A 1,117,108-nucleotide genomic window follows, 5' to 3' on the forward strand; every position below is an offset into this window, starting at 1 on the left:
GCTGGAATTACAGACATGAGCCACCATTATCATTTATTGGTGTTGAGAACATTTCAACTACTCTCTTCCAGCTGTTTTGAAATATACAATATATTCTTGTTAATTATAGTCATCCTACTTTAATATTGAACACTGGAACTCACTCCTTCTACCTATCTGTATGTTTGTACTTACTAACCAACCTCTCTTCACTTCCTCCTCCATTCCCAGCCTCTGGTAACCATCATTCTATTCTGTACCTCCATAAAATCAACTTTTTAAGTTCCTACATGTAAGTGAGATCGTATGGTATTTGCCTTTCTGTGCCTGGCTTATTTTACTTCACGTAATGACCTCCAGTTCCATCCATGTTGCTGGAAAGGATTTCATTATTTTTGTCTGAATAGTATTAATAAAATAATATGAATTCCTAAATTTCAACAACATTTGATGTGTGTGAGTGTTTGTTTCAACACTTGCTCCTTAACAAAACCCAAATTTAGGAAATACAGTGTATAATTGGATCATGGTAATTGAACAGCAAATAGAAGTATGGATACCAAAGCACAAGGCCTTTCCTTATTCTTTACCAGAAATTTAGAACTAAAAAGCCTCAGGGTGAATAGACTTTGTTCTTCTCCTCTTTAAAGGGTCTGACAATTTTGTTTCATCCATCCACTTTGCTCCTGATTCTCAGTCATTTTATCCTGGGGGAGAGAAGGAGGTGGGCAATCTCTGAGCACTGGGAAAATCAGAAAGATTAAACTTCAGACTGAAACCAAAATTTCGAGAAGTAAATATTCCTCCCCTCCCCTCCCCTCCCCTCCCCTCCCTCTCCTCTCTTCAAGACAGGGTCTCACTCTGTCATGCAGGCCAGTGTGTAGTGGTACGATCTCAGCTCACTGCAACCTCTGCCTCTCAGGCTCAAGCAATTCTCCTGCCTCAGCCTCCCTAGTAGCTGAGATTACAGGCGTGAGCTACAAGGCCCAGCTAATTTTTATATTTTTAGTAAAGATGAGGTTTCACCATGTTGGCCAGGCTGGTCTTGAATTCCTGACCTCAAATGATCCACCCACCTTGGCCTCTCATAGTGCTGGTATTACAGGTGTGAGCCACTGTCCCCAGCCAGAAGTAAATGTTTTTCACTCTGCCCAACTCCAATTCAGTGTGGACTGTGTTCTAAAAGAATTTTGGAGGGAAATTTCTCAGGCTTAGAACTAGAAACGGAAAGCCATGTGAACTCATGCAGGATGGAAAACTGAGGCTTGAACTTCTGCACTTTGCCACACCCCAACTGGTATGCTGATAGCAGCCTGGAAGTGGACAACTCCCTATAGCTCATTTCAGTCTCTCACCTATCATCTAAGTTAGGCTAATGAGCAAAGGCACAGACCATCCTCTGTTGGACAGCTGGGGGTCAAAATCACAGGAAGTGACAGAGTGTCCTGTCCACAGCTCTTTAGTTGAAGCCTGTCTCGGTTCTCTCTTTCTTTAAATAGGATGGGACAGTGAAAATGGTAATCTTGGACAAAATGAGTAGCAGTTACATTATTGATGCTTGATTCTGACTTGGTTTCAGGGTTTTAATGATCTAAAAAGAAAAAAAATCAATGCAACAATGGAGTAGTTTAATTCAGCTTGTGTTTACTGAGTCTGTTTTCACTACAGAGGAGTAAGTTAGGGGGCCAGACCTGTCCATGTGTCCATCTGGAAGGCCCACAGGATAGATGAGACCTGGGCTATATCCCAGCCCAGACCTCAGGACAGGGCAGATAAATTGGGGTTCTTTCCAGTCCATATTTGTACCCCTGAGCACAAGGAACTGGATGTTGGGCCAGGTTTAAAGTTGCGGTTTTAGTCAAGGGTGACTTCTGGTCTGATGACAATAGCATCTTGAGCTGACCTCTCTTGTGATACTTTCGTTTTGCAAATCTCTTTTTACTTCTTTGGCTCCTCCACCAGACTGTAAGCTCCTACGGAGAAAGGTTTGTATATGTAATAATCACTGTCCTACCCATATGACATAGCAAATACTATGTGCTCAGAAAATATTTGTTAAACGTATGAACTGAATAATATAAATGCTTAGGACATTGAGCATCCACTTAGTCCAGGAGTCCATCATCATTTACTGTAGAACCCTTAGAGAAGGCTAGAATGACCCACAGATGTACCAGAAGAAAACATGCCCTGGGGTGGAAACAAGGAGGACAAGAAGAAGCAAGTCTTCCAATCTGAGGGGAAGGGAGAAGGGAAAAGAATGAGCAGGGGTTAATGCTGGGTCCCAGCAGGTGGTGCTACAGTAATAGATCACTCCATTTTTTAAATTGTCAAATTGAATTAAACTGAAGTAAACTGAGTTGCAAGAATTTGACATACTGAAGAAGTATCCTGAATAGTTCAAACTAAAGTAAAATTCTCCTTCATTCTCCCTCTCAATTAAATTAAAATTCTCTCATTATCCTTCCCACCAGCCTGGGATCCTGTACCCCTGAGGACATCCAGGAAGGACCCTGGAAGCTACTCTGAATGTGAAAACCAGGTTTATTGGGTCTTTCTCCCTAAACGTTCCTGGGATCCTCCAAAAATCATCTGACAGCCTAGAGATTTTGACCAGAGCCTTCAAATCCTGGCAATGTCAAGGGGACATTCTAGCAGGAGGCTTATAAAATGAGTATTCCCTACAATAAGGTATGATGACTGAGGACTGACTAAATTAACTAGGGTCTATACATGATGTGAAATACTGCGCAGTCTTCAAAAATCACGTAGACTGTATGGCACAGAGAAATATGCAGTCTGTGGTTCTATGGTTTAGTAAAACAGAGCAGGTTATAGTGCAGTGTGATCCCATTTATTTTCTTTGAGATGAAGTCTCACTCTGTCACACAGGCTGGAGTGCAGTAGCATGATCTCGGCTCACTGCAGTCTCTGCCTTTTGGGTTCAAGCAATTCTCCTGCCTGAGCCTCCTAAGTAGCTAGAATTACAGGCATGTGCCACCATCCCCTAACTTTTGTGTTTTTAGTAGAGACGGGAGTTTCACCATGTTAGCCAGGCTGGTCTTGAACTCCTGACCTAGGTGATCTGCCCACCTCAGCCTCCCATAAGTGCTAGGACGACAGGTGTGAGCCACCATGCCCCGCCAAATGATCCTCTTTTTAAAAAAAGAAGATATGCTGTACATGCACTGCAAAAAAAGAAAAATAGAAAGAAAAGAGAAAGAAGCTGTACATTTATAATGATATTTCCAGGAGAACATTAAAAAAATAATTTTCAAAATATTCTTTATAAAACAAATACATAAATAAATGGCTGTCGCTCATTGCTCGGTATATACATATAATTCTAATGGGCTATAATTAGTTGTAGATTATTACAGAATAGGGCCGGAAGCAGTGACTCACACCTGTAATCCCAGCACTTTGGGAGGCTAGGAGGGGGGATCACCTGAGGTTAGGAGTTCAAGACCAGCCTGACCAACATGGTGAAACCTCATCTCTACTAAAAATACAAAAATCAGTCAGGCGTGCTGGCAGACGCCTGTAATCCCAGCTACTCAGGAGGCTGAGGCAGGAGAATTGCTTGAACCCAGGAGGCGGAGGTTGCAGTGAGCCAAGATCGCACCATTGCGATCTCCAGCCTGGGCAAACAGAGCGAGACTCTTTCTAAAAAAAAAAAGATAGAACAAAACTACAGTTAATTATAGCAATTGTGATGGTGATGCATGAGGTGCTTTGTGAGTACCCTGTGCTTCTGAGCTCATAAGAACAACAAATAGAAAATTTATTTTCTTTTAAATTAGATGTTAAAAGAGGTAACCTGCTAAAGGCAACCAAAAACTGTCAGAGTCAGTTCATCGTCTGTGGTACAGCAGGCGTGGGTGGCAGGGAGGTCAGTCTTGGCACACTCAGACTTCAAGGAACCCGAGATTATTGGAGGGGACACTGTAATAGGCAATGAGCCCCCTTTTAACAGCCACTAATGGGCACATCTGGCTCCTTAGGCTGGCTCCTTTGGATCTGAGCAGTCTGCCTTCCACCTATGCGTCTCTTTAATGGTGCATTTGACATCTCTTGTCCCCTCTATTAAATCAGGACTGGAAAAGAATTTTGCCAGCTGATCCAATTTTATTGAGATTGAGTCCAGCAAATACTGCAGCAGGATGAGGCCTGGCTGCTTTAAATCTCTCTCTCTCTCTCTTTCTCTTTGGAAAAATCCAATTAGCCCTTATCCCTCCACATTTCTGACAAGGGGGTCAGCAAATTGTTTAGGTCAGAAAGGAAGCACCTTATTACAATGCCATGAAGACACTAAATAAAATTTAGTCTGGGACAAAGGGAACACATGGCTATTGCTCAATATGCAATGTTCTCTTAATAATTCTTTCATCCATTCAGAAGATACTTATTGAGAACCACCTAGGTGCTAAATGCACTTTGCTAAGCTCTCAGGACAAAGAAATGGTGGCTCATGCCTGTAATCCAAGCCCTTTGGAGGCCAAGGTGGGTGGATCATCTGAGGTTGGGAGTTCAAGACCAGACTGACCAACATGGTGAAACCCCGTCTTTATTAAAAAAAAAAAAAAAGAAAAGAAATGAACATGATGCACTCTTCACTCTGATCTAGTGGAGAAGACATAGTTAAACAAATGATTACAATGCAGCGTTACAAGGGCTATGAGAAAGTTACATTGGACGCTATGAAAAAACAGAAGAGGGGCACCTAGCTCTCTGTGGTTACCAAGCTTTTTAGTGTTGGGAGTGTGAGCAAAAGCTTCCAGGTGAGTCATGAAGGCTGAGACTGATAAGCAGACAAGAGAGGAGGAAAGCATTTTGGGCTAGGAACAGCAGGTGCAGGAGCACAGAGGCACACAGCAGCATGACACTTGCCGGAACAAACATGGGTGCAACCCCTGCTTATACCCCTCAACAAGGAAGAAAGAGATCATACAGTCCACGACCAAATAGTTAGACTGTTAGTCACTTTGTCACACGCATGGACTATAAAAGAAAGTAAATACAGTCCTTTACTTTGGGTTCCCATGGCATATTCTGAGTCATATAAAATCCTCAGGGAAATAGATTTTCAGGAGCAGCTCCTCTTCCTAGTTCATTCACCCTACCAGTTCCTCTAACTAGCACCAAGATTTAGTATCAACTTTCACGGTGGCTGTGTGGTCAGCACTTTGTATAAACAAGGGCAGGAGAGTCATCTCTCCTCTGGGCTCTCTCTGCTTCCTCTCCCCTTCTCCATTTCTTTGGCCCATTTAAACTTTTTCATTCTCTCCACTCCCAGCTCTGCTCAGTATCCTCCTCCTCCTCCTCCTCCTTTTTTCTTCCTCTTTCTTCTCTTCCCTTTCCCCTTCCTTTTCCTTCCCCCCTTCTTTTTTTTTGTTTAGAGATAGAGTCTCTCTCTTTTGTCCAGGCTGGGGTTCAGTGGCACCATCATAGCTCACTATAGCCTTGAACTTCTGGGCTCAAGCAGTCCTCCCGCCTCAGCCTCCCAAGTAGCTAGGACTACAGACAGATGCCAGCACATCTGGTTAACTTTCTGTACAAATGGGGTTACCATATGTTGCCCAGTCTGGGCTGAAATTCCTGGCCTCAAGTGATCCTCTCACCTCAGCCTCCTAAAGTGCTGGGATTATAGGCATGAACCACTGCACCTGGCCTCTTGTGTTTGGTCTTAGGTAGATTTTAAGTCACGCAATTTCATCCACTGCTGCTGCTGGACTGGGTCAGGAGTTTCAAATCAAGTAGGTGGGGGGATAGGGCCCATCAACTGGCCTTAGGGTCAAATATCTGAACAAGATCATCAGGCCTTTCATGTGGTCTACTTTAGCCACCTGATAACTTATTATATTGAAAGAAAATCTGTCAGCTTCTCTGCCTTAGAGAGCATTCTCAGCTTGGTGATGTGCAAACCATGGGGCCTGGGGAAGGTTAAAGAGAAAGAGAATCTCTACTACTAAATGGAATGAACCATCACGAGGTATGAGACTGGAGAAATAAGCAGGGATCACATTTTGAAGGAGTTTGCATATCCTGAGAAGGAACTTGAACTACACAGTGATTTTCCACCAGAGCTGGAGAAGAGGGGTAAACCCCCTTCATGTCTTCAAGCCCTATTGATGTAGACCTCTGCTCTGATGGGAGCAAGTTATAGCCCTCAGGTGCTGAGTTGCTTGCTATAGGAGACAAAAAGTTGTAAGCAGGAAATTCACACAAGGAGATATTTTGTTTTTGAAAAATCTTTCTGGCAGCAGTGTGGGAGAAGGATCTGAGACTTAGCAAGCCTCTGGGCATGAGAAACTGGGACAAGGACACTGGTTAGAAGGCAGTTGTAGGTGCCAGTTGCTGAGAGTTTGAAGGGAGGCAAGGTTACTGTGGCTGAAGGGCAAACACCAGATCAAAGAGGTATTTATAAATAAAGGCAAAGTCAATAGCATTTGGTGGCTAATTATAGGTAGGAAGCTGGATCCCATGCTGTGCATTCATATAGATTCCCGTATTTTCCATGTTGTAGTTTTTCATCTCACGATGTTGGAATTTTTTGTTAAAGCCTTCTCCATGACAGCTGAAACCATGTGAATCTTGTTCACAGCTATGCTCCCAGGACAAAGCACACTGCCTGAATAGATACAAGTCTTTTTTTTTTTTTTTGAGTTGGAGTCTTGCTCTGTTGCCCAGGCTAGAGTGCAATGGCATGGTCTCGGCTCACTGCAACCTCTACCTCCCAGGTTCAAGTGATTCTCCTGCCTCAGCCTCCTGAGTAGCTAGGATCACAGGTGCCTACCACCATGCGTGGCTAAGTTTTGTATTCTTAGTACAGATGGGGTTTCACCACGTTGGCCAGGCTGGTTTTGAACTCCTGACCTCGTGATCCGCCCACCTTGGCCTCCCAAAGGCATGAGCCACCGCACCCGGCCAGATACAAGTCTTTTAAAAAGATTAGCTAAATGTATAAACAAACATATGAATATATGACATAAAGAATGACCTGCACAGAGAAGGCCTTAGTGACGGGTGGTTAGGGAAGTTACCAACTAAAGGAGGAAGTCAAGGAGGAAAAGGAGATTTGATATAAAAATTGCAGTTTCATTTTTGTCATGCTGGGTTTGAGGTATATATGGGGTCACCAGGGAAAATATTCAGCTGCAACTGAGGATCGGGGAGAGTTTTGGTCTGGTATGCTAGATGAGGAGGTTGCCAGTGGACAGTCATAGCACAGGTACAGGTATACAGAGTAAAGCAAAGAAGACAAATGACAAAGAAGTTATTTCTAACCAGACAGCTGGTGAGTTATTCTGGTTTTGTCACTATTTTATTTCTATTGAGTTATAATTCACATGCCATAAAATTCACCCTTCTTTTTTCTTTTTAGAGACAGAGTCTCCAGCCCAGGCTGGAGTACAGTGGCACAGTCATAGCTCACTGCAGCTTTGATCTTCGGGGCTCAAGGGATCCACCCACCTCAGCCTCATGAGTATGCAAAACTAGAGGTGCACACTACCACACCTAGCTAATTAGTTCACAGAGATGAAGTTTTGCTACGTTAACCAGGCTGGTCTCAAACACCTGATGTCAAGAGATCCTCCTGCTTTGGCCTAAAGTGTTAGGATTACAGACATGAGCCACTATGCCCAGCCAAAATCCACCATTTTTAAAGTGTCTAATTAAGCGGTTTTTGGTATAATTAGGTTTTACAATGGTCATTATTATCTAATTCCAGAACATTTTCATCATCCTCAAAGGAAACCCCACATCCATTAGCAGTCACTCTGCATTCCCTGTTCCCCCAGCTCCTGGCAAGCACTAATTATCTTTCTGTATCTACGGATTTGCCCATTCTGCCTATTTCATACACATGGAATCATACAATACGTGGCTTTTGTGTCTGTCTTTTTCCGCTTAGCATAACGTTTTCAAGGTTCATCCATGTTGTAGTATATGTCCATACTTTATTCAGAAGTCTGGTCTTTAACTTTTAGCAAAAGTCTTTGCATTCCCATCCCTGACTTAGAAGGCTCTCCCAGACCTTTAGAGTACATCTTTCAAAATCCAAATAGAGGAATGTCTCTTTATTAATCCATAGAATTTAGAAAATCTTTATGCTGAAAGGAGCCATAGAAAACATCCTCAGCTACTCCCTGAAGGTGTCCCTGACTAGTCTGGCTACAGGAAACTCTTTTCTGACTCCTAGGACACTCACTGTGTAGGCTATGCAATTAAATGCCTAGTTCTGTAAATTTGCACTGTGTCTGACTTCTCAGAGTGAAAACTTCTGGGGGCAGAGGGTAAGAGGTATCGCATGCTGTATTTTTCCTTTGTTGTTTGCAATACTTAGCATACTATTGTATGGAACTCTTACCTATAAGCAAACAAAAACCAAAATGGCACTTAATCCTTCTAATTGCAAAAAGGTTTCCAGGAACATTATTACTTCATTTCTTAAAAGGGTTGACGGTTTCTTTCTTAGACTCTGTAATAGATGACTCTTGGATTAACTGCTCAATTCACAACAATTATTCTCCATTTTCTGAAAATTGGTCCTCTTTTCTCCTCATCCCAGGCTGATATTTAGCTAGGATGCCCTAGTCCAGCTCTGGGACCAGTGGATTGTTAATGGCTTGTCTCCATTCTCAATGGTCCTGTCCATACCATACCAACTGTTAAAATGGTCAAAATCCCTCCTATGCCACCAACCACATAGTAATACCAATAGGATCCCAGCCTTGTCTCAATTAGATTGTCCAAGTTAGGGTACCTGACCCAAGCTTTGCCAATTATATCCCCTTCATGAGGAATTCGGATTAGGTTCATGTTTGCTATGTGATATTTTGAACAACAACCACAACAAAAAGTAAACTCAGGATATGCTGGCAGCATGCTAACTGGAAAACCAGGTGAAGCTTGTCTCAGCAGATGACAGAGAGAAGAGAGTGAAATAGTCCTAAAGAGAAGAGCAACCACAAGAGATGAATCTAAAGTCTTAGGGGCATTCAAGCCCCTGCTTCCATTCATTCGGGCAATCTGGATGCATCTTTGTTCTTGACTTCCATTACATACCCATGTATCTTTATGTGTTGAGCTAATATATTGGGGTACCAATGTTCTTGTTTATTGGGGACAAAGAATCAGAAAGAAGAAGAGCTATTTGTTTTATTCTTTCTCCCTCACTGACCCCTCTGACCATTTCACCAACTCCCAAACCCTTTCACCTAGACTGATGTTCCCCTGGTATAAATCTTTATAGTTATAGCAGTTGTTAAATACTTTGAATATCATCCTTTCTCAACCTTTGACCCCTGCACCTGCACACACCCTACCTTACATGCTCCTCCCAGCACAATGAGATGGAAGAACAGAATTAGATCTTGTTTGAGCCAAAGAAAATTTACTAATGTCCCATTCCTTGCACACTAGCGTTTCTAATAAATATCTCTTTTGATCTTTAGCTAGCTCGAGTTTCTGTTGCCAATAACCAAGAGTTAAAAGCACCCAGAATGCTTTTAATACAGGCATAAGGATTTTTAAAAATAGAGTGAGAAAAGATGTTAGAAGTCACTTTGTCATTTGACAGATGAGGAAACTAAGATCCAGAAAGCTAAAGAACCTGGTCTGATAGCACACAGATGTGTCGAGTGAAGAAGGAATCGCTTCTTATATTCACTCTAGGGGCCTCTCCCTTCAGTACTCCCTCCTTCTTAGTTTCTCACCCCCAGCATCATGAAAATAGGGAAGATTCTTGCATTATTTAATGGCAAATATGAATTGGTGCTTGTACTATTTACCCTGATTATTGTCACTAGTAAGGAGAGTATAACTGCATTTTAGGAGTGTGTGTGATTTCTTTGAATCAAATCTTGTCGAATTTTTAGGAGATTTTTACCGTGGCTGAGAAGCGGGAATTTCTACATGCCATGGCATAGTGGTTTAATTTGGTAATTGTTAAATAAAGACAACATTGAACTGGATAGGACACATTAAGAGGATTTTCTGCTCTTTGTTTTGTTATTACCAAGCCCTCTGACCATCTCTACCTAATAACCCCAACTTATTGTGACATACCCAGCAACTATCTCCTCTTTGCCTTATAGTTTCCACTGCCACTTAGCCCATCCTCTGTCCTAGTCTAAACTTGGCAAAGGAGAAAGAAGAAACCTAGACCGTCTTGAGTCATCAAGGAGGTACTGTATCACTGGTTGTGAAATTGTTCTTTCATGGCTGAGTCCCAAATAGGCTACAGATAGCATGTGTCTTGCCAGGCACACTAAATGCCCAATGTCTAGCCAGATGCTTTGGGCATGCCAAGGTGAAACATGATCACAGTCTGTAGGCACTCCCTACGTCTGCCAGGATAGAGCACCTCTCATCTAAGAGCCTATTCTAAAACTCCAAACTGGATGATCTCAGGAAGTTTAATCGATCCTTCCAAGGCAAGAACTCTTTGACCCAACCTGAGTCACGACTGTCGATGCACCGACAGATACATCATTTAAATCTTCTCTGTGTGTTTATGCAAAATATACTTTTGACTTCTGAGTCCCTTTTATTCAGAATCTTATGGCTTTGTCTATGTTATTTAATTTTCTTTTTCTTTTATGAGATAGGATCTTACTCTGTCGTCCATGCTGGAGTGCAGTAGCATGATCATGGCTGATGGCAGCCTCAACTTCCTGGGCTCAAGCTACCCCACCTCAGCTTCCCGAATAGCTGGGACTCTGGGACTACAGGCACATGCCACCATGCCCAACTAATTTTTTTTTTTTTTTTGTAGAGATGAGGTTTGCCACATTGCCCAGGCTGGTCTTGAACTCCTGAGCTAAAGGAATCCACCTGCCTTGGAATCCCAAAGTGCTGGGATTAAGGCATGAACCACTGTGCCTGGCCATATATTTTTCATTTGCCACCAAAATAATTGTTTCTAGCTAAATAACCGTTGTTTATTCCAGGCTATATACTTCTTAAAGGCAAATACTATCAGTTATTTTTGTATACAGCCCAGAATGCTGCCAGGATAGCAGTATTTAAGAATCCATTAAAGGCCAGGTGCAGTGGCTCATGCCTATAATTCCAGCACTTTGGGAGAGGAAGGCGGGTGGATCACCTGAGGTCAGGAGTTCAAGACCAGCCTGGCTAACATTGAGGGAAGGTGTTCTCTTTCCAGGGTCCACAAGGGTCATAGTTTTAAGGGCAAGAACTTCCTAGCACCATGCCCCCCTCCCATTTCTCTCCATCCGGGAGATTTAATGATTTATGTTTATTTTATTTTATTTTATTTTTTAATTATAAAGATGGGGTTTCACCATGTTAGTCAGGCTGGTCTTGAACTCCCAACCTCAGGTGATCCTCCCGCCTTGGCCTCCAAAGTGTTTGGATTACAGGCGTGAGCCACCGCGCCCGGCCATGATTTGTGTTTAAATTTCACGGGTGCAGAAAGAAACTAAAAGTCAGTCACTCCAGTGGAAGTTCTAAGGAACTCCTTTCATTGGCCTGGGGTCTTAGAAAAGGTGAGGGTTCCTCCCAGGTTAAAAGTCCCTTTCTTCCACACCCCTTTGGATTCCATGTTTGGGTCCCCTTCCACGAACACTCCCTTCGTAGAAGCTGTTTTCTCTCTCCTGGATTTTTCCTCTGGAATCCCCTTCCACACTGTCTCGTGGAAGCCTGTCTTCCCCTCCTAAACTCCATCTCTCTCTATTACCTAACACTCTTGTGGAAGCTGCTTTCCTCTTCTGGGTTCCATCTTTCTGGATTCTCTCTCTCAGTGTGAGAGTTAGCTGTTTCTTTCTCTCTCCTTCTCCTGTTTCTTTCTCTTTAAATAAATCACTTTCTACAAACACTTTTGAGTCCGGCATTTACTGCACACTGCACTGTGGTCCCCTCTCTCATTCTTGAGAGGGCAGGAGACCAAGAACCTGGAGAAATGTCCTCTCAGGGGAACTGAGGGCACCCTGAACCCCTGAACCCCAATATTAGAACATGGTGAAACCCCCTTTCTACTAAAAATACAAAAAATTAGCCAAGCATGGTGGTGCATGCCTATAATCCCAGTTACTTGGGAGGCTGAGGCAGAAGTGCTTGAACCTGGGAGGCAGACGTTGCAGTAAGCCAAGATCATGCCATTGCACTCCAGCTTGGGCTAAAAGAGCAAAATTCCACCTCAAAAAGAAAGAAAGGAAGAAAGAAAGAATCCATTAAAATCTTGCATATAACTACTTCATTATCATCCTTCAATTTAATTTGGCAAAACCATATTGACTCCCTTCTGTAGTACATATTTGTTGTTGCCTGGCACATTTTTCTTTAGAAACACATCCTCCCTCATACTGCAGCACTGACAATCACATCCCCTGGCTTATGGGGAGGGAATAGACCCAGGCTGGCCAAGCACTGTTTCTTATCCCCTTGGCCACAGGGATGGAAATATAACACAAACTGGACCATTTGGTGTTTTCTCCAGGACTGACAGGAATCATTAGTAAAGAAATACAATTTTTTTCTGCATTATCTGCTCAGTGAGGACCACAGAAACTCAATGCTGCCATGGCGTGCAGACCACCATTTTGAGAGACATTGTCTGAGAATTAAGCCATGGACCCAGTTCTGGTCCATGCGACTTAAAGAAAATCTGCTAGTCATGGCTCTGGAAAAACATCTGTTAGTAAAGGAGACAGTCTATGGTCCCTTCTATTTTCTCCTCCGTCATGAATTGAAAGCAAATGTTAAGATTGCAGCCCTGTGTACAATAGCGAAGACCTGGAACCAACCCAAATGCCTATCAATGATAGACTGGGCAAAGAAAATGTAGTATATGTACACCATGGAATACTACGTAGCCATAAAAAACAATGAATTCGTGTCCTCTGTAGGGACTTAGATGAATCTGGAAACCATCATTCTCAGCAAACTGACACAGGAACAGAAAGCCAAACACCGCATGTTCTCACTCATAGGTGGGTACTGAACAAAGAGAATACATGGACTCAGGGAGAGGAGCATCACAGACTGGGGGCAGTTGGGGGGATAGGGGAGAGACAGCAGGGGGTGGGGAGGGAGGGGAGGCTGGGGAGGGATAACATGGGGAGAAATGCCAGATATAGTATCCACCTAAAGTAAAATAAATAAAAAATAAAATAGGCCAGGCGTGGTGACTCAAGCCTGTAATCCCAGCACTTTGGGAGTCCAAGACGGGCGGATCATGAGGTAAAGAGATCGAGACCATGCTGGCCAACATGGTGAAACCCTGTCTCTACTAAAAATACAAAAATTAACTGGGCATGGTGGCGTGCACCTGTAGTCCCAGCTACTTGGGAGGCTGAGGCAGGAGAGTTGCTTGAACCTAGGAGGCGGAGGTTGCAGTGAGCCAAGATTGTGCCACTGCACTCCAGCCTGGTGCCTGGCGACAGAGTGAGACTGTCTCAAAAAAAAAAAAAAAAAAAAAAGATTGGATTTGAAACAGTTTTCTTGAGACCGCTCGGGAGAGACCAAGAGAATCACAGAGATGTCAGTCCTGATATCTTCAAGCTACCCAAACAATAACCAGCAATTACTTGCTGTAAATAAGGATTGGCAAACCAAACCCCTCATGGCAAATCTCTTTATATGCCTCAGGGGCATACCTGAGCAGGCTAGCACTGAGAGTGGAGACACTAAGCCAGGGCATCCTCTGCTCCTTCTTTCCCTTCTGCTCCCAGCACTTGCCCCCCAGGCCAGTAGGCAGGTATGCACTGCAGTGCCCAGGGCCCAGCTGGTTGCCACTAACACATTGAGGCCTCCATTGTTGATAGCTGTTGGGCTCTGAGTGCTGGAATCTCACTCCAGGAGTTGGTGACCCTGCAAGCCGCCTTGCCTCTGGGTAGCTGCCCAAATGGATGTGGCTGGGCTCTCCAGGAGTAGAGAAGAGTGCACGGGACACTGGATGTTACCGGGGTGGAGAGTGAAATTGACCATGGAGGGTTGGCAATATTTATTACATACCTGCCTGGCCAGGCCTCTCCTTGGGCTGATAAGTTCTTTCTTCCAAGAGTGTCTCCAGCAGAAAGCAACTGGATGCAAAGCATGCCCACCTCAAGCAAATGGCGTGGGGAGGACTTGTATTTTGTTATGTAAGTGCCTAAACAATATCTTCAGTTTTGCCACTTAGCCTGCAAAGTATAAAATGTTTACTCTCTGGTTATAGAAAAAGGCTATCAACCCTTGCTCTAGGCAATACCTGTTATGGCAAAAGAAAAACCTCTTCTTTTCCCTCCCTCCCTCCCTCCTTTCTTCCTTCCTTCTTCCCTGTTTCTTCCTTTCTTCTGTCTTTCCTTTCTTCTTTTCTCTCTTTCCTGTATTAGGTTGATCTTGCATTGCTATAAAGAAATATGGCCAGGCACAGTGGCTCACACTTGTAATCCCACCACTTTGGGAGACCTAGGTGGGCAGATCACCTGAGGTCAGGAGCTCAAGACCAGCCTGGCCAACATTGTGAAACCCCATCTCTACTAAAAAAAAAAAAATAGCCTGGTGTGTTGGCAGGCACCTGTAATCCCACCTACTCAGGAGGCTGAGGCAGAAGAGTTGTTTGAACCCAGAAGGTGGAGGTTGCAGTGAGCAGAGATTGTGCCATTGAACTCCAGCCTGGGTGACACAGTGAGATTCCATCTCAAAACAAAAAATAAGAAAAATAAAAAGAAAGAAAGAAACAGAAGGAAGGAAGAAAGAAAGGAAAGAAAGAAGGGAGGGAGGGAGAGAGAGAGGGAGAGAAAGAAAGAAAGGAAGGAAGGAGGAAGGAAGGAGGGAAGAAAGAAAGAAAGAAGAAAGAAAGAAAGGGAAAGAAAGAAAGAAAGAAGAAAGAAAGAAAGAAAGAAAGAAAGACCTGAGGCTGGGCGTAGTGGCTCACGTCCGAAATCCCAGCACTTTGGGAGGCCTAGGTGGGCAGATCACTTGAGGCCGGGAGTAGGAGAACAGCCTTACCAACATGAAGAAACCCTGTCCCTACTAAAATACAAAAAAATTTAGTCAGGCATGGTGTTGTGTGCCTGTAGTCACAGCTACTCAGGAGGCTGAGGCAGGAGAATTGCTTGAACCTAGAAGGCGGAGGTTGCAGTGAGCTGAGATTGCACCACTGCGCTCCAGCCTGGGGAACAGAGCGAGGCTCTGTCTCAAAAAGAAGAAAAGAAAGAAATACTTGAGACTAGGTAATTTTTAAAGAAAAGAGGTTCAATTGGCTCATGTTTTTGCAGACTTTACTGGAAGCATGGTGCTAGCATCTGCTTGGCTTCTAGGGAGGCCTCAGGAAGCTCATAATCATGGCGGGAAGGCAAAGCAGGAGCAGGCAGGTCACAGGGCAGAGCAAGAGAGAGAGTGGTTGGCGGAAGGTACCACATACCTTTAAACAACCAAATTTCACAAGAATTCACTGTCACAAAGAGAACACCAAGCCATGAAGGATCCACCCCCATAATCAAAACACCTGCCACCAGGCACTACCTCCAACATAGGGGATTACAATTCAACATGAGATTTGGACGGGACAAATATCCAAACAATAGCAAATATTTTGGTCAACTTTTTTTGTAGTTTGTATCCAAAAGCATTCCTAACTTATATTAATAAGTGAGACTTCAATAGCCAAAGATGCTTCAGGGAGAGAATTTTTGGCACAAAGCACAGCCTGAACAGGAATACAGAAAGAGGGAGCCTAGGCACCATGTATGAGGAGAGCAAGACCTCTAGTGTGGCTTGAGGACAAGGTTAGTACGGCCAAGTAACTGAAAACACCGTTTTTTTTTTTTGAGACGGAGTTTCGCTCTTGTTACCCAGGCTGGAGTGCAATGGCGCGATCTTGTCTCACCGCAACCTCCACCTCCTGGGTTCAGGCAATTCTCCTGCCTCAGCCTCCTGAGTAGCTGGGACTACAGGCACGCGCCACCATGCCCAGCTAATTTTTTTTTGTATTTTTAGTAGAGACGGGGTTTCACCATGTTGACCAGGATGGTCTTGATCTGTTGACCTCATGATCTACCCACCTCGGCCTCCCAAAGTGCTGGGATTACAGGCGTGAGCCACCGCACCTGGCCCGAAAACACTTTTTAAAAATTGCAGGGCATAGGCCGGATGCGGCAACTCACACCTGTAATCCCAGCACTTTGGAAGGCCGAGGCAGGCAGATCACCTGAGGTCAGGAGTTGGAGATCAGCTTGGCCAACATAGCCATAGCCCATCTCTACTAAAAGTATAAAAATTAGCTAGGCATGGTGGCAATTCTCCTGCCTCAGTCTCCAGCTACTCGGGAGACTGAGGCATGAGAATTGCTTGAACCCAGGAGGTGGAGGTTGCAGTGAGCTGAGATTGTGCTACTGTACTCCAGCCTGGGTGACAGAGTGAGACTCTGTTTCAAAAAAAAAAAAACTTGCAGATCATGCCCATTGGTTGGCCGTGAAATCAATTTAGTGATCTGGAACCAGCATTTTTTCGTTTTGTTATCTACATAAATTTTTAATAGCTTTATTTATAGTAGCACCAAAGTGGAAACAACCCAAATGTCCTTCAACTGGGAAACAGTTAAACAAACTGTGTTACATCCATGTCATGGAATACTCAACAATGAAAAAGAATGAATCACTGATACAGGTAACAACTTGAATGGATCTCTAGGGAATCAAGTTGAGCAAAAAAAGAAAAAAAAAGAGCAACCTTAAAAGGTTACTTACTGGCCGGGTGTGGTGGCTCACGCCTGTAATCCCAGCACTTTGGGAGGCCGAGGCAGGTGGATTACCCGAGGGTCAGGAGTTCAAGTCCAGCCTGGCCAACATGGTGAAACTCTGTCTCTACTCATGCCTGTAATCCCAGCTACTCAGGAGGCTGAGCAGGAGAATCACTTGAACCCAGGAGGCAGAGGTCGCAGTGAGCGGAGATCCTGCCATTACACTCCAGCCTGGGTGTCACAGTGAGGCTCTGTCTCAAAAAAAAAAAATATTACCTACTGAATGGTTCGTTTTCACAATATTATTGAAATAGCAAAATTATACAAATGAAGAACAGATTAGTGCAGTGGTCCCCAACTTTTTGGCACCAGGGAGACAATTTTTCCATGGATGGGGAGTAAGGGTATGGTTTCAAGATGAAACTATTTCATCTCAGATAATCAGGCATTAGCCTCTCATTAGAATCCTGCAACCTAGATCCCTAGTATCCACAGTTCACAATAGGGTTCCACTCCTATGAGAATCTAATGCAGTGGCTGATTGACAGAAGGCGGAGCTCAGGAAGTGATGCTTGCTCACCTGCCACTCACCTCCTGCTGTGCAGCCTGGTATTGGTCTGTGGCCAGAGGCTGGGGACTCCTAGATTAGTAGATGCCAAAGGTTAGGGGAAGAGGAAGAGCAGGATGTGGCTGTGGTTTTAAAACAGCAGCATGAGAAATCTCCAGGAGGAAACTTTTCCATATCTGACTGTGGTGGTAGTCATATAATTCTACACCTATGGTAAACTGTATGGAACTAAATGTGCACACACACACACACACAACAATGCATGTAAAACTGGTGAAATTTGAACAAGATGAAGGGATTGTATCAACATCAACTTCCTGGTTGTAATATGGTACTATAGTTATGCAAGATGTCACATTGAGGGAAACTGGTGAAGGGTATGGGAGATTTCTCTGTATTTCTCACAATTGTGAGTCTACAGGTATCTAAAATTAAAAAGTTAAAAAATATATGAAACACAACATGGTAGCTGGAGGTTGGCAAGGCCGGTGAGAAAAGGATACAAGATGTTACTGAAAGTTAGAGGAATGTGTTCATAACAGAGATTGAGAGTGCTGAGAATATGAATGTGCAGCAAGCCAACCCCTTTCAACTGAAACTTGTTATATCAACACTACTGCAAACTTCCTTTTTTACTCACTTAATTCTATTTCGAGTGTCTAAAGATCTGCTATATTTTAGGTAACTTGACAGAACATTTTCTACTGGCTTCCCTTGAATTAAATTTTAAAAAATGAGTTCTTCTTGGGGGAAACTTTGAATGTATAAGTATTTAGATTTATGATGAAAATGCTACTTACTTCATTTCCTGTTCATATATGTAAAAGACAAGAAAAGACTTTTCTTACAATATTCAATATGTCACTAAACAACTGATTCTTATAATTAAGGACAGAAGGAGGCCATGTGTGGTGGCTCATGCCTGTAATACCAGCACTTTGGGAGGCAGAGGTGGGTGGATCATGAGGTCAGGAATTCAAAACCAGCCTGGCCAATATAGTGAAACCCTGTTTCTACTAAAAATACAAAAATTAGCTGGGCAAAGTGGTGCACGCCTGCAGTCCCAGCTGCTCAGGAGGCTGAGGCAAGAGAATTGTTTGAACCCAGGAGGCAGAGGTTGCAATGAGCTAAGACCTGAGATCACACCACTGTACTCCAACCTGGGTGACAGAGTGAGACTCTTGTCTCAAAAAAAAAAAAAAAATTTTTTTAGTTGACATAGCTGGAAAGAATGTGAAGTTATTTAAAAGAACCAAGCAAAATGAGCCACAGGACACCAAATCTTCAGTGACAGTATGACAACTTATTCCTATTACTGCCAGGTCTCTCCCTTTCTCCATGAGTTTGCCCTCATTCATTTCTACACAGAGGCCCTGTGAATGTGGTGGTAAAGACAGCGCCCATTAGTCTGGGATTCGCTTCCTTCCCCGGCTTAGTAAGCCTCAAGAATGTTATCCAGAATCTGGACATCAATCCCTGTAATGACTCTGAGAGGCCCCGCTTTGGTGACATGCCCATTCCTTGTTCTGAATCTTTTACAAGATTTCAGTAGAGTGCCTTTGGCTGGGAGCTACCAATATCCATTTAAAAATGGTTTAAATAACGAGGAAGATATAATATTTTACTTACAAGAGGTTCTGAGGTTAATACAGTGACTTAATAACATCAGGGGCCCTGGTAGTCTTCTCTGCTGTTCTCTTAACTTTCCCTTCAGGGGCAAGATGGCTGCTGTATATCCCAGAATCATCTCAAATAGCAAAGTCCAGGGCAGGAAGAAGCAAGTCCTTGACTTGCATCCATATTAAGGGTGAGGAACGTGTCTCAGGAAATATCATTTTAAATTTTATGGGTTAGGATGGCATCATATACACATGTTGGCATAGCCTGTCATTGGTGAGGCAAATTGGATAAAATATGACTAGCTTGAACCAATCAACCCTATACTCCCTAAAGTTGGAGAGGTGCCCTTAAAATACATGGGTTCCCAATATCTGAAACATAATTAGTATCCTAACAGAAAGAACATAGAGAAAAATGATCAGTGTGTACGCAACTAACATATCTTCCAGGCAATGAGAATGGGACATTGTATTTGTTTCCTATTGCTGCATAAAAATGTATCACTGACGCCTGGCGCGGTGGCTCATGCCTATAATCCCAGCACTTTGGGAGGCTGAGGTGGGTGGATCAGCTGAGATCAGGAGTTGGAGATCAGCCTGACCAACATGGAGAAACCCCATCTCTACTAAAAATACAAAATTAGCTGGGCGTGGTGGTGCATGCCCATAATCCCAGCTACTGGGGAGGCTGAGGCAGGAGAATCGCTTAAACTCAGGAGGCGGAGGTTGCGCCACTGCACTCCAGTCTAGGCAACAAGAGCAAAATTCTGCCTCAAATAATAATAATAATAAAATAAAAAAATGTATCACTGACTTAGTGACTTAAAACAAGATGCATTTATTTTTTATTTTTTATTATCTTTGTTTTTCTATATTTGGGGGGTACAGGTGCAGGTTTCCTTTATACATCTATTGGACAGTGGTGAAGTCTGGGCTTTTAGTGTTTCCATCACCTAAATAATGCACATTGTAACCAAGAGGTAATTTTTCAACCCAAGATGCATTTCTTATCTCACAGCTTCCACAGGTCAGGAATACAGCTCCTGGCCCAGGTTACCTGGATTTTCTGCAAGGCTGAAATCAAGGGCTTGGCCAATGCTGGGTTTTTACCTGGAGGCTCAGTTGCAAACTCAGTTGCAAACCTCAGCACACTGAGGTTGTTGACAGAATTTATTTCTTTGCGGCTGTAGGGCTGAGGTCTGTGGATGCCTGCTGGCTACTGGCTGGAGGCTGCCTTCACCTCATAGATGCTGCCCACTGTTCTTTGTCAGGTGGGCATTCCCCAACATGGCTACTTATTTCATCAGAACAGCAAATAAAGTCTCCAGAGCAAGTCTCCTAGCAAGATGGATCTCACGTAATGTAATGTAATTATGCAAGTGACATCCTCTCAGCTTTACCATAGTCTTTTACATGAAAGGAAGTTATAGTTTCTACCCACACTTAAGGAGAGAGGGTCAGACGAAGGCATGAACGCCAGGACGTAGGGATCCTGTGGGGGTCACCCTAGCATCTATCTGCCGCATACACTATGAGTAGCCAGGCCTGGGTCACATACTCAGCTCAGTTACCAGAAGAAGGAAGATGAAAAAGCTTTCTGGGAAATTAAAAATATAACTGCTTCAGTTCACATAAAAATGAAAGAGACATTCTGAATATATAATTGCCGTGACTTGGCAGCCATTGAGTATGGTGTAGGGAAGGGAGGAAATAAAGATGACTCAGGTCCTCAAAGCCAGTCAGTGGCTGGAAAGGGGACAATGCTATTACTGAATTTGAGGACTTAAGCAGAACAAGAGAGAAGGGAAGAAGATGGAGATTTATCTGAAGTTCTCATAGGAAATTATGGAGTTGCCTACCTGGAGCTCAGGACAGAAGCTGAGACATAGATTGGAACATAATCTACCTAGAAGTAGAGGGCATTTATAGCTGTGGGAATGGATGGCACATTTGTGGTATGCAGCAGTAGGCAAGCATTTCCTCCTATGTGCCTGCTCAAAGCCTTTCAAATTGCCACTGAAACTCCTTAAGCTTACAACATCTTTCATGGTTTAGCTCTTGCTTACCTCTCTAGATTCTTGAAGGACCTTCTCCCTAGAACGCTGTTACACTCCTCACAAGTCTCCAAAAATGCCATGTGCTATTTTCTCTAAGCCTTTGCTTACTATTTCTCACTACATGAAACATTCTTCACCCCTCTCCTTATCACTGCCTGGCTATGTGTCTTTTGGGTCTCCATGTAGATCATACACTCTGGAAAGCCTTCCATGACACCAACTTAGATTGTCCCTTCTGTAGGCTTTAACAGCACGTGGTACAGCCCCTTTCTGTAGTTCCAATGGCACTGTATTGTCATTACCTACTCACTTTTCTCTTATGAAACTATAAGCTTCTTGCAGGTAGGGATGACCAACATGGAGAAACCCCGTCTCTACTAAAAATGCAAAATTAGCTGGGTGTGGTGGTGCATGCCTGTAATCTCAGCTACTCGGGAGGCTGAGGCAGGAGAATCACTTGAACCTGGAGGCAGAGGTTGCGGTGAGCCAAGATTGCACCATTGAACTCCAGCCTGGGCAACAAGAGTGAAATTCTGTCTCAAAAAACAAACAAACAAAAAATAACAACAACAACAAAAAACACCCATGTTGTGACAAGAGTACAGCAGGGAGTCAAATTCAACAAGAGGGCTGGGGTGAGTGACCACCAGGATGGGGCTGGAACATTTGGCAATCAGGAAACCACAGGTGACTTACATAATGGCCATTTAGAAGAGCAGCAAGGGCCAAAGGCATTGAGGGCCAAGCTTCCCGGAAACTTGGCAACAATGAAAAGAGAAAAGGGACATCAGTATTCAACTGTTTAAATGTGTCTCCCCAACCACAAAGTGGGCTCCTTAAAGCAGGGGGTCCCCAACCCCTGGGCCATGGACCGGTACTGGTCTGTAACCTGTTAGGAGCTGGGCTGCACAACAGGAGGTGAGTGGCAGGTGAGTGAGCAAAGCTTCATATGTATTTACAGCCACTCCCCATCTCTTGCCTTACTGCCTGAGCTCCACCTCCTGCTAGATCAGCAGCAGCATTATATTCTCATAGAAGCACCATCCCATTATAAACTGTGCATGTGAGGGAACTCTCCTTATAAGAATCTAATGCCTGATGATCTGTCACTGTCTCCTGTCACCCCCAAATAGGACCATCTAGTTGCATCAAAACAAGCTGAGGGCTCCCACTGATTCTACAGTATGGTGAGTTGTATAATTATTTCATTATATATTACAATGTAATAATAATAGAAATAAAGTGCACAATAAATTGCTTGAATCAACCCCAAGCCCTCCCTTCACCCTAGCCCCTGAAAAAATTTTCTTCCACAAAATGAGCTCCTGGTGCCAGAAAAGGTTGGGGACTGCTTCGTTAAAGGAACAGGAAGGCTTTATTCATTTTTGTCTCCAGCCTAGGAAAGGGCCTTGCTCATAGTGTTCATCTCAAAATATTTGTTAAATTAATGAATGAATGATTAATTGCATGAGCAAAAGATGAAAAACTCTATCCCAGGAAGAAGTTAAGGTAGAGAAAGAACAGTAGAGGCAGGTTAGATTCAAACATGTTTCTAGAGCAGGTGGAAAGAGGTTGAAAATCAATGAAAATGTTGATGATGAAGCAATGTTCCCTGTGAGGTTCAAATTCTAGGAAAAAGCTTTAGATAAAAAATTTCAATTTTCCTTCCCCCAAAGCAAGACAGAGAGAGAAAAAAAAGTATGGCCTTGGGAGAGTCTGGGGTAGAGAGGAGGAAAACCAAAAGCATTCTTGTCAGTTTCCTCAGTCTACACTGTAAAAAAGTAAAGGTTCTCAGCTGGGCGCGGTGGCTCACGCCTGTAATTCCAGCATTTTGGGAGGCCGAGGCAGGCGGATCACCGGAGGTCAGGAGTTCAAGACCAGCCTGGCTAACATGGTGAAACCATGTTTCTACTAAAAATACAAAAAAATTAGCCAGGTGTGGTGGCACATGCCTGTAATCCCAGCTACTTGGGAAGCTGAGGCAGGAGAATCGCTTGAACCCGGGAAGTGGAGGTTGCAGTGAGCTGTGATGGCACCATTGCACTCTAGCTTGGGCAACAAGAGTGAAATGCCATCTCAAAAAAAGAAAAAAGTAAAGGTTCTCATTTCTACAACTCTGTCAAGTGTACGCTGACCTGATATTTTAATTCACGCCTCATCCGCACAGTGCCAAGCATAGAATAAATGCTAAAATCAATGTATAAACTCACTGTGTTGAATTGAATGAAATCAAATTATCTTTTAGAAAAATTTGACCGTAGCCTACAGAAGGGGCAGCCACCTATAAAGCCTAATTTGGTGGCTTGCCAGGACTTTGGTAGGTGCTGTGGGAAGACGGAGGAAGCAGTACAATGTGCACGTTATCTGCTCTAAAGAAAGTCTTTGCTGGGCAAACACCTCCTTATTTTCCTTTTTCAATGCAAGCTTACACCCTGTTTCTTCGGAACACCTGGGCTTGGGCAGTGATTATTAGGTTGAGTGCTTGTAATAAATAGCAGGTATGTCTTGGAAAATTATAGGCTGTGAGGTCTCAGAGGTTAGCAATCAGAAGAGATTTACTAAGCCTTCTCTGACCGTTTCCAGAGATATCCTTCTTAGCAGATCGACTCAGCCAGCAGTGCCACTTGTGGAATTGGTGGCAAGGCTGGTCACACTGCCTCTGTCCACATGTCATTCTGTCCACTCCCTAAGGGTCCCTGACACCAACCAAGAGAGTGAAGCCTCAGCCTGCTGGGGATGCCTCCAGCTGCAGAAGGCAGCCTGACCTTGAAATTGAGCAGGCTTTAAATTCCTGGCCTCACAGAATAAGATAACAGGAAGATGGATGATTGCTGATTAGAACACTGTGACCTGAAAAAATTAAGTAATCCACAGTGAAAACTCATCCCCCTGTCTGTGTTTAGTCTCTGACAGGAATAAGGATAAAATAAATGGATGGGATAAAGAGTGGGGTAGGGAATGGGGTGGTGGCATCAGGGGGCCCCCTTTGGCCACCAGTAGGTACCTTTATTGATGTGTTCTTTTGAGAAGGAACAAAGAAAAGGGACTGGAATAAAAAAGAAGGAAATCCTGTCATTGTGGCATAGATAAGCCTGGAGGACATTATATTAAGTGAAATACACCAAGCACAGAAAGACAAATACTGCATGATCTCCATCATGTGGGAGATAAAATAAATTTTTTGAACCCATGGAAGTAGAGAGTAGAATTGTGAGTATTAGAGGCTGGGAAGGGTGGATGAGGAAGGGGAGGAGGGTGAGAGTTCTGGTGCTTTGCAGCAGCACTGTAGGGAGAATGTGGGTAACTATAATTTACTGTATATTCTCAAAAAGCTACAAGATGATTTTGAATGTTCACAACACAAAGAAATGGTATTTGAAGCGATATGCTAATTACTCTGATTTGATCATTACTCACTGTATACACATATTGAAATAGCACTCCGTATCCCATCAATATGTACAATTAAGAGAATGGAGTGTAATTCCACCTCTTTGTGGTAGTGGGGGGCCAGGAGGAGGCTGGGATAGGCAGGGAAGCAAGGAACTGACTTGCTCACCTCCAGGGATTTCAGATCTTCCTGTTTGTATAAGCAGGTGGTTTATTTCTAAATAAGCTATTTTGGATTCTTACTTTGCATAGAGAAAAGTTTCTATGTTTTCTGCAGAAGCCCCGGCAGAGGCCTCTGGGAGGAAAGTTTGGTGATGAAGTCAGCCAGAATGAGGTTTTTGATATATGACACTTTTGCCTAATTTCAAGCAATATATCTTCTGCTCCCTTTACCCCTTCCACTTCCTCAGCTCCACCAGCCACATGGTTTTTCTTTTCATCTAACAGGTGTACATGAATCAAGTGGATCTCTATGGTAGCGTGTCTAGTATTCTAACAAGGGCCAGCCCCAGGAAAAACTGCAGCAGTTGAAGTTCAGCTTCTCCTCTTCCTCCCTTCTCCACCAGCTCTGTAGCGCAATCTAGTTGTCAAGGAAACCAGCAAATTTGTGGTTTAAGGTGTGAGCTTTCTCACAGTGTGTTTTCATCCTAATAGTAGGCCTATTACATTTTGCTTTTCTGTACATTTTCTCATTTGGCCAGCAACCCTGCGAATAAAACACTAGTGGGCATTATCTTCCAGAAGGTATTTTGGACCACTTATGAAATGAACTGTCATCTTCTGAGAGCTTGCTACCTTCCAGTAGCCTTACATACCTCAACTAATCATCATAACCACTGTGAAGCTGATACTTTTATCCCTAGTTTCCAGAGGAGAAAGCTAGGTATACGTAACTTGGCCATCACACAGCTAACTAGGGGCAAGGGGCAAAATCAGGATTAAGGCCTAGGTCTGACCATGTCCAAATCCTATGCTCTTATCTCTTTCACTATCCTGCCTGTGCAGAAGGCAGGATGGGGTTAGTATACCTCTTTTCTTTTTCTTTCCCTTTCTCCTTTCCTTTCCTTCCTTCCTTTCTTTTCTTTCTTTCCTTTCTTTTCTCTTTTTTTCTCTCTTTCTTTCTCTCCTTCCTTCCCTCCTTCCCTTTTTCTTCCTTCCTTCCCTTCCTTCCTCCCCCTTCCTTCCTTTCTTTCTTTTTCTTTCTTTCTTTTCTTTTTTCCTTCCTTCCTTCTTCTCTTCCCTTCCCCTTCCTTCCTTCCTTCATCCCCCCCTTCTTTTTTCCTTCCTTCCCTCCTTCCCTCCTCCCTTCTTTCTTTCTTTCTTCTTTCTTTTTTTTGACAGGGTCTCACTCTGTTGCCCAGGCTGGAGTGCAGTGGCTCAATCCTAGCTCACTGGAGCCTTGACCTCTTTTGTTCAAGCAATCCTCCCACCTCAGCCTCCTGAGTGGTGGGGATTACAGGTATACAGCACCATACCCGGCTAATTTTTGTATTTTTTTTTTTAGAGATGGGGTATTGCTATGTCACCCAGGCTGCTCTTAAACTCCTGGGCTCAAGCAATTCCCTCATCTTGGCCTCCCAAAGTGCCGGGATTGCAGGTGTGAGCTGCTGTACTTGGCCATATGCCTGTTTTCTAAAGATCTTTTTCTCTTTTAAAATGGAGTTCGGAGAACTATTTCATAGAACTCCCAGTGGCAGCGTTGGGGCTAGAGCCCCTTTAATAGATGATGACAGAAGAAAAAATCCTACTCCTGATTGGGCCACGATGTAGGCTTCTAGGCACACTAATAGGCAATGTAAAAACCTTCCTGTACCTCTCAAATCATGTAGTCAGCACCTGACTCTTACTTCATAAATTGACTCCAAATGAAATGAAGACTCTCCTAAACCACCTGCAATATGGCTTCCTCCCCTGCTACTCCATGAAATGGCTCCCCTCCACATCGTCTGTGACCTCCTGGCTGAATCGTTTTTACTTCATATTTGTGCTGTCTTGGCCTCTCTGCAGTGTTTCATTGCTTATTGAAACTTTTTTCTGCCTTGATTTCAGGGCAGCAGCCTGTCCTGGTTTTACTGCTACTTTTGTGGCTTCTCCTCAGCTTTTTCTCAAAGGCTTAGGTTTCTCTGACTACATTGGTCATGGTTCAGATGCAGGTTCTGCCTTCGCTAGTTTAAGCCAAAAGGATTATTGCAAGGTATTAATTGGCTTACAGAATCGGTGGGAGAGCTGAAGAAGTGGATTTGAGACTGAATTACTAGGAACAAAGTCACACTCAGAAGAGTTGCCAGGGGAGTTGCTGCTTCTGCCGCAATTAGGGAGTATCACTTGAGCTAGCAAACTCACTATCTAGAGTTGCTGTGCTCCTTAGAATAGATGCTTCCTGCCCCACCCACCTTGCCCTATCCCCCATTTATTCAACTCTGAAATTGGAGTCTTATATCAGTGTGTCTAATCGTTACAACCTAAATCACATCCTTAGAAACCCTAGCTGGAGGAATCTAAAAAATGTAGTATTTGGCTTTCCAATTTTGCAGTATGGGAAGGCATACTCAAAGGAGATTTAAATAGACATTGAGTTACCCAGTCATTTAGATTTTATTTTTTCCTGTTGTAATACATCAATAACAGATAACATTCACATGCATTACTCTCTTGACTTAAATTCTGATGCAGTTTTCTAAAATTTGGCTGGAAAGTAAAGCAGAGACCACAGACTACTCAGGGAAGGGGTATTATATTCATAGAAATATATTATAGGGCCGGGCGCGGTGGCTCACGCCTGTAATCCCAGCACTTTGGGAGGCCGAGGCTGGTGGATCACGAGGTCAAGAGATCGAGACCATCCTGGTCAACGTGGTGAAACCCTGTCTCTACTAAAATGCAAAAAATTAGCTGGGCATGGTGGCGCGTGCCTGTAATCCGCCATGGAGGCAGAGGTTGCGGTGAGCCAAGATCGCGCCATTGCACTCCAGCCTGGGTAACAAGAGCGAAACTCCGTCTCAAAAAAAAAAAACAAAACAACATATTATAAACATGTAAGTAAGTAAAATATTCATTTAATGATATAGATGTCCTATGAATGTTTTCTTCCTTTATATTTTTTCTCCTTTTTAAACTAAAAATGTAATTATTGGGAAAAATAAAGATAAATTGGAAATAAATATAAAGAAGCACTACAATATTTTAATCTCCATTGGTATTAGAGGTTATATAGCATTCTTCTCTAAGAGCTAGGACAAAGATAAGCTGGGATGTGAGTTATATGTGCTATTTCCTTCAGCTCTGCCATGAACTCCATTCAAAATAATATTTAAAAGCAAGTAGCTGAGCTGGGCGTGGTGGCTCATGCCTGTGATCTCAACACTTTGGGAGGCAGAGGCGGGCGGATCACCTGAGGTCAGGAGTCCAAGACCAGCCTGACCAACATGAAGAAACCCTGTCTCCACTAAAAATACAAAATTAGCTGGGCATGGTGGCGCATGCCTGTAATCCCAGCTACTCAGGAGGCTGAGGCAGGAGAACTGCTTGAACCTGGGAGGCGGAGGTTGTGGTGAGCCAAGATCACGTCATTGCACTCCAGCCTGGGCAACAAGAGTGAAACTCCATCTCAAAAAAAAAAAAAAAAAAAAAGCAGGTAGCTGAGTGTGCTGTTATTAAAGGCACAGCCTGGCACCTATTTTAATTTACGAAAAGCAAGTCATTCACAATTTTAATTCTTTATTATTTTCCAATTTTAAATGCAATGTATATAGAAACAGTCCCACGTATGGGTGTGATTACCACTACCTCGCCATGCTGCATGCAAATCTGATTACATCATGCCTTGCTAAATAGCTTTCAGAGGTTCCACACCCCATTGAGATAAAGAGGAAGTTCCTTCAACTAGCATTTCACACCCTGCGTGAACTGGCCATTGCTTCAGCTAACTGCCATGTCTCCATATCCATACTCCATTCCAGCCGAAGCAAACCAATGACAAGCTTTCCAATGCACCATGCTCTCTTCTGTCTCTGGCTCTTTGGAAGTACTACTCCTTCTAGAGAGATTATCTTTCTCCCACTCTTGCCTTCTGAAAACTCTAAGAATACCCCCAAGATACAGTTTATGTGTCACCTTCTCCTAGAAACTCTGCCTGAAATCAATCTCAGCCCACCCAACTCCCAGGCTGAATTAGGTGCCCTCTCCACGCCACCCTCCCCTCACCTGTCTCTTTGTCCAAGACTCCTTCAGCACCCTCAGCCACAGCACACTATTGTTAACTGTCTATTTACATATCGGTTCTTCCCATTAACTGCTTTGATTTTAAAAGTTGGAGGTTGATTTTACATAAACGTATTACTCCAAAATAGTAGTGCCTAAACAAATATTTGTAAAATGAATGAGTAATTGACAAATGAACAAATTAATGAATAAAAATGTTGGCTTCTCTAGTACACAATCTATATATGCTTTATGCAATTTATAAGACTATTCATTTGCCAATAAAGACCAAAAATGATTTTGCATCCTATTGCAGACATCTAAGTGTGTATTAGGTTAGCTAAAATTTTGGCATCAAAGACCAGGTGCTCATGCCTGTAATCCTAGCACTTTGAGAGGCAAGGCAGGTGGATCACTGAAGTCAGGAGTTTGAGACCAGCCTGGCCAACATGGTGAAACATTGTCTCTACTAAAAATACAAAAATTAGCCAGGAGTGATAGCGCATGCTTGTAATCCCAGCTACTTAAGAGGCTGAGATGGGAGGATCACTTGAACCTGGGAAGTGGAGGTTGCAGTGAGCTGAGATCTGGCATTGCACTCCAGCCTGGGAGACAGAGTGAGACTCTGCCTCAAAAATTAAATAAATAAAATTTTGGCATCAGAATTTCAGGAAATGAGAGCTAGTTAGGCAAGAAGACTAAATAAGTGGTCTTTAACTGGAGCTTATCCAGTGGTCCATGAACTTGCTGAAAAAATATGCAAAATTATGTTTATGTGTATACATAAAGGCTTATGTATATACATTATGTATATAGGGCAGGTTGACAAGCGTTCTTTCAAAGGAAGAGTGGAGCCAAGCATGGTGGCTCATGCCTGCCAGCACTTTGGGAGGCCAAGGCGGGGGGATCATCTGCGGTCAGGAGTTCGAGACCAGCCTGACTAACATGGAGAAACCCCATCTCTACTAAAAATACAAAATTAGCCAGGCATGGTGGCACATGCCTGTAATCCCAGCTTTGTGGTGGCACATGCCTGTAATCTCAGCTACTTGGAAGGCTGAGGCAGGAGAATCACTTGAACCCGGGAGGCAGAGGTTGCAGTGAACTGAGATCTCGCCATTGCACTCCAGCCTAGGCAACAAGAGTGAAACTCCGTCTCAAAAGAAAAAAAAAAGGAAGAATGGAAAGCAGCCAGATCTATTGCAGACAAAGCACCATGGGAACACTTTAATAAACAATGAGGAGACTGAGAATGGGGTGGGAGATAGAATGAGATAGCAGCTGCAAAGAAGGAGCAATTCAAACATTTAAATTTATTATTAGGTTCTCACTTGGTGAAGTGTGCCACTGTCAAATATAGCATTAAAAATATATTTACCAATTCAAGTGTGACAGGCTCAAATTTTACCCTCCCCCCAAGCCCCACTCTATTAAGGAGTCTGTGTCTGCCTGCCCTTCGTGTGCTGTTTATTATAAGGGAAGGAGAATTGAAAAGTGCAGAGAAAGACAAACTTCCTTTACACACAAAAAATTAGTTGCATATATACTTGTGAAGAAAAGGTAGAAGAAAGGGGCTTTTAGGGTTTTCCCAGCAGTAAATAAGAGAGATTCAGAGAGCAGCAGCTTGGATGGAGGGAACGCAGGAATGAAGTGTCCAGGTAGGATTTTTCGAAGTATAATTTTTTATTATTAAATGTGATAAAACTTCCTTTTCACGAGGCTTCATAAAGACATAAATTATTTTTCAAGGTCTTGGGAGGCAGATTCATGTTTCTGATTTGTGTGGGTTCCACATGGCAACAGGTCTCAAAGCAGAGGCACACAGGCCTTGATTTATTTGTTGGGGTTACACCTGCCTGTTCTGCTGCGGGGCAGCCTGGAGTCCACACCCACACTCACCTATTTTTATCTGGGTTGGGTAGGTTACAGGGAGGTAAGAAGCCAACTGACCCCTTATCAGTAATTTCATTAACCAAGCCACTCCCAGGTTTTTATTTGTTGTGTGGGAGGTCTGGATAGTCAAGTGGGGAAACTTCCCCAGGACAAGCTACTACATCTCTGGACAAAGGAACACAAAAGGTATTACCATTTTCTCCTGAGCAATTGTTTTTAAATGGCTCTATTTCTCTTACTATTAAAATACAATTTAAAAACCGTTTGTAGGGGACACTGTGGTGAGCTGCCCAGATCCAGGTCCTTGTCTCAGGCCTGAAGCATTCATTCTTCAACCTACCCAACCCAGACCAAATCTGCTGGAAGAGCTGATGGTTGCCAGCTCCCAGCTAAGCCCCTTTTCTTGCAGTTATCCTCCTATGAAGATAGCAACTTCATCCAAGGTTACTTCCCCCTCCCAGAGCAGCCCCCATTCAATGACTGGGCAACATACCCAACTTGGGGACAACTCTTCAGGGTCATCCCAGTTCCAGAGACCCATGTGGTGCAAGAAAGCAGACGCTGAAGCTGGTCCTCCACCAACTGGCTGGAAAGAAGGAAAAGAAAATCTAGGGACCCCAATTCACTATGCCAAAAGAAAAAAAAATTCAGCTGAAAGCTGCGTCATGGAAGAAACTGCCTTCCCTTTTGTTCCTAAGCAGATAACTACAAATAAAAGACTAAATATCTCCATAGGAAATATTTAAATAAAAGTTTAAATACATCTACTCTATGTTCACCTTATATAAAGTGCCGATTTACTGAGCACAACGTGAAGACATCATTGACCATCCCCCTGCCTGCTCCTTTTCCCTTGCAACATGCAGATTACCATACCCTCCTTCTTTCTCCTCCAGCCCACTTGCCCTCTGTAAATACTGAAGACCTCAAATTCATCTTTGGAGAAAGGCACAGACCGCATGTCCTTAACTGTGGCAAAATAAACTTCTGAACTGATGGAGCCCTGTCTCAGATACTTTCTGGTTGACAGATTCATCACAGTTGTTTGGTAGAGCATGAAAAAGCCTTGCACACAGTAGCAGAGTGATTGCTAACACTTTCTAGAAGGGCATACCTTTGGAAGGGAATGCACTGGCTGGGGCGATGGAACCAGTATTTGAGAAGCAGGAGGAAATTTGCAATTATAAGGACAGTAGGATCAGATGACTGTTGCTAAGGGCAAAAGATGTTCTGGAGAAAGACAAAGAAAGTCTGAGGGTGATTAACCAGCAATTAAATCAGCTAAACAGAAAAGTCAGAGGGCTTCCTTGTCGGTACAATGGGAGACTCTCATCTCCTATAGCTAGAGGACAGACAAGGTTGAAGATCAGGCTCAGCACTGAAGCAAAAAAGTAGCAAGGTTCCAAAACAAGACTGAATTCTCAGCAGCTAAAGGAGGAAAAGGACTATAGGAGCTGCCGCACTTGGTCAGTCTGCACCAGCAGAGCTGTAAGAGATTGAGGCAGGAGAATAGGGTCTGGAGACAGGGAACTTCAGGCCAGTTTGTACTGACTTCCCAAGAGAGAAAACACCTAAGTTTGAGGGCAGGAAATCTAAGGCCAATTCATGCTGACTTCCAAAAGTGGGATCAAAAGGAAAACACCTGGGGTGGAGGGCAGGACACCTACAGCCAATTAACACAAACTTGCCGAGGCTAAACCAAAACAGAAAAACTCCATCTCCCCACTCCCAGTACAAAGGATCAAAGGCTACTCTCCCTGCAATCCTCCCGCTTCCACCACATCCCAGATGGAAAGGGAGAGTGCCTTGGATTAGCCGCAGGCTGAGCACTGGCCATCCCTTTTATCTTCAAAGGGCCCCAATTCGCCTTTTCTTTTTTCTTTCTTTCTTTTTTTTTTTTTTTTGAGACGGAGCCTCTCACTGTTGCCCGGGCTGGAGTGCAGTGGCTGATCTCAGCTCACTGCAACCTCTGCCTTCCAGGTTCATGCGATTCTCCTGCCTCAGCACCCCCAGTAGCTGGGATTATAGGCACCTGCCACCATGCCCAGCTAATTTTTGTATTTTCAGTAGAGACGCAGTTTGGCCAGACTGGCCTCAAACTCCTGACCTCAAGTGATCCACCCACCTCAGCCTCCCAAAGTGCTGGGATTACAGGCGTGAGCCACCGCGCCCGGTCCTTACAGTGTATATCCTAAAGCAATAAACCTAATGTGGTGTGGTGTCCCTAACAGGTAGAACACATGGTTTTGAAAACCAAGGGGTAGGAGCAGGAATGGCCCTGCTTACCCACACCACCAGGTGCCCACTTGGAGAATGTTTGTGCTCTGTCCCTACAAATCTGGGCCCTGTGAGTTAGAGATTTTGGCTCCCTGGAAGAGGATGTTCCACCAGGGTACACAGCAAGAGTCCCATTCAGTTTCAAGTGTCGTCTGTTGCCCAGTTATTTTAGGGCCTTCCTGCCAAGAAATGGGCAGTTCTGAAGGGGTAACTGGTTTTAATTTTCTGGAGGAGGTAGCCCTGTTGCTATAAAATGGGGACACAGTAGAATATTTCAAACCCCAGGTGATCTACTTGGTACTCCCTTGCAGCAGCCAGAGGCTGAGGAGGGCAAGGTGATCAGGAGCTCAGGCCCCTGAGGGATAAGGGTCTGAATCATACCACCCAGGAAAGCCACAGGGTGAGGGGACTCTATCATAGGTAGAAGACGGAGATCATGAATACAAGCACATCTCATTTTATTGCACTTAGCTTTATTGCACTTTGCAGATACTGTGTTTTTTTACAAATTGAGTGTTTGTGGCAATCTGGTGTCCAGCAAGTCTATCAGCTCTATTTTTCCAATAGCATGTGTTCATTTCATGTCACATTTTAGTAATTCTTGCGATTTTTCAAACTTTTTTATTATCATTATATCTTTTGTGGTGATCTATGATCAGCGATCTTTCATGTTACTATTTTTTTATTTTTATTTTTTGAGATGAAGTCTCACTCTTGTTGCCCAGACTAGAGTGCAGTGGTACGATCTCAGCTCACTGCAAACTCCACCTCCTGGGTTCAAGTGATTCTCCTGCCTCAGCCTCGCCAGTAGCTGGGATTACAGGTGCCCGCCATCAGACCTGGCTAATTTTTGTATTTTTAGTAGAAAGGGGGTTTTGCCATGTTGGCCAGGCTGGTCTCGCACACTTGACCTCAGGTGATCCACCTGCTTCGGCCTCCTAAAGTGCTGGGATTACAGGCGTGAGCCACCACACCCAGCCTGGTGTTAATACTGCAACCGCTTTGGGGTGCCATGAACTATGCTCATATAAGACGATGAATTTAATTGGTAAATGTTGTATATGTTCTGACTGCTCTACTTACTGGCTGCTCTGCATCTCTCTGCCTCTGGTTAGGCCTTCCTATTCCTTGAGACACAATATTGAAATTAGACCAATCAATAACCCTACAATGGCCTCTTAGTGTTGAACTGAAAGGAAGTGTTGCACATCTCCCACTTTACAGCAAAAGCTAGAAATTAAGTTTAGTGAGTAAGACATATTCAGAGCTGAGGTGAGCAGAAAGCTGGGCCTTTTGCACTAAACAGCCAAGTTGTGAATACAAACGAAAAGCTGTTGAAGGAAATGAGAAATTCTACTCGGGTGAACACATGAATAATAAGAAAGTGAAATAACCTTATTGCTGATCTGGAGAAAGTTTGAGTGGTCTGGATAGAAGATCAAACCAACTACAACATTTCTTCAAGCCAAAGCCTCATCCAGAGCAAGGCCCTAACTCTTTTTAATTCTGTGAAAACTGAGAGGTGAAGAAGATTCAGGAGAAAAATTTTAAGCTAGCAGAGGTTGATGCATGACGTTTAAGGAAAAAAAAGCCATCTCCATAACTTCAAAGTGCAAGGTAAAGTAGCAACTGTTAATATATTTAGAAGCTGCAGCAAGTTATCCAGATCTAGCTAAGATCATTGATGGTGGTGGCTACACTAAACAATACGTTTTCAGTGTAGATAAAACAGCCTTCTATTGGAAGAAGATGCCATCCAGGACTTTAATAGCTAGAGAGAGGTCAGTGCCTGACTTCAAACTTCAAAGGACAGGCTAACTCTCTTATTAATGGATAATACAACCAGTGACTTATAGTTGAAGCCAGGCCATTTTGAAAATCCAAACGCCCTCAGAATTATGCAAAATCTACTCTGCATTTGTTCTATAAATGGAAAAACAAAGCTGAGATGACAGCACTTATGTTTACGGCATGGTTTACTGAATATTTTAAGCCAACCGTTGAGATCTGCTCAGAACAAAGAATTCCTAGTGGAAAGCACACTCAATTTGGAGTCAGTGGAAGTAGCCTCAAGTTGGGCTGACATCAGTTACCATCTGTATTTTTTTTTTTTTTGAGATGGAGTCTCACTCTGTCACCCAGGCTGGAGTGAAGTGGCTCAGTCTTAACTCACTGCAACCTCTACCTCCCGGGTTCAAGCGATTCTCCTGCCTCAACCTCCCGAGTAGCTGGGATTACAGGCACCTGCTACCACATCCAGCTGATCTCTGTATTTTTAGGGGAGACAGGGTTTCACCATGTTGGCTAGGCTGGTCTCGAACTCCTGACCTCAGGTGATCCACCTGCCCTTGCCTCCCAAAGTTCTGGGATTACTGTCGTGAGCCACTGCGCCTGGCCCCATCTGTGTTATTTTGAAAATGTTTTATATCACTAAAGATTTGAGACACCTCAAGTAGGACAGACCCTATTTTAATTCCTTTTTTTTTTTTTGTAAAGAGGGTTGGAAATGACATAGAGAAAACATACAGACTGGTCAGAATGATTTCAGTCCTCCTTTATGCCCTACAAAATGCTGTGTCAAGCTGTACCCAGCAAAATCCATGTTACTTCTGCTCTCTACCTGAAAGTTGGAGCCTTTAACTCTCTGGGTTGTCCAGGGAACTGGAGCCGACCAGCACAGTTCACTTAGTCTTGGGCAGACAGTGTTTGGTGACAGAGAAAAGTTATTGGGTATCTAAAGCAGACACTTGGCTGGCAGAACTGAGAACTAGGCTGAGGGGAGGTGTTCTGACCTAAAAAATATATTCTGTTCCATGGTCTCAAAAAATTTGAGACATAGGGCTTATGAACATTAACACCAGATGACCTTAGCAGACACTGTGTAAATGATGGTTATTTTAACCTATTTATGGTGGCATTATTGGTTTTTCTTTGATTTTTCAAAACACTATTTGTCAAGATTACTAAGCTAAGTGCTGGGGACATGAAGGTGAATAACAGTTCCTGCTCTCCAGGATGATCATAATTTAATAATAGAGACAGCCACTTGAAAGATTTTAACTACAATATATCATTATAACTATAAAACAGTGTGATAACCACTGCTATAAAAATGGCTTTCTTGGCCTGGCGCGGTGGCTCACACCTGTAATCCCATGACTTTGGGAGGCCAAGGCAGGCGGATCACAAGGTGGTCAGGAAATTGAGACCATCTTGGCCAACATGGTGAAACCTCATCTCTACTAAAATACAAAAAATTAGCCGAGCATGTTGTTGCACGCCTGTAATCCCAGCTACTTGGAAAGCTAAGGCAGGAGAATCACTTGAACTCAGGAGGCGGAGATTGCAGTGACCCAAGATCACGCCACTGCACTCCGGCCTGGCAATAGAGAAAGACTCTGTCTCAAAGAAATAATTTAAAAAAGGCTTTCTTCTCTTGTTGTAAATTGTGTTTTAGATTTTTAGTGTTTTAAAGTATCTTGTATTCAATTTAAGCAAAAATTTAAAAGTAGAGACTTAAAAATTGGAAAAGAAGAGGCAAAAATTTTAGTACCTGCAAGTGACGTCGCTGCTATTTGACAACTATAAGAGAATCAGCTAAAAAACTATTATCAATGATAAGAGAATACAGCCTTAAGAAGGACTGGTGGATCCAGAGAAAGGAGGTCAGCAGAGAGGGTAGGCCTTTCAGGGAACCTGGAGTGTTGGACTCTCCCACTCCAGAAGGAGACAATTAGAAAGGGCAGAGTTATTGCAGGATGGCCTAAGCCCAGGAGGGGAATCTCCCAGGCTTGAGAAGAAAGACGCTTCCTCTGCCAGGCCCAGGGATAGGAGCAGAACATGCAGAGACTGAAGGGCCAGAGGGGAAGCATAAACCCAAGCTGAGTCAGACTCTACCAGGCTCTTTCTGTCAGATAAATCTAGAAGTAAGTTCCAAATATGTCTTGGAGTTGAAGTTTCCAGTCTGTATTGGTCTTCTTCCTGGTGGCCAGGGAGTTGGCTGAAGGGAATGGCTCAGGTCTGGAGCAACCAGAGGTAATGCCACACCAGACAGCACTACTAAGGCTTTACCCCATTTATGAGATACAAACTCAGAGCAGGTGGAGCAGGAGGTTGCATAGCGGTCTCTAAGAGAATGCTTAGCTTAGGCCAGGCGCAGTGGCTTACACTTGTAACCCCAGCATTTTGGGAGGCCAAGGTGGGCAGATCACCTGAGGTCAGGAGGTCAAGACCAGCCTGGCCAACATGGTGAAAACCTGTCTCTACTAAAAATACAAAAATTAGCTGGGTGTGGTGGCACGCGCCTGTAATCCTAGCTACTCAGGAGTCTGAGGCATGAGAATCACTTGAATCCAGGAGGTAGAGGTTGCAGTGAGCCGAGATTGTGCCACTGCACTCCAGCCTGGGCAACAGAGCGAGAATCTGTCTCAAAAAAAAAAAAAGAGAGAGCTTAGCTTGATAATTTCATCATTCTGTAGCTGATTCTGTGAGAATCTAGTAAGAACATACTCATAATTAAAGTCCATGGTCTTGCCATGGACTGACAGGTGAGAGGGAGAGATGTGAAAAGGAGTAGAGAGTACAGAAAGTCTGCAGTCCTGGTTAGAAAAAGTGCAAAGAAGGAAATAAAGGTAGAGGATCTTACAGGAGAGATGTGAGGCATGGTGGCTCAGACCACCAGCTTGGTCATCATACAAACTGGATTCTAGTCCCAGGCTACCTCTCACTGTTTATGTGTTTGTCCTTGAAGAAGCTCCATAACCTTCAGAGCTTGTTTCCTCTTTTGTAAAATGGAGACAAAGCAGTGTCTTCTGCATAGAAATTTCCCTCACGGATGAAAGGATATAAAGCATCTAAATGCTTGGCACAACCCCAGGCACAATAGTGTATGCTCAATAAATGCTAGAAATTTTTATTATTATCAATCCTCTTTCTTCGTCTTGAAAGTAGTGACATTGTGCAATAAAAGAACCTCAATGGGGCATTTGCTCTTTCACAAGCAGCAAATAACTATCAGACTACACTTCCAGGTGATGTCCACATTCCTTTTGGACATTGTCCTGAGATGCTGGTCCCAGCCAAAATCGAGGTGCGGGTGTTGACAGACCTTTTATTTCTCACTCTGTCTCTCTAACCTTGAAATCAGCCAGAGTTAAGGCATCTGTAGAGAAATGTACTTTCTGCTCTCATCAGAGGAAGAATTAACAAGCCATTTGGTATTGCAACCTTCTCAGTCAGAATGCTAGGACTGGCTTCTTGCCCTGTGCCTGAACTGTTGCCATCCATTTTAACTCCTTTTAAATTCTTTTTTTTTTTTTTTTTTTGAGACAGAGTCTTGCTCTGTCACCAGGTGCCAGGCTGGAGTGCAGTGGCGCGATCTGGGCTCACTGCCACCTCTACCTCCACCTCCTGGGTTCAAGCAATTCTCCTGCCTCAACCTCCCAAAGTAGCTGGGACTACAAGTGTGCACCACCGTGCCCAGCTAATTTTTGTATTTTTGTAGAGACGGAGTTTCACCATGTTGGCCAGGATGGTCTTAATCTCTTGACCTTTTGATCTTCCCGCCTTAGACTCCCAAAGTGCTGGGATTACAGGCATGAGCCACCACGCCCAGCCTTAAATTCTTAATAGTGGCTTCAATGACTGTGAGAGTTTGGGAGAGGATTGAATGGGGCAACTTTTTGAGGCTTGAATATGCACAAATAAATTAAGTGGCTATTTAACATTGGGCATGTTAATCTGTATTTGTAATATAACAGATAAGGTATATGCATTATTTAAAATTTCCTGTGGTTTCAATTTTGTATGATTGATGAGATGGTGGATGTATTTGCACTTGAATTAAATTAGAAATATTGGTCATCATCTGTCATGTAAACTTAATTTAAGCCTTCTCGATTTTATAATCAAGTATGCATTTAGCCCTCAAAGGCATGCCAAAGTCACTAAATTGTGCCTTTGCTCAACCAGGATGTTTAGCTTCCCTAGATAGTTCCACTTAAACTTCCTTATGAATGGCAGTTTTGCAATATGGTCTCTAAGTCATGGTGTTCACACCTTGGAAAATTCTATGACTTTCTCCCAATACTTTATTTATTTGAGTTGGAGTCTCACTCTGCCACTCTGGCTTGAGTGCGGTGGTACGATCTCGGCTCACTGTAATCTTCATCTCCTGGGTACCAGCGATTCTCCTGCCTTAGCCTCCCAAGTAGTGGGATTACAGGCATGCACTGCCATACCCAGCTAATTTTGTTTTGTTTTGTTTTGTTTTTGGAGACGGTGTTTCACTCTTGTTGCTCAGGCTGGAGTGCAATGGTGCGATCTCGGCTCACTGCAACCCCAACCTCCCAGGTTCAAGCAATTCTCCTGCCTCAGCCTCCCAAATAGCTGGGATTACAGGCATGCACCACCACACCTGGCTAATTTTTTGTACTTTTAGTAGAGACGGGGTTTCTCCATGTTGGTAAAGCTGGTCTTGAGCTCCTGACCTCAGGTGATCCTCCCACCTCTGCCTCCCAAAGTGCTGGGATTACAGATGTGAGCCACCGTGCCTGGCCTAATTTTTGTTTTTTTAATAGAGACAGGGTTTCACCATGTTGGCCAGGCTGATTTCAAACTCCTGGCCTCAAGTGATCCGCCCACCTTGGGTTTCCCAAAGTGCTGGGATTATAGGCATCAACTACTGTGCCTGGCCCCCAGTACTTTGAAAATAAATCTTTTTTGTGCTTAAGCTAGCTGGAGTTGGCTTCTGTTGCTTACTGCAGAGAATCCTGATTGACAAACATTTTCTGTGTATCAGTTTTCTCATGTAAAATGTGGGGACTATTAATTATATATTATTAAACTTTAACTGGGCATTAAAATGGTAAATGAGTAGTCTAAATATTTTTCTTGAACATAATTGCCAAGAAAATTATTTTACATTTAAAAATGAAATTAGACCACTTGCTTTTTTCTTCATTATTCCATTTTCTTTCGAAGACATATACAGGTATTAAAATAAGTAAAAAAAAGTTCTTGAGTGTGTTGGAAAGTATTTTTTGAAACAGCTGTAACATATCTCGGTGACAGAAATATTACAATACCTTGAAAACTATGGATGTTGAAATTTTTCTTAATGAAAGGTGTTATTTTTGAAAACAAAAAGTTTTAAGATTCTAGGAAGTATGATGAGATGAGATATAAGATATTCTTATTTAAGCACGTTACCGTAGACATATAAAGGACTTAGACACATGTCCACATCCAGCTGCAATAAATGGCAGGACCATGGACATGAGGGTCTTTGCCACATAGGTTTCCTCCACAGCAAAAAATACAGGCAACATTTTCATTTTTAAAAAATGCACAGACATTTATATTTCACATTGTCCTTTAATTCAACGTTGTTTTAGTATCAGCTTTATGTTTTACATGGAATAAGCATTTTTCTCACTCGATCAGGTTTGTATTTCAAAGAGAAACTTGAAAAGGACTAGATAAGATGAGGAAATATACGGAGACACCCAGTCACAGAGGCCAGTGGTAGACCCAGTGGCTGTCAGAGCCTCCATAATTAAAGGTTTGTGCTTAGTGGGCAGATGATGCTGTATCAGGCAGCGAGAGAAAAATGGCCACAATACTTGGGCAATAAACACACAACATAGTCTTGATTTTCTCCCTCTGTGTCCCTATTATCCATGTATGTAATGAAGATTGAATAATTGTTCCTTTTTTCATTTAGAAAGAAAAAATGTACTCATGCTTTAATTATCTCAAATACTTGATGATAAAAAAAAATAAAACAAACCCATGGTTCAGATTGTTCTGAAATTTCAAGGAAGTTTATGTTTGTGTTTCCACATTTTTCCAATTAAATATTATTTAGTGAATTCATGTGAGATTTTGTTATCTCATCTATGTCACTTATGGTTCAAACTGTAGAGTACATAGAGTTTAATATGGTGTAGCGATGGATATAAAAGAAGAAAAAAACCAGGATCCCTGCTTTCAAAGAGCCCTTAGAATCTCACGTATAGGGCCCGGCATGGTGCTCATGCCTGTAATCCCAGTACTTTGGGAGGCCAAGATGGGCAGATCACTTGAGACCAGGAGTTTGAGACCAGCCTGGCCAACATGGTGAAACACTGTCTCTACTAAAAACACAAAAATTAGCCAGGCCTGGTGGTGGTACACGCCTGTAATCTCAGCTACTCAGGAGGCTGAGGCATGAGAATTGCTTGAACTTGGGAGATGGATGTTGCAATAAGCTGAGGTCGCACCACTGCACTCCATCCTGTGCAACAGAGTGAGACCCTGTCCCAAACAAACAAACAAACAAATAAACTCAACTATGAGTAACTGCAAGAATCTGCTAGTTGATTTCCCTGAACACTGTCTCTGTTCTTTGCCCAGTTCACCATCCACTCTGCAGTTCATCTCCCACTGCTTTTATGATGTCTCATCACTATCGTCACTGGCTCCCCGTTTCTCTTAGGGCAGCTTTCAAGGCCCTCCACAATATGGCCTGAACCTACTTGTCTGATGTGATCTTCTACTACCCGGGAGAGTGAATCAGGCAGCCAGGCCAGTGTTTCAACTGTTCCCAGACCAGCAATCCAGGCTCTTTCTCATGCTGCTGGCCCCAACTCAGCATGCCCAGCCTCCTCCTTTCCATCTGTCCAGATCCCAGCCATCCTTCCTCTTCATTGAAACTTTCTCAATCCCTCCCTTATATGTCCATATCTTGCTTCTTATTTCCTTTTCCTTCTAGGCATTTTCACATTGCTATTTAACTGCTATAAGTGTGTACCCTTCCTTTCTTATTTATTAAACAAATGCTTAATGAACACTTACTGTCTGCCAGACGATGTGATTAGCACTTGATAGACAGCAGTGAACAAAACCAACCTTTGCTCTACCCTCATTCTATCCTTAAATGAGGCAGGATAAACTGTAAATAAGCAAGCATAAAGTAATTCCAGATGCTAAGGGGTACAAAGGTAAAACTAAAAATATTCACAAATTATGAGAGAATAACAGATGGAACCTAAATTAGATGGGTTAGTGGGTGAAGGCAGGGTGTGGTCAGGGAAGGTCTCTAAGGAAGTGACATTTAAAATGAAGAATGGATAGGAGTTAGGAAGTTGAGCAAATGATAGGAGGAAAAGTATTCTGAAGAGCAGCATCTGCAAAGATCCTTGGGTAGGAAGGAAGAAACTCAGTGAATTTGAGGAACTGAAAGAAGCCAGGGGAGGCAAAGGAAAGTGAAGAAAACTGAAGCCCCTTCTTACCAACTAGACCTTGAACTCCTTAGGATCAGGACCCCCATTTTATCTTTGTGAATCACACCTCACTCCCACCCTAAGTACTGAACACAGTACTTAACACATGGTACACCAATATTAAAGGATTTGACTACCTATTAATTCGTCATCCTACTAAGTCATCAAGAACGATGTAAGAAATTACAACACCCAGGTGCAGTGGCTCAAGCCTGTAATCCTAGTACTTTGAGAGGCTGAGGCAGGAGAATCACACTAGAACCAGGGAGGCAGAGGTTGCAATGAGCCAAGATCACGCCACTGCATTCCAGCCTGGGTGACAGAGCGAGATTTCATCTCAAAAAAAAAAGAAAAGACAAGAAAAGAAAAGAAAATTAGAACAAAGTATAAAGTAATACACAATCAAACAGAGCAGTTTTAAGACTCTGGTAAGTCCCACGCGTTTCTAATCTCAGAGGCTCTGTATCCCCCACATAGCACAAAATACGTTAAAATGAACCCATGTTTTACATCAAACACCATGTATATCACCACATAATCAGAGTAGAATTGAGTTGAGGTTAATTGATTTTCATCATGTTAAATCTGCGGACATTTAAAGATACATATATTGATTTTGATTTTGTAAGCTTTTTTTTTTTTAATGTCATTTTCCCCTCATCCCCAACAGTCTCAGACATTTTTATGGACCCTAGAAAGAACTGCAGGTCCAGGAACACTCATTATTTTGCAGAATGGGATGCTGCCTGATTCCAGATTTGCAAATAAGAGCCAATAAAAAAAAAAAGAACCGTAGGTCCTGAGCACTTTGCCTAATGGATACAAGGCCCAGCACTCAAGGGCTAACCTGGAAGGAGTGAACAACAAATACTAGAGCAATTCAGGGAAAGGAGGTATCAGTAAGAGCAGAAAAGCTTGCTTGTTGTATCTGTTAAACCGCTGATTTGCCTGGCCAGCAACCGCAGCTCCTAGCAAGCAGGCGGAGTAGAAGTACACTGCAGTCTGGGCATAACTTGGACCCCAAAGTTTCTCCAAGCAGAAACTAGTGGGATCAACTTAAAGGACTAGGAGCCTAGGTAAAAGTATCCATGCCTTCTTCCGCTCTCTTTTTTTTCCACTATGCCCCAGAACTGAGCAGATTTATATCTTTTTAAAGTTTGGAGTACACAAGAATGGACACTGTCAGATGTTATAAAGGCAAATGTCAAACCATTCAGAGAAAAATCATGGATCTGATTACATGGCCTGAGACACTAAACAGGAGAATGTCTCCAGAGAATAAGAGAACTGTCAAAAACTGAATACTGAGGATACAATGAACAATGGGGAAGGCAGGAAATTGAGAGCCGGAGAGACCCATCAGGCTGAAATGCAAACTCATTAGTCAACTCAGATTTGAAAAATGCCAAGTCGAGAAAAAGAGAATGTAGATGCAATGAAGGTGGCTTAGTCTGCCCAGGCTGCCATAACCAAATGCCATCGACTTTTGGATGACAAGGCACAGAAATTTGTTTTTTATAGTTCAGTAGGCTGGAAAGTCCAAGATCAAGGTGCTGGCAAGGCAGGTCTCATCCTGAGGCCTTTTCCCTTGGCTTATGGGAGGCTGCCATTGCTGTTTACTCACATGGCCTCCTGTTTGTATGCTGAGCTATGGGGGAGCGAACTCTCTAGTACCTCTTTTTTTTTTTGGATGGCGTCTTGCTCTGTCGCCAGGCTGGAGTGTAGTGGTGCAATCTTGGCTCACTGCCTCCACCTCCCGGGTTCAAGCGATTCTCCTGCCTCAGCCTCCTGAGTAGCTGGAACTACAGATGTGCGCCAGCTAACTTTTGTGTTTTTAGTAGAGACAGGGTTTCACTATGTTGGTCAGGATGGTCTCAATCTCTTGACCTCATGATCCGCCTGCCTCAGCCTCCCAAAGTGCTGGGATTATAGGTGCAAGCCACCGCGCCTGGCTGTCTGGTGCCTCTTCTTATGAGGGCACTGACTTCAGTGTGACAGTCCTGCTGTTAGACCTCATCTAATCCTAAGTACCTCCCAAAGTCCCATCTCCATATACCATCACACTGGGCATTAAAGTTCACTTCAACATATGAATTTTCAGTGGACACTATTCAGTGCATAGCAGAAGGGTAGACCTAAAAGAGGGACTTAAAAGAGGGACTTTCAGGACAGCTGTCAAAATGGATAAAACCAAGAATGAGCTGCTTGAGAAAAATAAGCACTTTTTTTTTTTTAAAGGCAATGTAATATTGCAGAAAATGTAGGAGCATTGGATATAGACAGACCTGGGCTGAATCCTGTTTATTAACTGTGTAGCCTTAGATAAGTTACTTAATATTGCTGAGCCTCAGTTTCCATAGCTGTCAAATGAACATTAAAACTATATCACATAGTTGTTGTAAGGATTAATGAGATAGAGGGTTTAAAGTACTGGCACAGAGAAAAGGCCTTATAAAGGTTTTGATGGTCCATGGAAGGCACAGGCGTGTTGCTGAGGGGTGAATGTGATACTGATGGGTGACAGAGGGAAGCTGGTTCATGCTGAAATGTGCTGGCTCATGAGTACCACTCCCATTGAGTAGGAGGTAGGACTGGGTGACTTCTCTAGTGCTTTCCAACTCTGAAATCCCATAAATCCCCGTATTTATGAGGAAGCAGTTCTGTTCATCTCATCTGCTTTGCTGTTACTATCCATTCGTGCTCTGCATTCTTACATATATTATCATATTCAATCTTTACTACAACCTGAAACCTAATAGTAACAATAATAGTGATTATTATTCCCATCTTACAAATAAGCAAACTGAAGTTCAAAGAACTGGATAACCTAGCGCAAGATCAGACCTCTGGAGAATGAAAGAATCTGGAACTTATTGGCTTCCACCTCTAAACACCAGCTTCCCTGCTCCAACTTTTCTAAAGTTGAATGTTCTTCACACAAACATCAGTAGGAAGACATTGAAGCACAAAATAAGTGGGGCATTGTACGAGAATGCCTGGCTTTCAATGAGCTTATGTCTCCAAGCTTGGACAAATTCCGGCTAGGGTACCAATAGAATTTATATATGAGAATACCGTTGGCAGCTTTTCAGGGACTGTGGGGCCAGGGAGAGGCGCCAGAAGACTGGCTGGGTACACACTGTTCCATTTTGTGAAAAGGGGAAGAAGGTTGATTCTGCAAGCCATAGATGCCAGTTCTCGGCAAAGTTCTTGAAGGGCATCCTATAAACATAAAAAAAGAGAATTCGTTGCTAGGCACCAGCAAGTTTTCACTGAGAAGAGATTGTTCCAGATGAACCTAACTTCCATTTCTCATAAGATAAAAGATCAGTATGGCTTTATTTAGACAATACATTTTGCTCATTTTCATGAACCAGTTGAAAAATCTATTTCAAAAAATTAATAGAAAATAAGACTGTTTCCATGAGAAATATAATTTTTTGGTTATTCATTTTAAAAACCTGATATAGCTATACATTTACACATGCTTATAAGAAATAATATAGAGGCCAGGCGCAGTGGCTCATGCCTGTAATCCTAGCACTTTGGAATGCCAAGTGCTGATCACAAGGCAGATCACTAGGTCAGATCAAGACCATTCTGGCCAACATGGTGAAACTTCCATCTCTACTAAAAATACAAAAATTAGGTGGTTGTGGTGGTGTGCACCTATAATCCCAGCTACTCCGATGGCTGAGGCAGGAGAATGGCAGAAATTGCAGTGAGCCAAGATTGCGCCACTGCACTCCAACCTGGTGACAGAGCGAGATTCTTGAAGAAAAAAAAAAAAAAAGAAAAAAAGAAAGAAGGAAGGAAAGAAAGAAAGAAAAAACAGAGAGATCTTCTGTACACTTAGCTCAGTATCCCCAGTGGTTATATTTTGTAAAACTGTAAAACTGTAGTATAATAGTACCATCAGGATATTGGCATTGACACACTCACTGATGTTATTCCAATTTCCCCAGTTTTACTTGCATTCATGTGTGTGTGTATACATATTATTATACATGTATTAAGTTTTATACAATTTTATCACGTATGTGGTGCTACCTATCCACGATTGCAGTCAAGGTACTAAAACAGCTCCAAATGAAGAATCTTTCTTAATGAAGGAGCTAGAACTTTAAACCTTGAAGGTGAAAAGAGGGAAATAATATTTCAAGTGAGAGAAGAGCAAAAAAAAAAAAAAAAAAATCAGAGGCAGGAACGAATGTTGGATATAGGGGAGAGGGCTTCGGCTCTATTAAAGGAAAGGATTGCTAAATTATAGACATAGTCATCTGGTCAGTTAGGTAAGATGCATAGCCACATAATAAATAGCCTTGAACATCAGGGACCATGCTACTTATATGTAAAAACAGTATACCACTTAACTCTTAGAAGGCATTTAGATATTCATCCCTGTGGCTAATGGTTCAAAGAGGCATCAATGTTAAGGCATTTGCTGTTCCTCTTGCATAGAGCACTCTTCTCCAGATACGCTTAGTCCAGCTCCATCTCACTATTCGGGTCTCAGCTTAAAGGTTGCCTCCAGGCTGGGCATGGTGGCTCACACCTGCCCAACACTTTGGGAGGTGGTGGTAGGAGATTGCTTGAGGCCGGAATTTTGAGACCAGCCTGGGCAACAGAGCAAGACCCCATCTCTACAAAAAAATCTAAAGTTAGCTGTGTGTGATGGCATGCACCTGTAGTCCTAGCTACTTGGGAAATTCAGGTGGGAGGATTGGTTGAAACCAGGAGTTCAAGGCTGCAGTAAGCTATGATTGTACCACCACACTCCAGCCTGGGTGACAGAGCAAGACCCTGTCTCAAAAAAAAAAAAGTCACCTCCACAGGGAAGCCTTCCCAGATCACCTATCCTACCTATCCTAGAGTGCTGCCTCTGTCTCAGTTCCCTGCTTTCTTTCTTTTCTTTCTTTCTTTTTTTTTTGAGATGGAGTTTTCTCTTGTCTTCGGGGTTGGAGTGCAATGGTGGCAATCTTGGCTCACCGCAACCTCTGACTCCCTGGCTCAAGCGATTCTCCTGCCTCAGCTTCCCGAGTAGCTGGGGTTAAAGCATGCACCACCATTCCAGCTAATTTTGTGTTTTCAGTAGAGTCAGGGTTTCTCCATATTGGTCAGGCTGGTCTTGAACTCCCGACCTCAGATAATCCATCTGCCTTGGCCTCCCAAAATACTGGGATTACAGGCGTGAGCCACAGCGCCCGGGCTTTTGTATTTTTTAGCAGAGACGGTGCTTCTCCATGTTGATCAGGCTGGTCTCGAGCTCCAGACCTCAGGTGATCTGCCCGCCTCAGCCTCCCAAAGTGCTGGGATTACAGGCATGAGCCACCGCACCCGGCGGCTTTATTTCTTCCATAGAACATATTATCATTTCTTAAAAAATCGTATGTATTTGTTTACTTGTTTATTATTTCTCTCCCCCACCCTCCCACTAGCAAGGAGTTAGAGCTGAGGAGGAGCAGAACCCCCACCCCCAAAGGCCTAAAGGGATCTGGCAGGTAGCAATTTGTGAATCTGGCTTGGTAAGGACTGTGTCTATGTGTCTAAAAATGATCTTTTGCTGATATGTGGCCCAGTGTTGACAAAAAGCATATTTTTTCCCAAAAGGCTGCAAATCCAGATTTTTATAAGCAATCTCCTAAAATTTAATGTTAGCAACAAATTTTATTTTATCTTTATTTATTTATTTATTTTGAGATGGAGTCTCACTCTGTTGCCCAGACTGGAATGCAGTGGTGCGATCTCGGCTCACTGCAATCTCCGCCTCCTGGGTTCAAGCGATTCTCCTGCCTCAGCCTCCTGAACAGCTGAGACTACAGGCACATCACGCCAGGCTGATTTTTTGTATTTTTAGTAGAAAGGCGGTTTCACCGTGTTAGCCAGGATGGTCTAGATCTCCTGACCTCATGATCCGCCCGCTTTGTCCTTCCAAAGTGCTGGGATCACAGGCATGAACCATTGTGCCCAGCAATTTTAAAAATTACAACAAAACAGGTACCCTGTCAGTCCACAAGCCATGAGCTTGCCATCTGGGTGTTCGGTGTCACAGGTGCCAATGGTCTCGCAGTCCACATCCTCCCTTACAGAGAAGGAAGGGGCTCTGGAGGCCACACAGCTGGCTGTAGAAGCAACAACTCAAGAAGCCTGCTGACAAAGCCAGAATAATCTTGTTAAAGTCGGATTTGAGCATTTATTTCTCTACCAGTCAAAATAGCAGCCAACTGCCCACACCAAGGACTATCAGATCTGTGAATTTTGTTTTATAATCACTCGGGGAAATCCTTACTGCAAGGAGAGGCAATGGAAAGCTGGAACATGTGGGTTTAAGGGTTCTGCTGTTGTTTCGTTTTTGTTTTTTAGACTGGATATTTTTTTCTTTCTTTCTCTCATTTCTTCCTTTCCCTTTACCTATCCCTGCAGATCAACTCCTTTTTGCAAGGATATGCTTTCAGCTAAGAGTCAGCTTGAAATAAGTTTGCTAAACCATTCATTTCAGGTGTTAATAGCAGCAAGTTCAGTAGTCCAGGTATCTAAGGTCCAAAAATGATAACCTGCAGTCATTCGTTACCTCCTCTGGGGGACATTTGCAGTTGAATATTCTTTTCATTTTCTTCTTCTTCTTTTTAAAAAGTTCCCGAGAGCTATAAATGCAGTTTACTATTCTCTAACTCTAAAGTCAACTTTCTGTCCTTGGAAGTGCAGGCCCCTCAACAACAGATGATGCGGAGACATCCTTCCGGTGTCCTGGGTAGTGACAGAGGGATCATCCCTGAGGTTATTAAAAGCGCCTGAGTATGGGGAGAAAGGAAACAATTGGTCAATCTGGGAAAAGGGGAGATGGGAGTTCCTCGAACCCTTTTTGAAACTTCTCTAAGCCATAAATGCTAGAAAGAGGGGTAGGGGAGGGGCAGGGAGACAAGCAAGCGGGGAGGAGGAGGAAGTGAAGGAGGCTTGGAGGAAGCTAGGGGAAGGGAGTTGAAGAAGGAGCAAGGTGGGGAGGTGGGGAGAGGGAGGGTGGCGAGTAGAGGCCCGGGGCCCGCGCGGTGGCTGCCGTGCGTCGCGCCCGGCTTTGCTCTGTGGCTGCAGTGCTGTCCGTCTGTCTGTCCATCTGTCCGTGGGTCGCCAGGCGGCCAGGGATGGAGGCTGTGCATCGGATGGGGGTGAACACCTGGCAGGCCCCCGACTCACAATGCCCTTGTCTGGTTGGGGGCGGGGAGCGGCACGGCCACCTCTTGGTCCCCGAACCTGAAGTTCAGGTTCCGCGAATGGAAACGCTTCTCCCAGATGAACCGGGAGTCAGGTAAGCGAGGTATTTGGGGTCAGTCCTCGGTTCCTCTGGGCTCAACAGATGGAAGTGCAGGCCTTGACATACCGAGGTTTTCCAGTTTAAGAACACACTTTTTTTTTTCTTCCGGATACAGAGTCTTGTTCTGTCGACCAGGCTGGAGTGCAGTGGCGCCATCTCAGCTCACTGCAACCTCCACCTCCCAGGTTCAAGCGATTCTCCTGCCTCAGCTTCCCGAGTAGCTGGGACTACAGATGCCTGCCGCGAGGCCCGGCTAATTTTTTGTGTTTTTAGTAGAGACAGGGTTTCTCCATGTTGGTCAGGCTGGCCTAGAACTCCCTCAGGTGATCCCCCCCACCTTGGCCTCCCAAAGTGCTGGGATTACAGGTGTGAGCCACCGCGCCCTGCCAAGAATACACTTTTTCCTTTAGAAATCGCAGGGAGGAAGGTAGCGGGGCAGGGTAGGGAGTGCGGGTGGAAAGCAAACCTGTGGGAGAATCTCCATTCGTAATTAGAGCAATTCGTAAAGGCAGCTTGGGGACCGGTCCCCGTGAGAGAAGCTCCAGACCTCAATGGGAAACATAGAGCTCTCAAACTGTCTTCATGTACTTGTTTTTTTTTTTTTAAAGATGGGGTTTCACTATGATGGCCAGGCTGGTCTTGAACTCCTGACCTCAGGCGATCCACCCAACTCGGCCTCATGTACTTGTTTTTTTAAGGTGTTTGGTGCGGGGTGGGGCGGGGCGGGGGGAGGGCGACGGTATTAGAGGAGGGCAGGTACCAAGATCCCTTATTTTTCTTCCTCTTTTCTCCAACCGATTAACAGATAGAAAGCAGCAGCAGGCCTTGTTCCTAGCAGACAGTGAGATGGAGAGGAAATCAGCCGGAGCCTCCCTTCCACCTCCGCCTCTCCTGGTGGTGTCCAGTGAGAGCAGTCTAGGACTGCTTGGAGGGACTTTAGTGGCTTTATGAAAAGGCCAGCCATCTAAGATGGTAACTTGAGTTAATAACTAAAGAGGGAACAAACGAACTCGTGGGGCACAGAGTTACGAGCCTGCTGAGGAGGCAGTATTACTAAAGTCTGATCATGAAGATGCCTTACATCAGAGGGAATCATAAGGCAAAGAAAGGAGAACAGAAACTCTCATTTCCTCTTGATCAGCGGTGGTGGTTGGCTAAGTTGTCATTTTCAAGTGGAAGATGCCAGAAAGTCCAGTAATAGAGTAATTTTTCAGACAGGTAGACAGGAAGTATACTATCACAATGAGACTACAGGAAGTCTTAAGGTGGCGGCAGTGACTCCCACCCAGATAGAATTTTAAGAAATGTGTTTAATTACTACGTGAAAAGATTTATGGACATCGTTCAAGTCCTAAGTGCCAGAGTATACAGTCCTGCCCATGTCAAGAATTTGCCATCAATAACAAGCACAGACTTTCCAGTTACAAACAGCTACCAAGAAAGAAATGACGTAGTACTGTGTATGCTTTCTCCAAGCTGCTGATCCAATAACCAACATATTTAATACCTATAATGGCTGTCTCACTTTATCTCCTGTGCCTATAATAATTTCTAGCACATTAAAAGGGTTCAGTAAACATTTGTGGAATGCATTGCTGAGTTCATAACATTTACCATATTGTGTTTATTTTACTACCTTAGAAACAATCTCTAAGATGACAAGTTATGGCCATCTTAGCAGGCATCCTGTGAGATCTGGTCTTTTGAATTAACTTGAAGATAAAATTACAGCAACTAAAGAACCTAGTTAGGATTAGGTGAGTCCAACATGCTTGTTTTATAAGGAGAACACTTGAGACACAGGAAGGGAAGGTAACCTTCCTAAGGTCGCACAGCCTATGGAGCTAGAATATACATGCATCTTCTGACTCCTAGCCCCACCTAGGATGGACACCAGCTCTTAGCAAAAGAGCAGCTCAAAAATCACATCACGATATTATGAAAGTAGATTTTCATTAAGTGAGAAACAGCAGGAAAGCACTGTAGTATGGAAGAGAGAGCACTGCAGTGGTGTGTCGAGAATGCTTTGCAGCCTCTTAGTTCTTGCATTAGGCAGCTGATTAGACATTCCAAGTGACTTGGCAATGCTAGAGCTCTGAGATCTAGAAATATTAAAAAATACTCAATGCTAATGTTAAAGTCTATTCTTCCTTGTGGTTTTTCTTTTTAAAAACTTTAAGGAATAATTTATCTTTTTTTTTTTTCACTCCTGCCAAGCAGGTCCTTCCTCATAATAAATTGAGATACGGAGTGAAATTTTTAACGAAAAGGCAGGAGCCTGACATTGAAAGAGGTCTTGCCTTTTTGTCTCAAAACAAAACAAAACACGAACCATCTTCATGTGCCTGCTTGTGGGGGACACCAGATGATCAGGGCAAGTAAAACTGGTGAAGCAGTTTGTTTTTTCAGGGCACTCTTTGAATTTAGTGTGTGGGAGGGACTTCCTGTAGAATTTTGCTAATTGTTTTTTTAGGGCACTCCTTGATTTTAGTGTGTGGGAGGGACCTTCTGTAGAATTTTGCCTGTGTATTTGCTTGGTGAAGAGAGTCAAAAGGCCAGGAAAAATGAAAAGTCCTTTAGAAGGGGTCATTCAGGAGAGGAAGTCTGTGTGAGGAAAAGAATGCAAACTGATATCCACACTAAGAATTAGTCTTACTTTCTCTGAGCTGTTTTATTTTGGCTCTTGTATTGCTGACTGATTCTGTAAGAACATGGATGGAAGATGCTGATATGTGGTTACACAGATATAATTTCATTCATAACCACAGCTAGTTCATAATAGAAGGCCTGATATTCATCAACTAACTCAACCCTGAGCTTCCACAGTTACCTAGGGGGAAATTTCACTGACCTTCATTGGGAAAGGCACACACACTCACACATCACTGTACTCAACTCAGTTTAAAGGCCCCCACCACCCTCAAAGCATGCTTCAAGCATCAGGCTCAGGGAGGGCTGCAATGTCTTGCACAAGCTGTCCTGCGAAGGAGAGCCATTGCTGCTGTGCTTGTGGCTAAGAGTGAAGAGGCTGAGCAGGTGGCTTCCCCAGCCCAGACCATGCAGGTCAAACTGAATCAAGTCATCCGCTATACTAGGGAACCAAAGCAGCTCATCTGCTCTCTGTTCATAGAGCCAGATGCCTGATCTCGTAGATAGAGCCCACAGGACTAGAGAGCTCTCCACATTGTCATATCTTCAGCAGGACCTCTGAGAGGGCAGACATCCCCAACAGCTGGAGGCAAACACCTTCCTGATGTCTTAGGAGACATTTTACTTCATATTTGAAAAGCTGGCCATACATCTTCAAAGGGAAGCCATCCATGTAAAATTGCCTCTGTCTGTGTCTTGGAAAGTAGCTATTGGGTTGCATTGCTGGCCTCCCTGGTGCCTTTGTGGCTTGTTGCCAAGTTCCTTGGGTTAGACAGATCTATTGCTGAGCATGCCTTCTTTGAGGGTGTGGACTCCATCTGCGCTATATCCTGGAAAACCAGCCTGACTTGGAGGAGGTGCTGAAAGATAGCACAGATAGAGAAGTTCTGGACCAAAGATGGCTTCCTAATGTGTGCTGGGGCTTCAGTGATCACATATTGAAGTGTCCTGCCCCAAAGGGCAGGAAAGTAACTATTGGAACTAGCATCAGTGCTTTTTCTGTTAGAATAAATTTGGAAATTTAATGAAGGGAATGGATTTATAACAAGGTGAACAAAAGAAAAAGGAACGTAGGATTTTAATTAAAAGATCCTTAAATGAATTGTGTTTCTTTCTTTCTTTTTTTTTTTAAAGACAAGGTCTTGCTCTGTTGCCTAGGCTGGAGTGCAGTGGTGTGATCATAACTCACTGTAAACTTGAATTCCTGGGCTCAAGTGACTTTCCCTCCTCAGCCTCCTGAGTAGTTCGGATCACAGGCATGTTCCACTACCCCTGGCTAATTAAACATTTATTTAGTTTAGAGACAGGGCATCTTGCTATGTTGCCCGTGCTAGTCTCAAACCCCTGGCCTCAAGTGTTCCCCCATCTCAGCCTCCCGAAGTGCTGGAATTACAGGCATGAGCCACTGCACTTGGCTCCTGTGTTTCATTCTGTCTCAGCTTTGAAGCATGGAATAGATAGGCCTCTGGATAAGGGCTTTTAATGATTGTGATTTGGCCTTAGCTAAAAAACGCCATGGCAGAGAGGCCTAAGTCTGTGCTTTTATTACCCTCAGTCTCTTCTGTTATTATTTATGTATTCAAAAAGCATTTGAAGGCCTACTTTTATGCCCAGGCATTATATGAAGTCCAGGATATTCCCTAGTAATAAAAATGCCCATCACCTTGGAAAACAGTATAGTGGTTCCACAAAAAATTAAAAGTAGTATGATCAGGAATCCACTTCTGCGTATATATTCAAAGGAACTGAAAACAGAATGTAAAGAGATACAGGCACTGCCGGGCGTGGTGGCTCACGCCTGTAATCCAAGCACTTTGGAGGCCAAGGCGGGTGGATCACCTGAGGTCGGGAGTTCAAGACCAGCCCGACCAACATGGTGAAACCCCATCTTTATAAAAAAAAAAAAAAAAAAAAAGAGATACAGGCACACCTATGTTCACAGCGGCATTACTCTCAGTAGCCAAGAGGTGGAAACAACCCAAATGTTCATTGTTGAATGAATGGGTAAACAAGATATGGTGTATACATACAATGGGATATATTATGTGGCCTTCCTATTATGAAGGAAATCCTGTCACTTGTTATCACATGGATGAATCTTGAGGACATTATGCTAAGTGAAATAAGCCAATTGCAAAAGAAAAAATACTGTATGATTCCAATAATATGAGGTACCTAAAGTTATCAAATTCCTATGTATGTATAGAAAGTGGAATGGCGATTACCAGGGGCCAGAGAGATCGGGCAAAGTTGTTGTTTAATGGTGCTATGATCTGAATGTGTGTGTCCCTTCAAAATTCATGGCGATGATATTAGGAGGTGGGCTCAAGGCAATGATATTAGGAGGTGGGGCTTTTTGGGAGGTGATTAGGTCAGCTGGTCAACTGTCTTCAGGGGCCTCTTGATGGTTGGCTCCACCATGATAGTGAGCAGGTGTCAGATCTCTGCTGGTGCCCAGAAGACCCCATATGGATCCCACTGTGGTGCCTGAGATGGTCCTACTATTTCCTGGCCTAGGAGCATGAGGGCTGAGGCCATTGATGGAAATTACAGATGAGTCTTGTTAAAGAGAAGCAGCACCAATCTCCTGTTAAAGAAAAAGATTTTATTTGAACCACTGCAGTATTGAAGAGAGACTTTAGTATAAACTGAGCTCATCTCCAACTAAGACAATGGTGAATGGGACATTTAAAGGTAGAACACAGAGGTAACTAAAAGGGGGTATGGGGAAGTGAAAAAAGGACAAAGAAAGTCTGGGAAAAATGGAAAATTACAGAAGGGGTGAGTGGAAAATTACTGAAAGCTCCTTGGCAAGGGGCGTTGGGACACAGTACATTTTGCAGTTTAGCAGCATTGTGTTTTTTTTGAGCAAAGACTTAGTACAGGGGCTGGGGCCACCTTTAGGGACTGCCATGGTTTGAATGTCTCCCCAAATTCATGTATTACAATTTCATCACCAATGTGATAGCACTGACAGGTGGGGCCTTCGGTGGTGATTAAGTCATGAAGGTGGAGCCCTCATAAATGGGATTAGTGACCTTATAAAAGGGCTGGAGATAACTAACCCCCTTTTGCTGTTCTGCTCTTCTGCCATGAGAGGATACAGCATTCTAGGCACCATCTTGGAAGCAAAGACAGAGGCCTTCACCAGACACTGAACCTGCTAATGCCTTGATCTTGGACTTCTCAGCCCCTAGAACTATGTGGAAATAAATTTCTGTTCTTTATAAATTACCTGGTCTCAAACATTTTGTTATATCAGCACAAACAGACTAAGACAGGAATGCAGCCTAACATAGGCAGAAGCCAGGCTGAAGTCTGGTCAAGTGTCTCAGCACAGAGTTTGGGCAAGTCCTTTGTGCTATGTGAAAGTTCACAGGTCACAACTCCTTCCTGATGCATAGCCTTCCTATTGGGGCAGTTAGCAGGCTGTGGGGCAGGAAGTTTAGAGGATTTGTCTTCTTTCTTTCCAACCCTAGTGGGTGATGGGAGGGTCAGGGTGGACCTCACTTAGCCAGGCTCAACTTGAAAGACCCTCCACCTATTTCTACCTTTGTTTCAGAGAGTGGCTGGTCTTACAGTGGGTGAGGGACAATGTTACTGAGAAAGGACTCTTAAGGATGCACCCACTGCTGCAGAATTTGCTGAGGTGATTGTTTTCATACTCCTTTGACTGCTGGAGCTCATCAGGGATGGTCCTGGAACAACAGATGCTGCTGTGGAGACTCCAAGATAGTTGAACTTGTTAATGTCCTAGGCCCCTGTGCTCTGCCACTGCTTTCCTCGAGCTAGAGCCTAAGGCAGCGAGGGATGGAACCAGAGAGCGGTTCTTTGGCTATCATTCACCCAGGCTGACCCATCCAGAGATCCCAGTCCTGTCCAGAGCCCAGTGAGACTGGCTGTCTCATGGGTCTGTCTCATGGCTGCCTCCTTGGCCAGCCACAGCCACCCTAATCTGCTGACGGGGAGGGATAAGTATGGACCTGTTGGTCTTGTCCTCTCTTGACGCAAACAGCAGGCTTCCTCTAAGTAAGCCACAGGTGGCTCTGCCCACACGTATCTGCCTCACTGCAGTGTACAAAGACTGTGCAAATATCTCACTGACATTCAGCTTTCTTCCTTACTTGCCTCCACCTCAATATGACTGTCAGCCAGTTCACCGCTGCTGGGTGAGCAGGTCTTGCATTCTGGCTGGCCAATGAGAAAATGGGCCCAGGGTGGGTCAGCTGCCCTCCAGGAGACTAGTTGCACCAATGTCTTTGTGAGAAAAATCCCTTGAGCTACAACTTAACAGAACAGATTTGTTCCCACAGCACAGTTGACAGAAATATCTTGCCAAGTTAGGCTTTCTCTGTTAAGACAGCACCACCCCACCCACAGCTATAAGCACATCTGATTTCTTTTGAAAAGAGAGGATTGTGGCTGGGCGTGGTGACTCACACCTGTAATCCCAGCACTTTGGGAGGCCGAGGCAGGTGGATCATCTGAGGTCAGGAGTTTGAGACCAGCCTGACCAACATGGTGAAACTCTGTCTGTACTTAAAAATACAAAATTAGCCAGGCGTGGTGGTGTATGCCTGCAATCCCAGACACTTGGGAGGCTGAGGGAGGAGAATCACCTGAACTCAGGAGGCAGAGGTTGCAGTGAGCCAAGTTTGCACCATTGCACTCCAGCCTGGGCAACGAGAGCAAAACTCCGTCTCAAAAAAAAAAAAAAAGAGAGAGAGAGAGAGAGGATTGTTACCACAAAGACCAGGGCTGGCTTTGGCAGGCCAGGGCTGGGTGTGAGGGAATGCTTGTGGGGCTCCATGCTTCAGCCTGGGACAAAGAGGTGGGAGGGATATGAAAACTCGGTGTCAGGAACTGCCACATCCCTCTCCTCTATCCTCTCAACCATGGCTCCCTGTCAAACCTCTCACAAAGTGAAAAAACATCAGGCTCAGGAATTGGTGACACTGATACTTCTGGGGCCTCAGAAAGTTTCTTTTCCCAGACACTGTCCCCAGTCTGTTTCCTTTGTCTTCCTGACAAAGCACTCCGTGGGCCACCTAGAAACTAGTTTAAGTGTCCCAGCTTAGAGCCAAAAAGCATAAAGTTTTCCAATTTTGGGGGGCCTGAAAGAGGGACCATGAATTCAGTGAAGTAAAAGAGGAAGGCTTGGAGGACTCACCGAACAAAAGGAAGCTGTATGAATGGAAACAAGAGGCCAAGAAATCAATTAAGATCTGAAGGTCTATATTCAGTGTTAATTCGACAGACCTTATTAAGGCCTACTCTATGTCAGGTGCTGGGCTAAGCGCTCAGGTTAAGAAGCAGAACAAGACATTGTTCACTAGAGTAAACAGGCATATAAACACCAATTGCAATATGATGAAAGAAGCGCCCAAGGAAAAATGTTAAAGCAAGAAGACTAGGTTGTTCCATCCCGCTGTCTTTTATAGGGATATGGTGCTGGTGGTGTCTGTGTGAGCAAAGGCAATTGGGAGCCCTCTACCACAACCCTTTCTCCTTCTTTCCCCTTCTCTCCTTCTAGCCTCTTCCTTTTGTTCTGTCTCTTCTTTCCCCCTCCTCTACTGCCATAAAATACCACCTGTGGGCACTCACAAATCCCATTAATAGAACAGAGTTAAATACAAGCATCCCCCCTCATCTGCAGTATTTCTTTTCTTGGTTTCAGATACTCAGTCAACTGTGGCTTGAAAATATTCAATGGCAAAGTCCAGAAATAATTCATAGTAAACTGTCCTTCATTTTGAGCAGTATGATGAAATCTCTTGCTGTTCCCCTGTGTTCTGCCTGGGAGGTGAATCATCCCTTTGCCCAGTGTATCTACCCGTATTAGTCACTTAGCAGGGTCTTAGCGATCACATCAGCTGTTGAGGTATTACAGTGCTGTGTTCAAATAACCCTGTTATAACAGGCAGATAGTTGAACGTGATCATGAAAGGGATCCCCTGGAGGAAGAAGCGCTGGAAAATGTAGCACCTTAGAGACTGCCTGAGACATGCATGCTAAATATGAGCAGAGAGGAGGGGAAATACCAAAAGGAATGTCCCCTCAAGGAGGGGACACTGAGAAATATTACTTTTTCAAGTATGCAGAAAGGAATACCCTGAAACACCCTTTAAGATGCCCAATAATCGTTCATTTTGTGGTTAAATTGTCAGAATGTAGCTAGCTACATGCTAACAGGAGGGGAAAAGGGCAAAAGGAGAATTCCTAAGAGACACACAGGCACCGCTATATGACCTTCCTGGAGTGGTGGTTATGAGACACATTGCCATTAGGTAGGATTCGTACTGATCACTGGGCCCCATGCATGCACATTAACCAACAGTAAGGGAGGGTCCCACAAGCCTGGGCGGGGAACTAGGTGGGAACAAAGGCAGAGACTTAAGACAGAAGCCAGGAAACTAGACAAAGACAAAGGCAGAGAATTGAGACAGAGGCCAGAACTTAAAAAGTCCAACATAATAAAAACTGCATCGAAGAACTCTTGGGCCTGTGCCCAGCCAGGTCAGCCCACTCTTCTCCTGCAGTGTACTTTTATTTCCATAATAAACCAGTTTTGCTTGCTTCACTAATTGGTCTCTTGGCTGAATTCTTTCTTCCAAGAAGACAAGAACCAAGGATCTCCACACTTCTTGATAACAACCCTTATTAAATTTAATACTGGACCAAAATGTAAGAGTGGTAATGCTGGTATATTATAATTTTCTATTTTTTTATTGGTTATTGTTGTTAATCTCTTACTGAGCCTAATCTATAAATTAAACTTTATCATGTGTATAGCAAGAAATGTGGTATATACAGGGTTTGGTACTATCTGCAATTTCAGGCATCCACTGCTGGTGTGGGAAGGTGTTGCTAACCCCATGTATTAGTCCAGTTTTTAGTTGCTATCAAGGAATACCTGAGACTGGGTAATTTATAAAGAAAAGAGGTTTAATCTGCTCATACATCTGCAGGTTGTACAAGCATGGCACAAATGTCCGCTTGGCTTCTGGGGAGGGCCTCAGGAAGCTTACAATCATGGCAGAAGGTGAAGCAGGAGCAGGTACATCACATGGCAAGAGTGGGAGCGGGAGAGCTAGGAGGTGCCACACACTTTAAACAACCAGATCGGAGCAAGAACTCACTTATCTCCAAAAGTATGGTGCTAAGACATTTGGTGAAGGGTCTGCCCTTTTGATCCAAGCACCTCCTACCAGGCCCCACCTCCAACAGTGGGGATTACACTTTTTTTTGAGACAGCGTCTCACTCTGTTGTCCAGGCTGGCGTACAGTGGTGCAATCTCGGCTCACCACAACCTCTGCCTCCTGCTTTCAAGTGATTCTCTTGCCTCAGCCTCCTGAGTAGCTGGGATTACAGGTGCGTGCCACCGCGACTGGCTAATTTTTGTATTTTTAGTAGAGACGGGGTTTCACCATGTTGGCCAGGCGGTCTCAAACTCCTGACTTCAAGTGATCCACCTGCCTTGGCATCCAAAAGTGCTGGGATTACAGGCATGAGCCACTGCACTGGCCTGGGGATTACTTTTCAATATGAGATTTGGAGGGGACAAACATCTAAACCATGTTGCCCCGTTCTTTTTTTTTTTTTTTTTTTTTTGAGACGGAGTTTTGCTCTTGTTACCCAGGCTGGAGTGCAATGGCATGATCTTGGCTCACCACAACCTCCGCCTCCTGGGTTCAAGCAATTCTCCTGCCTCAGCCTCCCGAGTAGCTGGGACTACAGGCGCACACCACCATGCCCAGCTAATTTTTGTATTTTTAGTAGAGACAGGGTTTCACCATGTTGACCAGGATGGTCTCGATCTCTTGACCTCGTGATCCACCCGCCTAGGCCTCCCAAAGTGCTAGGATTATAGGCATGAGCCACTGCGCCTGGCCCTTGTTCTAAGGAAACAGAACTTCCCTGTGGAAATGGGATGTCCAGCTCCTTAGTCCTCCACTGTGGGGAGGGCATTAATTATAATGTTAGATTATTATTTTGTGGACAGAACTTTCCTAATCAACAAGAAATCAAGTTTAATTCCTAAGATGTAAACCAGTCAGATAGAAATAACCCAACACAAATAAGAGAGGAAAGTATTTGGATGGTTTGGCATAATGTGTTTCTTTTGAATTTTAATTTTTATTTATAAAAGATAATAGCTTGAAACTATTATCAGTTTAAAACAGAAAATAGTTTGAAACTCATACTCACTATCCAGATTTTGTATATGTTAACATTTTGCTTCAATTTTTTAAAAAATAAAATATTTATATTCAACCAAAGACCTGCCCTTCTTTTGTCCCTCGTCTCGAAGTGGGTTTGTGTCATTCATCCCATGATTATCTGCATTCTCCTCCCAAATAATACAAAGACCTTAGATTTTCAACTTGGATTGGCTCTAGTCACTTGTCATGTTATCGTTGTCTAAAGCTGTGCTGTCTAATACAATAGCTACTAGCCATATGTGGCTATTTAAATTTAACTTAATCAGTGTTAGATTAAAATTAAAAAATACTTTCCTTAGTTGCATAGCCACATTTCAAATGCACAATAGTTTCATGTGGCTAATGGCTATCAGATTGAACAGAGCAGATACAGAACGTTTACATCATTGAAGAAAATACTGCGAGACAATCCTAGTTATTTCCATCTAGTTTTTAACTCCCTGCCTAATTAGTCATTATTATTAGTATTAATTTTTAGAGTCAAGACTCTCTTAGATTTACCTTTGTGTTTACCAGTTTATTTGCTTACCATTGTTTTTTGCATTTATAGGGATATAAAATATAAATCCTAAGCAAAGAACATTAAATCATTTTTCATAGTATATCTCCATTTCCCCCACTCTGCCATCTCATGAGCACTTTCCTCAGCTCCATCTCCTAGTTTATCTTTTTTCAAATAAGTATGCTCTGCTTTCAACTAGTCCATTAATTTTTTCTTTCAATAATGTATTTTTGAATTCTAAAAGTATGATTTGCTCAAATCTACTTTTCTTTCAGGGTCTCCTTCTGTCCTGAGTATTTCCCTATCTTTAAAAAACATTTCACTTTGAATATGTTAATTTTAGAGTGTAACTGATTTTTCTGGACCTCAGTTAAATAAACTATGAAATGGAGCTTTAGAATAAATGGCCTGTAAGGTGACTTCCAGCTCCGAAATTCTAGTATGTACTTTGACATTCATTTATTTTTTCAATAAATTTTGTTGGAGTACTTTGCATTTCCAAGTAATGAAGGTGACACCGAAGCATGCCAGTGAATAAAGAATGAATATTTCAAAAGCTACCTTTCACAGACCTCTACAGGCCCTGAGCCAACACCTTCAGTTTTCTCATACCCCCTTCCTGTATTAGCATAGAGAGAAACAGGTGGCTGACCAGATGGACAGAGGCCAGGAAAAATTTCCATCTGAGTTCCGTTTCAGAGCAGAGATATTTTTTGGAGGCTCATCAAAGAATCCAGTGAAAGGCTGGGGAAAAAGAGGTGAACATTAGATCTCTAAGCTCAGAGATTTTTGTTTTGATCCTTATAGCATATAAAATATAAAATTAGAATTTCAACAGTTTTTCTACACTCTCTAAAACCAACAGAATACAGTAGTGCTGGAGGAACAGTAACAAAGGCCTGTGTTTCTGTTTATCTAAAGATTCCTGAAGTTGACCCAGAAGAACATAGTAAGATGCTGGAAGGGAACTGGGGGTATGACCTGGGGTGAGGGATAGGAGAGGTGATTTTATTATATTTCTATGAAGGGCAAGTAATTGATCAATACAACCATTTCTGCACTTGTATCTCACAGTGCGTCACAAGCATCTTTCAGGTTTTGCTCCTGTGTTGTCGAATGTTCTGTGAGTAAAGGATACAATGAGATTCAGTTGTCCCAAACCCTGGCTTCTGTCGATCTTTCACACTGAGGGTGAATGCTGTGGATAGGAACAGTAGTTTCTTAGGCAAATAACATGGAACCAATTAAAAGAAATATTCAACTCATTTCAAGGAGCATTGACTCTCCAGCCCCCTTTCAAACCAGATGCAGTCATGATGCTTTTATAATTTTATTTATTTCCTTTGCTTAGGTTTTTAGAATAAACTTGATTACAGCATACTTTATGTACTTTCTCTTCTTTTATTTTTATTTTTATTTTTAAAGATGGGGTTTCACCATGATGGCCATGCTGGTCTTGAACTCCTGACCTCAGGTGATCCACTCACCTTGGCCTCCCAAAATGCTAGGATTACAGGTGTGAGCCACCACGCCCGGCCTGTACTTTCCCTTCTTGAGAAATACTTTGTATATGGTACTTTGATTTAAAATTCAACAAAATAAACTTTCCTTCCTCTTCTATACTGTCCCAGACAAAGTTTTGAAACTAAATGTCAAGGTTGAATTCTTCTTTTGACTACCGCTGTTTTGGGAGACTTGACTGTCTCTGAAATTTCTTTTCCTTTGTGTCAACTATAAAACAACTGTTCATTCTAACTAAAGATCTAAGTAAAGATCTTCAACATTTGTATGCTTTTTGTAAGTCCTTGAGACAGTGTGTCTAATTTATGCTACCTACATACAATTTTTATCCCTCTGTATTAGCCCATTTTCACACTGCTGATAAAGACATACCCAAGACAGGGTAATTTATAAAGAAAAAGAGGTTTAATGGACTCATAGTTCCATGTGGCTGGGAGGCCTCGCAATCATGGTGGAAGGTTAAAGGCACATCTTACATAGTGGCAGACAGGTGAGAAATGAGAACCAAGCGAAAACTGAAACCCCTTATAAAACCATCAGATTTTGTGAGACTTACTACTGCCAGAGTAGTATGGGGAAAACTTCCCCCATAATTCAGTTATCTCCCACCAGGTCCCTCCCACACACATGGGAATTATAAGAGCTACAATTCAAGATGAAATTTGGGTGGGGACACAGCCAAACCATATCATCCTCCTTTTCCCTCATTCCTGCTTCTATCCAAATAGCTTTTCTATCTGTCAGTTTTCTTTCTGAAATGTCTTGTCCTCATCCTTTCCTTGCAGATCCCTTTTTGAACACCTTTTCCTGGCCTCATTTCTTTCTTTCTTTCTTTTTATTAAAATAATTAATTCTACACATGCTCTGGCCAGATTAATGTTCCTAAAGCACAACTTTGATAGTCTTTACTTTGCTCAAAAGCCATCAATGGCTCTCTTTCTCCCACTAAATCAGGCACTGTGCACTTATTCTGCTGGCAGTGACCTCTAGAGCCAGGCCCAATGTACCCAGCTGCTTTTAGTCGTACCTTTACTGTGGACCCTTCATTCTAGTCACATTGGTATCTCCCAAGGGCTTGGCCATATCTGCCTTTACTTAAAATGCCACATCTCTCTAGAGGCAAGATCGCCCACTTTTTGATCCTCAAATCAAATACTTCCTCCTCTCATTAGCCTTCCCTCATCACTCCAGTGCAAATTTATATGTTATTTTTAATAAATATGATGCCTTATACTATGCCTATAGCATGTATTTTTAACTCAGTTAAAATATTTTAAAATATAAAATACCTATCCAAATAATATTGAAATAAATTCAACTCAGTCTAAAGGATCGGATTCTACATTTGAACTTTAACATATTCTTTTTTGTTGTTGTTTTTTGAGACAGAGTCTCACTCTGTCGCCCAAGCTGGAGTGCAGTGGCGCAGTCTTGGCTCATTGCAACTTCTGCCTCTCGGGTTCAAGTGATTCACCTGCTTCAGCCTTCTGAGTAGCTGGGGCTACAGGCGTGTGCCACCACGCCTGGCTAATTTTTTGTAGAGATGAGGTTTCGCCATGTTGGTCAGTCTGGTCTCAAACTTCTGACCTCAGGTGATCCACCTGCCTTGGCCTCTCAAAATGTTGAGATTATAGGCATAGCCACCGTGCCCAGCTCTCATTTGTTTTTAAATGCTATTTGATATAGTAATAAAGATCTGGGTTCAAATCCTATCCCTGCCCCTTGCTAGTACAGAATTCTGAGATCTTTTAAACTTTAGTTTTCTCACTTGTAAAATGAGGTTTAAAATTGACCACTTCACAAGGTGAGGTAAAAATTAAAGGAGACTTTATGGTTTATGAAGTGCTTAGCAAAGTGTCTGGCACATAGTACATGCTCAATGAATGGTTACTTTTTTTTTTTTTTTGAGACAGAGTCTTGCTCTGTCGTCCAGGCTGGAGTGTAATGGCATGATCTCAGCTCACTGCAACTTCCGCCTTCCGGGTTCAAGTGATTCTACTGCCTCAGCCTCCCAAGTAGCTGGGATTACAGGCATGCACCACCAGGCCTGGATAATTTTGTATTTTCAGTAGAGACGGGGTTTCTCCGTATTGGTCAGGCTGGTCTTGATCTCCCAATCTCAGGTGCTCTGCTTGCCTTGGCCTCCCAAAGTGCTAGGATTACAGGCATGAGCCACTGTGCCGGCCCTTTTTTATCTTTTAAAATGTGGCTACTGTAAAATTTGAATTATATATGTGTCTCGCATTATATTTCTATCGGGCAGCACTGATCTAAAAAAGTCTTTGTTCCAGGACAGAATTAGGTATATAGGTGCTTAATTAATATTTGATTGGTTGGTATGACTAAAGCTCTTCATCATTTTTAAAAACATTTATTTATTTATTCCCCTACAATACCAATATACATCATTTTGTTACATTAAGGGGACTGTATCTTTAAAAATGCATGCTTACAACAAATCTAGACAAATTTACAGAATGGAGTTATTATTACAGCATTTCATATGCTGTATTCATATTCACTCAATTTGTTTTTAGTAATTTCCTTCTGCAAATTTCTGTGGCTCTAAGCACTGAAGTAAAGCTCTTCGGAGCATTACTAAAGACTTGTACAATTAAGAATGGGGGCTGGACATGTTGGCTTACACCAAGGTGGGAGGATCATTTGAGGCCAGGAGTTTGAGACCATTCTGAGCAGCATAGTGAGAATCCATCTCTCAAAAAAAAAAAAAAAAAAAAAAAGAATGGGGATGACATCTCAGGGAATTAAGAAATCAGATTACCGAAATTAACCTTGGCAAATACCAATGAATTACTAATTGTTGGCAAGCCAACTGTGTTGTTATATTTAATGGGAAAATCAGGATCATTAATTTTCTTTGTCTGGCTCCTGGGTTTTCCTGTTCTTTTTAGCATATCTAACCAGGCCTCCAGGAAGCAACAGATGAGTGCAAAAGGGAGACAAGAAAGGTGATCAGGCTTTTAATTAATTAATTAATTAATTTATTTTTTGAGATGGAGCCTCACTCTTGTCACGAAGGCTGGAGTGCAATGGTGTGACCTTGGCTCAGTGCAACCTCTGTCTCCTGGGTTCAAGTGATTCTCCTGCCTCAGCCTTCTGAGTAGCTGAAATTACAGGTGCCTGCCACCATGACCAGGTAATTTTTTGTATTTTTGGTAGAGATGGGGTTTCTCCATGTTGGCCAGGCTGGTCTTAAACTCCAAGTGATCCACCCGCCTTGGTCTCCCAAAGTGTTGGGATTACAGGTGTGAGACACCGACCGCACCTGGCCAATCAGACTCTTTTAAAAGAGTTTTCTAAAAAAGTCTATTTGGTATTCCATAATGTTCCTTGAGCATGGAGTAAATGCATCTGATGGCTTCCAACACTGGCAGAAGCAGAGCCAAACAATAACCTGCCTATGTTATTTTTTTAGCCAATTGGACTTCCAGCAGAAAAAGGTCTCACTCACGGAAGTGTCCGGATTGGTTGTGTTGTAAGTTTTTTGGTGGAAGTGGGAAGGGGGCTTGAATTCAGTTGTCTCAATTGTTCAAGAATACACTACAGTGCTTCCCCCCTTCTCCTATCCCTTGACTCCTCTCCAACTACCATCCACCACCACTATCAATAGTTAACATTTATTTAATGCTTACTATATACCCGACACCTTTTTCAGTATTTTACATCTGTTGTGACTTCACTTGATACTTAAACCTTTATTTGAGCAAAATACTACTAACCTAATTTGAAAGGTGAAAAACTGAGACACAGAGTAAGATATATCTGTATATATTGCACAGATAATATACGGAGCAGCCAGAAAGAGTAACCAAATCTGCCTGTCTTGGTGCTTGAAACTCTAGCTGAACTTCGCACTATGGAACTACTAGTTTAGGGCAAGCCTGTGCCTGCAGATGATTCCTTGAGCTGCTGTGACACCTGGAGGCTTAGATTTTCTCACCTCCAAGCTTTGGTGGCTTCTGAGTAAATGTCAAAGGACTACTAATGAATTATGGCACTTTCCTGAATGCCTAAACAGGTTTTTAATCACAGGGTATTATTTGAAATGTTTTGCAACATATACTGTTCATTGGTTTGAACAAAGGTATATATAATTTCGTGTCAATAATATGTATTATGGATTTGTATTATGCCTTTGGGTATTTTTTGGGCCCTGTGGACATAGAAAAATGGAAGTATTACATCTATTTTGCAATCTCTTTGCAATCTTGTTTTCTTTCTACTATCATCCTGTATATTCTGCTCTCCAGGGAGCATCCTAGCATTTAGGTAGCCTTGGAGATGGGCTTGAGTCCATTAAAGTCTAGGGTGGAAAGAAAATTGAAACTGAGGAAAGTAGGAATGTGACCCAGTTTGGAAACTGTAGATATACTACTTTATTAGGTTATATGTGCTTTTTAATTTTGAATCAGGATAGAGGAGGGCCACGGGGTAAGCTCAGCTGGACTCTATATAAGATATGTACAAACGCCCTAATTACTCTGTAGCAACAACCTGATTGGTTTTGGGCAGTTCGGAGGTATGGGGGATGAAAAGGAAACACATTTCCTCTGCTTAAAGATTTCATGCCCTAATGAAAGAAGAGAGAAACACCAGTTAAATAGAGCTGTGTCCGTCATAGCTGAAGATGATGACATTAGGATGAATCAAGTCTTTATCAAAGACCATGGCATAATTTATTAAACAGAATTGTCTTTACATAGTTTCCAAATTTGCCATTAGCTCATGGAATGTTAGAGTAAATAGATTATCAGAGATAGAATTCTACTTCAGTTTCTTCATCTTATACTGTATATAAGGAACCAGCCCAGAAAAAAGTGGAGAATGAAAGATATGGTTTTCAGATTTCCACTCTTTCAGACTTTCCACTAAATGACTTCACTTCTTTTCTAGTTTGAACTAAGCTTCCTGGTTCTTTTAGTGTTAATTTCAAATTGTTTCCAGAGCAGAGTTTATCTCAGTACTGTGTCCAATAAATTCATAAGAGTTATGATCAAGTGATAAAAAGTCTTAAGTAAATCAGTAATTACTTCTTGCTATATAACTGCAAACAGGATCTTTATTCTAGATTTTTTTCTTTTTTTTGCCCATTAATATGCACAAAAGCAGGCAGTCAAATGACAGCCTTTTTGCTTTGGCTAAGGATAGATTTATCTGCCTACCAGGATGGCACAAAACATGTAATAACTACAAACTACGTAACTAGAAATACATATACCCACACAGATAGATGGCATATATATTTTGTTTAGGCAGATTATTCTTAGAATATTTATCAGTACATAGTGAGTCCTGAAGACTTTCAAACACAAGCTAATTAACAGTTGGCTGGAAAACAGTCTGTGGCAACCAAATAAATACTGAATCAAGAAAAAAAAAAAAAAACAGTTGGCTGAAATTTCAGATAACAAGTTATCAACTGTTATCTGGTGTTGGGCAATCTGGTATTTTAGCTTCTTGTTCAATAAAATTAAAAACACATGCTGGGGCAATGGGCATCCTCTTTACTGTGTAGAGTGGTTACATGGGTGTAAACATAGGTAAAAATTCATTGAGCTGAAGATTTATGCATTTTACTGTATATACATTATACCTCAAAATAAAACTAAAAAATAATAAAAACCCACCCACGACGGACTAAAAACAAACATATAAATTTGGACATGCAATGATCTTTTAATGATTACAACCATTTAACTATTGATTTTTAATCAAAGGCGGCATGAAACACTATTTTCCCCTTTGTGTTGATCATTCAGTAAGCTAAGTTACTTAAAAGGATCCTGTGATCTTTTTATAAGACCAGAAAGTCTTTAATTTACCCGTTACTAAGTAAGATGGAGTAGTAACGGTTTCTAGAATTTGTGTAACACACGCTGCGGTCTCTAAGGGGCGGGGTAAATACCGAATTTTTTCTTCACTTCATCATCCTCCGCGGCCTGATGTCTTTATGGGGTTCTTCAGGCAACGGTTATCGGACAGCAAATAGGTTAACTAAATACTCTTTCCCTAAGATGCTATAGTTCTATATTCTATCCTATAGATTCTCAAAATCCACTTTTCCACTAGGATGTCACTTGAGGGCAGTTCTGATTTGGATACATTTTAAAAATGATTTTTTTTTTATGTTTTCATCTCCCTGCGTTATAAACCACCATCCTCTGATGTTTAGTCTACTTTCAAGGGAAGTCCCACCGCTAGCCAGAATTTGGTCACTGCATCGGGTCAAAAGTTCTGCAGTTTGAAAACACCCTGCAAAATATCCGCGAAAGAGGGAGAACACCCCTAGAACTCAGCGCTTTCCTTTTCTCCAGGCCGTGCCCTCCAGCTACCCAATGACCGGCCCTGTGAACCTCCTCTCAGCCCTATTGGTTAGTTTGCTAGTCAGTGAGGAGGAGGTGGGAGGGGAGGAACCTAGAATCCCGGATGGTACGTTTCCCGCCACCGCGAGGAGCCCAGCGGAAACCCGGAGAAGAATAAGCTTTTGATTGGACAGTTACTATTCCGGCGTCAGAGAATTCAGCCAATCAAAATGTTTATATGCTCCCGGGGTCCCCGCCTCTTCCTCGAGGTAACCTTTGGTGGCGGGAAAAGTTCGGAAGTTTCGCGCGGGGGTGGAGTGATCCTGGGAACCTCCGCGCTGCTTTGGTGGAGGTAGTTCTTCGGCGGCGGGCATGGCAGGCACCGTGGTGCTGGACGATGTGGAACTGCGGGAGGCCCAGAGAGATTACCTGGACTTCCTGGATGATGAGGTGAGGGAGGCGCTGGCGCGCGGGCTCTAGCGCTCGGAGTCCCTGCGGACGCGGCCCGGCCAGGCCCGCCAGACCTGCAGACCTTGTGACTCCCCGGAGCCTGCTGGCCCGAACCTCCCACCCCAGTCTTGTAGTTCTCGCGCTGGACTTGCTAGTTTGTGTTCTATACGCGAACTCTTAGAAAGCGTTCCTTTAACTTTGTCCTGAGTACAAACGATGTTCCGGACGCGCGAAAGGCTACAGATTCCCATTAAGTTCAAGCAGAATGACAAAGCCCACCTCGGCCTTTTGCGCTTCACGCCCAGTTCTCTCTTGATTTGGGGAGATTGTGGACTAGGGAATGCTCTGGGGCTATAGTGATCAGCCGCATTGCAGGGTGCTCAGATTTTAGGGACTGACTTTTTACCTGGAGGAAAAGACTTCCTAATTCGGCTGCACTGTTTTTCAGTACCAAGATGCAGATAAAAAGTGTTATGTATGCAGGCTAAGGGGATTTCATGTGCAACCCAAGACTTAAAGCCATAAATGTTGAAAAACCATCTTGAAGGGTTGATGATATAACCAAATAGCTGAGATTCTCTATTTTAGGCAAGGAACCCTTGCCGTGTTACAGAAATGATCGGGAAAAATATTACTTCTGTACATAATTCTTAAATGAAAAGCCATTTCAATGTGAATATTAAGAGTCTGTTTAATTTACATTTTCATTGTGTACAAAATGTACAAATATATACACTTAACTTTGTATACTACATATAAATATAGATAGTATACATTGATATGTAGTATACATTGGTATACATGGTGAAATGTGTCAATGTATACTATATAGTGTATATACAGTGAAGCAAATTATACAATTATATACAGTGAAGCAAATTAACATATCCATCTATTCACATTGTTACCTTTTATGTTTACTTACATTTTAACAAAGTTTGCATTTATTGTCCTTTTAGACTTTTCATGAGCTCATTTTAATTCTTCACTAAAGACAGAAATGACAGCATGCAGAAAAGTTGTCCATGAGGATGGGAATAACAGCATGGACCTTGAGGAAGTCATTATAATTCTTACAGTCCCCTCTTAGGGTGTATTTCGAATCTGAAAATAGTGAATGAAAGGGAAACATTGATGAGCATATACTTGGGATTCTTTAGAAACATTTTGTTTTTGAATTTGTGACTATTGTGATATGTGGTGGCTGTTTTGCAGGAAGACCAGGGAATTTATCAGAGCAAAGTTCGGGAGCTGATCAGTGACAACCAGTACCGGCTGATTGTCAATGTGAATGACCTGCGCAGGAAAAACGAGAAGAGGGCTAACCGGTGAGTGGCAAGGGGATATACTGGTCCTCAATGAGAATGGCTCTCTTCCCTCATGGCCAGATTGGAACAGCCTCCCAGGAGAGGACTTGTATGAAACAGGATTGATCTAGAAGCCTTCATAGCTCACCTGCACCTATTATTTTTTCTTCCAAAAAGTAGGGTGGTTGGCATTTTCCTCCCAAATGCCCTCCTTCCAATGTTTAGCTGAATATGATTTTTATATATTTGATAAGTTGAATTAAAGTTGGTCCTTAGTTCTGGTGTTCTGCTGAGTCTTATAGGATGGCAGGAGAAAGCAGAAGCTGGATTTTCTCATTGTTCTTAATGATCCAAGAATATTTGCTGTTTTGAGAACATATTTTTTTTTATAGTTCTGCCCTGTCTGCCTAATTTTTCTTTCTCTTGTCCATGTACAGGCTCCTGAACAATGCCTTTGAGGAGCTGGTTGCCTTCCAGCGGGCCTTAAAGGATTTTGTGACTTCCATTGATGCTACCTATGCGAAGCAGTATGAGGAGTTCTACATAGGATTGGAAGGCAGCTTTGGCTCCAAGCACGTCTCCCCGCGGACTCTTACCTCTTGCTTCCTCAGCTGTGTGGTCTGTGTGGAGGGCATTGTTACTAAATGTAAGTGGATTAAAGGGGGCTATTAAGGAAATGAAGGTAGAATAGACTTAAGGAGATGGGGAAAGCAGGAAGGGCAAGGTAGATCTGGGTAGCTTGTGGCTTCAGAGAAGTGGAGCATTGGAATTATGTGGTAAAACTGAGAGGCTCAGTGCACAATGGTTAGGGGGATCTTGAGTAACCACTTGAGTTAGTAGAATGATGAATTCTGCTGAATGCTGGAGGAGTCTTGGTTCATGGCAATCTCTCATCTCAACCCCTAACTCCACCTATTAGTTGGGATTGGTAGTACTTAAAATTTTACATGGATATGGTGGTGGTCTATATATAAATAAAAAAGTGAATAAAAGGTAATATTGAAATAGGTTAACCCTGTCAAAAAAACACAGTGTTTGGAGTCATCATAGTCTTGCATAGGTTTGGGTCCCACCTGTGTCATTGTCTAGTTGGGTGACTTTATGCACATTTATCATTCCTAGGTTCTCTAGTTCGTCCCAAAGTCGTCCGCAGTGTCCACTACTGTCCTGCTACTAAGAAGACCATAGAGCGACGTTATTCTGATCTCACTACCCTGGTGGCCTTTCCCTCCAGCTCTGTCTATCCCACCAAGGTAGGGGGGATACATTGAGCCTTCTTGGGGGTTGGAGTCAAAGATTCCAAAGGCAAGAAATTGTGTAATATCTGAAGTCTTTTTTCTATAAAGGGTGAAAAATAAGGACTAATTCAAAGGAAAGATTGATTGCAGGCCAGAGTTTAATATGAAAATCTCACAATTCTTACTTGTTTATTTTTAAAGATGAGGTCCTCCTATGTTGCCTAGGCTGGGGTGCAGTGGCTGTTCACAGGTGTAATCATGGTGCACTAAATTCTCAAACTCCAGGCTCAAGTGATCTTCCCAAGTAGTTGGGATTACATGTATGTGCTACGACACCTGGCTTCCTAATTCTTATTTTTTTTTTTAGAGATAGGATCTCTGTCTCTCAGGCTGGAGTGCAGTGGTACGATTATAGGTCACTGCAGCCTCAAACTCCTGGACTCAAGGAATCCTCCCACTTTAGCCTCCTGAGTACCTGGGATTGTAGGCATGCACCACCACGCTAATTTTTTTCACTTTTTATAGATATGGGATCTCATTATGTTGCCCAGGCTAGGCTTGAAGTCCTGGCCTCAAGTAATCCTCCTGCTTGCATCTTCCAAAGTATTGAGATTATAGACATGAACCATCATGTCCAGCCACAGCTCTTTTTATTTTTTTAAGAAAACACTTGTTCACTTTAGAAAATTATGGAGTAGTCATCTACATAGATGTTTTAACAAAGTTATCATATAATTTTATGATCTGCTTTTTAAAAAGTAGAAAAATAATGATAGACTGTTAGGTAATCTTTACAAGTACTTTGTTGTGGGTTTGGGAGAAGGCTGGCATAGGAAAATGCTTTCTTTATTCTTAGTGTTCAGATTGATCTGGATTGAGGACAATGCAAGGCTTTCCTCAGGAGACCAAAGATCATTAATATTAATTACTTGATGTCTGAAATCATTCTATCAGAGAATTCCTCTCCTCCCCTCATTAAATTTTAATTGAGAACTACTGTATTCAAAGCACTGTTAAGCCCTATGGAGGACAAGGATATAAATTAGACCAGTCCTCATCATCAGTCTTCAAAGTGGTGGAGAAATGAAACATATAAACAAAAACAAGAATGAATATCTTAGAATTATACCTTAAACATACTTTAGCATCATTTAGTCTACCTCCAGATGAAATGCTGAGATCAGAGAAGTTAAATGATTCGCTTATGGTCCCAGTTATTGATGGCCTTAAGGACTGTGTCTCTTTAGTTTTTTTTTTTTTTTTTTTTTTTGAGATGAAGTCTAGCTTTTGTTGCCCAGGCTAGAGTGCAGTGGCCTGATCTTAGCTCATTGCAACCTCCGCTTCCTGTGTTCAAGCGATTCTTCCGCCTTAGACTCCTGAGTAGCTGGGATTGCAGGTGCCTGCCACCCCAGCTGGCTAATTTTTGTACTTTTAGTAGAGATAGGGGTTTCACCATGTTGGCCAGGCTGATCTCGAACTCTTGACCTCAGGTGATCCACCCACCCTTGGCCTCCCAAAGTGCTGGGATTACGGGCATGATCCACTGTACCCAGCCTGCCAGTTGTATTTTCTAAGTCATTCTGTTGTCTTTGGACCTTAAGGTCTCCACTTTTCTAGAATTTCCTCTTCAGGAAGTACTCGGGGAGTACTCCTCTGTTGATTACTGTGGCCAAGCTTCTTTGTTCAAAAGGTGAAATACATTGGATCAGATCTTCTGGAGGAGATTTAGGCTGGTGCTTAAGAACATGGGCTTTGGAGTTCACATTTGTGTCAAGTCCAGGCTCTGCTACTGAACTGTGTTATCGAACTTATTTCATCTCTCCTAGTATCCTGGTTTCCTTGTCCATGATGTGTGAAAAATACCTTCTTTATAAAGTTGTGATAATTAAATGAGATAATTTTGTGAAGTAATAGCACAGTGCCTGGCACATAGCAAGCACTCAATAAGTGACAACTGTGTTTTTAGAAAATTCAAATGTCAAGGAAGTAAAACTTTAATAGACATATAGGAAAGCTCACATAAGTATGGTTTGATGACGTTTTAGAAGCTGAGTATATCTGTGTAACCAGCATCCAAATGAGGAAATGAAGCATTAGCACTCAAAAGTCCCTCTTGAGAGCTCATGTTACCCAAGGGTAACCACTATTCTGATGTCTTAACAGCATAGATTACTTTTGCCTGTTTTTCTGTTTTATTTAAATACTCTTGTGTTGGGCTTCTTTTGCTCAACATTGTGTTTATGAGATTTATCCATGTTGCATTTAGGCGTGTTTCATACATTTTTATTGCTGTATAGTATTCATTTATGCAAATATACTGTGTTTATTTAACCATTATACTATTTATGGCATTTTAAAATTTTAAAATATTTGACTATTAGGTGTAATGCTGCTATGAGTATTACAGTGCATGATTTTGGGTGAATGTTTCTGTTGGGTATTACCTAGGAGTGAAAAAACTGCTTCAGAATCTAAGCATATATTCAGCTTTAAAGGGGAAATAAGAATCTTAATTTAGATGTTAATATAACCTAGTCCATTCAGACTAGGGGTTGCCCCTTCCATTCAACGATTTGTTACTAAAACAGGAACAGAAAAAGCTAGAGAAGGTGGCATTTTTAAGACAGGACTGAGATCACTCTATCCCTCTGTGTGTCTTTTTCTAGGATGAGGAGAACAATCCCCTTGAGACGGAATATGGCCTGTCTGTTTACAAGGATCACCAGACCATCACCATCCAAGAGATGCCAGAGAAGGCCCCAGCCGGCCAGCTCCCCCGCTCTGTGGATGTCATTCTGGATGATGACTTGGTGGATAAAGTGAAGCCTGGTGACCGAGTTCAGGTGGTGGGAACCTATCGTTGCCTTCCTGGAAAGAAGGGAGGCTACACCTCTGGGACCTTCAGGTAAAAGGTCTGCCTTAAAGTGTATGGAATGCTGTTGACAGCTTCCATTTCTGGTAATATCCTTTCTCCAGTTTGCTGTATTCCAGAGAGTTGTATCTGATAGGTGGAGCGCTCTCTCTGCCTGGGAGACAGGATACCTTCAATACATCTTTTCTGTCAGATAAAGCTGGTGATACTTACCGTCATATGCCAAAAATGAGACTTATCTGTGACAACGATTATAGCCTCATGGCTTTCCTGGGAGTTTCTCATGTAATTACACTTCGTCCCCAAACACAGTTCTGTCTGAAGCTCTGTGGGTCAATTTCAGAGGAGGGGCATGATCAGCATATTTGGGTCACAGACGGAACCAGTTGTTTAATTGACAACAGTTACACCAACTCTGATCTGCTGGTCTAGTTTGGTAGCCTAAAAAGGCTTACTCTTGCTGGGGGTACTACCTACTGATGTTAGGAATTGAATATAACAGGCTTTCTCTTTATTCTCTTTGTCCCAGGACTGTCCTGATTGCCTGTAATGTGAAGCAGATGAGCAAGGACGCTCAGCCTTCTTTCTCTGCTGAGGACATAGCCAAGATCAAGAAGTTCAGTAAAACCCGATCCAAGGTCTGGGCATTCTTTAGATATTTGAGGGTGGGAATGGATTTCTAAGAGTTGTGTTTTGTTGCATGGCTGTTTTTGTGCTAGATCAGAAGCAAGGGTTGAAGTTTTTTTCTCTGAAGTATTTGGTGTTTGCCGGGCGCGGTGGCTCACAACTGTAATCCCAGCACTTTGGGAGGCCGAGGTGGGTGGATCACGAGGTCAAGAGATCGAGACCATCCTGGTCAACATGGTGAAACCCCGTCTCTACTCAAAATACAAAAAATTAGCTGAGCATAGTGGCGCGTGCCTGTAATCCCAGCTACTCAGGAGGCTGAGGCAGGAGAATTGCCTGAACCCAGGAGGCGGAGGTTGCGGTGAGCTGAGATCGCGCCATTGCACTCCAGCCTGGGTAACAAGAGGGAAACTCTGTCTCAAAAAAAAAAATAATAATAATGAAGTATTTGGTGTTAGCTTCTTCTATTTTTGTCCCAATCAATAAGTGAAAGGGTGTTTTTGCTGTTTGTTCTTTAATAATTCTTTGTTATTAAACAGAATTTTAATACCTGCTATCTGTTGGGCTGCTAAATGAGCCTAATACAAATATTAGGATAGGAGTTAACTTATCAGTGTACCAATAAGTGTATTTATTACTGAAGACATTAGTGATGCATTACTAAAATTAGGCATTTTTTCTTTGTTTTAGTTCTCTAACTTGTTTTTCTTTTTAAAGATAGGATGTATATCCACATTTAGAATTGAACGACATATATGAATGTGTGATGATAAAGGTTACTGCTCAAGCATAGTACATTTTCTTATTAAACCTAAAATGTTTTGAACCTGGGGCTACTTTTTTTCCCTTGAATATTAAACCTCTAAACAGGTTTCGGAATCCAGGCTGCCTCTGTGCCTACTCTGATAATGGCCCGATAATGTGATTTGTCTTAGAGAAGAAGCTTTTGCAATTAGGAACAATGTACATGTTTATATATTTCTTCAAGTATTTTCTATAGGCCAAAGTATATAAAGTGGAGCTCCACAAAGTCCCATTGAATTTCACTAGGCTCGCCATTGGTTATTTCTCCTGTAGGATATCTTTGACCAGTTGGCCAGGTCATTGGCCCCTAGTATCCATGGGCATGACTATGTCAAGAAAGCAATCCTCTGCTTGCTCTTGGGAGGGGTGGAACGAGACCTAGAAAACGGCAGCCACATCCGTGGGGACATCAATATTCTTCTAATAGGTATGATGTTGGGGATTTGCTTTAGACTCTTGTTCTTTTGGAGTATGGTTGTAGGGACCTGTAATATGTAATATTGTATATTCTGTACTTATCAGTATTTCAGTGCTGTCAAAGGACAAAAGGCTAAAAAATGAATCTTTTTATTTTTAAACTGTGTCTGGAATTCCTGATTTATAGTATATAAAATATATTCTTCCATTAGTGGTAAAGGGAAAAGCGAAGCAAATATTTTTGAAAGCCAATTACTGTATGACTCTGTTGTGTCAAGAGCTGTGCTAGAAAGGCCGAACTTGCTGGGGTTGCTGGGGAGTTTTCTAGCGAGTCATCACTGCCCCCACCCTACAGGAGACCCATCGGTTGCCAAATCTCAGCTTCTGCGGTACGTGCTTTGCACTGCACCCCGGGCTATCCCCACCACTGGCCGGGGCTCCTCTGGAGTGGGTCTGACGGCTGCTGTCACCACAGACCAGGAAACAGGTAAGGGTGTAAGGGTCCTTGGCAAAGGCCCAGCAAAGAAACTGAGCATAGATCCATTGTGTGCCCTGGCCTGTGTTCTGAAGATACATTCAGGAGGTTATTTGGGGCATGATTGTAGAGGACTGAGTATTCAGCAATGATGGGTGATTTATTCAAGTCTTTGGTGTTCATCTATTTACAGGAATGTTTTTGATTTGAAAGGAGAAAAGCTTATCACATTAGAAAGGAAATAAAAATGAAGATTGTACTATTTTATGAACTAGAGGAAGGGATTTTGAGACCAGTGAAGAGAGAGCAGAGGTCTAGCTGGGATGTTACTTGAGGATGATGCCGATGAGAGAATCTATAAAGGAAATTTGTGAGAAGTTAGTTACTTAGGGGTCAAAGTGGGACAGAAAGATACTAATATTTAGGTTTGAGCTGAAAAGGTGACCCACCAGGGTTTCCTCTAAGTTTCTTGGAGCCAAGCCACCTTTGCTGCATTCTTATATGTAAAGTGAGAGATTCCTAGGAAGGAGATTCAACTCCCTTGCTTCTGGCCCCTATAACCTAGACTGTGGCACATGTTTACCTTCTCACTTCCCAGGGGAGCGCCGTCTGGAAGCGGGGGCCATGGTCCTGGCTGACCGAGGTGTGGTTTGCATTGATGAATTTGACAAAATGTCTGACATGGATCGCACAGCCATCCATGAAGTGATGGAGCAGGGTCGAGTGACCATCGCCAAGGCTGGCATCCATGCTCGGCTGAATGCCCGCTGCAGTGTTTTGGCAGCTGCCAACCCTGTCTACGGCAGGGTAAGTGGAATCAGGCCCCAGTCATTGTCCTCACCTTCATTTGGTTTTGCTGGGCCAAGAAGTGTATTCTAGATGACCCAGGGGAATAGTAGGCCAAAGACTAAAGTAAGGTCATTTTCTTGTTACGGTCCTTTGTTTAGAGCAGTGTTCCTCATGCAGTCCTGCACAGCAGAATCCCCTGGAAAGTTCCTTATTTTAAAGTAACTTCTTAACAATACAGTTAATCTATTTAATGTATTTAACAGTCCATTAAGTAAAAAGACTACATACACGTGGAGGGAGAATTTCTAAACAGAACGGAGATACAGTATGAAAACGAAAAGACTCACTTCTCTCCCCTCTCACTTTGCCAAGAGATAACAGCTTTGAAGTATTTCAGGAAACAAAAATTTAAGCATGTACCAGCAAATACACTATTTCCTTGTTAAGTATGATCTCTTTATCTTTATTTTTATCATGACCATGATGTGCCCAGATATAGTCTTTTTATATTTGTCTGTGCTTGGGGTTCGCTGAGTTTTGCTTTTAAAGAAATAGATTACTAGTATTCCATCATAGGGATTTTTTAAACTTGTCTCCATTTGATGGGTATTTAGTGGTTTCCTTTTTTTCTTCCTATTATGAATGAAGCTGTTGTGGCCATCCTTCATGTGTGTTTTGTTGTAGATTTGGGAATATATCTATGGTGTAAATACTTAGCAATGAAATTACTGGATGAAGAGTTAAATGCATTTTTGTTTTGGTAGAGATTGCAAAATTACCCTCTAAAGATTGTATCATAGTAATACTTCCATTAGTAAATGCTCATAAATGCTTTATATTTACCAACTCCTTTTATCCTCTCAGTAAGTACCTCACAATGTGTAGTTATCTTTTATTTACAGATGAGAAAATGGAGGTACAAAAGATTATGTAACTTGCTTAGGAGCCACAAACCTGAAAATGGCAGAGCCAGGATTTGAGCCCAGAGCTCATGCTGTGTCCTGGCAGTTTATAATCTCCTAGTGTATGGGAACATCTTGTTGCAATGGTGTTTTTTATATATACAGATGTGTGGTCCCCAGCTCAGAGTTTCTGAATTGAAATCTCTGAGTTGGGGCTCTTGGTAGCTATGGTTTAGAGAAGCTCTGCAGGTTGGTTATGTATGTGTAGACAAGGTTGAAAACCATATGTTTTAAAATTAATGATAGGGCTGGGTGCAGTGTCTCATGCTTGTAATCCTAGCACTTTGGGAGGCCAAGGTGGGAGGATCACTTGAGCCCAGGAGTTTGAGACCAACCTGGGCAATATGGTGAGACCTTGTCTTTAAAAGTAAAATAAAATAAAATAAAATAAATGATAATGTATGTTTATGTCATTCTGAAGAATGATTGGACAGTATAAGAAAAATGGCAGGACCTGAAATGTGAACATGGTCAAAGTCATTATTACCTAAAGGCTGTGAAGTGTATGTGGATGGGTAGGCATCAGTCCAGCAGGCCCAGAATTGAAAGGAGAGTATTGAGGTCCTTGAATCCTAAAGAAAAGCTCCCTTGATTAATTCTTCTTTTTTTTTTTTTTTTTGAGATGATCTCACCCTGTCATCCAAGCTGGAGTACAGTGGAGTGATCCTGGCTTACTGTACCCTCGACCTCCCTGGGCTTAGGTGATCCTTCCACCTCAGCCTCCCCAGTAGCTGGGACTACAGATGTTCACCTCCATGCCTGGCAATTTTTTTTTTTTTTTAAATTTTTGTAGGGACAGGGTTTTGCCATGTTGCCCAGGCTGGTCTCAAACTCCTGGGCTCAAGGAATCTACCTGCCTCAGCCTCCCAAAGTGCTGGGATCACGGGTGTGAGTGGCTGTGCCTGACCAGTTCCTAAGACGTTATGATTTATAGATCATTGGCCATTTTAGTTGAGGTTTTACCCATATCTTCTGAGTAAGGGACTCCAAAAAGTTCTAAGTGCTTCTAGCCTAACCAGGTTGCCCTGTCTTTAGGGAAAGGGATCATCTTTCAGAGTCAATCCTGCCTTGGGAATGAGAAGAGCAGAATAAGCCTTGGGAAGGAGGGTCCTGGTTTTGAGACCCACGCTCAGCCTGTTAGAGGTTACTGTGGTATAGGAAGTGCAGCTTCCTAGGGAGCTCAGTTAGAGAAAGGTTGCGGGTAGAAGAGATGATTTACCTTGTTCAATGACTTTAAAATTTCAGTCCTTTTTGTCTGTTTTGCTCTTTGAGGTCAAGCCTTCCATTCCCACTCCCAGAATCGCTGTAGCCTTGTTCTTTCTTCCTATTGATGTCATGTTCACTTCTGTTGTTCTCGCATTCCCCAGTATGACCAGTATAAGACTCCAATGGAGAACATTGGACTACAGGACTCACTGCTGTCTCGATTTGACTTGCTCTTCATCATGCTGGATCAGATGGATCCTGAGCAGGATCGGGAGATATCGGACCATGTCCTTCGGATGCACCGTTACAGAGCACCTGGGGAGCAAGATGGCGATGGTGAGGCCATGAGGATAGTAAGAGTAACTAATGGAAAGGGGCTAAACACATGGTAGTTTCTTGGACTCAGCCCAGGTGGTGGTAGGTGTTTTAGTGTTGGGGTTGATGTTGAAGAGCCCTTAACTGCTTAGCCACCCCCGCTTCTTGCTTACTGGAGGTTATCCTAAGGTGGGTCTTTTGTCGTTTTCTGGGTCTGGGAATAACTTTGAGCATCTCCTGTGGGCCAGGCAGTTCCACCATCTTTATTTGTGGGTTCCATGTGTCTGATTCTTTTTGGACCTTTTCTTTATGAATCTTGGTGTCTTCCCTTCTTGTGCTATGGAAGAAGCAATTTTCCCTGGGTTAAACTTTTTATTACTCTCCTTTCTCCTAACTGGGGTATACCAGCTATGCCCTTGGGTAGTGCTGTGGATATCCTGGCCACAGATGATCCCAACTTTAGCCAGGAGGATCAGCAGGACACCCAGATTTATGAGAAGCATGACAACCTTCTGCATGGGACCAAGAAGAAAAAGTGAGCATTCTCTTAACTCTTCCTCAAGGGTACATGCAATTTGTGTTATATTAGAACATGTGTATATCTAAGCTTAGCTAAGGCATTATATGCCCAGATCAAAGCCATGCCTGGAGTCATGACCATGTGGACCAATTTTCTTTTCCTGGGTCACCTTTATCCTGGTCAGTTGCCTTGTAAATGTTTGGGTGATTCTGATGGTGGTTGTGTGATGTCTTCTTATACATGAAAGATGGCACATGTCATGTAGCCATTTGTGATGAAGGGTTAGTAGACAGCAACCATTTGAGACTTTGTAGGTAGACTTGGGTGAAGGAGACATGTGATCAGGCGCTGAAAGCATGAAATGTGGGATCTTACACCTCTGTTTTTGGCCGTGATGCAGTAAGAAGCATAGCATAATCTTCAAAGCTGTTGGTTTAAGAAGTAGAATTTGGAGTCAGAAAACTTTATTTGAGTCCACTTTAGCTTCTCTGAGCCGTAGTTTTCCCACCTACAAAATAGAGCAAATAATACCTAAACTTTCTACCTAAACTACCTAACTCACAAATAATACCTAAAATAATTAAATAAAAATATGTGAAAGAGTCTTGCATATGTTCGATATAAATGGCAGTTATGATAATGGATTCTAGGCTTTGTCTGTTTTGACCCTGGGTTTTCTGAGAGGCAAAGCCACTAATCCAGGCAGGCGGTAAGGTGCGGCAGGGAGATGGAATTCATTGTGTGTGGCTCCAGGGAGAAGATGGTGAGTGCAGCATTCATGAAGAAGTACATCCATGTGGCCAAAATCATCAAGCCTGTCCTGACACAGGAGTCAGCCGCCTACATTGCAGAAGAGTATTCACGCCTGCGCAGCCAGGATAGCATGAGCTCGGACACCGCCAGGGTGAGTGCCCAGGGGAGCATGGGCCTGGGGTCCCTTCGGTATAAGGCTGGAGCAGGAGTCCCTGCCATCTGGGAGCTTTGAAAGCATTTTAACTTAGTGACTTTTTTTTCCTGATCTGAAGGGCTTCCTGTTACACAATTTTAGTCATTTCCTTTTACAAAGGAAAATGAAATAAGGACCCCAGAGATAACATGTATCTCATGAGTTCGAATGACATTGGCCTCCAGAAGCTGTGATTCATTCAGCAAGCATAGTGACTTCTGGGAAGTGACCTAGTCTCTCTTCTTACAAGCAATGTAAAATTAATAAGCACTCTTCTCAAAGAGCTCAGATCCAGGAGGGAGAAGCACAAAGGTAGACAGAAAGACATCCATACATATTTATAAATATATACCCCAGTGTGGTACTTACAAAGGAATCAGTGTGAGAGGCTATTTGAGTATAGATGAAGAAACTGTTAATTTTTCTTTTAGCTTCCCTTAGGGGTATGAATATCACGAGTATGATATTTGAATTGGACTTTGAAAAATTACTAGCAGTTAGGCAACCATGATGGTTATTCAAAGCAATTTCTAGTAACCTAACATAGCTGTCCTTGAATTTGTCTAAATCTTTCTTTTTGAGATAGCGTTTCGGTCTTTGTTGCTCTGGCTGTAGTGCAATGGCGTGATCTTGGCTCACCGCAACCTCCACCTCCTGGGTTCAAGCGATTCTCCTGCCTCAGCCTCCTGAGTAGCTGGGATTACAGGCATACACCACCATGCCTGGCTAATTTTGTGTTTTTGGTAGAGATGGGATTTCTCCATGTTGGTTAGGCTGGTCTCGAACTCCTGACTCCAGGTGATCCACCCGCCTCAGCCTCCCAAAGTGCTGAGATTACAGGCATGAGCTGCCGCGCCCGGCCCAAATTTGTCTAAATCTTTTAGGGGCTGTGTAGTTCGCATAGGATTTTACAGCAGAAAGATCCAAGTCCAGAACTCTTATTACGTGACATAGATGTAGACTCTTGGATTAGACTTGATCCCCGATTATCTACTCCAGCCTCATCCACTCTGTCTTCTCAAATGCTGGGACTTTCTCGCCCTGCCACTAGGCTGGAGTGCAGTGTGGCATGATCTTGGGTCACTGCAACCTCCACCTTCTGGGTTCCAGCTAGTCTGCCTCAGCCTCCTGGGTAGCTGGGATTACAGGCATGCGCCACTATGTCCGGCTAATTTTGTATTTTTAGTAGAGACGGGGTTTCACCATGTTGGCCAGGCTGGTATCGATCTCTGGTCTTGATCTCCTGACCTCGTGATCCGCCCGCCTTGACCTCCAAAGTGCTGGGATTACAGGTGTGAGCCATTATACCCAGCCGGGATTTTTAATATCCCCAGTGACAGCATGCTCTGAACATTACTGTTTTGAAATTTTAGAATATTTATTAAGCTTAAACCCCACGATTTTTACCTATGGGTGTTAGTCTTGTTTTTTGGAGGTTGTGTATCACCTGTCTTCCTCATTAAACAGGTTGCTTTCTTTTTAACTGTTCCTTTCCACATGCGAACTTCTGGTGTGTCACAGGCCCTCTCATTGAACCTAGAACTGAGCATCATACACTATTTTAGTTGTGATCTTAGTGTAGGGTCTGTAAGTCTCTCAATTTGGATTCTCTAGGTCTGCTAGTGCAGGCTAGGATTTCACCAGCATTTTAGGTGGTTCAAGAATTAGAACTTGTAATGGAGTGTATGACTTCCAAACTCTGGTAGCTTTCTAAATTATTACAGGATTTGATGAATGAATTTAAATGTGAATGCATTTATTTTTGAATGTCATTGTGGATATACATGGTAATTTAGGAAACTTGAAACAAGAAGTGACCAGGTTATGTCAGTGATGGGTCATATAATGGGAGACTGGGGAGGTATGCCAGAAGGAAGTAGTTTCGTGTCTGATCCCACCTCTGTAGCTAGCTTTTGGACTGTAGACAAATCCTTGCACCCCTCAGGTCAGCTTCCTTATCCATAAAATGAGAGGATTGGACACATCAGAATCACCTGAAACTTGTACACGTCTCCTCGTAAACACCGAGATTTCTGATTCATTCATTTCCAATTCATTCTGACTGATTAGGTCAATAACACCATTCAGACAATAGCATTTTAAAAGGTTAAAGCATCTTGGTTTGGTATTCACCGGTCCCTGTGAAAACCATTTGTTACAAATGTGTCTGAGTTCTCCTCCTCTGGACTGAGTTTACTCAATCGTTACATATTTGTCCTCAGATGACTTCTTTCCTTATCCCTCCTTTAGTGTGACTTTAGAAAATCGACTTGAAGGTCTTTGAGTCCTATTTCCTTCATGTATAAAACTTTCTCAAGTTATAAAGAGGGTAAAATGACAGAATGTATACAAAGGCAAACTTCCTGTTGCATTGCAGGCCTGCAGACACTGATTATTTTTCTCCCTTCTCCTTTCTACACTGTAGCCTTTTATCTTTCCAGTTGTAAGATACCTCATTTTCTTCCCTGTTCACTTTCTCCTCCTTCCTGCAGCACTCTTGGGTATATTTCCTTAATCATGTTTATCATCTTTCTGAATTTTACATGGCGTCTGTAGAGAATACAGAGCTCTGAATTCTCTGCTTGGGCCTCCTGGCGCTTTTCTGGTGGTGTCATTTCCCTTTCTATGCGGTAGGATTGATGGGTGTGCCCAAAGGATTCAGGATAAGCAATCTTCTCTTTTCTTCCCTAGACATCTCCAGTTACAGCCCGAACACTGGAAACTCTGATTCGACTTGCCACAGCCCATGCAAAGGCCCGCATGAGCAAGACTGTGGACCTACAGGATGCAGAGGAAGCTGTGGAGTTGGTCCAGTATGCTTACTTCAAGAAGGTGAGGATTCAGATGCCTGGGCATGAGAGGCTCTTCCGAAAATAAATCACAGTTGCATGGGCTTTCCAGCCTTCTGTGGCCGACAGCTACATTTGGATTGTCAACAGAAAGCAGTATTTGTCTTCTAATGTTCAGTCTGCCTCACTCTTTCCTCTGGAACACTCAGTGATTCTCAACCCTGACTACACCTGAGAATCAGAGGAAAGCTTTAAAATGCTGATTCCAGGGTTCCTAGAGGTTCTGGTTTAGTTCATGTCCTGTACTCCCCTACTTCCTTTGCATTTTAAAAAAGTAGGTGTTTTCAAAGGAGCTACCTCAGTAGTCAGTCTTCCTCGTCCCTCTGTACATTTCCCCTTGGTAGTCTCTTCAAATGTTCCATTGACACCTCAGAAACTCATGTTAAAAGTTGAACTCTCAAACTTACCTCTTATCCTATTTCCCTGTTTTTGTTTGTGACATTGCGTCTCTGTCATTTTAGATATCAAGCCTCAAAGCCTAGACTCCCTTTTCCTAGTTGCTGACTCCTGACCTAGTCTGGTGAATTTTAGCCTTTTGGGGTTGAGTTGTGGGTCTGATAAGCTCTTCCTTGCTTTTTGCTAGGTTAAAGTTGTCTTGGATTTCAATTAGACACGTGATTTATAAGGAAATGGATTGTTTTCCACTTAACCATTATGGGTTAGACATTTGATTCTTTATTCAGTAAACATTTATTGAGTACCTACTACATAAACAGCATTTAACATACTTCCAGCATTTTAAAAAGATGGGTATCAGTGTCTACTTCTGCCCCTGGTCCTGGGATTTAGGATCAAGAGGAGCTAGGTAAACCATTGGAAACATGGAAGTCATTCCTGCTGATGGTGCAGAAGGGACTCAGAGTTCTCTATGCAGCCCCCATGCATCAGTGACCCCTCTAGCTTACCCACACTTGCCTTGGTCCTAGGTTCTGGAGAAAGAGAAGAAACGTAAGAAGCGAAGTGAGGACGAATCAGAGACAGAAGATGAAGAAGAGAAAAGCCAAGAGGACCGGGAGCAGAAGAGGAAGAGGTAAGGTGGAGCAAAGCCATTGAGATTAAAAAGTTCACTTGGTGGCCAGGTGCGGTGGCTCCTGCCTATAATAATCCCAGCACTTTGGGAGGCCGAGGCAGGTGGGTCACTTGAGTCCAGGAGTTTGAGACCAGCCTGGGAATTATGGCAAAACTGTCCCTACAAAAAACACAAAAATTAGCCGGGCCTGGTGGTGCACACCTGTGGTCCCTGCTGCTCAGTAGGCTGGGGTTGGAGGATCACTTGAGCCTAGGAGGAAGAAGTTACAGTAAACTGGGATCATGCCACTGCACTCCAGCCTCTTCGACAGAGACCCCATCTTAAAAAAAAAAAGTTCTGGTGGCTGGGGAGAGGAGAGGAGGCTGGAGGGAAGTGCTCCTTATTGATGTCAGATCGTTCATGGAGGATGTGCCTAGACCTGCAGGGTTTGAGGATGAAGATAACCAGGGTAAAGGAGGGAGCGAGCGAGCCCTTCTTTTGTGCTTTTGACTCCTCTATTGCTAAAGAAATGCTAAACAGTAGAAGCAGCAACCCAGCCACTGAGGGTTTTGAATATATACTTCAGAATTCTAAGGGAAAAAACTCCATGGCTATGGTTGCATTTATAAAGGTGAGTGATGTGGAAAAAGAGCACTGGGAAGCAGTGCCTGTTTGTGTACTAGTCTGGGGACTTGGTCTTGTTTAGAACAGGCAGCGGTTTGCAAAGGTCTAAGCCTAGTGCTTCACTTTGTCTTAGGTGGTTCTGAGTCCTTTTCTCCATGGTTAGAGGACAAGATGGGGCTCCCTTGCCATTCTGTCTCCAAACTCTCTTTCTCTCTCTTAACTGCTGTGTGTGTTTTAGAAGGAAGACTAGCCAGCCAGATGCCAAAGATGGGGATTCATATGACCCCTATGACTTCAGTGACACAGAGGAGGAGATGCCTCAAGGTGAGTGAGCACCCCTTACTGATGAAAGAGGTTCTTCCTGTGCCTCCTGGACTTTTCCAGTTGCTCTGTGCACTTTATTTTCTTGTGGACTCTTTGTTTGGCTCCCTGCTTGGAGCCTCAGTCTAAGAGCTTTGTCCCAACACAGCTTCAGGGGAAACCCACAGTAAAAACTTTGGAAAAAGCTTTGCTCTATTGTGTACAGCTTCTTGATGAACTGTGCTGTTTTGTTACACCTGGTATAAGCATCTCAGATAATATGTATGTTCAGGGTCTCCTGCCTGACTCAATTCCTTCATCATCCAGTGAAGATTTCCCTTTATCCTAATTGTTCTGCCTGGCCCCATAAGAACCTTAGGAACTAGGAGTGTTCAGCAGGCTCAGTGAGGGATGGGGAGTGGAGATGATTTCTCTAGTGTTTGTGGAAACTGCTTCACCTTGCTGTCTTCCCCAACTCTACAACCGTCAACCCTCTGAAGTATACACTCCAAAGACGGCCGACTCGCAGGAGACCAAGGAATCCCAGAAAGTGGAGTTGAGTGAAACCAGGTGAGTAGAGAAATTACTCCTGCCCCTTCAAGAATTCTGTGTATCTCTGAGGAAGGGACTTTGTTCCCTTGGAGAGAGTGGGAAACTGCTGGTTATGGATAGAACTCAAAACTAGAGGCCTGCGGCTTTTAACATTTTATATTCTCATTTAATTTCAAACTTAATTGAAAAGTTACGAGAAAAGCATGAAGAACTTCTCGATGTCCTTTACCCAGAATCCTCAGTTGTTTAAATTTTACCATTTGCTTTATTAAAAATTCTCTCTCTCTGAGAATTTGAATTATGTCCTTGTGGGGTCAGGAAGAAATGTTTTACAGCAAGGACAAAACTTACGTCTTATTGCAGCCTCAGATTCTTCTTGGTGGGATAGATACATTTTGGCCATTTGTTTTTGAAATGAATTTTTACCACCAGGGTTTTAGAAAACATTTTTATCCATAAATTTTAAAAAAAGTTTAAAAAATTTTAAACCAAAGAAACTCCATAGCCAAGTTTTACCCTTTTTTCTTTTTATACCTTAAACACATAACACAATGTGTTTACTGAAGAAAATTTGAAAAGTGTTTAGAAAAAAATTTAAAATCAATTGTAACTCTATCCCCCAGAGACAACCATTGAACTGTATCTTAAGATGCTTCTTGAATTAGCTCATATAGATCTCACTCTTTTTTTTTTTTTTTTTTTTTTGGAGACAGGGTCTCACTGTGTTGCCCAGCCTGGAGTGCAGTGTTTATTTTTTAGTTTTTGTAGAGAGGGGGTCTTGCCATGTGGCGCAGGCTGGTCTTGGACTCCTGGCCTCAAACAGTCCTACCTGGGCCTCCCAAAGGGCTGGGATTATAGGCATAAGCCACTGGGCTTGTTTTTAATGACTGCAGGATTTCCATGGTATGGATGTATAAAAATTTAATGAAATTCTCTAATGATAGACATTGGGTTGTTCCCTGTTTACAGTAAAACAGTATTAAATTTATTAGTATGCACTCATGCAAGTATAGCTATAAGGTGAGTTCCTAGAAATGGGCTCCCTGGGCCAAAGGATATATGCTTTTATGACTTTAGTTAAGTGCTGCTAAATGGTTCCCCATTGATGCTGACCAGGTTACTATTTGAATGGGAATGCCAGTTTCCCACACACTAGTATAAGAGTTTAGCTTTAAAGGGGGCTCCTCAAGGGTAGCACTGCCATCAGGGGCACATTGTGTGTGAGAAAGAATATTGAGGGGGCACCTCTGCTGTATTAATACTACAGATTTTCCTAGCATAGCTCTTTCCTAAGAGCATTTGGGTTTGTTTACTCCTCCCCTCTTTCTTCTGTTTGGGGCAGGTTGAAGGCATTCAAGGTGGCTCTCTTGGATGTGTTCCGGGAAGCTCATGCGCAGTCAGTCGGCATGAATCGCCTCACAGAATCCATCAACCGGAACAGCGAAGAGCCCTTCTCTTCAGTTGAGATCCAGACTGCTCTGAGCAAGATGCAGGATGACAATCAGGTCATGGTGTCTGAGGGCATCGTCTTCCTCATCTGAGGAGGCCTCGTCTCTGAACTTGGGTTGTGCCATGAGTTTCTTCCATGTTTCCCACCCTCTCCCCGACCTAAGTCTTTGCCTCTACTCCCCTGACTAACAGTGTTGAATTGAAATGAAGGCAAGGAATGTTGGTGATAAAGCTGAGTCAGGACTCAGTAGACCCTTTGGGAATGGGTTGTGAAAGCTGCCATGGGGTGAGGAAAGAGGAGGCAGTGGGAAAGGGCGAGGACTGTTGCGTCTTCATTGGAAATGCACTGGCTCATACACCCTGCTTCCCAGTCCCACACAAACCCAACTGTTATTTTCTGTAAGTAACTTGACTTCTGAGTACTTTTGGGGGCACAACTCTTTTCTGTTGGCTGTTATTTTATTCTTTCCTCCAGAGCACTTTGGTCTAGACTAGGCTTTGGTGGTTCTAACTGGTGGAGAGAGGCTCTGAGGCAAGTCATGCAGGTCAAGAAAGCTTTCTTTGCAGTAGCACCAGTTAAGGTGAATATGTATTTTACCACAAAACAAACCCCATATGTGGATGAATATCCAGGATGTTGAATAAACGTAGACATTTTGTACACATGGTCTTAAGAGTCTGTTTTTTATACACATTGAGTTTTGTTTTCCTTGAGAGCAACCCGGCAGGGTTTGCTGCTCCCACATTTGCAGCAAACTACCACAAGGTGGCAGCAGCCTGCTGTGATCACTCTCTGGGAGTTCTGTCTTCTCTAGAGGTAGTTTTCTTCCTCAGCAGCACTAGCATTTATCAGTCAAAATTGATAGTGCAGACCAAACCCTGCCAATTTAAAATAGCTAAATGGCCATGGGAGGCCGGTGAGTAAAAGTTCAGGAGAAGAATCGCCCCTCTGCCTGGAACTTTTTGCCTGAATCTAAACTTACCCTTCATGAAGATAAAATACCTGGTAATGTCAGTTACCTCAGAATCCTGGGAGTTCTTGCCTATAATGAGATATTGTTACAGGATCCATTTTTTTTTTTTTTTTTTTTTTTTTGAGACAGGGTCTCGCTTTGTGCCCAGGCTATAGTGCAGAGTGGTACAATCATAGCCCATGGCAGCCTCGACCTTCTGGGCTCAAGGGATCCTCTCGCCTCAGCCATCTGAGTAGCTGGGACCATAAGCACGCACCATCATGGCCAGCTAGTAGAGATGAGGTCTCCGTTGCCCAGGCTGGCCTCAAACTCCTGGACTTAAGTGCTTCTCTTGTCTCTGCCTCCTAAAGTGTGAGATTATATGTGTGAGCCACTGTTCACAGCCTACAGGATGTAATTGAAACTGTCTGGGTGTCCACTCTTTGGGGTTGGTTATCCTGTTTGCACAGAAGCTTGTGATGGGGCAGGGCAGGACTTCTCTCCTAACATTGTACAGTTTGAGTAGCTTCTGAAAAAATTTTTGAAGTTACTTAAAAGAAAAAAAGAATTATGTAGCTTTTTGGGGGGCCTGGGTCACATGGACTGGAAGCTGCTTTCTGGTGGCAGATGTGGCTCTGAAGTTGTGCCAGTTCTTGGCTATAAGATTGCTGAGGTACTTTCTTCTCCCTTTTTGCTGAGGGGTGATCCTTTACCATGAGGCAGGAGATATTGTTTGGTTCATTATGACAAAGGGATTTTTTTCTTAAAGGGAATACAAAATTGTTGGGGAATTCTGTTCTATCTGTGATTCTTTTTTCCTCACAGATGTGAGATCCAAGTCCTATTGGAAGTAGTATAGAGAGCACAGTTTCAAAGGAGAGTGCAGTGGTAGCAGAAGGAGGAATTTGCCATTCACTGAGCATTGGCAATGAGTCCGAAGTTGTGCTAGGTACAGCAGTGGGCTGGTGATATGTCAATATGTTGGTGAAAATTTAAAAATATAAAGTATACAGCTGGGCACAGTGGCTCATGCCTGTAATTCAGCACTTTGGGAGGCTGAGGCAGGCGGATTGCTTGAGTCCAGGAATTTAAGGCCAGTCTGGGCAACATGGTGAGACCCTGTCTCTATAAAAAAAAATTACAATTATATACCAAGTGAAGGTACGCACAGTAAGAGCTATAGGAATCCAGGGAGGACCATGAGGATGTCAGGCCCTACATACAGCTATGAGGAATAGCTCTAGGAGTTTTTAAGGGTTCTTCTCAACTGATTTGTTTTAGAAGGGCAAACATTTTGTAATTGGGAGTCTTAGTCTATCCTTTGCCCCTGAGGAAACTGAGGCACCCAGTTGGAGTACGTGTGCACCTACCATTTCAATAATAGTTGTAATATCAGGTTTGTTTTGCTGACCATTTCATCACTCTTCAATCTAGCCAAAATAATAGAAGGTAGAAGACTGTATATAGCAGCCACAATACATGCTGTATTAAAATAGCATGACTCAACCTTTACATCGAGTTTTAAGAAACTTGCGTGTGTAGTTCCCAGCTTACGAGAACAGAAGAACTGGCAAGCCTTGCCAGGAGAGGTTCTTGTTCATTGACAGGCGGTCCACTGCAGAACCTGATGTGGGCTGTGGTGACCTGAAAGAGGATGCTTAGGTGGACTGACGTGTCTCGAGGCCAGTTATCCCCAAGGATATCACTGTTGCCACCCAGCAGAGATTGCAGTGGTGACCCAGATTCACCAGAGAAAAATCACTAAGTTATCTATGTGCCTCATTCCAAAAGGGAAGTCTGTTTACATTTAACAGACTTGTCATCAGAAATACTGTAGTTAAAATAATTTGGGGGAGCTTAGAGAAGTAAATTGTATCTTGAAAAATGGTACCTTATTCCTTAACTCTCCTGGATAAATGAAGTAGCAAAAAGAAAGGATGGTTTTCAAAAAGGACAGTTTGGTAAGGATTGCTGAGATTGAATCTCTTTTCTGCCATTTACCAAATAACTTCAGGTAAGTTTTGCACTGCTCTGTATTTCAGCTGTAAAATGGGGATGATTCCTGGCTTGTAGGATGCTTGTGAGACATAACTGGGAAAGCAGATGGCAGGTTCCTGCCTGGCGTATTACTACTTCATGGGAGTGGTTTTATCACTGCAAGTTCCAGAGCCCATTAAAACAAAGTGATTCATTTTGATAAATGTTTATGAAACATAATCCTTTCATCAAAACCATTTACAATTATTTCACCCTGGCTGCATTCCTGAACTTTCATCCCTTCCCTGCCTTTCCACTCCCTGATGGTTCCCAATTCCAGCCAGTGTGGCTCTGATGCAAGCCCTTCCCCTGGGGAGGACCCTCAGTGCTAGCCATGGCAATGCATTCCTCAGTTTTCTCCTGAGGACAGTGTTACCTCACAACAGGGCAGGTTGGTAGGTAGGAAGACATTGAGGGAGAAAAAGAGGAGAAAGGCTCACAGAATCCCATGACTCTGCCAGCCCTCTCTCTCTCATGTCTGCTGAGGAGATTTCAAACTATACCAGTTGTCCTAATGATTCTGAGCTTGTGAGGCAAGCTCTGCCCAGAGGGTTTGGTCAGTGGAATATGGCAAGCGCGGGAGTCACCTGTGCGCTGGCTGCCTCAGGTGCTCAGCCCTAACAACAGCTCTGTGCAAGCTCTTTCCCTTCCCTGCCATCCTTTCCCTTCCTCACTCCTCAAGAGCCAGGTGATACTACCTCTGCTGTACATGTAGGGAAGTGGGGAGGGTGGAGTGTTAAACTCTGGTTGCATAGAAAATATCACCTGAGAGCCAAAAGGTAGGGAGGGTGACATGATCCCTGCACTGGGAAGCAAAGGCATGGTCATCTGAGTTCCTTTTCTGATACTAGGTGCCAGAGTTAACATGACAAGCGAGGCTAACCACTTAGAGGAAAGTGCATGGTTTCTGTATCTGGAAAAGGAGGTGGCTGAACTAGGTGATTTCTAAGGTCCCTTCTAGTAATGCATGTGATTTTCTTTTCTTTCTTTTTGAAATTGAGACAGAGTCTTGCTCTGTAGCCCAGGCTGGAGTGCAGTGGTGCAAACATGGCTCACTGCAGCATTGACCTCTGGTCTCAAGTGATCTTCCCTCTTGAACCTCCTGAGTGACTGGGACCACAGGTGTATATCACTCTGCCTGGCTGATTTTTAATTTTTTTTGTAGAGACAGTGTTTCTCTGTGTTGCCCAGGCTGGTCTCGAACTCCTGGGCTCAAGTGAGCTTCCTGCCTCGGCCTCTCAAAGTTCATGAGCCACTGCGCCTGGCCATGATTTTCTTTACATTCGGTGTCAGTTCTGTTCTACCCACTAGATGTGTTAGCACTGGCACTACTTGATAAAACCTGGGTTGAACTGCTTGGAGAGGCAGGTCAGAATGGGTTATCTGTCACCATCTTAAATACGCCTTTTAGGGACTGTGATTTCTATGCTTCCTTATTTTGTGGGTAGTGTCCCAGGATGTTGCCGATTATTTTAAGAGATTTTTTTTGAATTTCTAGAAACACTTTTTTTTTTTTTTTTTTTTTTTTGACACAGAGTCTTGCTTTGTCGCCCAGGCTGGAGTGCAGTGGCACAATCTTGGTTCACTGCAAACTCTGCCTCCTGGGTTCAAGTGATCTCCTGCTTCAGCCTCCCAAGTAACTGGGATTACAGGTGCCTGCCATCATGCCTGGCTAATTTTTGTATTTTTAATAGGGATGGGGGTTTCACCATGTTGGCCAGGTTGGTCTTGAGCTCCTGACCTCAGGTGATCCTCCCTCTTTGGCCTCCCAAAGTGCTGGGATTACAGGTGTGAGCCACCACACCTGGCCATCCTAGAAACACTTCAGAACAAAATTAATTTTAACTCCATTTTAAATTCCTGAAAAATAAACCTGGTTTACTTTCTTTTTCAGGTCTGCTGCCTTAGTGATGTGTCTTGGATTCTGGCTGGTCCATTATTAACCAGCGTGTAATCCTAGCTCATTCTCTTCAGTCTTTTTGTGAATATTTTTACTATTAAGTTCTAAGTATTTTCCCACAGCCTGTAGCAGGATATTAGCCTCTGCTGAGATTTACCATTCTGATAATAGTTCTCCCAGCAGGTACTTTTTGTAGCAAGCTAAGCCTTCCTACCTTGAAGTACCACTATTTAACCTTGCAATAGAAAGGTCAGCTCCTGTAATCTTGTGTATGTGTGCTGCTTTTCTAGTAATTTCAGTGCATGAAGTCCTGAATAGGAACCATAATAAAACCTGAGAAAAGTCTCTAAAAACAAAAGTGTGTGGTTATTTTTTCCTTCTTTTTTTTAGAAACAGTCTTGCTCTGTCATCCAGGCTGGAGTGCAATGGTGCAAACATGGTTCACCACAACCTCAAACTCCTGGGCTTAAGCAGTCCTTCCACCTCAGCCTCCCAGGGAGGCTAATCTTGTTTCAGCCTGGCCTGATCTTGTTTCCATTAATCTTAATATGGGCCAAATGTGGTAGCTTATGCTTGTAATTCCAGCATTTTGGGAGTCCAAGGTGGGTGGATCACCTGAGGTCAGGAGTTCAAGACCACCAGCCTGACCAACATGGTGAATACAAAAAAAAATAAAACTACTCTACTAAATACAAAAAAAATTAGCTGGATGTGGTGGCACATGCTTGTAATCCTATCATCTACTTGGGAGGCTGAGGCAGGAGAATCACTTGAACCCAGGAGGTGGAGGTTGCCGTGAGCCGAGATTGCGCCATTGTACTCCAGCCTGGGTAATGAGTGGAACTCGATCTCAAAAAAAAAAACCTTCTTAATACAAAAATAAATGTGTATAAGATAATATGTAAAGGCTAAAAAGGGTTAAGAATAAAAAGCCCAAAGACTAATTTCATTTCTCATTTTCAGATTACAGGCAGAACTACTCAGGCATCTTGACCCCAAGTATCAGATATCACTTAGAAGGTGCTGCTTACTTTGTAAGTGTGGTCCTCTGACAATCCCCCAGCTTTTTCGGTACCAGGGACTGGTTTTGTAGAAGACAGTTTTTCCCGGTCCAAGGGTGAACGGGGGGCTGGAGAGTGAATGGTTTCCAGGTGAAACTGTTGCACCTCAGATCATCAGGCATTAGATTCTTATAAGGAGCACACAACCTAGATCTCTCGCACATGCAGTTCACAATAGGGTTCGAGCACCTATGAGAATCTAATGTCCCCATGATGACAGGAGGTGGAGCTCAGGGCGATTCATACTATAATCATTTCCCTCCTTTGTCAGCACATTGTTAAAGAGCTGATTGTGTTAGACCAGAGAAAAATGGCCCTGAGAGAGTTGGAGAGAGGGATCCCTTTATTTGTAGATAGAGTCTAGGGGAATCAAGAGGCGTGGGTCCAGTCCAGGCTTCTCCACCACTGGTTATCTGTAGGAAAGCCATTCAACCCCCATCATCAGCTGAGCAGGTTGGACCAGATTATTTTTAAAGACCTGTGTGGCTCCTGAAATCTATGATAGCTGCAGATATCAAAGATAAGATGTCTTACCTGACTTGATGGCTAAACTAATGGCTTGCCAGGTCTAGGGGTGGCCTATAAGGTATTAGAGATGTCACAGGATAATAAAGTTGGTAGTGGTATTCTCCTGAGCCGTTTAACGCAAATCTGCATGATCAACATAAATGTGCAATCTACAAGAAGCCTTCTCTTCTGCTTAAAGGCTGGGCTATGTGTAGCCAAGAACCTTATGAGTCTTTATTTTTTCCTTGGTGTCCTTTCTCATCCACCTTCCTTTGATACTACCCTGTCCCCAGTCCCACTCAGGGTCAAAGCATTAGAGAGAGCAGTGGAATGAGCCCTGCTAACTTAGGAGCTCCTGCCCTCTGCTCTGGAGCCCCGAGGGCAGATAGGGGAAGAGCAGGTAGGTTCCACATTTCCTTCTCAGGTACTTCCCTCTCTTCATTTTTTTCTCCTTTGCCCTTCATACGTCCTTCAAGCCCTTACCTCTGCAAAGATAAGAACTGTCCCTCACAGGAAACCCATTTCAACTGAAATTAGGGGAAACCTACAGCATTTCAACCGAAATTAGGGGAACCTGAGAATCAGTCTGAGTCAGATTTGTGCAGGAGTGAAAGTAACACATTTCTTAGAAGTGTGGTTGTTTCAATGCTCTCACTGTATCTGTTCTACCTCTTACTCTCTTCTCAATCTAGATGTTCATGGGAAACATATAGTTATGACACTTGGAATTTTTTGCATTTGGAGTCATACATTTGTTTTCCACAGAAGGAGGAAAAAATTGAAGAGGGCAGAAGATATATTACCCCACCCCATATACATGTCTGCACGTGCATGCACACACACACACACACCCCCACACACACCACTACTTCCAAGACTGAAATTGTATCTTTAAAGGAAATACCATTTTTTTTGTTTTTTTGCTGAATTTTCATAGGATCACAAAGTTGGAAGGGACCTTGGTGGTCCAATCCAAACAGCCCCTTAGTGCATAACTCTACTCTGGCACATCACTACCAGGTGTTCAATAAGCCATGGTGTTCTAGAGACAGTCCATTCTCTCTCCCTTTTGAAAAATTTCTAAATTTTTGAAAATAATATATGGTATATGTTTTCTCTAGAACATTCCCACTTTAATAATTTTGTTGACAACTTTGTGAGTAACTGATATATTAGAAATTGAAGGTAGCAAGAAATTATGTAGAAGAAGAAATAAACTCGTATTGACATCAAATTAAGTGAATAAATACAGCTTTGGGTAGAATAATTTGCTAGGGGTGTGAGAATGGTGGGAACGCAGAAAGGCAGAAAGAAGTCACAATTGTCTCCTTCAACAAGTTTAAGATCCAGAGAGCAGATTAGGAATAAACACTTTAAAATGTAAAAAGCCAAAGCACATACAAATGCCATTCAAGCAGACAGTTAAAAAGTTGTCTCTCAGTGTCTCTAGTTAATTGCTAAATAAAATGAAAGTATGATGAGAGTTTGGAAGAAGGAAAGACACTAGTGGGTTTTGGTTGGAGAACGTGGATGTTGAGGTGGGGTAGAACTCAAGTGAGTAGGACTAGAACGGTCATTCCAGGAACCAGACACTAGCCTGGAGAGGGTGACGACTCAGAAGTTCAAACTATTTTGTGGAGCAAAAGCAGAAAATTGAGTGTGCTACATGTGGAGGGTTTGGGAAAGAAATTTGCTTTAATAAATGAGGTTGGGGGGCAGGCCCCCACCCACCAACCCAAAACTCTGTTGGTTGTCAGTATGAAGATTGTGGGGAAAGGGCAGGAGCAAAAGTTGCTGATCCCAGGTTCATCAAGCTGAGGAGAAATTTCGGTGGGAGGAAGCCCGGAAAATGTGACAGCGTTTGACAGGTGCTCAGCTGGGCTTTCCCCAGGCATCGCATTCTGGCAGCGTGTTGATTAATTCCATCCGCCTCAACGCAGGAAATCAGCTTGGCTGCTGAGTAGGTGAAAGTCTGCACGGAACCCTCAAGAGCTGCCGCCGGCCCGCAGTTGCAAGGACAGGCCACGCCCACAGAGGCTGCTGCCAAATGTTGGCAAAGAATAGCCTCAGTTTCCTACTGTTCTCTTCATCCCGACGCTTGCCAATGAACCTTCCAAAGTAGGAAAATAGGGACAGTTCTTAGCTATGAGGGAGTGAAGCTCTGAGATTTAAGACTTATTTTTTAAAAAATCCCAGTAGCCTTTCAAGGATACTTGAGTCTCAATTTCTGTTTCAGAAAATGTAATGTGTGTTCCGTGAACCTTACCGCAATTTTATGGGAAGTTCATTCGGCACCTTCCCTAATGTTCCCTAACGAGGTACATCCCAGACTTTCATGTGATATGAATCGTTTAGGCATCTTATGAAAATGCAGCCTGATTGAGTAGGTTTGGGATGGGGGCTGGAGAGTCTCCAGTTTAAACAAGCTCCCAGGAACTAACAAGCTAGATGCTGCTATTCCCAGAACCAAACTTTGAGCAGTAAGATTCTCCTAGATTGCAGGATTGAGGGATAAGAAAGAGCCAAATTTCTCATTCCAAATCTTGCTCTATCCATATGTGCTGCCTCCCCTCTGGAGGCTGTTGTCCCCGCACATGTGTATATTTACCTAAGAAACTTTGCTCCATGTAGACGTCATAACCCTGTTTTGTATATAAAGAGGTTTACCTTAGACATGGAAATAATAGAAGAGAATTAAAGAATTAAAGCACAACATAGACACTGAAACAATTTAAATATGAGGCTCCCCACTCAGTTCCCTGGTCATCTCAGCTACTAGGAGTTTCTGGCTAGCAGCTCTCCTTATTTCTCTTTTCTCTAGGGTTAACTAATATTCCTATTATTATAATTATTTTGAAGACAAAGTCTTGCTCTTTCGCCCAGGCTGGAGAGCAGTGGCAGGATCATGGCTCACCGAAGCCCTGACCACCTAGGCTCAAGAGATTCTCCCTCCTCAGTAGCTGGGACTATAGGCACATGCCACCATGCCCAGCATTTTTTTAAAAAAATTTTTTTGTAGAGACAGGGGTCTCTCTGTTGCCCAGGCTGGTCTTGAACTCCTGGCCTCAGATGATCCTCCCACCTCAGCCTTCCAAAGTGCTGGGATTACAGGCATGAGCCGCTGTGCCTGACATTATTTTTTATGTGTAGCAATTTATCCTGGAATAGGCCCTATCTTTGCACTTCCAAAAAGGTGAGTTCTCTTCAAGACAGAAGTGCCATCTGGTCTGACATAAAATTCACAGCTCTCTTAGAAGGAGAAAACTGTTATGGCAAAAAAAATTTTTTGGTAGCACTTTAATTTTTCTTCCTCTCACTCAGCACAGAGACTGGTACAGAGTGAGTGTTTGATGTTTTTGCTAACAAATAGATAAAACTTGAATGCAAAAGCCTTCACAGGTCTACAGGATAGATTCAGAATTGAGAGGTCCCTCGTGCGATCTGGAACTTTGTCCAGTGACTTAAACAGCGTTCCACCCAGGATCCTCACACAGCACTCTGGGAAAACTCCTTTCCTACGTCTTTTTTTCTCCTTTTCTTCTTTCTCAGCTTTTGCTTCTGATCCCCTTCTTTCACTGCCCTCTCTCCCAGCTTGTTTTTCACCAGAAGATCAGAAATTGCATACTTAAAGAGAGAATGAATGAGAGACAACTATAGAGACAAGGGAAAGGAGGACTTCTGTGTTTTTTTATCTTTTGTTTACCAAAGCCCCAAGTAATTTCTACTCACACAAATATTGGCATATGAAGACCCCAGCACAGCTTTTTAATCTGACAAATAATTATTACTCTTTTTTTGAGATAGGGTCTTGCTTTGTTGCCCAGACGAGTGCAGTGGCACGATCACAGCTCACTGGAGCCTTGACCTCCTAGCTAAAGCGATCCTCTCATCTCAACCTCCTCAACCTCCTGAGTAGCTGGGACTACAGGGGCGCATCACCACAGACAGCTAATTTTTGTATTTTTCTGTAGAGACAAAGTCTCACCATGTTGCCCAGGCTGGTCTGAGGTCAAGCTATCCATTCACGTTGGCCTCCCAAAGTTCTGGGATTACAGGCGTGAGCTACCACACTCATACCTAATCATTACATTTAGAAAGAAGGGTTAGTTTCTATGAATTGTGATTTTGTGGAGATTCTAGGAAATGCATAATGGTTTTGAATATTTGACTCAGACAAATAGAAAACATTTAATTAGTAGGTTCAAAAAACTCTGAAACTGAAAATCTTTTGCATTAAAAGGGAAAAAAACCCAGGAATGATGTAGAGTTTGTGGGGTCTGTAGTTTTCTGCTTTTTGGGAGAGGCTTACTTCCCTTTTACTCTCTGGTCCCTGGCTCCACTTCTTGGAAGGTTTAAAAAATTTCTTTTTTCTCTCTGTAATCTCTTTGGCCACATCTGACATGGTGTTGGTGAATATAGCTTTCTTAGAGCTTTAGTTCTTGCTCCCCGATGGTTGAGGAGCTGAGAATTTGTTTCTGATTAATTGCTAGAGCTCTCTCAAAAACTTAGTAAACTTCTCATCTGAGTCAATTCTTTTTTTTTTTTTTTTTGAGATGGAGTTTTATGCAATTCTTTTTGAGGCATAATTCCTAGAATATTTCTATTTCTTTGTCTCTTCATTCCTATAACTCTCTCTTGATTTGACGGCAGATTACTAGACTATAGGTTTATACTTTTAATTGAGTCTTTTTATCCAATTAAAAAAGGTTTCCAGATGCTTCATTCTAATTCTTGCCCTTTAGTAATTTACTTGGTTGAAAGGTTTTATTTTGCATTTCTCCTTCAAAGGCATTTTGAATCTTATCTTTTACCCTTGAGGGATAGAAATAGTTATTTTTTATTTTTTAATTTTTTTGCACCTTTACAGGGCTCTGAATTTCTTTCCTTTTTTTTTGTTTGAGATGGAGGCTTGCTCTTGTTGCCCAGGCTGGAATGCAGTGCTGTGATCTTGGCTCACTGCAACCTTTGCCTCCAGGCTCAGGCTCAAGCGATTCTCCTGCTTCAGCCTCCGCAGTAGCTGGGATTACAGGCACCCACCGCCACGCCTGGCTAATTAGGGTTCTGAATTTCTGTACTCTCTCATTTCCTTTCATTTTTGTTTATCAACCTGCCAACTCTTTCCTGAGCTCAATTTTTTCAGGTGTTACCTTGCCAAATGCAGACAATAGTATCCAAACACACGCAACTAACATTCTGTTTTCTAATCTCTTTCTCTAGAACTTCAAGTTTATTAGGTACAAGAGCTGCCTCTCAAATTATTGCAGGCAGTGGATTAACTAAATGTGTTGCCATTGTAGAGCATGGATTATCATTTATCCAGCCTACAATTTTATTGCCATTATTGCATGTCACCTGACCACTGTTTCTTGGCTTTTTGTTAGGGTAGCTCTTCACTTCAAGGTATGAATTTCTGTAGCTAAAGATATACTGTCATGTTGCAGTAGCATATCTTGATTAGATGCACTTTTTTTCTTTTTGAGAGAGGGTTTCACTCTGTAACCCAGGCTGGAGTGCAGTAGCACAATCTCTGCTAACTGCATCCTCAACCTCCCAAGTAGCTGGGCTCAAGTGATCCTCTGGCCCCAGCCTCCCAAGTAGCTGGGACAACAGGTGTGCACCACTATACTCAGTTAATTTTTTTTTAAATAGAGATAGGGTTTTGCCATGTTGCCCAGGCTGGTCTTGAACTCTTGGCCTCAAATGATCTGCCTCGGCCTCCCAAAGTGTTGAGATTACTGGCGTGAGCCACCATGCCTGGCTAGATGTACCTTTTTAAAATGAGAATAAAACCTTTTAAAAGTTGGATTTGTAAAACTAAATGTGTGTCTTTATATTTTCATGATTCCCAGTAATCTCATGTTATTATCTTACTGGTTTATATGTGTGTGTTCACTTTTTCCCACAATTATTTTAACCTCATTAAGGTAGAAACTGTAATAGTATAGTCTATTACCTGTGATAGTAGCCCCAAGAAAATGTATCATGGCTCCAAGCACATATGAAGTCATGAAAACATCTTGCTGATTTGGATGTTTGATGAACTATAATATTTTGTCATATTTGAGGCTGTATGTAGCTCATTGCTGAGGCAACAGAGTCTTCTGGTACCTCTTTTTTGTGGGGCTCTTGGAATTGGCTGTAGTGGTCTAGCTGTCAGTGTATTGAATAATGGCTCCAATGCATTATTGAAACTATTAGAGCTGGTGTCAGCTTAGATCATGAGTGGTACAGAGCCAATCAGTGAAGGGTTCCACCATAGTCAGTGTGTGCCCATCAAATGTTCATTACTGTGTCCCTGGTGTTAGCACATGATTTACATTATAAGAAGTGCTCAGTGAATGTTAGATGAGATAAGGATCTGGATCTGTTGATTCAGTTTGAACTCAGTGATAGCCAGTTACTAGTTTGGCATCCTGATAAGACAGTTGTTTTTACCTCAAGGGGGAGAACTGTGACTAAATTTAGTAAAGGTCAGTGTGGCCTCCTGCTTACATGAAGAACCATTTTGTTTCCCGCACCCCCTGCAATCCAGCAAATCCTCTTGTACTAAATTAGGTACTCTTAGTTCCAACTGATTTATTCATTCTTTCTTTCAGGAGAGCTGGCATATTCTTCTATGCATTGAGGTATGGCACTGAAGGTATGGCGTTGAGGTATGGCATTGAAGAAAATGAGTGACTCAATCCACTCAATTTAGTACACACTTAAAGGCCTATTGCACATGTTGCTTTGGGAGCATGAGTGATATAAGCAAAGATGAAAACATGGCTCTTGATTTCATGGAGCTAGCTTCTCTGTGCACATGGAAGGTCACACCCGGGAGGCCTTGAAAATTCTCTGTAAGATGGGCTTAGGGTCTTCAGTTTGGCTAGAAGGAGTTGGCTAGGAGACTTGAGTCTGTCTTTGCATAGAAGACACTGTTTTTTTTTTTTTGAGAATATGTATTTGGAGAAGGAGGCTGGTAGAGATTATTGGGAGGCGGGTAAAGTTACCCAAATATATAAAGAACCCAGGGATCTCTCCTAAAACTTGTCTGTGAGGGAAACATACATAAAGTGTCAGCACAAGAGGTTGAGGAAGGGAACAATGCCTGAGAGGATAATTTGAGGAAGTCTTTGTGTAGAAGTTACATTTCTGGCTGTTCCTGAGAGAGGTGCAGAGGACTGCACAGGCATAGAGGGGAGTAGGGTGGGTGGAAGACCTATGATCACAGAATTTTGATCAGTTTTGGAGGGCCTTCCAAGGAACCTAAGAACCTTTATTTTCTTCGGGTGAAGAAAATGGTGAAGAGTTGTTCAAATGTGCTGAGCTAGAGGAAAATAACTTTGCCCTGCTAGAATGTGTCCTGCCTTGTGAAAAGATCATATGTAATTTTACCCAATCTTAATGGACATAAAATAAGTTACTATTTTTTGGGGGATGTCTGTGTATCTCTAGGGCACAATGCCTGACATGTAGAATGTGTTTAACAAATATTTGACAATTTGAACTGAACTGAGATGAATTAACTTTTTGCAGGTCATTTAAAATTACACGTCAGAGCATTTAAAGGTTTCTTTTTTTTTCTTCAAAAATTAGAAAAAACATTTATTGTTTCTTGTTAAAATACAGCGATCTCATGAGAAAAGAGTGCGCAAAAAGAGCCTTCCTACACCCTGGGCTTTCTCACTTATCCCAGCAGGCTGGGAGTGTCCTCGCTGCATAGGAGGAAAAGTTCTTCACCTACTTTTCGGAAATTAGGCACTCTACTCTAGTTTTACTTTTGATTACTTTCATATGTAAAAAAAAAAAACAAAGGCAAAACCCAACAGCTAATGGGTTATCTTTTCCTAGGCATATATGCCCAGTCCACTTGGACACAGACATGGACCTCAAGTCCACCTCCCCATGTGCAGCCCAGGATTAGGTGGCACCCTGGAAATCAAGTGCGTGCTCCTGGCTAGGGATTGAAGAACATCTCAGCTCCTGGTCAGCTGGTTGAAAACATGCAAAGTGCCTCCAGTGAGAAGCTAAGATTACCTCTTTAATGAGAAACACTTTGGGTGTGGTAGGGCCAGACGTTAACAGGCAGGCAGCATTCTTGCCACAGGTAGTATCTGGTCTAGAAGCTAATAGATCCCCAAATCCTCTTAAGGTCCCTTACATTGACAAGGGTGAATTCAAGTTTCAAAATGACACACCCAAGTTATACAAGGTAGAGGATGTCATTAAGACAATAGTCTCACCAAGTCCATAAGAGCTCTGATCCCACCATCTCCCTTCCCTCGCTCTCCAAGTCTGCTTAGTTCTGCCCACTACTCTTCCTTCTCAGCAACAGTTCCAGTATCCAGAAGTCTTGAGCAGCCTTCAGCCTCACAAGTTGGGTGTGGCCCAATTGAGAAACTTCATGGCAACATCAAGGCCAAGGAAACAGGCTGCATTTGCGGGGAAGGCTCAGGTCATCACTGCGTCAACAAGGATGTGCTTCCTTCGTCCCGTATCAGCTCCCTCAGCACATCTCCAGAACCATTAGGGTATTTCCCAGGAGGTTCAGTCTGGAAGGGAGACTTGAGCACATCTTGGGGGACTGCCACAGCCCAGTTGAAGATTCCTGCTGTGCTCCAGCCACCAGGATTCAAGGCACACTGAGCTCACTGACCCTCTTTCCCTCCGGAGTGAAAATTTTTTTTAAAATCATTCATATGTCATGAAATATATTCCACTAGCTGGGACATCTCACATAAGGGTAAGCACAGTCCCTTCGTAGATGCCTTGGATCCCAAACTCCTGGTACAGCTTCTTTGCATAGTTCGAGGTACCAGTGTACTTGATTTCCCCTGAAGAAGCCTGAAACGGTAACAAGCACTTGATTGGTTCTCCAGGGATCATGATGCCTGTGGTGAATGTACCAGATAACGTCCCAGCTGCAAATAGCGGGGGATAGCTGAGCATATCCTCTGGGTGTGTCTGTTGTAGTTTCTTCCCCAAACCAAACCCAGAGAAGCACACAGCAAACATGGAGGTGACCCTGATGATAGGGGCAACCATTTCCTAATACAGCTCCGTGGTGCCCTGTCTAAGAGTCATCGGGAGGCAGTCAAAGATCCCGAAGTACAGGGGAGGCTGTCCTGACAAACTCGGTGGCTATGTCTGCAGTTGGACCTTGGCAGTGTCCAGAGGGTGCCCCATGAATACCAGGCACATGCCACCAAAGCTGCTAGCCAGCAGGTTCTTGAGCGGGCTGATGGGCTTTGGCGGGTCAGCCATGGTCAGTCTGCCTGTCCCTCAGTCTGTTAGTTCCTGGGCTGTCCTGGCTCTACTGCCCCAGCTGCAGTGCCAGGGCTGCCAACCTTGCATTTAAAGGCTTCTACTTGCTAATTCATTTTGGTTAAAAAAAATCATTCTCAGAGATAGCCAAGGTAATGGGCATTTATGTGTTGTATGAATGTGATGTTATATATATATTTGTCCATGGTTCCTGGTTCATAACTCCCACAGCCCTCATTATATCCTAAGTGACAAAAATAATAAACATATCTTTTGTTAGGGGATTTGGCTTTTTTTTGGTCTTTGGTTCATGAAGCAGCTTCAGACAACTTCAGAGCAATAAAGGTGAAAAAGATAGTCTTTTATTGTAATGTTGGGGCACTTTAGGCCTAAGAAATAGGCCTCAGAGAAAAGAATCTCTCTCTGAACTTCTCCTGCCCACCTTTCACCTGCTCCTTTTTCTCCCCAAGGCCATAGAAACTGAAAATATCCTTTCATCGAACATCACCCACACACCTTTTGTCTTGGAGCTGGTCGTAAAGAAATTATTTGATATACCTTTTCTAATAGTAGGCCATGAGACCCTCAATTCAGGAAGGGTCCTCTCTTCTACCCAGGAGGAAGGAATGGTGATCAGGGATGCCAAGAAGAATCTGAACAGACAGGCCTTGCTGGGTTTCCTCATTCAACCTATTAATATCAGGTTATGCCCTTTTTATCCAATTACATTTATGCACGATTTTCCCTGTTTTTATCATGTCTGCCCAGTGAAGACTCCGTAAAAGGCCCAAGAGGATGAGCTATGAAGAGCCTTTGGACCACTGAACTTGTGGCAGCTCTAAGAAAGGTAAACAGTAACTCATCCCTGTGCTGGGAGGGTGGTGCACCCCAGATCCATGGGAATGAACAATTCTGTGCTTGGGGCCCTTTCAAACCTTGCCCTGTATATCTATTCATCTGGCTGTTAATTTGTATCCTTTAAAATATCCTTTACAATATGCTGGTGAATATAAATGAGTGTTTCCCTGAGTTTTGTGAGCTGTTCTAACAAATGAATCAAGCCTAATCAAACTCAAGGGGTTTGTGGGAACCTCAACTTGAGGCCAGTCGGTCAGAAGTTCCAGAGGCTTGAATTTGTGACTACTACTTAAAGCGGGAGCAGTTTTGTGGGACTGAGCCCTTAGCCTACGGAATCTGACTCTACCTACCTGGAGACAGTGTCAAAATTGAATTGGATTAGAAGATGCTCAGGTGGCGTTGGATGCAGAATTGATTGCTTGCTGGTTGTTGGAGAGAAATCCCCACATATTTGGTCACAGAAGTCTTTTGTATTACGGGTTGTGGAGTGAGAGCAGAGGAAAACAGTTTGTATTTTTCAACACAATTAATAGTGATTATTTATTAAGCACCAGTAGGGGTCTAACCATGGGGTTAAAAATAATTAATTCAGGGAGGTAACAAAACTACCAGGGGATATCATTTCTGAATCTTTCATTGATGTCATTCATTTCTTTGGTTTTGTTTTCCCATTCATAAAATGGAGCTAAAGATAGTCCTCTAGTTTAGTACCAAGGTTCCTCTAAGGATGAGATTTCTCCCATTTAAATCATGATACATATTGCATGACTATAAAGTAGAACATATGGTGCGTGACAAGGGTGTTGGCAATTTGTGGAAGAACAAAAAAGATTTGACAACAATTTCTAACTTGGTTCATCTCTGTAGTAAATTAGTTTAAAAATTGTGCTTTGATTTGTGGGCAATGGGGGTGGAAGTAGGGTAGGAGGAAATAAAAATTTAGTCCTTTTCCTGTCATCCCTTGCTTTAGGGTCCCCTTTGGTTCCCCTTCAGGAAATGGAATTAAAAAAAAAAAAAGCCCATGCATTCGTCAGTAACTCTGGGTCAACCACAACTTAAAGGCAGTAAGCAGGTCAGTCGAAACAGGGGCAGTGATTGCTATAAAACGAACAGGTACTCTCATTGATAGAACACAGGCATACACAGGAAGATACATTCACAGAAAGAGCTTCCGGTACAAAGCAAGCAACCAGCGCAAGATGTTAGTGAAGACCGTGCATGTCACAGCCATGGTGAGTAGCAGCAATCATTCTGGTTTAAGGTCAGTCATGCCTAGGATTTCAGGAAAGCAGATTTCTCAGGAATTAGGCTCCATTGGGTTCTTTTTGGAATTACTTCTTTAAAAACAGAGATGACTTTAATTTTGTCTCCTGTCTGATGGAGAAAAAGAAAAAAATAACTAGAAAAGTTATAATGGGATAAAAAAACACAGCTCCTCATCCGATGGCTTTTGTTCAGGTGGTGTTAGCATATGCAGTCCTTGGCATCACAGACAACCGGCATGTTCTCTCCTGCTTGTGGCCATCCATTGTAGAGTTAGGTTGGCCTAAAATTCTTATCTCATGGTGGAAGCTTAGCCAGCCCTTTAGGGGTTTTATATATATAGACCAAGGAAACTGGGGCCTCAAGAGGTTTAATGATTCCCCTGAGACTGCAGGAGTGCCCTGGATGGAAGAAGTGAAATCACCCAGTGTTGACTTTGGACAGCTCCTCGAGAAGGGAAATTTCCCATGTCTCTGATTGCTATTTACTTATTTATTTTGCGCCATCTCATTCTTCTTGGAGGAAAGAGAGATGTTAATGCAATGAAAATCTAGCCCCAGCAGGTCTGGTGGAATCTTGCCTGGAATTAGTCAGACAAGGCCTGGGAAGAATTTACTATAGAGGCACATGAAAACAGGGGTTAGGAAATACTGTATCGTATTATTGGCTTAGATAATTTCCTTTTTTTCTCTTTTTACAAGCCATACAACTTAAAAGAGTTTGAATATCATAAAACGTTCATGGCATGCAGCAATGATACATTTTATTTTATATTTATGTGTTATTTTAGAGATTACATGCAATGCAGCAAAGTGCTGTATTTAGAGGCATAGGCTTTGGTGTCAGGCAGACCTGGCTCCACTGCTTGCTAAATGTAGGATTTTGGGTAAGTTATTTAGCTTCTCTGTGCCTCAGTTTCCTCAACTATACAGTGGGGAATAACAATGGCATCTTTCTCATGGCATTTATTGGGAGGATTAATTAATATCCTTGAGAATAAATGAGTCTATACTCTGTACAGGCAGATTTGTATATGCTTAGTTTTTATTTAATTTGGCCATTCTAATGAGCAACACTGATAATGACAGGGAAAGCATTCAGTAAATGTTAACTATTCATAGTAATATTGTTGTTATTATCCTGGAAATTCTGATCAATCCACTGAAGTAGATGGGGATACTTTCCACTTTATACAGATGAACAAAAGCTCAATTGTTAAGTGATTTATTTAACATTGCTGGATACTGTAAGCACAAGAACTGGTACACCAATCTAAGCTTTCTGGCTCTAAGCACAGTGTGCTTCTCTTTGAATGGTTCAGAGGCAAGATTTCTGGATTTAAAGCCGTTGCATCGAAACAATTCTGTTGAGTAGCTTTGTGCTTCTTAGCTATTTCTATTTCTAGTTTCTTTGAAGAAATCTGTTGGGTTGTGAGCAAGAAACATAAGAGTGCAAGGAGCATTAAAATGGGATTAGAAGTTGAGAGGTGCGGGCAGATGGACATCCTCAGTAAGCAGTTGAGGCAAATTCTCATGGACCTAGAGGTTGGCCAGGTTCTGGTGCTCATTGGGACAACTCACATTGCAGGTGAGTACAGGGGGTGAGTGGTCAGGTTGCTCAGGTGGGCTCACATGAGAGTGAGGCGCAAAGCTAGGCTGAGAAGGTTGGTGTCCTGTTACAGCCCACCTTCACCTGGTGCTTTCCCTTGCCTCTATCCCCTCTTCTGCAGATTCCGAGTGATATCTGTTCATCTGCTTTATAGGTGGCATATAAGAATATTCAAGTCCGTACAATGCTCTGAATTTCTCTGAGAGGTGCTGTTTAAAATTATTCTTAAGAACAGCAGCAGCCTTATCAGAGCCCCTGCTCTGTATTACATAACCACTAAAATCTACAGTTCAGATCAAAAGCTTTATGGAGCAAATTGGAGTAATTTGCAGACATTATCTGATTTCCTGATAAAGAGCTATGTGACCTACAACACTTATTCACATCTAGTACAACTGTCACATTGCTTAAAATGTTTGGCTCTTCTAATGAGACAAAACTAAGATTAATGTTGATAATAATAAAAATGACCTTCAATGGCAATAGCACTGACTACTGACACCTAGGTCTGAGTCCCCAGACTGGTACTCATAGTCTGGTGAACTCAAATTATTTATTCTCTCTGGCACAGAACTCTTTCACCTGGCTAATTGGGATAAGTAACACTAGCTCTGTCTACCTCACTAGGTAGTTGTGAGAATCCAGTGTTTAAAGAGATGTAAAAGCATTTTCTAAAATAGTCTAAGAATATATAAGCAAATGTAATAATGATTTGTTAAAAGCATGGTAATTATTACTAAATCATATAACCCCAATGTATGTATTTAAAAGCTTTCATAATGAAAATTAATAGTGATTCAGTGAATTGACACAGAAGAGCAAAGAGAAAACACAAAGGGGGAATTTACTTAAGAACTCTAAAGATGTGATTGATAGGCTTGGGGAGTGATCTAAGACCCTCTAATGTAAGTTGGCATCTTTAAAAAAAAAAAAATCATAGCAGGCCAGGCACGGTGGCTCATGCTTGTAATCCCAGCACTTTGGGAGGCTGAGGTGGGCAGATCACTTGAGGTTAGGAGTTCAAGACCAGACTGGCCACATGGTGAAACCCTGTCTCTACTAAAAATACAAAAAATTAGCGGGTGTGGTGGTGCATGCATGTAGTCCCAGCTACTTGGAAGACTGAGGCAGGAGAATTGCTTGAACCTGGGAGACGAAGGTTGCGGTAAGCTGAGATCGCACCACTGCACTCCAGCCTGGGAGACAGAGCGAGACTCTGTCTCAAAAAAAAAAAAAAAAAAAAAAGGCCATAGCACTTTGTCAAGACAGTAGGTATATGAGCGTAAATTCCACATCTATCTATCTAGTCCACTGTGTAGACTGTATAACAATATAGAATTAGCAACAGTCATCTGTATGGATACTTATCATATGCTGCCAGTGTTCTTCATGGTTTATATGGATCATCTTATTTAATCTTCACGTTTTTTGTTGGAGGAAACAGAATCATAGCTTCTAAGAGTCCCAGAGTTGAGTTACAGACCCTGGACTTCTGACTCCGAAGCCCCTGCCTGAGCTACCACACAGTAGAGTCAAGAACTAGTTGAATGAATGAATGATTGTAGGGGGATGAAAGTTAATGATTGCTGATTAATCTGAAGGCAAATCACCGTCATTCTAACTTCTCTGGGTCAACCTTGCTTTCAACTTCTTTTTAGTATCCACTTCCTCAGTATGGCAAATGGACACTATGACCTTTTTGTTTACTCTTATTGTTTTTTGACTCTAGTACCTGCAAAATATGAAAAGGAGGGCCTTTGAAACCAATATGTCTAATCACCTTCTCTACCTTAACTCAGGGAAGGTGTGAGCCTGAACAACGTGAAGCCTAGAGAATAAAAGCAACGTAGCTTCATCTCTTCTTCTGTATTATGTTGAGAGTTGGTGCTGGGCCTTGCTAATCCCCAGTAAGGGTCAGTGGCGATGGTGGGTGAGCAAAGCATGGTCATGACAAAGGGAAGCTGGCAAGATTTTTAACTTTTCTTTTGATTAGGTCTTCAGTGCACTTTCATTCTTTGTGCATTCCGATAACACTGGTTAAACTGGTATTTCAATGTAAGTATAAAAAAAATGCTCCAGAGCTAAAGAGAAATAGTTTCCATATTCTCTGTTGTTGTGCATCATTAGTGCCCCAGTTTCTTTCAATTAGCATGGATAATTGGAACTTTGCTGTCATTGGTTTTGCATAATGTTTTTCTTAATGCAGTGAGCTTAACTATATAGTTCAACTTAACTGTATCATTTTGTTCATTCATTCACTCACCCACTCTTTCATTCATTCGAAAAGTGTTTATGGAACATGTGTAAAATACACGTTCTCCTGCAGGAACTTACAATCTAATGTGTGTAGATCTGACATGAACACAAATACTACATTTCCAGACAATTAAAAAATGCTGCTTGAGTGCTAGATGATCAAAGCTTTATAATTTAAGGATAATAAACACACTTCTGACTGAACCATTTTAGGGACTGTTCTTAGAGGAGATCACATCTGAGCCTGGCCTTAATGGAAGGGTAGCATTTTGACAGACAGAGGTGGGGCAGTGTATTCTAGGTGGAAGGGTGACTCAGATAAAGGATTTTGTGGGAGATTCATGGGATATAAAGTTGGAAATAAAAACAAGAGTTATCGTTTGTTAAGCCTTTATTTTTGTTATGCAGATTATACACGTTTTATATAGAACATTCTATTTAATCTCATTAATAGTTTCATAAAGTGAGCATTATTATCCAGTTGGAAAGAAGAGAGACTTAAAGGCTCAGCAAGGAAGCCAGGATAGGATTTTAGCCCAATCTCAGACCCTGGCATCTTTTTGTCTCACTGTTTGTTTAGAAGCTCTCAGACTATGGAGTGCTTCAATAACTAGCGAGGCTAATGAGTTTTGTTCTCAGTTTGGCACCTTGATACCTTTATGTGTGAGTGTTCCCATTTCCAGGTGAGGGACTGAGGTGCAAAGAGAAGCCCTGATCCCATAAAAGGACCAGGAATGTTGAGTTCCGCCAGAGCATGCATCTCTTGCTAGCAGGTGATGTGAGTCTCTGATTGCAGCCTCTTCTGTTTTTCAGGTGGAATACTTGCTGCTTTTGATATTGGGGCTTGCCTGTCTGAGAGAGGCAGCAGCTCAGAGAGTCCCCAAAGAAGGACAAACGTTTTTCCAAAAGCCCGAGAGTTGCCCATCTGTGCCAGAAGGTAGTCTGAAGCTTGACACGAGCATCATCAATGCAAACCAGCGTGTTCCCTTGTCACGTAACATCGAGCGCCGCTCCACCTCCCCCTGGAATTACACGTAAGTGCAAACGAGACTGATCTTCACATTCTTTGGAAAAATATGTTAACTTGTTCTAATAATAAAGTAGAAAATTTAGCATACATAGAAAAAATAAAGGAAAATCCTCTTAACAATGAAAATCTCACTACCTGGGAGCTCACGTCTTTCTTGTCTTGGGCTAGGTCCATCTTTGTGGTGACGGTCCTAATATTTTGCTTCCACATTCTCATACACTGTGCCTTTTTCTGCTTCATGCAGTTCTAGGATGGAATTCACAATTTTCCTGTGTTGGAGAAGAGGAAAGCAGATTGCATAATAATCTTCTTGAAAGCAGATTGCATAATAATCTCTGCATGAGGATAAATGGGAAACAGAAAAGTCAGTTTAAGGAGATTCACTCAGATAAGACATTATCCTTTAAGGAGTGGGAATGGGTGGAGGAGAAAAGCCATTTTGGGAAATGGAATGTTAGGTGGGGACCTTCAGGGTACAGTCTTGTAATTTTTGCCTTAAGATACAGGTTCTTGGAGCACCAAGCACCCCCACCCCATACTCTCCACACATAAGTGTAAAAACAGATTCCAGGGACAATTGAAGTGCTTCTGGGGTTGTCACATAGCGTCTCATGTGAGTGTGCTATGAGAAAAACTTGGGTGTGTAATGCCCCCTGCCTCAAACTGGGAAGATGTGGAGAGACCAAAGAATGACTTGGACAAGTCCAGCTTAGCAAGTGATCAGTTTATTAAGATTTACATATGGGGCACCCCAGGGTGGGACAGCTCTAGAAATCTGGCCTGGCTCCCATCTCTAAGCTGCTGTTAAGGGAATTTTCTGGCTCTTTGCCTACTGTGTATGTGCAATGGGACTGTTTTCCTTGGTAGGTTCTCAGACACTCTCTGAGATGTTTGGGTTCTCAGTGGCCTGCTTCTCAGCTGGGCACGGTGGCCTTGGCTCACTGCCCATCCTTCAGGGTTCAGGCAGTGGACACACATCCTTGAGTAACCTGGTGGGAGTCCTGTCACACTGCAAGTGGAGTGTGTACAATGGCAAACTGGCAGGATAAACTTTGCTGTCTTTACGCCTCCAGGCAGAGGGGCCTATTAAAGGAGAAATGGAGAGAAGCACTGAGATTCACAGACCCCTGGGGCTGTGGCTTTCCTTTTCAAGCAGCAGGCTCTGTAGACTGACTAGTATTGGAAGACCGACTAGTGATGTTCAATCTCCAGGCAGAAGATAAAGATTAATTGTAATAGGCCGGGTGCGGTGGCTCGTGTTTGTAATCCCAGCACTTTGGGAGGCTGAGGCGAGCGGATTGCTTGAGCTCAGGAGTTTGTGACCAGCCTGGGCAATACAGTGAAACACTGTCTTGACTAAAATACAAAAAATTAGTCAGCCATGGTGGCACGCACCTGTAGTCCTAGCTACTTGGGAGGCTGAGGCAGGAGAATTGCTTGAACCCAGGAGGTGGAGGTTGCAGTGAGCTGAGATAACGCCACAGCACTCCAGCCTGGGCAACAGAGCGAGACTCCATCTCTAAATAAATAAATAAAAAGAATAATCGTAATAATAATAATGCCAATAAAAGATCTAACATTAATTGAATCTTAACATTTGTACAGTGAGGTATTTTATATGTACTTGTATCACCGAGTATTCTCAACAGTCCCATGAGAAAATGGTATATGAAAATCCCCATCTGATAGTTGAGGAAACTGAGGCATGGGAAGGTAAGCAAATGCCAGCGGCTGGTGTATGCATCCAGGCTGTGTGGCTCCAGAGCCTGTGCCACAGCCCTGCAGAACTGCCGCCCTGCCGGTGAGCACCCAGTGCTGTGGGGCTCATTTGCTGTCTGTCTTCCTCCTGCATGCCTCACCGTCGTGCTTTGGTTTGCTCCTCCTGCAGCGTCACCTGGGACCCCAACCGGTACCCCTCGGAAGTTGTACAGGCCCAATGTAGGCACCTGGGCTGCGTCAATGCTCAAGGAAAGGAAGACATCTTCATGAATTCCGTTCCCATCCAGCAAGAGACCCTGGTCCTCCGGAGGAAGCACCAAGGCTGCTCTGTTTCTTTCCAGTTGGAGAAGCTGCTGGTGACCGTTGGCTGCACCTGCGTCAAACCTGTTATCCGCCATGTGCGCTGAGAGAGGCACCTCAACTCAACTGAAGAAGCTATAGCAATGCCACTCCTTACCCAGTGTTCTGCAACAAGCCCTATTGATCCCCAGTTCCCTCTACTTCACAGGACTCTTAATAAGACCTGCATGGATGGAAACACAAAATATTCACAATGTATGTGTGCATGTACATTTTATATTTGATACCGAAATGTTAGGAGACAAATTAATACATTCAGTGCTAATATAATAAAGTATTAATAATTGAAAAATACTTCAGGTGTTTGTTTCCAGTCCCAGCTTGTACTCACAGACCTTGTAGCCCTAAAGAGTTTGGAATTCTATATGCCTATCATTTGTTTTTCATATTTCCTCATAAGAGCACCGGTTTTAGAGTTGTTTTATTATTAATGGTGCTTGGAGGTTGGTTACATAGAGAGTTAAGGAAAATGGTGCAAACAGAACTGAGATTCCCTGGTGACACTTTACTGCTTCATCATCCCAGCTATGTTATTTTACAAACCAAATACTTATTGGCCACTGTGCTAGCCACTGGAGATACAAAGAAAAGTAAGAAATGCATATGGAAGGGCCACGTGTAGGGAGTGGCCATCCAAAGAGCCCCTGGTCATGAGGGCTGTGGTGGCCACTTTGCATCCTCCTCTCACTTCTGGGCTCTTTAGGGGTCACTGGTTGTCTTTTATCCATCTCTTACACATCTTAGGGGCACACAAGCTTCCAGATTCTGATCTCCATACCACTCTGAGAAAACTCAGTGGTCTGATGCCTCTGTTGCACACCACAGTTTCTCCTTTACTTCCACCATGCCACTAGCTCAGAGCACATCTGCATTGCTGCTGCCTCCCAGGTTCCAGAGAGAAAGCAGTTGTAAGTTCTCACTCCCACATAAGACTTGGCTTGAGGATGGACAGTTGGCAGCAGCCTGGCTCCCATTTAGAACTCTTTAGTCTGTTGGTAGGTGTGGAATGGGAGTGGCTGAGGAAGCTCTTTCTCTATCTCTTTGCTCCAGAATCTTGTGCTTAGGATATAAATACTGACTTTTGTACTTAAAATGTTCAGGTTCCTAAAATGTAAAATACCTTCCTCTCATAGCTATCAGCTTCACAATTGTGCTCTGAATCTTACAAGTTCATTTTGATGCTCAAATCTGTGTGATGAAAATTTTCTCTGTTCATTTTGGTGGTAAGAGCTATACCCTGGGGGTAGTGCATATAAAAAGCTCTCTGTCTGAGTAGTGGAGGAAGTATAAAGGAAATTTCAGGGGGAAAAGAATTGCACCACTGAGTGTATCAAGATACGATCTTGGCCCAGTGTGGTGACTCATGCCTGTAATCCCAACACTTTGGGAGGCCAGGGAGGGAGGATTGCTTGAGACCAGGAGTTCAAGACCAGTCTAGTCAACACAGAGAGACCCTATCTCTAACACACACACACACACACCCACACCCACCCACACACACACACACACACACACACACACAAAAGGTTAGCCAGGCATGGTGGTGCACATCTGTAGTCCTAGCTATAGCTACTTGGGAGACTAGGATGGGAGGATCGCCTGAGCCAGGAGTTGAAGGCTGCAGTGAAGTATGCTCTCATCATTGCACTCCAGCCTGGGTGACAGAGTAAGACTTTGCCTAAAAAAAAAAAAGACATTATTTTATATTTCATTACACATGTACACATGTACTTTTGAGGCAGTGTACCAAATACTATAATCAAGGTATGAAATATTAGGAAAATACAGGAAATTCCTGGGAAGTTTCAGAAACAAGATGACTTTTGCACTGAGATGAATATGAATTGGTTTGGAGGAAGATGTGGGAAAGGTATTCTAAGCAAATGTAACAGCATGAGCAAAGGCAAGAGGTACAAAAAAACCTGGTGTGTTGGGGGACAGAAAGTAGTTCTATGTGCTCAGGATAGTGTGGACATGGGGACACGGGTGGGGAATGCATAACAAATACTCCTTTAACAAATGAATGAATTCACATGGTAGTAGACAAAGAACAGTGGGCAAATGGGCCACTTGTGGATGGTTTTGTAAGCTCTGTTACAGGAATGACAGGGGTATAGCTATATTTCACAAGATAACTTTGGTGATAGAGTGCAAAAGGGATCAGAAATCTGAAGGCCAGTGAGAAGATCAGAGAGAAAGCAATTTCACTCTGACAGTACGTTCACATTTTTAGAACTGGATGAACCCTGATAGATCATCTGGTCAACCTTTCTCATTTGCAAATGTGGCCCACAGGAATTAGGTGACTTGCTCAAAGTCATTTGGCAGTTAGTAGTAGAAACAGGTTCACTGACTCCAAGTTCATGACTTTTGATATGGATTTTGCAACGACACTGTAGTGTGTCCAATAGAGACTCATTTCAGTCATTTCTCTATGTGGTCCTGGGAGAGAGTGCAGAATTACCTCCGCATCACACATCTCCAAATACACTGTATGTCGTGCTCTGGATCCTGGGGCCCTGAGTCACAGCTTCCCTTTATGGCTCCTGCACTGAGGGTTGGCTGTCGTTCAGGAAACTGCATGTCCTCTCCTGCTCACAAGGTGGCACGCTGTGTTCAGTTGTTCCCAGATTTCTCAGTATATGTTGAAAGGAAAGAAATGACTGCTTTAGGGGTAATTTGTTTTATTTGGCAACTGGAAGCCACTGCTAAGGCAGAATGAGTAGGCTATGTTCTTCTGTTCTGTGCTCAGCATTCTGTGAGAGCCTTTGTTTTTCCTGTAGGAGAAATGGCTGAAGTTAAGCAGTTCAGGTATTCAAATACAACGTTGCATCATAACATGTGGAGAGAGAAACCTTTCTTTCCACATGGAGACTTGAAAGCATAGAGCCTTTTCTTTTGACATCCGGTTCTTTTTTGTGAATACTTGGCTAAGGGGGAAAAAAACCCAACATATTCTTTCTCTGTCTGTTTCTCTCTTCCTCTCTTGTTCCCTACTTCCCCAAATTTGGATAAAAGTCACCTATATGTATAAAGCTCTGTGTGAGAAATTTTACTTGTAATTTACAGTGAGGAAAACAGAAGGTTGGTTTTTCTTCCCCCACTCCCTTCCATAAAAGAAGAGGTAGAAAAAAATGTGTGTAATATGTAGACAGCCCTTGGCTTTGAATCCTGGTTCTACCATTTTCTGCTTGTATGAATTTAGGCAATTTGGTCCTTCTGAGACTCAGCTTCTTCATATGTTAAATGCAAGATAATATCTATTTTAAAGAGTTTTGTGTAAAGCAATCGAAATAAAAAAATGTACATTATTTAATCCCATAACTGGGTAATGGTAGGCTTGGTAACTGGTAGTCATTATTTCAAGAGGCACAGAACTTACATTTCTCATTTTGCTTGGCCCAAAGAAACTCAGAACCCACTTTTATGTTTAAGTACCACAGTTTGCTGGCAGATTAGACATTCATAAGAGAAAAAAAAAATACCACAGTTATATTGTTGCTCATGGTTTTCACATTTGCTTTATTTAATTTCTATATACATATATTAATATAGTATATACAGTACAGATGTATATTAGTATATAGATCCTGTGTTTAAATTAGTTTTCTATCTATGAAAAGTTAAGAAAGCTATAGATTCAATTCATTAAAAAAATTCCACTTGGGCCCAAATGTCTGTCATATCCCCTCCAGTGGTATAAATTGGAATATAAACATTTTTAGCTCAATAAGTTTTAGGAGTGATACATGTTCAGCTAGATAAGTGTGGGCTTTAAAAATTGTGACCTGTTCCTGGCTCCCTGGTAGTTTAGTGGGTACTGATTTTGTTCAGTAGTGAAGAAGAACATATTTCAAAAACTAACAAAAAATAATCATGATTTGAGCATCAAGATGTTCTTGCCGGCAAAATGTTGATCTCTTAAATGGTACAGACATCATAGTAATATCAGAGAGCACAGCATAATGATTAAGTGTGTGGACGTTGGAGCCAGATGCTGGGTTAAAATGTCAGTTCTGGACCTTACTAGCTGTACTAGTTGCTAATGATTTGGGGCATGTTACTTTGCCCCTCTGTGCCTCTCTTTCCTCAAATGTAAAATAGAGATGATAATAGTGCCTACTTCATAAAGTTACTGAGGGGATAGAATAATAATCTATAAGGTACTTGGAATAGTTCCTGGCATGGTAGGTGTATTGTTCAGTGTATTATTAAGAAAGATAAAATCCATCTATTATTCTATCACAATAACAGATCACGTTAATATTTTTCTTTCTCTTCTGCTCATTTGCCTCACAGATATATATTTTATAAGGCTGTAACTGTAACATATGTGGAATTTGTATTTGGTAATTTTTACTTAACGTTATACTCTGTGTATTTCCAATGTTCCGTAAAGCATTCACAATGATTTTTAGTAGCTGCATAATTCTTTCAAGTTGATGAACCAGAATTTATTTAGTTATTTTATTTTTGGACCTTTAGCTTCAAAAATAAAAGAATAATTATTTATACTTAAAAAAATTAAATAATGCTTGTAACTGTTTTAATTACTTTTAAAATGATGAACTATGTAGTACAAACAGAAGAATGTACGTCTTTATATATGGATCATTGCCTTGCATATCAAAATTCTGTGTATGTATGTGTGTGTTTTCATATCTATAGCCAACCTTGGGGCAAGTTAGTTAATTTCTCTGAGTCTTAGTTTTCTCAACTATAAAGTGGGGTGATAATGTCGGTCTCATAGGATTGTAAAGTGGATTGAAATAAACAATACATGTAAAACATTTAGAGTAGTTCCCAGTTCCAACGAGCTGTTTTAGTCTTAGTGGTTATGCAGAGCCTGTGGATTAGTGTTCCCACCTTTACATTCTTATTTTCAAAGTCAAAGAAATCAATGCATTAGGAAACATGGGTTTATGAGTTGTTCTGGGGTTGCGGCTGTGAAAATATTCAGAGCCTTCTGATTCCACTGGCTTACCTCTGTGGTTTCGTTATCTGCTATCTATAGGTGACATACCACAGCCCCTTTGTATGGCCTGAGGCGAGGACCAGACCTTGTTTATAGTGGTGACAACACCAGAGGCCCTGTAACCATTTCCCACAACCACATTCTCATGGCTTTGACAGAACTCAGCTCTGGGAGGCGCAGCTCGGACGGGTTGTCGGAGTGAATGTCGGAGTGGGATCTGAGAGTGACTGTCCCCCTTGTAAGGGACACCATGCTCACGGAACAGTGCTTAGTATTCTTAAGATACTAATCCATTGGGTAAGAGTTCCCCAGGGTCCCAGGTATCTGCTGGTTTCACATTCCTGGGCTTCTCAATGTCTAAGGGAAAAAACACTCAGACTTTCCACAGACCACTTGTCAAATGCCTGTTTGTCTTCTGCGGTTACCTCAAACCCCGAGTGGGATCCATTAAGAAAGCAAGGTTTGTTTCTGCCTTTTGATGTTGCTTGTGTCTGCGTATGGGATGCCAAACTTCTGACTACTATATTTGAAAATACAGAAAAAATAGAATTAAATATAAAAGAAAACAGATCTTTTTGTTCGGATCTATGTTGCTGAGCTTTGTGAGATCTATTAAGGACTATCATTTGGGTTTAAGAATTGGAATAAATGCAGTTCTTGCCATATGGAAATGAGTTTTGCTGAGTGAAGCAATGATGTAATTACTCCTACTGTACGGTAGATTAATACCAAGGGATTCTCATGATTCTCATTAGTACTAGAATGCTTTGTGATGAAAGCTAACACTTGCTTACTGGTTACAATAGAATACACACTTCTAACTTCACATACATGCACTTAATTAATCATCATCATAACTCCGGGAGGTAGGAAATATTAAATAGGCTCATTGTACATACGAGAAAATTGAGGCACAGATTGAGATAGTATCTTTCTTAAGGTTATAATGGTGATATAGTGGTAGACTTCTGCATTTCACTCACCAAGCTCCATTGCCTTTTGTGGGAGATCCACCACAAATCACTTCCCTGTGTGAGAGGATCTGAATCATGGCATCTTTTCTGAGGATCACTTTTTCTGTGAATGGTCGGGGAGAGCAAGATAATTTCAATATTTGCTTAGTCACATAATTATGAAATTTTAAGCCTTTGGAAAGCCCATTAGAAAGCTAACCGATAGATCCTTGGGTCTGCCAGCTTCTATCAATATCTCAAATTATAATGGCCCTCATCTTGCTTGTCTATAGGAAGTGCAGTTCTTTACTAAGCCCTCTTCTTCAGGGTTTTCTGGGAATCTTTAAGCAACATCCTCATTTCCTCTAAACTTTTCCTGAAATTGTTCACCACCTTGACCAACTATCTGGTTTTAGACATCAATTCCTGTTCCACCAGTCACCTGCAGATAGAGGCCTGGTAACTTTTGTCAGGCTCCATGCTTCCCAAGCCTAGGTCATAAAAGTCTATGCACCTTCCACCTTATTCCCTTCAAATGTTCACTCTGGGGGAGTCAACTGCCATGCAAGAAGTCCAACTATCCTTTCCCTCCTGGAAAGGCCACTGGCAGGCTCTCTGGTTGGCAGTCTCACAGGAGCTCCCAGCCAACGGCCAGCACCCACTGCCAGCCATGAGAAGAAGCCATCTTGGACACCCAGCCTAGCTGAGATTTCAACTGATGAAGCTCCATCCAATATCTGAATGCAATCTCATGAGTAGAACCAGCTACATAATCTGTGGATTCCAGTGCAAAAAATTAAAATGTGGGGCCTATTGTTAAAAAAATAAAGTCTGTCAAGCAGAGCATTAAAACAACTATGGGGCCATTTTAAGTGCAGGGCCCTGTGCTACTCCTACACAGGCTACTTGCCTATGATGCTTGCCTGCTCACAAGATCTGAAGAGAATTGCCCAGCTAAACTCTTCCTGATTTTTGTGATCAAAATAAAATGGCTTTGGTTTTACATAATAAAATTTTGGGATGACTTATTACATGGCACTAGTAATTACGTCAGGTTCCAAGAACATTATTTTAGACTGCAATAGCCCAGTATTATTACATTTTCTTTTCTTTCTTCTTGTTTTAGAGACAAGGTCTTGCCCTATTGCCCAGGCTGGAATGCAGTGGCCCAATCACAGCCCACAGCAGCCTTGAACTCCTGGGCTCCAGCGATCTTTCTGTCTCAACCTGAGTAGATAGGACTACAGGTGTGCATCACCACACTGGGTTGATTCTTTATTTATTTTTGTAGAGAAAGGATCTTGCTATCTGGCTTAGGCCGGTCTTGAATTCCTGGCCTCGAGCATTCTTCCTAGCTTGGCGTCCCGAAGTGTTGGGATTACAGGCATGAGCCATCACACCTGGCCTACATTTTCTAAATGTTCACTTAGTTTCATATTTGTGTCTAAGGAAGCTGAATTATATCTAACCTAATTCTATTTTTCATTTTGTCATCCAGCAGGAGTTCAAAGTTGTGCCTTTATGTCTTTGCTGGATTTTTGGCTATCTCAACAACTAAAACAAAAAGCATGAAAATACACACCTCTATGATAGCCAGCAATGGTGCACAACAGCCCAAGAAATGCAACTCTGCCTACGTATATATGACCTTTTACATCACCTTTTACAAAGAGCAATTTAGTCCCCGGGAACCACAGCTTTTCAAGGGTCTCCACTTTACATTTGCATAGTTAAAGGGCCCACATACATGCACTTTTTTTTTTAGAAAAAAATAGAGAGCTTCAAGACACATTTTATGCAAGGCAGAAAAATGCTTACCTCTTGGAAAGGCAGATTTCAAATTTTACTATTTTCCCCAAGATACTGAATGAAAAACAAGCCCACACTACATAATTTATTCTGAAGTAAAATAGAGCTGAGCCTCTGGTTTCAGTTATTTATCAGAAGTCTATATTAACAAGCATTGCTGTGCTAATAGAATATGGGTGAATTGATGTTCATAATGACAACAACCTTAGATATTGTTCTCTATATAATCAAGACAATATTATGCTCTGTTGTGTTAGAGCCCCATGTGTATCTGATTTTCTTCTTTGACAATCTTTGCTGCATGATATGCTAGGCTGAAGAATGTTTCCCAAAGATATTTATGTCCTAATCTTTGGAACCTGTGAATGTTCCCTTATATGGCCAGAGAGACTTTGCAGATGTAATTAAATTAAGGACTTTGAGATGGGGAGAGTATGCTAAATTGTGCAGGTGGGCCCTGAATGTAATCACTAGACTCTGCCTGAGAGGGAGGCAGGGGGAGATTTGACTACAGAGACACAAGGCAATTGAGAACCGAAACAGGGTGCCACAGAGTTGGCTTTGAAGACGGAGGAGCGCACTGCAAGCCAAGGAATGCAAGGACTGCAGCTTTGGAAGCTGGAAAAGGCAAACCATCATTCTCTCCTAGAGCCTCCAGAGGGTGTAAAGTCTGGCTGACACCTTGATTTTGGCCCAGTGAAACTGTAAGAGAAATATGGGCCTTTGGAAGCCACCAACTTTGTGGTAATTTGTTAAAGTAGTGATAGAAAACTAATAGTATGCTTATGTGTATCTGATGTAGCTGAGTGTTTTCTTCTTCTTTGAAAAATCTTTCTTGCATGGGTAATTCTTCATCAAGTTGGAGATTTGATTAGCCTAAGCATTCTGTTTCCAGGCTGGAAGACCATTCACTCTAGCAATTATTAGGTATGTATGATCTACCCATTTGCAATCTCTATGTCAGTGTCTCCTTCTGCAAAGCAATAATTCGGGTTCATTGTGTGTAGGCCCCAATTCAATTCAATTCGTCTATTACAGACAATTTGCTTTCTCCAGTGGCCAGCCTAGGTAAACAACATCTTTGATAGCAGCAGCAGATCAAAGATGGGAAATGTGACTCACCCATGTGGTGAATTCTGAAAGGAGGCAGCAAGGATGCTGTTTCGGTTTGACTGCTGCATGCCCCGTGTGGGAGACAACGAAGAGCACTATGGGGACCAAAGTTGGCTTCTCACCATCTGACCCAAACAGGCAACTTCTTACAGTAACCCCAAGGGAAGGAAGTCAGTGTTGGTGGAACTTAAATGAGATGTCTGACCTACATTTCTAGCCTCCAAAATGACCCCCATTTTACTCGTAGTGGCTCAAGGTTAAATGCATAAAAGTTAACATTGCATGACAATCATATTTAAGATAAAGATTATTTGAAACCCATTGTCTTCACCAAACTTCTTGAATTTGATACATGAAAGGGCAGTAGGGTTGAGCGGGTAATTGTTCGTCTTTGCGGGTGTGCTGTTTCATGTCTTTAGGAAAATTCGCTTCCTCCGCTTCTGGTGCTCTCACTCTTTGTTCCCATCTTTGTATGGCTCCAGGAGTGTTAGCTATGGCTGTGTCTCAAACTTAGCAAAACAGACCATTTTTCTATGCGACGTGATTTATGAGGCACTGAGAGGAGACTCTCTCTAAAATACATTTTTGTGCTCTGCTGAAATACTCTCTTTAAAACATTACTTTTGAGGGCTTTTTGAAAGAATATGCACTTCTAGAAGGTTGACACATTAACCTGGTAAGGTAGATTCCATTTTCTAGATATCCTTTGAAAACCTCCTTTGAAGAATACAGCACCAGCCAAGCGCGGTGGCTCATGCCTGTAATCCCAGCACTTTGGGAGGCCGAGATGGGCGGATTATGATGTCAAGAGTTTGAGACTAGTCTGGTCAACATGGTGAAGTCCTGTCTCTACTAAAAGTACAAAAACTAGCTGAGCATGGTGGTGGGCACTTCTATTCCCAGCTACATGGAGGCTGAGGCAGGAGAATTGCTTGAACTTGGGAGGAAGAGGTTGCAGTGAGCTGAGACTTTGCCATTGCACTCCAGCCTGAACGACAGAGCAAGACTCTGCCCAAAAAAAAAAAAAAAAAGAATGCAGTAGCATGTCCCCCACTGGGGAGTCAAAGGTCAATATGGCACTGTTCTTTCTGTTGTGATATCGTGGTCAAGAGGGGAGACAGAAAAAAAGTTAGCAAATTCAACCCCTGTCAGCTGGGGTCATCATGTCATCATGTCTATTAAAATTCAGGCAATAATTGGTTCAAACCACCCAGTGCGCCCTCCCTCTACCTCTGGGGATACCTTAGGGAATCTTAGCATTCCTTTAGTGTGCTGGCTTCCTAAGGTGCTGCAGTCTTGACCTTCTGCCTTCGTGGTCCACCTCCTGCAAGATGGCACTGCTCTGAGCTGATGCAGGTGCTTTGCTGTGTGGGAAACGCATACTGGGCATTTGTGTGTGTGGTAGATGTCACCGGAGATGGAGAGTGACAGAGGAAGGTATTCAGCAGCACTGTGGCGTAATTAACTCCACACTTAATAGTAGGTATTCCTGTTTGTAAACATTCTTCAGCCACTATTGGCACTGAGGAATTCTCAGAGGTGAACACTTCTCCATGGGCTCCTTGCTTGTTTCCTGGTAGCTTTGCCCCTGACTCCATCTCTCCTCAGCTGTCACCTTGTCCCCCTTCCTGCTTACCACCTTCCATTTGCAGTACGGTTTAGCCTTTTGTTTCTCTCTTGTCTGCTAATGCAGGTCCTGGAGACTTTACCCCTTGCATCAAATACTGCCTTTCCAAGTATTTTGCAAACATTTCTACTGGGGGAAAAATAATGCCCCTCCCTGAGGGCAAAAGCAATTAGGTTGGTTATGGTTTTAAATAGAAATTTCTTTTTTTACATGGCTTCAAAAAACTGTTCCAGTACAGTGTGACAAATGTAACAATATAAATAGATATGCAGTACAGAGTCAGGATGAAAGAAAGTGACACTGAGTTGTTCTTCGATAGAGGGTAGGTCCTATACGGGTTGCCAGAGAAGGTGACATTGGTGTTTCATCTAAAGTATGAATGGGCTGGACGTGGTACCTTACGCCTGTAATCCTAGCACTTTGGGGGGCCGAGGCAGGTGGGTCACTTGAGGCTGGGAGTTCGAGACCTGCCTGGACAACATGATGAAACTCCATCTCTACTAAAGATACAAAAATTAGCTGAGTGTGGCGGCTGGCACCTTTAATCCCAGCTACTTGGGAGGCTGAGGCACAAGAATCACTTGAACCCAGGAAGTGGAGATTGTAGTAAGCTGAGATCATGCCACTGCACTCCAGCCTGGGAGACAGAGTGAGACTCTGTTTCAAAAATAAATAAAGAAATAAATAAATTAAATAAAGGATGAATAGAAGTTTACTAGGGAGATTGGGAGGCAGAGGGCTTTTTGGTTGGAAAGCACAGTATGTGCATGAGCATGGTGGCACAGAATGGCATCCTATGCTCAGAAAATATGAATGGTTGGCAAAGCAGAAGCATGAAGTACAGTGAGGGAGGCAGGAGAACATGGGACCAAAGAGACAAACAGGGATCAAAATGTGAAGGAACTTAGGCCTTTAAGAAATTTGGATTTCCTTCTCCAAATAATGGAGAGCTATTTCAAGGTTTTAGGCAAGGGAGTGACATGATCAATTTTGCATTTTAGGGAGCTCCCTCTGGTAACAGGGTGAGATTGGATAAGATTTGATCAGTTTGCTATGGTGTGGAGCTGCTATGGTTGAATGTTACGGCTAAAACTCAAGCAAGAAATAATGAAGTTCTGAAACATCAGTGGGACTGGTGGCTAGAGAAGGAATCAGTAGGATTTGGTAACTATTCATCTCTGATTGGGGTGGGGATGAGCAGAGGCTAAGAAGAGGGAGGAATTTGGGAAAACTTTCTGGGTCTGATGGGGCCAATGGGCGGATGCCTTGGCTCAAAACCAAGACAACACTATTTAAGGACAAGCATTTTCCAAGTAGAGAAGGCAATGAGTTTAGACATCAAATATGGTGCCTATGGGTAATTGGATATATTGATCCAGTTTCGTAGGAAGAAGCTGAAGGTAAAGGCCAGAAATAGAAGTTCTGGAGTCCTTGGGATAGTTGGTGATTGAGTCAATATAATCTGTGATTCAGAACCACAAACCGGGGAAAGATGGTATATTAGTCATGCACACCTTAATGTGAATTAGTTTTGCGAGGTGCTCTTTCTTTACTGCCAACTGAGATTATTCCACCATTAAAAGGAATTCTCTTTTGGGAAAAAAAAAGTAGAGAGACCTTGGATCTATAGTCCTTGATTTTGATGATGAAAGGTACCATGGAGGCATTGGATGTCTGTAGGATGAGGAAAAGAGAGACAGAAAGAAGAGGGTAGGACACCAAATAACATCTTTCTCAACTTCACAACTTTACCTGTGGCTTCTCTTGGGCAAGAAACCCTCCAAACAATCACTAGTATCTACAAAAAAGTCTTTATAAGTTATGATTCCTTTATTATTTATTCTCTCACTCATTCCTCTGGTTTTTCTGCAAGTTTCCAGGTGTACAGGCAATGCTGGTTTGGAAAATGACGGTTCCTGGCAAGGTTGGGATAAGATTCTCATGGGAGTGTGAAGGATAAATTATGTAGCAAGGGCTGAGTCCTCCCATCCATCAGGAGTTATTGCTGCTTCCGGTGTCTAGTGGGCAACCTGCAAGGTGACCGATTTTGTCACCTATTCAGCTTTTCTAGGATTTTCTCAGAGATATGTCAGCATACAAAAACCATTTTTATTGGAAGAACTCTGCACCAAGGCCATTGGTTCCTGTGGCAGCATCAAGACACTGGAACTACCTAGATCCTCAGCCAACAAGGGAGAAGAAAGCGCTCTCTTTTCATTGGGAGTTCACAGCTGAGCTGCACCTGGGCACATTCCCCATTATATAAGCAGAGTGTCTTTGCAGGAGGGAGATGAGGCTAACATTCAGAGGCAGAGGCAAGCAGAGATGAGAGATGGATGTAGACAGCGGGAGTCCTGGTAGGTGGTGAGTTCAGTTCTAGTTCCTGGGCCTTAGGTCCTGTAGCCCCTTCTCCTTCCCAGTCACTTGGGCCAATAAGTGTCATTTTGCTAAAGCTGATTTGAAGACAACTCCTTCAGGGATATTTTCTTGGGGAGAGGAAAAGGGGATCTCAGAGGAGACCGAGATGGAAGTAAATAACCAGAAGAGTGAAATGTTGGGGAAACCAAGAGTGGAGACGTTTTCCAAAAAATGATTAGAAGATGATGTTGCAGAGATCAATTTTAATTGCTTTACTGTCATGGAAGCCAAATACAAGGGCTTAGGAGGCAAGGAGAGGTGAGCAAGTGGAGGTGACAGGTTCTGACTGCTTGGTCATCACATCTGGCTGTGAGAGATGCAATCGTGGCTGCAGCAATTACCATAAAGATTGGGAATGGTGCTCTATGACAAAACACTGAGACTCAGCCATTGAAGAAAACAAGTATTTTATTTGGTTTTGGTGAAGGACCCAGCTGTCTTCTTCTACACAATGAGGTGACCATGGCAATGTAAGCACTGAGGATGTAGCTGTCAGAGTCTCCTGAGACCCAAGAAGACTTAGCATGCACATCCTTTCATAGCAGCATAGCCTAAAAGAATTGGGGCAGACAGGCTACCCTTGGTCCTCATGTCTTGAAGTGGGATGCTGCTTGATGTTGTGGGAGAGGTTGCTAAACAAAGACCAGGAGCATTATTCATTGGATCACTTTTCTTAAAACATTGTTGGTGGTGATCCACGTCTCAGTGCTAGATAAAGAGTTTTTGGGAAGTTTAACTTCTCAGCATCTTAGATGGATAAATCTCTTTTACAGCAGTAGGGTCCCACAGAGAAGAGGAGATAAAAGACACCAAGGAGAAAAGGAGATGAAAGATACCAAGGAGAAAAGGGAATCATGCATACTTTCAAGGAGGTGGCAGAGGGTGAGAGAGCAGACATGGGGAAGAGTGTTTCTGAGGCAGAAAGAAGGGTTGTGAACACGGAAAAGATGCGTGTTGGCCTTCAGCTCAGAAGGGTGCTCTGGGGAGCGAGAAGAGAGTAAGGGTGGGGTTGGGGTCTGGAAGAGAATGAAAAAAAATGGCAGAGTAGACATAGGGACAATTGGGGCAGATGTTCCTAAACTTATTCAAGTGACAGAACACCCAGGAATCATAGCCTTTTTGTGAGTTGCTGAGAGATATTGCTCAATTTAATACACATATCCATAACAGGATTTACCTCAGCCTTATAATCTATCTTATGTTTACATTGTTTAGACATGTTATGTTTACATGCAATAAAAACAATAATCAGTCAATCACATGCATTTGTCCATTAAAAATCACTCTGTAAGCTGAGACACAATACATATCTCTAAAATTTGTCATTTAATTGCTACTGATCTGAATAGAGATGAGAAAGTGGAAGAATAGTGTAGCTGAGTCATGACTATGCTTAAGATGGATGAACTTAATTTTCTTTTTCTTTCTGTGTTTTTGAGATAGGGTCTCATTTGGTCACCCAGGATGGAGTGCAGTGGTGCAACATAGCTCACAGTAACCTCAAACACCTGAGCTCAAGTGATTCTGCCACTTAAGCCTCCTCCCAAGTAGTTGGGGTTACAGAAGTGTGCCACCATACCTGGTTAATTTTTTAAACAAATATTTTGTAGATATGGGGAGGGGGTCTTGCTATGTTGTCCGGGTTATCAAACCCCTGGCCTCAAGCAATTCTCCTTCCTCAGCTTCCCAAAGCACTGGGACCCATTTTCTAATACGTGCTGCTTACACAAACATGAGTGATTAAGATAATCAATTCTTTAAGTCACATCTGAGTACTTAGCACATATGTGGACTCCTGTCTTACCTTAGTTCTCTTAGATGTAAAATGCTCAAAGCCCATTTCAAGGCATTTAAGGAGTAATCCAAAATGAACGCTTAGAAATGTCATGTAGGTGGAACAGCAGTTTCCTCATAGGACTTCCCTCCCTCCCTTCCTCCTTCCTTTCTTTCTTCTTTCCTTTTTCTGATTATTCTTTCTTGTTTAGAACTTATTTAGACTTGTTGATACAGAAGTGTTTGAAAACATTTAGAAAAATTGCAACTATAGTAAGAATTCAGGAGAATTACAAATCAAGTTATGAATGACTGTGGAATATTTCACTTTTTCCAAAAGTGGAGAAAAGTTTGTCCTGTTTAATTTTTCTTTAACCCTCATCTTAAGGCTGATGCTGAGGGTAGACAAAGTGTCTTAGAAGGAAGGAGAAGAGTCACCAAGGAGAATGGCTTTTCTCTCTGATGGTGCTTAATTCACCCATATTATGATTTAAGATAAGAATTTCTACTTGGCTGCAATGAAGAAAGCATATGCACCTTTTTTCCTTTTTTCTATCTAGAACTGAGAACAAGATTATGAGATTATTGTGGTGAGCATCACTATGGTGAGCCATCAGTTGATCAGGAGGCTGTAGACAGTTTGGTTAACCACACAGCTTGCTGAGAGAGAGGGTGGACTGAGGCAAGAGAGGCAGGGACTGGTGAAAGCAACTAAATGTGACATAGAGATAAAGTTTAAGTTATGTGGGACAATGAAGACATATGAATATTTACCCAACAACATCTATTCAAGGGCAAAACGCTGAAAGCAGATACTGTACTATGTACTCCATGTGTCATTTAAGAAACTTTGCAAATAATCTGAAGCCCTCAGTTAAAGAAATGTTAAGTGAATGCTTAAGGCGAGCTGCAGATATTGAACTTTCTGATAGAAAGAAAATATACAATTTATAAAATAAAGGTAGCCTACAAATATTTCTCTTTTTCTTTTTTGGAACTTGTCCTTGGGCAAAATTATATGCTCATCACTGATACGGTGCAATGGCAGACTGAATGTATGGTTCAAATATAAATACGACTTTTTTTTTACGATAGAGCTTTTGCTAAAATTTGGGCAGCAGGTAGTTTGAAGTTGGCATAATGCTTTTAAGATTCATTCATGTCATTATGTGCCAGTGGTTTGTTCTTTTACATTGTTGAATATACTCCATTGTATGGATATACTAAAACTGATTTATTCATACTCTAGTTAATGGGCATTTGGGTTGTCTTAAGTCTGCTTTCTTTTGCCATCACAGGAAATCACAGACTGGGTAATTTATAAAGAAAATACGTTTATTTCTTTCAGCTCTAGAGGCTGGGAAGTCTAAGGTTAAGAGGTTCTAGCTGGTAAGGGCCTTGTCGCAGCATAACATGGTGGGGGCATGCCATGGGGAAGGGTGAGAGTGTGTGTACCAGCTCAAGTTTCTCTTCCTCTTCTTCATTTTTCAAAACAGTTTTTACTAGACACTTTAATTCAAACATTTCTCATATAATGAAAACCATATTAGAAGCGTATTTTTATAGCAGTATAATATTTCAGTTTAAAAAAATTGACACATAATTATATGTATTTATAGGGTACAATATGCATTTCACACCTGGTCCCCAAAACTCATGTTCTTCCCACATGCAAAATACATTCACTTTATCCCTAGAGTCCCAAATTTTGTAACTTGTTCCAGCACCAAGTCGAAAGTCCAAACCCAAAGTCCAAAGTCATCTCAGAGTCAAGGCAAACCCCTTCCAGCTGTGAGCCTGTGAAATCAAACACATTATCTGCTTCTGAAATATAATAGTGGAACAGGCATGAGTAAATATTTCCATTCCAAAAGGGAGAGATAGGTAGGAAAAAAGGGGTAATAGGCCCCAAGCAAGTCTGAAATCCCAAAAGGGCAGACACTAAATCTCAAGACTGTAGAGTAATCTTACACTCCATGTGTTGCCTCCTGGACACGCTGGGGTTGGGGGTGAACCCTGAAAACCTCAAGAAGTCCTCTTCCTTTAGCTTTGTTGGGCTCAGCTCACACTTCGGCCCTTTCAGGTTGAAGTCTCATTCCTGCAGTTCTCCCAGACTGCCTTTGCACACTGGTAGTTTTACATTTCTGGGGTCTCAGTGGCAGTCCCATTCCCATGGCTTCCGCAGGCATTATCCTAGAAGGGCCTCTTCATGGCACTTTGTCCCTGTGGCAGGTTTCTGCCTGGGACCTCAGGCTGTGTATAAACCCTTTGGAATCTAGGTAGAGGCTGCCATGCCTCCATAGCTCTTGCATTCTGGGTGTGTGCAAAATTAGCATGATGTTCATGCCGCTAAGGCTTATCACTTGTGCCTTTCAGAGCTATGGAAGGAGCTGTATTTGGGCTTGCTTGAGACATGGCTAAGGAGGCTGTGGATTCTTGCACTGTAATGCCTGGAGCAGAGACCAAAGAGAGCTCTGGGCAGTAAGCCCATAGAGGGTACCCTGGGCCTGTCCCTTGAAATCATTCGGCCCTCCTGGGCCTCTGGGTTTGTGATGGAAGGGGAAGTCTTGAAGATCTCTGAAATATCTTCAGGGTCTTTCTTCCATTGTCTTGGCGACTCCTTCTGTCTGCACTAATCTTCTTAGAAAATGATCTCTGGGTCATATCCTTCATGCCCAGAACTGTTTTTTTTTTTTTTTTCTCTTTACATGGTCAGGATAAGAGTTTTCCAAACCTTTCTGCTTTGCTTCCCTTTTGATGATAAATTCCATCTTTAAATCATTTTCCTCTCTTGTAACTTAATGTAAGCTGTAAAAGTAGTCATGTAGCAGCTTGAATGCTTTACTGGTTAGTTGTTTCCTCCACTAGGTATCCTGATTCATTGCTTTTAAGTTCTGTATTATTCCACAAATCCCTTGGGTATGGACACAATCCAAATTCTTTTCCAGTTTATAACAAGAATGACATTTATTTTAGTTTCCAATATCTTGTTGCTTATTTTCATCTCAGACATCATCAGAAGAGCCTTTACTGTTTGTATTTTTTAAATTTTTCTTTTCTTTTTTTTTTTTTTTTTTTTTTTTTTTGAGATGGAGTTTCACTCTTGTGGCCAGGCTGGAGTGCAGTGACATGATTTTGACTCACTGCAATCTCTGCCTCCTGGGTTCAAGCAATTCTCCTGCCTCAGCCTTCTGAGTAGCTGGCGCTACAGGCATGCACAACCTTGCCCAGCTAATTTTGTATTTTTAGGAGAGATGGGGTATCTCCATGTTGGTCAGGCTGGTCTCAAATCCCCAACCTCAGGTGATCTACCTGCATCGGTCTCCCAGAGTTCTAGGATTATGGGTGTGAGCCATTGCGCCTGGCTACTGTTTATATTTCTATCAGCATTCTGGTCATGATCACCTAAGTGATCTCTAAGAAGTTCCAGACCTCCCCTCATCTTCTTGTCCTCTGAACCCCTGCCAAATTGCCCTTAATTCTCTGTTCTTGGCCACTGAGGCTTTTTCTAGCTTGCTTCTCCAACTTCTTCCAGCCTTTGCCCAATACCTAGTTCTAAAGCCAATTCTACATTTTCAGGCATCGTTACAGCAATGAGTCCACTCTTGGTATAAATTGTCTTGTCTTAGTCTGTTTTCTGTTGCTATAACAGAATATCACAGACTAGGTAATTTATAAAGAAAAGAAATATATTTCTTAAATGTCTGGAGGCTAGGAGGTCCTGGGTTGAGGAGCCGCATCTGGTGAAGGCCTGTTGCTGTATCATAACATGGAGGAGGACAACCGACGAGAGGCCAAGAGCAGGCTTGTCAACGTGGGTCTCTCGTCCTCTTCTTACAAAGCTACCAGTGCCATCACGGGGGCCCCATCCTGATGATGTTATCTAATGTTAGTTACCTCTCAATGGCTACCTCTTAAAGACTTGGAGGACTGGATGCCTCCAATAAACATGAATTTGGGAATTATGCTTCCAACACATAAAATTTGGGGGACATATTCAAATCACGGCAGATTGTTTACAATTTTTGGTTGTATGGCTAACAGTTTACATACAGGTCTTGTGTTAACTTACGTTTAATTTCTCTTGGATAAATACTTAAGAGTAGGATCACTGGGGCTTCTGTTAAGTGTATATTTAGTTGCCAAGTTATTTTCCAAAGTGACTTGTCAAAAGGCAAAATTACAACAAATGTAATTTAAAAATTTTTACTGGCTTTTATTTGTGATTCTAGATTGAAGAACATCTCATTCTATAAAATAGAGTGAGTACTATTATGAGCTGAGCAGAGGGGATTAGCTTTGTAGATAGAAAAGGGCTAAAGAGAATAGAAACAGAGAACAAAATGTGGATCGGTCACTTCAAAGTTATTTTCCTTTTAGGGTTAAAACAGAGGGACTTTCTTATTTTGTTGACTCAGGCTGATTGGAATCTTTTTTTTTTTTTTAAGGAAAACTGGCTTATTTCAAAGTTCAGCTTAATAATGCGGCACTTAGCACATGTGACTCCATTCCGGTTTGGACTGGTCTGCTGGGGCTTATGAGCCTAGTCCAAACTTTGTTTAACAGACTGTATCACTTTGCATTTCTGCCAGAAATGCATGAGGTTTTTAGTTGCTCTTATATCCTTGCCAAAACTTGGTATTGTCAGTTTTTAAATTTTGGTCAATCTAGTGGGTGTGTAAAGGTGTCTTAATGTACTTTTGAGTGTTACAATATAGAAATTTAAACATTCGTGACACCAAAGAGATCTGTCCTTCCATTTAGGTGTGACTGCTTGGGGCTTGCAGGTACAAGTGGCTAATCCCAGTTGCAAATCCATCTCAGATGATGCCTTTATCAGAAAAGTTGATTTTCCACCTGTCTTTTTCTGTCACCTTGTCTTGATCTTGTACCTATGAGCCTCTCTTCACAGAATATACAGTATTGTGCATGTGTCCCTTATGAGTAATCTGGTTCCAGTTTTATCCTTCCTTAGTGCTCAGCCCACCATTTGCCATTTTCTTATCTCCTAGTGGATTGGCATTCATCTTTGTTCTGAACCCACTCCAGGTGATGTTGGGTTTTACTGCCTTTCATATTCACGCCACAGTGTCTTGATCATAGTCATATATCGGAAACTTTGTTCAGTCATCACTGATAACTCCCATTCTACTACTGATTTGGTGCTGTTCACCATGCCCAGTGATTTTGATTGATCTACTCCCTTTTTAACAAATGTCTTGGGTCAGAAGTCTGAACCACAAAGTCCTGGACAGCTGAAGCCACATAAGAGAGACTGGAAGTAAATTTGAATTCTATGTTTATAAAGATAAGAGCTGAAGCCACAGATCTTGGGAACTCACCTACATTTAGGGTTCAAGACAAAGAAATGAAACCAATGCAGAGGCAGAAGAAATTAATAGGGAAGTGAGAAAGAGTGTCACAGTATCACAGAAACTAAGGCAAGACAGAGTTTTAGGGAAGAGAGAGTATTCAACTGGGTAAATGTTGCACAAAGGTTTAGAAGAACTGGGAAGATGCCACTGAAATTGAAATTGGGAAGTTATTAGACACTTGGGAAGTTCAGTTTCAGCAAAAGAGTAGAGTTAGAAGCCAGAATGTATAGAAATAGTTAATGAGAAAGTGGAGGGCGTAAGTACAGATGTGTTTTCAATAAGTGAGGAAGACATAAACATACCTTCATCTGAACCATCCTTTGTGCCTTCCAACAGAGTAAGAGGTGGACGTCTTTCTGTGCTCTTGATCCCATATGCCTTTGCCCAAAGACTCTCATTGCCTTGGACTTTCTCCTATATCTCCAACCTCTGACCATTTCCTCCTAGTTGATCAACATGCTCAAGAATTTTCAGTTTTCAAAAAACAAATATAAAAATAACTATGAATAACTCATAGGTTCCCATGGCCATTGCTCTATCTTCTTCCTTTTCTTAGCCAAGTTACCTGAAAAAGAGTCTTTTCTTGTGTTTTCTACTGCCTACTTTTCCATTAATTCCTCAGTCTGTTCTAATCTGCTTTTGTTCTCTACTACTCCAGAGAAGGCTTCTACCTTCTTCCTGTGAGGCTCAATGCCTTGCTTCACCATAGCTAACAGACGCTTTTCAGGTCACAACTTATTTGACATTTCTTGACATTTCGTTCAGATGACCACTTCCTTCTTGAAGTTCTCTATTTTGTTGGCTTTTCTCTCCAATGTTTTATTTGTGTACATCCTTGGTTGCTCTTTCTTTCATGGGCTCTTTTCTTCTTTTTGATCCTTAGACACAAGAGTTGTGCGGGGCTCAGTCTTTAGCTGTCAGATCCTTTCACTCTAATTTCACTTTAGGAGACACCAAGGAACTCATGGTTTAAGTCCATGCCATGCTTTGGATCCCATCTGCTTTTGCCCAAGAGACATTGTTGCCCTAAGATCCTCAGACCTCTGCTGAGTTTCAGGCTCATTTCTCCATTTTTCCACTGGACATCTCCATTTGGGTGTCCCACATATATCTCACAACATGCTCAAAGCTAATTCACTACTCTAATTGGCCCCAAACCTATCATTCTTCTTTCTTCCACTCCTTATCTTGTTGAAAGACATTGCCATCCACCCCCATTAGCCAAGTCAGAATCTAGGAGTCATCCTTGCCTCTTTCCACTCCTGCTTCCTTCTTCTCAATCACTCCATCAAGCCCTTAATGTTTGATTTTATCCTTAACATTTCTCAAATCCATCTCTTCTAGCCATTTTCACTGACACTACCATGCTCGTTACTCTCTCCTTCAGGAAAATCGTATCTTTTCAATTGGATTTATGCATCCAAGTTCATTCTTCAAACTTGTTCAGCAACTACCTATTCTATGCAGGGTAGTATTAAAGGGGGAATATCAGCCTCTAGTTAAGTGTTTTATTCTATTGTGGATACTTCCTCCTGACTGCTTCCTCAGTAAGCTTAACTGATCTTTCCTTCTTCCCACCTTACCCCACACCCCACACTGGTTATTCTGCACGTTATAAAATTCATCATTCTCCAGCCTGGTTTGGAGTCAGACACATTGATTAGAGAAGATTAAACTAGCTTATCCTCAATGAGCTGCAAATAGAGTGGAAAAATAAACAGTTAATGGTGACTAGATATGAGTCAAGTACCTCAACTCCTACAATCTTTAAAGTCTTCCCTGATAAACTCTTATCAATTTACATCCTTTGTCCTCAAGTTCTTATTTCCCTTCTTACCTGGCATACATCCCATGGCCAGTCATTACAAATACTCTTTTTGGACATGTTTTCAGCCCTTTACCTCTTTCAATCACTCTTTTTACATATGCTTTCAGTCCTTTACTGCTTTCACTTGGTCATAGTCAACTGGCAAACTCCCAACTCCAGTTGAATTCCAGTCTTCACTTATTCACTGCTTAAAACTGCAGTTGTATGTATGAAAAACATACAACCATGCTGACTGGTCTCACTTTAAATGTATGACCACTAACCTCAACTGGATCTGTAATGTCACCCAAACATCCATTGGCTCTCCTACTCTCCTACATGACTATTTTATATTTTCTCTTATCTCTTTATGCAAGTTATCAATTTGTTGTCTCTTATTTCCAGATATACTTGATTAATATACTCCTCAAATCTCCAATATTAATATACCCCTCAAACCTCCACCATCTTTACGTTCAGTAGATGGCCTTGCTTCTTATTTTATGCAGAAAGTAAAAGCAACCCAGAAGAGAATGTCTGGAAGTGCTATACATCTAAGCACATTTCTGGACCTGTTTACTCTCCTCTAACTCTGGATGACGTGACTGTAGTCAGCTAAAGATGACTTTTCCATTTGTTTGTGGGCTCCCCTCCCCTCATCCCTACTCAGGTTTCTTGCTTCAGAATTCTTTCCTACAAAGGTGTCTATGTAGTTGTTACCTAATTCACATTGCCACGGATTTTCCCAAAATGGTAGTGCCACTTTGCAATATGAAATTCACTGAATACAATTTAACATAGTATTATATCTTTGCATAATGCCATTATGGCCAATGCTACTTTATTCCGGAATTAATGATGTGTGTTCATTTTCTTCTTGATTAAAAATTAAGGTTATTGTGGTTTCTTTGATATCTCATTGCATATCCCCCAAACTAATAGCTGTAAATTCTTTTTATATAAAGCTACATGATCCAAATTTAAGATAAAAATATTTCAGTTGCATATTAAGAAGGAGATTTTGATTTTGTGTGTGTGTGGGGGTAATGAATCACACTGGATTGTAATATTTCTATATTTAAAGTGCTTAAAAAGTAGGCTTGATAATATTTTTGCATATGCATAGTATCACTTTCTCTTATTTTGTATCTTTTGTTAAAGAAATGGACTGGAAGACCATTCAAACTCTTCCAAGATGTTGATTCCATAATTATCCGGGAAAGTCAGCAAAGGCCCTACTCCTCCAGGAAGGCACTGGGCAGGCAAAATGAGTCAGTCTTCCTACCTTTGTCTTCCCAATAATTAACACAGGACCAAAGACACAGGTGTCTTCAGTAAATGTTTATGACTGAATCTTCATTACCATCATCACCATCATCATCACCATTATCCATATTTGACACACATCCGGGTGCGTGCAAACCACTGTGCATTGGTTACTCCTTTCAGGAACTCATGAGGGTAACCTGCCTTGGTGTTCCGGCATGAGGCATGTGAAGTATAGGTCACCTTTGATCTGCTTTTAACCACAGGCATATATTAATTTCCCTCAATCACCAAGAATGAGCTTCATGAGAACCAGCCTTGTCAGCTCTGCCCTCACCTGGTGAGAGTTGGTGTCTGAGGACATGGGGACTTCTGAGGATAAACGACCACCCTTGAAGTTTCTAGGCATCTCTTATGGGTGCTTAATACTCTACTTTCTGACTTGGTCTTTTTGTGACAGGCTCTGAGCTTCTGAACCTGGATTTTAAATGTGCCTACGTAAAGAAGCAAAAAAAGCACGCATCATGTCCCTGTCTACTCTCTCTTTCTCTGTTTTTCCTAAGCCTTCAATTCCTTTTCTGACTTCTCAGCTACTCTGAAATGTTTCCCAGGCACAGCTCAAATTCCTGTTTCTGGGTGAAGCTCTTTCCGACCATTCCATCCAACAGTGAAACGCCTTTCTCCTGAATATCCTTGACACAATCTGTCTCACTAATTTAGGCTATATATACCTGCTGTGGAACCACATGCTTTCTTTGCATGTATCTTATATCCCTGCTCCTGCTTTCCCCTCTGTGGTCTCTCTGAGGACAGGAACCACATCATTCATCCAGAGCCCCTACTATGGTGGTCTACTCAAAATAAGTGCTCAACATAATTAAAAATAAAAGTGATTGATCCATTTTGCGTTTGATCCATGGCTCTGAGGATGACAGTTGTGACATCTGAGAAAAAAGTAAACTGCATTTGGTCATTTGGGTTATTTGGGTTTGCTTTGAACAACCAAGGAAAGCTGTTTAGTTGGTCCAGTCAACTGTTCTCTGCTTATTTGCGCGCCCTCCACCACCACTGATGTTCTTAGATACCTGGATTTGGTTCCACTCCTTGTTGCCTGAGTCCACCTGTAAGCCTCTCTTATCACTTCGAGTCTCCTCATAGAACTCCCTACTAAGACACAAGAAAGTAAGATGTCTGAGGCTTGGATCCCAAGGATGGCTGCTCTCCATTAATGTTTGAGGAGGAGTTTTGCTGTTATTGTTGCAGAATGCAAAGCCTGAGGCTTGAAGTGTGAGAGTAGAAAACAACAAAAACAAGCACAGGAATTTCTCAGAAAATCTGTCATTCCTGTAGAATTTTTCTTCTACACAGTCCTCTTGAATTCCTTAGTGATTAAGCCTTGGAACTTGAAGGGGATGGCATATGCACCCTTTCAACCTCAATCTATTTAGCTCTGAGTAACTTGACTGGGAACTCTATATTGTAGACTTTGAATAAGAAAATAAAAAAAAATATTTATTGAGCTATTTCTCTATGGAAAGTATAACTGCCCCATGGTTCACCTTGTCCACTGCTTAGACAGAGCCTATTTATCAAGACAGGGGAACTGCAGTGAAGAAAGAGTAATTCACGTAGATCCAGCTGTGTAGGGGACCGGAGTTTTATTATTACTCAAATCAGTCTCCCAGGGCATGCTGGGAATCTGAGTTTTTAAAGATAATTTGGCAGGTGGGGGCTTGGGAAGTGGGGAGTGCTGATTGGCCAGGTTAGAGATGAAATCATAGGGAGTCGAAGTGAGGTTTTCTTGTTGTCCTCTGTTCCTGGTGGGAACACAGAACTGTTTGAACAAGATTACTGGTCTGGGTGGTGTCAGCTGATCCATCCAGTGAGCATCTGCAAAATATCTCAAGCACTGATCTTAGGTTTTACAATAGTGATGGTATCCCCAGGAGCAATTTGGGGAGGTTCAGACTCTTGCAGCCAGAGGCTGCATGACCCTTAAATCATAATTTCTAATTTGGTAGCTAACTTGTTAGTCCTAGAAAGGAAGACTGGTCCCAAGGCAACAAGGGGGTCTTTTTCAGGAAAGGACTATTATCAATTTTGTTTCAGAGTCAAACCATAAACTAATTTCCTTCCTAAGGTTAGTCCAACCTATGCCCAGGAATGAACAAGAACAGCTTAAAGATTAGAAGCAAGACAGAGTTGGGTAGGTCTGATCTCTTTCACTGTCATAATTTCTCCAGTTATAATTTTTGCAAAGGTGGTTTCAAAAGCAAGTAGGCTTGGCACTTGCTAAGTGTGTCTGAATGGGTTCATTTGATTGATTGGGTGATTGAGGCTGAGAGAGCTTAAGCAATTTATTCAAACTCACAGGGTTAAATAACAGATAGAGCTAGGATTTAAACCCAACTTTAGCCAGAACTGTTTTGTCCTTAAAGCCCTAGGGCACAGTGTTCAGGGTTTATAAGCTTTTCAGATCCTAAAACATGTTTGAAAAGTGGAAAAAGAAACTAATTGGATTCAAAAAGCCAAAGGAAGCCAACAGTTATCAAAATGAAGTTAAACTACATGCTTTTACAGAATCAAATATCATGTTAGCTAACTGCAATTTATTCAATTCAAATATTTATGAGTAATGCTTATCACTGGACGTTAGTGCATTTTTATGATTGGGTCAAATGTGCATGGGCCTTCAAAAGAGTGCCCAAGGCTTTGGAAAGCTGTAAAATGGATCTATTTATGCACCCCTACTTCTGGAGAAGCTGTATCTTTTGTCTTTTTTGATGAACTTTATCTCAAACAAGCAAGCCGGAATGAGGAGGAGAAGAAAAAGAAGGAGGAGGAGAGGAGGAGGAAGGGAAAGAAGAGGAGAGGAAGGAATGGTAGGCATTATCTGCTCTAGCGAGATGGCCTTGTTTCTTTTTTACTGCCATAAGCACCTAATATAAAACATGCACAGATTAAGCACCCAATGAATACTTGAAGGAATGAGAAAACTCATGAGATCAGCAAAAACCATTATTACATGGAATTTTTCAGTTCCTTGCACTGGTGTTTGATTAGGGCCAAATAGAAGGCAGCCACTATGGTGCAGGCTGACTTCCAAATGGGATGCAAATCCACGCAGTAGGGTAGAGGGGCCTTTGCGGCAGAAGGGAAAACCTACCCCAGCAGCAAGTTCAAATGTGAGGCAGCAGACGTTATCTCAGCTCTTGCTCAGTTTGGTCACCTTCTTCCTGTTCCTACTTCATCACTACAGTAGTGGCAACTCACACTTCCTCACTGGTCACTTTATGCATGGTATAGCCAGTTACTTAGCAAATACAATCCATAAACACAATAACAAGCCACATTTATTGAGCATTTTGTACACACTGGCACTATCACGTGATCTCAATTAATTCTCAAAATAAACTTACTTTTTTCCTGCTGCTATCTTCATTTTTATGATATGAAATAGAGGTGTAGAGACATCATATAATTTGCCTAAAGTCACAAATATACTAAAGCTGACATCAGATTTTGAACATCTCTGAAAAACTCAAAAGTGAGTTTATGTACTCACCATATGCTCTGCTGCCTCGAGTTTTTGGTGATTTAGAAAAGACTTCTTTGCTTTTCTAACTCTCTGGCTGCTGGTGTGTGTCCCACCATGGGAGTAATTCTAGTAATTCTAATACTTCTTAGTAATTCCTTCATGTCACTCTGGAAATGAAAACGTGTGAGCAGTAATGACACATTTAATGTCCACCACTCATGTCATAGTATCATCAAAAACCCTCCTGCAAGGCAGCTGAGGAAAAGATACAGAGAGAATAGAAAGCTAGATTTGATGAGCAGAAGTAAATAAGGGGATGCTTTTGGAATGAAGGAAGAGCCTCCATTTTTCTCACAGTTGTGTAAACCAGTTTGAATTTTAAATATTCTTTCCATTGCACACTAAATCATAGAATCTATCCTGAAAGTTTCAAACTTCGAAGTTTATACATCTTCATCTCAAGTTCTCCTCTTCCAGTGTGGCCCACAGACCCCTTTTATTTTTTTTATGAGACAGGGTCTCTCTGTCACCCAGACTGGAGTGCAGTGATGTGATCATAGCTCACTGTAGCCTCAAACTCCTGGGCTCAAGCTATACTCCTGCTTCAGTCTCCAGAGTAGCTGGGACTAAAGTTGTGCACCATTACACCTAGCTAATTTTTTATTTTTTGTAGAGATGGGGTCTCCCTATGTTGCCCAGGCTGGTCTCAAACTCCTGGCCTCAAGCAATCCTCCTGCCTTGGCCTCCCAAAGGGCTGGGATGACAAGCATAAGCCACTGTACCCGACCTCCACAGATTCCCTCATGTCTTGATGTATTTTCCCTTTGGAAATATGGCCACAGTTAGCAAGGTGAACTGCAGTTGACAGCCAGTTGACAAAATGCTGGGGAAAGGGATCATTGAGTGGGCCAAAAGAAGCCAGATTTCATCTCATTCACAATTGTATCCAGGGCAGACCTGCAGTGGGTCTGTAAGACAGGGCTTCTTGGTGGACATTTCGAGAGTCTTTCAGAGCCCAAAACATTGATAGTTAGGGAAAAAGGTCATCCTCCCACCGTGAAATCTAGCCAGGTGCACTGGGTTAACAGGTGAGGGTCTGAGCCATTTTACTTGGAGGTAAAGCAGCTGTGGAAATGCGGGAAGCAAGAATTTCCCTAGGTCTCGCGATTTCTTCAAGGTGGAGCCTTTGCTTTCCCTCCAGGAAATTAGCTCAGACTCTCTTGCTGGTAGCCTGGAATAAGTCTGCAGACATGGTCTTCCAACAATGCAGCCTGACGAGAAAGCCTGAGAGGAAGGCTGGTGAGGTCCATAACTCAGGAATCCGTGAAAGGTATGTATTGCTTTTTTTCATTTTTTGGTTTCAAAATTTATTAAAAAATTAAAAAAAAATTTATTTTTAAATTTTATGGATACATATAGGTGCATATATTTCTGGAGTATGCGAGATATTTTGATAGAGGCATGCAATGTGTAATAATCACATCATGGAGAATGGCGGGTATTCATCCCTTTAAGCATTTATCCTTTGTGTTATAAAAGTTCAAATTATACGCTTTTAGTTATTTGAAAATGTACAATTGAGTTATTATTGTCAATTGCCATCCTGTTATGCTATAAATAGTAGGTCTTATTTGTTCTTTTTGGGTTTTTTTGTACCCATTAAGCATCCCCACCGTCCCCCATCTCACCCTACTTCCCTTCCCAGCCTCTGGCAACCATCCTACTCTTTACATCCATGAGTTCCATTGTTTGGCCTTTTAGGTTCCACAAATAAGTGAGAACATGGTGTGCATTTCTTGATGTTGAAGACAGAGGGAGGGAGGCCATGAGGGTTAAATATGATAACTTAAGGAAGAAGGGCTTATAAGTGTGGGACTTCTGTATTTCATCTTTCCATTTGTCTTTTATGCTGCATTCATAGTGCTTTTAAACACAAGGGAAACTTGCTGGCAGAAAGGTCAGCCATAGAATAAGAGCTGGGGAAAAAAAGAGAAAGAAGGAACATGAGCCCGTGGGTTTCAAACGTTGCTGAGAGAAGAGTCAGGTGAGGACTGAGAAATAACCACAGATTTTGGCAATGTGATAGTCATTGGTGATGATGGTAGGAGCTGTTTTGAGGTATGACAGGGTGAAAGTTTGATTAGAGTGGGTGTAATAATATTGCAAAATTCTTCCCAATTTGGCCAGGTGGGGTGGCTCACACCTGTAATCCCAGCACTTTAGGAGGCCCAGGTGGGCAGATCACTTGAGGTCGGAGTTCGAGACCAGTCTGGCCAACGTGGTGAACCCCATTTCTACTAAAAATACAAAAATTAGCTGGGTGTGGTGGCATGTGCCTGTAATTGCAGCTGCTCAGGAAGCTGAGGCAGGAGAATCGCTTGAACTCAAGAGGCGGAGGTTGCAGTGAGCCGAGATTGTGGGCAAGACTCCAACTCAAAAAAAAAAAAAAAACTTTCCCAATTTGAGAGGTGGAAAATTGCTATTACTATCTGAGCATTTCAATTGATAATATTTTGATATTTAAAAGTTTCTGAACCCAATTTCCTCCTGTGTCCCCACCTCTGCCCTGCCACCATAACTTGCTTTTGATCCTGTTGGATTTATTTGTCACTCGAGACATCTCAAGGCTCAGGAAATGATGGACATGGGACAGTCATGATCTCAGTTAATCAATAATCCATTTGGATATTTTATGTCTCAAAGTAGACTTGTTGAGTCCTTCGACATGGATGGTGCTTTACAGTGATACAGAACACAGTATATGTGGCTCCAGATCTTTAATCCTGAGGTTCTGATATTGACAACACAAAAAAGATGAAAGCATATGTTTTAGCATTGCTTTGTGTGTATCTTTTTTTTTCTTATGAAGGTGAAATTTTGTGTTTAAAGTATTAGCTAGATTTTATAGTTTTCTTTCAGCTTGACTAGTAAAGTATCACTTTACTGTTTCTCTATTTGAGTATGCTGCCACCAGGGGATGCAATAGGCTATAGACATGGTGGCCTGTTTTTGTTTTCACTTTGTTTTTTGGACGGAGGTTTTAGGTTTCAGATGTTCATTCTATCTTAGAGCCATTTTCAAATAATCTCATTTTTTCCATTCATTGGAATGAAAATGAAAAAAACTTACTTAAGAATGAAAATAGGCTGGGAGCGGTGGCTTATGCCTGTAATTCCAGCATTTTGGGAGGGCAAGGCAGGCGGGTCATGAGGTCAAAAGATTGACACCATCCTGGCCAACATGGTGAAACCCTGTCTCTAGTAAAAAACACACAAAAAGATTAGCTGGGTGTGGTGGCGCATGCCTGTAGTCCTAGCTACTCAGGAGGCTGAGGCAGGAGAATTGGTTGAATCCCCGAGGAGGAGGTTACAGCGAGCCAAGATCGTGCCACTGTGCTCCAGCCTGGGTGGCAGTTTGAGACTCAGTCTCAAAAAAAAAAAGGAGTTATGCTCTTGTTGCCCAGGCTAGAATGCAATGACACAATCTTGGCTCACTGCAACCTTCACTTCCCAGGTTCAAGCGATTCTCCTGACTCAGTCTCCCCAGTAGCTGGGATTACAGGTGCCCACCACCATGCCCAGCTAATTTTTTGGATTTTTAGTAGAGATGGGGTTTCACCATGTTGGCCAGGATGGTCTCAAACTCTTGACCTCAGGTGATCCACCTGCTTAGGCCTTCCAAAGTGCTGGGATTACTGGCAGCACCAGGCCAACAACTGTTTTTAAAGCTGCCGATTTTTGGATCATGAACAATACTCCCCATTTTAAAAGAAATAGATGCTCATTTAAAATAAGAAATAAAGAAAAAGTAAAAATTGTCCATTCTTCCTGTTAGCATTTTACATATTTGTTTTCTGTTTTTTTTCAATGTATTATTTCAAATGCTATGAAAGTTTTATTCACAGTTTTGTCTTTCTCTTTATGTTTTAAATTATTTTGTTATGATAATTTTCTAGAAGTGTAATTACTGGGCCAAAAAACATGAACACTTTTAAGGCTCTTGAATTAAGTTATAAAATTGCTTTTCAGAATGTTGTATTCATTTATACTTATTAGCAGTGAATAATTGCTCAGTTTAGCACATTCTTGCCAATGCCGTTTACTATAGTTAAAAAATAAACTTTGCTAATTTGATAGACAAAAGATTGTTTCATGTGAGTTTGTTTATTAGTGATAATATTTCTCCATGTGTTTCTAAGACATTTTGATGTCTTATGTAAACTGTTTATTTGGATCTTTTGTTCTTTTAGCAGGTGTTCTTAATGTTTGTCTTATCAATTATCATGGACTTTTCATATTCATTTATTCATTCAACAAATACTCATTGAGCACCTGCTATGTGCCAGATACTGTTCTAGGCACCAGGGACACAGCATTGAACAAAGCAGACAAAAATTCCTGCCCGCACAGAGCTTTCATTCTAGTGGAGAGAGATAGACAAAAACAGAATAAATAAATTAAATAGATATGAGAAGGACATGAATGCTGCAGAGAAAAATAAATTGGGGCAGTTGGAAAGGGAGTGCCAGGGTGGCCAGCCAGAGGTAGCTTCCTGAGAAAATGACATTTGCAGAAATGAAGGGAGGGAGTTGTTCATCAGGCTGTCAGTGGAAGAGTGTACTGGGCAGAGGGAACAGCAAGGACAAAGAACAAAGGCTGTGAGATGGGATTGTGTTTAGTATTCAGGTTCATAGTTCATAGCCTAGATATTAATCACTTGCAGCATTTGTGACAAGTATTTTTTCAATTTGTCGTTGGCCTTTCTGTTTAATGTTTAACATACAGAAGATTTACAGTTTTGTGTAGCTAAATCTATTGTTCTTTTTCTCTGTGGTTTCTTCCCTAGCTTTAAAAAAACTTTTAAAGTATTTCATATATGCAAAACAATGAATGAAATATACAAGGATAATTAAAAAAATTAGAAAAACAGCAAGCCCAAACACCAGACACCACAGCACGCAGGTTAGGAAGTAAAACCTTACCAGAACCTTGAAGCCCTGGTGCCCCTTTTCTCTCCCTCTTTTTCCTCTAGGAGGAACCACTGCCCTGACTTTTGTGTCCCCCTTATCCTTGCTTTCCTTTATAATTGTATCACACTTATGTTTATATCCTTAAATGATATGTTGCTTAGTTTGAAGAACCAAATGGGCAAACACAAACCCAGCTGGTTAGTGGAGGGCAACTTCCCACTGTTAGAGGAGGCTCCCAGGAGCCAAGTTGCTTCCTTTATGTTGGTCATAGTCTGGCTTCAGCCTTTCTGAGATTTTACAAGAGCACTTTCTGGGGAGATAATGAGGAAGACTTGGGGAACCCTGAGGGCTATGGGGCAGGGCCAATGAAGAAGACCTGGCCAGCTGCCCCCAGAATCCAGTATAAAGTTGTATTTGGGATGCATCTGCTCTTCCAGGGACCTCCTTTTCCAGCTCCCCTACATCTATGAGATGAAAAGGAAACTGAGTTCTGGAATCCCCACATGGAGGAGACATGCCCACTGACTAGGAATACCTCACTTGAACTATTACATGAGTGAGAAACTTCTCTATGGGTCTGTCCTTCAGCTCTTTAGCCTACCTTCACTGAAAATGCAGGTTCTTGATTTCTACCAGAAACGGGGTCAAAGTGAGCAGAGTGTTTTGCATTTTCCGTTTCTGAGCCTACTTTACCTAATCTCCAGTTTTCAAAGATAGGTCCACACAGACATTTTGGTGGTTGAATGGGAAAGAAGTGCCTTTAATGAATCCAAGCAGTGGGGCAAGGAGAAGATAAGAGGAAATTCATCAGCTCATAACCAAGGGAAGCTAAGGACAAGTAAGAACCTTGGATAGACTTACCTGGACATTCTGTCCTCAGATTAAAAAAACCATTCCATGGCTTCAGGGGTGTTGCTCAAACATCCTTTAACATGTCTATTTCCTGAATCACATGCTGCGGTCTAGACTGGGTACTGTCTACTCCTGGTAAAGGAGCTGTTGCCCTGAGATCTCCTTTACCATCCTGGAGGGAAATTCCTTAGCCTCTTTCCTATGTTGACTCTGTTTCCTGTACTCCATATCTTCCTGTGTCTTGGTTTACTATCTTGTTTTGATGGAGTACTACATCCTCAAGTAGTTTAGTGAGAAAGGTTGTATGGGAGGCAAATTATTTGAGATCTTGCTTACTTGAAATGTCTTTTTTCTTCCTTCATAATACAGTTTCATCGTGTTTGGAGTTTTATGTTGGAAATAATTTTCTTTTGGAATATCGAGTACCTTTTTCCACTATGTTCTTTGTTCTAGGGTCACCGTTGAGAAATCTGAACGTTTTCTGATTCCTGGCCCTTTATACCTAATCTGTTCTTCTCCCAAGAAGCCTGTAGAATTTTCTGTTTGCCTTCAGTATTCTGAGGTTTCACCAAGATGTGGCTTGGTGTGTTTCATTTAGACAGTTGATGAGTCCTTCTCTGGCAACTCGTATTCTTCAGCTCTGGGGATTTTCTTTCATGTGTTTAGTTCCTGATTTCCTCTCCTCCAGTACTCACTGTTCTTTCTTTCTATTTTGATATACAGTAGTTCTTCCTGGATAGGACTCTTGATCTTTTCTCCCATATTTTAATCTTTCTGTTCTAATTTTTGCAAGATTTTCTCAACTTTCTCTTCTATTGACTGTTTCATTTCAGTTATGATATTTTTAATTTCCAAGAGAATCTTTTTTTTTTATCCTTGGCATTTCCCTTTTTAAAGTGCATCCTTTTTGATTTCAAGGATCTTCTCTATCTGAGGATATTAATTATATTTTTGAGGTTTTTTTCTTGCATATTTTCTATTTCCTCCTAATGCCCCCTTTTCTTCCCTCCTCTTCCCTCCCTTCCCTCCCCTTTCCTTCCCTTCTCTTTCTTTTTTGAGATGGTGTCTCACTTTGTTGCCCAGGCTGGAGTGCTGTGGCACAATCTCAGCTCACTACAACCTCTGCCTCCCAGGTTCAAGCAATTCTCCTGCCTCGGCCTCCTGAGTAGCTGGGACTACAGGTGCACACCACCATGCCTGTCTAGTTTTTGTATTTTTAGTGGAGACGGGTTGGGGGGCGTCTCACCATGTTGGCCAAGCTGGTCTTGAACTCCTGACCTCAGGTGATCCACCCGCCTCCACCTCCCCAAGTGCTGGGATTAGAGACATGAGCCACCGCATCTGGCCTCCTAATGCCCTTTTCTGTTTTTTTATTTTAGTATTTATCTTCATGTTCTATTTTCTCAGAGGCCTGCTCAAGATTAAAATAAAAGCTGATTGGAAGCTCAGTGTGTGTGGGGAAATTTGGGAATTCTGAGCTTCACTATGGGGTAATATGGGTGGACAATTTGTGGGGAGTCCCCTCTGAGTATATTTAGGCTTTTCTTTCAGAGATGATCAGATTCTTCACCCTTTTGCCAGAAGGAAAAGGTCTTGTTGTTAGAGTTCTGGAAACTGAGGAGTAAAGGGGCCTGAGGGTGGGATCATCCTTGACATGCAGAATCTACATGACCACTTGATCCTTCTGTTTTTGGTGGTCCCATACCCTCACCCCTGCTGGCAAACCCCAATCCAAAGACTCTCTGTTTTACCCTCTTCAGAGATAAACTGTAAATTTTCTGGTAGGATTGGGAGGAGCATTTGCCAAGGAGTGGGGTGCTGGAAAGAAAAGTTGGGGATTAAGTTGTTGCTCAAACAACTTTCACACTGGCTCTCGAAATCTCCCTCTTCCCCATGTATTCCCAGCTCCTGCTACGCAGGACCTGGTGTTGCTAGGGCCTTAGCCTTTGCAAGATTGGTGGCACGAAATGGATTGGTTCTTAGCTTCCTCTCTGCCAGTTTAGAATTTGTCTCTCTAAGCCAGTAATCACTTATGCTCTGCTTTCTACTTGTAAAATTGTGTTGCTATTTGTTGGACTGATTTTTTAAAAATCATTTTTTAAACCATAGTTTTAACGCAGTTCTATGGGAAGTAAAATTAGTTGTGTAATCCATACTGTTAACTTGGAAATCTCCTTATTTCTGTGAAGCTTATGGACTCATCTTTCATATAGATACTTGATATTTGATTGTATTTAAATTTTCAGTAGATAGGAATTTTGATATGCTTATTGTGTTTTGTTTTAAAAGTAACATGTATTTACTGTAAAAAATTTGAAAATATATTGAAGTATAAAGAAAATAAAAATTATAATTCTCATAATTTTTTTCAATTTTTATAATTTGTGGTTATTATTTTTAATTATTTTACTCTGTAATCTAGATGAAGTTCTTTTGGATGTATGATGTAAGGGAAAGCTATACTTTGATTTTATTCCTCTTCCAAATAGTTAACAGATAAAGAAATCCAAACCTAGTCACTAAATAATTCCCCATTTTACTGTTTTGTGATGACAGTTTATTTTTACTGTAATTTAGATTCTTCATATATACTCATGGTATATTCTGAGTTATTTAATTTGTTCATTGAGTTTTTCTATTCTCACATCTCATTATTTTTTTAAAGTGCCAGCTTTAGGCCGGGCACGGTGGCTCACTACTGTAATCCCAGCACTTTGGGAGGCCGAGGCAGGTGGATCATGAGGTCAAGAGATCGAGACCATCCTGGTCAACATGGTGAAACCCCGTCTCTACTAAAAAAATACAAAAAATTTAGCTGGGCATGGTGGTGCGTGCCTGTAATCCCAGCTACTCAGGAGGTTGAGGCAGGAGAATTGCCTGAACCCAGGAGGCGGAGGTTGCAGTGAGCTGAGATCGCGCCATTGCACTCCAGCCTGGGTAACAAGACCGAAACTCCGTCTCAAAAAAAAAAAAAAAAAACCGTTTCACTCCCTGAGGACAGAGCTCCAATGATTTAAATCTTCTCAGAAGAGTTTTAGAAATTTGCTACATTACCACATAAAGCCTTACCCATAAGAATTTGACTGGTATTGCATTAGACATAGAAACAAATTAGAAGCTTGGCATGGTGGGGTGTGCCTGTAGTCCCAGCTACTCAGGAGGATTGCTTGACACCAGAAGTTCTAGGCTGTAAGGAGCTGTGATTGTGATGTGAATAGCCACTGCATTCCAGCCTTGGAAACATAGCAAGACCCCATCTCTAAAAAAGAGTAAATAATTGTTTTCTTTTTTGTGCATGTAGTCTTGCCCTCTACGAACATTGTATTTCTGACCATTTATTCAAGTTATTTATAGTAATTCATCATTATTTCATAGTTCTCTCTACATACATCTCTCTCATATTTTAATAAGGCTATTTCTAGATATTTCAGGCTTTTGTTTTTTCATAATGGATGATAATTTTTTCATTATGTTTTTAGACATTCTTTTTTTTTTTTGACAGAGAGTCTCACTCTTGTTGCCCAGGCAGGAGTGCAATGGTGCGATCTCAGCTTACCGCAACCTCTGCCTCCCAGGTTCAAGTTATTCTCCTGCCTCAGCCTCCTGAGTAGCTGGGATTACAGGAGCCTGCCACCATGCCTGGCTAATTTTTTTGTATTTTTAATAGAGATGGGGTTTCACCATGTTGGCCAGGCTGGTCTCGAACTCTTGATCTCAGATGATCCACCTGCCTTGGCCTGCCAAAGTGCTGGGATTACAGGCATGAGCCACTGTGCCTGGCCTTAGACTTGTTATTACCACAATACAGGCAAATGATTTAAAAATATTCATTTTGTAGCTAGCCAATTTCTGAGCATTCTCTCTGGTCTTCTTCTTAATTTACTCATTTTTTTTTACTCATTGGGATAGACCCAATGTAATGATATTCTCTGCAAATAATAATTTTGTGTCTTTCTCTCCAATATTTGTTTCATTGCTAGGCAGGACTTCCACACAATATTAAGCAATAATAGTGTCTCTGTATTTTTAAATTTTTTTTTAGCTATATTTTGTTTTGAATTAAACATTTATAAGTTATTTTGTGCATAAATTTTATCAACATTTTTCATTACCAATCTAAATCTTATCAATATGATGTAACATTTCTTTCCCATTTAATGTTTCTAAATTTATGTTTTCTGATATTGATGTTATTCCTGATTTGTGCTAATATGCATTTGCTTAATATATTTCTTTGTCTATCCTTTTATTTTTAAACTTTCTATGTTGTTTTAAGGATAGTGTGGAATTAAGAAATTGGGATATTTCTTAATTTTTGAAAATCTAAAAATACTGTAGAGTTAGGAATAGGAATTCTAAATAGGACTGTGACTAAATAGGGACATTTCTTCACGGTATTTTTTGATTTTTAAGAATTAAGTGCTTAGGGCAGGCGTAGTGGCTCACGCCTGTAATCCCAGCACGATGGGAGGCTGAGGTGGGTGGATAATGAGGTCAGGAGTTTGAGACCAGCCTGACTGAACATGGTGAAACCCTGTCTCTACTAAAAATACAAAAATTACCGGGCATGGTGGTGTGTGCCTATAATTCCAGCTACTTTGGAGGCTGAGGCAGAAGAATCACTTGAACCTGGGAGGTGGAGGTTGCAGTGAGCTGAGATTGCACCACTCTGCTCCAGCCTGGGCAATAGAGTGAGACTCTCTTTCAAAAAAAGAAAAAAATATATAGGTGCTTAAATTTGAGACTCTGTTCTTTAAGAGGTGAATTAAAAATATTTACTTATATTGTCTCTTATTTATGTTTTCTGTGCTTTTTTCAGTTTGTTGTTTTGGAGCATTATTTGTTTTTTTAATATACTGTGTTAAGATTTATGGGAATTACAATTTGTTAAATATATATATCCTAACCTATATATATATATGGTTACCTTTAGATTTTTAGCCTATTTATCACATCAGGTCACTTTTAAATTGTCCACTTATCAAAGCCAAGAATGGAACAATAACTTGAATTTACTTCACTAAGGCAGAGTCATTTTGTATTTTTCTACCCTGTCACTCCTTTCATCCTCATTTTTTTTTTTTTGGTTTATTTTACTGAATCTTGGATTATAGACTTAGATGACGGTTATTATCTAGAATATGGGCTTAGATGATGGTAATATCTAAATTATAGATTAAATAATATTTAACCTATAACCTATAATTTAGATATTCTTTTTAGCAAAGATTTATTTAAGATTCATGTAAAAAAATTTATAACCATTATGTAGATATGTTTCAATGTAGACCCAGATTCAGTGCTCATAGAGGGTCCATGACTGATTCATCTTAAATTCTCAGCTTTGATTCATCTCTGTCAGAGTTGGGGAACTGGCTCACATAATTATGGAGGCTACAAAGTTCCATGATAAGCTATCTGAGAGCTGGAGACTCAGAGAAGCCTGAAGCATGGCTCAGTCCAAGTTCCAAAGCCTGAGAACCATGAGAGACAATGGTGTAACTCTCAGTGTGAGGCCAAGACCTAGGGGTTCAGTGGCGCAAGCCTTGGAGTCTGAATGAAGGCCAGAGAACATGGGATTCTTATGTCCAAGGGCAGGAGAAGATGGGTGTCCTCGCTCCAGAAGAGAGGGAGAGAGATAGAGAGTGTGTGTATGAGAGAAGAGAGAGAGAGAGATTGAGAAGGCAAGAGAGAAAATTTGCCTTTCTTTTGCTTTTTAATTTTATCAGCACCCTCAGCCAATTGGATGGTGCCTATCCACATTGGACGATGGTGGATCTTTCTTACTCAGTTCCATGATTTAGGTGCCACTGTCTTCTGGAAACACCTTCACAGACATACCCAGATGTAATGTTTGACAAGCTGTGTGAGTCTGTTCTCATGCTGCTATAAAGAACTATGTGAGACTGGGTGGTTTATAAGGAAAGATGTTGAATTGACTCACAGTTCTGCAAGGCTGGGGTGGCCTCAGGAAGCTTACAATCATGGTGGAAGGCTAAGGGGAAGCAGGCCATGTCTTACCTGCGGGCAGGAGAGAAAGAAGGCGAAGGGGAAACTGCCAAACACTGAAACCATCAGACCTCTTGAGAACACACTCACTATCATGAGAACACCGTCGGGGAAACCATCCCCGTGTTCCAATCACCTCCTACCAGGTTCCTCCCTCCACACGTGGGGATTACAATTTGAGATGAGATTTGGGTGAGGACACAGGACCAAACCGTCTCACCAGCTATTTGGATATCCCTTAATCCTGTCAAGTTGACACCTGAAACTAGCCATTGAACATAAGCAGAATTTAAGCTATTACATACATACAGAAAAATGCACAACTCATAAGTATACCATTCAGTAAAATATTACAAATTTATTATTCATTGGGTTGTCAAGGAAAACTTGCCTGAGCAGATGCTGCCTGACCTGTACGTCTTCCCCTTTAGTGCTTTGAAAATTTACTTCATTACCTCTCAGTGTTATGTAAAAAAGTCTGATGTCAATATAATTTTGGTTCCTGATTAGATATATTACATATTCCTTCTGGATATGAGTCTTGTATGTTCTTTATTTTTAGAATTAAAAAAAAATGGTTGAATATATTTTGGGTATAACCTTTTAAAGTTAATTTTGTCTAAATCTAGTTTTCAGATGCACTTAAATAAATTTCCAACCCAGGAATCACTTTTTCCCATTGAAACTTTCCTTATTGCCTCCTTAATTTATTCAGGTTTATTTTTTGAAATTTCTGTTTTTCACATAATTTTATCTCTGCTCTGCATCTTTGTTATCTAAGATCAATTTATATATATATATAATTTAAATAATATATAATATGTAATATAAAACATATATAGTATATAATATATAAAAATATTATTTAAAAATATATAAAATACATAGTATATATAAAATATATATTATATAAATATATAATATGTAATATATATTTTATGAAATATATAAGATATTGTATAAAATAATATATATTATATAATATAAAATATATATGCTATAATACAAAATGTCATATATTTCATAAAATGTATATTATATATTTTATAAAATATATAACATAAAATGTGTATTATATATTTTATAAAATATATAATATATTATAATGTACATTATATAAAATATATTGTATAATATGTAATATATTATATATAATATAACATGTAATGTATATTATATATAAAATATAATATATACAATATATATATTTTTAGACAGGGTCTTGCTCTGTCACTCAGGCTGGAGTGCAGTGGTACAATCTCAGCTCATTGCAACATCTGCCTCCCAGGTTCAAGAGATTTTGTGCCTCAGCCTCTGTAGTAGTTGGAATTACACACGTGTGCTACCACACATGAATAATTTCTGTATTTTTAGTAGAGGCGGTGTTTTACCATGTTGATTAGGCTGGTCTCAAACTCCTGGCCTCATGTGATCTTCTTGTCTTGGCTTCCCAAAGTGTTGGGATTACAGGTGTGAGCCACCGCACCCAGCCCCAATTTATATTTATCATTAATTTATTTCTTTGTTGATCTTCATCTGTATTCTGAGATAGCCTCTCAAGCGGCTTCTCCATCAATGGTTCCCAGAGACTGGTCTATGGATGGCTGCTGGAGATGATGCATCAAAATCAACTAGGAAACTTGTTAAGAATAGTTTCTCAAATTCCATCTCCAGAGATGTCTTTTTGCTTAATCTGATTTTTTAAAATGTGTTGATATTTTCATCAGCTTAATGTTGATGAGAAATGGGAAGACCAAGGTTATTCCAGGTAAGCAGGAAGCATAAGCAAAGTCCCAGACTGTGAGAATCGGTTAGGCATGGCATTGATACTGGTGGCAGGGAGGGAGGATGGTGGGTTGGAATACTGTGAGAGGTGGACTAGGCCAGGTCATAGAGTACCTTCTGTGTCACGCAAGAGAATTGGCACTTTATCTTATAGGTATGGGGGAGGTACTGAGGAGTAATTAGGGGATTAATGTGATGAGATTTACATTTTAGAGAGGACCTCTTGAAACATGGGGAGAGATGGAAGAGTGACAATCGCTGTGTAATTTCAAAACATGGGTGTGTAGCAGTTGGTTGTGAGGTATGTCACATGTGGGTTGTTTTATAGTGTGTTAATTGCCAAAGTTTGTAAAGGATCTTTTAAAAAAATTATTGTAGATTCAAGGTTATTTCTACAGTACTGCCACTGTTACTTGTACCCTGGACCTTTTTCCGCTACAAAGTGGCCATGTAACAGCTCAGCTCTTTGGAATTATGTGACTGTGGGGAGATGTCATGCATGAGCCTTCATTCATCATATGTGTGATGGCAGAAGTAATGCTATGCGTTACTTATGAAATCCCATTTCATTTTCTTTTCCAAGGACACACAGAAATATTTCATTTTCCAGTCTCCACTGGATTTAATTTGGGTCTGTGTGACTGAATTCTGGTCAGTAAGACTGGCCCTTAAACACTGCATATATACTTTTTAGCCTTCGCTTTTCTTTCATTGGCAACATGTTCAACAGAAATACAATGCTAGCCACATTTTAACTGTATATTTATTGTAAAGTCGTTTAAAAAAGTAAAAAGAGATAGGTGAATTTGTAATAAATTTGATATGTTTAACTGAACACATTTTAACATTTATCAATATAAAAATTAATAAAAGATATTTCACATTAAAAAAACTTATTTGAAATCTAGTATGTATTTTACACATAGCACAACTCAGCTGGTACTAGCCACATTCCTCATGCAAAATAGCTACAAATGCCTAGTGGCTCCTGTATTAGACATTGCAGTGCTAGATGGTGCTGTAGAAGTCAGAGCCTGTGTTAGTCTGGGTCTCCCGGTGACCAAGTAGAGCAAAGCTCCCTGATGATCCCTGTTGGGATTATAACATGCACAAGAAACAAATCTTTGTTTTTTTAGAATTTGTCTGTTGCAGAAGCTATTAATTACCTACTCTGACTAGACTCCTCTACAATTTGAGAGGTACTGAATTATTAAACATAAGAAGCAAGGCAGAGAGGCCAGTTAGTGTCATAATACAATGCAACTGTAATAGCAATCTTGGAGTTAGCGAGGAGGGGGAGGACGAGTGAGACATTGATGAAGAGTTGGTCATTGATTGGATGAGGGTAATGAGGGATGATGCCATTCCAGTAGATGATGCCATTCCAGTAGATATAAAAGCAGAAGGAGGAGCCAGTTTGGGAGTAAAGCTAGCGAGTTTAGTTGTGTCTCTGTTGATTTGGAGGTGTCTATGGACTACTGGTTCAATGTTCAGCTGAGAATTGACTGCTACCTGCCATGTCAGGTGCTGATGTTTCTGCTCTTGAGGGACCGTAAACTGGTTGAATAGGTGAAGCTGATACAGTCTTATGGTCAGTGATAAAGGATATGCACGGTGCTTTTGGAGGCCATAAGAAAGAGAGGGACTAATCTAGGATAACAGGCAGTGATGGGTCCAGGAGTCTCCTTAGAGATGAGACCTAAGTAGAGTTTTAAAGTGTGAGTGGAGCAATAGGGGTTGGGGAGAGTGGGGAAGACAGCGTGTGACCGGAGGGACAGCAAGGAAAAAGTGGCAAGGGCATTCACAGCAGAAGGACTGCAGAAGGGACAGGCATTGAGGCCAAGAACAGCATGGTGGTCAAGAACAGCACAAGAAGTTCACCACCCAACAGCATTGAGGCCAAGAACAGCATGGTGGCCAAGAACAGCACAAGAAGTTCGCCACGACTGGAGGGTCAAATGTCAAGGAGGAAGCACCCTGTGAGAGAGCGGGAGAGGGAGCAGGGCCAGATTGCTGGGGGGCGCTTTTTGTTATATTTGAATTTATGTCATAGGTACGGGGTGGAGGATGGATTGAGAGATGGGAACAATGGCAGCAAGAACAGGTGGAAGGTTGTAGCAATCATGGGGGAGAGAAATGAAACTAGATGCAGTCCTGAACCTGGGTAGTATGGTATTGGTGGGGAGAAGGGGGTTCATTGGAGAACTTTTGGAAGTGCAAATACAGTATTTGGTGATGTGTGGATGTTAGGAATGAGGGAGAGGAAGAGGAAAAAAGATTCAGGGAAGCCACATAGATTTCTAGCTTGGATGACTAGGTAGATGGTAGTGCTAACTGGGGAAAATGAAGAGAGAATAAAAGCAAAGCATATTGGGGAGGGGTGCATGGAAAGCAACTGCTTCTTCCCACCCCAGTGCGCCCCACCCCAAATATGGTGGGAAATAATGGTTTATTATTAGGTCTATATATTAGTGGGAAATATATGTCTAGTGGGAAATAGACATATATATTTTTTTGCAACCCCCTCTCCCAACAAAAACAAAAACAGTTTTTTCTTTTCATCACCACCTTTGAGGGGAAGTTCGAAAATGAGCAGCAGGTTTTTAGTGAGAAGCTTGAAAGCATAAAGGAACTATCCCTGGAAGCTGCCTGGAGATTTCCTGTAGGATGATGGTGACAGGGATGGTCACAGGAATCAAGATGTGAGCACAAAATGACACTGAGAGGAGGTGGCTGGAGAAGCTAACCTCTGGATGTCGAACCAAGAAAGAGGCGGAGAAAAGCCGTGGGCCTCTGGGTGGGCTGGAGCATGCTGGATGGAGCAGGACGGAGTGAAGAGGAAGGTCTTTCAAGAAGCAGGGAGGCTGTGGAGTGGCCTGAGAATTTCCAGAGGCCTTCAGAAGTAGGGCAAGATAGCACGCTGGGCGATGGGGGCGAAAATGGTTACGACGTGAAACTTGAAACTACTCTGGAATTGAATGTGATTGAGGTTTTATTTTACTTGGGCTGAACTTTTCTCATGCTTAAAGTTAATTCTGCCCCATCAGCTCCTTTCTGGGTTGTGGGGTGCCTTGATCAGATAGAAGCCAGGCCCTAGGAGTGTGGCTTGAGGAAGAGAAAAATGTTTGTCTGTTGATCACTGAGGGGCCTTAATCTCCAAAGGAAGCCTGAGTGCAAGGGAGAGACTGGACATTGTAGTCTGAAAACGGTGTATTTTCCCAGAACTTCTTGTATTTTGGGGAGAGTTTCATTTTCCCCATATGATCTTAGTAATGACATGCCATTCCTCAGGGCCATTATTTTATTTAATTAATTCCTTTCAAAATGCTTCTGTCTACAGCATTGGCTAACAGTATGAAAGCCTTGGTCATCAGTCTTGAAGGCCTGTGAAATCGAGAACTTGGAATTGGGTGGTTCCAGGTCATTGTTACTCAAAGGCATGCTTTGTTTTGCTTATAGGAGAATTTGTGTAACTCTTCCCAATAGAGAAGAGCTGAGTTTGCTAAAACACATTTAATGAGAATGAATAAAGAAACATTTTCTTACCAAACTTTATCATCACAGAGGGATTTTATTATAAGGGTTTAACAGAACAGAGAGTTAAGTTTCAAAATTTAAATTAATAAATATGAAAGTAGGTTTAGTCTTTCTTTTCAGCCATGTTTTAACTTTTAAAAGACAAAGAGGAGGAAATACTATATTCGTATGTTGTAAAGACTCAGAAAATTTCCACTACTATTTAATTCTATCTAGCATTTCCCTAGGCAGAACTGATAATCACACTTTTCCACCTTTTTTTAAAATAATTAAACATAAATAGGTCCTTAAATAGCTCAAATAAATAAAGGTTTTACCTTTTAAATAATAAAATTCCCAAGCCCAAAGTCTTGTTTCTTTAAAAAGACATACAAAATAAAGTAGATAATTCATTAAAATGGAATCTTATATCCCAAATTTATCTCCGGACATATTAAATACATAAATAACTTAAAGCCTTTAGAAAAGTATACAAGAAGCAAACTAGTACTTAGTCTAAACATTCCTTCTTGGAAAGAGGGAAAGATAATTCAGATCTCATCTCTTAGCCAAGCGTTACCTCTGAAGCTTCAATTGGATGAACTGCTGTAAGAACTCTAATCAGTTTAGTCAGAAATGGGGCTGTGTCTTTGAAGGATGGGGTTCCTGAGGGGCCAGGCCAGCTCTCCAGAAAGCCTAACTGCTTTGGGGAGTGTGGGATTTGAACCAAAGCTCTTAGGCCACATGGCGGATAATGGGGGTGACGCAGGTGCAGCCCACGGACACCAGCATCTTCTCCAGCCGGAAGGAGTTGGTGCAGTGCCGAGGCTCCCTGCGCAGGACCAGGATCTCTTGCTGGATGGGGACGGAGTTCATGTGGTAGTCCACGTTCCCATCAGCATTGACGCAGCCCAAGTGGCGGCACTTCGCCTCCCAGATCACAGAGGGATATCTCTCAGGGTCCTCATTGCGGCTGCAGAAGGGAGAAAAATCAGGAGGAAAGTGAATTTCTGGTAAAGTGGGAAAGAAATAAAACAGGAATACATGAAGAGAGGCAAGTTCACAGGGTGACAAACTATAGACATTGCAAATTCTTTAAGTGATGTTAGTTTGAAGAAGAACTTTGGGGACAATTTTGGATTTTTTTCAAGCACATGAATTGTTATAGAAAAGAAGACAATGATCAGTTTTTCCCCAATTTATTTGAAGAATGAATAAAATAAGGTAGACTGAGACCACAGAAAGAATTTAAGTTTGACACAAATGATAATTTTTTAGGGCATATTTGACAGACAGAAGAAGACCAAAGGAAGAGTAGACTTGGAATCATCTAGAATAAGATAGCTGTTATCTGACTTGATGTTAAGTGTCTTTAAAACCTTCTCTTCCCTCTCTTAGCTGTGTGAATGATTTGCTTTGACTTTTGAATTGATTTATTTTGATTCTTCTTAGTAATGGGAAGAGGAGAAGAAATCCTACAATCAGACCAATCTGTAGGCTCCACAGAACTGAGACTTATTTGTATAAAGTCAAATGATCAAAATACATTTTGTATTTAACCCTTGATGAGGTCTAAATACTGGGTATACTAAGGACACAGCAAGTACAGGTACCTTAGGAAGCAGATCAAGACTATGTAACACACAAAGGGGTAGAAATACCCCAGTGATACTTATTCCACTGGGATTCAAAAACAAAAATGTGCTAAAGAGAAAAAGCAAAAAAACCCTAATACTAATTATTTGCAATAAATCTTTCCAATGGTGGTGCTTGTTAAGAGAATAAAAACATTAATCCTGTTTGATAAATGTCTATTTTTTGAATAAATAAACAATAGATTTGGGGTCTCGAAAATGTTAGAATAATTAATTTGGGTTGGTTATTGGTGTCAGTGACAATTAGCTCTAACAGGATAGAGATTATTGGAGGCTGTCCTGTGCTTTGTTAAAGAAATCTGTAGAAAGTTTGAGAATCACTCCTCTGCACAGTGGTCCTTCCAGGTTTGACTGGTAATTCTAAATGAATAAAATCATCCTTAAGGAAATTTAACTGGCAGTTTGATGCATAAGAAGGATAAAGAATATAGCATTTTTGTCTGGAACGCTTACGTACTGGAGATTCCAAGGTGAGGAGGATCGGTTGTAGTAATCTGAGGGCCTTTTGGAATTGGTATTCCGGTTACGGATGTTCAGGTTGACCATCACAGTCCGGGGGAAGTTCTTGTCCTCAGCATTTGGGCATCCTGGGTTTTGCGGGCTTGCTATTCCTGCCTTCACTATGGCCTCCAGGCTCAGCAGCAGCAGCAGTGACTAGAATTGAATGGGAAAGGAGGGAGAAGTTGGAGATTGGATTACTATGTGGTTCTTTTTGACAAATTTAATTGTGATGATGATGCATTGCTAATGATAGAGAACATATCAGGACAATCTATACTACATTTTCAGATCAGTTAAAGAAAAATCTAGGTAGATGACCAATATAATGTTAACACTACGGCTTTTAAAGTTTTTTAAAAACCAGTTTCAACATTCTTCTTTTGACTTAGAAAAGACATGTTATCCATTGGCTGGCAATAATTTTAGTAAAAATGTCAAGTCATGCCATGTCCTCAGCCTATCAGCACATGCATCACTGTCAGGTCTGTGAAAGAATAATGACTTTGATTTTTGAGATAGCAGTGATATCCTGCACCATTGTTCTCAGTCCTACATTCTGTGAAACTCAATGTGCAGTCAAACATTCACATTGAAAGAAAGAGCTATAGAAAATCTATGTGGTATCAATAGTCATGCTACAAATGCCGTTGGTGCTGCTGGCAGACGTCCAACTAAAAACACGATCTCCTTCATGTTTTCTTAGGTATATTTTTCAGTTGGTCTAAATTTGACATGTATTGAGTCTATAATAAAATCAGATTTCAAAAAAGATATTTGAAGTTAAATATTAAAAAAATATAAACCCATTTATTGTAAAACACAGTTATACATATATCTAGTTAGAATACATAGTTTCGATGTATCGAGAATACGGTATGAGATAATGGAATCAAAGTCGCTGCTACGGCTTTCAAAATCTTAAGGATAGTGACCCATTTTAAAGAAAACGGATTAAAGAAAAATGCCGTGGGAGAATTATACTAAATCCTTTGTACTCAGGAAAAGAGACTTTCAATAAATTTTCTTTCTTACTGCACAGCACCATGTGACACTTCTTGTGTGGTTTAGCCCCAATATAGCTGTCTTTCAGTTTTAATCTTATCTTTCAAACTGCTGTGTATCAGTTCTTGAAAACGCTGCACAATGGCATAAATATCTACCAAACCTTTCATTTCCTATCCTATATATACAGTATTCCTGGATCTCCATAGTCAGAACCCAGCATTTCATGCCTAAGGTCTGGAAATATTATCTGGTCCAAATCAACAAGAGCATTGCACGTTAGTGCAAGACTCACCACCAATGAGGTCTTCCCAGGAGTCATCGTTGCTTCTTCCAATCAACTGGGGATGGATGAGTTTGTGCCTGCTATGAGATGGACAGAATATAGCACTATCACCTCTCTTTTTATAGGGCTTTTTGCCTTCTGTGGTCACTTACGTGACGTGTCGCAGTGGGTTCAGGGGTGACACCATTTTGGTTAAAATTTCCGCCCCAAATGAGGTCATAGAACCTCTTCTTCTGAAGGAAAATGGAAGGGTAGAAACTCACATTCCTAAAGACCATGTCCTCTCTTCATTCTTACTTGTTAGAAGCTGAACAAAGGTGATATGCTCTGGGTCTATATCATGTATTTATGAACATATATACAGCTGCCAGAAGAGCTATGCTCTATATTAATGGTTCATGGGGAAATAAAAGTTTGACATAACATGTAGGTCTTCTGGTGTCATGCACCTTGATTTTCCATTTGATCTTTCTTTTCCTCACAGATTCCTTGGCCAGGTGTTGTAGAGACAATTCCAGAAACTACTCAAGTTCCCATCATATAAATAAAAAAATGAATTAAATAACAATGACACGATATATCCTATTTAATTGAGTTCAACAACTCTCTTGTTGAGTATCTACTCTGCTCAAGGAATAAATAACTAGGTTCAAGAGACACGAGATTTACTGTTAAAGGCGTGTTCTAACTCTGCATGTTACTAAGCAACTTGGTGTTTTGAGGCTCCATCTCATGCAGTTCTTCCAAAGGAATAAGATGGAGAGGAGAGCGTGAGGGTAGGTGGCGGGGCAAAGTGAGGAGGGAATTGAAAATGGGGGTGGAGACTGGACACAGGTAATGAAGATGGAGAAAAGGAGGGCAGTGGTAAGTAGAGAGTCATGAGAACTAGAAGAGAGAGGAGACATGAGGCGGAATAACAAGGAAAGAGAGAAGGAGTTAGCTATTCTTTTCTCTCTACTCTAAATAAGATGAACTTGGACTCAGGTCCTTGAGAATAGTTCCTTCTCAGGAATACAGAGGACTAGGACGAGGAAGGGCCAGTGGATGTAGATGTGGCTGGCTAGATGTCACCCTACTCTGCCCCTACCCTCATTGAGGTGAATGATGCCTCTCAGATACTTAGCTGGTATCCCATATTCTACATGCTAACTCAGGGAGGCTGGCCAGTAGTTCCAACTCAATGTCTGGAGTGTAAGATAAGTTTGCTGGATCCTGGATCTGTTTGTCCTGAGATCCATTCCTCCCTGTCCTGCTCTGCTTGTAACTCAGAAGGCTGACCCTGGAGGCTACTTACTCAAACTCCCCCATGAGTTGGACTCAGCCAAAGGGGAACTGGGGGACAGGTGAGTAAAAGTGGAAAGTGGAAAAAGCCAGGAGCTTCGTTCCTCAGTCTCCCGGAGGACTGCTCCAATCCCTTTGTCCCTGCAGCCTTGGGATGGTAACAGCCTCTTGCTGATGGCAATCTCAACTACCAGTGTGACCAGTTCTCTGAGTCAAACTCCCTCTTTTGCAAATGCCTGAAGGAGCTTCTGTTTCCTGGCCAGATAAACCCTGATTGATGAATGAGGGAGACCATAAGCACTTGAATTTCAGTGGTAATGGTAGATATCCTTGATAGGTGAAGCAGATACAGATGGAAGAGGAAGTAGGATACAGCTTCAAGTGACTTCCTTGGTCCTGATGTTGGCATCACTGTCTACCTACTTTTCAAGAGAAGAGTCACTGTGAGCCCTCCTGCCCTTCCTCAACACATGACCAGGCAACAATCTTAGAAGCTGCAGTGTCTCTCACATCATCTTTTTACAGGTTTCCTCTAACTCAGACTCTCACCCACTTGGACGAGCTATGCCTGCTTTTCCCAATTGCTTCCCTCAGACCATCTTCGACATTCTTGCAATAATGATTCTCAAAGCATGGCTCTCATTGTGGCTTTTCTTCTGCCATTAGCTTGCATACAGAATAAAGTGTAAAAGCCTCTTAGCATTTGAATTATTTGAGTTTGTATAATTTCCTTTCTAGCCTTACCTCCCACCATGCCCCAGGACCTGGGCTGATGGGGTCCTGATTTTTCTCCAGGCCTTCTTTCAAAGCTTACTCACCCTTTTTAAGGTATTTTCTCTGAAATCCCTTCCCCATCCTCCGGTTATCAAAATGCTACTTGTCCTTCAAAATCCTGTTTAAATGTGTCTTCTAGGTCTGGAGATTTCTCTTGATTACCTCAGTTGGAATAAAAAGTTCCATCCATCACATACCTCTTTAATAACTTTTGTTTCATTTTGTAGTGTGTTTTATTTAGCTTTAAAAGCTATGGGTAAGACATATGTTTATTTCCATGTTTAGATTTTACTGTCAACCTTCAAGGCCAGTGTGTTCTTTATCTTTGTGACTCCTGTGGTGCCTAATGTGGCCCTTTATACAACATGGGTCTTCACAGACTGCTTTTGTGTTGCTTGTCCCTCTCTGATACAGGGCTGTTCATGCATATTTCTTGTGTATTGCATGCGTTTCATTTACATATTGACTTTCTTGTTTTAATTGTAGGTCATTTCTTGCTAGACTGCAAGGTATCTGAAGACAAGTAGTCTTATTGGTCTTTGTATCACTTAGCATAGTGTCTAGTAAATAGTAACTGTTCAACATTTTGATTGACAGTATGAATAATGCTATTTGAGAAGTTCAGAATTTTCTATATTATTCTTAGAACCCACCTGCATCCCAAAACCCTACTGAGTTGTCTAGTGCCTTGGCTCTGCATTCTGATGCTTTTGAATGCAGTGTGGTGAAGCTATAGCCTATGCTGGATCACCGTGGAGTGGAGGATTCCTTGTTGTTGCTTTCTGGCAAAAAAGAAGGGGAGGAGCATGTGCTTGCTGTCAATTATTTTGACTGAAGTTGAAGGGGGAGAAGCTAACTCTAGCTGTTTTCCTTAGTCTTGCCTCCTGTGCCTGTGTAATTCAGCCTGTGTGGTATGCTTTGAAATGCCAGCCCTTGCTTGAAAATAAGAATGGGAAAATAAGATGGATTTTCACAAAAGTGTAAAAATAATCATTTTGACATGGCGGTTGGAGCGGAGTGTGTCCAGCCTTGAGTATGGCTGATTTCGCAGATGTTTGCTTGAGCTGGAAGCTTGTGGCCCCTGAAAGAGCAGCTGGGAGTGTAAGAGTGTGTGCACAGTGGGGAGGGCTCTTCCTCTGCATTTGTCTGCAGAGGTAGCTGGCTCAGGTTTTGGTTCTGAGACTCTTGAGGTAGAGTGCAGGCTGGACCGGGCATTAGAGTGCCTAGAACACTGAATGAGAGGACACATTTGTTTTCTTTGTGAATCTGCCACTAACTACCCATGCCCTTAGGTACATCACCTCTTTGAGACTTAGTTTCCTGTCTTATAAAATGAGTTTTTGTACCAGCTAATCTTTTGATCATCTATGATTTTCTGGAGAAAGAATACAGTATAGAACAAATGGGAGTAGTAAATTAGGGATGATTACTTTGTTAGTGATTGTCTTCCAGGTTTATCAATCTTGCTTCTTTGAGGTCTTGAAACAGATCACCACAAGCAATGGGGAACTGCATGTGTTGAGTTGAGAGCTTCGATGGCTGGGGGCAAGCGTGCAATTGGAGACAGGGAAGGATTCCCAGCAGCCAAAGATGCATTTGAAGGGATAATAGTTATGAAACGTTTCTGCCCTTCTTGATTTAGAGAAATGATTTTCAAGCCTCCTTGAAATTATTAGGCCATTATACAGTATTTCTTTCTACTTGCAATAGAGAATAATGTAAGGGATGGAAAGAAAAAATTTTCCTTTTGTATCCTGGAGAGAGTATTTTTGAGTCTTTTGTCTCAATGTGATGGAAAATTAAAGCTTGCTGAAAGATAAAATAAATGAATTTTAATTTTGGCTTGAGTGGTAAGGTTACCATTGAGAGATTATTATATTTTAAATTTCTATTAGCCATTTAATTAAAAAGTAACAATGGTCTCAGTATAGGAGGAGGCATCATGCTATTGTTTCTGCTTTAAGTTAATGAAAGACAGTAGCTGTTCAGGAAGATTGGAGCCATTTTGTTTACTGCTGTTGCATATCACCAGGCAAGACTCCTCTCTTGATCTTTACTTAATATAGAGAGGATAATGAGTCACTGGAGAGAATTCTCTTGGATTTTAAATGTAGGGGCTGATACTTTGCAAATGGGCCAGCACACAAGGGGCAATGTTAAACAGACAAGTAAAAGGAAGACATGATGTTTAGAGAGGAGAAGATTTGCAACAGAGAGCCATCTGGAAGACCTTGGGGAGTTTATAAGGTCAGAATTTAATTAAGACTCAAATTTAGACCTGGTTTATCAAGCTCTAGATCATTGACCCCGAATAGTATTAATAGTATATCAATACTATTACATAGCATTAATAGTATATTATCAATACTGTACTATCAATACTATTACATACTAGAGGTTCACCTCTGAGGTTTTCAGTGTTGTCTTGCAAAACCCAGAACTTAATACATATATAATTAATGTGGTTTCTTAAATAGGAAATATCAATCCTGGTAGCAACCTGATAGCATCATTGTTCCTCTCTAGTATAACACTGTTTGTATTCACACGGCTGTGCTCCTGAGGGCCATCCTGAACAGTAGGTGATGGATGAGAACCCTTCAGGGGTGAGTACAGGCTTCATCCTGTACTGGAATCCCTGCTGGAGAAAATTCTCTTTTTATATGACATGATGAATTAAAGGCATGATTAACAATGAAGATGTTTTCATAGAGTAATTGTTAATGGGCTGGTGAGTGCGGAGAGATGGCAGGCAGAACCCTTTTTCAACATTTGGGTCTTGTTTCTTCACCACTGGTCATTCTGACTCTTGGTAGGTATTTTGCCCAGATGAGGACCATGTGTGCAGCTCCTTTGAGTGACTAGTTTTCTTTTTTCTACTGTTGGTTTTTGGTGTTTCCTCTATCTAGTGCACAGCAGGCTGTTTTTATCTGATGGAACTAGATCACAAAACTTCGGATATCTGTGAAAAACAAACCCAATCTGAATGGTCAAAAGAACATTGAACAGCCATTATTCATGTGAAGTGTTTGATAGAAAGTCATTCCGTGTCTGCTTACTTCCAAATAACGTGTAATGCCTTTATCGCCTGGGTAAATGGGGCTTGCCTTTAATACGTCCTCTTTGCTAGTCTCAAAACACTGAGATAATGACTGGAAGCTGTGTTAGAGACCAAGTCATGCAAGAAAGAAAATGTGTCACATCACGTCATCTTAAAACAATTGCAAACCATCAACAGTGTTTCCCCAATCCCTACATTAAAATCCACAATCAAGCATATAATGTGAAATGTCAATTTCTCCTTTGAGTAATAACTACTAACCTCATGGAAACCAAGCCTCTTCCTTAGGTGAGTTTATCATTAGTCTTTTACTGAAACACTGATTTAAAGTGGGTCAGAAAACTTTCCATTTTTTTTTCAAGCAGTACATGTAGAATTATACACCTATACGTTAGCAAGCACATGCAAATTTGTTTTATGGGTGGTCTTTCCTTTGGTAATGCTGACTTCATCCAATACTCTAAGAATTAAGGTCAGTAAGTGACTGAAGTTTTAAGTCTGAACGGATGTCTCTGAAAAGTAAGGTCTAAAATTGAACAAGCAAACCAAACCACATATTGTGGTTGGGTTATCAAGTTATCAGCTTTATTTTCTTTTCAGCAATTTTGAAGTTAAAATGATTTAGAGACAATCACAAAATATATTTAAAAGGAAGATACAGTATATGAACCTGGAATGAATTGCTAATTGGTTTTTTTAAAGGCAATATAGAGGATGTTATGGTGAGGTGGTAGCTTTGTGAATTGGAAATATGGAAAAATCAATACATAATGATTTATTTTCTTATCCCAAATGAATGATTCTTTTATTCTGAAATCCTCTAGGGAATTTAAGATAATTATAGCAAAAATTCAGGTAAGTAAAGTAGAAGTAGGAATATAAATCAGGCTCAGAGGACGTGGAAACAGAGACAAAAGTCAAGATCTAGGAAAAGAAAACCCAAAGTTATTGTCCGTAAGGGCCAGCATATTTACATTTGTCTCCAAGCTTCCTGGCAGCAAAAGAAAAAAGGAAAAATTCTCAATTACGTAAGTCTCATTTTCAGAAAGGAAGAAGCTAAAAAGGAGGTAGATTTTTTTCCTATCATCGCATTTTAAAATAAAATCTTTGACTGAGTCTTATAGATGGTCCAATATAGTATATTGGCTAAGGGCAATTTTTTTTTTTTTTTTTTTTTTTGCTTCAGACATTCCCATGATCATGTCCCAGTTTCACTTTAATAGCTGTGTGTCCTTGGGAAAATTATACCCATCTACATTTCAGTTTCCATATCTACAACATGAAAATAACAAGAGAACATGCCTTATAGGTAGTAAATGAAATAATACATGTGATCCGGCTTGTATACTCATGAATATTGATTCAATATTAATATTAACAGGACTGTCAGGGTATGAGAATCTCAGAGAAAACTTTTTGAGGAAAAGGAGACTTTGTGTCTGAGGGACACTAGTTATCTGCTCATTTGAACATCTACCCTGTGAGGAGGTAGGGAGATATCTTCAGGCTTCCACATGGCTTAAATGAAATAAATATTAATTAAACAAATGTTTCTTAAATACCTATTATGTGCCAGGTACTGTGCTGGACTCAGGATAGAGCAGGGCAAGCAAACAAAACTCTGTTTTTAAGAAACTGACATTCAGGGTAGTCTAGTCCTTGTTATTCATAGTTTGAGTTTACCAGACTATTTGTTTATAATGAATTAGGCTTCTCAGTTAGGAAACCTGGAAACCAGGGCCTTGGATAGCAGACACAGGCATTCTGGTTACTGGAAAGGAATAGTCCCTGCTACAAATTATGAAGTTATCTTCCTGATTTATATATTACTGTACCAACAATTAAGAAATTTCAAGGTTTACCATAGATTATATTAAATTTAATCCAGAACTGCTACTCTGTGTATATTTTAGATCTCTGTCTTTTTCTATCTAGCTACCTATTTACACACATATACATAAATGCAAAAGAAAGCAAGCATAATTAATCCATAATCCTAGTTGTTAGAAATAAGCTTCTGGAGTACACCTTCTGTTATCTTACAAAATTGGGATCATTTTAAGTGTATTGTTCTAGTAAATGTATTTTGTTTTACAAAATTGGGCCATATTATAATACTGTTTTGTAAGCTTTTTTCTTATCTTACAATATATTCTAAACACTTTTCCCTTTTTAAAAAACTGTGTATATGTCTGTGTGTGTTCGACACAGACTGATTACCTAACATCCTGAGAGATGAGCAATAGGTCACTTAACCAGTTGCCTACTGTTAAATATTTTGATTGCTCCCCAATTTTTATTTTAATGCTTAAGATAAATTGACAGATCTATGAAGCTTGTTAAACCTTCTAAGTAATGTTATTACAGAGGCAATAGTCATAAAAAGAGATATCAACAAAAATATTTACAAGACAAAGGCTAATGACTATGATAAAGAGTAGTTTGCCATATGGTAGGTACCAAAGATCAATGACATAAATACTCTTGTAAGCATCAAAGAGCAAGATTAAAAAAAAAATTATTCATGCTCTTATTCCATTTAATCGCTACAAAAATTCCTTAGGGATACTACTGTCCAAATATACAGGCAAGAAGACTAAGGTTTGGCAGGTTTCAGTGACTGGCCTGAAGTCATCCAGTAGGCAGGTGGTGGCCCTGTTTGGTCACAGATATTGCTGACTTTCAAGTCTATGGGTTTTTCCACTATGGTACACTGAAAATACTGACATTGAAAACCATTTAAACATTATTTTGCATCTTACTTTCTAATATTTTGAAGTCTCAAAAATTATCAAATTATCTTTGGTTTATCCATTTGGTGGTGTTACCTCTTTCATTGACGCTTGTCCATCATCTTTGCTTCAGTGACAACCCCACTCTGTCTAGTGCTAGCTTAGGTGATTTCCTGTGTCTAGACCACAAGAATCCCAACATATATTTATTTTGTAATCCCATCAAAGTAGAGATTTCCATAAAAAAATAAGGGAGGTGCAGAGAGAGGTGCATATATGTCTATGTTTTACTGAGGATCAAGGTAATAGGATTTGTGCTTAATTTCCTGGATGGATTAGAAGATCATTAAACTTTTTCTTCTCTTCTTTTTTTTCTTTTTCATAAAAAGGGAGTTGAAGGAAGCAGAATTTACATATGAGAATCACTGAGGAATCTTATATGATGGCTGTGAACAGATTGGTTTTCATTTTTTCTGAGTAACTAGGACATTATAGTCATAATGCATTTAGTTATGCATTTAGTTTTTGAAGAAAAACTTTGCAGTAGTCAGCATTTTAAATATTTGACCGGTATTAACTTGCTCCATGAACCCGATGCCATGCACCAAATGTTTAAAATGTTTAAAAATGTTTGGCTAGAGGCCAGGCGTGTTGGCTCACACCTATAATCTCAGCACTTTGGGAGGCTGAGGCAGGTGGATCAGGAGGTCAGGAGATGGAGACCATCCTGGCCAACATGGTGAAACCCCGTCTCTATTAAAAGACAAAAAATTAGCTGGGCATTGTGGTGCGCGCCTGTAGTCCCAGCTACTCAGGAGGCTGAGGCAGGGGAATCGCTTGAACCCGGGAGGTGGAGATTGTAGTGAGCTGAGATTGCACCACTGCACTCCAGCCTGGTGTCAGAGAGAGACTCCACCTCAAAAAAAAAAAAAGTTTGGCTAGAGATCAGGCCACTGCACTCCAGCCTGGGCAATAGAGTAAGACTCCATCTAAAAAAAAAAAAAAAATTGGCTAGAATTTAATTGTATGTATGTACCATAATTTATTTTGTCTCCTATTAATGCATTTTAAATTCATTCTAAATTATTTACTATTAATTAATAGAGTGATAAAAAATATATTAGTCAGATTTGTCCTTAAATATATACTACAGGATATATAAGGGTTTTTATATTATTGCCTATGTTTTGCTAAAGAATCTTGAAGATTGTATAGTTCCCTTCTTTGCCTGTAATAGAAACTCAATAGAGCTAGTTTAAGCACAAATGAGAAATTAATGATAAGGGTATAAAGATGCTCCAAAGACACAGGGCAGGAATTAAAGCAGGGATTCAGGAAGGCACTGGAACAAGAGCTAAAAACTAACAGGTGTCAAGGCAATTACTTTTTTAACCTCTCAAAATCCTTCTTTCCTGAACTGTATCATTCCCCTCTTTGCAGATTCCTATCATCTGTGTCTTTATACTTCTGGTTTTCCCAAGTTTACAGATTCTTAGGTCCCCTTTGATAGGCATTTCTCAATTCCCAGCCACATTTTCAGGAGAGTCTGATTGACTTGAGTCACGTGTCTAATAGGCAATGGTTGGACAAGATCGTGTAGTATACACAGGGATGCTGGGGGGCCTGTTCTCAAAGAAGAGGGGTGTGTGCTGGGCAGACATTCTAAAAGGTGTGCACTGTAAGTTAATTTTCTATGCAGCAGAGGAAAAATGTATGTAGATGGTATAGTTTCTTTCCTTTATACCATTGAATCTTGGCAAGAATGCCTCCAGCTCTGAGCACTATTATTTCTAATCAGTCTAAGTGTTATCATTGCTTCAATTTTATTTATTGCCTTATATTTCAATTATGTACACATGCAGATACAGCTTATATATAAGATGTATGTATATGTGTATTAAATAATCCATATATTTACTTTTTTGTGTATGTCTATATCTATAAATTTTTTGGTTCATCTCCACTTAAATTTATTAAGTTGTAATTCTTAGTATTGTGCAAAAACATAAATGATAGATGTATAGTGCATGTCTATTCTCTTTTCAGCATGCTTTCCCTGTCTGAAAAGGTTGGATGTAGACGTTTTGTCTGTCACCTTTAGAGATAGTTATGTGCTTTATATATGTCTATGCGGATCTTGCTGAACCTATGTGGTTTTTAAATGATTTTTTGGTAAGATATGCTGTATAAAGCATTGCAACCACATGTAGTGAGGTTGACACCTGAAAGTGAGAGATGAGGAGCAGGGCCCTATCTGGGCTAAACATAACATCTGTTGGAGATGATGAGTTAATAGCCATCAAGCAAGTGGTTGGCAGATCACTTGACACAGGTGAGAAACACACTCATCTGCCTTCATGCTTGTTGCTAGAATAGGCACTTCAGCTGAGTACCTGGTACACAAACAGGAAGGCTCTACAAGTGTTTTTGTTTGGGAGTCGGTTCATAGCAGATATATATTGCCCATTGGTTGTCCTAATTCGTCGAACATCCCCATTCATCCATTTATCCATCCATTCAACAATCTTATCTACCCATCTAATAAACATTTACTGAAGAATTACTTTTAAAAAAAGCAGCAGAAATATAGTTTTACAAGGATCACTGGCTTAGACACACCCAAGCTGTTCACAAATAGGAAAGCTTTGGAATTAAACGCACCTGGATTTACTCTGTTACCTACTAGCTACACGACCTTGGTACTTAATATTCTCTATGCCTCAAGCCCCTCATCTTTAAAATGGCAATAATTATAATAGCACTTACATCATAAATTTACTGTAAGGATTAGAGTAGATACTGTGTATAATGCTCTTTGGGCAGAATCATAAATATTGTGTATTATTATTGTTTTAATTAATTAATTAATTTTTGAGACAGAGTTTCACTCTTGTTGCCCAGGCTGGAGTGCAGTAGCATTATCTTGGCTCACTGCAACCTCTGCCTCCCAGGTTCAAGTGATTCTCCTGCCTCAGCCTCCTCAGTTGCTGGGATTATAGGGGTCCACTACCATACCTGGAAAATTTTTTGTGTTTTTAGTAGAGATGGGGTTTCACCATGTTGGCCAGGCTGATCTCGAACTCCTGACCTCAGGGGATCCACCCACCTCGGCCTCCCAAAGTTCTGGGATTACAGGCATGAGCCACATAATAATATGCCCAGCCTGTATTATTATTTATAAGCATCATCTACAATAATGAGTTCTGATGAAAGCTAAAAATTTTATGCATTGCAGAATATATAGAAAATAAGTTCTACCTGACCAAGCTGTCACTGTAAGTAGGAGATTGCTTCACATGGGGTGGATCCATGAAATAACAAGGCATTTGAAGAAAGAAAAATCCAGCTCATTAGAATGCCTTGCCTACTTGTTGACAAATATAACTTAGGTATATTCCATAATATCCAGATGGGCTGATTTTTCACTTTTCATCTGTAGCTTTGGGCAGCATGTCTACATGGCTTTAGACTCATGGACTTATAGAATGAAAGATAGAAATTGTTCTGAGAGCTTATCCAACTAATCTCCTCAGTGTTAGAAACTTGCTAAGCATTTATGCTTTATCTAAACACATTCAGTGAAAGAGTTGCTACAACTGCAGTGGAAATTTATCTTCATTTCTAATTGAACTCATTCCAGTTGTAAATCCAATTAATTTGTTTTGTTTCATCCTTAAGCAGTATCTTCCAAATCAACTAGGCCCAAAACTTTTTCATTATCTTTTCCTTTTCCCCTTCTACCTCCCTCTGAGTCTTGTCGCCAATTTCAATTTGCTGCTGAGTCCTGTTGATTCTCTATAATTCTGCCATGTAGTTGGAGAAGTTCTTTCTATCCTTGTTCAGATCCCCACTCCCTCATGCTTTTACCTTAGTCACCACATCCTGCTGTGGACTTTCCTGTTTCTAGACCCTTGTCCTTGCTGTCCATCTGGCTCCTCAAAACCATATCCATCTTTCTAAGCCATTGCTCTCCTCAAAGGTTTTCCTAAGTAAAATTATGATAGGATAGTTTGGACTTCTCAGTTTTACATCAAGGCCTCCCCATGTGATACTGCCCTTCTTGTCCAGCCTCGTCCTTTATAACTCCAGCTCTGCTTCTGTTCAGCTAGTTTTCTGTCTTTCAAAGTGCTCCCATTGTTTCTCCACATCTTTTCTCCTGTAAATTATTTCCTCAGAGAGTGGACAGTCCCTCTCCTTTTGACCTTTGTATGGCTAAATGATTTGAAAACTGTGATGATAAAGGCTTCAACTTTTGTTATTAGTCCATTGTAGGAGAGCAGAGTTGAGAGGATAGATTGATGACATGGGATTTGCAGCTATGAGGTATCTGTGCTTACACACGAGCTACGCACTGTGTGGTTTCCTTAGACCAGAACCTGGGAAAGATGGGAAGTTATGAGACAGGGGTTCTTAATGCGTTCAGACCCCTACTCCCTCATGGATCTCTAGAAAATCCATGAATGGGATTCCAAGGACCTGTGAACCTCCTAAAATCACATGCAAAGATTCATGTGTATGTGCATTTGTTTTCAGGGGGTGAATCCACAGTTCTCATTAAAAGACATAGCACATTTGGCAAACAGTTTTAATCAGGGATTTGGGGCTGGGTGCGGTGGCTCACACCTGTAATCCCAGTACTTTGGGAGGCCGAGGCGGGTGGATCACGAGGTCAAGAGATCGAGACCATCCTGGTCAACATGGTGAAACCCCGTCTCTACTAAAAATACAAAAAAAATTTAGCTGGGCACGGTGGTGCGTGCCTGTAATCCCAGCTACTCAGGAGGCTGAGGTAGGAGAATTGCCTGAACCTAGGAGGCGGAGGTTGCGGTGAGCCAAGATCGCGCAATTGCACTCCAGCCTGGGTAACGAGAGCAAAATTCCTTCTCAAAAAAAAAAAAAAAAATTAGGGATTTGGCCAAAAGAGTGTGGGAAGTTGGGACTGAGCCAGACCAACATGAAACTTGCCACCCCATGCTACACTGTGGTGATGGAGTCTTTGCTTAGATGCTGTGCTTGGGAAATTCAAGGTGAAGAAGCCAAGTCTCACTAAAGGCTGAGCCAAGCACTATCATAGGCCAGGAGAACACACACAAGACAATCCTAGAGCCCCTAGAGGGTCGGAGTCCCAAGATTTCTTAGGCCCAGATTGGAAAAGGACTTTTCCCACTGAGAGAGGCCAGAGATCAGGGAAACCACAGATTTGGCTGATTCAGGGCATTGATTTTGGGGGTAGGATGCAACTGTTGGGGAGAGGGAATGTGGAGCATCCTCGAAAGGACTAACCTCTTTTTTTTTTTTTTTTTTTTTTAAGAGAAAGAGAGAGAGAGAATAGGAAGGAGAAAAAAGGAAGAGAAAGAGAGAGAGAGAATGGGGAGGAGGGAGAAGGAAAAGAAAGAGGGAGAGAGATTGGGAGTATTGCTTTCTTGCCCAGGCTAGAATGCAATTTAGTAATGGGTATTGAAAACCTCTTTTATACTGATAATTATACTTAATGATGTAGTCAGGAAGGAATAAGGGAAGAAGATAACAAACAAACAGCCAACCAATATTTAATTTAAACCTATGAAATGCTATGCGATTACTGAGGAGTGATTTACTTCCAATTACATAGTCACCTTTGGAATAGGTGTGAGGTGGTAATGTATGTTTTGTGTATTTGAAGTGGAGACTTCTATAAATATTTATTAAGTTTACTTGTTCCGGGTCTGAGTTCAAGTTCTGAATATCCTTGTTAATTTTCTATCTCGTTGATCTATAGAATCGTTAGCTCTTCTTGTTGCATTGATCCTTTTGCCATTATGTAATGTCATTCCTCGCCTCTTTTGATCTTTGTTGCTTTAAAGTCTACTTTATCAGAGGCGAGAATTGCATCTCCTGCTTTTTGTTTATTAGTTTATTTTTACTCTCTGTTCAATTGGTAAATCTTCCTCCTTCTCTCTGAGTCTTTGTGTATTGTTGGATGTAAGATGGGCCCGGATGCAGCATACCGATGGGTTTTGGCTTTTTATCCAATTAAAATATATATTAGTTTAATACCGGCGTTTGATGCTAGCTGGCTGTTTTGCCCATTAGTTGATGTGAATTTTTTATTGTGTTAAAGTTATTTGCTTTTTGATATATTTTTGGAAAGGCTGATATTGGTTGTTCCTTTATATGTATAGTGCTTCTTTCAGAAGCTCTTGTAAAGCAGGCCTGGTGGTGGTGAACTCTCTAAGTACTTGTTTGTTCGCAAAAGATTTAATTTTTCCTTCTCACATAAAGCTTAGTTTGGCTGGATAGGAAATTCTGGGTTGAAAGTTCTTTTCTTTAAGGATGTTAAATATTGGTCCCCACTCTTTTCTGGCTTGTAGGGTTTCTGCTGAGAGATCTGCTGTAAGTCTGATAGGTTTCCCTTTATGGGTAACCTGACCTTTCTCTCTAGCTGCCCTTAGTATTTTCTCCTTCATTTCAACCCTAATAAATCTGGCGATTATGTGCCTTGGGGTTGGTCTTCTTGAAGAATATCTTTGTGGTGTTCTCTGTTTTACCTGGAGTTGAATATTACCCTGCCTTGCCAGGTTGGGAAAATTTTCCTGAATGATATCCTGAAGAGTATTTTCCAACTTGGATTCACTCTCTTCATCACATTCAGGTACACCTATCAAACGTAAATTAGGTCTTTTCACATAGTCCCATATTTCCTGGAGACTTTGCTCATTCCTTTTCATCCTTTTTTCTGCATCCTTGTCTTCTCGTTTCATTTCACTGAGCTGGTCCTTGACTTCTGATATCCTTCCTTCTGCTTGATCAATTCGACTGTTTAAACTGGTGCATGCTTCGCGAAGTTCTTGTGTTGTGTTTTTCAGCTCCATCAATTCACTTATATTCTTCTCTAAATTGTCCATTCTCGTTAACATTTCGTCAAACCTTTTTTCAAGGTTCTTAGTTTCTTTGCATTGGGTTAGAACAAGTTCTTTTAATTCACAGAAGTTTCTTATCACCCACGTTTTGAAACCTGCTTCTGTTATTGGAACACACGTGTAATCTATTAAGCCTTGTTCCGTTACTGATGAGGAATTGCGATCCCCTGTAGAGGGAGAGGCATTCTGATTTTGAGTATTCTCTACCTTTTTACGCTGGTTTCTTCCCTTCATTATATATTTGTCCGTCTGTCGTCTTTATAATTACCGACTTTCTAACTGGGTCTCTGACGTCCAACTTGTTGATTCCCTGCGCCGAAATCTGAGCAATCCACTGAGCCGGCCACAACAGCGGTGTTAAGATTGATGGTGCTTTTCCGCCCGGGAATATCCGGTCTCTGCACCAAGAACTGGCGTGCTAAGGCACCAGCAAAACCGCCACGCCGGCCACAAGAGTCGCCCTGGTGACCCGTGGAGCTCCTCCACTAGGAATCTCGTGGTCCGTGAGCAACTAATATTGGTCTGAAAGTGTGGCGTCCTCTCGTTCTTTGCGCTTTCACTGGGAGGTACGTGCCCGAGCTGCTAATCATCAGCCATCTTGGATCTCTCTCTCCAGGACTAACCTCTTTTTTAACAAGGCCACTCTAAAATAATTTCAGGCAGGGACCTCCTTGTAGATGAAAAGAGGTACAGGGACCTGTATGTCATCAGAACATGTTCTTGGTTAAGAAATTTGTGACTAGAATTTAGCTATCTAAGTTTCATATCTGTTATTGCCTATGTTCAGCTTTTTTGGTTTCGTATTTATTTATCTGAAGTTTTCCTTTCAGTACTTGATAAAGATGTTTTGAAGATGTGACTCTGAAGAAGAGGAAACTTAGGAAAGTGATAGGGTATAGGGGGAGGGTGATAGGGTCTATCTTAACCTGAACGATGGAAAGCAAGATGGTACAGCTGGTAGTGGGGAGAACTCCCTCTCTGCAGCTCTGACTGATGTTTGCCAGAAGGGGCTTTCACTTACAGCACTCCCATACCCAATCTCCATAGCCTATCTGTCCTGTGATCACATTCAAATCCATGGGGCTATATCTCTGCTGACCTTTGACTAATCTCTCACTCTTTCCTCCTGAGCTGTCCTCTTAACTAGGGACGAGGTTGGGAAGATTTCATCAAATAACCCTCACAATGCACTCCAGTTGAGGACACATATTGCGCATATCACTTGTTTAAAAAAGGGGGTTTTAACATTTATTTCCGTCTCTCTCTCTTTATAAGAGTGTTTATCTTTTCCAATAATATTCTAAGTTCTTTTAGGGTATTTGGAGTCAGATACATGGGTTGAAATCAAGGATCTTCTACAATCTAAGCTATTTAAAATAAACTATACAAACTTCCTAAACCATAGTTCTTCATCTTTAGTGAATTAATTGCTAATTGATAGGCATGTGATCAATTCACTATAGTCATTTAAAAATACTGGATACTGAGAATTGAGATTGATCATATCTAAGGGCAGAAAGATATATTTAAAAGCAAAGTAGTTAAAACAATGTAGCTTAAATTCCCATATGCTAAATATAATAAAAGTAGGGCTTTTAAATAAAGAGACACTTCAGAAATAAATGAATTCAAATTTAACTAAGTAGAATTCATTGGTAAATTAGATCCCGTATTACCACTATGAGGTATAAGAGGAGAATGTCTAATAGGTTTCAGGAAATTGAGTACAAATAAGTGCAAGAGGAGGAAGTTAATGGTATATGGTTTCTTTATTAAGAAGTATTATTAGGATTATTAAGGGAAGAAGGATCCATAGCCTATATCATCTGGCAGAACGATCAAATGTTGCTTAGTTAATAAAATAGGTTGATACTATAATTTAAACTGTTGGTTGCAGCTTGATAATCACTGAATGTTAGTAAAATAGATGGACTCTAAATAGTTAAGATTATTTTATGACCTGTTTTCTCTTTCTTTCTTTCTTTCTTTTTTTTTTTTTGAGACAGAGTCTTGTTCAGTAGCCCAGGCTGGAGTACAGTGGCATGATCTCGGCTCACTGCAACCTAGCCTTCTAGGTTCAAATGATTCTCATGCCTCAGACCCCCTAGGAGCTGGGACTACAAGTGTGTGCCACCATGCCTGCCTAATTTATATGTATCTATATATATTTTAGTACAGACAGAGTTTCATCATGTTGGCCAGGCTGGTCTCAAACTCCTGTCTTCAAGTGATATGCCTGCCTCGGCTTTCTAAAGTGCTAGGGTTATAGGTGTGAGGCACAGTGCCTGGCCTTTAAAATGACCTATTTTCTAAGAAAATAAAGTTTCAAGTTTACTAACAGAAACTATGCAAATGAAAAGAGATCATACCTTAGTAATGGGAAATCGACAAGATGAAAGATGTAAAAGTGTTGTATTTTCCCTACAAAAAGATTTTCTGACTGAAGTTAAAAATTTGACCATATAATCCATAGAATAAATTTAAAAAAATTGATGAAAAGTTAGCAGATGGCAAAGAAATGTAGTCTTAGAAGTATAAATCAAATAGCATGTAATGAGAAAGATATATTGAATAAGAAGAATATAATAACTTTGATTTTATATCTCAAACAACATGGCAATTAAAAAGATAGCCTGAAAAATGTATTGAAGCTAAATGTTGGAAATATAAGAAGGAATGAAATTGTAACTGAGAGGAAATCTTCACTGTTAGGATAATAAATATTTTATTTTTTTTATCTTTTGTAAAAATAATCTATTTTTAAATGTGAATTAATACAAATGGAAAGAAAAAATGGTCAGAAAATATAATATTTTTCAAAATTTTAAGGATCTTTTGAAAATGGATATAGTTGTGAGCTTTTTTCTTCAGATGTCTCTGATGTAGGAGTTTGCAGAATACCAGCATCTTGGCATTATTGAGGAAAAAATAATCCTCTTTCTTTCATGTGAACTTTAGGAGGCCTCAGATGCCCTTGGATACCTTTCAGGTATCTGAGCCCCAGGCCAACAGGTCCCAGAGGCTGTGGTTTACATGGCACATTCCTGGTCATTAGAATTAATACATGGTTCCATAATAAAAACTATCTTCTCGACTCTGGAACCCCCTTGGAAAGCCATACTCCAGCATTCTTAATCTCATGTAGCTGCAGATGAGTGAAGAGTTTGGTGGGAACCTGCTTGATTAAGTGGATCTTAGATTTGATGTTGTGATATGGTTTGGCTGTGTCTCACCCAAATCTCAACTTGAATTACATCTCCCAGAATTCCTACATGTTGTGGGAGGCACCTAGGGAAAAGTAATTGAATCATGGGAGCCGTTTTTTCCCGTGCTATTCTTGTGATAGTGAAAAATTCTCATCAGAGCTGATGGGTTTATCAGGGGTTTCTGCTTTTGCTTCTTCCTCATTTTTCTCTTGCCACTGCTATATAAGAAGTGCCTTTGTCTCCCACCATGATTCTGAGGCCTCCCTAGCCATGTGGAACTGTAAGTCCAATTAAACCTCTTTTTGTTCCTAGATTTGAGTATATCCTTATTAGCAACATGAAAAATAACTAATATAGTAAATTGGTACCAGTAGAGTGGGGTGTTGCTGAAAAGATACCAGAAAATATGGAAGCGACTTTGGAACTTGGTAACAGGCAGAGGTTGGAACAGTTTGGAGGGCTCAGAAGAAGTCAGGAAAATGTGGGAAAGTTTGGAACCTCCTAGAGACTTGTTGAATGGCTTTGACAAAAATGCTGATAGTAACATGAACAATGAGATCCAGGCTGAGGTGGTCTCAGATGGAGATGAGACACTTTTTGGGAACTGGAGTAAAGGTGACTCTTTTTATCAAAAAGACTGGCAGCCTTTTTCTCCTGCCCTAGAGATTTGTAGAACTTTGAACATGAGAGAGAGGATTTAGGGTATCTGGAGGAAGAAATTTCTAAGCAGCAATGCATTCAAGAGGTGACTTGGGTGCCGTTAAAAGCAATTTGTTTTAAAAGGAAAACAGCATAAAAGTTCAGAAAATTTGCAGCCTGATGATGCAGTAGAAAAGGAAAATCCATTTTTTTCTTCTTTTAGGAGAAATTCAAGCCAGCTGCAGGAATTTGCAAAAGTAGAAGGAGCCTAATGTTAATCCCCAAGACCATGGGGAAAATGTCTCCACGCCATGTCAGAGACCTTCAGGGCAGAGTTGCATGTCACTGCCCTGGAGGCCAAGGAGGAAAAAATGGTTTCATGGGCCAGGCCCAGGGTCCCCATGCTGTGTGCAGGCTAGGCATTTGGTGCCCTGTGTCCCAGCTGCTCTAGCCTAGATGAAAGGGGTCAAGGTACAACTTGGGCTGTTGCTTCAAAGGGTGGAAGCCCCAAGCCTTGGCAGCTTCCACATGGTGTTGAGCCTGAGGGTGAACAGAAGTCAAGAATTGAGGTTTGGGAACTTCTACCTAGATTTCAGAAGATGTATGAAAACACCTGGATGCTAAGGCAAAATTTTGCTGCAGGGGTGGGGCCCTCATGGAGAACCTCTGCTTGGCAGAGTGGAAGGGAAATATAGGGTTGGAGCCCCCACACGGAGTCCCTACTGGGGCACAACCTAGTGAAGCTGTGAGAAGAGGGCCACTGTTCTCCAGACCCCAGAATAGTAGATCTACTGGCAGGTTGCACCCTGCACTTGGAAAAGCCACAGATACTCAATACCAGCCTGTGAAAACAGCAAGGAGGGAGGCTGTACCTTGCAAAGCCACAGAAGCGGAGCTGCTCAAGACCATGGGAACCCACCTTTTGCATCAGTGTGAACTGGATGTCAGACCTGGAGTCAAAGGAGATCATTTTGGTGCTTTAAAATTTGACTTCCTCACTGGATTTCAGACTTGCCTGGGCCCTGTAAATCCCTTTGTTTTGGCCAATTTCTCCCATTTGGAATGTCTATATTTACCCAATACCTATAACTCCCATTGTATCTAGGAAGTAACTAGCTTGCGTTTGATCTTACAGGCTCATAGGCAGAAGGCACTTGCCTTGTCTCAGATGAAACTTTGGACTGTGGACCTTTGGGTTAATGCTGATATCAGTTAAGACTTTGAGGGACTGTTGGGAAGGCATGATTGGTTTTGAAATGTGAGGACATGAGATTTGGAGTGGCCAGGGTTGGAATGATATGATTTGGTTGTGTCCCTACCCAAATCTCAGCTTGAATTGTATCTCCCAGAATTCACATGTGTTATAGGAGGGACCAAGGGAGACATAATTGAATCATGGGGGCTGGTCTTGTGATAGTGAATAAGTCTCACGAGGTCTGATGGGTTTATCAGAGGTTTCTGTTTTTCTTCTTCCTCATTTTTCTCTTGCTGCTGCCATGTAAGACGTGACTTTCACATCCCACCATGATCTTGAGGCTTCCGCAGCCATATGGAACTGTTAAGTCCAATTAAACCTCTTTTTGTTCCCAGTTTTGGGTATGTCTTCATCAGCAGCATGAAAATAAACTAATACATGCTTTAACAGAGAGACTGAAGTGAGGTGTGGTTTGAGGAAAACTGATACAGTTCATTTTTCTTTAATGAGATTCACTTCATATTTGGGTGAGCTGAGACCCATCCAAGGGTCTCTGAGACTAGAGACTAGAGACTGATTAAGATCATGTAGGGGAGTGAAAACTTCTTGCTGCCTGCAGGGAAAGGAAACAGAATGTTTTTGTTTTTGTTCTTAATAATTTCAACTTTTATTTTAGATTCAGGGGATACACATGCAGGTTTATTACCTGGCCGTATTGTGTGATGCTGAAATTTGGGGTGTGATTGACTTTTTCACCCAAGTACTAAGCATAGGACCCAATAGGTTTTCAACCCTTGCCCTGCTCCCTTCCTCCTCCCTCTATTAGTCTCCAGTGTCTGTTGTTTCCATCTTTATGTCCACGTGTGTCCAGGGTTTAGCTCCCACTTATAAGTGAGAGGATGTAGTATTTGCTTTTTTATTCCTGTGTCAATTCACTTAGAATGATGGCCTCCAGCTGCATCCATGTTGCTGCAAATGACATAATTTTGTTCTTTTTTATGGCTGCGTAGTATTCCATGTGTATATGTACCACATTTTCTTTATCCAATCCACGGTTGATGGGCATCTAGGTTGATCCCATGTCTTTGCTATTGTGCATAGTACTGCAATAAACACATGAGTACATGTGTCTTTTTGGTAGAACCATTTATTTTCCTTTGGGTGTATATCTAGTAATGGGATTGCTGGGTTGAATGGTAGTTCTGTTTTAAGTTATTTGAAAAATCTCCAAACTGCTTTCCATAGTGGCTGAACTAATTTATACTCCCATCAACAATGTATAAGTGTTCCCGTTTCTCTGAAGCCTTGCCAGCATGCATGTCAGAAACACTACTCAGACAGCGTGGGTGACCCTATTCTAAGCTCTCTTCACACTCAGTATTTCTTCTTGCTACTTTGTACTACATTAAATAATTATCTGTCCAGCCCTTTCTTAAATGTCTCTTCTCCTGCTGGAATTTAGGCTCCCTAAATGTAGGCAATTGTTCAGTCTTGCTCCCATTGTCTCCTCAGCATTGACTCTGTGTCTTGTGAACAGTGTATGCACATTAAGTATTTGCTGGGTGGATGAATAAATGCTCTTGAGATTAGTGTTATCTTTTCAGTGGGTGTTGACTGGGGGCCAGGTTCAGATCTGCGCTTGGTCAGATAATGGGATGTGAGTGGGGAGGGGTGTGTGTAAACAACCAAGTGGATGGACTGTAGGTGGTGAATGAGTGTGCAGAACTTGTCTTTTCCAGAGAGTGAAGGCCCTGTGTTGGTCCTCCCACAGTCTGTCCACCCTCTTCCTCCCTGTCACAAAGGGCAAAGCCTTGATGTTATCTTGCTGAACCTATGAGCATGGACTGGCTTTTCTAGAACCTGGAGAGTGGACCCTGGTAGCTTGGTTTAATCATGAAACTTATAATATCAATGCATCTTAGGAAGCATCTAGCCCACTCTGAGTGAGGAAGCAGGTGTGAGGAAATTAAACAGCTTGGTCGAGGCTAAGGCAGGTATATGACAGGATGAGCTTCCTGCTGTCTTACTCCCTAGCCAGTTATCTTTTATCTGCTACACATGGATATTACCACTGAGCTAAGAAATCTTGAGCCGTTTTTTTTGTGTCTTGTTCTAGCTCAAGCAAATTACATATTCAAAGCACAAAGGCATGGCACCAAGAAGTATATGTGATGGGCCAAATCCTCTGTTTCAGGCTCTTTCCTGATGATAAGGTGACTCTCTGAATGTGACCTCCAGAGTTCCTTTAGATCAGCACTGTACAATAGAGATATAATGAGAGACATATATATAATTTCAAATTGTTTTAAAAGTAAAAAGAGACAGATGAAATTAATTTTAACAATATGTCTTATTTAACTAAATGTATCAAAAATGCTATCATTTCAACATACAATAACCTAAAAAATCATTCATAAGATAGTAGAAAAGACAACATATGCCACCACATGCATAAACACTAATTATGTGATGCAATGGTGATGCATCACATAATTAGTGTTCCCGGGATCATTCTCAGACCTGAGGACTTCAGAGAAATAACACTGGTTCTTTGGTGCTGTTTGATAGAATTAAAGATCTGTTTATTAGTTGGTCCTTATGCGACAGGTGTCTTGCCCTGTATCTGCAGGAAATGAACGTCCAAGAAAGACACAGAAGAGAATCTGAAGAAACAGGCCTTGCTGAGCTCCCCCTGTTTGTTACCGTTAAATCATACTCCTTTTTGTCCAATCACATTTCTCCACAACCAACCACTTCTTTCATCAGACTTAGCAAAAACATCCATAATTTTCCCTGGGTCTTTGGGTCTTCATTTCTGACGAATCATGTAGAACTTTGTTAAATTTGTTATATACATTTCTTTTGTTAATATTATAGGGATGTCATCCATGACATTTGTGGGAGTGAGAAAAAATATTACTTTTTCTCCCCTATGGAGTTAATAGTGAGGAAAGGAAATTGACTTTTTAACAGAACTTTACAAAGGTTTTAAAGGATGTTTTTATTTCAAAGGAGGAAACATTAGTCAAGTCATACCTAAACTGTCTTTCCTATTATCAACTGCTGTCATCTGGTGGCAAATTTGAGGAATAGCAGAAATCTTCTGCATTGAACAGTAATGTTCTCTTGATATTTGGCAAAATGGAATTCAGACTCTAGCTATGATTGGCTCTAGCATATGATTAAATTAAGATTCATATGATTAAATTAAGTTTCTTGACAGAGCTAGGATTTATTATAAACTAATGCTTTAGGTCATCTTTCTTCAGGTAATAACAATAACCAATATTTATTGAAACTGTGCTAAAGACCAGGATCTGTGTTAAATGCTTCACATGGATTATCTTATTTAGTGTTTATGAAACTTCTATGAGGTGAATGTCATTATTATCTTCTTTTTATCTCATTGAGACATTGAGTAACTTGAACAGATCACACCACTGATAGATGGTAGACTCAGAATTGTAACTCCAGATCTGATTCCTGTGTCTGTGCTCTTAACCACTGCTTTACAATGAACAACTAAGCTAAGAGAGCCAACAAGGATCATAAACTAGAAGTGGGAGATTTGGTTTTGAGTTTTGGCTCTAATGCTACCTAGCTAATAATACTTTCTTGTTTCAAGAGATTTACATTAGTCTGGCCTTGGTCATATTTCCCTTCTCTGGGTCCCATTTTCTCTTATATAAAATCATAGGATTGGACAGGATCATTGTTCTTCAAGCTTGGCTTTATAATGGGCTAGAGGTTTGACATACATGAGAGAGAGAGATGAGAAGGTAGTGGGTGTTTGGCTGGTGGGGATGAGAATCCTATCAATACCACCTCCTTTACTTCTTTTGCACGACTGTCTTCTAACTAAGGTTTTGGTTCTACAAATATTGTAACGACTAAAAGAGAATCTAGAAATAGTTGGGCCGAGCTCTTTGCAGGACTCTCAGAAATATGAGGTGGAGAGAATGTGCTTAAGCAACGGTAGGTAGAGAGAGTCACTAATACAGTGTTCTACTGATCTTCAGGATAGAAGCAGTAGAAACTCCATGTTATTTAAATGCATCTAGCCTTACATTTTGAAATACAGTCATTTCTATGGCATATTCATAATATACATTTATAATTTGCTTAAAATATTGCATTGTACTTTGTCCATGGAAAACACCTAAAAGGAAAGTGTTAGTCCATTTTCACACTGCTATAAAGAATTACCTGAGACTGAGTAATTTATAAAGAAAGAAGTTTAATTGACTCATAGTTCCTCAAAGGCTGAGGAAACCTCAGGAAACCTGTAGTCATGGCAGAAGGGTAAAGGGGAAATAAGGCATGACTTACATGGCAGTAGGAGAGAAAGAGAGAGTGAAGGGGGAATTGCCACACTTTTAAACCATTGGATCTCTTGAGAACTCACTATCATGAGAACAGCATAGGGGAAACTGCTCCCATAAGCCAATCACCTCCCACCAGCTCCCTTCCTCAACATGTGGGGATTACAATTTGAGATCAGATTTGGGTGGGGACACAGAGCCGAACCATATCATTCTGCCACAGCCCCTCCCAAATCTCATGTCCTTCTCACATTTCAAAATCAATCATGCCTTCCCAATGGTTGCCCAAAATTTTAATTCATTCCAGCATTAATCCAAAAGTCCAAGTCCAAAGTCTCATTGCAGACAAGGGAAGTCCCTTCCACCTATGAACCTGTAAAATCAAAAGCAACTTAGTTACTTCCAAGATATTTTAAAATTGTGGTACAGACATTGGGTAAATGCTCCCATCTCAAATGGGAAAAATTGCCCAAAACAAAGGGGCTACAGGCCCCATGCAAGTCTGAAAGCCATCAGGGCAGTCATTATATCTTAAAGCTCCAAAATAATCTCTTTTGATTTCATGTCTCACATCCAGGTCACACAGATCCAAGCCTTGGGCAGCTTCACCCCATGGCTCTGCAGGGAACAACTCCCATGGCTGCTTTCACAGTCTGGCGTTGAGTGTCTGAGGCTTTTCCAGGTGCATGGTGCAAGCTGTCAGTGGACCTACCATTCTGGCACGTAGAGGATGGTTACCCTCTTCTCACAGCTCCACTAGGCAGCACCCCAGTGAGGACTCTGTGTGGGAGATCCAATCCCACATTTCCCCTCTTCATTGCCCTGTAGAGGCTCTCCATGAGGGCTTTGCTCCTGTAGCAGACTTCTTCCTGGACATCCAGGCATTTTCATACATCTTTTGAAATCTAGGTGGAGGTTCCCAAACCTCAACTCATGGCTTCTGTGTATCCGTGGGTCCAACACCACATGGAAGCCACCAAGCCTTGGGGATTGCACCCTCTGAAGCCACTGCTCAAGCTTTACTTTGGTTCCTTTTAGCTGTGGCTGAAGCTGAAGCAGTTGGGACACAGGGCACCATGTCCCGAGGCTTCACAGAGCAGCAGAGCCCTGGGCCTGGCTCAACAAAAACCATTTTTTCCTTCTAGGTCTCTGAGCCTGTGATAGGAGGGGCTGCAATAAAGATCTCTGAAATGCCCTGGAGACATTTTCCCCATTATCTTGACTATTAACATTCAGCTCCTCATTACTTATGCAAATGTCTGCAGTTAGTTTGAATCTCTCCTCAGAAAATGGGTTTTTCTTTCCTACTGCATGATCAGGCTGCAAATTTTCCAAACTTTTTTTACTCTGCTTCCCTTCTAAACATAAATTCCAATTTGGGATCATCTCTTTGTGAATGCACATGACTATATGCTTTCAGAAAAAGCCAGGTTACCTCTTGAATGCATGGTTGCTTAGAAATTTCTTCTACCAGATATCCTAACTCATCTCTCTTAAGTTCAAAGTTCCACAGATCTCTAGAGCAGGGGCAAAATGCCACCAGTCTCTTTGCTAAAGCATAGCAAGAGTGACCTTTACTCCAGTTCCCAATAAGTTTCTCATCTCCATCTGAAACCACCTCAGCTTGAACTTCATTGTCAATATCACTATCAGCATTTTGCTCACAACCATTCAACAAGTCTCTAGGAAGTTCCAGACTTTCCCTTATCTGTCTACCTTCTTCTGAGCCCTCCAAACTGTTCCAACATCTGCCCATTACCCAGTTCTAAAGTCACTTCCACATTTTCAGGTATCTTTATAGCAATGCCCCATTTCTCCCAGTACCAATTTTCTGTATCAGTCATTTTTCACATTGCTATAAAGAACTATCTGAGACTGGATAATATAGAAAGAAAAGAGGTTTAATTTGCTCACAATTCCACATGGCTGATGAGGCCTCAGGAAACTTATAATCATGGCAGAAGGTGAAGGGGAAGCAAGGCACATCTTACATGGTGGCAGAGAGAGAGAGCGAGGGGGGAAGTGCCACACTTTTAAATAATCATATCTTATGAGAACTCACTCACTATCATGAGAACAGCCTTGGCAAAACGGCCCCCATGATCCAATCACCTCTCACCAAGTCCTTCGCTCAGTACATGGGGATTACAATTTGAGATGAGATTTGTGTGGGGACACAGAGCTGAACCATATCAGGAGGATATTTGTTTTATATTTGAAACAGGAGACATAGTGAGAGGCAGAACTTTGCTTTAGGATCTTTTAAATCTTTTATTTGGGGAGATAGGGTGGAGTGGTGGTTAATTCAGTAAAAGCAGTAAAGAAACAAAACAAATGGTTCAGTATTAGTCTTAATATTCCCAGTCATTTTTTTCCCTATCAAAATGCATTAATAGTTATAGATATATTTACATTTCATTTTATATTACTTCACTTATGCCATACTTTTGATAATTACTGGGCATATAGTCTTTGAAAGTTTTGGTCCTGGTTAGTAGGTTTTATCTTAAATGTTGAAATTTGTACCCATTCCTACCACAGTACATAGTGCATAGTAGATGTCCTGAACTAGTGAAGGAATATTATTGTCCTTGAGTGAGGAAACATTCTATATGGAAACTATTCAATTTCATTCTTTGGATTTTGAACTTGCTGAATATTCATTTGCTTATAAAATTATTTTTCATTTACTGCTTTCCCCCATTTTATAGATACAGAAATTGAGTCTAGGAAAATTACATTGTTTCAAAGTATTATTTATAAGTCATGCAGAGAGAATCAGAACCTAGGTTTCTTGATGACTCTGTGTTAGATTTCCAAAATCAATTTCCTAAAAGCTAATTCGTAATGATCAATATACCACATTTATTTAATTGTAACTATTCAGTTTTGGTGACCTGTTTTCATTATGGTTTCATAACAGCATGTTAAGGGATGTTAACTTTGCTCTTGCCTCTTGCCTACTGCTGCAGTTAGATATTGAAGGATAGAGGGCCATGGATGCCAAGGAGGGCACAGGGGTGGTAATGGGCTTCTTCATAGACAAAAGACTACTTATAAGAAAATTTCATTTTTAAGAGTACATTTAAAGTTCTTCATGAATGTATTATTTTACCCTCTTTTGTATCACAGAGTTGAGCTACTAATTCTCAATTTATTAAACATTAACATTGGTTGGCTCAAGGCGTCTTTTTCTTTCCTTCTCCCTCTCCCTCTTTTATCTCATTCCCACATCTTCTTCTCATCTTCAGCCACCTCATCCCAGGCAAGAATTAAAATGAGCTTAATATGTATGCTTTTGCTTGTGTGCCTTCTTGCGAAACTCATATTGTTTTGTGCACCTGTATTTTTTAAACCTACCCAAATGATATTGTTATAAGAGCCATCCAAATTGCTCCGTGAACACCCTGACCATTGTTTCTGACCCCATGGTGTGCATGCTGTGCATTTCAGCCAGCCCCTTTTTCAGGGATGGATATCAGTTTGCTGCCAATGACCCCTCTGCTTCTACCACAAATTAATATCCTTATACATGCCACTTACAGACTTGATAGGAACTTATTTAAGCTATATACATGGGAGTGGAAATTCTGAGTCATAAAGTCTGATCACACCTACTCTATGGAGATGTGTCAGAGCGCTCTTCAGTCTTTCTTCCCTCCATAAGTACACGATGGTTCTTATAGCCAGCTCTAGATGTTATGCAAATCTACTAGTCAAGTTGTATCTCACTGTTGTCTTCATCAGTATTTCTCTGATTACAACTAACTTTGAACATCTCTTTTTAGGCTTGTTAGCTTTTTGGATTTCTTCATTTTATCGCTGAATGGTAGGATTTACTTGTATATTATAAATATTAGTTGTTTAGACTTGCAGTACCTGTTTTATACTTTGAAAAGATCTCTGCATCAATGGTCTATTTGTTGGTGTTGGCATGGGTGTTCCTTATTGAACAGAAATTTGTAATTTTGATATAATCAAACTTATTCATATTTTTGTTTAATGGTTGGATATTTTAAGAGGTGCCTTTCCACTAGGCATTAAGGGTGTTCTTCCACATTTTCTTCTATTAACTTTAAAGCTTTGCTTTTCGCATTTAACTCTTTTCTCCACCTGGAGTTTACCTTTGTATGTGACGTTAGATGGGAATCTGGTTTCGTTGCTTTCCATAAAATAAGCCAATTTTCTCTACATCCTCTTCATAATACTGTTTTTTTTTTGCATTGACTTATGAGAATATTAAAAATCTTATATTAAGTTTTTATATATATATGGAATTGTCACTAAGCTCTCTAATATTTTTCATTAGTTTTTTGTTCTGTTTTTATGTTAATACTGCACTAAACTATGATTTTCTGGTAGGTTTTAATATCTAGTAGGGCAAGATACCTATCTTGTTTTATAGGTTGACTTAACCAGCTGTTGACAATTATCCTTTTATTAATTTCTGACTAAATGTAATTGGTCTGTTAAAAAAGTAGCTCAAATATAATTTCATTTGAGATTACGTTAAATGTACAGGTTAATGGAAATTATTGTCTACTATATGATACCAACCATCCAGTCCAAGTGTGAAGAATGCCTCTCGATGTATTCAGATCATTCTCTGTGTCCCTCATGGGGTTTAAAAGGTTTTTTCAAAGTTAACTTCTTATTTAAAGTACTGCATAGTTTTGGTACGACTCCTAATGGTATCTAATTTTCAAAACATATTTTGCAGTTGGTTATTGCTGATGTTAAAGAAATGTTGTTGCTTCTTTTTAATGCCTGATCTTGTATCCGTCCACTCTGCTGAATACTCTTTTTAATTTTTAAAATTTCTAATAGTTTATCTGTTGATTCTGTTGGTATTTATTTGTGGGATAGTCATACCATCTACAAACAATGATAGTTTCATCTGTTCCCTTCCAGTGTTTAGACCTCACTTCTTTTCTCCCCCACCCAATGTTGTTTGAGACTTCTAATTCCATGTTTGAAATAGGCGTGTGTGTGTGTGAGATTCTTTATCTTGTTCCTGATCTTAAAGCAAATGCATCAAAGTTTCTCTTTGAAGTGTTGTTTGGTGCTAATTTTTGGTGTATAACTTTTACCAACTTGAAATATTAACTTAGTTGTTAAGATTTTTTTTTTTTAATTGCATTTTAGGTTTTGGGGTACATGTGAAAAACATGCAAGGTTGTTGCATAGGTGCATACGTGGCAGTGTGATTTGCTGCCTTCCTCCCCTTCACCCATATCTGGCATTTCTCCCCATGCTATCCCTCCCCAAGAGTTTTTTAAAAGTTATAAATAGTTGGTGAAATTTATCAGATACCTTTTCTGCACCTATTGAAATAATCAGATGATTTTGCTCTTTTAATCTATTAGTATGGCAGATTACATTAACAGATTTAAAAAATGAACTATATTATTTCTTGAGGGAGGATGTCTTCTTGATCATGATATATTATTATTATTTTATTACTATTTGGATTTGATTAACAAGTATTCTACCCAGGACAAACACATTCATATTCAAAACTAAAAATGAGAGAAGAATTTTCTTGTTTGTATAGTTTGTAAATGATTTCAGAATGAAGATTACACTAGTCTCATAAAATGGGCTGGGTAGCATTTTCTCTTTTTCTATTTTCTGGACAATCTTTAAAGTGAGTATTAACTCTGTTTTGGTCACATTCACCTGTGGAGGCTTCTTGCTGGTTTTAGATTACCATTTATGTTCATTTAATATTCTTGTTTTATTATTGTATTCATCACGAAGACATTTATGAAAAAAACATATTAAGAAGAAGAATATGGTCCTTGGAAATTTTTATGGTCATTTGGCGTGCTGGCTACTACTGAATTGTCCTGCATCTTTTCTTGACAGTCCATTGAGGCATTTTTTTGGGTACATTTGGCACCATTTTGTAATTTTTTAAAAAATAAAAACAACTCTAAGACGTAGTCCTTTTTGATAAACCTTTGAAGCAAATAATTTCACTGATGACAGCACATGTTTTAGTAGCACTGATGTGTTAGTATGAGGTGGATGGTGAGATTTGCCACTTGGATTCCAGTGAGGGAACTGACCTATGAGACAGAAGCTCAAACTCTGATGGGCCTGACTCTTTGAAAAACTGTCTTTTGGCATGTCTCTATCTAACAACCCAATACAGATAATTCAGTAAGCAATAACATAAAGGCTGAAATGCTAAGCTACTTAGTTGGTTGAACTTTTTCATATTTCCTCCTTGCCTTGGCTGCCAGGAAGCCTATGGCTAGGACACAGCAGTGACCATTTTTTCCCAAGTTCTGGGTTCTTCTCTCACGTACCTATTTCAGACCATACTCTGATTCTCTGTTGTTAAGTGCTCTAAAATCTTTGAGAATATCTAAATCTCAAGTAACTGATTGTAGCATTTGATTTTGCCAGCTCATCATATCAGGATTAAATGAGATTGTGAATGAAATGAGAACCCTTAAAGCTGAGAGTCAGATGCGGGGTAGCCTGCTGGGATTCATTCACTTCCTAAATGCCTTACTTCTACACAACAGCCTCAGAGGGAGCACAAATTTCTGTTTCAGTTGAATTATAAATGAGTACATCACGGGCTTTTAGAGTCACTGATGAAGAGCCAAAACTGTAATACCAAGTATCTACAGTCTGTGTTCTTTGGGGGAAGTAGGAGTGGCATAAATGATGACAACACATGCTGGGTGAGTGTGGTGGAAATGCGGTGCTCTATAGAGGCCCCAACTCATAATCATGTCAGCTGTCACTCCCGGATGCTCTCGGTTTTTTCCTGGTCTGGTTTTATTTACCTCCCACTACTCCCCACCTAAAGCTGATGCAGAGGCGAGGTTTGCTGGCTCAGTTCTTCCACCATGTTAGCAGTTTGAAGCTTGGCAGCTCTGACTGGAAGGACTCAGTGACATTCTTGCAAATGATTGAAGAACTGGGCTAGGTGGGGTCCCTGGGAATGAGGGAACCAAGGCTCCCTCCTGGGGGTGATGCTCAGAGATTTGGTTCAGTCTGATGATACTGTGACTTGTTATGATGTACACAATGAAGGTGGGGCCTCCCAGGGAGACCCATAAAGATGAAGGCAGGGAGGGACGAAGAGAAGTGTAAGAGGAAAATAAGATAACAAAGAGAGATACCCGAAACTAGTAACACACAGAGATTTTTTTAGTGTTTACGCTCTCCATTGGGTTTTTGTTTTCTGAATGTTTGCTTCTTGATAATTCTTCAAATCAATTCTCCTTGTGACTCTTTGGAGTCCTTCTTCTTCATTGAAAAGCATTCTGTGGATTAAATAAAAAGATGCCACTTGCCGACACGCAACTAGTTTTTTTGAAGGTATACAATTCAGGAATGCAGTATTTGTTTCTTGTTCCACTATACTCTCCTCCACCCTCCTTTCTCCACTCTTTTGCACCCCCTCGCACACCCTCAAGCCTCAGCACACCCACTCCTTGCACACATGTGTGTGGTGATGAATAAAACACATTGATGAGCTTCAGTAGAGAGTGCTGGGAAGTGCCATTTGCCACTTGGAAAGGCCAGGAGCCAGAGGAATGTCTGTAATACAAGAAGCCTATTTTTAAAAGGACTCTCTTTCTCTTTCCTTCTCTAGGCTTTATTTCTTTACCCTACACATGCGTATGTGTGTGTGTGTGTCTGTCTGTTTGTGGGTGGGGTGAGTGTTGTCCACTGCCACAGGCAGGGAAGAGAGCTTTTCTTCATTGTAAATGAAAGTGCTTTATTCTGGTGGGTGCCCCTTGCTCTGTGGGACATTCCAGTTTGGATGAGTCAAGCAGAGGAGTGGGTCACTCTGGCCAACACATTTTATTGAGTGCCCTTGGTTAGGGAGGTTGAAGCTTAGGAAAAGCGGGTCAACAGGTGGTTGTTTTATTGGGGTGGCATTTTTCCAGTTCTCCAAGGTGCCCACAGTTGCTGCTTCTGGAAGAGGATGTGGAACGACGGGGTGGGGCGGGGAGCCATGAGGGCTGTCACATATGTGAAACAGCTGAGTCAAGCAGGGTCAAGCAGTTACAAGGGCATTGCTGTGAGCTTAGGCCACTGGGTGGAATCTCTCTGACCAGTAGTCCTTCTCCACAAAGTCTGCAAAGGCAGGAAATGTGCACATTACTTAGAGGATGCCACTGGTCAGAATTTGATAGCTCTCAAGGGCTGTCAAACATCACTGAAACCTGTTCCTTGAGGCACTTCCTGAGTACCTGTGGTTTTGTGTGTGATGACTGAAGGGATATTTTAAAAAGCCATTATGATGTGGCTACTGGTCTATTTCAATTGGAACTGAAAAAGGAGGCATGGGTCTTTAGCTCTTTTTATAAAAAGCAAGCTCAGGTAATCTGCCCACACTACCTTCAGTGCATGCCTCCTCCCCAACCAACCCCAGAGAGGCAGGTAGAAATTTGGGATTGGAGGAAGTTTGGGGATGGAGTGGGATCTGCAGTGCATTGAGGCTCAGAAAGAGGTAAATATGGCCATTTACATAACTTGGTAATAAGGAAAAGTTGAAAAGTTAGTGGTTTGTTTTTAAAAAGACATGAAATGGGTGTAAATGTCCAAATCATTGGGGTCAAACAGCTGTGTCAAAGTGACCATCATAAAATTTTAGATACTCGAGCTAATATGAGCAAAGAGAGAAGTAAAGAAACTTTAAGCAGCAACATTAAAGATACATGAAGTTTGTTTTTCTCTCACATGGATTTCTTCCCCCCTTTTGGAATTATGAGAAAACAGAAACTTCTGTCTTTTGGACTAACTGGAAGAAAAGCCTGTTGTGATGGTTAATGTGTGAATGTGACTGGGCTATGGAGTGCACAGATGTTTGATCAAGTGTTATTCTAGGTGTTTCTGAAAGAGATGAGATGAATGTTTAAATTGGTGGACTGAGGACAGCAGATTGCCCTCCATAATGTGGGTGGGCCTTATGCAGAAAGTTGAAGGCCCAAATAGACCAAAAAGTTGACCCTACCCTGAATAAGAGAGAATTCTTCCTGCTTGACTAACTTTGGGCTGGAATTACATCATTGGATCTCCTGGGTCTTCAGCTTCCTGCAGATTTTGAGACTTGTCAGCTTCCAAAGTTACATGAGTCAATTCCCTACAATAAATCTTTTTCTGTTTCTCTCCCTCTTTGTGTGTGTGTGTGTGTGTATACACATATATATGAATATGTACTTATATATTCATATATATTGGTTCTGTTTCTATCTATGGAATAATTTAAATTTTTTGTGAAGAAACTTTTAGGTTGGTGCAAAAGTAATTGTAACTGCAAAAACGCAATTACTTTTGCACCATCCTAATACCTGGGTATGGTCCCGAGAGTCAAGCTGCAGAATGTCAGGAAATATAGTACATTAGCTTCTGTATCTTGGAAGTGTGGTTTCATAAGCGTAATTTCTATTTATAATTCTTTTCTTCTATTAAGAGACCAAGAATTCCTGATATTTCAGTTGAAAACTCTTAAGTACTTGAGACCCACTTGTTGGCCTTCTATGAAGAAAGAATTGAAAATTATTTTAGGGTGGGTGAAAATGTAGCTATTCTTAGTTTCCCCAGAGGAAAATTCAAGAGGAAATGGGTTTACATAGCAGTAGGAGGGATTTACGGGAGGCATATAGGAGCATGTTCAGAAGCAAGGTTCTGTCAAGGATGTGCATGGATCGTGTTTCCTTGGCATAGAGGGTAGTCAGCAGGGTCCATATGGGGTCTTGGATGACATAGTGTCTGAGGTGGCCCCACCAACCCTTCTCTCAGCTCTCCCTGTCTGTAGGGATTTAGGGGGGCACTGAATGGTAATTTAGTGAATGGTGAGTTAGTGTAAAGCAGCCCTGGTTTTGAAAGAGCCATCAGGCTGAGGCATGGCCAGATGTGCAGCAAGGATGGTGATATCTGATTCACAGCAGGCTGCCAGACTTCTTGTCCCATAATGACCCGTGTTCTCTCCTTGCGTATTTTTATTATTTTAAATTTGGGTAGCACTGAAAGTTGGAAATCGGGGGTGGGGCCAGAGGACTACTATTTTACGTTATAACCTTTAAAAATTTAAACCTTGTACATGTATAGCTTTGGGAAAAATAAAAATATATAAAAATAAAAAGCCCTGTGGCTTTACATGCTAATTGAGCAAAATTTAGAAAATTCATGGAGGCCTTCATCCCAAAATCCATTGTCTAGCAATATTTACTGTTGGACTTTTGGTCTAGATTCTTCCATATTTTTCTCAACATATACATACATGTATTCTTCTTAAAAACAAAAATGTATTATGTTAGTTTGCTTTTGTGAGTTAACAATATGTCTTTAGAGTGCTCGCTTCGGCAGCACATATACTAAAATTGGAACGATACAGAGAAGATTAGCATGGCCCCTGCGCAAGGATGACACGCAAATTCGTGAAGCGTTCCATATTTTTAAAAATAAAATTTTTACCCTTCAAAGGACAAAATGTTAAAAAAAAAAAAAAAAAAAATATGTCTTTAGAGTAAACTCCAGAGTATGAAAGGGTATGTATTTGATTCTATATGAGTTAGTGCACTTTTGTTTGCAAAAGATATCATTTCAGTGTTAAGTGCCTTAGATAAAAAGGAATACAGACTATAGGAACTGGGCCTTGGGAACAACCATGTCCAGGATTGAAATACTTCCGGGACTCTGTATCTGTTCTCTCTTTGGTTTCTTTTTATGTAATTGGTTCATTCTTTCTTGCTGAGCACTATTGAGAAATACTGGGAATAGTTTTGAAGCTTCACATCTTTCTATTTTAGCTTTCCAAGGAAATACAGCTTTAATATTTACAGACCAATAATCTAAACTCCCATGAAAGGGCTCACTAGGATGGCTTAAGTTAGAGAAGGGTGCGTGGTTGTAAAAGGTTCTCATGGAAACACGGTGAATGGAAGGAGGGAGAGGTAATTTTAAGAAAAGTCAAGGGAGGGAGACTGAGCTGTTAACAGAGAAAGAGAAGATTGTGGGTAGAGAAGATAATAGCCTCCTTGATGCATATGTATTGATAAATGATGCTTTGAAGAGTATAGACCTGTATTCATGCCCAGCTATATATGAGCTGCCTGTTGGCTAGCAGCCTTGCCAGCCCTGGGAATTACCATCAGAAAGAAACACTTTGATGGACTGCACTAATGGGATTTTCTTGTTTGTCTGGATTTCTGCCAGTTAGATAGTGCCTGCACTATTTTCTGTCAACTCCTCCTGGGGAAGAGCTCCTTCAGCATGGGTGTGCTATCATCTTCTCCCTTCTAACACTCACCAGATATGGGGGCGGGGTCTATTTTGAAGGTGACCCAGCGTGACATTATGGGCTGCCTCTTACTGGCACAGGAATGATGATGATTCAGGATCACACATAAAGGGACACAGCAGCAGTTGCAAAACCACATGCCCCACTGGGTGGCCTAACCTAGATTTCTGCCCTGAAGAGGGGCTGTGGCAGGATGAGCAACCACAGCCCGTGGGCAGCAGGCCCCATTCTCTGATTCCTCTTGCTTTCTTACTGAAATGGAGAGTTCGGGCTTGTGGGACCTTTGAACATGGATATCAAGGTCATTCAAACTTACCAGAAAACATGTTTTCTTAAAGATTCTGTCTGTTTTTATAGTGGTGAGTGGGAGCAGGAATACATTTGCTTCCCTCTTGGTTTAAGGAAAATCAAACAGAAATGTGAATGGAAGTTGAATTCTCAACGAGTGAGTAAGAGGGGTCAGTATGATATTTTGACTTTGGAGACAGGCTAGAACTCCTTCCATCCTGTGGTCCTCAAAGATGTGTTGGGCAAAGACCCTTGAGGGCAAGCAGGTGGGTAGAAACTTGGATGGAAATGTTCACCCATGTTCTCCAACCCTTGCTAGAAGTGTGCTGGCTTGCTCCTCCCCTCCTCTCTCCTCCCTCCCCTCCCTCTCCTCCCTCCCCTCCCTCTCCTCCCTCCCCTCCCTCTCCGTCCCTTCCCTCCCTTCCCCTCCCCTCCCTCTCCATCCCTCTCCTCCCTTCCCCTCCCCTCCCTCTCCATCCCTCCCCTCCCTTCCCTTCCCCTCCCTTCCCCTCCCTTCCCCTCCCTCTCCTCCCTTCCCCTCCCTCCTCTCCCTTCCCCCCTCCCCTCCCTCCCCCTCCCTCCCCTCCCTTCCCCTTCCTTCCTCTCCCCTTCCCTTCCCTTCCCTCCCTCTTCCTTCCTTTTTTTATTCTGTTGTTTTTGAGAGAGGGCCTTATTCTATCACCCAGGCTGAAGTGCAGTGGTGCCATCGCAGCTCACTGCAGCCTCAAACTCCCGGGCTTAAGTGATCCTTCCACCTCAGCACCCCCATCCCCGTGCCTGGCTAATTTTTGGTATTTTTAGTAGAGATGGGGTTTTGCTCAGGCTGGTCTTGAACTCCTGAGCTCAAGTGATCCGCCAGCCTTGGCCTCCCAAAGTGCTGAAATTTATAGACATAAACCCGCATGCCTGGCCTGGATGGCTTCTATATAACAGAGAAAAAGAGATTATTTAGTCTTAGCCTTTTATGATCTTGTCCAGCTTTGTCAGGCATTTTAGCCATGAAATCCCAAATGTGAAAGTGACCCTTTCTTTATACTCCTATTACCTATACCTGGCATTGCTTATCTAATCTTTACCTACCTCTGCATTTCCAGACAGATAATATCCCTCCTGTTAAGTACAGCTAGTTTTTTGGCATATCATGTTTGTTTTCTGTTCTTCCAGGTGGCTTCCAGCTGACAGCTCTGTGACCGTGCTTCAAGATCACCCTGCGTCTACTCCCTGAGGCATATGCCTAGTTCTCAGGGAAGTTCCATCTTACCACTGACCTGGGAAGCAGAGAGAAGCTTGTCACCACCCTTCCCCCACACCTTACTGCTGCTTTGAACCAGTATGCTGCATGGAAAGAGATAAGTAGATAGAGTCGAACCCCAAATTACATGACCCGATAGTTTGTGCTTAAAATAAACAAAGAAGCTGATCTTTTAGTGAACAAGTTTTTATTGAACACCAATGTAATTTCAAGAACATTTCAGGTACATTGTCAAAAATAAAGACTCTTAAGAATGTATTATGTACCCAATAATGGTTTCAGGCCTTTACATGTATTTTCATTTTATTCTCATAAAACTCTATGAAGTAGATATTATTATCAATATTCCTATGCTACAGATGAGGAAACCCCGGTCCAGAGAGGTCAAACAACTTGACCAAGTGGCACAGCTGGAGAGTGGGGAGCTAGGACTTGAGCCCAGGTAATTTGTCCCCAGCACCTACAGCTGAGCTCCATTCTGTACTGCCCTTTGGAATACACACTCCATGGCCTTCACCCTCCTTGTACTACTCAGGATGACATGTGATCTCAACAGCACTCACAAAGGAAGGCTTTACACACAGGATATTTAGAATAGTAATATCAGTCTCATGTGTAAAGCATTTTTTTAAAAGTAAAGCATATTACATATTAGTCATATGTAATAGGATGAATGCATGTATGCTACATGCTAGTAGAATTAATAGTTGGAATATAAAAATACCCTATAATGAGCCTTTATTAATTTTTTGGGTTCTCCTATTTGTTTTTGAAATTTGGCCCTCTCCTTCCACATACAAGTGCCTGTGGACACAGCATGGTCTTTGTGCTGTTGCCATTTGCAACAGTAAAACAACAGCTGCCATTTCTTGAGGGCTTATATTTGGCCCTTTATAAACACTGTCTGTTTTAAACCTTACGGTCATTGAGGTTGGTATCATTGTCCCCATCACACAGATGAGTAAACTAAGACTTGTGCAATGGTAACTGAGCTGCAGAGAGGATATATCACAGCTAATAAATGAGAGGGGCAGCATTCAAACCCAGGTCTGCCTGAATGCACAGATGTGTGCCGGTAAGCTCTGTGTTCTCCTCTGAGGTCACTGCGGGGGGCTCTAGGCACTTATGCTGTCCCATTTGTGTCAGAATACAGCATGTGAACACACGTCTCTATAGAATTTAAAACCCAAATGTTTACTTATTACTATCTAAGTTCCAGACACACACAATAAAAGGTACAAATCTTAAAAGGCAGATTGGAAGGATAGGTCAGAATTCTCCCTTAGTAAAAGGTTGCAGTTATGAGAACTTAGCTCGCTGCAGCCTCCATCTCCTGGGCTCAAGTGATCTTGCTGCCTCAGCCTCCCAAGTAGCTAGGACTATAGGTGTGTACCACCATATCCAGCTAACTGGAAATTTTTTTTTTTTTTTTTGGTAGAAACAGCATCTTGCTATGTTGACCAGGCTGATCTGGAACTCCTGGCCTGAAGTGATCCCCTGTCTCAGCCTCCTCAGATGCTGGGATTTTAGGCATGAGGCACTGTGTCTGGTGTGACAGGTACTCTTATCCCCATTCTACATCAGGGAACTGAGAAATGCACATTGCTTTGTGAGTAGGTATCTTGGGCTGAATAGATCAATAGAGACTTGATGATACATAATGTGCTAGGCGTATTTGGTGGGATAGGTAAGAAGAATTATGCCTTGGAACAGCCATGCTCTGACTTGCCATTCAATTGGATCATGCCATATTTACATGTCTAATTTCTTTCCTTAGACTGTTAGCCCCTGGTAAGCAGGAGCCCTGTCTTCTGTGTCTCAGGCTCATCCCCTGGCTGGCTTAGGGTTGGCACAAACTCCATCCTCCAACTCTTCCTGACTGTGTGTCAAAAGCATGTGAGTGGCTGCGGCTGTGAGTGCAAAGACACAGAACACTGTGTGTTGAACATTAAAATCTTTCTCACTTTTGACTCCAGGACTCTTTTCTTCCTTCCTAGGGGCATGAGAGTATGGTGAAAAAAACAAAATTGTTTTCTCAAGGAAAGTTTTAGTAGGTAATTTCAGCCACAGGTGAATGTCTTCTGTTTTTCCAAGGATTGGGCATTGCCAGCCCTGCCGTAGCTGGTTGAAGGGGACCAAACCTCTCAGGAAGACGGACTTGGTTCCGTTTGACCAGCCAGAGCAAGGGGCATCTTTCTTCGGAGGTGACTGCAGCCTCTAGTGTGTAGGTACCTTGATGTGTCTCAAGCATCAGTTGTCCAAGCCTGGAATGCAGAAAGAAGCAGCATTAGCATCTGGAAAACGCCAGGAGCTTGCCTTGCCCAGAATGTCTTTGCACGATTTGTACATACATCTCATATGATTTCTACATACAAATGATACATAATTTGTATTTTGTGTTGCATGACTTCAATTTATTTTTTTCTTTCATCTTTATTATTTTTCAAATAGTAACATCATGAAAGACAAATATGACATGGAATTATAGATTATGGAAAATGACAGCATGCCATGCTTCTTCCTCTTCCCATTTTCCAAAAGAAATGTAACACTTTGGCATATATTCTTTGTTTATCATTTTTAAAACTTTATTTTTAATTCAGATATGATATAGTTATAAAAGAGTATTTATAATATGTAAGCGATGGTGCATAATGGTAAAACCAATACCCATGAACAACGATCTACTTTTTTTTTTTTTTGAGACAGAGTCTAGCTCTGTCGCTTAGGCTGGAGTGCAGAGGTGTGATCTGGCTTACTGCAACCTCTGTCTCCTGTTTCAAGCGATTCTCCTGCCTCAGCCTCCGGAGTAGTTGGGATTACAGGCGCCTGCCACTACTCCTAGCTATTTTTGTGTTTTTATTAGAGATGGGGTTTTTCCTTGTTGGTCTGGCTGGTCTCAAACTCCTGATCTCAGGTGATCTGCCCACCTCAGCCTTTCAAAGTGCTGTGATTTCAGCTGTGAGCCACCATGCCTGGCCCAACAATCTACCTTTTAAAAAGAACTATTTTTTTTAAACTGTTTTATACTGTTGCTTTCTTTGTACTGAATGCTTTTTCCAATTTTTTTCTTTATGTTTTCCCCCAGAGGTAACTATCACACTGAATTTATTTTTTCTTATAATTTTAATATTTTTCTTCATAGATTTTACCATTTGTGCATATATTTCCAAACACTATATATGCATATTTTAGTGTATAATGGCATCATATCATAGGTATTGCTCTGTGACTTGATATTTTCATTTAAAATGATATTTGCAAGATTCATCCATATTGATGTGGTAGCAGCAGTTTATTAATTTTCATTGCTTTACGGTTTCTACTATGTGAATATCCTATAATTTATTTATTCTCCCAGCCACAGACATTGAGGTTGTTTGGTTTAACAAGAGGGTAGCATTGACTAAACTGTTTGTCAAAGGAGGTGGGGAAATCTTTGATTCTTACAGGTTTTAAAGGACAATTCTGGATTTGTAGGTTGGTCTTGTAAAAGAATGGCAACACTCACCAGCCCCAAACATCTGGAAGCAGAGCCCAGAAATTAGTGCTGTAACCTGCCCTTTGGGTGATTCCGACGCAGCTAAAGTTTGAGAACCACTGAACTAACAGGAGTACCCACTGGTTTCTCTCTGTTTCTAGGGAGGTGTGAGCAGGGGGAGAGAGCTGACTAAGAAGAAGACACTCCCAGAAAGGTGGCCTGCCCTTCACAACGTATGGGAGCAGGTGGGAAAAGAGGTAGACAGAAAGGCTAGTTTGAATGATGCTAGAAAATTGTCCTTCTCCCTTGGGGCTAGGTGTTGTGGCCCTTTCATTTTCTCTTCCTGATGAGGACAAGTAAAATTAAGTGGAATGTGTGTGGCCTTGGAGTCACACTTATCTGGGATCAAACCCCACCAGTGCTTCTCTGGCTCTTTGGCTTTCAGGAAGTTACAGAACATCTTTTAACCTGAGTTTCTACATCTGTACAGCAGGAGAACATTGTATCTACTCTGCCCGCTTGTTGCAAGGCTTAATGACGATGAAGGAAAGGTGCACTGAGTCCCCAGGGGGCACAATGGACAGTGTCAGGGGTGTGGGAAAGTTCTAGAGACAATCCTGACGGCTTTGGAGGCCAAGAGTTTCACTCTCAACTCCAGCCTTGTCCTTCACATGTTTCCCTTCCTCAGCTGCAAGTGTTTGCATTTCATCATTGAAGTAGTTGAAACTGCTGGTCAGGAAAGACAGAATGAGTTTAACCAGCTAAGCTGACTGCTGCAAGATAGACTCCAGCTTGGGAGCTCTGTATGGAATAATCAAGATATCCCAGATATTGAAGCACTTAATGAGGCACGTAGAAATGGCAACAAGGTAAAAGCCCACAGTGATGGTGGTGGTGAGAAAGCAGGGCACCACAGAATGTGACTTGGTTCTAGAATGGTCTGGGCAGGGTTACATTGAGGCTTCTGTCTTGGCTTGAGTCCTCTCCTCCTTGGTGTGCGTCCTCCTGGCCCTATAGTCTTGGCATCTTACCTTCTCCCTCCTCCTGCCAGTGACATAGCTGTCTTGAAGCTGCTGCTTGCCAGCTCTTCCTCTGGCTAACCTCTGCTCCTTCTCCAGCTTTTCCTGGGGAGCAAGGGAGCAGGCAGATGTAAGGGCAGAGGGCAGCCTGGTGGTCTGAAATCGGGACTGAAAAGCACGTGTGTCCAGCTCGCCAGCCAGAATAATAAGCCTCTTTTTGTGCAGTTTCTTCAATTCTGCACACTTGCTCCCACCATCTCTCTCTTCTCTTCTTTACTCATGTCCTGCTTCGCCCCCAGCAGCACAGCCACCAATACAATATACCCCCAGTTTCTGAACAGAGGACATGAAATCAATCTCCAGGGTAGGAAAAGGAAGTATATCATTAGAACAGGTATGATTTAGGAAAGGGAAAGTGTCATCAGAAAGAAGCACAACCTTGAGCGATCTGCCTATTTTACAGACATGAAGACGAAAGTTTTTAAAATAAAGGACAGTAATTTTCATTGGAAAATATAATGTGCCATAATATGTCGATGTCAGAGACTTCATTTATTCAAAGCACCACTATCAAAAAGGCCAGGTTTCTTGACCTTAGTGTGTTGACATTTTGGGCTGGATATTTCTTTGCTGTGTTTTGGGTGGCGGGGTTTGTTCTGTGCATTGTAGGATGTTCAGCAGCATCCCTAGTCCCCACCTCCCAGATGCCAGGAACCCCTGAGTTGTGCCAATTGAGACTGTTTCTAGACATTGCCAAATGCCCCTGGGTAATGACATCATCTCCAGTTGAAGGACCACTAATCTAAAGTGAGAAGTCTCGGTGCTTAGTTTTATGGCAGACCCATCTCTAGCAATTTACCATGTCCTTCCAAGTTCCTTCCACCACCCCCCTCAAAGTATAGGTTTTATGTCCTTAAAGGCCATTAGACAATTCTCTGCTTTCTGGAAGAGGTGGGAGGCTTATGTCATGAGTGTTGCTGAGCCCAGTTGGTGCATAGGGAGCCTTGGCCCAGTGTTCTGGGTGCTGTCACCTCTGAGGGCAGGGGGCCTCTCATCGCCAGCTGCTCTGCACTCCTCTGCCATCTCTGTGCAAACATGGTTCATCCTCCCTTCTTCCTTCCCTTTCCTCCTCTCCCGTGTCCTTGTTCTGCTGCTGCTCAGTTTCATTTGACAGCCCTGTCTTGTGCATCTCTGCACGCTTCGGTCAAATCCTCTCAGGTTTCCTTTTGTGGTTTTGCTTAGGAACTCATGGTGTAAACTTAGTGTGGTACCAGACATAATCTCTCACACGCACTCACCCTAAAAACAAGGAGGTAGAACTGTGGGATGCAGGAGCCATCCTGGAACTGGGGTTTAAGTGAGGGACGGAGGCCCCTTTATCTTCCTCCCTTGTTCTGAAACTCTTTGTGGGGTGATGGCATGAGCCTTGGGTGACTGCAGCCTCCCCTCCTGCTCAGGGCTTCCCTCTGTAGGTTCAGCACTTTCTTGGTGTGGGTTCAAGCCCTTTGGAGTCAGAGCTGGGAACACAGAGGTTTAGGGAAGAGAGGAGAAAGGAACTAGCCTGTTAGCTGAGTGAATCGCTACTTTAGCATCTCAAGGCTTTTCCTCAAATAGCCTTGCAGAGTCCATTTGGGACAGGGTTGTGCTGCAAAGTGGAAAGGACAGCAGAGGAGAGTCAGGGGACTGTAACCCAGGATGAGTTGTTTTCTATGGTCTATGGTTTCCTGAACCTCACTCACAGCACCTGCCTCTGTACAACAAAAGCCCTGAGAAATGCCTGTGAAACACATGGCTTGAAAGAAATGATGATTCAGTTTGGTTGTGGAAACCTCTCATTTCAGGAGCTATATGACCAGAGGAAGGAGCTAGGAGGGTGAGGGCTGATTCTGTGAAAATCCTTTGGGGGAAAAACCTTTCCCCACCAGGCTGGCCTGAGTAGCCAAATCTGGGAGGCTGGTCACAGCAGGGGACTGTGGGACAGCAGTCAGTGTGTCTGAAACCTTGGGCTAAGCGAGGACACCTCAAGAAGGGGAGAAAGGGTATTCAGGAGGAGCTCAGATGGGATTCAAAGGATCTTGCTTCCATTTGCTGGCACAAAGCCCTGATGAGGAAGAAGGTCACCAAGCCCGTGCTCTGGGTGGTACCCTGGGATTAGCGAGGAGGCACTTGCCGAAACCACACACTTCCTTACATTCCATAGCAAAGTAATTCATATGGGGATATAAAGAAGCATGTGGCCTAGGGAAGCAGTGTTATCCAGAAGCAGCCTGCATCTCAGACGTGGGCCAGTTGTAGCATCTTTCCTCCTTGCCAAAGCAGGAAACGCTTAGCGGGAAGGGTCACTGGGATCTCAACTCATCCTAAATTCATGGCCCTCCCCCACCCCACCAAACCATCCTGAAATAAATCTGTTGCGAGGAATGGCAGTGCTGCTTGGGACCAAATCTTCCCCTGCTGTTTGTTCACAGGTAAATGGCATCAAGTATCCCAGCTTATTATCATGCAGCCACAGTCTATCCGATCCTTTATTATTACTACTACTAATTAATTCACTGCTGCTGCTTTTGTGCATTTTGATGTGATTCTTTTATAATGTTTGGGATCCAGTGAAGGGAAAATTAAAAATTTTCTGCATTCATGCAGAGAGCCACTCATGCTTAGAAGCACACCCAGCCCTCCTGTACTTCCTACTGTACGTCTGTCTGTCTTGGGTGCTTGTTGATGGCGGCAGCTGCCCATGCAGCATTCCAAGCATAAATTGTTCTTTGTGGGAAGGATCCTTTCGTCAGGCTTCTGCTCCCCCTAGCCCATCACCTGCCCCACAGTCTGTGAGGCCTGAGCTACAGAAGGGTGAGGGACATTGGCAGCTGTTGAGCCACTTGGGGTCTGGACGGCCACCCTGGCTGGAGGGAGATGGAGTTTTGAAATTCATGGTATCTGATTCTCTGCCAGAAAATGGGGAAAAGGATGCCAAAGGGAAGAGTTGGTCCCCCAAAAAGGTCTGAGGCTCACAGCACTGTCTGTGGTGGTTAAAAACATCTAATCCCAGTAATAAAAATAAGAGGTAACTTTTTATAAGTATGCTTTCTATAACAGGATCATTTCAGTGCTTTGCCTATGTGAGCTCCTTGAATCCTACCTACTCTATGAAATGTAGCAATTTTATCTGGTTTTACAGAGGAGGAAAATGAGGATTGTAAAAATGAATTAATTAACATATTTGTAAATGGTAATTCTTTTAAAAAAAAGCTAATCAGATTGGAGACACAGTTTTGGATTAACCCATGGAGAGAGGCTTAGAAAAAAAAATGTTGAGAAGGAAGGAAAGAAAATTCTATGAGTTTTTGACTTGGTGTACCTTTATCCTTTTGTGACTTTGTGTTTGGGGTGTTGGTGATGGAGGTAGCTTAGAAACCGTACTGTTTCTTAGGAAAATAGGAAAATGTCTCTGGCATGCCAGTCAAAATCTTTCAGGCTGATGTTGGGAATCATCCAATGGCTCGTTTAATCCCATCCAATGGTTATATAAGCTTCTGCTCTGAAAACACAGTTTCTCCCTTTGTCAAGTATGGGCTTCACAGAAGTGAGAGTTTGCAGCTACCCTTCCTCCTCTACGTTTGGGAACAGTGGACAACCAGAAGCGCTGTTTTCTCAGGGGCTGATAGCAGGGAGGCAGCTTGGTCACAAGAGGAAAGAGATGTGGTGGTGCCTTTGAGAAATTAAAATTTTTCATTTTTTTCACAGAACCAGGGAACTTAAGAGCTGAGTAAATGTCCATTTTATCTAGTTACACCTGTCAGATGGAGATCCTCCGTAAGTGTTTGGCATGTGAGTTGTGAGGAGTGAGGGTTTGCACCGATGAGAGGAACCATTGAGTTTTATGTTCAAAGAACTAGAAAGAGCCAGCTTTAAGACACTTGCTATCCATGAGCCAGACTGAACTTCATAAACTCATGTAAGAATACAAAAGAAAAAGATTTTCAGGGAAAATAGTTGAGATAGCCAAGAGATTACAAACTATCCCGTCAGACTGTCCCCAACATTTGGGTGTGAATTGTTTTGGCTTTGCCAAGTCTAACCTCGTAGGGTGAAAAGATTACTTAAAAGTTTACTGCAAAATCTGCAGGAGAAAAACAAATGTTAATAACCAATTACTTGACAATTCATGAGTCCAGGCAACTAAATTCTTATAAATTTAGAATTCAGAGAGATTTTTGAAAGTCAAGAGAAAGTTTGAAATGGGAATATCTGTGATGCAAGCCTTGTCTAAACCTTCCTCCCATTTTCCTGGACATCTAGCTTAAGATACAAGGAAGAAAAGTCATGAAACAGGTTGGAAAATGAAGAGAATGGTAGACTTGAAAGACAAACTACGACAAAACCAACATAGTTCAGACAAGACTAAATAATAGGAAAAAAAATCTAGGATGGAGAACATAAAGACACGTTCCTCTGTGCTTTGCATCTAGAAAAGAGCATCTCTATGGCAATTGGATGTGGGATTTTTCCAGGTTATTTATTTGGTTTCCTATCTACCCAAATCTTTTGACTTTAGTAGGTACTATTAATGGAAAGAATTGGGAGATGTGGTGTGTCACGTGGCCACTTGTGTGCTGGTGATATTGACCAAATCACCAGCTTTCTGTTCTCACTCCTATACCAAATCCCATGCCACTTATCTGTAAATAGCAGTGGTGTCCCCAGCTGCCCACCAAAGAATGGGTTGAAGATTAATGAGATAACACATAGGAATATCTTGAGTTTCTTAGGGGAATGGGCCAATGGCAATATAAAATGTCATTCAACATGTTATTGAAAACAAGATTTATTCCGCACCCCAGCCCTGCCTCATAATCAGACAACTTACATTACTAACATGTCCTTTCCCTTGTCCTGAGAAGCAAGCACCATTTAAAAGCATCCCAGACTTAAGTAACAGTTAAAAAGTAGCCTCAAAAGCAGGAACAGTAATAGTGGTTCTTTTTCAGTTCATTTTGCTGAGCAGGGCAGTGTTTGAACATAAATGGCTCAACATATTAAAAAGACAGGAGGATGCTCATTTCTCATTAACAGTCCTTAGAAAGCCTGTTGGGTAAAATTAAGGACAGGTTGAGACTGAGGGAAGACTGAGTTATACACAAACACAATGTTGTGCTGCAATCTTCAAGGTTATTGGCCATGGAGGAGTTCAGGGAGAAACAGCATGTTTTGGACATCTGTGACTTGAGCAAGCTACTTAACCTCTTTCAGTCTCAGTTTCCTCATCTGTAAACTGCGGCCAATAGTGCTTCCTCAATGGGAGGAATTAGATTTATGTAATGTGCCATGAGCATAGTATTTGAAGTCTAACAAATAGCCTCTATTACTATTATTAACATTATCTATTACTAATATACAATCAATATAATGAGCTTAATAATTATGTGTTATTATTAATATGCAATTAACATATTAATTAGTATTCATCAATGGAATCTACTTACTACATAGAAATGCTTCTATGTGATTTACTTTAAAGGGTTTCATTAACATGACAATTGTTTTTTATGTAAGGGATTATTCAAAGATACTTGAGAAAGCATAAATATTATCAGAAACATTCCTTTCACAATTTTGGTATGTTTTTAAAAATATTTAAAAATATTTTCATATGTGTTAAAAGGATTTGTTAAGGAAAGGTATTCATCAGTATCATTTCTGACAAGAATCTTTACAGGTTCTGAATGTCCAGGATGCCAGTCTTATTTTTAGGAGTTTTGTGAAAGGATATATGTGATGAGATGCTCAGACTGTCCCCTCACTGGCCACATGGCATTTTCCCTCTGATGTCAGATCTGACCTTAGTTTGTCTATCCTTTGCTGGTTAGGTTAGAAAACCAGGATTCTGTGCAGAACAATCACCTGTAGCTGCCTCTCTGAATTTCTAATACAGGCATCTTAGCTCTCCTTATTCCTTCTCTGCCCCTGGTGAAGCTTGGAAGTTTTAAACAACTGATACTAGTTTGCTAAAATATAATCAGAATTGCATACTTTTATGAGAATTAGAACCCTACTAGTGTCTGCAGAAGGCGTGGCTTGCACTGATGCACCCACTTCAAAGTCTGACGTCTTATGACATTAAGCACTGGTATCTATTCCTGGTGTTCTTGGTGGCTGTCCATGAAACAGAAGTGATGCTGCTGCTCACCAAGTAAAAGCCAAATTATTTGGGGCTTACCGTCATCTGGCTGAGGAGATCTGAAATAAAGTAGAGGTCCCTCCTTTTAAGGCAAGCATGGGGTAGTATGTTGGGGAAAGACCTTATTTTTCTTGGGGCTCAGCCTGAATGTCTTGCTATTTTTAAAGAACAGGCCAGTTCTGAATGTTTATTTGATCACAGGCATGAGTCCCATTTAACTTCCCAGGGACAGCCAAGAGCAGTGCCAGCTCCAAGAGCCCACCTTCTCTTCCTGCTGGCATCCTGCCACCTTCCCCAGAAGAGGTATCAGTGGCATTTCACCATCACAGTTGTCCTTACCCCGCTTCTTATCCACGAGAATTGAAGCTGGAACTTCAGGAGAGGGTAGGGCAAGGGGAGGAGAGGGAGCCAACATTATATTAAGCCACTTATTTAGAGGATTCATGCTTACAACAATCTTGTGAAAGGCATTTTATTATACAGGATAGAACTGTCTCAAGCAGGCTAAGTACTTTGGAGACAGAGTGGCTAAGAAACTTGCCAAAATCATTCAGCAAGTAAATGGCAGACTTTTGACTTGATGTTACTCTTTAACTCAAAACATACATTCGCTCTAATATGCTATATTAAACCTTGCCTGATTCTTGGTGTGTCTGAGGCACTTATTAAAATCCCTGCTCCCTGGTAGGGGAGCACTCTACTACAGAGCCATGGGATCAGAATCTCCAAGGTAATAGCTGGAGATCTACTTTTTAAGCAATCACTCCTAGGTGACTTCTATGTTCATCAGATTTAGGAAAGAACGGCTCTAGGACAGTTGCTTTCATGCATGAGGGAACATTAGAATCCCAAGTTTCTATGCAGATTCTTCTATGCCTGACTTGATCTGACAGGCAGTGAGATAAGTGACCTGGGTCAGGGCCCAGGAACCTGCATTTCTGCACACCACCATCCTCCCCACCCCTGCCATTTTAGTCTGTTACAAGTGGCCAGAAGACCTTGAAAAACATTGATCTAAAAACATGATCTAAAAACAAACAAGGAAAAGGGATATGGATTCTATAGTAATAAAATCATTAATCCTGGAAAGGACTCACTTCACAATAGTCCAAAGAAAATAACTTAGTTTGGATTAAAGGATGAATTTCTGCAAACATGGTGATAAATGGTTAGATCCAGAACAGGGTGATCCCTCTGTACAATATGAGTAGTCAACATCTTAGTGTCAGAAATGCCACAGCTGACCACTAATATCTTACCTTTCCAATATTCCCTAGGCTCAGTTTCCACCAGGAATATTCTTTTCCTTTCCCTATTTCACTAGTTAAAATTACTTTCTTTAAGGCTTAGTTCAAAAACCACTTTCTTCCCAAAATTTTCTCTCAATTCTCTTCCTCTTGTTAGTTCCTATGTCTGTAATTGGGCATGAATCACATCTTATCTTGCATCTAATTCCTCGTGTGCCTATTATGCATATATATCTCTTCTCCTAGAGGGCCAGCACTCTGACTGCTTCATGTTTGATTTCTCAACCACTTGCCAAAGGCCTTTGCACAGTAAGAGTCAAACGGATAAAGCTACCACCACTACCACCACCCTTACAGAACACTTTCAGTGTGCGGGTCCTGTTCTAAGCATTTTAACAAGTATATTAGAAATAGTTCTATTTTACAGATGGAGGGACTGAGGAACAGAGAGGTTGGTATTTTTTTGTTGTTGTTGAAAGGTCTCTTTTACAAGCTCTAGCTCTGTAGATGATCAGCATGTAAGGAGATCTGAATACTGTGGATTCCAGGAAGAGCTCCTTAAAAACTCTTAACCTTCTAATTAATTTAGTGCATCAGAATCACGTGGACAACTTGCTGAAACACAGGCTGCTGAGTCTCATCCCCAGAGTTTCTGATTCAGTAACTGGGGGTAGGAACTGAGAACGTTCATTTCTAGCATGTTCCCAGGTAATGCTGTTGTTGCTGATCTGGGGCCCACACTCTGAGAACCACTGCTCTAGGTCAGTGTTTCTGACACTCCACAGTTTGAGGGCAAAAAATTGGCCCTTATATTCTGAGCTTCCTAAAAGCAAAGAGATGAGGGAGAGGAATAGAAACCACACAGAAGTTAGGAAGGTGTGAACACTTTCCAAGGGCATGGTTGTAGGTGCTTTCCCTGATGAGAGTGCAGACAGGCAGTCAGCACTCCAAAGAGATGGAAACACTCTTGGAAGTCACTTGGTGTTTTTGGCTTGAGCAGTTGCTTGCCACCAGGAGTGATTTCCAAATTTTACCAGTAAGTCTTCTGTGAGTTTTGGTGAAGAATGAGTATAAAATGAGATGTGTGTTTTTCTTGAGAAGATAGCCCAGCAGAGAGTCCACTGACTCACTTAACTTTTTATCACATTTGCAGCAAGATCATAAAGATAATATAATACAATGTAATAATATAGAGTAATGATGAAGCTTTTAATTATAGCTCCCAAAGCTCTTACTTAAAAAGCTTTTTAAAATTTTTTTATCTGCACCTATTAAATTGAGTGAGGATTAAAATTGCTTAAGGTCCAGGGACCAAGTCAGGAGCATGGGGTTCTTGTCCTAGTTTTCCAAATAAATACATTGCTCAGGGACTTAATTTCTTAGTGAAATAGTTAAATTGTCTTAGTGGGGACACCTATGGGGTCATCCGAAAACTCATCCCCATTCAGAAATGGAATATTTGAGATAAATTGCATATTAAAAATAAATTCCTTTGAGTTGCTTGGAAAAAAATTCAATCGATATTCAAAATACTTTGCCAAGGCATTCAAAGGACAAGACACAAGTTCAAGGTCACATGCTGTCATGTTTTTATGCATCTCTCCTAACACTGGTAGCTCTTCTTTAGGTAAGTGACCAGCCCCTTTGGGGGATTACTTTGAAATCTCTCCCCTCTGGAGCTGCCCTTCATTGTCCCTCTGTCTTCCAGGCCCACCCTCCTACCCCTCTGCTTTACTTCAAGCCCCAGCACCCAGAAGCAAGTCCACTGTTCAATACTGGCCAACAAGTCATTCTCATGCACTGAGCCTGGGGGTGGGGGGCCTTTCTCTTATTCATTTCCCCATGCCTGGCTCTGCCTGTCGGATCTGGACTCCAGCTGTCCTCCCCCGCTGTCTGAGATGCAGAACTTGGAGCTTCACCTGCTTCGAGAGACGCTGCCTTGCTGGCTTCAGATGACAGAAGCAGATCGCCCGCAGGGCTTCCCAAAAATTCACAAAGAAAGAAAGACAGATGGGCAAGGCAGGAACGGCCAGAGGACTATTAGAGGAGAAAGCAGCGCGCCGGGAAAGCTCAGCACATACCTGGGGAAAAGTTGCAGGCGGGTCCCTCCTCCTCTCTGGGCTTCCTTCCCAGCAGGCTTCGGCCCCCACTGAGGTGTTTAGGATGTGGGCAGTTATTTACTTATTTATTTATTTTCCAGAGCTGGCAGTGTTGGCTCGCATTTCTATGCCTTCCTGTCAGAATTCTCTCAAGGAAACGGCAGCTGGTGAGCTCAGAAATGTCAGTCAGAATCTTGGCCTAGTTTGGGGACTTGAAGATTCTTACAGAAAGTTAAAAAGGTTTCTGGGCCAGTGTCTCCTTTGGGTTTTCCCTCTTTTGCTTCTCACCTTTTCCATCTTCTATTTTTTTTCATTTTACCCCAGTAGCTAGCTACTTAAATTGCCTGCTTCTGTCTTTCCGATGGTCCCCTCTTGGGTACGGCTGTGGCTCTTCTTCTGGCTCAGCCTAACAGCCTGGTGATTTTCTGAGCATTCATATCAGTACTTGGACATTCATTGCTTATTTCATCTTCTTACTTATTCCCTTTTCCCCTTTTCTCCCTCTCCTTTCACTCTTATCTTTGTAATCGCTATCCTTCTAGTCACACACAGAGAAATCATCTTCATCTGTCCTTTATATGCATTTCCTATCCTCACTGAATAGGCTGTCATTCCCCCATTTGTGCCCTGTCCCCCATTTCTCCACTTGGATCCTGTCCATATGTGACCTAGCTATAGCTCCTCTCCTCTCCTCTCCTCTCCTGTTCTCTCCTCTCTTCTCCTCTAACCTCCCCTCCTCTCCTCTCCTCTCCTCTAACCTCCCCTCTTCTCTTCTCTCCTCTCCTCTAACCTCCCCTCTTCTCCTCTCCTCTCCTCTCCTCTCCTCTAACCTCCCCCCTCCTCTTCTCCTCTCCTCTCCTCTCCTCTCCTCTCCTCTAACCTCCTCTCCTTTCCTCTCCTCTCCTCTCCTCTAACCTCCTCTCTTCTCCTCTCCTCTCCTCTAACTTCCCCTCTTCTCCTCTCCTCCTCGGGCAGTTTCACTCCCTGCCTTCTCTTGTTTCTGCTCTCCTAAGGGAGCCTCCTCCTTTTGTACTCTCCAGCCTTCTGCCCACCCCCAGCACACTCTCCCACCTGTTTGTGTCTTTTAAAAAGGGACTTGGTCCTGTCCATGCCTTCTGTCCACCTCAATCACCCCAGTGACGGGCCTCTGAAAGCTGTTAAATGACACCTCTTCAGCTGTCCCATTGCAAGGAGAAACGATCTCTGCTAAATCCTTTTTCAGATAGGCAAATCTATATTAATGCCCCTGTTGATGGAATATACTGAAATGATGCATGTGTTATTTTAAAGAGTAAGAACATTAATGTTTTCAAATGAATGAATCTCTATCTCTTGATATTGGGGTTCTTTTAGGTTGTATGAGTATAAACGACCTCAGATACAACTCTTCAAGCTTGTTCATAACTTATTTGGGCCATTTTTCAAGTGGGAGGTAGTTGTAGTGGAGTTATGGAAAACATGGGTAGTTTGGGGCTTGACTGGATGCTCGATAACATGTATTTAGTGACTGCCTGTCAAGTCACAGTGTACCATATTAAGCACTAGAAATAAGGTGTTTATGTTCTCTGCTCTTGAGAGACTTACAGGCTCTTTTGGGGATAAGACTTGAATTTGGGGGAAATACACGCACATACACATACACATATATAAAATATAATAATTACAGACGGATAAAATGGAAAATAAGCACTATTGGCATTCAGAAGCAGAGATTAGTAAGTAATAGGCCAGGTAGTAAAAGCTTTGTGGAGGAGATGGGTATCCGCTAGGTCCTGAATGATAGGGAGAGTTTATATATATATAGAGAGAGAGGGAGGAAAGGGCTTTCTCAGGTACGGGAACAGCTTGAGCAAAGACATAGAGGCAGGAATGAACAGAGTGTGATCAGGAAATACTGATTAACCTGTGGCTGGATCCAGCCTTTGTGAAGGGGTCAGCCTGGGGAAGGCCTCGAGCATAAAGAGGCAGCCATTCTGGGGAAGTATACTCACGGTAGGAGATGACAATTTTTTAAAGAGTTCCTTTACACTACACACTTATATTTAAAAAGAGTAGTGCTATTCTGTTTTGATATAGTTTCTGTAAATGCATAAGAATTTGGATGGTTTGATAATTATTATTTGAATAATCATGGTATGAAATTTGTTGCTATTGAATATTCAGAGAGAAATAGACATTTCTCTCCAATCCTCAGAATATTAAGTCTTTTTATTATTATTATTTTCTGGCATGTGTTACTGAAGGTCTGCTGTTATAAATGTAGAAAACTGGTAGCCCCACTCATTCGCAGTCCATCACCGGTTCTGTCTCCCTCACATAGTTGGCCTTAAAGTCTACTCAACATCACTTTTTCCACTTACTGAAAGCTTGATTCCACCTTGGCTGGATTGTGCATTTGTAATGGGTCTAGATACACCTTAACATGTCTTTATCCTGTTTAAATTTTTTTTTTAACAATTTCTTTTTATGTAAGTCTAGAATTCACAACACTGTAAACTTCTGGAGGTCAAGTTTATACTTATTTTGATTTATTCTCTTGTTTGCAGCACAATATGAGGACACAGTAGCCTCCCAATGAATGGTTGTTAAAATCGGATTGGATCGAAAGGGTCCTTAAAAGACTAAAACTCTATGACAGAATACAAAATAGAAACCCAACAGTCACGTTACTAATAGGAGGATAAAAATCTTCTGAATATTGTGTCAAGCCTTTAGTTCTTCTGAGATTTTTCTCAGGTCAAAAAAGGGAACTGATGTTAATTTAATAATTTATCTATATATAGGATTATACTTTAGGTTTTCAAGTCACAAATTCTTATGAGTCTCATGCACTATTTTAAGTGAGTAAGCCAAAGGTATTGATATTCAAATTTGGAAGATGAAGAATTAGAGATACACAGCAATGAGCGGACTTGCTGAGGGCCACATGGAAACAGATGAGGTCATCTATTGAAAAATATGGGATCAAATTCAAGCCTTAGGATTCCTCATTAAATCTTTTTTCACCTCAGCACATTTTAGGTGAGAAATTTTGACTTCCTGATAAAGAACTACTTTTGAGAACATGTGGTGTTTGTTCTCACTCATAGGTGGGTGTTGAACAAGGAGAACACATGGACACAGGGAGGGGAGCACTATACACGGGGGTCTGTTGGGGGGGAGGGGGGGACAGTGGGGGGGGTGGGGAGTTGGGGAGGGATAGCATGGGGAGAAATGCCAGATATAGGTGAAGGCGAGGGAGGCAGCAAATCATACTGCCACGCATGCACCTATGCAACAACCTTGCATGTTTTTCACATGTACCCCAAAACCTAAAATGCAATAAAAAAAAAAGAACTACTTTTGTGTTCTCTAAATTCTTATGTAAATCAGGTTGATTTTAAAATGATGCAATGTTTGGGAGTGAAAGTGAGGAGTGGGGTTTCTTCCTGAGATCTTTCCCAGTGAGATGATCTTTCCTATGGAAATCTCCAGAAGCCAGGAAAAAGGTTAAAATAGAGCTGGCCTGAGCAAGAAGAATTCTTCAGGACAATCTTACTTAGTTACTTACTCACTTAGTATGTTAGGAAACCAAAGCCCAATTTAGCAATGAGTCTTGCCCTTAGTCACAGAACCAGCATCTCCTGACTCCTAGGTAAGTGTGCTTTGTATTACACACAGGCATCATGATTGCCTCCTGTTTGGTCATGAGCCTCTTGAAGAGCCTTCTCTTCCCCAAGGCCACCACTGGGACAAGGTGATAGTAGTGAAGGGAGTACTCAGGCTGTCTTATTTGTGGCTGCAGGCCATCTCTTAGAGCTCTACAATAGTGAGCAGAAACTGGGTGAAAAAACCCCACAACTGTGGGAATGGGGGAATGCAGAAAACAAACTGTTCCATTTTAAAAACAGTTTTAATGCTTTATAGTGGGTTCAGCCACTGACTTTCATAAGGGTGATAGTAATAATACTGAAATCATGGGATGGTAATAATCCTTTCAGATGCTGCCAGAATTACATATTGCAGGCTTTAGATGCCAGTGGGCAGCTGCTTGGCTAAATGTGGCCCCCAGTTGTCAAGGAGAGACCCACTCCAATACAGTAGAAACAAACCAACAAGATTTGCAGGGCACAAACAAGGCAGAGCCCCTTTGAGGTGAAGGCTTCAATTTAGACACCATCTCTGCTTTTAAGGAATTAGCAATTTGAAAATGTGCTCAAAATGTCAAGTTTGATGTAGATACATGTATGGCTCCACGAACTGGCTTGTGTAGACCAGAGATAAACTCAAGTATCGTATGCCCTAGTTGATTATCCTGCCTCTAACCAAATGGTTGACAGCTGTCAGTGTTGTGGAGCTGGATACCCATGAAGATAGTGTCAGAAGTTAACTTCTGTTAACTTTTTTGTTTGCAAGATGGTTTAGTTTTCTTGAACTAGAAGACAGGATTTGCATTTACTGTGTAATTGCCAGAAGTTGTTGATTCTCACCTTAATGTCTTCTTCTAAAATCCAGAGGTAATAATAACCCAGTCACCTCTCTTACTAGGTTTGTTTGGAAGATTTAAATGCAACAGCTTCTTTGGTCTCTGTGTTGGTTGTTTTAGTTGTCCTTTGGGTGGGTAAGCAGTAAGTAGTGTGATGAAGTCACAGAGATGAGTTTGGGTTTCATGCAGGTAGATCCAGCAGTAGATGGAGTTTGAGGCATTTGCCCACAATTATACATTTTAAGGGGACATCCAGTCTGGGCTCCTCATTGTGTAGTAAGGAAATGGGGTCTTGGGAGTTAAAAATTTTTCCCCCATTGGCAGTCTTGGGATACGTTATGATGTTACAGAGTCTGCCAGGTTTTCCTCATGACCAAGTGAGGGCAAACGAGATAATGATTGTGAAAGTTATCCATCAGCAGCAGAATGCTACACAAATGTGAAGTGTTATTTTATTGAAATGTGTCCCCCAAAGCCTGTGATTGCAGAAAACTGACACTCTGGGTGATGGCAGAGCTGTGGGGTCTTGGACACCAGCTGTTCCCCAAGAGGTTTTCCCAGCTGCTGCTAAGGGCAACCCTGCGGTGGAGGAGTCCAGAAGTGGATATTCCGAGAGCACAGACTTCATATGGGATTGGGCCAAAGCAGGTCAAAGGCAAAACAGTTGAAACTATTTGGGAGACAGGTGGGGACAATGGAAAATTCATTTGGCTAAATGTGTGCTTAAACCAACACAAAAGTTATCCCAGTTGCTTGGTTTTGGAAAGCAGTGCTACAGTGTTTAAAAGCTCCCTCTTTTCCTCTCTCCCTTTCTTCCTTTCTCCCTTCCTTTCTCCTTTCGTTCTTTTTCTTATAAAAAAATTAACATTTGATGGTATATTTAGAATTTAAGAGAAACGGGGAAAGGTGATTTAACTCTCTTTAGGTTATGAAGAGATATTAATGAAAGTCATGTAATTTTTTCCCCTATGTAAAAGAGTAGAACATGTGATTTCAATGCAACAAAGGGATTTTAGTTAAATATAAGGGAAACTATGTTGTATCAGATCCCTGGTCTGAGACAGTTCCAAGCCGGGTGCTTTCATATATGTTTTTCATTCAACCCTTACAAAACTTCTCTTTGCCCCTAGTATATGCTAAACTTCAAGAAGAGGGGTGGTTCTCCCTGTCTCTCATATTCTACTGCAGCTTTCTACCTTCAAATTTTTATTTTAAAAAATATAGCCTATGTCTTGTTTGTATACTAGTTAAAATAATTTTTAAAAATGACACATCCCCTAACACATTTGAAAGTTTATATCTGAATTTTAAAATTATAATTATTTAAAGGACTTAATTTCTGGTGTGTTGTAAATATTGACATTTCAGTTCAAATGTTCTTTCATTCTTCCAAGTGTAGCCAATGAAATCTAATCCACAGCAATTTGACCCTCACTCTCTTTCATTAAAGGAAGATAAATGCAAGCTCTTTTAAACAGTTGGAAATTTGCAGTATTCCTTTTCCTTCTGGAACCTGTGTTATCCCATTTTATTTCTCATGACAAATTTTATCCTATTTATCACTCTATTGTAGACTTCAGCTGGTAAATGTATATACAAATTTGAAATTAAACTTCAGAAACTTTCTAATTAAAAATAAAAGTAAGCCTGGACAACATGGCGAGATGCCATCTCTACAGAAAAAATACAAAAATTAGCTGGGCATGGTAGTGCACACTTGTGGTTCCAGCTACTCAGGAGGCTGAGGTGGGAAGATCTCTTGAACCCAGGAGGCAGAGGTTTCAGTGAGCTCAGATCACACCACTGCACTCCAGCCTGGTGATAGAGGGAGACCCTATCTCAATCAATCAATCAATAAAATTGTTTTAATTTCTAGCAACTATAGATCTAAGTATTAAAATTTTTCATGTGGACTGAATTATCATTATCATTATTACTAGTACACAGTTACTCAAAATAGCAAAAATATGTTACAAATAATAATTCCTAAATATTAAAATTAACATTTATTGGAAATATATCTTATAAAATTGATAGTCTTTAAATTTTTCCATGAGTTCATATATCCAGAATGGATATTACTAATTGTTTGTGCGAAGGTTTGGCATTGACTCTATTCTTTTTCTCCATTTGCAGATGTGAGCACTGAGAGGGTTTGCTTTCACATAAATAAGAAGGTGGGAATGGAAGGAATTTTATTATGGCAATTTCACAAAATTCTTTTAACTATATCTGGGTTTTCTGCAGAAACCATGTAGTATTCTATTATCAAGATTATTATTAATGGTCCATCACTCATAACTTGATGAGGTTCTCCTTCAGTTTTGTTCAAGGTTAAGAAATGGAAATGATGCAACTTGTAGAAAAATGTGTTACCCACTCATGAGAGTATTTTCTTGGGAGAGGCATTCTGCCATGGGCCCTGAGTGTCATGGGCCCTGCACATTCTTGTTGAGTATGCCAAGAATGCAAGGCTCTTATTGCTTTTTACCAGGGACATTTCTCAGAGTAAGAAGCAATACTGAGATGAGTTTACGTCTCTCACCAGACCAAAAACAAACCAACAAACACCACCAGATTTGCTTCTGCTTGCTAGGAAAGTGGTGAATCTCTCAAGCTCAGTGTGATACAAACCCTGGGCTCTGGCTTAGGGTGAAAGGGGCTGCCTCGTGGAACCTCACGGGGCAGTCCGGGCTGCAGGCAGGTCTGCATGCAAGCAGGAGAGGGCGAGCAGGGAGTCAGGGAGGCGGTGGGAACATGGGAAACTGACATGAACAAACATCACGCTCATGCTTCTTCCTGTGTTGAGAATAATAAAGGTTGTAGTCTCTGAGCCAGGATTTCCATATCTTGTCCATGAAATCATAGACTGGTTTATTAGCTTGCAAGTGGCAAAAAATCCCAGACCCTTCACAGACCCTGACTTATTTATGTTTTTAATTTCTGGGAAGAATGCCAAGAAGACATTACCACAACTCACTGAATGATGGTTAATTGTACCAATTACTCTTTTACATGGAGATGTCCTGTTTACTATAATAAGTTCAAAGTGTTGGTAAAATTTAAATTTGTTATCTTCAATATACCTTTGTCAATATGACATTTTTGAAAATCACTTTAAAAATATTGTCATGTTCTTTAACTATATATTCATCTAAACTTGGAGCCACAGACTTAGTTTATTCAATTTTTGGGAATGTCTGATTGGCAAAGCTGATTCTTATTGGTCAAACCAATCAGCCAAAATAAATTTATTCAATGTCACTTATATGCCTTTATTTTTTCAATCCAAATAAACATGTTAGATGCCTTTTTGGGACATCCATTTCATTTCTGAAGAAAACAATGAATGGGTATGAGTTTCCTCACGCATCTCCTCAAAAACATGGAATTCAGTACTCTTAGCTTCATACCATTTTGCCATCTTAAAGGCAATAGCTAATGTTCTGGGCAAATTCAGAACATTTTGGCAACTCAAGTTTGTTCATGAATAAAATAGCATTTCATTCAGATGAAAAGAATGGGTCTGAAAAATGAAGCCTCTCCCATGCCTGGGCATTGAAGCAGCTCCATAGATGATAGATGTTCTTATTCACTCTTTCCAAAAAAAGCCCAAATCAACTCAAATGAAAGTAGGAAAATTTGAAAATAATTTCTCCAGTGCAAGACTAGAAAAGTCTTTGCATGCTATAATTTTTTTTTAACAGTAATGCATTTCCTTTGCTGTAATAGTGAACATAGATTATTAATTGGGAGAGATTAAAAATATCCCTGGATTCATTAATAGGTAAGGGAGATGTTTTGTCTACTGTAATTTTTGCCACAATCTGCCAACTGTCTTTTCAATGAGGCACCAATGTATCTGATTAGAGAATCCCTTTAATTGCAGAAATGCTGTTTCCTGAATTCTTGAATGGCATGTTTGCCTGCCTGCTGAGTATCTACCCCTTCATTTCCAATAGACATCTCAAACTCAGCATCTCTACAACTGAACTCCTAATCTTTAATTCTAAAATAACTTCATCTTCGGCCTTCCCAATCTCTGTTGATAGCAGCTTCATTCTTCCTGTTGTTCAGGTCAGTCATCCCTGACTCTTGTCTTCATCTTCACTCCAAACTCAATTTATCATAAAATCCTGTAGGCTCTCTTTCAAAATATATCCAGAATCTGATCATTCCCCACCACCTCCACCATATCTACCTTATCCTGAGGCACTGTCTTCTTCTCTTTGAATTACCGAAGTAGCCTCCCAACTCATAAGAAGGCAGAGCCCTGCTTCTGCCTGTCCTTCTCACAGTTTATCTTCAACAAATCAGCTGAAGTAATCATTTAAAAGCATAAGTCCAATAATACCTATTTTCTGCAGGACACCCTGCAGCATGCCCTTTTTACCCAGAATAAAAACACTTTCGTTACAATGGCCCATGTAATCTCCCACCCCATTCCCGGACCTCATCCCCTATTACTCTTCCCCTTTGCCCACTCGCCTCACCACATTGACTGGCCTCCTTGATGTTTCTTCTCCTGGCCAAAGGTATTTCCACGCTGGAGTTTTCACAATCACTGTTTCCTCTGCCTGAAAAGTTTTCCACAAATAGTCATATGGCTGACAACTTTACCTCCTTCAGGTTTTTGTTCAATTGTCTCTTTAATGGGCCTACTCTGGGAGTGCTATTGATGTTAAAAATTGCTACCCACATTCCTTGGCTTACACTCCTAATTCCCCTTTACTGTCTGTGGTAGGCAGCCTCTAAGATGGCCCCCAGTTCACTTCCAGATATTCACAGCCTTGTGTAATCCTTTCTCTTGGAGTAACTCATTTCTAACTAACAGATTATGGCAAAGTTGAGGGATGTCCCTCCCATGATTAGGTTACATGAGACTTTGACTTCTATTTTGCTGGCAGATTCTCTCTATACCTTCCCAACTTGCACTCTTTGATGAAACAAGTTGCCATGTGGGAGAAGCTCATGTCTCAAGGACCTGAGGGCCCCTCTGATCAGAAACCTGATAATCACAGGCTCTCAGTCCAACAACCCACAAGGAATTGTTGACTCAGTGTCAACAATCACTGAGTGAACTTAGTAGCAGATCTTTCCATAGTGGAGCTTTCAGATGAGACCACAAATCCTGGGCTGGCACTTCAATTGCAATCTTGTGAAAGACTGTGAAGCAGAGGATCTAATCAAATTGTGCCTGGATTTCTGACCCACAGAAACTGTGGACCAAAAAAATGTATGTTTTTTTGAGCCATTAAATTTTGGGGCAATTTGATATCCATAATAGATAACTAATACTTCCCTATGCTTTTCCCTGCTAGATTATAAACACCATAAGGGTAGAAATCTCTATTTTTGCCACTGATGTATCCTAATTACCCTGAATAGTGCTTGGAATTTAGTAGTCACTTATATTTGTTGGATGAATGAATTACTGAGTTAATGAGTGATACTCTTGGATGAATGAATTAATGAAGGAACTAATGTTGGATGAATGAATTATTTATTGGATGAATGAATTGATAAATCACTGAATTAATGAGTGATGCCCTTGGCATCTAGCATAATTATAGCCATCAACAGTGGATGAAGAATTATAACTTTTTCTACACTCATATAATACTTTCCATCTTTTGCAATGAATGTTGCTAATTTGTAATAGATTTTCCAAAGTCAGTTTTGGTAATTACATGAAAACATTAAAATTATTTACATTTTTGCCAGTCTCCTCAGTTTTCATTAACAAAAATTTAATCTGGATGTGTGAAAATAAAAGATATTGCAAGACAGTTTCATATGATTGTTTATATCTAATCTTATGTGACTTCTCTCAGGAGCCATGCCTATCTTAATAATAGAAAGAGATAGTCATTAATTTAAAATTGTCATCACTCCTGCTATCCTATTCTTCTGCATATCTAAATTTAGAACATCTAGTATTGGCTCAAATTCCCATTTCTAATGCCAGAGTTTGTAGTAACAGAAATATATCAAAGAAAGCAAAGACAGGCAGCTCTATTGTAGTTTCATTGCCTTGATTGAAGCAGGTTTTGCAGACCCCAACATTTCAAATTGCCCATATTTGGCACCCCAGAGTTTTTTTTTTTACACCTTGGGAAAATACGCCAAGGAAGAATCAGGAGGAATTAAAGGTATACATTTCTTTCTGTGCAGTGGAAAAAGTAGGGCTGTGACAGGAGAAATAGATATGGATAACCTCGTTGAAGTAGTGAGAAATGAATTTCAGCAGAGAGTATATATGGGAGCCAAGGATCTGGGAAGTGTTTGCTCTAGAACTGTCTGCATCCTTGTGCCAGTTAGAAGGTCTCTTTTTACTCCAGCTTTCAGACCTGGAGGCTAATCAACTGAAAAATGTTTGCTTGGGGTTGGGATGAAGGCAGAGAAGAGCTGAGGAAAAAAGCAACTGTTTTTGTGGCACTCTGGGCTGACTTCTTTCAAGTTAAAAACTTACATTATTATGGCATGGAGCTGAGTGAAGGTGTTTGTCATCCTGAGTCTATGATATTTGACAGTCACGGAGTCTATAGATTTAAACGTACTTGCATATAAAATGGTGAAATGAGCTTACTCCAGTGGAAAATGCCTAAGGGTACAAAAACAGGTAAACTGGAGAGACAGCCTTGTACATTTTTCAACCACAATGAAAAATCAACTTTATTCAGAGTATCAGGTTAAATTCCACCATTTTGAATTATAGTTGTTCCTTTCACAATGGAGCAATAGTTTTACATATCACTAATTCCATTTAGGAGACTTATCATACAAGAATTAATAGGCCACATTGCTCTCTTGCTCTTTATGTATTTTTTCTTTTTTTTGAGAGAGTCTTGCTATGTTGCTTAGGCTGGATTCCAACTCCTGGGCTCAAGGGATCCCAAGTAGCTGAGACTACAGGTGCATGCCACATTGCCCAGCTTATGTATGCGTTTTATTATATTAATATTTGGTGTATGTAAAATGTATAAAATTTAAATTTGTAGAATGATTGGGTCAGAGGGAGTGTTTAATTATATTGCACAGAAAGTAGTATGGCATCCATATTTCGATCTTTGATTCCCAAGGAAGTGCCAGTAGCATCTAGCAGAGGCCATTGGTAGCTGATGCACTTATTTGTGGACATATAAAGACTTCTCAGAGGAGTGTCAGACATTTTAACATGTTGAGGCGGGGCGGAAATTGTAGGAAGCTAAAGTTCCACTGAATATGTAGATGATAAGCGTAAGTTCCTGTGACATTTGGGTTGATGATGACACCCCATCTGTCACTACATTCTAATATATGTGGGGGACTGGGGACCAGTGGAAACTCAGGTTACATAAAAATCCCTTAGCTCTTGGTGAGCAGCAACTGGAGAAACCCCTTCCTTCTTCCCTACTAGATGTGTCTTGAGTTACTATCCCCAGTACCCTCCCCCTTTCAGAAAAGGCTAGGGCTGGGAACTATTCATTTCCAATAATTCTGGGTGAAGCAAGTCTTTTTGCCTTTTTTTTTTTTTTTAACCCAAAGCAAGAGTGAATCTTCTGTCTAAACTCTCTGATGGACACATCAAGACACATCACCAGTCTTCCTGGTAATCATTTGAAGGAGAAATGGGAGGGTGGTCCTCACATGGCAGCAGGAGAATGGTGAATGCAGGTTGCCTGGTGCCTGGCCTCCTTCCTAGGGCAGAAAGTGGTGCTCCCTCCCACCTGTTTCCCCAGTCTCACCCTGCCTTCCAAGCCCAAGACTGGCAGGTCACCTAGTTAATATTTACAACAAAAACCTGTTGAACAGTGGTAAATTCCTCCCCAAAGCACAAAAGCCATTCATGCTGAAACCCCCTCCTGAATTTCTTTTGGGCAGAAGACACTAGATGTATTATCTCAAATAATGCCTGATGAGATGGCAGTTCAGCTTCTTAGGGAAAATATTAGTATTTATGTCAGGAAAAGTAAAGTTCTGAGGAAGACCCTAGAATTTTAGGGCAAACCCCTTCTTAGTGGAGCACTAAGAAGGTCATTGGGTCCCAGATGCCAGTGTGAGTTTTGGACTCTTTGAACACAAACAGCTACAAGTCTGGCCATGAGGTGGGCCCACAGAATAGTTAAATATTCAGTGGAGGACGCAGTTCAAGCAGCTTCTGAGAAGGACCATCCTGTCAGCTCTCTTGTGACAGGAAATCAATCATTAACCTCTCCTAACCACACTGGAATAATGTTTTGGAATTTTGATGAAATGTGGTTTATGTGGGCAATAAGAGAAAGAACTAAGTAAATGTTTGACATTTAGCCTGTGCTCTGGAGAAGAAGAGGTGATGGAAGACTCTACTGAAAAAACTGTATTTTATTTTGATTTGTTTGATAAGAATGAAAGAACATGTCCCAGGGATACCCACATCCTTTTTTTTCCTGTGGGGAGTGTCCTAGCAGACCCTATGTGGGCATCCTTGTTTCTCCACTCTGCTAGGGGTCCTGAGGTGATTTCTAGGCTCAGGGGTTGTAAGTGTCTGGGGCATTAGTGGACAAATGAATATCTATTAGAGAACTTTTACCTATAGGATCATGCTTCCATATGGGCAATATCTGGAGAGTGGATAGATAAGGTTTCAGTGCACAGAAAGGATGATGGCTAAAATATAAATTTTATTCACTGATGTATCCTAAATAATTACAACAGTGTTTGCCAAATGAATGACTCTACTCACATCAGGAACAGCCTTCTAAGACTGGCCCAGCTTCTGGACACCTGGGTGCTTCACATAGTGGTTGCTTTCCTGATGCACTGCTTTTGCATCTTCTGGGCCATAGTTCATATATTTCATGACTCAGGGATGTGGCCCAGGTATCCAACCTCCAGTACAGTTCCAGTGCCCAGTCTCCATAATTCCCTCAAGTATGTCTCTTATCCCTCATCTTAGCCTTCTCACAAAAAAATGAACAAAATGTTGATTCTACTCTTTTATCCAAATTATAGCATTCCTTCTATTCTTAGGATAGCTATCCTGATCCATACATATATCTCCTCCAAAGGGGAGCTACCTTTACAGTTCTAAGATGAAGAAAAGGAAACAAAAACACAACTTTATAGTCTGTCAGGATTTTTGCTACAGGGCAAATCCATTATCTGCATGTAAAGTCTGACTGCTCACCTCTGGGCTCACACTCTGCATTGACTTTATAAAGGTTCTTAGGAAACCTAGATGCTATTTATGTGTATTTAATGGGATAGAAGAAGCAACAAAACTTCATTTCATAAGGGATAATAACTGGTCCAACATCAGCAAGGTTGTGTCATGGGTATATCACATGGTGGTACAATTGAGGAGCAGGAAGGTAGAGACAAAATGCTATTCCTTCTCCTTTGTCATTCATTCTTCATTCATTCAAAATTTATTGCACACTTATTCCATGCTAGGCACTGTTGCTAGAAGCTGGGGATGCAGTGGTGACATACAAACAAGGTCCTTGTCTTCTTGGAGCTTAGTATATTAGATAAGTTAGATCTTTCCTACTTATGCCATTGGACAACTGAAGAGAGAGGAAACGTAGACAGCTATAAGGCCTGTGGCAGTCTGGGAATTCTTCCACAGGAATCTCTAAATAGAAGGCTAGGAGCACTTGGATGCTAAATTAGCCTGATGTAATCCAGGTTGTATTAACTCCAGGAAAGACTTAACCTGACTCCAGGAAAATAATTAAGAATGATATGTAAATAAGTTTCTAATAAAATCTGGGAGTGAGTCAGAGTATGTTCCCTGACCCCTCGCCCCTTCAGGTTTACTGTTGCAACTGTTAAGCTGAACCAAGGAGAAAAATAGTCTTTGTATTTGCATGGTAGAAAATACAGACTACCTAAAAAAAAAACCAAACTACAAATTGGGAGAAAATATTTGCATTGTATATACTAGCAAAGAGTAATATATCTATAATATATAAAGAGCTCATAAAAATCATTAAATATAAAGTGAAATTATAATATCAAAACAGGTAAAGGTTATTGTATCTTCTGGGTCATGGTTCAACTTTATTGTGACTTAGAGATGTGGCTCAGGTCTCCCAACTTCAGTCCAGTTCCAGTGCTCTATCCTCTCATGCCTCCCCCGAGTCTGTCTCTCTTGTCTGTCTTTCCCAGCAGGAAACAATGACTTACTCAAAGGATCTTGGTGAAGAGTTTAATGAAGGAACAGTCTTTAGAGTTGTGGCCAGGTTGAGAGAATAAACAACAAAAATACTAGCAAAATCAGGAAGCCATTACCATGTCTAGGTCTACAGGCATCAGGGGAAGGAGTTGCTTATTGGAGCTTGGAGGAAGCTAGAGTTCTGGATGAGGAGACTTACTTCTTGGGTCTGAGCCTGAGTGGTGCAGTTCTTACAAGTCAGCCCCCATTGTACAGAACAAAGCATAAGTGAATACAGAATGGATGTGGTGGGGTTGGGAGCAAACAGAGGATAAGCAGGACAGTTATAAATAGAAATCCACAGTTTAAAACTAAGTATCTAATAAACATTCAATTCATTTAAAAGCTCCTCAACCTCACAAATAAGTACTAAATTGTAATTTTTAGAAATATTTTCTAAAAATTGTAATTTTAGAAATATTTCTAAAAATTTTAGAAATATTTAGGTTGGCAACATTGAAAAAAACAAGCATAATATTTAGTGTTGCTGAGGATGAGAAGAAATGAGAACTCTCACACATTATTGATAGCTTTCTGGAGAATAATTTGACATTAGTTATTTATGTTTAAAAATATTATTTAACCCAGCAATTTGGCTTCTAGAAGCAGCTTACTCAGCTTACACTGGGCAATAGTGGAATTTAACTAGTGGAATCGACTGCTGTTTTCAGGAGACACCGTCCCTGCCTTCCTGACATTTATAGTCTATAAGGGAAGAAAGGCATCTCTTATGATTTTTCATAATTTGTGTTTCAAAGATGTTGGTCAACAAATATTTACCATGTGCCAAAGCCTTCACGAGACATTAAGTTTAGAAAGAATGCTTGGCATGGTGGCTCACGCCTGTAAGCTCAGCACTTTGGGAGCCTAAGACAAGGAGGATTGCTTGAGCTCAGGAGTTCAAGACGAGCCTGGGCAACAGGCGAGACTGTGTCTCTACCAAATCAAAAAACAAAATTAGCAGGGCATGGTTGTGTGTGCTTGTATTCCCAGCTACTTGGGAGGCTGAGATGGGAGGATCATGTGAGCCCAGGAGGTTGAGGCTAGAGTGAGCCATCATTGTGCCACTGCACTCCAGCCTGGGTGATGGAGTCTCTCACTCTGTCTCCAAAAAAAAAAAAAAAATAAAAGTTAGAAAAAAGGTAAGCCTTGACCCTTCTCTTTGAGGGCTTCTAATCAAGTGGAAAGATGGTTATATAAACAGGTAATTTGAAAATTAAAGTGGTGAAGATGAAAGTAGCAGATACATTCATGGAATAATATGGGGATGAAGAGGAGGGGGAGTATCACTTAGCTTTGGGATATGGGGGAGATGTTCGTAGAGGAGTTAAAGTTTGATTTGATTTTTGTTTTGAGAGATAAGCAAGAGTCACCCAGGTTAAAAGGGGAAAAGGCACTCTATGAAGAAGAAAGAGCATGAGCAAAGTATGGGAGAAGGAAGCAGAATGGCATGCTGGGGGAAAGAAAATCAGCTTATAGAGTATTGCTTCTGCTAAGAGGAGTAACAGGCAGACTTAGCTTCCTGCCTGGAATAAAAAAAAACTCAGACGAAATATGTAAAACACAGTTTTAAAGAAACTGGACATCAGGGAATGGACAGTGGTCCTTGAGAATGACCTCTAAGATATCCCCAGATTGCTGTGTTGAGACAGCTTCCAGGTTATGGTGCAGGGAGGGGAACCAAGTAGAGTAGACTTCCTGAGTTAAGGTCAAAAAGCTAAGAGTTCTAGGAGACCAAGGTGGGTATATTTCACTGAAAATTATAAAACACAGCCTGGTGTGGTGGCTCACACCCATAATCCCAGCACTTTGGGAGGCCGAGATGGGTGGATCACCTCAGGTCAGGAGTTCAGTACCAGCCTGGCCAACATAATAAGGCCCTGTTTCTACTAAAAATACAAAAATTAGCTGGATGTGGTGGCGCACACTTGTAGTCCTAGCTATTTGGGAGACTGAGGCATGAGAATTGCTTGAATCCAGGAGGTGGAGGTTGTAGTGAGCTGAGATTGCACCACTGCACTCCATCCTGGGCACCAGAGTGTGACTCTGTCTCATTAATAAATAAATAAATATGTATATGTATAAAACACTGTTTAGAAAAACTAAAGGAGATGAAATAATGAAGAAATATACATTGTTCATGAGTTGGAAGACTCAGTGATGGTAAGATATGAGTTGATCTACAGATTTAATGTGATTTCAAACAAAATTCCTGCAAATGGATATTCCCAGTAGAAAAACAACAAGCTGATTCCAAAATTCACAAGGACTAAATCATAACAACTTTAAAATAGAACAAATTTGAAAGTCTAATACTACTACCTAACTTTAAGACTTATTATAAAGCCACAGTAATTGACACAGCCTGGCACTAGCATTAACATAGACAATGGAACAGAATAGAGAGTACAGAAATAAAATCATACATATATGAACAACTAATTTTTAGCAAAGGCGACAAGGAAATTTAGTAGAGAAAGAATAGTCTTTCAACAGTGGTGCTGAAACAACTGGATATGCATATGCTAAAATAAAAACAACTTTGATTCACGGTCTAATCAATAAAACTAACTCAAAATCAATGATAGACCTAAATGCAATACCTAAAACTATAAAATGTCTCGAATTAGACATAGAAAGAAATCTCTGTGGCCTAGGGTTATACAAAGATTTCTTACGTTTAATACCTTTTATGGGTCAAGCTTAGGTTTGATCCACACACACACACAAAAAGATAAATTAGGCTTCATCAAAATCAAAATCTTTTGTTGAGAGAGTAAAATAAAAGACAGACTGGGGAGAAATAGTTGTAGATATTTATGTTTCATAGAGAACTTCTATCCGGATTATATAAAGGACTCGCCAAAATTCAATAATAAAAAATAAACCATGTCTGTTCCCATAAAAAAAGGGACTGAAAGATTTGAGCAGACACTTTACCAAGGAAAATATATAGATGGTGAATAAGCACATGAAAATATGTTAAACTTATTGGTTGTTAAGGACAGTAGAATTAAAACCATAATGGGATACTGTTAGACTGATGAAAATAAAAAGAAGTGATCATACCAAGTGTGAGCATGTGGAGGAACTAGAATGCTCATATACCCCTGGTGGAAATGTATTGGTACAACTACTTTGGAAAACAGTTTGGTAGTTTCTTAAAAAGTTAAACATAAATTACTATATGATCCAGCCATTCTACTTCTAGATATTTATGCCACAAAATAAAGCACATATCCATACAGATAACTTGCATACACAAATATTCACAGTGCATTTATTTGTAAAAACCAAAAAAGCTGGAAACTACCAATTACCTATCAATAGGTGAATGGATAAATGAATTATGATATAGATACATGATAGACTACTCAGTAATAAATGGAATTAACTATTAACTGATATATGCATCAATATGGATGTGTATCAAAATAGTTATGCAGAGTGAAAGAATCCAGTCAGAAATAAATACTAGATAAATTATTTATTTTAAAACTAGAGCATGCAAATACATTTATAGTGACAGGCAGATGGGTGGTTGCTTGGGAAGATGAGTTGGGGAAGGCAGGAGGGAGATATTGCAAAGGGGCATGAGTAAGCCTTTGGGAGTGATAGATATTTTCACTATCTTGATAGTGGTGATGGCTTCATGGATGTATATATACGCCAAAACTTATCAAATGACACCTTTTAAATAAGTATAGCTTATTATATGCTAGTTATATTTCAGTAAAGCTAGTAAAGGTGGCTTAGTAAAGTGATGGAAGTTCAGACTGGGGAGATAGGCAAAGGCCAGGTTGTGAAGTGTCTTAGATATCTTTGACATGATGCTATACTGAATAGTTTGAATAATGGTCAGATTATGTTTTGCATAGCCCCTCTTGCAGTTATGCAGGGGGTGAATTTTAGGGTGGCAAGACTTGAAGTAGTGTGACCTATTATGAGGCCCTTGTGACATACCCCATGGAAGAGGATGAAGATCTGACCCAGGGCATGCCAGGGTTTCAGGGATGTGCACTGCAGAAGGAACACCACTGATTTAGAAAGAATGGGTAGACAGCAGTAGTCAAGGGAGTAGGGGTTTGAAGAAGTAAATAATCAAACTGTTTATTGAGTTTAAACATGAGTAAAGTATTAGTGCTTTTATTGGTTGTCATTGCTAAGTAACAATTTATCACAAACTTTCTGACTTAAAACAATTCACAATGATTATCTCACAGTTTATTACCTGACTGATCAAACACAATGTAACTGGGTTCTCTGTGCAGTCTCACAGGGCTGCAATCAAGTGTCTCCTGGTCTGCATTCTCATCCAGGGACTTGACAGGGGAAGAATCTGCTTCCAAGCTCAGTGAGTGTGTTTTTTTTTTTTTTTTTTTTTTCCTCACAATTCATTTCCCTGGAGCTGTATAGCTGGGAGTCCTGGCTTCTTACTGGCTGTCAGCTGTTGGCCCCCTTCATTTCCTACAGGCTGCTCACAGCTCCGTTCCACATGGCCCTCACCATAGGCAGTTCCCAACATAGCTGTTTGCTTCTTCAAATTCAGAAAGAGAATCTCTCACTTCTTTTGGCTAAGATGGATTCTTACATAATGCAGCGTAATCAAGGGAGTGACAGCCCACCATCTTTGCCATATTCTATTTAAGCTAAAACAAGTCACAGTTCATGCACATACTCAAGGGGAGGTGTTATATAAGTACATGGTGCAGTGGGGTCACCTTAGGATGTGTTGCCACATACTGTTAGATGCAGAGATTTCCAAGATTTGAGAAAGTGAGGCCAGTTAGGAGACAGCGATGGTGATTCAGGCAAAAGCTATTGGGTGTTAGAGGGAGGGTAATAGCTGTGGAGAAGGTGAGAGGTAACTGTGTTTGAGAGATAAGAAGAGGACTTCATAGACTTGGCTGTTGTAGGGGGTTGGAGGGGAGGAACAAGTTTAGGAAGATGTCCATTTGGCAGAAATATTATGAGGGTAGATTATGAGTTTAGTTTAAGCATATTGTGATGATATCTAGTAGGACACATGATAAATGGCTTGAATCATTTATTATGTGGGAGAGAATTTGGTTGAAGATGAAGTTTTGAACATCATCAGTGACATCTTTGCTTTACTTTATAAGGCAAGGAAGTTGGCTGGTCCTTTCTTCCACTCCCATATATCTGCATCACTGAATAAACAAATGTGTGGAGAACACTATGCCATGCTACTGAGTGGTATACGTCCATCTTCCCAGCTAATTTCTGACCTTATCTGTAGAAGGTCAGGGTTGACACTCTACACTGTTTGGATGGTAAGGGTAGAGGGGGAAAGACACATTAATCTTCCCCCTCCCCCTACTCAGAACATCTGCTGCCTTGTGATGGGAGTGGCTGGTAGCACACCTCCTAAACCCTGGCAGATATAGGAGGGCTGTATGGAGCTGAGCTGATGGCTGAAACCAAAGAAGCCCCAAACCTGTTGTCAAAGCAGCTGCATAAACCATAAATTGCTTGTAGAAGCAGACCCAGTGGTCGTCAAAGGGGAGGAAGTGAAATGGGAGCAGCTTTGGTTTCTTCATCCAGCTCAGAGCTCATAAGTGCAGGAATCCAGGTTCTTTCCTGAAGACGAAAATGCATGGCCGCATTTTCCTTTGGAGTCCCTTAGTCAGGATGAGGCAGACAAGCTTTATTGTACTGGTGGGTGGCTCTACCATGAGGCTGACTCTCATTCTCAAGGAAGCACTGAAAAAAGCCTCTGCTTTACAAAGTAAATAACAAGGCAGCCCTCTTCTGGGCCTTTCAGGGTTTCTTATCATGTTGATCTTTACGGCCTCATAAATGTCTTTTTATGGATGAGGGAAAGGGATCCTGTGAATTTGTCTGTTTCTTTTTTTTACCCTTACTGATTGATTGCAAGTTAAAAATTTGGCTTATCAAGTGGTCCTTTGCCCATCTCCAAGAGAGGGTAATACACCATATATAAATTGTGTGTTTTTGTGTGGATGGTGTGCATGTGTATTGAGAAGTGACTTATTAAGAAATTCAAATTTTAACCAGTGCTTTAGTTTACTTGATGTTGGTGAAGAGTGTTCAGTAAAAAATCATTAGAACCATGATGGGGACAGTAATCTTTTTTTTTTTTAAATTAATTTTATTGTGTGTATTTGAGATTTACAACATGATATTATGGAATACATGTAGATAGTAAGATTATGATAAACATATTTATCATCTCACATAGTTACATTATTTGTAAAATTAACTTATGTTACAAAAGTCCCCAATGGAATTTTATTAACTGTGGTTTTTAATGTTATACTTTAGATCTGTAGACTTATGCATCTGGACAGTAACCTTATATCTTACAAAATCCCTCCCTCCCTCCCTCCTTCCTTTCTTCCTTCCTTCCTTCCTTCCTTCCTTCCTCCATCATTCATCCAACAAACTTCTATTGCATAGCTTCTGTGTGCCCATTATTATACTAGGTGGTGTGGATATTGTAATGATTTAGAGGCATTCTCTGTCCTTAGGTGCTGTCTATCCTTGCTGGGTATTGAGAAGATCCCCCAAATTTAAAAGCAGGCTTGTTCTGTAAGCTAGTCAACAATAATCAGCTGCATGTAACTTTGGTGTCATTGCTGATGCACTCTTTTTATGGCATGCATTTGGAATTCTTTCCCAGCTGTGCAAATGGATTTGAGTTGATTCATTCACACCCTATCATCCAGCCTCCTGATGACTAAGGACAGTCTTTTCCCCAATGACTGGCCACAGCTGGAGGCACAATCTATGGTTCTGGAAGGTTAGAAACGTCAACTGGAATGCACCTTTGGGAACCTGGAATTAATTAGGACAAAGTCTGAACAGTGCAGTAGGATTACACCCCTTACTGAGTATCATTTCCTCTCTCTCCTGGAACTTTTCCATTGTAATACAAGCATGCTTCAAGATCATCACTAAAAACAACCACCAGCACCACAAAAACCTGCTGTAGCAAAGCTTCTTGAAAAAGTTGTCCATCATTTCTGTATCCACGCTTTCAACTTATTTGCACCTCTTCACAGATGGGCTTCTGTTCTTCCCTGCAGTGAAATTACACTGCAAGGTCACCAATGACTCTCAGATTGCCAGGCTCAACTATTGTTTTTCTGGTCTTGTACTGGCATTTCAGCTGCAGCATTCAACTTGCTGCATCTTCTCAGTTTCTTTTTCTTGGCTCTTTCTCTTTGCTTGGTTTGTAAATATTGGAGTGCCCAGGTGACTTCTTACACCTTTCTAGTTAGAATCTCTCCCTAGGTGATTCTACACAGCTCCAAAGCTTTACATAGTATCCACATGCAGGTGACTCCTGACTTATTTATCCTCAATCTTTCCATTCTATATCCAACTTCCCACCTGACTTCTCCATTTGGGAGTCTAAGAAGTACATCTAACTGAATATGGCCAAATCATACTATTTTATTCTCACCTCTACTTTATGTTCTTCCCTATCTCAGAAAACAACCCTCAGTAGCTCAGGCCCCATATTCATGGTGGTAGCATCTTTGATTGCTCTTTTTCTTCACACACTATACCCAGTCTTCCATCAAGTCCTCCAAAATAGCCTGCATATCTATCTCCTCCCATGTGTCACCACCTTATTCCATGCCACTGGCATTTTTTGACAGATCCATGACCATTCTTACTTCCCTGTAATCAATATACAGAATTAGCTATAATATTTAAAAAGCAGATTATTTTATTATAAATAATCTGATTATATGTTTTATTGTAAGTAATTTGATTATGACAAATTGGATTTTTAAAGAATGTATTTTATTGCACTTTAGGTTCTGGAGTACATGTGCAGAATATGCAGGATTGTTCCGTAGGTACATACAGGGCAATGTGGTTTGCTGCCTCCATCCCCCGTCACCTCTATCTGGCATTTCTCCCCATGTTATCCCTCCCCAACTCCCTACCCCCAGCTGTCCCTCCCTAGTCCCCCACAACAGACCCCAGTGGGTGATGCTTCCCTCCCTGTGTCCATGTGTTCTCATTGTTCAACACCCACCTATGAGTGAGAACATGTGGTGTTTGATTTTTTGTTCTTGTGTCAGTTTGCTGAGAATGATGGTTTCCAGGTTCATCCATATTCCTACAAAAGACATAAACTCATTGTTTTTTATGGCTGCATAGTATTCCATGGTGTCTATGTGCCACATTTTCCTTGCCCAGTCTATCATTGATGGGCATTTGGGTTGATTCCTGGTCTTTGCTATTGTAAACAGTGCTTCAATGAACATACATGTGCATGTGTCTTTATAATAGAATGATTTATAATCCTTTGGATATATACTCAGTAATGGGATTGCTGGGTTAAATGGAATTTCTGTTTCTAGGTCCTTGAGGAATCATCACACTGTCTTTCACAATGGTTGAACTAGTTTACACTCCCCCCAACAGTGTCAAAGTGTTCCTATTTCTCTACATCCTCTCCAGCATCTGTTGCCTCCAGATTTTTTAATGATTGCCATTCTAACTGGCATGAGATGGTATCTCAATGTGGTTTGAATTTGCATTTCTCTAATGACCAGTGATGATGAGCATTTTTTCATAAGTTTGTTGGCCTCATGTATGTCTTTTTTTGAAAAGTGTCTGTTCATATCCTTCACCCACTTTTGAATGGGTTTTTTTTTTCTTGTAAATCTGTTTTAGTTCTTTGTAGATTCTGGATATTAGCCCTTGGTCAGATGGGTAGACTGCAAAAATTTTTTCCTATTCTGTTGGTTGCTGGTTCACTCTAATGATTGTTTCTTTTGCTGTGCAGAAGCTCTGGAGTTTAATTAGATCTCATTTGTCTATTTTGGCTTTTGTTGCCAACGCTTTTGGTGTTTTAGTCATGAAGCCCTTGCCTATGCCTATGTCCTGAATGGTTTTGCCTAGGTTTTCTTCTAGGATTTTTATGGTGTTAGGTCTTATGTTTAAGCCTTTAATCTATCTGGAGTTAATTTTAGTGTAAGCTTTCAGGAAGGGGTCCAGTTTCTGCTTTCTGCATATGGCTAGCCAGTTTTCCCATCACCATTTATTAAACAGGGAATCCTTTCCCTATTGCTTGTTTTTGTCAGGTTTGTCAAAGATCAGATGGTTGTAGATGTGTGTCATTGCCTCCGAGGCCTCTGTTCTGTTCTATTGGTCTATATCTCTGTTTTGGTACCAGTACCATGCTGTTTTGATTACTGTAGGCTTGTAGTATAGTTTGAAGTCAGGTAGCGTGATGCCTCCAGCTTTGCTGTTTTTGCTTAGAATTGACTTGGCTATGTGGGCTCTCTTTTGGTTCCATATGAAGTTTTAGGTGTTTTTTTTCCAATTCTGTGAAGAGGATCATACATAGCTTGATGGGGTAGCATTGAATCTATAAATTACTTTGGGCAGTATGGCCATTTTCACAATATTGATTCTTCCTAACCATGAGCGTGGAATATCTTTCCATCTGTTTGTGTCCTCTCTTATTTCCTTGAGCAGTGGTTTGTAGTTCTCCTTGAAGAGGTCATTCACATCCTTTGTTAGTTGTATTCCTAGGTATTTTATTCTCTTTGTAGCCATTGTGAATGGTAGTTTGTTCTTGATTTGGCTCTCTTTAAGTCTGTTATTGGTGTATAGGAATGCTTGTGATTTCTGCAGTTGATTTTGTATCCTGAGATTTGCTGAAGTTGCTTACAAGTTTCAGGAGATTTTGGGCTGAGACAATAGGGTCTTCTAAATATACAATCATATTGTCTGCAAATAGAGACAATTTGACTTCCTCCTTTCCTAATTGAATACTGTTTATTTCTTTTTCTTTCCCAATTGCTCTGGCTAGAACATCTAATACTATTTTGAATAGGGGTGGTGAGAGAGGGCATCCTTGTCTAGTGCCACATTTCAAAGGGAATGCTTCCAGTTTTTGCCCATTCAGTATGATATTGGCTGTGGGTTTGTTGTAAATAGCTTTTACTATTTTGAGATACGGTCCATTGATACCTAGTTCATTGAGCATTTTTAGCATAAAGGGCTATTGAATTTTGTTGAAGGCCTTCTCTGCATCTATTGAGATAATCATGTGGTTTTCGTCTTTGGTTCTGTTTATGTGGTGAATTATGTTTATAGACTTGTGTATGTTGAACCAACCTTGCATCCCTGGGATGAAGCCTACTTGATTGTGATGGATAAGCTTTTTGATGTGCTGTTGCAATCAGTTTGCTAGTATTTTATTGAAGATTTTTGCATTTATGTTCATCATGGATATTGGCCTAAAGTTTTCTTTTCTTGCTGAGTCTTTACTGGGTTTTGGTATTAGGATGATGTTGGTCTCATAAAATGATTTGGGAATGATTTCCTCTTTTTGGATTGTTTGGAATACTTTCAGAAGGAGTGGTACCAGCTCCTCTTTGTATGTCTGGTAGGATTCAGCTGTGAACCCTCCTGTACCTGGGATCTTTTTAGTTGGTAGGTTATTAATTGCTGCCTCAACTTCAGCCCTTGTTATTGGCCTATTCAGGGTTTCAACTTCTTCCTGGTTTAGGCTTGGGAGGGTACAAGTGTCCAGGAATTTATCCATTTCTTTCAGGTTTACTGGTTTATGTACATAGAGTTGTTTGTGGTAATCTCTGATGGTAGTTTGTATTTCTGTGGAATCTGTAGTGATATCCCTTTATCATTTTTATTTCATCTATTTCATTCTCTCTTTTCTTTTTTATTAATCTGGCTAGTGGTCTGTCTATTTTGTTGATCTTTTCAAAAAAACAGCTCCTGGATTTATTGATTTTTTGAAGGTTTTTTTGTGTCTCTATCTACTTCAGTTCTGCCCTGATCTTAGTTATTTCTTGTCTTCTGCTAGCTTTTGAGTTTTTTGATCTTGCTCCTCTAACTCTTTCAATTTTGATGATAGGGTGTTGATTTTCGATCTTTCCTTACTTCTCTGGTTGGCATTTATTGCTATAAATTTTCCTCTAGACACTACTTTAAATATGTACCAGAGATTCTGGTATGTTGTGTCTTTGTTCTCTTTGGTTTTGAAGAACATCTTTATTTCTGCCTTCATTTCATTGTTTACCCAGCTAACATTCAAGAGCCAGTTGTTCAGTTTCCATGAAGTTGTGTGGTTCTGAATTAATTTCTTAATACTGAGTTCTAATTTGATTGCACTGTGGTCTTAGAGGCTGTTTGTTATGATTTCCATTCTTTTGCATTTGCTGAGGAATGATTTACTTCCAAATATGTGGTCAATTTTAGAGTAGGTGTGATGTGGTGCTGAGAAGAATATATATTCTGTGGATTTGGGGTGGAGAGTTCTGTAGATGTCTATTAGGCTTGCTTGGTCCAGATCTGAATTCAAGTCCTGGATATCCTTGTTAATTTTCTGTCTCATTGATCAGTCTAATATTGACAGTGGAGTGTTCAAGTCTCCCAATATTACTGTATGGGAGTCTAAGTCTCTTTGTAGGTCATTAAGAACTTGCTTTATGAATCTGGGTGCTCCTGTATTGGGTGCATATATATATATATTTAGAATAGTTAGCTCTTCTTGTTGCATTGATCCCTTTACCGTTATGTAATGCACTTCTTTGTCTTTTTTGATCTTTGTTGGTTTAAAGTCTGTATTCAGAGACTAGGATTGTAACCCCTGTTTTTTTTTTTTTTCGCTCTCTCTTTGCTTGATAGATCTTCCTCCATCCCTTTATTTTGAGCCTATTTGTGTCCTTGCATGTTAGATTGGCTTCCTGAATACAGCACACCGATGGGTTTTGACTTTTTGTCCAATTTGCCAGTCTGTGTCTTGATTGGGGCATTTAGTCCATTTACATTTAAGGTGAATATTGTTATGTGTGAATTTGATGCTGCCATTTTGGTGCTAGCTGGTTGTTTTGCCTGTTAGTTGATGCAGTTTCTTTATTGTGTTGATGCTCTTTACCATTTGGTATGTTTTTGGAGTGGCTGGTACTTGTTGTTCCTTTCTATATTTAGTGTTTCTTTTAGGAGTTCTTGTAAGGCAGGCCTGGTGGTGATGAAATCTCTTAGCAATTGCTTGTTCTTAAAGTATTTTCTCTCTCCTTCGCTTATAAAGCTTAGTTTGGCTGGATATGAAATTCTAGGTTGAAAGTTCTTTTCTTTAAGGTTGTTGAATATTAGCCCCCCCACTCTATTCTGGCTTGTAGGATTTCTGCTGAGAGATCTGCTGTGAGTCTGATGGGCTTCCCCTTGTGGGTAACCCCAACCTTTCTCTCTGGCTGCCCTTAGCATTTTTTCCTTCATTGCAACCCTGGTGAATCTGATGATTATATGCCTTGGGGTTGCTCTTCTTGCAGAATATCTTTGTGGTGTTCTCTGTATTTCCTGGATATGAATATTGGCCTGCCTTGCTAGGTTGGGGAAGTTCTCCTGGCTAATTTCCTAAAGAGTGTTTTCCAGTTTGGATTCATTTTCTTTGTCTCATTCAGGTACACCTATCAAATGTAGATTAGGTCTCTTCACATAATCCCATATTACTTGGAGGCTTTGTTAATTTTCTTTTACTCTTTTTTCTCTAATCTTACCTTCTTGTTTTATTTCATTGAGTTGATCTTCATTAATCTCTCATATCCTTTCTTCTGCTTGGTCAATTCAGCTATTGAAACTTATGTATGCTTTGCAAAGTTCTTGTGTTGTGTTTTTCAGCTCCATCAATTCATTTATATTCTTCTCTAAGCTGTTTATTCTCGTTAGCATTTCATCAAATCGTTTTTCAAGGTTCTTGGTGTCTTTGCATTGGGTTAAAACATGTTCTTTTAGCTCAGAGAAGTTTGTTATTACCCACTTTCTGAAGCCTGTTTCTGTCAGTTCATCAGACTCATTCTCCATCCAGCTTTGTTCCCTAGCTGGTGAGGAGTTGTGATTCTTTGGAGGAGGAGAAGCATTCTGGCTTTGGGTGTTTTCATCTTTTTTGTGCTGGTTTCTTCCCATCTTTGTGGATTTATCTATCTATCTGTGGTCTTTGTAGTTGGTGACTTTTGGAATGGGTCTCTGAGTGGATGTCCTTTTCATTGCTGATGAAGTTATGTCTTTCTGTTTTTTAGTTTTCCTTCTAACAGTCAGGCCACTCTGCTGTAGGACTGCTGGAGGTCCACTCCAGACCCTGTTTGCCTGGGGATCATCTGTGGAGGCTCAGAACAGTAAGAGGTGCTGCCAGTTTCTTCTTCTGTTATTTTTGTCCCAGAAGGATACCTGCTAGATGTCAGCCTGAGCTCTCCCTTATGAGGTGTGTCTTTGGATATACAGGGGTCGGGGAGCTGCTTGAGGAGGCAGTCTGTCCCTTATGGGAGCTCAAGTGCTGAACTGTGAGCTCCATTGCTCCGTTCAGAGCTGCTGGGCAGGTCTGTTGCTTAAGTCTGTTGCAGCGGAACTCATAACCGCTTTTTTTCCCCAGGTGCTCTGTCCTGGGAATGTGGGGCTTTATTTATAAGTTCTTGATGTGCTGCTGCCTTTTTTCAAAGATGTGCTGCCCAGCAAGGAGGTATCCTAGTCACAGTCTGCCAGCAGAGGTGTTGCTGAGCTGCCGTGGGCTCTGCCCAGCTGCTGTGTGAACTTCCTTGTGGTTTTGTTTATAGAGGTATAGTTATAACTGCCTCAGTAATGGCAGACTGCCTCTGTAGTGGTGGACTGCCTCAGTAATGGCAGATTGCCTTGGTAATGGCAGATTGCCCCTGTAATGGCAGACTGCCTCGCTAGTGGTGGACTGACTCGATAGTGGTGGACTGACTTGATAGTGGTAATGGCGGATGCCCTTCTCCCCACAAAGCTCGACCATCCAAGGTCCAGCTGTGCTTGCTGTGAAACTCTCAATCCAGAGCATTTCAGATTGCTGGTCATTGTGAGGGGTGGGACCCACTGAGCCAGATCACCTGGCTTTGTGTTTCAGTCCCCTTTTTTTAGCTGAATAGGTGGCTCTGTCTCTCAGGTGTTCCAGGCACCAGTCGGCCACCCTGATTTGTGTGAGTTTTTTTGTGGAGACCTGCTGCGCCAGCTGAAACAGACATGCTGGAAACTCATGGTGCTTTTCTGCCCTGGAATCTCCTGGTCTCTGGGCATAAAAACTTGTTTGGAAAGGTGGTGATCACTTACCCTCTGTGTTCTTGCTGGGAACTGCACTCCAGAGCTGTTCCTATTTGGCCATCTTGGATCTGTCCAGTGGATTTTTTATTATAAAGTTTTCTAATGGGTACCATTTTATTTATTTTATTAATTTTTTTGTTATGGTTTAAGTTCTGGGATACATGTGCAGAATGTGCAGGTTTGTTACATAGGTTTATGTGTGCCACTGTGGTTTGCTGCATTCATCAACTTATCATCTACATTAGGTATTTCTCCTAATGCTATCCCTCCCCTTCCCCCCACCACCTGACAGGCCCTGGTATGTGATGTTCCCCTCCCTGTGCCCATATGTTTTCATTGCTCAAATCCTACCTGTGAGTGAGAACATGTGGTGTTTGGTTTTCTGTTCCTGTGTTAGTTTGCTGAGAAAGATGGTTTCCAGCTTCATCCATGTCCCTGCAAAGGACATGAACTCATCCTTTTTTTATAGGTGCATAGTATTCCATGATGTATATGTGCCACATTTTCTTTATCCAGTCTAACATTGATGGGCATTTGAGTTTGTTCCAAGTCTTTGCTATTGTGAATGGTGCTGCAATAAACATACATGTGCATGTCTTTATAATAGAATGATTTATAATCCTTTGGGTATATACCCAGTAATGGGATTGCTGGATGAAATGGTATTTCTGGTTCTAGGTCCCTGAGGAATCGCCACACTGTCTTCTACAATGGTTGAAGTAATTTATACTCCCACTAATAGTATAAAATGTTCCTATTTCTCTACATCCTCTCCAACATCTGCTGTCTCCAGATTTTATAATGATTGCCATTCTAACTGGAGTGAGATGGTATCTCATTGTGGTTTTTATTTGCATTTCTCTAATGACCAGTGATGTTAAACTTTTTTTTCCATATGTTTGTTGGCCACATAAATGTCTTCTTCTGAAAAGTGTCTGTCCATATCCTTTGCCCACTTTTTGATGGGGTTGTTTTGTTTTTTTTTCTTGTAAATTTGTTTAAGTTCCTTGTAGATTCTGGATATTAGCCCTTTTTCAGATGGATAGATTGCAAAAATATTCTCCCATTCTGTAGGTTGCCTGTTCACTCTGATGATAGTTTCTTAGAAGCTCTTTAGTTTAATTAGATCCCACTTATCAATTTTGACTTTTGTTGCAATTGCTTCTGGTGTTTTAGTCATGAAGTACTTGCCCATGCCTATGTCCTGAATAGTATTACCTAGGTTTTCTCCTAGGTTTTTATGGTTTCAGGTCTTATATTTAAATCTTTAATCCATCTTGATTTAATTTTCTTATGAGGTGTAAGGAAGGGGTCCAGTTTCAGTTTTCTACATATGGTTAGCCAGTTTTCCCAACACCATTTATTAAATAGAAAATCTTTTCCCATTGCTTGTTTTTGTTAGGTTTGTCAAAGATCAGATGGTTCTAAAATGTGTGGTGTTATTTCTTAGGCCTCTGTTCTGTTTTTTTGGTCTATATATCTGTTTTGGTACCAGTACCTTGCTATTTTGGTTACTGTAGCCTTGTAGTATAGTTTGAAGTCAGGTAGTGTGGTGCCTCCAACTTTGTTCTTTTTGTTTAGGATTTACAATTTCATATGGAATTTTATTGAAATTTAATTTTCAATATAGCCTGTATAGCCTGTCTTGGCTATATGGGCTCTTTTTTGATTCCATATGAAATTTAAAGTAGTTTTTTCTAATTCTGTGAAGAAAGTCAATGGTAGCTAGGTGGAAATAATATTGAATCTATAAATTACTTTGAGCAGTATGGCCATTTTCATGATCTTGATTCTTCCTAACCATGAGCATGGAATAGTTTTCCTTTTGTTTGTGTCCTCTCTTATTTCCTTGAGCAGTGGTTTATAGTTCTTCTTAAAGAGGTCCTTCACATCCCTTGTAAGTTGTATTCCTAGGTATTTTATTCTCTTTGTAGCATTTGCAAATGGGAGTTTGGTCATGATTTGGCTCTCTGTTTTTTTATTATTGGTGTATAGGAATGTTTGTGATTTTTGCACATTGATTTTGTATCCTGAGACTTTGTTGAAGTTGCTTATCAGCTTAAAGAGTTTTGGGGCTGAGATGATGGGGTTTTCTGAATATACAATCATGTCATCTGCAAACAGAGATAATTTGACTTCCTATCTTCCTATTTGAATACACTTCATTTCATTCTCTTGCCTGATTGCCCTGGCCAGAACTTTCAATACCATGTTGACTAGGAGTGGTGAGAGAGGGCATTCTTGTCTTGTGCCGGTTTTCAAAGGGGATGCTTCTGGCTTTTGCCTATTCGATATGATATTGGCTGTGGGTTTGTCAGGAATAGCTCTTATTATTTGAGATATGTTCTATTGATACTAGTTTATTGAGCATTTTTAGCATGAAGAGGTGTTGAATTTTATTGAAGGCCTTTTCTGCATCTATTGAGATAATCATGTGGTTTTTGTCATTGGTTCTATTTATGTGATGGATTACATTTATTGATTTGCTTATTTTGAATCAACCTTGCATACCAGGGATGAGGCCAACTTGATCATGGTGGATAAGCTTTTTGATGTGCTGACGATTTTCCAGTATTTTATTAAGAATTTTCACATTGATGTTCATCAGGGATATTGACCTAAAATTTTCTTTTTTTGTTGTGTTTTGGTATCAGGATGTTGTTCTGCCAAGTTTTGGTATCAGGATGATGCTGGCCTCATAAAATGAGTTAGGGAGGAGTCCCTCTTTTTCTATTGTTGGGAATAATTTCAGAAGGAATGGTACCAGCTCCTCTTTGTACCTCTGGTAGAATTTGGCTGTGAATCATCTGGTCTGGGGCTTTTTTTTTTTAGTTGGTAGGCTCAATTTCAGAACTTGTTATTGGTCTGTTCAGGGATTTGACTTCTTCTTGGTTTAGTCTTGGGAGGGTGTATGTGTCCAGGAATGTATCCATTTCTTCTAAATTTTCTAGTTTATTTGCATAGAGGTGTTTATAGTATTCTGTGATGGTAGTTTGTATTTCTGTGGAATCAGAGGTGATCTCCCCTTTATCATTTTTTATTGTGTCTATTTGATTATTTTCTCTTCTTTATTAGACCAGCTGGTGGTCTGTGTTTCTTGTTAATCTTTTCAAAAAAACAGCTCCTGAATTCATTGACTTTTTGAAGGTTTTTTTGTGTTTCTATCTCCTTCTGTTCTGCTCTGATCTTAGTTCTTATCTTCTGCTAGCTTTTGAATTTGTTTGCTCTTGCTTCTCTCATTCTTTTAATTGTAATGTTATGGTGTAAATTTTAGATATTTCCCACTTTCTCCTTTGGGCATTTAGTGCTATAAATTTTTCTTTAAACACTGCTTTAGCTAAGTCTCAGAGATTCTGGTATGTTGTGTATTTGTTCTCATTAGTTTTAAAGAACTTATTTATTTCTGCCTTAATTTCATTATTTACCCAGTAGTCATTTAGGAGCAGGTTGTTCAGTTTCCATGTAGTTGTGCAGTTTTGAGTGAGTTTCTTAATCCTGAGTTCTAATTTGATTTCACTGTGGTCTGAGAGACTGTTTGTTATGATTTCCATTCTTTTACATTTGCTGAAGAGTGTTTTCCTTCCAATTATGTGGTCAATTTTAGAATAAGGGTGATGTGGTACTGAGAATAATGTATATCTGTTGATTTGGGGTGGAGAGTTCTGTAGATATCTATTAGGTTCACTTGGTTCAGAGCTGAGTTCAAGTCCTGAATATCCTTGTTAATTTTCTGTCTCATTGATCTGTCTAATATTGACAGTGAGGTATTAAAGTCTCCCACTATTACTGTGTGAAAGTCTAAGTCTCTTTGTAGGTCTCTAAGAACTTGCTGCATGAATCTGGGTGCTCCTGTATTGGGTGCATATATATATTTAGAATAGTTAGCTCTTCTTGTTGCATTGATCCCTTTACCGTTATGTAATGCCCTTCTTTGTCTTTTTTGATCTTGGTTGGTTTAAAGTCTGTATTATCAGAGACTAGGATTGTAACCCCTGTTTTTTTTTTGCTTTCCATTTTCTTGGTAAATATTCCTCCATTTCTTTATTTTGATCCCATGTGTGTCTTTGCATGTGAGATGGGTCTTCTGAATATAGCACACTGATAGGTCTTGACTCTATCCAATTTGCCAGTCTGTGCCATTTAGTTGGGTCATTTAGCCCATTTACATTTAAGGTTAATATTTTTATGTGTTAATTTGATTCTGTCATTATGATGCTAGCTGGTTATTTTTGGCCATTAGATGATGCAGTTTCTTCATAGTGTTGATGGTCTTTACATTTGGTTTGTTTTTACAGTGGCTTGTACTGGTTTTTGCTTTCCATATTTAGTGCTGCCTTCTTATAAGGCAAGCCTGGTGGTGACAAAATCCCTTAGCATTTTCTTGTCTGTCAAGGATTTTATTTCTCCTTCACTTATGAAGCTTATTTTGGCTGGATATAAAATTCTAGGTTGAAAATTCTTTTCTTTAAGAATGTTGAATATTGGCCCACCTCTCTTCTGGTTTGTAGGGTTTCTGCTGAGAGATCACTGTGAGTCCTATGGGCTTTCATTTGTGGGTAACTCAACCTTTCTTTCTGACTGCCCTTAACATTTTTCCTTCATTTCAACCTTGGTGAATCTGACAATTATGTGTCTTGGGATTACTGTTCTCAAGGAGTATCTTTGTGTTGTTCTCTGTATTTCCTGAATTTGAATGTTGGCCTGCCTTGCTAGATTGGGGAAGTTCTCCTGAATAATATTCTGAAGTGGATTTTCCAGCATGGTTCCATTCTTCCCATCACTTTTAGGTACACCAGTCAAACGTAGGTTGTCTTTTCACATAGTCCCATATTTCCTGGAGGCTTTCTTCATTCCTTTTCATTTTTTCCCCCTCTAATCTTGTCTTCATGCTTTTTTTCACTAAGCTGATCTTCAGTCTCTGATTTTCTTTCTTCCATTTGATCAATTCAGCTATTGATACTTGTGTATGCTTCATGAAGTTCTTGTACTGTGTTTTTCAGTTCCATTGCATCATTTATGTTCTTCTCTAAACTAGTTATTCCAGTTAGCAATTCCTCTAACCTTTTATCAAGGTTCTTATCTTCCTTGCATTGGGTTAGAACATGCTCCTTTAGCTTGGAGGAGTTTGTTATTACCCACCTTCTGAAGCCTACTTTTGTCAATTGGTCAAACTCATTCTCCATCCAGTTTTGTTACCTTGCTTGTGAGGAGTTATGATCCTTTGGAGGAGAAGAAGCGTTCTGGTTTTTGGAATTTTCAGTCTTTTTTTGTTCTGGTTTTTGGAATTTTCAGTCTTTTTTTGTGCTGGTTTTTCCTCTTTTTTGTGGATTTATCTACCTTTGGTCTTTGCTGTTGGTGACCTTTGGATGGAGTTTTTGTATGGTTGTCCTTTTTGTTGATGTTGATGTTGATGTTGATGCTATTGCTTTCTGTTTGTTAGTTTTCAAATAATTAGGCCACTCTTCTGGAGTATGCTGGGAGTCCACTCCAGATCCTGTTTGCCTGGGTATCATCAGCAGAGGCTGCAAAACAGCAAAGATTGCTGCTTGCTCCTTCCTCTGGAAGCTTTGTCCCAGAAGGGCACCAGCCAGATGCCTGCTGGAGCTCTCCTGCATGAGGTGTCTGTCAACCCCCTCCCAGTTAGGAGGCATGGGGGTCAGGGACCCACTTGAGGAGGCAGTCTGTCCCTTAGCAGAACTTGAGTACTGTGCTGGGAGATCCATTGCTCTCTTTAGAGCTGGCAGGTAGGAATGTTTAAGTCTGCTGAAGCTGAGCCCACACCCACCCCTTCCCCCAGGTGCTCTGTCACAGGGAGATGGGAGTTTTATCCATAAGCCCTTGACTGGGGCTGCTGCCTTTCTTTCAGAGATGCCTGACCTAGAGAGGAGGAATCTAGAAAGGTAATCTGGGTACCATGGCTTTGAGGTGCTGTGGTGGGTTCCACCCGGTCTGAACATCCTGGCAACTTTGTGTACAGTGCAAAGGGAAAACTGCCTACTGAAGCCCTGGTAATGGCAGACACCCCTCCCACAACTAAGCTTCAGCATCCCAGGTTGATTTCAGATTGCTATGCTGGCAGTGAGAATTTCAAGCCAGTGGATTTTAGCTTGCTGGGCTCCATGGGGCTAGGGTCCGCTGAGCAAGACCACTTGGCTCCCTGGCTTCAGCTCCCTTTCCAGGGGAGTGAATGGTTCTGTCTTGCTGGCATTTCAGGTGCTACTGTGGTATGAAAAAAAACTCCTGCAGCTAGCTTGGTGTCTGCCCAAATGGCCACTCAGTTTTGTGCTTGAAACCCAGGGCCCTAGTGGTGTAAGCACTGGAGGAAATCTCCTGGTCTATGGGTTGTGAAGACCATGGGAGAAGCAGAGTATCTGGGCTGGAATTCACTGCTCCTCATAGCACAGTCCCTCATGACTTCCCTTGGCTAGAGGAGGGAGTTCCCTGACCCCTTGTGCTTCCCTGGTGAGACAACGCCCTACCCTGCTTCTGCTTGCCCTCCATGATCTGCATCCATTGTCTAACCAGTGCCAATGAGATGAAACAGATACCTCAGTGGAAATGCAGAAATCACTTGCCTTCTGCGTTGGTCTCACTGGGAACTGCAGACCACAGCTGTTTCTACTAGGCTATCTTGTCCAGGAATAGGCATTATTTACTTTTATTTTTAATTTTTTTTTTGAGACAGTTTCACTCTGCTACCCAGGCTGGAGTGTAGTGGTAGGAACATTGCTCACTGCAGCCTCAACCTCCTGGGCCCAAGTGATCATCCTGCCTCAGCCTTCCGTGTAGCTGGGACCACAGGTCACCATTATGCCTGGCTAATTAATTTTTTTTTTACTGTAGAGATGAGGGTCTCACTTTCTTGGCCCAGACTGGTCTCAAACTCCTGGCCTAAAGCTTTTTAGTTAGAATCTCTCCCACCTCGGCCACCCAAAGTGCTGGGATTACAGACATGAGCCACCATGTCTGGCTAGTGTTCTCTTTTATTTAAAATAAAATATTAAAAAAAGCTTTGCCATGATCTCCTTTATAAACTGCATAGACCCTGCTGTCTTCTCTCATGTCAGCCCCTGCCACCACCCACAAATTCTTCTCCAGCCACACAGGCCTCCCTTCCATTCCAGAGATACTCCTGCCCATACCCATTTTACTCCCTCTGCACTTGTTCTTTTGTGTGGAATCTTCTGCCCCCAGATCTTCACAAGGCTATTTCCTTCTTTACATTTCAGTCTCAGCAAACACTGCCTTAGAATACCTTTCCCTGAATGTCTAAAAATGCTGAGCAACCTTGTTACCCCATCTCATCATTATAGGTTTTACTTTTTTATTGATAGTGTTTCTCAAGATCTGAGATTATCTTGTTCACTTTTTATTTACTGCATATTGCCTGTCTTCCCCCAGTAGGATGCGACCTGGGTGGGAATACAGACCTTGACTGTTTCACTTAATACTCAATCCCTAGTGCCTATGACAAATCCCCAGAGTGCACAGTGGGTAATCATAAGTCACTCCCTTGCTCATGACCCTTCTCTTCTTCCCATTTTATGCTGAGTAAAGGCCTTGTACTTTTGATGACCTAGAAGGTTCTGTATGCAACATCTGTACTACACCAGCCACTGACTCTGAGCTCATTTTCTTTCTTTCTTATTCTAGTCACCCTGGCCTGCTCACTAAATGTTGAACATGCCAAGCAGGTTCCTTTCTCAGGGTCTTTGCATTTGCCCTTTTGCTGGTAACTCACTCACCCCAGACATCTATGGGCTTGCTATTTAATTCTTTCATGGCTTTTTTGACTTCCCTATCACAAATTCTAGTTCCCATTTTGAGATGTCCTCTATTCTTTTCTTAATTTTTCTCCTTGGCACTTTGTACAGTCTAACATGTTATTTATTTTACTTACTCTTCTTGTTTACAATCTCTCTCTCCCACTAAACTGTAAGCTTCCTGAGGGCAGGACTTTTTGTCAGTTCTATTCACTGCAGAATTTCAGTGCTTGTGCCCTATGTACACATGGTAGTTCTCAGTAAATGTTTACTCATTTAGACAGATTCCAGGCCAGGTGCAGCAGCTTGCACCTGTAATCCACCTTGGAGGCCAAGGTGGGCAGATCCACTGAAGTCCAGGAATTTGAGACCAACCTGGGCAACATAATGAAACCCTGTCTCTGTCAAAAATTAGCTGGGCATGGTGGTATGCACCTGTGGTTCCAGCTACTCAGGAGGTTGAGGTGGAGGATGGTTTGAGTCCAGGAGGTGAAGGTTGCAGTGAGTCAAGATCTCATCACCACACTTTAGCCTGGGTAACAGAGCCAGACTCTCTCAAAAAAAAAAAAAAAAAAAAAAAAGGTAGATTCTGGCAGGCAGCTCCATTACAAATTCTGGACTTTATTGGAAAGGCATTGATCAATTTTGAAAAGTGCCAATTAGTTTTCCATTGAAAAAAGGTGGCTTTGGCGACTTGGATTGGTAGAATAAGTGTAGACATTGAGTGACAAGTTAGGGGGATCTTGCAGAAGTTTGAGGGAGACAGTAATAACCTAACTAGAGGTGTAGCACTGGGAATGGGAAAAGAGGGTATATTTGAAACAGTTAAGAGGCTAAATTGGTAAGACCTGGTGATTGATTAGAAGTGGGAAGCTACGTTGTGTCTATAACAAATCTTGTTTCTAGTACAAGTACCTATGTGAACAGTTTTTCTATTCCTGGGGACAGAAAATACTGGAGGAGGAAGAGATTTCAGGCAGAAGATCAAGGGCTCTAAGTCTTTGGATTTGCTGAGTTTTGGCTGTCTGAGAGATAGCCGAGTGGAAATACTGTGTTGGCAGTTGGATATTCAGGTCAGGAGCACAGAAGATTTGAGTCATCGGCACACAGATAGTAGGTGAAGCCATAGAAGTGAATGATAAACAAAAACTGGGACCAGATTGCACCTGTAAGACCAAAAATCACTGAACATTTTTACAGCTCCAATATGGCTATTTCCCCCTGGGAAGATTCATTTGCTATATTGAGTGTCATATTATAGTACTCAGTCTCGAGTTGGGGACTTCAAAGGTCAACCTCTTCCTTCCACTGAGTCCTGTCTGTCACCCTCCCATCAGGATTACTCTGGACACAATTGCAACCCTGTCATCAGACTCAGTTCTGTTTTCAGGTCTTTCTTCTGCATTACCCTAGATCCTGACCCATCTACCAACTGGCTATAAAGAAGGAGTGAGGGATGGTGACAGTCACCCAGTCCTGCTGCAGATTGGAGCATTTTTCTCCCTTTGTGGCTTTTGTGTGTGCCTGAGATCAGACCCTGTTATTCATTATTATGAGGGAACAAGGGGATAGATGGCTCAAGAATGAACGAGTGCAGGACTAATGGAAGTGTCTTAAATGGAAAGAAGATTTTGATATAGTTCTGTGAATACTTAGTCTTCTTGTTTTATCCTAAATCAGTTGTAGAAAATCATGCATTTATTTTTGGCTTTTTTCCTTTTTCTGTTTAAAATACTTTAAACAATTTCTTACATATTTGCTGTAAAAAGTTAGGTGTGGGAGGGTATAAGTGAAAAATATGAGTCCCCTTTCTTCCTCTTTATGTTTTTCTTTTCTCTTTTTAAACTGGTTTAATTGATTGTTCTGTTAAATTTTATTTTAAATTCAAATTTGTTGGGTTCAGTAACTTGGCATGATTCACTCTAATACCACTCAGGTTTCTTAGGAGCAGCTGTGTGAATGAATATGTTGCTTGTGCTGGGGTCTTCTATGCGGCTTCTCCAGGCAGCTTTTGACTCCAAAGCACCTGGGAGTGCAGTCAGATCTTTTAATTCTTGGGCAGGAGATGGCAGGCTCTGAGGACAAGCAGCTGCCACCCTTCAGGAGGAGAGGGAGCAGGTGGGGCAAGCTAGCAATGTGCCACCAAATCCCTTGCAAAATTTCCCCCTTCCTCAGCAGAGACTGCCAACCAGGCTGAATACCATGGGGAGATTTTTTCCACTGTGAACAACTGTCCCCAGGACTGAGCCGGGGATCACATTTCAGGAATCTCGTATTGCCCTTGAGAAGCCTCGAGGATGGCTGTGAAGTGCATGCAGGGCATCAGAAGGTTCCAAAGCGGGGTGATGAGTCACAAGGCCTTGGGCTGGGAGGGCGGTGGGAAGAGGGGACCAGAAACTTCCTGTGTTTTCTTCAACTGTGCATAGAAGTGAATGATGAGCATCATAACAACCCACACTTCTAAAAATTATGTTTCATTTAATCTTACCTTTCCTTTTAAACTTTTCTATTTCATTCCAATTTAGTTTCCAATCCAATTTGAAGTATAGTGTTATGAAATCTAATTTAAATTCAATAATTTATTTAAATTAATTGAGCACGTAATGATATTATTGTATTTATGTTCTTTCTTATACTCATTTGGCTCTGAAACATATTGTTAGTGTCATTCATTACCTTCATTTATTTCATTACCTTCATTCTCGGCACCATTCATCTCTATTTTTTGAATTACATCCGTTATGCAGGAATATATCCTCTTAGTACAATTTTCAAATAACACTAATCTCTTGCATTTGAGGGCACTTTATGTCTACAAAATGTATTGATAATTGTTCTCTCATCTAATCTTCAGAAGAAGCAGATCAATTGCCTCTTTCACCTGACTAAGGAAGAATCTGAAAGACAGAGAGATTGAGGGATTGCAGCTGTCAAACCAGGCTCTTTCTACCTCTCCAGAGTGGCTTTCCCTTCACCATGTGTACAGAGTGGAGGAGTATCTGAGCCCAAGAGGGGCCCATTGACAGTGGGATAGAGCAAAAGGAGGTCATTTACTAGAAGGTGTTCTCAGCTAATGGTGCATATCTGTAGATCTTTTGAAAGACCCTGGGAAAACAGCTCCAGCTGGAAGACTTTTCCAGAGCAAATATAGGACAAGGAGGTAGAGGAAGAGGGAGAAGGTGGTTTCCTGGAGGTGGGAGGACAGAAGGCAAATCTGGTCTAGTTTCCAATTTAGTTCAGTAACCTTCAATTCCTGTCAGAGGCTTGGTGTGGCTCCTGAGCCTGGCCCAGCCTCTTCGTAACAGCACTCCACCCAAATCAGGTGACTTTCTCAGATCTCATATCTGGGTGTGGGGAGTGATGGTGCATTGATTTGGGGTATGGTGATGGTGCATTGATTTGGTGACCAAGGAATGGACTGGGGTTCAAGGAAGCAGCCAGCTGGTGCTAAACAACACAGCACATAAAAAACAAACCTTGGGGAATGGTATACATATCTCACACCACAACTCTTCCTCCCTCACTCCCTCGTGCATTACCATCAAGGCAAAACAACCAGGTGGGACAGTTCCTCTCCATTTCCTCCCATTCCCTTCAAGTGCTACGTTACATGTCTGGAGTTATGCAAATCAGCACTTGGAACTCATTTCATCCATATCTCACCTGCATGAGTGTGTTTTTGGGGAGACTCTGGTGTAATGAGGGTAAAACTCAGAGAATGATCTGTTTCTGGGCTTTGTACTTTATTAAAGGGGGCCAGCCTCTCTGGACCCCATCCTTTGAGGTTTGGCGGGGTATTCATTATATTCTTCTGCTCCCTGTCTTTATATGTAAGTTACTAGAATTAACTCTCATGGCCCCTGAGATAGACAAATGGAGAAAACATCTTATTCTAAAAGCATGGTGTAAACTGAGGCCAGGTTTGTAAAAGGAGCCAATGCTAAGGCCACAAGAAAAATCACACACAATATGCCTTAGGATTTCCATTTATTCAGTGCCTCTGATAGGGAAGGAGGCCCATTTGAGGCAGTTAAGGTGCAATGGGCAAGCCACTGGGCTGGGTGCTGGATCTGCCTCTGCTCCCAGCCAGCTGTGGAATCTTGGGAAAGCTATCTTCTGCCTCTGGGCCACAGTTTCCTCATCATTAAAATGAGGGACTTAGATGAGGTGATTGATATGATAATATTAACATTTATAATCAATAGATTGATAATTCTGATATCCTTTGATGCAAATGTCAAGCTTCCCAGCCCACGAGATCAGCAAGACCGTGGAGCAGTGGGACGTCACTTTTCTGCTTTTAAACACCTTTGACTTTGTTTTGTTTTGCGACTCCCTTCAGATTCCTTTTCCCTCCCAGCCCCTGTTAGTGTTAATCTACGCAGCTACATCCTGTTCCTCTTCCAGACCTAACCCCCTTCATTCTGTTGTCCCAATATCTCCTGGGAGTGATTCTTCTCAGGGGTTACCTGGTGATTATTTGCCAGGATGCCTCAGTTTCCCCCACATGACTGAGAAGGACCATCTGAAGAGCAACATTGGAGTCTGCACACTTTTATACTATCACTTTTCTGTAGAGGACTTAAATATCTGGGGTTCCTCCAGCTCAAAGTCCCATGAGAAACAATGATGCCATTGCCTACTTCCTAGGATGTCTCTAAGCTCTTTCATTGGTTCTACATGCCAGAACTTTAGAGATCAAATCTGTCTGCTCCTAGCTCATCTCATAAGTTTTTTCATGAATAAAGGATGTGCTGGCATTCAAAAGAATGAACAGCATGGACCAGGTAGCTTGTTCTCCTGGAAATGGTTGAACTCTACCAGTCTACAGAAAAATCAATTTCTGAAAGCCCGTTTGGTGTTTGTAGAATATGTTGCTTCTCCCAGAAAACATATTGGGGCTTTCTGCATCCAAGTCTATAAATCAGAATTTCTTAAAGAATACTAAAAACACTAGATCCAAGTAAAACAATGGCTCTGTGATGAAATAAGTATTCGGGAAATACTTGAACAAACTTAAATAGGATTCCATTATGCAGGATTTCTCAGAGGCTTTAATAAGTCAGTATACTCTGCAAATTTTTAGGGAAGAGTATAACTTTTATCATTTTCTAAACTTATTTGACCACAGTCTTATTTTTTCATGGATTGCTCTTCTAAATTACTGAGTTGCACAGAATATACTTTTGAAGACTACCTCAAACAAAAGAAGTTACTCTAATGCTCTCTGTGAAGTGATTGGTGTGAACATATTTTGGATGATCATCTTTTCCTAATTAGTATTTGCTTACAGCAGTCTGGTTCTGTGTTCATCTTCAGGGGCTCAATATTTCCTCCTAGTGGGTCCAGTGAGATCCTGAGTTTTCTATGCAATTTTCCTAAACTTGGGAAGTGACCGTGGCAGTGTCTGCAAAATAAAATATTTTAAATCACAAAAAGATAATACTGTTAATGTACATGATGTCATTTCAAATCCCTTATGACACAGACAATTTACATTTGTTTTAAAGTGAAAAAAATAAATATAAAAATGAAGAAAAAAAACTCATATTACTGAATGATCAACCAACCCCATTTTGATGTGTACGTCCTTTCAGTTTCTTTCATCTACACAGTACATACAAGTTTATATTCCCCAAACTAAAAAAGATATTTTTTTTTGCCTTTTTTTGGGGGAACATTTTACTTGAGCCTCAGTTAAGAACCTGCTTCTTGGATGTTTTTGGTCATTTGAAGAGGGTAGGAGGAGAGAGAGGGTGAAATATTACAAGGATAATGCAGGAGCTAAGTAACCCACTATGTTTTATGAATAACTGCACCCATGTCTTCTAAAAGGAACACATGCAGTCCTAATGGCACCAAATGATAATCTTTCTTGGCTGTGGTAGATGCCTGTAGTAGCTGTAACAAAGTACTATGAACTTAGTGGATTAGAACAAGGTTGATTTATTCCATTACAGTTCTAGAGGACAGAAGTCCAAAATCAGTCTTACTGGACTAAAGTCAAGCTGTTGACAGGACTTGTTTCTTCTCGAGACTCTGAGGTGCAAATCTGTTTTCTTGTCTTTTTTGTTTGTTTGTTTTTTTAGCTTCTTGAGACGCCTGCATTCTCATGGCCCCTTTCCCATTCACATCAACCTCTTGCTTCCATGATCACAGTTTCTATGACTGACTCAAATCCTCCGCCCTCCTCTTCTGAGGACTCTGTGATTACATGGGGCCCACTGGATAACCCAGGAAAATCTCCCAGTCCCAACTTTGTCACATCAGCAAGGCCCCTTTTACCATGTAAGGTAACCTATTCACAAATTGTAGGGATTAGATGTACATATTTGGGAGGGCCATTATTTAGTCTCTACTCTGGCTTTTATTTATTCCTAAAGATTTTTAAGATGAAAACTAATTGTTCCTTTTCTGGGAGTCATAATCTCTAATGGACATGGGCTAATTTGGTAAACATGACAGTTTGTCAGATGGTGACAGAAAGGCAAATAGAGCCCACTTGGATCGCCTGCCTTGGCTGAAAGCTAGACTGCTGGGATGGACACAAAGAGCTTTGGCCATCTACTACACTGGGGGACAATTGGGCATTCTTGTCATGGTTCAGGGCCAGGTCTCAGAAGTTGTTGCGGACTGTTTTTTCCATTCTAAATTTGAGAACTTAGCACTTCAGAGTGTTCCCTCCATATCTCTGGCTTGGATATGTGCCCCCTTTGAAGTTCTGTACCAGTTGTTGTCTATAAATAAGACATGCCTAGTGCCATCAAAGCCCCAAGATGAAGGGCACAGCTCACTTACAAGAACACTGAAAGTGCAGGATGGTATTAGGGAGGAATCCTGGTTTCATTCTTCTTCCTCAACCTCTGCTCAATCCTCCCACCTCTGACTTAGTGTAAAGAATACATGAAGGCCCCAGAGAGAATAATCAAAGCTCTGTCACACTCAGAAGTCTCTTTTTTGCTTCCCTTTAATAAGAAGGAAGAAAAAAGAAACGAGCATTTGGATGTAAGCCCAGTAGCCCATATCAATTCAGACTGCCTGCACAGTGATGCCTCTTGGATGCCTCCCTGGGAGGTGGCACTAATGATAACGCCATTGATTGGGGTTTACTGTTGCTTATCCTTGACTCTACTATGCTAGGCTATCTCATCTCATCCTCATGACCACACCCTAGATTTGGGGCATGAGTTTCCACTTCACACATGGGGAACTGGGTTACAGAGAGGTTAATCAGTGCTTCTAATTTTTCATTTCTAGGCATACATGAATGATGGTCAGATTTAAACTTCATCCTGAGGTTAACTGAGAAATGTTCACAGCAGGTAATTGGCCTTGGTCTCCAACTGCCCCAGGTGCCAGCTAGCAGTGATGCTGAAGATGGCAAGACCTCAGCACACCTGTGACCCATTAATGGTTAAGTAACTTGTCCAAAACTACAAGACTAGTTGTAGATTTGAGGCCATGTTTGCCTGATTCTTGATTCCAGATTCTGTTCTCTGTCCCTAACCCTTTTTAAAATACTAGTTTCTCTGGAAGCATTTCAAACTAAAATTATCATCTTGCCTCTAAACCATCTTCTCTTCTTAGTTATCTTGCTGGCTCTATTAGGCTAGGTTCCCTAGGTCAGAGCCTGTGACAGGCATTCTTGGTCAAGGTGTTTATTAAGGAAATAGCTTCAGGAGATAATTTGTAAAGAGATTGAGCAGGGGAGGAAGCCAAGCAAAGATATGGTTTAGCTCAAGTCTAGCCTGAGCCTGATCCCTTGGGGAGCTCTAGAGAGTGAATGCACCAGAGAGTTGTTCCTCTTTGAGGCAAGGAGGCTGGCCTTTTGCCCTCCACAGCAGTCAGACCATGCCTTTGTGCTACTCTGGGGGAAGGATTAATCTTCCAGGTATTCCTGGACAAGGTGGCTCCCAGAGCTGAGAGTAATTCTTGGGAGTAGGGTGTGGCTGCAAGGGAACCCACACTCATAGCATCCAGGGGGTATGGACACCAGCCTGGTAAAGGGCATCTGACCTGGGCATCAACAGCCCCTGCCACATGATCCCAATCATCACACTGCCATTTATGCAGCTGCCCAAACTAGAAACCTTACTCATCTTCGATGTCTCTTTCTGTTACATTATACCATGGAGAGACTTCTCTTGATCTGTGCTAGAAATTCCTTTCAGAATTCTAGAAACGTGCTCTCTTCCATGCCTCTGGCTCCTGCTGGAATTGAGGCAATCATCGTTATTATATTCATGCATATATATCAAACTATTTTATCAGTCCATTTTCCTCAGACCATTCTTAAAGCCCTGCTATTTTCTGCCTTTGTTTTCCCCTCTACCAATCCATATAGTCCCCAGAGTTATCCTTTTGTGTCTGTTTATATCATTTGATGGCCTAAAATCATTGACAGCTTCCCAAAGCTAATAGGATAAAATAATGACTTCCACGGCATGGTCAGAAACACTCTTCATAAGTTGGCCCATCCCACCTGCCTGTCAGTGTCTCTCTCATTCTCCTTGTGCTTCTCAGAGAAATATGTTCATCCATTCTCAGACACCCACTGAGTTTTTGTTGATGAATTAATGAAAGAAGAGTGGTGGTTTTGTGACAAGGTTTACATTTCAGGTTAATATGGAGACATTTTCTATTTCTGAAGGATTGTCTAAAAACTCAGATACTGGGAGTGGGAACTCTGGTTTTAATTTCAGATCTGAACCATGCTACCAAGTGTGGACTCCAATGTCTCTTATGTTCCACTTGTTTTAACTTAAAAGAATCTAGTTAGTGTGTCTTATCTGATTAAGGTTTATTTGTTTGTTTGCCTTTGAAATCTGAGAAGGTCAGAGATTATTCTATAACGATCGGCCTTGCCACTTCTGAATCTGTCCAGGCTCTGCTCCCTACCCCACACTGAACTCATTTTGTTTGGCTTATTTTGGGGATGCATATTGGTGCATCAATGTCAAAATAAAAAAGATATGGAGCAATCAATTATTTCTTAAGGTGATCCTACTGGTCTTTACAGGAAATAAAATAAACAGCTAATTATAACTACAGCTATCTGCAGTCCTGCCCAGGAGTGGGTGGGGGTGGCTGAGAGAGAGAGGGGGAGTGAAGCTTAGAAAGGAGTGTGAGATGCTGCCTAAGGGTGAGTGTGTGTCCAGGGCCACGGGAGCAGTTGAAAGGCAGCATTACTCAGGAAGGGAAAACTGGGCTGAGGGAAACCAGCTCTGCATGGACAAGTCTGCAACCAGAGGCAGATAGACAAAGAGAACAGGTTTGGTAGACTGAGGAGGACAGATTCTGGAAAGCTTTAGCTGAGGGGGCATAGAGCCTCCGTCTTGGGTTTGGAGGGAGTTACTAAGGGCACCAAAGGAGGCCTGGATCAAATTGTACCTCTTAAAAAAAAAACAAACTAGATATCAACCTACTAGTTAGTCACAGCTGACTCTATCTAGGTAGTTGTGACTTTAGAAGAGTAGTCTGATGTTTTCTGGGTGCCACAATTTTTCCATCCGTGAAATGCTATGACAACACACAGGGCTGTGATAAGGATTACATGAGTTACTGTGTAAAAAAATGTCAAACTGAGAAAGCAAAACAAACACCCCGCTGCAAGAAAAACCCAACTATATTATTATAAGATGTGAAATTCTCATGCATAATGTCTCATACATAATGAATACAGCAGATGTGTTGCTATAATCTTGCTCATGATTTGTATGTTTGTCATCTGTTTATCTGTCCATCCATCTATCCATTATTGGCACCTGTAGTATACCAATTATGATATACCAACATTAAAAGGCTTATACAGCATATGGTGAGGCTGCGTGTACCACCTGGGAAGGCTGATTGCCACACACACAAGTCCTTGCAGGTGGCCGTACTCTCTTGGGCAAACGACCCAAGTCCGTGATGAAGCCCACTTCAGAAAGCCGATTCACCAGCACAAGGATTTCTATTGCTTAGGTGACTTCCTCATCAAATTCTAAGAGTCTACAGTGTTATTCTCCAATGTTCATTAGTTTGTGATATGAGGATCCTCTCCCTTTACACCTGCATCTGAGAGCCAGATTGTAATGAGAGGCTTGTTTGGTGGCATGGAATCAGAAGTCAGGGCTGGTGATGATAGGATTTGAATGTTTAAGGGCATCCAGCTTACATACCTAATGCGACCTTCTCCACAAATGGGTGGCAACTGGAGCAGCGTTAGACAGATCTACCCCTCACTAGCCAGGTGACCTTGGACACTTGATAACTTCTCTGTGCCTCATTTTCCCTTTGTGTAAAATGAGGATAATGGTAGAGACTACCTAATAGGGTAGTTGTAAGGAATAAATGAAGTAGTAAAACAGTTAACAGAGAGCTCAATAAAGGCTAGTAATTACTAATGATGAGTACTAAATGTCTGTCTTGAGTGTATACTGGTCCTATTCATTCACTTATTCATTCAGCAGATGTTTGCTGAGTACCTATTATGTGCCAGACTGTGAACAATATGGGTGCTGCCCTTACTGCTAGAGCCTATTCAGCCATACTTAATAAGTCTGAGGAGGGGCTTGATTCAATTTGGTGGTGGTGGTGAGTATCTGACACTTTTTTGCCCTTAGGTTTCAGTCTTAGCAGCCAAATGCGGGGCTGTTGCTTTCTATATATATATATATTTTTAAGGCAGGGTCTCACTCTATTGCCCAGGCTGGAGTGCAATGATGCAATCTTAGCTCACTGCAGCCTCCACCTTCTGGGCTCATGGGATCTTCCTGCCTCAGCCTCTCGAGTAGCTGGGACTAAAGGTGTGCACCACCATGCCCAGCTAATTGTATTTTGGGTAGAGGAGGGGTTTCATTATGTTGCCCAGGCTGGTCTCAAACTCCTGGCTCAAGCAGTCCACCTGTCTCAGCCTCCCAAAGTGTTAGGATTACAGGCGTGAGCCACTGCACCTGGCCTCTGTGGTTTTAAGTGAGTCTCAAGTCCATCCAGGTTCAGGGGGAGGGTGATATAGATCCCACCTTTCAGTGAGATAGTTGACAAAGAATTTGTGACTTTAATTAAAACCACTACACTCCCGCTCTTCACAAATAGTCTATCTGAATGGTTTTCTACACCATATGTGTAGCTTTGATCCATTACTTGTTGTTTTCATCATTTAGGTGTGAAGACAGTCTTATCTCTAGATTTTTGGAGTCCGCTTACTTTCATTGTTTATATGTCCCTCATATCAGGTATTGGACTTGATGCTGTTTTGTCAGCTGTGCAACATTTGCCAGAGAAGGGGCAAATGTTTCTTCCATTTTTTAAAACAGTTTTCTTTAAGATACAAAACTTGATAGGATCATAAAATTCTGCTGCTAAAACAAGTGTTCCACTGGGCTGCAGAAATGTATGACTTCAATGTCACTCATAATTTTAAAACTAAGTGTAAGATGTGCTTCAGAAATCTCAGTTGGGCTTCTGAACCTCAGATAGTAAGATGGTATCAAACTAGAAAAAAATTAATTGCTTTCGTGCTGCTGCTCCCTGCTGGTATGATTTATTTTAAATTCTGCTGAACCCTGGGAGAAGGAACTGTACTGCAATTCAGAAACTGACATATGTTGTTTTGCCCACATCTCTCACAGAGGCACTGAATTCAAAGAAAATGTTTCTGTGGTCTGGAAAACATCGGATATTGCAACAACTATTTTATCTGACATGGCAGAGATTTAGTTACTCCACTTCAATGAATTTTGTGAGCAACTGAAGTCTATAGCTTTGAGTGCCAAGTGTTTCAGAAAATGTTTAATTTCTCAGGAATAAGATCTGTCTAAAGCGTATTGAACTTATTTCCCTGCTTTCTTAGATGCAGGGTGATTAACCATCTGAGACTTTCCCTCTTTTAGCACTAAAAGTTTTGGGTCTTGGGAAAGCTCCCAGGCTCAGGCAGACTGGGACAACTGGTCACCTTATAGTGAAATGTGAACTTGATTTCATAGCTTTCTTTTAATTTTCTTATTATTTTTTGAGACAGGATCTCATTCTGTCACCCAGGCTAAAGTGCAGTGGTGCAATCTCGGCTCACTGCAGCCTCCTCTTGGGTTCAAGTGATTCTCCCACCTCACCTCCTGAGTTGCTGGGATTATACGTGTACAGCACCATGCTTGGCTAATGTTTTTGCATTTTTAGTAGATATGGGGTTTCACCATGTTGGCTAGGTTAGTCTCAAATGCCTGAGCTCAAGCAATCCACCCACCTCAGCCTCCCAAAGTGCTGGGATTACAGGTGTGAGCCACTGCGCCCAGCCTTAATTTTGTAGTTTTCTGATGACTGTATGTCACCACTATGAACTATTTATGCTGTAATTCAATGATGCCCTCGGGGCAGTTGCAGTGTATAACACTGGTGTCTCCAGACCACAGGATGTTAGAGTAGCCAGTTGGCTCTACTTGTCCCAGTAAGGAACTACCTGTATTTCAGTGCTACCCACAAAGGGCTTTGTAAGCTATTTGCACCTGTGCTACCCAATGGCCTTGTTGGTTTTCAGGACTTTTCATCATGTTTTCAAGACTTTTCAGCATGGAAGTCACCACTGTTTGGCTTCTGGATAAGAGGACTCATTGGTTCTCAAAATAAGATAATGAGCAAAAAGGACTTAGCACAGAGGCAATAATGATGAATTATTTTTGAGTAATTTTACTTAGTGGGAAAGAAAACTTGTCTTAAAAATTTAAATAATAAAACTTGTCTAAAGTACAGCTTAGACCTTCTGGTGGACCAGATGTATTTTCCCTTCAAATTTGAGCCTGCGTACTCATTATCTTAGGATCTAAATTTAATCAGAAATATGATATTAAACCACAGAGAATATAATTGCCTGAGTTTTATATCTCCATCAAGAAAGGAGACAGAGAAAATTTGAGAAGAAGGAAGGAGGAGGAGTTGGGTCAATCCCAGACAGGTAAAAGGGGAATTTCGTGGGGAAGATTCTGACACCGCAGAGAATATGAGGGTGGAGCTGGGCCACAGCTCCCTGGGATGAGCCTGCAGAAGAATAGGAAAGCCTGCTTCAGGGGCCCTCCTGCCTATTGAAGCTCTCACCTAAATGAAAGGGCCATGCCAGTGTTGTGCTCTCTGGATGACCCACCTGCCTTATGTCAGAAGTGCCTATAAATTGAAGAGAACAAAATAAAACAAAACAAAACAAGTTTGAGGAAAAAGAAAAAAAAAAAAAGCAAAAATGCATTGACCATTCTTAGTTTCCACTTAAGTCCTACATTTGACTTTTGTTGCCTTCATTCACTCCCAAATCCTTTTCCTCGGATGGCTTCCTAAGACATTCCTATCCATGTTACTGTGTACCTACTCTATATAAGGCACAGGGCAAAATGTTTTGGGATATGCAAAGATAAGATTTTTTTTTTTCCTTAAGAACCATACCATCCTGTTTGGGAATGATGTGTATAACTTCAATGTCGCCTGGCATCACCAGCCTATGCATACACTTGGGGGCGTATTTATAGTTGGACCCACATTTTCATGACTTTGAACTCTACCTTGGCCCCTGTGTGAACTTAGCTATCTCTTAGAGCTTATTTATTCTAGTTAGGGTCTCACCAGGACCTAGAGAGATGACATGTGTAGACTGAAAAATTAATAAAGAAATTATTTCTAATAAGTATGGCCAAGGTTTAGGAAGAGCAAGAAGGGATGGTGCAGTGTATGCAAGCTAGGAACAGTAGGAGCTGTTACCACCCTTAGGCCTGAAGAAGCAAAGACAGAAGGGGCACTAGAACCTGCAGAGAGAGTGAGAGAATGAGAGTGAGGGTGCTATATGGAAAGTCCCCTCTGTCAGAAACTGAGATCTAACAGGGATGGAAGTAGAGGAAAATACCCTTATCACATCTTGTCTCTCTGTCCCTTCCTCTGGGCTCCTGGTTGTAGCCTCCATTTGTGAAACCAACCAGATGCCAATGGGCAAGGGAGCCCATTGGTGCAGCCTATGCGGGTCACCCTCCGAGGACACACAGCACGGTGGAGAAGGGCAGAGAGCAGGTCTGGTGGGTTAAATGAAAGGTATCCAGTGTGCTTATTTCAGAGTTTCTTAGATGATTCTTGTTTTGTCCTTTCTCTTCTATTCTGGCATCCTTTGTTTCATATCCATAGCCTGTGAACCCTTCTAAAGAATCTTAACCATTGACACTGTTCCTGGGGCCACTAATGCAAAGTCCCAAGTCCCTATCAATAGTGTTCTCCTCCCACAGTGTTCCTGTGTTAGTCTGGGTCCTCTGAGAAGCAGATGCTAAAACAGCATGAGATGTGCAAGGATTTTATTAAGGCAGTGTCTGTGAGAGAAGATGGGATGGAACTGGAGAACACTGGGTGAGCTGCCAGCTGTCAGTGATCTTTCACTGACCACAGTGAAAGAGAGAGAGGTGGAAGCATCCTAGGTTGCCACATACACTAAGGAAGGTTCAGCAAGGTCATCAGGGAAGCTTTAAGCCAAAGTCACCGTTGGAGGAGTCCTGTGTCTCCTCTGGATGGGTCTGTCTTACTATCCCCGCCACACTCAGTCCCTGGCTGGGAGCAGCCTGTAGAAGCATGGCTTTGGTGATGAATTTTGCAGCAATGAATTTTGCAGCAAAGAAACTAGGCCCTTGATCAGTTATGCTTCCTGTAATTGGAGATCTGCAGGGTGCATTCTCATGGGCTCCCACAGTTTTCCAGGAATTCAAAGCACTGTTAGAATCCAAGAGAAAGGGGTCAGAGATTGACCTTCTCTCTTGACCTCCCTGAGTTTGCATCATAGGCCTGAATAACAATTTTTGTGCTGAGAATTTCATAAGCACTCATATGAATAGCTGCTTGTAGAGTATTGTCAATGTCTGTGGTGGACATGGCTACCCTCCTTGGAATAGCAGAGGAATGGCACTCAGGCTGCCTCCTGAGGAGCATTCTTAGAGACTTGAGCTCAAGGCTTTAGAATTTCTATGTGAAAAAGGCTTTGGAGTATAAAGGGCTTATATACCATGGAGTTCAAGTCTTTAGAATTTCTATGTGAAAAAAGCTTTGGAGTATAAGGGGCTTATATACCATGGAGCTCAGTTACAGGAATACTGGAAGCTCTCCAAAGCTTCATGTGGTATAGCCACTTCCTGTAGAGTCTGACAACATTTCCTTTTACACCTCGAGGCAAGAAATGACTCACTGTCCTTTATTTCTTTCACAGTATAGCTTGCTTGCCCACCACGAAATTCCTAGAACACAGAGCACAGAAACCAAAGTCCTGGGTGTCATTAGGATTCTTTTAGTCAACAGTAGAGAGGTGGCTGTCTCCTCATAAGAAAATTGGGGTGATTTTAGGTTGAGGCCTTGATAGCTAGGCTGCCAAAGATACTTATAAATATTCATTATAGGCTATTTAGCCAAGGATAGATGTGGCTCTAATTTATGGAAAACTTTTGCTGAAATAGCAAGAAATAAAACATAAGTCTTAGGAAACTTATCAGGAGACTCTACAACAATATAGTAAAATAATCTGATTATGTTTCTGTCTGTTCTGCTAGATGGTAAGCAGTTTGAAGGCAGAAATTGTGTCATGTTCTTTAAAAATATAACCGAATTATCTAAGTGATTCATGAAAATATTTTTTATAAAAATAAAAGTGACTAATAATGTTGAAATCTCCTTTGACTATCACCTCCAAACTAGTCTGCCTCCTCCTTCCCATTACCCACATGCCAGGCACACAAATGTGGTTCAAATGATGCTTGTTGATCTGCATGTCCAGAGTGGAAACAGAGTGAGGTTCAGCAGGCAGGCAGGTAACAGTGTGGTGGGGCAATTGACCCCCTACCTGTCCCAATCTGGCCGGGCACCCTCTCTCTGCACCACTGGCTGCAAGGCTACAAACATTTTTCAGCTTGTCACAGGTTACCAAACTGTGATATTCAGCAGAGTTGATGTAAACTTCCACACTTTCTGGAGGGTAGTTTTACTACGGGGTCATCAGAGTTGTGGCCGTATTTCCATGGCTTTAATCTGGTTTTTCTGCAGATACTTCTCCAAGTCTATTGCTGGTCCTTGAAGGTGGAGACTCAGGGCTAAAAATTTTCCCAGAATGACTTCTCTCTCAAAATAAGGGTGAGGATAGAAGATGAGAACATCTTCTGGTCAGGTATCGCCAGACAGAGATAAGCATAATCACGAATCGGGTGATGTAAATTGGAATAGGCAGTGGGACAGGAACAGAGAAGTCAGAAATGGACCAAGTAAGAAGGTGGTGTTGACCTTCCTAGGCCCACTGGTTCAACCCATGACGGAGGCCCATGGTCTGGGTAAGATTGGAGGGCGATGGGTAGAAGCCAAGGACTTCCTCTTGGTTAAAAAGGCAAGGTCAAGAGGGAGGATGAGGGGTAGAAAAATGAAGAGAATCAATCAGTCCTTTCTCAGCAAGACTTTGACCAAGTCACTTCCCTTCTCTACTTCTTTAGACCCATACCCCTACAGTGAGTATACGAACAATAGCCCATAACCTGGTATTTATGAGTTACTCTTCGGAGTGAAGAGTGAGAGAGCGCTCATGAATGGGGATCAGCCCTCTAGTGGTCCTTTCTCTTGGACCCTCTGTTCAATCACTAAGTTACGGGCAAATTCTTTCAATGTTGAATGCCTGTTTTTCTAATTGAGTGGACTTTTGCTTAAAATTCTTATCTGTGGTACATTCAGTAAGTGGAGAAAAATGTAAGACACTTTTTCTTTGGTCATTCCTAACGAGCCCTGAGGAAAAAGCCTGATTAGCTTGTGTTAATGATTAAACTTGCCCATGGTCAGGTCTGAACTTTTACTCTGGTACACGTTTGGCCGGGACACAAACGAGTTAGGTGAGTTATAGTCCAACATGAGTGAGCTACCTGCATGGTGGCTGCAGGCTGAGCTCTAACCAGATAACACGGCTATCCGTTTTTGGCAAAGAGAAATAAGATCACTTAGAAAGAAAAGATCATTTCTCCCTTGAGACACAAGGAGACAGAAACAGAAAAAAAAGGTACTGTTTGATCCAGAAAAGTCTCTGCTCTCTCTTTCCTAGGTGTTGTATCTCTTGTTAATGTTGTGGTGAACAAAAGGAAGAAATGGGAGATCTATAGAGATCTATGGTAGTGCCTTACGGCTTTGTCTCTCAGTGTCCCAAAGGAGAAGCTGAGAGGGAAGGAAGGAAGAAAGGAAGAGGGAGTGACAGCAGAGAGAGGAGAGAAGAGGAGAACAAGGACGTGACAAAATAAATGCACACCGCTCTCCTCTGTCGTTGAGAAGTTTGTACTTAAGAGAAATAAAGAGACACTGAATTTATTTTTAGGAAAAATTAGTGGATTGACTAATAGAAAATTATATTTATAATTGACATGAAAAAGATGCAGTTCTGAATGCAAGGTTTTCAGTATACCAATACGCGAATGTTTATTTCTGTTGTTCTAAGCTTGGGAGTAGGTGCTAAGAAGTAGTGCTAAAATCACAAAGCCAGATTGAAAATAGACTGTCTTGTGCTGAGTATATTTTTTCTGTGTAACAAGCAGATTAGATCTCGTGCTTTTGGACTAAGTAGCAAATGCTCTTGGGTACTTTTCTATGCAGTAGATGTATTATGGAAATTGAATGTTCATAAGTTGAATTCTACTTCAAATAGACATAAAAGTGTAGGGAATTTTGCAACAAAAAGGAACACTTGCCAAATCCACTTGAAAATACTAGAATTCCTTTTTTAAATCTAAGTGTTCTCCACACTTATCCTATCTGGTAATGACTTGGGGAGCAGGCATACAGATTATTTATTTGTTTTTCCAGGTCTTAGTACAGTGCTTAGCATGTAGTAGGCATACAATAAATGTTTGCAGTGTTGAATTAAATAGAAATGATTATATATTTTGAGCTATCTTAATCAGGACATGTCTGTAAGGTGAGTTTATTGCAAATTTTTTGCAGATTTTTTTCTTTCCCCTGAGGGTATATTGTGGCTTTTATATTTTCTGAAATGATATAATTACTTCTGCTAATCTCAGAGTTTTCTTAAAAATATAAATTAAATGGGCAGGCACAGTGTCTCAGGCCTGTAATCCTAGCACTTTGGGAGGCTGAGACTGGCAGATCACTTGAGGCCAGGAGTTCAAGACCAGCCTGGCTAACATGGTGAAAACCCATCTCTACAAAAAATACAAAATTTAGCCAGGCCTGGTGGTGCACACCTGTAATCCCAGCTACTCTGGAGGCTGAGGCATGAGAATCACTTGAACCTGGGAGGTGGAGGTTGCAGTGAACTGACATCATGCCAGTGCACTCCAACCTGAATGACAGAGTAAGACTCTGCCACACACACACAAAAGTGTGTGTGTGTGTGTAAGTATGTATATATGCTTTAAATATATTATTAAATATATTTATATACTTATATGTAATAAACATATAAATATTAAATATATATATTAAATTTGTATTAGAAGTATGTGTGAGTATTTAATTCTGTAATTTTCAAACTTTCAGAAAATTTCAGAGGCACTATTTTTAAGAGGATTTTGTCTATGCCGTCTCCCATGGGGTGCTGGAGAGCAGCTTAGCATTCTCCCTGGAACAGCCCTCAGGGTGCCAGGGCATGAGTTTTTCACCAGGCTTTCATGGACTCTACAGTCCCACGAGAGTGAAAGTTGTTCATCTCAGATTAGGTAAGCCCAGATTTAGGCTATTTAAATATGTATTCAACTCCAATGTACTCAGCCCTGTGTGGGACCGCCACACTTTCACACTAAGAAGGCTGTGGAAATAGAAGACTGGTTCTTGGGTCTCTCCAAGGAATGTGCCGTCTAGAAGAGGCGTTATGTGTGCCACATTATCTGGTCTAGGTTCTGCTGCATGGAAGCTAGATGTTCAGCGGGAATGGCCGAGGAAAGAATCCGTGGAGGAGGGGCTCCTGAGCAGCATTGCGAAGGAGCGCCAGGATCTCCTGAGGCCACGGAGAGAGTTGAGGGAATCCAGGAAGGGACCAGTAAGGGCCAAGGCAGTGGCTGATGTGTGGAAGGCTTGTCCGAGTGACGGTGAGAACGGTGTGGCTGCAGTGCAGGATTCAAACTGGAGAGCAGCGCAAGGGAAAGCTGGAATGGCAGCACAGGGCAAAGCAAACAGACCCCACCACAAACTAGAATTTTAGTATCTAGAATTCTTTTTTTAAAGAATTCAGCTTTTCTTCAATAATGAGTTAATGAAAGAGATTATTATTTTTTTATCCAGCTTAAAATAAGTTGGGAGACATATATTCAATAAGCTGGTGGGACGAGGAGGGCAGAGTGGGGGTGATTTTATGTAAGGTTCTTAGATAATCCTTTTCTCCTGAGCTTAGAAAGATGGTGGGTCCATCTGAAGACACTAAAGCCATGTTAACCTCGTATCCTTAATTTCCCAGGTTTCAGTAGAGCAAAATAATAGCATGTAAACAAAATGATATTTTTTTTACTTTATTTTTTATAAAGCACAAAAGCTATGCAGCTCCAATCAAAACTGAAAATGTTTTTAATGTCTGAGCAATCTTAAGAGTATTGATTTAAGTGGACAGGATGACTGCCTGGCTGATCTCTCTGATGAGTATTGAAGTACTGCTTTTGGCAGGTGAGTAGAATGTGTTGTGAAGGAGTTATAGATAAGAACACAATAGGTTACCTGAGAACTATTATTGACACTTAAAGTATTATTTTGGTTGCACACCATAAATAAATGCATTTTTTAACTTGCAAATCAAAAAATTGAATTAAAAATATTGTTTTTAGAGAAGGTGTTAAAGTATTTGCTTTTGGGTTTAAATTATCTGTTGAATATTTTTTTTTTTTCTGTTTAACAGTTGAGATTATGTACTAGAATATTATGACTATATACTTCAATTTTTAATGGCCGGTAAAGATTGCTGTTATAGTGCAGAGCTTTTAATAATAACTTATAATCTTTCTTTTATAATTCCTTTTGGGCTATGTGATGTAATTCTTTTTAGATTTTACTGCCCTACCTTTCCAAAGAGAATAACCTTTCATAATGATTAGAACACTTGTCTTATCTCAATCATCTGTTCAGTTTTCTCTGTGAATTTGGTTATTCTCTGTATGTTTTTATGGTATTTGTTTTTGGGCTTCTTTAGATAGAACTATCTAATCATCTTTGGAGGATGGTCTAGTCTGTTTGGGGGTGCCATAAGTGGTTGTGTTAATGTGACATGGTTCCCCACTACCCTCGGCTGTGAAATGCATCATGAGAGTAACTGTACATGGAAGTCCTGGGTTAGACACAGTTTCTGATAAGAAAACTACAAAGAATCCCATCAGTAACACTTTCCTTGCTTGTTACCTCACTGAGCAACTGAATGATAATTTGCCAACTTCCTTAAGTTGGCTTTCCCTTCATCAAGGCATGTCCAGGGACATCTTCAAAGATGGAGGGATTGATTAAGTCCCATGCTTAGCTGGTAATCTGTATAGGAGAATCAAATCTAGCCTAGCATGTAAATTCCATACTTCTTTTTAAAAATTTTTTATTTTTAATTTCTTTCTTTTTTTTTTAAAAAAAGAAATTCTGGCAATGATCCATACTTCACTCCCTCTCTAAGCAGCCTAGGCAAAAATCTAGGGAATTTTGTATTTATTTGGGAAGTCATTCTGATCTGATCATGAGGGGAAACTAGAGGACAGGATATTAAGCAGGAAAATTGAAATAAGAACAGCTATTAGGTTGGTGCAAAAGTAATCGTGGTTTTGCCATTAAAAGGAATGTAAAACCGCTACTACTTTTGCACTAACCTAATGGAAGTCTCTTTTTCCCTCCAGGACTGGAAATAAGCGGTGATCTTTACAGTGAAATACGGCCACCTGATTAAATAGTGGAAAAGAGAGCAGAGAGACATAGTGTGGGTTTGATTAGGACCCAAATATGTCCCAGAGGCTCTTCCCAAAGGAAGTAGAAATTCAGAATTGTCCTGATGAATGCAGGGTTTTTGAATGTCTAAGATGAAAGAAATTGGTCAAAATTTTTCTTAAAATGGGGCTTCTGATGATGTGTTCTCCATACCAGCAGCACTTGTTTAGAAATGTAAATTCCTGGGCCTGCCCCAGACCTACTGAACCAGAAACTCTGAGGGTGTGGCACAGCAACCTGTGCTTGATCAAGACTTTCTGGTGATTCTAATGCAGGTTAAATTTTGCTTTAAAATATTGGGGAAGCTAGTGGTTTTGAATCTGACCTTCAAAACCAATGTTTTTCTCACTTATTTACAGTACCTCACCTGAGTTTACATATTGAACCTGAAGAAGGTAGCCTTGCAGGGGGAACATGGATCACAGTCATTTTTGATGGTGAGTTGGGGTTTTACCAAGTGCACGTTTCTTATTAACCCACAATCCGAAAGAACGTGAGTCTTCTTTAGGTGTAAAAGTGTAAGGACACTTTTTAAGGACAGGTGTAAAAGTGGGCCTGAAGGCACATGGACAGACTGACCAACTTCTGTCTTTCTAGATACTGGCTTGTTAATGTCACAAAGCAAAGCACAGCATGCCATGACACATCTGTGTCCGCTTTCCTATTCCATACTGTGGGATGGGACTCTGGGATTTCTACATGAGACGATATAGAAGTGAGTAGCATAGCACTCAGCAATGCGTCTCCCAGAATCTTGGCTATCTTCCTTAAAGACAGTCCTCTACTTGGGAGCTTCTACACCATTGCTCACCATATCCATCCCCAGCAGAGTAAAGAGTAAATCTGAGGGCTGAAAAAATTCTTTTCTGGATTTAGGTGAATCTGAAGAGAGAAAACTCTTTCATAAAATCATAAATGAGAAAACTCCCTTATACAGAAGCTATGAGGAAATGAGGAGTATTAATTTAATCCTTGGGCGAATTTAATGTCTTACATTGCCCCCAGAATCTTAGCACAGTTTTACATTATCCTGTGTGGATGACAATTCTATTCAGCCTGAGATTTTTTTCCCTTGCATTAGGTTTGGAGTCGGGTGCTCTCTACCCCAACAATGGCTCTCAATTGGAGATATACCTTGTGAATGTGAGCATGGTGGTGCCTGCACTGCCAAGTATCCCCTGTGACGTCTTTCCTGTTTTCTTGGATTTCCCTGTAGTGACATGCCGGACCAGGTATACCTGTCGGGGAATAGGAAGACCAGACAGGATGAGGACTTTTTGCTTATTTCAGTAGCTTTTAGTGACATATTACAACAGCTCTTGCTGTGATTCAATTGCCAGCTAGAGTTTAAAAAAGTTTCATGTGAATATACTTTCTAAAAGGTCCCTATCCGGGATCTAGAGCCTAAGTGAGGGTATGGGGAGGAACTTTGAGATGTTCATAAGGAGAGACTGGATTGTGTTTCCATTTGTTTTTTTGCAAAGAGTTCTATGAGTATTAAGATTTTAATAAATGGTGCTGTTTTGCCATTGCAAATACTCATCTTTGGAATAGGCATAATTGCAATGATTGCACATAAAGCCCAAACTGAAACTGGTTAGTAAGGAAATTTGCTTTAGGCTCTGTTTGCTGAATTTGACATTACCTCTATTTAGAAAATATTTTTATAGGATTCCAGGAAATCTATTTTTCTACTCAAGTTTTTGTTGCCTTGTGAAGTTTAGACTAGTTCATGTTCGTTTTTATTTACTCATGCCTAAGTGCATAAAAATGGATGATTGGTTAAGGAAAAAAAAAAAAAAAAACCACTGTTATTTCCTTTCCTTTTCTGTTCTTTCTTTGAGGAAGTCTCCCTGTCTTCCATTTTTGGCTTTTGAAATCATCAACCATACTATAAATGCCACCTCTTCCCTGAACTTCCAACTAAGTGTTGTCTTTCCTTTTTTTTTTGAAAGGAGAAGGACAACTTGTAGTAATTCATCCACAGGGTATATGTGTGTGCACCTACACTTTTTTGTGCAATTCATCACCTCTGAAGAGATTTTTTTTCTTTTGGTAATTTACACAACAGTACAGCATGTATAGCCTTAATGACCCTGTGCCTCAGCCCTGAGTTTCTCATGACACTTATATGTCAGTGACTCACTTGTCAGATTCATCCTCACTGAATTAAGTGCTCTGAGGGCAGGGGATGTATTTAATCTCACCACTGTAATCCTCATGATGCATTGCTCAATACCTTATACGTAGAAGATGTTCAATAAATGCCCTTTGAGTTGAACTTTTTTATAGCACTACTATTGGTTTTAAAACTGGGTTATATATTTTTCCTTAGGTTTTATGGTACATTTGGGTATAGACTTTCTGCAAAGACTTGCCATGAAATAAGTCAAAGCTCTGGAGATTTACATGTCCTATCTCCTTTATCCCAATATACTAATGATTTTAGGATGCACCATTGATTTTATGTCATCTTTTTAAAGAAAAGAAATATTACCCTATTAAATATACTAATTGATTTGAAGACAATATCAGATTCAATTAACATTTAACTGTGAAACAATATACAGTTTATCATCAACAAAATACTGTCTTACTCATCGTTATCATAAAAACGCATAATTGTTTTCTTTAAAACAGCCATTGCAGCATCAAAAGCAGCACTTCACAATCAAAATATAATGTGAGCACAAATGTAATTTAAGGTTTTCTATTTAGCCACATGAAAAGGTCATCAAAAGAAATAAGTGAAATAAATTTTAATAATGTATTTTATTTAACTCAACATATCTAAAATATTATTTCAAAACGTAATCTATATAAATTAATAATGAGATACTTTGCATCTTTTTTGCATACCTTCAAAATTTAGTGTGTATGTTATAATCATGGCATATCTTAATTGGGATTACCTGTATTTCAAGTGCTTGATAAGTACATAGGACTAATGGCTAACACAGTGGACAATTCAGATCTAAATATTTATGGTCATACTCAAGATTTTGTTGGGAAGGTTTGGAGAGGAGGCACTTTCTAAATATAGCTTCTTTCTTATTCATCATATTCCTCCTCTTACAAAAATCAACATGGATGCCAGCCTCAGGTGGCAAAGAAGCCATTGTGATATTTGTAAAAAGAGGAGAGAAGATCCAGGACTCTCTGTTTTGATGGCTACATGAAGTGTTTATGGGCTGCTTGGACAATTATCAGAAAGAGCCTAGGATTCAAGGCCTACTTTGTCCTTAACCTTTGAAGTTCATACACATAAGTCTCTTAGTTTCTCTGAGATTTTTTAAAACATGGAGATGGGGAATAGGTTATTTATCAAAGTCTCTTTCAATTCTTCGTTGTTTTTGATTCATAAGGATTTCCACTTTCTGTCCTCAGATCTCTGCTGTCTGAAGCACACGAGGGTCTGTACTCCCTGGAAGCATACTTTGGGGGTCAGTTGATAAGCAGCCCATGTCCAGGACTACGAGAGAGGTGTACTTTCAAGGTAGGTTCTAAGGTTGGAGGAAGGTATGTTTACATAGTCTGAGGGTGTACTCGTGTTGTTGAAAGGCAAATTGTAAATGAGCCAGAGTGTCTGCTTGACTGGGTTAAAAAAATGGTGGATGGTAATGACAGTTTCTTAGATTCTCCTAACGAAAGATGAATGTTGAACACTTGTGTGTCAGCCTCTAGCAAAATGCTTTATGTACATTGTCTAATTCGATACTCACAATTTTATGAGATAGCTATTTACTGTTGTGTTTTTACAAATGAACAACCTGAGGCTCAGGGAGATTAAATAATTGGCCCATGTTGTCAGGTAGTAAATGGCAGAACCAAGATTTGAACCTGCGTCTGACTCTAAATTCTCTCCTAAACAGAAGCCCATAGAGGGGCCACCAAGATCACCTTTGCGGATCAGTGTTTCATTTTATAGCTTGGATCATGCTGAGTCTCAGCGTGGTGAAGACACTCAAGGACCCATATTCCTTGGTGAAGAGACCCAATTTCTACCTCTCCCCCTGCTTCCTGGTATATTTCTGCTAGTCTTTCCAATACTGAACTGAAAGGACATTTGCTGCTGGAATTCTCCTTCATGCTTAGGGAGATCAAAAAGGAAGGGGAGAGAGAGATGGAGAGAGAGAGTTTAGGAAGCCATGCCTGACTTATTTTACAGTCTTGATAACTGTACTGGGAGTTCGTTTATATTTGGTTGAGTCTAGTGTTCATTTTAGATTAGTTTTATATTAAAACAATCTCTGAAAAGGTGGGTCCTAGGTAGTTTGTAAAAGGCAGAGGTTTGGCAGTACTCCTGTGGATGTGGTTGCAATTCACATGGGGTACCTCTGTTTAAGAGCTGTTTCAAAACATACAATGTAGTCACTAATTAATGCTCCTTCAGAATAAGGCTTCATCTTGTAAATTCATCTCTCCTACGATCCACATTTCATATAGACTATTTGTTTTTAAAATTTGGAATTTGCTGTTGCTACAGGTTTAATAATTTGTGTCTTAATCCAAGAGAATCTTGTTTTCTGGAATTTTGCTTTTGCACATATGCAGCAGAAAAAAAAATCATTATATCATTCTTTCTTACTAAGAGCCGCACCACCACCTCTATCCTGTCTCAGGGAACGTAACAGAAAAGAGAAGGCCAAGCATGCTTCTTAATCACCATGATCCTTTTCACCCCAGATGGTAGTTTTCCTACTTATTAAAAGATTGGTTAGAGAGAGCGGGGGAAAGAAGAGAAATGCTTCCTAAAATTGCACATGAAAGAAAACAAGTCCATCAGTGGTTCAACTATGTTGATGAGTTGATGAAAAATCACCAGGGGATGCAGTTAATGAGAGGCATTCCAAGCTAAAGAAAACATGGCGTGTCTCTTTGTTTCGGGACTGGGACTGGGGGAACCATGAGTATTAAAAATTAATCTCATCTTGCCAGTCCACTGCAAAGAGCCTGCTGCGGGCACTGACAAGTTTGAATAACTCACAGAAGGTTGGTCACACAGCTGGTGGCTGTAGCTTTCTCATCCTAATCTGCCACATTTCCTCTCCCCTCTCTTGCTTCTACTGACCTCACTGGGGCCCGAGGAGCAGCATGCGGGAAGCTTGATTTGGAAGCCCATTAATTTTTCACTTTGTCATATCTCTAGCCTGGTGGGTGACCAGGGGCCTGTTTCTCTTAGAAATGTACTATGTTACGTTGTGTTAGCTCAGAGAGAATCAAAAGTGAAGACTTTTTTGAAGTTTAACCCCAAGCCTGGCTCACCACAATTTCAGGAGCTGGGAGGGAGAAATAAAGGAGTCACTCTATTTCCCACAGGAGTCCGGTCGCAGGATTACAGACTGAGCGGTAGCTCTTATATTTCAGGTTGAAATAGAGAGGTATGCTTCCTTATATGGTTTGGACTTGGTTGTTCCAGCTGCCTCAGCTTCTAAACATCTGTGAGATGGGTCAATAACCCCTACTCTGCTTCACTAGGCTCCTATGATATAGTCCAGTTGAAATAATGTTGGTACAAAGGCCTAGGGGCAGTGGTTGGCTGGGAAGCTGGGGTGGGGATTGAATGTTTGGCAGGTGTGTGCATAACTATATTAATCTTTATCTTTTGGTGAGATCAGAGCCAGCTCTCAATTTGTGAAGTCACAGCATTGTTATTTTGACCCCCTGATGGCACATATTTTCTGTGAACTATTTTCTAACTTTTTCCTTTAGAAAGTGAGGAAGCTAGCCTTCATGGCAGACTGTACAGCATACAGATCAATACTTAAAACCTACGCTTGGCAAGCCACCATCAGCTTTGTTGAAATGTCTGTTGATTCTCAATGTCTGATTAGGGCTGTTGATTAACAACCGAGTTATTCTTTGGTGATATTCTCTCTGGGAAGGTGGACTCCTGGGGTGCTGGAAGCAGACCAAACAAAACAATTTGCTGCTGTAATTTGTTTTGCAAATGGGAAGCAGTGTAGGTTGTGTGGACTGGTGGTAGTCTAGGCATCTAGAGGAGGTTGGGGGGCCGGGGAGACTAGGTCTGTTCCTAGGTGAGTCACTGGCTCACAGGTCAAGCCTTTGTCTGGCCGTTCCATCCTTAAGCTTTCCCATTTCTTCACACTGGCCCTGATGTGATTTTCTGATGGAGTAATGCACTAATCTTAGACTAACCCAGATGCCTACAGGTGAGATGGAGTTCCTGGGATTGCCTCATTCTCACCTGTCCTTCCAGGCAGTGTATCAGTCATCCCAGATTGGGCGACTCTATTGATGCACAAAGATTCGAATGCGAATACCAGTCTATTCGCAGAGACACAGCAGCGACTCAGTCAGGCATTGCCCCTGCTTTAGGAGCTTATGGTTAGCAGAGGGTGTGCTTTGGGGACAGGGGCATGGTAACATGATTTGGAATGCCACCTCCAGGCTTTTTCAGGCTCACACTGCTCCCATTGATGCTGCTTTCCTCCTTCTTGAAGCACAATGTTGCTCCCTATCCCTTGAATCTTTTGAGTCATTTCTCTCACAGCAGGTACCCTCCATTTCCCTAGTAAGCACCTCAGTTGTGTGCCTATCCAACTTCTCATTTTTTGTAGCTTCCTGATACATACCAAGGTGCTGGCTGATAATGATTTAAGTTTTCATCCAATTAAATAAGTGCATTCCTTTCTAGAAAAATCAAAATCTTAAAGGCCCCAAAACATCAGATTACAATAATGGAATTAAAAGACTGACATTCTGCATAAAAACCTGTCTACCTTTCCTTCTAATAAAACGTGTTCTTGGGTACGAAAGGTGGGCAAGTAGAAACGGGCTTGTCAAGGTTTGGACAGTGTGGTTCAAAATGGAGGGTTCTGTGACCTTAATAAAATCACCTCTACCTCATCTATAGTAGAGATATGATAATATCTGTCATTTCTGTTTCATAGAAATATAACGAGGATAAAAAGAGCTAGATAGATGTGAGGTTAACATGAGGAAAGGTAACCATTTATTACCTTCAAGTAATGCTGTCTGAGGAACACTTGTGCCTCCTGTGTTTGTGAATATTTTAATGACATGCTCCTTTGTGGTAATATTTTCTAAACAGTTTTCCAAGGCACAGACACCCATCGTTCACCAAGTTTATCCCTCAAGTGGAGTTCCAGGTAGGAAATATTCTATTAAAATAGGAATAATTGTGAATCTCTTTGCCAAAGCTTGTTGCAAACCTAGGTGAGAGGTTTTTATGAGTGGGAAAATTTAGTTTCTTCTTTGATGCTGTTCTGAAAATAAGAGTCAACCTCCGGTTCATTTTTTACCTTGCTTTGGTTTTACCTCTGGGCACTTTTGCTCTATTACTTCACTGAAAACAAAAGGAATCCAAACATGAAAAGAAAAAGAGGCCAGCAAAATCAAATGAGTTGATGGTGGAGACTGGAGGAAAGAGGAATTATCCTGCTTTTAACTTTATAATCATTCACATAATAATAAACCTTTATTAAACTCTTACAGTGTGCCAGGCTCCAGTCCAAGCTCTTCAGATATCTTCTAGATCCTCACAAAGACCGGATAATAGAAGAGCTATTCTTATTCTCATTTTGCAGATGAAGAAATGAGGTAGCAAAAGGTTAAGAAATTTGCCTAAAGTTATAGAGATAATAAATAATCACAGCTGAGATTTGAACCAGACAGCCAGATCCAGAGAGGCCCATATATCCACATTTTGTCATATTTTGAGTAGCATTGGTTGCCACTTGGTAGGCCATTAACTCTAGTCTTCATCTAGGGGTTTTGTTTATAAAGTTAGAGAACACACAGATATATTAAAGCCAGGAGGATAGAAAAGAAGATTATATAAAGCTGGGGGATTTACATAAAAGGAGAAGGGATTGCAACTGAGAAGTGGATTCAGGAATTGGTAAATCTGGCTTAAAACTAAGTAGTAAACACAACTAGGATTATATATAATTTGCTGTCTGATTCCTGCCAAATTCCTACCTTTATTTAAGGTTTTTCATTTGTTAGGGTTTCCAAAATGGCATGAATGTGCTAAAAAGTTGCTAAATTTTTATTATAATCGTGTCTAAATGCTTAGAAGGATCTTGTTGTTTTGATTGGCTCAATTGCTCAAGCATGTCAAAATGAAGATCTAAGTTACTGAAGAGCATTGTATATTTTCTGTGTTTGTGTGTATAGACACAGATTATGTGTGAGTGAATTTAAATTATATTCTGGAGAATGATGAATTTGGCATCCTCTTACTCCCGTGGGTTTTCTGCAGATCTGTTCCTTTCCATTTGTCTGAATAATCAGGATCTGATATTTTATGAAAAAGGGATGTGGTCTGTAAACATCACCTGAAGACATTTGGGTCCCTGCTGCTCTGGTGTTAGAAACTCCTGTTTAGATGGCAGACATCTTGTTAGGGTAAGGGATGAGGAAGGATGAGCCAGCCATTAGAGGTGTGAAATGGAATGTCAGCTGGCACCCAGATCTGCCAAGCCTGTTTCTCCCACTGAGCTGGAGTTCTGCTCTGTGTCTCTTCCACCTTCTGGGGGAAGGATTGGTGGCTGGCTGGGTTGGAGTGGTCCCCCTGGGCAGGATCCAGACGACTGCATCTTTGCAGTCACTTTCCAGATGATTACTCTCATTTCATTTGGGAAGCCTGCCCAGCGTAGCAGCCAGGGAGATGGGGGAAGTGGCAGGGACAAGAAGGACGATGCTTTCTGAGCAGTTGGATTTCTATATGTTGTTAGCAGTCTTTCACAACGACATGGAATCCCCCAGCACCGTGGTCTGGTGTGGCCATTTGTCAGCCTCTGTTGGCCATCTTTGTTTAGAAACAAAACAAAAACCCACAGAAATTCCTAATTTCTACAACCTTTCGTTAGTTTTTAAAATTGTGCCTGTCAAAGCTAGAAGTCATACCCACCAAGGCTAGGGAATCGATCAATTAGCCCTATTGAAATTATAATTATTCTCCCAGATTTTTTTTTTTTTAGTAGTAACAGGAAACTTGAGACTCCAGGTTTTGCCAACTCCATGACCTTTGTCTGTCATTAGGTCTTTCTACCCATGCGCCTATAAAATGGTAGCTGTAATGCCTTCTGAAAGGTTTCTGTTATTTTAGTGCAGTCATCCAATGACTGTAGATGAAAGTCACTTCTTATTAATAATACACAAGTGCAGTATGAAGGGAACATCTTTTTGGTCACATTCTTTGGTGGTCTTCAGTGTCCATAAAGAGTCTTCTGGATTTCATGACCTCATGAGTCCTTCAGTACCCTTTTCTCTTCCATTCCTTGAGGTTTATATCACTAACCAACATTCTCTCATCTCTAAACATTGTCTGTGATAGTAGAAGATTAAGTATACATGGTTAAATATTGTAATTATTTGGAAGGCACATACTTGGGATCACTGAGAACCCATCCGATTGTGTGATATGAGCCTGTTCATATCACATGTTCATTTTAGCAACTGTCCAGAGGAAAGTCTCATGAAGCCTGGGGCACCCCAAGGCACGTTGTTCTTAAATCTCATGTTGGGTAGATGGTCTCCACAGAGCCAAGAGAATGTAACAGGGCAGTATGTGGAAATGAGCCCTTCCTTTCTGAAACGTTTACACCTCCGGGACTGTGAAGAAGACCCATTATTCCTTCTATGTTCCACGTGTAGATGATTATGCCTGTGATTGAAATAATTGCTTATTTTAGCTTTTATATTGTGTAATATTGATCACTAAATCATACCGTTGACCTTACTGTTATACAATTTATTAAAAGTATTAATTTTCCGGGTCATGACCAGCTTTGCCATATTGGTTATACATAACCAAAAAGAAACACAGTTTTTATTATGCATTGAGAGTTGGAGCTAAGTCCATTAAATTAAAAAAAATTCTTATTCAAACAGGAAAACTAATACATGTATATGGCTGGATTATCACTGGAAGATTGGAAACTTTTGATTTTGATGCTGAGTACATTGATAGGTAAGCATGTGTTTGTTTTGTGTTTAACTAGTCACAGGCATGCTGCATGGCTTCCTGGGACCACCTTCCCTGATAGCAATAAATTGTAAGCAGTTGGCACAGAATTGCTATTTTCCTCTTTGCAGTTTACGGTCCCTCATGAGCTTGGCTTCAGCAAACTTTGTTAATGTAATTGCGACTGGTCAATTAAGTTTGTCCATTTATTTACTGACAACTAGTCATTCTGGGCTCAGTGTGAAATGAACTGTAATTGCATCTGTGGATTTTCTTTTTGAATTCTCACCCTTCCTTCCTTTGTTTCTCAGGCTGAAATAGATTCTTTATAAAATAATGTGTAAACCCAAAAGCCCATTATAACTTTCTTATTTGATTGTTATCCATTTGGGTATTTAGAAATTGTATTAGTGGGATCAGAGGAAAACATGGACACAGGTACTAAAAGCCATAGAGCTTTTAATGTTGTCTGGAAATGATTAGGATGTCAACATGACTTTCTTCACCAGAGATGTGGTGAAAGTGTTACTATTAAATCATCTACACTAGAGAGAGAGGAGAACAAGACAAAAAGTGTTGAAATTATTGAAATTTTTGAGTTTGTGGGAAGCTCTAAGCAACTGTAATCATTCAACAAATGAAGCAGTTATACTGAAGATTTATAAGGTAGAAGGAAAATAATCTTACTATATGCTCAGCTGCATAGCTTCTATACATGGTGTCTAATTTTTCCTTCACTCTGGATGGGTTGGGAGCACCTTCTTCTATTCTACTCCATTTGTCTGATTTTACCCTAGTTGAAGAGAACATGATCTGATTACTCTCAAGATTTACATTTCTGGCATTAAGCAGTAGTCAGCTTACCTTACAAGAAAATTACTCTTGTTGTGGGGGATAGAAACTCCTAGTATATCCTTGGCAATGTGCCTTATTTGCTAATTGGTCCCATCTCAGCCTTGGTTTGGGATACAGCCTGTGAAAGAGGGAATAAAGGCATAAATGCCATATTATAGAACCAATATAGCCAGTGTGGAGATGATGAAGGTTTTTTGGGGAGGAGGAAATATTTTCTGTTTAATGTGAAAGCATTAGCCATGAGGGCACCCCTACTCTCTGCTGAGAATTTGACTTAACATCCACTTGAGACACAGCCTTCAGCCACCTGCAGTGGTGTAGAATAATTCATAATCATGTTTACTCTGAGTTTTGTGAGCATTGCACAATTGTCCCTTGTCTTTCCTTTTTTTAATCCAGCCCAGTGATCTTGGAAGCTCAAGGAGACAAATGGGTTACTCCTTGCTCTCTTGTAAACAGGCAGACGGGAAGCTGGTGAGTGTCTTATTTATCTTGTAAGTTCTTCCACATGAATGTAACACACACTCTCTCTATCTTTCTCTCCCCACTCAACACATATCTGTTTTTTTTTAAATAGAAATCACACATAGCTATTGACTGCCTTATCTTTAGACTACTGAAAAAGACACAGGGATTGATTCAAAATGCATGTTGAAGTGGATGCCAAAAACCTTCCTTAAAAAAACATAGCTAATACTTGTTAGAGGCTTACTATAGACCAAACTCTGCTCTAATGCTTTACACTGAAGTCACCCAATAATCTTGGGAGTATGTACAGTTATTAGTCTCACGTTACAGATGAGGGATTTGAGACACAGAGAAGTTAAGTAACTTGTGCAAGGTCCCAAAATGAGCAAGTGGCAGACCTGGGATTTGACCCTTGTCTCACTAACCAGCCCCCAGAGTTCATGATTCTAACCACTATGCTTCAATGACTAGCCAAAGGTAAAAATAACTAAAAAATTTAGAAATAAGTTTCGCACACTCCAGTTCAAAGACTCAACATTTTGCTGGATTTTTGCTTCACTCTGGACAGGGTGGGTTGCCCTTCCTTAGAGGCCATTACAAGAATGACACTCTCTGGTTTCAGTTTTCCATACTGGTATATAGTAGAGCCAGATTCTACACTTGTGTTAGTCTTCCTTGTGTCTGCATTTTGTTAGCTCAGGATTATCCTTTCTGGGGCTCATATTTGATAACAGATTTTTTTTTAAATAAGTGTTTTGCTATACTTGTCATATGACACATTTGAAAAGAAAGGACCAAATGCTTAGGGTAATACTAGTTAGTACTAGGGCAAGTGCTTAGGGTATTACTAACTAGTATATATATAGGGTAATACTAACCAGTATTATCCTAAGCATTTGCCCTAATGAACTCATTATACCTTCAGTACCTACCATTTTCTCTGGCAAATTTGTGTTTTCTTTTGTTTTCGACTTTCCTGGTTAATGAGTCGGATCTTGTGGCAATGAGTTGTCTGTTAATTCTTACCTCAGTTTGTCTTTCCCTTAGTTATCCTGTTCAGGAGGACCACGGTCTTGGGACTCTGCAGTGCCATGTGGAAGGCAATTACATAGGTCTGTTAGAGAAGTAACATAATTTTAAAGTCTTATCCATTTCTTTCTCTGTATCCAGCACAAAAACAATTGTAAGATTGAGTCTCATGAGGATAATAATAATAATATCAACAATTACTATTTGTTGAGAACTCCCTGGAAAACACTACTATATGAAATAGCTCATATAGAAACTAATTTAATGGTCATATACACCTGTGAAGTTGATGGGATTATTTTGGTTTTGCAGGTGAGAAAATTGAAGCTAGTTACCAGTAGATCAATATTTAAATTATGCTCCATCTAACTCCAAGCCTGGGCTCTTCCCTGCTATGAAATACTACTTTTGCCCTTTTATTGCTGGAAGTCCAATTGTTAATGATGCTAAGCCTCTGAAGTGTTTTTTTTTTTTTTTTTTTTTTTTTGGCGGTTGGGGGAACTACTAAAGAAATTACAGGTTTGGGTGGTAATTTGGTGATATCGGAGTCTTTGGGCTTATGAAAGCAATGGCCTGGCCCAGAAGATTCACGCAGAGTCCGGAGTTAATATGTGTTTCTTTGTGTTACAGGCTCCCAGAATGTTAGCTTCTCAGTATTTAACAGAGGCAAGTAAGTAACTAGGAATAGAAATAGGCAAATTTGTCTTCATTTTATATTATCTCTCTCATCTTGCTTACTTTCTTTATCTATTTATGATGAAAAATTTTAAACATATACAAACAGAATAGTATAATGAGACCACATGTGCCTTTGTGACTTTTTTTACTTGAGTGAATAAAATTGTGTCCTCTTCTCTCATCTGTAGGCAATGTGTGTTTCAATATGGTGGCGGTGTAGAATTTTGGGAATTAAATCTTAAGTAATCTCAAAGTACTATAGGTTGAAAACTGTCACATGTATTTTCTGAGGAGCATGGCTTCATGAAATGCATTGTACCATCCAGCAAGTGCCTTCTTCAAGATGGAAGGGGTCCACATTTCATCACACTTTGAATTGATAAATTAGGATTCTGTATTTCTGAATCCTTACCTTACATTTTGCCCATATATAATTTGACAGGTGTTTCTGTTAAAAGTACAGGGTCTAATTGATAATAATTGCATTGTAATGACAGCAACACATTATATATAGCTCTACAGCCCAAAGTATGGAGATTGTATCTCTTTCTCATTTTGGAAAAAATAAAATTAATGTCTACCGAGTATTGACTATAGGCCAACTAAGGACTAGGCCTTTTCACACTTATTTCACTGAACGTTTGTGACACCCTATGAAGTAGGCATTATTCCCATCTGATAATTTTACGTATCAGAAAACAACTTTGTCTCATTGGTATTGTTCTCTAGTCATTCCAAAGGAGCTGCTATTTCAACTGTGCTAAGGATCAGTAGAGCTTAGTTCCCAATCTTCCTTTCAGGCAGCCGACCAAAAAAATGCAATCCCAGATCATATTTTCATTCAAAACAGAACTGTGTATTTTTCAAAGGTCAATGGTCCACAAGAAGGCGTGGCTGATCAGTGCTAAACAGGACCTTTTCCTGTACCAGACACACTCAGGTACTATTTCCCTTCACCATGGACTGCCTTCCCCTGTGCCTCACTCAACGTTGGTCCCTCCTTCCCTATCTTTTGGCCATTTCCTGATGACCGTTAACATTTGAAGCTCTCCCTACAATCAAAGATGGCATCTTGGTTTTCGTTGAGATTAAATTGCTCGTATCCATGTCAAGTTTAGTTAAGATATTAAAAAAGACTTGATAATAAGCTTCTATACAAAGTCTATGAATCTAAATTGAATAAAAGAAACAAGAGTCTTGCCTTATTCTATGTTCTGAAAGTAAAAGAAAAAAGATGACCCTTAAAAACTCTTATAGTACATCTTTCCAGTTACTTGAACATCCGTCTCTGAGCATTCATTCAACAATTTATGAATAACATTGATGTTAAGCTGTTCTGTTGCCATCTGATGCGTAAACCTTCACACTAAAAAAAAAATGTGAAAATTGGAAACTTGCATGGAATTGTGAACTCGATTTGGTAGTAGAAAGCTGACTACTAAAGAATACTTAGGTTCTAGAATGGAATACAGTCACACAGCCACTGAAGAAATGCCTGTGAGGAAGGTTCAGATTCCAGAAGCAATGAAAATCTACCTTTGTCAGAAGTGCAAGATAATTCACAGGTCATGGAGCAAATGTCATTTACTCTCCTGCAACAGCTGAATTTTGACCCTTATTTTTCCTTTCTTTAAACAGTGTAACTAGTCTGTTTGGGCTAAGTTTGAAGAAGCACTCAAGGTGGTGGTGATAGTGATAGCTGCTGCAGGAAGAATGTCAGACCCTTGCTAAGTGTCTTACATGCAATCTCAATATTTATTTCACTTAACTATGAGTTGGGGTAACATTAGCCCCATTTTACAGATGAGGAAACAGACTCAGATAAACAAAATATCTTGTCCAAAGCCAGAGGGATTAGTGCTGGAATGTGTAGTTCTAATTCCAAATCTTATGTCCATAGCCAATATGTGGTGGGAAGTACACTCTTCTTGCCACCCCACTCCAAGGTTTGTTGTGAGCCTGCCCATTGCTATCAAACCCTGGAATGATTGATGGGCTGACAGGTGTCTCTGACAACACAGCTCTTTTACAATTCCAGGGCCAATGTCTTCTTGGGATCAGGACTCACAGGCCAGAACTTCTTCATAGCAGAGGAGGCTGTATGAAGATGGGGTGTGGACAACTGCAAAGAGCCCTGGGCTGAGCTCCTCAGGGGCTGACATTCAATCACTAGTTGAGCACGGTTAAGCCTTTTAAGCTTTCTGAGCCTCAATTAAACATCTCTGAAATGGACAAAGTGGTGCTTATCCTTCTTATTCCAAAAGTGGCTTAAAGAGTTAGAGGAGCAAGAATCTTGTAATTCATCCAGTATTTCTCTTTCCTTCTCCTTTCCATATCCATTCGATCACCAATTTCTGCCAGTTTTTATCTCTTATTTATGATGTATCTGTACAGCAACTGCCTGTTTCTGGACCCCATCGCCTCTTGTGTTGCATGCTGCAGTGGTTTCTAGAGGCCCCAACTTGCCCTCTGCCTCCTCAAGCCCCTCCCTTTGCATTCTCTGCATCAAATCTGTCTGATGCAGGTTCCCTCCTGCTCACCATCCTCTGATGGCTTGCTATCCCCCACTGGAAATAGGCCAAACTTCTGATATCCTTGTTGTCTCTATCTCTCTAGCGCTCTCTCTCTCTCTTTCTCTCTCTCATATTCCAGCAACACTTACATGCACTGTGCAATTTCTTCTCTCCACACTCAGGCTATCTTTTGCTTTAAATGCCCTCTCCTTCTCCTCTTTGCTAGGCCACTTCTAATTCATCCTTTAAGACTCAGATTAGTGTCATCTCTAAACATTTTCTTCTATACCTCAATATTCCCATTGTACTCCTAAACTTCTCTGTTCTTTCATATACTCTCTAATTTCTCCAATCTAAGGTATTAAATGATAGTTTTGCATACCTGCCTTACAATGCTGATCTTCTCAAGGACAGGAACTGTTTTGTATTCATCTTTATGTCCCTAGTACCATATAATAGGTGCTCTGTGAATGTTGAAAAAAATTATCAATTATCTACAACTATGTTAAAAGTTTAAGAACTTTATAAATTGTTTTGTCTTTGATCTGTGTAATTTTAAATGCATAACAAAAGAAGGTGTTAATCTCTACATAAAACTGATACAAAATTCCAGTGCCTGTGGGGAAAAAAAAGGAATTATAAAATAGTTTAAAAGCAGGGGGTTATTATAATTAGGGGTGAATTTTGGTATTTGAGGGTAAGAGATCAATCTTTGCCCCCATATTTCTCCTCTGCTTTGTCTCATGGGCAAAAAGCATTATAAAATATCCTCATAAAATATCTATTTTTAGGTAGTAACCATTCATCATTAGCCTTTGTACCTTCAGTTTACACAAAATACAACTCCTCTTTTCCCTGGAGGGAATCAATCTTAGAAATGTCAAAGTTTGATCACAGGAGAGGAAAGCATGAGATAAAGCTAAATTCTGGGGACTATGTGTCATATTACTATAGGTAATTTCTTTTCTCTTTTTATTTTTTGACAGGGTCTCCCTCTGTCACCCAGGCTGGAGTGCAGTGGCATGATTTCTACTCACTGCAACCTCTGGGTTCAAGCAATTCTCCTGTCTCAGCCTCCTGAGTAGCTGGGATTACAGGGGCACACCATGACACCTGGCTAATTTTTGTATTTTTAATAGAGATGAAGTTTCACCATATTGGTCAGGTTAGTCTTGAACTCCTGACCTCAGGTGATCTACCCGCCTCAGCCTCCCAAAGTTCTGGGATTACAGGCATGAGCCACTGCACCAGCCACTGTAGGCAATTTCAAACAATTAGGAGTAGCATAAAAGAACTGGATATGAGGTATGAGGTGCATGTGGGGAAGGACCATTCAGTGTGGAGAAGAGTGGGAGAGTTGTAAAGACAGTGAAGTTCATTCTTCTGCTTAGAGTGAATCACGATTAATATAGGTGAACTGAAGCCTTTCCCAGTGTACCCAAAGTTGATGCCTCCTTGTGTTGTAATTTACTGTTCCCTGACTTGTCAATATTGTCCTTGAGGTCAGGAGACAGATTTTCTGAGAAAACATCATGATACCTAGGGACTTTAGCCAATACCATGAACAACTCCACATTTCCCCCTCCTTTCAAATATTGATCCTGGATGATACATATTTCTAGTCTTTTTCTTATTATGTGCATTTTAAAACAGTTATTACTAGAAAAAACTCAACTTGTTGCTGGACTTAGAAAGTTAAAGTAAGAAATTATTAATGTCTCCTATTATTATAGTATCTGGGTCATATTCTGGTCTATATTTGGAAGCTAATTTTTTTTCCCAAACTCTTGTAGAAATATCATCTGTGTTTCCAGAAACTGGGAGCCTTGGGGGAAGAACAGACATCACAATTACAGGAGACTTCTTTGACAGTTCCGCCCAGGTTACCATCGCAGGTAACTATCTTGAAATGGCTGAAAATAGTTCATAGTTTCAGCTGCTTTAGGAGATTATATATCTGTATAGCATGAGGGGTGCAGGAGGAAGCAAGCTTTGCTCCTTCTACCATGTTTGATAAGTCATGTGTTTGGTTGAGACCAGGTGGGATCTCAGTCCTGCAGTACATGGGTCACAGGAACAGGATGTCCTGTAGACACACTCACAATGCAGAGGCACTTCGCTCAGGCTCCCTTAGCTTGTGAGTGAAGAGGAAGAAAGAAATACAGCTGCTTCTTGACAAAGGTTTACTGTTACTAAAAACAGCCTCTCTCTTCACTCTTCCTTGTTAGCTATCTTGATATAGACAAGCAGAAATGGGTGAGCATTTGCTATGCAGATTACTCTGGAGTTGCCCCATATACCAACTTTGGCAAACCCTTTTGTGGACCTGTCTAGAACTTTTTGTTCTTCCTGGTCCTGTAGTTGATGGGATGCTTCTGTAGTTGGTGAACCAAGGATACAGGAGAGTGTCCTCACACTGTCATGTCACACTTACCTCCCACGCTCAGCCAAGTGGTTCAGTACGTCCCCAGTGAAGAACATTCCATTGCATGGCTTTCCTTCTGAATACTCCAAGCTGCCCTATGCTCTGCACTGTTTCTTTTCTCCTTCACTTGGGGTAACAACTTTTGTTATTCCATCTATATCCAGCCCTTTGCCTTAGAATAAGAGCCTGTCTACTTCAGTCTGGTTTTGCCATCACATCTTCCCACTGCCTCTTCTCTCTCTCTCTCTCTCTCTCTACACACACACACACACACACACACACTCTCACACATACACGTATATATACACATATCTGTATATGTATACCTGTACACATATACACACACATACATACATTTCTTTAATTCCCTTTAGGTATTCCATGTGATATTAGACATGTGTCTTCCAGGAAGATTGAGTGCACCACTCGGGCTCCAGGAAAAAATGCGAGGCTCACCTCCCCTCAGCCAGGTAAGGAAACCACCAGGGCTGTTCAACGAACTCTCTAGTTACAGCTTTAATCATGAGGGACTGGTGAGTAGAAATAAAAGTGAATTCTGATCTCATCTATTTGACTGGCTAACTCAGTGGGCCCTGGGTCCACAATACCATAGTCAAGGCTATCCTTTCAGGAAGGCTCTTAGCTTTATTCAGGTTTTTCGTGACATTGTACTTCTAGCCCCAGCCGGCTGTATGGCCAGTGGCAGCCAGAAGAGACCATGATCCAGAAAGCATAACTGCCCTCAAGATATTGTTACAGCTACTAGAGGAAACCCCCAAACTGCCCTCCTTCATTTGATGGGTCTGTTGCACATCCACTGGCTAAGAAGGCAGGAGCATTAGAGTCTGCTCTACTCAAAACAACAGCATTAGACAAGGCAGGAGAGTGGGGCACAATGGGATGCATTAAAATATGAATTTTCTCCCTTGTTGGCATCTGTCTGCTGCTTTGAAAAACAGGGATGTATTGTGATGCTGCCACTAGCTTATGCCTGAAGTAGGCAGAAATGGAGGCGGCAAGGGAGCTTTCAGCTGCCCTCTATTTAAAGTTTCCTACCCAACAGCAGCAAATCAAGAGCACAATACTGGAGCACTTTTCTGCTGAGCATTAGAACTGAAGGCTCAAGTTTAGTCAGGGATGAAGGGCGGTTGGTGTGTTACCCAGCTGGGAACCACAGGCTGCACATCTGTGCCCAAGGGGCTGACTTAATGGTTAAACTACAGGCGGTGAGAGTCAACTCTAGAGGCACAGTACCTACAAGGAAAGTTGCCCAGCAGGGGAAGAAACCTTTCTAAAGAAAGGCCATTCAGGTGTGAAAATGCATGCAGAGTTTTGGCTTGAGAATTCTCCAGCTCCCAGATCTGCAATTTTAACTCAGGGAAAGCTCCCATCCAAGGAAACAAAACTACTGAAACAAGTAGTCGGGATAATGTGTGTTTCCTGTCAGGAAATAGAGAGGCTGCTCCCTTTTTGAGTATTTATTTCCTGCTTTAGCTGCTTGGGTAGTGGTAGGATAATTTCCTGAATGCAGCTGGTTTTGACAGTTAGTAATGTCCTTTATGAAGGGCTTTTGAAGTTTCTTCCACAGAAGCCGGGCAAACTACTACGTAAACCAATTGTTCTCAACCAGGGGCAACGTTGCCCCTCAGGGGACAAGTAGCAACGTGTAGAAGCGTGTTTGGCTGTTAGACCGGAGGTGGTGGTGGTGATGGTGGCGGTGGTGATACTGACATCTAGTGGGCAGGGCCAGCAAGGCTGCTAGACATTCTGTAATGCATAGGGCACCCCCTCACAACAGTTACCAGCTGAAACAGTAGTGCTGGGGCTGAGAAATCCTGGTTTTGTTGAGAAATGCTGAGTGTATGATTGCTGAGAAATACTGAGTGTCTGATAAAATTATATTGTTTGCTAAGAAGAACGATGGCAAGGAAAACCTAGCTGTCCCCCCTACCCGCCAAGTGGAAAACTGCCTGGGGCATTCTAAAGTAGCAGAACAGTATATGTATATCATACACCGGTTAAAACAATAAGCACGGGATATGGGATCCGCCCCCGTGGCTCCCTCGTAGAGAATGCTTTCTGGTTTGTCCGTGATCAGTGGTAAGCAGGCATCAGCTGCCTACCTAGTTTGTCTTGGTTCTATGAGAAAACACAGAACACCTGCTGTTAATAATAATCCCCTGTTCGGAGAGAATAAATACGTGTGTCAGCATCTGCTTGAGGCTCTCAGCCTGGAATGCCGTCAGCCCCTGAGGCTCTCAGCTTGGAAGGCTGTTGGTCCCCAGATAGTCCCACTTTGCTGTTCTATCTGGGTGTCTGCTTCTTAATGCCTTCAGCACTGCCTGGGTGGGGTTCTCTACGGCTGAGCTGGACTCGGTATGGTTTGAAGTAATATTTTCAAAATCTGCTTTTATTTTTCTGTTTGTTCCTTATCCACCTCTCCCTTTTGGGAGTTATTGAGGAACAATAGTATTAGTGTAAAATAATAATTACCATAATTACCTTTATTGAGCATTTACTCTATTCCAAGCTCTTTGTGTATATGTTTTCCCTTAGTCCTAGTGTATTATTGCTATTTTATTACTGGTCCCATTTTGATGTATGAGAAAATGAAGATGCAAGGACATCAAGGAATTTGCTGAAAGCTACAAGTCTAGCTGTGATTCCGGAGCTTTTATATTCAACCTAAGTTAGTATTCAGTATTGATGGTCCCTGTGCCTTTGGCCTCGGGGTTTGCTTAATAAAAATACAAATTAATACAATATCATTTAAAATGTCACATAATAGCAGCATGCCACATATTTGGCTCTGTGCGCAGGTCCACAAATTGAGGTCATGGCACTTGAGAAACTTAAGGATTGCCAATGTTATAGGGAAAAAGGACTTTAGAGAATTGAATTTCCCCTCTGAACTGGGCCTTAAAAGGTATTGCAGTCCACTTCTGGCTTTAGGAAGCACAAAGCCAAGCCGTGTTTACAAGCACACAATCACATCGTCCTCCTTCTACTCAGCCTCAGCTTCTGTGTGCTCATTCACATTTTATCCAAGACTTGGTTCTCTTCTCTAGGTACTTTTGCTAAAAAGGCAAACTCCTACCCCAAGGAATGTGACTGCTTTCCAGAACATTTGTAGTTAATATTATCTACAGAATCTTTCATGTGACTACTCCATCTCACTCTAGATTGACTCACTTTTACAGGTAGCATCTGGGTCATCTTTCACCTTGTAATTTGAAATAGAGTAGTTCTCCAATTTGGGAAGTTGTGCCCTGTAATGTTTATGAGACCTACATGTCTTACAGGCAATCGAGGGCTTCTTTTTGAAGTTGGAGATGCTGTTGAGGGATTGGAACTGACAGAAGCCACCCCAGGGTACAGGTGGCAGATTGTCCCTAATGCCAGTTCTCCATTTGGGTTTTGGTCAAAGGAAGGACAACCTTTCAGGTATGTTGTAGCAAAAGTGGGAGTCCACCTCAAATGCATCTTTACTAACCTAGGTGAGGCTAGGAGACAGATACGGAAGGCATTGAGATTTCCAGGGAATTTATAACACCAGCCAATTCAACAACAACAGGGTTTGACAGTATTCTCAATCAGTGTTGAGGTCGTGCTAGTGCAGGGACAAATTTTGATGAACATGTAAAATTTATATTTTCCACAACTAAGTTTACAATCTGTTTTGGAGATGATTATCAGCTAGAACATTGAGCTAGAGTTGAGCAGGCCAGGAGACTTGAAAGACAGCAGGGTAAAACATGCTTTTTAGGTACATGGTTAAGAGGTAAAACTAATGTCTGGTTGATGCCAAAGAAAGATCCAAGAATTTGCTCTTTGGGTGTATGAGGGAGCAGAGTCTAGGCAGCATACTGCAGTAAGAACCTTCTAGTGCTGAAGGTCAACCCAATGGCCTTTGTATACAGGGAAAGCTCTTATGGGTTCTGTGAGACATTGTTTTCAGTACTAGTGATGGCGTTGCGATTATGATTTTCTTGTTTAATGGTGTGTAATTCCTTTAGTCTTTTTAATCCTTTTAAGGATGTAGCCAAAATTCCTATTATTCTAAAGTAAGCTTAAAAATCTAAAACCTTAAAAATTGCTTAGACACACAGTTTCCTTAGTGTGTTCTCAGTGTGTAGGTTGAGGGATGGGTCCTTTACCGAATGAGGGATCTCTTTTCCCTTTGAAATCCTTCTCAGAGGGGATGGCTGTGACTTCTGAGTGTGAATTTCAGCCAGTCTGTGACCTCTTCCAAATATTTTACCATTTTATTAGATTGGCACAAAAGTAATGGCAAAGACTACAGTTACTTTTGCACCAATCTAATAGATTTCAACTCAATTGCGTAATAGAAAGCTTCGGGATTTTTAGGCATTGAATAAGCCAAGTAGGGTTGGTAATCTGTGAACAGGAAAGTGTCTCTTGAAGCCTTGCTAACTAGGTACTTAATCACCAGTTTAGGATTTTAAAGTGGTAGTTAAAGCTGGATGCTATGGCTCAATTCTGCAATCCCATCTACTTAGGAGGCTGAAGTAAGAGGATTGCTTGAGTCTAGGAGTTTGAGAGCAGGCCCTGTCTCTAAAAAAAATAAAAAATAAAAAATTAGCCAGGGATGGTGGTGTGCACCTGTAGTCCCAGCTACTTGAGAGGCTGAAGTGAAGAATCCTTTGAACTCAGGAGTTAGGGGCTGCAGTGAGCCATGATCACACCACTGTACTCCAGCCTGGGCAACAGAGTGAGATCTTGTCTTTAAACAAAGAAACAAATAAACAAAAATGTGGGAGTTAATTTGTGGTCTATTGTAGCACCTAATAATTCATCTTTATCATAGTTTTTAATGACTAATAATGTTCAAAGAGAAATCTTTCAGCTACATTTGGTGTCTTTGGGAGTGTTAAGGAGTGAGTCGTACCACCCCAAAAGGCAAAATAACATTTTGACTTCTATAGTAGGTCTTGTAGGGTATGTCCCTTTAACTGCCATTTTGAGGAACCACAAGCCAGATAGTAACTAATTTTCCATTCCCTCTCTCATTGATCTCTTTAAAATCTAAATATTTTAAATTAAAAAGTTAGAATATTTATTTATATATTGGTAAGTTGATGTAATTATATTGATGAACCTTTAAATTGTTATTTTTGATAGTATTTTTAGGTTTAAAAATTCTATCAAAAATAAAGATAATGTGTATACATTAAAGCAAAATTTTAAAACGTGTTGATATTGATAATCTGAAGATTTAAAAAATTAGCATAATCAGATAATATTCTTGGTATTTATTTAGGCAGTCTAATCAGTTCCTTAACTGTATCTGCCTTTATTAGGTTGCTAGAATTTAAATATTAAAAATATGATATTTAAAAAAATACTTTATGAAATTGCCTGTAATCTTCTTCAAAGTTGCATTTTATTAGTTTTAATTTGAAATTGTTGACATTTTGAATTAACTCTTATCTGTGGATCATAATATTTTTAATTAGAAAAATATTCTCTGAAGGTGTTGAGGTATCTGGTTAGCTCAGAGCGAATTCTGATAAGCAATCTTGCTTTGTTTCTAATAATAAGAATAATATTTACTAGAGATTGAGCTTATACATGATTCAGGGCCTGCAATAGATGTGTTAGGCAGTTTTATCAGCTAAGCCTCCATATAGCTGTGTGCTGTGGCTACAACTTTCCCAAAGCTGACACAACAGCAAGGGGGTTTGTAGCCAGTGTAGAGATGTATTGGGCTGTTGAGACTAGGCTGGTGCTATAGCTCTTTCTAGAATATTATGGACAACCATGTGGCATAAGAATCAGGTTGTTTTTCTTATTACCATAAAAGAAGACAAAGTACAAGGGCAGTTATTTGTTAGTTCAGTGACTTGGGCCTTGGTTACCCTTGCTTGACTCTGTGTTCTTCCGCTTTACAGAGCACGGCTCAGTGGGTTCTTTGTGGCTCCAGAGACAAATAATTACACTTTCTGGATTCAGGCAGACAGCCAAGCTTCCTTGCATTTCAGCTGGTCAGAGGAACCAAGGACTAAGGTATTCACTGTCTTCTCATTTTCCTTTTCTCTGCTGCCAGTCTTATGAAGAAAGAAAGAATCCAAGTTAAGGCTCTCATGTTTTACAGATAGTTTTAACATGCCATTGGATGACCAGGAACTTTAATTGCTGAAAAAGAACTTGGTTGAATGTGAACCTACTGTTTATTGAGTGTTTACTGTAAGCCAAACATTATGCTACATCTTTCATAGACCTTGTCTCTAGTTTTCACTGCAGCTCTGCAAAATGTATGTATGTGTGTGTGTGTGTATATATATATATATGCATGCATATATATAATGTATGTGTGTGTTTGTGTGTATATACATACATATGTACATATGTATCTTTTCCACATGGGGAAATTAAGGCTTAGAAAGATTGTATGGGCCAATGGTGATGGCTCATGCCTGTAATCCTAGTGCTTTGGGAGGCTGAGGCAAGCGGATCACTTGAGCCCAGGAGATTGAGACCAGCCTGGGCAACATGATAAAACCCTGTCTCTATTAAAAATATAAAAATTAGCCAGGCTTGGTGGCATACGCCTATAGTCGCAACTACTCAATTTGCTGAGGCGGGAAGATCACCTGAGCATTTGGAGTCGTGGCTGCCACTGCACTCCAGTCTGGGAAACAGAGTGAGATCTTGTCTCAAGAAAAAAAAAAGAAAGAAAGATTGCGTGCCTAACTCACTTGGATAGCAGAAGGCACATTCAGGATTCAACCCCAAATTTACCTGACTCCTTAACTGGTGCCTTTTCCACTAATTTGGGGTGGAGATGTAGGCAGCTATATGTAGGAATTCCCCATGAACATTGAAGGATAAGAAAAGATGCCTTTAACAAGCAGCCAAAATGCACTTATGCCATTGACAAAGAATCACAATATTTTTCTCAAATTGTTAATATGTTTCTCTCAAATTGGTTTGCTAGTTGGTTGGAGAAATGTCATAGATTTTAATGTATCAACATTCCAGGTCTCTCGAAGGCTTAATACTACTTTCTCTATAGCATCATGTAATCCTAGGGTTTAGGGTGACAGTTCCTTCTCTAAATATGGCCCATCTGGTCTCATTTGAGTACTCTCAATTGAAAGAGAGAGAGAGAGAGAGAGAGAGAGAGAGAGAGCAAGCGCAAGAGAGAGTGAGCGTGCGTGCTAGAGAAGTATAAACAACCACAGGGCCCAGGTAACTGGCTTAATACATTAAAAGGCAGATCAGTTAAAAACCCTCTTGTTTGTAGCAGTTCAGACACTTAGTGTTTGAGAAAGAGATGCCTGGAAGCTTCATAGTGTTGATCATGATATGCTTTTTTGGGCACAGGTGAAACTGGCCTCCATCAGCGTTGGCACTGCTGACTGGTTTGACTCCTGGGAACAGAATAGGGATGAAGGGACCTGGCAGCAGAAGACTCCCAAGTTGGAGCTGTTGGGTGGAGCCAAGTACTACCTGGAAGCAGAGCATCATGGGATAGCCCCAAGCATGGGGATGAGGATTGGTGTCCAGATTCACAACACCTGGCTGAATCCTGATGTGGTCACCACTTACCTCCGGGAGAAGCACCAGATCCGAGCCCGAGCCCAGAGGCTTCCAGAAGTACAGGTCTGTGTCTCTTCCCAGTCCCTTGGAGTTGAACTCTGGAAGGAATAAAGTCTTGTCTAGCAGGAGCACTGACTGGGAGCCTGGGGACCTGAGGTGTCATTATAACCTTGCTGTCAAAGAAATGGGGTATCCAACAGCATTGTGAAGATGTCTACAAAAATGTAAAGTCTTATTACTGAGATTATCTTACTCATTGAGTTGGTTTTAGGAATTTAAGTTCCAAGTAAGTCTTCTTTTAGAAACTATTTCCCAGACTAGAGACAAGGTCCTCTAAACACACCCCCAACACATGTGTATGCATGCATGTGAACATATGCACATGAAATTCCATAATTTTTTGACTGATGCCGGTCCTATTTCCCTACAGGCTGTGTTTTCGAAGTTTGCTTTGAAAAGATCATGTCCTTTAGGTCTCTCAGTTGTGCCCCGTATTTTTGTTGAACAGTTTTTATGTATTATAGTTTTTGATCACTTTTTGGTGTATAAAGACAAGTCAATATGGACTTTGCCCTCTAAAGCTTACAGTCTAATAGTAAAACACGTACACAACCATAGAACAAAGTAGAAAGTAACAAGTGATTTAAGAAATTAAAAGCTGCATAGAACTTACTCCATAGCAAAAGTAGAATGTGCCCAACAGGGAATGTGTTGGAAGCAAAGCAGAGACTGGACAAGCCTCCAAGAGAGGGGGCATGCCATGGGGATGCCTCTGCCTGCTGGTCTACCCTTGGGAGAAAGCAATTGGTGAGAGGGACTGAAAGTGCAGCATTCAATGGCAACCATTACATCTCATACTTTCAATCAAGGGGCACAGACAAATAGGGAAGATTGACAGCTATAAGATTATTCCAACAAAATAATATCAGTATACACATGTGAGTAGCAGCCCTTGTGCTTCTGGGTCAGGTGGGTAGGGATTGGTATTGCTCTCTGGATTTGAGAGAATATAAGGTTATTCCAACCAAAGTTCTCATTAGGTGATGATGCTGTGTTCTTCAGAGATTTCTGAATGGTAGAGCATTGAAAAGTTAAAATAATAACAAAAAGGAAATAGCAAGCTGAGGAGATGTCCTGTGTTCTTAGATTGTCCCTCTGGCTTAATTAGCACCATCATTTAGTCTTGTCTCTCTTGGCTTTTTTAGGTGCTGAATGTGTCAGGCAGAGGAAACTTCTTCCTTACTTGGGACAATGTCTCTAGTCAGCCAATCCCTGCAAATGCCACAGCTCATCTGGTGGGAGACTTCTTCAAAAAATGAGGGATGGGGGTGGGAGAACTGGGGGTGGTCTTTATGCTCATGTTATAAATTCCTGGTATTTTCTTCTTTGTAATAGATTCAAACAACCATTGAGGAGTTACTTGCAGTCAAATGCAAACTGGAACCCCTTTCAGCTAACATCCTTCTCCGACTTGGATTTGAACAAGGTGCTGTCCCTGGTTTGACACATCCTGATTGTCTTTGTCGTCATTGTCTTCTTTCTTTCTATAAAATGAGATGAATTGTCTTCATCTCATTCTATAAAATTGTCTTCCTCTCCAAGATGCTAACAGAGTCAAACAAAAATATAAAATCTGGATTTGGATACTGAGTGGCTGAGGGAGTGGTACTGTGCATGGGAGGATGATGCTTGTGATGTTGGTGTCAATAGAAAGGAAAGGCGGCCGGGTATGGTGGCTGACGCCTGTAATCCCAGCACTTTGGGAGGCTGAGGTAGGCAGATCATGAGATTGGGAGTTCGAGACTAGCCTGGCTAACACGGTGAAACCCCATCTCTACTAAAAATATGAAAAATTAGCCAGGTGGCATGCATCTGTAGTACCAGCTGCTCGGGAGGCTGAGGCAGGAGAATTGCTTGAACTCAAGAGGTAGAGGTTGCAGTGAGCCGAGATCGCACCACTGCACTTCAGCGTGGTGACGGAATGAGACTCTGTCTCAAAAAAAAAAAGAAAGACATTCCTTCTGATTCCTTCTGAGCTGTGAGGTAGAATGCAGCACTCTCCCATACTCACCATGCCACACAGTGGGAAAAGGTCAAAGACGAAGACATAGGTGAGAAACATGCAAACATAGCCAAAACCATACTAATCTTCAGATTCCACTAAAGGAATTACTACTTAAGAAAGTAGTCTTAAGAAGTTCTTCAAATGTGAGGGTATGTTTTTAAAACTAAGTTGAACTAAATTCTAGTTTTTTTGAACGTCTCCTACATCTTGATATTCCTTGTCTTTTTGCTTCTCAATAGTTGTTCAAGTCCTGGTACACAGAGAAAATGCTAAAGGATTTTCAAGGCTTCGGGGAACACAGAATGAGTTTCTTACAGCTGGAGCCTTCAAACCAGGGGTGCTGACCACTCCTGCTGTGCCCAGCTCTCCCAGGGCTGAGAGTCCAATATCATAGTGAACAGGACAGCTCCTACAACAAAGAATTATACAGCCCCTAAAATGTTTATAGTGCCGAGGTTGAAAATTCCTGCTCTGAAGTCTCTTGTGCCAACAACTTTGCCCCTGAGCTAGAAACCAAGGATGCTGGGGAGTTAGAGTTGAAGAACTGAGTCTCAGAGAGGTTGAGTTACTTGCTCGAGGTTGCATGGGTAATTAGGTTAGAACAGGGGTTTTCTTAAGTGAGATACTCTAAAATCCTCATGCACATGTGTCAGGAAGCTCTATCTTGTTTAACATCTATGCCTGTCTTTCTATTTTATCTGAACTGCATCCAGGCCCAGAAGTTTCCAGCTCTGATGGGGACCTCACCAGTGGGACAGAGCCCTTCTGTGGCAGGTTCAGCCTCCGTCAGCCTCGACACCTTGTCCTAACTCCCTCGGCTGCCCAGAAGGGCTATCAGCTGGATCAGTATACACATGTGAGTAGCAGCCCTTGTGCTTCTGGGTCAGGTGGGTAGGGATTGGTATTGCTCTCTGGATTTGAGACTGAAAACACAGAAGCACAAAGGGGTGATTGCTGTGATCTACCCAAGGTGTTTCAGGCTGAGGTTCTAGGTCTCTCGACTGCTGTTTCAGGTATAAACAGACACCACTGGCCCCCACTTTTGTGTTGTTACCTGTAAATGCCTTTGTGTTAGCTGTGAGACCTGTGGAAGTTTTTATTTGCTACAATATTTACTCTGATCTCCAAGAGTACAGACTGTGTCATTGGACTATCTGGTTTTAAATCCTGAATCCACACCCAATGTGCCTTCCATGTCTGTCTTACGTACAGAATGCCTTCATTTACTCATCTGTAAAATGGATAGTAATGTGGTTTCTCTCTCAGGACTGTGGTATAGATTAAATGAGAGAATCTAGTAAAGTGCCTGCACAGTTAGGACCCAGTGAAGGCTAATTATTGTTACTCTAGTTGTTATTATGGATGGATTGAATGGACTGATGCCTTTCTCAAATACCTCTTACATTGTTTGATTTGATGGCTCCACCATCCTCGTAAAAGAAGTGCAGTTCACTTGCCCTTTGGGAACTGGAGTGAGTTTTGCTACAGTGGTAGAGCTCATGGCAGTAGTTTCTAGTCCTTTCCTAGTCGGGCTGCTATGGGATTTGGGGCTAAATGGTTCAGGCTTGAGTCCTCCCTTCTTCAGCCTCATCTCTCCTGCAGGGGCACCCAATGGAGGTGATTTTGCCCCCCAGGGAAGAGTTGGCAAGGTATGGAGACAGTTTTGGTTGTCCCAACTGGGAAAGTGCTATTGGCATCTGGTGGGTGGAGTCCAGGGGAGCTGATGAAGATCCTATAATGCACAGAACAGCCCCTACAATAAATAATTACCCAGCCCCTAAAATATTGATAGCTCTGAGGTTGAAAACTCCTGCTTTAAAGGTTTTTGTGCCAACAGCTTTGTCCCTAACTGAGTTAGAAGCCAAGGATGCTGGGGAGTTAGAGTTAAGAAACTGAAGCTCAGAGATGTTCGGTTACTTGCTTGAGGTTGCACAGGTAATTGGGTTAGAACAGGGGTTTTCTTAAGTGGGTACTCTAAAATCCTCACTGCCAAGCATAGTGCTAGGCATTTAAAAACTCCGTTTAATAACATGTTTTTGGCCCAAGAAAAAGTATTTACTGTATTTTCCCCAGCTTTATTTAGCTAGGTAAGTAACAATTTATTTGTCTCTGGCTACACTGGTAGGCTCCGGAGGGCAGGAACTGGGTTGACTCTCTCATAGTCTACGGCAGCGTTCTAGAGATGTGGGCTCCTCACTACATGTTGTTTGAATGATGGCTTCTTGCACTAATAGAACTGAAGGACTTATTTGGTGTCCATAGCTGTGTCTTGCATACAAAGGCCACACAAACAAGATCCTGAAGATGACTGTGTCCTTCACAATTGGCTTTCAAAACATGGTAAAGAACACCACCTGTGACTGGAGTCTCATGAGGACCAGCCCCAAGAGGTAGCTAATCGGTGGGGAGCCATGGTGGGAATTTGGTCAGCTGGGAGATTAACTCTCTTGGGGACAGTGAGGCACTAATGGTCTTATATTTGGGCCTTGTGTACTAATTTGGGGATTTGAATATATTTTATTTGACCAAAAAGTTAGACTCCAGAGCAGTTAATTGTTAAGAATATACTATTTCTGGCTGGGCGCGGTGGCTCACGCCTATAATCCCAGCACTTTGGGAGGCCGAGGCGGGTGGATCACGAGGTCAAGAGATCGAGACCATCCTGGTCAACATGGTGAAACCCTGTCTCTACTAAAAATACAAAAATTAGCTGGGCATGGTGGCGCACGCCTGTAGTCCCAGCTACTCGGGAGGCTGAGGCAGGAGAATTGCTTGAACTCAGGAGGCGGAGGTTGCGGTGAGCTGAGATCGCGCCATTGCACTTCAGCGTGGGTAACAGGAGCGAAACTCCGTCTCAAAAAAAAAAAAAAAAAAAAAAATACTATTTCCTACAGGGAGTGTGACATTTCTTGTAGGAATAGAATCGTAAAACAGCACAGTTGGGGGAAACCTTAGAGAACATTCTTTGACATGACAGATAGAGGGAATTTGGGGCCCCATGAATTTGTGATTCATCAAAATTCATTCAGCTAGTGATTCTGGAATAAAATTTAGCCATCTTGATCCCTTGATTCAGTGCTTCCCACATAATTCTCATGAATGAATCTGGTAATGTCCAGAAGTATCAATCTTCTCTGTGGTTACAGCCTAACATTATAATTTGCTTACGACACATAATTAAACTGTAATTTGAAAATGCTGCTGACAGTGCGTGCCATGGATGAATGATTGACTTAAAAGGTAACTCCTGGTGTTATCCAAGGCTGAGCTGAGCCCATCTTGGCTGGAGTGTTTGTACCTACGGCACCCGGGGCTGCTTGGGTGCAGGGGTTCATGGGGTCTCTCTCCTGGCTGCATAGCCCTCAGGCCCCTGCCCCAGGTTTGGGAAAATGAGCTCTAATGGGAGAGGACTGCAGGCACTTGCTGAGAGCCCAGTTCTACTCCACGCTGTTTTTCAGCTGGCAGTTCCGCTGCACTGACCTCTGGGAGACGTGTGTGCGTTGCTCTGGGGATCTCCAGCCCCCTCTGGCAAACTCCCCAGTGCTGGTTCATCAGATTGACCTGCTCCCACTGGCTCAGGAGACAGGCCTGTTCTATGTGGATGAAATTATTATTGCAGACACAAATTTAACAGGTAATCATCAAATTCTCTCTCCTCTACAAGCCTGTCAAATGCCTACCTCAAACTTTCCTGCTAGGGGTTACTGTTTTTTAATGAGGAAGAAGCAGGTGATCCTCCATTTTGCCTGCCTTGGCTCTAGAAAACAGAAGGGGCTGAGATTGTGTGCACTTGGTTCTATGTCTCTCTAGCTAGTCCCTCTTCTTCCCTGTTTTCCCCACTATCTGCTCTTGCTTCTGGTGTCTGTACTCCTACCACAGTTTTCCCTTTCTTGCTGGGGATACTTGGTTTCTTCATCTGTAAAATGGGTATAATAAGGACCCTACTTCATTAGATTACTGTGACGATTAACCAGAGTTTAATATAAAGCACTCCTTACCAGTCCTGTCCATAGAGGTGGCCAATAAATGTAAGCAATTATTGTTATCATTATTATTATCATTAGATGGCAGGATTTTCCCACCTCTCCATGAGTTAATATATCATACCAGCTGCTGGAAGGAACACAGCAGTGTCTGTCCCTGTAAATGGGCTAAGAGTCTGATGTACAACCTTCAAGATAGATGCAGTGAGAGTTGGAAGGTAATCATCTTCTTGAGAGAGAAGGCCTTGTCCTTTCTGTCTCCCCAGACTGTTGCTACTCATTATTTAGAGATAGCGCCTGCCTCTTTCTTCCTGAAGTCTCCCTTGACCTCTCTTGGGCACAGTCATCTCACCTGTCTCTTGCCCGCTAGTCAAGGATGAAATCCTCCTCTGAGGCCCTGCTGAGGTGGCCGTGTGTGATGTGCACCCACAGCCAACGCAGAACGGTGCAGTTTGCCCTCGGTGTCTTCAGGCTTCTGACTTTTGCTCATGTTTCCTTCTCTGTGAAATCCCTTGTGGCTTTGGGGGTCAGCTAGCCAACTTTTTATAGTTTCTTTCCCTTTCCAAGAAGAAAAAGATGATACCTTCATTTACATTTTGATTTAGAAAATGTACAACTTTTCGGTTTTGCCTACACATTGCAGTACTGAAGGCAGGGGAACTTGGGGATGGGTGGCAAGAGGCTCTTTATCAGCCTGGAAATTACATCATCTTCGATTCTCATCAAAATCCCATCTCTCCTCTGTTTCCGTAGTTTAAGTGTTTTGGGGACATCTGGGTCATTGCTTATTGTTCCAAACCTGTTCATGCTTTGGCACACTTAGAAAATGACACTATTCATGTGACATGCTGGGGTGACTGCCTGAATTTTTAGTGCCCAAGACAACTGGCTGGGGGTCTTTGGTGACCCCAAGTGTTGCCTCAATTTCCAGAAGGCTGAGAGAATCAATATTTCATACACTGGAGCCTGCTGGTTGGAAAACTCAGGACTGGAAAATAGGTGCCGTTCAGTTTTTCTTTTTTCTCCCGTGAATGCCATTCTGCCTCTCCAAACACTTGAAGCCAAGGATTCAGAACCTTTTCTCACTGCCCCCACCTCTTTGCCACCAAATTCTCTGTGTATCTGGAATCATCCAGGGATGAGGTGAGGTGGGAGCAGGAAGGGAGAGGGTGGAACGAGAGAAGATGGGGATGGCTTGCATGAAGCAGTCTGCCTCCCACTTTGTCACATTAACCCTGCTGGCAATGGCTTTGTTTTCAGGATTATTTAATGGCAACATAAACTACACATTTGGGCTCAATATTCATAGGTAATTGTATATCACTTATCTGATCTCAATTTTATACTTGATGATATCCCCCCACCTAATATCCTCTGTGAAACTTCTTTTTATCTCCCACTACCACGGGATAGTGGTAGCTTCCATTTATTTCTCATTTAGTTCTCAGAAGCCCACGAGTTTGTCCTATTATTTCCACCTGTGGATGAGGACATCAAGGCTAAAAGGAGTTGAATATTTTGCCCTAGTTCACACAGCAGGGGTGTGGAGGAGATCGGAATGTAGTGATCACTGACCCTCGAACTGAACCTTCGGTGACTCTACCCAGCTGAGCAAATAATCATTTGTTGACCACCTACTCTATGCCTAGCAGATGCTAAGCATCAAGCATGTGAAGAAGATTTTTTTATTTGAGACGGAGTCTCACTCTGTCCTCAGGCTGGTATGCAGTGGTGCGATCTTGGCTCACTGCAACCTCTGCCTCCTGGGTCCAAGTAATTCTCCTGCCTCAGTCTCCCAAGTAGCTGGGATTACAGGTGTGAACCGCCATGCCCAGGTAATTTTTGTAGTTTTAGTAGAGACAGGGTTTCACCATTTTGGCCACGATGAGCTCGATCTCTTGACCTCGTGATCCGCCCACCTCGGCCTCCCAAAGTGCTGGGATTACAGGTGTGAGCCACAGCACCTGGCCTTAAATCTTAAGTCTCACTAAACTCTCCTTGCCTTGCAGATTGCTATCAATCAAGCATGTCATAATCCCCACTTTAGAAATAAGAAAACTGAGTCTTACAGAGCATATGTGGATTAGCTGAGTGGGTATTCAATAGAAGTGAAAAAATCAGGATTTGACCAGTGGTCTCTCTTAAAGTGTGCACTCTTTCTGCACACGTGCTGGCCCCACACTGTGGACAGATAAACACCCAAGTACTCCCATGTGTGCCTCTGAGTTTAGTGCTCCTAAGAGGATCAGCTGAATATCTCTAGAGTTGCCAGGGCTGTGGGAAGGAAAGGAGGAAAGGGTGGCAGGCTACACTGCAATAGATTAACTGTGTAGGAGTGCCTCCAAGAGCATAGGGAGTGCTGGCTGGGGGCTTGTTGCACTTTTCTATGGAATCAATCTTCATCTCCTTAAATCAGGATCTTGCACTTTCCTTTTTGTACTAAACTGAATGGCAGATCCTCCTGCCTCCTCTCTGTGTGTTTTTTACGCAGAGAGGAGACAGGATAAGTAAAAATCTATGCTTTAGGTGCGTGCTGAGAGCTGAGTCTCTCACATCTCCAACTGGGATTTTCCACACAGCAAGTCTCCCATCTTGAGTCACTTGATAGTAATTGGATCACTGGTCTCTAGTTTCTCAAGCTGATTCTGGAACGGCTCGCCCAGGGGGGAATCTGGTGGAATCAGTCTCTGTGGTGGGATCCCCTCCGGTCTACAGTGTTACCTCCTGGCTGGCGGGGTGTGGCACAGAGCTCCCGCTCATCACTGCACGGTAAGGAGTGGTTTTTGTATATTCTTCTTAGGATTGCTTGTTGGCCTTGGGGGACACAGGGGAGACTTTTTATCAGGAAAAGCTACCTGTTTTGTTGCTTAAAGCAATGTTCTCAATCTTGAGAATGCAGCACCAGATTCACCTGGAAGTCTTGTTAAAATTACTGGCCTACTGTCAGAGTTTCTAATTCAGTGGGTTTGGGGAAAAACCTGAGAATTTGTATTTTTAATAAGTTCCTTGTTGGTGCTGATTCTTCTAGCCTGGGGACTACACTTGGAGAACGAATTCAGAGTCAGTTAGTTTAAAAATAGTGGCATTTGGTGTTATTCAGAGGTTCACATCACCCTTGTTCTTTTTTTTGTTGTTGTTCCCCTCATTGCATTCCTCATGTATTAATCTTGTTGAAATCCTTTGAAGTATCTAGAAAAGAAAAATAGCTATTTCTAAGAACTCACCACCAGATGGCACTAGAGCCCCATAAGCATTGCTTTGCAATAACCATTTCTAGCCACAGTTTACAAAGCAGTAACTAAAGATTAGGCTCCTTCTAAGCTTCTGGAGCACATGTATACTCTCATTTGTTCTTTTAATTTTTCACCTAAATCCCAGTGGAATGGGAATAATTGAGTGCTTTGCTTTTGATGTATGTATATGTATAGGTGTGTAGGGATATATATGTATATATATATATGCACACTGTACATATGTGTATATACATATATATCTAGATATACAGTCACCACATAACAATGTTTCTTTCAATGATGGACCAAATATATGACGGTGGTCCTATAAGATTATACTACCGTATTTTTACTGTACCTTTTCTGTGTTTAGATATATTTTGATACACAAATACGTACCATTGTGTTACAATTGCCTAGAGTATTCAGTACAGCTACAGGCTGTGCAGGGTTGTAGCCTAGGACCAACAGGCTATACCATACAGCCTAGGTGTGTGGTAGGCTGTACCGTCTAGGTTTGTGTAAGTAAGCTCTGTGATGATTGCACAATGATGAGATTGGCTAAGGATGCATTTCTTAAAATGTATCCTCACCATCAAGTGATACATAACTGTATAGGTTTCTTTCCCTCATCTTTTTCTACTATGTTCCAAAATGAGTTCTTGTATCTACAGCATGCTGCAATGGCTTATTAAAGGCAGGTCAGAAAGTTTGAACTTGTGCTTCACTTTCCTTGACTAAATATTTGTTTCATGGTTCTCTGGGCAGGAAAAGCAGTAAAACAATCCATTGAAAATGAAGGAGTGAGATATCTTTAGTGGCAGAAAGGAAGCCCACCATATTGGCAGGTTCTAAATGCCAACATTTTTGACTCTGAAATGATAGAGGTGAATTAAGTTACTCTGAAATAATTCTCACGTCGAGTGGTCCTGAAAACTCCCTTTCTGAATTTTCTCAGGTCCCTTAGCTCTTTCTGGAAGGCTCCAGCCTAAGCAAGACAGGACACCCTTCAGACAAGGTCCTCCTAGGTGCACACCCAACCCAGATGTTAATGCTTTGTTTCTGATGTGCAACAGCTCTGTGCCCGCTGAAGGAACAGAACAGGGATCTGAACTAGTCCTGGTGACGATCCAGAGACGACAGCAGATGAGTCCACCTCTAGGAGGACACTTTCGCATCCAGCTTCCTAATACAGTGATTTCTGGTAAGGGGGCGATTGGGGGTGCAACACTTCTCACGTATTTAAGGGCATTCCTGGGGGAACATCCTGCAAGGTGGTCAGGCAGGTGATAGTATTAAAAGTATTGCGCTTATTTTCCAGAGTCTGAAAGTGACATTCTTAAAATGAAAGATTTGGAAAGGGACTTACGATTAATACTACCCAACCTTTACATTTTGGAGATGTAGAAGATGTCTAGATGTACACATATGAGTGGGTCAGCTGAGTGGATCAGCTTCCTGGGACTATTGTAAGGAGTTACCACAAACTTGGTGACTTCAAACAGCAAAAATTGATTCTCTTTCAGTTCTGGGGGCCAGAAGTCCAAAATCAAGTTGTCAGCAGGGCCACATTCCTGTGGAAGGATTTGCTCCTGCCTCTTCTGGCTTCTGGTGGCGGCTGGCATGTCTTGGCTGTGGCCATATCATTCCAACTGCTGCCTCTGTGGTTAAGTTGCTTCTTCCTCTTCTATCTCAAAATGTTCCCTGCCTCTCTCTTAAAAGGATACCTATTATATAACAGTATTTAGGGATAATCTAGGACACCTGGGATAATCTAGGACAGATTTCTCCTCTTAAGACCCTTAGCCACATCTTTTGCCATATGCAGTTTATTCTTTTAAGTTAACATTCATATTTTCTGGGGATTAGGTTATTATACCATCTTTCAGGGGGTTCACCATTCAGCCAACTACATTGAGGCTTGCTGAGAGGTCATACCAATAGCTGATGATGGGTCCAGTTGTGAACCTGGGTATTTGATTCCTGGGTCAGTCCTCTTCTCTCTAGAGTTTTATAGGTCAAGACATATGGTAGCCATGGTCCTTCAGAGTTAAACTTAATGGTAACATCATATACTATGGAGGATTTTAGTGGTCCCAACAAATGTAGAAAGAACTTTCAGGTGCAGTTAGAGTAGTGTTTGTAAATCTTCAAGAATACACACAATGCACAAAGAACAAGGATTAGAAGTGATAATGATATGTTACTTATTTGGTAGAAACATGGGGAATCAAAAGCAAGGCTCAGTAGAACTTGGGAGGGGCTGTATAAAAGTTGGAACATGAGGCTGGGCGCCCTGGCTCACGCCTGTAATCCCAGCACTTTGGGAGGCTGAGGCAGATGGATCACAAGTTCAGGAGTTCAAGACCAGCCTGGCCAAGATGGTGAAACCCTGACTCTACTAAAAGTACACTCTTCAGTTTTTTGTTTTTTTTTTTTTTAATTACTGTAGGGAAAACACTGAGGAATGGTCAGAGCTCCTATCCTGATCTTTTCATCAAGGTGACTTTCCTAATAATATGGTTCAACTGTGAGTGTAGAAGTGGGAGGGAGGAGGAGAAAAAGAAAACTAGCATTAGAGGATATAGAAAAATAAAAGTACAATTGTTATAAATAATGCAGACTTCAAAAACAGAAAAGTCACAACCCAAACAAACCAAAATTTAAATGGTCAGAACTGGAAGCACAAAGAAAATGCCCTCTCCTGACTTGTGTTGTGGCAGTCTGAACGCCCCCAGAAAACTGTGCTAAAGAGTTAGAAAAACAAATGTACAATAAAAGTAAAATACAAACACAAAACAACAAAATTCCAGTAACTATTTTGGATTGCAAACTGTATAAATTTAATGTTCAATGTGATGAAATAACCATTTGGAAAATACAAAAAATTAGCTGGGCATGGCAGGTGCCTGTAATCCTAGGTACTCGGGAGGCTGAGGCAGAGAATTGCTTGAACCTGTGAGGTGGAGGTTGCAGTGAGTGGAGATCGCGCCACTGCACTCCAGCCTGGGTGACAAAGTGAAACTCTGTCTCAAAAAAAAGTTGGTACATGTCCCAAAAGTCTTTTGACTTCCCAAGCAGAAAGTCATTAGGCCTGCACAGGACCTTCTTAGGTGGGAGAAATGGAGTGGGGATTTTACCATAATAGGATGACTCAGGAGAAGTGGAAGATCCCTAGGTGTTGACTCTGGTAAATGGGGGAATAGACATCCACTGTGCCTTGCCTCTATGAGACCCATTACTGTGCTATTTATATTTGATTTTACTTCTCATGGATGACAGCTCCTCCGTATAGACTTTCTGCTACTGATTTCCATCACTGATGATCCTCAGATCACCGCCTGCAAAACAACAACAAGGAAGTTGGCCTTGGCCTGGCCTTTTGAATGATGATGGATCTGAAATTCTGTATAAATGTAGAAACATGTTTTGTAAAAGAATAAGAATTTTGTTCACAATTTGGAAACTCAGTGCTATTATATTAACCCTTCAGGGCAGTGTGGAATTTAAGAGAAACGCTCTTGAGTAGGTAGAAGGCAACCTGGGTTTTCATGTAAACCTGTCTTTCTGCGTTGGCAAGCTTCTGAATAGGGTTGAGTTTAATTTTCTTCATCCCTAAAGTAGGCATTAGGGTACCCAATGACCCACCTCACAGGGCTGCTGGGATCAGCTAATGAAATGGGAACTTCTGGTAGAGCTCAAAGCAAGCAGGGTTCAAACACAGAGAACTGTTATTCCTCTGTGGGGACATGGAATGGGGAAGCAGGTGGTTGGGCTTAAAGAAAATTCTAATAGAGAAACTGAAGTTAAATGCCAACATTCCTCAGCTGGGCTGGCCAAGTTTTTATGGGTGTCAGCTGCTGTACGCCTCCATCACTCCCTGTGAAAAGTGGCCAACTTTTCTCTGTTCACAGGGCCAGCTAAATTTTTCCAGGGAAAAATCTAATATTTAATTAGACTTTCAGGCATTACAAGGGTGTGTGGAGTTTACATTTTGAGTTGACAGTTGAGATGGTTTTATCTGACATGGCTGTGCTCTCTGATTGCTATGTGATATGGTATGAATGATAGTGTAATATAAAAAGTGGGTATTTTCTTGTCTTTACCTTGGAAAAAAATGGTTTAACTAGGGCTAGGGATTCTGCTGAAGCTCCATTTTGACAGAGAGATCTCCTGAAAATTTGATAGGCATCCTGGTATTTATTGTGTTATCCTTGATGATGAAACTATAAGGTGGATTAATTAGTGTCTGTGTTTTCGGTATCGAAACCTTTTCTCACAGATGTCCCTGTACACGTTTCTGCTCGTCACCTTCACCAGCTCTTACAGAATAATGCTGATGACTTCACATCCAGGTACCTCAATGCCAGTGACTTCACTGTGAAGGAGGATGTAAACAGCTGCTACGAACACGTATGGACCTTGTCCTGGTCCACTCAGATTGGGGATTTGCCCAATTTTATTAGGGTATGTATAGTATCCATTTTAATGGTATAGATTTGCTGCCCTGGAGAAATTCTGAAAAAAAAAAAAAAAAAAAAAAAGGAATCAGAATTATACAAATGGAAACTGTCATGAATTATTAATTTTTTTGGAATATTCAAGTAAGGGGATTCTATGATCTTTCTTTCTGAAAGTTTTCAACCCATATTTCGTATCTCATATCCCTGAAAAAGCAATTTAAACCCAACATCTCCCTTCCTAACTCAGTGTAGGTAGTGGAGTTGTTGGTCAGTGTCCACCATACAATAATTCTACATCTGTTATTGGATAATTTAAGCAGATGTGATTGACTTAGATGATTGCGGAAGCAGATGGCATAGCAGAAGGAAGTTTAGAAAAGAATTTGCTGTCTTTGTGTAATGACAAAACCAGATGCTCTTGCATATTTAGGGTTTTAAAAATAATCTAATGATCATCTAGCATTTGGTTATTATAAAATGAAGCCCAAGATGAAAGTTTTTCCTAGTTGTGTGGTGTTGTGGGTTATCTGGTTTTCAAAAGAAATTCTAGAAAGGAGATGGAGGAAGAATGGGAGACCTCACTCTTACTTTGTGGCACTGTTTCCGTCCACTTTATTTTAATGTTTTGGATTGCAAACATGTAAAATGGAAAAGCATGGAGAAGCAAAGTTTCTCAAGGCTTAGAGAGAAGATTGGTTTATTGTACCTCTTTTGGCAATCCACTTGCAAGTAAATATTTCTCTAATCTACTGAGGCTTTCCTTAGCTATTATTTACTGTTAGATTTCTATGTTTCAATTCTCTGTCACTCCATTTTCACTTTCTAGCTGTCTAATTATCTGAAACAATGTGAAAAGACCCTTTATTATTTGATTAGACAAGATTAGATTTCTGTTCCATGACAGAATTTACCAGAAATGTAACCATCTCAGGTCTCTGATGAAAACCTTACTGGAGTGAATCCTGCTGCAGCCACTCGTGTGGTGTATGATGGTGGAGTTTTTCTTGGACCCATATTTGGAGACATGTTGGCTACTGCCAACCAGCATAGTCAGGTGAGAGTGGATGGGTCTCCTTAAGTGCAAACTCTAGTTTCAAGTCTAACTCAGCTCTTCACTGATTTGTAACATGGACCAGTTGATTTAGCTCTTAGGGGTCATTTTGCCAGTGTGTAAAACAGGGGTACTTATGGCTGTCCTGTTTCTACCCTTACAAGATATGTACAGTTCTCCAAAAATATAAATGTCTTGTAACCACAATATTCTATTGTAATTATTGTTACTATTGTTATGGCAAAAAATTGAGAATCTCTATAGCTAAATATGATTTATTTTCACCTGGTGGTATCGAAAAGTAAATGCATGAAGTCATTCCTTTTGTCTTTAAAATGTCCTTTTATTTTTTCCTATCTTCCATATTCCTGTTATAGGTCATCTGCTTTTAATTTGAGAAAGTTTTAAAATATAAAACCAATTAAGAATAATATTGTTAACACCTGGGTACACAAACTGAAAATTGACATTGTCAACATTTTGATATATTTGTATTTATTATCTTTATGGAAAAAATGAAACAGTATAGATAAAATTGAAGTGTTCTTTATTGCACATGCCATTCCAATACCTCTTCCCTCAATAAGGAAATACTGCCATAAATAAAAACTGTGTGCTATTAATGCATTTTTATTCATTAGAGAATCAGCGGAGTCATATCTTTTTTACTTTTCTCATTTCCAAGTAGTTTTTGAGTTCTATTAGATTAACATTAGTTCCAGTGAAAGGGAAAGATATGTAGTCTCTTTTTAGGGATCTACCATTCTATGACAAAAGAGACCCAAAATAAAGTGTACAAATACACTCTAGTCTTTAGTTATATATTCATGTAGTGATGGTGGAAGGAACATTGCCAACTTTGTTTGTCTTTACTAGCAAATAAAGGGCTTGCCACATAAAGCGGGTGCCTGGTTGGAAATACAGAGTGGTAAGAAGTCCGTATTCAGTTTAAGTTTATGAAATTTACTTCTATATGACAGAGAGAAAATTTACTCAATATTTAGCCCATTTAATTACAGAAATGGGTTTCAGCATGTCCACCATCATTTTAAGAAATCTTCATGTGTTTTGAGCCATTCATTGCAATTTAAGATTAATTACTGGGAAAATAGAAGAAAAGGAATAAGAATAAGCAAATCATTCACACATTTCAGCTTGGGAAAGCTTCACAAATACTTCATGAATACCCTGGTAGATATGAAATACATTAAAGTGAAAAGAAATTTTGCCTCGTTTCAGGTGGTTGTGCGAGTGAATGATGTACCAGCTTATTGCTCGGGTTCCTGCTCTTTCCAGTACCTCCAAGCGTCAACTCCCTGGGTCCATTCTGTGTGGTACTCCATTGGTATGATTTATGCCTTGGCTCTGGGATGGGCATGAACCTGAGACTTGCAGTGATTTTGTTAGAGGCCAGGTAGCTGGTGATGGGAGGTGGGGCGGGATGGAAGATACATTTGCTCATTCAGTGGAGGTTGAGTGATGCAGCAGCAAGTGTGTGTTTTGGTCCATCTTAGGGATATGGTCATGATTTGAAGTGGGGACAAGTGGACTTTTGATGGCTAAAAATATTTTATTTTGAAATATTATGTTCTTTTGAGAAATTGAGCAGTGATGTCTTCTCGCTAGTTTGAGAAAATTTAAGATAGGAGCTGTGTACTACAATAATAAATACAGATATCCAATTTTTAAGTCAGCATTCAGCTCCTTGAATTTTGGGAGGGGAAGGGGGAAGAGAATTAACATCTGATGATAGAGAGACGTCTCTTAAATGAAGTACTATCACTGATAAATTGCTTTATTTTTTAAATTTCTTTCCTCCTTTAAGATGGTGACATCAATCTAATGGTTTCTATTACCGGAACTGGTTTCTCTGGTGACTCCCAGTTCTTGGAGGTTACAGTGAATAAAACAAATTGCAAAGTTATTTTCTCAAACCAGACCAATGTAGTCTGTCAGACAGACTTGCTACCTGTTGGAGTGCATCGGATCTTGATGTTGGTGAGACCCTCTGGTCTTGCCATCAGTGCCACTGGAGAAGACCTCTTCCTGAATGTGGAACCTAGACTGGATGCCGTGGAGCCTTCCAGAGCTGCAGAGACTGGTAATCTGGGGAGGGTCTCATAGTGCATCTGAAGCTAGCGTTCTTACTGATAGGAATCTAGTCCTGCTGTGTAATAAATTCCATATCCACTACGATTCACAGTCTTCTGTTTTCTAACGTAAGAATTTAAACGAGCAACAGACATTTGAGCCCTTACATGAACTCACTTGCCACAGAAAGGATTATTGTTTGGCTGGTGATGTCAGGCATAATTGGGTCCTACATAACTTTCGTACATGGGTTGATATTTCACAAGTTTGTGAACTGATGCACACTTGGATACATGGCTAGCATGCAAAACCAATTGCCATTTGAGCAGTGGGCAGTACAGAGGGTGGTAGGTCTTGTCAACAGAGCCTTATAGATTGGGTTAATTCTATGAAAAACCAAAGATTTCTCCATGACTTTCTGCTTTCTGAGGGACACAGCCAGTTAAAAACAACCCGTTGCAAGAATCTCAGGAATACTGATGCTTATGTATGCTAATGAATAAACATTAGAGCATTAAACCCTTTAATGATTTGGATTTTTGTCATGGTTTATTCTGGAGGTCAGAGGATTGCAGCTTAGAACATATTTAAAAGCAGTGTGGTTTGGCCACAAACTCATTCTTCAAAAAAAGACTTTTTTTCTGACCCTATTTTGCCTAGAAGAGTGAATTATGAGGGCTACCCACGTTTTTTCTGCACATAAAACAGAGCAAGCATAACTTGCACTTATTTCTCCATGATTTAAGGAAGGTCAGATGATATATGAGCTCAGAGTGAAAGATCATATTCTGTATTAACCCAGAATGATTGGTTTGAGTGTAGGGCATATTGTAGTTTTCTCTCTAGATTTATAAGGGGCTTTGATCTTTCAAAGTTACCTTTGCTGTTCAGGCCACACATGCCTTCTTTAGCTCCCTCCACTAGTCCGTAGACACTTTAAGGCAAACAGGTGACTCAGTCATTTCCGTTTACCCTAGACAAAGTGCTTTGCACAGGTAGGGTGGCTAACTTTCCCAGTTTGCTTGGGACTGACGGGGTTCCCAGGACACAGGACTCAGTTTTAAAACTGGGATGAAGAACTCTTAGTGCTAAAACTCGGTCTTAGGAATATTGGAATGAGTTGGTTACCCTATCAGAACATGCTGTTTAGTTAAGGGATTTCTAGGAGGACTGTACTTTATTTTAGCAAAAGATGGAAAACTCTGAGAAGGGATATGCCAAGCAGGTGCGAATTATCTTTTATTAAGACTATGGGGAAAGGGAGAGGGAGAGAGAGAGGCTCTAGCTGCTGCTTTCCTTATTACTGGATTTGAACTTTTTCTATTAATTCTTCCTTTGCCCTACCACTCTGGGTTAATCAGTACTCACTGAACACTGATTGGGCCATTCCCTACAGCCCTGTGGGAGGTGCTGAAGACCCTGGTCCTTAAAGTGTGGTCCTGGACCAGTAGTGTCTGTAAAACCCATGAGCTTCTTAGAGATGCAGAGTTTCAGGCTCCACCCCAGACCTTCTGAATCAATCTGCATTTTAACAGGTCTTCAGTTCATCTCTATGAAGAGTGTAGTTTGAGAAACGATGCTCTAGGAGATTTAAAGAGAACCAGGCTGGAGCCTACCAACAGGAAATTTACAGAATATTTGCATATGTGATGAATGAGGACAATAATGTGATAAATCACCACCTACCCATTTGCAGAAGCAAAACGCTTGAAAGGATTTTTCTGAGGAAAATCTTGGGTTTGCTTTGCATACTTTCTTCATGCATTTTTGTGATAAGATAGCATTGTCTTCTTTTAAGGTATGGACCCTTGTGTGGCCATAGTCTAAACTTTCAAGTGAGAGTGGCAAGATATCATCACCTCTTCAACTTTTAATTGTTACTGTCAACAATAATCATAATGACAATTTAGCTCATATGATATGCCAGGCATTATTAACGCTGGGGATACAGTAGATGAAAACAAAGGCTCTGTTCTTGGGGTGGTGATGGTAAATGTGTAGGATGAACATCAAGAAGGGAAAGGGATGAAGAGAGACAGAGTGAATGGTTGTGATGAGATGGTCATTGACATTGAAGAAATGACATGGGAAGCCTTAGAGAAGGGAGATACAGGTGAAGTGAAGGAATGAATTCTGGGAAAATCTTGGAGAAGACAGTTCAAGTCAGAAGGAACATCAAATGACAAAGTATCTTGAGTCAAAGTGAGCCTGGCTTGTTCTAAAAATGCCATGGAGGTTGCCATGGCTGGAGTAGATTGAGTGAGGGGAGACTGGTAGAAGAAGACCCAGAGCAGATTATATGACCTTGGGGGATATGAATGGCCCTCAGCTTGCTCAGCTTTTATTCTGAGTGAGATGGTGGCCATTGAGGATTTCAAGTGAAGTGACCTGATCTGACTTAGGCTGCTGTGTGAGAACTTACTGTAGGGAGGCAAAGATGAAACCAGCAAGACCAGTTAGGAGGGTATGACAGACATCCAAGGGAGAGAGAACGTTGGCTTGGCCTAGGGTAGTATATCTTAGAAGTAGGTAGAGATATATTATTTTCTTTACCCTGAGGATCTCTTTTTTAACTTAAAAAATTGAGATATAATTCCCATATCATAAAACTAATTTTTAAAAAGTGTAAACTCAGCAGTCTTCAATATATTCACAAAGTTGTATACCTTGCCACCATCTGATTCGACAATATTTTTGTCACTCTGGAGAGGAACCTGTATACATTAGTAGTAACTCACTGTTCCTCCCTCTTCCCAATCCATGGTAACCACAGATCTATTTTCTGTCTAAATGAATTTGCCTATTTTAGACATTGACTATAAACAAAATAATGCAATATGTGACCTTTTGCATTGGCTTCTCTACTTAGCATGATATTTTTAAGGTTCATGTTTGTTGTAACATGTATCAGTGCTTTATTCAGTTTTATGACTAAATAATATTACATGGTATGGATATGCCATATTTTGTTTTCCATTCATCTCATCATGTGCATTTGAATTGTTTCCACTTTTTGGTTATTATGAATAAGGCTGCTATGAATATTTGTATACAAGGATTTGTGTGAATACATGCTTTCAGTTCTTTTGGGTACATATCTAAAAATGGAATTGCTGAGTCAAGCATAAACTCCATGTTTAAGTTCTTGAAGAATTGCCAAACTGTTTCCAAAATGACTGCATAATTTTACATTCCTACTAGCAATATAAGAGGGTTCCAATATGTATTAGTTCATTCTTTCACTGCTATAAAGAACCACCTGAGACTGGAAAGTTTATAAAGAAAAGAGGTGTAGTTGACTCACAGTTCAGCCAGCTGTACAGGAGCCATGGCTGGGGAGGCCTCAGGAAACTTACAATCATGGCGGAAGATGAAAGGGAAGCAAGCACATCTTCACATGGCGACAGGAGAGAGCAAGCAAAGGGGGATGTGCTATGCACTTTTAAACAACTAGATTTTGTGAGAACTCACTCACTATCACAAGAATAGCAAGAGGGAAATCTGCCCCCATGATCCAATCACCTCCCACCAAGACCCTCCCCCAAAACATTGGGAATTTCAATTTGATATGAGATTTGGGTGAGGACACAGAGCCAGACCATATCACAATATTTCCACACCTTCATCAGTGCTTGTTATTATTATTATTATTTTTCACAGTAGCCATCTTAATGGGCATGAGGTGATACCTCATTGTGGTTTTCATTTTTCTAATGACTAATGACTAAATATGCTGAGTATCTTTTCATGTGCTTATTGGCAATTTATACATCTTTGTAGAAATGCTTATTCAAATCTTGCCAATTTGTAAATTGGGTTGTCATTTTATTGTTGAGGTGTAAGAGTTCTTAAAGTATTTTGCATACTAATCACTTATCAGATAAATAATTTGGAAATATTTTCTTTCCTTTTATGAGTTGCCTTTTCACTTTTTTCAAATAGTGTTATTTGAAGCACACACATTTTTAATTTTGGTGAAGTTCAGTTTATATTTGTTGTTATTGCTTGTACTTTTGGTGTTAATATTTAAGAAACTATTGCCTAATCCAATGTCAAAAAGATTTATGCCCATGTTTTCTTCTGAGTGTTTTATAGTTTTGGCTCTTATATGGGTACCTGATTCATTTTGAGTTAATTTTTATACATGGTATGAGGTAGGGGTCTGCATTAGTTTACTAGGGCTGCTGTAATCAGGTACCACAAACTGGCTGTCTTAAACAGCAAAAATTTATTGTCCCACAGTTCTAGGGGCCAGAAGTCTGAGATTAAGGTGTCAGGAGGGTTGGTTCCTTCTGAACCAAACTTTGAGGAAGGCTCTGTTCCATGTCTCTCTGTTAACTTCTTGTGTCTTACAGGCAGTCTTTGGTGTTCCTTAGCTTATAGAACACTGCCCCAATCTTTGCCTTCATCTTCACACAGTATTCTCTCTGTGTCTTGTTTGTGTCTAAATTTCCACCCTCTTCCCTTTTTTTTGAGACCGAGTCTCACTCTCACCCAGGCTGGAGTGCAATGGCACAATCTCGGCTCACTGCAACAAGCAATTCTCCTGCCTCAGCCTCCCAAGTTGCTGGGACTACAGGCAGGCACCACCATGCCTGGCTAATTTTTTGTATTTTTAGTAGAGATGGGGTTTCACCATGCCGGCCAGGCTGGTCTTGAACTTCTGACCTCGTGATCTGCCTGCCTCACCCTCCCAAAGTGCTGAGATTACAGGTGTGAGCCACTGCACCCAGCCCATATCTTCCTTTTTTTCATAAAGACACAAGTCATATTGGATTAGGGCCTTATCGTTTTTTAGTATGACCTCATCTTAACTTAACTAATTGCATCTGCTAAGATCCCATTTCTGAATAAGGTCACATTTGGAGTTATTGGGAGCTAGGGTAATAACATAAATTTTGGTGGGGATGTGGGAGACAGGGCCCAGCTTTATTATTTTGTATGTATGTAGTTGTCCTGTTTTGTACATGTGTGAAAATGTTAGTAGCATAATTTCTTAGAATTTGAGTTGTTGGGTCAAGAGGTTATATGCATTAAACATTTTGATAAATATCAAAATATTTTCTTTAGAGATTGTATGATTTATTACCTATGCAGCAATGCATATGAGTGTTTATTTACCACATTTTGCTAACATGGTGTGTTCCCAACCCTTTCAATATTTACCCATTTTATAGGAGAAAAAGAATATTTCATTGTAGTTTTAATTTGCATTGATTTTATTGAGAAATTGAATATCTTTTCATGTGTTTAAGGGCACTGTGTTTATTTTTCAGTGAAGTGTCTGTTTATTTCCTTAGCCTGTTTTTCCCAATGGGTTTACTGTTCTTTCTTACTGATTTTTAAGAGCATTTTATGTATTAAGAATACTTGCTCTTTATTATCATTTTTCTGTTTTCTATTTTGGCAATTCATAAATATTTTTAAATTTTACATAATAAAATATACGTTCCTTTTATGGCTTTAGGACTTGTATAATAGTATAGACTTCCAACTCTGAAATTATGTGAAAATAAAAATTCTGCCACTTTTCCTTCTAGTTAAAAAACTTCTCTTTTTTATGTTTAAATATTTGATAAATTGGGTATTTATTTTGGTGAAGCATATGAGGTAGAAATTCAGATTTAGTTTTTTCGGTGAAATTTACTCATTGTATTTACTGAATAAATAATCCATTTATTTTGCACTTATGCGAAATGTCACTTGTATCATACCCTATAGCCTCATATTGATCTGCGTTTCTTTTTGAACTATACTTTACCACATAGTTGATACCATAGGTATTGTATAAGATATTTTAATATCTGGCAGAAGACCTCTTTACACTTATTTTTGAAATTTTGTTTTCTGGCTATTCTTGTTTATTTTTCACTAAACTTAAGAATCAGCTTGTCTAATTACAAATTCTATTTATGTGTTTATTGAAATTGCATTGATGCTTTAATTTACAAAGATATGTCACTTTTATGGTGTTCACTCTTTCGATCCATTTATTTTCATTTTCTTATGTAAGTTTTAATCCATCCATTAAGTTCTTCAATAGCATTTCAAAGATTATTTTTCAATTATTTTTTATCTTCTTAAGTTAGTTTTTTTGTGAAGTTTGTTTCCAGATATTGTATCTGTTGTATCACGATTGTATATTGCTCTTAGTTACACATTTAACTTCAGGGTATTAGTCCACCAGAGTCATACTGTCCTCAAAGGTTTTCATCAGGTTTTGTAGATTCCCCTTTCTGTCCCCGACATGCCTGAAGATAATCTTGCTTCTGCACCCCTCCCCACCCTCAAGGGGTGCAAGGCTCTATTTGGTGGCCTCACTGCCTCTCTTGTATCACCATCTGGGGAGATGGCAGACCAGAATCATCATTATACATCAGCTAGATCAAAGGCTGCTTCTCCCCATGAAAACGTGTGCCATGATAGAACTGGAGCCAATTCTATTCTTGCTGACATCTGCAGGGAAGAATTGGGGGTTTCTGTGGTTGCTCTTTAGTGGTCAGTAGAGAAATTCTGATGGCAGTGGGTGGTGATGCCAGTCATTTCTGTATTTTCATAGTGACCTGAACCTAGTATGTGTAGTGTGAAATCACAAAGCTGGAAGAACTAACACTATTATTTAAAGATGAGGAAAATGCTGACCCTTCAGCTCAGGGACCATACTACAAAGACCTGCTTAAAGTGGCTGAGCAATCTGTGATCCTGACCCTGACTCTCAGCCACCGTTCCTTCTATGATGCTTCGTTACACTTGGTTTCTTAGGAAAAGAGTATGTTTTATAGGATTGCAGGAATAATATTTAAAATCTAGGGCAGAAAGAGTTTTCAGAGACTACTACCTGTCTGTTCTGACTCGTGGCACGATTGTGTCCCTATTTTACTCTTAAAGGTCTCCAGGATGCAGGGCTACCTCTCTCTGCTCTCCTGTCACTATTTCTCCCTTTCTATGTGATAGTTGATATATTTAACTCTAGTTTTGTCCTGCAGTTTGATCATTGCCTTTGTTTTGACTGAGGAGTTTTATATTTTAATTTCACTTTATCTATCTCGTGCATAATTAATTTTTGTCTGCCTGTATGATTGGTGATTCCATATGAATATGCTGTTTTTGTTACAGGAGGGCTCTGGGCCACCATCCGAGGCTCTAGTTTGGAAGGTGTTAGCCTGGTATTATTTGGATCTTACTCGTGTGCCATCAATGTCACTATAAGCAATTCAAGCAGAATTCAGTGCAAAGTTCCACCCAGGGTAAGTGGATTCCTTTGATATCTCTTTCTCTCTGGGTGGGTGTCTGCTATTAATATAACATTTTCAGTGAATCACTTCTTAGAACTAAATTAACTGATGTAAACTTCTTGTCATGATAGTATGCTTGTAGTGGTTATATTGTCTGTTTTGCTATGAAGTGGGAAACAAGCACTAATGGAGCTTGTAATTAACATCAATTAATTTATTTAAAAAGAAGGCAACCAGGCAGTTTTGGTCCATGCTCTCAGGCTTGTATATCTTGATATCTCTCTATTAAGCAAACAACAAAGTTTTCACTGGCAATTTTGTTTTCTAGCATGGATATAAATTGTAGAACTTAGAAACTTCTAGAATGTGTGATTCCTAAGAAATATCTTCCTATTCTTCATTGCTTCTTTTTCTCCTTAAAAACAAGTTCCTGAGTGCTTCCTTTCCTTTCAATTAGTGCTATATCATGGCCTATTAAGGGATTTGAGTCTGGGCCTTTCTCTGGTGCTGTTGGGGAAGAGTCACACTCACAACTGCTGTTGAACTTTCTATTCAGAGTTGACTTAAGCAGTATCAACATTCTTAGCACACCCCGACCCCACAATAAAGATCCCCTGCGAGATAAGGTTCAAAATATTCTTTGATCACTAGTCCTACGTTTTAATCTCATCTGGTTCCTTAAATATTATGAAAAGCTAGCTTTTATATGTAAACTACATTCAATTCCAATATGCGATTGTACTCTACTTTGTTTAACTATTCCCTATTACTGGACATTTAGATAATTTTTAAATATTCCTTACTGTAAACAACAGGACTTTAATCATCCTAATAACTATGTTTTGGGGTCACATTTATTTTCTCAGGATAAATTAATCTAAATTCTAAAGCTTTTGATATGTAGTATCCAGTTGTCTGAAATTCCCTTTCAAATTATACTCCCACCATCATTGTGCAAGTGTCCAATTTTTGGCATGTTGGCCAATACTGGGTTATTACTTTATTATTTCAATATATATTTACCATTTTAATGGGTAAGACATGTACTGCTTAACTTTTTTTTACCAGAGAAAATAAACTTTAATAAAAAGAAAATTTTATTTTTGATCCAAGTGATAGATGCATAGGTTAAAAGGAAAATAGTGAGTTATGCCCTCCTGCCCCTCTTCTCCGTTCTTCAAGTCCCCTTTCCTAAATCAACCAGTTTAATTCTTTTGAATATAGTTATAATACCATATTTAAACATGTTTATATTATTATAACTATTTAAATGATGCTGACAGAACCAGGCAATATATTTTTTCTTTTATAGTTCTTTGTTTTTTCCCCCTAGAGTTCATGTTTTATTTTCTAAACATGTCTTTCTCATAAGTAAAATCTACTGTTTCTAAAAAAAGGTTCCATTATATCAGTTATTCATTTTCCTTGAAGCTATCTCTGTTCTCCTGTTTCAATCTAGCCTAGTTGTTTTCTAGATTTATTCTACATATTTCATCCTAATACTTACTTTAATTGCATTATTGGGTAGAGTCACTGTTTCTTGGATTTCGTGTGTGTGTGTGTGTGTGTGTGTGTGTGTGTATATATCTTTAAATTATTATTTATTTTATAAGATAATAACCATAAGAAACATCCTATGAAAGAGTGTGTTGTAGGGAAATTTTCTGAGTTGTCACATGCCTGAAAGTACTCTTATACTTAATGAGTAGTTTAGCTAGGTATAGACATTTATTTGAAATTGCCATATTTTTGCAGAAACAATTGGTGTGTTAATTGCAAATCATTATTATTTACCCCTCAGAGCATGTCTTTATGCATCTAACACTGCACTTGCTTACTAGTCCAAGCACTTAGCACTCTGTGCATGGGGGGCAGCATGGGGAGGGTATGCAGGATTGGGAGGAAGGGAGAGACTTGGAAGTAGCAAATATACTCTTTAAAAACAACTTTCTTAAAATTAACTTTTTAAACTAATTCTGTATGGACTTCTCTTCCCTAAGTCAGTCCCACTTTAAAATAACACTGAGGTTTAATTTTTGAAATTGATTTTTCAGGGGAAAGATGGACACATTGTGAATGTGACTGTGATCAGAGGGGATTATTCTGCAGTTCTTCCCAGAGCATTTACATATGTCTCTTCCTTAAATCCAGTTATTGTGACTCTGAGCAGAAACACAAGCAACATAGCAGGTAAAATATGTGATACTGCAAGATATTTTTCTTCTTAGAGCATTGATCGTATAAAAAAGGCAATCAATGTCCTGCGAAATTTATTGTATTTTGAATTGAAGTTTTTTCCTGAAAACTAGGAGACTGCTGTTTTCCTCGTAGCCATCATCAAATCAATCTCCTGATACTGCTTTTCCATCTGTAAAATAGAACCATTGTACAGATGGGACCATTTCCATCATGAAAAGAATGTGGGAATTCAAAAGTTGCAATTCAAAATATATTTCTCAAGCATTTAGTATGTGTGAATAATGATAGCATAAGCATATAATGGACTTAATCCTTGCCACTAATTTATAGGATTATTAGTTTCAATTTACAGATAAGAAAATTAAGAAATAGAGAGAATAAGTAATTTGTCTAAGGTTTGAACACAGGTCATCTGTTTACATATACCAAGTACTTATCTACTTGTAGTTAACTGTAGAATACTGCTTTTTGACAGCAAGTTCTATTGTAGCAGTTATTTAATATGATTAGAGAATAGGATGTTCTGATTAACTAAGAATTCTTGTTTCTTTAGACATCCTATGTATAAAGAATGGATTAGTTAGCACCAACTACATGAAATAATTTTTCTTTGATGAATCAGAGGATATTACAGGTTAGAATTATAATAATTTATTATTATGTAATACCACAAAGATTTGGAAGAATAGCAAGTAACTTCCCTTTCTGGTGAACTGAATGCCAGATAACAGGGTTTGGGGTAGCCATATCTAAGGGTTTATTATAAAAAGACCATCATATTTCCCAAAGAAAAAGCCTGAACTCAATTTTTCTGGTACTATTTTCATTTTCCATAGTTCAAGAGTACATAAATAAAGAGAAGTGTCCTTTAGCTTCCAATATTATTCAGCTCAGATAGTGCGGAAGAAGAATTTGCTGCCTCAGGCAACTGAAGTGTGTAAAATTCCTCAGTGGTATAGATTCTTCCCAACGAGGTAGGAAAGGGAGGGGAGAGCTCAATGTTATATTCAGATTTCAGTGATTTTGGCTTTTAATAAAATTCCTTACCTGTAATGAAAAGAATAAATATGTTGTATCAGTACCTGAGAGGCATCTAGGATTAGCTTGACAATGGACCAAGAGCTCCAGAAGTTATGTTGGTGATATACACAATGCAGTGCATTCTTTTCAAAATTTATACTTGCATTTAAATCTTTCTACAAGCAGAATAAAGAAGAACATGTTACAAAATCCACAAAGTGTAGTAGCCTTATGGGAATGCCTCTTTTAAGTTGGAGCGTTACACATTTCCATCCAAGAGATGATGCTGATGATGACTGTGAGGCTGAGATGAAATGAAAATAAAAGCATAAGAGGGACCAAGGATCGGGGTGGTGATGAATTTGACGTGCAGGACCATTAGTGTTGGTTTTGCAGTCAGGAAAAATGGGATCTGCATGAATCCAAGCTCAACCACTTGTTATAAAGAATAACTTTCAAGAAATTAAATTTAACAGAATTTGTTTGAACAAAGAATAATGGTGACTCTTAGAACCAGAAGAGATTCAGAGAGCTGCACTATGCCACGTGGGCAGGCAGCATTTATAGATAGAAAATGGAAGTGAGGCCAGAAACAGCTTCATGGGTTACAGTTTTCTGTTTGCCTTATTAGAGCATGGTCTGATCATTTGGCAGCCTGTGATTCGCTGAGGCTCAGCTAGTTTGAGGCTTTTGGGTGATCACAAAGTTGAGTTGCAGTTCCGCATGTAGAGACTCAAGGTACAGAGATAGCCTTAGGCCACATTTAGTTTAACGTGCCATACTCCTTGGGAAAGATATTTAACTTCCTTTATCTTCAGTTTCTTCATTTCGTAGGTGAAAATAATTGTTTCAAGGTAATCATGAAAATAGGAGAAAAAGTAGGTAAAAGTACTCAGCCCAGGAATTGGCATAGAGTAAGTACCTCATAAATCTTTGTTGAAGTGAAGACCATCATTCTTCCAGATAGCAAATGCTTTATAAATGAGCTAAAGGTGGGCCCTGCCTGTTGGCCCTGTGTTGTTTTACTTCTTCATAGCATCACAGGATCCATTAGCTCAAAAGTCCCCCAATGCTAAATTCAAACTTTTACACATCTAGTTGTTTTCGATGTAGCCAAACTAAGCATATTTTTAGCCATTTAAATCTTCTTGCTTTGCATGCCCCATAAAACTGTGTGTATCAGTCAGCCATAGGTAAGAAAACCTGGGGCTATAAAATACCCTAAGCCACTGATGCCTTTGGAGCTCTCTGTCCCAGAGGTTACCTACCAGGCTGCTGAGTGACATCATCTGGACACAGAACCCCCGTCTCTCATCTTCCCACCCTCTCCCAGTTCCCTTGCCTTCCTCCCTTTCTGGATGGTGGTCCTATACCGTTGCCTCCGGAAGGTCTCATGCTGGGAGACTTCCTCCTCCTCTGTGAATCTGTCAAAATATCACCCAAATAATGCTTGTTTTCTGCTACTGCCACCTCACAGTCATGTCTTTTTCCTTGGTCAGCACTGAAAGTCCTTGTACTCACTGCACTGAAGCTTCAGACTTCCCAGTAGAGATTGGGAAGACATGCAGCCAAGAGAATGTGGAGTGAGGAAGAAAATGCAGTTAATTGAGGACCTTTTGTGTTCTGTATCATGCCAGATACTTTCCCAGGATATCTAACCTAATCCTTACAACAAGCCACATGGGATGGGCTTTATTAACCATGTTATTGGTGAAAAGTCCAAGGCTTTGGGAGCTGTAAGTAAATCACCCAAAGTCACAGAGGTAGTAAAATGGCACATCAAGGATCTGAATGCAGATTCATAGTCTTCCCACCATACCACATCGCTCTTTTTGACTTTTCTCTTTCAAGCAACCTCTTTCTTCTCCTCACCTAATTGGCTGTGGCATCCCATAGACACTGGCTCTGCAGTGGTCCTCAAATGATGCAGGCTAAAGGAGCTAGAGATGCTCTAGCCCAAGCCATGTCTCAGTGGCCACACTGGGACAAAGGAAAGGTAAAGACATTTATTTCCTCTTATGCTGTTACACCCTTGATTTGGTCCACTTCATTAAGACTAAAAATGTCTGCAGACTGGATTTCTCCCTCCCTGTCTTTTCAAGTTATCTTATAGACTGGAAGAATACTTTCAGTCATATCTTTTCTTTGCTTCGAAATCTTTGCGGTCACCACCATCCACTGAGTTAAGCAGACATCCCTCTGGCTTGGCTTTCTTGGTCTTTGGCCCTAGAGCTACCATCAACTTGACCTATCCCTACAACAAACCCCTACCTGTACCTTCCAGAAAGTCCCCCAATTCTCTTTTTTTCTTTCCAAGCCACTGGGTGATTAAGTGAGAAAGTTCTATGAAAGGCTTTGGATAAAACCGTGAAATTTCTAGAAATAAATGATAAGCCCCCTCTTCTCTAAGGGGGGCTTATCATTTATCTAAAGATAAATTTATCTAAAGATAAATCGAAACTTTCTTTTTGGATGTTTTTCAAACTCCAATTCAACTATCATCTTGCCCATTCAAACTTTCCTGATATGTTGATCTGATTTGAGCAATCCCAGTGCTTAATTTTTACCACTCTTACAGTATATGTATTTGCTGAAGCTATTTTGTCACCTAGTTAACTACTGTTGAGGCTTCTTTGAGGGCAGGGTCTTTGTTTAACTTGTTTTGTGCTCCTTGAAGCATCTATTATAGTACTTAATAAATATTTGAGTTAAAAGAAATTGCATTAAAGTGTTCATAGTGTACACATTTTAATAGAGTTGCTAATTAAACTAAAAAGGCATTGAAATGTAAGCCCAGAAGATTGGGCTCAGGCCTTGACTTTTTAAATTATTAATTATTGATAGTTATGAGGCTATGGCTGCTGAGCTCAGTTTCCTCAAATGCAAAATGCCAGTCATATTAATTGCCCCATATAAATCATCAGGATAGTATGTGGACCAAGTGGGATAACATACATGAGAGTACTCTGTCAGTTGTGAACTACTAAACTCATGTGTGGCATTACTGTAAGGTTCAGTGCACACTCATGATACAGCTTCAGATTTCTACCAGTAGAAAAGTGGAGGTTAAGAAACCAATATGTGGTGCTATTTGCTAGTTATGAAGACCGGTAACTGCAAACTGCTTGATTTGCCTTTGCATGTAAATAAGTTAATGCCTCTTTAATATAATTGTCCTGCCAATTTTTGTTTTTATACCATTGAGGTTATAGGCCGTATCGCTGATAAAAGAGTTGTTAGGCCAGGCAAGGTAGCTTACACCTGTAATCCCAGCACTTTGGGAGGTCGAGGTGGGCAGATTATTTGAGCCCAAGAGGTTGAGACCAGCTTGGGTAACATGACAAAACCCTGTCTCTACAAAAAAATACAAAAATTAGCTGGGTGTAGTGGCACATGCTTGTATTCCCAGCTAAGTTGGGAGGCTGAGGTGGGAGGATTGCTTGAGCCCAGTAGGTCGAGGCTGCAGTGAGCCAAGATTGCACCAACCACAGCACTCCAGCCTGGGTAACAGAATGAGACCTGTCTTAAAAAAAAGTTGTCAGAAGTTTCTCAAAAAATTTAGGTTTGTATCAAAACTCTTGGAGTATTATGTATAGGGCTGATTATGTGTTTAATCCAAAAAAACTGTTTTATAATTGAATAGGTGGTTGAGCCCACAAACTCACATCTCAGAGGCTAATGGACTTTTCTCAACACAGGCGGTGAAACTCTGGTCATTGGAGTGGCGTTGCTGGTGAACTATACGGATTTGGATGTGGAAGTCCACATCCAGGATGCCTTGGCTCCAGTTCACACGCAGGCAGCTTGGGGCCTGGAGGTGACACTGCCACCACTGCCAGCTGGCCTCCACAGAATTTCTGTCTCTATCAATGGGGTCAGCATTCGCTCACAAGGGTGAGGTGGCCATTGCATTAATTTTAGGTTTGTCTGATGGTCTAGCATTCAGCTAGGTAATTCTAGTTTTGAATTAGGTCTTTTCTTTTTCCCTCTGAAGTTAAGGGTTAAAGACATGAATATCATAACATTTGAACAAATCTTAGAGACCTTAGAGACAGTTTTCTCTTCTCCCCAAAATACATATGGCTCTTCTGGCTTACTCTTTCTTATCTCCATCAGCTATTTCCTGACCATCTCCCTATCTTCTATAGGGTCAATCTCCACATCCAGTACATCACAGAAGTTTTCAGCATTGAGCCTTGCTGTGGGTCCCTGCTGGGTGAGTGGCTCTTATGTATGTGACTGTTATTGAGTATCCAGAAATTCTATTCGCCGGATATTCAGATTTTGTTTCAGGATTAATTTGCCAGTGATGTCGGAGAGAGGGGAAACAGGAGAGAGACTTTACTCAGGCTCCAGGAACTGAGGGGTGTTTTTAAAAGGTGTCAAAACTTGATGATTCCTTTGCTCAGGAAATTAAGCATTTTTTTTTTTTATGACGAGATGTACCTGCTTTTTCTTTTTCTCCTTTTTTATTTTTTGGGATCGAGTTTCACTCTTGTTGTCCAGTCTGGAGTGCAACAGTGCCAGCTCGGCTCACTGCAACGTCTGCTTCCTGGGTTAAAGTGATTCTCTAGCTTCAGCCTCCCAAGTAACTGGGATTACAGGTATCTGCCATCATGCCTGGCTAATTTTTGTATTTTTAGTAGAGATGGAGTTTCACCATGTTGGCCAGGCTGGTCTCGAACTCCTGACCTTAAGTGATCTGCTCCTCTTGGCCTCCCAAAGTGCTAGAATTACAGGCATAAGCCACCGTGCCCGGCTGAGATGTGCCTGTTTTTCTAATGAAAAGAGGATGAAGCATCTGATGGGTGGGACTCTAGAGCGGATATGAGGAAAACAAGGGCAGCATGTCTTACATTCACAGTTTAGATGCTGTGTGTGCAAGGAGAGAGGGAATAAGTCTGTGGGTCTTCATTCCACAAGGGATACAGATGAAGGACTCAGAAATAATCAGAAATACACATGCTGATATGGGAGATGGAAGGACAAGACAAATAGAGCAATCTCTAAAACTATTTTCAGAAAAAATGGAACACGATATAGTGGCATGTGAATGATAACTGTGATCGTGTGTAAAATAGCACATTATCCTTTTTGAGTATAGTAAAATCCTCTTAAAAGCTGCGTTGCACAGTTTGGTTATGCTGTGGGTCATCTTGCTCCAATCCTATCCTGAAGATGGGGTTTGATCTTTGGTGCCCTCTCTGCTGGAGAGTAAGGCAGATTCTATGAAGGTAGCAGCAAATTCTCCAGCATAATTCAATGACTTTTAATATGTCTCTTGTATACATGGAATATAGAATATGTGGTACAATAAATAGAATATATTAGAATGTATAATTTATGGAATATTGGAATATTATATAGAGCAACATAGAAGATAGAAGATTTCAATGAATTTGACTTTTCATTAGTATATAAGTTGAATGTATACAGAACAATGTACAAATAGTCTATGTATGGCATACAGGATAATATGTCCAATAATGTAACACATAATAAGACTGAGAAACTTGATTTTTCATTAGTTTGTAAGTTGATTGAAGTGGGGCTTCTCGGATATACAAAGGTACTGGAAAAGTTTGTGTTAACGATGTCCTTCCTATATAACCATTTATATTATTTTACTGTTATATGAATTTGCCACGTCTGACTCCTGTCCAAATAATCACAAACATTGGTGGGGATGAGAAAAAATAATAGAGGTTTCATTAACACATGACCTATCTTCCGCTTAATTGCCCTGGGACTTTCATAGGTGCTGTGAGTTCTTAATTTAGAATATCAGCTGTAATATTTTGTTTTCTGTATTCATACCTTAGGAGGGACCATCCTCAGCATCTCAGGAATAGGCTTCAGTAGGGACCCAGCTTTGGTTCGGGTACTTGTGGGCAATCGGTCCTGTGATATTGTGAACTTAATGGAGGCGAGCATCTGGTGTGAAACCCCGCCAGCCCCCCAGATGCCCCATGCAGGCACTCCCACTGTCCCAGCTGCCGTGGAGGTCTGGGCTGGCAACAGGTCCTTCACTCTTGGTCCTTCACCAAGCTTGGTGGGGAACAGTTTCACCTTCATGTACGAAGCAGCGTCAACACCGCTTGTCACTGCCCTGCAAGCAGAAATCACAAATAGCAGCCTGCACCTGCATGTGGGAGGAAGTAACCTCTCCAACTCAGTCATCCTCCTGGGGAGGCTGAACTGCGATGTCGATACACAATCCTTCCAGAGCAACGCGAGCCTCTCTGGATGCTTCATCCCTCTTCACAGTCTGGAGGCGGACATCTATCCTCTCCAAGTACGTCACAAGCAGATGGGATTTGCTAATATGTCTGCGGTGCCTCAGCAATTTGCAGTGATGCCTCGGATAACGGCCATCGTCCCATCACAGGGCTCAGCATGTGGTGGGACCATACTTACTGTGAGGGGCTTGCTTCTTAACTCTAGAAGGAGATCAGTTCGGGTTGACCTGTCAGGTCCTTTTACTTGTGTGATTTTGAGTTTGGGAGACCGCACCATTCTCTGCCAGGTTAGCCTGGAGGGTGATCCCTTGCCTGGAGCTTCCTTCACCCTGAATGTCACAGTCCTGGTCAATGGGCTAACCAGTGAGTGTCAGGGCAATTGCACTTTCTTCATGCAGGAAGAGGCAAGTCCTGTTATGGACGCCTTGACCACAAATACCAGTGGGTCACTGACTACTGTGCTGATGAGGGGTCAGAGGTTAGGCACCACAGCTGATGAGCTGATGGTGTTTGTGGATGATCAACTTCCTTGCAATGTAACTTTTTTTAATGCAAGCCACGTGGCATGCCAGATGAGAGACTTGGCCCCAGGACTCCACTACCTGTCAGTTTTTTATGCAAGAAATGGATATGCTTGTACTGGTAATGTTTCCAGACACTTCTACATTACACCTCAAGTGTTTCATTATTTTCCTAAGAATTTCAGCATACATGGTGGAGGCCTCTTGACCATAGAGGGCACAGGCCTGAGAGGACAGAACACCACGTCTGTCTACCTTGACCAGCAGGCCTGCCTGATGGTGAACATCAGTGCTGAGCTCATCCGGTGCATTGTTCCCACAGGGAATGGCTCTGTTGCCCTGGAAATAGAAGTGGATGGACTTTTGTATCACATAGGAGTCATTGGTTACAGCAATGCCTTTACCCCAGAACTGCTCTCTATTTCTCAGAGGGATGACATCTTAACCTTTGCAGTGGCCCAGATCTCAGGAGCTGCAAACATTGACATTTTTATAGGGATGTCACTGTGCGTGGGTGTCTCTGGTAACCACACCGTTCTCCAGTGTGTGGTCCCTTCCCTTCCGGCTGGGGAGTACCACGTCAGAGCCTATGACTACATCAGAGGGTGGGCCTCATCTGTCCAGGCGTTCACCTCAAGAGTTATTATCACAGCTGTGACCAAGAACTTTGGTAAGTCAAGAAAGTTAGACAGTACACTTTCTTATGTAAATCAATTGGTAGCTCCTTTCACTTCTGGGAAGTAGAAAATTAACATGAATCTGCCTGATGGAAGGAAAGAGAAGCCCTCAGGCTTCTTACAATCCCAATTCCTTCCTGAGGCTTGTCTTGGTTATGCTCTGTTTATGAAGCTTTTTTTTTTTTAATCAGTGAAATTGCACATATTCTCTAAATGTTTGATTGTATTTTAATTTGATGCATTAACTGGATTTGTGTTTTAAATAACACCATTTGCAAGAGCTCATAATTTGGCCATTGAAGAACATAAATGCCTTCACCTAGTTTTAGACCCTATCTGCCAATTTGCATTGTTTAAAATTTATTAAATGTGATTAATTATTAATCATTTTATAATACTTCACAGGTGAAACTCATATTTCACCGATAATAAGCCAAATGCATAGAACAATTAAATGGGTTGAATTTTTTTCTCCCCTTAGATATACCAAAATTTGCCTAGCCTTTTCTTCCAGTGAAGAATAGATTTCAATTTCTGTTCACTTAAAGCCTTGTTGCACTTGAGATAGCTCAAATTTGGTTGTGATTTATAAAGTATAGAAAAAATTATAGAAACAGAATCTTAGACGGATGGAGTACTAACCAAATCATTTCCTAGAACAAATTTGGTCTTTGTTTGGTGGAACACCATGGGAACTGGGATTTGGCTCTAGTCTGTCACTAATTTAGCTAATTTACACTTGACTCTTCTAAGACTCAGCTTCCTTATTTGATAAAGGAGTTTGGGCTGGATGATCCCCAAATTCCCCTTTCTACTCCCTAAGGTTCCATATTTTTTATGATGGAAGAGCAGGGAAATAGGAAATGCTTCTTGAACAAAAAGCATTATTGTTGAGTTAGTCAGGTGGCTAAGTACCACCTAGACTCTGTATCTCAGTGTGAACTAGAAACGTGGACTAGTTTCACTCACACAAATCTCCCAAAATATGTACAGGTATTGCATCACTATAAACTGTAGCAGAAGGGGAAAAATCATCGAAATTTCTATCAATAGAAAAAATTGTTAAATGAATTGTAGCAAGGCCCTATAATGGAATTCTAGGTAGCTCTTGAAATGAACTGGATCCAGAGAGGTTTGAAAACATATCTATGCTATGCTTTTAAGCAGAAAAGCAAGTTCCAGAATAATATGGATAGAATAATCCTTTAAATCAGAAACATAGATGCTTAAAAATTCCAGAAGAAGCTATAAGAAACTCCATACCTGGATACCTCTGGGGAGGGAGACAGGTGGTTGGGGGAATATTTACTTTCATTTCATGGCTCTTTGAATAAAAGTTTGAAAACTATAAATAAGCATTAATTTTCTATATAAAAATTGTTACATTAAAAAAAACCACCTCTTTAACACAAAAAAATAGGGTGTTGAATGTGATCGGGATTGGACAGAACCGAGAACAGAGCCTAAGTGGAGAGGAAACTGAGGCCAGCAGGCACCTGAAGCCAGTTGTGTGGATTCTGAGGATATGAAAAGAAGGATGGGTAGGAAGGAAGCAAAGGTTTGAATTTTGAGTTACGTAAAGCAGGGAGATTTGCCTGCATGATCATGAACTTGTACATTTGTCTTTAAAGGCTGCCTGGGTGGAAGGCTGGTACATGTGTTTGGAGCAGGATTTTCTCCAGGGAATGTCTCAGCTGCTGTGTGTGGTGCTCCCTGCCGAGTCCTGGCTAATGCTACAGTGTCTGCCTTCAGCTGCTTGGTTCCGCCCCTGGATGGTGAGTAAAGATGTTACACACATACCTTTTAAAGCATATATATGGAAATGATATTCTTCGGTTAATTCTATTTTTGTGATTGATGCTGTACTGACTACTAATTTCTCTATGTGTTCCTAGGAAAATAATTTCTCTACTCCCCATCTAAAATGATAGAATCTGGGGCCACCTGTTACAATGATTCATAATAACTTTAGTAGGTCAGTGTTGAATGAATATTGAAAAACTTATCACCTGTGTTCTTAGCTGCAGTCTTAGGATGATGGAGGAAGTAATTCTGAATTCAGAATATTAGTTTCAATGACAGCTGTAGGAGTCATGGAGGAAACAAGCTCTTGGCTTTGTTCTGAGGTGAGGTTGCTGAAGACATCTGCTTTTAGAGGTACCAGTAAAGGGATGGAGGTTGTCAAGCTGGATATCACTTGAAAATTACCTTTGTGTGTAAAGTTTTCGATTTCTTATTATAGGCAAAAAAGCCAGCACTCATATCGTCTTCTCGTTCTGCAATAGTAACATAATTACTTCTTAGTAAAACACCACAATTGCTTACTACTTTAAGCTGCGTAGCCGTTATATAAATTGTGGTATAAGAATCCATGTCTTTGTGGGGAAAGGGATGAGAGAGGAAGTTGCAAAGCTTGGGGTTTTACAACACGTGGTAATACCCCACTGAGCTTCAGGGAAAACAAAAAGTCAAAGGGAAGAAATTACTATTATTATCACAGGACCTCACTGCATTTGAGATAGCTCACATGTAGCCAGCCAGGTGATTATCTTATTTGTATAATCATAGATCTTGTACCTGTGCACTTAACCATTTACATTTACACACCTCTTTTCTATGTCATATTTTAAGTTTTTATTCTTAATTTATTTGTCTGCAACTTGAATGTAGGCTAAAGATTTACAAAGTGATAAAAGCGCCACATCATCTGAGCTTGGACAAGAATTTTATGATGGATGCTATTATGATGGAAGTTTGTACTGTGTTGTCTTATACAAAGAGAGGGAGGAGGCAGAAAGGGTAAGAGGAGGAAGAAGGAGAGGAGAAAAAATTTTCGTTTAAAATACTAGAAAGTGAGTTTCCTATTATCATCATGTATATAAGCACAACACTGTGGAAGAGAGATAGATTCCACAATGGGAGATTTAAGATACAATAGAAGATTGAAGTTCAAGACATTGTCTTGATTTGTTTGATTTGTTTGATTCACGGCTCTACCTCCTCTGCTTGGAACAGTGTTGTGCAGGGTATGTGCAAAATGAATGCTTGATTAGGAATAAATGAAAGATTGGGAAACAGTGGAAACAGAAAGCTAAGACTGCACATTTCTAGGCTCTAATTTTTCACTAATACTGCTACATTTTTATAAAAAGCTTTCATATATACACTGCTCAAATTAATACACTTTAAAAAGCCCTGTGTTATTATTTCAAAACACTTAATTTCAACTAGCATAAGATAAAAATCAGTGAGGTTTTAGGGTCAGATAAATTGTGATATTTTAAGTTTTATAACTTCTAGGGGAAGAAGAATAAAAAAGTATTGTATTTAGAGAGATGTGATTAATTTTTAGAAAATAAACATTCCTTGATTTTTTAGAGGAAAATGAGTCGGAAACTGTAACTATTTATATGGCCACTAGGTGTCACCAAACACTCATTGATTGTGCAAGTCACACATTTACTGTAGAGAAATGCATAATTTGGCTAATTTTCCTTTCATAAAAAAGTCTTTTAAAAGACTTTTAATCACAGTATCTAAAGATTGAGAGGAACTTGTGGGAGCCAGCTCCACAGGTTTCTTACTTAAGATCCAAGACGGAGATTTGGGGATTCTGTTGAACCCGCTGAAACTGGATGAAGCACTTTTAGTATATGATAGTGTATTATTTTTTCCCCTAGGAAGTAGATATATAATGGACATCAAATTGCCAAAGGGGATATGTCTTAGACATTGTTAGAAACGACTACGATTTTCTCCATTTTCAGACAGGATTGACAACCAAGTTAGCCAAGAATCGGTTGTATTTTTAAGGATTTTTCAGAGGAGAATTTCCCAGCAGCAACCCTTACAAGTGTTTCACAGTTGCTCTTCTCAGAGAAATCTATCCTCTGCCTAACGGATCCTTCCCTACTCTACTTTTTTCAACCTTAATCAGCAGGTGGTTCCTTGGAAAGCTGAGTAATCTCAGTTCCTTTAAGGCAGCAGTTCTGGAAGCGTGCTTCCCTGCGCAGTAGCTGCAGGGGCCTCACCTGGGAGCTTGTTAGACATGTGAATTCTTGGGACCTGCTGAATCAGAGACTTTCCAAGTAAACATTTTAGTGTCTCTCTTCTCAGCCCTCTCTGAAATCCTATATTCTTTCCTAATTTGAAGCCCCAAACAAGGAAGCTCTTCTATTTAAGCAAGTTCTGGCCAAATTGGGTAGCATCATAAGATGCCTGTGTATTGTCTGATCCCGTATTTGTTTGTAAAATTATACTGCAGTCTTTCTGCTTAATAAGCTTTCTGTTACCTACTGTTATCCCAAGGGAGGGGTGTGTGTGTGTGTGTGTGTGTGTGTGTGTGCGTGCATGCGCACGTTTCTACCATGGCTGTGCACAGCTGGACTGTCCTCATATTTATATTTCTTTTTTCTTTTGTAGTTTACTACCTTACTCTTTTCATTTGTTCTTTTGTTTATATCTGTTAACTTCTCTCATTTACCAAGGTCACTTTGAATTCTGACCCGTGCTTTGAGTTTTTTCTTCAGTTTGACTTTGCACAATAGAGTGATGTTTCACATTCCAGGTTATAGATAATGACCCAGAACTCAAACTTTCCTAATTATTGTTTTGTTTGTGCCTATGCCACAGGACTAATAGGTTTTCTTTACATGAGTAGGGCAGGGGGACTTAAAGCAGGGGGCTCTACAAATGTGCTTTTGCTATTTTGGGGGTCACCCATTGTTACCATCCCCACAAACTGTACTTCTAACAATAGGAGAAATTTACTTTTTCTTATAATGAGTTCCAAAACATCCTGTTAGGTGAAACTAATACTTTGTGTTTGTTTAAAACAAGCAAAATCTTTGATCTTTGGTTTTCTTGTATTTATACCTTGAATTATACCACATGACATTTTCATGGAAACTTTAGCTTTTCCATGAGGCATGGAAAGCTAAAGTGATTAAGGTCACACAGCTATTTAGTGGCAGAACTTTGAGTAAAACCCATGGATTTTGATCCCCAGCCCTGGGTGATTTTCATAATTCAGCTTGTCAATTTGCATCTACTTAATCACCTTTAACGAATTCATTATTTTATAGGTGTGGAGCTTGTTTTTATTTGCCTTAGGGCTTACTAACTGGAAAGTTCTTACGTTTTGTCTGTTCACACAAGAGTCCTACTGTCAGTCATTTTTATTGCTCTAATTCATTCAAAACACATTCATAGCCAACCTCCTAGGTGCCAGGTGCTTTAGACTATAACAGCAACAATAATACTATTTGGGCATGATTGCATAACTACAAACCCTCTTTCCCATACTTATCTCATGTAGCCCTTGCTGCAGCATGGTAATGAGGTAAAGAAGCACGGGTCTAAGCCCATACGGTAATGAGGTAGGGAAGCACAGGTCTAAGCTCATGGCTCTTGATAACCTTTGTTGCATACCGACATGGGCAGGCTTGCTGCAGAGGAAGCAGGCTACAGAGATTTTTTTCTTTTTCCCTCATTATAAAGGTTTTCAGACAGAGCTGCTCCTAAACCATCTCATGTTGCTCTTTGTTCATCTTCTAGTTAAAGATCATTCCCAGTCTGCCTCATGATGCTTTTTGTATGTCTCATGACCCAGAGAAAAACAGCCCGAGAGTTAGTGTGCTTCCAATGCTTTCTTTTTATCTCTATAACATGTTAATTGTTATAATTATATGAAAATCAAGAAATCCATAAACTTATCCAAGTCAATAAGACAAATAACCTAATAGAAAAATGGGCAAATCACAGAAACGGGAATTTCATAGAAGAGAAAACATGAGTTAAAAAAATCGGTCAACTTGGCCAGGCATGGTGACTCACTCCTGTAATCCTAGCATTTTGGGAGGCCGAGGCAGGCTGATTGCCTGAGCTCGGGAATTCAAGATTAGCCTGGGCAACATGGTAAAACCCTGTCTCTACTAAAACACAAAAAATCAGCCAAGAGTGGTGGTGTGCACCTGTAGTCCCAGCTACTCATGAGGCTGAGGCAGGAAAATTGCTTAAATCAGGAAGGCAGAAGTTTCAGTGAGGTGAGATTGTGCCACTGCACTCCAGCCAGGGCAATAAAGTGAAACTGTCTCAAAAAATAAAAAAGGTCAACCTAAAAGTAATGATTGAAATGCAAATTAAGACCACAATAAAATGCCATTTTACACACCTGATTGGCAAAAATTTAGAGTCTGATAATTTCAAGTGTTTATATGGAATACTGGGAACTTATAAATATGGCTGGTAGGAATATAAAATGGCACAACTACTTTGGGAAACAGTATGGCACTATCTTGTAAAGTTGAATTTGTACCTACTCTTTGAATAAGAAACTTTCTTTATAGGCATGCACCCTAGACACAATTTTGTACATGTTTTTAGTAGCCAAAACTGGGAAATATCAAAAAGTTCATTGATAATAGATAAATATATCATGGTACTTTCATGCAATACAATATTGAACAGCAGTGAAAATGTATTAACAATAGTTTTATATATAGTAATATGGATAAATCTTGGAAATGTACTATGGAATGAAAAAAGCAGGTCCAAGAATGCTTTATCATGTATCATATTTTATAAACTTTAAAAAAATGGGTAAAACTCAATCTCTTGTTTAGGAATACAAACGTGTGTGATAAAACTATTTAAAAAGTGTCAAGTGGTTATTTCTCAGAATGAAGACGAAAAGGACAGAAGGGGAGAAACACAGATTTAAGCGTATTACAAGTATTTTAGATCTTACGTTGGCTGGGAGATTCACGAGTTTTTTTATGAAGATGATTTATATTTTACAAAATGATACTTGTATTTTTCTGTGTACATTACACATAATACATTTTTAAAAATTAAACTGATAATTTCATTTTCTTATTGGTCAAGGGAGGACACAGGAACTTCATTTGTGAAACTGACTGGAGGCCTTCAGTTCTTCCGTGGTTCTTTCCTAACGGTGACTGTTTCCTGCAGTGTCCTTGACTTTCCTGTGTGGCGTGAAGCACGAGGAGGACAGCTGTGAGGCTGCCAGACACACCTATGTGCAGTGTGATTTGACAGTTGCCGTGGGGACAGAGCGACTTCTCGAATCGTGGCCTTACCTCTACATTTGCGAGGAAAGTTCCCAATGCCTCTTTGTGCCAGATCATTGGGCAGAGTCAATGTTTCCATCATTCTCGGGCTTCTTTATCAGGTAACCCTACCTTTTCCCTCCCTGAACTTCCCCACAAATGGACCAATGGAGCCATCAGAGAGTGTAGGCTGGGTGGATGGGGGACTACAACTCTCTTGGAGGGCCCGTTGCATTGTGGATTCCAGCCAGCCTGCATATCAAAGCATCTCCTGTCTTTTTCAACTGTTCAAGAGAACATCTGAAAAATCTGCCCAGTAAACAGCTCGCTTTGTTCTTGCTTAGATTTTAATATTTATCTTCCGATCCAAAGCAACATCTGGTGAATGCCAATGGGGAAAAAGATTAGACGTTATGAAAAACAGAAGGCTTCCCCCCCACTTTCCTTTTTCTTTTCTTTCCAAACAGATTCACAAGTATGAAAAAAAGTTATAGAGAAATCCAGCAGATTGTACAATGTTTATTCAAAAGAAGGGGGGTTGCATAGGCGGAATTACTGTAGATCTAGGATTTAGAAGCCATAAGCTTATAAGGATTTTTTTTTAACTTAAAAAAAGAGCCTGACAAATAAATATCACAACTTTCCAAGTTAACTCCCCTTTTCCAAACAAATAAAAAAGAAGTGTGACCATGTTTGTAATTGTGGATTGCTTTCATCTCAGCAAGGAGTTCTTTTCCTACGCAGGGTGATGTCTCATGGCTGAACATTGTCCTGTAACCTTCTTTATTTCTTACCTAGATAGAGTGGCTACCTTTGATTATCTAATGAAGGCCCCTTTTCTTTTTTCTTTTCTTCTTCTTTTTTTTTTGAGACAGAGTCTTGTTCTGTCGCCAAGGCTGGAGTGCAATGGCACGATCTCGGCTCATTGCAGCCTCTGCCTCCCAGGTTCATGCTACGCTCATGCCTCAGCCTCCCAAGTAGCTGGAATTGCAGGTGTGTGCCACCACGCCTGGCTAATTTTTGTATTTTTAGTAGAGACAGGGTTTTCCCATGTTGGCCAAGCTGGTCTCAAACTCCTGAGCTCAAGCAATCTACCCACCTTGGCTTCCCAAAGTGCTAGGATTATAGGCATCAGCCACTGCGTCTCGCCTCTTTTCTTATTAAAATATGAAACTAAACAAGACCACTTCCCCACTATGAAAGAGATAACCAGATCTTTTCATGGCAGTCTGACTTTGTGATATCCTGAGACAGTTTGTGTTTTAGGGTGAATATGGCATCAGAAGTTTAGGTTTAGCTGCAGTAGAAGAGGAACTTCCTTGGCTGGTTGCTTTCTAAAAGGGCAAGAAGAACTCTGTTTAGGTCACACAGGAAATGGAGTACTGGGTATTGTACTCAGGTGAGACTGGATTTCAGAACTTACTGATGCTGGACACCAGGAAGTACATGTCAGTAGTTCCTGCCTCCATTGAATTCAGAGACTTCATCTGAATCTCCAGAACTCTTCCTTTGGAGTTCTTCCATGTTCTTCCTCTTCATTCTATGGGGCAGCTGAGGCAACTGAGCCTCAAACCCCATGAACGATTATACTTTTACCTATGAATATCATTTCAGTAGTGCTGGTGAATGTTCTGGCTATTGAAGTAGGGAAAAGTGGGTATGTTTTCTGGAGTAAGAATTACAATAAGTGCCCTATCATTTAAACAAACAAAGCTTAGTGAGGATGAGAGTCAGGGGAACTGGCAGTGGTCTTTGCTGCCAGCGGGAAGGTAAGGTAGTGTAATCTTCAGAGGACAATTTGCCAGTTCACGAGTAACCTTAAATTTTTTATACTCTGTAACCCAGCAATTTCTCTTCTAGGATTTTATTTTAAGAAAGCAGATAGAAATGTGTAATATTTACAAATAATCTTTAAAGTTTCAGATATCAAAAAATATTTGAAATGAAACAAGCTTTAGTAATAAAGAATGTATCAAAATGATATGATACTAAGTCACCTTTAAAAATCAGGATGCAGAATATTTAACCAGACAGGGAAATGTTTATAATATATTGAGAAGTGAAAATCATAGGTCTCAAAATAGCATATCAGTTTGATCCTACTGTTGTACATGGTACATATGTTTGTACACACATAGGTTACTAGAGAAAAGACTGTAAAGATGTGTCCGAGAATGTTAATGGTGCCTGTCTCTAAGTAGCTGGAGTACTGATCCTATTTTTTTTCTTCATTGAGTTTGTATGTGCTTTTCCAGGGAACACAATGCTATATCTCCCTGCCATCCATAATGACTATGGGGTTGGATGTCATCTGGCAAAGGGAGAAGTGTATCTGTGGCAAAAATCATGCCCTGTATGTTCATCCATCTATCCATCCATCCGTCCATCTGTCCATCCATCCATCCATCCATCCATGATCCATCCATCTATCCAGTATTGATCACGTCCCTACTCTGTTCTAGGTGTTGTGACAGGTGCTGGTGGCTCAGTGGTGGATGTCATGAAAGTCCCTGCCCTTGTGGGTGGAGAAGAAAGTCAGATGATAAACAGGATGGTCATGTGTTGTGTTAAGTGCTCTGAAGTGATAGAAAAATAAAGGGGGGCTACTTTAGAGAGTGTACTCAGAGGAGGCTTCTCTGAAGAAGTCTTTTATGTTAAGAAGAGAAGCAGGTGTCATTATGGAGGGTCAGACGGTGGCAGCAGCAAATGCAAAAGAACTGTTGAGTTTGATGACTGTTCAGAGGCCAGGAGGGTGGGAGTAGAGTGAGAAGGAGGAGAAGTGGCCCCTGATGAGCACGGAGCGATATGTGAGGCATTGAAGGCCAAAGTAGAGTTTGGATTCTCTTCTAAGTGAAGATTAAGTAACTTTCCAAAGTTACACACTCAAGCCACAGCAATGTTGGGACTGGAACGCAAGGCTTCTGACACGGTGTGCTTAGTGCAATGCTGTGCTGGCCGTCTCAGCGTGAGAGTCCTGGCGAGAGCCCTGGCTGAGCCGTATGGGTTCCAAGAGGTTTCAGAGCCACAGGAAGCAATTTCAGGGGAATTGAGGGAGAGATCCTGCAAAGTGTTTTCCCTCCCTATCCTAAGGATCACAGCCAAGATTACTTGCTTACTTTACGGTCTGATCAGATCAACTCAAGAACAATAGTTTTGGAGTCAGGAGTCTTAGATTCTAGAATAATTTTTGCCACCATTTTATCTAATTTTTTTTAAACCACATCCCCCGAAATATTTGTATGTGTGCAGAGTGTATGCATATATATCTGTATCTATATCTATACATATATTGATCTCTTTATATATGCTTATATTGCATATATATAGATCCTTATATTGCAGACATATAGGCTTACATTTATATTTAAATATGGCCAACTGTGCTTCTTAACTCATAGGATTATTGTGGAAGAAACCATGGAAGGGTAGCTAGCTATTTAGAAGCTTTGAAGTTTTGTAAATGTTAATCTATTTTGGATATCCTAGTGTCTCAGCTTATTTTGGTGATGGCTTTTTAATGAAAAAAATTTCTAGTAAGGTAGTTACAAATATGGAAAGAAGTGTGAGCTGAAGCTGGTAAACAAAATGTCCAAGCTAACAGAAAAAGGTTTAATTCTCTTCAGAGCAAGAATAACATGCTTAGCAAAGACAGTGTGTTTCTAACAGGCAAACAGAGGGCAGAGTGATTCAGCCCATTTTACTTGTACCTTTGCCAGTGAAGAGTCAGGAAAGGGCATAAGAAGGTTTACGAGGAGAGTGGAAGCCTGAGGCCAAGAAAGGCTGTAAAGGAAGTTGGTCACTACTTCCCTTGAGTTCAAGTCTGTAGTCTCAGATCATTCATAAACTGGGTACAAAAAACTTGCTCTTACGATTGAAGACCTACTGCTGGTAATGAACCATGAGAAGGGGTCACATAACAGAAGTGATGTGCAGATATTCTATGAACCTAACAAAAAAGGAGGAATTCTGGAAATTTAGACAACTAATCTTGATGTTATCCCTGACAAAATTCTAGAATGAACTATTCATCAGATGGTTTGTGAGCCTTCAGAATTGAAAGTAGCAACCTGGAAACAGATTCACGCGGAGTGTGGTGGTGTGGGAAACCAACTTAATTTCCTTTCTGATAGCTTTAGAAGTGACTTATGCTATAAATGTAGATGGAGACCTTCACAAACGATTGCAACAACTTCTCCACCCCCAGCAGCAAAAAAGGTTCTAGGTGCAAAGTTCAAAGTGGCTTGACGCAAGCCTCAAGTTGCTCTGAAGTGAAGTGTTTTAAAAGTCCACGTGAATTTTGCATTTGATTCCATCACATTTCCATATTGATCTAAATATAACATTAAATTTTAATTTAAAAGTTAAATTACCTTGCTTTTCCTTTCTGAATCCTGGTATATGACTGACGCTCCAGGAGCAAAGGCTGGATTCATCCTATGGCTTTGTCTACCCTGTGGACGATGGATCAGCTAATGGATTTATAGCTAGATCACAGGCTACAGATTCAAAACATATTTGAGCAATGGGTCTAAACCAGTGGGAGAAATGTGACGATGATAAATGTAAATTGTCACATTTACATTTTTAATAATAATGGTACACACTACTACCTCCAACAGCTATAAACGCAAGCTGCCTTTATTGGATTCTTATTGTGTGCCAGGTTCCATGCTAATCGACTTATCTGCTTCATCTCGCTCAATTTCTTCAACACCTCCACAAAATAGGTACTTGATAATTGGCAACTCCATTTTATAAATGTGGAAATCAAAGCTTAGCAAAGTAATGTCTTCAGTGTCACGTAGACGGTAACCATCCACCCTGGGATTCAGATCCAGCTCATCTGCTTCCGAGCCTAAGATTTACATGCCAGTGCTTCTCAGAAAATCATCTGAACAAACACAGCATGGTGAAATCCTCAGAAAACTGCATCTCTGAGACTTTGAGTTGACCACTAAGTATGAACACGGTGGCCTTCAAAATCAACACGGTATTAGGTGCCACGAGAAAGAGGCTCAGATAAAGGTGGACCATAGCCTCAGTGGCCAGCCCAAACAATCTGCCTTCGGATCTGGGTGGCCTGATGTTAACATATTGACAGTCTACATTAGTAGGTCTAGAGGACTCTGGGTTTAGAAGTCATGTCTTAGGTAGATACAGAGTGGAGAATATTTTAGCATGAAGAAGAGAATACAAAGTGGTGAGATGTACTAGTTATCCTGCTCATTATTTCTAGCAAATTCTGGGAAAAAACATTTTAAAATGGATTTGAAAAAAGATGCTAGGGTTTGACATGGTTTACAGTTTCTCAAGTGGCGACCTTTTTGCCCTTCTCTTCACCCTTCCTGGTCTTCCCATGGGATCAACCATCTTCCCGGCTGATGTTCAATCAGCATTTCAAAACTTGAGAGCACTGCTCTAGGAAACAGGACCATCTGGTTTCGACCTCAGAGCTATGGTAGTTCTGTGTTTGACTTTCTGAGACTCTCTTGATCTCTTTGGGTTACATTTTTTATACCTCTCTGAATTTATAGGCTGAAATGAGAGCATACATATGGAATTGTTGACAAATATAAAACATCATGCATTATTACTGATACTTTTTGAGTTAGTTGCAAAAAATGTCTATAGCCAGGATTATTCTTGAATAAATATCACACCTGTTGGGGACGACACCCTTCCCTACCCCTGCCCTCATCTTCTCTAGATGGCATATTTTTAGACTTTCTGTAATGCTACACTGCTGTTTTTTATTTTAAATCCAGTCTGGCTTCTCCCCTTAAAGCAAGAGGACTTTTAAAGCGAGTGGCTGGTAGTATAACTGGCACATATATCGAATCTCCTTAGTCTGGGCTGTTAAGTAAGTTTAATTAATTTACTAAGTTAATGTTCCACTGCTAGCAACAGAGCCTCATTGCCATCAGCTGGGGAGAGGGAATTGAAAGCCTAAATGAGCTCATTTTTTCACAGTTGGAATTAGGGACCAGTTAGCCAGTTGTGTGGGTTTTCCAATTTCTCCATCTGCCCTGGGGGGATTCAGGCAATTACTCCCCCAACACTAAGTATGAGTAAGAGCAGGAAGAGGGAAGGGAAAAGAAAAAAAACAACAACAAAAACTCTCCCCAATATTTGTTTCCCTTTTTGGAACTGGAAGTATTGTCCGTGCATTGCTTGTTAAGCTGCGCTCAGAGTTGCTTTTGCTAATGTTTTTAATAGATTCGGAAAAGAGAAAGGCCTCACTGAAAGATATTTACCACGTGCATTTTCATTGCAGGGTGTGCAGATAAAAGGAAAAACAAATAAACAATAAAAGAATGGAAACAAAATTACGGAAATTTGCAAAATTTGACAAATGGTGGCCTGTAGTTGCCACAAGCTAATGGCTTGCAATGATTAATAAGAGTAAAAATAATTGCATTTCATTAAGATTGATGACACCCCATTTAACCTCCCCTCTCGTTTCAGCCCTAAAGTGGAAAGAGATGAAGTTCTCATCTATAATAGCTCCTGTAACATTACCATGGAAACTGAGGCAGAGATGGAGTGTGAGACGCCCAATCAGCCAATTACCGTCAAGATTACTGAGATACGGAAACGCTGGGGCCAGAACACTCAGGTATAATCAAATCTTTTTTACAGACTGATTCAAACAGCTCAAATTAAATTTGTAATATTGTGTACATTAAAAAAACAATTTAGTCCAAATGGCAGCGATATATAATATTAAATGCGCTCAAACTTTGAGGAGCTGGTCTAATGCACAATATCTGAATTCATAGTTAACTCTGGTTAATCATATATTTTCTCAAAAATAAATGAGTACTGCCCAGGCTCTTTTAAAGCAAATTCTGAGCTGATAATCTCCTCGGCATTTTGTCCTGATTTCTGCGTGCATGTTTGAAAGGGACTCTCTGTGGTTTATTTCTTCACAAAATAAATGGCCTGTGATTTAACCAGACCCTACTGGAAGGCTTCCAAATTACTCAGCCGTCCTCAGGTTGGTGGGACAATAATGTCTGTAGGTCCCCCATTTGGTTCATCTCTGTGCCATGGGGGAGCAGAGTGGAAACTTCAGCTTCTCAGGGGATTACATGGACATCAGAAATGAAGAGGACCACAGGGTCATTAGGTCTAGCCTCTCTGCCTCAATTCATCCATTTTGAAATGGTCTAAACCACTCCCTCCAAGTGGCTCTTCTGAAAGTGTGTTTGCAAGTCCCCAGAGAGGAATTCCACAGCCTTCTCTGGGAATTCGTGAGAATTGCAATCAGAGGCTCAGGGCTCTTTGGAAATGGATCAGATAATCTTTTACAGCTCCCCAGGCTTCTCACGGCACACAGATAAAAAAATAATATTTATTGAGCATCTACTCCCTTAGGTGCCTTTCTCTTTATGAAAGCAATTCTCAGATTTTTCTCTTTTTGTCTCTTTTATTTGGAACAAACATTTATTGAGTGCCTATTATGTGGCACTCGCCATATCAGATTCTCTTGTGAATGCTGCTTCGGTCAAACCGTCCCAATCCAAAAGTAACTCTTCCTGGCTTCAAAATGTGTTTTTCTGTAAGGTTATATTGGTGCTAAAAATGTATGCAATGGCAAACAACCTTTTTTTCTGTCCTCCCTAAACTGTTCCGTGCCTACCTTCCCATCCTCCGGGTCCTCACTGTCCGCTCTGTGGCCTCTGCAGGCTTCTTCCTCACCTTGACCATCCCTTCAGGTGATAGCCCGGAGTTGTCACTTCTCGCTTCATTGTGTCCCCCACAAACAACTCTTCCTGTCAATTTACTGCCAGTTTTTATTCTCTCCAGGGCCACTGTCCCCAATGGCACTTCCACTTTATTCTGTGCCTTTTCTCAGCAGTCGGCTGTCAATGACATTTCAAAAGTGTATTGTAGTGCGCTGAGACTGCTGTGGGACACTGGGTGATCTTTAAGCCTCTCTGGGCCTCAGTTTCTGCTGGGTGCATAATAACCTGGTGTTAAGATGCTTAGGTGAGCAAATGCTTGTGAAAGAGAGGGAGAGGCAGGCTGACCTGGTGTTTAAATGCATGGACTTTGGAGCTAGACTGCTGGGGTCTTTTTTTTTTTCTTTTTCTTTTTTTTGAGTCAGAGTCTTGCTCTGTCACCAGGTGCCAGGCGCTAGGCTGGAGTGCAGTGGCGCAATCTTGGCTCACTGCAACCTCTGCCTCCCGGGTTCAAGCAATTCCCCTGCCTCAGCCTCCCGAGTAGCCGGGGCTACAGGTGCACGCCACCACACCTAGCTATTTTTTTGTATTTTTAGTAGAGACAGGGTTTCACCATGTTGGCCAGGATGGTCTTGATCTCTTGACCTCATGATCCACCCGCCTTGGCCTCCCAAAGACTGCTGGGGTTTTAATACATCACTTGCTTCCTGGGGGACTTCAGGCAAGTTCTTTAACCCCTTTGTACTTCAGTTTTCTCACTATAAAGTAGAGACAATAACAGTTCCCACTTCATAGGGTTGGTGTGAGCCACTGAGAGCTGCCTCTCACGCATGGTAAATGTCTAACGTTAGCTATTATTGGCAACGCTAGTTCACTAGTCATAGTGCTAGAAAATGATGTGAATTTATTTCTCTATAGTGCTTGCTGCTTTGACCAGATCATTTCACTTCTTAGATTTATTTAATTTCCCATCATCTCAAAGTCTAATTTTGAATTTTTTTGGCTTAAATTCCTCACTGATTCAAAAATCTTATGTAACATACATTTGAGTTCCAACCATGTTCAAGGTTCTCTATCATGTTCCGAAGGAGATTAAAAAAATAATATGGAAAGAGACCCCACCTTTAAGAGATATTTGGGAAGTGAGGCCTCGTCATTCAGACCAGCCAGCTCATTTCAGAGATGAGTTAACTGAGATTCATAACGAGAGGTGATTGATAAAGTCGCACAAGTAGTTATCCGGCCTCATAGCCCATGTGGCTATAGTCATTGTGGGAGAAGTAAATCATTTAATCTTCAGGAACCAGGTATGTGTGGTGAGGCTACTGCCAGTGTGTAGGGAACTCCAGGCCTGAGCGGGTAGAGGGGAGATAGGTACCACCGTTGTAGGTTTCAGATGTGATGTGTTACACTCAAGTGTTGGTGATAATGTCATAGTTTTGAACAATCTAGCAGGGCCCTATCAAGTAGCCAGGAGTACATGGGGGAACAATGACAGGGATTTATGGCAAACTCATCTGAACTTATGACTGAGTTTAGCTCCAATGGGACCCTAAAGAATTGAACAAGAGTCTCAGGCACACATCCTGTCACATGGACTGGATCAGTTTGGTGGAAGTTAGGAAATAACTATGGCTGGCACAAAGTGGCCTGGAGTCCAGAAAAACAAAATTCCATGTAATGGGAAAATTGTTAATTCTAAGTTTTTTTTTTTTTTTTTTTTTTTTTTTTGAGATGGAGACTCACCATGTTGCCCAGAGTGGAGTGGTGTGGAGTGCAGTGGCACGATCTCAGCTCGCTGCAACCTCTGCCTCCTGGTTTAAAGCAATTCTCCTGCCTCAGCCTCCCAAGTGACTGGGACTACAGGCGCACACCACCACACCTGGCTAATTTTGTATTTTTAGTAAAGATGGGGTTTCAGCATGTTGGCCAGGCTGGTCTCAAACTCCTGACCTCGTGATCCGCCCACCTTGGCCTCCCAAAGTGCTGGGATTACAGGCATGAGCCACTGAGTCTGGCCTAATTCTAGGTTCTACTCTTGTTGGGGTGGTTTGGTTTGATTTAGAAATTGGATATAATGAAGTTTATAGGTGGAGTGCTTATATCTAAGTGACTATATAATTTATACCTAAACTAGGATGCTTTTGAGTGCAAGACTGACAATGAATAATTATGCTGGAATAGTATGTCACCCTTGTTGGGGTATGTGATTACCCTACCTGGGCTTGTCATATATATGTGATGCATGGTTACCCTACCCATGTTGGGATGTACAATTTCCCTATCTTGGCCTGGGAAAAACATGCCACCAGTATTATGATGCATAGTTATCTGGGCCTGGGCCTGGGCCTGGGGAAGACCAGCACCAACAGGTGCTTAATCAGGACTGCAATCCAGGTACCCAATTCAAAATTCAAGAATTCCTTGTGTGAGAACCTTGGGACACTAGAAAAAAGAAACACTTGTACACTGCTGGTGGGAATGCAAGCTAGTACAACCACTATGGATAACAGTGTGGAGATTCCTTAAAGAACTAAAAGTAGAACTACCATTTGACCCAGCAATCTCATTATTGGGTATCTATCCAGAGGGAAAGAAGTTATATGAAAAAGATATACTTGCACATGCATGTTTATAGCAGTACAATTTGCAATTGTAAAAACATGAAATCAGCCCAAATGCCCATCAGTAAACGAATGGATAAAGAAACTGTGATATATATATATACACACACATACACATACAATGGAATACTACTCAGCCATAAAAAGAAACAAATTAATGGCATTTGCAGCAATCTGAATGTAACTGGAGACTATTATTCTAAGAGAAGTAACTCAGGAATGGAAAACCAAACATTGTATGTTCTCACTTATAAGAGCTGAGCTATGAGGATGCAAAGGCATAAGAATGATATAACGGACTTTGGGGACTCAGGGGAAAGGGTGAGAGGGGGGTGAGAGACAAAAGACTACAAACTGGGTTCAGTGTATACTGCTCCAGTGATGGGTGCACCCAAATCTCACAAATCATCACTAAAGAACTTACTCATGTAACCAAATATCATCTGTTTCCCCAAAACCTAAGGAAATAAAAAATTAAAAAGAATATCATTTGGTCAGGTGCAGTAGCTAATGCCTATAGTTTCAGCACTTTAGGAGGCTGAGGTGGGTGGATCACCTGAGGTCAGGAGTTCAGGACCAGACTGGTCAACATGATTTATATATAATATATATATAAATATATTTTATATAATATATATATATAAAAATATATGTCTCATATTTATATATAATTTTTTTTTCCTAGTGACCTAGATGGGAGGGTGTGAGGCAGTGTGGGAAGACTGATAAGATCAGTACTTTGTTAAAGGTTATAAAAGGGGTTCAACAACTGAATTTGAGGTCTTGATGTGTTTATAAGCTAGATGTTCCTTTATAAGCTAGATGTGTTTATAAGCTAGATGTTCCTTTCCATTGCTCCTTCCCATTGAAAGGGGTATTGTAAAGTTAGCAAAAAGCCACTCCCACTTGTTTTAGGGCCACCGGACTGCCTATTAGATTCTAAGAAGAATGGCAAGTTGTCCTCTTATCACAAGATAACTGGTTAATATGTTCCCTTTCAAGGTTGGCAATAAAAGTTTAAACAAAAAAAAAAAAAAAAAAGGTTATGTATGTTTTCCTATGGAAGGACTTTTGTGATCCTTCAATTCATGAATACATAATATGGATTTCTAAGGAGTGCCGTGGTGTGAACATTCATTTACTTAAACTTCTTTGCCTGTGGACCTCTTCATTCATGGAGTTTCTTTTGGGGCTGGCATCTGTCCTGCTGCCTTCACTCTGGGAAGTGTCATGTATACCATGCTCTTCCGCTCTCACAGAGTGGGGCTCTGAGGTGGGAAGGTCATCTTCAGATGGGGCAGCCAACTAAGCTCTATTAACGTCAGTGGCATTTGTGCTGTGCCATGAAGGACAGGGTTTAGGTATTCGGGATGCAGAGGAAAGGCATTTCTGGTGGGGGAACCAGCATGCACAAGACACTGAGAACCCACAGGAATAGCAAGGAGCATGGTGTGTGTGAAGGAATGGTGAGTTGTAGGTTTGGAAAGGGACTGGGATTGGATTGTGATCTAGAGGTAAGCATTTGGTCCTTTGATTCAGCAGGTGAGAAGTAATCCCCAAGCAGCGGGGCTTGATTAAAGGTGAGCTGTAGTCACATTAATCTGGCAGTGAGCTACAGATGACCTGATTAGTAAACCCATGAGAGCTAGAAGCATCTCAGCTAGGTGAGAGATAACTGGGGCAGGGAGATGGCAGAGGGTATGGAGGGGTGACACACTCAATAGTCAATACTTGATAACTTGTGTTGGACCAAGTGTTCAAATTTAGGGGAGATTAAATGGGGTAGGTAAGAAAAATTGTGTGCCAGCTTTTCAACAACCTTTTCAAAATTTTCAATGCTAAATATCTGTGCTCATGACTTCCAGGTTGGAATCCCTGATCCAGAATTCTCTCCTGCACTTTGTTTTTTATTTTATTGACTTATTTTTTTTTTGAGACAGGATCTTGCTCTTGTCACCCAGGCTGGAGTGCAATGGTATGATCATGGCTCACTGCAGCCTCAAACTCCTGGGCTCAAATAATTAATTCCCCTGCCTCATTCTCTGCAGTAGCTGGGACCAAAGGTGTGTTCCACCACACCCAGCTGATTTTTAATTTTTTCGTGTGGAGGCAAGGGTCTCACTATGTTCCACAGGTTGGTCTTGAATTCCCGGCCTCAAGCAATCCTCCCACCTTGGCCTAGCAAAGTGCTGGGATTATAGACCTGAGCCACTGTGTCTGACCTCTTCTGAATGTTAGGTTCTTGTACCTCACTGCCTACTGCCATTGTCACTTTGATACCAAAATGACACCTCAAGTTTAGCAGGTTCTAAACTGAACTCCTGATCTCTACTACTTTCTTCCCCATAATCCTCAACTGAGTTGGTGGCAACTCTGTACTTTTAGTGCCCAGGACATGGAGGCATCCTTGAGCTTCCAAAACTCACATCCAATCTATTAGGAAATTCTGTTGGCTCTACCTTCATTTGGCCACCTTGCAGCAGTTCTACCTCTGCTATCATCAGCAGCATCATCTCTTACTGTTTACTGCTAGGCCTCTCAGCCATCCTCTCTGCTTCCACCCCTGCCTCCGTTTGGTCTATTCTACTTATTAATAGAGCCACAATGATCCTTTCAAAATATGTCAGACTATTTCCCTCTTCTCCTCAAAAACCTTTCAGTGGCTCCCAGACTCTCATAAGAATATCCCGTCCTTATACTGACCTCAAGGGCCATTCCCTGCACCACTCACCTCTCACCCCAACATCCTCTCGGTTTCATCTCTCACTTCTCTCACCTTTGCCAGCTCTGTTATGGGTGCATTGATTTCTTGCTGTTCCTGCAACATGGCAAGGATGCTCCCACACTGAAGCCTTTGCATTTGCTCTTTCCTCTGCTTATAATTCTTTCCCCCTCCTTTTTCAAGTACAATCTCCCACTTGAACTTTTTGCTGAAATGTTACTTCCTCTATGAAGTCTACCCTTGCCACCCTGTTGAAAATGGCAACCCATTGTCACTGACCCCATATATCATGCTTTTACAGAGTTCATAACACCTGCTAACATACTACTTAAGATACTAATTTATTATGTTCATTGTTTGCTGTCTGACTCTTCTTGTTAGAATATGATCTCTAAGAAGACAGAAGATTTTCCTGCTCTGTTCCCTGGTGTGTCCCAAGAGCCCGAACCAACTATACTAACAAACAGAAATACATGCAGAAATGCAAATACAGAAAGTTTAAAAAGTCTTCCTATATGTCACTTCTTCAATCTTTTCTCCTGAAAATTACATCTGAAAGGAAATACACATGTACACATACGTGTATATATACCGATTTGCACACAAAGATGTTTATGTTATTTATATTGTTCAACTCATAATTTAAAAAGTATAGTAGAACACTATAACATGAGCTCCTTGAAAAGAGGGTCTTTCTTTTATCACTGCTGTTTTCCCAAGGCTTAGAACTAGGCCTAGTACATAGTACAGTACAATAAAGTTTTTATAGGTTTCAATTAAAATTATTAAGTGAATGAATGGACTTGTGATATGAATGAATACAACATGGTCATCACTTTAGTTTAGCACATGTAACATTTTCTTTTCCTTCAAAAGGCATTGATTATACCTACTAGGTATCACACACTGTGATTCAGTGAAACAAGAGAAAAGGTATTAGAAAACAAAGAAGAAAATCCTAAAGAGTGCTGGAAAACACAACAGGGTGCCCAAGACAATCAGAGGTTTTGAGGGATTTCTGAAGCACAAATAGCAGTTTGGGTTAGATGGGTAGAGAAACCACAGCAGAATAAATACAACCCAAAGCAAGTTTAGAGGAAATTAGAAAGAGTACAGCTACTCTTTTCAATGGAGCTCTGGGAGAAATTCCACAGGTAGGAGGCGACAGACATCAGGGAAATTAATGAGAACTGCGATATAGACATTTCCCTTCCATCTCTCTCTCCATTTCTTTTTCTCTGTCCCTGTGTAAATGCTTGGATCTGTGGCTCTCAGGAGGAAGTGTTAAGAGTGGCTTATAAAACAAAGAGGGAATATTTGGAGATAGGAGATGGATTCAATCCATTGCGGAAGTTAGGGCCGATGTTAATCCAAGACAAGCTTGGAAACTCCATGTCAGACTCAGAGAAAGGAAGAAAGGCAGCAGAAAGAAGCTTCTCTTCATTTCTGCCTCCAAATAAATTCCTCTACTTTGATTTTGCTCATCTAGATGTCTTACCTAGAAATTTCAGTTGTAGTAAGTTGAAGAGGTTTCTCTGAACATGTAATCTGTCTTATCAGTGGAAAAGAAAGTCTGAAATTATGCTACTCAAGTTCTCTGGGAAATGATTTTGACCTTAGAATTCTATACCCAGTAAAATACTGTTTGGAATAATAACTAAATAAAGACATATAAGCTATACAATATTTAGGAAGTTTCTCTCTTTTGTGCACCCTCTAAAAAGTAATGCACTTTGGTGAACTGTAAATAGATCCAAGAAAAAAGATTGTATGGGATTCAAGAAAGTGATGAATAAAGAACTTGGAAAGCAGCAAGAATAAGATAAAAATTGTTGATAATGTCATTGTGAAGCTTAATACAGTTGTTAAGAATAGATTCTTAACCAGACAGAAGCAGGAGCCTCCTGTTTCAAGTAAGTATAATAAAAGAACAAGAAACAGAGGCATAAGCTCCTTCTTTGATAAAATGAAAATACATTTGTAGCACAAACCTCATTGTATAAAGATGAAGAGTAAATGGGAGAATGGCAGATGACTTACCAGAGTGAAGGAAGGTCAAAATTAATTGCCTGAGAAGGGAAATTTAGATAAAAAGAAGACAATTTGCCCCATAGTACTCCAGAAAAACTTTAGATTTAGAGAATTTTAGGTACCAGAAAATGAGCATGAGGAAGAATGTTAAAACGAGGTGATGGTTTAATGTCTATATAAAGTAGCTCTATCCACAGGATACTATTCCTTGCTGGCCAAGTCAGACAACTATTTCTACACCACCGTCCAGGAAGCAGATGCATAATTTCTGGGCAAATTTAAGTGAGGCATTAATGATTAGACACAGGGACAAATAGGGATGGGAAATGCAACTGAAATCTGGAGGATAAATGAAAGATCTGCTTTCTCTTTAAAGAGAATCAGCCCATCCATTCCCCACTAAATTCTTTCTTCTGCCCAACTCCAGAATGCTGACAAACCAAATTCTACCCCTCCCAGAAAGAAGACTACATGATACTTCTCTGGAGAGATGAAACCAAAGTAAAGGTCCATAGCTATTGGCATTTGGAAGCCTTGTGAAGTCCCACTTACATTGATTACCTACTTGGATTTTATTGCAGTGCTATTAAATATAGATGGAAGACTTCTGGTTCTGGCCATGAGAAAGCAATGAGTTTCAGCCTTGTCCTTTTGTCATATACCACCACGTAAATATAAAAACTAGTCAAAGTATATTTCAGGCATTGGATAACAGACAGCACAAGGCTGTGATCCTTGAGCAAATGGAAACACACAAGGAATGTAGCTTTCTGTCTGAGATTAGAGTCCAGGGGAACCCAAAAAACTCTTCTTGGATTCTGTTTCTCTGTGCTCTCAGTTTCCAATCAGAGATTAGAATTCAGGGCTGCTAATATTGGTGGAATTTGCAGGGCATGATACCAGAGAGGAGAGAGCTGTGCAGAGAAAGAACTCTAGAAGTCTGCTGGGGTCCCTTGAGTCTTTTGCCAAATAGTTAACCAATCATGTAGTGTGTGCATTTCTGTGAGGTCTAGCAGACTATAGCTACTAGGAGGCTTGAAGTGAATATAGCCACTAAGATACTGGGAGTACTTTGGAACAGCACAGTACTAGATGATTTCAAATGCTGACTGGTTAGAGTGGAGAAACCCCACTCAGTACCAGGGTATTGAGTTGAGACCTCAGAAAGGCCACACTTTAGGAATAAAATATTCTATCCCTGGAGTTAAGCTACTCTAGATTCATTGAATGGATCCTGAAAACAGGACTTAACAAAATTAAACTGCTATTTCAGTAAATTTTTTTTTTTTAAGATAGAGTCTTGCTCTGTCACCCAGGCTAGAATGCAGTGGTATGATTTTGGCTCACCACAACCTTCGCCTCCCGAGTTCAAGCAATTTTCCTGCCTCATTCTTTTGAGTAGCTGGGATTACAGGCACCTACCACCATGCCCAGCTAATTTTTGTATTTTTTTTTTTTTTTTTTTTAGCAGAGATGAGTTTTCACCATCTAGGCCAGGCTGGTCATGAAATCCTGACCTCAGGTGATCCACCCGCCTCGGTCTCCCAAATTGCTGTGATTACAGGCATGAGCCACCTAGAGCAAAGCCTAACATCCTTTAAAGGAAGGAAGATAACAAAAGTTACTCCTTTAAAAACATGGCTTCCACAATATCCAGCATACAATCAAGAACCTGAGAAAAAAAGTGAAATATGCAATCAACTGAAACAGACCTATGGATGATAGAGATGTTGAAACTTAGTAGATAGGGAGTTTAAAACAACTGTTATAAGCATATTAAAGGTTTTAAAGGAAAAGACAGTTGCAACAAGAGAAGTTATAGGAAATCCCAGCAAAAAAATGAAAACTATTTCAAAAAATCAATAAAAATTATAGAATTGAAAGAAATAATATCTCTACTGAAAATTTCACTAGATAATATTAGATTGGACTTGCAGAAGATAAAATCAGTGAACTTGTAGACAAAACAATCAAATCTATCCAAACTGAAGAACAGAAAGAAAAGGGAAAACATGGATAGATAGTGACTCTGGGTCAATAACAAGTAGTGTAATGTTTGTGTAATTGGAGTAGCAGAAGGAAAAGAGAGGTAGAAGGTATAGAAAAATATCTAAATAAATAATGGCAAACATTTTCTAAATTTGGTGAAAACTACAAATTCACTCTTCTAAGAAGCTGAATGAATCCAAATTGGAAGCGACATAAAGAGAACCATTATTGGAGTTCTCAATAATGTTAAGATGTCAGTTCTTCCATATTAACATTTAAGTCAATGCAATTTCAATAAAACATCTCAATAGGTTTTTTTGGGTAGAAATTTCCAGTCTGATTCAAAAATTACGGAAATGCAATAAACTAAAACTATCTTGAAAAGAAAATTGGAGGACTTAAAGCTATGGTAATCAGTTGAGGTTCTAGGCAAGATCTTATATGAAAGATTTTCCTGATAACTGTATGCTTGAAAATTCTTGCTGTAGTGTCATGGAACCCAGGTGAAGGAAGAGTTTGAAGAAATGTGTGTTGAGAGTTATCAAAATGTACTATGATGAAGAGGTCCTTAGTGACATTTGAGGCCACAGCACAATATTGGTGGGGAGAAAAACCAGATTTTTTGGGGTTAAGGAGAACATGACTAGCAAGGAAATGCAGGTAACTGATATAGATCACAAGTAGGAAGGGAAAGAGGAGATACAGATAAATGTTGTAATTGAGCAGCTCCTTCTCATGTTCACAACTCACTGTCATTGGTGCTAGAGATCATTTTCTTGGTTAAAGGTACTTTGAAGCTGTGGTCTTTAAGTATGTTACTTGATTTGACAAGATCAAGACTCCACAGGTTTCTCATCTCATCTGTTTTTCTAGTGACTACAAAATAGCTCTCAGACAACCCTAATGTTTGGTTAAGTAACCACCATTTTTTTCCCAAAATATTTGTATTTTTAAATTCATTTACGGTCTTCAATGCATGTCTTCCATAGGAAGAGTTTCCTTTTCTTAAAGTTGAAGAATTTTTTTTCTTTTGGGAAGTCCCATAGTTCTTAATTATACTTGTTTTAAGAAATTTATCTTTTTTACACTTAAATCACATGTTTTACTGAAATATTTAATCTTTCAAATAGACATTACACTCTCTCAGTGTGAGCTTCATGTTGGATCCCTCTTTGATGAATGAATGGATGAAGGCATATATGTCCGTACTGGTTTATTGTTTAAAGGGCAAACCACACTGTTTATTTTCATCTCCACCTTTTTGTTCAAGTGGATTCTTCTAGGAAATTCATGCACTCCAGTGATGTGACAAATTTTATATTTTCTTTATAATATGCATAGCTATTTAGAGGCTAATTTGAAAATTCTTTTTATTTCCTAATTAATTTTGTTTCTCCTATTACAGAAATCCAAAAACAATTTTTCCCTTTTGTTTTCCCTCCCCTTCCCTCCCCTCCTCTCTTTCTCCTTCTCTCCCTTCCTTCTTTTTTTCCCCTTTTAGACCCACTTAGTGCGCATCTTCAGGGCTGTGTGTCTGCAGAGAGAGGTGCTGGGGAAAGCAGGGTTGAGCTAGCTATTAGATTAGGAAAAGGGGGTATAGAAACTTGACCATTGACCCCTGAGCTGGCTGTCCTGGAGGAAACTTACTGAGTCCCCTGTGCCTGTATTTTCTCTGTGAAATGAGGCTCTAAATGTATGAGAATTACCTACTGCAGTGGCGGCGGGGAGGAACTGGAGGGGCAGTTTCACATCTGAAAAGGCTTTGCCTTCTTAGGATAATTAGGCAGAATAGGATGCACAGTGAATGGGACCCCTGGGACCTCCCTGCTAATTCTAGCAATGTCCCTGTCTGACTACAACTGTTTAACAACTCATTAGCCTTTCAGTTGATCAGTACTAGCTGAGTTCCAGCTTTTGGAGGGAGAAAAACAGTACCTATAAATGCATAGTAGTAGGAGAAACCTCAAAGTTCAACAAAGGCATTATGATATAGTACTTATGAGCTTGGACTCGTAAAATCAAAGTGGATTTGAGACTGATCTTTCTACTTACTTGTTATATAACTTTGGGCAAATTTTCTTAACTTCACTGAGTCTGTTAATTCCTACCTTGTAGGGTTGTAAGAATTAAATGATGCATATAGAGCACTTGTCTCAGTGTCTCATTCATAGAAAGCTCTTGAAATGTGCCGGGGATTATTATTTTTGGTTAAATGCATAATGAGACTGTATAATTACAAAAGATAATCAATCTGTGAGTACTCTGCAAATTGTTATGCAAAGTTAAGGTGTCACAATTTATATCATTGTTTATGGTGGTGAAGTCATAACAAGAACTTGCTATGTGAAAGAGGCTTTGTCAATTATTTGAACTTAAGACTTTGTATACCTCTGTTTCTCACTGTTTTTTTTTCTTTTTTTTTAAAAAAAAGAAGGAATTTTTTTTCCTTTTTCCCTCAATTGCTCTGAAAACAGTTTTGAGAAAGCATTTTGCTATTGTGACTTCGTTCCTCCTATCTTTCTCTCAAGAGTATGACAAAAGATTTGAAAGAAAGTCCAGCTCTTCAGTTTGTACAATCTTCTTGCCCTAGGACATTATTACCAATGATTTTAGGTAACATGTTGTTACTGCTACTAATGTTTTGTTATTATTACAAATCGGTGCAAATATTACAATGCATTTTTATTTCATAGATATGGAATGGCAGGTCTGCTATATCTAATAATATGAAATAAACTGTTACCTTTAACTATTCGGCAATGACACAATTATAGTTCATGCTGAAAGCGTTTAGAATCATATGAATGGGTTTCTATATTCAATGTTAAAATAATTGAACTTTGAATTTCCCATTAAATATAATATTATAAAAAAGATTTAGGTACAGTCCCCTGGTGTGTTTGAAGCTCTGCACTCTGCAAACACATAAATAAAAATACATTCAATTGGGAAGAAAAAGGGGGAATTCAGGAAGTTAGCCTGAATGCAGCTTACATTCATCTGAACAAGTTAATTGTGCCTCTCTTGTTTCTCAGGGACTCTTTGTGTCAAATGAGTTTATGATATTAGCCTGCTCCTCTCATATCAAGGTATGTTACCAGTAATTGAGGCTGTGGTTTTGATGAGCCTTTGTCATATTTTGGCCCTCAAAAGTCCTTTTTTTTCTTTACAGTGTGTTTAAAGTTATTATAATATCACTGAGTAATTATTACATCACCATATAGGAGTTTGAATTATATCAGGCAAACTACTCTTAACTTTTATCTTAAAATAACAGTTACTAGGCTGGGCGCGGTGGCTCATGCCTGTAATCCCAGCACTTTGGGAGGCCGAGGCAGGTGGATCACGAGGTCAAGAGATCGTAGACCATCTTGGTCACCATGGTGAAACCCCGTCTCTACTAAATATACAAAAAATTAGCTGGGCATGGTGGTGTGTGCCTGTAATCCCAGCTACTCAGGAGGCTGAGGCAGGAGAATTGCCTGAACCCAGGAGGCGGAGGTTGCGGTGAGCCGAGATCGCGCCATTGCACTCCAGTCTGGGTAACAAGAGCGAAACTCCGTCTCAAAACAAAAAACAAAACAAAACAAAACAAAACAAACAAAAAAAACAGTTACTGTGCTCAGTGGAAAACAGTGAGTTTTTATTAGCCCTGTGAAAATGTCCCTATTGATGATAGGCGGAGGGTAGTCCCATTGGGACATGACATGATTCTTTCTTTCTAAAGTACAACTTTATAAATTCAAATTATTTTTATCTACATAAATACTGTGTAGAATTTTCTCAGTAAAACCATATATCATGGACTTATTTTGGTTTTGACTGTAGGAGTATAATGCTTAAATTTTTTTTTTTCTGAGCCTTTTCAAATACGAAACTTTAGCTATCCTGCAGAGAGGCCTGCTTGCTACGAAATTGCTATGGGTGGTGCAATGGCCTCACATGGGGATTCGTTGAATTCTACAGGGGAGGTGAGGCTTGGTAATTGAAGAACCAGAAGTGTTCAAATTAGTTTGCTTTCTGACTCATTGGGTGACATTGGATAACTCAGTTTTATAATCTCAAGTATCTATTTCCTGACCTATGACATGGAAAGATTTTTATGGAAGTCCTTAGTAACAGAATGTGAAAACTGTGATATGTGAATATGTTATTTTATCATATATTTAATTCTTCATGTGTGAAAAAAGCTTGGTTTTCCACAGATCCATTTCTAGAAGGAATAGTAGTAAACCACCATCTCCCTGAAGCCTGATGAAGAATTAAGGGCACCCAACTATGAATAGGTTCTCTTCCCAGGTATGAAGGGTCTCAGATCACAGTTGAATGGGTTTCAGTGGTGTAGATGATGTGGTGTGGTAATGGTGGTGGTTGTGGTATGTGTTGTGTATTTGTGTTGAGTAAGGAGTATAAGAGTTTCATCAGTGTTTGGATATGTGGTTCTATACTAGACATATTAAACATTTTTTATTTTGCTGAAAGCTCTAAGATGTTATCAGTTATGAGTCTAATGTGCATAGCATTTCTATTTGCAAAAACAAATAATCATCTCAGCCTTGAGATACAAAAGGCAATTCAGTCAATTTGGAGAACTTGGGTTTTCTCCTCAGGGTTGTCCTCTTTTTAAATCTCATTGATTCAGCCATAAATCTTCCCCTCCAAAGACCTTGCTTTTAGCCCCACTGCACTGAAGTCTGCTCTTACTTTAAAGAGCCACAGTAACTGCTCCTAACATGCACATCTCTGTTGGGAAATGTGGGGAACCTTGACCAGATAGCTGCAGAACAGCTGGAGCCTGGAGGGTGAAGAAATTTGGGTAAAGATGAATGGGCTATTCACATATTAAAAGTGTTATGGTAACTGACTTCATCAAATTGAAAATCAGCTCAGAAAAAAAGAAACTCCTGTGTCTCAGAGGGAGTTACAGGAGAAAAGAAAGGGAACCAGAGGGGAGAGGCAGGAGCATTGGGTGGAATGAAGAATATTGAACTGGGTTTAGATAAAGGTTGTTACTTGGAGATAGAAATGACCTTTATGGTATTACCGTATGTATGAGCAGATGTTAACTTGCATTGATTCTATAAAATGGTAGTTTCAGGGGTAGGCTTTTTCCACTTTCTGTTATTTTTCCACTGGTGCAGTCCAGCTTTGAGGGGACTTAACCCTTAGACCTCAGGCAGGTCTGAAAAGAGTGTGTAGGTACAACTCCTCTAAGAGTTTATTTTAGTTACTGTCTTCCTGAATTTCTTTGCTGGTAGGAGGGTTGGGCAAGACCTGTTCTGGTTCCTTGATTGTGCTTGGCTGAAGTTAGCTGGTGGTAGGCTAGTGGCAGGGTTGTTGATAGCCCAACAATGCTACAAGGCCCCTTTCTGGTTGTATCTCTCCATGGAGCCAACGTAAATGTGAATCAGCAGAAGAGTGTGCAGATGAGATGGTATTGTCCATAAAATATACATCAAGGGATCATTTCAGCTGCATCAGAAGAAAGGAAATTGTCTTTTTTAGGGCAGAAAGGAGAAAAGTGCATAGAAGTAGCCATTTAATGAGGGAATAAACTGCCCTGAAGAGTATATACACTAAAAACAGGAACAAAACCAAACAAAATAAATAACAAACAACAGGAAAGGTGTACCTTGATTGTATATGTTTACAAAGAAACCTCTGGCCTTTCTAGAATATGATAATCACTAAACTAGTTTACTCAGGTTTTCCCTTTGATGGGAGATGCAGAATAACTCAGAAGGAATATTTTGAAGAGTTTCCTTACTTCCAGTTAAGTGCTAGTAACCTCCTCAAATTAACAGATACTTAATTGAATTTTTAGACTCCTTTTCTCCTTTACCTAAGAGAGCTCATAGCAGCTCTGCAGTTATTCCCTCTGCGACATCCGTCTCCAGTATCCAATTCTTTATTTTGAGTTCGAGGAAGCACTTTCCTTCCTCAGCCTTTTAAAGTTAGATAGGGCCTTATGACTTGTGTAGAATGTGGGTAGAAACTGAATTTCTGGAGCTGGAATCTCTAGCCCTCTTTTCCTTTGCCATGTTGAATAAATAGCCTAGAGTGTGGGCTGAACATACGTCCTCAACATATGGAGGTTGGTTGTTCTGTCCAAGAGATTTGCCAATATCTGTAGTGGATGTTGTGTGAATAAGACATAAGCTTTTGTTCTATTGCTCCACTGAAAACTTGGGATTGTTTATTGCTACATGCAATCTAGTTGTGACTGATGACACCATTTTTAACAAGTGGCTCTTGCAGCCTTGGCAGACCCACTCTATTCCACATGGTATCTTTAAGTGGTTTTTCTGTGAGTCTACAGGGAATCATAACATTCTTGATGGGAAGTATGACAAGTTTAACTATGAGGTGGAACCATCAGGCAGAAAGTATCGACTGACGGGACTTAGTGAAGAAAAGTGGCTGGACATTTGATATCATTCAGCCTCTTTCCATCCTCTGGACTCCGACTCTCCTCCCATGAGGCGGAGAATATCTATGTGTAGAGATTAGTATAGAAAATAGAATATCTATAGAAAATAGATATTCTATATCTATTTTCATAGCTCTCTATGATCTATTTATAGATATCTTCCATACTTATGCTCTCTAATTTTTTTCTTTTTAAAATTTACTTAAAATTTTTGTTACAAAGACTTAAACCCCAAGGAAAAATGACTCAAATCATTTGATAAAGAGACTATGTTGCCTCACAGAACTGATGATAGAGATGGTATATTGGCTCACAGCACAGGAAAACTAAGGAGTCATAGGAATGGCTTAATCCAGCAGCTCAGGGCTCACTAATGAGATGGCTCTTTCCATGTCTCTGCCTGCCTTGCAGAGTGTTAGATTCAACCTAAGGCTGCTTTCTCTGTGGCCACAAGGTGGTTGTCAGTAGCTTCTAGGGCGACTTGCTTTCCTATTCATATCACATTAGAATGAAAGGGTCTTTCATGGGCACAGTTCAGTAGAAGGAAGTTTCTTCCCCAGAATCCCCCAACAAATGTGTCTGCATGACTCATTGATCCAACTTGAGTTGATTGACCAAACTTCCCTCTGCTCAGGGTGATGGACTTTGTTGATTGGTTTTGGCCAATTAATGATCACTGTGTGCTTATAGAATAGAACTAATCCCATCCCAAACACCTGGGTAAGAATATGGTAGCAGTGATGCCTGCAAGGTCAGTCTTGGATGCTGTTGATAAGTAGAAAGCTGGAGAATAGACACTGAGTAGTCAGCAAACACTTGTCCACAGTGACCTTGCTTTTCTCTTTATAGTTACACTAAAGCCGCTTTCTCTGATCCTCCTCACTTCTCCTTTTGCTAAATTAAATCCTTGCTGTTTCATGAGATTTTGAGGGTGAAAACAAGTCACCTTTTCTGTGTAAGAGAGTCAGGGAAATGAAAAGGAAACAAGAGTTTGATAAGTCTCCCTTAGAATTCAGTAGGAATGTCTGCTTTTAACAAACAACCAAATGAGAATGCATAATGACTGCATAAAACACACATATCTTCAGTGGCCTGCAGGACCTTAAAATCAGTTAGGTGTTTCTTTGGTGATGTGCGTCTTCCTGTTTCAGAATGACAGCAGCTGCTTTTATGATGTACCAGCTCCCAATGGGGATGGCTCATCACTCAGTTCTGTCTGTGCAAGACCACCCTCCTCTAATAACAAAGAAAAGAGCAATCTAGCGAAATAAATGGCCTGTTATAGTGTTTGCTTCTCATAATGGATCTTCCCAAATACTATACAAACATTAATTAAACTTCCCAGCTTCCCCATGTAATGAATATGTGTTTATACAGAGGGGAGTAGACGAGTCAACTGACCATGGCCCCTCCATGAATTAAAAAGACGGAGTCTCCACTGTTGGGGCTCACAGTCACCTGAAAACATTACCATTTAACTTTTTTTCCTTCCCAGAGGGGAAAGTATGCACAGCCAAGCAAAAGCAAATATATTTTGTTCTGTGTCTTCTTGGCACTGATTAATACGAGTTGGAAGGATACTGCCTGATAACTTTATTACGACGTGGAATGAATGGAACAATATGACCAGCAGAGCGGGCATGGTACTCCTGTGGCAGGAAGAGAAAGTCACCATTCTTTATTCCTTCCGAAACATTGTTTACAGATCACTCAGAGGGTTCCAGGCATTGTCTGAGTCCCTCCCAGGGATTTTCAGATGGTCTTTTTGAGAAATAACTAGAAACTAGGAAATTATGAAGGGCTTAGATAAACGTATGCATTAAATATCTAGAATGTTAGACCCAGTCCACCCCTTTGGACTTTGAAAAGGTTGCTTTAAGTCTATAGATGAGTAAAATACAACTGCTACCTTGTAGAATGTACTATTCAATATGGGAGATACAAAAGCCCAATAACTATGCTATAAACAAAATATAATAATGTGATACTAAAAGTATGTGTATTTTGATATGGAAAATCAGTGAAGGAAAAGAAATCTTCTGGGTGGAAAAATTACCTGGAAACTCCTTGGAGAGTGTGGGATTTTATCAGGGCCTAAAAGGATGGTCAGGATGTGGATGACAGAAGATAAGGAACAAAGGTGTACTAGCTACGAGACTAGTCATACAGAGTCCCAGAGATGGAAAAACATAATTTCTGTGATTTTATTTGGCTGGAGTGTAAAGTTTGAAAGAAAGTAATCAGGAAGGCAGTAACTAGAAACAAAGGTTGGAAAACATCATGCACAATCTTGAGTGCCAAACTAAGGAGTGTAGATCGAATTCAGGAGGAAAATAAAGCTGTTAGAGGCTTTATAAATTTTGTAGCCACCACTGCATCTCATAAAATGTTCCTCAGATCCCATATCAGAGTCAGAACTCTAGTCTTGCTGAGCTGTGGCCTGATGACAAGTGAGGTGAGTCCTAAAACATGCAGCTGCTGTTCTCTTGGCGCTCAGATGCAATTACATGAAGGGCAGTGCTTCCAATGGAAGTGAGAACATAAGGAAATGAGGTGTCTTAAGGCTGCAGGGGAAAGGATGAAGGATGCGTATTCTGAAGAATAGTACAGGGAAACACACAGAGTGACCTTCTGAGTGACTGGAGAGCATAACTGATTCTCATAGGATGTTTTAGATTCCTGGTAAATTATAGAGAGAGGCAGTCTGAGAGTGGGTGATCTACATCCTAATTCCAAGGCTTGGGTGTTACCTACCTGTATACTTGGAGGCAAGTCTCTGGGAAAACCTCATGGCAGGAGGAGGTGGCTCATGCCTATAATTCCAGTACTTTGGGAGACTGAAGCAGGCAGGTCACTTGTTCCCATGAGTTTGAGACCAGCCTGGGCAACATAGGGAGATCTCATCTCTACAAATAATGCAAAAAATTAGCTGGGCGTGGTAGTGTGTGCCTGTGTTCCTAGCTACTTGGGAATCTGAAGTGGGAGGATTGCCTCAGCCTGGGAGGTCGAGGCTGCAGTGAGCTGTGATTGCGCCACTGCACTGTACTTCAGCCTGGGTGACAGGGTAAGACTGTCTCAAGAAAACAAACAAACAACAACAACAACAAGCAACCCAAAAACAAAACCAAAAACCCCTCTGTTTCCCCATTTGTAATTGGAAAATTACATTTTCCGAATTATGATTTCCAAATCGGCATTTTCCAATGTGAGTTCTGTAGGCACTTAGTAAGGAAGCACGTCTCATTAGGAAAAGAAAAGTGTTCTGTAGTCAAGTAAGTTTGGGAAATGCTGCAGATTCGATTCTATGTCCAGTCATGCATTCAAAGCTTGGAGAGTCCTGCAGAAAGGAAGGCAATTTTACTCGGTTGAAACCAGTCTTTCCTAAATGTATTTGGTCATAAGAATCTTATGTTTTTTTCTTCTATACAACACCTATTGGTTTTCGGTGGAACACTTCAGGCAATTTTGGGCTAGGTCATTTTTAGCTCCCTTTTCACTTTCATATTCTCTGATTCTGTCTTACCTCTAAAGGTTTCTTTTCAGTCTAACATCTTGTACATTCAAGGATTTTTCTTCTCCAGTCAGGCTGAGTAAATTTTCCTCCCTAAACTGTAGGATTGACTATCATCCCCCAATTAACTTTCTGTCAGAGTTGAGGCAGAAAGTTCTTTAAAAGTGCTTATAAAAGTGCTTTGAGATCCTTTCAGGAAGGAGATCCCTAGTGGATTTGTCATATGACTTCATTAGACACCTTGCATGCTAAGGAGTGATCAACTTCAGCTTCCAGTTTGGCATCCTCATATTTCTAACTTATTCTATGAACTAGGAAAGAGCTGAGGGATTACTTTTTTTTTCTTCTCTTTTTTGCATCTGTATATAATGTAATTTAACCTAGCAAAAAAGACACTGATTGCCTGTCCCACAGGACTTAATTAACTCCCAGCTTCATGGTGCTCCATGGAAATAATAAGAAAAGTAAAAGTTCAAGTGTTCTGTACCTGTCCACTTCCACCTCTGGTGCATAATGAGACGTCAGGAGCAGTGACACTGATGAGATGTGTAAAAGATGCTGATTATAGAAGGCGGCAAGCTGCCTGCTCGGCTCCTGGGAGCTCTGGCCAGGCTGGAAGAATTGCCAACCCAGCAGGCAGCCTTTGCCTTCAGATTACAATTTCCAACATTCTCCCCACTCACCTCCCTGCCACCTGAGCAGTGGTTTTGTTAACCTTTAGCTCTGCCTTCTGCACCCTGGTCAGATGTTATGACAATTGTCATGGGGAAGATACCATGTTTATTAAGCTGCCTGTAGCAAATCCAGACTGGTAGTGCAAGATTCTACCAGCCAGCCCTCAGGGGAGCCCATTAAGAAATTGCAAGGCTAATAAAAATCATGCTGGATGAAATTGCAATCCTCTGGTGCCACTCCGTGATGGGTTGAATCTGGTTTTACATTTTAATGGGGGCAGGGACTGAAGGTTTGAACCAGGACCCTTGTACCAGCAATACTGAAAGTTGTACCTTCTTAACCCAGAGCTGGAATGGGGCAGCAGAAGGACAAGCTTGCTTCTCTCTTCGTGTGAATTTTCTGCACATTTGAGATAAGAATTTATTAGTGTGTCTGATAAGTTAATACTGCACTGCTCCTGGAAAAAAGCCTCGCTCTGCCATGTGGCATGAAATTTGGGCCACAGTTAGTCTTCCAGCCTCTCATTGAAGCCTTCAGTGCCCATGCCTGAGGGGAGACTGAGAAAGCAGGGATCTGGGTTCTTTTCTCTTGGTAAAATTGTTCTAAAATTTCCCTATACTGGTGGCTTTTCCACAAGGAAACTGTGTGGAAATTGGGAGAGCTGTGCCAGCATTTAAACTCGTCCTCATACTGCACACTTTCAAATCCAGGAACCACCGAATCCAGGAGTGATTCTTGATTTCTTTGCCTCATCCCTTCTGCTCACAGAATTCATAACTTCCCTTGGATAAATTGCTAATTTTCAAATATTAAAATGAAATAACCAACTATGTAATTGCTGTTTTGGGAAGATTGAGAAAAATGGAAAGAAAAACGTATTAGGGTACTCAGTACTCACTGTGATGCCATCTAGAGAAGCATATTCTGTATTTTATTGTAAAGAAATACTTCTACTACTAATAATAATGGAAAGAGGTCATGTTAATTAATGCTTACTTCTTGTCAGGAACTGTGTGAACCCCTTTACTTGAACTGCCCATTTAATCCTCAGAATGAAACTTTAAAGTGATGAGTATTATCATCTCCATTTTATAGGTTGATAACCGTTCAGAAATGCATGGCAGCTTGTCTCAGGACCCACAGCTGGAAAGTGGCAGAGCAGGGACTCAAATTGAGACGTAATGATTCTGGAGCCTATGCTCTTTGGCACTCCTGCCCCATCATCTTCAAGCTGGAGAGTTTAGAGATAGTAACTCCTGATTACAGTGTCTACAGGCATTGGTTGTAGAAGTAGAAGAATATGATGAAATAATTTAAAAAATGCTCTCTTAGAGTTAGGGTTAGGGTAAAAAGAAAAAAATAAAAAAAGAGAAAAAGAATGCCCTCTGTATGTTGAATGAATCAATCCGGAAGGTTCATAAGATTAATATTGGCAATGCTTGGAGTGATATATTTATTTCTATGTCTATGACTATATATTTAGCTATAAAGTCCATCATTAAGGTACAGTTTAAGATTTCTTTGTGAAATCTTAAGAAACCATCCCTTTCAACATCAGGGGAAATTGACTCTTCGTTACTGAGCTTTGGCACAACTGGAAGTACATCACAATTAGCCTATTTAAGGCAATATATTTATGGGGGCCTATTTTTATTTAACTTTTAAAATAATCAATTTTAAATATGTGACAATAGAGAGAATAGCATAATGAACCCGTGTACCCGTCATCCACCTTCAACAGCTATCAACTTATTTACTTTTGTTTTTTAAACTTTTAAGTGGAGATTATGTTATGTAGATTATCCTTTGAATAGAGGAATCTGCTAATGGGGATTTTAAGGGTGAAGCGTGAGGCATAGGGTTGATATTAAAAATCAGAGCACAATACACATAAACAAAATTTTCCTTTGAGTCCCTTTTATTTTGTCTTTCTTTTGTTTTTATCTTCCATTCCACTCTTATTTTAAGGTTTAAGTTCATAAGGCCTAAAACTTCCCAAGTGTATTTCCATTTTTAAACAGATTTCTCAGAGATCCAAATAAGTGAAGTTATAGTGGTAGAAAAAGTGGCAATGAAGGTGAGTTTTGTATATGGGGTTGTCCATGCTTGGCACAAAATTCCATTGTCTGAGCAACTAACTCTTCATTAACTTTAAGACTGTAAGTGGTAACTCAAATACATTGAACATTTATATTTGGCAGACAGATGGTATTTAAGTATTTTTTCTACCTTATTTTCATAGCACTCTGAGTAGGTAGTATTAGTTCCATTTTGCAGATAAGGAAAGGGATACTTCAAAAATGTTAGGAGACTTGCCCTAGGCCCTGTGGCTAGTAATGTCGGAGCCGTGAGTTTGAGATGTAGTCTGCCTAACTTTAAACTTTCTCTTAACCTTGATGCTGCCTGCTGAATAAGTTACAAAAAAAGCTAGTGAATGTTATGTTGTAGGTGGAGAGAGCGAGAGATGGGGAAAAAGTGGGATAGAATGGAAAATAAATGAGTTCATAAAAGAACCTCTGATAAAATCTCATATCCAGTGTGTAAGGTCTGTTCTCGCCGAGGATAAAACGAAGAAACTGAGGCCAGCACGAAAATAATCCAATGGAAAGGAATTTATTCAGGTCCTGGGTGAGGTTCTGTGGTCTGACAGGAGGGGCCAGAGAAGTTGCACGGACTCCTCTCAGACGTGGGGTTTTATACGGAGTGAGGGAGCTGGATTGGTTGTGGGAGAGCAGGACTGCTATTGGGTAAGTTACAAGCCTTTACCTAGGACTTGGCTTGTTGTTGGTTGGAATTACTCGGCTGCTATTGGTTGTTAAGACTCGGCTGCTATTGGTTGTTAAGAGGCTGGGGTTACTGCACCTTGTTTGCATACTGGGCTCTTTTAACGGAAGGTCAGGCTGTGCGAGCATGGGAGAAGGGAACAAGCCTGAGCATGTCTGAGCTTACCTGAGCTCGTCCGGGCTTGTCCGAGCTTTTGAAAAAAGGAGGGGAGGGGAGCGGGTGTGCGGCCACACTCCCGGCAAGGCAACGGCCTTACACAGTGAAATAAGAGCAATGCTACATGAGTTCACTTTAACTTCAAGGATATGACTATTTACTAAGGAACAAAAGTGTTTTGATTTTATCTTGATAATATTGGTACAAAGAGCAGAATTCTTTTTATAGCCCATAGTTACTTCCCTGGCCCTGAAATACGGAAGGGCTCTGAAACATGGGAGGGGCTTCATCCATTCCTGCCCTGATTTAGTATGAAAAGATGTCCACAGGAATAAAACAAAGAGATATGCCAAACAAGGAAAGCAAAAGGACTCAGGGAGCAGATATTATCAGTGTTGGGAGAGGCAACATCTGCACAAGGTTGTTAAGATGTAGCAAGTCAAGATGGCCACTGCAGTAACCACAGGCTATGTGAAGAGATAAATGGTTGACCCCAGCCTGTGTCAGGCTACGATTGATGCCACTATCAGCCCTAGTGCCTTCCCAATGATTTTTTAAAAAAAATCTTTGATAGAGTATGTTATCTAGTTACTGGCATGAGGGCAATAGCCTGGAGGGGTGCAGGAAAAGGGAAGAATAAAAGGTCACTCCAGGAGGACAATCTCTGTCGGACTAAATGAGAAGAAAAGGATCTAGCTTAAAAGGGAGGAAATAAATAAATAACAATAAAAGCAGCTGCTAGGTGCATGGATGGAATAGTGAAATTGCTGTTTCCCTCCCTCCCTTCCTCCCTTCCTCCCTTCCTCCCTTCCTCCCTTCCTCCCTTCCTCCCTTCCCTTCTTTCCTCCTTCCCCCTTTCCTCCCTTCCCCCTCTCCCTTGTTTCCTCCCTCCCTTTCTCCCTTCATTTTCTCTGATTTAAAAAAATTAAGATAAACCTTGAGTTATTACTGAGAATTCAGAAGATATAGCTATATATTCTTTGTTTTTCTCTTGAGGTATTTTAATGGTCTAATTGGGATCGTTAAGTCTTTTTGTTTAAATCTCTAGAAGTGGTGAAATCAAAGGCCTTTCTTAGCCCTCCTCTATGTAGGATACTGATGACTCAAGAGCGACAAATAATTTAAAACAGGCAAAACAAAATTTCTCTAGATAATGGGAAAATATGTCTTTATAATATGCCATTATTAACTTATTTGTGGTGAATGTGCAGGTTCAATTCTATGCTAACTCCCTAGTCTTCCTTTCTACACATATCCATATGCACAGAGACACCCCTGCAGATGTGCCTGCATGCGTAGTTTTTTCACATGTACCTATACCTATTTTTGGAAGGGTAGGAATAAAATTGCTTTTGCTCAGTATCACTTTACCAAAAGAATTGTATTTCATGATAATAGAAACTTTAGTTGGCTCCTTTTTAGCCTTGAAAAATGTTTTGCTGCAGAAAAAGCAAGAAAGGACTGAAACAGTATTTTTGTCTAAAAGAGTATGGCTTTAATTAGAATATGTTTTTTCTTTTTATTTAACCTGGAAAAATCTGTTTTTTTTTTTTTTTTCTTTCCTCATGAAGTTTTTGCAGGAGGTAAAATGTCAGTGCCAGGGCAGAGGCCCCGGAGAGTGGAGTGGATTCGTGGCATTAATACGCACCTTTGAGAAGGATCATATGGGATATAAAAATATCACTCCCAAAAGCAACTCTGGGAAGACCAGAGAAATATTTTTTAGGCAGATTTCAACTTTTTCTAAAGCAATAGACTTTAACAATGTGAAAAAAAGCTAGTGAATGCTATGTTGTTGGTTTTCTCTAGCTAGTGCTGTGCAGGGTCATCATTAGTTGGCACAAGTTAGAGGACTTGTCTTGGCACCCCTTCTTCTGTCAAAAGTACCAGAGTCGTGGAAAAACTGAGTCTCGATGCTGAAAGACTCAGGTCCTAGTCCCTAATAACACCAAGGTCCTGGGTCCTTGACCTAATTTCTCAGAGCCATCATTTCCCCTCAATGATGGCAATAGTGCTTAGCCATATTTTCCTGCAAGGTTTTTGAGTTTTAAATGGATCTACAGGTGTGAAGCCCTCTCTAAGTATGAAAGTGCATTCAACTCTTAGTTCTTTTGTCAGTGTGGACTCCAGTGGCATATGGTGGTGGTAGTTGGGTGTAACGTGGCCAAAGTGCTTGCATAGAAAACTGGAATGTGCTACTTGCAGAGCACAGCAGTAAAACAGTGGCTCTTGGAAATTTCCTTAGGATTGTTTAAAGTGGGAGCAAGGTGGGGGAGATGAAAAATATGTAGTATGTATTTTTTATACTTTTAACAGTTTCTAATTGGCAATACAAAATATATGCTGGATAACTTGATTTGCCAATAGAATTAATTAATATGGTTTGAGATATTAAATTTAAAATAAAAATTTATTTTGTCAAGAATTTGTCTTATGTATTGAGGCATAAATTACCTATAACAGAACATGCAAATCTTAAGTGTATAGCTTATTAACATATGTATATACTGCTAAGACTAGACTCAAAGTGAATACATAAGGCATTTTCATCACCAAAGAAAGTTGATTTTGTTTTCATTTCTCCTGTTTTTTCCATAAATGGTGATGTAACAACTAGATCTTAAGAAATATATCTTTTCCTTGTTTTAGTTTAAGGAAAAGATGAGGAAGGCAAAAAGTGAGCAATGATACTTACTAAACACCTGTTATATGTCAGGCACTGAGTTAGTCTTCAGGTACACTATTTAACTCATTAAGAATTCTCAAAAAAATCTCTATTTTACAGATAAGAGATTGAGCTTCAGAGAAATTAGGTGGCTATACCAAAGGTCATATAGCGACTATTCGGTAGAGTTAGGATTTGAATTTGTGTTGCTGCTTCCAGAGCCCATTTTATTCAACTACTAAAATAAAACAATTGCCAGGACTTAGAGACTTGAGGGTCTTCTGGAGAATCAGGAATACTGAAAGTTCACAGTTTCAGTTTCAGGAAAAAAAAAGGTCTTAGAAAAAGAACTTCTTCCTTGTGAAGGGAAAAAGCTGACTGGGCTCTCCTTTTGACTGGAGATTCAGTCTGATTTAACCTTTCTGTTTCTGAGGCTGTATTTTTCTCATCTCAGATTTATGAAACTTTTATTATTATTGAGGCAAGTTTTAAATATTGCTTAAGGGCACGTGCTGCTAAAGCCTGAAAACAGATCGTCAAAGCCTTGGTTCTACTACTTTCCAGCACTTTGTTTTTGGGCATGTTACTTTGCCTTTGCCTCTGCAGGTCTCAGTTTTCTCATCTGTAAATAGGGCTAAGAAGGTAGACTCTTGGAAGGTCATTGTGAAATTTAAACAGGTTATAGAAGTGAAGGTTTTTATGCAGTGCCTGACATCTAATAAATGCTCACTCAATGTTTATCATTTTTATTATTATTATCATTTTTCCCAGCCTCATACCTTCATCTTTGAGTATTTTAATTATTGTTCTCATTTTCATTTTGATATTTACCAAATCCAGATCAATTTATTTAATGTGTTACCAAAACGGGGGTATTGGAGTGAATGAGAAAACAACTGGCCTCTGAGACTGTGCCCTGCATGTGCCATGCCCCCAACCCTGGAGGGCTCTGTCAGCCTTGCTGGCTGGAGCTCTATCTTGATGCCCTCACATCCTATGTACTTACTGCTGTACCTACCATCGGCTATTATACTTGTTTCCTCCTAGACTATGTACCTGTCAGAGGTAGTCTGAGCACCTACAACTGTGCCTGGAGTTTAGTAGATGCTGCCACACTATTTGTTGGATGAAGGGCATTTCCAAATTTCATTTCTGGACAAAACTCCTGATGGTGTCATTTTGCCAGTTTTAAAGTTTCCTAACATCTCACTTTTCTATTTTCCTTAGGGAATGAGAAATACCACAGAAGTTAATTCTCTAGGCAGCTGAAGAATTTCCATCAAAATACCAAGCCATGTTTATTTTTGATATTGTCTTCTAAAACATATCAAAGGTTTTTCTGTCCTTTTACCTGAACATAGACGGTAGTATCAAATATTTTCTTGATGCTTCTGGATCATCAGCCCAAACTTCAGTTGTTTCACTTTTTAAAAAATAACTCTATCCCAGGTGGTGCTATTGAAATTACTAAATGGCCCATGACATTATTGATGTATTTTGTCCCTTCCTTTGCTGTCAGACTGACTCACATCTGGATGCTGTCAGTAGCCCCTACTTCCTTCTAATTGATCCTTCTGTTTTCTTCACCAACTGACAAGATAACAAAATTTTAACAGATATATTCAATTCTGAGTGTAGCCTTGAAAGATACATCTTGAAGAAATACGTGAGGTTTGGTGTATGGACACTGTGATCTATTCCTCACCTCTCCCCTTGATTTCTCATTAGTCATCTTCATGACTGAGATTGTGAGAGATCAGATAAGTACCTCTCCACAACAGGACTGAATATGGTGTTTCTATAATATTAGAGACAAATGCTATATATTACCTACATTTCTGTTTTTTTTTAACTCGTGATCATAACTACACAGATCCCCATAGCAAAATTATTTCTGTTAATCCCATTCATTTTTACCTTACATTCTCACTTTGCTACCTGGAAATATGCTGATTATAAATAAATTATTAATATGACCTCTACCATTTGTGAATTAATAACCATCACAAATATATTCTTATTCACAAATGGTTACATAAATTGTTTAAAAAATACTTTCCATCGTATAACTTCTAGAAATAAATAACTCATATAGCATGTGAGAAGACAGTATCAAAATATCACATGTATTCCATAAATACGTATAATTATTATATGTCAGTAAGAAAGAAGCCCTTCTAGTTTAGACAATATTCCTGTGTTTTATCATTTAAGGTAGCATATGCTTTATTTTATTTTATTTTATTTTTTGAGATGGAGTCTTGCTCTGTTGCTCAGGCTGGAGTGCAGTGGCATGATCTCTGTTGCCCAGGCTGGAGTGCAGTGGCATGATCTCAGTTTGCTGCAACCTCTGCCTCCCGGGTTCAAGTGATTCTCCTGCCTCCTAGGTAGCTGGGATTACAGGCACCTGCCAACATCCCCAGCTAATTTTTACATTTTTAGTAGAGACAGGGTTTCGCCACTTTGGCCAGGCTGGTTTTGAACTCCTGACCTCAAGTGATCCCCCTGCCGCCAACTCACAAAGTGCTGGGATTACAGGCATGAGCGACCACCACCGGCCTGCTTTCTTTTTATACATTCATTCATCTTAATTTTTTGGTTGTTATATATTTCTTAAACCATGCTCCATAAGCCCAGAAATTATTGTTTATTCACTATTGTATTTTTCATGCAAAATAGGTCAAAATAAAGATTCAACAGATATGTTGTTTTGCAATGAATATTTCAAGAAATCGATTTCTACAAATGGTACTGCAGCAGACATCTTCTACATTTATCTTTCCAAATATTTGAGAAAGTATATGAAACTCAGAGATAACCTTCAATTTGTATGTAGATTTTTCTAATTTTTTCACAGATCATGCATGTTGCAAAATAATATAGTTTGCCAGTTTATGCATTTCCATTAAAAAAGGAACATATGAAGATGTCACTTGTAATTTTAACATAAATGATAATCTAATAATTTTTGTTTTCTCTATGGAAAAATATAATGACAAAAACATCTTTGGCAAAGAATCCAGCTTTCTTGCTTTCGCCTTATTTTTTCTCTAGTTGTAATGACTGAGTTGTCTTCATTGATTTAGCATCATCCTTGGGCATTTTCTCCTTTGTATTGTAGGAGTAACCCTATCTTAATTTGGTGAATAAAAACCTTGAAATTATATGTTATTTCTAGTTCACAGATTCTGAACTTCCTTTTCTTTGTAACTGAGATTTCCTCTTCATTCCTTAGAGGCATTCCAGATTAGGTTATAATTTCTGCTTTTACTTTTACTTGGTCCAGGAATGCCTCAGGCAAAGGATACTCCTACATTCTCCAGCATTAACACTGGCTTCAGGGAAAGGGGAGCAGTTCTGAATTTCATACTGATATTGGCATCCAGGCATGTTCAAGGTCAAGAATCTGTACAGGATCACTGAACACAGACCATTGTTCATAGGACTGTGTCATGAGATTCAGAATAATGCTCCCTCTTTGTTTTAATAAATTATGGAGGTAGAAACTGACAACATGTAAATTTTGTGCAAGAGCAGGGTATGTGTGAGTATCCTTTTACTTCAAACTCAATCCCTCTTTTTCATTTTACTTCTTAAACAAGTCAGGATGCCTAAAGCCTTCCTTGTTGAGTAAAGCGAATAGCTTCCTTCTAGGCCTTTCTCATGGGGAAACTACTTGGTTAATAATGGATTCACTTTCATTCAATGAACCAAGATTTTAGCTAAGAAGAATCTGTGCAGTCTTCCCAGGTTTATTGATCTATTCACTGTGTTCTCTTTTGGGAAAGGATAATTTTAATGGCATTGCCAATAAAGAATATATGTTTTTATCTTGTCTTTCTAATGAGCGAATGCTAGAGCTGAAGTCTCTCTGTGGGCTTGTTTCCTTTTGCCTTGTGGCCTGCCCCTTTGCCATGACTCAGAGTTTTCAAATCTGTCCTTATAATCCGGGTTGCTATAGAGCAAAGAACTTCATTAACATTTTCCTGCTAGACTTGAAAACAATTAGAACAGTGTGACTAGAAAGAGTTAAAGAGGACCCCCCAGACCCTAAAACCAAACAGACATCACAGAACAGGGATAGCAGGTAAAGTGGTTGCTATAAACACTTTCTCTTGAAAGCTGTGCCTTTTCAATAAACACACTGTTAGGCCTTAGCAAAATATTTCCAGTTGCCTTCATGGGTGGTGCAGTGCTGGAAGCTGTTAGCTTGTGCTCAGTTAAATTTCAAACGTCAAAGCTCATTAATAGTGATTTTAGCCAAAGACAGCTTGTAAGGAGCTGTGCAAACTTAACTTCCTCAAATAAAATGAGAAGAAAGATGACCATTTAACATTGCTTTTCCTCCCCCTGCTTTCTTCACCTCCGCTTCGAGTTTGTTTTGGGTTTTATTGACAGTAGGTTTCAAGTTTATATTCCGCATTTCCCTTAATTTGCCTTGTCCTTTTATCTGCCCCCCACCCTTGGGAAATAGGCCTATTACAAAGGTGTTGCGATGTTTCTTTGAGTTTTAGGAGGAGTGTTTTGTCTGTTTGAAGCAGGCCTGGAGGAGTCTGTGAAAGTGTTAAGGCAGAAGGTTCGGCTTTTGAGAGAGAAACACACTGTGATATGATTATGTGCTCAGATGCTTTTCCAGCCTTGTCTCTGAATACAAATGTAAAAGGAGATTCCATTTACACAATAATGATGTTTCAAATTAAAATATCAATACAGGCAAGCTCCCTTATGTTTTGTAGTCTGGGCAGTTCTCTGTTGGTATATAGAAAATTAAATTTTTTAAGTATTTTGTTTAACTTAGTCTCATACTTGTGCATTATGAGTGTGGATTGGCCCGCTGTGTTAAATTCTCTGACGAATTGATTAATAATGGGGCTACCAATTACAAATTTGACATCGACTTGGCCTTGCTGTTGACTTTGGGTTTTGGTAACAGGACACTTCACTGTGCTTCCTTCCTGCATCTTGCAAAGGCTTCCTGGTCGGTGTAAGCAATGTCTGGGATTTCAGAATGTGTTGTGGGAGGCTCAGGGAGTCAGTGCAAAGGCCGCAGATGTGGTTAAGATGTGGATATTTTGGAGCCTCTCTAAAGGGCTCTGTACCACAGTGCCTTTGAAGAATTTGAGCTTGGGTTGCACAGAGGTTTTTGCAAGACTCAAATCAGAGTAGAGGTAGAGTGTAGTGGGAAAAGCATGCAGGTCGAATGTTTATCAGGGGATCTTGTATCAGAGGTTTCTTCTGAGGGTTTATAGTGAGTCCATTTTAGAGGCAGGCATGGGTTCCCAATAGGTTATAAGTGCTGTAGCTTTTTCCCATTTTTGATCAAAATATAGGAACTTAACTTTTTTTTTCCTCCAACAGTTTGTTTAGGCATCTTGAGAAGCTGACTGACATTGCTATGCTACTAAAGGCTGTTAATTATAAACATTCTACCATCTTGCTATTTAGAGGAATCTACTTTCTTTAAGTGGACTGCATTCAGTTATTGTTCATAATTTCAGTGATATTTGGGTCACAGATAAACGGTTTAATAATAGGGATCATATTGAGTAGGCTGTGCTGTTCAGAGTATCAAAGTTTGCATGATTTCTTTTAAAAGCCAAGTAATGAGATATTTCTCCAAGTAAGATCATAGTCTGGTAAATATTCCTACAACTACTGCCTTCTCACTTTCATTTTCTCTACCTTCTCTTGTAAACATCTAGATTTTGCCCTTCTAAGAAAAGATACAAGCCTGTCTCATTGTAATGCTTGGCTTGTGTGTTGGTTTCTTTTCAACAGTGAGCTTCCTGAGAGCAGGGAATTATGTTATTTATCATTTTATCCTCAGGGTCTAGCACAGTACCTGGCTCAATAAATGTTTATTAGTTGAATATAGCAAAACTTTATTAATTGATACATGAACAACATTGTAGGTAGAATATTTAACTTAAGAGAAAAATCAATTTTATGGACTCTAGCACATTATTTGCATGCAAATGGGGACTGCAAATTATAAATAAGTGCTATCAATTTATTGAAGCAGGTCTACAGGCATTCTGCTGGCAGACATGGTGCCAGGAGTTTGTTTGAGTTATACCTCAATGAATATTTTCTATAATAACACTAAATAGTTTTAACGGAGGACAAAGAAATTATAAAATTTCAGGCAAGAGAAGGCATTTTGGTGTCACTGAACCCCCCCCGTTTGCTGATTGCTTATTATATACTGGTAATAAATGGGTCTAATTCATTAATTTGATCTGATTAATTTGGCAAGTGCCCACTATGTACCAGGCAAGGTGCTAGTGACTTGTAATACACATGCGATTACCAGATAGTCCTTGTCCTTAAAACTCACACTCTGGCAAGGTGAAACATTGATGTAAATATGGAGCACAAAAGCAGGAGCACAGAGTGCAGGGCAGCCCTGAGGGAAGATAGCTTCTCCAGGGTCCAAGAAAATCATTCCGGGAAGATTTAAAATGAAGCCAGGCCTTGGAAAACAACTGGAGTGCTCAGGAGAGAAAAATCATGTACATACAAGTCGTGATATGTTAGGGGACACTATGGCTTTTGGTATAGCTTGAAGATGGCACATGATCCAGCAGAATTATGGGGAGAAGCCAGGGAGGGTGCTGGGAGACAACTTGTAGGGTAGAGAATTAGATGCTTATTTGAATTTGGACTTTGATTTCTAGGCACTGGAGTCAGCTCTTTTCTAAGCTCTACAATCTGTGTATTCTAAGCGTGTGTGTGTGGGAGGCAGGTCCGGTGGGTGACTGTATGTGTGGGTGACTGTGTGCCATGTGGAGAGGAGGAAGAGAGCGATAAGGAGAAGGACAGAGAGAGAATAAATGAGTGAGGTTAATTTTCCTAGGTGGAGAATATTAGGATGCAGAAGAGAATGAAAGGATGTGAGAGATTGGAAGCAGAGAGATCAGAATGGCTGTTGCAATCAATGGTCATCCATTTAACATTCATTCATTCACATAATAAGTACTTATTAAAAACCTACTATGTACCAAGTCCTGTGATAAACCCTAGATGCATAATTGATGTGCTCTCTGTCCTCATGGAGCCTACCGTCAAGAAGATCCAGGTGAGAGATGAGCAACTCTTAAACTAAGGCCTACGTGAGAAGGTACAGAAATCACCTGTCATCTTCAGACACACTCTATATGTTCTGTATGGTCTTTTCTTCTCTATGTAGCTGCATACATAGTTGCATACATAGAGAAGAAAAGAATGAACAAAGAGGCATTTATGAGGTCATGGACACAACTTGATTACCTATTGGACTTTGGAGATTAAGGACAGAACAAGTCAGGTGATTATAGTTTTAGAGTTTGGTAACTCTGTAAACTTGATATTGATGGCTAAGTGAGTAAGTTTGTGAGAAGAGGAAAATAATGAATGTCATTGTACACATATGGCTGAGTGCTCCATGTAACATACAAATGGAGATGTCCATTTAGAGTTTAGGAAAGAGTTGAGACACTCTCTCCTTTAGTTCAAACCTTTCAGTTAAGTTTGAGATACAGATTTGAAAGTTGTTATGAGGTGGGTGATAACAGAAGCCACAGGAGGTGACAATGTCCAGGAAGAATGTGCAGATGAGGAGGAAGCAGATGGATGCCTGGGACTGCCAGTGTTTGTGAGAGGAGCAGAGAAGCGGGCTGATCCCTACTTGTGTTCTAGACTGCCTCCTCTTCTCTTTGGTAGCACTTGATGTCAAAATGGCCCAATCTCGTTTCTGCATTTCTCTCAGTACATAAGCTTTTTAATCTTAAATAAAGAACCCCTAACTTCCCCTAACGCTTCTTTGACTTTATGGCCCCTTTTTTCATGTGATTGAGTCTCTTCGTCCCTCACAGCCCATGTTTGCTGAAAGCCTAGTGACATTGGCTGTTTCCTTTTCCTTACCTCTAGTCCAGCCCCTGCCAGCTCCTTGGCTTTGACATCCCCTCAACACTGAAATATCCCTGGCTGGGGTAGTCTTCAAAGATGATTTTGAAGTCTTTATCTCTTGACCTGTTTTGAACGTATTAATCTTGATGGGCTCTAATAATCTCTTAACTCCAATTCAGTCCAATATAATTTTGAAAGCCCCACATTTATCCAATTTTTAAAGATTTCTTCACCCCTAGATGGCTTGGAAACCTTGGTGTGGGGTGGGGTGGGGAATAACTATTTCCCTCTTCTCTCCATCTCTTTCCATCCTTCCTCTAGGAGTTGGCTCAAGGGGAGAGATGAGTAGGGCCAAAGGATACACCATGTGTGTCTTTGGTGCAGCTTCTATTTGAGGTGCTATCTGGGTGGGAAATGCACAGGTTCTCATCTTATGGGCTTTTATGTGGCTTCATCAGAAATCCTCCTGCTGGGGTCCTAAGCCTGCAACTCTCTCTGAATGGCTGGCCCATTTTTTTTGGAGGGGAGATGATGGCGAAGAGCTTTGCTTCTCCCTCACCAATCCAGTCTGCTTCTTGGGAAAGATCTCTTTAAATCCTATCAGCCTGTTCCCTTTGGTGGGATCTACATTTGCCTGTCTCTCCAGAGGTGGCATGCAGCTTGTCCTCAAACCAGTGCCCCCTCTTCCCTCTGCCACTTGGCACGGGCAGCTCCAGCCAGTCTCTTGTCTTTAGACTTCCCAGGTGGGAATCAAATACTAGTGTCTTTTCCATTAAGCTCTCCCATAGGTTCTCTTGCAGCTTCACTCATCTGGCTTAGGTAGAGTGAGAGTGGAAATAGAAAATACTACAACATACTAAATTTTGCAAGGTAGTTTGGGGAAAGGACTACAGCAGTATGTGCAAAGCCTGTGAAAGCAGTGAGAAGGGTGGGGGTAGCTCTGCTTTGGGGTGAGGGGACACTATCAAAAGCTGCTCAAAGAAAGAATGACCTGACTTTGAAAGAATGAGTTTGTCTGGCAGAACAGGGGTGAAAGTCTGTTCTAAATGAAGGTAATGGAGACAAGCTCTATGAATAAAGGCATAGGACATAAAGTAGTAGTGTGTCTGAAGACTACAGGTGATTTCTGTAAGTTTTCAGGTTGGGATTGGGGAGCAGGGGGGACAGGTGAACAGGGCTTGTAAGTACAGACATGCACACACACAAACAGGGTGTACAAACCCACACTTTGCAGAGCAACGAGGGAGGCATAGATGCTGAGGGTTGCCTTCTTTTCTGTTTTCTCATTCTTTTACCTGGGTTTAGGACGTTGAAAAAGTCACTTTACCTCTATGGGTTTCAGTGTCCTCATCTGAAAAAGGAGGGTGTTAGATGTTCTAAATTCTATTTCCCCAATTCCAAATAGGCCTTACAGAGAAGCACTGAAGAAACTGAGTAAGTTTAATTTTTTTTTTTTTTTTGAGACGGAGTTTCGCTCTTGATACCCAGGCTGGAGTGCAATGGCGCGATCTCGGCTCACCGCAACCTCCGCCTCCTGGGTTCAGGCAATTCTCCTGCCTCAGTCTCCTGAGTAGCTGGGATTACAGGCACGCGCCACCGTGCCCAGCTAATTTTTTGTATTGGTAGAGACGGGGTTTCACTATGTTGACCAGGATGGTCTCGATCTCTTGACCTCGTGATCCACCCGTCTCGGCCTCTCAAAGTGCTGGGATTACAGGCTTGAGCCACCGCGCCCGGCCGTAAGTTTAATTTTTTAATGTGAGGGTTTGATCTGTAGGATTATGGAACCCAAGAATATTGGTGATTTTATTAAATATGGAGAAACATCTTTTTTCAGTTTTTTTTTTTAAGATGGAGTCTTACTCTGTCACCAGGCTGGAGTGCAGTGGCACAATCTCAGCTCACTACAACCTCCCGGGTTCAAGCAATTCACCTGCCTCTGCCTCTCAAGTAGCTGGGACTGCAGGTGCATGGCACCATGCCTAGCTAATTTTTGCATTTTTGGTAGAGACAGGGATTCACCATGTTGGCCAAGATGGTCTCGATCTCTTGACCTCATGATCTGCCTGCCTTGGCCTCCCAAAGTGCTGGGATTACAGGCATGAGCCACTGCGCCTGGCCTTTCAGTTTTTAAAATTGTGGTAAAATATGTACACCATAAAATTTTACCATTTTAACTATTTTTAAGTGTACAGTTCAGCAGCATTCAGTACATTTAGATTATTGTGTAACCATCAAGAACATCCATCTCCAGGATGTTTTCTCTTCCCATACTGTAATCTGTTAAACAGTGACTCCCTATTGGGAGTGGTGATTTCCTAGATTTTGGTGCACCCATCACCCAAACAGTGTGCACCTTCCCCCAGCACCTGGCGACTACTGTTTCTATGAATTCGACTACTGGACACTTTATACAAGTGGAATTATACAATATCTGTTCTTTTGTGTTTGGTTTATTTCTTTTAGCATAACATTGTCCTTAAGATTTATCCATGTCGTATCATGTGTCAGAATCTCCTTCCTTTTTAAGGCTGAGTAAAATTTCATTGTATGTATGTATTACATTTCGTTTGTCCACTCCTGTGTCAATGGATGAGTTGCTTCCACCTTTTGGCTATTGTAAATAATGCTGCCTATGAGCATGGCTATGCACATATCTCTTTGAGACCCTGCTTTCAATTCTTTTGGGTATATACCTGGAATTGCTGAATTATAATCTATGTAATTTTTTGAGGAATTTTCCTACTATTTTCCACTATGACTACACCATTTTGCATTTCTACCAGCAATGTACAAGTTCTAATTTCTAATTTCTCAACATTTTCTTGCCAACAGTTTTTTTTCTTTTAAATTAGAGACAGGGTCTTGCTGTGTTGTCCTGGCTGGAGTGCTGTGGCTATTCACAGGCATGCTCCAACTACTCTCATGATCAGCACAGGAGTTGTGACCTGCTCTTTTTCTGGCCTGGGTTGGTTCATTCCTCCTGAGGCAATGGGGTGGTCCCTGCTCCAGAGAGGTCACCATATTGATGCTGAACTTAGTTCGGACATGCTTAGTGCATAGTGCAGTACTACAGCACAGAACTCCTGGATTCAAGCAATCCTTCTGCCCCAGCCTCCTGTGTAGCTGGGACTGCACTTGGATTTTTTTCCTCTGTTTTTTACTGATAGATGTCTTAATGGATGCAAAGTATTATCTTGTGGTTTTGAGGAACGTTTTCCTCATAATTAGCGATGTTGAACATCTTCATGTGCTCATTGGCCATTGTATATCTTCTTCGAAAAAATTTCCATTCAAGTCCTTTGCCCATTTAAAAAATCAGGTTTTGTTGTTATGGTTGTTGTTGAGCTATAGAAGTTCTTTGTATATTCTGGATATTAACCTCCTATCAGATAATTAGCAAATATTTTCTCCAACTCCCTGGGTTGCCTTTTCCCTCTATTGATGATTTCCTTTGATACACAAAATATTTTAATTTTGATGAAGTCCAATTGATTGATTGATTGATTGTACTATTTTTGGTGTCATATTCAAGAAATAATTGTCAAATACAATGTCATGAATGTTTATCCTATGTAAAAACAAAGAAACATCTTTTACATGAATTATAAATTAGCTTAAGTTCTACCTCTAAAATTCAATTCTCTTGCTTCATCTGCAAAATGTAATTAAGCTTCATTTATTTTATTTTTTCTGTTTTATTTTTAAATTTTATTTATTTAGTTTTCTGTTGTTTAAATAAGAGAAATCTATTTTCTCACAATTCTGGAGGCTGGAAATGTAACATCAAGGTGTTGGTAAGGTCTGTTTCTTCTGAACCTCTCTCCTTGGCTTGCAGATGGCTATCTCTTCTTGTATCTTCACATCGTCTTTCTTCTGTATCTGTGTTCTAATCTCCTTTTCTTTCTTTTATTTTTTATTTCAATAGTTTTTTGGGAAACAGGTGGTGTTTGGTTGCATGCATACATGCTTTAGTGGTGATTTCCTAGATTTTGGTGCACCCATTACCCAAATAGCGTGCACTGTATCCAATGTGTAGTCTTTTATCCCTCACCCCTCTTTTACCCTTTCCCCTGAGTCTCCAAAGTTCATTGTGTCATTCTTATGCCTTTGCGACCTCATAGCTTAGCTCCCACTTATGAGTGAGAACATACAATGTTTGATTTTCGATTCCTGAGTTACTTCACTTAGACTAATGGTGTCCAATTCCATCCAGGTTAAGCTTCATTTATTTTCTACGTTGACCTCCTATCCGCTAAACATACTTTCAGTGTCTTATTACCTTGGTTGCTTAGGGAATAGGGCAAGCTTTCAAGTCTATGCCTATTACATTGTCATTAAATATTCTCAAATTGTTCAAAAGGTTTAAAATAATTCTTTAAACTAAGGATGGTTTAGGTTTGCTTTGGTTTGCCCACATGAGGAGCTTAAAGACTTGCAGACAGGCTGAATATAATGGGAAAGAAAAGGAAATAAGAAGGTAAGTTAATTCTTTCTGGTTCATGGTGATTAATTAAAAAGTATTTATTTATTTTTTTCTTTCTCAATTTTCTATAACAAATGCACATGCGCACGCACACACACACACACACACACACACACACACACACAACTTTAGGTACAATCCAGGTAAGGGAAACTTCTTTTGTATGGGGGATATCAGAAGGTTATCAATAAGTAGGAAATGGTAGAATAATAGAAAGCTGTGCTATATGCTTGCCCCCTTTTTCGTGAGGTCTGTGATGTGATTCATCCATACTGGGATGAATAGTGATTGCTCTATCAAAAAAAAATTAAAAAAATCAAAAATCACTTTGATTTTGTGTTTGTCCTAACCTACCCTTATTCAATTCATTGAGTAATCTTTTATTAGTCATTGAGTTTCACATTTATAAAATGAGATATTGGAACAGATAGCTAAACTTTTATTAACCCTGAACTAACACAGATGCTTCTTGGGAGCCATATTCCTTCTAGTCGAGAAAATGTGAAAAGAAGAAATCTCTATTTTTTTCTTAAAGCAAAACAGAGCCACATGAATAATTAATCCTCAGCAAGTTGAAGTTGGGAGAATTCTGGAAAAAGGTATTTTGAACATGTGTCTTTAAGGTGTTGTGGCTTCTTGAGAAACCTTTAATATGGTTTATTGAGTTAATTCAGCCTTGAATCCCAAGGTAGTTGATTATTGCTGCTTTAAGTCTTGTTTCATGGGGGTCTTTGTGGCTTTTGGATTGCCAAAAGTATGAGGGGCTTCCTGGAAAAATATTATGCCTGTGGATTGCTTAGTTTTCGCCAAAGATCCTGAGTTTTCTGCCTTTGAGGACACATAAAAAGGGAATTTTGTATAAATGTATGTGTGTATGTTATATGCCCAAGTTTATACATTATGTGAATTGTATACAATGAATTCCAGGTGACTGTAAAGTAAATGATTAAAGTGCATTTTGCTATATGGAAGTTATATTGAGCTTTATGAATTTTTGGAAGGGCTTTGTACAATGTTTGCTTTCTGGAGTTTTCTCCAAAGAAGAGAATATGGCAAAAGAAATGCATATATTTTATTAATCTTCTTCATGAACAGCGAAAGCAATAAATTAGATGCATTTAAAAAAAAAAGCTTTATATTAATGTTTTGATATATTAAAAACCTGATAGTTGATTTTGGTATGTTTTATTTTTAATTGCTGGAGTATTTACGTTACCACCTGCTTGCTCACTGCTTCTTCCCATATTAATAACTGGCGTATAAATTTTCTGAAAAATAAAATGCAGATTTTTTTTTTTCTATCATGTCAAAGTGGCATGAGGTTTTGATCCTGACATGGAGGGTTCCTATCAGATTGCCCTTTCTGAAATCTCTGGATCTATTTCCTCTTTTGCCTGGACTGCTGTTACTGGTAGTTGGTGTTATTCAATTATCTCTACATTTTAACCTTGGTGTTTACCTCTAATGTTGCTCAAGTCAGTAAATGATTCATTGCACTTGGAACCAACAAACAGGGTTTGGCAGAAAAGGGACAATGTGTGGCGGATGTGTTTGGACTAAAGGGAACAATGCATTTGAAACTGGGCTCTAAGAGCTTAGAAATTCAATTATGTGTTCATGGAGACAAGGCTAGGTACCACGGTTCCTGGCTCAGAATGAGCACCCAGTGAATGTTCACAGAGATGAGGGTGATGGTTTTATTCAACAAAATCTGCCTGTACAAGGAAAGCGTCTGCATCACAGTGCACAAGTAAGTTTCTCGAATTTTAGGTATTTTAGATTTCATCTTCACCTCTGAAACATCTTTCTGTGTTTCCTCATTCTTTAGGTACAATTGATAATTTCATGGTATTAGCATTAACACAAACAACTTTGCATATTATCAAATACCAGGCAATACATGCATGAAAGCTTAAGAACACATGATGCTGCTTTGAGGATAAACAAATGAATTTCTTTTCCTCTCTAAAAAGTACATTAATATCTAACCTGAAGCTTAAAGAACAACGAAAAAGTTGTTTAGTGAAGGCTAGTGAAGATACCAGGTACAGAATGAGTTTCTCTTATTTCTGACCTTGGTTTTTCCCTGAAATACATTGCCTTATCTTTCTTTCTTTTTTAAAGTGAGAAATAAAAAAAGAAAATCCTTCTCTCAGGAAGCAATGCTAGTGGAAGAGTAGTGTTTTTCATACCATTTATATTCAAAATCATTCTCAGAAGTAGAGTCAGAATATGGGCCTTTAAAAATTCTTCATGTTGGGCTGGGTGTGGTTGGCTCACACGTGTAATTCCAGCGCTTTGGGAGGCTGAGCTGGATGGAAGGCTTGAGCTCAGGAACTTGGGACCAGCCCGGGAAACATGGCAAAACCTTGTCTCTACAGAAATATACAAAAATTAGCTGGGTGTGGTGGTGTGTGCCTGTAGTCCCAGCTACTCAGAAGGGTGGGGTAGGGTGGGAGGATTGCTTGAGCCCAGGAGATAGAGGCTTCAGTGAGTTGAGACTGCACCACTGCACTCCAGCCTGGGTGCAGAGTGAGACCCTGTCTCAAAAAACAACAAACAAGCAAAAAAACTTTATTATCTCCATAGGGACACATATCCTGGTTGTGTTCAGGATCAGAAAGACTTTTCATTTCTTCAGCCTAGAGAGAGAGTAACAGTGACTACATAGAAGCCGTTGTGGTATTTACTGTATATTTTTGGTAGTCATAATTCTTTCTGAGCAAAAGAAAGTTCTACATTAGGTCTTACTTTACATTTTGTGGCATCATAAATTGAAAAATTCCTTGTTGTATGTCCTGTGTAAGGAGAGTTTATGCAGTGAGAGAATGACCTGTCCTTCTGCCTAGCACTGGCACCCCACCATGATCTTGCTGTCATTTATGCTTTTGAGCAGTAACTTTAATAAAGAGGGAAAAACCTAAACATGTTCTCTGTGAAAATCGTTATCTCTAGAAGGTCCTTATGGTGGGATGTTAATTTTCTGTTTCTGCATAACAAATGACCACCATCTTAGTGGCCTAAAACAATGCCAATTTATTATCTGTGATCCTATAGATCAGAAGTCTGGGAACATGGAAAACCAAATAAAATATTTAGGAATATATTTTCTGAGGGGAAGAAAGAGGTGAAAGATCTCTACAAGGAAAATTACAAAACATTGGTGAAAGAAGTTGTGGATGACACAAACAAATGGAAAAATTCTCATGCTCATGGATTGAAAGCAATTTACAGATTCTATGGAATTTCTATCAAAATGCCAACATCATTTTTCACAGAGTTAGAAAAAGAATCCTAAAATTCATATGGAACCAAAAAAGTGCCCAACTAGCTAAAGCAATCCTAAGATAAAAGAACAAAGCTGGAGGTATCATAATACCTGACTTCAAATTATACCATAAGGCTATGGTAACCAAAACAGCATGGTACTAGTATTAAAATAGACACATAGATCAGTGGAATAGAATAGACAACCCAGAAATAAAGTCATATGCCTACAACCAACTAATCTTTGACAAAGCCAACAAAAACATACAGTGGGGAAAGGTCACCCTACTCAATAAGTGGTGCTGGGGAAATTGCACTGCCATATGCAGAAGAATGAAACTGGACCCTTATTTTTCACCTTATACAAAAATTAACTCAAGATGGATTGAAGGCTTAAATGTAATACTCAAACGTATAAAAATCCTAGAAGAAAAGCTAGGAAAAACTTTTTTGGATATGGGCCTAGGCAAAGAATTTATGACCAAGACCTCAGAAGCAAATGCAAGAAAACCAAAAATAGACAAATGGGACCTAGTAAAACTAAAAACCTTCTGCACAGCAAAATAAGTAATCAACAGAACGAACAGACAACCTGCAGAATAGTAGAAAATATTTGCAAACTATGCGTACAACAAAGGATTAATATCTAGTATCTTCAAGGAGCTCAAACAACTCAATAAAAACAAAAACCACCAAAATAACCCTATTAAAAAGTAGGCAAAGGAAAAGAACAGACATTTTTCAAAAGAAGACACACAAATGGCAAATAAGCATGTGAAAAAATACTCAAAATTAGTAATAATCAGAGAAGTGAAAGTTAAAACCACAGTGGGATACCATCTTATACCAGTCATAATGGCTCTTATTAAAAAGTCAACCTATAACAGATGTTGGTGAGGATGCTAAGAAAAGGGAGCATGTATATACTATTAGTGGGAATGTAAATTAGTACAACCTTTATGGAAAACAGCATGGTAATTTCTCAAAGAAATAAAAATGGAAGTACCATTTGATCTAGTAATCACACTACTGCATATCCACCCAAAGGAAAAGAAATTATTATTTCAAAAAGATACCTGCATTCATGTGTTTATCTCAACACTGTTCACAATAGCAAAGATAGGGAATCAACCTAAGTTTCCATTGACAAATGATTGGATAAAGAAAATCACACACACATATATACATTGGAATTCTACACATACATTGGAATTCTACTCAGCAATAAAAAAGAGTGAAATGGCTTTTGCAGCAACATGGATGGAACAATTATCTTAAGTGAAGTAACTCAGAAAGTCAAATTCCATATGTTCTCACTTATAAGTGGGAGCTCAATAATGTGTACACATGGATGTAGTGGAATAATAGATACTGGAGGCTTAAAAGGGCGGGAGGGTGGAAAGGAAGTGAGGGAAGAAAAATTACTTAATGGGTAAAATGTATACTCTTCAGGTGTTGATCACACTGAAAGCCCAGACTTTATCACTATGCAGTCTATCCATGTAGCAAAAACTGCACTTGTACCCCCTAAATCTTAATTGTTTTTTTAAATCTGGTCACAGAGTAGCTGGGTTCTCTGCTCAAGGTCTCTCAAGGCTGAAATCAAAGTGTCAACCTGGCTGTGTTCTCATCTGGAATTCAAGGTCTTCCTCCAAGCTCATTCAGGTTGTTAGTGAAAGTCATTTCCTTGTGAATATAGGATGTAGGTCTTCATTTTCTTGCTAGCTGTTGGCTGCAACCACTTTCAGCAATTAAAGGCTGTTCTTCGGTCCTAGCCTCATGGTCTCCTCCAAGCTACATGGCAGGTTACTCCTTCAAGGCCAGTGGGAGAATCTCTCTCTTAAGGACTCACCCAATTAGGTAAAGGCAGTCTCCCTTTTGAATAACTCAAAGTCAGCTGATCTCTTACTTTAATCATATCTGCATAATTCTATCATCATTACCATATAATCTAATCTAATCATGGGAGTGATAGCCCGTCATATTCACAGGCTCTGCTTCTGCTGAAGGGAAGAAGACTACATAGGGTATGTACACCAGCGGGTCAGAATCCTAGGACATCTCAGAATTCTGCTTCATACAAGTAGTATGTTTGAATTTGAGGATTTGAGAAGGTCACTAGACTCAGCCTTTGTGAAAGTGACCTTTCTCCTGCTGAGATTGTAGAAACCTATTCCATGTCTTCCTGGGCTCCATATATTTCCCTTAAGTGTGAGAAATGGACCTGGCCTGCATCTTTTTTGTTCCTGGAGACTTTACTGAAGCTAAGTGGGCTCTAGCTTCTTTAGAGGAGTTCAAGTCTGTGGTGGCCCCTAAGCAGTTTACCTGAGGTAATCCGAAGTCTTGGTAGAATACCCAGCCCTATATTCAGTATTAAAGCTGGGACATGCCTAATGTCAACAAGAAGACAGGGAGAAGGCTTGGCCTTATCTGGTTCTGATCAAATGTAAGGAATTTGTGTGGAAAAACCTTAGACCAAGAAATATGCCTAATCAGCTCTTTGCCCTCTGTGAGTTATATGCACAGCTCTTCCAAAAAGGCAAGAAAAGAAGAAAAGGTGGGGAACCGCCAAGGAGACCTAATTTGTTAGTGTTAATCGGAGACCTACCCATTCTCCTAACTGATTGTTTACTGCAAAATAGCTTGATGCTTCTTTAGCCTGGGAGCTAAATGTAATCAACTTTTGTTTGTTTCCCTAAAAAAAAATTTTTTTTTGCCCTTGAGGAGCTCATTATTTCTATTGTATGAAGATGGTAGCCCAAACATTAGTAGTAATTAGAGCAGATGGCAGTGAATACTTTTATTTTAAAATACACTGAAGCTTATAAGCTGGTTTTCATTCTCTGGGCTTTTTCCTTTTTCCTTTGCTACCACATATTCATTTTGCTTCCCTTCAGGTATAAAGAGAGGAAAGAAAGCAGAGGAAGAAAAAAAAGGGTTTCCTAGTATATGAAACTGAGGAGCTGTCAAACGTTCATAGCAGGGAAAGTAAGCTCCTGTGTATTCAATCACTGAAATTAAGTGTTTTCGAAGACGGTGCAGTCACGGGTCCATTGCATGGGGAAATAACATGTTGTAGTCCATCACTTAAAATGTTAACCTTGTCTCTTACTAGTGACTGGGAACACAAACACGTGCTCCATGCTCGCTGGTTAAATGGCAGTGTGTCAGCTCTGTGAAAAAGGCTAGCATGTATCTGTCAATCTTCTGATTTGGCCGTGTGTGTATATGTGTGTGTGTGTGTGTGTGTGTGTGTATTCATGTGCATGCATGCATGTGAGTGCGGGTTATTGTATACTGAACAATGGGAAGAATTGAATCAGCTTCCAGTACTTTAATGTACATCCTTCACTAAGATGTTTTTGTTTGCAGTCCATGGACTCTCAGGTATTATAATTACTCATTTTCCATTACAGAAAGTTCCATTTTGCACATGCTTTAATACTGATGTACTATAGATGTACTATACTGAGCATATTATAGGTACTATGCTGATAGTATGAAATGGAATATACCAGGGGTCCCCAAGCTTTTTCTATAAAAAGCCAGATAGTAAATATTTTAGGCTTTGTGGGCCATGTTGCCTCCGTCACAAACTGAAAGCATCCATAAACAATATGTAAATGAATTGTCATGTGCCTTGTGTCAATATCAAAAAAGTGGGTGGGCTATGTGCCAATATCAAAATAGTAGGTTGTGAACTGTAGTTTGCTTACCTTGTTATATGTTTTACTGAGTTATATATACTGAGTGTTTTACGTGATTCTTTTTTCTATGACATATGAAGAACTTGGTGTCTTCCCAGGTCTTTGTGCGGTGTTTCTTGTTGCATCAGTAGAAAGGCTATCTGACTGGATAGCGTTCCTTCTTTCAGGGCCAGTGTCTGTCCTTCTTGCTGCACCTGCAGTGCTCCAAGCACACTCCTTCTTCAAGGTCCTCCTTCGATAGCCTCTGGCTCATACTCTACTTCTCCACTCCAATCGCAATCCAATCCAAGCAGGGCTGTCCCTGATCACTCCATGTCAAATAGCTCTTCCCACCCTGGCACTTCTGATCCATTTCACCCTGTTTCTTTTTTTCTTCAGAGCACACTATTAGTTTTACATATTTGCCTGTTATCTCCCTAAAATAGAAGCTCCATGAGGTCAGGAATTTGTTTTGTGCTGGGTGTGTAGTGGGTACTCAATAAACATTTGTTGAAGGTAGGGATCCATCTACTGTGTAGTTCCTGGAGAGCAGTCGAAAAGAGTCTGTGATTGAGATGATACCTGTTAAGTGCACTCAGTAATGTTGGCTATTATTATTAATTAAACTTTAAGTGGAAAGAGCAATATCTACATTTTTTAGTTGTAAGTATGAAAGGAAAATAAATCTTGGGGTCTCCCAAATCTCTAAGCTAATGGGAGAAGTCAAGCTGGGAACTGCTTAGGGCAAACCTGCCTCCTGTTCTAGTCGAAGTTATCCCTCTGCTCACAGAGATAGATGCATGTCTGATTGTCTGCTTTGAAAAAGCTAATCAGAAACTTCAGAAATTGCAATCGTTTGTCTCTCATTTATCTGTGACCTGGAAACCCCCTCCCTGCTTCAAGTTGTCCTGGATAGAACCAAGGTACATCTTACATATATTGATTGATGTCTCATGTCTTCCTAAAATGTATAAAACCAAGCCGTGTCCCAACCACCTTGGACACGTGTCATCAGGACCTGCTGAGGCTATGTCACAGACATGCATCCTTAACCTTGGCAAAATAAACTTCCTAAATTAACTGAGACCCATCTCAGATATTCAGGTTCACATAAGGATTAGTGACACTGTAAGTAAAATGTATAGCCTTGTGTTTGCGGTATTAGAGACATTCAGTAATCAGTAGCTATCATTATCATTTTTTTTTCTCCCACAAGTGGAAAGGTCTTCAGACTTAAAATTCAGAAGAGATGCTATTAAAGGAGATTTGAAGATTCAAATAGAGGAAAGGATAAAGGAGGACTGTAAATTTGTCCTGCCTGCAGACTTTGATAATCCTCTGAAGCTTAAGAGTGCTAAGAACTTAGACATATGAAGCACTGAGGTGGTGTCAACGATCTTTGAGAAATAGCAGAGGATAGGAAGTGTATAGAACCGAGAGATAAGCCAATGAGTTTCCGATTTTCTAAAGATGAGAAATTGTCAATTTGAACTAGGCAGGAACCTCTGACAAAAAGCACTGTTGACATTTCTCTGAGTATTCCACGTGCTAGACAGTGCAGTGTGGAAGGACTTTCTCATGTTATCTTGTAATCATGAGGGGTTTATAAGCAACAAGAAAAGAAAGTGATCAGTTAGAGCTTGCATGAGGTCAGTAAGAATAAATTATGCCAAACTAATTCAATTTCCTTTTTGTTCCCTAAAGAGTTATTAGATTATAGGTTAGGGGCTCTATTCATAATCGTGGATTTGTAGATAGTTGACTTTTCTACACTGAGTATCTTTTGTTTTATAATCAGCTGAAATAATCTCAGCCTGTGTTACATTATCTGTTGTGTCCAGATTAAAACTAGAAAACGATGTTTAATGCACTTGATTTTCCCTGTAAGGCCATCTCCACCAGGTCAGCCATCCAGTTCTCTGAACTCCTTTAGCATCTTGGTTATGCCTTTAATTTTTAAATCAATCACACTTTAATTATCTGGCTATTTGTATTTTTTTCTAAATGACAATATAAGTACCTTAAGAACAAGGATGAGGTCACATTTATTTGGGAGAAATGCCCTAATATTAGCTCATACACAAAGGGTTTCAGATTTTAATTGGCCAATAGGTTTAATATCATCCAACATTATAATTCAACTATTAAAATAGCCAAGAGGATTAACTGGGAGAATAAATTGTTGTTCAATAAATGGTATGAAGATAATCAATTAGCTATTTGGTAGGAAAAAGCAAGGAATAAAAACAAGAAAAAAGTTTAAACTTTCCCAACATAAATTGTAAGTTAGTTGAGAAGTAACATGCAAATATAACACCCACCAATAAAGAAGGGCATATAAATGATATTTATGTCAGAAAGAAAGAGGATGTTCTATCTATAACGTAGTGAAAAATGTCACAAACAATAAATAAAATTGGTTTTGTAAAAATTAAAACATGTCAATGTAAAGAAGAAAATAAAATTAAACTATAGCTTCATATCACATTATTTCAGTTATTAGAGTATTTTAAATTATGGCATTATGATTATAAGTCCAAACAAGAGTTGACCATTTATTCATTCAAACATAGTTTTGGGGTAGCAAATAGATGCCAGGCATTGTTGTAGGTACTAGGGATACAGCAGAAAATCAAGACACCCTTGTGAAGCTTATATTCTATGAGGGCTTGACTGATTATAAACCAGTATACATTGTATTAAGTAGAGATGAATGCTTTGGAGAAAATAGAGAAGGATACAGAGTAGAGAAGATGGTTACAGGGACTTGTCTTTTCCTATTTCCAGGATTTGGATGCTGAGGAAGAAGGCATTCTGGTGAGGTGTCAGAACAGTTCTTTCTTGTCCTTGTCATCCAGGAGACACTGTGATTAGAGAGATTCCCATCCCCCACCTCCTCTGCCACCCCAGCTCAATGCATACGCTCACTAATAGGTCTTTGCTTTGCCGGGTGTTCCAACTTGCTGATCAATGACTTCTTTCAAGATAACTCTGGTGGTGTCGCAAGTACATTTAAGGTGACATGTAAGATTTGCAGACACTGCACATTCCCTGAAGTTCAGTGAAGTGCTGACATGCTGTAAGAAGAAAACAAATTGCATAAGCTTCCTAGCTGAGGCAGGAAAGTTTTTTTCTTGCCTTTTTTTGGGTTCATTTGGGGCTATATGCAAAGGCGAGGTCATATTCTGGGAAATTCTTATATCTATATTTCCATGTCTGCCCCCATATGCCTATTAGGAAATGATTTTCTTCATCTGCAGAATAAGAATGAGTGATGTGTTTATCCCAAAGAAGAACACTAAAGCTAAAGACTGAGCGTCTTGGGAACTATATAGGAAAGAGCTTATATTAGGTGGAAGTAAGTTGACACAGAACATGGCCTTCACCAAAAATATGCTGGTATCAACAGAGACATTCTCAAATATATTGACAAAATCTTTAATCAATGCTGTCGGAATTTTTTTCTCGATTGGATCAAAGTGACATGGATTGAAGGATGAAGATGTTGGAAGGGGAGCCATCCTCACTGTTTCATGGAACATTTCCCTGGGAGGGAATGATACCACTAGCTCTGTTAACTGTGAAAATGTAGGAGAGCTAAAATTCTTATGGCAACATGCATGTAATCATGGATTACACTGACAACTTGCAATCATAGAGATATACTGCTCTTCCACTTCCCCAGGTAGCTGTTAAGCAGTGGAGGCTGCATTAATTTTTAGATATTTTTAGTATTTAGTCATTATTTTGTGTAAAAGCATGAGTACATCAATAAACATTTATACATTTCAAGATATCTTTGTTATGCTAAGGGGAATTCAGGGCACAAAGAAGCTTAGATTTCTTGAAACTGAATGCTTATACATCTGTATTTATTTAAAATTGGTCACATTGACTAGAGAAACTTAGGGTGAAAGAAAACACTGGTGGAAGATTTTATGAGCTCAAATCTGAGTCTCAGGTTCCAGTTAAGTAGCACTCTTCATCATTTGGTATATATATGTTTAAATAGAGCTTGAGAACACGAAAAGGAATGTAAAAGTTTCAGAAGACCTAGGGGATACAGCATTTTTAGTCTTAGCACCTGTATGTTCACCTATTGTATTAGGAAGAGGTGTGTGTGTGTTTGTGTGTGACATCTGTAAAAGTATGTATGGCACCAGCAGGTATAAGATTAATTTAATAAATTATTCAAAAATGTTTATTGAGCAACTACTATGGGCTAGACACCTTTTGGGGGGGATATAACAATGACCAAAACTAAGTCCCTGCTTCATTTGAGTAACTTTAATAAGTGATAACCAAATATGTAAGGAATTGTATGATTTAATACTAGAATGAAGCATTATTAGGGGAGAAGGAATGATTGGGGGTGCCTTTTAAAAATAATGATGCAGGTAAGGAGGTGATACTTAAGCAGAGGCATCAATTAAGTAAGGGAGTGAGTTGTGCAGATCTTTTGGGAAAGAGCATCCCAGGAGAGGCCACAGTGAGGGAAAAACTTCAGGTGGGAGCCTCCTTTTTGTGACTCCAGTTTGCCTCCATCACTATGAACTTTGACACATCATTTAAACACTTTGAGCCTTTACTTTCTCCACTGGAAAGTGGAGATAACAACGTAGCACTCTTCATCATTTGGTATATGTTTAAATAGAGCTTGAGAACATGAAAAGGAATGTAAATGTTTCAGAAGACTTGGGGGATATAACAACCTTTCCACCTACTAGGTTGGAACCAAGTATAGCAATTTTTGAAGGTTGACAGGCCAGGCCAAGTATAGCACCTGGAAGGCAGCAAATGGCATAAGCAGGTGCTTCAGAGCAAGAAAGTCTCTAAAGCTTACTGAGAGCTAGATAACAGATATCTGTGCTAATCATAAAAATTTTTAAGTGTTCTCAAATTAACTAATGGATAATGCCATGAAATAGTCTCCCTTTGACCCACTTAGTAGCATCTAACTAATGTCTAGTTGTTCCAGATCATTTTACTGTGTGTGTCATGAGCCCTGGTTTTCTTTGTAGTTCTGTGACTGGGTTATGGATCTGACCACCAGGTTAATGTCTCAGAGTTATGCTGCTGAATTCTTCATATTTCTTATAGTTCATCTACACATCATCTTTTCTAGCTTGCTAGTCTTTGGGTGACCCTGGCCAAAGACATTAAGCTTTGGATGTTGGTTTGGAGAAAACTTTTTGGTTCCTTTAAAAGATATATCTCCTTCCCCTCCAGCCCGTGCCCTGAATTGATCCTTAAATTTTGATGCAGAAGTGTCATCTGAGAAGATCATTACAATTGTAGATCTCTGGGTCCCACTTCTTGAACTTTTGATTTCATAGGTATATGATGGCACTAGAGGAATCTGCATTTTATTAAGCTCTAAGGAACACTGACTAAAATAGCATCTGTAAGATGATGGGATAGGATTTTGCTAGAATCTTTTCCATTTATGGCCTTCTGGAAATTCAAGATTTTTCAAATGCCCTTTCATCATGGACTCCGAGCTGACGATATAGATAACCTGATTCACCCTGTTCTGCAGTGTACTTTACCGTCTCTGGTTTTTCCCACCTTCTTTCATTCCACTTTCCTTTGATTTGCGTCCTTTTCCTCTATCTGTATTCTACAGGAGTAAATTAAAGGGTTATAAGAATGTATTATATATGTAGCCTTATAAGAAGTACTGTTTATTATTTTACCAACCTAAAGCTAGTCCTATAGTGAAATCATCAAGAGTTAAAATTCTCTCCTACTTCTGTAGCCCACAGATAGTCACCATGGGGAACGTGGTTCCTGCAGTTCACAATGAGTCTCCTGTATAACCTGTTCTTTTTTCTGTGATACTGGAACTTGTTTTCACTGTGCCTTATTTCTTTCCATCTCTTAAATTGTGATGAGTCATAGACTTTTATTTCTTTGCAGATGTAGAAAATGAAAAAATCACAAAGCCTTCTCAGTGATTGTGCTGGGTTTGCAACTCAGGACTGTTGACCTTGGGGTTTGTATCCTCTTCTGGAAAGTGTAATGGCTCTTCTGGAAACACAGTTTTCCATTTGCTGTCTCAGAAATACTGTAGAGCACTATTCTCTGTGTAGGTGTAGTTGTCGATATTACAAACATGCCTTTCCTTCTAATGATCTTCTCCCATCTGTCTCTAACACATCACGAGAGGACCTTCCAGGTGGTTCATTTTTATAGGAACTTGGGCTTCACATTTGGTTGGAATCTGAATGGGAAGAAGACTGGAGAGAGAGGCTTACACATGTCATATGTATTACCTGGAAGAAGTCACCTTCTCTATTTTGATTTTATTATATTTATCATAATTATACTTCCACAATTTCACAAGGCATTTAGACATGTTCCCAGCCTCTTACATGAGCTGAATTCTGCTTTCTGTAATTTTTATGTCTCTATTTTAAAAAACATATGACATCAGAGTGACCATAAATTAAAGGAAAGCCAAAAGTTCTGAGAGACGGACTGAAGGCTGGGGTGGAGAGGGGGTGCTTCCTTTTCTGACGCCTTCTATCAGTACGGCTCCCTGCCCCTCACTCAGAAGTTCCAGGCTATTTACTTGTCATCCGAAGTCGGTCGGCATTCTGCCTATGCCTGCCTGGGCTTTGTTCAGCACTGATGCACCAGGCACAGGGGGAAAGGCAACAATAATATCAAAAAAGGCCGAGTGGGAGGGTAGATCTGAGCACTTGGGAAGAGGAATGTTCCTATAAAACAGGGACTCTTGGCAGTAGAGCCAGTGAAAAATGATACCAATTACATAAAGCAAAATGCCACCCATCAAGCAGAACATTTTAATTCTCCCTATTCCAGGCTATTTATGACTTTTTGTCCAAGATTCAATACATGTCTGTAAAAATAAATGGAATCAACCTCATCTGTTAGGTAGAATGGGGCTTGTGCTAGAGGGGAAAAAAAAAGGTAAGAAAACATTATCAGCATGTTATTGGAGAATTCCAGGGGCTGGGCACAGAAGAACTTCAAGTATAATTTTGCCTCTCATAGTTTTTTCTGTTTAGGTCAGTTGTATGAAGAAGAGGGAGGTAACCAATTTCATGAAGACATTTAAAAAATTTAAATGAATTTTACTTCATTTGAGAAGTTTCTGTTTTGATTCGGTACTTATACTATCCCACCTAAAACAATGAACGAACCAGCCAACGAACCAACAGACCAGCCAACCCACCAACCCGCCAACCCGCCAACCCAGCTCTCTCTCTTTCAGGGCAACTTTCCTTTACAGTTCTGCCGGAGGTGGTCCAGGACTCACAGCTGGTTTCCTGAAAGGCTGCCACAAGATGGCGACAACGTCACAGTGGAGAACGGCCAATTGTTTCTGCTGGACACGAATACAAGCATCCTTAACTTACTGCACGTTAAAGGTCTGTGGAGTTTGAAGATTGGTGACATTATTCTATGTAATCATATCACTTGTAGGAGGGAGGGAGGAGGGAAACTTTCTGGATAAGTTCCAGAACTTAGTTGACAATTTATCCTCAGACCAAACTGAAATTTTACAATGTAAAGGAAGAAGTGGTCAGAGGGTTCAAAGTGAAAGGCCTTTCTTTGGACTCTCATAATAAGCACACAGCTTGATTACTTTAATTTTTCAAAAACAAGAAGGTTAACAGTGTTCTCAAAGAATATACTTCTTTATTCCAGCACTTTTTAGTCACGCTTATCCAGGACAGCCCCCACAACATAGCAAAATGCCCTGAAATTGGTTAACGTTGCTGCCTTTGAAATACCCTGCCAAGAAAGCAATGTCTTCCTGCTTTTACCCTGTTGTGGTTTTGACTTCTTGGTCCCATGGAAAGTCATACAAGTAGGCTTTCTTATTGCAAAACCGGCTATATAGCTCTAGGGTTCAGGAAGTTGGAAGAGGCTGAGATTTCGAAGTCAGTTATTTCACCTCTTTGTGCATTTCTTTCCTTATCTGTTAAATGAGAATAAAAATCATGGCCTACTTTAGTGGCTGATAATAAGGAATAGTTATCAAAGTGCCTCTGTTCATTGGCAAATGAAAATTACTTGGGAGATATGATTAGTTATGGATATCTGTGAATCTCTGCACTAAAACACTGTTCTTTGCTACAAATATATTTAACATTTACACAAACATTTATTCTCATTAAAGAACATAGCTACATGAGGGGAAAAATAAAATATTTTAAAGAGGATAAACTAATGTAGTTTTAATACCTGTCTCTTTTAGACTCAATCAGGGTTTAGGCGTTTTGTCATTCTCTATTCTGGAAGCTATTTTTTTTTCTCTAGTATAGCAAGGAGAAGTTTTCAGTCAAATCAGTTAATTAGTGCCCTTTAGGGGATAAAATGGTCTGTCAGTTTGGGCTCTTGCCCTGTGTGTGTGTGTGTGTGTGTGTGTGTGTGTGTGTGTGTGTATGTGTGTATGTGTATGTAGCTACTGGCTGTGGCAATGCCACTAGAGACAGTTACCTACTACCTAAGGACCAGCAATGACAAAGGAATATTACAGATCTAAAGCCTCATTTCAGAGAAAAGGTGCTCTTGGCAAGCCGTTAGCCAAGGCTCTCCGCATATGAATCAAATTCTGCAGGAGGATGGGGTGCCCTTTAGGCATTCAAAGTTCTTGGTCTTATATTGCTACTACCATTTGGGAGAAGTTTCCCAGCTGAAAGTCTTGGATTACTAAGTCTCTGGATGTACTGCTACTTCCGGGTAAATGTTCATTCAGGAATAGTGTTGACAGGACCAGAGGCTGAAAACGGAGAAGAGGCATCAGAAGGAGAGAAAAGGGTAGGAGAAAGGCAGGATAAGTATAACATTCATTTGACTTCCCACTCTTAAAGATTTAAATATCTGAACAATCCCAATACTTGCCCCAACATGTTACCTTCCAATAGTGGTTTTTATTAGTATTTCTGGTTTAGGCAATATTTCACTCTCCTATTATTATTATTATTTATTTTTTTTTGAGACAGAGTTTTGCTCTTGTTACCCAGGCTGGAGTGCAATGGTGTGATCTTGGCTCACCGCAACCTCCGCCTCCCAGGTTCAGGCAATTCTCCTGCCTCAGCCTCCTGAGTAGCTGGGATTACAGGCACGCGCCACCATGCCCAGATAATTTTTTGTATTTTTAGTAGAGACGGGGTTTCACCATGTTGACAAGGATGGTCTCGATCTCTTGAGCTTGTGATCCACCCACCTCGGCCTCCCAAAGTGCTGGGATTACAGGCTTGAGCCACCGCACCCGGCCCACTCTCATATTATTTAGAATAAGTGAGTTAGATTTGGAAGGGCAAACTTGCATCCTGTGAAGAGGGACAGTAAGTCATCTGAAGGATCTCTTCTTTCTCTTGGGGAGGAAGAGTGGGTAGGAAGTAAGGCTAAGTAGTAGATTCCAGTTTCTGCACAAATAAGATACAGGAGTTGTTGGCAAAAACCAGAGCTGCCTAGAGTGAAACTCTGGGATTTTTATCATAGAGATAGGAGTCATAACTTCTAGAAAGAATTAGAACAAGGCAAGTGCACAGATCAAATTTTGTTCAACAGATAATTTGTGAATGCTTATTGAGTGGCCTAGAATCCCTGTGTGAGATATAAGAAAAAAATGAATGATACCAAATGGCAGTAACATGTAATATTACCAAAGAAAAAATAATTAGAAAGTAAATATAAAAACTAAAACTTCTGGTTCTAAAATAAGTGATGCAGGCAGTGAGGCAGAATGTATACTGGGGTAATCTGGGTGTCAAGAATATAAGATTAGAGTTGGAAAGTGCAGAGGAGGTGAAGGGCACATCATTTATGTCTGAGACATATTGTGAGCACATAGATATTAATATATACACAGAATCAAAGTTTGAGGAAATTCTCCACCTCACTTATTGGAATCGTATATATCTAGTGGCTCAGACCAAAAACCATGGAGGCATCCAAGACTTCTTCCTTTCTTTCACCTCCTGTGCCCACCCCATCAGTGAACCCTGTCAGCTGGATCTTCAGCATTTGTCCCATGTAGCAGCACTTCATTGGTACCAACCTAGTCTTAACCACCAGATTTTTTTGGCCTAGATCATCTTAAATTGCCTGTTATCTGGTTTCTCTGTTTCCAATTCCTTGTTTTTGTTAGTAGCAAGACCCTAATTTCGTTGGTGGCAACAACGTACTCAGCTGAAATGCTCTATTTCCTGAACAACTTTGTAGCTAGACATAGCTGTGTTGCTAAGGGCTTGCCGTGAGACAGAAGAAGTACCCTGCAGAACATCTGAGAAATTTCCAAAAGTAGAGATGATCCGGTAGGAAATATACCCTATTTTCCCTTCCTTCTTCTGCTTTCCCGTTTGCTGATATGTAAATGTGATAGCAACACTTTCAGCCACCATTTTGGACCAGATACTACTTGTTAATTAGAATGGAAAAGCAGAAGAGTAGGAGAAATCCAGGACTCTGATGACTCTGGAGTTGCCATGATAAGGCATTCAATTTCCCACCTCTGAAGTTGCTTTTTGTGATAGAAAAACAAGGCTTCCTGTGTTTAAGTCATTGATATTTGGCTTTTATGCTATATGCTAAATTAAACCCCCAACAGTTTATAGTCTATTTCCTTTAAAAATTTAAGTCAGATTTTATTACTTCTCTCCTAAAAATCTCCAGTGGCATCTCAACTCACTGGGAATCAAATCAAAAGTCCTTCCCATTGATTAACCTCTGATCTTTGTCGACCTTGTCTTCCTCATTCACTCTGCTCTAGCTCTTCTGTGAATACACCTGCCTCAGGACCTTTGGACCTTTGTGCATAATGTCTGTGGTCTGGAATGCTCTTCCAGATTCATATGGCTGGCTCATCTATTTCATTTGCTCTTTGAGAAAGTATCAACTATTCTGGAAAGATTTGCTGTCCATCATTTCTAAAATTACAGCTACTCCCAGGACTCTTTATCCTTCGATATTGCTTTACTTTTCTTCATAGTACTTATTATCACATGGTATATTATAAATTTACTTGCTTACTTATAGTCTGTCTCCTCTATTAGAATAAGCTCAAAAAAGGCAAAGGATTTGATCAATCTATTTACCGTTGTCTTTTCGGAGTCTAGAACAGTGCCTGACACATGACGAAGGCTCAAAAATTACGTATAGATTGTAGAAAGAATAGAGAAGTAAACAGGCCTGGGTGAAATTTAAGAAGTATATATTTTAAGCTCTTGCTCTCTTAAATACCACTTTTCTCAGCTAATTTACATTCATTGTCCTTAGTTGTTCTCACTGATCACACACACACCCACACGTATGTGTGTATAAATACACACATATACACATATATTCACATATACGTATATACACACACAATGTGTATATACACACACCTGTCTCTATATATGCATATTATGATAAGTTGTTAGGAATATAAAATCTGTTGGTAAGTTATATTTCTGTTTCTAAAAGGCATTTGGCAAAAATCTTCACTGGTGAAGAACTACAACTGTCAAATATCTGGTCCATGTAACATAGCTGTATACCTCTTTTAATGTCTTCCCTTGGTCTATAATATATGTGAAAGTACTTGAAAGATAATAAAGATGTCTTCAAACATATGAATAATCATAATCATCAACAACAACAGCAACTTACTCTCCAAATATCTGTTACTGCCTATCTTTTTCATATATATTCACAGTGTCATAAAAATAGTTGAGTGAAATTTTCTTTACTTTTTCTGATACCATTTGCAGGCTTAGATAAAGCCTGAGAAATTTCAAGGCAAAAAATAATTTCTTCAAAAGATTTTGACCAAAAAATATGAAGTATTATAGTGGAAGTACTTTCTCAGCCATTTCTGTATTACAAAGAATACATTCGACATGAAGTGTGTATGTTTTGAAGGGATTAGTGCTAAGTAACAGTGAAAGTAGATCACCTAAGAGCTACCTTTGGAACTACTTTATGAAGGTATTACATCCTCTGTATTATTTTTCCATTCATGGATACCAGCATCCTGATATGTAGAGGACTAGGCTCACACAACAGGAAAACCAGCACTTTATGGACCCTCAAGAGTCTTGAACTCTCTATGCCTTATTTATATTTTCAACTATAAAATAGAAATGACATTTTTTTCTTACACATATAACTTATATAGTAGAAGAGAGGATCATAATATTTTGGGGGGTAATTGAGAAGTGGCCCCAAAGTTCTGTGTCATTATTTATAAAGCTGTATGTACTGACTCCTGAACTTAAAAAATAATAGCAGATTCTTTTGTGACAGTGATAAGAGCTTCAGCTGCATTTATTATTTCACTTCAATTAGAAAAAGATCCAGAACTTTTGCCTATTTACTATCTCTACTTCTTCCCTCCTTTCTGCCCTCCCTCCCTTTTTAAAAAAAATTTGTTTTTAGGGGTACCATTAAACGAAAAAGAGAATTAACCCAATCAATTAATACTAATGAGCTGGGATGGAAATAGGCATATTGCCTTGATTTAGTTAATTATATTTTCATTCTTTTATGTTAAGATGCCCAACGGCCATAGGCATTGCTGAATTAAAATTTATTATTTTTATTCCAAGTAATTATGATGAGCCATAATCACAAAGAAGGCACGTTACCCTCTTGTCAGAGCATTCTGCATCCCGGGCAAGGATCTCGGGTTGTGATCTGTAGTTGGAAAAACATTCCTATTTCCTGAATGAAGCAATGAATCTCTTTCTGATCTGGTCATCAAGCAGCTTAATGTGAAGTGGTGTAACGATAATGATTAATAAAAGGGTCAATTGGGGAGAATGAACTCTCTCCTTGGTGTTGAGCTGTTAGGTTTAGGTACTGTTATCACACAACACAAAAGAAGGTAACTATGTGAAATCGTTTATATGCTAATTTGTTTGACTGTAGTAATTATTTCATTATATATGATACATATCTATTCACACACATACACACACACACACACACACGCGAACATCCTGTTGTTTGCCTTAACTATATACAATAAAAAAGGAAGACAGTTTGTAGTTTCTTACTACTCACAATGCCAGTGCTTTAAAGTGCCTGAGCAGAAACTTGTTTCCAGTCTCTGCTGCTGCTTAATAGCACACTGGTTTTCTTTAATGTGATTTTCTATTTCTTGGTCTACTGGCATATACCAAAGCAGTTAAATGCTTGGCAGTATTTCTTGCCACAAAGAAGTGAGCTTGAATCTGGCCTTCACTACTTCCCAGCTCTGTGACCTTGGGCAAGTTGCAGACCTTCTGCCAGTCTCAGGTTTTTCCTCACCAAGGTGATGCCTGATTATAATGACAGTAATAGTAACAGTGACAGCTAGCGTTTGTCATTGTTGCATGGCAATATCACAGTATTGCCTGTCTCATATGGACATTTTGAGTATTAAATGATGCAATATTTGTAAATCCTTTAGCATACAGCTTGGTGCAGGGTAAGAACTCAATTAATGTTAGTTGTGTTATTTTTGGACTGACAGAGATAACAGGAGATATGGCTGAATATCAGGCTTAAGTTACAATTTTACTTACAGATAGTGGCTGCTTCTATATACAAAGCAAACTGGATTACTGAAAGAATTAGCTGGGTAATAAAGACCCTGGATTGCTTTTGCCTCTGTTATCTTCAGAATGCATATTGAAGTGTTTTTCCTTCCATTGTGAGGGGCGGATGCAGAAATGGAAGTAGCAGAGTCTAACCATTTGTTTGCCTGCATTCTCCTTGTTCTTTGACTTCATAGAAGCATGTTTTTCTGGCGTAGCTTGGAACACGATTTCATTTTTTCTCAACTGTTTTTAAGTCCACAGTTTTGAGGACATTCAGATCTTTTTGAGTCCGTTATATCTGGGTTTCTATGGCATGGAAATGCATATTCTTGGTTTATTGAGATGAAGCATCTTCTTCTGACTCACTGTCGGGTTCATTGTAGAGTTTCTTCATCCTTGACAAGCCTTTGAGGATTTCAGAGTGAGGTATTAAGTGATGAACCTAGCACAGCCTCTTTTTTTTTTTTTTTAATCCCAGTGATTGTATACTTGGTTGCTTCTAGTTAGCACTAAGCCAGCCTCGGATTCAGTAGATGCATGCTTCAGATAATGCTTTCCAGTGCAGTGATCTAGAAATGCTATGACACACAACTTTCCTGAGACGTTACTTGTGATCTCTTTGTGCATCAAGCCTGTGTGAGTCACTTAGCATTTTATCCTGTGCCCATAGTTTCAAGACTTCATAGATACCAATTAGGATAAAAAAATCTGAAGGCAAGCAGTAATTTTGATAAAAATATGATATTCACCATTAATATTTTTTTTCTCTAACTGTAGAATATCTTGGTCAACATGAGAGGGTTTCGTGGACTGGTAACGTTGTTGCGAATTGGTAAATTCAAAATAATTTATCTGCAAGTTGGCTGTAAAAGAAGATGGACTGAATTGCCCTCATTGTAGTAAAAACATAGCTACCCTTCAAGCTAGAAGATGGGATGCTTCTGTGCAGACAACACAACAAGGTTGATTCTTGCAGTTTGGTCAGCAAACTGGAGCCTGACTTCAAATTTGAGGCAGTCACAGACTCTTTTACGGTTTTGGGTAAGGCTCTGGTCCTCAAATCAATGCACAAAATGGAAATAATGGTGATTCCCTTCCCTGTGTAGGGAGAAGATGTCTTGTATAAACCTCTACTGGATGTTAATGTTGTTTGTGTGTGCAACCCTGTGGAGGAAGAGCAGTATAGGAATTAGTAAATTTTCTTCCCATTTTTGGCGGACATAGTACTCCCTAAGGGGCTGGTCTGTGCCATCATCTGGAAGGGAAGCCTGATGAAGAAGTTAGCATCAGAACTAGCCCGAGCTTTTTGAAATCCACTCTTAACTCTTGGGTGTCTTTATGTGCTGGGCTTTTCTTGGTGACAAGTAGGTGTTACTTATTTTATGGGAGGGAGACTTTGCTGATATTCAAGGCTAAGTGGATTACTGATAGAATTTTTAATTAGTTAAAAACTTGAATTACTTTTATGTTAATTCTTTACAAATAGAATATCAAGGTGGATGTTCTCTTCCCTCTACCTTTTTCGAGGCTTATAAAGGTCTAGGCTGTAAGCTGAGGAAAGCAGGAGCCAGATCTGTTTTTGCTCACCTTTGTATTGCCAGCACCATTTTATCTCCAGGCATGCAACAGTTACTCAAATAATAGCTGAATGAATAAGCTAATAAATGAGTTTCTGACCTAAAGAGGCAGATTCATGTTTGTTGTGAATTTCTCTATAATCAGAGTCCTTCCTGGTACCCTCAAATGTTAGTGGATTAGTCCAGACAGTAACCAATTTCATTTACTATTTGTGTATCAGGAGATCAGAGACAAAGGCTTTTTAATGTGGGGGACACTTGGCTCTGAGACCCCTTATTTTTCCAGTCAGACAATGACTTACATTATTTACCTCCAGAGAACAGTCCCAGACACACTTGATTAGCCTTAAATGAAAGATAAGCCATTGCTATGAGAAAGGACATGCTTTCAATAGATGGGCACACAGACAGATAGATAGATATTAAACAATTTACAGTTTTATGTCTTGACAACTTGGATATTGTAACATGAAAAATGCTACTGAAAGGGACCAGTCCCTTCCTAGCACAGAAGCTATAATATTTTCAGTAATGAAAGATAAATGTTTCAAGCTTCCTTACTTAAAACCTTTCATTGGCTTTGCATTAGCCTGTTAAGTTCAAGTCCGAAATTAATATGGCTTATAGGGTCATGCAGGACTTGGTCTGTCTTTACTTCTCTATCTCATTTGTTCATTAGTGATCCCTATATCCTATTCATCCAGACTGAAGGTGGAGCTAGAAATTCGAAATTCTTTTGTATTTGGGATTCTTGTGCAGATAAAAATATGTTGGTGACTGAGCATTTCATTATTATAGTTTCTATACAGTATTGCTGGGGTCAGGTAAAGGTAGGAAGTATGGTATTCTCATTTTTTAAATTAATAAATACTATTAGAAAAGTATTGTTAGCTTTTATGTCAAATAGTATTATGCTATAGCCAAATCATTTGTATAATATGCAGAGAATAATTATATTTGGAACCTTTTGAAAAAACAGATTGCTTGGAAAAGTGTATCAAATTGCAGGCTGGTCAAAAATGGGATCGGGTCAGTGCTAATTGAATTTTGATAAAGAGAAAGAGGAAGATTATCTGAATGAACTTGGTGGCTAGGGGGATTTTTACATGCTTGGCATAGACTTTGGGGAAAAGATGATTTTTTTTGGTCTTTTCTGTTTCTCCTTAGAAATAGCTTTCTTTTTGGGAGGCCGAGATGGGTGGATCACGAGGTCAAGAGATTGAGACCATCCTGGTCAACATGGTGAAACCCCGTCTCTACTAAAAATATAAAAGTTAGCTAGGCATGGTGGTGCGTGCCTGTAATCCCAGCTACTCAGGAGGCTGAGGCAGGAGAATTGCTTGAACCCAGGAGACGGAGGTTGCGGTGAGCCAAGATCGCACCATTGCACTCCAGCCTGGGTAACAAGAGCGAAACTCTGTCTCAAAAAAAAAAAAAAAAAGAAATAGCTTTCTTCCAGAGATTTTAAGTGACTTTTTAGAAAGCCATGGAACAGCTGAAGGCCTTGAGCACTTAAATGCCAACAGCTTTCTTGATAAAATAAGTCATGGTTTTCTGGAGATAGAAAGGAAATCAAGGTTTAGTTAGGTAGTAATAGATAATAGTAACTATAATAACAAAGGCATTTATTTATATCTCAGTGTTTGAGTTCCTTTAAATATTTCTGTGTAGTTTCACTTCCACAGATATGTTTACACTTTGTAACTAGCACAGAGTTAATTCAATTATGAGGTTACCTTAGTGAGTTTCATATTTTGTAGAAAAAGTAAAGAGTTGAGTCATAGCCTTCATCTTCTCTTATAGTCATCTGTAAAGTGGGACAATTCACTAAAAACAGCACATTTCCATTCACCTGGAGGAGCAATTCGACTTCACCATGATCGTCAGGAACTGGAAACTATATTTTACATTTTTATTTCAGTACATAGCAGGGGGACTAGAAACTAATGGTAAATGTTGGTTGAGTGACTAAGGGAATTAATCTATAATTCCAGGCTTGTATTTTCTCAGCCTGTTTTAGATGATACCCAATATCACCAGCCTGTGGACACCTCGAGCAATCGCTTAATTTGCTGATAGTAGTGATTCTCAAAATGTAGCCCCCAATCAGCAGCATTGGCATTACCTGGAAACTTACACAAACTACAGATTTGCAATCTCCACAGTAAACCTGCTCTAGGAATGAAGTCCATTAGTCTGTGTTTTAAGACATCCAAGTGACTCTGATGCATGTTCAAGTTTGAGAACTACTAGCCTAAAACAATAAAGGGAACCCCATAGAATTGTCAGGACTAGAAGCCAATTAGCCTGGCCCAACTACTCATTTCCCAAAGGCAGTGAGGCCTTTTGCAAAGAACAGTGGAAACTTGGCTGGCCACATTGAATGGGCTTATCTTGAGCATAGCATTTTTAGTTGGATGCACGGGTCTCTATCCTGCCAGAGAAATCTGTGCTGATGAAAATGGTTTCTCCCAACTGCTATTGTTTGTGGCTCTGAGTCAGTGATTTTATTTCATACATACATACATATATATATATATATATATATTCTCTATATTGCCCATTTGACTGCAGTACCAGGCTAATTAAGGAATTAGTATGTGGCATCCATTCTGGGGGAGGTGTCTGATTCTTTTCCGGCATCCTGTGAATATTTTTGCAAACACTTTCTAGTTCATATTTTCTTTTTTTAATCAGGCAGAGACATTACAATTAAAATACCGTTAAAGTGATTCTGGCAAGTATTGCAATAAGCATGTTTTTTAATTAAAGGAAGAACAGGGGGATGCATAAGCAGTATCAGCTAAAGGGGAAAATTTCTTCTGATATCTATTTTAATTGAAATTTTGAAAAATGGGAGAAACAGCAGCAGCAGCAGCAGCCTCTGCTTCTGTGTGTGTGTGTGGCTCCATCCCAGGTTGCTAGGTTTAGGTATTCTGTGCTTGATTAATTAGTAGCCAGCCAGAGAGTCCATTCCCTTTGCCCCCAATCCTTAAAGCCTGATTTATGCCTCAAATCCCCCATGAATATGTGAGGGCTCAGGCATCTATTTCCTGAGCTGCTAGTGGATAGGATTATGGAGCGTGGACTAAGCTCTTGGGGGCTCTCGTTTGCCAGCCAAATTGATTTTCCGCCTCTCTGGCCGGGGACAAGCCCACCTCGAAGGCTTCCCAGGCTCTGCTCCAGTGGATCAGGCACAAGTCTAATCCGGATCTTGCCAACAAAGGAAGCTGTGTGCATCCCTGTCACAATGCAGGTTTCTTTGGGCTGTGGATGCCTTCTCTAAATGCTCCTCTCTCCTCCTCTTCCTCACCTTCTCCCGGCTCCCGCCCCCAGAACACCACAGTGCAGTAAGGTACAGGGATATACCCCAACTCTGCCCAGATCACTCAACCAGCTCTCCTTACCCATGCAGAGCAGGATCTGTCCATCTTGAATGCATGATTGTCTATAATTCTCCAGGGAAAGGGAATTCCATAGGCTTCCCCAACTATTCATCTGACTATTTAACAATTGAGAGGTAAGAAGTGATGGGCTGCTACATTTTTTAAGAAAAAATGGTGAATGAAGATTAATTAATGTAGCAAGTTAATAAGATAGTTTACATCTCAAAATTTAGGTAGTTCAAGCTTTGAGTAAATGAATTATCTAGCTTGGTGATACAGATTGATCTAATGAGTTGGGGTTCTCAAATCCCTCCCTGGTCTTACCTCTGTTAACCTCTCATGTTTCCTCTATTTAAAAGTAGAATCACTCTCTCTGGGTTTATTTTATCACCTGACATTCACGTCCTAACCTAGCACATGCTGGCTGTGCACCCTTTCTCTCTGGATCCTCCTAAAAATGGCATTAAGGGTTTGACACACTCATCTACCTCTTTCACAGTTCTTAAGGCTCTTCCGTGAGCCTGTGTCTCTACAACCTTCTGATCCTTCAAATTCACCTAATTCTTTGATCCACTCTCAAGAATCTTGCTGCTTCCTTTCCTTATTCTAGCCTTTAAATGTTGACGGCTGATAGTTATTTCCCTACCCCTACCCACCTAATCTTTCTTCTGTTCTTACTCTACATGTCCTCCCTGGGAGACCTCATTTGCTTTGATAATTTCAACTCCTCGTCTTCAACAAGTATCAAGTGATCATTTACCACATTCTCCATGTGCCAGGCACTGTTCCAGTGAACAGTGGACAAAACAGGCCAAAATCTTGCTTTCATGGCGTTTACTTCCAGAAGGAAAACAGTCAATAAACAAAATAAGCAAATTATATTTTTTGTTAAATTTGTTTTGTACCATGGAGAAAAATGCAGCAGGAGAGGCAGATAGGGACACATTGGAGGTGGTGGTTGGGAATATTTTCACACAGCGAGAGCAAAGGTTGTGACGCAAGGCAACAAAAGGGTCAGAGTTTCAGGAGTATTGAAACAAGGGGGAGAGCAGAGGCAGATTGGGCCAGAGAGAACCAACCCTGCAGGGTTTGATAGGCTTTGACTCTAAGTGTGATGGGATCTAATGAAGAATTTTGGCAGAGTGGTAACATGATATGGTTTACATGAAAGAAGCAGTGACAACACTGAGTGTTGTTTTGGGAATTGACCCTGAGGTAGAGGATAAGGGCAGAAACAGGGAGCTGAGTTTAGATGCTGTTACAATAATCCATGGGTAAGATGAGAGTGACTTCAACAGCAGAAGTAGATGTGGAGGTGGTAAATGGTTGGGTTATAGGGGATGTTTTGAAGGTGGAATGCATAAAATTTCCTGAAGTATTGATTATGCAATGGGAGACAATGAAATTTAACTCCATGGTTTTCAGACTTAGCAATTGCAAGGATGAAGTTACCATCCATGGAAATGGGAAGGACTGAGGGAAGATTCGTGGGGCAAGACAAGGAATTCATGGATATGCATAGTTGAGAAAGTATGAGACATCCAAGTAGAGATGTTGAATAGGCAGTTGGGTATGTGAATCTTGAGCTGAAGGCACAGGCTTGGAGATATAAATTTGGGAGTCATTGACAATTAGCATGCAATGGTGTTTAAAATCTTAATGCAAGATGAGACAACTGGCATGGTCTACAGAGACTGATAAGAAAAGTGTTTAGAGAGCTGTGGCTTGGGACTCACCAAGTGTCAGGGATTGGGATGATCAGGAGGAATCAGAGAGAGGAGGCTGAGAAGGGGATGCCTAAGAAGTAAGAGGAGAACCAGGTGGGTTTATACCCAACTTACTTAATTAGAAAAATCCCATGTGCTCACTGTCATTGAGTCAATAGGGAGCTTTCTTAGGATTTGCTAAAAATGAAGACATGAGGCTGGGTGTGGTGGCTCATGCCTGTAATCCCAGCACTTTGGGAGGCCGAGGCAGGCGGATCATGAGGTCAAGAGATCGAGACCATGCTGGCCAACACGGTGAAACCCTGTCTCTACTTAAAACACAAAAAAATTAGCCAGGTGTTTGGCACGCACCTGTGGTCCCAGCTACTTGGGAGACTGAGGTGGAAGAATCACTTGAACCCAGGAGACAGAGGTTGCAGTGAGCTAAGATTGCGCCACTGCACTCCAGTCTGGTGACAGAGCAAGACTCTATCTAAAAAAAAAAAAAAAAAAAAAAAAGACATGAAAATACATATCTGGTAAAGGAAAGACAGAGGTTCTAAATAGAAGAGTTTATTCTTCAGTTCTTTTATGAGTTACTAGCATTTTTGCATTTTATGAGGTTTTCTTTAGAGATTCAATACAATGTATAGAATATAGCACACAACGAACATTTGATAGAAGGATAGAAATATTGGATTTTTTAAATGGAAATGAGAAAATGAAAGAAAGAAAAATGATGAGGCTGGGCAAGTGAGGAGAGGGAGTTTTAGGAACAGAGTGACTAAGTGTGTCAAATGTTGGTCACTCAGGAAGGGTAAGGACTGAGCATTGAGCCTTAGATTCACCAATGTGGTTGCCATCTGTGACCTTGACAGGAACAGTTTTGCAGGGTGGTCAGGTAAAGGCCTGACCGGGAGGGATTCAAAAGTCAGTGATGAAAAAGAATTGAAGATGGTGAGTATAGCCACTCTTTTGAAGACTAGTACTCTATGGTAAAATGTTTATACCTTTTTTTTTTTCTGTAAGGGGGGAAAATAGAACTGTGTATTTGTTTTCTTAAAAAAAAAACCAACAAATTATTTTGTGGTTATTACAGAGGATGACTAATTGTTGGGTTAGCCAAAAGTAGGTTTTGATGTACTTTGCAAACATTAGCTAGCTGCTAAAAGTCTCTTTTACTTCCCTTTAAAAGAAACAAAAGAGAAGTTTAATGGAAAGAGGTGATTACATGTAAAAAGTTGTGTTCATTTATTTATTTTAGAGGGAAGTAACAATAATGATGGTTGATTGATTTTTATATAATTACCCAAGGTTACTTGTGGGACATAGTCAGCTTTCATGAAAGTCATACCAAGCAATTTAAGGGTCACAGCCAAAGGCTGATTTCAGCCTTGCTCTTTATTTCAGCATTTAGAAATGGGGTCAAGCTCTATAAAGTACAGAATAAAGTCCTCCCACCGCCCTCCCATACTCAAGTAACTATCCTTTAAAGCAGCCCATTGTATATTTATTTTAACCTAATAAAGTATGAGGATGAAAATCTAGGTGCCTTGGCACAGAGATAGATTAAGAATAAACTTTATATTCTTTCACACAAAGAAGGTTTTATTTGTTTATCTAATTATTTCAGGCAAAAATAGCTGAATTCCTTATCATACTTCCTTCTAAATGTACCTAGATTGTCTTACATTTGCCACTAATAAAGCAGTGTAGGCATGCTTTTTAGCAGGAGTTAATGATGTTCATATTAATTAATTAGTCCTGTTTATCACACTCCTGACAACACAAATAATTCATTTTCTTTGGTATGAGTTTTTCTCCCTTCATTAGCATCATTGTTAGTTCCTGTCAGTAAATGACGTTTCAAAATTTCTACCAATTTATTGCAGTGTATTTAATATTTTTCTTCATGGTAAAAGGGACCAAGCCCAGGTTTATATATTTTACCACTAATCCTTGTAATCTGTTTCAAATCCTTTTTGGAATAAGGCAAGGTATATCTTCATTAACAAAATTAAAACAAATCGTGTATAAACAAGCCATAGGCAAACTTTCTTAGGTTCACACATGTTTTTCCTTAAATGTAACTCTGAGAACAACCCTAATTAATTGAAAGCTACCAAGGAAGGTTTGTGGAAATGGATAGGATCTGAGCCTTTTGGTTGGGTGGTCCTGGGTTCTAATGCTTGGTTCTGCCTATTCTGGGCTGGAATAGGTATAAAGGCCTCTTAGCCACATGCTCTGTGAAATAAAGAATGTGATCTTTGTCTCATAGACTGGTTTTGAAGGTCATTTCAGACAATATATCTACAGATTTTGGCACATGGTAAGTGCTGAATAAACAGTGGTTTTCTTGTTTTCCCTGTAGTCCTATTCGAATTCCTGACCGTGCATCTCATATCTTGCTCAAGTGAAACTCAGTGATTACTGCAGCACAGGTGGTGTCAGGAAAACATAAGCCTCATGCCTCCATTAGTGTCCCATGCACATCTGACTGCATTCTTAAAGATGTAGACATCAAGTGTTCTAGAGTTGGAAGGAACCTCAGCAAACCCATGATCCTACCTTCTACTTTGTGGATGAAAACACAGACCACTGATAGGCACTGAATAGGAGAGATTTCGGTCCTGTATAATCTGAGCCCCAGCAATTGTATGGGACTTACTGAGGGTCATTCAGAGATCAGTAGTAGACTCAGGACGGGACCCTTGATTTCGTTCCCTGCCTTCACCACTTTCTCATCCAGGTCAGTTTAGATTTCCTGACTACTTACAATGTGGGAGTCCTGTCATGCAAATCCATTTTCTACCAGTCGAATATAATTATTTGGATGTTAACGACATGTGGCTGTGAGGAAAAAATTTTAGTTAACATAAAATGTGACCTGTAGGACAGGCCACGTTTCTTCCTTCTTGTTCTCAGTGGGATTCGTGATTATTACTGAATTTCTATGTAATGACAATGAAAGGAAAAATTAAAGTCAAAATGGGTAGGGAATCCTTTGGAAGTCTGGTAAGAGTGTGGTACTACTCTGGCATTGAGCCTGTGGGCTGACCTTGCTGCTTTACCTTAGAGTATGAAATATTATATATGACATATTTCAAAAGGGGCAGTAATGGAGAGATGTTAGATGCGGATGGTCTAGCAGTGCTCAGGTGGTAGGGCACTTGTAGAAATTGACAGGTTGTAGATCTAATCACCTGATGAGTTCGTCCTGCCAGCTGCACAGACAAAATCAATTCAGTGAGACTGTAGCATTGCATGCAGTAGAGAAAGCGTTTTATTGATGCAAGGCCATCCACACCACTTGGGGGATGGGATTATTACCCAAATCAGTCTCCCCGAAGGCTCAGCCATTAGGGGTTTTCAAACATAGTTTGTTGGGCAGGGGACTAGGGTATGGGGAATATTGTTTGGTTGGGGATGAAAGCTTAGGGGTATGGAAAATAGTCCTTGTGTGCTGAGTCTTGTCTTTAGGTAAGGGCCACAGGATGGGTTGAGTCTTGAGTCATGAATCTGAGTGAAGTCAGCTGGTGATCAGAAATACAAAAGTCTAAAAAAACTCAAAAGATTAATCTTAGTTTCTACAATATTGATGTTATCTACAGGAGTAATTGGAAAAGTTGCAAATCTTGTGACCTCTGGAACAATGGCTGGTTATAGTTTAAATATGCTAAACATCTTAGCAGAATTTTGGCCCCTCTTATAATCCTAATTTTGTGGCCTTTCTTTAGTTTTACAAAGATGGTTTAATTTTGGAAAGGGCTATTATCATCCTTGCTTTAAGGTTAGACTATAAACTAAATTCCTCCCTTGGTTAGCTTGGCCTACACCTAGAAATGAGTGAAGCCAGCCAGCCTGTCGGGCTAGGAGCAAGACGGACTAAGCCATGTTAGATTTTTTCTCACTGTCAGAATCTTTGCAAGGATGGTTTCATAGCAATAATGGAGGAAGTGAAGAAGGTAAGTGTGATCATAGCCACAGAGACCATTGCTTTAAGGGTTGAATAGGTATCAGACTTTAGACCAGGGATCTATAAGAAGTATTTCAATAAATCTCACCTTAATCTTCTGAGGGTGAAATTCTTACCATACCCATTTTGCAGTTGGAGAAATGGATGCCCAGGCAGGATGTGTTGTTCTAAATTGTGGCTGAAAGAAAACGGCCCTTGAAGGAGTCTGGTCCAAGCATACATCCCATGACTGTTACTGATGGCATATGGCTTGGACTTTAGAACTGAAGAAAAGAAAGTTTGAGGAAGAGAGCTGAGGAAAACTGAAGAAAAATTAGGGAAGAAGTGGACTCCATATTTGACTATTGAGTCAAACATTTATTGGTCACTGTCTCTGCACTAAGATGGAGGTAAAGAATTGTCAATGAAAAGACTCAAACTCTGTAAAATATTTGAAGAGATTAATTCTGAGCCAAATTTGAGCGGCCATGGCCTGGGGCACATTCTCAAGAGGTCTGTACATGTGCCCATGGTGGTAAGGCTACAGCTTTGTTTTATATGCTTTAGGGAGACATAAGACATCAATCAATACATATAAGATGTACACTGGTTTGCCTTGGAAAGGTGAGACAAGTAGGGGCAGGGGCTTCCAGGTCATAGATGGATTAAAAGATTTTCTGATTGGCAGCTTGGTGGAGTTAACTTATTAATTTATCTAAAGACCTGGAATCAACAGAATAGAGTGCTTGGGTTAAGATATGTGGTTGTGGAGCTCAAGGTTTTTATTATACAGATGAAGCCTCCAGGTAGCAGGCTTCGGAGAGGATAGATTGTAAATGTTTCTTAGCAGACTTAAAAAGGTTCCAGACTCCTAGTTAGCACTTTCCTGGATCAGGGTAAAGATCCAGAAAGGGAAGGGAATTCTCTACAGAATGTAGATTTTCCCCACAAAAGACAGCTTTGCAGGGCCATTCAGGACCTGCTATCTGTCATGTGATGCTATGCTAGAGTCAGGCTGGAATTTGGTGTCTTATTGCTACAGAGTCTGTTTTGTCAGTCGTAATGTCTTTGTTCTAATGTCAATGCTGGTTAGTTGTGTCTGAATTCCAAAGGGAGTAGGGTATAATGAGGCATATCTGACACTCCCTTCCCATCATGGCCTGAACTAGTTTTACAGTTTAACTTTGGAATGCCCTTGCCTAAGAGAAGGGGTCGATTCAGTTACCCTGGGACTTAACATTTTATTTTTGGTTTATACTGTAATGACTAGTTATTTTTGCCTTTTTCTTCTCTCCCTCTTGTTTCTCCAGTGTATGTTTAACTGTTTCCAGCTGTAATTTCTGGAAAGCAACAAAAACTCAACTCAATAACTTGGCACTCAGGATTTACCGCTACATAGCAGATGAAGAGTCTTTGCTCTCCACTGCCTCTCACCAAGACTCTTTTTATTATAATAGAATCTGGCTTTGGAGCTATTTTGGATACCTTGCTCTCTCTACATCCTTTGCCCCCACTTTGCTCATTGAGACACTGTGTGGACTTATAGATTAAGTGTAAGAACAACATCGTTTCTGAGAAAATGGAAGTATGTGTGTGTGTTTGTATATAAAGGAAATAGAGGTGCTTAAATCAGAATCTCTAAAAAGATGTGTCCATTTACTCATTCACTCAACAGTTAATTGTGTATTGAGTGCCAGCTTCAACCAGCCACTTTTCTAGATACCAAGAATTTAGAAGTGAACAAAACAGATAATTCCTCTCAGGAAGCATGCATTCTGGTGGAGAGAGGGCAGAAAATAAACCCATAAATATATAATATGCCTGATATCAAGTATTATAAAGAAAAAGACATTTAGGCAAGGGGCTAGGGTGTGCTATTTTATATAGGCTGGAGAGGGAAGGCCTTGGTGAGAAGTTAACATTTGAATAGAAACAAGGGAGAACGAGCCATGGGACTATCAGAACATTCTGATAATTCCGATAACATTCTAGATATTTCTGATATTTCTCATAATTCTTATTCATGGGAATATCAGAAGAATATTCCAGAGGGAAGAGCTCATGCATAGGCCCTCAGGCCTGTTTAAGAACTAACAGGCAGTCCAGTAAGTATGGAGTATATGCGTGAACAGGTGAGTTTTAGAAAATGATATTAGAGAGGTACTGGAGGTTGGGTAGTAAATCATGAGGGACCTTTTGTTGCCCGATATAAGGACTCTGACTTCTATTCTGAGTGAGATGGGAAACTATTGTTGGATTTAGAAAAGAGGACCTCTGGCGTGTCGGATATAAAGACACAACTCTGACTCCTTTGTTACAGGACGGAAGAGTCTAATCTGGTGCTTTTGCAAATGACTCGCAGGAGGAAGATGGACTTAATAGCTTATTGAAGTTAAAATGTTTATTCATATGGGATGCTTTAATTATTTTGACATTATTGAGAAAATTCTATGTAAAATATAAATATTCTGAATCCTTTTGAAGAAACATGTTATAAAGATGAAAATATCTTTTTAATTTTTAAATTATTTAATATCACAATACAAAATAATTCTATTGTTAACTAATACTGTTGTGTTACTGAAAATTTGGACATCAGAGCAAAGTGGTATATGTATCAGTTAAGGTTATCTGATTGCCAATAAGGGAACTCAACTTTTCTTTTAAAAATGATATTTATTGGGAAGGCGTTGGGTAACCTGCTAATCAATGGAAAACAGTCTGAAAAATCAGGAACAGAAATACATAGGAATCAAAGCATTTGATGCGAGTAGGGGGTGGTGGGACAGGTAGGGAGATTGGCAGGTGGGTGTCTCAGAAGCAGGTGTTCTTCTCTGGCTCTTTAGAATGCCACCACTGGAACTGAGTCTAAACATTTCCTACCTCTCTTCCCCTTTGCTCCATATTTCTCTTAATGCCTGAGTATGTGACTCCAGTCATGGTAGGATAAGATGTCTTGCTTGACAGTCCCACTCAGCAATAGTCAATGCGCAGAGCAATATCTCAAGGAAATTAGTGTCTGTTAACAAAAGAAAGTATAATGGATGCTGGTCAGCTAAAATGCTACAAATGCCACAGTGTTAGCCCCAGTTACATTTCCTTTCACTATAATTCTTACAATTTTGGCACATCTTCTTTTATCCATATTTCTTGTATATGTCCCAGTTTTTTTTTTAATTTAATTTTATGTGTTGTTAAATGGTAAAGTTGGTAGTCTTTTCATACATTATTTAACCATTCCTAAATTGCCCAACATTTAGATTATTGTTATGAAAATGTAATAAATAAAGCAGCAGAGAATAGTAATAGCTAATCTAAGCTGGCTGAATAATAGTACTTCCACTCCTGGATATCTGGTCTACCCTACTGTGCTTCTACAAGAGATAGAGCAAGATGAAATAAGCCTACATTCCAGCAGAAGTATTTAAATGAAGGGGATTTCATTAGGCATTGAAACTGACAAAACAGTAAGCCTTATTCTCCCAAGGACTGACAATTTTTTCTTTGTCCATTAGGGGGCAAGCTGATTTTCCTGGCCCCAGGACCCATCGAGCTCAGGGCGCATGCCATCCTTGTTTCTGACGGTGGAGAGCTCCGGATTGGATCCAAAGACAAGCCATTCCAAGGCAGAGCTCAGATCACACTCTATGGAAGTTCCCACTCAACTCCCTTCTTTCCCTATGGAGTCAAGTTCCTGGCTGTGAGGAATGGAACTCTTTCCCTGCATGGTGAGTGAGGCAATTGATCAGAGGAAATGAAGTAGAGCTGTGTCTAGCAATGGAAACTGATAAAATTATTTAAAAGTCTTTGATGATAGTTGCTGAGCCAACCAGGTCAGTTAGAGCATGGTACTGTTTCCTTAAATAGCAAGTATAACCGTTATGTTTTCGGTGGCAGATTATACTACAGTTCCCAATTATTTTCTCCCTTTCCTGTAAGAGGATTGTATAAACTTCCACCCACTGTTAGGTGACTTTCAGTGCCTTCTTGTGGGTGGACCACAGTTCCCAGCCCCTTTGCAAGAGCAGACTTAGCCTTGGAGTTGTCAGGGGAATGCGAGCAGAAATGGTAGACTACATGGCCAGGGGAAGGTTTTAAGACCTGTTATGATGCTTTAGCCATTTCGTTATCTTCCTGCCACTTGAGAATAGCCTGTCCCAGATAGGGGCAGTTCCTTCAGCTTAGAACCTGAATGAAGACAACACAGGGCAGTGCTGCAGCTGACCTACTGCTCTCATGTACTTGGGTGAGAAATAAGCCTCTGTCGTAAGCCACTGAGATTTGCGTTTGTAATTGCAGCATAACCTCGTGAAAACTGACTGATACAATTACTTAGCATGTACTGATATCTCTCGACATGCAGTAGTCTGGTATCCCAAATCAAATGCAGACAACCTCATTTAGTTATTGAACCTCTTCCTGTCTCCTCCCACCCCCTATCCCATGAACAGGGTTTAATTACAGTTCTGCTTAGAATCCTCTTACGGACAGGGGGCGTGTTTAAGGATTCCTAGGAGAAAACGGATTAGGCTACTGTGTGTTTCCGCTCCAACTTTATTTGCCTTCTGATCATCAAATTCCACTTTGCAAAATGGACGTTTTTTCCCCCTTGAGATTCAGGAAATTACTAAATGTGCCAGGATAATCCTTATTAACAACTGTAAAATGTCAGTATAAAAAAATGAGTAAGCATATTTCAGTGGGCGTTTATATGCTTTTGGTTGCATAGCATGAGCCAGAGGCAGATCAAAAATGTGGGCTCCAGATAGTGACTCCATCTCCAGAAAACATAATGTCTACATTGATATTTCTATATTGGCATCACAAAATAACCCACTTATCATAGGATAATTGCCCTAGATGTGGGCATGGAGCTGTGCCGAGGAGTCTGCCATTTTTCTCTGTCCAGACTCTGTGTCATACCAACCACAGACCCCAATCATTGTCTATCAAAAAGCACTCTCATTCCTCTTTTGGCTTGCTATAAGAGGAAGCAAGACCTTTCCCTTATGCCCACAGTGTTGACTGCAGGCTATCCAGTGTGCTACACACTGGGCATCAAATTTTGTGAGGTTAAAAATACTCTATAACTCATTGGACAGAAATTCAAAATGCTTACTCTATTGATTCTATCATCAACTTTCAAGAGACCCTTTCTCCTCCTATCTTCATCAGCAAGCGCCCACACTGATTTTGTAGCCCAGGATCTATTCCATGTCAGCCATGGTTTTCAAATATTTGCTCTAGCCCAATGGCCTCTTAAGCCACCAACCCAATGTGCTGCTTTTTACCACTAAAAAAAACGCAGCTAGGGAACAAGTTGGTATATATTTGTGGTTCAGCCAGCCCATAGATGGTCCAGAGGACCCTGAAGCTTAGGAGGAATCCTAAGCTTTGAGAACTACTGTCCTATATGATGCAGATAGCACAACTTTTACTGCAAATGGGAATTCAAATGAGGAAAAGTAAAAACTCTCCTAATTCTTTTATTCTGACTCTTTCATTCCAAGCTCATCTAATTCTCATGCTCTAGAGTGAAGAATCAGTGAGAGAGCTCATAAATGTACCTTTTGTGCCTGTATTTTAAATGTATCCTGTGTTTGTAAGCCTTTGTGATTAAGCAAATGTCAAGAAAATCCCTAATGCCATCGGTTATAGTCAATATGGGACAATTCAAGCAAAGTAAATGCCTCTAATATGTTTTGAAAATTCTGAAAGTTAAGAAAAAATGTTGCTACTCCAGCCATCTGATGTTACTGGATATTGAGAATGGGACCTTGTTTTTCTCTGCTTTCCTCATTTTCATCTCCTCCTTTCTCTTACTTTCCCCTCCCTCTCCTTTATTCTCCTTCTCCTTCCTCTCTCTTTCTCCCCGTTTCCCCATATTCCCAGATTAGGCCATTTTCAAAACTGTTTAAACATTCCCCAAAGCGTTTAAGACGGAGAACTGACTAGGATCTCACCTGAATCACAGAGCTTGCCCATTGAACACAGGCAAAGATCAAGCCATTTCCTGTCTGATGTGCTTCTGCAACATCTCATGCGTGTGAAAGAAATACTATGTAGAAAAGAACTCAGCCATTTAGGTGAGAGGGATTCCCTTCCTGATGTATCTGTCAGAGAATCACAGTCCCACTTGCAGCTCATCAATTCTCTCCTGTCACTTCTCCCTCACCACCTGAGGTCTCAGACAGATTTTCCCCTCCAGCATGGTGGTATATCATGGCTAAAATCATTACATAATTTCACTGGCCTTTTGCTAGGGCCAGAGGTGGGTCTGGTGACACCGGGGCTTTAGGAAAAAGCTAATTTTCTTTCACTGTCACGTATGCAAAATAGTGAGCAACTTGATTTACTGCTTTGCACCCAGGAAGTCCCTAATGACCCAGCATTCACTCAGCTTCCCAGGATAATGTAGTGAGGGTATTTACCAACTTTGGTGCACAGAAGACCCTTTTGGGGAGATTTTTGTAAATCTAGATTTTTGGACCCGGGAATGTACATGTGATGTGACTCAGGTGACCCATTGACTACACTAGGAGAAACACTGGTTCTAGTGGTTAAACGAATTGGAATCAGAAACGGGCCCAGTTCTGCCACATATCAACTTTGACCTTCAACAGATCTTTAAAAAATCTGAAAAACACAGTTCCACTTCATACACTTACTGCTTATGAAGTGCTCCGGAGTGTTGGGCACACAAAACACAGTGTTAGCTATTGCTCTTTTGATTATATATATATATTTTTTCCAAAAGCACTGAGTACCCAGTGCTGATTAGCACATGATTCTTTTAGGGGTGAGAAAATGTGGGGCATGATGGTGGTGGGGGTGTATGTCTCAAAATCTACCTAGAGATTTTTCTCCTTATTAATTTTCTTATCTATCTCTTTTCATCAGAATAACAGAAAAGTTTTAGCTTTGGAGATCATGTGGTAACAACATTCCCAGGCATCTTCTGTTCTCCTCCCACCATCCAGTCAACACCTTTAGATTTTAATCTCTCTTGGTGAAGCTGCTTCCCAGCCGTGGATAACCACCATTCCTGGGTGTGGTTACAATAAAGACTTCTTAGAAACTATTTGCATGGGTTCCAGTGTAGTCAGAAGCAGGGCACTGCCCTGCAAACGGGGCCCTTGGCAGACATTTGGTTTCTAATATTCAGCAGCATGTGGGCCAATGGATTCTAATTTAACTCCAGCTCAGGTCCTACGGAATCACACAAATGGTCTGCATGTCAGTCTAGTCGCTTTCCCACCTTCTGCCTCCATCTCATTCTTCATTATTGCCCTTGAAATCCTTCTGCTCCAGTTGATTTTTATCTTAGATTAAAATCACTAAGCAAACAGGCTTTGGTGTTCAGCTGTCACAAAGCAAGATGGAGTTGAAAGCACGTTTCATGTATTTCTTTGAATGTAGAAAAAAATACCACACCCTCATACACTCACATACAGACACCTGCACATACACACCCACACTCAGCACTGTCTTTTCTGTTTCTGTTTGTTTGGGAGTAGATGGGGACAGGTTCTGAGTTGCTGATGGAGTTCAGATGGTTTAGTAACTCTGTCAGCTGCTCACTTGGATGCGTTAATATGACTAAAGGGTCTCAGGATTCCTCCAGTGTGGCAGTCTGGGGTTTGGGTAGCTGTAGTCAATAAGGAAATTTCACTCTTGCCTTTTGCCTTCATCACTTTGTCTGCCAATCCAGGTTCACCATCCAAACTGAGTGCCAATCACTTGTCACTCTTCAAGGGGGTTGCTGTCAGCCTGGGCAACTTAAATTTTTGACAGTGTAATTACGGCTCTTGCTTCCACAGTGGGAATCTGAGCAGGATGGTGGAACTTTTATTGATTGTTCAGCAGGGAAATTTATCAATGTCTCTCACTTCATTTCCAGTTCCTCCCTGAGAAATTTGGCTGACAATTTCTTAGGAGAAAAACAGTCTCATGGCCTTGACTAGACTTCTGTCTTTGTCCTTTTCAAGAAATTACAAGATACAGGCATTAAATATAAATGGAAATTCCTGAGAAAAACCAGTATGTGGGGCATGATTGAAGAAAGCGTGAGTGTAGTTGCAAGGAACATAAGCATTTGGTAGGAATAAATAAAAAAAAGCAGTGGTCTAAATAAGCAAGCTTAGATATGGTTTGTTTTCCTTCTAAAAGTACCAAGTGTCTGCATGTAAATTCTATGATTTTTATGAGAACTGTGTTATGTGAACTATTTTGTAGTTGCTAGAGTATCAGTCTGTCTTTAAGCATGGTATAAAGTGCATGGAACAGGCGCTTGTGTGGGAGTATGTTTCCGGTCAGTGGTTTTCATATTGTGCTCCACAAAATCCAAATGTTTCCTGGAGGGGATTCGGGGGTTCCACAAACAATGAATATTGGAGGTCAAGAGATAAAGGTTTAAATTGCTCTAATAATTGATTTATTGCTTTTATCTCTGTTACATATTTGTATTCAAAGTAATAGTGCATTGGAAGACAGAGTTCCACTGTTGTTAAAATTGTGATTAAAAAACTTTACTAGGTCATTCTTTTAACTGTGGTATATGGATCCTTTTGAGGTGTCCTGGGCCGCTCTGCATGATTCCTATTTCCCCGTGACTGATTTAGCTCTGGGACATTTTCTATAAAGTCTGTTCTTTGATGTAGGATGAAACTTTCTAGAGCCCGTTTTCATGTCATAACAGTTTCTCTTATCCAACAATATATTTTTTAAATCTCTACTCTCTCGTCATCTGATTAAGAGTCTCCAGTGCTGTCTTCTCTTGTCCCACTCCTTACTTATTTCTTTTAGATCATAATTCCTCTCTTCTGTCTCTCATTCCCTTGGGATAGATACAAACCAGAGCTATGACATGGCATTTTTATATGTAGCTTTGTTACTGTTAAATTGTTTGGTTTTAGGGGACAGAAGTGCACTGCAAACAAACTTAGAACTAAGGATTTCTGAACTTTTGTAATCAAAATGCAAGATGGAGAGAAAGACAATGGCCTTAGTCATGACTGCTTTCAGGGGTCTGAATGTCTGCAGAACTCACCCCTCCGTCTCTTACCCCAGCTGTCTCTGCATGTATTGACTTCACTCTCTCCTACCCCTTATTGCCTTCTTCTATATGGTTATTGATATTTCCCGATTTCATGTGGACTTTAATTTTTTACTACCAAAGAAAGGAACTCCGTGTTCTTTTAAAAAAATAACCAGGGAAGGCCTCCCAAAGTCCTACCTAGCAGACTGTTACCTAGCAGACTAAGGACTGCACTTGGTGCCTGGGGGAAAGTGCACTGACTGTCCAAGCTCAGGTCACCTTTTCACTCCTTTACCAACTGTCAAGGCCAGGAATGCAAGGCCATGTAAAGAGATGCAGCTCTGCCTTGACCAGGGAGGCTAGGGCGGTGTGGGATATGTGTGTGTATGTATATGACTGTGCATGCATGTGTATGTTTGTATGTTTTTGTGCATGTGTATTTTGAGAAGCTGTTCACCAAAAGAGATGATGGCAACCAGATCCAGAAAGAAGAGATGCAGGGAAGACAAAACCATAGGTGTCCTCTGAGCGAGTTAAACTAAAACCTTTGGCTTTGACTTCTGTTTCAGTCTGAAATCTCAAGGTGACTGAAACTCATAAACAGAAATATTCAAATATAGTACAATATCGTTGTACAAACTCAACATGTAAAGTTAATGTATAAATACTTAGGCTGCATTTAGGCTGAATAAAACAAGTGTGTGAGATCAGGCAAACAAAAATCCTCATTAAGTTACTAGTAAGGATCCCACCAAATAGAAGAAGTTAAAAATATATATTATTGAAAACTTTTGCTGTGATTGAGCCCCAAATTTTAAAAATCTCAATGTTGCTCCCAATTTTAAAAGCTTTATCCCAAGGTCTTAGGAAATCTCATTTTCTGTGGATTTTTTTTTTTTTTCTTCTCGTGAACTGTGGATTTTCTCAATATTGAAGAGCTTCTCTGCTTTCTCCTAGCACTTATCACCACATGTGATTTCATGGGAAACTTGAGCTGATGTGGTGCGTAAATTTGCCACAGGGTTGTGCAAATGCAAGAGATGGATTTTTAGGGATGTTTGGTAGATGCAAACCTTCCAGACAGAAGTCTGACTCAGACTAGATGTTATTTTACTGTAGTCACTACCTTCATCTATATTCTGTTGGATCCCTTTTCTTGTCCTGTAACAAAACCTTGGGTACCAATGGCTTTCTAGTTGTTTTCAGATATTGAAAATACCAGCCCTAATTAATCTAGTTTAAAAGCTTAGTATCCTATTCATTTAATGTTCCCTTCCTCACCCTTAAAGCTTCAACTTGAGGCACTTGGGGTGGTAGGGCCTGCTCCCTCACTCTTCCTCTAATCCTTCTTATTTCATATTCTCAGTGTTGGGGCAGATGGAAGAGGTAAGGTAAGAAGTTTACCAAGCTTAGTACTTAACAGTGCACCTATATCCTCTGTTATGTGTTGCTTCCTCTCTGAATGTGTCTCCCTCCTAAGATGCCTGCATGAAATCACTGGAGTCTAGTGGGAGGCCTTTCCACTCCACAGTTTCCTAATGTGGAAGCCCCACCTGGGTTTGCAGTCCCCTTAGCATCCACCTTGGGGGTTGGTCTTAGGTGGAGTACTAGGAAGTTAGTTCTAGCTAAGCTATCTTCCCTAGAATTCAGCTATCCAGAGGAAACTTATAAATCCACATGAAAGATGTTCCACTTATCGCCCCTTTCTCTGCTCTGCTCTTTCTCTCTCTGTTTTCCCTGCTTAGATAGGCATGAGCAGCTGAGCAAATAGGCTGCATATGCAGACATTCAACCTGGGAAAAATAAGCTAGTCTCTCCTTCTTACAGGTCACTCTATGATTGATGCTTATGCAGCCCTCTTGCTTTGCTTAATAAGAGAGAAGTAGTTTCATGTCTTGTTCTATAGGAAGGAGAGGAAAGGCCAGGGTCAGCTCACCCAGGTTGATGGCTCATCCCCATCTCTCAGGATTCCTTTGAATCTCCTTGTTTTTGGTCATTCATAAATGATGAGGTGCACTCTGTTCCAGGGATTACAAAAATGGCAGAGTTAAATTGGCTTTCTTTTAATAATCCCCAAAAAGATGTTTCCTCCCTGTCTGTGGCTTCCCTATAATGTGGGGTGCTTATCATTTCCTGGTCCCATGCATGTGTCCTCCTGGTAGGTTCTGGAGGAGCAGAAGTCCCACTCAGCAACCTGTTATGTATGTAAAAAGGGTCCCCTAGAGGGATGTGGGGTTGCAGGGGAGAGCAACTGTTGTTTTATGGTTGTGGTGTGGCTTTGTTTTGTTGGTTTTTATTTAGGACTGGGAAGGAAGGAAGATTAGATAGAGGGGAGGAATGGAGAAAGGATGATGAGGAAAATTAAAAATGTATTTATTGCTTTTTATAATCTTAAATTTAAACAAGCTTTAATACGTGTTTGGGTTCTGGTAACTGGTGTGTTGTGGTAGATCATAATTACATAGTTGAGTTAACACCATCAAGTGTGGTCCTAGTGTACTTGAAACCCTAGTGTGGTAGGACACAGCCAGTGACTGATGAGTGGGCCTCCCTTTTGAGCAGATGAAGATCGACCCTTGGCTCTATGTCCTCTAAAATGTAACCAACACCAGCAACAAAAAATAAGATAAGGTTTTTTTTTCTTTTCTGTCGAACAATACTTCAAAAAAGTCTAAAATAACACTGTATAACCATTCTATTCACAGTGGTAGAAATGTATCGGCTAAAATCTCATTGATATGGACAAGAGTAACCTTGGAACAGTCTTTAAGAAAGGGTTCCTTAAATTAATAGTATAAACCACACTTTAGGGAACTTGTTTAAACACATTTAAGTGAACATGCTGTTTTTAAGATCTTTTAATTTTAGGGGTTTGCATGTAAATGTATACTGCTAATTAGAAATGAGTTCTAGCTATTCAATAATCCAAGTACAGCAGGAACCCCACTTAGAAACACATTGTAAGGTACTTGAAGTTTCTATATATACTTGAAAGTGTTGGCATTAGTCAAGTCTTTTTTTGGTTTAAAGTGACAGAAAACCCAATTCAAACAAAAAAAAAGAGCATTTATTACCTCATATAACTGAAAAAAACTTGAGGCACAGCTGAGTCCAGGTGCTCCAATGAAGTCATTAAGATTTTGTTTCTCTGCAACTCTTGATTCTGCTTTCCCCTCAGTTGGCTTCATTTTCAGTCAAACTCTGCCCTCATGGAGGCAGAAATGGGAGTCCTGTGGCTCCAGATGAAAGAGAACGCCTCTTTCCCAATGGCTGTTCCACCTCTGAGCAAATTTCAACATTTCCCCATCACCATTTCACATCTCTTCTGTTTCTTCCTTCTTAGCTTTTAATATTATTTAATGTATTATGTATGGTTTATTTACCACTTTTTTGTAGTTATCTTATTGCCTCTTCCAGAAGAATATATACATCATGAGGTGCAAGGATTTTCTTTTATTTTTTTAAATTTGCGTTGCCTAGAACAGTGCCTGGACTCATAATATGCTTTTAAAAATATTTTTTTGCTTGAATAAGTGAATGAAAAGCTTGAGAAAAAGCCTCGGGATTAACTTTGTCTCCATTTGATTTATAATCCATTAGAGAGAGAGAGAGAGGAAGAGAGAGAGAAAGAGGGAGGGAGAGAAACAGAGAGAGAGAGAAAAAAAGTAGATAGAGAGTCCGTCTAAAGGCGTAAGAACCAGGAGGACCCATGGTGTAAGTTGTAGTGTGAAAGTCAGCAAACTGGAGATCCAGGAAGAGCCTATGCTTCAGTCCAAGTGTGAAAACCAGATAAGACCAATGTCTCAGTTCAAGTTACTCCATACTTAGCCTTTTTGTTCTATTTAGGCCTTCAGCTGATTGGATAAGGCTCATCTACATTAAGGAAGGCAATTTTCTTTACTCAGTTTACTGATTCAAATGTTAATGACATCTAGAAATACCTACCTACATGCACACACACACACACAGAACAATTAACATTTGGCCAAAGGTCTGGATACCCTGTAGCCCAGTCAAGTTGATGCACAAAATTAACCATCACAGTCACTAAAGAAAACCTCATAACTGACTCTGTATCATATTTTAGACACACGAAGATTTAAAGCCTCTCAATTGACACAAAGCTTCTCAAGGGAAAGAAGCTAGCTCCAAGGTTCATCTTTTCCTTTAAGAATTTCTATAGTTTCCATTTTCCTGCTAGGATATGAGGATCTTTGCTGGCATTCTGCATCTTCTCTAGATGAGCTTGACTTTGCTCAGTCATGGAATATTCACTCACTCATCTTCCTCCAGGTAAGTGTGAAGAGCCTGGGTTCTGGAAGTAGACTGCTTGATCCAAATCCCATTTCTACCATGAACTAGCTAGTGGCCCTTGAAAAAACTCTTCAGTGTTTAGGTTCCCACATCTATAAAATGGACATTATTTTAAGACATTTCTCATATTTGTTATATGGTTTAAATGAAACATGTAAAGTACTTATCACAATGACAGATGTTGATCAACTACTCAATAAACATCAGTTATTATCATTGTTATTATGTGTCTACACTTTTGATTTGGTAAAGTTGCCCCATTATTAGTCTAAGGATGGGTCAGTGTTTACTGTTTTCCATTAATTTCTCAGCTAGAAACCTGGTTGTCATTCTTGAAACGTCCTTTATCATTCTTCTTATCATGTCCATCACCAAGTCTTGTTGATTTTAATTCTTGGATAACTTGTGAGCTCATGCACTTCTCTCTACCTCCATCACTGTCACCTTAGTCTGTGATACCTTCAACTTGTGCCTGGATTATTGTGTAAGCTTTTAAACTTACCTTCTACTTGTCACTTTTGTTCTTTCCAATTCATTCTTTGCCTTGGAGCCAAGGTGATCTTTTAAAAACACAAGTCTGTTTATATCATGCTGCTGCTGAAAACTCTTCAGTGGCTTTCCATTGTTTGTAACGTAAAGTCTGAAATTTCTACCATGGCTATTAGGTGCTATCTGAATTAGGTTCCTGCTTATACCTTCTGTCCTGATTTTCAGCTCTCCCTCTGTGTCATGCTCATGCTTCAGTAATAACCTTCTTTTAGGTTACTAAATGGTTAATGTGGTCTAGATTTTACATTTTTTACATTTTTGAGTACCACAAGAAACGCAACTTTGTTAAGTAAACGGAAAGCTACATAGGCAGAAGCATGTGATTTTTCCTTCAAAGAGAATTCTTCCATATGCATCATCAAAGCAATACTGTTAATAGTATTGCTTTCAGCCTGGTCATGGAAAAAGAGTATCATTGAATTGAGTATTATATTCAGTATTTGTCAAAATTGGATTTTACCTAGATCCTGGCACTTTGTAATTTTCAAAGCTGCTTCCCATTCTTTCCTCTCTTTTAACTCTCAGAACCACCCTGTGAAGTATGAAAGACTGGGATTGTTACTTTCATTTTAGAGACGATGAAACTGGAGCCTGGAAGGGAATATAACTAAAATTCATTCCATTTTCCTCATGGACTTAAGGTGCACATGGGCTCGCTTCTATTTTGTGTAAACATAGCTGGAATTTACTTGTGGCAGAAAGACAGAATATATCTCTTTCTGAAACAGTCTTCTCAATTTTAACTTTTCCAGCTTATTTTGAGATTCCAATTGGGGCTTCCTTGCTTATGGCTCCCTTTGTGGCATTCTTGGTAGAGGTTCAAAGAACTAGTTTCTTTCATACCTCATTTAACTTTTAGTACTTCTATGGAGTTTTCTGATCTTTGTGATGGCAAATCTACAGATATTTTATCTTATAGTTTCTGTCTTTGATTTTATGTTTATTAATTCTTTTTTGTGCAATGACCATATAAAAAAAATTTACCTATTTTTTTTTGGTGCTTTTATTGTTTCTTTTTCTTTTTTTCCACATTTGTGTCTGTCTTTAACTAGGATCAGCAAACTATGAGCAATGGACTAAGTCTGGTTCATTTCTTGTTTTTATACACAAAATTTAATTGGGGCACAGTCACACACATTTGTTTAGGTATTATCTATGACTGCTTTGCACTATAATGACAAAGTTCAGTCATTACGACAGAGATCACATGGTCTGCAAACTCAAAACTCTTTACTCTCTACCTGATTTTTTATAGAAAATGTTAGCAGACTCTTATTTTAATCAATCTAGAATTTATTCTGATATAGTTTATGTTATCTATCATTTTTCAAATGAATAGCCAATTTTTTCAGCATTATTTATTCAGCAATAGGCTGAAAAATGACTACCACATATGTGCATGCCCTACTCTTTGGAACCCATGAACATTACCTTAAAAATTTGGCAAAAAGGATTTTGTAGATATGATTAAAGATCTTGAAATGAGGAGTTTATCCTGGATCATCCATGTGGACCCCACATAATCACACTGGTCTTTATAAGAGAGATATGGGAAGAGTTAGAAGGTGATGTGATGATGTAGCAGAGATACGGGAAGAGTCAGAAGGTGATGTGATGATGTAGCAGAGATAGAAGTGATATGCTTTGAAGATGGAGGAAGGGGCCTCAAACCAAGGACTACAGGCAGCTATTAGATGCTGAAAAAGGCAAGGAAATGGTTTTTTCTCGCAGAGCCTCTAGGAAAAAGCATTCATGTCAACACCTTTATCCCAGTGAAACTAATTTCAGAATTCTGCCCTTCAGAATGTTAAGGTAATAAATTTGTATTGTTTTAGAAGACGTATTTTGTGGTAATTTAGTTACAGGAGCAATATACTAGGTACGTTTCTTGATATAGCAATGCCACTTTTGGGAATTTATCTTAAGGAGATAATCATAAGTATGCAAAGGACCTGAGTAGACATTACTTAAAAGACAACATACAAATGCCCAATAGGAATATGAACAGGTGCCCAACATCACTAATCATCAGGGAAATGCAAGTTAAAATTACAATGAGTTATCACCTCACACCAGTTAAAATGACTATTACCAAAAAGATAAAAGATAAGTGTTGGTGAGGAGGTGAAGAAAAGGGAATAAGGCCTTTACACTGTTGGTGAGAATGTAAATTAGTACAACCATTATGGAAAACAGTATAGAAGTTCCTCAAAAAATTAAAAGTAGAACTACCATATGATCCAGCAACCCCATTTCTGAATATATATAGAAAAGGAAGTGAAGTTAGTATGTTGAAGAGATATTGTACTCTCATGTTAATTGTAGCATTATTCACAATAGCTGAGATGTGGAATTAGCCTAAGTGTTCATCAATAGATGAATTAATAAAGAAAATGTGGTATACAATGGAATACAATTGAGCCTTGAAAAATAAGGAAATTCTGTCATTTGTGACAACATGGATGAACCTGGAGGACATATGCGAAATGAAAAAATTCAGGCACAGAAAGAAAAATACCACATGGTCTCACTTACATGTCCACATGTTTAAAGTTGAACTCATAGAGTCAGAGGAAGAATGGTAGTTGCCAGTGGCTGCGAGGAAGGGGGTTGAGGAATGGGGAGATGTTGGGCATAGGGTACAAAGTTTTTGTTAGCCAAAGTTAAATAAGTTCTGAAGATCTGTTGTATAGCATAGTGATTATAGTTAATATTAATATATTGTACACTTGAAAATTGCTGAGAGTAATCTTAAATGTTCTTACCACAGGACAATGATAAGTATGTGAAGTCATAGATATGTTAAGTAGCTTGACTTAATTTTGCCATAATGTATACATATATAAGAACATCATGTTGTACGCCAAAAATATATATAATTTTTATTTGTCAATTAAAAATAGTAAAAAAAGAATGCTCACTTATGCATTGCCTATGAGAGAAAAATATTGAAACAAATTAAATATGAAGAAATAAGGGATTAGAAAATAAAATATACATATTTAAATGAAATACTGTGATATCATCATGGTAACAAATAATATGTAATAGAGTTGAAAGGTGTTCCCACTCTATTAAGTAAAGAGAATTCATAAAATCGTATGTACAGAATTATAATTTTTTTGCTTAAATAGGAAATTTTGTCAATATATGAACATAAAAGAGTAATGATAGAAAAAATGTGTATTAATCTGTTGTATTAAGATCCTGAGTGGTTTTGTCTTTTTTTTTGCTTCTCTATAGTTTCATTTTAAACATTATACTTTTGTTGCTTTTCTCAAAAGAAATTATGTTACTAAAAATTAGCCCTTTTTCTCCTCACTGTCACCTCCACTCCAAATCATAAACAATAGTGATGATTATCAAAATGATTATTTGATCAAAAATACATCTGGATTTTTATCTATTTGGGGGGCAATGAACAGAAGTAGGGCAATGAACAGAAGTAGGTATTAAAGACATTTTATAGAAGGCTTTAACTCTAACCAAGTGGATTTTGCATCTCTTATTGAAGGATGTTTCACTGAGGTTTGAATGGTGTAAGAGGACGTTTGTGGAAGTGGCCTGACTCCTTACATGAGCTAGAAACAGGATCCCAGATGTTTCCTCTTATGTTACAATGTGCTATTTCCTGGGTATTTTAAGCTTTATTCTTTGATTCTTCTCACTTATTTTGAATCAAAGTAACAGCCATAAAGCTCCAACTGGGTAAAAACAAAAGTTAGCTTTTCTTTAATATCTATATAAAAGGCCATTAATGAAAGTATGGCTAATGGCACCTTTCAAATCTCACTCTTTAGTTAACCTTGGTTTAAACCCTTGTGCCAAAGGAATGGAAAGAGACTCATGTTCAAACCTGGAAAAAGACTTTGTGCCCAAGTCCATATATATATACACACACACACACACACAGACACACACACGCACGCACATATTTTTTATTGTGCTTTAACTTCTGGGATACATGTGCAGAACATGCAGGATTGTTGCATAGGTACCTACATGGCAATGTGGTTTGCTGCCTCCATCCCCCCATCACCTATATCTGGTATTTCTCCCCATGTTGTCCCTCCCCAACCTCCCTACCTCACCGCTGTCCCTCCCCTATTCCCCACTGACAGACCCCAGTGTGTGATGCTCCCCTCCCTGTGTCCATGTGTTCTCATTGTTCAACACCTGCCTGTGAGTGAGAACATGCAGTGTTTGATTTTCTGTTCTTGTGTCAGTTTGCTGAGAATGATGGTTTCGAGATTAATCCATGTCCCTACAAAGGACATGAACTCATCGTTTTTTATGACTGCATAGTATTCCATGGTGTATATGTGCCACAATTTCCTTGTCCAGTCTATCATGATGGGCATTTGGGATGGTTCCAGGTCTCTGCTATTGTAAACAGTGCCGCAATGAATATACATGTGCATGTGTCTTTATAATAGAATAATTTATAATCCTTTGGATATATACCCAGTAATGGGATTGTTGGGTGAAATAGAATTTCTATTTTTAGGTCCTTGAGGAATCACCACACTGTCTTCCACAATGGTGGAACTAATTTACGCTACCAGCAACAGTGTAAAAGTGTTCCTGTTTCTCCAGATCCTCTCCAACATCTGTTGTCTCCAGATTTTTTAATGATCATCATTCTAACTGGCATGAGATGATATCTCAATGTGGTTTTGATTTGCATTTCTCTAATGACCAGTGATGATGAGCATTTTTTCATGTGTGTTGGCCTCATAAATGTCTTCTTTTGAAAAGTGTCTGTTTGCCCACTTTTGAATGGGTTTGTTTGTTTTTTTCTTGTAAATCTGTTTTAGTTCTTTGTAGATTCTGGATATTAGCTCTTTGTCAGATGGGTAGATTGCAAAAATTTTTTCCCATTCTGTTGGTTGCTGGTTCACGCTAATGATTGTTTTTCTGTACAGAAGCTCTGAAGTTTAATTAGATCCAATTTGTCTATTTTGACTTTTGTTGCCAATGCTTTTGATATTTTAGTCATGAAGTCCTTGCCTATGCCTATGTCCCGAATGGTTTTGCCTAGGTTTTCTTCTGGGGTTTTTATGGCATTAGGTCTTATGTTTAAGTCTTTAATCCATCTGGAGTTAATTTGAGTGTAAGGTGTCAGGAAGGGGTCCGGTTTCTGCTTTCTGCACATGGCTAGCCAGTTTTCCCAACACCGTTTATGAAACAAGGAATCCTTTCTCCATTGCTTGTTTTTGTCAAAGATTAGATGGTTGTAGTTAATTTTAGGGTAAGGTGTCAGGAAGGAGTCCGGTTTCTGCTTTCTGCACATGGCTAGCCAGTTTTCCCAACACCATTTATTAAATAGGGAATCCTTTCCCCATTGCTTGTTTTTGTCAAAGATTAGATGGTTGTAGATGTGTGACATTGCCTCTGAGGCCTCTGTTCTGTTCCATTGGTCTATATCTCTGTTTTGGTACCAGTACCATGCTGTTTTGATTACTGTAGGCTTGTAGTATAGTTTGAAGTCAGGTAGCATGATGCCTCCAGCTTTGTTCTTTTTGCTTAGAATTGTCTTGGCTATGCAGGCTCCCTTTGGGTTCCATATGAAGTTTAAGGTGGTTTTTCCAGTTCTGTGAAGAGAGTTATAGGTAACTTGATGGGGATACTGTTGAATCTAAAAATTACTTTGGGCAGTATTGCCATTTTCACAATATTGATTCTTCCTAACCATGAGCTTGGAATGTTTTTCCATTTGCTTGTGTCCTCTTATTTCGTTGAGGAGTGGTTTGTAGTTCTCCTTGAAGAGGTCCTTTACATCCTTTGTTAGTTGTATTCCTAAGTATTTTATTCTCTTTGTAGCAATTGTGAATGGCAGTTTGCTCATGATTTGGCTCTCTTTAAGTCTGTTATTGGTGTATAGGAATGATTGTGATTTCTGCACATTGATTTTGTATCCTGAGACTTTGCTGAAGTTGTTTATCAGCTTAAGGATATTTTGGGCTGAGACAGTGGGGTCTTCTAAATATACAATCGTGTCACCTGCAAATAGAGATAATTTGACTTCCTCCTATCCTAATTGAATACCCTTTATTTCTTTTTCTTGCCTGATTGCTCTGGCTAGAACTTCCAATACTATGTTGAATAAGAGTGATGAGAGAGGGCATTCTTGTCTAGTGCCAGATTTCATTGGGAATGCTTCCAGTTTTTGCCCATTCAGTATGATTTTGGCTGTGAGTTTGTCATAAATAGCTTTTATTATTTTGAGGTACGTTTCATCAATACCTAGTTTCTTGAGAGTTTTTAGCATAGCTGTTGAATTTTGTCAAAGGCCTTCTCTGCATCTATTGAGATAATCATGTGGTTTTTGTCTTTGGTTCTGTTTATGTGGTGGGTTATGTTTATAGACTTGCATATGTTGAACCAGCCTTGCATCCCTGGGATGAAGCCTACTTGATCATGATGGATAAGCTTTTTGATGTGCTGTTGCAACTGGTTTGCCAGTATTTTATTGAAGATTTTTGCATCTACGTTCATCATGGATATTGGCCTGAAGTTTTCTTTTTTTGTTGAGTCTCTGCCAGATTTTGGTATCAGGATGATGATTCTCTCACAAAATGATTTGGGAAGGATTCCTTCTTTTTGGATTGTTTGGAATAGTTTCAGAAGGAGTGGTACCAGCTCCTCTTTGTATGTCTGGTAGAATTCGGCTGTGAATCCATCTGGACCTGGGCATTTTTTGGTTGGTAGGCTATTAATTGCTGCCTCATCTTCAGCCCTTGTTATTGGTCTATTCAGGGTTTTGACTTCTTCCTGGTTTAGGCTTGGGAGGGTGTCCAGGAGTTTATCCATTTATTCCAGGTTTACTAGTTTATGTGCATAGAGTTGTTTGTAGTAATCTCTGATGGTAGTTTGTATTTCTATGGAATCGATGGTGATATCCCCTTTTTTAGTTTGTATTTCTATGGAATCGGTGGTGATATCCCCTTTATCGAATTATATTGCATCTATTTGATTCTTCTCTCTTGTCTTTTATATTAATCTGGCTAGCGGTCTGTCTATTTTGTTGATCTTTTCAAAAAACCAGCTCTTGTATTTATTGATTTTTTTGAAGGTTTTTTTTTTGGTCTCTATCTCCTTCAATTCTGCTCTGATATTAGTTATTTCTTGTCATCTGCTAGCTTTTGAGTTTTTTTGATCTTGCTCCTCTAGCTCTTTCAGTATTGAAGATAGTGTCGATTTTAGATCTTTCCTTGCTTCTCATGTGGGCATTTATTGCTATAAATTTCCCTCTATACACTGCTTTAAATGTGTCCCAGAGATTCTAGTACATTGTATCTTCATTCTCGTTGGTTTCGAAGAACATCTTTATTTCTGCCTTCATTTCATTGCTTATCCAGTCAGCATTCAAGAACCAGTTGTTCAGTTTCCATGAAGTTGTGCAGTTCTGAGTTAGTTTCTTAATCCTGAGTTCTAATTTGATTGCACTGTGTTCTGAGAGACTGTTTGTTATGATTTCTGTTCTTTTGCATTTGCTGAGGAGTGATTTACTTCCAATTATGTGGTCAATTTTGGAGTAAGTGCAATGTAGTGTTGAGAAGAATGGGTATTCTGTTGAGAAGAATGGGATTTTGGGTGGAGAGTTCTGTAGATGTCTATTAGGTTTGCTTGGTCCAGATCTGAATTCAAGTCTTGGATACCCTTGTTAATTTTCTATCTCGTTGGTCTGTCTAATATTGACAATGGAATGTTGAAGTCTCCCACTATTATTGTATGGGAGTCTAAGTCTCTTTGTAGGTCGTTGAGAACTTGCTTTATGTATCTGGGTGCTCCTGGATTGGGTGCGTATATATTTAGGATCGTTAGCTCTTCTTTTTGCATTGATCCTTTTACCATTATGTAATGCCCATCTTTGTCTCTTTTGATCTTTGTTTTTTTAAAGTCTGTTTTATCAGAGACTAGGATTGCAACTCCTGCTTTTTTTTTTTCTTTCCATTTTCTTGATAAGTCTTTCTCTATCCCTTCATTTTGAGCCTATGTGTATCCTTGCATGTGAGATGGGATTCCTAGATACAGTACATTGAATTGATGGGTTTTGACTTTTTATCCAGTTTGCCAGTCTGTATCTTTTGATTGGGGCATTTAGCCATTGACATTTAAGGTTAATATTGTTATGTGTGAATTTGATTCTGTCATTTTGATGCTGGCTGGTTGTTTTGCCCATTAGTTGATGCAATTTCTTCATTGTGTTGATGTTCTTTACCATTTGGTATGTTTTTGGAGTGGCTGGTACTGGTTGTTCCTTTCTATGTTTAGTACTTCTTTCAGGAGCTCTTGTAAGGCAGGCCTGGTGGTGATGAAATCTCTGAGCAATTGCTTATTCGTAAAGGATTTTATTTCTCCTTCACTTATGAAGCTCAGTTTGGCTGGATATGAAATTCTAGGTTGAAAGTTGTTTTCTTTAAGGATGTTGAATTTTGGCCCCCACTCTCTTCTGACTTGTAGGGTTTCTGCCGAGAGATCCACTGTGAGTCTGATGGGCTTCCCTTTGTGGGTAACCTGACCTTTCTCTCTGGCTGCCTTTAGCATTTTTCCTTCATTTCAACCCTGGTGAATCTGATGATTATGTGCCTTGGGGTTGCTCTTCTTGAGGAATATCTTTGTGGTATTCTCTGTATTTCCTGGACTTGAATATTGGCCTGCCTTGCTAGGTTGGGGAAGTTCTCCTGGATAATATCCTGAAGAGTGTTTTCCAGCTTTGATTCATTCTCTCCATCACATTCAGCTACACCTATCAAATGTAGATTAGGTCTTTTCACATAATCCCATATTTCTTGGAGGCTTTGTTCATTTCTTTTCACTCTTTTTTCTCTAATCTTGCCTTCTCATTTTATTTCATTGAGTTGATCTTCAATCTCTGATATCCTTTCTTCTGCTTGGTCAGTTTGGCTATTGAAACTTGTATGTTTCATGAAGTTTTAATGTTGTGTTTTTCAGCTCTATCAGGTCATTTATATTCTTCTCTAAGCTGTTTATTCTTATTAGCATTTCATCAAACCTTTTTTCAGGGTTCTTAGTTTCTTTGCATTGGGTTAGAACATGTTCTTTAGCTCAGAGAAGTTTTTTATTACCCACCTTCTGAAGCCTGTTTCTGTCAGTTCATCACACTCATTCTCCATCCAGCTTTGTTCCCTTGTTGGTGAGGAGCTTGGAAGCAGAGAGGCATTCTGGTTTTGGGTGCTTTCATCATTTTTTCGCTGGTTTCTTCCCATCTTTGTGGATTTATCTACCTGTGGTCTTTGTGGTTGGTGACTTTTGGATGGGGTCTGTGAGTGGATGTTCTTTTTGTTGATGATGAAGTTATTTCTTTCAGTTTTTTAGTTTTCCTTCTAACAGTCAGGCCCCTCTGCTGTAAGACTGTTGGAGGTCCACTCCAGACCCTGCTTGCCTGGGAATTACCTGGTGCAGGTGCAGAACAGTAAGCATTGTTGCCAGTTTCTTCTTCTGTTATCTTCATCCCAGAGGGATCACCCCCAGATGTCAGCCTGAGCTCTCCTTTATGGGATGTCTCTTTGGATATATGGGGGTCAGGGAGCTGCTTGAGGAGACAGTCTGACCCTTATGGGGGCTCAAGTGCTGAGCTGTGAGCTCCATTGCTTCATTCAGAGCTGCTGGGCAGGTACATTTTAGTCTGCTGCAGTGGAATTCATAGTCACCTTTTTTTCCAGGTGCTCTGTCCAGGGAAGGTTGGGCTTTATTTATAAGTTCCTGATGTGCTGCTGCCTTTTTTCAGAGATGCCCTGCCCAGGGAGGAGGTAGCCTAGTCATAATCTGCCAGCAGAGGCATTGCTGAGCTGCCCTGGGCTCTGCCCAGCTGCTGTGTGAACTTCCTTGTGGTTTTGTTTATAGAGGTATAGTTAGAACTGCTTCAGTAATGGCAGTCTGCCTCAGTAATGGCAGACTGCCTCTGTAATGGTGGACTGCCTCAGTAATGGCAGATTGCCTTGGTAATGGCAGACTGCCCCTGTAATGGAGGACTGCCTTGGTAATAGCAGACACCCTTCCCTCCACAGAGCTGGACCATTCTGGGTCCAGCTGTGCTTGCCGTGAAACTCTCATTCCAGAGTGTTTCAGATTGCTGGTGTTTGTGAGGGTGGGACCCTCTGAGCCAGATTACCTGGCTTGCTGTTTCAGCCACCTGTTTTTCAGTTGAACAGGTGCCTCTGTCTCCCAGGCATTCCAGGGACCAGTTGAAATGGTCACTCAGATTTGTGTGAGTTTTTGTGCAGAGACCCACTGCACCGGCGTGCTGGAAACTCATGGCGCCTTTCAGTCTGGGAATCTCGTGGTCTGTGAGCAGTAATAACTTGTTTGGAAATGTGGTGATCACTCACCCTCTGCGTTGTTGCCACTGGGAACTGCACTCCAGAGCTGTTCCCATTTGGCCATCTTGGATCTGCTTCCCAAATACCAAATACTTTTTTCTCAACCCTCATGGTTAAATATCCAGGTAAGTCCTTAAAAGTCTATTTCCACAAAATCTCCTTGCTTTCTAATGCCAGTGGGAATATAGCATTTGGCCACTGAGTTTAAGATAAATCATGTAGGGAAGTAAGTCTGTTTCTAACCTGGGATGACAGGGGCATTTCTCTCTTCATTTGGGCTCTGCTATCTCAATTTCTTTTTTTTTTTTTTTTTATTGAATACTAGTAATAGGGCCCTCTCAGTCCTTCTTCCCTAAGGGTAGCTTCTGTTGCCCAAAGGTAGGCGCCTGCCACAGTGTATGTTCTGGGAGCAGGAAGAACCAGTACAGATGCAAGGTAAAGGAATCAGTAGCTGATGATTTTTCTCTAATTCCTTTTGTTACTTCTCACCTCCTGCTGCTGTTAGAGGCAGTAAATCCCCAGAGAATCCAGGCCAGATACTGGTGGGAGGAAGGAGAAAATGAAAAACAATGGAAGGGCAGAATTTCCCCATCTTTCTCTCTTTAAAGCTTATATTCTGCTACTATACATCCTACCTTCTACTGGCAGAGGGATGAAATGAACAGTGGGAAACATGGTTTGGGCACAGCAGGTACTGTGGGGCATCCAGACCTTAATAATAGCAGAAAAGAGCCATGGAATGGAGAGAAATGAGCCCCCAGTTGCATGCAGGATTAAGACTTTCTCTTTACTGCATTGTTTTGTCTCTTTATGGGTAAGCATACATCTTAGTCTGTTTGTGCTACTATAAAAAGGTACATGAGACTGGGTAATTTATAAACAGCAGAGATTTATTTCTGACAGTTCTGGAGGCCGAGAAGTCCAAAATCAAGGTGCAGGCTATCTGGCCATGTACTTACATGGTGGAAGTGTGGAAGGGGCAAAAGGCTCACATCCCTTTTATAAGGGTGCTAATCCCACCCATAAGGGATGACCTTATGACTTAATCACCTCCTAAGGTTCCCACCTTTTAATACTATCACTCTGATGATTAACTTTCAACAGAAGAATTTTTTGGGGACACATTCAGACCTCAGTAGTGGGTATCTTCATCTTTTGGTTTTCTTCCTTTTACTTCTCTTAGATTTCTCCTTATATAGTCAATCTTCATATGACAGCATTCCCATGGGGTTGGTCTCAAGTGCTTTTCATTTATAAATCTGTGCTTTCTCTCAAGTAATCCCAAGAGTTTCTATCTGTTAACCTCTATTAATATTTTTTTATGTATCTAGCCTCAGACCTCTCTTCTAAGCCCCAGACCCAACTTGTCACTTGGATATTTTCTTTAATACCTAAAATGTAACATTTGTAAAATGGCCATCTGAAGCTTAACATGTCTAAAAATGAATATTACTAGAACATGAACTACATGAGGGCAGGGGTTTTTGACTGTTCCGTCCACTACTGTATTTCCATACCTAAAGTGGGGCATAACACATAACACATAGTAGGCCCTCAATAAATATTTATTGAGTGCATTCTTTATTTCCCAAATGTCCCTGTTTATCTGCCAGCTTGCTTCAGTTATGGATGTGACACATTATTGACATCTTCTTCCTTACCCCTAGAACCAACCACCCAGGCCTTTTGATATTCCAAAATATATCTCAAATTTGTATTCTTCTCTCCAGATTCATTATCTAACTCTGATTCAAACCTTCAAAACTTTTGCCAGAGCTACTGTGTTAACCATCTACGTTATTGTAATAGCCTTCTACATAGACTTTCTACTTTCACTTTTCTGAAATTTGTTTCTCGTACAACAAGCAGGATGACCTTTAAAAATATAAACTTGTTCATATAACTACTTCAAATACAATTTGAGGTCTTTAAAACAGGGCAACAAAGTACTGCATTATTTTGCCTAGTCCTCATTCGTTTATGTGCTCTAGAGGTCTGATATTCATTTAGTTCCTTGAAAAACACATCAGGTTCTCTGTTTCCCCACTGACTGGCTCTTGGTTATCTTAGGACTTGACTCATTCTCCCCAGTACTATTAGTTCTATATGTGTACTATGGGCTTAAAACAGTTTCACAACAGTATGATTTCTTAGATGTCATCCAAAATATTCATTTGGTGGTTTCCAAATAATTTTTAGGATAAACTCTAAGTGCTTTGGGAGGGCCTGTGAGACACTTTTGGGTGGATCCTGCTTACCTCTTCAGAGTGAAGGGACAGTCATCACTAGGTGCCTATACCTTCTGTACACCTGTACTCTGGCCGTGCCACATATATAGCGGTTATTTGAATGTCCCACACCTTTGTATACATCATTGTTACCTAGGGTGCTCTGTCCATTTTGCCATCTGGCCCACTTTGGCTTGTCCTTAAGACCAAGCTCAGTTATCACCTCTTCTGGGAAGCATTCCTGGAAAGGACCACTCCCTTGGTGTGAGTGAAGTGCTCCATGTCTGCACACCACTGAGTGTCATTCTGCGCCTTGCACGGTGCACTTCTGATTTTTGTCTATTTCTTGTACTGGTCATGGGTCTGGGAGGAAAGAGACTCTGTTCTTTGTGTTTGTCTTCCTAGTGCTTGACAAATATTCATTCACACACAAGAAAGCATTCAATGTTTTGCTATGGTTAATGGTGACATTGCATCCTGAAATAAGGGGAAAATAATTTGTATATATTTGAAGACAATATTTCTATTTTTGGGGGGAGTTTTTTTGTATTTTCCTTCTGATGCAAACATTATTTTAATAAATTATCCTTTTCTTTCTCCCCTCTCTCTCTCTCTCTCTCTTTCTCTCTCTCTCTCTCTCTCCCCCTCTCCCCCTCCCCCCCCGCACCCCCCGCAAAATGATTTTGAAAGGCCCTGGCAGTTATTCTTAGAATCAAGATTTAAGTCCTACAAAATAAACAAACAGAGGACAATTAGTGATTTTAAAGTGTGTTAACCCACAAAGATTATTTTCTTTTTCTCCATGCCCATTTAGTAAGAATGGTTCTCTGAGACTGTGTAATTATGGATGAATGACATTGAAATGCTTGAACAATAATTTGTAGGAAATACAATTATGAGTAGAAGTCATTAGTGGGAGTAAATGAGTAGTTTGTTGGTTAACAGGTCAACATCGAAAGCCCAAAGTGATTAAACATAAAATTAAATTACAAGTTAAAAGCATAGTCCTTTTTCATTTAAGCATATTCATAAATTATTGAGCTTTTTAAACTGTAGTTTTATGTGTTTTTTGATTTGTGGTACAGAAAGGAAGGGAGCTACCCAACCTGGGTTTCAATAGTTCTATGAACAGAAATGACTCAGATTTAAAATGTGTGCAGTGCCTTCCTCATCAGAGAAGTCAGTTGGTCCACCTTGTATGACATTTAAATAACATTTATGAAGTAATGAGTATAATTTTTTGAACATCAAAGCTAATTGGGTACAGTTAATTTACAGCTATTTCCAGAGGCTACAAATTCCATTTACTTGTCTAGTTCTCTGGTCTTAGATTCAGAAGAACTAGTTTCAGAACTTTGTGCTGGTACCTATTACTATATAATCTTATCCTTAAAGAATCAGTTTCCTATCTGTACAATCTGTTAAATAACAAAAATATAAAACCAAACAGTTTTTCCTTGACAGTAAGTTAGCACTTTTTTCTGCTTTTTACATATTGAATATTATATACTTACTTGGGTGTATATCTAATGGGGGTTTACAAGTGATTGCCCAAAAGACAATGCTTAAAATAGCTAATTTAAACCACTATGAATTGAATGTTAATTGTGTGTCCAGTGCTGTTAGGAATTGCACTGTATAGAAAGGAGACATTAAAAAAAAAGGAGACATAAGGCAGTGGCACAGCAGTCATAGTGCCACCTGTAAGGTGGGGAGAGGAGACACAGGCACTGTAGTAATTTCAGGATGATTTAGTGCTGAGATACATTTAGGACTGACTATTGGTTACATAATTGAAGTCTCCCCAGGCTTCCCTGAGCCTGCTCAGCCTGTGGATATTTCAATAGTGATAAAAATTTTACTGTCTGCAACCCCCAACTCTCACAAAATCTTCACCCCTTTTTAGCATTTCTGCTTGCTTGTTATAGGTGTACTCACAATGTGTTTCCTGTGAGTTAATCTCTCTGCCATAGTCACCACGAGGCATCTTTCATGTTCTTTTTCTCCTACTTTCACTTCTTGGTCATTGTTCTCCATTCAGGAAGGTAGTGGGGACTCCCTTATCCCTGCCTCTACTGCTGGTACCTGCCATGAGAGTACTGAACACATGGGTTTGAGGGTGCAGGCTTTCATTTAAAACCCCAGGGTGTGAGAGTGTGCTGTGTCCCATGATGAAATGTGGCAACTCTCTCTATGCTGCTCAGAGTCCCACCTGATCAACTGGACACCAAGACATTGGGGTGCTTGTTTCTCCATCTCATTTGTGATTTTATGCATTCAGCATGTATTTATGGAACGTTTATTATATGCTAGACAATGTGAAAGGCATTGATGCTGTGGTGGTGAACAAACACAGGTATGGTTTCTGCTGTTGTGTTTAGTGGGGGAGACAAATTCTAAGTACAGAAATAGAGGCAAAATTGCAGTTGTGTTAAGTGTGAGAAAAAAGATAGCCATGGTGATATGACAGATTATGGTATAGGATTTGCCTGCTCAGCAAGTCTTGCAGGCTCCTCTCAAGATTAAACTCTAAAGAATGCAGCAGAGTGAGTGAGTGAGAGAATCTCATGGGGAGCAGCATCAGGTAACAAAGCCATCTGAAGAGTTCCTCCAAATCCTTCCCTCAGATTCAGTCATGGGTCCTTGTGGTCAGGAGAGAGGGCCTATATCTGAGATTTACCCCATATCTTCTCTGTCATCTTTTCTCCCCACCTGTTTCTTTGTGCAAACTTCTTCCCCCACACAAAGCAGCTCAAATAAATGGCCCAAAAACTACCCAGACATTCTTGGGCATATCTAAATTCCAGAGGTACATACAGATTTTGCTGAAGAAAGGATCTCATTGATCACTACAAGGTTATAGGAGGAAGTGAAGATCAAATATTTTCTGAAATTCATTGAAAAGACGGGGCTTGAATCGTGCTTTAAAAGGATAGATGAGGAGAAAGAAGCAAGGACACGGGTGGAAAAGACAAAATTGACAAAGGATTAGAGGCAGGATGACCATATTAAATGAGAAGTGGTAAAAAGACTGGGCTTCTTGTAACAGAATTTATTAAGAGATCAGAGACCATAAAGTGGTGTCACATTATGGAGAGTCTAAAGTTGAGCAGGAAATTTGAGACTTTGTTACTGTTGTAGGAAAATACTGCAGGTTAATGGACAAAGAAGAGATGTAGTTAAAATAACTTAGCAAAAAATTATTTTTAAAAAAGAAAGTAAGGAAAAGCTGTTTTAAAAAAGAAAACAGCTTAAAAGAATAAAAGCTGTTTGCAGAGGGTCTAGCTCAGATAATTATAAGATGATAGCTCATCCAAATGTCAATATCTACTATGTAGCTAGAAATACAAGGTCAACACTCATTAAACATCCAGACTTGATGTTTTAACCACACACATAAAGATGTTATTTTTGCAGTGAGAGAGAATAAGTCGTAAGATAGTTTTACTGTTTTCTAGAGGCCCTTTCAATATTTAAAAGGCTGTAACTGTTAATAGTTAAAAAAATGTACTTCAAAGATTCTCTGTGATTTTTCATCCATTCAGACTTGACCATTATTTACAGGAGTAATTAGTTGAGATAGACCTTTGTCATCTCCACTCTTGTTTCTGCCATCTGTAACTTGCAATGTTGATAGGCACATAGCAGGTGTTTGTTGCATGTTGACTGAGAATTGTGAACATTGATCACAGAGTCTGACAGCATTTTGTCTTTAAAAAACATTTTTCTATGCTTGGTAGAGATTTTTCTATGTAGACATTCAAGAACGTGTTATAAAAATTCACAAAGATATGCATATACTTATAAATAAATTTTATTTAATTTTATTGTTTCCAAAGGTTAAGATATACAAACAAAGAATAAAATTAAAATTATTTTCTTTTGGGATGATTTATGTCTTAATTTTCACCTGCCCTATAATTAGAAATTTTGAACTGTACATTTTTTTAAGATAAAATTATTGCCCAAGTAAACTTCAGAAATTACAACATTAACCCAGAGACCTTTGTAAGCCTAGAACAACATTATTGGTACAAATGCCTACACACAGAGAGACACATAAATAAAGAGGAAAGTTAAAAATAATTTGAAAATGATTTATTGTTGGCCACTTCTGTAGTTAGAGATTCAAGTATTATTACTTTACTTTGGTACAACAAGGGAGGACAGTAACTTGCTGTGGGCTAAGGTAAATTATGATCTATTGCAAAAGAGGAAGGAAATGTACTATGGAGAGAGGAAGGAGTTGGGAGTAAGCCATATGTTTTCTAAAGTATTCTGATAATGCCTTGAAAAAAATCTGTGTCTTGACCCTTGCTGGAAAAAAACAGAATAAACTGAGAGACAGATGACCTTGAATTTTTGATGAGTAAAGATTAGTATGCTGGTATAGGGATAGTCAGGTGGGTATGCTGGAGTGTAATATAAAGATATCCAGAATCACAAGTTCTCCTTCAACTTCACTTAGTAGACCTATGTTAGACAGATCTAGTTTTTAGAGTTTGAAGGGATCATTTAATACACCAAGACTTATGACAAGTATTAAGAGATAATTTTGATTTTCCCTTTTATTTATGTTATTTGTGAAGTCTTCATATTGGAAATTAGTTATGGAGGTCTACATCAGGAAGTCTAATAACCACTTGTTTTTATTTGGAATAAAAAAGAGGTGATAAAATTTTATCCTCAAACACAGTGTGACACAGAAAAGGAAGGGAAAAGAGTAACATACACTTAGAAGTGTATTGGTCTATTATGTGGTAAGATCCAAGCTAGATGTTTCATAGATATTATTTCATTGAATCTTTCTAAAACCCTATAATAGAACACCCTGCTACTTCTGTTTTTTACTGAGGAAACTGAAGCCCACTCATCAAGTTTATTACCCAAAGGAACAGGGTTAGAATATGACAAAACCGTGATTCGAATGTAAGTTTAATCTGACCACAATTCTTGTGCTTTTTACGCCTTGCTATTCTCTATTCTGGATTACTTTTATTGACCTCTTGTTACAGATAAAAAAACTAGTATCAAACAAAATAAAACAAAACTAACATAAAACAAATTGGTACTTATCTATCCTGAAACTTGCTTTTACATGTCTTATTTTATGGGATTCTTTGGCTAAATAACATCGCAGGGTTTTTAAGTTAATGTTTAAATTATCTGAACAACTTTTCCTTGGCTGCTTCAGGTTCACTACCAAAAGTAATTGTTACCCATCTTCGAGCAACTGCTCGTGCCCGAGACACAGTGTTGGCTTTAGAAGATGCTGTGGACTGGTACCCTGGGGATGAAGTTGTCATCATCAGTGGAACCAGTGTTGAAGGTGCCAAACCGATGGAAGAGATTGTCACTGTGGAAACTGTGCAGGATACAGACCTCTATCTTAAGTCACCTTTGAGGTACTGAGTGTCAGCTTGGCTAAGCTGACATGGAAGAAGATGAGATCTTAACTGTGTTGAGGTCTATTTGAAAGACCCCAAAACATTTGTATTAGAGTCTTTTAATGATATATTTCTTCTTCATTAAACAATGTTAGACATTTTGACAAGAAAATTAAAAAGCTTGAAATGTTTTAAAGATTTAGACTTTGTAAGTTAGTTAGTATTGTGCTTCTCTAGAACTTCTTCTGCCTTACACAAATGATCAGCATAGTTTCTAATTTTCATGCACTTGTGTCTATAGTTCACTATTTGGTATTTGAGTTTCTAAAGAAATATGAATAGATCCCCAAAGGAAGAATTAGGTTAATCTAGTGGTTTATTATTCCTAGTAACATTTGGAGTGATGTCCTCAGTTCTATCATCCTCTTTTTTTCCCCAGGTATTCTCACAACTTTACAGAGAATTGGGTGGCTGGAGAGCACCATATTTTAAAGGCCACCGTGGCTCTGCTCAGCAGGAGTATTACCATACAAGGAAATCTCACTAATGAGAGGGAGAAGCTGCTTGTTTCATGCCAGGAGGCCAATGCTCCAGAAGGTAGAAGAGTATTTTGTTGGAAAGTCCAATGAGCAAAAAGGAATATTCTTACTGTCCAATGATAGATGGCCTTGCTATGGTTGACCTCTTTTAAAATAGAATAAGCCCTTAACCTTTGGATGCCAATAATATTCTGTAGTTTTCAGAATGCTCTTGGTTAATTGTCATTTCATCCTCCTCCCTGCCCCACCATCCAACAACCTTGTAAAAAAGATAGACACAACACAAGAGAAATAATGCATTATTTATCTGGGGAAAATATTTCTGTTAAAGAACTAAATCTGAAGACTTGAATTACATTTCTCGATTTGATGTTATAATTCCAGTTCACTTCTAAGATTCTCAGTAAAACCATAATGCCAGAGTTACAGGCTCAGGCAGTGCATTCTTACTATTAGACTTGTAGGGCCCCCTCATCCCCTTTTCAGGGTTTGTTTTCTGAGTGAACTACCACATACTTTAGGTAAGTGGTGGAAAAAGTCAATTTATCTTCTAGTAGAATAGCAGGCACTGAATCACACTGATGTGCCTATTAAACATCTATTTCAGGGATGGTTAGTTTAGTAGGTTATGTTTTGGTTTCCCAGGCTGTAGATTATGAGGCTTTCACATGTTGTGAAGACATCATTTGTCAACTTTGGTCCAGGATGGTGTGGGTGTCAAGGATGACTTCCAGGCATGAGCTCTGGATAGATGATGAGGCTATTTACTGGGATGGGAAGAGGAGCAGTTTTGGGGTGGGAGAGTGGCGATTGTGAGTTTAATTTTGTACATGTCGTAACTGAGATGCCAGGCCAGCAACTGTAGAGATGTCTGGTAATGTGTGGACCCTGGAAGAACGGTCAAGGCTGGAGTTAAAGATTTAAGTTGTGTCTAAATATAGTGCATGGGAGTATAATGTTACCATGTGGTTGGGTGTGGGGAGCTGTTAGAAGTAGAGAGGGACTTTGCCCTCACCTCCCTCCCTACAAGACATCTACTCACAAATGTGTCTTTCTGAAAAGAATGTTTAGGTAACAATGGGTTCACTTCCATCAACTGGCAACTTTATCAATTCTGCAGAGTTGGGATCTAAATTCTATTCAAACTTTTTTGGTATTCTGAGATCATATTTTGCCAACCATTGCATTTGATCATGCTGCCAGTGAGACCATGCTTTTAGGTTTAAGCCATTATATATATGTTAGCTCCAAATGAACAACATTTTTGATTTAATTACAAATTGTAAATGTAACTACAGTAGTCTCAAAATAAGCCATTCCTTTTCTGTGTGGGACTGGAGTGTGGAACAAGGTGGTTGAATTTAATAATACCAGGTCTGGCCTTTTGAAAATGTTACGGATCACTGGCACAAATAATCAAATTGTGATAAGGCATACAAATATAAATATCTCTTCATTCACTTCTTCTCTGGGTGTTAGCAAATGACTGGATTGTGAAATTTACTGTGGTATGATGCAGTGTTTTATATTAATGGTGTTTCTTTGGATCGCTAGCATGAATAGTCTTTATTTTTCAGTTGGAGAGATGATTTCTTCTCCAGATCAGTCTGCACCACCAAATGCCATGTATCAACAGAAGGTGCCATGGATCCTGAGGTCACAACATTTTGGTAGCAATAGTAGTTGTATGCGTTAGGTCTAGGTAGTTTGCTGTCTTCCCTAGCATTCATAGTTGTGTGTGTTAGTTCAGGTGGTCGCTGTCCTCACTAGCATTTGTTACTGTCTATGCTAGGTTCAGGTTGCTGCTGTTCTCACTAGTGGCACAGTTGGAGAAGTAGGTGTTGGTGCAGGAGCTGTTCAGTTGTTTCTCTGGAGTCCCTTGACATTTCTGTAGTAGTGTTATTGCTAAGTCCCCAAACCATAAAACAGCACAGTAATGGGGAAACCTCATTGGACAGCTTAAGATTAAAAAGTGCTGTGATTACATTCAGTGCTCACGTCTTTCCTACAATTATCAACCACAAGAAGGCCATTTTATTGCAAATTTCCTCCAGAGGATCTTTTGGATTGAAATAAGCATCTATTTAGGTTGGGTCTGTGGGTTATAGTCTGACTCTGTGACAGTAATTAAGGTGATTGATTTGGGAGTTTCTGGAAAAAATAGAGTGAAGGCAACATTATGTCCTGGTTATCGGATCTTTTAATTAATAATGTACAGAGGAGAATCAAAGAAAAGGGGAAATAAGATTATTAAATGAAATAAGCAATAATGGTTTTTCCTTGGTGCAGACAGTACCTGTTAAACTGGGAGAGTTGTCTAGAAGCATGTTCTACATGCTTTAGGTTCTCTGGACTTTATTTTGTGTTTCAGGTCATTTGCAGCACTGTTTGTACTCCATGAGTGAGAAGACCCTGGGATCCAGGGATATGGGAGCCAGAGTCATCGTTCAGTCCTTCCCAGAAGAGCCCAGTCAGGTCCAGTTGAAGGGAGTGCAGTTTCGAGTCTTGGGGCAAGCCTTCCATAAGCATCTGAGCTCACTGATTCTGGTGGGCGCTATGAGAGGTAAGGGGATCCAGACCTAAGCCCTTCTCCTGTTTCTTTCTTCCATGTTTAAGGCATTACATGTAGGGGGCAGTGACAGATGATATGTGGGATTTGAGGGATTTAGAGATGGATAATTGTTATATTCTAGGTCTCTGGTTCCCAAACTTTAGTGTGCCTAAACAAATCACTTGTGGAGCTTATTAAAATTCACAGTTAGAAACCTTACCTCAACAAATTCTGGTCTAAGTTAGGTTTAGGAATGTGTATTTTATTTTATTTTATTTTATGAGACGGAGTCTCACATTGTCATCCGGGCTAAAGTGCAGTAGCATGATCTTGGCTCACTGCAACCTCTACCTCTCAGATTCAAGTGCTTCTTTTTCCTCAGCTTCCTGACTTGCTGGGATTACAGGTGCGAACCATTGTGCCTGGCTAATTTTTTTTGTATTTTTAGTAGAGATGAGGTTTCACCATGTTGGCCAGGTGGTCTCAGACTCCTGACCTCATGATCTGACCACTTTGGCCTTCCGAAGTGGTGGAATTACAGGCGTGAGCCACTGCACCCAGCCAGGAAAGTGTATTTTAAATAAACAAACCTTATGATTCTGGAACAGGCAGTCCAAAGAGTACATTTTGAGAACTATCACGCTAAGTGCAGCACAATTCGTGTTTTGAATTCTCTCTCTACCATTTACTAGCTTTGTAACTACAGGGGAAGTGGCATTAAATTATCAACACTGTGGAAGTCCAGGCACTTTTATGTAAAGTTGTCCTAACTCAGAGGAATCTTTTGCCTGGGGAAATGAGGAGGAATGGGCTGGAACCCAGGTGATTTTCCTGGGAATGAGGAACAGATATTTGTGCAGACCTTGGCCAGAAATGAAGATATAAGAAGGGAATAGGAAACATCAAAATCAGAATCAAAAAAAGAGAATATGACCCGGTGCACTGATAAATGTTCTAAAATCAAAGTTGAATGTAGGAACATCCAGGGCAAAAACTCATTATCAAAAACTGATATGCAGAGAATCACAGAATGAGGGTGCAGATGCCAAGTCATGAGGACAGCAGCTCCATTTCTGAGTGATCCTCCCTATTCACCAGCACTTTCAACACCCACACATTCAAGCTTTGTCTTCTTTAAAGAGGCAGTGCTCTGGGGGTTCAGAGGTTGATGCCTGACAAGACATCAGGGCATACTTTGTGGTTCAGGTGACCCTTGAGAGACACTAGGATTCTAACAGGTAATGGCAGAGTAATCCTTGAGGTCATTGACCGCAGGATTCTGACCAGCCAAAAGCAACATTTTCCATCATTTCAAATTATCTGCATGCTAAGGAAGTATATTTATTCTAATGCTTCCAATCTCTTTTTTATTTATTTGAGTCATTTTGGGGAATGGCTCCTCATATTGCCTCTCCCCTAGCGCTTTGGATCGATTAGTATCTTTATTCCCTTCTCTCTGGTTCTTTGCTCAGTTGTTTATAGTACTGCAGAATATTTGACATGGGCCAGTCCAGTAAAAAAGAGGGTAGCAGTCACAAATAAGTTATCAATTGAACATAATCAAAGCCCTTCCTTGATCAAATTTTACCTAACCTTCCTCTCCCACTTGTGTTCCAATCAGAGTAGCTGCACGTTTATCTATTTTATAGACATTTTATATTTTAGGTTTTATTTGGAAAAGAGTTCAGTGCTTAAAAAAGAAAAGTTTGAAGATTACTGCATTAATACATTATTGCCTATAAAGCTGTGTTAAAATGCAGAGGCTAGAAACTTTTGGAATGTTCTTCAAGGACTCTTTTATTGTTTAACACCCTGAAGCCCCTCATGTCCTATGTGGCCAATTACAATTACTCAGTGTGGAAGCTGCTTTTTGTGTAGCCCTTATGAGTGGAATACTGGGATTGGTGAAACTCTTAAAAGTATTGTGCAACATTTACCAATGTAACAAATCTGCACATTCTGCACATATATCCTAGGAACTTTAAATTAAATTAAAAATTTTTAAAAAGTGCTGTTCAAAGATCCCAATGCCTTCTTTTTTTTGGGTCAAATGGAATTTGAAGTTCTTGCCCATGCCTATGTCATGAATGGTATTGCCTAGGGTTTATTCTAGGGTTTTTATGATGTTAGGCCTCATGTTTAAATCTTTAATCCGTCTAGAGTTAATTTTTGTATATGATGTAAGGAAGGGATCCAGTTTCAGTTTTCTGCATATGACTAGTCAGTTTTCCCAACACCATTTAAATAGGAAATCCTTTTCCTATTGCTTGTTTTTGTCAGGTTTATCAAAGATCAGATGGTTGTAGTTGTGGGGCATTCTTTCTGAGGCCTCTGTTCTGTTCCATTGATCTATAGCTCTGTTTTGGTACCAGTACCATACTGTTTTGAGTACGGTAGCCTCGTAATATAGTTTGAAGTCAGGTACTATGATGCCTCCAGGTTTTTTTTTTTTTTTTTTTTTTTTTCTTAGTATTGTCTTGGCTGTGCAGGCTCTTTTTTGGTTCCACATGAAATTTAAGATGGTTTTTTCCAATTCTGTGAAGAAGGTCATTGGTAGCTTGATGGGGATAGCATTGAATGTATAAATTACTTTGGGCAGTATGGCCATTTTCACGATATTGATTCTTCCTAACCATGAGCATGGAATGTTTTTCCATATGTTTGTGTCCTCTCTTATTTCCTTGAGCAGTGGTTTGTAGTTCTCCTTGAAGAGGTCCTTCATATTCCTTGTTAATTGTATACCTAGGTTTTTTATTCTCTGTAGCAATTGTGAATGGGAGTTCACTCATGATTTGGCTCTCTGTTTGTCTATTATTGGTGTATAGAAATGCTTGCAATTTTTGCCATTGATTTCATATCCTGAGACTTGGCTGAAGTTGCTTATCAGTTTAAGGAGACTTGGGGCTGAGATGATGGGGTTTTCTAAATATACAATCATGTCATCTGCAAACAGGGACAATTTGATGTCCTCTCTTCCTATTTGAATACCCTTTATTTCTTTCTCTTGCTTAATGGCCCTAGCCAGAACTTCCAATATTCTGTTGAATAGGAGTGGTGAGAGAGGGCATCCTTGTCTGGTGCCAGAATTCAAAGGGAATGCTTTCAACTTTTGCCCATTCAGTATGATATTGGCTGTGGGTTTCTTATAAAGAGGTCTTATTTTATTTTGAGATACAATCCATTGATAACTAGTTTATTGAGTTTTTAGCATAAAGGGCTGTTGAATTTTGTTGAAGGCTTTCTCTGCATCTATTGAGATAATCATGTGGTTTTTGTCTTTTTTTTTTTTTTTTTTTTGAGGCGAAGTTTCGCTCGTTACCCAGGCTGGAGTGCAATGGCGCGATCACGGCTCACCGCAACCTCCGCCTCCTGGGTTCAGGCAATTCTCCTGCCTCAGCCTCCTGAGTAGCTGGGATTACAGGCACGCGCCACCATGCCCAGCTAATTTTTTGTATTAGTAGAGACGGGGTTTCACCATGTTGACCAGAACGGTCTCGATCTCTTGACCTCGTGATCCACCCGTCTCGGCCTCCCAAAGTGCTGGGATTACAGGCTTGAGCCACCGCGCCCGGCCTGGTTTTTGTCTTTGGTTCTGTTTATGTGATGGATTACATTTATAGATTTGCATTTATACATTTATAGATGAAACAGCCTTGCATCCCTGGGAAGAAGCCAACTTAATCGTGATGGATAGCTGTTGGATTCGGTTTGTCAAGATTTTTGCATCAATGTTCATTATGGATATTGGCATTAAATTTTCATTTTTAGTTGTGTCTCTGCCAGGTTTTGGTATCAGGATGATGTTGGTCTCATAAAATGAGTTAAGGGGGATTCCCTCTTTTTGTATTGTTTGGAATAGTTTCAGAAGGAATGGTACCAGCTCCTCTTTGTACCTCTGGTAGAATTTGGCTGTGAACTCATCTGGTCCTGGACTTTTCTTGATTGGTAGGCTATCAATTGTTGCCTCAACTTCAGCCCTTGTTATTGGTCTATTCAGGAATTCAGCTTCTTCCTGGTTTAGTATTGGGAGGGTGTAAGTGTCCAGGAATTTATCAGTTTCTTCTAGATTTACTAGTTTATTTGCATAGAGGTATTTGTGGTAATATCTGATGGTAGTTTGTATTTTTGTACAATTGTTGGTGATATCCCCTTTATCATTTTTTATTGCATCTATTTGAATCTTCTCTCTTTTCTTTTATATTAGTCTGGCTAGCAGTCGATCTATTTGTTTGATCTTTTTAGAAAACCCATCTTATGGATTTATTGATTTTTTGAAGAGTTTTTTGTGTCTCTATCTCCTTCAGTTCTTCTTTGATCTTAGTTATTTCTTGCCTTTTGCTAGCTTTTGAGTTTGTTTGAGCTCCTCTAGTTATTTTAATCATGATGTTAGGATGCCAATTTTATATCTTTCCTCACTTCTCTGGTGGGCATTTAGTGCTATAAATTTTCCTCTAGACACTGCTTTAAGTGTGTGCCAGAGATTCTAGTATGTTGTGTCTTCATTCTCATTGCTTTTGAAGAGCATCTTTATTTCTGCCTTCATTTCATTATTTATCCATTTGTCATTCAGGAGCAGGTATTTAGTTTCCATGTAGTTGTGTGGTCTTGAGTGAGTTTCTTAATCCTGAGTTCTAATTTTATTGCACTGTGGTCTGAGAGACTATTTGTTATGGTTTCCATTCTTTTGCATTTACTGAGGAGTGTTTTACTTCCAATTATGTAGTCAATTTGAGAATAAGTATGATACAGTGCTGAGAAGAATGTATATTCTGTGGTTTTGGGGTGGAGAGTTCCGTAGATGTCTATTAGGTCCACTTGGTCCAGATCTGAGTTTAAGTCCTGGATATCCTTGTTAATTTTCTGTCTGGTTGATCTGTCTAGTATTGACAGTCGGATGTTAAAGTCTCCCACTATTATTGTGTGGGAGCCTAAGTCTCTTTGTAGGTCATTAAGAACTTGCTTTATGTGCCTGGGTGCTCCTGTATTGGATGAATATATATATTTAGGATAGTTAGCTCTTCTTGTTGCATTAATCCCTTTACCATTATGAAATGCCCTTCTTTGTCTCTTTTGATCTTTGTTAGTTTAAACTGTTTTATCCGAGACTAGGATTGCAACCCCTGCTTGTTTTTGTTCTCCATCTGCTTGGTAAATCTTCCTTCATCCCTTTATTTTGAGCCTATGTGTATCCTTGCACGTGAGATGGGCCTCCTGAATACAGCACACCAATGGGTGTTGACTTTTTATCCAATTTGCCAGTCTGTGTCTTTTGATTGGGGCATTTAGCCCATTTACATTTAAGGTTAATATTGTTATGAGTGAATCTGATTCTGTCATTTTGATGCTAGCTGTTTGTTTTACCCATTGGTTGATGCAGTTTTGTCATAGTGTTGATGATCTTTAGTTTGGTATGTTTTTGAAGTGGCTTGTACTAGTTGTTCCTTTCCATGTTTAGTGCTTCTTTCAGGAGCTTTTGTAAGGCAGGCCTAGTAATGATGAACTCTCTCAGCAGTTGCTTGTCTGTAAAGGATTTTATTTCTCCTTTGCTTATGAAGCTTAGTTTGCCTGGATATGAAATTTTGGGTTGAAAATTATTTTTTTTTTTAGGATGTTGAATATTGGCCCCCACTCTCTTCTGGCTTGTAGGGTTTCTGCCAAGAGATTGCTGTGAGTCTGATGGGCTTCCTTTGTGGGTAACCTGACTTTTCTCTCTGTCTGCCCTTAGCATTTTTTCCTTCATTTCAACCCTGGTGAATCAGATGATTATGTGCCTTGGGGTTGCTCTTCTTGAGGAATACCTTTGTGGTGTTCTCTGTATTTCCTGTATTTGAATGTTGGCCTGCCTTGCTAGGTTGGGGAAAGTCTCCTGGATAATATCCTGAAGAGTGTTCTCCAATTTGGTTTCGTTCTCCCTATCACATTCAGGTACACTGATCAAACATAGATTGGGTCTTTTCACATAATCCCGTATGTCTTGGGGGCTTTGCTCATTTCTTTTCACTCTTTTTTTCTTGCCTTCTCACTTTATTTCATTGAGTTGATCTTCAATCTCTGATATCCTTTCTTCTGCTTGATCGAATTGGCTATTGAAACTTCTAAATGCATCATGAAGTTCTCATGCTGTGTTTTTCAACTCCATCATGTTGTTTCTGTTCTTCTCCACTCTGGTTATTCTTGTTAGCATTTCATCTAACCTATTTTCAAGGTTCTTACTTTCCTTGAATGGGTTAGAACATGCTCCTTTAGCTTGCAGAAGTTTGTTATTACCCACCTTGTGAAGCCTGCTTCTGTCAATTCATCACACTCATTCTCCATCGAGTTTTGTTCTCTTGCTGGTGAGGGGTTGTGATCCATTGGAGAAGAGGCATTTTGGCTTTTGGCAATTTTAGCCTTTTTGCGCTGGTTCCTTCCCATTTTCATGGATTTATCTGCCTTTGGTCTTTGAAGTTGGTGAGTTTTGCGTTGGGTTTCGGAGTGGATGTCCTTTTTGTTGATGTTGAAGTTGTTTCTTTCTGTTTGTTAGTTTTTCTTCTAACAGTCAGGCCCCTCTGCTGCAGGTTTACTGGAGTTTGTTGGAGGTCCACTCCAGACTATGCTTGCCCCAGAATAACCTGCGGGGGGCTGCAGAACAGCAAAGATTGCTGCCTGTTCCTTCCTTTGGTGGCTTCGTCCCAAAACAGTATCTGCAAGATGTCAGCCAGGCCTCTCCTGTATGATGTGTCTCCCAGTTAGGATACACAGGGGGTCAGGGAGCCACTGGAGGAGGCAGCCTGTCCCTTAATGGAGCTCAAGCACTGTGCTGGGGGATCCATTGCTTCCTTCAGGACTGCTGGGCAGGGACGTTTGAGTCTGCTGAAGCAGAACCCACAACTGCCCCTTTTCCCAGGAGCTCTGTTTCAGGAAGGTGGGGGCTTTGTAAGTCCCTGACAGGCTGCTGTCTTTTTTTTCTGAGATGACCTGCCCAGCAAGGAGGGAATCTACTTGACAGTCTGCCTGCAGAGGTCTCTCTGAGCTGCTGTGCTGGGCTCCGCCCAGCTGCTGTGTAAATTTCCAGGGGCTTTGTTTATGCAGGCAATGTTGAAACCACCTAATGGAGCCTCAGCAATGGCAGGCACCCCTCCCTCCACCAAGCTTGAACATCCCAGGTGGAGCTCAGGCTGCTGTGCTGGTTGCAAGAGTTTCAAGCCAGTGGATTTTAGCTTGGCGTTGTAGGCACCAGAGGGAGTCTCCTGGTCTGTGGGTTGTATAGACCATTCAAAAAGCACAGTATCTGAGCTGGAGTGCTGGAAAAGTCCCTAATGCCTTCCTTTGGCTGGGAGAGTGAGTTCTCTGGCCCCTTGTGCCTCTTGGGTGAGGCAGTGCCCCACCCTGCTTTGGCTTGTGGACTATTCCCACTGTCTAACTAGTGCCAATGAGATGAACCTGATACCTCAGTTGGAAATGTGGAGATCACTGGTCTTCTGGAGCACTCTCACTGGGAACTGCAGACTAGAGCTGTTCCTATTCAGCTATCTTGGCAGAAGTTGAATTTTTACTATTTTAATGTCAATTTCCTCCATCAGAATGCAAATACACAAATGCAGAGGTTACTTAGTTTTGTTCATCTTCACATTTCCAGCACAATGCAATGCACATATAAACAATGAAACATATAGTTTATATTCAGTAATTATGTATTCATTGACTCATCTAGGCCTCATAACCAGATTTGGGGATCATAGAATATACCTATGGAGCCCATATAATGATTTTCCTAATTGTCAATTTTTTTTAGCATAGTAGAGGATAGCTTCTTTTTTAGTTTTATAAACCTATCCAGTTCAAATGTGAGAGTCATGATCCTCAGGCCAACCTTTGGCCTTGCTTTCAGTTAGGAATAAGAGTCTCTGGCTATCTTGGACCAAGAATATTATTGCCTGATAAATTATAAATATAAATTCACAGCTTCAGTTTTCAAAGATTAGGGTTGGCCTATAAGCAGTTATCTTCACATTATCCGTAACTTCTCATCTGCTATATTGTGATGAGAGCTGATACCAAAGATGATGGACAGTTGGAAACCTTGACAGCTATGAGTTCTTTTATTGTTTAGACATATTTTGTCTTTCTCAGTCTGTTTGTTTTTTTCTAACCCTTGATTGTTGAGTTTTACCCTTTTTATTGTTGAGAGCTATTGTCTTGAGTTACCCATTTTCTTCATTAGATTGCTGCTTCTAACTTCCTATCTCCTGAGTTTCATTATTATATGGGAGAATGTCTTTAACTATAGTGTAGCTTGCTTTAAATATGGTCAACAGAATCTCAGGAGCCATTTCTAATTTTTACTTTACTTTTTCCTATTCAGAGTCTTTCATACAGGGCTGCACAGTGTGGAACTCCTTCAGTAGAGGCCTCAGCATGTGTAGGACCTCGGGCCTGAACGTGGACAGTAACTTATTCTACAATATTTTAGGTCATGCACTGCTGGTTGGTAAGTAAAACAAGTTTGTTTAATTTCTGCATTCTTGAACAGAACACAGTTTTTCACAATGAATTCTCCTCAAATTTCTAATTCCCAATTTATAAAAATATTGGCCTTGTGATTGTTAGAAAAGAAATACCTAATAGAGATGATGGGGCAATGGATGCAGCAAACCACCACCATGGCACGTGTATACCTATGTAACAAACTTGCACAATCTGCACGTGTACCTCAGAACTTAAAGTATAATAAATAAATTTTCAAAAACCAACAAACAACAAAACAAAACAAAAGAAGTTAAAAAAATAAAGAAATGGGCTATAGTAAAAAATTCTAAATTTAAATTTAGTCATCACTGAGTGGCTTGCTAAACTTCACCTATGGGACACTGATCTTTTAAAGGTTAGTTCCGGTTAATCAGTATAAAATGGGAAGTTTTAAAGTTTACTACCAGTAATTTTCACAATAATTCTAAGTCACATACATATGTCTTTGTATAGTCTTATAGATTGTCAAGCTTGGATGTTGACCAAGGATTTAAAAATCTGGAATTCTCTTCTTAATAGAATTCAAGCTCTTGTTGCTTGCTGAAGAAACCCATATTTCAGAATCTTCAACTCATCACCTGTATCTACTTGTGTTTCCTAACATTCATTCACCTTGCAGAACTCAAAATTATTCTTAAAAATCTCAAATTGCATCATATTACTTCTCTCTTTTGAGTTTCTTACTGCTTTTAAAATAGAATTCCAAACTCTTAACCAGACTTAAGAGATCCCGTCAGTGATTTTTTGTCTCTGTTAACCTCTGTAGAAAACCAACAGAGTTTGTTCTTTTTCTCTTCCTCTGTACTCTAGTGACACTAAAATATTTTATTTTAGTTCCTTCCAAAGAGCACACTTTTTCCTTTCTTGGGGTCTTTGCACAAGCTCTCTGGCTCTGTTCATGCCACTTACTCTCCTCCTGCAAGATCCCCTCTTCCAGACAAGTTCTTCTGTTTAAGCTCTCTAAGCACCAATCATTGCTTCTTGATTTAAAATGATATACCACATTTCTGGTCATCTGATTAATGTCTTTTTACCACCGAATTTCTTGAGGACATTGTCTCCTGAACACTTAGCATATTAACTAGTGCATTGTAGATCTATTAGTTGAAAGAAATGAATTAATTAAGGAACAAAAGGTCTCTAGTTTTATCAGAATAAAAAAGTAAATCAGAGGTTTTCACTGAAAGTGGGAATGTAACTGTATTTGTTAAATACTGTTTGATATTTAATTCTATAATGTCATCAGTGGGAAAATATATGTTTCATTTAAGAACAATCTGTTGAGATAACAGCTATAAAAATTCTATAAAAGTATGTGAGATGGAAACTGTCTAGTGAGAAAATACGAATCAGATACATTTGCTTTAAAACACACTCTAGCTCTAAAAGACAAAAAACTAAGGGCAACTGAGGTGATCAGGTGCAGAAAAATCTTTTGATTAGAAAAGGACAGCCATAGGGAAGTCAACTAACAGATGTAGGATTGACTTTGTTTTTTTCTATGTTTGTCCATGCAAGGGAAGAGGTGAGACATCAAAGAGAAATTGAGAGAGGTATCCTAACAGTATTACCTTAGCAGAAAACAATTATGCGGAATAGATATTAACTACACAAGGAAGAAAATCTGTAGGAGGAATTTAGCCTTTAGTGCTTGAATGTTTTGAATTATAAGCTTTTGACAGCTTTCTATTATAAGTGAGGGAATTAAAATTTTTGTTTATTAATGTGGTAAAGCACTCAATCTCACGCATAACAAGTGTGCCATCCCAGACCCAGGAAATGACACAAGAAAGCCGCTTTACTTAAAGACTTTGTAATGAAGAGTTCTTTGGGGCTGCTCTTTATTGACAGCACTTAAGTGACTGATTTCTCTATGTAGTATGGACCATGCTTTCTCTTCTATTCCAACCTCAGTGGTTTGGGTGTGAAGGTCCTAGGCATTATCCATCCTGTTCCTCCAGGACATTTCAGACCTTCTAAAGGAAGATGGGGGAATGCAGATAGCAGGTGGCAAGTTTGAACAGCTAGGAATGGGGTTGGTGTTGACACAGGATATGCGGCACTTAACAGTGGAGACAGTTCCACTTAGACCCCTCTTAAGAAGTAAAAGAAATCTGTTTTTCTATTCTTTTTATTTAAAATGAACTTCTGATTCCTGATACTCTAGAACTGAAGAGTTCATAAGATCTGTATCTCTTTCCCTGGTTTACAGATAAAAACACAAAAACAAAACAACACACACCCAAAGAAAAAGTAGTGTTGCAGCATCCCTTGTTTTCCGGAGTGGCCTAAAATATGCTCAAGTAACAGGGTCTTTTGTTCTTAGGGACATGCATGGAGATGAGATATATCTCTTGGGAGGCAATTCATGGAAGGAAAGATGGTAAATATGTAAACTAATTTTAAATCTATTACAGTGTATTTAAAATTGTCGTATATTTTATAGACAAGCCTGATGGCAAACTGTTAGGTCTCTTAAGTTTATTGAGCATTCTAAGTATTTTATAAATATATATACATATATATGAAATGCATTACGTGAACTCTGATGTGTATTAGTAGAATCAAGAATGTTGAGTTGTGTGAATTTTAATTATGTTTGTGGATCTCCTGGGTTTGTTTAAACATTAGACTGGTCAGGACATGGAAATATAATAAGGAACAACATAATCATCCGGGTTTCTGGTGCTGAGGGACTCTCCAATCCTGAAATGTTGACACCATCTGGCATCTATATCCGCAGTCCCACCAATGTTATAGAGGTAAGATCTTCAGCTCCACTAGGAAGGCCAGGACCAGGAGGGCATAAAGTTCATTCTAAATCAGGGTTGTCATGTTTTTTGGCTTCCCTGGGCCACATTGGAAGAAGAGTTGTCTTAGACCACACATAAAATGCACTTCTGATAACACTTATGATAGCTGATGAGCTAAAAAAAATTGTAAAAAAAATCTAAGGTGTTAAGAAAGTTGATGAATTTGTATTGGGCCACATTCAAAGCCATCTTGGGCCGTAGGTGACCTGTGAGCTACGGGTTGGACAAGCTTGCTCCAAAAGTTCGTTAAGGTGGTAGCATTAGTGGTGGTGTGGTATGAAATGTTTACTTGCTGCACATTAGTATCAAGAAATTAATTTATAATTTTGCATTAAACAAGTGCTTTAGGATAAATGTAAGTATTCCTCTCAGGATTCCTGGAAACAGTTTTTTGAAGCAATACATAATGGAGCAAACAAAGTAGATATTGATCATTTCCTGGTCATTTAGATAATGCAAACTAAAATATCTCCCTGAACTATCCACTGTGGGTGCTGATTTTTGTCTCTCTTGATTCCAATCCCCATTTCTTATTAAACCGTTACTATCTTACTATGTTAATGTGGCTGTATTTTGTCCTTTAAAAATGTTCAAAACTGAGTCATGAGGTGTATAAGGTCATGTCAGATTTTAGGAGGATGAAGTACACTTCAATGACCTTGATTTTTTAAATCCCATTATTTAGTATAACTTAACATTGGTTTCTCTTGGTAAATTTCTGTCTAAACATTTAAGAAATTAATTTTTCTGGGGACAGTTTAGCTGTAGACCTGTGAGTGAAGAAGTGCCTCAGTGTAGTGGCAGGCCATTTTGTTTCTCCTTTTCTAATTATTTTATTCCATGGATCATCTATGAAAGGAGTTAAGGGCCTCACTCTTCTAGGAAACTCCTCTGAGCATCCACTATGTCATGACAATTATACCGAGTTTCTGAGGAATTCAGAGGATGAGCTTTTTTCTCACTGATCATCTGTTTTTAATTATCTTCAGCTGAATAACCTCTAGTAAAAGTAGTGGTTATCTCTTCAACCTTCCTTAGAGTCTTAATTACGTTTCTTCCAAGCACAGCACTTACACACCATTTTAGGTGCCTAATGGGAGTGGCTAATATGCCAGGAAGCAAAGGAAGCAGAACTGCATGGACTGCAGGAACCCAGACTCCAGACCTAGGACAGCTGGAGCTGCATTTAACTTGTTGGCCACTATTGGCCAAAAATCCTAATGCTAATTAGGATTTTTCTTTGTTGTTTTTTTAAACTTTTAGTTTTAAAATAATTTCAGACTTACAAGAAGCTACATAAATAAAAGAGAATTCCTATGTGCTCTTTCTATGTCTGCAAGCTTTTGGGCTTAAGAAACCATGCTTTTCTGTATTTTTCTGGGCAGCATATTGTTGACTACATCAAATGCCTAGAGGAAAGTAAACCGTCAGGGTCGCCCAGCTCACCCTGCTGTGCTAAGCTGGAATGTCGTTGTCTCACTGGGTAGTATGTGGTCTGCTGGACAGGTGTGCTCGCCACTGGCTGACAGGAAGAAGGGCTGAGCTGGCTGCAGGTGCAGAGAACCAGAGGGTAATCTGAAAAGCTATGGGTTGCGTGAGCCTTTGCAAAATGGCCTGTAGAACAATATCCAGTCAGCAATAGAAAAATTGAGTCCACAACTAGCTACTTGCTCTCCCTCCAATGCTTTCCATTTCCCTTCATTTACCTTCTTACTCTGGTGTCCACTGAACAAAATTAGAAAGAAATACAATGCGTATGTTTTGAGAATGGAGTTTTAGGTTAAACTGGTAAAGTAGATTCATTAGGTATATTCCTGACATATTCATCCTTGGTGACCTTAAAGTTCAAATTCTCTTTTCATTAGATTTTAGACACTAGCACAATGTCTAAAACATGGTAGTTGCTCAAAAATGTATTTAATATAATGAATGAATGAATGAATGTAGGTATAAATCTATAACCAAATGATATGGGGGAAGAAAATAGGAAAGTAACGAACAAGTTCCAAAGTTCTAAAATCATTTTGATGGCTGAAAAAGAAGTTTAGTCAGTTGAAGCATTTAGATTCTGCTGGGCTGTCAGCATTAAATCTTGCAAAGCCTAGTCCAGTTTTTCAGTTGTGCCATTGGCTTTCTGTTATTCAGTGTTTTTTGTATTCTGTTGTCTGGGATGTGCCATTACTTAAAGACATAGGTGATGACTGGGCATATGTGAAAAAAACCTGTGTTCCCTAAGCTGATCTCAAACTCTTGGTCTAAAGTGATCTCCCGACTTTAGATTCCCAAAGTATTGGGATTACAGGTGTAAGCCACCAGGCTTGGCCAAATTAGTGTTTATTGTGTCCTGTATGGATGATATACAGAGTGCTTTGAAGAACATATTTTAGAAATATACCTTTATTCCAAAGGGATAATAAGGAGGCTTTCGCAATAAGAAGGTGTGTGTGTGTGTGTGTGCACGTATTTGGGTGTATGTGTACAATATGTGGAACATAAAGAGATCTGAGAGAAAACTGTGATTAATTAGGATTTTTCTTTGTTATTTTTAACTTTTAATTTTAAAATAATTTCAGACTTACGAGAAGCTGCATCAATAAAAGACAGTTCCTATGTGCCCTTCATCTAGCCTCCTCCAATGATAACATAACCATAACCATAGTCATGGAGCTGAATTAAGGCCAGGACATTGACATTGGTATGAGAGTATTAATTAAACAAATGCATTTATTTAGACTTGAAGAAGATGATCTAATCTTCATGTTTGGGTAACCACCTCTGAAAGCCTAAACTCTCTCTCCCCACATACCTGAGTCTGACCTTGAAATCTCTGACCAGGCAGGTAGGTAGGCAGGAAAAATGATTCTCAAGTCTGTGCAATGGTTTGTGGTTTTATATTATTCCCAAATTGCCCTGTCACAGAGCTGAGACCTAACTCTCAGTCACAATGTAAGGAATTCACCTGGGCTTGCAGTCAGTCACGTTTGCACTTCAACCCGGCATGGTGCAAATAAATTTCAAGTGTGATATTCCTTTTTAGTTTTTATAGCCACAGGTGATATGCTTGTTTTCCTGCCCAGACTACAGAGCTGAGGTGAGTCCAGGGCAGGTTCATTGAGAAGCAAAACCTGAGCTTTGTACCTTCTTGCCAGTGAGGACTCATGAGTGGTATGTGCTTGAGTCTTTAGGGGCCTGTGGCATTCCCTGGTATGCTTTTAAATAGGCCTTTGCCATGCTTTCCAAAAGCAAGTTGGTGGTAGTTCTTTCAAGCATCACCTGTAGCTTCCTAGAGCACTCCATGCCCAGGCTGTCTTCCCCGAGGAACTCCAGCACCGGAGTCGGACTCCTTTGATAGGAGCTCATTATCTGTCAAGAAGCTGCATCTTTCCAGAAGATATAACCTATGTGAACCTGTTTACATTCCCTCTGGCTGGGAAGTCTTTGCTCTCAGACAGCAAGGGACTGTTCACTTCCAGAGCTCAGAGTCCCCCATGTTTATGTAGGTGTTGGAAATTTCCTATGAGCAGACCCCTGTTCAGGATAGTCCGTGGAAAAACTCTGAAGAAGAGCCCTTTGGAGACATGCATTTAATTTAAGGAGAATTTGTTCTGGTTTGTGAATCAATTTTGTAAGGAATTCTGTGTTTAAAGGCCCAACTTCAGTTCTCAAGCTTTCCTTACTCAATAGGTAATGTATATTTAAGAGCTGCCTGAAGGGTTAACTCACTTTTTTTTTTCTAGTGACTATAGATGTACACCTCAAGGAGCTGGCTTACTTGGGCAGTTAATTTCTCTCTGGAATTTCTTTTGCTTGAATGTCCATAATACATTGACTTCTGCAAAGAATTGATTTCCACACAAAATTCCCTGCTTGCCTTAAACCCTTCCCCGCAAGCTGCCAGCTGCCTGCATAAATATGTGGTTTTTCCTCATGAATCATTTGTAGCATACACAATTGGAATTGAGAGTACGAAGGGCCAGGAAGCAATGTGATCTGACTGTTCAAGTGCTTTTTTTGTAAGAAAAGTAAGCCTTAACAGCTAACAGAGGAACAAAGTTGCCCACCTTTAAATGTGCTTGGAAAGTGTTCATATGCGATCACCCAGATGTGCCATAAATGCTAATGGCACTAGGGCAGATAATTCAACTAACCCATTTATTCGTGAAAAACACATGCTTTTTGAGCATCTGTGCTGGCAAAGGTGATGAATAAGGATGCAGTCCTTGTAATATATATTTTGAAATGTAAGAACCTTTTTTTTCCTCTTAAGATCTTGGTAATGAAATCACATTTTCTTGGTAATGAAATAGAGCTGTGTGGACAAGTGAGATGATCACTTTTAGCCTCCAGTCCACATTTCTCATTGTATACTTGCAGACAAGCTGGGTGTTTAAGAAGCCCCCTTCTCTGGCTCTGAGTTCTTATATACCTCTGACCTTTCCCAAGGCTCATGGGTATAGAGAGATACACCTAGGGGAGGTGGCGTTTCACTTCGCTGGGGAAGGTTTGTGTTGTGTAATTATGAGTGAGAACAACAGCTGTAGTATTTCTTTGTGTATCTACAAGGGCTGAAAAGATATATTGGGCACTTGTATTTGCCAGCTAATAGACAGTGATTCTTCTTGAGGCCAAGAAGCACGAGTGCATACTCTGTTTTCTAGCAAAAGAGAAAAATTGAGATAACTGATTTAATGCTAATAAATGTTTTTTTCTGGGAATACCTGATGCCATATCTGATTGTTTATATGATATGAATAGTTTCCTAGTAAAGACTATCAAAGCATTCTAAATGTAATTATGTTTTTGTGTTTAGGTTTGTCTTTTCATCAAAATTTGGAGATGGGATATTGAAAAATGGGCATGGGTCATTTTGCTAATATGTGACTCCAGTGTAGACTTATAGACCAAGGTTTCTCAATGATGATGATATTGACATTTTGGACTGGGTAATTCTTTGTTGTCGGGGCTATCCTCTGTATAACAGCATCCCTGGTGTCTATGCACTGAATACCAGTAGCCCTCTTCTCTCTTCTCCATCCTCCAAGTTGTTACAATAAAAAATGTGTCCAGACATTGTTAAATGTTCCCTAGGGAACAAAGTCATCCCTGATTGACAACCACCACTCTAGACTAGGCCACTGGAAGATCATTGAAGTCTTAGAAATGGTCCTCATTCTTTGAAGTCATGTTAGCCTCTTCAATTGTGATTCATCTTAATATTCAATGATATCCAAAAGTCACTTTTGATGAGTACCATGTGGTAGGTGGGACATGTGATTAGAATTCTAAGTGCTTTTAGGAAATTGAAGAATTGCTCAGACTCCAAAATAATGAAGGCAGGAGAGAGTGGGCCAATTAGTTCACAAAGGAACAAAACATCCTGTAACTAAATGAAAAATGAGGAAGGAATGGCTGTTTATTTACAAATACCCAGAGTAAGAGAACCTTTAGGACCCACAGTGCATAGAAGCCAGAGCTAAGTAAACAGCCTGGGGCGATTGTGTCAGCATGTGCTGGCCTCCCTGACTAGGTCCTGGCTGCTGCCTGCTGGTCAGGCTTCCAGTGTCAAGGTGAACTCTGGCCCTGACTTACACTTCCCCCAAAACTGAAGGCCTCCAGGGGTTGAGGCATTCGTTCTTTATCTTACACAAGGCAGGGATTTGAGCATTATTGGGTTAAGAGCAATCTGTTTCAGTTTTCTCCCCCATATTGTCTTTGCTTGGCTGAGTGTGTGTGTGTGTGTGTGTGTGTGTGTGTGTTCCTTGTGGAACATGTGGTACATTCAGGAAGGAATAGGGTCTTTAAGTTCTCTTCCTGTTGGGACTGCCACTATATCATGACTGCCAGTGGATTAGCCAGGTTCAGGGAGTTACCTTTAATAATATCTCAAGTTGTCCTTTCATTTGGAAATTAAGATCAATAGAAATATTAGTTTAGAATGACTGAAGCCATGGGATGAAATGAGTCTACTCAGTCTAAGGATAAAGTAACAGAGAACAGCTATAAGCAAAAAGGTATGGAGTTCTCACTCTCGATCCATCCTTACTGAGAATGTAGTGAAACTCCCTGAGCTGTGTGAAAGACCAGTGCAAGACCCTGTCCTTGGATAGGTCAGAACTTCCTCATTAAATTCTCTTGTCTGCATCCAGTCCATATCCCTACTGTCTGCATTGACAATAGATGACAATCGCAGATAATCTCAGTCTTTTCATCTGTCATTGCTCAAAATTCCTGTGTCAGAAGCCGGTCCTCATCAACATGTCTGAGCCTTGATAACACTGGATCTCCATAATGCTGAAATTTCAGAAACCCCGCCTCCTTAAATGTACTCTTCAAAATGTCATGTGTTCTTCCTGACTACTCTTGGGGAATGTCCCACACCCCTACCCATGTATCTTTCTGTGCACTTTAAGCTGTGCATGCTTTCTTCCCCATGTGGTGAGAATGAGAAGGATTTTATATTCTCTGGATTTGGGGTGTGGAAAGAGCAACTCCTTAACTAAATCTGACCTGCAAAATGCTCTCCAGGTTTGGAGAAACCAAACACTACCCCCAGTGTCTTACATTTTGATATATAGCAATATCAAATCCTACTTCTGGTGCCTTCAGGATTAATTCACTTTTTTTTTTTTTTGGTGACAATAGATGCACACCTTTAGGAGCTGGCATAGTTGGATAGTTAATTTCTCTCTGGAATTTCCCTTGCTTGAATGTCCATGATACATTGACTTCTGCAAAGGGTGTTGCTCAATATGCTGTCTCTACTATTGGGGAGGCCACAGCAAATGCCTCTTCTGCCCATGACCTGGTGACAAGACTCTGCTTTGTACTCCCTTGTTTACGTTTCTTCACTTACACCCTATTATTGGGCATCCTGCCTTTGGGTCCTACCTTCATTTCTCTACTCTAGTCTCTAACTTTTCCAGGCTTGGACTTGGATGGAGCTGACTCTGACAACTATTTGCTCTGTGACTTTGGGAAAGTTACTCAACATCTCTGAGCGTCAGTTTCTTTGCTATGAAATTGTAATAATAATACAAAACTTATAAAACTATTGTAAAAATAAATGATACTCTAGAATCCAGTGCCTAGACTGTAGTGCCTTCTCTATAGATTTTTCACTATGACTATTATTATTCTGCTCCAACATAGCTTAAAAAATAAGTACTTCTAAGGAAAAGAAAAAGTTCAACATAAATATAACTTGCACTGAGCTGGGCAATGTTTTTGCTGGGTATGTTAGATGAAGATTCTTAGATATTCTGATTTAGTAGCGGGGTCATGAGGAAAGGATGAGGGATGGTATCCTGATATTCTAGGTCTCTATCCACTTTCAGTTTTCAGCAGTCGCTTCCATTTGCAGTGGGTTTCCAAAGCAACTCATGGCAAAAAAAAAAAAAAAAAAAAAAAAATCGCCAGGAAATAGTTTTTCTCATGTCTTTCTCCTCTTTGAACATCTCCTAAGACCCTTAGTAACTCTTAGCATTACTCTCTCAATCACCTCTAGAGAAGTAGTTCTCAAAATGGGCTCAAAATATCACCTGCAGCAGACCTATCTGAGTACCCTGTGATGCCCAAGAATAGAGAATACTGTCCCTCATCCCTTCCTCATCACCTTACTACTAAATCAGAATATCTAAGAATCTTTGTCTAATATACCTCCAGGTGAAGGTTGCCGGATAAAATACAGCATATCCGGTCAAATTTAAATTTCAGATGGTGTTTGGGACATACTTATACTAAAATATTTTATTTTTATCTGAAACTGGAACTTCACTGGGCATTCTGTGTTTTTATTTGCTAAATATGACAACTCTACTAGGGTGCACACTAAAGCTTAAGAAACTGTTCCTAGGGGATGCTCACAGTGTGGTCCCCACTGAGACCCACATAGAGGGCTTCACTGAAGTATTGTTTTTTAAAGAAAGGCATTTAACGTCTTGTTGAGTGTCACAGTCCTTATGACTCCCCATTCCCTTTTCTGTGACCCTGCTGCCAGTGTTCAGGATGAGCTCTCAAAGCCCCATAGTTTGTGTTCCCTGGATTAAGTGACTTCTATGGAGGACACTCCAGGCATTCTTTGTCTCACACCAGCCAGGCCATGAAAAACCCCCAGGTGATCAGGGATGAATCATGTGGGAGCCTCAGAGACTACATCCATGTAGCACAAGCCTTACACCTGAGCAGCCTGTTCTTTAACTTCTGTTCTCTAGGAAGACATAGGCGTCTTGGCTTTGGACAGCCACTCAGGCTGAGAGAGGTCACATGAACACACAGGAATTAGTCCCACAACTTGATTGATTGGTCCTACATTTCTCCCACTAATAGCATCACTGCAGTGTAGCAGCCTGATGGGGCCTCTGATTTTTCTCAAAGTTCTTTCTCCCTGATGGTAAAGAGAAGGCTTGTGATTCTTGAGATGTGAGAGTGTGACACTGAGAGAACTCAGATGTGATTCAGGAAAGGAGAAATAGAAACTTACGTAGAGTAGCCAACATATCGTTTACATTGTTGTCTGTAGTTGAGGTTGCAAATTCAAATACTGCAGAGTCTAGGCAGGCATCATAAATGAGTGAAACAGGAAGGGTGAGGATTGTGGAAAAATGATCCATTACCAAGAAGGCAGGCCCTTCTTATCTTCAGCTGGCCAGTGGCTACCTGACAGGAATTTGGGCTTAGAAAAGCTGAAAATCTGAATTTTTGTATTAAGCCTATTGGTTCAAACACGTGGGAAACAAAAAAATGTGAACATTGAGTAGGCCAAAAAAAAAAAAAAAAAAAAAAAAAACATTTGTGTACAGTCTTAAACCTTTAGGAAGCTGATTTTCTATTCTGTCTTAACAATATATTACATATGGATAAACATATTGTAGGTACTCCATTGAATTTATAAAGAAAACCTCATTCTGTTCAGTTTGATCAGAATTAGATCCCCAAACTCATATGGTCCAATAGAGAGAAGTCAGATTTTGTATGAACACATAAAATACATTATTTAGATAGTAAGACCTATAAAGAAATATCAAGGTAACTTAATAGTGTAATCGGGACAAAAGCACTTTGAAGAGATTTGAGCTGTATTTGAACTCAGTCACTTTGTCTTGGAACTAAGGCATAACTGGTCCAATCATGTGGCCTTCAGCCCATAGACAAATCATTGATTTATTCAAAGAACCAGAGAGACATATTGTGTAGGCTTGACTTCAAGGTACACCTTTGCCTTGGAGAGCCACCATATACTCTTGAATTCACCAAAGAGTAGAATCTTAGATGTCATAAGTAAACTTCTCACTGTGGTATCTCAGAAGGAGGCTTGAACATGAGATACCAGTTATTAAGATGGGAAAATTGCATCTAGTTGATCTGGCTGGAGGAAGAAGAATGATAATATTTTTATTAGTTTATTCTCGCATTGCTATAAAGAAATACCTGAGGCTGTGTAACTTATAAAGAAAAGCGGTTTAATTGGCTCATGGTTCTTCAGGCCATACAGGAAACATGAAACATCAACTTCTGGGGAGGTCTCAGGTCTCAGGGAGTCTTTGTTCATGGCAGAAGGCAAAGCAGGAGCAGCATATTTCATGGCAGGAACAGAAGCAAGACGGGGTGGGAGCCACAAGGTGCTGTACACTTTTAAGTGACCAGATCTCATGAGAATTCACTCACTGTGGTGAGAACAGTACCGAGGCGGATGGTGCTAAACCACTCATGAAAAAGCAACCCCATGATCCAATCACCTCCCACCAGGCCCTACCTCCAATACTGGGTATTACAATTCAACATGAGATATAGGCAGAGGGGACAGATCCAAACCATATCAGTATTTTTGTTCCTGAAAGTAAAAAAAGAATAAATGAGTTTTTAATAAAATACTAATGTACTTTGACAGAAAGTGAATATAAAAGTGGGACGAGTACAAACAAGAGTCTTTCTTTTTAACAAACTTACCACACATGGGATATCTATTTTTTAACTCTCCTTAATTTCTGTAGGGGAACAGAGTGTGTGCTGCTGGCTATGGCTACTTTTTCCATCTTGTGACCAGCCAGACATCACGAGCTCCACTTCTTTCCTTCACTCAGAATATTGCACATTCTTGTACCAGGTAACTTTGGGGAAATTCGTCTACATTTTGGCTGTAAGTCTTATGATTTCGCATTTTTCTGTGGAATGCTCTTTTGGCATTTGTTTGAGATTTGATGATGCTCCTGTGTTAAGTGTTTTCTGAAACTGCTTTATTGGGATATAATTGACGTACAAAGAGCTGTTCATGTTTAATGTATACAACTTGACGAGTTTGGAGATAAGTATAACCCCTGAAACTATCATCACCATCTATGCCACAAACATATCTACCACCTCTAAAAGCTTTCCTCCAGCCCTCTTTATTTGAATTTTTATTACTATGAGAATATTTGACATAAAATCTGACCTCTTAGCAATTTTTTAAGTATAGAATACAGTATTGTTAATTTTGCTATAATCTATACTTCGGCATTTTGCTGTATGGTAGATCTCTAGGACTTATTTATTTTGCATAACTGAAACTTTGTACCCTTTGACTAATACTTCCCATTTTCCCCTCCTCCCGCCTCTGCCAACCACAATTCTACTCTCTGCTTACATAAGTTTGAATATTTTAGATTTCTCATTTAAGTGATATAATGTTTTGCTCCTCTGTGTCTGGCTTACTTCACCTAGCACAGTGCCCTACAGGTTTATCTGCTTTGCCACAAATGGCAGGATTTCCTTCTCTTTAAAGGCTGAATAATATTCCATTGAAAGTATATACCACATTTTCCCCAGCTATTAACCTATTGATGGACATCTTGGCTGCCTCTATGTCTTGGCTTTTGTGTGTAATTGTGTTAGCATTATTTTCTAGATCATAATAGTTTGATGGTAAAGAGAAGAGAGTCACTTGAAAAGGCAGAAGGACAGAATGTACCTTTTGTGACGAGAGAATTCAATAGAGAGAGCAATTAAACTTCCAGATATGCGGAGCCCTTTGGAGGCTAGTGGGTTTGGGCTCTGGAGTAATCTGCATTTTGTTGGGATTTGGGAGCAGGTCACAGAGGGTAAAAGTGGAAGGGCTGAGGGATGGGCAAGAGCAGTCATGGGGAGGGTCACAGTTTCTATCAACCTCCACTCTCCCTTGTCTGTTACTTTTATATTTTCCAACAAGAAAAAGTAAGAAGTTAGAAACATAAAACCTGGCTTAATTTCATTCTTTGTTTCACTTGTTAGGTGTGGTCTCTTTGTATACCCTAAATTTCAGCCACCTTGGAATAATGTCACTGGCACCACCCTGTTCCAGAACTTTACAGTTTGGGAAAGTGCAGGTGGTGCTCAGGTAATTTTTTTTTTTTGTTATTGTTAATTGTTTTTTAAATTAAAGCTGTCATTTGTTTTCTCACAGCAATTCATTATGCATATCTACTTACATGGGAATGACTCGCCCTTGAGGGGAGCGTTGCTGTGCTATCACAGTTTTAAAGAACCGATGGATCAAAGGTGCTTGTAGAGTAGTTGTTAAACAAATTCCTAGTCACTAATCCAGGGTTAGATCATTTTCTCCATTGTGCATTTTTGGCAACTGTAGTAGAGAACAAGAGTCATAGAGATTTATAACTAGGAGAGATCACAGAGGTTACCTATTCTTTCCATCCCTACTTAGAGATATAAATTAAGGCTTAGTAGCACAACCAAGTGCAGAATCTAGACTCCAGATGTTGGCATTTGATGTCCTGATATCCTGAATAATACATGCCCCAGTCTTAAAGAAAAGCACTGTTTGCCATTGGAACACAAACATTCTAGCTCAAGATACCATTCTTACTTTAGTCAATAAGCTAAATTTTCTATTTTTTTCTTAAGAGAGAAAAGAAGGTTAATATTTAATCATTTAATTTTCATTATCCCAGTGATTTTCTTATAAGGAAGCTTTGCATGTTCACTGTCAACAGCAGCATGTAAACGTTATCCAGGGCTACTCTTTGATGCTATGCAGTCAAAATTACGTACACTTTGTCTTTGTCTACAAATCTGGAGCATAAGAAATATAGATGAAGAAATATGTTTGTAGAGTCTCCAGGAAATAGAATACATATAATAATGTCACAATAAGGAAGTCAAAGATTTATTTCATATATCCAACAAAAGATAGAAAACAGTGGCTGAAGAAAGCCCACAAATATATAATTAGGGTAGCTAACAGGTGGAGTCCAAAATTTATTTAGTATTTTGTTCTCATTTAATTTTATAAAATGCTTCCCATGAGCACTATAAATATTATAGGGGTAACAAATCTAGTAGAAACATTTGTTAAGTGCCTTCTTATGCAGAGAAGCAGTTTATGCCTGCAGGGGCTTAAACTCTGTCTCCCTGCTCTTGAATAGGCTTATTCTAGAGGAAATAATCTAGTGAAATGAAAATATTAAAAGATGCTATTAAAGCCATTTTTTTTGAAGTTTTGCAATCTGAAATGTTAAACCTGTGAAGGAAAGAAAAATACAGAACTACAGCTTGAACTCTGTACATTCGAATTTAATCAATCAAAAAGTCCAAGTAAAAAAAATACTCTTGGAATTACACTTTTATAGGGATGAATAAGGGGGGAATTAAACAATGTAATAGCAGCAAATTTAAAAAGTAAACTTTCCTCTAACTATACCAAAAAAGAAAAATGCAGAGGATTTATCCTTCCCTATTTAAAAAGTTGCTACAAAGCAAAAGTAATCAAGCAGATTGTAAAAGTAATGTCTATCTTTGTGCCCATATACAAATTGATTACTTGATTACAAAAGTATTCAGTAATCAAGTAATCAATTTGTATATGGGCACAAAGATAGACATGTATGGAATAGACATCAATGGAATAGAAGTGAGAGTCCAGAGAAAACCCACACATCTATAAACAAGTAATTTTTGACAAAGGACTCTAAGACTATTCAATGTGGGAAATAATAGTCTTTTCAACAAGTGGTGCTTGTACAACTAGATAGTCACACACAAAAGAATTAGTATCCTACCTCATACTACTTACAAAAGTTAACTTAAAATAGGTCATTATGTACTAATAATAAATAAAATTAGCCAAAAAATTGGGCAAAGATGTAAACATAAGAGCAACTCTGTCTCCAGACCAGTGGTGTCTTAGTCCATTTTGTGCTGCTATAACAGAATAATAAAATTTGGGTAAATTATAATAAACAGAAATTTATTAGCTCATGATTCTGGAGGCTGGGAAGTCCAAGATGGAGAGGTCAGTGTCTTGCTGCATCAATCTATAGCAGAAGGGCAAAGAAAGCAAAGAAGGAGCAAGTGAAAGAACTCAGCCTCAAGTCCTTTTGTAATCAGCACTAATCCATTCATGACCTACACACCTCCTAACACTGTTACATCAGGGATTAAGTTTTCAACACATGCTTTTTGGTGGACAAGCATAAACCATAGCAAGTAGGAGGCTTACAACTCTACCGAGCTCATTTTGTTATTACATGACCCTGTTCAGGTTATCATAAACATATATGTACATAACTTATGTTGAAATTACAAACACTGAATCTGTAGACATGCCAAGCTACTTATTTCATATTTGCAATCTTCTGGCAATATGAGTTAATATATAATACATTGAAGAAAATGTTAAGCACTAGAGTTCTTGGGTGCTGTGTTTTTCTCTATTAACTTTGTGTGATTTGGCCAGTCCAAGTTTATTTTAGATATGTGGAGAATTCATACTGATCTTTTTAATGTATTGGTTATTATGAGGAGAAATGAAAAGTACAAAGGGGTGTTACCAAAGGAGACTCATTAGTGCTGACCTCACAGCAACTTTAGGATATCTGTATTGACATTGATGGACAAAAGGTGCTTTAATACAATATAGCATGCTTGTTTATACTTAATCAATAATTTTAAAAACTATAGGAAATCTGCAAGAAAAACCAAGTCTCAGATCTTTGCTGTAACATGCTGTATTTTATAGATTTTTAGAAGTAGCAATCTTCACCTGAAAAACTTCCAAGTTTATTCATGCAGAGATTTTGGAATTGACATCTTGGAAAGTGATGCAAATACTTCAGTTACTGACAGCTTATTACTTGGTCATTTTGCCCACAAGGTAAGTGCCTTAGTGTCGTTGTTGCAGGCTGTCCATCACAACAAAATTACATATGCTGGGCCCCCTGATGATCCAGGATATGCAGTTTTAATAGCATTCTTTAGTGAATCTTGTATTTAATTAGTAAAAGTTAAAGGAGCTTTTTATTTGTAATAGTAGTGATATTGATAATAAAACTCAAATATTCACGGGTTTTAATGTTATGAGTACATATAAATTCACAAAAGTCATGAGTGGCTTACAGAATTTTATTTGGTTGCAATTTAGAATTATTATTTATATAGAAAGAGGTCAAATCATGAAATACAAATTTGCCTAGTTTGTTAGATTAAGATTTTGTATGTGATTCACTAATACTTTCCTAAGTATGGATTTCTACATGATAAAAATCAGGCTCTAGATGACTTATCAGGATACAAGAATGCAGATGAGGCAGAGTACTTCCAGGTGGTAAGCACTAGTTTCCGAGGTGGGGGTGGAGGGTGGGAGGTGGTGGTGTGTTGGGGGGAGGGGGATGGGGTGGGGGTTGGTTCAGGGGTGTCATTGGTCTCTTAGACTTCAGATCTATAATGGATCCCCTAAGTTCTTGTGTTTATTAGAGCTACATTCATACTAGTCATCACATTGTTATGAAAATCATAGATTTCTTGAGAGCCAAGGAAAGAATATTCTCTTCAGTTTGTTCTTGAGTGCTTAGTCCAATAGAAATTTAAATGATAATTTTTTATTCTTATGCTTCCATTGAAGATTATTTCATAGCTGTAGATAAAAATATGAAGATTTTAAAGGCATTTTCTTGTTGAGCTACATTTTCCTGGGTTTAATTCTCAATTTTTCTTAGTAAAATCTCCTTTGAACTATCTTTTTCAGGAGATAAATACCTGGCAGCATTTATTTCCTCTAAAAGGACTACTACCTTGAGAGGTTATCTTCTTTGCAGACTGTGTAGTTTTCAAGAAAGGATGGTACCTAGATTTAGATTCTGTGATGCTGCAGACATCAAAGGTCCTTAACTTTTCCAGAAATAACCTTAGAGTATATATAAAACACAAAATTCCCATCAAACTGAGTAACTGTCTTGATAAATTAATGTTGCAGTATCTTAATTGATGTTAAATAGACATCATAATTAATGGGAGAGTGACATAAATTAAGATATAAATTATGACAAAAGGGTGCCTATCACGAGATAATCAAAAATAATCACACCCTTGGGGTATGATTCACTAGGAATGTAGTACAGCTAAGGGCCTTTCAGTCTCTTAACAAGTAAGTGCAGACAAGAGTCCCATGGTGGAAAATGTTAAACAGTTTTGTTCTAGGGGATGTCTAGATGCTGGTTAGTTATCCAGATCATAAAACCGCATAATTAAAGAGCCAACTATTACCTAAGAGATGAGCTGGTTAAAATTCTTGAATTTAGGGGGAAACGGAGGCTTGGAAAGTTGAATTGCCATTTAAGGTTCATGTCTAGTATTGTGGGACTAGGACCACCCTTATATCCTCCCTCTCCTGGTCAAATACTCTTCAATTGCACATGGAAAATGGCTTTGGCAATGGACATTTATTAGTGCCTGTACCAATGTTCCCTGAAGTGTTTTTCATGGAAGGCTAGCCCTTGGATAGAAGGGCTAGAAAAATAAGATTCTTTGGTTAATTATAATTATGCTGTGCTGTTTACTGTACCCTCTGTTTCCCAAAATCTCAAATCCAAAGATGTAACATACAACATAAGCATTAGATTGTATTGTGTCAGGGAATTTTGTTAAATAAGTGGATTTTAACTGCTCTTGTCACAAAAAAGTAACTGTGAGATGATAGATACATTAATTTGCTTCAGTATAACCATCATGTTGTAAACCTCAAATATACAAAATAAAATTCATTGAAAAAATATACTAAAGGCTCTGAGAAATTCTAGCATTAAAGTGAACAAGCAAAAAAATCTGTTAACCTTTACTTAGCACAGTATTTTTCAGATTTATTTGGGAACCACTATGTCGCCAGGTGTCAGTTAAAAAAAAAAAAAAAAAACAGCAAAAGAAAAAGAGGGTGCCTGACCTCTGTGGTTATGGGACTCTGATTTTAGCCTCTATCTTTTGTGCCTGCCATTCCTTTAGGAATTAAGACTTTTAAAGAATTTGGCCTGTCCATTGTTAGACTTTCCACTCACATGTAATTGATGGCATACAATTATCAGTGAGTCATATCCTAACATAAACATTACTTTCTGGAAGAACTTTTAACATTAGAAGGATTTTTTTTTTCCTTTAAACATATCTGTATATGTGTTGGTTCTTTCACAGACAATATTAACTTTGTATTGAGATGAATAATTTTCTGTAAGGATGGCTTGAATATACAAGAAAGAGATGTGCTATAGCATGATGATATATCCTAGTTTGGGTGGGTAATTTGTTTATACCTGTTGGCCCAGCATTCTGTCTAATTAACATACCCTTTCACACTAAAAAATGTCTGATTTTAATTTAAATTATGGTCACCCTACTTATCAAAGTATCTGTAGGATGGCTGTCTTTGTTGTTATTGTAATTAATTTGAGCAGATGATGCTGCTTTAAAAAATGTCTTATTCAGACAGATGCTGATGGAGTTGCTTTATTCTTCCTCCTGTTTCTCTAGGGTGATTTCCCATTTTCACTTGTGGATTTGTCTTCTTCAATTTAGACCCTTCATCTTTTTGTTTCCCTAAATTCTGTTGTAGGGCCCCTTTTCTTCTCAATATACTAGCTCTCCCTGGGAGAAATCTCATTTTCTCTAGTGGTTTCAATTACCATCCACATGCTGATGTCTCCCATATATTTGCATTTATTTCTACCATCTTATTGTGCACTTTGAGTTTGTAATCCATTTTTGGTTTCCGTTTTTTTTTTCTTCTTTTCTATTTTTATTTTTCTTGCATTGCATAATATCTTTTTACATTGACTCATTTGAAAGTTATCCATTCTGTTATGATTATTTCAGTTGTTGGCCTTAAATTTTTAATGTGCCTGCTTGTCTTAACAAAGTCTAAATCACATCAGCTCTGTTAAACTTTACGTAAGCAATGCCAGGACGTTAAACTCCTTTAGCTTCTTTCCTTACCCTCTCATCTTCTGTGTTACCTTTCTCTAGTATTTGTCCTACTTTTTAAGGTAAATGTTTCATGGAAATATAACATTTATAGAAAAACGTACACAAATCACAGGGGAATAGCTCAGTGGATTTTTACAAAGCAAACCAACCATGTATATGTATACAACTGAGAACAAGAAATAGAGCATTGCCAGAGCAAGATCCTGTCTCTAAAAAGTAAAAACTAATAATAAAGAAATGAACATTATCAGCTCCTCTAAAGCTTCCCTTCCTTATGTTCCCCATTCAACCCTACTCCATACTCCCTAGATAAAGGGGCAGCATTATTCAGCCTTCTATCGATATATATTAATTTCTTCTGTTTTTGAAGTTTGTGTAAATGAAATCCTAAAGCATGTAAATCTATCGTACCTGTCTTCTTTGATATAACATTCTATCTGTGAGATTCATTCATGTTTCTGTGTGTTACAGTTATTTCTTCTTCCAATCATTAGGTAGTATTCCATTTTGTGATTCCACCTCAATTTTTTTTTAAAGCTATGTAGTTACTGATGGATGTTAAATTGTTTTCATCATTTGTAAATTTGGTTATTTACAAATAATGATGCTATAAATATTATTCATATGCCTTCTGGTCTTCATGTGCATGCATTTCTGTTGAATACAAGCCAAGTTGTAAAACTGCTGAATCATCTGTAGCTTTAGTGGATAATGCCAAGCAACGATCCAGTGTTTATGCTTGCACCAGCAAGTATAAGAAAGGTTTCAAAGCTACGTCTTGAAAGCTCCCTTGAACAATTTCCTTCATGTCAGTCTAGTATTGGAACTCTTGTTTCTGATTCATACATCTTCCTCCTTTCTGGTTTAATTCCTCATTTTGTTTGAACATAACCAAAAGTAAAAAAAAAAAACGGAATGATGAAAGGTAAAAGTTCTGAGCTATATATGGAGACCCTTTTATCAGTAGGCTGTTGGTTATAAGATACCAGGTTGAAGTTCATTTTGCCTTGAAATGTTGAAGGCAATTATTTCATCATCTTCTAGCTCCTTCTGCTCTTAAGGTTGAATAGTTTTAAGATACTCAGATTCTGGGCCGGACGCAGTGGCTCATGCCTGTAATCCCAGCTCTTTGGGAGGCCAAGGCGTGCAACCTGAGGTCAGGAGTTAAAGCCTGGCCAACATGGTGAAACCCTTTCTCTAAATTTGCTGGACATGGTGGTATGTGCCTAGAGTCCCGGCAACTTGGGAGCTGAAGTAGGAGAATCACTTGAACCCAGGAAGCGGATGTTCAGAGAGCTGAAATCACACCATTGGTACTCCAACCTGGGCAACAGAATGAGACTCTGTCTCAAAAAAAAAAAAGGATACTCAGATTCCAGGTTTTTTATATGTAACCTTCTATTTTTTTCTTTCTGAAAGCTGTTAGGAATGTCTCTTTGTCCCTGGTGTTTTGCAATTTCAATATGATGCACTTTGCTGTGACTCTTTTTTCTAAACGGTGTGCTAGATATTGAGTGGGACTTTTCAGTCTGAAAAATTATATTCATCCTTCTGGACAGTTTTCTTCAATTATTTCTTTGATAATTCTTTCCCCTATATTTTCTTCTTTTCCCTAAAACTATGATTATTTAAATATTGGGCCTCCTGGAATGTTTTTCTCATCTTAATGTTCTCGCTGATTTTTCATCTCTTTGTCTTTTTGTTCTACTTTCTATGATATAGAATTTCATTTTTCTACTCTATGTTATTATTTTCTTAAAGTCATTTTTTAGGTTTCTCTGTTTCATGGATATAATATGCTTATTTCTCTGAGGCCATTAATTACAGTTTTTGTTTTCTTCTGATTTCTAGACTAGCTTTTTGTTTACTGGGTTTCTTTTCTGCTATTTGCTTATTGTTTCACTGTTTTTCATGTTGAGAGCTCTTGAAAAATTTCTAATAATCCTCAGTTGTAAGACTATTCTTCACAACTGAACAGCGAGGCACTAGCAACTCGATTGGATAGTGTTTGTCAAAGAGATTTTGTGGAAAATTATAAAAACATTTATTGTTTTTGTCTTTTCAGACTTAAAGTTCTTAAAATATATTAATATACTGCAAAGCTCCTTTTTATTATACAGTTCTATTAGCTTAAACACATGTACACATTTGTATAACTACCACCACCACAATCAAGACACAGAACGGTTGCATCTGCTCCAGTTCCTAGTTCCATCTTTGTAGCCACAGCTTCCTCTTATTAAACCACTGGGGATCACTAATCTATTCTGTATCACAATAGTTTTGCCTTTTCAACAGTCATATAAATGGAGTCATAAAGTATGTAACCTTTTGAGACTGGCTTCTTTCACTCCTGAATGCCATTGGGATTCATCTAACTTGTTCATCTATCAATATTACATTCCTTATGACTGATGAATGGTATTCCATTAGATCGATGTAACACAGTTTGTCTATCCATTCATTTGTTGAGGTGCATTTGACTTGTTTCTATATTTGGTGATTATAAATGGAACTGCTATAGACATTTGCATCAGATTTTTATATAAATGTAAGTTTTCATTTCTCTAAGGTAAATACCTAGGAGTTGAATTGCTAGGTCATATGATAAGAGCATATTTAACTTTATAAGAAACTGCCAAACTTTTCCACAGTGGCGGTCTCATTTTGCATTCCACTAGAAACATAGGAGAGTTTTAATTCTTTCTCCTCCTCATCAGCACTTGCTATTGTCACTCTACTTTTATTTATACATTATAATAGATGCATAGTATATTTTCCTGTGATCTTAATTTGTGTTTTTCTAGTGAATAATGATGTTGAACATTTTTTTCCTGTGCTTATTTGTTATCTGCATATTTTCTTTGCTGGATTATCTTTTGAAGGTTTTTTTTTTCTGATTTTTGAATTGTCTGTTTGCTTACTGTTGAAATTTAAGAATTCTTTCTATATTCTGGATATAGGTCCTTTGTCATTTATGTGATTAGCAAATATTTTCTGTTAGTTGACAGCTTGTTTTTTTAATCCTTGTTTTTATTCATGCATTATTAATTGTATTTTGTATCCAGTTTTCTTATTTTGCTTTCTTTATTTTTTTCTTTTAAATCACAGGGAAGCCTGTGTATGTCATCTGGGATTAAAACTCCTAAAAGATGGGAACTGATGGTGTCTAACACAATCTTTGTTAATTTTGATCTCATCAACTGTGTGGCCATTAGAACCTGTTCAGGCTGTTCCCGAGGACAAGGTAATTATTTGAATAGACAGAACAGATGATAAATAAGGCCAGTATTCAAGTCAGTGTAATAAATAGTGGCAAATACTTTGTGAATCATTATTTCTTTCAGTTATAAGATTGCATCAGTAGAAACTGTTGCTTAAATCTCCTAAAACAAATCCTGGAGGTTCTCCCAATGCAGCTTCTGCAGCTCCCTGTCCTCCTCCTATTGTGGTGCCTATCACATTCTATCATTATGGTCCTATGTCTCTGCTGGACTCTGACCTTCATAAAGGCAAAGATCATGTCTTTCTTGCTCAGAGTTTTATTACTAGTACCTGGCACAGAGCCAGGTGCCTAGGATGCAGTTCATTGATTAAATGAATGAATGGAGTTAGATGGGTAGGTCCCTGGGTATAAACTAACATGCATACAACCTTTCCTGAAAGAGCCAAAGTTTAGGTACTTAAGGTTTTCAACAGTCCATCACTTGATGTATGCACAAAGGGAACCATACGAATTCTTGCTCACTTTTTAACCACATCTCAGAGGTGGTAAGAAATAACTTGGAGCACTCATGGGCCAAGGTGGAAGAGGTAGAGAGTAATCTAGTTGATTTAATCATTGTAAACAGACAAACCAAGTAATTCAAGTGAATATGCTCTTGTGGTTTGAATCACCAATTTAGATAATTGTTTGTTTTTTTTTTAATTAAATGAATAATCAGTAAGCCTCCACTTGACTTTTTTTTTTTCCTATGTAGGCAGAATGAAAGATTTTTTTTTATTTGGGTGGCATCTGAGTTTAGGATTGTAGAAATAATAATGGAAATAAAAATGCCTCATAACAAGTGCTTGCAATCACAATTCCTTAATTCTTTAATATCATCACTATTTCATATAATTCATGAGACATTGAAAAACTCACACTACTTCTATGAGCTCTAATTCCTCTTCACGGAATAATATTGGCTAACCCCTCTCTTCAGTTGCTTAAAACTGTCTATTTCAGGCTGTGCTTAAAGACCTAGGGGGTGCAAATATGAAAAACACATAGTTTCTGTCCTCCAGGAACTCTTGACCTAGGCACAAAAATAAACGTCCAAGCCCATTATTGTAAGAGAGCATGATGAACGCAGTACTAGAGGACTCAACAAAGTCAGTGAAGGGGCCAAGGAAAGGGCTCAGGCAAGAGTTCATAGAATGTATTCCTGAGTAGCGTTTGGGAAGTTGAATAGAAGTTTGCAAGAAGGTATATGCAAAGAAGAATTTAAAGGAACAGTATACACAAAGAAATAGTATCCAAAAAGCAAGTTTGCTTGGGGAATCACATAGAAGTCCAATATGACTGAAATGTAGAGCTGCAGGTGGTTTGTGGTATTAAATGAAATACAGAAGTTGCAAGAAGTTGCAATTGTGTAACCTTTCATGCATGAATTAATTCACTGCATGTACTCTATTGGAACACAGAATGGAAACATTAAAGCCTCTCTTTGTATCTTATTTTATTTTCTTTTTTTGTATATTTTATAATGTACATAATACATTATGGTATGGTAGTATATGTACTGGGAGATGTGTACTCAATTTTCTTCTTTTAATGACATGGGTGTGTGAATTAGATCACTGCCATACTTTCTAGGCAATTGGACTGACAGTACCAGTGAATCACATGGGGGTAGTATTGGGGAAAGACTACCAAGAAGTGTGGTCCTAGAGCTAATACTTAGAAAGCGTATTACTAAAACTATTTGCCTAAGTGATTAATTAAGTTTTGCTGTTGAAGTAAATGTTTAAAGTATGAACCTCATAGTAAGAGGTATTGGAGGGTTTAGACTCACCATAGACGAATGGAAGCAGAAAGGTTGGAAGACTAAAGCATAGCATCCTTAGTGTTTAGTAAGTAATAAATTAATGTGTTCTGTTTCTATTTCCAACTAGACCAGAGTTTCTTACCTTTGGCGCTTTTGGCATTTTGGGCCAGATAATTCTTTGTTGTGGGGATTATTCTGTGCATCGTAGGATATTTAGCAGAATCTCTGGTTTCTACCCAGTACCTGCCAGTAGCACTGCCAACTCCCCAGTTGTGAGAGCCAAAAATGATTGAAAATAGCTCCATATGTCGCTTGGAAGGTAAAACCAACCCTGGTAGAAAAATAACTGCCCTACAATGTGAACTATGTACCACATCAAAGTAGGGCCAATGCTGCACTTATACCTCTTAGTATCTCTAGCATATACCAGAGCTTGGCATATAGTCAACACTCACTGTAAAGCACCCACAGAAAACAGCTTTTCTCTTGTATGAATAGGTGAATTGTAAAACTGGATAACTATGCAGTTTAAATCCTGAGACCGTTACTCCAGTGCATTTAGTTGCTATTTGTGCCATTGTGTAGTGATCTTTCTGTCTTCCAATTTATAGGTGGATTTACTGTGAAGACCAGCCAGTTGAAGTTTACAAACTCTTCAAACTTAGTGGCGTTTCCGTTTCCTCATGCAGCAATTTTGGAAGACTTGGATGGGTCTCTGTCTGGGAAAAATAGGAGTCACATTCTTGCTTCTATGGAAACCCTTTCAGCTTCTTGTTTGGTCAATGCAAGCTTTGGTCGGGCTGTCCACGGCAGTGCCTGTGGAGGAGATGTTCTTTTTCATCGTATGTCAATTGGTTTGTAAGTGGAGTTAACTATACTTTTTAGCATGCTGATGACCATGCATCTGTTATTCCTGCTGTTGAGGCTTATAGAAGGGAAATTGTTTTCTAGATTATTTGAAGTATTTAGCTCTACTGAAGTGAAATGGGAATAATTTTGACAGCTGCCGAATCATGAGTGTATAGTAGTTTGAAGCGGACTTAAATGGCAGTTAACTTGCAACATTCCTGGACCAGATCTCATAGCCTGTGACCTCTTCTTGACATTTTGGGCTAATAACTTCTTCTTAAAGAGACTTACAACCAACAGAGAGTTTGAAATATACTTAAATTAAAAGTATTATTTAAAAATTCTAATAATGTCCATTCTCATTTATATACATGTACTATTCCCAAGCTCTTTTTAAGTGTTCAGTATGCTCCGGGGAAGCAATTGCTGATACCTCCTATTACTTGCAAAGTTGCTTCACTTCAGTTCATTTTCCTTGTTAATTTCATGAACTATTGGATTTCTACAACACATTTCCTATTAATATTGGAGCAAGGACTTCTTGGTTATGCTACTCAAACTACCATTAAGTCAGCAGCGGGGCTGTTTATAATGCATAATAGGATTGCTCCTGCCCTCTTTAATTTCTGGGTAATGATTGCTGAGTGTCTGAGGTTCTTTTACTTATTCCAAATGCATTGTATATATTTAGCCACACTTCTTTTCTTCCTTTGTTTTAAGTGTCCTAACTCCATGAATATTAAGTCATGTAATTCAGTCAGACCACATTGGCCTCTTATTTGAACAGGTAAACTCCAGGGAGTGAGAATCATTGTGATTAGGACTGTACTGACTCTGTGTTTTGAATGCCTATGGAATAGTGCTTAGGCATTCTGGTTTGGAAGCCTTAGCAATGCACTGCTAGCACTGAATAGTCTGCAAATTTTTTATTTTTCCTTTCTATATTGTTCATTATTTTACCTAATGATAATGAGCCCAATTCCAATGAGTAAAATAGTAATATGTAGGGATATATTTTGATTTCTAATCATTTTGATTGTGTACAGCATGACTTTTTCTTTATTCTCAAGGATGCAGCCTGATTTTTATTATTTTAGTGTTTTTACCAAAGATGTTTTAAATGAGTGTTTCAAGAGTTATAAAAATTAGTGATTTATTTCTTACATGCATTTTATCAAATGAGGACAATAGATTTGTATAATTAAAAGGTACATTATGTGCTTCTATAATATTTATTTCTGCATGATCTTGGTAGTCCTTTATAATGCTTTACTTTGAGATCTACTAGTAGGCTGTCTCTTGGAGAGGCACTTGTCAGTAGAAGGCTCTGTAGAGCCTCAACCTTGTTTGAGCATTTGCTCTCTGAGATCTTTGGGACAGGATGTTAAGGTTCTTGCCTTGGCAGCAGGTCATGATCCCACCACTTAGGAACTGACAAGGTCGAGAAAAATATAATCCTGATGCTGTATTTTAAGTAGATTCGAAAGGGTCTGGCAGGATGAAAAACTTATCCTAGTTTTCCTGGATTTTTTCTTGTTTTAAAAAGGAAAATTCCATGTTCCAAAAACTTCCTCAGTCAACTGGGATGATTGGTCACTCTAATCCTTAGATTCTATTTAAAATGTTCAGGTTGACTCACAGGTCTATGGACAAGTACCCAACTGACCCTAATTAGCCACCTGGAAGTCTCAGCCTGCTTCCAGTTACAAGTCTCTTGGCCCTGATGTTCTCACCTCTAGGAGAGGCAGCTGAATTAGATGATCTCTAAGTCCTTGCTGCTCAAAGTGTTGTCCATGGACCAGCAGCAGCAGCACCAGGATTTTCTTAGAAATGCAGAATCTCAGACTGGGCCCCAGTTGTCCTGAATTACAGTGCCCAGGTGATTTATATTAAAGTCTGAGAGGCACTCCTCGAAGGTCCTTCTAATTTTATCTTTCTATGATTCTATCCCTAGCTATTTGCGCTCAGTGGCTTGATCTTTGTCCCAAAGCATTATAACCTCATTAGGAACATGTCAGAGCTAATGAGCAATTTGAATTCAGCATAGATACAAACTTTGCTGCATTTCATGGAGAAAGGATTAATTTGTTGTGCTATTTGCTCTGGGGCAAGCACCCTAAGAGTTGATTTACAAAGCTCTCACAGTCATGATCTTTTGGGGTTGCATGTTGATGGAGATCTAATATGGCATAAGCACCCTGCTGCCTTCACTTTCAACCCTTACCTCCCTCCCTCAGCAAGAGGTCCTGAGAGGGCAGGGAGTGAGGCTTTACATAGCTGCATAAACAAGACATCCTCTTCCCCCTTTGCTAATAACCAAGCTCTCAGAATGTGAGTTTTTCCTTGGTAGGCCCCCTGTCTGGTCCATTTTCACTATAAGTTCTGTGTTTGACATTGGCAACTTTCTATTCCTGTCCCTCACTACCTTAAATCTGAAGGTGCTTACCTTTCTGGCACTTCCTCCTTTAATGGTTCCTATGACTCAAAGCCAACAGCTGGGCTGACAGAAGTACTTAAATATTTGAAGTTGGCCACACAATTTAATATTTGGGTGAAGAAAAAACTGCCACTCTCTACAAGGCAGGGTCTAGTTTATGTTTTGTTAAAATGACAGCATACTTGGTCTGCATGAGTGCTACTTATATTGTTTTCTCTCTCATCAGCTCTAAAAACATGCTTTCTTTAGAAGCCACAGGTATTCTGGATAGTGTTCCTTTCCCAGCTTCTGTTTCTACCAACTTCCCTCTATAACCTCAGTGTTCCTGGTGAGACAGGGATGGTGTTAGTTCTGCCAGTGTAAGTCAGGACCTCATATCAGAAATACATGCCAGTGACTGTTTTTCTTCAGGGTCCTATAATGATAAAATGGCCCACATAGTTCTTGGATTTATATATCCCAAACTTTAGGTAAACGTTTTTGTGTGTGTATAGATATAATTACACGAAACAAGTATGATGTAATCAATAGGATTTTTTGTGCTATTTTTAGATCCCCCTAGTCCAAAGTGTGATGTGCCCTAAGAGTGAATTACCCACCATATATCTAAGACTTCATATAAAAAAAAGGATGCAAAATATATCAATGATTTGTTTATATTGATCATATTGAAATAATATTTTGGAAAGATTGGGCTGAATATATTACTAAAATTAATTTAACCTGATTATTTTAACCTTTTTAGTGTGGCTACTCTACTTGCCAAAATGGGATTTATGATTATTTTCTATAGGCCTGTTTCTGGATGCTCAGAATCGCACTGATGCAAATGCTGGGGTCTTAACTCGTTTTTGTACCTTATTTCCCACATTAATCACCTCCCAGCTCAATTTTCTCTCCATAAGAAATCCCTCTTGAGTCTTTCTACTTCTCCCTTTCCCCAAATCCTTCTCCAGTCTGGGCTGTCGTAACTTTTCACCTGTAGAATCACAGCAGCCTCTTAGCTTGCCCTTTTGTGGTGCTTAAATCTCTGAACTTTGTAAATGCAGATCTGATCTTGCCATCCATTTCCGTGCTTGAGACTTAAAGAATTCTCAGTGCTTTCCAAGGAAAGCCTGACATTCCTAATGTGTCTTGGAGCTTCCATGACCTGCTGTCTGCTTTGGGTTCCAGCATCGTCTCTCGGCACTTTATTCTACTTTTCCTGCATTCTGTCCCCTAGCTACATTCAACTTCTTTGTGCTGCTTTTCAATTCATAATATTCCGCTTCCATGAACTCAGCATAGAGTTGTTTTCTCTGCTAGGCTTCCCTGAGCATTCTGTGTAGGTTTTGATATCTCTGTTGTGTGCTAGCTTTTTATATTTGCTCTAATCAGTACTCATAGCACCTGCAAAGCTTTATAAATTGTCCATCTCTCCTCATAGATGGTAAAAAGGGCAAATAGGATTTTTCTTTGTTTGTATTATGATGCCCCAAACCATGTTTAACACATAGCAACTCAACACAATTAGTGTTGGGTAAATAAATATAAATAAAAAATAGTGGACTACCTCCAAATCTTCCTTTAGTTTCATATTGTCCATTTCTCTCCTAGGACATGTTCGTGAGGAGTCCACAGCATTCAGCTTTTCTTCAGAAGAACCAGGAGTAAAATGATATCCCCAGTCTTCTAAAATTCCTAGGAGTATCTAACATTTAAGAATGTTCTTTCATAATGTTCTCTGGGCTTTTACTTTTCTGGGGCAATCATTTGACTGGAAGATTTATTTTAATTGCTGATTCCTTCTCTATCCAACCCCACCCTACCCCCACTCAGCCATCAGTTTGCCTTTATTTGTAATTGTTTTCTTGGCCTGGTGGAATGGAAACATAAAACTGTGATAGAGTGGATGTGAGCTCAACTCTTATAATTATTATCTGGGAAATTTTTGTCATTGTTGTTTACAGCAATCTATAACTTCTTCACTTGTCAGAGACTCATTGAGGTATCAACAAACCAGACCTTAATTCTGTCTTCTATTTAGTGACTGTATTGAGTGTGAGGGAAATTAGAAGAGCTTGCAAGATTTTGTAGGTTGGCTGACCAATCCTTCTGAGTTTATATAGGATGCACATAAAATAGTCAGGACACATACACAGTACATGTTTGAAATTATTTTTCAGACTGAAGAATAGAGAAGTAATTAACAGTCCTTTGTGGGTACAGTCATATCCCCTCTACTTCCTAGGTATATTTTTTTTGGATAAGTTACTTTACCTCTTTTTGTTTTAGTCTTTTTAATCACTAAAATGGGTATAATGGTATTTATCTCTCAGGGTCATTGCTTGGCATGTATGTTGTAGGTACTCTTTAAGGAATATTTTACATTTGTGATTTACAAAACAATGCATAGGCATATTAGTAATTGGATAGATTAATGCAGAATTTTTTGTTTCTGAGAAACAAATGCCTGACAAGGGAATTAAGTTTTTTCAAATATAACTTAATCCAATTCCTGAAAAATAGGGACTAATTTATAGTAATCACATGACATTGTACTAGCCCAGCAAAACCTCCCAGGTGGTTGTAGAATCTGGGGTCAGTCGGGGCATAGGCTTCAATTCATTGTGCCCCAGTACCTTCTGTTTCTTCCTTCCCACCTCTCCTGGAAAATAAAAGGTTAATGTTCTTGTTGATCACCTTGATTCTCAGATCTTGCTTAATATCCTCTCCTGTAGTGCTTGCGTTCAGTTTTCACCTATGTAACCGCTCTTAATGTGTCAGTGTTCAAAGTATGAGGCACCCCCTGCCTCTGTGAATGCAAAAGTAAAGAAGAGTTCAAATGGAAATTTTGGCCTAGCTTTTCCTCTAATAACCGCCTAACTTTCCTTCCTAGGGATAAATAGGCATGACATCACTAATGGTATCTCTTCAGTCCTTAAAAAACAACCCTGTGAGACAAGAAAATTCAAAGATGTATTATCCTCTCTTGGCAGCAAAGGTTACAGAATTCAAATAGAAAAAGATCTAAAAATCATAATGGACCCCAAACTCAGGAATATCATCAACAATATTACATGGATATTAAGTTTTATGAATAATAAAAGGGTGCAGTGGTATGCCGGTAAATGTTTAACAACTAGCTCTCCAGAATAAAAAGCTCTGGTTTATTGCGTTTGTCTAATTCTATGGTGAAAATACTTTCACATGCCTTATTTCAAGCTTCCAACCTGATAGCAGTGAACATGAAGTTGGGAAGAAGGGTCAGTGATCAGCTCCTGCCAGCCAGTGTCAGTCATCCCCATCACAGCACCAGTATGCATATCTATATATGAACGGGAGACCAGGCTTCTTGGTCTAACTTCCTACCTGCTACATAAAATATTTTTCAATATCTCTGACAAGCAGTCGTTTACCTGTCTACCTTCTGGTTGTGTAGCTTCAATGGCAGTGCTCTCATGTTCTCAAGCAGCCATTCCAATTGGACTCAGCAAATCAAAAGTAGAGATGCAATGGTATGTGGTCACCCAAAGCAGTATAATGGGCATCTATTGCTTTTCTTCATGGTTTAAGATAGAATGGGAAAGAAATATTGTCCTAATATAACAGCAGATAACAATGTTGCAAAAACTGTAGATACTTCCTTAGAGGAGACATATTTAAGTGTTTCTGAATCCATAAGGCTGAGAATGGAAAAACCTAATGATACAATGATAATGAAATATTACGGAATGGTGGCAGGTCAGCAGATAGAATAGTGGTGCTGTGACAAGGACTGTTAAGAGCATGGTATGTTTTTAAAGGATGTGCATGCAAAACCATGCCACAGAAACCTGTTGGCTGTGCTTATAATTTTGACTTTTCTTTCCTTTTGTGCTGTAAAAGATGAGAATGACAGCAGCAAGCACAAATATTCAGAAGATGTTTGCAACACCATTTGGGGTTAGGTATTGTGGTGTGTCTGGCTTAGGAGATGGATAATTATAAAGGATTTATTTCAGTTGTTTCAAATCACTAGCATTTAGAGCTCAGTGCAATGCTTGTCTTTAATACACAAAGATATGCACTCTCAGAAAAAGTAAGCTAATGGTAAACAAAAACCCAGGAGTTAATATATGCTCTCATTGATATTGTTGATTGCCTAACAAATCCTTTGTGGGATTCAACAGTTCTTCACAGTACATGGGCACTAAGTTACATAACTGTTTAAGTAACTATTATGGTAAGTTGGTACTTTGACCAGGAAGTTTTTACCAAGTGATAGTGTTATATTTCTAATGGAACCTTTCCCTGAATTAAAAACAGGTTTGGCTGGGCATGGTGGCTCATGCCTGTAATCCCAGCACTTTGGGAGGGTGAGGCGGGTGGATCACCTGAGGTCTAGAGTTTGAGACCAGCCTGGTCAACATGGTGAAACCCCGTCTGTACTAAAAATACAAAAAATTAGCTGGGCATGGTGGCACCTGTAATCCCAGCTGCTCAGGAGTCTGAGGCAGGAGAGTTGCTTGAACCCAGGAGGCGGAGGTTGCAGTGAGCTGATTATGCCACTGCACTCCAGCCTAGGCAATAGGAGTGAAACTCCATCTCAAATAATAATAAAATAAAAAATAAAATAAATGAAACAAACAAATATTAAGGCAGCCCACAGAAAAGGGAAAACAACACGTAAGGCTTACAGCCCTTTTTTCTCTTTGATCATAGATAGGAGGAGCTGTTGCTGATGCAGAGTTAAGGGTTAACATTTAAAACAGACTGGTTGCCTCCTGATTTCTTGCACATAAAGCCATGAGAAGTTCAGGGAGAGACTTCTTCCCCTAGTAATGAAGCTCTCTGCTGCTAATGGCCCATGCAGACTCCCTTGGCTCCTCCAAATTAGAAATACTTTTGTGCTCCTTTGCTTCATTAACAGTAAAGAGAGGGAGATTGGTGGCTATTTAGGGCATGGGGAAATTGGTGGCTATTTAGGGCAAGTGAAAATTGTAGTAATTATGGTTGGTAAGTTCTCTTCATGGTGTTTTTTGACTCTTGATGTTCTTTTGGTGCTTTTCAGAAGAGCCAACCATGGTCAATTCTGGCATTTGGTCTAGGAGGACGGGAGATGATCTGACTGAATTTTTGGCCCCTGGTGATGGATAGTACGAGGCATCTTGCCTGATGAAAGACAGGTCTTTTGCATTTCGATTTGCTTTTCAGAATAGATAGCATATCTGAATGCTTACCATATGACCCTTTCTACTACCAGCTGTGATAAAAATGTTGTATATATGATAACCTCCTTCTCTACCTGTATCACACTATTAAAAGCTGGTGCTGCACATGAGTGCCTGTAAAATTGCATCCCTAATAAACCTTAGTTGAGAATCAAGGCTCTAAGAGAGTGCATGGAAAAGAAATAAGAAAGGATAATTTAGGCCCATAATCTCAGCACTTTTGGAGGCCAAGAGGGTGGATCACCTGAGGTCAAGAGTTCAAGACCAGCCTGGCTCACATGGTGAAACCCTGTGTCTACTAAAAATACAAAAATTAGCCAGGTGTGGTGGCGTGCTCCTGTAGTCCCATCTACTTAGGAGGCTGAGGCAGAAAAATCACTTGAACCCAGAAGGTGAAGGTTGCAGTGAGCCGAGATCGTGCCACTGCACTCTAGCCTGGGCGACAGAGTGAGACTCTGTCTCAAAAAAAAAAAGGTAATTTAGAACCACAGTGTGCTATGGTATATCTCTGGTTGACCAAGAAGTTTGCTTCAGATAATTGGATTCTGACTGGAAGGAAAGGAACATCAAAAGGAAGGTACAATGTTTCCAAAGACAAATGAAACCAAATGAATGCTACCATTTAGCAGTTTGACACTATATGAAGAGGGGCCATATTTGTTTGGGCCTTCAGAAACCAGAGAGGTAATCTGAAAAACGCTCCCTTCAATAATTGAAATTGTAATCTATAGAAACTGAGTCAGGGAAAATAACATCCTAAAAATTGGTCTATAAATGTGGTATTAATTGAAATTTCAGGAATAATTAAGTCTAGTCAAGGTGACAGGGAAATATCTACCAGGGAATATTTCTGGAAATATCTACCCAATTGTTTGTATCATCACATATTGAGGTAATTTTTTTTAAATGATCAAAGTGATATGCATGAGAAGATAGGTGAGGCAGGAGGAATTAAATGTGAACAGATGGATGCATTCAAATGGAGTTCTTCTGGTTTATAGTTAAGATAAAACTATTTTAAAAAGTGATTTAATTGAGAGCACTTGACTAGGATAGAAGAAACATGAGTTTTCAAGGAAATCATAACATTTTCCTAGACCAGAGATCATTATTAGTGCATATTGCTTGTACATGCCCAGGAGAGTTTTTCTGGTCACTAACTGTGTTTGTCCGCTTGGCAAATATCCTACTGATACGGGGTTGATTGTATCAAGCTCTAATAACTTAGGATCCCCCAGCTGCTGATTCTTTTGAAAATAAGTTTGCAAGAACTCTCTTGACCTTCATGTGGTTTTCTAGGTAGACTTCCAAGTTGGGGAGATACGTTACTGCATAACCATTTGGAGTGTTCTGGTGCATAAAACACTTGTTTATTTATTCAGAAAATATTTGGTTGACTCTCACTGTATGAAAGGCATTTTTATTTTTTATTGTAAATCATTAACCAAAAATTCTGATTTATCAATTAATCTCTTGTGGATTTAGGTCTTGTGATTCATTTTTCCAAGTCCATATATCTCAGTAAAAGCTGGAAGGATATACTTTTGGGAACCTGAAACTCTTAGAATCATTCTCTATACTCCAGGAAATTTAGATATTTCTAATGTATTTTATTTACTGACCACAGTACTTACTGTAGCCAATTTTGATATTTCTTAAGTTTTAACTTACCTCTTTTTATCGTATTTGTTTTACATTTACATCCCCGAAGCTTATTTTTATTTGCTAAATAGTTGGGCCAAATTGTTACTGGACAATATCCTGGGACTATGGGACTCATGGTTTCCATCAGGGGAAGAGAGAGCCATGTTGACTGCGGGCAAATGGCTGGAAATTTTAAGAAGGGCAATTTAACATTCTAAAGCTTTTCTAAAGATTATAATTTAAAACTAAAGTCCAGAAATAGAATGTTTTCTATTTGAAGATGTGAACACTGCGTAACTGAAAGAGGGGAGGGATAAAATGTCTTGGTGGGAATTCCTGCATTGGATTGGAAGATAGAACAGATGATCTTTGTGTTCATTCTGATTCTAAGAATATAGGTTGAGAATTGTCCATTAGTTCTAATTTAAATCCTGAAGGGGTGGGGTGGGGTGGGTTAGGGAGGGGTGGATAACAAACCTAAGTATCTAAAACCCTAAGAAAGGAAGAAATTTTCCCCTCCTCTGAGAATTGTAAAGGTTCTGTTAATGCTGCATAGGGAAATCTGAAAAAAGAGTAGTTCTTTCATTCCCAAATGCCCTGAGCATTTTTCATCCCTTTCATTTCATTAATTAATGAATGAAACAAATACATTTAATCTTGCAAGAAATATGTGTCAAGTACTACATTGTCAGGCTCAGTGATCTGTACCATGGAAGGGTTTTGGATATGTTTTTAAATGACCGAATATCCTGAATAAACCTCTAGACATTCAAATAAGTAGTGCAGAATGGTAAATCTAGCATATTTGAGGTTCTTTCTTAAAAGACATCTAAGTAGATATTGTTGGCCTTGGTGAGTGCTTTGTGTAGATTACCTTTATATTTCATAGTACCTATATGAGATCTATTCTATTGTTGCCTCCATTTTAAAAAGAAGTGAATCTAAATGTTAAAAAGGGTCTGAAATTTGCCCAGGTTTATACATCTACTGGGTGCTGATCTAGATTTCAGTTGATACCCATTTGGTTCCAGTGTCCAGACATGCAACACTAAAAAAAAAATGTTCCTTTTTATAATATTCCACTGACTTATAAATTGGCTTTAGATATACTCATGCCCCATCTCTCTGTGAAAACCCAATGTCCTCTTTTGTCTCATTTCCCTTACTTTGAGAATTTAATTATCTGCCTGCAGCAAAATGCCACAGTCAAAGATTTTCATGAAAACTAAACCAAAGGAGGAAGAACAGTCATAATGTGTATTGATTTTTTTTTCTGGCTTTTGCTTTATTTCTTTAGGTCCACTTTGACTATCTTTTAGGGTCTAATCATTGGCTAAATCTATGTTTTAATGAAGTCTTAAGAATCATTTTCTGGGATGGCTATATAGAATAAGTTGGGTAACTGGATTCACAAATTTCTAGTTCTATTATGGGATACATATTGCTTTTGCTCTACACTGCCTCAGTTTCCTCATTTGGTAAAATGCGGTTCTTCTAGAACAATTTACATTAGAAAATGTCACTGGCTGCTTTTGAAAAATCTCATCTATTCATTTTTCATTCATATGACAAACATGATTTGGGTGCCATTGTGTGCTGGGCCCTGTGCCAGGGCAGAGGATACCAATACGAAAGGGGAAAACACCTCTAACTTATGGATCTTATAGTCTATGTTTTTAAAAAAGCAAAGCCAAGAACACATAGGTACTGTAGTAGCAGTGACCACTAGGCATTACACAAGCCCGCAGAAGATGAGCAGGTTACCTCATTATGCCAGAGAAGGATGCTGAAGCCACTCCTGTGGAGCATTTGGAGCTGGCCTTCTGAGAGTCTCAGCACCTAGGTGCCTCAGGGGCCCAGGTCTCTGTCAGTTGTTCCTTATGTGAATGTCCAATTACCAATAATAATGTTTTCTGCTGCTGATAAATCTGGTCCAAGGCAAAATTCTGACTATAGACATTTCTTTGTTAAAATTATCGTATATAGTCCTGGCTCACACAAATTCATTAATGTGACATTTATTAGTGGCAGAGGTGGCAGTGAGCCAAGATCGCGCCATTGCACTTCAGCATGGGCAACAAAAGCAAAACTCTGTATCAAAAAAAAAAAAAAGATTTGAGAGTCACCACCTCCAGTTCACCAGGCCATTGTGATATGCAAATGATCCAGTAAACTTCCCACTGTGTTGTTTTTACTCACACAGTGACTGGTAAAACCTTCCTAGACATACAACTAAAGAGAGCCTAAGACATATGTGGAGAAAATAGAAAGATGATTGCAATTGACAGAAGAGGAATGCATTGGATTCAGAATGAGCAAATAATCTTGCAACTCATTTTTTTTTTCCTTTTAAAATCACTCTAGAGCAAATGCTCCTGAGGTTTCTTGTGATTTAACCATGACTGACAGCAGAAATAAAACAACCACTGTCAATTACGTACATGATACGTTGTCTAACCCTTATGGCTGGATGGCTCTGCTCTTGGACCAAGAGACCTACTCATTGCATTTTGAGAACCTGTGGATCAACAGATCTCTGCAGGTAACCCAATTCATTAGTTGATATGTCCCATTCTCATGGGTTCTTATCTTTCTTTGTTTGAGATTGAAAACAAATGGGTTGAAAGAGAAGCAGTTTATCTCGTCATTGAAAGTCTTGGCATATTCTAACGCTGTTAAAGAAAACTGCAGTAGCATTTTGACCAGATGAATATAAGCTAAATATGAGATTTGGTTGCTGTTTTAACTTGAAAATTTTAGAATCTGTTTACGTGTTATTGTGAATGTAGAATGGTTCCGCCTAAAAATTTGAACTTGTTAATACAATGAGAAACAACCTCTACAGATCTTATAGAATTGCATTTCTTTAAAAATTATTGGTTAATAGCCAATTTACCCTAGAGAGAAGTGTTTGTAGCCAGAGAAAATGCCTTACCAAAGCATTTCTACATTGCATACTGCCACCTTGTGGTCAAAGATTAACTTGCAAATAGGTCTGAGTCCCCAGGCTGGATTGGGTTAAGGGAGACAAATAACAGCAGTGAAGATAGAAATGGCCATGTGGTAACATGGCCTACTAGAAGCAGAGACGGTCGAAGGCTCCCATTGGAAATAAATAAATAAATAAAAACATAGTAAGCATGTGAAGCCTTCATTGACAATCAAGGTATCCAGGTTCACTCGTCAAAATTGACTAGAAGACTGGTGTGAACCACAGAGAGAAGGAAGAGCAGTGTGGGAAGGGGAACCCCGTCCCCCAGCCATGGAAAGCAGTAAGTGAGTGCACTACCCAGCCGTGAAAACTGCTTTTTCTACGGAATTGTGCAACCCACGGATAGGAAGATTCCACTCATGAGCCCACATCACCAGGGCCTGGTGTCCTAAGCCCAGAACATGCAGATTCTTACAGCCTCTCAGCTGGAATCTACTTAAGCCTACCGAACTCCCAGTGGGAGGGGCGACGAGAATCGGCTTCTGCTGCCTGCTGTCTAAGCCATTTGAGCTCCTTGGAGGAGAGGCAGCAGCCAGCACTGGGACCTGTAACTGCCTAACACGCTAAGCTCCCTGGATGGGGGAAGGGTGACACCCATTTCTATAGCTCTAGGCTGCACTTTTCCCCAGCTGGAGCCAGGGAGGCTGGACGGCTTTGTCCCAGTCTTGTCCCCACAGCCCAGCACACCGGCTATGGCAGTCTGCAGCCAGAATGCCTCTTCAGGCCTAACTCTGAACCATCCTTCCTCAGTGGGCAGGGCTTCCCCACAGGATCTCTGATAACTCCAGCCAGAGGCTCAGGGACAGAATTCAGATCTCCCTGGGCGTGAGCCCCTAGTGGGAGGGGGTAGTCTCTGTGGACCTTCAGACTTAGTCTCTACTCCTGGTAGTTCTGAGGAATCCAGGCAGCCCAGACAAGTGGATTGCCCCCGGTGAAACACACCCTCTCAACCCAGGGACAAAGTGCTTCGTTAAGTGTGTCCTGCTCCTTATGCCAGTGAACTGGGTGAACCCTCCAACAGGGGTTGTCAGACACTCTATAGAGGAGTGATCCTACTGGCATCAGGTTGGTGCCCCTTGAGGTCAGAGATCCCAGAAGAAGTAACAGGCACCCATCTTTGCTACTCTCCAGCCTCCTTGAGTGACATCTCCAGGCACAGGAGCAAATCAGATGAATATGGCCTGAAGTGAATCCCCAGCAAACGGCAGCAGCCCTGTGGAAGAGGGACCTGAAAGAAAAACAAACAAGCAGAAAGCGACAACAGCATCATCAGCATCATCATCAACAACAACAACAAAAAGGCCCCCACAAAAACCCCATCCAAGGATCAGCAGCCTCAAAGACCAAAACTAGACAAACTCAGAAAGATGAGAAAGAATCAATGAAAAAATGCTGAAAACCAAAAAGGCCAGAGTGCCTCCTCTCCAAATGATCACAGCATCTCTATGTCAAGGGCACAGAACTGGATGGAGGATAAGATGGATGAATTTGACAGAAGTAGGCTTCAGAAGATGGGTAATAAAAAGCTATGATGAACTAAAGGAGCATGTTCTAACCCAATCCAAAGAAGCTAAGAACCTTGAAAATGGTTAGAGGAATTGCTAACTAGAATATCCAGTTTAGAGAGGAACATAAACAATCTGATGGAGCCAAAAAACACAGCACAAGAATTTTGTGAAGCATATACAAGTATCAATAGCTGAATTAACCAAGTGGAAGAAAGGATATCAGAGTTTGAAGATCACCTCACTGAAATAAGACATGCAGATAAGAATAGAGAAAAAAAGAATGGAAAGGAATGAACAAGGCCTTCAAGAAACATGGGACTTCATAAAAAGACTGAACCTATGATTGATTGGAGTACCAGAAGGAGACAGGGAGAATGGAAAAAAACTGGAAAACATACTTCAGGATGTTTTCTAGGAGAACTTCCCCAACCTAGCAAGACAGGCCAACATGCAAATTCAGGAAATACAGAGAACACCATTAAGAGACTCTATGAGAAGTTCAACCCCAAGACACATAATCATCAGATTCTCCAAGGTCAAAATGAAGAAAACACTGTTAAAGGCAGCCAGAGAGCAAGGCCAACTCACTTAAAAAGGGAAGCCCATCAGACTAACAGCAGACTTCTCAGCAGAAACTCTACAAGCCAGTGGACATTGGGGGCCAATATTCAATGTTTTTAAAGAAAAGACTTTTCAACCCAGAATTTCATATCCAGCCAAATTAAGCTTCATAAGTGAAGGAGAAATAAAATTCTTTCCAGATAAGCAAATGCTGAGGGATTTCATTACCACCAGGCCTGCCCTACAAGAGCTCCTGAAAGAAGCACTAAATATGGAAAAAAAAAACTGGTACCAGCCACTACAAAAACACACCAAAGTATAAAGACCAATGACACTATGAAGAAACTGCATCAACTAGTGTGGAAAACAAGCAAATAGCATCATGATGACAGGATCAAATTCACATAACAATACTGACCTTAAGTGTAAATGGGCTAAATGCCCCAATTAAAAGACACAGACTGGTAAATTGGATAAGTAGTCAAGAACCCATCAGTGTGCTGAATCCAGGAGACCCATCTTATGTGCAAAGACACACACAGGCGCAAAATAAAGTGATGGAGGAAAACTTACCAAGCAAATGGAAAGAAAAAATAAAGCAGGGGTTGCAATCCTAGTCTCTGATAAAACAGACTTTAACCAACAAAGGTAAAAAAAAGACAAAGAAAGGCATTACATAATGGTGAAGGGAACAATTCAACGAGAAGAGCTAGCTATTCTAAATATACATGAACCCAATACAAGAGCACCCAAGTTCATAAAACAAGTTCTTAGACACCTACAAAGAGACTTAGGCTCCCACACAATAATAGTGGAAGACTTTAACACCCCAGTGTCAGTATTAGACAGATCAACAAGACAGAAAATTAACAAAGATATTCAGGACTTGAACTCAGCTCTGGATCAAGTGGACCTAGTAGACATCTACAGAACTCTCTACTCCAAATCAACAGAACGTACATTTTTCTGTGGCACTTATTCCAAAGTCTACCACATAATTGGAAGTAAAACATTCCTCAGCAAACGCAAAATAACTTAAATCATAACAAGCAGTCTCTCAGACCACAGTACAATCAAATTAGTACTCAGGGTCAAGAAACTCCCTCAAAACCACACGATTTCATGAAAATTAAACAACCTTCTCCTGAATGATTCCTGGGCAAATAATAAAATTAAGACAGAAATAAGGAAGTATTTTGAAACCAAAGAGGACAAAGAGACAATGAATCAGAATCTCTGGGACACAGCTAAAGCAGTGTTAAGAGGGAAATTTATAGCACTAAATACCCATATCAGAAAGCTAGAAAGATCTCAAATGAATACCCTAACATCACAATTAAGATCTAGAGAGACAAGAGCAAACTAATCCAAAAGCTAGCAGAAGACAATAAATAAGTAAAATCAGAGCAGAACTGACGGAGATAGAGACACGATAAACCCCCCAAAAAATCAATAAATCCAGGAACTGTTTTTTATAAATTAACATAATAAATAGACTGCTAGCTAGACTAATAAAGAAGAGAGAGAATAGACACAATAAAAAGTGATAAAAGGGATATCACCACTGACCTCACAGAAATAAAAACTGCCGCCAGAGAATACTGTAAACAGGTCTGTGCAAATAAACTAGAAAATCTAGAAGAAATGGACAAATTCCTGGACACAAACACTTTACCAAGACCAAACCAAGAAGAAGCTGAATCCCTGAATAGACCAATAACAAGCTCTGAAATTGAGGCAATAGTTAATAGCTTACCAACCAGAAAAAGCTGAGGACTAGATGAATTCACAGCCAAATTCTACCAGCAGTACAAAGAGGAGCTGGTACCATTCCTTCTGAAACTATTTCAAACAATTGGAAAGGAGGGACTTCTCTCTAACTCATTTTATGAAGCCAGTATCATCCTGCTACCAAAACTGGGAAGAGACACAATAAAAAAAGAAAATTTCAGGCCAATATTCCTGACGAACATCAATGTGAAAATCCTCAATAAAATATTGGCAAAACAAATCCAGCAACGTATCAAAAGACGTTTTCACCATGATCAAGTTGGCTTCATCCCTGGGATGCAAGACTGGTTTAACATACACAAATCGATAAACATAATCCATCACATAAACAGAACCAAAGACAAAAACCGCTTGATTATCTCAATAGATTCAGAAAAGGCCTTTGATAAAATTCAACATCCCTTCATGTTAAAAACTCTCAATAAACTAGGTATCGATGGAACAGCTCTCAAAATAATAAGAGCTATTTATGACAAACCCACAGTCAATATTGTATTGAATGGGCAAAAGCTAGAAGCATTCCCTTTGAAAACCAGTACGAGACAAGGATGCCCTCTCTCACCACTCCTATTCAACATAGTATTGGAAGTTGTGGCCAGGTAGTCAGGAAAGAGAAAGAAATAAAGGAAATTCAAATAAGAAGAGAGAAATTCAAGTTGTCTCTATTTGCAGATAACACGATTTTATATTTAGAAAACCCCGTCATCTCAGCTAAAAACCCTCTTGAACTGATAAGCAACTTCAGCAAAATCTCAGGATACAAAATCAATGTGCAACCACAAGCATTCCTTTACAACAACAATAGACAAGCAGAGAGCCAAATCATGAATGAACTCCTATTCATAATCACTACAAGGAGAATAAAATACATAGAAATATAGCTGACAAGCAATGTGAAGGACCTTTTCAAGGAGAACTACAAACCACTGCTCAAGGAAATAAGAGAGGACACAAACGAATGGAAAAATATTCCATGCTCTTGGATAGAAAGAATCAATATTGTGAAAATGGCCATACTGCCCAAAGTAATTTATAGATTCAATGCTATTCCCATCAAACTATAATTAACATTCTTCACAGAATTAGAAACAAACTCTTTTAAATTTCGCATGGAATCAAAGAAGACCCTGTATAGCCAAGACAATCCTAACAAAATAACAAAGCTGGAGGCATCATGCTACCTGACTTCAAATTATACTACAAGGCTACAGTAACCAAAACAGCATGGTACTGGTACCAAAACAGCCATATAGACCAATGGAGCAGAACAGAGACTTCAGAAATAACATCACTCATCTACAACCATCAGATCTTTGACAAACCTGACAAAAACAAGCAATGGGGAAAGGATCTTTTATTCAGTAAATGATCCTGGGAAAACTGCCTAGCCATATGCATAAAACTGAAACTGGACCCCTTTCTTATACCTTATACAAAAATCAACTCCAGATGGATTAAAGACTTACATGTAAAACCCAAAACCATAAAAACTCTAGAAGAAAACCTAGGCAATACCATTCACGACATGAGCATGGGTAAAGATTTCACAACGAAAATGCCAAAAGCAATTGCAACAAAAGTCAAAATTGACAAATGAGATCAAATTAAACTAATGAGCTTCTGCTTAGCAAAAAAAAACTATCATCAGAGTGAATAAGCAACCTACAGAATGGAAGAAAAATTTTGCTATTTACCCATCTGACAAAAGTCTAATATCCAGAATTTACAAGGAACTTAAACGTATTTACAAGAAAAAGACAATCCCATCAAAAAATGGGCAAAGGATATAAACAGACACTTCTCAAAAGAAGACATATATATGTCCAACATATGAAAAAAAGTTCAACATAACTGATCATCAGAAATTTGCAAACCAAAACCACAATGAGATACTATCTCATGCTTGTCAGAATGGCAATTATTAAAAAGTCAGGAAACAATAGATGTTGGCGAGGCTGTAGAGAAATGCGAATGCTTTTACACTGCTGGTGGGAATGTAAATTAATTCAACTGTTGTGGAAGATAGTGTGGCGATTCCTCAAGGATCTAATACCAGAAATACCATTTGACCCAGCAATCCCATTACTGGGTATATACCCAAAGGATTATAAATCATTATACTGTAAAGACACATGCACATGTATGTTTATTTCAGCACTATTTATAATAGCAAAGACATGGAACTAACCCAAATGCTCATCAATGATAGACTGGATAAAGAAAATGTGGTACAGATACATCTTGGAATACTATGCAGTCATAAAAATGAATGAGAGCTTGTCCTTTGCAGATACATGGATTAAACTGGAAGCCATTATCCTCAGAAAACTAACACAGGAACAGAAAACCAAACACCTCATGTTCTCATTCATAAGAGGGAGTTGAACATTGAGAACGCATGGACACAGAGGGGAACAACACATATCAGGGCCTGGTGGGGGTAGGAGGTGAGGGGAGGGAAGTTAGAGGATGGGTCAATAGGTGCAGCAAACCACCATGGTACACAGGTACCTACGTAACAAACTTGCACGTTTTGCACACGTATCCTGTTTTTTTTTTTAGAAGAAATAAAAAAAAATTTTTTAAATAAAAGAAATGTCCACATGGAAAGTGGGTACGTTTTTCCATATTTTTAAACAGCGATCCAGTGGAATTCCCTAAGCTTCTTTTCATGCTTTTAACATATATATTTCTTCCTATCTCATCATGCATATTCCCCCTAACAGTCATGAGAGTGTATCTTAGGGAGACGGAGCCGTGCCATGGTTATGAGGAATTCAGAACAGAATTGCTTTTGATCTTCTCACCATGCTTTCAGAAAGGATGCACACTTCTCTTCCCTTGCTTGAGATTCCTATGAGAGCATTCTGGAGAACTTTCATGCAGTGAAAACAGTAGGATGTGGCTCTGGAGGTGGATACCCTAGGTTTATATCCTGATGCAGCACTCTTCTGCTTTGTGATATGGGGCAAGCTACTGAGCCTCAGCCTGCCTGTTTCCTCAACTATAAAATGGGACAGTAAGAGTAATAATCGGGGTGGGGAGTCTTTCAAGGACTGAATGACTGGAATGAGTAGTGCCTGATTGCATAGTAAATGCTTCAACGTCGTTAGCTATTATTGTGATAAATGGATGACATGCCTATCACTGCCTGCCTCTTCAAGTCATGGGAAAAACTGGAAAGGCATTCTAGACCTGGCCTTGTCTCTTCTAGCTGTTCGACTTGAGGCAAGTCAGTTTACATGTCTTGGCCTTGGTTTTCTCCTCTGTTATTGAGCTTGTGAAACAAGATGAATCTTATGGCAGTTTTCAGTCTTCATAGTCTGATTTTGCAGCTCTAGTTATGAATTTTTTATGACATGGATTTAAATAGGCCCATTTCCCACAAGAAAAGTACAATCTGGGTCTGAACTGCGTGATTTCTAAGCTACCCCATCTGTGTTCTCTGTAGTTGTTTTGACAAGGGGGTGTGGTGGAGTGGGTGGAATCGGGGGGCTCCTTAATAATTGAGCACTATTGTGTTTTTCTTTCACTTCCAGTACTCGGCAACCTTTGACAACTTTGCTCCTGGTAATTACCTATGGCTGGTGCACACAGATTTGCCACCTTACCCTGACATCCTTCTAAAATGTGGGAGTCAAGTGGGTCTGTCTTTTCCATTTCTTCCATCGCCAGCTCAGAACCAAGGCTGTGACTGGTTCTTCAATAGCCAGTTGAGGCAACTCACCTATCTGGGTAAGTATCCAATTGGATGAATGTTTTAGGAGCACATAGTCAGAAATCACCAATCACCCTTGAATTCCAGACATTTGTGCTGTGAAGTATTGAGGATCTGAGTTGTGTGTTATGGTTGAGTGAGTGTGCTCTGAAGTCCAACTGCCTGGGTTTAAATCCCAGCTCCAATCCTCACCAGCTGGCATACACAGAGTCTCTCTAAGGCTCAGCTTCCTCCTGTAGAGAGAAGTATGACCAAAGGATCTACCTCAAAGGATAGGAAGTTTAATAAAGAATAGCATGTAAATGTCTTGAGCTGAGAGTCTAGCCCACAAAACATGCTTACTAGACATTAGTAGTTATTATTAATAATATCTTCAATTTATGTTAGGGCGTGTCATATTGGTTTGTAGTGAAACAACTGCACATGTAAAGATGGATGTTGTGCTTTAGTCCAGGAATTTGAGAGCAGCCAGGGCAGCAAAGCAAAACCCTCTCTCTACAAAAACAAAACAAAACAAAACAAGAGCTAGGCATGGTGGTACATATTTATGTCTCAGTTACTTAGGCAGCTGAGGTGGGAGGATAGCTTGAGTCCAGGAGGTTGAACCTGCAGTGATCCAGGAGCATGCCACTGCAGTTCAGCCTGGGCAACAGACTGAGACCCCATCTCAAAAATTAAAAAAAAAAAGAAAAAAAGAAAAAAATGCCTCGCTGATTATGACCATTGATATGAGGAACAGTAGAGAGTGCAAGGTAGAGGGTGTCAATGCAGAGAGAGGCTGAATTAAGACTGAAGTTTATGTTGAAGGCAAGAAGAAAAACCTTTGATGAGAATCTGAGGTCAGGAAGATGAGCAGCATGGAGGGCTGATATGAACACCAGGGGTGGACCATGTCTGTTTATGTCAAGATTAGCATGAGGATGAAGGAATCAGGAACCCTACTGTGACTGCAGAATCAGAGGTCAAAGGTTTTTTCTTATCTTCTTACTGTGCATGTTTCACAGGATCCCAGTGTGAGAGTCAGAACTATGCACTTTATTTGATTTCCTGGAGTTAATTTCATGTTCCTTTTCTATACCATGTCAGCATCGGTCACTCTGAGCACGATGGTACCTACTTGTTCCAATCTCAGCTCACTGTGAGGCCATTTCTTACAGTTGGGTGTGAAAAGGAGAATCTGGCTAAGTAGGTCTCAAGAACAACAATTTTGTTATAAATTGCTCTTAGTAGATCGGGTCAAATTCAGGGGATCTTATTAGCATAACAAGTTCTAGCCTTTGCCATAAGTCCAAGGTAGCGATGGCTTTAGAAGGTGAAACAATGGTCCTGAGTCCGTTCCTTGCCTCTCTCACTTGTGCCTAATCATAAGTCAAGTGAGTCTGACCTACAGGCGAGCTCCAGAACTGTTAAATTTTAATAGCATCAGAGAGGAGAGTCTGGTGCTCCCTTGGTATTTTTTTTATATCTTTGTCAAAAGGATTGTTGTATATTTTATTTGCACTGAATTGTACCATTCAAATTTTATTTCTGATTTGATCCATTCATAAATGTAACCTAAAACTATAAAAACTTAGGATGGACAGAGATTCCTGAGATTGTTTTACCACTTCAGCTGAATACAGTCATAAATAAGAGTAAATAGTTGTCATTAACTTTATGATTATTCACTTGATATGTATTCTGGAACAAAATTTTAATTTGAATTGCTCACTTTCCATTACTTAGCCTGCTTCCAAAGAGGCTGCCTTGTCCACAGGTCATATTCTGTTCATGAACTGCAAGATAATTTGAATACTCAAATAAGCTAAACATAATAGAAACCATTTATGATACAAAGAAAAAAAATCAAATCATGCAGCTATGGATTTTCTTCCCTTCTGATAGCATTATTGAATTAATAGCAAGTTATGCTATTATATAAACATATGGTGTAAATGCACATCTGTGTAAATAGCTGTGTGCATGTGCATGTGTGCTTATATGTACATGTACATCTGTATCTGTGCATATGTATGATGCAAATGAATGTCTTAATATAAAACATTTCTATTAGGTAGATAACCTTTATTAATTTTTAAAAATTATTTGTATTGGAATATCCTAGTATCTCCTCCTTTGAATATGAGCTGGAAAAGAAATAAGAAGTCGCAGAAGATTTGTTGAATGTTTGATAAACTTGGAGACTCTTGCTTCTTCAAGGGATTCCCAGTAGGAGCTTTTATGGTCATTGGTGCCACCTCTATCCTCTGAGTGTACAGAGTAGATAGCTGGCGTGATCCACTTCTATTCTCATTTCTGGGCTGTCACAGTGACGGTATGAGGACCCAGAAGGAACTGAGGCTCACCCTGCTCCTCCATGGCAGTGTGCCACATGACTAAAACTGTATTGTGCAAATTTAGTTGTAATTTTGGGTATTATCTGTGTAAAGTTTATAGCAAGGTGGTGATTAGACTTCCACATTTTCCATGTACCTGACTGCATTTCCCAGTGCCATAATGGTAGTTGCTGTTGCCGGTACCCAAGCAAGAGTCCAAGGAGTAGAGTTGCAGTTCTGTGCCATGCATTTTACATATTGATTAGATTGTTACTTTCACTTAACTGTCTATTTCAGACCACTTTCCCTTACAGAACCATGACTTAGATAATTTACATAAAACACACAATCTATGCAGATAGCAAAAGTTAAGACCACATAGTCTATGTGGACATTTTCCTGGTATGAAAAACATGGGAATGTGGTGTATACAGAAGTTTATTTTATTGTAGGGAAGCTGCTTGATCTCTTTCAGGGCCACAGAATCCCGTATTAGATTTTTTGGGGTGTGTGTGGTTCCTTTTTTGGCTGGCATTTCATTGAGAGTGCTGCTTCACTGACAATTGGCTGAATTTCATTCACTGGTTGCCCACTTCTAAGTGGGCCATCTTTTGTATTGTTTTACCACATCCCCCAGGATAGGAAGTTCTAGAAAAATCACAATTATCTTCATTTCCTCTCTTTGGCTGCTGCATGTGTGATTTAAGATACCTGACTCATCTTAGACCCAGCTGAGAGTGGAAAAAACCTGAACCCAGGCATTCTAGCTCCTGGCTGTGGATCTCTCCACTAGAGTGTGCTGCCCACTAAATAATCGTGGATCACTGACCAGAAAGGATGGTGGGGGTGCTAGGCAGGGTTGTGGGAGAACACGTCTCATGGATCCCCAGTGACAAAGAAAAAAATCCTATACATACAATATGTTTTGACCCTTGCATTTTTCTTTTCTACCAAGGCAAGTTTTGTCTTTGTTCAGCAAACAGTTTCACGGAGTGCAGTTTTTTTGGAAAGCTCATGGCCAGAGCTTGGGGCTTAGGGTTTTAATCAGTGGCTGGCTGGTTATTTTACCTGGGGCATGGCGTTATAATTGCTCCATGCCTCAATGGCTTTATTTACACAGCAAGGTTAAGAATACTTACTTGTCTTTTGGAACTGTGGCACAAAACAAGCAAACATATTCAAGGGTGGTTAGTGTGCTATGTTACTTTGTAAACATTTTCCTGATAGACTATTTCTCTAGAATTTTTCTTTCTTTATAGAAAATTAACAATATCATGTGTCATAAACTCAGTGTATATGTTATAACCTTTTTGAAAGGGTCTCCCTCTATTTTATTACATTTTTGTGAGACAACTGAGATTCACAATAATATGACATATATGATATATTGTTCCCGTGATTGAAATCTAATGCCACTTAAGTAATTGTTAGCCACAGAATAAGATAACCTTGCTCATTGAAAAATATCTGTTAGGGAGATTAGTTCACGTTGCCTTTCTAAAGCCACTGAGAGTTTTGCCCAAGGAGCTGCTTTCAAAACAGACCACAAGTAAAGTACTTATGTGCACTATCGTTTGTGTTAGGACCCCGCAGGAGCAATATTTGATGTGATAAACTATTATGAATATGATGAACTGTTATTGCGTGTCCCTACCATAGCTTCTATGCCATGCTTGGGAATGATATGACTGTAGAACAAGTGTTCTTTTATATTTGCAAAGTTGGGAGAAAAATCCAGCAAGCCCATTTTTCCCTTCACGCGATTTGATGCACTGACTGCTCATGTCTCTGCCTTACAAAGCCAGTTTCCCACTGCCTCTTTCCCTGCTGTTTTTTTCCAAGGATGTTTCAGTTCATGGTGAACTATTTTTATTTTTTAGTTACATTAACGCTATGAAATAATTAGTCAGCTAATTAATCTGGTTTACAAGCTTTGTAGGATTCTTCAGCTGTCAGTCAGGCCCAGGCCTGAGGCCTACATCAAGTCTCAGCTCTCTTGCCCATGTGATTCCCGTTGCCATGGCTACTGGCTACATCTGCTGACACCCCACTCTCTATTTATTGCTTAATTAAGAATTTCACGCTCAGCCCTTATCTGCCTCTAAGAACAAGCGCACACTGTTAAGAAATTCCAAATTTAGGCCCAGGCACAAGGAAAGCCTTTCTTATGGGCTTGGCTCTATGGAGCCTCTCTAACGATCCTCTCGGCATCCCAGCCGCCACCCTTCAATCAAAAATCATTAAATGGGGCAGGGATAATGAGCATGTAGCATATCAAAAGAAGGATGTTTGCTTGGTCCAAAGGAGGAAAAGCTGCTCAGCCCCATGCTTAGCTCCACTTCAAAGGGAGATGAGACCTCTCAACACTGGGGCCTGATAATGCCTCATTTGTTCTTGGCTTGACTTATGCAAAAGGTCTGGTATGTCAGAGTCCAATCTCACAGACATGGGTTTCCCCCACCTCTTGCCTCCACCTCCACCAGCCCCTTCCCTGGCCTTCCGCACGCTCCTGTGTCAGCACTTAGGCAGCTGGGTCCCCCAAAGCATCAGAGGGAGCGTATAATCACTGACTCTCCTCTCACAATGGCCACTTGTAGGGGGGTGGCCAGGAGGAGGTCTTCATCACAATAGCAACACAATTATTGCAGCTGCTAGGGAGGGCTATGCTTCTTCCTGTAGAAATAGAATAAGACTTGCCCAAAACAGGAGGAGAAGATTGGGGGGAGGCGGAGGGGAGGTTGAGAGGGGTGGAGAAAACAATCTTGAGTTGATTATTCATAATCTGACTCTTGGAAGCCCGATGCAGAGTCAGTGGGGTTCCAGCAGCTGCTCGCACACAGCCTTCTTCTAATAATTGTACATTCTGTCAGGGGTCAACTTACTTTTGACCCCGTCCTTTTATATTGGTAAAAGGCTCTTTAGGGCAAACTGTTGGGTTGTGGCAGGGTGCATTAAACACTCACAGCCCCTTCTCCTTGCTGGATCCCCCTCCCGACCAGCAGCCGGTGATAAATTCATATCAGATGCTGCGCCATTCACAGTTCCCCTCCTGAGTTCACACAGCCCTCACTCATACTGCAGAGATGCAGCCGAGCTGGGACATTGTGTGAGGCGGCAGCTGAGAAGGTCTGCCTGTGAAGCTCAGAGACTCCTGCGGCACCACCACCTTCTGATCTGAAAAAAGGACTTGTCTAGCCAGGCTGGCCAACACTTGTGTCCAAATGTCCTCCTCACCACAAATAAAGGGCAAGAGGGCTGTGTATGGAAAGGCAGATGGACTTCATTGTGTGTGCCAAGTTGCCTAGAAGAACTCAGGTCTCATCACGCAGATGGGTCAGAAAAGATGCTGTTAACTTGGGAGATCCTAAAAATCAGAATGCTTCCCTGGGTTTGAGGCTAGGCTCCTGATCCTGTCTAGCACTGCCCAGGTTTCCTTTCCTCAGTGCAACGAGGGCCCTGGAGCCAAGCAGGTTGCTTGCATCGATCTTCTCTTCTTTAGCTGGTCTAGAAGACTCCTTGCAAATCCTGGAGAAAGAATTCTTTTAGGATCTAAGGAGGAGAGAGGCGTCAACTGGCTCCCCTGATCTCTTGGGGAAGATTTTGTAGGCAGAGCAGAATCAGAATCTTTTTGCAACTCTGCAGCCATTTCCATGCTGAGGCTCTCTAAGGCAATCCATAGCATTCTAGTTAATAAATTAATTTACATTCTTATAGAAAACTCATTCCCAAAGATCCCCAAGGATTTTTACCAGTAATGTAGAGAATTGACTTCAGGAAATGTACTAACTTTTGTGGCAAAAATATAGATAACAGAACAGGGGCTGAAGATGTATAAAGGGATTTTGCCTCTTGGTTGGAAACAACTTCTCCAAAGGAAAAGGAAGGAAGGGAGGGAGAAAAGGAAGGAAGGAAAGGAGGAAGGAAGAAAGGAAGGGAGGGAGGGAAGAAGGGAAGGAGAAAAGGAGGAAAAGAAAGAAGGAGAGAAAGGAAAGGAAAGGAAAAGAAAGGAAGAATGAAAGGAAAAAGAGAAATGAAAGGGAAGGAAACTTAGAATCAAATACATCTTGATTTGATGTATTCCTAAAATACATTTTAGGAATCACTCAGGTTAAGGAGTTAATTCTCAACGCTGAGTTGCTAGCCTTAATTCACATAGGTCATAGGTGTTGCAACCAGTATTCAAACAGCTTTTCTGACTGTAGGTTCAATGCTTTTTCTAGTATGCCATCTTTACTTATTTTAAATCGGAGCTTACATACCTAACCTTATAAACCAACTCTTCTTCCTTCAATTTATAAGAAAAACAATACTTATTTAACACTGTAATCCTGAACTTTAGGTATTTTATTACCATTTTCATAATTTTGTCATATCCTTACATCTTTTGTCTGATTATTTAATATTTTTCTTAAATCAATTTCTATACTGTCTAACTTTTAAAATCTAACCTTTCTTATTATATCCATGAAGTCATGGGTTTAATATAAGTTGTTTTTTCTAAAATACATTACAATTTATAGATACTAAAATGAAACTTTTTATGCCTCTGAAATAACCGCTGTGCATTTTACATCTTGGGAATATGATGTGGTCTGTAAGGGTTTGGTATAATTGATGAAAAGTAAGAATTGTGAAATAAGGATCTTTTCCATCTGGGTCTCGCTCTTCACTTGCTAAGAACACCTGCTCCTGAGAACAAACAATATTTTGAGAGTATAGTATGAGAAAATTTGTTTAGTTCCTTACATTTGTGTTTCTTAAGGTTGCCTCGTGAGTAAACAGCTGAAATGCTCATTCCCAGGACCTTCCTGAGAGGTTTGGGCTCTGTAGGTCCATGGCAGGGTCTGGGAAATCACAAATACCTCCACAGAAGGATGAAAAACATTGCTCTGAGTCAGAATAACAATTGTTATTGTTCTCTGAGCTAATTAAGAAGGTTTAATTGAGCTAACTTTCAGGATTTTGGCTAAGGCAGACATATCTGTTGGTGTCTTGATCAAGTTCTTTTTCTTTTGTCCTTAAAAAAATTTTCTGTTTCATAAATGAATGATACTGGGATAATAGAAGACTCAGAGGTAATAACAGGATTTTCATATACTATTTCTGTGAGGGCCTTTAAAGGATCATGTTTTACGAGGGCCAAGTTGCCTTCCGTGGCTGTCTCTGAGGCTGAAATCAGACCAGAATGTCGTCCTGTAAATCAAGCTTTAGCTGCCATGAACTAACTGACAAGCAAGCGTTCTCTGTGGCTAAGCCAAAGAGGTCAGCTTCTGTGGAAAGAGGTCAAGTTCACTGAGCAGGACAGGAGAAACAGCAGGAGTATGCAGATTTGTGAGTCAGGACAGGGAAAAGATGTGGAGGAAACAGAGGAGGTAACAGAGAAGATGTGGATGAATTAGGTGAAAATGCAGAGAGAGCCAACAGCTGACTCAGGAAGACAGAGGTGGAGTTCTTGGGTCCAAGGCAGACAGAGACAGAAAGAGAAATCTTGAGTCAGGGTGGGATTGCATGACGTTTGCAGATACCAATTGCGGTTGCTATTTTATGTTCTCTCACTCTGTAATCAGTGGCTGACGCACTAGATAAATGTGGCCTGAGTGAGAGGTCCTGATATGTGCATAAACTAAAATGACAAAGTGAGAATGAGAATATGAATGAAAGAGTAAAATAGGGAAGGAGTCTATAACCTACTAAGATTCCATGTGTTTTTTATTTTTAAATAAATGGTTGCTTATTTATCCCTCTAAAATTTTAAGAGAGAATTAGACCTGCTTAGGGAGATAATTAATTAATTTTTCTCTTTCCTAGAGCCTTAAGTGAGGATAGAATTTGTCAGACACAACACATTACCCTGGTAGGCCCTAGTATCACATGTACTTTAGTAACTCTCTTTTCTCTTACTAGGAGCCATTTTCTTAGCACATTTTCTTCTTCATCCTAGATGTCTGTGTTTACAGCAAGTTTTGATCATATAACATTTGTCAGAAAAAATTGGCAATAATTGGCCCGAAGACTTTTTTTTTTCTTTTTGAGCATCAGATCTTCTTACAATCTGGGAAGGATCAACTACAACGGGGTTCCATTTATAAACATGCAAGATTAACCATTCTCATGTTACAAATACAAAATCAGAAATCATAAGCACTGAAAAACATGTACAATATCACAGCTTGTGTAAGGCTTTTAAACTCTTCCCAAGTCAATACCTTCATTCTCAAATGATTTTCATCTCTCTTTGTATTTATTCAAATTGAAAATGACACTTCACATTTACAGTTCTTTATAGAGTCAACACACTTAACAAACTTTAGCAGATCTGGTTTAGTTGCTTACAACTCTGTAATACTACAGCTCATCATGATTAGGTACAGCTGTGAAAAGAGTAGAAAGTAAAAGCATATTTCTTGAGCCTTGTTGACTGGCACCTGGAATCATGAGCATGCCATCATGACAGTATGGATAATAGTTAACATTTATTGTTCATGATGTGCCAGGCACTGTGCTAAGCATGTTCCATGAATTAGTCTATCTTTTCTATCCAATAGCTCTATGAGATAGATGGTATGATTATTCCCACTTTTAGATGAAATGAGTGAGGTTTAGAAATGGCAAATAACTTGTCTGTGGCCCATGCGTAGGAACCAGAAAAGCCAGCATTCAGATCCAGGCTGTTGGGCTTCAGCACCTACATTCTTCCTACCATTTACTGCTGTCTCTCATGACCATGACTGGGAAGAGATAGCCCTCTGACCCATACTCATCTGCCCCCAAAGGGACTTGGGACATGTAGAGGTAGTGGTATAGGAAATCAGACTTCTAATTTTTCCCGTTTTTGTTATCTTATCTCTGTCTGCTTTGATACTGAAACTACTTCTCTTCACTAACTGGCATTCACACACTCAGCGTTTATGAAGTTAGCAATAGATTTTCAATATACTTTTTAGTTTTGTCTGGTTTGGCAGGGGGTTATCCTGGAGATGGGGACCATTTTTGCATGTGTAGAGGTTTAAGAAAATCAGTGACCACTCAGCCCAGAAGCCATTGGTGCAATGTAGTGGAAAGAGCTACAGATATAAGATTAAACCTAGGATTTCTAAATTGGTCCATGAAAATGAAATATCTATATTTCTAGCCGTATCTGATAGCATAAGGTGCATGAGAAAAGTCTTTCTCTCAAATATTTGAAGACAAAGCCAGCTATTGATGTAACCTTAAATTATCAGTTGGTGCTCAATAAATATTTATTAAATTGAGAACAAGTTTGGGATGAATATCACAGGATGGACTTAGAAGCGCTTTTCAACTTTAGAGGATGCACAGATCAATGTGAACAGAAGTGGATGCGTTAGATCATATTTATAAAAAATGAGACCTTGACTGGTGGCTTTATTATTAGTATTAAGTTAGAAAGATGGGTGAAATAAGCAACAGAGTGAAGGAACAATTTAAGCAAAGTCTTGGAAGTGGTGATAATGGTAAAACATTTCAAGAGCATGCTGTCATTGCACCTAATCTCAAGATGTAGCAGTGTAAGGAGAAAGACATGAACTAGTGCTTTACATCCTTAGAAAAACTTTAAAATGGGAAGATGCCCAAAATAAGTTTAGAAGAATTGAAGAGCTCTCATCGTGAATCTCTTTGGGGATCATATTCTTTGTAATATTCTGAAGTTTTTGTTTTATTTTTATTTTTTTCCTGTTTTAGTTTTTTTCGAGACAGAGGCTTGTTCTGTCACCCAGGCTGAAATGCAGTGGCATGATCTTGGCTCACTGCAACCTCCGCACCAGCGGGTTCAAGCAATTCTCCTGCCTCAGCTTCCCTAGTAGCTGGGATTATAGGTGTGCATCACTATGCCCAACTAATTTTTGTATTTTTAGTAAAGATGGGATTCACCGTGATGGTCAGGCTGGTCTTAAACTCCTGACCTCAAGTGATCCACCCACCTTGGCCTCCGAAAGTGCTGGGATTACAGGCATGAGCCACAGTGCCCTGCTGCTTATGTTTTATAATTAGAAAGCATGATCCTGTTTATTTCATCTATGATGGAGGAAAGGGTTTAGGGTTCCAGGAGAACAAAAGTGGAGAGTATGAGTTTGACCAAGTCTTTGAGGCTGCAGCCTTGAGCAACATGGGGTCCTCCAGTGGTGGGAGGTGTGGCTTATGTGACAAACGATAAGGCAGAAAGGTAATTAACCAATAAGAGACAAGGTGTGACCGAAAAATGGAGTGTGCGCACCTGATTACTAATTAATCAGGCGTGAGAGCACCTTGTAGATGCATTCACTATTTAATTATAGCAGCCTCTCTTGGCAAAGGAGCATATGTTCCTAGCTTAATCTACTGGTTTATACTGACATCAAATTGTCATTATCAGAAAGAATCAGGCCTTTTGATTATTTCCACTAATTTATTGAACACTTAAAATTAATGAACCCCAGGTCTTTTAAATGTGCTCAGTTGGCTTAGAAGATGGGAGGAGGATAGGGGGCGGGGGAAAGGCTTCATTAAAAGGACAATTTGTTTGGATAAAGGTAAAGCAAATACATTTCATGGATGATCTGAACTCTATTGGTGAATTCTAAGAGCTGAGCCTACAAAATGATGGAGAAAAAATAGGATTTGAGGTGTATGCCCTGCTGGACACCACTGGCCTCCAGAGCATATATGGCTAAAGATTTTGTTTCTGTTTTTGTTTTTTCTAATTATTTATGCGCCAATTCTCTTGGAGACCTCATTGCAATTAAGTTTAATCAAATGAAAATGATCAAAATCAAATGTTGGAAATCAATTGTTAGATTAACTAACAAGGATTTCATTTTTTTTATTTTGAAAATTTAGGCAACTAGAATTTAACGTAAATCCTTTTTTCTCACATGTGACTATCTTTAATATTAAGATGATCTTTATATCACATGCAAGTTGTGGCTTTTGGTGTTTAGTTTCAGGTGAAGGCCGAGTTCAAGTAATTCTCCAGGTGAAAGAAGGCATGCCCCCAACTATTTCAGGTGAGTATTAACCCACCAAATAGAAGAGTCTAGTATAGCAGAATGTCCTCTAGTAATTCTACAAATTCCTTCTTGTCATATTGTTAATAAACAGGCAGATATCAGTCCTAAACCTTTTGTGTCTGATAACTCTCTATTGTATTGCCCTGTAACTAAAATATGTATCTGCATGGCAAAAAAGGATATAAAGGTGCATTTATTTTTCAAAACAAAGTAAGAATTGAAACATGTAAATAGGCACATTTCATAAATTATGGACCATATGTGCACATAGGACTCCAGAACTGCAGATGGGCTATTAGGCCCCCTCCAAATGGAAAGAAAAATTCAGGGTATCTCTAAACTTTAATTGTTCCTGGTAATTTCAGGAAATCAGGGTAAACAAACCCTCCTTGAAAGTCAGATGGTTCTGTGAAATCTTTCTAACTCAAAAAGTCAATTCTCAAAGACTAAATGTCTCCTAAGCACCTTCTGATGTGTTTCATTGTTTGTTTTTGTTTATCCTGAGTCAATTTAACTATGCATTTGCAGGAGGAATAAATATTTTCAAAGGCAGAAATTTCTTTTGATTTTTCAGTGGCACTTTTGTGCTATGTCAGAGCAGAGCCCATGCACATCAGAAAATGATCTCTTTTTTTCTATTTAAATTAATAGATAAATGAGGTAAGAGGACTGGACTAAAACTCTAAACGATAATCCAGATGGTTACTACTCCATTCTTATTGGACTATGAAGAATGTGATTCAAGATTGTTTTCAGAATGTTTTCTGAGCTGCCATCACACTTTGTTTTTTATGTTCCTTGTCCATCTTTCTTTGCCTTTAGATGGTTCAAAATGCCTTGTTTATTGAGTGGCTTTTATGCAAGGTGTGCCTTTTATGCAAGGGATAACATGATGGGCAAGATGGAATGGACTTTGACTTTATGGGGTCTTATGGTCTCTTGGGGATGTCAGTCAAATGACTAAGTAATCAATTAACACAGTTCTTTTAAAATAACTGTTATCATGGAAAAGTATAGTTGTCTCTTCTCTGAAAGTTTCTATGTTCAAATTCCCCAAGAAGAGATTTGATTGGTTGGGTCAGCCCCTATTCTGTAGAGGACATATCTGTTGGGGTAGCTCTCATGCCAGACCCCCTTCTGTGGATACTGGACCTCCTATGGATGGCCATTCTTAGTTCAACCATCTGTAGTCAGGGTGGTATGTCACTCAGCACATAGTATGAAGATTTCTGTGCTAAGGATTCTTTGGAAGGATGGTGTGGTGTCTAGCATTCAGAGCTTTATAGAAGGGGTCAGTTTAACTGGAGATGCTTCAATTACAACTGTCAGTTACAACCGCTGATAAATAGAAAGCCCATAATTCATAGAGTTGTGGATTTTAACAAAGGCAGGGACCTTACAGGCTATCTTATCCAGTTGCCTCATTTTACAAATGAGGATGCAAAGCCCAGATATTAAACTTAGTCATATCAATAGTCAATCATATGAGCCTAGATAAGAACTCAGGTGTCTCAACTCAGCCCAGTGTTCCTTCTGCTATACAATGTAGCCTCTAATGTGTTTAAATTGCCTTATTGAGCATAGATTAATTTATGAGTTATATTAAAATCTAGCCAGTTTTCCTAGCTCATATAGTTTGGGACAGAAAACTATTTCAAAACACAAAGAGTTACAGAATTAGTACAATATCATTCACTAGGAAGAAATTTTAAATAACACACTTCCAAAACATTGCCTGATTCTCACAGTATGTAGTATATGTGCTAATGCCAAAGTTTAAATATGTTTTTTTAACGAGTAGCTCTATGTAAAACAGTAAAATTATTGCAATATCATTTTTGCCAAAAATAAGAATGACTGAATTAACATATCTATCTGTGTTAATTCATTCATTCGACTGTTTGAATGGGTCAATCCAATGTTTGAATGAGTTAACCATCAATCTATGTGTTAATCCCTATGAGTATGTAATGCATATTCATACTAAGAGCACATATTGTCCATGGTCATATGAGAACATCCAGATCAGCAGGTATTCTTTTCCTAAATTTTCCCACAGACCTAAGTTTTTGTTTTTTTCTTTGATTTCCGATAATCAGGCAGCACTTCTCTTGTTTAGAGTTAACTAATCCCTTCCTGCATCTTCCAAACTTTCCCCTGTTAGTGAACAACTCATTGTCTTTTATACTTAACCTTTCTTTTCTTATTTGCTTCTTATGTTCAGTGCCTCCCAATTAAAAACAAAACAAATTTGTGGATACTAAATCCTCCCTTAGCAGATAGCTCTCCTGCAAACTTCTCAAAAGCCTCGTCTCCTCTTGAGGCAGAACCATGAAAACTTGGGCACATGAAAAACAAAGATGTGGAGGGCAACATTTGGCTCGTATATCAAGCTCAAGACCACGTCAAATCTTAGCTGCTTGTTGAGTGGCAAATTTTCATAGGGAAGCAATGAGAGGCCTCTTCAGGAATTTTGGTCCAGACCAAAATTCATGGGCTGCAGTTTTGAAACAAGTCTAATTTATCTAAAGATTCGGAAGACAGAGCAAAGGCTGTGGTTCTCAACTCTTAAGGCTGTCCATTCCTCAATGAGCTTTTTGGATGATCTGACCCAATGTCTTCCCTTTCTTAACTTCAGTGCATTCCTCAATCCACTGTAATATTGTTTCCGTCTCAACCATTCAACCAGGACCACTATCATCTGGATCACCCATACCCTGATTGCCAAGTTTAACAGTCACTTCTAATTCTCTCTCTTACTAGAGCTCTGCTATGAACAAGGTCACGTCTGCCCTCTGGAGATGCTCTGTTACTTAGGATTCCAAGACATTCCTCTCTTCTGATTCTCCCAGTAGATCTCTGACTGCTGCTTTTTTAACTCTTGTAGGCTTCTTTTTCTCTCCACAAATTTGATTGTCAATAATAGTCATATAGAATCCTGATATTAATTGTATAGAAATCTGATAACTCTAATAGGAGACTGTAACATGTTTTCTTATCCCTTAGTATTCTTATCTTAAGGCAGAATGGTATAGAATAATTAAATTTGGGCATAATAACATTCCTTCATTAGAATAGCTACCGTAAGATCTAATTTGTCCAACTAAAGACTGTGTTTGCCCTCTTATAAACAAGAGTAAAGATGACAAAAGTATAGAATCTGTGATATAATATTGAAGTAACTAAAGATTCCTAAAGCTTGGCCTGAGGTCTTAGAGAACAGTCATTGCCTATTTGAATTATCACCGGAAATGAGGCATCAGAGACATTTTATCTGGACTTTATGGTGCAAGCCAGGGGTCACCCTGACAAATACCCATACCCTACCCTCAACTGGGTATTTTGGATCTAATATTGGGAAGGAGGCAACATTGGGAGAAAACTTAGGAAGGTATTTCAGTATTGGAGTTTATGAAATATTTATAAAGCCTCTTACTGAGTGACCCTTATTCCAAGACATTGCCTTATTCCCAAGGTGTGTGGTATATTTTGCATTAATTAAATTGCCTATGGTTTCTGCTTGACCACAATCTATATACTTTTAGGTTATCCTGGGGCTCTAATTAAACCATGACTACTGAGGAATTGGGTCTGGTAGAAAAAATAACTAAGTGTTCCTCATATTTCTGACATCAGTCCCTTTCTCTTTTCACCTTAAAATCCTCTGGAGCTATTACAACCACCATCAGAGTTTCAAATACAGCTTCTAGGCCGATCATGCCAAATTCATCTTCGGGCTCAGAGCTCTTCCCATCCATCTAATTCATGTTCATCCACTGCTTGCCGTATAGCTTCATCTGGAGACCACAAAGATACCCCTAATTTCCTATTGCCCAAACTGCTTTCATCTACTTCTATCTAGTGGGCTGGAAGTCTCTAGCCCCTCCGTCTTTGTTATCTTCATACTCTGGCCTCTGGTTATTTTACCAACCTTGACATTTGCCTCTCTTCTAGCTATGTGGTTCAGCAACACCAAATTTCTTATCATTCTCCCACTTGGCTTCCCATTTTTTGCCTCGGCTCATGCTCCTCCTCCTGTCTGCAGTGCAAGCCTCTTGCCATACACTCATCACAACCTCCCCTTTACCTGAATAACTTCTAAGCCTTTAAAAGGCAGCTGAGATACTACCTCCCTCAGGAAGCTTCTCCTGGCACTGTCTTGCTTTCTTTCTTTATCAGGTACCATAAAAAGAACCCCCCTCAGTGTTCCTGTAGAGTTTCTATCCTGCTAATACTGACATAACACTATCAGCTCCTTAGAGGCAAGGGTGGCATTTTATTCCTTTTCGTATCCCCACTTTTTAAGGGCAGTTCTAATAGAGAAGGTGCTCACTATTTATGTTGTGAAATTAGCAAGTCATGGATGTGATCCCCTCCCTCCCCTCAAAAGAGGAGGGGGGCCTTTTCATTCTACCCTTTTGAGACAATTTCTACCCTTCTGTCTCTGTGCCAGTAATCATATCCCAGGAAAGAACAGGTAGATACAGTTCAGCATGGTGTTGTGCATGATGTAATATTGGACAATCTCCACTGGAAATTATTAGATTTACATTTCAAGTATGTGATGGTTGAAAAGAAAATGCCATTTGATCATCAAAGGCAGAATCAATAAAAACTGGTTGGAATGTATGATCTGTGTGTAAGTTGCTGCCCTGAGTTTTGAGATTATTACCCGGCCTTTAATATGTAGGAAGAGCTGTGGGAAGAACATAACCTTTGATTCAGTCATTCCATTGAGGAATGTATTTGAAGAAGATAATCAGGATTATTGAGAGATTTGCATAGAGAGAGTTAACACTACATTATTTACAATTAAATAGAAAGTGGAAAGAGCTTAAATGTCAGACATTAGGAATTAAGTAAATTATGGGGTTTTTAATATTGTGATATGTAGCCACTAAAATTATATTTACAAAGCATTTTAATAATATTATAAAATGCATAGGAAAATAGGCTAAGCTAAGCAAAATTAAAACTGGATGTAAAAAATAACAGGATTTGATATAATCTCAATTATGTAAAATTCTGAGAAATTTTGGAAGGAAACAGACATATAAGGTAGTTATTGCAAGGTAGTGAGATTGCAGGCAATTATTACCTTTATTTGCATTTTCTAAACATTTCATGGTAAGCATGTCATATTTATTATAAGGTAAAACACAAATATATGATAACAAAAGTGGGATTCTTTTCAGAACTGAGGGTAATCTAAGGATTGAATAATTACTTGCTTTTTAGCTGACAAATATTTGTATAGAAACTTATAAAATACTAAAAGGCAGCTTCTTTGGGGGTGAAAATACCACTAGCTTCCTAAAATAAGAATAAAATTTAGAAGTTATCACAATAAATTAGATTTTCAAAATGATTTTTGCTATTTTATTTTCTAGCTTCTACTTCTGCACCTGACTCAGCTTTAAAATGGTCCCTCCCTGAAACATGGCAAGGTGTTGAAGAAGGCTGGGGAGGATACAACAATACCATTCCAGGCCCTGGGGATGATGTTCTCATTTTACCCAGTGAGTAAAACAACCCAGGAGGTGAATCACTGACAGGCTGAACCCTGATTATGGCCAGATCTGATTGTGTTTCATTTCTATTGCACAACACAGTAAAGAGTATGGAAATAAGTAGGCACTTAGGTTATTTCATTCTTCCTCTTTTTGAGGGGGTTAATGTAGGAGAGGAATTTCATGGACCTGTGAAATCCCCAAAAATTAATCTAGCATGTCTTCATTAAAAGTGGAATAGTAATTGCCATGCTGAAAGGAGGTAAAAAATCCACTAACTGGTTAATTTTATTCACATGTCAGATAATGGATTTACAGGTTCTAGTATCCTTAAATTTGAAAGACAAAGAGGGTATGGAAGAGAACAATTTATTAATGCCTTCTGATAGTTTGCCTTTGTGAATTTCAAAATACAGGACTGAGGAAAAATGACAAGTTCTTCAGTTGCTATAAGTTTCCAAATTGCAAAGAAGAAGTAGGTTAATAAAATAGAATAATATCTATGTGTGTATCCATTCATCTCTCTGTCTAGACCTATCTTCCAGTACACACATATATTTTTAAAAAGATAATTCCTTAGATATACAGAAACACACAGCCATACATACAAAATTCTTCTTATTTAAAAGAGAGTTTTCAAAAGTTCCAGAATATCTCCCCAGCCTGAAAAGAAAATGTTTTTCATAGGATAATTATATTTTCCCCCAAAGACCTAATTACATTTATGGTTTAATTTGAACCTCTTAAGATAATAGTGAATGAGAGAAGATCCATAATGGAAGAACATTTAACCATCTGTGAAGTTATAATAATGATAATGTCAAACATTTACTGAGAACTAACAATGTGCCAGGAACTGTTCTCCATGTACTAACTAATTTAATCCTTATAATAACTTTATGAAATAAGTAATATTATTATCCCCATTTTTACAGATAGAGAAGCAGAGGCCCAGGGCAATTAAGTCACTTGTTCAGGGTCCCACAGTTTGCAATTTGACAGAGTAAAAATTTGAACCCATGCAGTCTTATTCCTAGTCCTCATTTGAACCAATAAAGCACATTCCCTTTCTAAAATGACTTAAGAGTAAAAAAAAAGAAGGTCACTGTGTTGTTTGCTCTATTTATGTGGCAGAACGAAGGAAGAATGAAACAAAATACACTGGCCACATTATCATTGGTGGTGTGTTTGTGTGACTGTGCCCAGAGACACGAGGGACAGGCATGAGTGGGCTGACCAGTACAAACGTCAATTATTATTATCATCCTGCTTTCCCATCAACCACCTCTCTTCAATGGAGGATGTAACTTTTTGAATAAACAAGCTCATGAGTCATTCCTATACAGAAAGGAAAAATCTGTTCTGTTTCAGCCATCTCTTTGATGAATCTAGCCAGCGGATTCGCCCTGAGCTATGGTTTTTCCCACTAAGCAAGCTGTTTCCTCCACCCCATGCAGGAAGCAAGAGACGCTTTTGAAGGTTGCCAAGCTTTTGGTATCCTTTGGAGTTTTTATGCCAAGCAAGGAGTGATCTTGGCCGTCTTGCTCGGCACTGCAGTTGACTGTGTCCGCGGTGTGCCGTGGGTGCCGCGAGCCCTGGCTTTCTCCACTATCCTTCATTCCTTTGTCTGTGGTCAGCTCATAAGATTATAGGATGGGCCTGACTTCTCTGTGAAACTGCTCTTAAATAGCACAAATCAATGCTGGGTGGGGGAAAGGAGGTGGAGCTCAGACATTGGATATAGAAAGGACTTTCCAGTTGGCCTTTCAGTGTTACTGAGAGAATCAGAAAAGTTAAGATTTTAAAAACATACAGTTATTGTTCATTATTTCTAGCTTTCACATGAAAAGACAGATGAGTGAAAAACAGATGTGTAATATATAAAAAATAAAATCCTTAGCTCCTTGCCCCTCTCCTGTTCTCTAATAACCCTTCTTCTGTCTCCAATAAATGTCCTGTGATTGATCAGCAGTTGAATCCATTGTGCTATTCAGTTTCAGGTCTTATGCGGGAGCTGCTCTGCCTTGCTATTCCCTTCTGATTTTTGACAGGCCTTTGCTGATATTTTGACCTCTGATAGGTCTCTGGATTGAATCTACCTTTGCTTTCTGCGTGTGGTTTTGCCTGTTTCTGAACTCTTCACCTTTTCCTGGCTCCCCTTGTTTCTTTCCTTCCTAGCTTTCTCTAAATCAAGTAAACTTGTCCACCTGACTCTGATACAAAGTAGACATTCAGTAAGCATTGTTTCTATGAAGTACGTGAACTCATTGCTCCCATTCATAATTCAATAGCAGAAATAAATCTTTGGGTTAGACATAGTTGAGACCTACCACTGTAAGATTTTACAGTCTGTGGAAAATAATGTCTTCTCCTTTGAACAGATTCCTAAGAATTATGAAATGATTTTTATGATGATAGTAATGATGATGATAGCAAATATAACTTGAGTGCTTGGTGTGTGACATGCACTGTAGTAAGTATTTTACAAGGATTTTTTTCATATAATTCTCCCAACTGCTTTATAAGTAGATTCTGTTATTATTTGTTTTTACAGATAAAAAATCTGGGATGCAGAGAGGGTAACTTGCTTAAGTTTTCCCAGCTAGCAAGTAAAGAAGCTAGGCAGGAAATCAGAGTTTAAATCAAGAGTTCTAACTCTTCATTTTATCTTTCTTTTTTCAAAAAACTTACTGTCAATACCTGCTCTGATATATCCAAATTAGGTTACATATGATACTGAATTTACGCTTCTCTGTTTACTGTCCACATTGTTCCCTTAACTTGAAATAAAACAAAAATAAAATCAAAACTACTATTTGTTGAGCATCTAATGTATGTCAGATATGCTACTTGAGGTATTTGATCTTATCACACATGCTTGAAAAAACTGGAGATACTTCGAAAAGAGGTATGCAATGCAATGAACCATTGCAATTAGAACCATTCTAATGCAATGAACCATTAGTAAAAGTATTTGCTTTGCATCTGGTAGCAAATGTAGTTTTAATTCAAATGAACACCTCTTTCCAGTTCAGTTTAGCAAATATTTACCAAACATTCACTGTGTTCAAGGAACAGTCCCAGGTGCTCATGATCTGGGAACACAAGTACCGTACAACTGTGACCTCAAACAGTGAGGAATTTAGCTGGGTTCATAAAACACATAATGCACAATAATACAACAAATAGCTATAATAAATACTGAATGTGTTTAGACTTATAGTGTCTCTGGGGTAGAGGTGGCTTCATGGAAGGAGAGGCATTTGAAGTGAATTTTGAAAGATGGCGTAAGAATTAGAGGGGCCATGATGAGACACAAGGGCATACTGGGGATCCTTCAAGATATAAGATGAGCTGTCGACTAGGATAAACCTGGGGTTCACATTTGGCTTCTGACATTTACAACAGTGTGACTTTGGACAAACTGTAAACCTTTCTGACCCTTATTTATAACATTAGGGCTATAATTAATATATCATAATGTTAAGAAAGATGAAACGAGATAACATCAGTGCACATGACCACAGCATAGAGTATTGTTGGTAATGGAATTACAGATGAAAGCTGTGATTTGTAATGTATCAGGTGTTCTTTTCCTTCATTTTTCCATCTGGCTGCCCCTCTTGGCCTCTGCTATTAGCAACGCTTTGTATTTGCTTTCCAATGGCTTATTATTTAATTTTCACAGCATCCTTGGGAGCTAAATAGGTAATAACTATTATTACAGTAAAAACCCATTTTTACATAATACGATTTTAATGGAACTGCTGATTTTACAAAATGAAAGTGACTGGTAAAAAAGATTTAAGTGATACTTTTGAACCTCTAATATAATTTTATGGTGTTTTGTGTATTTTAATTCATTAATAAAGAAAACATGTAGAACATTCCCATCATTATTCAAATAGAATAGCATAATTTTTCAATAAAATTCTTAGGGTAAATTGCCTATTTCCATTTTCTGGGAAATCAATTTTATGGAATGACCTCAGACCCATCCTATTCCATAAAAATAGGACTTTACTGTACTAATAAAAGATATCACTATCTTAAGTATGGTACCATTTTCCTTCAAGGCGTTCTGTCTTTATGGACATTGGATTTTGAAAGAGCTGTAAATTCTTCTCTGTGGTATTATATGGAGTAAGCGGAGGTAATCATTAAAAATTTGCTCTTGTAGTTTAGTTCATGATAACTTTGCTTCAACAAATAAGTATAGCTGACTGTCTTTGCTCTCTAAATATCGGAAGAATTGGCCTGAATGCATTCTCGATTTCTTAAATAGTAGGAACAAGTTATACCTTACTAGGAAAATCTCAAATCTTCATAAAGAATAGCTGGTCAAATGGTGAAAGGATCCCTCTAGTTTCTGCTCTCTGGCTTGTCCTAAACTGACCCGAGTGGATTTGTGTAAGATGCCTCCAGTGCTTTCTCAGGACTCTGTTTCGAAGGGTACAGATGTGATATCATGTAGCCTCCAGCATCTCTGTGTGTGTGTGTATGTGTGTGCATGGTAGAATTCACTGTTACATTTTCTATTTTACTTTGAACTGTCCTTATTTGAACACATGAATGGGAGAGTACTGTTTTTCTTTGATAATAGTTCTTCTGTTTGTTCTGATTTTTAATATTCAGTACCTTAAATGGCAGAGAGGCTTATCAACGTCATGTGATGTTCAAAGATGGCAATATTTAATGCACCACCTTGTTAAATTGCAAGACATCATAATAGGTTGGTGATACAAAGCAAGATAATCATAAATCAGAAGGTAATTTTTGAGGGGAGGAACTTCTATAAAATGTTGTGATTATAGAACTATCGGCTTCATTTGCCTTTTTCTTATCTGAGATTATATGTAATTCAGTATTATATACTGAATTATAGCAGAGATGTAGGTCTACAACAGCAATTAGAAACCAAGCAAATATTGGTGTATTTCTGTAGCTTGTGTAGTTCTCTAATTTGGTCTTGTACCATTTGGATGGGACAGAAAAGCACTAAAGGCCACCACCCCACTTATTCTGGATTAGGAAGTGGGAGGGAAAGAAATTTTTAGACTTGAATTACTGGGGTCCTTTTTGTGCTGTGTGGCATCAGAATGGTGACAGGTGGAGTGAGTGTTCTGAAACTCTATCATTATCTGGAAAACCACCCAGAAACCTAACAGCATAAAAAACACATTTTATTTTGCTTGCAATTTTGTGGGGAAGGGCGAAGCTGAGGTGTTCTAATTTGGGTTCTTCCGTGCGTTGTAGTTAGATAGTGGCTGGACTGTGGTCATTGAAAGGCTCACTTTGACTGCCTTTAGATGCCTTTAAGATGGCTCACTCATATAGCTGGGGCTTGATGCTGGTTATTAGCTGGGAGCTCAGGGCAATTAACTAAGAGGCCTCAGTTTCTCTCCTCACAGGTTTATTTGTGGGGCTGCTTGGGCTTCCTCACAACATGATGGCTAGATTCCAAGAAAGAGTAACCTAAGGAAGGGTGTTCCAAAAGTAAGTGGTCCAAGAGAACTGTGTGGAAGCCACATGCCTTCTGAGCTGGTCTGGCAAGCTCAGAATATCATGGCCATAAATTTCTTGGTCAAGAAAGGTCCTGAGCTCAGCCTAGATTTAGTAGAGGAAAATTAGGTTTCACCTCTCAATGGGAAGAATAGCTAAGAATTTGCAGCTGTCTTTAATCTACCTCTATGCATGTATTTATGAGTGTAAGTATATATGCATGTATGTAATTAAAAGCAGATGTACCTGACTTAATTCAAAAGGTGCTTTAGAGCCTGCTAAATTTGTGCTGTCTTTCCTGTCTGGGCAGACTTTATTTAGATTATGTTGGCTTGCATGAATCAGAAATTACAGAACACCAGGAGACAAACTGTTCAAAGGGTTTTAGTTTCTTTATTTTATTTTTACCTATAATGCTTAGTGTTAATTACACCACCTCTTCTCTGCCTGAAAGTGGTATTTGTCAACTCTCAAAACATAATTGGGCCCCCAATTTGGAATTGCTCACTTTGCAATGGGAATGGACGATAGTTGTTGGGCTGAAACTTGTGGTCAAATTTTTACATATGTGACCAAGAGCCTCTTCTTAGGAGAGAGGAATGTGGTGGGATGAGGGAAGACATGGAGGAAGCATATTTTGAGCATTTTCTTTCAGGGCAGACATTAAAGATCCAGGGAGATAACAGTTGAACTTTCCTTTGACCTTGTTTGGAAGGTGATCAGATAAGCTGTTCTTTACATTACTTTTGACCTAGAGACTTTAATCAACATTATTTTCAAATAAAAATAAATAAACAGAAAAATCTGAAGCCAGAGATGAAAAGATTTTTAGAAACTATTTCTCCTTCCTTTTAGGCATTGTTTTAGAGGGAATCCTACACCTTAGTAAACCTTACTTGAAGGGTGTTAAAGTCATGTCCTCATCACAAGAAGGAAGAACCAGGATTTCAGACTCCATAGAGCAGGTGTTCTCACCAACATCCCCAAGCAGTTTATTTTTGAAACACTGAATGTAAATGAACTTTCTATATATCAAATCATTTAAAAATAGACTATAGAAACTTACAATTTAAAGCAGTCTAAGTACAAAATGCTTTGCTATATGGAGTTCCTTAACGAACTGATTACCTAGGAATTTATTTGTTTTATTTTGAGGTGGATTTACTTATAAATATTAATATATATATACATTATAAACACATACAATTGTTGAGCTGGTAGGAAATGTAGTGGCTTTGTAATCCAATTAAAATGAGCCATGATAATGCAAGTGTTTTATAAATTATAAAATGCTATGAAATATATTAATACCATTGACTAAACTTACATGATGTTTTATACCAAAGCTGAGTGGAATCTTAGTCCCCATGCTTCAACTCAGAGTTTTAAATTGTCCCCTAAAATTAATTAGAGGGAATATTATTGCTTTATTTGTCTTGTTCCTAAAATAGGATTGAATTTTTAGACAAAACATTTGGAGGCTAGGGAGTTCCTTGTAGTTGCAATGACCATGATTCAAATGGATTCTCCCAAATGAACAGCAGCAGTCCCCTAAACTTTCTGACCAAGACCTGTGACACAGTGCTTTTGCCAGGGTGAGCAATTAGGAGTTGGAATTAAAAAGAATTTTTTCTTTACCTATAGATGTTTTTTGGTATGAAAATGAAATTTTGATTAAAATAACAGTACATTTCTTTCCTATGACAAAAGAAACATAAAACTTATAAATATATTGAAATTGGTTGGGACTCTTTCTAATCTCAATTTGTCCATCTCTGCTTGATTCAATCATGACATTTGTTTCTGGGCTAATTAGAATTCACTTAAGATCGTCTCTTGGGATCCAAAGTCATATAGGCCCTGACACTCTTTATGGCTTGCTAACTTGCTGGAACTAATTCGAGTTTTACTCTAATAGAGTGATTTTACAAACCTCTCCTTGTTTTCACTCACCTGAGAAATACATTCATTGTCATGGTCCATTAGCATTAGCATCATGAATCACAGTAATTTTCTAGGAGGGGCACACGTCCCTGCGATGTAAAGATCATGGGGTGGGGGTAATTAGCAAGCATGAGGTATATAAGAGACTGGGGTTTTATTTTGGTGCCTACTCCCACCTAGAGAATAACTACTTTTATGACTTCAAATATTCCACCTCAGTCTCCCAGAGGTGTGACCCTATTGGGCACCTTGTGTCATAGCCTGAGAGGATTCTAGCAGGTATTCCTGTAAAACATCTATGAGGCTTTCCTTCAGTTGCAATAGGTGTAATTTTTTTTTCTACTAGAGCAACTTCTTTCTCTAAAGTAACCTGTACAAACTTTCAGCTGCAGTTTACAACTATTTCTTAAAGAAACTATGCATCACTTTCCCTAGGATTTTAAGTATACTTTGTCCAATACAAATTACAAGCAATATAGTAGCAGTAAATGCAATGCTGGCTGCTGTGGAAACATATAATATGTATCCTAAACTTGATGGGAAAGCAGAATTGGTAGGGCTTAGCAGTTTATCAGTTGTAAAAAAATAAAGAAAAATGAGGCTGAGAAGATGACCAAAACTTTTGCACACAGGTGAATGGCTAGGGGTGCCATCAATAGAAATAAAAGGTTCGGGTAAAGGTGTAGGTTCAACAGGGAGGATAATAAATTCCATCATAGACCTATGCTCAGGTTGATATGCAGATGCCTAGGTGGTAACAGGAAATGTGGACCAGAAGACTGAAAAGAAGGTCAACTGAGAATCTGGATTGCGATTTGGTAATCCTCAGAAGAATTGACTAAGAAAGCCTTGAGGAGTGAATGGGGGTTAGGACCCACATGAGAACTATTGTAGAGAGATACAAGGAGTGGGTGGAAGTCAGCATCTTAGGGGGAATGCTAATTTTTTTTTTTTTTTGAGACGGAGTTTCGCTCTTGTTACCCAGGCTGGAGTGCAATGGCGCGATCTCAGCTCACCGCAACCTCTGCCTCCTGGGTTCAGGCAATTCTCCTGCCTCAACCTCCTGAGTAGCTGGGATTACAGACACGCGCCACCGTGCCCAGCTAATTTTTCATATTTTTAGTAGAGATGGGGTTTCACCATGTTGACCAGGATGGTCTGGATCTCTTGACCTCATGATCCACCCGCCTCGGCCTCCGGGAATGCTAATTTAAGTGGCAGGAAGAGATATCAGAGAAGGAGTAGTTATGAAATCAGAAGCAGGACAACAGAAGGCAAGGCAAGCAAGAAAGGAGCAATACCAAGATGATGGAGGTGGTTAACAGCAAATGTTCCAAGGAGTACAGGGAGGATGCTAATTTGGAAATTGCTTGAGGATAAACTATATCCTCTGTGCAGACTGCCACTAATCAGTGCTAAATCTAATGTAACATCTCTTGCTTGTTTTATAGTTTCATACATCTGGATTGGATCAGTGTCTTTAAGGATACCCATATCTTTGTTAAAATTAAAAGCAATTACTCCCAGTGAGCAGACTTTGAAGGTGGCAGCCAGGTTGTCCCTGGTCACTTTCTGGTGACAATACTGCCAAGTGTTCTAAATTAATAGGCTCAGGTAATAGGTTCAGTCCCACCAAACTGGTTAATGTGGATAGCTCAATCAGCTTGATTTGGAAATTAGAATAGGTTATGTCATTTAAGAAATCACTGTCAGCCAGGCATGGTGGCTCATGCCTGTAATCCCAGCACTTTGGGAGGCCGAGGCAGGTGGATCACTTGAGGTCAGGAGTTTGAGACCAGCCTGGCAAACATGGTGAAATCCCATCTCTACTAAAAATACAAAAATTAGCTGGGCATAGTGGCATGTGCCTGTAATCCCAGCTATTCAGGAGGCTGAGGTATGAGAATCTCTTGAACCCGGGAGGTGGAGGTTGCAGTGAGTTGAGATCATACCACTGCACTCCAGCCTGGGTGACAGAGACGCCATCTCAAATAAAAAAAAGAAAGGAAGAAAGAAAGAAAGAGAAAGAAATCACTGTCATTTCTTAAAGGTAGAGTATTACAAAAACATAATGCAATATGATATATATTTCATTTTAAAATTTGGGGGATTGTGTATAACTCTTAGAATGAGTTCAATTCTGGAGGTAAGAATTGAAGTCCACAGTATTTAAAACAGGCAACATTACTCTATCAGAGCTCATTGGTTAATTCCTTTCAGTTCAGGAATACTGACAGTGGCATCCATAGGTTTTAATATTTATTTGGGGGCATTGATATCAGGAACTAATGATTGGTAAAAAGAACAACCTGCTACTCTGATTTATCCAGGTCGGAGGGTTTCCTGGGACATAGGACTTTTAGAGATAAAACCTGGAAAGTCTGAGGCAAACCAGAATGAGTGGGTCACTCTACTAAGAAATCACCGGTAAAATTTGTACCAACCCCATATTCTATGATTTGCACTGCAACAAGTTTGCTGAGGGTTAATGAAAATTTCCCCTAATTTAAATGCATAAACATATTTTACCTAGTTTTATTGCCCCAAGAACTTTGTCTCATGGAATTAATATTCTTTGAGGAGTCTTACACTGGCATTTCTTACAAAAAGGGAGACCTGAGTGATTGCATATGTATTTTACCCCCCCTGGTTGGGATTGGGAAGTACAAGCCAAGCAAGGAACAGCTGCCCATGGGAGTTTTTAATGCAGAGCAGGGCTTTTTTTCACTTGTTCTAATTGAATTACTTCTTTTTCTCTTTATGGTCTGTTTTCCATGCAGATATTTTTGGAATGTAAAATTAAATAATTCATGATTTCCCAATCATGGTTGAGGTACAGTTGCTATTTCTTGAGTTGATTATACTCCCTTGAGGGAGCTTTTGGAGTCTCCTCATATGCAGAGGTTTGGAGATAAGAAGTTTGCTGAAGTGACAAGGTCTTTTATAGGTCCAGGCAGGCCAGCAGGAGCAGGAATAGCATAGCTGGCTTATTACTGACCCTTGGGTTACCACACTGTTAAGCAGTTCAAGGGTTGTTAACATTTTGTGTGTCCTAGATTCCTTTGGCAGTCTGGTAAAACCTAGACTCATTCTCAGAATATTTTTTTTGATACATAAAGTAGAATTATAAAAGAAATCAGATTGATATGGCTATCAAAATATTAAAATAAAAAGTGATTTATTATGCTTCTCTGTTAGAAGACTGAGTAACAGTACCTAGCACTGGTTCTAATAGGTATCATAATTTCAATGTCATTATTGCAGGAATTCTCCAAAAAGGGCTGCCATAAATTTTGTTCCTTGCTGTAAATGCTTTCTGCTCCTTATATGGAGACATGGGGGTCACTGCTCTCCTCTTGAATCTGGGCTGGCCTTTGTGACTAGCTGGACTGATAGACTGTATTAATAGAATAATGTTCTGGGATTTGAAGGCTAGGTCACAAGAACCCTTGCATTAGATGATCCTTTTGCCTAGAAGTTGCATTTGCTATTGGGGTATTGCCTTTTGGAATATGGTCCTTAGGCTATGGGAACCCAGATCACATGGAAAGGCCACTTTTGTAGCACTGCTTGGCAGCCCCAGATGGAGATAAGCTGTAGCCAGTAGCCAGTCTCAGCTTCCAACTATGTAAGTGATCTATCTTGATGTCCAGATCAGTTGAGCCCAATAGTGGGTCTTGCTGAGAATTATGAAATTTTCTTTCCTTTATCTGCAAGCACGTTAAAAATGTCCTATTTTATTTTTAGGTCAGTGTTACTCAGGATTTCTTATGTGTACTAAATAATGATTAATTAGAAGGGACATTCTATTGTTCAGTCCATTAAGAGTATATACATAAGTGCTGGAGGAGCTAATGGTCCAAATGCTATCCAAGAGAGCTAGAAGAGATGAAAACCCCTCTTCAAAGCCAAAATTGATTTACATTTATTCCATCATGCTTACCAATTACCTCTACCCCATGATCTTTACATCCCGGGGACGTGTGCCTCTCCTAGAAAATTACTATGATCCATGATGCTAACGCTAATGGACCATGACAATGAGCGTGTTTCTCAGGTGAGTGAAAACAAGGAGGGGTTTGTAAAAGCACTGTATACTGCTGTCTGCATAATGTGTGATGTGAAAACAGAGTTCAGAAATCATGCATTTATTAAGCAACTGTTTACTGGGTGCATAACTTATTATGTGTCACTTTGCCTCATGTTGGAGATAAAATGATGAGCAAAGCAGTTCCAAGACCCACCTGAAACTTACTGCCTAGTGGGGGAGATAGAAATGTAATTGCCTGTAGTTGAAAATGAATACGACTAACAAATATGCTATAGGAAGCATTCAGAGAGTGATGAAAGCATGTACTGTGGGGCCTGGACCTGGACTGGCATAGAAGTAAATTCAAAAAGCAACCATTTAGGTATTAGCTATTACGAATAAGACATTTACCCAGAATTTCTCAAAGTGTTTCTCCTGAAACTAGCTCCTTATAAGCATCATGTAGAAAAAAAAAATAAGTCAAACAAATTTGGAAAATTTTGGACTAAGCACAGATAAATATTGTTTTCTTGTTTCTGGTCTTTTCAAAGCCTTTTATATGACAATATGGGTTGTGTAACTTTCAGAGGGGGATATAGTACGAGCTGTTCTCAAGCATGTTTGATCATGTAACACTTCTATTCACAGAGCATCTTATCATGTTGAGGTTTCATGGAAACACTTTGAGTACAAAGAGTTCTCACACCTAATTTAGTACTCACACCATTCTGTGAGTTTTGATATCCAGATATTATGAATTAAGGGCTTAGGTATCCAGGTATTAGGAAGATTAAGTCTTCTGTGAATAATAACAAGCTGAAAATTATTATTTTTATTAAAATTATTATTATGGTATAAAGTTGATAGTTATGTAAATTTATATCTCTCTTACATAAAAATCTGTTCCATGGTGTCACAGACTTGGATGCCTTCTACTTTTTTGTCCTTCAGTGTTTTTTCTATTTCCAAAGTCACTGTGTGGCCCAGCAATATGCTGGAGCACCAGCCATTGCAGCCACATTCCAGGAAACAGAAAGGAGAAAGGATTCTGCTTATACATCTCACATGACACTTCTGTTTACATCTTAATGGTGTAAACTTAGGCAAAAGGTCACTTCTACCTGGAGGGGAAGGTGGGAAATGTAGTCTTTTGGCTAGGTGACAATCTATTCAGCTAAACATTGGAGTTCTTTTTACTAAGGAAGGATAGAATAAATACCAGGAAGCAGCTAATGGCCTCTGCCACATTATGTTTTTTCACATTTTACAGTTGATGGAAATGACCCCAAGAGGGCATGCCCAAGAAAGAGCTCAGAGATCACAGAGACAGTAGAGTCAAATCTGGGCCTCTAGATTCTTGAGTCTGTCTGGTTCATTACACTGTTCCTATTTAAACATATGGGAGGAATTAAAATAGAGCCTTTCAAAAGCTGTGTTATTAAGGATCATGGTGGTATACACAGATGACACCATTGCAAAGTCTATTTTAGGGAAAAATATGAATATATGTTTCCTAGAGGTGTATCCCCAGATTTGGAAATTAGTGGTATTTGATTAACAAACAATTGCAAGCAGTAAGTGACTGCCTTTTGTTTTGGCTGTATTATCCGGGCCAGTATTCTGTTTGTTGGGCTGCTGTGCACTCCAGGGCCTGCTCTGTGTCTAATGGCTTGTCCTTGCTTTTCTTCATTTGTAACATCAGCAATACTCTGTAAGCCCTGGATCTCGTTTGAAACCATCTGTTTGCCTCTTTATTTACGTGATAACGTCACCTGATTGCAATTTAGTGTCTGGATAAAAAACATTGCTCTTACCTAGATTGTGCTGGGTTTTTGTCTGGCTTAATGACAGACAACCCATCTGACTGCATTTTTCAGGCAGCGGTAGTGTGGGGAGAGACAGTGTCTGTAAAGCCCATGCATGGAGATGGTGAATGTTCTGCACTGAGCCCAGGCTGGCAGGGCTGTGGTCAGCAGAGCAAATGGCAGGTACTTCTCTGCTGTCTTCCAGCATATTATTGACACCAAGGGGGCCTCTTCATCTTTGTATTCCCTGTCTTCAGGGAAGTTCCAGAACAGTAGAAGTTCTTTGTATATTTGTTAGAGGAGTGAGCGAATAAGTGAATGAATGGATAGAGGCATGGTGGATTGAATGGAATGCCAATTAAATCCCAGCTGCTCTCATCTATTAACATTGATGACATAATTGGTGAACATGTGATGGATCAACAGGAATGATTGCTGAGTGAGGCTGAATGCCTTGGGGTGCTTGCTCTGGGGACATGACTGTAGTCCTGAATCAAAACTCTGAAATTGATACATCAGTCCCCTTCCCGCTCCCTTCAGTATTTCATAGGTTAGGAAGTAGTGTATGGCAGCTCCTTCTTTTTGAGAAATGTAGGGAGATGAATATCTGGAGCAGAGTTTCCTCCCATAGGTTGAGGTATTGATAATTCCAATCCTCACCACAATGGCATCTTTTTCTTACTAAATCCATGGAAAAGGGAAGTGGGCATGATCCTATGATGGCACAAATTTTGTGAATAGGGTTTAAATTTAGCAAGATCATCTCTAGCAAGGAAATAGAGGCACATACCTTAGATAGAATGGTTCCCAAATTGCTGATTTCTAAATCCTCCTAAAGAAAATTGGGAAAATCACCCCTTCAAACAAACAAACAACAAACAAAACCAAAAAACAAAACTCTGTCTCTAAGATCCCAGAATTCTGGTAACATGGGAAAGAACTCCTGAGGCCGAGGCTGTCCTAGAAGCCCCCTGACTCTCTTGTTCCTCAGATAAAACGTTCTACCTCTATCCCTGCCTTCATTCACCCCAGGTTGCTTTTCATGTACTACAAAGAGGATCAAGAACTTGGTTCATAATTTGTATTTTCCTTCACCCTCACATTGGCCCCAGGGAGCTGAGGGAAGGGTGTTTTAAAAGAAAAACCTTAGACAAATTAAATTTAACAGAGTTTAATTGAGCAAAAAACCATTTGCAAATCGGGCAGCCTCCTGAGCCACAGTAGGCTCAGAGAGACTCTCGTGCAGCCATGTGGTGGAAGATTTATGGACAGAAAAAAAGGAAGTGATATACAGAAAACAGGAGTGAGGTACAGAAATGGACAGATTGGTTACAGCTTAGCATTTACCTTATTTGAACACGATTTGATCAGTTGGCTGCCTTTGATTGGCTGAAACTTGGTGATTGGCACAAGAGTAGGTTACAGTCTGTTTACATAACCAGTTAGGTTACAATTCAGTATGTGCAGAGAAGCCTTTAAGCCAGACTTAAAATATGTAAGAAGGCAGCTTTAGGGAACTTGATTTAACAGGTGCAATCTCCCATCTAGCTCTACTGCCTCAGCCTCTTATCGGCTACACAGCCCACCACAGGTGTGTTACCTCACCGCGGTCCTTGATGACTCTCCTTATCTCTGTTCCTCTTCTTTTAGTTGATTTGGTTTAGTGAAAGTGTAGTGACATCTACATGCAAATGCACAGAACACAGACGCGTGGGGGTGTAGATCTGTCTTAGCTGTCTAAGTAAATAGGGGGCTTTCAACAAGGGTTTGAAAGATGACTCACTAAAGAGCAAATTGAAAATATCAAAACCTTTATTTTTCCTTATTTTTATTCTATTCCTTGGAAATTTTCTTTTTTGTATGTTTTATTATGTAGATAATATTTATTATATTAGTATTGCAGCACATATATGTAATTAGCAGTTTATCAATATGTTTATGAGGAAGTAAATCATATTGGGACATATGGCTAAAATTTTACCCTTCCAGAAAAGGAATATTTGGCATTTGCTTGAGTTTTAATATCATATTAGTGTTTATTTACTATAGCAAGCATCCTCTTTTAAAGATACATGTTAGTAAAATGAGTACTATGTATAGTATACTTTATCATATATATATACATATATATACATACGGTTTTACATAAGATTTAAAAACCAAGTGGCAAAATATAAAGTGAGAAATTTTACTTCAGGAACCAGAGCTAAGGCTAGACTATGAATTTGAAGTAATTTTTTTTTTCTTATTTTGTCGGAAATAGGTTAACCTTTCTAGAAACCTGAGAAACCTAACTTTCAAAATCAGCAGTCTTCGATATTTTCTGAGGCCTTGGTCTTGGATATCGATGTTGCATGATGTTTGGGGGGCTTTCTGAAGCTTTCAGAGTCAATTTCAAACGTATTTGTTTGGACTGCAGAGTCCTTTGTGATCTGGCCTCATCGTCCGCTGTTCTCCTGCGTGCTTAGTTGTTTAGTTACACTTACCTGCTCACTGTTCTCCGATGGAATCGACTATTTCGTTTTCCAGTTTTTTTTACTTGCTCTTGTTACTACCTGTGACTTTTTCCACTTCTCCTTTCTTTTTTTTCTCTCCCTCCCCCCCCAAACCTCTCTTTCAGCTTATTTCTTTTTGTCCTTTAACACTTAACTTGGTGTCACCTCTTCTAGAAAGTGTCCCTGAATCCTTGTTTGATGTAATTCTCCTTCCCTTTGGTTTCTATAACACCTTGGATATATTTCTGTCATATACCCTTATTCTGTAATTATTACTTACTTTTATGTCACCTTGAGAACAGAGGTAATATCTTATTTGACTGTTTATATCTCTAATGCAAATCAGAGGATTTGGCACATAGCAGAACTCGACAAACGCTAAATAAATGAGAGGCAATCACTAATGAGTCAGTCCCTACTAAAGTATTTCCAGAGATTTTGGAAACTAAAGGGTGAGATGTCACTGTGTCACTGTCATACTGAGAATCTTGGCAAACAAGGGATGGAAGGAGTGTGGTCATTCCCTAAGAACCTTAGCAACTGACAAGAAGCTGCTGATTTTCTCTAGAAGTCCTGGTGGTCTGCTGCAGAACCCAGTCTGGGAATCATTCTATATCAGCATTTATTTATTTAGAATCCCTGGGCCAGAAATGTACTCTCTGTAAGATGTGCTTCCCTGCAGGTAAGAAGATGCTCTATGTAAGGAGGGGGTGGGTTCATTCCTTTCCTTGATGGAGTTATCTGAACTCTAGTATTCCCAGTAGGCACCTCTCATTTCCGGTCTCCCCTGGTGAGCCGGTGGCCTTTCATTCAAGCTTCTCCACACAACTTGCCTCCTCCCTCCTCCCACACCTTCCACCTGAGCTGTTGATGGGCCTCCTGTGGCTCAGCACCTGAGGAACTGATGGGCCTGGTATGGCTTGCCAATCAGGAATTTAGAGCTCTCTGGGGATTTACTGCCTTCCCAGCCTGCAGGCCTCCTGTGGCTCAGCAGGAGGTACCTGACACACCTCCTGTGGTTTTAGCAAGTGAGCAGCTTGTGGATCTTCTGTTTGCTGTGAAACGGTTTCAGAGGTTACCTTTTCTCATTTGTATAGTGTGGATGCACCTGTTTTTGTTGGTTTTCTTCTTTGGTGAAACTATAAAAGAAAGAGTGCAAATGAGTAAACATTGATGCAGGCTTAGAGCTATGACACTGGCTACTGTGAGGAAGCCCAATTTTGCAGTTTGCAGTGCGACGCCTAAATCCCAGTATGGTGAGGAAATAATCTGTGACTGTGAGAGAATTGTAGAGTAATTCTTCTTGGCTCCTAGTGTATGTATCTGGCACTTAATGATATCTTGCAAGTCTGAATGAATTAAAAATGTTTCTAACACTTTTTAAATTAACTTATTCATCTGAAAGCCACTGAGGGAAGGCTTTAGGCAGGGCAAGCTGGCCCCTAGTTCAAGTGGAACAGGGAGGAAATAGTTAAAGGATTTTAAACTGCTAAAGGGGGCTTTTATGTTTTTCTGGGAAGGCAGCAGTTTGCATGGAAATCACAGCTTTTATACATTAAGTATGGTTATGAGTCTTTTCCCCAAAGCTGTGTGAGAAATGTGGACTTTTTTTCCCTCAAAGGAAATGGAGAGCCAGGACCAAAGACTGATGTAGCTTTATGCCTAGGTTTTTCAGGTAACAAAGAGAAGGGAAAGGCTGGTTGGTTCTTAGAAAATAGAAGATTTTATTAATAACATAGTTTTTGCCACCACATGCTTAGTACAAGCCTCACCCAGAGAGGAAAACTTTAACCACAATTCTTATAAGCTCTACTATTCCAGTATCTTTTCCTTTTCTATTCTATTTCTACAATCTCCTATCACAGTCAAGCCCAAATCACAGTGTATTAATAAGGACCATACCACAATTTCAGTTCCAAGTACCGCACTTACCTTTTCAAGATCCCAGGTTACTTGAATAATAATGGTCAGAAGTTAAAATCAGAATAATAGTGGTCAGAAGTTAAAATATATAAAATATTACCAGTAAAAAATAATGTAGGAAATAGAAGAGATATTCACATTTATTTATTTTTTTGAGCCAGAAAAAGGAATAAGTATATACATATAAGGCCATAGAAGGCTATGGCATATTGAGGAAACATCAGATCCTTCATTTAAAAATGGGAACAGCTATTACAGAGCATGGTGATAACAGTGGTACTAGCAACAATATACCCATTATTATAACATGAGTTCAATTTTTTAATGTTCCAGGCATGGTATTAAATATTTATTTTATCTCATCATAGCTTTGTGAATATGGTGTGACATTGGCACCATGTTTTACACACTAAGATATCAAGATTGAGAGCAGTTTTGATGACAAAAAGCCAAACTCTGCAAAATATTTGGAGGTTTATTGTGAGCCAAATGTTAGGACCATGTCCTGTGACATAGCCTCAGGAGGTCCTGAAAACATGTGCCCAAGGTGGTCGGGTTACAGCTTGGTTTTTATGTGTTAGGGAGACATAAGACATCAATGAATACATGTGAGGTATAATTGGTTTGGTCTGGAAAGGTGGGACAACTTGAAGCGGGGAAGAGGCTTATAGGTCATAGGTGGATTCAAAGGTTTTCTAATTGGCACTTGGTTGAAAGAGTTAAATTATTATCTAAAAATGTGGAATTAATAGAAGGAGTGTCTGGGTTAAAGTAAGATGTTGTAGAGACCAAGGTTCTTATTATGAAGATGAAGTCTTACAGGTGACTACCCTTAGAGGCAATAGATGGCAAATATTTCCTATTCAGACATTTAAAAGGTGTTAGACTCTCAGCTAATCTCTCCAGGATCTGAAAAAGATCTGGAAATGGAATAGGATTCTCTACAGAATGCAAATTTCCCCCATAAGAGACAGCTTTGTATACCCATTTTAAAATATGACAAATATATTTTGGGGTAAAATACTTTGATACTTTCAGGACCTGTTATCTGTCATGTGATGCTATACTAGAGTCAGGTTGTAATTTAGTATCTTATTGCTCCAAAACAGTCTGTTTGCCAGTGCTGGTATCTTTGTTTTAATGTTAATGCTGATCAGTTGTACCTAAATTCCAAAGGGAGGAAAGTATAATGAGGTACGTCTCATGACCACTCCTTCCCATCATGGCCTGAGCTAGTTTTTCAGGTTTCTTTGGAAACCCCTTGGTGGAGAGGAGGATCCATTCAGTTCAGAGAGTTGGAATTTTTATTGTCTTTTATTTTGGTTTCTTAACTTTATTTTGTTTCTTAAACTTTAGCATGGATAAAAATAAATGGAAATGTTTTAAAATTACTAGTGATCTATATTTTGAACCAAATCTGCAAGTGGTACTGAAGTAGAGTTTCTGTGGACCACGCTTTTGAAAAACCCTAGATTAGAGGATAAGTAATATTCCCTGGGTCCCACAGCTAGAAAGTGGCTGAGCAGGATGTAAATTTAGGTGTGTCTCATTCCTGCTGCTCTCTCCATACTGACCTTTGTGATGCTTTGTACCTGAATGAAGGTTCAATGATTACCTTTCTTGTCTCAGACATTTAATTCTATATCACTATCTGACATCTTTACAATTAGTATTAGGCTTCTGTAACTTTGTTCTTTAAAAAGTTTTAAATATAATACATATTTTTTCTGTTCATAATAATCAATATAAAGATATACAAAGCAAATATCCAAGGACCATTTAGTCCTTTCTTTTTGCCCTCCCCTGGATAACTGCTGTTCCCAGTTGAGATTGCATTTTTTTAATGTGTGTATTTTTTTTATATAATGTATAACTTTACAAACATTAATGAATTGAGGATTTTACTGCATATCAATTTCTTTCCTTAGCATTTTGAATGAATTCACTTTGGAATCCTCATAACACCTTGTGAGGCACTATTACCATGTGTCTTTATCAGGTACCCAGGAAGCTGAGAAATAGAGATCATAAAACTGATTGGTAGAGGAACAATATTTGGACCGAGTAGTTTGACTCTAGAACTCTTATATGCCATACTAAGATGTTCCTTAATTCAGCAACGAAAAACATATGCTCTAAGTATTCATATGTGACTTTCAAAAAAGTTAAGTATCTTCAAGATACTGTCTTGTCAGTAATGACAAATCTACTTCATCCTTTTAAATGACTGTATAGTTTCCCAGAGTAGGAATGTGGTATAATTTATTGAATTATCATCTTACTGATGAACACAAATCCCCACCCCGATCAAATTTTTCACTTTTATAAACAATACAACAACAAAATGCCTTATTGTACAAGTGGGAGAATTTTTTCAGGTCAGTTGATTTTAAAGTGAATTCATAGCCTGCCTACATCTGAGATCACCCAGGGTCCTTCTTTTAAAATGCAAAACATACTTTCAAGGAACACATAATCATCATATTATAAACTCTTTCAGAACCTGGAGAAAGATAGAAATCTTCTCAATTCATTCTTAAAGCTATAGGATTCATTATAAAAATTAGATAAAGGTATCACAAAGAAGAAAATTAAAGGCTAATTTCATTGATATCGAGAAGAAGTCTTAGCAAATCAAATGTACCTATGCTTCCAAAGAATCACAAATTATAGTTAAATAGGATTTAATCCCAGGAATGCAAAGATAGTTCTAGAACCTCAGAAACAAAACAAAACAAGACAAAAAAACCACTAACATAATTTTATCTTCAGTAAGACAAAATTAGAAGTCTCTCTCTCTTTTTCTCCAAGATTGCACTTTCTTTTTGTAATAATGAGGCACAATATTCAGTATATAAAGAACCAAGAATGACTACATAAGTTTTATTCTCTTTTTTCTCCTTGTCATGTGCAGTGCCAGCCTCTGCCTATACTACTCTGTCTCTTTATCTGAGTAAGGGCTTCTTAAATACTCATACTGTCCAAGGTTCTAGAGCACTTCAGGGCATTGGGGAAGTGTTGTATATTTTAGGGGGTTAAGTGTGAGTGAGCAGAGAAAACTATTTCTAGGGCAGGGGGGCAGAGAGAAAGATGGTATTAGTGGGTTGAAGAAGGAGGCGATGAACCAAAACAGAAATTAGTGCATTTTTCAGGTTCCCAATTACAAGTCTCAGAAAACTTGGGATACTGAGGGTAAAATGTCTCTGTTCTCTTATAGAAGCATCTAAAGTAAAGAAATTTGGAATATAAGCAGATGTCTAAAACAAGATTTTTGAAGGCATCTCATGTTTTTTGTTGTTTTCTTTTGGTGTAGAAAATATGCTTCTTCCTCTTGAATGTGGAACAGAGTATTTGTATCTTTTAGTTAAGGGCAAAAGTTAATAATCACAGTATGTTAAAATCATCTGCTTCCTATCAGAAGAAAAAGTGTTTACTTGGTAGTATCAAGTGGATTTTGTAGAGTGTTTTTCAAAGACCCGAAATCAAGTTTTTAAAAAGCATTTGATAAGTTTATATATGTTAATACTGAACAACAATTTATTATTCTAGAAATAGAGGAAATTTCTCTTAACTGGATAAAAAGTATTTACCAGAAGCCGTAGGGAATATTATAATCAACTGTGAAAGGTTAATTTCATTCCTATTAGTGTCAGGAAGAAAATGTGAATGACTACTCTTATTTCTATTACTGGAGGTGCCAGACAATGCAATAATACATGAAAAAAATATGGTAGAAGGTACAGCCACTTGAAAGAAGCAGAAAAACAATCACTGGTAAGCCTACATCGTTTTCTTTTTCTAGGAAAAAAAATAAGTAAAATGACTGGCAACAACACCAGCATGCAATAAACACTAGCATTCCTGTATAATAGCAATCACCAATTAGAAAATGTGATAGACAAAAGATTCCACTTTTGATAGAAAAAGACAAAATAACTAGATATAAAGAAGAAATTCATATGTCATATGAAGAAAAACCCCCTAAAAACCTTGCTAAATAGGTGGAATGCCATACAAATACAGGAAGTCACAATGATGCAGAGATTCTCCCCCACATGGATTTACAAATTCAAACAAGTCTAGTGAGAATTGCATTTAGATTTTAAAAAATTAGAATGTGAGAAGCTGATTCTAGTACTTTTAGTGAAAGCACATATACAACTGGCAAGGATTTGAAAAACAGATTAACTTGGGAGGGTTGGTCTAGATAAAGCTGATATGATATTGTCATAGGAAGAGGCAGGAGAGGAAACTGAATGAGACAAAATAGAGTCCAGAAAAAGACCCATGGATATAAGAGAATTTACTTGGTAATTAAGATGGCATTTTAAAACAGTGGGAAAAGACTACATTTCAGTAAATTATATTGGAATAGTTGCCTACCCATATGCTAGAAAAATCCTGTTGTGTTTTCAAGTCATGCCATGCCAGATGAACTAAAGAGTACTATATTAAATATAAAGGAATCAAAAGGAAATATAAGAAACTATTTTTGTATGCTTCTGAAATATTCTGTGCTTCTAAAGTGTGTATGGGAATATGCTCAAGCTAAATTTTCCATTTGCTTTATTTCCTATCTTTGAGTATTATTTCTTGGGATATTGAATTGATTATTCAGTATGTCTCTTTCATAGTTTTCTGATTTTCTTTGTGTTTATAATTCTTTGTTTGCCTTTCCATACATTCATATTTCAGGAGTTGCCTCTAGTGATTATGGACCAGCACAGTGGCAGTAGGGAGAACTTTCTAGAGAGTAGTGTAATCTATGCCAGATAATGGAGTTTGATTTTATCCTAATATTAATTTAGCAAGCAAAAATTGAAGTCAGAACAAATTGAAACATCATACTGAACTCTAATTCCAATGGCAGAGTCAAATTTTTCCTATATCCACAGACATTCAACAGTGTGAAGCATTTCACAAATATCCAAATGTAAAAGTAGCAAATATGAAGATAAAATGAAAAGGAAACATTACATATCAAAATGTAAATTAAGGGACAATTGAAAGAGAAAGTCAAAACCAGGTCAAATAAGAAGTCTGCACAGCTTACTCTCTTTCTCGTATTTCTTATATTGCTGTCAGCAGAAAAAAATTACATGTCTGATGAGGACTAAAAGACACACACACACACACACACACACACACACACGTGTATGTGTGTGTGTGAGCTTCTTTTTAAATTTTTATTTCAAATAAAATTATGACTAGTTTCTAATTTTAAACTATGTTTAAATTAAAACTATGACTAGTTTCTAATTTCAATTTTTAAAAATATTTTAAAGTAGTATATTTGCTTTGTTCAAAATTTAAAGAGAGAAAGATTGCTCATTGAAAATTCTCCCTTCACCCATGTCTTCCAGCCAGCCAGTTTTATTTCCTGAAAATGACAATGTTACTGGTTCCTTCTGGTATCTTTCCAAAGATATTCTATGCTGCATGTGCAAAAATTTAAAAAAGACACATTATGTTTATTTTTGTTCACTCCCTTTATATAAATACTACAAACTGTACACTGTGTGCCTTGCTTTAAAAGATATAATTATTCCATGTGATTATTCCATATTAGTACAGAAAGATATGATTATTTCATATCAGTACAAAATGTACTTTAATTTTTAAGAGATTTATTGTGATATAATTCACATACCATAAAAGTCATTCATTTGAAGTGTCCAATTCATGGTTTTCACAGAGGCGTGCAATTACTGCAATTAATTTTGGAGCATTTGATTACCCCCCAAACCCCACACCCTTTAGGCTATAACTTCCTAGTCTGCAGTCTTCCCAGCCACAGGCAACCATTAATCTACTTTCCATCTCTACAGATTTTCCTACTTGAGACATTTCATATAAAAGGAATCATGCAGTGAATTTTTTCACCCTGCACAATGTTCTCAAGTTTCATCCATGTTGTAGTATAAAACTGATCTCTATTTGAGAATGAATGAATGGCTACAAATAATTCATATGTAAAATACAGACTTGGCTTGATATATGGATGTCTAGATGCACATAGATTAATTTCATTATTTCATTTATTTATACCACAGCCACTCATTCTTATGTATTAGTTCTCATTAATTACTTTTAAAAGAATCCTGTTCAGATGGTATTAAGGTACTAAAATTTTTAAGGAGATATTAAGCCAAATGCTCATATAGATAGATATATTTATATACACAGAGTTTTATAGTAGAGATCATCCCTGATTTCTATTGGTTATTAGCAGATAGAGTCTAATGTTTACATGATATGATTTCGAGGTGAACTGAAAGTGTGTCCCAAGTTCACAGTCTTTTGCAGGGTATTTTAGGTATCCTTAGGTTCCTCTCAAAGGAGACAAGTGTATATAAATTGCAGCACCCTATCTTCTCTTTCTTTCCTCCGGTTGTAACAAAGTGTTTTACCTTGTCCCAAAGTTAATCCTGTCTGGTGTTCTCTGCATCTTATGCTGTTCTTCCTTTTCAGATATCTCAGTTCATACTTGTCTCCTTTCTCTTTCTTGTCTGAAGTCTTTCCCCTCTATATGACATCTCCTATCAGCAAACACATTTTATGAATGTGCCATATGATTTACAAAATTCCCTTGAATAAAAAAACTCCCTCATCTGTTTTTAGATAATGATTCTTCTCATTCTGTCTTCATGATTTTTGGAGAACATACACTTTCTAGTTGTGAAGCTATTGATGGTACTCGAACTCATAAAAACATTTTTATTCTTTCCCCAATGATCAGATCTATATGTCTAATTGTCCACTTGAAATTTGCACTGGGATGATGTACAGGTATCTTAAACTGAAACAACTCAGAGAGTATACTCTATTCCTGCCCTCTCCCTGCCAAGTCTGCCATTACCAGTGGCCAACTTGCTTTTCTTCCAGCTTTCACATTCCAGTACATGGCACCATCTTCTACTCCCAATTGTTTGGCTTGTTCTTGACACTTTAATCAATTCTGGCTATTCTGCTTCTTGAATATTACTTGAATGTGTGTTTTTAAATCTCCTCTCTCACCATCCTGATATATGCATCATGGCCTCTGGGGTGAACCACTAGAATGTCTATTAATTATTCTTCTCCTGCTATGCTTACCCTCATCTACTCCTCTTCTCCCCCACTGCAGCCAGAGCACTCTTAAAAATATGAGTTGGCTGTGTAATTTCCCTTTAGTGGCTTACTTTCATTCTGAAGATGAAAATTTCAAGAGAGAGATCCAAGATGGCTGATCACTAGCAGCTCGGGATTGTAGCTCCCAGTGAAAGCGCAGAGAACGAGAGGATGCTACACTTTCAGAAGAATTTTTGTTGCTCACAGACCAAGAGATTCCCAGTGGAGGAGCCCCACGGGTCACTAGGGTGACTCTTGTGGCCAGCGCGGCAGTTTTGCTGGCACCTCAGCGCGGCAGTTCTTGGTGCAGAGTTAGTGGGACTGGATCCCCTTTTGGCTGATGTTGTTTGGAGCTCCGGGAAGGCAGAGTCACCTATTCAGCTGATTGAAGGATGGACTTAAGAAGGGAGCCAGACCGGAGATTCCCGGGAAGAAAAGTACCATCAATCTTAACACCGCTGTTTTGGCTGGTGCAGTGGATTGCTCAGATTTTGGTGCTGGGAATCAACAAGTTGGACGTCCACTCAGAGACCTAATTAGAAAGTCGGTAATTACAAAGATGACAGATGGATAAATATATAATGAAGGGAAAAAGCCAGCCTAAAAAGGCAGAGAATACTCAAAATCAGAACGCCTCTCCCTCTACAGGGTATCACAGTTCCTCATCAGCAACAGAACAAGGCCTGATGGAGAACGAGTGCATTCCATTAACAGAAGTAGGTTTCAAAAGGTGGATGATAAGAAACTTCTGTGAATTAAAAGAACTTGTTCTAACCCAATGCAAAGAAACTAAGAACTTTGAAAAAAGGTTTGATGAAATGCTAATGAGAATAGACAGTTTAGAGAGGAATATAAGTGAATTAATGGAGCTGAAAAACACAACACGAGAACTTTGCGAAGTATGCACAAGTTTAAACAGTCGAATTGATCAAGCAGAAGAAAGGATATCAGAGGTCGAAGACCAACTTAATGAAATGAAACAAGAAGACAAGATTAGAGAAAAAAGGATAAAAAGGAATGATCAAAGTCTCCAAGAAAGGTGGGATTATGTGAAAAGACCTAATCTATGTTTGTTAGGTGTACCTGAATGTGATGAAGAGAATGAATCCAAGTTGGAAAATACTCTTCAGGATATCATTCAGGAAAACTTTCCCAACCTAGTAAGGCAGAGTAATATTCAACTCCAGGTAATACAGAGAACACCACAAAGATATTCCTCAAGAAAACCAACCCCAAGGCACATAATCGTCAGATTCATTAGGCTTGAAATGAAGGAGAAAATACTAAGGGCAGCCAGAGAGAAAGGTCAGGTTACCCACAAAGGGAAGCCTATCAGACTTACAGCAGATCTCTCAGCAGAAGCACTACAAGCCATAAAAGAGTGGGGGCCAATATTCAACATCCTTAAAGAAAAGAACTTTCAACCCAGAATTTCATATCCAGCCAAACTAAGCTTTATAAGCGAAGGAAAAATAAAATCTTTTGCAAACAAGCAAGTACTTAGAGATTTCACCACTACCAGGTCTGCTTTACAAGAGCTTCTGAAAGAAGCACTACACACATAAAGGAACAACGAGTATCAGCCTTTCCAAAAATATTCCAAAAATATATCAAAAAGTAAAGAGCATCAACACAATGAAAAATTTACACCAACTAATGGGCAAAACAGCCAGCTAGCATCAATTGGCAGTATTAAACTCATATATATTATTATTCAAATTGGATAAAAAGCCAAAACCCATCAGTATGCTGCATCCAGACCCATCTCACATGCAATGATACACAAAGACTCAAAACAAAGGGATTGAGGAAGATTTACCAACCAAACAGAGAGCAAAAATAAACAAATAAATAAAAATTAGGAGTTGCAATTCTCGCCTCTGATAAAATAGACTTTAAAGCAACAAAGATCAAAAGAGGCAAAGAAGGACATTACATAATAGTAAAAGGATCAATGCAACAAGACGGGCTAACGATTCTAAACATACACGCAACAAACACAGGAGCGCCCAGATATATAAGACAAGTTACTTATAAAGAGACTTAGACTCCCACACAATAATAGTGAGAGACTGTAACATCACATTGTCAATATTAGACAGATCAACGAGACAGAAAATTAACAAGAACATCCAGGACTTGAACTCAGACCCGGAACAAGTAAACTTAATAAACATTTATAGAACTCTCCACTTCAAATACACAAAACATACATTCTTATCAGTACCACATCACACCTATTCCAAAAGTCACTACATAATTGGAAGTAAATCACTCCTCAGTAATTGCATAGCATTTCATAGGTTTAAATGAAATATTGGTTGGCTGCTTGTTTGTTATTTTCTTCCCTTATTCCTTCCTGTCTCCATCTTTAAGCATAATTATTGGCATAAAAGAGGTTTTCAATACCCATTTCTAGACTGCATTCTAGCCTGGGCAATAAAGCAATACTATTCTCTCTCCCTCTTTCTCTTCCTTTTTCTTCCTCTCCTTCATTCTTTTCTTTCTTTCCTTCTTTCTAAAATAAATAAATAAAAAGAAAATTTCATGGTTTTTACATAGCCTCCAAAGTCCTTCCTGATCTGCTTTCTTGCCGACTTTTCCAGCCCCACCTCTTAACCCTCTCCTCCAGATTCAGTGGTGTGGGCATTCCTGCTGTTTTTCAGTCTTTTTTAAAAATATAATTTCAACCTTTCATTTAGATTCAGATGGTACATGTGCAGGTTTGTAACATGGAAATATTACATGATGCTGAGGTTTGGGATATGAATGAATCTCTTCACCCAGGTAATGAGCATAGCATCCAATAGGTAGTTTTTCAGCCCTTGCCTTCATCCCTTCTTCCCCTCTCTAGTAGCCTCCAGTGTCTGTTGTTTTCATTGTCCATGTGTACCCAACGCTTAGCTCCCACTTATCTGTGAGAACATGTCGAATTTGGTTTTCTGTTCTTGTGTTAATTTGTTTAGGATAATGGCCTCCAGCAGCACCTATTTTGCTGCAAAGAACATGATTTTGTTCTTTTTTATGACTGCATAGTGTTCCATGGTGTATATGTACCACAGTTTCCTTATCCAATCTACTATTGATGGGCAAATAGGTTGATTCCATGTCTTTGCTATTGAGAACAATGCTGTGATAAACCTACAAGTGCATGTGTCTTTTTGGTAGAATGCTTTCTTTTCCTTTGGATATATACCCAGTAATATGATTGCTCGTTTTAATGATAGTTCTGTTTTTAGTTCTTTGAGAATCATCAAACTTTTTTCCGTAGTGGCTGAACTAATTTGCATTCCTACCAACAGTGTATAAGCATTCCCTTCTCTTTGCAGTCTCGCCAGCATCTATAATTTTTTGACTTTTTAATAATACCTATTCTGACTGGTGTGAGATGGCGTATCATTGTGATTTTGATTTGCGTTTCTCATCTTTCAGTCTTATGGATGTATGGAGCTCTTTGCCACTTCTGACTTTTCATCTCTCCTGCCTTCTTTCTCTGGACCAACTCTACACCTGGATAACTGATGCTCGCTCTTTAGGTCTCAGCTGTTTCATCCTTGATCCCTTGCTATTACTCTCATAGCATCATGTGTTTTCCTTCTTACCAATTTGCAGAGTTTGTGCCTATGCAGTAATTTTTGCAATTGTGTATTAATGTTTTGTTTCCTCCATAGAATTTTAGATTTCATGAGGCCAGGAACTGTGTTTCTTTGCTCCACACAACAGTGAAGTGACAGGTATAGAGCAAGCACTCCAAGCTACTTGTTGGGCATATGAAGGCAATAGCTGATAATTGAATGCCTTTTATGTGCTAGGCACTGTAATACTTTTATATGTGGCATTTCACTTAATCTCTCCTATTACCCCCATAAAATATTATTTCTCTACTTAGTCATGTACAAGTGAGCAGAGCCTGGAGGGACTTGAGACACAGCTGAGAAATTACTGGAACTATAGAACTACTTAGACCCTTCATATGTGTGGACTGTTGGAGGGTGGGCATCAGTGGGATTCTGTTCATTTGGTAGTTATGAGCAAATGAGGTCAGTAGTTTCTCAGAGATAGATGGGCACTAGAAAGAAAGAAGAAACAGACATAGTCTTCTTCATTTTGGAATGTTGCCTGGGTTTTGCCATGATCATTTTGGTAGGTATCAGAAGCAAATTCTAAAAGGACTTCAGATCTAATTCTTTCTTCTTCCAAAACTCATTCCATCAATTTCATTAAAAAATTTACTTCTTGGACAAGCACAGTGGCTCATGCCTAAAATCCCAGCACTTTGGGAGGTTGAGGTGGGTGGATTATCTGAGGTCGGGAGTATGAGACTAGCCTGATCAACATGGTGAAACCCCATCTCTACTAATAATACAAAAAATCAGCCAGGCATGGTGGCACACACCTATAATCCCAGCTACTCAGGAAGCTGAGGCAGGAGAATCTCTTGAACCTGGGAGGCAGAGATTGCAGTGAGCTGAGGTTGCACCATTGCACTCCAGCCTGGGTGACAAGAGCAAAACTCTTGCCCATTCTGTTGGTTACCAATTCACTCTAATGACTGTTTCTTTTGTTGTGCAGAAGCTGTGGAGTTTGATTAGGTCCCATTTGTCTATTTTGGCTTTTGTTGCCAATGCTTTTGGTGTTTTGGTCATGAAGTCCTTGCCTACGCCTATGTCCTGAATGGTTTTGCCTAGGTTTTCTTCTAGGGTTTTTATGGTGTTAGGTCTTATGTTTAAGTCTTTAATCCATCAGGAGTTAATCATTTAAAAAAGAAATTACTTCTCTATGTAGAGAGGTAACTTGTTTTATTTGTGTTTGTTTATTTGGTATATATCACAGTGTCTGAAAAAGCACTTGATAGTATTTACTAAGAGAATGAATGGATGAATGAACAAATTTATTGGTCAGTGATAATACCTTTTCTTTAAATATCACTTTTCTCCTGGGGACTTCTAGTCATCTTGGATTAAAAAGAGGAATTAACTCTAAGGGCAAAGATTTCAGTATGCTTACCATGCAAAGATATTTTAAACTATTGGTACTTTTGACAGAGGCTGTAGAATCCGGATATTATTGTTAGAATACTTAGAATTGTGAATAAATATTCTAGGAACCTTCATAATCTCTGGGACAGTATTTGAATTCAAGTGGAACATAACATATTTTGAAAACCCCAAGGAAGAACTCTTTGCTTTGAATATATGTGATTTTCGGGAATTTACAAGAAGACTTTTAAGGGACTTAATTTTTTGGAACTTTCCAAAAAATATGGAAAATATTAAAAAAATTAGGAAAAATGAAAATTTCTACAGAAGTTGTTTTGTACTTTCTTTTCTTTCTTTATTTTTTTTATTGCATTTTAGGTTTTGGGGTACATGTGAATAACATGCAAGATTGTTGCATAGGTAAACACATGGCAGTGTGATTTGCTGCCTTCCTCCCCATCACCTATATCTGGCATTTCTCCTCATGCTATCTCTCCCCAACACCCCACCCCCCGCTGTCCCTCCCCTATTTCCCCCCAACAGACCCCAGTGTGTGATGCTCCCCTCCCTGTGTCTATGTGTTCTCATTGTTCAACACTCACCTATGAGTGAGAACATGCAGTGTTTGATTTTCTGTTCTTGTGTCAGTTTGCTGAGAATGATGGTTTCCAGTTTCATCCACGTCCCTACAAAGGACGTGAACTCATCATTTTGATGGCTGCATAGTATTCTGTGGTGTATATGTGCCACATTTCCCTGTCCAGTCTATCATCGATGGGCATTTGGGTTGGTTCCAGGTCTTTGCTATTGTTAACAGTGCTGCAATGAACATTCGTGTGCATGTGTCCTTATAGTAGAACAATTTAAAATCCTTTGGAGATATACCCAGTAATGGGATTGCTGGGTCAAATGGAATTTCTATTTCTAGGTCCTTGAGGAATCACCACACTGTCTTCCACAATGGTTGAACTAATTTACACACCAACCAACAGTGTAAAAGTGTTCCTATTTCTCCACATCTCCTCCAGCATCTGTTGTCTCCAGGTTTTTTAATGATCACCAGTCTAACTGGCATGAGATGGTATCTCAATGTAGTTTTGATTTGCATTTCTCTAATGACTAGTGATAATGAGCATTTTTTAAATATGTTTGTTGGCCTCATGGATGTCTTCTTTTGTAAAGTGTCTGTTCATATCCTTCACCCACTTTTGAATGGGCTTGTTTGTTTTTTTCTTGTAAATCTGTTTTAGTTCTTTGTAGATTCTGGATATCAGCCCTTTGTCAGATGGGTAGACTGCAAAAATTTTTGCCCATTCTGTTGGTTGCCAATTCACTCTAATGACTGTTTCTTTTGCTGTGCAGAAGCTGTGAAGTTTGATTAGGTCCCATTTGTCTATTTTGGCTTTTGTTGCCAATGCTTTCGGTGTTTTGGTCATGAAGTCCTTGCCCACGCCTATGTCCCGAATGGTTTTGCCTAGGTTTTCTTCTAGGGTTTTTATGGTATTAGGTCTTATGTTTAAGTCTTTAATCCATCTGGAGTTAATTTTAGTGTAAGGTGTCAGGAAGGGGTCCAGTTTCTGCTTTCTGCACATGGCTAGCCAGTTTTCCCAACACCATTTATGAAACAGGGAATCCTTTCCGCATTGCTTGTTTTTGTCAGGTTTGTCAAAGATAGGATGGTTGTACATGTGTTGTGTTGCCTCCGAGGCCTCTGTTCTGTTCCATTGGTCTATATCTCTGTTTTGGTACCAGTACCATGCTGTTTTGATTACTGTAGCCTTGTAGTATAGTTTGATGTCTGGTAGTGTGATGCCTCCTGCTTTGTTCTTTATGCTTAGAATTGACTTGGCTATGCGGGCTCTCTTTTGGTTCCATATGAAGTTTAAGGTGTTTTTTTCCAGTTCTGTGAAGAAGGTCATTGGTTGCTTGATGGGGATAGCATTGAATCTGTAAATTACTTTGGGGAGTATGGCCATTTTCACGATATTGATTCTTCCTAGCCATGAACATAGAATGTTTCTCCATTTGTTTGTGTCCTCTCTTATTTCGTTGAGGAGTGGTTTGTAGTTCTCCTTGAAGAGGTCCTTTATGTTCCTTGTTAGTTGTATTCCTAGGTATTTTATTCTCTTTGTAGCAATTGTGAATGGCAATTTGTTCTTGATTTGGCTCTCTTTAAGTCTGTTATTGGTGTATAGGAATGCTTGTGATTTTTGCACATTGATTTTGTATCCTGAGACTTTACTGAAGTTGCTTATCAGTTTCAGGAGATTTTGGGCTGAGACGATGGGGTCTTCTAGATGTACAATCATGTCGTCTGCAAATAGAGACAATTTGACTTCCTCCTTTCCTATTTGAATACCCTTTATTTCTTTTTCTTGCCTGATTGCTCTGGCTAGAACTTCCAATACTATATTGAATAGGAGTGGTGAGAGAGGGCATCCTTGTCTAGTGCCAGATTTCAAAGGGAATGCTTCCAGTTTTTGCCCGTTCAGTATGATATTGGCTGTTGGTTTGTCGTAAATAGCTTTTATTATTTTGAGATACGTTCCATCAATACCTAGTTTATTGGGAGTTTTTAGCATAAAGGGCTGTTGAATTTTGTCAAATGCCTTCTCTGCATCAATTGAGATAATCATGTGGTTTTTGTCTTTGGTTCTGTTTATGTGGTGAATTACATTTATAGACTTGCGTATGTTGAACCAGCCTTGCATCCCCGGGATGAATCCTACTTGATCATGGTGGATAAGCTTTTTGATGTGCTGTTGCAATCGGCTTGCCAGTATTTTATTGAAGATTTTTGCATCTATGTTCATCATGGATATTGGCCTGTAGTTTTCTTTTCTTGCTGAGTCTCTGCTGGGTTTTGGTATCAGGATGATGATGATCTCATAAAATGATATGGGAAGGACTCCCTCTTTTTGGATTGTTTGGAATAGTTTCAGAAGGAATAGTACCAGCTCCTCTTTGTATGTCTGGTAGAATTCAGCTGTGAACCCATCTGGACCTGGGCTTTTTTTGGGTGTTAGGCTCTTAATTGCTGCTTCAACTTCAGACCTTGTTATTGGTCTATTAAGGGTTTCGACTTCTTCCTAGTTTAGGCTTGGGAGGGTGCAAGTGTCCAGGAATTTATCCATATCTTCCAGGTTTACTAGTTTATATGCATAGAGTTGTTTGTAATAATCTCTAATGATGGTTTGTATTTCTGTGGAATCTGTGGTGATATCCCCTTTATCATTCTTTATTGCATCTATTTGATTATTCTCTCTTTTCTTTTTTATTAATCTGGCTTGTGGTCTATTTTGTTGATCTTTTTGAAAAACCAGCTCCTGGATTTATTGATTTTTTTGAAGGTTTTTTTGTGTCTCTGTCTCCTTCAGTTCTACTCTGATCTTAGTTATTTTTTGTCTTCTGCTAGGTTTTGAGTTTTTTAGATCTTGCTCCTCTAGCTCTTTCAATTTTGATGATAGGGTGTTGATTTTAGATCTCTCCTTTCTTCTCATGTGGGCATTTATTGCTATATATTTTCTCTAGACACTGCTTTAAATGTGTCCCAGAGATTCTGGTATGTTGTGTCTTCGTTCTTGTTGGTTTCAAAGAACATCTTTATTTCTGCCTTCATTTCATTGTTTATCCAGTTAACACTCAAGAGCCAGTTGTTCAGTTTCCATGAAGCTGTGTGGTTCTGAGTTAGTTTCTTGATTCTGAGTTCTAACTTGATTGCACTGTGGTCTGAGAGACTGTTTCTTATGACTTTCATTCTTTTGCATTTGCTGAGGAGTGATTTACTTCCAATTATGTGGTCAGTTTTAGAGTAGGTGCGATGTGGTGCTGAGAAGAATGTATATTCTGTGGATTTGGGGTGGAGAGTTCTGTGAATGTCCATTAGGTTTGCTTGTTCCAGGTCTGAGTTCAAGTCCTGGATATCCTTGTTAATTTTCTGTCTTGTTGTTCTGTCTAATACTGACAGTGGAGTGTTAAAGTCTCCCACTATTATTGTGTGGGAGTCTAAGTCTCTTTGTAAGTCATTAAGAACTTGCCTTATGTATCTGGGTGCTCTCGTATTGGGTGTGTATATATTTAGGATCGTTAGCTCTTCTTGTTGCATTGATCCTTTTACCATCATATCATGTCCTTCTTTGTCTTTTTTGATCTTTATTGGTTTAAAGTCTATTTTATCAGAGATGAGAATTGCAACTTCTGCTTTTTTTTGCTCTCCATTTGCTTGGTAAATCTTCTTCCATCCCTTTATTTTGAGCATTTGTGTATCCTTTCATGTGAGATAGATTTCCTGGATACAGCACACTGATGGGTTTTGGCTTTTTATCCAATTTGCCAGTCTGTATCTTTTGATTGGGGAATTTAGCCCATTTACATTTAGGGTTAATATTGTTATGTGTGAATTTGATCCTGCCATTTTGAAGCTAGCTGGCTGTTTTGTCCATTAGTTGATGCAATTTCTTCATTGTGTTGATTCTTTTTACCATTTGGTATGTTTTTGGAGTGGCTGGTACTGATTCTTCCTGTCTATGTTTAGTGCCTCCTTCAGGAGCTCTTGTAAAGCAGGCCTGGTGGTGATGAAATCTCTGAGTACTTGCTGGTTTGTAAAGGATTTTATTTTTCCTTCCCTTATTAAGCTTAGTTTGGCTGGATATGAAATCCTGGGTTGAAATTTCTTTTTCTTTAAGGATGTTGAATATTGGCCCCCACTCTCTTCTGGCTTGTAGGGTTTCTGCTGAGAGAGAGTCTGATGGGCTTCCCTTTGTGGATAACACAACCTTTCCCTCTGGCTACCTTTAGCATTTTCTCCTTCATTTCAACTCTGTTGAATCTGACGATTATGTGCCTTGGGGTTGCTCTTCTTGAGGAATAGCTTTGTGATGTTCTTTGTATTTCCTGGAGTTGAATATTGGCCTGCCTTGCTAGGTTGGGGAAGTTTTCCTGGATAATATCCTGAAGAGTATTTTCCAGTTTGGATTCATTCTCTCCATCACATTCAGGTGCACTTATCAAACATAAATTAGGTCTTTTCACGTAGTCACATATTTCTTGGATACTTTGTTCATTCCTTTTTACCCATTTTTCTCTAATCTTGCCTTCTCGTTTTATTTCATTGAGTTGATCTTCGACCTCTGATATCCTTTCTTTTGCTTGGTCATTTCGGTTGTTGAAACTTGTGTATGCTTCGCAAAGTTCTTGTTTTGTATTTTTCAACTCCATCAATTCACTTATATTCCTCTCTAAGTTGTTTATTCTTGTTAGCATTTCATCAGGTCTTTTTTTCAAGGTTCATAGTTTCTTTGCATTGGGTTAGAACATGTTCTTTTAGCTCACAGAAGTTTCTTATTACCCACCTTCTGAAGCCTGTTTCTGTCAATTCATCACACTCATTCTCCATCCAGCCTTGTTCCCTTACTGGTGAGGAGTTGTGATCCCTCGTAGGAGGAGAGGTGTTCTGGTTTCAGGTGTTTTAATCCTTTTTGCACTGGTTTCTTCCGATCTTTGTGGATTTATCCACCTGTCATCTTTGTAGTTGTTGACTTTCAGATTGGGTCTCTGAGTGGATGTCCAGTTTGTTGATGATGAAGTTGTTTCTTTCTGTTTCTTAGTTTTCCTTCTAATAGTCTGGCCCCTCTGCTGTAGGGCTGCTGAGGTCCACTCCAGGCCCTACTTGCCTGGGGATCACCTGAAGTGGCTGCAGAACAGTAAGGGTTGCTGCCAGTTTCTTCTTCTGCTATCTTTGTCTCAGAGGGATACCCACCAGATGTCAGTCTGAGCTCTCCTTTATGAGGTGACTCTTTGGATATACGGGGGTCAGGGAGCTGCTTGAGGAGACAGTCTGTCCTTTATAGGAGCTCAAGTGCTGAGCTATGAGCTCCATTGTTCATTCAGAGCTGCTGGGCAGGTATGTTTAAGTCTGCTGCAATAGAACTCATAAATCCGTCCCCCCTTTTTTTCTCAGGTGTTCTGTCCCGGGGAGTTAGGGCTTTATTTATGAGTTTCTGTTGTGCTGCTGCATTTTTTCAGGGCTGCCCTGCCCAGCGAGGAGGCAGTGTAATCACTGTCTGCCTGCAGAGGCTTTATTGAGCTGCTGTGGGCTCCGCCCATCTGCTGTGTGAACTTCCCTGCAGTCCTGTTTACACGGGGATAGTTAGAACTGCCTTGGCAATGGCGGCCCACCTCTATAATGGCAGACTCTCTCTGTAACGTCCCACTGCCTCAGCAATGGTAAACTACCTCTGTAGTGGTGGATTGTCTCGGTAATAGCAGATGCCCCTCCCCCACAGAGCTGGACCGTCCTGGGTTCAGCTGTGCTTGCTGTGAAACTGTCAATCCAGAGCATTTCCGATTGCTGTTTTTTTGTGGGGGTGGGACCAGCCTAGCCTTATCACCTGGCTCCCTGCCTCAGAGCCCCTTTTTTTTTTTTTTTTAGTTGAATGGTTGACTCCGTCTCCCAGGTGTTCCAGTCAGCTGTTGAAAAGGTGCCGGGATCTGCATGATTTCCCATGTGGTGACCCACTGCACCGGCTGAAACAGCTGTGCTGAGATTCATGGCGCTTTTTTGTCCGGCAATCTCCTGGCCTGGCTCCCTGTTTCAGTCCCCTTTTTAATCAGTTGAACGGGTGACTCCCAGGAGCTCCAATTGCTAGCTAAAACGGCACCTGGACCCGTGTATTTTGTTTGGAGAACTGCCACGCTGGGGTGCTGGCAAAACAGCCGTGCTGGCCAAAACAGCTGTGCTGGAAACCCATGGGGCTCCTCTGCCTAGGAATCTCCTGGTCTGTGGGCAATAAAAATCCATCTGGAAATGCAGCGTCCACTCACCCTCAGCTCTTTCACTGGGAGCTGCAATCCTGAGCGCTGGGCCATCTTGGATCCCTCCCTATTTTGTACTTTATAAAATATAAGGAGTACCACATATAGACTGGTTTGCTCAGAAAATATAAATTTTAGTACAACATATTAATATATAAAGTAGAGATTATTTACTAAATATTAGTCAGGCACTATATTTTAAAATCTCTTTTAAACATCAATTATGCATTTATGAAATCATATATATATATTTATATTTAAAAACAAGTAGGATACACACATATTATTTTTAAGATTTTAATAATCTTTTGGGTTTTTTTTTTCCTGCAGAAGAAACAATTGAGAACTTAAGAAAAAAGAGTTAATAACACTGAGGAAAATCAAAGAATCTCATAGTTTTTTGGACACATTACCCTGTCTGGTGTCAGGCAGAGATGAAAAGAGAAGATTTATTTTCAAAAAAGACCTGATGGGGAGAAATAAGCTTATTGTATACAATGTTTGATAGCTAGAACTTTGCCAAACAGCACCATTTAAGAGTGAATCACTTATTTCATAGATATTCATATTTTTCTATTCAGGGTAAAAGTATAAAATATATTTATTTACTAATAGTTGATCTCGTTATTCTTCTTAAGGAAACAAATCAGAACAGAAACCCACCTAGGAAAATAAGTTTGGTGCTTAGTTTGGCTTTAACACCAACTGCAACATGTAAAAATTTAATAATTGGATCACCTGAGAGTTGCCAGTTTATGCCTTTTCACATATTAAGCATTATTCGCTACAGGATTGGAGAAGGATTTTATCCCCAAACCTCATGTTGGAATTCATTAACAATGTATAGAGGTAATAGAATTATGTGGATAAAGCTAAACTGTAGCTTAACATTGGACCAGAAGTTTATCAAAATGCATATTGTTCCTTTTCAGGTCTTCTGGGGATTACAAAGTCTAGGTTTTTTGTTAGTTTGTTTGATTTTCGTTGTTGTTTTTGACTTGAGCCATCTGAGCAAGGTGACCACTATGGACCTTGGTTTAAATAGCAATGCCACGTCAACCACTTTGATTTCTTTGAAGTCTAATGAAGAGAACAGCAGCATAGCACCATCTCTAGATTTAAAACAATAATCATAAAGCCTGAGATGAGAGAAGGCACAGATTCTTTTCTATTTTTATGAAAACAGCAGCACCTTCTGGTATTTTCCTTTCAGAATTTGGGATACAGAGGACTGATCTGATACAGTTGGTAATTTTACTTAAAAACTTTCCTATTAAATAGATTCAAAATAATTTTGAAGAACAGATGGTATAGACTAGAGGAAGAAATAAACATTGTATGTTAAACATTTTATTGATCAATTAAAATATCATAATTTAAGATGTTTATTCTACTATGGGAATTATGCATGTCTGTATGTAATTGAAAAAGACACAGAATGTTTGTGGGGAGTGGGATGGAGATTTATTGTCCAAAGTTAAAATGAGACTTCGTATGAGGTGAGAGTGAGAAGAGCTATTCTCCTCTCCTCCTGTCTCATCCCCTTTTCTCTCTCTCTCTTTCTCCTCTTTCTGTTCTTTTTCTCTGTTTCTCTCTCTGACACACACACACACACACACACACACACACACACACACACACACATATAAAATCAGGCCAGCAGATGGTTGTTCTTCAAGGTGTTAGGAAACAGGCTTTTAGTCTTGAATCATGTGCCTCTGGCACTTTGAAACTGCCTGTTCTGCCTATTGTTAAGACCAGTTTGAAAAAAAAATGTTAGGCAGAGTAGAATAAAGAAACCACCTGTGTGGATTTGATGAAACAGGCAGACTATAAGGCTAGTAACTCTTTGAAAAGAGTTTAGTTATAGAAAGACTGCATCCTTATCTTCTAGCACATCTTTGTTCGGCTTTTTCTACAAGACCATAAACTCTAGAGAACTGAATACCATCATCTCAGTAAATTAGTCTACTTGACACTTATTTTCAATCACGTTAATCTTACATCCCTGCGAACCATTTATGTATAAGAGTTTTCATTCTATTTTAGGAATACTTTTCTTGTATCTATCATTAATCTTTATAAATTATGATAGATTGTTTAGATAAATCATTACATGCCCCCAAAGTTAAACAATACCACCAAAGAAAGAAAATATCACCAATCATTGTGTAAAATGTATATTTAAAGTAGTCACTTTGGAGCTAAAAATATTCTCTTTTTAAAAAGGAATATTAGATCATTAAATAGTGATTCAAATGGATTTAAAATTTACTTTCCCTTTGGTTCACACATTTAATAGAAAATATTGAGGCCAAGGCTGATGGTAGAAAAAAAACCTCATCAATTATGGAAGGTATAAGAAAATAACAAGCTTACAAATAGTCCTTGTATGTCATGCTTTGCCTGCCATGCCATTGCTCTCCCTCAGAAGTCTGAGCTGTGTCCAAAGTCAGCATAGGCTGCTTTCTTGACAATAGCAGGGTTGTAGTGGAAACTGTCTTCACCACCTAAGTTATGGGGCCTGATACAGTGAATACCATACAAGCAGTGGGTCTGCCTGCCCTAAATTATGCTTGTTCATGTGACCCCCTCATTATTCCCAGGATCTGTGCCCTTTGCCCTTGATCTCATTTCTACAGGATTTAGACAAGTGTCAGACCCTTGGAATGCTACACAATAGTGACCTTGATTCCCTAACTTTGCTGGGAAAAAAAGTGAGTTTAAACCTAATGTTGAACTTATGTGGAATTCTTTGTAGCTGCAGTAGTCAAATTGCTCTTGATACAAAAGAAGCCCCAGCCCTCTTTCAGAGACATCTGTCTTTCAGTCTGGCTCAGGTTTTCTGGTCTTGACGCTAGTTAATTTATTTGTAATAAAACACTGAGTCTTTTTTGTTGTTGCATTTGGTGTATGAAAAAATTCACCAAATTTCTCCTTATTGTTAACTTTCCAAATATTATTTTAAAAGATTTAGTGTTCTAATTGTAAAAATAGACCACTTTCAGGGGAAAAAAAAGACCAAAAAGCTAAAACACTGCTTGGCAAAACAGACTAGGATAAAGATGGTGGTGTTTAGTGCTTGATCGATGAACAAGTGGTTAGAGGGTGTAATTCGGAACCAAGAGGCACCACCCCATGGCTAGTCCTGAGCCCCTTTAGGGGGAAAAGCAGTCTTTAATTACATCTGGAACTCATTAATTCTTTTTGGAGCTCTTTCCAGATCAGCTCCCCCATCAGCCACCCATTGAGCAACAGAAATTCCAGATGGTTCCCTCCATATGCCAGTGCTCATTCTCTCAAGTAGGATAGATTGGTCACTGGCAGAATAGGGTGGAATATCTGTGGCCAAGGCAGGACAAAGTGGAAAGCACTGGACCACACTTAAATTAGAGGTGATCCATCACTTATATTATTAAGTGAGTTGTATAAATATTTCTGAGTTATTGCTCTGAAATGTTTTGAGTCATTTTATGGGCATGATGTTACTTCTAGAGAATGTGGCACATAGATGCCAGCTTTCCACTCCTGGAAAAAAGAGAAATCCTCTTCAAGTGTCATTGTAGCTGAGGATTGGTCAATTTAGACCTGCAGCTGATCTGCTCTGGAGGCTATATTAGAATGAATTCTTTTGCTCATGTAAGCAGCTGAAATCTTTATTATTGTGATACAAGGAGAATTCCTTTATAAAAATCTCTATATGGCATATGCTTATTTTAGCAGATTTTTATTATGATAGACTCCAGTTTGAAGCAGCTGGGAATAAAAACAGGGTTGACCCCCATATAATTAAAAAGTATGTCATCATTTCAAGTATATCACATTATTTATTTGTATATATACCTGTCATCATCTGATGGTTGGAAACATAACTTAGTTATCTTTGAATTCCTATCACCCATCAAGATTTGTCACATTATGGGAAAGGAAAGGAAGAAAAAGAAAAAGTGGAGAGATGAATCTAGAAAATTTCAAACTGAAAAGTGTGGCACCAAAAGAAATAAGACTGATGTTTATATTCTTTTCTTCATCTTATACTTTTTCTCTGATAACTTGAAATTTGTATATGCATACATGTGTGCTTATATGTGTGTGTGTGTTTGTGTGTATGTGTGGTGTTGATCATCTATTATGGCTAAATACTATTCTTCTAGGTCTTGAGAAAATAAAAGTGAGAAGAGCAGCTATGTTCCTGTTTGCAAGTTGTTATAATAGTCTCTCTGCAATGCATGGGAAATTTGTTGGTACATTTGGGGTTGGTAGGGCAATTAAAAGGAGACATTTCTTTTAAAAGGGGTATAATTTAAACTTTATGTACTTGTCATATTTTAGCTGAGAAATGCATTTAAAAGCACCTACTATCATACTTTTATGTGTATGTGTGAGTACTCTGTGGATGAGAGAAAGCATTTTTATGCTTTCAGCAATTTTATTGTTTTGTACAATCAGCTTTAATAGCCGAAAATTGGTTGAATGAGCTATAGGTTGGAACAGATAAAAACCAATTTGTATAAAACTCTTGTTTTGAGACAAGGAGAATGAAACCAATTTGGAAAACATATTTTAGGATATCATCCAGGAAAACTTCCCCAACCTAGGTAGACAAGCCAACATTCAAATTCAGGAAATGCAGAGAATCCCAGTAAGATACTCCATGAGAAGGTCATCCCCTAGACACATAATAATGAAATCCTCCAGGGTCAAAATGAAAGAAAAAATGTTAATGGAAGCCAGAGAGAAAGTCTAGGTGACATACAAAGGGAAGCCTATCAGCCAAACAGCAGACCTCTCAATGGAAACAGTATAAGCCAGAAGAGACTGGGGGCAAGTATTCAACATTCTTAAAGAAAAGAAATTCCAACCCAGAATTTCTTTTTCTTTCTTTCTTAATATTTATTTATTTATTTGTTTTGAGATGAATTCTTGTTCTGTCACCCAGGCTGGAGTGCAGTGGTGCGATCTTTGTTCACTGCAACCTCTGCCTCCTGGGTTCAAGCAACTCTTGTGCCTCTGCCTCCCAAATAGCTGGGATTACAGGTATGCATCACCATGCCTGGCTACTTTTTGTAGTTTTAGCAGAGATAGGGTTTTGCCCTGGCTGGTCTTGAACTCCTAACCTCAAGTGATCCACCTGCCTTGACCTTCCAAAGTTCTGGGATTATAGGCATGGGTCACTGCACCTGGCCTCCAACCTAGAATTTCATATCTGGCCAAGCTAAGCTTTATAAGTGAAAGAGAAATAAGATACTTTCCAGATAGGCAAATGCTGAGGGAATTTGGTACCACCAGATCTGCCTTACAAGATCTGAAGGATGTACTAACTATAAAAAAGAAAATCTGTTACCAGTCACTACAAAAACACACTGAAATACGCAGACCAGTGACACTATGGAGCAACCACATAAACAAGTCTGTAAAATAACTAGCTGGCATCATGATGACAGGATCAAATACATGTAATATCAATACTAACATTAAATATAAATAGGCTAAATGCCCCAATTAAAAGACACAGAGTCTTTTAAAGCTGGATAAAGAACTAAGACCCATCAGTATGCTGTCTTCAAGAGACCTAACTCACATGCAAAGATACACATAGGTTCAAAATAAAGGAATAAAGAAGAATTTACCAAGCAAAACAGAAAAAAAGGAGGGGTTGCAATCCTAGTTTCTGACAAATGGACTTTAAACCAACAAAAATAAAAAAAAGACAAAGAAAGACATTGTATTATGCTAAAGGGTTCCATTCAACCAGAAGAGCTAACTCTCCTAAATATATATACATCGAATACTGTAGCACCCATATTGATAAAGCAAGCTCTTAGAGGCCTTCAAAGAGACTTAGACTCCCATGCAATAACAGTGTGAGACTTTAACACCTCACTGACAATATTAGACAGATAATTGAGTCAGAAAATTAACAAAGATATTCAGGAAGAGAACTCAGCTCTGGCTAAATGGGGCTGATAGATATCTACAGAACTCTCCACCCCAAAACAAAAGAATATACATTCTTCTGATCACCACATAGCACTTACTTTAAAATTGGTCATGTAATTGGAAGTAAAGCACTCCCAGCAAATGCAAAAAACTGAAATTATAACAGTCTCTCAGACCATAGCATAATCAAATTAGAACTCAAGATTAAGAAATTTACTTGAGGCCAGGTGCAGTGGCTTACACCTGTAATCCCAGCACTTTGGGAGGCCAAGGTGGGTGCATCACGTGAGGTCAGGCGTTCAGGACCAGCCTGGCCAACATGGTGAAACCTCATCTCTACTAAAAATGCAAAAATTAGCAAGGTGTGGTAGAGGACAACTGTAATCCCAGCTACTTGGGAGGCTGAGGCAGGGGAATCACTTGAACCCAGGAGGTGGAAGTTTCAGTGAGCTGATATTGTGCCACTGCACTCTAGCCTGGGCAGCAGAGTGAGACTCTGTCAAAAAAAAAATCTATTCAAAACCACACAACAACATGGAAATGAATGACCTTCTCCTGAATGACTCTTGGGTAAATAATGAAATTAAGACAGAAATGAAACTGAAATCAAATTGAAACTAATGAGAACAAAGATACAGCATACCAAAATATCTGGGACACAACTAAACAACTAACTAAAATTAAGAAGGAAATTTATTGCACTAAAAGCTAGAAAGATCTCAAATTAACAACCTAACATTACAACTAAAAGAACTAGAGAACCTAGAGCAAACAAACCTCAAAGCTAGCAAAAGACAAAGGACATAGAGGCATGAAAAGCCATCAAAAAATCAAATCTAGAAGCTAGTTTTTTTTTAAACTAATTAAATAGACTGCTAGCTAGATTAATAAAGTAGAAAAGAGAGAAGATTTAAATAAACACAATCAGAAACAACAAGGGGGATATCACCACTGACCCCAGAGAAACACAAACCACCATCAGGGAATATTATAAACACCTCTTGCATACAAAGTAGAAAATTTAGAAGAAATGGATAAATACCTGGACACATATGCCCTCCCAAGACTGAACCAGGAAGAAATTGAATCCCTAAAGAGACCAATAATGAGTTCTAAAAATGAGACAGTAATGAATAGCCTACCAACCAAAGAAAGCCTAGGACCAGATGGATTCACAGCTGAATTCTACCAGAGTTACAAGGAAGAGCTGGTACTATTCCTACTGAAACTATTCCAAAGAATTAAAAAGGAAGGCTCCTCCCTATCTTATTTTATGAGGTTGGCATCATCCTGATACCAAAACCTGGCAGAGATGACAAACAGTAAATTCAGGCCAATATTCTTGATGAACACCGATGCAAAAATCCTTACCAAAATACTGTTAAGCTGAATCCAGCAGCACATCAAAAAACTTATCCAGCATGATCATTGCATCCCAGGGATGAAATGCAAGATTGGTTCAATATATGCAAATCAGTAAATATGATTCATCACATAAACAGAGCTAAAGACAAAAACCACATGATTATCTCAATAGATACAGAAAACATCTTTGATAAATTCAACATAACATTCAAATTAAAAACTCTCAAAAACTATGTATTGAAGGAATATACCTCAAAATAATAAAAGCCATATATGACAAACTCATGGGCAATATCCTATTGAATGGCAAAAGCCAGAAGCACTCCCCTTGAAAACTATCACAAGACAAGGATGCCCTCTCTCACCACTCATATTTAACATAGTAGTTCTGGAATGGAAATTCTGGCCAGGGCAATTAGGCAAGAGATGGAAATAAAGCATATTTAAATAGAAAGAGAGGAAGTCTAATTATCTTTGTTTGCAGATAACGTGATCCTATAGGTTGAAAACCCTATTGTCTCAGCACAAAAGCTTCTTAAGCTGATAAGCAACTTCAACAGTCTCAGGATACAAAATTAATGTGCAAAAGTCACTAACATTTCTATACACTAACAGTAGACAAGCCAAGAGCCAAATCACAAATGAACTCCCATTTACAATTGCCACAAGAATAAAATACCTATGAATATAGCTAACAAGGGAAGTGAAGGACATCTTCAAGGAGAACTACAAACCACTGCTCAAAGAAATCAGAGATGACACAAACAAATGGAAAAATATTCCATGCTAATGGATAGGAAGAATCAATATCATAAAAATAGTCATATCATCTAAAGCAATTTATAGATTCATTGCTATTCCCCTTAAACTACCATTAAGATTCTTCACAGAATTCAAAAAAAAATTTTAAGATTCATATAAACCAATAAAGAGCCCAAATAGCCAAGGCAATCCTAAGCAAAAAGAGAAAAACTGGAGATGTCACATAACCCAACTTTATACTGCAGGGCTACAGTAGCCAAACAGTATAACCAGACAGCATGGTACTGGTACAATAACAGACACATAGACCAATGGAACAGAAAGAGAACACAGAAATAAACCCATACACCTACAATCATCTGATCTTTGACAAACCTCACAAAACAAACAGTGGGGAAAGAATTTCCTCTTTAATTAATGATGCTGGGAGAACTGGCTAGTCATATTCAGAAAATTGAAACTAGGCCTCTTCCTTAAACCATATACAGAAATCAACTCAAGATGGAATAAAGACTTAAATGTAAAGCCAACAACTATAAAAACCATGGAAGAAAACCTTGGCAATACCATTCAGGACATAGGCACAGGCAAAGATTTCCATGACAAGGATGTCAAAAGCAATTGCAACAAAAGCAAAAAATTGACAAATGGGATATAATTAAACTAAAGAGCTTCTGCACAGCAAAAGAAACTATCAACAGGGTAATCAGACAACCTACAGAATGAGAGAAAATTTTTGCAATTTATGCGTCTGACAAAGGTCTAATATCCAGCGTCTATAAGGAACTTAAATTTACAAGAAAAAAAACAACCCGTTTAAAAAGCGGGCAAAGGACATGAACAGATATCTCTCCAAAGAAGACACACATGCAGCCAACAGACATATGAAAAAAAGCTTAATATCACTAATTATTAGAGAAATGTAAAAACATAATGAGATACCATCCTATACCAGTCAGAATGGCTATTATTAAAAAGTCAAAAAAAAAACAGATGCTGGTAAGGTTGTGGAGAAAAAGGAACATTTTTACACTGTTGGTGGGAGTAAATTAGTTCAACCATTGTGGAAGACAGTGTAGTAGTTCCTCAAAGACCTAGAGGCAGAAATACCATTTGACCTGTCAATCCCATTACTGGGTATATACCCAAAGCAATAGAAATCATTCTATTGTAAAGACACATGCACACATATGTTCATTGGACCACTATTCACAGTAGCAAAGACAAAGAATCAATCTAAATTCTCATCAGTGATAGACTGGATAAAGAAAATATAGTATATGATATAATGAAATACTATGCAGCCGTAAAAAGGAATGGGATCATGTCCTTTGCAGGGACATGGATGGAGCTGGAGGCCATCATCTTTAGCAACCTGACACAAGAACACAAAACCAAGTGCCGCATGTTCTTACTTGTAAGTTGGAGCTAAACAATGAGAACACATGGACACAAGGCAGGGAAAAACATACCCTGGGACCTGTTGGAGGCCAGGGGCTGGGAGGAGGAAGAGGATCAGGAAGAATAGCTAATCAATGCTGGGCATAATACCTAAACGATGGGATGATCTGTGCAGCAGGCCAAGTTTAACTGTGATAACAAACCTGCACATCCTGCCATGCATCCCTGAATTTAAAATAAAAGATAAAATAAGTAAATAGAGGCAAAAACCTCTTGTTTTTAAAGATGTTTGCTTCAAATAATTCTTAAAATCATAAACCCATAAAATGTATGCTAAACCTAGAACATTCTCTAGGTACTTTACTCTTTGAATGTTTTGAAAAGTGCCAGAGATGAGATTAAGATATGTATTTTTGTCTGTTTATCCTGATCATTCATTTTGTACCAGTCACCAATGAGCTTTTGAATTTAAGTTATGTAGGGCATTAAACTCAACAAATCTGGGCAACATTTATTTAATGTCTTTATCTTCAATATTGTAAAAGCACCAGGGACTTAAAAAGAAAAAGAATGGTCTCTTCACTTAAGGAAGAATGGGAGAGGAAGTCATAATCACACTGAGGACCAGCCCAGTGATAGTTACTCCCTCACTTACAATAATGTATGTATATATTTGAATAATGTGTCTCAATACTCTGATAGATGTAAGTACAGGGTGTCACTGGAGTGTGAAAGAGAGGTTGTTTCCTTAGGGGAAGTGGTAGAGCCAGTGAGGAGAGAATAGCTCCCTAGCAGAACTAATGCTTGCTTTGCATCCTGGTGGGATAGGACCATACTTTCAGAACCACTGCTCTACATCTAACTGAGGAAAAAGAGGAGGGAAAAGACATACAGAATTTATGGACCAGGCCTAGAGATGTCACACTTTAAATTTTCCCACATTTTATTGGCTACAACTCAGTCACATGGCTTCATCTACCTGCAAAGGAGGTGGAAACTGTAGTCTAACTGTGAACTTAGGAGAACGAGAGAAATGGTTGGTTTACAACCCTATAGTCTCTGCCACAGGGGGGCATGGCTGTTCGTATAATGAAGGAAGCAGGGAAGGGCTGGGAAAGACAACTCATTACAAGTTAATTTGCTTGGGCATGTCTTTAAGACAAGCAGGGTGCATTGTTTCCTAGAATGAGAAATGAGATTATATTAACAAAAGAGTTCCTTATAAATCTTTATGTTTGTTGGTGACTATGGTACTAGAAAGTTAAGCAGAAATCTATTTGATATCATTAATTAGTGTTGAATGACTGCTAAATTTCAGAAAGTAACACTTAATGCTTTGGCATACATGAAATACTGTTTTAAATAAGAATGTTGTATTTATATATTTCTCTGAAGTAAATTTCAGGTAAAATCTATGATTATTTATTCTGAAGTTATATGAAGACTGCTTTTATGGAAGGGGAAATAAAACATAATGATTTTGAATTGTGCAGTAAGCTCTATAAGCATGGCAAGCTAATGGACAATAGTAAAAATAATGATAATATCCAGCATTTATTAAGCATGCACCATGTACTTTGTCTTACAAAATGGGACTTGGGGGATTAAAGATAGCTTACCAGTATTGTATAAGCATTTTCAATCTATTAACTCATTTAACCCTCACAAAAAATCCTATGAACAAAACAGGTATTTTTAATATTATCCCCATTCCACAGATAACTGAGGCACAGAGAGTTAAAGTTATTTGCCTAGACAGCTAGTAAGTAGCAGAATTGATATTTACATCCAAATAGTCTGCCTTCAGAGGCCAATGTCATATCTACTATTGTGTACATCCCTGAAACTAGAGCCAAAATTGAAGAGACAGGAACAAAGGGTAGGAAGCTCACTCAGTCTGTGTGTTTCCACTGCAGTAGACTTGGGGCAGCTGTATGGTGCACAAGCAGTGCATTTTGTCCATGAACGTAGCGTGTTAAGCAATGGCAGCATTTGTTAATTGGAACTTATTTTCTTGTTCAGTGAGGCCTAGCCTTTGGCAGACTATTTGCTCTTCCAGTTGCTATACCTGTCCTGGTTTAGATAACACTGTATATAGCTCCCAAACTGTTGGGAGAACCCCAGAATAAAACACGTAATTCATGTTTTTGTGACATATCTGAGCAATTTCTTTTTCTTCCACAGACAGAACTGTCCTTGTGGATACAGATCTTCCATTCTTCAAAGGGCTGTATGTGATGGGGACCTTAGACTTCCCTGTGGACAGAAGCAATGTTCTGAGTGTGGCATGCATGGTCATTGCAGGTGGAGAGCTGAAAGTTGGTGAGTAAAGGCACAAGAATTGTGAGCATGTTGGGAATTATACTCTGTGAGAAGGGGCTCTGCGAAACAGATGGTATCATCAAGTATGTTGCTTAAGAGTTTTGGGAGGGCTAAAGCAGTAGTGAGCGTACTAGTAAAGTTAGTTTTTGGCAAGCTTTCCACGTGGCCAGAGGTGGCTTGTATTGGTTATTCTCTCATGCCCGTGCACTGTCATCAGGCTACGTTTCTAGTCTGCCTGCTGCTGCTCATTCCAGGGCATTTTTTAACCTCCTCCAGGCTACAGATCAATTCTTCCTTTAGTTTTCTTTTGTGTGTGTCAGAATATGCCTTTAACTCACTCTTTCAGAAGATATCATAGGATGGATTTGATATCATCTGATCAACTAACTCACAGTAAAATTTAAATCACTGTGTTAACATAATTTCCTGGGAAAACAGACTTGAAGGCAAAGCTTTGTGCTAGTACTTTACTGGGACAAATAATCCCAAAGAAGTGAGAGTGAAGGGAAAAGAAAAATAAGGAGGAAAAGCAGGGAAGGCAAATACAAGATAGCCATAGCTTTTCAAAGAAGCATGCTTGGCTTGCATGGTTACGTGGGGTATCTTGAGAGACGCCATTTAAGAACCACCGTATCTTGGGACAATACGGGGCAGGTAGTGAGGAGAAGCATCTTGCCTGGTCCATTCCACACCATTAACTCCTCTGTCTTTGTTATTTTTATGGCTCCCTGGGCAGCTATTGGAAGGACCAGAGACTCAGTAGGTGCTAGATGAGGCTCCCCTTGCTGGTGAGTGGAGCATGTTGTTGAGGCCCCAGGACAAGCAGAATGGAATGATCTGGGGTAGTGTATTAACCAGATTTGGCTTACTTAAATAAAAATACCTAAAATGTTATGGGTAGACTGTATACTTAGAACTGTTGTAAGCAATAAGTATAAATGCTGAAAAGACATGTACCCTGTCTCCAAAGGAACTACTTTGGAATTTTAGTAAGGCATTCTACTTGGGCCCCAGGAAGAAGATTAAAAGAGAATTCCTAGAAAAAAATCATATCATATTCCAAATAAATATATCTCTGGTGGTAAGGAAATATTTAGATATCATTGTTAGGTAGCATGAACATTTTAGAATCTCTGTTGGGAGAAAATTCTAGGTCTAATTACCTGCATAAAGCTTAAGTCACTGTAAGAAGATTTCTGAAAAAAATATGGTCAATCCTTTTCTTGAATACCTCCAGTGATAAAAAAAATCAAAACCTTTCAAGGTAACCTGTTCCCACTGTTTAAACTCCTATTAGAATTATTTTTGTTCTATTATGCTAAAGTCTACCTTCCTCCAATTTCTGTAGGTTCAGGTTCTTCCCCTTGAGCCATTCAGGACAAGTACCATACTTCCTTTAATTCTATAGCACTTCATTCATATCTTCTTGAATCTCTTCTTTTTTAGGTCATACAGTTTCTATTATTTTAACCATGGTTCATAGTTATTGCTGTTTTGAGTATTTTTTTAATCTATGGTACAAAAGTGGAAATGCAGAAATACAAATAGAATTATATGGTAGAAATGAAGTGATCACTCATATTTCCAAGTGCAAATATAACCACAATTAATATTTTGGTGTATTATCTCAAAATCATTTTTTTCTTACACATACACACACACATGCACATGTATATTTCAAAATGTAGGGTGTATACTTTGAATTTTTTGATCCTATATGCACAATGTAAGAATTTCCCCAACTCATTATATTTCAAAGGCCCAACTTTAATAATTTCACATCATATAATACATGGGAATATATAGATATACATGCATGTATAATAATGTAGCCATTTTTCTACAGTTAAGCATCTAAGTTATTTCAGATTTTTGTCCTTGTAACTCACTCTGCAATGAACATTCAATAATTAAATCATTATTCATATCATCATTTCCTTAGGATGGGCTTTTAAACATGAAATTAATGGGCCTAAGGATAAGAACATTTTGTAGGATTTTTAATACATGCTGCCAAATTGCTTTTCAGAAAAATTTTACAAATTTGTACACCCCATTTCCCATAGTTATGAGATTCCCTCCTTCTTGCTGGCATTGCCTCTAAACAAAACTTTGTTTTGTTTAATTCCTCTGAAAGCCAGGGAGAAAGAACCATTCTCAGGTGGGATCTGATTATTCTGAACAGAGTGAGAGGAGTATAGCAGTTAACAGAATAGGCTCTAAGTTAGATGGTGGAGGGACCAAATCTACCTTGGCCACCTGTTGGCTGTTTGACCTTAAGCAAGTCAACCTCCGGGCACTTCCATTTCTTCATCTGTAACATATGTAGGGTAATGACAGAACCTTCCTCAGAGGGATGTTAGCCATAAAGCTCATAGGAAGTTCTTGGTAGATAGTAGGTGTTCAATAAATGTTTATCAGCCAAGGCGACCACAGAAAATATTTGTCATATGCCTTGGACAGTTTGAAAGGATTTAAATAAAGGAATGATTCACAAAGATCCAAATAGGATGAGGCATACCCTAGGGCTAGTAAAACCAGTTATCCTTACTACCTCTTGCCATATAGAATTGAGAAAAGAATGTTACAGGAACCCAGAGATGAAGAGGGATGTCTAGAGATGGTTGTCAGACCATCCCAGAGGCATGCTCTTTGTATGGCTGGGATTCAACCAGTGCAAGGAGAGAACTACAGGAATAAACACTCTTCCGTCACTCTTTTGCTTCCCTACTGTCTTCTGCTTATGCTACCATTTGGCCACACCTGACTGGAAGTCAGAGTAAAGGAGAATTCATTGATTCAGTACACATAGGTCAGCCACATCCTGGGGCACTGGGTAGGGTGGAAAAGCACAGAGTTTGGAAATGGAGGTGTAAACAGAAGCTCTCCAGCACGGTCAGCCTCCAGCTATCAGAACAGATATGATTCTTCTGTTAATACAGCCAAATATTAAACTGACTTCTTTTTCCAGCCATGTCATGCCGTTAGTCCTGCCAACTACACTGTCGGCTCTAATTCCTGCTCTTTTTATTTGTGCTGCCACAAATACATATCTCTACATTGTACAGTTGTGTTGGGCTTATTTTGTTTTCCCTTGGGTTTTGTGGGAATCTAAGGGCATTACTTTTTACCTATCTCTTCATTTAATTATTTCAGTTCATCTTTCTACACTGCAGATATTCTCTTGAAGTCTGGTCTTTTCCTTGCAGATTACTATCAATTGCCCATTTGTTTAGCATTCTATAAAATCCTCATCCAATTAATTGAGAGATATTAAATAAAACTGAGCCCTGCTGTTGTTGCTGCAAAACTTATTTCCAGTTGATATCTTCTATTGCTAAGATTGGTCTCTTTTTTAGTAAGTTATATTTAGATTTCTAAGGTCACTCATTACTATAATACATAGCTTGCAGCCTGAAAAATTTGTACTTTGAAGGGAAGTGATACTGTGCCACTTTCCAGTTTTACTTTATACATTTCAAATCTCATTTAAAAATTTCTCCATTCCCAATTCTATTTTTTACCCATCACTGGATAGTGGTGTATTCTTTTTCTCCCTGTTTCATCCATGTGTTCCGGGCTTAAAGGTTGCATATTGGAACCCATCTGCCCAATCCTATGTATATTATGCCTGAAGGAAGACTTTCAACCCATCTGTCCAATTTTACCACACCGTAAAGAAATTCCAACATGAAACAGATAATAAGACTAGTTAGTAAACAAACTTAATAGATGTAGACATTGGCACAGAGTCCTGCCAGAGTATGTCTGCTATCTGATGCCATTTGATTTGAGTCCCAACATTATAGAATTATATTTTTTGGTGGTCCTGCTTTTTTTTTTTTTACGATGGAGTTTTGCTCTTGTTTCCCAGGCTGGAGTACAGTTGTATGATCTCAGCTCACTGCAACCTCCGCCTTCTGGTTTCAAGTGATTCTCTGGCCTCAGCCTTCCGAGTAGCTGGGATTACAGGCACCCGCCACCACGCCTGGTTAATTTTTGTATTTTTAGTAGAGATGGTGTTTCACCATGTTGGCCAGGCTGGTCTCGAACTCTTGACCTTGTGATCTGCCTGCCTCAGCCTCCCAAAGTGCTGAAATTACAGGCATGAGCCACTGCACCTGGCTGGTGGTCCTGCTTTTAAGGCAACTGGTGCTGGCAAAGGTATCAATAGACTTTTAATAGAGTTGAATCATAGAATGCTAGAATTAGAAAGGCAGCTCAAGATCAAAGCTTTGCTTAGAGGGTCACAGCTCAATTTCAAATGCCAAACTCAATTTCATTCCTTGTTCAGTGCTTGTCTCATTAGTCTGATAAAATGCTTGAGATAGGTTTAAAGTATTTCACATCATGTATGTCCATTCTTTCATTTACAATGCGTTTACTCAGTGTCTACCATGTACCAAGTACCATGGGGGATACTGGGTATATAGAAACAAATCATGAACCCGAACTTTCAAGAGGTGTCTCAATAAAATAGTGTGCCTAATGAGTAAAAACATGATTGGAAGGGTCATGCCTTCCAACGTAGAGGGAGCTTAAAGATAAAGGAAGAGATGTGAACAGGTACATATTTCATGAGCATTATATCTTCAGGAAACTATAGGGGATGGGAATGTCTGGATTGTAGGCTTTGTATAGAATCGTGGTAGTAGATGAAGCACCTTGGCCTGATATACTAGGCTAAAGAGTGTGGATTTTCCTATAAAGGCAGTGAGTAGTCACTGGATAGTTTTAAGCAAAGAAGTGACATGATTAAATTGGGTCTTAGAAAAATTAGTGCTAGAAGTGTAGAGAATGAACTTTAAAGGGACACAGTGAAAAGTGAGAAGCCTACTGAGATGTTTCAGAAAAGAAGTTGTAAGGGAGTGAACTAAGGTACAGGAGTTAAAGAGGAAAGAATGAATTAGAGAATTACTGAGGAGGTAAAAATCACTAGAACCTAGTGAACATTTTGATCTGAGGCAAGGAGGAGTTGTTTGGGGTACGTCATAGGTTTTGGGTTGGGAGATCTGGGCCAATGGGTGTGCCAAGAATGAGTTCCCTTTCCATCACTCGTTAGTTGAGTGGCCCTCGGCAAGTTATGTGAACTAGCTGTGTCTCAGTACCCTTATCTCAAAAGTAGAAATAACAGTACATAGTTAATAGAGTTTTAAAAAAATTAAATGAGTTAATATTTATTAAAGTGCTTGAACAATGTTGAGTATATGGCAAACTTTGTACAGTGGTTTAAGTACATAGACTCCTAAATCTTAAGCTTAGATTTCAATGAAAGATGTAAGTGATAATATCTAGAGGGCAAGCAGATTTATGAATAAAGAAACCAATGAGAGAGGTCAGCGCTAAATGTACATATTTGAGGATCATCAGCTCAAATGTTAAATTAAAGGTGTGAATAAAATTGACCAAACAGATTTTATGGATAGAGAAGAAAAAATGACCAAAGCTGAAATTTTGAGGAGCACTAGTCTTTGAAGGGTGGTAGAGGAAGCTGAGTTCAGGAACAGGAATGGAAAAGAAACAGTTCTATAGGTAGAAAGAAAATGAAATGACACAGAAATGATATCTTGAAACAAAGGAGGCAATTTACAAGAGGAGTGGTCAGTAATATGAGATACAGTGAAAATGGCAAAGAAAATAGGAAAGAAAATTGGCCATCTTATTCCAGCTTTTGCTTTTTATAATGGCTGATAATGTAGTTTTGACACAAATTGTTACTTTTCATGTAAAACAAATAAAAATGCAACACTTAACTGCTTCAGGAGTAATAACTTTTAATAAGCTCAATACCATTTATCTATTCTTTAACAACTTCATTTTTTTGGTTTTAGTATAGCCTGAGGTGTCATTGAACATACTGAATTTCAGGCTGAAAATGAATAGTTGTCCAGATTGAGTCATGGCATCAAACCTTTGTAGGATTGCTTTCATGAATAATTGATTTCCTTTTGAATGATGAAATGAATTGAATAGATACTAAGGAGAAAATAATTCCCCTGATGTGGTGATTTTCTAAAGTCTCATTTGTAGATTTGTCCCTTCCTCCTTTACCTCCTCCCCACCTCCCTCTTTCATTGAATGCCAACTCAGCACCAGGCATTGTTTCTGGTAGTTGAATATTTAGCAGTGAACAAGACATTCAGTAGTGAACAATTCCTGCTTGCATTATTTTGTTGGGGAAAACAGACAACTCACTAGTAAAATAAATGAGGAAGATAAGTTTAGCTGGCAATACATTCTCTGAAAGAAACTAAATAGGAAAATTAGTTGATGAGAGGTCCAGGTTGGTTGTTGGCCACCATGTGTTAGGTAGTTAGTAAAGACCTTTCTAACAAGTCAATGTGACATCAGTCTATAGAGACAAGAAGAGGCTAGATCTGCGAAGATTTGAACAAGAGCATTTCAGGTGGAGGGAGAGCTAGTGCAAAGGTCCTGAGGGAGAGCTGTGATTTGTGTGGTGGTTGTGAGGCAGAAAGACAGCCACTGTAGCTGGATAATAGTGAATAGTAGTAAGTTTATAGTGAACATCATGAGTTTCATGGGGTGGATTTTAAGATATGCAGTGTTGCTTTCTAAAACATTAAAGAACAAAATGAGTCCAAATTGTGCTGAAAATTGCTACTTATTGATAGTCTCTTGAATATGGCTTTAACAAGACAGAAATTAGCTTCATAAATACGGAAATTCCAGAGACATGAATTATGATTTTAGTTTAGTAACTCATTGTACAATTTCTGGAAAATTCCCCAATAGTAGATTCATAATCGTGATGTTGCAAATCTTTGTGATTGTTTGAATCATCTGTTTCGTTGTATTGGTAAGGAAACCGAAATCTAGAGAGATTATTAATTTGCTTTAAGGTCTCAGAGCTGATAAAAAAACAGGACCAGGACAAGTGGCTATTTTAGCTATCTTAAATATCATACTTCAAGCCTTTGCCCAAGGACTGCCTTTGCTATTTAATGACAAAAACTGCAATTACTTTTGCACCAACCTAATATGAAGCTTTTCCTGTCTCCATGCAGTAGATTTCAGTGTACCTTTTCTTCTGGTCCATTCTACTCATTCATGTTGCCATTACTGCATTCAGTAATGACATGGATAGCATGTTTTAATGACTGTCTTATCTCCATTAAATGATAGACTTCATCAGAACATTTTATAACCCTAGTACCTGTTGCATTGTAGAATTCTGATAATATGCTGTTATGACTAATAATGTATATATAAGTGATTGGGTGTATTTAGGTTTGTCTTTCAGCTCACTGCCTTTTTCTTGTAAAACATTCCATCTCCTTATATTTAAATGTCTACATCTGTGAGGAAGAAATTATGGTGTTAATGTTTAAATGACTACAATAACTTTATTCTCTATGTGAAAGGGACGAAGGAAGTATAAAAACAAATTTAAAAAGTTGATGTCTTGGCCGGGCGCGGTGGCTCAAGCCTATAATCCCAGCACTTTGGGAGGCCGAGGCGGGTGGATCACGAGGTCAAGAGATCGAGACCATCCTGGTCAACATGGTGAAACCCCGTCTCTACTAATACAAAAAAAATTAGCTGGGCACGGTGGCGCGTGCCTGTAATCTCAGCTACTCAGGAGGCTGAGGCAGGAGAATTGCCTGAACCCAGGAGGCGGAGGTTGCGGTGAGCCGAGATCGCGCCATTGCACTCCAGCCTGGGTATCAAGAGCGAAACTCCGTCTCAAAAAAAAAAAAAAAAAAAAAAAAAGTTGATGTCTTCTAAAAATTCAAAGTATTTTCATTTTAACAATCAGTTAGAACAGGAAAACTGACTTAAAAATATCCCCAACTCAAAGCTTGTTCAATAAGCATTTGTTTGTTGATGATTTAAATGTTTTTTTAAAACATGTAAATGTTTTGCCCAGGAATAGCTGTCTGAACCCATCCCTTTCATCAGCGTCTCCTCTTATATGAGACATTGTTCCCATGCTTTAACAAACATGTTCCTTGTTGTTTTAGATATCAATGCTGTTAACTTGTTATTGACCCAAACATTCAACTCAATAAAAACTGTCCTAATCCTGTACTTTTAAAACTGCAAATGAGAAATAGTCTTTTAATATTTTTTAGGAAGACTTCAGAGAGGGATTACCAATAATAATACATGTGTATTATTTATTATTAAAATAATACAAATATATAAATACTATAAAATAATAAATTTATATAATTTTATAAAATAATAGTAAATTTATATAATTTTATAACATTTATTTGTATTGTACAAATACATTTGTGAAACAAATATTCTGATGTATATTTAGAGCTTAATAGAACCCTCCTTGATCCCTAAGTCAACAAAATACGCCCCAACCATTGGTATCCCTGGGGACATAGCAGTTCATTGTTCCTTTGGCCTGTCACAACCAGGTCACATGATGCACTGTCTAGTTGCTTAGTAATTATACCAGGCACTCGGGCTTTTATCCTAAAACTTGTCACATACTGTTTTTCAGGGCTAGTGAAGGGGTATTTGTCAGTCCTGTCTCACATTTGTAGCCAGGAGCCTAAGGTCATCATTAGCACTTGCCTTTGATTGTCAGGAAATGAAGTACTAGGTATATGGAAGTTTCTTTCATTGCTTCCATGATTGGGACTTTCTCAATCCTAAAGAAGAAGAAAAATCCATACACAGTTTATTGCCTTTCAAACTGACAGTTCTGTAAGGCTCATTGGATGATTAAGTAATAAGAAGGAGACAAACCTGAGAAAAGTGTAGATTAAAACATATCCTCCAGCTTAAAGCCACAATACCCAGTAGTGAGACCCATTGAGCAGCCTGAATCTTGCCTGTGATGTTCATCTAAAAAAATATATTAAGTTAGAAAAAGTATGTCCTCCTTCAAATTTAACTATGATTAGAAAATGACACAAATACTCCCACATGCAATGTGTAAAATGTAAGTGTACATAGATATCTGTAAAATAGATGGTTTTGAGTTTATTTAGACTGACAGTTCTCTAATCAAACTAACAGTTGTTTGATAAAATAAAAAGGTGACATAAAAGGGATGTGACTTTTAAAGATGTTACTTATTTAACTAAAGGAGCAAAAGTGTAAAACTTTGCCCCTTAGAGGTATAGGAAACACTAAAACTCATTTCTTGCTTGGAGAGTCCCTAATAAGGCGGGCAGCCAACAGTTAAATAATACTTATTTCAAAATTATATTAAGAATAGAAAGATCTGTTTATTTTCTGATAGATACTAGTTCTCTCACATCACATTATCCTTAAATCCTTGTGTGTGTGTGTGTGTGTGTGTGTGTATGTGTGTATTTTTGATATATTTTTTAAAACCAAACACTAATACAAACAAAGATTCTTTGTCCTATTAGGACATCAGTTAGCCTTTACTAAAGGCATTTTCAGTAATCATCTTTCCTATTTTAATAATTTTGAGATCAGTCTTTCTTAAATTTTACTTTTAACTCATAAATCCATGTAATAGTAATATAACATTTCTTAGGGATGTATTTATTAAAATAATTATATAATAAATTTATAAATATTTAATTTGCATGAAAACCAAAATAATTTTAAGAAAACTAGTAAATAAATGAATGAGTGATTTGTTTTCTTAGAAAACTTACAGGAATGTTTCAATTTAAGATAAACTTTGTGTTTTCTGAAGTTCCTTAGGCTGGACATTGAAATTAATGATCAGTTAATATTTTTGCTTCTAAATGTCTAGTATCTAGCTAGTACTTTAAGAGTTAGATATTATGCTAGGAAGCGCTTGCCTTATTTTTAAAAATTTTCGAATTTAAAGGTTAATTTTGAATTTGTCATATCTCCATGGTTACTACTACTAGTTTTTTTACTACTATTATTAATACTGCTAAGAGGCAGTATTTTTTAAAAACATGTATTATATACAGGCACTGTGCCATTTACTATTAACATGGACTAAATCATTTAACTCTCACAAAAAATGGATGCTATTATTTGCCTATTTTATCTTTGAGGAAACTGAAGCTTAAAGAGATGAAGTAATTTGCTCAACTTTATGGAGGAAGTTTTAAGGATTTTTGTACATTTTGCAAGTAGTGAATAAAATATTTTCATGTTTATTAAAATTCCATTAATTGAAAAATTAAGAGGTCTCATTGATAATTAAAATTTGTCAGCCTGAATAAAATCCCTGTCTGAGAGGTTAGACATTATCATTTGATAATGCCTACTGATTTTTATAACCAATTTTCATTTTACTGAATGCAAGCCCCATTCTACCCTACATTTATTTTCAGATGATCAATTATATTGGGGAGAAGTGTTTTAGGAATAAGTGGGTCAAATGTACACTGGAAATTAAAAGCTAATTCAGAAAAAAAAAGTGTGCTGCAATTTACTTGGTTCAGTGCTATTTGCCACCTTGGGTATGATAGTAAGAAGGTCCTGGATGCTCTGGTCTGGAGAAAATGGCCATTGCAGGGCATGAGAAAAATAGTTATGCTCTGGGTAGAAGCTCAACTTCCAAGGTCATCACCATTTAACCCACTTCTGAGGACAATGGAAAAATGTACAAAATTTTTTTTGTTGTAATTTCTTTATCTTTCATGTGCAATTATAATATTTATAGAATTTTAAGATTAACTCAGATAAAAATACAAATTATATAAAAATACAATTTGTTACTTTGGATTCAGTGAATAGCACTTGGAAAATAGTATATTCGGAAGATGTGACTAAAATTTTGGCCAGTTTCCCCTCTTTTGATCAACAAAACTGATTGAAGAGTATTCTTGGAACATAGTCACAATGTATTTTTATTAATTGTGGAAAATGACACATATATAAAAATATTTTATAAAATAAAAAAATATATGCTTAATTAAACATTATAAATCTAGTCTACTGGATATGTATTGAGATCTCATTCTTGTTTTAATTTTTATTTATTATTTATAATAAAATTTATTATATTGAGCATATTAGGATATATTTATTATTTATTTGAGAGTATCGTGTGAAATAGCTGTTCTCTTTTTAATGATGAATGTATCTGTTTTATGTTGATTTATCAAAGTCATTTATATATTTTGGAATGTATTGTTTGTTCTTTTGTTGATTATATGTAGCACAAATGCCTTTTCCCATTCTCTGGCTTGCTTTTCTACTTTCTATCTTTCTTTTTATTACTTTTATTTATTTATTTATTTTGAGACAGTGTCTCACTCTGTCACCAGGCTGGAGTGCAGTGGCATGATCTTGGCTCACTGCAACCTCCTTGCCCTGTGTTCAAGTGATTCTCCTGCCTCAGCCTCCTGGCCTACAGGCACACACCACCACGCCCAGCTAATTTTTGTATTTTTAGTAGAGATGGAGTTTCATCATGTTGGCTAGAATGCTCAATCTCTTGACCTTGTGATCCACCCGCCTTGGCCTCCCAAATTGCTGGGATTACAGGTGTGAGCCACTGCACCCGGCTGCATTTTACTTTCTTAATGGTATTATTTGATATTGCAAAAATCTTTATTTTAATATAGCTTACTTTTGAAACATTTTTTTATTATGAATTGTAAATTTTGATTAAACTATGGTCAGAAAACAAATACTATATAATTCAAATTTTTAAAAATTTGTTAAACTGCTTTATTATCATCATATGATTTTTTTTAAAATGTCTTATGCATTCTTAAAAAGAATATGCGCTCGGATCCAAGATGGCCACTTAAGAGGAAGTCGGGATTGCAGCTCCGAGAGAAGGCGCAGAGGGTGAGTGGACGCCGCATTTCCAGACGGACTTTTACTGCCCACAGACCAGGAGATTCACAGGAGGAAAAGCCCCACGGGTCTCCAGCGCCGCTGGTTTGAGCGGAGTGGCCGCTCAGCCTACGCCCTGGAGCGGGGGGCAGTGGCTTCTTGCGCAGAGCGAGAGAGACAGAGTTCCCTCTGAGCCAGAAAGGGGAGCTGAAGCAGGGAGCCAAGCCAGGAGACCCCCGGGCAAGGGAGTGCCACGAATCTCAGAGCTGCTGCTTCGGCTGACGCAGCGGCACACAGGGCAGCGGATTTTAATTGCGCAGAGAAGCTCCCCGCATTCCCAGCGCCGCTGGTTGGACCGGAGCAGCCGCTCGGCCTGCACGGGGGGCGGGGAGCAGCGGCTCCTTGAACAAAGTGAACGAGACTGTGTCCCCTCTGGGCCAGCAAGGGGAACTGTGGCAAGGAGGCAAGCCAAGAGATTACAGGACAAAGAGGGCCCCTCTAGAAACACGGCTGAACCCGGGACGGTTCAGCTCTGTGGGGGAGGGGCGTCCTCCATCGGGAAACACCCTGCAGTTCCCGGGGCAATTTTCCGTAACCAAGACAACCCGCCACTACAGAGACTCCATCACTACAGGGGCGGGCCAGCATAGCGGAAGCAGTTCTAACTACACCCACAGGACTGCTGGGAAGCTCACACGGAAGCTGGGCGGAGCCCACAGCAGCTCAGCGAAGCCTCTGCAGGCTGAGTGTGACTAGACTGCCACCTTGTGGGCAGGGAAAACGGTAGCAACACAGCTGAAAAACATAAAGTGCTAAACCCCTGGGCCAGAACACCTGGGGAGAAGAAAAGGGGGTTTATGAGTTCAGCTGCTGCAGACTTAAAATTACCAAAATCAGAAAGACAGCAACTACAAAGTCAATAGGCGGATAAATCCACAAAGATGGGAAGAAACCAGCGCAAAAAGGATGAAAACACCCAAAACCAGAACACCTCTCCCCCTACAAGGCAGCATAACTCCTCACCAGCACGGGAACAAGACTGGCCGGAGAATGAGTGTGATGAAATGACAGAATCAGCTTTCAGAAAATGGATAATAAGAAACTTCTGTGAGCTAAAAGAACATGTTCTAACCCAATGCAAAGAAACTAAGAACCTTGAAAAAAGACTTGACGAAATGCTAACGAGAATGGACAACTTAGAGAGGAATATGAATGAATTGATGGAGCTGAAAAACACAACACGAGAACTTCGCGAAGCATGTACAAGTTTCAACAGCAGAATTGACCAAGCAGAAGAAAGGATATCAGAAGTTGAAGATCAACTCAATGAAATAAAACGAGAAGGGAAGATTAGAGAAAACAAGGTAAAAAGGAATGAACAGAGTCAACAAGAAATATGGGACTACGTGAAAAGACCTAATCTACGTTTGATAGGTGTACCTGAATGTGACGAAGAGAATGCATCCAAGCTGGAAAATACTCTTCAGGATATTATCCAGGAAAACTTCCCCAACCTAGCAAGGCAGGCCAAGATTCAAGTCCAAGAAATACAGAGAACACCACAAAGATATTCCTCTAGAAGAGCAACCCCAAGGCACATAATCATCAGATTCACCAGGGTTGAAATGAAGGAGAAAATACTAAGGGCAGCCAGAGAGAAAGGTCGGGTTACCCACAAAGGGAAGCCCATCAGACTCACAGCAGATCTCTCAGCAGAAACCCTACAGGCCAGAAGAGAGTGGGGGCCGATATTCAACATCCTTAAAGAAAAGAACTTTCAACCCAGAATTTCATATCCAGCCAAACTAAGCTTCATAAGTGAAGGAAAAATAAAATCCTTTGTGAACAAGCAAGTACTCACAGATTTCATCACCACCAGACCAGCTTTACAAGAGCTCCTGAAGGAGACACTACACATAGAAAAAAACAACCAGCACCAGCCACTCCAAAAACGCAAGAAATGGTAAAGAGCAGCAACACAATGAAGAATCTCCATCAACCAATGGGCAAAACAGCCAGCTAGCATCAAAATGACAGGACCAAACTCACACATAACAATATTAACCCTAAATGTAAATGGGCTAAATGCCCCAATCAAAAGACACAGACTGGCAAATTGGATAAAAAGCCAAAACCCATCAGTGTGCTGTATCCAGGAAACCCACCTCACATGCAAGGATACACAAAGGCTCAAAATAAAGGGATGGAGGAAGATTTACCAAGCAAATGGAGAGAAAAAAAAAGCAGGAGTTGCAATTCTCATATCTGATAAAATAGACTTTAAAGCAACAAAGATCAAAAGAGACAAAGAAGGACATTACATAATGGTAAAAGGATCAATACAACAAGAAGAGCTAACGATCCTAAATATATATGCACCTAATACAGGAGCACCCAGATACATAAGGCAAGTTCTTAAAGACTTACAAAGAGACATAGACTCCCACACATTAATACTGGGAGACTTCAACACACCGTTGTCAATATTAGACAGATCAACGAGACAGAAAATTAACAAGGATATCCAGGACTTGAACTCAGACCTGGAACAAGCAAACCTAATAGATATTTACAGAACTCTCCAGCCCAAATCCAGAGAATATACATTCTTCTCAGCACCACATCACACCTACTCTAAAATTGACCGCATAATTGGAAGTAAATCACTCCTCAGCAAATGCAAAAGAACAGAAACCATAACAAACAGTCTCTCAGACCACAGTGCAATCAAGTTAGAACTCAGAATTCAGAAGCCCACCCAGAACCGCACATCCTCATGGAAATTGAACAACTTTCTCCTGAATGTTGACTGGATAAACACTGAAATGAAGGCAGAAATAAAGATGTTCTTCGAAACCAACGAGAATGAAGACACCACATACCAGAATCTCTGGGACACATTTAAAGCAGTCTCTAGAGGAAAATATATAGCAATAAGTGCCCACATGAGAAGAAAGGAGAGAACTAAAATTGACACCCTATCATCAAAATTGAAAGAACTAGAGGAGCAAGATCAAAAAAACTCAAAACCTAGCAGAAGACAAGAAATAACTAAGATCAAAGCAGAAATGAAGGAGATAGAGACACGAAAAACCCTACAAAAAATCAATAAATCCAGGAGCTGGTTTTTTGAAAAGATCAACAAAATAGACAGACCACTAGCCAAACTAATAAAAAAGAAAAGAGAGAATAACCAAATAGATGCAATAAAAAATGATAAAGGGGATATCACCACAGATGCCACAGAAATTCAAACCATCATCAGAGATTATTACAAACAACTCTATGCACATAAATTAGAAAACCTGGAAGAAATGGATAAATTCCTGGACAGTAGTCTCCTCCCATGCCTAAACCAGGAAGAAGTCGAAACCCTGAATAGACCAATAACAAGGTCTGAAGTCGAGGCAGCAATTAAGAGCCTACCACCCAAAAAAAGCCCAGGCCCAGATGGTCTCACAGCCGAATTCTACCAGACATACAAAGAGGAACTGGTACCATTCCTACTGAAACTATTCCAAATAATCCAAAAAGAGGGAATCCTTCCCAAATCATTTTATGAGACCAACATCATCCTAATACCAAAACCCGGCAGAGACTCAACAAGAAAAGAAAACTACAGGCCAATATCCATGATGAACATAGATGCAAAAATCTTCAATAAAATACTGGCAAGCCGATTACAACAGCACATCAAAAAGCTTATCCACCATGATCAAGTAGGATTCATCCCGGGGATGCAAGGCTGGTTCAATATACGCAAGTCTATAAATGTAATTCACCACATAAACAGAACCAAAGACAAAAACCACATGATTATCTCAATTGATGCAGAGAAGGCCTTCGACAAAATTCAACAGCCCTTTATGCTAAAAACCCTCAATAAACTAGGTATCGATGGAACGTATCTCAAAATAATAAAAGCTATTTATGACAAACCGACAGCCAATATCATACTGAATGGGCAAAAACTGGAAGCATTCCCTTTGAAATCCGGCACTAGACAAGGATGCCCTCTCTCACCACTCCTATTCAGTATAGTACTGGAAGTTCTAGCCAGAGCAATCAGGCAAGAAAAAGAAATAAAGGGTATTCAATTAGGAAAGGAGGAAGTCAAATTGTCTCTATTTGCAGACGACATGATTGTATATCTAGAAGACCCTATCACCTCAGCCCAAAATCTCCTGAAACTGATAAGCAACTTCAGCAAAGTATCAGGATACAAAATCAATGTGCAAAAATCACAAGCATTCCTATACACCAATAACAGACTTAAAGAGAGCCAAATCAAGAACGAACTGCCATTCACAATTGCTACAAAGAGAATAAAATACCTAGGAATACAACTAACAAGGAACGTAAAGGACCTCTTCAAGGAGAACTACAAATCACTGCTCAACGAAATAAGAGAGGACACAAACAGATGGAGAAACATTCCATGTTCATGGTTAGGAAGAATTAATATCGTGAAAATGGCCATACTGCCCAAAGTAATTTACAGATTCAATGCTATCCCCATCAAGCTACCAATGACCTTCCTCACAGAACTGGAAAAAATCACCTTAAACTTCATATGGAACCAAAAGAGAGCCCGCATAGCCAAGTCAATTCTAAGCAAAAAGAACAAAGCAGGAGGCATCACACTACCGGACTTCAAACTCTACTACAAGGCTACAGTAATCAAAACAGCATGGTACTGGTACCAAAACAGAGATATAGACCAATGGAACAGAACAGAGACGTCGGAGGCGACACAACATATCTACAACCACCTGATCTTTGACAAACCTGAAAAAAACAATCAATGGGGAAAGGATTCCATGTTCAATAAGTGGTGTTGGGAAAACTGGCTAGCCATATGCAGAAAGCAGAAACTCGACCCCTTCCTGACACCTTACACTAAAATTGACTCCAGATGGATTAAAGACTTAAACATAAGACGTAACACCATAAAAACACTAGAAGGAAACCTAGGCAAAACCATTCAGGACATAGGCGTAGGCAAGGACTTTATGACCAAAACACCAAAAGCATTGGCAACAAAAGCCAAAATAGACAAATGGGACCTAATCAAACTCCACAGCTTTTGCACGGCAAAAGAAACAGTCAATAGAGTGAATCGGCAACCAACAGAATGGGAAAAAATTTTTGCAGCCTACCCGTCTGACAAAGGGCTGATATCCAGAATTTACAATGAACTAAAAAAGATTTACAAGAAAAAAACAAATAAGCCCATTCAAAAATGGGCGAAGGATATGAACAGATACTTTACAAAAGAAGACATACATGAGGCCAACAAACATATGAAAAAATGCTCATCATCACTGGTCATTAGAGAAATGCAAATCAAAACTACATTGAGATACCATCTCACGCCAGTTAGAATGGCGATCATTAAAAAATCTGGAGACAACAGATGCTGGAGAGGATGTGGAGAAATAGGAACACTTTTACACTGTTGGTGGGAGTGTAAATTAGTTCAACCACTGTGGAAAACAGTGTGGCGATTCCTCAAGGACCTAGAAATAGAAATTCCATTTGACCCAGCAATCCCATTACTGGGCATATATCCAAAGGATTATAAATCGTTCTACTATAAGGACACATGCACACGAATGTTCATTGCAGCACAGTTTACAATAGCAAAGACCTGGAACCAGCCCAAATGCCCATCGATGATAGACTGGACAGGAAAAATGTGGCACATATACACCATGGAATATTATGCAGCCATTAAAAAGGAGGAGTTCACATCCTTCGTAGGGACATGGATGAACCTGGAAAACATCATTCTCAGCAAACTGACACAAGAACACAAAATCAAACACCACATGTTCTCACTCATAGGCGGGTGTTGAACAAGGAGAACACATGGACACAGGGAGGGGAGCACTATACACGGGGGTCTGTTGGGGGGAGGGGGGATAGTGGGGGGGTGGGGAGTTGGGGAGGGATAGCATGGGGAGAAATGCCAGATATAGGTGAAGGGGAGGGAGGCAGCAAATCATACTGCCAGGTGTGCACCTGTGCAACAACCTTGCATGTTCTTCACATGTACCCCAAAACCTAAAATGCAATAAAAAAAAAAAAAAAAAGAATATGCATTCTTTGTGGGTCTAGTTTTACATCTATGCCTGTTATATCAAATACGCAAACTGCATTATTCAAAACTGCTGTATCATTACTGATTTTTTTTAGGAACAGTTGTGTTGGCTTTACTACAAGTATTAAAGGTATATCTATCTGTCCTTGTAGTTCTGTTGATTTTTGCATTAGATATTTTGAAGCTATAATGATAGGTACATAAATGCTTAAAAGCTGTAATTTACTGGTGAAGTGAGTCTTTTATTACTATGGGGTATTTCTCTTTATTCCAATTGTTTTCTCCAGGAGCGTTGGTAAACAATTACCAAGTTAAACATTTCTGGAATAAAATACCTTCAAATAAACTCAGCTGGTAGTACAAGGTTTCTTCTCGCAGCTCACTGAAAGAAGGAGGCAATCAAGTAAATGGCCTTTCTGGTATAGTTTTAGAAGTATTGCAGTAAAACATGGTATTCTGTGATAGCCCTTAGAAGGTGACTTAACCTAGACTTGATTGAAAAGGACATTTCCAGAAGAGGTGGTATCTGAACTGAGTTTGAAAGTATGTCTAAGAGTTGGCCGTGAGAAAAAGGGGAATGAAAGCAGAGGAGGGCAGAGGCAAGGAAGTATATAGTTGCTTGGGGACTTGTATGTTTCTGAGGAGAAAGGAAGGAGTTTTAAATGGACAAAAATGTTTCCTATTGTTTGCTATTTCAAGGTGTTTTTATATATTGGCAATTATAAATAAGTAACACTGCAGTGGAGAACTTCGAGCATTAATCTTTGTCCTTCTCCCCTACTAGTTATTTAGGACAAGTTGCTCAAAGAAGAATTACTTTAGCAAGGGGTACAGAACATTTTACACATAAAAGGGGGCATTTAATTCAAGATCATAGAAGGCTTTTAGAAATAAATTATGGTGAAACCTAGTTTTGAGGGATGAGTTGGAGTTAGGTAAGATGAAGGTAAAGCATATAAATGCTGGGAAATCTCATGAGCACAGTGGAGAGTGAGTTGTTCGAGGGAATGGTAAATAATTTCTTATGGGCTGGCTTGGTACAAGGTGTAGTGTGAGTCACGTTGATATAGTGGGCTTAAATGCAAACTAGGATTATACTTGATTCCATCAAAGAGCTTTAGTTAATAAAATAATAAAATGTCATTTTTTTCTTATTCTTATCTTTGGAAGTTCCTGGAATCCATTTGTACCAAATTCCCCAAATAATTATAATGATTATCTTTTGTATACCAGAACTTATTTTCTTCCATCTCTCCAGGTGATTTTAGCATCTGGAGCATGTTTTTTTCCCCTTCACTGCCCACCATCATACTAAGTAATGTCTGCTTCCCTTTACTTCTTTTCTGTTCCTCCATATCCACACGTCCTAGGATGGTACTTATTAAGTCTAAGGCCCAACTTCACCATTTAACAGCTGCATGATTCCTGACAAGCTACTTAACCTCTCTTTACCTCAGTTTCCTCATCACAGCCTCAACTGTATTCATTATAAAATTGTGAGAATTAAATTGTGCATGTGAAAACATCCAGAATGTCTTTGCAGCACAATGGCAATTATTTTCTCTCCCATTATGAATACACTAATTTGTTCAGGTTTAATATGCCTCTTGCTATAGTTTAGAGAAACTTTACAAAGGTAAACCAAGGATGAACTGCATATCCTGAGCATCTTCTGTCTCAGAGGCAGCTACCCTCATTTCGGGCAAAGTCCATATGCAGAGAGCATCTCACTTTTCTTTGATGGCTAGATTTGAGACGAAAATGAGGATCTCAGCCTTTAAAGCTTTCCATTTATCAGCTTTTACACATTCAAGAAGCACTTTATTTTAATGTTACAATAGCGTGTATTTCCTTCTGTTAGGTCACCTTTGCCTTCTTTCTGCGAGACTCTAGGCTCTTTCTTTTTCCCTCAGTTACAAAAAAGAAGCCAAACTCTGGCTATTTCAGATACCAAAAGATCACGGCAGGCTAACTAATTTTGCCCAGACTTTCTGCGAAATCTCCACATGTGCTACAGTATTGGGTTGCATAATTGATTTAATCTCTAATTTTAGAGGAACGCTGAACTCTTTTTGTGGGACTCTGCATACATTTCTCTAGGGCAAAAACTGTCCTACTTTTTTCTCTCTGGTATCTGTTTAGTGCTAGGCCATTTTGTTCCCCCAAGACTCTAAACTACCCTCCGTGAAATAAATGAAATCACAGTTGGAAAATGGCTTACTGGACAGACTTATAACCACAAGATAACAGCTACGCTATACACATTTACTTAACATTCTCATCCTCCCCTGCTTCCCTTCTTTCTGCTCTAGCACATCTTTATTTTCACTAAGATGATGCATCAGACTCTCAGCTGAGGAGTGGCATTTCTTACACAGATCAGCAATACACCTTTGCTTCTTACTGGAAATACATAGGCTTGCTCACCCATTGACCTACTATATGTCTGTAGGTAGGCTTACTTACCTCTCTGAATCTTGCTTTCAACAGAGTACTAGAGTAATAGCTGTGAAGGCTGAAATATAAAGATAGGTATGTAGTAAGCTTCAGACTTACCTTGTGCCTTTTGGCAAACCAGGTATATATGAAGTGTCAGCTGTGGGGAATGATTTTATGTTGCTCAAGGGACCAGCAACCAAAACGAAAACCATGGAATTATAAGTTTACTAGTTATTTCGCTTGTATTTAGCAATGTCATTTTTGGTTATCTTTTCGGGAATTTATAAACTGAAGAGTTACATTTGATAGCTGGTAGTTTTTATGAACGTATCTGATTTGGTATATAATTTGAGGACTACCTTTCCACCAGTTACTTCTTAAACAACTGGCTTTAATAACTTTAATATTTTTGTACTCTAAGACATATTTTGCAAAGAAACTAACCTTCCTTAGATCCATACTCACTAACGCTATTCTGACAAATTCCCTGAACAATTCTCATACCATAGAAGTATGAATTTTCATATCAAACTCCACTGCTAACATCAGTAAAATAGGTCAGAAACAATTCCAAATGCTGTCTGAGTATCATAGCCTTATGTCTTTATGAGTCTTTATGCTGTTAAAAGAATTTAGTTTTAGAAAATAACCTATTATCTATTAAATAAACCCTTATCATAAACAGACATTTGTTCAAATAGACTCTGTTACTTAATAGTTGGATCAATTTTGACAAGTCCCTTAGCCTCTAAGCCTCTTTATGTGCAAATATTTAAAACTGGGATAATAATTATACTGACTTCTCAGGTTTGTTGTGAGGAGTAAATGCTAAAATGCATATAAAGGAATTTGAAGGTTATCAAACCATAGACAGTGTATCAGGCAGGTTTTGCTATAATAATGGTGTATAACAAATAATTCCCAAATTTCAGTGGTTTACAACAAGAAATATTTATGTTAGATTTGGTTGGACTTGGCTCCAGCTTGTGTGTTCTATTCAGGTTTGCTCTTTATGTCTCTTCGTTCAGATACCAGAGGCTATTTAAGGAATTCTACATTCATGGTAGAGAACAGCAGTGAAAGAGATGGCAAAAAAACAAAACAAAACAAAACAAAACAACTTGCCAAGTCCCTTAAAGCATCAACTGAGAACTAATATTCCTATCACTTTCACCCAAATGTCATTGGCCAAAGCAAGTCATGTGACCAGGATAAATACTAGTAGATCAGGAACATTTACTCTGCCCTAATAAAGTAAGAAGGGTGAATATCTGCCAAACGGTACATCAGTCTCCTTCAAAGAAGTTTACTGAACCTTTTTTTCTACTCTTATTTCATCTACATGACCATTGACTCCTCCATATAGTCTACTTCACAGTATCTACATTGCATTCTTGAAATTATACCACAATTTCTCGCTCTCTTCCTTTTAATTTCAAATTGATTTGAATGATACACTTTTCTTTGTAAACAGGTACTTTAGAAAATCCCTTAGAAAAGGAACAAAAGCTTCTGATTCTCCTTAGAGCCTCAGAGGGAGTCTTCTGTGACCGTTTGAATGGATTTCATATTGACCCAGGAACAATTGGTAAGAGTATAATATAGATTTTATTAAAAATAAAATGCATGTGTGTGTATTGTGTGTTTGTGTCTGATGGAGAAATACCATTCACAGAACATGTGCTAAATTCCAAACACTCTTTTAGGTAATTTATATATATGATTTCACTTACCAGCTCTCTTGAGAGCAGTGTCCATTTTAGAGATGTAAAAACTAAGACTCAGAGATGATGAACGACAGGCATTAAAACACACAGCTTTATAGTGCCAGAATTTAGATTTATATCCAGATTAGTCAGACACCAAAGTTTAGACTAAGTCACTATTATCAACTATAAATACTACATGATTATTGATACATTTTACAACTAATAGATCTATAAATTGACAGGAAACATTCACAGTTTCTTTATTTGCTGTTGCCACAATACCAAATCTTATTTTAAATTGGTCTATGTAAAAGCACAGAAACTGGGACTGGTGTTGTATAATCTTATGTATATATATCCCCAATAACTCAGTTTTAAGGAATAAGAGAATGTTCATCAGATTTTAAGTGTTTTCTCACTTTTTCTATGTAGGCATTACTAATTTTGTAAGTAAAGAGGGATAACTCTTTGCATAAAGCCATTTTCTTTAAGAATATTCATATTTTTCTTTTAGTTTTTCTCTCTCATGTAATAGTTGAAATAAGTTCACTATATTCTTTCTTTCTCTCTTTCTTTTCCTTCCTTCCTTCCTTCCTTTCTTCTTTTCTTTCTTTTTTTTCTTTCTCTTTCCCTCCCTCCCTCCCTCCCTCCCTCCTTTCTTTCCTGCTTTCTTTCGACAAAGTTTTACTCTTACTGCCCAGGCTGGAGTGCAATGGCACAATCTTGGCTCACTGCAACCTCCACCTTCCAGGTACAAGCAATTCTCCTGTCTCAGTCTCTCGAGTAGCTGGGATTCCAGGCACGTGCCACCACACCTGGATAATTTTTTCTATTTTTAGTAGAGGCAGAGTTTCACCCTGTTGGTCAGGCTAGTCTGGAACTCCTGACCTCAGGTGATCCGCCCGTCTCGGCCTCCCAATATTATTCTTTTAGATATTGTATTCTTTTAGATATTTAAGCTATGTGACAATACAATATCTAAAAGAATAATAAATATGTTAGATATGTTATCATATTTATGCTATATGGCAATGCAATATCTAAAAGAATAATAAAGTATACTGAACTTATTTCAGCTATTATATGTGAGAAAAAAATAAAAGAAAAATATATGAACATTCTAAAGAAAATTTATTGTTAATTTCCTTGGATTTTCCTTTAGATACATTGCTATGTTGGAGGTTTTCAAATAAGCCACCTTATGTTGTGACAAAAGAGCAAGGACCATCCTTTCTGAGGTTTCTGAACGCTATGAGATGTAAATTTAATATTCATTAGCAGTCAATGACTCCCTCTCTGTATCTCAGTACTCAATAAAATGGAGACAATATTGTTAGGATAGTATGAAGTTTGTTTACTTAGTTCCATAATATATAACCATTGTCAGATAATACTTTGATGGCACTTTACAGTTTTCAAAGGGTTTTGTTCCATGTATGTTATTTATTTTATCTTTCTATTAAGAAGAGGCTCAAGAATATTTTAATTTTTCCAAGTTGACAAACTAGATGGATTATAATAAGAACATTTGATCTCCTTTTGCCTGTAGTATCCACTCTGTTCTGTAGAATGGTAACACTGGAACAAACTTTCTGTTAGGACTATCCACAGATGCCTGCTCTGATCCCCGATCCTGGACATACGGTCAAACTAGTGTCTCTGAAATTTTCTTTGATACTAAATTGAAATAAAGAATTATTTCTCTGCATGCTCAAATTTTTATAGTATCATAAGTAGATGACAAATTTAAATCCTATTAAATCATTTATAATCTTCTTGAAACAACTAAGAAATGGTGTCATTTTACAGTAAACTGTTGGTGATTGGAAATGACCAAAAAATCTGCTTTTCTGGTCAATTGAATTTTCTGTATAATTCAAATTTAAGGACATGAACTGCTTTTTGTTATAAACGTTTTGGTTGGAAATCTCTTTAAATTACTTCAGAATCCTTCTTAGCCTAGTTTACTTAACCTATAGTGAAAAAAGATGGATTTTTGTTTTGGATGATAATGTCTTATATAATATATAAATATTATTATGAAAGATTGGTTTCAGGACATGTCCTGAAAATGGGATTTTTAAAAATATCCATTTATCCTGATTTTAGTTTTATTCTCTTCTGACATTTTCATAGTTGGTATATGGAAAAAATATGAATGTTGATATAAACGGTTGGTTAAGTTTTAATTAATTGGGATTTTTTGGTGCATATCAGATGAAAACCCAAGGCATGTAATTTGTACCTTAGTGGTATTCTGCTTCTTTTATTTCTATGTTTTCTGATGAAAATTGTAAAATTTTTGGATTAATGACTTGCAATAAAATTGGGTTCACCAATCCAGGGATATGCAGACAATACATTTGGGTGCAGGAATAAAACATTAAAACTTTTATTCAAATATATATTGGTATATTCATATACATGTATATTTTTTTATCTAAAATAATATAAATATCTAAGTTATCTAAATAAAATATACATGTGCTTAGAGTACATAATCACGTTTTTTCTTTTACTGCTGAGATTCATAGTCAAAACATTCTTAAACCAGTAGAATATGAGGAATTATGCTTAATATGGTTGAAAATGGCAATAAAATGTATAAGAGGAAAGACTTGAAAAAATAAAACTGGGCTGTATCAAGCACGTTCCTGGTAAGACTTTAATTTGTGAGTCTGAAATAAACTGCATTTTGAAACAAAGGACTTAGTGATCTCTCCCTTGATATTTATAAGACAGTATATTAAATCCAGGCACTAAACATAAAGCTAATAGCTCCAAAACTCTATCCTAAGGAGATGAAGTTAACTTTGCTTCTTGGAGAACCTAGTCTTTAACAACAACAACAAAAAATATCAAAACCAGTTACCTTCCAAAAGAATTGCAAATGGTCTGGAGTCATGTAAGAGTGGAAAGGAGTACCTCTTTGACTTTAACTAGTCATTAGAGTGGTCTGTTTTCCACCTTTTAGATTATTATAATGTGATGTAGCATTCTTTTTTCTACCGCATTTGAGATTAAGTTTCATAACCATGTGAGATATATCTTAGTACTGTAAAATAGAGCATTTAAATAATGCTTTTGATAATATGGAAACTTCATGTAGAGATTCTATGTCACATGTTTTGCACAGCTGCCTCTAGAATGAGTTTTACTTACCTGGCTTTAATTTCTCTGAAGGATTTTTCTATCCAACTGTTACTTCTTTTATTTTCAGGGGTTTATGGGAAAGTTCAGCTTTACAGTGCTTATCCTAAAAACTCCTGGACACATCTTGGAGCTGACATTGCCTCAGGAAATGAGAGGTAAGAAATGAGAGTAACTTAGGGCTTTTATTTTTATTTTTTGGTTGTTTAATTTGCTTCTGCTTGAGATTTTGTTACAATATGAATTTAATTTTAGGTTAAACATTATAATTAAAGGATGAGTAAGTAGAAAAATAAGGAATTATAGGGATCTTAAAAAATATCTCTATAACATAATAGAAGGAGAACAAAACATGCAAAAGGTAGTAGAGGAACACAGTTTATTTCAGGAGAAAATTTTAGATAATACATAATTATTGCTGTCCATAAAATTTCAAAAAATATGAATTCTGTGAGATAAGAGATGAAGTATGAGGTGAGAATACAATGTCTAAGTTGAAAATGTAGCTTGTTAAGATATAGACAGAATTAACATAGAAGGGAGATGAAACATATGAAGAATATTGTGGAATTTAATAATGCATTGCAGGCAGTAAAGAACAGAATCACTGCTGTCTCAAACTGCATAGATAATGGGAAGACAAACTGATGGAGACCTGTCAGAACAGAGAAGATGTTCTAGGAAATAAAAATGACAAAAGATAAAGTGCTAGAAATAGAGATCAGAAAATTAAAAGCTATCTATGGGTAATATGTCCTTTTTAGTAAGAACCCAAATAACTACAACAGAAAGAATAATGAAAACTATAACTGCAATACACATAGAACACATGGGAGTAGATACATTTTATTAGAAAAGATTAATATCAGGGATGGCGATTGCTTCATTATATCATCTTCATAGTATAAGAAAAATAGAGTGAAAAAAAGTAAAGGCAAGGAACATAAAGCTTTCTAGCCTTAGCATTCACCTCCACACCATTACATGTGGGAAGATCGTGGTGCCACATCTATAAATATTTAAGGAAGAAAAATGTTGTGACCAAAGAATTGGACACACTGCTAAGATGTACATGTGAAAAATGGAAGAAAATTCAGTGTTCAAATAAAATCAAACTAAATTTGAAATTTGAGAACAGATATAAAATTTGAGAATAATATCAATAACTATGAAGCACTAAAAGAATTTAAATATGGTAGTGTAACTATGGTTATTAAAACAAAACAATTTTTTTGAGACACAGTCTCACTCTATTGCCCAGGCTGGAGTGCAATGGTGCAATCTTGGCTCACTGCAACCTCCACCTTGTCGGTTCAAGCAATTCTCCTGCCTCAGCCTCCCAAGTAGCTGAGATTACAGGCATATGCCATCATACCTGGCTAATTTTTGTATTTTTAATAGAGATGGGGTTTCACAATGTTGGTCAGGCTGGTCTTGAACTCCTGACCTCAGGTGATCTACCTGCCTTGGCCTCCCAAAATGGTGTGATTACAGACACGAGCCACTGCTCCCCACCTAAAACAAAACAAATTCTAGTAATTGTTCTTGTAAAAGAAATGGCAGAACGTTTGAAAAGTTAATGTATTAGGGTTCTGTTTATATGAAAAATACAAAATCAGTTGGTTATGTATATTTGTGTGTGTGTGTGTATCCTACCTGTTATATGTATATAAATTATACAATAGACATAGTAAATATTAATATGCATATGTGTATATATAAAGAGATGTATTTCAAGGAACATATTTACACAATTATGGGAGTGGGAGAGTTTAAAATCTGTAAGCAGGCCAGCACGTTGCAACGTATGAAGAAACTGGTTTGCAGTCTTAAGGCAGAATTTGTTCTTCCCCAAGGAAACCTCAGTTTTGCTTTTAAGGTCTTCCAATGGATTGATGAGGCCCACCCACATTATTGGGTGGCCTAATTTTTTAAAACTCAACTGACTGTGTTAACCACATCGACAAAATACTTTCACAGTAACACCTAGATTAATGTTTGATTGAATAACAGTGTATAATAGCTTAGCAAATACGAGACATAGATGTCTTCACCATTCAAAATCTCAGATAAAAATCTGGAACTATAGCCATAGAGGGTAAATATGACTTAATTTGTTTTATTAGATTTTTTAATAGCATATACTTTCCAAATTACCAGAGGGGAAAAAAATGAAAGAAACCATAAAATAAATAGTAAAATAAAAAAGAAGAAGAAAATGAAACGGTAAAGAATAAAAGCAACAAAAAGTATATTTAAAAAAACAGAAATAAGAAAGTAAGAATAAATTTGCCAGTTATAAAAATAAAATATTCGTTAAAAATGATACTATAGAGAAAAATTGGGTTAAAAGTCAAAATATAATTACAACATTTTTTTGTTACCAGAGGAAAATTTAAAACCAACTAGGAGAAATTTAAGGTTAAATATTGGATAAGAATAAATCATTGACATTTAAAACAAAATAAAAGAGTCTCAAAATTATTAACACAACAGGTAAAAATCAAAATCAAGGTTTCAAATTGGTTAAATATTTATACTGTGTATTAGTAAAGACTTCAATCTCAGTGAGACCCTAACAGTCAGAAAAGTTGTATAACAGGTAATCAAATGTAGAGATATAAAGCAAATCTCTGGGAAATACAAAGTGAAATTGACAGAAACAAAAATCAGAATCCAAGACATTTATTTATTCTTTCAGCTCCAAATCTTTTAATTAGGTTAAAAAAGGTAAAGATAATATGAAGAACATAAATAATATAATAAAGGCCATTTAAGTTATATATCAAACTACTCCTTGACCCTAAAAAGTATATATTCATAATTAAAACCTTAATAAATTTTAATAAGATGTGATCAAAATATAATAAACATGGAGATTAAAATAACGTATAAACCAACAATAATTTCTTATAGGAAAAAAGATATAATAAATTATTTTCGAAATAACTTTTATATCCAAGAAAACATCAAAGCTTTACAGAATAGCTGGGAAATAACAATGAGAGTATAGCATATGAGATATTATAAAATATACCATCACATTTAATGATTTTGTGATTGAATAAGCAAACTTTTCTTATTGACAGTTTTCATATGGACAGTGATTCTAAACAAAGAAAATTCTTCTAAACAAAGAATAACTGTCAATATGAGAAATTAGAAACAAAATAACCCATAAATTTAATTAACTCAATCAATTCAAGAAAAAGGCAGAAATTGGTGAGATAGAAAGTAGAAAATTAGTAAGATTAAATTTTCAAAAAGAAGTAGTGGTTTAATCTCTAATAACTTTAATCATACCAAGAAAACCACAATATATAAAATGAGAAATGATGATTCAAATGTAAGTGCAGAATAGGTTAAAGTTATAACATAAAAAACGTAAATCTATATAGTGTAACTTTAACATTTTTGAGAAAAATACTTTATCAAAAGCAATTTTTAGTGGTAATTTATAATTATCATAATTGGCTAGAGAAGAATAAAACAGAAAGAACCAGGAATAGTGAAAGTTATAAACTTATCAAAGATTTATCTCCGGAAATACATTTGGCTTACATAAATTTATACCATGTTCTTCCAATCGATTGAATATCAAACAATTCCTATGTTATATAATCTGTTCCCAGTTAATTTAAGGGAACAGGCATAAAATAATCTTTACACTTCTTTATAGCTATTAAAAACAACTCAAAACAAAGAAAATTGAGACAGCGTCCAAACAGAATATAAAAATCACAAATAAAAAAGCAACAAAGCATAAAATCACGTGCTATGATTTTGTGCTTTGTTGCTTTTTTATTTGTGGTTTAACAAGCAAGCTATGTTTGACCGTGATTCACTCAAGTAAACAAGGATAATTTGATATAAAATAATCCATTAATATAATTTACCTTAATACTGGATATAAAAGTTAAGAACGTGACCAATTTGACACAAAATGGAAATATATTTAATAAAATTCAGCAAACATTCTTGGAATAAAAAGTAAATAAAGACTACAAGGATACTTCTTTTAAATTAATGCTATTTATTTTGATGGTATAATCATTAGTTGAGAAATACTGCTTTAAATAATAATACAAAATAAACACTATAGCATTCCTCTCAAATGGCTTTGTATTTTATGAAAAAAACTGATATTAAATAATTATCGTTTATTACAACAATCATTAAATATTATTATTAAAGTTTTAGCCAATGTATTCAGGCAAGAAAAATACATTAGATCTAATTATTGAAAATAATCCAAACTATCTTTTTATGTGGTTTGTATAATTTATATTTTGTCCTATAAGACTAGAGAATTATCTGAAAAACTGTCAGTTGCCTTCAATAAATGCAGAAGTCAACAACTTTTTAATATACAAGTATTAAAATTTGAAATTATAATGTAAAATCTTGTTTAAAATTTCAACTGAAAATATCTAGAAGTAAACTTTAGAAAAATCACAGAATCTATAAAAACAAAAGTATAAAACACTATTCAGAGGCACAAAGGGAGTTTAGAATAAATGGTAATGCATAACAAAAATTTGATGGTTCTCTATTTTAAAGATGTCAAATCTCATACAACTTGAATCACAAATCAAATATATCCATTAGAATCTGACTCATTAAATTCTTTGGAACAATAAACCCTTGAAAATAGCCAAACATTAGTAGTTCTTTTTTTAAAAATGTATACCTCTAATATGAGTAATCTGTTATTGGCACCAAAACTAAAAAAAAAATACCAAGAAATAAATACATCATGTATTATTTTTAGAATTTCAATAAATTAGCATTTGAATTCAGTTGAAGACAGGCTGGAATAATTACTAAATGCTTTGGAAAAATATAAAATTAGATTCTCGCTTTATGTTTTACTCCAAATTATAGGTGTTTATTATATTATTAATATATTAATTACATATTAAAACAATTATGTTTTACTCTAAATTAAAAAACAAAATTTGAAGAAAATTTAAGTGAACATGTAATTTAAACTAGTAAAGCTTTCTGTGATCTTAATAAGCAAAACAATAGCCATAGCAAGAAATAATAGATTTGACAATATAACAAGGTCAGTATTTCTGCATGTCAATTACAAAATGTAATGACATATGATCAACCAGAAAATGTTTGCAACATACAATGGTAGAGATGGAGGACTAATATTTTTTATATCTGAAGAACATTTATATGTCAAGAATAAAAATAAAAATATGAATATACCAGAAACATATTTGAAAGGGTTTGAATATGTGAGCCATAAAAGAAGACATACATCTGGCTATTAAACATATGGAAAAAAATATTTTTCTTTACTAGAATTAAAGTAAATACTAATTAAAACAGTAATGGAATATCATTTTTAAAAGTTAAATTGGCAAATATGAAAAATAATGAATCCAAGTTGACAAAAGAGAGCAGAGGTTCACATTCACATAGGAATTAATATTACATATAGGCCTAGTTTTATAGATAACTAAATAAAAATATGTATGCATTATATGTAATAGGGAAATGTCTGGAAGGACGTACAACACAGCAGAGATCCCTGTTGGTGAGATGATAGGTAGCTATCTTATATCTTGATAGGTATGTTTTGGTGTGCTTTTCTCTATGTACAGAATTTCTTTGTAGAGTAGGTATTATGTTCATAGTTATTTAAAATTATTTATTTGGGCTAGGTGTGGTGGCTCACACCTGTAATCCCAGCACTTTGGAGGCCCGGTGGGTGGACCACCTGAGGTCAAAAGTTTGAGACCGGTCTGGCCAACATGGTGAAACCCCATCTCTACTAAAAATACAAAAATTAGCCAGACATGGTGGTGGACATCTGTAATTCCAGCTACTTGGGAGGCTGAGGCAGGAGAATCACTTGAACCTGGGAGACAGAGATTGCATTGAGCCAAGAGCACTCCACTGCACTCCAGCCTGGGTGACAAGAGTGAGACTCTATCTCAAAAAAAAAAAAACAAAATTATTTGACATGATTTCACAAATGTTTGTGTTTGTCAAACATCGAGCTATGATCTGGAGATTTAATCTTAAGTAAAAACTCACTCAGACGTTAATTAAATAGTAAATGTAATATTACATATATGATAAACTCTGTGAAGGGGCGGGCTATATATAGGATTCTGAAAACATGAATATGTCAACTTGAGGCATTTAGGGCAGTTAGAGAAGGCTTCCCTGAAGCACAGTTTCAGAGGTGCAATGGAAAGAAGAATGGGCATTAATTAAGCAAAGTAGGATATCTGTGGAAACAGTGTTCTACCCAGAGCAAACAGCATTCAAATATCTGAGGAATATTTACTATGTGCCAGGTTGGACTGTAAGCACTAGACATATAGAAGACATTGCAAATTAGAAGAGATTGCTGCCCTCTGGGAGCTCAGATCTTAGTAGAGAGAGAGACAATACCCAAACAAATACAGAAATATAAATGATATGGTTGCTGATTATAAAATATGCTGGTAAGGAAGTCAATAGGGTAGTATGATCAAAACTCGCTGGGGCAGAAAATGTGAAGGGTACAATTTTAGATTGAACAGACAGGGAAAGTCTATTTAGGGAGGAGAAATTTGAGCTGAGACCTGAAGGATAAGAGGGAGCCAGCTGGCCTGGGGTGGGGGTTGGGGGGAATCAAGGAGGTCACTATAGTTGGGGCAGAGTGAGCAGAGAGCAGCATTGTCTGATATGGCAAGTGCCAAGTCATACAGGACCTTGTTCAGGTATGAGAGGTCAAAGGGGAAATCACTGAAGGGTTTTATGCAGGAGAATGGTAGAATCTGATTTTTGTTTAACAAACTTCTCTGGCTGTGTAGATGATAGTTTATGGAAATAAGAGTAGAGCTGGGGTATCAGTTAGGAGGCCAGCTGAGGCCAGAAATCATGTAGCTGGGACTCTGCGAACAGTTGATCATGCTGATGACTGCATGTCGAGGCGAGGTAAGAGTGTTGCAGGTGTTTTGATGGAGCACACTGGTGAATGGTGGCAGCATGCACTGAGATGAGAAGACTGAGAGGGGAATAGGTTTGTCAGGATGGAAGGCAGCAGGAGCATGCGAAGTTGGAGACACCAAGAGTAGATATCAAGAAGAAAATTAGATGCATATCTACCAAGAATAGATATCAAAAAGAAAATTTAGGGCTTGGAGGCAGTCATCTTGGAAGTGAGTGATGTCATTATTGAAGAAGACATAGGTAGAAGAGATATTTGCAGCATGGGATTCAGATTGGGGCCACTCTAACCTTTTAGATATTGATAGAGGAGTCAGCACAGGTGATTGAGAAGCAGAGTGTGGAGAGGTGATTCTGTGGTGGGAGGGAGAATGGAGAACATGAGGTTCTGAAAGAATACCATGATGGTTGATGTGAGGAGTAGGTTTGACTATGACAGTGTTCCAAGGAGTTGTAAAGTGTCAGGGCCACATATATTGGCAATATCAAGAATTTTAGTTTTTGCCCTAACAGCATTGTGAAACTGTTGTAGGTTTTTAAGGGGGTAGTATGAATAGATGTAGCACTTATTATTATGCTTGTATGTCTAAAAATATTATAGGCAGAATGTAGACAGTAGGAGAGGTCTGAAGTAGATCCAGGGACACTCAGCAAGTGACAGTGTAACTTTTAGTCAGGGGCTGCAGGAGCAATGGAGAAGTGGGCAGATTTAGAGGCAGGAGATAAAATCTGTAAGACACATTGAGTATAAAATGCCCTCTTGGTTTCCGGTTTGTGTAGCTGGATAGTGGTGTCATTCACTAGAAAAGGCCTAGGTTTGGGGAAAAGATTATGAATTCAGATTTGGTCATGTAGAATTTAAAGTGCTTTTCTGATACTCAAAAGGATTTGCGAAGTAAGCATTTCTAACAAGGATCAATAAGAAACTTTAATTATAATTAAAAGGTTAGCAAGCTGGAATTTGGCAGGAACCATACGAATGGATTTTTCTTATAAGAATGTGTTAAAAACCTCATTCAGAGTCTGAGCTACAGGCTATTTTGAAAGGAACTCAATTTTATTAATTAAAACTATCCATAGTCATTAACTAGCTACCATTTATTTGGTTCTTATCATGTAAGCTTGTTATACGTCAGGCTTCTACTAAGCATTTTACATATATTATCTCATTTAAATCTTTCAATGCTATAAGTTAGGTATTATTATCTGCATTTTATGGATATAAAACTGAGGGATGTTCCAAGTTCATAAAGCTAGAAATTCCTGAGGCTGGATTTTTTTACCCTGGCGTGTCTGATTCCATTGCTTGTGTTCTACATATTACCAATATTGTAAACAAAATTTCTTAATATTAGTCCTGAGGAGGAGTAATTTAATGAGTTTATATGAATGATGTGCAATTAATGTAGTATATTCATTTTACAGATATTCTTTTTAAAACCTTTTTTAAAATGTTAAAAATGACTTCAGACTCAAAATAAGTTGCAAAAATAGTAGAATTTACATATACCCTTCACTCAGTGTTTTCTGATGACATCATCTTACATAACTATAGAACATTAGCAAACCTGGCAAGTTGGTATTGATACGGTATTAACTGAACTACAGACCTTATTCAGGCCGTTGTTTTAAACATGGGTCTACAATCTTAAAAGTCAATTCAGTAAATCTTTCTAATATATTGTGATATAAGCATATTTCAGTCAGGTTCTTTTGTGAATTTTCACCAACAGAATTAGTATATATATATGTATATGAACAATGGTAGTGTGAAAACTTCTGAGGAAAGGTTTCATGTTAACTTTATAAACTTATGTCTTACAAAATCAACCGAAGTAAGCTTAGCAAGATATTTTGAAGAAAAATTATTATTTTTTCTTCTGTGTTTTATCAATTTATCTCTAAATTACTCATTGTTGTTGCTTGCTTGAGTGACTTGTAAAGACTGATGAACAAAAGTGTTGAGGTTTTATTTAGATTGTAAATAAATCAAGACAAGTTAGATTTAAGCACAAAAAAATGTTTTTACCGATTACAAGTGTTACGTATATCTTTTTTTTTTTTTTCAAAATTAGTCCTATTTATTTATTTATTTTTTTTATTGCATTTTAGGTTTTGGGGTACATGTGAAAAACATGCAAGATTGTTGCATAGGTGCATACGTGGCAGTGTGATTTGCTGCCTTCCTCCCCTTCACCTATATTTGGCATTTCTCCCCATGCTCTCTCTCCCCAACTGCCCCCCCCAGCTGTCCCCCCCACTCCCCAACAAAAGACCCCAGTGTATAGTGCTCCCCTCCCTGTGTCCATGTGTTCCCATTGTTGAATACCCGTCTATAAGTGAGAACGTGTGATGTTTGATTTTGTGTTCTTGTGTCAGTTTGCTGAGAATGATGGTTTCCAGGTTTATCCATGTCCCTACAAAGGACGCGAACTCATCGTTTTTGATGGCTGCATAATATTCCATGGTGTATATGTGCCACATTTTTCCTGTCCAGTCTATCATCGATGGGCATTGGGTTGGTTCCAGGTCTTTGCTATTGTAAACTGTGCTGCAATGAACATTCGTGTGCATGTGTCCTTATAGTAGAACAATTTATAATCCTTTGGATATATACCCAGTAATGGGGTTGCTGGGTCAAATGGAATTTCTATTTCTAGGTCCTTGAGGAGTCGCCACACTGTCTTCCACAATGGTTGAACTAGTTTACACTCCCACCAACAGTGTAAAAGTGTTCCTATTTCTCCACAACCTCTCCAGCATCTGTTGTCTCCAGATTTTTTAATGATCGCCATTCTAACTGGTGTGAGATGGAATCTCAATGTAGTTTTGATTTGCATTTCTCTAATGACCAGTGATGATGAGCATTTTTTCATATGCTTGCTGGCCTCATGTATGTCTTCTTTTGTAAAGTATCTATTCATATCCTTCGCCCATTTTTGAATAGGCTTGTTGTTTTTTTCTTGTAAATCTGTTTTAGTTCGTTGTAAATTCTGGATATCAGCCCTTTGTCAGATGGGTAAGCTGCAAAAATTTTTTCCCATTCTGTTGGTTGCCGATTCACTCTATTGACTGTTTCTTTCACCGTGCAGAAGCTGTGGAGTTTGATTAGGTCCCATTTGTCTATTTTGGCTTTTGTTGCCAATGCTTTTGGTGTTTTGGTCATAAAGCCCTTGCCTACGCCTATGTCCTGAATGGTTTTGCCTAGGTTTCCTTCTAGGGTTTTTATGGTGTTAGGTCTTATGTTTAAGTCTTTAATCCATCTGGAGTCAATTTTAGTGTAAGGTGTCAGGAAGGGGTCGAGTTTCTGCTTTCTGCATATGGCTAGCCAGTTTTCCCAACACCACTTATTAAACAGGGAATCCTTTCCCCATTGCTTGTTTTTATCAGGTTTGTCAAAGATTGGATTGTTGCAGTTATATTGTGTCACCTCCGACGCCTCTGTTCTGATCTCTGTTTTGGTACCAGTACCATGCTGTTTTGATTACTGTAGCCTTGGAGTATAGTTTGATGTCCAGTAGTGTGATGCCTCCCGCTTTGTTCTTTTTGCTTAGAATTGACTTGGTTAGGCCTGGCGCGGTGGCTCAAGCCTGTAATCCCAGCACTTTGGGAGGCCGAGGCGGGTGGATCACGAGGTCAAGAGATCGAGACCATCCTGGTCAACATGGTGAAACCCCGTCTCTACTAATACAAAAAATTAGCTGGGCACGGTGGTGCGTGCCTGTAATCCCAGCTACTCAGGAGGCTGAGGCAGGAGAATTGCCTGAACCCAGGAGGCGGAGGTTGCGGTGAGCCGAGATCGCGCCATTGCACTCTAGCCTGGGTATCAAGAGCGAAACTCCGTCTCCAAAAAAAAAAAAAAAAAGAATTGACTTGGTTATGCAGGCTCTCTTTTGGTTCCATATGAAGTTTAAGGTGGTTTTTTCCAGTTCTATGAAGAAGGTCATTGGTAGCTTGATGGGGATAGCGTTGAATCTGTAAATTACTTTGGGCAGTATGGCCATTTTCACGATATTAATTCTTCCTAACCATGAACATGGAATGTTTCTCCATCTGTTTGTGTCCTCTCTTATTTCGCTGAGCAGTGGTTTGTAGTTCTTCTTGAAGAGGTCCTTTACGTTCCTTGTTAGTTGATTCCTAGGTATTTTATTCTCTTTGTAGCAATTGTGAATGGCAGTTCATTCTTGATTTGTCTCTCTTTAAGTCTGTTATTGGTGTATAGGAATGCTTGTGATTTTTGCACATTGATTTTGTATCCTGACTTTACTGAAGTTGCTTATCAGTTTCAGAAGATTTTGGGCTGAGATGATGGGGTCTTCTAGATATACAATCATGTCATCTGCAAATAGAGACAATTTGACTTCCTCCTTTCCTAATTGAATACTCTTTATTTCTTTTTCTTGCCTGATTGCTCTGGCTAGAACTTCCAATACTATATTGAATAGGAGTGGTGAGAGAGGGCATCCTTGTCTAGTGCCAGATTTCAAAGGGAATGCTTCCAGTTTTTGCCCGTTCAGTATGATATTGGCCGTTGATTTGTCGTAAATAGCTTTTATTATTTTGAGATACGTTCCATCGATACCTAGTTTATTGAGAGTTTTTAGCATAAAGGGCTGTTGAATTTTGTTGAAGGCCTTCTCTGCATCAATTGAGATAATCATGGGGTTTTTGTTTTTGGTTCTGTTTATGTGGTGAATTACATTTATAGACTTGCGTATATTGAACCAGCCTTGCGTCCCCGGGATGAATCCTACTTGATCATGGTGGATAAGCTTTTTGATGTGCTGTTGTAATCGGCTTGCCAGTATTTTATTGAAGATTTTTGCATCTATGTTCATCATGGATATTGACCTGTAGTTTTCTTGTTGAGTCTCTGCCAGGTTTTGGTATCAGGATGATGTTGGTCTCATAGAATGATTTGGGAAGGATTCCCTCTTTTTGGATTATTTGGAATAGTTTCCGTAGGAATGGTACCAGTTTCTCTTTGTATGTCTGGTAGAATTCAGCTGTGAACCCATCTGGACCTGGGCTTTTTTTGGGTGGCAGGCTCTTAATTGCTGCCTCGACTTCAGACCTTGTTATTGGTCTATTCAGGGTTTCAACTTCTTCCTGGTTTAGGCTTGGGAGAAGGCAACTGTCCAGGAATTTATCCATTTCTTCCAGGTTTTCTAGTTTATGTGCATAGAGTTGTTTGTAATAATCTCTGATGATGGATTGAATTTCTGTGGAATCTGTGGTGATATCCCCTTTGTCATTTTTTATTGCATCTATTTGGTTATTCTCTCTTTTCTTTTTTATTAATCTGGCTAGTTGTCTGTCTATTTTGTTGATCTTTTCAGAAAACCAGCTCCTGGATTTATTGATTTTTTGTAGGGTTTTTCGTGTCTCTATCTCCTTCAATTCTGCTTTGATCTTAGTTATTTCTTGTCTTCTGCTAGGTTTTGAGTTTTTTTGATCTTGCTCCTCTAGCTCTTTCAATTTTGATGATAGGGTGTCAATTTTAGATCTCTCCTTTCTTCTCATGTGGGCACTTATTGCTATATATTTTCCTCTAGAGACTGCTTTAAATGTGTCCCAGAGATTCTGGTATGTGGTGTCTTCGTTCTCTTTGGTTTTGAAGAACATCTTTATTTCTGCCTTCATTTCATTGTTTATCCAGTCAACATTCAGGAGAAAGTTGTTCATTTTCCATGAAGCTGTGCGGTTCTGGGTTGGTTTCTGAATTCTGAGTTCTAACTTGATTGCACTGTGGTCTGAGAGACTGTTTGTTATGGTTTCCGTTGTTTTGCATTTGCTGAGTAGTGATTTACTTCCAATTATGCGGTCAATTTTAGAGTAGGTGTGATGTGGTGCTGAGAAGAATGTATATTCTGTGGATTTGGGGTGGAGAGTTCTGTGAATGTCTCTTAGGTTTGCTTGTTCCAGGTCTGAGTTCAAGTCCTGGATATCCTTGTTAATTTTCTGTCTCGTTGATCTGTCTAATATTGACAATGATGTGGTGAAGTCTCCATTATTATTGTGTGGGAGTCTAAGTCTCTTTGTAAGTCTTTAAGTACTTGCCTTATGTATCTGGGTGCTCCTGTATTAGGTGCATATATATTTAGGATCGTTAGCTCTTCTTGTTGCATCGATCCTTTTACCATTATGTAATGTCTTTCTTTGTCTCTTTTGATCTTTGTTGCTTTAAAGTCTATTTTATCAGAGATGAGAATTGCAACTCCTGCTTTTTTTTGCTCTCCATTTGCTTGGTAAATCTTCTTCCATCCCCTTATTTTGATCCTTTGTGTATCCTTGCATGTGAGATGGATTTCCTGGATACAGCACACTGATGGGTTTTGGCTTTTTATCCAATTTGCCAGTCTGTGTCTTTTGATTGATGCATTTAATCCGTTTACATTTAGGGTTAATATTATTATGTTTGAATTTGATCCTGCCATTTTGATGCTAGCTGGCTCTTTTGCCCTTTGGTTGATGCAGATTCTTCATTGTGTTGCTGCTTTTTAACATTTCGTGTGTTTTTGGAGTGGCTGGTACTGGTTGTTCTTTTCTATGTGTAGTGCCTCCTTCAGGAGCTCTTGTAAAGCTGGTCTGGTGGTGATGAAATCTCTGAGTACTTGCTTGTTCACAAAGGATTTTATTTTTCCTTCACTTATGAAGCTTAGTTTGGCTGGATATGAAATTCTGGGTTGAAAGTTCTTTTCCTTAAGGATGTTGAATATCGGCCCCTACTCTCTTCTGGCTTGTAGGGTTTCTGCTGAGAGATCTGCCGTGAGTCTGATGGGCTTCCCTTTGTGGGTAACCCGACCTTTCTCTCTGGCTGCCCTTAGTATTTTCTCCTTCATTTCAACCCTGGTGAATCTGATGATTATGTGCCTTGGGGTTGCTCTTCTTGAGGAATATCTTTGTGGTGTTCTTTGTATTTCCTGGACTTGAATATTGGCCTGCTTTGCTAGGTTGGGGAAGTTTTCCTGGATAATATCCTGAAGAGTATTTTCCAGCTTGGATGCATTCTCTTCGTCACATTCAGGTACACCTATCAAATGTAGATTAGGTCTTTTCACATAGTCCCATATTTCTTGTTGACTCTGTTCATTCCTTTTTACCCTGTTTTCTCTAATCTTCCCTTTTCGTTTTATTTCATTGAGTTGATCTTTGACCTCTGATATCCTTTCTTCTGCTTGGTCAATTCGGCTGTTGAAACTTGTGCATGCTTCACGAAGTTCTCGTGTTGTGTTTTTCAGCTCCATCACTTCACTCATATTCCTCTCTAAGTTGTCCATTCTCGTTAGCATTTTGTCAAGTCTTTTTTCAAGATTCTTAGTTTCTTTGCATTGGGTTAGAACATGTTCTTTTAGCTCATGGAAGTTTCTTATTATCCATTTTCTGAAAGCTGGTTCTGTCATTTCATCACACTCATTCTCCATCCAGTCTTGTTCCCTTGCTGGTGAGGAGTTGTGATCCCTTGTAGGAGGAGAAGTGTTCTGGTTTCGGGTGTTTTCATCCTTTTTGCACTGGTTTCTTCCCATCTTTGTGGATTTATCCACCTGTTGACTTTGTAGTTGCTGTCTTTCTGATTTTGGTAATTTTAAGTCTGCAGCAGCAGAACTCATAAACCCTCTTTTGTTCCCCCCAGGTGTTCTGTCCCAGGGACTTAGGGCTTTATGATTTTCCGCTGTGTGGTTGCTGTTTTCCCTGCCCACAAGGTGGCAGCCTAGTCACGCTCAGCCTGCAGAGGCTTCACTGAGCTGCTTTGGGCTCCGCCCAGCTTCTGTGTGAACTTCCCTGCAGTCCTGTTTATATGGATGTAGTTAGAACTGCTTCCACTATGTTGGCCCACCCCTGTAGTGACGTAGTCTCTGTAGTGGCGGGTTGCCTTGGTAGATTGCCCTGAGAACTGCAGGGTGCCTCTGTAATGGAGGACGCTCCTCCTCTACAGAGCTGGACCGTCCTGGGTTCAGTTGTGTTTGCAGTGGTGCTTTTTTTTGCCTGGGAATCTCCTGGCTTGACTCCCTGTTTCAGCTCCCCTTGCTGGGTAAGAGGGGACACTGTCTCATCTGCTCTGCCTCCGGAGCCACTGCTTCGGCTGAAGCTGCGGCTCTGAGATTCTTGGTGCTGTCCTGGCTCCCCTTTTCAGCTCCCCTTGCTGGCTTAGAGGGGACTCAGTCTCTCTCACTCTGTATAGGGAGCTGCTGCCCCAGGGCGCAGGCCGAGCGGCTGTGCCGTTCAAACCAGCGGCGCTGGCGACCCATGGGGCTCCTCCGCATGTGAATCTCCTGGTCTGTGGGCAGTAAAAGTCCGTCTGGAAATGCGACGTCCACTCACCCTCTGCGCTTTCTCTCGGAGCTGCAATCCCGAGTTCCTCCTAACTGGCCATCTTGGATCATATATCACGTATATCTTTTAATGTGAGTCTTTGAAGGGTAGCCATGTGGTCTTTGAAGTTAAATGGTTACTTTGTCAACCAGTCTTATGATAAAGTGAGATTTTATCCTGGCCATTGGAAGATTTTAAAAAGGCAAGGACAGAGTCTGACTTATACATTAATCTGATTTATGATGGCTAGAGAATTGACTGTTGGTGGTGGTGATGGGGAAGAGACAAGAGTGGAAGTAGAGACACCAACTGTTAAAACCATTTACAGTTGTTAATGGCTATTGCCATTTTTTGGGTAATATATGATGATGGCTTAGATTAGGATGGTAGTGATGGAGGAGTAAAGATGTGGTTAAATATATGTTGAAGACAGAAGTAACACGACTTGCTGATGAACTAAGTATTGAGGAAAAGAGGAAGAGAAGAGTCAAGGATCGCTCTAAAATTTTTGATTTAAGCAAGTGGGTAAGGAGCAGTGCCATTTACTAAGAAGGGGAAAACAGGGAGAAGAGCTGGATTATGAGGAAACTTCCCCAAAATTCTTACTCTTTTCTTTTTTCTTACCTCATTAAATATTCAAGAAATATTTTAAGACATCCTGTCCCTTTGGCGTATTATTCTTTCTTTCCCAAGTGATTGACTTATTTTGTTTTATTTAATTGATGAGTAAAAATTTTATGTATTTATGGTATACAACATGATGTTTTGATACTAGTATTACATTGTGGAATGGCTGAATATAGGTAATTATCATATGTATTATTTCATATAGTTAACATTTTTTTGTTGTTGTTGTTGTAAGGATACTTCACATCCACACTCAGCATTTTTTTTCTTTTGAGACAGGGTTTCTCTCTTGTTGCCCAGGCTGGAGTACAATGGCATGATCTCAGCTCACTGCAACCTCCGCCTCCTGGATTCAAGTGATTCTCCTGCCTCAGCCTCCCAAGTATCTGGGATTACAGGCATACGCCACCACACCTGGCTAATTTTGTATTTTTAGTAGAGACGGGGTTTCTCCATGTTGGTCAGGCTGGTCTCGAACTCTCTACCTCAGGTGATCCTCTTGCCTTGGCCTCTCAAAGTGCTGGGATACAGGCGTGAGCCAGTGCGCCTGGCCACACGCTCAGCATTTTTAAAGAATACAATATATTAATAACTATAGTCATTATGTTGCACAATAGAGCTTTTGAACTTATTCCTTCTATGTAACTGAGATTTTGTATTCTTTCACCAACATCTGTTCAACCTTTGCTTCCCCCCACCACCAACCAAACCACCAGCCTCTGGTCACCTCCATTCTATTCTCTGCTTCTATGAGTTCCACTTTTTCAGATTCTACATGCAAGTGAGATTATGTGGTGTTTGTCTTCTTGGGTCTGGATCATTTCACTTAACACAGTGTCTTCCAGGTTCATCTATGTTTATGCAAATGACCATATTTTCTTCTTTTTAAAGGTTGAAGTGTATTTCAGAGTGTATGTATGTACTGCATTTTCTTTATCCATTCATTTGTCGATGGGCACCTAGGTTGATTCTATATTTTGGCTATTGAGAATAATGTTGCTGTGAATATGAGAATGTCAATATCTCAGACATGCTGATTTTATATCATTGGAATATATATCCAGAAGATGGATTGCTGGATCATACTCTATTTTTAATTTTTGAGGAACCTCCAAACTGTTTTCTATAATGGTTGTACTAATTTACATTTCTACCAACAGTATGCAAGGGTTATCTCCTCTCTCCTTCCTCACTAACCTTTGTTATCGTTCATTGATTTGGTAATTTTGACAGGTGTGAGGTGTCTGAAGTGATTTATTAACATAGTCTGTTATTTACAAGGAAGAAACTGTGAACTGAAGAAGAAATCAAGTCATTTGTTACCTTATCTTTTTCTCCAGGCTCTAAACCTTTAAGTTGAATGTGATAATTGATTATATCTATTCCTTTATCTCCTATGGTAAATTACTGATGTAGTCTTTGTATATATTTTGTTTGGAATATTTCTTTTTTCTTTCCCTTCTGCTACATTTACATTTCAGCAGTTCATACATGGCTTTCTATAACAACTTTTGTGCTAGCTCCTTAAATACCTAATAAATGAAATGAGTATCAGATGCAGCACTCTTGCATCTCCTTCTTGACTCTGTAACTTTCTACATATCCTTGTACATTTCATTACATCTGTCACAGGGCTTTGGGTCTCCCCAACTGTACAAATTTTCCCATCATCTGAACATAAGATATGGTTTTATAATTTATAATTTTAAGAAAAGCATAACACTAAGATGTCTAACATTTGTGTGTCCTGTTCCTCCAAGTGGCTTCTGTAGAGAAGGGATATATTTTTGTTATTGTTGATCTGGTATATGAGAGTCTGGTTCACAGCAGAACATAAATAAGAGCTTCAATAAAGGCCTGCTACATTGACTTGATGTGTATTTTCCGGAAATTAGAACTTACTGAGCTTCTTGGTTCAATGGCATATTATCTAACAAATGAGATAATCTTGAATTTAATTTCAAATACTACTAAAATTTATTTTGCTCATTTCTCAAACTTTATTATTATTATAGTAATTTAGTTTAAGTATTAGAATATAGAGTTGGTGGTCTTGTCCTTTCATTGGCAGGGGTACATGACCACATATGTAACCTCTAAAAGATGATTTTTTTCTGGTCCAATAAACTATTGGGTCCTATTCCCAGACTGACCACTATTTTCTGTTTGGGAAAAGGCATATGTTTGGAAGGTAGGTTGGAAATATATTCTGCAATGAAAAGGAGTTTGCACTTCTAGGGAAGACAGACAAATTCTAGTTATGTAGTTAGTTAAATGTGTAACTTTGAGTTAATTACTCTCTCTGAGCCTCAGTTTTATTTTCTTTAATATGCGAGTAATAATACATAGCTAATAGAATAGTTATAAGGATTGAGGGAATTAATGCACATAAAGTACTTAGCCCAGTTTCTGGACCAGTGTAAGCCTCAAGACAGGGTAGCTATTGAGGCAATTGGGATTCTTCAAATGGAAAGTACAAGTAAAAATAACCCTTCTCAAGCCATTGTGGAGACAATATCAAGCACTCCCTCTCCTCCTCTGCTTTTGTACTTCTTTATTTCAACCTCATGTTTTTCTACTGGAGAATAATTTTCCTCATTCTGTACGGTGCAAGTGAACTCAGATCTGTTTGGCATTTCCTAGCTTTACCACCAGTGAGGAAATTACTGATTCCCCCCAGTTTCATGTGAAAGTCCAGGAGAAGGATTTTGATGAATGAATGCAGGTTGGATCCTATCCCCAACCTTTGGTGAAGGGTTTGTGGGACTTTAACCTGCAGCTCTCACAGCTTTTAGTATAGTGGATGAAGAAAGCAGCTCTCAGATGAGGTGCGAGGGACTTCCTGGAATGAAGCAAAGGGGAAGTCAGGTAGACAAATAACTAGTATTGACTATAGCTATTGTTGTTGTCACTCACCATCTTTAACAGCATCATTATAGAATTTGATTTCTTTGCTATCAAGCATAGACTAATACAGTCTGAGACTCCTCATTACATTTTAAGGACACTAATAGAAAAATTTTAAACTGAAGTTAGAAAATAAAAAAAACTAAAAGTAGAGTTCAGAAGTCTGTGGCCATCCCTATTCCTGGGGTGTAGATGAGAGGGGGGATGTTTTATGATTTGTACACCAAGCCTGTGGTAATTATCATTAAGATCTTGCAAATGTTAAGTAAACAAATGCATTTAAGTTGTAGGTGTTTACACGTGAATGTCTTATACATTTTTGTAAAAACTTTTAAATCAAATTTTGAAGGATTTTTTAATTCTCTGTAGCAAGTATTATATTTTTGACTAGTAAATATTATTTTTCTCTGAAATAGGTCAAAAGTTATGCCAAAATGAAACCGTACTGATATTTTGTTTATATTTTCTTTTTTTTTTTGACAATAGGGTGTCGATTTTAGATCTCTCCTTGCTTCTCATTATATTTTCTTAAAGTTATCTTTAAAAAGACTTTCACAGTGATTATTCATAATTTCCTATGGTTTCCATTGAGTTACAATTATGTTGCAAAACAGTCTTTGAATTTTGAATTTTTTGTTTATTTATTGTCTGGGATATGTTTTTCTCAGAACAACAAGCAAGTCTCCCCTCTTCCCTGTAGCTTTAGGAGTCATATTAATCAGAGGCATAGAATATAGCTGAGATTTTGAGCTAGTCATTAAGCTAAGATTTCGTCATATGATTGAAGGGTAACCATAATGGTTGAAGACTGGAACTAGGAATAGTGGTTGTTGGAATTTAAGGAAAACTGACATTTGACTAGCAGAACCACTAGGCTATTGATACTGGGACCCCGATTTCCTCTGAAATACTGTTGCTATATGAACATAGGAGTGGAAGGAGCAATTCTCCTTTGACAGCTGTGTATGGTTCTCATGATGTATAAAACCCCAAAGGCTTCAGGAGTATAGAGGAAAGATACATTTTAATGAACTCATAAGGTCTGGGAAGCCATAACAAAAATGGTCAGATTAAGTTCATTCATGTTTTTAATATAAAGTTTGAACTAATAACTTTAATAATTCTTAGAACATTGTTAGGTGCTATGGAGTATGGAGTTTAGGTAGCTGGTTTTTTTTTTTTTTTTTTTTTTTTTGAGACAGGATCTCACTCTGTTGCCCAGGCTGCTGGAGTGCAGTGGCATGATCATAGCTCACTCCCATCTTCAAACTCTGGGGCTTAAATCATCCTCCCACCTCTGCTTCTCAAGTAGCTGGGACCACAGGTGTGTGCCATCACACCAGGCTTTTTTTTTTTTTTTCCACTTTTATAGAGATGGGATCACTCTTTTTTGTCCAGGCTGATCTCAAACTCCTGGGGTTAAATGATCTTCCTGCCTCGATCTCCCAAAGTACTGGAATTATAAGGCAAGAGCCACTGTACCTGGTCTTATATAGTGTTATTTTTATTAAATAACAATGAACAATGTAAAAGTTGAATGGTCACAGAAGGCAAGTGTACAAAATCAGTCACAAGGCAATAAATAGCATTTGTTATGTCAAATTGATGGTGGTACAGAAAGTGGGGAGGCTTTAGATGTTCAGTGGAAGGATATGTTGAAGGCATAGTGACATGTCCATTTTTGAGAATTAGAGACCTGAAGAGCAGAGTAGGGGAGAGTGAACTGATTCATCTGGCTGGAGCAGATGGCTTATATAAGGGAGTTAGAAAATGAAGCTTTATGGTTTTTAAAATTTGCATTAGGATTCACTCAGTGTTAGAGTTTTATGGATTTTGACAAATGCATAATCATATATATATACTCCATAATATTACACAGAATACTGCCCTAAAAAAATCTCCTGTGGATAAGTTTTAATCTCACAATCACATGGAACTTTTCAGAATATTATAGTGACCTATTATTTGAAGAGCTTTATTCAACAATATAAATAATAAAAATTATGTAGGTCAGGGGTCCCCAACCCCAGAGCCACAGACCTATATGGGTCCATAGCCTATCAGGAACCAGGCTGCAAAGCAGGAGGTGAGCAGTGGGCAAGGAACATTACTGCCTGAGCTCCACCTCCTGCCTGATCAGGGGTCATTAGATTTTCATAGGAATGCAAACCCTATTGTGAACTGTGCATGCAAGGGATCTAGGTTGCATGCTTCTTATGAGAATCTATTGCCTGATGATCTGAGGTGGAACAGTTTCATCCTGAATCCATGTCTTTCACAAAACTGGTCCCTGGTGCCAAGAAGGTTGGAGACTGCTGAGTAATACTGACTATGAAGTAAAGGATTAATTTCAATTATACAGCAGATTGACTTTTTTTCCCTAACTGCAGTATACTACCTGATAAGTTAGAAAATTTAGATTTAAGTGAAAGTCACTAATAATCCCACCATCCACAGATAGGCTAACATTTTAACATGCAGCCTTCTCATTTTCTGTGCGTGTATTTTTTTTTAATTTTATCAAATTTATATATATATACATATATTTTTTGTTGCACTTTAGGTTCTGAGGTACAGGTGCAGAACATGCAGGATTGTTGCATAGGTACATACATGGCAATGTGGTTTGCTGCCTCCATCCCCCCATCACCTATATTCTGGCATTTCTCCCCTTGTTATCCCTCCTCAACCTCCCTCCCCATCAACTGTCCCACCTCTATTCCCCCATATAGACCCCAGTGTGTCATGCTCCCCTCCCTGTGTCCATGAGTTCTCATTGTTCAACACCTGCCTATGAGTGAGAACATGCGGTGTTTGATTTTCTGTTCTTTTGTCAGTCTGCTGAGAATGATGTCTTCCAGATTCATCCATGTCCCCACAAAGGACATGAACTTGTCATTTTTTATGGCTGTATAGTATTCCATGGTGTATATGTGCCACATTTTCCTTGTCCAGTCTATCATCAATGGGCATTTGGGTTGGTTCCCTTTCTTTGCTATTGTAAACAGTGCCACAATGAACATATGTGTGTATGTGTCTTTGTAATAGAATGATTTATAATCCTTTGGACATATACCCAGTAATGGGATTGCTGGGTCAAATGGAATTTCTATTTCTAGGTCCTTGAAGAATCACCACACTGTCTTCCACAATGGTTGAACTAATTTACATTCCCATCAACAGTGTAAAAGTGTTCCTATTTCTTCACATCCTTTCCAGCATCTGTTGTCTTCAGATTTTTTAATAATCGATATTCTAACTGGTGTGAGATGGTATCTCAATGTGGTTTTGATTTGCATTTCTCTAATGACCAGTGGCGTTGAACGTTTTTTCATATGTTTGTTGGTCTCATATATGTCTTCTTTTAGAAAGTGTCTGTTCGTGTACTTTGCCCATTTTTGAATGGGTTTGTTTGTTTTTTCCTTGTAAATCTGTTTTAGTTCTTTGTAGATTCTGGATATTAGCCATTTGTCAGATGGGTAGATTGCAAAAATTTTTTCCCATTCTGTTGGTTGCCGGTTCACTCTAATGATTGTTTCTTTTGCTGTGCTGAAGTTCTGGAGTTTAATTAGGTCCCATTTGTCTATTTTGGTTTTTGTTGCCAATGTTTTTGGTGTTTTAGTCATGAAGTCCCTGCCTATGCCTATGTCCTGAATGCTTTTGTCTAGGTTTTCTTTAGGGTTTTTATGGTGTTAGATCTTATGTTTAAGTCATTAATCTATCTGGAGTGAATTTTAGTGTAAGTTGTCAGGAAGGGGTCCAGTTTCTGCTTTCTGCACATGGCTAGCCAGTTTTCCCAACACCATTTATGAAACAGGGAATCCTTTCCCCATTGCTTGTTTTTGTCAGGTTTGTCAAAGATCAGATGGTTGTAGATGTGTGGCATTGCCCCAAGGCCTCTGTTCTGTTCCATTGGTCTATATCTCTGTTTTTGTACCAGTACCATGCTGTTTTGATTACTGTAGCCTTGTAGTATAGTTTGAAGTCAGGTAGCCTCTGTTCTGTTCCATTGGTCTACATCTCTGTTTTGGTACCAGTACCATGCTGTTTTGACTCCTGTAGCCTTGTAGTATAGTTTGAAATCAGGTAGTGTGATACCTCCAGCTTTGTTCTTTTTGCTTAGAATTGTCTTGGCTATGCAGGCTCTCTTTTGGTTCCATATGAAGTTTAAAGTGGTTTTTTCCAGTTCTGTGAAGAAGGTCATAGGTAGCTTGATGGGGATAGTGTTGAATCTATAAATTACTTTGGGCAGTATGGCCATTTTCACAATATTGATTCTTCCTAACCATGAGCATGGAACGTTTTTCCATGTTTGTGTCTTCTCTTATTTCCTTGAGCAGTCATTTGTAGTTCTCCTTGAAGAGATCCTTTACATCCTTTGTTAGTTGTATTCCTAGATATTTTATTCTCTTTGTAGCAATTGTGAATGTCAGTTCGTTCTCAATTTGGCTCTCTTTAAGTCTGTTATTGGTGTATAGGAATGCTTGTGATTTCTGCACATTGATTTTGTGTCCTGAGAGTTTGTTGAAGTTGCTTATCAGTTTATGGAGATTTTGGGCTGAGATGATGGGGTCTTCGAAATCAATACATCATGAACAAAATTTATTGTAATTCATTGCTCTTCCACAAGGTACTTTAAAAATGACTATACAGTATTCTGTTGTATGAATCATAGACTTCTTATTTCATAGATTATGCAATGTAGTATTCTTTTTCTAATACAATTTAGCATCCGAAGAACTAAAAATGAGACAGGGAAAGTGAGATAATTTACTGGAAAAAACACTGGACTTAAATGGTAGTCTTCCTTTGTCCTAATTCAATCTCTGGCTCCATTTATTTATCTAGTCTTACATTTTGTTATTTAATCTATTTGGGACTTAGTTTCTCTGCCTTTCAAAGCTGGTGTTGCTTAAATAGTCTGTAACTGAGAGTTTTCTAGGAAGTCATAGCAAATCAGGAACAGAGTTAAGACTCTAAATTCCTTCATTAAAAGTTGCATCAACTGATAATAGTCTTTTTTCTTCTCTATGACTCTTTCTCTCTCCAACCTTAGGTACATAGATTTGAATTAATTCTAATCTTTGGTTTATTAGACTCATACATTATCTTATAAATAATCATGTTTAATTTATATTTCTTTTTGGGGGCTTAATACTACATATTAAATATCTGTTAATCTTTCACCCATACAGTAGACTTTTTAAAGATATGTGCTAGGCAAAATTTAAGTTATATATTTCAATACAAATGATATATGTTTTATTTATCTTTATGTCTCTAGCATCTAGTATAGTGTTTGGTGCATAAGATTTGCTCAGTCAATAGAGATTGCATGATCAAATGCCCTGCACAGTGACACTGTTGTCTCAATGAACATTTTCTGGTAAAGGAGACTCTTTATCAAAGCTTCCTAAACTTTGGGCATTAGCTAATGAGGCAGGAGATAAAATTTATGGTGTTGAAGTTGGTAGTGACTATGAAGAGAATAAAGCAGTCATATTCACTAGGAAAAGCTAGGCGGCAGTGAAAGACTGAACAGAAACTGCATTAAATGTGTGTTTTTAAGAACACCAAAAATGAACAAAACCCTCATTGTTTCATAATGCGACAAAAAAGAAGGGAGAAATTTCAAATATAGCACTTTTCAGATGAGGATAGGAAGCTGAGGAGTGAAGTGACTTCTCAAGATCACAGCTACTAAGTACAACTACAGTGTGACACCTCTACAAGTCATACTTATCTCTGTCTCACCATGAAGATGAGAGTTGTAATGCGTGAAGAAAAGTTGTCCAAAATGTCCAAAGTTGTCGAAAAATGGCATTATATTTCTTCGGAAAATTAGAGAAAAGATCTCTTCTGAAATGCTTTTATTATTGTTTTATTATTTAATCTATTCCCTAATTCAGAAGGAAGGTTGCTGTTATAGAAAGTGAAGTCTACATGTAGTTCTACATGTCTACCACATGTAGACAGGTATGCCAAACTCTGGAACTTTTATTGTTTTTTATTCCTTTGCCTTATTTCAGGGATCATGGAATATCTTTGCTGTCCCTGTAACATATACACTTGTAAGCCAGAAAAGTGACTCCATTAGCATTAAACTGTTTGCAAAAGCCTTTTTCCACTGTCATGTCTTATTTCTATTTCAGTTTCTCTGGTGGGATATGTTTGGCCACAGTGGATTTCCTTTTCTTGCTCTGGAGTTAATATATGATTTGTGCTGCACTGTTAGTATATCCACTGTTAGTATATCCATTTTTATGCTGTTACAGACTCATACTAGAGGATGCAGTGGATTGGCGCCCCCACGACAAAATTGTCCTTACCTCATCTTCTTATGAGCCTCATGAAACAGAGGTCCTCACTGTGAAAGAAGTCAAAGGCCATTATGTGAGGATCAATGAACGGCTCAAGCACCGACACATTGGTAAGCCTTTGGTTTGCTGGTTAAGGGACGTGAATGAGCCAGGAAGACCATGATTGGCAACCTGGTTGGGGACCTTGGATCTGACTTCCATTCAGAGGGGAAAAATAATGCCTTCCAGCTGCCCTAGACTCATGCTAGATGGCCTTATCTCTATTCCTTCATTGATTTTATTGTTTTATTTTAAAAGAATGCTTGGATGTTATACAAATACACACATACACATGGACTCACATTTTGCTTTGTATTTTTAATGGCAAATCTAAGAGCAGAGGATTAAGAATCTTGTTCAATGTCACTGGGCAGTTTTCTGACTAAAGCCAGAATAAAACTTATGGGCACTCTTTCCAGTTTATTTCCTGGCACATTGAGTTACAATCCCTTAGAATATAATAGTTACTGTAAATAATGATTTTATTTTCCATACTTAGAAATGTGTCCTTCCTGACGTGACGTACATTTATGTACTAACTACTACTATTACTATTACTGCAAAAATGAAAGAAAAAAGCCCAGACCTTTTTTTAAAGAAAGAAAGATACCAAATATTTTTATACATAATACACAGTTAAAATGTACTGCATGTAAATAATAAATCACAATAATCTTCCTGATTCAGTCTAATAAATCTAACCCAGGAGATATAGCTAATCAGTAATAAATTGTGGAAATAAAGGGGATGGAGAATGTCTTTTTGTCTCTGATATGTGAGAGGCAAATTCACGCTTTCACCAGGAATGTCTAAAGCTATGTCTAAATCATAGTTCCCAGGATGATTTCTTTTTTAATAAGTGGAAAAGAAAAAAAGAAATCTTCAGCAATGATTTCAGTAAGAGAGAAGGTGAAATGCAAATGGTAGACAGTGAAACACTAGCAAGATACTTAGTTCCCACTGCTATAGAAGCTGTTCAGGCGGTGATGAGTGAAAGATCCACCATGAGAAGATGCTGCTGCTGCTGCTGCCTGGTGCTGCTTCTCACTTTCCTTTTACTCTTATACATAGCTGCTTTTGCTCTGTCACTGCCTCAGTTGATCTGGGATTCCTCACTCTCATGAAAGAGGTCCATGGACAATGTACAACCCAACACTGGAGTTTCACACTGACCTATTTAAGGAGGGAGGTTGGGGACCCCACTAATTGGACAGGTTTGTCCTGACTTCTCTGAACCAGTGACCTGTCCCAGTACCCACAGCTATTAAGCAGAAATGAATTCTTGCTCAAACACTCTCACTCTGATCCCAAAGAGGGAAAAGTGAATGGGTTATTTTATTTCTCAGCTGACCTTTGTGGAGAATGCCCGAGGAAAAGCAGACCTTAATGTTGGTAGAACTTCCGAGGGGAAAGCATGTTTTCATTTCTCAGGTTTGCTGGGTCCCCAGCTAGTGATTTTTGAAATAGATTTTTAAAGTTTTTTTTTTCCCTCAACTCCTATTGCCCCAGGAAGTGTCCATGTCATGGAGGATGGCCGACACATTCATTTGGCTGCTGAAGTTGGGCTGTTGACCCGAAATATACAAATTCAGCCTGACATATCATGTAAGGGGAGACTACTTGTGGGGTCCTTCAGAAAGTCCAGCCAAGAAGAATTTTCAGGTAAATGAAATTTTAAGTAACTAGGCATTACCTGTTGGAGCCTATTCATCTGGGACACCCAGAAATCCCAACTGTGAGAATTTTCATTTATAAAACAAAATGTTCAAATGAGATAGTTCCTTTGTGCTTGGAGAAGCCATGAATTTTAAGTCCTAATCTGTGCTTAATTATCAGTGTGATGTTAAAATAATATACTAGCGATCAGCACATATGCACATTTTACCTCAAAGAAAACATCTTCAGCAGATGTGAAATTTCCTCTGCTTTGAAATTATAGATGATTTAATGACCACTTCAGTTTTATCTCTTTCCTGAATTTCTATTACTCTTTCCCAGTAGCATGCTATATCTGATGGCAGGCATTAGTTCATGCTATAAATTAATAGCATAAATTTAAATAAAAATGATTTCCATATTTTAGACTGCTTTAAGGATCAGTTCAATCTTTCTTGTTTCTTTCAAGTTTTAGCCCTTTTGGAAAGCTGCAAAATCATTTGATTAGGACCTCATTTCTTAAACTCGTGTTCCTTAAACATTATTCCAAAGTTCTTTCCTGATCAAATAGTTTGGCTGTCACTGTAGCTCCAACTTAGAAAATCATGGTATACAAGAATATATAAAGGCCTGGGGAAGGCTGAGAATAAAGGATCTAACCACTTCCAAATGTATTCAGTATGGAACACTCTTTGTTGACACAACTATTTCACCAGTTTTGTAAAGGGCAGTGTTTGGACCTTATATCAAACATTTAAGATTTCTAGTTAACATAACAAGCTCTGTCTCCATAAGCTGTAGCTCCACGGGTTCTTGTCAGTGGTGATTTCTGCTCCCTACCCAGGTGACATTTGGGAATATGTGGAGACATTTTTACTTGTCACAACTTGAGGGAGCTCTGGCATCTATGGGTAGGGCCAAACATCTGGCACGTGCAGGACAGCCACTCACAGGAAAGGAGTATCTGCCAGAAACATCAACAGTGTTGAGGTTGGGAACCCTGTTCCAGATGACGGAGACAAAGGCTGGGTTTTGATTTTGTAAAAAGAGACCATTCTAAGGTTGATGAAGATGGGGAATCAGGAAAGAGAGAGCAAGATAAGGCCCCAGTCAACTGAAACTACAGGGCAAGCTGGAGCATGGCCTCAGGAACAGGACAGAAGGCCAGTTCTTACAGCTGAGCACCAAGCCAGAGCAGAACCAGTGGCAAGACTGACCTGATCCTAAATCTCTGGCAAAGCTGATCCTTAAATCGTGTCTGGGGGAAGGGAAGCAGAAACTCTATTTTGTGCTTCCTACGTACCAGAAACGGTGCTGGTTTTCACACAGTAAAAATTATATCTTATTTAGTCCTAAAATCCTCATGAGAGAATTTTATATTCCTATTACGGGAAATAGAGTCTATAGTACATTCACCTATTTATTTATGTAGCTCCTTCATTAGCTTATAAACTCCTTGAGGTTACGAATAGGCCTTTCATCTGTTTTCCTAGTATGGTAACTGCTGTATATCAGGTGCTTAATAAATATAAGCGAAAAATATAAATGAAGAGTAAGGAAAGTCATTCAACTAGTAAGTGGTAGAATCAAGCCTGGCTCTTGTTAAATAAACTTTTAATTTTATAATAATTTTAGATTTATAGAAAAGCTGCAAAGATAGTATAGAGAGATGCTGTATACCTTTCGCTCAATTTTCTTCCATTAATAGCAGATGTAATACTAGTATATTTGTCAAAATGAAGACGATACCGTTAACATTGGTACATTACTATGAACTAAACTCAAGACATTCTTCAAATTTTACCAGTTTTTTCTTATTTCTGTTCCATAATTCAATTTAGGTTTATATACTGCATTAAAAACCCTTGCATTTTTCTGTAATATAGTCCAGAGCATGCATAAGATGGGATCTGCAGGTGTATGTCAGGGATGCCAGATGTAGGTAGTGATTTGTTATAGAGCAGAAAAGCAGGTCAAGACTTACGAGTTCTGCTTTTATATTGGAGGGCTCTATCATTCTTCTCTTCCTGAATGGTACCCAACAAGTTGTACTTAACTGGCTAGAATATTTTTTCAGTAGTGGATTTCTAAAGAAAAAATAGGAAAATAGTTTTGAACAAACTAATTGCATTATTCAGGCTGGCCACCACGCCTATAATCCCAGCACTTTGGGAGGCTGAAGTGGGCGGATCACTTGAGGTTAGGAGTTCAAAACCAGCTTGGCCAACATGGTGAAACCCTGTCTCTACTAATAATATAAAAATTAGCCAAGCATGGTGGCATACACCTGTAGTCCAAGTAACTTGGGAGACTGAAGTGGGAGGATAACTTGTACACTGGAGATGGAGGTTGCAGTGAGCTGAGATTGCGCCATGCGCTCCAGCCTGGCAACAGAGTGAGACTTTGTCTCAAAAAATTTTGCTTAATTCTTTAATTAAATGCTGAAGACATTTTAAGTCTTTACTGTTGATTAATTTTCAGTCATTGGTTAATGTGCACACAAGTTAAAAGACCTTGTAGAGTTTAAAACTATGAATCAAATCCATGCAAGTATAAGACATTAAAAAACCCAATAATTAAAATAATCTTGAGAGCTTCTGATAATTGAACACGTGGAGCTTCCTAGACTAAGGTAGTGGGCCTGGGGAGGGCATGGGAGCTGCATGCGCTTCCCTCATGCCGTGCCCTACACATCTCTTTATCTATCTCCCTTGAAATATCCTTTATAAAAAACCTTGGAAATAACAATAATACTGACATGTTGCCTTGAAAGAGATTCTAAAATCATCTCAAATGCTAAAAATAAGCTGCTTATTTATGGACTTATACCTGCATTTGGTGTTCTTTGTGCCAAAGTTCTATGGAGCAGGTTTGGCAGCCCTTTCAGCTATGTGCTATTGGTGAGGGGTATTGCCCAACAAATAGCTTTTGGGTGTTTTATTGTTCTGTGGCTATGTCCACACCATTTACCAATGCCTCCTCAATAGCATCCATTGAGATAGTTGGAATCTTGTTGTCTGACCACAAGGAGACATATAGGGTCTTTCCAGTAGCTTGTTCTTCTCACAAAGACTTGCTTCTTCATGGCAGCTGATTCGCAAGGGTTCTAGTTTCTCATCTCTGAAAAGGTAACAGAGAAATTGGACTTAGGCTGTACTATCTTTGAACCTTAAATACTATTATTGAAACAGTGAAATTGAAACTTCAAATGCATTGCTCCCTTCATTTTTAATGAGATCAATAACTTTATAGTTTACTTTCATTAGTACCTTAAAAAATGAAATAAAAGGAGCCAAATTTGTGACCTACATAGCAAAGGACACACAACTAATTATTGGCTGATAACTATAGCCCAGTTATCTGAATCATAATACAGAGTTGCTGCTTTTATACCACCAAGTCTTCCTCTCTTTCTAGGATGCCTGCGTGAGATCAATAGTGCAGCTTCTCATCCAAATGCTTAAGTTTAAGTCCTAGCTTGTTAGTTAACTTTTCTCTGCCTCAGTTTCCTTATGTATAAAATGGGGATAATAATTGCACCTACCTCATGGGATTTTTTTGAAAATTAAGAGTATACATAAATAAATGAATAAATATGAATTAGAACAGTGACTGCAAATAATGAGTATTATATGAGAGTTAAAGTTTTTAATTCACCTCATTATTATTTCATATTAATTCACCTGTATTCATGTTATTATTAATTTTACCAAGAGTATATATGCTGACTCATTGTGTTTTTAAATCAATCTACTGGCTGTATTTTATGGTGTTTTTTTTAAACAGTATCTATTTAATACAGTACAAATAAAATTACAAATGAGAGCAAATAATTCACTATTTTCTCCTGACATAAAGATATAGAAAATCTTACTATAAAAATGAAACAAAAGTGAATAAAGTGTAGCCAGGACAAAAATATGGAAAAGATTTTACAGGATCTTTAAAGTGATTTTAAAAGCATGTTATTGCTTCTACCATGTCTTAATCAGAAGCATGTATTGAATATCATGTTTCCAGACATCAGTTGGGCAGAAGGAAATTTTGCACTCCTATTCTTCTTCAGAAATGCTTAATATTCATTTGTGCAATGTGTTTGTAGGGATGACTGGCCTTCTTAAGTGCTGTCAGTGAGATGCTGAGAAGGAGTTTTGACATTAAGGTGAAGGGACAGAAATTCAGAATCTCTTTATTCTTACCTAATTCTTTGACTTGGCCCCAAGACAAATGCACAGAATCTTTAAACTTAGCCATGCCCATCTCCAAAGTTTGTCTCTTTCCTATTTCTCCTCTCATCTTTCCCCGTCCTATCAACAGACTCTTCGGACTGCACATGAAATTCAGGCATTAATGTGATACTTGTAATGATTCCTACATTTTTAGTTGAGAATCTATGATGTGAAATATAATGTTGGTGTTGAGAATAAAGTTACATTTTCATTAAGAATCTTCATATCTTAATGTCCTAAAATGGGCCATTCTTCAGCTTTTTGTGGGGAAGAAGAAACTACCTGATGACATGCATTTTATTTGTAGGTGTCCTTCAACTTCTTAACGTGGAAATTCGGAACTTTGGGTCGTCACTTTACTCATCTGTCGAATTCAGTAATGTGTCAACAGGATCCTGGATCATCTCATCTACTCTGCACCAGAGCTGTGGTGGGGGCATTCATGCAGCTGCTAGTCACGGAGTACGTTTGAATGACAATATCGTGTTTGGCACGGTTGGCCATGGCATCGATTTAGAGGGTCAGGCCTATTCTCTCACTAATAACCTTGTGGTTCTGATGACACAGCCAGCGTGGTCCAACATTTGGGTGGCAGGAATCAAAGTGAACCAAGTAAAGGACATCAACCTCCATGGCAACGTTGTGGCAGGATCAGAGAGACTTGGCTTTCACATCCGAGGCTACAAATGCTCCTCTTGTGAGGTGCTTTGGTCTGACAACGTGGCCCACTCAAGTCTTCATGGCCTTCATCTCTATAAGGAAAGTGGACTCGACAACTGTACCAGAACCTCTGGCTTCTTGGCTTTCAAGAACTTTGACTATGGTGCCATGTTACATGTAGAGAACAGTGTAGAGATAGAGAACATTACCCTGGTAGACAATACTATTGGTCTTTTGGCAGTAGTGTATGTATTTTCTGCTCCACAAAACTCCATTAAAAACGTGCAGATTGTGCTTAGGAATTCAGTCATTGTCGCCACCAGCTCTTCTTTTGACTGCCTTCAGGACAAAGTGAAGCCTCACTCGGCTAACTTGACATCATCAGATAGAGCTCCTTCCAATCCAAGGGGAGGTCGAATTGGTATTCTGTGGCCTGTATTCACCTCAGAACCAAATCAATGGCCTCAGGAGCCATGGCACAAAGTGAGGAATGACCGTTCGATTTCAGGAATCATGAAGCTTCAAGGTAGGATGTTTTATTTTATCTGGGCAATGCCATTTCATCCATCCATGCATAGAATGTTTAATAGCATTCTGAAATTTTATCAGCAAAAAGGTACATTGTAGTCTAGTGCTTGCTGTCCAACAAACAGCCTGCTGGGTATTGATAGCCACAATGGTAGTTTATAATTTCTTACAAAAGTAACTGCTGTATACACATTGAAGAGCTTTCACATCAACTATTTTTTTTAAATAAAAACATTTAAAATTTGAATATAATGAGATGGGATCTTACTATCTTGACAGGCTGGTCTCAAACTCCTGGCCTTAGCAATCCTCCCATCTCAGCCTCCCAAAGTGTTGGGATTACAGGCATTAGCTGCCATGCCTGGCCAACACAGCAGTTATTTAACTTGATTATATAAGAATTGTCTTGGGTAGGTGTTATTTTTCCTATTATAGAAGTGAGGAAATTGAAATGCAGAAGTTGTGTCTCATTCAAAGTTGCTCAGTAGTTGGTTGAGCAGCTAGGGTTAAAGTAAAACTTATGACACAATTTGCGGACTTCATCTTCTGTTAGATCTTTTGTACCATTGTGATCTCTCCCCTGTCACTTAGTCCATCGGAGAGTTGGTTTATCTTTCTGTAAAATGAATGGATTTTGATTAAGCCTCAAATGAAAAGCCTTCTTGCTCTTAAGGCTTTCATATATTGAAGTATTCTTCTCTGTTGCATACAATGTCCATGTATTGAAGAACTACAGATATTTTATATCAAGATTTATGTAAACTCCTAAAACTATCCTGGATAGCTTAAACTAACTTGGGATATACATTATTATAACAATGTTTAGTTGTGTATTTCATGTTTATGGCTGGTGGTTTACATTATATAAAGTTATGATATATATTTTTAAAATTTCAGATGTTACCTTTTCTGGTTTTGTGAAGAGTTGCTATAGTGATGACCTGGATGTCTGCATTCTACCAAATGCAGAAAACACTGGAATCATGCACCCAATAACAGCAGAGAGGACTAGGATGCTAAAGATGAAAGATAAAAACAAGTTCTACTTTTCTCCATTACAACCCAGGTATAATTTTTAGTATTTATAATAACCCATATTTATGAAGTACTTAGCAGTTCTTCAAATCCCTAAACATGTTTTTAAAAAGAATAAAATCATCAAAGAAATAGAAATGAGTCTTAGAATGGTAAGGTATATTAACTTAATGACTCCAATTCTTTACCCCTCCTATATTCATGCCTTGTGATATGTGATTTTTAAAATATCTTTCACTAAAGAGGCAGAGGCTATTTCTCTCCCCTTTAAATATGGACTCAGCCATGTGACTTTCTTTAGGTAACGAAAGGGACAGAAGTAATAAAGTGCAAGTTTTATTGTTTTGTCTTAATTAGAGAGAATTCTTTGGGATGTTTTCAATCTCGCTGGTCATAAATTGACCCTAATTCTTTACACTTCCTTGGAGTAAAGTGTCAGTGGTCTTCAGAAGGAGGCCTTGGGAGTCTTCTGTGCAGGGACTAGTAGATAGAAGATTATGTCTGCTGACAGGAATCTCTGAACTGAATGATGAGGTCTAGCAGATATTGGGATTCAGGGTGTAAAGACTGTTTTCTGACATATGATCTAAGAGTTTTATTCAAATATGTGAAAACTAGATAGTATTTTTTTTTCTTTTTTTTCTTTTTTGCCATGAAAGAGAGTAGAAAGTTAGAAGCAGGAATAATGAGTTACTTTTTCTTTCCTACAACACTGGGCAAACTCCTTTAGTTGATGGAAAAAAAAAAAAAACAACTAAAGAAACCACCCTAATTAGAGCATTCATGTGTTTGGCCTAGCACCAGTCTCTTTTTGATGCCCATTCCTGAATCATTATAGGTAGCTAAACATGATTAGGTAGGCAATTTGTGTTATTATGTCATTTTTAAAAATTTACTATGAATTTTCCTTATGTCCATGTCTTACCCTTGGGCTGAAATAGTTGTAAAGTTACATGTCTTTGTGCTGGAATAATGAGGTACCACAGACTGGATAATTTTTGAAGAACAGAAATTTATTTATTTTATTTTTTGAGATGGGGTCTTACTCTGTTGCCCAAGCTGAAATGCAATTGCACAATCATGGCTAACTGCAGCCTTGACCTCCTGGGCTCAAGTGATCCTCCTGCCTCAGCCTCCCAAAGTTTTCGGATTACAGGCATGAGCCACTGTACCTTGCCATAAATTTATTTCTTATAGTCCTGGAGGCTGGGGAGTCCAAGATCAAACACTGGCATAATTGGTGTCTGGTGAAGGTTTCTCTCTGCTTCCAAGATGGTGCCTTGGTGGTGCATCCTCCAGAAGGGAGAGCTGTGCTCTCACATGGGAGAAGAAATGGAAGGGCAAGAGAGCACTCTCTTCATCCTCAAGTCCTTTTATAAGGGCGTTATCTCATTCATGAGGGCTGAGTCCTCATGACTTTATCACCTCCCAAAGGCTACACTTCTTAATACTGTTCTATTAAGGATTAAGTTTCAAGATGAATTTTGAAAGGATCATCATTCAATCATAGTACTATGTGATATTAACATCTTAATCTTTGTACTGACAATACTCAATCTTTTTACTGAAAATTCTTGATATACAATAATTAGATTATTACTAATAGTATTTTAAAGTATTAGATTAGGGGAAATAAAATAAGTTCTCTATAACTCAATGTTATAATTATCTGTTAATTGTTTATGTAGCCCACTTGACTCTAAATTCTGAAAGTGCAGGTGCCATGTCCGTCTTTATCAACATTATGTTACCCAACCTGTGATTTGTAGGTTGAACAATAGATATTTGTTCAATGGGAATATCTATTTTTCTTTGTATATAGCATAAATATAATTGATATGTGTATAATAATAATTATACACATATCAATTTATTTTATAATTTATTATTTTGTAAAAATGAATATATACAAAACTCTGAAGTTTCTAAAAATAATTATAATATGTTCAGTAAAGAGAGTTAGGAACATTTTATTGTATCTTGCTTCTTGAAAAATCAGCAATCTATTTAAAGATTACATATTAAGATATCCAAAATATTTGATTAGTAAGAATGTCTTTCTTCTTGACCATATAACTGGGAAATAAATTATTTTATAAAGAGTTTTATTTTATATCTATGTGACACATTATCAATAATTAAAAAATCTGTTGAATTTATTTTATACAACATTAGCACTACCAATATATATTTTCTTCTTGCTGCTTATCATGAAATGAGAGAGTTGCTTTTTGACTGTCTTCACAGGAAAGATTTAGGAAAAGTAGTCTGCCCTGAGTTAGACTGTGCAAGTCCGAGAAAGTATCTCTTCAAGGATCTGGATGGGAGAGCCCTGGGTCTGCCTCCACCAGTTTCTGTATTTCCTAAAACAGAGGCAGAATGGACTGCATCCTTCTTCAATGCAGGTAAGCTATATCTGAACGCAATGCCTGTGGTAGAGGCAAGGGTGCTTGTGAAGTAGCTGGTTTTGCTGTGCTCATTGAGAATGAAATGTACTGGTGAATACCTAAATTCTAGAGTTGAAGTCTGTGCTAATCTGCTGCCAATTCACCTGTATTACAGGAATGCTAAGTCATTACGTGATCTCACAGCCTAACTGCTGTGCCTTCTGAGATTGCCTGTGTCTATGTCAAAAGTGCAGATTCTCAATGCCTAGCTCTGTGCACAGCTGGACGGACAATGCTCTCCCAGCTCGGGCACTTGGGCCTGAAGCAGTCATCATGCTCAGTGTTTCACAATGATCTGCCATGGAACCAGCTCCTTTGTCTTTGAGCTTACCTTTCTTTTCTGTCAGGACTTAAAGTGCTCGCTCAATGGTAGGGTAAATGTCATGTGGTTTGTCTCTTTTTCTCCATTTTCCAACGTCGTCCAAACAGGGCTGTGCTCCATACTTCTTCCTCTTCTTGCTTATGCAAACAAGCAAGCAAGAGTTTTTATGGCTGGACCCCTGGAGAGATCCTTGTCTTTTTATTTCCACTAACAAGGTGACTTGAAACTCCCATTTGAGTTCAGCCAGAACCTGCTGCAGTCAAACATAAAGAAGTTTTTCTGTTTTCTCCCTATCTCATTAGTTGATTTTTTTTTAATATTTCTTTTTTGATCTCCCTCGTCATTTTTAAGTTATGTATGTGTGACTGTCACAAGACTATGTCCTGAGACCTTTTCCTTCGTTCTCTAATTTTGCTCCCCAGGACCAAGACTGAAATACTATCAAATGCTGATGACTTCCAATTTATATCCTCAGCCTAGACTTGGCCCTGAAATTTGGTTTAGTATATAGCCAACTGACTTGACTTGGAAAGATCATAGACATCTCAGACTCAATATGCCTCAAAAAGATTCTTGATCTCTGCTGCCATCTACCTGCTTTTTGTCTAGCTGTCCCTACCTCAGTAATTGGTGCCACCATTCATGAGACTGTTTAAGTAAAAAACCTGAGAGTTGTCCTTTATTTTTCTGTTTCCTAACCCAAATTCTCAAACTTCTCATTTCCTCCACTACTACCATTCTCATCATTCCCTCTAATACTAGCCACCATCATCTCTCACTAGCCTCATCACTGGTCTTCTTTCTTCTACTCTTGTTCTCTCTAGTCTATTCTTTGCACGATGGCCAGTGATATTTTTAGCTTTCTAGTAACTTTCCACCCATTCAGAATGAAGTACCGACTACAAGCCTATTAGTCCTGTAGCCCCTGGTTCATGCCTGCCCTCCTACCTTCTCTCTTGTGACATGCCTTTTACTTACTCATCCTGGCCTCTTATGTTTCCTTTAACATGGTAATCATATCCCTATATCAGGGCCTTTGCACTGTTTTTTTCCTCTCCTGGAATATTTTATTCTCACTTCTTTGGGAGCTAGTTCCCTCTGTTCAAATAAGTGCCCTCAGAGAAGCCATCCTTGACCACCTATCTAAAATAATCAAGAGATCATTATTCTCTAGCTCTACCATGCTTGCTTTATTTTTTGTTAGAGTCCTGTTACCTAACATTATATTATAAATGTAATTGCTTACTTGTTAATGTACTGTTTGTCCTTTTAGAACACAAACTTCATGAGGGCAGGAATTTTTATTTTGCTCACTGATGTGTATTTGGGAGGAAACAAATTTTGGTTGACTGATCGAATGAATGGATTATAGGTAACCAGCCAGAATAATTTGCTGTTTCACATCATCCAAAAGCATGCAGAATGAACTGAGGCCTTCAAGTCATTGGTTTAATAATTCATCTGTAATATGAAAGCCTAAAATGCAGATGGTTCTAGGTATCTTTTTACTTGTTTTCACTTTTCTTTCATCTGAACTGCTGCTACAGTACAATGTTTGGCATTTGGAGCTGTTTCTACATGTAATTCTTTTAATTACCATGAAATTTCATGCTTGAATATTTATACTTTCTAATATTTATTTTATGTTTTACCATATGTTGAAGGCTTATCTCTGCAATAGAGTAACAAGCTGTGGGTACTACAGTATTGGTTTTAAAGTCAGTGCCAAGTGTATGGAAATGCTGAGTAAATGTTCATTTTGATATATTGATTGCATTTGTTGAATAGAACCAGCAAATACATTTTTGCACAGAAGAATGAAGTTGAGAGACACATTTATATTGAGAAAATATGTAGGTAGCACTAAAAAGAAAGGAGTGAAAGAAAAAAAGGTAAGTGGCTATCCTCCTATTTACCCCTAGATCTACTCAAATAGCGTTCTATCATAAGTTCTCTATTGTTTTAAGAATTATTCTACCATTACAGGTGTTTATGCTATGGGGAAAACATTCCGATATGTTAAAATAAACACCTTCCTAATTGTGAGACTTTTCTGGACTTGTGCTTTTGGCGAGGACCCCATTTCTGAGGAATCCATAAGGGATGTGTATTCCAGAGTATTTGATGAAAATTACATCTTATCCTAACAGAAGGGAATACAGACTGAAGATGGTGTCTTAGTTTGGGTTGTCCTGGAAGTAGACCCTGATACAAGGTTTAGAATCCACATAGTTTAATGGGGAGTGATCCCATAAAACACCAATAGGGAAGTGAAGAAGTATAATAGGAAAAGAAATAAAGCCAATAAGGGAAGTGTTGTCAAACTGGTTACCACTGTGGAAACTGAAGCTTAAATCTAATGGGGAACTGCAGAAGACCATGGGAACATCACCCCAAATGATCCCAGCCAAGCCACAGGGTAGCTCATGTATTTATACTTCAAATTCTGGCTCCTCTGTCTTTGAGCTTATCTTTCTTTTCTGTCAGGACTTTGGGGGATGCTTTGGGCACATTAACCCTCCAGCCCTTTGGCTTTCTCTGAACACAGGTTAACTGTGCTCTTCTTTGTGACCACCAAAAACACTTTCAGAAAGAAAAAAAGAGAGAGAGAGAAATGTTAATACTAAAGTTATCAAAAAGTAAAAAAAAAAAGCTTTTTCAGAAGGAAGTCATAGGTTTTTGCAGTAGCATCCTTTAGTGTGTGAAGGTAAGTGTCAAAAATACATGGGTGTGGCATCAAAAGCAACTGTTACAAATAGAAACTCTAAAATGTCAGTCAAATTCTCCATGTTTAAATCATAAGAATGTTCTTTTTAGGTGGTTGCTTACCAGGTGGTGTAATAGGCTGTTTAGGCACAAATATGTTCTTGCTGCTGGTTGCAATGCTAGAGCATTTGATTTTTCTCAGCTCTTTACCATGGCTGTCAAACACGATTCAATGGTAAAACTCCATGAGTAATATAATATTACACACAATTTACTATCAGTGTGTGGACAAGCATGTATGTGTGTGAGTGGCTAAATGTCTGTATAGAGGTATATATGACTGACTGCCTAAACTCCTGATGTTTTAAAGCTTTATAACATTTTAAATGAGGTTGCTGTAGGTACCAACTGCAAGGATTTCCACAGTGGAATCTGCTGTTTACTGCACTAAAAATACAATCTGTGTCCTCTTGCAATGAAAGAGACAGCACATAGTAAATGGTGCCTTCCGGGTGCTGACAGGATTGCAGTGTTTTTCTTTGACTTCCAAAGTATGAGTAAATCTCTCCTTCCCTAATGCAAATTTCTTTTCGCTTTTAAACCATTTTCTCTTAGCTACTTTCCAGTTCCTGTCTACAATCTGGCAGATGAAAAAAAGCACAGATTTAATCTTAGGATAATTAATGACTATTTTGTATTTTTTCTCTTCAAGACAAGAATCTATGATCATCTTCAGAAAACCAGAGAAAGCAATGCAGTTAAGGTGAAAATGGAGACCACTGGAACCAAATTTTATATTTATTCCAAATGTCATTGAGTTTAACACATCCTTATATCCTTTCCATATTTTTTAAACATCTCTCTTCAAGCCATTTGGAGTCTGTTGCCTTTGAGGTTTATTTTTAATTTGGAAAATAACAGATTTTTTTGCCCATGTAAGTTCATACAAAAACTACTCACCCAGACAGATATCCACAGGTCCCAGCATATTGTTGTATATTCTGGCATTAGGAGCAAAAACCATCCATGTGGATCAGCTCTGAGGAACACTGTGCCAATGGGTTTTGCTATCTGTGTAATGCAGGGTGTGTAGCCAGGGGAAAAGAGAGCTGTTAATTTTGTTTTATACTTATCTGTAAGTTTGTGTTTGCAGCCAACTTTGAAAAATGTATAACAATAGAGAGCAAGACAGCTCATGCCAAACAGGTGGTCTTCTGAGAACCATTTACATTTTGTTCTGGAAAGGATTTCTTTTGATTATAGAGGCATCTGATGATCTGAACATCCAAAATCATTTAGAAGAACAAAGCATTGAAATTAATGTCCCATTTAGGTAGAATTAGACAGATACCAGAGCTTTCCATTCTGGTTCCATACCCGGTTTCTGTCTGTCCCAGACTACAAATGGATGGCATCACCTCACAGCCCGGTTCACACATGTGGGGCACCAGAAGTGTCGGGAGGAGATAGAAGGAAATCAGAGATTCAGTTTCAACAGCATTTAGCAATTTCTCAGCCATGATGAAGAAAGCAGAAGGGAGGTAAAATGAAAGCTAGCATTGCATGAGCAGCTTTTGTATGTTACATGCTGAAGTTGGCATTTTCATTGATTTGGCAAGTGTATTTTGCCTACTTTCTGTCTACCAGAGCCTCTCTAAGCATGGAAACTATAGCAATGAACAAAATGACATTCCTGCTGCCATCAAGCTTATGTTCCAGTAGGGAGAGGTACCTAAACAAATAAAAGTTCCAGAGGTACATAAACAAATAAACAACATTCCAAATAAACAAAAAGAAAATTCTGGGAGTGGTGGCTTACACCTCTAATCCCAGCACTTTGGGAGGCTGAGGCAGGTGGATCACGCGAAGTTGAGAGTTGGAGACCAGCCTGGCCAAAGTGGCGAAAATTCGTCTCTACTGAAAATACAAAAATTAGCTGGGTGTGGTGGCGCACACCTGTGATCCCAGCTACTCAGGAGGCTGAGGCATGAAAATCCTTTGAACCCGGGAGGTGGGGGTTGCAGTGAGCCAAGATGACGCCACTGTACCCCAGCCTGGTTGACAGAGTAAGACCTGTCTGTCTTTCTCTCTCTCTCTCTCTCTCTATATATATATATATAATACACATACACACAATGTATTTATGTATATATGTGTATATACATACACACACACACACACATATACACATACACACAGATACATTCCAGGAGAGATGAGAAAGATGGAAAAAATACAGTAGTGTTTTGGGCTAGAAAGGTAGTTTGAGTTGTTCATGTGTGTGTGTTTGTGTGTGTGTGTGTGTGTGTCTTGTGTGCAGGAGAATTGCTGTTTGAAATAGTTGCATCTCAAATGAGACCTGAATGTGAAGTGAGGAGTGCCTGCTCTAAGCAGAGGGAGGAGCCTTCCAGGGAGAGGGAGGGAGGGAGCAGCCAGGGTACTGTGGTCTGACCAGGATTTCGGACCACATACACCTTCAGGGCAGGTGAGTTTCCCATTCTTCACCAAGAGAGAGAGTTACCTGTCTAGTGAGGGACTCTGAGACCTGAAAGGGCCTCAGCATGTGTGAGGGGTAGGTGAAAAGGAGACCATTGTGTGAAGTTTTTGAGAGGAAGAGTGGTTGCAGGTAGACAAGAGCCAGCCTCTTTCTTGGCCAGGGTAAAAAAGGTTTGGATTTTATTTCAATTTATTTATTTAGTGTACATTTCAGATGTACAAGATGATGCTCTTACACATAGTAAAATGACTACTATAGTGAAGCAAATGAACATATTCATCATCTCACATGGTTAACTTCCACTACTTTTTGTGGCAAGAGCACCTATAATCCTTAATATTAGCAAAAATCCTCACTATAACACAATAGTATTAACCTAGAATCTTCACGTTGTACATTAGATCTCCGGATTTATTCACCTTACATATCCTTACATATCTGCAACTCTGTGTCCTTTGACCAACATCTCCTCATTTCCTCTTACACCCCAATCCCTCTCTGGTAACCGCAGTTTTATTTTCTATTCCTATATATTGTGGGAAGGTTTAGGAAAGGTGGTGGTAGTATTTTCCTCACTCCTTGGAAAGATTGTGCTAGCTGTGTTGGAGTGTGCTAGCTGTCTGGGGGCGGGCAGTGCAGCCGTGAAGCTGTCCAGGCAGAAGGGGAGCAGGTGGGGTTTGCAGGTAGCTGCTCCATGCGTGTTGGCCCACAAACTTTTGGTTACCTGTCTACAGTGAGGTATTCACAGAAATTTACCATTTAGAAACATAGCAATTTAGCAGAGTAATTTTATGTCTGTTGAGTCTAATAAATAAAATGTGGGGCTTATAGTTTGTATATCCAATTTGTCTGATAATTTGTATTTTTTAAAAATATTAATCTTCAATGCACTGAAAATTTTAAAACAAAACTAAAACCACTCATTCTCCTGCCAGTATTTTTTCATGATGTGGTCAGGACACTAGCTCCTAAAACTGGCTTATCATTTGGGTCATCTAGGACATTAAACATCCATCGGCATGTAGGGAGATTTTAAATCAAAGGGTACAAGTAAAGTCCAGACCTTTGACTTAAACACACACACACACACACACATACACACACACATATGCGTGTGCATGCACGCACACACATTCTAAGTGATTCTGCTGTGCTAGGTTTAAGAATCACTACTATAGAGTTACATATTCCTTTTGAGGTAAATAAACAAGATATTAAGATAATATTTTTAATTTAATAAGTGGATAGTTTCAAATTCTCATCAATAATCAAGAATTAGCTCTCTGTGCCAAATACCAACAGATATAAATATACTTGCTTATAAACACTCTGAATATATTTCCACAAGAGAAAAGAACATTAGCTAAAAAGATGCAGGAATATTTCAAATCTTAATTATTTGAATAAAAAGAACATATTAAATCTTTTTGAAATAAATCAGTTTTCCTAAATGTGAGGCGACTGACCTCAAAATGTAACTTTCATAATACATCAGTGGCTAAAAATGGGTTTGATACCAAGTTTATTTTTTAAATGCCACATTGAATAGTTAGGTTAAAAATATAAATTCATGATAAGCTTTTCCCACACTTTCCTTGACATCATTTCCACCAAAGTACTGTGGTCTGACCAGGATTTCTGACCACATACACCTTCAGGGCAGGTGAGTTTCCCATTATTTACCATGAGAGAGTAGGGAACATTTTTCAAATTGTGTTACTTCTTGGACACTTCTCAACTTAAGAAAGTTATAAACCACCATGGAGACTTTAAAAGTGACTGGCCTCAAATCAAAAATAAAAGATTAGGTTGATAAAAAACAGAAAATAAAGCTGGCATTTGACTGTCAGCCCATCGAGTGATGAAGTGGTTTCTAACTGAATAATGGAGAAAGCTCAGGTATCGTGGTGATGTCCGCTCAGCTGCTTAACAGAGAGAGTGCCTAGCAGTTTCTCAACTTTTTGCTTCTAAATCTTGAAATGTGTCTTTTCTTTAAGCTTTCTAGGCTTCTCTTTCTTCCCATTTGTCCTGAGAATGACAGCAAGATGGTATTATAAAATGGGATATTGGAGAGGGTGGGAGAAAATGAGAGGACAGAATGGAGAGAGGAAACGGTTGTCAGAAAATTTGTCTGCCAATATCTGTGCTTGCAGAGGTCTTTTTCTTCTAGCTAGAGGGGAAAATACCATTCTCTTTTCCCAAGCAATTATAGGCCCCAAAGATTGAAACTTGGTATATAGCTCTTTAATCTCAGCAGATATTTATGGTTAAACATTAGACTTTTAGGATTCCAGATGTCAGGGTATTAAAATACAAAGGCACAGTGGAGTCTCAGAAAATATTAGACTCTTTGGGATATGTGGCTGCAAGGGATTTTAATCCTAAGCAGAGGGGGGATAAGGCTTCTAGTGGTACATTGTTAAGATCCAAAGAGTACCTTTCCTTCACCTTATTTTCTCACTCCCTCATGACTTACCTGGTCTCCAGGCAATGAATGGCATAACAATATTTGATTACAGTTTGAAATAGTCCATGCTGTGAGTTGGAATGATTTTTCATGTGTGATCTATAAAGGATGATGTGAACAGGCATGTGATCTGTGGGTACAGTTTTCTTTTCCTTTTCCTCAATATAGACATTTTATTATTGTGATTGTCTTGCTCCTCAAATCTTCCATTAACAATGACAGCATCTAACACTTGCTGAGTGTCCACCCATTCCTGGCTCTGTTCAGTGACTTTTCAGTAAGTTACCTCATTTAATGCCATCAACAGGATCTACTCTAAGAGATCGTCTTGTTGCCTCCATTATATAGATGTGGAAACTGATGTGGAGACATTAGGTAACTTGTCCAAGTCATAAAGCTAATTAACAGAAGGTTCAGACTGAACCGTGAGGTTTTTTTTTTTTTAAATTTTTATTTTTAGAAACAAGGTCTCACTGTTGCCCAGGCCAGAGTGCAGTGGTGCGATCATAGCTCACCTCAACCTCCAACTCCTGGGCTCAAGTGATCCTCCCACTTCAGCCTTCCAAGTAGCTGTGACTACAGGCACATGTCAACACATCTGACTAGTTAAAAATTTTTTTTTTTTTAGTAGAGATGAGGTCTCATTATATTGTCTAGGCTGGTCTTGGACTCCTGGGCTCAAGTAATCCTTCTACTTTGGCCTCTCAAAGTGCTGCAATTACGGGCATGAGTCACCACGCACAGCCCTGAACTGTATTTTTAAGACTATGTTGTACTACTCAGTATCCTCTATCCAAGTTTTCTTTCTTTCTTTATATTCTTCAGTGTTAACTGTTTTAGGTCTATCAGCTTTCTTCACATAAAAAGCTCTGTCCACACAGAACAAAGAAAACTGAGATCGTGCAATTATTCTAGCAATTATCCAAGCAAACTAGCAATAATAATAATTACTATTATCTAGTGCATTCCATGTGCCAGGCATTATGCTAAATAGTTTATAAATACTCTCATTTATCCTTACAACAACCTTAACATGAAGGGATCGTTATCCCCCTTCAGCATTTGGGAAAATAGAGGTTTGGAGAAGTTATCTAATTTTTCACAGTCCCATAGCTAAAATGTGCAGAACAAAGGTTTAAATCTATATTTGTCTGACTCCAAATCAGAGTTCATAACCACTTTTAGATAATTATCATTGTGTGGGCTCAAACACCTGGTAGGACTCTATACAGAGATGTATTTGATGAATCATTCACATATTTTTACTTTACTTGTAGCAAACATTTTTTTTGGAGCTTAAAAAGTAACTGTCAACTACTTTGACATTTTGAAGGGCAATGTTAACCACAAAAAAACTCATTTAGTTCCTCTTCTTCACACATAATATATAGACAGCTATCCCTAGATATCTATGTGGCATTGGTTCCAGGACCCTTTCAGATACCAAAATCCACAGATGCTCAAGTCTTATATAAAAAATGTGTAGTATTTGCATCTAACCTACATATATTCTCCCATATACTTTAAATCATCTGTAGATTACTTATAATCCCTAATAAGATGGCTGCATATCACTTCATTTGTGTGGATTCAACATAGTACTTGGCATGTGGCAAAATCAAAATCAAGTGAAACTTCTGTTTAGAACTTTGCGGAGATTTTTTCCCCCTCCACACATTTTTGATCTGCAGTTGGTCAAATCCACTGATGCAGAATTCAGGAATATGGAGGACCTTTGTGACCCTCCTTCACCCATTGCTCAGCTCTATTACAGCCCCTCTCATGGGCCACTGCCATAGTTTTACAAGTCTGCCTTCTCACCAGACTGTGAGTGCCTTCAAGGTAAACGTTTTTGAATTTCTACTATAATTTCTGGAACCTAATATATGCTTTGTTAATGTTTGCTGAATGAGGGAACAAATGTGAGTAAGAAAGTCAATAATTTAAGTTTAGTTTGCCAGTCAACTCTTCCACAAAGTACTTTATAGATTTAATTAATGCATAATTTGTTTTAGCATTTTCAAAGCATATTCCCCCATTTTCTAATTTCAGGAGAATGTAAAAAATGTGGTATATGGCTAAATAAATTTTGAAAACTCTGACTATTCCTATTTTGGAGAACACCATGTGTATTAAAATACTAAAGATTCTTGTAAGTTCTGCAATTAAATTTTTTTTTGGCTTTTTAAAAAAAATTGTACTTTAGGTTCTGGGGTACATGTGCAGATCATGCAGGATTGTTGCATATGTACACACATGGCATTATGGTTTGCTGCCTCCATCCCCCTGCCACCTACATCTGGCATTTCTCCTTATGTTATCGCTCCCTGACCTCCCCACCCCCCGCTGTCCCTCCCTTGCCCCCACCAACAGATCCCAGTATGTGATACTCCCCTTTCTGTGTCCCTGCGTTCTCATTGTTCATCACCCACCTATGAGTGAGAACATGTGGTGTTTGATTTTCTGTTCTTGTGTTAGTTTGCTGAGAATGATGGTTTACAGGTTCATCCATGTCCCTGAAAAGGACACGAACTCATCATTTTTTATGGCTGCATAGCATTCCATGGTGTATATGTGCCACATTTTCCTTGTCCAGTGTATCGACGATGGGCATTTGGGTTGGTTCCAGGTCTTTGCTATTGTAAACAGTGCCACTATGAATATATGTGTGCATGTGTCTTTATAATAGAATGATTTATAATCCTTTGGGTATATACCCAGTAATGGGACTGCTGGGTCAAATGGAATTTCTATTTCTAGGTTCTTGAGGAATTGCCACACTGTCTTCCACAATGGTTAAACTAGTTTACACTCCCACCAACAGTGTAAAAGTGTTCCTATTTCTCCACATCCTCTCCAGCATCTGTTGTCTCCAGATTTTTTAATGATCGCCATTCTAACTGGTGTGAGGTGGTATCTCAATGTGGTTTTGATTTGCATTTCTCTAATGACCAGTGATGATGAGCATTTTTTCATGTTTGTTGGCTGCATTTATGTCTTCTTTCAAAAAGTGTCTGTTCATATCCTTCTCCCACTTTAGGATGGGTTTGTTTGTTTTTTTCTTTTAAATCTGTTTTAGTTCTTTGTAGATTCTGGATATTAGCCCTTTGTCAGATGTGTAGATTGCAAAAACTTTTTCCCATTCTGTTGGTTGCTGGTTCACTCTAATGATTGTTTCTTTTGCCGTACAGAAGCTCTGGAGTTTAATTAGGTCCCATTTGTCTATTTTGGCTTTGGTGGCCAGTGCTTTTGGTGTTTTAGTCATGAAGTCCTTGCCTATGCCTACATCCTGAATGGTTTTGCCTAGGTTTTCTTCTAGGCTTTTTATGGTGTTAGGTCTTATGTTTAAGTCTTTAATCCATCTGGAGTTAATTTTAGCATAAGGTGTCAGGAAGGGGTCCAGTTTCTGCTTTCTGCACATGACTAGCCAGTTTTTCCAACACCATTTATTAAACAGGGAATCCTTTCCCCATTGCTTGTTTTTGTCAGATCTGTCAAAGATCAGATGGTTGTAGATGTGTGTTGTTGCCTCTGAGGCCTCTATTCTGTTCCATTGGTCTATATCTCTCTTTTGGTACCAGTATCATGATGTTTTGATTACTGTAGCCTTGTAGTATAGTTTGAAATCAGGTAGGGTGGTGCCTCCTGCTTTGTTCTTTATGCTTAGAATTGACTTGGCTATGTGGGCTCTCTTTTGGCTCCATGTGAAGTTTAAGGTGGTTTCTTCCAGTTCCGTTAAGAAGGTCATAAGTAGCTTGATGGGGATAGCACTGAATCTATAAATTACTTTGTGCAGTATGGCCATTTTCACAATATTGATTCTTCCTAACTATGAGCATGGAATGTTTCTCCATCTGTTTGTGTCCTCTCTTATTTCCTTGAGCAGTGGTTTGTAGCTCTCCTTGAAGAGGTCCTTTACATCCTTTGTTAGTTGTATTTTATTTTATTCTCTTTGTAGCAATTGTGAATGGGAGTTTGCTCATGATTTGGCTCTCTGTTAGTCTGTTACTGATGTATAGAAATGCTTGTGATTTTTGCACATTGATTTTGTATCCTGAGACTTTACTGAAGTTGCTTATCAGTTTCAGGAGATTTTGGGCTGAGATGATAGGGTCTTCTAAATATAGAATCATGTCATCTGCAAATAGAGACAATTTGACTTCCTCTTTTCCTAATTGAATACCTTTTATTTTTTTTTCTTGCCTGATTGCTCTGGCTAGAACTTCCAATACTGTATTAAATAGGAGTGGTGAGAGAGGTCATCCTTGTCTAGTGCCAGATTTCAAAGGGAATGCTTCCAGTTTTTTTCCAGTCAGTATGATATTGGCTGTAGGTTTGTCATAAACAGGTTTTATTGTTTTGAGATATGTTCCTTTGATACCTAGTTTATTGAGAGTTTTTAGCATAAAGTGCTGTTGAATTTTGTTGAAGGCCTTCTCTGCATCTATTGAGATAATCATGTGGTTTTTGTCTTTGGTTCTGTTTATTGGTGGATTATATTTATAGACTTGCATATGTTGAACCAGCCTTGCATCTCTGGAATGAATCCTACTTAATTGTGATGGATAAGCTTTTTGATGTGCTGTTGCAATCAGTTTGACAGTATTTTATTGAAGATTTTTGCATCAATGTTCATCATGGATATTGGCCTGATGTTTTCCTTTTTATTGAGTCTCTGCCAGGTTTTGGTATCAGGATGATGTTGGTCTCATAAAATGATTTAGGAAGGATTCCCTCCTTTTGTATTGTTTGGAATAGTTTCAGAAGGAATGGTACCAGCTCTTCTTTGTATGCCTGGGAGAATCCAGCTGTCAACCTGTCTGAACCTGGACCTTTTTGGTTGGTAGGCTGTTAATTGCTGTCTCAACTTCAGCCCTTGTTATTGGTCTATTCAAGGTTTCAACTTCTTCCAGGTTTAGGCTTGGGAGGATGCAAGTGTCCAAGAATTTATCCATTTCTTCCAGGTTTACTGGTTTATGTGCATAGAGTTGTTTGTAGTAATCTCTGATGGTAGTTTGTATTACTGTGGAATCAGTGGTGATATCCCCTTTATCACTTTTTATTGCATCTATTTGATTCTTCTCCCTTTTCTGTTAATCTGGCTAGTGGTCTGTCTAATTTTGTTGATCTTTTCAAAAAACCAACTCCTGGATTTATTGATTTTTTGAAGGGTTTTTTTGTATCTTTGTATCCTTCAGTTCTGCTCTGATCTTAGTTATTTCTTGTCTTCTTCTAGCTTTTGAGTTTTTTTTTTTATCTTGCTCCTCTAGGTCTTTCAATTTTGATGATTGGGTGGTGATTTTAGATCTTTCCTTGCTTTTCATGTAGGCATTTATTGCTACAAATTTCCCTCTAGACACTGCTTTAAATGTGTCCCAGAGATTCTGGCACATTGTGTCTTCATTCTTGTTGGTTTCAAAGAACAACTTTATTTCTGTCTTCATTTCATTATTTACCCAGTCAACATTAAAGAGCCAGTTGTTCAGTTTCCATGAAGCCGTGTGGTTCTGAGTTAGTTTCTGAATTCTGAGTTCTAATTTGATTGCCTTGTGGTCTGAGAGACTGTTTGTTGTGATTTCCATTCTTTTTCATTTGCTGAGGAGTAATTTACTTCCAATTATATGGTCAATTTTAGAGTAGGTGCAATGTGATACTGAAAAGAATGTATATTCTGTGGATTTGGGGTGAAGATTAGTGTAGATGTCTATTAGGTACGCTTGGTCCAGATCTGAGTTCAAGTCCTGGATATCCTTGTTAATTTTCTCTCTCATTGATCTGTCTAATATTGACAGTGGAGTGTTAAAGTCTCCCACTATTATTGTGTGGGAGTCTAAGTCTCTTTTTAGGTTGTTAAGAACTTGCTTTATGTAACTGGGTGCTCCTGTATCAGGTGCATATATATTTAGGATCATTAGCCCTTCTTGATGCATTGATCCTTTTACCATTATGTAATGCCCTTCTTTGTCTCTTTTGATATTTGTTGGCTTAAAGTCTATTTTATCAGAGACTAGGATTGCAACTCCTGCTTTTTTCTGAACTCCATTTGCTTGATAAATCTTCCTTTATCCCTTTATTTTGAGCCTATGTGTGTCCTTGCACATGAGATGGGCTTCCTGAATACAGCACACTGATGGGTTTTGACTTTTTATCCAATTTGCCAGTCTGTGTCTTTTGATTGGGGCATTTAGCCCGTTTACATTTAAGGTTAATATTGTTATGTGTGAATTTGATCCTACTATTTTGATGCTAGCTGGATGTTTTGCCCATTAGTTGATGCATTTTTTTTCATTGTGTCAATGGTTTTTACCATTTGGTATGTTTTTAGAGTGTCTAGTACTGGTTGTTCTTTTCCTTGTTTAGTGCTTATTTCAGGAGCTCTCGTAAGGCAGGCCTCGTGGTGGCAAAATCTCTCAGCAATTGCTTGTCCATAAAGGATTTTATTTCTCCTTCTCTTTTGAAGCTTAGTTAGGCTGGACATGAAATTCTAGGTTGAATGTTCTTTTCTTTAAGTATGTTGAATATTGGCCCCCACTCTCTTCTGGCTTGTAGGGTTTCTGCTGAGAGATCTGCTGTGGTGAGTCTGATGGGCTTCCCTTTGTGGGTAACCTGACCTTTCTCTCTGGCTGCCCTTAGCATTTTTTCCTTCCTTTCAACCTGGTGAATCTGACAATTATGTGCCTTGGTGTTGCTCTTCTTGAGGAATATCTTTGTGATATTCTCTGTATTTCCTGGACTTGAATGTTGGCCTGCCTTGCTAGGTTGGGGAAGTTCTCCTAGATATTATTCTGAAGAGTGTTTTCCAGCTTGGATTCATTCTCTCCGTCACATTCAGGTACACCTATCAAACGTAGATTAGGTCTTTTCACGTTATCCCATATTTCTTGGAGGCTTTGTTCATTTCTTTTCACTCTTTTTTCTCTATTATTACCTTCTCATTTTATTTCATTGAGTTGATCTTCAATCTCTGATATCCTTTCTTCTGCTTGGTCAATTTGGCTATTGAAACTTGTGTATGCTTTGTGAAGTTCTCATGCTGTGTTTTTCAGCTCCATTAAGTCATTTATATTCTTTTCTAAGCTGTTTATTCTAGTTAGCATCTCATCTAACCTTTTTGCTAGGTTCTTAGTTTCTTTGCATTGGGTTAGCACATGTTCTTTTAGCTCAGAGAAATTTGTTATTACCTACCTTCTGAAGCCTGTTTCTGTCAATTCCTCAGATTCATTCTCCATCCATTTTTGATCCCTAGCTGGTAAGGAGTTGTGATCCTTTGAAGGAGGAGAGGCATTCTGGTTTTGGGTGTTTTCATCCTTTTTGCACTGGCTTCTTCCCGTCTTAGTGGCTTTATCTACTTGTGGTGTTTATAGTTGGTGACTTTTGGGTGGGGTCTCTGAGTAGACGTCCTTTTTGTTGATGATGAAGTTATTTCTTTCTCTTTGTTAGTTTTCCTTCTAACAGGCTCCTCTGCTGTAGGACTGCTGGAGGTCCACTCCAGACCCTGCTTGCCTGGGGATCACCCACGTGGGCTGCAGAACAGTAAGGGTTGCTGCTAGTTTCTTCTTCTGTTATCTTCGTCCCAGAAGGCTACCTGCCAGATGTCGGCCTGTGCTCCCCTCTATGAGGTGTCTCTTTGGGTATAGGGGGGTCGGGGAGCTGCTTGAGGAGACAGTCTGTCCCTTATTGGAGCTCAGGTGCTGTGCTCAGAGCTCCATTTTTCCATGCAGAGATGCTGGGCAGGTACTTACTGCAGCAGAACTCATAACTGCATCTTTTCCCAGGTGCTCTGTCCTAGGAAGGTTGGCTTTATTTATAAGTTCCTGTCATGCTGCTGCCTTTTTTCATAGGTACCCTGCCCCGCACATAGTCTAGTCACAGTCTGCCAGCAGACGTGTTGCTGAGCTGCCACAGGCTCTGCCCATCTGCTATGTGAATTACCTCGGTAGTGGTGGTTGTCCTTCCCCCGACTGAGTTGGACTGTCCCAGGTCCAGCTGCACTTGCTGCAAAACTTCCAGTCCATAGTGTTTCAGATTGCTTGTTTTGTGGGGGTGGTACCCGCTGATCCAGATCGCCTGGCTCCATGTCTCTGCCCCCTCCCTTTCAGTTGAATGGGCGGCTCTGTCTCCCAGGCATTCCAAGTGCCAGTTGAAATGGCCATCCAGATTTGTGTGAGTTTCTGTGTGCCAACCCGGCACCAGCTGAAACCACCATACTGAAAACTCGTGGCACTTTTTGGCCTGGGAATCTCCTGGTCTGTGGGCAGTGAAAATTTGTTTGGAAATGTGGTGGGTACTCACCGTCTGCATTGTTCTTGCTGGGAACTGCACCCCAGAGCTGTTCCTATTTGGCTATCTTGAATCCTCCCATCAGCAATGAAATGTTTAAAAATATTGTTTAATTTTGTGTTACCTGGTATTTCCCAGGCTTTTTGAATAGAGAGTACCTGTTCATATTACACATTAGGGTCCCTTGGAATTAGTGTACTTCAGAACACATTTTGTGGAATATTGCCTATTAGTCTACAGGAATATGTGTTAGTTGTAAAGAAATCACAAGATTGTAGTGTCTTTGATTTGGATGGTCCCTTGAAGGTCAATCAGTTTTACTTCACATGCATACATGGCCTTTAACTTTCATTTTCCCAGGAAGTGGGAGTTCACACTCTTTTAAGGCTGCCAATATTATATTTTGAATAACTATTATTGCTAGGCTATTCCTTCTATGACTTCTACCCAGTGACCTAGTTTGCCTTTTGGTATGACAGAGTATAAGTCTTTCCATGTTACATACAAGTCTTTTTGTATTACAGCCTTTTACATATTCAAAGACAGTAAGACAGTGATTTTATAAGTCAAATAAGTCTTTTTCAAGCATAAGAATTCTAAATTCCTCCTATCAGCCAACATATGACATTTTTTAGTTCTTCACTTTTTAGACTGGCTTATATTTTTATTGTGGTAAAATACACATAAATATAAGATTTACCATCTTATCTGGGCATGGTGGCTCACACCTGTAATCCCAGCACTTTGGAAGGCTGAGGTGGGCGGATCACCTAAGGTCGGGGATTCAAGTCCAGCCTGACCAACATGGGGAAATCCCGTCTCTACTAAAAATACAAAAATAGCACACCTGTAATCCCAGTTACTCCAGAAGCTGAGGCAAGAGAATTGCTTGAACCTGGGAGGTGGAGGTAAGCCAAGATCACGCCGTTGAACTCCAGCCTGGACAAAAAAGAGCAGACGTATGCCTCAAAAAAAAAAAAAAAAAAAACTTAACCATTTTTAAGTATACAGTTCAGTGGTACTAAATACATTCATATTATTCTGCAACCATCATCACTACCTCACTTCTCCATAAGTCTTTACATCTCATAAACTGAAAGTCTAATGCCATTAAACAGTAACTTCCCATTCTTCCATACCCCATGTTCCGGAAAACCACCATTCCACTCACTGTTTCTATGCTTTTGACTACTCTAAATACCTCATGTAAGTAGAATTATACAATACTTTTTGAGATTGGCTTATTTCTTTTGGTGTAATGTTCTCAAGTTTCATCCATGTTGTAGCCTATTACAGAATTTCATTCCATTATATGGACTTACCACATTTTGCTTATCTATTCATCCACCCATGGATACCTGAATTGCTTTCATGTTTTAGCTATTGTAAATAATGCTGCTATGAATACGGTATACAAATATCTCTTAGAGATTCTACTTTCAGTTCTATTGGATGTATATCCAGAAGTGAAATAGCAGGATCATATGGTATTTCTATTTTTAACTTTTTGCAGAATCACCATATTGTTTCCCATAATAGCTGTACCATTTTACATTCCCACCAACAGTACACAGTGGTTCCAGTTTTTCCACATACTTGCCAACACTTATAATCTGTAATTTTCTTTTTTGATAGTAATCATTTTAATGTGTGTGAGATGATATATCATTGCAATTTTGATTTGCATTTCCCTAACGATTAGTAGTGTTGAACATCTTTTCATGGGGTGATTGTTAATTTGTATATCTTCTTTGAAGAAATGTTTATTCAAGTCTCTTACTAATTTTTGAATTGGGCTATTTGTTTTTTTGTTGTTGTTGCTGTTGTTGAGTTTTAGGAGCTCTGTATATGATCTGGATATTAATCCCTTATTAGACAGATGATTTACAAATATTTCCCCCACTACTGCAGGTTTCCTTTTCACTCTGTTGATAGTATTTTTTGATCCACAGGTTTTTGAAATTCTAATGAAGGACTGGTGTATTTAGTTTTCACTGATTTTTTCAAAATCTAGAAATAAGAACTGAGCATTACTTATTGAGAACAGTATTGCTCAATAAAAATATAATGCGCAAGTGTAATGTAATATTTTAGTATCCAGGCTAAAAGCAGTAAAAAGAAACAGATGAAATTAAATTTAATAATACATTTAATTTGCTTAATATATTTTAAAAATATTCATTTTAATATGTAATCAATGTAAAAGTTGAGCTATTTTGCACTCTATTAAAATTTATTGTGTTCTTTGCTGATGACATGTCAATTTATAAAATATGTTATTATCAAAAGTATTTGATCTGTGTGTATATTTTGTAAACTTTGCAATTGAAAAAGTAGAAACACATATAAACATTGTTTAAAATATACCTAAACATTTTCCAATAATGTTATCAGTTTTACATTTTAAATTATATTTAATTAAAATTATATGTAATTTAAAGCTTAGCTCCATAGCTGCATTAGTCACATTTCAAAGTCTAAAGAGCTACATGTAGCTGAATTCACCATATGAATATCTTTCTTCCTTTGTTCTGAGGGACACACATTAAAGAGAATTGATTTTTTTAATCTATGTACTAGACTCTATCCCTGTTAAATTACAATTTTATAAGTCAGTGGTCATCAGATGTAGCTTGGGTTTCTAGGATTAGAAATGAATCGCAGAATTAGAAACCATTCTAGAGAGCACCTAATTGGTTCTGGGCATATAATTTAGTCAATTAAAAAACAAAGCTTGGCCGGGCGCGGTGGCTCAAGCCTGTAATCCCAGCACTTTGGGAGGCCGAGGCGGGTGGATCACGAGGTCGAGAGATCGAGACCATCCTGGTCAACATTGTGAAACCCCGTCTCTATTAATACAAAAAAATTAGCTGGGCACGGTGGCGCGTGCCTGTAATCCCAGCTACTCAGGAGGCTGAGGCAGGAGAATTGCCTGAACCCAGGAGGCGGAGGTTGCGGTGAGCCGAGATCGCGCCATTGCACTCCAGCCTGGGTAACAAGAGCGAGACTCCGTCTCAAAAAAAAAAAAAACAAAGCTTGTCTAGTCTTGGATTACCTGCCATTTGCAGGAGGTATTATTTAAATACTCAGGCCTCCAAACCATTAAAGTTTTCTGAGACTGAGAATTTCACTACTCAAATTCACAATCCTTTATGAGAAATGTGTTCACATTTCTTTGTTTTGTTGTATGTTTGAAAAGCAGCAATATCAGTGTTCCACAAGAGGAGCTACTTTTGAATACCTATACTTAAATGAAATTACTTGACATTTTGCTATAATAATAAACTGGCTCTCTATTTTTGCTTTCTTTTTATTTTAGTTTATGTCTCCTTTTCCCCAATATTATTTCAAGGACTTCATTGACTAGTAAGCTGTGTTCCTAGTCTTCAAATTTTAATAATGGAGTAACCCTGCATTGCTGCTTTAATCCTTTGAGTACAATAGTATTGAAAAATTTAACAAAAATATTAGCCCGGTGTGGTGGCCCACACTTGTAGTACCAGCTACTTAGGAAGCTAAGGTTAGAGGATCACCTGAGCCCAAGAGGTCAAGGCTGCAGTGAGCCATGATTGTGCCACTGCAGTCCAGCCTAGGTAACAGAGACCCTGTTCTCTCCCTTCCACCTTCTCAAAAATTTAGAATGTAGAAGCTCAAACTTAAACTTATTTAATGCCTAAGATGAACTGATGAATGTTTGTCTGTTTTCAATTTCATTATTTTATATTTTCATTGTGTATGCATATATGCACATTTTAATGGAAGGGAATACTTGAGCAGTCCCTCCAATAAATAAAATGCTTGTGCCTTGCCAATAGATACCCAGCTCATAAACAAGTACTAAGCAAGTTCTCATCTCAATATTATGGGTCTGAAAGACATTTATCTAATTTACAGCTTTTTCTTTACGTATTTACAAATTCACAAGATATAAAAACTAATGTTAGTTTCTGACAATTGGAAGCAGTCATTAAAAATATTCTAGAAATAAACATGTTGATGGAACAAACTTTTTAAAGTCAGAAATAGATTCAGATGCATTTGACAATTTAATTTATAATGAAAATAGTATTTAAAATCATGAGAAAATAGAAATTATTCATATAACAATATTGAGGCATTTGACTTATCAAGAGAAAAAATTTAGAAATTTTTATCTTTTTTTCTTACAAGGATAAATTTTAAATGAACTAAAGATGAAAAACCCCATGGAATTACTGGAAAATATTGTTGAGGTTATTTAGAGTTACAGAGATAACTTCTCTGCATGAATCGGAATCTAGCAAACATATAGAAAGATTTAAAAACTTCAATATATAAGAATTAAAACTTCTTAAAGAATATTAAAAGCAAAACTAAAAAACTAGAAATAAATTTGCAACTCATCTAGCAAAGGTCTAATTTCTTTAATGTAAAAACAAGTTACTAACATTCAAGAACAAAAAGGAACAAACCAACTGAAAAAATATGCAAAGCATTCCAAGAAACATTTTATAGTCAAATGAAACAAATGTCAGTAAACATACAAAAAGCCATTTCTTTCCCTCATAAAGCACAGGTTAAGTGTTCTTGCACTGAGTCCAACTGCTTGGATTGTGTCCAGTAACCACATGTGTAACTGTAAACAAGTTGCTCATCTTCTTTAAGTCTCAGTTTTTAAATTTAGGACTTGGAGAATCTAATATTATATACTCAAATGATTATCATAAGGATTAAAAAAGATAAACCTAATAATGATGTCCACCCCTACTGAGGCAATAATGACCACTGCTACCATAATAATAATTTTCCCAGTCATATGAGCAATTATTAAAAGTGTGATAATTTGCAGTGTTGGGGAAAATGTGGAGAAAGGGTTTCTCAAATACCACTTTTCGTAGCTTTTTGTCATCTGGCTACCACCTAAAGGCCTGTACTTCTGACCTAGCAACTTCACTTTTAAGAAATTATCCTAGAGATTTTTGTTGAATGAATAAATGAAACAGTAAAACAGAAAATGAAAAAGATAAGATCTCAGAACTCTCACCCATCTGCTATCTCAGTCTTCAGTACCACTGCTCAGAGGGAAAAACTAGAAGATTGCCATTGAAAAAATTTGTATGTATAACTTAGTTTTTACAGTAAAAATAATGATAGTAGAACTCATTTATATGAAAAATGAGAATCCTGAAAAATGAGTTGGTTATTGTGTAAAGCATGTCAAGGAAAAGAATGCCAAACAAATGAAATTTTCCTAGACCTAGAAGCCAATCTTTCTACCACAGAATTAAGGGCTCTCAGTATGACTAAATTTCAATTTGCTTACCTTCCTCACAGAAGAAATATTAATAAAAACTGAATGTAAGTTCTTGAAAGGAATTGCCATGATGGAAAGGAGTTGGAAGAATTTTTTTTATGTGGCTATGAATAATAATATCTTCCCTTTTGGGTGATATTGGTAGGATGCAGCTTTTCTTGGGCACTGCCCATGTGGAAACCAGCCTATCCATATCTGTAGGCCATATTCTGTCTTTCTGTTTGAACATGTTACAGGCAAAGATCTTAGAGCTTTACAACTTTGTAGACAAAATGCATATAAAAAACTTGGCCCCAGGCCTGGCACAAGATAAGCACTAAATAACTGTTAGTGATGACTATTCCATTCCATTGCCACCACTGCCATCATTTATCATGATTCTGGTTGGAATGGAGATGAATATTTGAGCATAACATCCTGGTTTTTGTACAGGTTTCTATTGCTGTTATAACAAATTATGAACAATGTAGTGGCTTAAAACAACACCTAAGTATTATCTCACAGTTTTGTAGGTCAGAAGTCTGGTGAACTTGGCTGGTTTCTCTTCTTCAGATCTCTCATAGCCCAAATTGAGGTAATGGCAGGATTGTGTTTCTTTCTGGAGTTTCTGGAGATGATTCCACCTTCAATCTCGCTCAGGTTCTTGGCCAGATTTAGTTCCATGTAGTTGTGAGAACTGAGGTTGCGTAACCAGCATAAGGGTCCCACTGCTCACTACTTATGAAAAGAAGTCAAAATAAATAAGTTGTGATAAAAGGGAGCAAGATTTGCTTATTATCCATGCCTGCAGGGGAAAAGTAGAAAGCAATTCCACTCTTCAATTTGTGGAGGGAAAACAGAGGTTTTTAAAGGAATGATTTGGAATGCAGAAGAGACATGGGGGCTGGGAGGTGCCAGGTGGCATGACTTGCTCCAGTGGCTCCTCTCACACTGTTGTCCCATTTGACAAAGGGGCTGCTCCGGTCGTGGACCTCCCTATAAATTAGTCTCAATCAATTTTGTGGTCACTCTTTATCTGGGAGTGGGTTCCATCTTTAAGCAATCTTTGGTTGGAGAGAGAATTCCAGAGGTGCCTTGTCACTATCAGGATTGGACTCCTAAAGCATGTAAGAAAATATATAAACAGATAAGAGAGCATGGTACGTGCTTAACAAAGCATTTAGGTGAATACATGTGCATAAGGCATGGGTGTATCATACAGAAAAGGAAAGGGAACTGAGGTTCACAGCACATACTGAGGCTGTGTTTTAATTGGAGAAGTTACGTAGATGTGTTATGGGTTGTTAGACAGGCATAGAGTGGGGCAGGAGAGGGCTCTCCCCTACCCACTAGGAACGTTGAGTTGATGGTTTGGCAATTATCACACTGCCTCTCTAAAAGTGATAAATTGGCAGTGGGTGCTGGAAGTGACCATTTCCTGATGGTCCACACCTGTTGCACTAAAGTGTTAATTGACTGTAAACGCCAGGGAGAAGCAACTTCCTGGGCATGTGCATTAAGAGACAAAATGTCAGAGTATGACTTTCGGGGGCACACCAGCAGAAAACGGAAGAAAGCCTCAGATGGGCTTGCGTACAATTTCCTAAACATGCTGTGCATGCTCACCTCCCAAGGGTAAGGAGGGCAGCCCACCCTAAGGGAAAAATCATGGGAAGGGGGTTAAAGACTCCAGAAGGGGGTCACCCTATAAAGTCCTAGTACCACAGTTAACAGTTGAACACCAATCTTGTTTTCAGGTCACCCACTTGGATCTCTTTAAGCGTACTTTCCTTTCCTTCCTGTTCTAAAGCCTTTTTAAATATACTTCTACACCTGCTCTGAAACTTGCCTCTGTCTTTTTCTGCCTTATTTCCCTCACTCAAATTCTTTCATCTGAGGAGGAAGAAATTGAGGTTGCTGCAGACCTGCACCGATTTACTTCCACCAGTAACATATGCAGTTTGTCTCTAAATTATACCTTGAGACTGGGAGGGAGTAGATGAAAATAAGAAAAAAAAAGTTTAAAATGCAGTTTGAAGCTCAGCTGGTAAGCCAGATAGTTGTGGTCACTGAGTCCTTGCTCACTGTAGGGCAGGCTTCATGCTCAGCTTCTAGGGCTACCTGCGTTCTCTGACTTGTGCCTGTCTTCATCTTTAAAACCAGCAATAGCTAACTGTGTGCCTCTCATGCTTTGAATCTCTCCTGCCTTCTCCTTTACTACAACTCTCTAATTCTAGCCAGAGAAATTTCTCTCCTTCTGAGGTTTTCTGTCCAGGATAACCTTCCTACTTTAAGATCTATACACTTAATCACATCTTCAAAGTCCCTTTGCCATGTTCACATAATCAGGATTAGGGTATAAGCATCCTAGGGAGGCTATTATTCAGCACACTGCAGTTATTTGTAAGACCTTAGTGTTAGTTGAAGTAATAAAAGTCAGAAATTGGAATACTGATGCCATCTCTCCAAGATTTTTTCTCTTTCAAGAAAGAAATTAGACCTTACTTACCACGTTTTAGAGGTACTGTGGAAATGTGGAGAATTCCATCTCCACTCTGTAGGATAAACATCAGTTTTTGATTGAAAAATTACGAGGAAATGTCGACAGTTCATATGGGGCTGGCCCAGGAAGGTGGAGGGGTATGAAGGGTTAATGGGGACTTAGAGGGAGCAGAGGTCAGTTCATGCGGGGTATACCAAGAGATGTAAAAGCCTGATTAGGATGGCAAGGAAGAGGCAATTGAGGCCAGTTCCTGTGGGGCCAGGTTTGTCTTTGTCTTTGACATGATTATATAAAATTATAAATCTTCACTTGGTTCTTGTCTCATTTTTGTCACAAGTTGAAGCAAGACAGTTTTATTTTAATATGCACTTTATTTTACCGTATGTATTTTAAATATGATTGTTCACTGTAAACTATCTTTGATGTGTTTATTTACTATGGTATTGCTTCAAAATACAGACAGCATTGGCCTCATCTACCGATTGCCTCTGAGTTAATGGAACCAGAATTTAAGCATTAGAAACTCCTGTATGTCCAGTGCCTGATGATGCTTGGTGACATGGACGTGAACTTCTATAATAAAGAAAAGCAGCTCATTTTCCCTGGATCTCTCAGACACATCTATGGCCTACCCAAATAGCTGAGTATGAGCTTGCAAAAGCTTAGATGAGGGAGCACTGCATTTTGCAGCAATTAATTTTGCAGAGGAAGCAGTCTGTTTAAAGATGCCTGCAGCACTCACTAAAATGGGGGTTGTTTTTCAAGGCCACCAGAGTTGCATTTGGCTAAGGCTGGCTCATCAACAAAACAACGATGCTAAAATATGGCCTCCTGGGTTTTGCAAAAGAAGGGACTAGAAGGGCAATGAATTATGCTCACCTTCTAGAACTGGGTGAAGACTGTAATTGTTTAGCCCCCTAGCACAACCCTGCAAGGGTTAAAATGACAGAGATATTAGTTTGTGATGGCTAAAATTGTTGGTTTGAAGCTCTCGGCAATACACAGACTGTTATTTACCGGACTTGGTCGATTTACTTCTTAATGCAATAATGACCTGTGAAATGAAACGTGAGCTAGACAATTGTTCCTCATTGTTTCCAGTAAAACATCCTTTCATACCCCATTAAACCACCATTAATTCCATATGAGAGAGAGTCATGCACAAGCACCCGATGGTCTCTTTCTTTCTTTCTTGGACTTTCTTGCTCCCATACTTCTGTTTCCTTTTCTTCTTCTTTGCATTTCCTATTCTCTTTCTGTCAATTTTTCCAAATAAAATACGAACAGAATAGATTGCATGGTGAGGAATCCCTTTGAAGGACAGGCTGAAACACGTCTCTTCCAAAGTAGGGGCAAGGTTTCAATTGCTGAGCATCCACATGACTCTGTTTGCCTTGGATGTGAAAATAGCAAGAGCAACAGAAAAGTTTTTCAAAACAAGGAGCTATTGTTTAGTCCTGTTTAAAAAAGATCCAGATGCCTATTCCAGATACGTAGGTGTACATGGTCCCACACTGGGGATGCCAATCATGTCACACAGCCAAGCACCTTTGCTAGCCTGGGGCGAGGGTTCTTCTCACTGCAGGGACACACAAGGATCACAGAAAGCCCCCTCTGTTTTCCGGCAGCCTGACTCATTTTGAACAGCTTCTCCTCATTTCTGGACCTACTTTAACTTTTTTATTACTAAAGCCTCCATCCAAGAAGATCCAAGCCAAATGGCAGAAAGGTGCATTTGTAGTAGTGCCTCTCTCTGACCCTTTTCTTTCTACAACCTCACAGCTAGGAATTGTCCTAACTTCCTTCACTGCATGACTAAAATTTTTTGCTATCCAGTTCACCCTTTGCTGTTAGCATGATCACTGCATCACTTTAATTCCTGTTTCTGTGGTTGAATTGCCTTCTCTTTTACTGTAGTCAAATATCTCTAGGCCTCCTTCTTATAAGGACACTTGTGATTACATTTAGAGCCCAACTAGATAATCCATGATACACTCCTCACTCAAGATCCTTAACTTAATTATGTTTGCAAAGTCCTCTTTTCCATAAAAGATAACATTCATACTGATATTTAGGACATGGACATCTTAGAGTCATTCTTCAGACTAACAGACACAGTGATTACAAGATTTCAAGATATAGATAGATTAGATAGATGGATAGATAGATAGATATTAATAGTAGAGTGCAGATAATTTTTTCTCCCCCTCTGAAGGCTCTGGTCTGCTGAAATGAACTCACAATAAATAGATTATCAGGACAAATGGTATGCAAATTTATTAATATGTGTAAATGTGGGAGCCATACAAAATATCAAATTCAAAGAAAAACCAGATGATTGTGGTTTAAATACCCTCTTTATAGGAGAGGGTGAAATGAGGGGCTTTAGGCAGTTTTAGAGAAGTAGTAAATGATTTCCAGGGGGAGTAAATAGTCCCAAAGACTAGACAATTGTAAATTATTCCTGTTGAACACTGAATGGGACCTAAGGACAAGCAATAGTCTTTGGACAAGTTATGAGACAGTGAGGGGTGAAAGTACTCCATGAAATAGATTGTCTTATTATGCAGACACAGTCTCTCAGGTAATCTTTTGCAGCTGCCCTCAGAAGAACAGCTGAAAAATGTTTGTGGGCATGTGACAATTTTTAGTCTCTTCTCTTCTCTGGTGGTTAATCTGTCCTAATTAGTTGATGAGATTCCTAGACCGGGGATCTTAAGTCAATTGCATTTCTTTTGGAAGAAGTTTTCTTCAGTCAGATACCAGAGTGAATACCTTTCTACACTTGTTGGGGAGAGGGTAGAAATAAGAACAGCTTAGAAAGTCCTTGGTTCTGAGGCAGTTTCTAAGGCCTTTCAATTTCTTTTAATTCGAAAGTGCTCGGCGTGCCAAAGCACCATACCATACTTTGCGGCACCATTCTATGCACTCCAACACACACACACACACACACACACTCTCTCTGGAATTATATCTGGAAAGCCCAGATCTGGTGATTTAAGTTATGTTCTTTCACCTTTTGAGAGGGATGAAGGAGAAAGAGGAAAGAAAATATATTAAATCACTCTTGGTCACCCACAGACACTGATCCAAAATAACATTTCACCGTCAATTTTTATTTTAATCTTATTTTCACTTCCAGTTTTGGAGTTAGGTATGTTATCACACTTTGAAATTATCAACAATTTATTTTCCCACCTTTCTTAAAATTACTTTATTTACAGTGAATTGTTCAATAGTCAATAGTTTTATGGTATACACTCTGACATTGATCTATGTGACAGTATCCAGGTAATTAGAAAGGCCAGATTCCCCACATTCCCCAGTCCAAACAGGGTCATGCATGCTGGGAAATGAATAGTGTAGGAGGTTGAGCACTAACAAAGATTTTCTGTTCGTGACAAGGAGAAAGCTATTTAGACCGACCATATGTGTGCACTTGGAATTTGTTGAAAATGGGGCTCATCACCACACTCTTTCCTAGCTGTTTCCTTTATTTCCCATTTTGGAGCTGATATTACAGAGGTCACAGGAGCAAAAGGACTCCTTAGGATCATATAGCCCGTCACATCAGATTCTTACACTTGATCTTAGAGAAAAAACCGAGATGTGGTTCTGACCAGACTTTTATTTCCTTTTTCCAGCCAGTATATTTTTTCCCTGTTTTAGGATGCCTTTCAATAAAAAAGTATAGCTAGAGAAGAAATGAGTAATTAGTGAAGTAAGTACATGATTAATGAGTCATTTAAAACTTGCCTAATTTAAAAACAAAAAATGCAAACAAATGAGAATGACCTTTTATTGTTCACAGCAGACCTGTTTCTGTGATGGTTCTATGTTGCAGGAGGCTTTGCAGAGGTCCTGTGTTTTCTTCAGGGGATGCCTTCTCTACCATGGGAGGAAGTGAATCTTTCTTCTCACATAACCTTGGAACTTAGAGCTGATTCCATTCATTCATGTTACATTTTACTTAGAATGGTTAATTACGTTAGCATGTGGCTTTCCTCAATTAGATTATGTCCTCCTGGAGGGCAGGAAAGATTTATTATGTTAATTTTAGTTTAATTTAACCAATATATATTGATTCTCTATTACAATGTGGGAATAGTTGCTACTATTCCTATAGCTCCCATTTACTGGGTGCCTCTTACATGCCTGCATTGTGTCATGTGCTTTATGGATCTTTACAGTAACTTGGAAAATAAGCCTCCGGTTAATCAACCCTAAATATGATGAAACTGAGGCTCACAGAGTTTAGGGACTTTGCTTTTTTATATCAAGTGATATATATCAGGCTTTGTGTTCAAGTCTATCTGAATTCAGGGCCCATGCTTTTTCTTAATGCCCAACCTTTCCTGTATATAAGCTTTCTGGGGGAATTTAGACATAAGTGAGATGCAAACTGGAACCTCAAGGAGATAACAATTCAATAAGAGGGATAATCCAAGTAACCAACTACAATATAAGGCAATGTAAGATAAGCTCCTAGAAATGCATAAACTGTACTCTGAGAGCTCTAAGTTGGAGGGGTTTTGGCAGAAGGAGAAAAGGACCCTCCATACTGAGGGCAGGCATGAATAAAGAGCTTAGATATTACAAGTTGTGGGGTATTTTCATTTGGATGCAGTGTGGAAAGCATGCTGAGAAGGAAAGGAGGGTGGAGCCATATTTTTGGAGAGCCTTCAATGTCTGACTAAAGTATTTCCATTTACTTCAGTAACCACTGAGCAGGCTTTGAAGATTTCAGAGTAGAGGAGGAGTCTAGGAAGCTGGATTTTAGAAAGATGAATGAGGCAGCAGGAAGCAGGGTGAAGAATGGGTTGGAGCATGCACCGAATGGAAGGACTTGTTAAGACACTGTTTCAATTGTTCAAATTGAGAAGAAGTTGATTGAGGACTGGGAGGAGATTGATGGTGGCCAGAATGAAGAGGATGGTACAGATCAAAGAAATACAAAAGAGAGGAAATAGAGTTTGCTTACTCCTGACTTTGGGGACTGTGGAAAGGGTGTCAACAGTGACTCCATTGTCCATTGTCAGGATGTCTTTGGGAATGGAAGTTCCAATAGCAGATACGGGGAGCAGGAAAGAAGAGAATGGTTGCCTAAGCTTTGCCTTTAGTGAGATTGGGGTGCCCACTATATGGGAGAGGAGTCATTCAGATATTAAGCTGGTAAAATCTCTGGAATTAGAACTTCAAAGATAAATTGCAGCTAGACATAAATTATCTGGAATAAAGTGATAGGTGAAAGAATATGGTAGAGAAACTTTATTTATCTCTTCTTTACCAATTATATTGATATATTGTTATTACTGGTATATTAATATTATATTATTGATATATTAATCATATGATAATGTTGATATATTATTAATATACCAATAATAGTAATATACTAATAGTAGTGAGTTAATAATATTGGTAAAGAAGAAAGAAAACAAATGTGTTTATTATCAATAATATTGGTATGGTAAAGATAACCCATTTATGCTGGAGGGTGCAATTTTTTGAATTGCAAAATCAGACCTTGCCCATGACCTTGAGCAGTAGGATATAAATAACTCCCACTTGCCTAGTGTTCCAATAATAGAACGCTAGGCATAAATCGGTTAGGAAACAATCTGCAACAAAGATGGGGTGGGACCATCCACTGAGAGAAGACGCTGAGACATTTTTGTGGGCTGATGGAGGAAATAGGTACAGATACAATGTGATTTGAGGGATTGGTTCCCCCAGAGCCTTGCTGACCCTCAAATACTTCCCTTACCCATATTATCATTTCTTTTCTATCCTAAAATTGCTGCCTTTGCTGCCAGAGCTTTTCCTTCATAAAGTCAATGTGTACATTTACTCATTTATTAACTCATTTCTTCAACAGAATTTATTGGGCATTTACTGTATGCCAGGTATTGTAATAAAGTCTGCATGTACAAAGTGATATAATCTCTGCCCTCATTTCCTATTAGGGAGAGTCAACAAAAAGAGAGAAATTGTGTGTGTATATATATATACACATATATACACACACACACATACACACATGTATACATATACACAAATGTATAATTATAAGTATATATGAATAATATCCTAAATATGATAAATGCTATATAATGAAGAAAAAATAGGAGTGCCGTAAGTTCATCAAAATTTAGAATAGTGGTGGTGGGGCAATGAGGGTTGTCAAGGCAGGTGGCTCTTGGAAGTGACATTTAAACTGAAACCAAAGTTGAGTAAGAGTTGGCCATAAAAAAGTGTGGAGGGAAATGCCTTCCACTTCCACTCAAGACCGAGTGAGCAGTTTGTGTGGAAACCCCAAGTAAGAAAGAGCCTGGGCACTAGAGGAAAGCAGGCTCCAGGGACTGAACAATGGTGGCCACATGAATGCGCAGCCTGTGATGAGGCTGCACAAGTGGATGAGAGCCGGTTCCTGAGGAGTCCTGTGGGACCTTTGAAGAAAATGGGATTTTCCTTTTTTCTTTGCAGAGGAGACTGGTGTAATCTACTTCTAATTTTTAAAACTCTGGAAGGTTTGCAAGAGTGGGTAAGAGAGAGTGAATTAGCCATTATATCTCAGTGATCAATGGTGGTGATGTCGATTACTCTGGTAGTGGTGGAGCTTTTGTTAATTTTCTGAAAATTTGAAAATATTTAACACAAGATAGAATAGTATAATGGATAACAGAATTGATTAAGGATATTCTTGCTCTTTTGGGGTGTACCCTCCTTACCCTGCCTCCATGCACACACATATGAAAGCTTTCCTAATGGTTCCAATGCCAACTATATGTAATTAATTAGTACCTATCAAAGTTAAAGCATTCTTAAAAATATGCATAGTAAAATCTCTTTTAAGACTTTCTTTTTCATTCACAAAAGATTTATGAAGACATGCCATATATGTCAGGAACTGTATTAGGTGCTAGGGATAAAAAAATGGGAATAAAGAATGTGAATGATGCTGTTTCTGAAGAGCTGCCAGACCTTGCTTTCTTTATGAATTTTGCTAAGAGTATAATAAAGTTTTTGCTACTAGAAAGCAATGCCACTTATTGTACAGTATATAATATAATTTGTCCAATTATAGATTGGAAAATTAGATATTATATAAAGAGATAATATATTTGTAAGATAATTTGCAGCTTATAAAAAAAATATCACATTTTGAGTCTCACAAAACCTCTCCAAGTCAGTGTTTCTCAATGTGGGGAGAGGGTGTCAATGATTAATTTTGTTGTCAGGGGATTTTTGTTTGTCACAACTGGAGGGGTGCTACTGGCATGTAATAAGTAGAGATCATGGAGGCTGTAAAACATCCTACAATGCACAGTATAGCACCTTTCAACCAGTAATTATCAAGTAAAAAAAGTCAACAGTCAAGGGTGAGAAACCCTGTACTAAGTGATTTCCTTTTTGACCTATAAGAAAGTTTGCCTACCTGAGGTGAGAGGATTGCTGGAGTCCAGGAGGTCAAGGCTGCAGTGAGCCATGATCGTGCCACTGCACTCTAGCCTGGGCAACAGAGTGAGACCCTGTCTCAAGGAAAAAAAAAAAGATTGTCTAAAACATGACCTAACTATTACACCATACTACTTGTTTTAGAAGCTTTATTAGTTGATATTCAAACTAAATATATTTATATTGTATATGCATTTAAAATTGACTGTTTCTTGCATATTTTCATTGAGCTGTCATGTTAATTCATTAGTACCTGGAAATCCTAGCCAGCTAGAGTGTTCCCAAGCCTGCGTGGACTATATACCAAATGAAATAAAGCCATGAAATGTCAAAACAGCTTAGGTACAAAAAAGTATAACCCCTGTGCCATATTATAGGTACTTAAATGATAATTTCTTACAACATAAATGTGAAATAAACTCCAAAGACATGATTATTGCCTTTGTATTTCCCTTTGTCTTGATGCAGTATACTTGCACATATGATCACATCAAACTGCATTATCAAATTTAAATGTCATTTCCATGCTTTTTTATTTGATTATATCTCCAATTATAGTTGTTCCCATTTTATGTGAAAGAAACTGGAAATATCATAAATCACTTTCATTGAGACCAACTCTATTTATCTGTAGATCAGATAAAAATAGCACATGTTATTTAATGAATGTGAGATAGTATAGCAGTATGATCTCTCTGTGCTCCATTTCAGATCTCATCAGTAATATCCTGATTGCTTAAACTTGAAGTAGATATGATAAAAAGGAGTTCTAAATATTTCCATGTACCCTTTAGAAATTTTACCTCCTAAGCAACAATGACTTAACTTACATTTATAGGCTGTGACAATGTTTAGTGATTTAGTTGAAACATAAGACACATTTTCCCCATTTCCTTTTCCCAGAAGAAATCATCATGATAGAATAAGTATGCTTATGGTTTCTAGGACACAGGAGAATGCCACCTGTCACTGAGGGTATGCAGCAAATTGCACATGGTGAAAGAGCAGTCAGAGAAAGAATGTAAGATTGGCTTGTAGGCCTAGTAAACAGTGGTCCACATGGCACGATTTGAAGGGATTAGGGAAGTGCTTTTCCCCCTACAATGTCTAATCGGCTCACCTGCCCTCAGGCCTTAAGTTTGAACAGAAAAGATTGATCCATTGGGTATAATAAAAAATTGTTTTGTCTTGAGCAGACTATGATTAAAATGTCAGTGATCTGAGATGAAACAAAAGTTGTTAACCATTAGAATAAAACCATTTAGGAAGGTTTCCTTAGCCAAAGGTATCTATACTGGAATAATTTGTTGAGAGAAAGGCCTTTTGGAAATGAGGCGCATGTGGCAGATACTTGTGACGAGAGTCAAGGCAAAACAAAGTCTTCTCAGCTTGGCCTTCGCCTACATCGCTGGCTTTATTTCTTCAGAGACTTACCTCTCTGAACTCAGGCTACCTTCTTCTCTAACACTATTTCATGCCTTCATGACTGTGTCCCTTACACTCTCTTCCCAGTCTCCTTCTTTGCCCTGCCTGTTGAGGGATTACTTACTCAAAATACAATCATACGTTGCTTAACAATGGTGATATGTTCTGAGGAGTGTGTCATTAGATTATTTTGTCATTGTGTAAACATTACATAGAGTGTATTTAGACAAACCTAGATGGTGCAGCCTGCTCCAAACCTCAGCTACATGGTATAGCTATTGCTCCTGGGTTACAAACCTGCATGTTACTGTACTGAATACTATAGGCAACTGTAACGCAATGATATTTGTTTATCTAAGCATAGAACACAGTAAATATAGTATTACAAAATTATAGTATTTTAATCTTTTGGGACCACCATCATATATGCAGTCAATTGTTGGTTTATTTATTTTTATTTTTTATTTGAGACAGAGATTTGCTCTTGTACCCCAGACTAGAGTTCAGTGGCATGATCTTGACTCACTGCAACCTCCACCTCCTGAGTTTAAGAAATTCTCCTGTCTCAGCCTCCCAAGTAGCTGGGATAACAGGTGTGTGCCACCATGCCCAGTTGATTTTTGTATTTTTAGTAGAGACAGGGTTTCATCATGTTGGCCAGGCAGGTCTTGAGCTCCTGACCTCAAGTGTGATCCACCCACATTGGCCTCCCAAAGTGCTGGGTTACAGGCATGAGCCATTGCAGTCCATCGTTGACTGAAATGTCGTTATGTAGTGACTGTATTAATCAGGGCAAGGAAGAGAGTCACAACTCTAAGAACCTTAAGAAACACATAAATATTTGGCTTATGCCTCTGGGAAGGATACTGCAATCCCTAACACAGTTGAAGAAAGAGCTAGAAGAACCATGGCCTCGGACTACCAGCAATTAGTGTCAAGGATTCAATGCTATTGGCCTTCTCTCTTTCTCTTTTCTGCTTGCCTCTGGTCCTTATGACTCTTTGCCTTATTTCCTTTTGCTACCAAAGGGCTTTTCCTACATGCAATTGGTGGCAGGGGGATGGTACTGCCTCAGTAACCCTGGTTTAGTCATCTCAGGTGACAAAGAATTATTTTCTCCTGAGTTCTATACATCAGGCCCAGGGAAATATTGACAATTTCTCTTTGGTGTTATGCCCACTTCAGGACCAATCCCTGAGTCCAGTGGAGTAAGGGAAAATGATTGGCCAGAACTCAGTTATAGATCTACTCTTGTAGCCAGAGGTCAGGATCCATAACCAGAAGAAAGGGGAACAAAGACATGTGGGGCGGCCAAGCAGTAGCTGTACACCATGCAGGACTCCAATCAGCACTTAAGACCCACTGAGGGAGGGGCTCTGTGAAGCCTTTCCTGACCCTGAAGTGAGAATGGGCACCCCTTCCTGGTGCCTCTGCCTATCAATGAACCTGAGCCATTGTATTACATTTGTGTACTTACACAATTTTGAAAGCTTGCTAAAGTTGATGACGCTTTTCAAATATTTTCAGATAATTGATTTATCTCCCCTTAGCTCCTCCACCTAGATCGAGAGTGTGCTAATGACTCATATGAAGGACTGGGTTAAGCTAAATGAAAATTATTTTAATTTCACATCTCTCTTTTATTAGCACATCTAGGCAAAGCCAGTTTTATTGAGAGAACATTCTAGCTTTTGGTCTTCTGTTGGCCTTATTATACAAAAATACTTCCAACATTGCAAGTAAGATTGTTTTCTTAACAAATGAGACCTTAAAATACCTGTAGAAATAATCTGTTTTAGCACATGTGCCTTTAGTAACTTTTTAAAAATTTTAAAAATTGATTTTGAAGAATTCCACCTTTTAATAGTATAATGAAAACCCACGTAGCCAGTGTTCATTTCTAGAAGTAAAATTTTCCAAACTTGTGAAGACAATTCAAGTCCCTTTTGGATTTTTGGACTCCAGTTGAATTTCCTTCCCTGCCCTTTCTCAGATATAACTGTCTTGAATTTGGTGTTTCTCATTCCTATGCACTTCTTCTTTTTCTTCTTTATTGAATCTGGTTACAAAAAAATGAACAAAGAGCTCCTCTGTATAGATGAGTATCAGTGTCTGTGACATTTGTCACCCTACTCTGCATTTAAATATCTCTTTCTAGTAGGTGCTACATTTCTTCCCATGTCCTCCCAAGTGGTTGGCATTGACTGTTAACGTTGTTGAATAAATGACATGAAGATGCGGAATGGCAAAGCAGAAATGTGCTAAAAATGACCAAAACCCTGCTCCCAATTTTGTTAAAGGACATGGAGAAGCTCTAGTGTGTGTATCATGTTCTTTATCAGACCAGGTTGTTCTCAACATTTTGCCAATAAAGTAGCCTTTAATTTTAATTCTAAGCATACTAGGTATCTGAAAGAATATACATGAGTCACAAATCAAAATTGTCATGGCCTTTGACAGTGGTTCAATTTTAAATTCCTGCTTTCTCTGCATGTTAGAGGGAATTTGTGTTCTGAATTTTTCCTGCCTTTCAGGAAGAAGCATAATGAAGTAGAAGGAGAGTTGGGAGTACCTGATTCTCCCAGTTACTGGATCTGTAACCTTGGGCAAGTGATTTATGCTCCCTGAGCCCATTTCCTCATTGGAAAAATGGGCATAATAATAGCTGTTTGGCCTACTTTTCAGAGTTGCTTTTAGAAAAAAAAAGAGAGACAATTCCTAAACTATGGAAGACCATAAATATAAAGGAAATTAGCTTTGGTAAAGGCTCTTCTGTGTTACATCATAGGGTTAGGAAGGATGGAGATGCTTACTCTGCCAGAGTGGACTTTTTTTAGACTTGAGGCTCCATCTTAAGAATTCTAATTAATTATTTCCATATTTTAACATTGTGAAAATGATCTGGTATTCATGTGTTCAGACATATTCTTAGCCAGAACTTAGATGCTAAAACTTTACTTACTGACTCTGTAACAGATTGGTAAATGTGATTTTTTTTTCCTCTTATATTATAACTTCAGCAGAGGGTCCAAGATCTGAGAAGATCTGCGAACAAAATAATAGATGACAAAACATTCACCTTCTGAGGTGAGGTTCCAGAGTTCTGGCTCTGCCTACACGTCTTTTTACAGTGATGGAAATGTTCCATATTGGTTCTTTCCAGTATGGTAACCACCTAGCTGCAGGTAGGCATTGAGCATGTGAAATAGGACTAGTGAGGTTGAGGAACTGAATAATTTATTATATTTTGATTAACTAAAATTTAAATTTACATAACCATATATGGTAACTGGCTACTGTGCTGGACAGTGAGACTAAGACCACCTATACTGATCTTGCAAAGGAAGTGGTTAAAACTTAGTGTGGCTTCTGCTCATCTGGCCCATCATACACTTCCAGGGTATATAAGAGAAGGTGAGCATTTATTGGAAGATGGAAGAGGACTATTATGAGAATCGTCTGTAGACAATTCTTTATTTTTTGAGACAGTCTCACTCTGTCACCCAGGCTGGAGTGCAATGGCATAATCTCAGCTCATTGCAACCTCTGCCTCTTGGGTTCAAGCATTTGTCCTGCCTTAGCCTCCCTAGTAGCTGTGACTATAGGTGTGTACCACCATGCCCACCTAATTTTTGCATTTTTCGTAGAGGCAGGGTTTCACCGTGTTGGCTAGGCTGTTCTTGAACTCCTGACCTTGTGATCCACCTGCCTCAGCCTCCCAAGGTGCTGGGATTACAGGCGTGAGTCTCTGTCCCTGGCCAATTTTTTAAAAAATGTGTTATGAATTCTTCATCTCTTCTCTGATGAGGCAGAGCGAAGTGCTTGCCTTCATATCTCACAGCAACGAGTTTTTCTTTAAAGCAATACTAAGGAGGAGTTTACAGATAGACAGGAATTGCTGTCTGATACAATTCCTGAAGAAGGAGAGAGACTAGCTGAAGTGACTTGTGCTAAACAGGGTTCCACTTTTCTCGGCTTTCTGAGATACCTGGCCAACTGTAGACCAGATATGTGTCTGTTAGGGGAGTGTATCATGGGTCGTTTTAACAGAGATCCATACAAGAGGCGTGAGGTGACCTCAAGTAAAGGGTAGGACTTGGACACTAGAGTCTACTAAAGAAATCTTAAACAGCCAGAAGGAACAGGAATTGTCCATGCCAGGCAAGTAACTGCAGATCTTGAGTGTAAATCTCCGCAGAACCTGCAGGAGGGCCTGACTCCAAAAGGGGTCAGTTTCAGATAGCTTCAAAACTCAGGAAAAATAAAAGCTAGATATAAATCTGCAAAAATGAAAGCTAGATTATAAATATTCTGACTCAAGGCAGATCTTTTCTGTCTTATATTGCTCTTCCTTCTCTCAACTCCAAGCCCCATGCTCAACCCTCGAGAACCAGAGGCTTTCGTAGGGTGTGGAGGAGGAGGAGTCAAGGAAAATGATCCAAAGCCAACCAAACTTTTTTTTTCCCCATCACAGATTTTTCAGCCTGAGGCAGGCTCAGGCTGAGGGAAGGAAGAAATTTTCAAAAGGATTCGAGATTGCATAAGATTGGACTGGAATTTCTCATATTTGAAAGTATTCAAAAAAGTTATGTCATCTGCTTAGGGTTTTATCTAGGATCTGAGAAAAATCATTTGACAGTATGAGTTAAATAAGAATTGGTTAGAAAGACTAAATGTCCTTTCTTACACCTGTCGAGCACAGGTAATTCAGTAAATTGATTACAATAATATGAATAATTATACATTATTAATGACATGTAAATAATGATAGTGATGAATAGTTAACATTTATCAAGTGTTTACAATGTGCTAGACATTATTCTAATTATTTTATCTGTTTAAACCCTCAGCCGGAGATACATATGAAACTTATTTTTGTCTATATCTGATTTAGTTTAGAAAATTGAACCATAAAGCTTTGTCAGTCACATTGGAAGATCCAATTATGCCTTTGGAAAATCATTATCATCTAATATTTATTAAACACACATATCAAACATTTCGCATTCATTATTGCATCTACTACTTTAACAGTACTATGAAAATATTACTGATTTCATCCACACTTTAGAGGAGTAAATTGAGTTTCAGAGAAATGAAGTCAATTTGGCTGATCACAGGGCTAGACTGGGAACGCAGGGCTGTCAGGCATCGGTGCTTTGCCCTTTATCAATACCCTACATTGGAGGAAAGACAAGAATCAGGTGTTTTCTCTTTTTGAAAAAAAGTGCATTAATTACAATGAATAAGACATGTTTTGTTCAAGCAAAACAAAAAGTTGGTATATTTGAACATTGTAAACCACTTTGAGTACTGAATAAAAAATAATAAAATCAGTTTCTTCTTTTGACTTATCTTGATGATAAACTCCTTACTTTAGTGTGGATAAAAGGGTATGTAAGAAATGGTTTAAATTCACGGTCAACCTGTACTATTGCAGAAATACTAAAAACAAAAACAAAAGGAAGTCTTCATTTCTGACCCCCTTGAGTACTTCTGACCCTCTAAATCTTCTTCCTCTCTACTTTATTTCATTGTTGTTTTTAAAATGAACTCCAAAACCCAAGAGAGGGATAAGGCTCTTACCAAGAAGAAAAGGAAGAAGCTATGCTGTTACGGTTCAGTGTATTCTGAACTTTTGAAATTTGGGGGCTATTTATACTTCAAGACAAACAGAGATCATGTTAACAACAGCAGATGTTGCAAGGGAAGGATAGAGTTTATTATAGACTAGTCTGTGGAATCAGAAGCAATAGGTTCTTTTGGTGGAGTAAGTCAGGTGGGCAGCTACAACTTGACTAGAGAAAGCTCATTATTTTATTGTGACCTAGGCTGACAGCATAATGTGGTGCAATCTCTGTTGGTTATATGCACATGCAACTTTGCTACTCCTAGTACAATTTTTTTGGCTGTTCCAGGCATTATTTCCCAAACTGTGTAGGTTGCTCAAATGCAAAGAAAATACCTAACCATGTTGAAAGGGGTAGGAGATGCCTCATATTTGCAAATATGATTGGAAGCATTTATCTTCCTTTTCCCCCCACATCTTCTAAATATTAGCATTTAATAAAATACACATTTCTTTCATTTATTTTGAACTCCCTCCAAAGCCAGCAAATACCAGAACCTCAAATGTTTTGATAGGATAGGTTCTTTATTGGTTTGTTTTCTTTTCATTCTTTCTGTTTTTACTGTGTGATTCTTTTTCATTATAAATCCTTATGTTTCCAACTCAAGGAGCCTGACTAATCAGAAGGGCTTCCAGCAGAGGTAGACAAATATTCTCAACATGGTCCTGAGACCCTACAGATGCAGATAACTCTGCTATTCGCAGGAAATGAAGAAGTCAGGTCCATCGGAGACAGGGGATTTCCTCTTCAGATAAAATATGTTAGCTGTTGCATATTAGTTCCATAAAGCTCAGGGATAGAGACAAGATGATTTCAGCTAGTGAGGGAAATGGCCTCTTCTTATCCTGAATGCCACCGAAAGCAGAGCCTGGGACAAAGGCTTGCATATGGGTTATTTATTTGGGAGATGGTTCCAGGAAACAGGAGTGGGGGACTGTAGCAGTGAAACAAAGGAGGGAAGGCAACTCAGGATGCCTACAGGAAATGCTGATCTTGTGAGGCTTTCCCAGGATCCTTATGAAATATATCCCAACACTGCCCATGGGAAAAAGGGGAAGGCACAGGTTCGTGTCTCTGATTGGTTAAATTATCCCCAACATCAGCACTTCTTGGTTGCACATATATGAATGCTAAGTGGTTCATCGCATGCAATAGCATCAGAGAGGCCTGGGGCAGAAGGCAAGGCCCTATTAGCTTTCTCCTGCATGGAACTGGGAGCCTCATCAGTGGTTGAAGTGAAAAATGAGACCAAGAAGGCACATAAGAGGTATCTAATACAGCCTCCTAATGAAATGGTTATGAAAGGGTGGTTGTTTATAGTCAACTCAGAAAGATCTCAATTGAGGTCCCATCTGTAGCACATGCTAGCTGTGTATCTCTAGGCTAGTTATTTGCTCATTTTTGTAAATAGATGGTGCTTACCTCATCTGATTTTTGTGATGAGTAAAAACATTACCTAAGATTATTGCTTAATACATTGTATATATTCAATAAGTACTCAAATTTTATATTGCATATTGAGTGTATATTCAATATGTACTCAAATAATATAATTTGTCCTGAGTCTCAAACCAATGGTGGTAAAACACTATTTAGAGAAGTGAAAAGGAAATTAAAAGATGTAGAACTCATATCTTTCATTGGATAGGTAAAATTCATGTATAAATAAATACAATGTAGATTTTTGTTAGGTGAATCTGAGACATGAAGGTTCCAAAGTGATTTCAAAGTCATTAAAAATGGAATGGAATATAAATATTATATTTTATTATATTTAATTGTATTTACATTTATGGAAAAATGTTCAACCAGGACTATTGATGATTTCAAAGGAGGCTTATGCACTGAGGAATATTTGCCTCTTTTGTCATCCATATTTACATATATAAAATAAGAGCGTTGAGCCAGAAGATTCCCAAACTTTAATTCAATTCTATATCTGCAAATAATTCTTTTAAAATCATTCCTGCACATCAATTAACTAGAACATCTGTTTTGCCAGTTGTGTCAAAAGAAAAAAGAGTGACTAAATCATATATGGCAGGTACACACAAAAAAATTTACTATTTATTTATTCATTAAATGTAATTATATTGGCTGTTCCAAACTCAAGATGGTCTGATTTATAAAAGTTGGTTATTTGCAACATGTTTCACAGAATGACTATGTTAAAAATCATGGGAAAACTCTTAGGTCAGTGAACAAAAGTCTATTTCAATTGTGATGTTCCATAAACACGTTTTACTAATATTTTTCTGGATTTTGAACATTATGTGTTACAATAATTCTTTTTCCTATAGAAAGGGTGCTGCCTTTTGATACAAAGGTCACTATTATTTCTGCAACAGTGGTCTCTAGAAAGTCTCTCTTCCCAGGCAGTTGGACTTAAGAACTGTTTTCAAGTATCCTAACTTCCTCCAAAGGGAGATACTCTGAGAGGGAAAGGGAAAGCAGTAAATAATTTTGCTGGGATAACAAGAGTGAATCATCACTGCCCTGAAAAACATGGGGATGTGTGGTTGTCCTAGTCATACATCCCTAGAATTGTTTCCATGGCCTATTTCTGGACATCAGCAATATGGAAGCTGTCATTTGTTTTCATTTTTATTTTGGTTCATTCAACAAATGTTTACTGAGACACTACCAGGTACAACATACTTGGGATGTGGTGTGATAAAGGTGAACATGGTGCCTGACTTTGAAGAGCTCATAGTCTAGTGTGAAAATGAGACATTGAAAAACCTATTATAATATAAGGCATAAATGTGGTAACCGGGAAAGTTCAGGACATCAGTGGAGCATGTGACAGGAGAACTCATGCTTATGATCGAAGGCAGGAGTTAGCCAACTTTTCTGTAAAGGGTCAGATAGTAAATATTTAGTTTTTAAAGGCTACTGTTTTAGCCTAGAAGAGCCATAGATGGTCTTCATTTCTCCTTCTCTTGCTCTTTCTTCCCTTTCTCCTCCTGTTTCTTTTCCTCCTTTTCTTTTTTTTTTTTTTTAAATTTATTGATTATACTTTAAGTTCTGGGGTACATGTGCAGATCGTGCAGGTTTGTTACATAGGTATACATGTGCCATGGTGGTGGTTTGCTGCATTCATCGCCCCGTCATCTACATTAGGTATTTTTCCTAATGCTATCCTTTTTAAAAGTTTAAAACCATTCTTAGTTTGAGGGCTGTTTTACAATAGGCCATGGACAAATTGGTCCTATGGGCCATAGTTCGTCAGTATTTAATTTAGGAGATCAGGGAAAGCTTCTTGGAGAAAGTGATATGGAAGTTGAGATTTGAAAGACAAGTTATCATAGCATAGAAAGAGTTGTAGGAAGAAGTACATGAAATCCAACCTGTCTGGAGAATGGACCAAGATGATATTGGAACATGAAATCTCAGTTCCCAGAATATATAATAACCCATGTTAAGGAGTAAGGATTCTAAGGGAAGTGACACATTCATAAAAGATTTTAAATAAGGAAATACTATGATCAGACCTGCATATTTAAAAGAGTATTCTGACCGCATTGCAGAGAATAGGTTAAATAGGGCAAGAGAGAAAGCAGCAAGTTCAGTACAGCATAATGACACAGGAGATAATGAGGCAGCATTAAATGAGGATGATGACATGAAAAATACATGGATTCCAGTGAGATTTGTGAAGTGAAATGAGCTGGACTTCTTGACTGATTAGATGTAAGAGATGAGGAAAAGAAAGGAGAAGGCAGGGATGATTTTCAGGTTGCTCCTTAAACAATTGAGTGGTTGGTAGTGTCAGGTACTGGGAGAACCCTGCGGGAGAAGCAGATTTGAAGAATTCAGTTTTAGACATACTGAAAATGAGGTATATGCTAGTTATCCAAATGGTGATGCCCTGTAAGGAAGTAAATATGCAGTCTGTAGTTTATACAACAGGTCAAAGATTTGAGGATCACTCTGTAGATGGAACGGAGGCTCAGGGACAGAACAAAATTATGTGTGCAGAGTAAGAGCCCCCTAATGTTGAAGGAATGACTAGTCAAGGAGGATTTCACAAAGCATATTGAGAAAGAGTAAACAGACATATAGGAGGAATACAGGGTAATTTTAGAGCTACTAAATTCACAGAAAAAAAGCATTCCAAAGTGGGTGGGATGATACAGTATCAAATGCTGCAACTAGGGAAAACAAAATAAGTCTTGAGAAGAAATGATTGGATCTGATAATACAGACTTTATTGATAATCTTTTTATAAGCAGTTTCAGAGAAGTGGCATGACTAGAAGTCAGACAGAAATGGGTTGGGGTTAAGAGGGAGTCTGTAGAGATGGTGGGAGTAAAACATTTTATCAAGAAGTCTAGCAAGCATGAAAGGTTAGAGGAAAAAGAAGGACAGGGTGGTAGCTGGAGTTGGATATGAAAATGGGAAAGGGATCTGTTAAGATCCAGTAGGTCTTAGACATGTTTTAATGCTCATGAGGATAAGTCAGTAGACTTAAAGTAAAGGTACAGGAGCAGGATTACTTGAGAAATTGGGAGGATGTGGGTTTCAGAGTACAGGGGGAAGAAATCAAGTTTGCCAACGACACCAGCCTGTGCTCTCCTCACCTGGTATGGGATGCATCATACTGGAGATTCCTTGTTCACAATTGCAAAAAGTCATCCTTTAGGCTAGAGGGCCTTTTACAGGAATAGGAACATTAAATGAGACAAAAGAAAGCAGAAAGGATGAATGAAGATGCTGATTGATTTATTTTCAGATACTGTTTTTAGTTCAACATTCTTTCTTGGGCGACTCTTAAACTTTTAATTGGGAAGTCACTCCCCAGCATACTTAATGTTAATAAACTTATCAGATTGTCATAATAGCAATAACTTCTTATTTATTGATTATTATACATACACATGTTGATATGATACAATTCTTATATATTTAGCAATTCTTTTAAGTGAACATGTTTAGGTAATCACCACACAGATAATCAAATTTGAAAGGAAAAGGGTAGAAATCTGTGTATTAAAATGATATTTTTTTCAGTTTGCACAATGCTTGGCTAGCATATGAATCCTCAAATCCTTTGCAATAATTTTGAGAGTTCAACTTATAGGAACACTGCCACATCTCAGATCCTCAGAGCCAGGGTCTGAGCTCAACTTTAGAGAAAGGCAACATCACATATAAAAGCTAATGGTACTTCATTGGCATTCCAAAGAAATAAAGTAAAATTCAAAATATTTCAGAAGAGAATAAGATTCACACTTTTCTAGGCATTTCGTTACAAGAATTTGGCTTGCGATGGGACTGTAGGGAAAAGGCATTAATGGATAGATGATGAACTGGGACAGAGTTTAGGGATGGAAGTAGAGTATCGGTGATTGAATGGATACAAAATGGTTTCTGGCATTTACTGACCCCTCTTCCACTTGCTCCTTCTCCTTCTGCTGCTCCTCCTTTTCCCCTTTCACCTCCCTCTTTCATTAAACATGTTACCCATTTTTTACCATGGGAGAATTAGAGATGATACATATAAAGTTGTCCTTGACAGGGTTGGGAAAGGATGTTTAATTTGAAGCAGAAAGGAAGGGCCTACTTGGAGCTGCAGTATCTCTTAGACAGGTTGAAAGCATTATTTCCAGTTCCTTACATGCATAAAGGGCCATGTGTGGATTGTAGATACATAAAATGTAAATGATCTGCATTCAATATATAAGTCAACAACACTGTTCCTGTGGACCTATGATCAGAAGAAAGAGAAATTGGATTGGGGACAGTGGGAGACACGACAGGCAAAGGTACCAGTGAGCTGTTTCAATTGTGAAACAAATTTCAAGAGAGGAAAGTCACCTAGTAATCATGATCAGACTTTGATTTTCTTAAGTCCTTCCTTTAATTCTATGATTATAAATTTAGGGAAAATTATAAATGATCTCCATAAGTTTTACCCTGGGGTATTTAACATCTGTAAATGCTATCTGTATCACCTAATAGACTTAATTTTGATCCAAATTAGTATTGTTTATTAAATTGAATTTTTTTTCTTAAAAATTGATTCTCTGTGTATGATGCCTGTCTATATGTAAGGCATAAAGAATAACTTCAGCTAACCAGCACCCGTGAAGAATCACCATTGCCCTTCTCTACCCATGACCATGAAGCAGGCAAAGATTTTTTAAAATTTTTGTTTTTTGGCTTTTGCTTTATCACTTCCCCTTTCTACTTCAAGCATCTATCCCAACCTCATTTCTAGTTGTTACCAGATATTTACACTTTAATAGAAAAGTGCTGCCAGTAAAAAGCCTTAAAGGTCCAACTAAATGAATCTTTCTTAGTGGACTTTTAGATGGAAATGGGGCCCTATGGGAGAGATATTTTCCAGAGAAGAACAGTGATCAATCTATGCTGCTGGCATTGCAGGTGTATCATGGACTTCTGAGGAGTAGCTCTAACACAGGGTCTCTACTTGTGCAAACTATTTTTAAGGCTCTTTGACCCAGCATCCCCCTAGAGCTACTGTCATATCCTTCTTCATCTCTTTATAGTCAAATTTCTTAAAGAGGTCAGCCTGCATCGGCTCTTCCTTACCTCTTACTCAACCCCTCCTCACTATTAGGGGCTTTTCCCCTTATCACTTCACTGAAAGTGCATTGTCAAACATTAGCCATTGCTAAATTGACTGGTATTTTGTCCTTACTTTATGATCTCTGGGGAATTTGATGCCAAGTCCACTCTCTGGTTCTTAAAATCCCCTCCTCCTTTGACTTTTTTCAAGGCAATGCACTCTCCTGGTTCTTCCACCTCTCAATACTGGAGTAACTGAAAGGTGGAGCTGGGCTGGGAACATAATGTCCACCACAGCCCTCATTCTTTCATATGGACAATTGAGTCTTCTTAATTATTTTATTAAATGCTGTACTATACAAACAAATCTTCAAGCCTTCTTCTGACCTCATTAATGATCTCAGCCCTTTTAAAATAGGAATTTGGGAGCCACTCCTACCCCAGACATTGTCTCCTCTTCATATTCTCCTCTGAATCCTCTTCTACATATACCTCCAATGTTAGTATTCTCTAAAGTTTGTCTTTAACTGTCTTCCTTTTCCTCTTCATTTTTCTCCTCCTGATCTTATCAAAGCCCAGTCCCTCAACTATCAGGTCTGTGCCAAAGATCCCAAATTCCTATATCTATCTTAGTCTTACCCCTCATCCGTTACCCCCAGATCTGAATATCCAACTATTATACCTAGCCAACATCTCTGTTCTGCCTGTTGTAGAATGCCTTATTTTCAACAGTCCACCCTCCACCCAGTTTCCCAAATTAGTAGTCACCCTTGACTGCACCTCCCTCAGTTCCATCCTTCACTGAGTCACAAAGACTTGCAAAGTTCTTCTTAATAGCTTCCAAATCCATCCTTTCATCTTAATTTTCTTGCTACTGCTTTGGTGTGAGCTTTTATCTGAGCTATAGCAGTAAATATTGTTCTTTCTTTTACTAAACTAAATCTCTATAATTATACAGTCTACACAAAGATGTGCTCCTTTCTAAAATGTTAATCTGATTATGTAAGTGTCTGTATAAAACTTGTACTGATTTCCCTTTATCTTATAGAAGAAAATCTCAGATCATTAGTACAACATTTGATGTGCTTTGTAATCTAACCTCCATCACAAGACTCTGGTCTCCTTGTCAGGTACCACTCTCCTTCATGGTATAATAAAACCTGCTTGTTGCTTGAGACCTCTGTATCTTTGGGCAATATGTTATTCTGGTTCAGTCTTTGGTTTGATGCATGTCTATGCTTTATTTACCTATCTAGAAAATATATTGCATACTAGAAGAGATTTCAGAGTAAACTCCCTTTCTACAGGTGTTGATTGACTGAAGTTGTCAGAGGAAGGATAAAGAAAGGTAGAGGATATAGCTTTTCTCATCTCATTACTGCCTCCTGTCAGTACTGGTGTGGTTGGTGTGATCCATGAACTATCATGAACTATGACCTAAAATGTGGCAACATGCTGATTGATGATGTACTAAAGAATTTTGGAAACTTTCCCCTTTAAATATCAACTAGATGATGACTTCAGCATTTCCCTGTACTACACCAAAGGATGCATTTCCAAACTTTGGAAATGAACTAGGTACCCTTCAAATGGGGATCACTGGAGCAGAAATGTGAATGATCTGTATTCCCTCCAGAACAGTAGAGCATCTTGATTTGTGTTGATGTTTATTGCCAGATGAGCTTTCCAGGAATTAAAACACAAAAGGTGGATCATCTGCATCCTTTGGTGTAGTACAGGGAGATGCTGAAGTCATCATCTAGTTGATATTTGAAGAGAAAAGGTTCCAAAATTCTTTAGTATGTCATCAATCAGGCATGTTGCCACATTTTAGGTCATAGTTCATGACAGACCTTCTTGGGAGAGAAGAGACTTGAGACTTTGGTTTCCTTCTGAATTTAGATAATAAATATGTGACTTTGGTAGTTTATTGCCTACTGTATGGCACACTGGTTTGAAAGAAAATAATAAAATTATAGTTATTCTCCTCTTTCTTCTGGCTTGGAATTATATTGAATAATCTGGATTTTGTTTGTCTTTTGTCAGTCATCATCTTAGTTCTTGAAACTGCTAGGGGGAAATTCTTCATGAACTAGAGCCCTCAAATAACCAGAATCATAATTGCCAGGAGAAAAGAAAATGCAATGTGATAGACTTTGTAAAACCTAGAAATAAAATACTTCTTGACTGTATCCTTACAGTCCCTTCTGATTCAAGCAAATTACTGGAACACTCACCACTATGAAGCTATTAATATGTAATGAAAATAGATCAGAACCATCATTCAGAAGCAACAAAGGGATCCTCAATCAATTAAACACTCTGAAGGCCCAGCATTTTTATTACCAAGACCACGAGGGGAGGAATATGCATTTTTAGATAAGCCTTCAAACATATTTTCATAAATTCTTCATCTGTGTTTATGTAGCACTTTCTATAAATGTTTATGGAGCACTGTATACAGACATTTATTGCAACACACATTACATGCCATCATTGTGCTTTGTTTATTTGTCTTTTCCTCTTAAATTTTAGTGCTTTGAGGGCAGGGGTCCATTTACCTTTGTTTTCTTGTTATCTAGAAGTAATTACAGAAAAATTTGACATCTATTTAATTGAAGGTAACTGCAAGAAAATAAAATTGATTTCTGATAATTCTGAATCCCAGAGAAAATTTGGTATATTTGAATTCTCTATTCTTTTTTTTTCTTTTAACAGTACATTTATTAATTCATTTTTAAATTACTTATTTCTATAGGTTTTGGGGGAACAGTTGGTATTTGGTTACATTAGTAAGTTCTTCTAGAGGTGTTTTGTGAGATTTTGGTGCACTCATCACCTCAGAAGTATACACTGAACCCAATTTATACTCTTTTATCTCTCACCCGCCTCCTACCCTTTCCCCCGAGACCCCAAAGTCCACTGTATCATTCTTATGCCTTTGCATCCTCACAGCTTAGCTCCGACTTATGAATGAGATCATACTATGTTTGGTTTTCCATTCCTGAATTACTTCACTTAGAATAATAGTCTCCAATTCCATCCAGGTTGCTGCGAATGCCATTAATTCATTTCTTTTTATGGCTGAGTAGTATTCCATGGAGCATATATATATGCAAATAGCTTTTTTGTATGACTTCTCTATTCTTTATTGAGGTCTTATAAAACATGATAATTACTTCAGCTAATTTTATTGTTTGTGATATGATTAATCTGATATAATTTTTGAATTTTATCAATAAAAATGTGGAAATTAATTTTCTCTTTTAATAAGTATGTATATAATATTCTTGATTTTGCTTCTTGGCCACAAAGCCTGAAATTCTTACTCTCTGGTCTCTTACAGGAAGTTTGCTAACTTCTGCAATATAAAATACTCATATAAACTTACATAAAGTTGGAGAAATAATTAGTTTCTAAAAGTTTTTTCAATGCAATATTTAACACTAGCTTGGACATTGAAATCATGAATTCTGTGTCTCACCTATATCTATTTCTAATCCTTCTTTTGTATCTTGTTTTACTTTGCATAGGGCTGAATGAATAACAGGTGCTTAATGAACACTGATTGATTTATTTCTCTAGCTGCCCAGTTTTAGGAAAAGGTTTTGCTTTATCATTCTAGAATTTAATACTAAAAATTTAATGTAAACATGAGTATTTATAATGAGGATTATTTTAAATGACTTCCTCTACTGTGAGGAATATGCTCAGAAATAAATCTCAGAATCTTCAGACAGACTTAACTCTTTACCAAACATTAGAAGTTGGTGACATCTGTGAATGATTGACTAGTGGTGATGACTCAAGTAGCCTGAGATTCCTTGGAATCAATGTCAGGCCAAGTAGGCTAATTTTTTGGTTAATTCTAGTTTAATAATTTCAAATGCGGCATTACCAGTGATACTCACCATCAAAATTTTTCTTAAAAGGTCTCAAAATTAGAAAACTATGTAGCAAAGGAAATTACATGAGAAAAAATACAACCCAGAGTTAATGTTTTAGTTATTAAGATTTGTATCTTAATGAAACTTTCCTCTTTTTCTTTTTTTGGTTATAGGAAAGTCCATAATAATTTTAGTTGTTAAAGAGTGCATTTTCGGCTGCCTGAATAAGGTGGGTTCTATTGTAAATCCTGCCTAAATTTAGTTTGAATAAACCAGTCAAGAATTTAACCTTTGTTTGACAAACTAATTAGTTGGGGTTTAGAACCATCAGTTATGTAATGAAACTGTATGCAATCAATTAGGGTGAACTGATTATGTTCAGGTGGCTTCATTTCTGAAGAATCTTGTTAGCAGTTGAACTCTTTGAGTTATTTGCCTAACTCTTGAAAAACGACTTAGCCTTTTATATAAGCATGAGTTTTTTGTTTTTGTTTTCGTTTTTTTTTAATTCTCTGCAAATTTCACAGGCCTTTCAGGTAATGGGCTGCATTTTACCAAAGAAAGCAATGCCAAGTGCATACAGATAGAATGGTTTGGGCTTATTTTCCCTTCCTTGGTGAATCACAAGTTAGATATTAATCTCAGATTCCCCTTCTGGATAACCCAAATGAGGGGCTGGGGTGCAGTGAATTAGTAGTCTGAGTTGGGGAGAGATTTACTCCTTCAGGGGCTATTATCTTTTACTTGGAAGCTGCAGGTATGATCTCGAGGCAGTGACCCATCAATCCAGAGGAATTAGAAAATAAAAATCCTGGTATGAGCCTTAATAAGGAGTTGGAAAATTGTAAATCTGGACAAGAGAGAGAGCTTTCAGAGAAAGAAGATGGGGAGGAGATGGACTCTGGCGATGTGCAGTCAGAGAGGGGAATTGAATGTTAGCCATTGATGACATTCAAATACTGTCTCCATTTATCAAAAGAATTTTGATATTCTCATATTCTCCTTCTGTCTGCATTCTAGATTTGCTTTTTCCAGATCTTGGAGTCAAAGTTTCTTGTTCAGTTATTAAAATTTGTATTATATTTTAATTAGTTTCTAATTGTACCAATTTCTCAGAAACACTTGGTAATTTCATTGTTTGGTATGAAATCAGAATTATAACACAGTTAATGTTTTCTGTTTATGCTTCCTATGAGATGTACCTAGAATTGATCAAAAGAAGGCCAAGTTCTCTTAAAATATCTTTAGCTAATATACTCTATACACATCCTTAAAATGAAAAATTACTCAGGTAATTTATTATTACTGTTATTACATACATGCATATACCCTTCCCCCATATATATATATATATTTCAGAGGCCAAATTTGTTCTATTTAGTACTATTCCCAGCATAATAGCTCTCACCAAATATTTGTTGAATTAATGAGTGTGGTTCTGGTTCTTGTAATAGCCCAAAAAGCATGGAGCACATTTGATAGTTAGCACAGATACAAAAAGAAATAAACAAATCATTTATGGTGACTACAACTTCCTCTGACACATTATATAACCCAATTTTAGAAAATTTTACTGGTGGGAGTGTGAAAGTATACATACAGTCTGGAAAACAGTTTGCCAGTTACCTTTAAAGTTACACATATACTTAATATACACACTGGCAACCCTGGTCCAGGTTATTTACCTTAGAGAAATAAAAACTTACATTCAACAAAAATCTATAGAAGAATGAATGTTCATACTAGCTTTATTTGTGACAGTCAAAAACTGGAAACAACCCAGATGTCCTTCATCAAGAGTGTGGATAAGTAAACTATGGACTAGTGTTGATAAGTAAAAAGGGACAAACTATTGATACATGCAACACCTTAGATGATTCTCAGACATGCAGAGTGAGAGAAGCCAGTATGAAAAGGCTACATCCTGTATGTGGCAACTGTGTAACATTTTGGAAAAGGAAAAACTGTAGTGGCAGTAAAAGATCCATGGTGGGCAAAAATATGGGTGTGGTGAGGATATTACTGTAAGGGGTTGCCCAAGGGACTTTGGGAGATGAAGGAATTGTTTTTTTATATTGATTATGGTGGTAGTTGTATCAATCTATATACATTTGTTGAACTTCATAGGACTTTGCACCAAAGTAATAAAGTTTCTATATCAGAATTTAAAAAATAAACTAAAAATCTCTCAGATTTGGATACTTGTTTAACCAAATGAGACTTCCTTAGAGTCAAATAGAATCTTCTCTGGCACTCCATAGCTGGAGACCATGGGTTTTCAAAGCTATGATACAGTTGTCTGAGAGGTGGAAAGGTGGAAAAGTCAGCTACAGCATAATTTTTAAAAAAGAAATAAAGTAGTTATGATCAAAAAGGATATTTGGCTATAATTATTCAAAATGCAGAATTGTGAGATCTTGTTAAAACCCATCATTTTATTGTCCAGTTATGTGGACTTTCCCCCTCTGGCACTGATTCTTGCATTAATTAATATAATAGCATATGAAAGAAAGATTAGAAATGTGTTGTGTTAGACATAGACTTGCTTTAAGGGACATACATATTGATACACCAGGAAAATTTGGGCAATTTTCTTACTGCTGAGATTTTTTTCACTCACTCTGGAGTCCGGTGGAAACCACGTATTTATTAAATGATTGATGCTTGTGCTCCTTAGGAACCATGGGAATTACCATCCTAGATCAGATCATTAGTCTGCCTAGTCTAACATCTTGCTTCTGGCTTAGGTAATTATCTGATGCTTTTGAGGGACATTTAACTCTTTCTTGTAAAGCATTAGACCAGTGTTTCATGTAGTGTTAATCTCATTTTTGAAGTATAGATGAGAAACCCATGCTGATGATAAACATAACTAAATTCTTTTGTACTTTTAACATATAATTTTACTTTTACCATTTAAATGATTCTGGTTAGATCCCAAATAATTAAGAATGGTCTGATATACTTGATATAATTCTTAATTATTTGATTTTCTATTTTACAATGAGTCTGTATGAATGGAAACATAATTATCCTGTCTAGTCTAAGGGGTTTTATACCTCTAGAACCTCAACATTTTATAAGAAAAGCAAATCATCCTCTTCATAATTGTAATATGGCTGTTCAGAGCTGTTTAGTGGTCTCTGAGCTAATTATTTCCATATAATTGATAACTGATAACTCTTAACACAGTTACTTTATATCACTTTCTAACAGATGACTTGATTCCTTAAGAAAGGGGCAGTTTAATTGGTTAATATAATGTGATCCTTTCCTTACTTCCTATCTCCTAGGTATTTGTTGAATGTATTAAGCATTGTTTTAGTGCCAACAGCAATGTAGTTAGTGTTTCCAACTTCTTCTTTTTTTTTTTTTGAGACGGAGTCTCGCTCTTGTTACCCAGGCTGGAGTGCAATGGCGCGATCTCGGCTCACCGCAACCTCCGCCTCCTGGGTTCAGGCAATTCTCCTGCCTCAGCCTCCTGAGTAGCTGGGATTACAGGCACGCGCCACTGTGCCCAGCTAATTTTTTTGTATTAATAGAGACGGGGTTTCACAATGTTGACCAGGATGGTCTCGATCTCTCGACCTCGTGATCCACCCGCCTCGGCCTCCCAAAGTGCCAACTTCTTAATGAGAATTTTAAAAGAAAATAAATGCCAGATGGGAGACAAACCATTTTGCAAATGCCCAGGAGTTGAAATTTGGGCATCCTATTCAATGAGAATGTTTGCTGTTGTTGTTTATAGTCAGAGTTCCGGCTGAGGGGTTAAAATGGTAAGAAGGCAGCTATGCTACATGAGCAGTAAGAAACCCAAGGACAGGTTATGTTAACCATCCTTTTATAGCACTGACTTCTCAACTAGGATGATTTTTCCCTTCAGGGACATTTGGCAATGTCTGGAGATGCTTTCATTTGCCACAAGTGGGGACGTGGGGGTGTACTTATGGGCGTTTAGTGGATGGAGGCCAGGGAGGCTGCTAAATATCCTATGATATACAGAACAGCCTCCTACAACAATTTTCCAGTTCAATATCTCAAAAGTGCCAAGTTTGAGAACCCTCATTCTGAAGTGAGGAGAATGTGTTTTCAGCACTGAGCATAATGCTGTGAACACAGTAGGTGTAGAATATGTGTTGATGGGATTTTCCCAAGAGACTTCTTAAATCAGATTTGATTACAATTATTATTGTAATCAAAGTAATTGCACATAAATGCTAATCTAACACAAATTTCATGACATACACTACAATTACCCTACAACATGCTTGGTTAGGCACATGTACAAAGCAGCTTATTAAGAGGAAAATTACTAATGTCCTTTCTTATTTATTTATTTATTTGAGACGGAGTCTCAATCTGTTTCCTGGGCTGGAGTACTTGCCTCACTGCAACCTCTGGTTCAGCAATTCTCCTGCCTCAGCCTCCTGAGTAGCTGGAACAACAGATGTGTGCCGTCATGCCTGGGTAATTTTATATTTTTAGTAGAGATGGGGTTTCACCATATTGGCCAGGCTGGTTTTGAACTCTTGACCTCAAGTGATCTGCTTACCTCAACCTCCCAAAGTGCTAGGATTACAGGCATGAACCACCATGCCTGGCCCAATTAAGAGCATCCTTTTAAACCTGTAGGACTAAACATCATTTCTCTCTCTTCTTTCTTATAGTTAATTTTCAAGGATTGGTCATTATTATTATTATTATTTTTCATCTCCCACTATCAATGATTCACTTAGTTTCTGGAGCTCACATCCCATCAGCTGGGGCTCTATTCCCACACACAGTTCTCCCGGGTTATAGTCCCCTGTGTTTCACCTCTGATCTGGCTTGCTCATTCCCTCCTTAGCTGTTGATCCTATTAAACTTCATAGATTTTAGAGCAGGATATCCATTTGCTTTGTCTCTTTCTGAATTCTGAAAATAAACTCTTTATAATGAGAGAGAAGATAGTAGGGTAAGAGTTCTGGACCAGGAGATGATTACATAATAAGTCAGGGGAGAGTGCGCAGAAGGGATTGAGCTTCTCAGTCCTTGGTTGGGGACTTATGACAGCCACTTTCTGGATATTTGGACAGATTTTTGCTTAGTTGGGTGGTATTCATGATGGTGCTCATGAACTTTGCTCTGCTCCTTCTGAGAACTAACCTTCTAGAAGCTTCAGCCCCATTGTCTTCTTTCCAGTGATTATTGATACATTTACCAATTAAAGATCAGCTGCCATTCTCTGCTGACTTTGTGTCTGCCCATGGTTCCAAATCTTTAAAGCAGAACTGGCTTCAGAGTAGCCTTCCAACTGCCATGGGGTTGCAAACAATGAGAAGATCCTTTCCTAAAATCCACAACATTGCTTGAAACTTGGTGCTTTAGTTCCTTTCAATCTGCAACTAGAGACTTTTTTAATGTTCATATTTGTAAATGCAAACTGAGTGCTAGCTTCTTAGGACAAGTTTTTATTACAATTCAAATAAAGATAGCAGGTTCTTTCTTTTGAAGAAATAAAGTTTTTGGAGCCCTAGTATGGAAGTGGTTATTTTTCAGGAACCAAAAGGACCATCAAAGGCAAACATTTCCTACCTCAAAATTTCACTTTTGGCTTGTATCATTTTCCTCTGCTCTTCATATCCAAGGGTGCAACAGACACAAGATAGTAAAGGAGGGAAGAGAAGGAATTAAAAATTCCATTTAGAATCCACTGTTACATAAAGAATTTTGTCTACCTTTCAGCCTCTACAAAACTAGAAATTTATTGTTAATATATTTTCCAGAGATATTCACATATATCCATATTGTTATTATTTTAAACCAAGGATATAAGGCAGCCATCAGTCATCATTTTCACAACCTATAAAGTAACTTTCTCAGAATGTCAAGAGTATCAGTTTTTGAAAATCAGGTAAACACAACATTGTTTCAAGCTGAACAACTAGAGAAATGAATCCTAAGAATGTTAGTTAGATAAAAATGATGTCTTGATTACCACCAATTTAATAAACTATGAACTTAAAGATTTCTTCTTCTTACTCCCTCCTTCATCCTCCTCTTTTTCCTCTTCTCCTCCTACTCCTCTTCATTTTTCTTCTTCTCCTTCTTCTTCTCTGGCAAAGTGATATTTATGTTTCAGAAATAACAGTCTTAAGTGCTATGGAGAAGGGTTAGAGGGTTGAGATTGAGGTTGCATTATAAAGACAAGTTAAAAGCTTTAATTTATACTTGAGAATAACAAGATATGAAAGGATTTTGAGAAAATCCTTTGTTCATTAGATAATGTTTATTTAACAAGATGAGTGTTTTCAATGAGATTATACTGTGGATTTTATTGAAAAGACTTTAAGAAGTAAGGTCTCTGTTCTTTAAATCCTGCTGATTTAAAGAAATATTATTAAATACTTTTAAGTCCTTTTTTATTCAGCTTTGTCTACTTGCCATTGGTTATAATAGATTTAGAAACTTAAATCTTATTCCTTTATTCTTCATTTTTTGTTTTAAAATTTTGGCAGGATTGTTTTCTTTGTGCTTGTTGTTATTCAAAGATCCTAGTAGAATTTCCAATTTTTTTTTGTAGTCAGTGCCATTGGAAGAAACCATAGTATCATTGCCAGTGGGAAAGCTGTTAGCAAGGAAATCTCTGCAGTGACAATGTGGCAGTGCAGCTGTGTCATCTTCTGTGGGTCAGGAGTGATGTGACTGTACCACTCAGTTTGCTCAGCACAATCTAAGTATACACATGCTGTCCCAGTGTAATTGTAATACACTAACTCTTGATTTAAACAGCAAAATTTTGTGGTTACTCTTGACTTAGAAATCTATATGAAAGGCTGGGTGCTGTGGCTCACGCCTATAATCCTAGCACTTTGGGAGGCCGAGGTGGGCGGATCACTTGAGGTCAGGAGTTCAAAACCAGCCTGGCCAACATGGTGAAACCCTGTCTCTACCAAAAATACAAAAACAAAAACAAAAACAAACAAATAAACAAATAATAAAGACACATTAGCCAGGTGTGGTGTGGGTGCCTGTAATCTGAGCTACTTGGGAAGCTGAGGCAGGAGAATTACTTGAACTCGGGAGGTGGAGGTTGCAGTGAGCTGAGATCACACCACTGCACTCCAACCTGGGCAACAGAGCAAGACTCTATCTCTAAATAAGTAAATAAATAAATAAATAAATAAAATTAATTTTAAAAAAATCTATATGAAAGAGTGGAAGTGGTTGTAAGTGGTTCATTTTTTGCTGGTGTGGTGGAGTGTGGCTTGTGAGAAAGCTCAGTAAAATCAGATTATCCAGGATGAGACCAGAATGTAAGACTGAGAAAGAAAACATTTGCAGACATTGTTATAAACTAACAAGCCAAAAGGAGGTAGGAGGGAGAAAATTAAAAAATAAAAAGCATCATAACAGCAGGACTATTAATAATTAAGATGAAGCCAGGTGGCATGTTGGTGGTGATGAGAGAGGTGGGGATAGGGCACCTAGGACTCAGCACTCAATGTTACTTTAAGAAGCATAACTTATTATTTATACAGTACAAGAGTATAATGTAAAGGTCAAGGACAGGGACTTTGGAATCAGATTGCCTGGGTTCACTTTCTGCAAGCTACTTAAAAATGGAAAAGATGCTTAAGCTCTATATGCCTCATTTCCCTCATCTGTAAAATGGGAGTAATAGTAGGATCTGTGCTGTAGGGTTATTGTGGGAATTAAATGAGTTAATGCTTATACAGCACTTAAAACAGCGGTTGTCTCATTGTAAGCACTCAGTACATGTCATCTGGTATTATTATTGTGGTTGTTATTGTTTTCAATGAACAAAGGAGGTCATGGCTATACCACTGCCGTCCCATGTTTTTAGTGAAGCTGCCCATATTGTCTTCTGGAGGGAACCTTGTCCACCGAACCAGCGGGGCTGGATGGGTTTCCCGTCTCCATCACTTATTTGTTCTGCAAATTTCTGAACTTCTCTTTAATCTATCTCTACATCTTGACAGAGATAAAAATGACGTGGACTTTTCAGGTTTATCGTGATGATTAGATTTGCTACAGTCTTTGTAAACCACTTGGCAAGGTCCCAGGCACATGGTCAGTTCTAGGTAAATGTTAGAAGTTGTTCTAAAGGAATTTTTTTTTTTTGTATAAACGTGCATGTATAATAGGAATACATAAGCCATTTACTTTCTAGGTCTCAAGTCAAATCATTGTTAAGTAGTAGGTAATAAGTATATGGTTCACATTGAGGCATAGAGGGGCTATAAGAAAGTGTTATGTTTGAGCCATGTGTGAAATGCCTTTGTAGAGAGAAGTGGTTAAGAATACAGTTCTATTTTCAGGACAGATGATGATTTGGGGCCTATTAGTACATGAATCTCTCTCTCTCTCCCTCTCTATGTGTGTGTATACATGTGTGCTTGTGCAGGGGGCATATGTGTTGACAAAGCATATGTCAAAGCATATGACAAAGCATATTTGTGCTGACAAATAGCTGAACCCTGAAGAATGCCGCTTCATAAATGATTGGGTGAAAGAAAGCCACCAAAAGAGCAAAAAAAAAGAAAACAACAACAACAATAAATGCCACAGTTGAGGAGAAACAAAGAGAGAAATAAGGAGATAATAATGCCCCAGGAGTTAAAACCAAAGGACATTTCAAGAACAGCAATAAAACACGTTATAATTAAGTCAAAATGATTAAATCAGAAAATAAAGGCCTCTAATAGCATTACTGAGAATAGGGTTGGCAGAGTGACTGGGGCAAAATCTAGATTTCAGTGGATTGAGATTTATCAAAAACAAGAGAAAAATTAAACAGTAAATACTAAAATAAAACAAAATCATAAGAAAACTTATCTTTCCAAAGAGTTTGACAGTAAGTGTAAAAAGAGATAGGTGATATTTATCATATAGAAAACTTATGCATGTGTCAGTTGATGGGAAGAATTTTAAACATCTAAGAAATGGAAAAAAAATGTCATAACTTATGACATTCAAGGAGGAGTGGACTGGGACAAAAAAGGAAGAATAACCAGATGGGAGGCAGGTAAGGAAGAGTGAATATTTTTTAAAGTTTTTGGTAAAAGTGTCCTCAGATTTGTTTGAGAAGTCAGTGACTAAGTCATGGAGGTAGAAGAACAGCAAGAGCTAAAACTTTGAACAGATAAAAATGTTAACTAGAGTTGATTGGATGATGAGTTGATTATTACTGAAGGCTCAATTAAGATTGGATATACAGCATTTGTGATAGCACCAAATTACACAGAACTCAGCAACGTGTGTGTGTGTGTGGGTGGGTGTGAATTACATGATTTTTCTGCAGCATTCTTAAACTTTCCAGGAGCAAAAGTGATGGCAGTGGACACGTAGCTTTGCCAAGAACTGGGGATTTTCAATGTGGACATTGGAGAAGAATGAGGGATGAGAGATTGGGAGGAGTGAGAATACTGATTTGAGTATTAAGTGAATGATGAAGAAAGAAGTCACTGCTAGGTATGAAATGGGAGGGAGGCCAGAAAGGGCTGAACAACCAAAGACAAGAGTGAATGTGGAAAAGAAAGAGTTTTGGTTGGAGAGACAAGTTTTCTTGTTTAATATGTTAGAGATGGAGGGTTCTTAAGAAATGAAAAGAGCCAGGGTTTGCCATTAGATTGGGTAGTAGCTTGGTGATCTCTAAGTGATAAAATACTTTTGGTGGTGAATGTTGAAAGGCATATCAATGATAATTTACTTAATCTCATCCCACTTTTTCAAAACTTTTATTTTATGCTCAGGAGTACAAGTGCAGGTTTGTTACATAGGTAAACTTATGTCATGGGAGTTTGTTGTACAGATTATTTTATCACCCTGATATTAAGCCTAGTACCCATTAGTTATTTTTCTTTATCCTCTCCCTCCTTCCACCTTCCACCCTCCAAAAGGCCCCAGTGTCTGTTGTTCCCTTCTATGTGTCCATGTGTTCCCCTCATTTAGCTCCCACTTATAAGTGAGAACATGCAGTATTTGGTTTTCTTTACCCATGTTAATTTGCTAAGGATAAAGGCCTTCAGCTTCATCCATGTCCCTGCAAATGACATGATCTCATTCTTGTTTATGGCTACATAGTATTCCATGGTGTATATGTACCACATTTTCTTTATCCAAGCTATCATTACTGGGCATTTAGGTTGATTCTCTGTCTTTGCTACTCTGAATAGTGCCACAATGAATATAAGCATGCATGTGTCTTTATAATAGAATGATTTATATTCCTTTGGGTATATACTGAGTAATGAGATTGCAGAATTGAATGGTATTTCTGTCTTTAGGTTTTTGAGGAATCACCACACTGTCCTCCACAATGGCTGGATTAATTTACACTCCCACCAACAATATATAAGCATTTTTTTTTTCTCCACAACCTTGCCAGCTTCTGTCATTTTTTGACTTTTTAATAGTCATTTTGACTGGTGTTAGATGGTATCTCATTGTGGTTTTGATTTGCATTTCTCCAATGGTCAGTGATGGTGAGTTTTTTTTTAAAATATGATTGTGGGCTGCATGTATGTCTTTTCTCGAAAAGTATCTGTTTATGTCCTTTGCCCACATTTTAATGAGATTTTTTTTTTTCTTCTTGCAAATTTAAGTTTCTTATAGATGCTGGATATTAGACTTTTGTCGGAAGTATAGTTTGCAAAAACTTTCTCCCATTCTGTAGGTTGACGGTTTAATCTGTTGATATTTTTCTGTTGCTGTGCAGAAGTTCTTTATTTAATTAGATCCCATTTGTCAATTTTTGCTTTTGTTGCAATTGCTTTGATGTCTTTGTCACGAAATCTTTATCCATGCCTATGTCCTGAGTGATATTGCCTAGGTTTTCTTCTAGGGTTTTTACAGTTGTGGGTTTTATATTTAAGTCTTTAGTCCATCTTGAGTTAATTTTATATGATAAAAAAAGGGGTCCAGTTTAAATCTTCTGCCTATGGCTAGCCAGTTCTCCCAGCACCATTTATTAAATAGGGAATCCCTTCTGCATTGTTTGTTTTTGACAAGTTTATCAATAGTTGCAGTTGTGTGGTCTTATTTCTGTGTTCTCTATTTTGTTTCATTGGTCTATATGTCTTGTTCTTGTACCAGTTCCATGCTGTTTTGATTAGTATAGGCCTGTAGTTTAGTTTGAATTTGGATAGTACGATGCCTCCAGCCTTACTCTTTTTGCTTAGGATTATGTTGGCTATTCAATCTCTTTTTGGGTTCCAGGTAAATTTTAGAATAGTTTTCCCTAGTTCTGTAAAGAATTTCAATGGTAGTTTAATAGGAATAGCATTGAATCTATAAATTGCTTTGGGTAGTATGGCCATTTTAACAATACTGATTCTTTCTTCCATAAGCATGGAATGTTTTTCTATTGTTTGTGCCATCTCTGATTTCTTTGAGAAGTTGTTTGTAGTTATTGAAAAAATTCTTTCACCTCCATATTTAGCTGTATTCTTAGGTATTTTATTCTTTTTGTGGCAGTTGTGAATGGGAATTCATTTGTGATTTGGCTCTTGGCTTCTCTGTTGTTGATAGGAATGCTAGTAACTTTGCACCTTGATTTTGTATCCCAAGACTTTGCTGAAGTTATCAGTTTAAGAAGCTTTTGAGCTGAGACTATGGGGTTTTCAAGACATAGGATCATATCCTCTGCAAACCAGGATAGTTTGCCTTCTTCTCTTTTTATTTGGATGCTCTTTATTTCTTTCTCTTGCCTAATTGCCCTTGCCAGAACTTCCAATATTATTTTGGATAGGAGTGATTAGAGAGGGCATCCTTGTCTTGTGCCAGTTTTCAAGGGGAATGCTTCCAGCTTTTGCCATTCAGTATAATGTTGGCCATGGATTTGTCATATATGGCTCTTATTATTTTGAGGTATGTTCTTTCAATACTTAGTTTATTGAGAATTTTTAACATAAATGGCTGTTGAATTTTATAAAAAGCCTTTTCTGCATTGATTGACATAATCCTGTGGCTTTTGTCTTTAGTTTTGTTTATGTGATGAATCAAATTTCTTAATCTGCATATGTTGAATCAACCTTGCATCCTGAGGATGAAGCCTACTTGACTTTGATGGATGAGCTTTTTCATGTGCTGCTGGATTTGGTTTGCCAGTATTTTATTGAGGATTTTTGCATCGATGTTCATCAGGGATATTGGCCTGAAGTTTTCTTTTTTGTAGTATCTCTGCCAGGTTTTGGTATCAGGATGATGCTGACTTTATAGAATGCATTACTGGGGAGTCTCTCCTCAATTTTTTGGAATTGTTTCAGTAGAAATAGTACTAGCTTTTCTTTGTACATCTGGTAGAATTCAGCTGTGAATTTGACGGTTCTGGGCTTTTTATTTGGTGGTAGGCTATTTATTACTGACTCAATTTCAGAGGTAGTTACTGGTCTGTTCAGGGATTCAATTTCTTCCTGGTTTAGCCTTGGGAGGGTGTATGTGTCCAGGAATTTATCTTCTAGATTTTCTAGTTTATATACATAAACTAGAAAACATAAGCTAGAAAATAGTAGCGGTGTTCATAATATTCTCTGATAACATACAGTATTATTGCACACCTGTGGGGTCTGTGGTGATATCCCCCTTGTTGTTTCTGATTGTGTTTATTTGCATCTTCTCTCTTTTCTTCCTTATTAGTCTAGCTAGTGGTCTATCTATATTATTATTATTTTTCAATGAACAGCTCCTGGATTTGCTGATTTTTAAACTTTTTTTAAAATGTTTCTATCTCTTTCAGTTCAGCTCTGATCTTGGTTATTTCTTGTCTTCTGCTAGCTTGGAGATTTATTTGGTTCTCTAGTCGTCTTAGTTGTGATAGTAGGTTGAGATCTTTCTAAGTTTTTAATGGTGACTTTGAAGTCCTGAGAGTGAAGGCAACTTGTTTAAGAACAGCAAATTTTGAGACAACTGCTAATATAACCCAAGTCCTCTTTTCCCCAATATGGGGCTGTGTTTAATAAACAAAGGCATTGTATACTTGAATCAGTCAAGTACTGATTCATTCTGTGAAGGGGGAATACTGTATTATAAAATGGTTCTAGATTGTGCTTATAAATTAATAAGCTGATTTCTTTCTTTGTGCCTCATCAGATAAATTCATGGTGTCAAATACTAGCAGCCTACTGCCATCAATGACATGTACATCAGAGTGAAAATGTAATCCAGGTGACATATGACATAAAAAAGTCACATTGCCTAGCACCAGCCCTTGCTTAAGTCTAGTTAATTAGCAGTATTTTTTGGTTAATTCAAGTGGATGGATCCCAAGGCAGTACAATTTGTAGAATACAATCTGATACTGAGTATTAATTCACATGGTCTGAAAATATCAAAATAGTTTTAGGATCTCTTTGGAGATTGCAGTGTCAAATTTGAATTGATTTATTAACTCACAGATTCATCCTCTATTTGAGAAACATTAGTTTGATTACCAACACCAAGAGCATTATGTTATGACAAAAACATTGGACAGAGATGTCAAGAGACCAGTATTTAATTAATTCACTTTGTCTTTGGGCAAGTGGTAAATTGTATAAAACTCAGTTTTTTTAATCAGGCCAATGGAAATGCCACCTCTCATTTCTGCCTTTTTAAAGTTGTTGTGAAGGGCAAATGATTACAGATAACATGGTGGCAAAGTGTGTGGAATGGTGGCTATCATATGGCTTCAGACCTTGTTGGCCACTGGATAGATGGGTGTCTATGGTTACTTAACACCATGAGCTTAGCCATCTATTGAATAGAAATACAGGTATTGTCTTTCATGTTGTCAACCTTTATATATAATATATACAATATAGCTCTTACATAAAAGGATCTATTATTAACACATAATGGTGAAAGTATTATTAGTACTTAACATATTAAAATGTGCCATACAAATGCAACAGTTTTTATCTTTTATCATCTGATTTTTGTTGTAATCTTTCTCTGTGCTCTATCTTCATAGACTACTTTCTTCAGGCAATCTGATTAAATTCAAATACCTAACTAACTTGATGACCTAAAACCACATGATGACCTTCTTGCCTCATGTTTAATTCATTCTTCTCTGTGATGGAAAGGTACTGGAAATAGTATTGTCCATTTCTTCCCTGTTCCTGCTTTCCCCTTTTCTTCTCATTCACTTTTGACAATGGGATAACTTACATCCTCATTTTTTGGTGCCATTATTTTAGAAGGGCAAGAACATCAACTTTTCTGAAAACCAAGAGAAAGTGGAGTACCTGAGAAAATATAACTTTATATCTGGCACCTGAAAGACATGAAATATACAGTTCTTGCAAAATAATTTTAGAAAGTTGTCCTTGTAGATTTCAAACATACGAGTGAGTAGATCATGGTTTCAATTTGAATGTTCGATCTGAATCTGAGTGAATCAGGAAAATGCTAGAGTGAATCATGGAAAAAGAATGGACATGTTAAGTTTATTCGATTTAACACATATTACTGAGTCTACTTTTTGCCTGGTATTTTTCTGGCTAGTTGTAAAGTGTTAAAACTAGACAAATACCTTTGCTGTCATACAGCTTATTTTCTAAAGGAGAGACTAAGTAATATACATAATAAATAAGTAAATTCTCTACTACATTATACAGTTATAAGTGCTATAGACAAAAGAAAAAATGTAGAGCATCATAGAAGGCAATAAGAATGTGTGTCAGCATAGGCTGACCAAAGTAGGCCTCGCTGAGAAGGAGACAGAGAAGAAGGTGTGGGATTGAGCCACAGGAACACCTCGGAGAAAAATAGAGAGATCTGCCTTGGCAGAGTACCTGCAGTGTGTGAGGATTAGCAAGGAAGTCAGAGTGCCCTGAGCAGAGTGACCAAGAGGGGAATTAGCAGAAGACAAAGTCAGCGGTAAAGCGCCCTGGTTCTTTGGGAAGCAGTCCAGCTTTCGGTGTGGTTTTAAAGATTACCAACTCTAATCATTTAAATATAAAAAGCAGAAGAATGATCATCCTTCTTTACAAGGCGAACATGAATCAGTGGTTCAAAAAGCTTCTCATCTTAAATCTCTATGTAAGATTTAAATGCTGTCAGCCAAATATGCCATCCATCTAGGGCAACACTGTCAATTTTAGAGTAAATTATAGAATGAATTTTGTCATCCAGTGATCAGCACAGAGTGTTAGAAAAACTGTTATAGAAGCTTAAAAAGTATCAGATGTGGGCTGGGCACGTGGCTCAAGCCTGTAATCCCAGTATTTTGGGAGGCTGAGGTGGGTGGATCACAAGGTCAAGAGATTGAGACCATTCTGGCCAACATGGTGAAACCTCATCTCTACTAAAAATACAAAAATTAGCTGGGCATGGTGGCATGTGCCTGTAGTCCCAGCTACTCGGGAGGCTGAGGCAGGAGAATTGCTTGAACTGGGAGGCGGAGGTTGCAGTGAGCTGAGATTGTGCCACTGCATTCCAGCCTGGCACTTAGAGACAGAGTGAGACTCTGTCTCAAAAAAAAAAAAAAAAGTATCAGATGTGGTTGAGTGGAATGGAATTTAGATGGAGTTCTAGGTTAGACAGCAAGTAAGTTGTGCCTCAGTGCTGTTGAGCAAAGTGTTTGCAAAGGTGGTGTAACTGTGTTTTTCTGGCAGTGAGTTTTGCCAAGGCTCCAACATATATGTCTCCCACCCCTCACACCAGCAGACTGCTAACTTATAAAACCACTTTTTCTACCAAGTCCTAACATGGCCTGGTAATGGTTCCTGAGGCAGTACTTTGGCAACCACTGCCACAGGAAGGTAGCAATCCTCCTTAACTAAAACAAAGAAGTTGCTTTGGGAAAGAGTAAAGTGAAGTGCAAGGGAGAAACTGGCAAGGAGCCTTAGGTTATAAGTTGAATCATGTACCCATAGACTGAAGTAAATGTAGACTAGGACCTCTGGATGGTGAGATAACAAAAGCGACCAATCTCAGAAGCACTGGGATACAAGAGCAAAAATCTTCAGATTTTATAGAAGTAGTAAAAAATTCTCTTTTTTCTTCTTTCACCCTGTTTTATAATATGAGAACAAGTATGTTCTCAATGAAATTAACAGTGGGAAAATGTAAAACAAATAAGAGGAAATACTTCTACACCTAGCCTATAGTCAGCTCATAGACTTTTCTGTTGAGGAAGGTCAGGAAGTCACATGCTGAAGAGGAAAAGAAAAGAGAGGAAAATCTGGTTAATTTTCTGACCAATAATAACATTGTAATTATGCCCTAAGATAAGAATAATGAGGTTGAAGCTTTGGGGTATAAAATGATCGTCTCAGAGGACAGGAAGGAATTCTCCCACTCTTACCCCTAACAGTTTGAATGGCCTAAAGAATTGGCCAGATGCATGATCGGGTGTAATATTTTCCCAGGAGGCAGCTTCTATTAACCCAGAAAACTATTCTTGAAAGATCAGTGGCTAGTTTTATCTGGAAAATCCTGTATTTCATGGAAAATCAGCCTTGAATTCAAGCAAAAAGAATTTTATAGTTGGTGAAATGATACACTCCCCAATGAAGGATATGGTCTAGTTTTGCTTTTGACCCAGTATGTGAATTTCTCTAAACATAATATTCATAAAACTAACTTAGTGAATCATAATGGATGGAAATTGGCCTTTGACACAGAGCAAGTCCAATGGAAAGCACATGAACTGTCCCAAAGGAGTTATAAATATGCTCTTGCCCTTTTGCCAAGCTGTTTTTTCAAAGGTCAGACCAGCTCCTTGTAGCTTCTGACTTTGTTTCTTGGCATGCAGTGTGCTGCTTAAGTGCTTGCTTTTCAGACCTTAGTGAAGCTGTGAATTCTTAGCTATCTCTAAGAGCTTCTATATCAGTTTTAAGCTGGCCATCAAGTGAGGAATATCTAGCAGGGCAAAGCTTATCAACAATCATTTCTTAGCGAACTTCCAAGAACACAGAATGAAGGTAACAATGTCCTATAGATCTCCTTGGAGCTCTTTAAATGGTAGCTGGAGTGTAGGTCACAATGTCAGGTCGCTTGGATTTTTATCTTCCTATTGCTTCTAAACTAACTGGGACCTCAGCATTCTTTGTTCATTGCCTCTCTGTACTTACTTTTAAAATTTTCTTCATTTACATAAAACATGGATATTGCACGAGACAGAGTTACTAACTTCAGTTAACAAATGATCTCCAAATCTCAGTTGTTTAGCAATAGAAAAACTTTGTTTTACTCACGTCTCAGCCTGAAGAAGGTTGGGTGGCTCTCCTGGTAGCTGCCCTCCTGGTGGTGACTCAGGGAACCAGGCTGCTTAACATTTAGCTCTGTTATCTTGAAGTCCTTCAAGTCCAGCTTCAAGTTTAACTTTCTTATTTGGAAAATGGATGCAATAAAAACACACCTCTCAGTTTGCTGTGATAATTAAATAAAATAAGACATGAGACATGTTGGTTGAAAGACTTTCAGAATAGCTAGAACATGGTACACACTAAGGAAATGTTGGTATTTCTTCTCTCTTGCTTTGTGTATCAGGCACTGGTCTGAACATATGCTAGAGGAAGGATATATACAAAGGTGAATAAGGCTGGTATCTGTACTCAAGTTGCTCACAAGCTCATTGTCTCTAAAAAAGAAGGAAAATTTGTTTCTAAAAACATGACTGAGTAAGCTCCATGAAGGCAAGTACTGTGTCTCTCCTTTTATTTTTTAACCATTATAATCTCAAAGTCAAATGCATTATCAGGATAATGGCAAATGATCAATAAATAGTATAAAATCATTGATTAAAAATATCACAACTATACAGTGGAAGAGCTAGAAAATTACATTCTTTCTTGTTTTTACTCCCTATTGCTCACACTGCCCCTGGAATTTACCAAAATCTGATGTGATGGGATAAAACCTAGGGTTATATGATTTCCTGAGCCTGTACCATATGTCGTCCAAATTGAAAAGATGGTTTTGAAATATTTCTATATGTAGACTATAGTATACAGCTGCTTATAATTCTTTAATCTTGCATGTGGTTGAAAATAGGTAAAATTTTGCTTAATCAGGTATACTTTTGCATCCTGAGCTGATATATTGTGTTTGTTGTCTGATCAGCATCTGTAAATAACATTTTTCGGTATTTGTTCTTATAGTTCTAGCCACTACTTTGCCTCACAATTTGAATAAAGCCTTTGGTATAAGTAAGCCTTTCTGTCTCCCAGTGTTTAGTGTCCATTGTGTATCTCAGTAATCGAGTTACGTTTTCTGACTCAAAATTGGTCCTGAATTGTCCTTAAAATTTGCTCACCTTGCTGAATTATGATGCACCAGTTTTCAGGAGGTGTCATTGAACTTGAAGGATAACTTAGAAGTAATTTACCTGAAATCCTCTGGCCTAGGATCTTATTTGTAAGAACTCTAGCAAATTTATTTGTAAACATCTTAATAGTTGATTTGTTCAACTGACTAAATAGTATCTTGTTGATCTCACCATGTTTCTTATTCACTCTTTCTTCTGGATCCTATTTATTACTGCTAGTTAGCTGACTATTTGGGTGAAAGCCTCCTTTTTCAATATATTTTCCCCTGCCATGTCTCCCAGACATTAGTACAAATAACTTTAATGTATTCTCTCTGTATTAGATAAATATCCAGGTATATTGCTTTGTATGCTTGATAAGGAAACTGAGGTGCATGATAGCCTGTCTTTTGTTAACGTCACCAGGATTAGGGAGAAAATCAACTGGAATTGACACTTTGATCTAGTGTCTCTGTTCTTCAGATCACAGAGCTTCTATTGGTATGACTCCCCTCAGCTTTCCCTTCTTTGTCTGATACAAGGAATATTATGCTCTCATTATGGTGTCTATCACTTTCTGCATCCAAAAAGCAGAAGCAGAGGCAAGCTGTTCACTTAACTTTTCCTGTTTCTTTTTCCTCCAAAGGAGAAGACCTGGAGCAAAAGACATAGCAAAATGAACAAGCAAAGCCAGCTATGTGCATTTTTCACCCATGTTAAAGTAAAGCCCAAATACAAGAACTCATTCTCAGAGACTAGAGCATCCCAATTATGAGCTTATGAAAATATTTTTACCTAATTACTTCAGTAATCTTCTGTGTGCATTATATTAAGGAAATTTCATCCTTATATCACACTGGAAAAGAGGGCAAATCTGAAGACATTCATAGGACTAGTTTTGCAAAGAACTTTAACAGAGAATACTGATGCTCAGGTATTGGACAAAATGAATATTGTAATAAATTATGTAAAGAAAACTGTGTTTAGAGAGAAAATTATGTTATGTTTCTGTTTTCATCCTAAAAAAGAAGAGTTCTTTTTTAGGGGACAAAAGAAGAGTTCTCTTATGTTCTTTGTCCCCTTCCCTGAAGCAGGAGATAGTATATATCCTCTGAGGAAGAGATGCATATGAGAATATTATAGATGCTACAGTCGTCAGGGTACTGACATCCTAACCTAGTTTCCCTGATGCTGTATCCATCTCAATAGCTTAAAACAACAAAGGTTTATTTCTTCCTTGTTTGTACTTCTTGTCCATCTCTGGTTGGCAGGAACTCAAGCTGAAAGATCAGCTTGCATCTTATACTTTTCTGGTAACTGTCTCAAGAGAAAAACTCAGAATTTGTAGAACAGAGACTGGCAAACATGTTCTATAAAGGGCCAGGTGGCAAATATTTTTAACTTGGTAGGCCATACAGTTTCTGTCACAATTTCTCAACTCTGCTGTTGTAGTGCAAAGTAGCCATAGGCAATACATAAACAAATGTGTATGGCCGTATTCCAATAAAACTTTATTATAACAATAGCAAGTGGGCCTGGTTTGGCCTGTGGCTTGTAGTTCATCACCTCTTTCAATTAAATAGTATGGCCCAAAAGGGACACTTGTTACCTCTTCTAAATGGTTAATAACTAGTTAATGATCCTATTCAACAATAAGATACTGGGGAAATGCAAGGCTAGGCTTATATTCACACACATACAAGGAAAACAATGAAGAAATAGCTGAGTAGTTATTTTCGCAGATCTACAATGCTTGATTAAGGCTACTGGTCTTTTTAAGTTCCTCTATCCCCTTCAGTGTTCCTTTTAACTCAGAAAAACAGACTTTACAAGGTGACAGTATTTATTTGCTAGTTAAGGGGCAATAGAAGTTGTTGGTCAACCAAACAGGACATTGCGAAGGCCTGTGTTTATTCAGGGTTGGTGGCAATATCTGGCCTGAGACCAGGAGTTGTTCATTGCATTAAGTCTTCATGTTGGAAATCCTAAGGTAAGTTAGGAAATACATCCTAGATGCTAATTTTGGGAAAGGATTTGGAAGTAGTAAGGGAGGCATTTTATGAGATGGCATTCCACAGCAGTGAAATTGCCTGGGGGAAAATGTCGTTTTCTCATAGATCAATTTCTGAGAGGTTTCCTAGATACAGCAGTGCAGTCTATACATGGGGAGCAATGACAAGCTGGGGTTTTCCATTGATTTTACTAGAAATGAAGTTGCACTTAAACTTGCTTTATAGCAGAAGGATGCCACTTATGTATTTGGTTTTCTGTCCACCCCTAACCCCCAATTCGCAGCCAACCCATTTTTAACTGTGTATTTATTCTGTCTCCCTGCTGGTTCTTCATTATCTTATAAAGGCGTATGGTTTTTCATCCTCAGTTAACACCCTTTCAAGTTTTATTGGCATTGCTCTCAGAGAAAAACGTTAACAGTCCATTTGTCTTTACATAGTTTAATTTGTTATATTTGTAACTTTCACTATAGTCTGGAAGTTTAAATATGGTGAAATGTATATTCAAGTGAATTTGTTATTAATAAAAGTAAAGACACTAGGAATCTATTGTGTAGGTAGCAGACTGTCTATAATAGAAAATTTTTGTTCATGTTGATTACTGTCCATACCTTTTAAAATGTTTATGGCACTTTCTTGTATATTGTTACACGAGCAAAATACTTCAGTGAACCCGTTTTAATAATTAAATTAAAAAGCAAAACCAAATAGAACATATACCTGGATTAAGATTCATTAGTTTGTGATAACTCTTGACTTTTGCTCTCCTAGTCAGTGATACTTCTGTGGACTATGAGAAGATTCTAGAGGCAATGATTACTTGGCCACTTATGATAAAGTGCACCACCTTTAAAAGGGTGAAAATAACCTTCGTATGAGAAAAAATTTCAAGGTTGAGATGATATTTTTATTTCAAGTAGTGTTGTACTGTACCTTGAAATTAATTATAATGGTTTACATGAAGCTCCCATTATGATTTTTCCCAAAATGTTTTAAATTTTATTTCTGAGATTAGCTGCCAATATCAAGCCATCATGGAAAAAACTTCTAGTACTGCTAAAGAGACTATTTTCCAAATCTCTCTGTTTGGCCTAATAATAGTAATAATAATGATAATGATAATCATACATATTATTCAGATACTGTTCTAAGCATCTTAAAATTCATTTAATTGGCACAGCCACCTTATGAGCTTGATACTAAAGCATTATTCTTCCTACTTTCAAAGGAGAAAACTGAGGACAGTGAGGCCAAGTTACTTGCTTAAAATTACACAGGGAAACAACAGAGCTAGGACTTGAACCTAGGCAGTTTGCACCAGAATCCTGAGAATAATCACTGTACTATAACATCCTTCACAGCAGAGACAACAAGATTGGCATTAAGATGCCAGAGGAAAGGTGGAGAAATTGAAGGCATTACAAACAACCAATCCATATAATTGAGAAAAAATTATGAGGGGGTGTGTGTGTGTGTTTGTGTGTATATGTGTATGTGTGTTTGTGTGTGTGTGTGTATCTAAACTGACCACAAGTTACCAAAGTGTGTGTGTATCTAAACTGACCACAAGTTACCAAATACAGGCAACTTCATTTTACTGAGACACTCCAGAGACACAGGGAATATGCTAACTTCCTTTCCTTCAGCAACTTGTGTAGAGATTTTTTTATCCTTTAATAAAGGCAATGTGAAAGGAAAAGAAGCACTTGGAAGCTTCTGTTTGCTTTTAGCAGATAATTGGTGAGTTGGGTCATTATTACCAATTTTCCTCCTTTCCTCCCAAAACGTCCTGCTTTGGCATTTCTACTACAAGCTTCCGTGGAAATTCTTTCCTGTACTTGAGTTCCCATACATGACAGTCTTGCCTTGAAAAGATTAATATAAAATATCAGTCAAAGGCTTTGTATTCCCAGCCTAGATCTTTATCTCAGAATTAAAGGGGAGAAATTTACCTCCTGTGAGTCATGGGCACTGAAGAACTGGGAACATTCCCCTGGCAGAGAGAGTTGACAAAAAAAAAAAAAAGTCCTAGTGGATTTCAAGTTTATTTGACTAATTCTTTCACCACTTGTCAAACGAAACTACTTTTGTTTAGGTAACAAAACAAGCTGTTTCCTCTGCCATTTCTCCAGTGAGTAGTATAGGCACTTGTGGCGAACACACATTACTGCTAACTGTTATGATGTTTGCTGTCAAATTCATTTATTTATACAACTGCTGCAAAAAGCCTGAGGCCCATAAGCAGCCATGAAAGATTTCAGAGTCATGGTGTGGGGTCATGAGAGGGAAAAAAAGTCTCCACTGGTTATGAGAAAGGAACTGACACAGGAAATGTTCACATATGGCGCAGATTTATTGTGTCCGGGCCTTCCCATTCAAATCTCATTATAGCCACAGCTCAGAGCAGGGCATGGCACAGTCACATTCATTTTAGTTTTGGCACCCAGCAGAAATTACTGCTGCGGCTTCAAACTGAGGGCTGGAGAGGTGATAAGTTTATCATTCCGGGGAAAGAGTGTGCCAGGAATTATATCTGCAAAGAATACTGTTGGCTGCTCCTGCCTTTAAACTAACCCATGAACATCACATTGTTTAAAGCTGGCAGGCAAGGTTTGCTAGCAAACAAAACCAAAAAGCAAACAAACAAACAAAAAAACATTAAAAAAATAAGAAGGTGGAGAGAAGGTGTAGGGTGATGGTGGTGAGTATTATAAAAGAAATGAAGAGAAAGTTAAGAATAGATGAACAGGAAACTCATCTTAGATTTTCAGGCTGGGTTTTTTCCTGATTGGTGGAAAATATAGGTGCCCTACTCATAGACACATGTACACAGACACACACAGACATATATATGTACATATGTATGTGCATTTCTTTCTTGCTGATATTTTCTTAAAAACAGATTCTCATTTCTACCTTCTAGCATTTTCTTCACTTGCTACTGTCTCTTTCAACACCATTTATTATGAATGTTTGCACACTTCAGGTGCTGTTCCAGGATACTAGACAAACACTCACTGGTTTGAGATAAGGATAGAGCCAGAAAAGGCAAAATGAGAGTGAAAGGTAGCTTTGAAAATTCTCTTTTTAAAATTATAGGAATGTAACAGCATGTATTTGTTAACATATGTTTTTCTCTCACCCTGTACATACATCATCTAATTTAACCCTCTCCATCAACTTATAAACTGAGTACCATTTCCAACCCCTTTGACAGTGAAGAGAGCATAAGTAATGTGTCTGTGTTTTGCAGACACATTAGAAAGTGGCAGAGCCAGGATGCAATGCAAATCTCTCCACCTTGAAAATCTGATCTCTTACCAGCTAAGCTGTGCTTCCTGAGCGTGAATTTGCCTGGGCTGTTTTCAATGTAGTATTAAATAATAAAATCATAATTGAGACCATATTCATTGATGTTTGCGGGTGAAATCATATTACAACAAAATAACAAAAATACAAAAACACTTTCTAAGCCACTTTTTCAAGCAGTGTATAGATGATGACATTTTACCATAGTAAAATAATATAAAATAGTCTCTTGAATTTGTTTGAACAGATTCTATTAATGAAAGTAATTTTTTAATTATTTTAAAAAATTAAAAAGGAAAAGTAGTTGATTCAGAAGAAGGGTCTGTTGGGTATAGATCTGACCTCTCTCATATTTAGTCATATCATCACTTACTTTCATCTCTTGATCTTTTTTTAAATCAATGCAGCACTTCTACTAAAAGAGAACAAATATTTTGAGATAACCAAAAGAAAGAACTGACTGTAAAGACAGAAGGGCCTTTAACAGAAGGTCTTACAGACATTTCTTGCTTCATGCAGTAGCTGGTTTTATGTCATTTTCCATTTTTCTCATGTTAATTTGGAAGTGTGTCCTCATGGAAAATAGATGCAACTACAAAACTCTGGCAAGATTGCTCATAAAATCGTGACAGATCCTATGATCCGTAGTTCCTGAAGTCTACCAGTCCATTTTGTACCTGAAGATTCATATAATTCCTCATACAGCAGCTTCCTGTTCTTAGGTAGTATCTTCAGTTCTTTGGAGCTGTCTTCATCCTTGGGTGTATCATGGCTCCCAAGTGTTGAAAGCCACTTCACTACACCAGTAACTAGCTGTTATAGTGCTGTCCTCCGCATTGAAAATGGTGCCAGAGGTGACAATATAGTCTGACGTCCCACTGTCTAACAAACTGTGAAAGCCAATCTGAAAATGCATTAATTTTGAAGCTCCAGGACCTAAGCAGTGAATACATGTTGTACTTCTTCAATCTAATGAACTTTAAGTTTCTCTCATTACTTGTAATAATAACTATTATAATTGTACTTAGTTATAGTAATACCTGTCAGTGTGTATGTGTTCAAGCATATATATCTCTTTCATAATAATTAGAGCTACCATATTGTGGTCCCTTGATAGACTTTAAAGAATTATAATTCTAGACACCAGACTAGCAAAGGTGTGTTTCCTATCACCTATACTAAATCCATTCTGCTTAAGAACATCACTCTCAGCTAGGTGGGGTGGCTTACACCTGTAATCCCAGCACTTTGGGAGGCTGAGTGAGGTGGATCACGAAGTCAAAAGATTAAGACCATCCTGGCCAATATGGTGAAACCCCGTCTCTACTAAAAATACAAAAATTAGCTGGGTGTGGTGGCACACGCCCCTAATCCCAGCTACTTGGGAGGCTGAGGCAGGAGAATTGCTTGAATCAGAGGTTGCAGTGGGCCAAGATTGCGCCACTGCATTCCAACCTGGCAACAGAGTGAGACTCCATCTCAAAAAAAAAAAAAAAGATCACTCTCAATATGCCTTCACCTTATAAATATAACATACAACCAGTTTTTTGAAGTTTAAAAAATAATTTTTTATTTAGAATTTCCCATTCTAGAAAAGCAGGCTGTTTTTCTCTATTATTTCTAATATGACCAAAACATATTTTCTTGAATAATTCTTTTGAAGATCACAGTTACTCCTTTTATGTATTGAGGAGCACAGCTTTAAGATTTTGGAGTTTCACTCCTCATAGCCTGAGGGCCTGTGACAACACATATAAATGGGGATAAATTCAACCTGTCTTCACTTTATTTGATCTGGGACCATTTATATTTGTTAAATTAGAAATAATGAGGTATAAATGTTGTTTGACAGAAAAGAATTGTAAATGATTTCTTTTCATTTCTTGAAAATAAGAGAATGAGTATATATTTTGTTTTTGTCAAAATCTCATATACTTTACTCTACCATAAATTGTGAGATATATCACAAAATGCCTAAAAAAATTATTGAGGGAAATGGTGGTGTTAACCTCGAGGAAAAAAAACATTAATGTTGATGTATTTCATTCAATTTTAAACATATAAATTTTTCTTTTTTGTTGAAAACAGAAAGATGGAAGGATTGTATGTGCCTTTGAGTCACAACATTTATTTAAATTTTTTCTTTCCTTCAGATCCATTTTTCTAAATAAAGAATAGAAGTTTTTTTTTTCTTTTAATTTTTTTTTTCCCCTAGCAAAGACGACCCCTTTGGCATATTTTCTTTTCAAACGTGAAATGAGGTGGAAAATCCTCATTTCACGACAGGAAGGACAAATATTGACATAAAGTTAATATTTGTTAGAACCCTGGAAGCAAACCTGGGTTTACACACACACTCCCACATTTATACACTGCCTCTTTCCTCCTCCTCTGCCACCAGACAGACCAACTCACTGCCTTGGTTTCTAAGTCTGTAGTTTCCTGTCTAGGGAAAGGTGGACAGAGGATACTGAATGACTGGGATATTTTAGGAAGTTACACAAAGCAAGTGCTCATATGCACACATGCATGCACAAATACAACCTGCTTAATCTAATTTTCCCCACTTAGAGAAGAGCTTCTGGACTTTATCATGTTCTTGTCCATCGTGAATGCAATAGCATATGCCAAGCCAATATTCACTGGTCACTCAGCATTTATTAAGCCCTGTCCACCCTAGCCTTTTGGAGAGGAATGCCCTGGGGTGGCTGCCCCTGACAGGCTGTGTCACTTATCTATTCACATTGATTATGAAAGTCAGCTGTGGCCAGACCTAGCTTTTTTTCCTTCTTCTCTCAGCCCCTCTTACAAGCACCCCTGCCTGGATTTTCATGAGGAAATAATCAGATTAAGCCTTTCACGGTGAGTTCATATGGAGTTCTCTTTCTCCAGTGTGCTACTAACTGAATAAACGTGTTTAGTGGTAAATTGTAAATGACATTATGATTACCAAAGCCAGCATGGGTTTCATTTAAAAGTGATCAGAATTGCAGACCACAAAAATTGTGACTGGCAGATAGGCCATTTGGAGAAGTGGGAGAAAAGAAAAGACAAAAACAAGGGAGAAAGATAATCATTACTCAAAACTAAACCTCCCCCAAGTGAGAGAAGAAGGAAGAAAATGAATCCAGAGGAAGAAAAAATGGAACGCTCTGTAGAAGTGATGCTGGACTGTCACTGCAGGCTCCTGCTAGTAGCTGCTGGGGACTGAGCCCTGAGGTCTGTCACCCTCTTAAGTAAAGCCATAATTAAGAACTACCCTCATTTAGTGGCTCTGGAACCCTGCTTACATGTGCTTTATTTTTGCCTCACCCCAAAATTAAAATATGAGGGTTGATTAAAAATGCCATAGAAAAATGAATGGTAAGATACTGACAAACCACCCCATCTCTCTTAGTCATTAGTGAACTCTGACAAAATAAATAAATAAATAAATAAATATTATATATATTTTAATTATATTACATAAATTAAAAAATATATTTTATATAATATATATATTATTTTATAGGCACACCTTTCCATGTGTGCCTGTCAATAAATTGTGCAGAGAGAACTTCTAGTTATTACGGCCCCTCTCTCACAGGACAAATCATCACCCCTGAACCATAAGTCTAAACACAGGCCAAAAGGGAGTTATTTAGACAACATTTCATTTTGCCAAAGGGACAGCTAGAATCTTAGAAGTATGATTTTGTTCTTCTTCCTCTTCTTCCTCATTACTAAGTAATCATACTGAGTTAAAGTTGCTGTGACTCAACTGTTTTTATCTATGAACTATGGATAATCAAACTTGCTGTTAGAAAGTTTTAAGGAAAGGAAGTAGAGAATGAAGAAAAGAATTAAAGAAGGAAGAAGGAATGAAAGGATGAAGGAAGGACCACCAACCTTATGTCTTGTGGACATCTTTGTAGTGAAATCAAAGCTTCTTCTTTGCCATTCTAATCCGTATCCTAGACTGTCCGCCTTCCAAGCACCACACCTCTTAGTCTGTGGGCTTCTTAACAGATACATCTGTACCTACAGCTCTCCTAAACAATCATTATGTGTTAGCTGAAATGACCATGAGGTGACCACGATCCTGCCACATAAGATCTGCTTAAGCAGTATCCCAGATCCTTCCATTGACAAAAACTGAGAAACCCTTCAGGCTCCTCTGATAGTCCCTAATTTTTATACCGCTGTTAGTATGAGGATGCAATATGTTTTTCTTAATATCCTGGCTTGCCTCAGTCACTATGCACAAGTCTGCCACCCTCTATCTACCATCTCAAGAATACACATCTCCTTCCCAATCCATTCATGAGCTCACCCAACCTTTTACTCTGTTCCTCCAAAAGTTGTTTCTGATGCTGTGAGAAAGTTTGAAGTTGGTGTCAGCAAACTCTTCCTCATCTTCAAAGAACATTCTTTTCACTTGTTTACCTCAACTGGAACCTAGCTGTCTTCTAAAGATGCCACTCTTTTTAAAGCCGCTTTAAGCCACACTCTCAACGCTTGAGGTGTCTTTCATGTTTCCATGCTGTTCGCATGACCTATATAATATCCCTTAATAAAAACCCTGCTCCTCTGAAGCTGACTCCATCTGGCTGACTACCTGCTGTCCCTACTTCACGAATCTTATTGACATAATCGGCATGACTCTTTACTCCCTGAAGGCCGAAAATACTGGATCACTCTTCTCTTCTTCATCCTCTTTCGTGATTTTGTTAAGGTGGATAACTCATTCAAAACCTTGACTGCTGTGAAAATAAACAAAGACCATGCAAAGAACAGGCAATTGTTATTTATCTGAACTTGCTATAGCAAGAGAGTCAGCCACCATCACTTCAATCTTGTAGAGATGCAAAGGCACACAGAAAAGTAGGAAAACTTTATAGTAGAGAAAAGGGAAAGCTTCAGGTTAAAGCTTTGATTAATGCTGTTGGCAGGGGGAAGCTGGAGACAGGCAAACTAGAAATGGGGCATCCTATGTGCTTGGTTATAGATACATATTTGGCTTTCTCTAATTGGTTCTAAGTTGGAAACTGAGGCAAAAATTGGGGCATTATCAGGAAAAACAGGAAAGCTGACAGTTATTAATGAAGTGCTGCCTGTTTGGGGATGGTTGTTTCAGGGATTAGTATTGGTCTTCTAGAACTGGTTACTGCTGCTTGTGGGTCAGAGTTCTATTTTTCTATTTGGTCTAGACATTGTTGGTTTGTATATTATCTCTCATTGTTCATCTCATCTTCAACTCCTCAACTCCTCTCCGGAAGAATACCAGACACATAGAAGGCCTTCAGTAAATGTTAGATATTGTTGTTAGTATTTCCATCAGGTATGCTTTCTCCCCCACTGTACGTTACTACTCACTGACACAGTGATAACATTGAAATTGTCATGACCACTGACTTTCAAAATCATGAACTTAAGTACTCTACTTTCAAGGAATAATTCGGGTCTTTCTAACTCAGTTGTTCAGGAGCCCTTTCCTTGTGGCATTAAACCCATCACCATGTGCATTTTTCTAACATGAGTGCCTTCCCTTCATTTCCCTTCCTATGCAGCTGAAATGACTCTGACTCTGTTAAATATTGAGCTATGCTTCCTTATCATTAGTTCTTTGTATATACCTTTAATACCTGTGACTCTTTGTCCTTGGCATAGCCAGGTATGAACTCAGACTTGAATAAACTCAGACATTCTTTGTCCATTCCGTCTTACTGGGTATTGCCAAGGCATGTACTCATATATTCTCTATGATACAGGCAGACTGAACTTTCTGTGAAGATGATAAAGATTAGGTATCAGGGTCTTCACTTGCACGGGCCCCTTCCAAGGCTCCAAAACGAATCTCAGCTATGTGTTTGCATAGACCTGTGTTTTTGTAAAATTTTCAAAATTAAGATATTTTAACCAGAATTAGAATAATTATCTCTTTCTATTCTAAATATTCCTTCATCATAAGTGGTGTGGGGTTGGGTGACAGTGGACTAACTACAGCATTTTTGAAATCTAGCTAAGGGGACGTTGATTTGGACATGCATTTTGTTTGGGTTTAGTAGAGTGTGATTTGTGTGATTCCTAATCACATCTATGTAAAATTATTACTAGACATCTGTGTCAACTTACCCAGTGATGCAACACACAGGAGCTAGACCCTAGGTCACACTGTGTTATGAATATATCCTCAAGCATGAGGAGAAAGTGAAAAGGAGCAGAGAGGTAGGCTTGGGGTAACAGTGCAATAAAAGCTACTCTGTCAACATTTATTCAAGTATTACGGCTCATACATGAGAAAACCTTTCTAAGAGACTTCTCACATTTGACAAAAATTCTAAACATTTATACATACCCATAATGAGTTGTGAAGCTAAAAGAAATTCTTCTAAAGTATCAGTGAAATTATGGAAAATAAATGTAAAAGAAATTCTTCTAAAGTATCAATGAAATTATGGAAAATAAATGTCAATCATCCCAGCTATAGAAAAACTGAATTATCTTTCTATCTTCTTTATAAAAAATATGACAACATTGTTGTCATATGAGGAAGCAACACAACAGTCATAATAAAATACGGGAAAAATGATACAGAGGGTATCATGAGCTGGGTAGTATTAATAAACATATTACTTTTCCCTAGATTTTATCATGTTTGTGGTACTTATGAGGTTTTATAAACATAATTGTGTTGTGATTTTTTTTCTCATTTAAAATAATTCATTCCCACTCCAAATTTTGAATTCATAACTTTATACCTACTTTTATAGAATGGTTCCCTCACATTGTATAAGCATTAAAATAACAAAAAGACTGGGTCTGTACCTCTTTCACAATGACTGTTTTATACCATGTTCTCAATCCACAAACATTTGACTCAACTTGCTTGACCCTCTTCTCAGCCCCCAACACTCACCCTCATACTTGACTTTCTGTTGATGACCATGCTTGCCTCACACCTCTCAGCAGAGAGAGTGCCTTCAATCTCCCACCCTCCTCCACTTGCACTTAAACTCTCTGCCCTCCTTCTTGCTCCACGGGAGATGAAGTCTTTCAACCTATCCAATTTCCCATCTTTTTATTTTTTTAAAGGGCTATGGACCCCGGTTCTTCCTTAGCCTCTCAGAGAGCTTACTGTGTCAATCATCCACTTCCTCCAACATTAGTCTCTCTTTTTATGCATTCTCTTTTATCTACAGCACCTCAGCTTTCATCTAAACTCAACAATCTACCTTTTTGAAATGTGCATTTTAAGAGACTCTGAATTATAATATCTATGCATTAGCTGCTTCTCACAGTTTCATTGTGTCAGACTAGTTTACTCCAATAACATTAAAGATTGATTATTTTAAAAGAAACTACTTTTCGGCTCATGTAAAGCATGCCATTTCTACAGAATCCTTATTGTCAAAATTCTAACGTAGAAATTCCTACTGAAATAGGCTTGTACTATCAGAGATGACTAATGTTTGGTGGGATTATTTAATTTGTGGGAGTTTTGGGGGTCTGTTTTAACTTTCTTTATAAAATGAAATTTTTCTACTTATCTACAATAATGTGTCTGCTATACAGATTATTTTTCCCTTTGGTGGGTAAAGCTACTTGTATATAGCTTCATCTCTATAAAGAGTTTGGGGCAGTCACATCTCAATCATTATTCTCATACTACTATCAAAGAAACCTCAGCTCTGACTTCTGAGAAACAATGGGCTAGAAAAACAGTATATCTGTCACAAGCCTGCATAGCTTTAAAATATAATTTATTTGTTATTTATTACAGATTTTTTGTACAGTACTTTTCCTAGGGTAGAAAAAATTGTAAAGTTTATATTCTGGAGAAAAGATATCTTATTTGTTTTATGTTTTGTCAAGAAGATCTGAACCAAAAAAGTAAATAGTCTTTATTCTTATCTTGGATCAAAATGAGTATATTTTTCATTTTTTGGGAGTGTAGAAAGGAAAGCATGGTGAGAATATTTTATAATGACTAATATTTGATGAAACTTTTTATTTAAATAAGAAGATACTAATTATTAACTTTGTGAAAGTAATAGGGGTAAATCTCCAACCAGATATGAGAAGTTGAAATCCATGTGGTCCTTTCATAGCAAGGTATTCATACACAAAGGTTTAAAACATAAAAATAGGAGAAAATAGGAATAAAAATAATGAGTGTAATTGGCACTGCACTAATTTCTTTGCAATCAAGCAGGTTATTGGCTAAGTTTAAACAAGCAAATAACTAACACATAGTTGAGAAGCTTGGCATTTGATCGCTAGTTTTAGCACAGTGTTTAATAATAACAATATGGCAACTAGCTCCTTTTATTGAAGAGAGAGGAGCCATAGTAACAAAATCTTACTGCATGCACAAATAATCCAAATAAATGTTTATTCAATTCCTTACCACAATCTAAGGTTAGTAATTAAATTTACACAAAGTTCCAATGGGTCATGAACATTGGTGACTTCATTTTCTGTCATCTTTCTCCTGAGTTCCCTCATGGGCACTGGGCCTGACCTAAACTTGCCAGGGTGTGCAAGTGCTCTGCATCACACACTTTCAGCTGAGATTGTGCCCTCTCAGGCTCCAATCCTGCACCATTCAAACCCATCTCTTTTTTGTCTCTTTCTTTCCTTCTCAAGCTCCTGCCTTCTACCTAGGTAGTTTGTCATAGTCTTTTTCATCCAGTGTCATGACTGAATAGTGGAATGGGGAACTTTGGATCCTTAGGGGAGAAATGGCTTCGGTGACCAGCCTTTATGATGGATTGGCTTCTGGGTGGAATATGTAAAAATAAATAAATAAATAAGTAAAAACAACTGTATCACTGGACCTCTTTGAAGGACTACATCCTACTAATATAGCTCCTATATGTTATTACTCTAAAAAAATGTGAATTACATTCTAAATGGCCTATTTTTGTTATTTTGGCCTTGGAAGGTACCTGTCTTAAGGAATGGAGGTGTGCAAGAAAAACTCATGTTTCTCCATATGTATTTATTTGGTGAATAAATGAATTGTTCCAAAAATGCTTTATTACAACAGAACCTGTTGTGGACAAATCAACTATGTGATACAATAGCAGAAGCAAATTTATAGAAGTATAGTCAGCCATAATTTCAATCTTATGGATACATGTGAAATAGATGCATTATAGTATTGACCTAACATGTATTACGAATAAATTTAGAGGACAATACAATAATTTTTTGTGATATATTCAATTATTATTGTTATGCTGAGTTGACTTAAAATGTGTTTGTACTGTAGAGTAAGAGTCTAATAATTAGACACCTGGCAAGAACACATAAAGTGATTTGAAGAATAGGAATTTTGAAAAGGACATTACATATCAATCAGCTAATACATATTAAAAGCATCTACTGTGTTTGAGGTAGAATGTTGACCCTCCTGGTGATTTAGAGATGAGACACTGTCCCTGGCCTGAAGAAATAAATAACCCTTAAGAACACTGATGTCTACTAATATGTGATTAATCAAATTATATACAGTTAAATGGTAGCAGGGAATGATTGAGAATCATCAACAAAGGAAATGATCGTTTGATTTTAATTATTTATTCATAATTCTAACAGAAATGTACATCTGCAGAGGTCACTTTAAGACATTATATCTCCTAGATAAGAAGCAGGAAGAACAAAGCCAGAGATTCATAAAATTGGATGGAATGTGAGTGATTAATCAGTGACATCAACATGACTGAAAAAAATGTGTAGAAAGGATGGTTAGCTGCCAAGTTTAGAAAAGGAAAACCACTGTGATTCGAGGATTTTCCATGAGGAAATGTTACCTAACAATCTTATTTGGAAAAGATATAACTGTAGTAGAGATTGGTCTATGAGGATCCCAAAACAAAATTTCTAGGGCCAATAAGACCATGCAATTAATTCCCTTCACACTGGATCCATGCTTCTGAAGACAACTCTTGATTAACATTAGAGTTATCCTATTATATAATCATAGGGAAGAAGCACACTGTGAAAGTGACTATTACTTTAAATTTGATAATTAAATTTTTCTTTAATCATTTAGCATCCAATGTAATGAATCCAATTTTATTAAGAGACATAGAACAGGTCAAAATTTCTGTTTTATACTGTGTCAATTTTAAAGAAATTTGTCTACTTCATCTAAGTTGTTGAATATGTTGGCAAAAAATTCATTTGTAATAGTTTCTTATTTTTTATCTGCAGGATCTGTAATGGTAATTATTCTTTCATTCTTGAAATTGGTGATTTGTATTCCCTTTTTATGTTGAGTAGTCTATGAAAGGGTTAGTCAATTTTGTTGCCGTTTTCTGAGAACCACTTTCTTTGTTGTTTTATTTTGTTTTGTTCTTGTTTGTTTCTTTTCTACTTCACTGATTTCTGCTGTCATATTGATTATTTCCTTTCTTTGACTTTGCTGTGCTCTTTTTCTAAATTCCTTAAATTTTTTTTTTTTTTTTTTTTTTTTGTCATGCAGGTCTTTTATTTTTTTCCAGCTTTCATGAGGCTGGTTAGGATATATTATACAATGTGATGTTTTGATATACATACACATTGTGAATGCTAATTAATATATCCTTTACCTCTTAGTTACCTTTCTGCTTGTGTGTATGTGTGTGTGTGTTGAGAATATTTAAGAGCTACCTTCTTAGCAAATTTTAATTCTACCACGCAGTATTATTAACTACAGTCACCATGCTGTCCATTATATCTTTTTTCTAAAGTCTTAAGGTAGTACCATAGGGCATTTCTCTTAGACAATTCTTTGCTTATATAAGCATTTAACACTATAAATTCCCCCATAAAAGTACTGTTTTAACTTCATTCCATAATATTAATATAGTAAGATTATAATTATTATTGTTTTAAATATTTTATAATATTCCTTGTTACTTTTAATCATCCTTGTTTTTGCTGTTATCGTTGAAGAAGAAGTAATGAACCATGTGCCCTACTCCTGAAGCAACACTATAGTAGTTAAATTTAGTGACACCATGGACAGATTTAGCATAGATTTATAATTATATTATATGAATGGAAGGATATGGGAAAGTCTAGATTATACTCAAATCTAGTATTTCCTACATTAAAATAATTTGATTTTTTTTTCCACTTCTTAGGCTACTTTGATGCACTTGCACTAAGGCAAATTTTAAAAATCTAGAAAACAATACAGAACAATTTTGTGAATATAAATTTTAAATCAAAGAAATTCTTTGTTGGAAGATAAAATATCCCTGTGGTTTCAAAACAAGAACTATTCTGGGTTCACAGACGGAGTAATAGGAAATGTGAAAATAAGGAATAACGCGATTCTTTTAAATGTTTATATTAACCTTCACCGTCCTCAACTTGGGCTCTTGAATATCAACAACTTCCCAAGTTAATAATTTCTTCTTTCCCTCTTCTTTTATTTCTTTACTTTTTATGTTTAGGGAAAAATAGAGTATGAGAAAATTATATAGTTTGACATCTAAACTCTTTCACAATCTAGTCAGTCAGACACACCTCTTCAATTTTAATATGCCTCCAAAATTTCTCTGTTCCACCCATTCCCTCCATCTACCTCTTCTCCCACTCACTTAGATGTTACTACCCTTCTCTTGTACCCTATTTCTATTATGGAGCTATGATATTGTGGGATTATATATCCATATATATATCTGTATCTGTATCTATATCTATCTATATTATATATCTATATCTAAATCTACATAGATATAGATATATAATATATATATATAATTACACTCTCAGTATCTGGCACAATTAGATGTTCAATAAATATTTTATCAGATTATAGATGATGGTGAGAATGATGGATTACAAATCATGTAGATATATATCTACCTACATAGGTATATATATATCTACATATATAGATATATCCAGATATATAGATAGATATATCTAGATAGATAGATACAGATATAGATATAGATACAGATATCTATAGATATCTGCCTGGTTCCTGAGGCAGAGCTACCAAAATCAGTAGTGCTATGAGACTCTTCTGTTCGAATATTTGATCTTTGATTCTGGTTGCTGATTGGATCTTTGACTCTGGTTGCTAAGATGTTTGTAATTTCATGAGTGATAGAAACATCTGATACACAGTTCCTAAATCCCTTGGAATTTCCTGGGTGATAGGAATGTCTTTTTTTCTATTGAGCACATGGCCCAACTACTGGATAGCCTTAGGATGGGGCTGGTTGCCAGGGGAACCAACCATGTGACTAGAGGGTTGGAACTTTAAGCCTCATCTCCTCACCACCCCCATCCTAGGGGAAGGGAGAGGGTCTGAAGGTTGAGTCAGTCACCAACAACCAATAATTTAGTCAGTCATACTTACATAATGAAGCCTCCACGAAAGCTCAAAAGGACAGGATTGAGAGAGCTTTCAGGTGGCTGAACACATGGAAGTATCTGGAAGGTGAAACATGCAGAGAGGGCATGGAAGCTCCATGCCTCTTCCCACATGCCTTGTCCTATGCATCTCTTCCATCTGTCTGTTCATCTGTATCTTTTGTAATATCCTTTATAATAAGTGAGAAAACGTAAGTAAATGTTTCCCTGAGTTCTGTGAGCCTCTCTAGCAAATTAATTGAATTCAAGGAAGGCGTCGTGAGAGCCCTGATTTATAGCCAGTTGTTCAGAAGCACAGACCACAACCTGGGACTTGCAATTAGCATATGAAATGGAGGTGCTTTTGTAAGACTGAGCCCTTCCCTCCTGGAGTCTACACTAACTTTGTTTGTATCAGAATTGGGTTAAATTATATGACACCCAGTTTGTATCCACTGGAGAATTGGTTGTTGGTGTGGAGAAATACCTACGCATTTGGTGACCAGAGGTGAAGTATTTTGTGTTACATGGCCCTTGTTTTTTCCTCAGGGCCCCTTAATGATTATGATTATTTCATTGTCTTGATTCTTTTACTTCTTCAACTCCTTTTCTCAGTTATTATCTCCATTATTAATTTTAAATAACATATTATGTAACATATATTTTTAAAATATATTAAAGAACTATTATTGAATGTATTTATCTTTTTATATTTTGTCCCAGTCTTCCTTACACTTCCTTATACTCTCAGTATCTGGCACAATTAGATGTTTAATAAATATTTTATCAGATTATAGATGATGGGGAGAGTGATGGATTACAAATCATCTTTGAGAGATTGTAACTCATAAACTGCTTGTTTTGTTTCTTTTCTTTCATAGGTACATTTAGAGAAGAACAGAAATGTACATACCGATTTCTGATGCAGGGATTTATCTGCAAACAGACTGACCAAGTGGTCCTAGTTCTTGATAATGCTGATGCCACTTGGGCAAACCAGAAGTTATATCCAGTTGTATCTGTGACTAGTGGTTTTGTTGACATCTTTAGTAGTGTAAATGCCAATTTTCCCTGCTCTACCTCTGGGTCGGTGTATACTTTCTATTCTATCTTACCCACCCGGCAAATCACCAAGGTCTGCTTCATGGATCAAACTCCTCAAGTTTTACGTTTTTTTCTATTGGGGAACAAAAGTACCTCCAAGCTTCTCTTGGCTGTATTTTACCATGAACTCCAGAGCCCCCACGTCTTCTTAGGGGAAAGTTTTATTCCACCCACTCTGGTTCAGTCGACTTCCTTATTGCTGAATGAATCTACTGGTGCCAACTATTTCAGCATCATGGATAACCTCTTGTATGTTGTCCTACAAGGAGAGGAGCCCGTTGAAATACACTCAGGTGTTTCCATTCACTTGGCCCTCACTGTTATGGTTTCAGTCTTAGAAAAGGGCTGGGAAATAGTAATACTTGAAAGACTAAGTAATTTCTTACAGATTGGCCACAACCAAATCAGATTTATTCATGAGATGCCTGGCCATGAAGAGACCTTAAAGGCCATTGCTGACAGTAGAGCAAAAAGAAAGCGCAATTGCCCTACTGTGACTTGTGCTAGTCATTATAGAAGAGTCAGTCAGCGTAGACCTCTCATGATGGAAATGAACTCATACAGAGTTTCACAACCAACAACTGTGGAAACTATCTCAAAACTGATTGTCATCGAAATTGGTGATTTGCCAACAGTAAGGAGCAATGGAATGATTTCATCCTTATCAAGTAACAAATTACAGAATTTGGCTGATCAAGTCATCACTGCTCAACAGACTGGAATACTAGAGAATGTTCTGAATATGCCTATCGGGGCCTTACTAGTTACTCAGTCAAAGGGAGTCATTGGCTATGGGTAAGTACTAGTTATATTCACATCCAAATGAAGGCTGATTTCTTAGGTCCATATTGACATATGTTGCAAATGTCAATCTACTTACACTGAATCATATAACTCGTCTGCTTTTTCAGATAAGAATAAAAATTCAAAGAGTCACTTAAATTCTTAGTTTTTAGATTCTGTATTAAATTCATATTTTTCATGATTATTCTATTTCCAAGGTTGTAGAAAACATTATATTTTTATTCCTTAAAGTGAAAACATGTAGGAAGAGATTTTTTTGCAGCAATTTGTTTTTAGTTCATTTGTCCATTTATTTATTTATTTAATGAATTTAAGCAATGGACTAGGTTCTAGGGTTGCTAAGGTGAAATAGATATTATTCTGTTGCTACTGCTATGTCATTTTATTTGTGATAGTGTTAATAAGCTAGTAGTATTTAATGGGTAGTGATTACTTCTATACAACTGTCGCCAGTGGATGCAGAATTTGCTAGAACTTAAATAAAAAGCAAAACTAAAGAGAAAACCATAACTTCACAGTTGGAGAAATATTCAGCTAATGCATTTATTGTCTTTTTGTACACAGAGCGACATATCCAAATGAAAGTTTAGTTAGTGTTTTTGTGTTTATAATAGGGATAGATGTTCTTCTTTCCTGCTATACATTGATATAGAGAAGATTAAAAAAAAGTGCAAGCAAATGTTTCTGGATGTGATTGATCTTAAGGCCTTTGGGAATTGTTAACCTAAAATTAAAAAGTACTCATAGCTTATTATTATTCACAACTTAATCAATTTTGGATATTTTTGTTAACTACAAAACCTTCACCATGTTAGTGACATTATTATAATATTATGTATGGTGATATGAGAATTAGAATGCTCAAATAAATGACACTGATGTATCTTAGCTTATATTTAGGTATCTTTCTTTCAGCCCAATTTTATTTAGATCCCATTGAGTTCTTATAAGTATATTATAAGTATACATACAGGCATAATTTTTCTCTAGCAAGAAAGAGAGTCAGTTTATTGCTTAATTTTACTTAGATTTTACAGTACTGAGCTTTTTAATAGGTCATAATTCCAAAATGAGCGATTTTATATAAAAGAAGAGTCAGTGAATATATTATGCTTTTAACTAGAAACAGAAAAGTCAATGAGTAGAAGCAATAGAGGTACATCAGAGGAAAACCAGCAGAGAGTGGATCCAGCACAAGTTTAGGTATAGGCACACATATATGCAGGGCATGCCATTCTATGATGAGGAAGTGAAACAGCTTCAGGGGAAAGATCACTTTTATTTATCACCCACCATTTGTCATAGCCATCATGTTTTTTTACTTTTGACTCAGCTATTTCTGATTTAATAAGAAACAACTGAATGTTTATAATATCACATTGATTTTCTTTTGGAATATGTTCTATCCCCTATCTCTCTCTTTTTCTTTAGTATTTTAAAAGACATTTCCTGACATAAGAAAGACAAAGAGTAAATCTTCCAAAGATAAGGAAGGGCTGCTTCTTAAGTATAGCTTAACAAATCTCTCCAGAATGAGAAATACCATATCCTATGGCATTCAAGGAGTTTTAGTGACGTTTCCCATGTTTCCCAGTGTTGCACAGTATGGTATACACACACACACACACACACACACACACACACATACACACACACAGAGACACACACACACCCTGACACAGGTTCCAGGGCCAGCCTTGTTTCTTTCAGCTTTGATCACAGTCAGCTGGGTCTTCCATTGAACTCACTGGAGAGCTACTGACAAGCCAATGAATTGATCTTGAGCCAGCAGAAATGAGTCTAGAATGCAACCCTTGGAAAAGTACCAAGGATGTTCTCCCGTGGTTCGCTCTTGTTAATTTAATGGGGTTACGTGCATGTCAGCAAATTCAGGCCATATTGGACACATTTTTCTAAGAAAGTACTAGCTACTTTCAAAAGCTACCAACTTTGGGTTGGGTGTGATGACTCATGCCTGTAATCTCAGCACTTTGGGAGGTGGAGGTGGGCGGATAGCTTGAGTCCAGGAGTTTGAGACTGGCCTGGGAAACATGGTGAAATCCCATCTCTACAAAAATACAAAATTAGCTGGACGTGATGGCACATGACTGTTGGAAGGCTAGTTGGGAGGATTGTTTGAGCCTGGGAGACAGAGGTTGCAATGAACTGAGATCGTGCCATTGCATTCCAGCCTGGGCAACAGAGCCAGATCCTGTCTCAAAAAAAAAAAAAAAAAAAAAAAAAAAAATTAAAATAAATAAATAAATAAAAAATAAAGAAAAAAAGCTACCAACTCTGTTTTGTGGGAAGAAATGGAGTAGCTATCTACTTTTAAAGTAAATAATACACAGTGAATTTGTTTCTTCTTCTGGTCTTTATCCTCCTCTAGAGGCATCTGGATTCAAGCTTCCTCTGCTTAGCTAAGTTTCATCACCCTGTTTTCCAACTTCCAAAACTTTGTTGACCTCTGCTGTCATCTGTTGTCTCCTTGCTTGTTTTCTTTATTCTTGATTTAAACAATTTTCATTCGTTTTTATTTTTTAGATAATTTCAGTGGAGTTTATAGAGGGAGCAAAGATAAACACATGTTCAATATGCCCTTTTAAAATTAGAGGTTCCCCAGCAGAATTTTATTTCTGTTCACTGTCTTTTATCTGGATCCTGACAGGACACAATTTATATTGCTTGTTTTCCTTTCAGTAGAAACTTCACTTTGCTCCCTTGAATATCCTTTCCTCCTTTCTCTTCTCCCTCCCTCTCTCTTGCCTCATTCATTCCCATAATAAAAAAAAAGTCTAAATGATATTCTTTGCCATATGAAATTAAATATCTGTGTATCTCTTATAAAAGCTTGGCTATTAAAATGCCAAAGCTGTCTATATTTGGCAGAATTTCTAAAATGGCTTACCAAAATATGCCTCTCTAATACCCCAAACCTGTAAATATGATGAGTTAGCACTCTTATTATTATACTATGTTGTGTAGCACAGTTGATCTTAAGAGATGGAGAATATCTTGAATTATCAAGGTGGGCCCAATCAAAGACATGGGCCCCTAAAAAAAGGAAGAGCTTTCTCCAGCTATGGCAGAAGAGGAAGGCAAGAGAGATTCCAAATGTGAGGATTTGATGTGTAGGGGCTTTTAAGATGGAAGGAATCACATGAAAAGGAATCAGGTAGATTCTGTGAGCAGAGAGTGAATTTTAGCTGACAGCCAGTATAGAAATAGGGACTACAGGGACCTCAGTTCTTTTAGTTTTTAAGGTTTTTAAAAAAATTGCTGCCGGGCGCGGTGGCTCAAGCCTGTAATCCCAGCACTTTGGGAGGCCGAGGCGGGTGGATCACGAGGTCAATAGATCGAGACCATCCTGGTCAACATGGTGAAACCCCGTCTCTACTAAATATACAAAAAATTAGCTGGGCATAGTGGTGCGTGCCTGTAATCCCAGCTACTCAGGAGGCTGAGGCAGGAGAAATGCTTGAACCCAGGAGGCGGAGGTTGCGGTGAGCCGAGATCGCGCCATTGTACTCCAGCCTGGGTAACAAGAGCGAAACTCCGTCTCAAAAAAAAAAAAAAAAAATTTGCTTTAAGTTCTGGGATACATGTACAGAATGTGCAGGTTTGTTACACAGGTATACATGTATGGTGGTTTGCTGCACCTATCAATCAGTCATTAGATTTTAAGCCCTGCACACATTAGGTATTTGTCCTAATGCTTTCCCTCTCCTACCCGCCGACAGGCCCTGGTGTGTGATGTTCCCCTCCCTGTGTCCATGTGTTCTCATTGTTCAACTCCCACTTTTAAGTGAGAACATGTGGTGTTTGGTTTTCTGTTCTTGTGTCAGTTTGCTGAGAATGATGGCTTCTAGCTTCATCCATGTCTCTGCAAAGGACATGAACTCATCTTTTTTATGACTGCATAATATTCCATGGTGCATATGTGCCACAATTTCTTTATCCAGTCTATCATTGATGGGCATTTGGATTGGTTCCAAGTCTTTGCTGTTGTGAACAGTGCTGCAATAAACATACATGTGCATGTGTCTTTATAGCAGAATAATTTATAATCCTTTGAGTATATACCCAGTAATGGGATCACTGGGTCAAATGGTATTTCTGGTTCTAGATTCTTGAGGAATCACCACACTGTCTTCTACAATGGTTGAACTAATTTACACTCCCATCAACAGTGTAAAAGTGTTCCTATTTTGCTATAGCCTCATCAGCATCTGTCATTTCCTGACTTTTTAATTATCGCCATTCTGACAGGTATGAGATGGTACCTCACTGTGGTTTTGCAGGGACCTCAATTCTGTAGTAATAGGAAATGCATTCTTCCAACAACCTGTTTGGAAGTGAATTCTTCCTGAGATCCTCTACATAAGCAGCAAACCCAGCCAAGCCTGTCTGGACTCCTGGCCTATTCCCTGGAGATAACACATTTGCATTATTGTAAGCCACTGACTCTGGTAATTTGTTATACAGCAATAGAAACTAATACGCTATGTCACATAAAACTCTTTGCTTATGTCACTGCCTTGAACTTTGGGCTGTGAAAACAGTTACCATGAGGGTGAGCATGACACTGTGGGAGTGTGTATCTGTGTGTGTGTACATGCATATGTGTGCATACTTATCACATTCATGGCTTTTTAAAGTTCTCCCATTCTGCATAAGGAGCACCTTATTAGGCTGCTTTGGAATAGAGAAGAAAACTAGGAGAGCCAATAAGTGATACAAGTCTATTAACATTCAGTCACCTATAATATTTTCTCTTCTGCATCTTTTCCTCTTTATGTATCCTGGGCACCTGCTTTCTAGAAAACAGCTGTTTGGAGCATGAAAGAATAGAATCTTTCTATCAGCAAGGAAGTACGTTCTTTTCAAGATTGGCAGAACGTTCATCCTAGAGGAGATTCCTATATTGCTGGCTTGTCTCTTTTCTTCCCCATGACATAACCACAACTTTGCCATTAAAGAGTGTTTTTATATCATTTCTTCTTTTCATTACAGTACAAATTTACTACTTTGTTTAATTGGGTGGATGGCAAAATTTATTGTAATCTTATTTCATATTTGTGACCTTGTGGAAAAGTGAGATGTTCTACATAAGCAAGCTTTCTATGCAATTAAAAATTGTTCCTTTAATAACAAGCATTTTAAAAAGTCTTCAACTCTTAAATGTAAAAAAAAGACAAAGATTGAATAATACCCAGACTTATTAAATAGGAAATAATGTGGACCATTCACATTTGTTATGATGATTCATGGTCATCATTAAATCTATCATTTACTTCACAATCCTGTTTTTTCAGTGATGCCCTTGGGTGCTATTTTTCTTATACTGAATGGGCCAGACCACTAAATCTTTAATTCTTGTTCTTCAGTTTATTTTTTTCTGCTATTTTTCTCTGAACAGGATGTTAATTATAATCTATTGCTGCTGTTGACATATCCATATCCAGAAGTTTTATTTTCAAAATCAGACTACACTACGTTAAAATTAATTAAGAATTATTTGTTCACATGGTGAACTTATAGGTAAATATAATAGACCCTTCAAAGCTTACGTTTCAATTCTTTTTTATTCCCCAATGTTAACCAAACAACTATTACATTCAAAATATTATATGGCCCCTAGAACAATCTGGAGATCTGAAAATTGATGGATATGAAAAACAACATTTATTCAACTATTTAATGAGACGATGTTATGCTAAATCTCATTCCATATCTATTACAAATAAATCATTAATCATGTAGCTGCTTAACCATTAATCCAGTTTTTCATAACATTAACTTGAGTATAAAACTTTAATCTTTATATTTATTAGGTGGTCAAGGTTTTAACTTACAATTATATTCCCAAGTGTGCCTAAGCACATTGTAAATAACAATAAATTATCATTCACTATATCACATACAGTGAAATGTAGCCTGTTTTACTTTTCCATTATTCTAAAACTCTTGTGAAACCAATATCTTGTATTAAATCTCTTCCATTAGAAGGACCTTGAGTGATTTCTGTTTTCCTAACCAGACTTCTGACTGCTACAGCTCCCCAGGATCAACAGGAAATTTTGATTATTTTGCACATGATATTTAAAAATGCAGTTTTCATTCTCTTAGATAAAATAGTCATGCTAGATTTATTATAAAATACTGTTTTTACCAATTAAAATACTAAGGTTTTTGTCCCCTGATTTTTTGCTTATAATTGACTTTACTTATCTTTCATTGTCCTTATGTCCTGTTAAACCCATCTAGGCTTCCTTAGCAGCTAGTCAACTCTTAAGAGGTGTTTTTTCCCCTGAATTGTTGGAAGATGTACCGTGTTTATTCTGCGTCTTTATATACTTCTGATCCACTGCAACCTACACCTAGGGCTACTGAAATCTCATTTTTAAATGAATAATTCCACGGAATCACAAGAGTTTAATCAGAACAATCATAGAATAGAAGTAAGCACACTACTTGAGGAGTGATCCAGAATGTGAAGTTGGTCAGGCCAAAGTGAGTAGTAGTTTTTCAGAAGCAATTAGTGACCTAAGAACAGAGGGGATGCATAATGGGTACTGATTTGGCAAAGTGTTACTATAGCAACATGTACTGTGCGCTTACAATGTGCCATGCTTGGAACCACTGGACCACAGTGCCAGAAAAACTGTCAGATTGGCCGGGCGTGGTGGCTCATGCCTGTAATCCCAGCACTTTGGGAGGCCAAGGCAGGTGGATCATGAGATCAAGAGATTGAGACCATTCTGGCCAACATGATGAAACACCATCTCTGCTAAAAATATGAAAATTAGCTAGGCATGATGGCACATACCTGTAGTCCCAGTTACTTGAGAGGCTGAGGCAGGAGAATCGCTTGAACCTGGGAGGTGGAGGTTGCAGTGAGCTGAGATTGGGCCACTGCACTCCAGCCTGGGCAACAGATAGATAGAGACTCTGTCTCAAAACAAAATAAAACAACAACAACAACAACAACAACCCGTCAGATCATAAGACATTTCTTCCTTCTTAAGAGTTGACTATTTGCTGAGAAAGCCTAGATAGGTTTAACAGGGAGCATCATACCATGAAAGGTAAGTAATACTGTATCTATCAACTCAGAAAGATAACCAGAAAAGTCATTCTTGTCTGAAAAAATATATAGAAGGTTATTCTTGAGGGTGAGAGGTCATGGTGTTCTACATCTTTGCATCTTTTACAGTGCCTTGAACAATGTTTGTACACGGTAGAAGGGTTAACATATTTCTTAAACATATAGAAATATATTGATGTCATTTTTGTATTGTCCCAATATATTAACATAACAGATGTTAATATATTTGTTCATTCTTTAGAATTGACTGAAGAATTTACTTTATTTTCAGGGTACAAAATTGTCCAAAATCATTTTACAATTCAAGTCCCCTTGTGTCACATATAGAATATTCAACCTTATCTAGCCTATTTAAAACAAGAGAGATACAAAATACTCAGGACATCCTGAAACGTTCAATCAAAACATGAGGCTTTTTACAGAAACTCAGGCAGTAGTTTTGAGAAGAAGGTTGAAGAGAGAGTATCTCTGATTTCCACCCCAGCTTCACCTTACTCACCACAGTAGGTCTTGCTGAGAGCCAGTTTTCACTAACAAAATTTGTTTTCTGAGTTTTCCATGAAAATAGAAATAATTCCCTCTCCTACAGGGTAAACATTTCGAATCTGGTGGAATCAAAAAGCAAGAGTTGACATGAATAGGAGAATCTCTTAACTGGAAATTTTCTGTATTTTCTTGACTTTTCTCCTTTAGCCTGCATTTAAGCATTGTAGAAAAAAAATTCTTTCACATACCTAACTGGGTAGTGGAAGCTGTTAAATAATGGTAAAAACTGGGATGAATGGAGGGAACTTTTCTCCCCCATTTTTTAAAGTTTGGCTGTAGGTCCTTCTGCCTGCAGGCTACAGTCACATTAGCAGCTGGAAATTGGATAACGACAGCACAATGACAAATCCAGGTTGCTTGCAATAAGTTGCTAATCCCTTTGCTTTAATATTGGAGCAGCATGTAATGATGTTTGGACATCACTCCAGTTTACTGACGACCCCACTGGGGCCAGCAATAGAACCTTACAACTGTCTAACAAGGCGTCAGGTGACTCCCGTCGTCACAGCAACGGACACTGGAATCTAATCTTCCCTCCATCCCTTCTAGCACCCAATAACGCCTAGATTATATAAGTGGCCCATCATTGCTTGGTAACTTGAATCAATTAACGTTAATTCGCACAATGCTATGATGTATTGTGATCACTTTCATTTCAGGGAAGGGGGAGAAATTGCTATAAGTCACCTAAAATGAGGTTGTCTGTGGTGCTGAGGTATTAATTGGGTGTCCATATTAAATGCAAAAGGAGCCCCATCGTGAAAGGAAAGTGGATGAGTGACTCTCTTGGCTGCTATTGACCTATCAGAAGAAGACAGTGCCCTTTTCCTTTGCTTTTATCTATTACAGTTTTCCCTATTGCGTGTCAAGTTGATGTATTATAAAAAATTCATTTGGTGACCTTTCACCCCCTTAGCAGATTAAACAATTTCACTTCGATGGCATCATTAACAGGACCCTGCATTTAATGATGATTTCTCTAAAAGGCCACGGAGATTCGATTTTAAGCTAACAGATTTATTGCACTATTATAACATATCGTAAAAAACTGTACCACCTACGGTCAGGTTTTAGGACAGAAACTGTTTAAGAGTTTATGTGGAGCTTAAAGTGGTATTACCTTGGGATGTGATGCAGCAGCAAGTCTGTGACCTCCAGTGAGATGCTGTTTACATTTAACAAGAGATGTTTGCTCACAATAAACTTTAAAGTGTGTCAGGAATGGGTCTTTTAGTGGGTGTTCAGGCAGTTGGTTTCCCTCCCTTCATCTCTAGACATCAATGTACTTATGTCAGAGTCTTTGATGGGGTCTTTCAGTTTCTTTAACCAGACTGCTTGCCTGCATCCTAGCCCCCATCAGAATGAAATTAAGGAATAGGTTAGGGGAGAAATAGGATCTGATAACACTGTTAGAATTTTCTAATAACCTGGAACCCATAGAGGGATATAATTAATAACATGGATTTTTAAAATCTGATTTAAATTGTTCCCTTTAAAAGGGAAAGGAGCCGTAGCCACTCAGGCTAAGCAAACTAAGAAATGATGATTGGTCTAGTGTGTATTGAATTCCCAGGGCGTGATTCCAGTCAAAAAGCAAGGGTCTTAGCTGGTAGATGACTAAAGGGCTCCTTAGGACCACATATTTGCACTCTGCCCTCATTTCCTTGGATTCTCAGGGGAGAAGAAAATCACTTCCTATGGAAACTTCATATTTTGTAATCCATTGTATTTGCTCTTCCACTATTTCCTCTTTCAGAACAAATCTTCACTTTTTTCTGACATGCACCCTCCACGTTAAATAAATACTTTATCCTTTCCTCCTCATGTCGGAAAGGGGAGGTAGTTAGGAAATAGAAGAGTTGACTTACAAACATTAAATGGGAGAAAGCAAAGTAGGCTACTTTAAAAATAAATAAGTAAATAAAAGCCTCATTGGACCTGGCCCAGGTTATTGAGGATAACTCACCAAGGGATGCTCTTTGTCAGGATCCTGTATACGATATGTGATGTCCAGGTGTCTCCATTTAGGGTTGCCAAATATCTGTTGCATGCCTATAATATGTAATACACAATAGGCTTAATGGGACAATAGATGGATAATTTTATTTTAATGAAGGAGGGTCTGTCATCCAACATACCAAAACTCTGAGTGAAATACGTTTTTCACTGTCATGAATTATATAACTATTTTGTATCTGTTCCATTTTGTTGCTAAGTCACATCAGCACTTAATATGTTCAAAGGAAGTGAGAAGCAATATAGCTCATTGGTTAACCACTCTAGATCTTGGTCAACACTTACTACTTGTAGGATCTTTGGCAAGTTATTGAAGCCTTATTGGACCTCAGTTTCTTCACATATAAATAAGAGTACCTACCTCATAGTGTCATTTTAAAGATGCAATGAATTTACCCATGAACACTTTATCATGGTACTTGGAGTACAGTAAGTGCTCAGTAAGTATCAATTATAAGTATTATTCTCCTCAGGTGCTTCATGCCACTAAGGTAAATTAATTAATTAATGCTATTAATGGTTATTGAATCTATTTAGTACAACACACTTAGAGAATGTAAATATGGCTTGTTGTGAAGATTAAATGAGCTGTTCTGTGTAAAACAGTGGTGTACTGGAGTTTGCTGTTGTGCGTCTCTTCCCAGCTCTGCTCAGTGATGTTATCTTGGCATCTTGGAATTAGCTATGGTGGTAGTATTTATATCACGGAGTTGAAACACACTGGCAAAACAGGGTATTATTTGGGAAAGCTTATTTAATAGCTTACTATTGAACATGTCTGTGTCCTCTAATTTTAGTCTGATAAATTCTGTCACTGAGGCTTTTAGTTTTTGACTGATTTTAATAAATGGTGAAAAAAATATAAGCTCATAATTTGTGATTTTCCCTACCCCCAGTCCATTTTCATTATAGTGAAGAAAACATATCAAATACATACATAGTTAACCTTTGCTATAAAGTCATGTTCACTACACAATGTATTATTTTCTAGAGACACCGGCAAACAAAAATATTTTCACTGGTAATAAGGGATTGTGGAAGATTGCTACCACAGGGATGTGTGTAATCCTAAGGATGTATTCTGTTTGTTTTTATATCTGCCAGAAATACAAGCAGTTTTAAGACTGGGAACTTGATATATATTCGACCCTATGCACTTTCCGTCCTAGTCCAGCCTTCAGATGGAGAAGTGGGAAATAAGCTTCCAGTGCAGCCACAGCTGGTATTTTTGGATAAGCAGGTAACTTTTCACAGGTATCAATCGGTCTTCAGAGCTGAGTAGTAGGTAGCATTCAGCATAGGTTTTAGAGTTTGTCATCACTGATACACATTTACAGAGTGCCCACTGTGTGCAGTTTGTCACACTTAGAGCTTCTCACTACTTTCATCATTTTCCCTCCCCTTCACAGTCTGCCTTCCTTCTATTTTCTCTGAACATTCAGCATTTGATCAAGGGTAAAAATCAAATTCTGATACTTTTCTTCCCCCACCGAATTCTTAAAGTAGGTCTCTCACATCTTCTCTGAAATCTAGCCTTTACAAAGAAGAAGATCTATATCTGAAGAAGTTTTTCATGTGCTAGTGAAGGAATTTATGACATTATAGATACATTACAGTTTTATGTTGTTGTTGTTTTTTTAAATCTCTCTTATATGTGGTTAAGTAAAACAAGTTTCTGTGCTTAATTCTAATTTCAGGCTTTGTGTCCTGATTCTATTTTGTCTTTTCAATATTTACAAAATTCACAGGGAACTATGATTGTTGAATTGGCTTTCTCCTGTTTACAAATGCATCCCCTGGCATGTTTGCAGAGAGAAATCTGTGGCACTGAGGTCCACACTTGGAAACCTGTCAACTTTGATCTAGTCTGGCACTCACCCAGCTCACTCCTGTTTACTTCTCTTTACCTTTCCTTTTTATGACCCTTCAGCACATGGTGCCATTCTTTTCTATAAACATAGCTTTCCTTTCATCTCCTCACTGTCCTGTCCCGACTTATCTTGCAATAATTTTCTTACTCTTCTTTCAGTAGGTTAATTCTGATATATTCTTAACATGAGAAAGACAACTTTTTTTTATCACTTTCTTTTCTTTATTTCTACTGAATAAGTGCTTTATGAAAGCATACATCTAAACCATCTTCTTTTCTAACGTCACAAAATTCTCTTCTGAATTCAACTTTTTCTTCCTCCCTCCTCCTATTCCCATTTCTAGAATCGAAGAGTGGAGTCTCTGGGGCCCCCTTCAGAGCCATGGACAATTTCAGCTTCCCTGGAAGGGGCATCAGACTCAGTGTTAAAAGGTAGGTAAAGTATCTGTGACTTTCAGATGTCTATTATCACTTTATCAGCACAGAAAATGTTTGCAGCCATTAGGAATTCACAGCAAAATTGGTAATACTGAATTTCTTCAGTAATTTGAAAGGAAATGCTTTCATCCCTAGTCTACAGTGTCAGTGTCTGTGAAAAGGAAGATTAGGCTGGCAGCAAATCTTAAGTCACCACCGTTTCTCTCCCTTCCCTTTCACGATAAAGCAATGTTTTCAACATATTCATATCCTTAAAGTAGTGTAAAGAAAAGTGCATGGCATCTTTGGGTGGGTATCAAATCCTAGGTTTTCTATAGTCCACTCAGGGCTCCTATAACACACCCTTGTTTGGTACAGTATCATGGACTGGCCAGGGAGCAATTTACCAGGCGCAATGTGATTCCTTTAGGGAAATTGGAAAGACTTGCTCTCAGTGTTATGAAGAATAAATTGCTCAGAGTTAGTTTTTCTCCTTTCTATCTTTGTTTGCCTGTTTTACTTTCTGGTTCTTCCCAGCACCTCTGCCAGCTCCACTTACTTTCCTTGAAGCCTGTTTATATGAAAATCTATTTAAAATGCAGATTTTCATTTGGCCCAAGATGGTCTGGCTACATATCCTGCTGAAGGACCCAAGAACGTGCATTTTAGGGCCTGTCTAGAGATAAACAAGCAGGTATAACATGGTTTTTTTTTTTTTTTTTGAGACGGAGTTTCGCTCTTGATACCCAGGCTGGAGCGCAATGGCGCGATCTCGGCTCACCGCAATCTCCGCCTCCTGGGTTCAGGCAATTCTCCTGCCTCAGCCTCCTGAGTAGCTGGGATTACAGGCACGCGCCACCGTGCCCAGCTAATTTTTTGTATTAGTAGAGACGGGGTTTCACCATGTTGACCAGGATGGTCTCGATCTCTTGACCTCGTGATCCACCCGCCTCGGCCTCCCAAAGTGCTGGGATGACAGGCTTGAGCCACCGCGCCCGGCCATAACATGGTTTTTATGGTAAAAATAGTTTCTGAGTTCCAAATTGCTGTCTAACCCCCCTCACACACAAAACTGTTGAAACACAAACTACACAGAGGTACAAATTTTTTATTATTAAAGAGTTCAATCATTGTGTTTTTATGTTGTAAAATAGTACAGTATGTTATCCACAGAAAATATGTTAAGGAGAATGTGCTTGAAAAACAGAATTAAGGCAAAGGAGCCTCATGAGTTAGGGAGATACAGGGAAGAGGTAAAGTAACAGAGGACTTTGGGAACCATGGTGGGGAAGTTTGGGCTGCACTCTTAGTGACATGCAAAGCCACTGGAGGTTTTTTAAGCAGTCAGTTCCAAGGTCCGACTTGCATGTTTAGAGGACCACTCTGCTCTGTGGAGGATGGATTCGACAACGGCAAGAGTGAACCTCCTGAGCCAGTTGGAAAGTGATTGCAAAAGGCCAGGCAAGAGATGATGGAGATCACAAGTGGATCGATTCAGAATGTCTTTTAGAAGTTGGATCAACAGAATCTACTGGGAGTAAAGAAAACAAGGAGTTAAGGATGACTTTTAGGTTTTGATCTTGATATATTGGGTGGATATTGGTGTTATTTACTGAAATGTAGAAGACTGGATTGGGAGCAAAATGCAAGAGTTTTGTTAATGAGAAACAAAAAAAGGTAAGTACAACCTGGCTGCTGGGCCAAATTAAGACACAGGTCCTTTTGATTTCAGTTTTAAGGCAGCAAGAGCAGGAGGTTCTGTTTTACAGTTAATATAGTCTGTGTTCCAGGTGTCACAAGGGTTTCTTTTTTCTCTTACTCTGCCTCCCTTGACATACCCCATATATTATTAATCATGCATTTTACTAGGAGCCTTCTCCCTATTGTGTGTAGTCAATTTCCCAACACACAGATCTTGCCTGATAGCCTCAAACTCTTCATGCATAGGGGTTTCCTCTCTGCACAAGGGGCCTCATGATTATCATAGCACCTGAAATTCTTCCACTGCTCGTGGGTAGGATTGTGTATTTCCTTTTCATTGGAGGGAGTCCCGATCATGCACAATATCACAGTTCAATTCTGGGCGTCGCCTTGAGGTGAAGAGAAATTCATTTTATGTCAACCTGACATAATCTAGAATAGGAGGGTTCAGTGGAACATTCTAAAATCATCTCCTATATTTGGATAGGGAGCCAGAGATGACAACACTCTGAAAAAGTGGATCTGTTAAATTCCTTTAATCTTTCCCATTAGTTTCAATGGGAAAATTTAAAAAGTGTCCCAAGAATTCAAATGGAGCCATTGTGGAAGACAGTGTGGCAATTCCTCAAGGATCTAGAACTAGAAATACCATTGACCCAGCAATCTGATTACTAGTATATACCCAAAGGAATATAAATCATTCTATTATAAAGACACATGCACACGTATGTCTATTACAGCACTGTTCACAATAGCAAAGACTTGGAACCAAACCAAATGCCCATCAATGATAGACTGGATAAAGAAATTGTGGCATATATATACCATGGAATACTATGCAGCCACAAAAAACGATGAGATCATGTCCTTTGCAGGGACAGGGATGAAGCTGGAAACCATCATTCTCAGCAAACTGACACAAGAACAGAAGACCAAACACTGCATGTTCTCACTCATAAGTGGGAATTGAACAATGAGAACACATGGACCCGGGGAGGGAAACATCATACACTAGGGACTGTCAGGGGGTGGGAGGCTAGGGGAGGGATAGCATTAGAGGAAATACCTAATATAGATGACGGAATGATGGATGCAGCAAACCACTATGGCACATATATACATATGTAACAAACCTGCATGTTCTACATATGTACTCCAGAACTTAATGTATAATAAAAAATATGATTTTTAAGGTAGATGGAAAATATTCTTAGAATGGAAAGCATTCACTCCCTTCCCCACAACCTCTATGCCAGACAGTATTCAAAAATTCTTACAGGGTCTCAGTAAAAGAATGGAGCCAATGAGTGTATCTTGACTGCTTGAATTCAGAATTCTTACTGATCAAGAGCTAGGACTCAAGCAAATCTCTGTACTAAATATAGTGTTGCTATTTTAGATGAGAAAGACTTTATAAATGTTAGCTCAAATGTGCTTTGAAAATAATGTTTTCAGGCTGGGCGAGGTGGCTTATGCCTGTAATCCCAGCACTGTGGGAGGCTGAGGCAGGTGGATCCCTTGAGGTCAGGAGTTTGAGGCCAGCCTGGCCAATGTGGTGAAACCCCATCTCTACTAAAAATATAAAAATTAGCCAGGCATGGTGGATATGTGCCTGTAATCCCAGCTACTTGGGAAGCTGAGGCACAAGAATTGCTTAAACCCGGGAGTTGCAGGGAGCCAAGATGGCACCACTGCACTCCAGCCTGTGTGACAGAGCAAGACTCTGTCTCAAGAAAAAAATAAAAAAGAAAATAATGTTTTCAAAATATGGATACTATAAAAAGAGATATATATATAGTACTGGAAACCATCATTCTCAGCAAACTGACACAAGAACAGAAAACCAAACACCGCATGTTCTCACTCATAAGTGGGTGTTGAACAATAACACATGAACACAGGGAGGGGAACATCACACACTGGGGCCTGGGAGGTGGGGGGATAAGGGAGTAATAACAGGGGGTGGGGGATTGGGGAGGGATAGCATTAGGAGAAATACCTAACATAGATAATGGGGTAATGGATGCAGCAAACCACTACCAAGGCATGTGTATACCTATGTAACAATCCTGCATGATCTGCACATGTACCCCAGAACTTAAAGTACAATAAATAAATTTTTTTAAAAAAATTAAAAAGAGAGACAGTAACAGTTATTTGTTTTAAGCACAATTATCTATTATTACCATGATATTTACATATTATAATAGCAGAATAAGTAGGAAATCCTGTTAACTTTTGCAAATCTTTCTTTATAGAAGTGTGACTTCAAGCACTGGCTTTTTATGCAGCTAGTATTGTAATTATAACGATGCATCCTTTGAGATTTGCCAGTCACATATTGAATGGAAGTTTCATACCAATAAATCACTGAAAATTTTAAATTGATATGGTATGTATATATCTTTTGATAATTGGCCAAATGTCCTCATTCCTATGAGGATATTCGTATGAGGAAATTTTAGGATGTGCTCACCATTCTTTAAAAATTCAGTTTATCGGCCAGGCAGGGTGGCTCATGCCTGTAATCCCAGCACTTTGGGAAGCTGAGGAGGATGCATCATGAGGTCAAGAGATTGGGACCATCCTGGCCAACACAGTGAAACCCCATATATACTAAAAATACAAAAATTAGCTGGGCATGGTAGCATGCACTGTAGTCCCAGCTACTCCAGAGGCTGAGGCAGGATAATCACTTGAACCTGGAAAGTGGAGGTTGCAGTGAGTTGAGATCACGCCATTGCACTCCAGCCTGGCAACAGAGCCAGACTCCATCTCTAAATAAATAAATAAATAAATAAATAAATAAATAAATAAATAAATAAATAAATAAATAAATCAGCTTATTCAATTTCCTGTTCACCTCATGAATCAGCTAAGGCATTTCTGCTGGTTTTGTGTTGTCCAAAATGTTTCTTTCAGACTTGGAAATGACTCATGTGCCAGCTCAAACATCAGCCTACCTGCAAAACCACTGACTTCCAAGAATAGGCTATGACTTTATAGTTATTTCTCGCTCTACTATTGCTATGAGTCTAAACTCATTCAGATAGCTCCCATACAATATACAAAATGCTAAAATGGATAGGCATAAATCAATCATAGATGTGCCTCATCTTCTAATTGCATTTACTATTGGCCTAAGACCATTCCTATCACATGGTGCAAATCACCTACCTTTTCTGGTGATATTGTTCCTTCGTTTTTTGTTATTTGTCTCTGATGAAACATGTAAAATTGTTGCAATAAGCTCTCCAAGTTAATGAATACTCATTTGATGTTGTTTTTAATGAATTAATCTCAGATCTCAGTTTTTTTGTAATGTCACCATTTAATTTAGCTTATACATTTTGTTTCTGTCAAAGCTAACCTCATCAGTTCCAGAAAATGAAAGTATCCCCTTCTAAAAATTCTCTTAAGGAGGCAATTGACATCTCATGATTAAAAACTTCATAGCTCATTGTTCAACACCCGCCTATGAGTGAGAACATGTAGTGTTTGATTTTCTGTTCTGTGTCAGTTTGCTGAGAATGATGGACACAGGGAGGGGAGCATCACACACTGGGGTCTGCCGGGGGGAAATAAGGGAGGAACAGTGGGGGGTGGGGAGTCGGGGAGAGATAGCATGGGAGGAAATGCCAGATATAGGTGATGGGGAGGAAGGCAGCAAATCACACTGCCATGTGTGTACCTATGCAACAATCTTGCATGTTCTTCACATGTACCCCAAAACCTAAAATGCAATAAAAAAATTCTTTTTAAAAACTTCATAGCTTCAAAACCCTTACTTTTTAAAGCTTGCTTCATCTTATTGTTTTCTTCTGAGAACAATAAATTTTCTCAATCTCTTTTCAATTTGCCTTTTTGCTATTTTGACGTGTAATTTTTTTTACGCCATCTACTTACTTATTATGATGCCAAATGTTTTCCAGTGAGAACACATGGACACAGGGAAGGGAACAACACACACTGGGGCCTGTCAGCGATTGAGGGGAGACATAGGTGGAGGGAGAACATTAAGATAAATAGCTAATGCTTGTGGGGATTAATACCTAGGTGATGGGTTGATAGGTGCAGTAAACCACCATGGCGCACGTTTACCTATGTCACAAACCTGCACATTCTGTACATGTATCTCGGAATTTAAAATAAAATAAAATTAAAACAAAAAACAAAGCAAGACTCTAAATGTTTTCACCCTGTCCACAAAAATAATTTTCTACCAAACTTTGAGATCTTGCTCTCCTCAGTACCCTCTTCACATTCTCTTTATACAATCCGAATCTAAAGACCTAGGTAATGTTGCATATTTTGTCAGAATCTCCTCATAGACCCTCCAGACTTTCCCTTCCACTTATTCAGTCTGTCTTTTGTTCACTTTGTTGAAAGTAACACCTGTGTTGCTAACTTATATTTTTGCTCTTGGTCATTTTTTTTTATGTGGGCAGTTCAGTTTGAAACTTCTCGGGTTTAAAATCCCAAGGAATGAGGACAGCCCAGAATAGTCCTTTTATAAATTTGCAGACACAAGGCACATCATTAAAATAGTAAGAAAATGGAGCGAATTTATTCAAAGTTGGCCACTGTGAAGATGAAACGTTCAGAACTGCATTTTGAACTGCCTGTTTTGATGCTGTCATTCTGTTCATTTTTTCGTGCCATAGTGTTGTCATTTTGGTAGAGAACGTGCTTAGGATATGTAACAATCAGTAACCTTCTGATCTTAAAATAATACAGCAGCATAAAATATTAATTTTTAGCTTTTTTCATGTTCTAGTAATATCTACAACAGATACTCTCACATGACTACTGGAACTCATCTCCCCATCTTCTACTCCATACTTTACGCATATTCTATTCCTAACCCATGCTCCAAACCTTACCCACACTCATGCCTTACATTGCTCCTTCATACCTTATTCATACCTAGGACCCTACTTATACTCCATACCCTATGTATAGTCCATACCTACCTTTGTTTTGAGGTGGAGTGTGGCTCTGTTGCTCAGGCTGGAGTGCAGTTATATGATATTGACTTACTGCAACATCTGCCTCCAAGTTCAAGCAATTCTTCTGTCTTAGCCTCTCAAGTAGCTGGGATTACAGCTATTCACCACCATGCCTGACTAATTTTTCTATTTTTAGTAGAGACGGGGTTTTGCCATGTTGGCCAGGCTGGTCTTGAGCTCCTGACCTCAGGTGATCTTCCTGCCTTGGCCTCCCAAAGTGTTGGGATTATAGCTGTGAGTCACCATGCCTGGCCCCGACCTTGCCATACTTCATAGATTCCCATGCCCAGTACCTTACTCATATTCCATCCCTTACCCCTATTCCATAACTTACATATACTCCATGCCTTATCCACACTCCATACCTTATCCATAGTCTATACCTTACTCATATACTATACACATTCTCCAGACTCTTACCAATACTTCATATCTAACCCATAGTTCATACTTTACTTGCCACTCTTTGTGCATTATTCATACCCAGTACCTTACTCTTGCTCCCTGCCTTACCTATTCTCCATATGTTCTCGCATATCATACCATACTGAGACTTCATATTTTACTTTGTCCCACTCCTGACACTTATTGAACCTCATCTTTCATTATTTTTCTTTCAGCAACCTCAAGGATGTTATGCCCAATCAGCTTAGAATCATGTTGTGGCCATGCAAAGTGAATGAGGCATGAAACTGTTTACTCTTTTTATTATTTGTTTATTTTACTTTAGGTTCTGGGATACGTGTGCAGACGTGCAGGTTTGTTACATAGGTATACATGTGCTGTGATGGTTTGCTGCATCCATCAACCCATCATCTACATTGGGTATTTCTCCTAATGTTATCCCTCCCCTTGCTCTCCATCCCCGGACAGGCCCCAGTGTGTGATGTTCCCCTCCTTGTGCCCATATGGTCTCATTGTTCAACTCCCACTTATGAGTGAGAACATGCAGTGTTTGGTTTTCTATTCCTGTGTTAGTTTGCTGAGAATGATGGTTTCCAGCTTCATCCATGTTCCTGCAAAGGACAGGAACTCATTCTTTTTTATGGCTGCACAGTATTCCATGATGTATATATGCCACATTTTCTTTGTCCAGTCTATCATTGATAGGCATTTGGGTTGGTTCCAAGTCTTTGCTATTATGAATAGTATTGCAGTAAACATACATGTGCATGTGTCTTTATGGCAGAATGATTTGTAATCCTTTGGGTATATAGCCAGTGATGAGGTTGCTGGATCAAATGGAATTTCTGGTTCTGGGTCCTTGAGGAATCACCACACCGTCTTCCACAATGGTTGAACTAATTTACACTCCCACCAACAGTGTAAAAATGTTCCTATTTCTCCACATCCTCTCCAGCATCTGTCATTTCCTGACTTTTTAATGATTGCCATTCTAACTGACCTTGAGGTGAGATACCATTTACTCTTTTATTCTACTGACACCAAGACACACTCAAGCCAACTAGCCCACTTGGATCAGTATTGTCACTATTACATTTTTAAAGAGATCCTATGAGAATGTGTGAGGACTAGGCTGAGGGTGCCTTATATACACACATCTGTGTGTGTGTGTGTGTGTGTGTGTGTGAGAGAGAGTCATGAAGCAGGGAAGAAATCACATGTAGTTTTCTGTTTTTAGGATACCCATGTCACCAAAATATCCTATTTTATATAATTGAAAGTTTCTCTTAAAGCCATCATGAAATACTACTTTTTAACTTCAGAAAGAATGCACCAAAAGCATTTGGGATGGATTATCTAACTTACTATAAGTATTTCCTGGAGAAAAACAAAATAAAAACAACAAAACCATATCTACATATCGAGTCTAAATCTTTTGTTCTGCAATTTAACTTCATATTCTTTTTTCTTTAGTAGACCTTCCTCAGTGAAAAGGCAGTTTCTACCTATTACCGTAAAAAGTGAATTTATATACTCAATGGCAATTATTTATAAGTATTCAATATACTTTCACATTTATGGATCATAGTTGTACGAAAACTGCTTAATACTTTTAAAGATAACATCTCAACATTAATGATATAACAGTTTTGCTAGTATGCATAAGTAGGAATGAGTGGGATAGTTGCGGGATAATTTGGGCTGCAAAGATATTTTAGAAACTGTCTACCCTGCAGAAACTCATTCAGGTATCATTCCCTGGTAGTTGTGTAATCAATTCTAAAGTTGCTCAAGCCCAGCACCCCACCCCATCCCAAGTCTCCCAGCTAGTACATTGTTTATACCAGCTTGATCAGGGAGCCTGTCAATTGCATTTGTCTATGTCATCACAGCTATTCTGAAGATATGATGAACCCTGGAGTAATGTACTGTACTTGGCAGCAACTGCCTCAGCTTTTGGGCACATATGCTTCAAATTTGAGAATATCATAGATATACATGGGAATCTTTGTAGAGATCGCTAAGGCAAGCTGGTATTTAACGCAAAAGCAAACCCATTTAGAACTAAAGCACTTTCCATCAGGCAATTTGGCGGCTGTTGTACGAGGCCGACTCACTGTGCTCTACGGACACATTTCGATTAAATGCTGCTTTGTATTCTTCCAAAGATGGGAACAATAAGGACGTTTGTCAAAGGAAAAACTGCAGCAAACGATTTCATGTTGAACATCTGTACTCTGCAGTTCATTGTTTGGAAGAGTTTATTGACCATAATTTTGATGCATATAGGTTTTAAAGAGTATAAACTGCATTTATCTTGGGCTCCTATCATTTATTTGAGTCTTGGCTTATTTATTTTCATTTTTTGTGGGCATTTTATTTATTTTGGAACTCAGAAGAGATGAGTAAAAGATGTTTCTCAAAAAGGAAGTTTTAGTTAGCTCTGCAAAATTCATGAAGAAAGACAGTGTTTTCACAAAAGGATTAAGCAATCGAATTGAAAAATGTAACACTAAGCATATTCTATCTTTATGACACCTTTCAGCCTTAGAGATCTCAAACCAATTTATAAACTTTCAGACCACTTTCATAACCCTTTGTCCACCATGCCAATCATATTGACATTTCCAGAGTAAAGTCTAGCAGCTGTTAATTAGGAAAATAATTTAGGGATGGTGGAGTCAAAACATGATTAATGGCATCATGAATGTGATATTGAGTTAAGCTACCTTTTTAAATTTATAAATGGATGACCTACTGTTAGAAGATGCAGGCTTTTTTTTTTTTTTTTTCCAGAGAAGCCAAGGTCCAGGCGATTCAAGTTGCTAAATCAGAGTAGCTTTATCAGTCATGATTTGATAGATTGCCATGGTCCTGATCTCTTGACTCAACTCTGCTACCACATAAACTATAGATAATTTGAACAGAAGAAAGACAGACCATAGAAACTGACCACCTAGAAAGATAATAGAAATTCTTTCTTTATATAGTATACACTTAATAATAATATAGTCAATGTATTGTAGTGGTTAAAAATGTAAACTTTGAAATCAGGTAGATTTGGGCTGTAACCCCAGTAGCAAGTAATTTAGTCTTCATGAGCCTATTTCCTAAGTGCTAGAATATAGATAATAGCGTATTTTATAGGATTGTTGTGTAGTTTGTCGGCAATCACGTGTATAAAGAACAGTGTCTGGCATAGTCAGCTTTCAATATATGTTAACTGTTATTATTCTTTATTGGATCATTTGGTTCTAAGTCTTGACTAAGAAGAACCTGATGAATAACCTCTTTAAGTTCAGAAAAATTGTCCTTCATTGTCCAATTGCCTACAATCACAGAAGACATGAAGACATTGTTCTTGAACAGATAATGAACAGCTAATTTTCGTTTTGTGTTTCTTTGTAGGGTGCACCCAGGCAGAAACTCAAGATGGTTATGTTAACTTCTACAACTTGGCAGTCTTGATCTCTGGGTCAAACTGGCACTTTATTTTTACTGTCACTTCTCCTCCAGGTAATATTACACAGTGTGTTTTTATTCTCTGTTTTTTTTTTTTTTCTTTTTGAGAAAATAATCCTTGCTCCCTTTTAAGGGGAATAACTACTGTCATGAATAAGAAGTCATCATAGTTTAGAAAATAAATTCACTTGAGTGTATCATTAAGCTTGAGAAGAGCACATGTGGAAATAGAAACTTTAGGAGAATCCTGGTCAGCAAGAAACCAAATGTACATTTTCTTCTCCATGTTGAAGTTGACTTTCCGTGTTCTACCTGTTTTTTTCTTTTATTTACTTACATGACATTTGGTTGAGTATTAATAGGAGAGTGCTAATTTATAAGAAAGAGAGTCATGGGATATTAAGTATTATGAAATTTTAACTTTGGGTTCTTCCCTTATCAACCCCCTGCCAAATGGGGACAACACCCATCAACCTCCTGGCACTTTAGAACTATTAGTATAAGGGGTGTGTAAATTGCTTATTTGATCCAGTTCTTTTTGACAAAGCATGTAAAAAACCACCCTCTGATGTATTAAATGTGACTCTCATGAAAATATATAATGATCACTTGTCAACATGTTATTTAACTCACTAATGAGGAAATTAGAAGAAATAAGAAAACTAATTTAAAGAGCATTTGGGAGACAGTGATCATTTAGTCAGGGAAGAAATGCTGAAATAAGTTTACAATGGATACAGGGCAATAAAAGCGTAACCTTTGATATTACCTTGGCTACAGAAATCATTTGCATCCTTAACTGTATAAAAATTGTTTTCAGCCTGTCAATCTTCTACAAATTAACATGTTTGGGCCCTAATAAATAACAAATAGTAAGCCAAACAAATGTATGTTCAAGGGAACTTAATAAACCTTCAATGGGCCTTTTGAAAATGTTCCAGTATGACACTGATAAGATCTGTAATCATAATCATTTTTCCTTTAGCTCCAAGATTTGGATTTTTTTTTTAACAAAAAGACTATCTTCTGAGGTCAGATAATATTATTGTTCCCTGGCTATATGATCATTATCTCTTAAATGCTATTTAAACCAGTTTCATGTTCTTCCTGGTTTCCTCATTAGTGAGATAAATGACCTGTTGACAAGAGCTGGTTATGTATTTTCATGAGAGTCCTATTTATACTTCAGAGGATGATTGCTTAAATGCTTAACAAGCATGGCTTCACAATCATCCTCTGAAGAATGGAAAAGAAATAGAAAAAGAATAGAGCCACGTAAGCAATTTACACACACCTTGTGTGTCAAAGTGTCCTAATGTAAGTACAGGTTCATGAACAGACATGTGTAGTGTCCTTGACCATAGGATTCCCAATTCCCAGTGATTGTGCCATAAGCTTGAGTTTTTGAATGGATATGTTTTAAAGTGTAAGACAGGCAGGACTACACATTTTATTCTAGATTTGTCTGACATTTAAAAGACCTTTGTCCTTCAATTACATTACTAATTAATTAAGACTACCCAAATACATTATCAAGTTTAATTTAAGGAATAAGTTGTAAAACCAAATGAGAAATGTGTTGTAGACAGAAACTTCTTGGTAACTCCTGTGATTTTGAGCTGGTCTTGGTGTTCACACTTGGTAGACTACTGCTTTCTTGTAGTTTCTACTTAGAGCTTATAAAAATAATTAACTGAAGAATCATCTTGAAAGTTTTCCCTTAGTGTTTTCCACTAAATTATTCATAATTTTCAAGATCAAGTCTGTGAGACTCTTTCAGAATGAGATTTATCAAAGTTTAAGTTTGGAGAAAATAGATGGAGGATAAAAAGAAAGGAAAAATATTAAAGATCTGCATTTCCGTGACCCCTTATTGACATCATGCTGAGTAATGGCACACATCCAGAGAGTAACTCGTTTCCAAGTATATCAATTTCTAGTGCGAGAATGTTTGGGAAAGCAGTGTTTTTTCACACATTTTGGCCAATCAATGAAATTTCTTATTTCCAATAGGCCTCAAAATAATAGGTCTGATGAACATTGATTTATGTTATTGTTGATTCCTTGTGTGTGTGTGTGTGTGTGTGTGCGTGTGTGTGTTTTTTGTTATTTTTAGAGAGGGTCTTACTCTGTCACCCAGTACCCAGGCTGGAGTGCAGTGACTCACTGTAGTCTCAACCTCCCAGGCTCAAGCAGTCCTCCTACCTCAGCCTGCAAAATAGCTGGGAATACAGAAATGTGTGCCACCACACCCAGCTAATTTATTTTATTTGATTTTTTGGTAGATTTGGGGTCTTATCATGCTTCCCAGGCTGATATTAAACTCCTGGGCTCAAGCAGTCCTCCCTTCTTGGCCTCCCGAAGTACTGGCATTATAGGCATGAGCCCCTGTGCCTGGTCTGCTGTTTCATTCATTCATGAATCAAACAGAATTTGCAATCATTTTCACTATTTTCCCTCATCTCTCCAATATGTTAGAGAGAAGAACAAATTATTATTCCTATTTTAGAAATATAGAAAATAGATCCGACCAAGTGTTTATGGAATCCTCTTAAGTCTGATATATTATCAAATCCAGCTCATTTATCACTTCTGAACTTCCTGAGACACTATCAAGAGATAAGGGCTTCTGTAAGTTTGTAGTACTGATTTTGTGGCCAGCCTTTCCACATTCACTATCATTATCATGGTGTAGGCTGTGGATTTTCTGACTATTTCTTGGTGCCATGGGGTTCTCAGCAGGCCCTCAGGGGCTACTGGGCTGAGAAGAGATTAATGTAACCAGGTATCACTCCCCAAATCCCCCACCACCTCCACCACACATACACTTAGCCAGAGAAACTCTACCTGTGGTTGCCAATTCCTTGGCTGGAATATTCTTCCTCTAGACATTCATATGACTCACTCGGCTCATTCGGATTTCTTCTCAAATAATCTCCTCCTCAAAGAGTCCTCTTTTGGATCACTTAGTCTATACCATCCCCAATTCTTCCCCCACTTCCAACCATTCTGTCTTATGACCTCACTGTAGTTTTCTTTATGCACTTATCACTCCCTGGCTTTATAGCATCTACGTATTTATTTGTCTACTGTCTGTGTGCTGGACCCTCCCTTGAGACAAGTTCCAGAGGGACAGGGATTCTGCTTAGTTTGGTATTATATCCCAATGGTGTAGAAAAGCCTGGTGCATCATAGTTACAAATATTTGTTTATCAGTAAGTGAATTTATTGAGATTATTTTTAAGATTGAAGTTTTAAAAATGTTCTGCTGCTAAAATAATTGAAAACCAGTGATTTCCACCCTTGAATTTAGATAATTTCACCTGGTTTCCCTGACCTTAGGTTCTCTGTCATTTTTGTGTTCGACACAGAAATGGACTGACTATATTTTAAGTGGCTCATATCACTTCTCAGTTTAGAATCTTCTTTCTAGGCTGGGCAGTGTGGCTCATGCCTGTAATTCTGGTACTTTGGGAGGCTGAGGCTGAAAGATAGCTTGAGATCAGGAGTTTAAGACTAGCTTGGGCAACATAGCAATACCCCCCTTCTACAATAAATTAACAAAAAATTAGCCAGGCATGGTGGCACATGCCGGTAGTCTCAACCACCTGGCAGGCTGAAGCAGGAGGATCGTATGAGCCCAGGTGTTCAGGTCTACAGTGAGCTATAATTGTGCCACACATTGCACTCAAGTTTGGGTGATAGAGCCAGACCCTGTCTCTATTAAAAAAAAAAAAAATCTTTTCTTCTGTGATACCTCATGCCTTCAGAATGTTCTCTAGGGCCCTTTGCCTGATATTTAATGCTCATCAAAATTGGTCTCAAATTCTTCTAGCATTAAGTTACAGTATTTTTCTGCATAAGTTTCCTAAGTATCAATTGCTATTTTCTCCTCCGTCTTTGTTCATGTCTTTGCACAGCCTCCAAAGGCCCCTCAGATACTTCCTACTCCAGGATGCTTTCCCTAATCATATCAATGGAAAATAAGCGTTCAAAGCAATTGATTTCATTGGCATGTGTCACATTCTGATTTAACAAATATTTGTTATGTGTATCTTATTTCATTTACTAGCTTGTAAATATCTTAAGAATGGGATCAACTTGACCAAGTAAACAATTACTGAGCAATCATTGAAAAATGGATAAAAGTGTAAAGAATTTGTTTTCTACTTCTTTGAATCCCAAGTAAAATCTATTCCCCCATCTCTGGGCCTGATTGAGCTTATTTGGATGCCCATAAAAAGCAATTAGTTGATATCATATAAACTAAATATGGCTCAGATACAAGATGTATACAGAAGAGATTTTGTTATAGTAGCTTTGGGACCAAGTCAGCCAGAAGCAGAGATTGAAGATCTGACAGTGACTTCCAGTAAAATTGTCAGATTCAGCCCAGTGGAAACATAGCAACGAAAAACATGGTGTTTCTTGAGTATATAAAATAAAAACTCTTTTTGCCTGAGTTAAGTGGATGAAAGAAGAAATTTGAATTTTGCTTGTTTGTTTTGAATGAGATGCTTAAAAAATGCTTGCTGTAACTTTTCATAAGCAAGTTTTTTTTATTTTATTTTATTTTATTTTATTTTATTTTTTTTTTTTTTTATTGCATTTTAGGTTTTGGGGTACATGTGAAGAACATGCAAGGTTGTTGCACAGGTGCACACCTGGCAGTATGATTTGCTGCCTCCCTCCCCTTCACCTATATCTGGCATTTCTCCCCATGCTATCCCTCCCCAACTCCCCACCCCCCCCACTATCCCCCCTCCCCCCAACAGACCCCCGTGTATAGTGCTCCCCTCCCTGTGTCCATGTGTTCTCCTTGTTCAACACCCGCCTATGAGTGAGAACATGTGGTGTTTGATTTTGTGTTCTTGTGTCAGTTTGCTAAGAATGATGGTTTCCAGGTTCATCCATGTCCCTACGAAGGATGTGAACTCCTCCTTTTTAATAAACTTGTTTGTATTGAGATATGATTGCCACATGATAAACATATTTAAAGCATACCGTTGGATACATTTTGATGAATGTCTTCTCCCATGAAAGCCTCCTCATAATTAGGGTAATGAATATATTCATCAACCTCAAAATTAAAGACAAGTTTTAAAACAATTTATTTTTAACTATTTATTTTAAACAATTTATTTTTAAAATTAATGTACTATAAAATTAACATTTTTGTATGTGATTTTATTAATTCAAATCCATGTATAGATTCATATAACCATTCCCACAATCAGGATAAAGACTATTTCATCACCCCAAATATCTGTCCTCACATACATGTAGCCTTTCTCCACCATTCGCCTTTGGCAACCACTGATCAGTTCCTTATCTCTGTAGTTTTGTCTTTTCTAGAATGTTATATAAATGGAATCCTGCAAGTATGAACCATTCAGAGATGGACTTCTCTTACTCAGTATAATGCCTTTTATGTTCATTCTAGTTGTCACAGGTTATCATTGTGTGTTTGTTTCTTTTCCTTTTCCTTTCCTTTCTTTCTTTTTTGGCTGAGTACTTTTCCATTGTCTAGAAAAACCATAGTTTATCCATTCCCCTGCTGAAGGACATTTGGGTTGTTTCTGGGTTTCCCTATGTATAGAGCTGCAATAAACATTTGTGTATGGGTTTTTATGCAGACAGGTAACTTTCTTTTTTAGATTATTTTATGCCTCATTTCATATATAATAATGGGATGAGAAATTTTTCTGTTTACAACAAATGGGAGGAGTTTCAGATGGATTTTTAGAGAGTCAAACTCTCTCAATAGGAGGATGCCATCTTGCCCCATCATTCAGAGCTGGTGGTTCTATCTGCCATTGTTCTAGTCCTCCTTTTCCAGATAACATAACCCTTTTTTTTTTATTGCATTTTAGGTTTTGGGGTACATGTGAAGAACATGCAAGATTGTTGCATAGGTGCATACGTGGCAGTGTGATTTGCTGCCTTCCTCCCCTTCACCTATATGTGGCATTTCTCCCCATGCTATCTCTCCCCAACTCCCCACCCCCCGCTGTCCCTCCCCTATTTCCCCCCAACAGACCCCAGTGTATAGTGCTCCCCTCCCTGTGTCCATGTGTTCTCATTGTTCAACACCCGTCTATGAGTGAGAACATGCAGTGTTTGATTTTGTGGAGACGGTATGATGCTGCACTGTCCCTATGCCCCTGTACTGATGTGCTATATGGCATGTATTGAGTAGATACATGCATCGGAGCAAGTAATTTCACACATTCTGGAGCTGAGCATATTTTTGTTCTATTAGTGAAACATGAGTGAAAGAAGCTGAAATTTTACATTGGTATAGAAGGTAGGTTTGAAAATTAAAAGAGAGAATTGGAAGAATTCTCTATCGATAATTGACAGAATTGGAAATAACTATTATGTGTTATTGTTGGAATCTTGTGATTCTCTAGAAATAGAAATCTTGGATTTATAATTTATTTATTAAACTCAGTAAATATATATTGAACACCTACTATGTGCCAGATACTATTATAAATGTTTTATTCCATATTTTAATTATATTAGCATCTTACTAACATATTATTGAAACATCTTTTTTTTCCCCCCCATAGGAGTCAATTTTACAACTCGATCCAAGCCATTTGCTATCTTGCCTGTGACTAGGAAGGAGAAGTCAACCATCATCCTGGCTGCTTCCCTGTCCTCTGTGGTCTCGTGGCTGGCTCTGAGCTGTCTGGTGTGCTGTTGGCTTAAGAGAAGCAAAAGCAGAAGTATGTAGATTTTTGTATTTTGGAATAAAAGTTTCTGAAAAAATGCCATCATGCATAACATACTAGCGATTCATTTTCTTTCTCCAAAGACAAATTTTTGTGAGCTTCTCCAAAATATGAAATTGCACAAAGCCAAATTGTTCAATTACTACATTAGAGACAAGGATTACCTAATCTTAAGTAATAATAGCAATAATAATAAAAACTCATGTTTACTAAATACTCACCGCGGAACAGGTTCTGTGTCTTGTGGCAGCTTCTGCATTTGACCTATTGCAATGTATTGTTTCTGCTCAAGTATGTGAGGAAAACCCAGCCTCACTCAGATATATTATAGAAAAGGGATAGGTATTTTAATAGCCTTTATGGATAATTGTATTTTTTTCCTTATGTTTTTGGCCACATGTATGCCTTCTTTTAAGAAGTGTCTGTTCATGTCCTTTGCTTATTTTTTAAATGAGATTGTTTGCTTTTTTGATATTTGATTTAAGTTCTTACAGATTCTGGATATTAGAGCTTTGTCAGATGCATAGTTTGTGAATATTTTCTCTCATTCTGTTGGTTGTTTGTTTACTCTGTTCATAGTTTATTTTGCTGTGCAGAAGCTTTTTAGATTAATTGGGTCCCACTTGTCTATTTATGTTTTTGTTGCATTTGCTTTTGGAGATTTTATCATGAACTCTTTGCTAAGGCCTATGTCCAGAATTGTATTTCTTAGGTTCTCTTCCAGGGTTTTTATAGTTTTGGATCTTACATTTAAGTCTTTAATCTATTTTAAGTTGAATTTTGCACATAGTGAAAGGGTCAAGTTTCATTATCCTGCATATGGCTAGCCAGCTATCTCAGCACCATTTATTGACTAAAAGTACTTTCCCCATCACTTGTTATTGTTGGCTTTTTTGAAGATCAGATGGTTGTATGTGTGTGCCTTCATTTTCGAGTTCTCTAACCTGTTCCATTGGTCTATGTGTCTATTTTTTTTGCCAGTATCATTCTGTTTTGATTACTGTACCTTTGTAGTATAGTTTGAAGTCTAGTATACAATAAGATACCATGTCATACCAGTCAGAATGGCTATTAAAAAAGTCAAAACAATAACAGATATTGGAGAGGTTGTGGAGAAAAGGGAATGCTGATACACTGTTGGAATGTAAATTAGTTCAGCCACTATTCAAAGCAGTTTGGAGATTTCTCAAATAACTTAAAAGAGAAGTTTTCAACTCAGCAATCCCACTACTGGGCATATACCCAAAAGAATATAAATCATTCTACCAAAAAGACACATGCATTTGTATGTTTATTGCAGCACTATTCATAATAGCAAAGACATGGAACTAACCTAGATGCCCATCAACAGTGGACTGGATAAAGAAATTGTGTTACATATATACCATGGAATAGTATGCAGCCATGAAAAGAATGAAATCACATCTTTTGCAGCAACATGGATGCAGTTGGAGGCCAATAACCTAAGTGAATTAATGCAGGAAGAGAAAACCAAATACTACATGTTCTCTCTTATGAATGGGAGCTAAATAATGAGTACATGCTGGCATAAGGAGAGAAACAATAGACACTAGAACCTACTTGAGTGGGGAAGGTAGGAGGAGAGTAAGGGTTGAAAAAGTACCTATTGGGTACTGTGCTCACTACTTGGGTGATGAAATCACTTGTACACCAAATCCCAGTGATGTTCAATTTACCTGTAACAAACCTATACATGTACCCCCTGAACCTAAAATAAAAGTTGAAAAAGGAAAAAAAGGTCTACTTCCTCCTCCTTAAGTATCTCCTTTTCATGCCACAGTAGAGCATTATTTTGCTTTATATTACAAATTTTTTTGTTTATCCTCTGCCATCCAAACTAGAATAAAAGCTCTATGAGGGTAGAGATCAGATCTTTTATATTCATCCTAGTATTCCCAGAGCCTTGAACAGTGTCTGACATAAGGAATGTAAATATATTTTATATTAATACATTTATTAAATAAATGAATAGAAGATGAAGTATCTCTTCAACCAGGGATAGACTGAAGATATACAATTTTCAATTAAAAGTTCCCCTCATCTTGAGTTCTGTGGTATTGATATCATACTGTAGTTACACAGGTTGTTAACAACGGAGAAGGCTGGGTGAAGGTGCTTGAATCCTCCCTGTGTATTTCTTGACAACTGCCTGTGAACCAATACTCATTTCAAAATTAAAGGTTAAAAAAGTGTTAGTAATATTCTGTCATTAGCTAATCAGCTCTGTCCAACGGAAGTGTAACATGAGCCGCAAATGCAAGGCACATATGTAATTTTTTAGTAGCCATTTAACATAATATATCAAGAATATTATTTCAACATGCAATGAATATAAAAACATTAGGTAGTTTATATTTTTCTCAAAATTGAATGTGTACATTATACTTATAATACATCTCAATTTGAACTAGTAACATTTTAAGTGATGAGTAGCCACAGGTGGCTGCTACTTGTATCAGACAGGACAGTTTTATACCATAAAATTGATGGTCAGTATATAGGATTTGATGCCATTATTTCTTGAACTCTGAATATGTTATGTGCATTCTATTGCATGTATATGATAATTATGGGACAAGGGTACATACAAGGGAAACACCTAAATGTTGATGGTCTTACTTACAAATAAAAATGTTCTTTTTATCTGAACAAAAAATCCCTTCTTTTTTTCCATTAATACAGAAATGAAACCGGAAGAGATTCCTGAATCCCAGACTAATAATCAAAATAATCATATCCACATCTCATCCGAATGCCAAGAATCACAAGGGACCAAAAAAGAAGACACTGTGGTGGGAGAAGGTAAGCTCAGAGGGTGGAGATGATCCCCACAGGAGAGACCCACTGTGGTCGGACTGAGCCTCTCTCTCCTTCAGTTCTGTTTCTGAAGCAATTTAGTTTATAGACCTGTCTTAGTCTTTGTTACTTTCCTTCAGGGAAATTATACTCCAGCAGAAAAATACACAGGTCTGGCTGATTCACTCAGCTGTCCATCAGTTATTTGAATTGACATTTATATATATTTTTTAGTAGAAGATCATTGATTTAACATTTGAGTTCGTTACACAGAGGAAGGGGGAAACCAGAATATAGGCATATAATCTTTCCTTTAGCTATTGCAAAGCTGCCAATTTGGCAACATTATGAATTTGGGAAAGAAGAGTACAGTTGCCAAATGCCAACTATGCAAATTAGATTGAGTACAGAACCGTTGACAAATGAGTCAGCTTTGTTAAGCTGTGCTTTTGTTCAGTTGCACTTTTAGCAAAATGTATGATTTGCCAACATGGTGTGTTATGCCAGATGATATTACTTGTTATATTGTTAAATTGCCGTTAGAATTAGTGCTAAACAGAGAAAAGATAAGCAGTTGCCTGGGACGAATGCTTTGCTCTCGTCCTACAAAGAATGTTGCAAATAGGAAGACTGGGCAGAGTACAAGATGGCTTTGCCAAATGTGAGTATAATACATGAAATATATTCATATAATTTCCATGGGCCTGAAACATTTTAAAACGTGTACTCTAAAGAGTCAATTATCACATTTTCTACTTGAAAAGGCATACCAATCTTAGTGGTTCTGAATGTGTGTTTAAGCAAAAAATAATAGCAGTCCAATGTTATTCTCCCTTTAAGTAGCTAAGTGAGATCTTGCATGTGTGTTTTATATGCGTGTGTGTGTGCATGCATGAGCATGTGTGTTTATCAGTTTGTTTGTATATTTTTCCATAAAGGAAATAAACATGTGTTTTGTTTTGTTTTTAATTTTCCCAACATGTTAGCCACATTTTGGCTCCTAGACCTGCACCAAAAAATGGTAGAGGGTATGGGGTGTACATGGGAATGGTATTGAACAAAATAGAGAATGAGAGAAGGGGACAGGGATTATTTCAAGATTCCATCTAAGATTATTCTAATTTAGGTTTTTAGAAGCCTCTTGTCCATATTATTGCATGTAAACTCAGGACAGATGTTTGAATGCTGCCATCTGAATAGCTCTTAATATTTTGCTGCCATCTCCAGTGAATGGCAGGAGTGGTGCTAATCTCTCCCTTAATCTCATAGGGCAATCTATGTGAATCTCAGTGGCCCACTTAAATTAGCTACATTAAGCAGTCCACAGTGCCTGACTGTTTTATTAAGGAACTTTTTTAATGTGGTGGCTTATTAATAAATTATTAGGAATGAGACAGGGACAGGGCTCCTGTGGAAAAGTTTAGATTGATGAGAGGGGAGCATCAAAGAGGCCATTTTATTAGGACATCCAAATTAAAAATGGAAGGATGTGTTATCCGAATCCTCCTCTGGGGATCACAGCAGATGTGTTTCCTTATCTTCTAAGCTTTGTACAAATCTGAAGAGTATTGTTTTGAAGACAAATCATGAGGCATCTCCTCCTTTTCTTTGGAAATTATTACCAGCTGTGAAACACCTAATTATTGGTGGCTTTAAATAAATTTTGTTTTATTCTATTATTGCCATGGCACTTAAGTTTCCCTTTTTTATCTCTGTGTTTTTAGGCTTTTAACATTTGCAGATAAAGTGATTGGCTGTCACTTTCTTCAGCACTTTGCCTTCACAAAGCACTACCATAGCACTTAACATTATTGAACTGTTGGAACTGAGCATGATTACTAGATTCAGATTGTAGATTTACCACATTATAGTTTTTACCAAAAATTGCATGGATATAGTTGGGGTGCTAGAAATTTGTGGCGGGAGAAGAAGAGTAAAGTATACATCCCTCCTATTTTACTGTTGCCCGGGTTTTTGATATCCAGAGCCATCCAAGCCCTCTTTTAAAATCCATATCTGCTCACGTCACTCTGCTAATCATAAGATTTAATGAATTCTCATTGTCAGTTGGAGAATCAGGATAGTGTGACAGTTAGGAGCATGGAACCCAGAAGTCCAGCAGACTGGGTTTAAATATGACTCCCTGTTGACAGACTTCGTGGCCTCAAGTAAGAGGAACTAACTTCTCTCTGTGTCTTTCAGTGTCCTCATAAGTAGCATGGCCCTAATAATACTGGCCATTCTTATGCTTATTATACAGAGTAAGTGAATTAATGTCAGTAAAGAGCACAGAACAATTTCAGGCATACCATGTGTGCTATTTACGTGTTACTTATTATTGGTTTAGAAAATGTTATTTAAGATTCAAAGTCCTCTAAGCCTTGACTCTATCCAATATTTCTTACCTTATGTTGGGTTTCACCCTTTTGCCCTTGCTTACCCTCACCAAACCAACTCACCATCTCGGGATTAGTCTAACATCTCCCCTCATTTACTTGCAGTCTCTTCCGGTTGGATGGCTTTTCTTCACCTGTTAAAACCTGCTCAAGCTTTGAGCAGTAACTGAGCTGCATTTTTTTTTTTCAGAATGTTTATAACACAAAGGAATGATAAACGTTTGAGGTGATGAACATGTTCACTACCCTGATTTGATCATTATACATTGTATAAATGTATTGAAATATCACTCTGGGCCCGATGCAGTGGCTCACACCTGTAATCCCAGAACTTTGGGAGGCTGAGGGCTTCATCTCCCAGTAAATATTAAATAAGGATTGATTTATCTTCTGATGTTTATTTAGCATCTTATAAGGCTCCATCTGTATTGTTATAAAGAGATGATATCTAGTCCTCTGTCCTTTATGAATTTTCAATGTGGTTGGGATACAAGAGTAATATTTGGGGGAAAATTAGAGACCAATCCCAGGCAATACACAATTAAGTATAAGGCAGTCACAACAGTGTGTATTTAAGAATTTAAATATGGGAGAGAATGCTAAAGGACATAAAGAATACCATTGTCCTAAGTTACACATTTAGCCCCTCGAATTCATAAATCATGTCACACTGTTTCAAATCCCATTTGCAAAGGGCTTAGTTATCCAGTTTATATAAACTCAGGTTTGTAGAAATGCCAGGGAAAGAGTCCTGCTTTGCTCTGTCAGAACTCAGTTTTGTTTCACACCTTCTCACCTGTTTCCTTGTTCCTCTAAATTGGTTAGTAGCCCCTGAATCTTCTAGACTGAAGATATACAATCTTCAATTAAAAGTTCCCCTCATCTTGAGTTCTGTGGTATTGATATCATACTGTAGTTACACAGGTTGTTAACAATGGAGAAGGCTGGGTGAAGGTGCTTGAATCCTCCCTGTGTATTTCTTGACAACTGCCTGTGAACCAATACTCATTTCAAAATTAAAGGTTAAAAAAGTGTTAGTAATATTCTGTCATTAGCTAATCAGCTCTGTCCAACGGAAGTGTAACATGAGCCGCAAATGCAAGGCACATATGTAAATTTTTAGTAGCCATTTAACATAATATATCAAGAATATTATTTCAACATGCAATGAATATAAAAACATTAGGTAGTTTATATTTTTCTCAAAATTGAATGTGTACATTATACTTATAATACATCTCAATTTGAACTAGTAACATTTTAAGTGATGAGTAGCCACAGGTGGCTGCTACTTGTATCAGACAGGACAGTTTTATACCATAAAATTGATGGTCAGTCTATAGGATTTGATGCCATTATTTCTTGAACTCTGAGTATGTTATGTGCATTCTATTGCATGTATATGATAATTATGGGACAAGGGTACATACAAGGGAAACAACTAAATGTTGATGGTCTTACTTACAAATAAAAATGTTCTTTTTATCTGAACAAAAAAATCCCTTCTTTTTTTCCATTAATACAGAAATGAAACCTGAAGAGATTCCTGAATCCCAGACTAATAATCAAAATAATCATATCCACATCTCATCCAAATGCCAAGACAGAGTTATCTTTAACTCCTAGTTCTCCCTTTACCAGCCTGTCCTCTTGCTTGTCAAGTTTTATAGATTCTTTCTCTCCAGTGTCTGTTTTTTTCTCTCTCCTCCTCTATACTTCATTTCACAGGTATATCTTCAGTTCAGTTTTATTTTATACACTCCTTACAGGTGTCTACTCCTTCATCCCTATCTCTTTTCCCTCCAAGACAGTATTTCCTATGTACAACATAGGCTTCCTCACATCAAAATGTCTTTCTCTAACGTATCCACATATCAAAGTCTTGCTGCTATGGTTTGGCGGTGGCCTTACTCAAATCTCCTCTTTAATTGTAACTCCCACAATTCCCATGTCATGGGAAGGACCCAGTGGGAGGTGATTGAATTTTGGGGCTGATCTTTCCTGCGATATTCTTGTGACAATGAATGAGTCTTAAGAGATCTGATAGTTTTAAAAATGGAAGTTTCTCTGCACAAACTCTCTTTGCCTGCTGCCATCCAGGTAAGATGTGACTTGCTCCTCCTTGCGTTCCACCATGATTTTGAGGCCTCCCCAGCCAAGTGGAACTGTGAGTCCAGTTAAACCTCTTTCTTTTTAAAATTGCCCAGGCTTGGGTATGTCTTTATCAGCAGCATGAAAATGGACTAATACACTCCTACTGATTCCAGTCCATATCATATACTTTTTCTTTTTTTCAAATTTCCTTATCTAGAAGGAGTAGTTCCCTTCTCTCAACTTTTATAATACTTCTCACTTTCTTGTTTAATACCTTTTATATGTAATATAATTATTTGTGTTCATCTTATCCAGATCCTTTGGTATAAATTCTGTATCTTTTATGATCCCAATACCACTGTTACCACAGAGATTTAGGATATTATACCACCGATAACTATTACTGAGTGAATGATGAAGACCTGATGAAGTGAGTCCTTTTCTTTCCATTTTCATTTTCCAGAGACCCTTGGATTCCAGTAGTTATTACAATTGCTGGGAAAAAAAGACCTGCCCCTGCCCCTCTTCTAAAAGAAATGTATTAATAGAAATTTTATCCAGGTTCACCAACTGTGCAACAGGATGATGAATGCTCAATTTTGGGGGGTCCTAACAGTGGGCAAAGTATGACTTCTTGCTTCCAGATAATGCTTTCTGCTGGTTACTTTAGCTTCCTCTTCCAGTTTTCTTGCCACCACCTTTGTGTTTGCAGGATAGCCACAGCTGCTGATGACCTGAGTATTGCTTTATCCAAATTATGGACTAATCTTTGTCCACATCCACTTTTCTTTATGGAATCCATGCATCAAATGTTGGAAATGGAAAAGTGAAGTGTAAGAAAAGACTGGCTATTATGCACATGTGACTATGAACATCTACTTCAAAGATTTCTTATCTCTACCACCTTAGAGGTACACTGACTGTATATGGTGCATTTTGTAAATATAAAATATAAAGGACTGTCACTTTACCTTCTGTTAATATGAATGTATAAGAATGACAAGGAGAGGGGAGGACAGAGATAGCTTCATTTGGAAGCAAAGGAGCTGAGAACTAGAAATTGTCTCAAGTGCTCAGGAAAGCAAAACTATGTTTGAAAATTATGAATAAATAACATGTCCATGTCATATAATAAAAAATGAACATTTTCTACTTTAAGACATGAATAAAATATAGTAGTTGTCCCACAGGAAAATTTAAAAAATAATCAGGAATAACAGTATGCCCACTAAGAGCCTGGTATGGTGGTATACACCTGTATTTCCAACTATTCAGGAGACTGAGGTAGAAGGATTGCATGAGCCTAAGGGTTTGAGGCTGCAGTGAACTATGATTGTGCCTGTGAATATCTATTGCACTCCAACCTGGGCAACATAATGAAATCCTAGCCTCTCAAAAAATATTTTTTAAAGGATGAGGAGTTCCAATTCTGTTTTTAACCAAGATCCAATACCATAATTAATAATGGAATATTAGAGGAATTCATTTTCAAATATGGAAAAAACACCTAACTCATTCTTACCATAATTTTATAACATATATTTTGGAAACCTAAGAAACACAGCATATATAAAACAAAGTGGCCAGGTGTGGTAGCTCACGCCTGTAATCCCAGCACTTTGGGAGGCCGAAGTGGGCAGATCTCCTAAGGGCAGGAGTTCAAGACCAGCCTGGCCAACATGGTGAAACCCTGTCTCTACTAAAAATATAAAAAAGACATATATGAGGCCAACAAACATATGAAAAATGCTCATCATCACTGATCATTAGAGAAATGAAAATCAAAACCACATTAAGGTATCATCTCATGCCAGTTAGAATGGTGATCATTAAAAAATTGGGAGACAACAGATGCTGGAGAGGATGTGGAGAAATAGGAACACTCTTACACAATTGGTGGGAGTATAAATTAGTTCAACTATTGTGGAAGACAGTGTGGCAATTCCTCAAGGATCTAGAAATAGAAATTCCATTTGATCCAGTAATCCCATTACTGGGTATATAGCAAAAGGACTATAAATCATTCTCTTATAAAGACATATGCACACGTATTTCACTGCAGCCCTGTGTACAATAGCAAAGACCTGGAACCAACCCAAATGCCCATCAATGATAGACTAGACAAAGAAAATATGGCACATATACACCATGGAATACTATGCAGCCATAAAAAATGATGAGTTCGTGTCCTTTGTAGGGACTTGGATGAATCTAGAAACCATCATTCTCAGCAAACTGACACAAGAACAGAAAACCTAACACCTCATGTTCTCACTCATAGGTGGATGAGAACACATGGACTCAGGGAGAGAAGCATCACATACTGGGGGCAGTTGGGGGCTGCTAGGGGAGACAGCGGGTGGTGGGGAGGGTGGGGAGGGATAATATGGGGAGAAATGCCAGATATAGATGACGGGGGAATAGAGGCAGCAAACCACCTGGTTATTATGTATACACCTATGCAATAATGCTGCATGACCTGCACATGTACCACAGAACCTAAAGTAAAAAAAAATAAAAAATTAGCTGGCCCCAGTGGCATGTGCCTGTAGTCCCAGCTCCTTGGGAGGCTGAGGCTGGAGAATTGCTTGAACCCAAAAGATGGAGGTTGCAGTGAGCCAAGACCATGCCACTGCACTCCAGCCTGGGTGACAGAGGGATACTCCATCTCAAAAAATAAAAATAAAAATGATAAAAATAAAACAAATTAAGAGGACAGTGTTGGAAGTTATTTGCAGATGATATACTTTTTAAAGGATAACTTAAAAGATGCAACCTTTAACTACCATGATTTAAAAATATTTTGAATAACTTACTCAAATATAATGTCAGTCCAAAAAATATATAGGTCAATGGTAAATAGTTGAAAAAAATAAAAAAATGTACAATCAAGACCAAAGGATATACTGCCTTGAAAAAGTCTTAACCAGTGTTATGTTGAACCTATATAAAAATAAAGTATATTTTATTAAATAGTATAAAGAGAAGACTTGAATACATAGAGAATTATAATGTTTCCTAATTGGAATGCCTCCTAATCTAATTGATTGACTATTATTCCAAGTACCTCAGTTATTCTCAAGTAAATGGGATTAATGCAATTCCAATCATTCTTTGCAATATTGAATAGCATAAGATGGATTCCAAAGTTCATCAGAAAATATAGGTTAATGATACCAAGTCAATTTTTTTTTATTGTACTTTAAGCTCTGGGGTACATGTGCTCATCCTGCAGGATTGTTGCATAGGTACACATATGCTGTGATGGTTTGCTGTCTCCATTCCCCCTTCAACTACATCAGCAATTTCTCCTGGTATTATCCCTCCCTAATGCCTCTGCCCCCCCACTGTCCCTCCCCTCCCCATGGCCCCCCACCTTCTAGTCCATCCCAGTGTGAGATGTTCCCCTCCCTGTGCCCATGTGTTCTAATTGTTCATCATCTGCCTATGAGTGAAAACATGCGGTGTTTGGTTTTCAGTTCTTGTGTCAGTTTGCTGAAAATGATGGTTTCCAGATTCATCCATGTCCCTACAAAGGACACTAACTTGTTGTTTTTTATGACTGTATAGTATTCCATGGTGTTTATGTGCCACATTTTCTTTGTCCAGTCTATCATTGATGGGCATTTGGGTTGGTTCCAGGTCTTTGCTATTGTAAACAGTGCTATAATGAACATACGTGTGCATGTCTTTATAATAGAACAATTTATAATCCTTTGGATATATCCCCAGTAATGGGATTGCTGAGTCAAATGGAATTTCTATTTCTAGATCCTTGAGGAATTGCCATACTGTCTTCCATAATGGTTGAAGTAATTTATAATCCCGCCGACAGTGTAATAGCGTTTCTTTTTCTCTACATCCTCTCCAGCATCTGATTTTTTAATGATCGCCATTCTAACTGGTGTGAGATGGTATCTGAATGTGGTTTTGATTTGCATTTCTCTAATGACCAGTGATTATAAGCATTTTTTAATATGTTGACTGCATAAATGTCTTCTTTTGAAAAGTGTCTGTTCATATGCTTTGCCCCTTTTGAATGGGTTTGTTTTTTTCTTGTACATCTGCTCTAGTTCTTTGTAGATTCTGGATATTAGCCCTTTGTTAGATTGGTAGTTTGCAAAATTTTTTTCCCATTCTGTTGGTTGCCAGTTCACTCTAATGATTGTTTTTTTTTGTTGTGCTGAAACTCTTAAGTTTAATTAGATCCCATTTGTCTAGTTTGGCTTTTGTTGCCATTGTTTTTGGTGTTTTAGTCATGAAGTCCTTGCCTGTGCCTATGTCCTGAATGGTGTTGCCTAGGTTTTCTTCTAGGGTTTTTATGGTGTTAGTTCTTATGTTTAAATCCTTAATTCATCTGCAGTTAATTTTTGTGTAAGGAGTAAGAAAGCGGTCCAGTTTTAACTTCCTGCACATGGCTAGCCAGTTTTCCCAACACCATTTATTAAACAGGGAATCCTTTCTGCGTTCCTTGTTTTTGTCCGGTTTGTCAAAGATCAGATGGTTGTAGATGTGTGATGTTGCTTCTGAGGTCTCTGTTCTGTTCCATTGGTCTATATCTCTGTTTTAGTACCAGTACCATGATTTTTTGATTACTGTAGCCTTCTAGTATAGTTTGAAGTCAGGTAGCGTGATGCCTCCAGCTCTATTCTTTTTGCTTAGGGTTGTCTTGGCTATGCAGGCTCTCTTTTGGTTCCATATGAAGTTTAAGGTGGTTTTTTCCAGTTCTGTGAAAAAGGTCAATGGTAGCTTGATGGGGTAGCTTTGAATCTATAAATTACTTTGGGCAATATGGCCATTTTCATGATACTGATGCTTCCTAACCAAGAAACATGGAATGTTTTTCCATCTGTTTGTGTCCTCTCTTATTTCCTTGAGCAGTGGTTTGTAGGTCTCCTTGAAGAGGTCTTTTACATCCTTTGTTAGTTGTATTCCTAGATAATTTATTCCCTTTGCAGCAGTTGTGAATGGGAGTTCACTCATGATTTGGCTGTCTGTTGTTAGTATATAGGAATGCTTGTGATTTCTGCACATTGATTTTGTATCCTGAGACTGCAGAAGTTGCTTATCAGGTTAAGGAGGTTTCGGGCTGAGATGATGGGGTCTTTTAAATATACGATTATGTCACCTGCAAATAGAGACAATTTGACTTCCTCTTTTCCTAATTGAATATCCTTTATTTCTTTTTCTTGGCTGATTGCTCTGGCTAGAACTTCCAATATTATATTGAATAGCAGTGGTGAGAGAGGGCATCCTTGTCTAGTGCCAGTTTTCAAAGGGAATTCTTCCAGGTTTGCCCATTCCATATGATATTGGTTGTGGATTTGTCATAAATAGCTTTTATTATTTTGAAATACATTCCATTGATAACCTAGTTCATTGAGAGTTTTTAGCATAAAGGGTTGTTGAATTTTGTTGAAGGCCTTCTCTGCATCTATTGAGATAATCATGTGGTTTTTGTCTTGGTTCTGTTTATGTGATGGATTGTGTTTACAGATTTGCAGATGTTGAACCAGCCTTGCATCCCTAGGATGAAACCTACTTAAGTGTGATGGATAAGCTTTTTGATGTGCTCTTGCATTCAGTTTGCCAGTATTTTATTGAAGACTTTTGCATCAATGTTCATCATGGATACTGGCCTGAAGTTTTCTTTTTTAGTTGTGTCTCTGCCAGGTTTGGTATCAGGATGACGTTGGTCTCATAAAATGAGTCAAGGAGGATTCCCTCTTTTTGTATTGTTTGAAATAGTTTCAAAAGAAATAATACCAGCTCCTCTTCGTACATCTGGTAGAATTCGGCTGTGAAACCATTAATTTTTTAAAATAAATAGATTTTATGGTAGTGGAAACGGGTAGCCCTATCAGGGAAATAATATTTATGTCACTATTCTTAAGTTAATGTGATTCTGTTATAAGAATATATGGACGCATTATTGGAAATAGCCCTGATTAGGTAGATGTAGATATCATATATAGTTAGGTAGATGGATGTTAGATACAGAAATGAAATATATAATAAAAGAGAAAATAAAAGTAAATATAAAGGAAAACAGTTTATAAAAGGTTTAGTAAACTTGACTATTTAAAACATTTATCAGTCTAGATTCACATTTTATAAAATATAACAAAGGAAGTTCCATATGGATTAATGAGTTAAATTAGGTTTACTAAAACACATCAACTTCTAGAGTATCATAGAAACAATAAAATGCAGATTACTTATGATATAATGTGGGGCTACAGGCATTTTTCCTTTTTATTTTTCTCTAATTTTTATGCCTCCTCATTTGTCATGTATTGCTTATTAAAAAGAAATAATATTTTTTTACTTAAAGGAACAAATTCTCTAGACAAGACAGAAGCATTAGTATTTAACTATGGCGTATACATTCCCTAATATGTAGACAGGACTATTGCTCCTTACTGACAAATGAGAAATTCTTGTTGGTTGATCAGTTGCTCATCCCTCTGCTTCAGATCCTGTTTAGGTTCAAAGGTCCAGGCAATTATATTGGGCTTGCTATACTGATTCCAGATTATCCAAAACTGAATGTTGCACCTAGAACTAGGCTAAAAAATATGAATGAGGGGTAGGAGGTAGGTAGAGAGAGAGTGGGGAGATTCATTGTTCATAAGCTCATTGAGAAAGAAGCCAGTGACCGGTACCCACACAAATTTTAAAAGTCACAGGCACAGTGCATATGTGCCGCTTAAGAAAGTTGTGGAAGTTGAAAGAGGCTAAAGATAGCTGGAAAAGCTGTAGCTGACTATGGGTGGATCTGAAAGAACCCCAGAACCAGTGAGTCTTCCTTTCTGTAGAGAAGAGATATATGTTCTCCATATTGTACCCCATTTTCCCTAAAACTTGATCAAATCCACCAGTGGGATTCTAAGAGGCATGAGGAACAGTTTAAAATCCCATCTTTTCTTTTTAATTGGGACTCATCAACAAGGCAGAGGTGGAAAGGAGGCATGCCAATTCATATGTTTTGATGCTATCCTTCCTTCCCTAAAACCCAAACATTCAGCCGAATGCCTTAGGACACGTATCTGCTGTAAATTCATTTTTTATCTAATTTGTCTGAGATCTAAGCTTCCTGTGGAGGTCCGAGATCAAAGGATTTGATTCCTTCTGATGTCGGCGCTGACACATAATGTGTGCTGACTTAGTTCTGTCTATAACCTCACAGTGGGAGGCGGCCAGCCTCCCTGGGCACCTTTACACAGTGAACTTTCATTTCGGCTGGGGAGTCTGTCAGGTATGTTGCTGATTGGAGCTGCCATGTAAATAATTCATGGGAGAGTTTTAAATGTTTTGGGGTCTGCAGAGGAAAGCTATGCTTGTGTTAGTCTTTCATGAATAGATGCGGACTTAAAGAAGAAAGGGGAAAAGATTTCCAACGAAGGTCTCTCAAAAACAAGATAACAGTATCTTCAATGGATTGAAAATAGGCAACTTGCAGTGTTTGATTCCTCTTATGTGAAGTGCTATTGGTTTTACCAAGGGATTAAAATTCAAAGCCTTTTTTGCCTTTTTAAAGTTTGCTTCTACCTGACAATTTACTATTCTTGTTCTTTGGTTATTTGCTGATCCTGATAAACTATGTCTTTTCCACCTGGTGGGAGCAGTAATTATGGAGATGATGCCAAGCTCAGTGCTTGGCCAAGGGCTGGGCATAATGAGGGAGCAAGGCTGATGACACACAAAAATTTCTTCCTTGAAGGAACTCAGATTCCTAAGAGGAAGATGAAACTGTCACATAAGGAAAGGTGACCAATAATAGAAGCAGCTGTGCAGGTCAGATGAGAAACTCTAGACAACAAGTGTAGTTTGAGCTGTCAAGAAGCATTTCTGGAAGGAGCTGCAGGTCCCATAGGAAAACTAGGGTAACCTGAAAGTTCTTATAGCTCTAAGCAAGAGAATCATCCCATAGTTTGATGGCGGTAGAAGGTACATGCTAGACAAATGGACTGTGGAAAGGAGAGAGAAGATATGAATAACATGAGTTTATCATAATATTAATGGATGTGTCATGGAAATAATAGGAACAACATGATTATCTTATTTTACCGCTCTAAATCAAAAGCATTTTATATATACATATATATTTCTGTTATGTTATTACTTTCTCTCATCCTTACCTCATTTTCCAGATTAAATTGAAGTGGGAAATTGGTATTCTTTACCCCAATACTGTCTTTTATAGTATGAATCAGACGCGATTACTATCTCCTGACACAAACCAAGACAGCTCTCAAGAAACTCAGGAAAAAAATAACAAAAAGCCTAATAAGTTAGCATCTTCATTGCATACAAATGAGTGGTTAATATATTTTCTGGTGAGATATGAGAAAAGCTGGGACAGTAAATGTAATGAATGTAGATGACAGTATTACGCCCCCCAGGGTTAAGGCAGGTTCAACCTTTTTCTCACTGTAGGCATATGAATAATGACCTTTGCATGCATCATATACTACCATGCATGTACCCCACTGAACATTCTTAACTTTCCATTGCATTCTTTATCTTTACACAGTATTGTATGGTGCGTAGATTATCTGTTTATTTATATTGTACTCTTCTGAGTTGATGTTTAGTTCTGTTTAATAGAAAAATAAAATACAAATAAAATGTCGAGAAGAAAACAATTAAAACAACATTACTAAAATAAATATATTTTAGTAAATTGTGAAGTAGCACCTGAGAATAAATTAAAATTATACAACTAAAGCCCAAAGAGGCTGAAAGGATGAAAGTCACAAAGCCAGATAGCAGGAGAAGGGGAACTTGAGCCCTAATTTTGTGACTTGAGTCTCATGTGCCATCTCTCTTTCTACTATTATGCAAACATACATTTACACACTTATATAAATAGATGCTTATGTTCATATTATCTCTACAAGTATTTGTATTCATGTTTTTATAAAACCAAAGATATTTAAATTATGAATTTGGCATAAAAGCCTAACTATTAGATAAGACTGGTTTTTATGGTTCATATTTGTTAACACAGGTGTGAGTTGGCCCACTGGTAAGGCTTGACCATGGTCTGGTATTTGCATTGAAGCCTAGTACTTACAACGAAAAATCCTCATTCAATTGTCAATATAATAAAAGTGTTTTTTGAGGAAGCAGTATTACCAAATTTATATTACATATTTGGAATATCTAATAAATGATATTTGGAAATCAAAGAGCTGATATAATTAAAACTGTATTTGACAATTTCTTGTCAGAAATGCTAACTATGCAAAATGTGTAATTAACTGGTTGAAAACTAAATCTATTTATTCCCTACTTCTTTTCTCCCCAGATATGAGAATGAAAGCCATGCTGGGCAGGCTGAACCAGTGCCCCCACCAGTTGATGAACGGAGTGTCCAGAAGGAAAGTTAGCCGCCACAATGTCCAAGAGGAAGGGGCTGCTTTGCCTGCTCCTGCTACTACTACCAGCATCACATCCCATGGGCACACCTGTGCTCCAGGTGCTCCTGCTCGGCCGGTGTACCTTCAAGAGACTGGGAACTGGAAGGAGGCCCAAGAGCAGTTGCTCAGATACCAGCTGGCAGGCCAAGATCAGCTGCTGCTGCTATGCCCAGACCTCAGACAAGAGAGGCAGCATTTGCCAGGGCAGAGTCAGCTGAGTAAGAAAAGTGGCAACTTGGGGCTTTCCCAAGAGAAGAAAGCCTCCTGTGGGGCCACTGAGGCATTCTGCCTTCATTCAGTACACTCAGGAACTATTCAGGAGCAGCTGTGATCAGGAACGGTGTGGGCATTTGGCCTGAAAGGCAGAATATTCCAAATATTTCTGGATAATAAGCAGGGGAAGTGAGGACTGTTCTGCTGGAACAACTAAGAAGAGAGAATGTGGACTCTGAATCCCTTTTTCGACTTTAAGATGGAAAAGGGTTATATAAATGCGTATAGACTGAAAAATGTCTGATACATCTTTTGCAGCTATCACGATCCTAGTTCAATGCCAGGCAAATGATGGCACTTGTTAATTATTTACCAGTTTGTAACTTAAGCCTGATTTCAACAACTTAATAATGGCATAATACTGACTTATACCAGCAGAGATTATTATTAAGCAATCTCTGGGTTGACCACCCACAATGCTTTGAGCTTCTCTTACGGAAGGGATCGTGAAAAGGTCTGGTCAGCAACAGTTAATTCCATTCTGTTACAGAAAAGCATTTCTTTATCCTCTAGTAACATTTGAAGGGACAGTTCAACACCCTGCTCCCTGATCTGTCAGTGCTTACGTTCCAAACACAAGTCAACTTTCTGGCTTTTTACAAGAGGATTTTATTTCATGGTTTAAATTCAATCATTATTGGGAGCCTACAGTAGTGTGAGTATATCAAATTTGCACTTCATGAGTATTTACACATGAAAATTGATATTCTCATGGCCTTTGCTGAGAGTTTAGTTAAGGACAAAGATGTAAAAATACCAAGTTTGGGAAAGGAAATTGTCTATGGACCACTGTTGTATTTTTCAGTGATTCTCTGTTAGTAGCTGGGTCACATTTACAACTGGAAAAGAACTACATTGAGAGATCAGAGATAGCCAAGTGGCAAGTAGATGATCAGCTAACTGCTTTATCAAAGAACTGCTTTTTGGAGAAGATGATGCATAAAGCTGTGCAAGGAAGGAGAGGCGAGATTATGTCATGTGCAACTGCTCTAGGCTGTGCTGGGGGGTTAAATGGAGATCAGAACAAAGGTACACCTGGTATTGATACATTTGGTAAGGGTGTTAAAGGCAGTTTCACCAAATTCACACATTTGTATAGGGCCTATTTCTTTTCAAACTGAAGAATACTTTAAGCAGCCTGACTGTGTCCTTGGCTCTGGATCCAGAAGGCCTTTATGTTTCAAGCATGTAAAGAAAAGACGGCAGGAATGAGGAGAGCTTCCAAGAGATTGCTCTCAGCTTTTCCTGATAATCCTGAAAACCAGGATTTTCTAATCTCTACAGGGTTAAGGGGTTGTGCTGTGGTTGAGTTGGAACAGAGAAAGGAAACACACTCTTTCATTGCTGAATTCTAAATAATGATGCCCTGGAATTAGTTCTGTAGGAAGTACTGGCAGAAAGCTGTTTTGTCTGCAGGACATCAAGAGGGAGGTGTATATCATCCTACTATGAGTTGGCAGAAACGTTTTAACCTCTTCTTTAGGTGTCTGGTGAGTATCTCAGATCTTAAGGCTGTCCCTGAAAGGAGGTAGGTGGTTTTCTCTGTGGTCACTGTGTTGGATTTGCAAGAAAATATAAATAGATGTTAAGGTCAGTGCTCCCCAGGAGATTTTAATCCAGGCTATCTGTGTTCAGAGACAGATTTGCAGGACAATTGGTTAATACAAGTTTACTCTGGAAGTACAAGCTGGCTGCCTGCTGAGTAAGTCCTCTTATTTTGCTTGAGCACCAACAGAATTAAAAACATAAAAAACAAACAAAAAAATAGCTCGAATGACTTAGGAAGAACATGCCTCCCCTAGTTTAATTAGCCCCTGTTATAACCAGTTCTCTATCTTTTTTGTAGCTTCTCAGTCCGTGAAGTCATTTGCCTTTGCAATCTCTACTTTAGTACATGCCTTGGATCCTCAAAGAGCTGTAAGCTTCATGGAAAAAACCTTTCAGAAGTGAAGCCTTTTGAGGATTATGAAATGGTGGCAGTGTTAGTCCTGCTCTACCTCAGTTTACCTGCACATTCTTTCTTTCAATTCTGTGAATTCTTTCACCACTTTAAATTTTTTCCCAGGTATTTTTCCTGAGCTCTATACCATGTATTTAGCTGCCTAGTGAGAATTTCCAGCAGGTTATCCCATAGCTACTATGAAGTTAACACAGCCCTCAAACTTATTCCTCCTTGTGTTTTTTCTAACTCAATGAATGACATCACTGTACTCAGACCAGAAATCTAGAAGTCAGTCATGATTCTTGTTTCTATCTTGCCCTTCTCAGACTCAGTTGCCAGTTCTGTTATTTCTGCCCCCTTCTTTACCCTTCTCCCAATCCTTATTATCTTCTTATTCGCTATGTGTCACATGATGAATCTTTCTGGGAGGCAAGTTTTATCTTATTCCTCTGTTGAGGAGTAACCATAGTTAACTTACTAATTCCATCCCAGAAAACCTGCAATTCCTGAGGCCAGAACTGACTCTTTGGGCCTAAATAGCAGCCATAAATATCCCCAGTGACTTGCCAGGTTCTAGCATGTGACATGGAGTTTTGACATCTTGCTAAAATCCCTCAACCCATAGTTAAGCTAGTCCTCTTTCTCTTAAAGAAAATGACAGAACTGTGGAAACACTGAAAGCAAAGAGAGCAGCTCTGCGTTCATTCCTGTCTGGAGATGAGCCCATTTGAGCACCACTGTAGGCCAACCCTAAATTTATTCAGATTATTAACGTGGGTAACCCAGCAAATATTTCCCAACAGTGACCATCTATACCCTTTATCTAAATAAATATTGAGATGTGCTTTATTCCTGTGTTAGTTCAAAGAATCTCTTCTTGCCTCCCATTGTATTGATGGACTTCTTTCTCTCAAGAGATTGGTTAAGCTAATGGTCTAGAGAGTTCAAAAGTGTTTGAAGGTAATTTTAAGTATTCTCACCACAAACAATGCTATGTATGTGAGGTGATGCATATGTTAATTAGTTCAATGATCCATTCCACAATGTATACATATTTCATATCAAGTTGTATATGATAAATACATATAATTTTTATTTGTCAAATAATAAACATCTATAAATATTTATAGATCTCAAAATTAAGAGAAGTGTACATGGAGCTCTGGTTGTTTTGACCATCTCTCCATGCTTTTTGTTTGGGGAGGGGCACTTTTTTGGGTGGAGGGGGAGGGACTGTTTGGGGAAAGTACCTGACCAACAGAACTTCGTGTCTCTCCCAGAGTGAGAGACTCAGCTTATCTGATCAAGGTGGATTTGCCCTTCAATAGATTTGCCCTTGTTACTGCCCAATTAGACTACCAAGGACCAAGAAGACTTGAGTTTTCTGAGTGACCACCCCTTTCAACAGTTTAGTTGAATGACTCCCTTCCATCTAGCAGTCTAACTCCAAATATATGAAATTACTATACATTGAAATGCATGCAAACTATATGCAAAAATGAGTATGAGGAAATCAAATGTAAATCACATGCAAATATTATTCAATCAAGGTTCTATAAAATTGTACATGTCAATAACAGTAAAGAATTTTAATTAATTCTGTCATTTAAATTTGATGCATTTATTACATATTTTGCTTTCAGAAGTTATAATATATTCAATGTCAATTTTGAAAAAAACTATAAGCAGAAGAAATTAAACACTATTTAGTATAGAACCGTTGATTTCAACATACACTACAGCAGTGTGACTAATTACAGATATATTTGAGAGAGAAATCACATTTCTAGATGGTAATTTTTAAAAGAAATAAAATTTTTATAAACTTAAATGTGGATTCAGTGGCAGAATACAGGGATTTGGATGTTTACAAATATTATTCTAGTATTTATTCTTTTTACTTAGGGATTTCTTTGCTTGGAACAATTTAGAAAATTTATGTAATGCATTTGTAGGACTTTCTAGATTTTATTGGGATTCAAAGAATTAATTGTCTATACATTATCTCTTATCAGTCTCAAGGTAATCTTATCTATTATCACTTTACCTTTTATTTCAAAATTAGTAGCTATAACAAGGTGAAGGAAACACCCACTCTTCTCTCCATTTTATAAATAAAGAACAGTCAGTTGCCATAACTTTGTTATTGTCCAAAGCAAATTATAAAATTTGTTTGGACTATATTTTTTCCTTTTAACATTTCTTCAAATTAATGGTATATCATTTAGTAGAATGACTCACATAGAAAATTATTTAAGTTATGCTGTTATATAGTAAAAAAGTAAAGCAAATCACAAAAAAGTGTGTACAGCATGCTTTTACTATAGTTCGTTTATGTATAGAACAATTATGAAAAGATAGCCAAGATAATTTTGTAAGTAATAGTTACCTCTGGGGAATGGAGTAGAAAATATAGATTGATTTGCACTTCAAATTTTATATACTTTTGTATTGCAATACTCTTATAAATATAGTTACTGTCAAAATAAATTAAAAAAATAGTTTCTCCAAGTTATGATTGACCAGAGATTGGTCTCTTTAGATCTCAGCCATAGGAAATGCTTACAGAAAATGCTCTCAGTCTTGCAGAAATGCTTATAGAAAATGCTGTTCGTCCTTGAAGAAATAAAATAGATGCAGAGGAGAAGAAAAAGATTGTAGAGTGTGGAAGATGAATGGAAAGAGGAAAGAGGCCAAGGAGGGATAAAAGGAAAAGTAAGGGAAGTCTGTAGGTGAGGAAGAGAAGCTGCTATGGGTGGCAGTGGTTAGAGTGTGGCTGGATCTGCTATGCTACTATAGTGCCCCTGGGATATTATTCAAAGCACACCACTAAGGGTTCCATTTTGGGTGAAGGGCCTATAAGGAGAAATTATATATGGTTATGGCCTAAATATCACTCCTAAAATCCAGACATAAAAGAGTCTCCTTATCATACTCTTATGAAGGAGACACTGTGGAAGCAGATGCTTGCCCTAAGTCAACATGATACCCACAGCACTGAGACGTGCCCACCCAATAGGATGCCTCTCTTCCCCATGTTAGTGCCACCTTGTGTATTTCTTCCAGTCCAGCTCCACGAGAACTTATTCTAAGCCTATACCATGTGATGTTGATATTCAGTGCTGCCTAACATTTTGATCAACAAGGGACCACATGTGCAATGGTGGTCACATGAGATTATACCATATTTTTCCTGTATCTTTTCTATGATTAAATATGTGTAGATATATGAATACATACCATTGCGTTACAATTGACTATAGTATTTAGTTCAGTACCATGCTGTACAGCTTTGTACACTAGGAGCACTAGGCTATTTCATATAGCCTCAGTGTATAAGTAGGCTACACCATTTAGGTTTTTCTAAGTACACTCTATGATGTTTGCACAATGATGAAATCACCTAATGATGTATTTCTCAGAGTGTATCCCTGTCATTAAGCAATACATGTATGTGTAACCTTGAAAACAAAGGTCTGACTCTTGGTAGCAGCTATCACTGCATACTTTTTAGGGAGGTTCCAGAGATTCTGACTCCTGTAATAGAAACAGAAGTCAAGAGGCGTTGGGCTTTAATTTGCAAATAATAAATGTGGCCTGAGAGATAAGATTCTTCAAATTTTTTAAAGATTGTTGCATGAATAAATAATCCTAGGTGCTTATCTATAGTTTCGAGAACTCTAGAAGTGCTATAAATTTGGGCTATAAGTCTAATAATACCAAATATCAAGAGTTTCTCTCACCCACATATTTTTATTCTATTCTCAAGGATGTCACAGCTTCAATTATCCTCTCTTTCCAGCATCATTAATCTCTCCCCATCTACGGGTTTACTCTTGTGAGCATCAATATGGTTAAAAAGCTTCCACTATTAAGAAAAAAAAAAGGAAGAAAGAAAAAGAAAACTTGATTCAATAGGCTTCTTCGAATCTCTTTTCAGTTTTTTTATCTCTACTCCAGCAAATTTGTTTGAAAGACTTCTGTTCACACATTTTGTTACTTCCTTGGCTTTCATTCACTCTACCAACTACCTCAATGTATCATCTGTCTCCATCTCTCTCTCTCTCTCTCTTTCTCTTTCTGCCATATGAGGACATAGTGAGAAGTTGGCTGTTTGTGAACAAGGAAGAGGGCCCTCAGCAGGAACCAAATCTGCTGGCACCTTGATCTTGAGCTTTCCAGCCTCCAGAGCTATGAGAAATAAGTGTTTTTTTATTTAAGCTACTCAGTCTATGGTATATTGTTATAGTGGCCCGAAATGACTAAGACATTTTCTCATATCATCAATATTGCCTATGTTTTCCCGTATATTCTTGATAGTATATATTTTAAAGGTTTGGAAACAAGAAAGTGCATCTTTTTATTGTTTTTAATGCATTAAACTTAATATAATTTTACACTCCTGCTCCAATGCAGTCTCACCTATCCAATTTTTTATTGGATAATGGGGCTTGGTAATATCCATCACAAATTATATTAACAGCTGTTTCGAGTCATTCATTTAACATTTGTATTTCTTCTTTAAGAATGATTTTAATGTTTGTATTTTGTTTTATAACCAAATGTATAACAACTATTTGGATGTATCTTTATGTTGAATTTATTCTGTTACTAGAAAATCTTTTTTTATCATAGCTTATCAATTTATGACCCATTAATCACAGTTATATCTTAATATGTTGAAGTACATCTTCTAGTAATTTTTTTCAAGAAAGTTACATGGGATATATTATTTCTGAGCCCCTTTGTCATAAAAATGCTTCATACATGCACAAATAACAGCTGATTATAAAAGGTTTTAATCACAACCTTTACTTTGTAAAATTCTGAAAACATTATTCCAGTTTTTTCTAACTTTAGTGTTTTAGAAAAGGTGTTAGAAACCATTGTGAGTCATTTCTGTGGATAATTAGAAAATCATGCTGTCTTTTCCTGTTACTTTAAACGTTTGGGTAATTCTTTTTACAGATGCAGTTCTCTCCAGGTAATTCTATTACCCAGACTTCTTGCATACCAGGCAATAATAATGGCAAAAAGAGAGAAATAATATTTGTAATAAGAAAAGAAATATTCATAGGAAAGGAAAACTTAAGTAAGACTTAAGAGAAACAGAAGATATAAGTAGATAGAGAAGAAGACCTTTCAGGTAGGAGGAAATATATAAGTGTGACTAGAAGAGTTACTGATTCCCAGATCATGGATTCATCAGTGATGAATTGCTGTTGAGTACAGGAAATAAAAGGTGGAATGAATAATTAATAACCATTTTAACCGTGAAATTATATTTAAAAAATGGTGTGCGTAGTTTCAATCCAGATTGTGTCAGATAGAGGAATACCCACTGTAACTGAAGAGATGAGGGATTAGGAAAAAAAATCTACTTACTTGGAAAGCATTGCAAGTTTTATGAATATTTCAGCATCCTACTCTGTTGATATTTTTAAAGCATGGTTAAATGCTACTTCCCTAGTCTAATTTATACACTGGCAGATCATGGAGTAAATGGCCTCTAAATTCCCTTTTTTCTTGATATGTGGAATGAAACTTGCATCAGACATCTATGACACCCCAGCTGATACTATACCTTAAGAACTAGTGAATAGAAGGTTCTGTTCTAAATTCTGTGCTCTAGAGGGCTTCACTTTGACTTCACTCTACCCCTAGCTACATTTCTCACACAGACAGGGAATCCATGAAGTCAAGAGGATGTGCCCACTCACACACCATGCCCACTCCTTTAGGCCATCCATTACATGCCCAAAGCTGAATTGGCCTAAACAGCCCTGGACCCTGGACCTTGGAGAGGTTTTTTTTGTTGTTGTTTTGTTTTGTTTTGTTTGAGACAGAATCTTGCTCTGTCACCAGGCAGGAGTGCAGTGGTGTGATCTCTGGTCACTGCAAACTGCACCTCCCAGGTTCAAGTAATTCTCTTGCCTCAGCCTCCTGAGTGGCTGGGAATACAGGTTTGTGCAACCATGCCCAGCTAATTTTTTTTTTTTTTCTGAGATGGAGTCTTGCTTTGTTGCCCAGGCTGGAGTGCAGTGGTGCGATCTCAGCTCTGCCTCCCAGGTTCAAGTGATTCTTCTGCCTCAGCCTCCTGAGTAGCTGGGATTACAGGCACATGCCACCACGCCCAGCTAATTTTTGAATTTTTAGTAGAGACAGGGTTTCACCATGTTGGCCAGAATGGTCTCGGTCTCAACCTTGTGAGCCTCCTACCTCAGCCTCTCAAAAGGCTGTTGTTTTTCTTAGATTCCTCCTTTGCTTATTATACCAAATCAAGTGAAGGAAAAACCACTTTGAATAAGAATGTAGAAACATGCCACACTGTTGTTGGCATCAACAGAAAGTAATTATAACTACCTTTCTTATGAATAGAAAGTAATTATAACTTTTAATTCTCATTTTGTTCTTATGAAAGACACAGATTAAGACATTTACAAACATGTAACTCAAATATCTTCTGATTCTACAGGCCCTCCCCTGCTTAATAATATCTTAGTTCCCTTTGACAAATGATCATTATTTCTAAGGTTCAACAATAAACAGGCCCCAAATGGGATTCTATCTGAAATTCATAGTGATCTCCAGGCTTCTCAGAAGTCACCAGTTATGTTGGCCACAGCAACATGCCCTTCTACCTCCCCTGGGCTGGCATTCATGGATCACACATGGGACAATGTGATAGGCAGAATTTTAAGGTGATCCCATGATCTTAGCCACCTGGATGTTCCTCCCATGATTAAATAGCAAAGGGATACTGCAGATGAAATTAGGCTTACTAATTAGTTGACCTTAGGTGGGAGAATTATTTCGGTAGGCCTCACCACATCTCACGAATGTTTTAAAAGAAGAGAGGTTTTTTTTGTTGTTGTTTTGTTTTGTTTTGTTTTGTTTTCCAGCTGATTGCAGAAGAGGAAGTCAGAGGTATGTCAAACTTGGGAATGATTTCATGTGTTCTTGCTCCTTTGAAGATGGAGTAGGCCACTTGCCAGGAGAGCAGGTGGCCTCTCAGAACTAAGTGGCCCACAGAAGACAGCCAGTGTGGAAAAGGGAACTATGGTTCTATCTCTATAAGGAAATGAATTATGCCAACCACCTTTATAATGATGGAAACTGATTGTTCCCCAGAGGCTCCCAGTAAAAACCCAGACCAGCTAACATCTAGGTAACAGACTTATGAGACCCTAAGAACAAAATCCAGGTGAGCCTGCCCAGTCTTCTGACCTACAGGACTGAGATCTAATAAATGGGTGTTGTTTTAAGCCACTACAGTCGTGGTAATTTGTTACACAGAAGTGGAAAACAGGCATTTCTGATTTAGAGTGAAGTGTAAAATTATAGACACTAAGGAAAAAAAGGAGAGTTTAATCCTCTCCTCTTGCCTTTGCTTGGATGTATTCTGATCTCTTTTTCAGCTGACATGAAGCACTTCCAGTCCTTTATACACTTAAACCCCTCCTTCAATCCACAGATTCCCCTCCAAGCATGAATGCCCTTGTACACAGCTGGATCATGTCCACTCCTAGGTGCCTTCCCCAAGTTTCTCAGTGGTGCACCTGGTCCTTCCAGTTTGAAGGTGACCAACTGTCATGTCCCCCACACTCAATGGGTCTATTTCCATCATTGAAGCCACAAGACAAAAACAAGCTAGACTGTTCTCTCTTCTCTTTCCCCCTTTCTGTCTTCTCATTTCCTTGTCTGTTTCCCCAACTAGATTCTGACAAAAGTTATCTGCAGCATTCCCATCAGTTCCATGAGTGACAGGAGACTGGTGTCAAGTGAGAAAATGAAATGTAAATTTTATTAAACACCCCCTCTCATCTCTGCGTATCAATCCAGATTCCAGCCGAACATAGCAAATCAAATCCTGTCTATGCCAGGCCTCGGGGCACACGGAAAATCATTTCTCCTTAATACCATTCCCTTCTAGTAAAATATTTTTCTGTTTGGTAAATGAAAATTTTAAATGCAAACCCTGTTTTAATCCGAGTGAAAAGCATATCTTCAAAATGAACATTTGAATGAGGGAGCAGAAAAGAGAATAAGAAAGATTTGGGAGCAAAGGGGAAAGAGAAGGGAATGGGAAGATGAAATTGCATTTAGCTATGTCATGTGCAGTCTTGTCTGGTTGCTGTGCAGAGATGCATATCCATAGAATAAATGGCAACATTCTTTGAAAGCTTGGACCATTAGGACATTTATCTGCATGCTGTCCTGTCTCAGAGATAATAAAGATCTTAAATCTGATACATGGTCTTGAAATAGCATTAGAAATATAAATGCTTTATTCTGGGTGTGAATATATGCACAATTGCTGGCTTGTCTGGGGTTTTGATAAGCAGTGCCTGTGCATACAGCAAACCTTTATTTGGAGCTTTAACAATATGATTAACTTAAAAAGAAAAAAGTACATTTTAATTTCACATTGCAATGAAAATAAATTAAAATTTTAGCCAATAATTAAATTGACATTTACAATACCACTATAACTTAAAATATATACTCTATATTCTACTTCATTTAAATAAAAACTATAAATTCTGTCTTTCTTTAAAAAGGAGAAAATTTATCTAATCTTTTTTTTAATTTGCTCATTTTAAGTGGGTAAAATCATTTTTTAAATGACATTTTATCAGGAGGAATACATTTGCATTTCGACTTCTTGATTTGTCTGAGATTGAGGGTTTTCTGAGGACATGGGACTTTCCTTGCTAAACTAAAAAGCTCCAAAAAGTCCCATGTAAACAAGGGTGAATTAGTCACCCTAAAATACTAATTCCTTATATATTAATAAATTATTAATATCATAGACTACATATTTTTGTAAAATGGTCTTGAGCTAAATGAAGTTGTAGCTGTGCCTGAAAAGGATCTCCTTGATTTGGCCAAACTTGGCAGACACAATTCAGACTTTCAAAAGATGGGAGGCAGAACTCAGACGTTAGTATTGTTATTTCAGAAATGGTATTCTTATTCTCTCCTTTTCTTGATTGTGGTTAAGTTTTTTTGATTAAGTTCTAAAGAGCTTTGAATGCTGGTTTTAGAATTATATTTCACTGCATAAGAAAATAAGCATTCTTTTCTTTCTCTTCTAGTATCAGACTTCTATATCCGCATAATCTACTTCTAAAAAAATTAAACTTTCTTTGTAACTACTGTCCTATTCTTTGTTTGTTTTATAAGTTAGCAAATATCAAATGTAATTCCCATGTGATTAGGTAAGAATCTTCATATAAATATATTTGCTAGGTCACTAAAAACAACAACAACAATTCTTCATGATACGGTTGTAAGTAGTCAGTATATAAGAACCTGAGTTTTGCTTTTCAGATACTTAGGGATGTACTGAGAGAATAGAACTGTTATTTCATAAATAATTGTCTCTGGTTAAAAGACATAACCCAGTTTAGATGCATTTCTACAATTAAGGTCCAAAAATGTAAAAAAAAGTGTTAGGCTAAACAGTGCATTTACTTTCCGAAAGAGCTATAGCATTTCTCACCTAGCAGAGGTCTGTCCCTGAGATAGAAAGTATCGTATCTAGAATTTAGAGATAAAGTCATGCTTGTGCACAAGGAGACAGTTTATATGGTTGTAATGTAGACATTTTAACTTGAACAATTGTATTTGGGATTCATAATTCTTGATTGTTCAACTAGATATATTTTTCTTTTTTAACATTTTTCTATATTAGCTTTATTTCATGTCTATCCATTCACTCATCCCTCTATCCATTTATCAGTTCAGTTTATTGTTTTATTCATTTTACAGTGAATTACAGACATTGGTACAGGTCACTTCTAAACATTTCAGCACACATTTTATCATTTAGAGCTCAATATACATTCATGGTTTTTGTTTTTCTTTTCTTTTTTTTAAATTGACACATCATAATTGTACGTATTTATGGAGAGTATATCCTGAGGTTTGGATGTGTACAATGTATAATAAATAGAGCAGGTTAATTAGAGATTTTCATCATCTCAGAGATTCCTCATTTCTTTGCATTGGGAACATTCACCATCCTCCTTCTGGCTATATGTTACTGTTAGCTGTACTCCTCCTGCATTGCTGAACACTGGAACTTATTCCTCCTATCTGGCTGTAATTTTGTATCCTTTGACAAATCCTTCTCTAAACCTTTCTTCTCCCTTCCCAGACTCTAGTATTTTCTGTTATACTTTTTACTTCTATGAGATCAACAATTTTATAGCTTCCAAATGTGAGTGAGAACCTGCAGTGCTCAGATTTCTATTCCTGGTTGATTTCACTTAACAAAATGTCCTCTAGTTTCACTTATGTTGTCACGAATGACATGATTTTCCTCTTTTTTTTAATGGCTGAATAGTATTCCATGGTATATATATGCCACATTTTTTGATTCCATACTTGGGCTATTGTGAATTGTGCTGTAATAAATATGGAGGTGCAGATGTCTCTTCCTGATTTCCTTTCCTTTTCCCAGTGGTGGGATTGCTGGATCATATGGAGTTCTATTAGTGTTCTCCATAGTGGCTGCATTTGTTTACATAATTATTCTTTCTTTTTAGTATTTTTATATACTAATTAAAAATAGAGTACTTGGCTTAAGAATGTGTAAAAATTCCATGTGTAAAGAGTATAAAAGCAAGCCTATCTCAAGGCAAAATTATAGAATTATTAACATGTGCATTTGGGTTTCTTACTTTTTGCCTTTGTTTTTTTTTTTTTTTTGAGACAGAGTCTCGATCCGTCGCCAGGCTGAAGTGCAGTGGTGCAATCTCGGCTCACTGGCCTATCTTAATTCTTCTAACTTTACTGTCCAAATCTCAGGAACTCTGAGCAGCTCATTCCAGATATATCTCAAGCACTGTGCATATCCTATCTCTGTCCTTCCCTTTAAACTTACCTATCCAGTCACCTATTTCTTCTAGAATTTCTGGATAGTTTTATGGAATAATCCACACCGATGTTGTCATGTTAAATATATGACACCTTTTAGGAGTATTTTCATTTTAACATATTTCTCAATCCATAACTCAAAAGAATTTGTATTTAAAGATAGAGGTTATACCTGGTCCATGGTGTGGTAAGAATGGAGAGGTCCTCAAATAATGCACTGGTGTCCTCTTGCTGCTGTTGCCATAAACTTTATGGCTTAAAACAACACAAACTTAGTATCTTAAAATTTTAAAGGTCAGAAATCTAAAATCCGTTTCACTGGGCTAAAATACAAGTGGAGTCAAGGCTGGTTCTTTGCCCTTTTCAGCTTCTAGTAACTTCCTGTGTTTGTTGAACTGTGGCTCTCTCCTCTATCTTCAAAGGCATTATTCCAACAACTACTTTACTCCAACTTCTTGATTCATGTCTCCTACTGTTTTATTGATTTTTTTCTCTCTTATAAAGACCCTTTGAATACATTTAGGGTCTGCTTGGATAATCTTGGATAATATCCTCGTTTCAACAACCGTTAATCACATCTACTAGTTGCTTCGGCTATGTAAGGTGATATTCACAAGTTCTAAGGGTTTGGATGAGGACATATTAAAAGTGGCCATTTTTCAACCTACTGGAAATAATATCCTCTCTGGCTATTTATGTGTATGAGTAAGGTTGGAAAGGAAATCTATATTAATGACAAACCGTACCCATGAATGCAGCTGACCATATAATATAGAAAATAAGGGTGGAGTCCTCTATTATAATACTCCACTACTATCATATACCTGGTCCACGGTGTGGTGAGAATGGAGAGGTCCTAGAATGAATCTCTTCTGTCCATTCTTCTCTAAAGTCTCCTTTCAGTCCTGCTGAGATAGAGGCACAGGAATTTAAGTGATAGAACCACAGACACAAAGGTAAAAGTCCCTGGCCTGTTGGTTCTCAAGGCAAATGTGGTATGTTTTAAGTCTTAAAAATATGAGAGACCATTTGTCTTTTTCTGTATAAGTACAATTTTCCCTCTTGTCCTTCCATAATTAATGTCCTACATATGCTCTGAGCCTGAGACCAGGTCTACCTCTGGTCTCTCACAACCAGGTGAGCAAGGAAAACCTTGCCTGAGATTGTCTATGCTGCCTTTGCAATTATACAAGGCGATGAGTAGCTGCTAACACTTTACAGAATATGTCAGTTTCCTCAACTAGATTATAAATATATTGACACCAAGGACCATGTCTCCCATATCACTGGGTTTTCTACTTCATTCCTAATGTAGTGATGTAGTAACAGAGTGGATGTGAATGTTAAATGAGTGAGTATAAGAAAACATTGTTTTCCTGACTCAGACTTAAGGCAAGAATTGTGCTTTTAACATATTTGTAAACAAATATTTCTAAATACATATGATTTGCCTAGGCAATGAGAGGAAAGTAAGTACTCAGTAAATATTGTTGATTGACTGCTACCTTAAATCCAGTGGAAGGAAAATAATCCTGGGTTTCACTTTTTTGCTGGCATTAGCCAATTTATTTTTCCAGAATATTCTATCCCAAATGGTGGGTGTTTTAAGTGTCAAACAAGTTTAGGCACTCATATGACAAAGCAACAACAACAAAAACATTATTGACAAAAGAGAAGTAATTAAATTTGCTACATCCATATAACTAAATATTTTGATACACTAAAAGCTCTACTTTCAAATAAGAATTTCATACAAATTTTTTAACTTTAAGTGAAACATATAGGGTCCATATAGAGTGTGATCTCACCTAAATTTGTTTCTGTATTTATGTTAATATTTACATTAATATGTGTACTAATTAGCAGGCGTTATCTCTGACATATTTGATTTGTAATTTTTATTTTCTTATTTCTTTTTATATTATTCAGAATTTCAACACTTTAATATGCTGCCTTTTAATGAGAAAACAAAATCCAGTACATTATGTTTAAATGAGGACTAGAAACTCCAGACTTTTCACTGATAAATAAACATCCTCAGTGCTAACCCTGGAAATACTCGCCTGTGCAAATTCACTTCAAACTGGTGTGCTTGCCTTCCCCTACTGTGGACAAATCAGCTGCAGGGCATTGAGCTCAATCTGCAACCTGGAGAAAACTTGGGGAACATGCCAACCTTGATGAGGTCATAGAACCCAAGCCCCTTGGCAAGCTTCTCTTATTTCCTGCTTTTACTCCCGTTCATCATTGTCCTGCTTGTCTTAAGTTTGGATAAACATGGTCTGCTCATTGAAGTATAGTGAAGGAATTTTTCCACCGAATCAAATTGAGTAAACACTTCTTATTACTGCTTTCCCAACAGTTGCCTGGCTAGGAAGGGATAGAGGTATGTGTTAGTGTGCAGCCGACAGAGGATGGAAGTGGTAATAAACACGAGCATTGACTAGACCCAATATTAGTGAGGTGCTGGGAAGCCATCCTCGCTTTGGGCTGCCTGGAGGCAGTGGTGATCCCCTGCTTGTCCTATCTGTCAGTCTATTTGATCTCCAAATGAATTGCTTTTGATAACAGCTATATAAATGCAGAACTGATCCGCTGGGCCTTCTTAAATGAGACTCCTCGCTTTCATCTCCCAGTCATTTCAAAAAGCAGATAGACTTGTTAGAGGTTTTAATGCAATGATTTATGTTTTATCTTGCCTGGTTTGAGGCAGCATTTATTTAGCACTAAATTCTTCCCAAGTCTCTATGTGAGGGGAGAAACAGAGAGGGGAGAAATATTTGAACACACAACATTTGGGGTTTCTTTTTTAAAAAGTAAATTCAATAATATATGTTTTTCTGCTTTATTTTGTTTGGGAAAGGCAGTAAACTTTATTTTAAGGAAGGAAGGAGAAAAAGGAAAAAGTCACTGTACAAAACACTTCTATTCCACATCCTTGGCAAAACTGCAGAAACCCAGAAAGGAACAATATAAATTATCAAATTTTTAATAATTAAGGTACCCCCACACCAATGACTATCAGAAAATGAAATTACAATTAATTTAGTTAAAACAAAGAAAGATTTCTTATAGTTTTCATAAGTTGTTTGCCTTATCTATTAAAGAGTAATCTGTGGAAGTTTTAATTATTTCTGTCTTATACCTTTCTTTCTTTATAGCTCATTTTCTAACCTCTCTCTACTTTACTTCTTTCACATTGTATGAATGAAGAAAACTACTTTATTAAACAGAATGGAGCATCATTCACAATGTGCAAGATTTTTTATAAGAAGCTTTGATTATTTACCTTTCATATACTATAAAGTAAGTTTAAGAGGACATACCGAAGGGGGAAAGACACAACCTATTACAACTGGAGATGAAATGGAACTTAATTTCCCATTCGTTAGATAAATTACCCCAGGAAATAATTGTTATAAGAAGTGTAATGCAAGTTTTATATCAAACCAAACAATCTAAGTAAATTGGGACAACTTGTTATTTTAAATTATGATTTTCAAATCAAACAAATAATCAGCCCGAATCTGAATTTTTAAGTACTTATATTTGGTTAAAATGAGATTGTTCTCTCATGAACACCATAACAATTTATTCCAATGAATAAGACAAACTGCAATGATACATACTTTAAAGCAATATATAATGGAGCAGACAAAACAAAACCACACTGTATTTAATTCTTGACATCTCTATCTCTAGGAAAGGAAATTCATTTTTTGAGAGGTAAGAGGTTTTATAGTTCTTAAGTGTCGAGGCTAATTGAAGATAGGTTAATATTTTTTTTCCATGTGGTAGAAAAACATTTCTATCTTATGTAGGCATTTTGCTCAAATCCACTTTTAAATCAGAAGATAAAAGAAGGTTTTAAAATGCTTGAACATTTGGTTAAAGTGGTCTACTTGCAGTCAGCGTTGAATGCAACAGGTTGCAGCTGTTGGTGATATTTAGATTGCCCCTATGAATTTTTTTTTCTTGTAATTCCTTCAAAATGTTTATATAAACACTGAGGAACTTGTTTCTTGAAATAACATATACAAGTTAAAGAAAAATTGACATGTATATAGTTTTCTTTAAAAGGCATTCTATTAGAAACTGTAAAAATAATAACAATCATAGCTTGTAGTGATAAAAATATTTTTCAATGGGGAAAATATAGTAAAAAATAGTTTTCCATTTTTCAGATAAGCAAGGTTTTTATAGAGTTAACTAAAGGTCATACCGCTTAAAAACAAGATTAAGATGACTATGTCACTTAATATTCACTTTGCTGTCTTTCCAGTGGGGCATCAGATCATTTACACTATCTTATTAGAGTGTTATATATAGTCTTAAGAAAGTACATTATTTAAAAGTACAGCATCATTTTATATTCTGTAAAGAGAAATCATCATAAAATGAGTTTTAAAGCTTTGTAAATCCAATACCTAAACTGATCCACTGTGAACTCAAACCCACATAACAGATAAAGTTCCTATTATCAGTCCTTTACTATACAATGTGAGGTATTTTATAGCTATAATTGCTGTCAGCATTGTTATTCCTTTTTTGGTCTTGAGACTATTGAAGCTCAGAAATGTAAAGTGATTTGCCTGATATCATAAGACATATTAGAGTTAGCTCTGAGTTTGGAATAAATTTAGATCTTTGGCTTTAAGGTCATGAACCTTCAAATACAACAATGCTTTGGTTAAAGAGAACTCAAATTATTTTCAAGACTAGCTCCTCGGAAGTGGCTGGTGTAATGCTGATTCATTTTGTTCCACTGCAGAAAGGCCATGAATTTTTTGTAGCCTACCTGAAGCTGTAGAACCTCAGGCCTCTTAAACTGTCACTCTCATCCTTTTGATTTGTGTGCTCAACTCCCACATGATTCAAAATTTGTTTCTGGAAGAAAATTTCATGAATTTTCTTACCCAAATGTATTTCCAAAATGATATCAATTTGGGGCAAGATCATATCTCAACTAAAAAATATTTTACTCTTGCTTGAACTATACCAACTCTACAACATAATACCTACATACGGTCCGTTTATGTAGCGGCATATGTTTTCTATTTTACCTAAGCATATCGTTTTCCTTTCATTGAAGTTTTGAGATCATCGTTGTCTTGATTTGCCTTGATAAAGTTACACATAAGACTAGTCGACTTATACAACTGCAGGGAGCTTAAGTATTTTTTCCCATTTAATGTCCTTGGTTTAGAGAGAAGGAGTCAACTCTAAATAGATTAAATTATTAAATTCCACAAAGAGGCAAAGAGACAACTTAAAAATTCCCAATCAAGCCTTTTTACTTACCCTCTCACTTACCCTAATGGTGGCTTTCAAAAATCACTAGACTGCTCCCAAATTTTATATGGATTTTGGATATAAAGCTACTGATCTCCCTCCTCATTTTCATAAATTTGCCCTTTACACATATGCTTAGCTTAATATAGTTGGGTTAAGTCAGCTTTTGTGGTTAGATGGGGGGCTCTAGAGTCAGCTTTTGGGGTTTGAATCTTCACCACTTACCTACTTTTCAACCTTGAGTAAGTTGGTGTAATCTCTTTTATTCCTTCATTATTTACTTATTTATTTACATTAATGAATTGATGTATTTCAATAGGTTTTGGTGGAACAGGTGGTATTTGGTTGCATTAATACGTTCTTCAGTTGTAATTTTTGAGATTTTTGTGCACCCATGCCCCAAGCAGTGTAAACTGTACCCAATATATAGTCTTTGACTCCTCATCTGCTTTTGCATCCTTTCCCAAGTCCCCAAAATTTATCGAATCATTCTTAACACCTTGCATCCTCATACCTTAGTTCCAACCTATAAGTGAGAATGTCTGATGTTTGGTTTTCCATTCCTGAGTTACTTCACTTGGAATAATAGTCTCAAGTTTGATTCAGGTTGCTGCAAATGCCATTATTTCATTTCTTTTTATGGCTGAGTAGTATTCCATGGTGTATATATATCACAATTTCTTTACTTGTTGATTGATGGACATTTGGGCTCGTTCTATATTTTCGCAGTTGCGAATTGTGATGCTATAAACATGTGTGTGTAAGTATCTTTTTAATATAATAACTTTTTTTCCCTGTGGGTAGATATCCAGTTGTGGGATTGCTGGATCAAATGGTAGTTCTACTTTTAGTCCTTTAAGGAATCTCCACACTGCTTTCCATAGTGGTTGTACTAGTTTACATTCCCACCAGCAGTGTAAAAATGTTCCTTTTCACCACATCCAAGTCAACATTCATTATTGTTTGATTTTTTTTTTTATTATTATGACCATTCTTGCAGGGGTGAGGTGGTATTGCATTGTGGTTTTCTTTTGCATTTCCCTGGTAATTAGTGATGTTGAGCATTTTTTCATATGTTTGTTGGCCATTTGTATATCTTTGTTTGAGAATTGTCTATTCATGCCCTTAGCCCACTTTTTCATGGGATTACTTATTTTTTCTTGCTGATTTGTTTGAGCTCTTTGTAGATTCTGGATATTACTCCTTTGTTGCATATATAGATTGTCAAGATTTTTTTCCACTCTGTGGGTTGTCTGTTAATTCTGATGATTATTTCTTTTGCTGTATTTTGAGGATTTGTTTCAAGATTTACAGTTCCTTCTCTTGTAGTGCTGGCTTGGTAGTGGTGAATTCTCTCATCATTTGTCTATCTGAAAAATACTGCATGTTTCCATCATTTGTGAAGTTTAGTTTCACTGGATAAAAAATTATTGGTTGATATATTTTTTAAGGAGACTAAAGATAGGGCTGCAATTGCTTCTAGCTTGTAGTGTTTCTGCTGAAAAATCTGCTGCTAATCTGAGACGTTTTTCTTTATAGGTTACCTGATACTTTTGCTTAACAGCTCTGAAGATTCGTTCCTTCATCTTGACTTTAGATAACCTGATGACTTTGTGCCTAATTGATGATCCTTTTGCCATAAATTTCCCAGGTGTTCTTTGAGCTTCTTGTATTTGGATGTGTAGATCTCTAGCAAGGCTGGGAAGTTTTTCTTAATTATTCCCTGAAATGTGTTTTTCAAACTTTTAGATTTCTCTTCTTCCTCAAGAACACTCATTATTCTTAGGTTTGGTTCTAACATAATCACAAACTTTTTGGAGATTTTGTTCATTTTTATTATTCTTTTTTCTTTGTCTTTGTTGGATTGGGTTAATTCAAAAACCTTTTTTTTAAACATATCTGAAATTCTTTCTTCTACTTGGGAAATTCTACTACTGAGACTTTCCAGAGTATTTTGCATTTCTCTAAGTGTGTCCTTCATTTCTAGAAGCTGTGATTGTTTTTTATTTATGCTGTTTCACTGAAGACTCTTCCCTTCATATCTTGTATCTTTTTTAATCGTATTAAGTTGGACTTCACCTTTCTCTGGTGTCTTTTTGATTAGCTTAATAACAAACCTTCTGAATTATTTTTCTGGCAATTCAGAGATTTCTTCCTGGCTTGGATCCATTGCTGGTGGGCTAGTGTGATCTTCTGGAGTCATCAAAGAACCTTGTTTTGTTATATTACCAGAATTATTTTACTGGTTCTTTCTCATTTGGGTAGACTATGCCAGAGGAAAGATCAGGGCTCAAGAACTGTGGCTCAGATTCCTTTGTCCCACAGGGTGCTCCCTTGATGTAGTGCTCTCTCCCTTCCTCTAGGGATGTGGCTTCCTGAGATCTGAACTGCAGTGATTATTATGACTCTTCTGGATGTAGCCACCCCATGGAGCTCCTGGGCTCCAGGCTGGTACTGGGGAGTGTCTGCACAGAGTCCTGTGATGTGAACCATCTTCAGGTCTCTCAGCCATGGATACCAGCACCTGCTCCAGTGGAGGTGATAGGGGAGTGAAGTAGACTCTGTAGGGGTCCTTGGTTATGCTTTTGTTTATTGCACTAGTTTTTTGTTGGTTGGCCTCCAGCCAGGAGGTGGCACTTTCAAGAATGTGTCAGCTGTGGTATTATAGGGAGGATCAGGCAGTGGGTGGGGACCTAGAGTTCTCACGAGATTATGTCCTTTGTCTTCTACTACTAGAGTGGGTGGAGAAAGACCATCAGGTGGGGACAGAGTTAGGCATGCCTGAGCTCAGACATTCCTTGGGCCAGGCTTGCTATAGCTGCTGTGGGGGATGGGAGTGTGGTTCTCAGGCCAATGAAGTTATGTTTCTAGTAGATTATGGTTGCACCTGCTGTGTCATATAGGTCACCAGGGAAGTGGGGGAGATCCAGAAGTTACAGATCTCACTCAACTTCTATGCAGCCCCAAAGCCAGTCTCACTCCCACTGTGCTTCCCCCACCCCACCAAGAGCATCAAGTTTGTTTCCAGCCAGTGGGTAAAAAGGGTTGAAAACTTGTTCCAGGCTACCAGTCTCCCAGCTGAGAAACCAAGCAGGGATTTCAGGTTTTGAGCCTCCCTGCCTGCCTTGGCTTCTGAGCTGCGTCTGCACACTTGATTGGCCCACTCCCCCAGGTTCTATCCAGGAAGCTTCACGTTCAGTGGAAATTGTTACAAAGATCAGTTGGAAGTTTCCTTTTCCCGGTGGTCTTTTCCCAGTTCCTCTGGCAGACCTCCCCAAGAACTCATGGGAGACAAAGTCAGAAATGGCTTCCATGGAGACCAAGAGAGCCCATGGGTACTTCCTACTGCTTCTTCTATTCCTGTATTTTGCTTAGCTCTCTAAATTTGTCTCAGCTCCCGGTAAGGTCAAATCCTTCTCCTGTGATCTGGACCTTCAGGTTCCAAAGTGAGGGTGTGTGTTTGGGGACAGATGATTCCTCTTTCACATTTAGGGGACTCACAGTTTTTTGGCTGTATCCAGGGTCCTGCAGCAGCAATCCACTTATTTCAAAGTGTCCATGGATTTTCTTGGCTTTCTTGGTATGTTCCTGTGATAGTTTTTGGAGGAAAAGTTTGAGATGTGAGTTTCCACATGCTGCTCTGTCTTTCTGAGTGGGAGGTGCAAGTTAGTACTATCTATCTATCTACCATTTTATCTATCTCCTGTCTGCCATTTTTCACTTTCTTCTATTTACACATTTTTAATTGACAAGTAAAACTGTATATATTTATGGTGTACAGCATGAGGTTTTGATATATACATGCATTGTAGAATGACTAAATCAAGCTAATTAACATATGTATTACCTCACATACTTACCTCTTTTTGATGGTGAGAATGCTCAAAATCTACTCTCTTAGCAATTTTCAGTTATACAATATATCGTTGTCAACTGTAGGCACCACAATGTACAATATATCACTTAAACATATTCTTCCTGTATTAACTGAAATTTTTTGTCCCTTGACAAACATCTCCCCACTCTTCCAACCCCCCACCCTCTGTTGACTACCATTTTACTCTCTCTTTCTATGAGTTTGACTTTTTACACTCCACATGTACATGAGATCATATGATATTTGTCTTTCTGTACCTGGCTTATATTACTTAATGCCTTCCAAATTAATCTACATTTTCACAGATGACAAGATTTTCTTCTTTTTTTTCTTTTAAGGCTGAATAGTATCTAATCATGTATATATACCACATTTTCTTTATCCATTCATCTACTGATGGATACATAGGTTGATTTCATATCTTGGCTATTGTGAATAATGCTGTCATTATGATTTCTCCTCTGGTTGTAGCCACCTAGCTACATGGAAGTACAGATATCCTTTTGGCATACTGATTTTATTTCCTTTGGGTGTATACCCAGTATTGGGATTACTAGATCTTAACTTCTCTATGGTTTATTTTTTCTTTCTGTTCAATGGGCATTATAGTTGCCATTTATATTGAATTGTTTTAAGGTGAAACTAGTTAATTTACATAAAGGAATAAGAATGTGACTGAAGTCTGGTAACATTTAATAAATGATACTAATCATTACATCATTATAAACAATAAGGAAGACAATAGGAAACAGAATATAAATAAAAATGTGATTCAAGTTTGTCTTTCACTACCACATTTTTAAACTTTATGGGCTGGAGAATATCTTTCTCTTGTGAGTAGATGAAAACTTGGCTCACTACATTATTTTTCTATCCTTCTATAGATATTTGATACTTTTATGTTCACAAAAAAACACAGCCTTGATTCAGAAAATAAAAGTGTTCCATTCAAGTGATACCAGTCAACACTTAAACTTTATTGAAAAGTAAGACACTTCCCCACTTCTAGCTAGTTTTCATGGATGGACAGTTTGCCTTGGAAAACGGGAATATAGTTGGCTTCTGCTTTCTTATTTATTTACTTATTCTAATATTGACAAAAAGTGTATATATTTATGATGTTCAGTGTGACTTCTGCTTTCTTACTCTGCTTATCCTGTCTCCTTCTTAAGAGCTTCTGGGACCAAAGTGATATTTTTAAAAAAGGATAGAAAAGCACTTATTTGCCAAGTAACTGATATTATTGGAAGTTGACTTTTACTCTCCCTGAGCCCTCTTCTTGGCCACATTTATAAAGCTTATATTTGTGGTGCCTAGAGACAATTCTTCATGGGTCTTTTCTGTTTCTGAGCAACTTGTGAAGAAAGGCACTGACTACCTTTGTTCCAGACTATCTTTTCAAGGCTGCTTATATAGTGAATAGCCTTGGAAGATAGGTATAGTATCTTTTGTCAAAGAAAATAATAAGCATGTTTATTGTTTAGTTAAAAAAATGTAGGTTACTTGAACTCATAATTCCTCTTCTGTATACCAACTCATTGCTCATACACTGTCATCTGACCCTTTTTGCATTTACTGTGAGAAATGGGGCTTTAGTGTATGAACATGCTGATGCTCTGGATATTGCTACTGATATGACTAATAAATTCTTTGGTTTCTGACCCAAGAGTTTCATGTCTTCTGCTTGCATCCATAAAACTGTGAAAAACTAAAGTATTGGCCTGTAAAAGGGTAAAATCTCAGCTCCATCACAATTCTTTACAATGGAACTTTCTTTAGATCCTCAAAGTCTTCTTTGGGAAACATCTTCTAAGTTTTCCATCTTGTAGGCAATGCACTCCCTATTCTCTCTTCATTGCCTTATTTTCCATAGACCCATGCTATGCCTATTCTCCATGCTAAAAGTCTACTCACTTTTGAGAGCACTAAAAAGCTCCAAGCCAGCTCTCTCTTCTATGTGGCCAAAATCTGGCATATAGGAAATACTAATACATATCTTACCTTGTCAAACTTTGCAAGGCAAGTCAATCTTAATGTTGATACAAACCACTTTAGCTCTTCCAGAAATGAATCAGATACCAATCTTCCATGTTACTCTGAATGGCATATATTTCAAACTCTCCAAGTGGTTTCATAAAAGCTACTTTTATTGCTAGCAGCCTCATCCCTTTCTAAATTTGGCTTCATGAAATGATAATGGCTTTATCTAGGGAAAACTACTCAGATATCTCTCTCTTTCCTTTAATTTTCTCATAGGAGTTTTGCAAGAGATTCCTGGTAGAGGAGCCTCAGGGTCATAAAGCTGGCTATGACACATCTTATTTGTAAGTCTTGCACGTGAGTAAATGTCTCAAATTCACTTTAGGATCTTATATCTATCATATTCATATCAGGAGAAATTGAGGCAAGAGGGCTTCATTTAACAGAACCTACAACATTATTATAATCATTCAATTATTCAATGAATGTTAATCACTGTGTGGCTTCTAACTGTGTGTTCTCCTGCAGATTGGTACCAGACATGGTGCAATCATAGAAGTGTTCAGTGTTTGGCCAGAGGACCAAAAATAAAAGGGAGGCTCAGGGAACTAAAAAGTACTGGGAAATAGAAAATATGAGTTTAAACAGCAATCTTATAAAGCAGTTGTTCATGAACTCCAGGGTTCATACCAGATCTGGCCCTAATTAGCATAACTAAGCCTTTGAGAACTGAACACATACATGAGAATGATCTAATTGTGTTGCAAAAGCTTTGATAGCAGAACTGACATTGGGAACATAGCCCAAAGTAGGTACCTAACCTAATCTAACCAGGTCAATTGTTGCTAAAATAAAAATACCAATGTTCTCCATCAGGTTTATATGAGACTCAGAGTCTCATTAGGTAATTTTCAAAATGTCTAGGTTTCCAAAAAAATTATTAGCTTATAAAGAACCAATCACAACTTGTGTGAAGAAACAGAATCAACAGATACCAATAATGAGGTGACACACATACTTTAATTGCCTGAAAGACTTTAAATCAACTCTTGTAAAAGATTCAAATAAGAAATTGCAAACACTTGAATTAAATTAAAATTATAGATATCAGCAAAGACTAGAGATAAAAAGTAAGAACCAAATTGAAATCTTAGAACTGAAAAATACAGTAACCACAGTAAATTCCATTTGATGGGCTCAATAGCATAATGGAGATGGCAAAAGAAAAGAGTCAGTGAAGTTAAAGATAGATCAATACAGTCTAATCTAAACAATAAAGAGAAAACCACTGAAAAATAAACAGATCCTGACAAAATTATATGCTGTCTAGAGCAAACGCATTTCAAATATAATGATATACATTAGTAAGAAAATTATTGCAAAAAGATATGCAATGGAAACACTAATCAACATCAGACAAATAAGATTTCAGAGCAGAGAAAATTACCCAGGAAAAAGAAATACATTACATATTGACAAAAGTATTAATCAAGAATACATCGTAATCTTAAATGTGAATGTATCTTATGATAAATATTTAAAATGCATAAAGAAAAAACTGATAAACTGAAAAGATAGGTAAATCCACAATTATATTTAGAAACAGTGATTATTTCTCAGCAAAAGATAAAACTTGTAAACAGAAAATTGACAAGAGAAGTAACAAGAAAATCTCCACATACTTGGACATTAAACAGGATATATCTAAATAATCCATGAACCAAAGAGGACAATCTCAAAGAAAATTATAAAATGTTTTAAATGAAATGAAATAGAAAATATAACTTATTAAAACTTTTGGCCAGGCATGATGGCTCACACCTGTAATCCCAGCAATTTGGGAGGTTGAGGTGGGTGGATCACATGAGTTGGGAGTTCAAGACCAGCCTGACCCCACATGGAGAAACCCCATCTCTACTAAAAATACAAAATTATCCAGGTATGGTGGTGTAAGCCTGTAATCCCAACTACTTGGGAGGCTGAGGCAGGAGAATCACTTGAACCCAGGAGGCAGATGTTGCTGTGAGCCAAGATTGCACCACTGCACTACATCCTGGGCAGCAAAAGCTAAGCTCTGTCTCAAAAGAAAACAAAATTTTTTTGAGATACAGCTAAAGCAGTGCATACAGGGACATTTAAAGAGTTAAATGCTTGCATTAGGCAAAGTGTAGTAACCTATAATCTAAACTTCCATCTTAAGAAATTAGAAAAGAAAAAGTTATAAAGAAAATACTACAAGCAGCTCAAGGCATCTGGAACAATCGATCAATTCCTCCAAAAACATAGACTAATGGGTTAATTCTTTCAAATTTACAGACTACCAAAACTTACCCAAGATGAAACAGATAACCTAAATAGTCCTATAAAAATAAAATCTGTTGTTTAAAATCTGAATAAGAAATCTCCATGGCCAAATGTATCACTAGTAATTCTATAAAACATTTAAAGAAGAAATAATCATCCTAGACTAAACCTTTTAGAAAACAAGAGAAGGAAACACTTCCCAACTCATCTTATGAGACCAGCATTACATTGATACCAAAACCAGAGAAGGACATTATAAGAAAAGTACAGGTCAGCGTATTTCTGTACACTAGCAATGTACAGTTTGAAAGCAATGTTCTTCATGCATATAGATGTAGAAATCCTCAAGAATATATTAGCAAATACAGTGTAACAATATACATAAAACTACACTATAACCAAGTTTGGTTTGTTCTGGGAATGCAACACTAGTTAAGTATTCTACAACAGATCAACATAGTCGCCATATTAACAGTATAAGACAAACTATATGATTACATTAACTGATGCAGAAAAATCATTTTGTAACATATGACATTCAACTATTATATAAAGCTAGCATTAAACCAGAAAAAAAAAGAAACTTTCTCAACTTGATAAAGGATATCAACAAAAAACCATTAGGAAACATCATCCTTATTGATGAAAGAATCAGTGATTTTACCCCCTAATAGCAGGAACAAGGAAAACATCTCCATTCTTAAAACTTCTACTCAAAATAGTACTTGAATCTGAGCTGGTATAGTAAGACAAGAAAAAAAAAAGAATTACATACAGCTTGGAAACAAAGGAATAAACAAATTGTTTCTATACACAGGAACACGGTTTCCTGTGTAGTAAAACCAAGGGTAGTTTTACAAAATTACTAGAGGTTGTAGAATACAAGATTAGCACACAAATATCAATTATATTTCTATATACCAACAATGTTCAGTTTGAAAGCAAAATTTAACAAACACAATGTTATATATAGTAGATTCCACAAAAATAAATATCTAAGTATAATTTTAACATTGCATGTACAAAAGCTTTATGCTAAAAACTACAGAATGCTGATGAAAGTAATAAAAAGGACATAAATAATTGGAGGTAGGTAAGATGTTCTTGGTTTGAAACATTCATTATAATAAAGTGTCAATTCTCCACAAATTAATATATAGATTTATCACAATATCAGTCAAAATTCTGGAAGGATTTTGCATTGGTATAGACAAGATGATTCTTAAATTTTTATGGAAGAGCAAAATAAACAGAATGATTAAAACAATGAATAAAGTTGAATAAATCACATTGCTGTACTATAAAGCTACAGCAGTCAGGACAGTGTGCATTGCAAAAAGTAAGGCTACATAAATCAATGGAACAAATCAGTGAGTACAGAAATAAATCTACAGAATATAGCCATTTGTACTTGAAAACACAAAAGCAAATCAATTTAAAAATAATAATTTTTAGGTTAGTAAGACAGCAGAATAAAAGGAGCCTGACTTTTCTCCTTCCACAGATGCAACAATTAAACAGCTATACATCGAATAATTCCCTCTGAGAGAAATTCAGATGCTAGTTGAGAGACTCCAAACTACAACTGAGAAAAATCCACATTGAAACAGTAAAAAATAAAACAAAACAAAAAACAAACCAACTCTGCCCCCCGAGACACACTTCTACCACAAATACCAGCCCAGTCACAGTGCTTTACAATCTGTAGGGAACCCTTCATTTTTAGCTTCTCCCTGAAGAATGAAGGGTTTGAGACACACATATAGCACCCCAACTTTTACAACTCCCACTGGGGGGACTCCACAGCTCCCACCTAACTCTGAGAGTAAATGGGGCTTGGCATTTTTCAGTCCCCCAGGACTGAAAAGAACAAATAGGCAGTCTGCATTCTCCCAGGGCTCAGCACAGATGAACAGGCAATAGGTTTCAGGCCCCAGTTCCTCCTTGGAAGAGGTTTGACTGCACACATTTTCAGTCGCTATTTAAGGATTGGACTTTTAAGTAGATTGCATGTGGGAGTCGATGGAGTAGATAATTGTGAGAGCTCCAAGAGCCAGAACAGGTATTTGGTGCTTGGGTACTTCCTTCATCTCCTCCCCTATAGCTTGCTCCAATGATAAAAATACATTTAATTTCCAGCCCCTTTTTGGACAGTTTATCCACACAAGAAGCACTCCAACTTTTTACAGCTCTCATACAAAAGACTGGCTCTTAAATCACTTAGGAGTTAACAGAGCTCAGCATTTGTGAGTCTTCAGGAACATAAAGAACAAAAGTGGTTTTAAATGGAAACAGAAACACTATCAGTGGCTGTTTCCCCTAGTTCAGCGCAGAGGGTGCACGCAAAAACATAGAGTTCTCAGTTTCTCACTAGAAGAGATTTGACTGCCCACTAACACCTTAACTTTCCTAGCTGCTGACCATGAGTCAGGGTTTTAATTAGCCTACATTTAGGAGCTGAAAGGACAAGCAATTAGTAGTACTCTGGAAGCCTGAATGGGCACATAGGAACTTCTTATAGCTCCTCTCCCTGGTTCACTCTAGAGGTAGAATCAAGCCTCAAACTAACCTTCTTGTATTTGAGAGTTAAGAACCTGACATTCACTAGATACCTGGCAATAAAGAGCAAAGCAAATGGGCTGAAAGTGTATATGGTACAAGGTAAGGCTGCCCACTCTCACCACTTCTACTCAGCGTAGTAAAGAAGTACTAGCAAGATCAAACAGATAAGAAAAAGAAATAATCATCTAAATTGGAAGAAAATAAATTAAATTGTCTCTGTTTGCAGATGACACAATCTCATATGTAGAAAACCCTAAATCCTCCAAAAAATAAGTGTTATAACTAATGAACACATTCAATAAAGTTTCAGCATTCAAAAATCAACCTAAAAATATCAATTTTAGGCCGGGCACTGTGGCTCACGCCTGTAATCCCAGCACTTTGGGAGGCCGAGGCAGGTGGATCACCTGCCATCAGGAGTTTGAGACCAGTCTGGCTAACATGATGAAACCCTGTCTCTACTAAAAATACAAAAATTAGCCAGGTATAGTGGCACATATCTGTAATCCCAGCTACTCTGGAGGCTGAGGCAGGAGAATCACTTCTACCCAGGAGGTGAAGTTTGCAGTGAGCCAAGAGCATGCCACTGTACTCCAGCCTGGAGACAGAATGAGACTCCATCTCAAAAAAAAAAAAAAAAAAAAAAAAATCAGTTGTATTTATTTAAATCAGTTATAATTTATCCATAAAAGAAGTCAAGGAAACAATCCCATTCACATTAGCATGAAAATAATAAAATACTTTATAATAAATTTAACCAAGGGAGTGAAAAAATCTGTGTGCTGAAAATTATAAACATTAATTAAAGAAATGGAAGAAGACACAAATAAATAGATATGCCGTATTTATGGAGTAGAAGAATAATTATAAAAATATTTATTCTACTGAGTGACATATAGATTTAATACCTTCCCCATCAAAATTCCAGTGTCATTTTCACAGAAATAGGAAAGAATTTTTAAATTTATATGGAACCACAAAAGACTCCAAATAGCCAAAGTAATCTCGAGAAAGTAAAGCAAAGTTGGAGACATGACATCACATTAACTGCTTTCAAATTGTATTACATGGCAATAATAATCAAAACAATATGATTCTGGTATAAATAGACCAATCTGTTCATGAATGTCAATAGCAGCTCTACTCATAATTGCTCCAAACTGAAAAAAAAAAAAATTAAATGTCCTTTAATAGATGAATGAAAAAACTCAACATTTGTAATCATCAAGGAAATACAAGATAAAACCACAATGAGATATCATCTCACCCATGTGAGGATGACTATTATCAAAGAGATATAAGATACATTTTAGTAAGAGTGTAGATAATAAAACCTTTGTACACTGTTCTTGATAATGTAAATTTATAAAATCACTATGGAAAATAGTATGGAGTTCTCTTGAAAAAATGAAAATAAAACTACCATATAATTTAGCAATCTTTTTTCTGTTTACGTATCCAAAGGAAATGAAACCAGTTCCTCATAGGGATATCAGCATTCCCATATTAATTGAAGCATAATTCATAATAGCCAACATATGTAAACAAGCTATGTGCCTGTCAATGGATGAATGGATAAAGAAATTGTGGTATACATACAATAGAATATTATTCAGCCTTAAAAAAGAGGAGATTCTACCATTTGTGACAACATAGTAGATAAACCTAGAAGACATTATGCTAAGTGAGGTGAGGCAGACGTAGAAAGAAAAACACTACATGATCTCATTTATATGTGGAATTCATAAAAGTTGAACACATAGAAATAGGGAATAGAATGGTAGTTACCAATGGAGAGGGGAGACGTGGGAGATATTGGTCAAAGGGTATAAAGTTACAGTTATATAATATGTATAAATCTAGAGATCTAATGTACAACGTGGCAAGTATAGTTAATATTGTATTTTGTACTGGAAGTTTGCCAAGAGAGTAAATTTCTGGTACTTTTTACCACATACCCACAAAAAGGTGACTGTGTGATAAGATGGATATACTAATTTGCTTGACTGTAGTAATCATTTCACTATGTTTATGTGTATCAAAACATTATGTTGTACACCTTAAATATATACAATAAAAATAAAACAGTGTTTTCAAAAATTATGTTGACATAATCAGGCATCTACAATTTCAGATAAGGCAAACCTTGATATGAAATGCATGCCACATAAAAAACATAATACAAAATGAAGCAAAGAGCTAAATGTAAACTGTAAAACTGTGTATAATGCTTTTAGAAGAAAACTTGAAAAAATCTTCATGATCTCTATTAGGAAAATATTGCTTAGCTACAATATCAAAAGCATAATTTGTAAAAGAATATGTTTATACACAGTGGCTCAAGCCTGTAATCCCAGCACTTTGGGAGGCTGAGGCGGGTGGATCACGAGGTCAAGAGATCGAGACCATCCTGGTCAACATGGTGAAACCCCGTCTCTACTAATACAAAAAAAATTAGCTGGGCACGGTGGTGCGTGCCTGTAATCCCAGCTACTCAGGAGGCTGAGGCAGGAGAATTGCCTGAACCCAGGAGGCGGAGGTTGCGGTGAGCCGAGATCGCGCCATTGCACTCCAGCCTGGGTATCAAGAGCGAAACTCCGTCTCAAAAAAAAAAAAAAAAAGAATATGTTTATAAATTGGACTTGATCAAAAATTTACAAATTTGCTCTGTGACTCTATTAAGATACTCAAAAGATAAACTACAGCTTGAGAAAAGATATTTTCAAGTCACATATATCTGACAAATGATTTACAGCATATTATAGGGAACTCTCAAAACTCCATAAAAATAAAATAAAAAAACAAAAACCCTCTAATTTTAAAATGGGCAAGGAGTTTGATTGAACTTCAATAAAAAGGACAAAGGGGTAGTAAAAAAGCACATGAAAAGGTGTTTAGCATCATTGACTATTAGGCAAATACTAATTAAAACAACTATGAGAAACCACTATATATTTCTTCAGATATTTAAAAAAAAATGCTTGCATAATACCAAGTGCCAGTAAAGATGTGGATGAAATGAAAACCTCATACATTACTGGAGGAATAAAAAAAAAAGGTTCCTCCATTATGAAAATGGTTTGGGAGTGACATGGTTTGGCTCTGTGTCCTCACCCAAATCTCATCTCAAATTGTAATCCCCTTATATCAGAGGAGAGGCCTGGTGTGAGGTGACTGAATTATGGGAGATAGATTTACCCCATGTTTTCTCATGATAGTGAGTGAGTTGTCAGGATATCTGAGGGTTTAAAAGTGTGTGACACTTCCCCCCTTGCTTTCTCTCTCCCTCCTGCTCTGCCGTGGTAAGATGCGCTTGCTTCCCTTTGCTTTCTGCCATGATTGTAAGTTTTCTGAGGCTTCCGGGTCATGCTTCCTGTTAAGCCTGTGGAATCGTGAGTCAATAAAACCGCCTTTCTTCATAAATTACACAGTCTCAGGTAGTTCTTATTGCAGTATGAAAACAAACTAATATAGAAATTTGGTACCAGGAGTGTGGCACTGCTATAAAGATACCAGACAATGTGGAAATGACTTTGGAACTGGGTAATGGGCAGAGGACCAAACAGTTTGGAGGGCTCAGAAGAATACAGAAAGATATGGGATAGTTTAGAACTTCCTAGAGGCTTGCTGATGGTTTTGACCAAAATGTTGATAGTGAATATGGACAATGAAGTCCAGGCTGAAGCAATCTCAGAAGGATACATGGAACTTATTGGGAACTGAAGTAAAGGTCACTCGTGCTGTGCATTAGTAGAGACACTGGTGGAATTTTGCTCCTGCCCTAGATATTGGTGAAACTTTCAACTTGAGAGAGATGATTAGGTATCTGGTGGAGGAAATTGATAAGCAGCAATGTGTTCAAGATGTGCTTGGACTTTGGACTCGGACTTTTGAGTTAATGTTGGAATGAGTTAAGACTCTGGGAGCCTGTTGAGAAGGTAATATTGGCTTTAAAATGTGAAAATGACATGAGATTTGGAAGCGGCCAGAGTGGAATAGAATGCTTTGGCTTTGTGTCCCCACCCAAATCTCATCTCAAATTGTAATCCCCATTTGTCAGAGGAGGGGCTGGTGGGAGGTGATTGGATCATGGGGATGGACTTCCCCCATGCTGTTCTCATAATAGTGAGTGAGTTCTCATGAGATCTGACTGTTCAAAAGTGTGTGGAACTTCTCCCCTTGCACTCTCTCCCTTTCTCTTGCTCTGCTATGGCAAGACATGCTTGCTTTCCTTTCACCTTCCACAGTGATTTAAAGTTTCCTGAGGCCTTCCAGTCAGCTTCATGTTATGCCTGCAGAACCTCTTTTTTTATACAGTACCCAGTCTCAGGTAGTTCCTTATAGCAGTATGAGAATGGACAAACATAGGAAGTTTCTTATTAAATTAAATGCATATTTATCATATGATTCAGTGATTTCTTTCCTGGGTATTTACTCCCAAAATATGAAAGCTTATGTTTACCAAAAAATCTGTTCATGAATGTTAATAGCAGCTCTACTCATAATTGCTCCAAATTGGAGAAAAAATTAAATGTCCTTTAATAGATGAACAAACCAACTATGGTACATCCAAAGAACAAAATACTACTCAGGAATAAAAAGGAACCAACTATTAATGCCTGCAGTGTGGAAGCATCTCAAAGGTATTACACTTAATAAGAGAGCCTGTCTTAAAAGCTATCATACTATATGATTTCATACATAACATTCTCGAAAGGCAGAGCAATAGTGATAGAGAACAGATCAATATTTGCCACAGGTTAAAGGTAGAGGGAGATATGACAATAAAGGTAGAATAAGAGGGAGATTTTTGGGGTGATAGAACTATTTTTTATCCTGATTGTGATGGGTGGTTACACAGACACATGCCTTAAAAGTCATAGAATTGCTCAAAAAGATTGATTTTACTCTATGATAATTTAAAAAATAAAATTTAAAATGCAATGAAGTGAATTGTGTTTAAAAGCAGCATTTAATTTATGAACTATCTATTTAAAAATGTTTTATACCATTAGCACACAAGCCCATGTTTATTTTCAGAGTTCTATTACTTCTGCTTCAAAAATTAGGACTTAATGATGGGCAACAAGTTTTATTCAAAGTTTACCATTCACATACAAACTCCTTTATAAGAACAAATTCAGTGGTACCCACCTTCAAACAAATAACTCATATTTTCTTTTTTTTTTTTTTTTGTTGCTACTTTGTGGTCCACCACTCTCTAAGGTAATGAAAGTAACATTTGGCAGTAGTGAGCATTATTGAGCATTTGGTAAATAACTATGTTTATCATTTGGCTTTCCTTGGGTGGTGGGAGCTAAATTTGAGTATTTAGCACCATATGTCTTCAAGTCTCACCCATATCTACTTTTAAGACCGTGTTAGGTTTAAATGACTAATATCATTAAGGATCTGAAATAGATGTAGTTTTTTAAAAAACATTTTATGGAATCCTTACAGTTTAGCTGAATAAACACAAGAACAGAAGGAAAGTTGATTTGGGACTAAATTAACAATAGAGTTATTATTTTATGAAAATATTCTATCTTATAGGTCACAAAATATAATTGCAATAAACAATGAATGAATGACTTATATTTGATCATAAGTTTTGATAAAATTATTTAGCAGTATGATTCAAAATCCTTCACATTTGAATGTTGTTTCATGGTGACAAGGACAATAATTTTTGCAAAATAAGTATAAAATGTCTCGTAAAGTTTTCCAAACAACGCTCTTAATACTTTGGAAATCAAATCGTTCATCTTTGAAGAATCTATGATGGCAACATCATTACAGAATTTCTTGTTTTATCTGGTTGATTTATGCCATATCCTCATTAGTAAAGGCAATTTGATTTGAGTAGTCCTCTATCATCGGTCTCATTAACTTCATAAAATCTTGCATTGATCATGACTCAAGCTCAACACCAGCAAATGCTCTTTCTTCTCAAGGATTCTCTAGGGTTTTGGTTAGCTCAACACTCAGGGGCTACTTTCTGTTTTCTAACACTAGACTAGGCTAGACTCTGGGTTTTCTTCTCTAGTACATGAGGAGTTTTCTCCAAAATTTTAGTTTTTCCAAGCACCATCTGAAAAATCTCAAAGCAAAATCCCTTCCTCTACACATATCTGCTTCTTCCAAATTTCCCTGTATATTACACTCTTGACAGTCAAAATGTGGGATCACAACCTTACAGATCTACAAAAAAAGAGGGCACGTCAGAGCTCAGTGGCTACAAACCTCAAATACTAAAGTCAAGATTCTGGCAAAAGTGACCAATCATTTTGTTTTACTGGAACTCCCCAAATTTTAACACTGGAATTACTGCATCCCAGGAAACTCACCAGTTTGGGGCAAATTAGGACAGATAGTCATCCTAGACTAATCTCTAAATTTTCTAAAACTGAGCACACACACACACAAACACACACACACACACATCACACACGTATATATTTGTATATGCAGGGTTTTGCTCTGTTGCCTAGGATGGTTTTGTATTCCTGGGCTTAAGCAATATGCACACCTCAGCCTCCCAAAGTACTGGGATTATAGGCATAAGCAACTACACCCAGTCTAAACTTTTCTATATCTTTGTTCAAGTTTTACTTTCAAAATTACAGATGATCTTCTTGTCCATTGTCATAAAGCTGTTCATGGAGAAAAATGCAAATAACCAAATGAACTGACTTATATATTTATACTAAATTATGCAGTAAAAATATCTATTCTGTAACTGTAAATATATGTAAGAGAATGAAAGAAAATGAAGAAATCAAATATCTAATAGATCAATCTACCTTCCTCTTCAGATATAAGGAGAAATATGAACTGTACTAACTCTGCTCATTAGAGTAGTTTAAGGTGCTTAATCCACTGGGGTCCAATTCAGACACAAATCCACTATTCAAGAGAGCCAAGTGAGAGGTGGAGAGCATAGAAATAGGAGACTCTGAGCAGCCTAAGAACAAGCAAGTTATCAGATACGTGGGATATGAAGATATTAGAAATGGGATCCAGGTTTGATCTCATCTGAAGAGATGAGTAAGCAGAAAAAGGGGATGGGAAGGACTATGATTATGTGGTTAGGAGCAAAATCTTTTACCCTGGACAGTGTCCAATCTAAATCCCAGCTTTTCTGCACACTAGCATTGTGATTCAGAGAAGGCATTTTACCCTAATTGTCTTACCTGTAAAAGTTGTAGTAGTGCTCATTTTATAGAAATACTGTGAGGATTAAATAAACTAATTCGAATGAAGTATGTAACAGAGTGCTTAATACATAATAAGCACTTGAATGGAACTTAGGTATTAGGTATTATTATAGTATTTTCTTTCTTCATACCAACACTCTGACATCCTTATTATTCTAATTTGTAGTAAATATTTGTTGTGTTACAATTACTTATCTGAAAGTTAACAGCTGTCTTTTTTATTTGCTTAGCTTTTTATTTTTTAATCACTACCCAGCCCTAAACTCCAATAAAACTATAAAATACCTTTACTATGGTCAAACAATGAGATATATTTTATTTTTACATTATTTTGGAACATGCTTTGTAACACTGTCTTCTTCTTCCAGTTTTAAGTAGTTATTCTATAGACCTGAACAGCTATGGTTCTCAGAATGTGTCTACACTATTATCTTGGAATGATATCTTTTTTTCTTTCCTGTGTTTGACCTCTGTTTCTTGGATGTCACCTCTTCTACTTTCTTGGTTCAATCCTGTGTTTTGCATATCTCTCATCACTTTCTGAGAGTGTATGGGAAAGTCAGTTTTCTAAGAGCTCACATATTGGAAAATATATTTATTCTACACCCACACTTAGTGTATAATTTTAGTGAGTATAAAGTGTATTGGAAATCATGTTTTCCCAGGATTTTAAAGTTGTTTAAATCTTGCCTTCTACCTTTCATTGTTAAAGTTTAGAAATTGATGCTATTCTGATTCTAACTTTCTTTTCAGAAGGTTTTAAAAATCACTTCATCAATGTTTCTCTGAAGTTGATAGTGCACATATTTTTTTCTCCATTTATGATGGTGGAGACAACGGACTTTTTCAAATCAGGACACTCTAGAATTTCAGGTTTTACAAATTTTCTTGAATTATTTCTTTCATGATTTCTTTCCCTCTGTTTTCACTGTCCTCTCTTACTGGTACTTCCATTTGTTAGCTATTGAATATTCAATATAAATTATCTAATTTTATTGGCTCTTTTTTTTAAGCCCATATCTTTGTTTTCTTTCTTTGCTTTTTGTAATAATTCCTTCATTCTACCATTGAACTTTTCTATTTTTTGTATTACTTTTTTATATTTTTAATTTATGAGAACATTTTTATATTCTTAGAATGTTTCTTCCTGGCTGGGCACAGTGGCTCACGCCTGTAATCCCAGCACTTTGGGAGGCTGAGGCAGGAAGATCACCTGAGGTCAGGAGTTCGAGATCAGCCTGGCCAAGATGGTAAAACCCCTTCTCTACTAAAAATACAAAAATTAGCCAGGCATTGTGGTGGGTGTCTGTAATCCCAGCTACTCAGGAAGCTGAAGCAGGGAGAATTGCTTGAACTCAGGAGGTGGAGGTTGCAGTAAGCTGAGACTGCACCACTGCACTCCAGCCTGGGTGACAGAGCAAGGCTCCATCTCAAAAAAAAAAAAAAAGAAAGAAAAAATATGTTCCTTACTTACAGTATCCTGTCCTTGTTTTATGAAAGCAGTATCTTCTTCTCTTAGTTCTTCTAGGATACCAAGATACACACACACACACACACACAAACATAGGCACACACGTTTTTGTTTAGTTCTCTGTTTTCATATTCCATTTGTTTATTTTTGGTTTGTTTTGATAAGTTGGAGATCTGTTTTACAAAGCTGGCAATCTCTGGCTGTATATTTAGATTTTGAATGAGGCATAAAAAAGCTGATTGAAAGCCCTGTGTACATGGGTGGGTTTAGTGGGGCTCAGTGTATGTTGGATGGTCTAGAATTTGACTATTACATTAGATGTCCTACTGTATTAGTGTCTGTCAGTTTTCTCTTTTGAGCGTGATCTGTTTCTCTAAAAAAAAATACTACTGATCTTTGCCTGGGATTTGTAAGCATATCTGCTATTCGTCTAAAAGCTGAACAGGGAGAGAATACTAAGAAATTCTCAGCATCTGGGATACAGCTTTTAATTTTATCCACTTTTATGCCTAAATCCAAACTTTTTGTAATTTAACCTCAGTGGAGGAATAAACTTTCTGTCTTCTGTTGAATTGGGAAATGGATCTAAGTTTCTAAATACTTCCTTACAAACTATCAACCTATCCTCTTTATTTTCAACTAAATATTACATTTTACCTTTCAGAGATACTGGTGCCTCCAACTCCTAGATCCTTCTGGTGTTCGGCAATAGATACTGAATTAGGTGGTTTCCCCAGATAAGTTAGATTTTAGCTTTCTTTTCTTTTCTAATTCAGTTACATACATGCATCTGCTTTCTATTCGAACATTTTCTTGATATGTTTCATCTGTTGTATTCTCTTTTTCTGTCCTTTTTGTTTATGTGGGGCCTCAATTATCCTCTTCCTTTACTGTCCTCTTACTGTTCTTTCTGGAATAGTCAGAGGTAAAATTTTGTGCTCAAAAAATTATGTGCCATGTTCAACTAGACATCTTCACCATAAATATCTCATCTCTTTCGCCTCTTTCCTCGGATTCTACTGTGAGTCTTATTCTTCCCCTTTTCCCCACCACTAGCCTCTCTATTTCTAGCAAAAGCCTCCTTTTTCTATCTTCCACACTGCTTGGAAAAATGATCTTTATAAAATCAAATTCTGAACACATTAATGCCCTGTGTAAAACCCTTGAGTACACCAGTAGTGGGAACATATGAATTATTTCATGACTCTGAGTCCCTAGACGTTTTCCTCATGACTTCTTCAAGCCCTGTCCCATTCATACCGACATTCTTAATACCCTGCAAGTGAACCCTTTCAGTCCTCTACCTAGTAAATGCTTTCCTGACTTGTAAATTTCTATTCTTTTTACAAAATCCAACTCAGAAGTCACCTTCTTATAGAGCCTGTCTATAACCATCAGTGGGTCTCTGTGTCTCTATAGTGTCTTCTATAACCCTTGCTCATAGCAGCTGGATGAATAAATAGGGTTCTAATACTGTGTAATTCTGTCCCCACTGGAATCTAAGTCTATATTTCCTGCTCTGTTTAAGTGCCTGGCATAAACTAGATAGTCAAGGTATGCTGAATGGATGAGCATACCGGGCCAAGATGCTACAGATTAAAGAAAATAAATATAAATTTGTCAAAATAGCACTGGATCCACATTTATGAAAGATATTTGTCATTAATTTCTAGGAAAACTCTGTCATGCTGCTAACTTAGTTTTAGCATTAGTTTCTCATTTTACTGTTTATTTTTGGTCAGACGTGATTATTGGTTACAACAAATGAGTGATACAGTGGAGGGGGATGGAGTGCAGAGCAGCTTAGAATAATTGGAATTAAGAAGACATTGGAAAACAAGGGGCACTTGCTAGAAATGGATGATCCTATGAGTCTATGATTCTCCAATTTGGCAAAGAGAACTTGGTCACTGGTTTTGCTGCCTCAAAATCCCCGTTACCCCTGTTGTAGTAGAAAAAATGTCTCTACATCAGGAAACTACACTGGTTAGCTTTGTTATCAATTTTCTTGAGATTTCCAAATGGGTGTTTTTTTTTTTATTGTCAAAAGAAGAATGGATGAGTCCATTTGTCTTTGTGAATCTTTTGTTTTATATTACATCCCTAGATGCTCTTCAAAGGCAAGTAATAGAATTTTCAGTATTGTTGCCTGATCTTAGATAAAGAGAAAGTTAACATCTACTTTGCTGCTTGTTTTACTTGACGTCTCCCCCTCTTTTTTGCTGTTGGGTTAAAACGCCTTCCTTTTTCAGAGCTGGGAGGTTGGGGAGGCTTTGCTTTGAAATAAAGAGAGTAGAGGAGCAGGCCATGGTGCTTTTGTATTTCCCCCTATGTATCACTTATTAAACTCCTGTTGCCCTGACCATTGTTGCTTCCTACTGAAGTCTGGTTTATTTACTTGAAAATCTGATTTGTTTCATTTTATTACTGTGTTTGCGAAGTAACTGATATCAGATTCGGAGGGAAAGAACTGCCATTTACCAGCAGGCTGTGATGGCTTTGCCTCGGTCTGCAGGCCTGATTTTGAGGCCTCGTCTGCCCTGGGGCTCCCACAGAAATAAGATTACTGGCAATAACTGCTTCAACTGCTTTGAATAACAGACACAACTCAGAGAGCATAAAATTAGCATAAACACAGCACTAGTGTGTTCCCTCAGCGGATATGAGACAGGCAGGCTATGGAAAATTGACTGAAATGGGGTCAGACAATGTAGAAATCTGAAACAGAAAATACTGCCTAAGAGATATGAGGTATTACCACCTCTTTCGTTTTCTTTTATCTCTCTCTCTGTCTCTCTCTGTCTCTGTGTGTGTGTGTGTGTGTGTTCATGCAGTTTTAATAATAAAATGTTAGAACTGATGAAAATTAAAGATGCAAAATCACTACCTCCCTAAAATGCTTGCATTATCTTTCTAGACAAATTATTATTAATCATTTCTCAGCTTTTTAATCCTGAGGGTAGAAAAATAAACACATTTTTACAGTTATTTTAAATTGATTTTTCTTTTTAGGAAGATATTAGTTTGAGGATAGAGAGTTTGCTTCAGAAAGAAGGTAAACAGCTGAAATAGTACAGAATTGTAGCTTGAAACAATTCCTCCCATATCTATTTATCAAATATTAAAATGGAATATGCTGCCGACAAATGCAATAAAGTCTAACATTACAGGGAAAGGAGTGACGCTGTGCATCTCAACAGGCAGATGGAAGCTATGATTTTGCTGTTTTAATAATATGTTGTCACATATGGAATACAATTTTCAATACAGCTGCATATAGATGGGTCCCCTTGCTTATTTATTTATTTTTGGTGTGATGTTGGCAAAGGTCCAACCATTCCAGAAAATGAAATTGATTTCAGGATTTAGCATTTTCTGGTCTTATCCTGATCTGATATAATATCAAAGGTTGATAACTCAGCACTTTAAATTTAGACTATGGAGAAAGAATGTAGATGTTTAGTAACATTTCTGTGTCATGAATAGCATTAGGTCCCTTTATCATTATCTGTATGCATTCTCTCACATATTTTCACATTTATAAGTATTTAGTTAATGCTAGTCTTCTCCATTAATCCTTTAATTCCATAAAGCCAGGAGCCCTTGTTTGATAGTATTTATTACTGCAACCTTAGTGCCCAGCACTGTGTCTGGTGTTTACTGGCACTCAACAAATATTTACTGATTGTGTGAATAAGTATGACTGAGTAACAAGGGGATATAATACTGTGAGGGCTGTTAAATTTTAAACAATAATTGTTATAGTATTGCTATCAAAATTCTGATTTAAAATGAATCTAGCAGGCTCATTGTCTTTGGGTTCTATAAAAAATGTCTTTAAAATTTATAAAAAGTAAAGTATAGATTAACTGACACTATGTTTCTGTAAACACTAGTGATAAAAATCTATCTCCCAGAGTGAATCCAAGAGACTCCAATATTATGAAGAGAAACTGACATGTAGCATTATTTCATTTAATATGCTCATGACAGGTAGTAAGTTTAGATTGTCAGGTGTATGCTTACATATTATATTGACATCAAATACTTGCAGAGTGCCAGACATCATTTCACTCTGTGTTGTAAAGATCTTAGTGAGTTACTTGTTTTTACATCTGTAAGTGTTCAGACACTCACTCTGCAGTTGAATGGACAACATGTACCTTTGTTTTTTCTTTGTCTAATTTTAGTATTTGGTTAACCTTGAGGAATAACTCACTTTGTCATTTTCCAAACATATTTCAATGACAAGGGGCCAACTTCTCCTCTTTCTCTGATCTAATAACAATTATGATATAAATTACATATTTTCAATCCCATTACTGGGTATATGCCCACAGAAAAATTGGAAACTTACATTATATATTACTTATCTTTACCGCTTGCCCCCTAGGTCAATTGTAAGTCTCAAAGTGCAGGTACTATGTTTCCTGGCACTGTATTTTCAAATCCTTGTGTGAGGTGGAACATATCTGAAGAGTATACAGAATAGGCAGTATCCTAATTGAATTCAGCTTCCACTTATGTATATATTAAAGCAATTGCAACAAAAACAAAAATTGACAAGTGGGACGTAATTAAACCAAAAAGCTTCAGTGCAGCAAAAGAAAATATAATAGAGTGAACAAAAAACCTACAAAATGGGAGAAAATATTCACAACCTATACACCAGCAAATGTCTAATATCCAGAATTTATAAGGAATTTAAACAAATCAAGAAGCGAAAAACAAATAACTCCATTAAAAAATGGACAAAGGACATGAACAGAAACTTATCAAAAGAAGGTATACAAGTGGCCAACATACATATGAAAAATGCTCATCATCACCAAGCGTAAGAGAAATACAAATGAAAACTACAAAGAGATACCATCTCACACCAGTCAGAATGGCTACTATTGAAAAGTCAAAAAACAACAGATGTTGGTGATGCTGCAAAGAAAAGAGAAAGCTTAGGACGGGTGTGGTGGCTCATACATTTAATCCCAGCACTTTGGGAGACCAAGGCAGGCGGATCACAAGGTCAAGAGATTGAGACCATCCTGGCCAATATGATGAAACCCAATCTCTTCTAAAAATACAAAAATTAGCTGGGCATGGTGGTGCACACCTGTAGTCCAAGCTACTCAGGAGGCTGAGGCAGGAGAATCACTTGAACCCAGGAGGCAGAGGGAAAGTTTATACAGTGTGAGTGTGAATGCAAATTAATTCAGCCACTGTGGAAAGCAGTTTAGAGATTTCTCAAAGAAATTAAAACAGAGCTACCATTCAACCAATCAATCCCATTACTGGGTATATACCCATAGGAAAATAGATTATTCTACCAAAAAGACACATGCACTACTGTGTTCATCACAGCACTATTCACAGTAGCAAAGACATGGAATCAAAGTTGGTGCTCATCAGTAGTGGACTGGATAAAGAAAATGTGGTATATAAACACCACGGAATACTGCACAGCCATAACAAATGAACTCATGTTTTTTTACAGCAACATTCAGGCAGATGGAGGTCATTATCCTCAGTGAATTAATGCAGGAATCGAAAACCAAATACTATATATTCTCACTTATAAGTGAGAGCTAAACATTGATCACATATAAACATAAATATGGGAACAACAGACACCATAGAGTACTGGTATGGGAGAGGAGTGCAGGTTGAAAAACTACCTATGGGGTACTGTGCTCACTACCTGGGTGGCGGAATCCATTCTTCAAGCTTTGGAATCACACAGTACACACATGTGACAAACCTGCACATGTACCACCTGTATCTAAAATAAAAGATAGAATTTACATAAGAAAATAAGTAAATAAATAAATAAAACACATGCACACAGAAATTCTGGAAACTGGATGCCATATCAAGAATCCTCCTATGCACGTATTTGATCTCAAATCATTTTCCTAAAGAATTATTTTCACCAAGGAGTGTTTCCAGCTAAGAAGAACTTAAACCATTGGGCAGAGTCACATCTGTGTGTGTATAGTAAAAGTGATTGGGCGAGTCAGATTCTGTGGCTGAATTAGTTGTGTTTTAATACAGTGAGAATGGTTCACATCTTTGGGCTGCCTTCTTTGTTCTTCATTCATCATGTACAATTTTCCCTAAAATCTTTCCAAGATGGGGCCCTGTCAGTCATATTTGTGTAAGTTATCCTGACCCTGCACATAGTTGATTAGATCAGCTGGGTTAAACAGATTCTTCCTCTAGTAAAGTTCATCTTGGATCTATGAAATTCTAGTTTAGTCTTTACTGTTAGCATAAACTGAGGTAAGATAAACAGAAAATATGTGAGCAGCTGTCTTTCTCTAGTGACTAGAGTACAAAGAGTGTTCATCTGCAAGAAAGAAAGGGCAAGTGGATGTCATATTAGTTAAGAATTGGATAGACTGCATGAAACAGAAACCCAGCTACTGTGGCATACCTTTTAAAATTTTTCCATATGATAAGAAATGCAGAGATAGATAGTACTGGGCTCATGAAACAGCCACACCACTTTTAGTTTTCTGTTCCACTGTTCCTGACATGTAGTTCTCAACCTCTTGGCTACAAAATAGTTACCTCATCCCCCAACATGGTACCTATATTCTGAAAAGACAGGGAGAAAGTCTACACCTCCATTAACAGCTTTCTAAAGTAGCCACCTACAACTTCTGCTTCTGCTTACGTCTCATTAGCCTAGACAATGTCACTATGTCAATATCTAGTCGCGAAGGTATCTGGGTAACTAAAACTTTAAGCTAAATATATCACTCTGGACAAAAGTGAAGTTCTCTTAGTAATGAAGAAAAGGAGAGTATACTGAGAATAGACATTGTATGAGCAACCACCAGTGTAGAGTGGATACTAGTTAAACAAAAATAGACTTGGGATTGGGTAATCTAAAGAGAAGAGGAATAGGAGAGTGCCTGCCTGTTTCCACAGTTTTCTGTTTTCTGTTGTTTTCTGCTCCAGTTCTTTATCAAGTCTGGCTACTATTGTGCTCGTAAACCATGAGTGTCCCTATAGAAAATCACTTTTTTCCCTCTTGTTTACTCTAGATAAAGTTACTTTATACTATTTGGGGGAAGAAAAGGTCTTATTAAGAAAATGGTCCTATAAGTGGATAAGAAAGAAAGATTGGTCTACTAGTGAAGTATTTTTTAATAGTTTTTTAAATGTTCTTTTAGAGTAGTTTTATGTTCACAACAAAATTGTGCAGAAGGTACATAGATTTCCATATACCACCTGCACCCACACATGCACAGCTTCTTCCACTATCAAATCCCTGCACCAGAGTGGTATTAAGTTGGTGCAAAAGTAATTGCAGTTTTTGCCATTGCTTTGATTTGTTACAATTGATGAACCTACACTGACACATAATAAACACTCAAAGTACATGGTTCATGTTAAGGTTCACTCTTAGAATTGTGCATTCTATAGTTTTGGACAAATTCATAATGACATGAATCTACCATTATAGTATCATGCAGAGTATTTTCATTGCTCTAAAATTCCTCTGTGTTCCACCAATTTATCCCTCTCTCATCACAAACTCTGACAAACACTGATTTTTTTGTACTGTCTCTATAGTTTTGTCTTTTCCAGAATGCCAAATAATTGGAATTATATTGTATGTAGACTTTACAGACTGGCCTCTTTCACTTAGTAGTATGGATCTAAGTTTTTTTCCTGTCTTTTCATGTCCTGATAGCTCTTTTCTATTTAGAGTTGAATAATGCTCCATTGCCTGGATGTACCACAGTTTATTCAACCACTTATCTACTGAAGTATATCTTGATTGCTTTGAAGTTTGGGCAATCATGAATAAAGCTGCTATAAACATTTGTGTGCAGGTTTTTGTGTGGACATACATTTTTAACTCATTTAGGTAATTTATAAGGAGTGCAATTGGTAGATCATAGTCTCATTTCTACATGTCAAATTTTAAACAGAAGTTTTGTAAGGGCCAGGACTGCACCTATGTGTGTACACTTATACATTTTATAATCTATGGGCTTTGTATGAACTATTGTACACAATGACCACAAATAAACCAATTTAATTGATTGGATTTTACCATTACACAGACTATTACCTGATTTAAGCTGCAAATTGCATTGCCTTTTCTGTATATTCATTGAACTAAACACAAGTGATTTCATCCCACATCTGTAAATGCTTGGGTCATACAAGAGGTTGTACTGGAATAAGGACTAAAAATAGTAATTTTTTCCTGAAATAAGTATAAGGCCAATATGTGCATCTAGCTCAAATAAATAAAACAGTTTTTAACTTTTAGCATTATGGAAATGTGAGTGGAAAATAGTGTCAGGCCACTCCTTTTCTCCGTTTCTGTCTCTGGCTATCTTAATTGTGCTTCTTCCCTAATTTTAGTTATTCATTCATGAACTGTCTCTCCAGGAAAAGACTAAAGATCTACCCATTGCTTTTTTGTTGTTTAACTGATTCTGCAGGTTTTCTAGTTTCTGTATTGGCAACCTGTCATTCCAGGTATAAAATCACCAAGAGTCTTAATTAGTGAGCCATCAAATATTTATTATGTGCCTTGGTTAGACTATGTGCTTAAGGAATTTTTGTTGAGCTTGTAATCCTAGCACTTTGAGAGGCCAAGGTGGGTGGATAACTTGAGGTCAAGAGTTTGAGATCAGCCTGGCCAACATGGTGAAAACCCTTCTTTACTAAAAATACAAAAATTAGCTGGGCATGGTGATATACACGTGTAATTCCAGCTACTCAGGAGGCTGAGCAAGAGAATCACTGGAACCCGGGAGCGGGAGGTTGCAGTGGACTGAGATCATGCCACTGCACTCCATCTTGGGCAAGAGAGCAATACTCCATCTCAAAGAAAAAAAAAAAAAAGAATATTTGTTGAATTGACTCATTCATTCAACAAATGTTTGTGGAGTACCTCTTCTCTGCCTGTTATCTTCTAGGTACTCGGGATACAGAGATGAAGGAGGCACACAAGATCTCTGCTTCCTTAGGGTCCACACAAAGTAGATCGCTAGGTGCACCATCCATCAGAAGGATTTCTCTCCACCACCTTCAGTTAAAGCCATGATAGGGGTGGCTATAGTACAATGCAGTCTATTTTCATTTGGTACCCATATACTAAGCCAAACCATCCATGAGTCAATATTGGCTTTTTCTCTCCTATCAGCTTGTCATATTGGAACACACCCCATTCAGCCACAGGAGGGAGCTGAGGGGAGAGGTGTGTTGTCATGGTGATAGACAATAGGAGAGTCTGGGCGGTTTCTTTGTATGGCTCACCTGTGCCCTTTGGTTCTACTGATATTTGATCCTAGATGTGTCATTCACATTAATGTAGATTGCCACTGGGCCTAAGCAACTATATGAGTTTTTGGTTCTGACAGACTCTAGCTCATAGTGGCAATTCTGGATGTATGGTCACTTGGTATTGCTGGTCATGTGCTCCTGCTTAATCAGAGCCCAGTAGCACACTAGGAGCTAATTTTTGATAGGTTTATGATTATCTAATGTAGATTGCATTATCTTGTTTTAGAACCCTAGAGATGTATATTGTGATTCTATTAAGCTTGCTATAAATTTTACATGGCATCTTTCCCACCATATGTGTCTCCAAGATTATAGAGCTGCTGAGTCATGTGATCCATGCAGCAGCCATTTTTGTTCAGTGTCTCACTTAGTTTAAACTATGTCATCAGTATCCATGCTGAGAAGCTGAGAAGTTTCCCAGGTAGGGCGCATGCTGCCTCCAAAACCTTACCAGGCATTCTGCTTAGTTTTCATGGTGGGAGGTGCAAAATACAATAATTTGTGCTTCATTTTAGATAAGATGTTTCTGTGTGTTCAAGACCACTGCATCCCTAAACATTTTGCTGATATCATGAGGCTCTGAATCCTCAGGCTTTATCTCCTGTTCTCAGGAGTACATGTATAGTGCTTCATATGACACTTCCTGCTCAGATAGTCCAATGAGCGTGATGTCATTAATGAGTGGACCAGTGTGATGTGCTATATGATGTCAAGGCAATCTAAGTCTGATTATGATAATTATGTTACCACTTAGCCTCTATCACTTATGGGCCAATCATCCCCATTATTATCCTGAGCCCAGTTCTAACATGACATATCTCACCTCCTACTATAAGCCTCACAGTGATTTTGGTGCCCCTCTCATCAGCAAATTCTCTAACATTTTGTAATTGAAGTATCTCCCAGACCCTCCTGTGTGGTAATAATCATCTAATGAGTTACTTGGCCTTACATAGTACATGTACTCTAGCATGCTTAATTCTCTATGCCTTTTAATTCATTCTTCCACCATCAGCTATGGAAATTATGGCACTTATGCTTCACTTTGTATTTACCATAGCTTTAGTCTTCCCCAAGCTTTTACAAGCCATCCTAGGAATGTATTGGCACTATTTCCCAGGGGCCTTGTTAGAATGTTGAATCCTATGTCATGGGAGAATGTTCTCATATTGTTAAACTCCCCATTTCCCAACTTCATGTTCTGCCAGCTTCAATCAAGTGTTCTTAGGGTCCAGTCTCATATGAACTCTCCAAGGTCCTGCTAAAGTTAATGGCTAAGTCCTAAAGTTTCTTTGCAGTACGTTTCTTTAATTCCTTCAGCAGGCCCAACATTGCTCCAGCTGGGTTAGAATGTGACTTAAAATTAATCATTGGTTTAGGAGCCATGAGGTTACCTCACAAATGGTGTCCTTTTTTTTTCTGAAAGATATAGTTCCCTGTGCTATCTTCAAGCAAGAGTGGAATACTAGTTTCTAACAGGGAGGATTAGGCCAATCACACTAATATAGAGGATTTTTAAAGTACAGATTCCCAACTGGGGCTGTTTTGGTCCCAAGGGCATACTTGACAATGTCTGCAGGCATTTTTGATCTTCATAAATGGAACAGATGGGTTACCCGCACAGGACAGCCCCCAAAAGCAAAGAACTATCTGGCTTCAAATGCCAATAGTGCAGAGGTTGAGAAATTCTGGTTTAGGGGATTTGTAGATTTGTAATTTTCAAGCACATCATGCCAGATGTCCCTATCAATTATCTCAGTATCCCATGTCTTCCTAATCAAGTGTCTGACCTTGGCATAGCAGACATGCTCAGGTTCTCTGAAGTTCTGCTACTCTTATGATTAAATCCTTGTCTGGTCCTCAGCTCATTTCATCTTTCAACTGTAAGAGATGGATATCTCTTTATATGTTGCCAAAGGTGTCTTCTTGCTTTCACATTTAGCTTTTGATTTCTGATTAATCACTCTCAGCTTTTCATTATTTGTTTTCTAAGGGATCAAATATCCACAGTAAAACCTTCTCAAGTCAATTGTGCTCCTAATTACTATTTTCTCTCTATTTCTTGAACACCTGATGCATTACACCCACTAGTGCTTTTCCTTCTACCATCATCCCATCACGATTCTCCACAGGTGAAAGCTTTAACAATTGCCCTGCTAACTTTTGTCAGATTAATCATGCTCCACCTTCCACCAGTGATGAATCACTTGATGCTTGTTGGCTGACAGGTGAGGCAGCTTCAGAATCTCGTGTTAGCATCTGCTTTCTCAGATCTGGTACCAACTGTTACCATCTGCTTCACCCCTCAGAGAAAGAAAAGACCTCTGATGAAGATTTGCATACAGGAGGTTTATTAGGAAGTGCCCAGGTGTGTGATAAACACCCTATGAAAGAAGGAAAGACAACACGGGCAGCAGAGGAAAAATCAAGATGTAAGACAGGCATATTCACTAAGTCTCAGAAAATGTATAGGTGCTTTGAAGCTCAGGTGGCCCTGGAGAGTTGACCAAATTTAGATAAGGAAAGACTGGTCCTTTGTTCTGCATTAGCTCATCATTGATCCAGGCTGCATCCTGGAAGGGATATAACTTTGAGTCAGGCAGCTCTCTTCAGCAGAAGGCAATTCCTGGTAAGGGCAGAAAGCAGAATATGGAATGTGAGTAGTATTTTCTACAGGTGGGCAACAGGCCCTTCAATTTAGAAAGGAGATCTGGGCAGCACGGCACAGTCTCTAATACAGCAGGTAACTCCCTCTAGCTGCATTCAGTGAGGTTACTGGGTATCCATTCTCTGCAACTGCTGGTGGTAAGACGAGCAAAGGGGAGACTGGGGCGTTTTACGGAGACTTCCTGCTACACAGCAAGAGTAAGTAGAGCACCTCTTCTCTTCTCTCCTGTAGCAGAATAATGTGGTGGGCAGTGGGTGGTGGTAATTTTGTCTGGACAGGAAGTTAAGAACTGGCTCAGCACTGTTGCAGAGCTGAGAAGAAATAATAGTTAATGGATATATAATGAGGAAATCGTAATTTTCTTAACAGCTCTTGCTAGCATTTTTCTTAGAATGGGAATTATCTTTGTTTAGAAACCTATTTTGATAATCCACTTAGGGCAGAGTTTGGGACTTCAAGCTTGGAGAAATTCACAGCGGGCTAAACAACAAGGAAGGGCCAGTAGTCTCTAAGGCACTAACGTGTTCAATACAAGCTTAAAAAAGAAGAAATATTGTTATGTGTGAATTTGATCCTGCCATTCTGATGCTAGCTGGTTATTTTGCCCATTAGTTGATGCAGTTTCTTCATAGTGTCAATGGTCTTTACAATTTGGTATAGTTTTGCAGTGGCTGCAAAACATGGTTGTTTCTTTCCATGTTTAGTACTTCAAGAGCTCTTGAAAGGCAGGCCTGGTGGTAACAAAATTAGCAGTTGCTCGTCCATAAAGGATTTTATTTCTCCTTTGCTTAGAAAGCTTAGTTTGGCTGGATACGAAATTCTGGGTTGAAAATTCTTTTTTCTAACAGTGTTGAATATTGGCCCCCACTCTCTTCTGGCTTGTAGGGTTTCTGCCGAGAGATCTGCTGTGAGTCTGATGGGCTTCCCTTTGTGGGTAACCCGACCTTTCTCTCTGGCTGCCCTTAGCATTTTTTCCTTCATTTCAACCCTGGTGAATCTGATGATTACGTGCCTTGGGGTTGCTCTTCTCGAGGAATATCTTTGTGGTGTTCTCTGTATTTCCTGGACTTGAATGGTGGCCTGCCTTGCTAGGTTGTGGAAGTTCTCCTGGATGATATCCTGAAGTGTGTTTTCCAGCTTGGTTTCATTCTCCCCATCACTTTCAGGTACACTGATCAAATGTAGATTTGGTCTTTTCACATAATCCCGTATTTCTTGGAGGCTTTGTTCATTTCTTTTCACTCTTTTTCCTCTAACCTTGTATATTTTGTTCCTCAGAAAATATACAAGGAAAAAAAAAAAAAACTCTACCTCAGCACCTAAAAATGATGTAATCTTGTATTTTATTTCCTTTCATGTCTATAACCATACCTGTCTCTATCCAGGTATGTTTCTGGTCACCTTTACTTAGATTCTGAACATTAATAAGCACCTTTAAAAGAGAACTATAGTCAATCAGGATACTTCTAATTCTTAGTAACAAGAACCTGATTCAAATAAGTTTAAATAGCAAAACTTTATGTTCTCAGAAATGCAGAGGTGGTAAGGCTGCCAGTGTCATGAAGGTAGAGGCGCTGTCGCATCATGAAGAACCCAGGTTTTTTTCCATCTTTTCACCTTACTACTTGCATCTGTGGCTTGTTCATGGTGGCAAGCCAGCTGCCAGTGATCGCTGGGGCTTGTTTTGGACAAGTAAGAGAAGGAGCAGTCATCCTTCGTGCTTTTTTTCTTCTAGCTTGATTAGGTAATCCAGGGCAATATGATTCACTGTGCCCTCACAACTGTGATCAGGGAAACCTCTGTGCTGCTTGTTGTCTGCTTTCCTTAAGGAAGGGAAAATATCTAAAAGAAATGAGACTGTTAGTAGGAGAAAATGGGAAATGAATGTTGGGTAGGCAAACAATTGGGGCCTTTATAAGAGCAGAGAAAAAGAGAGGAAGAGAAAAATTAACAAATTTAAAAAAGCTGGGAAGATAGGGGATGCAAGGCCTGCAATAATTCCCAAATAGTGAGGTGGCCAAAGGACGTTATAAGAAAAATGATGCCATCATCATTGTTTTGATAATTTATAGTTATTTTTGGTTATAATATGACCCCTACTCTATTTCCTCTCCATACTCATACCTCTTGCAAAAGCCCGTTGTGCTTATGAGCATGTTGTATAAGTTACTTTTTAATTCTGAATTGACAACTAATGATTGTATGTATTTATGAGTACAATGTGATGCTTTGATATATGTGTATATTATAGAAAGATTAAATCAAGCTAACACATCCACCTTACCCACTTATTTTTTTTCTTTGTGATGAGAACATTTAAAATCTACTCTTTTAGTAATTTTGAGATATGTAATACATTATTATTAGCTATGATCAGGATACTGTGCAATAGATCACTAAACATATTCTTATCTAACTGAAACTTTCTATCCTCTGACCAACATCTCCCTTTTTCCTGTCCCTCCCTGCCACCCCCATCTCTGGCATAACCCGTCTCTGGTAGCCAGGATTCTACACTCTCCTTTTAAGAGTATGAATTTTTAAAATTCTGCATATATGAAAGATGAAACATAAATGTTGGAGAGGATGTGGAGAAAAAGGAAGTCTCATACACCGTTGGTGGGAATGTAAGTTAGTACAGCCATTTTGGAAAACAGTGTGGAAATTCCTCTAAAAACTAAAAATAGAGCTACCACATAATTCAGCAATCACACTACTGGGTATATATCCAAAGGAATATCTTCATTCTTGTTTATTGTGGTGTGATTCACAATAGCCATGATATGAAAGCAGTGTAAGTGTCCATTAATGAATGAATGGGTAAAGAAAACATGGCATATATACACAATGGAATACTATGCAGCATTTGAAAGGAAATCTTGTCATTTATGACAACGTAGATAAACCTGGAGGACAGGGTGATAGGGCACAGAAAGACAAGTGCTGAATTTTATTGTAAAAACTAAGCGGCAGTAGTGCAGAACAGCAAGTACACATGCACGCGTACACGTGCATGCACACAAACCAACCCAACAAACCAACCCAACAAAAATAATTAAGATCCCTAATAAGTCGCAGAAGACTTTATGAGGTTTTTGACTTCTGTAAGGCAAAAGAATAAGGCTTGAGCCAAATTTACCTGGATTTCAAAGAGGGGAAAAAAACCCACAAAAACAAAACCCACAAAACCCCTCTGGCTGACATCTAAATTACAAATAGTATGTGCTAGGAGGATTATACAGAAGAAGGCTATGTGAGGGTACTAAAAAGTCTTCCAGAAATTTTTAACCTGAGTGGGAGAGATAACTCTTGTATTCCTAAAAAACCACTTTCCACAAATTTCTATCAAATGAGTGACATAGGCTAAAATAATTCAGAAGAATAAGACTTCCTTTATCACTCAATGATTCTTTTTTCAGTTTAAAAATCTGGTATTTTATAGTTATTTAATATCTGCTTTATCAAACATTTCTTGTGCTGAAGAGAATTATTGTCTCCAGATTATACACAAGGAAATTGATGTCTGAACGTCTCTAAGGACCCTGCTGGTTTTGTTTCTAGTTGGCTTTGTCTTTCCCAGGATCCTGGGGAAAAAATTCTTGCATGTCCTCTGTTTCTTTCAATATTTTCCATTTTATATTTACTGATATATGAGCAACTGCAGAGTGTTTGAGAACTTTTTTTGCTTGCCAAGCATTTTCTATGAGCTAAATAATATGTTTCACATATAGCTTCAAATATTGTTGATGTCATGAAAAATAAAATGTAAATTTAGTTAAATCACTACTTCATTAATAAAATTTTAGTTTTCAAGATTTTCTCAATTAATATGCACTTATTAATCCACAATAAGTTTTGAAAATTAAACTGGGTCTTCAACCTTTAGAAGATTGGAAAAATAGAGAACCTATCTTATGTTACAAGTGCTGAGATTTTTAAAGGGGAAGAAATGTATTCTGCTTGCAATAATAGGGTTATATTAAGAAAAACCTACCAATTTGTTAAACAGATAACACCTCTGCCTTAACAAACACATACATCTACACAGTCACACATTCATGAATCAGATGACATTATTTCAATTTTATGCTTGAAATAAAGGTAATTATTAGGATTTTTTTAAGACCTCAGATAAGGTACTGAGCTTATTTTTCTGATTCCTGCAGAAAACTCTGTATATATGTGTGTATCCATGTGTGTATATACTAACAAAGTGAAAATACCAATGAAGCATATTGAAGATATGTCAGATAAATAGAAGTCACTGACAAAAGTATTGTCACTGTGCTTGCCATCTTTCTTAGCTTTCTTTTTTGTGGGATGAAAATTGTTCTGGGGTATAGATGAAAGAGTATTAATACTATTTTCTCTGTTTTTAATGACAATGCTGAAGTCTTAATTAAGCACAGAGTGTAAGGAGATCATGAAGAGATTTCAAAGTCTCTTTTTCTCTAGACTTCAAAACATATGTATACTATTGTAATTTCCCAAGAAGGCAGTTTTTTTCCTGTAAGAAATCAGCCATGTCATGCCACTTTCCTACTCATGATAGATTAGTATTTCCAGCTAAGTAAGTGGCATTAAAATTCATCTTAAAATTTCTTCATCACATTTCTACCTAGCATAGTTTCAGGTATTAAATAGCTATAATATTATTTAATAAATTAAAGATACTTTTTTAAATTTACAGATTTACAGATAAATTTTCAATTTCCAAATACCCCTGTAATATAATGAAAGCACATTTTCCAATTTGCAATTTAACAAATTTTAAGAAATCTTGAACCAATTCATGGGGTGCTATATGTATATATATATATTGCTTTTTTATACCATATTTAGTTGCATGTATATATATATATATGAGAAAGCCTCCAGATTGGTATGAAAATGATTGAATTATTAAATTTATGTATCAGTCACCACTTTTATTTCTTAGATTTGCCTTCATATTGTCTGGAGTTATTTCAACTGATCGAATTTATTTGACTCGAATTTTTTGAGGTGGAAATTAAAAGAAAGCAAATAGAAGGACTCTCTCTCTCTACCTCAGCACCTAAAAATGATGTAATCTTGTATTTCCTTTCACGTCTATAACTATACCTGTCTCTATCCAGGTTTGTTTCTGGGCACCTTTACTTAGATTCTGAACATTAATAAGCACCTGCTACAGGTAATTTTGGTGTGGGTTTTAGAGTCTGAGAGCTAAATAAGACAAGCTGCTTTCAGAATCTCACTCCTATATTAATGCATAAGGGCATACACATAGGTATTTAAAATCATAGTCCCATTTGTTATTAAGATGTAGGCCAATGGTTCCTAAAAGGGACTTTTGCCATGCAGGGAATATCTGGCAGTGCCTGGGGATATTTTGGCTGTCACAGCTTGGGGATGGGGGTTCGATGTGCTACTGGTATCTAGTAGATAGAGGCCAGGAAGGCAGCTAAACATCCTACAATGCACAGGAAAGGTCACACAGAGAAATATCCAGCCCTAAATCTCAATAGTAAAGAAGGTCAGAAATTCCAGGGGAGGGGAAATAATGTGGCTTCTGCTTGAAGCTCTGGGTTAGAAGTCAGATCTGTTCACCATAGAATAAATTGCATCATTGAGCCCATCTTCCTGTGGAATCCATGATAAGCCCATTCCCAAATGGAGAAAATTATGCCTACTTTAAAGAGTTCTTAGATAAGGACTACAGGAGATACATGTGGATATCCTAAAATTTCTTGGCTGTTAACACCCTACTCTAACAGGAGCTCCAGCCCTAGACAAAATTAAGGACATAGCTTCTGTATTTTAAAAATTTTCTCAGTAATAAAGATGATATGTCTGACCCCTTTGTTTCAAGACTACGTATTTCCTAAGAAAGTCCGTGGTGTTCCCTATAAATCATTTTACCAGAAATCCACAAATTTACCTTAGCCCCAGTAATAGACGTATCTTAGACTCAATTTGAAATTTCACTATATGTGAGCAATTTTTAAAAGTGTAAAATATACACAAGTTCTCAATAACTTTTATATATCACTTGAGAAATAATAACATAGACTTATACATCCACAGCTCAGCTTAAGGAATAAAGGTCATCTGTCCCCTTGTGTGTCCCATCACAACTGCATCATCCTCCAACCACCCATGATTCCTTGTCTTCTGCTGTTAATGACAATGCTGACTTGTGTTAATCTTTTACATGGCTTTAAGTTGTGTTTTTACTACAATTGTATGTATTCTCTGATAATATATTGTATAGCTCTGCCTGTTTTTGATCTTTATATAAACATATAGTCTACATTTTTCTGTGAGTTGAATTTTTCTCACAGAAATTATATTTTTGTGGTTGTTCCATATAGAAACATGTAGTTGACTTTATTCATTTTCATTAATATTTCATTTTATGAATAAGAATTCATCTTTATTGAAATTACATTTGTGAATAAATAGACCACAACCAATGTACTCATTTTACATTGACAATTAATCCTTTTTAAGGCATCGACAGGTTTTTGTTTTCTAATTTAAAATATAGTTTACTTTGATTTTAATTTATACTTCCTTTATAACTAATGAAGTTGAATATCTTTTTATATGTTTATTGTTCAATTGTGTTTTCTTTTTGGTGAAATGCCTGTTCCTGGCTATGATGCATTTTTTTCTCTTACTGATATGAAGGAATTCTTTATGTAGTTTGCATACTAATCCTTTTGTTCTGCATATTTCAGGTATTTTATTTTCAGTCTCTTCATGGTATTTTTTGTGAAATAGTAGATCTCAAATTTAACAAAATAATGTATCAATATTTTTTTAAAGTAGCTTGTTTATGAACCCCTTTACTATCCAGTTCTTAAAAGTATTTCTTACGTAACTTTGAAAACATTTTTAAGTCTTGTCTTTTACATTTTAGTCTTTAATCCACCCGAAATTAATTTTTGTGAAAATTCAAGGAATTTTATTTTTTTCCAATGAGAATAATTGTTTTTTCCCCCACACCTTGTGTTAAGTTGTCTGTCCTTTACCCACTGATGTGCTGTAGCAGCTTTGTCATATGACAAGATCCCATATATGCATCAACCTGTTTTCTGGACCAACTTCTGATCTCTTGGTTCATTTGTTATGTGCTTACGCATAGCTTTCTAACTTGTTATCTCTCATTTTTAGTGTACGGTATATACCCCTCATGCCACATATTTGTTCCTTTTGTTCTTTTTCAGAAGTATTTGGCTATTTTTAATGCTTTTCTCTTCCCTTTAAATTTTAGAAGCACCTAGTCAATTCTCAGTTTTAAGAACACTGGAATTTTGACTAAAATTGCAATAAATTTACATAGCAATTTGGGAAAATTTGACCTTATGATATTGGGACTTTACAAACAGAGTATTTGTCTCCATGAATTTAGATTTCAAAAATGTTTTATGATAAAATTTATAATATTCTCCATATAAGTCTTACATATATTTCATAGACTTATTCCTAGACATGTTTTTTTAAGAATACTGTTATAAGTGGTTCAATTTAAATTTTCCAACTGTTACTCATCTAGGGAAATATAATTACGATGTAACATTTTAAATTTTGTGTATGTGGAAAATCAATGGATATTGTATAATCTCTTGATTATAAGAAAATAATCAACTCTTGCCTTTTATAATTTCATATATTATCTACCTTAAAATAATGTTGAGTTAATGTGTTCTGTCCCATTACACAGATGGTATTTCTTAGGCCAAACATGCTTCAAATAATAGTACTCTAACTTTCATGTTATCCAGAATATGTTTCACCAATGCAACTCTGCAAAGAAAAGTTTCTTTTCATTTTGTGAAAATGGCATCCCTCATATAGATGTCAATTCTTGGAACACAATTCTCATATAGATGTCTTATATATAGTTACATATTGGAACTAGTATTGATATATTTAAACAACTATGGTTAATTGACTTATTGGGGTTATGTTTACAGTTTTATTATAAACTAGGTAACAATTTATTTGTCATGTCTCATCTAATAACAATTATAGCCTCTTCTTAAGGAGGAGTGTATTGAATTTCACAAGAAAGTGTTACTTTTCTGGTTTGGCATTTTATTATAGGGAATGAGTCCAGATCAAGAAAGAACATGGTATTTCTTTAAAATGATAAGCTCTTCCTTAACCTAAAATTTTACTTCCTCAAGAGATAATTTTTAAAAAGATTCTATTAGTAATTTTTCTTAAAAATGCCAGGTGTTCTGTCTTAATTTACCACTTCTACTTTTATTTTTCATCCCTCTAGCTAAGGGAAACAGCCTAGGAACCTCTTTGTTGTCTCAACAAGTACAGTTTGAGAAACAATATTTGGGGGAAAACTTTGATAGTTTAAAGTCACAGGATATGGTCAACTATTTTCTATTACTTATGGACAGGCAACAACAACAACAAAAATCAAATAACCAATAACCCGTTCTCTTCCTGGAGTTGCAGGCATTTAACTTGCATTTCGGTACAAAAGCCTTCCTTTAGCTAATTCTGTTTTTACTGGCCAGGTCTTCTTTCATTATTTTTATAAAAACTAATCAGTGTAAGCCCTAGTCTAGACAGCAAAATCAGCAAGAGTCCCTTCTATGCACTTCTGTCTCACATCCATGGGGCTGCTACTATGTATTTCTAAAGGATACATATTACAACTTCCCATTAAATTTATTAGAAATGGGAGTAAGGATTAGTGAAAGATCCTACAGTTATTGCTTTTTTACACCATATTTAGTTGCATCTATTATTTCTAGTTACTATTTTTATTTTTTGTTTCAAGCCTTATTCATGCAGCCTTTGTAGTCCAGTTGTAAACAATGGGACTGATGTTAGTTACATAATGACACATAACACATATTCTGTACCCCATCAAAAGAAGAAAAAGTGCATCAATATTCTTTTCTCTATCACCTAATTAAGGTTCTGTTAATACTGTCTTTGATCTCTGAATACTTAATCCAGCAAAGGTAAAGGAACTTCAATATGTTTTCTTCCTTGCCACCGTTCTGTGTTTTATATCCCATTTCATCAGGCAGAGCAGGGGAGAGGGGAAGTGTTACTTATGTTATTTCTCCCAGGCCAGATGAAATAAACCTGGCAGGAGCAGATGTTAAATTGTAGCCTATGAAAAGTTAACACTATCTTCTGTAATTGAAACCTTAAGGAGGAAGACTTGAGACAATTGCCAATGGACACAGAATACCAACTGGAGTTTATTTTCAGGGTCAAATTTGGCACCCTCTGATACATGAAAGCAAAGTAACCAATAGATGGGCCATAGGGGTGGGCAAGAAGCGATTGGCTCTAATGAACAGAAGACCTCAAAAGATACCCCTATCTCAGCTCTGATATCGTGGAATCCCATAGCCAATCTTTCCAATGAAGCTTTCCTTGGCATTTCAGGCCAGAGAGTTCTCTGTCAACTCACATCCCGTATATCAGTGGACTTCCTTCCCCCATACTCATGAAATTTGAGTGTTTTCTTCTTTCCAGTATTTACTTACATGATAAGCACTCAGGGCACCCATTCAGACCAAAGCTGCTGAAAATAATGTGGTCCTTAACCCTTTTTGTGTCTATTTTTGTCCTATTGTCACTCCATTAGCATCCGGTGCTTCCAAACTGAAATTAAATCTCTGATGTCTGTTTGGTTTGTTTTCTATAAACTTTTTACTTGGCTGAACAAAGGATGCTCACGGTACACAAATCAAAGTTCTATGTATGTGTTGCTTATGTGTTTGGGTTGTATAAATATATATATATGTCCCACTTATTTTGTAAAAGTAAAGTTACTAGGATTTGAGACTGTAAAACTTGGGTTAGAATTATTGCTCCACCTCTTCCTTGCTGAGTAATCTTGGGCAAACTTAATTTTTTTATAAGCCAGTTTTCACATCTGTAAAATAAGACTAATTATCACATCTACCTCCTAGTTTTATTTTGACTAAATGTGCTAATAAATGAAAAGCTCCTAGAATAGTGCCTGGCTTACAGTAAGACTGAAAAACTATTAGTTAGTTTTAATAATAATTTTACTTTACTTGCAAAATAATATATGCATTCTATAATAATAATCCAGTATCAATATAATAATGAAGCAGGATTTTTTGATCGCTGTCACCTCAGCATCTCTCATCTAACTATATCACATAGAGAAATTGGGAGCAAGCTCAAGAGGTTTTTGGTTGTTTTTTGTTCGGTTTTTATCCTATTGTGTTGAGAAAGGCAGTCTTAAGTGAAAAGGCAGACTCAAGTTGACTTTGAATATGCAGGTGAACAAAATAGCAGAAAGAAGTACAGGACAAAGTTAGGCACAGGGTTATTCTGAACATGCCTCCTATGTGTGGGCAACATGTTTCAATTAAAAGTATAATGGTGCACACTCTCTAGAGCTGATATGTCTGAAAAACAACAACTATGCAGAACTTTTCCTGGAAAAGTAGTTGCTCCCAGCAGTTCTGGTACTGTGGATGAGAATTATGTTCAGAAGTTTTGCAAAATATATCTCAAGTCCTAAAAGGAAGCAGAAGAAAGATCAGTAGGAAGTGAAACTGGAAGTACAGTGGGAGCTGCAGAAGAAAAAGATCTTGCTATGATGATGTTCACCCATTCTGGTGCAGCAAAAATGGCATAATCATCATAGGAGAGAGAGAAAAACTCAGAAGCTGTTTCTTTATTTGTGGAGTTTTAAATTTTCTTCAGGTGTGTTTTGCCATTAACTAAAATTTCTTGACTACCCCCACCCCACCCTACTCCTTTTCACTGCATTCTCATTCTTACCAACTCCATCTTCTTTGGTACTCTTCAGTTTCTACCCATATTTCATTCTTATTTTACCACTTTCTTTAAATTTCAGTTTTTGGCCTCTTGTTTTGTACCATGTCCCTTTGAGTTCTTCTGGGCTTTTATGCTTCATGTTGATACAAGAAAGAAGTTGGATAAAAACATTTTCAAACGTGTAAGTTAAGCCCCAGATACCCACGTACATTTTTTCTCTTGGATCCTTGACCTTACTAGAACTTTACTATGCAAAATCTATTTTTAATTATGGTCCTATTAATTTAGAACTTACAGCATTCTCCAAGTTCAAATATTGCAATCTGTCTGTTCCTTTCAGTTTCTTTCAGTCTCCTTCTTGTTCCTTTCCTCTTTTATTTACTTAGATCTTGGCTTTCGCCTTGAGGTGAAAGTCGTCTTCAAAGAAACAGTGAGGCATTCCCAATCAGGGACCAGATCATTTAAACAGCATGGTATGCTTTTCCCTGGATCTGACAGCCTTCCTCTGCCCAACACCTAATTGTGAATTACCTGTATTCGCTCTCCTGCTGCCACCAGCAGGGCACTGGAAGGAATGGAGATGCGGCTCACATCAGGTTTCACCTTCACAGAAAAAGGCAGTGGTAGGAACTCACCTATTAATACAAATACAAAGTAGGAAGTAGATACACTGTGCCAGATTTTCCAACAGTTAACTTTTCAGCTTGTTTCCCTTACTCAGCAACCAGTGGAATGGGAGTTTTAACTTTCGGGATTAGAATAGATTTGCATGACACAAAGAAACGATAAATGTTTGAGGTGATGGATTTGCTAATTATCCTGATTTGGTCATCACGCAGTGTATGAATGCATCAAAATATCACATTTCCCGTAAATATGTACAAATATTATGTGTCAATTTGAAAAAAGAAGAAACAAAGAATGGACTTGGGGTGCTCCCTTTCCCCTCTCATGAAAGTGAATAAATGCGTTCGAGTGAGGACTCAGAACACACATCAGCTTCTTTGAATTACAATAGAAAGCAGAGAATCTATTGGCCACTGTGGCAGTTCTAGGAGCAGGAAAATTTATTTTTGTAATTCTTACAAAACTCCTGGTTTCTTTGGGGCTGGCACAGTACTTAGGAAAGGTAATTTTGAGAGATTTCAATATTACACATATATATACACACACACACACATATGTATATGTATATTTTTAGTATAGTGAGTGCTCTGTTAAGGTTATCTGTATCCCACCAACTCAGAAACATTTGCAATCTTTCTGGAAACCATCATTCTCAGCAAACTGACACGAGAACTGAAAATCAAACACTGCATGTTCTCACTCATAGGCAGGGGTTGAACAATGAGAACACATGGACACGGAGGGGAACATCACACACTGGGGTCTGTTGCGGGGGGACTAGAGGAGGGACAGTGGGGCATAGGGAGTTGGGGAAGGATAACATGGGGAGAAATGCCAGATATAGGTGATGGGGATGGAGGCAGCAAACCACATTGCTATGTATGTACCTATGCAACAATCCTGCATGTTCTTTACACGTACCCCAGAACCTAAAGTGCAATAAATAAATAAATATATATATATATATATATATATATATATATATATAAAACTAGCCATACTTTATTAGTGTAATTGTATTACTTATAACTAAATCTTTACCTACCTATTGTTTTGAAAATTAGAGCGATTCTAGGGATGGTGATTAGGCATTCAAGAATCTTTTAAAATGATCTTTCTAGTTTCTTCTGCAAGAACTTCTCAGTTAGCCAAAACCATTGGCTTTCTTTTCCCATCAACATATTTTTAATGTTACTTTTTGATCTTGTGTTCTTACCACTGCCAAAATATGGATTACTAAATATGGATTTAATAATCCAAAATGTGGATTATTAAATATGTATTTTTTTTTACCACTGCCAAAATATGGATTGTTATTCAAAACCAAGTTCAAATCTCACATATTCAGTCACCTTTCCTGATTACCTCAATGAGCTGTGATCTCCTTCTGTCACTAATTCCTTGGAGAACTTCTAGTCCTTAATACTTTCTGGTAGATTTAGATCCTGCAAAATTTTCTAAGCTTTGGAGTGGCTCCAAAATGCAACTTCCTAGGCCTCATTCTCCTGAATGCTTTATTTAATCAATCTGAGAGGGGACCTAGGCACATGCATTTCAACAAGGCTACTAAATGTATTTGATATGAATTATGGGTAGAAGACTAGCTTTTGACAAGCATCAACATAATATGTGTGTGTGTGTGTGTGTGTGTGTGTACGTTGGTTTTATAAGTGTATATATTTTAGTTCCCTTGTTCAGTTATATGCTATTAAAGGGTAGGGATTGTATCTTAACCTGTTTAGGTCATACAATGCCTTAAATTTATATAGTATCAATAGCATTAATTTATGGTGTTCTCAGACATGTTACAATCAATCTTATACCTAATACAATATTAGGAAGAGGGTTGACCTATAAAGTTACTTAGAAGAGAAAAATAAAATATGCCAGCAATGTTTGTTTTAAATATGGAACGCTTCACAAATTTGCTTGTCATTCTTGTGCAGGGGCCATGGTATTTCTATATCGTTCCAATTTTAGTATACTATATGCTGTCGAAGCGAGCACTGTTTGTTGTTTTTTATAATCATAAAAGGGGCAGAAGAAGTACCAAACCAATGGTTATCATTAAATATTAATTTACTTGGGGTCAGATACTCACCTAATATTTTGGTACACTTCCTATGAGCGGACACCAAGGATTCTTTATTTTAACTGTCATCCCTTGTGGTTAAAGAGACTACTGAGAACTGAAACCTAAAAATTATAAGGATGCCGTAGGACATCTTGTTGAACGGAAACCAATTTTCCTGGTGAGAAACTTGGTTTCATTTTTTATTTTATAAATGTTGGCTTAATACTGATTATGTGTCATGGAAAAGCCCCACAACATTCGCTACATCAAATGCTGTGAAAATTATCCAGCTCATATTATACCTCTAAGCATTTCACCAAAATGTAATAATTTCCTGAAACATAAAAGAAACTTCTCCCCATCTTTATTTTTTGTCAAGTGAGAGTACTGAGTTTGTACTTTAATTTTTACATTCAAAACTGGTGGCAGTGAAACCCCTTTATTTCCTGTCATCACTGGCAGTAAAGTTGGGTGGCCAGTGGGTGAACTGATTCTCTCCCTGGGATCCCTGGTCACAGCTTCCTGGGTATCAGTGGAGGAAATCCATCTCTGTGATGCCCAGACAAGGTGATAATTCACATCACTGACTTTAAGAACCAGGAAATCCAATTTCTAGAAGGTTTAATTGATATATTTCCTTGCTCTGAAAAGAATCTGTGTAGATTCTCAATGAAAGCAGCGATCAACTCTCCTAGGAAAGATGGCTGCACAGCCTCAGTGGAGCCAGCAGAGAAGTATGCCTGTTCGCAGACCTAGACTCTTCCTTCCAGTGATTACCACACGTGTTGCTTTCCTACCTAAACCTCATCACAAAGCACTCTAGAAATGTGGGCTCATGGAGGAATATAAAAATGGATTATCATCTGCAAATAAATTGCCAAGAAGAGGCATTTTCCAATGTCTACCCAGGTCTCAGATGTTCCATCTCTAGAGAGGTTGGCTGGTTTGAATTGATCTTCCGTGAGCTTTTTTTTTTGTTTCTTTCTTTCTTTCAAGTTTAACTCTCTTGAGGAGAGGTGCTCTTTGTTGAGACTTCTGATTGACTGTTACACCTTCCCAGTTTTTTGTCTCTCATCATGGCTTAGCTCATACACTGCACCTTAAAAGAGTAGAGGTCTACCTACTGTACTTTGGATCAGATTGGACCTTGCGTTGCATTTTTTGGGGAGTGCCTCACTTTTTCTTTCTTGCTTGTTTGCTTTTTAAGCTTCATAGGAAAGTTCTAAGCCTTTCAACTATCTTCCTAGAAGATTATCTGAGGACTTTTATTCCTGATACCATCTGTAAATTGAAAAAATGAAGATGAAAGTCTTTGTTTTATGTAGAGGGGGTTGGATACCATGGCTTCTTTTTCTAAGATTGATAATATATGGAAGTAATGTTTTCTCTTTCTTTGTTTTCACTCCTTGCTTTCTTCATCTCCTGTTGTTTTCCTTCCTCCCCCTTTCCTCCATCCACCTTTCCTTCCCTTCCTTCCCTTCCTTCCCTTCCTTCCCTTCCTTCCCTTCCTTCCCTTCCTTCCCTTCCTTCCCTTCCTCTCTTCCTTCCCTTCCTTCCCTTCCTCCCTTCCTCTCTTCCTTCCCTTCCTCCCTTCCTCCCTTCCTTCCTTCCCCTCCCTTCCCTTCCTTTCTTCCCCTTCCCCCCTCCCTCTTTCCCTCCCTTCTTTCCTCCCTTCCTTCCCTCCTTTCCTCCCTGTTTCTTTCTTTTCCTTAGAGATTGGAGAGAATGATTTTTTACATCTTACTGAAGCAACCAGTCATTCCTTTAATCCCCCAGTTTTCTAATTACACATAATTTCTATTTATTGTCTTATATACCATATCCATCTCTTACATGTTGAGTACTTATTCTGTCCCTAAGAACATCATGTGATGGTCCTCATTCTTTCATGCTTTTCAGTATCACCCATTATTTATTCTCCAAAATGATTGTTCAAAGTCAATCACAGTCATTTCATTATTCTTCCTAATGATTGCATTAGAGATGAACATATCACCCAATACTGGCACGTGAGATTTAAAAAGTCAATGGAGGCTTCTAGGAAAGCACATTTTTTTCTCGCTTAGTAGCCTGCAAAATACTTTCCAAATTGTTAGTCTTAATAATATTTTACGTATTCAAGAAGAGTATTTGGTTAATTACTTAAATGTTGAGCAATATCTGCAGGTTTTCTTTCTCTCTCTTTCTTTCTTTTCTTTCTTTCTGACAAAGTCTTGCTTTGTCACCCAGGCTGGAGTGCAGTGGCAAGATCTCAGCTCACTACAACCTCTGCCTCCCGGGTTCAAGCAATTCTCCTGCCTCAGCATCCCAAGTAGCTGGGATTACAGGCACATGCTACCATGCAAGGCTAATATTTGTATTTGTAGTAGAGTTAGAGTTTCATGATATTGGCCAGGCTGGTCTCAAACTCCTGACCTCAGGTGATCACACAGCTAGGACTCCCAAAGGGCTGGGATTACAGGCATGAGCCACCACTCCCAGCCTTGCAGTTTATTTCTTATATTTCACTACTGCATATACTTTTAGAAATATAATCCTTTCACTTTTTAAAAATATTCTTTAAATTGTATTCCTAGAAGTAGAATTACTAGGTCAAAACTAGAAAACTTTTATGTTTATTGATTTTCAAAAAGTTTACACTGACTTTAACTGCAATTAGAAGTTTAGAAATGTCTAGTCTGTTCACAGCTTTGAAAATATCAGGCATTATCTATTTTTGCTAATTTGTTCAAATTTGCTTTTCTTTGATTCTTATCAAGTTTGAACATTTTTCCTCATGAATTTACTAGTAGTATTTCTCTTTGGACACTTAGTCATCATTCATCTGTATTATTTCTATCAGTTATTAATGGTGTTATTTTAAAAATAAGTAGGAGCATTTTATTTAACATAGTTATTTGCCCTTGCCTTATTTGTTGAAAATATTATTTGCTTTCCCATTTGGGCTACCTTATTGTGACTGCAGAAGTTTCTAATTTAATGTCATCAAAATGTATATTCCTTTTTTATAATTTTTTTTTTTTACTGTTTTTCCTCTCTCAAATCCCCCAAATCTAATGCATATCAAATTCCTCATCTGGTTTTCCTAACATTTCATTGTCGTATTTAATCATTTTATCCATCTGGAATTCCTTTTGACCAATATTCTAAGTTACAGGTCTTGATTTATTTTTCTTTCCAAAATGCTAACCAGCCATTCAATTGCCATTTACTGAATAATCCTTTGCTTCCCTGCTGCTTTGTTAAAATAAATCTTAAATATAATAAAGTCTATTTTGGAGGACTCTCTTCTGCTTCATTTAGCTTTGCTTTGTAGTTTGCAAGACACTTTAACATACATTATCTCATTTCATCCTTCCTACCCTGCAATGATTGCCTGGTTCACCCCCTGCTGCTACTTCTGCAATGCAAACATCAAACAATCTGATTTGTCCCATCCCTGTCTTATAAATGGCAAACAAAACCCTGAAAGGTGAAGCCACTCATTAACTAGCCCTCCCAGCCATTTACTACCGGGGAGAAAAGGAAAATTTCAGTCTCTACTTTCCTATGCCCTGGGACACCTCATTCTTGCACTGGGGAAAATATTGGTTGCCATTTCTTTCTTTTGTCTTTGGTTTTTTTTTTTTTTTTTTTCAGATGGAGTCTTGCTCTGTCACCCAGGCTGGAGGGCAGGGGTGTGATCTCGGCTCATTGCACCTCCACCTCCAGGGTTCAGGCAATTCTCCTGTCTCAACCTCCTGAGTAGCTGAGATTATAAGCACCCACCATCAGGCCCAGATAACTTTTTTGTATTTTTAGTAGAGACTGGGTTTCTCCATGTTGGTCAGGCCGGTCTTGACCTCCTGACCTCAGGTGATCCACCTGCCTCAGGCCTCCCAAAGTGCTGGGATTACAGGATAAGCCACTGCACCCAGGCCATTGGTTGCCATTTCTATTAGATTCAGGGTCATCTGTGAGCCTTCCTTGGGTTCCCTCAAACTACGAGGGAACACACACATTTCATACACACACATTTCATACACACATTCACCTTCCAGGATACTCTGTGGCTTCTGCTCCTGTAGCAGAGGAGAGGCAAGCTCTGGGTGCAGAAGCAGCCGTCTGTGTCTGTGCTTCCCAGCCTGTGTACATTTGGCCCTGACTGAAAACTCTGTTTTCTGTCAGTGCATTTGTGCGGTGACATGTATTCTCCGGTGATTAGATTAACGCTGGCAAAGCCAATATGAAAAACCCACACAGATTACCACTGTCACCCGCAGTAATTACATTTATTCATTTCCATTTAGCCAAGTTTTTACAAGCCGAGCAAGGGGCCAAATAAGCAATAAACACAGAGGCAAGAAATTAAAATGCTGATCTGTTTGCCGTGAAAACAATCAAACTATCATCTTTCTTTAGGCGCCTCATTCATCATCAGAGAGGGCCACACTGGTGAAATGGAGGTTGGGAGCCTAATGTTATTACATGTAAATTCACTAACATGAAATTACTGCCCCTGATGTGATTTTACTAATAAATTAGTTCATTTCTACCTTTTCGCTAGAGACTTTAGGGACCGTGGAGAATTGTACATGTGTCTCCTAATCTTGCCTGTTTTATTTTGGGCTGCCTGGCTGGCTGTTAAATTTCTATTTCTTTTCACTCCCTCCCATCTGATTCTTTACTTTCCTTGCTATGCCTTATTGGATAAACATGCCATACAATTTGTTGTCTTCACATGTAGTTTGAAAATAAGCAGCTTAAGGACAAATTCTCTTTCGCAGGCAATGCGAACAGCATTGGGAAGCATTATGAATATAATGGTTCTTGCAGCTAGTTGGCAGCTATTATTAATTCATTGCTGGGTGTGGTGGTTTTTCTCATTTCTGTATAAATTTTCAATTTGAAAACAGAATGGAGCCAAACTTTGCCATGTCAAGTAGCTATCAAAGCAAGGAAATCAATCTGCAAGTAGCTCCTTTGACGTGTTAGCCTGTCTGCTGTGTTTTCAAAGTAGCAAAGAGTACACAGTGGAAGAGCAGCCAATGGCCCACAGAAGACTGATGCATAATCTCCTCATATTTGCTCCCTCCATGGGACTTGCATGGTGCTTCCCTTGCTTATTGTTAATGGCCCATGCCTGCACATTTATTTTTTAAAGGATCTTATTTGTTCTGCTGTTTATCCTCAACCCAACATCATGATCCATTTTTGCAAGATTATCATTGGTTTCTATGAACGTGACTTTGATGCTACCACTGAGCGAGTGGAGGTGATGAGAAGAGAACATGAGACAAAGGAGAGACAAATCTGTCAGGGGAAACCCCCTGCCCCTCTCCGTATTCCTTCTGCCCCCAAATAGAGGTTCTGTGAAATGTGGCCCAATTTTAAGCTCTAAGGGAAATGCAAAATATGCACAGTAGTTATGTTCATGCTTTGTAGAGCAAAAATGTGTTTAAAAAGTTTCTTTGATGCCATGGTTCAGTGAAAATTAAAGGCATAGAAATGGTAGGCATACATTACAGCCACTTCACACATGATCATTGAATAGTTTCCTCTTCTCCTCCATAGCATTAATTAAATTGGCATGTTAAGGAAATAAACCAACACAAACAGGAAATAACTAACTTCCATATGCCTTGATTTGAACTTAATTTTATACTCTGCAAAGTCATAAAATGAGGAGAAGGGTACATAATTATTTTTTTTTTTGGAAAAAAGTGAGAGTATGTACTGTTTATCTCTAATTACTAGGTAGGTAATAGAATATTCTAATAAGCTGATATTTTATTAACAAATAAAAATATATGGATGATCAGTTTGAGAATAATTCTATTTAATAAAAATATATTAATAAGCTACTGTGTTTAAAACCTTAAGCTAAATGCTGTGTTAAAACACAAAAATAAGTCTTGGTTTTCAGGGTTTTTGATAAATTCAGATTCACTTAATCTCTGGGGTCATCCTCGTGACTCACATCATACTGTATACTCACAGAATCTTGTACTTTTCCTTCATAGTTGTTACCTTACAGTTTGCCATTATATTTTATTCACTTGATTATTTCCGTGATATTTGCCTTTCCAATTAGACTGTATTCTTCATTAGAACAGGGACTCAGACTTTCTCACCATTATATTCTCACTGACTATATAGCAATTTTTCAATAAATGTTGAATAAATAGATGAAAAATTGAATTGAATAGTCCTGTAGAATCAGAGACTGTGTATAAGTTGCTTTAAATCAGTATTATTCCAGGATAAATCATTTAACAGAGATGGTCAAGAACTATTTACTGAGCATCTATTATGTGTAAGGTATTCTAGGTGAAAAGACAGACAAAATAGGTGCCCTCACAGAGCTTACATTTTTAGGGAGAGTGGGTAAAACCAGAAATATGTTTCCAATCATGAGCAATAATTGTTAAATCGTTTATATAATCCCATATATCAGATATTGATCTTATCTTTGGGAACCAAAAACTGTCCTCATTTTGTTCTTTTTTGCTTTCTTAGCCCAGCACTTGGTATAAGAAATTTTATAGGCATAAGAAATTTTATAGGCATCTATCTATCTATCAATCATAGATATAATTATAAGTTATAAGAAGAATTGAAAGGGCAGAAACTGACAGCCACAGAAAACCTGTGCATCTAGGTTTTATATATTCTTGGGAAGTAAAGACTTAGAAAATATGATACCCTTAAGTTGTGGAATATCTGGGGATAGGTTCCTTCAAGAGGATCAGATTCAAGACATGAGAAGATGGAGATTTCTGTACATATTTGTGCTGATGTGTTGGTCACCCAGATTCCTTCTGTTATCAAAGAATGTAGTGTAATTCCTCTATTCTTTTGAAATGTTCTTTTAAGTATGCATATCTTCGTTTCCACAATTTCCCTCCTGATCCATGGGTTTCTTGGTTAATCGTGGATATTATTAAACAGATTTAGAAACCCTCCAAATGTATAGTAAGCAAAGGTAGAATTTAGTGTTAGTTTAATAATATAGTATTATCTTGCTCAACAACTGTAATTTCCATGTTCTTATTGATTGTAATTTATAACATCATTAGCTTTCTAAACTGCCATTAACTAATGATGGACTCTGTGGGCTTAACAGCTCTTTGAAATCAGTTACTGACAAGTTGGCCCCAGAAGCATTTATCAAAAGGGTAATGGATCTCTACTGGAGTGACAATAAATTAGGTTATGCTCTTATTGAATTAAACAATGGATGAAGGAAAATTAGCTATCAATAAACATCTATAAAGCTTTCCCGATTATTCCCAGTCAATTATATCAATTAGAGATCAAACAGGGAACCCCTGCAGTACGTTAAATAGGACTAACCAGAGCCAAAGAGGCCAAATTGTGTTACAAAATGCAACACCAGGGGCAGCTGCAAAAGAGGTAATCATTATCACCATTGACAAAAGGGTTGCTTTATTAGAACATGGGGTATTGCCTGCAGGCTTGCTTCTGGCTAAAGGACAAAGACTCCCTAATAAAAGCAAAAAGAAGGAGAGGGAGGAAACGAGAAAGGAAGATCAGGAGAAAGAAAAGGGAGAGTTGTGTGAGGCAGAGCACACAGTGGGATAAAAAAAAGATACTGAAGAATTACTTGTATATATATGTACGTCTCTCTATTCTAGTACAATAAAGTTAAGCCTCTTGGCTTGTAAAGGATATTTGGCTGTCTACTAAGCAATGACTTTTGTGGGGCCATTACCATCTTTAGTAAGTTTTAATTATACATACATATGTATGTATATGTGTGAATATATACATATGTATGTATATGTGTGAATATATACATATATACATATATATTTTGTGTCTGTACACATAAAATATACTAAAACATTTAATATACAATATTAAATCTATTCTGCATCTATACACATAAAACATGTACTATTTAATGTATATTTAACATATTTCTAATACATAATATAGGCAGATACATAGATATGTAGGTAGATAGAACAATATCAACACTCTATTCCATTTTATGGGAGAAGTGTCTTGACAAGCTTGTGTGGATTTTTATTAAATTTCTTCACTAAAAAATTAGAAGGCTTATAAAAGGGAAACAAAACATGGTCTCAAGTGACTTGAGATCATTGATGAGATATAAGGGAAGCTAAAGACATGGTAGGTTTTCCTAATGGTCACACCTTAATTTCCACATACCTTATACACAGTAGACTCTCAAAAAACACTTGTTGTTAGATGTGATGAAAGTCTTGAATTTTACATGAAAGTAAGAGGAAATCACAGGAACAAAATAATGTATTGGTCATCTGAGGCTAGGAGTCCACAGCTCTTCTGACATATGTGCCTTCTTGGTCTTGCTGACATGTTTTATAAGAGAAGTGTTTCATTTTGTTTCATGGCTTTGAATTTTATGGACATTTATTATGTGTTTCAGACAGAGTCCACTTTATTGTTCTCCATGAAAAATTGCTCACCAGGGATGGCTGCTGATTCTTTGTCTCTGCACTTCTTTATTTTTGCAAAATTGTGGTTTTTGCCACTAAAGTATGGGGGAAAAAAAACACAATTACTTTTGCACCAACCTAATAGGAACCCAACTTGATGTGCATCTAAGTACTTTAAAGTAGCTGTTTCCATGTATGAGCCTTACAGAGGTCTGATGGGGTTGGCATATGAGCCATAGAAGCTAAGTAGACCCGCGAGGAAAAAGGAAAGGCCTAGGGAAGGCAAAATGTCATGATTCAATGGCCTTGGAGCCAAACAGAGTAGTGCTAAGATTCTACATCTACCACTCATCAGCTTTGTTTCCAGTCAGTTCAATTATCTTCTTTGCCTCCTCCTCAGTAAAACGGATACCATGAATCTGACCTTGAAAAAGTTTGATGATTGGAGGTGATGTTTGCCTGCTAGTAGCACCAACCTTCTCATGGATTCCCTTAACTTTGAGCTTTCATTCTCCTCATCTGTAAAGTGGAGATGATTCCTGCTATCATGATTCCTGCTATCTCACAGGGCATTTGTAAGGTGCTAATGTGATAATTAATTTGAAAATATTATGCCAACTATAAGGTACTAAACATTTGCTAGCTGCTATAAAAATCAGAACCATTCTTGCTAGTTCCCTTTTGTTCCCAAGAAAAACATATTAATTCTCATGTGATGTCTTGTAGAAACAAGCCTTTTATAGGTAACTAAGACTTTCATAGGTAACTAAGATAGCATTTGTCCCTCTCCTCTTTCCATGCTCATCACTGTTCCTTAGTCACTTACAACACTATTTGTTTCAATTTCTCCAGTCTTCCACTGGTAAACATGAGTGCTATTACCCTGACTTTGTGCTAAGCTTGGAGGCATGTAGGGCTGTTTCTATCCTCACAAAAATGTAGGGCTTCTAATTCATCAGTCTGCATGATCTGTTAATGTCTAATTCTCAATGCTCAGTCCTGATCAGGAAGAGATCATGAATTCTTCCGGCAGCACTGGTCATTCATTCCCACCCTATTTACAACATTATGATTTGGGGATATTTGAATACCAGAATTGCTACAAAACACTGAGACAGGATTTTATCTGGACAGGAGGACTGAGGATGATTCCTGAGAGGACATGGGAGTCTCCTAGACAGTCTTACCTAGGTACCATAGGAAGGCACCTAAATGAGTCACTTCTATAAGGCCAAAGAGCTTATTTCTTTGACATTTAAGGAAATACAAAATTCAGGAAAAAAAAACGTCCTTGGCTGTGGAAAGTGAACTTACAAATGAAGGCAAATACCAATGATTCAGATTCTCCAAAACAAAATGTGCCTCACTTAATTTTGAAAGCTTAGGAAAAGTGGTTATTTTGAAATATCTAAAAAGATGACTCAATACATAATGGCTCTTTGAAGTAGAAAGGGAATTTAAGGATTTAGGTTTGTCCTGGGATTAATAAATCAGGAAAACTAAATCCCAAAGTTGGCGCTGCGACGGAGTCCTTGGCAAATGCTCAGTTACCGTGGTCTTTCCCAGGGAAAAGCATAGTGGTTAGGAGAGAGTGTTAGCTTTCTGAGCCTTAGTTTCCCCCCTTGCAAAAAGAAGATAATGTTTAAATCACAGAATTATGGTAACAATTAAATGAGATAACAGATAAAGCACTCTACACAGTATGGGAACATGGGTAAGGTTTCATAAGTATGGGTGACATTTTTGTTTTTGTTATTTTGAGAAAATTAACATTTATCAAGCTTCTACTGTGTAAGCACTTTACTTACATATTTTTCTTTTGTAAACTCTCTATTTGTTTCTTCTTCTATGAAATAGGTATGCTAAAACTTAGTTCAAAAAGTGATCTTAAGTTAACTGTGCAAACATGACGTAGTTTGTAAATAGTAGACTTAGGATTTAAGTCCGTGCTTGTCTGAGCAAAATTCATGCTCTTTACACTATTCCTGTCTTCTAGCAAAGTCTATTGTGAACCATATCTTTTATTTATTATTATTTTTTCCTTTTATGTCACCATTACTCTTACTAAAACTTGGAGCAGTCCTTCAAAGATTCTTTATAGATATTAACTGAAAGGAAAGGTCAAGTATGCTTAAGAGAAGTGGAGGGGGGAATGTTACTCTTTGCACTTCTTGTGTTTTAAAAATGGAGAACTATGCTTCCCTGCAACTGACAGAGCTACTCTTTTCCAAAACTTGTCTAAGAGTCTTCTGTGGCTATGGATGGTACAGTACAAGTCCTTATTATTAATAAACATCAAATGCATTCATGCAGTCTCACAGTTGGGGGAAATAAACTGTGAAAAAATATGGCCCTTCTATGAAGAAGTAGGTAGTTTAAGAGTTGTAGAAACAGCTTTAAATATAACAGTTGTGCTTTGGGGATAGAGTAATCTTGTGATGTGAGTAGATCTATATCTCTATGCAGAGGCTAGGAGCAGGTGTGCAAACACACACACATATACATGAATTTAAGTAGCTTTTGTAGATTTATTGGAATTTATATACATAATCTATGTATTACATTATATGTATATTACATATTATATATACATTATGTATCATATAGATTTATTGGGATTATATACATATATATATTATAGGTATAACCCAATATTATATATATAATCCCAATAAATCTATAAAATACATAGATATATATGTAAAACACTGAGAAATATAGACAAATTTCTGACCTAAATTAGAAATTGCAAGGAAGAAATAATGCATACGCTTGGAATACAGGTGAAAAATGTAAAGCATGTTCTCAGCATAGGTAAGGTTATAGGTAGTAAAAAAATTTAAACGGTCTTAGAAATAAGAATTATAAAACATATCCAGCTCTTCAAAAATGCTACAGACAGCTAAGTTACATGGGCTTGAGTCCATTTGCCAGTGACACCTTTTTAAAAATGTGTATTTGGTAACACAGCTCCTTCAGTGCTCTCATGTCATTAGTCTGAGAGTCACATGTAGATGTCAATCGACTATACCAGTACACTTCCCCAAACCACATATTTTTTCTTGCCATTCCAATGAAGGGAGAGAAATGAAAGAAATAATTTACTGAATTCTTTTAGGCCTTCAGTCTGGTCTAGTATCTACATGCAGTTCTTAAGCATGTAAAACTTTGTCTAATGATGTATGATCTGACAAGACATTAGCTAAAATGCACGAAAGAAAAAAAATTTAGTTAACGCAAATGCTTCCAAAAGCCTAAATATGTATTTAAAACATTTGTAGTTTCACATTACAAAATACATATTAATGTTAGCGGTAGACAAAATGATGCACAATAAAATGCAGATTTTAATTCAACACAATGTCTAAAATTAGTGACTTAAATTTGCTACAGTAGTTAAGGTTTATAAATTAGCTTTACTGAAGCTACACAAGATTTCTGAAAGAAACATTAGCAGTTGAACATGCATTTATCACTCTGAAATAGACACACTCTGCCACATTGCTTTTGAAATCATCTGGGCGGCCTTAAATGAACCGGTGGCCGTTTCATTAAAGGCTTGATGGCATAATTTGGTCTGTGATTTCAATTTGTTCAACTGGCCACTTTAAAGAGAGTTAATTTCTCCCTATGCTTAAATTTACTGCCCAGTGCTGCCTCATTAATGCATTAGATCTCCATGAACAATTTGTTCATTTGATCCCCAGGCCTTTCCCCAAGATTCATTCAACACACTTTTATTAAGCACTTACTAAGTGCCGAATGCTGTTCTAGATCCTGGGGATACAGCAGTGAACAATGCAACAATTCCTGACCTTATAAACTTTTATTCAACTTTGGGTGATACCAATGATAAACAAGATAAAGGGGTAAAATATAAACACCGTTAGGTTTGTAAGAGCGTCAAAAAGAAAAATAAAGCAGAGCTGGGTGACAGAAAGCATGCTGGCGTTGGGAAAGAAAAGGAATGTTGAACAATTAGATGAAGGCAGGGGAAGACCTCCCTGAGAAGGTGACACTTAGGTCAAGACCTGAAGTCAGTGAGGGAGTGAACCCTGTAGCTATCTAGGGAATCAGAAGAGAGAAGACACAGCAAGTACAGAGGCACTGCAGGAGTTGCTTCTCAAGGAATTCCAAGTGGAATGAATGATGGAGAGTGTAGGAGCTGAGGTCAGAGGGTAAGGGGGACGGACCAGCTAGGACTCTGGCAACGATGATGAGAACTTCAGCTTTTCTCTGTTGAGATATGAAGTAACTAAAGGGTTTTGGGTAGTGGAGAGACACTTACATTAAGAAGGTCTCCTAATCTTTTGAACCAGAGACTAGTGCTTACTTAGGGTCAGGTAAGTAAACCAGTTGGTTGTAGCTGTGATCACAAAAACAAAATAAGGATCCCAAATTTAGCAAGAGGCAGCAGTGATGAGGAAGAAACTTTGCTGATGTCTGCATTCAACACTGATGCACATGTGTAATCAACAGCACATCTCCACTCCATGTCTCCTAACTATTTCCCTACATAATCCTCAAATTGCAGATGAAGCCAAGCAGCAAAAAGTCCTTTTAAATCTCTATATAGATCCCACTAAATCCAAATGTTTTATAAAATAAACTTTCATAAAATAACACAGAACTGAAAATGACCCTCCAAGGCTGAAAGTCCTAAAAGTAAAAGTCTTTCTGCAAATCCCTTAATTTTTAGAACCCACACATGTTCTTTCCTACCACTAGCTTCTTTGCAAATGAGAACATCGCTTCTAGTTCATGACAATGTTTTAACTCTCCAGCTTGCTCTTCTACCCAGGAGGCACATAATTATAAAGAGTGAAAAACATATTCATTAACATTCACCTGGTATATACTGTTGTCATCTTAGTTAAGTGGTGGCATCTCTGCTTGTAGTAAAAGAGAGTACGGTTCACAGAAAACCTGAAAGTAAATTCTCGTATAGAATGTTTAAATTGCAATACCCATGAACTGAGCCAAGTACTGAAACAAAAAGAAACCTATTGCCATATGGATTGATATGTGATTCCTTGGCTCTTTTACCACTACTTGTTTGAGGATCAAGCAGTCTCCAATTTCTGAAGTGGGCAGTTTTCAAAATTGTCTTTTTTTTTTACCATGATTTGGAACTTTAAAACATTTTCCCCGAGAAGCAAGATTATTGATAGTGTTCAGATTCCTGGGTGAGATCTTGAAGAATTCTCAATCCAGAGTATAGTTGAGTTGTGGCAAAGATGTGATGGGCAAGCCAAGGGCAGAAGGGAGAGCAGGAGGAAAAGGAGGGGGAAGAGGAAGGAGTTTCTTCTCTCCTTCAGAGTCCCTGAGACACACCCAGCCAACATTTTGAAATTGATTGTTGGATCTGGTACCTTCTCCATTGCTTCCAGTACACGTCTTTTTCCATCTAATCAGTAGCCCTCCTTCCAAGTCTCAAAGACCTTAAGCCTAGTATTATGTAACACTGGGGGCCTGGCCTCTCCCCAAAGTGATCCACGATTCAAAATGACTTAGCTCAACTCCATCTCAAACACAATTTTCTCTGTCTTCAGGATATCTGGTCCAAGCTACAAGTTGGGGAAAAAATTGATCCAAGCACTTTGTTCTGAGGAGTGAATGACTAATAGAACAGACATATATGAAATAGAGGGAAAAAAAGAATGGCTTTTACACAAATGAATCTAGATTGGCAGACTTGCTGTCAGTATGGTGATTGGAAGTGAAACACACAAAGAACAGCATCATTAAGAGAGTAGGAGAAGGGACCCTACCTGGAAAAACACCCCAGGGGTTGGCTGTCATAGTTGGCCCTTCTTTTCTCAGCATGGCTTCTTTCTCTATTTTGAGCCTTGGTTTCATGTTTAATTTTCAATGAAGATGCAATGAAAGTGTAAGTGTTTATGGTGATAAACTTATATTTTGATGGGCCTGAGAATGTGGAGGAGGAGGAGTAGTGAATGGGAAGGTGAGGGTAAAGTTGTAATTTTATTTTTTTGGTGTCAACTTTGTAAGATAAACCACTTCCAAATCTCTGGAAGCCATGTGTGCCCATCTATGTTCACTTTACTTTCTTGTCACATTTTTTCAAACCCAATGAGTATAAAAGTTTTGAACAAAATACGTTGTTTGAAAGGCAACTTATTTTTATCCTCATAAAAACTCAGCATTACAATAACTTATAGAAAGACTATAATACATTTCTCAAGTTTTTAATCATGTCTTGGTGTCTGCAAGCTAGTGATTTTATGACACTTTTCTTTTTAAGTAGAATATTACCGTTCAGTTTAGAAATAAATAGTAAGCCCCAGAAGTGTTAGCTCCATGAAAATAAATAAGAACCATGCGTAAAATAAGAACTTAGCATAGTTACTACTTTAAAAAAGAGCAGCTGAGCCACTACCATAAAACAAAACTAGAAGAATTCAAAAAGATAGTCAATTTATATTCCTGTACCCCATGACATACTTTAAATTCCACAGCCTCCAAACATATTTTTGCATAGAAACTTGGCTGTGGTTCTCCCCCTCCTTTATTACACACCCCACCCACCCCTACCATAAACACGTAATATGCCTCCATCGTAAATTTAAGGGCCATCCTGATGTCACGCCCCTCAGTGACTAGTGAGATTTCCCAGGCTGCAGGAAAATCAAGAGCTGGGAGCACTGTCAACAGGAGTGCAAAGGAAGACTTGGAAATTTTATCGATGACTCCCTCCCTCCAATTTCCTATGTGCCTTTGCATAAGTTGCTAACAACTAAATTAGTTAATGTTCAGGCCCTCAGAACGTGTGAAGTAATCACTCCTTTCTAAAGAGCACAGTGGGGTAATTTTTACTTTTATTTGTTTTCTTTTACATTCATTGTATGTCTTTTTTTTTCCTTCCTTAATTCACGCTCATATGGTTTCCCCCTCTGTGCCTCAGCTATATATTGCTTTGAAAAATCAATAAATCCTTTGCACGTAATAATGCTCACCTACTCTACCTCACAGGGGTGCTGTGATGCGTAATTAATTAATGTGTGTAAAGAGCTGAGGGATCATGCGACGCAAGACGCCGTATAAGTGGGAAGAATCATTATTAATAAGTGTTATTACCCAAATGCCTCTAGATGTCAGCAAAACATCTTTTTAAAAATATAATTGGGCAGCCCGTTTTGAAAAGCCTAGGTTCATTCTTTCTCTTGTGTACAGCAGACACAGGGAGAATGGCATCAGCAGCAATGCCAGTGAAGCCTTTGCTTTTGGCTCAGGGAGGCTCATTTAATCTTGGAGTATAAACTTTGAATAGATGTAAGCATTGGAACAAAGCAGCACTTGGATGCCTTGAGGTCTGAATGGGTGGCAGGCTGGGTCATTTTCTGGACAATCTGTATGAATGATCAGTCTTTTCTCCAAAAATAAATTTTCATTTCCTCATCTCTGAAGCAATCTGTGTTGCTAGTGAATGGATAAGGTGAGAATATATACGGTGTGTATATATACATACATATGTGTGTGTGTATATATATGTTTAAAAATATATATTTAAATATATATGTATTTTTTCTCTCCATGTTCAAATATGCATATGAGGAGTTCATAACAGGAAAATAGGTGTGAGCAGTTTTAAATGTGCTGAGCCCAGTGATACCTGCTCTACCGGCTTCCGTCTGTGATGAAAATGTGAAAATGAGAATTATGGCAATTTCCCACAAAATACAGGTGATGACATTCCAGGCTTGTTTCTGACACAGATTATGTAGTAACCTAAATGATCATTTGCTGATGCTTATCTCAGTAACTAGTTATTTCTTTCTCTGCTCTCCTCTTGTACATCGTTGTGTCCACAGAGATGTAAGTGTGAGGTGTGGATACAGACGAAGTGAACCACAGCCAGGGAACCATGTTATGAAACTTCTCAAAGGTGTGTGTGCTAAGAGGTGGTGAAGTGCCAGGGAAGAAAAGTCAGTTGGGAAAGAGCTCTCATTGAACTTGTTTTAATTCAATTCAATACACCTTGATTTCATGGTTGCATGCTAAGTTAGACAATTTAGTTTACTAAGTACTTCTAAGGGAGGTAATAGTTTTATTTCAAAAGTTCCCAGGATGAAAAAAAATAGTCTCCATATGTTATATTTATAAGTCAAGTATAATAAGATGCAAAGTATTATTTTTTGTCATTATCCAATATCACACACACTTTGCTTCTCAAGGAAATTTCACAAAAAGGTTGGACTATTTATCCAGGTTTTCTTTTAGGTGTTTAGGGGAGTCATTTAAATAATCTAGTTTTCTAGGGCAGAACAGGCACCAGCCTGTGTCCATGCAGTATACCTCGTGTCATATGTACCTCCGGGGCAAGGATGGTATGGCCCTTAATGACCCTGAAATAGTTGTCTCCAGGCCAGATTTTGAGGCTCCAGACCACAAGGATGTGATGAAATACAGTTTGGGTTTGTCATGGACAATGAATATGGTCATTTGCTTTACATGCCTGAGCTTCAGTCAGTCTTGGGGCTGAAAAATTTGAGCCCCCAAAGAGGCAGCCACAGAGAGGGAGGGAGGACAGCAAAAGAGAGAGAAAATGCAAACATTGTTTAACAAGCATTTGCTTTAGTGAATTTAAAATCGCTGAACATTGCTATTATTTTGGAGTGACACACATAGAACTCCACAGGAGCACTTCAGAAGGATTCAGATGTGGGTATTTCCTCCAGGTGTGTAGCTGCTTAGAAGAGTTTAAAGGCATATCTGCTACCAATCCCCATTCTCTGCTTAACCTCCCAGCCTGTATCTTCCTGCACATTTGCCCTGCTTCTCGTGACAGGTCTCCATACCTATGCAGAGATTAAGCCAATCTCTCAGTTTCCCAGTTCCCCTCACGGGACTCTCATAAGACTTAATTAAATAACGTTCATAAAGCATTCTGTTGTTCAGGTGTCCCTGGATAAAATGCAGAGCACAATATTATTGTGATTATTATTAATTAGGATGATCTTGTCTGAGGCAAGGGATGTTTCCTGTCAGCTTTGGAGAGTTCTACCCTGACCTTTAGTTCTGCAGAAGGGATTTGCAATTGAAATGGCTGAACTGTAATCCTTGATCTTGGAGAAATCTTGAGAAAGCAAGAGAGATGACAGAAAAACTGAAGATCTGGAGTTGCCAGGCTGATTTCTAAGAGGAATAAAGGAAGATGTTCCAAACATATTACCAAGGCTCTTAATTCTAGTATTCTTCCCTCCATCTTCAAATAATCAGTTTTTTAAAAAAGTGAAAGGCTGATTTAACAATCCCTGGAGAATGTAGTAGCGACCATTAAGAACCAATATAGGGGTCACCAAAAACAAGCAATTCCTTCCATCTTCAGTTTTTCCTTTGAGAGGATCTTTAGACCAATAATGAGGGAAATGTAATTGACATAAGAGCGAGACTTTTGGGAAACATTTGAAAAAGCTCCTTGTGAGAGCCTTGTGGACAAATTTGAGGACCACTGATTGTATGTGAGTAAATATGGCAGGGCTCCCTCTTAGACTCTGCCTTGCTCAATATTTTTATTTGATAACTCAAATGCCATATCATTTGAAATAAAAGCGAACATGTTAAATGTGTAAAAATTGTTGATAGCTGGGGCTTGATAGTCTAGATTGTTGAAAATAAGAGTCAGGAAAAATTGTAAAGCTCTGCAAACGAAACTGCAAAAGCCTAGGCAGGGAAAGATGTGGCTAAGCATAGGCTATGTGAGTTTTGGCACTGAGCGAGCTTGGCAATATGCTGTGGCAATCGAGAAAGCTAAATACAACTCGGACTTCATCACCCAAACACATTGTTTCATCCTAGGCAAATAAGGGGGATCTCACCAGGCTAGGGCAGGAACTATACGAAGTTTGAGGGCAGAGGTTGTGCTTTATTCATCTGGGTATCGCCACCTGACACAGCGTAGGGACCCAGTAAGTGTTTGTTGAATGAACAAATTTAGGATTTGGAAAGATGCCATATGAAGCAGGATTGATGAAAGTTATGATGTTTAACTTGGAAAAGAGAAGCCTTGGAATGATATGATCGCTATCTCCAAGTATTTGAAGGAGGATTGCCATGTGACAGAGAGACAGGTGGGTTCTAATGGCCCAGGGGATCATTTGGGGACTGCTGTGTTCAGCCTGCTCAGTTGCACAATTCTAGTGGCAGCATTCATATAGAAAATGGCTGAGGAGCCCTGGAAATATGCAGTACCTAGTGCAGCTGTACAGAGAAGTCTCAGAGTATATAAGCTCACAAGGAATGGAAAATGTTTCCCTACATTGAGTCAAAATCAAATAAGGCTTTTCAAAATTCTTTGAACTGTCTTCAAACCTAGAGATGCTGTTGGTCACTTTTCTAAATTATGGAGTTGGTAAAGATGTTCCAGAAACGTTCTGTTTTATAAGGTGGTAATGATGTCAGTTTAAATTTTACCTAAAAAATAATTATCTAAATAGTTTCCCTTAAAGTAGAAGGAACTTGAACATATGTAAATAAGGACAGAATTTGCATGCTGGCTGATAGATTCTATAATTATGCATGTGATTCAGCCACTGGGGGTTTGGCCATCTAGTAGAAAATCAAAAATGAAAACATAGCAATTATAAGCATTACACATTTTAGGATCATTTTACTCTTGGAAATCAGGGCATAATTTATACAAGTAATGGATATAAAAACACTGATATTTTAATTTTAATTGGAATTAGGAGAATATAAGTGATTATTTAATAATGCTATAGAAGGTATTATGTGCTAGGTGCTGTTCTTCATATGATCAGGGTTTTGAAAATATTCCCAAATAAATATGGGAAATACAGCAATGATTATGGCCAATTTGGTTATTCATTTGTTGCATATAAAGACTACCCAACCTAAATGAATGATTTGTAGAAATACAATGTAAATAGCAGCCCCCAAATTTCTCTTACCTTGTCCTTAGAAGCACAACAAAAACTTTAAAAAAATGATAAAGTGCAAGAATTCCATATAATAGGTGATTATAGTATTTTTAAGATTCTGATGCTGTAAAACAGTTAATTCTCAATTTATATTTAATACAAATAATACTTCTCAAATTTAACACATTAAAAAATTTATTTCCACATAAATAAGACTTTTTTTTACATAATTAAATAGTAAGCTAAGCTGTACATATTTGTTACATGGGAAAAAATAAAAATTTACTGCTGTATATAATAAATAATTATTATGTTAGAAGTATTTCATTATATAATTTTGAATTATATTTTGTCTTAGAGTAAAATAGATTTTATTTTTAAAATGTCCCTGTATTTCTCTTTCTGCCACCTTTCTGCAACACCACAAATGTGCACATGAACGTCCTGGCTAATGCTTTCAAGAGCATTAGTAAAGCTGAAAAGAGAGGCAAATGCCAGGTTCTTATTAGACCGTGCTCCAAAGTCATCATCTGGTTTCTAACTGTGATGATGCAGCAAGATAACATTGGCGAATTTGAAATCATTGATGATAACAGAGCTAGGAAAACTGTTGTGAACCTCACAGGCAGGCCAAACAAGTGTAGAGAGATCAGCCCCAGATTTGATGTGCAACTTAACAATCTAGAAAAATGGCAGAATAATCTGTTTCCATCCCACCAGTTTCGTTTCATGGTACTGACAAAAGCAGCTGACATCATGGACCACGAAGAAGCAAGAAGAAAACACAGGAGGGAAAATCCTGGGATTCTTTTTCTAGAGATGTAATACCTATTTACAAATAAAATGCCTCATGGGGAAAAAAGTCCCTATTCTATACCATGCAAACACAGTGCAATGGTTTTTATAAATTACTCATGGTTATATTTTTCTCATGATTATATGTTTCCATGAAAGTGTTTCATGGAAACACTTTTAAAATACTCTAACATCCATTACAGACTAATCTAGAAATGAGACTGAAATCACAGAATGTCAAAGGCCTTTTTCCTGCTAATGTTCTATGTTATGACATCATCACGTATTCACTATTTCTGCTCATAGGATAAGTTCAGTATATTTACTGAAGTTCATCTGGTTTATTCAAATAAGAAAAAAGCTGTAACTTTGGGCATTTTCTAAAAGATGAAGAAGCCAAGGTTAACTGTTAAGTTTGTGGTTATGAAAGGAGGGGGAAATTTTAAAATGCCTTCTATCTCTAGTACTTATCTAAATCCTACTCATTTTTCAATTCCCAGTTATAAGATCACCACAAGCAGGCCATCTCTACTACCCCAGCCTCTTTGATTTTATTTAAGAATTAACGAGGGCTCTTAGGCACCTTGAGTCTTGCATTATTATTACTATGAGAGAAAGTCTCCAGTTTTTCTCTTGTAATCTCCTTTAGTAGGTCTTCTCAGTTATGGTTTTAAATTCAGGTACCTGGCTACAGGGTCATCTTCCTTTTAAAAAAAATGCATTCTTAAAATTCTTTATTTTTCTTTTGGCATGTGGTAGTGTAGGCCTCAGTGTATGCACATAGAAAGTGTTCATGTGGTCTTGGTCTTAAGTTCCTCTGAAGATTAGGTGATGTCTTTAACCTTACATTTCCTTACCTGGCATTTTATGCCCCTAATGAAAAATAAACAGACCAAAAAAATTTAACGGTGAATTCCTGGAGGCTCCTTCCCCTGGCTCTCTGCTCTGTGAACTAAAAGGAAATAAAAAGGCAGCTGAGATGCCTGAAGGAGACAAGATAAGAGGGCAGAAACCTTCTCCTAATGACCAAGATTCTTTAGGGTCTCTTCTCAAGTTGCAGTGCTAATTTATCGCCTTAAGTATTACCAGAGTCATCTAATCTGTTTAATTTCAGAAAGTTTCACTTCCTTGTCCTCCATAAATCTCCTCATTCCCAGTTTTATGCCAAGGATGACACTCTGTGGCCACATTAGCAGAAAGAGTAATGGAAAGTTGGAAAGTAACTAATGACCTAAAGTTTCCTGGGAGAACTTTAAAAAATAGCCCCAAGTACTGAATTACCCATCCTCATACTCTCAGTCTATTGTGAAAACCCTGTTCCCTAAAAACTGTCTTCTCCACTTTAACATACTTGCATTACCATTCGATTTGAGATTATTTCTGACTCCTGAAAAACAGGAAAAAGCAGAACATTTTCAAAGGAGAGGGTGGAAGCTAGTGGTGGAAAGGCAGGAACAAAGAAAAATGCGATTTTACATCTGCAAAAGTAGTACATAAAGAACCTGGAAGATGCGAATTGTTCAGTGTTCTCTCTCCCTATCCTTTCTAAGTCTCTTTCATTTTTTTCTCCTTCCTGTTTCTCTCAACAAAGGCCTAAACAGTTAAAAATGGAGACACTCTATGCCACTTAATAGCATCTCTGTTGATCTTTCTCCAGTAGGTGTAAGTACTGAGAGCAACAGCACCTCTTGTCACCAGCTGCGGATGGGGAGTGGCTGCCTTAGGGGGATCTGAGCCTAAAAAATCCACCACTGAGAAAAGGCAATAACAGAAGTCTGTTCCTGTCTAACCTGCCATATAAATGAAACAATCAAACAAGACAACAAAGGAAACTCCAGTAACCACCAGAGGCAAAAGCAGTTGGTGTAATATATCCTGGCTTCAGTGACTATTTTTAGTTCCCTCCCATCCCCCTTAAAAAAAGCAACTCTAATTTAGATTAACTGGGAAAAACATTAAATAATTCAAGAGACAGAGACAGAGAGGTGAATAGCAGAGAGACAGGCCACAAGCCTGAATGAAATAAAAAACACATTGATACCTTGAAATGTGTGGGTGAATGTGCTTGTAATCAATAGATATTGGGGATTATTTAAAAACCACTTTTCCAACAGAAAACTGTCTGCAAATGTTACTAAATTACTCTTTATCAAAGCATATGTTTTTAATATCACTCGACCCAGTAGAATCTTTTGGATTCCAACAGCCATCTATGGAGTTTCGTATGTGTAATTATTTTAGAGAACTTTGGAAATGATCTGGCTAGTTCAATTAACATCTTAGAATAACCAAGACAGGATTGAGTATTCTTGGAATCTTCTCTCATTATGCCTCATTCATTACAAAATGCAGCCTCCTAAGGATCCAGTAGTGAGGAGCTAGCCCATTTATTCTCTCACTACTAGATGGAATTGGAATTTGTTCCAATAGGCACTTCCTCACACTGAAGAATTTTGTTTCATCCAGTCAAATCTTAAGCACTTTAAGGTGTTGGATCTTTTTTCCCTAACCTCCCCCACTTTTTAAATAATAACTTAATTCCTGAGACTCCTCTAAGAGATACTTAGGTTAAGAAATGGATACATAACAGTGAAATTTCTGGATGGTGAGACAGACCAGTGATGAGTTGAGTGGCATGGTGGAGTGTTGTACTCCACATAAAACAGAATGGGGACATTGGGAGAAAGCAAGAGAAACTTGGAAGAGAAGAAAAAGGTTCTGTAGTACAAAATGTAAGGTTTAAATGAGGCAACTGAGGCCAGTTATTGGAATAAAGAAATTTAATCGGCTCCTGGGCGAGGTCCTACAGGAGGGGCCGGAGAAGTCGCACTTGACTCCTCTTGGGTGTGGGGTTTTATAGGGAGTGGAGGCGTTTTGATTGGTTATGGGGGAAGCAGGACGTGGACGGGGCAAGCTGCTGTTGGCAGGTGGGTGGGATTTCCAGTGAGCGGGCCACCCAGGGGGAGTGGGACCTGGACGGGGCAGAATGCTATTTGGCAGGTTCTGGCAGGGCTTCTTTTAAATTTTGGCTGGATTCTTCAACGGTTGGCTAGGTGCTGAGTGCAGAGGCTAGTATTGAGTGCAGATTTGCATGCTGAGTGCAGAAATAGGCGTGGGGGAGTTTAACGGCGGGCTAGGTGCTGAGTGCAGAGCTTGGTGTTGAGTGCAGATTTGCCTGCTGAGTGCAGGGCTTGGTGTTGAGTGCAGATTTGCATGCTGAGTGCAGAAGTGGGCATGGAGTGGTGACGTGGTTTCTAGGCATGGAGGGGGGTGGGCGTGTCTGAGCTCCCGGAGAGGCGACCGGCCTTACACAAAAGAGAAGAACAAAGTTTAAAATTCACTTGGTTGATAATTCTCCTTAAGATTAGTTTTGATTGTCATCATCATTTTCGTTTTCCTATTGATCCTATTCTATTAATCTTGGGGCATTTGTGAAGTAGCAGCCTTCTACCTGATACTGTACAAGAGACCATCTGTCAAGACCACAGTCTTTAATTTGATGGCAGGAGTACAGGCAAATGCACAAGGAACTTGGAAGAGGTGACTTAAATCCCCAAAAGCAGAAGTCATAGAGCTGGACTAGGCTGCAGAGACAGTCAGCTATCTAAGAAGTTATTATCCAGGCAGACAACAAACACTTCCCCAAAAAAGACTAGACAGAAGATCCTTCGAAAGTGGACCATGGCTAAAAAGGGATGTGAGAAGCTGTAATCAATCGCAGAATGGGAGATGGGCCTGGAGGAACGACTGGAATGGGGATTTCCAAGGCTTCAGGAAAGGGCAACAGTTACATTTCACAGAATACTCATGGTCTTCTATGTGGCCAGCAGAGGAACGATTAAGGTCAGGGCTCTGTCTTGGTAACTAAAAATTTCCATACAGAGAATAATGACATCAAAGGCAGGCATATAGAGATCTTTCTGGAGATCCAGGGTAAGTGCATTTCGAGGCATCTTCAAACTTTTATTGTGTTGCAAAAAAATCATGTTCTTATTATTGTGAGCTGGTTTATTTAAGGGCACGGTGCAATGTTATTCATCTAATATGTAGAAATAGACTTCTTGTGCAATAATGTCAATTACATCAGGACAGGAGATCAAGCACCTGACTTAGGATTTTAGTCCACTTAGGCTCTCTTCTGTGACAAATAGTGATTTTCTTGCAGTGATAACCCTCCTCCCACAAATGCTTATATTTCTTGAATAATATGAAGTCTACCCTCCTTGTCTTTCTAGCTCTGCTTGTTTCTTAGCCTGATATAAATTCTTTGTATCTCTGGATCTCTCCCTCTTTCCCTCTTCTCCTCACCCTCAAAGGCCCCCTGAGTGTGTTCCCTGTTCGTGTATTCCATGTCTCTGTGTTTTTCTTAGAGGTTATGTATATACAGTTCTTAGATGTAAAGTTACCTGTACTTTGTAGTCATTAATCATAGTTGAAATTTATGGATATTACAGACATTTATGGACAAGAAGTAATCCGACATTATAGAACAAGTCATGTTTGGGCATGGCATATGCATAAACTTTTACTCTTTATGACAGCCCTATCATGGTAACAGGTGTGTCCTATTACAAATGGGGAAGTTGAGTCAAACATGATCACCAGAAAATGGCGAAGTGGGATTTGAACCCGGCAATCTGATCTGAGCTCATGCTCTTAAACTTTACACAGTACTGCCCCTTTATGAATAGCATGTGTTCAGAAACAGCCCCATGGGGAACAAGATCTTAGACATATCTTTAATGTTTTATAGCTCATAAAGTTATTTTACATACAGTATTACATTTCATATCTGCATTCAGGAAAATGGGTGTTATTAAGGAAAATAAAAAGACGTGTGTTCAGAACTCTGCGGAATTGAGGCGTGGATTTGTTTTTTTTTGCCCAAAGTTGAGTGCTTTCCCACTTTAACTGCTTTAACTTCAGAATAGGCCTTCTTTTGGCAGGATCCAGATGGCCACAAGAGCAGAATGTATGTGCTGGAGGTATGGAAGGAGGGAGTAACATACAGAGAAAAAAAAGGAGGTGAAAGGGAATGTGAGAAAAAATTTGGTGAAGGGTTGGTCCAGAATCCAAAAAAGAGCTTTGAGAGTAGAGAGTAAAAATTTATTTAAAAAAAAAAAAAAGAGGAAGAAGAGGAGAGCCGGGAAAAGAATGAAATTGTCCTCTCTTGAAAAGCATTCTTGCAATCAGGTGTAGACTAGACCAGTGCTTTCTTTTTAAGTGTAAATGTGTCCAGGAATTATGTGGGGATTGCAGTAAAATCTAGATTCCGATTCAGAAAAGCTGGAGCGAACCTGAGAGGTTGCATTCCTAAGAGTACCTCCTCCACCCACCCGACTATGACCCTTTTACTTGTGCATACATCACACTTAGAGTGGCAAGAGACTAGATAACTTCTAGAGAAACCCTCCTGCCTTAGTGCTCTGAATTCCATGACTGTTCCCTGAATTTCCCACCAGTCTAGCATCTCTTTTAGTTCAGAGTCATCTTGCCCACTTCCCTCTGCTAGAAAGTTGCTGTAGTTTAAAAGCCTCATGTTGAAACCCCAATTATAGAAACTGACTCCCACTTTTACCTCAGAAACGTCTGGATCCTGAGACCACTAGTCACAGATCCTGAGGAAAAACTTAGATCTTTCTGTGAGTGTGTGAGGCAAGGGCATTTCCTGATAAGACTGTTCTTCCCTTCAAAAAACAGAAGTTTCCCAAAGTTTTTTAGATGCCTCAGAACACAACCTGTTCTAAGTGACCTACATTTAGGGAGGTGGTAGATACCCAGCCCCTGCCCAAGGCCTCCTCCTTTGGGAGCCCGGAGTTACACTCAGCTCACACAGGGCTGAGCGGAGTGCTCCCAGGGTGCCCTACCCGTCCTGACACCAACCCTTTGAAATGATATTAGCGCTGGCTAATGGTCTGTAAATGTGTCAGAACGATGCCACCTAGTGCCACAAATGCCATTTCCCCTTGTGAAGTCACACTGTCTGCACCACAGCGAGCCAGAATATAATTAGTGTTAATTTGGTTTTTCACTGAATGACTACTGCACAGCATTCAAGGTCTCCACTCTGTGCTTATCTGGGAAACTTTTTTTTTTTTAACATGCTGAGGGGTAGAGGCAGGAATATTAGTGTTGCTGTTCATGTTAGGATGGGAGGACGGCACATTTGGCTCCTTTTTTGGCTGATGTATTGGAGGCACTAAATCAGTATATGTCAATGAACAAATGTACAGTCTGGAAAGAATTGCAGGAGGACAGATATTCCTAAGTCCCTTTCATTGCCCCCTCAGGCCAAATGTCACCAAAAACTTTCCAGCTAGACCAGTAAATATGCTTACCAATACACAGAATCTAGTGCATCTAACAGTACCAGCATCCTGAAATGCAATTTTAGTGCAACAAGGCCCATGTTATAGATTTAAAAATTATGTTTATATTGTTCTATTGCTTGTTTTTTGGGGGGTACTGGACTAGTTACATTCAGGTATAGGTGCTATGGCTTTAAAATCATTTTGTGAATATTCCAACTTAGATTAAAAAGTTCTTAAAAAGCTCTGTGAGGTAACCCACCTCAATGAGGAAACTGATCTGTAAGTTCAGCTACAGTGAGGTTAGCCCATTTGTTCTTGTTTAGATCTCAGGAGAAATAGAGAATAACCAGGTCTTTCACTCTATTTTCTTCTACCTGATGATGGGCTCTTGCTGGGGCCTCTGCAGGTTAGCATGTGATCTTTGTGAAAAGATGCCAGTAATATATGTATACGTATTGAAAGATTTGCTAAGGGCAACTCTCTAGACACCTTGCCATATCTGATGGGATGCCAATCTGTACAGATCATTGATCCTCCCAGATAGCAGAAGGCAGAAGTACCCCTAGAACGTGATCCTTCACAGTCAGTGGGGGGGTACTTTGAAATAGGGCATTGAGATTCCCAAATATTTTGCCTATGGCTCTCAATGATTAACTGGAGAAACTACTTGGGAACAACTCTTTTGACTTGTGAAGAATATAGTTTAGTAGGAAAGGGATATTTTATTCCACTATGGAGAATCTTTGAACAATGTTAGCACTAGATTGGGTTATACGTGGTTTATCCTTTCTGAGAAAAGTGAGTATAACAGCACTTTAAGTTTTAAGGTAGTGGGTTGAACTCCAGGCTGGTAGTGGCATATGTGAAGACAAATCACTTTCTCTTGGTGCTAGGTCACTGCACTATGAAAACACTAATTATTTCACAAGGAGGGAGCCTAACAGTACTGTAGCTGCCATATCCTTACCAGTGAACTATTTCATTGTCAGTAAGGAAGGCATGACCCAGGCACTGTGATTTATCTTGGTTACTAATGGCATCATGGCCCAGAAATTCATAGCTTCAGTGACCAGGAGAGTGACAGAAGAAAATCCAAATGGCAAAGAAACCTTTGGACCTGAGACACCAGCAGAAGTTTAACATGGAGAATGTTTGGTATCCTAAGTTCCTAAAGAGAAATTACCACACCAAGATCTCCAAATTAATGTGAGTCCCCAAGCACTGTGGACAAGAAGAAAACCCACTGTGTTTTCCCTATCCCCTAATATTACATCATGGAGTTTCAGGATTTAAATTTATATAAGAGGCCAATTTATTCAAGTTCTTATGAATCCAAAGCTTGGACCTCTTTGGTGGCATTCCCTATAACTAGTGGTCCAGTTTCCAGGTGCATTCTCTAAGGCATAGAGATTTTATTTCAAGATAGACCAATTCTTTCCTACTTCCTAGGTCAGTTGTGAAGATAAAATTAGGTGACTAACATAGTGAAACTGCCTTTACAAAAATTACAACAGTGAAAGAGATCTAACCTAATTGACTCCATCTTGCTTTTAACCTCCAACCTGCCTTTGCTCACTCCTGGGAATAGGCCAAGCTAACTATCAGAGGAATTTGGTTTATAGTTTAACTTTGAAACAAAGATAATAACAGACCTTTCCCCAAAACAAATCCCCTCCTTCCTTGGAGACCAGATTTCCTTTGTAAAACTAATGAATCACCCACAAGATTAGAAATTATGGCTCAGGAGTCATATAGCTAGAGGCCACAAGATTCCTAACCTCCCCAGTTGCTTCTATAAATAACATTACTATTACAAAACCTAAGATTGGTTTTTGAGGTATTTTTCAGATGCTGCATTTGGATGGACCAGCTGGTGCCACTCAGATCAGTAAACTGGCTCATCCAGTTTTGTGACCTCCACCTAGTAACTGACTCAGCACAAGAGGACAGCTTCAACTTCTTATAATTTCATCTTCAATCCGACCGATTAGTAATCCCCATTCACTAGTCTGCTACCTGCCAAACCATCCTTAAAAAATCCTAGCCTCTAAAATTCTGGGGAGGCTCATTTGAGTAATAATAAAACTCTGGTCTCCCATTTGGCCAGTTCTATGTTTATTAAATTTTTCTCTATTGCCATAATGCTGTCTCAGTAAACTGGCTTTTCTGGGCAGCAGCAAGATAAACCCATCAGGTGATTACAATAATGGAAACATTTAAGCTTGGATTCAGCAATGATCAGCTTTGTAATCTTAGGTAAGTTACTTAGTTCCTCTGTGTCCCAGGATCTTTTTAGCTAAAGTGAATATATATTTTATATATATATATATATATATATATATATATATATATAAAATACATATATATATATAATATATATATAATATATATAAAATTATATGTCATATATATATATATATATATATATATATATATATAAAATTCTTTCTGTTAGCTAGACTCTTGTAAAGTGGGAGGGACAGAGAAGCATATTCAGGCTAACTAGGTTAATGAGGAAATAAGGAAGAATGGAAAACAATCTCAGAAGCTGCAGAGTGAGGCTTCCCAGCAAATCAAATGAGATTCCAGGCTCTACAGCATTTTGGCAACCTGGTTATTTTGCTGTCTCTTCAGCAATCCATTGCCATTCACCTCTACTGTCACAGGCCACCAGTGTTGTGATTCATTACTTCTGTCTCTGTCTAGCCTTTCACAATCTAATGACAATCCTGGCTGGGCAGAGCTCTCACTTGGAGTCCCTCACAGCTAACTGCTCTTGGTTCAGACATTCACAGGGTCACCTGCAAATATTTATTGGGTCCTTGATATGTGTCACATTCTATTCTAGGCGTTAGGGATCCAGAGGTGAATCAAGCAAAGTCCCTCCCTTCCAGTCAGTTTGGAAGAGACAATAATCAGTAGACAACTAAAAGATAATTTCAGATAGCAATACAACGTATGAAGAAAGTTAAAAAAGGGTTATACATAAAGAGGAGAGTGGGAGTGATTCTGATCCATGCACCTCAAACTTTCAGAGAAGGGCTCTCTGAGAGGGAAGCATATGAGCTGAAACATGAAGGAAGGAGATAGCATTGCAAGATATTAAAGAATGGCATTTTAAGCAGAGGGCATAAGTCAGGCATGTGAGGCCCTGACTTGCTATGACTAAAAAACAGAAGAAATATTAGAGGCTCTGGGATATTAGACATATTGAAAGGAGGGTGAATGGGATGAGGCAGAGAAGGGGATGGCATGTCAATGGCTTTGCAGGCTGTGAAAAGGAACTTAGGTTTTATTTTCACTGCAATGTGAAGTCATTGAGTAGTTTAAGAAAGCAAAATTTTATTTGACTTTGCTTCATAAAAATGAATAAAACATGAGAAAAGACTTGAAGGTTCAAGAATGAAAACCTGTTAGGAAGAAATTGCAGTGTTTCAAATAAGAAATGATGGTTCTTCAACTATGGTTTTAGAAGTTGAGGGGGTAAAAGGAGGTGGAGGTTGCAGTAAGCTCTGAGATTATGCTACTGAACTTCAGCCTGGGAAACAGAGCAAGACTCCATCTCAGGAAAAAAAAAGTTGAAGGGGTAAGAAACAATTAAAATGGGGATTTACTTTGAAAGCCAATTGAAATTGTTTTTGGCTTGGATGTAGAATATGAGGGAAAGAGAGAAATTGAGGATGGCTCCTAGTTTTTAATGTAAGCAACTGAGTGGCTAGTAGTGCTATTTATTGAAATGGGGGAGACTTTGGGAGTCACAGATTGAAGAGTGGAAGGCAATAGATAATTCTGTTTTGGCACATGAGGCTTGAGGTCTAAGTAGAGATGTGTAATCCACAGCAGGATATACAAACATAGAACTGGAAACAGAATTCATCAATCAGAAGATAATATTAAAAGATATAATCCATAAAATAAATAATTAAAAATATTTTTTAAATAGTAAAAATAATAAAGACTATTACAAATGTAGCTCTGGATGAGACCACCTAGGGACAAGTTGCAGATAAAGAAAAAGTTCTGAACAGATCTATGGGGACACTCCAACCCTGAGAGAGGCATAAAACATGATTATCCCACAAGGGAAACAAGATGGCAAATCTGAAAGGGGAAACCTGGAGAGAGGGGTACTGCAGTGGCCAAGAGAGGAGAGAATTTCAAGAGTAGTGACAGGCTACTCTAAATACTATAGAGAGCCTGAGTAGGTGAAGACAGAGAGAGTCAATCAGTGTCATCTCTGTTCAAAAGAGGAAGTGGCTACAGCTGACCCAGGGAGCATACTGTCCACTACACAGCCTCACCAGTTTGCAAGAAAGTCAAATGAAATACTTCAGAGAAGGCCCTTTGCAACCTGCATGATGTTTTGCTTATATAAGCTAGCTAGTTTGGAGCCATTCGCACCCTTCTGACCTTCCCCTAGGCTCACCCCTGCATCCTCATCTGCTTAGGCTCACCAACCATCTTCAACAGAATCCTTTCTATTCATTCTTCAAATCTCAGCTCAGAAAAGCTTCCCTGATTCCATCCTCCTCCAGGTATTTGGTGACTTTCGAAGGCATTTCCCTTTATGTAACCTCTCAAATAGCACTTTTCACATAGTACTATAATTATTGATCTTTTACCCCATTGGACTGGAGGTTCTGCACAGAAAGAGTGCTTTTTGTCTTCACATTTTCACTGTACAGTCAGCCACAAAATTGCTGGATATGTGTTTATTGAGCTGGAGTGCTCACCTTTGTACTGAACTGAATTTGTCCTTCCTTGACTCCACAGGTGTCTCCTGAGTACTTCTGGGTTCATACTATTCACATGTCCTTGTGAGGTCCAGTTGCATCTTCTAAGGGCTTCATACCCAGGGTTACACAGAAAGAAGAGGATTTAGGTATTGGTGGGGGTTCAAGCATTAGGTGTTTTCTTTTCTATGCAAAACAATTGTTTTAGTTTAGTTTAGTTTTGCTTATTTCTGAGTGATACTGGCTGGATCTTCCACCCAAAACAATATATCATCAGAGCAGCCAGGGAGACTGTGGCCAATTAGAAATCTGGAACTTGTTTATCAGTCAGTCAACAACAGTTAGCAGAACCCACTGAGTTGCAGGGTGCTGTGCGCGGCGTGCAGCAGCAGTTATGCTGGAGTTAGACTGAATTAGTTTCATTTTCACAAACATATAAAGTCCTTAAGAATCCTCACAATCTGTTAATTCTGTTCTTGTTTTATGAGTGGACTCATGGGGCAAACAGATGTAAACTACACTGGACTCTAAAGAAAAAAAGTGATTGTGAATTTAGCACAAATACTTCTGTAGAGTGTGCCTGGGGTGCTCTTGGAAACTCACTCTCAGAAGGCAACATCCAAACACTGCCACCTGCCAAGTATTAACCAGGCTAGTTTAAAAACAGAGATCTCAGTTAGAATTTTAACCTCTGTAATATTGGGGATTCCCACTTGCCCAGGGCTGTGAAAAGAATCTAGTATCTCAGGGAAACATAGGAAACATTAGAATAAAATGGCACCTTCCATAGTTGTCCCAGGAACAACTTGTAGGACTGTTTGTGGCCACCTTATATCATCTGTAGGCAATTGCTGCTGATCTGCCCCAGGGAGTCAAGCCATATGTCCAGATGTTAGGACTTGTAGTTTTCTGTTATAACCAATTATTGTCTACAGAAAAGGAAGAGTTGAAATGTTATCTTATGGAAGGTGTTTTGTCCAGGAGTCTAATAAGTCAGATCTTTCCCCAGAGTTGCTGATTGTTGGTTTCTCCGTTAGACAGTCTTTTCTCTTAGAGTTTGACAAAACCATTATGTGTAATATATCATGTCCCCTCTCCACTTTTATCTTCACCTGACTCGGTTGGCCTTGGGATAAATTTTGGGGATGTGGACTCTACATACACAGTTCCCTTTCTCTTATTCTGAATTACATTAGCCCCTCGTGGTGCCATGAGTGAAATGCTCCCTGAGTTCTCTGAGTTCCAAATGCTACCCATATTAGAGTGGGTCTTTGGAAAGTCAACAAGAGGAATATTATTGTAGGTAGAGGTGTTCAATATTGATTACTGACAAGCAATGCAGGCTTCAGAGAAAGTGTCTTGGGAAACATTCTTGTACATTTCTGCTCAACATTAATTGGGCACGTATTGTGAGCAGGTGCTGTGTCATGGGCAGACAAAGACAGAGAGGACACAGGTCCTGTCTTTAAGGAGTTAATATCTATCATTATAGAGATAATACCACATGCCTAGTCGCTGTTGACTTTCAGGGCTCTGAAATCCGCTTTGATATTGGTGTTAACCATGATCCTTAGGTTTCCCCAAAACACATATAATTGTTTGTCAAAGACAAACTAAAGAAGTTCATGGTACAATCTTGGGCACAGCTATATACATTTTTATTAGAAGTCTCTCAACCCCTGGAAACTGTGGCTTCAGGAATCAAGGACCAGACTCACTCTCCTATTGCTGGGTTGAGTTGCAAGTTATTCTCGAGGCTCCACCTGAGAAAAAGTCTCAGAAAGCAGCTTGACTATGAGGAGGTGCACAGGGAGTTGAGGGGAGGTAACTTGATGAGGCTTCAGGGAGGGTGGATCCCTTGGAATCAGTGGAAAAAGACTAAAAGTCCTTAAAAAGTGCTTCTGAAAATAAGAGTAAGATATTTCAATGCACCTTCTAGAAACAGTGGAGCTGTTTCAAATGTTCCCCTGTATCAAATGCATATGATAACCAAAGACAGAAAACTATGGCTTCATTTTTGTCCCTGGATGGAATGTTCTAGAGAATATGTGCTATTTTCAATAATGTTCTGTGGATAAACCCCCAAGTCTTCCTAAGTCTAAACATCCAATTGTTTTCCTAAATTTAATCACAATTTTCTCATCTTATTGCTTCCCATTCCTCTCTAATGTGATTATCTATCTTTCATGCAAACCCAACACCTAGTTTTTGAATTTGGACTGGGAAGATAATTCAGATATAATGTTCCATTTTAGTACATGCATTCTGTATACAGAGAGTTAAACAGGGCCGTTTTGCAGCCCATTTTCCTATAGGTTCTCTCTAACAATTGCAGGTTTTGTGGATTAGGGTTCAAGGCCATTGCTTCCTCATTGGCTCTTCCCAACAATTATTACAATCTATCCTCAGATATACAGTACTAAAGAGGTAACTACGTTAGTGAAAGCAAAATGCACTTTTAGATCCAGCCTGCTCATCTCCCAAGCTGTGTGAACTTGGAACTGCCATCTTAATTTCTTGAGCTTTCATTTTACTTGTACATAATACATAAAAATGGAAAAATATGAATTTCAAAAGATTGAAGTGAGGATCAGGTGCATATAAATGACCTGCCATCCTGTCTAACTCATGGTAGTTTTTCAACTTTAAGTACTCTTCCCTCCCTTTAAAGATAAGATATACACTGGATGTCTAATACCTTCTACAAAAGAAGAAATTACGCTTTACAAATCAGTGGTTTTAGTATCTCACATTAACTATCACTGTTCCATGCACATGGTATATTCTCAGCACATATTTTTATGAACAAGTGGATGAATAAAGTATAAAATGTGTTGCAGTACTAAAAACTATGAGTTAAAGACAGAGTAAAACCAGTAGATCATAACATGAACTTGATTTTCTGTTAGACCATTTTAACTTTTAAGAAGTTACCAAAAAAAAGAGGAAAAAAATGTATTATGAGTGAGCTTTCTTGCCGAGGAATTGGAATCTCACTACATAAACCAGAGGAAGACAGCATGGTCTTTTAAGTACTACCTGAAATGGGCAAGTGTTGGGGCTTCTGGCCCCAAAGCTGAACATTTAGGGCCTAGAAGCCATAATGCCCCCAATTGTTTTAACTGACTGAAAGAACCATTCAGCTTCCACAAGCATCTGGTGTATTCCCAGAGAGAAGCTTATGAGGCTAGCTAACCTAATTCACTGTGTCATTATTCTCCCCGTGAGGCACTGCTTCTTTCCATTTTACAGAGCTGAATACTGAGACCCTGGTGACAAATGATATTTGAAGTCACACTGTAAGTTAGCAATTGCCTGGCCACCAGGTTCTGCAGAAGCTCTGTACAAATTTCCAAAACTGTAAAGTGATTTATATTCAAACAATTACATATGGTCATCATGGTGAGTATACAATGCACAATCAGCAGTCGGGAAATATTAAATAGAGGCCATATGGTATAGTCATTAACAATGTGATCCATAGAGTTGAAATTCCTGGGTCTGCAGCCAAGCATGGCCAAGCACAACCAAGCTGTGTGACCTTGCACAATATTAAAACTTCCTATGCCTCAGTTTCTTCAGTTGTAAAATTTGCCTAATAAAAGTATCAACCTCATAGGGTTGCTGTGAGAATTAAATAGGATGAAGCATTGGGGCAGGTGGCTCATAGAGGACATCTATTACTCCATTTATCTGAGCATGATTTTTTTCCACTTTCCACTAGTTCCATAGAATAGTAATTATTGTTAGGGAAAAAATCATTCAGGACTCAAAATAAATTTGATAAATATTCAATAAATATTACTTAACTGTACATGAAATAATGTTAGTAGTTCTACAATCACAAACTGTACATGAAATGTTAGTAGTTCTACAATCACAAATTTCAGGTACAGTTTCTAAACACTTTCTCCTTAATTACATTTGTGAGAAAAGATTTTCTGTAGACATTTACAACACGGAGTTAGCATGGTTATAACCCCAGAGCTTCATGGGGTGGTTCTCCTTTAGAGGACCTGGAGGAAGTGGCTCCAGGGAATAACAGCATCCTTATGAAGAACTCTCAGATTGTCTTGTGCCAGATGGAAACTGCTTTTACTGAACAGCTGGGTCAGAAAGTAGGAGAAAGAGATGGGCCCATCAAACTATTTGGTGTCCTCAACTATCGCTTGAAAAAGTGGTCTCTTAAGCTTGAGTCAATGTCCTGGGGAATTCCTGTGAATGTTGCTGGGACTCCCTTTGTTAGTAAAATGGCATTTTATTGCTTACATGAGAAAAATATACAGCCCACAGTCTCAGGTAGTGACTATCAACTTTAATAATAGCACATGGGTGATATTTTTTATTTTCTCTATAGTTAACCATACATTATAGATTTAATAAAGGTATTGCTAATTTGAAAGCATTTCCCTAAAGAAATAAAAAACCAACCAAACATTTGCATAAAAATTATGTAGGAAATATTAGATTGGTTTAGAAAATTATCGTATGTGAACAATCCAGCAACATTGATTAGGTGGAAAACTTGAATCTGCAAGTGGCTTTTCATTCAAAAGCCACCTAGTGATTGTAAGCTCATCATTTCCTACAATCCTCATATCTTCATGGTTTAATCTGTGCTAGTATGTCGTAGTCCTGTGACTTAATGAAATAAAATGCAAGTCAACCTTGCCACTGATTTGTTGGGTGTCTGTACACTTACCTTATAAATGCCTAATTTTATGCAATAATTCTTTTTTGAATCCCATTTTAAAACCTGTTATTTAAAAGAGCTTTTATGAAAATTAAATAAAATAATCGATAGGCAGATGTTTCCTTAAAATAAAATGACAGATCCTAGTCTCCTTTCTCTTGTGATTTTAGGCACACCAGGAAAAGCTTCTACCACCCCATCCAAAACATCTTCCCACTCAAAAAGCATAATTGAACCTGCATTCCTCTAGGTTTTGAAGCTGATGTTTAACATGATGAATAGATAGATGGCTTAGCCTGAACTGGTTGGAAGCAGATTTACAGCGAGTCTTAGAATATCTGAACACAGATCTAGTGTTTGAAATGAATCGGGTGGCTTCTGTGTGTAGTGGTATCTGGACGTGAGGTTGGGGTAGAAGTGTGAAGGGGATGTTGATAGTTGGAATAACTACTGGAATAGAAAAGTATTAGTTAGGATAGTTAGCTTTAAGTGACAGACATTTACCCCACTCTCCCTTAAAAAGGTGAAAGGAGATTATGGGTTGTTATAACTGAAAAGTTCAGGGGCCGTTCAACTAGAGCTTTAGCTCTCCTCTGTCAGTTGGCTTATCTTCTCACCCTGTGAGCTTTGTTCTCAGGTAGGCTCTCTGCACTGGCAGGGAAGATGGCAGATGGCTCTGGCAATACCAGGACCTCATTAGAAGGAAGAGCTAACTACTATTCTCATCAATACTAATTTTTAACGTCCTGAGCAAGCACTCCCATTTGCTAAATTTTGGCTCCGTTTCTATCCTTCAGACCAGGATGAAGGATGAGAATGGAAAATAAGGCAGCCTAATTGGGTCAGCATTGACCAGTTGCTGGGATAGAGGTCAGAGAGAGAGGAACATGATGGTGAGTGTAGATTTACCAGGTTCACATAGAGAGGAAAGGGGTTCCCCAAAGGAGAGTGTGCTAGATGGGGAGTCTGGCTCCTGACCACTAACTTCTGCATGAATTTCAGGTCCAACTGTTGGTAATAATAAAGGCTTTATGGGGAAAGCTGCCATCTTCACATCAGGCTTGTTGAGCTGCAGCCTCTGAGGGCAGCTACAGTTAAGGACTCAGGTCCTCCTGACTAGCCATGCTCTTAGGCATAGCTGCATCCCTAGCTCAGGTGCCTTCATTCAGAGCCCTCTAATGGGGCTTTTGGCCAAGGCTTTTCTCAGGCCTCTCTGCCAAGACCTCCGTATGGGATTGTGGGGGGCAGGTTTGAAGCTACTTTTCTCCACTTCAATGCAGTGCTCAAAACTTTCCCAGTCCTAGTCTCTTCCCTTTTGTCATCTCTGCCGTCCACCCACCCTGACCCAGGTTCATAAAACTGCAGGATCTTTTTGTTTGGGACTTCCTTGTCTGCACTGATCCACCTGACCTTTGACTGGTACCATTCTGTGGGGAGAAAATAGAATAGAAGAGAGTTGACATTTTCTCTTGTTTAGCCTCTTTTTCATACTATTGCAGAAGGTGATTAAAGGCTTCCCTTTTAATTCCATTTTGGCTTTTTGTTTTAATCAGCTACTCCAACACCTGGCTGCTCAGCTGTCTTCAGCTCAGCTGAGCTCCTGACAAATTAATGCAGGGGGCAGGGTAGTCTATTAAGCACAGTGCCATTCTGGAAGAATAAAAAAAAAAAAACAGAGGAGCCCACAGGGCACTTTTACAAGGTGCTGGCAAAGTCCGTGGACATTCTAGAGGTGTGAAGATGATTGTTTCCTGGAGTCTGAGTCCCTGGGGGCACTTCACCAGTGGGTATCCAGAAATGCTAGTGGGTCCCGTGGGGCACTTTACCAGACATAGCACTTCTCAAGAAGTGCCAGGAGAAGCTTCAGGGTATTCTTGGAGGGTGTACGGATTGTTTATAGAAACTTTTTAGTTCTGAAGAAGATCAATGGTCCTTTTAGCCGCTAACCCCTGCCTGAGCTCCCCTGGTGTGTTAAATTGGATATCCCACAGAGAGGTTTGGAGAAAGTTAAGGAAGCGATTTTCTAGCCAAGGGCAATGGAGCCAGAGATGGTCAGCAGGACTCCTGCAAGCTGAGCAACCCCAAGCAGGTCCAAGGCATTGGAGAGGAATCAAAAAGCAAAAGAAAAATAACCCTTTGGGATCACTGTGCCCAGCAGGTCCCAAAGAGATCTCAGAGACCTTATGATTAGATCTCCTCCAGAGGTAATCTTGCTAAAATTAGTAAAGGAGAGAGGAAATTTGGCATTTGGACTAAATCATCCAGAGAAGATTATCTTGACCTCAAACTCAAAGGTTATATTGTAGGACTGACTAAATGTTTGAAGACAGCTTATATAGCTGGTGGAATGTAGAGTGAAGCTTAGAACAATTCTCAAAATATTTTGTAAGAGATTCAACTGAGATAAATGCCTATCCTCTTCTTAAAAGGCAGGATTTTCTACGCTGGCTCATTTCTGGGATCTCTAAATGTAGGTTCATATCAAGTTACTGGAAACTGTTCCAGGGGTGAAAGAATGTCCAAGAATGAGATGTGTTACTTCTTAAGCAATTTCTACTATATATTTTTATAGCTCATAGAGACATTTATAAGTGGAAGTAGATACTTTACTCCCCAAGAGTTAAGAATAGTGACATGAACCCAATACCAGTGTTTCCAAGATTTCTACTATTTAATTAATCAAATGATTTAAGCTTCTTGAAAAATATATAGTCTATGAAAATATAAATAATTTAAAAATATTGCTCCCTTACTTGAGATACCTAACATAGAGATAATCATGTATTAATAATTCCTATCATATGGATTGCAACCTCACAATGGATCAATCAGTTAATCATAATGATTTACTTTTTTAATTTTCTGAACTGTGATAGCCACTTGAAGGGGATAAAGGAATTACAAAATGCAATTTTTCATCTCAAGGAGCTCAGTTTACTTGGGGGCAACAGGATGATAATATGTGTGGAATAAAAACAAAAGATGTTCAGTCTATAATTACCTGCTCATGTGGATGATTAAGATTCTAAAAATTGTAAGAAACCAGAGGGTGGATGTATTATCTATTAATAAGGAGGCTTCCCAGGCCTTGGGTCTGGGGTCCTTTTGCTGCCTCTGAAACTTTGTTTATCCACATTCTCCACTCCACTTCTACCATTCCACCTCGTATGACTCAACCCCTCAGCATATAAATATTGAAGTCAATTTTTTCTCTCTGTATCTCACTACTGCCCTATATAGCAAGAACCATTCTCAGTCTTCACTTCTATGACTTTTATTGGAGGACTTTCATTAACATTTTTATAAATAATAAAAAAAGTTATTTTTACACCTAATAGTTACATTTAGCAATATGTTTCATCAATTTCTCTGTTCTTGTTTCTTCTATTGGGGCAGGATGTGTAGTGATAAAACATGCATGTACTAGAGCCGTTCTGCTGAGGTTCAGTCTGCAGATCTGACAGTTCTTAGCTGTGGGGAAGTTCTATGTCTTTCTCATGACATATCTTCTTAATTGTAAAATCAACCTCACAGTAGTGTCTATTTTATTGGGTTGTTATTGGGATCAAATGAGCTAATGGTGTAGTTACTCATAAATGTGCCCTGCAGAAAGTAAATAATTATTAGCTGTTATTGTTTTTACCCCTTTCCTTCCTCCAGAATTCTTGCTTAAGAACATCATCTAATGGTGGTTTAGTAAATTTTGTGTAAACTCTTTTGGTTCTGTATGTTTTTAAATGTTTTATTTCGTCCTTGAGCTTACATGACAACATACCTGGATATAGAATACCTGGTTGGTAATTATTTTCCCTCAATGCTTTGAAGGTGTTATTTCCTTGGCTTTGGTATTTATTGTTGCTTATAGGAAGTGTACAGCTAATCTAATTTTTATTCCTATTAATTTATCTTTCCTCCTGATAGCTTTTGAGTGTCTTCCCTTGTTTTTGATGGACCATGCTTTCACTATGAAGTTTCTAGATGTAGCTTTATTGTTATTTATCCTATTTGGTGATTTGGCCTACACTTTTAACTTTTCTCTAATTTTGGAAAATTTTGTGGTATTTATTACTTCTCTGCCATTCCCTGCATTTTTCTCTACCATTCCCTGCATTTTCTTCTATGGGAAGACTTATTACACACTGGTGGACCCATTCAGTCTTTCCTCAGTCAACATTAACCTACCTTTTCTTATTTTAACTCCTTATCCCTTGATGCTGGATTCTGAGTTAATAATTCAGTAAATTTAAACCTTCATCAACGATTCTGATCCAGAGTATATTTTCATCTATTGAATTTTATGTTTTATTTCATTGACTATATTTTTTATTTGTAAATTTTCCAACTGCTCCCCTTTTATATATGTTTTAATTTCATTTCTATCTATTTCTGGTTCATTTTATTCTTTCTAAATGTACATTACACTTTATCCCTTTAAAAATACTAGACAGACATATTTGTAGTCTTTGTTAGAACCCTCTATTAAATGAATTAATCTGAATTTAATTTTGTTGTTAGTGCTTGACTTTTCATATGTCTTGAAAGTTTGGTTTGTGTGCTTATTTTGAGTGGTCAGTTAACTACTACTTTCTCTCTTCTCTTTCTAAATTTATTTCTTCTGCTAGTATTCTGCTTTTTTTTTTTTTTCAGGCTCTTCCTCTCAGTCCCCTATATAGAATTAAATTCTTATAAATGTGTTTTAGGGCACCCATGCTCTCATTTCGTTCATGATCAATTATTAACTGGATTTTTACCCAAGATGGTGTAATATCCACAGCTTCTTCAAGTCTAGCCCTTTCTGGAATTCTTCATACTTCTATCAGAGTGAACTTTCCTCCTTATTACTTTCATATTTTGAGGGTAGTATTTTTGTATGACTTATCATGTACTTTATGGTGGGTTTCCTACTACCTTCACCAGCATCATTACTCACTATCTTTCTCCTTAATCCCATAACTGCCATATTGAACTTCTTGCAATACCTTGAATGTGCTGTGGTTTCTCAGCATCTCTAGGCCCTTTTCACACTCTAATCTTTCTGATTACAGAGCTATTCCCACATCTCCCCTTGCTCCACTCCTATTCTGTCAAGTTGATACCTACTCGTGAGTTAAAGTACTACTTAGCTATGACCCCCTACTAGGAAATTTGTAGACTTATCCCTCCACCTACATCCTGTCTCCTAGAATTTTCATAGAAAATTATGAACAGTCATAGGACCCAGGTTACCCCAATCATCATCTTTATTTGCTTGTCATCTTTCCCATCTTCCTTTGAGTTTTTTTTAAATCAGGAGCTGTCTCTTTCTTTTAACATCTATATTCCTAGGACCTAGCATTGTGCCTACCCTGGAACAAGTAATCAATACTTGTTAAATTAATTTATGTATGAACGAATGAGTGTGGGAATGAATTAATGTGTGAATAAATGAATAGAAGCCAGAGGCATCCTGGGTAATAGGTGTCTGCTACAGAGAAGATTAAAAAACAAAGAGAACCAGGAAGGGTCTAAGAATCCTTCCTGAAGCTTTTCCACAGAAAGGCCTTTTTAGAGTTGCCAAATGTTAGCATTACTTACAAGGGGCTTAGTAAATGTGACTCAGCTTATCACATGGTATCCCAGAGTACACATATGGATCCCCAAACATCTCCAATAGCTGACATTGCCAGGTCCATAGTAAATGTTAGGATATAGGCATGAATAAGATAAGATTTCTCCCTGACAGAACTTAGTCTAGAGGGAGATACAGATGAATAAAATGATTATGCCAGTGCAACATGGTAACTGCCAAAATAGATGAATAAACAGAGAGCAGAGGAAACGTAGAAGGAAAAATGAATGAGTACTTAACGGGAATCACGAAAGACTTCATTGAGGAAATAATATCTTGTCTGAGTTTTCAAAGATGAACAGGAGTTTGGGCAGAGAAGTGAACGAATACATTGGAGATGAGGGCAGTGTGAGGGCCATGTATGAGAGATTAATGTGCAAAACTTTGCAGTTCATTCTATAAAGGCATGGGTAGTATACAGCAGAGTCCCAGCCTTAGTTTTTGAAAACTGAGATTCGGATCTTGGCTTCCCCCTTGACCAGCTGTGTTCCCCTGGAATGCTTCTGTTGAGCATGGGACCATCTTAGGAAAGACCTTTAACATTTCTGAGCTCCAGTGTTCTTATATTCAAAATGAGAATAGCCACAGACTATTCCCTAGAGTGACTGAGAGCATCACATTAGTTGTAATAACTTTTTATAAATGAAGTTTTTATTTATTTTGATTAGGATAACATAAATATTTAAGAATAGCTAAATAAATAATGAGGCCTTATATTTAGCCAGGATGCTTGATGATTAAATAGGCCACATATATTTTAATGTGCTACAGTCTACAATAAAAATAAAAACTAAAATATTCCAAGAGAAATATCCCTCACCTTTTTTCATCTCTCTAGACCTGAGAAATTATCTACCTTTCTATGTTTTGATCTTCAACAGGAAAGTGCTTCAAGGGGTCTAATTCAGGTGCTTCTGAGTCCAAAAGTCTCAACAACTCTAAAAAGATGATGAAATTTCCATTTTAAAAGTGCCATTGTGCCACAAGGGGGTAGGGGTGCTCTGTGTAAGTCTTTGCCATGTGCTCTTTCTAACCTAATCTCTTAACAAAAAAGATTTAAAAAATTTAATTTTAATAGATATTTAAGTTAATAGATATTTTCTATAGCATCTACGTTTCCACTATCACTTTTCATATAATTAACATCTATCCAGAAATATCAGCAAATATACCAATGACCAACACATTTAAGCTCTTGCTTTCTGTCTAATATTCAGCAGGATAGTTCTAGAGGGCCAAGAGAGTGACCCTAGGGTTGGAAGATTTGGTTACAAAGGCCACCTTTCATTATACTGAACAGATAGCCACAGGGCAATGTGTATCTTCCACAACTGGATTTTATCACAGCAAGTTCCCTTCGATGTACACCCATTAAAAAGAATTCAATACAAAAAAAAAAAAAAAAAAACTGGGTTGTTTTTAATCTTCTGTTCATTACTCACTACTTGAACGAAGAAGAAAACAAAATGACTAGATGAAAGAGAAACCGACTAATCCCTCAAAGTATGCATCTTAAAAAAATTGTTCACCACGTGTGTGCCTGTTAAGCAACATGCTTTTAAAAAAATAACTAGTTGAAGCATGCAGTAGCAGAACTGTAACATCATTTCTGGATAAGTTGTCCCTCCTCAGTGCTAAGGTTGTCCAGGGCATAAATCCAGGGAGGTACTCTGTGGGGTACAAAAAAACACAGCTGGGACACCGGGAATTCCTTCCAGGATCCAGAGTGCAAGTCCGATTATTTACCTCCGGTGTTACAGAGCTAATAGATTCCACCTGCGGCATTCTGGCCACTGACACCCTCTTTTCCTCTGTGCTCCTGAAACAGTGAGCACCCAGTGCCCACCCTTTCTTTGTACTTTCTTACTCTTCAGCTTGGAATATTAACCCGTCTGTACTCTGGGTTCAGATGATTTAATTTGTTTGGTAGACTTCAGCATGATGTCATTAGGGTTTCACGTCATTCTTTTTTAAGTGCTTAGAGAAGAAAAATAATGCTGTGTGTACATGATGGCTTAGGCAGTGATTCGCGTGGTCACAGTATTTTACCCCATCTCTTCAGTGGCGCACAGCCATTCTGGACCCATGAACAATCTGTCTGTAATAAGTGACAGATTCTGCCTCATATAAAGGAAAGAGCTGGAGGACAGCAGCCCGGACCCAGTACAATAGCAAGGCAGGTGCTCCGATCAGACTCCACTCTACCAGGAAACGCTTCTGGAATGCATGACCAATTTGGTTTCAGAACAGAATACTCCCTTTAATGGACAGAAAACACTAACCTTTTCTTTCTCCTTTTTCCTTTCCTCATACCCCCACCCTACTGACTCCCAGTTTCAAAAAGCCCCTTTTTTACTTTAACCCTTTCAAAGGATAAAGGGCCAGGCTTCAATCTGCACAGACGTATCCATCTATATGTTGCTCTGCTAACAAACCAGAAAGAGGAGTAAAAATTCATCAGCCAGGAGAACAAAAAATCATCAGAGGGGAGAACAATCTCCAAGAGGCAGCATAGTGGAATGATGGGTCAATTTTTCTTTTAAATTCTCATTTTTAAGCAACTTCAGAAAGTATACTTGTAGGGAAATAGTTAGAGCACAACATTTCTGGAGATAAGAAGGGCTCTGGAAAGAAAAAAACATACTATTAAATCTGAAATAGTCAAAATCACATTAAAATCACAAACATTCTTTCAGAGATCATGTAGCGTTTGAGTGAAATCTCACTTTAAGAAATCTGAGTTTTGTCAAGTTGCATGATACTGATTGAATTAGATAGTAAGTAACACTGTTATCACCATTACTACGAGTGTTGCTTATATGCATAGGAGGCAACACTGGATTGTGTATAATCCAATATACTGGTTTTGCTATACACACAGCAAAAGCAACTATAGCTTGGGAGAAATAATTATCCTATATTTCAATTAAATTCTACATATGCATATGACTATTGACAAAGCAAGACTTAAGCAATATTTTATGGTTTCTTTTCCATCCAACAGTATTTGAAATGCAATGATAGAGAGCAATGTATATTAACAGTAATAAGGGTTTCCCCTCTGAGAGTTGTTGTAACTTATCTTTGAAGTTAAGCTCATTTATCATGGGGAGAATAGACCCCAAAAAGTACAGCAGCCGCAGCATCCTGCCTGAGGCAGAGTTAGAGATTTCCAATAGCTGCTGTAAAGAAACATTTTGAAAACGCGTTCACTACTGCACCAATAAATCTTAAGACAGAAGAGTTTTAATTACAGAGGATGGCAAAGCCAAGATTTTTCAAATGAACCCAAAAGTATGACATGAGAGAGCTTTCCCCTCACTCCCATGCTACCCAACCCTTGATAAATGTATATGTCTTCTTTGCCTGAGAACAATAGTCTGCTTTGTAAGCAGGACTCCTGGAGGATATCTTCATTTGTAACATAGTATCGGGAAAAATGATGGAAGTGAAATATAGTAAGCCAAACTATATGCATGTATGAGGAGCAAAGAATACGGTAGGTGTACCGTGAATTTTTTGGGGGCATATTGCAGAGTGTATATACGGGAGGACGTGTTATGCATGTGTATGCAGCTTTCTTGCATGTATATGTGGACATGTGCTCCTGTATGGCTTGATCCTCAATAGCCTGCTTCTTTAAAGGAGAGAAAAAATATTAGTGTTATTTGCATCCTAAGACTAAAAATAAACTCTTATTTTTTTGAAGAAATAAAATTAGACTAATGAAATTAGAGGTTGTTTAAATCAGAGGCAATTAAAATGCACACATTTCTTTTCCTAGAGTCTGCAATTGTATTCAACGTTTGCAGTACAATGCCTGCCTGTAGGATAAATAATTTAATGGGTTTTGTGATTTGGTACTAAAAGCATAACAAAATCCTACAGCTGTAGCCTCATTTTTTTCCACACTCAAACTGTTCCCTTCTTAAATTGCATATTTTGTACAGTTTTTTTTTTAAGGAACACAAAGTAGGTTCTACATCTTTGAGAACCAATTTCCGACATAATAGGTAATTGCACATAATTACAGGAGTTTCAGAAACTGAAACAAGAAAACAAAACAAAACAAAATCTCTTTCTACCCTAGTTCCCCTTTCTTCTTAAAGACTGAGATTAAATCATATGATTTCATTCAGTTTTTCCCTTTATTACAACAAATGATATATACTGAGAATAACAAAAAGTGAAAACTACCCTAAATGCTTTTGTTTCCTAGTCATTCAGTATTACTCTAAATTAATTATTTAGATTAATTATTAATTAAACAAACATGAGGATGTTTTTATAAATTGCCTTAATTGTTTACATTTTTATTACATGTGCCACACTACAAGGGACTATGGTCAGCTTAAGGCTTTGCAGTCAATATGGGCTGCACTTTGAATTACCTAAGTATTTTCTGCATCCACACTCTTCAAAGGGCATCCCAATATTCATTAACTCTCCTACACTTAGAATAACACTACTGACCAAAATAATGTCCAGCTGCCATGGTCGAAGAAAGAGAACATCAAACTTCTAAAAGAGGCAATGAGAGAAAACTATAATAGTGAATGAATGGATACCATCTCTTCTCATCTTTTTCTATTTCTTTGAGGTTGTTGGGATTGAAGTGGCCTTGGGACTTACGGCAGAGGTAAGGTCTTGCTCCAAGGCCTTTGTGAGAATGAGTTTCACAGCTGGAAATCAGAGCTGCTGGGTTTCCTAACTGTTCATGGTAGGCTGGGGGCTTCTTTTTCTCTCTGTAGATTGTAGGTCAGAGGTTGAAAGACTTTTTAGAACTACCCACTATCCTTTCCTACCTCTCCAACTAAAAAATAAATGCTTCCTTTTCAGTGAGTAGGTAAAATGAACTGGATTGTCTTTCAGCTAGTGTGGTAGCTGTGAAGGCCACCAAGTGGCTTACAAACTGGTCGTTTCTAAGATTCCAGGAGGGGGAAGTGGGGAGGAGATTTAGTCTTACAACCTACAGAATGAGCTGATTGTTATTTATAGGGAACACTTTTTTTGTGCCTAACTCCAAGTTATTTCTTTTTCTCTTACAACACTAAAGTATCACTCAATGACATAAAATGAATAAAGTACAAACCGGAAGTGTGCTCATAAATTTTCCCTAAACCACAGGCTTAAAAATTAAAGTAAGTGTCTAAATCAAATGTATATGAAGAAAAATGCATTAGGGAATTCCAGTTATTCTTTCTTTCAGCAAAGTCAGGGAGCATTGTGGATACCGGCAATTGAATATTCATCTCTTTATGTGGGATTAGAAGTGAATAAATAGGTCTGAAGGCTTGATCATAAAGACAAAGTTTAGGTATTATTGTCCTCAACAATATAATTTCACAGTAAAAAATAACAAGAATAAAATCAAAAACCATGAATAGTAAAGAGGTTAGTATTTCCAGAACAAACAGCTTGCAATTTCAAAATGCAAGTAGAAAGAGATCAAATGTCATTATTCCCATTTTGCAGATCCAAATAATAGCACTGATTGGAGCAGGTCAGAGCTGAGGTAGCAGGAAAATTCTGGAAAGAAGTAGTATGGGGTAAGAACACTGCCTTACACTTGAAGAATTTGGAATAACTTCCTTAAATAGGTGACATTGGAAATACCTCTGAATCTCATTCTCTTCATCTAGAAAATAGGAAGAATAAGACTATAAGAAAGCAGGGACACATAGTATCTTTAGAATTTGTCACATCATGCTTTGGCATTGGTACCTCTGTATTCTGCAATGCCATGAGGTTTTTGTTCATATTTCCCTCACTCTTCTAAAGTGTCTGACACATAAGCATTCCACAGTATCTAATAAACAGCCAAATGGGGGATTAGCTCTCTTCAGATTGCCAATCATTTTTTAGATCTAAGATCTTCTGATACTCTAAGAAATGCATAAATAAGATAAACTATTTTGTTTTGCATATGATCTTACAATTGCTTTTTGTCTAATTATTCTCCCAAAGTATCACAGCCTACACCCTCCCTACAAATTATTAAATTATTGAGTGGGGTGTAGTTGTCTACAACTACATTTTTCCTTATATTCCATATATGTGTTACATAATTTATGGACTTACTAAATGCATGTTGAAGTGAAATTAATAGTGAACCTTAACTCAAGGTCAGCAAACTAGCCCAAGATGACCTACCACCTATTTTTGCAAATAAAGTTTTATTGGAACACAAGCACATCCATTGCTAACGTATTGTCTGTGACTGTTTTTGTGCTATAGTGGCAGAGCTGAGTGGTTGCAACAGACATCTGATGGCCTGCAAATATTAAAATATTTAGTATCTGGCCCATTAGAGAAAACATTTGTCAACTCCTAACTTAATGGATGACCTCTTTCCTCTACTCACACATTATTAACTCACAAACTGTGAGTTCTGATCTTACACCTCTGATCAGAGAATTAAGATCCATTGTAGTAATAGTAATGTGATTAACAGGAGTTATCGTAGCATCCTTGCACAGATCCTTATCTAAAAGTGATGTTCCTCTGGCCTTTCAAGTAATATACACTGTCTTTCCACACTCTCCTTAGACAGCTTTCAGGAAAAATTTAATTGTCTCATATTTAATTCTGTGACATAGTAAGTTGTGTAGTGAGATACTGGTATATAAACTATTATAAGATCTATAACAAATATTTGTCTTTATGACATCTTAGCCTAAATATGGATAACTCCGGAAGATGTAAAGAAAGGTTAGTTTGGGGAACACAAGTAAAGGAATTAATAATATGTGCATATATATTATATGTTGCTAGAATCATGTTTCCTTTCATCATAATGAAATAATCATTTTTTTCTCCAAATGATGTTTATTGTTCTTACACTTTTGGAAAGTGATAAAAGAAAATTTAAAATGCAGTGTTAAACTGCTTATGATTGTGTTTCTTACTCTACAAAGGCATTTATGGTACAATTTTTTGCAGATTGTGCTTTATATATCATAGGTAAAGCATGTATACATCTTTGGTGAAAACACATAAGCTATGTTTATACTACATGGAATACAGTTAAGTATCAAGATTTTAGTTGGTATTCTACAAAAGCTCTTATCTGTAATATACAGTTGTGAATCCATGAAATGAAGTTGTTAGGTTAGAAAAGAAGTAGGTGGCCAACATTCCAGAATCCTCCTCAAGGTTCCACAAACACAATCAATACCTGGGACTACCGAGAGCAAACCTATCTGAATTTACATAAGGAAGTTGATACAGTAACAAACAAACAACAATAAAACAAAAAGCAAAACAAAACAAGACAAAAAACCCAAACCATTTTAGCATTGTTTCTGAATGGAGAGGTTATACACATGAGATTAAAAATCATGTATGCAGATGCTAATCTTCCATCCTGGCTTCATCCTTTAGACCATGAGTGACTTTTTACAAACAGCTTAATACACTTGTTCCTTAGTTTCCTCATCTTCATGGAAGGCTTCTTCCATGTTATTGGAGAAAAAAAACAGGCAATATTATTAGTTTCATTAGCAAATTAATGAAGATACTAATAGTGCCTACTGATAATACTGTCTTTTTTTCTTCTTCAAACCAAACTACTTTAGTAGTGGGTTTACATTTTTATATAATACAATGTATATGTACGAACATGTGGCTAACTTCAGTTTTCTTTTCATAATTATTTTTAGTTTAGATTCCAGGGGTACATGTACTTGTTTGTTACATGGGTATATTGCATAATGGTGGGGGTTGGGCTTTGGGGGTACCTATCACCTGAATATTGAATATTAGACTCCATGAGTAATTTTCCATCCCTCATCCCTCTTCTTCCCTCCCTGCCTTTGAAGTCCCTAGAGTCTATTATCCCCAACTTTATGTCCATGTGTACCAATTGTTTAGCTCCCATTTAAAAGTTAAAACATGTGATACTTGATTTTCATTTCTGAGTTAGTTTGCTTAGGATAATTGCCTTCCATGTTGCTGCAAAAGACAAAATTGCATTCTTGTTTATGACTGCATAGTATTCCATGGTGTGTATATACCCAATTTCTTTATCCAATCAACTGTTGATTGGCACGTAGGTTGGTTCCATGACTTTTCTATTATGAATGTTGCTGCAGGCTGGTTGCAGTAGTTTAGGCCTATGATCTCAACTTTGGAAGGCCAAGGCAGGAGAATTGCTTGTGCTCAGGAATTTAAGATCAACTTGGGCAACATGGTGAAACCCCATCTCTACAAAAAATACAAAAATTGGCTGGGCATGATGGCACACATGTAGTCCCAGCTACTCAGGAGGCTGAGATGGAAGGATCACCTGAGCCCTGGAGGCGGAGCTTGCAGTGAGCCAAGATTGTGCCTCTGCACTCCAGCCTGGGTGATAGAAAAAGACGCTGTCTCAGAAAAAATATATATAGTGCTGCAATGAACACAATGAACATACAAGTACCAGTGTATTTTTATGTAATGATTTTTTTTTTTTTTTAGTAGATATTCAATAGCGGGTTTGCTGGGCCAAATGGTAATTCCATTTTTAGTTCTTTGAGGTCTCTCCATACTGTTTTTCATAGGGGTTAAACTAATTTATATTCCCACCAGCAGTGTATAAGTGTTCCCTGTCCTCCACATTCATTCCAACATCTGTTATTTTGGCTTCTTAGTAACAGCCATTATGACTGGTGAGAGATGATCTTGGTGTGGTTTTAATTTGCATTTATCTGATGATTACTGATGTTCAGCATTTTTAAAATAAGGTTCTTGTCTAAATGTAGGTCTTCTTTTGAGAAATGTATGTGCAAGTCCTTTGCCCAGTTTTTAAAGAGGTTGTTTGTCTTTTTCTTGTTGAGTTGTGTGAGTTCCTTACAGATTCTTGATATTAGTCCTTTGTCAGATGAATAATCTGCAAATATTTCCTCCAGCTCCATAGGATGTTTATTAATTCTATTGGCTATTTTTTTCTGTGCAAAATATTTTTAATTAAATCACATTTGTCTTTTTGTTTGTTTGGTTTTGTTGCATTTGCTTTTGGGTCTTTGTTATAAATTGTTTGCCTAGACCAATGTCCAGAAGGGTTTATTCTATTTTCTTCTAAGATTTTCAAAGTTTTGCATCTTATGTTTAGATCTTTAATTCATCTTGAATTAATTTCTGAATATAGTGAAGGATAGGGGTCCAGTTTTATTTTTCTGCATTTGACTAGCCAATTTTTCATGCACCATTTATTGAATATGTTGTCCTGTCCCCATTTTTTTTTTGTTGTTGACTTTATCAAATATCAGTTAGTGTAGATATATGGCTTTATTTCCGAGTTCTCTATTCTGTTTCATTAATCTATGTGTCTATTTTTGTACCAGTACTATACTGTTTTAGTTACTACAGCTTTGTAGTATAATTTGAAATGAGGCAATGTAATGCCTCTGAGTTTGTTCTTTTTGCTTAAGCATGCTTTGGTTATTTGGACTTTTTTGTGGTTCCATATAAACTTTAGGATTGTTTTTCCAATTCTGTAAAAAATGACATTTGTAATTTGATAGAAATTGTGTTCAATCTGTAGATGGTGATTTTAATGATACTAACAAGTGGATGCTTTTCCATTTGTTTGTGTTGTCTATGATTTCTTTCATCAGTATTTTGTTTTGTAGTTCTCCTTGCAGAGATCTGTCACATCTTTGGTTAAATGTATTCCTAGGTATTTGTGTGTGTGTGTGTGTGTGTGTGTGTGTGTGTCTATTGTAAATGGGAGTGAGTTATCAATTTGGTTCTCAGCTTGAATGATACTGGTATATAGAAATGCTACTGATTTTTATGTTACTTTTGTATCCTAATACTTTACTGAAATTGCCTATCAAATCTAGGAGTCCTCTGGAGGAGTCTTTGGGGTTTTCTGGGTATACATTCATGTTATCAGCAAATAGATAATTTGACTTTTTTCCCCCTCAATTTGGATGCTTTTTATTTATTTCTCTTATCTAATTTCACTGGCTAGAACTCCCACTAGTTTCACTAGCATGTTGAATGGGACTAGTAATGTGGAAATCTTTGTCTTGTTCCAATTCTTGGGGGAAATGCTTTCAACTTTTCCCTATTCAGTATGATGTTGGCCGTGGGTTTGTCATATATGGCTCTTATTATTTTGAGGTATGTCCCTTCTTTGCCTCATTTGTTAAGGGTTTCTATCATAAAGGAATGTTGAATCTTCTTGAATGCTTTTCTTGCATCTATTGAGATGATCATATGGTTTTTGTTCTTATTTCTGTTTAGGTGGTGAGTCACATTTATTGTTTGTGTGTTTGTGTGTATTATCTTGAAGGGTATGTGAGTTCATACAAGTTAAGCTCTCAGAACAATGCCTGACTCAGTAAGTGATAATTTTATTATTTCTGATCCCCTACCCTAGTCTATTCTTTCTGGATCTCATTTAGTTTTTGTAAAATGGCATTTGAGAGAATATAGTTTATCTAAGATCCCTTACAGTATTAACTTTTTAAATAATTTTGTGGGTGATATGGGAAGAACTGTAAAGAATAAGAAAGGGTAATAGGGAAACTGATTTGTCAAGACTGGGGATTACAAAGATAGTAAATATGGTCAGCACAGGCACATAGTGTAAATACACACACATACATACACACCCCACACTCACACACCACACCCTCACATACGCACACATGCATTCACACGTCTTCCATGTTTGGCACCAAAATTTATCATTTACAAAGGAAACCTTAGTGCAACGGTCATGAAACACCAGCATTCAAGGAGCTGCTGTTCATAGCAAATTGAGGGTTATTTTCTTATGTTTCTTAAATAAAAATCCTTTCTGTAAATATAACAACCACAGTTTTCTATATAAGTAGCTTTTTGGAAAATACATCAATACAGTGGTTAGAAGAAAAAAGTGGATTCTAGCACATTTAACCTTGGCTGCACACACAGATAATTCAGGTCACTTTTTCCTGGGTATTTCTGCAACTGGACCATAGAGAAGAGTCTCAAGAGTTAACAGAAAAAGAGCCACGTTTTTAGTTGTTTTTGAGGTTAAAAATTTGCACTATAGGACAAGACTCTAGAAAACATTTTACATTGAGCTGCATTTGTAATCAATTAGATTCATCTACCAGAGGTCATTCGATGATCAGGTGACATATTTTCCACCACCTTTTGAAATGAAAGATTACCATACCCTCTGGTCTTTTAAAAGAAATTGCAGTTTAGGCCCCAAAATGGGTTTAATGAAGATGAAGACTTTTGAGGACCATAAAATTTGGCAGTATGAGTTTGTCTTAAGATGAATTACTTCAATCCTGTTGGGGCACTAGGGTCGTAACTGGCCACATAATAACATAAAATCAGAAAAAAATTACTACAAATGTTCATTTTTTTTATAAGCCATGCTACCTATTCCTCATTATGTTATGCAGTACTGTGTTAGAGAGGAAAGTCCCATTATTGGGTTAATATTCCAGGTCTAACACTCTGTTTCCTCACTAAAGTAGATATAATTACATTTACCTCACAGGGTTATTGTGAACATTAAAAATACTCCATGTGTATAAGTTATCTCCTGCTGTATAACAAATTACTCCCACCTCCAAAATTAGTGGCTTAGAAACAACATTTATTATATCACAGTTTTTGTAGGTCAGGTAGCCACGTATGTCTTAGCTATGTCCCCTCACTCAGAATCTCCTGTAGCACTGCAATTGAGGTGTGGGCTGGGGCAATGGCTGTTTTAAGGCTCAACTGAAGAAGGATCTACTTCTAAGTTCACTCACATGGCTGTAGGAAATTTGTTGGACTGAGAAGTGCCTTGATTACTCACTGGCTGTTGATCAGAAGCCACCCTCAGTTCCTTGCTATGTGAGCTTTTCCATAGGGCTATTTACAACATGGCAACTCAGTTCACCTGAGTGAGCAACTGAGATTCAAGACAGAGAGGGGGCAACTAAGACAGATGTCACAATCTTTTGTAACCCAACATCAGAAATGCCATTCCACACTTTTGCCACATTTGTATTTGTTAGAGTAGGTCACTAGGTCCAGCCCACTCTCAAAGGGGAAAGAATTAAACATGGGCGTTAATATTAGAAGGTAGAGATCATTGGAAGGCACTTTAGAAACTGTCTATCATACCGTGTCAAGTAGTTAGTTCAGCAGTTAGTAGACTAAGTGCTCAACATTTTTTTTCTCTGTGTTAGTATATAATTTTAAGAATTTTGCCCTAATGGTAGGTTCAGAAGCAAAGAGAGATGCAGCTTCTCTGTGCCTGAAATACTCTATATATTCCTAGAAAATATAAAATAATCATGTGAGCTAATATAGTGTAATAAATCACTCAGAATTTAGTGGTGAAGAACAATATACATATGGGTGCTATCAGTTTTCCTCCTCCTCACAATCCTGTCATAGGTACGTGAGCTAATCAGAAAAAGGAGAAATATATGTCCAGTTTGCTTCCAAAAACTACCCTAATGCCACTTCAAGCAAAATAGAAGACTTTCCAGCTAATTAATATGAGAGTAATGGCTAACTCACATCTCTAAATGGCTCCTGAAGATTTCCATTACGTCACTTATGTTGTACAGACTTCAGTTCCTTCCACTCAGTAACCTCATCCCTACAGTTTCAGCAGTTGCCTGCCTGAATATCTACATGTCACACACCGTCACTCTGCAACTGCTCCACCTCTGTGATCTTAGACTCTGAAATTGTTTTCTGAATACATCTCTTCCACTCTCTCTCTCCTGCTAAGCTTGTTCTTACCCCTCATGGAAAGCTTCCACCACAGGACACATTCACTTAATGTTGTCATCACACCTTTTCTCATTGTTCTTTATTTTGCAACCCAGGATCAGCCATTTAAACTAATTCCACCGCTGGATTTCTCAGTCTCTGGATTTATGCTGTTTCTCAATCCTGGGTAAACTCCCTACTTACTTTCTCTGCTTTATCTATGAAGCTGTTAAAAATTATTTCATCCTCTGCAATTTTTGCTGGTTAACCTTAGCTTTATTCTTAATATTACTTAAAGGTACAAGAAACTATAGTTAAATTCATGTTTAAATGACTGGCAACATGAACCTAAGCAAGTTTCAAAAATTATTCGAGTCCTAGTTTCCTCATGCATAAAAGGGAGATGAAATTCAACAGAAACAAAAACATAAAACACCAAAACATCTTTTTCTTTATTTTTCTTTAAGCTTTTTGAAGCATTTAATTCTTTTGGTCACAACCTCTTCTGTTGAAATCTTCTTTTACGTTTATGATTCTGCACGATCCTTGTTCTTTTTTGACCTTTGCTGTGAGCCTGTTCCATTTGTTCCTCTCCTTTTCCCCACCTCCCAAAGATGGACAATTCCCCAACATCCTCTCTTAGGCTTTTCTTTCTCTGTACCACTACTTTGGACATTTGCATTCCCATGGTGTTTGTTCTCACATCTACATGTGTAACTCTGACACCTTAAAGCAGAATACTATCATGAACCTATATGACACAGTCAATCACGTGGATGAAGCAAATAAGTTAGGGCATGCAATTTGTACCAATTTTGTTTAAAGAAAACTAATTGCAGATGCTGAGAGGCAGTTCAGTCCAAAACATATATCATGGTTTTATGTCTAAACATCTATCAATAGATACTAAATCAGTAGTAGTAACTGATGTGTATCTTGGTTGTGGTGGTGGTGGTGTGTATGCATGTATGTGTGTGTGTGTACATGTATGTGTATGTGTGCATGTGTCTTAAGGGGAAGAAAAATCTAACAAGAAGTAACCAGGATGTCTTGACAGCTGGGTAGAGCATGTTGTGAAATCATGTGACACTTGATCTCTGGGAATCTAGGTCTTAAGGATTCCAGCCACCTGGAGGGATTTTGAGGGACCTCCATGCTAGAGAAAAATGGGCACAAGACAGGAAATTTAAAAAAACTTAAAAAAAAAAAAAGACAGGAAACTTAGATAAAAACAGAATAAAATAAAACATAATAGATGTAAGAGTTAGTAGCTTAGTATTTAGCATATTGCCAAGACTCTATTAGTAGAACCAAGTTCCCAAGAGTAGCAGCAATGGACTTTGAGTAATAATTATTTGATGCTGAGTCTCAGAGTTTGGATCAGGAGCTCTTAAAATCCTTTCTGTCCCAATTCAGAACTGACCCGTTAGGGGAAATAGGGGGTGGTATTAGGCCTGGCCATTGCATCTAAATCTTCTCCATTTACCTATTGAACATCTTCATCTAAATGTTTTGGCAAAACTTCCAACTTCCAACACTATGTGTTTAAAACTGGCCTCACTCTTGGTTAACCCCTTACATTGGTTTCTCCCCCAACACTCATGTTTTTGGTAGTGGTAACACTATGCTCTAATTTACCTTGAAGTAAGTCATTTTAAAATTTGGATTTTCTCTTTTACTTAAGTTTTCGTATATTTAAGATTCTACTTCCCTTTCTCTATTTCTTATCGCTTCTGTATTTTCACTGCCACTGCTTTAGTTTAGACTCCATCCCCTGAACCACTCCAATACCACACTGTCCATGACTTCCCAACAGTTCATCCTAAAAATTTCCATCAAATGATCACTTAAGACATGCCTATCAACCCAAGTGTAGCATCTCTATGCTAGTTCAGGTCTTTTCCCAATATGATTCCAAGCTATAGTGACTGTATCCTATTCCCTAACATCTCCTGCACACTCCAATCCATCTACCCAGGTCACTGCTTAACCCCCTGAACTTAGTTCTCTCATGCCTCTGCTGAAGCTCTACCTTCAGAAAGAAGTATACACATCTCTGCTTACTAACTCTTACCCACTCTTGTGCCCTATTTTAAATTACCCATCATCCTTGCTCTTCCTTGATTCCTTCAATAGGATATAAGTTGTACACACACACACACACACACACACACACACAGTCACAAACACCTCCCTACCACCAACCCTCCTCTCCCATCAAGCCTTTGTAAATTTTTTGCATCATCTCTTCTACTTTTTATTTTAAGTGGTTGGTATATTTTACTTAGTCTCTGCTGATCACATGTGCCTCAAGAACTCAACTATACTGACCCAGCTTTGCCTGTATTATAGTCATCATAGGGCCTTGTATGTGGTAGGCCCTTCAATAAATGTTATGAAACAGAGGTGGACTTGATATTTCTAATGCTTACCCACCCACTTTCATGGATGCATTAATCATGTGTGTAAACCTAAAGAGCCATTCTGAGGTTTACTGAATGCCACTGTCTAACCTGAGAATTTTGAGAACCATACTTAGTTTGATGCACAACTCTATTTGATAACTGCTGGTCTACATGTGAAGGATGTATCAAAAACCAGAGCATAACATCAGAGAATGAGCTTAATATTAAAGTACCATTTTTTCAAACTGCCAAACTGACAATTTCAGCGTTAAAAACCATAAAATACAAAAAAGATATAAAAAAAATTAAAAAATAGCATTTCCCCCAATGAGATTAAAGTAGTTCTCACTTAAAATTAAGAAATTACACAAGAGTGAAACTAGAAAAAAATCACTAAAATATTATCTAATATTAAGATATCATCTCATTTGTAGATAAACAGAAAACACTCCAGCAAGCAAACTAGATAATGCATTTTGATATCTTACATTGCTGAAATACCTTGCAGCAGTTTAGAAAACTATTATTTGGTTATTTTAATTTTCAAATGCTTTGATACCTCTCCACAACTTTGGAATCAGTTATAAACTAATGAATCTGGAAATATTCAATTCCTATTTCTTTCCTTAGTAACTTCTTATCAGCACTTGCCTGAAGCATTGTATCTGCCTTAGTGCATGTCCAGGAAATCTGAAGCATTTTCTCCTTTGTGACCCTGATTCTCCGATCTGTGTGTCTGATCTAGCTTCCAGTTATGTAGAGCATCTCCTTGTACATGCCATATAGTCTTTATTAATAACTTAGAACAACAAATAGCTGAAGTATCACAGGTTGAATTCTCCAAAGGACATTTGAAGGAAACATTTGATTTATGGTGTTTTTGTTGACACTTAATAAGTGCTAGGGTCTGAATGTTTGTGTTCGCTCAGAATTTGTATGTTGAAATCCTCATGCCCAAGGTGATGTTATGAAGGAGGTGATTAGGTCATGGAGACAAAGCCCTCATGAATGGGATTATACCCTTCTAAAAGAGGCCCTAGAGAGACCCGTCAATTCTTTCATCATGTGAGAACACAGCAAGAAGGTGCTAACTATGAACTAGTGTAGAAAGCAAGTCCTCACCAAATACAGAATTTGCCTGAACCTTTATCTTGAACTTACCGGCCTCCAGAACTGTGAGAAAGAAATGTCTGTTGTTTAGAAGCCATCCAGAATTCAGTATTTTGTTGTAACAGCCTAACAGACTACGGCAAATATCTATATAAAATTTATAAGTAGCTAATATATCTCTGGCTAGTTCTTTCATCATTCTATATAGAACACCAAATTAATCAAAGTCCTAGTTTTAAAGGAAACATGGGAATTTTCACCGGGTATTACACATGTACTAGAATGTTCAATCAGTGGTCACTCCCAGCTAATGCCAGGGGTCATTTAGGCACTGCTTATACACTGCCTTGTCCACTAGGCAGTGTTGTCTTCTGCTGGACTCCACAGAGTCCTACTTTGGCATTGCTACGGAAGGACAAGAACTCCAGTGGTGTCAAAGCCACATGTGTACCCAAGGGGAAGTGGGGAAAAGGCTTCTTATCCTACCAATGACATACTTTTCTTAAAGGACTCCCGGGGTACTGCCACTTTGCACAGAATTATAGTTAAACTAACTCTTAGTTGTTATTTTAGCTTCGTTCTCCCACACCACTCTGGCATCACAGGATTTAAACGTGACTCAGCTACCATTTTGGCCAAAAGGCAAGGCTGAAAGACAATAAAGTTGTACTCAGATAACTAAAGCTTTGTTCCTCAGTCAAGTTTGTCTTGACAAACTCCCTTTTTACTGGAGTTGTGTTCTTTCCCAGATCATTTCTCAGCCCCTTATGCAAGTAAATGTCTGGTGGGCTACCCTACTACCTCTCTAAGCATGTCTGGGCAGCTTATAGCTTATGCCGGTGGGCTCATGCTGCAACCCCTGAAATGAAATGAAGTGACCTGGCATGTATGAAGATGCTTAGCCCAGAGCGGGTGCTTAGGCAACGTTCCAGCCTGATGCAAATACTTTAATCACGAGGGATATCAAGGCAACTTATTCAATATGGATTGTTTTGTTTCCATTTTTGAAATCTGAGTAGAAGTGAGAATACTTGATTTTGGCATGAGTCAGTGTGGATAAAATACATGTGATTAAATAGTTCAGTCATTGGGGTACCATTTGTTGGATAAATGCAGAGTACAAAATCATACCCTTAGGCCCAATAAGAGTATGTCACACAGAGCTGGGGCTGGGAACATTTTATTTACACTACAGGAGTGTCTTCAAAAATTTGTGAGTGAGACTTTCAGTAGTAAGTAGATTTTTATAGAATGACCCAGTATACATGCACATATGTCCTCACATGCATGTGTCTTTTCATGTCCATATAACTAAAACAAATTTTAGAAGATGATACCCTCTTTACATGTAATACACTCTGACATTTTTTCTGTACTTCACTTTTTTTTTCTTCTGCCTTTTTTTTTTTTTTTCCCATTTCTGATCAGGACCCTTTGATGGGTTGCCACTGTCATTTCAAAAGCACTGCCCACCCAAGAAGAACTCATGATATTTCAAAATACATCAGAACAGGTTAAGCCTATTTGGAAATTCTGAGCAACCAGTAGGGACCTCCACAAGCTTTTCTTCAAAAACCCAGATAAGATAACCACAGAAAAGATGCCTTCAATGGAACTCCAGTCCAATTTCAGAAGCTTGAGCGTCAGGCCAGCATCAGGTGCTATATCTTTTTAGAAGAGCCTGAAAAGGTGTGGCAAAACATTGTGGAGGAAAAGCACAGGGATTTGATGGTAGAAACTGGTGATAAATACAAATCTAACCACTTAATCTTATGTAATATTTGTGGTCATTCTCACCTCTAAAATATCAGCAGTATCAATAATGAGGCCTTCTTTCTGTCTGAAAAAATAAGCAAAAAGAATCAAAAGAATACTTCCCTCCCTAGTCTTATGGGTTGGTGAGAAAGAGGGATGGGAGAAGAAGGAGGGTAAGTAAAGTTCCCCAAATAACTGATCTATCTATAAATTTCTGGGACTGTATAGTTCTCTTTGTTAATCCAGATGTGAGAAGGGAGGCAGTTAAGGTAATGTATCATTTTGAGGTTTGTATAACATAATTTTCACTAGCCTCATCTGTCCTCTTCTCCTTAGCAATCTGAACCAAGATTTACTCATCCTAAAAATCAGCGAGTGCTGGGTTAAGGGTCCTCGTCATCAGGCCACTGAATCTCTCAGGGTTCCTGGCCTGAGCGCTGTGGCCTCCTGGAATCCAGGAGGCAGGGAAGATGAAGTGGTTTTTCTGTTTGGAAGGCCAGAGGGCTCTGTGCCTGCCATACTTGGACCACTGGTCAGGGAAGTCGGGATCATCATCTTACAGTCCCTGATGCCTTCATTTGAAATGCTCTGTGCAGCTCTCTATTTATTCTTTCCATGGTTCCTACAGAGAACTCCTCCTGTAAACTTATATTTCCTGGATCTGAAAGTTTAAAAGGAGAGACTGTTACTCTTCTTACATACATTGACACATAGACTTACAGGAAAGCTTTTTAAAACAGGGCACCTGTGTTCTTAAAATAAGAATGAAAATTGTTCCCCAGGTGCACTAACAAGGGAACTTTTATTCCCATTAAAACCATGAAAACTGTGGTGGTTCTTGGAATAGAATGGGACAGTAATATTGAAGAGGTGACCTCATAAAACACATTTTAAGATATATTTCTTTTTAAAAGATAAAAGCTAGCAAGGTGGATATTGTATGTATATACATTTACCTCAATACATCTGCTTTGCTTTTCTCACCACCAAGTAGGCTTCACTAGGTGGTCTGAGGCTTCACAATGGTGATGTGGCACAGGGAGGACTCCAAATTGAGATCCACATTTGGCTCTTGAGGTCATGATAGTGAGTATGTGGTGCGTGGACTCCATCCACTTCAGAAGGCATTTCCTGTGCCAGAGGGAGCGCATGCAGAGATGTCCTGATTTCCAGCAGTGTGTCCCTAATCATACTTACTCTTGATTCCAAGAAATCGAATAAGGTTGAGTTGTGCTCTGTGCAGCAGCTCACATGTTTTGCATGCTTCACAATAACTGTTGATGTAGCCTCTTCCCTGGGAGTCAAATGGACACCTTGCAGAGAACTGGAGAAGGAGATCCTGGCAGGATGCTAGGGGACCATCAGGAAGTCACTGCTTGAGTGTGCTAAATGATAGCCCAGGGCCCAGCAGAGATTTCACACTGCTTCCTAAACTGCCTGGTGAACACCCAGGGAGCAACTTAGGTGAGAAGTTGCTTCATTGAACAGAGAAGGTTTGGTTTGAAATAATAAGGCAATATCTTTTTTGTTTTGAATGGGCTGTCTGTTTCTAAGTGCTTTACAAACAGCTTCTCAGTCACCCACACCACATTACCATGAGGCACTAAAGAGGTATTCCTATCTTATCTTAAAAATAGCAGATAGCTGGCAAATGACTCTATTCAACAGCAGTCATAGAAGAAAATAAAAGTCTTTTGAATACCCCTCTGCTCAGCTTCCCAGATTTTCCACCAATCATTTGTGTCACCAACCCTCTGCCCTAGTCACCCCAGGGTAGTTCCTGTCCAGTGCACCACATGCTCTTCTTTCATACTTCCCTGCCTTGTTACTGAAATCATTATCCCTCTTTCCAATCTCTCTGTGAAAATCTTGCCAATCTTTTAAGGCCCAAATCAAATACCATTTCCTTATTCAAGATTTTCATGAGCCTTCCAGCTTGGAAATTCACCTTCTCTCTGACACTGTTACATTCCATTGAAATTCATAATTTACTTCCTCTTCATGTGGTTATGTTTCATCTCCCCAACTAGAAAGGCAGCTTCTTAAAGGCAAAGACTGACTCTGAGATAGCTCTTTAAGGGCAGCTCCTTAAAGACAAGGATGAACAATAAAATGCCTCCTCTTTAATCATCCATCACCAGGCACCTAGCAGAGCTTTGCTCATGGTAGCCTCTCAATGGTTATATGACCACACCTTCCAAATTTAATATTTTATGGCAGTTCACATACTCCAGAGCCAGATGGGAGTTTATGTTTAGGGAGCTCAGCTCTATTTCAGGCTCAGATGCTATTAGACGGCCTTGCCTTCCTGAACTGTACTTAATTGTTCACAAGAAGTCATCCCAATCTAAGTATTATCCTTTTGGGCAGTTGGCCAGGCCAGCCAAAAGACAGAGGAATGTTTGAACGAGCAGATTAATGGGCAGAGGAGAGGTTGTGGATCCCCATTCAAGTTCTTGGAAAGTATCTGTCTACGATGTGATGAAAAGGACTGGATTCAGGGCCAGAGGGTGAGAGTGGCTCCACATGTCCCCTACCTCCTGCTGCTGGAGGCCCGAAAAACAATGAGAAGCTGGAGAGGCAGTGGCACATGGGAGGCAGCTGACTCCAGCTGATTGAAAATAGGCCATTTGTCCTGTTCAATGCTAATGTGTCCAGGGGCCTGCACAGTTGGGCTGCAAAGCGGGACACGGAGGCAGTTGCATTTATGTATGCATATGTGCGTGAGATGAAGCCTTTTTTCTTTGCTTTTTAATAAGCTTTCTCTACTCAATAAATTACCAATAAGAATAGCCTATGATCTCACCAGTTTTTCTAGCTGGCAGATACATATGTGTTATGGTTTTGCCAGCTTGTGGGGGGAAAAAAAACCTTGGATTCAAATTCTAGAGCTATGTAGGGCCTCTCTGGATATTTTTCAACCCAAGAAAAAAGAGTGCTCAAAAGAGGTTGTGGCTCAAATGCCAATATAATAAATTATAAAAGCACAGCTAAATATTCTAATTACTTGAAATTTTTTTTCCTCAAAAGTATTGCTTTACCAAGTATGCATTCACAGGCCTTAGAAATCTCTGGGCTATATCAAGATTTCTAAAAGAGATGATATTTGCAGCCATGATAACCTGACCATAGTATCAACCTTCAGGGGTCACTGATTCAAAGTCAGCTGGTCACTTCCTGCATCACCAAGCACCTAGGGAGATGTAGTATGGAGTTAGGCTACTAGAGGAAAATTCAGTAAACTGTTTTTAGTTTCCTCGCATGAATAATGCCAGAGCAAGTGTATGTGTAGGTGTCTAGGGGAGATTGCATGTGTGTGTGTGTGCATGTTTGTATTAGAGAAGGTAGCTTATTAGGAAGTAATAACACTTTACCTCTTGTCTTTCATGTGGACATTATGAAAGGGCATACACTTTCATTTTGTCACCCTCGGACGTCAACTAGCTGAAAAGGAATGTGGTCCCACTCCTTCATTTCTCTTTATAGAGAACTGAAGCCCAGAGAAGTTAGATGGCTTGTCCAGAGCCAATCAGTGACATTTGCCTCTTTGGCGTGTGCCAGATCCTCTGCTAGGTCAAGGACAAAGCTCAGATCTCTTGACTTCTTGACTGGGATTTTGTTCCACAGCACCATGGTCAGTGTTGATGTAACTCATCTGAGTGAGGTAGGTGAGAATCTGCTAAAGAGGATTGGACCGCCTATCTCAGGCAGTTGTTTCTATCACTGAAACAAGGCTGGTGATTCTGACCCAAATGGCCAATTATCTGCTGGCTGCATCCCTGGCACTGGTTTGGAAGTTGAGAGTTGGCTCATGTATATATAAAGTGTGGAAGTGTGCTGCAGAGTTAGAAAGGGATGACTTTAAATTGCTTCCTGGGGCTTTGAGCCAGCCAGTGCTACTCCCAGAGTCCCTAAAGCAATGGCTGTTCAGCTTTTTCTTTGGTTTTTCCTTTTTTTCAATCTTTAGAGGGTTATGAAAATATTTTCGTATTCTATTTTAAAATCAAATCACCTTCAATGATTTTCTTAAAATAAAGACAGAAATTTTTCTTAGATATTTGCCTCTTCCACAAAATACTGGGTGCTATTCTTCTCTGTTTCTTCAGGAAAATCTAAAAATTAAAGGATAGTAGAATTGTTCAGTTTGTTCCATTTTCCATTGTTCTTCATGTTTTGTATGCAAAAATGAATATGATGACATGAACTTAGACTCTAGAAGCTTATATTTAGTGTGGCAGAAAACAAAGGCATACACACACACACATATACACACACACACAATTCAAGGTAGAAAAAGGTGAACAACAAAAAATGCACTGAGAAGGAACTCTTAATGCTTCACAAAGCCCTCAGCTAAGGCTTTGGGGAAGAGGTAACATTTGAGCTTAGCTTTGGAGAATTAACATGACTTTCTCACCATCCCAGGGCAATTATTTCAGGCAAATATATTTTTGCAGTTTCTTGTTAGCTTTCACCATTTAAAAATGCATTTTTAGAAGTTTGAAACTCTCTGTTATTTGTAATTTTTCCACCAAATATTCTTACATCTAAACCCTGATTTCAGATACCCAGCATAAATCATTCTTGGTAAAGCACACTGTCATATAGATTACAATATATAATATCACCATAAAATACAGGTGTGGGTTATATGAAGAACATATGCTCAGCCTTTGGTAAAATAATGGTACTAGAACATCATCTGTCACATAGAAATACTAAAAACAGGTTGATATTACTGAAATCTTTACTATGGCCATGCCCTGCTCTAAGGGTTTGAAATCTATTAGCCCCTTAACTCCCATAATAATAGTGGAGATAACTTCAAGGTAGGTTTTTATTTTTTTATCCGCATTTTACAAATAAGAAAACTAAGACATGGAGAGGTTAATTAACTTGGCCACAGTCAGTCATTATATGCTTGTGCCAGGATTTGAAACCAGGAAGTTTGACTGGAAAGTTTATTCATATAAACACCATTTCAGACAGATTATTTTCAGTATAAAAACAATGGCTTATTGAATGAAATTATTTTATTTATGCAATTTTTATTGAGCTATCATTATTTTCTAGGTACCATATTGTGAGTTGAGAATATAAGGAAAACTAAGAAATAACATCTCTCCTTAAACAGTCTATCTAAAACCTTGGAAAGGGAAGCCATTATTTAAAATGAAACCAATTGCTAGTAAAGAGAGGACTAGAAGTAAAGTCTCAATCTTTATCTTTTAAGTCAAGTATTGGAAAGGAATAATGCTAGATACTGCAAAAGAAGCACTTTCAAATCTCAGTGGCTTAACATAATAGAAGTTATTTCTCACTCGACAATCCAAATAATCCAAAAAGATATTCTTGTTTGAGTAGCTCTCCAAGCAGGGATTCAGGGACTCAGGCGCATTCCATCCTGGGTTTCTGCCATCTCTCCAAGCTCATACCAGGGGGCACATGCTTTCCAATTAGCTTCAAGGTGTAAGGATATGAAGAATCATATGTAGGATGATTTTATGGGTCAGCTTAGGAAGCGGCATATGTCACATGCACTCACATTCCATTAACTAGAACCCAATTGTGGGGCCACACGTGGATGCAAGAGAGACCTGGAAGTGTAGACTCCTTGTGGGCTCAGGAAGAAAAGGAGATAACCCAGAGGTCTCTATGATATATTCCTACACCATCAAGTTTCAAGTAATTGAATTTCCAAATGACACAAACATGTTTAAAAATAGATGTGTTTCTTTGGGAGGCCGAGGCGGGTGGATCACGAGGTCAAGAGATCGAGACCATCCTGGTCAACATGGTGAAACCCCGTCTCTACTAATACAAAAAATTAGCTGGGCATGGTGGCGCGTGCCTGTAATCCCAGCTACTCAGGAGGCTGAGGCAGGAGAATTGCCTGAACCCAGGAGGCGGAGGTTGTGGTGAGCCGAGATCGCGCCATTGCACTCCAGCCTGGGTAACAAGAGCGAAACTCCGTCTCAAAAAAAAAAAAAAAAATAGATGTGTTTGCAAATGTCTTAATCCGTGTCTTTCATAAGAACAAAATGAGACTTAAAAGTTATAATTACTTTCTATTGATGCCAACAATGGTGTGGCATGTTTCTACATTCTAATTCAAAGTGGTTTTTCCTTCACTTGACTTGGTATAATAAGCAAAGGAGGAATCTAAAAGTAAACTAGCCCTTTGGGAGACCGAGTTGGGCTGATCACGAAGTCAGGAGATTGAGAAAATCCTGGCTAACACAGTGAAACCTCATCTCTACTAAAAATGCAAAACATTAGCTGGGCAAAGTGGCATGCGCCTGTAGTCCCATGTACTCAGGAGGCGGAGTTGAAGCATAAGAATTGCTTGAAGCCAGGAGGCAGAGGTTGTAGTGAGCTGAGATCGCACCACTGCACTCCAGCCTGGGCAACAAAGTAAGACTTGATCTCAAAAAACAAAATCGATGTAACTTCAAAAATCCAGAAACACAATATAAACCATTCATTACATGTAAAGAAAAAATATGGATGTATATAAGGAACAGAAATGACATTTACTTACAGAGTTCCAATTTTTTATTCTTTTCACCCTAGTAGCTTCGTAGTAACTAATGTGCAAAAATATGAATAGGAATTCAATTATTTGTGCTAATTTTATTTACTTTCAGATATTCCAAAATATTATTATAAATATATATTATCAAAGATTTAGAGGAGGATGTAAAGGGAATTAACATTTATTGAGTGTTTACTGTGCAGCAGTCACTGTTTCAGTTTCTTTGCATATTACTACTTTTAACTCTTTTAACATATCATGATTATGCCCATTTAACAGCTAGGGCTTAGAGAGCTTAATTAATGAACCTAAAGTCAGTGCTCATAAATGGCAGAGCCAGTATTCAAACCTGTTATAGCTAAAGAATAAACTTTCATTCATCCTTCAGGTCCTTGAATTTACTCAGTCTGAGCAGACAATAAAGATAATTCAATGGGTAAAATAACTCAAAAGCTTTTAGTTTATAAAACTGAAGTATCCAGGTGTTAATAATTTCTACCACTCTCTGATTAATTCTATCTAGAGAGACATTAAATGTTTATGATGCAAAGTGACCTGGAAATAAAGGGAACATAGCCACTGTTCCAGGAGTCATTTCACACAGATCGTTCTCATTAATTCTACCAACGTTTATTGAGTGTGTATTACATATCATGTGCTCATCATTCCCAGCCAATACAAGCCATGATTTCACCCTCATACAGATTCCTTCCACAAAGTCAAGCTTAGGTGTTTATTTCAACAATGTATCTATACTTATCTAATTATTATACTTATTCAATATGCTTTTGTAATTGCCATTTCATTTGTCTATGTCCTATGTGCTATGAGTTCATGGATTGTGTACTTTGCTCATGACCACACCAGCACCTAGCCTCATTCCTAACGCAAGTGTTTAGAAAATGCTTCTATAATAAATGTATAAACAAATAGGATGATGGATATATTTCAGGAGAAAATAATCAGTAAGAAAAAAAGCATTAAGGTATGAAGTACTACAGAGAAGTTAAGGAACTAGAAAAAATTCAGTAAGTCTGAAGTGGGGTTTGGGGGAAGCTGGGTAAGGCAAGATAATTGTGGGACTTAGATAAAGAAGAATTATTTGAAAATTTAAAAATCTTCCAGTAAAGAATTTCAGTGAATTTTGCTAACCATTTGGGAGAGGATTAGGACTCTGTCACAAAGTAAATATTCATAGACAATAATAAATATGATTGTTTAGCTCTTCATTATTAGTATTGCCTGGGGCACCATTGAGTAAACACTTGAGAAATATATTTTGAGTGTGTTTCCTGGTCAGATATCAATCAGAGTTTACATATGATGGGGAGCAAGGAAGAGAGAAGGAAGAAAATTAAGTTAATAGTGACAGGTTTGGAAAATAAGTACTGAGCTGGAATTTCAGAATTAAGGAAATAGACCTATCCTCAGAATTCTGGGGGAATCAAGCAATTGTCCCAGCAGGTCTTCTAAGACTTCCTCTGTAAGATCAAACTCAGGTTGAGTGAAGGTTGGAAAAGTGCATTGCACTCAGAATCAGGAAAAAGTCCAAATTTGTCTCTGCCTCTAACTAGAGGTGAAATCTTTGTCAATTCATTTAACCTCTCTGTTCTCAGTTTATTGGTTTCCCCATCTGAAAGATAAGAATTTGAAATGACACTATTACACCAGATAATCTAAAAGAAATCCTTTCTGGTCTTAAGACTATGGTATTTTCAAAGTATGTAATTTTCATTTCATTTGACTCACAATACATTCTTTAGAATGACATAGCATTACATGTTAATGAGTCCTATCATTAGTGTTCACTTGTCCAACATTAAACCTAGGATGACCAGGTTAGGGTCCTCAGTGTTGTCCACTCGAGTGATTTAAAAGAGATGGCCTTCAATGGTCTACCAACTTCAAGGCCCAGGGTCTGAGGCTAGTAGCAAGCCAGATTAGAAGATGAAGCTGTGGGTTAGGTACAAAGCCAGCAGAGATGGATGAAGAAGGGGGCACACAGTTTATACTAGCAGTATTAATTTTCCATGGCTGCTGTAAAAAATTACCACAAACTTAGTGACTTAAAAAGCGCGAATTTATTATCTTACAATTCTGTAGGTCAGAAATCCAAAATGGGCCCATTGAGCTAAAATCAAGATGTTGGCAGGGTACATTCCTTTTCTGGAGCTCTTGGAGAAAATTTGTTTCCTTGCCTTTTTCAGCTCCTAAAAGCTACCCATACTTCTTGGCTCATTGTCCACTTCCTATGTCTTCACAGCCAGCCAGGTTGCATTTCTCTGAACATTTGTCTATAGTCATATCTCTCTCTTCTACTTAAAAACAAAACAAAAAACCCTTGTGATTACACTGAGCCCAATCAGGTAATCCAAACAAATATTTAACATATCTTTTAAAGTCAGGTGATTAGCAACCTTAATTCTGTCAGCAAACTAATTCACCATAGCCACATTATCTAACATATTCACAGGTTCCAGGGATTAGAAAATATCCATCTCTGAGGGCCTTTATTGCCTACTATAATGTTTCAAGATGAATATAGGAAAACATAAATATCTGATTGCCACATCCCTGCTGGGTGGTAGGGGGGATTGGGACTGATAGGTAGGGCCATGATCAATCTCTTCTACCATGTTTGTATGGTAACAAACCAAAAAACACAAAACAAAAACTAGACTTTGGGGTCAGAAATAACTAGTTTGAATTCTTAGAAAAATTGTTTAACATTTTATATCTGTAAATGAGAATAATACATATGTTGCAGGGTTACTAAAAGGATTAAGATGTTTGATAAGTAAAATCTACTTTCCTCATGTTTTTCTCTCTATAATAATTACTCAAATATAAACAATGACTATTGATGAGTTTTTTGTTTTGCTTTTTATTTATTGTGTGGTTTTTGTTTTGTTATTCAATACTAACACTCATAAAATAGGGGGTTCAAGTCTCAGCAATATATATATTGATTGCTAGGAAGACACATCTAGATTTCTGCTTTGATATACATGGGGGAAAAAAAGCAAGCTTTTAATTCTCTTTCTCAGGAAGAGCTCATACTCCAATCATGCAATCTATCACAGTTTTCAAAGAATCTAAAGGTTTATTTGTTCAAGCAGGACTTAAGAAAGTTTATATATGAAGCTTGATTAAGACTAAAATAAATAAAATTCTCGGCAAGAAACAATTATGTTGTACTAAAAGTCAAATGTTGACCAAAATCTGAGCTGACTCCCATGACTGGCACTAATGATAGACCTGGAAGAGGGAAGGTGACTATCTCAGCAGCTTTTGACTCTTCAGAATGCCCATCCAGGAGACCCAAGGACTTCTGTGGTCCTGTTCATCCCTACGATAAAGGGAATTATTGTTTTCAGAACTTAACAAAATGAACAAATAAACATTAAGAACTTTTCCAATCCCCACTTTGATCCTTTTTGACACTGTGGCAACAAGAACTGCTCGTTTGTTGAGTTCTGTTTTTATAAGTTTTTAAAAAAGCAGAAAATTTTCTTCATGCCTTTAATTAAATGACTGAACTGTTTGTTATTGCATTGTATCTACCAGCACAGAGTGTCCAGTTTGGCAGCGGAAAAAGGTTCTGCTGTGACAGCTAGGTCAGAAATACAGAATCAAAAGAAAACAGGGCAGTGTTGGGTCAAGGTCTAAAATGGGTAGTATGATCAATGGGAATATGGGCCAAATTGTACAGCTCTGGAAAATATTTTGGCTGTGGCTGCTTGTGTTGAATATTCAATGCCTCACTCCTTTGGCATCTTGAAGCTTCCTTGCTAGCAAGTTTCTGTCTATTAGTTGTAAATTAGTTGATACATCCCTTTGCATCTTCAAAAGGTAATGAAAACTAATCACTCATTTTCCTGCTAATGCTTGACTTACTTCTCTTCATCTGTTTCACTGGAAGGCATTGACTAACCCAAAGAAAAATGAGATTGCTTTAGTCACAGCCACAAAGAAGACTTTCTACCTAAATACTGTAATAGTATTATTATTATGCTACCTACTTATTTTAAATCCACAAACCAACAAGTATATTTAAAACCTACCACGTGCAATGCATGATAAAAGGGGCCATGTAAAGTTATAAGGAGATCTAAGATAGAGCTTTAGTTTTAGGAAAATTAAAAAACTATTTTTTCATTTTGTTAACATGAAAGACATTTTTAGAAACTAGTGATGGCTTTAGAAAGGTACATGGTTAGGTACTTAAGATTTGAGAGTAAGATCAAACTAAGCCTAAGTCAATGTTACTCTAGCTTGAAGAAAATTAAATGTATCATTTAAAAATTCAATTCTAAATATCTATAAAGCTCAGAGTTGCTGGAAATTGTATCACACAGTTAGTGTGTATAGAGCATATTTGGGTGAAGCACCATTAGCATGCACAGAGAAATGAATGCTGAATGATATTGTTTCAAATAACTCATTTGCATATATGTTTAAGCATTTGTTTATGACATTTCTAAAGGGGGAAAAAAGGTGTCTTTGGCCTACTTGTCAAAACGACCTGGACAGTTGAAGGGTTGCCATAAAGTAATCTTTTATCTACTGCTCAACAAAAATGGGTTACACATAAGAAAGTATTTTTAGGTAAATTAAATATCAGAACAGTCATTTGAAAAGACACTACCCAAACCCAGATCCTTGTTGACAAATGAAAGACCTGGACAGAACGCTAAGGCAAAGATGGCAAAGTGGAGGAAATTATGCACTCTATGTTGATAGACTTTTCTTGTCCCTATTCCTCTCCTTTGTCTCTTGACCTCTACCAATTTTAGAATGAATCTCTACAAAACCAGGTATTTCAGCCTGACTTGGAAAAAAAGATGAAAAACTCTTTCATACAGTGCTAGGAAAAGGAGAACAATGATTCTCAGGAATATTTTCATCTTAAAGAATTATCCCAGACAGGGGCCATAAGCATGAGGTACCCAACCCATTGAAGAAGATGTTTTACTACAAAGCGTCTCTCCTTTAGGCACCCCACAATAAAAGCTATCCTGTTACTACACACTTGTCTGGCTGGCCTTGGACCCTGGAACACCAACTGAGGTGACTCATGAGATAGGATAAGCAAGATACCATATTTGAATTATTTTCTCTCTATATTATACTCTGTCATAATAGTCCTTACTACTAGAGAAAGATACACTGTTGATTTTTGTAGTACTGGTGAAATTTTAAAATCTTACTGTGGGGAAGAATGAAGTGGCCATTTAGTTGTTCACTAAGGGCTATGAGGAGCTTGTAGTTCTCTGTTTTTCTTTTTGGCCAGGTATTTAGTTACACAGTAAAGCTACAAACTCCTATGGTGAGTTATAGCTCAGCATGAACTCCTTTCTAAACTGCCTGTCCAGAAATTACTCCAATAATAACTTAGAATTTCTTCACCTGATGATTTAATTTCAAGTCATTGATTCAGTTTTAAGGGCCATATTCATATGTAAATATTTTCTTCATAGATGGCCAATTTCCTTTGAAATTTCATCTTACAATACTGAATCCAAATCCTTTGATTCTTTCAAAAACATAAAAAAGGAAAAGAAGAAAAAAAAAAGAGAAAAATTCCAGATCAGGATTTAAGTCAAAACTAGATGTTATTTCTTGTTCTTTTAGTGATTCTGGTGTTGCTTATGTGTGTGTGTGTGCTTTGGACTATGACCCTTCTCTTATTGGACCTTGTGTTATGTTTACAAAATATGCCCCTTCTGTTTACTTTGATTCATATATTTACCTTCCTGGAATGCTCTGCATCAGGATGTATTCGTATGCACATATCTGGAATCATGATCCAATATGGCAAGAAAAATCTATATCCCAGCCAAACTGGGTTTCTCAATGTGTTTTACATTGCACTAAACTTTGAGGTCACATTAACAAGAGTGGGTAAGCCATTCGCCACTCCCGAGGAAATTAGGAAACATAGCTATTAGCATACTTTTACTCAGTCCCTACATTTATCCATCTGTGAAAAATTTGGGGAGCTTTGTTTAGCTTGTTGTCTCTACCAAATGACATAAACAACAACATGACCTGGCAAGAATAGATGGAGATATGCAAGTACTCTTTGTAGAGACATAATAATCTTTTTTTTTTTGATACAGAGTCTCACTTTGTCACTCAGGCTAGAGTGGAGTGGCCCCATCTTGACTCACTGCAACCTCCGCCTCCCAAGTTCAAGAGATTCTCCTGCCTCAGCCTCCCAAGTAGCTGGGACTACAGGTGGGCGCCACTGTGTCTGGCTAATTTTTTTGTTGTTGTTGTATTTTTGAGTAGAGACAGGGTTTCACCATGTTGGCCAGGCTGATCTCAAACTCCTGACCTCAACTGATCTGCCTGCCTCAACCTCTCAAAGTGTTGGGATTACAGGCATGAGCCACCACACTCATCCAATCATTTTGTTTCTTATAGTCACTAGCCTGCCTAATCCCTTTACTTCCTAGTCCAATTTTGTAATAAAATGTTCTCAGTCTGATTCACTGCTAAAGATGTGGTGGAAAAATGGAAATTGAGGGAAAACCCTTATCTGTATCTCCCCACCCCCTAACGTTTAATTATGGAAATGCCAAGTTGTCCACTATTTTTGCTATAAATACTTAGACCAATGCAATCTCATACCTGTTCCAAAACTCATTTGTATCTATGCAAGGCAGCATGGCTGGACCAGACACAGTTGGGGTACAGATGTGCTTTTCATTTGCATCCGTTTACTCAAAGTAGATGCTTTCCTTTGCCTAGTTATAGCGTTCGTATTTCTCCACAAGAAAGTAGTTATCATGCCCAAGGCTCTATTCTCTAACGACTCAGGAAATATTCCAAACCAAACTTTTACCTCCTGCAAGACTTTAATAGATTTCATTTTTAAGTGTGGTGTCTTTGCTTTGTGAATTGCTAATACCAATTTGTCTTTCTTTTTCTTTCTTTCTTTTTTTCCCCTTTACTGAACAATAAAAGGGAACAGTTAAAGCTTTAACAACCAAGACATAAATAAGAAAAACAGCTCTAAAGCAGAACACTGTGTGGCTGTTAAACGATCAGCTCCTTTCAGATCCTCCATAAGGATTAAGAACTAAATGAATCTTTTCACATATTGTTACTTGGACACAAGGCACAGAATCAACTTCATTCTTCTCCTTTGAACCAAAACGACAATCATACTGGGACACCCCCCACCATCCCCTGAGTCAATTAAAGATCCTGTTACTGGAGTTATTTTAAATGGGTGTGTATAAAGCGCTAGGGGACAGATTGTAGGATATAATCCTCAACTGACAGAGGGGAATGTACTAAAAGTCCCCCAGGAGATCACCCATCTTGATTTTTGTGAGACACATGGTAGCAGAGATGGACAAACCAATTTGAATGAGATAAGAAAAGCCAAGCTTTTTCTACCCTTCCCCCAAATCCTCAGCCACCTCACAAGCTGAACCTTTCAAACACACTTAGTGCTGAAGCAATTTGACATGGGCAGTAGATTAACACACCCACACAATACAAACAGGGAGAGTGCCTCCTTTACTGATGCCGAGTTTGCAGAGTCAGCTGCTGCACAGTAGGCCAAAAGCCAGCTTGGAAAGACTAGAATTGTATCTTTGACTCTGTCCGTCTTTATTTTAGGGATCAACTGGGACTCTAATAGAAGAAAGTTCCATAACTTTGCAAATATTCTTGAAAAGACCTGAAATTGACCGTGTGTGTGTGTGTGTGTGTGTGTGAATGTGTGTTTGTTGTTGTTGAAGAAGGGATAAACAATCATCTTCAAAGTATGAATTTTTTTATTTGCTAAATTATGGAGGTTATTCAGGGGCCATTGGTGGGGAGGAGAAAGAAGAAATTGAAAAGGGATCAAAATAATCTGTATACCAAACCGCTGTCACACACAGTTTACCTATATAACAAACTTGTACATGTACCCCTGAACCTACAATGAAAGTTAAAAACAGAAAGGGATCCAGATTAACCCAAATATAACTCCAGATATAAAAGCAGAAACCTTGCAGATTTTCAAATTTCTATATATCCTCTTTATATTATAATTTATAACCCTCATTATGCCATATCTTTATTCTTCTGGGTCTATCATGAAACTTACAGGAAGAAACAGAAAAAACGATCTCCATGAACACATGGTCATGTTTTTCAGTCTCAGTTTGTGCTGCAGAAAGGGATAATTCCCATAGTTTCAGCTGATAGGAAGACCACATAGATAACGGCAGAGGAGTGTGAAGCATCCATATGATCTAGCAAGGATTTCTTGCTGTTTTTTTTAAGCCCCCTCATAAGAACAATAGAGTTAAAAAGTAATTTGAAAATAAGTTGCTTAGAGACTAAATTTCCCTTAGGCTAATAGATGAATATGTGCATTTGTCCCAAAAGTTCATGTACTCTCTAAGTCTAAACACTAAAGCCCAACTGCCCAGTCTGAAACTCACCCACTTTACCAGGCTTCATCTTCTTTATCTGACATCTCTTATTTCTTGCATATCCCCTGCACAGTCTCATGCCAAAATGAATCAATGGGAAGAATCTCAGTAGCATTCATTTGGGTCATTATTGTAGGATGTGAAAAATGAAAACTGAAAAGTAAAGATATTTTGTCTCTTTTCCTCTACCAGGTTTTATTACTTACTTTCATTAATTTTAGCTTTATATGTTTTGTGGTGTTAAATTTTGTATTGAATGACATTTAATTTGCTCAGATTTGTTTCAAAATATGTTTGGTTTTTTTCTTGCTATCATCAAGCTTTTCACTAAAATAAAGAATACCTATGACCCATTGCAACAAGAGATAATAATGTTGTTAAGAGAAGCAAAAACATATGAAGTTGTCAAATAGTAATTGCTGAATGTGAATATTCAGTGTCTCAGATTGGATTTTTTAAGTGCATTTAAGAAATAAGTAAGTTAAAACTAGCCTCATTCAGTGCGGTCTGTAAGTTTTGGTCATAGTATTAGTATATCTACTTCATGGAAAACCCAGATTTCCTGGGAGCAGACATTTTCCCAAGAATTCATGAACATTTTTTCAGATGACAAAACTCAAATCCAGAAACAGAGCTGATGATCTGGAACCAATATACATATTAAAGACACATAAGTCTTTCTTTTTAAAGATATTTTTAAAATTATATTTTAAGTTGTCTTTTCCAAACTTGGCGCACAGCTACCATAAAAATTTTTCAGCCTTTAGTGTGTCTGGAAGGGCTGACTTAAGCGATTTCCTTATGGAACTATTTTGTTCTGCCCATCTGTATTAATTCACGCTATTGGATTATACTTCTCAGAGTTCCAGAGTACTGCCTGGTTATCTCCTCCTACCATTTCTTGATTTCTTTGAAGAACCTTTAATTTTTCAGAATACTACTGTTTTCAGCACATTTTCTACCTTTCCCTCTCCTTTTTTCAGTACTGCTTATAACATACATATGTATATATATATATACATACAAGGACATCTTGGCAATAACCATGTATTTTCCCATGGCTTCCAGCCAATTGTAAGTAACTTTTGAGGTATGGAAAAGAGGGACAAGGGGATTATTATTTCTAAACCTACTCATAAACTGCATATTAGCTTTTAAATTGATTAATAGCACTAACATTAGAATTCTCAGTGTAACATATGCTCAGAGATGCTTTTAACCATCTTTGTCTCTTTGAATAAATGAGCAAAAAGGAACTTACAAATCATGCATACCTGGGTACTTATTTGCCAAAGTGATAGCTTTAAATATGTTTTCCATCTGTTTATATATGTATTTATATAATTCTATAGAATAGTACTCTGGTAACTTTAAAGTAATCATTCTGATAGTCTTACATGTTGAAAATAAACATGACTCACAAAAAGTTAAAATTTTATGTAAACTACTTATTTCTTTCTTATCCTTTTATGTATTTGTTAATTAATTATTATAACCCCCTTGTAGATTTATAAGATATCGAGCTATTTTTATACCCTATGCCATTAAATTACCTGGTTTAATGATGTGCCAATGTGCCTACCACAGGATCTTGAGCAAAACTGATGCTAAATCAAGTTTGTTTAATTAGGTTGTATTTTCTCCCCTTCTTTGCTTACTCTTAAAATCTGAAGGAGAGTTTGGAAAACTGAAAGATTCATCCTCCCTCTGCATTGAAGGGGTCTCCTTTCCAAGTTTGAGAGCTCTAGGTAAATGAATCTCTGATATTCCATAGTACCAAGTACCTTAATTGGTTGTGGTTGTGGTCTTCATATTGTGCCTATTATCAAAAGAGATTCTGGAGAACCCTCTTTTCTAAAACAGCTGTCAAATTTTTTAAATGGTTTCCTGCATGGTAAATGGAGTGATACATAAACAATTTTTAACTATAAAAAGGCCAAAAAAAGAAAGAAAAATAAAAAGACCACAAAAATGCTAAAGTTTTGCTTGTTTTATGTTTTCATCACTTTCTAATTCGATTGACTTAACTTCAGTACACAGATTTACCCTCCCACCTTGGGCAGTCAATCATGCCACATGGAGCAGGAGCCCTCAAGCTGAGGATATCGGATACAGTGAAGAAAATACTATAAACTGTAAATCAAAGATGATGTCTAGTTTATGAGAATTTTGCCTGAAGACACATTTTTATTCCCAAAAGCCTCTTTGCTAAAGCATTTATTACAGATCCTAATTCCTCTTGCAAACTTAGTTAATACTCATGGATATCTTTTGCATACAGAGCAGGGCACCTGCAGTCAAAACTGATGTGAATGTCTGGCAAGTGTAGAGTGGAGTGGAGTTGATTACAGAGAGGAAGGTGGACAGCTGAACAGTATGTGCTGCCTAAACTAAGTGCAACAAAATGTCCATTCTGGGAGCCTTTCTTGATATCCTATGTCTTAAGACCATCTTCTTATGACCACCATTTGGAAAGCTTACACCTCAAGATAAGGTATTTCTCTACATTCTTTAAAAGGCAACTTCATGACCATTTTGAAATAATTAGAGCACATTTGCTTTTATCCATATCAGTTTCCTTCAAGGCAGTGTTTATTTCATTTATATTTCTGAAATTTTCTGGCTTGGTTTCACTTGACAGTCAACATTCTTGGCCTCCTCTTCTTGTCTCAGCATGTTTAAATCGAGACGACGCTCATTCTTGCTTTCTTAAGAGCTCTCGCCAAGTCACTGGGCATGTCTTTTGTTCATCTTCTTTCTGAAAGTCCCCAATAGATACATGTCCTGATCCTCCCAATTAGTCAAAAATAAAAATCTCACTGTCTTTACATATGAAATGCATCATTTTCATTTACAAAGCTATCTAATATAGATGCCTTCCCGATGGCTGGAAAAATCAGGTTACTCGGACTACCAAAAGTGTCATTAATCCTTCTGTATTCCAAGCTCCAAATAGAAATATGGTTCATTAATTCTTAAGTCCACTGGCCAGGTTCTCCCTCCTCAACATGATTGCCTGTCACATTCTGTTACAAGAGAATTCCGTATACCGATGGTTCTACATCCTAGTTTTTGGCCCACTGATTTTAAGCAAAATTTTATATGAACAAATTCTAAATTGATGGAGGCATATGAGAGTTTCTTGAAATAAATTTTGACCTGGATAGGAAAAAAAGGTGTTCTCCTGTGGGATATTCCACATTTGTCCAACTCTCAGAATGTCATATACATCTAAATTCACCCATAAAGAAAACAGTTCTGGAATCAAAACTACCATCTCCACTCACCACCCCTTACCATCATAAAGTTTGCTTTGCTCATTTTGTATTCACCATATGCTGCCACTTTATTGTTAATTTGTTTCCTTTTCTCTGTTGGATCATATCCGTGTTATATCCAAGACCTTTGAGAGTGCCAGGAATTACCTTTTTTATATTAGTTCTTTGAATTCCCAGTGCAGGTTTGATTACCCTAAGCCTGCTTGGCACTCAGAATTACCTATGTGCATGTGATTGTGCTGCTGATACACAGACTTGACATGAAACTCTGGCCTAAGGTGATGGAAGTTAGTGAAAGGAAAAACCTGTCCACTGACTTGTTGTAAACAACCTCTTAGGAATTTTATCCTGGAGGTGACTCATCCAAGAGGGATAACCACTCCTAGCTTTAGGTAAAACCTTACCATACCTTTCCACAGCTTGGACTCCTTGAGCTGAGATACTAGAAAGGGCCCAGGACTCTGTGTACAGAGAGACATTCTGAAATTTTCATCAGAAGCCCCTAGAGAAGTGATGAGATATTTGCTTGAACTATTTTAAAGAGTTAAAATGGAAGAACCAAAGTCATAGGCTGAGTGTTGTCTAGTGTGTGAAGAGTCAGTTTAATTACTTCAGTTTACCAAAGTATCATACAGCTTTATTCTACTGCAGGGGAAATGTCAGGTTTCAGAGTTCAGTCTTTCCACTCCTCCATTCTACACTTTTCCTTCTTTCAATGGAACTTCTCTCAGATTCTCTGTTTCTACATATGCTTTCTCTCTCCCTCTCATCTTTTTCCCCATTCCATGTCCAAAAGCCTTCTTTAAATATTAGCTATTAACTCATGCTAAAGAACAAATAATAACAGCCATATATGGTGAATATGAGTTACATATATAATATTTAAACATAGGAAACAAGATTAAAACTGTTACTGTGAATTCCATGAATTAACATACAAGAATGTAGTTACGGAGAGAGGTTTTAACCAAGATCCCTAACGTAGTACAAAGTAGGTAATACCCTCCCTGTCTAGTCTAATCTTTAAAGGGATGATAAATATGGAAATATATATAATTACTATCTGAAAATCAGAGCATTCTAGCAGAATGATGTAATGCAAAAAGCCACTCTAGATTCCAATAATTCCATATCAAATTAGTGAGGTCATTTTTAGATTCCCTTATTTTAATATAAAATTCAGATTTAGTGACTCACTAACCACATAAGATCCTATATCTCACCTATAATAAACAATCATTCATTCATTTTATGAAGAAATGGGAGGTTTTTACTCACTGGGCCTCTGAGAGGTCATGGGCCAGTGTTTATCAACCATGGTCTCCTACACACTGCAGTGTTCTTAAAATAGTCATTAAATATCTGTTGAGCAGTCCCTTTATGCTAAGCACTGTTCCAACCACTGTGAATACAGTACATGCTCATCTAGCAGGGCTTAGAATAATTTTTACAAAGAATGTCCAAAACTATGTTTGCCATGAAGATTTTTTTTTTGAATCCTGCAAAAAGAAAGCATTCTCAATTATTTGCATTCCAATATACTTCTCTTAGAAGAAAAGGTTTATTTCCCTATGTTCTTGTATTCATGTATGTTACATGGGAGAGTTATTACCTGTCATAAGTTGGTGATAGAAAACAGGCTGAGGATCCCGGCAAGAGTAACACTAAGGTGGAAATATATCATCACCCTCAGGAAGCTTCCACTTTAGGAGTGCAGGCATCAAGAAAGCAATTTTATGTATAGTATGTCAGCCATGAGCTGAGATATGATCAAGTTTTAATGAGACTTCAGAAATGTCAGCTTTACTCACATCTTGCTTGCTGGATCAACATATCTACATACTACCCACGGACCATTTTTACGAGGACATCATACAGATCCCTCAATGTCAAGCTGTCCAAAATCAGTGTTATCATTTCCCTCTAACCTGATTCTTCTTTGCTTTGGTGAAGTTTTTCAGTTTGGCTAGGCCAGGTATCTGTGGTCGTCCTTGACTCCTCCCTTTCTATCAAAAACACCCTGACTAACATTCTATCTGTTAAACATCTCTTATATCATGTAATCTTCATAATTTTTACTTCATTTGTTGTTTTTACTACTACTGTCATTCATAGGACCTTACTTCAAACTCATATAATATCCTTCCTAAATTAAATGAGCCATTAACCTGTTCCCACATTTCTGTAGCAGCACTCTCATTTTTGATACTGCTCTCAGAGTAATCATTCTAGGATGCAGAACCAACCATATCACTGAACTGGTGACTCTGTAAATAATATCTTCACTTCAAGGTAACATAGCCAGGCCTTTTCTGCACTGGCCTCTGTCTAACTCTCTAGTCCCATCATCCATAAATTCCTTTCCAGTCATTTTTAATCATTGTTCATTAACTGATCTCTCACTTTTTTGAATTTTTACCTGTTTTTTCTTCTGCAAGAAATGCCCTTCCCCACTTCTTAAACTGTCTAGATCCTCTTCATCCTTTAAGAATCAGTTTAGGAATATTCTCTTGATAAACTTACCTGTCTAAAACTGGGTAGAGAGACTCATTTATGTGTTCCTATAGTGCTCTGAGCTTAACTGGGTTGCAGAGTTTACTACCCCATACCACACATGACAAATTACTTGCTTGTGCCCTAAATTGTAGTGACTATCTGAGGACAAGGACCAGGAATTGTTATTCTTTTGCATATTCACGTTTAGGAAGAGTGACTGTTACCTAGTAGACTCTCAATGCATATTTGTTGAATAATCATATAAATAAATGAATTACTGACATAGGGCACAATAGTTGCTATCTAGCACTATATTCCCGGAGAACAGATTCTTTCTGAAGGAAAAGTCATAGTAGTAAAAATTATCCAAAAGACATTGAGAAGAATTTTATTTTAAACTAGCATCATGTGCATGAAATATTTTTGGCAACTACTTTTAGTGAAACTGAGTAGGTTTTAGAATTAGCAATCCCAAATCCCATTCCATTCATCTTGCTAAAATCAGAAAACAATTTTTTTTGGAATGTTATATGGTTTGGGTGTGTTCCCACCCACATCTCATCTTGAATTGTAGCTCCCATAATTCCCATGTGTTGTGAAAGATAATTGAGTCATGGAGCAGTTTTCCCCATACTGTTCCTGTGGTAGCGAATAAGTCTCACAAGACTGATTATTTTGTAAGGGGCTTCCTCTTTCACTTGGTTCTCATTCTCTCTTGCCTGCTGCCATGTAAGAAGTGACTTTCACCTTCTACCATGATTGTGAAGCCTCTTCAGCCATGTGGAAATGTGAGTCCATTAAACTTCTTAAAAAAAAAAACAAAACAACAACTTACCCAGTCTCTGGTATGTCTTTATTGACAGCATGAAAATGGGCTAATACAGAATGATAGAAAACCCTATTTGCACAAGAGTCAAAACAATGATTCTCAGTACTTGGTTGGTTGTACAACATGCCCTCATCATTGGCTTCCACTTTGTCATCAGAAGCAGCTTAAAATTTTGAGCATTTATTTACCAGTATTTATGAGTTGGTGTGTCTAACTTTGGGAAAAGCATTATCATTATCCTCCACCTTACACTACACCCTCAAGGAATATATTGCTGTCCCCTCTACCTGGAATGCCTTTCCTACAGATGCCCACCTAGCTCATTCCCTTAATTGCTTCAGGTCTTCCTGAAATGTCATCTTCTCAGTGAGAAGGCCTCTTCTGATTCTTACTAACATATTTCCCTACCACATTCATCACAGTGCTCACCTCCTCTTTCTCACATAATATGTTTATTTATATTTCTGCTTTACCATTCATATCCTTCATTAGAATATAAACTCCATGAGGACAAGGTTCTTTGCTGTGTTACGTGTTTTGTCTTCAGTTCTTGGGATACTTATCAGCATTTAGTAAGTGTTTGATAATTATTTCTTGAATGAATGAGCGAATAATCTAGCATCTGAACTGAGATCTGTTTATATAATGTATGCCAGGTTTTGTTTGACCTTGGTGGTGATGAAAAAGGTGGGTGATTGTATTAATAAAATTGCTTCTTTCATTTCCTAATGCTTGCTATTTTTTCACATCCTGGGTACATTCCTTCCATCTCATGTCTGTAATTATTTGATCCCTCTTTGATGGAAGTCAGTCACCAAGTGCTTGAAGTTTGGTAAACTTCCTAGCCTACTCAGACAAGTGGGATTACAGTATTTGAATAAAAAGTAATATGAATAGCTTTACAGCCTTTGCTTGATCTTGTTTTCCTAACTGTCAAGATCTTCCTTTCCAAAATCAGTGTGTTCTTTTGCCCCTAATTTACCTAATAAATGACCTGCCAGGTGCTAAGTGACAGGGCTGAACAGTGATATCATCTCCTCAAGTGGCTTTCATCCAACATCCTGCCTCTGCCCTGCAGAGCCTTTCTCCTCTTCCCTCTTACCTTCCTGTTTCTATTGTCTACATGCAGGTTCTATCTAAAGTGTGTCAAACAATTGTTTGATTCCATCAGTAAACATTTCAGAAATACATTAGTTAAATGTGTTTGTTACACATGGACAAAACAGCCAAATGACATAATTTAAAAAATTTTAACCAATAGTGTAGGTTTTCACATTAACATAGAAGTAAAAGCTGTAAGTTGAGAATTGCATACCCAGGAGTAGTAGGCAAGAGGATCTCACCCCAAAGCACCTATTTTTAATTTTTGGAACCTCACAAAATTGCAAATGTTTTACTTTAGGGAAAATCTACCATGAGTCTAAATTATAGGAAGAGAATGAAAGAGAATGGAAAATATTGAACAGACTAACACACCCTACTTGGGAAATTACTCAACACTTTGCTAATTAGGGCCATATTTTATTAGAAACAAAAGTGAAAATCACAGAGCACAGGCATTTTTAAATCAGTATCTTTCTACTGGGAAGCTCATTGCTCAGTTAATAACTACCACACTGCACTAATAACTTTCTGCAAGTAACAGGCAATGGTTAAAGAGGGAAAAGTGGGAGCTGAAACAATGCCAGAGTGTTAACAGAGTATCTGTGGGTGCCCCGGTGAATCCCAGATTAAAAAAAAAAGTTTCTCAATATTTCCAGGAATTAAGTACCCATCTTCAGTATAAATTTTGAGAACTTAGTGTAGTGGCAACAAAGGAAATTTAATTCATTTTAAAAGAGCATGCATCCACTGTCTGAAATTATCAGGTTTAAAAGGGATGAACTGGAGATTTCTGAACATACAGAGACATTGATTTGCCTTTTCCAAGAGACATACCCCAGCTTAATCACCTCTTATATTTTTTAACTTGTTATATTCCCCACTTTAGTACATAGAATCCCATATGATTCTTCCCTTGCTTGTAAATATCATGTCAGTTGTTCACTGTGCTTATGTCTCATTTCCTTTATTGTGTTAGGAACTAAGCAGCAGTATGTTCTCTCCTCACCCTGTGCCTCTCCACCCATCCAGGGCTGTGCTGTGCATGGTGTGCAGTCAGAAATGCCTATTGAATGAACTTCTTGTCTATGTTGATCCTATTAACCAGATAATTGCCTAATCTCCACTTGGCTTTGTGCTCTATAGGCACAACATAACAGGTGAAGTGAATAAAAGCTCTCTTCAAGCAAATACTCTCATGAATGAGGTCTTTTTTTCAGAGGGCATGGTCGCCTGTACCTCTGGAAGACAATGTTCATCTCACACCAATGAGCAGATTAGACCCAGAGCAAAGTTGAACCAAAAGATCAGATTTAGTATCAACACAAACAAACGTTTATAGAGGCCAAGTCGAGAAGGGGGGCAGGGGAGTCTGTGTACCCAACAGGACTTTCCCCTTCCATCGCCACTTTTCTTGGAACAAACATCTGAACCACAGACATTCCAATCACCTTCTACATTGTTTATTTGGGCTGAGGCAAAACTCAATAAGATCAATTCCAAGTTGCAGAGCCCGATATACAGAGAAGAACAACTGTGGTATGAATGCAAAAAAAATTAAAGAGGAAGAGAAAGAGGACCAATGCTAGCACATATGCAGAAAGTAGATAAACAATTGGACAAAGTCATAAATTTTGGGGGAATAATCTACCTCTCAACAGATCTTTTGCATTTGAAGTGCTGAGTTAATCAGACAGTTAACCAGCATTTCATGGGATGTTCTGCTATTACTGAGGGTCAAGAGTATTCACTTGAAGAAAGTTATTTCAAGCAGCTACCTGCATGTATTATATCCTAACCCTTGATACATAAAAATATAAATATGTGACATATCATAATATTTTCATATTGGGTAACTACAGAGAATACTTTGGCAAGGGTGCTTAATCTAAAATGTTCAATTTTAATCAGTTTGAACTATGGTCTGTCTTTCTGTGAACTGAAAGCCACCAATCAATTTTCCTTTATCTTTTTTTCTGTTTTTCTTACCCAAGGCAATGCCTTTTGTAAAAGGGTATTTATTTTTAATGGATTTTTTAATGAATTTTTCAGTCAAGCTATTAATAATGCCATTAATTATAGGCAGCTTCTATTAAAGTGCACGCTGGCCTCTTAATCCTGACCCCCAGCTATTGGCTTGCAGCTAATCCAGCCTGGTGCTTGGCAGAGAAGGGCAGGCCTCAGCCAGCGGCTGCTAGGAAACAGGATGGGAAAGGCAGAATGGAGGGATAAGAGGGAGGAGGGGACGAATAGATGTTTCGTCTCTTCTTTGCCAGAGGGCCTAAAGTTTAAAGCCAGATGATGTGTGAGTGGGGTGGGATAATCCTGCGGATGCCATGCAAGCACTTAGGAAGAACTTCCCACTGGAAGGGCTTTGCTCTGCCTTCAAGGCCTGGCCGGTTTGATAACCCCACAGGAACACTGCGCTCCCTTACCTGAGGCGGTTATGTGCGACTGCCTCGGCTCCAATCTGCTTAAATCGACCAGACAGAAGCCTCAGCCACATAATGGATTCCGATCCCTAGCTTTCTTTCCTTCACCACCCCATCTTCCCAGTGTTAGGAAAAGTGTTTTAATTACCATTTGCTTTCAAGATAATTAAATGTTCCAGGATTTCATTCTTTAGTGAAAATAATGCTGTGCGCTCATAGGGAAGAGTATGTTGTGTTATTTTTAAGACTGTTGGCAGGTAGTTAGTACAAGTAAACTATTAGGTTTTGGTGAATAAGGTGCAAGCTTTGGGTGTATAGGTTTCTTTTGTTTATTGTTATGGTTGACATGGTGAGTGCCTTCTGAAAGAATGAAGCCAGTTCAATCTGAAGTTGATAGAAAAAAAAAAAAAGGTGGCTTCAAGGGACTCAGCCCAAACTGGAGAAAGGACATATGAACGGTAACATTAGAAAATAGCAAAAGTAGCCATACAAGGCTGAATACGTTTTTTAACATGATCACGAGACAAAAACGAAAATAGGAACTTGTGGGTCATTCTGCCGGCAACTCACTTTGTCTTTCAAAAGTGAGTGGTTGCATGTAATTGGTATGAGAGAAAATATTGCTTCTAATAACAAATGCTTTCTAAAAAGAAATAATAATACTAGTGGCATGGGTCTATAAAGGACAATGTTCTTAGCTATTTGCTGGTATAATGATTTCGACATAAACCAAAGTGAAACCTCACTTTCAATTATACTCAAAATAAGTCTAGGTCCAATTCTACAAAGAAATGAGAAAATTTTAAGGAGTTGATTTCATATTGGATTATAATAAATATTTACATGATATGTAGCAATAGAAGTATTTCAGGGGGAACTGACCTCAGAACCAATTGATTTATTAATGACGTTTTACTTTTATTTTTTTTCAACTATAAGCATTATCAGATTCTCACCTGCCTAAAAGGATTTCTACCATTAAAAATAGAACAGAATATTAATTTGTTGTTTTTAATAGCACAAATTGGGAAAGAATTATTGCATTTGATTAAATCACTTCTTCATTAACCAATGTACATGTTATGTCTGTCATTGGTCTGGGACTGTGACAAATTTTGATAATAGAGTGATAACAAAAAACAGCATGGTCCTACTCTTACAGAGCTTAAAGTTAATGAAGGTACCCTTGGAAATGCCAGCCTCTCCAAAATAGTCCCTCCAATCCATATAGGAAATGACAGCATATGAAGGTCTTGATGCTATGCAGATCAAAGTCCACCACCAAGGCAACTATCAAAGTGTTTTTATAAAGGAATACTGGAGAGTCCAATATCGATGGCATGAAAAATGACTTGTTTCCTCCATAATGTCTACCTTTGATTAGCCTAAAATATTTTGGGTATGGTTAAGAATATGGATCTTTGTTAATCGAAGATACTCCTCTCTGATATACAGAGTTATCATATGGATGAGTTTTATGGGAAGATAATTTACTTCCACTGGGAGCTGGGCTCTAAGATCTGTCTACGACATCAGTTTCAGAGCTCACCCTTGCCAGGAAATATAAAGAAATTCCCTCTCCTGTTCATCATTATTTTGCTTCTGTCCATAATCCATTTTTCTTTTTTTTGTCTTTTTTTCTCCCTTCCTCAGTTCCATCATGGTTACTCAGTGGCCCAGAGAGGTGGCACTAACAGGAAATCATCAGAGGACCATGATCCTTTAAGCTCTTAATGGTCAAGCCACAGCAGAGTAAGCAGAAATGTTCTTTATATCCCCTAATACTATCCCCATTTTTATTATTTTCTTAGCATATGGAAGAATTTGACTTATGATTTCAGAGGATAAGCAGTGTTCCTCTGTTTTTTTGCCAATAGTTCATATGCTCGATTCCCCACCAAACTCTAAGTTCTTGGGAGCAAAAACTGTGCCTTTCTGTCTTCTGAGCGTTTTTAGTCAAGTGCAAATGAAAGGCACAGCTAGCACCCAGGGCATCTGTCAAGTGAATAAGAGAATGAATAGTAAAAAAAAAAAAAAAAAAAGAAAAGAAATGTAAATTAAAATGTGAAACAATTTTAATTTTATTCTCAAGAAAACTGATTCTGATTGAAGTATCATTGTACATTTGATCCCCTTATTCCTTATTTTGACCCCAATTTAACAATCACAAGCTAGATAAACTTGAGCATGTTATTTAACTTCACCAATATTTTTTGTTTCCTCGTCCTTAAAATGGGAATAAAAATACTTACTTCCCAAAGTAATGCAACTTAATGAATGAGAAGTCCTATAAAAGAGCGTGCATGGGAGCTCAGTATACGCCAATAAGGTTATTATTGTACTTGCTGCTTCCTGACAGTGCATGATTGAAACTATGTCACAATGGCATTCTTTTATGTTTAAGGTGTTCTTTCCAGAAAAATAGCTGTGACTGACCATTCCTTGATTTAGCTCCAATGCTTATTATTATGTATGCTTGATGCAGCTGGAGATTAGACCTCATTGTACATTATATTACTATAATAGATTATAAATCTTTAAGCCAGTGTCATACAATGAAGAAATTCAAGAGCAAGAAGGATCCTTACCTAAACATTACTTGAAGGCATCTGAGTTCCTTGTAAATTTCCACTTGCTTAAAAATATTTGAACTAATTTTTTAAATTTCAGAGGCTTAATGTTACTTATAGTGTATCAGGGTTCAGATTCAAAATCAGTCTCAGCTGGGACAAACTTGAATATCCTAATCAGGTTACTGTCATTCTGCTACTTGACTGGAGATTATACGGAGAATCCATGTAATTTTAATTTTGTGAGCACCTGACCTGAAACTCACTAAAGGAATACTCTGTATTCACATTCAATATAGATAGGCATTCTTTCTACTAAATTTATAGACTTGTAAATTGTGTCATAAAACAAGTGGGAGACTGGGAGAGTAGAGTGTAATTAGATAGGGGGTCTCAGGCTCAAGATATTACGGGGACCCAGATTATGTGGCTGTGGCAATGGTTCTCTCTTTAGAAGATGTTGCAGTTGAAGTGTCTGTTAGTTTAGGTGTCATGAAGTATTTGTTTTCTTTGTTTTTGTGATCTGTATTAACTAAAAATTTCTAAAATTTCCAGAACAAATGAAACCACAAATTATGTTGCACCATTTTCTAGCTGTTTTTTTTTTGGTGACTGACTATATTTATAACCCTTCATCTATGTAGAAGATATTGTCATTTTATACATTGGAAAGCCATTGCAGAATACACATTCTACATTTATTTAAAATAAGTCAGGCATGAGATAAATTCTTCTAAGATAAGATTGAGAAGAATCTAATAATTTCACTGATGGATACAAAATAAAACACAAATTTTTTGGGGTATATCAAGTTTGTATTAGAAATGGCTTTAAGGAGCTTAATTTTATAACTCTTCTGATACCCCCCACGCATACACATGCATACCCATCTCCAAGTAAATAGCACACAAAAAAATCTATTTTCTGTCTGAAGAAGAAAGTTGCCTACATTTAGAGATGGTATCTTATATGAAAGTCATGGTAATACTTTTAGCCATGCCTCATTGTCCACACTTCCTTGTTCAATACGCCAGGCCATTTTATAAGGTGAAGTGGAATAATTCCTTGATTTCATATAGTACTTCACATACAGTTTACAAAGTCCCTTTACATTCATTTCTTCATATTATTCAGTGATAACCTTATGCAGTAGAGACAAAAGGGATTGTTATTACCATTTTTAGATTAGGAAATTGAAGTTTTGGAAATTCAAATGATGCCCACCATCCTACAACTCTGCAGTGTCAGAATTAGGATTTGATCTCAGATCATCTGAGCCCATAACTATTTCCACTTTCCATCACGCCAAGCACGCCATGGTACTTGATGTTGGTAGAAGTTAACTTACTTCCTACAGTGTGTGAACAAAGCTATGACAGAAACTGAGTTACTAAGTTGAGTCATATAGTATCAAAGTTTTCTTTCAACCTACAGCATTCTGTGTTTCTGGTGCACTTTAGAATGTTTAATCTGTGCTGTGAGGGATATGAAGATCCTAGCAAAATCTATCTTTCTTCTCCCTTTCAAATGCTAGAGATATTTTTCACAGGGGCTGTGGTTCCCCATCAGCTAGGAGAGGAAGGAGACATACACATCTGCAGTGGAAGAATGTAAACTTGAAAACTAAATTTGTGAATCCATATAGCTCATTAGCATTATAAATTAGTCAATTAAGGAAGGATAGGAAATTTCCCCCAAGATGTCTTAGAAAATCAAATAGTTACCTAAGAATTTTGAATAAAAAAATGATGGACTAAAACGAGGTCTTAATATAGCTGTAGGATTGTTGCATTCTCTAAATCCTTGAATTCAGTCTTGTTCAACTTCATTCCTCACCCAACTGGTGATGGGTGGTGAAGGAGTGGGAAGACATAGAGGAAGATGCAAGCTGTCTCAGTCTCCAGTTCTGGGTGAAAGCAAATAACTTAATAAAACAAAATCACAAAAAGGGAATTAGACTTTCTAGACTCTCACCCTTCCATCTTTCAATTAATTTGTTGGCAGGGCCAAGTATTGTGTTGCCAAAGTCTTTGTATATTGGTCAATAAGGACTCTGTCTCTCTCCCTCTCTTTCTCTCTCTGTTTCTCTTCTTTCTCTCTCTCTCTCTCTTATTATTCAAAGAAAATGTACATGGTGGCAGGGCACTGTTGCCAAAATTCATATTCAATTGGTAAATCTACATTTAAAATTCTTAATCTGTTTGCTTGTTTTTATGTTCATTCTTGCTCTATCTTTCTTCTCCATCCTAATGATATGCCTTTAAAAAATATCTTTCAAGGGTCTCTGAAAATAATTTCACATGGTTCCGAATCCCACTACTTTTCTTTTCCTAGGGAAGTTTCACGTGGCTGATGCTTTATTGTTTCACATTACTTGCTAGTTATTTGACTTTGACAGAGCTGGGTTATGGATTCAAGGGAAGGAAAGAGTAAAAGAACAAAAGGAGTCTAATTCGTGCCTTAGAGTCTGTCTTCCCAGTGGGACTATGTTTTTGTTTGTTCTTCACAGGAATGATGAATACTGATCAGACTAAATTTAAGACCCACAGGGAAGTTGTATGTACTATAAAATTCTTTGGGTCCTGAATAGGGTAACATACTTTATGATTTCAAAAAATACTGATGAATCTCAGTAAAGACCAGGGGAATTTTTTAAAAGCAAAGTAAATAGAAAGCCCCAGGGACTGGAGTTCTCTCTCATTTCTCACTTTCTGTTTTCTCTTAACTCTTTACAGCCCCTACTCATCCAACATTTCTCTAGGGAGATACACAATCCCCAAGGTGATAGCAAAAACAAAAATGACACTCTGGTGAGCTTTCAGAGTAAACAAAGGCTGTGCTTGTGTATAAAGTTTGTTTTATTGGCCCAACTTAACAATCTTCTTTCATATAGTCCCATGAATAGCAGGAATCAGGACGTAGCTCCTGGAATCCAAGACTGTCTTGTGAAATCCGGACAAGGAAAGCAATTAGAACTTTCAATTCTGTCTGGTTTCACCATATGCATATAGACATGGAAGTATCATAAAATTGTAAACTAGGTGATGTAAAGTGACATAGATGTAAATATATACTTAGGGTAAGCTCTGGATTACAAGGAATTATGCTATGCAAGGTTTTTTGTAAAAAAAAAAAAAACCTGGAATGTTGGATAATAAATTGTAACACATGTCTGTATATACTGATATTATTTTATAGCCACTTTCAGATGACAAATTGATAAACATTAATCTTAACTCATTTGAATAGGCCACAAGAGAACACAAAGCTAAAGCAGGACTTCTTCACTTTAGTTTTGTTATATTTTTTTCTTCTGGGCGGCAAGGAACTCAATGTAGGGTCGGGTAGGGTAGGGTAGGGTGGGGGTTTATGCAAGAGTCAGCAAAGTTTTTCAGTAAAGGGTCAAATAGTAAACCTTACAGGCTTTGCAGGTCATATGGTGTCTATATGAACTACTCAACTCTGCCATTGTAGTGCAAATGATACCATAGACAGTATATAAATGAATGTAACTGTGTTTCAATAAAACTTTATTCATAAAAAATAAAACAGATGGCTACACACCCGTGGATCATACTTTGTCTACCCATGGTCGACAGGGCACAGCATAGAGGAAAATGTCTCATCAGTTTTTATTACTAATACAAAGGAACATCTCCATCGTGTTGTAGTTTATATAATCTGAAGTAGAATCATTCAGTTAATTCTTCATCTGTAACATTACTACCCAGAAGGACTAGTAGCCTGAATCTCTTTTCCTTTATCAGTAAGTAAAGTAAGACTATATTGAACATGCATAGAGTAAGGTATTGTGCTCGCTCCTATAAGGAAACAAATGCATATGAGATAAATTCTAGATCACCCTAAAATGTGCAAACTGGTTAGAATTTTAAAGGACTAATCCTTCACTGCAATACAAGATAGAGTATAAAAAATGTCACATGTAAAAGTATTGATAAAGAATTACATATAAATCCAGAGAAAGTAAAAGTGATTGCTAAGGCAAAAAGGAAATTACAGTATTCCTAGGTGCCAGTTAGTATACTAGGTACTTTTGTTTTCTACATTTCTCATTTAATCTTCAAAATTAATCTGAGATAATGGTCTTGATATTTTCATTTTTTCATACAGGGAATTGAGACTCAGAAGGGATAAATTGATCTAAAAATATTCTTGATCCTTTTAAATCTTTTTATTGAGAATTATAGTAGCTAATATTGAAGGAGTGTTGGTTCACCTCTGCTCAGAACAACTTGGAGAAGTAAATGAGAAATTTCTCTCTTTGTCAAGAAGCAGAAGGAGAGGGAGGGGGAGATGCAGTGAGTTACCTCCTGTCTCACACTAACTTAAAAAAGCCAGATTGGAATTTGCAGCTCACATTTTTAAGCCACGTCTGAACACCTTACAATGTAAAAGATCAAGATTCAAACCATATTATATTGATATAAGAAAGCAGGTGGATGGGAGTGGGATATGAATTTAACTAGAAGTGAAAGAATGACTGGATGATTTTGAATGAAAACCACAAATATCCCTGTAAGAATATGAAGAGATTATAGGCTGATGAAAATTATCACAAGATGATACTTCTAGAAACCCTCCCCAATGCTACACTAAGGCAGAATGAATCCTTATGATGCCATGGGAATAATTATAACAAATATTTGCTAGTCTTTGGATCTTAAAGCAATTATAAATGTCATTAGCTCATTAGGTGACAAGTCATTTCAACTCCTGGCTCCCAGTTTTCTCATCTGGGAAAATAAAAAGCTGTACAATATTGATTATTAAGGTTATTTTCAGCTTGGAAAATCCAAATGTATCTGTGATCCTCTAACTCCATGTGATCTAAATCTCTGAGTTAATACATATGGCCTTTAGTTATTAACTTGCCCATCAGAGTTTGGAATTGAGCCCTAAGCCAGAAAACAAGTGACCTACCATATACTAATGACTGCAAATGCCTCTTTTAGAGTAACCCACTGCCCCCTCATTTTTAAAAACATTAAATTAGGGACACGATAATTTGAGGTCATCTAGAATTTATTTCATATGCATTTTTTTCCTCACAGAAACAAGTGTGTAATTTTTAGTATTACATGACTTTGACATTTTTATAAATACCCCAAAGTCAGAGTTATCCGAGTGTCAGCTCTTATTTTAAGGCTTTGAAAAGAGAAACCTCGGGTGTATGTTTTCTTTTTGAGTACTGTTGAGTAAATCTGAGGCCCAAGAGCTATCACTCTGGACCAGGTAATCGAGGGCTAATGGTTTCCCATCTTTCCAGTTTAGAAGATGGAATTAAAGAAATGTTGAATTGTACCCCACTAATTAAAGAAATGTTGAATGGTGCCAGTATCATTCAACAGAAATGTTGAATGGTACTTTTGTACCTAGCATACTAACTAACTGGCACCATAATATGTCAGACATACTATGTATGACAGAAAAACCCTGCCTCCACAGACCAGACACGTTGCTGGGCATCTCTGTACTTAGCACAGGGAGTCTGATCAATTAGTCCATTTAACAGGAGCTCCCCAGCCAGCCTCCCTCTGGAAAGGAGCTGAGAAATTCTTATATTCCTCTCAATATGTTAATCAGACAACTGGTATCACAGTTCTCTAACTGTGTAATACCAGTCCCCCTTGGCAGATATATTTTATTTGGATAATGATGTGAAATTTAAGATCTACGTTTCAATTGTGCGGAGCCATAGGCAGTTGTCAATTTTAGTGACAGACATAGACCTCGAGCTAAATTCCTGTGCACAAGCAAAAATTCCAACAAGCATAGCACAATTCTGGTCCCTTAATAGAAATACATTTTCTCCCATTGAGGGGCAGTATTTTTAAACTGTTCATCACATCTCTTGGTACCAGCAAATCATTAATGCTCTCGAATATTTCCTTTAACATGGGCATTGGTGACTTGAGCCATCAACCAGGCTGACAGGAAATCAGATGGTTATAACTTGATATCCTGCTTCTTCTCTAGGAGAACTGTGCTGAAAACACACCATCTTTTATCCCTCTGCAATTTCTCCAGCAATGTTGTTAGTTAATAGGTCCAAACTCTAAGGCAAAAAGAAGAGCTCTCAACTGCTGAATTTCTAAGACCTTAGGATCCACAGAATGGGGAGAATTCCCACTGCTGATCTTGCTGTTGGCAATTACATTAAAGAAACAGCCAGCAAGTGAACCCTGTGGCCTGGGGCATCAGTAATGTGATGTGCGGCCTCTCACCTTGAGGTCACTGGTTCAAATCCAACCGTGGTTAATGGGGGCTGAACAGTGTCTAGTATTCTAGGTAAAATTATTTGTTAGATTTGTGAAAACATACATCAGATCCTGAGGCAAATGTACCAAAATAAACATCACAATTAATCCTAACCCATTGGTATTATGATTTAGCAATGAGTGAGTTTTAACCAGCCAAGTTGAAAAGAAGGATTTTTTTTTTTTTAAGTTTGCAAAGTGTGTGCTCCTAATACTAAACTGACTGCTTTGTACTGTGGCCTAAAGGTAAATAAACCAGGGCTTTGTCTCAACAGAGAGCAAGGGAATTCCAGAGAAAAGGCTCCACTTCCCTGAAATGCAAATCAGGAATATCGGCAAAAGAAGCGGGCTGATTTTTCCTGCTCCAGTGGTGGACAGGGAGAAATACTTTCTTGGCATTGACTTGTTTACATGCTTCCAGGCACTAATAGATGGTGCAATAATCAGTGGTACAAATAGAAAGACAAAGGATCTGGGGGGTGGAGAATAATACCCCTCATATCTCGTCTCTGGATCTTATTTCCTCATCAGTAATATAAAGGGTTTAGGAAAAAACAATCTCTAAGGCTCCATGAACCTGTCATTCTCAGACTGAGAGCTCTGATTTCTAGTATCCAAGTAGCTTTTTACTCCCCTGATTGAACAAGCATTACTACTCTCCATGCCTGTGTATACCCTCAAGCCTGTGTACACTCTCAAGCCTGTGTACACAGGCTTAAGGGTAATCAGGACCAGATCAGAAGTTTTGACTCTGCTCCTCCCAGTTGTGTGTCTTTCTGCAGGGGACTTCCCCTTCCTGAACTGCAGGTTCCTCACCCATAATAGGAGGAAATAATATCTACCTCAAAGTTAGCATAGATTAAAGAAGATAAAGAACCTAGTACAGTGCCTGGAACATAGTAAACATACAATAAATGGTAGATATTTTTCAAGCAATTATCTTTCACCTCTATCACCCAAGAATCATCATAAGATTGCTTATTGCTTATTCACTCACTTAAGATATTCTGAAATGTAGGCTAACCTTTTTTTTTAGATTCATTTAATCAGTGTGAGCTATTTATTATCACAACCATACTTCTTCTGAATAAAATGAGGATGTACATCCTACTTAATTTGAAGGTCTGCAAACTGACATTGCAAAACAAAGTACTTTGAATATGTGAACATGCTTGGGCAGACCTTTAGTTAAAACAAAGAGATTACATGTATTTCCAAAACTGGATCTTTTTTTTCTTTTTCAATGAGAGATTACTGGGGGATGTGGGGGAAACTTTGGGTGATTGGAGATGGCTTTATAATTCATGTTTGGTTCATTTCTAGGATCAGTTTGTTTAGCTCTATCTTTTCACCTTTTCTGCCACTATGTTAACCTAAACTGCTAACTGCTAACCTAAATTGGCTCACCAATTGACAATTCATGGATAAAAGAGAAAATCTCATGAAAGATACATGAAACTTTTAGTGACTAGTCAAATTATTTTCATACCTATATTTCTAGAGCAGAGTTTCTTAACCTTGGCACTGTTGAGATTTGGGGATGAATATTTGGGGAGCTGTTCTGTGCATTACAAGATGTTTAGCAGCATCTATGGTCTCTACACACCAGATGCTAATATCACACCCCCATTGTGACAACCAAAATGGCACTGGACTTTGGCAAATGTCCCCTGGGATGGCAAAATTGCCCCAGTTAAAAACTGATGATCTAGAGGCTCCAATCCCCTCCCCAAATCATCTGGGAAAATAACAGCCATGGAAGATACGTAATTGTCATTTTCCCAGAGAATGAAGGGGCTGCAGTTTGTGTTCTTTACTCCACTTTCAAGTTGGAGTAAAGGCTCCACCTGCAGCCCTTGCTTGCCTCCCCGGTCTCTTCAAATCCGGTGTAGAGCTATAGATATATCTATTGGCCGTTAGCAGTATCGTGGGATTTGGAAACAGGAACTGGAGGATTGGTGTTGTTTTTATTTGACAGTTTTTGAGTTTTTGTGTCTATTGATCTTAGATGTCTTCCAGATGGAACACACAATGACATACAGTCCAGTTGCTGATTTTTTGTTAAGGATCATATAACAGTTACAAAAAAAAAAAAAAAAAAAAAAAAAACCAGAAAACAATGGGCGTAGCAGAAATCCAGCCACAAAGGAGAACCACTGCAATGGGAACTAGTAACTTCAGAGATGTAGCATAACAGAGCTATAGCTGTTGAGAAGGAAATCAGAAAAGTAATGGATGTCTGCCTCATAACCAAGGCTGTATACCTTTCAGTACTCTGGGACAATAAATCAATTCAGTGTTCTCCTAAGATTCACTGGCACTTAAACTATATTATGAGTGAGTGTGTCAAGATAATAAGAGAAAAATACTATGAATATGCAAAGAAAATTATTGCACAACAGCCTCCATAACTCAGGGGGTAAAAAAAAATAAAAATGATGACAAGTGGCCTAGCCACATGATGTGCGCAAGAGTGTGAAACTGGTTTAACTGGCCTCAAGAGCCGCCTGACACTTAGCACTTCTCAAATGCCGGCACTGTCCTGAACCATAGGTAAGGATATAAATGTAACTGTTGTCTTGTAAAGAGCCTTGATTGCCAGGTAACTTTGTGGGATACTTCGGCAGTTTGCCCAAACCCTCAGAGGTGTGTGCTGTTACATGTCAGCTATGAAAATATGCGACGGACATTTCTTTTTTTGGCTTGTGTGCTATGCACTGAAATAGTAAATTTACAGTTGTCCTTACTATCTCAAATTTTCCTAAGAACTGAACTCAGAAGAGACTAAGGAATGATATATTTGGGAATGTACGCTTTTAGATTCCCCCACTTTGCCTGTGCTTACAGTCTGGGAAAAGTGAGCAAAATTAGGATGAAGATGAGAAAGATGGGCTAGATTCAAATATTTTCTACCCATTTGTTGAAAGGTCATTCTAAGCTTCCATCCCTCCTCCCCACTTGCTAGTAACTTACTTCTTGCAAGAAAATAAGAGTATTTATTATTTTAACATTAACTAAAGAGCAACCTGCTGGTTCTCAGGGTAAGTCTCTCCTTACGTAAGCATTTCTCTGATTTACAGCTAACTGGTCAGCTGTTCCTCTCCAATGCTCTTTCCTTGCTCCCTGTAAAACATCTAGAAATACCAATTTTTCCAACCTCTCTTGTATTTCAAACACCACCAGTGGTAGTATATCCACTTTGTGGCTCACTAATAAGGAATAGCACAAGCTCCTTTTTTCTGAAGCAAAGACAGCCACGTTGAGCCTACAAAGTCATCCCCTAAGGATGGTTGGAGCTCTGCCTTTGCAGAGAAAAGAACCTCAGTACTTTTAGCCATGTACAGGTTACCGTCATAGCTAAACTCATCTCCTTCAAAAATAAAAGAGCAGCAAACATATATTGCAAACACCTCAAAAATTCACAAACTGCATTTCACCTCTAACAATAGTTTTGACAACAATTACAAGACAAAGTTGTATTTTGGGATTTAAACAAGGCAGGATGTTTAATCCAAAACTTTCTTTCAACAGATATCTTGTTTACTTATTAAGTAAGATGATTAATAATGGAAATATAATGGTTATTTGTTTAAATAGCAGCTCCATGTCTAGAACATTATTTTGGCAGATCATAGATGTGAAATAAAGGGAAGTTGGGTTAAGGTTCGTCCACTATTGACTGTTAGCTTTGTTAAAGTTTGTGATAATGATACTCTGCATTTAAGGAGCCTTCACCACCATTGTCACCATCAAATGCTTGAGGTGACTGTGGCCCTGGGCTTTTATTTTAGTCACATGAGGAAAGAAAAGCACTGAAGAAAGAGCATACATAGTGTGTGAAATGATCACAAAACACTGATCACATTCACATCTTAGTTATAACTTTTGCTTGCTTTGTGACACTTTCCAATTGACGTTTTTTAATGTACATCCTCCCAGTCTCTAAGGAACTTAATATTGAAGATAGATAAAACTACATGAACAGTCCAAGTGCAAGTATTAAAGAAACAAATACATAGTCAATTTTGTGACAGGTCACATGCTTAAAATATCTTGGGAACTGGAGCAAGACTAGAATGCGGAATGAATGGGAAGATTGCTCTTTATTTCCCTTCCCAGCGATTTCTCTTTGGAAGCATTCTTAATTTGAAATATTTCTTCCTTTGGTAGTGAAGGCAGATCCTACATTTCTTGGACAATATTTCTTCTCCAAGGGAAAACTTTCAACTTTCAGATAAAAAATGCTTAACTTCCATATTTTACTTGTTAAGAGAGGGAGAAAATAAGTTAGTTATTTCTGATTATACTACTTTATGCTAGACAAGAAGATCTTTATAGAGAATAAATAGCTAAACTACTGAATTAAAACAACTAATTAATATATTTGAGCTATAATACTACTTGTCCCAGGCATAATTATCAATGTGGTTTAATTCTTTTCAATAGTAGAGATTTTAGTATAAATCCTTAAAAGAGAGGATAACTATTTTTACATGAAGTCTATATTATATGACACTTGAGGGGATCCCATATTTTTCACATATTTTAATAATTTTGCAGATTGAAAAGCTAAAAAGAGTAGCTTTTTGAATACTGATTACCTTGTCTCCAATTCTGTTTTTTTTTTTTTTTTTTTTTTAAATAACAGGTGGTACTTTCCCCAAGTATCCATGAGTAACAATGTATGGGGAAAAAAACCACTTTTATAAATTTAAATAAAAGGGAACCAATACTAAATTATAGCAAAGAAACACAAATTCTATATAACTGCAGAAAGGAAATTTGCTACTTTATAGCCAATGTGTATGCTAAATATTAATACATTTCAGTTCTGCCTTCTTTTAGAACCAGTTGAATCATGAGCCTCATCAAGGAACTATTAAGTGCCTGAGGTAGGCCCCATAGGAAGAGAACAATCTTCACCTGTTTGCTACTCCCTTGAGCCTTAAAAAATCAATTTATAAAATAATAATGTGGGCAAAAACTTTACAGACAACAGAAAAAAATACAATAAAATCATTGTAGGTCCCATGTGTAAAGGCTTTCAGAGATAGAGAAGTACTCTACACATAGTAGGCATTCAATCAAGATTTCCTGATCATAATATGAATTGTTTATTATTTTATGGTACAAAGCTATAATCCTGCAGCTCTGAAATAGACTCAATACTTGGTAGAAAACCTACAAGGAATCTGTAAGTAGTCAAAAGCCAAAGAACCCAGAGTCAGTCTTCCATGCCTCCTTAAAAAGACTTCACATACTTACAGGGAGAATTGTATGCTTATAATTGCTCCCCTCATAGAAATTCAGAGAACAGCACCACTGTTCTATAAGAAAAAGGGAAATGACAATAAGATTAAAAGCAGGGGGTGTTGATCATTACAGCCCAGGGAAAAAAAAAAAGTTTAGTTCTCCCCTAACAACTACCCCTCCCTCCAAATCTAACAAATATCAGAAACCGATGGTATCTCTTTTGCTATTTGTGCTTGGATGCAGAATTCTTCATTAAAGTTGAGGGATTAAATATAGCACTTAGCTAATTAATTATAGTTTGATCGTTTTGACACCTTCAAATGACTCAGCCACATACCTTGAAGCTTTGTCAACTCAATTGCATCTTTATTTTTGTTGCCTTTAACCAACAATGAAGACTAATGCCACTCTTTCTAGTTTTCAATCACCTCTACAGAAGTGCTCCCCTGGCAATGTGCAAGGACAGACCTAATTAATCCCTCATCTGCCCTCTGTGGTGTCTATACATCACACTGGCAGTTGGAACTGCTGCTTGTTTTAAGGCTATTGCTGGAATGAAAAGCTCATCTGTTTTTCAATAATTTTACCACAGGTGGTGATTTGTAATTAGAAAGGGCAGAATCCAAATTTCGGTGTGTGTGTGTGTGTGTGTGTGTGTGTGCGTGCGCGCGCATGCGTGTGCATGTGTATGCTTGCATGTGCTTTTTAATTTACAATAGGCACTTATTGTAAAAAAGAGAAAGAGAAAATAAGCAATAGCATAGCAGGAGAAAAGTGTTTTTTGGCATCAAACAAGATTTTTAAAAGAACTAATAATTTTGGTTTTGATTTGTGTTTTCTCCTTTTTTTAATTGATACAGTTACATATAAATTAGAGATCGAACACCTGGTAAAACCCAAAAGACTCTGTTAAGTCCAGGAAACTTTAGGACTCATTGGTGTTCCCCAGAGGAGGTATATGCTGGTGGTGAGTGTGTGGAGGCAGATCAAAAGGAGTCAAGGTGAAAACCTCCTTTTTTGACTTCAGTCTCTTTAGGTTATCTGTTCTTGCTCTGAAGAGAGGCATTGTGTTCTCATCACCATCCTAGGTGGACCTTGCTATGACTGGAAAGATAGTTTATCTTAAAGAAAGCAGTCTGGTGAGCCTTAACAAAACAGCAGGAGAGGAGATTTTCTTTTAGGTGAGTGGAAAAGCTCTGATAAAGGAAACTTAATACCGTAATACTATTACTTGGTCTATTAGCCATCACTATATTGCCATTCCCTGACTCTCACCTTGATCACTATCTTTGCCTTCTTGGTCTATTTAGATTCTACTCTGTACTTTTCAAGGTATTGCTCTTCCATTAAGCCTTCCACACCCAGTCCAGCCTGCCATTCATCTTCTACAGACTGTGTGGCTTACAATCCTTTCTCTGGCCTAGGTAGGTATCAGGTAGACATCACGGTACTGACAATTAAGTGTCTGGGCATCAATGTCTTGCCTCTCCAACTAGACAGCAAATCTCTGCAGGAAAATGATGCTCTTTGGTGTTTTCTCTTGCTTCCTGAACCATGTTGTAGAGTTGGTTTATTGATACCTATATGTCTAATTGAATGGGTCATTAGGATTGCCAGTATGAATTGTAAAATGGATACTAAAACAGTGGCTTTACTCACATGCTGGAGGAAAGAAGGTTATATGTAACTGAAGAAAAAGGAGTAAAATTCCTTAGAAGAATTTTAGTCTAAGCACTAACAGAATTTTCTAGGCTGCAAGCATTATGAATCATCAAAAACAAATATTCATATGCAATTATTTTTGCTTTTGTTTTAGAAGAACAGTTACTTTGCTTTTCCAAGTACAGTTTGCTTTGGGAAAGGTGAATAAGGGATAACTTCAGTATAGGTTCCTTTAAAGTCATAGGCTTGTATAATTGTGGAGGTGGGTGTTGATAGAGGATGGCGAGATAGATATGAAGAAGTAGAACACTGACCAGAAATGGTTTCTGCCAACTTGTATTCATTTGAATGGAAAGAGGCTATCTTATACTCCTTGGCATCATGAAAAGAAAATGGCACATTGTATGTTAGCAATATGAGATCAGTGTCAGAGATCAGGATACTCTTACCCATCAAGAGATTTCTCCTTTAAAAGGAAATCCTTGTCTTGCTTTTTAGGGTTTTCTCTCTATAAGAGCAACCTACAGAACCATAATAGAGCTGACCAACACTCCACTTCCCATTCCGTTATGTCTCTATCTCCTTAGAGATTGTGGGAAAGAGTTAATACAAACAATTGGAAGGCATCTGGATCCTATATATGTTGTTCTCCCATTTAAATAGTCACCTGGATTCTGAGTGTAGAAATATCCTCACATTCTTCATTTAATATACATGAAGAATATTATCTGCTATGTTCATCCAATTGAAAAAGTGAATGCAGATCCTGTAAATACAAAGAATAGCTTGGCTCAAACGTTTTAAAGGATATACTTTTTGCATTTTTTGTTTGAATTTTATAGTTTAGACTTTTGGTTTTGTTGTTGTTGTTTTCCAAACACCTTATGTCTCAGTTCAAACTGGCTTGCCCAAATATTAATGCCTCACTCTATTCTCTATGCAATATTTATTTTCAGCCTGACTTCTAACTATTTCCCTACATGGATTTTCTTTCCTAGTTAGATTTCTATTCTCACACCCTACAGACATGTATCATACATCCTCATTTCTGGGCCTTTGCACACACACCATTCTCTTCACCAAGAATGCCCTCCACAGATCTTATTATAATGTTAAAATATTATTTTTGTTTAATGAACTATTCCAGTTGACCATGGTGGCTCCTTTTTATGACTTCCCTCCTACTAGCATTTATACAGTGCTAAAAAATCTCTATTCCCAGTACCAGGACAATAAATCTTACTTTTCTGCAGGACATCACTATATTTCTATATTTATTGTTATTTTATTCTGCTAGCATCATTTTATACACTAATGCTTTATTTCTCTAAGTTTTATGCTTTCCTTTTCTTTTGCCTTTCACAGTACTTAACATGCAGCGAACACTAAATAAAGGTTTGATAATTTGCTTTTAAATAACACATTCGGAATTGTCATTTCATTTTATGAATGTGTACTGCAATTAGAGAAGGGGAAATATATGATATTGAACGTCTCTGGAAGAGGATCATGAAACCTGATCCATATACCATAGAACCAAGGAAAGAATTGCACTTAAGCAAAATTGAGAAAATAATTTCAGACTTAGACCTACACTGAGCTGCAAGAGATCTTAGAGCTAATCTCCTCTAACTCCCTTTTTAATAAGTGAGAAAACAGAGACTCTGTACTAAGTAATTTAATTTGTATCTCTTCATTCTGTAGCTTGATAAAGTATCAATATCAGCACAATGTAATATGCTTCCTATTTTTAATAGCATTTTCATATACATTGATTTTTCTGTGATTATAGCAATGTAAAACATTTATTATCCCTCTTCTTCTTCTTTTTAATTAGTAAACATTTAGGAGTTCATTTGCTCAGTTCACAGTGGAGCCAGAACTAAGACTTGCATTCCAGGCTAACTTTCCCTGGATAATTTTTCATACTCCCAAAAGTCAAATTTATATTGCCAACTCATCTCTGATCACGTGTGTGCATGTGCTTGTGCATGTGCATGTGTGTGTATATCCAGATAACTCTCTTTCTCTCTCTTTCTTCTTCACATTTCCATTTGAGTGTCTCAAAAGCACATCAAACTCATTGCATTCAAAGATGAAATCATTAGGTTTTCAAAACGGCCTCATACCTGGTCCTGCTCCAGTCTTTTCTAACTTGGTAAAGAATATCCCCATTTATCAAAATGTGAAAGCTGGAAGTCTGACACTTACCCTGGGCAACTCTCTCACCCATCAGATCAATTTAGCACCAAGGAGGTTCAGAGATTTTACCATCTAAATATGTCTCCATTCCACTCTTTCTATGTAGAATAACTCTACCCTTGTTAATTCTACTTTTGTCTCTTTCCTCACTATACAGTTTCCTACCTGATCTCTATAGTTCTACTCTGTCTACCCACTTTACTCTGTTCTTCCACACTTCACCAGGATAATCTTTTATATATATATCTATATATATTTGATTATTTCATCGTAATGACTTTCTATTACTCTAAGTATTAAAACTAAAATCTTTAATCAACTTTAGATCAGTGTCTCTCAAATTTTAATATGTATACAAATCAGCTGAAGATCTTTCTAAAATGCAGATTCTAACCTGGTGGTAAGGCTAGGGCCTGAGATTCTACATTTATGACAAGCTCCCTGTTGATGCCAATGCTGGTGGTCTGCAGATGATGATATAAATAGCCAGGTCCTAGAAGATCCTTAGCAGTCTGGTCTACCACCTTCAGGTGTCCCTCTGCTTTTTTTCTCTGTTCTACATTAACTGTGGCCTTATTTTCATTATTTGGAGCTATCATGCTCCATCTCAACTCAAGCCTGTGAATATGTCATTTCCTTTATCTGGGGTGTTTTTTATCTGTCCCCACTTTTTTCCTAACCTAATTCCCATGTACCTAGTTTACTCACATTCATCCTTTACAGTTTAGCTTCAGACCAGTTCTGATGCCTTGTTATACTTTTCCTTCACAACAGTTAACAGTTTGGATTCACATTTTTACATTGTGTGATTATCTGGTTAATGTGACTCCAGACTCTGTGAAGATTGACTTAGAAGAAAAAAACAAGAACTGTGAAATCAAGGTTTTAGTACCTCTGTTACAGGTTCCTCTCTTGACCCCCGCAAAAAAGAGCTGAATACTCTTTCACAATTAGTTCATTATTGGCTCAAATGAAAGATGAGCACCAGAAACCTGAATATAGGCCAATGATGCCAAGGAGTAGAATTTTCTGCAGTAGTAGCTAAGAGAGAGCAAGACCCTCACCTAGGTGGTAGACTTGTTGGCTCCAAACCTGGAAACAGTTCCAGTCCCCTAAGAGCTTTCTTTAGCTCTGCTTGGCCTTGATTCTGCTACCAAAACCATCCACCAAGGGGCCCAGGAGGAGTAACACACATTAGTGCTTTAGAACACAGGTCTGCTGATATGGGTCCCAGCTGTCACCCAAAACTACCCTCTAGCTCAACTCTAGCTCCCTTTAGCTGGGGTTTAAGGTCAGTCCTACTCATACAGGGAAACAGAGGTAGATACATACTTCTGAGTCCTGTGTCAGGCATGCCAAAATTGGTTCCTGAAAGGGCCTTAAATCTTGGCTCCAGCCCATCTTGGCTATGATCAGGCAGTAGTTCTACCCAGTCAGGCACCTTCCAGGACATGCCCATCTGAGTCCCTGGGACAGGCTTGCCAAGCTTGGTCCCTTAGAAATTACTGAAACAACCATGGATCTTGACCCTAACCCCTCTCAGTTATCATCCAAGAGCAGTTCTGCCTGTCCTGGGAACCAGAGGGAAGCATGTATGTCAGTGCCCCTGTAGGCTGACCTGATGACCTCCGTCCAAAGGTGAATCTTAAAATGGCACTATAAATCAATTACATCCCCTCTCAACTGCAGACTGAAAATGGATCTGCCCACTCAGGATCTCAACAAAACACACACACATCCATAACCCCAGAGAAAGATCTGAAGACCTGGTCCTTGGCTGTTAGCCTTGAAATAGCTCTCTAAGCCATAGACTATAGCAGTACTTTTCTATTTGTGAACCCATATAAGTGATCCTGCAGGTGCCTTCCCAGGGAACTTGAGAAAGCCATGTCTGTCCACATACCTTATAATAGGCTCACTATCTGGATCTCCTTAGCTTAGTGCCAGTTCAATGGACCAATCCAGTCTGCCCAGGACAGACAGGTTCCACTTCTAGGCTCACTAGAAGAAACACTAGGTAACAGGTCCACCAACTTATTGGGCCCTACTGTGGACCTAGAAGCAGCCATGTGACCTGGCTGCAACCCCACTCAACCATGATCACAGAGGCAATCCCATCAACCAGGGAACTATTATAACAAAAGAAGATTTGCCAGAACCAATCTATAAAGACTGGAAGAAGCATGTGTTCCTTCTACTGTACAGATCAATATAAGACTACACAGATAACAAAGAATCAACAAACACAGCACTAACAAAAATAACCAATGAAGCTCCAGTGACTGACCCCAAGGAAACAGAGATTTATGAATTGCCTGATAAAGAATTTAGAATGATAATCTTAAAGAAGCTCACTGAGATGCAAAAATAAAAAAAAAAAAGGTAGGAAAATAATGCAAGAAAGTGTTAGAATTTTAATAAAGAAATTAAAAACATAGAAACCAAATAGAAATTTTGGATCTGAGTAATGCAATAATAGAATGGAAAAACTCAATAAAGAGCTTCAATAGCAGACTCAATCCTGCAGGAAAAAGAATTAGCAAACTTGAAGATGGGTTATTTGAAATCAGCCAAATAAAGAAATAAATAGAAATAAGATTAAAAAGGGGTAAAGAAAAAGTAAGGAACCTATGGAACACCATCAAACATACAAATATATAAATTGTGAAAGTCCCAGAAGGAGAAGTGAGGGAGAAAGAGACAGAAAACATATTTAAAGAATTGCTGGTTGAGCACTGCATATATCTTGGGAAGGATTTGAACATCTAGCTTCATGAAGCTCAAAGGACCTCAAGAAAGATCAATCCAAAAAAGAATGCTTCAAGACACATTATAATAAATTTGTCAAAAGTCAAGGACAAAAAGAGAATCTTGAAATTATCAAAAGGTAAAAGATTCATCACACATAGAGTAACCTCTTCTGTCAGGCCTTCGAGGGACTTCTTAATAATAAGCAAGCTGGGAGGGATTGAGATAAAATAGTCAAAGTGCTGAAAGAAAAAAGTATGCCAATTATTAAGAGCATAATACCCATAAAAGCTATCCTTTGGACATGGAGGAGAGATAAAGACATTGCAAGACAAAAGCTAAAGGAGTTTATCACTGTGAGACCTGCCTTCCCACTCTACAAGAAATGCTAAGGGAAATTTTCCAAGTTGAAACAAAATAATGCTAAATAACAACATGAAAACACATGAAAGTATAAAATTCACTAGCAAAGGTAAATATATAGTCAAATTCAGAATCCTTTATACTGGAATGGTGGTGTGTAAATTACTTTTAACCCTAATATAAAAGTTAATAAACAAGAGTATTTAAAAATAACTATAACTGGCCGGGCGCGGTGGCTCAAGCCTGTAATCCCAGCACTTTGGGAGGCCGAGGCGGGTGGATCACGAGGTCAAGAGATCGAGACCATCCTGGTCAACATGGTGAAACCCCGTCTCTACTAATACAAAAAATTAGCTGGGCACGGTGGCGCGTGCCTGTAATCCCAGCTACTCAGGAGGCTGAGGCAGGAGAATTGCCTGAACCCAGGAGGCGGAGGTTGCGGTGAGCCGAGATCGCGCCATTGCACTCCAGCCTGGGTATCAAGAGCGAAACTCCGCCTCAAAAAAAAAAAAAAAAAAAAAAAAAAAAAAAAAAAAAAAAAAAAAAAAAAAAAAAAAAAAAAAAAATAACTATAACTACTGTAAGGTTTCATTGTCTGCACAATACAAAAAGATGTAAAGTGTGGCATCAATAGCATAAAAGGTGTGCATATGGAATAAAATATAGTCTTGTTAGTTGAAGTTGACTTGTTATTAGTTTAAATTAGAATGTTATAACTAGCCTGAACCCAGGAGGTGGAGGTTGCAGTGAGTAGAGATCGCGCCATTGCACTCCAGCCTGGGTAACAAGAGCGAAACTCTGTCTCAAAAAAAAAAAAAGAATATTATAACTATAAGACATTTTACATAAGCCCCATGATAATCACACTCACACATAAAACCCTCCAGTCAATACACAAAAGATAAAAAGAAAGGAATCAAAGCATACCACTATAAACATTCAACAAAGCAAACAGGAAGACAGCAGAATTGGAAGAAAGGAACAAGGCAACTACAAAATAGTCAGTGAACAATGAAATATCAATAGGAAGTCATTACTTATAAATAATCACATTCAGTGTAAATAGAGTAACTTCTCTAATTAGAAGATGTAGAATAAATGGACAAAAAACCAAGACTCAGCAATATGCTGCCTACAAAAGACTCACTTTAGCCTTAATCCTACAAAAACTGAAAGTGAAGAGATATAAAAGGATATTTCATGCAAATAGAAATCAAAAGAGAACAGGCATGGTTGTATTTATGTCAGACAGAATAGAAAGTCAAAAACTCTCCTTCAGACAAATAAAGTCATTATATAATGATAAAGAGGGTCAATTAATGAATAAGATATAACAATTATAAATATATAGGCACCCAAGATCATAGCACCTAAATACAGAAAGCAAATATTAATAGATCTGAAGGGAGAGATATGGTGCAATATAATAGTAGCAGCAGACTTTATTACTTCACTACTGACAATGGGTAGATTATTTAGACATAAGATCCATAAGGAAATATTAGACTTGAACTACACTTTAGACCAAATGGATTTAACAGACATGCAGAACATTCCATCTAACAGCAGCAGTATATACATTCTTCTTAAGCGCATATGGAACATTTTCAAAGATAGATCATGTATTAAGCCATAAAAAGATTAAACAAACTTAAAAAGATTTAAATTATACCAAGTATATTTTTCAACCAAAATGATATGAAACTACAAATCAATAAATAAAAGGAGGAATTTTAGAAAAATCACAAACGTGCAATTTAAACAACATGTTCCTGAATAATCAGAGTCAAAGAAGAAATCAAAAGGGGAATTTTAAAATATTTTTAAACAAAAAAAGGGAGAAACAGCATATCCAAACTTATGAAGTACTACCACAAAAGTAATTCTGAGAGGGAAGCTTATAGTGATAAATATCTATATCAAAAAAAAGAAGAAATATTTTGAATAAACAACATAACATTATACCTCAAGGAACTAGAAAAAGAAGAGCAAATTAAGCTCAAAGTTAGCAGAAGAAAGAAAACAATAAAGATCAGAGCACAAGAGAGAAGGCTCAAATTAGTAGAATTGAAAAGAGGAGCATTACAAATGATATCACACAAATATAAAGAGGCTGGGAGCGTGGTGTTTCACGCCTGTAATCTTTACACTTTGGGAGTCAGAGGCAGGTGGATCACCTGAGGTCAGGAGTGTGATACCAGCCTGGCCAACATAGTAGAAACTCATCTGTACTTAAAATTAAAAAAAAAAAAAAATTTAATGGGCGTGGTGGTACATGTCTGTAATCACAGCTACTTGGAAGACTGAGGCAGGAGAATTGCTTGAACCTAGGAGGCAGAGGTTGCAGTGAGTCTCCAGCCTGCACTCCAGCCTGGACAATAGAGTGAGACTCCATGTCAAAAAAAAAAAAAAAAAAGAGAGAAAGAAAAAAAAAGAAATATAAAGGATTATAAGACTCTACTATGAACAATTATTTGCCAACATACTGAATAACCTAAAAGAAATTAATAAATTTTTAGAAACATAAAACTTACCCAAGACTGAATCATGAAGAAATAGAAAAGCTGAACAGATCATAACAAGGAGATTGGATCGGTAATAAAAAGTCTCCCATCAAACAAAAGCCCAGGACCTGATGGCTTTACAGCTGAATTCTTCTAAAAATTAAAAAAAAAAAAAAGTATCAATTTTTTTCAAACTCTTTCAAAAATTGAAGAAGCAGGAATATTTTAAAACATTATTTTTGAACCAGGGTATTTTTATTTTTATTAAAAAAATTTTTTTTATTATACTTTAAGTTCTGGAGTACATGTGCAGATCGTGCAGGATTGTTACATAGGTATATACATGTCATGGTGGTTTACTGCATCCATTCCCTCATCATCTACACTAGGTATTTCTCCTAATGTTATTCCTTCCCAGTCCCCCCACCCCCTGCTATCCCTCCCCTAGCTCTCCCACTGCCCAACAGGCCCTGGTGTATGATGTTCCCCTCCCTGTGTCCATGTGTTCTCATTGTTCAACAACCACTTATGAGTGAGAACATGCAGTATTTGGTTTTCTTTTCTTGTGTCAGTTTGCTGAAAATGATGGTTTCTAGCTTCATCTATGTCCTTGCAAAGGACATGAACTCACACTTTTTTGTGGCTGCATAGTATTCCATGGTGTATATGTGCCACATTTTCCTTGTCCAGTCTATCACTGATGGGCATTTGGGTTGGTTCCAAGTCTTTGCTATTATAAACAGTGCTGCAATGAACACATGTGTGCATGTGTCTTATAATCGAATGATTTATAATCCTTTGGGTATATACCCAATAATGGGATTGCTGGGTCAAATGATGACTATTTCTAGATCCTTGAGGAATTGTCACACTCTCTTCCACAATGGTTAAACTAATCTACACTCCCACCAACAGTGTAAAAGTGTTCCTGTTTCTCCACATCCTCTCCAGCATCTGTTGTCTCCAGATTTTTTAATGATCTCCATTCTAACTGGCATGAGATGGTACCTAAATGTGGTTTTGATTTGCATTTCTCTAATGACCAGTGATGTTGAACATTTTTTCATGTTTCATGGCTGGATAAATGTCTTCTTTTGAAAAGTGTCTGTTCATATCCATCACCAACTTTTTGACAGGGTTGTTTTTTTCTTGTAAATTTGTTTATGTTCTTTGTAGATTCTGGATATTAGCCCTTAGTCAGATGGGTAGATTGCACAAATTTTTTTCCATTCTGTTGGTGAATCCAGCATTACCCTGATACCAAACCCAGACTACACTACAAGAAAATAAAATTACAGATCCACATTCTTGATAAGCATAGGTGAAAAATCCTTAACAAATTACTATAAAAATGAATTTAATAGCACATTAAAATGCCCATTCACCATGATCAAGTGGGATCTATCACTGGAATACAAGTATTTTTCAACATATGGAAGTTAGTAAATATGATATGCCATATTTACAGAATAAAGGACAAAAGCCATATGATCTTACCAGTAAGTGCAGAAAAAGCATTTGACAAAGTTGAACATTTTGTGATAAAAACTTTCTCCAAATTAGGTTTATAAGGAACGTTCCTCAACACAATGAAGTCCATATATGACAAGGCCATAGCTAATAACATACTCAATGGTAATAAGTTGAAGACTTTCCCTCTAAGATCAGGAACAAAAAAGAATGCCCACTCTCACAACTTCTATTTGACACAGTACTGAAATTCCTAACCAGAGCAGTTAGGCAAGAAAAGAAATAAAAGTCATCCAAATTAGTAAGGAAGAAGTTAAATTATCTGTTAGCAGATGCATGACCCTTTATGTATAACACAAACCCTAAAGACTCCACACACACACACAAAATACCTAGAACTTATAGACAAATTTCATTTAATAAAGTTGCAAGATACAACATTAACATACAAAAATCAGAAACAAGCATATCTATACCCCAACAATGAACTACCCAGAAAACAAATCAAGAAAATAATTCCACTTATAATAAAATAAAAACGTTAAACTACTTTGTAATAAATTTTATCAAGGAGGTGAAAGATTTGTATACTAAAATCTATAAAATATTGATGAAAGAAATTGAAATCACAAATAAATGGAAGATATTCACTGTTCACGAATTGGAAAAATTTTATAGTTTATGTGATATTCATGAGTGTTCATACTATCTAAAGCAATCTACAGATTCAATGTAATCCTGATCTAAATTTCAATGGTACTTTTCATAAAAAAAGAAAAAAACAATCCTGAAATATATACAGAACCAGAAAATATCATGAATAACCAAAGCAATCATGGAACAAAAGAGCAAAGCTGGAGACATCACATGACTTGATCTCAAAATCTAATATAAAGCTATTATAATGAAAACAGCACTGTACTCTTATGAAAATAGACATATAGACCAATGGAACAGAAAAAACAGCCCAGAAATAAATCCACACATTTATGATCAACTGACCTTTGATAGAATTACCAAGATCACACAATGGGAAAGGGTAGTCTCTTCAATAAATGATTTTGGAAAAACTGGATATTCACATGTGGAAAAATTAAATGGCTCCTTATCTCCCATGATATATGAAAATCAACTCAATATGGATTACAGACTTAAACATAAGACCTGAAACAGTTAAACTACTAGAAGAAAATATGGGGGAAAAAAAGCTTCCTGACATTGATCTGGGCAAAGAATTGTTGGCTGAGACCCCAAAAGCACAGACAGCAAAAGCAGAACTAGACAAATGGGAGTTCATCAACCTAAAATACTTGCAGAGCCAAGGAAACAATCAACAGCATAAAGACACAACCTGCAAAATGGAAGAAAATGTTTGCAAACCATAAACCTGGTAAAAGGCTAAAATGCAAAATATGTAAAGAACTGAACTCAAGAGCAAGAAAACCAATAACCCAATTTGAAAATGGGCAAAGGACCTGAACAAACATTTCTCAAGGGAAGACATACAGGCCAACAGTTTCATAAAAAACGTGCTCAACGTTACTAATCCTCAAGGAAATGCAAAGTGAAACTACAATGAGGTATCTCCTCATATCTACAAAAATGGCTTTAACAAAAAGTCAAAAGATAAGTTTTCGTGAGGATGAGGGCAAAAGAGGGAACCCTTATACACTGTTGCTGAGAATAAAAATTAATTTAGCCTGTGTGGAAAACAGCATGAAGTTTCCTCAAAACATTACAAATAAACTACTATAGGATCTAGCAATTCCACTTCTAGGTATTTATCCAAAGAAAATGAAATCAGTATGTCAAAGAGATATTAGAACTTTCATGTTCACTGCAGCATTACTTACAATATTCAAGATATGGCATCAACCTGTGTCTATCAACAGATGAATGGATAAATAATATGTGGCATGGATATACAATAGAATATGATTCAGCTTTTAAAAAGAAGGAAATTCTGTCACTTGTGACAAACTGGACAAATCTGAAAAAACTTATGCTTAGAAAAAATAAGCCAGTAACTGAAAGACAAATAATGCTTGATTTCATTTATATAGAGAATATAAAAAAAATTTAACTCAAAGATGCAAAGAATAGAATAGTGGTTAACTGTCTTAGAATTGACTTGGCTATGCGGGCTCTCTTTTGGTTCCATATGAAGTTTAAGGTGGTTTTTTCCAGTTCTGTGAAGGAGGTCATTGGTAGCTTGATGGGGATAGTGTTGAATCTGTAAATTACTTTGGGCAGTATGGCCATTTTCATGATGTTGATTCTTCCTAACCATGAACATGGAATGTTTCTACATCTGTTTGTGTCCTCTCTTATTTCGTTGAGCAGTGGTTTGTAGTTCTCCTTGAAGAGGTCCTTTACGTTCCTTGTTAGTTGTATTCCTAGGTATTTTATTCTCTTTGTAGCAATTGTGAATGGCAGTTCGTTCTTGATGTGGCTCTCTTTAAGTCTGTTATTGGTGTATAGGAATGCTTGTGATTTTTGCACATAGATTTTGTATCCTGAGACTTTGCTGAAGTTGCTTATCAGTTTCAGGAGATTTTGGGCTGAGACAATGGGGTCTTCTAGATATACAATCATGTCGTCTGCAAATAGAGACAATTTGACTTCCTCCTTTCCTATTTGAATACTCTTTATTTCTTTTTCTTGCCTGATTGCTCTCGCTAGAACTTCCAGTACTATATTGAATAGGAGTGGTGAGAGAGGGCATCCTTGCCTAGTGCCAGCTTTCAAAGGGAATGCTTCCAGTTTTTGCCCATTCAGTATGATATTGGCTGTTGGTTTGTCGTAAATAGCTTTTATTATTTTGAGATACATTCCATCAATACCTAGTTTATTGAGGGTTTTTAGCATAAAGTGCTGTTGAATTTTGTCAAAGGCCTTCTCTGCATCAATTGAGATAATCATGTGGTTTTTGTCTTTGGTTCTGTTTATGTGGTGAATTATGTTTATAGACTTGCGTATGTTGAACCAGCCTTGCATCCCCAGGATGAAGCCTACTTGATCATGGTGGATAAGCTTTTTGATGTGCTGTTGCAATTGGTTTGCCATTATTTTATTGAAGATTTTTGCATCTATGTACATCATGGATATTGGCCTGATGTTTTCTTTTCTTGCTGAGTCTCTGCTGGGTTTTGGTATCAGGATGATGTTGGTCTCATAAAATGATTTGGGAAGGATTCCCTCTTTTTGGATTATTTGGAATAGTTTCAGAAGGAATGGCACCAACTCCTCTTTGTATGTCTGGTAGAATTTGGCAGTGAACCCATTGGGGCCTGGGCTTTTTTTGGGTGGTAGGCTCTTAATTGCCGCCTCAACTTCAGACTTTGTTATTGGTCTATTCAGGGTTTCGACCTCTTCCTGGTTTAGGCTTGGGAGGAGGCAAGTGTCCAGGAATTTATCCGTTTCTTCCAGTTTTACTAGTTTATGTGCATAGAGTTGTTTGTAATAATCTCTGATAATGGTTTCAATTTCTGTGGAATCTGTGGTGACATCCCCTTTATCGTTTTTTATTGCATCTATTTGATTATTCTCCATTTTTTTTTTTTTAATCTGGCTAGTGGTCTGTCTATTTTGTTGATATTTTCAAAAAACCAGCTCCTGGATTTATTGATTTTCTGAAGGGGTTTTTTTGTGTCTATCTCCTTCAGTTCTGCTCTGATCTTAGTAATTTCTTGTCTTCTGCTAGGTTTTGAGGTTTTTTTTTTATCTTGCTCCTCTAGCTCTTTCAATTTTGATGATAGGGTGTCAGTTTTATATCTCTCCTTGCTTCTCATGTGGGCACTTATTGCTATATATTTTCCTCTAGAGACTGCTTTAAATGTGTCCCAGAGATTCTGGTATGTTGTGTCTTCATTCTTGTTGGTTTCGAAGAACATTTTTATTTCTGCCTTCATTTCATTGTTTATCCAGTCAACATTCAAGAGCCAGTTGTTCAGTTTCCATGAAGCTGTGTGATTCTGAGTAAGTTTCTGAATTCTGAGTTCTCACTTGTTGCACTGTGGTCTGAGAGACTGTTTGTTATGATTTCCGTTCTTTTGCATTTGCTGAGGAGTGATTTATTTCCAATTATGTGGTCAATTTTAGAGTAGGTATGATGTCGTGCTGAGAAGAATATATATTCTGTGGATTTGGGGTGGAGAGTTCTGTAAATGTCTTTGGTTTGCTTGGTCCAGGTCTGAGTTCAAGTCCTGGATATCGTTGTTAATTTTCTGTCTCATTGATCTGTCTAATATTGACAATGGGGTGTTAAAGTCTCCCACTATTATTGTGTGGGAGTCTAAGTCTCTTTGTAAGTCATTAAGAACTTGCCTTATGTATCTGGGTGCTCCTATATTGGGTACATATATATTTAGAATCATTACCTCTTCTTGTTTCATTGATCCTTTTACCATTATGTCCTTCTTTGTCTCTTTTGATACTTGTTGGTTTAAAGTCTATTTTGTCAGAGACGAGTATTGCAGCTCCTGCTTTTTTTGCTCTCCATTTGCTTGGTAAATCTTCCTCTATCCCTTAATTTTGAGCCTTTCTGTATCCTTGCATGTAAGATGGGTTTCCTGGATACAGCACATCGATGGGTTTTGACTTTTTAGCCAATTTGCCAGTCTGTATCTTTTGATTGGGGCATTTAGCGCATTTATATCTAGGGTTAATATTGTCTTTTTTTGGGGCATTTAGCCCATTTATATCTAGGGTTAATATTGTTATGAGTGAATTTGATCCTGCCATTTTGATGCCAGCTGGCTGTTTTGCCCATTAGTTGATGCAGTTTCTTTATTGTGTTGATGCTCTTTACCATTTGGTATGTTTTTGGAGTGGCTGGTACTGGTTGTTCCTTTCCATGTTTAGTGTCTTTTTCAGGAGCTCTTGTAAAGCAGGCCTGGTGGCGATGAAATCTCTGAGTACTTACTTATTCACAAAGGATTTTATTTTTCCTTCACTTATGAAGCTTAGTTTGGCTAGATATGAAATTCTGGGTTGAAAGTTCTTTTCTTTAAGGATGTTGAATATTGGCCCCCACTCTCCTCTGGCTTGTAGAGTTTCTGCTGAGAGATCTGCTGTGAATCTGATGGGCTTCCCTTTGTGGGTAACTCGACCTTTCTCTCTGGCTGCCCTTAGCATTTTCTCCTTCATTTCAACCCTGGGGAATCTGACAATTATATGCCTTGGGGTTGCTCTTCTTAAGGAATATCTTTGTGGTGTTCTCTGTATTTCCTGGAGTTGAATATTGGCCTGCTTTGCTAGGTTGGGGAAGTTTTCCTGGATAATAACCTGAAGAGTATTTTCCAGCTTGGATTCATTCTCTCTGTCACATTCAGGTACACCTATCAAACGTAGATTAGGTCTTTTCACATAGTCCCGTATTTCTTGGAGACTTTCTTCATTCCTTTTTACCCTTTTTTCTCTAATCTTGCCTTCTCGTTTTATTTCATTGAGTTGATCTTTGGCCTCTGATATTCTTTCTTCTGCTGGGTCAGTTTGGCTGTTGAAATTTCTGTATGCTTCGTGAAGTTCTCGTGTTGTGTTTTTCAGCTCCATCAATTCACTTATATTCTTCTCTAAGTTGTTTATTCTCATTAGCATTTCATCAAATCTTTTTTCAAGGTTCTTAGTTTCTTTGCATTGTGTTAGAACACGTTCTTTTAGCTCTGAGAAGTTTCTTATTACCCACCTTCTGAAGCCTGATTCTGTCAATTCATCACACTCATTCTCCATCCAACCTTGTTCCCTTGCTGGTGAGGAGTTGTGATCCCTTGTAGGAGAGGCGTTCTGGTTTCGGGTATTTTCATCCTTTTTGCACTGGTTTCTTCCTGTCTTTGTGGATTTATCCACCTGTCGTCTTTGTAGTTGTTGACTTTCAGATTGGGTCTCTGAGTGGATGTCCAGTTTGTTGATGATGAAGTTATTTCTTTCTGTTTCTTAGTTGTCCTTCTAACAGTCTGGCCCCTCTGTTGTAGGACTGCTGAGGTCCACTTGGCCCTGCTTGCCTGGGGATCACTTGCAGCAGCTGCAGAACAGTAAGGGTAGCTGCCAGTTTCTTCTTCTGCTATCTTTGTCCCAGAAGGATATCCACCAGATGTCAGTCTGAGCTCTCCTTTATGAGGTGACTCTTTGGATATACAGGGGTCAGGGAGCTGCTTAAGGAGACAGTCTGTCCTGTATAGGAGCTCAAGTGCTGAGCTGTGAGCTCCATTGTTCATTCAGAGCTGCTGGGCAGATACATTTAAGTCTGCTGCAGCAGAACTCATAAACCACCTTTTTTTCCCCCAGGTGCTCTGTTTCAGGGGAGTTAGGGCTTTATTTTTGAGTTTCTGTTGTGCTGCTGCCTTTTTACAGGGCTGCCCTGCCCAGCAAGGAAGCAGCCTAATCACTGTCTGCCTGCAGAGGCTTTGCTGAGCTGCTCTGGGCTCTGCCCAGCTGCCGTGTAAACGTCCCTGCTGTCCTGTTTATACAGGTGTAGTTAGAACTGCCTCGGCAATGGTGGCCCACCTCTGTAATGGCAGACTCTCTCTGTAATGGCAGGCTGCCTCAGCAATGGCAAACTACCTCCGTAGTGGTGGAGTGCCTTGGTAATGGCGGACGCCCCTCCCCCACAGAGCTGGACCATCCTGGGTTCAGCTGTATTTGATGTGAAACTCTGAATACAGAGCGTTTTTGATTGCTGTTTTTTTGTGGCGGTGGGACCAGCCAAGCCTGATCACCTGGTTCCCTGCCTCAGAGCCTTTTTATTTTTTTAGTTGAACAGTCAACTGTCTCCCAGGTGTTCCAGTCACCTGTTGAAAAGGTGCGGGGATCTGTGTGATTTCCCATGCGGCGACCCACTGTGCTGACTGAAACAGCAGCGCTGAGATTCATGGCACTTTTTTTCCCGGGAATCTCCTGGCCTGGCTCCCTGTTTCAGTCCCCTTTTTAATCAGATGAATGGGCGAGTCTGCCTTCCCAGAGCTCCAATCACCAGCTAAAACAACGCCCCGACCCGTGTATTTTGTATGGAGAACCGCCGCACTGGGGTGCCGGCAAAACAGCCGCGCTGGCGAAAACAGCTGCGCCAGCCAAACGAGCCATGCTGGTGACCTGTAGGGCTCCTCTGCCTGGGAATCTCCTGGTCTGTGGGCATTAAAAATCCATCTGGAAATGTGGCGTCCACTCACCCTCTGCGCTTTCACTGGGAGCTGCGATCCTGAGCTGCTCCTAATCAGCCATCTTGGATGAAACCAACCGATTTTATATTTTTATAATAAAAAATAAGTAGGTGAGGTGATAGATATGTTAATTGTCTTGATTAAACAATTATACCTGCATCAAGTATACCTGTATCAAAACATCACATTGTATACCTTAAATGCATTCAATTTTTCATTAGTCAATTAAAAATAATTTTAAAAGTTAAAAAATGTAAATTTAATAATTAAACAAAAATATTATCATTTTAGCATATAATTACTATTGTGCATACTTTTTTCTTTTCAAACAAATGTTTCAAAATCCAGCATATGCCTTATGCCTAGAGCACATATTAATTCAGATTAACCACATTTTAGGTACTCAATAATCACATGTGGTTAGTGGCTACCATATTAGACAACATAGCTTTATACCATTTGGCCTCTTTCTACATTTCTCAAATGAATATATAACTGATCATATACACAAAATTAACATTTAGAAGATGGTACAACCAATAACTGCAACTCTGCTTCATCTCTTATTCTAGGTTCCTATAAAAATGTCATCTTTTATCTGCTAATATGTAGTATATGCACAGGCTTCTCCTAGTTGAGAGTCTGTGTTGCAAGCAACTTTCACTACTGAGAATATTAAAACGAAACAGGAAATAGATACTAAATGCTTTTATTTCTATACCAATATGCCTGAAGGGTAGAAGAAGTTTTAAAACATATTGCACTTGATTTTGAATCTTGACAAAGGTGACTGAAGGATTCCTGGTTTTACATCATTTGCACACTCCTAATGAATCACTGAATTCCAGGTAACATATGCAGCCTGCATATATTTACATTCATTAGCACTGACTGGTGATTAGGAACAGCTTATCAATAAAGTATTTAAGACAAATTCTTTGAAATTACTGAAAAAGCCTTTCATAAGTATGTAATTTTGAAATTATATACATTCTTTAATCTGTGCTGTAGTGAACAATATCATACACATTTGCTGAGTATTATACATTTTTATTTGTTAACTCTAGAGATCTTAATTTTACATACAAGATGGGAGATGCATTCATTCTATTTATTCATTCTAAGATGGTAGATGCATACATTCTATTAATTTATTCATTCTTTCAACAAACATTTGTTGAGCACTCTTATGTGCATTGTGTCATGCCCATGACTGAGAACACAGGGACCAATAAGGCATGGTACCAACACATCATAGTTTAGATAGTCTACTCTGGAGATATAATTCTTGCATATTATTTAGTCAAATGATTTTTACATATATTTAGAGACATGGAAAAATAAGCTGCTAAACAAACATAACAAGTGTTTTTGTTAAGCCTGTAGAAGTTTCCCATGCCAACAATCTAAGAAAAGTGTTCCCTAAACCTCACCCTCTAAAATTCAAGAGAAGGTCACTTTCATGGTTTGTCCACAGGTGTACTGATCAACATATCCATTAACCACATAGTAAAATCTCAGCTGCTTCCCCCAACACCACTTGTCCTCAACCTCTAGGCTATTAAAGGGGAGAGAAATGGGAAAGAAAAGCTGTTTCAAATATTATCAGAGGGGCTCTGCAGTTCAATTGGAGGCCTTCGTGTAGGTCATCTTGCTTTGGCTTTCTGAGTCTTAAGTACTCACTTTTCCTGCTCACACAATGGAGTGGGCCCAAACTAAAACTCTAATGCTCCATAATCAGCTTGCCAGCATTGCTCTTTTCTCTAATTTGTTCTTTCTTCCCCTTTCTGCTGGCTGTCACTATAGGGAGTTTCTTGCCTCCTTTAATGTGCCTCCAGGTTTCCAAAGCTCAAGTTGTCTTTGGTTAGAAGAAAAACAATAACCCTTTTATAGTATCTAGCTCTTTCAGAAGGGAGAACCATAGTAGAAGTTCTAAGGCCTCTATCAAATCAGAAGACTGTTTCAATGCAGTCTTCTCCTTAGCAGGCATATTTCCTAGCAAAGGGGCTGGAGATGGGAGGGTCAGAAGTAGTCTCTCCCCATCCCCACTCTCTGGCTCTGCTACTGGGTCTAGCCCCACTTGCCAGACACTGGAAAAGAGTTAATGTTTTTCTCCTAATTTATCTACTACCCAACTGTGTTCTGAATTCAGTCAAGTTCCCTATTCTCCCCTAGATAGGTTGGCATATATGCATAGTGGACAAGACTCAAATATTTACTTATGGACCTCCTTGGCCTTTGGTTAGACACTTATTTTTATTTTCATTTATTATTATTTGAGACAGGACCTCACTCTGTCATCTAGACTGGAGTGCAGTGGTTTGATCTTGGCTCACTGCAACCTCCATCTCCCAGATTCAAGGTATTGTTGTGCCTCAGCCTCCTGAGTAGCTGGGATTAGGTGCTCACCATCAAACCTGGCTAATTTTTGTATTTTTAATAGAGATAGGGTTTCGCCATGTTGGCCAGGCTGGTCTTGAACTCCTGAACCCAGGTGATTTGCCTGCCTTGCCCTCCCAAAGTGTTGGGATTACAGGTGTGAGCCACCATGCCCAGCTTAGACACTTGTTTAATTGTGTCTGAACATTGTGTGACAGCTGAGGAGGTTATAATTGCCAAGAGGACATGAAGGACTGCTAGCAGATTTCTGCTCTCTCTAAGCTGAGAAACCCTGTTGTTCTAGACATTTACACTCCACATATGTTGGGCATTGGTGTTCATAAGGTTTAAATAATCAGACTCTAAATTTCCAGGTTATTATTATTATGACTCTATTAAAGAAAAATGAAATGGAATTTGTGCATATGTCACAGTAAGAGTAGTAATTTAAGTCAATCTTTGTGTGCACAGTGCATGGGAATGTGCAGATTCTCTGTGCCCTCCCAAGGGGTGGCCTTGCTGAAAAAGAAGTGAGGGTTAGGAAAATGAGAATTTGAATGTAAGTGGTCATTAAACTAAATAATAACACATCAATCCAGGCTTTGAAAACTGAATTTCTTCTTTAGCAACTAATTAGTTTGTTGTATAACTGCTCTTTGAATCCAGGCCTCATTTAGGTTAACCTCTTTGTGATAGGGGACAAATTCTTATAGAGATCATCAAACTCAGGGTATGTTTTTTCTGAAAAAAATAAATGAAGAGAATGTGTTTATATCAGATCACAAATTTTTATTGGCTTTCATGGTCATTTTAGAGAAGCTGTCTCATATGAAAATTAGTAAAAAAAACAAAATATTCAACTTTCCATTCCAAATATATTTTGATATATTAATATATTGCATGTATGGCTTTTCTTTTCTGATAACTTTGCCAAGAATTAGATGGATGACTAGATAATCCTCATAAATTCAAAATCCTGTCTCAGGAGCATTACTACATACTGGTCATTCTTATGGTCTTTCTGGGATTTGTCTATTGAATTCACAGCTTTGACAATATTGAAGTGAAAAAGTCAATTGTAAATGTTTATTCTGTAATATCTTAGATATTATAAACTGTTATAATAAGTTTCTCCCAATGTGACTCTCTGCTTTCTGTAAACATTGGCAGCTATCAATACTCATTTCATTGATAATAGAATATTGCTAAACTGTTGGGTTTGATGAAAAGGATGATCTTATGTTTGAGTTATTCAGTAGGGGACAATTCAGTGAATCACTGCTGCCCCCCTTCTCTATAAGCAGTGAATCACTGCTGCATCCCTTCTGGGATGGATGACTTATGGTGGTGTGCTATAAAGGATAGCACTGGGCATCTTTCTTAAAGTGAGACCCAGTATTCCCCAAGTAATTTCATGGAAGATGAGATTACCCCCAAACACTTCAAGGCATTAAATCATACCCTTCTAACCTGTACATATCAATACTATATTCCTAATTTCCACTCCATATCACTACCCATAGACATTATGAAAATATAAATGATTAAGAAAAACAATGCATGGTCCATTGCTTACTTTCTTCCTCCCCTTCCGCTTCTCTACCCTTGATGAAAGGAAAAAAATCGGAGCACAAGATGCCAGCATGCCTCTCTCTAGCCATGACTTTGCTTCCAACCCTGGGACTGATTCCTAACTTCCAGTTTTACTACCTACATGGGAGAATAAACAGCCAAGTTTTCTGAACATGTCTGCAGACTGCTGTAAAGATTCCCTATCATCAGCCCTTATGTTTGTGTGCTTTATGCCTTAGAGGGGATTTGGCAGAACTAAGACTTTTACATCACCTCTGGGAGACTTGGCCAAAAATCCAATAGTGTCTCTCATTCTCTCAAGTAATTTCCTTTGCCATTAACTTTCAGTTCTAGTGTCGGATGGGATAGTTGGTAAGTCGAAATCCTAACAATCAGCTTACTGTGGTTTGAAGTGGCAGCTGACTGAAGCCAGTGTGTGCTGGGCCTGGTGTCAGTCGCTATGTGACAGACCTTGTCAGAAGCACAAGCGGGGCCTCAGGTTGTAGTGTGGGCCTGACCCTTTCAGATGAATGGGAACTGACAAGGGTGATCTCTGCAACATGGAATGAAATGATGATGTGAAAATAGCGACATGTTTGGTATTAAAACACAGGGTGCAGATATGTCACTTATAATGGACAGAAAAATGATAGGCGACTGGCCTTAACTTTACCTGACTTCAGTTTAAGGATGTCCTTTGTACCAAGAGCCAGAGCCAGCTAGCAGAGTTAGTTATGTAGTAGGAAAATTACTCCATCCCCAGCCATCACCGCCCCAGGTTAATCTGTGCCACACAACAACTGGATCCCTGTGCCACTAGAACAGTGCTTCTTAACCCTGGCTTCACATTAGAATCACCTGAGCATTCAGGACATGGCCCCGGGAGGTTCTAATTGACCTGGGATGGGACACAGCCATTGGCATATCTTACAAGCCACTGCAGGTGTTTATGATATGCAACAATAGTTGAGAATCACTGCACTCGAGGATTAAAAAGGAAAAATAAAAGCTCTGGAAAATGGGCATAACATTTTTTTCTTCTTCTTAGCTTTACATATTTTATTTATTTGATATTTTAATGGGCATAATTTTCTAATCATAATAACATAATGAACCTCTATTGCCCAAGGAGCTCAAGCCTTTTCCCATTTTATTACCTCATTACTATATTTTTAACCTTGTTGGCACATGAATCTAAGCAAAGTTACAAGAATTAGCTTGGCTCACCCGACAAGTCACTTGGTTTCAGAAACATGTTTTACCCCCTTCCTTACCCTCTTCACTTCTCTGAGCTAGAAGTTAATGCTCATTGTTAACCCCAGACAAACAAGTATTATGAATAGTTTGACCCTAGCCCTAACTGCCCTTTGAGTCTTAAAGGGTTGAGAGGAAAATGTGCACCAAAACCATTTATTCAATAATACAAATGTGCTGCCCTTTTTATGTGGCAGTGATGCAGATCCACAGATGGTAGAAAAGGCAGGTACTTCATTTTCATTTTAGCTGAGGCAGTAATTTCCACACTTTTTTGCATTCTAACTCAGGCATGGGAATGTGTCAGAGAGGGTGCATGGAGATTATGACAAAAACCAAAGTGAGCTGATCCTCTGCTCTCCTTCTCCCCTGTGTCCCATTTGAGATTGAATCCCCACATCAAAACCTGTATCCCCAAAAGGATCCAAGAGATATCATTTTCTTAGCCTAACTTTGTCAAACTATATCTGTTCTTAGGGTTATTTACATTTGAAACATCATCTCAAATGTAGACTAAAAATAATGCAGAGAAAAGTTATAAATACAGATAGGTAGATAAGACAGACATGATAGATGGTAAATACCTTGCTAGATGATTAAAAATGATAGATGGATCAATAAGAGTTTTCATTGTTTGAGGATGCCCCATGGAATTCCACAATGTAGATATCTACCCTTGAGTAGCTATGAACATATTAGGCTATGAATATGAAAACTAATCTTCACATCTTTCTATGTGGCTCAACAGGATAGGAGAGAAAATTTATGTACACAGGGTATGGTTGGGTTAGGAAACTTCAGATTATATCACTATAACTGTTGTCTTAAGTAACTTGCCACATTAAGTAACTTTCCCAGTAGTAATTGCTACTAGGGTATGAAAGTAAAATTAGGTATTAATGTGTTACAAACTGAAAGAAAAATTATAGCTCAAAAATTATTTTTTACCAATCCATTAAATCACAACTCAACAAGTCATAATTTCTGGTTTATACTTTTTTAATTAAAAAAAAGAAAAGCAAATTGTGAAAAAGTCTATTTATCCTAGGAAGAATGGTCATATCATTTCTTGGTTGTGAGGACCAATGACTAGGGTTGAGAATTATAGCTGTCATTGACATGTGATTTTCCAGACATATAAGTTATCTCTATTAAAAATACACTCAGAGCATGACATGCAACTAGAAATATGTGCTTGATTCATGTTCATCTAGTCATGGGAACAGAAAAACATGTAATGTTTCAACAGACCTAAAAACTAAGGTCTGTTAGCTGAAAATTTGTTATTTTCATGGAAGACTCAATCTCAACAGTAGTATAGCATGGGTAGATGAATTGGGAAATCTTAGTCACCAACTCATGTCAAAACCCATACAACAAAGCAACTAAGCTAAACTAGTAAGAAATGGTTAAGAGAAAAAAAAAAAAAAAACAAACAAATTCACAGTCACTCCCCTCTGTAATGCCTCCATTCCCAAATTATCTTATATCAAAAAACTGGGCTGTATCATCAATTATTTAGTCTAGGTTTGACCCCAGTGATTCAAGTGCTCAGATGTGTCTGCTCCCTCCTTGAGTGCTCTGCTTTCAATTCCATCAAGACCTCCATTGTGGTGTCCCTTTGAGAGGGAATGGCATCTAATATGCAGTGGCCAGGAGTGAAAAGTGGTGAATACTCATATCTAGCATCCTGAAATGTGCATTCTGAGTTAGATGGGTAAAGGTAGGAAGAACAACCTGCCTCTCTAGCAAAAGAACTGCAGGTTACTTTCTAAAACATCCACAGATAGATTAGCCTCCCTTGAATTATAATCTGCACAATACATGTATAATCTATACAGAACACTGAATATGTTCAAGAAAAGCAACAAGCAACAAGTAAAAGAGACCAGTATCCAGATATATTTTATGAAAACTGAATTTTTTTGAATAATTTTTTAAAAAGTCAAATACCAGACAAGGGGAAAAGAAAGTTAACTTTAAAGAATTAAGTTAAGGTTGATCCCAGATTTCTTTTCCAGAATGGAAAGTTTATAGTTTGAAAATATTTTTTATTTATAGTAAACATAGATATGAAAATTTATACTGAGTTATGTGCCAAAAGTGTTTTTAAAAAGTAAGGTCATGCTATATTTTGAGAGGCAGTGAGGGAGATACTCAATATTGTTTGGCGAAGTGAATAGAATTGTTTTGGAAAATGATTTAGTTATACGTGTTTAAAAATTTATATTTTTTGAAGATAATGATGCAACTGAAAGAATGTATATTCTGAGGGTAGAACTAGACATAAAATGAAGATTTGAGTATAAAAGCAATTTCTTTCATCAGTACTGGTTAGAGGAATAAGAGTACAATACATAAATCACCAATAATAAATGGATGTGATAAATTAACTATAGTACTCTTTTATAGGAGCATTATTAACATGTTATTAAACATGTTTACAAATAGTGTTCATAAAATTGTGAAAACACCTATAAAATATTAATGAATATGCATGATATAAAATATATATGCCTAACAATGCTAAATTTTCAAAAATTGACATGGAATGTGTATCTAAATAATCGGAGATGGTTTTTTTTTTTTAAACATGAAAAAGTCTTCAAAGGAACTTAACTAATATCTCTTTATGATGTTAGAAATTTTGTCTTTTTGCAATAGGAGTAGAGGCAATTTTTTCACAGTGTGCTTTATATTTAAATTTTTTTAACTTGAACCTGTAATATCATATGCCAAAAAATTATATGTTTTTAAGTAATAGAAAATGTTTATCAGCTAAATTCAATAGCTACTTTCTTTGCTCTGGGAAGTGAGGCATCAAAAGACTTTTAAATAGAGCCATAAATGTCAAATTATTGAGACAAAGAATAAGTCCTCTGGAAATTCAAAAGAGAGAAAGCTAGTTGCTCAGTGAAGATGAAATATCTCGTGAAACATAGTTGAAGTCAGATTCAGAAGGCCTTGAATGCCAGACTCAGAAAGATAGACTTTATTCTGATGCAAATTGAAGTCCTTGAAGAGATTTTTGTAGCTCCAGTTAATGAATATCCTTTGTTCTTCTCCATTAAAGCTGGTACATTGAAAATGTATATGCATCTGTATATTCATATTTGAACGTATGTACACCAAATGTATTCACCCCTAGGCAGGAAATAATGTGTCTAAAAAGAAGAAACAGGAAGAACGATGAAGGCATTCATTAATTAGAGTACATTTACATTTCCAGCGTCAGCTAAAATCATCCACTTATTTAAATGGAAATCTCCTCAGTTTATTACAGCCATTATTATTCGGCAGTAAGAGATAACTAGTTTGAATTTCACAAGTTGAGAAAATTGTATTGTCTGTTGCTTCTTTCAGGGGTCACTATTAATCAACTTTGGAGTAAAATTACAGTTTTTAGGCAAGAAAATTATTTATTGAGTACCTACTACATGCAGAACCATTGGATAAATTTCACAAATACAGAAAATTGTATTGTCTGTTGCTTCTCTCAGAGGTCACCATTAGTCAACTTTTGAGTAAAATTACAATTTTTAGGCAATACAATTATGTATTGAGTACCTACTATGTGCAGAATCATTGGATAAATTCTGTACAGAATCCCATTTACTTCTCATAGCAACCTCACATGATTGATATTTATCATCCAAATTTTATAGGAAGAAAATCTGCTAGTGATAAGCAACTGGCCAATATGAACCTATCCTTAAACCCAGAATTGTTTTACTCTCCACATTCTGTATAAGCCAATAGATGAAAACATCACATTAGAGCACACCCATTAACTTATGCATTTTCTAAAATTATTGCTATGTTATACATTTTTTGAGAATGCGTGTATAGATATGTAATATAAAATATGTTTCTGTGTGGGTATAGTATGCATATACATATGGCATATATTGATTAGTTTATGTGTAATGTGTAATATAAATATACATGCATTATAATTTATACATATAGAAACTTATTGAGTATTTATTGTGGTATGCTTTTCATATGCATGTATTGTTACATATCCCTATATATAAATAGATAATCAACAATATATAAATATAAATTATATGGAAATGTGTATGCATATAAAATTTATACATACAATTATATATAAAATATATTTAAATACAGTAATTACATATATATGCACCATAAAAAAATTATGTTTCCACTTTCTTTACCTAGAAAAAAAAACTGCTGTGCTATTGGAAAATTAATTTTATAGTTGAGGAAATATTACCCTCAAAATGAATAGAGGATCATGAATTCTGACTCCACTTTCAGGATTGCAGTCCCAAAAGAGTTGATGCCTCTCTTTACTGTTTAGAGGCCGTGCACCCCTAAGAACGATCTAAGAATCTTCGAGTGTCAGTATGAAGGACCTCCTTTCCTTATTCTCCCATCCCTTGTGTCTTTCTCCTCCAAATTCCACCTCCTCTAACACGTACACAAGAGCCCACGGTTGGAGGAGGGGTGACAGAACCCCTTCAGCCCTGACTCTTAATTCTATTCTTTATACTCAAAAGATCAACTCTAAATCTGGTCCCTGCAGTGAAAGGACAATCACCTACTAGTTAAATTCATTCAGCTCTTTATTCAACAAAACGATGTAGCATTTTCATCAGTGGACCAACTGAACAATCAACCATACAAAAAATAAAGCGTCAGCCAGAGCAGAAAAGAGGACTTCATGGGAGTTTGGAGTTCCACACAATGGCTGGGGAGGCTAAGCTGTCACTGCTTTTCTTCATCCCAGTACCCCATGCATAGATAGCACCAGCTCTAGCGTGAAGGGAGATTTAAAAGCAACTAAGTGCATATAAGCATTTCTCATTCATTATCTGGGGTTTCTGCTACTGGGTGACATATCATTAGTCCTAGTGTAAGGCAAGCTTTAAAAACGTAATTACTTAATCATGCAGTTAGCTTCCCATCAATCCTAGCAGCATTTGTTCTTAACTAGCTTTTAAGAACAAAATTAGGAGTAATTTGTAAACAAAAGTAATTGAAGAAAGGCAGATATTGCCAAGGTGTTGACAGCATTAACAGACATTATTGTTTCCCTTAATACCACCACAGCACTGCAGTTAACAATAGGTAGCTGGCAAAAGGCAGAGCTTGGGAATCAGTAGGAGGCCACCTGAGGAAGTGCAGCAGTAGGCAAAGTGGTCCTTCCACTGGCCTTACAGACATCCAACTCTAACAGGTAGGTTGACTCTCTGCTGCTAAACTGATTTGTATTTCATGCAACCTACAAATTTGATGATTTTGTAGGTTGGTGTGATTTAACATTTTCAGCATGATCATGAAATTCTCTCATTTTTTATATCTTCTTATTAGAACTCAGAAATTTTTCCCAGGAGGGTGCCATTGTATTTACAGGAGCCATAGATGTACAACTTCCATCTGGCAAGAACCAATTAGGTAGGTAGGTAGAGACAAAATATCTTTGCCTGCCCTTGTATCTCATTACTTGTTACAGATTCAGTGAAATTATAGTGACCATCACCTCTGGGCCAGATATTTTCCTAGTCACTTGAGAAATGGAAGTGAGCAAGAAATGGACTCAATTTTCATGGAGCTCCTGATTTTGTAGAGAGAGAAAAATGGAAATAAAACATGATCAACAGACTTAAACCAAGTCTGTAATATCCCCAATATTTATTTTTTAACTGCCTGCTGGGACTAGAGGCTTTACAGAGTCTTTAGCAGAAATCATGAAGAAATGAAAGACTTAGAGTACAAATAAGAATATGCAAGATTATGTCAGGTCTAGGAATGAGAATATCACTATTGTCATTCTATAAAGGAAGTAACTGAGTCTAAAATGAACAAAATAATTTACCAAAAATCACATCCAGAAAGAATAGCAAAGTTGAGATTCAGGTTCAGGTATTTATATTTATTATCACTCTTCTGTTATGATAGTGAGTCCAAATATCTTTCCAGAATCCAGTCGAATTCAACAAGAGTGCTGAACCTGGAATCAGAACACCCAAGTTTGATTCTGCCTCTGAAGTCTTCTACTGTGACTTTAAGTAAGTCATGAAAACTCAGTGAGTTTCAATGGCCTCATCTGTAAAAATTTGTATCTTGGTACCTTTAACACAATCTGTTGCCATAAGAATCTAGTGATGTATAGGAATGCTATTGATTTTTGCACATTGATTTTGGATCCTGAGACTTTGCTGAAGTTGTTTATCAACTTAAGAAGCTTTTGGGCTGAGATGATGGGGTTTTCTAGATATAGGATCATGTCATCTACAAATGAAGATAGTTTGACTTCCTCTCTTCCTATTTGAATACCATTTCTTTCTTTTCTTGCCTGATTGCTCTGGGCAGAATTTCCAATACTATGTTGAATAGGGGTGGGGAGAGAGGGCAACCTTGTTTTGTTCTGATTTTCAAGGGGAATGCTTCCAGCTTTTGACCATTCAGTATGCTATTGGGTGGGTTTGTCATGTATGGCTCTTATTATTTATTTTGAGGTATGTTCCTTCAATATTTAGTTTATTGAGTTTTTAAATAAAGAGATGTTGAATTTTATCAAAGGCCTTTCTGCATCTATTGAGATAATCATGTAGTCTTTAGTTCTGTTTATGTGATAAATCACATTTATTGATTTGTGTATGTTGAACCAGCCTTGCATCTTGGGGATGAAGCCTACTTGATCATGGTGGATGAGTTTTTTGATGTGCTGCTTGATTTGGTTTGCCAGTATTTTGTTGAGGATTTTTGTGCTGGGTATATACACAAAGGAATATAAATCTTTCTATTATAAAGACACATGTGTGCATATGTTCACTGCAGCACTATTCACAATAGCAAAGACATGGGGTCAATCTAAATGCTCATCAGTGATAGACTGGATAAAGAAAATGTGGTACCTATACTCCATGGAATACAATTCAGTCATAAAAAGGAATGAGAGATCAGGCCATTTGCAGGGACATGGATGGAGCTGGAGGCCCATTATCCTTAGCAAACTAATGCAAAAACAAAAAACAAAATACATGTTCTCACTTCCAAGTTGGAGCTAAATGATGAGAAGACATGAACACATGGGGGGAAAAACACACCCTTGGCCCTGTCAGAGGGCAGTGGGTGGGATGAGGAGGGGGAGGATCAGAAAGAATAGCTGATGGATATGGGGCTTAATACCTGGGTAATGGGATGATATGTGCAGCAAACTACCATGGCACACATTTTCCTGTGTAACAAACCTGCACATACTGCACATGTGCCCCTGAACTTAAAATGAAAGTTAGAAATTTAAAAAAGAATCTAATAAAATAATAAAATTAGAAGTGATTTGTGCTTTTGGCCAAAAGTAAGGTATTAATGCTATACAATTCATTTATATGAAGTTCAAGAACAGCCAAAATAACCTGTGGTAATAAAAACTAAAATATAGGTGCCTCCAAATGATTAAGAATAGACTGGAAAGGAGCATAGAGAACTTTCTAGGCTAATGGCAATGCTGTATATTAAATGTCAATACTCACCAAGTTGAACACCTAAAATCTGTGCACTATATTGTATGTAAATGATGCCTTAAAATTGCACTAAGAATAAGATATAATTATTTCTATTAAATTTTTTTGGAAACTTAATATAAATCTTCATATCCATTTCTACTATCTTAGAAGTGAGTTGAGGTCCACTGTCCAAAATGAATCCTCCAAGGGAATCACTTCATGCACCATTACACTTCTGCAGAGAGTTCATATCCTTACACATATCCTTTAATTTAATTCAAGATAAATAAAACCTTTTCTTTACATCTTTAAAAACCAAAGCATAAAGAATCATCATGAATTTCCATGTTACTTAGTCTAGCACACAGACAAAATATGAAAAACTCACTGTTTTCTATCTTTTTCAATTGAGAAAAAATTGTTAAAACTTAAATTTACCAATCAGAGAATTATAATAATATTACCTTTGGTTTGGGGTGAGATATGAGATAACTTTGATTCACTGACTTATAGGACAACATAAATTGTTACCAAAGAAAGTACCATGTATTTTCCCATTATTTTGTGTTACCTTATTTTATTTTTCTAGTGAATATAGAAATTTTTACTCTCTACAGGGTTTTATGACTCTAACATAAACAGTAGTAAACAAACATATTTTTCATGAGTGCCCAGAGCATTTGGCCTTCAGAATTATTGGGTCAAGTCTTCACAGTCAAAGGCAGATCAATCAACAAGTTTCCATTGAGTGTCTACTATGAGCCCAGAACAGCAGAGTTAAAAGGGTTGAGATAATTATCCAGGCCCCAAAGTGACGTTTATTGGTTTCCATAGATCATTTAGGCAGAAGGAGGCTTTTCTCTTTTAATTATCTGTAAAACTAAATCACTATATTACCAGACTGGCCTACTTCTTTAAAAGATTAAATAAAAATTACTTGCAATAAATGTAAATACTTTGACTGGTAAATTCTTTTTACAAACTCTCAGAACTTAAAAAAATGCATCAGTTTAGATTTTAATGCTAGCCAGATAGGTGATACTTGAACTACCCAATAATGAGGAGTGCTCAACATTTACAATAAGAAAATACAGTTTATTGCCTTGGCTTCAAGAGGAAAAAAATATTAGTTGACCTGCACTGGGGACCAGGTAGTGTTTGGTTACATGAATAAGTTCTTTATTGGTGATTTCTGAGATTCTGGTGTACCCATCACCCAAGCAATGTACACTCTACCCAATGTGCAGTCTTTTATCCCTCACCCTTTATCCCCAGTGCCAAAAGTCCAATGTATCATTCTTATGCCTTTGTGTCCTCATAGCTTAGTTCCCACACATGAGCGAGAACATACAATGTTTAGTTTTTTCATTCCTGAGTTACTTCACTTAAAATAATAGTCTCCACTTCCATCCAGGTTGCTACAAATGCCATTATTTTTTTTTTTTTTATGACTGAGTAATATTTCATGGTATGTATCTATCTATCTGTCTCTTCATGGTGTATGTGTGTGTGTATATATATATATATATATATATAGATGATAGATGCCATGAATATATATAGATAGATACCATGAAAAAAAAATATATATATAACATTTTCTTTATCCACTAGTCGATTGATAGGGATTTGGGCTCATTTCATATTTTTGCAATTGCAAATTGTGCTGCTATAAACATGTGTGTACAAGTATCTTTTTTATATAGTGACTTCTTTTCCTCTGGGTAGATACCTAGTAGCGGTATTTCTGGGTAAAATGGTAGATCTACTTTTAGTTCTTTAAGGAATCGCCACATTGTATTCCATATTGGTTGTAGTAGTTTACATTGCCATCAGCAGTGTGAAAGTGTTCCCTTTTCACCATGTCCATGCCACCATGTATTATTTTTTGATTTTTTGATTATGGCCATCCTTGCAGGAGTGAGGTGGTATTGCATTGTAGTTTTGATTTATATTTCCCTGGTAACTAGTGATGTTGAGCATTTTTCCATATGCTTTTGGCCATTTGTATATCTTGTTTTGAGAACTGTCTATTCATGTCATTTACCCGCATTTTGATAGAATTTTTTTTTTCTTGCTGATTTGTTTGAGGTCCTTGTGGATTCTGGCTATTAGTCCTTTGTCAGACGTATAGATTGTGAAAATTTTCTCCCACACGTGCATTGTCTGTTTAGTCCCCTGATTTTTTTTTTTTTTTTTTTTTTGCTGTGCAGAAGCTTTTTAGTTTAATTAAGACACACGTATTTATCTTTGTTTTGTTGCATTTGCTTTTGGGTTCTTGGTCATAAAGTCTTTGCCTAAGCCGATGTCTAATAAGGTTTTTCCAGTTTTATCTTCTAGAATCTTTATGGTTTCAGGTCTTAGATTTAAGTCTTTGAACCGTCTTGAGTTGAATTTTGAATAGAGTGAGAGATGAGGATCCAGTTTCATTCTTCTACATGTGGCTTGCCAATTATTCCAGTGTCTTTTGTTGAATAAGGTGTCCTTTCCTGACTTTATGTTTTTGTTTGCTTTGTTGAAGATCAGTTAGCTGTTAAGTATTTGGCTTTATTTCCGGGTTCTCTATTCTTTTTCCATTGGTCTTTTTGCCTTTTGTTATGCCAGTACCATGCTGTTTTGGTGACTGTGGCCTTATAATTTAGTTTGAAGTCGGTTAATGTGATGTCTCCAGATTTGTTCTTTTTGCTTAAACTTGCTTTGGATATGCAGGCTCTTTTTTGGTCCATATGAATTTTAGGATTGTTTTTTCTAGTCTGTGGAGAATGATAGTGGTACTTTGATGAGAATTGCACTGAATTTGTAGATTGCTTTTGGCAGCATCGTCATTTTCACAATATTGATTCTATCCATCCATATGCATGGGATATGTTTCTATTTGTTTGTGTTGTCTATGATTTCTTTCAGCAGTGTTTTACAGATTTCCTTGTCGAGGTTTTTCACATCCTTGATGAGATGTATTCCTAAGTATTTTATTTTGTTTTATTTTTTGCAGCTATTATGAAAGTGGTTGAGTTCTGGAATTGATTCTCATCTTGGTCGCTGTTGGAGTATAGCAGAGCTACTGATTTGTGTACATTAATTTTGTATCCTGAAACCTTGCTGAATTCATTTATCAGCTCTAGGAGCTTTTTGAGTGAATCTTTAGGTTTCTCTAAGTATATGATCATAGCATCAGCAAATAGAGACAGTTTGATTTCCTCTTCACTGATTTGGATGTCCTTTATTTATTTCTTTTATCTGATTGCTCTGGCTAGAACTCCCAGTGCTACGTTGAATAGAAGTAGTGAAAATAGACTTCCCTATCTTGTTTTAGTTCTCAGGAAAAATGCTTTCAACTTTTCCCCGTTCAGTATAACGTTGGCTGTGTGTATGTCATAGATGGCTGTTACTACCTTAACGTATGTTCTTTCTGTGTTGATTTTGCTGAGGGTTAATCATAAAGAGATGCTGGATTTTGTCAAATGCTTTTTCTGCATCTATTGAGATGATCATAGAATTTTTTATTTTAATTCTGTTGATGTGGTATATTGCACTTATTGACTTATATAAGTTAAACCATCCCCACATCCTTGTTATGAAACCCACTTGATTATGGTGGATTAGCTTTTTGATACATGGTTGGACTCAATTCCCTAGTATTTTGTTCAGGATTTTTGCATCTATGTTCATCAGGGAGATTGGTCTGTAGTTTCTTCTTTTGTTATGTCTTTCCCTATTTTTGGTATTAGAGTGATAATGGCTTCAATGAATAATTTAGGGAGGATTCCCTATTTTTCTATCTTTTGAAATAGTGTCAATAAGATTAGTACCAATTCATTGAATGTCAGATAGAGTTCAGCTGTGAATCCATCTGGTTCTGGAGTTGTTTTTTTTTCTGGCAATTTTTAAATTATCATTCCAATCTTGTTGCTTGTTATTGGTCTGCTCAGAGTTTCTGTATCTTCCTGGTTTAATTTAGGAGGGTTGCTTATAAGACATCCATATAAGATACGGAATATCTTTGTGCACTTCTTTACATTAAGTTTATATGAATCCTTATGTGTTAGGTGAGTCTCCTGAAGACAGAAGAAACTTGGTTGGTGAAATCTTATTCATTCTGCCTTTCTGTGTCTTTTAAGTGGAGCATTTAGGTCATTTACATTCAATATATGTGTTGAGATGTGAGGTATTATTCTATTCATCATGCTATTTGTTGCCTGAATACCTTTTTTTTTTCTTATTGTGTTATTGTTATATAGGTCCTGTGATATTCGTGCTTTAAGGAGGTTCTTTTTCGGTGTATTTCTAGGATTTGTTTCAGGATTTAGGGCTCCTTTTAGCAGATCTTGTAGTGCTGGCTTGGTAGTGGCAAATTCTCTCAGCATTTGTTTGTCTGGAAAAGACTGTATCTTTCCTTTATTTATGAAGCTTAGTTTCACTGGATACAAAATTTTGGCTGATAATTGTTTCCTTTAAGTAGGCTACAGTAGTATCCCAATTCCTTCTAGCTTGTGGGATTTCTGATGGGAATTCTGCCGTTAATCTGATAAGGTTTCCTTTATAGGTTACCTGATTCTTTTACCTCACAGCTCTGAAGATTCTTTCCTTCATCTTGACTTTAGCTAACCTGATGACTGTGTGCCTAGGTGATGATCTGTTTGGTGATGAATTTCCCAGGTATTATTTGAGCTTCTTGTATTTGGATATCTAGCTCTCCAGCAAGGCCAGGGTAGTTTTCCTCAATTATTCCCTCAAATATGTTTTCCAAAGTTTTAGATTTCTCTTTTTCCTCAGAAACACCAATTATTCTTAGGTTTGGATGCTTAACTGTCCCTAACTTACTTCTTGGAGGCTTTGTTCATTTTATTAAAAAATTATTTTTTCTTTATCTTTGACAGATTGGGTTAATCTGAAAGCCTCTTCTTTAAGGTCTGAAGTTCTTTCTTCTGCTTATTTGATTCTATTGTTAAGACTTCCAGTGCATTTTGCATGCTCCAAGTATGTCCTTCATTTCCAGAAGCTGTGATTGTTTTTTACATATGTTATTTCACTGAAGAATTTTCTTTTCATATCCTGTATTATGTTTTTGATTTCTCTAAGTTGAACTTCACCTTTCTCTGGTGCCTCCTTGATTTAATAATTGACTTTCTGAATTATTTTTCTGGAAATTCAGAGATTTCTTCTTGGTTGGGATCCATGCTGGTGAGCTGGTATGATCTTTTGGGGGTGTGAAAGAACCTTGTTTTGGCATATTACTAGAATTGTTTATCTGGTTCTTTCTCATTTGGGTAGACTATGTCCGAGGAAAGATCTGGGATTCAAGTGCTGCTGTTCAGATTCTTTTGTCTCACAGGGTGCTCCCTTGATGTGGTATTCTACTCTTTCCCCTAAGAATGGGCTTCCTGAGAGCAGAACTACAGTGATTGTTTTTTCTCTTCTGGATCTAGCCACCCAGTGGAGCTACCAGGCTCTGGGCTGATACTGAGGAGTGTCGGCAAAGAGTCCTGCGATGTGATTCATCTTCAGGTCTTGCAGCTGTGGATACCAGTACCTGCTCCCATGGAGATCAGCAGTAAAGTGAAGTGGATTGTGTGAGGGTCCTTGATTGTGTTTTTGTTTAGTGTGTTGGTTTTGTGTTGGCTTGCCTCTGGCCAGGAGGTGGTGTTCTCAAGAATGCATCAGCTGTCATTTTATAGGGAGGATGTAAACTCACTCTAGAGATACCTGGTTAAGTATTCAGATTTCTCAGGTGGTTGGCAGGCCATGGAGTTCCCAAAAGATTATGACCTTTGTCTTTGACTACCAGGGCAGGTAGAGAAAGATCACCAGGTGGGGGCAGGGATAGGCATGTCTGAGCTCAGCCTCCTTTTGGGTAGGGCTTGCTGTGGATGCTATGGGGCATGGGAGTGTGGTTCCCAGCCTAATGGAGTTATATTCCCAGGGGTATTATGACTGCCTCTGCTGTATCATACAGGTCTCCAGAAAGGGGGAGAAAGCCTGAAGTCATGGTCCATACCCCTTTCCCATGCAGTTCATAGTCCTAAAGGCCAGTCTTACTCCCACTGTACCCCCCTAACAGCACCAAGTGTATTTCCAGGCAGCTGGTGACCAGGGCTGAGAATGTGCCCCAGACCATGAGCCTCTCCATTGAGAAACCAAGCAGACTCAGATTTTTGACATCTCAAGGAGCCTGCAGTGGTGATCTAGTTCCTTCAAAGGATCTGTGGATTCTTTTGGCTTTCCTGGTATGTTTCTATGGTAGTTCTTAGAGCGAAAATTCAAGGTTTGAGTTTCCATATGCTACTCTATCTGTCTGAGTAGAAGCTGCAATATAGTCTTGCCTCCTATCTGCCATATTAATCTCATCATCCCTTTTATGTAAGGTTCTGTCATTCTACTGAAGTGACTACATTGTCTGGACTATATACCCTGGGGTTTGGTGTTACGTGCCCAGAAAATTTAGGACATGGGCACACATGAGAAGTTTAGAAGCAGAGGTTTAATAGGTAGAAGAGAAGGGAAAGAGAAACAGCTTCTACTATAGAAGAAGGGGTCTCCAAGCAGAAAAGACCAGTTGGCAGCAAATGCATCAAATTTTATAGCCTTATTTGAGGAGGTGGTGTCTGATCTACATAGCGCTCACAGATTGGTTTGATGAGGTATGATGATTACATAGCATGGGGAAGGGTCACCCTACCCTAATCTTCTTATGCAAATAAGCTTGTCAGTTGATTGGTGCCATCTTGTCTGCTTCTTACTGTGCACATGGCTGGCAGAGAAGGGAAGACAGAACTGCCATCTTGAAAATGTCTGTCCAGTCCTTAGTTCTTGCCAGCATTCACCCGTGTAATCTTCTAGCTTGCTTGTCTATGGCTGCAAGTCAACTTTACAGGCTTCTCTTTGTTAGAAAATGATTTGGGGCTGCTTTTCATTAAAACAAAAACCTTACCATGGACTCCCATGCCCTTACTATCTGCCTAAGTAATTTCTGCTTAACTCCTGTATCACTACAATTTTAACTGTTCTCTTTCTCTCTCTCTCTCTCTCGTCTCTACAAATTCAACACTAATAATATGATTTTAAAGGGTGACCAACTGAATTTGCACTGAAGTCTTGGCCCCTGGCCCTAACATTTTTCTCTCCTCTATGACAAGGAGCTTATGATACTGACAGAGACCAGTGTCTAGAGTAAGATGCACTGGGATACAGAAGGTAGACAGAGTGAAGAAGTCAGCCTGCAGTGGAATCTGCTGGAGGGCCTGTCTCCTACCTCACTTTTCTCCATGGCTTCGGCTTGAGATCCTGATCTCTATATCAGAATCAGGTCCAGATAGGAAGAAATGAAAGTGCTGGAAGCTGGTAACTACCTGTGCACTGCTCCATAGAAGGGCAAATGGGTTTAACTCAGAACTTTGCTTCTGGGCAGGTTATTTAATCAAAATAATAATAATGTGCTTTTTTTTTTTGCTTTGGGGTCATTTTTAAAAATATATATGTTACTGCATTTTAGGTTTTGGGGTACATGTGAAGAACATGCAAGATTATTGCACAGGTACATACATGGCAATGTGGTTTTCTGCCTTCCTGCCCATCACCTGTATCTGGCATTTCTTCCCATGTTATCCCTCCCCAACTTCCCACCCCCTGCTGACCCCCCAACAGTTTCCCCCAAAAGACCCCAGTATGTGATGCTCCCCTCCCTGTGTCCATGTGTTCTCATTGTTCAACACCCACCTATGAGTGAGAACATGCAGTGTTTGATTTTCTGTTCTTGTGTCAGTTTGCTGAGAATGTTGGTTTCCAGGTTCATCCATGTCCCTACAAAGGACATGAACTCATCGTTTTTGATGGCTGCATAGTATTCCATGGTGTATATGTGCCACATTTTCTTTATCCAGTCTGTCATTGATGGGCATTTGGGTTGGTTCCAAGTCTTTGCTGTTGTAAACAGTGCCGCAATGAACATTTGTGTGCATGTGTCCTTATAATAGAACAATTTATAATCCTCTGGATATATACCCAGTAATGGGATTGCTGGGTCAAATGGAATTTCTATTTCTAGGTCCTTGAGGAATCACCACACTGTCTTCCACAATGGTTGAACTAATTTACACTCCCACCAACAGTGTAAAAGTGTTCCTATTTCTCCACATCCTCTCCAGCATCTGTTGTCTCCAGATTTTTTTAATGATCACCATTCTAACTAGCGTGAGATGGTATCTCAATGTAGTTTTGATTTGCATTTCTCTAATGACCAGTGATGATGAGCATTTTTTCATATGTTCATTGGCCTCATATATGTCTTCTTTTGAAAAGTGTCTGTTCATATCCTTCGCCCACTTTTGAAAGGGCTTGTTTGTTTTTTTCTTGTAAATCTGTTTTAGTTCTTTGTAGATTCTGGATATTAGCCCTTGGTCAGATGGGTATATTGCAAAAACTTTTTCCCATTCTGTTGGTTGCTGATTCACTCAAATGATTGTTTCTCTTCCTGGGTACAAGTTCTGGAGTTTAATTAGATCCCATTTGTCTATTTTGGCTTTTGTTGCCAATGCTTTTGGTGTTTTAGTCATGAAGTCCTCACCTATGCCTATGTCCTGAATGCTTTCGCCTAGGTTTTCTTCTAGGGTTTTTATGGTGTTAGGTCTTATGTTTAAGTCTTTAGTCCATCTGGAGTTAATTTTAGTGTACAGTGTCAGGAAGGGGTCCAGTTTCTGCTTTCTACACATGGCTAGCTAGTTTTCCCAACACACTTTATTAAACAGGGAATCCTTTCCACATTGCTTGTTTTTGTCAGGTTTGTCAAAGATCAGATAGTTGTAGATGAGTGGCATTGCCTCCAAGGCCTCTGTTCTGTCCCATTGGTCTATATCTCTGTTTTGGTACCAGTACTATGCTGTAGCATTGTAGTATAGTTTGAAGTCAGGTAGCATGATGCCTCCAGCTTTGATCTTTTTGTTTAGAATAGCCCGGGCCACGTGGGCTCTCTTTTGGTTCCATCTGAAGTTTAAGGTGGTTTTATCCAGTTCTGAGAAGAAGGTCATTGGTAGCTTGATGGGGAGAGCATTGAATCAATAAATTACTTTGGGGAATATGGCCATTTTCACAATATTGATTCTTCCTAACCATGAACATGGAATGTTTCTCCATCTGTTTTTGTCCTCTCTTATTTCATTGAGCAGTGGTTTGTAGTTCTCCTTGAAGAGATCCTTTACATTCTTTGTTAGTTGTATTCCTAGGTATTTTATTCTCTTTGCAGCAATTGTGAGTGGCAGTTCATTCTTGATGTGGCTCTCTTTAAGTCTGTTATTGGTGTATAGGAATGCTTGTGATTTTTGCAAATAGATTTTGTATCCTGAGACTTTGCTGAAGTTGCTTATCAGTTTCAGGAGATTTTGGGCTGAGATGATGGGGTCTTCTAAATATACAATCGTGTTGTCTGCATATAGAGACAATTTGACTTCCTCTTTTCCTAATGGAATACCCTTTATTTCTTTCTCTTGCCTAATTGCCGTGGCCAGAACTTTCAATATCATGTTGAATAGGAGTGGTGAGAGAGGGCATCCTTGTTTAGTGCCAGATTTCTAAGGGAATGCTTCCAGTTTTTGCCCATTCAGTATGATATTGGCTGTGGGTTTGTCATAAATAGCTTTTATTATTTGGAGATACGTTCCATCAATACTTAGTTTATTGAGAGTATTTAGCATAAAGTGCTGTTGAATTTTGTCAAAGGCCTTCTCTGCCTCTATTAAGATAATCATGTGGTTTTTGTCTTTGGTTCTGTTTATGTGGTGAATTATGTTTATAGACTTGCGTATGTTGAACCAGCCTTGCATCCCCAGGATGAAGCCTACTTGATCGTGATGGATCAGCTTTTTGATGTGCTGTTGCAATCAGTTTGCCAGTATTGTATTGAAGATTTTTGTATCTGTCTTCATCATGGGTATTGGCTGGAAGTTTTCTTTTCTTGTTGAGTCTCTGCTGGGTTTTGGTATCAGGATGATGTTGGTCTCATAAAATGATTTGGGAAGGACTCCCTCTTCGTGGATTGTTCGGAATAGTTTCAGAAGGAGTGGCAACAGCTCCTCCTTGTATGTCTGGTAGAATTTGGCTGTGAACCCATCTGAACCTGGGCTTTTTTTTTTTTTGGTTGGTAAGCTATTAATTGCTGCCTCAACTTCAACCCTTGTTATTGGTCTATTCAGGGTTTCAACTTCTTCCTGGTTTAGGCTTGGGAGGAGGCAAGTGTCCAGGAATATATCCATTTCTTCCAGGTTTACTGGTTTATGTGCATAGAGTTGTTTGTATTAACCTCTGATGGTGGTTTGTATTTCTGTGGAATCTGTGGTGATATCCCCTTTATTGTTTTTTATTGCATCTGTTTGATTCTTCTCTCTTTTCTTTTTTATTAATCTGGCTAGTGGTCTGTCTATTTTGTTGATCTTTGAAAAAACCAGCTCCTGGATTTACTGATTTTTTGAAGGGTTTTTTATGTTTCTATCTCCTTCATTTCTGCTCTGGTCTTAGTTATTTCTTGTCTTCTGCTAGGTTTTGGGGTTTTTTGATCTTGCTCCTCTAGCTCTTTCAATTTTGATAATAGGGTGTCGATTTTAGATCTTTCCTTGTTTCTCATGTGGGCATTTGTTGCTATATATTTGCCTCTAGACAGTACTTTAAATGTGTCCCTAGGTTTTCTTCTAGGGTTTTTATGGTGTTAGGTCTTATGTTTAAGTCTTTAGTCCATCTGGAGTTAATTTTAGTGTACAGTGTCAGGAAGGGGTCCAGTTTCTGCTTTCTACACATGGCTAGCTAGTTTTCCCAACACACTTTATTAAACAGGGAATCCTTTCCACATTGCTTGTTTTTGTCAGGTTTGTCAAAGATCAGATAGTTGTAGATTCTGGCATGTTGTGTCTTCGTTCTTTTTGGTTTTGAAGAACATCTTTAGTTCTGCCTTCATTTCATTGTTTTTCCAGTCAACACTCAAGAGCCAGTTGTTCAGTTTCCATGAAGCTGTGTGGTTCTGAGTTAGTTTCTGAATTCTGAGTTCTAACTTGATTGCGCTGTGGTCTGAGAGACTGTTATGATTTCCATTCTTTTGCATTTGCTGAGGAGTGACTTACTTCTGATTTTGTGGTCAATTTTAGAGTAGGTATGATGTGATGGTGACAAGAGTGTAAATTCTGTAGATTTGGGGTGGAGAGTTCTGTGAATGTCTATTAGGTTTGCTTGGTCCATGTCTGAGTTCAAGTCCTGGATATCCTTGGTAATTTTCTGTCTCGTTGATCTGTCGAATATTGACCGTGGAGTGTTAAAGTCTCTCAGTATTATTGTGTGGGAGTCTAAGTCTCTTTGTAAGTCATTAAGAACTTGCTCTATGTATCTTGGTGCTCCTGTATTGGGTGCGTATATATTTAGGATCATTAGCTCTTCTTGTTGCATTGATCCTTTTACCATTATGTAATGTCCTTCTTTGTCTCTTTCAATCTTTGTTGGTTTAAAGTATTTTATCAGAGACTAGGATTGCAACTCCTGCTTTTTTTGCTCTCTATTTGCTTGGTAAATCTTCCTCCATCCCTTTATTTTGAGCCTATGTGTATCCTTGCATGTGAGATGGCTTTCCTGGATACAGCACGCCCGATGGGTTTTGACTTTTTATCCAATTTGCTAGTTTGTGTCTTTTGATTGGCGCATTTAGCCCATTTACATTTAAGGTTAATATTGTTACGAGTGAATTTGATCCTGCCATTTTGATGCTAGCTCGTTGTTTTGCCTGTTAGTTGATGCAGTTTCTTTATTGTATTGAGTCTCTTTACCATTTGGTACGTTTTTGGAGTGGCTGGTACTGGTTGTTCCTTTCTATGTTTAGTGCTTCTTTCAGGAGCTCTTGTAAAGCAGCCCTGGTGGTGAAGAAATCTCTGAGCAATTGCTTGTTCATAAAGGATTTTATTTCTCCTTTGCTTATGAAACTTAGTTTGGCTGGATATGACATCCTAGGTTGAAAGTTCTTTTCTTTAAGGATGCTGAATATTGGTCCCCACTCTCTTCTGGCTTGTAGTATTTCTGCAGAGAGATCTGCTGTGAGTCTGATGGGCTTCCATTTGTGGGTGATCTGACCTTTCTCTCTGGCTGCCCTTAGCATTTTCTCCTTCATGTCAACCCTGGTGAATCTGGTGATTATGTGCCTTGGTGTTGCTCTTCTTGAAGGATATCTTTGTGGTGTTCTCTGTACTTCCTGGACTTGAATATTGGTCTGCCTTGCTAGATTGGGTAAGTTTTACTGGATAATCTCCTGAAGAGGATTTTCCAGCTAGGATTCATTCCCTCTGTCACATTCAGGTGCACCTATCAAACATAAATGAGGTCTTCTCACACAATCCCATATTTCTTGGAGGATTTGTTCATTTCTTTTTACTCTTTTTTCTCTAATCTTGCCTTCTCTTTTTCATTTCATTGAGTTCATCTTTGACTTCTGATAACCTTTCTTCTGCTTGGTCAATTCGGCTACTGAAACTTGTGTATGCTTCGCGAAGTTCTCCTGTTGTGTTTTTCAGCTCCATCAACTCATTTATCCTGTTCCTTTCCATGCTGGTTATTCTTGTTAGCATTTGGTCAAATCTTTTTTCAAGGTTCTTAAGTTTCTTTGCATTGGGTTAGAACATATTCTTTTAGCTCAGAGAAGTTTGTTATTATCCACCTTCTGAAGCCTATTTCTGTCAGTTCATCAGACTCATTCTCCATCCAGCCTTGTTCCCTTTCTGGTGAGGAGTTGTGATTCCTTGGAGGAGAGGCGTTCTTGTTTTGAGTGTTTTCATCCTTTTTGTGTTTGTTTCTTCTCATCTTTGTGGATTTCTTTACCTGTGGTCTTTGTAGTTTGTGACTTTCAGATGGGGTCTCAGAGTGGACATCCTGTTTGTTGATGATGAAGTTATTTCTTTGTGTTTCATAGTTGTCCTTCTCATAGTTAGGCCCCTCTGCTGTTGGACTGCTGGAAGTCAGCTCCAGACCCTGCTTGCCTGGGGCTCACCTGCAGTGGCTGCAGAACAGTAAATGTTGGGCTGCCAGTTTCTTCTTCTGCTATCTTTGTCCCAGAAGGATACCCGCCAGATGTCAGTCTGAGCTCTCCTTTATGAGGTGACTCTTTGGATATACAGGGGTTGGGGAGCTGCTTGAGGAGATAGTCTGTCCTTTATAAGAGCTCAAGTGCTGAGCTGTGAGCTCCGTTGTTCCATTCAGAGCTGCTGGGCAGGTACGTTTAAGTCTGCTGTAGCAGAACTCAGAACCACCTTTTTTCTCCACAGGTGCTCTGTCCTGGGAAGGTAGGGCTTTATTTATAAGTTTCTGTCATGCTGCTGCCTTTTTTCAGGGATGCCCTGCCCAGCGAGGAGGCAGCCTAATCACAGTCTGCCAGCAGAAGTGTTGCTGAGCTGCTGTCGGCTCCACCCAGCTGCCGTGTGAACTTCCCTGCAGTCCTGGTTATAGGTGTATAGTTAGAACTGCCTCGGCAATGGTGGCCTGCCTCTGTAATGGCGGACTCTCTCTGTAATGGCAGACTGCCTCGGCAATGGTGGACTCTCTCAGTAGTGGTGGACTGACTCGGTGATGGTGGATGCCCCTCCCCAACAGAGCTAGACCGTCCAGTGTTCAGCTGTGCTTGCTGTGAAACTCTCAATTCAGAGCGTTTCAGATTGCTGGTCTTTGTGGGGGTGGGACTGGCCATGCTGATTGCCTGGCTCCCTGCCTCAGAACCCTTTTTTTTTTCAGTTGAATGGGCGACTCTGTCTCCCAGGCGTTCCAGTCACCAGTTGAAATTGTGCTTGGATTTGTGTGAGTTATTGTGCAGAGACCCACTGTGGCAGCTGAAACAGCCATGCTGGGGGCTTGTGGTGCTTTTTTGGCCTGGGAATCATTTGGATGATCTAGTGGGGATCCATGATGGCTGAGTAGGAGCAACTCTGGATTGCAGCTCCCAGCTAGACCTGTGCCAGCTGAGACAGCCACGCTGGAGGCACTTGCTCCCTATTTCTCTCCCCTTTTTGTCAGTTGAATGGGTGACTCTTTCTCCCAGGTGCTCCAGTCAACAGCTGAAATGGCGCCCGGACCTGTATGAGTTTTTAGTGCAGAGACCCACTGTGCTGGCCGAAACAGCTGCGCTGGACACCCATGGCACTCCTCCGCCTGGGAATCTCCTGGTCTGTGGGCAATAAAAATCCATCTGGAAATGCGGCGACCACTTACCCTCCACAGTCTATCTGGCAGCTGCAATCCAGAGCTGCTCCTACTCAGCCATCTTGGATCCCCACTAGATCATCGTTTTAGAGTTAATTTTTGTATAAAGTGTAAGGAAGGGATCCAGTTTCAGCTTTCTGCATATGGCTAGCCAGTTTTTCCAACACTATTTATTAAATAGGGAATCCTTTCCCCATTGCTTGTTTTTGTCAGGTTTGTCAAAAACAGATCAGATGGTTGTAGTCATGTGGCATTTTTTCTGAGGCCTCTGTTCTGTTCCATTAGTCTACATCTCTGTTTTGGTACCAGTATCATGCTGTTTTGATTACTGTAGCATTGTAGTATACTTTGAAGTCAGGTACTGTGATGCCTCCAGCTTTGTTTTTCTTTTTTGCTTAGGATTGTCTTGGCTATGTGGGCTCTTTTTTGGTTCTATATAAGTTTAAGTTTTGGTTCCATATGACTTTTCCAATTCTGTGATGAAAGTTGTTGGTAGCTTCATGGGGATAGCATTGAATCTATAAATTACTTTGGGCAGTATGGCCATTTTCACGATACTGATTCTTCCTAACCATGTGCATGGAATGTTTTTCCATCTGTTTGTGTCCTCTCTTCTTATTTCCTTGAACAGTGGTTTGTAGTTGTCCTAGAAGTCCTTCACAGCCTTTGTTCATTGTATTCCTAGGTAGTTTATTTTTCTCTTTGAAGCAATTGTCAATGGGAGTTCACTCATGATTTGGCTCTCTGTTTGTCTATTAATTATTCATCTATAGGCATGTATGCAATTTTTGCACATTGATTTTTGTATCCTGAGAGTTTGCTGCAGTTGCTTATCAGCTTAAGGAGGTATTGGGATGAGACGATGGGGTTTTCTAAATAATCATGTCATCTGCAAACAGGGACAAATTGACATTCTTTCTTCTTATTGAAATACCATTATTTATTTATTTCTCTTGCCTGATGGCCCTAGCCAGAACTTCCAATACTATGTTGAATAGGAGTGGTGAGAGAGGGCATCTTTGTCTAGTGACGGATTTCAAAGGAAATGCTTCCAGTTCTTGACTATTCAGTATGATATTGGCTGTAGGTTTGTCATAAATATCTTTTATTATTTTGAGATATGTTCGATAGATAACTAGTTTATTGAGAGTTTTTAGCATAAAGCGCTGTTGAATTTTGTCAAAGGCCTTCTCTGCATCTATTGAGATAATCATCATGTGGTTTTTGTCTTTGGTTCTGTTTATGTGATGGATTACATTCATCACGTAAGAGAGAATGTGCCATTTCAACTGGTGACTGGAACGCCTGGGAGACAGAGTCGCCCATTCAACTGAAAAAAAAAAGGGTTCTGAGGCAGGGAGCCAGGCAATCAGGCATGGCCAGTCCCACCCCCACAAAGACCAGCAATCTGAAACGCTCTGAATTGAGAGTTTCACAGCAAGCACAGCTGAACACTGGACGGTCTAGCTCTGTTGGGGAGGGGCATCCACCATCACCGAGTCAGTCCACCACTACTGAGAGAGTCCACCATTGCCGAGGCAGTCTGCCATTACAGAGAGAGTCCGCCATTACAGAGGCAGGCCGCCATTGCCGAGGCAGTTCTAACTATACACCTATAACCAGGACTGCAGGGAAGTTCACACGGCAGCTGGGTGGAGCCGACAGCAGCTCAGCAACACTTCTGCTGGCAGACTGTGATTAGGCTGCCTCCTCGCTGGGCAGGGCATCCCTGAAAAAAGGCAGCAGCATGACAGAAACTTATAAATAAAGCCCTACCTTCCCAGGACAGAGCACCTGTGGAGAAAAAAGGTGGTTCTGAGTTCTGCTACAGCAGACTTAAACGTACCTGCCCAGCAGCTCTGAATGGAACAACGGAGCTCACAGCTCAGCACTTGAGCTCTTATAAAGGACAGACTATCTCCTCAAGCAGCTCCCCAACCCCTGTATATCCAAAGAGTCACCTCATAAAGGAGAGCTCAGACTGACATCTGGCGGGTATCCTTCTGGGACAAAGATAGCAGAAGAAGAAACTGGCAGCCCAACATTTACTGTTCTGCAGCCACTGCAGGTGAGCCCCAGGCAAGCAGGGTCTGGAGCTGACTTCCAGCAGTCCAACAGCAGAGGGGCCTAACTATGAGAAGGACAACTATGAAACACAAAGAAATAACTTCATCATCAACAAACAGGATGTCCACTCTGAGACCCCATCTGAAAGTCACAAACTACAAAGACCACAGGTAAAGAAATCCACAAAGATGAGAAGAAACAAACACAAAAAGGATGAAAACACTCAAAACAAGAACGCCTCTCCTCCAAGGAATCACAACTCCTCACCAGAAAGGGAACAAGGCTGGATGGAGAATGAGTCTGATGAACTGACAGAAATAGGCTTCAGAAGGTGGATAATAACAAACTTCTCTGAGCTAAAAGAATATGTTCTAACCCAATGCAAAGAAACTTAAGAACCTTGAAAAAAGATTTGACCAAATGCTAACAAGAATAACCAGCATGGAAAGGAACAGGATAAATGAGTTGATGGAGCTGAAAAACACAACAGGAGAACTTCGCGAAGCATACACAAGTTTCAGTAGCCGAATTGACCAAGCAGAAGAAAGGTTATCAGAAGTCAAAGATGAACTCAATGAAATGAAAAAGAGAAGGCAAGATTAGAGAAAAAAGAGTAAAAAGAAATGAACAAATCCTCCAAGAAATATGGGATTGTGTGAGAAGACCTCATTTATGTTTGATAGGTGCACCTGAATGTGACAGAGGGAATGAATCCTAGCTGGAAAATCCTCTTCAGGAGATTATCCAGTAAAACTTACCCAATCTAGCAAGGCAGACCAATATTCAAGTCCAGGAAGTACAGAGAACACCACAAAGATATCCTTCAAGAAGAGCAACACCAAGGCACATAATCACCAGATTCACCAGGGTTGACATGAAGGAGAAAATGCTAAGGGCAGCCAGAGAGAAAGGTCAGATCACCCACAAATGGAAGCCCATCAGACTCACAGCAGATCTCTCTGCAGAAATACTACAAGCCAGAAGAGAGTGGGGACCAATATTCAGCATCCTTAAAGAAAAGAACTTTCAACCTAGGATGTCATATCCAGCCAAACTAAGTTTCATAAGCAAAGGAGAAATAAAATCCTTTATGAACAAGCAATTGCTCAGAGATTTCTTCACCACCAGGGCTGCTTTACAAGAGCTCCTGAAAGAAGCACTAAACATAGAAAGGAACAACCAGTACCAGCCACTCCAAAAACGTACCAAATGGTAAAGAGACTCAATACAATAAAGAAACTGCATCAACTAACAGGCAAAACAACGAGCTAGCATCAAAATGGCAGGATCAAATTCACTCGTAACAATATTAACCTTAAATGTAAATGGGCTAAATGCGCCAATCAAAAGACACAAACTAGCAAATTGGATAAAAAGTCAAAACCCATCGGGCGTGCTGTATCCAGGAAAGCCATCTCACATGCAAGGATACACATAGGCTCAAAATAAAGGGATGGAGGAAGATTTACCAAGCAAATAGAGAGCAAAAAAAGCAGGAGTTGCAATCCTAGTCTCTGATAAAATACTTTAAACCAACAAAGATTGAAAGAGACAAAGAAGGACATTACATAATGGTAAAAGGATCAATGCAACAAGAAGAGCTAATGATCCTAAATATATACGCACCCAATACAGGAGCACCAAGATACATAGAGCAAGTTCTTAATGACTTACAAAGAGACTTAGACTCCCACACAATAATACTGAGAGACTTTAACACTCCACGGTCAATATTCGACAGATCAACGAGACAGAAAATTACCAAGGATATCCAGGACTTGAACTCAGACATGGACCAAGCAAACCTAATAGACATTCACAGAACTCTCCACCCCAAATCTACAGAATTTACACTCTTGTCACCATCACATCATACCTACTCTAAAATTGACCACAAAATCAGAAGTAAGTCACTCCTCAGCAAATGCAAAAGAATGGAAATCATAACAGTCTCTCAGACCACAGCGCAATCAAGTTAGAACTCAGAATTCAGAAACTAACTCAGAACCACACAGCTTCATGGAAACTGAACAACTGGCTCTTGAGTGTTGACTGGAAAAACAATGAAATGAAGGCAGAACTAAAGATGTTCTTCAAAACCAAAAAGAACGAAGACACAACATGCCAGAATCTACAACTATCTGATCTTTGACAAACCTGACAAAAACAAGCAATGTGGAAAGGATTCCCTGTTTAATAAAGTGTGTTGGGAAAACTAGCTAGCCATGTGTAGAAAGCAGAAACTGGACCCCTTCCTGACACTGTACACTAAAATTAACTCCAGATGGACTAAAGACTTAAACATAAGACCTAACACCATAAAAACCCTAGAAGAAAACCTAGGGACACATTTAAAGTACTGTCTAGAGGCAAATATATAGCAACAAATGCCCACATGAGAAACAAGGAAAGATCTAAAATCGACACCCTATTATCAAAATTGAAAGAGCTAGAGGAGCAAGATCAAAAAACCCCAAAACCTAGCAGAAGACAAGAAATAACTAAGACCAGAGCAGAAATGAAGGAGATAGAAACATAAAAAACCCTTCAAAAAATCAGTAAATCCAGGAGCTGGTTTTTTCAAAGATCAACAAAATAGACAGACCACTAGCCAGATTAATAAAAAAGAAAAGAGAGAAGAATCAAACAGATGCAATAAAAAACAATAAAGGGGATATCACCACAGATTCCACAGAAATACAAACCACCATCAGAGGTTAATACAAACAACTCTATGCACATAAACCAGTAAACCTGGAAGAAATGGATATATTCCTGGACACTTGCCTCCTCCCAAGCCTAAACCAGGAAGAAGTTGAAACCCTGAATAGACCAATAACAAGGGTTGAAGTTGAGGCAGCAATTAATAGCTTACCAACCAAAAAAAAAAAAAAGCCCAGGTTCAGATGGGTTCACAGCCAAATTCTACCAGACATACAAGGAGGAGCTGTTGCCACTCCTTCTGAAACTATTCCGAACAATCCACGAAGAGGGAGTCCTTCCCAAATCATTTTATGAGACCAACATCATCCTGATACCAAAACCCAGCAGAGACTCAACAAGAAAAGAAAACTTCCAGCCAATACCCATGATGAAGACAGATACAAAAATCTTCAATACAATACTGGCAAACTGATTGCAACAGCACATCAAAAAGCTGATCCATCACGATCAAGTAGGCTTCATCCTGGGGATGCAAGGCTGGTTCAACATACGCAAGTCTATAAACATAATTCACCACATAAACAGAACCAAAGACAAAAACCACATGATTATCTTAATAGAGGCAGAGAAGGCCTTTGACAAAATTCAACAGCACTTTATGCTAAATACTCTCAATAAACTAGGTATTGATGGAACGTATCTCCAAATAATAAAAGCTATTTATGACAAACCCACAGCCAATATCATACTGAATGGGCAAAAACTGGAAGCATTCCCTTAGAAATCTGGCACTAAACAAGGATGCCCTCTCTCACCACTCCTATTCAACATGATATTGAAAGTTCTGGCCACGGCAATTAGGCAAGAGAAAGAAATAAAGGGTATTCCATTAGGAAAAGAGGAAGTCAAATTGTCTCTATATGCAGACAACACGATTGTATATTTAGAAGACCCCATCATCTCAGCCCAAAATCTCCTGAAACTGATAAGCAACTTCAGCAAAGTCTCAGGATACAAAATCTATTTGCAAAAATCACAAGCATTCCTATACACCAATAACAGACTTAAAGAGAGCCACATCAAGAATGAACTGCCACTCACAATTGCTGCAAAGAGAATAAAATACCTAGGAATACAACTAACAAAGAATGTAAAGGATCTCTTCAAGGAGAACTACAAACCACTGCTCAATGAAATAAGAGAGGACAAAAACAGATGGAGAAACATTCCATGTTCATGGTTAGGAAGAATCAATATTGTGAAAATGGCCATATTCCCCAAAGTAATTTATTGATTCAATGCTCTCCCCATCAAGCTACCAATGACCTTCTTCTCAGAACTGGATAAAACCACCTTAAACTTCAGATGGAACCAAAAGAGAGCCCACGTGGCCCGGGCTATTCTAAACAAAAAGATCAAAGCTGGAGGCATCATGCTACCTGACTTCAAACTATACTACAATGCTACAGCATAGTACTGGTACCAAAACAGAGATATAGACCAATGGGACAGAACAGAGGCCTTGGAGGCAATGCCACTCATCTACAACTATCTGATCTTTGACAAACCTGACAAAAACAAGCAATGTGGAAAGGATTCCCTGTTTAATAAAGTGTGTTGGGAAAACTAGCTAGCCATGTGTAGAAAGCAGAAACTGGACCCCTTCCTGACACTGTACACTAAAATTAACTCCAGATGGACTAAAGACTTAAACATAAGACCTAACACCATAAAAACCCTAGAAGAAAACCTAGGCGAAAGCATTCAGGACATAGGCATAGGTGAGGACTTCATGACTAAAACACCAAAAGCATTGGCAACAAAAGCCAAAATAGACAAATGGGATCTAATTAAACTCCAGAACTTGTACCCAGGAAGAGAAACAATCATTTGAGTGAATCAGCAACCAACAGAATGGGAAAAAGTTTTTGCAATATACCCATCTGACCAAGGGCTAATATCCAGAATCTACAAAGAACTAAAACAGATTTACAAGAAAAAAACAAACAAGCCCTTTCAAAAGTGGGCGAAGGATATGAACAGACACTTTTCAAAAGAAGACATATATGAGGCCAATGAACATATGAAAAAATGCTCATCATCACTGGTCATTAGAGAAATGCAAATCAAAACTACATTGAGATACCATCTCACGCTAGTTAGAATGGTGATCATTAAAAAAATCTGGAGACAACAGATGCTGGAGAGGATGTGGAGAAATAGGAACACTTTTACACTGTTGGTGGGAGTGTAAATTAGTTCAACCATTGTGGAAGACAGTGTGGTGATTCCTCAAGGACCTAGAAATAGAAATTCCATTTGACCCAGCAATCCCATTACTGGGTATATATCCAGAGGATTATAAATTGTTCTATTATAAGGACACATGCACACAAATGTTCATTGCGGCACTGTTTACAACAGCAAAGACTTGGAACCAACCCAAATGCCCATCAATGACAGACTGGATAAAGAAAATGTGGCACATATACACCATGGAATACTATGCAGCCATCAAAAACGATGAGTTCATGTCCTTTGTAGGGACATGGATGAACCTGGAAACCAACATTCTCAGCAAACTGACACAAGAACAGAAAATCAAACACTGCATGTTCTTACTCACAGGCGGATTTTGAACAATGAGAACACATGGACACAAGGAGGGGAGCATCACACACTGGGGTATTTCGGGGGGAACTAGGGGAGGGTCAGCAAGGGGTGAGGAGTTGGGGAGGGATAACATGGGGAGAAATGCCAGATATAGGTGATGGGGAGGAAGGCAGAAAACCACATTGCTATGTATGTACCTATGCAACCATCTTGCATGTTTTTCACATGTGCCCACAAACCTAAAATGCAATAAAACATATATTTAAAACATTAAGAAAAATTAACTCTAGATGGATTAAAGATTTAAACATAAGGCAGAACACCATTAAAACTGTAGAAGAAAACCTAGACAATACCATGCAGGACATAGGCATGGACTATTACTTCATGACTAAAACACCAAAAGCAATTACAACAAAAGGCAAAATAGACAAATGGGATCTAATTAAACTTAAGAGCTTCTACACAGTAAAGGAAACTATCAATAGAGTGAATCATCAACCAACACAATAGGAAAAAATTTCTGTAATCTACCCATCTGACAAAGGGCTAATATCCAGAATCTAGAGAACTTAATCAAATTTACAAGAGAAAAACAACCCCATCAAAATGTGGGCAAAGGATATGAACAGACACTTTACAAAAGAAGACATTTATGCAGCCAACAAACATATGAAAAACTTTTCATCATCATTGGACATTAGAGAAATGCAAATCACAACCACATTGAGATACCACCTCATACCTGTTGGAATGGCAATAATTAAAAAATCAGGAGACAGATGCTGGGAGGATATGGAGAAGTAGGAATGCTTTTACACTGTTGGTGGGAGTGTAAATTACTTCAACCATTGTGGAAGACAGTGTGGCAATTCCTCAAGGATCTAAAACTGGAAACTCCATTTGACCCACCAATTCCATTTCTGGTTATATATCCAAAGGATTATAAATCATTCTATTATAAAGACACATGCACATGTATGTTATTGCAACACTGTTTACAATAGCAAAGACTTGAAACCAACCCAAATGCCCATCAATGATAGACTGGATAAAGAAAATGTGGCACATATAACATCATGGAATACTATGCAGCTATAAAAAAGGGTTAGTTCATGTACTTTGCAGGGACATGGATGAAGCTGGAAACCATCATTCTCAGCAAACTGATACAAGAACAGAAAACCAAACACTGCTTGTTCTCACTCATAAGTAGGTGTTGAAAATGAGTACACAGGGATACAAGGAGGGGAACATCACACACCAGGGCCTGGTGGGTGGGGAACGTCACACACCAGGGCCTGGTGGGTGGGGACTAGGGGAGGAATAGCAGGGGATGGGGGCATAGGGGAGGGATAGCATTAGGAGAAATACCCAATGTAGATGATAGGGCGATGGATGCAGCAAATCACCACCATGGCACATGTATACCTATGTAACAATCCTGCACAATATGCACATGTGCTCCAGAACTTAAAGTATAATAAATAAATTTTTAATAAAATTTGTACTGTTCATAATACCAAAAAAAATATGGATACTATCTACATGTTGGAGTTGTTATAACGACTTCAGATAATGCCTGCAAAGCTCTCACCACATGCTATTCAGTCAATAAAATACTAAACATTATACTGCCGGGTGTCCTCATAAACAGAGCATAAAACTTTCTTGGTTAGGATGGTGTCTGTGACTGCTGGTCACACTCTTTCTCCAAACTGGAACATTCACTTATTTGTGTAGTTAAGGCCTAACTTAAATTACTAAGGAAGGAAAAGAATTATGCATTTATTACCTCACTGTTTGGCAGATATATACCACCATACTTAATTTTCAATATACTTCCATGAAGTAATCACATTTAATAATTAAGAAAATTTAGATTCAGAGAGGTAAAGTGATACACACATGGAAGTATAGCAAATAATATAAGTAGGTCTCTGGATTCCAAGGAAATCATATATAACTCCCTCACTAGACTGGATGCTCCTGGAAGATAGAATTTATACATTCAAATTTTCTGTGCATTTCTGTAATTTATCACTACATGACACAGGTAACATGTATATGTGCACATACTACATGTATGTGCAATAAATTTTAGTTAAATTGATGAAAAAAGTAATGAAGTTTAATTCTCTTTCTAAAATATCCTCAAACCGAATGAGCTTCAAGACAAAATCCCAGTATTATAAGTATGACATGCAATGCAAAACTCTATAAAATGCACAGAGGTATCTGCATCAGGATTAAGAATGAATGTACACCATTTTTTCTGTTCAGAGAATAAATTGGTCAGAGGGCAATAGAACCAGTTTCAAAGGTTTTTCCTTTGACATCAAAGCAAATATTTGTTGGTAAACTTCCAGGGTCTTAGTATGTTTGGGAGATTTCTTTAAAAATCAACCCATCAATCTACTAATGTTTATTGTGCTGAGCTAGAAACCATGGTGCATAATACTAAACTTTACATATGTGTGAGGTCTACATTCATAAATGACTTTCAAATATACTCTTTTCTTTTTAACTCTCAGTACAACTTCTTGAGTTTTGAATTATTCTCCTTATTTTACAAAAGAGTAGTCTGAGTTTCAAAAGCATTTCCACTTTCACTGGGTTACAGAGTTGGTTAGAAGCAGGGCCTGAACTTGAACTCATTTTTCAGTTCCTAACAGTCATCGTCACAGCTAAGAGAAGAGGCCGAAGATACATTAACTGAAATCTAAGAGTCTGTGACATACTTGTGATGATATCACAAAGCTTGAGAAATTTACTACATAGTAAAGAATAATGAGTGAATTAGAAAGGAGACAGACACGAGGCAGCAGACATCAAGAGGTGAATATACTCTACCAGAAGGGTGCTTAGGCCATGCTATTTGACAAAACTTGGGAACTGGAAAATTGATGAGTCCAAAATCTTATTTTCTTTTCACCACATCCACGCCAACATCTATTATCTTTTGTCATTTCTACACTGTTGGTGGGAATGTAAACTAGTACAACCACTATGGAAAACTGTGTGGAGATTCCTTAAAGAACTAAATGTAGATCCGCTATTTGATCCAGCAATCCCACTCCTGGGTATCTTCCCAGAGGAAAAGAAATCATTACACGAAAAAGATACTTGTACACGCATGTTTACAGCAGCACAATTTGTGATTGCAAAAATATGGAATCAGTCCAAATGCCCATCAACCAACGAGTGGATAAACAAAATGTATATACACATTATGGAATATTCAGCCATAAAATGGAACAAAATAATGGCACTTGCAGCAACCTGGATGGAATTGGAGACTGCTTTTCTAAGTGAAGTAACTCAGGAATGTAAAAACCAAACATTGTATGTCCTCCCTCATAAGTGGGAGCTAAACTATGAGGATGCAAATGCATAAGAATGACACAATGGACTTTGGGGACTCTGAGGAAAGGGTGGGGGGAGGTTAGAGATAAAAGACTACATGTTGGGTACAGTGTACATTGCTTGGGTGATGGGTGCACAAAACCTCAGAAATCAGCACTAAAAAACTGATTCATATAACGAAAAACCATCTGTTCCTCCAAAAACCTATTGAAATAAATAACTAGAAAGAAAAGGAGGAAAATACTTAAAGAAAACAAAATTTTATTTTCTGTGTGTCTTAGATAATTATTAACATGCTAGTATTAAATATTAACATGATAGTTTTAATAACTAATAAAAAGTAAACACTTCTATGGTGCTTTGCTGTTATAGAATACAATAATTTTCTTGAGTCAAAGATATAAGATGGTTTCAGCAAAAAGTAATGAACTTTTAGTTGAATGGACTGAGTTTAAGTCAATGCTAGAACATCCAAGTAAAAATGATCAGTTGGGCTTTGACTTTTGGTTAGAAGCCAGAGCTTCTGATTTATAGCTACAACTCTGTGATCTTTTCTGAGGACAGAAACATTTTGTAAAATTGATCTTATATTTTTTATAGCCATTGTCTATCATGGGCTTGTAACTATTTGCCTGTCACATATCGTGACTAAATAAATCTGTGTAAATTATTAGAATGAATAAATGACTTAATAATTGTATCTGATAACTTGCAATAACAACAAAGGTAGTTGAAGCCAAAATAGGTGATTCCAAACACCAAAAGGAAATAATACACCACCCACTGTGGTTTGCCCATTCTCTTCTTGTTCTGTTTTCATGGGAAACTATATATTCAGGCAAACTACTTGCTGCAAGTCAAATCTTCTGATCATTTGTAGGAAGACGAGAGAAGAAAAAAAGAAGTGCTAATACCTGTCAATGCAGCTGAGGACAATGTAGACAAAATGCAATTCTCTCACATTAAATGTTTTTGGTTTTGTTTGTCGTTTTTGTGTTGGTCTCTAGAAAAATATCTGTAAGACCCTTCCATGTATTCATGACTCCAAAATGCCTTGCAACTTGCAGATTCTCCTAATCTCAGAGGACGGCTCTTATTTAAAAACTGCACAATGTAAATGGTATCTGGTATTTAATGAAAAGTACTGAAATTGCTATATGGTGCCACAGATTCACTGCTGAACATGTCATGAGGCAACATTTTATAGGCATTATAAAATCTTTTTACCACACACAGCTGCATTACCCAAAATTACTCAAATCTGCAGGGCATCTGAAACTCACTCTGTAACAGTAATAGGCTTTGCTGCTTAAAAAGTGATTATGACTAATACACAAAAACAATTATCACTAAACTCAATTGCCAAGAATTAAGATATATATATATATATTCATTCTCACTGAAATTTGAGAAATCACTAAAAAAAAAAAAACTAAGTGATTTTCAAAACATAAAATTGTGAAGCAGAAATAGGAAAAAAAAATCTTTTAATCAGTCACTTTATACAAGGAAGATTTTACTGGCACTATCTTTTACAAACTCCAAAACGTATTGCTTTAATACACACATTAGGTTAATTAGAGAAATTCTGGAAACTACTAATGAGTAAAATTGCCCATATAGGGTTGGCCCTACAGCAAGAAGGGACAACATGTGGTGTCAGGAGGAGACTACAAATGGAATCCAATGGACTTGCTCTCTAGTCATGGTTCAGCCCTGGGCAACTTCTTTATCTCTCTGGGCCTTACCTTCTTCTTCCATGCAAAACCATCACCACCACAAACTTTGAGCTAAGCATTATTAAGGCCTCTTCCTACCCTAACCTGCTGTAATTTCATCTTAGGTGACATAAGGTGGAAAAAGTTTGCTGTTCACTGTTGTCCCCCACTTTCAGAGAGAAAGCATGAAAGAAAACAGAGAAAGAAGTGGCTTTTCCTTGAAAGGGTTTTAGGTGAAAGAAAGTGATTTGGATCATTTAAAATAGAATAAACAGTCTGATAAAAAAACAACATGGTGGGAAAGTACAGAGGTAGTTCCAAAGGGGCTGTAAAGGTACACTGAGAACTAATGTTAGAAAAACTGAAAGCTAATAATAATTTTGATTTTTTTCCTGTAAATATTGCAAAGTTTCTAGGTATTCAGAAAAGTCCACGTACTTCTCCCCTACCTGGCCTCACAATTACATGTTCACATTATATATGTTCTAACAATGGGATGTGAGAGGAGGTGCTGCGTGCCACTATGGTGTCATGTCCATAGAACCTTCACCCTGCCATTTCATGGGATGCTTTTTTTCTTTTGGCTCACCAAATGAAGATCACCTCAACTGAAAGCCTCAAGTGATGAAAGAATGCCCCATCAGCCTGAGTATCTAAATCAATTTGTGGCGCACAGCCATCCAGCCAACCCAACCACTCAGCACATTAGGCAAACAAGACAGAAACTCAAACAGTTTGAACACTGCAAATTAATAGAAGAGTTGATGACATATGAACTGTCAGCATAGTCAACTACCTAGAGAGACATTGCTATGGTGTGGTGGTGCCAGAAGGCAGAGTCCATTGGAGCAGGATGAAAAAATTGTTTACCATGAAAAGCAATGAGGACAGCCTACATTTATCCATCTAAGCAAGTTGAACATGTGTTGTGAGACTAAGGCATGTGAGTTCAGGCTCTGGGATCAAAAGAACTGCACTTGTTTCCTGGACCCAGCCTTATAAGACATGTGACCTTGCACAGAAATGCTTGATACAAATTGTGTCATTTAATCCTCATAGTGACCCTATGAGGTAGATATTCTTGTTTATTCTATTTTAGAGACAAGAAGACTAAGGCTTAAAGAACCCCTGCATATTGTCTAAACTCAAACGTGGTAAATGGTAAAACTGCAATTTAAATTCATGTCTATCTGACCCAAAAGCATGGAGTATGTGCTTGGTTAGGAATGAAGTTGGTCAGTTATTTGGAACAACTAACAGCCACTTTCAAGATCAAGCATGCGCTAAAAGCTCAGAAGACCAAATTGTTCTGAAATTGCACTGGGCTGTGCTATCTGGGAACATTGACTGGAAGGAATGATAGTCAGAGGCCTTGAGCACAAAGCACCATTGGCACTTTGATCACTGGGCCCATCACTGCGCCACATCACATGAGGTGAAACTAATGTCCCTTTCCACGAAGAAATCCAGAAATAGCTTTGAGACCAAAAGAACGAGTCATTCCTAACTAACATCTCTGCACTAGAAGACAACTGAAAATAAGTTACTGTTGCGTTTTATTGCATTTTGCTAATTTCTTGCTTCAATGTATAAACTGAAAGTCTCTCTGAAGCCCTAATATGCCGTAACTAGGTGGTCTTAATGGACTCTGATTGGATAATTCAAGTAGTCCTTTTTTTCTGTGGCTTCCACTGCCCTTGCACTGTGTGTGTAGTGAAGACCAGTACTTGAAGACAATGTGTCTTCAAGTACAGTTGACTGGCACCAGTATCAGACTTATATGGAATGCTTGTTTAACATGCAGATGCCTGAGCCCCACTAAGCCCTGATGAATGAGAATCTGCATTTTTAATAAGTATTTCAACCAATCTTCACACTAACATTAAAAAACAACCTATCTATATCATCCCTTATTTTAAATAAGCATGCACTGTTTATGTACATCAATAATCAACAAATTAAGAAGTATTATTTATCTATTGGGAAATATTCTATTGCCTCAACTTTAGGGAGGGATGATTCTTACACATTTATGCCCCATCCCTTTTGTACTACTCCGTTCTCACACTGCTAATAAAGACATATCTGAGACTGACTAATTTATAAAGGAAAGAGGTTTCATCGACTCACAGTTCAGCATGACTTTAGAGGCCTCAGGAAACTTATAATCATGGTGAAAGGAGAAGCAAACGTCCTTCTTCACATGGTGGCAGCATGGAGAAGTGCAAAAGGGGAAAAGCCCCTTATAAAACCATCAGATCTCATGAAGACTCACTCACTATCACGAGAACAGCATGGAGGTAACTGTCAGAATGATTTAATTACCTCCAACTGGATCCCCATCCCATGACATGTGGAGTTATGAGAACTACAATTCAGGATAACATTTGGGTAGGGACACAGCCAAACCATTTCACCTTCCATAGGGTATTTAAACCTTTTGGCATTATGAATCATGGTTAACTATGGCAGATAAGAGAATCATACAAGTTATTGGTTTAACTGGTAAGAAATTTCAGTATTTCCCAGCATAGTAACCATGTTTGAAAGAAGATGTGACTTCCACAAAATGGCTTCCATTTAGGAACAGCCTTTTCATTGTGAAGTATCTATACCTGCCCGTACTAAATCCATGGGATATAAAGAGGGAAATAAGAATAAGATGTAATCTCTGCCCTAAGGAGGCCATAGACTTTTTTTTAATATTTTCTTATTTTTTAGTCAGAAGAAGGGGATAGCATTAGGGAAAAACTATGTAAATAATATCAGATGATCCCACTTTTAGAGATGCTATAGAGACTCTGGAAGCTAAGTGGTAGAAAACCTCAAATTATTAATATTAGGGAAGGTCTCATAAAGGAGGTTACCCCTGAGCAGATGCTGACAGAAAGGTAGGATGCTCTTCCGTAAGGCATCAAATAGAGGAAAGGAATTGCAGGCTGGGACACCCATGCAGCAAGGCAGAGCAGCATGTTGTGGGGACACACTAGTCCCTACATTGCATTTGAGGGCTCCCACCACCCAGCCTTCTTCATAAAATGTAGGTGGTCTGACTAAATAGTCTTACAGATCCCAGACTTGCACCATTTATATGTGAATAGGAATACTTTGCCTTCAAACAGCAAAAAATTAGAATTAACCTAAATAATTTTATTTGAAATCAATTAGCATTTTCATTTACTTTGCCTGATAAAGAAAAAGCCTACATTTTCTTTACAAAAAGACATTTCAAGACATCCTGTACAAATTACTAAAAGAAAACATAACACAATATTGTAATTAGGTTAACTCTATTTCCTCAGTTCTCCCTCTGGCCACCTCATTCCCAAATAGATCACTTTGGAAAAACTAGCAGTTATTCAAAACAAAATATGTTGGTATATCTTGCAGCCAAAAGAATTGACAGGGCACAATAATATGAGCCAACCTTGAACTGATAAGTTTTTCCTGTAAAAAATGAAGCTTGAGCAGCTCTGTTGATCATTTGAAATGTTAATGGTAATATGCTTTTTTATTATTGAGATATTTATGACTAATGGTGTGATGTTATTTATATTCACAACATTCATTAATTTTAGCTGTTTTTCATCATTAGGAAAAATAATTCAACAGAAACTTCAATATTTCTTAAGAACAACATATGAAACAACACCAGAGTGCCACCAATCACAGAAGGCCCCTTCCTCAGACTCAATTCTGCCAAAACCAAGCTCTCCAAAGAAGACTTCCTCTGGGTAACTTCTGGGTTGCATCCAGATTCTTAAAGACTTAGACAGAACTCTTCTAATTCCTCAAGTTAACTTGGTATCAGAACATGATTAGTCCTATTGTGGTTATGATTAGCAATATATAAAGGCCACATTTATGTCCCATGTAAAGGAGGTCATATAACAAAAGTGATTTTTTCCCTTGGGTTCATGGGTGACTCAAGACTATTGTAATGTTCACATTTTATAACAGGAAATAGAAAGTTAATTGATAGCTATTTAGAGCCATCAAAATCCTTTTTTAATAAACCTAGTAAGGCAATAAAGAATTACTTTGTGTAAGATTAGAAAGACCATAGAAAATAATTTATTAGGACTGATTTCCATAAGGGTTGCTGAGCCAACAGACGACTGGCGCTAGTTGTTGACTTAAACTCAGTCAATGTCACTCCAAGTCAAAACGTTTTCTATGGTTTGAGATTGGCTTTAGCCTTTTACCTCCAAGAATGGAAGGGCATGAAAGTTCCACAGGATATCTGCTCTATTTTTTCCTTTTTTTTTTTTTCTAAAATGATCTTAATGTGTGAAGTCAGGGGTTTTATTTTTCTCTGTTCTACATAATCCTGCCTTTATCCACGTTTATGGATGTGGAAAAAGCTACATTTATAACCATGCTTATCTATAAGCTCATTGACTTGTTGATTCAAAATAAGGTTAAAGAACACAGTTTTTGTTACCAGTTACTTAAGCAGTAATGTACAAATACTAATTATAAACTATTGCCAAGTTAATATGTGATAGCAAATGACATAATCAGACCTCAGTTGACTTGGTATGTTTAAAAAGAAGAGATCTCACTCTGTGATGATCAATTAATCCATGAACTGTCCTGTGTTTTACAGTCATGAGCATCTAACTAACCTGGATAAAATATAGACATTTGCAGAATCATGGTGACCTAAAAATGCAATCACCGACTGCCTGCCAAAAAAGATGAACATCATTCGATTAACAATAACAATAAAATGCTTAAATGAAGATGCTTGAAACTGCAAGAAGAAAGAGGCAGGGAGGCATTATCCGAATGCCCTGTGGAAGAGAATTCAGGATCAGGTGTTCCTCATGGCTTTTATGAGAGATCACTGAGCTCAGCTCTGGGACATCTGGAACTGGATGGTTGACTTATTCCTGAATTTAAGCCAAACGTATGTGAAGAAACAACCTGCTTCTAGTTCACAAGAAAACCTCTGAAATTTAGGAAAAACCAAGAAGAAAAAACAAAAACAAACAAACAAAAACAGAGAGTGAGGGACCAATGATGCCTGGAGTTCCAAATTTGGCGTCTGGAGAAAGGTTGGAATAGATTGTGAACTCTTAGTGAAAGAGACCATTCTGATCAACTACTAACTACTATTGTATTGTAAACCATGCCTTAAAACAATTATTTGTTAACATCTCTCATATTTCATAAATTGATGGGCTCACCTGAGAAGTTCTTGCGTGGGAACTCTTGTAAAATTGTAGTCAAATGTTGGCTGGGACTACGGTCATCTCAAATCTTGACTGGACTTGATGTTTCTCCAGTCCAGCCATGGCTGGCAGCTGATGCTGGCTGTCAGCTGGGAGCTCAGCTGGAGCTTTCCACCGCACCGAGGTACCCTATACGTGACTCCTCCATGTAGCTTAGGTTTCATATTGTGAGCTAGCTGGAATTTTAGAGGGAAGATTCTAAAAAGGAGCTTCCAAAGAGATCCAGTGAAAAGTGTAGAAATCCTATGACCTAGCATCTGAAAATCAGGCCATCACTTCTGCTACACTATATTGGTCAAGCAAGTCACTAACTCCAGCATAGATTCCAAGAGAGGGAAATGGGGCTGTATCCCTTGACATTAGGAGCAACATGTGTACATAGAAAGGAAAGGGATTGATAGTAGTCATCTTTGGAGAGTCACACAGAGATATTGTTTCTGTCTTGAACACATGAAACGTAGTCTGTGGATCCTTCATGATGGATGTGCATTCTATGCAAATGATGTGGCCACAAATATTGGAACAAAGCAAAGGGAGTATTCACATACAATCATACTGCCCCTCCAATGAAAACTAACCAATGTTTCCATTATACTGAGAATAAAGTTCAAATTTTTTACCATGGTCTGCAAAGCCCTTTATAGTTTGTTCCATTCCAACTTCTCTGACTTCTTGTCCTCCCACTCCTTCCCTTGCTTACTTTGCTCTAGTCAGGCTACCTTTCTTGCTTTGCTTGCAACAATCCAAGCTCATTGTGTTGTCAATTATGGTGTCTCCTTTTGGAAAACTCTGATCCCAGATCTTCCAACATCTAATGTCTTCACTTTATTAAAGTTTCTGTGCAAAAAAAAATCTCTTCATAAAGGGCATCCCTTAAGCCTCCTCTTCAGTGATCACCTGCCTTATGCCACTTACTTGTCATCATGTCTTCATGATCTGAGACTCCCTTGTCATCTGTTTCTTTAGTTTTCATGTCAACTCCCCTTACCAGACCATAAGCCCCACTGGAGCAGGGGTCATATTTGTCTTGCTCACTTCCATTCTTTCAGGACCAGAAACTGTATTGGTACATAGTGCTAACCAGTCCATATTATTGAATAGATGACCATGCCTGAGTTTTATTTTCAGTTGGTTATCCTTAGAAATTTCCTAAATATCCTTTAAAAATTATGTGAGCCTTATGTGTAATTCATTCAGCATTCACTTCTACCTATGGTTGCCCAATACCTTTTTAATTTTATTTTTCTATTTATTTTCTGCATCCCATATTTTTCCCTGCTTATAATTTGGTATTTGTTACCTTAAAATCTACATTATAATCTCACTGGACTACTTACACTTCCTTTAGAAACTTGGATTCTCTCTCCACTTGACACCTTTCTGGAATGCTGTTTCCTCCTTTATTCTTCCAGCTGAGTACCTTTTATCCCTGAACACTTGTTACCCTAACAGCCATCTTTACTGTCTATTTCCCAGTCCTTTTTGGATTCACTTTTTTTGTTGTTGTAAACTATGGTACAGTGAGGTTAAGTGCAGCTCTTTTCTTACAGCTTTGAGTTCTTTAGCAGCATGGGCATCATCTTATTTGTTTCTAGAGTTCTTGTACCAAGTCTAGTATTTGGCACATAGCATGTACTCCATAAGTACTTGAACTGGATAAAATTAAGTTGAAACAAAGGAAAGGAGAGAAAGAACAGGGAATTGGACAGTGGTAGATAATGTCAAGAGACTAAGAACACATTGGCCTCCTCTTCCTTTTATGCACACTAATTTATTTTTACTCTGGTCCAGTTATATGTGCTTTGTTAGAAATGTCACCATTGTTCAATATGTTAAGAAAATAAATTAAAACTTCAGAGTTATTTAGAAGGCAGGCATGAAATCAGGCATTTTCTACACTCCTTTTTTGTCATACTCTATACACCTCCTTCTGTTCACTTGCATTTTCTTGCTCAGTCTATTGGGTGCAGGTGCAGAAAGTAGGCATTGGGGCATTCTATAGAATTCTATGTTATCTCTGATAAAAGAGGCTTTCCAGCTATGTATTTTTATCATTGTAAATTTCCCTCCTTTTAATATCTACTTAGGTGCATCTACATTTATGAAATTATATCTTTTGTGTGTAGTTTTGGGAGTGTATTTCACAGGCATATAGAAACTAGATGTGATATCTATCTCAATACATGAAACTAAGTTATTGGCAATAATTTTTTTTTATTTTTACTTTAAAGGGAGCATATTGATACCGTGTTGCAATAAATTAAATATATAAATAAAATACTTTTCAAAACATTGCTAATGTGGTGTTTCCCACCCCCTACTTTTTAAAAAACAGTGAAAATAAAAGCAGTCTTCCAGCAAGCTAATTAAGCCTTATTTTGTTCATTGCATACAGTGTGCATTTAGAGTTACACCTAAACAATCTTCAGGTAAGCACAGTCATTTAACCCTCTTTAACTGTCACGATGTGCAGCCCCTTTGAAATGCCCCATAATCAAAGTTTTCCAGGTAGGAAAGACAGCACAAATAAAAAATAACAGGCTTAGCTCTGGTACAATGCTTGCAACCCTTGCAAAACTTATCAGCTATTTCACAATGTGAATTGATCAACAATTGTATGATAAGTTTTTCTGCAGTCTGAAAATTTTGGGTCAGTTGATGGTGGGGGATTGTGATAATTTAAGTTAATGGAAAGAAAAACAGAACTAATTAATAGTAGAAATTACAACTTTGTGGTAGCTTGGAAAACCAGGATTTGTGCTTTCTGGTCCAAGATTTATGAAGTGAAAGTGGCTACTTAAGAAATACCCTTCAGCTCTTTGCATGTATATTTCTTCATTGAAAGGATAGAACTAGTGTCAATTTTTTTAATACTACAGTGGAAGAAGTTTTAATGTGTACTGTAGACTATAGACTAAATCTTCCACTAATCCTTTCACTTTCAGAAAGAGCACAGATACTCCCCCTCCAAATGCCCACCACTTTCATCAGTGCATGTCTATTAGAGGCCAGGACAGATGTACACATTTAACTGCTTCTCAGCTGTATGGCTTACTCTGTAATCTAATGCCAGCTCCCATAAAATTCAAGCTGTAGCAAGTAACCTTGCAAAATAGGTCATTCACACAGTTTTGTCTCTTTGAGTTTATGAACAACAACAGAAAAGTCAGTAGAACATATCCAGCTTTGGTATAGACTATCAAATCACTGTTTTTGGATAATGGTAGGATATTAGTCATCATTTGTGGAAGCCAGTTCTTATATCAGCTGGAAAAAAAGAGCTTCTAATAGATTTTTCATGTTTAAATTTTATATACACTTTTACCAGTGAGAAATATTTTCTTATTTCCTAAACTCTCAAACATTTCATATATGTTTCAATTTTGTTATTTATCATATCTTGCCTCATTTTTTAAGTATTCATATGTCTTTCCTTATTTTCCCTACTCGATTGAAAGCTCCCAGAGGGCAAGGTCTTCGTTTAATTCAGGTTTTTATTTACCCAGGAAATGAGAGGATGCAATGAGAGGACTCCACATTCATTTAATAAATATATAAATAGATAACTGAGAGACTACATTATATTAATTCATTTTTGAATGTGGTCAACAAAAATATAATCAGCTATGATCTAAAGTTATATGGAGAAGATAATCTAATTTCAGTCACCTGAATCTGTGACCAGAGGTCAATCTAAAATATACAAGAAATTAGAATGTGGGCATTTAGTATTTTAACATGCTTATTTAAAAAGAACTCAGAAACTAAGTTATTAAATTTATTAGCCTAATACGCAATTGAGCCATTATTTTGGATGAAATAAAATTAGTATGCTATTTGTGTGGCACTGCACATGAATGTACAACTCCCTCCAAAATAAGTTAGGTAATGTGTTCTGACTAAAATGGAAGAGATGCTAGATATTACCAGTTGTCATACTACATTGAGAAGAATTTTCAGACCAAATCTGTGCTTGTCAACAAAGAATAGTAAAATGTTGATGAGTAGAGGCCTGCCTTTGAAATATCCGATCAGATTCAGATACTTTATTTTGAAAAGCATGAGATGGAGACAACAGAGGCTGGGTCAGCTTTCTAAAGTCACATAGCAGTATCCAGTTGTTATCAAGGTCCTAATCAAAAGCTCAGTTCTCAAGACACTAGAAGGACCCTAGAGGGGAGGGCCTAATGAAAATGATCCTGCTGAAGTCAGCAAAAATTCTCATCCAACTGAGAAGTAACCAAGCCTCCCAACTTGAACACCCAACCTACCCCAAGGTTCTATCACTGTCAATGCCCATGGTTGCCAAAGCTACAGGGGATGGAAGGTGAAAAAAGTATTGGTGAGGAAAAGCAGGATCTGCCCTAACAAGCCCGAGGTTCCAAATACCAATGAAGACTGCATTTAAAGGCACAAGAGTCAATAGCAGAGATGTCAGTGGCACCTCCAGATACCAGTGTGTCTCCATGGGGCATTCTTCTTGATGCTGCTATAGCACAGACCTAATTCCCAAATTCAATATATTTTGCTGCTGTAGCTCTAACTTCTTTCTATTCATAGGCCTTGCTGCTCAGAAACAAAACAAAACAAAACTTCTTCTTTATATGTTCTATATGGAAAATTTCACACATACCGAAAGTATGATAAAATCTCTTGTACCCATTTTCAGTAAGACTTTTCTTAATGCTTGCATTCATCATGCCTGTGTCTCTCCAGCCCATTTTATCCTTTTGTCATGTGTGACTAATCCCCCAGCCTTAGCTTAGACTAGCAAGCAACTCAGCGTCTGATTAGATTCAGCCACTTTAAAATAAAATAAAATAAAATGGAAACTACAGAAACAGAGCTTTCCAAAGTCATGTAGCAGCAGCCAGTTGTTATCAAGTTTCCACTCAAGTGCTCAGTACTCAAGACCCTAGAAGGGTTCTGGTGGGGAGGAGTCCAATGAAAAAGATTCTGCTCAAATAATATCTTTGTCTGATTTATCACAACCTTCCCAATACTTGTATCTTGCCTCAACCCGAGCCCAACAGGCTATCACTTCTAAATTTGTCCATTCATTTTCCTCTTTCGTTCATCAGACTTTTGTTTAGCACTTATTAGGTACTCAGGTACTGTGCTTATTGTTAGAGATAACAATAAATGATAGCTGTTGGCTGCCATCCTGATGGAGATAATGTACGATCTAATAGAGGTATGCCCTAAGTACTGCAGGTTTTTGGAAGGAGACTATGGGTCTTTTCAATTTTGGCTAAGAGTGGGAAATAGTTGCAAAGGCAGAACTAAATCCTCAATTCCAGGGTATTGCATTCCTATAACATCAGTTATCTACTGGGAAGCACATGATAGCTTTTGATCGGGTATATGTTATTTATTGGTCTAATATGCAACTGAACCAGTATTTTGGATAAAATAATTTGTTCTGGAAAATTTAAGTTTCCAGAACAAATCATTGGGGTGGGAGACATCTTTTATACAATGCCATGAGATGCAGTTATTCACTGTATAAAAGATGTCTCCATTGAATATACCCTAAGAATATTTACAATTTAATTTAAAAACTATATACAGTTGTTTAAGAGGTATGGACATGTATAGATACATTTCATGCTATAGTGAAGGTATAGTCTTAAACAATTATATATAGCTTTTAAATCAAATTTTAAATATTCTTAGGGTATATTCAATGGAGACAATTTTTATATAGTGAATAATTGCACCTCATGGCACTCCTACCCCAATGATTTGTTCTGGAAACTTAAATGTTCCACTATTAGGTGTACTAAAATAGAAGCATAACTACATTCCAATGTGGCCCATATGGGCTTCCTGATGAGACCATCTCTTCTTCAGTAACGTCCTGCTGAATTTGGGGGTTCAGTACCTTAAGCCACCTTGTTTTGTTTAACTCATCCTCTCTGCTGTTGCACCTATTTGGAGGCCCCATACTTCTTGGCAGCTGTGCTGTTCTTATATAATTTTAAGTCAATTAAAATTATTAGTGCAGTTTTGACAGCCAGTGCTCCCTCAGTCTAAGTAGCATGCGGTGTGATTTGAAGAAAATTGAATAAATAAAATAAGAAAGAGGCAAGTGAAATAACAGTCTAGGAAAAAAATGAAAAAATATAGTCTGTTAGCAAAGCCATCTATATTAAAATACTAATACTAATACTAATAGGTGTTGCTTGAAAAACTAGACAGGACACAAGATAGAACTAGACTTGAAAACACACAAAAGTGGTTACAGCTGAAAATGCTTTGATTTTGAAGACACTGAGCGACCCCCAGAGCCTCAACTTATCTCCACCAGCCTCGTTGGCATTTGAGAAGATGTGACAGATTTCTTTTTTCTACACTAAATGTGCCCTTGGGAGAGGTAGTGCATTATACTTTATTTTAAACTCATATGATTGTGGGGAGGATGTTTTTATTTATAAGTTTACCACTTTTATGTTATTTCTAAATAGGCAGTCATACCAACCTATTTGTACAGTCTCAAGGGGGCATACTGTTAGGATCTCTGCTTTCAGAAAGGAGTCAGCATACATATTAAGAAATATACAATTTTAGGACATTAAAATAGGAAAGAAAAAAGACTAGGGTATTAAATTTATGCACATTTAAGCAGATAAGAGGTTTCCCCAAATGCCACCTGAGTCACTTGCTGGCTTTTGGACCTGACACAAGTTGCTCAGCTTCTGTGAGCATCAGGTTCTTCATCTGAAAATCAGGGTTAGTAGAAGAACCTATTTCAGAAAGTTGTTGGGATGATTAAACAATATCATATTTGCAAAGTATTTAACATAGAGTCTGACATATAATAAACACAAAATAAAAGTCAGTCATTATCATCAGTTTTTTACTCAAAAATGAGGATAATTTGGGTAATTAAAAAATATACAGAAGGATGAGGCTGGAATTCTTGGAGGCCACATCAGCAATTTTCCATTTTTGCTAAGGTCTAGATTACCTTAACACTTTGCTATTTATAAATCACAACAGACAGTATTTGATGAGAGCTTTCTTTATGGTTGGCACTGTTCTGCATCCTTTCTATAAGTTTCCTCACATAATCCTTCCAGTGACCTCTGAATTAGATGCTATTATTGCATAACTATTCACAGATCAGGAAAATAAGACCTGGAACAAGTAAATAATTTGCCCAAGATAATAGACCTGCACAGTTAACAAATGGTAAACCCAAGATTCAAACTCTAGATGCAGTCTGGTTGTGGGTATCATGCCCCCTGCCAGGGTACTATGTCACTGCTATTGTCAGCCAAAGCTCAAATGACTGGTAGAGACATCAAGTCCTGCTCAAGTTGCTAAATGTAGTCCTGCATTGGGCAAAGTGAGTGTGGACCTCAGTAGGGGGCTGTGGGGCTGTTGGCCACTGAGACCCGTGACTTTTCCTAATCCACTGGCTTAAAGGGGACAGAGTTTTCAAATTCTCACAAGGACCATGCCTGGGCCAGAGTAGGCCCTGGGTCTCAGCTACCCCTTCTTCACATACTCTGCCTATGGATTCATGCTCAGCAGCTTCCTCTACAGCCAGCATTCTGTCCTCCATGCAGGTGTGCCTGGGAAAAGACTAACCATCTGAAAACACTGGCCATGAGAATGAATGCCCTGGTCTCATTTGATCAAAGAAGACAGAGCTCTTAATGTACTGGATCACTCTCGCTGCGGAAATGAGTCACGCCACAGGGCCTGGCTGCTGTGGCATCATATGGAAACTGTAGCAAAACTCAAGGGCCGCTCTGGAGTGAAGGAGAGCTTGGCTGATGGCCAGGAAAAGGTGCAGAGGGTGCCAGACTCCCAATAAAGAGGCTTCACAATCAAGCCTCTTGCTATAACTGTCTCTCCCATTTTCTCTTTTTAAAGCTATTTTTCCTATTGTAAATAATCCCATTAAATGAAGACTATTGTCTCTCCTTTCACACAAGAGACCCATTCAGAGCCATTAACAGTAATGAAAGGGAAAAGCACACACACAATCAAAAGGATGAGGGGTGTGGTGTGTTCCGCCAAGAGGGAAGCAGGAGGTGGAAGAGGGGTAGGGTTGGGCTAAGGAAGGGCCCTGTGCATCAAGCTGGCTTGGCCTCTTGGAAAATCCCATGTGGAACCTACCCATGGATAATGCTGGTTACAGGGAGAAGGGGAGTCATAACACAGAAGAGAGAGGGAGGGAGCGGTGCTTGTGGCTTCTAATAGTTTTAGGAGTCGCAAAAATAGGTAGGATGTTGATCCACGCAAACAGAGGAGTGGATTTGGTAACCAAAAGAACATAGCTTCCATAGTCTTAAATTGGATTGAACTCCAATTAATCTTAGTTTTCCTGGGCAGCATTAGAAGGTAGAAATGTCTACCTTGCATAATGTCAGAGAAACTCATTCTAATGGAGATTAAAGATCTGGATAAAAGCAATATTTAGTTCATTTCTCGAAACAGCGGCTCTCAAAAAGAGAGGTCTAGTCTCTGAGTGTGCTTTGGAAATTTACAGGAACAATTTTGGTTGTCCCAATAGTTGGATGTGTTGTTAGAATTTAGAGGGTGAGATCCAGGGATGCTAATGTCCTGCAGTGTTTAAGCAGTATGACACAATAATTGTCCTACATCACTCATGACTGTTTTGTATACCACTGGCCATTCATATATGCAAAAATATGGTAAGGGGATCGGCATTATATCCCTACATCAGTTAGGATTACTTCTCTCTTCCTCTCATATTATGCTAATAAGTTTTCCCTGTTATTATGTAGCCTAGTGCTAGTTTTTAGTCTAATGTTTGCTTATACCTCCATTCTTTCATTTTCTTCTTTGGCTTGACTGCAATGACTTCTCATCTTTTTATAACCCTTAATCCAAAGTTAGTCATTATAAGTGGGTAAAGAAAAAAATCTAATTAATCACCATGACTTCTACTGTAGTCATGCCCAAGATTTTCCAAATTGGAATATTATTTTATTATTATTGCTATTTCTCCTTTATTAAAAAGCATTTTACTAAATATTTAAATAGCATGTGAAATCATTTTATATTTACGAATTTCAATTTGGAAGAGAAAGGGGAGCACATTTATATCATACATGTACAAACATTTTAAAAATTGTTGTGTGTGTTTTATGTATGTGTTCTGAAGTTATGAACAGTTATAAAGAGTTACGTCTTCTGTTATATAGAGATATGCACAAATATATGGTTTAGGTACACGTTATATATATTTATGTATTTTGAATGCTATATTGTGTGATATATGTTATATACTTAATTTTGTGCAATATTCATATATGTGCATAATGTGCATGCATGTCTTATAATAAATATATATATTACATGCATATATGCTACATGCAACACATGCTATAAACATTTTGCATGTGTGCATATATTTGTATCACATATGTGTACATGTATACATGTGCTGCAGAGATGTGTGATATGTCACAGATTTTTAAAACACATACATGTGTATCTTTTACATGTATATGTTATATAATATGTATAATCATGTTGTGAATATATTTATGTTATCTATTAGATAATAGAAAAGACATGTTTTTAATATATATTTTCATAATATGAGGATGCTTCATGAAGATAAAGTGACTACAGAGGACTTGATGTGATGTTTATTTAGTCTGATATCTCTCCTCAAATGGGAAGTTATGGTTTTACAACTTTTAGCATTCAAATGGTATTCTCAAGGTATATTTCAAGTGAGATTCAACAAGTCTAGGAATATTTGAGAAAGGCAGGAGGTATATGAATGAGGTAATTTGTACATACTGACTGATCCATCTGCACTAACATGACCAAAGCTTTGGTGGAAACTAGAACATTATAGCCAGTTTGCTTACATACTTGTCTTTTCTCATTTGTAGGTCTGTGGAAGAGGAAAAGGCCCAGAAATATTCTGTGACTCTCATTTGCATTTCATATTTGCATATAACTCAATTTCCTATATCCAGCTAAGGGTAATGTCAGAAATGCCCATATAAATTTATCAAAAAACACTGCAAGTAGAAAAGGCCCAGAAGCCCCCTTGGGAGCTCTAGCTCATGCAGACTCTCATTGTGAGTGTCCTTACAAATTCTCTCAGGTGACAGACACCATGTGACTCTTCCACCTCCTTATCTTGGCATGTGAATCGCTGTATAATCGTGTACAAGAAACTGAGGATTGATACTATAGAAAATAAAAGTTCCTCTTCAAAACTTTCTTCTTAGCTTATTAAGGATGAATAATAGCTTCATCAAAGGTTGGTTTACTCTAAAGCCTTTTGTTAATAATCCTAAGTAGCTGTTAGTTATAATAAAGAAATAGGTATTTTCTGCACTCCTAGTTCTTATACTGTAGCCCAGATATTTGCCCTGACGTGTCTGGACAAGCCCAGGTAGACCTCAGCCATAGTTAATTCCCCTTCCTTATTTGGAAATGTTATTTGCTATGTTAAGTCTTTTGTAGGTGACTTCCTCTTTTCCTTTGTTCTCTCTTGCCTTTACACTTTTAGCAAAAGTTTTGAGTTATTAGCCAATCAGTATAGTTTAGATTGTGAGGCCCAGCTCCAGTCAATGGAGGCAGGGTATAGTAGTAGGGGCCAGTGCATAAGGGATAAATATGTCTGCCTTTCCTTTGTTCTTTGTACTGTCATGGCAAATTGCTGGTGAGTGTACCCTTTCTACAGAAGTAAAGTTGCTTTTATAAGAGAAAATTTATATTTGAGTGCTACTTCTTTTGTGGCACTGAAAATTTACATATAACAGTAATAAGTATGACTCAGTTATCAGGCCATCTAGCAGACCAGTAATTCTCTTCCATGTAGTCAGCTTCAAGATTGGCAGTAAATTGTCCTCCCAAGTTTCATCTGGTAACAGTTGGAAAATGGGATTTCTTAGCAGATCACCAAGGCTGATGAAGTCTTTGACTGAGTCTAGTTGTAGGTTATTCAAGGTTGTAAGATACATTCAGGCCAAAATCCATTCCTTTGTTTGGCTTTTAGCCTTAACTAAGTTGGAGATTTTGCTTTCTAATTCTACAGGAAGGGCTTGTAAGATATATTTCTAGCCTCCATTTACTCTGATTGTCAAGGATAACCTTGCCTAAAGGTAATATAGCAAGGACCTTGAGGACAAAGACACATTATTAAGAGATACTGAAGTCAGATTATTAACCTGGAATGGCGAAACGTTTAGAAGATGTCAAGCCTTTAGGAAATCACCTACATTTATGTGGCAAAGCAATCAAATAGGTAATTAAGAGCTCACTGGGCAGGGATACAATTGTTTTTTGATAGCTCCCTGAGAGCCTAAAATCCTATCCTTATAGCATATCATGACCACTTTAACAGCCTATCACTGACGTACATGGTTCCAAGTGTTTCACTACTCTTCATTAGTCTTAACACATTTCAAGGACTACTTTGACCCATTGGAAGTGGCTACCTGGGACATTGGACAGAGAAGGATTAGAAGCCTGAACCTAGACTCAGCTGTGTAGGAATGTGTGTGTGTGTGTGTGTGTGTGTGTGTGTGTGTGTGTGTGTGTGTTTATGTTGAAAGGGTGTATAGTGTATGAACCATTTGAAATATTTACATCAATGGGATAGAAAGGGATGAAGCCACAAAATTTAAGTTTATTTCCGTTCAATACATTCTTCAAAATTAGACTCTGGTGCCAGGTATAGTAGCTCACACCTATAATCCCAGCACTTTGGGAGGCCCAGGTGGGTGGATCATGAAGTAAGGAATTCAAGACCAACCTGGCCAAGATGGTGAAACTGGTTTCTACTAAAAACACAAAAGTTAGCCAGGCATGATGGTGGGCACCTGTAATTCCAGCTATTGGGAGGCTGAGGTAGAGAATTTCTTGAACCCAGGAGGTGAAGGTTGCAGTGAGCCAAGATTGTGCCACTGTACTCCAGCCTGGATGACAGAGCAAGACTATATCTCAAAAAAAAAACCAGACTCTGGTGAATATTCATTGAATACAATTGGACCTTCTTTTCTTTTTCCTTTACTCAGAGAGGATAAAAGTAAAGAAAAAGGAAATGCAATCAACCTTCTCTCATGTATTTTGCTATCTGAATGGATTCTGACTCTCAGTTGCCTAGAGCTCTCCTGGTTAACACAGAAAGCAAACCTATGGAAAACTTTTTCTTTGCCAGTGGTGGATACACCCAGGAGAGCTAGATGCAAAGACAGGGAAGTGATGCTTTATGTGGTAAGAGCATGAACTCAGGTTAAAGGAAGAATTCAGGTAGGCTTTCAAGAACATATTTCTTCATTATGTTCTATATTTTATAGAAATGATCTGTTAAAATGTATATTTCTGCTTAAGAGAGAAACAGAGACTATGCCTTATTTAACTTTGTATCTAAATACTTAATGTACTAAGTGGCACTCAATAGGCACTCAATAAACATTTCTTGAGTGAGTGAATGTGTAAGTAGATGACTGTCATTCAGTTTCCATTTCTTCATCAGTGAAATGAAGATAATACCACCTGCCTTTGTGTTTACATGAATAGACCAATAACAAGGTCTGAAGTTGAGGCAGTAATTAATAGCCTACCAACCAAAAAAAAGTCCAGGACCAGATGGGTTCACAGCCAAATTCTACCAGAGGTACAAAAAGGAGCTGGTATCATTCCTTCTGAAACTATTGCAAACAATATAAAAAGAGGGAATCCTCCCTAACTGATTTTGAGTCCAACATTATTCTGATACCAAAACATGGCAGAGACACAACTAAAAAAGAAAATTTCATGCCAATATCCATGATGAAAATTGATGTGAACATTCTAAACACTGGCAAACTGAATCCAAAAGCACATCAAAAAGCATATCCATCACAATCAAGTCGGCTTCATCCCAGGGATGGATGAGTGGCTCAACATACACAAATCCATAAACATAATCCATCACATAAACAGAACCAAAGACAAAATCCACATCATCATCTCAACAGATGCAGAGAAGGCCTTCAACAAAATTCAACAGCCTTTTTGCTAAAAACTCTCAATAACCTAGGTATCGATGGAACGTGTCTCAAAATAATAAAAGTTACTTATGACAAACCCACAGTCAGTATCATATTGAATGGGCAAAAACTGGAAGCATTCCCTTTGAAAACTGGCACAAGACAAGAATGCCCTCTCTCACCACTCCTATTAAACATGGTATTGAAAGTTCTGGCCAGGGCAATCAGGCAAGAGAAAGAAATAAAGTGTATTCAATTAGGAAAAGAGGAAGTCAAATTGTCTCTGTTTGCAGACAACATGATTGTATATTTAGAAGAATCATCTCAGCCCAAAATCTCCTTAAGCTAATTAGCAACTTCAGCAAAGTCTCAGGATATAAAATCAATGTGCAAAAAATCACAAGTATTCCTATACACCAATAACAGACAAACAGAGAGCCAAATCATGAGTGAACTCCCATTGACAATTGCTACAAAGAAAAGAAAATACCTAGGAATACAACGAACAAGGGATGTGAAGGATCTCTTCAAGGAGAACTACAAACCACTGCTCAACAAAATAAGAGAGGACACAAACAGATGGAAAAAACATTCCATGCTCAGGGTTAGGAATAATTAATATTGTGAAAATGGCCATAGTGCCAAAGTAATTTATAGATTCAATGCTATCCCTATCAAGCTACCATTGACTTACTTCACAGAATTGGAAAAAAACACCTTAAACTTCATATGGAACCAAAAGGGAACCTGCAAAGCCAAGACAATCCTAAGCAAAAAAAAAAAAAAAAAAAAAAAAAACCTGGAGGAATCATGCTACCTGACTTCAAACTATACTATTAGGCTACAGTAATCAAAACAGCATGGTACTGGTGCAAAAACAGAGATATAGACCAATAGAACAGAACAGAGGTCTCAGAAGTAACGCCACACAACTACAACCATCTGAGCTTTGACAAACCTGACAAAAACAAGCAATGGGGAAAGGATTCCCTATTTAATAAATGGTGTTGGGAAAATTGGCTAGCCATGTGCAGATAGCTGAAACTGGATCCCTTCCTTAAACTTTATACAAAAATTAACTCCACATGGATTAAAGATTTAAAAATAAGACTTAACACCATAAAAATCCTACAAGAAAACCTAGGCAATACCATTCAGGACATAGGCATAGATAAGGACTTCATAACTAAAACACCAAAAGCAATGGCAACAAAAGCCAAAAATAGACAAATGGGATCTAATTAAACTTAAGAGCTTCTGCACAGCAAAAGAAACTATTATTAGAGTGAACCAGCAACCAACAGAATGGGAAAAAATTTTTGCAATCTACCCATCTGACAAAGGGCTAATAACCAGAATCTACAAAGAACAACTTTACAAGAGAAAAAAAAAACAACCCCATCAAAAAGTAGTCAAATGATATGAACAGAAACTTTTCAAAAGAAGACATTTATGCAGCCAACAAACATATGAAAAAAAGCTCATCATCACTGGTCACTGGAGAAATGTAAATCAAAACCACAATGAGATAGCATCTCACATCAGCTAGAATGGCAATCATCAGGAGACAACAGATGAGGATTGGAAAAATAGGAAAGCTTTTACGCTGTTGGTGAGAGTGTAAACTAGTTCAACCATTGTGGAAGACAGTGTGGCAATTCCTTAAGAATCTAGAAATAGGGAGAGATATCCAAGATGGCTGATCACTGGCAGCTCGGGATTGTAGCTCCCAGTGAAAGTGCAGAGAACGAGAGGACGCCACACTTTCAGACAAATTTTTGTTGCTCACAGACCAAGAGATTCCCAGCAGAGGAGCCCCACGGGTCGCCAGGGTGACTCTTGTGGCCAGCGCAGCGGTTTTGCTGGCACCTCGGCGTGGCAGTTTTTGGTGCAGAGTGAGTGGGACTGAATCCCCTTTTGGCCGATGTTTGGAGCTCCGGGAAGACAGAGTCGCCTATTCAGCTGATTGAAGGACGGACTCGAGAAGGGAGCTGGACCAGAGATTCCCAGGCAGAAAAGCACCATCAATCTTAACACCGCTGTTTTGGCCGGCACAGTGGATTGCTCAGATTTTGGCACTGGGAATCAACAAGTTGGACGTCCACTCAGAGACCTAATTAGAAAGTCGGTAATTACAAAGACGACAGATGGATAAATATGTAATGAAGGGAAGAAACCAGCCTAAAAAGGCAGAGAATACTCAAAATCAGAATGCCTCTCCCTCTACAGGGGATCACAGTTGCTCATCAGCAACGGAACAAGGCCTGATGGAGAATGAGTGCGTTCCATTAACAGAAGTAGGTTTCAAAAGGTGGATGATAAGAAACTTCTGTGAATTAAAAGAACTTGTTCTAACCCAATGCAAAGAAACTAAGAACTTTGAAAAAAGGTTTCACAAAATGCTAACGAGAGTAGACAATTTAGAGAGGAATATAAGTGAATTAATGGAGCTGAAAAACAACATGAGAACTTCGTGAAGTATGCACAAGTTTTAACAGTCAAATTGATCAAGCAGAAGAAAGGATATCAGAAGTCAAAGACCAACTCAATGAAATGAAACGAGAAGACAAGATTAGAGAAAAAAGGATAAAAAGGAATGAGCAAAGTCTCCAAGAAATATGGGACTATGTGAAAAGACCTAATCTACGTTTGATAGGTGTACCTGAATGTGACGAAGAAAATGAATCCAAGTTGGAAAATACTCTTCAGGATATCATTCAGGAAAACTTTCCCAACCTAGTAAGGCAGGGTAATATTCAACTCCAGGCAATACAGAGAACACCACAAAGATATTCCTCAAGAAAACCAACCCCAAGGCACATAATCATCAGATTCATTAGGCTTGAAATGAAGGAGAAAATACTAAGGGCAGTCAGAGAGAAAGGTCAGGTTACTCACAAAGGGAAGCCTATCAGCCTTACAGCAGATCTCTTAGCAGAAACCCTACAAGCCATAAAAGAGTGGGGGCCAATATTCAACATCCTTAAAGAAAAGAACTTTCAACCCAGAATTTCCTATCCAGCCAAACTAAGCTTTATAAGCGAAGGAAAAATAAAATCTTTTGTGAACAAGCAAGTATTTAGAGATTTCACCACCACCAGGCCTGCTTTACAAGAGCTTCTGAAAGAAGCACTATACATATAAAGGAACAACCAATATCAGCCTTTCCAAAAATATATCAAAAAGTAAAGAGCATCAACACAATGAAAAATTTACACCAACTAATGGGCAAAACAGCCAGCTAGCATCAAATGGCAGTATTAAACTCATATATATTATTATTCAAATTGGATAAAAAGCCAAAACCCATCAGTATGCTGCATCCAGACCTATCTCACATGCAACGATACACAAAGACTCAAAACAAAGGGATTGAGGAAGATTTACCAACCAAACAGAGAGCAAAAATAAACAAATAAATAAAAAGCAGGAGTTGCAATTCTTGCCTCTGATAAAATAGACTTTAAAGCAACAAAGATCAAAAGAGGCAAAGAAGGACATTACATAATGGTAAAAGGATCAATGCAACAAGAAGAGCTAATGATTCTAAATATACACGCACCAAACACAGGAGCACCCAGATACATAAGACGAGTTACTTATAAAGAGACTTAGACTCCCACACAATAATAGTGAGAGACTGTAACATCACATTGTCAATATTAGACAGATCAACGAGACAGAAAATTAACAAGGACATCCAGGACTTGAACTCAGACCTGGAACAAGTAAACTTAATAAACATTTATAGAACTCTCCACTTCAAATACACAAAACATACATTCTTATCAGTACCACATCACACCTATTCAAAAAGTCACTACATAATTGGAAGTAAATCACTCCTCAGTAATTGCATAGCATTTCATAGGTTTAAATGAAATACTGGTTGGCTGCTTGTTTGTTATTTTCTTCCCTTATTCCTTCCTGTCTCCATTGTTAAGCATAATTATTGGCATAAAAGAGGTTTTCAATACCCATTTCTAGACTGCATTCTAGCCTGGGCAATAAAGCAATACTCCCATTCTCTCTCCCTCTTTCTCTTCCTTTTTCTTCCTCTCCTTCATTCTTTTTTTCTTTCTCTCTTTCTTTCTTACAAAAGAATAAAAATAAAAATAAATTATATATATATATATATATATATATAAAGAATCTAGAAATAGAAATACCATTTGATCCAGCAATCCCATTACTTGGTATATACCCAAAGGATTATAAAACATTCTATTATAAAGACACATGCACACGTATGTTTATTGCTGCATTGTTTACAATAGCGAAGACTTTGAACCAACCCAAATACCCATCAAAGGTAGACTGGATAAGGAAAATGTGGCACATATACACCATGGAATACTATGTAAACACAAAAAAGGATGAGTTCATGTCCTTTTCAGGGACATGGATGAAACTGGAAACCATCATTCTCAGCAAATTGACAGAAGAACAGAAAAACAAACTCTGCATGTTCTCACTCATAAGTGAGCATTGAGCAATGAAAACACATAAACAAAGGAAGGGGAACATCATATTCTGGGGCCTGTTGAGGGGTGGGGGGGCTAGGGCAGGAATAGCAGGGGGTAGGGGGACTGGGGAGGGATAACATTAGGAGAAATATGTAATGTAGATGATGGGGGGATGGATGCAGCAAACCACCAGGGCATGTATATACCTATGTAACAAACGTGCACATTCTACACATGTACCCCAGAACTTAAAGTATAATAAAAATAATACGTGCAAAATGCCCAATTCACAGGGGGTGCTCAATAAATATTCATATCCACTCCTTGTCCTATTCAACTTAGGACCTGGGTTGAAACCAGGAAAATTTTCGTATCTGGCCAGAGAAATAGCGTGTGTAAAGTATTCCGGTAGAGTGATTTCCCGTTTATGACTGTCGTTACTTCTATGCAGATTTCAACTGAGGAATATTCACCTAGTTCCATTACTGTCTGGTATGTCTTTATGTCCTTAAGGTCCTGTTTCTTCTCTCTGAATCTGGGGCATATGGACTTTTAGTATGGTCACTGGTGTCAGAATAAGTCCCTATAGACCTTTTTTTTTTTTGACTCATTTGTTTATAAATCTTTGTTTTCCTCTGAATAGCGTCATCTTCTTCAAGTTGTGCCTTCATCCTCCAACACAATGCCCTGTTTTCCATTTGCACAAAATATCTTTCATTTGTCATTTCAGATCCATTTCCCACTCCTATTCATTCTACTTTGCATCAAAGACCATGTCAATGGGCTCCCTTGCTGGCCTCTGATGGTTGGATGCAGCCAATGGAGTGGAGGATAAATTGATATGGCACTGGCAAAAGTCTGAAGGAGGATGGGAGGAAAGTGGTCTTTGTGTATTTATTTCCCAAATTATCTCCCTGCATAGTCATCCCTGTTTGACTACTCTCATATGCCAAAAAGCCATCATATTTGTCAGACAGTCTTCTCTATGCAGTTATCTAACCAGATTCTGGTAACTGCTTTTTCCAGGTGCCCATTCAGTTAAGGGTTAGTAATGGCTCTGGTGCTCTCACTAGCCCTGTGGTGCTGCCCCATCCTTGTGGTTTCTCCACCCGTCTTCTTACCTTTATAAGTAGTCATTATTAAGTCATCCTTGATTATTCAGCCTGTGTGTACCACTTGTTTTTGTCTCAATCCTAATAATACAGAATCTATGATTCTGATCTTCTCTCTTTTTAGACAATATCATCTTTCTGAAAGATTTTATGGTATAATGAGTATGGTAGAAAGAATAGCCCTTAAAGATGTCTATGCCCTGGAACCTGTGAATGTGTAACTTTTCATGGCACAAGGAATTTTGTAGATGTAATTAAGAGTACAGACCTTGAGAAGAGGAAGTATCCAGGGTTACCTCCTCTTCTTATCTGGGTCAGTCCACTACGATTACAGGAATCCTTAAACAGCAGAGAATATTCCTAGCTATGTTCAGAGGAAGATGCCATTCCAGAAGCAAGGTCAGAGATCTGCAATATTTCTGGCTTTGAAAATGAAGGAAGGGGTCTATAAGTCAGATAATGGGAGTGGCCCCTAGAAGATGAAAAAGTCAAGAGAATGGATCCTTTTCTAGAGCTTCTGGAAACCAGTGCAGCTATGCTGACACCTTGATTTTAGCCTAGTGACAACAACATTGAACTTCTGACCTACAGAACTGTAACATAATAAAATTGGTGTTGTTTTGAGATACTAAGTTTATGGTAACTATTATGACAACAATAGGAACTTAATACTATGATAAAAATCCTGTTTTGAGATCTGGTTCAAAGATTTTCTACTCACTCAGAAAAGTGATAATTTGACCATACAAGTAGCTGAAAAATACTAAATGCAACTAATAAAGAAACCAGAACAAGACCAATATATGGCAACAAAATTTGAGAGGCATTGGAAGTTCTTCTGTCAAAAATTATTTCCACTACTATGTATGAAACATCACTATTAGATAATTACTATTCATAAAGATAATATTTTCTAACTTAAAGCAAATAACTCTGAGAAAGGTAGTACATTATTACTTATCAGATAATAGCAACATAAATAGAGGTTGATGAATGTATAAATATAAACTATTATAAGTTTTATTGAAAGAGTAGTTAAGATCTAGTCAGTGCTATACTGTTAACAGGCTTGATTCAACCCATTTATTTATCGATGAATATTTACTATGATATAGTCAATAATATGTTGAATGAGGGGGTACATTATAGAATTAAAATAAGACACAGACATAGTTCTAGATTATCTCAATGTAGCTGAGTAATGAGCATGTGTGTTGGTAGAAAGGAGAAAAAAGGAAGTGGGAAAAGGTAGGGGAAGAAGCTGAGGTAGGTGGAAGTCTCAGCGCTATTCATGCCCATGCAGAAGAGAAAATATTAAGAGTGCAGCTCTACTCCCATGGAATGGACCGCCTGACCTCCATAGGGATCAGAAGACAATATATACAGAATATTCAACTTTGAGTGTAACAAGATAAATAGGCTTTAAAGAACAGAGTAGCAACAATTTTTGAAGGCCAATCTTGAGATCTTTCATGGGTTTAAAACATGCATCCAAATAATAATTCTAAACCACACCAGGTTTTCATTTCTAAGTTTTCATTTTCATTTTTCTAGTCTAGAAATAGGATTCAGAATGCTGATTTTCTCATAGCACTTGGTAAGTTTTCATGGGTGGGTGATGGATGAATGCTTGCATGGACAGATTTATCATGATGGTCCTCATTAATATTAATCACTGGCTTACGTAAGCAAAGACAGTATCTCTAAAAACTCACTTTAAGTTTTCCAATTTCAGTATGAAATAGCTAAATTTACTAATTTCTTAATTTCTTTCACTAATTTTCAGAGGTTCAAACTTTTATATTACACATGGAATTGAGTATCTTCTCGTTGTATTATTGCAGAGCACACACTTCTTAACCTCAGACTTTATTAATTATTCTGGTGTGGTGTTATTATAAACTGTTGTTGATTATCTGACTCTTCTGGTTATATGAGTGATGCCAGAATGTCAGTTTTACATTAAAAGGCTGTCATTTGTGAAAACTCAATACCAATACAGAAATAAAGTATGTGTTTAATTAAGGCTTTAATCTTCCCTGAGTTTATTTTTTAGAAAGGAAGGTGGAGCCCTGGATGCCAATGGGGTTAATAATATTTTCCTAAAATGACTCTTATTCCTATAAGTATTAGTAAACATCCGTTTGTGTTAGTAATTAACTGTAATGGCTTGATATTATTTTACCTCTCTTGATTGTATGTTCCAGTTCAGATACTTATAAACTAATTGTGCCATCTATGTATTTTGCCAAATTTTAAAAAAATGAAAATAACTGTCCACTTAGCGGACAGCTTCAAGAAAATAACCAGGTAGACAAATGGTGATGGAGGGGAGGAGACAGGGGAGCAGATGAGGGTGTATCTGAGGAGCTGGGAAGAGAAGGGAGAGAATTTAAAAACGAGAAGTAAAAGCAAAAACAACAAAAAAGACCTACCAAAAAAGACCTGTCCCAGGGAGCTGGAAAAGAAGGAAGAAAGCCATACAGTGTTGAACTAAGAGCTGGGATCTACTAACTCCACGCCCAAGTGTGCAAAGGCATCTTCAGTCTCCCACTGACTGACAGCCGTAGCAGAGTGGCTGGGATACACTAAAGCTCACAGCTGGTTCTTCAGATGGAGTGGGTGAAAGTAAAAGGAAATGTCAGAAAACTAAGCCAACCACTAGAGGGTATTTTCTTTTACAGGTTTCCAGAGAAAGCTTTGTTTCCATTTAACAGGCCTCATTAGTAATGAAAATGTACTCAGCATTTCCGCTTTGGCCTTCCACAGCTCAGTGGTGGGAAGGTTTCCTTTTCTTTCTTCCATCCTCACCTGGATGTAATGCTACCTAGGTAAAGAGTGGCATGGCTCCAGAAGCATAGGAAGCACATCACTGCTGTTGCTGGGGATCCATTTTCCCTCCTCTTTGTAGTAGGTGAAAGAGAGTGGGGGACAAATGGATGGGCCCTACTGACTTTGAAGGGCTGATTGTGGCTAAGTTCAGAAAAATAAACAAGCTCCTTCATCATTTGTGAGAATAACCAGCAGATTAAAAAAAAAAAGGCATCTCTTCCAAAATAGGTCAAATGTTGAAACAGTATTAAAAAATTAATTTTTCCATTTTTTGGTTTCATCCATGGCCCTGGAATGCTTGCTGACATAGCCCCACTTAGGTTTCAGTTTCTGGAGAGTGCCCTTGAGTTCTAATGATAACTGTAATGATATTTTGTGGGTTCCCCACTGCTTAAACAAAGACAGAATTTATAATGTGCCTCAGAGCATCAAAAATGGATGTTGGAAAACATTAATATTACTATTTTTATCACTATTTAGTGAGCAGCGCTGGAAGATATTAATATTACCATGATCATTATTATGGTGAGATAACGAAAAAGTGGAACTCCATGTGGCAAAGAGATTGTTGAGGGAGAAAAAAATGAGTAAGACTATTTTTCTTTAAGTTCTTTAAATCAGACTTAACTGGAAAAATAATCGCAGTGGCTAACAGAGTCAGGAGTCAGGGTAATTAAGTGGGTAAATGAGGCCGGTGTCATTTGAATTTATGCATTTTCCTTCATCCCTTTGTTTGCTCTGCCTTTCTCTTTCACGGGGTCTCCACTGCAATGTTGTTTATTCATGGAGGGCATGCCACAGTTTTTAATACTGGGGGGAAAATCTGAAACCCTTCATCCGACTGGCCAATGTGTAGACTGGAGAGAACACAGGGGGATCAAAGTGATATGAAGACAACAGGGGTTTCATTAAAATGTTCTGTTCTCTGCCTGAGGACAGAGCAGTGAGAAAAGGGTGGAAAAAAAAAATCATCTAGCCCAAACAAGTTTAACTTAAAAAAAAAAAAAAGCAACGAACCACCTGTGGTCTCCTTGGAAACAGGCAAGCACACCCTCCAGCCACCTTTTAATGAAACCCCAGAGCCCCTTTATTAATTTATTAAAGAATCTATTTTCTGAAGATTCATAAACCTCATATAACTCATATTCCAACACATCTCTGCTATGCTAATGGCATGCACTTCTATGAATAATTAATTATTTAATTAGTAATAATTAGAGGTTGTTGTATAGGTCAAATCATTGGACTGACAGCATGCTATTGTCAAAATGTCACTCGAATTAATGGAACAGCATTTAAACAGAGAGTGATTCATCATTTCGGGTGGTTACCTACCTACTCACTCCCTCCCTCACCCCCAAATATATTTCACAGCATATGTCATTGTAAAATTTGCATAACATGTAAAATGGATCATTTAATATTGAGCATCCTACAGAAAGAGTGTAGCCTTCAATATTTTGTTAGAGACATAGGACAGGGTGAGTTAAGTAACTGAATTCATGACATTCAGACATGACAGAAATAGTACACAAGTACATACAATTTACATATAATTTCTAAGACTACATTTATGTCATTGGACATAAGTGCTCATAAAGAATAAATATACTCAAAGTGGATAATTGCCCAAATATATTTGTTGGGCATCTCTGGTGAAATAATTTTTAAAGATGATTATTCAGAAACAATCTAGTACTATAATGTCACTACTCTGTGCTGAGGCAGGCCTTTACGCTGGCTTTCTCATTCAGTCTCTCCTCCGACCCTGCAGAGAGAGATACTCAATCTTGATAGGCAGTTAAGGAACTTAGAATATATCTTCCTTAGCAGGGGAGGCGAGCTTTGCTGTTGCTAGCAGTGCCACTCTAACCATGTTAATTAAATTGCATTTTTCCATTTCTTTATTTGTCACGGGAACCAATGAGAGTAGCTCCCTTGTAGGTGTAAGAATTCAATGAGTTCATTGGTGTAAACAGCTTAGCAAAACACCTGACTCACTGATGAGTTGTCAATGAGTAATAGGTCTGTTACTTCATATTTTAAAATATCATTTTTATGTTCACCAAACAATATAAATCTCACCAGGTAAACTTTTATGTCCTCATTATTCAAATCAGATAACTATCTCAAGACACAATATCTCTTATCCTGTAAAGCTAGGGATTATAAACTTTCTGTAATGGCCAGATAGTAACTGCTTTCATCTTTGCAGCCCACATGCTCTCTGGTGTAAAAACAGCCACAGACAGTATGTAAACAACTGGTCATGATTAAGTTCCAGTTAAACTTTATTTACAAAAGCAGGCAGTGGACAGGATTTGACTTATGGACTATAGATTGCCAAGCTCTGGTCTAAGCCATGTTGGCAGCAGGTAGAACATAGTAGGTGTTCAATAAATAATATTTGGATTAATAAAATTATGAATGAATAAATGAATGAATATGTCCAAGATAAGACCCCTTGTCTTAATTGTAATGTTGTACTTGGCTCAGATAGTATCCCTTTAATGAAATTTACAGTACCTAAAACAGAGTAGGAGATACGTTTTTATTTTTATATGCAAAAGGAAAATTTACCTATGACTATGCATAGATACCCTTTAAGGGAATGCTACAATGAAAACATTTAACAAATACTTTTTTAAAAATTAGGCTTTTAAAAAAAAAAAAAAGTCTAAATGTAGATTATTTGAAATACATACAGCATCAGCACTGGCTTTTGCTTAGGGCTGATTGGTGATTGAAAATAGAAGAATCTGGAGCGAGATCCAAGATGGCTGATGATTAGCAGCTCGGGCACGTACCTCCCAGTGAAAGCGCAAAGAACGAGAGGACGCCACACTTTCAGACGAATATTTGTTGCTCACGGACCAGGAGATTCCCAGTGGAGGAGCCCCACGGGTCGCCAGGGCGACTCTTGTGGCCGGCGTGGTGGTTTTGCTGGTGCCTTAGCACGCCAGTTCTTGGTGCAGAGTCCGGAGATTCCCGGGCAGAAAAGCACCATCAATCTTAACACCACTGTTTTGGCCGGCTCAGTGGATTGCTCAGATCTCGGCGCAGGGAATCAACAAGTTGGACGTCAGAGACCCAGTTAGAAAGCCGGTAATTATAAAGACGACAGACGGACAAATATATAATGAAGGGAAGAAACCAGCGTAAAAAGGTAGAGAATACTCAAAATCAGAATGCCTCTCCCTCTACAGGGGATTGCAATTCCTCATCAGTAACGGAACAAGGCTTAATAGATTACACGTGTGTTCCAATAACAGAAGCAGGTTTCAAAACGTGGGTGATAAGAAACTTCTGTGAATTAAAAGAACTTGTTCTAACCCAATGCAAAGAAACTAAGAACCTTGAAAAAAGGTTTGACGAACTGTTAACGAGAATGGACAATTTAGAGAAGAATATAAGTGAATTGATGGAGCTGAAAAACACAACACGAGAACTTCGCGAAGCATGCACAAGTTTAAACAGTCGAATTGATCAAGCAGAAGGAAGGATATCAGAAGTCGAGGACCAGCTCAGTGAAATGAAATGAGAAGACAAGAATGCAGAAAAAAGGATGAAAAGGAATGAGCAAAGTCTCCAGGAAATATGGGACTATGTGAAAAGACCTAATTTACGTTTGATAGGTGTACCTGAATGTGATGAAGAGAATGAATCCAAGTTGGAAAATACTCTTCAGGATATCATTCAGGAAAATTTTCCCAACCTGGCAAGGCAGGGTAATATTCAACTCCAGGTAATACAGAGAACACCACAAAGATATTCTTCAAGAAGACCAACCCCAAGGCACATAATCGCCAGATTTATTAGGGTTGAAATGAAGGAGAAAATACTAAGGGCAGCCAGAGAGAAAGGTCAGGTTACCCATAAAGGGAAACCTATCAGACTTACAGCAGATCTCTCAGCAGAAACCCTACAAGCCAGAAAAGAGTGGGGACCAATATTTAACATCCTTAAAGAAAAGAACTTTCAACCCAGAATTTCCTATCCAGCCAAACTAAGCTTTATGAGCGAAGGAAAAATTAAATCTTTTGCGAACAAACAAGTACTTAGAGAGTTCACCACCACCAGGCCTGCTTTACAAGAGCTTCTGAAAGAAGCACTATACATATAAAGGAACAACCAATATCAGCCTTTCCAAAAATATATCAAAAAGCAAAGAACTTTAACACAATAAAAAATTTACATCAACTAATGGGCAAAACAGCCAGCTAGCATCAAACGCCGGTATTAAACCTATATATATTTTAATTGGATAAAAAGCCAAAACCCATCGGTATGCTGCATCTGGGCCCATCTTACATGCAACAATACACAAAGACTCAGAGAGAAGGAGGAAGATTTACCAATCAAACAGAGAGTAAAAATAAACTAATAAACAAAAAACAGGAGATGCAATTCTCGCCTCTGATAAAGTAGACTTTAAAGCAACAAAGATCAAAAGAGGCGAGGAATGACATTACATAATGGCAAAAGGATCAATGCAACAAGAAGAGCTAACGATTCTATAGATCAACGAGATAGAAAATTAAGTTCAAGTTCAGAACTTGAACTCAGACCCGGAACAAGTAAACTTAATAAACATTTATAGAACTCTCCACTTCAAATACACAAAACATACATTACCACCTCACACCTATTCCAAAGGTGACTATATAATTGGAAGTAAATCACTCCTCAGTAATCGCATAGCATTTCATAGGTTTAAATTAAATATTGGTTGGCTGTTTGTTTGTTATCTTCTTCCCTTATTCCTTCCTGACTACATCATTAAGTATAATTATCAGTATAAAAGAGGTTTTCAATACCCATTACTAAATTGCATTCTAGCCTGGGCAAGAAAGCAATACTCCCATTCTCTCTCCCTCTTTTTTTTCCTTCTCCCTCCTCCCCATTCTCTCTCTCTCTTTCTCTTCCTTTTTCCTCTTTCCTATTCTCTCTCAAAAAAAAAAAAAAAAAAAAAAAAAAAAAAGAAAATAGAAGAATCTGCCTTATGTCTTAAAAGAGCATAATTTATTTTGTTCATCCTTCTTCTTATCCTCCTGGTTGTAGCAAAATATCCAGAGTAGGCTAGAGGGAGAGAGCTTGGAGTCAAGGTTGAGCCTCTTTTCCTCTGATCCCAGCTGGAGCCCCAAACACCCCTTCCCTACTTTCTCTCCTCCTGTCCTTCATGGTCAAGCCCTTCTTCATGGTTTCTTCATAGCCTGCATTGTGAATAGGGAGTGTGGGACTCCTTACACAGGAAAAGTAGAAGATGTGATTGAAGCCCTTATACTTCAGTTATTCAGTCAAATTGGATCCTATGAAAGCTTCAAAATAAAAACATAGCATACAAGCAATGGCTCCTAATATTTTGTGAAATTTTGTAAGCATAAAATTACAGCTGTTACATTAGCTGCTATGATAGGGAGAACATTTCTGTTAAAAAGAGGTCAAAGAAAATGACAATAGCATCAAGGAGTCAGGAAAAAATATACTATCAGTCTTTTCCATGAGTTTTTTAGAAATTTGAGGCAAGAAATTACAATAAAATATATCAAGTCATCCTTTGCTCCTATTAATGAAATATTATATGGCTGGGTTAATAAATATTTGGCAACTAGAAAATCCAACAGCTATCATTTTGCATCTTTTATAAATAATTGGATGCTGAAAATGCAGTTGTACCTGTGGAAGATCAATGATGAAGTAATTTTCAGATCAGAGCTAACTGGGCTGTACATAAACCATGTGTGACTAAAAGTGCATAAAAATACAGACCAAAGCCTTTGAAACTTGAAGATCACAAATGCATCAGCTTAAAAAAACACATTTATAATTTTATAGTTTCTGTGGTTTAGGAGTCTGCACATAGCTTTGCTATATCCTTTCTTTAGGTTTACAAGGCTGCAATCATGGTGTTAGCTGGGGCTGAGTTCTCATCAGAGGCTTGACTGGAGAAGAATTCCCTTTCAAACTCCCTCACGGTGTTTCCAGAATCCATTTTCTTACACTGTGAGATTAATTTATGTTATCTTGCTTCTTCAAAGCCAGCAATGAGGATAGACATACTCTTCAGCAAATCTGCTACCAAGAAGGCAACAATTTACTCCTCAAGTAAAGAGGTTTATACAAGGGTATGAACTACAAAAAGGAAGAGATGATGGAGGACACCTCAAAGCCTGTCTGTCACAACTGTGTCACATTTTACAACAAAGATGCCTTTGAATATGAAAGCCTTGGATCTACCAGCTTTGTGACCTCAGAAAAGTTTTTTATCTCTCTGGGATCTATTTTCCTTTCATGAAAATTATAGACAATAACAACTAGTTAATAAGGTTGTTACATCTAAAATATAACAAATGTGAATGTGCCTTGTAAACATTAATTTCAGTTAATATTAATCGGCCACCAAGGCCTCCTCTTTTCTTTGCAATTTCATCTACTCTAATTGTTCTGTACCTATACTTTCATTGTATATGAATCTCTACAATAACTAGCTTCAACTGATATCTGAGAAGACTTAAAAACCATAAGAGACTGTCTGCAATTCATATAAAAATATGAACTAATTGTAAGGTACAGTACTTTATCTTGAAAACTCTCCAGAGTGATTCTGGGGAAGTGGGATAAGTCCTGTCTCTCTCTTCCTATAGTTCCCTACTGTGGCAAAGTTCAATTACTAGTTGCTAAAAATTCATGCTTCCATTGTGGGAGGTAGAGTTGCTGAATTTCACTGCCTACCCTGGGATTACCATTTCCAGTCACCCATTGCATCTAGGTGGAGCTGTTTGGCTGGGTTGTGACCAATGGAATGTGAGAGATTCACTAGGCCAGGACCAAGAAAACTTCCCAAAAGATTCTCCAATCTCTCTTCTCCCTTTTGCTACTGGATGCTGATTTTCAGGATGACTTTGAGAAGACATTGTTGCAAATAGCAGTCTCTGTGATCCCAAGCCATGACTATACAGAACACAGAATTTCTACCACCAATTGGACTTTTACGTTCAACAAGAATATATTTGCCTTGTGTTAAGCCAAAGATTACTGAACTCATCTTTATAACAATTAGTGTCTTGATTAGTACGTCTTAAAAGAGACAAGTGAAATTTAAAACATACACATATTTATCCCTCCAACACAGTGCATCTCAAACTTTATTATGCATAAAAAATAATACATGTTCTTGTTAAAATGTTGATTTCTCATTTGGTGAGTCTGAAGTAGGGCTGACTTTCTGCATTTCTAACAGACTTCCCAATGTTGCTGAGACTGGGACATACTCTGAGTAACAAGGCTCTTACGCAATGGTTCTCAAACTTCAGTGGGCATTAGAATCTCCTAGAGGGCTTGTTAAGATATGGATTGTAGGGCCTCACCCCTAAAGTTCTTCTGTCAGGTCCAATAATTTGTATTTCTAACAAGTTTCCAGATACCATACTTGGAGAACCAATGGTCTAAGCAATTCTGATATAGACCCTTTCCTAGCTTCTGTAGCATCTCATGTGTCCTCAGGCCAGTATTTCATTTATCATAGGTATTTTTGGTAAGAAGAAAAGAACACATATGAACCAATGCCTTAAAGCAGGTATAGTCACCTAGAATACTTTTTATTTTGCTTTTTTGGTTTTTACTTGCTTTTTAAAATATTGATTCACAGGTCTCAGTCCAGACTAATTAAATCTGAGTCTTGGGGTAGGGGAAAGCATTGGGCATTAATATTTCTTTAAAGCACATAATTCTATTAACTGGGTTTTAGAACTACTTCCTTAAAGAAATGCCAAGTATCAATAGTTTGAAAGAGAAGACTCTTGCTATTCCTTAAACTATTTATATGAAGACCAGCCTTATCTAATTCCTTTTCTAACCAGTGGGAAAGAGCTCAATTTCTCTAACATATGGTTTACATCTATTCTATTAAGTAATTCGCCTTTGGCCTTTGACAGGAGATTAAGTGAGGCTGAATGAATCCAAAAGAAACTCAAGGAGCTTCTCCAATTTTTAAAAAATGCAGGTGAAGTCTAATAGCAACAGAAAAGAAAGACAGAAAGAGAGAAAACACAAAGACACAGCATTTTATCCTGAGGAAATGGAAGTTATTTTGCTCCAAGTCAAAAAATACTTCTCCGATTCTATTATAAATCACCTAGCAATTGTACACACAGGGTGGGAGTAGTACCTCCTAGTGCTTTACTATTAGCAATAAAACCAGGTCAAGAATGATGCAGCAATGGATTCTTTTGGAACCAACATTATGGAGGATGTTTTCACCAAAGAAAATTCATTGATTAATCTGCATTAATATTTCTTCATTATCAATTGCAGAAACCACTTATTTCCTGGAATATACTAGATACCAATATTATGAAGTATTATAGAAAAACATTATATTATAAATAATTTTTTTCTCACCAAGAGATTAATAGATAATGGGTGCGATTTTCCCCATCATCTATTTCAGATCACAAGCTGTGCACCCTTCTAGGTAAAGTAGGATGCATTAATCCAGTATCTGTCTCATTCCCTCATCCCTGAACCCCAACCCTAAGGAGACCTCATCCTCCCAGGAATATTCCATGTAACCAGAATAGGTAGCCAATATCACATCCATATGGCTTGGTTTCCAATACAGGTCTACGAAATAAAGCTGTGGTAAGGCAAAACAACACTATGGCCAAGAGCACGAGCATTCAGTTTATTTTGACTGGGCTTTGAAAAACAACTCTGTGACTTATCTGTGAAATCTTTAGGTAGGTTCCTTGAGCTTTCTGCATCTTCCTCCCATGCAATTCATATATAGACAAACAAGATGTTCAGAACATTTAGTGTAGTGTCAAAAACATGATAATCGTGCAGAGTTAGCTACAAATAAATGCAGATGGCAACCTTGCAGGAAGCTGCAGAAAAGCAAATAACCTGTTGTCAAGGTCTCAATCTTAAGCCTCGCAGCCCCCTAGTCTACTTTAAGGATAGAACTTAGACTTTGTTCCTCTCCCCACGCCAGTTGTCTCCTTACATCCCCAGCAACAAGATATTAGGTTAAAAATGGTTTGAACAGAAACTAAAAGAGGTGATTCAGTCTCTTAAGGTATCTGAATTATGCCTAGATAAAGGACTTTTACCTGAATAAATGTATTGGAAAATAATTCCCATATAACATGATTTAATTGTAATATAACATAATATAATCTACACCATAATAATGGTGGGAACAAAATGCCAAGTGAGCACAATCAAGAATAACCTGAGAAGACTGTAGAGAAAATCTAGTTTTCTTCACAGAGTAGGGACTCCCAGTGATTGTCAATTTGTGACCCTGAGACCAGCATCAGTAATACCCGGGACCTTGTGAATCATACAGATTCTTAGGCCCCACTTCCAATTAAGCCAATCAGGAACTCTGAGATGTGGCACATCAATCTGTTTCAATCACCCCTCTGTGGAATTCTGATGTACCCTGAATTGAACTACAGCCCTTAAACCAACAGGAAGGAGGAGAGAACTTGTGGCAGGAAGTTGAGTATACAAAGAGCTTTAAATGTTATCATTGAGTCTTGTAGGGTGGGAGTGGCCACTCAGGAGTAGAAATGCAACAAATGGGAATGGACCAAGATTAGACTGATGGATTTGAGGGGAAAAGGGCTGGAATAAGTTAGGGTGGGTACACAGGGCAGTTAAGTCAAAGGAGAGAGAAACTAGGTAGGAGTGAGCCAGTCAGGAGCCAGGTTTGGGCAAGCGCATGACCCAAACCAAGCAGGTAATATCAAAAACCTGAGCTCCAAAAGTTACTAGAGACTAAGACTGGCCAGGGTGGTGAAGCACAGAGACGGGATGTATGATGTTGTATCAACTATTTACTTCGTTGGCCACTCACAGGTCTTACTGGTCCAAGATCCAAAGCAGAGAGTGTGCCCCTTCCCCAAACTACGCTGCCTCAAAAAAAAAAAAAAAGAAAGAAAGAAAAGAAAAAAAGCAGGGAATCAGAAGCCTGAGTATTAAGACCTTCAACAAATGAATACCCCGTTGTTTGTTATATATCTAGTCTTAAAAATGGAGCTTCAAAATTAAAAATCCTTTTGAAAAATTGAACCTGCTCCTAGGGATAACTAAGCACCCCTTCCCTGGCCCTCTCTACTCAAACCCTCTTCTCAGTGAAGTGGAGGCTCACCTCATGCTCTCCTGTGCTGTGGCCCCTTTTGTCCACCAGCCCCACATCCCAGGCAAGACCTCAGTCTGCCTCACCCCTTCCCCATACATGGTGCTTATGTATATTTACCAACAGCTTCCCAGCTCCCTGTTCATCATGGCTTCTCGCATTGCACTCTTTCTGTCTGGATTTAATATCATTCTTACCTACTTAAAAGTGATCTCATACAGCAACAGTCTCTGTATGGAAAACTCTCAGCCTTTGTCTAAATGAATTTCTAAAATACAGTTGTTTTGTTGTGTTTTGTATTTTCATCAGTTCTATAAAAATATTCTTGTCAATCATTTTGCCGATGAGAAATCTGCTATCTATGTAAACGGTGTTCCTTTGTGGGCCCTTCTTCAATTTATGTTTGGTATTTTGCAGTTTTTCCAAGATGAGTCCTATGTGTATTTATTTGTATTGATCTTTCTTGGTACTCTTTGTGCTTCTTGAGTCTGAAGGTCCAATTTGTCACTTAGTTTAGTAAATTTTTTCAGTCATTGTTGATTTAATTAGACATCCTCTGATCACCACTATCTCTGTTCCCTGCTTAGGAAACTTTCCAGGTGTCAGCCTCTGGATCACTTGTTACTTCTTTTTCTCTCCATGCTACATTTTGAGTAATTGCCTTAAATCTGTCTTTTTGTACACTAATGCTTTATCTAAGTCTAATCCAGGTGTTAATATGCCAAATTAGGTTTTATAAAGTTTCAATGACTTTTTTTTTCTATTTCTAGAAGTTCTATTGGATCTTTTCCCAATACACCTGTTCCGGCTTATAATGGGTTCTTTTCCCTCATGGCTTTCATGCTATTTTATTTACTTAAAACATATGTATTTAAGGTCTCTTTTGGATTTTCCCACTATCTCAATGTCTTAGAATCCATCACGTCCTCACGTGGCTTACAATTTTTATTGTGAGTTCAGCTTAGTGCGTTACTGTTTTCAAATAGGAAGCTGGACACTATGGAAGTTTTGCCACAAGGAACACTTGCCTTTGTTTTTTGCTGGCACTCTTGGAATGCCCTTGTCTGGCCTCAGTTCTACATTAATTCGCCCCTCGGGGAATGTCCTGTAGCGTGCAGGTAGTGACAATTATAGCCCATGCCCACAGCTTGTGCAGACAAGCCTGGTGTTTTCAATTTTTCATGGGAGACTTTTTGTCCATTCATAGCCCAGGGCAGAAAAAGGCATCCAGCTCACTTCCCTGTGCCAATGGGAAGAATCTTTCTAGTTCTACATTTAAGGCTCTGTTCTTATGTAAGTTCAAATCCCCTACTAATTACAGGCCTAAGGGCCACATCTTGACTTTGTCTGGGTGTTCAAGCCCAATTCCTTAGACTCTCAAGCCTATATACAATCTGGCATCTCTCAGGGCATTGATGGCACCAGTTTACGGGTGAGACAAGCTCCCAATATATCAACATGAAGGTCTCTCAAAGTGATCAAGTGGTCAGTGAAAAAGAAAGAGAAACAAAAGTTTTCTTTAAAGCTGGGCCCAGGGGAGACACCACATAAAGCTGCTCCATGGATGTCTGACACTCCCCTGAAAACCTCAGTTTTTTATTGTGTTCTTTCAATAGAGGAGGGGGAGCAAGCTTACCCAAAGTTTCAGTGACAGTTATACAAAAAGAATACATTTGCAAAAACTGATGCACAAAAATCACAACGTGGTATTATAAAAGCAGAACAACGTAAAGATAACTTTCTGTGTGTCAGCATAGAAACCATACACCTTAGCAAGATTGTAGGTTAAACATAAACTTATGATTATCAGTAAGAACATATTGGGCTCACAGCTACAGAGGGAACAGGATCTGACACAGGACAACCAGCCTGACCATAAAATCTGCAAGAGGAGGCGGTCTCCACGCAAGCCTGGAGGAGCAGTGGGAGAAGAAAGACTTTTACATCCTTATCTCAACCACAGAGACAGACGCCCCTCATGCGTCTGTTTATAGGCTCTCCATAAGGGTCACATTCCCTTTCCAGGGCCCTAATCAATATGCCTTTCCTGGGAAAGGAATCCAGGTAATAAACCTATTACACGTCCATTTATAGGTCTCTGCAATGAGAAGCCTATTACGTGCTGTCATCTCTTTCCAGCAGTCAAGCTATGTGGTTAGTCCCTTTCACAGAGTTACTGTTTTTACCAGAACCATTCAGCAGAGACAAAGTTACAAGTTGCAGCTCAGCAGAGTCAAAGTTACCTGTCACATCTCAGCAGAACCAAAGTTACAAGTTTGATCTCAGCATTTCACTTATCCTTCATTTTCTCAAATATTATCAATACAGCAAGTAACATGCATCACAAAGCAGATAGCTCATTTCAGGGAAACCAAATTCTAAGAGACTTTACAGGTTAAAAGTCAACAACAATTTCTTCTTGTTAGTTCAGATAGCTTGGGTTTTGCCAATTCTTCCAGAAGCTTGGGGTTGCTCAGTCACCATAGAGGGGTTCAGAGTATTCTCAGCACCAGTTCATGAGATTTGTGCCTGGCTTTAAGTTATTTATCTTATGTTTCTGACACCAGGGGGATTTTGTCTTTCTGTCCCTCCCTCCCTCCTCCCTTCCTTTCTCCCTTCCCTTTCCTTCCCTTTCTCACTTCCCTTCCCTTTCTCTCTTCCCTTCCCTCCCCTCCCCCCCTCCCCTCCCCCTTCCCCTCCCCGCTCCCTCCCTTCCTTCCTTTTAAACTCAGCTATTTATTTAAAGGTTTAGCTAAGTCTAATACTAATGGAGAAAATGGGAGGTAACAGACATTCAGTGGTCTCTCTTAAGTAACTTTGCTTCATTTGTCATTCTCAGGTGTTCTGGAAGACTATTTGAGGTTCACCTTTTGGCAAAAGTGATTTAAACCAGTTCTACTCTATGTCTTTACTATGGCGTGTCACATTTTTCATTATGCTCTCACCACCTGCCATGTGCCTTTTATTTTTCCAAATGAATTACTGTTGTATTAACAGAAGGTGGCAAAATTAGGAGAGCAGGTAACCTCTATAGGAAAAACACCCAGCTGTATATCAAAGACAAATGCTTGCCAAAGAACCAGGCATCTAATCTGAAGCTGGGGTAGCCACTTAAAACCTGGGCGACATAGATTCTTTATTTACTGTCTTCTCTCTCCTCTTTTCCTATGTCCCCAACAACTTCCCCAAGCTCCACTGACAAATCTCAAAAGCAACTACTTTATTTTAATACTATAGAACTGCCAAGTACACCATATCAAGGGACACATTTTCCACTTGTATCAGGATAGGTTAGGTTATGCTTTTACAAACACCCCAAAGTGAATGGCCTAAAACAACAAGGCTTATAGAATCTTGCTCATCTACAAGACCTTCGTGGGTTGTGACATGTATCACTTTTCACAGTTCAAAGCAAGTCACATGACCACACCTGACCTCAAGAGTGCAGGTGCTAATCTAACCCAATGCTAAGGAGGACCAGAAATATTTAGTGGACAGAATTTATGATCACCAAACCCTACTTCATTTAATTTAACTTAAAAGTCCTTTTGACTTCTCTTACAACCATACAGAGAAGCCACTAGGCAGCCTTATCTCTGTGGAGGAGGAAGCTGCTGAAGAGGAATGCCATGGAAATTTAGGGCAACTATACTTTGACCTGCACTGACGAACTGGGGGTCACAAAGGGCTTCTACTACGCATCACATGCACCTTCTGTAAGTAGGGACTTTTGCTTCTTTAAATCAGAGACATTTCAGAAAGCTAAACTAACTTGTGATATAAAACAGTAATATTGATCTCTCAGAACTATAAAGCCATACGATTTTATAGTTTATAAGTCATTTTCATCGAATGTTCTGGGAGGAAAGTATCATTGTCTTCATTTTATATAGTCCAAATTAAGTCTAAAATAAGAGTTGAAGTTAGGTCTTTCTGTCTTCTCATCTGTCAAGTTGAAGTAACCATACCCACTTTGTGGGGTTATCATGAGAAACAGAAAGTGACATGTAAAATTTCAAGCACTTTATGAGTACTCAGCAAACGTTAATTCCCCTTTCAGTTCAGATATTTGGGGAATTATTGAGGGATGAAATGGCCAGGAACTTCTTCACAAATGAGATGAGACTTAAGCTAGAGGCATCTCACTTAGTGTAAGACATTGACTTAAACTCTGCAACACAATAACAAGAATAATATATAACATACCCAGCTCGTAAGAAAGCATTACTTATTTCAAAATAAAAAGTTTAAAAAATAACACTACTATGTGTCAAGTTCTATCCTAAGCTCCTTACAAATATCAACTCATTGAATCCACATGGTTATGTATGAGGTAGGTCTCATTATATCATGATTTTATAGATAGTGAAACTGGGGCACAGAGAAGTTAGGCTATTGACTTAAGGTCACACAGGGATAGAACTGAACCCAGTTGATCTGTCTCTAGAATTCATGCTTTCAACCAATAGAGTTTCATTCTGTTTCCTGATGTATCAAACACAGTTTATTTGGAACTGTGACTGTGCTTGAGGAATCTGTTATCACTTATTGCTTCTCCTTGGAAAGGGAGAAGTGTAAGACTTCCCCATGGAAAGGAAGAAGCAGTAAGTGGTGTGTAGCATCACTAACAAAGCTGGGCCATGGCAAACTTTTTCTCCTTGCCGTTCATCTCCCTAACACAGGGGAAGGCATGGCTTGGGCATACCTGGTGGCTGGTGAACTAGAACGCAGCAGTGTTGTTTCAAGACCCATACATCACTTTTCTTTTAACATCTGAGTTTCTACAAGTTCTTATCTACAGATGGCTATGAAATTTACAGACTTTTTAAGTACCTATTAAGTATTGCATGCAGTGTTTAATACCTTGCATCACAATTGACTCAAACATACTGCAATTCTGTTTTATTTATTTATTTTTTGGCTTGGTAGACCAAGTGCACTAGAATGACTGCTGGAATCCCAGTTTTCTTCGCCATATACTATATAAATATGGCCTCAGTCTCCTTATTAACTCTATAAATGCTATGGAAACACACTGTAGACATTATTTCGATTGACTCCACAGTCATGTAAATATAATGTTAATTATATTATCTATATATTAATTAATGTTAATTAATATAATTAATATGTTAATTAATAATTATCTATATGTTAGATAATTATTAATGTTAATTAACAATTATCTATATGTTAATTAATGTTAATTAATAATTATCTATATGCAACTCAGCAGCCTAGTCTCTGTTTGGTCTTTGTCAAAGGCAAGGAGTCCTTTATTTAATTCTGCGTGTACTTGATTTTGTTTCTGAGACCATTTCTAAATGGTTCTATATAAATGTTTTGTGGGGTGAGTGAGGAAGCAAAAGTCTAACCAACAACTTCTCAGAATCCTATAAAAGCCAAGGGGTTGTTGTTTGAACTAAGCTGCCCAGGTGAAGGGGCCTTTCAGTGAGGATTTCTACCTAAGGAGATAGCTAAATAAGTAGTCTGTGACATTTCCTTGTTTGCATAAGCACTTAACCCCAATACAGGTGTTTATTCTAATACAAATTAAAAGTGAAATAAATGTATGAAAAGAGAACTACAGAATATTTATCTCTCCCTAATAAGGAAACACCAAATAAATAAAACACAACCACCCCCTCCAAATAAAACAAAACGCAAAAGCTCCTTTTTAATTGTCGTGCAACCAATTAATTTTAATTAGATAACTATTTCCCCCTGTTTACTACCCAGTGGTTGACGGGTTAATGGAATTAGGGAGGGCTACCAGATAACTGAAGAATGATTCTTGCATGAATAATAATTCCTGAGTGGGAGTGAGATGTGCCACCTCTTTTCCCATCTCAAGGTACTTCAAGTTCAACTGGATATAAAAATTAGACAGTGTTCTTTCTGCTTCATACATCACCCAGCAGAACACAGCTGGCTGTTTAGCTTCAGGACAAACACATTTGAATAGAAAAAATACAGGCTACATTAGGATAGCTTGACTGAATTGCCCTTCAACCTGGATTTTTTTTCTTATTCATTTATTTATTTGTTAAGCCAGGAGGTCTTTGAAAATTTCTTCAATTCCCAGAGCATTCCTTCTTTTAATAAGGAGCATTTCCCAGATAAAATCTTGTATTGATATTGATCAATACAGTACCATCAGCATCATCTCCACCCACCACTATGAATTTCAAAGCTGCCAAGACCCTGAATTTGAGAAGGGTTGACATCAAGTTGGTAACAATTTAGACTTAGTCAAGACATTTCCTCCTTCTTCTTTTCTATTATTTAGGATTTAGCATCACTTTTTAGGTCTAGTGTCAATCTATAAAGTTATAATTACACATGCACACGAATGTTCATTGCAGCACAGTTTACAATAGCAAAGACCTGGAACCAACCCAAATGCCCATCGATGATAGACTGGACAGGGAAAATGTGGCACATATACACCATGGAATATTATGCAGCCATCAAAAACGATGAGTTTGTGTCCTTTGTAGGGACATGGATGAAACTGGAAACCATCATTCTCAGCAAACTGACACAAGAACAGAAAATCAAACACTGCATGTTCTCAGTCATAGGCAGGTGTTGAACAATGAGAACACATGGACACAGGGAGGGGAGCACTACATACTGGGGTCTGTTGGGGGGAAATAGGGGAGGGACAGCAAGGGGTGGGACAGCAAGGGGTGGGGAGGTGGGGAGAGATAGCATGGGGAGAAATGCTAGATATAGGTGAAGAGGAGGAAGGCAGCAAATCACACTGCCACGTGTGTACCTATGCAACAATTTTGCATGTTCTTCACATGTACCCCAAAACCTAAAATACAATAAAAAAAAGAAAAAGAAAATTTTTGTCAGCTGAAATGGCCACCTGCACCCCTCAGTGCTGTGGGTAGCTGCCCTGATCATTTAGGAACAGCTTAGTCTGCCTCCAAGTTAAAGATTTTACTGACTGGCCATTGCTCAAAAAGTAAACAATGTTTTCCTAGGAAAGTATATAAATGCTAGAAGACATAAAATCAGGTGAAGCAGAGGCATACAAAAAGAAAAATGTGGGCCTTGGAATTAGAACTTCAATGCTCCTGCCTTTTTTTTCTATACTCAGGATGAATGAAGGAATAAATCTCCCGTTTTTATCCAATTACATCCCATAGGAAAGCAAAAGAATTAACAACCCTGCTCCCAGAACTTTTTAGGAGACCACACTAATGGATAAGCCCTGCACTTAACTAGAGTCATATAAAAGAAATGAAAGAACTAACAGGGTTGCAGACCCTACCAAAACCACAACAAAATCCATTCCCCAACTGTGATCAAACTGACTCCAGTCTTATTCACAAAATGTATTGGATGATCACATCTGACACTTGAGGGCATGTGAAAAATTGTTGAAACATATCAGAGAAAGAAGAGGCATAGGTTCTTTCCACAAACAGAAGAGAGCTAATAGAGCTACATAATTAATTTAGGTACGTATTAAGATGATAATTTGTAGCTTTAAAAACACCAAAAAATTTTGAAATAATCTGCATGGTTTGCATAGCCCATATGATGCTTGTATACTTTGCCTTATCTTAGAAGAGGTTAATCATTTGGTTGTCTTGTGGTGTGCAGGTGTGTATGTGTGCGCACACACACACATTTTAATGAATACTTTCTGTGCATGAAAGTCACATCATTCCGCATAAGAGCTCATAACTTTTCATAAAATTACCAGTGTAATAAAATTTATTTTTATTTTCTTTCTTCTCTCCAAATTTTTAATTTGTAGTCTTAATATTTAATACCAGCTTTGACATCTCGAGATAAGAGGAGAAGACCTTTATTAGCCAGTAAGTGTTCTAATTGAATATCTATTTTGATCCTTCTGGTCCTAACAGTCGATTTAAAACCCTAAAATCTATTATTGTGACCATGAATGAGCTTTCCTATGACAGAAGAATGTAGGGATTGTGGCCAGAGAGTATGTGACAAATGAAAACAAAATGCAAGCACAGACAAATTGAAACTCAAGCCCCAACAGTAAAGCCTTTCAACCAACTGGGAAAACTCCATGGTGCCATCAGAGTCAAGGGTTTAAAAACCAAAAACTGGCAAAGAGAAATAGATCCATGAAAAATGAAGCAGGGGTCTGTGGTCTCCTAAGAGGGAGACATGCAGAACTAGTAGATGTGGATCTCTTTAGTGATCGACTTTGAAGATAGAGAGGGAATGCATTTGTGAGAACCTAGTCTACGGTAGTGATTTTCACTTGGGAAAATAACAGATGTGATGCTTTCAAAACTACACATTTCTCCCCATCCCAGAGGTCCTAATTTTCTTGCTTCAGGGGAACATGTCCCCAAGTATGCCAAAACCCCAGCAACTTTGTCAGATAAAATCAGAATCACAAGTTCTTCTGGTTAAGAAAGAGTGAAAGATTCATGGAGTCCTGAGCCTTTGAAATAGTCAATGCCAGAAGTATCCAGTAAGGATTATTTTATTATTTTTTAAAATCAGTATTCACACGCACTCTACAGACCTATTGGTAAGTGTTGGCCTTTTGCTTTCATTATTCCTTTGCCATCTTTATTTTTTACCCCTCCGATCTCTGTACTCCACTCCACTCCATCTTTCTAAATCTAGCCCTCCTTTAAGACTAGGCTCAGAGGTTACCCCCTTGCTAATTCTCCAGGTCTGAGTTAAAGACTTCTTGTTCATCCTCTCCTAGCACCCGAGTTTCTCTCTATCTTAGTATCTTATACAATAGATTTATTTCTTTGCCTGTGTTCTCATCATAGCCTGAGTTTTGTAAGGCCAAGGAGTATGTTTTACTTGCCTTTGACATCCCTTTTTCAATAAAATATGATGCATAACAAACATCTACTAAATGTTAGTGGATGAAATTCTGAGATTCTAAAACACAGTTTTGAAGGATATATTCAAAATGAAAAATTTAAAAGACACAGCAAGAGAGAAAAGAGAAAAGGGTAAACTGCTCAATGATCATAATGAATAACGGCATTCAGGGAATATCATAACCATGAGAAACAAATTATTGTCATAGCGACTCTTAAAAATGGAATACAGTTGACTACCAAACAAGAATGTTCAGATGAACATTAAAGCAGGTTTGAATAGACACTGCCAAATTGAAATTCGGCCTTTGAACATATGCAATTTGGCATGAAATACCTTGTTTGGACAGGTGCACCTTTTGCTGTGCTCTAAGGTTTGGGGAGATCTCTAGAGTATGTGTGTTCCTCTGTCTTTCCATATTCTTCCTAGCTATTCAAGTCTTAATGATGTGGCTTACCAAAATCTGTGAATTTTGTTTGGGAAGGCATATTAGGTGAGTCTAGAACACCAGAAAAAAGAAGAAAATAATAAAATAGCTGCTATTCATTGACTTCCTGCTATGTGCCAGGATTTCCAAAAAATTCTATATGCATTGACAAGTACAATTCTCACAACCACTATTCAAGACGAACATTTGTATAATCCAATGAAAAAAACGGAATCTTACCAAGGTGAAGCCACTTGTATAAAATTGTACAGCAACTGCAGGGCAGAGACAGCTTTGGGATCTTGGCCTACTTGGCACCAAATTTTATGTGGTCCCTGTGTCCCATTGCCCAAAATCCCACCTGTGGGCTGTTTGTGGAGAGCAAAGTCTAATCCAAAGATCTGACACATGGACTTCCCACTGCTAAGATAACGCACAATAGAAATACCTATATTCACAAAAGGGGTTGCACAGCATGGTGTATATATTAACTAACCTAGGGAGGTAAGTCCAGGAAATTGCACATATAAGTTAATTCATTTAATAAAATATTTCCTTGTCTTCATGTTAGTAGCTTAATATCAATATTACATGACCACCATTCATGCCTCCTCTATGGTGGAAAAGGATTTCATTCCATTCATTTTTAGTGGAATAACTAAATGAGTGAATTTACTCTTTCCATTATATGTGTAGTATGCATTATGGTTTTTAAATTTTTTTTTCTTTTACCCTTTCCTATATTTCTCAGGTTAATCAAATTAATCAAGTTTTTGTTCATTCCCTTTGTCCCTCTTAATAATGTGGAAGTTCTACTATAATTTTTATTATGATTGGTTATGACCTTTTTATTCCTAACTAATGTAATTATTACATTATTATGAATATATTTGAATATGAGAGGTAGTCTTCTTACACTTCCTTATTTTACTGCAGCCCTGCAAGACAGAATATTACTTTTGGAGTCATTTTCCTATGTCCCAACTCTTAGATTTTGTTAAGATAAACTTTGGTTCTAGGCTATTAGTTTTATTTTCTTCCCTCACATAATGCCTATTCTGTTTCAAAAACCATTATCTAATAAATATGTCACCAATTTGTTTCAAAATTTCTCATTTATATTAACTTATGAATTACTTAATCTCTTGCTTGCCAATATTGTCACTATTCTTCATTTATGCCTTGCTATTATGAATCAATTATTGATTATTTGAAATGTTTTCTTGAATTTTTCCTCAGATACATGGCATGTTGTCTGTGTTGCTCTCCTTCTGTTCCAATTAGTCACTATTATTGTATAATCTTAAGACTTTCAAGATTATAGATGAGAAATCTGATGCCAGTCTGATCTTTTCTTTTTAAGTGACTTGTTCTTTGTGGGTGGAAGCTTATGACACAAGCTTTATTTTCTTAGATTCAGGAATATCCCAGAATAGTGTCTTTTATTAATTCTGCCTAAGATTAAGTGGACTCAGTCAATCTCTTCATTTAAGTCCCTTTTGAGATTAGGAATATTTTCTTTTATCATCCACATAAGCATTACTCGTCCTCCCTCTATTCTTTACCTCTCTGGAACTTGTATTGCTTGCATGTGAGTGCCGAACCTGCCCTCTTTGTCTGTCACCTTTTCTCATGGATTCTATATATTTGTCTGTTTGTGGCGAGAGCTGTTTCTTCCATTGATCTTCCAGTCTACCATTCCTGTTTTCAACAGGTTCTGTCTTCTTTTTTAAATCACCTATTAGATTTTGAAAGCCATGGATTATGTTTCCTAAATTCTAAACAGAAGCATTTTGTGTGTGTATGTTCCAGTTTACTCACTTGAGAGTTCAATTTTTTTTTTTTAATTTCTTGACTAAAATTTCTATTGTTTCCATTTCAATGGAGGGGCTTACCCGTTCCAGACAATCAGATTAGTCTTCTCTCAGATTGTTAACGCCCTTGATTGTAATTTGTCTTTGTCTCATTATGGCATATATGCCCTGAGAAGTCCAATTAAACAAAGAAAAAACAGAAATTGGTAAAGACAATGCAGCCTCTATCTTTATGGACAATCAGAGAACAGATTGGTAGTTAACCCTCTGCTGAGGCTTTCCCGGACCTCCTGTGGCAGCCCTCTTCTAATCACAGAGGCTGGAAGCAACTCAACCCACTCACATAGCTGCTCTCCATTCCCTCCAAGGTCACCTGGACTGGCAAGCCTCCGTAGGATGATGGAACATTTATTTGCTGGAGGGAATCTTATCAACTAAACAGTTTGGAAGGTACAGGATCCTAGACTTCTTCTTGGTCTTCAGGGACAAACAAGGCCTCCTCTCTATGACTGGAATCCTAGCTTCTGCCTACCTAAAACTCAAATATGCTGAACCATCTCTTTCCTTAGAACCAAAATCCTAAGGCCCAGCCTCCAGGGTACCAAGCACGTTTTCCTTACTGATACCTCATGACGGCCACAGGAGGGAAAAAGAGTCAAGGGCACATGCTCTGATTACTTTCTTCTCCAAATTTCTTTATAATTTATTTACTAAGCACCTATTATATGCTGCCACTGGGACATCTTGATATGGATCCACCAGAGACATTCATAGCTTCATCATGGAATATGATATTTTAATGTTTGTTTTTTTTTGAAGGCTGTTAAAATTATGGTTAAAAAACCAAATGGATCTAAGCAACATCTGAAAATAAATAACACAAGAGGAGGAAAGCTATAAACATTTTGATTTTGTGATGCATGAAAACTTCTGTAATGTGCAAAACTTGACTAAGGTATTCCATACTAGAGGATGCAACCTGACCATCTGGGGACATTTTAGAATGACTTCTGTTGCCTGGAAGGGCTTCAGAGCTAATAAAGCAAATTTATTAATACCTCATAGATTTCCAAGATAACTCATTATATAGGTATTATAATTCTTATGTCCTTGAAATGAGAATATTATTGAGTCCATGGTCCTGGATAGGTTAAGTGAAATTGCCAAATAAATAAACACTAAATAGCAGAACCTAAGTCTTATGTCAAAGGCCAGCTGCAATATACTACCCAACTTCGTACCATAGTATCCCCAATATTGAATAGTGATATAGCATAGCATAGTGCTACCTTTAATATCCTAAAGCAATGGTTCAATTTCCACAGTATAATAAATTAACAAACACGCTTTAGCAGAGTATGGATTAAGTTTCTAGTTCAGAGATGGATTTAGAAACAGATTATCTTTCCTCTGAATAGCTAAAACTGTACACAGGTATGGTAAGTATAGGATATATACAAGCTTTAATGTCATCTTCTAATCCCCAAGATCCAGTAGGGGAGAATGGGAAAATATCAGTACCATGAAGGGGAATTATAAATTACCAACACTTGCCTTTCTGAACAGGAAATTGTACATTGGATGGCAGAGAAGGATGCCAAGTTTCTTTCTGGCATCTTATATGTTCCAAAGAATTAGATATTTTCTATTTTAATTGATGAGGGAGAATAATGCCTCATCAGCAGCTGTCTGCCATGAAATATTAGCACATGGACCAGGTAAGGTCCTTTAAATATATGTAGCTATATATATATATTTTAATGGATCAGGTAAGGTCGTTTAAATATATGTAACCATCCTTCAAATATATATAGCTAACTCAGTATCACAATTGTAAAGATGGTGTCATAATCAAGTTGTATCAATTCATGTAATATTTAAACCCAATAAGTTCATCCAGTTAAAGGAACAATCGTATTACTCAGGTCACAGTGCAATTTAATTGACGGTCTCAGTTCCTAATTATGCAATATAATACAAGTATACATAAATACACACTTAGCCTTACACTGCACACTACAGGGGCATCTCGGCCATTGCCTAGTTTCTACATTTCTGTAACACCTAACTTCCTTACTCTATCCGTCTCATCATTCCTTATATCCTTGTTTTCTTGTTTGAATACTTCATCTCTAAAAGCATATTATTATTTTCACAACCCCAGACATAAAATTTATATTAGATTATACATTTTAAGGAAATTCTTTTTTAAAGTTCATGCTCATGTTGTTTTAACTTTTTAAAAGAAAAATCCTTTGCATGGATTATATTTTGCATGAGTCTCTCATTTCTGAGGGAACATCTCTAAAATGCTCATCACATACTGGTACCATATTACTGCTTGTTGACAGCTTGAAAATAAGATGAGCTGGGTTAAATTATTGCCATTCTAATTACATATAAGAGAACTGTTGATTCCACATTTGATAATACATTGACCCTGAAATAAATAACAGATTATAGGACAGAAAATGGAAATGGTTATTCATATTTTATTGGTGAGGCAGTTTTTCTACTGACTTTACCAAAGAGCCTAGAATCTACAGAAAAAAAAAAAAAAGAGGTTCCATAGATTGTTCCAGTTATTTCCTATGGAGACCCACCAGAGGAAGCTAAGTAACAAAAGTTAACTTCCTCAGATGGTTAGTTTTAAAAACTTCAAAAGCAAATACCTTATAAGTGCTTTAGATTTTAAAATTACTTATAAAAAATTTTCATTTTCTAGTTTATTTTCTTATGTTATCTTTTCCTATAATCCTGTTGCTTAAACTCTTATAAACTGCTATTTGGTTTGTCTCCTGTTAAAGGGTAATAATGATTTTTCATATAAGGAGAAAGAGGAAACTAAGTGCATGTGTTTCTTTGTGTTCATACGTACACATACATGCAGTGAACACAGCATCTGTATAAAAATAGAATATGTCTATAGTGATCAAACAGTCCTAAACAAATAATCTTAAGAGAATTTGAAGGAAAATTTTTAAATCATACCTACTCTTACACCCATCTAACACTTTATGCTTTTCAAAGTCACTTGACATTTTTTGACTTTGCAATACTGAGATAGGGCAGATGTTAATCGTAATTCAAAAGGTGCAAGCTGAGAGAGTGATCAAATGGAAAATCCCAAAGTTAGAGAGAAATAGTATTTGAGTTCATGTCTCTTAACGTTCAATCTCTTTTTACTAAAAAACATTAAAGAAACATACGTGTAGTCAGGAATTACCATAGAGGCCGTACTGCCCTGACAGACAAGGCTGAACAAAAGTAAAACGGGGAAATAGAAAAAGAGGTTCAGTTGTTCTTTGGGGAGCTCCTTTTTGCCTGTTCACATCCCTGACTCTTTTACTAATTCATCCTCTTCCTATCTTCTATCCCTACAATGGCAAACCCCGACTCCTCATTCCTTGTCTACAAGGAATACTCTCCTTCTTCCTTCACCTGAAGGCTTGCACCATTCCAGACTTAGCTCCCTCAGTAGTCTCTGTGTGCCTTCTTCAAGACAGGCCCAAGCCCTCAGACAAGGACTCTACCAAACTCTTAAGCTCCCATGCCTGAGACACCATGTATCATCCTGAAAATCATCTCATGTTTATTTACAAACCATGGGTTCATCTCTCCCTCAGAGGTAACATAATGTACACTTTAGTGTGTGTTCTTCTGGAGATAATGCCTCTGCTTTTACAAAGGATTCAGTAGGATAGTGAGGCAACACCAAAGCACACCAGGAGACCTGATGTCAGGGCCAAATGGTTCCCTTGAATTCTAGATTGCCTCACACTCCCCAGACAAACATAAGGAATGTGCCTCAATGCATGTACCTAGCAAGATGCTAGGAGTATAACCTGCTATAAAAAGCAAAGAGAAGATACTCCCTGCCTCTCCTTCCAGCATTCCCAGTGAGGACTGTTCTTTTGTAGACCATCCCTTTGCCCCTCCAGGTTATTTTATCATGAGTGGGGTACATAATTGTATACTACAGCCCCACTGCCTCAGAGTGCTACCTTGCCTTTTACCTCTGCATTCCATGACCAATAGGAATCACACAAACACAAATACACACACATACTGTCATACACATACTCATACATACACACACACTCTTGCACACATATATGTGTGTGTGTGTGTGTGTGTGTATGTGAAAACAAAGAAGGGGAAAAAAGTACAGACTTAATATACTACTTTACTGACACAAAAAATACTTGATATATTAATAAGTGTTCTTTAATACTGTATATAAATATAATATCTGAATGGGGAGCTGATTAAGGTCAATTAGCCATGAAAATATGGATTGGATGAACATGGAAACATTTCCCTCATGCACTCAATAACTCAGTAACTATTATGTTGTGGGGGCTTTTTATAAGCCCAAGACAGATTTACCTAATCCCAGAATAGTAGATATATGGGATTCCTAGCTTTAGACAAGGTGAACAAATGTAAATACACTAACCTTAAGAGATGGTTTAGTCTGAAATTTTAATTGATTTAATATATATTTTAACTGTATTAATTGATTGATCCCAAATCTACAAGGTTTAGTACATATTTTCACCTCGAGTTGTTGATTGATCATCATTTTATGAGAAATAGGCATACCAGGGAATACTACGAACCTTGTTAGCTTACAAGACAAGCACGGATCCCACTGCACAAAGTTCCTGAGGCACCTTTCTCTAAGAAACTTTCTCTATAAAACACTACTAAAGTCAAGGTCAGCCTTGGGCTAATCATGGCCACTCGCATATCCCACATTTTAAAAATGCCATGCTTTTGGCCTACCTTCGGTTATCTTAGCAGTTTTACAGTCTGCCAGTGGTTCTGATTTCTACTCAGGAAATGCATGAAGCTTAGAAACAAAATGAAGAAAGATACCGTATATCCACCACAGAAGTGATAAGTCATCAGCTATCTTTTCAAGTTCACTGGATATCTGAATCAATTAATTTATATCATTGAAGGCCAGTATGCCTATCGTAGTATTACCCTGTCATTTATTCTCCCTTTCTTACATAAATATGCTGGCTCGTAGAGTCAGAAAGACCTGAGTCCATGGTTCAACAATATCATTTATTGGATATGGAATCCTGAAAAAGTCAGTTAATCTCTATAAACCTCATATTCCTTATACATAAATTAAAGCTAATAATAACTTACTTTGTAGAGAGAGTGTGCTTATTACATTGTCTGGACAAATACAAATGTTAGCTATTATAATTATTATTCAGTAGTTCAATTATCCAAGCTCTGATAGCTTGTCCATAGGGGTAGGTCTTCCATCTTCCTTGGTGGTGACACTATAATCCTCTTCTTAGATTATATGCAAAAGTGAAAATTAATAGGTAAGCTCATATTATTTGTAGATTTCAAATGGAATATTCTTTCTTCCTTTTTATTCAGCCCACTTTTTGGCTTGCATATTGTGTTCCAACATTCTGTCCTTTGGGGTTGAATTTTTCCATGCATGATCTCAGTCAAAGGTGATTTTTTTATAATGTTGAATCAAATTCACTCTGTCTACTTTTGAATTAGAAGCAGATGAAAGTAAATTATTTTATTTTTCTGCTTGAAAGAAACACAGGGCTGTTTCTATGCCCAGATAATTCACTAATAGCTGAAAGTATTCATCTATCTCATCTTCACTCAGGAAGTCTCCTGGCTAATTATGAAAATATTAATTAAGTTAAGGGCAATTGAAAAAAGTTTGCTTTTGAACCTGCTCAATGTGAGCTAGTATTAAGTTACTACTGTATTTGTATGGAGTCATATTTCAGAAACATCTGGGAACAGATTCCGATCAAACATAACTAACTATGGTTTTATGATCTTCTTTCTCTAGGGCAAGACATAGGTTTTCTACTGTCAGTCAATGCACTTGACCTTTGGAAATTACCCAAAAGTTACATTTGTCCAAAACCATTCAAAAATATGCCAAAACTTTTTCATAAGTGATTGGTTTTGTATTTTGGAGGTTGTTCATTTGCCTGTCCAGATCCACTGTTCACAACACTTACTCTACTCTTTACCCAAGGAGGCTGACCCTTATGGGCAGCATTCAGGGATTCACTGACCCTCAGGCTTTCCAGCTGGTTTCAGCCAGTGGACAGCATAGGTACAAGCTTAGAGTGGGGGGTGGATGGTGAATTTGGGAATGTATTCCCTGCTCCCTCCATGCTAGGTTACTGTGTGTCAGCTACATTCCTCTACCAAAGGCTCCTTTTAGGCCTTGGGGTGATAATAACTCCCTGCTATTACTAGCTGTTAGGGATATTGTATCACCCCTTGTTGGTTTCCTTAAATTGCACTCATTCTATTAAATCAGTCCCTGTATTAAACTTTCTCAAATTATCCATCTGAGTGTGCCACAGTGTACTTAGTGTTGTGTCTTATAAGCAAGCCTATTTAAATTCTGTTCCTTCTGCGTAGAATACCATTTTCTTTTTTTACCTGCCTGGAGGACATCCATTTATCCTTTGGGTACTTCCTCTGTGAAACGTCCCCCTCTGGTCCTCTAGGCAGCAAATCACGCCTTTCTCTGGGCTAAAGTCTTGAGCCAAGTTGCCTGGGTTCAAATCCTGGCGCCACCATTAAATGATTGTTTGGCCTGACACTAAATAAGTTATTAATATAATTCCATGAGCCTCAATTCCTTATTTGTAAAGCAGAAACAATAATGATAACCCCCTCATATAATTAATGGGAGAGTTAAATTGGTTATTACTTTTATGTGCTCAGAAAACTACCTAGAACATTTGAGTCAATAAGCATTATTACTAGAGTCATTGTTACCACTATTATTCTTAATCTGTTTCACTAGCTTGCCCATGTGACTCATCCTGGTTTTCCTGACCTTGGCCTAGCACAAGTGGATTTTCAATAAGTGTTTATTGAATCTTGGAAACAATGAATCCTGTAGTGAACAGTTTCTTCTCTGAAATGCTTCCATTTCCAAGGAGACACTGAAAGCTGAGAACATATTGACCTTTATATGAAGGTATATTTGAAGAGGCAACAAAGAATCAGACACTGATATTTGATGCACTTTGGAATCTCTGGCAAACTCTTTCAGGTTTAAGAAGTTATAACAAGTTAAACACTATTGGGAAAAAAAGTACTTCCTGGAGTTCCAGTACATGAAATTGTGTTTTAGAAAAACACACAGAATTAAAGAGTTAGACAAGAGAATACAGGATTTATAACACTCAAAACTGATAAATAACTAACATACATGAGAGTTTGGGAAGACACCTACCTAAGGCTGCTGCTCCTCTAGAAGCCAAATTTTCAGAAAAATGACCAGTAACTACTTAGTCTATTTTTTTTCTATCAGGAAGAGCAGTTTGAAATATCTAAATCTGAGGGTCATATCTACTACTCAGAGGTTACTGCTGGTCACAACCAATCTGCGACAGATAAAACCTATGCATTGGAAACCTTTTGCTGGACATCATGAAAAACTTATTTTTCAAGTGGAAATTAAATGTTCAGTAAGTGAACTATGCATATAAGTTGCAACCAAGTGAAATTCTCAAATCTGCTGTAGGAGTATATTCCATTTCTAAAACAGCTACATCCCCAATCCCACTTTCTGAGGCCCTTTGTTTCATGTCTGGATGCATCTGCCACAACAGCCCTACTTGCCTGGCAATCAAGTCTAGCCAGAAAGAAGCAATAGCAATTAATTAATTATATACTCTTTGCTTATTATTTATGAGGAGATTCACTAGGAATTTTATATGTGTTATCACATTAATTATTATCACATTAATAATAATCTTATGAGGTTCCTTATTTTTAACCTTATTACACAAATGAAGAAACTGAGGCCCAGGGATAAATAATTTTCTCTAGGCTATACAACCACTAATAAGCTCTTTTTTATCTTTTCACATTTTATATTATTTTTATCTGAGCAGAAGTTTTCAACCAAAGTCAGTACCTCCTCTCTTGCCATCAACAAATGTTTGGAAATGTGTGGACCATTTATGTTTATCACACTTTTGCCTGAGTCCTTCTGGGTTTTAGTGTGTGCTCAGGGATAGAATGCCACCCACGGTGCAAAGCTCAGTGCAGCTCTGAACACATATAAAATGTGTCTTTAGTGCCTACACACATCTTTTCAGAAACACTTGACTAAACTCTAGAGGCTGAGTGATTTCTGTATAACAAACTATGAATTAAGAAGTAGTTAATTTAGCTGACTGTTATTTTAATCAAACACATCTATCCCAGCCATTAAGAATATCTGAATCTAGAGAGGGTGATTGAACATAATTCCATCCCAAAATGTGGATATTTGACCAACTAGAGTCTAATTCCTGATCTCAGGAGAAAACCAATTTTATTGTATATTTTTTAAACTAGTAAAAACAAGAGTATATCATCAAACCTTTAATTTAAAGTCACTGCTATAATTTTCAGAGGCTGGTAAGATTGAAATGTTAACATGTTTTCTAACTCTCTTGATAAACCTGCCATATTTCAACACAAACAATTTGAAAATTATCATGTATAGCAAATGCAGTTTGAAGTTTCAACAAATACACCAGAACCAAAAAATGTTACCTTTCAAATCTGTCACTCTGAAGTGATGCATACATTCCAAAAATGCTTCCCAATTATTGCAAATGCATTTGTCATTCCTCTCTGTGAATGTTTTCAGACCGTGCATTCTTTTCAGTAGTTTCAAATGTATTCTCTGTGAAAACATTTAACTTTGAGTAATAGTGAAGAGTTGTCTGGCATCAACTCTTCATCTATTACATTCAATTTGACTGAATTAAGCAAAAAATATTTTGCTCACAGCATGTAACAGGATAGAAATGAGCAAGGCAGATATTTGCAACAAGATGGATGATCCTTCTTGGTAACAGTTTTCTTCGTTTAAATTTAGATGTGATTATGATTCTCAAACTGATAGCCCTTATGCCTCAAGAAACTGAAACTGATGGTGCCTTTTAAAGTGGGGTCCAGACACTGTACATACATCATTTGACTGGATACACAGAATAATATTCATTTGAACATCTACCTTCCGTTATATATCTTTTCAAAATCAATTTTATTATGTTATATCACACTTTGTGTCTGTTCACACAATTTGCATCATAGCTTTTGTGTGCTTCCTATTTGGGGATATACATTTTATTTTCTAATAACTCTGCAGAACGAAGTGGTCCCCTCACTCTGAGCACAAGTGAAATGAGTTATCAGCATCAAGAACATCAAGAACTTGGTAGACTAGAGACTCAGAGCATTACCAGAATCTCCAACCTAGAATAGGAAATCTGTAAGACAGATGACATAGCTTTTTTTAATCCACCAACCTGCCATGATTATTTGTATAGAAGTAAGACTACCACATAGTGAGGAGAAAACACCTTTTAAATGTAATAAATGGGATCAGAAGACAGGTTCAATGAAAAGGCACAGTAAAAAGAGACAAGGAGCCTGGATTCAGAAATCGTCTGCGAATTCCCAGTTGTATAGCTTTGAGTCAACCATTTGACAGCTTTGAGCCCAAGTATCCTCATCTAAAAAAAAATGAGGGCATGCAACTAGTTATTAATAATATCTATTATTCTTTTCGCTCCCATATTGTATTAAGAAAACAGAAAAAAAATCTCATATAAATAATATGAAAGTTTAGAAATTCAGCAGCCTGACTGAAAGAAGCTGGTTAGAGATGCTACTCAGCTTTGAATCTAGATTCAAACACATTCAAATCTAGAGATGCATGACATCATAACCTTTTCAAATGTAACCGCTCTCCTCTTCCCATGAATTTCTTATCCCCCAATTCACTGCTTACCTTCCAATCAAACTTTTATGATTCACTACAACTTTGGTCAGAACTATTCTCAAATCAACCTAGTTTTTTATAGATTCGACTCAATATTTCCATGTAAGGAAATTCTTTGGCATAAGTTAGGAATAAATCCCAGGATTTCCCAAACATTAAACCAGGTAGTCCTTCCTTGTGTCTAACTTAGATGTGCTGAGCCATGATTTTCAGCCCTTTCCCTCATGTTCTCTGACTCTCTTTAAGGAGAAACACCTAAGATGTATATCAGCCATCCTCTAAGAAAGAGTTGACAATTTATTCTGTAGATAAGATGTCTTTGGGAGGAAACCAGAGGTCACTCTTGCTGTCAAACAAGATCTTTGTCAATATTGGAATGAGAACTAATTTGACTTAATCTAAGCTGACAGGAATTAAAAAGTTCAGTACTATAATAAATTCACCAATGATATTGGAATTGAGAGACTACAAAAGAGAAATACATCTATAGTCAGGGTAGTTTCAAAGCATTTGATAACTACATAAAATGTCATAAAATAAGTAATAGAAATAAGAATTCTACGAAGTTGTTTTCTATTTATGACTGGAAAGAGTACCATGTCTTCCAGTGGCTATATTTTATAGAAAATTTCTGTTCTGGAGGAGTGACATTTTCTGTTTCGTAATTAACAAAAGTGCACTTAAAGGACCTAACAATTTTCAAAAACACACACAAATTATCACATCAGTTTATAAATAATTTTCTAGAGTTTGTTTTATGTGGTCCTTTTCCAGAACAAAGACAACATCTCCTCACTCCATCGTGGGTGGTTTATTATACTGTTGGCTTGGTTCCCACATTGTAAGTAAGGAAATGCTATTTAATGATAATTGACATTGTTATGGCAAATGTTTTGATTAGTATCATAATCAAGATCTTGGTTACACAATTATCGTTATTATTCCTATTTCATCTTGATAACAAGATGGGTCACTTAGTGATCCCAGAGACCTGTCGACTTAACCATTGATTGCCTGGTATAAAATGAGAATTGTGCTATTATATGTCAGAACTTTAAAAATGTGGTGGTAGGGTCACCAACTTATCTCAGTTTGCCTGGGAATTTCACAGAGTTAGCACTGAACATTTTACATCCTGGGAAATTTGTCGGTCTCAGGCAAACTGTGACATGCAAGCAGTGAAGTGGGGGATAAGATATTCACAGGAAGAGGAGAGTGATCAAAGGAGGGATAGAGATATTAGAAATACATGTGGAGTGGGACTAGAGTCTGGGAGTCAAAAAACCTGGACTCTCTCTATCTGATGGCATCTATCTGAGCTTCAGTTTCAGCCTTTAATAATTTGCTTGAGTCTTTTAAAAAAAAACTCTAAATATTAATACAATTGCATGTCTTTTGAAAACTACCATGTTGTATAAAAATGTTAGATCTTTTCATTTTTACCTTACAAACTAGCAGTCTGAACAGACCTGCCCATCTTCTTGAGAGCCATGGATTGTTGTAGTTTTGTTAACTTCATTAGATACTGTAGTTCATTGTGCTGTTTCTTGGGGTGAAGTTTTGGCTTCACAATTAAGTGTACTTTATGCTCACAGAAACATTATCTTCTCTATTCAAATCTGAGCAGCTATGTGGCATGGAGCAAAGATTACTAGATTAAGTTCCATCTCTGTCATGTATTAGCAGTGTGGGATGGAGTAAATCATCTAACTTTCTTAGCTTCGGTTTCTCTGTTTGAAAAATAGACAATAATTCTGTAAAACCTGTCTCAAAGTGTTGTTTTTATTCTAAAACTGGGGTATGTAAAAATGTAAAAACTATAAAGTAATATATACATTCCATATAAAAATATATTACGTATTATTATTAAATAAGCAGGAGGCCATTAGTTTGAGCCTGTTCTCATACTTCAGGTTCCTACCTAACAAACCACAGTCTAACTTGGTAAGTAAATAAACTAAAATCTAACTTAGGACTATGTTTTTGTAACAAATAGCCTGGTTTTCTATCAGTCATAGGCAGCCAACTCATCACACCATCCCCAAGTAAGGCAGTTGCCTAGCTATAGACAATTAGGTGATTTCTCTACTTTGTTTTCATGTTCAGTTTTATAAAAACTCACTGTTGGCTGGGTGCAGTGGCTTGCGCCTGTAATCCCAACACTTTGGGAGGCCAAGGCAGGCGGATCACAAGGTCAGGAGTTTGAGACCAGCCTGGCCAACATGGTGAAACCCCATCTCTACTAAAAATACAAAAATTATCTAGGGATGATATCAGGTACCTGTAGTCCCAGCTACTTGGGAGGCTGATGCAGGAGAATGACTTGAACCCGGAAGGCAGAGGTTGCAGTGAGCCACTGTGCTCCAGCCTCAGTGACAGAGTGAGACTCCGTCTGAAACAAACAAACAAAAAAAGCTCACTGTTAACATTGCTGGGAAAAGATCTCTGAGTCTCTTCTGGTTCTGAGTGCTGCCTAATTCATGATTGTTATTTGCTCAAATAAACTTAAATCTAACATTCTTAATTTTTTAAAAAAAATCATAACACTATACACACACACACACATATATATATACATATATATACATATATACAATCACAGATATTAACTTCAAGGTGTATATCAATAATTTGTCCTTCAATTACAATACCATAATATTGACAGTCCAGTGAGTTCTAAATAGGGAGGAATTATAAGCTTACACATGGACATAGAATGGTAAAGATGGAAAGACCCTTAGAAACCCTCTGATTCAACCCCTGACACTGATACTCTGAAGACCTGAAATACAAAGTGAATTGGATCTATTCCTACAGCTAGAGTTGGAGCCACACTTGAACCCTACTCTCTTGACCCTGAGAAAAAGATGTTAAATCACGGTCTTTTTACTATACCTCTTGGCTTCTCCTTTTAAGGCATCAAATTTAAAGTCAGGATCTTTGATTTTGCATAGTTATTCTGCATATCTTTATCTACTATTCCTGGAAAGGTTGAAACTTCTCAGTTTAAGAAACCACCAGATAGTTGTAAAATTCTTATGTATACAAAAGAGTTAAGGCATAATTATTTAATTCTGTAGCCAATAAACGGTCCCTAAGACAGAAAGGGTGAATATAAGACTGTTGCAACTGATACCTATGCAGCCTTCTTACATGCATATTCATGTCCACTATTCTTCTTTGGGTAAGACTATGACAGACAGTCTCTTTTCTTTATAAATGAACCAGTCTCAGGTACTCCTTTATAGTAATGCAAAATGGACTAATAGATTAGAATAGATCTAATAGAACAGAAAATCATTTTTTATAGAAAAGACCTTGGACAAAACCATGTTGCAGATAAAGATCTGTACAACAATAAACACATGAATTTCTCACTGACAGGGAGTCAGTGTGAGTTTATGGAGCTTTGCCCCCAAAGAGGTGTGTGTGTGAGCTGTCAGAGATAGAGAAACAGATATTAGAAATCTCTAATATCTAATAAATGAGGGATAGAGATATTAGAAATAGATTTGCATCAAGCTAGATGCAGGATGCCTAAGCAGGAAGATAAGGCAAAGCATCTACTGCATAAAAATTTGAAGTTTCACTCAGAGTAACCTGTAGTTGAGGGTAAGAAAGTACCCAAGGAAACTGAATGAAATTAGAAATGATTCTGTCAGGAAGTTGTGGTGAGAAGCTGTAAAGAAAAAAGAACTGGAGGGCTTTTGGGAAACCTCTAGTAAACAAAAGATCCTGAGCAAACTGGAGCTAAGTCAACATAGGAAAGTATGTTCATATGCTAGTATGTATGTATATGAACTGCCCTAAGGAGCTCATTAAATATATTCTGCAGTCTCATCCCAAAGACTCTTATTAAGTAGGTAGACAGGGTTGGTCTACCAATCTGAATTTTAACAAGTGCCCTTGGTGATTCAAATATAGAGTTTATGGCTCACACCTTCAGCAGCATGCTCTGTGACGTCTTTGTGTTTTTCTCAGTGTCCCCTTAGCCCCAGCCTCCAACCTCCAGCAAATATTCATCAAGTCCATTCACAGAGTTAAGGCTCTAGACACATTTCGTTAGGAACCATGAAAGAGCAAAAGACAACTGAAGTTTACTCTAAAGGTTTTAGGTGAAGACAGAACTTGGATCTCTATATGAATAGTCAAAATGATGATGGTTATGACGTCGATGATGGTAGTTATCTCATAAATGCTTAAATGTAGCAGGAACAATCCTAAAGGTTTTACACACTATTTTAGTCTATTCCTGCTGCTATAACAAAATAGACTGGATAATTTGTAAATAAGAGGAATTTATTTCTCACAGGTCTGGTGACTAGAAAGTCCAAGATCAAAGTGCCAGCAGATTCAGTGTTTGGTAAGGGTGTGCTGTTGGTTCCTCACATTGTGGAAGAGGTGAAGAGGCATTTAGGTGCTCCCTTCAACCTCTTTTATAAGGGCACAAATCCATTCATGAGGCCAGGGTCCTCATGACCTAATCACTTCCCAGAACCTCCCCAACCTCCCTAATGTTACCATGCCGGGTATTAGGTTCCAACATATGAATTTTGGAGGAACACATACATTCAAACTATGCACACATGTAGCAGGTAATCCTCTCAACAAAAATAGAAGTGCATCATCGTTATTTTCATGGTGCTTCAGAGGAAAACTTGGGTTTAGAAGGTAAAGCAATTTACCTAAGGTTACACATCCATGAAGCAGCAGAAATACAAGTCAAATGCAGCTTTCTTTGACTGCAAATTCCATGTCCTAACCCCTGTATTAATTGCTTATCACTATTTATCTTTGTGACAAGGCTTCTCTTCCTTTAAGACTCAAGTATCTCCTCAATTCTGAATAACTCACTGATTTCTGCTTCTCAGGAGCAATTTCTCTTCCAACTGTGTTGCCATCCATAACATTTTACACAACTCAGTTGTATCTGTGTTATACTTATCAGTTTATACATTGTTTCTCTGGCTCAACTGAGGGCTCCTGGAAGACAGGAGCTATATTTTGGTCTACCTTGCATTCCCTTGCCTGGCCACCAGCATCAACTTTATAAGTGTTGGCTGAATTTTACATTTAGATAAAGTTATCTTTCAAGGAATCATTTCCATAAAATGTTGTTATTGTTGTTGTTGTTTTCAATGCCAAGAAAAATTTAAAGATTATAAAGCTACAATTTGAAAGTGATGGAAGTGAAGTGGGGATAATGATTAGAGACACTGGTTTTTACTCTATCCTGTGATAGCAAATCTAGGGGAACATTGCTGAAGTTTGAAAGGAAGTTTTTAACTGCAAATAAGTTAACATGTGGAATTTATTATGTCAATTATTTATATGAACTGAAAGTAAAAATAGGCACAGGAAGGGTTTAGATAAATTCAAAGATGAGAGCTACATAACAAATTGTTAATAGCAAATTAGAGTGGTTCAGGGCATGTCTATCATTTCTCAAAAAAAAGGTGAACTGTCCTTTTCCCCTAAAAAGTCATTCAGTTCCAACATTAAGAGCTGAAGGGTGAAGAAGAAAAAAAAGATCTGAGTAAGGGGTTGGTAGAAATTAGTCATATTTAATTTGGTGCTTCCATTTCTATCTATAGGTATAGCTACTTACTTTTGTACTTGCATTTTGGTGCCCTGATATGCTAAGCAAGAATTGACACTAGGGCTAATTCATTGAGATTAGAAACACTGCATCAAGCTGCATGGAACACAGAGCAGACACTCAGTAAATAGTATTCAACAATAAACTGGATAATAGAAAACACAGTTACTTTTCATTTGGGTCACAGAGGATGCTTTCAAAAACTCAACATGATTTAACACCACTGCTATAAATCGCTGGAGTGAGTTGTTTTTTTCAAAATAGTTTAATCAAACTATGATATCTAATAAGATAAAAAGAAAACACTAATCATAGTAATCATGTTCAATTTACCAATATCATGGAATCATTTCCTGAGAATTTCCTAAGTTTTGATATGGTTAGATCTAAGTCACTGTGAAGACTTTAAGTCTTGAAGGGTTTAGAAAGTATTTTGAGCATCCTTTCTTTCTCCATATCCCAGTCTTGATGAACCTTCACCAAAAATACATCAAAGAGAAAAATACCATTTTAATTCAGAAAGATGTAGGAACATAGCATACACTCCCTAGATGGTCTTTCCCAGCGATTCTGTTATTGACTGTTGAAAAATTATCCTTAATAAAAAACATATTTATTAGATTTCCATATATGTACTTAGTATTAGCTATTTCATCAAGGAAGACTCTTGTATTATGTATCATATCCATTTCTCCAAAATCTTATTAGTGCATGTAATTTCACTTCCCTCTAGAAGTAGCAGTAAAGCTGGTTAAGTTGCAATTACCAATACAACTGCAATATAAAATTAGATGTGTATTTTCCACAGGCCCTTCTCATTTTGCCAACTCTCTGTGGGCATGGATAGTGCAAAGTTAAAATGCTTAAGATCAAGGTAATCAGATCACCACTAAGTAAAATGTAGTTGCCTATACAAGGTAATACTGTCCTCACCTGTGAAGAATGAAGAACCTGTAAGCAGTGCTATTGCCTGCTGTCCCTGTTGAGTTATTAGTAGGAAAAGAAAGAATGCTTGCCCTAGGCACACAAGCTATCACACTTGAAATAGATTTTTCCAAACATGCAATCTGATCATCCTCGCTGAATGTCTGTAAACTCAAAATTATCACCCAAGTTCCAAGTTGGAGTGAGATTTCTAGAAAAAAAAAAAGGCTCATAAGAATGGATGCATGGACACATACACACACACACTATTCAGTGCACCCAGACAAAGGGACAGATTGTGTCCTTTAATCAGCAACTAATTATCAAGTATTTACATAGCCTTTAGGATACAACCTATGCTGTGCCAGGTACTTGGGAGGAAGGGAATAGTAGAGAAATGAATGATATCATCCCTAAATCCAAAAGTTACATAGACTTTGTAAGGGAGACAAGACAAGGAGTAATTACTAAGTAAGTGATTTATTATAAATTTAATAAGTTGATTTACTATAAACAAGGCATAACAAACACTACATTATGAGTCACATTCATACAAATTGAACGCAGCAAATCTTCATTGGCTACTTCCTAAATACAAAGCTCACTGTAAGATGTTCTAGGGAATAAAAGGAGTAAAGTTCAGGCCTTATTGTTAAACAGAGAAGGAAATAAAGAAAATTATCTCGTGGTGGGCGTGTGACAAAGCCCTCTGCTTGTTGCTTTCAGTCCACTAACTGATTGATCACACATAGTAGTTCCCAGGGTAAATAACAGTAACTCCATTTTACGAATGAGGAAACTGGGGCTCAGAGTAACATCCAAGATTTTGCCAAGGCTAGAGTCTGGATTCTGTCTAGGAAGGCCTGTGTGGACTTGATCTCTGTGCCAGACTTTCTCCTTCTAGATCACTGCAATTCATGATGCTGGGCAGGAGTTACCACAGGCTGCTCCCTCAGTGATCCGTGAGAATCTGTCATTGGTTTGTTGCAAAATGGGAAACATAAGCCAATGTTGTGAGATTTTAAAAACTGAATTGATTAAATTGAAGGGATCGTCCATTTGTATGAAGCTGTTTCCTTCTTCCTTTTGTGATGTCAAAGGTCATTTGGAAAATAATGGTAGCAGTTGATGGTAGCTGCTGTTACTTTTTTAGCTTTTATTTTCTAGGAAACTAAACCTAAAATTGGTACTTGATGTCTGTTCTTCATGTAGTATTTTGATTTTCTTTCCTTTAAATGGTGCTTGAAATCCAAAATCTGGGAAGCATTAATTAAATTGATCATTTTGAGGTCAGTCTTGGCATAAGGTGTAGTGATGTGAAAAATTCTGGACTTTCAGTGAATTTTTAAAATGAGAAAAAAAATTCTGGACAGACTGGCTTTAGCTTTATATAATTTTCAAACACTTATTCATCCACAGTTTTTTAACAAATTGCACAAACCATAAGAAAATATTCCTGGAACCTTACACTTCTTAGATATCTTGGATAAATATAAAGATAAAAGCCAACATGAAGAATGAGGTCCACTTATATGAAAATAAGGCAAAACTGTCAACAAAGTACACCAAAGGAAAGAACTGTTACTCCGAATCAGTTTATTTTTCGACTTTAAAAGATAAACAAGCCCCATCCACTTCAGTTTGCTTTTCTTGTTGATATGAAACTACAGTGCAGCTGTCAACTGCGTCCCACCTCCATATCAACAGCACATTTAGTCTTTACCTCTTTCCAAACATGTATGCATCAGGTGAGGTAGGGAGAAGAAGTCTAGTGTGTCAATAATTTTTTTAAAAACCTAATCTCATTTTAGTGGCATTCACCACATGAGTCTATCTGGCAAATAATGAAGACAGAGTAGTGTTGGTAACGAAGGTGAGTTTCCCCTAAGAAAAATTTATGGCTCAGCCAGAGAGCCAAGAACATGGACTCTTCTGCTCTAATGTTTTTTTATGCCAATGGCATGTTTCCTTCTCTCAAACTCAAAGCTTAGAGATAGATTCTAACGAGAAGGACAAAGGATCACATACATCATCTGACTTGTGGTTATGCATTGCCTCAGTTAATGCCAGGAAAGTGGTGAAACGGGTGCTCCCAGGTCCCAACCCTACTGAAGATGAGGCAATTCCAGTGCAACTCAATCCAACATTTGTTAAACATCCCACGGGTTCAGCACACCTTGAGGCAAAGGCTCTCAGCTAAGTAAGGGAAGAGACTTTGTTTATTTACCTTTGTATTTCCTACTCCTAGTACAGTTCCTAGTACTAGTAGGTACTTAATACATTCTTAACGGATAAGTACATAGAAAGGTGTAAAAGGTATTCAGTAAATATGCATAGAATAAAGAACTGAATGTACTGTACTGGTTCAGTCTGTTATTTGAGAATCAAGACTGAGTCAATAGAAATGGACTTTTTTTTTTTAAGGAAAATATATGGTAATGTCATGATTACTTATAGTTCATTTTTTTTCTATGTATTTGTTCATCTGTCTCTGCAACTATCTATATTTATCTACCTATCTCTGGGTTTTTTTCATTTGTATTTCTTTCTCAGTGGCTTAAAAAAGCCACACAGAAAAGATTCAGAGGAAAAAAATGTACAGTTCAGTGTTTCCTTTGTCAAACAAGATTAGATCCATTCCTGTAACTTACTTAGCTTTTCTGCTCTTTCTCTTTCTTTTCTAGCCCCTGTCTCTGGCCCCTTTAGACCTCTGGCAGCAAGACCATGGCCTTGTAAGCTGTGAGAACACTCTGTGGTCCCTGTCATTTACTCTGACCCTGAAATTCTCTGTTAGACCACCAGGAACAGAATACATAGAAGGTGGTAAGGGTTTACCCTAGAAGATTTGCAGAATTGTTGGGCATAAAAGGAAAACTCTAGGCAAAAATCACCCACGTACTAAACAAGGCTTAGCTATACATTTAAAGGACAAAGAGAGCCCTGTTTCATTTGTTACAGTATCTTCAGTTTTATTTTATTTTTTCACATTCTGCTTTATAGACCGTTGGTCCAGATTGTTAAAGGAAAGAGGAGGTGCCACAGCTCAGCAAACTCTAATATGAAAGTGAATGATTTTCAGAATTTTCCTTGTTATGTGACACTCTTTACTGACTCTCAGGAGCACAGGTTGCCATAGTCTGCTCAGGCTTCTCACACCAACCTCCCATTGACCTATGACCATATCCATAAGCAACAGAAACCATACTTCATAGCTGGCAGCCTCACTGCACACACAGGCCAGCATGACTGCCTCTTGTCAGCATAGGGACCACCTGAAGGACAGACCCTTACTCAAGAGCCCTCTCCTCACTGCACAGTGGAGCAGATCTGGATCAGCTCTGACTTTGTTGCTTGTTCCCAAGACTTCCTTGGGATACATCCTCTGTACAAAGAATAATTTCTTTCCTATAGCCCAAGCTCTACTCTCAATGCAAGACCTGTCATGCCCCCAGTGAGCCTCACACTTTGTCAATATCATGAGCAAAGCTTCCTTCTGACATTTGCCTTTTTTTGCCAATTTTTTTTTTTTTTGAGATGGAGTCTTGCTCTGTCACCCAAACTGGAGTGCAGTGGCGCAATCTCGGCTGACCGCAACCTTTGCCTCCCAGGTTCAAGTGATTCTTCTGCCTCAGCCTCCCAAGCAGCTGGGAATACAGGCACGTACCACCATGCCCTGCTAATCTTTTGTATTTTTAGTAAAGACAGAGTTTCACCATGTTGAGGGCTCACCATGTTGAACTCCTGACCTCAAGTGATCTGCCCAAATTGGCCTCCAAACAGCTGGACCTGGGATGGTCCAGCTCTGGGGAGGAAGGGCATTGCCATTACTGGGGCAGTCCACCACTACCGAGGCAGTCAGCCATTACTGAGGCAGTTCACCATTACCGAGGAAGTCCACCATTACCGAGGAAGTCCACCATTACTGAGGCAGTTCTAACTATACTTCTATAAACAAAACCAAAAGGAAGTTCACACAGCAGCTTGGCAGAGCCCACAGCAGCTCAGCAATGCCTCTGCTGGCAGACTACAACCTGGTTACCTACTCGCAGGGCAGGGCATCTCTGAAAAAAGGCAGCAGCACATCAGGAACTTATAAATAAAGCCCCACCTTCCCAGGACAGAGCACCTGGGGGAAAAAGGTGGTTATGAGTTCCGCTGCAGCAGACTTAAACATACCTGCCCAGCAGCTCTGAATGGAACAGCGGAGCTCACAGCTTAGCACTTGAGCTCCTATAAGGGACAGACTGTCTCCTCAAGCAGCTCCCCAACCCCTGTATACCCAGAGACACCTCATAAAGGAGAGCTCAGGCTGACATCTGGAAGGTATCCTTCTGGGACAAAGATAACAGAAGAAGAAACTGTCAGCAATCCGTACTGTACTGCACCTGCCTCAGGTGATCCCCAGGCAAGCAGGGTCTGGACTGGACCTCCAGCAGTCCTACAGCAGAGGGGCCTGACTGTTAGAAGGAAAACTAAAAAAACAGAAATAAATAACTTCATTATCAACAAAAAGGACATCCACTCAGAGAACTCATCTGAAAGTCACCAACTACAAAGACAACATGTAGATAAATCCACAAAGATGGGAAGAAACCAGTGCAAAAAGGATGAAGATACCCAAAACCAGAACACCTCTCCTCCTTCTAGGGATCACAACTCCTCACTAGCAAGGGAACAAGGCTGGATGGAGAATGAGTCTAATGAATTGACAAAAACAGGCTTCAGAAAGTGAGTAATAAGAAAATTCTCTGAACTAAAAGAACATGTTCTAACCCAATGCAAAGAAACTAAGAACCTTGAAAAAAGATTTGATGAAATGCTAATGAGAATAAATAGCTTAGAGAGGAACATAAATAAATTGATGGAGCTGAAAAACACAACACGAGAACTTGGCAAAGCACACACAAGTTTCAATAGCCGAATTGACCAAGCAGAAGAAAGGATATCAGAGGTTGAAGATCAACTCAATGAAATAAAACAAGAAGGCAAGATTAGAGAAAAAAGAGTAAAAAGAAACAAACAAAACCTCCAAGAAATATGGGATTATGTGAAAGACCTAATCTACATTTGATCGGTGTACCTGAATGTGACAGAGAAATGAATACGAGCTGGAAAACACTCTTCAGGATATTATCCAGGAGACCTTCCCCAACCCAGCAAGGCAGGCCAATATTCAAGTCCAGGAAATACAGAGAACACCACAAAGATATTCCTCAAGAATAGCAACCCCAAGGCACATAATCATCAGATTCACTAGGGTTGAAATGAAGGAAAAAATGCTAAGGGCAGCCAGAGAGAAAGGTCGGGTTACCCACAAAGGGAAGCCCATCAGACTCACAGCAGATCTCTCAGTAGAAACCCATAAGCCAGAAGAGAGTGGGGGCCAATATCTAACATCCTTAAAGAAAAGAACCTTTAACCTAGAATTTCATATCCAGCCAAACTAAGCTTCATAAGCGAAGAAGAAATAAAATCCTCTATGAATAAGCAATTGCTCAGAGATTTTATAACCACCAGGTCTGCTTTACAAGAGCTCCTCAAAGAAGTACTAAACATAGAAAGGAACAACCAGTACCAGCCACTCCAAAAACATACCAAATGGTAAAGAGCATTGACACAATGAAGAAAATGCATCAACTAATGGGGAAAACAACCAGCTAGCATTAAAATGGCAGGATCAAATTCACACATAGCAGTATTAACCTTAAATGTAAATGGGCTAAATGCCCCAATCAAAAGACACAGACTGGCAAATTGGATAAAAAGTCAAAACCCATCAGTGTGCTGTATCCAGGAAACCCATCTCACATGCAAGGATACACATAGGCTCAAAATAAAGGGATAGAGGAAGATTTACCAAGCAAATGGAGAGCAAAAAAAAGCAGGAGTTGCAATCCTAGTCTCTGATAAAATAGACTTCAAACTAACAAAGATCAAAAGAGACAAAGGGCATTATATAATGGTAAATGGATCAATGCAACAAGAAGAGCTAACAATGCCAAATATATACAAACCCAATACAAGACCTACAAAGAGACTTAAACTCCCATACAATAATATTGGGAGACTTTAACACTTTACTGTCAATATTAGACAGATCAATGAGAGAGAAAATTAACAAGGATATCCAGGACTTGAACTCAGATCTGGACCAAGCAAACCTAATAGACATCTACAGAACTTTCCACCCCAAATTCACAGAATATACATTCTTCTCAGCACTGCATTGCACCTACTCTAAAATTGACCACATAATTGGAAGTAAATCACTCCTCAGCAAATATAAAAGAATGGAAATCAAAACAAACAGTCTCTCAGACCACAGTGCAATCAAATTTGAACTCAGAATTAAGAGACTAACTCAGAACCACACAGCTTCATGGAAACTGAACAACTGGCTGCTAAATGTCTACTGGATAAACAGTGCAATGAAGGCAGAAATAAATATGTTCTTGGAAACCAATGAGAACGAAGACACAATGTACCAGAATCTCTGGGACAAATTTAAAGCAGTGTCTAGAGGAAAATTTATAGCAATAAATGCCCACATGAGAAGCAAGGAAAGATCTAAAATTGACACCCTATCATCAAAATTGAAAGAGCTAGAGGAGCAAGATAAAAAAAAAAAAACTCAAAGACTAGCCGAAGACAAGAAATAACTAAGATCAGAGCAGAACTAAAGGAGATAGAGATATTAAAAACACTTCAAAAAATCAATAAATCTAGGAGCTGGTTTTTTGAATACATCAAGAAAATAGACATACTGCTAGCCAGATTAATAAAAGAGTAAGGGAGAAGAATCAAATAGATGCAATCAAAAATGATAAAGGGGATATCACCACTGATTCTATAGAAATACAAACTACAATCAGAGATTACTACAAACAACTCTATGCACATAAATCAGTAAACCTGGAAGAAATGGATAAATTCCTGGACACTTGCACTCTCCCAAGCTTAAACCAGGAAGAAGTTGAAACCTTGAATAGGCCAATAACAAGGGCTGAAGTTGAGGCAGCAATTAATAGCCTACCAACCAAAAAAAAGTCCAGGTCCAGACAGGTTCACAGCTAAATTCTACCAGATGTACAAAAAGGAGCTGGTATCATTCCTTCTGAGACTATTCCAAACAATCCAAAAAGAGGGAATCCTTCCCAAATCATTTTATGAGACCAACATCATCCTGATACCAAAACCTAGCAGACACTCAACAAGAAAAGAAAACTTCAGGCCAATATCCATGATGAGCATAGATGCAAAAATCTTCAACAAAATACTGGCAAACCAATTGCAACAGCACATCAAAAAGCTTATCCATCACGATCAAGTAGGCTTCATCCCAGAGATGCAAGGCTGGTTCAACATACACAAGTCTATAAACGTAATTCACCACATAAACAGAACCAAAGACAAAAACCACATCATTATCTCAATTGAGGCAGAGAAGGCTTTCGACAAAATTCAACAGCACTTTATGCTAAAAACTCTCAATAGGTATTGATGGAACGTATCTCAAAATAATAAAAGCTATTTAGGACAAACCCACAGCCAATACCATACTGAATGGGCAAAAATTCGAAGCATTTCCTTTGAAATCTGGCACTAGACAAGGATGCTCTCTCTTACCACTCCTATTCAATATAGTATTTGAAGTTCTAGCCAGAGCAATCAGGCAAGAAAAAGAAATAAATGGTATTCAATTAGGAAAGGAGGAAGTCAAATTGTCTCTATTTGCAGACAACATGATTCTATATTTAGAAGACCCCATTGTCTTAGCCCAAAATCTCCTGATATGGATAAGCAACTTCAGCAAAGTCTCAGGATACAAAGATCAATGTGCAGAAATCAGAAGCATTCCTATACACCAATAATAGACTTAAAGAGAGACAAATCATAAGCAAACTCCCATTCACAATTGCTACAAAGAGAATATAAAATACCTAGGAATACAACTAACAAAGAATGTAAAGGACCTCTTCAAGGAGAACTACAAATCACTGCTCAACAAAACAGATGGAAAAACATTCCATACTCATGGTTAGAAATAATCAGTATTGTGAAATGGCCATACTGCCCAAAGTAATTTTTAGATTCAATGCTCTCCCCATCAAGCCACCAATGACCCTCTTCACAGAAGTGGAAAGAACAACCTTAAACTTCATATGAGACCAAAAGAGAAGCCACATAGCCAAGTCAATTCTAAGCAAAAAGAACAAAGTTGGAGGCATCATTCTACCTGACTTCAAACTATACTACAAGTCTACAGTAATCAAAACAGCATGATACTAGTACCAAAACAGATATAGACCAATGGAAAGAACAGAGGCCTTGGAAGCAACGTCACACATCTACAACCATCTGATCTTTGACAAACCTGACAAAAGCAAACAGTGGGGAAAGGATTCCCTGTTTAATAAATGGTGTTGGGAAAACTGACTAGCCATGTGCAGAAAACAGAAACTGGACCCCTTCCTGACACCTTACACTAAAATTAACTCCAGATGAATTAAAGACTTAAATGTAAGACCTAACACCATAAAAACTCTAGAAGAAAACCTAGGCAAAACCATTCAGGACATCGGCATAGGTAAGGACTTCATGACTAAAACACCAAAAGCATTGGCAACAAAAGCCAAAATAGACAAATGGGATCTAATTAAACTCCAGAGCTTCTGCACAGCAAAAGAAACAATCATTAGAGTGAACAGGCAACAAACAGAATGGGAAAAAAATTTTTCCCTCTACCCATCTGACAAAGAGCTAATATCCAGAATCTACAAAGAAATAAAACAGATTTACAAGACAAGACAAAACAAACAAACCCATTCAAAAGTGGGCAAAGGATATGAACAGACACTTTTCAAAAGAAGACATAAATGCAGCCAACAAACATGAAAAAATGCTCATCATCACTGGTCATTAGAGAAATGCAAATCAAAACCACATTGAGAAACCATCTCATGCCAGTTAGAATGACAATCATTAAAAAATCTGGAGACAACAGATGCTGGAGAGGATGTGGAGAAATAGGAACACTTTTACACTGTTGGTTGGAGTGTAAATTAGTTCAACCATTGTGGAAGACTGTGTGGCGATTCCTCAAGGAGTTAGAAATAGAAATTCCATTTGACTCAGCAATCCCATTACTGGATACATATCCAAAGGAATATAAATCATTCTATTATAAAGACAGATGCACATGTATGCATATGTTCACTGCAGCACTACTTACAATAAGCAAAGACCTGGAACCACCCAAATGTCCACTGATGATAGACTGGACAAGGAAAATGTGGCACATATACACCATGGAATACTATATAGCCATAAAAAACAATGAGTTCGTGTCCTTTGTAGGGACATGAATGAATCTGGAAACCATCATTCTCAGCCAACTGACACAAGAACAGAAAGTTAAACACTACATGTTCTCACTCATAGGTGGGTATTGAACAATAAGAACACATGGACACAGGGAGGGGAGCATCACACACTGGCGTCTGCTGGAGGAACTAGGGGCATGACAGCCAGGGGTAGGGAGGTTGGGGAGGGATAACATGGGGATAAACGCCAGATATAGGTGACGGGGATGGAGGCAGCAAACCACATTGCCATTTATGTACCTATGCAACAATCCTGCATGTTCTGCACATGTATCTCAGAATTTAAAGCACAATAGAATATATACATATATATTTTATATATATACAATACTATATGGACAACTCGTGACACAACATTACCCATCTTATCCAGTAGAGGGCAATGACACACACACACAAGGATATTCATATTCTCTTTAAGACTTCAAAAACCACAAATTTAAAAGTGAGAAACGCTTTTGGTATTATGCTAACAAAATAAAACAATCTTTCTGGATTCAGATGATTTCATTTCTTTTACTCTTTTATCTATAACATTGATATGTATACAAAGAATCTTAGACTCCTTTGAGGGTTTCCAATGTGTAGACCTGTGTTCTAAATTCTCTACTAGAATTGCCACTTGCCCATTTGCTAAAAGTGAGGAATTATTCCAACTTAGCCAATGGGAAAAGAACATTGTTTTCACTGGTTTCATTACCTTGGTCCTGTGCAGAAGAATTTCCATAGAACTGGTGAGGGTGTGGCCCCGATTGGAGAGAGGCCTAGAAGGGTTTCCATGGTGGGGGAGAGTCTGGAGAAAGACTTGGAAAAACAACGTGGACCATTGTTTCCTTAGCCTGCTTTGGCTCCCCTCAGTCTGCTCTGTGAAGACACTGAATCCATTGACTAAGTCACTGACATTTTCCTAGCACAGGGTAAGTCTCCCAGGGATAAGGGAAAGAGAGAGTCATGGTGAATGAGTACCCACAGCAGAGTATATCCACTGTGGGTGTCTCCTTTCCATTCTGAACTTACAACTTTTAGGCAGAGAAACAGTCTGAAGATGTGAATAAGTACATGGCATTTGCCCCTGAAAAACACAAATTATAATATAAGACAGTCAGATTCCTGGGCAAGATGGCCAAATAGGAACAGCTTTGGTCTGCAGCTCCCAGCGAGACCAAAACAGAAAGCAGGTGATTTCTGCATTGCTAACTGAGGTACCTGGTTCATCTCATTGGGACTGGTCAGACCAGTGGGTGTAGCCCATGAGGGGTGAGCAGAAGCAGGGTGGGGCACTGCCTCAACCGGGAAGTGCAAAGGGCTGGAGAACTCCCTCCCCTAGCCAAGGGGAGCCGTGAGGGACTGTTCTGTGAGGGATGGTGCATTCCAGCCTGGATACTATGCTTTTCCCACTATCTTCACAACCCACAGACAAGGAGATTCCCTTGGGTGCCTATGCCAAAAGGGCCCTGAGTGTCAAGCACAAAACCAAGGGGCTGTTTGGGTAGACATTGAGTTAGCAGCAGGGGTTTTTTTTCATACCCCAGTGACATCTGGAATGCCAGTGAGATAAACTGTTCACTCCCCTGGAAAGAGAGTTGAAGCCAGGGAGCCAAGTGGTCTTTCTCAGTGGACCCCACCCCCACGGAGCTCAGCAAGCTAAGATCCACAGTCTTGAAATTCTCACTGCCCACAAAGCACTCTGAAGTTGACCTGGGATGCTCAAGCTTGATGTGGGGAGGGGTGTCCACCATTACTGAGGCTTGAGTAGGCAGTTTTCCCCTCACAGTGTAAACAAAGCCACATAGAAGTTCAGACTACACAGCACCTCAAAGCTGCTATAGCTAGACTGCCTCTCTAGATCCCTCCTCTCTGGGCCAGGCATCTCTGAAAGAAAGGCAGGAGCCCCAGTCAGGGACATATAGATAAAACTCCCATCTCCCTGGGACACAGCACCTGGGGGAAGGGGTGGCTCTGGGCACAGCTTCAGCAGATTTAAATGTTCCTGCCTGCCAGCTCTGAAGCAAGCAGTGGATCTCCCAGCACAGTGCTTGAGCTCTGCTAAGGGACAGACTGCCTCCTCAAGTGAGTCCCTGACCCTTGTGACTTCTGACTGGGAGATACCACCCAGCAGGAGTTGACGGACACCTCATACAGGAAAGCTCCAGCTGGCATCTTGCAGGTGCCTCTCTGGGATGAAGCTTTCAGAGGAAGGAGCAGGCAGCAATCTTTGCTGTTCTGCAGCCTCCACTGGTGATACCCAGGCAAACAGAGTCTGGAGTGGACTCCCAGCAAACACCACCAAAGCTGCAGAAGAGGAATCTGACTGTTAGAAGGAAAACTAACAAACAGAAAGGAATAGCATCAACATCAACATAAAGGACAACCACACAAAAGCTCCATCCAAAGGTCACCAACATCAAAGACCAAAGGTAGATAAATCCATGAAGATGAGAAAAAAACAGTGCAAAAATGCTGAAAATTCTGAAAACCAGAATGCCTCTTCTCCTCCAAAGGATTACAGTTCCTTACCAGCAAGGGAACAAAACTGGATGGAGAATGAATTTGACAAATTGACAGAAGTGGGCTTCAGAAGGTGGGTAATTACAAACTCCTCTAGCTAAAGAAGTGTGTTCTAATCCAATGCAAGGAAGCTAAGAACCTTGATAGGAGGTTGGAGAAATTGCTAACAGAATAACCAGTTTAGAGAAGAACATAAATGACCTGATGGAACTGAAAAACACAGCATAAAAACTTCGTGAAGCATACACAAGTATCAATGGCTGAATCTATTAAGCAGAAGAAAGGATATCATAGATTGAAGATCAATTTAATGAAATAAAGCATGAAGACAAGATTAGAGAAGAAAAGAATGAAAACGAATGAACAAAGCATCCAAGAAATGTGGGACTATGTGAAAAGACCAAACCTATGTTTGATTGGCTTACCTGAAAGTGACAGGGAGAATGGAACCAAGTTGGAAAACACACTTAAGGATATTATCCGGGAGAATTTCCCCAACCTAGCAAGACAAGCCAAGATTCAAATTCAGGAAATACAGAGAACACCACAAAGATACTCCTCAAGAAGAGCAACCCCAAGACACATAATCATTAAATTCACAAAGGTTGAAATGTAGGAAAAAATGTTAAGGGCAGACAAAAAGAAAGGCCGGGTTACCCATAAAGAGAAGCCCATCAGACTAACAGCAGATCTTGGCAGACACCCTGCAAGCCAGAAGAGTGGGAGCCAATATTCAATATTCTTAAATAAAAGAATTTTCAACCCATAATTTTACATTCAGCCAAACTAAGCTTCATAAGTGAAGGAGAAATAAAATACTTGCAGATAAGCAAATTCAGAGGGATTTTGTCACCAACAGACCTGCCTTACAAGAGCTCCTGAAGAAAGCCCTAAACATGGAAAGGAAAAACCTGTACCAGCCATTGCAAAAACAAACCTAAATATACAAACCATCTACACTACGAAGAAACTATATCAACTAATGTGCGAAATCACTAGCAAGTATCATAATGACAGGATCAAATTCACACATAACAGTATTAACCTTAAGTGTAAACAGGCTAAATATCCCAATTAAAAGACAAAGACTGGCCAATTGGATAGAGTCAAACCTTACCAGTATGCTGTATTCAGGAGACCTATCACGTGCAAAGACACAGATAGGCTTAAAATAAAGAGATGGAGGAAGATTTACCAAGGAAATGGAAGGTGCGTGCACACACACACACATACACACAGCAGGGGTTGTAATCCCAGTCTCTGATAAAACAGACTTTAAACCAACAAAGATCAAAAAAGAAAAAAAGGGAATTACATAATGGTAAAGAGATCAATGCTACAAGAAGAGCTAACTATCCTAAATACATATATGCATCCAATACAGGAGCACCCAGCTTCATAAAGCAAGTTCTTAGAGACGTACAAAGAGACTTGGACTCCCACACAATAACAGTGGAGCCTTTAACACCCCACTGTCAATATTAGACAGATCCATGAGACAGAAAATTAACAAGGATATTCAGGACGTAAACTTACCTCTGGTCCAAGCAGACCAAATGCACATCTACAGAACTCTCCACCCCAAATAAACAGAATATACATTCTTCTCAACACCACATCACACTTACTCTAAAATCAACCACAAAATTGGAAGTAAAATACTCCTCAGCAAATGCAAAAGAACAGAAATCATAACACACAGTCTCTCAGACCACAGTGCAATCAAATTAGAATTCAGGATTAAGAAACTCACTCAAAACTGCACAACTATATGGAAACTGAACAACCTGCTCCTGTATGACTAGTGAGTAAATAACAAAATGAAGGCAGATATAATTTCTTTGAAACCAATGAGAACAAATACACAAAGTACCAGAATCACTTGACACAACAAAAGCAGTGTTTAGAGGGAAATTTGTAGCACTGAAACCTCACAGGACAAAGTGGGAAAGATCTAAAATCAACACCCTAACATCATAATTAAAAGAATTAGAGAAGCAAGAGCAAACAAATTCAAAGCTAGCAGAAGATGAGAAACAACTAAGATCAGAGCAGAACTGAAGGTGTTAGAGACATGAAAAACCCTTCAAAAAATAAATGAATCCAAGAGCTGGTTTTTTGAAAAGATTAACAAAATAATAGACCACTAGCCAGACTAATAAAGAAGAAAAGAGAGAAGAATCAAATAGACACAATAAAAAATGATAAAGGGGACATCACCACTGATCTCACAGAAATACAAACTACCAATCAGAGAATACTATAAACACTTCTCTGCAGATCAACTAGAAAATCTAGAAGAAATGGATAAATTCCTGTACACATACAGCCTCCCAAGACTAAACCAGGAAGAAGTCAAGTCCTTAAATAGACCAATACTGAGTTCTGAAGTTGAGGCAGTAATTAATAGCCTACCAACCAAAAAATGCCCAGGACCAGACAGACTCACAGCTGAATGCTAGCAGAGGTACAGAGAGGAGCTGGTACCATTTCTTCTGAAACCATTCCAAACAACAAAAAAAGAGGGACTCCTTCCTAACTCATTTTATGAGGCCAGCATCATCCTCATACCAAAACCTGGCAGAGATACAACAACAACAAAAAATTTCAGGCCAATATCCTTGATGAACATCAATGCAAAAATCCTCAAAAAAATACTAGCAAACCAAATCCAGAAGAACATTAAAAAGCTTACCCATCACCATAAAGTTAGCTTCATCTCTGGGATGCAAAGCTAGTTCAACATATGCAAATCAATAAATATAATCCATCACATAAACAGAACCAATGACAAAAGCCATATGATTATCTCAATAGATGCAGAAAGGGCTTTTGATAAAATACAACACCGCTTCATGCTAAAAATACTCGGTAAACTAGATATTGATGGAACATATCTCAAAATAATAAGAGCTATTTATGACAAAGTCACAGCCAATACCATACTGAATGGGCAAAAGCTGGAAGCATTCCCTTTGAAAACTGGCACAAGACAAGGATGTCCTCTCCACCACTCCTATAGTATTGAGAGTTCTGGCCAGGGCAATCAGGCAAGAGAAAGAAACAAAAAGTATTCAAATAGGAAGAGAGGAAATCAAATTGTCTCTGTTTGCAGATGACATATAGTATATTTAGAAGACCCCATTGTCTCAGCAAAAAAACTCTTTAAGCTGATAAGCAGCTTCAGCAAATCTTGGGATACAAAATCAATATGCAAAAATCACAAGCATTCTTATACACCAATAATAGACAAACAGAGAGCCAAATCATGAGCAAACTCCCATTCACAATAGCTACAAAGAGAATAAAATACCCACGAATACACTTTATAAGGGATGTGAAGGACCTCTTCAAGAAGAACCACAAACCACTGCTCAAAAAAATAAGAGAGGACACAAACAGATAGAAAAACATTCCATGCTCATTGATAGGAAGAATCAATACTGTGAAAATGGCCATACTGCCCAAAGTAATTTATAGATTCAATACTATTCTCATGAAACTATAATTGACTTTCTTCACAGAATTAGAAAAAAACTACTTTAAATTTTATATGGAGCCAAAAAAGATCCCATATAGCCAAAATAATCCTAAGCAAAAAACACAAAGCTGAAGGCATCATGCTACCTGACTTCAAACTATACTACAAGTCTACAGTAATCAAAACAGCATGGCCCTGGTATCAAAATATATATGTAGACTAATGGAGCATAACAGAGGCCTTAGAAATAAAGCCACATACTTACAACCATTTATTCTTTGACAAATATGACAAAACAAGCAATGGGTAAAAGATTCCCTATTTAATAAATGGTACTGGAAAAACTGGCTAGCCATATGCAGAAAACTGAAACTGGACCCCTTCCTTACACCTTATACAAAAATTAACTCAAGTTGGATTAAAGACTTAAACGTAAGACCCCAAACCATAAAAATCCTAGAAGAAAACCTAGGCAATACCATTCAGGACATAGGCACGGGCAAAGACTTCATGACTAAACCACAGAAAGCAATTGCAACAAAAGCCAACATTGACAAATGGGATCTAATTAAACTAAAGAGCTTCTGCACAGCAAAAGAAACTGTCATCAGAGTGAACAGGCAACCTACAGAATGGAAGAAAATTTTTGCAACCTATCCATCTGACAAAGGGCTAATATCCAGAATCTACAAGGAACTTAAACAAATTTTTGAGGAAAAAAAAACAAACAACCTCATCAAAAAGTGAGTGAAGATGTGAACAGACACTTCAAAAGAAGACATTTATGCAGCCAACAAACATATGAAACAAAACTCATCACCATGGCATGTGTATACCTATGAACTAAATCTGCACATCTGGCACATGTACCCTCGAACTTAAAGTACAATAAAAAAATAATAATATATAGCCATATTTCACAGTACCCCCTAGCTACTTCATTCACGTGTCTCTTATCTTTCAGTATCTATGTTTGTAACTCACCATTTAGAGACATAGGAGTATTCATTCCTTGCAGTCATTGGAATATGCAGGCAGTTTATGTTTAGGGAACATCCTTTCAAACCAAACAGTTGAACATCTTTTAAAATAAACTAGGGATAAGCAAAACTGTAGGATACTTTACAGTCTAATATAAATCATTCTACTGCCACAGAATAGTAGTTAAGAGTTTGAACCTTGAAGTCATACAGACTGTGATATGCATTTCAACTCTGTTGTTTGCTAGTTGTGTTACCTGGGCCAACTTGCTTAACCTCTGTGAGCCCTAATTCACTTATTTGTATCCTGATAATTATACCAATGTGATAGGGTTGTTACATGTGTCCTGAAAAGGACAGGAACTCATCCTTTTTTATGGCTGCATAGTATTCCATGGTGTATATGTGCCACATTTTCTTTATCCATTCTAACATTGATGGGACTTTGAGTTGGTTCCAAGTCTTTGCTATTGTGAATAGTGCTGCAATAAACATACGTGTACATGTGTCTTTATGATTCAAGGATGATATGTGATTCTTACCTCCAAGGGATTTACAATCTAGATCAGAAAAAGGAAGACAACATGAAAGCACCCCAAAATAAATAGATACAAATATGGTCCTAATAGAAATAACTGCAGTCAGTTAGGCTACACTGCTCATTTTTAAAGACAAATTTGTTCCAAGGACTGTTAAAGTGGGGAACGTGAGCATAAATTAATTTTGCATATGTAAGAAACACTTGATGAACACCGAAAACTGAACGCAGATGAATTGAGCAGTGTGTGGGTTCGCAAAAATGCACACATGCATACATCTGAACATGCATCAGCTTCCTCAACTCACCTTATGACTTATGAGACACACCTATCCTCATATAGTGTTTCAACTTTCCATCTGATTTCAGATAACTCTTTTTCCATCTCTTTATTGTAACTCTCAAGCTGAACCTGTCAGATGCCCACTTCCACAAGCCAATATTAGGTCAATGCAAAAGTGATTGTGGTTTTTGCAATTATAATATTTATGTGTTTCTTAACCATATCATATGTGTGAAACTCTGCTGTTGTTTTTATTAGGTTTCTATCTTCTTCATGCTAATGTGTCACTAACAAAGTTTTAAAATGTTGTGCCTCAATCCAATTTTTCCCATAAGTCCTGTGGTTTTTACTGCTTGATTTTATATAACACAGCGGTTTTTAGCAACACATAATTATTTTAGTAGACCAAACTGTACTGTAAGCCCCTCGAGTGAATAGAACAAAGGAGCTGCTCACTCTGGAAAGGGGAGAAGGCTCCAGAAATGGCTTCCCCAAGAGGTGAACATGGATAATAATGGAAATATGAAAAAACATGAGTATCTTCTTTTATTTTCATTCTTTTTAAGTTGCCTTGCTATAAAACCAGACGATAAAAAAAGGACTTAAAATGGCTTGTAAAATGCATTTATTATTATTTATTTATTTATTTAGAGACATGATCTTCCTCTGTCATCCAGTCTGGAGTGCAGTGGTGCAGTCTCAGCTCACTGCAACCTGTACCTCCTGGATTCAAGAGATTCTCCTGTCTCAGCCTCCTGATTAGTTAGGATTACAGGTGTATACCACCATGCCTGGCTAATTTTTGTATTTTTAGTAGCTGCAAGATTTCACCATGTTGGCCAGGCTGGTCTCAAACTCCTGACTTTAAGTGATCTGCCCGACTCGGACTCCCAAATTGCTGGGATTACAGGCGTGAGCCACAGTATCCGGCCAAAAAATGGATTTAATATATCAAGGCAAAACACACAAAAAACAACTTAAAAGTTAGGCAAAGGGAAAATAAAAAGAGAAAAATGAATGAATCTGATGTTAAGTGAGTTTATAAAAGACCTGCTTCAAGTTCCATACAAACCTTTGCCAGAGATGAACCACACATTTCTCTCTAAGTTTCCGAGTCTTCAGTGCTTGATTCTTTACTGATTTGATTTGATCCAGAGAGAATTTTGCAAAGTCTTTACATTATTAAATTTAGGTTATCTGTTTCTTCTTGTTTGTTTTCAATGTGGCTATTAGAACACTTTAAAGTTCATGCGTACCTCTCACATCTGTGGCTCTCATATTTCTGTTGAACATTTGTGGTCTAGGAGAATGTATGGGCTGCACATGATTATAGGATCCTCTATAAAAGCCTATTTCTGAATAATGGTGAATTCAAATGATGCTCCCTGACAAATTTCTATGATGTGTACTTCTACGTGCATGGTAAGGGAAAGAGCCAGGTGTGTAGCATTCAGCTAAAATGAGAGTATCATTAATACTCTCTTGGGAAAAGCAAGAAGCCTGGTTAGTTCATGAACTGAATAAAAGGCTATACTACCTTGCTGGGAGTGAGATCAAAGAAGGAACATGAATTAATCTGCATAAAGTGGAGTACAGGTTGTGTGTCCTTGGATGTCTGCATGTGTGTACGTGTGACTGTCCCTTTGTGTGTCCTTCTACATAGCTCCATGAGTGTAGGTGCATATGCACACCTGTGTGTGTTCTTACATGTATTCCTGCATGTCAATACATACCCATGTGTATGTGTGTATGTACATGCATGTGTGCCCGTGTGGGTAGATGCATAAATGCTTGTGTATATGCACTCTTGTGTATATGCACCCATGTGTGTTGGAACCTCTATGCATGTGCCTATATGCACATTTGTATGCATTCTCTTTTATATGTGCCTGTATGTCTTATATGTTTGCCCATTTGTATATATGCATCCTTGTATACATGTACAAGCTGTGAATGTGCAAACAGATTTGTGTACTTGTGTGAGGCGTGTGCCCATGTGCATGTGCTTGTGTGCCTGTGCTTTTGTACATGTGTGTATGTATTACTTGCATGTGGTATAAATAAGGAAATTGGAGAGAACAGAAAGTAAGTAGGAAAGATGTACTCAGAGTCCAGAAGGTAAAGGATTTCATACTTGAGGCTTGGAATATATCTTATGTTGATAGGTTTCAAACCAGAAGATGCTATGGATAGATTTGCATTTTTTGACAAGTCATATTGGCAGCACTATTGAACCAACAACTAGACAGGAACATTACTAGTGAGGAAAGGGATATCTGTACATTTGGATAACTTCTTTAAAAATTAGAAAACATAATATGTAAAGCTGACATTCTTATATACACTATAGAGTATGTATCATTTTGCCTTAGGTACCTAAAAACCTGAAATGAATGCTGGAACTATTCATTAGCATGTTAAGTCCCAGAGGAGGGTGGTTTAATATGTCATGCACTTAATCATTAAATTTAGATAGCAACATTTCCCCTCACTATCTGCAAAGGCATTTCAATAAGCTTTTTCTGTCATCTTGTGAGAAGGACCTAATGCTTCTTCCGCTTTGATTGAAAAGCAAACAAAACCTTATGTATGTAGTAATGAGCCTTATCCTTCATTTGCTAGAGCCAAAGCTAAAAACTGAACAGAATTCAGAGCAGAGAATGTGATTCGAAAATCTACCTACTGCTCTGCTTCCAAATACATGTAAAGACGTGAATGAAAACTGTTAAGATGGGGAGGATTTGCTGCCCCACCCCCTCCATTGCCATTCAGCCACATTTACCTCTGACCCACTCCTTTTTTAATCTCCTTAATCTAGCTCATTCACCCAAACACAAAGGGGTGACATCACCATGCCTGTAGTTAGAGAATCTAAGCCTGGTAGGAAGGCTTACATCAAAGGACATGCTTCTCCTATCTGCAGTCTCAGGAAGGGACTAATTTTGACTATTCAGTTTCTTCTATATTAATGGGCTCTGCTATATCAGTGAGGGGGAAAAAAATCTAGATGGAGTCCAAGTAACTGCTCAGGAGTTCTGATCAGTTTTCCAACTGTCACATTCTTCCTTGGTTCCATCTGGGAATGTTACGCAGGGTTTACAAAATATAAGGGCAAAAAAGACCTACCCTTGATACACCTAGATTTAAGTGTGGTTCATTTAAGAGTTAAAAGGGTTCCCAATTTTTTCACTGCTAATATCAGTATAATGAATGTAAACCATACCACAAAAATATATATAGAATACTAAGTGGAGTCCAGCAAATTCAGCCCTTGACTAAGGAATGTGGGTTCCTCTATTTTGGAGGTCCCCATCTAGCATAGACCATCCAAAATAGAGAGGTCCCCATGCTGCATGAGTCCTCAGGCAACTCATGGATATCCTGGGTAAAAGTCTTTGCCTTGGAGAGTGAGCAGTAGAAATGCTCAGTGGGAGACACCATGGGGAGCTGCCAATGGCTTTGAAGTGGAGTGATTTGGTCAGTTTTGTTTTGGTGAAGTCACTCATGCCAGCAGCTGTAACCAGTAGGATGGCATTGGAGTAAGACAGAATGTTGTTAAGATCCTTCATACAGCAGGTAATTGAAGCTTTCAAATCAACAGTGGTGTTCATGAAAAGAAGAGAAGAAAATGTTAGAGCTAAGGAAAATTTTCATAAATGATTGGATATGGAACAGAAAACAGGATGAGGATTTACTCACAGTGTTCTAGCTCAGATAAGTGGGTAGATAGTAAGGCTAACTGAAACAGAGAATATAGAATTGGGATCAGAGTCTACGGGATGAGGAAGAGTTCACTTTTGAACATTTTGCACTTGCAGTGGTTTGGGATATCTGCTGGCAATGTCTAGCAAACTGCCAGAGGTATGGTTCCGAAGCTTGGGACACAGGTCTGAATCACTTATACAGATTAGATAGTCATCAGCATACTGAAATAGAAGAAAACATGAATGTAGCTAAGGTTAACCCATAGGTTAACCAATTAAGAAGACTCATGACTGAGGCACAGTGAACCTGAGCGTATCTGTAGTCCAGATACAAAAGAAACAAGAGGAAAAAGCAACAACAAAAGACAGCACTTTGAGAAGAATCAGGAAAGTGCAATGTTTTGGAAGCCAAAGGGCCACAGGGAACTTGAAAAAGGCCCTGAAGATACTTCTGAGCTGAGTGCTGAGTTTCACAGAGACATTATTCTGCAGAAGAAGATGGGGAAGGGCATATCTGAAAGGGAGAAAGGCATTGTAAGATGTGAGCGCCCTAATGTTGCTGTCTATACCTCTACATATATTTTCTATTGCATCATTGCATAGCATGATGCTTTGTGTAGAGCAAACCTGTCCAACTCACAGCCTGTGAAGCCAAAAGATTGGACACCCCTGGTGTAGAGCAAAGGCTTGAATATACTATTATTAAAATGAAGTGACTTCCATAACAAAATATATGAACAAATCGAGGGCTCCATTGAAAATCATCATAACCATAGGTAATATTTATACTCAATTTCCCATAAGGTGTTTTTATAAACATCATCTCATTTAAACCTCCCAGAAACCCCATTTCCTAAGACAGTGTTATCATCTACACTTTACACATGAAGAACTTGAGGTTGATGACTTGCCTAAAGTCACACTGGTGGTAAATGGCAGATGGAAGACTTGAACTCTGGTCTTCTGAATCCAAGCCCATGCTTTTTCAGCTGTATAGCACTGTGCCCAGTTTCTCAGTGAGTTTTTTGTAAACAGGACAGCACACAACGGAAACCTGGGGTTGTACATTACACAGTCCCCAGCTATGTTTTACGCCAGGGTTTGTGTCATGGAGTGAGGTAGCTAGAGTGACAACACTGACCTGCATCTAGAGAAATGGGAGCCCCCCCTGAATTGCCTTGAGGCTATTTCCCTTTGTGAACTATTGCTGCTCCTGTAGCCGTCTGCTCAATAACTATACACTTCTTCATCCTTACTGGCATAGCCTCATCTTTATTTACAATGGCAATGTGCTCAGGAATAATACTCATCTCCCCAGTTTCCCTTACAGCTAGAAATGGCTGTGTGACTGGCAGCAAGGCAGACCTGGCTGCCGTGGTTCCAGTTCTCTATTTGTTCTTTGCCCTTTCCTCTTGGAACATGAGAACAACAGCCAGAGGTGCAGCCATTATTTTATGAATATGAAGACAGAATAGGCTAAGAATGGCAAAAGGCAAAGACAGAAGGAGGCTGGCCCCTGATGGCCCCTGATGGCCCACCACACTGGCCATGGATGGCTCATATATATACTTCTAAAGTATGAAAATCAAAGTCCTCATTTATTTAAGATGTAGTCTTTCACATATTCTGTTAATTGTTAACTATGATCCTAACTGATACAAAAAACACCATTTACACTGTGAAGAAGTGTTTTAGTTTAAGCAGGTCCCATTGGCTATTTTTGTTTTTGTTGCCTGTGCTTTTGAGATCTTAGTCATAAACTCTTTGCCTGGACCAATGTCCAGAAGAGATTTCCCTAGTTTTCCTTCTAGTGTTTTTATAGTTTCTGGTCATATATTTAAGTCTCTAATCCATCTTGGTTTATTTTTGTATATGGTGAGAGATAGGGGTCAGGTTTCATTCTTTTGCATATGGTGATCCCAATGTTCCTAGCAAAATTTACTAAAAGAGTGTCCTTTCCCCAGTGTGTTTTTGTCAACATTGTCAAAAATTAGTGATGGAGACATTAAGAGCCTTGACTTCACCACTATGCAATATATCCATGTAATATTGGCTACATGGATGTATTTTAAAGCATTAGTTACATAGATAATTTTTTTAATTTAGAGAATATGTATGCCATAAATTTACATGCATAACAAATTTTTAAATAATATATATGCCTGAAGGGGTGTTGAATTTTATTGAAGGCCTTTTTTGCATCCATTGAGATAATCATTAATTCAACACCCTTTCATGCAAAATACTCTTAATAAACCAGGTATTGACTGAACATATCTTAAAATAATAAGAGCTATTTGTGACAAACCCACAGTCAATATCATATTGAATGGGCAAAAACTGGAAGCATTTCTTTTGAAAACCGGCACAGGATAAGGATGCCCTCTCTCACCACTCCTATTCAACAAAGTATTGGAAGTTCTGGCCAGGGCAATCAGGCAAGAGAAAGAAATAAAGGTATTCAAATAGAAACAGAGGAAGTCAAATTGTCTCTGTTTGTAGATGACATGAGTGTGTGGTTAGAAGACCCAATCATCTCAGCCCAAAATCTCCTTAAGCTGATAAGGAACTTCAGCAAATTCTCAGAATGCAAATAAGTGTGCAAAAATCACAAGCATTCCTACACATCAATATTAGATAGATAGTTAAATCATGAGTAAACTCCTGTTCATAATTGCTACAAAGAGAATAGCATACTTGGAATACAACTTATAAAGGATGTAAAAGACCTCTTCAAGGAGAATGATAAACCACTGCTCAAGGAAATAAGAGAGTATACAAACAAATGGAAAAATATTCCATGCTCATGGATAGGAAGAATTAATATAGTGAAAATGGCCATACTGTGCAAAGTAATTTGTAGATTAAATGCTATCTCCACCAAGCTACCATTGACTTTCTTCACAGAATTAGAAAAAAACTACTTTAAATTTTATATGAAACTGAAAAAGATCCCATATAGCCAAAACAATCCTAAGCAAAAAGCACATAGCTGCAGGCATCATAGTACCTGACTTCAAACTATATTACAAGGCTACAGTAACAAAAACAATATGGTCCTGTTACCAAAACAAATATATAGACCAATGGAACAGAACAGAGGCCTCAGAAATAACACCGCACATCTACAACCATTTGATCTCTGAAAAACCTGACAAAAACAAGCAATGGGGATAGGATTCCTTATTTAATAAATGGTGTTGGAAAAAGTGGCTAGCTATATGCAGAAAACTGAAACTGGATCCCTTCCTTATACCTTATATGAAAATTAACTCAAGATGGATTAAAGACTTCAACATAAGACCTTAAACCATAAAAACTCCAGAAGAAAACCTAGGCAATACCACTCAGGACATAGGTATAGGCAAAGACTTTATGACTAAAACTCCAAAAGCAATGGCAACAAAAGCCAACATTGACAAATGTGACCTAATTAAACTAAAGAGCTTCTTCACAGCAAAAGAAACATCATCAGAGCTAACAAGCAACCTACACACAGAAGGGGAGAAAATTTTTGCAATCTACCCATCTGATAAAAGTCTAATATCCAGAATTTATAATGAACATAAACAGATTTACAAGAAAAAAAAAACCCCTTCGAAAAGTGGGCAAAGGATATGAACAGACACTTCTCAAAAGAAGACATTTATGTGGCCAACAAGCAACCTACACACAGAATGGAAGAAAATTTTTGCAATCTACCCATCTGATAAAAGTCTAATATCCAGAATTTATAATGAACATAAACAGATTTACAAGAAAAAAATGAAGTTCATCATCACTGGACATTAGAGAAATGCTAATCAAAACCCCAATGAGATACCATCTCACACAAGTTAGAATGGCGATCATTAAAAAGTCAGAAAACAACAGATGCTGGAGAGGATGTGGAGAAATAGAAACGCTTTTACACTGCTGGGGGGAAGTGTAAATTAGTTCAACCATTGTGGAAAATAGTGTGGCAATTCCTCAAGGATCTAAAACTATAAATACCACTTGACCCAGCAATCCCATTACTGGGTATATACCCAAAGGATTATAAATCATTCTACTACAAAGACACATGCACACACATGTTTACTGCAGCACTATTCATAATAGCAAATACTTGGAACCAACCCAAAGTCCCATCAATGTTAGAATGGATAAAGAAAATGTGGCACATATACACCATGGAATACTATGCAGCCATAAAAAGAGATGTGTTCCTGTCCTTTGCATGACATGGATGAAGCTGAAAATCATCATTCTCAGCAAACTAACACAGGAATAGAAAACAAAACACCACATGTTCTCATTCATAAGTGGGAGTTGAACAATGAGAACACATGGACATAGGGAGGGGAACATCACACACTAGGGCCTGTTGGGTGGTGGGGGGCAAGGGAAGGGATAGCATTAGGAGAAATACCAAATATAGATGATGGGTTGATGAGTTCAGCAAACCACCATGGCATGTGTATACCTATGTAACAAACCTGCACATGTACCCTCGAACTTAAAGTACAATAAAAAAATAATAATATATAGCCATATTTCACAGTACCCCCTAGCTACTTCATTCACGTGTCTCTTATCTTTCAGTATCTATGTTTGTAACTCGCCATTTAGAGACATAGGAGTATTCATTCTTTGCAGTCATTGGAATATGTAGGCAGTTTATGTTTAGGGAACATCCTTTCAAACCAAACAGTTGAACATCTTTTAAAATAAACTAGGGATAAGCAAAATTGTAGGATACTTTACAATCTAATATAAACCATTCTACTGCCACAGAATAGTAGTTAAGAGCTTGAACTTTGAAGTCATACAGACTGTGACATGCATTTCAACTCTGTTATTTGCTAGTTGTGTTACATGGGACAAGTTGCTTAACCTCTGTGAGCCCTAATTCACTTATTTGTATCCTGATAATTATACCAATGTGATAGGGTTGTTACAGGGATTAAGTGAGAAAATATAAAGTATCTACACATTAGACACCTCAAATGCCTTTTCATGACATGAAATGGGTGTCTTCCTGTGAAAGACATTTGAGATACTACACTCTGTTTGTGGGGATCAACATTTTTGGGGATCACTTGATTCCTCCCAAGGCTTTTAGAATGAAAGTACAGCCATTCAGTTTTAGGTGAAAACTATCTGGAATGAGCTTTTGCAGAGTTTCCTATTCTCATGAAGATGTGGCTGTCAATCTCCTTCTAGAAATACCGAATTCTTTTAGGGCACACTAAAATTTTCTGCCCAGAAGAAGTGGTAAAATGGATTCGCTTACCAAGGGTTACGCTTAAGAAGAGAGTCTGGAAGTGACAGGTACTTCTAAAAACTATTTGGAAATTGTATCTGCCTGGATTTATTTTCATTTATCAAATATTATTTTGCTACCGTACCTAAGGTGCTGTAACTAATGTCTCCAATTGCACTTCCCCACACCCTGGCCTCATGCCCGCCAGCCCTGTGAGAGAGGGGCATCAAATGACATCAGCAAGACTGCTCTTTAATAGCCAGCATTATTTTATTAAGGAAAATTTGTATTGCCCTTTTTCCTCTCAAAGGTGCCAAGTGGACAGATTTTGATTTTTCTTGGCCAAGGGAATTAAAGACCAGGGAAGTGGATTTGCTCCCCTCTGGCGCTTCCACTGCAAGTTCAGGAGACGCCTGCTGAATCCGATCACTTTGAACAGCTAAAATTTCAGGTTTGAATTTCATCTCAGAAATGTACAAAGCCTGAGAGTTGGTGACAGTATTAGAGTAGGGGTTGTTGTCAGTTACCTGTTATCCTGTTGCTACTCACAGCTGGCCCAGGTGTATTCCCCCCAGGTAAGGCAGGAGGCCTTGCTGAATGCCACATCTCTTTGTTGCATATTATCTTGTTAGTTAAGCTGTCAAGAAAGTTGCCAGTGAGGAGGTTATGGGGTGGAGGGACACACAGAGTTTAATCCAATTAAAACTTCACTGGCTTTTCCACATTCCTGATATCCTGGCTCAAACTAGGAAGAATCTTTTCAATGAAGGAGGCATCTTGGAGATAAAAAAACTAATCTTAAATGTTTGTGTTACAACAAGGCATAATATAAAGCATAAAGCGAAAGAGAAAGGATTTGTGATATGGGAGATAAAAAGATCTCACTTTTAACTCTGTTCTCAGTAGCCTTTTACACAGTGCCATTTTAGGTGTAAAAAGACTCAGTGAGCAGGTCAGGCAGGAAGGTTCTGGGTAGCTCCTACCCAAAAGAGACCCTTTTCAGTAGAATTTTGACCCAATTTCTAAGAAAGGATTTGATGATCTCAGGAAGATCTTTCTTCAGAAGCCTGGGGAAACAATGGCTGCAGCCCTGGATGCCTTAGAATTAAAACTAACAAATGTGCTCAGATTTAAATCTATGCCATCACATATTGACACATATTGACACAGACGGTACATTTTAATGTTAAATCTATTTTTCTTTGCTTACAATGGAAAACATGCATGCAAGCTCACTTGACAGAATAGTTTCTGAATGAAGTCTGTATTAGAAGCAAATCTATGTATGAAGCAACCTCAGAGCCTTGCAGATGTCTTCTGACAGGACTGCACAGACTGAATGAGAACAGGGCACGGTCCTCTCCTGGAATGAATGAAGGAAGGTAGAGGGTGGAGGACTATCTATGGAGCATGTGCAGGTGAAAGAGCCAGGAGAGAAGACAACGCTGGCTTTAATAAAAACGATTGACTTTGATATTACAAGGTTATATTTCTATTTCCATTTCATAGAAATCATGCTCATTACAAGAGATCCTGATGCTTTCAGAAAATAAAACTGCATACACTTTCAAAAGCAGTTTTGTATCCTGGAAAAATATTTAAGATATGTTATTAAGTGAGAAAAGCAAATGAAATTATGTGGTTGAATTTTTAAAACCACACACACACACACACATACACACACAGAGTATGTATTTGCACTTGCCTGATATATAGTACACTTTCGTATTGGCCATCTAAAGGAATAAAGGAATACCTAAGGCTGGGTAATTTATAAAGAAAAAAAGGTTTGGCTCACAGTTCAACAAACTATGCCAGAAGCATGGTGTCAACATCTGCATCAGGTGAGGGCTCAGGAAGTTTCCACTAATGGTGGAAGGTGAATGGGAGCCAGCGTGTGCAGATCACATGCGAGAGAGGAGGTGAGACGGGGAGGGAGGAGCCAGGTTCTTTTGAACAGTCAGCTCACAGAGGAACTAATAGAGAACTTACTCATTACCCCAAAGATGGCACTAAGGTCTTCATGAGAGATCCACCCCATGACCCAAACACCTCCCATTAGGCCCCTCCTCCAACATTGCAGATCAAATTTCAGCATGAGGTTTGGCGGCGGAGGGGACAAATATTCAAATTATATCAACTATATTTACATTATTTTACTAGTGCACTTTTTTATAATTAAAAAAACTAGAGATTCTAATAAAACAATGAAGGAATTATGATTACACTGAAGTAAACTTACAATCCTCTCACGGTACTAAACATATCCTGCAGAGCATGATAGACTTGTCTTCCCAGGACCATAGAAAAGTATGTGACTAATGATTAGTATTAACCAGTGTTTAATAAATGAACTGAAGTAATCTTTTCAAAAAGGTAAATTTCAAGTTTCATCTAGCTAGAAGTTCTTGTTAGAAAGTCTTATTTATAACAGCTAGGAGAATAACTGTCTTTTAATGAGAAAAGTGAGTATCTTCCAGTGAGAATTTACACTTCCAATGTATTGAAGTGATTTTAAATGGGCCCACTTCATAATTTAATTTTTTAAATGATCTATTTGTGTATACAAACAAAAGGAACAAGCATAAAGTGTTGCTTATCATTTGCAGGAGGGAGAATCCATGGAATTCTTGAAACCTATCCAGGGGCCAAAACCTAGCAATGAATAATTATACCAGATATGCTTATCAGAATTGCCTGTGAAATTTACCTGAGTTTGAAGCAACAGATCAAGCTTGTCCATCCCATAGCCTGCAGGCCACATGAGGCCCAGGACGGCTTTGAATGCACCCCAACACAAATTTGTAAACTTTCTTAAAACATTATAAGATTATTTTGATTACTTTTTTTTTAGCTCATCACCTATGATTAGTGTTAGTGTATTTTATGTGTGGCCCAAAACAATTCTCTTTCTGCGTATGTGGCCCAGGGAAGCCAAAAGATTGGACACCCCTGCGATAGAGATTAGGTAAAGAGGAAAGCAGACAGGGTGGTATTTAAAAATAAAAAATCTTTACAGGTGAGCCTTGCTTACTTACTCCAAAGTAATCATTTCTGCCCATTGGGGTTCTGAATCTTTGGTTAAGAACATTACCTTGTAGTTTTTTCTTCGTTTCTGCTTTTGTGTTGCTGTTTTCGCTGTGGTTATTCTAACAAGGAGAGAGGAAGAAGGAGCTCTGACGGAAAGCAGTTGGAAGGCAGTTGAAATCTATGGAGAATGATTTCAGATGCAAGCTATAAATCAGAGTAGGCCCAGGAGTGATTCCCTGTTTTTCAGCTGAGAAGTCCCCGGGGCAAGGAACAAGGTTCAGCTGAGTCACAGTAAGTAGCCCGAGGGCATCGTGGTGTAGTCAAGTCTGAGAATAACCCCCAGGTCCTCCCGGAAGACAGGGCTATCTGCTCCTCCATATGCCACCTTGACTGGCGCTAACTAGTCCAAGTCCTTCAAAACCTAGGAGCTGGGACCATGGAAAACCTCTGAATTGGGACTTAGGCTAAGGAATTGTGTAGGCTCAGTGGCTCCTTTATGCCACATTTCTTAAATTTGGCTGCACAATAAAATCGCTTTGAGGAGATTTTTAAAATCCTGATACCTTGGCCACATCCCGATACCTTGGCCACATCCCAGACCAATTCAATCAGTAGCTTTATAAAGCTCCTCAGGAGATTCAGGGTGTAGTCACTGCTTTACAGCCCTTTTTGGTGAAACTTTCCTCACAGTATGCCTGAAACCTCTAGACATTAGTACTCTCACTTAGATCTTACCTATGAACTAAGTGTATACATTTCCTGTGTCATGTGTCTTTTAGCGAGGCTGTGAAACTGAGAAGTCAAAATTTCAACATTTAGGGAATGAGAGTGGAAGATGGAATCCTGATCACCACATCACCTCATTTTACTGGCAGCAACCTTTTTTTATTTTAGTCTTTCTCAAGTTCTATATTCACATTAAGAAAGCAATCCCTGTAACCAGAGGAATATAGCAAAGTTTTGTGATGATCAGTTATCCATAAACATGTTATCTTTCCCATTTTAGGATATTCATTACCAATTAATTATAAGTAATTGTGAATTAATTTTATTATTCTAAAAAATTGATTAAAAGGACAAAATACACAAAGAAATTAGAAAGTTTAGACTGTGAATGCCAAAACTACATTAGACTGTGTTTATAAATTAACCAGGACTTTCAGTGCTATTAGGAACTGAACTCAAAGTAGCTCAGGCAATAACACAAAACAAAAATCAACAATAATTTATTGGCCCATTCACTTGATCCAGGTGCTCAAAAAATTTTGTCATCCTTCTTTTTCCAACAGGATTCCCCTTTGCATTCTTTGTTGTTACGTTTTCAAACCCTTTCTCACCAAGTAGAAGAAAAATGGTTACTAGGTATTCAGTCTCTCATGGTCCCCAAAATAATTCTTCTTGAGACTTAGAAAGAACCCTTCACTTCCAGCATCTTTATAGCACATCTAACAGAAGGGCTAACCCTGCTTTGGGACTTATCATTGTGAACAGAAATAGAGGGTACCATGGTTCGCCAGGCCTGGACCATATGACCTCTTTGGTGTTAAGGGCAGGCTGGCATGTGAGTGAGAGTCCCATTAGAGCTACCTAACAGAACAGCACAGCTCATAAAGGGAAGAGAAGCAATGTAGGCAAATATCATATATCTACCATGATAGGTAAATTGTGCTCCAATTTCCTATTTTTTTAAACCAAGAATATAGTTACATAGGAAAACAAAACCACCTCTATTACTGTGATCAGTCACTATCAAACAATATATACTGTATAGTAAAATGTTACAGATAAGTTTGTTCATCCATAAATATTGTATCTTAAAGCTACTATGCTGTGAGACCCTAGACTGAATTTCTATTGGTTTCAGAAATAACTTTTTGTGGACATCAAAGTAATTCTCATCAGAGTAATTCTTCAGTTACTAAAAAAAAAAAATCATCATAAAATAGATCTGGTGGAAATGTGCTTTATTATTCTCTTATATTTTTGCAACTTTTAAAATGACATAAAATATAAATTAACAGTGGATGGATAAGTTCAAAGCAATGATTCATATAACTGCCAATATAACCACTATTGAGATCATTCCTCCAGGATCCCCCAGGTTTCCCCTACTGTAACATTACAACCCTTCACTTTAAATGAGGGTGATCTTTTAAATAGAGGTGACTTTATGGTTACCACTTTTTCACTTTATGATTTTATTACTGATGTGGGACTCTCTAAAAATATGTTAACTGTTGCAAAATTTTATCTAGGTTAAATTTTATATATGTACACACATACAAACATGTATATATATATTCTTTGTTTTACTTTATATACTCAATACTGTTCACAAGCTTTATCTGTATTTTTGTAGGTAACTGTCATTTGTTTATTTCCATTGCTGTATAGCATTTCATTGTATAAATAATTAAAATGTATTTACCCAATCAACTAAATAAATTTATTAGCCTGATTAAATAAACCAACCTTGTATTTATCACCTAGAAGATTGCCAGAAATAGAGAATTTCAGACTCCATCTCACACTTATTGAATTAGAACTGTAATTTTAACAAGATCTCCAAGTGATTTGGATGACCATTAAGGTTCGAGAAAAATCACTGTAGGTTTTTATATATTCCACTTCAAGTTATATATGTTTATATAGCAATATATATACACTATGTATGTGTGTGTATGTATGCGTGTGTGTGTGTGTGTGTGCATGCATGCGCATAATTTGAAGTGGAATAATTTGGGGAGGTTGTAATAATACAGATATCTTTAACATTTCTAGATGTTAATTTGTTTTTAATAGCAGATTTACAATTATACATCCACCACCAGAAATGTGTGTATTTTCAGATATTTTTTGAATTTACAAAGAAAAGAACACATTAGTTTTAACTTTGATAAACCTTCCAAAAAATTCTATTTTATCATTCATAAAACATTCTTCCCATTACCTTAAGTGAATAAAAATATTAATAAAACCATAAGCCCCTTAGTCATTTTATATATTCCTGTTTCTCAATTTAGGGAAAACTGGGTTCTTAAAGATTTTTGGAAAACATTATAAAATTGTAGAGGATTTAAAACAATTTTCAAATTCAATAAATAATGTATCCTAGACAAGTGATATTGATCAAAGTGGCCATACCATAACATAATTTTTCAAATATTTGAAATGACAGTAAATCAAGTTTTAAAAAACACACAAACTAGGAAGTACTGGAGACACTTTGAAGTTTAATGTAAAAAAAAATCTCAAGCAGAAGTGACATACCTTCACTTTTTTCTATTTTCTTTAACTTTGTATGCTGAGCTCATTGGCTTAAAAGTATCACATACTTTGTTCAACCATTGATTTTAATAAGTATTTGAGTTGATTTTAAATTTCCTTAATATAGGAATGTAATTTTTCTGATGGTATTACAAGCTTGGTGGAATAGTCACATTTTTCTTTTTTATTTTCCTTTCCTTTTAGAGATATAATTCAGATCTGTAAAGTGTCAGTCGAGTAACACATACGTTGGAGGTGAAAACCACCAGCACAAAGAAAATGTGAGCAGTAAGAAAATATGAACATCAACTACTTCAATATTCCTCTACACAATCTTAGATATACCCTAAAGTACACTTCATGTGGAAAATACAACCTGAAAACCCTACCTGAAATATTTTACATATTGAAATACATAGACCTTCAACATTCTACTTAATATCATTTTAATTGCACTAAGAATATTATGGTGGTTTCCAGCCTAGTTAAAGGATAATTAAAGCATAGGAGTTAAAGCATAGGACAACAACTAAAAAAAGTGTAGCTCCCTTTTATAGCATAATCATTTGTGCTAAATGTACTATAAATTGAAATAGCAATAATATTGGAGAAAAAAATTTCAAAATAATTCTGCTTAACATAAAACCATTTCACATTACAGATGAAAAATGGAAAACTTTGCTAATAAGAGTGATCTGGACTTTTGCATTTATTTGTTCATTCAAGTATTAGTACTTTACCACCACTATCTTACTACAGTAAAATTTAGTGTATAAAAGTAGTTCATTGGTGTTCTCCATTAAGTTGATGGATGTCTTTTTCTTTTTTGCATGTATATTAGCTTTTCATAGGTTAGGTCTTGGGCTTACCAAATTCATTGCAGTAACCACCTATTTGATAAAGTTGTGTACCAACTTGGTCACCAGAACTACATACCCTGGCTATTCCTAAAGGTGTGCAGTGGCTCCACAGGATTAGCCTGACTCAGTAGACTCAGTAACCTTCCAATCACATGTTCCAAAGAACAGGTCATCTCACTGTCCTTCCATGATTATCCAGTTTGACCTAAATTCAAGACACTGTTCTCTTTCCTCACGAGTTGCATTGCCCAGATTGCCAGTAATATCCATCACTCATTTGACTCCAAGTTCTTGCCAAACCTCTATGTCTCACTGATTGATGTTATTGGCCATTTTAGCCTCATTGTGTGTAATCACCTCTATCTACAAGAATGTGCTTGCCATACCTGTGTTCTGTCTGCTAAGTCCTCTTTGCTGCAAACTGACTCACCTGAGACAGGGTACGGACTTTTCCCAAGCCTACTATCAAACTCAGGTGTTCCACTCCTACATGATGAGTGGTAATATAAGACTCTGACCTGTCAAATATGTCTCTTTTACCAGCCTCCTATGTTCATAAAAGTTTTACCATGAGGACAGGAGTCATAGCTCATGCTTGTAATCCCAGCACTTTGGGAGGCCAAGGCAGGCGGATATCCTGAGGTCAGGGGTTTGAGACCAGCCTGGCCAACATGGTGAAACTTGATCTCTACTAAAAATACAAAAGTTAGCTGGGTATGGTGGCAGGTGGCAGCCTCAGCTACTCAGGAGGCTGAGGCAGGAGGATTGCTTAAATCCAGGAGGCAGAGGCGCAGTGAGCTGAGAAGGCACCACTGCACTCCAGCCTGGGGAACAGAGGGAGACTTCGTCTCAAAAACAAAAGCAAAAAAATTACCATGAGAGTCACTTATTGCAGTTATACCATTGCCTACAGAAAGTTCTTATAAAAATATAAATTACCAGGAAGCAGAACATAAGTATATAGTCCTCTAACATCTCTTTAGACACACAGAAGAATCTATGCAAAGATATAATAAAAATTAAGACAGACATTGTGAAAGAAATAAGAAAATATAAATTTTGGGACAGGCAGTACTGTGCTTTCTTACCATGACTTGCATTGATTAAATTCCTAACTACAACCATCTCCTAATCCCTCCCCTTCAATTTTTTCCAAAACTCTTCCTATTAATGTGTCACATTGCTTTCTATATTGAATGTGGCAACAAGTCCAGTCTACTTTGTCCAAGTTGAATATAATTGCCAGGATCTAGGAGGAAGTGCCTGGTTCCACTTATGTCACACTGCTGCACTCCTTCTGTAAGCCAACTCTCTTTTAATCACACTTATTTAGGACAGAATAGTGACTTTTCACAGGCCAGCTTTTAAACTGTGGTATCTCACTCCCTCATGATGTGCAATGAGAGCTACCATGAGACTGGAGTGATCAAATAGGTTTCTTTTACCAGGTGCCAGGTTATGTGAATCTTCTATCATTGCCTCAATAAGGTCCTTGTTAATCTATACATTATCAGGAAGAGGAGGAGGAGGAGTATCACTGCATAGAACTTCTTAACATGTGCTTGGATGCGATTATGAATTTTCTTAACAGTAAGCAGACATTTTGATTGGAATGAGAAATACAGACTTTGGAGCAAATGGCATTTCTCACATTAACTTTGTCTCTAGGGAGGCTCCTGACAAGCATGGAAAAGTATAGGTATATATGAGAGCCTTGAGAAGTGTTGTGGAGTAGAAAAGAGCCTCCTAAAGATGGGGTGGAATACTAACGTATCCAATTGCACTACCCATTTACATTCTTACATATAAGAGTTTACCTACCTTACAAGGATGAGATACCCCAAGAGCAAGAATGGGAAGTTTTAAGAGCTGAGAAAATCTCTTTTATGTGGATTATCAGCTTCTAGGAGGTATAGGCAAAAACCAGAAAACACTTTCAAATTCAGCTTCACCAGGCTGCAGCCTTTGCTGAAAGGATTTTTAAAACACCAATAGAAAGCTACTGAATGACACAAAAAACACTTTGTTGTTTTCCTTACACTCTCACCTGAAATCCCCTTGACCTCCAGTCTTGAGGACTTGAATATACTAGGTAACTATGCCTGAGCAGCTGTTGCAGCATCAAAATCTTTAATACTGTTCATATGACATGCATGTATAGAGAAGAGGAAAGTTAGTTTGATTTAATAAAAAGTGTGCATTATGTTGTGTTGTGTTGCATTGCATTAAAATACATAAGACAGAGGAGCTTAAATTAAACATTGTTTACCTCCCAAGAAGTGACATTCCAAAGCCCAGGGTAACCAACAGACAACCACATTATAATTAGCAATATTAGTTTACCTATAATTTTATTTATATATCTGTTTTGATAAGAAAACATTTAAAAGATGGAAAATATAAAAAATGGAAACTTCAGAATCAGAAATGCTGAATTATAAGAGATACCAAATCAATAAAACAATTCGCAAGGTCTTACAAACTTCTATTTGTAACAAAATAATATAGTACAGAATTTACTCATTCTTTCCTCAGATTCCAAGACATGGAGAAATTTAATCCTAACTTTAGTAAAGTCTGATAGTTAAATATGAGTAATATTCCATGATATCTATGAGGAAAAATAAACAGCTAATAAATATTGGATAACCATATTTGACTGCTAAATAAAGTTTTAATGAATACCTTCAAATATTTATTTCTTAAAAAAATAGTCAGGGGTCTATACTGACCACTGACCTCATGCAGATTAGGCTATAACAAATTATTTCACAAAGTAAAACACGAAGGAAAATGTCGAGAAGACCAGTAAACAATTTATATTTTTTTGATAGATTTCTTTGCTTGCAAAGAGATAATATTATTGGCCCGTAATAGAGTAGCTAAATCTGAAGTTTTCCTGTTTACCTGGTTTGCAGTTTATAAAGGAAAAGCACAGTCTATGTATTTAGATGGAAAGTCCAGGAAAGTGGTGGACATAGAGAGCTGAGCTTGTTTCGTTGCATGTCTATACTCCAGATGCATCCAGGTGGAACTGTTACGGTGGAGTTGCTGACCACAGTCCCAGCTTAATCATCAGATACTAAACAAAATACCTCTTGTGGCAGGATGTCATCAACAGGGCTTTATTTTTTAATTAGCTAGAACCTATAAGAATGAGTGCTAAAAACCAGGGAGCTATGCCTTGGACATAAAATATTTGGTGCGATTACCTGGGGGTTATAAATGTGAGAAAAATCAGCTTACTAGATGTGTGACTAACACCTAGGAATACTCAATTTATGGCCTGAGTTTCTGGAGGGAACAATAATACCTGACACTAGCTCTCAAAGAAGATGGTGATTACCAACCCTTACCAGATAGCTTGGTCTAATATATATTTTAGGCAAATTTAGACCAGGTTATATAAAAAGATGTGCTACCTCAGCATACACCCAGCCCAACTCAAACTTCTCTATGTCATGTGGTCACAGGCTGTAAGTGCTTTCTTTAGGAATATCATTGCCTAATACATATTTGATAGTCACTGTACCTTATCAGCCAGTAATTGTAGGAATCTAAAAACCTCTATGCTTCACTACCTAGGTATAATGAAGTAGATTAAAGTTTAGAGACCTGACTACTTACAAAGGCCCTTAAATGGATTAGAACATGTTATTTTCCTGTGCAAATGGCTTAGGCCACCTTAAACACATTGTACTCATAATACCATGGACTTACCAGATCTTTCATTCCTGATCTCAAAGCATGCTGCAAACAAAATGCTTTTTCCATTTTGTAAAGATGGAAAGCGTGGAGCACAACGTAATAAAATGCAAGCTGGAATTTACAGTTCTTTTAGAGGAACCTTAGAATTGAAATTGTTGCTTGTATAATTGAAGTTATAATATAAAAGAAAAAAACTGTGCTAAGGGAAATGAGATTAAAACTTGAGTTATCTATATTAGTTGTCTAGTCGAAACAAATTCACATGGTAATTGTTTAATACTCCATTGTTTTTGTCTACATGTGCATAAGCCAGTAGTTCATTAAGTTTATTGTTTGCACAATTCCATAAGCTCATCTAAAAACAGTTGCTGAGTCATCCCACACTCAGGGAGAAATTATTAGACTCCCAACACATGAGGAAGACATAAATAGACCAAAGTCCAGAAACATGCCAAAATAGATGTATGGAGCAAAAGAGAGGGACATTATTTATTTTCACTTTTTCCAAGGAGCTAGATAATATATGCATTCACTTTAAAAATATTTACTGATGTCCTACTATGTGACATATACTGTTTTAGGTATTGGGGATATAACAGTGGACAAAAAGATAAGATTTCTGAAGAGTTTGGAAAAATTAAAGCTCAGGTCACAACCTAGAGTATGCCAATATTTAGAAGGTGAGGCTAGAAGGAGGAAGCAACAAAGGAGTTAAAAATGCAGTAGCCACAAGTTTCAGTGTATACCACTTAGATGATGGGTGCACCAAATCTCACAAATCACCTCTAAAGAACTTACTTATGTAACTAAATACCACCTGTTCCTCAAAAACTTATGAAAATAGAAAAATTTAAAAATTAAAAATGGAGTAGCCAATGAAACAAGAGCACAATTAGGAAAGTATTGTGTTATAGAATCAAAGAAAATAAAACACATCAAAAAAGAAGGAAAGTTAACTATTAGAAAGCTGCTGGGATGGAGTAAGAAAGAGAATCTATTAGATTTGGCAAAACAGATGTCATCCATGACTCTGATAGATATGCTTAGCCTCGATGAAAATGTAGAGAAAGAAGTCCAATTTGAGTGGATTGAGAAGAAAATATGATGTAAGGAAGTATGTGTGGTGACCATAGACAATTTTCCCACTAAGTTTTGTACTGAATGAAAAGTAAAGGAATGAGAGGTAGTTGGGAGGAGCTATAGACATCTAGATACTTTTTTAAGTTGGAGATTGTGTTAGTCCATTTTTAAGCTGCTGATGAAGACATACCCAAAACTGGGCAATTTACAAAAGAAAGAGGCTTAAGGGACTTACAAATTCAAGTGGCTGGGGAAGCCTCACAATCATGGCAGAAGGCAAGGAAGAGCAAGTCACATCTTACATGGATGGCAGCAGACAAAGAGAGAGCTTATGCAGGGAAACACATTCTTATGAAACCATCCAATCTCATGAGACTTATTTACTATCATGAGACCAGCACAGGGAAGACCTACCCCCATGATTCAATTACCTCCCTCTGGATCCCTCCCACATCATGTGGGAATTTAAGATAAGTTTTGAGTGGGGACACAGCCAAACTATATCAGAGATAAAATAGCAAGTGTGTTTGCTGATAGATAAAATACAGTAGAGTGGAAGAGAAACTGATAATGATTACAATAAGGCAGGCCCTGAGACTGTAAGATGGGATGGGACTCTAAGCACAGGAATAGGGTTGGCCTCTGATGGATACAGGCACACCTTATTTGTAGCAAAAAGTGGCATTTGGGTAGAGACATAGACATATTGGTAGATTCAAAAAAGGACAGATAAGTGATATGTTAGTTTCTTTTTCTAAATGAATTCAAAAGAAATGTTTTTATCTAAGGGTTGTGGCATGGAGGTTAAGAGAGCCGAGGAAAGAAAAGGGGGGATATGAAATAGCATAAGCATAGTCTTTCAGTCTTGTTCTTTCCTCCGGCAATGTCCAGCCACATATGTGTAGGATGTGGAGTGTTGGGATGCATCAAAATTTCAGCTTTGCTGGGCAAAAGTATCTATGAGGAAGTGATTTTAGAGATGGACATGAAATCTTATCAAGGTAAGTAAGTTAGTGAGAATCAGAAGAAGAATTGATAAGAAGAAATTAGCAGTGCCAATAGATTAGATGGTTAGATGCAGTCAAAAAATTCTGTGGTTATAGATAAGATTCTGAAGATAAGGACTTAGAATCTGATGTACTTATCATTGCCAACAAGAATAAGGGGGAGACTAAGACAAAGGTCATCTAAGGTGCAGTGAGGGAAAGAATGATAAAAGCAATAAGTCAAAAGAACAGATGGCCAATGTATTGGATGAAATCTACAAATGGATTTCATATAGTCTAAAAATATTTATCACAGTATAATTTATGCTACTATAATAAGAAATATTACCAAAAACACAGTGGCTTTTGGTAAGATGCAAGTCTATTTCTCTCTTTCATAAGAGCCCAGATGTAGTCAGGAAGTTTAGGGAGGTAGACTGCTGTGCTCTGTGAGGTTATTCAGAGATTCAGGGACTCTGTCCTGTTACTACAGCACCTGGATGCAGCCCTCATCCACATGTTCAAAGCTGGTTCAACATTATCCTATCCAGGGGATAGCTACTTTCTTTTAAAGACATTGAACATATCACTTCTGCTCACATATCACTAACCATATCGTAGTGATATGGTTATGCCTATCTCTTAATAGTCTGTAGTTGACTGGACTCATGCCTTGCTAAATCTAATAGGTTTCTATAACTAAAGGGAAGCAAAAAAGAAAGGACAATGGGGGACACATAGCATCTCTTCCACACGTTAAAATTCCTAAGAATAATGGCAAAGTGGTAATGGGTATATTTCCTTGGAATTGAAATTTTTATTTCACAGAAATCAAGAGTTAATACATTTCTAAATTTATGTACAAAATCCATTTATTGAGTGCTTACTAGGTGCCAAAATCTGAGCAGGGAACACTGATACAAGTCTACTATGGTTCTTTATCTCAAGGAGCTCAAACTCCTTGTCAGGGAAGGGAGAGAAGGAAAATAAGCAAACAAACCTAGTGCCATAAATGGCTAAAGACACTATGTTGGAACAATGTATGTAGTAAAGTGGGTGCCTAAAAGGAAGCACCTTCACATTCACTTTCTCCTATAACCTTCCAACCTTTCTCTGAGGGTGTAGGCCTGATATAATGATGTGTATTCTACAGATAGGAAGAATGAGACTCGGTCACTTGTTCAAAGGCTCACAGCTTGTAAACTGCTAAGCTGGTTCCAGAGTCCACCCTCATGACTTACAAGAACAAGGCTCTTTCTAGTATTTTATGCTGGACATTATGCTGGACATATTCCAGAGTCCACCCTCATGACTTATAAGAACAAGGCTCTTTCTAGTATTTTATGCTGGACATTATGAAAAGCACATTTAGGCAAATAAGGTGTGTGTGTGTGTGTGTGTGTGTGTGTGTGTGTGTATGTGTGTATACATTCTAATCATTAAAAAATCAGTAGGTGTGTATATGTGTGTGTGTGTACATTCTAATCATCAAAAAAAAAAAGAAAGCAATTGTTTATTAACTGTGTAGAAATAGGTCAATGCACAGCAGACCACACAAGGTGGAACTCTGAGGATGAGAGGAAGCGGGCCAGCTGTTGCATTATTATTCTCATTATTCTCCCAATGGAGGCAATTTACAATTATATAAGGCACCATTCTCCTGAGGCATAGTGTACCAAAATAGCCAAAAATGACATTATACAGTTTAAGCATTCACTTCTGCCAACCTTGGCTCCCAAAAAGTTTGACTGTTTTAAGAAATCTAATTCAACCTTAGAAAATAAAGATTTGCCAAGTGGAAGATATTCAAAAAGGACTGGAAAAGCAATTTTGTAAAGAAGTTACAAAACTGTTGTCTTGATTGACAGCAACTTCATGCCAAATATTTAACCTTCCAAGATGACTGCGTGGAAGCAGACAATGTTCATTTGCGCAAATATCCTGCCATGATTTAAAATGCAACCTCATTAATTTATTGTCAGATCTCAGAAATTATATAATTTATCTCTCTATCACCTTTAGAAAGTTACGTTAATTCTACACTAAGGCAAAGAGAAAGAAGGAACTCTATATCAGTGTTTTCTGAATCTTTGGGGCATAAAGGTTGAGGCTGAATTCTATTTCTTCCAATAAGTTTTATTGTCCCTTCGCTTTAGACACTGTAGCTCTCAGTAGAGAAAACAGAGTTTAGGAAGACATAATTTGCTGCCTTCATCAAGTTCATACACATTTCGAGCTTGGCAGTGGGCTGAGGCATTAGACATGTAAACAAAGTGGACTGAAAAGATGTTAATCATTCTATGCTGCCAATATGTAGCACATAGTAAGGCATATGTGGTGAATTGGGCAACTTATCCTTGTAATAAGTAAAAAGAGGATGCCTAAGCAGAAATTTGGAAGGTGAGTGATTTTCATCAGACACATGCACCATGGAGTGGGAGGTGAGAAGAGAGTGAGTAAAGGAGAGGAAGAAAATGAGGGCCCAGGCTCAGTGTGAGGAAAGGTGCCCAAAGTCAAGCACTAAATTTGCCAATTATCAAATACAGGCATTTTTCACACTCACCCTCTAACATTTAGAGCCTAAGTGACAGTGTCCAAACACCATAATTTTTATTTCAAGGCCTAAAAATATTTATGAATCATATAAAAATTCTATAGCTGTGATATTCATAACCTTGAAATGGCCATGTATTGACCCAGTTTTCACAAAGAAGATAAATATTATTTTGGAGAGTGAAAGTAGTCAATTTACCTTAATCATTGACAAAATTCCAGAGCAACTAATTAAAGAAATGCAAGTAAGCAGAGTTTTAGCAAGTGCAGATACTACCCAACCAACCTCAGTGTCCTCTGAGACACAGTTACCAGGCTAAATTAGCATTGTTAGGACAGGAAAATGTGGGAAATATTTTCATATACCTTGCTGAAATAAAAATTTACTACATGTTTTTTCTTATTCTTTGAAGTGAAGGGTAGAGAAGGTTTACAGTAGAAAGGCTAAGAGTAGATTAAACATTTTTTTTAGTGATTGATAGTAACCCAAGAAGCCTCCAGATAGCAAAATAAGGACCTGGTACAGGACTCTTTATTTGTGATGTGGGGTTCGATAAAGTAGAGGTTATTTGGAACGTTCAAACTTCTTTTGTATTAATACACCAAATCTTCCTTGCTGAAAGCAAAGGGAAAAAAAAACCCAAACAACATGGAATGAGCAAGAGGGTAACAGACAATTATCAGCAAAGAAACATGCCTTAGGCTTGGCACTGCTGACTGTCTTTACCCAGTAGGTCAGTTACCTACAGATTAATGCATGACACTAACAGTTCACCAGGTTATGACTATAAAAGAGATAAGAGAGCATGTGTAAAAAATATGATTCCCCACACGATTTAGTGATGTTCATATTCTCATGCTTCCTAAAACTTCTCAATGGAAATCACTAAATATTGATTCATATCTGAAGAAAATTTGCAAAATGTGATATCCTCATGTTACCTATGTTTTCTCTGAATGGCATGTTATCAGGAAATTGCAATGAGTAATACACTTGAATTGTTCTTTTGGGATTTAAAGTTCAACTTGCCTTACATCAGAAATGTACTCTGAGATTCTGAGTCTGGCTTCACTATAGGATATGAGCTTCACTCTAAGATTTGATTACATTTTGTTCTGTATGGTGCTAGAGTTATTTTATGGTGTGTACGTTGATAGTAGCTGTGATGGTTAATTTTATTTATCAATTTGGCCACAGAGTCGGTAAAACATTATTTCCGGATGTGTCTGTGTTTTGAAAGAGATTGGCATTTGAATCATTAGACTGAGTAAAGATCTGCCCACACCCATGTGTGCCAGCATTATCTAATCTGTAGAGGGCCTTGATGGAACAAAAAGTCAGAGGAAGGGTAAATTTACTCTCTTCTGGAGATGGTACATCCATCTCCTCCTGCCTTTGGACATCAGAATTCCTGGTTCTTGGGTCACTGAACTCTGGGACTTAAACCTGTGGCTTTCCTGATTCTCAGGACTTTGTATTCAGGCTGAATTACCCCACCAGATTTCTGGCCTCTCCACCTTGTAGGTGACATATTGTGAGCCAAATCTCATCATAAACTGCCTCGTTTATATCTAGATATATCCCATTGCTTCTGTTTCTCTGGAGAACCCTGACTAATACATTTGACTATTATTAGAATTCTAAGATGCCTTAGAGCTTCTCTAGCTCAAGTGAAAAAAAATCTGAGGCTCAGGAGATTTTATCCAAGATCATACAGCCAGTGACTGATAATGTTGAAACAATTTTCTCTTCCCAAATGTAGCATCCTTTGAACAAAAAATTATTTTTTTCTTTGTTTAGGAACCACATTGATCCAGTTGAAATACTTGGCCCATAGTATTTTAGAAAGTCTCGTTCCTTGTGTCCACTTCTTTTGACAGTCTCTCTACTCAGACAACTTTCCATATTAGCATTAGGCATACTGCAATGTGTTCCTCTAACAATACTGCTGCATCAAAAGTGCTTTCAGGAAGATATCACATCTTCATTTTTATACCCACAGTGCCAAGTTCATCATAGATACTGAATAAAAGAGCATACACAAACACCAAAGGTTTAAAAACCTGATGCAAACTCCACGCACATTATGTGTCATGCCTAACTTGTATTAACAATAACATTAATATTATTTTATAACATTGGTGGAACCAAAGTATTATTATGTTTTATACAAAACTGTGGACCTCCTGAGGGCAGGGGCTACATCTTTATTTTTCCAGTTCCTAGTACAATGCCTAGTACCCGGTATGGACTCATTCATACTCATTTGTTCCATGAATAAGTAAATAAATAGTTACTTCTCAAATAACTTCCAGGCACCCACCCAAGTAGCCTTAGATCATCTCTTACACTAGATGTGGATTAGATGTGCCTTGTGGTGAGACTGCCTCGCTTTGTTCCTAGCTTACGTTCTTAGCAAGACAATGCTGACATTTTCTACGAGGCCACATACCCTGTTCTTACAGCACTATGGGCTTTAGATTCTGCAAGGATTTTTTTGAGCTCAAGGGCTTGGGACTTACCTGTTAATGCCTATAAAAGGGAGCCTTGCTTAGGGATAATACTCTTGCTATAACATTGGAGTGGATGTAGTTAAATATGAAAAGATTCCACCTATGAACGCACGTGCTGCATACTCCTGAGAGCTGAAAGGAATGGTCAAGTCAATTAAATTTATCTTATCCTGTCACACATTTATTGAGGACCCAGTATGTGCCAGGTGAGGTCCTGTATCCTCAGACCTCAGGATACAAAGATGAATAATAAGTGGATTCTGCTGGAAATGAGTTCATAGTCAGATGCAGGAGACAGGCACATAAGTAGATAACTTAATATCGTGACATAAGTGCTCACATAGACTTATGAGCAAACCTCTCTTCGTCAATTATACCAGTTCCATCCTTATCCCAAAGCACCTACCTCCTTTCCTAAACCAAGAATGGCTCTTTAGACCCTTAATTTTTAAACATTATGAACTCTATCTATTTGTACTTCAGCAATTCAAAATTACTATTATACTATGATGATACCCACAAAACAAACTTCTCCGAATTGGTCTATGTTTTCAAAAGTGAGAATGAAAACCAATGATTTCTCAGAAACTTACATATCCTCTGAGAGGAAATAAAGCAAGCAAACACACAAACCCCTTTAAAATAAATGTGTCAGAAGCAGGACTAAATAAAGCATGAATGTAACATGAAACAAGTCACATAATGGAACTGATTGTGTTGTTGGGCATGGGTTCTGAAACCCTTCTTCCAGCTCATGCTGTGGCCCCAGGTTAAAAATCTGCAAACTGTTAAGCAATAGTAACCTTTAAGGTAGGAGGGTCATCTTACTAATGTGGTTTTACTCTGGAGCAGAAACTGGGACTAACCAAATCCCAAGTGCCTGCTACCAAAACCCAAAATGCTCCCCTATACATGAGTAAAAGAAACATTTCTTTTCTCTTAGAAAACCAGAAAACCCACTTAAATATGTAAATTCATATGAATCTAAATAATCCTGTCAGTTTCTCCAATTTCTTAGTCTATATATACACACATAGACACATATACATACACACATACATAGACACATACACATATATAGACTAAGAAATTAGTCTATGTATATATAGCTGTTCCTTAGTGTCTTCATAACATTATTTTTATTCTACTCAAAAATTTCTAAGCATTTAAGTGCATTCACTAAATTTCTCAGCCTGCCTCAAAATTTAGGCACATTCAACACTATTTTTATAAGGTATAATTATCTATATAGAATTTACATAACAAGGAGTAAGGTCACTCCAATTCCCTTTCAAAAATTGAAATAACTTGTTATGTTGAGAATAGCAGAAGGTTTGTTTATCTTGCACAGAGTAATGATATTCTGGCTTACTTTTTTTATGGTACAATATTGAAATCTACACCACTTTCAAAACATTGGAATGCACTGCTATCAGGTAAAGAATGACTCAAAGCAACACTCAATATTTTCTTCTTCTTCTTTTTTTTTTTTTTTTTTAATTAGGCATCCTTTTGAATCTTCACTAAATCCTTATTTTTGGGTAAGTAAATGTACCAAATAAGCTTGCGTTTGATTATCAAATATAACCAAAAATTTTCAACTGATGGCAACTCATTTTTCCAGTCTACTTCCCTGCCTTTGGAATAAATGAGGCAGGGAAATCTGGCATTTGGACTTCCAGGTACTTGCTCCAATCAGTGCACAAATTTGCTTTTCTTTTCCTAATGTGTAGCATGCCACGTATCTTGAAAAAAGTGTCAACAAAAAGAAGTAAGTTCCCATAGATATTAGATTCCCCTCAATATTTCACAACAGTTCATCAAAGTGAACTTTAAGGACTAAAAATGTCACATTCTTTATTGTTTCTTTGGTCTTTATTTTCTCCCTCTCTGGTTAATCTGTACATTTCCTCTATCTTGTTTTTGTGGTATCACGTTAAAACCACTCAGAGAAAAAAAATACAAAAGCTGAGAGTAATGATCTTGAGAATTAGTTGACAAGTCACATCATGGGAGATGGGCCAAAATGTCAGTTTGAGGCTAGATTGCAGAAAATGGTGAATTCTTATATTTCACTCAAAGCCTAGAGAAGGAGAAGAATTGTAGCCAGGTGTAAGTTGTAAGGTTCATGAAGTGCTTCAGACTGAAAAGTGAAGGGCTGAAGCTCTTTGAAAGCACAAAAAGAGAGCTGCATGCAAGAGGCATTATAATGGTACAATTATAATAATAGAGATGGATGAATGGATGGACAGATGGATGGATGGATAGATGAGGTAGATAAATAAAGAGCAAATTAGCTTACAATGGGTCGGTCAGGCATTGTAAATGCTGATATAAATATAATATAAACCCTTATATGTATTTTTAGTTTAATACTTACAACAAGCTTATGGGGAAAGTAATATTTAATATCAACTGAATTGATTATAGAGATTAACTGTGGAGGGTGAGGGAAAAATCAAACATTGAATTGGGGCTCCACGTTTATATGACAGAGATAATAGACTGTCAGGGCTGAAATCATTTTTGAATTATTTTTGTAAAAAGATTACTCAATTATAAGAATTGATGTATTATCCCTTTTCTGACATATACCATATGTCAAATACATAGACCTTATTAATTTGCCATAATTAGAAGCACTAGTATATGGTGAGGCCATTCTGAATCATAAGAAAATTTCAACAGAGAAGAACATTTTGAAGAAAATAGAATCTCATTAATCCAAGTTCATATAGTAAAACAGGTGGTAAGTACTAGGCTCTTAATCTGTTTTAAGGAGTCTTAGAAAAATATTAATAACTACACATGTTAAAATTAGTAAATCTACTGTTTAAATGGAAATGTGGCCACCAAATAGTTTTACTACTAAATAAGCTTTTTTATTTTTGCTTTCTTTCTTTATTCAGTTTTCTTGACAAAATTTTGCTGACACATCCTAAAATCCTTACTAAATTTCCTCATAACAAAATAATATCCAGGTAACTTGAAGAGGGTTCATAGAAAAAGTATATTTTGATTTGATGATATCATATTCTCTACTATTAATTTTTCCATCAATTGACTAAGAGCTTTATTTGCTTCTTTACAATATAAGAATCATTTTCTAAATTGACATTATATGTTCAATGCAGTTAGAATGGATGAGCAGAGTTCCACTATTCCTAAGCTATTCACAATTGCTTTTAGCACATATTTTAAAGTACAAAATTTCAGTTGAACTCCTTTTATTACTTCCCAACTCATATATGCCCAGCATTGCCTCTTTCACCACCTGGCTCACCCTCCTGCACTTATCATATGCCAGATACCATATAATAAATTGATAATGCTTTGCATGAATAATCTCAATTTTTACAGCAACTCTATAAGATGGTACGTTCATTACGCTCATTTTAGAGAAGGAAAATTGTGACATAGAGGAGGTAGGAAATTTGACAAAGTTGTACAAGTAACAAGGTTAGAATTTAAACTTTGTCATTCAGATATTAAAGCCTATGGTCTTGCTATAGAACCTCTTGCTTTAATTAACTGTGTACCTATGGCACCCCATTGGTGCACTGGAGTTGACTAACACTAGCTCTCAAGAGTAAATTGTGCACATCTTTTCCCAACTTTGCATTAAATGACATAACACTGGTTGCTTGAAACTGGCCATGCTGGGAATATTTGTATCATATAAATTTTCAAAGTAGAAATGAAGGCTTTATTTTTCATCTAGGTCACTTGTTGGAAAGTTACTTATCAGCACATCACTGGACACCATCTTTCTACTTTTGGAGTCCATGGAATTTATAAAACTAAAATTCCAGTCCCATGGCTGACTGACAAGACAATCTTAACGAGCTGAATTACTAGATTGAATTAATCCTTTGTTAGTAATTTTTGTCGAATAGTGTAGCAGGTTAACTTAATGTGTACCATAAAGACATGAGAACTAACTTACAGACTTATGTACTAACTTACAGATTATGTATGGTCTAGCTTCTATGTCAACATGACACTTGTTGGGTGAGGAGAGTTACTACTGTCATCAAGCAAGTTCTTGGGCACTACCTCACATCCTTTCAATCCCAATGGGTCTGTACAAACTTTTACCAGATGCACACTGGTAGTGCCTATCTCTGGCACAGAGTGATTCTCCTGTCCCAGTGCTACTTAGACACCACAGTGTGGATGTTTGTTAGAGCCCACTTGGCATTTCACATGGCACAATTCTAAATTATAAGACACTTAAACTTGGGGCAACTCTCCACCAACAGATGATAGCAAGTGGTAAACGCTTTATCCATTTGAACCCAGGCAGACAAATGTGAAATGTGTTCCATACTACTCAGGAGGTCCCAGTGGCAATGCACACCAGATATCCACAGGAATGATCAACTCAATACTGAATCCTTATGTTGGCTTTTCTTCCATCCCTGATTCTACTCTTTCCCTGTTTTTCAGTCCTGCTCTCTGATGCCAATTTTGAAATAAACCTTCTGCACATGACCCTTTAGTTCTGGCTCTGCTTTTGGGGGCAAGGTGGACTAAGACATCCCCTCTTTGAGAGCCTCCCATACCCAAAGCAAGAATGCCTAAATTTGAACCAAGAATGAGATAGGGATTCTTTCTTTCTCCAAGTATCTGATCACATAACAGCATCTTAAAAAGCCATAGTTCAAGGAGTTAAAATTTCAGCAAGAAAGATGACCATGACACAAATAATTATATAAATATTTAATATATTTCTTCTAATAAGTATTACAAAGAAGATCAATTTATTTCAGTTTCGGGGTATGTAAAAGCCAGCACTTCACTTCCTGAGATGCTTCTCTCTACAGAATGGGACCCTGGTATCCCTTGCCTGAGGCAATAAATAATCAGCATTAGAAATCATAATCACCGTACTGGGGTGGCATGGGTCATACTTAAAAAAAAAAAAAAACCTGAGATCACAACAGCCAAGCCATGGGGGGAAGAAAAAGTAACCCTTTTATAAAAGAGAAACAAACCTCACTACTCAGATAAATTTCCCCATGGAAATACAAATCCCCAATTACTACCCAACATGTGCAAAATATAAAGCCTCACTCAGCACTGAGGATCTGCATGATATTTAACAAATTACCAGCATCACAGCATGTTGGATGAAGATTCAGGACTTGACCAGGCAGGGAAAAAAAGAAAAGAAAAAGCCCCAAAGTGGTTGCTTTCAAAATCTTACATGAAGTCAAGTAACTTTTTTAAAAATCTCCATTTTCTTTCTATATTCTCTTTGTTGACAGACCCCAAGGACCCAGCGGATGATGGAGGTAAAGCAAAATGAATCTAATTACCTCAGATATCTGGTTTTATGTCTTAACTTTTCTTGATATTTTTTCCCCTGTGGCCTTTTCAATGATAAAGGCATTTAGGAGATCAGAATAATAAAAAAATGAAAAATATTGATCTTCTAAACTCTCATATTGGTTTCAGTCACCACTATTTGGGGTAAGAGAGAACACTGATGGTAGAATTTGAGTACATTGTGGTGTTCCAGAGAGTCTCCATTCCAAACACACATTTAGTCCTTGCCTTAATTAATTATTGCAACAAATGTTTTTGAGTGCCTAAAATTACCAGGCACAATGCTAGACTTCGGAAATACAGCATGTAAACATTTTTTATTGTTCATCACATTCAAGTCACAGTAAATGATACATTAATAGGGATGGCAAAATTATATAAAACAGACTTGAAACTGACCTATTTTCCACAGGTGCGCGAGCCCAACCATGTGACCAACGTCTCAGGAAGAATTTTTAGCAGAAAAACTCAACAGACCCATGGAATGTCAAAGTTGAACCAAGGCTCAGAAATAATCTAGTCCACTTGCCTTGCTTCCTAAGTGAGAAAACAGATTCCCAGAGAGATAAAGTGACTTGTTTAAAGATATACAATAATTAAAAAACTGTAAGTGGGAAATTAACTACTAATAAGAAGAATAAGAATTTTGATTCTTCTTAAATCATCCATAGCCATCCATTTTATTTATCCATTCATCTCATTTAATGGTCAGGGGAATAAAAGCAGGACAAAAAAGGAGAGATTGTTGCCTGCCATTTGGAGTTCAAAATCTGATAACCATTAAGACAAATAGTAATAAAACTTTCCAGATAAATATAAGTAAATAAACATATTGCATGTCACTCTATAATTTTGCTTCACTGATTGTATGAAACCTACACATAATCTAAGTGAGAATCTAAAAAGGCTTCTCTGAGGAAATGAGCAGAGAAGTGAAGGATGTGGACACATGGGGAGAGGGTATGAGATTCCTGTGGCTGCCATAAAAATTTGCTACAACTTGAAGGCTTAAAATTATGGAAACTTATTATCTCACAGTTCTAAAGTCCAATACTCTAAAATCAATATGTAAGCATGGCTGGTTTCTTCTGAAGGCTTAGAGAAAAAATCTGTTCCATGCCTCTCTCCTGGCTTCAGGTGGTTGCAGGCAATCTTTGGTGTTCCTTAGTTTGTGGCACACAACTCTAATCTCTGCCTCTATCATCACATGAGATTCTAGCTATGTCTGTATTTGTGTACAAATATCCCTCTTCCTTTAAAGACACCAGTCATTAAATTTAGGACCCTAATCCCTACTCAGTCAGACCTCGTTTTAACTTGATTATATCTGCAAAGACTTTATTTCCAAATAAGGTCACATTCAGTTTCTGAATGAACGTAAATTTGAGGAAGGACATTATTTAACCCAGTACAGGGAATAAGCAGAGTTCTTAGAATTAGCATGTGCAAAGTACATGAAACAGGAAGGAAAAGGGCACTTCATATGCTGGAAATGAAGCAGAATTTCTAGAGTGCAAAGTGAGGGGCTTGGGCCAGTTGAGCAGGCTTTGTAGAATATGTTGAATGTTTGGTCTTCATCCTGAAAGAAACAGATAGTCACCCAAGGATGTAAAGAAGGAAATGATGTGACTGAATCAATGTGTTAAAAAAGGCATTCAGGATGCAATGTGGAGGCAAAAGGAGTTGTTAAGAAGAGCTTCTGGAGATGAAAGCAGTGAGCATGTATGGTGGGGTAGGAAACACGTATGGCACAGATGCTTGGGAATTGAATTGGAGAGGAGAGTGGAAATAATTAGCCAGAAGCCAGAAGCCTGTAACTCACAAGAGCCAGTTTTGTTTTGTTTTGTTTCACATTTTAATTTTTTTTGTTTTTTGGCCCACACAATAAAAACTAAGAAAATCTCAATACTTCATCAGATTTCTAGCTTTTCTTGAATCATAGAAATCAAGGAAAGATTGTGCTCAAATTTCTTCACAGTAAAATTGGTAAGGGCCACATAGCAACTGCCCCTTTTATAGAAGGCACATATATGGCCGGACATGGTGGCACACGCCTGTAATCCCAGCACTTTGGGAGGCTGAGGCGGGTGAATCACGAGGTCAAGAGTTCAATCAAGACTATCCTGGCCAACATGGTGAAACCCGGTCTCTACTAAAAATACAAAAATTAGCTGGGCATGGTGGTGCATATCTGTAGTTCCAGCTACTAGGGTGGCTGAAGCAGGAGAATCACTTGAACCTGGGAGGTGGAGGTTGCAGTGATCTGAGATCACACCACTGCACTCTAGCCTGGCAACAGAGCAAGACTCAAAAAAAAAAAAAAAAAAAAAAAAAAAACAAGAACAGAAAGAAGGCACATTTATTTTATTTCAATTTCTTCATGGTAAAATTGTTAAGAACCACATAGCAACTGCTCTTTTTATAGAAGGCACATATTTATTTCATTTCAACTTAGTACTCTTCCCTCCTTATGGTCTTATACCTGTCCTCTTTATATTACATATGAATTGGTAACTTCTGGATTAGAGTAACAATTTCTGCTCATATCAAAAGTTCTTGGTGATGGATTAAGAAGGGAGGGCTACTAAAATGAGATTACATGTCAAAAATGACTTCTGACTTGAACAGCCTATTGCATCAGGGTAATGTAAAAGTATGTATGCTAGGCTTCTTTTAAAAAACCTTATCTAGGATCTTAACACTCATTCATTCAAGAAATATTCATAAAAGTCTTTCTGTGTACCAGGCAAAATACATGCTACAGCTATAATGGTCACCAAATGCTAGATCAGAACTACTCTGCCATGTATTGGTAGAAACATTATTTAAATATCTTATGAATTTTAAATTTGCTATCATTTGTTCTAAGATAATAGTAATATTAATAGAAGCTTCTTTTATAGACAGGGTGCTTACTTTTTATTTCATTCAAACTTCAAAACAATCCTAAGAAGCAGTTTCTATTATTATTCCCATTTTACAAATGAGGAAATTGAAGCACAGAATGATTAACTTAGCCAAGGACACACAGCTAGGAAGAGGATCCAGGGTGTTGATCTAGGTTGTCCAACTCCAGAGTCATGGTCTAGCCCCTGTAGCTATACTGACAAAGTGAACTGGAATAAAGCATGAAGTTTTGAAATTTTAAGTATCAAGTATTATAAAAACTTTGTCAAGAGCTTTATCCCTTTAAAAATTATTATAAAAATGTAAAAAGCATCATATATGTTTCAAAGATAGAGAGACTGACTTGAAATATAAGTTGCTTTTTTAGCCCTTGATGTGAAAATTCAGGTTTAGTAAATTACCCGTAAAATACAGAATGTTTCCCACAATTAACACTTGGCTCCTACTGATTTCCATAGAAAACTGATTTAGTTTACCTCAAGGTGGAATGGACTAATAAAGAATTAGGTATATATTATTTTTGGAAAACAAAGATTGTTTTTCCAGAGGATAGGATCATGGAACCTGGTCATTAGTATGCGAGACATGGGCTATAGTTTTACGGCAGTTTATAATAACTGTATAAATGATCTATTTGATTCCTTCTAATCTCTTTGATTTCCCCAATAGCCAATCACCAGGTTACTTTATTAGACATCACATTGATCTATTAATTAATATGGTTGAATGAAATTAATTGGAAATGGCTAATCTAGTTATTGCAATTATTAATAGCATTTTGTATACTCTAACAAAACATTTCACTTGCTCAGCTTTTCTTTTGTATGTAATTGGAGTAATAGCCAGATAAAGACCTCAGATCACATGAATTCTTTAGTATTGAAGATACATTATAGCAACCCAGAAATGCAAGCATTTACAATATAAATTTCTCATTCATCCTATTTCTCTCCTTTTCCTATTTCTACTAGTCAGAAAGGGAAAATTCTATAAATGCAGACCAGAAAGAGAAACATCTATTAAATAAAAGAAGTACATAAGTTAATGGTAATGTATTGGACATGCAATTTAAATTGGAAAACCAACTTAAATGCAAAGCAATTACTGACACTTTTAATATTAGCCAGACTAATAAAGCAGCAATTAGATCTCATTATATAGCTATAAAATTGGTTTGTAATAGATTGATTGCACCAAATGTTCCTACTGGTCTTTGATAGCCTTATGGACAAGAGCACTATTCTTTTATTTTGTTTTGAGGAAACAAAATTCTTACAGTTATAATTCGAGTTTTTCCTTTTAAGTTGGCAAACCAATAAGCACAAAGGAAAGAAAAAGAAGGAGAAGGGGTAGGAGGAGGAAGAGAGAGAGGAAGAAAAAGAATAGATACAAAACACTCCATATACCCAGATATATTTATTTTTCCCAAGGGATCACCTAGTAGCTTTAGAATCTTCTTGCCAGAAGCACCATTTAAAACTCTTATAGAAGGTTGTTCATTTGTTCATACATAAGTTAGGTGTGTAGAGGTGCTGTACTAAATTATTTGTCTATATTATATAATCAAATAACTGAGGTATGTGACCACAGATTTCTGATATCGGGCACTACGATTGTATAGAATGAAGAACCACCCCTGTAGCACACACACTGATACTCCCACCTCTCCCAATCTTCCTTCCTCTTCTTCTCTACGGCATCATCAAGTGTGAAAAAGCTAATATATTTGTCGTTAATGAGAGAAAGAGAAATAAGCAATGGTCCATGACTATTGAATGACTGCAATTCTAAATCCCTCTTTGCTTGTCTGAGGTGGGACAGATTGTTGCAACCCATTCTTGCTCCAGATCTCCCTTCATGATCAGGCTGAAATGAAATGACATTCCTCTGTAGTTCCTTCCCTTCTCTGTCTGTTCAACTCACCTCTCACCTGTTTCTCTGAGAGCACACTCAATAGTGATTACATGCTCATGACCACTTGTGTGCTTCTAGGGATATTAATCTAACACAAGGCTCTTCTTTTGTTTCTTTGAAGCCTTTCATTGCTCTACTTACTCACTCTGCCTTTTCTTTCACCATATTAGATTTTTTTCTTGGCACAAGGCTCCCTAGATTAAACAGTTACATTTTCCAGGCTCCCTTGTAGTGTGATAAGGCTGTGGAACTAACTGTTGTCTAAGAGGAAATAAATGATATCCTTTGGTAGGTTGAGGGAATTAACTTTCTTGTGTGCACTGTTTGACCCTTGTTCTTCATTCATTTAACCATCATGCTGCCTAGAATGAGACATCATCATCTTGGGTCATGAGGATGGAGACCACACCTTAGAGACAACAAAGTGGTGAGATAAATTAAATCTAGGTCTATACAGACTTTGTAAAACACAGCAACACATCACCCTTGAACTGAACATCTCCAGACTTTTATGTGAGAGAAAATAAAATTCTGTCTTGTTTAAACAACTATAATAGTGTAGAATCTAACCATAACATATATATATGGCAAGTCCAAGACTGTCACATACAAAATTTTGTCAGCCCTTATGGGTTCAAAATATTTGACATAACTGAAACTAACTAGTAAAAGAGAGGATGCCACAGAAAAATAGAAAAATAAACAACAGATACTGTAGAACATTCAGAATTCAAGACAGTAGGATCTACCACTCACTAACTGAAAGAGGCTAAGATATGGAAATAGCCAATTTTGATCTGAGAATTATGTGTTCTAACACTCCAACTCTCCTTGGGTTGGCTTACACTCACATCTTGGGAGACTGAATAGTGTTCTTCGATGTGGTGTGTGTGTGTGTGTGTGTGTGTGTGTGTGTGTATTCACATACTGAATAAGTAATTTTTAAAAATAACCTTAAAATAAATATTCATATACATTCATGTTAAAATAAAGGAACTTTATATATTTTTTCTACTTTTAAGTTATTTACTTCTTGCTAATTTAAATGGTGAAACTAATACTCAGGCTTTAATTTTCTTAATTCTAAATAACTAAAATGGGAAGTTAACTAAGACCCAAAAATATAGGTAAATAGAAATGAATCTACAATGATCTGGTATTTGGGGTTAGATGTCCTCTCTAAAATGTGATTAGTTTATATATAGTGATGATCAACAAATTCATTCAATTACATAGGGATACATTTTGTGATTAATTCATCCTGTAGATTCAGCAGGAAGCTGTGTTGCTCAGAGCTAGCATTATAGAAGGAGATTACTGAAATATCTCTATGGCCCTGGAGGGCAACTACTAACATCCTCCAATAAATATTGACCCAAATCAAACCATGGCCTCCTGTTCCTTTGTGTATATTTCCAGGGATGTAATCAGCTATTTGTTCATTCTGGGGAAGAAGGAGATCTTATATCCACATGAGAAAAATGAAGATAGGTAGTTGGTTGTGATTCAAGTCATATATGTGCATTTTTAATTTTAGTAGACATTTAAAATTTTTAGTGATATTTTCTGTGTCAAATGCATTCTAATCAATGTTCTGTTAAGCTATATTTTCTTTACATAACTAAAAATACATATATTAAGCATCTACTGTACTCATGTGTCCCATTACATAGAAATTTTCCACTTTATTTTTATTTAGTATTTCCCCAAAGTGTGTTAATATGTTGACAGAAGGCAGTGAAAACTTAATAACATATATTAAGTGAATACATTTATTACATTTGTGCATTTTTCTTCTGATTTTAAAAATTCCTATTCTTTTGTTCCCTTTAAATTGAACATCTGTTGTAATCTATGGGAACCTTTATAAATAGATATATCTTCAAATAGACCATCAAAAGCCTAAATTTTGTTTTTTCTTTCTTTTGAGCTACTCTCTATGGGAGGATTATGATCTTTTCAAAAATCAATAAAATGATCCATGGCTTGTACATTTTTTTATATTATATAGATGAAGCTAATATCATACTTCTCCCAGTAATTTAGTTATTTTGTAGATAAGGAAGACAGAACTCTTACACTCAACCAAATAGGTCATCAAAGAACGAATCAAAACAGCAAATAGCTACTTCATTTAAGTCAAAAAAAAGTACAATTTTTCAGCTTTGAAGAATAAAACAAAATTTCTAGAAACTCATGTTTCATAAAAAATTTGAACTCATTTATGTAGAAAATTCATAGAAAATATGACCAGAAGGAAACACACCAAAATTTTAATAGTTATATAAATTTCAATTAGCATAATCAGTAGAATGTATTTTTATTGTCTTCTTCAGTTTACTGTTACTCAATTTTTCTACAATATGCATATAAAATATGTGTCTCTCTGTGCCTTGCATGCAAGAGAGCAGACCAAAGAAAGTTAGAAATTAAGACAGAAAGAAAGTGTTGAAAATGGTGGAGTGGGAGCTTTCTTATCAAACCTAGGTCTTCAAGGAAAGAAGTACATTCTCACATTCTTAAAGGGATGATCAGGGATTTGTGTATCGTATAGATGTAGGCAAGACTCTATGTAAAAAAAAAAAAAAAAAAAAAAAAAGTCCCTTAATGAAAAGTTATTAAAGGGACTTCTACAACAGAAAGGGTCCCCAGATTGCAGAATGCTTCCTGCAGAGAGAGACCCTCAGGCAGATCCTACTTGTTCCATGAACAAGTTTAGCCCTGAAGGAACAAAATATGGTGACCACAAAAACTTAAAAGGAAATGAAAAGCTCTCCAGCCGCTGCTCTGCCCACCTGATATTAATGCGCTCCCATGCATTGCCACCGCCTCTTCCTTCATCACCTGCAGAGCTTTGGCTTTGGAGAGGAAAGATTCTTATTAAAACTCTTCAAAAGGCAGAAAACGCCTGGAACAAAGTAACTGTAACTGTAAAATGTTCTGAAAGGCCAATTAGAAATTGCAATACTGGGAGTTTTATTACAACTAACTCCTCCTTAATTATCAATCAATGGATTCTGTTGGAAAAAAAAAAGCTTCATAATCTCTGCTGGGGAAGTGATGCTAATTATTTTCTGTTAATTAAGGCTGTTCTGGGATTCAGACATGCCATCCTTCAACTAAAAGATTGACACATCAATGCTAACATAATGTTCAGCACACCCTTCCAAAGTCTTTATAACCAGTGATAATAAATTAGTGCATGTTATTTTAAACCTCTTTAATAATCATGGCTTTGTCTGGGAATGAAAAATGTATACACATACTATAATACATGTACTTTAATATGTTACTTAATACAGCCTTGCAAATATTTAAAGAGGAACTCTCTGAAATACTGTGGCTCACCTTCACAATTTTATTAAGCAAAAATTAAATACAGCATTTATAAAGGTATCTACTCATACCTCAGATAGCAGAAGGATTTGTTTAAGATAATTTAATTCACTAGGTTCTCTGTTATCAAAAATGGAACATTTCAGAAAACGTGTGTGTCAAAGCAACTACTTGTCAATTATTTAATCAAATAGTAGTTCAACTAGAAGATTGCACTTATTCATGTTAAAGTCTAAAATGTAATAAATACAAATTTGTAGTCCCTAGGCTTTCTTTTATTATTTTCCAGAGTGAACAAGCTTGAACACAAAACAGCTCTCAGGGATCAGCCAGTTTGGCTTCAACCTGCATGGCTCAGAATGCAGAAGTCTCAGAAGCTGTGTGACCCAAAGTGATAACTGGAGTTTTTGTTGTTAATGACATAGGACCTTCTGATTTTCCCTATGTCTTCTGGTTACCGGTAATTATCATAACACACACACACACACACACACACACACACACACACACGAAACGCACAGTTCCCACTTGTTCTTCCATCAGGAGTATGGAAACTACAGCTGAAATTCTATCTGAAACTTTAAAGAATTTAGTTAAAGAAACATTTCTTTTCTCTGCCTTTGCATTGTCTATAGCTTCCTACAAGTGAAGAAAAAAAAAAGTGAGGAAAGTACAGTGAGAAGTGGTGGTGCTTACTTCCCACTATTACCATCTTCTTTAGTGGATTTTCAGATTATAACTTGAATGGAAATTTTTGATGAATAAATTACAGGTGAATAATTTTAGGCACAGTGATATGAAGATACTTACCCAAATAAGTCTACAAATAGTGATCTGAGCAAATTCTATTCTATCACATAATTTATCCTAAACTTAGGAACACCAAACTGTTAAATGCTATAAAACACCAAGGCATTTCAAGAGAAATGTCAGATGCACAATTTCCAACCATCTATATTTCTAGTTCAATATGTAATTTATCTCATGATGAACAAACTGATATTTATTTAGATGCAAAACAAAAGCAAAAAATAAAAATATTTACTGAGTACATAGAATTCATTTAATTGCTATTTGTCTAATTCTCAAAATAGAACTGTGAGATAAATATCATCATTTTATAGACTAGAAAAGTAATGCTCAGGAGGTTTAGGGAAGGTTTAACAGTGAACTAAAGGTCACAAGCCAGTAAGGAGCTAGATTGGTATTTATTTCCAAGTACTCTAATTTTAAGTTATATTTCCCATTGCTATAGGATAAATGTTTGTTTCCCAGCTGCCAAAAATGTATGTCTCGAAATCTTAAGCTCCAATGCGATGATAGTAGGAAGTGGGGTTTTTGGTAGGTAATCAGATCATGCAGATAGCGCTTTCACAGATGGGATTGGTGCCCTTCGAAAAGAGGCTGCAGAGAGCAAACCTGCCCCTTCTTCCATGTGAGAGCTTGGCGAAAAGACAACTGACTATGAACCTGAAAGCAAGCCCTTATCAGATACCAAATCTGCCAGCACCTTGATCTTGAATTTCCCAACCTCTAGAGCTGCGAATAATTGTGTATAAGCCGCCTCGTTTACAGCATTCCATTAGAGTAGCCCAGATGGACTAAAACACATGTCTACTCTCATCATAATCTCCTCTTCAGTAACTATCTAGTTATACTCTGAGCTAGGTGTTGCAGAAGGAATAAAGATGTACAAGATATGGCTGATGATCGACGGGGGTGATAGGATGGATAAACTGATAGCTAATAATATAAGGCTAAATATTATAAGCATTTATAATTATAAGTGATATACACTGAACTGATCACTCCTCCCCTTTGCCAACATTCTATCTGGTCCATGCCACTGTTTATAGCCTTTGTCAGACTATATTGTGATTATTCACTCGGTTAAGCTCTCTACTATAATGAAAGCTCCTCTCTCTAGTGTAGGAAGTGTCACTCATTTGTATTGAAATGACTAAAGCAATGCCTGCACACAGGATCCGGCATAATATTATTTGTGAAGTGAATGGACATATAAGATGTTTTAACCCATAAGGCCACTCTTTAATTTGTTTACATTTTCAGCCACATGCCAGACCACATGCTAGGCTTTGGAAGTACAGCTCTTAATAAGATGATGCAGTTTCTATCCTCATGAAGCTTACACTCTAAAGAAAAGGAGAATTCAGTCAAGAAGTAGAAGGAGTAAAATGCTGTAAGTGCTATGTTTCAGGAATTAGAGACTGCTATGGAGTATCTAACCCACACAGGGGAATCTGTAACTCATACAACTTAATTCATTACCATACCAAGTTTGTTCTCGGCACTTGGGGAGGAAGAGAAGTAAAACAAACTTCCCATATCTACAGGTGAATAGCCCCTGGGAGAAGGCACCTGAACAGTCACTGCTATTTTTCTCAGCTACAAAGGAGAGAATGAATGCAGCAATCAAAAACAAGACAGGGCATGCCAGTGAACACAGAGACTGAGCAGAACTGAGTTAGTGAATGCTCTGTCACCATCTCCAGTGCCCCTGTGTCTGCAGTACTATCTGTGGATGCACAGACACTCTCATCCTTCAAGAGGCGTAAGTCATCACTTTACTGTCCACTGAAAACATATTTATATGAAGGAAAGGTCAAGAATAAAAATCAGCTTCTATGCTCATGGGACAGTTCTCAGAGAGCATTGCCCAGCATTCAGCACCTCCCGCCTTGTTGGTCAAATCCCGAACTGGCAGAAGTGCCTTGGCTGGATGTTGCCATCTTTCTCTCCTGCAAATAAACAGAATATCTTTTACCTGTGATAGGTGATTATGTGGCTTTCACTCAGCTCTTGTAATTCATTTGTACCTCCCGGCATTCATGAGTCATGGGTCTTTTACACTTGTCACAGAAAACTAATCCCTACCCTTCATGGGCCAGCTATCCTAAAGATGGCTGAACATGTAATTGCCTTGAAGTATAAAATATTTCCCACATTATTTATTACAGCAATGCCTGCTAGCACCTCTATGGTTGAGGTTGTGTCAGCATTTTCATTATAACCCCCTATTTCCAGCAGTAAAAATGTGCTCCAGGCTTATACTCAGCACATGGAAAATAAGTCCAGAAGGGAATTTTCTACTACTTTTTGTAAAAAAAAATAAATAAGTTGGTTGGGGCACTTTTAAAGTTATATGATTGAAAAGAGGGAAATGGTATAAAATGGAGTTTGAAAAGCTTCCTTTTGTGCTAGTAAATTCCAGGATTCAGAAGTGGGTGTGGTAATAAAGGCCCTTACCACTGGAGTAGGAGGCCGGCTCCATTCCTTTCACTCTGTCTTTGAGAAGCCAAGGAAAAAAACGGAGCCCTTCCCAATTCAAATTTTAAAATTCACTAAAGAAATGAGGAAACAGCCGGGCGCAGTGGCTCACACCTGTATTCCCAGCACTTTGGGAGGCCGAGGTGGGCAGATCATCTGAGATTGGGAGTTTGAGACCAGCCTGAGTAACATGGAGAAACCTCATCTCTACTAAAAACACATAATTAGCCAGGCGTGATGGTTCATGCCTGTAATCCCAGCTACTAAGGAGGCTGAGGCAGGAGAATCACCTGATCCCAGGATGCGGAGCTTGCGGTGAGCTCAGATGGCACCATTGCACTCCAGCCTGGGCAACAAGAATGAAACTCTGTCTCAAAAAAAAAGAAAAAAAAAGAAAGAAAGAAAAAGAAAAAAAGAAACGAGGAAATAGATTTTAGTCAGAAAAAGTTAAATAGGCCCAAATTTGGAAGCAGGGTTATCTTCTAGCCTGGAGGTAAGAATGGTCAGGCTTGGGACATAAATAAGAGCAGCTTCTGAGCTGGTGATAGTTCTGAAGTGGTTGCTGTATAATGGACAAAGAATGAGATTTGACATCAAAACCCCAAGCCCCAGTTCTTCCACTTGTTAGATATGATTTTAGGAAACCCATTGAAAACATTCTCCTGCCACGAGCCTTGGAGCTCCCATTTCAACAGTAGAGCACCATTACTCCAAGGTGACTGCAGATAAAAAGCATGTTACTTGGAAGCTCTTATTACTGATGTTGGCTAATCGATCAATGAGATGTTCTGAAAGATTAGCTGTTACATTAGGTAGTTGAGATCCAAGCATATAAGCATGAGATTAGGTAAATTTTGTCGGTGGGGGATATAATAGTGACAAGCCCAAAGTAGAAGGTATCTTTGAGAGGAAGAGAATGAGGAGCAGCAGCTGGAGAACATGACTGAAATTAGGGTAACTTAACTGGAGGTGGGTTTTAGGGTCCCCAAACATCATTTTTCATATGGGTTGGTGAAGATTCAGTAGGTTAGATGGTCAATTCTGGCAACTTGTTCTTGAACTTGTAGTCATACATAACATTTTTTTCTCCAAGAAGTTCATTTTTTTCTGTATGTTATCAAGGTTGTTTTATATATTTTCTACCACTTGCTAAGAATTAATAAAGCCTCCATTATGTCCTCAGTCTATACAAGGCACTGTAAAGGATTCAAAAATATATTACTCCCTGTCATCTAGAAGCTTACTTTTTTTGTGGGAAATACAGTCTTACATGAAAGAGAGTCACTTTCTGATGGTCGGTGTCATAGGCAAAAAATGCCCCCCTCCAGAAGATACCCACATCAAAGCCCTGGAACCTGTGAATGTTACCTTATTTGGAGGATTTTTGTAGATGTGATTAAATTAAGGATCTTGGAAGATGGAGATCATCTTGAATTATCTTTAGGTGGGAAGAGAAAAAGACACAGGAGAGAAAAAGCAATGTGATGATGAAAATACAGATTGGAAGGATGCAACCTTAAGTCAAGGAATGCCAGCAACCACAGGAAACTGGGAGAGGCAAGGAAGGAATGTCTCCTAGAGCTTCCAAGGGAGTGTAGTACTGCTGACACCTTGATTTCAGACTTCTGGCCTCCAGAATTATGAGAGAATAAAGTTCTGTAGTTTTGGTCCACCAAGTTTGTGGTAATTTGTTATGGCAGCCACAGGAAACTAATGTAATGGGAAAAGAGAAGTCCTCCTTTTCAGTGCTTAAGGAAATAAAGTCTAGGGTAGGGATGAGGGAATGCAAAGGGGAGATAGGGTGCTTAAGAGAACAAAAACAATTCAAATGTTACTTTTGTTTCCAAATTATGGTTAATATGATCCAAGTTATAAGAGTTGTGCCTTGAAGGGCAGCAGCCAATTTTAATATTTACTTTTAGGATTTGCATTTTCCTCTACCTATAAATTGTTCCCAAACCTTTAAAAAAAATATGTGGGTTGTAATGTTAAGTCTGTCAACTAACTTTTAGGTTAATTCAGATAAAATTATACTTTAGCAAGAGCCTTGAGCAAACGGCCCTGTTGTCTCTGAAGAGATGACACTTTGCTAAGAAGGAAGGGATAATACTTTAGTGTTTTTAGTGATAATATTCACAGGTAATGTTCAAAACTAGAACTCAATCCTTCCTGGTCATTTTAGCAGATATCCTAATGCCAACTGGTATTAATTTTATAGACAAATAATTATAATTGTAAAACACTTCAACTTCTTTACGTAAAATATCACTTTTTTTAAAAAAAAAAAATGACTGAATTTTAATTAAAAGAAAAAAATTATCTTTCCTTAATCTTGAAAGTATTCAGTCATCATCCCTATTCTCCAGAGGAACAAAATCTTAAAGTGATTAAGTCAAACACCAGCTACAATGTTAAGAGAACAGCAGATTTTTGTTAATCAAATTTTTAAATTCACTTATTTGATCAGAATCACTTTTTGGATTTAAACCTTGTTGTCAGAAGTTTATTGAAAGCATATTAGCTCTCTTTCCTTCTTGATAAGTGTAGCTATTTAGGAACAGGGCTCATTAATCTGTTACAATGCAGAGGTTGGTCCCTAAAGAATGTGTCAGGGCCACTTCTCAGGTGGCCCTAAAGGAGGAGGGCTTATGTACTTCTGGTATCTGCCATTGCATCTGCAGCCTCCTATAGAAGTTCCTTCTCCCAGAGACCAGTTCATAAACATGTTCCTGACACTCAGATATGAAATCAGAACACCCATTTATTTATAACTATAAATGGCATTCCATATGAATAGGATTGTTGAGTTGTTGTGGCCAGGACATTCTCTCCATTTTGGCAAATCTTATTAATACTCCATACTTCTTTAATGCACTCACTAAATTTATAATTAAATAAGTCATTGCTAAATGTCTTTTTCCTCAATAGACTTCAAGAACCACAAGAGCAGAGCCTCTGTTTTGCTCATTGTTCTGTCTTTAGCAAATATGAAGTCTTTACACACATAAACACAACCAAGTACTGTATACATAAATATACTTATGGATATAATTGATTTATGCTAGAATTATTAACAGTGGTTGAACAATTGATGTATGAAATCAAATTGCTATTCAGTAAAAGAGCCGTAGAAAAATGGGGATGTGAATTTAAAAATGAACAGTCTTCTCAATTTTCTCCTTAGCATCTAGGAGATTTTCACAGGGGTAAGAATAATTTTCCTCTACTGCATCCTGTATTCCTAGGTCGTCATTCTGGTGTACAGGGTCCCAAAGCTTTAGAAAAGCTGTTTCCTTGCACCAAATTTATATATTGTTCCAGAGGCTGGACTGACAACTGATACCCAACTCTCCAAATGGGACAATTGCATTTTGCATCTTTCTCCCTCTTCTGTCATGGACAGAGGTGGTACCTGTGTGAGAGAATCATCTCCTTGGGGCTAAAGGTCATGTTAATGATTGAGCAGAGGAACTTCAAAAATGGTGCTAAGGTATGGCTATTTTACCTGTACAAAATCTTACCTTTATTTAAGTACCTGGAGATCAAATGGTTTACATGCTACTCAATATCCTAATATAATAGAATTGTAATTTTTGGAAAAGACTTGAAGGATTTTAAGGAATCTCTTTCCACAATTTTCTCCCAAGCAACCAGCTCGACTTTATTTCTCTCTTCTCCCCAGCATGTCCACTCTCCAGACTGGTCTCTGCTGCCCTCCAACAAAGAAACAACTAACCTTATTTTGTCTCTGTGATTTCACATATGTTTTTCTTTTTGCCTGGTGTCTCCTTTCCTTGGCCAAATTATGCTTATTATTTATATCTTTGATCATTACATCTTTAAGTTATCTCCTTTCCTTTTATTGCTCAACATAATTGATAAGACATAAACCACTTGAGGACAGGATCAGTATTTTATATATGTTTTCTAGCCTCTATCTTCACTCGGAAAAGGGTAAAATGCATATTCTGTAGTCCATAAATGTTTGCCAATGATGAATTTACATCTATTAGATTTAAATGCAATTCCCATTATCTCCTATAATGAAGAAAGCAACAGCTCAGAGAAAAACAAGATTCTTCAGTAATTTCTAATTTAAAAGAAACATTCATACCTTAATAAAATCTAATAGAAATGTTTTGATCCATCCATTTGCCTATCTCTTAAACAGAAAGAATTTATTTTTTTTTCATTTTACCATGCTTTTTTCTATTTTATAAAGGAATAACTGTAACATATGTCACATGTAATTGGGTCCTATGCCAGGACTGAACAATCTCTCTATTTCTAATATGCAGTCAAGGATGAAAATCCCTGATTCAGAAAAACATTTGAGTATCTGGGGACACTTCTAGAAAAGAACCCAGTCTCATGCAAATGCCTGGGCCTACTGGTGATTGCTGTCGAGAAATAAAGATGAATACCGTAGAATTTCTGATAGTAAAGAATTCAGAACCCAGAAAAATCCATGGCAGCATAAGAAACTACCTTGTCTTAGTCCATTTGTGCTGCTATAATGAAATACCTAAGACTAAATAATTGATTTAAAAAACCCCGAAATGTATTTCTCACAATTCTGGAAGCTGAGAAGTACCAGATCAAGATACCAACAGGTATTAATCAAGATGCCAACTGGTATTAATTTTATAGACAAATAATTATAATTGTAAAACACTTCAACTTCTTTACGTAAAATATCACTTTTTTAAAAAAAAAAAAAGATGACTGAATTTTAATTAAAAGAAAAAAATTATCTTTCCTAATCTTGAAAGTATTCAGTCATCATCCCTATTCTCCAGAGGAACAAAACCAACAGGTATCTTGATACCAAGATATCAAGATACCAACAGGTATCAGTGTCTGGTAAAGGCCTCTTCCTCATAGATGACATCATCTATGTCTCCTAACATGGCAGAAGTGATGGAGGGGCAAAAATTGGGGTACAAACAATGTTTATTCACACAGAAGAGGAGCATAAGACAGTAAACCCACTCCCTTAAGCCTTTTTATAAGGGCCCTAATTCCATCCATGAGACCTCTGCCCTCATGACTTAATAATCTCTTAAAGGCCCCTCGTCTTAACATTGTCACATTGGCAATTAAGTTTCAACATACAAATTTTGGGAGACACAAATGGTTTAAAACAACAACCATTTTGTTATGGCTCAAATCTTGTCAGCCATTAATTGAGATAGGTCTCAGCCAGGTAATTTTATTTATGCATGGTATTGACGGAGGTATTCAGTGAAAATCAGCAGGTGGTTGGGGTGGTATGGTATCCAGGTGGTGGATGGGCTGGCATGGTATTCAGCAGGTAGATGGGCTGGTGTGGAATTCAGCAAGTGGTTGGACTGGTGTGGTATTCAGCTGGTGGATGGGCTGGCATGGTATTCAGCTAGAGGATGGGGTAGCATGGTATTCAGTTGGTGAATGGGCTGGCGTGGTATTCAATTGGAAAATGACTGGCATGTCCACATAGGGATGGATGGCTGGAAGTCAGGGATTAGTGAGGACTGTCAACAAGACTGCTCATACATCCCCTTCAGCATGGTAGCCACAGAATAAGACTTTTTACATGGTGTCTGGTATTCCCTAGAGAAAGTGTTCAAGAGATATGAAGTGGAAACTACATGTTTCTTAAGGCTGGATCTAAAAGCTAGCACAGGATTATGGATCATTTCCCACATTGGTCAAGCAGTCATTCAGCCTATCTTGTTTTATAAAGAAGGAACATAAACCTCACCTCTGAATGGAAAGAATACTGAGAGTTTGTGGCCATCCCCAATATACCACAGAAGGTTATAACATAAGCTTGACTGTGATACACAATGGGAAGCAGTTTTATAACAGATACACAAATGAGTACTAGAAAAGTTTTAAGAAAGAAAAGGGCACATAAGAGAGTGATAGATGTTTTCCAAAAAATGTTGATATAGTTTGAGTCTTGAATGATGGTTAAAACCTATTTTGAGATGCTGAGTTGAGGTGAAGACAGAGGGTAGTTGGAGTCAAGTGAAAGTGTTAGGCTATCTCGTGGTACACATAAGAAAGGGCAGGTGGCTCCAGCTTCCCTATGAGTAGCCTGTGCGAACAGAAATGACTGGAAATAAGGTCCAGAAGTATAAGTAGGTCAGGATGCCAAAGGCTTTTAAAAGCATGAAAGCCTGGGCTTTTTTCTCTAGGTGATGAGTACTCATACTTTTCTTAACCAGCATTTGGGAGCAGGGAAGAAAAGAACAGAACCTCAAATGAAGACGTTCTTCAGAGTTTGAAAAATAATGCAAAGACTGTGTATTTATGAAATTAGATGTTCACCCCTTTATATGAGAAAATTAGGCTTTAAGAAATGAATAACAACTGACATTTTTGTGTGTTTACTGTGTGTCAGACTCTACATTAAGGCTTTAGTTTTATTAACAGGTTAATTTTGCAACAACCCCATGAGGTAGGTACTCTTATTAAGGACATTTTAAGAGATGAAGAAATTCAGGCACAGAGAGGAGAAATAATTTGCCTGTGGTCAGAGCTATATTGAGTCCACACACCTACATGATTTGTCTAAGGTCATCCAGTGGCCAAGAAACGTATTGGAACTAGAAGCCGAATCTCCCAATTCCCGTTCCACTTCTCTTCCCACTACATGGTACAAGGAAGCAGAGAAATGTGCTTCTCTTATTCTTTCTTGTATTCTCAGACATTTTTTGGTGATGATTCACTTTCAGATTCTTTCCTCTGCCTCCTTGGTTTTATGTGTCATAGAAGAATGAATGATCTTTGTCCCCACTTCTATCTTCCAAACCCATGCTCTTCAATCCCCTGGCATCAGTAATATTCTCAGTTTCATTCCAGTGAATGGATTCTAGTTGCCTTCAGAGACAGCACGAAGCACTTACAATTCTCTCTAAATAATATTTGAATCAATAAGAAATACACACACACAAATACCTATAATACATTCTGTTTTCTTCTTGAAAATATAAACAGTGGGAACCTTATGGGATAAGAGATAGGGTCTTTGCAGCTGTCTGTACGTGCATCTGTAACTGCTATCATCTGCACCGACAGGCCCAGACTGTCAAGGGAGCATGGATCAGCCTCAAAGGGATCAAAGGAATGGCTGTAGGTGAAGCCCGCATGCCTGCTTGACCACAGTAACCTCCTCTTACAAATGATGTGCTGAAACTGCGTGTCTTTTAGGCTAAATCAATACATAAATTCGGTATATAGAGCATCGAGGTCAGGGACCCTAGATCAATAATCAAATGGAAAATAAGTGGGGAGATTCACAAGGAAAATGAACAGCAACAATAACAACAAAAGCATTTTTACTGCCTGAGACTTGATCTTGGGACACATCAAAAAAAATCCAATTTCCTTGATCTTCTCAATCTTTCCTAGCAAGGATAAAGGTTGAGAAGGGGGATGAGATTCTGTAAACAGTATCTAGAATCTTATTCCTTTATGTCCATTATATCTATTTCCCTTCTGTAAGCAAAGTATAGGGTAGAGAAAGCAAGATAAAATAACATGCATTCAAAGGCCAGTAGAATATGTAAGAGTGCGGCAGCGGGTTTAAATTGGAACACTTATAGGCTGTGTAGATCTATCTATGGAGAACCTCAAGCAAATGAATGAACTTCTCTCTTTTACCTCATTTTAAAAATAGGAATAATAGTAGCACACACTCAGAGTTATTGCAAGTATTAAATATGTTAACATCTATAAGATTCTTCAGACAGTATCTGGAATATAGCGATTGCCATATAAACATCATCTATTATTTTAAAATCTTTTCTACTGCCTTCTCACTGCATTCCCTTCCTGGTATCATTGCCCTCCTGCCTCCACATTGCTCACTCCACTCCAGTCCTCGCATGCTTTCAGCCCAAGGCATTTGTACTTCTATTTATTCTGCCCAATGTTCTTCACCCAGAGTTCCTCAGGGGTCCCCAACTCCTCTCACTCAGGTGTCTGCTTGCAGAAGTCTTCTCTGACTGCCTCATCTAAAACAAGCTCCCCTTATCCTAATTTTCCTTCTTCTGTACACTGATATAGGCTAATTAAGATATTCATTTATTATACTATCTGTCTTACCCCCAGAATATGAGTTCCATAAGAGCAAGGATTTTGTCTATTTTATTCTTGGCTCTATCCCTAGTGCTTAGAAAAATGCCTGGAACATAATAGTTGCTAAGAAAACATGTACTGAGTAAATAAAAACTGAGCATTCACAGGGAATTGAAAGTTTGCTCTGGGGTAAGAGGTGCTAATAATAATAATGCTCTCCCCTACCTGAACAAATAGACAAAAATACCTGAAAAAGATTTATACACAATTAAATAATTGCCTAACATATTTAGATCAATATAATCAGTGCACCTAAATGATATGAATAAACATACTTCCAAACTTAACCTTTCTTCTCCCCAAAACAGTCAGGGATTGATTTGTTGGCAAAATTGTTTCAGTCCTTGACTTTGAGAGGGCTCCTCTTCTAGTTTATTCTTAGAATCCTTCCACATAATTCACACAAAGCTTTTCACACAGAACATGTCAAACCACCAGAAAGCAACATAGTCCTTATGACACTGAATTTATATATAGAGAGAAAAAGATGCCATAGATATGCTCATGAGTCTCCAATATAGACTGGTGTGATTAATAATACAGACTTCTAAGAGATAAACTTAGCTAATTAACATAGATTTTTCCCTCACTTCCACTTCAACATGACATTATCATTGTTCTATGGAATGCAAAAGAAATATAAGGCACAACGTATATGCACAAGGAATACATAATTCTTGGCTAAGCAAAACCTTATATGTAAATTAATTAGCAGAAAAGGCAACTTTATGATACAACTTTGTAGAAAACCAGAATATGCCACTCTAAAATAATGCCTTGTTGGAATAAGAATTATTTTGAGCTGATTATTTTAAGAAACAGCAATCAGAAGAGAAGCTCTGAAAACAAACTAGAAGTTACTGTTCTGTAAGGGAAATTTACATGCATAACAAACATTTCTATTTGTAGGGATGTCTCCTTCTATGTACCAGAAAGACAAGGATGACTGAATCACAAAGCTCTTATCAATGAAGAGGGCATGGACTTAAGCCTGCATAACAAGTGTTACTCTTGTTTACTTGCTTTTCCAATCAGAGAAGTAGAGGAAAAATTATTCTTTCTTCCTTAAAATGTCATGTGTTAACCCAGTGTCTCCCAAACTTGCCCATTTATAAGAATGACCTGGGTTTTTTTTATAAAAAGTGTGTATTTTCAGGACCCGTCACTGGAGTTTCTAATGTACTACATTGAGGTGTAGCTTGTGAGCTTATATTTTTATTATGTGCCCAGTAAGTCTTTGATCAGGCAAGCTGGGAAATGCTTTTCTAAAATAATAAAGCACTGCTTTATCAAGTGGAAAAGAATTTACAGAAAGTCGAGTTCAATGTGAGAGGGGAGCATCAGGAAAGACTTAATAAGTCATTCTTTTTCTCATCTTACAGTGCTGAACTTCTCTAATGAATGTTGTTGTTTTCAGTCTGACCATCTTTCCTGTTCTTAAACTCCAGCAATCTGGATTTTGCTCTCTCTTTTCCTCACCCCCAGTTCTCACTCCTTGCCACTTAAGCTCAGAATTGGTTTTCCTCATTATTTTTAGTTTCTCAGAAGCATCCAATGAGAAAACTTTCCACTCTTTTGTCCTTCCTCTGACCCTACACTGCCCTAACTTTCCAACCTCTCCTCTTTTTAAATATGTTTCTTAAACCTCCTATACTGTTTCTTATATACCTTTTTTCAAAGATGTTAATTTACCTAGCTATAATATCATTTCTTCACAAATGTCTTTAGTGTAACTTGTACTAATCATTTTAACATGTATATTGCAGGATATTTTTTAAGATTTTCATGTTTTTTTCCCAACTGGATTGTGAATTTATAGAGAGAACATCTACCTTAAATTAAATAAATGATTGGCTTTCACAAAAGAAGTATAAATAAGATGCATGTTAATTAGAGTATTCTTGTTCTTTCCTGCTGTAGAAGTATTGCTGTGGTGAAACCTGTAGTCTTGGAATATGCAAACACTGTACTTAAATAAAACATTGACACATTAAGCAATCTTGTTATGCAAACCATGCTAATCCACACATCCCATTTTACTATTGTCATGGTCAACATTATTGAGTGTAATCCATGGCCCAGTAGGGGATTGGTAATGCTCTCCAGATAAATTATCTGATTTTTTAAAACTGGAATTCTTTAATAATTTTTGCTGACAGTTTAGTTTCATAGATTTTAATTTTTATATACAGTTAAAGGCTAATTAGCAATAACCTACTAAGTGTTGTTAAAATGTACTCTTTAAAAACTTGAATTAATATGTGAGCAGAGTTTACTAACTCCCCTAATTCAGCATGCTGCTAAAACCTCTGAACACCAACCAATGCTTTGCTCCACTACATGTAACAAGGCCACACGATTGGTGGGGAAAATAGTTTGTTAGGACCACATTATCAGTGAAATTTTGAGCAGACATAGTTTTCAATTGCAGCTATTCTTATAGCCATCAAAAATTCATAGCTTTACTCTTAGATTTTTACCTCTGTTTATCACTTGTTTTTAGATAATTGCTGTTGCTGTCTCCTTTTTTAAAAAAATTCATTTTTCTCCAAGTTTATTAAGCATTGGCAAGTAGAATAGGTAGGGCGTGGTTACACACATTTGTGATCTCATGCCTGAAAGGGCAGTGAGAGCTGCAGCACCAGAGAACAGTGTCTGCAACTTTCAGGACCAAGGCAGTGGTGCATCATTTCTCAGGCCTGGAATGTTTTAATAAGTCTCACATAAATAGTCAGGTATGTACCACTGACAACTCTGTGAAGAGCACTGGGAATTGTGAATTCAGATACAATTCTTATCTGAACCATACCACAAAAGGTGCTTACAGTTTCATGAAGCACATCTCTCTGTAGAAAACAACCCTTGGGAAAATAAAAACATTGCGTTTTCTGTTCAGTGTTTGTTTGGGTTGTTTTCTTAGTTTCTTAGGTTTTTCTTTTTAACTTCTTTCATCTTTCAAGATAAATGATATAAAAGAATTGTAAAATAAAGTATTTGTGAGTCTCCGTAACACTGCTTTCTGTGTCAGCTTGAAGCGATTGCTCACGTGAACCGAAGTGATCTGATTCCAAGTGGAAGTGACCTGCTCTCAGGCTCAGCACTTAAAGAAGCTTTGATGAACACACCCCTGCCCAATAAAAAGTTTCAAAAAGAATTAAAACCAAAACTTAAGTGTTGAAAAGAAAGAGATCATCAGTAGCCACCAAAGAATGTATGTGAAGCTGTATAAAAAATGCATTAATGCATTAACTACTTCCTGTATACCCACTCTTACCAAAATGGTAAGTTTTCATTGCTAGTTGGAAAACAACTTTTCTTGCTTGAATATGCTGTAGATTATGAATGAAGTATTCTTCGTAGTTTAACATCTCTCTACTTCCCTGCTTAAAACCGGACGTATCCTAAAGTATAATCAGTTCTACTCCAGCTGGGTGATAATAGAACCAGCATTTATTGACCACCTGCTGTATTATCTGACACTTTGCTTCCTTTATCTCATTTTATTTTCACTATAATCCTATATGTAGGGATTTGTATTCCACATTGACAAATGAAAAATGTAAAATCTAAGAGGCTTAAGTAAATTATCCAAAGTCCCAATTACTAAAGCAAGGTCTATGTAATTACCAAATCCATGATTTTCTAACTTTTTTGTCTGCTATAAGGATAACAATACCTATGTTTGCTAACTTATATGTTGCTTTTAAGAATAAAAGGATATTATGTATGTGAAAGTAGTTTGGTGGGTTAAGGGCATTTTGGAAACATATAGTTGTTTATTATCTGCAGGAAATTTCTTCCCTCCCTTCTTCCTTCCTTTATTCCTTCCTC

At 38.6% G+C, this 1,117,108-nt stretch overlaps 4 protein-coding genes, 1 long non-coding RNA gene, 3 other non-coding genes and 2 pseudogenes across 9 annotated transcripts in view; 5 read left to right on the forward strand and 5 right to left on the reverse strand.

The window, feature by feature from the left end:
* The first annotated feature begins 68,743 nt into the window (after window positions 1-68,743).
* MCM3 (minichromosome maintenance complex component 3) lies at window positions 68,744-88,837 on the forward strand. 2 transcript variants are annotated; one of them, XM_012441613.2, is made up of 17 exons: window positions 68,744-68,913; window positions 70,129-70,241; window positions 70,658-70,866; window positions 71,343-71,473; window positions 74,125-74,363; window positions 74,860-74,968; window positions 76,035-76,188; window positions 76,534-76,665; window positions 77,252-77,460; window positions 79,772-79,946; window positions 80,334-80,460; window positions 81,199-81,349; window positions 84,083-84,223; window positions 85,167-85,270; window positions 86,112-86,197; window positions 86,674-86,743; window positions 88,068-88,837. In XM_012441613.2, exons 1-17 carry the CDS (start codon window positions 68,836-68,838, stop codon window positions 88,264-88,266), a joined length of 2,427 nt encoding a protein of 808 aa, XP_012297036.2. In that variant the 5' UTR covers window positions 68,744-68,835; the 3' UTR covers window positions 88,267-88,837. The 2 variants fall into 2 exon arrangements, with proteins under 2 accessions (XP_012297036.2, XP_064217056.1); XM_064360986.1 differs by lacking the exon at window positions 70,129-70,241 and having other exon boundaries at window positions 68,746-68,913.
* Window positions 88,838-102,984: 14,147 nt separating this feature from the next.
* LOC105709625 (mitochondrial carnitine/acylcarnitine carrier protein-like) lies at window positions 102,985-103,878 on the reverse strand (annotated as a pseudogene).
* Window positions 103,879-105,864: 1,986 nt separating this feature from the next.
* IL17F (interleukin 17F) lies at window positions 105,865-113,258 on the forward strand. Its single transcript, XM_012441530.2, has 3 exons — window positions 105,865-105,968; window positions 110,677-110,897; window positions 112,782-113,258. The coding sequence occupies exons 1-3, from the start codon at window positions 105,936-105,938 to the stop codon at window positions 113,017-113,019; spliced, it is 492 nt and encodes a 163-aa protein (XP_012296953.2). The 5' UTR covers window positions 105,865-105,935; the 3' UTR covers window positions 113,020-113,258.
* A 44,234-nt stretch (window positions 113,259-157,492) lies between these two features.
* On the reverse strand, window positions 157,493-160,237 carry IL17A (interleukin 17A). Its single transcript, XM_012441527.2, has 3 exons — window positions 160,211-160,237; window positions 158,870-159,066; window positions 157,493-157,730 (listed from the first exon to the last, which is right to left on the reverse strand). The coding sequence occupies exons 1-3, from the start codon at window positions 160,235-160,237 to the stop codon at window positions 157,493-157,495; spliced, it is 462 nt and encodes a 153-aa protein (XP_012296950.1).
* A 34,398-nt stretch (window positions 160,238-194,635) lies between these two features.
* LOC135268467 (U6 spliceosomal RNA) lies at window positions 194,636-194,742 on the forward strand. The gene has a single exon (XR_010336785.1). It is a non-coding gene; the product is annotated as a U6 spliceosomal RNA (small nuclear RNA).
* Window positions 194,743-264,509: 69,767 nt separating this feature from the next.
* On the forward strand, window positions 264,510-764,063 carry PKHD1 (PKHD1 ciliary IPT domain containing fibrocystin/polyductin). The gene is made up of 67 exons (XM_021665443.2): window positions 264,510-264,662; window positions 267,130-267,265; window positions 268,915-268,992; window positions 269,637-269,787; window positions 271,943-272,051; window positions 275,631-275,688; window positions 278,438-278,516; window positions 279,765-279,839; window positions 280,881-280,945; window positions 281,493-281,532; window positions 282,410-282,480; window positions 285,847-285,948; window positions 286,853-286,948; window positions 289,781-289,922; window positions 292,391-292,505; window positions 293,826-294,104; window positions 295,247-295,336; window positions 295,437-295,527; window positions 296,820-296,962; window positions 298,369-298,496; window positions 299,565-299,740; window positions 302,720-302,858; window positions 304,399-304,526; window positions 307,605-307,789; window positions 308,717-308,839; window positions 310,076-310,181; window positions 310,662-310,937; window positions 318,044-318,174; window positions 320,217-320,352; window positions 325,080-325,275; window positions 325,530-325,597; window positions 327,204-328,811; window positions 330,450-330,593; window positions 335,791-336,010; window positions 342,354-342,504; window positions 395,727-395,883; window positions 416,170-416,382; window positions 444,323-444,533; window positions 444,955-445,112; window positions 447,426-447,617; window positions 455,950-456,075; window positions 458,440-458,496; window positions 458,745-458,875; window positions 468,916-469,028; window positions 470,171-470,276; window positions 472,914-473,048; window positions 479,255-479,390; window positions 481,785-482,031; window positions 493,660-493,837; window positions 501,687-501,882; window positions 513,120-513,185; window positions 518,579-518,707; window positions 566,952-567,089; window positions 588,833-588,946; window positions 592,288-592,375; window positions 617,297-617,451; window positions 618,890-619,042; window positions 623,573-624,451; window positions 625,351-625,519; window positions 627,736-627,893; window positions 713,693-714,710; window positions 725,494-725,629; window positions 726,604-726,691; window positions 737,200-737,307; window positions 743,829-743,987; window positions 746,697-746,816; window positions 760,614-764,063. Exons 2-67 carry the CDS (start codon window positions 267,214-267,216, stop codon window positions 761,054-761,056), a joined length of 12,228 nt encoding a protein of 4,075 aa, XP_021521118.2. The 5' UTR covers window positions 264,510-264,662; window positions 267,130-267,213; the 3' UTR covers window positions 761,057-764,063.
* Window positions 764,064-823,817: 59,754 nt separating this feature from the next.
* On the reverse strand, window positions 823,818-823,923 carry LOC135268545 (U6 spliceosomal RNA). Its single transcript, XR_010336854.1, has one exon. It is a non-coding gene; the product is annotated as a U6 spliceosomal RNA (small nuclear RNA).
* Window positions 823,924-843,752: 19,829 nt separating this feature from the next.
* LOC105709592 (small ribosomal subunit protein uS8-like) lies at window positions 843,753-844,134 on the forward strand (annotated as a pseudogene).
* Window positions 844,135-910,178: 66,044 nt separating this feature from the next.
* Window positions 910,179-910,254, reverse strand: LOC135268585 (small nucleolar RNA SNORD66). The gene has a single exon (XR_010336889.1). It is a non-coding gene; the product is annotated as a small nucleolar RNA SNORD66 (small nucleolar RNA).
* Window positions 910,255-1,040,060: 129,806 nt separating this feature from the next.
* Window positions 1,040,061-1,117,108, reverse strand: part of LOC135268312 (uncharacterized) — a 116,589-nt gene continuing 39,541 nt past the window's right edge. The window contains exon 3 of the long non-coding RNA XR_010336568.1: window positions 1,040,061-1,040,123. This is a non-coding gene — a long non-coding RNA (uncharacterized LOC135268312). The remainder of the gene's footprint in view (window positions 1,040,124-1,117,108) is intronic.

Source organism: Aotus nancymaae, unplaced genomic scaffold, assembly GCF_030222135.1.
Source record: "Aotus nancymaae isolate 86718 unplaced genomic scaffold, 86718_ANA_hifiasm-v0.15.2.pri h1tg000040l, whole genome shotgun sequence".
NCBI lineage: Eukaryota > Metazoa > Chordata > Mammalia > Primates > Aotidae > Aotus > Aotus nancymaae.

What these genes read in the sequence shown, in the direction of transcription:
- PKHD1 (XM_021665443.2), top strand. Translation starts at nt 267,214, where the DNA reads ATGACTGCCTGGCTGATCTCTCTGATGAGTATTGAAGTACTGCTTTTG. An exon ending in TCAGTATTTAACAGAGGCAA is followed by an intron (nt 281,533 to 282,409) that starts GTAAGTAACTAG and finishes TATTTTTCAAAG; the next exon opens with GTCAATGGTCCACAAGAAGG. An exon ending in TGATGTTCTCATTTTACCCA is followed by an intron (nt 518,708 to 566,951) that starts GTGAGTAAAACA and finishes TTTCTTCCACAG; the next exon opens with ACAGAACTGTCCTTGTGGAT.
- IL17A (XM_012441527.2), bottom strand. Translation starts at nt 160,237, where the DNA reads ATGACTCCTGGGAAGACCTCATTGGTG. An exon ending in CTGGGAAGACCTCATTGGTG is followed by an intron (nt 159,067 to 160,210) that starts GTGAGTCTTGCA and finishes ATTCAATTCTAG; the next exon opens with TCACTGCTGCTGCTGCTGAG. An exon ending in TCCTCACCTTGGAATCTCCA is followed by an intron (nt 157,731 to 158,869) that starts GTACGTAAGCGT and finishes TCCCTTCTGCAG; the next exon opens with CCGCAATGAGGACCCTGAGA.
- MCM3 (XM_012441613.2), top strand. Translation starts at nt 68,836, where the DNA reads ATGGCAGGCACCGTGGTGCTGGACGATGTGGAACTGCGGGAGGCCCAG. An exon ending in AGTATGCTTACTTCAAGAAG is followed by an intron (nt 84,224 to 85,166) that starts GTGAGGATTCAG and finishes CCTTGGTCCTAG; the next exon opens with GTTCTGGAGAAAGAGAAGAA. An exon ending in CGGGAGCAGAAGAGGAAGAG is followed by an intron (nt 85,271 to 86,111) that starts GTAAGGTGGAGC and finishes TGTGTGTTTTAG; the next exon opens with AAGGAAGACTAGCCAGCCAG.
- IL17F (XM_012441530.2), top strand. Translation starts at nt 105,936, where the DNA reads ATGTTAGTGAAGACCGTGCATGTCACAGCCATG. An exon ending in CCGTGCATGTCACAGCCATG is followed by an intron (nt 105,969 to 110,676) that starts GTGAGTAGCAGC and finishes TCTGTTTTTCAG; the next exon opens with GTGGAATACTTGCTGCTTTT. An exon ending in ACCTCCCCCTGGAATTACAC is followed by an intron (nt 110,898 to 112,781) that starts GTAAGTGCAAAC and finishes CTCCTCCTGCAG; the next exon opens with CGTCACCTGGGACCCCAACC.